Source organism: Syngnathoides biaculeatus, chromosome 1 (assembly GCF_019802595.1).
Source record: "Syngnathoides biaculeatus isolate LvHL_M chromosome 1, ASM1980259v1, whole genome shotgun sequence".
Classification (NCBI taxonomy): Eukaryota; Metazoa; Chordata; class Actinopteri; order Syngnathiformes; family Syngnathidae; genus Syngnathoides; species Syngnathoides biaculeatus.
Window position 1 is genome coordinate 15298389 of NC_084640.1, and position 947152 is coordinate 16245540.

At 48.7% G+C, this 947152-nt stretch overlaps 66 protein-coding genes and 4 long non-coding RNA genes across 188 annotated transcripts; 28 read left to right on the top strand and 42 right to left on the bottom strand.

Moving 5' to 3' along the window:
* The first annotated feature begins 322 nt into the window (after window positions 1–322).
* On the top strand, window positions 323–149173 carry ndrg1a (N-myc downstream regulated 1a). Of its 5 annotated transcripts, XM_061822014.1 has the most exons (17): window positions 323–459; window positions 5698–5776; window positions 6638–6673; window positions 10121–10226; window positions 10317–10437; window positions 11325–11387; window positions 11485–11545; window positions 12765–12851; window positions 12920–12976; window positions 13046–13149; window positions 13253–13309; window positions 13387–13438; window positions 13804–13851; window positions 14194–14229; window positions 15155–15206; window positions 15622–15901; window positions 149161–149173. In XM_061822014.1, exons 2-16 carry the CDS (start codon window positions 5720–5722, stop codon window positions 15870–15872), a joined length of 1188 nt encoding a protein of 395 aa, XP_061677998.1. In that variant the 5' UTR covers window positions 323–459; window positions 5698–5719; the 3' UTR covers window positions 15873–15901; window positions 149161–149173. The 5 variants fall into 5 exon arrangements, with proteins under 5 accessions (XP_061677998.1, XP_061677989.1, XP_061678014.1 ...); XM_061822005.1 differs by lacking the exon at window positions 149161–149173 and having other exon boundaries at window positions 15622–17056; XM_061822030.1 differs by lacking the exons at window positions 323–459; window positions 149161–149173 and adding an exon at window positions 3168–3287 and having other exon boundaries at window positions 15622–17056.
* ccn4a (cellular communication network factor 4a) lies at window positions 18269–40620 on the bottom strand. 3 transcript variants are annotated; one of them, XM_061822048.1, is made up of 6 exons: window positions 39500–39638; window positions 26417–26731; window positions 19834–20101; window positions 19298–19552; window positions 18825–19018; window positions 18269–18741 (listed from the first exon to the last, which is right to left on the bottom strand). In XM_061822048.1, exons 2-6 carry the CDS (start codon window positions 26498–26500, stop codon window positions 18442–18444), a joined length of 1101 nt encoding a protein of 366 aa, XP_061678032.1. In that variant the 5' UTR covers window positions 26501–26731; window positions 39500–39638; the 3' UTR covers window positions 18269–18441. The 3 variants fall into 3 exon arrangements, with proteins under 3 accessions (XP_061678032.1, XP_061678047.1, XP_061678039.1); XM_061822063.1 differs by lacking the exons at window positions 26417–26731; window positions 39500–39638 and adding an exon at window positions 40520–40620; XM_061822055.1 differs by lacking the exons at window positions 26417–26731; window positions 39500–39638 and adding an exon at window positions 21083–21256.
* On the top strand, window positions 28354–31897 carry sla1a (Src like adaptor 1a). The gene is made up of 7 exons (XM_061826093.1): window positions 28354–28962; window positions 29386–29485; window positions 29571–29657; window positions 29720–29823; window positions 30111–30242; window positions 30334–30448; window positions 30522–31897. Exons 1-7 carry the CDS (start codon window positions 28890–28892, stop codon window positions 30700–30702), a joined length of 792 nt encoding a protein of 263 aa, XP_061682077.1. The 5' UTR covers window positions 28354–28889; the 3' UTR covers window positions 30703–31897.
* abitram (actin binding transcription modulator) lies at window positions 40034–41227 on the top strand. 2 transcript variants are annotated; one of them, XM_061822084.1, is made up of 6 exons: window positions 40034–40174; window positions 40425–40476; window positions 40550–40679; window positions 40750–40826; window positions 40898–40967; window positions 41044–41227. In XM_061822084.1, exons 2-6 carry the CDS (start codon window positions 40427–40429, stop codon window positions 41191–41193), a joined length of 477 nt encoding a protein of 158 aa, XP_061678068.1. In that variant the 5' UTR covers window positions 40034–40174; window positions 40425–40426; the 3' UTR covers window positions 41194–41227. The 2 variants fall into 2 exon arrangements, with proteins under 2 accessions (XP_061678068.1, XP_061678058.1); XM_061822074.1 differs by having other exon boundaries at window positions 40051–40185.
* ctnnal1 (catenin (cadherin-associated protein), alpha-like 1) lies at window positions 42360–62108 on the bottom strand. Of its 5 annotated transcripts, none has more exons than XM_061821930.1 (19): window positions 62039–62108; window positions 50135–50324; window positions 49899–50074; window positions 49545–49664; window positions 48679–48768; window positions 48433–48600; window positions 48060–48260; window positions 47413–47499; window positions 47154–47312; window positions 46989–47081; window positions 46405–46555; window positions 46283–46320; window positions 46110–46160; window positions 45152–45306; window positions 45019–45067; window positions 44546–44602; window positions 44229–44348; window positions 44069–44152; window positions 42360–43411 (listed from the first exon to the last, which is right to left on the bottom strand). In XM_061821930.1, exons 2-19 carry the CDS (start codon window positions 50166–50168, stop codon window positions 43307–43309), a joined length of 1938 nt encoding a protein of 645 aa, XP_061677914.1. In that variant the 5' UTR covers window positions 50169–50324; window positions 62039–62108; the 3' UTR covers window positions 42360–43306. The 5 variants fall into 5 exon arrangements, with proteins under 5 accessions (XP_061677914.1, XP_061677885.1, XP_061677876.1 ...); XM_061821901.1 differs by lacking the exon at window positions 62039–62108 and adding an exon at window positions 59837–60151 and having other exon boundaries at window positions 47413–47496; XM_061821892.1 differs by lacking the exon at window positions 62039–62108 and adding an exon at window positions 59837–60150.
* On the top strand, window positions 63778–73066 carry elp2 (elongator acetyltransferase complex subunit 2). Of its 2 annotated transcripts, none has more exons than XM_061821944.1 (20): window positions 63778–64398; window positions 64503–64581; window positions 65103–65173; window positions 65256–65397; window positions 65494–65571; window positions 65646–65710; window positions 65776–65845; window positions 67337–67501; window positions 67576–67659; window positions 67774–67874; window positions 69630–69758; window positions 69838–70173; window positions 70237–70417; window positions 70531–70588; window positions 71124–71196; window positions 71477–71660; window positions 72027–72148; window positions 72216–72337; window positions 72592–72727; window positions 72816–73066. In XM_061821944.1, the coding sequence occupies exons 1-20, from the start codon at window positions 64267–64269 to the stop codon at window positions 73044–73046; spliced, it is 2559 nt and encodes an 852-aa protein (XP_061677928.1). In that variant the 5' UTR covers window positions 63778–64266; the 3' UTR covers window positions 73047–73066. The 2 variants fall into 2 exon arrangements, with proteins under 2 accessions (XP_061677928.1, XP_061677937.1); XM_061821953.1 differs by having other exon boundaries at window positions 63781–64398; window positions 72614–72727.
* Window positions 73584–158119, bottom strand: gabbr2 (gamma-aminobutyric acid (GABA) B receptor, 2). 6 transcript variants are annotated; one of them, XM_061821877.1, is made up of 23 exons: window positions 158058–158119; window positions 157255–157687; window positions 157106–157137; window positions 156400–156492; window positions 129345–129402; window positions 128987–129124; window positions 115167–115337; window positions 110566–110667; window positions 109720–109785; window positions 109433–109621; window positions 108396–108638; window positions 104837–104897; window positions 104085–104165; window positions 102681–102831; window positions 101585–101717; window positions 100687–100794; window positions 99143–99265; window positions 79808–79918; window positions 79510–79734; window positions 79263–79445; window positions 78914–79043; window positions 78331–78448; window positions 73586–76200 (listed from the first exon to the last, which is right to left on the bottom strand). In XM_061821877.1, exons 6-23 carry the CDS (start codon window positions 129059–129061, stop codon window positions 76035–76037), a joined length of 2436 nt encoding a protein of 811 aa, XP_061677861.1. In that variant the 5' UTR covers window positions 129062–129124; window positions 129345–129402; window positions 156400–156492; window positions 157106–157137; window positions 157255–157687; window positions 158058–158119; the 3' UTR covers window positions 73586–76034. The 6 variants fall into 6 exon arrangements, with proteins under 6 accessions (XP_061677818.1, XP_061677828.1, XP_061677838.1 ...); XM_061821844.1 differs by lacking the exons at window positions 129345–129402; window positions 157106–157137 and adding an exon at window positions 153351–153460 and having other exon boundaries at window positions 73585–76200; XM_061821868.1 differs by lacking the exon at window positions 129345–129402.
* Window positions 158120–159787: 1668 nt separating this feature from the next.
* On the bottom strand, window positions 159788–169597 carry galnt12 (UDP-N-acetyl-alpha-D-galactosamine:polypeptide N-acetylgalactosaminyltransferase 12). Its single transcript, XM_061821991.1, has 10 exons — window positions 168215–169597; window positions 167281–167450; window positions 164298–164487; window positions 164051–164236; window positions 163843–163960; window positions 163570–163746; window positions 163315–163446; window positions 163087–163197; window positions 162568–162723; window positions 159788–161791 (listed from the first exon to the last, which is right to left on the bottom strand). Exons 1-10 carry the CDS (start codon window positions 168559–168561, stop codon window positions 161663–161665), a joined length of 1716 nt encoding a protein of 571 aa, XP_061677975.1. The 5' UTR covers window positions 168562–169597; the 3' UTR covers window positions 159788–161662.
* Window positions 169598–169732: 135 nt separating this feature from the next.
* poc1bl (POC1 centriolar protein homolog B (Chlamydomonas), like) lies at window positions 169733–181740 on the bottom strand. 2 transcript variants are annotated; one of them, XM_061821967.1, is made up of 11 exons: window positions 181526–181735; window positions 178072–178470; window positions 175391–175560; window positions 175071–175260; window positions 174604–174789; window positions 173829–173946; window positions 173569–173745; window positions 172177–172308; window positions 171976–172086; window positions 170903–171055; window positions 169733–170819 (listed from the first exon to the last, which is right to left on the bottom strand). In XM_061821967.1, the coding sequence occupies exons 2-11, from the start codon at window positions 178455–178457 to the stop codon at window positions 170688–170690; spliced, it is 1755 nt and encodes a 584-aa protein (XP_061677951.1). In that variant the 5' UTR covers window positions 178458–178470; window positions 181526–181735; the 3' UTR covers window positions 169733–170687. The 2 variants fall into 2 exon arrangements, with proteins under 2 accessions (XP_061677951.1, XP_061677961.1); XM_061821977.1 differs by lacking the exons at window positions 171976–172086; window positions 172177–172308 and having other exon boundaries at window positions 181526–181740.
* A 5959-nt stretch (window positions 181741–187699) lies between these two features.
* On the top strand, window positions 187700–198071 carry c1h18orf21 (chromosome 1 C18orf21 homolog). Its single transcript, XM_061822092.1, has 5 exons — window positions 187700–187976; window positions 190230–190252; window positions 190525–190742; window positions 196999–197174; window positions 197238–198071. The coding sequence occupies exons 1-5, from the start codon at window positions 187831–187833 to the stop codon at window positions 197416–197418; spliced, it is 744 nt and encodes a 247-aa protein (XP_061678076.1). The 5' UTR covers window positions 187700–187830; the 3' UTR covers window positions 197419–198071.
* A 632-nt stretch (window positions 198072–198703) lies between these two features.
* On the top strand, window positions 198704–208271 carry rp9 (RP9 pre-mRNA splicing factor). 2 transcript variants are annotated; one of them, XR_009795333.1, is made up of 7 exons: window positions 198704–199048; window positions 199509–199539; window positions 199641–199770; window positions 201389–201480; window positions 201765–201826; window positions 203676–203904; window positions 208135–208271. XR_009795333.1 is itself a non-coding variant. In XM_061822295.1 (6 exons), exons 1-6 carry the CDS (start codon window positions 198900–198902, stop codon window positions 203848–203850), a joined length of 639 nt encoding a protein of 212 aa, XP_061678279.1. In that variant the 5' UTR covers window positions 198704–198899; the 3' UTR covers window positions 203851–207104. The 2 variants fall into 2 exon arrangements, 1 of the variants encoding a protein (XP_061678279.1); XM_061822295.1 differs by lacking the exon at window positions 208135–208271 and having other exon boundaries at window positions 203676–207104.
* Window positions 208162–243211, top strand: elmo1 (engulfment and cell motility 1 (ced-12 homolog, C. elegans)). Of its 5 annotated transcripts, none has more exons than XM_061822131.1 (22): window positions 208162–208302; window positions 227709–227909; window positions 228844–228884; window positions 229344–229416; window positions 229527–229577; window positions 229913–230082; window positions 231403–231438; window positions 233372–233471; window positions 233554–233705; window positions 234059–234137; window positions 235649–235699; window positions 235782–235904; window positions 235976–236104; window positions 236489–236593; window positions 236745–236853; window positions 238149–238285; window positions 241212–241375; window positions 241814–241926; window positions 242515–242622; window positions 242702–242784; window positions 242849–242926; window positions 243004–243211. In XM_061822131.1, the coding sequence occupies exons 2-22, from the start codon at window positions 227832–227834 to the stop codon at window positions 243202–243204; spliced, it is 2181 nt and encodes a 726-aa protein (XP_061678115.1). In that variant the 5' UTR covers window positions 208162–208302; window positions 227709–227831; the 3' UTR covers window positions 243205–243211. The 5 variants fall into 5 exon arrangements, with proteins under 5 accessions (XP_061678115.1, XP_061678132.1, XP_061678106.1 ...); XM_061822148.1 differs by having other exon boundaries at window positions 208179–208302; window positions 227769–227909; XM_061822122.1 differs by lacking the exon at window positions 208162–208302 and adding an exon at window positions 222077–222226.
* A 1200-nt stretch (window positions 243212–244411) lies between these two features.
* pex1 (peroxisomal biogenesis factor 1) lies at window positions 244412–252898 on the bottom strand. Its single transcript, XM_061822106.1, has 24 exons — window positions 252682–252898; window positions 251707–251838; window positions 251559–251642; window positions 251377–251491; window positions 250534–251114; window positions 250326–250445; window positions 249624–249747; window positions 249380–249492; window positions 249226–249305; window positions 249007–249142; window positions 248075–248171; window positions 247820–247990; window positions 247558–247712; window positions 247264–247471; window positions 246452–246618; window positions 246244–246378; window positions 246099–246163; window positions 245776–245918; window positions 245608–245711; window positions 245349–245537; window positions 245077–245274; window positions 244844–244996; window positions 244628–244764; window positions 244412–244552 (listed from the first exon to the last, which is right to left on the bottom strand). Exons 1-24 carry the CDS (start codon window positions 252781–252783, stop codon window positions 244480–244482), a joined length of 3582 nt encoding a protein of 1193 aa, XP_061678090.1. The 5' UTR covers window positions 252784–252898; the 3' UTR covers window positions 244412–244479.
* A 106-nt stretch (window positions 252899–253004) lies between these two features.
* Window positions 253005–255816, bottom strand: LOC133502012 (calaxin-like). 2 transcript variants are annotated; one of them, XM_061822271.1, is made up of 6 exons: window positions 254876–255816; window positions 254687–254806; window positions 254270–254596; window positions 254046–254194; window positions 253870–253974; window positions 253005–253775 (listed from the first exon to the last, which is right to left on the bottom strand). In XM_061822271.1, exons 2-6 carry the CDS (start codon window positions 254742–254744, stop codon window positions 253722–253724), a joined length of 693 nt encoding a protein of 230 aa, XP_061678255.1. In that variant the 5' UTR covers window positions 254745–254806; window positions 254876–255816; the 3' UTR covers window positions 253005–253721. The 2 variants fall into 2 exon arrangements, with proteins under 2 accessions (XP_061678255.1, XP_061678263.1); XM_061822279.1 differs by having other exon boundaries at window positions 254270–254374; window positions 254444–254596; window positions 254687–255816.
* Window positions 255817–255950: 134 nt separating this feature from the next.
* sytl1 (synaptotagmin-like 1) lies at window positions 255951–263896 on the bottom strand. Of its 3 annotated transcripts, none has more exons than XM_061822164.1 (13): window positions 263461–263887; window positions 261623–261755; window positions 260392–260543; window positions 259841–259973; window positions 259708–259762; window positions 258691–258798; window positions 258426–258595; window positions 257520–257622; window positions 257108–257269; window positions 256896–256974; window positions 256720–256816; window positions 256375–256580; window positions 255951–256295 (listed from the first exon to the last, which is right to left on the bottom strand). In XM_061822164.1, the coding sequence occupies exons 2-13, from the start codon at window positions 261751–261753 to the stop codon at window positions 256150–256152; spliced, it is 1542 nt and encodes a 513-aa protein (XP_061678148.1). In that variant the 5' UTR covers window positions 261754–261755; window positions 263461–263887; the 3' UTR covers window positions 255951–256149. The 3 variants fall into 3 exon arrangements, with proteins under 3 accessions (XP_061678148.1, XP_061678158.1, XP_061678165.1); XM_061822174.1 differs by lacking the exon at window positions 263461–263887 and adding an exon at window positions 262621–263330; XM_061822181.1 differs by lacking the exons at window positions 259841–259973; window positions 260392–260543 and having other exon boundaries at window positions 263461–263896.
* A 199-nt stretch (window positions 263897–264095) lies between these two features.
* cd164l2 (CD164 sialomucin-like 2) lies at window positions 264096–269920 on the bottom strand. 8 transcript variants are annotated; one of them, XM_061822202.1, is made up of 8 exons: window positions 268363–268571; window positions 268181–268258; window positions 267332–267429; window positions 267164–267250; window positions 266621–266713; window positions 265868–265903; window positions 265604–265769; window positions 264968–265122 (listed from the first exon to the last, which is right to left on the bottom strand). In XM_061822202.1, the coding sequence occupies exons 1-8, from the start codon at window positions 268536–268538 to the stop codon at window positions 265107–265109; spliced, it is 750 nt and encodes a 249-aa protein (XP_061678186.1). In that variant the 5' UTR covers window positions 268539–268571; the 3' UTR covers window positions 264968–265106. The 8 variants fall into 8 exon arrangements, with proteins under 8 accessions (XP_061678193.1, XP_061678186.1, XP_061678242.1 ...); XM_061822258.1 differs by lacking the exons at window positions 268181–268258; window positions 268363–268571 and adding an exon at window positions 269786–269920; XM_061822231.1 differs by having other exon boundaries at window positions 268181–268571.
* On the top strand, window positions 269466–273102 carry gpr3 (G protein-coupled receptor 3). Its single transcript, XM_061822193.1, has 2 exons — window positions 269466–269533; window positions 271154–273102. The coding sequence occupies exon 2, from the start codon at window positions 271156–271158 to the stop codon at window positions 272116–272118; it is 963 nt and encodes a 320-aa protein (XP_061678177.1). The 5' UTR covers window positions 269466–269533; window positions 271154–271155; the 3' UTR covers window positions 272119–273102.
* A 1130-nt stretch (window positions 273103–274232) lies between these two features.
* Window positions 274233–280213, bottom strand: wasf2 (WASP family member 2). The gene is given in 10 exon segments (XM_061822315.1): window positions 274233–274867; window positions 275269–275489; window positions 275491–275742; window positions 275874–276011; window positions 276170–276291; window positions 276571–276688; window positions 277460–277613; window positions 277909–278043; window positions 278119–278280; window positions 279996–280213. Coding segments are annotated over 9 exon segments (1434 nt in total). The 5' UTR covers window positions 278252–278280; window positions 279996–280213; the 3' UTR covers window positions 274233–274706.
* Window positions 280214–285479: 5266 nt separating this feature from the next.
* On the bottom strand, window positions 285480–301597 carry ahdc1 (AT hook, DNA binding motif, containing 1). 3 transcript variants are annotated; one of them, XM_061822342.1, is made up of 8 exons: window positions 301528–301544; window positions 300760–301063; window positions 300301–300398; window positions 292340–292474; window positions 290806–291825; window positions 289022–290670; window positions 287445–288945; window positions 285480–287172 (listed from the first exon to the last, which is right to left on the bottom strand). In XM_061822342.1, the coding sequence occupies exons 5-7, from the start codon at window positions 291565–291567 to the stop codon at window positions 287451–287453; spliced, it is 3906 nt and encodes a 1301-aa protein (XP_061678326.1). In that variant the 5' UTR covers window positions 291568–291825; window positions 292340–292474; window positions 300301–300398; window positions 300760–301063; window positions 301528–301544; the 3' UTR covers window positions 285480–287172; window positions 287445–287450. The 3 variants fall into 3 exon arrangements, with proteins under 3 accessions (XP_061678326.1, XP_061678331.1, XP_061678315.1); XM_061822347.1 differs by having other exon boundaries at window positions 292274–292474; window positions 300760–301597; XM_061822331.1 differs by having other exon boundaries at window positions 292340–292536; window positions 300760–301597.
* A 324-nt stretch (window positions 301598–301921) lies between these two features.
* On the bottom strand, window positions 301922–314391 carry yrk (Yes-related kinase). Of its 3 annotated transcripts, none has more exons than XM_061822520.1 (13): window positions 314264–314391; window positions 311825–311876; window positions 310471–310745; window positions 310267–310369; window positions 309414–309512; window positions 309187–309290; window positions 307693–307842; window positions 306317–306472; window positions 304811–304990; window positions 304317–304393; window positions 304080–304233; window positions 303825–303956; window positions 301922–303147 (listed from the first exon to the last, which is right to left on the bottom strand). In XM_061822520.1, the coding sequence occupies exons 3-13, from the start codon at window positions 310709–310711 to the stop codon at window positions 302939–302941; spliced, it is 1605 nt and encodes a 534-aa protein (XP_061678504.1). In that variant the 5' UTR covers window positions 310712–310745; window positions 311825–311876; window positions 314264–314391; the 3' UTR covers window positions 301922–302938. The 3 variants fall into 3 exon arrangements, with proteins under 3 accessions (XP_061678504.1, XP_061678497.1, XP_061678512.1); XM_061822513.1 differs by lacking the exon at window positions 306317–306472 and adding an exon at window positions 307340–307504 and having other exon boundaries at window positions 314264–314384; XM_061822528.1 differs by lacking the exon at window positions 306317–306472 and having other exon boundaries at window positions 314264–314384.
* A 590-nt stretch (window positions 314392–314981) lies between these two features.
* On the bottom strand, window positions 314982–320683 carry sesn2 (sestrin 2). Its single transcript, XM_061822500.1, is given in 12 exon segments — window positions 314982–315268; window positions 315340–315484; window positions 315557–315663; window positions 315858–315941; window positions 316014–316129; window positions 316256–316388; window positions 316447–316665; window positions 316757–316939; window positions 317004–317131; window positions 317134–317191; window positions 317550–317615; window positions 319959–320683. Coding segments are annotated over 12 exon segments (1641 nt in total). The 5' UTR covers window positions 320274–320683; the 3' UTR covers window positions 314982–315181.
* Window positions 320684–322022: 1339 nt separating this feature from the next.
* On the bottom strand, window positions 322023–328280 carry matn1 (matrilin 1). 4 transcript variants are annotated; one of them, XM_061822542.1, is made up of 10 exons: window positions 328045–328280; window positions 326766–326950; window positions 326497–326661; window positions 325297–325519; window positions 324601–324723; window positions 323583–323755; window positions 323276–323507; window positions 322928–323080; window positions 322772–322852; window positions 322023–322325 (listed from the first exon to the last, which is right to left on the bottom strand). In XM_061822542.1, exons 1-10 carry the CDS (start codon window positions 328133–328135, stop codon window positions 322276–322278), a joined length of 1476 nt encoding a protein of 491 aa, XP_061678526.1. In that variant the 5' UTR covers window positions 328136–328280; the 3' UTR covers window positions 322023–322275. The 4 variants fall into 4 exon arrangements, with proteins under 4 accessions (XP_061678526.1, XP_061678518.1, XP_061678544.1 ...); XM_061822534.1 differs by having other exon boundaries at window positions 326766–326953; XM_061822560.1 differs by lacking the exon at window positions 324601–324723.
* A 4598-nt stretch (window positions 328281–332878) lies between these two features.
* LOC133502060 (homeobox protein NOBOX-like) lies at window positions 332879–343114 on the bottom strand. 2 transcript variants are annotated; one of them, XM_061822424.1, is made up of 9 exons: window positions 340240–343114; window positions 338363–338880; window positions 337715–337877; window positions 337520–337626; window positions 336377–336513; window positions 336136–336287; window positions 335743–335956; window positions 334292–334620; window positions 332879–333394 (listed from the first exon to the last, which is right to left on the bottom strand). In XM_061822424.1, the coding sequence occupies exons 1-9, from the start codon at window positions 340265–340267 to the stop codon at window positions 332994–332996; spliced, it is 2049 nt and encodes a 682-aa protein (XP_061678408.1). In that variant the 5' UTR covers window positions 340268–343114; the 3' UTR covers window positions 332879–332993. The 2 variants fall into 2 exon arrangements, with proteins under 2 accessions (XP_061678408.1, XP_061678418.1); XM_061822434.1 differs by lacking the exon at window positions 332879–333394 and adding an exon at window positions 333417–333601.
* A 135-nt stretch (window positions 343115–343249) lies between these two features.
* On the bottom strand, window positions 343250–370875 carry sdc3 (syndecan 3). Its single transcript, XM_061822569.1, has 5 exons — window positions 370445–370875; window positions 349905–349995; window positions 347440–348188; window positions 345692–345893; window positions 343250–343727 (listed from the first exon to the last, which is right to left on the bottom strand). Exons 1-5 carry the CDS (start codon window positions 370514–370516, stop codon window positions 343561–343563), a joined length of 1281 nt encoding a protein of 426 aa, XP_061678553.1. The 5' UTR covers window positions 370517–370875; the 3' UTR covers window positions 343250–343560.
* Window positions 370876–372837: 1962 nt separating this feature from the next.
* On the bottom strand, window positions 372838–391775 carry pum1 (pumilio RNA-binding family member 1). Of its 4 annotated transcripts, none has more exons than XM_061822369.1 (23): window positions 391412–391775; window positions 388786–388957; window positions 387839–387961; window positions 387223–387291; window positions 385966–386071; window positions 385033–385229; window positions 384098–384270; window positions 383762–384026; window positions 382925–383018; window positions 382726–382824; window positions 382514–382656; window positions 382098–382236; window positions 381866–382000; window positions 380841–381143; window positions 379731–379973; window positions 379383–379653; window positions 379174–379303; window positions 378953–379087; window positions 377813–377950; window positions 377344–377469; window positions 375655–375776; window positions 374982–375174; window positions 372838–374222 (listed from the first exon to the last, which is right to left on the bottom strand). In XM_061822369.1, exons 1-23 carry the CDS (start codon window positions 391630–391632, stop codon window positions 374091–374093), a joined length of 3729 nt encoding a protein of 1242 aa, XP_061678353.1. In that variant the 5' UTR covers window positions 391633–391775; the 3' UTR covers window positions 372838–374090. The 4 variants fall into 4 exon arrangements, with proteins under 4 accessions (XP_061678353.1, XP_061678344.1, XP_061678361.1 ...); XM_061822360.1 differs by having other exon boundaries at window positions 382925–383021; XM_061822377.1 differs by lacking the exon at window positions 391412–391775 and adding an exon at window positions 391109–391405 and having other exon boundaries at window positions 382925–383021.
* On the top strand, window positions 391577–392680 carry LOC133502169 (uncharacterized). Its single transcript, XR_009795382.1, has 2 exons — window positions 391577–391716; window positions 391823–392680. It is a non-coding gene; the product is annotated as an uncharacterized LOC133502169 (long non-coding RNA).
* Window positions 392681–392831: 151 nt separating this feature from the next.
* Window positions 392832–399793, bottom strand: nkain1 (sodium/potassium transporting ATPase interacting 1). Of its 2 annotated transcripts, none has more exons than XM_061822633.1 (8): window positions 399734–399793; window positions 398963–399311; window positions 397354–397491; window positions 397207–397287; window positions 394426–394623; window positions 394274–394334; window positions 393428–393509; window positions 392832–393337 (listed from the first exon to the last, which is right to left on the bottom strand). In XM_061822633.1, the coding sequence occupies exons 2-8, from the start codon at window positions 399014–399016 to the stop codon at window positions 393328–393330; spliced, it is 624 nt and encodes a 207-aa protein (XP_061678617.1). In that variant the 5' UTR covers window positions 399017–399311; window positions 399734–399793; the 3' UTR covers window positions 392832–393327. The 2 variants fall into 2 exon arrangements, with proteins under 2 accessions (XP_061678617.1, XP_061678608.1); XM_061822624.1 differs by lacking the exon at window positions 399734–399793 and adding an exon at window positions 399551–399682.
* Window positions 399794–401180: 1387 nt separating this feature from the next.
* snrnp40 (small nuclear ribonucleoprotein 40 (U5)) lies at window positions 401181–404532 on the bottom strand. The gene is made up of 10 exons (XM_061822597.1): window positions 404246–404532; window positions 403876–404005; window positions 403694–403787; window positions 403375–403540; window positions 402788–402910; window positions 402237–402357; window positions 402051–402133; window positions 401819–401880; window positions 401625–401728; window positions 401181–401330 (listed from the first exon to the last, which is right to left on the bottom strand). The coding sequence occupies exons 1-10, from the start codon at window positions 404357–404359 to the stop codon at window positions 401281–401283; spliced, it is 1047 nt and encodes a 348-aa protein (XP_061678581.1). The 5' UTR covers window positions 404360–404532; the 3' UTR covers window positions 401181–401280.
* A 148-nt stretch (window positions 404533–404680) lies between these two features.
* Window positions 404681–415140, top strand: zcchc17 (zinc finger, CCHC domain containing 17). 2 transcript variants are annotated; one of them, XM_061822605.1, is made up of 8 exons: window positions 404681–404887; window positions 405120–405272; window positions 405461–405561; window positions 405920–406011; window positions 406097–406197; window positions 406275–406420; window positions 407752–407955; window positions 415011–415140. In XM_061822605.1, the coding sequence occupies exons 2-7, from the start codon at window positions 405134–405136 to the stop codon at window positions 407923–407925; spliced, it is 753 nt and encodes a 250-aa protein (XP_061678589.1). In that variant the 5' UTR covers window positions 404681–404887; window positions 405120–405133; the 3' UTR covers window positions 407926–407955; window positions 415011–415140. The 2 variants fall into 2 exon arrangements, with proteins under 2 accessions (XP_061678589.1, XP_061678599.1); XM_061822615.1 differs by lacking the exon at window positions 415011–415140 and adding an exon at window positions 413448–414903.
* fabp3 (fatty acid binding protein 3, muscle and heart) lies at window positions 409049–415103 on the bottom strand. The gene is made up of 4 exons (XM_061822645.1): window positions 414968–415103; window positions 413170–413342; window positions 412274–412375; window positions 409049–412188 (listed from the first exon to the last, which is right to left on the bottom strand). Exons 1-4 carry the CDS (start codon window positions 415038–415040, stop codon window positions 412135–412137), a joined length of 402 nt encoding a protein of 133 aa, XP_061678629.1. The 5' UTR covers window positions 415041–415103; the 3' UTR covers window positions 409049–412134.
* dclk3 (doublecortin-like kinase 3) lies at window positions 415097–422971 on the top strand. 2 transcript variants are annotated; one of them, XM_061822448.1, is made up of 9 exons: window positions 415097–415235; window positions 418964–419041; window positions 419780–419991; window positions 420340–420471; window positions 420540–421059; window positions 421139–421614; window positions 421893–422025; window positions 422091–422258; window positions 422397–422970. In XM_061822448.1, exons 2-9 carry the CDS (start codon window positions 418981–418983, stop codon window positions 422660–422662), a joined length of 1968 nt encoding a protein of 655 aa, XP_061678432.1. In that variant the 5' UTR covers window positions 415097–415235; window positions 418964–418980; the 3' UTR covers window positions 422663–422970. The 2 variants fall into 2 exon arrangements, with proteins under 2 accessions (XP_061678432.1, XP_061678440.1); XM_061822456.1 differs by having other exon boundaries at window positions 415136–415235; window positions 419777–419991; window positions 422397–422971.
* A 652-nt stretch (window positions 422972–423623) lies between these two features.
* Window positions 423624–428039, top strand: zftraf1 (zinc finger TRAF-type containing 1). Its single transcript, XM_061822581.1, has 6 exons — window positions 423624–424650; window positions 426807–426901; window positions 426977–427120; window positions 427275–427486; window positions 427565–427743; window positions 427808–428039. The coding sequence occupies exons 1-6, from the start codon at window positions 424378–424380 to the stop codon at window positions 428018–428020; spliced, it is 1116 nt and encodes a 371-aa protein (XP_061678565.1). The 5' UTR covers window positions 423624–424377; the 3' UTR covers window positions 428021–428039.
* Window positions 428040–428043: 4 nt separating this feature from the next.
* On the bottom strand, window positions 428044–441105 carry arpp21 (cAMP-regulated phosphoprotein, 21). 3 transcript variants are annotated; one of them, XM_061822487.1, is made up of 20 exons: window positions 440757–441105; window positions 437935–438091; window positions 437754–437859; window positions 437115–437141; window positions 436979–437050; window positions 436845–436911; window positions 436493–436640; window positions 436119–436256; window positions 435951–436050; window positions 434473–434568; window positions 434349–434386; window positions 434203–434259; window positions 433604–433797; window positions 433049–433159; window positions 432864–432964; window positions 432567–432635; window positions 432183–432350; window positions 431647–431725; window positions 431384–431466; window positions 428044–431311 (listed from the first exon to the last, which is right to left on the bottom strand). In XM_061822487.1, the coding sequence occupies exons 3-20, from the start codon at window positions 437850–437852 to the stop codon at window positions 431207–431209; spliced, it is 1752 nt and encodes a 583-aa protein (XP_061678471.1). In that variant the 5' UTR covers window positions 437853–437859; window positions 437935–438091; window positions 440757–441105; the 3' UTR covers window positions 428044–431206. The 3 variants fall into 3 exon arrangements, with proteins under 3 accessions (XP_061678471.1, XP_061678454.1, XP_061678462.1); XM_061822470.1 differs by having other exon boundaries at window positions 434349–434389; window positions 440757–441104; XM_061822478.1 differs by lacking the exon at window positions 440757–441105 and adding an exon at window positions 440233–440326 and having other exon boundaries at window positions 434349–434389.
* Window positions 441106–448403: 7298 nt separating this feature from the next.
* Window positions 448404–459274, bottom strand: pdcd6ip (programmed cell death 6 interacting protein). Of its 2 annotated transcripts, none has more exons than XM_061822400.1 (17): window positions 458962–459274; window positions 456586–456640; window positions 456441–456510; window positions 455434–455561; window positions 454758–454911; window positions 454493–454593; window positions 452795–452926; window positions 452496–452718; window positions 452187–452310; window positions 451921–452098; window positions 450873–450984; window positions 450214–450632; window positions 449999–450133; window positions 449818–449912; window positions 449615–449732; window positions 449071–449243; window positions 448404–448979 (listed from the first exon to the last, which is right to left on the bottom strand). In XM_061822400.1, exons 1-17 carry the CDS (start codon window positions 459165–459167, stop codon window positions 448787–448789), a joined length of 2616 nt encoding a protein of 871 aa, XP_061678384.1. In that variant the 5' UTR covers window positions 459168–459274; the 3' UTR covers window positions 448404–448786. The 2 variants fall into 2 exon arrangements, with proteins under 2 accessions (XP_061678384.1, XP_061678393.1); XM_061822409.1 differs by having other exon boundaries at window positions 452795–452911; window positions 458962–459273.
* Window positions 459275–461933: 2659 nt separating this feature from the next.
* On the bottom strand, window positions 461934–469472 carry ubp1 (upstream binding protein 1). 3 transcript variants are annotated; one of them, XM_061822683.1, is made up of 16 exons: window positions 468004–468988; window positions 466582–466733; window positions 466328–466404; window positions 466134–466239; window positions 465958–466064; window positions 465157–465309; window positions 464339–464449; window positions 464149–464256; window positions 463846–463967; window positions 463724–463778; window positions 463552–463645; window positions 463306–463396; window positions 463096–463214; window positions 462879–463021; window positions 462126–462177; window positions 461934–462068 (listed from the first exon to the last, which is right to left on the bottom strand). In XM_061822683.1, exons 1-16 carry the CDS (start codon window positions 468117–468119, stop codon window positions 462031–462033), a joined length of 1644 nt encoding a protein of 547 aa, XP_061678667.1. In that variant the 5' UTR covers window positions 468120–468988; the 3' UTR covers window positions 461934–462030. The 3 variants fall into 3 exon arrangements, with proteins under 3 accessions (XP_061678667.1, XP_061678649.1, XP_061678657.1); XM_061822665.1 differs by lacking the exon at window positions 468004–468988 and adding an exon at window positions 469239–469472 and having other exon boundaries at window positions 461969–462177; XM_061822673.1 differs by having other exon boundaries at window positions 461969–462177; window positions 468004–468992.
* A 693-nt stretch (window positions 469473–470165) lies between these two features.
* On the bottom strand, window positions 470166–509328 carry clasp2 (cytoplasmic linker associated protein 2). Its single transcript, XM_061822696.1, has 43 exons — window positions 508436–509328; window positions 505216–505294; window positions 504426–504529; window positions 503954–504045; window positions 502427–502502; window positions 501750–501847; window positions 499129–499199; window positions 492733–492848; window positions 491731–491829; window positions 491561–491653; window positions 491282–491427; window positions 491060–491195; window positions 490744–490814; window positions 490620–490679; window positions 489886–489963; window positions 489629–489796; window positions 489365–489405; window positions 489011–489175; window positions 486883–486984; window positions 486721–486747; window positions 485619–485645; window positions 484463–484636; window positions 484204–484248; window positions 482929–483036; window positions 482587–482649; window positions 481506–481612; window positions 481408–481431; window positions 480436–480591; window positions 479630–479721; window positions 479446–479509; window positions 478070–478129; window positions 477807–477809; window positions 476706–476869; window positions 476554–476632; window positions 474935–475078; window positions 474731–474874; window positions 474560–474666; window positions 474099–474424; window positions 473760–473953; window positions 472661–472789; window positions 471821–472027; window positions 471635–471751; window positions 470166–470852 (listed from the first exon to the last, which is right to left on the bottom strand). Exons 1-43 carry the CDS (start codon window positions 508631–508633, stop codon window positions 470775–470777), a joined length of 4632 nt encoding a protein of 1543 aa, XP_061678680.1. The 5' UTR covers window positions 508634–509328; the 3' UTR covers window positions 470166–470774.
* A 1114-nt stretch (window positions 509329–510442) lies between these two features.
* On the bottom strand, window positions 510443–521351 carry fbxl2 (F-box and leucine-rich repeat protein 2). Of its 4 annotated transcripts, none has more exons than XM_061822711.1 (14): window positions 520887–521350; window positions 517353–517414; window positions 515036–515090; window positions 514850–514945; window positions 514606–514700; window positions 513883–514047; window positions 513680–513806; window positions 513532–513606; window positions 513333–513463; window positions 512825–512885; window positions 512671–512715; window positions 512301–512357; window positions 511957–512169; window positions 510445–511421 (listed from the first exon to the last, which is right to left on the bottom strand). In XM_061822711.1, exons 1-14 carry the CDS (start codon window positions 520914–520916, stop codon window positions 511314–511316), a joined length of 1320 nt encoding a protein of 439 aa, XP_061678695.1. In that variant the 5' UTR covers window positions 520917–521350; the 3' UTR covers window positions 510445–511313. The 4 variants fall into 4 exon arrangements, with proteins under 4 accessions (XP_061678711.1, XP_061678695.1, XP_061678721.1 ...); XM_061822717.1 differs by having other exon boundaries at window positions 510447–511421; window positions 514850–514924; XM_061822727.1 differs by lacking the exon at window positions 514606–514700 and having other exon boundaries at window positions 510443–511421; window positions 520887–521351.
* Window positions 521352–522194: 843 nt separating this feature from the next.
* Window positions 522195–528956, top strand: susd5 (sushi domain containing 5). 5 transcript variants are annotated; one of them, XM_061826113.1, is made up of 8 exons: window positions 522195–522757; window positions 522871–522957; window positions 523625–523859; window positions 523917–524060; window positions 524772–524949; window positions 526616–526725; window positions 526801–526989; window positions 527407–528956. In XM_061826113.1, exons 4-8 carry the CDS (start codon window positions 524000–524002, stop codon window positions 528954–528956), a joined length of 2088 nt encoding a protein of 695 aa, XP_061682097.1. In that variant the 5' UTR covers window positions 522195–522757; window positions 522871–522957; window positions 523625–523859; window positions 523917–523999. The 5 variants fall into 5 exon arrangements, with proteins under 5 accessions (XP_061682097.1, XP_061682120.1, XP_061682092.1 ...); XM_061826136.1 differs by having other exon boundaries at window positions 522195–522344; window positions 522407–522957; window positions 523657–523859; XM_061826108.1 differs by having other exon boundaries at window positions 522195–522957; window positions 523657–523859.
* Window positions 528957–529195: 239 nt separating this feature from the next.
* Window positions 529196–535504, bottom strand: crtap (cartilage associated protein). The gene is made up of 8 exons (XM_061823959.1): window positions 534549–535504; window positions 533833–533982; window positions 533594–533765; window positions 533314–533442; window positions 532909–533054; window positions 532756–532839; window positions 531285–531363; window positions 529196–529639 (listed from the first exon to the last, which is right to left on the bottom strand). The coding sequence occupies exons 1-7, from the start codon at window positions 535107–535109 to the stop codon at window positions 531310–531312; spliced, it is 1296 nt and encodes a 431-aa protein (XP_061679943.1). The 5' UTR covers window positions 535110–535504; the 3' UTR covers window positions 529196–529639; window positions 531285–531309.
* Window positions 535505–535699: 195 nt separating this feature from the next.
* fkbp9 (FKBP prolyl isomerase 9) lies at window positions 535700–542238 on the top strand. The gene is made up of 9 exons (XM_061823637.1): window positions 535700–536180; window positions 536968–537113; window positions 537188–537377; window positions 537450–537595; window positions 537678–537867; window positions 538351–538686; window positions 538966–539111; window positions 539967–540130; window positions 540222–542238. Exons 1-9 carry the CDS (start codon window positions 535978–535980, stop codon window positions 540399–540401), a joined length of 1701 nt encoding a protein of 566 aa, XP_061679621.1. The 5' UTR covers window positions 535700–535977; the 3' UTR covers window positions 540402–542238.
* A 969-nt stretch (window positions 542239–543207) lies between these two features.
* On the top strand, window positions 543208–563358 carry LOC133502257 (uncharacterized). 7 transcript variants are annotated; one of them, XM_061822854.1, is made up of 35 exons: window positions 543229–543421; window positions 547836–547904; window positions 547991–548015; window positions 548105–548122; window positions 548367–548432; window positions 548775–548911; window positions 548982–549101; window positions 549184–549241; window positions 549311–549358; window positions 549467–549535; window positions 549922–549956; window positions 550448–550516; window positions 550591–550672; window positions 550758–550811; window positions 550888–551027; window positions 552383–552502; window positions 553067–553124; window positions 553215–553259; window positions 554732–554788; window positions 554866–555005; window positions 555120–555221; window positions 555295–555343; window positions 556471–556548; window positions 556815–558110; window positions 558185–558306; window positions 558400–558510; window positions 558607–558664; window positions 558766–558870; window positions 559246–559926; window positions 559991–560053; window positions 560131–560264; window positions 560330–560464; window positions 560531–560588; window positions 560664–560720; window positions 560792–563358. In XM_061822854.1, the coding sequence occupies exons 1-35, from the start codon at window positions 543359–543361 to the stop codon at window positions 563137–563139; spliced, it is 6870 nt and encodes a 2289-aa protein (XP_061678838.1). In that variant the 5' UTR covers window positions 543229–543358; the 3' UTR covers window positions 563140–563358. The 7 variants fall into 7 exon arrangements, with proteins under 7 accessions (XP_061678885.1, XP_061678838.1, XP_061678864.1 ...); XM_061822880.1 differs by having other exon boundaries at window positions 560879–563358; XM_061822865.1 differs by having other exon boundaries at window positions 558766–558867.
* Window positions 563359–563896: 538 nt separating this feature from the next.
* On the top strand, window positions 563897–570595 carry si:ch211-199g17.2 (uncharacterized). 5 transcript variants are annotated; one of them, XM_061823765.1, is made up of 12 exons: window positions 563897–564034; window positions 566454–566519; window positions 566590–566661; window positions 566745–566890; window positions 567194–567322; window positions 568177–568234; window positions 568315–568509; window positions 569064–569203; window positions 569277–569402; window positions 569462–569519; window positions 569642–569704; window positions 569809–570595. In XM_061823765.1, the coding sequence occupies exons 2-12, from the start codon at window positions 566498–566500 to the stop codon at window positions 570261–570263; spliced, it is 1464 nt and encodes a 487-aa protein (XP_061679749.1). In that variant the 5' UTR covers window positions 563897–564034; window positions 566454–566497; the 3' UTR covers window positions 570264–570595. The 5 variants fall into 5 exon arrangements, with proteins under 5 accessions (XP_061679749.1, XP_061679739.1, XP_061679754.1 ...); XM_061823755.1 differs by lacking the exon at window positions 563897–564034 and adding an exon at window positions 565503–565659; XM_061823770.1 differs by lacking the exon at window positions 563897–564034 and adding an exon at window positions 565503–565659 and having other exon boundaries at window positions 569812–570595.
* Window positions 570596–570749: 154 nt separating this feature from the next.
* Window positions 570750–575380, bottom strand: LOC133502928 (forkhead box protein H1-like). 6 transcript variants are annotated; one of them, XM_061824014.1, is made up of 6 exons: window positions 575018–575156; window positions 574675–574740; window positions 572997–573134; window positions 572619–572914; window positions 572458–572553; window positions 570750–571836 (listed from the first exon to the last, which is right to left on the bottom strand). In XM_061824014.1, the coding sequence occupies exons 4-6, from the start codon at window positions 572745–572747 to the stop codon at window positions 571372–571374; spliced, it is 690 nt and encodes a 229-aa protein (XP_061679998.1). In that variant the 5' UTR covers window positions 572748–572914; window positions 572997–573134; window positions 574675–574740; window positions 575018–575156; the 3' UTR covers window positions 570750–571371. The 6 variants fall into 6 exon arrangements, with proteins under 6 accessions (XP_061679998.1, XP_061680003.1, XP_061680007.1 ...); XM_061824019.1 differs by lacking the exon at window positions 575018–575156 and adding an exon at window positions 575350–575380 and having other exon boundaries at window positions 572619–573134; XM_061824023.1 differs by lacking the exon at window positions 572997–573134 and having other exon boundaries at window positions 575118–575256.
* sall3b (spalt-like transcription factor 3b) lies at window positions 575361–594007 on the top strand. Of its 2 annotated transcripts, XM_061823043.1 has the most exons (5): window positions 575366–575448; window positions 575954–576000; window positions 586706–587300; window positions 590302–593171; window positions 593596–594007. In XM_061823043.1, the coding sequence occupies exons 3-5, from the start codon at window positions 587123–587125 to the stop codon at window positions 593968–593970; spliced, it is 3423 nt and encodes a 1140-aa protein (XP_061679027.1). In that variant the 5' UTR covers window positions 575366–575448; window positions 575954–576000; window positions 586706–587122; the 3' UTR covers window positions 593971–594007. The 2 variants fall into 2 exon arrangements, with proteins under 2 accessions (XP_061679038.1, XP_061679027.1); XM_061823054.1 differs by lacking the exon at window positions 575954–576000 and having other exon boundaries at window positions 575361–575448.
* Window positions 592718–595332, bottom strand: LOC133503077 (uncharacterized). Its single transcript, XR_009795626.1, has 3 exons — window positions 595219–595332; window positions 592968–593165; window positions 592718–592794 (listed from the first exon to the last, which is right to left on the bottom strand). It is a non-coding gene; the product is annotated as an uncharacterized LOC133503077 (long non-coding RNA).
* atp9b (ATPase phospholipid transporting 9B) lies at window positions 595242–628610 on the top strand. Of its 2 annotated transcripts, XR_009795468.1 has the most exons (28): window positions 595242–595438; window positions 596456–596629; window positions 599250–599400; window positions 600484–600597; window positions 601140–601248; window positions 601639–601697; window positions 602565–602616; window positions 604049–604143; window positions 604310–604390; window positions 606259–606334; window positions 607415–607491; window positions 609530–609690; window positions 609765–609907; window positions 610924–611036; window positions 611116–611325; window positions 612878–613039; window positions 613709–613801; window positions 614511–614594; window positions 614653–614823; window positions 614924–615022; window positions 615102–615336; window positions 615788–615852; window positions 615927–616082; window positions 616381–616445; window positions 617009–617175; window positions 617845–618048; window positions 618861–619080; window positions 628481–628610. XR_009795468.1 is itself a non-coding variant. In XM_061823068.1 (27 exons), exons 1-27 carry the CDS (start codon window positions 595356–595358, stop codon window positions 618995–618997), a joined length of 3336 nt encoding a protein of 1111 aa, XP_061679052.1. In that variant the 5' UTR covers window positions 595242–595355; the 3' UTR covers window positions 618998–619702. The 2 variants fall into 2 exon arrangements, 1 of the variants encoding a protein (XP_061679052.1); XM_061823068.1 differs by lacking the exon at window positions 628481–628610 and having other exon boundaries at window positions 618861–619702.
* Window positions 625920–643457, top strand: nfatc1 (nuclear factor of activated T cells 1). Its single transcript, XM_061823335.1, has 10 exons — window positions 625920–626122; window positions 628481–629495; window positions 629566–629725; window positions 633859–634064; window positions 634422–634594; window positions 635523–635663; window positions 640473–640528; window positions 641421–641553; window positions 641742–642035; window positions 643346–643457. The coding sequence occupies exons 1-10, from the start codon at window positions 626101–626103 to the stop codon at window positions 643399–643401; spliced, it is 2256 nt and encodes a 751-aa protein (XP_061679319.1). The 5' UTR covers window positions 625920–626100; the 3' UTR covers window positions 643402–643457.
* On the bottom strand, window positions 640558–645742 carry LOC133503067 (uncharacterized). Of its 2 annotated transcripts, XR_009795622.1 has the most exons (6): window positions 645338–645742; window positions 645176–645263; window positions 644387–644452; window positions 643323–643463; window positions 642541–643212; window positions 640558–641494 (listed from the first exon to the last, which is right to left on the bottom strand). It is a non-coding gene; the product is annotated as an uncharacterized LOC133503067 (long non-coding RNA). The 2 variants fall into 2 exon arrangements; XR_009795621.1 differs by having other exon boundaries at window positions 645217–645742.
* Window positions 645743–645881: 139 nt separating this feature from the next.
* On the bottom strand, window positions 645882–649323 carry si:ch73-196l6.5 (riboflavin transporter 2). Of its 5 annotated transcripts, XM_061823877.1 has the most exons (5): window positions 649198–649323; window positions 648995–649048; window positions 648676–648754; window positions 647220–648268; window positions 645882–646904 (listed from the first exon to the last, which is right to left on the bottom strand). In XM_061823877.1, exons 4-5 carry the CDS (start codon window positions 648176–648178, stop codon window positions 646502–646504), a joined length of 1362 nt encoding a protein of 453 aa, XP_061679861.1. In that variant the 5' UTR covers window positions 648179–648268; window positions 648676–648754; window positions 648995–649048; window positions 649198–649323; the 3' UTR covers window positions 645882–646501. The 5 variants fall into 5 exon arrangements, with proteins under 5 accessions (XP_061679861.1, XP_061679870.1, XP_061679879.1 ...); XM_061823886.1 differs by lacking the exon at window positions 648676–648754; XM_061823895.1 differs by lacking the exons at window positions 648676–648754; window positions 648995–649048 and having other exon boundaries at window positions 649198–649320.
* Window positions 649324–650358: 1035 nt separating this feature from the next.
* slc52a2 (solute carrier family 52 member 2) lies at window positions 650359–655733 on the bottom strand. The gene is made up of 5 exons (XM_061823945.1): window positions 655601–655733; window positions 653059–653613; window positions 652179–652467; window positions 651174–651297; window positions 650359–650916 (listed from the first exon to the last, which is right to left on the bottom strand). Exons 1-5 carry the CDS (start codon window positions 655728–655730, stop codon window positions 650710–650712), a joined length of 1305 nt encoding a protein of 434 aa, XP_061679929.1. The 5' UTR covers window positions 655731–655733; the 3' UTR covers window positions 650359–650709.
* A 1073-nt stretch (window positions 655734–656806) lies between these two features.
* Window positions 656807–662098, bottom strand: LOC133502386 (uncharacterized). 4 transcript variants are annotated; one of them, XM_061823153.1, is made up of 4 exons: window positions 661900–662098; window positions 659442–659511; window positions 657749–659341; window positions 657055–657632 (listed from the first exon to the last, which is right to left on the bottom strand). In XM_061823153.1, exons 1-4 carry the CDS (start codon window positions 662095–662097, stop codon window positions 657202–657204), a joined length of 2292 nt encoding a protein of 763 aa, XP_061679137.1. In that variant the 5' UTR covers window position 662098; the 3' UTR covers window positions 657055–657201. The 4 variants fall into 4 exon arrangements, with proteins under 4 accessions (XP_061679109.1, XP_061679119.1, XP_061679128.1 ...); XM_061823125.1 differs by having other exon boundaries at window positions 656807–659341; XM_061823135.1 differs by lacking the exon at window positions 661900–662098 and adding an exon at window positions 660366–660496 and having other exon boundaries at window positions 656807–659341.
* On the top strand, window positions 660378–666361 carry fbxl6 (F-box and leucine-rich repeat protein 6). Of its 7 annotated transcripts, XM_061823625.1 has the most exons (10): window positions 660967–661312; window positions 662812–663268; window positions 663351–663509; window positions 663610–663673; window positions 664039–664170; window positions 664543–664650; window positions 664732–664845; window positions 665013–665244; window positions 665681–665924; window positions 666099–666361. In XM_061823625.1, the coding sequence occupies exons 1-10, from the start codon at window positions 661294–661296 to the stop codon at window positions 666226–666228; spliced, it is 1659 nt and encodes a 552-aa protein (XP_061679609.1). In that variant the 5' UTR covers window positions 660967–661293; the 3' UTR covers window positions 666229–666361. The 7 variants fall into 7 exon arrangements, with proteins under 7 accessions (XP_061679587.1, XP_061679594.1, XP_061679569.1 ...); XM_061823603.1 differs by lacking the exon at window positions 660967–661312 and adding an exon at window positions 660378–660436 and having other exon boundaries at window positions 662808–663268; window positions 664543–664845; XM_061823610.1 differs by lacking the exon at window positions 660967–661312 and adding an exon at window positions 660729–660855 and having other exon boundaries at window positions 664543–664845.
* A 149-nt stretch (window positions 666362–666510) lies between these two features.
* eppk1 (epiplakin 1) lies at window positions 666511–678805 on the bottom strand. Its single transcript, XM_061824168.1, has 4 exons — window positions 678658–678805; window positions 675989–676091; window positions 669775–675299; window positions 666511–669697 (listed from the first exon to the last, which is right to left on the bottom strand). The coding sequence occupies exons 3-4, from the start codon at window positions 675280–675282 to the stop codon at window positions 666830–666832; spliced, it is 8376 nt and encodes a 2791-aa protein (XP_061680152.1). The 5' UTR covers window positions 675283–675299; window positions 675989–676091; window positions 678658–678805; the 3' UTR covers window positions 666511–666829.
* Window positions 678806–683529: 4724 nt separating this feature from the next.
* pleca (plectin a) lies at window positions 683530–733993 on the bottom strand. Of its 6 annotated transcripts, XM_061822798.1 has the most exons (35): window positions 733784–733993; window positions 733330–733543; window positions 710327–710388; window positions 708889–708903; window positions 708469–708558; window positions 707392–707469; window positions 707204–707296; window positions 705635–705801; window positions 704312–704427; window positions 704117–704223; window positions 703815–703934; window positions 703650–703745; window positions 702934–703061; window positions 702254–702347; window positions 701338–701492; window positions 700916–701258; window positions 700751–700828; window positions 700454–700615; window positions 700092–700196; window positions 699922–700017; window positions 699678–699803; window positions 699432–699584; window positions 699041–699195; window positions 698831–698957; window positions 697903–698086; window positions 697740–697760; window positions 697160–697317; window positions 696918–697096; window positions 696717–696855; window positions 696168–696524; window positions 695844–695927; window positions 695657–695761; window positions 695469–695567; window positions 690998–694345; window positions 683530–690915 (listed from the first exon to the last, which is right to left on the bottom strand). In XM_061822798.1, the coding sequence occupies exons 1-35, from the start codon at window positions 733976–733978 to the stop codon at window positions 684724–684726; spliced, it is 13941 nt and encodes a 4646-aa protein (XP_061678782.1). In that variant the 5' UTR covers window positions 733979–733993; the 3' UTR covers window positions 683530–684723. The 6 variants fall into 6 exon arrangements, with proteins under 6 accessions (XP_061678782.1, XP_061678790.1, XP_061678827.1 ...); XM_061822806.1 differs by lacking the exons at window positions 697740–697760; window positions 708889–708903; XM_061822843.1 differs by lacking the exons at window positions 708889–708903; window positions 733330–733543; window positions 733784–733993 and adding an exon at window positions 714470–714718.
* Window positions 733994–735906: 1913 nt separating this feature from the next.
* Window positions 735907–741511, bottom strand: LOC133502458 (ABC transporter F family member 4-like). Its single transcript, XM_061823265.1, has 3 exons — window positions 741153–741511; window positions 739514–739551; window positions 735907–738631 (listed from the first exon to the last, which is right to left on the bottom strand). The coding sequence occupies exons 1-3, from the start codon at window positions 741313–741315 to the stop codon at window positions 736286–736288; spliced, it is 2547 nt and encodes an 848-aa protein (XP_061679249.1). The 5' UTR covers window positions 741316–741511; the 3' UTR covers window positions 735907–736285.
* A 1170-nt stretch (window positions 741512–742681) lies between these two features.
* eif3eb (eukaryotic translation initiation factor 3, subunit E, b) lies at window positions 742682–748039 on the bottom strand. The gene is made up of 13 exons (XM_061823915.1): window positions 747898–748039; window positions 747190–747307; window positions 746974–747091; window positions 746854–746896; window positions 746657–746761; window positions 746010–746135; window positions 745800–745924; window positions 745348–745474; window positions 745174–745275; window positions 744808–744917; window positions 743398–743500; window positions 743171–743305; window positions 742682–742735 (listed from the first exon to the last, which is right to left on the bottom strand). The coding sequence occupies exons 1-13, from the start codon at window positions 747985–747987 to the stop codon at window positions 742697–742699; spliced, it is 1341 nt and encodes a 446-aa protein (XP_061679899.1). The 5' UTR covers window positions 747988–748039; the 3' UTR covers window positions 742682–742696.
* Window positions 748040–751919: 3880 nt separating this feature from the next.
* On the bottom strand, window positions 751920–753117 carry LOC133504151 (transmembrane protein 74). The gene is given in 4 exon segments (XM_061826383.1): window positions 751920–751929; window positions 752741–752805; window positions 752808–752904; window positions 752906–753117. Coding segments are annotated over 4 exon segments (384 nt in total).
* A 1780-nt stretch (window positions 753118–754897) lies between these two features.
* trhrb (thyrotropin-releasing hormone receptor b) lies at window positions 754898–756609 on the top strand. Its single transcript, XM_061824182.1, has 2 exons — window positions 754898–756012; window positions 756172–756609. The coding sequence occupies exons 1-2, from the start codon at window positions 755266–755268 to the stop codon at window positions 756592–756594; spliced, it is 1170 nt and encodes a 389-aa protein (XP_061680166.1). The 5' UTR covers window positions 754898–755265; the 3' UTR covers window positions 756595–756609.
* A 1969-nt stretch (window positions 756610–758578) lies between these two features.
* Window positions 758579–781915, bottom strand: nudcd1 (NudC domain containing 1). Of its 4 annotated transcripts, XM_061823548.1 has the most exons (14): window positions 781745–781915; window positions 780463–780537; window positions 780216–780327; window positions 771660–771730; window positions 770950–771077; window positions 767138–767292; window positions 766083–766268; window positions 765818–766001; window positions 765395–765589; window positions 763455–763662; window positions 763235–763379; window positions 762790–762915; window positions 760375–760534; window positions 758579–759052 (listed from the first exon to the last, which is right to left on the bottom strand). In XM_061823548.1, exons 5-14 carry the CDS (start codon window positions 770987–770989, stop codon window positions 758748–758750), a joined length of 1704 nt encoding a protein of 567 aa, XP_061679532.1. In that variant the 5' UTR covers window positions 770990–771077; window positions 771660–771730; window positions 780216–780327; window positions 780463–780537; window positions 781745–781915; the 3' UTR covers window positions 758579–758747. The 4 variants fall into 4 exon arrangements, with proteins under 4 accessions (XP_061679532.1, XP_061679551.1, XP_061679543.1 ...); XM_061823567.1 differs by lacking the exons at window positions 780216–780327; window positions 780463–780537; window positions 781745–781915 and adding an exon at window positions 777101–777166; XM_061823559.1 differs by lacking the exons at window positions 780216–780327; window positions 780463–780537; window positions 781745–781915 and adding an exon at window positions 773552–773747.
* eny2 (ENY2 transcription and export complex 2 subunit) lies at window positions 769033–770795 on the top strand. The gene is made up of 5 exons (XM_061824123.1): window positions 769033–769115; window positions 769245–769315; window positions 769647–769717; window positions 769782–769856; window positions 769971–770795. Exons 2-5 carry the CDS (start codon window positions 769248–769250, stop codon window positions 770045–770047), a joined length of 291 nt encoding a protein of 96 aa, XP_061680107.1. The 5' UTR covers window positions 769033–769115; window positions 769245–769247; the 3' UTR covers window positions 770048–770795.
* pkhd1l1.1 (PKHD1 like 1, tandem duplicate 1) lies at window positions 771684–803220 on the top strand. Its single transcript, XM_061826384.1, has 73 exons — window positions 771684–771732; window positions 772525–772602; window positions 772699–772843; window positions 772940–773048; window positions 773132–773189; window positions 773276–773369; window positions 773545–773598; window positions 773713–773786; window positions 773966–774008; window positions 774299–774369; window positions 774525–774635; window positions 775128–775229; window positions 775685–775950; window positions 776039–776130; window positions 776424–776583; window positions 776651–776786; window positions 777116–777259; window positions 777369–777523; window positions 777618–777728; window positions 777811–777954; window positions 778029–778153; window positions 778229–778392; window positions 778484–778656; window positions 778766–778898; window positions 779206–779483; window positions 779725–779830; window positions 779990–780097; window positions 780169–780333; window positions 780408–780529; window positions 780944–781076; window positions 781456–781648; window positions 781777–781919; window positions 782103–782207; window positions 782591–782782; window positions 783217–783390; window positions 783751–783956; window positions 784094–785066; window positions 785153–785401; window positions 785474–785623; window positions 787034–787208; window positions 787364–787520; window positions 787802–787958; window positions 788078–788287; window positions 788377–788506; window positions 789068–789309; window positions 789390–789526; window positions 789678–790707; window positions 791136–791327; window positions 792252–792403; window positions 792500–792653; window positions 792925–793087; window positions 793154–793242; window positions 793384–793547; window positions 793631–793879; window positions 793952–794081; window positions 794636–794809; window positions 795180–795283; window positions 795370–795490; window positions 795562–795683; window positions 795840–795930; window positions 796008–796156; window positions 796598–796720; window positions 796789–796900; window positions 797077–797193; window positions 797256–797421; window positions 797910–798142; window positions 798225–798389; window positions 798455–798612; window positions 800129–800264; window positions 800614–800955; window positions 801286–801437; window positions 801511–801657; window positions 802259–803220. The coding sequence occupies exons 1-73, from the start codon at window positions 771684–771686 to the stop codon at window positions 802634–802636; spliced, it is 12609 nt and encodes a 4202-aa protein (XP_061682368.1). The 3' UTR covers window positions 802637–803220.
* A 146-nt stretch (window positions 803221–803366) lies between these two features.
* Window positions 803367–813517, bottom strand: ints8 (integrator complex subunit 8). Of its 3 annotated transcripts, none has more exons than XM_061823100.1 (28): window positions 813461–813517; window positions 812512–812650; window positions 812259–812433; window positions 811642–811782; window positions 811509–811580; window positions 811385–811436; window positions 810457–810639; window positions 810162–810269; window positions 809943–810095; window positions 808741–808841; window positions 808541–808682; window positions 808103–808173; window positions 807846–808021; window positions 807649–807779; window positions 807462–807572; window positions 807025–807232; window positions 806811–806932; window positions 806548–806732; window positions 805806–805839; window positions 805685–805744; window positions 805535–805596; window positions 805345–805463; window positions 805149–805252; window positions 805031–805081; window positions 804862–804935; window positions 804724–804788; window positions 804578–804621; window positions 803367–803949 (listed from the first exon to the last, which is right to left on the bottom strand). In XM_061823100.1, exons 1-28 carry the CDS (start codon window positions 813482–813484, stop codon window positions 803833–803835), a joined length of 3024 nt encoding a protein of 1007 aa, XP_061679084.1. In that variant the 5' UTR covers window positions 813485–813517; the 3' UTR covers window positions 803367–803832. The 3 variants fall into 3 exon arrangements, with proteins under 3 accessions (XP_061679084.1, XP_061679066.1, XP_061679075.1); XM_061823082.1 differs by having other exon boundaries at window positions 808103–808254; XM_061823091.1 differs by having other exon boundaries at window positions 808103–808254; window positions 813373–813510.
* A 1175-nt stretch (window positions 813518–814692) lies between these two features.
* Window positions 814693–822186, bottom strand: LOC133502470 (probable C-mannosyltransferase DPY19L4). Of its 6 annotated transcripts, none has more exons than XM_061823311.1 (19): window positions 821861–822185; window positions 821642–821791; window positions 820780–820904; window positions 820105–820195; window positions 819890–820011; window positions 818818–818963; window positions 818620–818743; window positions 818024–818158; window positions 817825–817956; window positions 817147–817248; window positions 816992–817065; window positions 816768–816894; window positions 816569–816673; window positions 816384–816504; window positions 815747–815803; window positions 815591–815673; window positions 815381–815518; window positions 815139–815297; window positions 814693–815069 (listed from the first exon to the last, which is right to left on the bottom strand). In XM_061823311.1, exons 1-19 carry the CDS (start codon window positions 821940–821942, stop codon window positions 814905–814907), a joined length of 2238 nt encoding a protein of 745 aa, XP_061679295.1. In that variant the 5' UTR covers window positions 821943–822185; the 3' UTR covers window positions 814693–814904. The 6 variants fall into 6 exon arrangements, 5 of the variants coding, with proteins under 5 accessions (XP_061679295.1, XP_061679286.1, XP_061679276.1 ...); XM_061823302.1 differs by having other exon boundaries at window positions 815386–815518; window positions 821861–822184; XM_061823292.1 differs by having other exon boundaries at window positions 815386–815518; window positions 816768–816926; window positions 821861–822184.
* A 164-nt stretch (window positions 822187–822350) lies between these two features.
* LOC133503072 (uncharacterized) lies at window positions 822351–824188 on the top strand. Its single transcript, XR_009795625.1, has 2 exons — window positions 822351–822628; window positions 822727–824188. It is a non-coding gene; the product is annotated as an uncharacterized LOC133503072 (long non-coding RNA).
* A 116-nt stretch (window positions 824189–824304) lies between these two features.
* Window positions 824305–828827, bottom strand: LOC133502765 (nucleolar protein dao-5-like). 3 transcript variants are annotated; one of them, XM_061823997.1, is made up of 10 exons: window positions 828453–828827; window positions 827578–827646; window positions 827425–827508; window positions 827255–827353; window positions 826845–826994; window positions 826256–826450; window positions 826051–826191; window positions 825021–825170; window positions 824806–824943; window positions 824305–824724 (listed from the first exon to the last, which is right to left on the bottom strand). In XM_061823997.1, the coding sequence occupies exons 1-10, from the start codon at window positions 828484–828486 to the stop codon at window positions 824672–824674; spliced, it is 1113 nt and encodes a 370-aa protein (XP_061679981.1). In that variant the 5' UTR covers window positions 828487–828827; the 3' UTR covers window positions 824305–824671. The 3 variants fall into 3 exon arrangements, with proteins under 3 accessions (XP_061679981.1, XP_061679971.1, XP_061679985.1); XM_061823987.1 differs by having other exon boundaries at window positions 827578–827664; XM_061824001.1 differs by having other exon boundaries at window positions 826256–826408; window positions 827578–827664; window positions 828453–828825.
* Window positions 828828–829134: 307 nt separating this feature from the next.
* Window positions 829135–837141, bottom strand: LOC133502464 (lysine-specific histone demethylase 2). The gene is made up of 21 exons (XM_061823280.1): window positions 836989–837141; window positions 836614–836756; window positions 835671–835792; window positions 835430–835519; window positions 835234–835345; window positions 835054–835167; window positions 834943–834981; window positions 834637–834829; window positions 834376–834560; window positions 833372–833542; window positions 833223–833297; window positions 832936–833070; window positions 832446–832617; window positions 832250–832377; window positions 832025–832156; window positions 831855–831929; window positions 831672–831788; window positions 830753–830878; window positions 830561–830683; window positions 830330–830482; window positions 829135–830105 (listed from the first exon to the last, which is right to left on the bottom strand). Exons 1-21 carry the CDS (start codon window positions 837002–837004, stop codon window positions 830022–830024), a joined length of 2505 nt encoding a protein of 834 aa, XP_061679264.1. The 5' UTR covers window positions 837005–837141; the 3' UTR covers window positions 829135–830021.
* Window positions 836646–846878, top strand: LOC133502428 (cilia- and flagella-associated protein 69-like). 5 transcript variants are annotated; one of them, XM_061823228.1, is made up of 23 exons: window positions 836646–836782; window positions 838133–838192; window positions 838261–838326; window positions 838424–838533; window positions 838593–838669; window positions 839707–839808; window positions 839901–840053; window positions 840910–841087; window positions 841676–841799; window positions 841992–842040; window positions 842119–842240; window positions 842307–842538; window positions 842765–842929; window positions 843324–843439; window positions 843519–843637; window positions 843823–843904; window positions 844031–844223; window positions 844296–844433; window positions 844585–844661; window positions 845190–845387; window positions 845807–845893; window positions 845971–846042; window positions 846108–846878. In XM_061823228.1, the coding sequence occupies exons 3-23, from the start codon at window positions 838267–838269 to the stop codon at window positions 846231–846233; spliced, it is 2580 nt and encodes an 859-aa protein (XP_061679212.1). In that variant the 5' UTR covers window positions 836646–836782; window positions 838133–838192; window positions 838261–838266; the 3' UTR covers window positions 846234–846878. The 5 variants fall into 5 exon arrangements, with proteins under 5 accessions (XP_061679212.1, XP_061679206.1, XP_061679220.1 ...); XM_061823222.1 differs by lacking the exon at window positions 836646–836782 and adding an exon at window positions 837331–837925; XM_061823236.1 differs by lacking the exons at window positions 836646–836782; window positions 842765–842929 and adding an exon at window positions 837331–837925.
* A 2665-nt stretch (window positions 846879–849543) lies between these two features.
* Window positions 849544–861564, top strand: LOC133502379 (sodium/potassium-transporting ATPase subunit alpha-3). Of its 2 annotated transcripts, XM_061823120.1 has the most exons (24): window positions 849545–849838; window positions 853387–853467; window positions 853627–853740; window positions 853829–853888; window positions 854071–854274; window positions 854626–854739; window positions 854805–854939; window positions 854999–855116; window positions 855916–856004; window positions 856088–856267; window positions 856855–857053; window positions 857206–857450; window positions 857520–857712; window positions 857836–858011; window positions 858088–858224; window positions 858292–858442; window positions 858770–858938; window positions 859016–859170; window positions 859293–859416; window positions 859493–859638; window positions 859730–859860; window positions 860480–860581; window positions 860882–860973; window positions 861167–861564. In XM_061823120.1, the coding sequence occupies exons 3-24, from the start codon at window positions 853711–853713 to the stop codon at window positions 861193–861195; spliced, it is 2979 nt and encodes a 992-aa protein (XP_061679104.1). In that variant the 5' UTR covers window positions 849545–849838; window positions 853387–853467; window positions 853627–853710; the 3' UTR covers window positions 861196–861564. The 2 variants fall into 2 exon arrangements, with proteins under 2 accessions (XP_061679098.1, XP_061679104.1); XM_061823114.1 differs by lacking the exon at window positions 853387–853467 and having other exon boundaries at window positions 849544–849838.
* A 6989-nt stretch (window positions 861565–868553) lies between these two features.
* Window positions 868554–921514, top strand: LOC133502502 (POU domain, class 2, transcription factor 2-like). Of its 7 annotated transcripts, XM_061823380.1 has the most exons (20): window positions 868554–868713; window positions 869639–869812; window positions 870551–870640; window positions 871355–871501; window positions 879601–879760; window positions 906166–906228; window positions 906305–906333; window positions 906561–906614; window positions 907131–907229; window positions 907499–907720; window positions 908147–908267; window positions 908368–908459; window positions 909594–909839; window positions 909971–910112; window positions 910724–910872; window positions 911062–911262; window positions 911346–911403; window positions 912204–912333; window positions 912480–912553; window positions 913559–917389. In XM_061823380.1, the coding sequence occupies exons 5-20, from the start codon at window positions 879661–879663 to the stop codon at window positions 913912–913914; spliced, it is 2136 nt and encodes a 711-aa protein (XP_061679364.1). In that variant the 5' UTR covers window positions 868554–868713; window positions 869639–869812; window positions 870551–870640; window positions 871355–871501; window positions 879601–879660; the 3' UTR covers window positions 913915–917389. The 7 variants fall into 7 exon arrangements, with proteins under 7 accessions (XP_061679364.1, XP_061679395.1, XP_061679355.1 ...); XM_061823411.1 differs by lacking the exons at window positions 870551–870640; window positions 913559–917389 and adding an exon at window positions 921026–921514; XM_061823371.1 differs by lacking the exon at window positions 870551–870640.
* Window positions 921515–921607: 93 nt separating this feature from the next.
* erf (Ets2 repressor factor) lies at window positions 921608–943989 on the top strand. Its single transcript, XM_061823524.1, has 5 exons — window positions 921608–922548; window positions 938035–938269; window positions 940381–940493; window positions 942175–943049; window positions 943353–943989. The coding sequence occupies exons 1-5, from the start codon at window positions 922527–922529 to the stop codon at window positions 943893–943895; spliced, it is 1788 nt and encodes a 595-aa protein (XP_061679508.1). The 5' UTR covers window positions 921608–922526; the 3' UTR covers window positions 943896–943989.
* Window positions 943990–947152: the final 3163 nt, after the last annotated feature.

Genomic DNA, 947152 nt, shown 5'->3' on the forward strand with positions numbered 1-947152 from the left:
GTTTGCGGACACCGCGTCCGTCTGCCAACGTGCCGGTACCGGGCCAGTTCGATCCCTGTGCATTACAGCTGCACTAGTGCGAGTTTAAAACTCACTTTTGTGTGTGTGTGTGTTTTTTTTTACATTTATTTCATTTAATTTTTTGGGGGGGGTCAGGGGGGTCGACGGCTTTCCACGAGTGCGAAGTTGCACTCGGTTGCACGATCACACCCCGCGGCAGATGTTGCCCAATCCGAGAAAAGTGGGCCGAGTTTGCGCCCCCACTCAACCCCACCCCACCCCACCCCTTCGTGACCTCACCGCCTCCCTCCCCAGGCTTTATAAAATTCCCTCATACATCCGCCTGCACATTGTAAACAAAACCCGCTGCCGTCACTGAACGCAACACCTCCCAGTCCTCTTTTCGAATCGACTTTTGCGGACTTTTTGCCCCTCGTCGGGACATTTTGAAATCTGCAGGTAAGTCGGAAGTTGAAAAACTTGCAGAATAATTTTATTTTGCTTTTTTTTTTTGGTTTTGTTTTTCTGGTGGGGGGGGGGGTCAAGAACTCACAAGTGCACGCAAGGAGGAGGAGGAGATGCGCGTGTACGTGCGGCGAATTTACGGGTCACGACATGTCCGAGCTTGTTTTTTTTTTTTTTGTTCTTTTTTTTTTTCTCGGAAAATGAAAAAGGAAAGCACGAAGCTCACGTTCCATCCCCAGATGGAGGTTTTTTTTCACATATTTAAAAAGCAAATATTTGAACACGTATGTTCAGTTTCTCTCACGGCATAATGAGAAAAAGTGGAAAAAGAAGAAGGAAAGTGCATCGTGTGCTTTTATATATATATTTTTTTTCATTTGCATGTAGACATTTATTTATGGTTTCTACAGTTGGGGAAAAAAAATATCGTTTATCTCTTTGATCAGATTTTTTGTGTATTTTTTTTGCTATTTTTCTTCCATTTATCCTTTATTTCAACACTCAAATCGGGAAAAGGTGTGATTTTCATTTCCAGTCGTCGTTTGCACTTCCTTTTACTTTTACTCACACGAATTATCCGTGATGGAAATTGCTGGAGAAACCACGTGACCGGGTGACAGCACCCCTTGGTCACATGATTCGATGATCAAGTTGCGTAACGAGACTTTTTATTTTGCATTCTTGGCGAGGATGAAGTTTTTTTTTTGTTTGTTTGTTTTTTTTGCGGGTGGCTTGTTTACTCCTTTTGGTCCTTGTAACTCATCCTTGCTGTGGCCCATTCAGGGTCCCTTGTTTTTTTTTAAACCCTATAAAGTGTCATTTTTTTTTCTGTGTTACGTTCAGGGTCCCTCAGGGCCGTCTTGGCTGGGAACTCGTCTTTTCGGTGCTGGTTTCGGTGCCCCTCGTTTTTTTTTCCTCTTATGATCAAACGTGGTTCTTGAACCAAACCCCCCCCCCCACCACCACCCCCGTCGCTCTACAAATGTAGGTCTACGTCGGCTTATCTTATTTTAGCGTAGCTCGCTTCGGCTCTGTTGACATTTGACAAGCTCGGGATTTGACAGATTAAGCGAGTTTGTCAGAAAAGATTATGGAAGCAATCATTGTCGCTGCAGATGGACGACAACCTCGGATCTAAGTCTTGTTGGGGGGGGGGGAGTTGCTAATATTGTTAACGCAGCAAATTGCAAACACCGCCTGAAAAATTAGCAAAATTTTTTGTATTACAAGTGGCTTCCATGCCCAATACGACAAGCAGTAAACGTCTACGCAACAAACGGCAAACGTTCTTCGTAAAAGTCGCTAGCATGAGCTAAAATTGTGGCTACAAGTCGCTAATATCGTCGGCTAACGTGGCGACAACACGTCGCTACATTTGTGAATGTGACAATGTCGCTAACAGCTTCAGCTAAATATGTGAATCCAGTTGCTAACATTTTTGGCTAAGTGGTTTACAAACCCCTAGCACCGTTAGCTAACATTGTGACGCAACACGTCACTAAAATTGTGAATATGAGCAGTTGCTAACATCTTTAGCTAAGTAGTTTACAAACCACTAGCACCGTTAGCTAACATTGTGACGACAACACGTAGCTAAAATTGTGAATCCAGTTGCTAACATCCTTAGCTAAGTGGCTTAAAAGCCACTAGCACCGTTAGCTAACATTGTGACTACGACATGTCACTAAAATTGTGAATATGAGCAGTTGCTAACATCTTTAGCTAAGTAGTTTACAAACCACTAGCACCGTTAGCTAACATTGTGACTACGACACGTCGCTAAAGTTAAGAATATGAGCAGTTGCTAACATCTTCAGCTAAGTAGTTTACAAACCACTAGCACTGTTAGCTAACATTGTGACGACAACACGTAGCTAAAATTGTGAATATGAGCAGTTGCTAACTATTCAGCTAAGTAGTTTACAAACCACTAGCACCGTTAGCTAACATTGTGACGACAACATGTAGTTAAAATTGTGAATATGAGCAGTTGCTAACATCTTCAGCAAAGTGGTTTACAAGCCACTATCACCGTTAGCTAACATTGTGACTACGACACGTCACTAAAATTGTGAATATGAGCAGTTGCTAACATCTTTAGCTAAGTAATTTACAAACCACTATCACCGTTAGCTAACATTGTGACGACAACACGTAGCTAAAATTGCGATTCCAAAGTGGTTTAAAAGCCACTAGCACCGTTAGCTAACATCGCGACGACGACACGTCACTAAAATTGTGAATATGAGCAGTTGCTAACATCTTTAGCTAACAGCCACTCGTATCGTCGCTAATTTGGTCTATCCGCCTTTTTAGCGCTCCTTTAAAGGACGGTCGGAATTCACCGCATCGAGATTCATCTTTGTATGCGAGGCAGGAGATTTTCGGGACCATCCTTACCCCCGCCCGGCCCCCCTCTTTTCTCTCCTCCTTCATTTCCTCTCCCAATTGCATAACAAGCCCGACCTGTGCCAGCACTTCTTTTCACCGAAAAACAGAACAGAGCAGTCGGGACACGCACGGCTCCGAGAGACCGGTTTGACGTGAGCTGGGTTGCTAGAGGCATCAAAAGTGCAACAACCGGTGCCGCCGACCCCCACACCCCCCCCCCCAACCCCCTCCCGGGCCCCTTAACGCCTCCCTCCCAGTAACAGAACAACAACAAAGATGTCAAAATTCACACGGACGCCTTCGATTTGACCACACGGGAGGTTTTGGCGCCGCGGAGTTCATCCATTTTGTCCGCGCTACCATTTTAGCGCGTGAAACGGGGCCTCGACGCCAGACTGCGAGTAACGCGAGAAGACATCTGTGAGGGGAAAGTAAGTCCGACTTCGACGGCACATGTGCGGAACATGTCGAAAATGCCACGCGGGAAGTTGTGAGGATCAAAGCCGCATTCCTCCGTGCTAGCATTTTAACGTCAAGACAAAAACTGTTGACCATTAATGTCTTGCACAGTCGTAACAACAAATCACGTACTTGGCTAACGAAGAATTAGCTAACACCATTTATGCAACAAGTAGCTTTTGTCCCTGTACGCTAATTAGCTAGCACCTGTGCAACAATTAGCTAACATTTGTAACACATGTAAGTAGCCAACATCCATACCACAAGTCGCTCGTTGTGATGGAAATTCGACCCGTGGTGGGTGACCAGCGGGGCGGCGACATTTTATTTTTTTTTTTTTTAATTGAACCACGCTCTGATCGCGTGACTTTCCACATATAGCGCACGGAACGGCTGCCGCGGGCCAAAATTCCGAGTCGGCGTCTCAAACGGCGTCACCCGATGAAGTGGCGCAACGTTGTTGAGCGGCAGGATCGGTCTCGTACTTTCACGTCATTATTTTTGTTTGTTTTTTCGCATTTTTAGAGGCCTTTTCAGCGTCCATTTCATTGTTTTCCCTGTCAGAAAAGATGGCGGCCAATTATGACATGCTATTAACAGTCTGTAACAGGTAGCTAACATTGATCAAAAAATAATAAAATTTTTACAAGTATGTATTTGTCTCTACAAATTTGCCTCTAAAAAAACAAATATTAGAAGCCATGTAGACATCAAGTCGCTAACATCATCAACATGACAAGTAGCTAGCAAGAACAAGGCGCTAACGACATGTTAGCGTTTTTATCACGTGACCCCCCCCCCCCCCCCCCCGCCTTTCACGTCATTATTTTTGTTATGGTGCATTTTCAGAGGCCTTTTCACCGTCCATTTCATTTTTTTCCCTATCAAAAAAGATGGCGGCCAATTATGACGTGCTATAAACGGTCTGTAACAGGTAGCTAACATTGAGTAAAAAAACTAATAATAATAATAAAATCTTTACAAGCATGTATTTGTGTATAGAAATTTGGCTTTCAAACAAATATTTGACATCAACAACATGGCAAGTAGCTAGCGTCCCCTCAAGAACGAGGCGCTAACGTTAGCGTTTTTACCACGTGACTGCCCCGCCTTCTGTCTTCTTCTTCCTCTTTCATCTCTCCCTCTTTCAACAAAGGCCCCGCAGTCCAGCCGCCCAAAAATGGGCGTTGTTGTTGTTTGATGCTCCCCGTCGCCATTGTGCGATCCGGATCGCTCCGGTCTCCCGGCCTTCGCTCTCAGTGTGCGTTTGCAAGTGTGTGCCTTTTGTGCGCGTGTGCGTATGCGCGAGCCTATTTCCCACTTCCTGTGCGAGACGTCTCGCTGTGTCAGCTTGACAAGTCATTAACTGGACAAACGCGCGCAAGCGGCGCATTCTTGTGCTCACGTAGCATTCGCGGACAAAGCAGCTAACGTCGTTCCGCGCGCGCGGCCGTCGCCGCGGACCCGCTTCGGTCGGAGTCCAGGACAAAGTCCGAAAACCTCTTTGAGAAACGGGAGGATGGACGGCATCTCGCGAGGTTAATAAGCGCCGTTTGTCATATTTGAGCGATTTTGGGAAAGTGGAAAACACAACTCGGCTCGTCACTTTGTGGACTACCGTCAACGCCATTGTTAGCAGGGATTTTAGCATGTTTTTATTGATATTGTGACAGAATTATGGAGAAGACCACAAGTTTTAATACAGGACAAAATCTACCTTTTAAACTCAGGTTCCACTATAAAAAAATTCATTTTCTTTCATTAGCATTTGCTAATTTGACGTTTTTTTTTGTTACTTCGGTTAGCGTGTTAGCAGAACTACGGGAACGTATTCTCATAGCAAAAAAGCCCGACCAGTTATTATAATTTTTTTTTTTTATGAAAACATTTTCCTACCTTGTCCCAAGAAATCAGAAGAGGAATCGCAAAAACTGGAAGGGTATCCGGCGTTAAAAACTGTGCCAGTTCATCTGAGAGGTCGCGCTGTGGCGACCCCTAGCGGGACAAGCCGAAAGAAACGTAGCTTACCTTTTACTTGAGTGGATTTTACGGAAATTTTCGTTCGGAAACCGATTTGTTCGAGGACCGAAACCGAACTGTAGTGTCAAAGGAACCAAAACTACCCACAATACTTAGCGGCGCATTCGAGCATCAAGCTAGTTTTATTTCACGTGTGCAAAAGGAAAAAAGAAGACACGCAGAGGGCAGAAGAAGTCATCCGTTTGGTTGACTCTGCTGCCGACGAGTCTCGCTTTTCCCCACGTTTTCGAAAGGCTCACGAATGCGGCGCGCGCCGGTCGGGCCGGTCGTTGAATTCCAAATTTATGTCATCATAACTGAACGCCGTGACACGAATTCCAAAATTGTCTTGTTGTCCGGCAGGCGACGCACGAAGCCCGTTGACATGGACGACATCCACGTTGTTGAATCCAAACCTCTGCTGGTCGACAGGGAACTGCCCGTACGTATTCATAACCGCCGTTATGATTTCGACACAAAAAGTCTTTTTTTTTTTTTTTTTTTCAAAAATCCACACATGCACAAAACTGCCGAAATTCCTGGGCCTACAGAGCGCACCTGGTTATCAGCCTCATCTAGTACATTTGTAAAGGAAATACCATTTGGTACGTACATACGCCGCAGCTGTGGAAAAGCCGCAAGTATTTATAAAGAAATACGGCACACAGAGAGTTCGAGGCTTGCGCCGCCGCTAATGCTAGCGCTGCGCTAATGCTAAAGCTAGCACAGTGCTAACAAGGCTGGTTTAAAAAAATACACGGGTAAAAATCACTGAGACGCGGGAGTAACACGCTAGCGCGGCGCTAACAGGGCCGGACCGGTAAAAGTCACTCCCTCGGCACATATATTCCACCGGTCTTTTCCGCTCGAGTGCCACCTTGCGGCCGTGATAGGAAAAAAAATGCACAAATCATCCGCATCACCGCAAAAACCGCAGGGTTGAAAGCGTGTGAAAAAAAGTCGCGGCTTGTAGGCCGGAAATTACAGTACTGAGCGATACTGTATACAAATAATAATGTACGGATAAAATATATACCCCAAAAAAATCCTGAAAAGAATTACAGTAAAATAGAAACCTAAACGAGAAAAAGATTAAAAATGAAGTAATACAAAGATACAGCATGTTAACGTCAAAATGGGGAGAAAAAAAAAATGTATTTAGGGGTCGGGGGAGTGGCTTTGTTTTTCCACGCTGAGGCTCTTTGACCAGTCGCAATGCCGTCGGACTCGCCATCCCATAATTTGGATTAGCTAATTGTCTTGTTGCGATGAATAATTTTTGTTTTTGTTTTTTTCGGCGCAGGGCCTGAGGGAGGCGGTGCAGCAGCTCGCTATCAAGGTACGCTCGCACACACGCTGGACGTTTATTAGCTCGCTATCGAGCTACGCTAGCGCTTTTTAGCCCACCGCTAGTAGCTCTCAGATGACCCGCCGAGCCTCCTCCGGGATGGCGCCATCTAGCGGCCGGAACAATACAGTGCCGCTCATCCGCTCAGTTTTTTTTTTTTTTTTTTTTTAAATCTCCGCGTGCGGTGACTTCGTTTGGCTCGGAAATCGAATCTGGGCCCGGCTAATTCGGTCCGCCTGCTCCCGCGCGTCCAATCGGGTCGGCTCTCGCGTCAGCTTTGGGTTTGACGCTGGCAAATGCAGACGATCGTCTAAATTTAGTTCTGGTGTCATTTATCAGGGTTGGAAGAAGACCCCGCGGCGTTATTATTGCGTTATATGCGTCCTTTTTGAGCCCCGCTTTCTTTTTTTTATTATTTTTTATTTATTTGATGTTCATTTATCTCAATAACAGGTTGATTGGTTTATTGTAATTAATTTATTTGATGTGATGAAACGCGTGGTTAAAATAAGGTGAAATAATCAGAATTTGTAAAAAAAAAATTCTGTTTTATTTGCGATATTAAATGATTGGCAAGTTAAAATTAATTTATTCATTTTTCATAGTATTGATTATTCATCTGAAATAATTCATTTATTAGTTTATGGTTAATTTAAAAAAGTGCAGTAAAATAATCTATTGTCCAAATATTTTATTAGATTAAAAAACTGGTTATATAATATAATTCAATAATATATTAAAATATTCAACTATGTAATATATGATAACAATGTTAATTTTTTTGTACTGGATGATTATTTCTATTATTAAATTGGTTCATTGATGTTTTGTAAATAATAAAATTTTTCAAAATGGTAAATTGACATATTTTACACATTTATTTGCATATTACATATCTATTTTTTCTTGAAATATCTTTCAACAATGTACTTTATGAAATTATTTGAACCCTGATTATAATTGAATACCTTGTGACCCTTGTGAGGATAAGGGGCTAAGAAAATGGATGGATGGATGAATTATAATTAAATATGGTTTGTCATCTATTGAAATCTATTATACTAATCCATATGTATATTTTGTAATGTCAGCATTTGCGTGATTTATGAACAAAAAAAAAAAAAAAACAAGGATTTATGTTGATTCTTATGATTTGTTGGCCCCATTTCCGCGTTTGTTTTGCGTTGGTTGAGCTGGACGTGAACGCCGGCGGCGCGATTGGCGGCGGCGTACGTGCCGGTCTGCCAGTGTCGCGTGGGCGGGATTTGCGGTGGGGTGGCGACGACCGCTGTGTTTACGTCGAGTGGAAGGGTCACCCAGAGGAGGAGGAGGAGGAGGAGGAGGAGGACGTACACAAAATGAAAAATGAAAAACAAAAGTAGGAAAAGCGCAAACGTGCAGTTTTTGGGCCCTCAATTACTAAATACGAGCCGAAAGACCAAATGTTCATATGATAATATTATATTATGATTAGCTGGCGACCAGTTCAGGGTGTACGCTGCCTCCTGCCCGTTGACAGCCGGGATAGGCTCCAGCGACCCTCGTGAGGATAAGCGGCAAACAAAATGGATGGATATTAGATTATTGTGATTATTATATCAATTATCATACACTCATTTCCAGCTATTTATTTATAAAAGATAGAAGCGACAATTGCTTCAAAATATGTTTACTTTCTCATCATAATGTATTATGAATTCCTTTGCACGAGATTTGGATTTTGCCAATTTTTTTTTCAATGAGATTTTGAAAAATAATTTATTTGAGTCAATTCTATATTTATACAAATGACTTTTTTTTTAAATAAACTTTTCAATTACGACGCAACGCAAAGGTAAACAAATCTGGAAAATGAAAAGGTGAATAAGCAGCAAATCTGAAAAAAAATAAATAAATAAAGGTGAGTTAGCGGGTGTTCCGGGAAAAACGGAGAATAGGTTCCAAAATAAAATTATTTAAAAAAAAAAAAAAAAAAAAACATTTACATTGAATGTGTAAAATCAGGAATTTAAAATATATTCCATTATTTTTTAAAAATGCAATCTAGACTATTTTTGTGTAGTTTATTGAAATAACTGACTAGTTTATTATAAAGTGCGTGGTTGCAGACTAGACCCCTGCAGTACCCCTCATGTCATTTTACACGCTGCCGACTTTACGTTAGTTTAGTGTACAATTCCATCGTCGTTTTTGTATCTTTAACACGATAAAAGAAACAAAATGTGTTCCACGAGAGGAATATATTCATCAAGCGTTGTAAAAAGTTCCCCCGGTGCGCCAGTGCGGCGCGTTGGCCGAGCCCAGCGAAGCCGTCGCCCGGTCCCGACAATCCAATTTAGGGATCTTTCCATCTGGAATTAGCTTGTTTTGACCGGGTTGCAAGGCACCATGGGAGGTCACGGGGGGCTTATCGGGCTCAGCGTTTATAAAAGCGCTGAGCCGGCGCTTCGGAAACTTCACCCGGATTTCAGGTTTCCCCCGCCGCACGTGCGTTCCGAGCAAAAACAAAGCAAAAAAAATGGTTCTGGACGATTCCGACGTGGAGATGATCGTCACTGACGAAGTCGCCGTAAGTCCGTCGGGCGGGATTCGGTTGGATTTTTTTTATTTTTTTTGGCCAGGATGAACGTTGAGGCGGTTTTGCCGGCGGTGTCGGCAGAAATGCGGAGCGGTTGGAAGGAACCGGTTTGCCAAATCAGGAATTTGAATATGGCTACAGTCGGGCCGTGACGATAATAATTGATAATTGTGATTTGGTTATAACGTGGGTCTGCTGTTCTCACGCTCACGTTATTAGCTACACCCATTTTCAAAGATGCTTATCCTCACAAGAGTCACGGAGGTTTTGGAGCCCGTCCCGGCTAACTTCGACTGGACGGGGGACCGCAACTTGAACTGATTATATTTTTATTGTCGCTTTTAGAATTTTTTTTTTTTTTTTTAAATCACAAAATTTGGATTTTCTAAATTATCCCTACATTATTTTCCTTCACTGGCTGTCATTGTTTAATTTTATATGTAATGAAAAATTGTAGTATCTCTTTAATTTTCTTGAAATTTATAGAGAATTTTTTTATTTTGCTCTACCTTTTTTTTTTTTTCATTGGACTTTAAATTCATTTAGCACATTTTTAAAATTTGGATTAAATTAATTCTATTAGTTTAAAAAAAAAAGAGTAAAAATTGTAAATATTTCAAATAATGAAATACAAAAAAATATATTGAAATTCAGAAAAAATGATGACCTGTTTTAACCCAACATTCAAATATTTTCGTTTATTTCCCCGCCGACCTCGAGTGGCCGCTCATGCTCATCAATTTTTTTTCCCCCTCCGCCAAACCCGTGAGTTGTTTTCCTGTTCCTGTTTTCGACTGAGGGACGGTGGCTTTTGTTTTTGTGTGTCTCCCCCCCCCCCCCCCCCCAAAAAAAAAAAAAAGGAGCATGACGTGGAGACCCCCTACGGAAGACTCCACTGCACCATGCGGGGGGTCCCCAAAGGGGAGCGGCCCGCCATCCTCACCTTCCACGACATCGGACTGAACCGTAAGTCCGCTTAACACCCCCCCCCCCCCCCCCGCAACTTCCTTCCACTGACGGCGTGGATGTGCCCCTCCCCTCCCCCCCCCCCCGCAGACAAAACGTGCTGGGATTCGCTGTTCAGCCACGAGGACATGGCGGAGATCCTCAACCACTTCGCCGTGTGCCACGTGGACGCCCTCGGGCAACACGAGGGCGCCAACACTTTTTCCACCGGGTGAGCCCGACGCACGGCCCAAAAATCTCGACGGGTGAGCCGATTCGGGCCGCGTTCGGCGGCCCCGAGCCAAAGCGGTGACCCCTTTTCTCCCCCCCCATCACTGCGATTAATTTTTACTTTAATTAAAAAAAAAAAATCATATCATATTTGTTGCTTTTCGAGATTGTATTCTATATTTTGATTTGTGATCTATTTTACGAACTGACATTTTCACTTTTTTTTTGTGTGTGTGTTCCGTTGCATACGGTAAATTTTTTTCCTGTTCATTTTGAAATCCAATTTGCGCGTCGATGTTTGTTTTTCTTTCGGCTTGTCCCGTTCGGGGTCGCCGCAGCGCATTTGTTTGCCGCAGTTTTACGCCGGACGCCCTTCCTGACCTAAACCCCTTCCGCGTTTTAGCAGGGGATCTAGAAATAATTGACGCAAAATATTATTCTTTTTTTATTTATTATTATTATTAATATTATTGTGATGATTTTTAAATTCCAAAACGCATTTCTTTACCCGCAAAGGTTGTTTTTAAAATACAGTACTGTATATATATATATATATATATATTTTTTTTTTTACACGTCTAGCTTTTTGTCCAATGTGCAGTTTGTAAAACGTCCCCATTTTTATGAAAACGTTTTTATGATACATTCCCTTTTTTAAAAAAAAATAATAAAAAATAAATCTTACTCCAGCTCGCAGAGAAAGCGTTGGCGTCTCAAATTTATCCTTGTGTAGTCATTTTTGTTTTGCGCTATTTTTCCCTTCCATTCCGAATTGGCTTGATTATATTATTGAATAATTCATTAATTATATTTGCAAGATCATGTCAAATTTGATTTCAGATGAAATGTTGACATGTTTGTGAATTTATTTCATCCCCCCCGCAACAGCTACGAGTACCCGACCATGGACGAACTCTCCGAGACGCTCCCGCTGGTGCTGAAGCATTTCGGGTGCTCGTCGTCGTCGTCGTCGTCGTCGTCGTCGTCGTCGTCGTCGTTGTTGTTGTTGTTGTTGCGCTGACAGTTTGTCTGCGTGTGTGCGCTACAGGTTAAAGTCTGTTATTGGATTAGGGATGGGAGCCGGAGCCTACATGCTGACCAAATTCGCCGTAAGCCAACCCCCCCCCCCGTCTTCTTCCTCTCAGTCGGGTTTAATAATTCACTTAAAACAATCATCATCTCACTTTTTTGCTGATCCGTATTTTCTCAGTGACCCCGAACTCTTCCGGAATGTTTGACTAAACGTGGACAAAAATGTGATATTTTCAAATGCCGACCCCCCACGACGACTCAAAAAAAAAATCCCGTCGAAGCAAAACCGGCGTCTGTGCCATGCAGATGCGCTTCGCTAATGCTAAAGCTAATTATCAGGTCAAGAAAGAAATCAAGTGTACTTTGTTGGTTTGAATTATTATTTTTTGGGGGAGGGGGACACAAATATTAATGCGCAATCTACAGAATATGTGTTCGAAAAATAAAAAAAAAAAGCCTTAATCGCACTCAAACCTTCACAAATCGTCGTCACAGCGCCATCTACTGGGCTGGATGGGGCAGGGTAACACTTGCCCCTGATGCTAAATAGCCATTGCATAGCAGAACTTATGGAGATGATTTCAAAAAGGAAAATCCTGCATTATGTTGAGCACCGCAAGACTCCGATGCTGGCTAAAATGGGTGAGGCTCACTGAAAATAATAATAATAATAATAATAAATGTTTTGGAACTCAACACCCGAAATACAAAAATGTCAACTACCTCACCAATGTTTTTTTTTCCATTTTTTACTTTTGATTTGCATCACGAATGCAAAAATCCACACTACTGAGCACAATTTGTGGGACATGGTTCAAATTTTTTTTTAAACCTCACAAATCTTCATCACAGCGCCATCTACTGGGCCGGATGGGGCAGGGCAACACTTGCCCCTGATACTAAATTATTAAATTTAAAAAAAATTTAAAAATCTCCTGAATCGGGTTGGGGAGCGCAAGACTTGCCCCCTGGTGCGAAATCTCCGATGCTAGCCAAAATAATTTGAATGTAAATAAATAAATAAATAAATATTTAAAAAAACATATATATCTATTGGTGCTGGCATTGGAACTCAACACCCTAAATGCAAAAATCTCAACTACCACACCAAAATGTAAAATTTTTTATTGAATGCCAAAATCCGCACTAGCAAGCAGAATTTGTGGCAGCAAATTTGAATTCTTGCAATCCTAGAAATCTTAAATGCAATTAAAATCACGAGAACAGATTAGCCTGAAACATTCCGGAACCCGCTCTAGTCTGATCTAAGGTGATCGGTGTTTTTATGCGCGTTAGCTTGATTACCCGAAAATGACGGAAGGCCTGGTGCTGATCAACATCAACCCGTGTGCCGAAGGCTGGATGGACTGGGCTGCGCACAAGGTACCAAACGCCCAAATATCTATTTTTCAAACATAGATCTCGATCTAAAAGATTCGCTCTGACGCCAGATCAGCGGCTGGACCCACGCCTTGCCCGACATGGTCATCAGCCACCTCTTCGGAAAGGTTAGCGCCACGCTAGCTTCGAGTGTTTTTGTCCGTCAGCGCTGACGGATGCTAACGGCCTGCCCGCAGGAGGAGATCCAGCACAACCAGGACTTGGTGGCCACGTACCGCCACCACATCATCAAGGACATGAACCAGTTCAACCTGCAGCTCTTCATCAAGGCCTACGAAAGGTGAAGGCTCGTCGGCTGGGAATTTAGCGTCCTTGTTGTTTGTTGCGCGGGACCAGATTTTTGATTTTTTTTTTTTTTTTTTTGCGTTTTTGTTCCCTCCAAGTCGGCGGGACCTGGAGATCGAGAGGCCCGTCCCGGGAAGCAACGTCAGAACCGTCAAGTGAGTCGTCGCCGTCCGCTAGCGGCCGTTTTTGCTTTTATTTTGCCGAATCGCTCATTTGTGAACTTTGACCCTAGGTGTCCTTCCCTCCTGGTGGTAGGGGACAACTCGCCTGCCGTGGACGCCGTTGTGAGTCATAAAAACTGAAACCAGTTGACCTTAACCTGGCTTGAGACCTTAACCTTGGACGAAAACCCGAATCTGTCTTGGTAGCCTCATTTGGTAGTCAAACTGCCGAATCTGAGTCCCCGATTTGAAACTCTTGATTGGACCCCTGATGCGAATTTCCAGTCCTTACTTTGGGAACCTTAAACCCGGTCTGAAACCCTTAGCCCTGTTGGCAACCCTAATTTTGAAACCTTAACCCTCGTTGGAAAGCTAAAACTTCCCAAAAGGCCAAAACCATCTTGAAACCCGCCGACTCGAATCCCCGCCCCAAACGCGACGCAGCCACCTCGGTCGGGTGAAATCTCACCGTGATTTTGTCGGCGCAGGTGGAGTGCAACACCAAACTGGACCCCACGAAAGCGACCCTGCTTAAGGTGAGACCGCCGGGCTACTTGTCGTCGTCACGGAAACATCACGGCTTGCCGCGCTTGTGTGTGTGCTCACCTGGTGACACATTAACCGGCGCCCGTGCCCAATCTGCCCGCCGGCCGGGCGCGACCTACTTGCGACGACCTCTGGCCCGGCCCAAATGGTCGACGGCCGCTCGAGCGTGCGTGGCGGCCAAAGCTGATGTGGCCTTTAATGGCGCTGCGGAGAAACCGGCGTCATCTCGTTAATGGCTTTGGTCGTTCCTCCTGGCCGGCTTTGTGTGGCGCGGGCCGAGCGCAATTTGTGTATGGCATCTCATATCTCATTGTTTTTTTTTTTCGGTGCAGATGGCCGACTGTGGGGGGATGCCCCAGGTTGACCAGGTGCGTATGACGCCGTAAATAAAAACCCGTGTTATGAGATTTGACATTTTCCTGGTGAAATAAACGTGAAATTAAAGTGGAAAATAATCAGAATAATAATAAAAGAACAACAGTAACGTAAAAGTCGACTTACCTTGCAATGGTTGTGATTTGCTGACCCCTGTTGGAGGATTTTGAGTACTGCATGTCACACAATGATACATTTTTAAAAATAATAATAAACGTTGCTATCACTTATATTCCATCCATCCGTTTTCTTTGCCGCTTATCCTCACGAGGGTCGCAAGGCAGTGCTGGGGCCGATCCCGGCCGTCGACGGGCAGGAGGCGGGGTTACGCCCTGAACCGGTCGCCAACCGATCACGAGTGGGCGGAGAAAAGCCGCGCGGGCACGGGGACAATGTGCAAACTCCACATAGGCGGGGGCGGGATCGAACCCGGGTCCTCACAATTGGGAGGTTTACCAACTGAGGCGCCGCGCCGCCGTCCAAAAATAAAACCAAGACACTCCCCTTACACTTACATTCAAATTTATTCATTTTACGCCAATTTGCAACCGGGTCGCATAGGATGTCGTGTCAGACTGGCCTGGCTCCGTGGGTTCGATTCCCGCCCAGTGACGCTGACGATTTGTTTCGCGTGACTGGTTGGCGACCATTTCGGGATACCACCGACAGCCTTTTGCCTAAAGCTAGCCGGGATAGGCAACCCTTGTGAGGATATAAGCAGCTCGGAAAATAGATGGAATTTTTCAACCCCGATAATTTCAATGTTTAAAATTAAATTTCAGTAGCGTTGTTTTTATTTGAATAGTCATTACATTAATATGAATCATGCAATTTCCACTCAAGCTAATGTCAGAAAAAAAAATTATTGAAATAATGATAAACCACGTGATTAATTACTGCATATTTGCTTTTGTGCAGCCGGGAAAGCTGACAGAGGCGTTCAAGTACTTCATCCAGGGCATGGGATACAGTGAGTACTTTTTTTTTTTTCTAATACTCTACTGCCCTCTTTTGGCCACGATTTTCATAACACTTGCCACAAAATGCCAAATCTCCATTTGCGAGGCCAAATTTTGTCGTAAAATTATTATTATTTTTTTTTTTTTTGCAGTCCATACTGCCATCCGCTGTATCCGGTGGGGCACGCCCCCCAAAAAAATCTCTCAATTTTGTGGGGCATGACTAACACCTGGAGGGAATGTAAAATCCAAACCAATGAGACAGAAATTTGCCTGGAAATTTTTGTGGCATGAAAAAAATGAAATACAATCGACAGGATCCGGTGGGGCGGTTTAAGATCTGCCCCGACAAGAAAATGTTCTCCAAGCGAGCAAAGCCATTTCGATCGCGTATCAAAATGTCCGCTGTGGTTTTTGTCGCCGCAGTGCCGTCGGCCAGCATGACCCGCCTGCTGCGCTCGCGCACGGCGTCGGGCTCCAGCGTGACGTCCTTCGAGGGTTCGCGCTCGCGCTCGCACACCCACGAGGGCAACCGCTCGCGCTCCCACACCAACGAGGGCAACCGCTCGCGCTCCCACACGGCCGAGCACCAGCGGGGCCACCCCCCGGCCCCCGACGCCGCCCCCGCCCCCGCCGTGGACCAGGGCATGCTCAAGGCCCCCGAAGTGTCTTGTTAAATCGGTAAAAACAAACAAACAAACAAACAACAAAAACATCTCATTTAATCCCATTTCTTTGTTTGCTGCACCACTGTCAATATTTTTTTTGTTTTTTTTTTTAAATCTGGATTAGTTGGAACTGGTGATGGTGTAGTGTGTAGGGGCATCGCTAGGGGGTGATAGAGAGCACGGAGGAAGCTTCTGCATCATTTTTTTCTCTTTCCTCCTTAACCAAACACACAACTTTCTCACACATTTCGGTGAATTTTAGGCGTTTTTCACGCGGTGGTGGGGCAGTGTAACGTTTGCCCCATGTGAAAAATTTCCATTGCTGGGAAAAATTTGTGTTGGGTTGGATTTAAAAAAATAAAAATGGATCTGGTGGGGCAATTCAAAATTTTCCCCCACGTGCGAACAGCTTCGGCAATATTTTTTTCACCACAGCGCCATCTTCTGAGTCTAGCGGGGCACCGCCCCTGCTGCCCCTGTCGACCACCATTTTTCTTTTTCTTTTTTGGTGCAAATCCATTTCAAATTAGAATTAGGAGAGAATTATTAAATTGGTGCAGTCTGGTGATGTAATTTGTGGATGCGTCGTTAGGGGGCGACAGAGAGCGTGGAAGAAGCTTCTGCATCATTTTTTCTGTTTTTCCTCTATTTTTATTAGATTTTTTTTTTTTTTAACCAAACAGACAAGTTTCTCACACATTACGGTGACTTTTGTGCATTTTTCACGCGGTGGTGGGGCAGTGTAACATTTGCCCCATGTGAAAAATTTCCATTGTTGGGAAAAATTTGCGTTGGATGTTTTAAAAAAAAATTGATCTGATGGGGCAATGCAAGAGTTGCCCCTCGTGTGAACAGCTTCGGCTATATTTTTTTTCACCACAGCGCCATCATCTGAGTCTAGCGGGGCACTGCCCCTGTGGACCACCATTTTTCTTTTTCTTTTTGTGCAAATCCATTTCAAATTAGAATTAGGAGAGAATTATTGAATTGGTGCAGAATCTGGTGATGTAATTTGTCGACGCGTCGTTAGGGGGCGACAGAGAGCGTGGAGGAAGTCTGTACTTCATTATTTGTCTTTTTTGTTTTGTTTTTATTTACCATACTGACTGCTTTCTCACATTATTGCTGATTTTTTTTTTTTTTTTTGCATTTCTTGTACTTTCCTTCCGCCTGTAAAAAAATAGAAGGAAAAACATACGACATTAAGGGACAATTTTTATTAATCGAAACCACTAAAATCGATAAGCTTTATTAATAATGCCGGCAGGCAAAACGATGAACTGTTTTCGTACCATTTTTGTTTCTATACAATCAAGCGCAACGGAACAAAGCGGCTCAACGCAGACGTCAAAAGTTTTGATTGTTGTCATCATTATTTTTGTTGTTGTTAATAATAATAACGGCATAGAACTTAGCTGACGCTCTCTCTCTCTCTCTCTCCTCTCTCTCTCTCTCTCCTGTCCGGCTCGCACGACGTCGATAAACTTTTTTTTTTTTTTTTTTTTGCTTTCGCGGGAGTTTCTTGACGGCTTTGTAAAGATGCGGCGTTCGAGCGGCATAACACTTTGTATTTATTAAGAAAAAAAGGACATTAAAAAAAATGATAACTTGTAACTCATCTGATATCAGTGTGGTTTTTTTTTTTTTTTAGCTTCCAGCTCTTTTAAAACATTTTTTTTTTCGTATTTCCAACTCACAAAGTTAAAATAATTAAATGTGCAAAAAAATGCTTGGGTTGGATTTCCAAGTAATGTAAAAATATAACAAGTATGAATAATAAGAGGAATTTCTTGGTACATTAATTGAATTGAATTTTGTCTAAATGAAAAAAGTAGTTTTTTAAATTTCCATTTACACACACACACATATATATATATCCACATATACACACAGTATATTTATACTGGTACATCATTAATGGAATTGTAATTATCAATTTTTTTTTTTAAATATTGTAAATATATATATATTTATAAATAAAGATTTTAAAAACACTTTACAATACATTCTTGTATTTATAGGAGTGAGCATTTTTTTTTTCCAAAAACTTTTTTTTTGCATTTCCAAGATATGTAAAAATATTACAAGTATGAAAAATAGGAATTTCTTGGTACATTAATCTAATTTTATCCAAATTAAAAAAAGTACTTTTTTAAAATTTTGAAGTCCTTCATATATATATGTATATTTCTAATTATCAAATATTTTTAAAATATACAAATATTGTAACTATATAAATATTTTTAAAACACTTTACAATATATTCTTGTATTTATAAGTGAGCATTTTTTGGGGGGGATTTACAAGCCACGTAAAGGATTAAAAAAATGAAAATGACAAAATGAAAAGCCTTTACACTAAAATATCATCATTATAAATATTAAGTTTTTATTGTTTTTGTTTCCATGTCCTCTAAAGGGTAAAAAAAGAAAAAAAAAAAATTAAAATTTCTTTTCGACCGCTTCACGAATCCCTGGCGGAAATACGTCGCGTCGTTATTTACATATTTTTCCAATAGGAAAAAAGTCAAAGACTTACAAAGAGCAACCGAATTGGAAGGCCCGGTTCCGGACCGGGGTCAGTTCATGACCTCGGGGTAGCCGTAGTAATTCTCCAGCTCGGCGAAGATGTCGTTGGGGTTCTTGCAGCTGAGGTTGCAGAAGCAGGCCTGGACCCACATCATCTTCCAGGAGAAGGTGGACCCGTCGGGGCACGAGAACTCCACCGGCACCGTCTTGGACTTGTACGGGATGCAGCAGCGCTCGTCCGTGCACGCGCCGCAGAACTTGGGCCGGTACTGCCTGGTGCTGGTGCAGCCCGAGATGCTCATGTTGGACGGCTGCTCCTCGCGGTACACGTTGACGCACTTCTTGCCCGCCTGAGCGACACGAGCAAAAAGCGGATTAGACCTGCACGCACGCCGGAGTTCTGGTCCTGCGCCTCAGATGTCCGCAGTTGCACCTTGATGGTCTTGGCGATGTCCGCGTCGCACGGCCTCAGGGTGCACAGGCGCGACTCCTTGACCGGCTCGCAGCGCCGGTTGGCGTTGGAGACGCGCAGCGACAGGCCGCGACCGCACGTCTTGGAGCAGGGACTCCACGACGTGGTCTGGCTCACGCAGTTCTCGTGCCAGCCGCTCAGCTCAGCAGGGGGCGCTGACACGCGTGCACACAGGGAAGCGAGCGTTTGACTTCCACGCACGTGGCGAGACTTGCCCAAGTAAAGAGCAACGTTTAGCTTGATTATCTACAGTTACACCGCAAAGACTTGATCGGGCAGGCGCTTGCGTAGCGTGTGTGGATGGTGACCTCAAGTGGACAAATAAAATGCATGCACCTCGTCAAAGTGTCAAGTAGTAGCACATGGAAAATGTACACAACGTGAACAAAAAGGATAAGTGAGGGTTTAGTGTAGAGCGTGGCGAGTGGTCTTACCCTCCACGGCGTGTCTGGGCGCCGTCTTGCGCCCCCTCTTGGGCTCGTCACAGATCCACTCCTCGCAGCAGCGTCCTCGCACTTTGACCCGGCGCGGGTTCTGGCACCAGACGCGGGGCGGCCTGGACTCGGTGCAGAGCGGCACGCAGCCGATGGCGCCGTTGACGCACACGCACTGGTACTTGCAGCTGGGCTGGAAGCTCTGGCCGTTGCGGTAGATGACGCCGTCGTGCTCGCAGCCCGTGCCGACCATGTCTGGCGGGGGTACGGCGGACGCGGGTGAGGCGACGTGACTTCTCGCACCTTCTCAGTCTTGCGGGTCACGGATCTCGGCAAAAGTTAAGGGGAGGCTCTCCGCGGTTGCTTAAGCGCCGGCGTAAAGGTCCCGCCCCCGTTTTGCTCAAATTCTCCACCTCTGTTTTGAAAGACGCCACCGGGTCGATTTAACTTTTGCCGACTCGCGTGACCCGGACGACTGGGGGAAAAAACGACGCTTGGTTGGCGGTCCGGGACCCGCCCGTGCGAGCGACACTTACATGCACACGAGCCCTTTTCGTACCTCGGCTTGTCCGAGCTGTAGTCGCAGTACAGCCCCTTGTGGTGGTCGCAGATGTCCGCCTCGTTGCACTCCTCGCCCGCCTGCCGGGCGCACGTCTTGCAGCAGTCGCAGCCGTCCGTCAGGAGGCTCACGCCCGGCGGGCAGGCGGGGGGCTCGGCGGGACACTCGCAAGGCCACCGGCAGTATTGCGTGCGGTCGTAGGCCTCGCCGGTCGGCGGCGCGGCGGTGGAATTCCGGGAGGAGCCCTGCCGGACGGGAAGTCGGGAAAAACGTCAGACTCGGGACCGACCGGTTGATCCGTCGCGGCGGATTCGAGCAATCCGCCGTCGCAGTGAGCGTTTCCCCTCGGAAGTCCGTCCTGGCCGCCCGTGCCGTAGAATTTATTTACGTCTCGTCAGCGCCGCTCAGAAATCCTCGTCTCTCCGAATATGTTCAATTGAATTTGCCATTAACGCTCTGCGCGAGAAGTACGGTACCGGTCAGCCGCGGGAGCCGTGTGGCAAAATGTCGCCTCAAGATTCAAAGTCGCAAATATGAATCAAACAAATAGAAAGTAAATATTGTCGAAATTGAAGAAGTTTGTTTTGTTACAAATGGATCACCGGAGGAAGGGATCGATCTTGGAAAAAACTGTGACTGGAGTTCTCGACGGGATTGCGGGTTCACCTTCCATTTCCGCAGTTCAGGATTTGTTTCTCGAGGTAATTGAGCAAAAAAATTGAAGGGGGATAACGACAATTTGCTAAATTTTGCATTTCGTCCTGGGTCTTGGTCCCAAACCTTAGAAACAAGACTTTAGTGCATGTTCTTCGGTGACGAGCCCAACCAAGTTTTATTTTGTTCATTCCCCCCCCCCCCCCCCCCCAGTAAGCGGGACCCCCAATTAAAAAAAAACCCCAAAAGCGACGGGGCTCGCCCTCCCCCCGGCACCTTTGATCTCCGCTTCCCGTCGCCTCGGGGTGACAAAAACTCTCTGAACGAGCAAGACAACGTGGCGCTCAAAAGCTTTGTCGGAACGGTCTTGGAACGTTTCCTCATTCCGGAATGGAAAAGCGCGGAGAGAAAGAGGGATAGACGGATGGGTTTTGCGACCTCCGGGTCGCCGTAGCGATTTATGTATTTAGATCAGTTAAAACAATGAGCAATTATTAGCGAGGGGCCGCACGATGTCGCCAAAGAATGGCGAAGGTCTTGCGGATTATCGGCGCGAGTGTGAAGTCCGGTACCTGCTGAATCCCGACCGCGCTGAGAGTCCACAAGAGGAGCCAAATCATCCCTGGCGAGGGGCCCGAGGGGGCCCGAGGCGCATCCGGCGCCCGAGTCCCGCTCGAGCGCTGCTCACGCGAGCCCGGCCGGCCGCACGCTCGCTTGCCGCATCCCGCCGGCGTTCGAAGCTCTCCGGGGACCGTCGGGCGGCTTTTCACCTGCCGATTTTCTGCCGCTGCCGGGGTCCTCCTCGTCCTTCTCTACCTGCTCCGAGCGAGCGCCGCCGACATCCCCAAATTCTCCTCCTCCTCCTCCTCCTCCTCCTCCCGTGGTCTTTGCTCCCCTCTTCCCCAAACTCAGACGGCGCTGCCTTTTTCTCTTCTCCTTCCTCGGACGCTCCTCCTCTCTTCCACCCTCCCCCTTCTGCCGCCCTCGTCCACACACTCCGCCGCTCTTCTCTCATCTCTTTTTCTTCACCTCCTTCTCCTCTCAGCCCCGACCCTCCTCCCATCTTCTCCTCGATCTGGTTCGACTTCTCCTCCTCCTCCTCCTCCTCATCTGGGCTTCCCCTCTCCTCCCCTCAATCCCGGGTCTCCTCCTTCTGGTCTTGGCCCTGGTTCACGATTTTCGTAGCTTTTCTACCTCCTCGTTCTAGTGCACCTCCTTCCCTTCCCTTAACTTAACCGCATCTCCTCCTCGATCTGGTTCACCGCCATCTCCTTCATTTAGCGTTCACCTCCTCATCTTCCTCCCCTCTTCTCCGGTTCTGCTTGTCTTCCACCTTAATCTGGTCTCTCCTTTTAGCGGTCAGATGCACCTCCTTCTGGTCTTTGGTACTCTCCCCAACTCCGGATCTCCTCTCGCTCCTATCCCTTAACCCGGATCAGTTTCTCCTCGTTCTTAGCTTTAATTTGTTGCTCATCTCCCTTTTCCTTCTCCTCGATCTGGTTCGACTTCTCATCCTCCTCCTCATCTGGGGTTCCCCTTTCCTCCCCTTAATCCCGGGTCTCCTCCTTCTGGTCTTGGCCTTGGTTTACAACCTTCGTAGCTATTCCACCTCCCCATTCTGGTCGACCAAGGTCCTTCCCTTCCATCCCCTCCTCCTCAGGCCAGGTCCGGGCCTCTCCTCTCCCCAACTCTGGATCTCCTCCTCGATCTGGTTCACCGCCATCTCCTTCATTTAGCGTTTTCACCTCCTCATTTTCCTCCCCTCTTCTCCGGTTCTGCTCGTCTTCCACCTTAATCTGGTCTCTTCTTGTAGCGGTCAACTGCACCTCCTTCTGGTCTCTGGTGCTCTTCCCAACTCCAGTTCTCCTCTTGCTCCTTTCCCTGAACCCGGATCAGTTTCTCCTCTTTCCTTCTCCCCTTGCTGAGCTGATCCTTTCACCGGATCTTCTTCAAGATTCATCATCAACTGTAGTCCTCCTCCTACCGAACTCCTCAATCTGGTGGACTTCCGGGTTCTCCTGACCACCTTTTCATCACATCTGGTCCCGTTTTCCTTTCCATCTGGCCTCCTCTTCCCCTTGAAGGTCCATTGGTCAGGGTTCCGGGGTAGACCTCAAGAACCTCACCAGGACCACATGTTCTCCTCTTTGATTTCTGCCACAGAGATGAGGCGGTTGACCCAACACGCTCGACTTTATTTGAACATCTTCCCCAAAATAACGCACGTTTCATCCTCTACAATTACGCGAGCGTAAAATTGCGCTCGCGGCTTCTTTTGGCTTGTCAGAATATGAGCGTCCAACTCTCAGGTGGTCGCCATCCTAGTCCATCGGAGCAACTCCGTATCATTTAGTTCATCATCTCTGCAGCATAAAACTGTGTGATTAATAACAAGACCCGAACAAAGAAACGCTGGCTCACAGCTGCCGGCCGCACACATGCGCAACATGAATCGGTGATGTCATCAAGATCCAGGGCGAAAAAACTGTTCCCGCCCGTCTCGTTTTAGTTTTGCTTGGACTGATGTCGCGTCCAGCGCCGTCTGGAGGGCATTAGCGCCCAAAAGGAGCGAGGAGGAGCATTAGCGTCGGACTCCGCGCCGCCTCGGGTCTCGCGTCCGACGCTAATCGTCGGCGCTAGCCTCGGCAGTCCGCTGGGTTGCCACTACAAAAACACGTTGGCAAGGCTCGCAAGTGCTAACCGCAATCAGGTCGGGACAGACGGCCACGGTCTTAGAGTAGAAAGTGAAAAACCCACAGTTTACGCCCCCCCCCGCCCCCGAACTCAAAGAGACGCCCTCCAGCGAAGTGCGCATCGGGACAATTAGCGCTCCGAAGTCAACTGGCGTCGGGGGAAAGCTGCGCAAAAGCATGCCTCGAGGTTACGTGTGAAAAGGGCAGACGTTCGAGGGTGCCGAGTGACCGGAAATAAATATTAAACAGTTTTTTCGTTCCAAGTCTGCCTAGCAACAAAGCGCTTGCGCAAAATCCAAAACATTCGCTGCAATTATCTAGATTTATCTAGCTCTAAATCTCGATTACGACCGACTATTGATTTAAGTCGTTGCATTTTGTAGCGCAAGTGCACCTAAAAGAGGGACTGCATCTTTTTCATCGTTTGTTCCTTACGCGAGATTGGAAGCTGGATTAAAGGCTCACGCGAGGGGGCCTCTGGGCCTCGGCGGTCTTGTTTATTTGAACGTATGTACAGACCGGTCGGGTAATTATAGCCGCTTTATATAGCTGCGGGCGACATCTAGCTCACGGATGGACAAAAAAAAAAAAGAGGAGAAGGAAAAAAAAAAAAAAAACATCTGTAACTCTCTGGCAAGAATGCGGCAGCCCGGCGTGAACTCGTAGGCGGCGGGTCAAAGTGTCGGGCTACGATGATTTTCCCTGTTTGACGACAAAAACGTTAGCGTCATAGCAAAGCTGCAATTGACAAAGTCATTTTTAACTTATTGCTGCTTATCGAGAAACAGTCTATTCTTGTTTTTCACCCATCCATCCATTGTCTACCGCTTTTCCGGCAGGGATGGCTAGACTTCCCTTTCCCCAGCCACTTCTTCCAGCTCTTCCGGAGGGATCCCGAGGCCGCCCCGAGCCAGCCGAGAAGACGTAGTCTCTCCGGCGTGTCCTGGGTCGTCCCCGGGGTCTCTTTCCGGTGGGAGGCCCCAGGAACACCTCACCATGGAGGCGGCCTGGAGGCATCCAAATCAGATGCCCCAGCCACCTCCTCTGGCCCCTCTCAATGCGGAGGAGCGGCGGCTCTGCACCGAGCCCCTCCCGGATGACCGAGGCGTTCCCAAGCCAACCGAGAGAAGTGGTCTCTCTGGCGTGTCCTGGGTTGTCCCGGGGGTCTCTTTCCGGTGGGGCGCGCCAGGAACACCTCACCATGGAGGCGGCCTGGAGGCATCCAAATCAGATGCCCCAGCCACCTCCTCTGGCCCCTCTCAATGCAGAGGAGCGGCGGCTCTGCACCGAGCCCCTCCCGGATGACCGAGGCGTTCCCAAGCCAACCGAGAGAAGTGGTCTCTCTGGCGTGTCCTGGGTTGTCCCGGGGGTCTCTTTCCGGTGGGGCGCGCCAGGAACACCTCACCATGGAGGCGGCCTGGAGGCATCCAAATCAGATGCCCCGGCCACCTCCTCTGGCCCCTCTCAATGCGGAGGAGCGGCGGCTCTGCACCGAGCCCCTCCCGGATGACCGAGCTGCACACCCGTTCTCTAAGGGAGAGCCTGGACACCTTGCGGAGGAAACTCATTTCGGCTCGTTTTTAAAAAATGTTCAAATATGACATAAGCAGCTACGCTATTAAGCTAACGAAAGGAAAAAGCCCGAGACTGAGACCGACTAAATCTGGGCGGGGCATCACCAAAGCAGACGAAGATCTATTGGAAGAAACCGACAAGCAGGTTCTGAAAATGTTCCTTAAAACAACGATTCACGCAGAGGTCGTCGGTATCCAAACAGGTTGAAATCCGGAGAGTCACGTCACGGCGAAAGAATGCGGCGACAAGATGATGCGTGAAGACCGGGGCAAAACAAAAAAAAAAAAAAAAAAAAAAAGAAAAAATATATGAGTGCAACGTTTTGTTTTTGAGGAACGTCGACAATGCGAAAAAGGGATTCGGACTTGGCACCAGTTCCTCTTCGGTTCACGCTCCGCCGAAAACAAACAAAATTCTTTCTGTCGCTCCGTCTGGGTTCTAAATGGCCGTCAAGCCTTTCTTGATAGCGGGCGCTCCGCCCACTGCAGGAATGTTTTGACTTGGGAGCGTTCGCGCTCGGCTGCCGGGCTCTCCGGCACGTCGGTGGGGACAAAAGCCTTGCTCATAGTCAACTGGAGGACTGGAGGACTGGAGGAGGACCAGGTCAGCGTTTCGCAGGGCATTCGTGAGAGCGACACGTGGCCGACATCCCGGCAGGCCTTCGCATGCTGGAGCGCTCGACACGGTTCTGCTGATACCCCCAAAATAAAATCTCATTGTTTGGCCTGAGAAAATTAACTGCACGCACATCTTGGAGGGGGAAAAAAAAATGATCATAAAAAACACAACATTTGTTCTGGATTGAGTTGTCACGCAGCGGGAATGACGCAGCATAAAATTGAGCGTCGGGTAGAAGAAGTAAAAAGTCCAACGTGAGTTTGATGATAAACGAGGCCCAATAGCAGCTCGAGGTCGTCGATGGAAAATACATTTTTTTTGGACCCGCACTAACATACGAAGCTCTCGACATTTCCAAACGGGTTTATGATCCGCGTCAGTGTTATGATCCACGCGGAGGTCCCGCCGGCTTGACGTCCTCCATCTGCTGCAAAATTCCAAAAGTTCGAGGGAATGCGGAGCCACTGCAGGTCGTAAACCGGATTTAGAGCAGAACACATCCGCGCAAGGGCTAAAAACGACGCACTTTACGACATCGTCGCGGTTTTTTTTCCCGCAACGACAACCGACGGGAACGCGAGGCGAGCGCCGTCGGAGGTGCCGGCAAAACCGGTTTGACGTTTTCCGGATCTGTCGCTTCAAAATTCACCGGGAGGACGAACGCAGAACAGGAGACGCCGGAACAGTAGCTAACGCTGAGCCGCTAGCGCCGGGTCATCCTTCCGACAAGCGAAGACATTTTTGCGTGAAATTTGTTTCAAAGCACACAAAAACAGACAAAAATATCAAGAACTGATGGTCATAACTTTGTGTTAATAGCGCAACTATTTGAACATCGACTCTTAAAAACACATTCGCTGCCATTGACGGCTTTACAAGTCAAACATCGGCAGTTCTGGTCCAGTCTCGGACTCTCCGCTCCCAAATCACACTCCAAGCCCCCTTTTTTGTTTTTTTTTGCGATCTTGCATAGATGAGAAGTTTTCGCCCCAAAAAACTCGATCGCACAGTTGCGCTTACACAAAAGGATCGCGTTTTGCCTGGCTTGGCCGCGCCGACTCTGAAATGATGACAGAGTCGAGAAATCCTGGCGATCGCTGTCATGCTTTGGAATGCTTCTCTGAGTAAAAGGGGAGGGGAGGGGGGGGGGGGGGAGTCAAAGATCCTTCTGGAAGTGCCAGCGGGGGAGAGAGCAGAAAATTGACGAGCAGCCGTTGGAAAAGAAGGCCCTGGAGCGCTGCCGTTATTACGCAACGGCCGCTCGGCTTCACGTCGTCTCCAAATAGGTGTGTCTTCGGGGTCCAGAAAACAGCATGTCCCCTTTAGGGAACCTCACTGCAAAAAAAAAAAAAAATCACCTTTCACGCTTCGAAATGATTTTGACTCTGGCTTACAAACCACTCGCGATTTCTTTCCCCCAGCGGGAAAATAAACGCTCGAATATTCGCGATCGGATGCGACTCGGAGTCGGGCCGGCGGGGTTTGCGCAGGTGCGCAGCAAACGCCGGCACGGCGTGGAACTCGCTCCCTGCCGCGTAATGACCGAGTAATAGGCGATGGTGACGCGGCGATAAATGCTCGACTCCCGCGTGGACGGCCGAAGGGGGGCGCGGACTCTCATTATGGGCTTGGCGGGGACGGCTGGCAAGGGAACCCGTAGTTACCCCGCCCGGCACGTGAAGGCTGGCATTATCCCTTCGTTGCGAGCTGATACAGCGCACAGGTGGTCCCTCGCAAAAAAAAAAAAAACAAACAAACTCTCGCTCATTGTACACAAAACACCTGAGGGGATTCTGGAAGGACGGCACCGACCGACCGTGTCTCTTGTGTCCTGGAACAGTTCCAAAGTGAGCTAAAGAGCTGACGTAGCGGCCAACGCGTCGCCTTGCGCCGGATGACGCCGGCCGCGTTCCGGAGCCCTCTCGAGGTCGTGAGAAGCGATTTCCGGATGAAAGCCGACAAAAACGCACACCCGAGACGGTTTTGTGGGTTCCTTTACGGACAGGACCGAACGCTTCAGATCAAATCCAAGAGAAATCCAGATCATTTTTTGGGACATTTTATTGTTTCTTCACCGAACACCAAGTTGACCACTGTTAATGGTAAAAAACTTAAAAATAAAGTTGATCTCGAAATCCTTATCTGAACACGAGTCAGTTTGTACGTGCATGTTTACTCTTTTGGATTACGCGTCGCAAAGAAAAAAGCCGACAAAAAAAGCAGAAGACAGCTTCTACCGTTCTTGGTAATCTGGGAATCGCTGAGGTCTTTTTTTTGTTTTTTGGGTCAGATTCCAAATATTCGACTTGAGCGGTTCCTCTTTGGCGCGGCCGAAACAGCGACGAGGTTAACAAGTACAGTGACAACCAAACACTTCGACGGACACCTCGTCTGCGTCCAAGGAGAGGCGCGTTCAGTCTTGCGGTTTTCCCCGAAGCAGTGAAGTCAGACCCGTTGCTGCTTTTAGACGCTATTCGCAGCCGCGGAAGGCGCTAACTACCGGTGTCGCGGCATGTGGAATGTCTATCATTTGGGGTGAAACAAACCCTGGAAAAAAAAACCCAAAAACAAAACAAATGAACCCTGACGAGCGTATGGGACTTTGGCTTGTACGGAAAAAAAAAAAAAAAAAAATGTTGGCGAATCCTTCCAGCGGGTCATTTTGTCATTTCAGACGGAGGGCGCGGAAACGTCCTTTGCAGCAGTCAAACGCGGCCAGACATCAAAATGCGGCCGACGTCAGCCACAGACGGAAAGCAGCTGGCTTTACCGAGCCCTTGCCCAGAAAACCGTTTGCAAAAACCAATTGAGCGACTTGAACAAATTGCAGCACGTGTAAGAGGCCGGTTCGAGGAAAGTCCTGGACTTTCATTATTGGTTTCGCAGGGAGCCATAACACCAGTTGTTGGGATCACTGAGAATCTAACCCTCCATATGTTCAGGGATCTTAATAGGTGGACTCCGTTGCTCAAAATTTAGTACCAAAGAAGCTTGTAGGATTAAAGTCGATTCAAACCAGGAAAAGTCCCCTCGGCTGCATTTGCACCTCGATCTGATCTGTACGGCTGAGACTGGACACCGACGGCGAGACTCAAAAGAGAAATCATCACAAGTGAGTGATTGAACCACCAAAGGCAGGTCCTCTTCCTCATCTGGCGGCAGGAAGTGGGCTGTCGAGCCGTCAGTCGCAGTCGCAGTCAAAGTCAAGTCATTGCGCTCCTCGACTCAGCGACGCTGCCCCGAAATGATCCGTCGCGTCTCTCGCAACGCGTCACGTCATCACGGTTACTTTTTGTGGGTTTTTTTCCCCACCCTCCTTGTCGAGGCGCTTGGTTCAAAATGATCAAGGTTGCGCAATTGTTTAATTTTTTTGGGGTCACAAGCGGAACTTTATAGATTCGGAGGACGGGGCTGTCCGACAATCAGACGCTACTATGTCACTCTGTTAAGACTGTGACCAGCGTGAAGGGTGACGCAGTTCTCCGACTTCAGGATGGGTAACGTGATGCGAGGCGTGCGCACCTGTAACAACCTGAGCACCGGCGACTGTGGCGCTCCTTCGGAAGGTAAGAAGTCAAGACTTTCAAAATAAGCGCTAGTAACTGCAGTGGAATGTGTGGCATTGTTGGAACGAGCCCCTTTCACACTAATAGTCAAAGACGGTTTATCTCTGGGTTTTCTCTCCATGCCAGTATCTCGAGAGACAAAGGGGTTTTAAGTTGATCCGGAAATTTCCCAGCTTCTAAGCTAGCATCGGAGGCTTAACAAAGGGCGGCTAGGGACTGTGTTAAAGGGAAAACCTGATTGTCAGAAAGAGGGGGTGAGAAGACCAAGAGGCAAAGACAGAGGCGAAGAACGCCAGATCTTCTGTTACGTCTGCAATCCGGCAATTCCGCAGAAACGCCGTGTGAAAGGGGCTAAAGAGAGACGACCCAAAAGAAGGTGGAGTGGCCGTTTGGGGTTATTTTTTATAACGGTCTGATCTCCAGGCTCGGAGGAAGATGTGGCAGTTGTCCTTGCAGACTACCCACCGCCTACCGTCAGTGAAGCCATCTTCCGGATGGGGGAGAAGCTCAGCGTGTCGGCGGAGTACGCACATACGTTTGCATTTTTAACCGACAAAACCCGAGGGCAGTTCCGACTCTCGTCTGGCTTTTCTTTCTCGGGTGCGCAGGGAGGGGTTCTGGAGGAAGGTCCGTTCGCTCCGGACGGGAAAAGAGAACTTCATACCCGGGAATCACGTGGCCAAAGTGTATCACGGGTAAGTGCAGCTGAAAAACCGCAAAGAAGGCTGATGGAGCAGGGTCCTCCTTCTTCTTTCAGGTGGCTTTTTGAGGGGGTGACGAGGCAGAAGGCTGAGGAACTCCTCCTTCTCCCTGGAAACAGGGTGGGCTCCTTCCTGGTACGGGAAAGCTCCACAGAGCGAGGTGAGGACGCTAGCTCAGGAAAAGAGCTGACAATATTTTTTGGACTAAGCGTTACAACGTCCAAAGGTTTTGCCCAAGAATCCGAGCTTTTTTTTTTTTTGGTCTGCAGCCCTTCGTGACTCATGCAAATGTCCACAGTGACTAAGCATGCGAGATAAATTCACCGCGTTAGCGCGCAGGACCGTCAACTTCTGCTTTTCTGACAGCGCTGCAACTTCCTGGCAACGACCGGACTCTGCGCTTACGAGCACAAAGTAAAACTCTTGACATGCTGCGTCCGCTTTTAGGCATGTACGTGCTGTCGGTCAAGCACCGCATCATACGGCACTACCGCATCTGCCGACTGGACAACGGTTGGTACTACATCTCCGCTAGACTCACATTCCAGTGCCTGGAAAACTTGGTCAACTACTACTCGGGTGAGCGTGTGTACCCCCCCAAAAAAAACAAGATGCAGCCACCAAGCACGTGTTCATGACATTGGACGGTGGTTTGTTCTTCGTCTAAAAGACTTTGCGGACGGCTTGTGCTGTGCGCTGACGTCGCCGTGCCAGTCCAGCCCGACCGCGCCGCCGACAGAAGATCCGGCAGTTGTCATGAGACGCCACGTCGACAGGAAGTTGAGGTAAAGCCGAACGCAGCTTGCCCCTGCGGGGGGACCCTTCTTGACCGCGTGGTCTGAATATCTCGCCAACCAGGACGCAGCCGAACGGCAACGCGCTCAGCTACGGCGTCAGGAACAGCATGGCCGCGTACCTGTCCTTCTCCGAGTGCGAAGAAGCCCAAAGGGCCAGGGCGCAAAGCAGACGCAAGAAGGGCAAATCCCTTTACGTGCTCCCTGAAAACAGCTTGGCGAACGTCGACTACGGCGCCCCTTAAGCTTCGCTGCTAGCCAAAAAAGACTGTCTTGCCAAGGTGCCGCGTCGCCTTGCGGCCAAATCCGAAGAACTGTTGGACTTGACTGGAGACCTTCCTGCTGGGTTCCGCGATCAAGTTTATTTGCCGTCTTCTTCTGCGATGACTAAGACGTCCCGAGAGATTCTCCAGTCAGATTTCCTCACAAACATCCAGAAGAGCTTTTGATTATTTTCTGACACCCCCCCCCCCCCCAGCCGTTCCCCCCGGTCATTGCACCATGCACACCAACCATCAATATCAGCCCCCCATTAGATCATTTTCTCTGCAGAATGTAAATATTTATCAGTAGCAACGATAGCAAACATAACTTTGCACTTATATAAATAAAAACGGCGGCTCGGGGCTGCCGGAGAATGATGAGTAAAGCCGAGAACGTAAACACCGGCGTGGGCGAACCGCTCGGCCGTCGGCGGGAGAAAGTTGAGCTGTTCGAAACAGGAGACGCCTCTTCTTCGCAGCTCAAAAAAAAAAAACAAAAAAACAAAAAATACATTTTCAGTTTCGCTTGAGGATGTGAAACTCCCGCGGTGAAAAATTTCACTTCCAAGCGGAACAAACGTGCAACTGAATACTTTACAACCATAAACGCCTCCACCAGGCAGGAGCGAGCCAAAACCAGATCAAATTGCTCATCTTCAAAAGACAGAAAGTACGCCGCTCGCCTCCTTCTGAATTTCTCTCTCCCGAGGGTCCCTTTTAAACGCCGAGGAATTCAGAACCGGTTTCGAGCCGGGTTTTGAACACGGACACCCGGAGGGGCTGGACGTGTTCCAGCTAAGAGGCCGTCGGCAGCGTTTTGGACCAACTGGAGACCTTTCAGGGAGTGCTGGCTGACTCCAAAGTGCACCGAACCCAGCAGAGATGTCATGTCAAGCGTCCTCCCAGGTTTTGTGCGAGGGTACAAACGCTGATAAAACTCTCGCCGCTAGCTCAGTCTTTCAGAGCCAGTTAGTCCCAGTTCCGTGAGAAATGTACCGGCACAAGAACGCGGCGAACAATCATATTTCGCTGCTTCCGACGGCAGGTGCGGAAAAGCGGCTTCACGTTCCCGCATGATCCCGTACTGTAGAACGCGCTGAGAGGAAATCCTGCATCTGCGTCTTTAACCCGGATCGTCAAAAACTTTAACGGCTTGTTCCTTGCGGCCTTTACATTTTTTTTTTTTTTTTACAAGCGTGCGTGTTCATTAACGAGCGAGGGCAAGACGACTCAGCGTTTTGTTGACTCAAAAAGACGCTCGTAAAAAAAAAAAAATAAATAATAAAGATTGTTTTTAATGTGTGTTCGTCAGCGCAAAGCCTGTTGGAACCCCAGATGGCGGATTTGCAGCCCCGGGGCCCATTTCAGGGTGGAATCTTCTGAAGGGTTCCGCTCTCTGGTAGCCCGAAGATCAGACAGCCAGATCCGTCCTGAAACCACAGACCGGTTCTTCGATGAAGCCATTGTGACCACCCCCTACGCTGTATTCAATACTTTTAGCAGCACTTATCGGATCTGGAGAAGACGGCTTGACGGCTTGGGAGTCCACAGCGCAACGACTTTAAAGGGCGGCAGAGGCAAACTCATCAAAAACCGAACTCGCCGACACGCGCTCGAGCGTGGCTTGGATGAGCAAGAACACATTTTTCAGACAGTCGTTTGATACGAACATTAGCGAATAATCTCGTGAAATAATTGGTCGATTGGTTCCGAAGTGAACCGGAGCAAAAGTTGGCCCAGCTCTGCGTCCTTTAACATCGCGAGCGGTGAGCTTCGGCCTCTCTCGATCGGGAAAAAGGAGGGATGAGAGGAGGAAATGAAGAACGCGAGCGATTGTGTCGCGGCCCTGGCGCGCTAATCCCCACATCCTCCCGAGCAGCTGTCCAAACGTCGGATTTCACCTCCAGGATGGACGGAAGCAACGCGCCCAATCAATGTTTGCTTACTCCGGCGTGCACTTTGTACTTTCTCGCCGGCTGAGCCGGGAGTTGAACTTTCGGCCGACATCTGTTTTTCGGGTTCTCCCGGGGGAGCGACCAAGCGGCGCGTACGCGAAACCGAGTTCCATTTGGGCCTTAATTGAGGTCGTTTTACGAGCACGGGCGGGTGCTCACGCGGGCTAATTAGAACCAGATTTACATAACGTTGGTACATAATTAGTCACTCGAGAAATCTTTGGAAATGGATCAATAAGAATACCGGAAAAATGACACGTCTTGTTCTTTGATCAAGTTGGAATCCGTTGATTCCTTACTGACAAAATGCCGAGGGCCACGCTAATGTTGCTAACAGGGGAACACGTTAGCGTTCAAAGGTAGCGTTCGAAAGGAGACATTCGGAGATCGGTGGCAGCTCGCAGGGAAAACTGAGTCCGAGTTTAGGGTCAGCTGTCGGGGATTTTGCGTTACTTTCTTGTATTTCTTTACGCCAAAAGATCGCACCGGATTAGAGGAGCCGTTCAGCGGCGCGTTAGCACGTTGCTAGCGAGATGAGACTCTTTAACGTGGGTCCAGTTCCGGGGAGACTGCTGGCGGTTGAGGGGAACGAACGAAGGTCATACTTGTACGAAAACAAGACCCTTGCGACCGGAAGGTCTCGGCGCAGCCCTCGAGGAGGGACGGGAGACTGCTAGCGGTTGAGGGAAACGAACGGAGGTCATACTTGTAAGAAAACAAGACCCTTGCAACCGGAAGGTCTCGACCCAGTCCTCGAGGAGGGACGGGCAACTCGAGCCTTTCTGGGAAGACCTTCGGGAGAGCATTTGGATAGAATATAAAGATCTTTGCTGAGCGGCCAGCTGAGTTCTCGCTGGGGACGTCCGGACCGCTCGGCGCGATCACTCCGGATTGGTCTTCTGGCAAAACGCGGTCCTGCGCCGCCAAGTGTTAACGAGGCCGAGTGCTGACTTCATGTTTAACCACGTGAGGCTCGTAAAAAGACGGCCGTTAAATGTTATTACCTGCCTCGTGAGTAACGTGGCAAAGGGGAAAAACCTTTGCAGGGATGAAGGCAAAATTAAGGCCCGGGGTCTGGTTTAAACACGCCGACGGAGGCCTTTGAAATGCCTTCGGAAGAAGGGGGGGCTGCCAGACACGCTCCCTCTGCGTCCTCCCTGGCTGATCGCTCGTTCTTTCCACTGCCGGCCTGGCTGAAGCTCCTCTTGGGGGGGCGGGGGGGACGGCACAGGTCTGACGTCCCGACGGCTCGAGTTACGAGAAAGAAGAGGAACAAGTCGGGTAAAATAACGGCAGGAAGTTGTCCCGTGATTGATGGCCGCGTATCCGCTCGTGTTTGATAGATGGCAGTTTTCCGGTTTAAAAAAAAAAAACATGAACAATGTCTTCTCGTATGCTTCAAGTCCTCGCTAAGAACAGGAAAAATTGTCCCGTGTGCTGTTAAAAATATAACCAGGAGCATCTGTTAGCTGTTAGCCGCTGTCAATCGTGCAGGACTGACGCTAATAAAACGGTTCATGCCGACGCCAACGTGGAGAATCCAAAAGCAAACAATGTTTGTGCTAATAAACAACGTGTTTGCCAAGAAAAATGTCAATGCTAACCCTCTCCGGTCTCCGTTGTCTGGTTGTCTGAACTAGTCTTCAATTGCTCCTAATAATTCCAAGGATAAAAAAAAACTTCCATGTCAACCCTAGCAAGCAGCGTTCATGCTAACAAATATTTCAACGCTAACAAGCGGTATTGATGCCGAGACAATACGAATGATGATGCGTAGCACTGACGCTAACGTTGCAACAAGAAATGTCACTGCTAACCAACGGAACCCACCCTGGCTAGCAATCTCCAAGCTAACAAGAAATGTTAACTAATCAGGAAAATCATGCTAACAAGCAACGACGAGACACGATACGAATGATGATGCGTAGCACTGACGCTAACGTTGCAACAAGAAATGTCACTGCTAACCAACGGAACCCACCCTGGCTAGCAATCTCCAAGCTAACAAGAAATGTTAACTAATCAGGAAAATCATGCTAACAAGCAACGACGAGACACAATACGAATGATGATGCGTAGCACTGACGCTAACGTTGCAACAAGAAATGTCACTGCTAAACAACGGAACCCACCCTGGCTAGCAATCTCCAAGCTAACAAGAAATGTTAAGTAATCAGGAAAATCATGCTAATAAGCAACGACGATGTTAGCATCTTGTTATTGTTAGCAACAGGACACGGGCAACTAGAATGTCTTCATTTTGCAGTCTTGGCAAGTCATTAGTCATTTTTAAACGCACCTTTCCAGTACGTCTAATTGCTAAAAAAAAAAAAAAAGCGGCGCAAGATGGAAATAGTTCGAGAAGTCAAGAAAAGCGTCTCATCATAAAGACGATTTATAGCGACGTCTCGCAGGGGCGATTGACTTGAGGGAGGCCTCAAAGCGCACGTCCAGATGATTGATTAGCGGGAACGCCGCTCAAAATGCTCCGCCCGAAGCCAAAAACTCTCGTGAACTCTTGGAAAAGGTCAACAACCGACGGACGTGTTTCCCGTTGCCACGGCGGCCGAAGCTGAAAACACAGAAGCGCTTTTGTGAACTTGCAGGTGTGGCGCAAAGAAAACACTCCGTGTGGATTATTTTAGCAAAGGAACGAAGGCAACAAGCGCAAAATCAAAGCTAAACACGCCGAAAAACCTCCAAATTTTCATAACTTTGGGGGATTTTACCAGGATGCGACGACCGCGTTCCGACGCTTTAGCGCCCCAATTTTGTTGGCGTGCTCGCAATGTTTTGCAACCGTCCACTTCGTAGGCATACGGAGCACTTTCCGGAACTGAACTGTTATCTTCGCGCACAATTTCGCTATTGTTGTCATTTTCCAGGAAGGTGATGGGCCGCGGCAGCCCGACAGTTGGGACTCGAATAGTTTTTTTGACGAGCTCAGACGCATCCCGGCCTCGGCCCGTCCTCTTCGGCGTTTCCTTATCTGGCTCTCCGAGGTTGCTGGACCGGCTCCATGTGGAAGGAGGGAGGAGAGGGAGAGGGGGGGGGGGGAGGGCACGTGGGGGTGCCAAAGAAGAAGCCAAGTGTTGCGCTAGTAGCTGACGTGGACCGAAGGCGGCGGCCTGTGGCTGAACCCCCTCGCGGAGGAGAACCTCCAACAATAAGTGGTGAAATGCGGGGAATGCGCACCGACTGACAGATGCGAATAGATAGCGGAGACGGCTAAACGCTTCACAGGCAGGCCGAGGAGCCCGCCGGCGCTGCTCCAGGAACCCGCCGGACCTCTGTTGGGATCGTTAGTTCGGTCCCAAGGAAACAGCGATGAGGACCAGAGACCAATCGTTTGCCGGCCTCCAATGATTGTGCCCCACAAAGTCTGGCTCGCGACAAGTAGCGTGGGACCATGTAGGGGAAAAGTCTTTCGCTTCCTGCTCTATGGTTAAGATTTTGATTCCGGTTCTGTTTTATTATTTGGTTATTTTACTAATCAGAACGCCTCACAGATTTATTCAAGTGACATGCCACAGTCGCTAGTCTGCCTAGCTAAAAGTAGCGTGGGACCATGTGGGAAAATATCTCAATAAAGTCTTTCGGTTTCTGCTCTTTTAAGATTTTTGTTGAGATTTTATTCCAGTTGATATGTTTTATTATTTGGTTATTTTACTAATCATAACGCCTCAAAAGTAAATTCAAATACATGCCACAGTCGCTAGTCTGCCTAGCTAAAAGTAGCGTGGGACCATGTGGGAAAATATCTCAAAGTCTTTCAGTTCCTCCTCTTTTGTTAAGATATTTGTTCAGATTTTATTCCAGTTGTTATGTTTTATTATATAGTTATTTTACTAATCAGAACGCCTCAAAAGTAAATTCAAATACATGCCACAGTCGCTAGTCTGCCTAGCTAAAAGTAGCGTGGGACCATGTGGGAAAATATCTCAAAGTCTTTCAGTTCCTCCTCTTTTGTTAAGATATTTGTTCAGATTTTATTCCAGCTGATATGTTTTATTATTTAGTTATTTTACTAATCAGAACGCCTCAAAAGTAAATTCAAATACATGCCACAGTCGCTAGTCTGCCTAGCTAAAAGTAGCGTGGGACCATGTGGGAAAATATCTCAAAGTCTTTCAGTTCCTCCTCTTTTGTTAAGATATTTGTTCAGATTTTATTCCAGTTGTTATGTTTTATTATTTGGTTATTTTACTAATCTTAACGCCTCAAAAGTAAATTCAAATACATGCCACAGTCGCTAGTCTGCCTAGCTAAAAGTAGCGTGGGACCATGTGGGAAAATATCTCAAAGTCTTTCAGTTCCTCCTCTTTTGTTAAGATATTTGTTCAGATTTTATTCCAGTTGTTATGTTTTATTATTTGGTTATTTTACTAATCATAACGCCGAAAAAGTAAATTCAAATACATGCCACAGTCGCTAGTCTGCCTAGCTAAAAGTAGCGTGGGACCATTTGGGAAAATATCTCAAAGTCTTTCAGTTCCTCCTCTTTTGTTAAGATATTTGTTCAGATTTTATTCCAGTTGTTATGTTTTATTATTTGGTTATTTTACTAATCATAACGCCGCAAAGGTAAATTCAAATACATGCCACAGTCGCTAGTCTGCCTAGCTAAAAGTAGCGTGGGACCATTGGGAAAATATCTCAAAGTCTTTCAGTTCCTCCTCTTTTGTTAAGATATTTGTTCAGATTTTATTCCAGTTGTTATGTTTTATTATTTGGTTATTTTACTAATCATAACGCCGCAAAGGTAAATTCAAAAGACACGCCACAGCCTCTAGTCTGCCTAGCAACAAGTATGCGTATACAACATAAATTGTGTTGATTCTCGTACGTTCTCGCTAGCTAAAATGTAATTAAACTTGTCAACATTTATGAGTAATAATCTCGACGGAAAACATGCTTTGCTAAGCCACAGTCGTTTCGCCGGTGGCCTGACCAATTGGTCGCTGTGCCACCATTTTGCTTCCGTCTCAAAACACCCAAAATGGCACCGTGCGCTTTCCGCCTTCCAAGGCTGACGCAAGATTCTCCCTTTGGGTCGAATATTTCCAGCCAGTCGCCGAGTCTTCCGCGTCGCGTGAGAGTCACGGAGAGAAAAAAAAAAAAAAAAAAAAAAAGCAAAAAAGATGCGGCAAAACTTTCCGTCTCGGCAGCGGCTCAATGCAGACTGCGCGATTCACGGAAAACTCGTTTGGCCCTCGAATGCCTCGTGCGCGTTCTCTCGCTCTCTGTTGGCGAGCAAAGATGATGTCATCATTACTCAACGCCTGTCAGTTATGACGCCGTATGTAATTCATATTATATTCCGGTATCTGGAGTGGCTCACACACTGTACACTTTACACAGTAGAGGTACTGATTCAACTCAAGTAAAAATAAAAATGCCAATACTCAGCAAAAGACAAACTTATTATTAAAAAAAACATTTTTTTTCCCTTCCACATTTTTTTAGAATATCAGTAGCATGACACCACTGATGTTGGTTATACTAGTGGACAATAATCTATTGGACAATATGAGGAAATGTCCAAATTTTGAGAATTAGTTGTACGCGTAGTAACCCGCAAGCTAACTGACAAGGAAAAAAATGCACAAGCTATGAAAACACTAATATCATTTTAAACCCATCAAACAATATGTTTGGAAAATTGCACTCTCTCTCTGCCACCACCGGTAACAACCCAGGCTAATGTTAGCAGCTCCAAGGGAAACAAAAATGTCAGTTTCTCTTCGTGTACATGTATCACGTCCACGTACAGTAGCAGTTCTTTGACACCAATATAGTTCTTGTTAGCCAGTGCTTTGGCACCCTCTTGTGGCATCCTGAAGTTTTATACAAAGACGACCCTCCCCCCAAAAATAAACAAATACAACCGAAAATACGCAGGGGTTAGCTGTATTAATGAAAACTGTATTTGGAAAATATTTGTCTGCAAATAGCCGTACAGTATTGTTGAGTCAAGTGTGCGATTAACCTGCCAGGCAAATATTGAGCGAAACGCTTGAACCTTTTTTTTTTTTTTTTGCAAACGTGTCTGGCGGCGAGCACTAACCAAAATAATAATAATAATAAAGACTGGATAGCGCATACATATCTAGCGGTGTGTCGATTTGGTCGAACCCTTTTGGCCGCCATCTTGGTACTCCCAAAATGTGTGGACGACATGATTTACAGGTTGGATTATGGCGGGGTTTTTCCTCAAAGTTTGGCATGTAAAATTTAAAACTGGTCGTGTGATCTTGACATTTTTTTTTTCAGTTCTGGTAACGCGAAGGATTTTTAATTCGACCGAAAAAGGCTAAGTGCAAAGGAAAGACATAGAACACCGTTACCAAGGGCCGACATGCTAACTTTTTCCAAAATATATTCTGAAGCACTATCATCATAACATGGCAAAAAAAATGAGCTTTTTTTTGTCATAAAAACATTACATTTCAAGTCAAACCGCTTTGGAAATAAGGACTCGCAATGGGCAAATACATGCTAAACGCATTGTTCATTTGTTATCTCTGCGAAGTCCCATTTCAAAAGGAAAATTTCAACATTTTTCCTCACACTTAAACATCAAATTGAATTTGCAAAGTTCTGTATTATGAAATTCATCAAAAATTTCACAGAAAGTGTGTTTTCTTGCTTATCCACTAACCCTAACCTAAAATATTGACATCGCTTTTACAACAACTGTGAACAAAACTTTGTTCAAGTGAATTAAGTTAATCAGAAAATTAAATTAAGTTAATCAGAAAATTACAAAAAAAAAACTTTACAAACAGACTTTAACAGTGTAAAAGTAAATCTTTCCAACTTACCTGTGGAATGTTTTCTCACAGCCACGAAACTGGCGATGAACGTAGAGGTCGGCATGCTTGTTTTGGGAGGATCAAGATGGCGGATGGCGATTTCACTTTGGTCGCCAATGAGCCAAACATTTTTTTTTCTTTAGATCAGTGCTGGCGAGGCGTTGCGCTCTCCAAATATTTTGTGGCTTGCCGACCAAATGCGACGAAATCTTGCAATAAATGTTGGCTTCTTCTGAAACATGTCACCCACGTGATTTGTTGGTGAACTTGCTGGCAAGGCGAAGTGTTCGTTTCGCACCACAAAACTGCTTTCGTCGTCACTTTAACAACAACAACAACAACTACTGACAAACAAACGTTGACTAATTTCATGTCGTCACGTTTGACTGTCGCTATCGTCGCTTATCTGCCATTAATTTGACGTTCCGAGCATCTTCTTTGCTTTCACGCGGAACTGAAAACCCGGAAACATTGCCCGGACGTTTTTGTTTAAACAGACGGACAATCTGTGTTACACGGTTTCCTGTCCGATAAGAAACAATTTACAAAAAAAATCGCCGGCGGCGGTTTATTTTCGTTTCATTACAACAATATTTCCCCGTCAAAACATTTCATGGACGACGAGGAGCACAAAAACGATGGAGCCGCCGCGCCTTCAGTGATCGACCGTTACTACACGCGATGGTACAGAGCCGGTAAATAAAAAAAGAAACTGAGCTCGTGTTAGCAACCTGCTAGCTTAGCCGAAGCAGCTGTCGTCACTTTTTGCATTACACGAACGGTGGTCGGCTATAAAAATGTCACAATTAGCTGATTTCCATTGCATTCTAAATGTTTTTATGTGAGAGTTGAACACGCTGGTGATATTATTACGAATAACGGCGTTAACTAAGACCTGCGTATTTTGTTCATAATGGATACATGTACGTGACAGATATGAAGGGAAACCCGTGCGAGGACCATTGCATCCTTCAGCATTCCAACAGGTAGCTATCCTTCAGTAATATTCCATCAACGACGACGACATACCCCGTGGCTGTTTTTCCCCCCAATCTTCAGGATTTGCGTCATCACCTTGGCCGAGACTCACCCGCTGCTGGAGAAAGGCCGAAGCATCGCCAAGATCAACTACCAGATCAGCAACGCCTGCAGCCGCTTGAACAACAAAGTGTCCGGAAAGTCCAAGCGGGTAACCTTGGCGCAAAATGCGTATTTTCTGCTTTTCGGGGCCATCTTTTCATTGGCGCGTGCCCAACCAGGGAGGTCAATTCCTGACTGAATTTGCGCCGCTGTGTCGAATAACGTGCACGGATCAAACCCAGTTCACGGTCTACAGGTGAGTTCTTACATTTTGGATCCAAATTCTTACAGTGGCGGGGGGATTTTAATTGATCCAAATCCGTCCAGCTGCATCAGGGGACGTCTCCTCGAGGTCAACGAGAACATTCTGGAAAGGCCGGGCCTCTTACAGGAAAAGGTCAATATAAAAATGTTGTTGTTTTCATCATCATAATATCAAATACTGAAAGATTTGTGGCGCTCGCCGCGCGTAGCCGTCCACGGAGGGCTACATCGCCGTCATCCTGCCCAAGTTCGAGGAGAGCAAAAGCATCACCGAGAACCTTCTGAGCCGGGACGACTTCGACAAGCTGGTCGCCGGACGGGCCGCCGCGCAGACGACGGAGGTCACGCGGCCCTCTTGACGAAAAACCCAAATAAAATCGCGGAAGAAGAGTCGGATTAGCTTAGAGGCCGCTTCTTTGGATCCGAACAGTCCCTGAGAATATTCAGCCGGCGCGAAACGGCGTCGATTTACTAGACGTTAGCATTGTATAGCCCGAGCTCACTTTTGGCGGGGCTGACTGCAAATTGACCCAAAACGACAGATTTCCTGTGTCTGTTCTGGAGCATTTTATTTTATTAGCATTTTTTTTTTTTTAAATGGGTCTGATTTAAGTTATCACTTGCGATGGATCAAACCCAGCCGCCGTGCACATGGTCAAAATCAAAAATGCTCAAAAGACAAAAACCGTAGACTTTCTGGGCTCCTTTTTTACTTTAGTTCTTGACAGACACGTCGCTGAGTGACAATGAACGAGTTTCATAACCGCAGTTATGAAACCTTCTCGTTTTATGCCGAGTCACCAAATCGTCGCCAGGCTACGCATACCGAAAAAAATGTCAAGAAAATGTCTTGCACTTTATTAACAGCCGTCTGTTTGGTTCTGGTGGGCCCAATTGGGACCAGTTGCGGCGGGGGGGGGGGTTCTAGAAACAGTGGTTTCAAACTGGTGGCCCGCGGGCCATTTGCGCCCCGCGAGGCGATGTTTTGTGGCCCCCGCCTCAATGCGAAAGTATAACGGCAGCGCGGCCCTCGGGTTTTATCTGGATGGCACTTTTGCAGCGTTGTGCGTAGAGTCGACGAGCCGACCGATCACGTTGGGTAGATGGCTAAAGGGGGCGTGGCATCGACCGTGCTTGATTCAAGCAGAGAAACGATTTTGAGTTACGGCAGCGTTGCCATGGAGTTTTGTTTTGTTTTAGTAGTTTGTAAGCGTCCTCCTTCATCTTATTTTGTTTAAAAATAATGTTTGAGAAGATAGGATTGTTTTTAATTTCTAATTGAAATTAGAGACTCCGCCTCCAGCGGCCCTAAAGTAAACGGAGTTTGAAACCCCTGTTCTAGTCGATCTGGAAACTGTAGCGTCTTTTCCATCTTTATGTGTAAAATTTCATATTCTGAAGTTCAACTGTCTTGTAGTGGCGGCTACATCGAGTCAATGTTTTAGTTCGAATCCGTATTTACGGTCTTGAGTTTTTCCCCCGCAATGGCAAATCTTTTTTGTGACTACGAAATGATCAACAATGATGTAATAAAAAATAGTTTATTTATCCATCCTATAATTTTTTTTTCTCTCGTTATACCCAAAACTAAAGCTATGATTTTTTTTTTTTTCCCACGCGTGAACCGTCCCAGCGTCCTTAGCTGCTCGCATTCTCAGACAAACAACAACAAAAAAAGCAGGTCAACACGACTCGATCGCAAACATCGCGCGTTCGATTCCGAGTACCGTCGTCCGACATTCGGACACGTCGGTACGCGTGGCACGAAATTCTTACAAAATCACTTGCTAAGATCATATTTGGCAATTAAATGATTTTTGTCTTTTTAGTACTTATATGGCACGATGTTGTGTAACAGAGTAGCGCAAAACGGACACGTCACGACAAGACGACGACAATCGCGTAGCTGGTGTGCAAGGTCAGTGGACATCGAACGTCTACACGCCACTTTTCAAACGCTCGGATTTTGTCATATGAAAAAAATAGATCAGGGACCAATTGAATTAAGATTCTAGATGAGTTCACTAAGCAAGGGAATTATGAACCGAATAAACAAACAAAATAGCAGTCTTTGCTAGCATAAAACCGTCAAAAAAAAAAAAAAAACGCCAGCAAAAGCTTACTAGAACTTCAAAAGTTTGTTTGGATTCAATTGGCCACGCCTTAAATGGCGGCAGGTGTGTGCTGACTTCTTTTTTTAAGACGATTTTATTCTGAACAAAGCCGCGTCCCCAGTTGGAAGAGGGTGTGCACACTTGTGCAACTACACAATCTCAGTTATTCTTATTTGTTTATAACGCAAAAAAAACTGGGCATTTGAACAGGGGCGTGTAGACTTTTCGGATCCACTATATTCGTACGAGACAAAAACAAGCGCGAGCGATGTTACTGGGGCGGCTTTAGCTCTCGATTCCACTCGGCCGGCTCTGTCGCCCCCCAGTGGCCGTCCGCGTCGCGACGCCGCTCGGCCGATCAGTTGCTCTCCAGCAGGTTGAGGCCGGCCAGGCGCTGCTCGAAGGGCTTGACGGCGTAGTCGCCGCCGCCGTCTCGGACTGGCGCGGGGTCGTCCGGCGTGGACTGCGGAAGTAGCATATGGAAAATTGTTTTGCCGTTTTTTGCGTCACTTTGTCATCCATCCGAAGATCAAGCGAGAAGAAATTAAAAAAAAAAAAAAATCTTGTAAAGCGGCGAGTAAAACTTACTAGTAGCAGGCAAAACTGTCGATAAATTAAAAACTAGCTATATGATCGTGATTTGATAATCTAGTTCCGTTTATCATGCTACGTTCCAGAAGCCGACGTGACAAGACAAAAAACTGCAACCATTCATTTATTTTGCAATTTCTATACTTGCATCATACCAATACATGACACGCACGTGAGGTGCAGGTATCACTTCTGTCCACTTGGGGTCACCGTCCTCACGTCTGTTCTCCATTTCCTCCACTCGTTTGTTGCTATCAGTGGTGTATTAATGAAAATCCGCGATTATAAAATTACACAATTATATCAAAACAACAGTAGTACCGCAATATAGCGAAGGACAACTGTACTTGATGTCCATGTACTAGCATGTTTTTGTCCTCGCTAGTAAGTCAATTCAGTGCACTAGTAAGAGACCGACGAGTAGCACGCAGACGTCAACTCGTGCACGCGCGGTAGTCGCCGTTCTCGTAAGTTCGATCCCCGCCCGGATTCGAGATGAATTATTGTTTTGCGCGTACGCGGCCGTCACCTTGGCGTTGAGCTTGCTACACGCCGGCAGGATGTTGAGCACGAGGGTCAGCACGGCCCGGGTGGTCTGAACGGCCGAGTCCACCTTCACAAGCGCAACGACAGCGAAGCGTTTTCTATTTTTGTCCGGTACGCACGTCGAGGGTGCAGTTGCGCGCTACCTTCTGGAAGGTGGCGCTCTTGCCCTGCGCGGGGGTCCGGGCCCCGGCTTGCAGCTGTTGACACGCCGCCGCCAGCTTCTCCACCTCCGACGTCAGCGCCGACTTCTCTTCACCGATCAGCTGTAAAGTCAGACGGACGGAGTCAAACTGGGGGAGAGACCCAAGAACCGACAAAAACGGAACCTCGGATCTCGTCGTTTGTCGTTTAAAAAAAAAAAGTTCTAAAGCAGCCGGTCCGAACAAACGTGGGCGTTTGTGCAATGTCGCGCCGTAGCGCGGCCGAGCAGCAGGGGGAGCTGTTTCTCTGGGGAAAATACCTGCGTGCACAAAACTTGCAGGGAGGAGCACAACTGGAGTCCTTCTTCAGACAGAACCTGGACACGACCAGAACATCCCAGACAAAACAAACAAACAGAGACAGAAAGAAAGAAAAGGTCATTTCAGCGTGCCTCATCCTCTCCGGAATCAATCCCAGAAACAAACGAGGACCGGAACAGACGGGCAACGAATGCCCTTCGTGTATCCCACAATGCATCGGGGCAAGGGGGGGAACAGTTTCCATTTTAGGGACAGCAAAACAATACGCTATGCAGTTTATGTTCAAATATCTGATGCTAACAGAGCTACAACCGCCGCAAGATTTACCCACGTGCGGGTAGCCCGTCTATGGCGTTTCCCATTGCGCAATAGCGTCCAGCTCGTGGACTTTCGTCAGACCGTTTGCTCAAAGGCCCGAGACACTAGTAGCTCGCAACCAGGCGTCAAGCACCAAGTGAAGACGGCAGCGTACCTCGGCTTGATGGAAGAGGTCGAGGGTGGTCTTCAGCAGCCCCTCCCCTCTGGGGGCGGGGGGGGGGGGGGGAAAAATGAAAAATGATAAATAAAGAGCGGAAAAGAATCCTCCGCCGATGGCCGGCGCCGACCTGGTGAAGAGGTACATGTTGTAGGCCATGCTGGCCACGCTCTGGCCGTGGCGGACCACCCGCTGCTCTTGCTCCTCCCACTTCTCCAGCTCGGCGTCCACGTCGGACGACAGCAGCCGAAGCTCCAGGCCCGCTTTGGCCACGCCGCTTTGCTCCTGGGCGAAAAAAAAAAAAATAAAAATAAATAAATCAAATAAAATAACAACGCGGAGCCAAAATTTTGGGGTGCGCCACGCGACAAAAATAGTCCTCAAAATAGTTCCATGAAAATTGGATCAAAGCAATCCAGATTATGACATCATGAATAAAGCATTTTTGAAAATTAAATTTAAAAACATAGACAAGGAAAAAAGAATCGAAATATTAAATGCAGAATATAAAATGTGAAAAATGACACATTTTAATATAGTTAAAAAAAAAACAAAGGGCATTATATACAGTATATATATTAACTATAATTTATAAATGGAAATAGGAAGGAAAAAAATATAAATATCAAATACTGAATATAAAATAAAAAAAAATGCAAATACATTTTATATAGTTAAAAAAAAAAACAAACGGCATATATATATATATATATCAAATTAGAATTTATAAATAGAAATAGGAAGGAAAAAAATGTAAATATTAAATACCGAATATAAAGTTAAAAAAATTACAAATACATTTTAATATAGTTGACAAAACAAAGGGCATTTTATATATATATGTATATGTAAAATTAACTATCATTTATAAATAGAAATACATTCATTAAATAGCAAATAAAGTCCATTAAATGAATAATTAATGATGATAATTATACAATGAAAACTAAACATTCTCACAAAATAAATACATTTAATCGATAAATAAATTATATGTCGATATATTAAATGAAAAAAAGCAAATGAATAAAATTCACTAATATAAATTTGTACAATAATTGGTTATTGTTTCGGGTTGGGGGGCTCACCTCTGCGTCCAACTTGACGGGCTTGGCGTTCTTCACATTAGAAGAGAGCTTCTGCAAATGAAAAAAAAAAAAAATAAATAACAAAAATCCAAAATCAATAAGTGTCATTTTGCAACAAACGACAACGCAGGCGCGTCGCCCGCCAGAATTTGGACGGACGGGTCGCTACTTACTCCGGACCTGGGAAGTGACAAATACCCCCGTTTGTCTCCTGCGCACATAAAAAAAAAAAAAAAAAAAGCAGATTTAATTGATAGGTTTGAGCGGGTGCGAACGCCGGACCGCCGCGGCCCACCTCGCTTTCCCTCGGCGACGTCGTCGATCTCGCGCAGCAGCAGCGCCACGTCGCCCAGCTGCGACTCCCAAGCCTCGCAGAACACCTCCAGGTTCTCCTTGGCGATCTTGCTGGACGGGTGCAGCGCCAGGGTCTGCGCCGCCGAAATGATCTGAAGCATAACATCGCGGTGGGTAGCGAAAGTTTACACACCCCTCTCGGAATGCCAGCTTTCTGTGACCGAGGAATAAATTCAAAAACTTTTTCCACCGTTAATGTGACTCGTCCGACTCAACAACCGCTTTACCTTAAAAGCAGAGGTCAAAAAATTCATAATCAACGCCGACAGAGACGTTCATTTGTCCCACAGGAAATGAGGTCATCCCCTGCGGTGTTGTGATTAACAGCCAATTAGCTCGTCGGGCCGCCGGCGCCGCCGCATTATCGACGGGCTGACTTTTCACCTGGTCGGCCGCGTGAAGTCATCACGGCGCGCAGCCCGCCCGGAGGACTAATTACCGCCACGGACAATTTCCCCACAGCAAACACGATTAGACGAGGATGCGGACGGACGCCGTTTGTCAAGCGGGCGACGCGGCGCTTGCCTGCGGGCCGACGACGTGGAAGGTCTCCTCGGCGTGCACGCAAGCGATCTCCAGCGGCTCGGTCCCGGACACGTGACACAGCAGCCGGCAGTTCTGCGGGAAACGGGAAGCCATTTAGACGACGGACTACTTCCTGCGGAGATCAACCGGCGGAGTCTCTCGTACCTCCACCAGCTGCTCCTTCTGCTCGGTCAGCGTTCGGGAATGCCGCGCCACCGCCTCCAGGTCGCCCTCGGCGCCGGCCGCCTTGAGCGCGCGCAGCGGCGAGTGCTCGGCGTTCACCCTCAGCAGCTCGGCGGTGCGGCCCGCCGCCGCCACATGCAGCTGGCGAGAGAACGACACTAACCCCGTTTAGCTAAATGCTAACAATGCAAAATGCCATCAATGGGCTAACAAATATAGCGAGGTGCGGGGTTGGGCTCACCTCGCGCGTCAGCTCGTTGACGCTCTGGCACGACTTGGCGATGGCCACCTCCAACTCCTCGGTGGTCTCCTTGGCCTGGACCGACTGCTGCGAGGGACGGAACCAAACGGGAGAGGTTTCACACGGTGGAAACGGAAAATGTCAACTTTCTCTGAGGTGGAAACGGAAGTTCGCCGGTACCTCTACCTACAAGTGCCCCAAATGTTCTTTTCTCACACACACACACACTTTTGTTATATACCACCAATATATCTACATATACATCCTTTCGTTTTTCTTTCTCCCTTTTCGATATGATGGCATTTCTCTCCCTCGTCATCTGTAAAAAGATGAGATTCAAACCTAATCTTTATCTTCTACTCAAAATCGGTGCGAACGTCCAATCCAAAGAGATACCATGCTGCCATCTGCAGGCATTTCTTAGTCATTGCAGTGGTTTATAAACCTGAATTTCACACACGAGCTGGGAGAAAAATTCTTCCACGCCTGCCCGTTGAAAAATGCACTCGGCCAAAAAGGGAAATATGCCGTCAGATTCCATTTGACGGATATACACGTCCACGGGAGTGAACGAACTAAAACCGCTTCAACATTTTTCGGGGGATCAAACCGGTAAATCGCGGTAGCCCGGTACTGTGGGTCCGTACGGCCTGGGTCCAGGCGTGCAGCAGCCGGCGGCCGTCCTCGCGGGCCGCCTGGCACACGCCCAGGATGGCCTGGCGCTGCTCGTGCCCCGTGTAGGGCGAGTCGGTGAAGTCCTCGGTGCGCTCCACCAGCGCCTCCAGCTGGCGGCCCGCGCCGTCCGGCGACGAGGCCAACGGGTTGTCGCGCAGGCCCTCCACGCTCATCTGCCGGGAACGCCAAACGTGACAAAATATAGAAATGTAGATCATTTTCGGCCACGTGCTCGAACAGGAGCGCGGCGTTGATGTTCTATGTTTTCAGCGCTCTGCTGCCATCTTTTGGCAGCTTAAAGCAACAACATTTAGCGGCGCCGTCCGTTATTTTTGTGGCTCGCACCTTGTACTCCTTGACGGCGCCGTAGATGCCGGCGGGCGAGACGTCGCCCGCGCAGCCGTGAGCCTCCGTCACGATGTCCACGACCTGCTCCAGGGCGCAGCGCATCCGCTGGAAGACGGCGTCCTTGTTGATCCGCGCCGACTCGCAGTCCGGGTGCCTCAGGCACGTCTGTCGCCGGCGAAAATCCCCGAAATAAATCCGAAAAGACTTTTTTTTTTTTTTTTTTTTTTTTTTTTCCTCCCCCACCTTGGAGGCCGTCAGGAGCATCATGGTGCACTTCTCCAGCACGGCCCGAGCGGCGGCCATGCGGGCTTTTTTCTTCTCGTCTTTCAAGTCCTGTAAACGTAAACGCCCGCCAAAGATGCGGGGGGGGGGGACACAAAAACGAGCAAAACGGACATAAAACAAAACGTGAACACGTTGACACAGATGCAAAACAAACGCACAAGCCGACGCGCGCAGCAGATGGTTGAAAAAAGTGGCTCGATTCCATCCGGCGCCTTCCAACTGTCTTTTCGAGGGAATATGAAAGGACGGGGAAGGGAAAGAAAAACAAACAAAAAAAACAATAACAATTTTTTAAAAAAGGGGTAAAAATAGAACAAAGTGCACCTCCCAAAATGGAAGCGGGCGCGAAGAAGAAACGGACGAGAGAGTTGAAACGCTCCCGTCCGCAATTTAGCACAAAGGCGCCGTAATTATCCGTCATTATTCGGGCCTCGAGGCGCCGGCTCAGCCGCGACACCCGAAAAGGTGCGAGCGGCCAACGGCGGCATGCGTGTCCACCGGAGGATGCCAGGAAAAGCCTACGTGAGCGCCTGAATTTTCACGCCGTTTCATTCGTGCGCTTCAATCTGATTGGTTTACTCCGAACACAGACGAATCCCCGGTTGTGCGAGGGTGTGCGCACTTACGCAAAACTATCTCATTTGTTTATTTCTGCTTCCCCTTTGGGGAATAATAATAATCACGAACAAATATCGGCATTTTTTTCAGCGTTTAAAAAAAAAAAAAAAAGTATTAGTAGAGTATTTCGTATATTAGCGCATAATAGCGCTGTTAATTAATTTCATTCACGTTTCTCACATCACATCAGGCACACGCGGACTCACGTTCTGCCTGTCTCCGGTGAGGTGGGCGAAGTCCACCATCTCGTTGCCGAACTGGCTGAAGATCTGCACGAACTCCTGGAAGGTGCTCACGCGCTCCAGATGGTCCAGAGTCACCAGGACCTGACACGAGAGAGAGACGTTTAATTGCCCTCAGAAGAAAACGAGAAACCGGTTCACGTCAACAAATCCAAGTACGGCGCAAAGTTTCGCTCGATTCCCTTCGACCACAGTCGGCCGATGCGCTCGCTCGTTGCAGAGGATAAAGAATATATTATTACTATTATATTGCCTTTCAATTTGTTTTGCTAAAAACTCTTTGCCCCCAAATAGCCCGTCTATGGCGTTTCGCTTTGCCTTGTTGCGCGACGCCACGATCTGCTTGATGACGATCCGGTCGGCCAGCACCAGGACTTTGGTGACGGACGACAGCAGCAGGCGGGCGGCCTTCACCATCCCCGTGCGATCGGCGAACACGGTCGGCGAGGTCGCGTGCACGGGCCCCACGTCGGTCAGCTGCGCGATGGCGTCCCCTGCGGGACGGACGGGCTGTCACGTGGAGGGCGCCGCCATTTTGGAAGCGTTGGACGTACCGGCGCGGCGGGCCTCGAAGCAGGCGCGTCCCATCTCGTCCTTGAGTTCGTGGTTCTCCAGGGCGATGGCCTCCCCGACGGCGACGAAGCGGCCCACCGCCGCGCTGACCGCCTGGCCCACCCGCTGGACGGCCGCCGAGGTGCGCTCGGACTTCCTGGGCCCGTCTTTGTGGTTGATCAGCGTCGTGATCTGAAATGGGAAAGTCGGGGTTGGGCTCGCCGGGCCGGAGGTAAAAATAGAAAACATCAAGGGAACGGAAGGGAAGCCCACCCTCGGGTGCCTCTCGGGAGTCCTACCGAGGGTTTCTATTATGCATGCCTCCCGCCAATTCGTCATCAATTAACTATTAGATGCTCCCACCATCTGCTTTTTTCAACGATATGATCATCCAAACCATAAAATGCCGAAACGGTTAACAACGGCGTCATCAATTGCTTCATGAACACTTTATAACAGCGTTACAACACTGTTATAAACCAATTAAAATGACAACGTGTGGGAACGTGCAGTTCCCATATCGGAATCGCGGAGAACCGTCGTATTGCGGGGTCGTGTTACGCCGGCCGTCGGTGCCGCCTCCGCCTCCTCGAATCAGGATTTCAATTCCCAAGGCGCCACGTCGGTTAAACGTGACGAGCACCGCGAACTCCCGAGCGTCAATAAATCAGCCGGGAAACAAAAGCTCGAAAGATCGGCGGCCCGGGGATACGGACGGGACTCGGACTGGAATGCTGGGAGAAAGTTGGACGGCGGTGACCGCGGCGGAGAAATCACGAGCCGGGGGAACGAGCGTTTTTATCCGGAGCGTTGCCGCCGGTTGGGAATGCGCCACGAAGACGCCGTAAAGACCACAAAGTAGCAAACGTGACAGGAACGCGGGGACAAAAAAACTTTTTCAATGAAATCGGACTCGAAATGCTCATTTGAAACCCTAAACCTGGTTTCAAACACTACTTGGAAAGCCTATGCTAGTATTGAAACCTTAACTGGTTTGAAGTCCAGAATCCAACTTGAAACTGTCATGTGCAACCCTAAACCTGTCGTTCAAACCCCAATTTAAAAACCATAACCCGGCTCCAAAAACACTGACCCGGTCCTAAAACTGTCATACTGTCTTGAAACCCCCATACTGAGACCTTAAACCTCGTTTCGAAAGCTCAGACCCCGTTTGAAACCAATTCTAGACTCCAAATCCTGGATTGAAACCGTCATGTGCAACCCTAAACCTGTCGTTCAAACCCTAATTTGAAACCTTAACCCGGCTCCAAAAACAGTGACCTAGTCTTAAAACTCCTAACCCTGTCTTGAAACCCCCATAGTGAAACCATAAACCTCGTTTTGAAAGCTCAGAAACCAATTCTCGACTCCAAACCCTGACTTGAAACCAAAATGATAATTAACGAGATTTATGGGACTACTTCTTTTGTCGACGCGCTTAAGAGTAACACGTCCTCTTTCTCGAACCTTTTTTCCCCGCGGGGATGATATAAAGTCCGGGAAAGCGGAGGAGAGGAGCCGGCCGGCCGCCGCCGATAAAGAACGAGCGATAAAAGCAGCCGAGGGAGGGAAGAGCGGGACGGGCGCCCGCGATGGAACAGATAGCGGCGGCGGCGGCAGGGACGAGAACGAATAAAAGTGCGCGTCCGTCCCGGCAAACGCGAAGCGGCATCCGCTCGATTTGCCGCGTCAACTTCGATCGGAGGCGAAGCGAGACGGCGGAGGCGAGCCGGGTAATCGATCCCCCCCCCCCGTCCTCGGCGGAACAGGAACCGTGACGCCAGACCGCTCTCGTCGTTCACCACCTGTTGTCAGCCTCGTTAGCTTAGCACGCTACGTTAGCGCAGGATTATTTCACGGATGACGCACAAAGGTGGCGAGTTGATTTCGGAGGGATCAGTCGAATACGGATTCACAAAAGTATTTGCTACCCGCGGCCCGATCTTGAAGGGATTTGGATTCGATGTGGGTTTTTGGACATTGAACCGGACCGCCAAGCGAAAACAAAGACACGAGGTGGGCGCAAAGCCCGAGTTTGAACAAACAAGCCAGTCACAAGTCGCCTCTTGCGTCGTCCGCCTAGCGAGCGGAGTTTAATGACCGGGTAATTAAATAAAGTCCCCGGCAGGATCGGGCCCGACTTGCTTGCCAACTCGGCTTCGGAGAACATTCCATCAGTCATCGGGATGGGTAATTGCACGTAATGGACAAATAATAGCGTGGCGGCTTCCCGCAGCTACACAATGATCGGCTAAAGAATTCCCCCCCCCCAAAAAAAAAAAAGAGGACGTCCGGATCCAAACACAAAAACCCGTCGGCCTGCCTCTCGAGGACCAATACGGACGGTTTAGTTTTGCGGGATAAAGACTCCGCCTCGAGGAAACTGTCCCACCCCACTTTTGCTCTTGTCGAGAACTCGTCAGGTGCGGGAACCGGACCAACGCGAATGACTTCCTCGGTTGATCCAAGATTAAGATCAGAACCAGCAGTCGAGCCTCGGAGGGGGCGACGCGGACTCGAGGTCTTCAGGGCCTATAAAGCATTCAAGAAATGAGACTCGTGACCCTTGACAGAAAGCGGCGGCGGCGGCAGCGGCTGGAAACTTGAGCGCCGGGAAGGAATGCCGCCCCCGGCATCTCCCGACGACATAATGGCGGTCTCGTGACAAGGGGGTGGCTTCCGAGGGACAGACTCGCAGGGTTTTGTTTAGTTTTTTGGTGGGCGTGGGGGGTGGGGCACAAAGTTCAGCACGGACTTGTGCCGCAAGCGTCGAGAAAACCATCGCGGCTCGTGGCTAAACCCTTTCGGTGCCGCTTGCCCGCCGCCACTTCGAGAACCGTTCCCTTGTCGGAGTCCACCAAAAACACAATGACCGCTCCGAACCAAAATGGTGGACCTGCCGTTCATTTCCTGTTCACCCAATTTGGTGTCCGTTAGTCAAACTGGTGCGTTTGTTTTTCCAACAGTCCAAAAAGTACACCGGTGAAAAGTTCCCCTCCTTGAACAACTGGATTATTTATCGGAAGCGGCGGACCCGTTTATTGATAGCGTGTCCGAGAGTTTCTCGGCTGAACCCCCTTTGTCGTCTTGCCCGGAAATAACGACGAGATTGGAACGTCGCGCCGTGCCCCGACAAGAGCTTACGTGCCGTTTTCGGTGACACGCCGAGGTTGGATGATGTCCACGTACAGAAACGCGAGATTATCACCGAGGGAGATAAAACTCTTATCTCTTCCTGGCAGGTTCGAGACCGAAGACCTGCGAGAATCCTCGCGAAAAGAGCGCAGGGCTGATCTATTACTCCTTAAACACTCGGCGCACGGACATATCCGTTTCAAGTGACGGTCTCTCCGGCTTTGCGGCGCTGCCTGTGGCCTTTGGCTCGGGTTTCGCCCGGCCGCATGGCTAATGAGGTGAGCCGGGGGTGGGGGTGGGGGATTTCGGTTCCAAAGCGAGAGGCCTCCAAGGCGACGACGGCTTGTGATAGGAAAGAAAATGAGGAAAGCGGCGCAGCGCGGGAAAGCGAGGAAGCCTGCGCACATCAGCATTCGGGGAAAGGAATCTGGATGAAAAGGTACGAGTCCGCAAAGGGGTTTTGCAGAACGACGCTAAGGACTTATCTGACCCCAGACAAGACAAAGATTCGGTTCTGTCTGATAAAACCGCCCCTATTGGTATCTAAAATCTTGCCCCTTTCCTGGAAAACCGCAACGGCAGAGGCGGCATTTACCGACCAGTGTCTTTCGGACAGAGCCGAGCCAAGTCCGTGAGGCCGATCTTCTGGTTTCCGAAATAGCTTCGGGGCCCCGACAAAGGCCGTATCCGGGCACCCACAGGGAAGACGGCGTCGAGGTACGAGCTTTAACCTCAAATACTGACAATACAAAGTCCTGCGTCGGTGAGTTCTGGCCGAAATTTTGGTGAAAACTCTTGCGCCTTCCGCCACATCAGAGTTCTGACGGTAGGGACGGCCGTCGCGGCTTCGCGCGTTCAGCAAGAAAACCCGAGGCCGGATCGGAGCTGGTCCCGGCCTTCGTTTGACGAGCGCGGCCTCTCAAAAACAATAAAAAAGGAAAATCGGGCGACATTCAAAACTAAACGCGATCGGAACACGTTTGTCGTCGGCCGTTCCTGGCGCTGGCGGCAAGCGAACGGGCCCCGTCCGACCCCACCGAGGCCGGTTCGCCGGGAAATGCCAACAGAGGGCGCCGAGGGCAGCCGCGTGACCGCCGAGACCGCGCTCGCGTGACTCCTGCGGCGTTAGCGGCGCGCCGCCAGCTTCTTCTGATCACGCTACGTTAGCCAGAGCCGTCAGAGAGATTGAACCCGGGACCTCAGAACTGTGAGGCCAACGCTGATCCACCGCGATGCTGATGATCGTGAGCAATTGAACAAATCGTAAAGCTAACATAGACGTGACGCGTATATTCCGGAAATGACCACACCAAATTCATACAAAAATACATTTGAAAAATGAAATCTCGTTTTAGAATAAAAAATAAAATAAAATGAAAAAAATATTAAATAAATCCAAAATCAATTCCAATCAACAGCAATATCCAAACACATTTTCAATCAAATAAATGAAAAAATTAAAATTGATTAAAATGAAAAAAATAGAGATTTTATTTTTTTAGAAATATTTGACTAAGAAATCTAAATTAAAATTCCGAATTTTCAATTTAAGAACGAAAATTAAAAGCAGAACAAAAGTGTAAATTAATTTTAAAAAATATATATATATATGTTGTTCCAGTGAGTATTAAATTTATAAAACAAACAATCCTAAAATAATCTGGTTAATAAATAATATTAAAAGATATATAATGTGAAAAAAATTCATATTACAAAAAAAATGTAGGGTTAGTCAGGCAAGCGGCCTCCCGGAATCGAACATTCCGCTCGCCGCGCAAGCGCCAACATGACCACAAAGCCGATGGAATGAAGACGTGACGGTGTCGTCGCCCCCGTGAATACATTTTTTTTTTTTTTTGCACGTTCAGAATGAAAAAAAAAAAAAACTAGTCACACCTTCTTTATTCGCCGCCCGAAAGCGGCCACTCGGTACCCGACGAGGTTCCCGAACTCTCCTGCGCCTGCGTCGGCTTTTGGCCTCCATTCACACTTGCAGAGTTTAAGCAAGGACAGAGGGAAAAAAAATTATAATAAAAAATGGCTCATTGCTTTCATCAAAGTCGCCTCGCTTAACTCCAGTCATCGGCGCCAAGTTGTCGGCCTGGCAACCGACGCGGTGACGCGGCCGCAATCCCGACGGGGTCGTCGTTCTTCGTCGACGGAGCCTTTTACCGGCACTTCACGAGGCCGGAAAAAAAAAAAAAAAAAAAAAAAAGAAATCGATGGCGACTCCCCGGGATGGCGGCGGGCACTCGCCAAAGCCGTTTAGCGTCCACTCGATGAGACGCTAGCTAGCGGCGATGGAGAACCGTCGTCTGCTCGGCGCATAACAAGCCCGTCGCGCGGAAAGAACCGAACGCTCGTCAAGCCCTTGTGCGCTTCGACTTTGAGACACCGGCGCCAGCAACGTCGTCTTCTTTTCCTTTCGGCTTGTCCCGTCTGGGGTCGCCACGTCTTCCTCTCTGACACCCACCGTCCTCGTGTCCTCCCTCCCCACATCCATCAGCCTTCCCTTTGGTCTTCCTCACTTTCTCGCCTCCGGACATGTCCAAACCATCCAAGTCTGCAGTCTCTCGAACTTTTGGCCGTCCCTCTAACGAGCTCGTTTCTAATCCCGTCCCACCTAAAACCTCAAGATCTTCGTTTCAGCCACCTCCAGTTCTGCTTCCTGTTGTCTCTTCCCCGCCACAGTCTCTAATCCGTCCGTCATGGCCGGCCTCACCACCGTTTTATAGACTTCATCCTGGCGGAGACTCTTCTGTCACATAGAACACCAGACACCTTCCGCCAACTGTTCCACCCCGCTTGGACCAGTTTCTTCACTTCCTTAGCAAAACTCACTGTTGCCCTGGATTGTCGACCCCGAGTATTCGAAGTCGTCCACCCTCGCCATCTTTTCCCCGGCTAATCTTCATTCCTCTTACTCACTTTACGACTAAATTCCAAACAAGCGCCGGATACGAGAATCAGGTAAAAGCCAATGTGACGACAAATCCAGTTTCACAGTTTCTGTTCCTACATTAACCTTGTTCTTTAAACAGCTAGGAGAAGCGGTTAACTATAGCTAACAAAATCGGAAAGCTAGCAACACGGACGTTCTTAGCGGAAGTACACATTTGAAGCGACGGGAAGCCCACGCAAAATCCTCCTGGCAATAAAAAGACAAATGAATTGATCAAACGGAACCAACGGAGCAGATGTCGTCGGCGTAAAAGAGCTTCGCGACGCTAGCGACGCCGGGGCCCTTGCGCGCATCGACCGCTTCGGTTTCTGTTGACTCAAAGCAAACAAGGCCCGCATTCCGAAGCCCGCGCGAGCCGGACAAAAGACGATTATCTGAGGGAGGGCGACGGCAACCTTGAAGGGGAGTGGAAGAAAATACAAGACGCGGTGTTACAGGACACTTTTGGGGATGGGGGGGGGCTGATGCGGGATTTGAGAGACAAAAACAAACAAACGTTAATTCGCCGCACAAATCGCATCCCGGAGCTTAAAAATACGCAATCCAAATTTGAGCGACAAACAAAAGCGAGCCTTTGAATGGCAACGCAAGCAAAAAAAAAAAAAAAAAAAAAATCAAATTTATTTCTATTGCGCGACGTGTCGGGGAGAAACGCAAATGAATAATACGTTTGCCCATTTCTTCGCAATTTGTCACCATGCCTGCACGCGAAAAGCTCGACAACATCCTTTCGAGTACACGTGAAGGGTCTGAGAAGGGTTCGAAAACTTTTGCGGCGTTATGAAATGATGACGTGCGTGTGAATAGTCCAGAGAAATTGCTACGATGCGTTGTGCGGAAGGAGCTGGTCAGGCCCGGAGGTACAGTCAGGAAAATATGTATTTCAACACCCTGCTATATTGCGAGTTCTCCCGCTTACAAATCGTGAAGGGGTCTGAAATTTTCCTGGCGCATCCACAGATCACCTAAAAAGAAAAATCTAGAAATGTCTGATCTTTTTTCAACAATTTATTTGTGTGATACAGCTGCAAATCCGTATTTAACCAATATTAATATTTGGTACAGTAGTTTGCAATTAGAGTGCTCAAAAGTTTCCTGTAGTTCTTCACCAGGTTTGCACGCACTGCGGGAGGGATTTTGGCCCACTCCTCCACACAGATCTTCCTCGAGATCCGACAGGTTTCTGGGCTGAGTTTCAGCTCAACTCCAAAGATTCTCGATTGGGTTTAGGTCTGGAGACTTGCTAGGCCACGCCAGAACCTTGATATGGTTCTTACGATTTCCAAATGGGAGAACTGCGATATAGCAGGGTGTTCAAATACTTATTTTCTTCACTGTACAATAACCTGCAGTTAAGACTCTATCCATTTATTTTCTACCGCCATTCCGGGTCGGGTCACGCGCTTCAGCGGGGATACCCAGACTTCCCTTTCCCCAGCCACTTCTTCCAGTTCTTCCGGAGAGATCCCGAGGGGTTCCCAAGACACGGTCTCTCCGGCGTGTCCTGGGTCGTCCCCGGGGGTCTCTTTGCGGTGGGAACCACCTGGGAGGCCTCCGGATCAGATGCCCCCAGCCACCTCGACGCTGAGCCCCTCCCTGATGACCGAGCTTCTCACCCGTTCTCTAAGGGAGATCCCGAGACTTAAAGTTTGAGACAAACTTGTTCAGACGGCTCAATCGGCCGACCAATCGTTCCAGAAAAACGCTAAATCCCCGCCACAGCCGTTGAGATGCGCATTGTCGCGATCAAACCTTGAACGCCTCGCGCAGGGCGCAAGAACACCCCGCCCCCGGCGCCGAGAAAGTCCTCCGGATTAGTGCCGACAGCCCCGAAGCAACGTAGGTTACTTTAACTCCGTCGCCATCCTCGCTACGTGAGGCCCGACGACGTCGCAGCGCCATCAGTATGGAGATCTCGAACGCACACAGAAAGAACAAAAACCGACTGACTTCCTACAGCCCGAGGCAACAAAAAAAAAAAGAGAAACGAGGCCTCCTCAGTGTTGCAAATGAGAAGAAGTGAAAAGTCATCACGCGGTGAAAGCCGGCCGGGGGGAAGGGCGGGGGGGGGGGGGGACAGAAAGCGCAAAAAAAAAAAAAAAGCGGAAATGGAAGCACAAAGAATCAATAAAAGCGGCGAACAGAGCCGAGAGGGGCGGGAACCGCGGCGGACGGCGATAAGAGGACTCGGTCGGGGAAGAGCCGCGTTAAAACAGAAAGGGGGTGGAGTGGGAAAAGGGGTGGGGGGGGGGGCATCACACGGGACGCCGCATTTTCTCATTTCCTGCTCGATAGAAATCGAGCGACAAAACACAACAACAACAACAAAATAAAAAGTCCGCCTTAAGCCGGCCGCGTTTAAGGTGGCGCTGATACTTGACAAGTTACAACCTGCAGTAACTTGGAACTGGAACTTTTTAACGGGAGGCGTCTTGCAACGGCAACTTGTGACCTCACTAAACCTGAAACGGGAACGTCAAGCTCAACCGTTAGCTTAAAACAAAAAATGTAAAACAATAACACGTACCTCGAACGTGTTACAATAAGTTGATACAGTAACTCGTTCCAGTAACTCATGTTCCAGGCGGCCAATCAGCACAAGCCTTTTCCGGGGGGGGGGGGGGGGGACCTCACTCGGCGCTTGTGATTGGCCGCATCGGATTTTAAATTCCTCCTGCCCACGAGTCACGTGATCTGGAATTCAATGACCCCGCCCCACCTCCTGGCCCCGCCCCTTCCCGTTCTACCAAATGACATCATCATCATCGGGGAGGGGGAAAAAAAAAAATCATCCCTTGGAAAATATTTTTTTGTATCAGTATCGGAGAGCTCTGTTGCTACGGAAACATTGATTGGGATGAGCGAGGTGAGACTCATAGAAATATAATGTTGAAAGCGCAATAAAAATGATCGTTATAAATTCTGCCGTGACTCATATTCACAGAATGACGCACAAAGGAGAACGTTCTCATATCTTTCGCGTGGCAAGTACAATCCGATAAATAAAACGTCAAAAAAAAATAATAATAATAATAAATAATAATAACAAAAGTCTTCAAAACTTGACCTCCGTCGCTCGGACTTTGCAGTCGTGCGAATGCGAAAAGTCGAGAATTCAAAGTCGCTTGGCGTGGATGCCGAGAATCCTAAAGGCGACCGAAATATCGCGCGACCGTCGCACGACAAGGGGGGCGCTGTTGTGCACCCGGAAAAAAAAAAAAAAAGAAACCGCCAGAACCCGCCGAGGCTTTTGTGACGACATCAGGTCCGAAAATGCTGCCACTGCTGAGATTGACGTCACAAACTCCGAAAGTCGAGCCTTCGCGCTTGTGCACGTCCAAAAAAAAAAAAAAAAAAAAAACCCGACATTGTCTGCTTCCCGGCCAGCGTCACGTGTGCGTGTTGGAGTGGGGGGGGGGGGTGCAAACTTTTGCCAACTTTCTCGGGAAGTGCACGCGAAGTACGTTCACGCGTGTAGTTTGTCGGTCATTTGCACACATCGTGCGATGAGTTACATAATCTGGCAGGTTCTGCCCGACAACAGCCCGACGTGAGCAAAAAACACAACAACACGCAAAGTCGCCGCGGGTTCGATACCGGGACTGACCTGAGACACCAGCGGGATCAGCGTCTGCTCCACCGAGCGAGTTTTGATCTCCAGGCCGGAGTCCAAGTTGCCGCTCGGCGGCGAAGCCATGCCCGCAGAGCGGCCGGCCTCGCTCGCCGCGGAGCTCCGGGGCGGCGGTCCGGCTCGCGGTCCGGTTCTGCGTTTTATGGCGACGGCGCCTGCGGAACGTGCGCGTGAGAGCCGACCGCTGCGCGCCCGCACGACAAACCGCCGCCGCCGCCGCCGCTGCTGCCGTGCAAGCGCGTGCACGCGCAGACGCGCTCCCGCGCCGCTACTAGTGAACGTGCGCTGACGACGACGGGAATTTGCCCGCGCCGCCGTGTCTACTCGTCGTTTCCTAACTAACAATAAGTTGCAAACTTTTTTTTTTTTTTTTTTACAAAACAAATCTTCCAGATGTTGCTGATTGTTTATGAAAGCCTTTATGGATTTTCTTTGTATCTTTTCCCGCAGGCTCCCTCTCGTGGTGCGTGGAAGAATCGCTGCCCGGTGACTGTTCAGTTGTGTTTCACTTATCGGGATAAGCGGCTTGGAACGTGGACACGGACAATTTGCGCTTGACCTCGAAGCGCCGATTGTTTGGTGCAGTTCGTCGCGCGATACATTTTTCATGCAATTGTCATTTAAATACAGTCGATTTAAGCATCGTGCATATGACAAAAAAAATTACAAAAACAATCAAATTTCTGATGAACACTTTGGCCTACTACATCAATTTATTTTAATGTTGGTCAGTACAGTGATACTTGGAGAGTTAATTTCTTTTAGGTGGCACTTGCTCTCAAAATATTTCAATATTCCCGCAAAAAATAACTCATTTTTCACAATTTTCTTTTCGTGGTGAAACACGCAGCTCGCCTCCTCGCCGTCGCCCCAAGAATCCAAAGAAAAAGCCAAAAGAGGCCCTCGGTGTTGCGGACGCAGCGAATGCCGGGAAGGGTCACGTGACACGCCGGCAACCGCGGTGTCGTATCCGCGGGACATTTGGAGGGATTTTCGTGCTGTTCTGCGCCATTTTTTGTTTTTTGGGTTCCGGTGGGGCCGATGTTGATTGCAAAAACCCGCAGATCGCCTCGTTGTTTACATATGACACGCAAACGCAGCGTGTCAGGGCACGCCGTGCGACGCGCCGCCGCCGCTAACCAGATCGTATCTGCGTGTTAATCAGCTCGGGCTTGATAACGAGCCCGTCGCGCCGAGCGTTTCGACCGCTTGAAAACGCAAAGTTGTGCCAGTCGGTGCCGTTTTCAAAACTTCTGCGGTTAAGTCGGCCCCGTTGAAGGCCCAAAAACGCTGCCGGCGGATAAACCGACAACCCAAACGTCTTTGTTTTCATTCAAAAAGTCTTTGGCGCCTGGATTTGTAGCGAGATTCGCGCGCAAACGGGCCACCCTGCCGACAGCGTTTGGGGAAACTGCTGGAGTTGCTTCAAAAAAAATTGATAAAAAGTTAGCAATTTGAGGTCCCAAAATATTATTTTGTCTTTTAAATAAATGTAAAATGTCATTTTTTTTAGAAATGTCTCCAGAAAGATTGTTGAACGTCAAAAATATTTACAGCTGTTAGCATTCGGAGGCTCCAAAAATGCTAATACTTTAAAACAACAAGAAATCAATACCTTTTACGAATGTCCACAATAAAAAAAAATGAATAGAAAAATAATAGTTTTGTTATGCGTTTGTGCGAGGGAGCCCCAAATATTAACATTTCTCCAAGTGGAAAATTTTCAAAACATTTTCTGTGAACCGTTGATTTACGCGACGGCAGCCCCCCAAACGCTGTCATTTTTCAAAATGGACGATTTTTGCAAAACACTTTTTTTGTTTCCTGATCCTCATCACTTCATCGCCGATGACACGTACATTTTTTTTCCCCACGTGTTCTCGCGACGCCAACATTTGAGCACCGTTAGCATTCCGAGCCCCCGAAACGCTGCCGTCGTGATTTCCGCGCGCGGCGAGATGTGAAATGAGCGCACGTCGTTGAATTTGGGATTTAAAAAAAGGAAAGAAAAAAACACGGAGGGTTGCCTTGGAAACGCTCACCTTTGCATCTGCTGCTTTATTAACGCCGGCGTCAAAGGACTTGTTTTATCTGCGACGTTAGCATATTTGCGTCTGATATCTTGGCTCTGGGGGAGCTCAAAGGGGGGGGGAGGGGGTTGAAGACTTTGAGGCTTACCTGGTCTTGACAGCCACCTGCGGCTCAACTCCAGGCTGAGGTCAAACTCGGGTTACTTTTCCTTTTTTGTTGGCTCACGCAGATTTCTTTCGACACACACACAAAAAAAAAAAAACAAGGTAAGAATTCTTCAATAAAAAAAAAAAAATTCCTTTGTACCGAAAAACTGGATTGGAGTCAAAACGCTAATGAGGAGAAAGAGTCGAGTCGTTCGTCCGGCGAGTCGTCGCCGCTTTGGGCACCGACGGGCTCATTTCGAGACGTTGCGACATACGGGCGATTGCGTTTGCCCCGGATTGGTCGCCGCGCAAAAGCATCGATTGGCCGACGTTACGCGGGCCCGACGTCGAAGAGTATCGGCGAGCCCTTCGAATCAAAACAGTCGACTCACATCGACTCAGCGGCAGTTTGCCAGGTCGTGCGTAATTCATCATACATCCATTTTCTTAGCTGCTCATCCTCACAAGGGTCGCAGGGAGTGCCGGAGCCTATCCCAGCTGTTAACGGGGCAGGAGGCGGGGCACACCCTGAACTGGTCGCCAGGCAATCGCAGGGCACATCGAGACAAACAGTCGCACTCATAATCACACCTATGGGCAAATTAGAGTGTCCGATTAATGTTGCATGTTTTTGGGATGTGGTGGTGGTGGGGGGGGGGGGAGCGGAGTGCCCGGAGGAAAGGGATGGGATGCTGGGATCGAACCCGGGACCTGACCAGCTGAGCCACCGCGCCGCCTCGCAAATAATTCTTCGTAAAAATGTGTTTTGTGCCGTTGCCGCTTGAAGTTTTACGGCGAAACATTTCGTTTGTGTACTAAGCAACCACGCATGTTAGCTCAGTGCTAACGGGGAAATAGGAAATGCCATAGACGGGCGATTGAATCGCATCTTTGCGGGTTGGGGTCGTAGTAATTTCAGCAACAGATATTTAAACGGCAACACTGCATGGCCACGTAGACGGATAATGTAGCTACACACGCAGCCATATGTTCTTTATCCTCTGCGAAGAACGACTAATGTTACTGCAGCCTATTGAGGAGCGAAGCCCATCTCCAGCTCCATTATACTGCCCCCAGGTGGCCAGAAGGAGCAGCACAAACTCCACGGAAGTGTGACAAAAACGCTTTAATCCTGAATTTTTCGATTCGATCACGGAATTATTAAAACGCTTATGAAGACACCATCATATTTTTGAGTTGTTTGGGCAGAGAAACAGATGAAAATGATTTTTGTTTTTTAATTTTAGTTACATCAAACAGCAAAGGAGTTGGATTTATTCCTTGTTTTTTTTTTCTGGGGGTGGGGCAGTGAATCTAATAAAAAAAAACACAACAATAATTTGGCCTTTGCAATAGGATCCATGCCTGGACATTTGTAATAAAATTTTTTATTTCTTTTGAGGGGGGGGGGGGCACGGTGGATCAGCTGGGATAGGCTCCAGCACTCTCCGCGACTTTCGTGAGGATAAGCAGCTAAGAAAATAGATGGATGGATTTGTTTGGGGTGTGGCATATAATCAATTGAAAATTTCTGTGTGTGTGTGGGGGGGGGGGGGGAGCCTACAAGTTGTTTTACCCTCAGAGTCTTGAAAATGAATAAGAATATTGCCTCGGTAGGGTTTTAAATACATTTACGGTCCGAATAAACAACACAGCTACTGGGTTTGTATTGTTGCGGCCTTTGACCTGTCGCGTGGAAATCATTGAACGTCAATGGAACGGTCGCCCCCGCCAGCGACTTGGGGGGGGGGGGGGCACTTCCGCCGGCCTGCCGTCGCACTCGCGTGGAAGTTGACACAGTGACTGTCACGTCAGCGGCGTTTTGTCAAAAGTGGGCTTAGCGGATTTCGCTTGCGCCGAGACCGCAGTCGAACCAAACGCTTTGTTTTCTTTGCTCGGCGCAGAGAAAAACCAGAACGAATGCATCAAATCTCATCGCATTGCATTGCTGAAGCTTATCAATAAATCCGGGAGACTTGCAAAAGCCTGAATACGCTGCCACCTGGCGGCCATATGATCAAAGCGCACTCGATGACGATTACTGATACTAACATTTGTAAAATTCATCGATTATTTTTGTATCGCCCCATTATGATGACGAACATGATGAAGATGATTGCTGCTGCTGCTGATGATGATGATGTTTAAGGCGGAACCTTTGCGAGGCGGCTCGAGTTTCACCCCCGACCGCATTTAAGCGTGACGCCCCCACTCCCTGCCGCCGGCAAGATGGCGGCGCTCCGGTTCGAAACTTGCCATGTCGCCTGTTCGGCCAACAGGACGCCCAACGTGGTGTCGTGGGGCCGCGGGGGGACGCTCGCCTTCGGGACGTGTGACTCCGTAGCCCTGTACGACCCCGAGGTAGGGAATGAAGTCGTTTTTCTTTTTTTTTGGCGAACAATTTCAACAATTCACGAACAGTCGCCGAGGGTAAAAACTCACTTTTTGGGGACTTTCTTTGGCAGGAAAGACGAGTTCTGACAATGCTGAATGGACACACGGGACGAGTAAACGCAGTTCAGTGGGTCCACAAGGAAGATTGTGGTCAGTCTGATGCTGCTCTGTAGCCGTCACTCCATGGGGTGATTTCGCAAACGTCCCAGCAGGGGGCGATGTTGCCTTGTTATTGTCGGTTACCACGCCGTAGCCATTTTTTTTTTTTTTTTTTACACAATTTTTTTTAAAAAAATCTTGAAACTGTACAGGACAATCAATAATAATGTAATGACTAGTTTATATGCATTGGATATGAAAAGTCTACACACCCCAGATCAATACGAAAGATTGAAAATCTTTATGTAGATATGATTGTGTCGGTCACTGATGGTGTAGCGGTCCACTCACCTGACTTTGGTGCAGGCAGCGTGGGTTCAACTCCCACTCAGCAGTCTAAATGTCCCCTGTGACTGACTGGCGACCAGTGCCGGGCGTAGTCCGCCTTTAGTCCAAAATCAGCCGGGTTCGGGTCCAGCACCCCAAGACCCCCGACCAGGATAACCGGTGTCGAAAATGGAAGTGTATGTGTGTCCCCTTTTCATCCGACGTTCTTTTGTTTCAAACAACAGGTCCCGAGACCCACCTGGTCTCAGGAGGCTCCGACAGCCGTCTCCTGGTCTGGGCCGCTCGGAGTGGCGAGGTAACCTTCCGCAAAGGGAACACGATAATGTATATTATTGTTCCCTTTTTTTTTTTTTTTTTAAACACTCATCTCGGCGCAGTTTGTCCAGTCGGCGGAGTGCAAAGGCCACACGGGTTCGGTGTGCGCCGTGGACGCCATCTACGCCGGCGCGGGCATCCTGGCGGCCTCCGCGGCGGCGGATTCCAGCGTCCGGCTGTGGCTCTGCGGTGACGACGGAAAGGGTAACATCACGAAGTCGAATCTGAAATCACGGCGTCGCATATATATACACACACACACACACACACGTAATCCCGTTTTTTGTTTATTTTCTGCAGCCGAGTGCCTCCACACGCTCACGTTTGGCGGCGGATTCATGATGGACGTCTCCTTGGCGCTGCTGCCGGGCACCGAAGGTACGCCGGCTGCTAGCCGCGCTCATTATTTCATCCACTTGTCGCGCGTACGCAGCGTCTGTCTCCCTTCGCAGTTCCCGTTCTGGCCTGCGGGGGCGACGACTCTCGGGTGCACCTGTACGCGCGGTCCCGGGAGAAGGTGAGCTCACGCCGTGCTAATGAACCCGTCGAAAAGTTTTGACGCGGGAAAAGTTTCCCCCGCAGAAGCTGCGGAGGGTGACGGCGCTGCAGGGGCACGAAGACTGGGTCCGCGGAGTCGCCTGGACGTCGCTGGGTGAGTTTCGACGCGCCGGAAAATAAGTCGACGTTACGCGAAGACGAGACGGAACGGGTTTGCCGCCGAAATGTGCCGAGGCTAGCGTCCGTTTTAGCGTGCGTCCAAACAAACAAACAAACGGCGTTAACTTTAATCGACAAACCGCCAAGCTTTTTTTCCGTTCGTCACGGTTGCCCCGTGGCCGCTGCGTCACGCGTGCGAGCAAGGCGTACTACTAGCCGGTGTACACGCACTACGACGACAACTACAGACACTAGTGATTCTATTACTAGTGCTCTTTCGTCCTCATCAACGGCGTTGGGGAGTAACGACATGTAATTACATTGTAACGACATTAGCTATTAGCTAAGCTAGGAGGCGCTCGGCTGCAGAAAACAAACAAGCTAAGCTAGCTAGCGCTGCTTTAAGAGCTTTTGATTCGCCCCAATGGATGTAGTTATGCAATTAAATTACAGTTGCTTTTTAAATATTTCTATAATGACAGTTTGTTACATTTAGAAATACAGATGTAAAAAAATGTTTTTTTTTTTTTTCATATGACTTCCTCTTTCAAAAGCCGACGCTTGCGATTGGCTCTCCCCGGTCCTGTGCCGTCCCGCCTGAGTTTCAAACGCGACATATATTTCCCAACGCCTGCGAAGCGCCACCTTGTGGTAGTTTGACTCACGGTTCCGCTTTTAAACACATCAAAAGACATTAAATTTTGAAAAGTTTCATTTTTATAATTTTGTGCATTTTTTTTAAAGAGGGTTTAGCAATAATTAGGGTATTAGCAATTTTGTCCAAAATTGTGCGCATTTTTCCTCCCACACACATTTTTTTTAATGTTCACCCCTTCCCTACAAAATATCACACAAAATATGAATATGAATAATACTAGCCAGTGTTCATGCACGAAGACAACAAACATTAGTGATTTTATTATTAGTGCCCTTTTTTCCTCATCAACGGCGCTGGGGAGTAACGACATGTAATTACATAATGGATATAGTTATGTTATTAAATTACAGTTTTAAATATTTCCATAGAGAAAAACAATTTTATTTATTTTTTTTCATGTGACTTCCGCTTTGAAAAGCCGACGCTTGCGATTGGCTCTCCCCGGTCATGTGCCCGTCCCACACAACACACACATTTCCCAACTCGTGCGAAGCGCCACCTTGTGGTAGTTTGACTCACTGTTACGCTTTTAAACACATCAAAAGACATTAAATTTTGAGAAGTTTCATGTTTATAATTTTGGACTTTTTTTTTTTTTAAATGAAGCTTTCAACGTACTAGCATATTTTGAGCAAAATTGTGCACATTTTTTCCTCACACACACATGCACACCCCTTTTTTTTTTTTTTTTTTAATAGTTTGCCCCTCCCCTCTCCTGCAAAATATGACCCACAAAATATGAATACGCATGTGAATATTACTCGATTAGCCCCTATGACGCGGCTGCAATCACTAGCGCTTGCGCTACTCGCCGCACTCTTGGCGCAGGTGGCGATCTGCTGCTGGCCAGCTGCTCGCAGGACTGTCTCATCCGAGTGTGGCGGCTCGGCGCCAGGTCCGGGAGCGGCGCCCGGGCCGAGGGCGAGCGGGACGGCGCCGTCATCAAAATGAAAGAGGATGTCTTCCGAGCGGAGGAGGAAGACGAGGACGGAGGCGAGCGACGCCGGCCGGCCGCCCCGCCGGCCTCGGGCCTCGTTTTATAGTTTTGTGTGTTTTGGCGTCTTCAGCGTTTGCGGTGGCTCTGGAAACGGTTCTGACGGGGCACGAGAACTGGGTCTACGGCGTCCACTGGCAGCCGCCCGCTTACGAGGGTAAGAAAACGACATCGTCGATGCGAGGAGAGGAGCTTCATTTATTTGGTTTTCAGCGGCGTACCCGCTCCCGATTCCGCAAGTGAAGTCCGCGGTGTTTGTCGCCCCCCGCAGGCGGCGAGCGGCAGCAGCGCCTCGGACTGCTCTCGGCCTCCATGGACAAGACCATGATTCTGTGGACCCCCGACCAGGCCTCCGGAGTGTGGACGGAGCAGGTGAGCGTGTGCCGGTGGACGCGCGCCACCACGCCGCTAGCTGGCTAAGCTAAGCTAGGAGTCACTCGGCTGCAGAAAACAAACAAGCTCAGCTAGCTAGCGCTGCTTTTAAGAGCTTTTGCTCCGCCCCTAAGCGTCCTCTCTCTTCTTCGTGTCGGTCACGCTCTCTCCGTCTTCCTCCTTCCTTTCCACTCTCTCATCGTCTCTTCCTCTTTTCTTTCCCCTCCCGCCATCTGCCGCTGTGCCGTCACGGGGGCTAAATTTAACATGAGCTCGGGCAACAAAGCGCTTTCCCGCCCATCTGCATTGTTTCTTGTTTTTAAACATGATTTGGGTTTTGCACCCTCGCACGAACTCCGCACACGACTCCACAGTCTCCTTTTCGCTGCACCGTGACGCTTTTTTCGACACCCGCAAGTCTCTTCTTGAATTCAATACAGTGATGACTCAGTTCTCGACCGCAATCCGTTCCAGAAAATGGTTCGAGAAGTGATTTGTTCATAAACCAAATCGATGTTTCCCATTACAATGACTGGAAAAAGAAGTAATGCGTTCCAAGCCTAGAAAATTTGGCTTTTTAAAACTTTTTTTCCCCCTGATAATAAACTGCATAGTAGAAATACATGTGTAGTTTAAATACTTACCTATAATAAAATTATTTAAGAAATATATAATTTCCGTTCGAATTGACAATAACAAAGCGCGACACGGGTGGGTCAGCTGGTCGCGCCGTGCACATTACGTTATTTCAACTCACCCGAGCTAAGCGCGAAACGGTTGTCACGTCAACAAAGGACCCGATCGGACGACCAATCGCATTTGTGCACGTTCAGTTTCATAAAAAAGTAGCGGTTCGCCGCGAACGCGCAAAACAGATCAAGCGCTCCTGCTCTGAATGCTCAACACTTCGGCGTTGTGACATCATCAAGGGAGCCGATTGGACGGCGCCGGCGCCCTCCCGACCAATCGCACTCGCACGCCTTCAGTTTCAAAGGAACCGAGCAGGGCGATTAGAACCCGAAGCGACGCACAAAGGTGGCAAAAATTATTATGTGGGTGTTTGAAGTTCAGTCAGGTGGGAAGGTGGAAATCATCTGTATGCCTCCTCTTACATATATATATATATATGAATATATATTTTTTTTACATCTCTGAGACTCGGTCCCCTGAAAGGAGAGCCAAAGCCTTTGAACCGACGGGCGCTCCGTCTACACGGCGAGCTGCACCTCGCGCTCCGACGCGCATCAAAGGGGCGCCGGCGAATTGAACCGGAATTAGCATTTTGTCTCTTTTACGAGGGAGCGCTCATAAAAGGCCTCGCGCCCCCCCCCCCCCCCCATCCTCACCCCCACACACCTCGCTAGCGGATTTGAGACTGAGACGCTTTGGGTCGGTGCCGGCGAGGCACGCTAGCGCGGCGCTAATAACCACCTCTGCTGACCGCGGCGTGACCCCGCGCCCCCTGCGGGCCGTGGCGCGTAATTGCGTTTCGTTTCAAGTGCGACGAGGCTAGCTAGGTTAGCGTCGTGCTAAATGGGGTACATAAAAACACAAATGAATACGCGCCATTTTATTTCGTGTAATCACGATGTCCTATCGATTGTTAAATTTTGTAATTTCAATGATACGTATTATTAATTTTATTAATCTCCCAAAAAACTTGCAACAAATACATGAATCCGTTCTTGAATGCAAAAGGGTCATGAGGCATTTTTCATGTCATATTTCACGATTCTTTCCATTTCTAATAACCAGGTCCGTGTCGGCGAGGTGGGCGGCAACACGCTGGGCTTCCTGGGCTGCCAGATGAGTCCGGACGCTTCCTCCATCCTGGCTCACGCCTTCCACGGCGCGCTCCACCTGTGGCGCAAGGACGCCGGCTCGGTCGGTGTCGAACGGAACCGGCGAAGTCGCAAGAATTTTCCGCCCCGGGCCGAACTCAAAATCCGTCAAAATCCGCCAGGGCGAGTGGAGGCCCGCCGCCGCGCCGTCGGGCCACTTCGACGAGGTCCGGGACCTGAGCTGGGACCCCGAGGGCGAGTTCGTGCTCAGCGTGAGCGCGGACCAGACGGCCCGGCTCTGGGCGCCGTGGAGGACTCCGTCGCGACCCAGCTGGCACGAGATCTCGCGGCCGCAGATCCACGGCTACGACGTGCGCTGCCTGGCCCCGCTGGGCCGCTTCCGCTTCGTGTCGGGCGCCGACGAGAAGGTCCTGCGCGTCTTCCGGGCGCCGCGCAACTTCCTGGAGAACTTGGCCAACATCTCGGCGACGTCCAAAGAGCGGCTGCTGGCGTCCGCGGTGAGGATCCCGTCCCGCCCGGGCCTCCGGCGGACCGGGACTCATCCGCGTTGTGCTCGGCAGGACTCGGACCAGCTCCCCGTCGGCGCCAGCGCGCCCGCGCTGGGCTTGTCCAACAAGGCCGTCTTCCAAGGGAGCCTCAAGTCCGGTCCTGGCGGCGCCGACCCGTCCGAAGACGAGGAGCTCGGCAACGGCGCCTCGGACCCATACCGCGAGTCCTACTTCCGAGCCGTCAACCTGACCGGTACGCCTCATTTATACTCCGTCCACTGCTGCTTCGGTTTACAACCACCCTCACTAATGAGTTTAACGTTATTATGATTTATGAATCTGATATTTTGCACGTGCGGCTTCCAGAACCTCCGCCCGAGGATCACCTGCTGCAGAACACTCTCTGGCCCGAGGTCCAAAAACTGTGAGTAATTTTGCTGATCCCAAGAAAAGTTGCAAAACGCTAAAGGTCGGAGGTCACGTGACACCCCCCCCCCCCCATCGCAACTCCGACTGATTAAATAAATAAATAATAATGTTTTTCCAAATTTTGGGGTTTATAAATAAATACATGGCAGTTGTGCCGCCCATCAATTTTGTGTGAATATTGGCAATTTATGAATAAGAAATTTATGTTTCCTGTCCAGCCAAATGACGTTATGCTTTGCATATGCTTTTTTTTATTTTAATATTTTTTACCTTTTTTTTTTTTTGCGTGCGGCAAACGCCAGCCGATTGGACTCGCAATCTGTGTGTGTGTGTGTGTGTGTGGGGGGGGGGGGGGGGAATTATGAACGAACAACAAAATATTATTTTTCTTCCTTGGGCATGTAAAAGCAGCTGAACGCGTCGCTTCCCGCCATTAATTTAATTTAAAAAATTATTTTTTTTTTTTTACTGCGCTAAGGTGATGCGCGTCATTCGCCGCGTGACAAAACGTTTTTCTTCCCGCCCGGCAGGTACGGCCACGGGTTCGAAATGTTCTGCCTGGCGTCGGACCGCGGCGGGACGCTGGTGGCGTCGGCGTGCAAGGTAAGGCGGCGGTACCGCCGAGAAAAAGTCTGCACACCCCCGTTCAAAAGCCACTGTTGCGGCTCGGGGGGGTAAAAGGAAACAAGTGAGATGAGGTGGTTGCATAAGTGCGCACACCCCAACATGCAATACATACACTACGTCATAGAATAACATCTGTTGTATTTTGATTTCATAAAATGCAGTCCCGTTGTTTGTTTTTTTTTTTTTTGTTAAAACGGCGCAGCAGAAAAATGTTTTTTTTCTCGGCGCGGGGCCCTAACGGCGTCGTCTGCGGCAGGCGTCCAAGGCGGAGCACGCGTCGGTGCTGCTGTGGAGCGCCGCCACGTGGCGCCCCCTGCAGACGCTGGCGTGCCACACGCTCACCGTCACGCAGATGGCGTTCTCGCCCGACGCCGCCGCGCTCTTGCTCGTCTCCAGGGACCGCACCTGGTCCCTCTGGCGCCGCCGACGGTCTGAACCAGGTACCGCGCGCCTATGATTACTGCAAATACTTTGTCCTACTGAAACTTGTTACGCTATTATAGGATTACAATGAGTTTTTCTTGTAGTACTGCTATCTACTTTGTGTACTACTTCCCGTACTCGTACTTCTTTTTCTCATAGTACTCTTATTTCCAACTTGTTCTCATAAGGCCTTTAGTAATTATAATACCACCACTACTACTGATGCTTCGAGTTGTACTACTCCCATGCTGGAGTCACCGATACAGTTTTTTTGTCCCCCGCACATTTTCTTTTTGCCGATTATATCTTAAAAAAAAAAAAAAAACTTGGACCGTTGATAACGGACCTTACTCACCTCCACGTTTGTCGTCATGCCCGCGCAGAGCCCGAGTACGCGTTGTCCGCGCGCACCACGAAGGAGACGTCGGCGCACGGCCGCATCATCTGGTCATGTGACTGGAGCCCCGACGGCACGTACTTTGCGACGGGCAGCCGCGACAAGAAGGTGACTCCGCCCCCCCCCCTCCGGCGGCACATCGCGGCAGTAACGCGCCGCGTTTTGTTTTTCGCAGGTGATCGTGTGGGGACCGGTCGCGTCCGAGGACGCCGAGGCGAAGCCGCGCTCCTCCATCTTGGACGCGGGCGATCCCGCGACGGCCGTGGCGTTCTGCCCTCGGCTCGCTTCGGACAAAAGGCATGCAATGAGAAATACTAAAATTTCATTCGCTAAATCGTCGATTATGTTTAAATATTTTTTAATTGATTGGTCAACTATCTTGAAATGGATGTGGGGCGGTCGTCGTTAAAGTTGTAGCATTCGCACCTAGACTGGCTCGCTGACTCCCTCTAGTGGTGCGTGACATCACTGCACATTTCCCAACCTGAGAAGGGATTTATTTTATTCAAGTACATTTATTGTGTACATTATACACATATTTTTTTGGAAAGATCTCTGGGTCTCGATCCGCAGTTACCTGCTGGCCGTGGGACTCGAGCGCGGCCGCGTGGTTTTGTTCGGGTGGAGGCCCGACGCAGATCCGGCCGCGGGGCGAGACTGGATCCGATACGGAGAAACGGACGCGTCGTATCCTTCCGTCGGACTCGCGTCCGCGAAAAAATGTTTTCTTCCCCCCAGTCGGACGCGTTTCGCCTTGACCGCCTCCGTCCGGCAGCCAAAGTCACACCCGCGCCGTCAAGCGGCTGCGCTGGCGGCCCCGCCCGGGCCGGGCCGGCGGCCCGGACGACGACGACGACGCCTGGCTGCAGCTGGCCAGCGCCGGCGCCGACCACGCCGTCAAAATCTTCGACGTCAACACGGAGGCGCTTTAGCCGTCCGTCGACTTCGTGCGCAGATCACGGCGAGGAGTCAACGTTGCTTTTTTTTAATTTATGATGACCAATAAAGAATTTTTTTATTGCTGGATTCTGTGGAGTCCCATCAAGGGGGTGGGGATCGTGGTTCTGGGTTCTGGGTTTCACAAAAAGGACTCCTTCATAACTAGTGAGGATTTTAAATGAAGGTAAATCATTTCAAATTAAGAGTTTTTTTAAACACAGGGTCAGGGATGCAAAATATTATTTTTGAAAGCATCATATTTTTCACGCCACACGACAATAAAGGACCGGACTCTGTCGTCGACTTTCAGCCTGACTTTATTGGACGACGATGTGAAACGTAAACTGCTGTCCAGAACGTTCAGACAACGACAACGAAAAGAAGAAGAAGAAGAAGAAGAATGTCGCTTTGAAATCCCGCCCACAATCACCTGCCCCCCCCCCCCCCAAAAAAAAAATGTAACATTCAAAAGTGTTCCGACATGTGATACTTATTTTTATACAACAGTTCCATATTTATACCTCATCTCTACATGACATTGTTACAGATACTGTAAATAAAGGTTCCCGCCCCCCCCCACCCCCCGCCCCTCCCACCACACCCAAAAAAAAAACTTCCAAAGTATCCCGGTGGCATATTTTGTGAAAGGAATGTAAAAATGTTACTCAAAAGATCTTTTACGTAAACATCTTTTCATATATTTGATATATTTATAAATAAATCTCTCTATACGTACTGCAGTTGACGCTTTCTGGTAACAGAAAACAAGTTATTGCCCCTCTCGAGCGGCCAAACTCAAGTTTTGCTCGCGGTTTGCTTCGTGATTTATGAATAATAATAGTAATTAGCGTAATCATAATGTGATTGTTATGAAGTCAAGCACAGTCAGTATCGCAAAAATAACTTTTGAGGCCGCTTTTGGAGTTTGGTGACTGCGGAGTATCGAGGCCATGATGAGAAAGGAAAGGAAAATTGATATAATATGAATAATATGATTTTTTTTTTTCAGGGGAATTTTTGAGAGCGCAATAAGTTTAGTCAATTGGAGGAAAAAAAGATTATTGCCCCAATTTTTTTTAAATTTATATATTTTGGGAGAAAAAAAAAAAATCGGAATATTCCTAAATTATTTCTTACATTTTATTTTCCTTTTGTTAAATGTGGACTGTTGAAATCAGATCAGAATAACACAATAAAATTATTCTGTTCAACCCAAAAAGTTATCATAGATAAACATTACTCATTTTGATGGTTTGAAAATCACTCATTAAATTTGTAGCCACCCTACAAAAAAGATATTTTTATTGCAAGTCCGAATATTATTTCTCCAAATACTTCAATATTTACACAAGTGTTAATATGGTTAAAAATAGCCACATTTTATTTAGTTTAAAAGCTGATTTTGAAACCAAAGTTTGGGGGAAGCGGAATTATTGTTTTGTTTTGTTTTTTTTTTTTACAAAAAAATTCCTTTAAAATTTCAATTTTAATCTCCTAATATTCTGTAGAAATATTCATGGAAATCTGATTTACTGTATTTAACTTCATAAAAATACAATTTTATGAAGTGAATCTTTTAAAACCCACTTTCATATTTTCAAACTTTTTTCTCTCTCATTTTTGAAGATAAAAAGTTGGAGTAGTGCAAGAATTGACATTTTCAATCATCCAAAAAAAAATTATGAGGGCAATTGAAGAAAATGTCTCGACGTGTTAAATTGAGATTTGTCTTCACGTTTTTTTTCCTGCGTCTAATCAAAAATATAATTTTTTTTTTAACTTGTATGATTTCATATTTCCTCCCCAGCACGCCTTCTCATACTTTGCTTTGATTTTAAAACCGAGACTACAAATGAATCGACCGACCGACCGATTGAAATTCAGCTTTGAATTCAAGAAAAAAAAAAAATTGTCATTTTTTTTTTCACAATTCAATTAAAAAAAAAAAATAAAAAATCAGTGATGAAAATGAATCGTTTGCCGTTCCTCCGAGTGCCAAAAGCGCTTTTTGTTTGCTCGAGGATTTGATTTGATGCCATCTGGAGGAAAAAAAACACCCCAACGAGCGAGCGAGCGACCACAAACCCAAAACCGGAACCGTCCGGGTACACGTCCGAGACGCCCGCTCGGGTTTTGTTATCCTGCCCGAGTCCCGACTTGAGTCCAGTTCCGGCTCGCGAGAGGAAGTCGGGGGCGCGCGCGAAAAATGAAAATCTAAAAACCAAGACACCCATGGTGAAAAAAACAACAAAGCGACGACGGGGAGTACGCGGTGAAAATTCCCACGGGCCCTGAAGGCCTCACGACCGCGGCGCTCAAACTTTTTGGGCCTTGTTCGATATTATTTCCATTTGAACGATTTTTTTTGCCCCATTTCATCTCATGGAATATAACAACAAATTATGGATTCACGACGCTTCGCTGTTTACAAAATAACATTTCGAAGGACGCGTTCGTTCCAATAAATTTGCGAGTCTGCCCAATTTTTTTAGACTGCGCGCGATGAGTTAGCGTCAAAATCCGGAAACCGAATTTTTCGACATTGTTGTGATATGAGTTTGATTTTGTAACCCACCAAAAGGTGCATCATCGAACCGACTCACGATCAATTAAATATGAAATCATAAATTGGTCACGACTTCTTCAACCGAACTGACTTTGCACTTTGTGAGTTTGAGAACCGGAGCGCCGACAGTTAGCACGTTGAGCACACGGTCGCTTTCTGGACGCCCAAAGCCAGCCGTCGACGTCGGCGGCGTGCCCCCGAAACGCTGATTTATTTACAAAGTCGCAAATGATAAACACGCTGCGGAGCGAGAGACGGCGGATCCCTAAGGCTACGCCGCGGCCGCCGGCGTGGCGCATTCAGCGGCTTCGCTAACGGCCAAGTCCGGCGAGTTCCGCGGGGAGGCACAAAAAGAGCGTCAATCTCCTCCGTGTGGATGCAAATCAGTCATTTTTGCTGTAGAAAAAGACAACACACAAAAAAGACAGTCGTGTGTACTGTACGTGTGTGCATGTGTGCGTGCGGGTGTCGCGCGGCGGTCGACGCGGCTCACAGGCCCGACACCATGACCCGGTACGAGGGCGGCACGTGTCTGTGGCGCGGGCTGGACCCGGGGCTGTCGCTGGGGCTGGCGCAGCTGGCGTCCACGCCGCCTATGGACGGCAGGTAGGCGTGGTGCAGGATGGGGAGCTGCAGCGACAGGCGGCGCTGGATGCTGCCGTAAGCGCAACCGCGACAGAAACAAAGAGAAAACACAAACGACACGGCGTTACGGCAAAAACGGAGTCAAAGGCAGTCCGATGTCCATCCAATATTCATGCGAGCTATTTTCTGTAGAGCTCAGTTGAAAAACTGCGAAATGTAATGGGGTTGCAAAAGTGCGCACACCCCCATAGCTGCCGTAAGCGCAACCGCGACAAAAACAAAGAGAAAACACAAACGACACGGCGTTACGGCAAAAACGGAGTCAAATGCAGTCCGATGTCCATCCAATATTCATGCGAGCTCTTTTCTGTAGAGCTCAGTTGAAAAACTGCGAAATGTAATGGGGTTGCAAAAGTGCGCACACCCCCATAGTTGCCGTAAGCGCGACCGCGACAAAAACAAAGAGAAAACACAAACGACACGGCGTTACGGCAAAAACGGAGTCAAATGCAGTCCGATGTCCATCCAATATTCATGCGAGCTCTTTTCTGTAGAGCTCAGTTGAAAAACTGCGAAATGTAATGGGGTTGCAAAAGTGCGCACACCCCCATAGCTGCCGTAAGCGCGACCGCGACAAAAACAAAAACAAAGAGCAACACAAACGACACGGCGTTACGGCAAAAACGGAGTCAAATGCAGTCCGATGTCCATCCAATATTCATGCGAGCTCTTTTCTGTAGAGCTCAGTTGAAAAACTGTGAAATGTAATGGGGTTGCAAAAGTGCGCACACCCCCATAGCTGCCGTAAGCGCGAACCGCGACAAAAACAAAGAGAAAACACAAACGACACGGCGTTACGGCAAAAACGGAGTCAAATGCAGTCCGATGTCCATCCAATATTCATGCGAGCTCTTTTCTGTAGAGCTCAGTTGAAAAACTGCGAAATGTAATGGGGTTGCAAAAGTGCGCACACCCCCATAGCTGCCGTAAGCGCGACCGCGACAAAAACAAAGAGAAAACACAAACGACACGGCGTTACGGCAAAAACGGAGTCAAATGCAGTCCGATGTCCATCCAATATTCATGCGAGCTCTTTTCTGTAGAGCTCAGTTGAAAAACTGCGAAATGTAATGGGGTTGCAAAAGTGCGCACACCCCCATAGTTGCCGTAAGCGCGACCGCGACAAAAACAAAGAGAGAAAACACAAACGACACGGCGTTACGGCAAAAACGGAGTCAAATGCAGTCCGATGTCCATCCAATATTCATGCGAGCTCTTTTCTGTAGAGCTCAGTTGAAAAACTGCGAAATGTAATGGGGTTGCAAAAGTGCGCACACCCCCATAGCTGCCGTAAGCGCGACCGCGACAAAAACAAAAAACAAAGAGCAAACACAAACGACACGGCGTTACGGCAAAAACGGAGTCAAATGCAGTCCGATGTCCATCCAATATTCATGCGAGCTCTTTTCTGTAGAGCTCAGTTGAAAAACTGTGAAATGTAATGGGGTTGCAAAAGTGCGCACACCCCCATAGCTGCCGTAAGCGCGACCGCGACAAAAACAAAGAGAAAACAGAAAACACAAACGACACGGCGTTACGGCAAAAACGGAGTCAAATGCAGTCCGATGTCCATCCAATATTCATGCGAGCTCTTTTCTGTAGAGCTCAGTTGAAAAACTGCGAAATGTAATGGGGTTGCAAAAGTGCGCACACCCCCATAGCTGTGTACAATTTGGATCAAACACATTCAAACTCGTGTTGAAAAGGAGTCGGCTTACACCTGCCTAAATAACCCCCCCCACACACTTCTTACAATATGTTTCATCTGATTTTTTTTTTTTAAACGGACATTCCAAATTTTTAATACTATTTCTTATAAATCAGCAACCCCCCCCACAGTATTTTTTTTTTTCTCCACAAAAATATCCCGAGAGACTTTGGCAGCGGTCGTAGCTCGTCTCTCGGAAAAAAGCGGCGGCGTTCGGGACGTTTTACTCGTGGGGGGGGGGTCAAATTTGCGGCGCCGCCTTATTAGTAGACGACATTCACATCCAGCGTTTCGGCGGCGCTCGCGACGTCCCGGCGAATTACGCTAACGTCGCCGGCTATCCCGTTGCCCGCCGCCGAGGTGGCCTTTGCTAGCGCGCGAGGAGTACTGGGGGGTTGGGGGGTTGGGGGGGGGGGGGGGGGTGCTGCTTACTGTTCGGGAGAGTTGATGTCCTCCAGGGGGCCCGACGTTATTCTGGAAGGATCCGTGGAGCCCCAGTGGGCCTGAGGCTTCTGCTCCAGGTGGTTCTTCAGCAGGTTCCGCTCGGCGTCTGCGCGCAAAAATGACACATTTAGAAAAGTCCAATTTTGACCCGATTCTGTACAAGTAAATTGGGGGTGAGAAATTATGAATGTATAATCAAATTTGAAATGTATTTTTCATTTTATGCTTGTAATATGAATTTCTTTTCATTGACACCTGACTTTTCAGCTATTTAGAAGAAAATTGTGCAGAAAAATTAAGAGTTAGTCCCCCCCAACCCCCACAAAACATCATCAGACTCGAAACGTCGCGGGAGGCGTACTTTGCCGCCGTCCCAGTTTTGCCGGCACCGCCCCACCCGGCTCACCGACCCCCGTTTGGGACGTCGGACCTTCAACTATTTGAAAGGCTCCAAAAAAAGAAAGGCCAAGCTTGCCGTTGCGCGTTAAAAGCGCTTCTATTTATAAACGTCATCAAGGATGCGCGCAAAACTTTCAACTTGAGAGGACAGAAGATGATTTTTTTTCTTGACCTTTGCCGTCGGTGAAGTTGCGTATGCTGAGGATGTTGTTGGCGTCCGGGTAGTGGTTCTGCTTGATGTAGGGAGTCTTCTCCGGCGTGTCCTGCAGCTGCATGGTCACCTCCTCCAGCTCCTTGTCCAACTTTGTGGGCGAAAAACCGCAAAAGAAAAACCAGATCGGACCTCGTCGGCGGCGGCGGCGGCAGCAAACGATTTTGACGTTTGGCCCCGTTTGTCGTCCGGTAGACGGGCTTCAAATTTGGGATGAATTGGACCGACGGGGTCCGCGTCAAACCAAAACGCCCGACCCCGAGACCCGATTTGACATTTTCAAAACCTTCCCGCGATCCCGGGCGAGCACCTCGGTGATCCTCATGCGGAGGCGGTGGTTGTCGGTCTGAAGGCCGTCCAGTCTGGACGTGTTGGCCTGGTTGACGCTGGTGACCGAGGTGGAGGTCTTGGAGTCCTCCTTCTTCTGGTTCTGCGTGAACTTGAGCCTGCGGTTCTGCGTGGCGGCGTCCGGGTTGGTCCTCATGGTGATAAACTGGGAGGCGGCGGACCGTTAGCGATTTAAGTACGTAACGCGTGCACTTTCGCCGTCTCGGTACCTTGGGAACGAAGACCAGGCAGAGGGTGATGGTGCTGCAAAAGATGATCACCAGCGCCACGATGCAGAACTGGACGTTGGGCTGGTCCCGGGTCAGGAAGGAGACGGCGGCGCCGATGATGCACATGATGCCCACGTTGTAGACGCTCATGCCGATGTATTTGCTGTCGTTGAGGGCCGGGATGCTGACGTTGCGGGTCTCCCAGGCCAGGAAGCAGCCGAACAACTGGGCGGGGTGACAGGGGGGAGACGGTGAGACCGGGTCGCCCCACGGGAGGGACAGAACGGCGTCGGCGCACCATCAGCAGGCCCTTGTAGGCGTAGACGATGCCCAGCCAGATGGTCATGTGGGTGTTCTCGCAGTGCTCCAAGAACGGACGGATTGCGATATCTCGGTCGTGGGGGTCCGCCTGCTCCAAAAACCAAACGCAAAGGGAGAGAGACAACGCACAGAAACCGAGTTAAGAAGAACAACAAAAATGAAAAGAAAAAAAAACAGTTTTTTGGGTGGGGGGTAAAACAACAAGCCCGACAAATTTCATGTTGCGGATTGAAAGCGGCTTTCGGGGCCACATTTTGAAATACTCACCCGCTACCGACCCGAAAGGGAAGACTTCCTGCATCTTTTAAGTCGTGGGTGTGCATCCGGTTCTACGTTCAAAAGACCCTGAAAGACCCCGGACCAGATTTCAGGTTGCGGAGCCAAAGCAGCTTTTGGGGCAGTCTCGCATGCTACTGACCCAAAATGGCCACCGGGAACCGAAATGGAAGACTTCCCGTATCGCTTAAGTCATGTCAGGATTCTTGAGACTTTTTTTTTTGGGGGTTGTTGGTCCTACTCCAAATTTCACGTCGTCGTTATGTGGGCTGACATTTCAAAAACAATTTACAGAAAATTCCATTTGGGGCCACCCACCCAAAATGAGCGTCCGGAGCGACCGATCGGTACGTGGAACGGCCGTCCGTCGATGCGGAGGACTACGGCCTACGGCCTCTCGGCGACCGTTCGAACCGCCGTTGTCCGACGGGATCGCCGGCCACAAAACGACATCGCGTCGGGTAGCCGAATCCGAAAGAGAACTCCCGCGGGCCCGTGAGATCGACGCTATCGCAGCTCCGTTCGGTCCGGCGTCACAAGCTCGACGACAACATCGTGGATAATAAATGGCCGTTGTCTTCAACTGTGCTCCAAAACCGACCACGCTGACGGTGGAACACCTGCGCCGCCCCGCCCCTTTCTGGACCTTGATACGGAACAACCACCTTCGTACTCGGCTACAACAACAACGGCGTTTGGAGCCAAATTAGCATCCGTCTTGTTAAAACCGCTCGGCAAATTTTACGCTACTGTTCGAAAGCGGCTTCGTTAAAACGACCCAAAATGGCCGCTCCCCAGCAAAACGGCAGACTTCCCGCGACGATTTCCAGAGTCGACCTATCCGGCCCCAAAACGTCAGGCGGGCCGCGTCTCTTCAGTCACGGCGCGAGTTCCGCCAAGTGGATTTCAAGTCATCCGCGTTACGAATGACACGAACGGGCGAAGCTAGTCTGGAATAATCACGAGATTGACGCCTCCTCGCGTACCGGAAGGCCCCCAAATCCCCCCCCCAGACTCCCACCCCTCCCGGTACGGCGTGAAACACAAGCTGGCGCTCTTCCGTCCCCCCCCCCCCCCCAAAAAAAAAACACGCCAACTTTGAAGCGACGGCTTGTGCGCGCCAACCCAAGAGGGAATATTTTTGCGAGGAGGACAGCCGGCGGCTCCTAAAAGCCGCGAGTGACGTACGAGGAGACCGAAGTGGACCAGAACTCCGGATGACTCACAGGTAGGCAAAAAAGCGGCCGCACGGGAACGCCGGGACCAAATACAGTCAATCCTGTTCATTATTGAACCTGACGTTTCATTTTCCGTTCCTCGTCCGTACGGAGGCGCGCTTACGTTACTTCGGTGTGGAAAACCCTCAGGATGACAAAAAACTCCTCCGTAGCTACAAAACCGTTGGAGGCCCGCGTCAATTTTCTTCACTTTCCAAATATTTGCCGATACTTTGGTCCACGTGCAAAAAATTGGACCGATCTCATCACATGCGCAGATTGCCGAAACATCAAAACGCGGACACGCCCGATGCATTTAGAAGTGGAGTTCCTCAGGGTGATGTTTGAGGCCCACGTTTAGAATCCACCATTTCATCGCCGCATCTGCACGTCAACCACATCAAAATCAGTCCAACACGCTTTCAAGCAAGCTTCCTGGCAACCACTCAACTGATTATGCACCGAAACTCATTTTAATTCTGCATCTTTATGATTTATGATTATAATCTGAACGTACAACAAAGTCAATCAGCCAATTATTTCATCAAGTAAAAACATTTTGCAATGAACATTTTTTTTTTTTTTTTTTGACATGCCACGTACCCCGTCAAAGCCAAGCCTGACGCAATTTGTGTGTGGCGTTCCCCAGGGAAGCGTACGCAGCCCACGTTCATTGTCCACGAAAATTGAATCTCACACCTGCGCGTGCTATTAATGACATATTGCAGCCCATTATTCCGACAAAACATCCCACCGGTTCCGCGTATTCACGTCGTCGCTGTTGTTTATCCCGACAACCACGCCCGGCGGGGAGGACGGGAAGGTCCGCCGCCGTTTGTCACGCCGTTCAAGGCCCGTGACGGGAGAAAGGAAAAGGTGGGACGGAGATGGACGACGGGGTAAGAGATGGAGGCGGAGCGGGACAAACGGGAGGAAGGAGACTTCGTCGGGAACGCCGACGGCGAGTGGAAACGATGAGCCGGAACCGACCTCCTCCTCCTCCAAGGCTCGTTGCCACGGAACGCCTGCGGCTCCCGCTTTTTGCTTTTCCTTCCTCGGTCGTTGATATCTCGGCTTCAAATTATGTTCCGCCACTGGTACTTTTGGGGATGCTCGGCTACAGCGTCATACATAAATTAATTTGAAATAAAAAGGAATCAAGAAAAGCCGTGCCTTCCTTGTACAGTCGCAAACGCCGGCGTGTCGGGACTTGAACGTGGATCGATCCTGCCTGGCATTAGACAACGACGTGATGTGATTTTTTTATTTTTCATCCGTAGCGAAATATAACTTAGCTCTATTAACTTTTTGAAAAATATTCTGGGAAAATATGTGCGCGTTATTTTCCAGACGTTACGGATATCGTTTAAGGTTGTTAATAATTTGGGAAGTTTTTCACGCTCGCTGACATTTCAGCGAGTCACGTGACCGTCGTGTGTTCAACCCGAGGCTCGGGTACGTTCCTGGCACAGTTGCGGCCGGTGCCGATTTCACGGATTTTATCTGCGAGCGAGCAAATCCACAGATCCAAAAAAGAAACGCAAGCACGCGCGCGTTCTAAAAATGTACACACGGACTTCGTGGGGCCCGGCGTGATTTATTAGGAGCTAAACGCGTCATTAGCGCGAGCGGCTAACCCCGAACGGCGGCCTCGTTAGAACATGCAAATGCGGGCGGCTCGCCCCGGCTTTGAGTTTGACGAGCCGAGCCTCCGAGTCGTTCCGTTTTGTTTTGTTTTGAATTTTGATTTTTACGTTTACTGGCGCCTCTCCGCGGCGACGCTTCCCGTCTGCGCCCGAGGCGGCCGACTTCGCCGCCAGCTTGTCGGAGAAGCTTTCCCGCTTAAAGACGACGCTGACGACGATTCGGCGCAGCGGAGTTTTTCTCAGTTCTGGCGTCGTTATCACTTGCGCTATTATTGGTTCCGTTATTATCATTTGTGCTGTCATCAGTTTTCGGGGCCTTTGTCACTTGAATACGGTGTTCAGGGTTTTGCGCTACGTTAAGGACGAAGATTATGCCCGGCAAAAAGAACAAAATGCGCGGATGACTTGCCGCGGCGGGTCTATTTTTTGTTGGGCTAATATCAGCTCTTTTATTTTGGGTTCTGCCATTCACGCTTCTGAGGGTCTCACGAGTGTTCAGGACTTGTTAGGAAATTAAGGCTCGCTAATTTGCGCTCGAGACAAACGTGGAGATGATCTGGTTTGTTATTAGAAATACTGCCCTCAGTTCTGCGGGTTTCTGTGTCTTAAGGACTGCATTCAGGATTTGGGGTGGGGGGGTTTTGGAGGATGAAGATTATGCTCAGAGAGGTACAACTAAACATAATTTGCTAGAAGATTCCGGAGGGTGCAGCCATGATCGGTTCCGCTATTACCAGGTTTTGAGGGTTAGACTTTCAGAATCCATTAGGAGTAGGGGAATAGGGGTTGCTTTCAGAAGCAGACTCTTGGGTTTTGGGTTTAGGGTTGGATTTAGGTGGTAAGGATGGAGTTAGGTTCTGGGATACTGTGGGTCAATTAGGGATCGGCATTTGGGGTTCACTTTTAGGTAGTTCAGGGGGTTTGGATTAGCATTTACGGTAATGGTTAGAGTCCCGAGTTGAGGATTACGGTCTTAGGTGTTAAATTTCGGGTGTAGGATGAGGTTTTTGCTTGCAACCTCAGCCTCGGGTTCTGTTTCTGCTTGTTGTCGGCCGCGTTGAGGGTACTCCGTGAACACCTGGTGCAGGGTGGGAGGAGATTGGAGGGGGCGTTTCCTGGTAGCAACAAGTCGCACTCAACATTTGTACTGTACATAGTCTTGGCGACACGGGCGCTCTCATTTTCCAGGTCTGTGCTGAAGGCCGTGAAAACCAAAACCTTTTGGTTCCATTTCCATTCCTCAAATCCATTGTTTACTCTCCCAGCGATGACCGGGTCGGGTTTAACTGGACCTAGACGGTTTGTGCTAGGTGGCTATGATCCACAATCCACAATGACAAAAAGAAGAACATGACCAGAGTCACCCCCCACCATCCGTCCCGGTCCCGCCTCAGGCCTTCATCAAACAAATGTGGTCCGGAAGTAGATTTTACAGCACGGAATGAGATCCTTATTTCGAGCGCCTGCCTGTCACTGAGGCCATTATGGTAACGTGTAAAGTCGTCCCGGGGAAACCAGCGAAAATGATGCGGCGTGTAAACGGTAATCGAACAGCCCGCCCGGCGGGTCTGGAGAGCGAATTCGCTCGCTTGAGCAGACGGTCTTGCCCCGAGTGATCAAGAACGGCTCGGTGCGACGACACCGAGAACCCCTTACGTTATCCAAACCGTAGACGCCTGCGACTTTAGTTGGCAAAAACCGGCGCCCCCTCAAGGATCGCCGGTCCTCCGGTGGAAGGAATCCTCTCCTCTGCCGACAAAACAGGGCGCTAATTGAGTCCTGGGAGGGCGCCGCTGTTTGCCGCGAGTGCTGCGCGGCGGCTGCTTAATTGGCTGTGTCATCCAGCGGCGAAACCACGTTAGCACCCGGGCCTCTTATCAACTCCTCCAAGGGGGGGCGGTGGCGGATGTGTTACTTTGGACTCGGAAAACCCTCGTCCTTGGATGCCCGCTATAGTGAACCAAGCCCTACAGCGAATAGTGGGGGGGGGGGGGAGGGGTGGGGGGGGGGAGTGGATTTGATGCAACCACTTAAAAAAATGCTTCTAGTCGCCTATATGGACACGCTTAGTGCCATGGACGTTTACGTTCCTCGACTGGAATCCAGTTTTTATCCGAACGGTTACACGTGGGTCTCAAGACAAGCAGGGTCTCACCCAAGCTTGTTTGTAAAATTCAGGTTTATAAACTACTGTAATGAAAATCGTGTTCCTAAAGATGGCAGCATTGAATCGCTTTGGATTTCAGCTCAGCGCAGCATTTCAGTTGAGGAGGATCATCGCGTGAACTTCAACTTGCCATTGACTATGAGAATGACAAATGGAAGTTGGATACTGGAAGCTTGGACTCTTCACACTTGTACAGACTTTGTATATCTGTGGTATACAACAGATGCGATGCGGTAGCTAGCAGAAGGTCACCATGACCACGTAAGAAAGCCAACTCGAGCCGTCACTCCCGGCTATCAAAGTACGTCGTGAAATGATATTTTGCGACCAAAAGACGTTTCTCACTCTCACTTTGGATTTACACTTTCTGATATCAAAGAAGCAAAACACAGTCACTCTTACGCCTCACCTTCCTTCGCACCAAAAACTCGTTTTCGCCGCATTTTACGAGAAACTATCGTTTTGGTGAAACCAACCCTTGCTTTCCTAGTGATTGTTAAAGTTAGTGTAAAAGCATAGCGACAAAACTCGTTTCATAGTGAAAGAGAAGAATCTTTGCTTTGTTTTGGCAGGTTTGGTGCTCGTGTCGTCACAGAAGAAGACATTTTCTGCAGGTCTTCAAAGATCAGTCACGATGCTCTGATTTGGCCGGCAGCGTGGGGAACGCTGCTTTGAAAACGCCTGGCAGCGGAGGAGCTAATTGCTCCACTTTTTTTCCCTCCAAGTGGGGGCGTAGCGGAACAATTTGGGCTCGAGACACAAAGCGAAAGAAAAAAGAAAAAAAGGACTGGGCGACAGCTCATAACGTCAAAGAGTTTAGAAATATTTTGAAGGCAGAACCGCTATTGGGGGCAAAGCACAGCCGCCGTCCCTCCGCGAATAGCCGAGACTCAACTGTAAAACACACCGCGTAGGCAGAAAAAGCCGAACGGCCACCGGCCCCTGCGTACGTGTCGCGGGGGGCAAGCGGCGACAAAGGTGGCGCGCCGAGGCCGAGAGTTATGCGATAGGAGCATCGGCGGCCGCCCGAGGGAGCTGACACAACGAGTGAAGATGACAGCCGCGCCGACACCTCCGCGTATAAGCCAGGGTGAGTCACACACCCTCCCTGGGCCATCTCGGCACCTATCTAATGCTCAGAACTGGCAAACACAACACCTTACGTCCAAGCCGCAAGGCGCCGCAAAGCCACAATAGGGTGCGCAATCCGGAGCGACGGAACCAGGCTGCCATTTACGGGGAACGTCAAAATCGGCGAGCGTTTGCTTTGAAGACACCGGCGTGGGCGTACACGGCCGCCCGCGGAGCATCCTGGCGACGATATTACGAGACGTGAAAGGTGACGCGTTGCTTCACTGTCATCCGTCTTCCCGGTTGGCAGCGTACGCCTTTTCCGCTGCTCGGATCCTGAACCGAAATCCCGTGTAAGCGCGCACGCAACGCCGCCCTTGTGGTTTTTTTTTTTTTTTTTTTTTTAAAACAAATTCGGCACAGGGGACGCACAAAAGTGGCTACCTGGCCCGGCTCGGCAGCGTCGGTACCTTCCAAACGACGGGTGCCGGAGGACCCGGTGGCACCCCCATTACGGGTCCCGCAGCGCACTTCTGGGTCACCACCCACCAGTTGAGAACCACCGGACAGGATGATGCATCGCGTCGATTACGGCAAGACGAGCGGGGTCCAATCCAAACGTCGCGGGTCTTCAATCTAGATCCTGTCAAGGCATTACGGCACTTCCCCGTTCACCAGAGCGTGTCAATCTCTCCCCCCTCGTAACCGCGGCAACGACATCGCCGGCGGCCATCTGTCAACCCGCCGTCGCCCGCCAAAGCATTTTGTCTCGCCCGGAGGCCGAACGGCAAACCCTTCCGCCGCAGTTGCGACCCGTGAAAAGGAGAATCGGAAGCGACTTGCGGCAACGAAGCGACGGTGCGGACGGGCGGGACCGTCAACTCGATCGTTGTACTCGCCGTCGTCCGTTCGCGTTCTGCAGAACTCGAAGTAGGAGTGACGACCCGAAACGAACGCGGGAGCAAAAACCGCACAAACGCACGGCAGTCGACGTGCTCGACAGAAGGACTTCCCCCGAGAACCTTTGGCGGAAACAACCGTGCAATAATCGATACTGGAAATGATATTTCACGACAGAAGATGAAACTGCGAAATGATGGCGTTATTTCAGGGTGAGTGATACAAGACCAAAATGCAAAACTGCGGCGGTCCGGATGCAAAAAAGGTGCAATTCCAGAGGAATTTTTGCAACGTGGTGAATTCGGTTCATCACCGCCAACCCTTTGGGGGGGGGGGGGGGGGGGCCTTGATGTCGTGCACTTTCTCCCCCTGGGATGGACGTGCGGTGCACCTCTGACAGGAGGGATCGTTCCGGTCGACCGTGTACGTCTAACCCCGGCGGAGTCGTACTTCGCCGAGGCGTCGGGTTGCGCGAAGACTCGGATTTCTCTTGTACATCCACCGACGGTAAACTGCAGACGTGAATCCGGAACGCAGCGGCAGCCGCGCTTTCGCCTACAGTACGTCTCCACCGTTTACGGATTCATGTCTAATGCGCGGGGTGGGGGCTCATTTGTGATACGTACAGTAAATACACCGCCGCGCTCCAGCTATCGATCGGCGCCAGGATTGGCGGTGAGATCCGCGTAGCCGCGAGAAGCCGAGAGGACGGGGAGGGATCGATGCGCCGAGAGAGAGAGCGAGAAAGACGTACTGGCTCGTTTTCATTCCGTCTATAAAGGGAAAGAAATGAGAGATGGCGGCGCGGGGGGGACGACATTACGCCCGCGACCCCCAACGCAGCCCTCCCATACTTTGCATGCTAATTCTTACAAGCAGCTCGCGCGTGAGAAAACTCACAAAAGACGTCACGCCACGATACATATTTCCGAAAGATCAAAACCACTTGAGATAAAAATGCCCTGAGTCATGAAGCCGGGAACTGAATTTGCATCTCAAGGGGCGCGCCTGGGAATGTTCGCAGTCATCGCAGCTGGTTTCACCCTCAGCGTATTGATTGGATCGCAACTGGACTGTTCTGGTTCCCCGAGAAGCCATTTAACCTCCCACCCGAGCAGGCGTCGTCGTTTCATAGACTTTTTTTGCGAAGAATAGAATATATAATCAATTTTTTTTACTGTCCACTGAGCTGGCAAATTGGCGTAACTGGACGACTCTCTTGTACGATATCCGGCATCCGACACACGCTGCCCCCGGTGGCGGGAGGGAAACATGACAGTCTTGTCTTTGGTTTTTTTTTTTAGAGAGGAAAAGGGTACGTGTTTTACGAGCAGTCACACGTTACTGAAGTCCAGATGAAAATCCTCGTTATACTGAATAATGGATTACAAAAAAAACAACAAATACGACGCAGACGGCACTAAAAAGCAACAGAACAGTAGAACACGTGGAGGTCGTCGACCGTAATCTAGGAATACTGACCCAAGGGTCACAAGTCTACCACTAAGAGAAGTCTACCCTGAACACACAAATGTGATTGTAACAAGTACAGGTCAAGTGGAAACATTGCTAATGCTACGCGCTAAACGTGAGTGGGTGATGCTCGCGAACGTGCCGACCGAAAGGCCAAAGTTAGCGTCACCTTAACCCTAAATCCCCAATACCCTGAAGTCCTTAACCATACTAGCCCCAACCCTGGTGCCACCTCCCCTTTCCCTGCGCCTCCTGAAACCACAACCGGCCACCACCAAGTAGTCCACCTTTATCTCTTTTAAGTCATCTCGAACGAGACGATCAAAGCGAGCAGGAAGCTCTTCGACTTGGAGAGGCCGAGCCAGAAAATGACGGGGGAGCCGAGTCACGCTTTGGAGGAGGCGGCGGCTTTAAACAGAGGTGACATTGACACAAACCGCCAGCCGCTCAGACGGGAGGCGACACGACCTTCGCGGCGCCACAGACGCACCGGGAGGACTATAAATACGTCCCGATTCACCGACGGCAACGTCGCACGTCACTCGACGGTCTAAACTGAAGCGAGGAAAGGGATCGCATCTGATGGCATCTCGAAACCGGCGAGCGAAATAATCAATCCCAGCAGGTAACGCAAACGAGTCAAGAGTTGGCCTAGCGAGTCGGAGAAAGCCGGGTCTCCACGGTGTCAGCTCGGCTTAATTACCCGGCCTTTCCGTCGGCAGCGAGTGCTAATCAACGTCACCCTCGGCGCTGTGATGATAAGTGGCCGTGACACCCCCCTCACTTTACGCTCCTCGCACCGTCTCGCCGTCACAGAGATTCCGATTCGGCTGTCGCTCGCGTCCAGTGATCAGTACAGTTGCCTTCTGCTCCTGTTTTTTTTTTTTCTTTTTTCCCCGTCTTCTGGTTCCACCAACCGGTTGCTGCAACTGGGCCTTAGACTTTTGTGCACCTGGAGTTTAAATCTTAGTCGAAGGTGGCCTTGTACCCTGCTACTACTTGGAGTTAAACCGTAGTGCACCTGGTTTTTGAACGTGTCTGTCGGAAGCCTTAATCTTACGGAAAACCTCACAGAGACTGGGATCCAGAACTTGACCAAAAATAGGAGCCTAAACCTGTTACGTACACTTGACAGCAGCGCTGACCTAAACATGACATAAAGTCCTGCCTTTAAGAGATGAACCGATCGGGACCGTAGAACCGGACGTTGAAGTATTTAGCGTGCTCGCCTCACGTTCCGTCCTTCCGTCCTCCACCCGCTCCAGTCCCTCTCGAGTCCCCCCCGCCGATCCTCGCCAACTTTCATCCTTCCGCCATCGCCCGCAGTGTGCCCCGGGCTCAAGGTCTGGCGTAAAAGGACTCCACTCGGCGGCCACCTCTTTGCTATTCTCAGGCTCACACCGCTGAGGCGGCGCCCTCCTTCAAGTGGCGGCCGAGTGCTCTCGTCTTCGCCGTCATCCGTCGACCTTGGTGGTCTCCTGTAGCTCTCTCTTCACGGCAGCTATACCGGACTCGTTGCCGACACGTCCTAACGCCGGCTACGTACGGAGGTGAGGTGTCCCACCCCTGCTATTTCCGCCGTCCCGTCCATTGTCTGACTTTCCATCAACCGGGTGACTCTGGACCGGTAGAGACACAGTCCATCAAGGAGCAGGCACATCCATCGGCGTTCTATCCCCGGCCCGGAGGATTCCATTAGGGCTCAGCAGCTGACTCGCGCGGCTTTCTGTCAATTCGCACTGAATCACACTTGACTTACGTTCATTTCATCGTGACGTGCGACCACTCGCACGTCCTCTCACTGTAAGTGGACTCTAAACTGACAAAGTGCACCCTGAAAGAGCAACAACCCAACTGGAAACCTTACGCAAAGTCGACCCTAGATGACTGCAACCGAAAACTAATCGCTGATTTAACTGGACGTGACACTTCAGCTTGAACTGAACTCCTTACCTTGCCGCAACGTGGCCTAAAACCTTGATGTAAATGCAAAATAAAGCCAAAGGCCACTTGACCTTAAACCAGAGTATACCTGACACCTAAAGCCTTACTGGAAATGGAACCTACCCCTTTTAATGGAAATGCGTGTTAAACAGAGTACGCGGACTGTAAATCTTGCCGTAACGCGACCCAAGGCCTTACTGGAGCTGGAAACAACACTTAACTGTAAGACTATCTTAAACCTAATCGTAAACAGAACTTGAACCTTACAGTAATCGAGCCCGAAACGTGGACTTTAACCATACACCTAGAACCATATTTTTCTGCAAATAGATTCTAAAATGTCACTAAACTGGAACATGAATTGTACCCTAACTGAACCTTGAACCTTTACTGAACTGGATCCTATACAGGCCCTGGAACCTAAATCTTACTGTAACCGAACCCTAAATCTTAACTGGAGCCTAAACGTGAAAGGACCTGGAACATAACCAAGTGGTCCTAAGACTGCGCCTTAAACCTGTACCTGCACCTTCATTTAACTGGAATTCTTACCATAAGCGAACCCGAGACCAACATATAACAGGAACCCCGAAATAAAGGTACCTGGAATGTAAACCCTGACTGCAACTGGACCTCAAAGCAGGACACAGGTGAACCTTCCACTGGACCTGATACCAGAGTATATCTGGAGCCTAAACCGGACCTCATAACTTAAATCATACGGGCCCCGGAACCTAAATCTTACTGTAATCGAACCCTAAACCTTAACTGGAGCCTAAACGTGAAAGGACCTGGAACATGACCAAGTGGTCCTAAGACTGCGCCTTCAACCTGATTGTAAATGCACCTGCACCTTCATTTAACCGGATCATAATTCTTACTCTAAACCAACATTTAACAGGAACCAAGAAATAAAGGTACCCGGAATGTAAACCCTGACTGCAACTGGACCTCAAAGCAGGACACAGGTGAACCTTCCACTGGACCTGATACCACAGTATATCTGGAGCCTAAACCGGACCTCATAACTTATATCAGACGGGCCCCGGAACCCAAATCTGACAGTATATCTGGAGCCTAAACCAGACCTCATAACTTAAATCTTCACGTAAACAAACCCAAATCCTTGATTTAACCGGACCCAAGATTCTCCACCCCTACCGGACTTAGAAACTGACCGACCAAATCCGCGTAAGTCAGGACGCCGCACAACCTTCGACCTTGATAGCGAACGAAGGACTCGCGGAGAAAACCGCAACGAGCACTCGACTGCAGCTGAAGATCATAAAATTATGCGCGCCAGTCCACACACGCACAGAAAAAAAAAAAAAAAAAAAAAAAATCATATTTGGCGTTCATTGCACTCCGCTGCGCCTTTACAGTAGACGGCCGCAGACGAACCTCGGCTGGGGTAACCGCGGGGACTCCTCACGCCGCTATTCATTTGGAAGACTTCTAATTGGTCAATCAGCCGTTGCCTAGCAACAGCAGTCTGGTGGAGCAGCGGGGGAGGAGAAAGGAGGAAAAAATAAAAAATGAAAATCACGGGAAAGTGAAGGGGGGAGGGGGGGGGGGCGGGGGAGAGGCCACCCGAAGGCGACGGGCGGCTAAATCTGCCGTTTTTGTGAGCGACCAAACGCCGCGATACGAAAGGAGACAAATACATAAAAAGAGAGTCGGCGGCAATTTCATTTTTTTTTTTTTTTTTTTTTGAACCCCCGACCCACTCGGAACGGGGGAGGGGGGGGGGTCCAATTTAGCCCGCCCGGAGGAGCCCTCGGCGCGGCCCTCCCTCCACCGCCGCGATTCACCGACAACGCTTACGACGCGGCGCAAACATTCTCCGAAATGAAAGGATGTGCCGCCCCCCCCCCCCCCGCCCCCCGAAAGATCAATAAACAAAATATTAGAAGTCAAACCTCAGAAATCCTCCGCCGCGCCGCACCGAAGCCGACGACCTTCCCCGCCGCTGTTAAAACGAGCCTAAAAATCACCATCGAGCCAAGAAATACGGACCGTCTGGCTAAATCCGATACATATTTCCCCACAATAAGAGAAATATTGGCCTAATTCAGTCCTGGGAGGGGGAATTTCGCATGTACGTATCGCCCCAACACCCGCAATTTCCCCAGAAACGGATTTACAGGTACGTATTTGATTTGAGAAAAATTAAAACGTGCAGTGAACGGACGCAAACGGAAATTGTCGTACAATTCATATCTGATGCTGCAGGATCAATACGGAGAGCGGATGTTGACTGACGGGAAAATGCGATGCTGCGATTCGCTCTCACCACACAAATGTCAATGATTTGATTCAGTTTGTAAAACATTTTTTTTTTTTTATGTACTTGGACAAAATACAGTCCAACGTCTTATCTTAATAACAAAAACGCAAATGATTCAAAAATCCATTTGGCAAGCCGATGCGATTAGTTGCTTTTCTGCAATCTGTAAAACAAAATATGAAATTTTGTAATGTGTTGTATTACTGCAATGATCCAAAAGTGTCAAATATTCGGCTTCTCGTTCGATTGCTGGCTTTTCTTCTAATCGCAAAACATATTGATATTATGCTGTATTGTATCGCGTTACAATATCGTTACACAAGACTGATTCATTGCTATTGCTATTCAACGTGCATTTTCATATTTTTATCTATTTCATATATTTTCATATTCAACGTATATAAAAATTGCTATTCAACGTGATTTCTGGGTTATCGAGTAATTATTATGGCTGGTTTTTGAAATATCACGACATAACGGTGACATTTCCGATTTCATTCCCGTGCACGTTTTCATTTTTTTTTTTCTCGTATTGACAAACACGGCAAAACTTTTGTGGCCCCCCCCCCAAAAAAAAGTCGCCACCGCTAACTGCTAGCAGCGCTTTTCTTTTCTTTTTGGGAACGCGCAACACCAACGGCTCGTCTTCTTTTTTTTAGGGACCGAAGAATCGTCACGCTGACGTGAAGCCGTTTCTGACAAGTCGGCCGTCGAGCCCGAAAAGTTTAGCGGCGAGTCGCCACCGCTAACTGCTAGCAGCGCTTTTCTTTTCTTTTTGGGAACGCGCAACACCAACGGCTCGTCTTCTTTTTTTTAGGGACCGAAGAATCGTCACGTCGGCGCGAAGCCGTTTCTGACAAGTCGGCCGTCGAGCCCGAAAAGTTTAGCGGCGAGTCGCCACCGCTAACTGCTAGCAGCGCTTTTCTTTTCTTTTTGGGAACGCGCAACACCAACGGCTCGTCTTCTTTTTTTTAGGGACCGAAGAATCGTCACGCCGACGCGAAGCCGTTTCTGACAAGTCGGCCGTCGAGCCCGAAAAGTTTAGCGGCGAGTCGCCACCGCTAACTGCTAGCAGTCTTTTCTTTTTGGGAACGCGCAACACCAACGGCTCGTCTTCTTTTTTTTAGGGACCGAAGAATCGTCACGTCGGCGCGATGCCGTTTCTGACAAGTCGGCCGTCGAGCCCGAAAAGTTTAGCGGCGAGTCGCCACCGCTAACTGCTAGCAGCGCTTTTCTTTTCTTTTTGGGAACGCGCAACACCAACGGCTCGTCTTCTTTTTTTTAGGGACCGAAGAATCGTCACGTCGGCGCGAAGCCGTTTCTGACAAGTCGGCCGTCGAGCCCGAAAAGTTTAGCGGCGAGTCGCCACCGCTAACTGCTAGCAGCGCTTTTCTTTTCTTTTTGGGAACGCGCAACACCAACGGCTCGTCTTCTTTTTTTTAGGGACCGAAGAATTGTCACGCCGACGCGAAGCCGTTTCTGACAAGTCGGCCGTCGAGCCCGAAAACCTGACCTCCGAGCCGCCTCTGCTAACTGCTAGCAGCGCATTTTCTTTTCTTTTTGGGAAAGTGAAACCGTCCATAAGTTTCCATCTCTTCATGCTGGCGTTTCTCCCAAGTTAATTTTGCCGTACAGCTCACGTTAAATCGTTTTTTTTTTTTTGTTTTTTTTTTACTTTTCGGGAAAGTGTTACATCACTAAGGATGCCTGGAAGCAAAACGCTCGCGAGCTAACCAGAGGCTGAGCTGCACCGTTTTTGTTTACTGCGGCGAGTTACGCCACCTGCCGTTCTCTACTTCCTCTTCCTCATTGGAAAACATTCACCGTGGATGCAACACATAATGATGAATAATGGATCCGAGCGACATTTTTTTCCCCCTTCCCATCATGCAACGCGGCGCACGCTGCTTGGGACGCCCTGCGCCATTCTTGCGGGCTGTCAAGACTCGGCAAGGACGACGCGAGGTGGTCGATCAGAAAAGGCCGAGGCGGGTGGCGGTGATCCCTTCATGACTCGGTTGGCTTTGAAAAGGCATCGATCGCAGCAGCCGCTTTTGTGTCCGGGCTAACAAAGCGCATCGCGCCGCAGCCGCAGCCGCCCCACGCGACGGCCGTTTCTCGCTCGCCACTTCTTCTTCTTCTTCTTCGTACGGAACATCTCGAGACTCAATTAAACTCGCTCGCCCCACCTGAGCGAACAACTAAAGAGGAAGGCAAGCGAGCGGGACCCTTATGTATTTTTCAACGCAAAGTCATCCATGATTCATTTCTCGTCGAATTACACTTTCGGAAAGGGAAGAGCCAGCTGGCGTCGGGGGCGGCACGCACGGGACAATTCCCCAAACTGTACGGAAAGTGCTGGAAACTTTCAGTTCGCTGTACTTTCCTCAAGGTTTCAAAACCGGATCTGTTCGGCGCGGCGCAAAAAAAAAAGTAGGTTGAAATGACATCTGAATAACACGCAAAAACGGCTACGTCGACCGATGGAAATGGAGTTTTCCAAAAAAGCCCACGACAACATTGAATTAATCACCGTGATGGCCGCCATCTTGCACAATAGGAATATGCACACATAAATGCTTGAAATAATCAACAATACAAAGTAAACAAACAAAAAAAAAATCCATATCTTATGTCATCTACCGCAATTTCCGGCCCGTAAGCCGCGACATTTTTCACTTTCAACCCTGCGGATTACGCGGTGATGCGGCTAATTTGTGCAATTTTTCTAACGGCGGCAAGGGGGCACTCGAGCGGAAAAGGTAAGAGTGCGATCGCTGGAATGTATGTGCCCAGGAAGTGACTTTTACCGGTCCGGCCCTGTTAGCGCTGCGCTAGCGTGTTACTGCCGTGCGTCCGTGATTTTTTACCGGTATGATTTTTTTTTTTTTTTTTTTAAACCAGCCCTGTTAGCGCCGCGCTCCCATTAGCATTAGCACATCTGTGCTAGCATTAAACTAATTTTCCTCTGTAAATATCTCGTGGGTACTTGCGGTTAATACACGGCTGCGGCATATTTATGTACCAAATGGTATTTCCTTTACAAATGTACTGGGTGAGGTTTATCATCCGGTGCGCTCCGTCGTCCCGGAATTACCGGACTTAATGATCGCCTCGAGTTTGCACAGTAAAAAAAAAAAAAAAAATCAACAAAAGGACAAAAACAATCCACAGTCCCAAAAAAGTCACCGAAAAATGTCTCCAGCGTTTTCTCATACTTCATGTACACATCCCAAAAATTCCTGCGACGACTCTCCTCGACACTTTAGACACAACCGGCGCCGACTTGAGCAACAGAAATCGACAAAAAAAAGTGATCCAAAGCCAAATAAGGTCATCAAGTCTGAACAACCAGAAATAATTACATTTAAAAAAAAAAATCACGTCTGTGCCATTATTGGACAAGTTTCACGACGGCTGCCAACGCGCACAACAGAAATCCGCAAAAGTGCCAGACGCTCATCCGGCCCGATCGAACATGAGCAGAAGCGGGCGGGCCGTACCCGCCTGGCGATGATGTCACCGATAATAAGCGCGGGTTCGCCTTCAAACCGCCGAAGTGCGTCAGTGAACGCCTCATCATCATCATCATCGTCGTCGTCGTCGTCGTCATCCTCCCTCACTGCACACGTGTTGCCATGCAAAAAAAAGAGGCCCTAAATCCGCTATTTTCGTCTGGCGGGATCAACGGTGTTGCGGGTGTCGGAAAACCGTGGCCGTTGCCATGGCGACGTGAGGAAGGAGGGAGCAGGGAGAAAGAGAGAGAGAGAGAGAGAAGGAGGAAAGGGAGGAGATGCTTGACTGCGGGATCCGCTGGAATGCTAATCATCTTCTTCCTGACAGTTCGTCCTTCATTATGCAAGGGAGACGCCAAAAAACATAAAAAAAATGTCGACGTATACGCAAAAAGGTACACACGGAAACACACACACACACACGCACACAAGGTCACATGCTCGTCTACTTTTGCTGCACGGGCGTCACGGTCGGCGTTCCCGCGATGTCCCGAGAAGCCGGCGCGTCAGCGGCGTCAAGGCCACCGGGCGTCGCGCTCCGTTACGACGTTTTTAAGAGCAGAATAGACGGACAACGAAATCGACAAGTGTTCCCGCGCATTGGTCTTGTTAGCCTGATTAGCGTCATTCTGTAACGTTAGCCAACAGAATTTCGGACGAAATCGACAACCATTCCTGACTGATTAGCATCCATCTTTAACGTTAGCCATCAGAATTTCGTACGAAATCGACAACCATTCCTGCCTGATTAGCATCCATCTTTAACGTTAGCCATCAGAATTTCGTATGAAATCGACAACCGTTCCTCCGCATGGGTCTTGTTAGCGTGATTAGCATCATTCTGTAACGTTAGCCATCAGAATTTCGTACGAAATTGACAACCGTTCCTGCCTGATTAGCATCCATCTTTAACGTTAGCCATCAGAATTTCGTACGAAATCGACAACCGTTCCTGCGCAATGGTCTTGTTAGCCTGATTAGCATCATTCCGTAACGTTAGCCATCAGAATTTCGTACGAAAAATCATCTCATCAGAGCAAACAATGCTTTTTATTGATATTTTATTGTCAATGAGCATTGGAGCGGGGGCTTGGACAGTTATTCCAGAAAACGGGATCAGTATTGAGTAAGAAATCCTACAACTCGAGCAGAAAGTGAAGCTAGTTAGCTTTTTCATTTGCTCAGTTTTCTACTGATTGCTGTTCCTTTTCGTGCTAATTACTACTGAATTGAAGCAACTGTATTAAAAAAATCGTATTTCTTAATTCGCGAAGGTCGGAGGCGTTTGAGCGTCGAGATGATTAGCGACTTCGCGGGGTTATTGCAAGGTCTCTCCCGTAAAAACTCGGATTGTACACGAGCTGAGCAGCTTCTCTTCATCTTATTTCCTTTTTGCCGATTGTTGCCAGCACCCTCGGGCCCACAGAAGGACGCGATCTGCCAACTGCGCGTCTTTCAGTCTTAGGAGGACTCCCGTGAAGTGCTAAATAAAGTTCGCTAGGAGGTTTATTTTCGCGCTTCCAGTGAGATCTATTCCGAAGGGACGGAAGGAAATAACGGCGGCGGCGGCGTCGGGCGCCATCTCCCGGTTTTACGTTCTCCGCTGAGCTCATTTGTGCCGCCGCAGACAAAGATTTCGAGACGCTACTCGCTAACGTCGTCAAGCCTGCCCGGCGACGTCGTTTAACATTTCCCTCCGTCGGCGCGCGCGCTCGCTTCCTCGCCGAGCGTTCTCGGAATCTCACCCCTGAGCTCCGGATAGCGTTGCGAATATAATTAACGGCGCGAGAGCGTGGGAGTCCGCCTCACCCCCCCTTCGTGGGGTTTCTGGACCGAGCTCGGCTGAGAGAGATTTGGTTTTGTTTTTTCGGGGGGTGGGATCGGACGCAAGAAGGCCGATCCCGATTCCCAGGGCGACCGACGGGAGGGACGCGGCCGACGTAGCAGAAAAATAATGACGATGTTCCTTGGACTGGATTACGTGTGAGGGGTACAGATGGGGTTTGCGTCGCAATCGTCAGTTTTGCGACTCGATGGTGGAAAGTTTTTGTAACACGGTGAATGTTGTGCATCGTGGGAAAAGGTTCGATACCCTGGCAAAAGTTCTGCTGAAAAGTTTTGTTTTCGTAGAAGGAATGCAGACATGTCGCAAATTGGACGTTTTGTTTATTTTAAACCCTTCCGAGATTCTGTTGCGTAACCAACACTCGTAGTTACGCCTATGGACAATTTGGAGCAGTAATTCCCGACCAGAACGTCCCAAATGAGCCCGACATTATTCATTTTTTGCCTAAACAAAATTCCGACGGCTAACGTTACAGAATGATGCTAATCAGGCAGGAACGGTTGTCGATTTCGTACAAAATTCTGATGGCGAACGTTACAGAATGATGCTAATGAGGCAGGAACGGTTGTCGATTTCGTACGAAATTCTGGCGGCAGAGCACGGCTGACCGGTGCTCCGCCAACCCGAGTTGACGGCGTAACGTTAGCATTTTAGCTAGTGTGCTGTGGAGCAGGAAACACGATTTCCATTCTGCGCTCCTCCCGTTAGAAAAAACAAGGCCAAGCACTCGGTTGCCAGCAGGCCTTGCCAACGTCTCCCATCCAACGTCAGGCGGTTGGGGGGGGGGGGGGGGGGTCAACGCAGGAAGTTTGCAGCGGCTCACATCTCAACCCAAAACTAATCAAGACAAAGATGGCATCGTAGCCCCCGGCGCTCCAAATGCAGCCATTGTGGGAATCTCCCACATCCCGGCGGAGGCAAACGCACGGACGTGGACAAATCGGACCGAGCTCAGCCAACGCGGACCCACCTCCAGGCTGTATTCTTCCACGGTCCTCTTGAGCGGGTCCACAATCTGCCAGCAAATCAGGATGCACAAGTCGATGAGCAGCATGCCGCCGACGATGATCAACAATTTCTGGTCCTTTATGATCTGCGTGCGGGGACAAGGAGACTTTGATGAGCGTCGCACCCAACAACCCTGATCGCGGTCCAACCGGAGACCCGCCGGTACCGACAACCGCTGATTAGCTGCAATTAACCGGCGGGGTTGGCGAGGATGTGCGCAACCCCCCTCCGACCCCTCTTCCGGAGACGTGAGGCGACGGCGTCCGATGGCGACGCTCCTCTTTTTTGTCGCGTGAACTTTCCGGCGGGATGAAAGCCGCCGCCGCCCGTTTTGTGATCTTTATTTATCCCGCCGTTTGACGGCATGGAAGCGGCGCTCAAAGGAAAAGGTCAGGCGGCCCCGCGGCGGGAAATTGCGCAATCCAGACGTTTGCCTCGGGGGGCACGGGAACGGTTCTCGCTTTAGCGTGACCGCTAAACCGAGCTCACGTCTCTGCTCACCGCGCATACCACCACCCAGCAATTTTAATCACATCTTCGTTCCCAAATTCGGCACTATTTTTGCTCCAGATTATTATGATGATAATTATTACAATCGTATGGTGCCTGGCAAAAACCGAACGAACCGAAATGGACTGTTTCGTGGAAATTGCGGCGCTGCAGAATAGTCCAGAACAAAGTATTGCAGCTCAAGGTCAAGAACGTCCCGGTTTCAGTTCCCCTGCGCCGTAAACCGTCTGGCCATTTTGTTTTCGGGCCTTGCCGGTTTCAGGTCTACTCCCCCCCCCCCCGTTTCTCCGGCTGGTTCCTCGGCCCTCTCGGCCCCGCATCCCTCCCGACTCTTTGATCCGTCGTCGGCCCACCCGCCCACACTTGCTCCAGAAAGACGGGGGGGCCCGGAGGGAGGGGGCGGTTCTATAAATACAAAAACCAAAAAAAAAAAAAAAAAGGGGGGGGGGGGCCAAGAACCGCTACTACAGTCTGCATCTCTCTTACATAACTCGGCCAATCAAAGTGATTGAATGTGATGGCTCAAAAGCTTTGAGCGTGCGCCGCCAAAGTTATTTCCAGACTTGAAAGCGCTCGGTGGGCATAAAAACTGAGACCTCACGGGTCCGACTTGACTCCTTAAATCCCTTTTAAGCGTCGAGTCTTCCTGACGTATGAATATAAATATATGTATTGCATCATGGTCTCAAGTCACGTGTCACGTTCCAGCTTTTTAATAAACCGTTCGTTCGTTCGGGGTCAGAAGTCTCCGATCCTCAACATCAGACAGATCCTGGGCTGGAGTTTGGACTCACAAAGAAGTCACCCCTGAGCGTCCGCTGCCCGTCGCTTCTTCCGTATGATTTCATAATCCATATTCTGGCTTTACAAAGTCTTCCTGGACTTTATTTGACCAACTCTTACATTTTGGAGTTTTCGCTAACCTGGGTTAGAATCACGTGAAAACCGACGGCTAGCCAAAGACCCGAGCCGGGTCAAAATACCCGGCCCCCGTACCTTCTTCTTCATCTTGACGTTCTTGAAGATGGCGTGCACCCGCCAGGTCTTGGCGAACATAGCGCCGAACGCCATTGTGTAGCCGACGATGAGGATCCACGTTCGAACCTGTCGGGGGACAAAACGAAATGAAGGTCATCTGGAAATAAGACCCCCCCCCCCCCAAAAAAAAAAAAAATATAAATCGCATCTCCTTTTTTTTAGGAGGGGCAGAAGATCCTAAAAACGGTCAGCAAACCGGCACAATTCTCGACCCACGTTAGATTCATCTCAAAGGTCTGGCCCGGGGGCTGCCTTGCTTCCGGTTGGGACAAATTCCCTAGTAGGGTTTTGAAATTTGCCCCCGAACCCGCCGCCGGACCACTTCCTGTTGCATTTTGGTTGCCCGACACCTCAGAGGTGAATATTTTTGGAACCACGCCGCCTGGTACTCGGGCCCTCGTAACGTCTCCGACGGGTACGAACGTTTCCTTGAAGATGCCAAAATAGCGCTCTAAAAATGAACCGCAAATAAGAAGAGGAGGAAAAAAAAAAACAAAAAACAAACAAACGCTGTCAGCTTGCTTCCTCGTCTCTTATCTTGCAAGCACGGAGGCTGTCACGCGCTTGAGAGTAATTCGTCCTAATAAGAAGAAACAAAACGTCACCCAGACGGTAAAAAAAAAAAAAAAAAAAAAAAAAATGAAGTGTGCTGCGTTACAAAAAAAAAAAAACTGCTTCAATGCAAAAATCTTTTGGATTTGAATTGCGGGATGTCCAAATAATAAAAAAATGACTTGAAACATTGAGGTGATAACGAGGTGTGAAGATTCGCTCCCGACACTCTCGGAGGACTCAAACCGAGCCGGGCTCGCGGGGCGGAAGTGGGCGGCGGCGGCGCCGGCGAGGGGAAACCGACCGTGCAGAGCGTCTCGAACTCCTTGTCGGACACGAAGCCGCCGTCCAGTCCGAAGAGGAAGATGGAGGCGTAGGACAGCAGCCCGCCCAGGATGATCAAGTTGTTCATGTAGGGACTCGACATCTTGATCAGTCTGCGCCGAGAAGCAAAAAGCAAATCAAAAAAAAAAAAAAAAAAAAAACCAGCGCTCGCACCGTCCAAATCGGCGGCCCGCCAGCGAACGCCACGCAGAAGTTGCGCAATCGGCGTATTGGACAGCAATCATTTTCTTCCTCATTTGCTTTCGATACTGATATATGATATTTGGAGTGAAACGCCAGTCGTGCATGCAACTTTTGGTACAGTACGGAAAACATTTTGCAACGCTAGCGGTGTCACAATATGGACAAAGCGCGTTAATTCATATTTTCAAAGGCAACCGCGACGTTTGACTGTCTTGCGCTTGACATATTTTATCATTATTTTCAATAATCCTACACATCAAAACGAAAAAAAAACTGGATACATGGTCGCCAAGATATGCCACGGTGATGAAAATTATGAAGACTTCCGTATCAATAGTGTAGTATATGAGAAATTAATAAGATTTTTTTAGCGGTATATTGTAATAGCGACGATAATACGATGAAAGAAAATCAGAATGTTTAACGCATTCATGGGCAGCGTGGCAATTTTTTGCCTTATTGAGATAAAAGTCACAATCAAAGAAATAAGTGCGCCGCGAGATCCATCCATCCATTTTCCTAGGCGCTTATCCTCACAAGTGTTGCGGGGAGTGCTGGAGCCTATCCCAGCTGTCTTTTTCATTTATGGTTACATGATAACTTTACTCATTTATAATCTCATCCCCAAAAAATGGAACGCTGCCCACGAGAGGGAACTACTCAAACCTCGCTCATCAAAGGAACGTATTTTTCAACGGGGGCGTGAAAATTCCGACGTCCTAAAAATGGGACGCTGCCCACGGATGCGTTTTAACTGTAAAATGTACACATAAGCCCGCACAGAACTTGATAAAAAAAAAAAAAAAAAACGATCAAAAATGCTCATCGCTTGTGACAGCCGTGCTGTAATATCGATATTTGCCCCCCCCCACCTGTGGTTCCTGTTCTTGATGTTGAAGAAGAGGAAGGCCCCGGCCATGAGCATGCCCAAGACGGTGATGGTGGACAGGATGCTGTAAAGCGGGACGTTGATGTGGCGCCGCTGCAGGCGCACAAACGTGCGATCTTTGGGCGGCTCCACTCCTGACGGGCGACAAGACGGGTTCAAAGGTCATTCGGGGAGAAAATGGCCGCCTCGCGCTCGGCGCCCCTCCGCTCCTTTTTATCTTCTCGCCTCGGCGGTCAACTTATTCGCCATCTCTTATCGTGGGCGGAAGTCCGCAAAAATTGCAACAAAAAAAAAAAAAAAAAAACATTTGGGCTCGCTGAAAAAAAGATGGTTATCGGGCGGGGGGGGGGCAAGAAAGAAAGAAAGAAAGCAGCAGATCATATCTCTGCTATCATTTTTTTGCTTAATATTGGTCACGGTGGAGAAAAGTGTTGGCTTCACAGTTCCGAGGTCCACGGTTCGATACCGGCCACTCTCACGTCCCAAAAACATTAACTGGACACTCTAAATTGCCCCAAGGTGTGACTGTGGGTGTGGCTGTTTTTCTCGATCTGCACTGCAATTGGCTGCCGAGCAGTTCGGGGTGTTGAGAGCCGCGATAGTCTCCGGCGCTCCCTGTGACCCTTGTGAGGATAAGCACCATCATTTGTTGTTTGTTAGTTGCGGTGGATAATGTAGGACGTTCCGGAAGGGGGTGGGGGGAAGAAACGTCATTCCTCCATTAGACATCCATCCATTTTCTTTTCCGCTTATCCTCACAAGGGTCGCAAGGAGTGCTGGAGCCCATCCCAGCTGTCAATGGGCAAGAGGCGGGCGGGAAACACCCTGAACTGGTCGCCAGCCAATCGCAGGGCACATGGAGACAAACAACCAATCACAATCACACCTTGGGGCAATTTAGAGTGTCCAATTAATGTTGCATGTTTTTTTGTTTTTTTTTTTTTTTTTTGGGGGGGGGGGGGGTGTGGGAGGAAACCGGAGTGCCCACCTGGAGAAAAGCCACGCAGGCACGGGGAGAGAACACGCAAACTCCACACAGGCCCGGCCGGTATCGAACCGTGGACCTCAGAACTGTGAGGCCAACGCTTTACCAGCTGCGCCACCTCCTTCATTAGGATATTTATCACAATTAGTCACCCCTTTTTCATTTTTTTGGGGGGGGGGTTTCTGATGTCAAAAAAAAAAAAAAAAAAAAAAATCCTACCTCCTTGTGTGTTTTTTTTTTTTTTAATTCTTAACCGGATTTTACACATTAAGGCGTTAGCAACGGCATTTTTTTCACATTGCTGGCGGACATTCATTTTCCGTATGCCTGCAAAAGTACAAATAATCCATAATTCTGGCAAAAGTGGAAAAACAAAGTCTCTGTCTGGTTTGTTTTGCGTACCTTGGAAGCGGATGGAGTTGTTGATGAGGTCCAGCACGTCCGCGATGGCGTTGTACTCGCCCACCTTCACTTCCTGTCCCTCTGTTGTCCCCCCCCCCCCCAAAAAAAAAAGAAAAACCATCTGATCAACAGAATACATCCGAAAGCGCATTAGTAATATGACAAAACATCCGTAACGCAGATAATAAAGCACTCGGCAACGACTATCACTTAAGGACGGGAAGATGCGCTTTAATATGTTTTTTAATATGCTTTCCCTCCTTTATGCCGTTTCAATTATGCGTTCATTTCACCTCGAGGAGGTGCCGGCGGAGAAAGACAAAAAATAAAAATAAAATCAAAAACATGGCGCGGTTCTGCTCTCGGAAGGACTGACCAAAAAAAAAAAAAGGGTAAAATTCCATGAATAAAGCCTCCAAAATATGTATTGTATTGGATTTTTCCATTTTTGACGTGTTTGTCAGAAAGCAGAAGAATAAATGGCACACCTCGGTAGGTTGCCGCTGTTTTGATTTGCACCAAAGCAAGCTGTGACATCCGGATTCGGACCTCAACATTTTTTTTTTTGGGTGTGTGTTTTTCTCTCAAATCATCTTTTTCTCCCCCCCGCGATCTCACTCGGTGCCGATCGAAGCGCATCGAGCGCGACGCGAACTTCAGCGTGGTTCGGGGGGTAAATCACTTTCTTTATGTTTTTTTTTTTTTTTTTTAAACGTTTTCCATTTTTCCGCCGTCGTAGGTTGCGTCCGTACCTTGAAACTGGTTGAACTTAATGGTGCCCATCCGCTCGCCGTTGCGGAACATGACTTGGCCCTGAAAGAAAGAAAGAAAGAAAGACCACAAAAATCACGTGAGCGCGGCGATAAATCGTAAACACGTCAGCGGCATTTTGCGGCGGCCGGAGCAGTCTCCGCTCGGCGTGCCGCGGCTCATTTAATTTGCTGCGCCGTATTACTAAACAGTGTCAATTACTGTGAGCCCCGCCCCCTACGCACTTGTGATACATTTATTTCAAACGTTTTCTCTTCTTAAAATCATTTATTTGCAAATGTACAACTGAAAAAAAAAAAACAAGCGCGGCTAGCGATGCTAATTCACCGCCTCGCTCGACTGTGTTGTGGAGCGCGGTGAGTGTCCTTGATCTTAAACCGGCTGGCGGCATCCTCCTCACCCGGGCGTTGCCGCGGAGATGAACGACACCAGATAAGGAGCGGAAAGTTACCGTCGGGACCAGACTGGGGGGGGGGGGCACTTTTACCATGGACCCATACATATATAAACCATTTGTTACCGGGCAGTTTTTGTCTTCTTCTTTGACTATTCCACCAGAAGACACACCCGGACGTCTGTATCGCACATTCCTTTGTAATAAATCCATTTTCCGTATATATATCATATCTTCCTCAATTCGTGAACACGCGTAGGGTCCAAACAAACGACTTTCAACGTCCGGGCCGAATCGCGGCGACGACTCGAAATTCTCGCGCCAATCCCGGCCTTCCGCTCGAAAGCGTCGCTGGTCCCAAATGCAAAGCGAGGCAACGCCGCCATCTGCTGGCGACTGGAGGACAATGCGACAGTTTGCAAAGTCGGACTTCACAGACGAGCTGGGCGGTGAAAAATGCACCGAGCGGCAGTTTTGCATCTCATGTCGGTGCATTGAAACTGCATCTGCGACCGATGACGCGACAATTTCGCTACGCCGTTACGATGGAAATCAAATCAAAGCTGCTTGAGTCCAATCAGCGTCAAATGTCAATTCCTTATGCTAGCATCAGGCTAAAGTCATCACACCCCCCCACACAAACACACACTCAAAAAGTCTTTGATTGAAGCACACGAGGAACAAGATAAGCACTTTTAAGCCGCAGAGCCGACAAAGTAGACAAAAGCAATTGAGCTTTGCGACATTATCGTCTCATGTCGTCCAATCAATTTTGGCCTCCGCGGCTTCATCCCGACTCCGGCTCGCTCGCTCGCTCGCCCGCCTTCTACCGACTTCGCCTTTTCCTCCATCTTGCTCCACACCGATGCGGGGAGCGAGACTTGTCATCTCGGACGCGCTTGCGCGTACTCAAGCGGCGCGGAAAATATGCGACGCGCCGACTTTGACGTCGGGTCCTTGCACAGTGCATGTACAGGGTAAAAAAAAAAAAAAAACATTTCAACTCCGAACATTAGCAGGGATTGGTTTACCTACAAAAAACAAAAAAAAAAAAGAAACTCGGCAAATGGGCCACTTGGCAGCAAGTGCGTGGGTGCTGACGCTAATCGCGGCGGAGTCTGTCCGCAAAACGTAAACGCGCTCGTCCATTCACACAAACACGATTGCAAAAATCGAACAGCTCGTTAAACGTCACCTTCCGAGCACCTGCTGTGCAAACGGAACCCTTGCCTGCATGACTCAGCAATTGACCCCCCCCCCCCGGCACATACTGCCGCCGTGCTATCAAAACAAGGCGCCGACTCACACCTCGCTAATTACAGCAAAATGGCGGCGCTCCCCGGAATTAATTAACACGCGTGCACACATTAAAAAGAAACGTTTGCGGTCGCGCCTCGGTGACCGCAAATCGAGAGAGAACACGGGTGTCAACGGGGGCAACGGCGACCTCGCTTCACGCCCAAGCGGGTCCAGGCGTCATCTTGCGGTTCCGGCGCGGAGCGGTCGCCGCTGCGCTCCCGCGGGGGTTGCGTGTGTTTGACACCGCCGAGGAAGAAGTCTTTGAATCGAGAGCTGCAATTTGCAGCTTTCCAGGTTGTATAACAGTGGCTTCTTTTTTTTTTTTTTTTTTTGGGGGGGGGGGGGGTAAAAGAAAGTGGCATAAAAGATGCATGCGGCGGCGGCGGCGGGCGGGAGGGAGGGAGATTGCCTTCCCGTGTCCGCCGCCTGGTGCGTGCGGGGTAACATTTGTTTAATCTCATTTCACAGATGCTTTCAAGAGAACACCTATTATTACCCTCGGAGCGCCGCCGCGAGTCACTGTGCGGGTGCTGCTGCTGCTTTTTTTGGCACCTGGAATTTTGGCAGGGGTACCAAAGAAACAAACAAGCCAAAAAAAAAAAAAATAACTTTTGGTACCCTTGTAGTGGGGCAACACCTGCAGTGCTCGGTAGATTGACATGATGCAGTGTGTGTGTATTAAAAAAAAAAGCGTCATCAGGAGAGATCTCAGTTTACGCCGTTAAGATGCTAAATGTAAGGATCGCCTACGTACATGCGGAGGTTTTAAACCCCCCAGTGAAGTTCAACATGGGTGGCTTGCTTGACGGTGTGAAAGAACAGATTAAGACGTAGCCTTCAAACTGACAAAAATATAGTAGCCTCTCAGCAAATCTCAAATATACTCCGACCTGACCTGCTAACTAACAAACCAGCTAGCTAAAAGCGAAGGAGTCCGCCCAACAATAAAAGCTGGCTGGCTGTTATCAACCTACGACGTATCGAACTGACAAACGGACGAAGCGGGATGTAGTTTTCTTGCTAGTATCAAAGACAAACCGGGAAGTAGCAAGCTAAATGCTAAACCGACAAGCAGCCTGCTAACTACTACATTGCTAATCCAACCAGGAAATAGCCTGCTCGCTAAGAAAGCAAAACAAGAGAAAAAAATACTAAAAAAAAAGAAGCAGCTTGCTGACAAACAACAACAAACACAAGCCGGGAAATAACCTGCAAGAAAATTAATACAGGAAATGTCCTGTTAGATAATAAATGCTTTCTGTGAATGCTAAACTGACAGGCGGCCTGCTAACTACTAAATTGCTAATCCAACCAGGAAATAGCCTGCTAGCTAAGAAAGCAAAACAAGAGAAAAAAATACTACGCTAACAGACAAAATCAGGAAGTGCTAACCAACAAGGGAAAAAAAAAAAGAAGCAGCTTGCTGACAAACAACAACAAACACAAGCCGGGAAATAATAACCTGCTAGAAAATTAATACAGGAAGTAGCCTGTTGGGTAATAAATCGTCTCTGTAAATGCTTAACCGACAAGCAGCCTGCTAACTACTAAATTGCTAATCTAACCAGGAATTAGCCTGCTAGCTAAAAAAGCAAAACAGGAGAAAAAAATACTCCGCTAACAGAAAAAAATCAGGAAGTGCCAAGCTAACCAACAAGAAAAAAAAAAAAAAAAAAAAGAAGTAGCTTGCCGACAAACAACAACAAACACACAAGCAAGGAAATAACCTGAAAGAAAATTAATACAGGAAGTAGCCTGTTGGGTAATAAATAGTCTGTAAAACTTTTGTGCTAATGAACGCAGACGGGCACAATTTCATAAAGTTGCAAGCGATTGTTCGGACTCACCGTGACGCCGAAGAAGTTGGTCTCGTTCATGACGTCCAGCACCATCTTGCCCACCTCGTGGTCGTCCACGGTGAAGTTGCGGTGGCCGCTCTGCCGCTGCTTGACGCGCAGCAGGTCCATGACGCGGGTCAGGGTCTTGGCGATGACCCAGATGCCGTCGTAGGCGAAGCCGTGGAACTTGCTGGGTTCCACGCCCTTCTGACGCAGCTCGCGGCTGTACTCGCGCTCGTACTCCTTCGGGGTCTGAAATGAGACGGTACAAATTTCATTATTCTTTACATTACCTCCTAGATGAATTGAATAATTGGATAAAGATATACTGTCGTTGTAATGCTACATCAATACATAGTTTGTCAAGAAAATGGCAAAAAAGATAAAGCAGGCAGACGATTTCAAGCTAACCAACACATGAACCAGAAAGAAGATTGCTACAACTGTCAAATTTAACCAGGAGGGACTACTCTGCTAACAAACTAGGACGTAACCTTCCAACCCATAAACTAAAACAAAGTCCAAAGTAGCCTGCGAGGAAACATACAAACAAACCAGTCAAGTATTTTGCTTGCAAACAGACCAACCAGGAAGAGGCCTGCTAACTAGAAAAAAACTAACTAGGCTAATGCAGCCTGCTAATCGAGCTAATAAATAGACTAACCAGGAGCTAACCTGCTAATTTTGAAAAAATGTAGCATGTAGCCTGTTAACCAAACAAACCCGGAAGTCGCTTGATAGCTAAGGAACTGGAAAAAAAAAAGAAAGAAAAAAAAAAAACCCTAATTAGGCCAGGATGCAGCCTGCTAACGGAAGTAGCTTTAGCTCGCTACCTAATAAACAGCCAACCTAGCCTGCTAGCTAAAAGAGTACAGAAACAATGTAGCTTACTCGTTGACAAAATATAGCAAAATACTTTGTGGTTCAACTGCTCGTTTTTTTTTCATGTCCTGGAGTCACAATTATCAGCACCGTAAATACCAAGCAAATATCATCACGACGCTCGGCTGCATTTGTTGTTTTTCCCCTAACGGAAGCGGCCTCACCCTTCCGGAGATGCCCTGAATCTGCCTGGCGCTGAGAGGCTCAAAGTCCACGCTGATGTAGCCCTCCATGGCGGCCAGCAGCTTCTTGGTGGTGCAGTTGGTGCTGTTGGCCTGCTCCCACCAGTTGCCCTGGTACCAGCCAGGAATGATCCACTGGTATTTGCTGCCAAACATGTTCAGGTTGTACGCCTACGAGGGTAAAAGGGAGGGAGAGGCCTTCAGGTTCAGGTTCAGGTTCAGGTTCAGGTCGGGCCGCCCGTGTCCCGCACGAGGCGAAGACCACTTACGCAGCAGAAGACTTTGGACGCCAGGTTCTCGTCGAACTGGCCGATGATGATCCTCACGTCGTTGTCCTGAAAGGGACCGAGATCGACAAATGTGGAACGCGAGACGACGACGCCGGGAACCGAGCCTGCCGCAGACGGACCGTGACTCGGTTGGTCGGATTTCTTGCAATTCTAGTTGATAAATCGAGAACCCGTCAAAAACCCCTCAATTGTAAATCCCTGACCAGGTCTTCGAACCCGACTTAGACCCCTAAACCTATCTCGAAGCTCTACTTTGAAACCGCTTGAATTTAAATACAAAACACGATCAACGTTTGGAACTTGAACCCCATCTGAAAAGGTCCTGTTAAGACCCGCAACCTTATCTTCAAAACTATACTTTGCGATCATAACCCTTGCTCCAAACTCTTAAACCTGCCTCAAAACCCAAAACCGTAGCTAGAAGGACTCAATTGTAACCTTAACCCGGACTCAAAACCTTACTTTAAAACCCAAACCGAAGCTATAAAGGCCAACTTGAAACCAGAACCCTCTCAAGCCTAAACCAAAAAACCTAAACCAGAGTGAAAACTACTGTGAAAGTCACAACCTGGGCTTGAAACCCCGCTCGTCCACGATCCCCTCCGGGTACGGTATTCCGCGGCCAGCGTATGCGACTCATCTCTCGGGGTCTCGCGCACGGCGGCGCAGGTGACACATCGATTCCAGGCACTTCAATTAATACGCGTTATGATAACAGCTAAGTATTATTCAAATGAAGACCTTTTGATTGGCGAGACGGCGACGTCGGGCGAGCTCCCGCCAGGAATCAAACGCGGCGTTTCTGTTCGGTATTCAAATGCTCACCTTGAGTTTCTTGACGTTGACGCAGGGGTCGTTGGAGAAACTCTCGGTGTCGGCGATGTGGATGTCGGCCTTCTCCAGCTCGCTGGTGAGGTCGTTCCTCACCTGAAAAAAAAAAAAAAAAAACATCGAATCTGGATCAGATTTGGATAAAACTAATACTTCAGACCGTTTCCTCGCGGGGTGTATGTGCATGTATGTATTATGCTGCCCCCAGGTGGCCACGGCGCTGACATTACAAGGAGAAGCACAACGCCCGTTGAAGCGAAACCAAAAAAAGATAGAAATGTAAAGAAAAACAGTTGCTGCTATTTTATTATACGTCATTACTGCTTTTATAAAGCACAATATTATGGAGTGCTATTTTTATGATTAAAATAGCTACATTATTATCATTATGAAAAATTCAACCACGATAAAATTTCAGATAAATACAGCGTAATTATTTTCTTATTATCGGATCCACCATAATTATTATTATTTTAGCGTATCTATTCATATTAAAATGAGAATTGAATTAAGATGAATGATAAATATAAAACAAAGCCAGATATAGAAATAATGCGTTCAATAAAACATTAATTTCAACAGTTTTAAATATGGAATTAGATAAAAACCAAATGAAATTAAAGATATATCCAGTATATTAAGCAAAAATCTATTATACACAGTGAAAAAATAAATACACAATCCAGTAATACATAAAATTAGAGATTAAATCTAAAAATAGTGTTCAGAAAAATGCCATTCAAATGTAACAGAAATGCAAAAGTTATGCAATCAAATCAAATTGCATCGATTCATTTTAAAAATACACAATACGAAGCCATCATGAAAAAGATAAAACTAAGCATAATTTGCATCATCATTATCTCCAAATGCAATTCACAAAGCAAATTGAACAAAGACAATAATAATTAAAAAAAAAAAAGCTAAAAATGGAACCCAATAATGAGATATGCTAATTGTTCCCGAGAGCGTCCCGTAAAAGGGCTAAAACACAATTTTCTGCCACAGAGTTCATAGAAACGTACATAAACAACAACAACAACAACAATCACGTAGCATCCGTGCGTGCCAGTCCTGAGTGTAATTAAACACCCGGAGGGCAAATTCTTAATCCCGTTCGCCGTCAGCTCTGATTGATGTTTGCCGTTCCCGCGTGTCTGCCAATAAAGTTGATTGCCGAATTCGGCGTGCGCGCGGTGTTACTGTGTGTCACGGCTAGCCGCCGCCGCCGCGTCCTCGCCGTCATTGCCGTTAAAAATAGAAGGCGGCCGCGGCCGGCTAAAGCTTGCAGGTTTTTCCCTCTACTCCCGGAGGGAGGGGGGCGAGGGGACGGCTGACCCCCCCCCACCCCCCGCCGCGGCCATTTTCACGCGCAATCCGCCTCGTGACGCTACGCGGGGAGCGAGCCTGACGATCAGAAAAACGGAGAATTGCTGCAAAATCGTCATGCGCCAGTATTCATTTGGCTAGCGGAAAGTTCCAGAAGTCGCCGTTTTGACTAGCTAGTGTTCATGTTACCTCCATCATTAGGATGCTACCTTTTCATTGTTTTCTACTTGTTACTTCTGTTGCTAGCATCCAGGATCTAGACCCCAAAAAAATAGAGCGACATATTGGCACAGCGCTCTGGATCTACCAATTTTGCGGTTACAGGACGAAGCAAAAACTACCGATCCAGGATTTTGGCGGTATTTGGCCGAAGGGGTGTCAGATTTTTGAAACTGTGAGCGGGATTCAGCAAAAGTACTTAGTAGTAGTTATTTTTTCCCCTCACTCTGCGCAAGATTCGGCAAATACTACCGAGCTGATTCCCCTGAAAGATTGGTAACGGCGATCCGGATCCACGACGTTTTGCGGTATTTCGCCGAGGACGTGAGATTTTTGTCCCCTGCGTGCGGGATTCGGCAAAAAAAAAGCAACTGTACGGACTTGACCTGCAGCGCGGAGGTTGTGCAAACCGGTCTCGCTTTGCGCCCCGCCGAGTGCCGCTTGGGTTTGATCCGCCCGGTTACCGGCGGGGGTAACGTTCCCTCGGCGTCGAGGGGGATGGTGCGAATAATGGAGGGCGCAAGCGACGGTTGGCGCATTTGTAAAATCGGGATTAGGGGCCGATCCGGCGACAGGTTGACGGCCGCGGCGGCGTTTTCCGTCTCCTCGGCGTCCTAAGCCCCTTGACTGCTTTCAGAAGCGTCCCGATAAAGGGATTTCGGCTCGCGAGGCAGACTTCTTCCCCTCCCTTCTTCATACATATACAGATCGCTTTCTGGTTCCAAGGTGATGTCTTCACCACTCCAGTCTCATTTGATCAGAGGATGCCTCGATCGTGCGTTGGCACCGGCGTCAAATGCGTTTGTCTCCAAAACGCTTGAAACAAGACGGCTCGCGTTACGAACTGCACGGAACGCCGAACGGGGAAATGATAACCGCGAGACCTCCACCAATACTCCCCCCCGTACAGAATGACAGACGTAAACTTAATGATTGGTCCTAAACCCAAACCCAAGCCAAAAACCTTAGCTCCTTATGCTAATCGCTCTTCTTCCGGCTTGTCCTGTTAGGGATCGCCACAGCGTGCCACCTCAGATGAACGCACATTTGTCTGGCACAGTTTTACGCCGGATGCCCTTCCTGACGCACCCCCTCTGCATTTTAGCCGGAGAGAGAAGCGCACGGCACCTGGTATACCCAGGCGGTCTTCCACCCAGAGTACTAACCGGGGCCAAACTCACTTAGCTTCCGAGATCTGATGAGATTCAAGCGTTCTCAGGGTAGCGTGGCCGGAAGCGTCCCTTATGCTAATCGCTAAACCCTTATAATTAGCCCCCCAACACCTCAATCTACCCTAAACCAAATTCCTAATCCTACAAATTATAACCAGGAAGTTCAAATTCATTCTGTTTCCGGAATATTTGGCGATTCTGAAGTTCCAGGCGAGCGTAAACAAAACAGGCCCGGCCCGGACTCCCTCGGCAGAGGTAACGCTCAGCACGACGGAGCGGCGTCGAAAACGTCGCGACGGCTCCCTCCGCGATGTCGCTGACGACGGAGTCAGCGCTTGCGAATGTTCTCCCGACGCCAGCGGCGGCGCCGGCGTCGCGTGGGCGGGCAAGAAACGAAGCGGCACGACGGGGAGAAAGCGGCTTGAATGGAAAATGATTGCCACCTACTCAAAACACATTGGCATCCTCAAAGAGATAATGCTTTAAAAACGTGCCAATTACGCCGCGGTCGTCGATACGCCGGCCCCGGCGCCGCGTTACGACACCATTTTTTCACGCCGTGTGTATTCGTCATCCGCTTTTTAACCATTTCAATTTTTTTTTAGCTCGGCGGTTGGTGGTAAAAAATATGTAGCGTGAAGTTAGTTACCTTGTAGCTATTTAAGCTTGCAAGCTACTTTGCCATGTTGAGATAGTAGCTAGTTAGCTAACATACTGAACAATAATAATAATCAAAAAAATCTTATATCAGGTAACCTCATTTAATTTCTGAACATACAGAACAGTATCTGAACAGTTTTCAGATATCTAGGCAGCACTTGGTGTGCTCGTTTTCAAGTTAGTGAGCTAGTAGTTAAGTAGCCAGCTAGCAGCTAGACTGCAAGATTAGTTAGATAGTAGCTAGCAAGACAGCTAGCTAGAAGCTACTTTGACTGAAAATATTGTATCTGTAGTTTATAGTTCAGGAAAAGCAAGAAGTCAGGTTAGTGAGGTACTAGCTAGTCAAGTTAGCAAGATCGTAGCGCGATTGCTAAACTAGTGAGCTCAGAGCTAGTCTAGTCAAGTCCGTGAGCTAAAAGTTAGCTTCCCGGGTTTGTAAACCTATAGTTTGGTACCAGAGTGATCCGATTTGTTGGGGTTAGCCTCTTACGCTAGATTAAAAAAGTTAGCTTCCCGGGCTTGTAAAGTTATAGTTTGCTACCAGAGTGATCCGATTTGTTGGGGTTAGCCTCTTACGCTAGATTAAAAAAGTTAGCTTCCCGGGCTTGTAAAGTTATAGTTTGCTACCAGAGTGATCCGATTTGTTGGGGTTAGCCTCTTACGCTAGATTAAAAAAGTTAGCTTCCGGGCTTGTAAAGTTATAGTTTGCTACCAGAGTGATCCGATTTGTTGGGGTTAGCCTCTTACGCTAGATTAAAAAAGTTAGCTTCCCGGGCTTGTAAAGTTATAGTTTGCTACCAGAGTGATCTGATTTGTTGGGGTTAGCCTCTTACGCTAGATTAAAAAAGTTAGCTTCCCGGGCTTGTAAAGTTGTAGTTTGCTACCAGAGTGATCTGATTTGTTGGGGTTAGCCTCTTACGCTAGATTACCGTCGTCAGATGACATTGGCAAAGCAGCTCTGAGCCTCACTTCGCATCTTTCCAGGGAAATCTTTGGACGGGATTTGATTTTTGTTTGTTGTTTTGCCATCAGCCAGAAACTAAGTGCCGCTGCTGTCTGCTTGCATCATTCAAAATAAAAATAAAAACAAACCTTTCTGGCACACGTTCCACTGGGATGCGAGAGTCTCACTGTATAGATTTCAAAAATCCGCATGTTTATTTTACAAAGTGTTGTTTTTTTTTTTTTTAATAGAGAAAAATGGAAAGGACGGACCTCAGAGAACCTCTGCACGTCCTGCGTGAGCGTCCCCACGCGGCTCCAGTTGTAGTAGTTGAGGAACTTGACCACGGCCGGGTTGACGGCGTTGTCCGAGGGGACCGTGCGGAAGAAGTTGGGGTACTTTTTCTTGTCCGCCAGCACCGGAGTGGTCGCCGCGAACGACAGCTGAAAACCACAAAAAGACACAAATGGTTCGACTAAATTGAAGCGCACGATCTTGGCGACAACATCCAAAGCGGCGGATACTGAAATGTCGATCAATTCCCAAGACCATCTCCATATTTCAAGTTTTTAAAACTAAATTGAAGTCCAGTGTATACTCTGGATCAGAGTCGATATCTGCTTCACCAGCCAAATGGGATTGACGGTCGGGTCGATACGAAAATAATAATTCCCCAACACAAGCCTGAACGCTACCGCAATCCGGTCCCGGGGCACAATCTCCAAATTTCGACTGCGTACAACTGAATTGCCGCACGATGGATCGCATCGGTCTAATTGCTGGATAAGTCACCCAGATTTTGGACTTCAAAATTATGTGTTGACAGCTAACAGTCGCGAGCTAGTAGCCAGTTAGCCAAGTTCGTGAGTAGCTAGCTACTTTGCTAGGTTACTGGGCTAGTAGCTAGCTTGTTAGCTAGGTTAGTGAGCTAGTAGCAAGAATTTTAAATATTTTTACCCAATGCTAATATTACGATGTAGCGATATTATGATTATGTGACAAATGACACTCTGAGCCTTTTTTTTAATAACGTGAAAAATTTAAAATAATCAATCGATGTCGGCATATCAATACTGTCCCACCACTTTCGTACATCAAATGTGAAGACTTAATACACGAAACGCATTGTCAAATATGGTAAAATTTGCACAAATAATGCGTTCAGCTGCCTTTTATGATCGATACATGTTGTGAAGGTTAGCTATATTTGCTACATTAGCAATGTATATTCAAAAACAAAAAAACCAGGTGGCAGTAGATGCGAGGTGGGAATCGAGCAGCGTAAATGTTTCCTCGCCATTTTGCTGCGCCTCCCTCGCTCCGCCGTGCACAAATTCTCGCAATAGGTCACCGGCGTTCCCTTGAGCCACAAACGTCTGTAATTAATTTCTGCGCCGAGATTAGATGCGGGCGCGCACTCGCAATTGGGGGGGACAAAAGCGCTTCGCCTCGCGCTTTATTCGGCTCCTTTTCGACCGCCTTAATCGTTTCGGGGGAAAAATGTAGCGTATGAAAAGTACGTGCACAAGGCCGCCCCCAATTTTCTTATCATACATCCCCATGGTAACGCGTGTATTCCCCGCTTTTGAGTTGACAAGTTGGAGCCAAATGATCGTTAAAAAAAGGGATGCGATGTTATCGGAAGGCAAAATTTTATTGCGGCTGTCTGACAAAGAGACAATTAGTCTGATCCGCTCATTATGTGTCGTCTTATTATTTTAATTTTTATCAACTAACCTCACTCACTGGCCACGACCTCAATCGTCTGACAAATTAACAACTAACGCACTTACTTTGGCTTCCTAACTTGAATTAACTCACTATTTTACTAACCTGGCAACAAAAAAAGGCTACTAACTAGTTTGACTAACTAGCAATAACCTTGCAAAGTAGCAACTAGCTCAATTTGGCCTACAAGTGAAACAAACGTGTTTAACGCAGTATCGAACAAAATGTACAGTAATTCCCGCCCTACGGAGCGCACCTGCTTATAAGCCTTCGTACGCGGCGCTAGCGTTAAACTCTGTGTACCGAGGCTTATAACCAGGTGCGCTAACGCTAGCGCCGCACTAACGCTAGTGCTAGCGCCGCATCACCGCATAAACTGTGCTTGTAGGGCAGAAATCACCGTCAGTAGAAGATGGCAAACTGGAGAGGAAGCAAAGTAGTCAAGCATAAAAAATGACGCAAACCATCCATTTCTAATCAATCATAGACGTGATCTAGTTTTACTGTAATTCCTGGCAAACCTCACCCAGGAAATACCATTTGGTACATGCAGTACATACGCCGCAGCCGTGTAAAAGCCGCGAGTGCCCAGACTGAAACACGAGACATTTACAAAGAAAGGCGCTACACAGAGAGTTTAACGCTAACGCTAGCGCTCAGCTAAAACTAACGCCAGTAACAGGGGCCGGTTAAAAAAAACATACCGGTAAAAATCACTGAGACATGGCAGTAACACCCTCTGCACACTGACAGGGCCCGACCGGTAAAAGTCACTTCCTCGGCACATACATTCCGCCGGTCCCGCTCGAGTTCCCCCCCTTTGGGAAAAAAAAAAAAAAGAACAAATGATCCGCATCGCCACATAAACCGAAGGGTTGAAAGCGTGTGGAAAAAAGTCGCATTTGTGTTACGCGGCAAGTCTCGAGCTAGCGTGCGGGAATCTTGCCTTCAGCAAAAGAGATGAAAAGGTGGCGTCGCCGTCATTCGCCGAGAGAGGGAGAGACTCGTAAATGAGGAGACGCCAGTCAGGAGGCGCTTGAACTCTTTTTAGGAAAGCGGACCGGCGCCGTCGTAGATCGCTATCGCTATCAATCGCGCCAATCGGGAATCTCGGCCTCCTCTGCTCCTCGCAAAGTGCGACGGTGAGTCACGCGCTTCCTTATATCAACACACGCCTCACCCAAAGCATTTTGTGATTCCAGTGTAAAAGTATGATATTAGTGTCTTTTTTTTTTTTTTTTGCATTGTTCACAATCACGTTTTTGAATATCGTTACGTCATCATTTGCAAGAGGCTGTGTAATAATTGGTCACACTCTCATCCTTCGCGACACTATTGTATACATTTTGTTTCAAAAAAAATACACAATTTTAATTACACAAGAATCAAGAAGAAAAAAAATAACTGTAAATTATTATATATATATATATTTTTTTTTAAGGCTTGCATTTTATTAACCCTTAAAAAAAATTGGTAAATATTTACACAATTACAATGAATGTACTCTTTTGACTTACGTATGAAATATTTATTTTTAAAAAATGTATTTAGAATTTTGAAATATTCCCCGAAAGCTTCACAGACAGACCCACACAAAGATGAAATATGTCAAATCGTTAAGCGGGTTGCTTTGTTTCATTTTTGTCAGCAAGATGCTGTGCAACAATTGGTCATAATCTAATTGCAATACATTATTTTATACATTTTGTTTTAAAAAAAATACACAATTTTAGTATATTTTATATAGAAAAATTTGGGGCACAGTTTAGTTACACAAGAACCGAGAAGAATTATTATTTTTTTTTTAACACTTGCATTTTATTAACCTTTAAAATAAAAAAAGGGTAATAAATATTTACACAAATTATTATAATTGGTCATACTCTAATCGCAACACATTATTTTATACATTTTGTTTTTTAAAAAAAGTAAATATTGAAAAATTTGGGGTCACAGTTTAGTTAAACAAGAATTGAGAAGAAAAAAAATGAACTGATTTTAATGCATTCTAATAACCCTTAAAATAAAAAAAAGTTCATATTTACACAAATTATTACAATGAACTTACTTTTTTGTGGTCCTATACAAATCATTTTTAATTCCCAGTAATGTCTTACGTGTAAAAGATTTCTTTTTAAAAATGTATTCAGAATTTTTAAATATACATTTTAGTGTATTTTTATATAGAAAAATTTGGGGTGCAGTTTAGTTACACAAGAACGGAGAAGATTTTTTTTTTTTTTAACGCTTAAATTTTATTAACCTTTAAAATGAAAATTTTTTTTAATGCCCAGTAATGTCTTACGTGTGAAAGATTGATTTTTTAAAAATGTATTTACCATTTTGAAATATTCTCTGAAATCTTCGCAAACTTTCTACTTACCCAAAGATGAAATATGTCAATTTGTTAAGCGTGTAGAAGGCTACGTGAAACTGCGATCTGTTGGGACGCGCGGCGAATGTGCTCGAAAGACGACGGCCGCCTTCCTTGCGCATCGCCGTCACAAAAGGCCCGGCGGGCGGAATCGGCTGTCTCGTCCTCCCCGCCGGGAGCGTCCGCGACCTTGTCGTGAGACAAGTGGGGCGTTTTTTTTTATTACCTCCAGCGCAAGGATGGGGGCGGGGGGCACGGGCAGCGCGTGCGTCCTCCTCCTCTTACATTAGCAGCCGTGAGGACTATTTTGGGCGTTAGCTAAAGACTCCGCCGCGCTTTGAATAAAACACGAGGGGAGGCCGAGTCAGCCGCTTTCACGCTGCCTTTTCCACCGAAACGGCGCGCACGACGTCACGCTCCGGTCGCATGCGTGCGTGTGACGGCCCCGTCGGAATGGAACGGGACAGGTTAGCACACCGGGGTTGGGGGTTCTATAGCTCTGTCGACAAGCTCTATTAAAGGATAGGCGGCACGTCCCGAAACGAGGCGCCCGCGTGGCCCCGGCGGGATCGATCGGCCGTTCCGATCGCGTCCGCCGAGGCTAACCGCGCGGTACGCCGCTGAATAATGAAGCGGCCGCCATGGATAATAAATGAAGGGACACGACAGCCGCGTTTAGACCGCCACGCGTGCGGCTAACTCAGTGGAAGAAGAAGAAGAAGAAGAAAAACAAAATGTTCATTCGCACTCAGTCCGAGCGCGACAAGCTTCGGCGATGAATATCGATAAGAGCTTAAGTGGAAACTGCGCGGTCGATGCCGCGACAAAACAACATTTTCAACGCGCTCGGAACAATTGCCTCATCTTCCTCAAGGGGGGGGCAATAATAAAAAATCCAATATCATTCAGAGGCAAAGGGGAAGGCGTTTCCTTGCCCATCCCCCGCGGCGTATCGATGAAACGTGACCTGCTGGCAACCATCGCACGCGGGGGTGATGAACCGTCGGCGTTGAACCGGGAAACATTTTTCACCGTCTGATCATCGTAAACCCCACGACAATTTCAAAAAGGGAAATATTGCAGTGCGGAAAAACAATGCGGAATGAGTAAAAAAAAAAAAAAAAAACTAATTACTGTAGCGGTACAATTTACAAAGACTTCGCCAACCCTTAAAGGCCACCGTACTTAGCTAGCCATCGTCGTGAGACCGTTTAGAGAGACAATTAACCTTGTAACGAGTGTATCCAATAGTAATGGCGCTAGCGCGCTTCTTCTGCGGTGCACGTGATACACGCTACGCTAAAAGGCAAGTTTAGACAAGACAACCTTTACGCGGAGTACTTTTTTTTAATTTTTTTTTGTCTCGCCACAAAGGCTGCCATGCTCAGCGGGGACCTGGAAAATGTCAAGCTAACCCTTGTCAATAATGGGCTTCCGGCGTTTAGAGAAGAAGAAGAAGAAAAAAAAAAAACAACCCTTTCGCAAATGGTTTTCGACCCTCAAAGGCCACCGTACTTGGTGCTGAGCCGGCAAGCTAATCATCGCTATCGCACGAACGATGATTAGCTAAAAAGCATTTAGACAACAAATACATTTTTGTAACCCTTCACGTTCAGGAGCGCGTTTGGGATCTCGGAGATTTCCAAGCTGATAAACTTTACCAGGCTAGTTACACCATTATGAAAATTCAATTTTTTTTTACCCTTAACTGTACTCAGCGGCACCTTGTCAGCTAGCAAGCGAACCATCAACGCTACAAACAGTTAATGATCTGGTTTAAATCCGCTAACCTGACACTTAAGACAGCATTTTTTTTTTTTAAAACGTTTAGCGACTTAGCATCCGCTACAATCCCGCTCTGTGGTATTTTATCTCCATCTTGGCGCTAATGAGTTGCGGCCGGCGTGCGCGGTCGGGGGAGGGTGGGGGTCCGAAAGCTTCTCCGACAGGGCGCTCCCACGGCGCCCTAAATGCCGCTTACTGAATATTGAATGAAGCCTCGGACCACCGCCGCGCTTCCTGAGCTAGCTCAGACCGCCCCAGAGTCCCTGTGCTCCGGAAGGGCGACGGATAATCGACACTCTGAGGTTGGTCGGTGAAAGACTCGAATTAATCAATGCGCGGCACTTAGTTCCAACACGCGGCACTTGTACGACAAGTCCCACAATGCATTGCGACCGCACATTTTCGCGCATCAGAAGGACTTTCAAGTTGAACAAACGGTGGCGCCGCTAGCGTGTTCGCGACGATTCGTTTTGCATTTCCAGAGGTCCACAGAGACTACGGTGGCCTTGGAGGGTCAAAGCTCTTTGTAGTAAAACAATTTTACAACTAATAATAATAATTTCGCATATGACACATCGGTAAAGCGAGTTACTGAATGCATTGCGCTAGCTGGATTGGGATCGAGTGGCAATTTGTGATAATTTTAAAAAATAGCATCCTAAAACAAACGCAAATAATAGTTTAAAACGTAGATAATATTCAGGGAAGTGACGTAACAACAGCTGACTGCTGGCCGCCCCCCTCCCCCTATGCCCACTTGTCAATCATCCCGTCGCCGTCGGCGACAAGTCCCCGCCCATCCGAGCGTACCCGTGCGCTTGACTTTTTATGACATCAAAACCCGACCATCAAAAGAAGTTTTACGCACGTAACCTTTTTAGCCGTCAATCAAACCCGACCGGGGAGGAATTCTGCTGAGGTCCACGCGCGCTAACTTTGACGCAACATAAATTGTCAACAGCGCCAACCCCCCCCCCCCCCCCGCCTCCCTCATAACTTTATCGGCAGCGGCGGCCATTCTTCACGCCGATCGGGCCCCGTCTCCCCGTTCAAGGACGACGACAAGATTGTGGTTTTTTTTTCCCCCACTGATGGTCCGCCTTGAATGTTTTTAAAGGTGATGGATATATAGATGCCAGAAAAATGGAGGAAAAGTGTGCTAGTCCCCATTTTTAAGAACAAAGGGGACGTCCAGAGCAACCGTAGAGGAATAAAGTTGATGGGCCACACAAGGAAGTTATGGGAAAGAGTAGCGGAGGCTAGACTCAGGACATGAGTAAGTATCTTCGAGCAACGGTACAGATTCATACCTAGAAAGAGTACCACAGATGCACTATTTCCCTTGAGGATGCGCGTGGGAAAGTAGAGCGAAGGTCAGAGGGGCTAAAACGAAACGAAGACCTCGTCGATGAATCGACTTGGACCCAACTTTCATTGCCGCCGCCTCGTGCGACGTTTTACTGCTGCCCTCCATGTGCTTCGCAAGCTTGGGAGGAAATCCCAGCACGGATCGAGGGAGTGGGGCGGGGGGGCAGTTTATTGTGTGGATGTGGAAATCGCTGATGACTGATGGCATCCTGTCACCTGGCTCCATCGCGATTCTATTTATAAATGGAGATTTGATAGCGCAACCTGAAATGGCCCCCCCCCCCCGTGCATGATTAATGAGCATAATGCCGCGCCGGGGAGGCCGCCGCCGTTCTCTCCAGCTGCTCTCTTCGAAAGCGGCGCCGCGTCGACAAAGGACGGGAAACGAGCGCGTTTGCGGCGTTATTGGAGCGGGCCGATGAAACTGCGGCGGTGCGTTTGGCGCGGACGCCGGACAACTGTTAAGTGAGAGGATGAAAGGTCCTCGAATGCGATGCGGCTGCGCTCAAAACGCACCGCAAGGGTTCCGACCAGGGCCAAATGGAAGGCCGACACCGTCAACATGTCGCGTGTCATTCATTTTACCGCGCTTGAAACACTTTATAGGTCATCACGTCTTTTTGCTAGTCTAGCTGAGCTTTTATTTCAACATTTGCATCTATAGATGCTAACTTTAGCAGCGTTAGTAGGCTAGCTTCGTTCTAAAACGTATGTAGCTCTTTTGAGGCTAGCACTGTAGTTCCTTTGTTTAGCTTTAATACTTAAAAACTGGTTTACTTTGTAGCCTAGCTTAGCTTCTGTTTTCTCGTCATTAAAAGTCGACGTCCGCGAACGCATTCCGACCCTTCGCGCGTACGAATTCAAGCCGAATCTGCTCCTTTTCCCGCGTCTTCCTCGGATTAGCCGCGTTACGCGATGCCGTCGGGCGAGCCGCACTTCAGATGGCGGCAGACGACCTCTGGCCGGCGTGCTATTTGCTAGGTTTTTTTTTTTTTTGTGTGTGTGTTTATTTGGCCCCTCGGTTCACGTCAAGCATCCCGCTCGGAGCTTGTTTTTGAGAGCTTTCGGTTGGGGGTGATCGCGTGGCACGTCCGTTCGGACGCGACCGACTATTATTAAGGCGGCCCAGTTTCGTACGCACGTTCACGTTACCCGACGTTCGAGGACACAATCCACAGCGCTACGGCGAGCAGATGTGACTCGTGCGTAAACGCCGCAGACATTTTGCGTTCGCGTTTTCAAAAGGACGCAGATGGCAAGGATGCGCGACGCGAGACACGTCGGGAGCGTAACGTTAGCATCTTTTTTTTTTTTTTTTAAATAAAGCATCGCAGTTAACGAGCTTTTAGAGACAGAAGCACGTTGTTTGCGATATCGTTATGGATTAAAAAATAAATCCGTTGGTAGCATGTTAGCATTAACCACAGTATTAATGCTTTACTATTATTTATAACCACAGGTTAGCTTTTTTCCCTAAAAAAAATCCAATTCACACTGATTAATTTCAATTTATATTTTAAAAAGTCGACAAGAATTGATTTTGATTGTTAAGTTAATCAATAACAGATTGCAAAGATCTCACCGTGAAAAAGAAAATCCACCCCCCCCATGCCGACCCCCCCCCCACTGTCTTCAATGACGTGTTTAGCCAAAGCCGAGGCGTGTAATTATTACAATTACGCTCATTAGTCCCACCGGTGGCTGCGCGATGGCGGGGTACGGCGTCAAGGAAGTAAATGCCACAACAGAGGGGGGGGGGGGGGCGGGGAAAAGGAAGACCCGAATTACCTGCTCCAAAAAATGGAATGCGGGCGTGAAGGACGAGTTTTAAAAATTTGGATTCAAGATAGCATAAAATGCCGACATTTCTTGTTCAGTACTGTCATTTCCTCGAAAATAATGTCCAATTCTTTCCAGAAATATTTTCCAAAAAAAATAAAGGACCGCATTCAATTTAGGTATAGATGAAAAATTAAAAAATACAATCATATTGTATAGTCATATACAGGTACATAGAGTGGTTAAAAAAAATGCATAGATATACATTTCGATGTGAGATTTGACGTCTCGTGTTACACATTTATAAAAAATTACGGTAATGTGCACCACAAAACCTGAACTCTGACCTCCCCGATCGATCGTTACCGTAACATATTTGTTACTACTGCACCAAATATCACAAACGACAGCCCGGGAGTTTGTTTTAACTGCAACAAATCCAAAAAAATGCCGACTGCGAGCCACTTTTAAGAGAAATGTGACCTCATTGTGGCCGATGACGCACGGTGGTGCGCCTTGTACATGGGTAGAAGGGTTTTCCTGACTTTTCTTTTTTGGGTCAACTTTGGGTGTACGCACATTATAATCGAGAAATTACGGTCAATCATTTTTGAAAAAAATATCATCTACGCTGAGACCGGGTCTCGACGCCAGGATGAATAGTAGCCCAAAAATGGAAAAAAAAAAAAAAAAAAATTAAGTCAATCTTGTAAAATGTACTCCAGATATAACAAAAAGAATGATTCACAGGTCAAGACTTTCCCGACCGAATAAGGCGCGTTAGCGTTTGTTGTGTTCAAAGACCTGACGGGGCGGCGTTTGCGGTTTGCGTAGCGTCTTAATGATGGCGCCGTAAATGTCAAGATTATTACTGGCAAAGTATTAGAAGCGAGCTGATGTGTGTTTTACTCCGGCCTCTGCCGGCGCGTTTGTGTCGGCTGCGAGAGGAAGAAGAAAAGTGCCAGTGGTTACTTTCAATTATGTCCTTATTCATATTTAATGCTGTTTGTTGGCGCTTAAAAAGGTCAGCGCCGGTGTGTGTTTGCGCGCCGCCGCGTCCTGCTCCCGCCGCGGGACCCCCGCCCCGCCCCGCCCACCCGCCGCCACCATTTCCCGTTAACCTATCGAGTGGTAAATATCACGCAACTCGACCGACGTCCGGCCCCGCGACTTCCGATGACTTTTTTTTTTTTTTTTTTTTGAGACTCGTGCTGCTAGCATAATGTTAGCATTTTAGCTAACAAGCTTTTGGGAACATTTCAAAACGGGAAAACACAAACGTCTAAATCATCCAAAGATTTTATGGTATTTTTATACATAAAAATATATCACATGTAAAAGAACGTGTATTTTGAAAAAGTAAAAATATATAAAAATATTTTTGGAAATAAAAAAAATATCCTTGGGAGATCATTCTGATCCAGCGCAGTGTTTTTTTTTTTTTTTTAAACACGGAAGCACACGATCTCTAACAATTCTTCTTCTACTTCCTAGTTTACCTGACACCGCCCCCCCCCCTCCGCTCTTAAAGGGGTACACTCATAATTACAAAGAGAACACACAGCCGCAACTTTATATCTGCGGGCATGACCGACCACACCCGTACATTTTTCAAATGTGAGTGACTGCATTAGTGTTTAGAACGTTGGAATTCTACTACCAATATATATTATTTTATACATATTTTTTGTTCAGTAAAAAAAAAAAAAATATATATATATATATATATATATATATATATATATATATTTATTTATTTATTTATTTTTAATAAAAAAATTATTTAAAAAAATATCCTAAACCTAAAAGAGGGGAAAAAAATGTTAGGGGTTGGTTGGGAGATAATCCACCACTTATTGGAAATTTGTTTTCTCGGAACACTGTTGTGTGCAGTGTATGTAAATATGATCACGGATATGAAAATAGCACCACAGGAGCTGTGATGCAAAAGTTCCCCGAAAGCCATTTTGCACCAACGTCTTCTTTCCGCCCGACGCGTCTGGCATGTGAAAGGAAATCTGCAAAAAAAAAAAAAATGGAGGCGGAAGAACGTTCGGACCGCGTGCCTCCATTACGGGCCATTAAGCAGCGCGGCGGCCCGCTCGGAAAAGACGGAAGCTCGCGCGATCGATTAAGAGCAGTTTAACCGTCTGACACGCTCGTATGAGAAACATCAACTCCCCGTCGCACAGACAGGAAGTGGAAAGACATCATTACTACAAAGTGCTTCCCAGGCCCTTCGTTATTCCGGGACTTCCATCACCCGATTGGCTTTTTGGAGGCCGCGACACGCCTGGGAAAAAAATAAAAACTTTGCCGAGCTTTCGTGGGGAAAATTTGGATTATTTTAAGCATCTCAAACACGGCGCCTCAAAACTCGCGCAAAATCGCCCCCCCCCCCCCCCCCCCGTCTCCACTTTTGGCGATCGACATGAAATTTCGGCGTCAAGGACCCATGCCTGAAATTGCACAGTCAGGCGTCCATTTTGATTCGAAGGGCTGGGCTGCAAAATGAGATGAAAAAACGTAAATAAATGTTAGCCCCAGACGTTAAGTTTCACCCACGGACGCGAAATTGGACGGACATTTTCTATCTTCTGTCTCTCGGAAGCGTGAGAGAAATCGATCCGGGGGGGGGGGCGGCCATTTTGATTTTACGCAGAATTGAAAGCCTGCCAGCCAGTTTCGGTGCTGAAACATGAAATTGGATGGAAATAAAATAAGTCGCAAGGACCCAACCTTGAAAAAGAACAGGAAGTCGGCCATTTTGGCCTTTTGGGGTGGGAGGAACCATTCGTGTCGCCAGTCGACACGAAACCAGGTTTATCGTCACAGGACAAGTGAATAACTTTCTGAAATGATTATTCCTTTGTCAATCATACCCAACGATCACGACATCGTTAGTGAGACGGCAACACGCATACAGTATGATAGATAATAATAATAACAACAATATTCTGCATGACGTAACCGCGCTACGTCGAGAAATGTGTACGCGTCCCGCTCAGGGCAAACAAAAGCTAGCGGCGAGTTGCTAATCACCCTCGCGGCACCTCCAGCGCGCGACGCGGCAGCCGGATAAAGACGCGGCGCGCAAACAAAGAGGCGAACATCTCGCGTTGGCGCAATTAAAATCACAGGACAAATGTTTGCCGCGCCGCCCTCCCCGATGTTGTCGCTAGTTCACCGACTCTCGCGCAAAGCAGACAAATAACGAGCCACCGATTGAAAAAACAAAACAAAAACAAACGCGGCTCCACGGCGCTGTAAACGACTGCCTGGTGTCTCGGCTGTTAGGATTCAAACGCGCGGCCCTCGCTAAACATCTTGTGGACGATTTTTGGAAATGTACAGTAATTTTTTTTTTTTTTAACCCTGCCAGAACTTCAAAGCAGCCTTCATGTCGCCCGGTGGACTTCGTTGGACTGAAGTGAAGCGCTTCCATTGTTGGAAAAATGTACAAAGCCTTTTTTGCCCACTCTTTGATTCGTGACGGCGGCTTGCGCTTGTTGCCAGGCGGAATGAAAAAAAGGAATTCTAGAAATAGATATGACAAGTTCATCATTTACATTGTGCAAAAGCTGAACATCGCGTGAAAAAAAACGCACCACCTCTTCGATTTATGACTAAACGTTGCCCGGAATATTCCACGGGGCGCGATTCACAGCGGCCTTCTCGACCAATAAAACCCCGAGAACATGCAACATAAAATGCACCCAGATGGCACTCTCGCCGACGATCCGGGCTGATATATCGGCCCGATGCAGTAAAATCTTCACGAGGAAACAATTTGAATGTTTGAAATAAAAGAAATGGTTATTTTCCATTTTTCCACTCGAATCTGTTCTCCGGCGCGGCGTCGCCTCGGCCGTCATCGCGGGCGGAGGGAGATACGCGGCGTTAACGTGACATTGGCGTTAAGCCGCCACCTCTTGAATTACGCTATCTGCTGGCGGCGGCTTCTCGCCTTATCTTATCGCCAGCCAATAACCTTTTGCGGGGCTGGTCGTAGATGCAGCGTTTCTCGCGGAAGCTGGCGCCGCCGTGTCTCTGGCTTTAAACCACACGAGGGAATGTTTCACGCCGTGGTAAACTAGCCGGCTTACAGTACAATGTGGGGGGGCGCCACGTAGATATGTTCCGGAATCTTGTAAAAAGTATTACTGGCAGAGTGAAAGCGGAGATAAAGCTAAGCGGGTGTTGTTAGCTCAAAATGCTAACGTTGTGCTACCAATTTGAACCCCCCTCCCCCAAGAAAAGTAGGCTCAGCAATGTAGCCTATTATTTGTGACATGATGCTATGCTGTTGTTAGCACCAAACGAGTACAATGAGAGGAGGGGGGGGGGGGAACACCACATAGATATGTTGCGGAATCTTGTAAAAAGCATTACTGGCAGAGCGAAAGCGGATAAAGAGCTACGCGGGCGTTGTTAGCTCAAAATGTTAACGTTATGCTAAACAACTTCAGAGCCAAAAAGGTATTGTGTCATTTGAACCCCCCCCCCCCGAAAAAAGAAACTAGGTTCAGCAATGTAGCCTATTATTTGTGACATGATGCTTTGCTGTTGTTAGCACAAAATGCTAATGTTTATGCTTCCAACTTCAGAGCTTAAAAGGTGTTGTGTCATTTGAACCCCCTCAAAAAAGAAAGTAGGTTCAGCAATGTAGCCTATTATTTGTGACATGATGCTATACTATTGTTAGCGCAAAATGCTAACATTGCGCCTCTGTGGCTGTCAAATTTGAACACATACAAGTCACGTCCTTTTTCTGCTTCAAAGTAAAATATGTATTTGTAAAATAACGTTCTGCTCTGTTAGCTTATGCCCCATATGCTAACGCAAGGCCTAAAAGCAATATAGTCATCTATAAACGTGAAGTTTCTGTGCTATCGCGAGCTTTGCCAGCTAAGCTAACGAGGCCTAATTGAACAATTGTATAAAAAAGAGCGAGACACCGTTACAGGAACTGTGTCCTGAGCTCTGTCGGCATGAAAGTAAACGGGAAGTTCAGGCACCGCTCAAAACGGACGACGTTAGCGCATTAGCCCGCCGTACCTGCACCAGGTTCCATCCCTCCAAGGACTCGGCAATGATGGAGGTGACGGAGGGGCAGACGCCGCCGAAGATCATCAGGTGCTTGGGTCCGTAGCAGATGGCGTCGAAGAAGGCCCGCAGGCCCTTGGCGTTGTCGCACTGCACACGACAAAGAAACACACAAAAGGACATTAATATCATTAGTTCATATCAAGTATTAATAGACGGATGGACAGAGCGCTTTTTGACAGCACACACCGCCGTAGAGAAGAGACGAGGCGGAAAGACGAAGAAAACGAAAGAGTCCACCGATAGCGACACGAGCTAACTAGTTTTGCTGCGATTCGCACACTCGCTAACGATATCAGCGGGCCCTCACCCGTCTATCGTTGAGTGTCCATCCCCGAAGATGGAGCGAAGGCGAGTGCGCACCTCATCTGCGGAGTCATTTGACCTTGTTAGCCATCAGCCGGCGAACTGAATGAGATTTCCCGCCGAACAACAGCGCGCCACTTGAAAACAAAAAAAAAAAAAAATGGAAAATGCAATCGGACGGGTCGTGGCGATGGGTTTTATTGAGGAGGAGGGGGGAGGGGGAAGCGCCGCGTGGATGGCTTCCCGTTGCCTGCGCCTCGCTCAAAAGAAACAGCCGGGAATCGATCGAACGGAGAGTGGGCAAACCAAATTTTGCAGGATTTCAACCGGAAAACATCCGTCTGACGTCCCAAGTCCGGCAAACGCCATAAGCGCTTGCGGCGCAACGAGGACCTCGAGCGAGCCACTTCATTCCTGAGCGGAGAGTCGAGGAATACGACCGACATTTGATTTCCGCCTCATCCTTCGGTGTGAAAATCACATTTTTTGCCATTTGGGGACGATCGACGGAGTTAACGTCGGCGGTCATCCGCTGGAGCGGACCGGGAGGTGGTTCTGGGACACGAGCCTGGAGAATTGAGAGGCGGTGCAAGGGGGGCGCGTGGACTGAGGGCATACCGTGAGAGGGGCATTCGGGAGTAGCGGGGGCTGGACTGGCAGAAAGCGAGGCCACTAGGTTGAGGGTCCTGAGGCGACAAGGGTGAAGGCACATGGGAAAGTCCCCGGGACGCGATGGGTCGACGCAAGAGGAGAATCCTCGCGGCAGGAGCGGAAGAAAGATCCGGTCGGAGCGATATGGGGAAAGGCTAGCGGTGGCTTTGGTGAGGACTCTTGAGAGGGACTTGGGGTGCACGAGGACGGACCTGGGCACGGCAGAGATCAGGGTGAACTGGGAGAAACCGAGTGTGGCATGGGGTGGGGACCCGGTGGTTGAGGGAGCATTGGCGAGGTTGTCTCGGATGATATTAGTGAAGGTATGTGCGGGAAAGGGAACTAGAGGTGGCAGGGTGTGGGTATCGGTAGAGGTGAAGGCACACGGTGGGGGGGATCCAGGAGCGCTATAGGCGAAGACCTTGGGCTGGAACCCGCGAGTGGTAGAGTTAAGGGCACATTGAGACATATGCGAAGGGGCTCGGGGCAGCGGTGGTGAGGCCATCTGCGTAGCGACCCGGGGGCGAATCGACATTTGCGTCGCTTTGCGGGATTAGCGTCGCTACAGTGGCACAAAGGAGCATTTTGTTCCCGATCGCGCTTCACCAACGTTTCTTCCACGCTAACCTTTCGCCAGGCTTGCACCCTTGTTGACTTTCCGCTGCACGGGGACATTAGCTCGCTCTTATTGCGCCGCCGCCGACAAATAGCGCGCAGCAATTAAGCCTCCTCGGCGGCTCGGCCGTCGTCGCCGGGGAAACGTTTGAAGCGGCCTCGCGTCCGAAAGGTCGCCGAAGATCCATTAAAAGGCTAAAACAAAACTTCAACGGAGGAAACCTAACTCGGCCGAGTGTTTCATTGTATTGCTAACACTGCGTAGCTAGCTCGTTCCTGTTTCGTGGTTACCATTTTGAGAACCCTTCAAAAAAAGGTAAAGAAAAAGCAAGAGACGCACAGAATCAGTTCTTCTCGTGGGATTTGCTGACATGATGTGATGTGGTTTTGACTTTGAACCTGCCCGACTTTCGAGGTGTATTCCAAAGTCTTTTCGCCGTCGCTATCCGGGATGAACCGGTTAGCGACGCAAACCGTCCTCCGTTTTTTTTTCCTGGAACGCATCTACCTTTTTTTTTTTTTTTCCTCTCGTGACCGACGCGACGGCGCGCAAATGAGCGGCCTGGCGTTTGTCAAAGTCGGCGAGCTCCCACTTGAGCGTTAAGTCAACTGTAGACCCTCGGCGCTCGCCGGGGTCATTAATCAGCGTCGCCGCGACTCGAGCGTAAAAAGGAGGAGGAGGAGGCGGTCGAGCCTTCTTTCCTGTGCGTGGCTGACAGCTAATTTATGAGCTGCTGAAGAAGAAATCGAGGTACACGGTCAAGCCGCACTTTATCGCAGTTCATTGTCCGCGTACTGGCGTCGCCGCAGGTTTTGAAGGAATCCGGATGAAAGAGTTCCACGCCTTCAGTGTAGTACGGCGTCGTGCCACGGATATGCCGGGCAGCGCTGAGCTCTACTTGAAGAGAAAAAGTATGCCGTAATTCCCGGCCTACAGAGCGCACCTGGTTACAAGCCTCACCCAGGAAATACCATTTGCTACATCCATACGTCGCAGCCGTGGAAAAGCCGCGAGTGGCCACATTGAAACACGAGAAATTTACAAAGAAAGACGGTACGCAGAAGCACTAATCCTAGCGCCGCACTAAAGCTAACGCTAACAGGGTTGGTTAAAATGAAACTTACTGGTAAATATCACTGACAGACGCCAGTAAGACAGCAGCAACACGCTAGCGCAGCGCTAACAGGGCCGGTAAAAGTCACTTCCGGTCTCATTGTTACCTTTCCCGCTCGAGCGCCCCCTTGCGGCCGTTAGAAAGCGTGCACAAATTAGCCGCAGGGTTGAAAGCGTGTGGAAAAAAGTCCCGTCTTGTAGTCCGGAAATTACCGTAATCAAGAGCAAGAAGAAGAGTGAATACCGTTAGGTACAGTTGGTATATGTTGCGGCGCCACGGAAAGTTTAGCATTAGATCGAGGATGATTTGCATTAGCCCGTCTGTGGTGTTTTTGCGATTTATGTTAGCGTCACGCTAGCTGACTTTTGTAATTATCTGGTCCGGCTGTCGAAATATACAATATTGGATTCTTTTTGGTTGCAACTTTTGTTTGGATGCTCATGCTTTTCACCTGTTAGCATGAACCTAGCAGACTTTGATGACACAAATTATGCGCTTTTAAATTTGAAGTTGAAATATATCGCTTAATTGTCTGTAAATATGCTCCGTGGGTTAGGTGAAAAAAAAAAAAAAAAAAAAACACATTTGAGGACATTGCTGCGGCTCGCGCCGGCGGCGGCGGCGGCAATATTTAGACGGCGGGCTCTGGAGTGCACGCCGAGAGTCCACATTGATCGGCCGGCCGCATGAAGTGGATCAAGTCAAACGGTGATGGAGTGGAATTTTTCTCTCCACTCCCCCGACGCCGCCGCCGAGGATACTCGGGGAAAATAACAGACGCGTGGCGCCGAAATGCCCTTTCAGATCCACAACCGGCGACGCGTGCCGGAATCTCCTCATCCCGCCACCTCGTTCGGGAAACATCAGCGGGTCACCGGCAAAACGCTCGCATAGTTACATTTTTTTTTTTTTTTTGGAGATAAAAATACAACACACCAATCATTCAGAATTCATGACGAAACCTAAACCGTCCATCCATCCATTTTCTTAGCCGCTCGTCCTCACAAGGGTCCCGGCAAGCGCTGTAGCCTATCCCGGCTGTCAACGGGCAGGACGCGGGGTACACCCGGAACTGGTCGCCAGCCAATCGCAGGGCACGTCGAGACAATCACACCTTGGGGCAATTTTAGAGTGTCCAATTAATGTCGCCTGTTTTTTGGGAGGAAAGCGGAGTGCCCACCCGGAGAAAAGCCACGCGGGCACGGGACGAACATGCAAACTCCACACAGGCGTGTCCGGGATTGAACCCGAGACCTCACAACTGTGAGGCCAGCGCTTTTACAGCATTTTAAGAAAATTCATACCCCAAAAATTGCTTGGATTATTGGTCCCGGAGTTGCGAGGGAGAATTCAGAATGCTCAATCGTCATGATGATGAGACTTTGCAGTTGGGAAAACTGCTCGGTCATCAAACATCATCAAATTGGATTTACCATCATATCTTTTACTACATGTTTGGTTTATTCGGAATGTTCCAAAATTTTGGATAGAAAATAGAAAAATGTGGCCTCCTATTGGACAACAACAAAATAGATAATAGATAAATAGTAGATATGATCTATCAGCATGTTCATCCAAAATATGGAATTGTGATATTATCAAAGTATTGCAACGATATCCTATCGCATGTTGCACATTGTCATGTATCGCAGATGATTTTTGTCCAAATACATTGACAAGTATCACGGATGGAAATTCGATATTACATCATCAGATATCATAATCGATGTAATAATAATCCCATAACATAGGCAACTTATTATAGATGGTTTTGCCCAAAAATAATTATCAATGTGATGGTATCCTCTCGCAAGTACGCAGATAAAAAAAATGTTTTTTGCAGATTTGACAAAAATCTGGAAAGTAATCACATCAATTTGAAAGTAACACAATCATAATCACGGTGAATTATAGATTCAATACGGGAATCCCGTTTTTGACATGAATTTGATGGGTCGCATTCGTGTACGCGTTCGCGTGCGTGTCGGCCATTCCGCTGACATTGCCGGCAGCGTTTCTTTCCTCGGCGCCGCTTATCTCACGGCGGCCATTTAGCGGCGGACATATTTCCGCTAACCTCTCTCGGCCCGGCCCGAAAGGCCCGACGAGCCGCAGGTAAGTCGACAAGCGAGATGTTCTGCTCGGAATTAAAAAAAAAAAACAAACAAAAAAAGCTCGCGTTTGTCTATTCGCCCTAAAAAAACAAACAAAAAAACTTTTGTGTTTGTCCCCCTGCGGCCAAGCAGCGGGATTCTTCTGTCCGCACGCATCAATCTTGTTAGCGCGCAACGTTAGCCTCCCAGGAATCCCCCGTCGTGATCCGGGGCGGCCTCGCGTCAACCTTCCCTGCCGCTCTCGCTTTCGGCGCTGCGGCCTCGATCTCGTTAATTAGCTGCTGCGCTCGCGTGAATGTACAACCAACGGGGGAGCGGCTGGGATAGGCTCCGGCACTCCTGCGACCCTCGTGAGGATAAGCGGCTAAGAAAACGGAATTTGGTAGGTGCGGCCATCACGGGTAAACCCGCAAAAAAGCAGCTAAGAAAATAAATGGATGGAATTTGGGAGGTGTGGCTATCACAAGTTAACCCGCAAAAAAGCAGCAAAGAAAATAGATAAATGGATGGAATTTGGTAGGTGCGCAAATCACGGGTAAACCCGCAAAAAAGCAGCTAAGAAAATAAATGGATGGAATTTGGGAGGTGTGGCTATCACAAGTTAACCCGCAAAAAAGCAGCAAAGAAAATAGATAAATGGATGGAATTTGGTAGGTGCGCAAATCACGGGTAAACCCGCAAAAAAGCAGCTAAGAAAATAAATGGATGGAATTTGGGAGGTGTGGCTATCACAAGTTAACCCGCAAAAAAGCAGCAAAGAAAATAGATAAATGGATGGAATTTGGTAGGTGCGCAAATCACGGGTAAACCCGCAAAAAAGCAGCAAAGAAAAGAGATAAATGGATGGAATTTGGTAGGTGCGCTTATCACGGGTAAACCCGCAAAAAAGTATCAGGCGGCCACGCCTAAAAAGACAGGAAGTCGGCCATGTTGGTTGTTTTTGAAAAAAAAATAATAATAATAAATAAGCCCGCTAAATACGCCGGCTGTAACCGAGAAATACAAAATCAGGCACAGCAGGCGCGTCCGTTACGAGCAGACGCACAAAAAAAAAAAAATAAAATAGACAGGAAGTCGGCCATTTTGGTTGAAAGCTATCGGTTAGCCGAAGGGGTTTTTCCGCCGTCTCGTATGTCGGCGGAGGGAGGGTGCGCCGACGGGGGCCCCCCGTCTTGAAGATGGCACCAAAGCAGGGGGGCGGGGGTCAATCGGCACTTTTCCGAGGGGTCGACGCGACGGCGCCACGTTACCATGGCAACCGAAGAAGAACAAGACGGTGGTACGGAAAGGGAAGGAAAATCCATTTGTGTACAAGGCCGCGTCGTGAGGAAAACTGCAGACGACGGAGGGAAGTCGCTTGCGAAAAGTCTCTCTGATTCGCCCCCCCCCCCCCCAAAAAAAAAAAAAAAAAAAAACAGACTCAAAGGCTTTAAAACGAGTCGGAAAACATTTTCAGACAATGTACTGTAAGACGCACACTCGCAAACGCAGATTTTCATCTCGTGCGACACAACCAGAATCCGGCGCTCTTCTAAGTAGGTCACGCCCTCCCCCCTCCACCCCCCCGTTCTTCCCCTTAACACCCCCCCCCCCCCCGCCTTCCCGCATCAAATATGCATAAATCCCTGCAACGTTGTCGCAGCTCTGGAGATACTGTAACGGCTTTACCGAAGCAGCCGCACGCCCGTCAAACGTTCGGTACTTTATCGGCGGCGGCGGCGAGGACGAGGACGAGGACGATGGCCGCACGAGGTTTGGCGCTGCAGGCGAGGGTGACGGTTTGAAACTCGAAGCTTTCCGAAACAGGATTAGGGTTTGAAAACGAGGGCTTTTTAACCCGGGTTAGGGTTCGGAACGACGCTTTCAAGAGCCTTTGAGATTGGATTTTCAGGCCCGGGATTCCGGTTTGAATCCTTTGCTGCACTTTCAAAGTACGGTGTCGAGGACGGGGCCAGGGGGGTGTTAGGGTGTGAATTTGTGGTTTTCGGTAGGGTTCGGGTTTCACACGGGGGTTTTAACCCAGGGTTAGGACGTTTAAGTAGGGTTTCAAACTACAGCAAATCTAGAAACAATTTACACGATACGTCACGTTGAATTCATGTTTCTGGTTTCTAATATTCCGGTTGAGAAGAAAGCCATGTCCTGGTAAAACGCTCAATTCGTGACGTCTCCGCGTGAAACTCCCTTCCGCTCGGCGCTAATATGCAGAATGCCGCGTTGCCGTGTGAAAACAGTTTTTACCCAAAAGGCGCACGGGAGCAGGATTTTTGGATTCCCGAACAAAAGAAGAAAAAAAAAAGCCAAAAAGATGACTCAACAAAGCCCCCCCCCCAGGGTGGGCTCAGGTGCTTCTCACTTTTGTTTTCCCACTTTTTGAAGACGCCTGAAGGCAACACGATGGAGGTTGGCGTGCAGCTGTGCTCCAGACCCCCCCCCCCACCCCCACCCCTCCAAATTTCACCGCCAGGATAAAACAAAACAACAAAAAGAAAGTTCCTGCAGATGTTTGGTAGGAAATGCGAGGACCATGAACGCCTCGCTACGAGACGACGACTACTTGAAAATGGAAGACAATAAATGGGAAAAACAAATACTTGAAATACGAAGTTGACGCAACATGATGCATGCGACAGATATGGAAACACTTCCATGGCGACAGTCAATTTTAGACGCATTTGCGCCATTTAGGAATAAAAGTGGCAATTTATTGAGAATACAAGTTGCATTAAAAAAAACGTTTTTTTCAGGAAAGGAAAAGATATTATTGGGAGGCAAAAAACAAAAGCGCGACTACACTGAAATAAACTTTAAATTACTTCAACTGAGTTAGTTTTATTTTGTGCTGTTGTCGTTTTGAATCGTTTTAATTGTCCTGTTCGGCGACTTGGAGTTGCTCAAAAGTTATTTTTACAAATCAAACGGGCGACGACGACGATTGCAGTTGTTCCGGTCGGTTCTGTGCCGAGTGCGGCTGTGCACAGAACTAACCGATCAGCTTCAAACTCACAACTTTGGCGGTTCTAGGTCGGCTTTTGTCTCATTTCATCTCCATGTGAAAAACCCGGGGTGTGCGGACTTTTCCAAAGCAAATAAAACATCTTTGAAAGCCCCCCCCCGTGTCAAATTCTCCGCATATTCTGCGTCTCATTCCGTGCGCCCGCTTCGCACGCAAACGCGATGAGGGCGGCTTATTAGACGCCGGCTCGCTCGCCGGCGCTCTGCGAGGCCCGCGGGCTAAACAACGTCTCGCATTAGCCACACGGGGGGAAAAACCCTCTACTGTACCGTCTCCATTATTCGGGTTTGCACGCGGAGGGCTCGCAGATGAAAGAGGTCGAGGCAAACGCCGGGCCGGCGCGCACGCGCGCGACCTTATTTGGCTAGCGCGCGGCAGAAAGAAGCCGCGGCCAATTAGACGCTAGCTGGCGCTACGGGGGATGAACTGCAGCTGGCGACGAGCGCACGCACGTTACGCCGTTTGTCCGCAATGCAAAAAAAAAAAAAAAGATTATATAGGAGATGACGCAAACTAAAAAGGAGGCGAGGAGCTTCCATCTTTGCTCGCGTGCGTCGCCAGCCAGGCAGAAGGCCACTAGGAATTGTGGGAAGGAAATAAAAATGCACCAGTGCGAATCAATGGCCACTCACAAAAAGGGGGGGGGGGGGGGGGGGGAAACGCACACTTCTTGCTTGCGTCCAATTCGATTGTTTTGTAGAGCGGAAAAATTGCGTAAAAGGGGTTACGTTGTAATAAATAATGGCTTATTTAGCACAGTCAAACATTAAGTTGACGTCTTGAATCTTTTTTTTTTTTTGTTTTGTTTTTTCCTGAAAACATCCATCCATCCATTTTCTTAGCCGCTTATCCTCACAAGGGTCACGGGAGTCAACGGGGCAGGAGGCGGGCGGGGCACACCCTGCACTGGTCGCCAGCCAATCGCAGGGCACATGGAGAAAAAAAACAGCCAATCGCACTCACAGGCAATTTAGAATCTTGCGTGTTTTTGGGATGTGGGAGGAAAGCGGAGTGCCTACCCGGAGAAAAGCCACGCAGGCACGGGGAGGACATGCAAACTCCACACAGGCGGGGCCGAGATTCGAACCCAAGTCCTCACAACGGTGAGGCCAACACTCAAACCAGTTGCTCCGCTCTGCTACCCTGAAAACATTTTTTGTGGTTATTTTTTATTTTCATTTCATTGGATTTAAAAATGACTACCTTTTCTTTTAAACAAAGCACAATTTTTAGCAGAACAGAATTATTTTGGATGCCAATTATTATTATTATTAGTATTTTTTTTTAGAAAATCTACATTTTTAAATTGTGCTTTTCCGAAGATAAACTCCAGTGCTCCGGCTCAGATAAGACGGTGGATTTTTAAGAAATACAATCAATTTGGGGTGATTTTGTTTTTCTTTCCTTAATTTCCCCTCAAAATGTGTAACCTTGGGAAAAACATTTTTCGATAAAGTGGAGCCTTTTTTCTTTCGCACCACGTGAGCGAAAGAGAAACTCCAGCCTGTTTGAAGCCTGAGGTGCTACTAAATCGCCTTTTTTTTTTTTTTTTTTTTTTGAAGGGAGGGATTTAATTCTTATTCTTTCTTTTGTGTGCGTGCGAGCGCAATCCAACCCCCCCCACCCCCCCCCTCCAGATCGGCCATCTTTTTCCTAATCTGGCCGCGGGCCAAATCGTCGGCTTAGACGCGCCACGTTTTATGTTCTCTTCGCGCAAAATCGCAGGAAGATTAAAAGAAATGAAATCTCTTTCTTTCCATCCCCCCGCCCGCCCGTCTGTCCGTCCGTCCGTCCTTCAACGCGAGTGTGCAACAAGCAGCAGGGATGGCGGTCGCAAACAGAAAGCGACGTATTGTTTTAATACTTTGGGTGCGATTATTCATTTATTTTCACATTCACATGTACGTATATTTTACTTGTTTTTTTTAATAATTATATAAATTTTATTGAAAGAACTTTTTTTGTTTCCCAAAGCTGAATTAAAAATATTTGAATCAATGCATGAGAAGAAATACTTTGAATATAATAAATTTAAAAAAATACAGAAAATTAAAAAAAAAAAATGCCAGCGCCTCAAAGTGTGCAAAAAAATGAGAAAAGTAAATAAACTGTCAATAAAATACAAAATCTCAACCTGACCAAGTCCCAATCTTTACAGAATAAAGTTGCATGTTTTCATCCATCTCGACGTTTGAAACTAAATGTGGATTTGAAATACTGCGACTACACAGCGGACCGACACGTTGCCCCGCCCCCCGCGGATCCGGCGCGTCTCCGCCGCATCCATTCACGCGTTTCCGTTTGAAGATTTGCGTGAAGCGCTTTCAAAAAGAAGAAGCCAGAAAAAAAAAAAGGGGGTAAAAAAAAAAAAAAAAAAGGTGACGACGAGACGTTCAAAGGCCGCGCACGCAATGCAATCAAGTGTGGGAAAAATGAGCTCCCGAGGGTGTTCGCTCTCAAAGACGGAACACGAGCGCCGCGGCGCGCGCCAAGATTTCGGTATTTTATTTCATTTTTTTAATAAATCAAAGAATCGGATCTCCTCCGGCGGGTCGCCTCTGGTACGGCAATCCCGTCAGGACCAAATACACAAATGCAAAAAGTTCCGCTCAAAGTCGGGCTGCGAAACGAAGGCGCCGGGACAAGGTAGTGGCTTTGGGACAAGGAATTCAAGTGGGTCCAGTCAAGGGTTCGGGTTTCAAATTTAAGACAGGGTGAGGGTACGCACGTCGTCGTTAGACTTCACGTTCGGGTTTGAAGTCGAGAGTCGGGCTTGGAGTGAGCGTTCACGAGCGAGCGACGTTTCGAGACCGGCTTGAGGCTTCAAACGAGCGCCAGCGTTTCAAAACCGGTAAAGTAAAAGCTTTCAAGAACAAAATAAAAATCAATCACAAGTATGGATTTCCCTCTGCAGCTTTTTAAAAAAAAAAAAAATCAATAGCAGCATTTCTGGATTTTTTTTTTTTCTTCCCTGGATCAAGCACGCAATAGCTAAACCACGCAAGATTTTAATTTCTTTTTTTAATTCCATTTTTTTGGGAATGGCCAAAACTTACGGCGACCATTTAACACGTTCATTTATTGGTTTGTTACATCGAGATTCAAATGTTTACCGAGGGTACACGTTATGACGAGTAAAAAAAATGCCGTCGTTATCGCGACGCGACGGTGTCGCTTTAAGAGGCGGAGCTCCGGCGGAGGCCCGGGGACCCCAACCGTCCCGGAAAAGGGCACGGCGGCGAGGCTCGCCGTGTTTGCCGCCGCCGCCGCCGCCTGCCCGAGTCAAGCAGGCGTCGTCTGTCACGGCTTATTGGGCGCCGGCGACCTTTCCCGAGCGGACACGGCTGACATTTACGTTTGCCCTCTATCAAAAAGGGAGTGCCGAGCGGTCGCCGCGACCCCCCCGCCGGGCTAGCGCCGCGTCCTTCCCTTCGACGTGACACTTTCCCACATTTTCAAAAATTCAAAAGTGCCCCCAAAATATGTTTTCCCGGAAGTGGAGTTCGTTTGGCGTCATTTGGCCTTCGGTTTCTCCCCACCGGCACGCTAGCGTCACACAAAAAACGGCTAAAAACAGAGAACGACACAAACCGCTATTTTTTTTTTTTATATCAAATATGACATTTTAAATAATAATTTCCAAAATGTAACAATTGCCATCAGATTTTCCGCAACCAACATGCTTGTTGCTAGGCAGACTTCAAAGCTGCCGTGTATGATGAAAGACCAAAAAAAAAAAAAAAAAAATGTAAAAACTGATATCGTCAATGAAGTCCCATCAATTCAAATTCCTTAAAAACGTGATGATAATTTTCCTCCCAACGCCAAAGGGAACCAAACCGAAACCCCTTGAAGGACGCTTATGTCACTCCCATATTTTAAATTTCACTTTTCGCCATGAAACGCTCTTCTGTATGAAATCTAAAACATATTCCGAGTTCCAAGAGGAGACCACGCGTGGAAGGTTGACCTCCGCCGCCCCCCCCCCCCTCGGGCCGCACGCACGCATTATGAATCAGAATAATGCATAACGCGCTCCCTCCCGCTGCACAAATATGAGACGCGTCGACACGCACACGCACGCTATTGACTTGTGCGCCTCCTCCGACTCGCTGGTATCGAATCATATTTTCGTGCGCGCAGTTTTTTTTCCCTTCCATTTGATCCCATTCAGTCTTTTGGACGACGCAACCCAATTCCCGTAATTCCCGGCCGGCCTTCGTAGCCGCAACATTTTTTCCCCCCCACACGCTTTCAACCCTGCGGTTTATGATGCGACAAATTTGTGCATTTTTTTTTCCTCACGGCCGCAAGGGGGCACTCCAGCGGAAAAGGTAAGAGTGACACCGGTGGAATATTATTGCCGAGGAAGCGACTTTTACCGGTTCTGCCCTGTTAGCGCTGCGCTAGCATGTCTAAGTGATTTTTACCGGTACGTTTTTTTATTCCCCCCCCCCCCCCAACCGGCCCTGTTAGCATAGCGCTAGCATCAAACTCTCTGTGTATCGTTTTTGTAAATATGTCGCGTTTCAATGTGGGCACTTGCGGCTTTTACAGAACTGCGGCGTATTTATGGACCAAACGGTATTTCCTTTCCAAATGTACCGGGTGAGGCTCGTAAACCAGGTGCGCTCTGTCGGCCGGGAATTACGCTAATTTTCAATTTTGCATGACAACCAATAGAATCGCTCCGAGGTGGAATGGCAAAACAAAAGGAAGAAAAATAAACGAGTTGATTTCTCATCCGGAACCGGCGTTATGTGAAATATAAATCACGGAAACGTCCGTGAACGCGCATCTGCGGGCTTTGGTGGGGCACCGCGCCCTTCATGTTGCTTCACCTCCCCACGACGTGTGAAATGAACAAAGTCGGCCAACGTGAACGTGGCAATGCCGTAAGAACGAATGTGATGCAAAAAAAAAAAAAAAAAAGATAAAATGCAAATGATAATAAATGCATGTATTCCAAAAAATATATGTAGGTATTTTTTGGGGAGATGACACAAAAGGTGTTATTTACAAACACAATGCCAGCTCGCTACATTTCATGACAAATGTGTGAAATCACACGTCGCAACGCTACGACGTCACGTCATTGCTTTGTTGTTGTTGTTTTGTTTTTTCCTAGCGTAGCGCACTGTCGAAACGGACGGCGCACTCGTCAGCGAGCGATTAGCGCCGTTCACCTGCATAAACGCGCGTCGCCTTTTAGCGCGCCATTAGCATGCGCGACGGCCCCCGACGCCCAGCCCCGTGTGCCGCGGGGGCGCAAAAGGGGTCAACTGTGGAACGCGTTCTCAAGTCAGTTTACTGTCGTTGTTGTCGTTGTTTTTATTGGCTGCCCTCGGGGGAAGCCCAACTGGGTTAATGGCGACGCTAATTGCTGTTATTTCACGCGCATGCTAATTGCAAACACGAGCAAGAGCGAGGATTAGTCTTGGAGAAATTGTCCAGGGCAGACACGGAATGCAGTAGCAAAGGTCTTCAGACTAATACATTTTGCCGTGGCTCCGAACCGCTTTGATTGATTAGACGACATATTTGGTGAAGCAGCATGCGGCTCGGCGCCAAATGCTATAACCCAACCCACCGGTTCCACTGACATGGACGGACAACAATTTTAGCGGAACCAAATCGAAAGCTATGAAAAGACGAGCGGCCATGTTGTTTTGCGAGCCGCCGCGTTTGCCCGCCGGCACGCGACGGGGAAACGGACCGGGCGATTTACCCCAGCGCGCCATTTATCGCCGATCAATAAATGGCGCTTTGTCGGCGAGCGCGCTAGGCTAATGGCAATCGCGTCATTCCGGCGCCGCGAAAACTTTGACCTGATTAAAAGGAGTACTTCCCCCACGTGCTTTTTTTGTGTGGAAGAAGAACGCAAACAGGAAGTTCCACGACTCCGCAGCGGTTTATTTTATCGCATTAATTTTTTTGTTGGTATTATACATATTTTTTTCTTGTGTTATTTTTCTCAATTTAAAAAAAAAAAAAAATTACTTTATTTTCTTGGTATTTTATACGGATGCTATCGTTCCCTGATGTGCGACCGTCTCATCTGCTCGCATTTCTGTTTTTGTATGTATATGTGTGTGTGTGTGTGTATATATATATATATATATATATATATATATATATATATATATACACATACATACTTTATTTTTCTATTTTAAATTGCTTGAGCATGTGCATTTTCATTATTTAATTTGTATTATGGATACTGATATACTTCATAGGTTTATGTATAAGTTTTTGGATACGGCGGCACGGTGGTAAAGCGTTGGCCTCACAGTTCTGTGGTCCCGGGTTCGATCCTGGCCCCGCCTGTGTGGAGTTTGCATGTTCCCTGCGTGGGTTTTCTCCGGGTACTCCGGTTTCCTCCCACATCCCAAAAACACGTGACATTAATTGGTCACCCAAAATAGCCACGAGGTGTGATTGTGAGCGTGATTGGTTGTTTGTCTCGATGTGCCCTGCGATTGGCCGGCGACCAGTTCAGGGTGTACCCCGCCCACCTCTTGCCCATTGACAGCTGTGATAGGCTCCAGCACTCCCGGCGACCCTCGCGAGGATAAGCGGAAGAGAAAAATGGATGCATTTTTTTTGGGATATTTGCATTTATTTTAATGCACATGCGTTGTTTTTGTCCATTTTGATCAAATTTTATTTTGGGAATATTTGCATATTTTTCCCCAATTTTCTCCAAAAATATAAACAAAAAACCATTTCCGAACAGATTTTGGGTTTGTCAGGCACACACGTGTATGTATAAATCTTTCCTGATACTCTTTCACTCCTCACATGCTGCATATTTCGCCTGGTACGAGGCGGCAATTTCATACTTGAGCTGCTCATTTCCTCTGATGCAGGGCAGAATTCCATCTCGCCCCCCCCCCCCGCATGCGCAATAATCCATACGCACGCACACACACACACCTGGGAACACGCATAAGGACGCGCAAAGATTACGGCGCAGGAGAAAGAGCTCATTTGATCTCTTATCGTCACGGCGCAGCCTTTTGTGATCCACCGCGACGCGTGTGCTGTACCGTACACGGAGGCAGCGCAACGCAAAAAAAGGCGTCGACGCCGACGGAGGGCGGTCACGTGACCGCGAGGGCTCGAAGCCATCCAGCGACTTTTCTTATTCTCGTACGTCGCGACGCGTTTGCGTCTACGCTACGGGAAGTACTGCGAGGAGCACAAGTCAGGTGTGCTCATGAGAGCCATAAAATTGGTTTTTTTTTCTTTTAAAAGTGTCGACGTGATGAAGAAGAGGAGGACGAAGCGCGAAAAAAGCGCCAGAGCACATTTTTCTTCTCCAACCCGCCACAGGTCGCCAGCTGCGTCCATGGCAACAAACATGTCCGCCCTCTGGGAAGCGGCAGTGTCAAGTGCCTGACGGTCCCTCTGGGGGCAACCAGCACACGTGCCCCCTCCTCCCCCACCCCCTCGCCTGAGTGTGGCTAAATCCACAACGCTAAAGAAAAAAAAAAAAAAAAAACACAAAATAACAGCCACAATTTGATTTGATATGAATAATAACGTGAAAGCGGACGGCGACGTGCAACTTTGACCTCGGGGCGATTTTGAGGCCACACGGGGGGGACCCAAACCCGGACCCCGTGTCGCGCTCGTTTTCTCAATTCACGCAGTTTTCCCATTTAAACGCGACAAAAATCAGGCGCGATTCCACATCGAACTTTATAGCGGCGTCGCGTTAAAATGGCAGCTTGTTGCTAGGTAGATTTCATGGGGCTCCATCGCAAGTGCCCCACAGACCGAAGACAAGTAGCAGCAGGTGCCAGCCTCGCCTGCTACTTACAGTGCGTCTTTCACGTTCATGTTGATTTTACATCTACATATTTGCGGATTGTTTTTTATTCAAGTCTCACAAGTCTTATCTCGATATGCGCTAACTTAATTTTGCACAAATACGAATCTGCTCACTTGCTCAAACTGTCAAAAGTTTGGCGGTGGGGGGGGGGGGGGGGGGGGGGGGTTTCCGGTCGAGCGCCCGCCGCGAGTTTTATGGACCTTGTCAAAATAACGGCCTTGCGCCGCGTCAATTTGGGCACATTTACGTTCGCCCTTTTGTCAGTGGCGACAGCTTTTATTGTGAAAGGCGCCGAGGCCGCCGGGCGAAAAAATTTATCGTCACCTCAAACGCATTTCACCTGACGGCTATTTTTTTGGGGCGGGGAACGACTTTGCGGATTATTTGTCAATTGTTGCGGCGATAAACGCAGATAACGAGCACGTCGACCGATATGTCGGTGCTGGTGGGGGCGAGCGGGTGGGCCGAGGTGGCCGTGCTAATTTTTGCGAAAAAAAAAAAAGCAACCTGGCGACGCCGCCGAGCCGCCACATGCCGGCGTCCTCGGGCGATGCCGCGGGGCGCAATCGCTACCATATGTGTACGCGCGCGTTTTGCATGAAACCAGGCCAGCGTTACACTTTTCGTGCCGCGCGCCCCCATCAACGTCTACCGCAACGTTGTGAAAGGCATCCTGTCTAACGGGCTGTAAAGGTGTAATTATCAAACGAGATGCCATTTCGCTTTTAACGACATTTTTATGGCGCGCACACTGGAAAAAAACTTTTTCAAAAAAAAAAAAAAACCTGCTGGAAGTATGCAACGGGGAATACGAAATGTAGCATGTGCGCCCCCCAACATCGTGGCGCCTTTTTGACGTCATCCATCATGTAAATGCTCAGCGGGGGAGGGGACTACGGCGGAGACAACGGCGGCGAGGGCTCCCAAAAGCGCTGACCCGGGCACGGATAGCCAGACCGACGCGCAAGACGGCTCCCCGGGGACCAACGGAGACGGCGATCCCGAAATAGGACGGGATTGTCTTCGCCGCAGGAAGAGGAAATGGTCAGCCTCTTGATTCCCCGGTAGTCGATAATGCGCTACTAACCATTTGCGCTCGCGTTTCGTCCCGGGGAGCTCAAACTTGAGCGTTAAAAAAAAAAAGTCAACCTATAAGTAGCTGGCCGCCGTTTTCCATCCCGGGGGTTGGGGTGGGGGGGGGGGGGGCAATTCCTTTTCCTCCTCCATTGATGCAAATCAGACCGCCACACATCAACTGGCCTACGCGCTAGCTTAGCAACGGGACGCTTGCACGCTTCGCCGCGTCCCCAAACACGCAAAGCCTTGATCCTCTAAGCCCGCCCGGCTACAGTATCAGTCGTCAGCGAGGCCAAATTCCACACGAAGACGGACAAGAACCGCAAGCGCTACGAGATCCGCGCCGCGTTTATAATCCACCGCTTCTCCTTTCCCGGCCGCCGTTCCAGTAACTACAGTACAAATCTTCATCAGCACCAACCAGCGTGGGTGGGATTGTGGGGGGTTGCTGGAGCGGGCCGGACCGGCTCGACATGCGGCTTCACAACCGGGGGGATAAAACGATAAAGAGCCTCCGCCCGGGGACTGATTACTTACATCTGCCTGGCTAAATCCCAGCGCACGCGTGCGAGCGCAACGTAGATAACGCGGCGAACACGCCCGCCTCGCAGTGTACAAGGCCCGCGTTTACGTGTTGCCCCGTCATTGGCCGGCAACTCGTCCGCGGTGGATCCCGTTTCTGTCGCCAAAAAGTTAGCCGTTAGCATCATTAAACAATGGACGTTCAAAAAAAAAAAAAAAAAAAACAATTAATTACTTGCCTCAATTCAAGCAAATGCATAGATTAATTTTTAAAATATGTATTTACATTTTATTTATATTTCTGATGTTTATTGTATTTAAATAAAAATGCATTTATTATTATAAAGATAAAATAAATAAAAGTAAATGTTTTTTATTTTATGAATAAAAACTATTTTACACTTATTTTAACTAATTATTCTTTTGAAGCACATAGAATAAAATTTTGCCCCACCACCCCCACCCCACCGGGCGAGCTAGCAACCGACGCCCCCTGAGCTAGCTAGCAACCCGCGTTGTCCCACATTGTGTAAATATCCACTAAGCATATTCAAATATTGAGCGCCGCTGTTGACTCGAAGCGCTCTGAGCTGTGCCGAGATGAGTTCCGCAAGCGTGTAAATATTCTCCGCGCGGTTAGCGGACGGCCCTCGGGCCGCATTTCTCGCTCTTTTATTATCTGCGAGTGGTAAAATGGAAAAAAAAAAAATGTTTGCAAGCGACGGGCCGGTCACATCTGAGACAAAATATGAGCTGCAGTGTTGTTGGATGCGCAATTATTTAATTTTTGGGGGAAAGATTTCAACAAGTTTCTTCTTTTTCTTTCGGCTTGTCCCGCTACCGTACTTACACTTACTTCAAAGTGTCAAAAAAAAAACCCAACTTTTGATATAATAAGACCAGATTTTTTAATAAACAACGCCTGAAAAAGAAAAGCCAGCCAAGAAGCGACAGCAGCGCGACCGAGATGATGTACGGCGCCAAAGCCGACAGATGGACGGGTAGTCGAGTCCAACTCGCGCCGTCCTTCTGCGTTGGCATGGCAACCGATGCGGCACCGCGCACGCTTCCACGCGGCTTTGGCGCTAATGCGGCTCATTTCGCGCCGAGCGCCCGTTTAGTCATCCCCGACGCTGGCCCCTCTCTCGTTCCAAGCCCGAGACCGGTTCACAGTCGGCGCTTTCTCGGCAGGGACTTGCGCGAAGTCCGCCGAGGCGCGATTGGACCGTGACGAAATTGTCTGTCACTTTTATGAAGATGTCAAACGGAGGTAAGACGCGATTGGACCGCGTCGTCCCGACGACAGAGGAATCCACGACAGGGTGCATCCGAGCAAGCGCTGGTGCTGGTGCAACGAGGCGTCGCGACTGGGCACGCGAGACCGGGTGGGTCCGAGCCCTTCGTCGGCATGTCCAACCCGTTATGCGTACGGGTGCGAGCGAGTACTCAAAACCGAGGCGTCTTTCCCCCTCGGTCGTCTAAATAAATACCGGGAACAGCTGTCGGCACGGCACGCGCGATCCAATCGAGACGTCAACCGAAAGTGCAGATTTTGGGGAGGGGGGCGGGGGGTGTTTAAACATGCGCACGCTCACCTCGGTGTCGTAGATTTCGGTAATGAGCGAGAAGGAGTACTTCCGGGACTCTCGCATGTGCTGGATGGCGAGCTGCACGGCGGGTTCGATGCCCTGGCTGATGCCGCTCATCAGCGCCGACTCGTTCATGGGCATGAGCACCATGATGGGCAAATTCTCGCCGTCGCGGGCGAACCAGCTGTTGTCCTGGCCGCGCTTGGTGCGGTCGTTGCACACCTTGGCCAGCGCCGTGCACGCCGCCGCCGCCGCCGCCAGGAGGACGAGCGCCGCGCGGCCGCCGCGCTCCCTCCGGGCCGGGGCCATGCTCAGGTGAGGGGCGGGTCAGGGGGTAATCCCGAAAGTCACAAGGTGGGCATCGCCGCTTCCGATTCCGGGCGCAGCTACTCCGGGAAGGCTTCGGTCACCCCGCACCCCCAACCCCCCCCCCACCCCGCCCCCACCCCGCACCCCCTCCCGCCCCCACCGACGAGAAGAGGGCGCCAAAAATCCGCAGCAGCCCCCGCAGTGGGTAGAGAAGAAAAAACACTGCAGAATATTCCCAAGAAAAAGGCGCAGAGTGCGGTGGAATTACTGACACCGCGTACACCCCCTCCCCGAAAAAGAACAAGGAAGCAGCGGGGTGAGGGCGGGGGGGGGGGGGGCAGATGACTCTCAGCTCCCAAGTAAATTCCCAGCCAAAGCGTGCGCAATCCTCGCCGTACAAAAAAAAAAAAAAAGCCAGCAAACGGACGTGAAGAGGAGGAGGACGAGAAAGCGGTGGAGGACCGTGGACGTCGGGCGTGGGGGTCGGGGGGGGGGGGGGCCGGGAGTCAACCCGCAGGAGGGATGCTCATCTTCGGGTGGTGCGTCAGAAAAGCGCCGCTCGACGCTGCCGCTGGTTGCTGGTGGTGGCGACGGTGCGCGCAAGAGGGAGCAGCAGTGGATGTGGAGGAGGGAGGATGCAGAGGAGGGCGGGATGGCGGGAGAGGGGGGGGGGGAAGAAGAGCGAGAGAGAGAGAGAGAGAGAGAGAGAGAGAGAGAGAGAGAATGCACACGCATGCAGGCTTTTTTTTTTTTTTTTTTTTTGCAGGGCAGACTCATGACAGCCGAGAGGGATTTAACGGGGTTTTTCTGCCACGCACCGAGCACGGCGATCGCGTCCCGCGGCCAAATACGACGCGGCGAGGTTTGAAAAATCATGAAACGTGAAGAAAAAAACAAAACAAAAAAAAAAAGATGGGATCAAGCGGCGGAAGCGGCTCACTTTCGCTATCCTCGAAAGATACAGTAGAAAACAACAACAAAAACAATTTTTTATCCTTGAGGAGATGAAGGGCAGTGAGGCAACTGCGTGAGTGAGATTGCGGAGTCAAATGTTCCATTTTCCGTACCACTTATCCTCACTAGGGTTGTGGGCGTGTGTTGAAAACCATGGAAGTGAGATCAGTTGAATCCTCAAGGAGACTAAGGGCAAAAGACAGTCAAGTGGAGATTGTGCAGTCTAATACTGCAAAGTCTAAATTCAGGTAATATTTATTTTTCCTTTCCACGTTGGCCTTGGAAAGGAGGAAATGGGTATCCGAGAGGAGACTGAGAACAAAGTGCAGCCAAGTGGAGATTGTGGACTTGAATAATGCAAAATCATAAATAAAGGTAAGGGTATTGCATTGGTATTTATTTTTGCAGGTTGTGTATGTTGGCTGGCGTAAGGAGACAAAAGGACTCTGAGGGCAAAGTGCAGCAAAATGGAGATCGTGGGCATCTTAATATTACATTACGTAGAAATAAGATTAGCACGTGTGTTAATGTTGACAGGGCGACAATAAACCATCCAAGAAGACACTGTGGGCAAAGTGGAGACTGTGGAGTGTCAACACTGCATTAGCACTGATCCGAGGCTAAGCTAGCATTAGGACTGGTGCTCATTTTTCTTGACGGAGCAAAAGAAAATAATTTTATCCAAGAGGAGACTGAGGGCAAAGTACATCAAACTGGAAAGTGGTGTAAAATACCGACATCTAGAACTGATGCACTGTGTTAGCTAACGTTACCATGTGTGCTTATTATCATCATCGGACAGAAGCCAAATTGGTATCCAGGTGGAGACTGTGGGCAAAGTGCAACCCAGTGGAGACTGCCTTGTTGTCCACACGTAAGCGTAGGCTTACTTTTAGCATGCGTCTTTATTTTGATACGTTGACTATCTTAATAGCCAAATTGCATCCACAAGGAGACTGTGGGCAAAATGCCACAAATCGCTCTTCCACCGGAGTTCGAGCACGGGAAGCGCAGAGGCGCGTGAGGAGCGTCCGTTAGCCGCACTTCCTGCGGGTCGGAGGCCGGCCGAGTGCTTTTGTCTTTTTTTTTTCCTATTCACGCGTCTATGCGAGGGGATTAAAATTCCCTCGCAGCCCCCGCTCGCCCTCCCGCGCGCCAATAAAAAAAAAAAAATACAATACGATTGCGCCATAATTCTCGGGATTGTTAAACAGGCGTGGGAAGCGGAGAGAAAGAGAGAGAGCGGGGGAGGGCGGGAGCGAGGTGGGGGTGTCACGTGACGAAAGCTTTTTAAACTCGCCGGCTTGGTTTTTGAGCTGCGGCGATGACAAACAAACAAACAAAAAAAAAAAATATGACTGCAACGCTTGTTGGCTACACGCGTGCGTGCGTGCGTGCGTACACGCAGGGAAAAAAATAACACTCCCCATATGACTCCGATTATGATATGTACACTCGTCATAGAGCATAACGATTCACTCCAATTAGGATGTGACACAGTGCGATATGGTTTGCTCCAATTCTGATATGATCCAAAAACTAATCAAACAAGATATGACACAATTCACTCCAGTTATGATAAGATATCTTGTGAATCAATCCAATTACGATTTTATGTGATTCACTCCGATTACAATATGACGGACTCAAGTTAAGATGTGATCTGAAGGTTTCCACTTGAGTTCTGAATTATGATTGGCCCCATTTACAATCTGATATGAGTCACTCAAATCAAGGTCCAGCCTCCTCACGTTCGCTCCGATTACGCGGCAATATATTGAAATTAAGATGTGGTATGAGTATTGGACTCAAAATTAAGATTCGATTCAATCGTGCTACGATATGATTTACTCCAATGTATTCCAATACCATTTTTTCAAAAAAAAAAAAAATACTTGAGACGTTCCGATGGAAATCACTCCTTTTACAATGTGGTTCACTAAAAATGAATTCCGATATACGCATCTTAATTTTAGTGTTACTATGATTCGATCCGCTACGGCACAAATTACGATGCGATACAAAACACGCCAATTATGACTCCATAAATTCGACAACTTCATACGACACGTGACACAATACCATTGAAATGAAATAGTTGAAAAAAACACAGGATCTTTAATATTAATAAAAGAGTTGGTTATTTATCTATATCAATACTAATACAAAATTATGATTTATACTCAAGACACACCAACAGCAAAATTACGATTTATGCTCAAGACACACCGAGAATTAGACAAATCCATGGATGTGTATTTTATCTGGTCTGGTTTTTTTTTTTATTGGTGTAAAAAAAAAAAAAAAAAAAATGTATGCAGATGCGAAACAAATCAAAATACGCGATCCGTTGATAATATTATTCCTACTGTTGATAGGACTCCTCCTTTGTTTCTATGTATCTGGTCATTCCTATTTATTATTATTTGCATGCTCGCTAAGGTTAGCCAAGCTTCGTCTCCTCCCTCAAGACGGCCAACGCGGGGACCCGTCTCGACGGCCCCCCCAATCAAGCCAACCACGACCGCATCCACGTTCGTCTCCAATTCTCACAGTTGCTAGCTAACATTAGCCGAGCGCGAGCTACTCCGCCGCGGTGGCTTTCTAGCACGCTAACATCAGCGTCGGCCACGACGTCTTCCAGTTGGCAGGCCTTTAACGTCCTCCCTCGTTCCATCTGTCACTCATCTATTAATCAGATCCGAGTCGTTAACGCCGCGCCGGAGCCTTAACGATTTATTACCGGAGCGCTTGAGCTAAAAACAGCCGGACAAGCGAGTTAATATACTGGGAAGAGTGTTTAAAAAAAAAAAAAATGGATCGTACCAAATACTCGGACAGTGGGTGAGATGCCAGCGGGGCGGAAGCCGTGACTCACAAAATGTCAAAAGGGACGAGAACTTCCACGCAGACGAACGTCCGTCTCGTATCGTATTTTGGCCTCATGAATCATTCATACGCGAGCGTGCGAATCCCGCCGGCCCTCTTTAACGAGCCGCCGGGCCCGCGGATTGCGCTAATTGCGGCGTGCTCCATGAAGGACGCCGAATAACCGCGCAGATGTTTGCACTCCAGTAATCAGAGATGGAAAATTCGACGCGGCAAAGATTCATTGGGTTAATTGAGCGTTTTCAACGTGTAAAACTTTAGCCAAGGCCAAACGAAGTTCGCCGATAATGGTTCGAAACAGAAATATCCGAGCGCATCGTGGGCGGCGAGCGCGAGCCCGGCGTGCCTCACCAAATCGGCACGCCGTCGCCTTGTCGGGGATTCGGCCGGCCAAAGATTTTAGCTCCCGTTCGATCGTCGCGTCCGCTCGTTTGGTTGACGAACTGCGGCTAATCGCGGCGGATGCGCTGCAATTACCGCGCCGCGCCGTACGAGGACCTCGAATTCCGACTCACGTAAATCAGGACACGATTGCGATGACGGCGTTCCGAGTCGCTCAAATTTAACTTGAATATACGAGATGAATTTGTTCGGATGTGAAAATGCCATTAAAAAAAAAGTTCATTAAATCAAATGTAAAGAAATCAACAGTTTGCACATGACGATTTTGTGATTTAAGAATATGCCGCTCGTGTCGAGGAATAGTTGTATTACAGTAAATCCATACTGCAATTTTTGATAATTTGATAAATCTCTGTGCAATGCAAATAAACGATTACCACCGTTTCAATGGCAACCTTAGGCTACAAAAACAGAATTTGTGACTTCATCAGTTTCTTGGCTAAAACACGGGTTGCAAAAATGTCCTGGGCGGGGGTCAAAAAAACAAAAAAACAACAACAAAAAATAAAACAAAGGGCAAGCGGGAGAAAGCTGTCAGGGAGCGACGGATGCGTTTACGATTCAGGCAAAGTGGCGACAAAGCGCCGGCAAACATTTGTTCTGTACCATTAAGCGGCGCTGAAGGACGTCCTCGAGAAGGTAATCTTGAAAAGGGAGCGTGGGGGGGGGGCGGGGGGGGGGTGTGTGGGTTACGCTACATTTGTCCTGGTCAGACAATGTTATCGGCGATGCTTCTTATGCACGCCGCAAATTAAATCAAGAGCGCGTCCAATCAAACGGGCCGCTGGCTTCAAGGGACCCGTGCGGCGGCGGCGGGAGGACGCCATTTTGAACATGACAAAAAGAAAGAAAAAAAAAAAAAAAAAGACGACGTGCGTCTTACGTAACGGCTCTTACGGTGAACGTTTCCGACATACCCGCGGGTCGACAACGGCGCGATTGAACCGGGACGCGTCCTCCAAGTCTCGATGCCGCCGTCGGGCCGACGCCTCTCGAGGTGAAAGGAGGGAGGGAGGAGAGGCAGAATCTGAAGGGATGAAAGAAAGGCACAAGAATGAGGGGGGGGGGGGGAGTGATGGAAGGAAGGAAAGGAGGGAGGAAGGAAGGAAGGAAGGTAGGGAGGGAGGAAAGAAAGAAGGCAGTGAGGAAGGAAGGGAAGGAGGGAGGAAAAAAGGAAAGGAGGGTGGAAAGGAGGAAGGAAGGAAGGACGGAAAGGAGGGATGGAGGGGGGGGGAGGGAGGCAGGAAGCAAGCAAGCAAGGAAGGAAGGAAGGAGGGAGGAAGGAAAAAAGGTAAGGAGGGCGTAAAGAAGGAAGGAAGGAATGAACGAAAGGAGGGAGGGAGGGAGGAAGGACGGAAAGGAGGGATGGAGGGGGGAGGGAGGCAGGAAGCAAGCAAGGAAGGAAGGAAGGAGGGAGGGAGGGAGGAAGGATGGAAAGAAAAAAGGTAAGGAGGGCGTAAAGAAGGAATGAACGAAAGGAGGGAGGGAGGAAGGAAGGAAGGGAAGAAAGGAAGAAGACTGAAGAATCGATGAAATGAAGGAGGAAGGGAAGAAACTAAAGCAGGGGAGCACGACGCAAAGGAAAGGAAAAGGAGGAAGAAGTGTGGACAGGAGAGGAAGGATGGAAAACAAAAGCAAAAGCTTTTGTTTTTGTTTTTTTTTAAATGTTGGATGCATTCTGCTCCATGTTTTCCCCAAAATGGATTGCAGTTTGCGTGCAGTCCAGATTGCACAGTTTAGTTTTCATTTCTTGTATGGCAAGCGACGATTCAGCGTTTGCTCATTGGGGCAAGATGGAGACTTTCTTTTGGCTTTTTTTTCTGCCCGACTGCGACTAGACCTTAGCGGCGCACGCAAAAAAAAAAATAATAATAATAAAAATCCCTTTTTTGTGGATTTTATTTTCTTGCCAGTTTAGCATCATTTTTCTTCAAAAAATTTTCAGCTGCTTTTTCTATATTTAAATCCCCTAATGGCAAATCCGACGCTGTTCGGATCTCTCACGCTTATATTTTATGCAGTCTTTTTTTTTTTTTTTTTAGGTTGTCGTCATGGCAGTTTTGAATAATTTAGCGTTAGCACGCTGCTAAAACAGGGGGCGGCCGGGGATTAACCTGGCGTACAGAACTAAAAACTTAACCCTTCCCGCAGTCCTAAAATTGGTCGTTCCGGCAAGCTCCCGGTCCGAACGACGACCCGAGCCGGTCCGGCACGTTCGCTTTTCTCTCTCTTCCTTTATTTCGAGTTGATCGTCTGCCGCGCGTTATTCGCCGAACGTGGCGGTCGACATCGCAAAATATTTTGGTCGGCGAAGCCCCCCCCCCCCCCCCCCCGCACGGCCACCGACCGCCGCCCGTGACAAATGAAAGGCATGAAAGATGGATGAGGACGGCAGGCGCTTGATTCATATTTGATGGTCGACCTTTGGATGCGTCGCAACAAGGCGGACGGAACGGGGGCGGCGCTCGCGTGCGGAAACCGGCGCAGTCCGGTAAAGTCCGGCGTGCTGAACGGGACCCGAGAAATCCAGAAGATCCATACTTTTGGGGCAGATCAACGTCACTTGTGGCCAATTATTAAACGATGTGTAATCCATTTTCTTTGCCGCTTATCCTCACAAGGCTCGCGGGGAGTGCCGGAGCCTATCCCAACTGTCAACGGGGACACCCTGAACTGGTCGCCGGCCAATCGCAGGGCACGTCGAGACAAACAACAGTCACAATCACACCTAGGGGCAATTTAGAGTGTCCGATCGAATTAATCTTGCATGTTTTTGGGATGTGGGAGGGAATCGGAGAAAAGTCACACGGGCACAGGGGATTTGAACCCCGGCCGTCACAACAGTGAGGCGAAAACTCTAACCAGTTGCTCCACCGTGCTGCCCTGAAAACATTTTTTTTGATTATTATAATTTTTTTTTTCATTGGATTCAAAAATGACTACCTTTTTTTTCTTAAACAAAGCACCATTTTTAGCCAAATATTATTTTTTATTTATTATTTTTGAATTAGATGGAAAGTAACAATTCAAAATCAGAAATCAAATATACATAGAAAATCAGAATTTCATTTTGAAGCTGGCAAGCAGTTGAGTGTGCCCCCGCCCACATCCCGCCCGAAGATAGGCTCCAGCGCTCCTGCGACCCTTGTGAGGATAAGCGGCTCAGATAACGCACTCACAATCACACCTACGGGCAATTTAGAGTGTCAAATTAATGTTGTATTTTTTGGGATGTGGGAGGAAACCGGAGTGCCCACCCGGAGAAAAACCCACGCAGACACGAGGAGAATGTGCAAACTCCACAAAGGCGGAGTTGGGATCGAACCCGGATCCAGCGTGCCGCCACGATACATAATCATTGAAAAAAAGAAAAAAAAAAAATCAGTAAAGATGAAAAAGTATATAGAATTTTTTTTTTTTTTTTTTTTGGGAACATCGTCAGTCAGGATGCACGTCGGTTCTGGGCGGACGGAGGTCCCGGTGGTCCCGGTCCGGTGCTCCAAGTTGCTTATTTTTGTTATTTTTCAATTTAAAATTATTTCTGGATTTGCAATTATATTTCGCGAGAATCGGAAGGACGGGCGCATGTTTTTTTGCACGACCTGTGAGGTAACTTGCAGGTGGCAAAGATGTCGGGGAAATAAATACATTAATTAATTCATTAATAACTGCAAATTGTGGAACGCCAAAAGACAGTCAAAGAAAAATAATGAGCTTGATGGAGCATCTGCGGTGGCAGAAGGGAGAGCGTCAGATCGATAAAGCCGCAGCAACTCGTCTAATGGCTGGCGGGAGGGAGGGAGGGGGGGAGGGAGGGAGGGAGGGGGGGGACGCACACACTTCATTTCGAGTCTTCCCGTCATTCACTCACTCCGCGTCCACTTCATGAATTTTGTCTCTTTTTGTGCGCGATTGGTTGAAAAAAAAGGAAGGAAAAAAAAAAAAAAAAGCAAAGAAAAATGGTACCTGCCCGTATGCGCGTGCGTTGCTGTGGTTTCCACGGCGACGACAGCTTCAGACGTGATGAGCAACGAGGGCCAATACGGGCTTCTTTGCCATCTATGCAAAAAAAAAAAAAAAAATGTCAACAAACGAGCAAGTGTAAAAACACAATTGGATTGTTTAAAAAAAAAAAAAAGTGGATTTGTGTATTCTAAGTATTTTTGTTCTATACACAACTAAAATCTAAGTGACAAAATAAAAATTTTGATTTACAGTTCTAAAATCTCAGTGACAAATAAAAATTTCATTAGTGACAAAAAAATGTTCTAGGAGTACTAACATAAGAGACAAAAAATAAACATTGGATTATTTTTTTACAGCACTAAAATCTAAGTGACAAAAAAATAAAAATTCATTATTTTTTTACAGTACTAAAATCTAAGTGTCAAAAAATAAAAATATATTTTTGCAATACTAAAATCTAAGTGACAACAAATTAAAATTTGGTTATTTTTTACAGTTCTAAAATCTAAGTGACAAAAAATAAAAATGTGATTTTTTTTTTTTTTTACAGTAGTAAAATCTAAGGGACATAAAACAAAAATTGGATTATTTTTGACAGTGCTTAAACTTGTCAGACTTCAAACATTTTGTTTTGTTTGTTTGTTCTTGCTAAACCGATCAAGATGATCATCATCATCATCAGAGAACTAGGCAGAACTTAGTTTACCTTTTTAAAGCCCACACATCGTGCCGGCTTGACTGCAAAAAATGTAAAAAAAAAAAAAAAAATTTAGGATTACTCAAGTGTGCCTGTTAAATTTCTAGGTGGAAAATCTGTGTTAAAAAAAAATGATTATCCATTCAGAAATACTCAACAGTTTTTCCAGTAATTGGCCTTCCTGGCGCGTCTGGAGGAGGAGGAGGAGGGAGCGATGAGGCGTTTCATTCACACATTCAGACGAGCATTTGACCTGCATCGCTACACCAAGACCCCCCCCCCCAGGGGGGGGGGCGGCGGCGGGGGACCCTCGAGAAAGAGAGGATGAAATTCAATTTAATCACACGTCGGAGTCAAAGCCGAGGTGGAGGTGAGACGCACCTGGGAGGTGTGTGGAAAACTGCCAGGAATCTTCTGGGGGGGGGGGGGGTCGAAACTGCAGAAATGGAACAAAACTGAAATGTGCAATCTGGGTGATGAAAACCTCGGGGGAAAGTGAGAGGGTGCGAGGTCGGGGTAAAACTGGAACAAATACGGCGGGGAAAAGTACTGCAAAAGTGGAACGGAACCCATCAGCTAGCTGGGAAGAACCTGAAAAACATTTAATAGTCTTATGAAAATATTACAGAAACTGACAGAACTATCTGGGCAAAATTATCGGGGTTAATTTGGAGTACATTTGGATATATACGTATACTGAGGAAACATTGAAGAATGAAAGACATGGAATGACGTGACTGGGAAACAACAGTCACAAGCGGAAGAACCAAATAAACGCATAAAACGCATCTGGAAAATATCTGGGGGTAGAACGTGCCAAATATTGGGAAGGAACATAAAACGGCATAAAAGATTCATCTCACGGCACAGAAGAACAACCAGAAAAGCTCACGCGGCATCACGGAAACTGAAAGGATGAAAGACTGGAGTCACAGTCGTTAAAAAAAAAAATACTACTCACGTGTACGTCATCATCGCCGTTTGCAAGGGCAAAGTGCGCCTCCTTGTGGACTCGCCCTCGGGTTGCGGGAAAGACCGAAGAGGTCGAAAAGGTCATCAGGTGGTCAATTTTGAAAAAAGAAGAAGAAACAAGGACACAATATAGCACCGTAATTCCCGGTCTACAGAGCGCACCCGGTACATTTGTAAAGGAAATACCATTTGGTACATACATGAGCCGCACCCGTGTAAAAGCCGCAAGTCCCCACATTGAAACACGAGATATTTACAAAGGCGGTAAACAGAAAGAGTTTAACGCTAACGCAAGCGCGGCGCTAACATAGCCCGTAAAAGTCACGTCCTCGGCACGTGTATTCCACCGGTCTCGAGTGCCCCCCTGTGGCCGTTAGGGGAAAAAAAATTCACAAATTATCCGCACCACTGCAGGGTTGAAAGCGTGGGGGGGGGGGGGGGTCGCGGCTTGTCGGACGGAAATTACGGTACGAAGACAGCTTTATCTTTCATGACGGTAAGATTTTATGAAGCGAAAACCTCCCGTGACATTTATCAGCGTGGCGCTTTAAGACCTCTTCCAACTCGCCGCTTGCTAATTTATTAGCCTCCCGCTAAAATTGATTGCTTCAAATGCTGTCTTTTTTTCCCCCTTTTTATGGCTGGGAGGGGGTTGGGGGAGAATTCACTAGCGATTTCGCGCTACGGCCGGCGGACGCTACGTCGAGAGGCGCACGGCTAATCGAGGCGTTCGGGAGCCGCGTAGCCCGAGGGAAGACGTTTAGCCAGCAAAAGAAGCCGAATGGACGCTGGTTCTTGGTTTGGGGGGGGGAGTCTTCCCGGGACACAAACGCGAAGTCCTGCGGGATACTCAGGGGACTCTAAACATTTGGGGTTTTTTTTTTTTTTTTGGGTACCATACCCTGTCAACCAAACAAAACCTGATTTCATGTTCTCATTACACCTGCGTGCAATGGTGTAGCCCCCCCCCCCCCCAATTCCCAACTCAAACGCGACGCCGAGCGCCAAGCGTGACGTTATCCTCGGGAATCTGCGACTGGCGTGTTTTGTTTTTTTTTTCTCGAGTTCCGTCCTGGAAAGCGAAAGTGTGTCATCTAATGTATGCAGCCGCGGCTCCCGAGCTCTTCTGGGTCTTGGGGATTACATAAAACCGAAGCGACGTGCAAGCGGAGGAACGGTCCGGTGTCGCCGTGACAACTGACGGAACCCGCGGGGAGCCTTGTTTTGCATTATCATTAAAGACGCATACGCGCTAAGGGAGACGAGCACGCCGGGTTCTGCCACCCCGCATCAAAAAGCCGGGCCTTCCGGCGGCCGTGCGCGCGTAAATCCCGGCCGGCGCCGCCGCGGTGACAGAATCCCGACTTTTTCTTGCGTTGCGTCTCACATGAGTGCGCCCAAAAAGATTAAGAAAGGGGGAGAAGAGGGGAGGGGGGGGGGGGCGGCGTTGGCGGATGACTGACGGGCGCAACTCAAGCAAGCGGGTTTAAGATTCTTCCAAGTTTTTCCCCTTCATTTTGGGAGACGCGCAGTGGAAGCGCTTTACAAACGAGCGCAGCGAGGACATCGGGCGAAGGGTGCCGAGGACCACCAATCGGGACAAGCCGAAAGGAAAAAGAAGCAGCATAAAACCAAAACAGTGAGAAAAAAAAAAAAAAAAAACAAAGAAAAGACGACGGGTTTGTTTCGTAGAACGACATAAAACAAAAAAGCCACACGTACAGATGAGGTCCAAATTTATTGCACCATTTGATATGAGGTCCAAAAAAAGACATTCGATATCAATTTCTTTTGCCATTTTTTCCACAACAAACCCCATAAGGCCACCACGGTTCTCCACAATATATACATTCCCGCATTAGTGATCATCATCATCTTCAAAAAAATGATATTGGACTTGAGAATGGATAGAAAAGGGATGCCCTCGCTTTCCTACGAACGCGACTTAAATCTCGTTTTATGAGCGGCTCTCGACTGAATAGTTTCCCCGCGTCAAAAAAAAAAAACTCTACCGTCGCGATTCATTCGTCTCACCGCGCACTTTACATACACAACCAAATGCAGAAAAATATGATCTATGTGCAACATACGCAAGTTCCCCTGAGGCCTGGAAAGGTCGACGCCTTTCATACACACCACGTGTGTCAAAATCATTTTTGTTGTGGGCCACAATATAATTACAGAGTCCCGCTATGAATGTGAAACCATGAAAATCTTTCACATCATATTTACAGATGAAATTTACGAGTGACTTTTGTAATCACAGATCAAGGCTAAAAAAAAATTTTTTTTTTTTTTTTTTAAACTATTGCTGTTGTTTGGGCACAGAATATTGCTTGCAATCTCTCAATGTTATCATTTGTGATATGACCATTTAAAACCTTAGTACAAATTTAAAAAAAAAAAAAAAAAAAAGTTGAAACTCAATTTGCCTTCGCGGGCCACATAAAATCATTTGGCGGGCCAGATTTGGCCCCCGGGCCTCGAGTTTGACACCAGTGATATACACAGTTTAAAACTGAGGGGTGTGCATTAAATAGATTAAACATCACGCTAAAAGAGGTCATATTAAATAAAATGTAGTCATCAATCAGGTAAGCTGCGGTCGCAACGCCCCACAGAAGCTTTGGTTTCCTTGGCGACGACTTGCTGATGTGCTCAGCACTGCTTTTGCGTTGAAGACCGAGATTAGGCGGGAAATTTCGGTGCGTAAGGTTGATCATCGGACAAGCTTAGGCACCGAACATACGGGGTGAGTACGGGTCTACGTGCAGGCTGGGAATGAAAGTACAGTAAAGGTGGTGGCGAGTAGGGGCAAAACCTGTCCCGTCGCCGTGGTGAAAATATTTCGCACCGCACGCCGCGATTTGGAGAATGACGTGTAAAATGGAGCGATCGAGTCTTTTCTTACGTCTATAGTGACTGCATTTTTTTTTTTACTTGTGTACAAAAAATATGGCTGTCTTGGAACTAATGGGAAAAGTGTGGGGGGTGGGGGGGGGTACTAAACAAAAAATAAAATGAGACTGAACAGGGAAAATGGAAAATAAAAAAAAAAAAAATTGACAAAAGGAAAATAAATGAATTTTTAAAAAGGAAAACAGACAAAAATGGCAAAATAGAAAATTATGTAAATGAAAAAACTTAAAGTAATGTAAAGAAAAGAAATACAAAATCAAAAAATAAGCAATAAAGAAAAGATTAAAAATATGGCTTTTCGTAATTCAAAGCGGCACACCCAAAAAGTAAACGAGCCCACATGAGAGAAAAAAAAATAATAATAATAATCCCATTTCAGTGTCAAAATTCCCATTTTGAAGGCTCGCCCCATCCAAGGGGAAACTGAAAGAGCGTGGGCGCCCTCTGCAGGACAAACGGCGAACACCTAACAAAAACCCCTTCGCCCCAGATGGAGGACGACCGTCTTCATCACGAGTCCTCCTCTTCGTCAGAAAAGTTTGAAAATCCATCCGGGAGATCAAAGCAAATAAATTCCCTTCACATAGCATATATATATATATATATATATATATATATAAATATATAATGAGAGGTGGGACGTTTCCTGCTTTGGAAACGGTACCGTTAGAGGCGCTACTGAAAGGTCCACTTCTGGCGCGGGTCGCCCGAGCACGGCCGCAGGCACGCCGCCGGCACCCCGTCGTCCGTATCGTCCACCGCTTCCACGCACTTCTGGCTGGCCGCGTGGACCAGGCTGCCGTCCTGCAACGACCACAACGGACGACCTTCAAGCGCTTGGACGGTGGGGATCGTTTTTAAAAAGTCTACACACCCCTGCTCAAATGTCAGGTTTTTGTGACTCAAACTAAAGAATACCACGTTAAGTCATTCAAGGTGACCTAGAGCACGATTCAGTTCAAAGTTTCCGTTTCAACCTTTTCGAGAGGGGAAGTTGCACAAGTGCGCACCCCCCTATTATAACAAGGGGACAAGAGAACCAACCAATCACAAAGTAGTGTTAAACGGGACTCGGGACACAACTGCCGATAAACCCCGATTCAACTTCAGATGTTCTGGTGGACTTTTTTTTTTTTTCCCCCCTGCTTTTACTGTGCTTTAGTTACTTACGATTCCCATTCTGCACGCAGTTAAATGTGATTGGCTCAATCTGAACACAAACTTGCGGATTTATTTTGTACTGACCCCCCCCTTTGCTAATCAGAGAAACCCAGCATTTGAACAGCTGTGTATACCGTATTTTCACACGCTTTCAACCCTGCGGTTTATGCGGTGATGCGGCTAATTTGTGCATTTTTTTTCCCCCAACGGCCGCAAGGGGGCACTCGAAAAAAGTCAAGAGTGAGACCGGTGGAATATATTTGCCGAGGAAGTGACTTTAACCGGTCCGGCCCTGTTACTGCCGTGCCTCAGTGATTTTTACCGGTATGTTTTTGTTAAATGGCCCTGTTAGCGCGGCGCTAGCGTTAAACTCTGTGCGTAGCGTCTTTCTTTGTAAATATCTCCCGTTTCAACGTTACCTCTTGGAGGAGCAACTTCTGGTGCGCTTTGACGGGGTCCCCGAGTTTTCTGCAGAGCTGCACCGTCAGGTAAGTGCTGATGTTGTCGCCCTCCACGCAGCCGGCGGAGGACTTCATGCTGAAATGAAGCTCGCCGTCCGACGAGTACTCAAAGAACTGCGTCACAGGAAATCGCCGTGAGGGGCCTGCAGCCGGCTCTTCGCTATTACGAGTTTTAACATCTGAAACGTGTTTACTGCGAAGAGCGCAGACTGGTTTGGTGGTCCAGCAACTCAAAATCAGCTAAAATTTCAAAAAGGAGTTTTGGACTAAAGTTCAGCAAGAATCACAACAATAATAATAATAATGGGAAATATATTCATATAGAGAGGCTCAAAGGAGAATGTAAATGCTTATTTTCCCAAAAAATATAAAAGGGGAGTGAGGCTGGGGCAGCAATAAACATTTCATTCTCTCTGCTCCTTTTGGCTCAAAACGTGTCGTCTTTGGTTTTGTTACGTTGCCTCGTGTTGTTCCTACCTGGTTCTGGCCCATTCCGTGGCAGTGATACATAATGACTCTTTTGCCAAAGCTGTTGTCCTCTCCCGGGTTGTAGTCCAAACAAAAGTTGGCCTTTCCTGTGTTTTTCAGCTAGTTTAAAAAAAAAAAAAAAAAATAATAATATATATATATATTTTTATTTTTTTTTTCTTTTTTCAAAATAACTTTAGATAATTCGACAACGCGACGGTCACCGCGGTCCCTCACCATCCCGAAAAACCCGGGCCGATCCTCCGGGACGTAGAGCTCGGGGTAAATGTTGTCCAGGAACCACCTGAAGCTTTTGCAGCCCAGTTTCTGGCGCAGCAGACGGCGCTCCGACACGTCGCCGAAGTCCACCTGGGAGAGCGATCGGGAAAGACGTTGGATCGCGTCAAAAGCCTCGACACGCTTCCAAGAGCTCCAAATAAGTTTGCCGAGGGTCCCAAAACGCAAGTCGCACGCACATGGCCCACGTCCCACCTGTCGGGCGTGGGGGTTGCGGTTGTAGTAGATCTCCTTCTGCTCGTCCAGCCAGACCTCGGCGGCGCGCACGCTGTTGGCCAGCGCCTTGGTGCGGTCGTACGGCGCCTTCTTGGGGAAGATGTGGCCCACGTGGGAGCACGGGTGGACCTCCAGGCTGCCGCCGCACTGCCAGATCTGGAGGAAAGGCGGCAGCGCGACCCGCTTCCGTCACCGAACCCGTGACGCAAATCGCGTGGTCGGTCGGTCGGGACGGTTGCCGTGGAAACTCACGCGAAAGGAAAACTCCAGGTTTTCTCCTCCCCACACTTCCATGCCCGTGTCGTACGTGCCCAAGTAGGCGAAGTAGCTCTTACTTATGGCAAACAACCCCCCGGCCATCGTGGGAGACCTGGGGAAGGAAAAAAAATATATATATATAAAATAAAAATTGACATAAAATCTCCGTTCCTTCGGCCGTCAGCCGCGTTTGGAAGCGTACCTGATGACGTCGATGGGCGAGCGGCGGCGATTCCTCTCGCGATCTGGGATGTTGTGCCACGTGAACACCATCCCCCAGTTGAAGCCGCCAATCTGCGGGTCGCCGGGGTGGCCCAAATACTTGAAGGTGTTCCAGTCGATGGAGTCGATGACGGGGCACACCACGGCCTTCGGCTCCTCCTCGATCCTGCCGGCGACGGCGCGCGGTTACGGGCGGCGGCGGCGCCGGCGGGAAAGACCTCGGCTACCTTTGGAGAAGCGGCTCCAGCCAGCCCACGTGGCACTCGCAGTGGCAGTCCAGGAAGGTCAGCACGTCGCCCGTGGCCACCGACGCCCCCAGCAGGCGGGCGCGCACCAGGCCCTCCCTCTTGGTGGCCCGGATCAGACGCACCTTCCGCAGACCCGACACGTACTTCTCCAACGGCTCCTTGAGGTGATCTTCGGAGAGTGACCGCAGGTAAGAAAACGGACAAAAGTCGATGAACGTCATAGAGACATTTAAAAAAAAAACATAACGTCATTCATTAATTTCAGGGTGGGGGGTGGGGGGAGTCCTCTTCAAGACATCAGCAATTTTCCACCATCTTCAGCAAAGGTAGCAATGTTTTTTTGGGGAGATTCTTACCGTGGAACAAACAAAACAAATTTCCTATTTATTGTCAAGTTTGGAATTTTTCCACAAATTCAAGAATATGACTAGAAAAATAGAAATTCCTCCCCTCGTTGGACTTTTTTTCTGGTGTACAAAAACTTTTTATTTTGAGGGGGTATTCATGTATTGGGGAAATACTAAAAGTTAAAAAAAAGAAAATTCCACATTTTCCTTGACGAAAAAGATAAAAATTGCCAGTATGATATATTTACGTTTATTGAACACGCAACTCATCCAGTTTAACTAAAGATCCTTTCGCTGTCGCAACTCGTTGCCAATTTCTCACGAGACTCCAGATGAAGACTTTCCAAATTTCCCTGTGGAAAAAAAATACACGCAAACTTGAAATTGGACCTGCTTATGATTCGTGATATCGATACGTCAGATTTCCTCGCCGAGCCAACGTCGTGAAAAATTCAAGACAAGTTATCGGAAACATTTGTCGGGAAAGCGACACTTTTTACAAATACTGTACACACACACACACATTGTCTTGTTAAAATAAAAAGTAGTGCATTTTAAAACATAGCTTGATAAAGAATGGGGCGTAATTTTTTTTTTTTTTATTTGTTTGGAACGCTGAAGTGCTCAGTCACACACTTGCCCTCTAATAATAGTTACTATGTATTCAGCATTAAATGACATCACTTCCTTCCCAACCCTAGAATTCACTGGACCGGCGCCGAGAGCGAGAGCGCTCAGCCCCTCTTGAAGCTTCACATTTTCACCATCTGCATCCCGGACGGCTCTCAAACCCGTCTTGTGGTCTAAACCTGAGGCGGGTCACAAGATTCGGTGTGTTGCGACAACAATCGACTTCCTGTTTATGAACGCTGCAGCTCAAATGATGGAAGTAGGATCCATATTTGGATTAAACAAACTACCGTAATTCCCGGCCTGCAGAGTGCACCCGGTTAGAAGCCTGACCCAGTACATTTGTAAAGGAAATACCATTTGGTACATGCATACATTGCAGCCGTGTAAAAGCTGCAAGTGCGCAGATTGAAACACGAGATATTTACAAAGAAAGACGGTCCACAGAGAGCTTAACGGTAGCGCTGCTAGCGCCACTGCGCTAACGCTTAGCTAGCTCTAGCGCCGCCGCGCTAACAGGGGGCTGGTTAAAAAAAGAAAGAAAAAAAAAAACATACTGGTAAAAAAAAAAAAAAAAAAAAAAAAAAAAAAAAAAAAAAAAAAAAAATCACTGAGACACAGCAGTAACATGCTAGCGCTGCACTAACAGGACCAGACCGGTAAAAGTTACTTCCTTGGCACATATATTCCACCCATCTCACTCTTGCCTTTCCCACATGAGGGAAAAAAAAAAAAAAAAATGCACAAATTAGCCGCATCACCGCTTAAGCCTCAGGGTTGAGAGCGTGTGGAAAAAAAGTCGCGGCTTTTAGTCCGGAAATGACGGTACTGGTATCGGTATTGCAGTAGCGGTCCGCACGTCACCGGTCGTGATTCATTTTGGCGCGAGCCGTACGCGTCGCAACGTTCACGTTTCGTGTTTGGCGAGCGCAACAGGACGAGCGCGCGGCCGCACCCGCAATTATGGAGTCCTGAGCAACCGGTGTTTTAACGACGACAATGACAGATGGCGGCAATTTGGCATTCCTCCCGAGCGGCGCGACGCTTCGCGGTATTTTGCCGCCGGCGACAGGACTGCAGGACATGCCGACGAGCGGGAAGAGTCACTTTGTGGAATTTCAAAAAAAATAAAAAAAAAAAAAACATCATCGCACGGAATTCACATTTTTCAAAAATGCAACTTTCGTCTTGCGCATTATGGATTGGATGAAAAATCTAAATCAATAAAATAGGACGATACAGTGACTGTTACATTCTGCACACGTGCAAAGAGAATCCGTATGAAAGTTTTTAAAAATTATTTTGGCCTTGCCTGAAATCGGTTTAAAAAAAAAAAAAAAATTAAAACACTTCCTAAACAAATGCATTTCCACATAATAGAAAGTTTTCTAAGTGTAAAATGTATATGAAAGGCAATTATAATTATTTTTTTAAAAATGTATTCACTTATTTGAAAATAAAAATTTAAATATTGATCCCATAAAGTTATTTAAATGACTTGCACAGATACTTCAACACAAGAAAAAAAATTTGCAATCTTAAAAAGTGAATCAAAGCAATATAATAGACAAAGTATTTGTTTCGTGGTTTCAGCCTTTGATATGCTGTTATGACTGATTTAAACTCATTGTAACCATTTCAGCGCATACAAAAATGGAGGTTGAACAGAAAAATCTACGATAAATCTGTAATAAATAAACTGCGATATAGCAAGGGGCTACTACTTTATATTTGAAACATTTTCAGCATTGTTGTAAAAAAAATATGCAGGGATGTCACAGAGATAATAAAGATAGATTCTTTATCCTCTGTGACAAATGAGGCCCTTTCCATTTCTGTCAAAGCAAGAAGCTGATTTGTGACAAGTGTTTTCAGTCACGCGTGTCATCACGGAACCATTTAATCTCTCATCGCAGGGCGCCACGGTATTCGTGTAGTCCAAATTATTCTGCAGCCCCCCCCCCCCCCCCGCACGGACATTTTACCTCGGTCGCTGTAGTCGTCGACGAGGATGACCTCCTCGAGCAGGATGTCGGGCGACGTCTCAAGGACGCTGTGGACCGTCCTGAGCAGCGTGGACCAGGCCTCGTCGTAGAAGGCGATCACCACCGAGGTCGTCGGCAGCGCGCGGTAGTCGTACTCCACGTCGCGGCAGCTGCGATCGAGGAGGTAGTTGGATTCAAACGCCGATGACGGAGATTTGGGTCATTAAAAAAAAAAAAACTAAATCATTAACTCTTGGGATGCGTTGATGCGATTACGGTTGAGCGCGTGCCGATCGCAGGTATCAAACACGGTGTCGATCCAGGTCCGATTTCGAGGAATCGGGTATTTATGTCGGCTGCCAATGGATAAGTTTCCAAGGACGCCATCTTGTGCGTTATAAAGGTCAGCGAACGCAGGTGATAGGTCAAGCGTGAAGTTTTATTTTCTATCGTTAATTTATCCGATTGGTCTAAGGGACTGTGGCGACGTCACTGGAAACCTATCCATACCAGCCAGTGATAATCATAACAAAAAAAATATCAGCTTTGACTAAATTCTCCTCACCTGTCGTTAGCGCTACAAAATGGTGGTCTCCACATTCACAAACGAAAGGTAAGCATATTGACACGGTGTTCACTTAAATATGTATCCAAAGTAGTCGTGGGGAGACCAGCAAGGGATAAGTGGTCATATTCTGAAATCTCAAGTGTGAATAACCAGCAAAAAGTGATATTGAAGACCTTTGGCATACAACGATATCGACTATATTGACCACGTGTACGTGACTCTTTTTGATGAAGTGCAGTACACGGAAATCAAATCAATGTAAAACGCGTATGATTGACTCTCGGAATTCTCAGCTTCAGGGTGGACGAGAGGGGGAAGTTTTAGCGGAAATGTTTGAGGGCGCGTCGGTACTTTCGGGCGACTCACAGCGGGTTCCACTTCTCGGGCAGGTGTCGGTGCAGCGAGATCATGTCGCTGACGTAGACGTTGATCTGGTGCTTGGCGATGCTTTCTTCCTGCTTGAGCTTCTCGTCGTCGCTCAGAGTCAACGCCACGGCCCGGCCGAGCTCCCCGGGGGCGTTCGGGTCCGGCGGCGGCTTCTCGTACACGGGCTTCTTCAGGTCCTCCGGCTCGACCACCAGCACCGCGGCGACGAGTTTTTCGACGTCGGCGTCGAGTTTTTTGGGCAGGTCGCCCCAGTAGACGAAGAGAAAGGCCAAGACGGCGGCCCCGCCGAGCACAAGTTTGACTCGCTTCCGTCGACAGGCGGCCATGGCGTCGCGTCTTCGTGGTCGCCCTCAGCGGCCGAGGGCATTCTCCGCTGTGGCCGCCTCACCGGAGCCTCCTCGAGTGTACTTTCGAAGCTTTTTTTTTTTTTTTTACTGGCCCGACGCCAAAGAACTAATTGCGGCCTCATTAGCAGCGCTTGCACTCCTCCTCCTCCTCTTCGCCCTCCTTCCACACCTCCGTGCCTCCATTCATCCGCGCAGTACAAATATAAACGGATTAGGATTAAACATTTACCGGGATTAACTCGCCATCTTGCTTATTTAGCAACCAGTAAATTCGTCCAACTGGGTCAACTTTCGAGAACCTTCGCCGAGTTTCTTTATCTTTCCGGTGACTTCAAACAGCCGACAAACTTTTTTTCGAAAAAAAAAAAAAGTACGATGACGTCCGCTTCCGCCCGCATTTCACCATAAATTTTACATTCGTGCATACATTTCGTTTACGAAGTTGATTTGAACACTTGTCGTATTCCGTGGATTCTTTTTATTCGTTTAGGTCAGTGATTGCCAACCTTTATAGATCCAAGGCACGTATTTTACAATAGAAAAATCCCAACAACAAAAGTAAGCGTGACCAAAAATGGATGTACTTCCTGCCATCTAATAGAAGAGGATTTTTTTTTCATTGTGCCTCACTGATATAAATAAATGAATAAAGATACATTATTTCTTGAAATATATATATTTTTTTTACCAATTACATAAAATTGGATAACTTCCCACGGCATACCGGAAAAGCGCCCACGGCACACTAATGTACCCCGGCACACTGTTTGGGAATCACTGATTTTGGTTTTCCTTTTAATTCAGTTTTATTTATAAATCATCACCTTCATTTAATTATTCTTTTTTTTTTTGTCGTTATGGTTACTTCCGCTTTGGAGTTCTACAAATCCCGGAAAAGCAGAGACTGCAAAATCGCTTTTAATCGACACACACATTTTCTATTACCTTTGTTACCAAGATGAAGAAAAAACAGGTGTGTTTACTGGGAGTGAAACACATTCAAAACTTTTCACTACAATTATGAAATCAAAATTCCTTGACGGTCAACGTGTCATGTCGTTTGTGTCTCTACCACCAGGGGGTGTCCGCCCATTGGGAACATTCATTTGCATGAGATTTTTTTTTTCAAACAAGACAAGACAAAATAAAGTTGCAATCATTCGTGTTTTTAATTCATTTTTTCTTCAAATGTCGTGATCCCTGCATCGAATCAGTAGTTTCACGAGTGCTTCCGTCAACTTTTTTCCCCTCAAATCCGACAATATTTCAAAAGACACAAAAACATTTGACATTTTCTCCTTTTTTTTTCTTCTTTCATCTACTTCAAGTACAGTCAGTCTTCATGAAAAAAAAAAAAAACAAATCCAGCAGAGGCGAGTTTAAAGTCCAACAGCGACGACTAAACACATCCCGCAGTGTCGTTCTCCTTCTTTTACTCACATTTAAAATGCACAAAATCTCCTTTCACAAAGGCGAAGAGATTTTCGCCTGGGAAAAAAAAAAAGAAAAAATTCCGAACCTTCTCATCGGGAAAAATTGCACTTATTTCCAATAAAAGTGTCTTTTGCGCAACGTTTGTCCAGGCTGGCCCTCGCGGGGACTTCGCATAGCTGGAAAACCATCTCAGGAGTTGTCAAAAAATATCACAGCGTGTTAAAGTATTATATTTCCGTTTGAAAATACATTATGACTATTTTTATTTCAAAATATCTTAAATTTCACGTGTTATTTTTGCTTTTAAAAACATTCGTCAATGCACATGACACAGGAAGTAAAGGTGGCCTAATGCTGCCCCCTGCTGGTTTGGAGTGGTTGAGGCGGGTTAGTCTGTGCACATTTCGCATTTACCGAGAATTATTATCCTCCTTAATTTTTTGAAAAGACAGTTTTCCAGAGGCACTTAAATGCCACGCGACGGCTAAAAGTCAGCATAGTCGATCTTTCTGCAGCACACGTTGGCTGAAAAAAAAAAAAAAAAGCCCTAAACGGGGGCCAATCCTTAAATTTCCCTCGATAGTCTTTTTTTCCCCCCAGAGAGAGAGAAATACATTTTTTTTTTTTTTTTTTAAAAAGGACAAGGTCACTAAGTGTAGTGGAACGCCGCTCTACCACTCGAACTTCCACTGCTGGTTGAGATCGAGCGGGTCGCAGGGCCTCATCTGGACGTCGGGTCGGCCCTCCGGAGTGCGGTACGCCGTCACGCACTTGTCCGACTGAGGGTGGTAGATGCTTTTGTCCTGACGGGAGGGGGGGAGCACAATCAGAAGCGGACAGACGGAGCTGCCGGACAACAGCGAGAACGCGGCCGGCCGCCGCTTACGTCTCTGAAGTCCCACAAGATGGCGGGCGGCGCGGGCTCGCGGTCGCCGGGGCAACGCCTCACGCCCACCGCCGTCCGGCCCTCGGGCACCTCGGCGCACAGCTCCGTGACCGAGTTGAAGCGGATTTCCTTCCGGGACGTGTACTCAAAGTACTGAGGGGCACACAGAAATGCTGACGCTCGGATTGCAAATCCATTTTCGCGCCGCAAAATTTGTGATAGCATTTTTTTTTTTTTTTCAAAGTTACAATCAAGACTCATACTGTACAAAAACATACATTAATGCCATATTTGAATAGGATATATAGAATGAATTTCTTTTTCCTGCCCTATTTCAATGGACATTGTGCTGCTCCTTCAAGTGCGCACGCCGTGGCCACCAGGGGGCAGTAAAAAAAAAACCTTGCATAATACACAAAATATTTGTTCACGCATTCATGCTCACTAAGATGGTTTAATATTTGACATTTCTCACAGAGGATAAAGAATATATGCTGATAGGTATTGCTATATTGTCTGTCTACGTGTGTTGCTCCCACTTGTATTCAAAAAAAGTTATTTCATGGTTCATAACTAGACAATCGTTTTTTTTGGCATTTTGGATGAAGAAAAATACTTGAATTTGATTAGAATTTATTCTCATTTTACTTATAATTTAATCAGAATGAAAAATAATTAACTAGTTTGATGAAATAAAAAATGTTAAACATTCAGTCTATATAAATTGGTTTATTTTACTAATTTACGTAATATTATTTACAATGCGGTAAATCTAATGAGTTTTTTTTTTTAATAAATATATATATATATTTTTTTTTTTTATTTTTTTTTTTTTTAAAATGGACAACAAGTTAAGAGTGTCTGCCTCACAGTTCTGGGAACTGGGGTTCAAATCCCGGCCCCGTATGCGACTCAGAAAATGGCTGGATGGATTTTAAAAAGTAAATACATTTTGAATAAAACAACGCCACGATGAATGTAAATGTTTCCTACGTGGCCCGTCGTTTGGGTTCAATCGGCCCAAAAATGAATGATCCCGACGGAAAAGACCCCAAACCTCCCAGCCGCGTCACCTGGTTGCCCCCCTGGCCGTGGCAGCCGAACAGCGACAGGTGCGAGTCGGTGGGATTGTGGTCCGGCGCGTTGTAGTCCAGACACTCCGAGCGGATTCCCGAGCTGCGGACCTTCGTGGGAGGACACAAAAACCGGTCCTCGTCAGATCGCCCCCAAAAAATGTGGAAAAGGTAAAAGATATCCTCAACGGTCCCACTGACAGCTCCGTGCCAGCCCTCCCTGTCCTCGGGCACGTGCAGGTCCGGGTAGACGTCGGTCAGGTACCAGTGGAAGGAGTTGCACTTCAGCCTCTCCCTGAGCCGCAAGCGCTCCGAGATGTCGCCGTAGTTCTCCTGTCCGGGCGCAACGTTTGCCTCCTGTCAATCTTTAACGCCGGCACCTTTGCGAAGGTGCGGCGCCGTCGCCGTCTTGACGCGCCCTTTAGCCGCATCGCCTTTGCGGAACCTCGCCCGAATGAGGAAGCGACCGGTCGGAAATACTTCGGAGCGGAAGTACTGCGTGGCACGGGCTCCGTTTGTTACGAGGCGTATCTGTCAAATCTATGAATGACTTGACTGCTACTATAATAATAATAATAATAACAATGCCTTCTTCCTCTTTGCAACTGACATTTTGTTTTCTTGGAAAGAAATTATGAATGTGTTTTTTTTTTCAATCGTACTGTTACTTTAAAATGCCAATCATTTTATATTTTCTATTGCTATATTTTATTTTATCATTTTATTACCATTGGTCTTTACCCCTCTTTGGATCAAATAAAATGTTGTATTTTTTAAAAAAAATCTGATACTTTCAGAAAATGATATTCTGGACTTAAAATTTTCGATTATATTAAACCAGTTGAAAATAATGCAACCCCTGCCCAGAAAGGGCAAAATAATTTTTTTTTTTCAGATTTTTTTAATGTTGTCATTCTACAGTTTTCACCCATTTAGATGATTAAAATTCAGTTTATTTATTTTCTATTCATGTATTGAACTTGTTTGGATTCCAACATTTTCTGAAAAGTTTTGACAGGACATCGAACGCAAAACGTCGGATCGGGCGTCGTCCCTAATGTTAGCATTTGCCAGGCTAGCACCTGCAAGGCCTTGTTTGTCATTTTCTCTTGAAGAGTTTTCACCACAGAAGAAGAAAACGGCCACGCTTGTTAAGGGGATTTTTTTTTTTTGGTAGCGTTTTCATTTCCTGTGCCGCCCTCTTCACTGGAACACGGAAGAGGGAGCACGCGAACCCCTCCTACTTTGGCATCCTCCAACTAGCGCATTTTGGAATTCATTTTACAAATTTGTAGTTTGAAAATGGTCTCTGCTGTATTGTTCAATTTTGAAGGATGTACAGCGGTTGTTCTCAAAGTTCGTTACGAATAAAATTGAGTCGCGTTAGCTTCATTTATCGCCTCGGCGAAATCGGCCGCTGTGTGATACAATTTCCAAACCGTATGAGGAAATAAAGTCATTTTTTTGTGAGCTAATCAGAAAAACTTAAAAAAATAAATAAATAAATAAATAAATCACCCAGAAATGCCAAAAATTATCCGTCCTCGCGCACCGGACTCCAGTCTCGCCCCATTCCCGCCGGTCGTTGCGCACCTTTTGGGCCGGGGGGTTCCTTTTGTAGAAGTGCTGCTTGTAGTCGTCCATCCACACCTCGGCCGCCCGGACCGTGTTCTGCAGGAAGTTGGGGCGCGCGTACGGCGCCTTCTTGGGGAAGACGTGGCCCACGTGGGAGCACGGGTGGATCTCCAGGCTGCCGCCGCACTGCCACACCTGAGGGTCAGAACCTGAATGCGCCACTGCACGACAGCGCGGCGATCGGCCGAAGGAGCGGTCCGGAGGCGGCGCCGGCTGACCCGAAAGGAGAGCTCCAGGTTCTCCCCGCCCCACACCTCCATGCCCGTGTCGTACGTGCCCAGGTGGTCGAAGTAGGCCTTGCTGACGGCGAACAAGCCGCCCGCCATGGTCGGGGACCTGGCGTAGACAATTTCACACGGAACAAAAATGACAACGGACCTCGAGCGGTCGAGTCTTGAGAAATTAGTTTGACCCGTCCGGCGACCGCGCTTGCATAGCCTCGTATAGCAAATCATCGTTTTCTATTGAAATGAAGGCAAATCCCGTTATTCCGTTACAGCCGGGACACAATTTAAAAAAAATACATATATACGTATATTCTACTTTATAGAAATAAAGTCATGACATAATCAAACAGAGCGTAAGAACAGTTTGCGCATCACGATTAATGAATAATCCGCGGCGTCTGGCGAGTGCGGCGTGGCCACTTGGGGGCGGTATAACGCACTCATGCAGGCGCAAATGGCGAAGAGTTTCACAACTACTTGAAGGAACGCAGTAAATTGCAGCAATATGAGTCATTCATTGCGGACGAGAAAAAAAATATACAGTGGACCCACCGGAAAAAGTCACTGGGACAGACCGCTAACCGCAAAAATCGGTTGAATAGGACAAATTTGTCGTTAATTGACACCAATTTTTGTGTTCCCCAGTTTTAAACCCCCCAAAAACGGTTGAATATCTGTAGACGAAACATCGCCATGTCTTTTGGGGGTTGGTTCCCCCACAAAGAGCTCCAACAGAGACGTAAACGCGGCATTTAAAAATTGTCACCTGAGGGGTTCGCTGGGCGACTTGCGGCGCTGGCGTTCCCGCTCGGGCACGGCGTGCCACTGGAAGGTGAGCCGCCAGTCGAAGCCCCCGATCATGGGCTCCTCCATCTGCATGTAAAACTCAAAAGTGTTCCAGTCGATGGTGTCGATGACGGGACACACGATGGTGTTGGGGTTCTGGCCGATCCTTGCGGCAGAAAAACAAAATCCTTGTTCTGTGTGGTACCATGATTGACGAGCACCCTGTACCACAAATTTTAAACATCATGATTTCGCCCTTCGATGCCCGCTGAAATTGTGACAGTCCTTCCGGTGCGTTCGTCTTGGCCACCGGGGGGAGTGTCACGCTGCGCTGACATCTTCAAGGTTTTGGAATAGCGTCGAGAGTAAACGGGTCACGCCGAGGTCGAGGTACCACCGTGCACCGATTCACGGGCCAACCCGACCCAACGGGACCCGCGCCCCCACCTCTCTAGCAGGGGCTCGATCCAGCCGGGGACGCACTCGCAGTGGCAGTCCAGGAAGGTGAGGACGTCGCCGGTGGCGAAGCCGGCGCCGATGAGGCGGGCGCGGACCAGGCCCTCGCGCTTGGTGCTGCGGATGAGACGGACGCGGTCCAGGTTGCTGAGGTATTCTGCCAGCTGGGTTTTCAGGTAGCCTGGAAAAAAAAACAACACAAACCTGACTCGGACTACGTCAATGCGGATGAATCCATCAGTTTACAGTCCAAACAAAAATGGACCAGAGCACAGATTCAGTTCGATGACACCCGAAGGAGAATTTTCCACCTCTGTCGCTGTAGTCGTCGACCAGGATCACCTCCTTGAGCAGGACGGCCGGCGTGCTCTCCAGGACGCTGTGGACCGTCCTGAGCAGCGTAGACCAGGCCTCGTTGTAGAACGTGATGATGACCGAGGTGGTGGGCAAACGGCGGTAGTCGAACTGCTTGCTGCGGCACCTGCGGTACGACGTGGGTCGGAGCCGTCAGGCGGAGACTTCCCATGTCCGATATTCTCTCAGAAAGCCCGCATTTTGGTGTTTTTATGTACCAACAACCAATTGAAAGCGTTGACATTATCTTGAGAACACATCCATTAACTCTTAGTCTGTCTGAAAAGTGCCATAAAATGATTGAAATTGTAAATTAACTGTTGCTAACGTCCTTGAAAAGGCCGAGTTCATTTTCACTGGCCACCTTCAGGACTCCAGCAAACCACGGTGAGAGCCTTTAGCCACAAATGGAGTAAACAGGACAAAAATGACCCCAAGAGCACCGTGTTGACCCAACCAGGAAGTCACACAAGAACCAAGAATAACATCTAAAGAACATTGCTAGCGGCTGCTTTTCTTCTTCAGAACTTGTCCGACTTGCTGCGATCGGTGGGACCGTGAGTTCTACCCTCGACCAGAAAATCCTCAAGGAGAGAGGTCGGCCATCAGTTGTTGATGCTGAAGTGCTCTTTGGGTTCTGGAGCGGGACCACGATCCAAGACACACGGGCATGTCAACGTCTCGAAGGGTTTGAAAACAAAAGCTAAAAAGGAACATTTTGGAGGGGCCTGGACAAAATCTGGACTGAAATGCTGAAAGTGCCAAATTCAAACAATCCTGCAAGAACGAGAGGGCCAAAATATCTCCGCAGAGATGGGAAAAACTCACTGGCACTTCGGGAAACTGTTTGACCTCCGTTCTTGTCGCTGAGGGTGGCCCAGCAGCTTCTTGGGTTTAGCGGACCAGTACTTTCCAACACAGAACCAGGTGGCTTTGAATAGTTTTCTTGAAGAAATAAATTGCTGGATTTTGTGATGACTTGAGTTATCTTTGTCTGGTATTGGCATTTTTTTGCGCTGATATTAGTGAGCAACGGCACGGTATGTCGTAGTACTGTAATACCAGGTCCAATACAGACTTAAATAATGTTCCGTTTTAAGCAAGATGGCTCCCCCCCCCCCCCCCCGAAAAGATCCGAGGGTTCCGTCCGACGCCGACGTGTCGCTCGGCGGCCAGATGTCAGCCATTAGGTGAAGCCGTAAAGGAGGCGGTCGGGAGCGGCAGCGCACCGCAGAAATGCAAGCAAGGATGCCGAGTAAACAAACGAAAAAAAAAATCCACTTGTAGGCTTTGAGGGCGGGGGGGGCATAAAACAGAAGGCGCTCGGCCACCTTTTGTCGACGGATCCGGCTCCGACGGCGCCACCTGAAAATCAGGTTCCGCCTGAAGACGACGAGGATCCGACGGACTGCGCGTATTTGGCGCGGTCCGACGTCCGCTCGCGGAAAATTCCGCAGGGGTTCTTGTTTTGTTGCGGTAAAAAAAAAAAAAAACCCGAAAAAAAACCGGCGTGACGATGAGTCGACCCCGCCGCTGGTGAGCATTAAAATATCAAAGCGAGAAACTCGTAAAAGGCCATGTGGTGTTGCGATCAAAACAAAATGGATTCTTGCTTGGGGAGTGTGAAAATAATCCCGATAAATGGACCCACAAAAGCGATCGCAAAAGACAATACATTCAAATAAAAATTACTCATTTTTAAATAAAATCCATGAATTTCTTGCTTTGACTTAAAAAGTAAATGGCTTAAAAAAATTTACATTCTAAAAAATGTGCCTGTACAAAAAAAAAAAAAAAAAAAGGGAAAATCATAATTTGGGTCGGACCGGCTTCAAAATGGTTTTGGATTCAAATGTAAATACCTTCTTCAAATTCAATATCTTGGAAAATGTTAGTAAAATTTGAAAATTCCAATATTTTTATGACAAATTTGGTCAGCCAATCATTCAAATCCATGGTTAAAAAAAATGAAATGTACTTTGAAATAACAACATCGGTCGGAAAAATTATTCCCATTTCTGGCTTTGCCTTAAAAAGTAAATGCCTTAAAAAATGTAAGTAAAAATCTATAAGAATTTAAACATTTTTAAAAAATGTGCCCACGCAAAAAAAAAAAAAGTGAAAATCATAATTTGGGTCGGACCGGCTTCAAAATGGTTTTGGTTTAAAATGTGAATACCTCGAAAAGATGTTGATTATTTTTCAAATTGAATTTCATCAATCAATCAAATCAATATGCTTCTTGCTTGGCGACGAGAACTTTTTTCGGATTTTCAGACGATTTTCCTCAGGCAATACGTTAATTCAATCAACTTCTTACGTTGACTTCAAATTCAATATCTTGGAAAATGTTAGCAAAATTTGAAAATTCCAATGTTTTCATGACAAATTTGGTCAGCCAATCATTCAAATCCATAGTTAAACAAAAAAAAAAAAAAAAAATGAAATGTACTTTGAAATAATAACAATTATTCCGATTTCTGCCTTTGCCTTTAAAAGTACGACCCAGTGCGGCGATTCGGGTCGGACGAACGACGACTGGAAGCCGAAAGCGCTGTTGCGCCGACTCGCTCAGCCATTTTGTTCCAAAGCACGACGCGGGCGACGCGGGCACAAGGCCGAACTGGTCGGCACTCACGCGGGCATCCTGCCGTCCTTGATGTGCCTGTGGAGGGAAATCTTGTCGCTGACGAAGATGTTGATGGCGTAGCGCTCCACGCTGTCCTGCGCTCGCGTCTTCTCCTCCGGACTCAGGTCCAGGTTTGCCGGCCGGCCCCACTCGCCCGGGGCGCCGTCGTCCGGCGGCGGCTTGGCGTAGACGGGCGAGGCCGCCTTCCCGTCGGCCGGCTCGGCGACGTCGAGCTTCCGGGGCTCCGGCTCGGGCGCGTCGCGGGAGGACCCGCGGCCCCCCGACCAGAACGCCGAGGGGGACAGGACCAGGAGGAGATAGCCCAGCCACAGCACCCACAGCAGCATGAACAACTTGGCCAGCACGCCCAGTTTGCGTGAACAGCGCCCCCTCATGGCGGAGGAAATCCTGCAGGAGACGCCCCAAGAGTCACACGAGGGGGTTTTGATCCAGAGTGACCGAAAAGGATTGAGACTCTTTCCCGACACCCGATTGGCTTTTGCGCCTTCACGTACCCGGGCTATAATATTTTTACTTTGAAGCGCAAAAACATGTCGAGGTTGTCAGGGGAGATGATCCAGGGGCGATTGTGCGGTAACGATCGACCGGATCGGGTGGTGACGATCGATGGCGCCGTTGACTGACGTCTCCGAGCGCCACGAATAAAGATGGGCGAATTCTCGCAACTCCAAAGATGAAAAAGGGGACGACGCCATCAGAAATTTGCATTTCATTCCATCTTTTTTTCTTTCTTTCTCCGAGTAAATCAACTAAATGTCTTACGATGAAGGGCCGCTTTTCCCACGGTTTGAATAATGCGAGTCAGATTTTTGCTTTTTTTGATCTTTGCATCAAATTCCTTTTGCCGATCATTAGCATGTTTTCCCCCCTCCTAGCTTAGCCTCGGCAGACGCCGCTGAGGAAACCGGCGTTTCCACAGGAAGAAGGCCGCGCTGGACCCCCGCCAAGGAGCCGGGGGGCGCCTCCAGGTTACAAAATGGAGGACAAAAAGCCCCTTTGATCGGCGCCGGTCCTGTCCGCCGCGCCTTCCCGAGCCCCCGTTCAGAACTTCACACGCATTTGAAATCCTTCCCTCGACCTCCCACGTTCAGCAATTTCAATTAGTGGTGAGCTTTCCCCCCCCCCCCCCACACACACAAAAAATGTATTTTTTCAAAAAAAAAAGATGTAAAAACTTTTTTTTTTAAATACAAGTTCTCCGATGATGAGCACAAACCGCAAACGCTGCGAGTAGCTCATTCGTCGGCGAGACGTTAACGCGCACGCTAACGTTAGCGTAGCCTGCCAGTCGTGGAGTTCTTGAACATGGCACCGGCTCCGACGTAGGAACCGTCCTAGGCCCACTTTTTTTTTTTTTTTTTTTCAGTAGTTCGACAGAATGTTTACAAGTTCTTATTGGCCTGTAAGATTGTTGCCATCTGTTCTGTATGTTTATTTTTGTGTGTTGTTCCCACATTTTTGAGGTTCTAGCTGGCTAGTCGAGGAGTTTTTCCCCACATTTCGATGTGAAACCTCTTGAACATGCCGATAAGCTCGGGTTCTCCTTCTTTATTTGCTCTGGTGTGGCGTCCGCACGTCCCAACTTGGCTGCGCGTCAAACTTTTATGTAACAATTCAACGGTTACACGTCCAATTTCCTCATTGGGCCATCGGTTGCGGCACAGCCTGGCCCAACCTGCGGGGACGCCCGTACAAAAAAAAAAAAAAATATGACGGCATTAAAACTTGAATTTAAAAAAAAACTGCTTTACGAACTCTGCCACCTCACTTAATATGAATAATTAACATCGGTGTAAATAAAACATCCGGTGACAACTTCATCAAGGCGACGCAACTCAAATCACTTTTTTTTTCATTTAAGTCACACATTTAAAAAAAATAATTGTATTGTACTTGATGCTCTGCTTCTTATTTTGTCAAAATATGCAAAAAAAAAAAAAAACTAACAAAAAAAAGTAGCTCGTGGCTGATTTTTTGTTTGACAAATTCACATTTTGGCTATTTATAGAGCACGGAGGAATGTAAACGAAGGAACAATAACGAGCATTTGCAGGAAAAATGAATTTGAGAAGAGTGTTGTGAGCAACCCTGCCAAATTTGAAGAATGAAATATAGTCATCACCTTTCTACGTCGAAGCTTGGAAACTGCGATCGAATCGAGCTGCGGGCGCGTGCGCTCAACTGTCGATCAAATATTACTTCTGGGATCCGACGAGATCGATGCTACTTTAGCTAGCCATCTGCGAAAATATGTCTATTCATCTAAATGTTCTGTGGTTGGAATCATTTCCGCCAGGTCGTCGCAGGGATTTCCACGCGGCAGCGAGAAGCGCTAATCACCAGCTAGCTTGCGAGCTAACAGGCTTGGGCGTAGTCATAATGATGAATTATGATGTAATTTGCAATTGTGCCAGATGAACATGTAAACAAAGTTGCTCAAGTTTGGAGGCGGTGACTGGACGCCGTTGAAGCCGCGCCTCCAAATATTTACTTTTATATATTTAAAATTTAAAATTCAACAGAAGATGTTACCACAGAGCTGCTAAAGACGACACAATGTGATTTTTAGACTTCGTTCGTGTTTACATGCATCATATTTGTACATAAAAAAAATGTATTTAACTTTTATCCAGGCGCATTCGCCATAAATAAAACTTTAGTTTCAAAAAATAATGTCGTCAGACCGTAGCCATGCTCGTTAGCGTAGCATACACAGGAAGTCATCTTTTGCGTTTGCCACCTTTGGTCACAGGGATTGAGTAGTAAAGATTTTTTTTTCTGTCTGTATGAATTTTGGTCATTAACTTTGAACATTTATGATGTATTTTGTGAGAAATCTCCGAATTCACTTGAGAAATTTTGTAAGATATTCCCAAACCCCAACTGTATGATGTTTTCGGCTCTCCCAATGCTGTGTGGCAATATGTTGTTGTAAAATTAAAAATAATAATTAAAAAAAAAACAGCAGCTCCAACGCCTTACCTGAAAAAAAAACGGTAAAGTGATTTTTTTTTTTGTTATTAGTTATCTTTTTTTTTTTTTTTTTTTTTTTCAATTTACAAAGTTACAGGAACACGTGTGATAGTGTCAAGTACATTTTTTTTAAACACTTGATAGTATGAGCAATATTGAAGGTAGTAAAAGAGGCGAACTTTTGCGTTTTGGAAAAAAAAAATCATAATTTCATTGAGAGTTGAGCAAAATGTCCTTTTTTTCCTTTAAATTTCAGAATCTGTACTTTTTTTTTTTTTTTCCGGGTGTGAGGGGCGGGTGTTGTTTTACTCAAGTAAACGTGTGGAGTCAGTACTTCTCCCGGACGGAGTATTTGTTTTGTTTTGTTTTTGTTTCATTCATGTGACTTCTCCAGAAAAGCACTTGAGCGACGAAAGTGAGAATTTCCTCGCGAAAACGAACCTGGGGGGGGCCCGCTCGGTCGCCTTACCTCGTCCCAAAAACGCTCACATGAGTCCGGCCGTCGTTCCGAGGCCGGACGGCGGTCGTCGTCGTCGTCGCGTCGTCGTCGTGTCGTCCTCGGCTCGGAGAGGCAAACCGCAGGCGCGCGGATGTCAGCGGACGGAACCGAGCGGAATTCTGCCTCCGGTCCACGTTCTCCGCGACCGCGGCCGAGACTGCAAGTTCGACAAAACGCCAGCTAACTAGTTCCTCGCCGGCGTGTCAAAATAAAACCCGTGAACGACTTCATTTTTTTTGTATTCTTCTTTCACCGTCTTTCTGTTTTTAATTTATTTGGAAATGTAACCAGTTGATCATTTTTTCAAAAATTCTACGGTGAACAAGGCAACTCTTTTATCGACAATTTTTTAATCAGTTGTTTATATTGTGCCATATATATATATATATATATATATATCTATACATACATAATATCAGATATTTTGGTGACATCGGATCCGGTACGGCGAGCCCGCCGTAACGTTCGCTTGACTGCAGTTCTCAGCTCTTCGCTGACGTTTTGAAAACTTTTCAACTGAAGAATATCAAAGAAAATACCGAATGAGGAGCGTCACAAAAAAAACTAACTTTTAGCGTTATTGTTGGGACTAATTAATAATAATAACATCAAGAGTACTCCGTTGTTTTGCATGTCAATATTTGTCCCCGTCATAAATAAAAGATGATCAGTATCTGGAATAAATAAATCAGTTTTGGAACACTACACACCCATCGTTATCTCAAGACATGCTGGTTTAAGAATTATCCATTTTCTACCCTGCTTATCCTTACAAGGGTCACGTTGTACAGTTTATATATATATATATATATATATATATATATATTATATATATATATATATATATATATTATTAACAGTACACTAACAGTAAATGACACAATTTTCCAGCACTTTGCTTTTGGACCAATTTGATTTCGGCATCGTGGAAACAATATTGTCGACCTTTGTACTTTTTTTGTTCCCAAGGATTCTAAGGGATCATATATATAGAGAGAGAGAGAGATTTTTTTTTTTAATTAAAAAAAACGGTACACCATGAAATATTTTTGGGCACAAAAGATCTTTTGAGAGGACTGAAAAATGTCTTTTTTTTGGGGGGGGGGTGGGGGGGGGGCTGTATGAATAAACAATGCAACACACACACACACACGCACGTACAGTATGAAGATCCTGAGTGTGTGTGTTGCGTCTCCCAGAGAGTTTGTTCAAGTCCTGCTCGGGCCGGACCGAGTTCCTGGCGTGGCCCGTTGTTGTCAGGCGGACACCTGCCCTGTTTGGTCCCCGGCCAAGCTTTTTTCCTTTTCTCTCTTTCTTCTCCTCCTCCGACTTCTCGGCACTGACCTCATTCCTAAAGAAGGCCTCGAAGAGTTTCTTTCTCAGTTTTATTGCACTTTTGCTGTCGCTCGGGCCGTCCTTGGGCGCAAAAAGTGGGCGTGTTCGTTCCACTTCGTTTGAGTCACAAAGAATTCGGGGGCAAAAGCAGCAAACAGCACCATCTAGTGGCTTTATTTTGCATACGCGTCACCGAGCGGCCAAAAGTGTGTTGCTATGGTGATTTTTAGGCTATGATTACCACCAAGACTTCGACTGAATACTGCATTGTGCTCTGTGACGAAATAAGCACCGAACCTACCACAAGAAATCAACATTCTCAAGTTTGTTTCTTGTTTTTAAGCCATCAGCAGGTAAACATGGGTTGGTTTAAAATGAAAAAAAAAAAAGTTTCAGAAACAACAGTTTCTGAACGAAAAGTGGAGAAAATGATCTTTTTGTGAAACGAAACATGTCAAGCAAAACAGTGACTTTCAAAAGTTGGGGATGCTATGAAAAGAGTGAAAAATCCCAAGAAATAATCAATGGATTTCAACAAATGCAAGCTTGGGTCCTCTCGACATTTTCTTACGACGGACACGGCCACCAAATTTCATGGCAATTCTTGATTTCTGTCGTCGGGAAAAAAAAAACTTTCCGGCTTCGGATCTCTCCCTTATCTTTTTTTCTGGCGTCGCTCCTTGAGACATTTTTGTGCGCATTACGATAATTATGTCATTTAAAATTGATGAATTTGAAATGAAGTTTGGGACAAGGCTCAAAATTCTCGTCTGAGGCTCATTTGGGAAAATTGCCTCATCAAAGTACCCGAAATTCGCCCCCAAATGGATGCTTGGAACCGCAACGGCCGCCTTTCCGTTCAATTTGGGCCACGGGCCTTTGAGACGTTCCCCGTTACGGTCGACCTGTCCCGGCAAATTTCACGCAGCGGCGCTGCCATCCACCTCCCCTTCGACTCCTTGCGTAACATTTTCACGTCGAACGTCTTCCTCGCGTTTCGAGGAGTTCAGAGGTCGCCGCTCACTCGATTTCGCCGTTCTCGAGGAGTGTCGCAATCTTCAGCGGTGCTCATTTTGGGAGGATCAGAGCGAGGTTGAGGCGCAGTCAGATTGAGGGAAACGTCAGTCAATCGACGTTGGGGGAGGGGGCGGAAGGACGGAGCTTCCAGAACCTCCGAATGCGCTTCGGAGGCGGCGCGGACTGGCCGATCCGCTGGCTGCAACGCAAGACACGAGCGGTGACGGCGAGACCCGCGTCCTGTGTTGCAGCCCCTGGCCCGGCCAACGAGGCCCCCTTCGGTCCGGGACCGTGACGGCTGAGGCCCTGCAAAAAAAAAAAAAAAAAAGGATGAAAAAACTGAACAAATTAATGAAAATTGATCTTTCTTTTTTGCTCGTGCATTTTTTGACTAGTTGCGAGTAATTAATTGTCTTTGGAGGAAGCCTGGAAATGGTCAAAATGAGCCAAAGATGGCCTCTTTAAACCCAAATGGGAGCCTTCCCGTGTGGCGTCTTGAGACTTTTTTGGAGGTCTACTCGTGTTCGGCACGCGTACCAAATTTCACGTTGCTGGCTGCAACTGGTTTGGGGGGCTGAATTTTCAAAACATTCGCATGACACTCGGACGATTTTGCTCGTAAATGACAACCGGAAATGCCCAAAGTGACGCGACAGATGACTTGTCGAGACTTTTTTTTTTTTTTTTGGTCGTTCTCGCCACGCTTTCCATATTTCATGATCATCACTGAAAGAGGCATCGGGGGCAGAGTTTGTTTGTATTTTTTAAAATTCAGACCCGGTTGTTTTTGCGCCGCGTCGTCAGTTTTCGCTGCGGGTTGCGCACATTTTCTGATGGGTTCCGGCACACGAGCGGACGCGGGTCGTAAATCATCCAAAATGAAAGAAGATGCAGAAAAAAGAAAAAAAAACAATAAAAAAATCCCGACATTGATGAGGATGAACGACCGCGGTGAAACTCCACTAAAAAGGATTCTGACACCTCATTCGTCACCTCTTAAGAGGAAGAAAGCCAGCACCGGAAAAAAAACCCGCTTCTGTGGCCCAAATTGCCTCAAGAAGAAGGTTAATGACGGAAGCGGTCTCGGGAGAAAAGGCCAAAAACGGAAACCCGAAGACAGCCACAAAGGAGGACCGGAGCGAAGTTGTCCAAATTTGGGCGCGGCTGACTGGCCCCCCCTGCCGTCTGCCCGGCGCGACTGCACCGGACCGAAGTGGCTCCGACCTCCGTCGAGGGACGACTCGGACCACACCGAAAAACGAGGGAGCACGAGACCAACGACCATCGGGACGTATTCGCTTCAAAACGGAACACATCATTTCATATGTATATATATATAGAAATAGAAATATTCCTGGCCTTATTGGGCTTCTTACTTCTTATTCCCTTGGCGACAGACGAGCCCGTCTGAGTCCTCTGAATGAGCCGCTTTGTTCTCCGTCGCTCTGAATTCCGCCGCCGCCGTCTTGGTCCTCGAGTCACTTAAGGCCAAATCAACATTTGGATCCTGCCGAAAATAGATTTTTGCCGGCCCGCGGTTTTGGGAAAATTCTCCTTACCGAGGCCGCTTTCGCTAGGGGAGTAAATTAGTGCCGCCGGGATTTTGAATTTGAAATGTAAAGTGATCACAATTTCAATAGTTGCGACAATTCGGTGTCGAGAATTCAACCATCTGTGCCACCAAGGCAGGGTTACCTCAGGTCAGAAACGAACACCCAGCCAATCGATTGGCAGCGAATTGCAGCGACCTTGACGTTTCCAATTCAAATCCCGGTGGCACTAATTGACTTCCATATTTCACTCAGTGCGGCGCGGTGGATCAGTTGGCCTCACAGTTATGAGGACCCGAGTTCGATCGTGTGGAGTTTGCATGCTCTCGCCGTGCCTGCGTCGCTTTTCTCCACGTAGGCACTCCGGTTTCCTCCCACATCCCAAAAACACGCAACATTAATTGGACACTCTAAATTGCCCATAGGTGTGATTGTGAGTGCGTCTGTCTGTCTCTCTGTGCCCTGCGATTGGCTGGCGGCCAGTTCAGGGGGTACCGTTGACAGCCGGGACAGCCGCTGACTCCCCGTGACCCTCGTGAGGATAAGCGGCAAAGAAAATGGATGGATTTCACTCAGCAACATGAAAATTGGTAGGCTTGTCCATGATGAGTGGACCAACCAAAAAAAATTCTCAAGAAGAAATTTGGATTTGAAGAACTTGAAGAACTTTCGGGTCGTTTTTTTTTTTGAATGAACTTCTCTTCAAGCGTCTTCTTCTCTCACCGACGGCACCGCGAACGAGGGACGCGAGAATCAAAAGAGTCTCCGAAATTCAACCGGAGCGCTTCCGGAAGCAGTTTAAAACGGATCTGCGGCCTTGCCGTCACCGCGTCATCGAGCGCGCAGAGGCGTGACGACCGGGACGACGTCGGATCCGATTCCGTCGCTGCCTCCGGGGAAAAAAAATAAAAATCAAAAATAAAAAAGGAAACGGCCAAACCGAAGTGATCCAATCCCAGTGTCTTTTTTTTTTTTTTTCCTGATTGGACTCCAGATAGAAATGCGCACAAATTTCACAGGCCGTCAAGATATCAAAATGGCTTCATTGGGGGGGGGGGGGGGGGCTGAATTTTGGGGGTCACATCTCAAGGGAAAATGTCGCCGTTGGGCCTTTTTGGTGCTGATGCTCACGTCGCCTCTTGAGTGACATCATCCAAAGCGCCTTCATCCGGTGAATAGCAGTTTCCTAATTCCACGCAAGATTTCACAGTATAAGTGGGGGGGGGGGGGGAAATCCTCATCCCTCATCCTCCTCGGGGGGGGGGGGGGGTAATCTGTTTATCAGTGGACTCCACACAAAAGCGCAATTCATAACTGTGAGATTTCCTCTGCAATCAAGTGAAGAGAGCGCTTGACTCACAACATCATCATCATCACCACCACCACCATCATCATCATCACTTTGCGCTGCTCGGGTGATTTAATAAAAAAAAAAAAACACACACACACACACACACAATATTCACTAACCCTGCCACAATATTAGGCACAGCTGTGCCTCTGAAAAATAATCATTTCGATGACCTCTGCACGAGAGGGTCAAAATATCGGGAAAAATTCTCGGCGTGCACCACTGCAAGATACACGCATAATAGTAAAACATATCGATAGAAAAAAAATGAACAACTCTGACTGTGTGTGTGGAAATATTTCAATTTGTGACAGAGGTATGTCTGTCCCTAATATTGTGGTTGGTTTTACATCTCGCGACAACATCATGAGTAACAACAATGTGACGGAAGGAATCTTAACAACACACCTTTTGTCAGCAGATGATCTGGAACCGGTTCGAGTCCTTGTGAAGCCAGTCAGTGGCGTGTTATGATAACTGCAGACCAAATTCCGTTCTCTCCCCCCCCCAAAAAAAAAAAAAAAAAAAAAAGTTCTTGTGGATTCGCAACGGTTTTTCGTCCAGATCCCCCCCAGCGGAGCGTTTGCGGTGGACTTGCTGGTGTTGTGGCTCGCACATCGGCAAGGTTCACCTTCCTCCTCCTCCTCCTCCTCGTCCTCCTCCTCCTCCAAAGTGCTTCCTCAACATAGCTGATGACACATTTTTTCCTCCCCGCAGCGTCACCGGGAGTCCGCCGCGAGATTTTTGGTACGTATTTGGTATTTTGGTACTTGTTAATTCATACAAAACAGTGTGATTTTTTTTATTTTCACTGAACCAGCAATAATTTACTGATTTTTCAATACTAAAAGAAATTCGGGTATGGTTCGGACTCGGTTTCCCAGTGTTCACTGCGCGTTTTTGACGTCACCACGATGCGACAAACGGACTTCTCCGTTCAGCATTAGCTTAGTTGAGTCTGTGCCGCTGTACGTAAATTATTAGCTACACATCTCACTCGTTTGGTTTAATTGTGCTTAGTTATGAAGGCGAGTAATACGGAAACACACCAAAGGGGTGTTCGTGTGGGGAAAATGACCTCGGACTTCAAGGATTTGTCGGACGCGTTTCGTTTAAACGCGTCACTGCTGTTTCAAGAAAGCTGTCCGGAGGAATCCCGGTTCTTCCTGTAAGAAAACGACAACCTTTTATTACGTTCAAATCACCCTCAAGATCGTCGGTGTTCGGTTGGGATGGTGGAAACTCACCAGAAGTGATTTAAAAGTTTAAACAAGCTCGTCAAGCTCGTGTTTTTCCATGCATGTTTATACTGCCCCCGAGTGGCCAAGTCTCGTATAACAGCCTTCGTTTTGACGTCACCGCAAAGCTAATTATTAAAAAAAATGCGTTCTATAACTAATACGTGCAGAAAATTAAATCAAATTTAATATTCGATGGGAAAAACGGAAGAGAAAACGATTAATTTTGTGTTCCACTTTTGCTGCAAGAATGATTGACATTTGGGCTGTCCAATGAGTGTGGCAAGTCTCGGCCGCACATATTTTTATGTTGTTATAAAACTGCCACCCCCCCCCCCCCCCCAAAAAAAAAAAAAGTATGCTGGTGGGAACCGTGCAGTGATTCTTCCCATCCCGGAAAAGTTGGACGCGACCTTCCGCCAACAGCGCCGTCTTTCAGCGCTCTTGACGATAGAATCTCTCGCCACTCCACATGCACATAAAAGGAGCTGCGTGACAAATATGTAAATAAGAAAGCGCTCGTTCGCAAACCCCGGTTCTGGGAAATGCGGGCCTGGATGCCGCAGTCCTTTCACGGATATGTATTCGTGTAATTTCCCAGTTTATCATGGCCGGGTGGACTCTCAGGAACCGTGCCAGAAAACATACACAGGAAGTCAGCCATTTTGGATCATCTTTCTAATTTCAAATATGAGTTCTTGCGCTAGCATGCGGGCGGAAAATTTCACCATTCTCACTTTGATGACTCCATAGAACACAAAACCTAACAGATAAAAGTACCGTAATTTCCGGCCTATAAACCGCGGCTTTTTTCACACGCTTTCAACCCTGTGGCTTATTTCTGCATTTTTTTTTCCTAACGGCCACAAGGGGGCACTTGAGCGGAAAAGTTAAGAGTGCGATCGGTGGTGCCGAGGAAGTGAGTTTTACCGGTCTGGCCCTGTTACCACTGCGCTAGCGTGTTACTGCCGTGTTTCAGTGATTTTTACCGGTATGTTTTTTTTGTTTTTTAAACCGGCTCTGTTTGCGCATGCGGCGCCAGCATTAGCGCGGCGGACCTAGCGTTAAACCGTCTTTCTTTGTAAATATCTCATGTTTCAACGTGGGCACTTGCGGCTTACGTATGTACCAAATGTGGGTGCGGCTTATAACCGGGTGCGCTCTGTAGGGCGGGAATTACGGTAGTTCGTCGGTGATGCCAATTGCTTTTGTTCCAACGTCATTGAAATCCGCTAAAGCCCTAGCTTAACTTTTCATTCACTGTTTTTTCGTTTTATTTTCAAGCATGAACTGTAAATAAACTCCCAGCCCCCGTCGGTTAAATTGGAAGGGGATCACAGGCCCGAAGGATGAGCGATGGAAAACGAGTTGCCAATCTTCCTATCCTGGTATTTCCTGTGTTATGTTTCACCTTCAGGCTGGAGAACGTCAACAAACGCCCGCTGGTAGAGGGCGGCGGCACCGCCGCCGGATTAAACGCGACCCCAAACAACGGAGCCACAGCTCCCGATCGCACGTGCGACCCAACTTGAGATAAAAAAAAAAATCCCTTCATTGATTCAAGGCCGCCGCTAAATTTAGGCCGACTTAGCGGTGGCTGACTTAAATGAAAGCGCAAATATATCATTGCTGGCGCTCTGCAAGGCGAGTGAGATATTTTGGGGGGTTGCCACGTATTGTTTGGCGGACTTCCAACGTGGCTTCCACTCATTTTAGACGCTTGTATCCAAGTGTCGCCACTAAATCTGGTGACAGAAGGCTTTTGAGCTAGCAAGCGTGATTTTTTTTTTTTTTTTCAACCGCTTGAAAGTTAAATCAAACTGATCCAAAAATTGCCTCATTAAGCGTGCAGTTAGATGATGTTTATTAAAAATAAAACAAAAAAGTGCTATCCCAGCCAACCAACTAGGACTGCAAACATTACGCAAATAACTCGAGTAAAAAAAAAAAATAGTCCAAGCATAATCTCCGCCTCAAACCAGACTGGCACAAAAGCGGCGTGGAATTAAATTGGCACGGTGGTGCCGAGCCGGGAGGAAACAAAAAACGGCAGAAATTGAGTTCATGCTTGGAGAATTGCTTTTGTGCGTCGATCGCCTTTGCGACCTACGTCATCATTCTGAAATTATTCAAGCGTTTTAATATTCTGCTTGTCTAATTTACGTCTTTTTTCTCCCCCGCAGTGAGCAACATTTTGCCGGCCTCGGTAAGTCGACGCTTCCCGCATGAGGAGTTTCTGTCCCGTTGACGTCAAGGTTGTTTTTTACGGTCTGGTGCCCCGCGGCCGCGTTGAAGATTGCGCTTGCGAACGTGGCCTCGTCATTGTTGGTCGACCCGTGCCGGGCACGATCCGTAGCGCCAGCCAGCAGTGGGCGCCGGGTGCCTCGTCCGCTACGCCGTTTACTGCTAATGGCTAACATTACATCACGGGATCGTCGCCTGCCAGTTGCTACACTTTTGAACGCTCTCATTTTTCAGACGCAAACGATCCGGAATGGTCCGCGTCGGACCAAACGTCGGCGTGCCCGCACTGCTTCCAGTGGCTGCGGCCCGACAACCACCGGGTGCGCCTGGGCGCCAAACGCCGGCCGTCCGCCAGGCTGCGACGGCTCCTGCGGCGGCGAGCCGCGGGCAAAGCGCTCGGGCTGGCGCAGATACGCCTGCTGCGCCGCTTCTGGAGGTCCGATTCGGTCCTGGTGAGCCTAGTCCTTTGCCCCTTACCTCCCGGTTCACTGGATTTCCGTGCCTGCGGGTTTTGTGGATTGGGTTGGGTTTTCTGGTCTCTTTGCTCTGTCAAACTGTCTCTTACAGACGTCGTTATTGCTTCCTGATTGTTTCAGATCCCCACCATAATGAGCAGTCCTTCATTCTTTACTGGTGCGCTCAAACTCTCACTTTAAGCCTCGAGCCCACGACTCTGTTATCCGTCAACAGGTACGGCGAGTGTGTTCGTCACGTGACTCCCTTGTGAACTCATACCTTCTCCTCTCGGTTGGGCTATTTTTAGCCTCCTTGGACCAGTCACGTCGCGCCCGTTTCGAGGCCAACGACTCGGGCCTCGTCCGACTGCGCCGGATCTCCAAAAGCGATAAGAGCCGGAATGCGGGACGCCTCCATAGCAAAACTGAGCCAGAAACTGATTAGCCTCCACTCGTCTCCTCTTAAAAGTGCCGTCTTGGGTAGCTCAGCGGGCGTCATCTTGAAAACTGCCCGAGCGAGACGCACACGTGACATTTTGCTGCGTGAAGTATTAGGTGGTCTGATCGCGTTGAGGGTCTGGAGTGTTCCAGGTAGCGTAAGGGTGGGAATCGCACATATAGCGGGGATCAGATCGAAATGATACTGATCAGCAGTTCCCGTCTCCTTTACCACAAATGAAGGACGATTACTGTAACTGTCGGATTGATCGTGCTGTTGTTGTTGAGTCTGTGTTGAGTTTTTGTTCCAAGGACGGTTGTGTCAGCCAATGCTTGATCAAGGGTTAGGTTAGGGCTAGGCTTTAGGGCTAGGCTTTAGTGTTAGGCTTTAGGGTTAGGGTTTAGGGTTAGGGTTTAGGGTTAGGGTTTAGGGTTAGGGTTTAGGGTTAGGGTTAGGGTTAGGGTTAGTTTTCAAAGCAGATTTGCCAAGGTTACCTCCTGTTTGAGAGAATTTTTGACTGATCTTTCCAGACCGGTGTGGCGGAATGCAGGCCGCAAGGTGTAAATGTCTCCCGCGTGGGGGTTCGGGGGCCACTCGGGGTGCGGATCGCGCCGTGCCCGTGACGCAATTCCTCCTTCCTCGGCGTTGTCGCCGGTCAGATTATCTCATAATAGCTCGTTAGCCAAATGGGAGAAAGCCGGCGGGGGGCAGAGACCATAAATGGAGAAGAAAACTTTTATTTTTCTGCCCGGGCAGTGCGGGTGTTGCGGGGGGATCTTAAGTGGGTGAAAACCGCTTCCTGGAAAGGGTCGTTTCCGCAGCGAGGTGAGGTCAACCTCGAGCAGCAATTTATGCCGCCGCCGTTCCACCACACGCTGTTTTGTCATTTCGCTCGCATTCCGTAACAACCGACCGCAGCGCTCCGGCCTTTCGACTCGCCGCCTGATCCGCTTTACGAGAGCGCCTGCGGCTTTTCGGGACCGAGGCGTGAGGTGCCCGACTGGAATGTGGAACAACAGCAGAGGTGCTGGTCCGCTGTCGTGTTTTTTGAAAAGTTATTTCAGCGGGTACTAACGAAGAGTCTCATCTGTCCTCACGTGTATTTGTGTCTGCAAAGTATTCCGGTCAAGTTGTTGCCAGCCGGTTTTTGTCACAGTTGGTCGGAGGGCGAAATCCAGTGACCAGAAGTAAACCTCGTCACTCTCTGGACCGAGCCGGAGCTTCCCCTCAGACACCACTAATAAATGTCAGCCGGAGAACTTGGGACGATTCGCGACGGAAGATTACCCGCTGGCACCGGCGCCGCGGGGGATTTACGGCACACGTCCGACCGTAACTGATCCCGACAACACGAGCCGCGCTAATGGAATTATATTCCCGAGAGAGCCGCACGTGCCGGCGGAACCGCGACTCCGGTCAGCGTTTTCAAAGATCAGATGATTAACAGGGCTCGGCTTGATCAGGTTCAGCTCTTCTGATGCACCAGTTTGGCAGAAACATAGTGCGAAAGTTTGTCCTTTCATAAAAGAGCCGCTAGAACGGTCTTCGTCCTGGTTTGTTGCTCCGAGTCCTACGACCTGCCGTCTGGTATCGCTTCCACGTTCTTTGGAGACTTTTCTTCGTTGCTCCTCGACGTCAAAGTACGCAAAACAAACACAAGTTGAACGGCGCGTTGAAGGAATAGATTTTAAAATCCATCCGTCCATTTTCTTTGCCGCTTATCCTCACGAGGGTCACAGGGAGTGCTGGAGGCTTTCCTGGCTTTCAACGGGCAGGAGGCGGGGTACACCCTGAACTGGTTGCCGGCCAATCGCAGGGCACATAGAGACCGATAGCCGCGCTCACAATCACACCGACTTGGCAATTTCGAGTGTCAAATTCATCTTGCGTGTTTTTGGGATGTGGGAGGAAAGCGGAGTGCCCACCCGGAGAAAAGCCACGCAGGCACGGGGAGAACATGCAAACTCCACACAGGCGAGTCCGGGATCGACCTCAGAACTGCGAGGCCAACGCTTTCCAGCTGAGCCACCGTGCCGCCCTTGAAAAGTAAATGTTTTGTCAATTTGGCACACAACAGGGAAGCGTCTTAGCAACCCTGTCAGATTTGAATACTGTTGGGAAAACCTCGTTCTGATTTGTTGAAGGAGGACCGTAGAGTTTTATCTTGCTAGCTTGAACGGCGCCCACGCGAGGCCTCCATTTTGCTGACCGGCATTCGTCTTATTTGTGCCAAATTGATGGCATTTTGAATTTGAGCTTGTCACACGGTCTGTCTTCCGACATTCGCCATGGAGCCACGAACACCCGCATTTACGGGAACTGGATGATTTTGTCCTGGCGCAACCTTTCAACATTCATGTGCTGACACGGACGTACAAACACAAAAATGTCGAGGAAACGTGTGATCATTTTTTGGGATAAAATGCGTCAGTGTCTACACACAAAGGTTGGATTGCTTCATGGTCATGAGAGGCAAAAGATGTGAAAATCGAGACGCGGCACAGCCGTTTTCCGCACTGTTGTCCAGTGTAAAGACGAGGGGTCGCCACAAAATGGACGCTAATCGACGCGCGTATGTCCTGTCGGCGTTACGCGCTCGATCAATTCAAAGTTGCTTCAACGCATTTGTGGCGAAATACGAGCGCCTGCACGACGGCTAATCCGCAGCCAGATTGGCGCTGTCACTTTATTCAAAACTCTTCCAGCGTTATCTGTTGCAACAGCTGCTGCGCCGTTTGGAGGCGCAGTTTTTTTTATTTCATTTTTAATTTTTTCTCATGAAGGGATTGCAATCAGAGCCCAGCTGAGCTTCGGCAAGGTTGAGTTTGACGGGAGATCGGGAAAATCATTTTTTCTTTTATTGCTGTGAAGTTATCGGAAAAGTTGAGATTTTGTTTTAGGTCTAATTCTGATCTGCACCAAAACTGAATCCCTGGCGGCCTCACAGTTCTGAGGACCCGGGTTCGATCCCGTCCCCGCATGTCCGTGTTCTCCGGGTGGGCACTCCGGTTTCCCCTCCCCACATCCCAAAAACATGCAACATTAATCGGACACTCAAAATTGCCCATAGGTGTGATTGTGAGTGCGGCCGTTTGTCTCCATGTGCCCTGCGATTGGCTGGCGACCAGTGCAGGGTGTAACCCCGCCTCCTGCCTGTTGACAGCTGGGCTCGGCTCCAGCACTCCCCGTGAGGATAAGCGGCAAAGAAAATGGATGGATTTTCATATTTATATTATTTGCGTACATCATATAAGTATAAAGATATGTATTTTCCTATTTGTGACGTATATTCCAACTAGTAAACGATATATTTATCCATCCAAGCATGTACAGCACGCCCTGGACTGGTCGCAGGTCGGTTGCAGCTCTGATCACAAATGGATTGATCTGATTTTTGCCATTCTTTTTTTTTTTGTGGATTGACTTGTGTACATATTTTGTTTCTACGTCGCGGTTAATCGCCATCTGATATTCGCGAGTAACATTTCCTTTCGAGCACAAGAAGACTCGAGTTGGGTCCCTCGCCGAGTCCCCCAAAGTGCCCCCCCGACCCCCCCCCCCCCCCCCCCCCCCCCCACATGACCCCGTCCTTGTTTTGACGTTTTGTGGTTCTGGGTCAAGTTGCCTTTTTTTTTTTTTTTTTTTTTCTCGCGTCTGATCCTGCTCGGAAGTGCAAATCCGTTTTCCGGTTTTTATCGATCCGTGTGCTCGGCGAGGACGTCTTGTACCGATCGGAGTCGTGTTGACACGTCACCGGATGAGTGCAGGAAGGAGCGCTCATGCTGGGAACGCCGGCAATAAATCCCGGTCGGTCGTTCCTGGACTGGCGCCCCCCCCCCTCGCGGACAGATGGGCGGGCCGGCCGTCCGGGTGGCTATAAAGCCTGGACGTGCGCTGGACTGGGTTGTAAACACGACCGCGGAGCAAGCCGACACCGTCACCCGATGGCTACCTTCGTGTCGGTGAGTTTTTGCACCTCGTCAGCCGTCGTCCTGCAGTTGCCACCTCCCTCTCCGGAAGTCGCTTATTGTTTCAATTTTACGGAACATGAAGAACAGATGAAAGTTTTTGCACTGCGGCAGCTCAGCAGCCCCCTCCCCCCACGGCCCACAGCAATGGGGATCGGCTCATTACGGATGTTGCGATTGTCTCCGAAACGATCTTCGCTCGATCTGCCGCTGGGAGTTAATTCCTTGCAGGCGGCGGTAAAATAATGAGATCCAGATCTGGAGGCTGTAGGCCACTCGCCGGATTAACGGATTGCTAATGTTTCGGGTTGTTTTTACAGTTTTTATACGACGTTCGTCAAGTTCACCCAGAAAAAAGTTGACACTCACACGTCTGAGATTTTTGCATCCGCACGGCGACGGGCCCGTCGTCATCCCGTCGTTGGCTTCGGTTCAAGCGCTTTCCGACCCCCCCGGGCCGCAACTGCGCTTTCATCACGGCGCCGGAACGCTACGAGAGACGCTCAGCCGCTAAATTAATCACTTCCCGGGCGCCGCCGCGGAACATTTCTCAGCGGCTCGGAGGCTGGTCCTGCGTCACGCGAGGCTCGTTAAAGCGGGCCTCGTTTATCGCCGGGTCCGACGTGACTCACCAGGAACGCGAAAGGCGTCCGACGTTTGTTTACTGCTGCTTTTGTCTTCCGTGAGAAGGGCTGCGTTCGTTTTGCTCGCACCTTCGCGCAGCCGTCGGGGCGTCTTGCGTGCGGAGTGACGGCAGCAAGCAGGCACGGAGAGCGGCAGAATGTTTTGAAAATGGCGTCGTGTCATCTATTTTCAAATGAAATAGTTGAAGGAATAGGAATCTTTTAAGGGGGCGGCGCGGCGGATCAGCTGGTAAACCCAGTTCTGGGGTCCCGGGTTCAAGCCCGGCCCCCGCCTGTGTGGAGTTTGCACGTTCCCCCCGTGCCTGCGTGGCTTTTCTCCGGGCGCTCCGGTCTCCTCCCGCGTAAATTGGACACTCTAAATTGCCCCGAGGTGTGATTGTGATTGGTTGTTTGTCTCCATGTGCCCTGCGATTGGCTGAGCCCCGCCCACCTCCTGCCCGTTGACAGCTGGGATAGGCTCCCCGCGACCCCTTGTGAGGATAAGCAGCAAAGAGAAATGGAATCTTTTCGGCAACTATTATCGCATACATTTGTGACTATTTCCAAATTGATGCACTCAATGCGATACATTTCCTCAATCTAGGACAAAATATTAAAAAAAAAAAAATCCATACCTCATTTTTGCAGTAGTAATTATCACCTCTTGGGAATTTTGTATTGATTATTGGCGATGGTATTTTTTGTTTTTTTTTTTATCTGAATTGCTATTTGCATGACACATTTCCCCATGCTTTTTAGAATATATTCACTTTTTGATCATATTACTTGCACTGTTTGCAGTTTTAATTGTCTTTTTGAAAAAAATTTTTTTGTCATATTTCTTTTTATCCTGTTTTAGATGTTTTATCTCTTTGTTTTCAAGTGCCTTTAATCACGTAAAGCACATTGAGTTACCTCGTGTATGAAACGCGCTGCACAAATACATTTCATATCTACAGATATAGATGCGCCATTATCCATTTATTATCTGTTTTTTTTTAACAATAATATGCATGATTTGCTGCTATTAAGATGTTTGAGGTCGTTCAGTTTCGCATTTGGCTCCTTGAGACGTTTTTTTTTTTTTTTCTGCATCCCGTTATGATAAACATGTCCAGTGAAACGGCTGTCCAGGGCATTACATTTTTTTTTTTTTTTTTTTTTTGAATTTAATTTTTTTTTCCTTTCTACAACGGCGTCTTAATATTTTCTCCAATGCGCAGATGGCCACGTGCCACACGTGCAGCAAGACGTCGAGACACAAAGGGACGAACCGGGAGCTGCTGTCCGCCTTCCACGCGCCGGGCGGCGGCGCCAAGCACAAGACGCCTCCGTCGGCCAACAGGTCGGGCGGGTCCGGGACCCCCGCCAAGGACAAGATCCCTCGCCGCACCCCCAGGTAAGCCGGCCCGACCGCCACCAGACGACAGGCGACGTGAAGTCCTCTCCCTCCGTCCGCCAGGTCGTCCGCGTCCGCCGGAACGCCGGTCTCGTCCTCCTCGTCCTCCTCCACCCCCTCCTCCGCCAAGACCCCCTCCAAGGGCAGGAACTGGGTGGTCCAGCGCCTCAGCAAGCTCCTGTCGCGCGAGGACAAGCCGGATCGCAAGAAAGGAACCTTGAAGGATTTCCTCTCCTCGCTCTGACTCCCATTTTTCTTCTTCTTCTTCTTTTTGCGAACAAAAGCTGTTTACACTTAAGAAAGGAGGGAGCTGCTTTCGGTTCTTAAGGTGCTGCAGCGCCCCCCTCAGGCTGGGAGGTTGTAACGGCACCGCCTCGAACCTCAGCGACCTCAAGCGACCCTTTTGCCCAAATCCCTTCCGTGAGCTGCCGCGTGGGGAATATTTGAGGGATCGATTGTTACTGATCAACGCCGTGGCGAGGATATAATAATTTATCAATATTTGAAGTTTTGTATGACTTTTACAAACAATATGAAACAATTTTGATTTGTTGTTGCTTTACAAAATTCATTTTCTTTTTTTTCCAGTGAAGCAAAGAAAAAAAAAGGATTTTGATAATCGTGTCGGCTGTATGTGCCGACTGCATATGTATATGCATTTTATTTGTATTTTATATGAAATATTAAGAGTGGTTTAAGCGTCTACCGGGGTTCAGATCCCGGCCCTGCATGTTCTTCCCGCGCCTGTGTGGCTTTTCTCCGGGCACAAAAATTGTCCGTTGGTGCGGACGTGAGTGCGAATGGTTGTTTTTCTTTCACGTGTGCCATGCGATTGGCTGGCAAACAGTTGAGGGTGCGACCCTGGTGAGGATAAGCGGCTAAAAAAAAAAACTAAAATATTTGGAATTAATGGTCAAAATGTTTTGATCATGTAATGGTTATTTTTTTTATGTCTTTATATTTTGATTTATGCTGTAGTATGATTTTCGGTCCCAGAATGATTCAAATTAGTTTACAATTTTTTTTCCAGGTAAAAAAATATATTTACAAAGTAATTACACTTTGTTTTTTTTTTTTTTTTCATTTTTAATTTACGGATACTCTTCTCATATTGCTATGGATGGAGTGTAATCCATTTTTTTGTACTATTGCCTCCTTTTGAGCTTAACATTGCATCATGCTTCAATACCTCATTTTCATTTCTTGTCAAGTTGTAATAAAATAAAACATCTTCAAAAACTGAAATTGTGTTGCATAATTTTTTGTCTCCTAATTAATAAATAGTTAAAATATAATCTGTACTTGTTTTTAGGTAGTGTATTTATTGTTTTGTAGGGAAGCGTATTACTGCCACACCAAAAAAAAAAGGTCGCGTTTTACATAGTTATGTGAAAGGTTACTCATAATTATGTAAAACGCGACCTTTTTTTCGGTATGGCAGTAATACACTTGCGTAGTTTTCGTTGATATTTCCAATAAAAAAAATGAGATTGGGCCCAATTTTACTCGACCTTGATGCAGTCCCGCCCGTCTCCGTCTGAGGGCGCTGGACTTAGGAGAGCAGCTCAGCTCGGCTCACCGGAAGTGCTGCACAACATCGCTGCGATGCTGGCGTCGACTTAGCCAAACAGTTGTTAGCTCCTTCATACTTCACCTAAAGTTGCTCGAAACGCATTTATTCGCCATTATTATTAATCTTGTGTGTTTAACAAGCGTTGCCACAAAATGTCGGGCAGGAAGAGGTCGAGGGAGAAAGACGAGCGGCGCGAGCACAAGCGACACAAGTCGACGTCCAAGGAGGACGACGAGAAGCTCAAAAGTCAGATGAAGAGACTCAACCAGCAAGTCCAAAACCTCAAACACATCGAAACTTTGTGAGTGCGAACGTCATTTCTTGGATTTATTCAAGTATAACTACGGCTGGGCGATTATGGCCTTAAAAATAAATCACTTGTTAAAAAAAAAAAAAAACTCCACTTATCTGTTTTGTTTTTTTTTTCTTCCTGAATTTATTTTACTTAATTTTTGACTCATAACCTGTACAACTACAATGGATTAAAAAAAAAACTGATGCTAAATGAGATTTAGCACACACCTGACACTGTTAATTTCAAATGAGGTCTTGTAAAATACAGTAGCTCATCACGCACGCTGTTAGTGTACGTTTTGCAGATTTTTAGAGATATGATTTGAACTACACATCCCGCTAAATCATCCCCCCCCCCCCGACAAACGACAAATAATTGATAAAATCATTGATTCGCTCTGCCCGGCTAATAAAGTTGGACCTGGATTTGAAAAGTAACGACGCAAATGACACATCTTCTCTCGTAGCTATGAAAAGCCCCCGCCTGGATACATTAAGGTAAATTCCCTCTCGCGTGTTACATTCTACGACCAGAAAAGTGACTTTTAAAAATGCGCTGACTCACCAACAACTCCACAACCTCCGCAAAATTTTGACAGGAGCACGAGGAGAAACCCGAGGACTGCATCCCCGCCGAGCCGGGAAACGAGGACGCGCGGACTTTTCTGGCCAACGCGCCCACGAAGGGCCTGTGGATGCCGTTGGGCAAGGAGGTGAAGGTGATGCAGTGTAAGTTGAAGTCCCGAGATCACAACCCGCAACTCAAAAATACCGTACATTTGAGGCCAAATTATGAAATATTGGCTTTTGTTTTCAAATAGTTGGGTCAGAATCTCGGAGTTACACAAGTGGAGCCTTGCTAGCGGTAGCACTAAAGCTTCCGGGTTCTGCTGGAAAATGACATTTTTTAAAAAGCGGTGAAAATACTAAAAGAACGGGTGTGCTCGGTCATGCCCGCAGATATAAAGTTACGGGTGTGGGGGTTAAAAAGAGACACTTTAGGACTCCCTCGTAACATGAGTTTGAATACGAGTGATTCATTGTGAGCACAGCCGAGCGGCGAGCGTAACGTTTGCTTTGGCGCTCGCAATATTAATATTGCAACGTTTGGCCGTTTGAGCGAAAGCAAACGCGCAGCTGGGATCTTCATTGTTCTCCCAACTGTCGGCGGCGGCGCGCAAACAAATGTCCGCCGTGACTCATAACTCGCGCGCTCGTCGGCGGCGGACTCGGACGAAATGTGTTTGCGCTTGACATTTTCCATTTTCTTCGCCGCTGATCCTCACAAGGGTCGCGGGGAGAAGATGGAGCCTATCCCAGCTGTCAACGGGCAGGAGGCGGGGTTACACCCTGAACTGGTCGCCGGCCAACGGCAGGGCACGTCGAGACAAGCAACCGACCCCACTCGCAATCACACCTATGGGCAATTTAGAGTGTCCGATTAATGTCGGACGTTTTTGGGGATGTGGGAGGAAACCGGAGGTGCCCACCCGGAGAAAAGCCACACAGGTCCGGGATTGAACCCAGGACCTCGGAACTGTGAGCCCAACGCTTTTCCAGCTGAGCCAGCAGTTAATGAATTCAATAAATTATCTTTTTTTTTTACGTGACAGATGAGCATAACCGTGCTTCTTTTTTTTTTTTTGCGAACTCCTTTTTCCAATGTTGTAACGAGCAGAATAATATCGATTTATTTATTTATTTTCAAATATTTTTAAGGCGACATCACTTGGCTACGTGTCCTTGACGTGCTTCTGGGGAATATTAGTAATTGTTATTATTTGGCCAAATTTGTATTTGTTCCGAGCTCCTCCCGCGTCAACGTCGACCCCCTTTTGTAGCCGTCGTTACCACAGCAACCGAGGTGTGTATCTCGGGTGTTGCGCTGAAGCAAGCGGAGAATAGTTTTCCTCAATATGTATTATGTAATATTATTCAAAGGGGCGGCACGGTGGGTCAGCTGGTAAAGCGTTGGCCTCGCAGTTCTGAGGCTCCCGGGTTCGATCCCGGCCCCTCCCTGTGTGGGCACCCCATAAAAAACCACGCAACATTAATTGAACACTCTAAATTGCCCGTAGGTGTGATTGTGAGTGTGATTGGTTGTTTGTCTCCATGTGCCCTGCGATTGGCCGGCGACCTGTTCAGGGTGTGCCCCGCCTCCTGCCCGTTGACAGCTGGGATAGGCTCCGTGACACTTGTGAGGATATGCGGCTAAGAAAATTGATGAATGGATGGATGGATATTGAAAAGGCGTTAAAAAGATATGATGACTCCAAAAATTGGTTAGCCGATTATTATTCACTCATATTTGCATGTTGGATTTTTTTTTTTTTTTTTTTTGCGGCAGGTTGGCGGTGCAAACGCTACGGCCATCGCACGGGAGACCGGGAGTGCCCGTTTTTCATCAAAGGCAACCAGAAACTGGAACAGTTCCGCGTGGTGAGTGCAAACGTGTATTTAAAAAATGAAAAATGGCTGTCGGCTGGTGTAGCTAATGCAACATAAGTGGACAATGGAGGACTCGCCCTCTGCAGTCATTACCATAAATGCAACTGTGTCATTTCCCCCCCCCCCCCCTCCAAGTGGGGAAAATGCTGAGTGGGGGCGAATAAAAAAAAAAAAAAAAAAAAAAAGGGGGGGGTGGTGGTGGTAAATGCAATCGTAAGAGGCCATTTCCCGCTCTGGCGTCCATTTTGACGGCTTCCCGTTTTCCCCCCACGCAGGCCCACGAAGACCCCATGTACGACCTGATCCGGGAAAACGAAAGGAACGAGAAAGAAAGCAGGTAAACCAGCGTTTGCGCGGCGACGGCGAGAGCGCTCGCACGCTGCTGCGGGGTTTGCATACATTACGGAAAGGTCACGCAAAGGTCAGCTTTTGACGCCTCTCGTGTGTGCACGCGCATGTCGTGACGTCTTTTCCGGAAGGGAAAGCAAACCGAGTCCCAGCTCCTCTTCCAAGTATCAATTTGAACCAATAATTAACTTTAAAAAAAAAAAAAAAATCATCATAATAATTAGCCACCCTTTGCTATGGATTTAATTGCATTGTAATTTCCTCGGAGGAGAATTAGCCACAATTTGATTTTTGTGGTGTGTATTTGGAAAAATAAGAGACACGGTGAAATATCGTCTGGACCTAAAAAATGCACAACTCGGAATTATGACTTTTGAGTTTAGGGCAGTCAAATGTTGTTTTGTAGTTACAGTTGCCTCGTGGTATTATTCCCCCTCAATGTGATGTCATTATTATTATTATTATTACGGAGTGTCAGCAGATTTTCTGCTGTTTTTCCGAAACGAAGGCCTTAATTAGCTGTAAAATGATTCATACGCCTTAAATGTGCCAGTGAGCACAATAAATATTGCCATATTTGCTTCGGAAGGGTTTATAAATGATTTGAACTTTATTTTTGTCCTTTATCAATGTCGTGCAACAATAACAATGTCGCTAGATATTAGAATATGGCGATGTATGACCGACACAAACCTTATTTGGTCACATGAAATAAGCACAAGTGACACATTTTACACAGATTTTTCTTTTTAACTTAAATTTCTCTTTCTCTTGTTAATGTGTTTGTCCTTTGCGCCTCCCTCTACTGCGGGGCCAATCCCGAGTTTGCAGTCGCTGGAATTTGTGTGGCACGGTCGAGCACGAAAAACCACGCGCGCGAGTAGAAAATAGATGTTGAAAGACGTCGCTTATTTTGTGTCGTCTTGACCAATGTTCCCTCTAAGCTGCGCCACTGCGCAATTGCGCACTCTCAGCGCACATGAAAATCGATCTAGCGCAGTGAAATATTTATTTTTAAAAAAAAAAAAAACAACATGGCATTACACGGTCTCTAATGCTGCTACTTCTACTTCCTAGTTTTACCTGACACCGCCCCCCTCCGCTCTTAAAGGGGTAGACTCATAATTACAAACAGAACACACACTCGCAACTTTGTATCTGCGGGCATGACTGGTGGAACAACACCCGTAACTTTATATCTGCGGGCATGACTGACCACACCCGTACATCTTTCAAATGTGAGTGACTGGTGTACAGCTTTAGTTACCGTGACGACCGGGGTCAGCTTGTGCGGCAAGGCGAGCAGCCACTGATTTTCCTTCGAAGACTGCGTAAAAAAGTGAATTTTTCAAGTGCTAAAACGGGAAGTGGCGATGCTGGCGGGTGGCCCCTCCCTCCGTCGTCTCACTTCATCGCTTGAGAGCGCCTCGTCGTCGCAGCGTTAGTACAGACCCGCGACGGCCCGCAAACCCGAGCCTTGAAGCAGATCTTTATTTTATTGGATCAAACGTGCAAAAAAAAAAAGTTATGACAACGTAGTGGCCATTTTTCAGTTTGTGTACTTCCTTTTTTTGATTTGATTTATTAGCTCACGTTCTACATTTTTTCTGGGTACACATTTCGCTGTTGTTTGTGCAGTGGCGAGGCGACGTGGACACCGGCATTCCCGTCGCACGACGTCCAATAAAACGCGGGAGATTCCATCTCCGGTTCGTGTTCCCATTCCACTTAGCGGTCAGAACAGGTCTCGCGCTCGTGAATCAACGCGTCCCGGGGGCCAAAAACTTTTCAGGGCCGACGGTGTTGGGGCTGATTCTTTGACCCGGCCTCTTGTCCAGGATCCAGCAGCTGCAGCAGCTTCTCCAGGACACCACGTCCTCGTCCTCGTCGTCCTCGTCCTCCGACTCGGATAGCGGCGGCAAGAAGAGAAGGAAAAAGAAGGGCAAGAAGAAGAAAAAGAAGAAGAAAGGCAAGAAGAAGCGCAAGCACGAGTCGACCTCCGAGTCCGATTGAGTGGCGGTCAGGAAATGCGCCTTCGAGACTGGTGACGAGTCCCCTTCCGTCCAGGTGAAAACAAGATGACGTTTTGTTTTTTGTTTGTTTTGGTAGCGCCGCCGTCTTTGGGTTCTGCGAAAACACTCTGTTGACTCCGAGCGCGTAGCGGAAACCGCGCGCGGCCGCGTTCTGATGTCAACCCGCAAGACGCGACTGCGCGGCATACTTGGGATGGTTTGAGGTTTTTTTTGGGGGCGGGGGTGGGGGGTGTTTGCGCTGGAAAAGAGTCGAGTCGGCGGGTGAGGAATGTACGCCGACGTTTGTCGCGTCCTGAGAATAAAGACAAGTTCTCCCCCCCCAAGCGTGCTTGAATTCCCGACTTGTAAAGATGTGACAACTAAGTTCCTGTGGCTTGGTCCCACTTTTCATATTCTTCCGCCGGTCTGGAATTTTGTGCTCACCATCCCCCCGCCGCTTCTGAGGTTTCTTTCTCGCGTTCCGCTTTCATTGAGGACGAATAATCTGGATTGACGCTCAGTTGGAGGTCCCAACGCAGCCGAGGTCGTGGCCGAAGACGTTCGAGCCTGCAGCAGCTGAAGTGAAAAGTTACTACAGTAACGCCTCGGTTTTCGAACGTCCCCGTTTTCGAACAAATGGGTTTTTGAAGGGAAATTTAGATTTTTTTTTTTTTGCTTCTGGTTTCGAACAAAAATCAGTACGCCGACGCCCCCGACAAAACCCGGAAATAACTTATTGCGCCGCCAGACCAGCTGACCCACCCACGACCCATTTTATTATTGTCTATGTTCGAACGCACCCTGAAAAAATACCCGGAAATGACATTACGCACGCGGTGCAACCAGCGCACTTTCGTTATTGTGTATAACGCAGCCATTGTACACAGATTTTTCTTCTTATGGAGGACTACACTATTAACCCCCAATCATGGCTCCAAAGAAGGAAAGTTCTTCTGCACTTAGCATACTAAAGCATACATTTTAAGCAAAAAATAAATTCAATTATTTTATGATAAAAAGTATTTAAACTATACTGGGGCATTTCTACTATGCAGTTTATTATCAGGAAAAGCTAAAAACAAATGCTTTAAAAAGCCCAAATTTTCAGGCTGGGAACGCATTATTTCTTTTCCCATTCATTGTAATGGGAAACATCGATTTGGTTTTCGGACAAATCACTCCTCGAACTGTTTTCTGGAACGGATTGTGGTCGAGAACCGAGGCATCACTGTATTGCGAAATTATTTGAAGATTTGTTGCCAAAATATCACTTCACCAGTAAACTGAGATGAGTGAGATGAAATCAAGCCGTCATTTAATTCTCTGTGTCATCCTGCCATTCATTTTCTGACCCGCTTATCCTCACAAGGGTCACGGGAGTGCCAGATCCTATCCCGGCTATCTTCGGGCAGGAGGCGGGGTACACGCTGAACGTGGGGTCGGCCAAATCGTACAGTTCTTTGTGGGAGAAGAGAGCCACACAGGCACGTGGAGGGATTTGAACCCCGTTCCTCACAACTGCGAGGGAGACACTTTAACCAGTCGACCACAGTGCTGCCTCTAAAGTTTCACGTCAGGAAAATTAATTTGAGTAATTGCACCTTTCAAAACGATGGAAGCAGGCAGCTACTCGGGTCCTGCGGTGTTGGATGTTAGAACTCGAGAAACCGATACCGGGACAGGTTCTGAGTCTTGACTGTTAATTTCCCAGATGGAATTCAGTTCTTGGAGCAACCCGGTAGCAAAGTTTAGTGGGTTTTTTTTTTTTTTTTTTTTTTTGTCCAAATTGTGTCTTCGGTCCGATCGAGTTGCTAAGAACAGACGAGTTTCAGAAACGGCAGGTAAAGAGTTTGATGTGCAAGCGTTGTAGCGCTTCACGTGGCGGGGGGGGGGGACGCGTCCAGATCCGATTTTTTTTTTATTTTATTTTTTCCACGCGCTGGAACGGATAAAGCCGGCGTCTTGTTCCCTCGCAGCTGCGTCGGGCGTCGCCGCTCGCCGCGCAGCTTTTGAAAATTCAAATGCGGCCCCGGATAGAAGGATTACTGTTGCGGGCTGCCGCCTCCCGTTCGGGGGGAAAAACATTGCCGCCGTTTACGAGCGCCGAGCACGTCCGGGGGGGGGGACGCGCGTTAGCCTCGATTAGCTTCGATCATCGTTACCGGATCTTCAGCCTTTTAAAGTTTTAAACCTCTGCGCCGGCTATCAACATTTAGGAAAGTACACAAATGTAGTAAAACCTCCAAGGGACGCCGGTGGAACCCATTTGTTCGCTTCAACTGGACAAACGTGCAAAATAATTTAACTACACTCATAATGATGCGATCAAATAAACGTGTAATATCAACGACAACCATTAAATGTACATCAAACGTCGCAAATCGACTCAAAATTTTAGCTAGCTCGCTGTATGATCATCGTGGGAAGGACAGAATAGGGAGACGTGTGAAAGATGGAAAAATAAATATTTCTGAGATTATGACTTGATCCCAACTTCACTATCTGAATCTGGTGGGGCACATTCCCGCTTGCCCCGACACTGGGTTGAATTTCGATAATTTTCTTTTATTTCCAAATACTGTACAGCACGCATTTGCCTTCAATGACACGCGCATGTCTCGATTTATTATTGTAGTCGTGATTAAATTGAAGAGTGCGACGGCGCAAAATTTTAGCTCACTAGCTAGCTCACGCGTGCATTGACGATCCGATTTTTACTAGTGAGCTCACACGTCGCTAGGCAGAATTTACAAATAGGCTCTGCTTGTTTACTATTTTGTCTACGGCTTGAAGCAACGTGAGAAAAAAAAGACGCATGCACAAAAGCATAAAAAACGACTATAATTCTACACATTTATGCTCTCACTTGTTGCTAGCTAGATTTTGTAAACCACCATCCGCAAGAAATGTCTCCCATGCATGAACGACTGTATCATCAGAAATTTGGGGCAGAAGGTCTTGTTGCCCCACGAAGGATGTAAAAAAAAAAAAAAAAATAGAAATAAAAAATAAAAACTCAACAAACGACCTTTTTTTTTTTTTCCCTTAAAGCGCCACCTTCTGGATGTGGTGGGGCATTGCCTCACTTGCCCCTCCACAGAATGCTTCTATTCCAGTATTCTGTACTTGAATTACATTTTTTTAAAAAAGTAATTTACCAAAGAGAACAAACTCAATCATTGCGGGTTACGTGAGAATCCCAGAAGGAAGCCGGAGCGCGTTCAATGACGATGAATTATTAAAAATGTCTCCCCACCTGCCCCCTGACGATCGAAGATTTTCCTCTGGCGTGACCGGTCGCAGTTTGCTGGATTCTCCTGAAGAAGAAGAAGAAGAAGAAGAAGGTTTTGATTTGACTGGATTCACGCACAAAAGAGGCTGCAATCATCGGAATCCGAAATGATGGGTTTTTGTTTTTGTTTGGGGTACAAAATGTGAAAAATGTCAGCAATGCTCTCAGTATGACGACTATTACAATACAATTGCAAGCACAGGAATAAACATGAATTGTGCTCAATTCGTGTCAACCTTGGGTCAAATTTCCATCTTCCTTTGTGGTTTCAACATTTTCCTTGAAATTGGCAAATTAAGATTAAAATTCCTGTCATTACATGAGATGATTGATGTGTGACTTTGATGAATATATATGGACTTAACTTTTATTGTAGATATTAAAAGTTGGATTCTTTTAAATTCTGTTTTTAGTTGTCAAATAATTACATACATAGTGGTTATGAATTGCTAACAAAACGCAACCGGGTGATAACTGATATCATGCAATTAAATCAAAACGTATTTGGGTAAGTTTTGATGTCATGAATTATGAATCGTAAAATAGTGTAATAATATTTTGAAAAAGGGGCGGCCGTAAAGCGTTGGCCTCACAGTTCTGAGGTCCCGGGTTCGATCCCGGCCTCCGCCCGTGCCAGTTTGGATGTTCTCCGCCGTGCCCGCGCGGCTTTTCTGCGGGTGGCCACTGGGCTTTCCTCCCGCATCCCGAAAACGTGCAACCTGAATGGGGCCCGAGGTTGCGATTGCGCGCACGCGATTGGTCGTTTCGTCCCCAGGTGCCCCGCGATTGGCCGGCAAGCGGTTCGGGGCGTACCCGCGCCCGCCTCCTGCTTGTCGACAGCCGGGATAGGCTCCGGGACTCTCCGCGACCCTCGTGGGGATAAGCGGCTAAGGGAATGGATGGATGGATGGATGGATGGATGGAGACTTGTTGGATGTTTTTACGCACACAAACGACGACGACACTGCTTGCGTGTGCTTGTCTCCTTGACAGATGTGCCGCTCTGGGCTCGTCGTGGCGGCGGCTGCCTGCAGGGGGCGCAAGAGACGAGGAAGTGTCCGCATCCACACACAGGAAAAGAGAGAGAGGAGAGACACGCACACACACGCAGGCAAAATCGCACGAGCGAGTCCAGTCGGAGAAGCGTCCTCGCCGCGGCAGGTACGTCAACGCTTTTCCTGCCCTTTTCTCGCCGTTAAAAGTGTCGCCTCGTTTTTGTCGCGAGACGTTGCGCAACGGCGAGCTTTGCGCGTGCGCCGCACGTTTCCACCGCTTTCGTGGACGCGCCTCCGTTTTACGTGTGTGTGTTGTGGGGTTTTTTTTTTTGTTGTTGGTTTTTTTTTTTGTTGGGCTGCGCGAGACTTTTACAAGTGACGTTCGAATGCAACGTGCGCAAGTCGCGTGCGTGTTTTATTCCGTGTCCGCGCGTGTGTGTGTGTGTGTGTGTGTTGACGCTGCCTCTGCGCAAATGAAAGAGATGCGTAATGGTGCGTGGACCCCCCCCCCCCCCAAAAAAAAAAAAAAAAAAAAACCTTACCCCGCGAGCTCGTTCGTTACGGCGTTTGCGCGTCTGTCATCCTCACATTTGTTATTATTTTTTAATAACGGCACGGCCACGTGGACGCGCAATGTTTGATTCGAGTGTGGGGTGCACTCAAAGTTTGTAATGCGTCAGATTTTCTCTCGGTGTTGACGCCGCCCCCCCTTCTCGTGAAAAGATTCTCAGGTGCTTGAGACGCTGTCAATCAAGCGCACCCATCCGGACCTGAACAGGAAGCTGAAAGGGGGCCTCGTTGTTGTTGGTTTTTTTTTTTTTTTTTTGCTGCGCCAGGCAGGATGTGAGTTGTGGAAAGCGTTAAAATGTACACGCGAACACTTCAGTGCCCAAAAAAAATGTAACCGGAACGGATAAAATGACAATTCCGGGTCGTGAAAAGGATGCCGGAGCGACAGGTGGGGCTGTAGTTACCCTCAAGAATGCCCAAACATGCACAAAATGTTTTCAAAATCATAATTTGCTTGACTTCGCTGCACAAAAACAAACGTTGAGTCATATCGGTCCAGATCTGTAAAGTGATATGCGCATGCCAGAGCAGCAGGCGGCGCTGTGGCCCCGAACTCTAAATCCACAGTAGCCGTGCAGAATCCTCCTGGGATGGCCAGAAAACAATAAAACAACAACAGAACTTTTTTTCAAAATGTCAAATGCTTGCCAGAAAAAAAATTGGTGGCGCTTTTGTCCCTCTATGTAAATGTATTTATTTTGAATTGTGTATATTCTGCCATCTAGTGGAAGGACATTGGCTTTGCCTGTCGCTAAACTTGATGACGCTGAAAGTCGAATCGAGGCAAGACATAAATGCAAAACTACCACGTGGAGAACACAATAAGAAAATGCGCTACAAAAACATCCGCTGAAAAATGTTAAATGTTAGCCTGAAAGCGTTCAAATCATTTTTAGCTTGTTACAATATCGATTGGGGGGGAGGGGGGGGATATGTACCATTATGCTGGCTCCAAAATATTTTGTTGTTTTCCCATAACATTCAAATATGACCAAGGCAACTATGCTATTAGGTTAGCGTTATGTGGAATGTTTTTTTTTTTTCTGGGGAATTTGTGTTTAGCGGAAAGCGCTCTTGACTGCGAAACCACAGCAGCATCTGGCGCCGGCTCACAAGTTGTGCTCATTCGGGTTGTCTCCTTGTGGTTCTTTTAACGGGATGCTCGTTATTGTGGTTTTCGGAGTCGAACTGCAAAACGCCGTCGCAGTCCGTCGAGTGAACGGGAGACGTAGCGCTCACGACGCGACGCGGCTTTAGCCCCGCGGAGCCGCGTCCGCCTGGCGCTCTTCCGCCTGCTCGCGAGCGTTTTTGTGTGCGGCTTCAGCCGGTAGCTCAGCGTTTCGTTTGGACGGTGCCAGAAGAAACACCCCCCACCCCCGAGCTCAGGGGAGCCGTACGTCAAAAGGAATGCGTGCAGATTTATTAGCTACACTCAAGTTAAATATTTTATTTGTCGCCCCTCCCAAGCAAACATTACACCGGCGCAAACTGGAACTACTGTGCACTGAAACTTGCGGGGACGTTGCAATGTGCATGCCAGGCCAGGTGGGGGCGATGTCAGGTGATCCTTCCGATAGCTTTCGTTTGGTTTAGAATCTCACGTGTATTATTCACGGGTTCAGTCACTGAAAAGTATTTTAGTGGTCCATTTGCTCATTTTTATGTTTTGACCCGCCGTTACGATGACTCGGTTCGCGACCACAGTCGGTTCAAGAAAATGAGAAGTGATTTGTTCGAAAACCGAATCGATGTTTCCCATTGCAATGAATGGGAAAAGAAATAATGCGTTGCGAGCCTGAAAAAAAAAATTTTTTTTTTTAGCTTTATCTGATAATAAAGTCAAAAGAAGAAAAACATCAGTCACTACCGGGACACGTCTGTGTACAGAGACAGCGTTATACACAATAACAAAAGTGCGGTGGCTGTTATCTCCGGGTTTTTTCGGGGGGCCTTCGAATCGACAATTAACAAAGCGCGACGTGGGCGGGTCAACTTATCGTTCGAAAACGGGGACGTTCGGGAACTGAGGCTTTACTGTCGTCTTATTTGTATAAACGTGGGCTGCTTCGACGTCCTGAAGCTGATCCATATTTTGTCAAGTCAACAAATGGTCAAAACGGAAGCCAGGTCACTAAAAAATGTTTGCGCGTGGCAGTACCGTTACACGGATTGTTTGCAAGCTAAAATGTTGCACATGTGCCGAGCCCCAATTTGAGACTCCTCGCCACACATTAGCGTTATTCGAGACCCGTTGGCAACGTTAGCGCTTTCGAGCGTTTACAACGGCGAGCGTTAACGTCGGTGAGAACACTTTGCAGCGGCGGCGGCAAAGCGGCACGCGACGCGTTTTCCAGCGGCGACGGGGTTCCTCCGAACGCTCGAGCTAAAATGGTGGCGAGCGCAGCCCACCCCACCCGTTTGGGCCACTCGGCTTGTTATCTTTTGTCATGCGCTTCCACTCCGGCAATATCCGACTGTCATCCCCCCACCCACCCTCCAGCTTTACGTTTTCGGGCTCGCCGCAGGCGGCCGGCGGCAGCGACGTAAATAGTTTTTCCCCTTGATGTCAGGCCCGGCCCGCTATCGGTCCATCTTAATGAAGTCGTTTCCCTCCTCGCCCGCCGAGTGACTTTCAAGCAACTCCGTTCGACGAGCCCGCACGAGCAAAGCCGGACGCCGGATGGGAGCGACCGTACTGGGTCATCCGGACGGCAGGCGGGTCATGTCGGCGAGACGCGGCGCGTCGCTTTCAATTCGGCGAGCGCAAACGCAGTAAGCGCGCATTTCGTGATGATCCGCGATAATGGAAAACACGGGGAAACGGTCGCGTCCCTCCCTCCCTCCCTCCCTCCCTCGTGAGGATAAGCCGTCAGCGTGGGGCCCGGAATGACCCCGGAAAAGTGATACGTCTCGTTGCATTCCAGCTGTGCCACTGCGGGCCTGGAAATGGGCAATTTTGGGGGGGGGGGTTGCGTTCGCTGCCACTTCTCGCGTGTTTGTGGTATTTGGCGTCATCCCGCTGAGAAGCGGCAGCGCTCGACTGTAGCGCAGCGCAGCGAGGGAACCGCGCTTACGCTACATTTGAAGAAACAATAAGTTGATGGAAAAAATATGGACAGATGCTAATGCGGTGCTGCTATGAAACGTGGAGACCGGGAACATTTTTTTTCCATTTTATTTATTTTTTTTGTTCTTTTTTTTTTTTTAAATACTTCAAGCAACATTCAACATTATCGTGTCCTTATTTTTATCAAATGCTTCTGTATTTCAAGTATTTTTTTTGTCATATTTGTGTGGAAAATGTTTGGAATTTGGACTGATTTCAGATGGAATTTTCCGGTATATTTGTATTTTAGAAATATGTCCGCCCTGCAATTGGCAGCAATCGGTTGTACGCCGCCTCGTGCCCGAAGATAATTGGGATGAGCGCCAGTTCTCCCGCAACCCTTGTGGGGATAAGCATCTCACGTAATGGATGATTTTATAATTGACAGATTTTAAATTATTTGAAAAAAATACGTTACCTAAAAAAATGTGCAATTTTTTGTATTTTTCTACAGATATAGGAGAAAAGGTTTCAGACAAGATGAAAAATGAAAAAGAACACAAAAACAGTTCTAATTAAACGCAATCTAACAGCATCATGGCAAAGTCATTTTTGAAGATTTTCAGAATGCAAGAAATAAATAAGCCATATTTTTTGCATATTTTTCATTCATATTGTAACAGTTAATTTCGAATAACCGGGGCAGTTTTGCGGTCAGGCTAACACCTTGCATTCTTTTTTTTTTTTTTTTTAACGTTTTCCAATTTACGTATTTTTCATTTTGTATTTTCTCCTTTCAATCAGTTTAAAAAAAAATATTTGATATATCTGTATTTTTTTGTGTAGTATAGTAAATCGTGTGAATGTGTGTGTGTGTATAAAATTCAGTGACCATAGTTTTTATTTTTTGTATTCAGTTTTAATATAAATTCTTTAACAAAACATTTTGTGAAATATTTGTATTTAGGTAAATATTTTTTGGCTTATAACAAATTTAATTTTTTTTCTTTGTTATAATATTTGTAGATTATATATTAGTTTTTTTCAGCCATATTTTTACACTGTCTTTTTTTCCAAAATATTTGGGGAGATTTTGTCTCATTTTTTTGTATTTTGTCAGATTTTGTGTTGTTTGTGTATTTTTCATTTTTTTTGTATTTTTCCGCAAATATTATTATTATTATATTTTTTTTGCCCTTATCGTCTAGTCTAGTAATATTTCCCCGTGCCGAGTTTCTTTTGTCCAAATTGTCCCCAAAAGTGCTCCGGCGATCCTTTTTTGCTTTGTATATTTTTGCCGGCCACCATTTTGATTGCGTGCGTTCCTCGGCGTCGAATGCGCGTATTTATTTATGTATTTCAAAGCTGGAGCCTTGCGACAATTACGCCTCCTCCGCCTCCCGCGTTCCATCTGACGCCCAAACCGAGAGAACGGCGTTTTCCATGCGCTCGAGTCGCGGAGGTCGTCCGTCAAGGTCGCCGGCGAGCCAGCGGGGGGAAGCCTCGGGTTGAACGGCTTCGCGGAGGCGGCGGCGGCGGCGGCTCGGCCTTTTCAATGTCGCAATCGATCACCGCGCGCAAGGACACCTTCGTGGCGCCATTTCTTTCAAAAAATGTACATTAGCTGTGCAGTATTTTCCCCCTTTTTTTACACAGAAGGCGATTTCAAGTAACCGACATATTTTTACATATTATATTAAGACGTCTGTTTTTGCATGCTAAAATGCTAGCATTCCGCATTCTTTTCCGTTTTCACCGCTATGCGGAGGCTACTTCAAGCGTTAGCATTTTCAGGTTAAACGAAGCGGAAGTTATGGGTGCCGATTTTCAACGTAGACAAACAGTAACCACTGTTCGTCTCTTTGATTTGACGTTCGGGTTAGGGTTAGCAAATCTGCGCAGTCGAGCGCGAAAAATCACGCGCGTGAAATTTGTTACAAGTACAAATACATGGATATTGAAAGACGTCGCTCATTATGTGTAGTCTCGACCAATGTTCCCCCGAAGCTGCGCAATTGCGCACTTGTCGCACTCTCGGCGCACGTGAAAACCGATCTCTGGTCTCTAACAACGAGCTGCTACTCAGCCTACTTCTACTTCCTAGTTTACGTGACACCGCCCCCCCCCCCCCCCCCCGCTCTTAAAGGGGTACGCTCGTAAATACAAACAGAACACACACCTGTAACGTTATATATATCTGCGGGCATGACCGGTAGCCCACACCTGTAACTTTATATCTGCGGGCATGACTGCCCACACCCGTACATTTTTCAAATTATATTATTTCAATATTATTTTTTCAATGCTCATTAAAAAAAAAACTCTTTTTTTTTCCCCACTTCTTATTGTGTTGTTGCAAAATATCCAATCAAGTTTAGCGTTTTCCGGCTCAAATCACAAGCAAAATTCTTGGCATTTTATCCCCAAATATCGTGTTAAAGATTTTTTCTAAATTGTTGTTTATGCCGACAATCAAAGTTTGGTGACGAGGCCCAATTTTCAGCATTTTTAGTCGCGCGGGATCAGCTGCTGACTCCTCGGTTTCTGCACTGTTTGTAAAAAGCGAAGTGAAAACGTCGACGAGGTCCCGATCACGAGGGAAGGTCGCCCCCTCGCCGCCGGCGTGTCCCCCCCCCCCCCCACAACGTTTGTAAACAAAAGTTTGTCCCGTTGGCATCTGCGCGGCACCTGGCGCAGCCCCGCGTGAGACGTCGGCACGCTAGCCCGGCGTGGGCGTCGCCCTCGGCCCGGCGTTGCCGCGTCGGTTGTTTTGTTGTTGCCCCGGGGGGGAAACCCCCCCCCCCCCCTCTCTCTCGTGTGTTTTGAATTTTTGCATATGAGTCACGTCAGAATTTAGCACTTGCATTCCCAGAAGCGCAGGAAACGCTCGGCGGCGGCTTCACGTGCCAGCGCAGAAAATGCGAGCGGGAAGCCAAATGGGACGAAGGTTCCTCACGGACGCTCCATTAGGCACGGCAAACATTTTTGTTTTTTTTTTTTGGTTTTTAGCTGTGCCTCAGGGTCAAAACATTAAGAACAGGTCTCGGTATGACGCAATTGTTTTTATAAACTTGAGCCCCCAAATTTCACACAAATGTACAGTGACAATTCTGAAGCAAAAATAAACAGGACCGTTTATTTTTTTAAATATGCATTTAAGAATGTATTTTTTTTTACACAACTGCATTGTGAAGAATGTGGGTTTTTTTAGATTTATTTTCAAATTTAAAATAAAAATATCACCGTAATTAACTAAATAAATATACTAAATAAATTAAATTAAAATATAAACTAATTAATAAATACACTAAATAAATTAAACTAACTATAACTTTAACACTAAGTCAACTAATAACTAAGAATAAAGAGTGATTCAACTGGAAAATTAAATGTATATAAAACATTATTTTGGGGGGAAAATATTTTGACTAAAAAACAATTAAATCACAAAAAATCTAGTTTTAAATGTGTGGAAAATAAAATAGAAAAAAAATTGTGATCCTTTTTGTTCAAATGTTTTTTATTTTTCTTTTCAAAGGGTTCCAAAACACAGTTAAAAAAAACAATTAAATCACAAAAAAATATAGTTTTAAATGTGTGGAAAATAAAATGGGGAAAAAAAGGGGATCCTTTTGTTCAAATGTTTTTTAGTTTTCTTTTCAAAGGGTTCCAAAATACAGTTTTAAATGTGTGGAAAATAAAATAGAAAAAAAATTGTGATCCTTTTGTTCACATTTTTTTTTCTTTTTCTTTTCAAAGGGTTCCATAATACAGTTAAAAAAAAAACCAATTAAATTACAAAAAATATAGTTTTAAATGTGTGGAAAATAAAATAGAAAAAAAATGTGATCCTTTATGTTCAAATGTTTTTTATTTTTCTTTTCAAAGGGTTCCAAAATACAGTTTTAAATGTGTGGAAAATAAAAAAGAAAAAAAATTTGATCCTTTTGTTCAAATGTTTTTTTTCTTTTTCTTTTCAAAGGGTTCCATAATACAGTTAAAAAAAAAACCAATTAAATTACAAAAAATATAGTTTTAAATGTGTGGAAAATAAAATAGAAAAAAAAATGTGATCCTTTATGTTCAAGTGTTTTTTATTTTTCTTTTCAAAGGGTTCCAAAATAGTGTTTTAAATGTTTGGAAAATTGGAAAAAAATGTGATCATTTTTGTTCAAATGTTTTTTTTTTTCTTCTCTTTTTCTTTTCAAAGGGTTCCCTAAAGCATCAAAGTTGGGCGCGTTGCCCCCCGCCGGTCCTCCAAGTTGCCGCTTCTCATTCGGTTTTCTAAAAATAAGGCGCGCACGACATGAATTGTAATTTGAAAGTGCCGCAAATTGCACGCTTTGCACAAGCGGCGACCACTTCCTGTAAAGGGTGGGGCGGGACGGCTGTATTCCCCCCTCCCCTCCCCGTTTCTGTCTTGAAGTTTCCGGAGTGTCGTTGGGTGTGAACGGGTCTGTTTGTCTGCACGTGCCCTGCGTATCCCCCCCCCGTTCCCCGCCGCCACATGGCGTGCTCGGATGCATGACATCATTGCCATGACATCATACCCGCGGCGACCAAACACGCCTTAAGGAGTCGCTTCCTTTGGTCCAGTTAACCCACAAAGAGACTCGAATGACGACCTCGGCCCCCCTCCCGCACCCCGTGACGGGTCCGCACCCGTTTGAGTCGGGCCGGCCGGCCCACGCCCACGTTGCCTTTTTTCCGTTTGCCCACTTTTATCCGTGCCCCGGGCGGCGAGGGAGAGCTGGCGCGCTCGCCGCCGGCTTCTCCGGCGCGTTGACGTACGTTCAAACCGGCGCGGGCGGGCCGTTTTTTTCGAGTCCAAAAGATAAATAGTAGCCTCGAGTCGGGAGGCTGCGGCTGCGGCTAATTGACGGCCGGCGGAGACCACGGAAGGGTGTGGACGGCCCGTCGGGTGTGCGCGAGTCGGACGCCTCGGCCGTCGGAGGGTGTGTGCGGCGATTGTTAGCACGTTAGCTCCTTCTCATCACACTATTAAAACAAAAGCCAACATTAGCACGTCTGGAAACGTTTTTGATCTGGGTTGCCATGTTTTTCCCTTTTTATCATGTTAGCATCGCAACACTTAGCATGTTAGCATTCGATCAGTTGCCATTTGAAATCGCATCCGACTAAAAGGCAAAAATCCGAATTCTTCATCGCTAGCCTTTAGCGCTTTCTCCCGTCAAGTTGTCTCGCTAACTGTTAGCATGCGAGCGTTCTGCACCCACGGTGCTTCAGTTCTTGGTCCTTCTCATCAGGCTATCGAAGCTACCATTAGCCTGTGATCTGGAATGCTTTTTGTTCTGGGTTGCCATGTTTTCTCCCTTTTTATCATGTTAGCATCGCAACACTTAGCATGTTAGCATACGATCAGTTGCCATTTGAAATCGCATCCGACTAAAAGGCAAAAATCCGAATTCTTCATCGCTAGCCTTTAGCGCTTTCTCCCGTCAAGTTGTCTCGCTAACTGTTAGCATGCGAGCGTTCTGCACCCACGGTGCTTCAGTTCTTGGAAATCGGAAAGATGTGCACCGCTGTGTGTGGAACTGGAAAGGGGGAGGGTTCAGGGGGGGTGTTGGCACTTGTCTTCTGCGGGAGGAGATGGGGGTGGACAGCTGGCCAAGCGTGCGCGTGTGATGTCTGTGTCCGTGTGGACCACAGTGACTTCTTTGTTCCCGCTCCCTTGCTAATGTCACAATAGTTTTTAGCGCCATCCCGTCACACCACCTACGTATATTTTTGCTGTTGGTGTTGAAAATTCTGCCCCAAAGTCAGTTTCAGAGGATACATTTGGTTCGTGAGTAGACCCACACGCAAGCAAAAACAAAGAAGTCAGCCATTTTGGTTCGAAGGATCCATTTTGACCGTATCTCGGTTTGCTTTTGAGCTTACGACCCACAGCTAGCTTACTCGGTAACTAGTTTTGAGTCGATCCGCGCCAAAAGCCTCAAGGAGCCGTGTTCAAAAAGGCTCACAAAGTCCGGCGTTTTTGACATTTGATCGTAAAAGCTGACCGTTTCCGAAGATTCTTCAGCGTTCCGTCGCTTTTGAAACCGGACCAAATTTTACTCGCGTGTTCGGGACGTTGGAGCGACGCTAAATTACGAGAAAGTTTCGATGGCCGGCTGCGGGTGGAGCAAGAGATCCAAGCCCGACGAGAATCCGCTGACGGCTTTGCCGCTCGCGGCCCCCGCCCGTTCGCCTGAGTTATCGTTTAATAAGACGAGTAATTGTCTGCTCCGGTCAAGAGTGTGCAGTTAAAGCGAGTTCATCGCGCTCGGCTGGGAGAGCGAGAAACGCTTCTGCTCACCTTTTATTAAACTTTTGTCAACGTGGGCTTTTATGGCTCCCGGCGCCCTATTGTTCGCTTAATGCCTAACCCCCCCCCCCCCCCTCCCCCGGCACCTGAACGACGCCGTTCGCACCAGAATGAAAGCATAAATTTGTCCCAAAAAATGTCTCGCGGCGACGGATAATTAAGACGCAGGGATTCCCGAACTCCGCCGTCAAAGGCTCCGCGTTTGGATTTTCGCAGCCCCGCGGAGCCGACCGGTTTCTGGTGTGCGTCTGAACCCTTCACTTCAAGTAGGACGGGTAAAAATAGCCGCAAATCAATCCCAAATGTTCCCCCCCTGCTCCTTTTGCATTCGAGCATAGGCCGGCGCACAAAGTCGGCGGATGGGATGCGGCTCCACCGCGACGGCTGGCAGACTGGCACTTGGGAGCGAGCTTCATTTGGGGAACGCATAGCGGTGGCCCCGTTTCTGAGCCTCGACACAGTTTGAAAGCTATTAAAAAGGCGCTTGTGATGATGATGATGAGGATGGGGACGGGATTGGGTTATTTCATGCTTCGCTGCACGTGATAATCCTCCGAGCGAGGTTCCGACGAGAGATGCGCGTGGTTCTTGCACCTCTGTTTTGGTGGTCAATCACTTCGTACCTTTGCTAATGTGTCCACGTTTTCAGTTTCACCGCTTACTTGTGGGGAAATTACCTTCGGCGAGCGAGGTGTGTGCGGATCCGGTCCCCGAAGGGAATGGGACTACCGACTCTTCTTTGCGTCGTTTCATGACGGCATCGAAAGCATCACGTCTACGTTGTCTTGACACGTGACGGGGGAGATAAACTCCCCCACTGGAGCCGCCGCTTGGATTCGCAGTTTGAGCGCGAGGCAAGCTAGCGAACGCGGCCGGCGCTACGCCGGTGAGGAACTTGTATTGATCGCGCCGCCCCGCGCTCGCACGTTTTGAATGGTTACACAATGTGGAAAGTAGAGCGAGTCATAATGACCTGTTTTCCTTTTTTGTTTCTTTTTTTTTTTTTTTTTTTTTTATTCCTCCCTCCTCAATGAAGGACTTGTTTTTAGCGGGACCGTTCTCTTATTTTTTTTTTTTTTTTTTGTCCTCCCTCCTCTTTTATTCAAGCATGCTCAAGTTATCTCTCGCGTGGTTGTTGATGTCCAAACTCGCGGCGATGGCGGGGGCGTGGGAGGATGTTTTTTTTTTTTTTTTTATGATGGGGGCGTTTTTCTTTTCTTGTTTTTCTCTTTTTTTTTTCTTTTTTATTATCCCTTCATGTTGTGAATGAAGAATGCAGCGCACACACAATGGAACTACGGACCTGTGTCCAGGACTTCCTCCTCCGCCCAACCCAAAAGAGCCATTCATCCCTGACTTGGTCACATGATTTTTTTTTTTTTTTTTTTGGGGTGGGGGGTGGGGGGTGGGGGGGTCTCCTATCCAACCCCATTCCACGCACTCACACTCAGCGATCCAGTGAAGTTTTGCGGGGTGGTGCGTCCATCGAAGCGTGTCCGCCGTCATTGTTGTGGCAATGATCAGCGAGTGGAAGTGGGAGGGGCTCTGGGGGCGATATACGGGGCCAAGGGACGGGGGTAGGGGTTCGGGGGAGGGGGGGGGCGCGTCCCGCTGGGCAAGCCATAATTAGTTTTTTTTTTTTTTTTTTTTGGGCCACCGCCGAAATGTCACGTCATTTCTAGAAAACGGTTTCTTCACATCATTTTGAATTGCGGTATCCAATAATGCATTGGCGGAGTTAATACATTTTTTTTTTTATTCTAGGCAAATAGTGGACAGTTATTACATTTCTTTGATAGGTTAATTGAAAAAAGGATTTTTCAACATTTTCTTAAGAAACTCGTTTTTTTTTTAAAGTTGTGTGCCTAGTTAATATTTTTTTAAAAAATTCTAGGCAAACAGTCAACAGTTATTATATTTCCTTGATAGATTAATTGTAAAAAGGATTTTTCAAAATTTTCTGAATTAATAAACTAGTGTTTTCTTTAAGTTGTGTGCGTAGTTAATAAATTTTTCAAAATTCTAGGCAAACAGTGGACAGTTATTGCATTTCCTTGATAGATTAATTGTAAAAAAGGATTTTTATAATTTTCTTAATTAATAAACTAGTTTTTTTTTTTTTTTAGTTGTGTGCCTACTTAATAAATTTTTCAAATCCTAGCCAAACAGTAAACAATTATCTTTCCTTGATAGATTAATTGAAAAAAGGATTTTTCAGGATTTTCTTAATTAATAAACTAGTGTTTTGTTTTTTTGTTTTGTTTTTAAACTTGTGTTGCACAGACAGACACAAATTCATAATTCACGAGCTTTGATTCGGCTGCTCCAGATGACGCGTCGCCACCCCCGCCCCCACCCGCGACCGCTACGTTTGATTCTGCTCGGGAACGAGGAGTCGACCCAAAATGTCAAACTCCGCACTGACTCACAGGTGCCCCTTGAGAAGCCAAATGGTATTACAGGGCCGTATGCGGACCCCCCCATCTCATTATAACGGCCTGAGGGGCGCACCTAAACAGAGGAGCCTTTGAGTAATTAATGGGGTCACAACCCAGGCAGGGCCCTCGTCCGTCCGTCCCTTTTAACGGCAGCGCGTCGCTCCTCAGTCGCATTTATCGACTCGGTCCGGTTGGTCCAAAGATCAAAGAAGGTCGCGCCGGCGCTAATGGCGGCTAATGGCGGTCAAGCCGCTCGGCCGCGGGGCTGTTCCGGATCGATAAGTGAGGCGCGAAATGGGGACATTCGAACGGCGCCGCGGCTCCTCGGTCGGCGCGTTAAAAGAGCGCTAACAGACGCTAACGGGAGTCACTCGGATTTATCGATTGGAATGATAAATTTGTCAATAATGAGAGGAGTTGCGCAAAAAAATGTCTTCGGCGTGTATGTCTTTGCGTTGACGTGAATATTAAATTCAATTCATTTTCTTCAGCGCCATATTTCAACACTTTTTACGTTCAAGCAAAAGGTCTCTGCTTTTCTTCCGATCTTCGTTTCATTCTTCTTGCTAATTATTTCGACGCTCGTTCGAATGATTTCCAGAATCATATTTCTAAAGCCACGAGAAATGAGTTAGCGAACATATTTGTGTTTGGCTGAACAAATTGACGAATAACATTAAAATTATAAAGTAAATCAGCTTCAGTTTGATTAAATTGCCAACAAAATCACCTTTTGTATTTTTTATCACAGTAAGTAAACAATAACATAGACAATAACAATATGCTATTAGGCTAACGACGTGTGGTTCGTGTCCGCTATGAAGCCGTAAAATGACGCAGTTTTTTTTTTTTGTGCATAATAATAATAACGTCTTGTACTAACGTGTTGTTCAGGTTGTGCAGTTTTATCAAGAAGTCACATTTTGCGGACTAAATAAATGTTTTGACCTCAGCCGGCGGTTTGAGAAGCCGAAGCGCAGAAGCGCGCGTCCTCGGAGGCTAACGTAGCCTCCGGGCTAGCAAGCGACGACGACGGCGCCGAAAGCCTTCCAGCGTCAACACCTAATTGTTACAACATTGTTTTCCTCTTTTTTTGTGTGTGTGTGTGTGTTTTTCCTGCCGCTGACCCTGATCCCGACTTACGTAAAAGCGGCAAGGCGATTATTTTTAAACGTGAGGTGGGGGGAAAAAGAAAACCCCACAAAAATGTTTATCGCGCTCACCTTTCGTAAGACGCATGAAGTGCTGAAGCGGGTTTAGCCTCCACGGTCACGGACCATTTTCATTCCTTCAAATTTTGTAGAAATGTGCACTAAAAATAGTGCAAGCAGTGTCGGGGGGGGGTTACGTGAGCGGCACAAATTGATTTATTTCTTTTAATATCGTCAATTGGAGTGTTTGTGCTGGACCGGTTGTGAGTTTGCCCCGCAACCGCCGATGTTGATGTTGTACTTTTTGCTGTGCTTTGGAGAATTGTTTGGTACGCGGTGACGTCACACTTCCTCGTAGAACTTCGCGCCGCGCCGCCGGCGCCGACTCGTTTCCTCTTTTCTTGACGAATCCAACTTCCCCCTCGCGCGCGGCCTCGGCGCAAACGGTCGCCGCCCGCGAGCGCGTCGGCGCCGACCCGCTAAGAAAAGTTCGCTCGTCGGCCCGACGTTCGGAATCCGTTGAGCGGGTCGGGACAGAACAGGAGGAGCGCTTGCGGGTGAGTCTGGTACCGACGACCGACTGCTTTTAAAAAAAAAAAAAAAAAGCTAAAAATTGTAGGAGAGTTGTTGTAGTTTCATGACAAAAATAAAGTCAATTTAAAAAAAAAAAATCATAATTTTTCCAGAAGAAAAAAAGGCACAAACATAGGTGAGAAAATAATTTTGAGGAGGAAAATGTCATACTTGGAGAAAAAATAAATCACGATTTTACATTAAGTCAGTTTATACTGAAAAATGTAAATTTTCTGAGAAAGGGTAGTTTCTATTTTTAGAAATATTTTATATTATATATGTGTATATATATATATATATATATTATTTTTTAAAAGTCCCAGTTTACAAGATGCTCATAATTTTATGAAATGAAAAAAAATACTCATCATTTTACAACAATTTTAAAACAAAGACAAGTAAAGCTGAATTTGTACAAGACTTATTTTTCAAGAAGGCTCATAATTTTCGTCACAAGAAAAAAAATATAAAAAAAAACTTGTTTTACAAGCACAATTCTGAAATAGGCTGCACGGTGGAGCCACCGGTTAGAGCGCTGGCATCACAGTTGTGGGGGACCAGGGTTCAAGTCCTGTATGGAGTTTGCATGCCCCCCGTGCCTCCGTGGCTTTTCTCCGGTTGGCCACGCCCCTTTCCTCCCACATCCCCAAATCGTGCAACATTCATTGGACACCCTAAATTGCCCCGTCGGGTGTGATCGTGAGTGTCGTCTGTCTCTATGTGGCCCGCGATTGGCTGGCGGCCAGTTCAGGGCGTGACCCCGCTTCCTGCCCAGAGTTAGCTGCGATGGGCTCCTGCTTTTTTTGCGACCCTTGTGAGGATGAGCGGCAAAGAAAATGGATGAATAGTTGAATTTTATGAAGTGTTAATTGAACATGTCGTGCATGTGTGCCCAGACGTCGGCCTTTCAGTTAGCGCAGCGGCAACGCGAGTCTGCTAGCGCATGACCTGCGCGGGTGCTAGCTTGACCCCCCCATTGCACCCCGAGTCGTGGACCGGCCCCTGGAAATGCGGCGTCAGCGCGGGACCTCGTCCAAACCGGAAAGTCTCTTTGCGGCTAACGTCGGGCCGCGCCGCGCAGCCTCGTTAAAATTCCGCCGGCTTGTTCCGACGATTGTTGCCGGCGGCCATCTGGAACGGTCGCCGGCTACCTTTAGTATCGTGTTTGCGGTTCGGAGGCTCTCGCAAGCTTCTCCAGAACGCTTTTTTTTTTTTTTTTCTCGGCTCTCTCTTGACAGGATATCCTGTTTGCAGCATTGTAAGCGAGGCCCTTGTGACACCTTTCCGCACTGGGCTTCAGAACGCGGCCGCCGCCTCTCTTTGCAAGATCTCCGTTGTACAAATTATGAAACTGCGTACTGTATAACATAGGATATATTTGCAGAACCTTTATAGTTCTGGCCACGTTGAACGAGACTTGAGAAATGCCATTGAGACATAGCTAACATTTCATTTTAAAGTACCTGCAGCTACAAAGCAAAGCGTGGAGAGTCTCTGTAGCCGCAAAGCGAGAGTGCAGTGCGCGATTGGGCCGACGGACATTGTTGCCGGCCTCTCAAAATGTGCTCGCTCGCTTCTTGTTTTTGTTGTGGTTGTTTTTTGTTTTTTTTTTTTTTTTTTTGTAACTGTGCGGTCGTCCGCCTCTTCCCTGACAATCGGGCCACGGTTTTGCGGTTCGATAAAGGGTCGTATCCGGGATGGCGGAAAGATTTTCCCGTACATTTGGAACATTTGGGCAAAAATGTGAGCGTTAGTCAAGCATTTAAATGGAGGTCATTAAAAAAAAAAAAGGAAGTCTTAAACCTACAAGAATAAAATGTTAAGTTGACAAGAAAAATGTCTTTTTTATGAGAAAATTTTACAAGAAAAAATAAAATTTAACAACAAAAGAATCTAGTTGCCAAAATTTTTACAAGCAAAAGTACAATTTTTATACCCCCCCAAAAATTGACTTTTTTAAAAAAAAAAAATCTAATTTAAGAATAAAAAAAATTCAATCAGAAAATGACTTTTGCGAGAAAAGTTGCACTTTTTGTGCGTTTGCATAGGAAGGAAATCGAAATTCCACAACAACGAGATCAGAATTTGAATTCCTGAAGTCACGTTCGAAAGAGGGGAAAAAAATGTTTTGAAGTGGAGGGAAAAAATGTTTGGAGGCAAAGAGTTTGCAACCGTTGTCGCGCAAGTCTGCTTGTGTGCTTTTTGTGTTTTCCCGTCTGGCATCTCGTCCTCCTTTTCCTCCTCCCCCTTTGGCGCTGTCCATTGTTCCTCTGCGTCTTTTGTCTTCCTTCCTTTTGTCCGTCGGCTTTTCCGGGTGTCGTTTTGCGCCCCTTTGAAGTTGCACGCCCGCCGCGAGCCACTCGAGGACGCGTGCGTGCGTCGGCGGAGGGCCGACTTTGGGGGCGGGGGGGGGGGGTCGGGTCACTTTTCAAAGGCGCCCGCCACGCTTTGTAGACATGAAGGGCTGCCCCCCCCCCCACCAACCCCCTTTTTTATATATCTTTTCTTTTTGTTTCTTAAATGCTGTCAGCAGACTAGCGGAAAGATTCGTGGAGTTTGTCGCGTGTGGGCTATTAAAAATAAAAATAAATGTCGCTTTTTTGGGGGGGGCTGGGGGGGTGGGCTTTTAAGTTGGTCCAGTTTGAAGAATGAACGTATGAATTTGCATTTTTTTTTTTTTTTTTTTTCAGGCACGAAAACAGAGCAGCAACTTGACTGGCGTCAACGCGTTCATGTGACTTGTTTTTAAAAAGATGGCTGACTTGGTCCAGGGCGGGGGGGGGGGGGGGGGCAGAGATTGTTTATTTTTAACCCAAGAGAAAATGATGACAAAACGTCCTTTTGCTACACAGTTATTGGAAAGAAAAGAGTTAGTTTTATTTATTATTTTTGTGAAATTGTTGCGATTTTAAAATAAGATGAGAAAAAAAAAATGTGAAGTTGTACTTGCATTTAAAAATGTTCTTAATTAAATTTAGTTTTACAGAATAGAATTTAGAGAATTTTTTTTTACAAACATTTATAAGCAAGTCATTTTTACATTAATCACAGTTATGTAAAAAAAAAATCCTATAATATTCAAAATATTATCATTATTATCAGTTTATTTTTAACCTGAGGAAAACCTTAATTTCCCCAAAAAAATTATCACAAAAACATCCTTTTGCTACACAGTTATTGGAAAGAAAAGAGTTAGTTTTATTTGTTATTATTTTTGTGAAATTGTTGCGATTTTAAAATACGACGAGGAAAAAAAATGTGAAGTTGTACTTGCATTTAAAAATGTTCTTAATTAAATTTAGTTTTACAGATAGAATTTAGAGAATTTTTTTTTACAAACATTTATAAGCAAGTCATTTTTACATTAATCACAGTTATGTAAAAAAAAAATCCTATAATATTCAAAATATTATCATTATTATCAGTTTATTTTTAACCTGAGGAAAACCTTAATTTCCCCAAAAAAATTATCACAAAAACATCCTTTTGCTACACAGTTATTGGAAAGAAAAGAGTTAGTTTTATTTGTTATTATTTTTGTGAAATTGTTGCGATTTTAAAATACGACGAGGAAAAAAAATGTGAAGTTGTACTTGCATTTAAAAATGTTCTTAATTAAATTTAGTTTTACAGAATAGAATTTAGAGAATTTTTTTTTACAAACATTTATAAGCAAGTCATTTTTACATTAATCACAGTTATGTAAAAAAAAAATCCTATAATATTCAAAATATTATCATTATATCAGTTTATTTTTAACCTGAGGAAAACCTTAATTTCCCCAAAAAAATTATCACAAAAACATCCTTTTGCTACACAGTTATTGGAAAGAAAAGAGTTAGTTTTATTTGTTATTATTTTTGTGAAATTGTTGCGATTTTAAAATACGACGAGGAAAAAAAATGTGAAGTTGTACTTGCATTTAAAAATGTTCTTAATTAAATTTAGTTTTACAGAATAGAATTTAGAGAATTTTTTTTTACAACATTTATAAGCAAGTCATTTTTACATTAATCACAGTTATGTAAAAAAAAAATCCTATAATATTCAAAATATTATCATTATTATCAGTTTATTTTTAACCTGAGGAAAACCTTAATTTCCACCCAAAAAATTATCACAAAAACATCCTTTTGCTACACAGTTATTGGAAAGAAAAAGGCAGAATTTTTTCTGTGAAATTTTTGCTCTGAAGTCGTATTATATTTAAAAATGTTGTTAAATTTATTTTGATAGAATAGAATTTCGAGAATATTTTGAGAAACATTTACGAAAAAGTCATCATTTTTATATAAATCACAGTTCTGTAAAAAAATAAAAATTCACCTAATGTTCAAAATTTCATTCATTCCAATGTGATGTGAAAGCTGTTCAATTTTTTTGTTGTTGTTGTCATTTTAGAAGAATTATTTTTTTTGCCAACCTGCGGCCGTGCCAGTGGTGTAATAATAATAATAATAATAATAATCCCGCTCGGTCTTTGAAACCGCCGTGGTGAACGCGCGGCCGCATTGTCGCAGTCCCACCTGGCCACCGCCAGCAATCAGGTGGGGGCCGACCACGTCGCCACCCGACACCGTCGCGCTTCCTTCTTGTGACCTCGCCGCGGTCGCGCTTTCGCTATCCGATAGCGGCCGTTAGCATCGGCGTAAATCCACCCGTGCGCCTTTCTTTTTTTTTTTTGTTCAATACACATTTTAATATTCATCACAATCGTTTCCTTTGTTTCTTCAGGTAAAGGGTGAGCGATCAAAGTGTGGGTTTCGAGTCAATCTACGCGCTTCAAATATGGTTCAGGACTTAAAACCAGGGGTCGGGTTCCGTTCCCGGGTTCGAGTTTGAAATCCGGGTTTCGGGTCGGGTTCGGGTCGCAAGGCAGAGCACAAAGACTCGGGGTCGGGCGTCGAGCGGTGAATGAGGAAGACGGAGCAGTGACTCACTTTACTTTTTTTTTGGGGGGGGGGGGGGCGCTCGACAAAGCGTCGTCGGAAAGAAAGACACATCGGCGCTATTGAGGCGGCCGTCGCCATGGCAGCGGCCGGCGGGCAAGAAAGCTCGTGCCGACTATTATGGGCTGACTCACGCTTAATGCCGCGCGGCTCCGGTCGGGAGATGGCGCGCGGATCCCGAGTCGGGTTTTGGCGGCGGGGTTCGGGTTTCGAGCCTTCGTTTGTTTGTTTGTTTGGTTTTTTTTTTTTTTCGGGGGGGGGGGGGGGGGTTGTATTCATTTCTGTGCATAAAATCAACTTTCGCCTGAATTTCGCAGTTGAATGTTTGCCGATTTGAATTTTAAAGTCGAGACATTTGCATTTTTTTTGGGGGGGGGGGGATTAGCATAAAATGCTGCCCAGTTGAGGTCAAGACGGCAGCTGCGGGCCACGTGTGTCTTCCCCCCCCCCCGAGGACGACCTTTTGTTTTCTCTCTGCTCATCTTTTGCATATTTTTCGCATTTTGTGTTGGAACAGAAATCTCGGCGGCAAATGCGTGAGGAGGAAGTGACTCGGGCGCGTTTCCTGTTTTTGCAGCCGCCGATGACGCCCCCCCAGCCGTGAAGGAGAGCACCCGAACCCCCCCCCGCCCCCGTCGCCATGCCGCCGCCCGCCGACACCGTCAAGGTGGCCATCGAGTGGCCGGGGGCCTTCCCCAAGCTCATGGAGATCGACCAGGTGCCGCGCCGTCGTTAGCCGCAACGGCAAAAAAAAAAAAATAAAAATCAAATAAAAAAAATCTAAATTTGCGTGAAAATATGCTTTAAAAAACATAAATCAAGTTTCTAAAATTTCCTCTCAAATGAAAGCGGATGTTTTTAAGTAAAAGGATGCAAAACAAAAATCATAATAAACGGAAAATGTAAAAGGTTTCCAAAAAATGTGCAAAAATTTGGAATTGAAATGCAATGTATATTTTTGTCATTTGTTTTAAAAGACTATTCCTGAGTATCCCTTTTAGTGTTTTGTAAGAAAAATGATAATCCTAAAAATTAGAATTAACTTTTTTCTTTGTCGCCGACTTTGATGCGGGCACCGTGGGATCGATTCCCGCTCGGCGACGGTGTCGTTATAATATAGTAAGTTAGCTCCCGTGACCCTCGTGAGGATGAGCGACTTGGAAAATGGAAAACACCCGTACAAAAAAATCAAATTGAGAAAGATTTGAAAGCATTCTTGCTGTCCGAATCTGATTGGAGGATGAATTTTATGTCGCCGTGTGCGCCCGGCGTGACTCACGCGTGCACCGCTGGTTGCAAAAGTTAGCCCGTCGCCAGGGCAACGGGCGCCGGCCGCGCCCCACCCCCACCTCCCACTCCCACCGACCGGGCGCCGGGATGCGCCCGCCCCGCAATCTTCATCCACGTCGCCGTCCTCCACCTCCACCTCGGTCGGCCCCCGATGGCGGCGGCGGCGGCGGCGTGAGTCACGCCGGGCGATTTGCGCGCGCGCCGTCACGTCAGCAGAACAAGCTCATTTCTCGGCTTTCCTCTCGGGGAAAGCGCCGGGACTGAGGCGCCCGTGTCTGCCGGGCGCCGCGACAAAAATGTGCGGCCGTGTACCATCCATTTATTTCTTTTTTTTTTTTCATGTTCAATTTTTGTTTTGGCAGAAAAAGCCTCTGTCGGCCATCATCAAAGAAGTTTGCGAGGGGTGAGTCGTCACGGTCGCCGACGCATTTCGACATACGGGGCAGAATGCGCTCCGCCCCGTGCATCTCTCTCTCTCTCTTCTCTCTCTCTATCTCTCTCTCTCTCTCTCTCTAGCTCTCATCTCTCTCGTCGATCTCTCTCTCTCTCTCTCTATCTCTCGACTCTGATCTTTTCGATCTCTCGATCTATCTCTCTTCTATGCGTCTCTCTCTCTCTCTCTCTCTCTCTCTCTCTCTCTCTTCTCTCTTTCTCTCTCTTTCTCTCTTTCTCTCTCTCTCTTTCTCTCCTTCTTTCTCTCTCTCTCTCGTCACGGTCGCCGAAAGTTTTGCCGACGCATTTTTCGACATACGGGGCAGAATGCGCTCCGCCCCGTGCATCTCGCTCTCTCGCTCTCTCTCGCTCTCTCGCTCTTCTCTCCCTCCCTCTCCGACTGAATTTTTCTTTTCTGCTTTTGTTGCAGTTGGTCTCTGGGGAACCATGAAAATTTTGCACTGCAGATCGCCGACGCCACCAATTTCTACATCACGGAAAAGGTATTTCGCGTTGGCGTCGAGTCCCGGAATGCGCATTTAATTTGTTGTTGTTGTTGTTGCTAAAAAGTTGCGTCTGTGTTTTTGTAATTGTTTGCGTTTTTGCGTCTCAGAATCGCAGCGACATCAAGAACGGCTCCATCCTGCGCTTGACCACCTCGCCTGTAAGTCAAGCTAAGCAGAGCTGCGCTGTTGTCGGATGTCTCAAATGAGGGTGAAGCGATTATGCGATGCTCGCGGCTGCAGAGCGGGAAAAGTGGGGGTGCGCAAACACCTGCGTGGCCCGTAGGATGAATCCATCAAGGGGAAAGTGTGGGTATTTTGAACCCTTTTGCGAGGAAAAAGTCTGGGTGTCGAACACTTTTACTGTGAAAATTGCGGCTGTTAGTTTTAGTTTGAAGTGCGGACGTGGGCCACTTTTGACGGCTGGAAATGTTGCCGCGTTTGAATCCTTTCCCCGGGAAAAGTGACCGCGCCTGTCGTTGTGCGCCGTGCCCAGTACCAGACGGCGCTGCAGCTGCACGAGCGCATCCAGTCGTCCAGCATGGACGCCAAGCTGGAGGCGCTGAAGGACCTGGCGAGCGCCTCGCGCGACGTCACCTTCGCGCTGGACTTCATCAACATGGACGGCATCTCGCTGCTCACGCAGATGGTCGAGAGCGGCACCGAGTAAGTACGCCGAGCCCGCAAACGTGCGGCGACGCCAACATTCGAGTTAGTTCAATTCAATTACACGGGAACATGAATTGTTCGGGCTCGGTCCAATCCAAACGTATCAAAAAAAAAAAAAATGCACACAAGTGCTCAGTAAGTTGCAGTTGTCGTTCTTCGTAGAGGATAAAGAATATATGCCTTGAAGTGCCGTTATATTACGTTTTACTGTAGCGTTTGTTCAAATTTCAAGGGTTATAGTACTGTGAATCCGATGCTGGTTTTGTTATCCCTTCTCTGGCATTTTGCATTGTTTTAGCGTACGTATGGCAAAATGAACGTGCTCACAATTCAATGCGACGGCTCACGTTTGGATAAAGTCAAAGTACAGCTGACCCCCCCCCCCCCTCATGTTCAAGGGGTTTATTTTGTTTTGGGAGGTGGGACGTTTTCATCCTGAAGGTGGCGCTGCTGCTTTTTGCTTTTGAGCCTTGGCCAGCGTCAATAATTCTCCTTTTTACGCTAATGACGTGTGTTGTGTTGTGCAGTGAATTCCAAAGCGTCATGGCGCCCTCTCCTGGCGACAGATGGCACCTGAATCTTTTTTTTTTTAATTATTATAATCACAAAAATATATATATATTTTTTAAAATCCTCTAAAACATTGTCATAATTATAAATATAAAGTTCTCTTTACTTTTGAATGTATTTAGTGTTTACCCATTTATTTTTTTTACCTATTTTTAACATTTAATTACATTTTAGCCCTTTGGTTTATTTTTTTCATCTTCTTGGTATTTTTACGATCTTTTTCAGTTTAATTTCTAATTTGGTATTCTTTGTCTTTGAATTTTTATCACCTTTGCTTTTTCAAGTATTCTTTATGCATAATTTATTTTTGAATTGACGTTTTACTTTGACACGTTATGAAATTCAATTGAAAATTTAAATTAATTTGTGAAACTTTAACTTTGAACCTGCATTGATTTTCGTTACATTTGTAGTTCTTTATTGACTTTCAATTGTGTTATATTTCCCTATTTTGACCATTTTAGTTATTTTTTATTTTCTAAATTAATTTTTCATTCTCTTTTGACTTTTTAAATGTACCTGTTTGTACCTCTTGATGTTTGTTTTTACGTATTTTCTTTTTTTTTATAGCGAGCCCCCTAAATCACTTGAATCTTTTTTTGTCACGTTCACGTCGCAATTGCGTAACCAGGATTTGGTTTTTTTTATTTTATTTTATTTTTTTTTAAATACCTGCCATTTATTTATTTTTATCTGCCACATTTGATTTTGTGGCATTTGACGTCCAAGTTTGTGACATGTTTGCAGGCGCTATCAGAAACTGCAGAAGATTATGAAGCCCTGGTAAGCGCCCCCCCCCCCCCCAAAAAAAAAAAAAAAAACCCCCGTCGGCGTCCGCTTCCGCTCGACGCGCTTTTGCCCGCCGCCCGCATGATTCAGGCCGGGAGCCCCCGATGCCTTCTGGGAGATGGCAAACATATTGAAGGCTTCCGTTTTGTCTTGCATGCTTTTTTTTGTTTTGTTTGTTTTTTAATATATATATATATATTTTTTTTTTTTTTTTAAACTCTTCATGTGAGGGATGACCAAGATTTATTTATTTTTTTTCCCCACTCAAATTCATATTCACATTTATTTCTAATTTGCTAACTTGTTGACTGTTTGAAATCTTGGTGGTCCCGCCCCTCTCTGGCTTTTTCTGGGCTCATTTTCCGAACCATTTTATGGAGTCATCTGTCTTTATTTTTTATCTTGTTTTCTGTTTTCATCATCTTTCTTTAATGTTTTCATCACAAAATGTAATTCAACCATTTCAAAGTATTTAATCAAATGTAGAAATAGACGACGGCGGAGGGGCGTAGTGATGACAAAAGTCTTAAAATATAGATTTTTAGTATCATTTTTTTCATTATTTTAATTGACTAAAAACTGCCTTTCGTCTCCTCAAATGCAGTAGCTAATATTTCATATTTTTTTAATATAAAAATCAGTTTAATAACAATAAATTAAAAAAATAACTTTTTAATTTCATGAGGAAAATGACACAACTTTTAAGAATATTTTTTTTCTGTTTGCAGTAGAAAATCATTGAAAAATCCTCAACTGGCGAAGGCAAAGCAGATGTTTTGATATCATCGCATATTTCATCACAAGGTGCAACTCAAATGTCACTTGCATGTTTAAAAGCATTTGGAAACAAAGAAAAACACATTACAGATAATTACAACGGAAAGAAATAAAATGTAATTTTTCATAAAGAAAAAAAAATTAAATTATTTCAATAATGTCTGTTTTATGAGATTTGAATTTTTATAGTAGTCAAACATTATTTTGATGAAGATAATACCATTGATGAGCCGGATTTCAATTTGCGTTCAAATCATTTTACGACACGTCATTTTTGTCTAAACCTCAACAATATTGCTAGCACAATTTTATTATGTACAAAACAGACAAACGAAGTGGAAAATGTAAATGGTGTATATTTTTTATGGCTTCATGATCGCTGTCACAATTGTGTGCAGATAATAATTTGAACGCCAGGGGTCGCTGTTGTAAAAAAAATTATCAGTGACTGCTGAGTTTGAGCTCAGAAAAGAAAATATGTTTTGAGTCGCACTGCGTCTGCATTTTTTTTAAATTTTGAGCATCAACTAATATTTGGCCAAAGGTGAGGCGGTGAGCAATTTTTTTCAAACTATTTTCTCAAAAATGTCTCAGTTCGGCGGCCATCGCGGTGCTCCCGACGCGTTTCGCTATCCACGGCGAGTTTTCTCCGGACAGCAACTGCCGGAGCAGGCGCTGGCCCAAAGGCAGCGGAAGCCTCGAACTCGGTGGCGCGGCAAAACGGATCTCGTAACCAAGCGCCGTCGTAACGGAGCTTCGGAACGCTCGGATGTCAGGGAGCGTCGGTTTGATCCTCCGAAGAAGCCGTCGGGGCCTCGTGAGCGGAACAAATTGTTGGGAAAAAACCGGCACGGTGACATAGCCGGCCGGACAAGCGTCGTTAACGGTTGCAGCGATGAGGGTCCGTCTTTGGGGTGAAAGCTGGTCGGAACGAGATCTACGTGGGATTTTTGTTTGTCATAAAAAAAATCATCATCGTAAGGTTTCAGTTTTGTCGGTTTCTCGCTTTTGCGTGACGTCGCAGCGGCCAACTTTAACCCGCCTGGCTCCCGCTTTTCTCCGACGAGCCGCTTCCTGGTCCGCCGCCGCCGCCGGCCCTCTGGCTCCTCCCCTTCGTCCTTTTGCAAATGTGTTCTTCTTCTTCTTGCAGTTTCGGCGACCTGCTGTCGTACACGCTGACGGCCTTCGTGGAGCTGATGGACCACGGCATCGTCTCCTGGGACACGTTTTCCCTGGCCTTCATCAAGAAGGTCTGGCCGGAGACGGGGGTGGGGTTGGGGTGGGGGGCGGCGGCGGCGGCGCCTGACGCCGCACTGCTTCTGGGCCTCGCAGATCGCCGGCTACGTCAACAAGGCGGCCACCGACGCCGCCGTGCTGCAGCGGTCGCTGGCCATCCTGGAGTCCATGGTGCTCAACAGTCAGGACCTCTACCACAAGGTGGCGCAGGAGATCACCATCGGGCAGCTCATCCCGCACCTGCAGGGGTGAGCGAGCGAACAAATTAGCATTTTTGGAAACGGCAACGTTACCTCATCAAAAATGTCATTTTCAAAAGAATAAAATCCCCGCCTAACAAATCTTAATGTTACTGCCGCCGTGCATTATGGAAAGTCAATATTGTTCAAATGTATTTCTACACTGGGGAGGGCTTCATCCATGTGAATTGTGCAATCCCAGTTGGACAGGACCAAAGATCAAATCGTTCTCATGTAAAATCTGAGCAGAATTGGCTTGTAATGGCAAACGCACGTCGCAAGGTGGCGCCAAAGCACGGAAAGCGGACGCTCGGAAAAAATAAGATCATAAAAAGAAATTGGGCAAATTGTCTGCTTTCCAGGACGGATCAGGACATCCAGACGTACACCATCGCCGTCATCAACGCGCTCTTCCTGAAAGCTCCCGAGGAGAGGAGACAAGTAAGGACACTTTAGCCCCCCCCCCCCCCCCCCAATCCCCAATAGGCCCGGTACCGGCCAGCTGTGCTCCTGAATCATGAATGAAGCCCCTCCCCCGCCCGCTCCCGTCCACGCTCGCCCGAATGCCGCATTGGAATGATGTCACACCCCCCCCCCCCTCCACCAAAAAAAAAAAAACACACTTTTTTTCTCTATCATATTTCTCAGTTTCACTCACATTGTGATGTTTGTTGTCTTTTTTTTTTTTTTCTGATTTTGTTTCCTCACAATGCTCAACAACAACAACAACGCGCTAAGTTTGACGAGCGCGTTGTGGACGTCCTAAATTGTCCTCTGACAGTAAGTCGCACCCCCCACCGCATCTTAAGCAACGACAAGCGCTGGCGTACGACGCCCGAATTGCAGCAGCAACCTTCAGTTTGCCTCTTTGGTTTTTCATTGATTATTAAAAAAAAAAAATAAAAATGCTGTTATAAAGCCACGCTGTAAATGAGCTAAAAGATTGGATTTTACCGGAGGAAAATTCATATTTTTAGGGCTCCCCACAGGGGAAATGTAGTATTGAAAGTGATTTTTTTTTTTTTTTTTACAAGAAAAACTTATTTCAGAAATATGATGGAGTTTTATGGGAATAGTCAGCATTTTTGCAATATATATATATATATATATATATATTGTTTGTTTGTTTTTTTGGAATTGTAAAGACAAAAAAGATTGAATATCTTAATTTAACAAAAAATGGAAGTCGTTCGAGTTTCCAAAAATCACGATGGAGGGAAAGATTTTGAATCTTAATTTAGCAAAAAATGAAAGTCGTTCGAGTTTCCAAAAATCATAATAGAGGGAAAGATTTTTGAAACCAGATAAAAAAAAAATCCAAAAATGAGCGCCGACAGAAACTTCTCAAATCTTTCAAACGAGGCCTTTATTCTGTTTTTCCTCATAAACGATAATATTACCTTTATCAAATGTAGGAAATATTTTCTTGCTGCTCTCTCTCTTCTTTTCAGTTTGCCTCTTTGGTTTTCCATTTATTTGCTTATTTAAAAAAGAAAAAAAAATTGGCTAAAAGATTGAATTTTACCAGAGGAAAGTTCATATTTTAACTCTCCAGGGGAAATTTTTTACAAGCAAAACTTATTTCAAAAAATATGATGAGATGAGTTTTATTGGAATAGTCAGCATTTTTGCAAAAAAATATACTATATTTTTTGAGTTGTAAAGACAAAAAAAGATTGAAGCTCTTAAATTAAGAAAAAATGAAACATTTTTGAATCCAGATAAAAGGAAAAAAAATGAGCACCGACAGAAACTTTATTCTGTTCCTAAACGATAACATCACCTTTATCAAATGTAGGAAATTCTTCTTTTCTTTCCGCTACTTCTTTTATTTTCTGTGTGGTTCCGATCCGACAACGCAAACCTTTTCTCTTTGATCCCATTCATTGCCATTACAGACATTTTCCATACACATATCACATTGTTTTTTTTTTTGTTTGTTTTTTCCCCAGGAGATGGCCCACATTTTGGCGCAGAAGCAACTCCGCTCCATCATCCTCAGCGTGAGCGTCCGCCGAGCGCCCGGCAAAACCCGTTTCGGGGAGCTGACGTCTTTTTTTTTTTTTTTTTTTTTTTTGTTTCCAGAACGTGATCCGGAGCCCGACGGCCATCAACGACGAGATGGCGCACCAGCTGTACGTCCTGCAGGTTCTGACCTTCAACCTGCTGGAGGACCGCATGATGACCAAGATGGACCCGCAGGACCAGGTGAAGCGCGGAGGCGACTTTTGCGGACTTTTTTCCGTGCGGTTTTGGGGACTTTGGTTGACTTTTCCCAGGCTCAGCGCGACATCATCTTCGAGCTGCGGCGGATCGCCTTCGACGTGGACTGCGAGCCCAACGGCGCCGGCACCGTGGACAAGCGCAAATCCATGTACACGCGAGACTACAAGAAGCTGGGATTCATCGTAAGTCATTTTTGATGATGATTATTATTATTATTATTATCAGTGATTATTGGACGTGAGTTGCGAGCGGCACACGGAACCAAATTCGATTGCGTCTGCCTCCTTGGGCTGATCGACACTTTTTGTTTGAAAAGATAAACGAGGCAAAATGCCATAGACGGGCGGACGAAACTAGCATTGACGTATTAGAAATTACAATGGAGGAGCAACACGTGCGGACCCGCAGGCATCTGTTCTTGATCCTCTGTAAAAAAAATCCATTTCACTGCTCTTCTTAGTCGTTCGATTCTTTACATGATATTTCTGTATAATTTTATGACCTACAAAAGCAGTGTCGAGTGCTACTTTTCATCTTTTTTTTTTTTTTTTGCTGCCGCCACCCAGAACCACGTGAACCCGGCCGTGGACTTCACGCAGATTCCTCCCGGCATGCTGGCGCTGGACAACATGCTGTACTTGGCCCGCCACCACCAGGACGCCTACATCCGGGTCGGCGCCTTCGCCGGCGTACAATTTTTGAATATGAGGGCATAAAGTGCTGGGGGTCTTTTTTTTAAAATCGTGAATGAAGACAAATATGTCATGTTTTGAAAAAAATATTTTAATTATTCACCCCCCCCCCCCCCTTTTTGGGTCGCAGATTGTTCTGGAGAACAGCAGCCGCGAAGACAAGCACGAGTGCCCGTTCGGCCGCAGCAGCATCGAGCTGACCAAGATGCTCTGCGAGATCCTCAAAGTGGGCGAGTTGCGTAAGTCGCACACCCTGTGGTGATCAACTGGTAAAGGGTTGGTTGGCCTCACAGCTCTGAGGACCCGGGTTCGATCCCGGCCCCGCCTGTGTGGCGTTTGCATGTTCTCCCCGTGCCTGTGTCGCTTTTCTCCGGGTGGGCACTGCGCTTTCCTTCCACCTCCCAAAAACATTCAACACTCTAAACTGACCCAAGGTGTGATTGGTTGTTTGTCTCCACGTGGCCTGCGACCAGTTCAGGGTGCTTGTCGACAGCTGGGACCTGCTCCAGCACTCCTGCGACCCTTGTGAGGATAAGCGGCTAAGAAAATGGATTGATTTGTTTTCGGTTAATTGTGTTCTTTTTCTGCAAACGGAAAATATGTCCTTATGAATTGTGCATCGGTTCTGCTTGATTTTTTTTTTTTTTTTTTTATTCTCCTCCATCTGCTCCATTGTTTCCTTTTCGAGGGGCGTGTCAGCCCCCCCCCATTTGCGGCTTTACCGCCCGCACGCTGCGCCGTTTTGCTACGGCCCGGCCGTCGCTCGCCGGACTTGCGCGCTGGCACTGACCCCCCCCCCGAGGACGACGACGCCATCTTCCACTGCGCGTCCGTCATGTGGCTTTGCTGCAAGGTGACTCTGCTTCACGTAGTCGCGCGCAGATGTCAGGGGTGGCGCCCCCCACCGCGGGCCTCGTTTGCACGCTGTCCGGCCCGCTAACGAGCTGACGTCACGCGCTTACGGGCGCACACGCACGAGCCGAGGCCCAAAATAGACTTCGGGTCGGATGACGGCGAGGCCCGCCGACCTCGGCACGCTCGCAACCGGCCGCCGCCGTTCCAATTTTTACAGCTGACGCGTCATCTTTTGACTAAAACGCCAGATTTGCGCCTCCCCCCGAGCCCCTCTTTGGCCATCACTTGGCCAATTTTTTGGCTTTGGAAAGGGAGCAAAAAATGTCAGCAAATGATGATTTCATTTTTTTTCAGCTCTGCTAGTTATTTGACGTTTATAGTCAAACGTCGTAGCCGGCCCACCGAATCGCATCTGCGTGATGTTCGAAGCCTTTCGATACAACAACATTCCCAGGCGTATATTCTTTATCTTCCGCAAAGAATCGCTCCGATCACTGCGACCATCTTCGTTGTTTTACTGCCCCCCTGTGGCCACGCCATGCAGGCAAGCGCAGTTCGTTGAAGTGAAGCGAAAAAGTTGACATTTTTTCCATGACGTCATTTTCTCCTTCAAAAACACTCACGAGATTGTGTGGCGAGGTTTCCGTGACGACGGCGGCGTGCGATTGTGATCCCGCAGCCAGCGAAAACTGCCACAACTTCCACCCGATGTTCTTCACGCACGACCGCTCCTTCGAGGAGTTCTTCTGCATCTGCATCCAGCTGCTCAACAAGACCTGGAAGGAGATGAGGGCCACCGGCGAGGACTTCAACAAGGTGATTGCCGCGCATCCGGTTTTCTGTGTTGGCTCACGTCGCCGGACCGCCAGGCAACAGTTTTCCGTTACCGTGGCGACCCCCCACCCCCCACCCCTCGCCGATGACAGTTTGTGTTGTCACCATGTTTGCGCGAGCGCCTTCATTCCCCCCCCCTCCCCCCCCCTTCCATCTTCTCTGTGATGCGGTGACTCCCCACGCACGCACGCACGCGTCACGTGACCCTCGGGCCGCATCGCCATTGGCGCGTGCGACGGTGGCGTGCGGCCAATCGGGGCTCTCCGGTCCGCCGATCAACACGAGAGCGAGCGAGCGAGCGAGAGGGGAAGGGAAAGAGGAGCCAGGCCAGGCAGGTGCGGCGTCGGGAATTTTCCTCCTGACGGGGAATACGCAATCCGTCCGGAGACAAAACCGTCCGTCGGCCATCTGCAACCCGCCCGCGTGCCCCTCCCCCCTCTTCGTCTTCATCTGCGCAGGATTCGCTCGCTCGCCGCCATGGAGCTGACATGTAAGTAGAAACGGGGGGTGCGCTTGTTTTACCTTCCTCGGAGGGCGAGGAAGATGGAGGCCGGCGGACCCGAAGCAAATTTCGCACCCCTCGGCGGCTTTTGCGCGTCGTCCGTTACGAATGGAACAAAGCCACGCACGCGGCTCCGCGTTTCGGCCGACCGAGCGCGGGGGGGGGGGGGGTCGCTCAACGCGGGATTAGCGCCGGCCCACTCGGTACTTTCCGTTTCTGAGCGCTCAACGCGGTTTCAGTTTTATGATTGAGTATTCCCAAACGGTCCCAGATTAGGACAATCCCGGATTAGCGACAATTTTAGAAAACCATTTGTGACGATTGTTCCAAATGACAGGATTAGCACAATCCCGCCGCGTCGATGCAATAATTTCAATTTCGTTGCTTTGTTAATTCTCGGTTGAATTTCGAACGGTTTTAGGAACGCGATCCCGATTTATGTTGTCCATTTATTAAAAGTGGGATCGTCCCTCAAAACGATCCGTTCCCCGTCGCGATTTCGGAACGCTGTCCCGATTGCCAAAATCCGGGATTAGCCCAATCCGAGAACAGCAACTCAAAACTTTCTCCTGTCCCTTGCGTGCTTTTGTTCTCAAAATATGGATTTCAAAGTACGACCCCAAAAGGATTACAACAATTCTGGAATAGGAACTCACTCGGTTTTGGATCCAGTTATTAGTGTGCAAAACAGTTTTCTCGTGATTTATAATTACTATCCTGATTTATTTATCTATTTTATTGTATAATAATCCTAAAAATGAGCGAGCCCTTTGCTATTTTGATTTCTGAATATTGCTGGATTGGTAATTAGCCAAAACTCGCCTGATTTTGTTCTGATACGACTTTCCGATTTCATAATTCTATTTTGAGCTGTGGCTAATCCCAAATTTGAGATGAGCACAATCGGCGCCTCACTTTTCCAAACGTCCCAAATTTTCCTACGAAAAGGACAGCGTTGGTCCAATCCGCTGATTGGAACGGCAAGAAAACGGTTTGGATTTCATCATTTTAGAAATGATCGGCGGGATTGCAGATGATCAGAATCTGCTTCCTACGGGCAGGGTTGGACCCATCCCAGAATCCTGACTCGGCACTTCCCCGCTCGCTTTCGTCAGCAACTAAACGTTCGCACCCAACACAAAAACAAAAATCCTATATATGAATTTCTCACGTATTTAAAAAACGGGTTGGGTCAGCGTGATCTCGGAATCTCGATTTGAGACCGTTTCCTTCCCCCTGCTCCGTTCGCCGGTGCTCAAAACTTTCCGTCAGAACCCCCCCATTCTTTCGAAAGCCCCTCCTCCCGCGTGGGACTTATCGATCTCCCTGCCAAACTCGGCGGCTCGCCATCGATCCCGAGCACGTTGGGCCCCGCGAGCGTCGTGGCTGGACTCCCGCCGCCGTTGCACTTTTTCCTCGGCGTGACGTCTTCCAAGTGGTTTGGGTCGGCGGCGCCGGCCCGCCTCCCCCACCTGCTCCCGCTTTTGTTGCGTTCAGACGGGCTATTTTTATCATCCCGCTTCGCCTCCTCCCACTCTCTTGGCGAGCTTCTCACCAGCTACTCAGGTTTTGTTTTTTTGGTCTTAAGAGGGCTGCTGTGCCCCTTTGGGTTATTAATTTATAGTTTTTATTTATTTTTTTAAAGCCCTTGCGGCAAGTGGCGCACGCTAATATTCAAACACGCTAGACTGACCCGAGATCGTCGTTCGTTAGCGTGTGCATTGGAGTGTTAATGTGTGTGTGTGTGTGCGTGTGTGCGCGCGCGCGCTTGCGTGCACACAGCTCAGTTTTATTATTTTCATTTTTCATTCATCAAATATAAAAATGTAAACATGCGGTGTGTGCACGCACGCATGAATATCCATGTATATTTACTTACACATGGTTATTCGTGTATACAGTAAGTTTCTTTTGGCTTGTTACGTGTCATCGCATATGAAACGTATTAAATGAAATTATTATTATTATTATACGTAACATTTGTTTGGCACAGTTTTTACGCCGGATGCCCTTCCTGACGCAACCCCTCAGACCCTAATGAGATGCAAACTCACAACCCCTGGTTTAGCAAACCAACGCTCTAACCACTGCGCTATGGGGCCTCCCGTATGTATATGCATATATGTATAATAATAATAATAATAACCCCCCCCCCAAAAAAAAAACAAAAAACCTGAGCGTTTTGACATCTCCATTTAAAAAGTTGAATTCCTCCTCCCCTGCTGCTAGCTGGCGATTAAAGAGGGATTATCCACGCTAGCCCCGCCCCCCCGTGTCATCTCGGCGCTTTCTCCCGCTTAGCCTCGATTAGCGCCGCCGCTTTCGTCGATTTACGAGGATCGCCTGCCGCCGTTCGGCTTCCCGTCGCTAACCCCCGCCGCCCTCCCGCTTTGCCCCGCGCCGCAGGTCATGCAGGTGGTGCGCGAGCAGATCACGCGAGCGCTGACGCTGAAGCCTAACTCGCTGGACCAGTTCAAGAGCCGCCTGCAGAACCTGAGCTACACGGAGATCCTCAAGATACGCCAGTCGGAGAGGATGAATCAGGAGGACTTCCAGTCCCGCCCCATCCTGTGAGTCGGCCAATCGCACAACGCTTGTGTTTAAAGAGAGGCTTTGACTTTCAAAGTCGGGGGGAAAAAGCACGTACAGTTAAGTTGCGGCCTACGAACTGCAACTTTTTTCACACATTTTCAACCCTACCGTTTATGCGGCGCTACCGTTAGCGCGGCACTCGCGTTAGTGCGGCACTAGTGTTAGCGCACCTGGTTATAAGCCTCTATACATAGAAAGAGTTTAACGCTAGCCCCGCGCTAACACTAAACTCTTTCTCTGTACCGAGGCTTATAACCGGGTGCCATCTCTAGGCCGGGAGTTGCGGTACTTTTAGTTTCTCTAATGTGTTGGAACCCCGTTTACACATCGCAGCCCAACCCGTCAGCCTTTTGGGAAACGGGATGACGTCTCCGTCCGCGCCGCGCTAACGTATTTCGCGTGTGCCGTCGGCGCAGGGAGCTGAGGGAGAAGATCCAGCCGGAGATTATGGAGCTGATCAAGCAGCAGAGGCTCAACCGACTGTGTGAAGGGACTTGCTTCAGGAAGATCAGCAGTCGCAGGAGACAAGGTGACACGCTAGCAGTAGCTACTACAAGCTAGCAAAAGTTCTTATAAGTAACTTCCAGAGACCGGAGGAAGACGCTACAAAAAAGATATTAGGACACTGCCGGCAGCTCATAGTGATCACCAGAAAGGAGAAAATGTGAAACTTACAGACCGTACCCGCCGTCTACGAGAAGCTACTGTCTGACCCGACAACTGGCACCATCTGCCAGCAGCTAGAAGAAACGACTTGCAGCTAGTTAGTGGCTACAGGAGCTACAAATCGATCATACTGGTATCTTACGTTAGCTAGCGCCACCTACCGGTAGCCTTTGGGATCCAATCATTTGTCTTTGGCTCACTGAAACTGATTTCACAGTATGATTTTTTTTTAATCATACGGTCACGCCAAGACGTAGCTGTAGCACTGGTGCATTTTGAGCTATCATACGCGCTTGTGTACACACACACACACAAACACACGCTTGCTAGCTAGCGGCCTCCACACCGCCCACGCGGCCGTCTGCTGCGCGTGGACCGGAGCCACCCAAAGTGTCTTTTCCAGGGTTGTTTACCCGAGCGCGGGCGACTCACTGGTTTGTTTCCCTCCCAGACAAGTTCTGGTACTGCCGCCTGTCCCCCAACCACAAGGTCCTGCACTACGGGGACCTGGAGGAGAGTCCCCAGGGGGAGGTTCCCCACGACTCTCTACAGGACAAACGTGAGCGTGGCCCTTTTTCCTCACATCTCGGGGAGACAATTTGTCGACCTTTAACGGCGGCTGGTGTGTTTCTCCGCAGTACCTGTGGCGGACATCAAGGCGGTCATCACGGGGAAGGACTGTCCTCACATGAAGGAGAAGGGCGCCCTCAAGCAGAACAAGGTGCGCTAACGCTAATGAAAGGTGCTAATACGCGCGACCTGCATGAACTTCGGTTTTCCCGCAGGAAGTCTTGGAGCTCGCCTTCTCAATCCTGTACGAGTCAGACGAGTACTTAAACTTTATCGCCCCGGACAAGCATGAGGTGAGATGACGGAAGCGTTAGCGGAGTTCGTCGCGGCAGCTAACGTCGCTTTCTTCCCGGTCTCCCGTGTTCTCCAGTACTGCGTGTGGACCGACGGTCTGAACGCACTCCTGGGCAAAGAGATGACGAGCGACTACACCAAATCCGACATGGACACGCTGCTCTCCATGGAGATGAAGCTGCGCCTGCTGGACCTGGAGAACATCCAGATCCCCGAAGCGCCGCCCCCCATCCCCAAGGAGCCCAGCAACTACGACTTTGTTTACGATTGTAACTAGCCTCGCTTCGCTTCGCTTCGTCCTGCTGTACTCACTGGACCGTTTTCCTTCTTTCCTTTCCTCAAAACTGGACCATTTCAAGAACTGTGATTGAGATTTTTTTTTTTTTTTTGGAACGGCGACTCGAAGAACCCAAGAAGTGTTCCCTTAAAATTGAGAATTTTTTTTTTTGTCCTCAGGGCTTCTGCGCAGGCGGGCGTCGGCCATGTGAGTTCTCATTCTATTTCCTGTCCCTCGACACGAATTCGACATTCGTGGCAGCTAAATCTTTTTCCCCACGACGCAAGAAGTACATTTATAAAAAAAAAAAAAAAATTATATATGTATAAAAAAAAAAAATCACTTCTTGTCCGCTCAAGACTGTTACAAGTTTGTTTTTTTTTTTTTTGTCACAAATTTCCTGAACGACTGCTGTACAGCACATTCCTGAGCAATATTCACTTCATTACTTCGGTGTTTATTTCTTTGTGACGTTGGTGCATAAGTTTTTTTTTTTGGGTGGGAAAAGGGAAGCTTTTGTTTTGACAAAAATTTGAAAGTTAATGTATTTTTTTTTTATTTAAAAACGGATCATTGTTAGCAACTCACTCTTGTTATAACACAGTAGTTACAACCCAACACGGACACACACGCCCCCCCCTCCCCTATTTAAACCCACCACAAGATTTTTAAAAGCCCCACAAAAACTGCTGTTTACATTAAAGGTTGAAAGATGTAATGTGTATTTTTTTGTTCTTATGACAAATTTACAAAATTAGTTGACATAAACAGTAGAAATGGTAAAATAGGCATTTTAATCTTGCTGAATTATATTACATAAACATTACAAATGAGCCCTATCAGCTCAGTGTCATAATTTTAAGACCTCACGACTGTAAGTGCTCAAAGTAATTTTGCAATTATGTAACAAATTATGGTTTTGGCTTCAGGGGGGGTCTTTTTTTGTGTTGATTTTGGATGGAAAAAATACAAAATGGTCTTCATTTCAGAATATTTTTTTTTACAGTTATGAAATATAAGACCCTTTGAAAGTGAATTTTGGGGTGGAGAAAATTTTCTAATTCATGTAATTTTTTTTTTTTTTGGGGGGGGGGTGACTGCAACTTTAATGTTGGAAAAGTCCCATTGAAGACGAAGACAAATCCAAACATAACCCGACGACAAGTTTGAGCCTCTAGCGCCCCCCCCCTCTAAAAAAAAATATGTATTTTCTGACATTCATGCTGTTTTACACACAATGTACAGTAATTACCTATTAATTGTCTAAGTGCGCCGTCACGCCAAGGTCACGCGTTGTCCCGGTCGGAATGTTTGCGTGGCGGTTCCGCCTCCCGAAAAGGCCTCGTACCTGCAACCACAACGTGATGACATCATAAATCGTTGTTGTCGCCGCGCGCGACGTGCGCCGTGGCGCGCCACCCACAGCGTGGCGTATCTGCGCCAGTCGTCCTCGCCCAGCGACGGCCCGGTGGCGTCCAGAGCGGCGAGCACGTGGCGGCGACGCAGCAGGAGGCCCGGCTGGCCGGAGGAGGCCCGGACCCGGGCCCGGACGCGCTCCCCCTAAAGGCACGTTTACAACGTGAACGAGTGAACGCAACACAAGGGGCAGCGCAACGTCGCTTTCGGCGGGCGTGCCCACGTTGGCTCGGCGGTGGTTGAGTTTGATGCACGCCACTTCCTGCTGGAGGCGCCGCAGACCCTCGCCGCTGAGCTCCCGGAAGCCGCTCTGGAGGGAGGGCATGGAGAGGGGGGGCGGACAGGAAGTGGACTCTGGCGTCGGATCGACCAAGTCCTGTTCGGAGACACGGGCGGGGATTTTAATTTCATGTTAACCGGCGGGGAACAAAAAGTTTCCAATTTTCGCCGACTTACGGTCCCGTCAGGAGAGTCGGACTCAAAGGAGCTTCCGAAGTAAAGTCTCCAAACGTCCCCATCATGGTGTCCATCTTGTCGTTTGGGCTCCGGGGCCTCGCCGCCGCCGCCGCCGTCGTCGTCGTCCACCGGCTCATCGGAACCGCTGCTGTTGTTGGGGAACATCATGGACGACAAGCTCATGTCGCACGTCGTTTCCTGAAACGAGAACCGGGTCGTGACCTCCGCCGACGCCATTTCCGCGTTAAATGTTGTAATATTGCGTGACTTACACGCAGCGCGCCGGCATCCGGGCTGGCGTCGGGGCTGCCGTCGAGCGCCTCCAGCTGGGCGTTGTACAGCAGCGCTTTCAGGTCGGCGCCGGTGAAGCCTTCGGTCCGCGACGCCAGCTCGTCCAGGTCCACGTCGGCGGCCAAGGGGACGGCGGCGGTCAGAACTTTCAGAATGGCCGCGCGGTCCTCCTGCGGGCCGACCGAGGTCGTTAGGAAGGTGGGAGGTGCCTTGGCGCGACTTCCTGTGACGTCGTCAGACCTTCCCGGGCGGGGGGCAGTAGAGGGACTTGTCCAGCCGGCCCGGACGCAGCAGGGCCGGGTCGATCAGGTCCGGGCGACTGGTGGCGGCCAGCACGTAAACGCCTGCGAGACGACGTGATTCACACAAACAAACTCTCGCCCGCTCGCCCGCTCGCTCTCCGCCCACCTTGCAGTCCCTCGGCGCCGTCCAGCTGAGTCAGCAGCTGGTTGACGACGCGGTCCGTCACGCCCGTGCTGTCGTGGCCCCTCCTGGGCGCCAAGGAGTCGAACTCGTCAAAGAAGACCACGCAAGGCTTTGCCGCTTGCGCCCTGCAGCAACACAACAGTTGGATGAGTGCGGTGGCGCCATCAAGTGGATGCAATCACGAATTACACTCTGGTCAACCCTTGGCCTCAAATTGGGCAACTTTCAGCAAGAGGCTCCATTTTGTCCCCTCATGTGAAGTACGCCTGTTACGGGAAGACAAAATGGCGGAACGCGCCGCTCACCTTTGGAAGACGTCTCGCACGGCCCGTTCGCTCGCTCCGATGTATTTACTCAGAAGTTCCGGACCCTGAGACGCATTCGAATGCGGAGTTTAGCCGAAGCGTAAAAAGTTGGAGCGCTGCTGCGCGAGTAGACGCTCGCACGTACTTTGACGGCGATGAAGTTCATGGCGCTCTCCTTGGCGACGGCTCGCGCCAGCAGCGTCTTCCCGGTGCCCGGCGCTCCGTAGAGCAGAACTCCTGAGCGATGGCGGATGGGAAGCTTGGAAAACAGGACGGGATACTTCAAAACAAACAACAAAACAAAACACGTTAGCAGGAGTCCGAGTACGCCGCACGCGCGTTCTTCAAGTGACCTTGGCGGGGAGCAAGATGGTGTCCATCATCTGCTGCCGCACCTCCGCCAGCCCCCCCACCGACTCCAGCCCACCGCCGCCGGGATCGCGGAGGTCGGCCCCCCACAGGGACGGCGGCGCGAACCCCTCGCGGGCCTCGGCGAAGTCCCGCTGCGACAAACGCTGGTCTGCAAAAGACGCGCCACGCAATGTTTGCAACACGCGCACATTCGGCCAAGACTCCCAGTAACGACCCCGTCTAAAAGTAACTTCCCTGATGTACAAAGTTCACCTCCCACTCATGACGGAACATACCGCGCGACTTTTTTCCGCACGCTTTCAACCCGGCGGTTTACGCGGTGATACGGCTAATTTGGGCTTTTTTTTTTTTTTTTTTTTTATAATGGCCGCAAGGGGGCACTTGAGCGGAAAAGGTAAGAATGAGACCGGTGGAATATAAGTGCCGAGGAAGTGACTTTGACCGGCGCTGTTAGCGCTGCACTAGCATTAGCATTGTGCTACTGGCGTCTCAGTGATTTTTACAGGTAAATTTTATTTTAACCGGCCCTGTTAGCGTTAGCTCTAGCATTAGCTTTTTACGCAGTTGCGGTGTATGTATATATGTACCAAATGGTATTTCCTTTACAAATGTACTCGGTGAGGCTTGTAACCAGGTGCACTCTGTAGGCGGGAATTACGGTACTTGCTTGTGGCAACTGCACTATGTACTGTCCTGCCACCGTGGCGTCTTCGCATATTTCAGAAGTCCCCCCGTCGTCCCCCCCACCCAGAAAAGCATGAGCGTTGCGTGGGGGGGGGGGGGGGGGGGTTACCGTGGCACTCGCTCTGTTGTTGGCGTGCGACGTTGGCGTGGAGCGCTCGTTCCATCAGCAGCAGCAGATCTTGCGCCACGTAGCCTTCCGTCTCCTGAGCGACGGCATCCAGGTCCAGGTCCAGTTCCAGTTCCAGGTCGCCGGTGTCGGACTCCGACGGGCCGCACCTGTCTCGGATCGCGCGGCGCAGGATGTCCGCCCTCTGCGCCTACACACCGACGCCCGCGCAGCAGAACGCATCGTTTTCGTCGGACGACGTGCGTTTTCGTCTGCACGTACGAGACGGACGCCTACCCGGTCGGGCGGTCGCAAGCGCGCGAAGGCCTGGAAGAAGTGCGTCCCCTGCGCTCGGGTCAGCGTGCCGTGCAAGGAGCGCTCGCTCTCGCTGGTCACCACCAAGCACACGAGGTTGTCGCGTTCCACCATCTCGTCCGCCAGGTCCTTCAAACCTAAAAAAAAAAAAAAAAAAAAAAAAAAAAAAACGCTTCATCAAGACGCCAACGCCACGCACGCACGCACGCACGTCAGGTCCTCCTCGTGCGCGGTCCGAACGTACTCTGCGCGACGTGCACGTGCAGCTGCGCCTCGGCTCCGTGCTCGTGCTCGGGTGAGGCGGGAGCCCGGGTCACGTGATCCAGGTCGTCCAGCAGGACCACGGAGGGCTGCCTCCATTCCGCCCGCGCGAAAACCTGCCGCAGCGTCTGGCGAACGGTCTCCGCCCTTTTGCCTACGGACGTTTTGCATCTCAAACGTGCGGTCGAAAATTACGTGCAAGGGGACAACTCCCCCCCCCCCCCCCCCAGAGGGGCACCTTGTAACTTTTTACACTCCAGCACTTCCACGTGGGCGTCCAGCTGTTCCGCCGCTTTCCTGCAGAGGGCGCGAGACAGGGCGCTCTTCCCGCTGCCCTACAGTCAGACACAACGTGCACTTTATTAGGGACGCCCAATTTTTTTTTTAATCTTCAGATATGAGATTCTATTCTTTCAAAATTACAATTTATTTTCTTGGGGGAAAAATATCTCAAGAGTATGACAATTTTTCTTAAAAGAAAGCATTTTACTCTCGTGAAATTGAATAAATACACATTTCTAAACGTTTTCCTCAGATGAGAACTTCTTGAACTTTTTGTGTACTTATCTTGAAAAAATATTTAAAATATTTCAATGATTTTGTAGGGAGGGTAAGAAATATTTTTTTGGGGTGGATGCTTTAAAACGTCCTGCAAGCTATTCTTAAAAATATTTTTTCCTGAACTTTTTTTTTCTAGAAAAAAAATATTCTGTGAAATTTTCTATGGAAAAAAATGAACAGAAATTGACTTTTTTTTTTTTTTCTAAATATATTTTGTAATATTCTTGTAAAAATGTGACTTTAAAAAATAAACTGTTAAGTGATCTCTTTTTTTTTTCTTAAAATGTGCGCATTTCTGTGGGAGCACTCGAAAATATTTTGTTCAGATTTTTTGGTGGGAGAATGTAAGACTGAAAAAAAAATTCTCTAAATTACATTTGCAGCAAATGTGTTTTCTTCAGAAAGTTACGGGAAGTTTCACGCAATAGGTCACTTAGGGGGGGAAAAAAAAGATGCTTTCTTTTTCTATGAATTGTCCCTTGAAGAATTTTTTTTTTCCTCCCCAAAAGAAAACAAAACAATTGTTCTTGAATTGAGGCACTTTAAGAGATGCTGTCCGGTTGCTTTTTTAAGCGCCGTACGGGCGACACGCACGCGCGGCGGTCTTACTTTGGCGCCGGTGACGAGCAGCGCTCCGCCTTTGAGCCCCCGCCCGACGACGCCCAGCAGCTCCCTGGCCAACGGAGTCGCCAGCAGGCTGCCGGAGATGAAGTCAAAACTCGCCGCGCTCAGCTCGTCCACGCCGCTGGCGACAAGGTGGGCGCACCGCAAGTGCCGATTAGGACCGCCAGCGTTAAAAAAAACGCGGCTGACGCGATGCGGACTCACCCCAAGGAAGCGAGAGAGGGAAGGTCTCGCTCCGGCGGTTCAACTTCAGCGGGCGGCGCGGACGTCGGCTCTCGGACGACCTGAAGTCGGGGACGCGTCACGTGAGACCGTCGACGGGTTCGATCGTGCGCGTGAGCGGACAAATCCGAGCGACCTGGATCTTTTTCTTCTGCAAGATGGAAGGTGAGAGCAGAAACAGCTGATCCGGCGGGTCCCCGTCTGGTTCCGCTTCCGGTCTCAGCACCGTGATGGCAAATTCAAACGCGTCTGCAAAGGAAGAGGCCAGGAGACCGTGTGTCGCGTTCGGCAGATGGCGCCGCTCAAAAGGTGCTGCAAACTTGACGTGTTCGGTTCAGTGAAAAAACACGAGTGTAGCAAAAAGAAAGAAAGAAAATCACCGTCAGGCGCGGGGAGGACGACGCGGCCGGCTCGCGGAGTCAAGCGGGTCAAAGGTCGCTGAGTGTGAGCGTGCAGCCACTCTAGGAAGGCGCTCAGGACGGCGTCGTCCTCGACGCCCTCGGCCTGGCGACAAGAGCGTTAGGGAAAAACATCAGCGCGGGACCACCCCGCACCAGCGCCAGCTCCTCTTCAGTGGAATCGCACCGCTTCATTCTCACACACAAAATATAAAATTGGAATATTACTCCTTGTAAATTTTTTGGTCAAATCATACGACTTCATTTCTCAAGACCCTTGAAAAGGGAGTCGCCTCTTTTGGAAGGAGCCGCAAGACGCAAATATCACAAAAGCAACAAAATGCATCCAAAAAAAAAATGTGTATATATATATATATATATATATATATAAACTTTTTTCATGTAAGATTAAAATGAAAATTTTTAATCCTTCACAAAAATATTGACCCGCTCATTAAATATAACTTCTTTAAAAAAGAAATTCATTAGAAATTGGAAGAAATTTTTAGAACAAATATTTTTCTCAAATAATCCCAACTTTTCTCATAAAAAAAAATAATAGCAAATTCTTGAAAAATCAAATATTGCTATTGTGATAACATCCCGATTTTTTTTTTTTTCATTCCGATTTATTTCCGTAACAATAATAATCCCATCCGGCGCCGGATGAACCGCGATACCTACCAGCGGTCTTGAAGGCCGCAGCTGAACGGCGGTCGCCGCTTTGACGGCCGATCTGACCGGCCTGATTCGGACCGTCGAGCGCGGGTCGACGTGAAGCCCGGCGGCTGCGGCCGGCGGGATCTGAGTGCAGGAAAAAAAAAAAAAAAAAGAAAAATTAAAAGTGACACAATAACAAGCGGCGAAATGTTTGCGTGCGTTTGCAGCTGACCCAGACGGTGCCACGGTGGACGCTTCCCTGCGTGCCTCTTCTGAGCTCATCAAGGCGGTGACACAGCAAGCCCACCACCGTGGGTTCCCGCGCCTTCTCCTCTTGACCTTTCACCTCCTCTCCCGCCGCGTTCTTTTTCTCCGCGGGCGAGAGCGCTTCGGAGAGCAGGCCGTACGTCAGCGCGGGCCGACTTCCCGCGACCTCTTCGTCCCACGCGCTGCTCAACGGGAAGACGTGTAGCGCCGCCGTCGCGTCCCACACGGCGGCGGCGAGAGGCGGCGGGGGAACGCCGCAAACTCTGTAGAGGGCGTCCGGGAGCGAGGCGGGGACGTCCAGTACTGGCGGAACCTCCTCGGCTTGGTCGGACGCGCCTCCCGTCATGTAGCGAAACAGACTTTGGAGGTTGGCCGTGACGCCCCGCTGCCAGTTTACGGGAGGGTCGCTTTTCGAGGGTGGTCCGGGTGTTGACGGGGGGGCGGAACGGGGGTGAGGCTGCCCCTCGGGGGCGTGCTTCTTGGGAGTCACGACGAGCTCGGTGAAGGCCTCCAGGCGACCGTAAGGCGCCGAAGGCGACAAGGACGCTGCGGGAAGCGAAGACAACAACAACAACAAAAAGAAAAAGTCACACACGCGCAAAACATCTGGCGGCACCGCAGTTCAGCCGGCGACTGAGGGTTCAGAAATGCACACATTTAATTTTTCTTGCAACATTTATTTACCAAAGACGTCATCATGCACTCACTCAAGTACACATGCATATTTTTCCACACACACAAAAAAAAGGACACCATTATCAGACGACGTTCATCCCATTTGAAAAGTCGCTCGTTGTTATTTTTTTACCTACGCGGACGTAAATGACTGTGCGATCGTCCACCCACACGGGGAAAACCGCACCCGGGAAGACCACTCGGATCTGGTCCAAAAGCCGGCGCTCCAGCTCGCCGCTGTGGAGCTCCTGGCGGCGGTCGGGACACACGAGTGAGGCCGCGTCACCGGATCTGGCGTCAAGCGAGCGCACGTACCAAGATGTCCCAGTCGTCGGCCGACAGCGGCTCCACGAAGACCCGCCGCAGCGACGCCGCCCGCTGGCACGTCCTCACGAAGCCCTGACGAACACAGCGAGCGGATCAAGGCGGCCGCCGATGCGGCTGACCCGCGACTTTTCTTTACCTCCTGGCCGTCGCGCAGGCCCATCTTCTCTGCGAGGAATCTGGACAGCCCCACCCGGCGGCCGCGGCTCGCGGTCCAGCTGAGGAACAGCGGGGGGCCGTCGTGGCCGCCGGACAACTCCAAGGCCTGGATCTACGACACAAGTCGGTGACGTCGCGTAGGCTGGACGACGGGAAGCGCTACACGGCGTACAAAATCAACCTGCACTGCTTGCGGAAATTACAATAAGCGTTCGGTTGTTGGGATCGGGACAGCAAAATATTCATAACTGGGTGTCATCTTTCCTTTTTTAGTACAAAAACATGATGCAGTCTCTAGCTCCTCAAATGTCTCATGAAATCCGACGAATACACCTTCCTTCAACTAAAAAGCAAATGTTACAGTTGTCGTCTTTTTCGGACTCTTAAAACAGCAGCAAAACATTTAGCGCGATTGGTTCAAGTCTAGCCCCGACCTTCTCATGCAATGGACTACTCCATTTTCTTACTGCACGTTGGTTGACTTAACCATAACAAACCGCTTTTATCAAAAGCAAGTTAAGGTTTGAATATTTTAGTAGATATGAAGCGATGGATATCACGCGGTCAACTTGTCAATTCGCGCTCTTTTTCTCTCAAAAGTGTTGTATGGAGTTTAGTTGATGATACATATGCTTGCTGACCACTACTTAATGATAATAGCGTCGTTCGACTGTAAAATAATTTATCACGGTCAGACTTAGGACAGCTTCGGTTCATGTAGAAGCAAAAATTAGCCAAGTTATTTCCTTCATTTTTCAGATCAAATTATATAGCATATTATTTATTTTTTAGAGTTGGGGGAAAAACAACATGCGGTGTTTTAAAATCATCGTTTGTCGGTGTCACTAAACTTTAACGCGTTCGTGTATTTTTCATTCAAGTTTGGACGTTTGTCCAAAGTGGAATTATAAAAGTTTGGGGCAGGTCCCACCGCGGCTAACCGAAGCTAGCTTACCTCGCTCAGCGACAAATGGGAAATTAAGTCGGCGGGCAGATGGAGGAAGCAGTTTTTGGCGTTGTTAAACACAACCGTCACGGGCTGAATGCCGCTCAGCATATTGTGCCTCACATGAATTATCAATTTTCATGTGACAAACGCAAACTTGCTCGGGCTAACTGAGGAAGGAAGTGCATCTGTGCGCTCTGGGTAACAGGAAGCGCAGGTGCCCAGCTTTTCAAAATAAGATAGACGAGACTTTGCCCCCAGAGATGATGAATTTCGAATGAAAAGTTTCATTTTATCTTGAAGTGCAAACAGTAGGAAAAGGTTTCCGAAAACATGGCGGAAAAAAAAAAGGAAACGCAACTGTAGTTCGGACGGTCCCCGTGTACAAACTTTGTGATTCGTGCTACTTTTTGGAGTCAATTTCTGTCGACGAAACAATTACAAATAACGCACCGGTTCGTGTTTTTTTTTTCTTCAAGTAAATTTAAATGTTTGAGAAATTAAATTACCCGTGAGTCGGATAGGCAGGAGACCTGCTTTTCAAAATAATACCGCGTAAGCTTTAAACTGGTACATTACTGCAGCTTTCTAGCTGGACTAAGCTTTTAATTTGAAGTGAATCCAAAAGACGTTTCCTTTGACAATACAGTACTTGACTGCGAACTTTGTTACAGGTACTGTATTTACGCCTCATTTTTTTTTTTTTTTTGTCAATTTAATTTTATATTCCATATGAAGTTCATCTCAGAGGCCTATAGTTCAAAGGTCAGCATTCTAATGAATGACAGACACGGGCTTGCGCCCCAAACATTTTGAGCAATGATCTCCATCCGATGTGTAGCTCATTCCCAAATGATCGGTACCAAAGAAGTAGCTTTTGCTTTTAAAAGTGAAACGGAATGTTTTAACTGTAAATATCACAATCATAAATGTGTCTGATTCACTGGAGCCAAACCCACACAGGGATATTTATTATAAAAACATTAGAAACGGCGACATTAGAAAACAAAACTAACACAAGTACAAAAGAAAAAAAAAAAACGTGGACTTCATCTGTGCTCCGATTTATCATTGAATACGCGCTGCTCGAACATCTCAATCTTCTGAAGTAAAAAAAAAAAAAAAAAACAGGTATGATATTAATGAATCATTCAGCCAGGACGAGGTCACTGGGAATCACCGCGAGCTTGTCGTTACCATGGCGTTGGGGAGGCACGTCCCGAAGGCCTCCAGCACGATGTCCAGCTCTTTCACCGACTTCTCGTAGTCGTCAAACGACAGTTTGTCGTCATTGTCGTGGTCCTGCCAACGGGGGCGACGTTTACCACGTCGGTTGCTCGATTCGCGGGCGGCGGCGGCGGCGGCCCCCTCACCATCCTCTTGAGCGTGATCTCCACCAGGTCCTTGATGCCGTCGTAAGGGTCCTCCTCGCCGTGCAGCCGCAGGCAGTTCCTCACCATCAGCAGCATCTCCTCGCGGGAGATGTACTCGTCGCCGGTCAGGTCGTACACGTGGAAGCAGACTTGGGGGAGGGGGGAAGTCTGCTTAGCACGACCACTTCAAAATCACTTTGCGCTCGTCTAGCGTTCCCTTTTACATTTGATTTTTTCATCCAAGGTGCCACGGAGGAAGACGCACAGGCCCTCCACCCACTCCTTGGCGCTGACGAAGCTGTCGTTGTCCTTGTCGAACGTCCTGAAAACTGGGGAAAAAAAGGCAGACGGTCGGCCAGAGGTGGGCGGCTGCTCACGCGGGTCGTACGCCGCGCGACCTCTTTCCATGATGGTGTTGTTGGTGAGGCCGAACTCGTTGCTGAGGATGCTTCGAAACTTCCTCTCGTCCAAGCTGCTCTTGCCGGAGCTCGTCGTCTGCCCGAGTACGGAGTAGAACTCGCGAATGAGACACTCCACCTCCGTCGGATTGACTGACAACACGAGAGAAGAGAGGAGAAGACGCTCGCGAGGGAGGTCGCAAAATACGAAAGTCACGCCCAACTGTCAGCGGCGCAACTCACAGCGGTCCACTTGTTTGGAGATGGTCTTGGCGAGGTTTTGGATCAGCCTCTTGGACATGTTTGGCCTCAAAGGGGCCGACCCGGGGCCGCAGGTTGAGGGGGGGTCGCCTTAGCGAGCGCCTGCCAGACCGGCGACACGGCTCAGCGCAACATGCAAACGGATTCTTCTTCTTCTTCCTCGAACTTTACCTGGCTGCGTAAGCTCATTGTTTGCTAGCTTGCTAGCGCGGGAGCATCTCCGTCCAGCGTCCTCGTCGCCGGGTTTGCGGGGGCGGGCCCGGGGGGGAGGCGGCTCGGCGAGGGCTCCCCCTGCTAGCTCGCGCTTCGCCTCTTTTCGCAGGAGTTCAAATATTTCTTTTCAACGCGTCTTTTATTAACGCTAATAATTCCAGCGGCGCTCTCCATGAATTAGAATGCAGAGTTTTGGCGAAGAGCGCTCGCGTCTCGCCATCGTCCTCTACGCTAGGGCTTTGATGATGTCATCGCACGGCTGATGCGGGGTGGCTAGTAGTAACTAGTCGCTAGTTTAAGTTGCAAGTTTTCTCATCTTGGTATTATTAAAACAAAAAAGTTTGAGATTTCAACCTCAAGGGGCAGAAAAACTTTTGCCGTGGGTTTTATACGAATGCGCCGTACGTACGACGGCAGCTAGCAAGTAGCACAAGTTGCAGAAAAGTGGTCCAAAAAAGATTCTAGAAAGTAGAATTTTGGGGCAGGGGGGTAAGTGTTACAGTCCAAATTTAAAATGTTAAAGCAAAAACATAATGTGGCGCCTTGAGACATGAAAATTGAATTTGTTTTGGGGCCACCAAAACACCTCCGATCGATCAAAATGAATGAAAATCCAAATCCATTGCAACCTCTTTCCAACATTTTTTTAAAAATAAAAACAGCACTCAATATTTTGTCATCTTCAAAAAATAATTGTAAGTTTTTTGTTTAGTCAGTGGATATTGTGCTGGGCCAGGTGTTGTGCATACATTGGCCACCAGGGGGCAGTTTAATACAGCCAGGTAGCTTCTCTGCTGTAGAAATATGAGTCATTCTTTGCAGGGGATAAAGAATACATGCCAGTGAGTATTACATTGAAATATGTTGCTCAACTGTTTATGCTCAAATATTCTTCCGCCCATTGCCCCTCTATGGCATTTTTGCTTTGTTGTGAGCGTTCCGCTAAATGGACTTTCTGGAGGTTTATAGATTCCGAAATTGGTAGTTTGGGAGTGGCGACGTACGCATGCACGTAAACTGGAGGGACAGAAAAGTGTTTTTTCCCTTTATTTCAAATTAAGAAAAATAGGGTTTCATCAAATTTAGCATTTTAAACATTGATTGTGGGCGGGAAAAACGGGTTTCCTATTTTCTGACGCGGCAGCTGAGAAGAACAAAAACGTCATCTGCTCGGTTCGCGTCCTGTACAAAATCCGACTTTTTTGGGCAACAAAGGCTTTCAGTCCACGGTGTCAGTCGGAGGAGCGCCGCGTCAGGTTGGTCCTGATGGGCAACGTGGCTTCGATCCAGTGGTTCGGGTTCTTGATCATGGAATTCCACAGGGAGACTTCTTCTTCCGTGGAGTCCATCCAGTTGACCGCCTCGCCGTAACTCCGACCTGCACGCCGAGACGCCGCATTGAGTCGCGCCACCCCGCCCCCGTCCCAGTCCCAGTCCCGCCCCCCGACGGGTCCCACCGGTCCCGCAGCTGAGGCGGATCCCGCCGACGGCGTCCATCTTGAGGCCCTCGCGCTGCCACACGCTCAGCTCGGCGCAGGCTTCCTCCAGGTCGCTGCTCTGGAAGCCGTCGTACACCATGGTGTGGTTGTACGACGGGCTGACCGAGCGCCTCACCACCTGCGTCTTCTGGCAGCTCTGGCAGCCGGCGTCCGGCAGGATGCAACTTTGGGGGGCCCAAAAACGAACGTTAACTGTTTTCATACACCGACGACCGGCTGAAAAACATTTGACGAGTATGTCCGTCGCTGGCACCAAACGGTTGGATTCCGGTCGACAGATTGAAAAGTGCGTTCCAAACCAACCTTTTGACCAACGAGTCGACGGCGCCCCCTTTTTTCGACAGCAGCCCCTGAGCCTCCTGAAGCCAAATGTGAAGTTCACCCGTGAGCGGCGACCCACCTGACGGCGCGCACAAAATCCGGCATCGTCACCGTTTGCGCTAATCCAGACGCAAACACCGTACGTGGTCTCTACTCACTCTCAAATCCCTCCGGGACGAACTTGATGGAGAACAGGAGGGTGCCGCGGCTGCTGATGCGGTCCGGCGTCAAGCAGAACTGTCGGGCAAAGATCGGAGAACGAAGCTTACTTGAAATTCAAAAGCGCGACGGTCCTCGGGCCGAAGTCGGCGAGGCGAGGCGACGTTTTTGGACGCTAAATGTTTTCATGATTCGCCACAAAACAGGTCACCCGCGGCTGCAGGTCCTGCCAGAGCGGCCGGGTGCAGGTCCAGTCCCAGAGGCCCAGCGCCACCTCCACCTCCCCCAGGAAGACGTTCCTGGCCAGCGGCTCGGCGTGCCACACCGACACGTTCAGGGTGCGACTCTTCAGCTCTTTTTGCCGCACTTTGTACTGGCCAACGACAGAAAACAGTCGGCAAAAGTTTTTGGACGGTATTGGCAGATGCGGCGTGATCCATATTTCACGTACTGGACACTCATTGGCCACAATATTAGGAACACCCACATCAGAAAATCTGTCTTTAGAGGGACGATCGTGTTTGTACTGTTCGATGTTTTTGATTATAAACGGCAGAATTGTCGGATGGAGCTCACTGGCGGTGTACCCAACATTGTGCCCGCAGATTGTTTAGCCGGCTCACTTTGAGCGTCTGCTCGTAGACGGGATTCTGCGTCCGTCTCTTTATCGTCGTCTTCCTCTTGCTGCGAGTCGACGTGTCGGGCAGCAGGTAGCATTTGACGTATCTGAATAAATATGACGATTCGGAATTATCAATAAATAAATACCGTAATTCACAATAAGTACATTTGTAAAGGAAATACCATTTGGTACATAGATCTCTGTGAAAGCCGCAAGTGCCCACATTGAAATGAGATATTTACAAAGAGTGTAAACAGGGTTTACCGCTAGTGCTAGCGCTGCGCTAACACCACGCTAATAACGCCGCACTAACAGGGCTGGTTAAAAAAACAAAACATACCGGTAAAAATCACTGAGACACGGCAATAACACGTTAGCGCAGAGTAAACAAGGCCAGACCGGTCAAAGTCACTTCCTCGGCACATATATTCCACCGGTCTCACTCTTACCTTTACCGCTTGACTGCCCCCTTGCGGCCATTAGAAAAAAATAGCACAAATTAGCCGCATCACCGCATAAACCGCACGGCTGAAAGCGTGTGGAAAAACAGGCCGGAAATTACGGTATTCGTGTGTGAGTCCGTGGTCAAATACTTTTGCTCTGACCAACCAGTCAGAGGACATAAAACTAGGAACCTTGAGGGCCAGGGACTCTGACCCTGTTAGAATGAACATGAAATGCAAAATATGTTTTGAAATAAAAGTCCCATTGCTAATTTCGGTCACGTAGACTGCCAGCCTTCCAAGTTGCCATTTGACTTCTATAACCGTCAATGGCAGTGAACGGGTTTTATGTGAGAATTGTGATTCGTGATTCTGAAGGCGCAAAAATAAAAACAAAGAAAATTGAAACGAATGAATGAAATGAGAAAGACATTTTGGCGCTAAGCGGGCTCAGCAACACTCACGGGTCGGGCCGGTTCTCGTCCCCCGCCGCCGAGATGTCCTCGCAGCGGTGCACCCTGACCCGCAGCTCCTCCCTGCGGCCGTCGTAGGTCAGCGAGAACTGCACGCGGCCGCGCACCTCCACCACGCCGAAGACCCCCGAGCTGAACAGACTCATCATGCCGCCACTCAGCTACGCGCGAGGCAAAAAAAAAAAAATTAATAATAATAATCCCGCGTCACTCCGCGCTGACTCATCGCTACGTCCGGTGGAGCGCGGCAATTTACCGTGTAGCTTGAATGGAAGTTGTTGTTTTTTTGCAAGGACGACGGTTCGGAGTCGCTCGGGATGCTGCACAGGGACACCGACTCCCTCCTGTCTAGCTTGTACGCGTCCTAAAACGACACAAATACACACAGCGGAAGCAGAAGGGAACAGGAACACTCATAGTCATCTTCAATTTTATTTAACGCTCCACTGTCATGAAACGTCGTGACATTTTTAGTACGTTAATGAAAACAAGCCAGCCGGAACGGAGCCATCCGTTGTCACTCCCGCCATGAAAATCCTCTCGAGGGTAGTAGCAGACGCCCACTCAAGCGGTCTCGTATGTTTTCTACTAGTTTTACCTGCGGGAAGGTAGCTCGTCGTTCCTTCGTGTTAGCCAAAATGCCGGCTCGTTGTATTGCTTGAACACTCGGGTGGGTGAATTCATTTTTCATACTTTTCAAAAAGACCCGGTTCGTAGTGAAAAATGGATTGCACGGGTGCAAAGGACGAGAGCTTTGTGGGTTCCAAATGACAGGTAGGTGCGCGAGTGGTCACAACAGATCCGCGTACATAACTGCGGGGCGCTAAATATGTCGACGCACCCGTCGGCGCCGAGCACGGCTTTGGCCGGGCTGGCTCACACAAACTGGGAGTCTTGTTAGTTAGAAGTGATCCGCGTATCATCTAAATATGGCTCGAGCTTCCGCGTCCTGTAGTAGGCGGCGCGGCGCGTTTTCAATGGTGAATGTCGCGGTGTGACGTCACGGACAGAAAACGCAGCCAATATGGCCGCCATTTGGATGTCGAACGAGACTTCCGCAACTTTGCGCACGGACGACGCGGCTCTCCGCTCATATTTATTTTTTCGTCATGACTATATATCTATTTTCTTTGCCACCGACGGTGGACTCTGGCACCGAGACCGGCGCATGTCGGAGAAAAGCCGCCTCCGCGACGTCACACGGGAGAATCCGCGATTCAGCGCCAAATCGGCTCTTCCGTCATCCGCACTTCGGAATAAAAGCATGACGAACCTTCGCTGCTGTTCTTTTCCTACTTGGCGCCGAGCCGAAACCGGATGGCCTCCTCCTGGAAATCGGGCAAAAAGTTGACAGGAACGACAACGAACAAGAAAGTGACGCGTCGGTTTTTTTTTTCCAAACTGACTCCTCCGGGCTGTCGTCCGCCGACACCCTCGGCCGGGCGTCGCCCTCCCCCGGCGACGGGCTCCCGGACCGCCCCTCCGCCGCCGCCTGGCCGTCGAGCGCGCCGACCCCCCAGGTCTCCGTCACCGCGCCCGCTGCAACCAAACGCCAACGTCGCCTCACTTTAGCAAAATCGCCATCGAAACGGTGCCGGCGGAGCAACCCGCTGATTTTAGACACGGCTTGGGAATGGGAATTTTTCATGTACGGAATTCAGCGATTCTTTTGCAAAACATTAGCGGAAGTCAATCGCTGTCCCACATGAAAAATGTGAGTAAAATTAATGTTTCCTTTGGCTTCGGCAGAGTACTGGAGTACAAAAACACATGGCGTCAAGAAGTACTTAAAAGTACAACCCCTTTGTTTGTTCTTCCCCTGGACTGTGCTCAGTCCTAAGGAAATATTTGGAACTTTGTTTTTCTTCTGTGCAAATATTTGCTTTGTACCGTTTGCCTTCATGGGAAAAAAATGAAATGAAATGAAATGAAGGGAAAAAAAAAAAAAACGACTGACCGCTGGGCTTGGGCGCGCGTCGGCGTATGGTGGCGCGCACCAGGTCCGAGCCGGACATCCGGCCGCGGTGGCGGCGGCTGGACGCCTCGCGGAACCACGCCCCGGACTGCGAGCGCAGCCGCGTCGGGTCGGCTCGGCTCTGCTCCAGCATCCTGTTGACGCAGCAGACACGCGTGACGGCGACGCTCTTATTTGATGGCCTCGGGGGGGCCATTACTGAAATAAGTTCGACGGCGATCGGCGGGCGGGTCCCGTCGAACCCGCTCTCGAACGCCGACCGAAAACAAGCCAGACGCCTCATTTGAGGGAAGAGGACGTAAGAGTCGGGTCGGGTTTTAAGTTTCTTGGCACCAAGAAAGGCGGAACGGCCTCTTCTTGATCCGACGCCGAAAACGAGACTACCCTGGCGGGAATAAATGTTTGTAATATTTTACGCGTTCCCAACACAAACCGCCAAAAGTCACCCGTTGGCGGCCGTTGCCATGCTTGACAAAATTCACTCCGGGGACAAGTTCCACCAAAAAACACCAAACCGGGCGGACACGTGCGCTAAAACGCTTCAAATGAAACCGGGAGTCGGCCATTTGGCGCCTGACGAAAATCTCACCGATTGATGCGAAACTCGGTGGAAAAAATGTGGAGAATTCATCCATCCGTTTTCGAAGCCGCCTATCCTCACAAGGGGAGCAGGGACGTCGACGGGGCACACCCTGAACTGGTCGCCGGCCGATCGCAGGGCACATGGAGACAAACAACCAATCACAATCACACCTACGGGCAATTTAGAGTGAGTTTCTTTGGGACGTGGGAGGAAACCGGAGTGCCCACCCGGAGAAAAGCCACGCAGGCGGGTCCGGGATTGAGCCCGGCAACTCAGAACTGTGAGGCCAGCTGAGACGCGCAGTGTGGAGAATTCATGACTAAAATTGAACAGGAAATGGGTTGAGGCGGCACTTTGGGGAGGATTTTTATCTATGGTCAAAAGCTGGAACAAAAATGGCCCCTCAAGGTCCAAAACCTGTTTTGGTGATTTGTGACGCGATCGGATTTCTCCACCAGGACTCACGTCGGAAACCGAACGGCGTTTTAATTCCATGACTGTGCTAATTTGTTGTTAGCATCAATTTTGCTGCAAAAATCGGTTTTGCCAGCTTCGACCGACGGTGGCCGACGGGAGCTGTTGCTAATATTTAGGTGTAGCTAAATTTCGCGCCCCGGTTGCGCCTCTGACCTTACGCGTCCTTCGTCGCGCCGCCGCAGGGTCATGTCTCGCAGAAGCACCTGCAAGATGGCGTCCTGCTCGTCCTCCGTCAGGTGGCTCAGGTCCAGGGCGCCCACGCCACCCTCGGCCTCCGACTCCATGTCTGTCCGAAAGGGGGGGGGGGTATAGCTTAGCTAAACATAGCAAAAACACGGTACCATGAACAGGGCTGGTACACAGTAGCAACACGCTAGCACAGCACTAACTGAGCCAGTTGAAAAAAATATATATGTATATATATATATATATATATATATCTAAATCATTGAGACACGGCAGTAACACATTAGCACCACGCTAGCGCGGCGCTAACAGGGCCGATTAAAAAAAAAAAACATACCAGTAAAAATCCCTGAGACGCGGCAGTAACACGCTAGCGCAGCGCTAAAAGGGTCAGTTAAAAAAAAAAAACATACCTAAGTCATTGAGACGCGGCAGTAACACATTAGCACCACGCTAGTGTGGCGCTAACAGGGCCGATTAAAAAAAAAAACATACCAGTAAAAATCCCTGAGACGCGGCAGTAACACGCTAGCGCAGCGCTAAAACGGTCAGTTAAAAAAATAAAAAACATACCTAAGTCATTGAGACGCGGCAGTAACACATTAGCACCACGCTAGCGCGGCGCTAACAGGGCCGATTAAAAAAAAAACATACCAGTAAAAATCCCTGAGACGCGGCAGTAACACGCTAGCGCAGCGCTAAAAGGGTCAGTTAAAAAAATAAAAAACATACCTAAGTCATTGAGACGCGGCAGTAACACATTAGCACCACGCTAGCGCAGCGCTAAAAGGGTCAGTTAAAAAAAAAAACATACCTAAATCATTGAGACGCGGTAGTAACACAGCGCTAACGCTAGCACAGCGCTAACGCTAGCGCAACGCTAACAGAACCGGTTAAAAAAAAAAAACAACATACCAGTAAAAGTCACTTCCTCTGCACATATATTCCACCGGTCTCACTCTTACCTTTTCCGCTCGAGGGCGCCCTCGCGGCCGCTAGAAAAAAAATGAGCGCATCACCGCCTGAGCCGTGCGAAAACGTCGCGGCTGCATCGTACCCTCGCTACGCTTCTGATACGCTAGCAACTTCATGTCGACTAGCAGGTCGGTCTCTCGCGCTAGCAACTCTTCCGGCTCGAGTCTTCCCATCCTTTAGCGACTCTGCCCGTCTGCTAGCAACACGCGATAACCGATAACCGCACGACGACCGAAATCTCCCGTCACTGACGGGAACTCTTTAAACGGGAAGAAATATGTCTCCCGACGTCCATCGGTTCAGTTTTCATTTTTTATTATTATGATTATTTGTTGAGCGCTGATGACTCAGCAAGTTTTCCCTTTTTGCTTTTCAATGCAGTCGGGCTAGTTATTATTCCTGTCTACTTCCTGCTCGCAGTTACTTAATCATAATAATAATTAAAAAAAAAAATGTCCTCTTCTTCTTCGTGTGTTTGCTCCAGGCGGCTGAGGAGATAATTGGCGCATGCGCAGAGCGGGCGGCTCGGTTGGTCTAACCGGAACTGAGCTAACGTCAACTCGACCTGAGGCGACGTAAATAAAAAAAATAATCACATATTATCACTTTATGACGTGATGTTCATAAACGTGTTTGTGTGCGTGGTCGCCACGACTAGCACGAAACGTTTTTTTTTGTTCTTGTTCTTCTTCTTCGTCGTCGTCTTGGTATCAGCCCACGCGTGAGACGAAACACCTGCGGCCGTTTTTAAAGCGACAGTAACACGTTCGCGGAAAAAACTAAACAAAACAACAAGCAAAAACAAACAAACAAAAGCGGCGTCACGTTACCTTTCAATCGCGAGTCACGCGGAGCTCCATGGCCGGAAAGTTCGCCGCAAACTTTGCGCTGAGCGTGTGCGAGTCGCAGAGTGCAGAAGCGCTAATTCTGCCGTGTCGACTCGGTGAACACGCCCTCTGGCGTCTGTGGGAGGGAAGGAGGGAGGGAGACCCGCGCTGCGTGCGCGCGACCGCAGACGGATGTTTTTAAACACGCACGCACGCGCGCTGCACGGGCGTAAAGTGCAAAATTGTCAAATATCCGACAGCGCGTGAAGGCAACACTGGGAATGGCGAGAACGCTGAGAACGAGGACGACCTTTTTCGCCTCCTTTTGTCAACAAAATTGGACGTCTGCGGTTCTGTGTGGGTCCATTCAAGTCTTTTTCGGTTGTGGTCCAGACAGCCGCCAAGATCTCAGCACAACTAACCGATGGAGATGCCTAGTTCGCCTTTGAGTCTTCGGACGTCTCTGCAGTTTTCTCGCCCGCTAGTAACACTTCCGATAAATTAGCGCTGCAACTCCCGCCAGTCGTCTAGGTCCTCTTCTTGTTCGCTGGTCAATTAGCACGACGTGCTACTCTTGCGGTACACAAGTAATTGTTACGCAACTCTGCGTCTTCTGACCTCTCAGTTGTTGTTCCTGTATGCTAGCACGCTAGCAACCCTTCATATTTGCGAGCACTTCTTTCCTAGTGGCACCGCTTGTGACTTTCCCAGCACATGAGCAACTCAGCCAACGTCGTTGTATCCGCTAGCAAAGTTTCTTACTCTTCATTTTTGCTCGCGACACTCTTGCCTTGCGATCTTTCAGCCACTATGTTTTCCTCGCTACCAGCATGTCCGCTAGCAAAGTTTCTGACTCTTCATTTTTGCTCGCGACACTCTTGCCTTGCGATCTTTCAGCCACTATGTTTTCCTCGCTACCAGCATGTTCGCTAGCAAAGTTTCTCACTCTTCATTTTTGCTAGCGACACTCTTGCCTTGCGATCTTTCAGCCACTATGTTTTCGCCGCTAGCAACCTTTCCGGTCTGTTATGACCTCACACTTTCTTCTAGCAGCACTTTAAACTATTTCAGAAAGCCAGAAAATCTTCCATCTTAGCATCTTGTCGTCTTCCCATCCGCTAGCAACTCTTGCTTTTGTGATCTGCGAGTCGTTTCCCCAAGTTTTTCTATCAATCTTTCTCCTTTCCAGCTGGAACTTGGAACCGCACCGAACTGTTCCTCTTCTGGTCTGCTAGCATTTCTTTCAAGGATCCCAAGTTCCTTTTCCCGTTCTACTGTTAGCGTGGCACTTTTACTCTGTGGCGCCATCGAGTGGTGGCAACATGATGCAAAAAAAAAACCCAAAAACAAAAGCAGTAATATGATTCTTGTTCCGCACGGCTCTGCTAATTTTATATCAGTGATAAAATAAAAACAGCAAATGCAGGCAAAGTAGCATCTTTAGCATTAGCATGTTAACAGACATAAAAGATGAATGTATCTACATCAACAAAAATACACTCAACACAATTTAACACACCAATTCAAAGAGTAGCGCGAGAGCAATTTGCTTTTCATCGCTACTATGACGGGGATGAATCGAAGCGAAGGTGCAAGCGCAGCGCGTCGTCGCCGTCGTGCCGCGAGTCCGTCTTCCTTCGGTCGTCGCCTCACTGAGGCTGCTCTCTGTCGATGTCACCGCCGTCATGCGGACAAAAGTAGTGCGACAGTCAGAAAACGTCACGCCTTCCCGATACTTGCGTCCGTCGGAACTCATTTCTGGACTGTTGCTAATTGGTTCCATTTCTTGCTCTGCGGCGCTCACGACGCCTTCGTCGGGTGTTGTCACCGTGCCCGTAAATACAAAAAAATAAAAGCCGAAGAAATAGCAAAAGAGGACTTTTTAAGGCAATTTGCATACCGGACCGACGGAAGTGGAGCAGCACTTTTTAAATTTGGCCACTAGAGGCCGCCGTTGCGTCATCAACAGACGGAATATTTGCTGCCTGGATTTTTCCCATGTTGACAAATTCTTTCATCAGAACGCATGCATTTATTTTCTACTTATTTTAAATTCATTCCATTAAATAATTCGCTTCATCGGTTCATTGTAAGATCACCGTTTGGTTATCCTTTCTTAAAGTAGAACAGAATTTGGAAACCTCACATGGGGTCGTAGGCGCTCTGCTCGCCGGACTTGAGGAAGCGCACGGCCAGCGCGCCGACGGCCTGCAGGCACAGAACCAGCAGCACGCCGCCCACGAAGCTGGACACGTGGAAACCGGCCGGGGACGGCCGCGGGCGGGCCTCGCCCCCGCCCCCGCCGCCCTGGCCTGCCGAGACCCACCAGAGGATGCGATATCCGGTCAGCGGCGACGCAAAGCCGGGACGCGTCCGACACCGGCGGGACTCGCACGCCGGCTCCATTTACCTGAGTCAGCGCCGCCTCCGGCCGGCGTCTCTGCCGCTGCACACAATTCGCCAAACACGCGGCGGTCAGCGCGTATGCGTCATAAAAACAATGACGCACAGCAATCGTGCCGCTTGATTAACGCTTCCGACGAGTGGAATAATTAAGACAAAAGGAGAAAGAAAGGAAATGAGACGCCTCTGCGGGAATCTCTTGTTAGTCATAATCGTCATCCGAATACCTTACATTTTTGTTTGTATCTGTACTTATAGATGATATAGAAGATCTTTTTCTGTTATTTCTAATTGATGGCTAAAGCGGATTCTTCCTGACCACTAGCGTCGCTTCTTGCTAGCAATTCTTCCTGTCGCGCAAGAAACTCTTTCTTTCTGCGAGAAGCGCCACAGACAAGCGTGCTAGCAACAATTGTAGCACGCTAGCAATGACTACTTCCTGTCCACTAACAACTCCTTTGGTGCGCTAGCCACACCTCAGATCGTTCCCGTCCGCTAGCAACACATCCGCCTTCTCGTCCGTTACAGGGATGGCTTCAGTTTGAGCTAATCGTACATTTTTTTTGCTTGTTTAAGAGTCACAGGAAATGGCTCCTGGACTTCCTTGTCAAGCGTCGTTACGTTAGAATTCGCTGAACTCATTCCTGATAGGCCGACAGGAAAACAAATCAACGACAAAGCGCCGCCGGTCGGGAATGAAATTCCAGAAACAACACGATCATATTCCGAAAAGCGCCATCTCGCGGCGGCGGCGTCGTACCTGTGCAGAGCTCCGACACGCGGGTCCAGCTGCAGTTGGCCGAGCCGTCGGCGACGTCGCCCTCGTCCGTCACGCACCTGCCCGTGTCGTCACCTGAGAGGCGCAGCACCACTTCAAAATGGCTGAACCCTGAATAATTCACGCCGCGGCAAACGGCCGCAGCTCACGTTACGGCGGCTCGCGTGCTAGCATGACTGATGTGCGCGCACGGCCCCTTTCAATTCCTTTCTGGAAAATTCCCACCGTAGCAGTTAAGCGTCGTGACGGTGACCATGGCTTTCAACGCAACAGACAAGAGAAAGACGGTGACCCCTGATGACCTTTCACACGGGCAACACCCGGAGGGGGGAAAAAGTGAGGAAAAAATCGCGTTTGTCGGACAGCGCGAAAGCGAAATCCCAAACTTTTCTTTCAAATGAGTCTCGCTCATGCTCGTTTGATGCTAATGTTAGCATGAAGCGACACGTAGCATTGTGCGGTACATCCGCGTGTTTGTGTTTCTGTTGCGTGTACAATCATACGTGTTTGTTTGTGTCGTGTTACCGTCAGGACAAAGCCGCCAGACGCAGCCGGTCAGGTTGAGCACGGAGTCGCCGACGCACAGGTCACATGACTGAGCTCCGGCGCAGCCTGGATGTCAAGTCAAGCAAACATTTTTTTTTGATTGACAGCTCGTTCGGATCCATAAAAGCGTCTCAAAAGGGGTTTTACCGGCTTGCGCGCGCACACTGGACATCGCCGCCGCCACCAGCAGGAGCCCGGTGCAGAAGAACATCGTCACGGACGGATTCTGCATCCCGGAACGAACTCTAGTGAAGCAAAAAAAAAAAAAAAAAGGAATAATAATAGTAAGGAATCAATTAAGATAATCGACCCGCCAAAAAAATTAAACAACAGCCCCGCGGGCGGCCGAGAGACAATGGCAGCGAGAGGACGGAAAGAACGTGTAACGTGATCAAAACTTGGTTGCCGGGCAACCACAACAAGACCCACCTCAGGTCACTTGAGACAAACACACACACACACACACGTGTGTACATATTTTGTATACTTAAAATGTGTATGCAATGTAAAACTGGAACCAGAATAGATGGAATGAATCTCGGATGGCAAGAATAGTGAGCTAGCGCTAGAAGGTGTGATCTAGACTAGAGTTAGACTTACAAAAAAGATAGATATGAAATCGAGGTTCTGGAATAAAGGGGGATCTAGAATCGATGGTTCCGCGGTCAAGCGGATAAGAGCTCGACGGGTCAAGAATGAGTGGCTCGAGAATAGATAACGGCATGATAGCGCAAAAACAGATGGAGCTGGAATAGCTAGCTATTTTAAAATATAGCATTTTTACCAGAAATGCTGATTATTTACAAGTCGTGAAATTAATCTGTGAATTTTTGCACCTCAGAGCTCGTGAACTGAGAGCCCCCTTTCGCTCGCTACTTAACAATTTCTCGCTATTTATGCTTTTTTTGCCTTCAAAAATGAATTTTTAAACGCGTCTGGCATTCATCTCAGTCAAGCAACTATTCTGTTGTCGCACAAAGCTGCCGAGTGGCGTACGGTATGCGTCGTGGGCCAGAACTCGAGATTTTTGAAGGCTCCCGTCGGATTACATCGACGACGCACAGGAGGTGAAATCTGATTGGACAAAAAAAAACAAACAAAAAAAAAAAATTAAAAAGAAGCTGGGTAGCCAATCGACTTGAGGGTCTGTAAAAAAAAATTAAAATAAATGTAAATACAGAAGGTCTTGCAGGCCCTGACTGTACACCACCGGCTTGACTTTATTGATCGAAACAGCCAGCTGGCGCTTGAATTTAGGTATCCATAAATCGACAGCCGCTCTCCTATTTATTAATGATATCGATCGATTGATTGATGAAGACTTGGCCGTTGTCAAATCCAGGACGGCGGACATCCGCCACGGACTCGTTTCTTGCCGTGACTCATCCACGTCTCGCACTCGCGCGGTCCCCGACGGCCAGGAAGTGGCCTAATATGGTCGCGTCACCCCGCCCACTCGCCGTCACAAACCCGGGGAAGCCTTCGCCGCCTCCACCCATCGACGTCATCGGCCATCGTTGCGCAATACGTGCAACGGCCTCTTGCTGACGCCAGAGGGCAGCAAAAGCGACGATGAGTAAAAAAGAAATTACATACGCATTGAGACCCTTCATCAAAACCAAAATATGTCAATACTGCATTAACATGTGTGGGAATTAATGCCTTCTGACAAAGATACCGAGTGATGATAAAGGTGAATTTTAAAAAAAGAGAAGAATGAAATTAAAAGTCACACAAAAAAATACCTTTACATAATACAAAAAAAAACAAAAAAAACAGTTTGAGTGTTGCGTTTTCGACACAAAGGGAATATTAAAAATGAGAAAACGTGCGAATGTTCCCGTGAGTCATTGCTGCGTTTCAGAACCGTGGACAGCAACTGGACTTTTTTTTTTGGGGGGGGGGGGGTCCGAGAAACCAGCCCAGCAATGGCGGTGGACCGCAGTGGGCGTGTCTTCGGGAGAGATGCCGCATTTTTCTGAATGAAATTACTCCACATTCACTCCCCCCCCCCCCACCCCGAACCTCCTCCTGCATACTCGCCTCCCGATTGGCGGACACCCCCCCCCCTCTTTCCCTGTGACGTCACTGAGGCGCACTTGTGGAGAGCGCGCGGAGAGCTCCAGCATCCATTCTCGCTTTGGAGCGACGACGAGAAGAAGATTTTTTTTTTTTGCCCCCGCCCCCCCCCCTCCTCCGGTGGACCGGAGCGGGACCACCGAGCGGATCTCCGCGACCGGGAGTGCATGAACGACGCCAAGGGTCGCGGGAGGACCGTCCGCTTGATCGTCTTGAATTCCAGACGTCACAGACGAGGACAGCAAGCCATCTTTTTTTTTTCTCGCAAAGGTAAATTATTAATACATTTTTTTTCCCCTTGATGTCAGACTGCGCGCGCATTCTCAATGGCGCACTGGTTACACAACAAGGGGGTGCAATGTGCCCCCCCATCCCCAATCCTGTCACGAACACCCATCCGTCCGTCGTCTGAGCCGCTTATCCTCAAGAAGAGCGCATAGAAGCGAATCGCCGTTCGCACTCACAACCTTCGAAATAATTCATAACGACAATATCAAGCGGGCGACGCGACGGTTTATTTACTCCGGCTCGGATCGACGCGCTCACGCGTGCACCCCCGCAGGGAGACTGGCGTGTCCGTGGGGGCCGAACGTCGTGCCTGGACGTCCGTGGGGGAGGGGGGTCCGCATCCTCACGCGGTGGAACGCAAAGAGCGTCAGAAATGTTGGAGTAGTTCCGCAGAGAATTAAAAAAAAAAGCTGGGTTGGGTTTTCGGTTTGGCACTTTCACAGTCGCATTTTGGCAAAACCAGAAAAACAAACAGAGTCCAGTTGCGTCGGTTCGGCACTTTTGGAGACGTCCTCCACCTGGATGGGTGACGATCCACACGTAAAGGAGGGGGGGGGGGAGGCTTTTTTTTTTTTTTTTTTTTACAAGAATATTGTCAATATTTTCAATTTGAGTGTGTTGGAGGGGGGCGATACAGGATCTCTGTGAAATTATGGATTTGGGGGGGAAAAAACTGTATGTGGGAGAAGGGGCGAGAAAATCCTCCTGCAACTGGAAAACAACACGAACCAGCACTTCGCAATCATTTTCTGTTATCCTCTGCTTATCCTCACGAGGGTCGCGGGGTCCATCAACGGCCAGGAGGCGGGGTACGCCCTGAACCGGTCGCCGGCCGATCGCAGGGCACAATTGGGACAAAAATTCCCCACTCACAACCACACCTAGGGGCAATTTATCCAGCCATCCATTTCCTTAGCCGCTCATCCTCAAGAGGCTCGCTGGCTGTGCTGGAGCCTATCGCAGCTGTCAACGGGCAGGAGACGGGGTTACGCCCTGAACCGGTCGCCGGCCGATCGCAGGGCACATCGAGACAAAAATTCGCACTCACAATCACACCTCGGGGCAATTTATCCAGCCATGCATTTCCTTAGCCGCTTATCCTAACGAGGGTCGCTGGCTGTGCTGGAGCCTATCGCAGCTGTCAACGGGCAGGAGACGGGGTTACGCCCTGAACTGGTCGCCATCTGATCCACCGTGCCGCCATAACATTGTATGCAAAGGGTCATTTAATCTGATGCTTATCAATATTGAGGAATTACATTTTTTCCTCGTAGGGCACATTCACGTTCTTCAGGGTCCACTCTAAAAAAAATAAATAAAAATTGATATACAAATAAATAAAACCGGTCACCCAAAAAATCGTTGCCGTGGGTTTGCTTCTTCCTTGCCCCACTTCTCAATTTTCTCTGAAAGTGAATGTGGAGAGCCGCACACGAGGATGACGGAAACCTTTCGAGAAGGTCTTGCGGGTCCCAGATCGGGACCAAGAAAAACTTGGATCCAAAGCAGAATAGTTTTGGCCGACTTTCCGCGACGTCGAGCAAAAAGCATTCCTTGTAACAACAACAACAACAAAATTCAAACTTGTGATTATTTCCTCAGCCATGAGACCCAACGCGTCCGAGACGTCGTGGGAGGAGTCTTTCCTGTCGGCGGAGCACGCCGGAGGCGACCCGCCCCCTCGGCTGACGGCGTGGGGGGTGGCCCTGTGCGCGTCGGGCGCCGTCATCACGGCCGAGAACGCGGTGGTGGTCACCGCCATCCTGGCCACGCCGTCGCTGCGGGCCCCCGTCTTCCTGCTCCTGGCCAGCCTGGGCCTGGCGGACCTCCTGGCGGGCGTGGCTCTGGTGACCCGCTTCCTGTTCCTGTTCTGCCTGGCGCCCAGCGCCTGGTCCGAGTTGGTGACGTCGGGGCTCCTCGTGACTTCGCTGAGCGCCTCGCTGTGCAGCCTGATGGGCGTGGCCCTGGACCGCTACCTCTCTCTTAGCCACGCCCTCACCTACGGCTCGGGGCGCTCCCGCCGGCGCGCCGCCCTCCTCCTGCTCCTGGTGTGGGCGGGGGCCTCCGTCGTGGGGGCCGGCCCCGCCATGGGGTGGCACTGCCTGGACGAGCCGGCGTCCTGCTCGGTGGCCCCGCCCCTCACCCGGACGTACTTGTCGCTGCTGTGCGGCGGGTTCCTGGCGGCGGTGGCCGTCACCCTGCAGCTGTACGCCGGCATCTGCCGGGTGGCGCGGCGCCACGCCCACGCCATCGCCACCCAGAGGCACTTCCTCCCCTCGGGGCAGCCCTACGCCGGCAAGCGAGGCGGGGGCCGGGGGTTCTCACGCTTGGTGCTAGTCCTCGGAGTCTTTGTCGGCTGTTGGATGCCTTTCTCGCTGTGGGGGCTTCTGGGGGACGCGTCCAGTCCGCCGCTGTACACGTACGCCACCCTGACGCCCGCTGCCTTCAGCTCCCTCCTTAACCCGCTCCTCTACACCCTGAGGAACAAAGACATCCGCAAGGTTCTCCTGCACGCCTGCTGCCCCCGCAGGCAGGCCGCACAAATGCACTGCCCCGAAGACGTGTAGGTGCCCGCCGCAACCCACTCGTCGGGACACAAGCCGAGGTCTGGGGGGCTGGACTAAATCAAGGCCAATCATCCCGGATCGAAAGGGAGAGTTGAAAATAACAACAATCCCCATCGTCTTGAGAATCCTGGATCTGGGGATCCGGTTTCCTGCAGTTTCTCACCCTGGATTCTTCAGTTGGTTTTTAGCGAGCATCAATTCCACGCCGAAATTTGACGTTTTCGCAAGTGCAAAAATTGCTGCCGAACCGACACGAAGAAACGTCGAATCCGGGATCCCCCCCCCTCCCCCTCCGTAATCCTTCAGACCTATGCAGGGGTTGAGACGCCCCCAAAAATACGCAACGTGGACGTTCACTTCTCGGGAGCGAATCGGGTTTTTTTTTCCACGTTCGATGTCTTTTTCTGCGGTTCTGCCATGAAATGCCAATAAAAACGGGAAAAAAAAACCCGTTTCCGCGGGGGGAGGTGGTAATAGAATAGCACGCCGGCTACTTCTACCACACTTTGTGGACGGTACCGACACCGGGTGGCTTCCCCTCGGAGTCGTTAAGACAGGTGGCTAGCGAGAATTTTCACTACTAATGATCGCCGTCGTCCAAAATATCTGAATGACGGTTGCGGCGTCGAATTATCTGAACGCCAAAAGGGGAAGCGGCTGCGTGAACGCCCGCTCGGGCGGGTGCTGAAAAGTCTCCTCGTGATTAACGCCCACGTGCGTATATTTTGCAAACTTTCCATCCGCGTTCGTCATCACGAGGAGACTTTTCAGCACGGGGGGAGCGCTCAGACCGGCGCCAAACGCGATCGGGGCTTCGAGAGTTCAAAGGAACGCTCGGCTCTCTCCACGCCACCCAAAACTCTAAAAGCGGAAAAGTCCTGCAGCCGCATCCAAACTTTCTCCGGAATCGTTTCGAGTCGCATCTGGAGAGGAACGAAGGGAATCATCAGACGTGCGCTCAACGGAAAGTCGCGCTCGGAGCGTGAAATCTTTCACTCCCCCCCCCCCCTCCCCCCCCTCCCTCTTCCCAGGACGTGAGGTCCTCCCTCCCTCCCTCCCTCCCTCCCTCCTTTCCTCCCTCCCCTCACCAGAACGTTCTGAACGGTCCTGGCCGCCGGCCACGCTGGAGGAACTCCCGCTACTACCGTAACTGCGTTTGTGCCTCCCCCCTGCTAACAATCAGCCCACTTGTAGCTGCGCCACAAAAACAATCAGCTGCGCGTTTAAAGCAGCGAGGAGAAAAAAAAACACACAAACAAAAACAAAACAACAAAAGTCATGTTGTTGACTTCATCGGATCCAAAGACTTGACAATATTGTGACCTACTTGAAATGTGTGCTAAAAAGACGGCGAGCTCAGATTTTATTTTGCACACGCTCTCCGTCTTTCCTGGCACTTTTCAGCCATCGGGATGTTGCACTTTTTTTTTTTTTTTTTCCAAAACGAATAAATATTTTGTACTGATGAATAATAAATGAGGTTTTTTTTCTTTTTTTTTTTTTTGTTCTTACGGAATGATGTCAGCGTCCTTCCCTCGGGGCCGGCGGAAGCTTTTAGCGCGCTCGCTAGTGTTTTAGCTTAGCTGCCGTCGACGTCATTTGAGGTTGCGTAACGGGAGCGTTCGTTTCATGCAAAAAAAAAAATGCAATTCGACCAAGTTAAATATGGAACGTGTCAAAATAGGCACAGGCCTTCTGTAAATCTATGAAATTTATCACACAGTGACAAACGTCACATGTGCAATTTCACCCCAAAAAATACATTTTGTTCTCTTAAAAGTAACTTTTTTCCCTGACAAAAAATAAACTTTATGATAATAAATGACATCACCCAAAATGCAAAATCTTTCTAGAAATACTTTTTAAACTAAAAAAAAAAAAACGCTAAAAGTCAATTTTGGGGAAAATATTTTTTTTTTAAATCTTGAAAAATGTCAAATGATTACTCCAAAATATTTTGGGGACATCATCCTGGTCATGTCACAAATGATTTTTTTCAAAAAATGTACGACTCTTGTGTGGCAAGTATGCATGTTTTTTTCTCATAAAAATATCTGAAACAACTTTGAAAGACCAAGTCAGGCGTAAGACATAAAAAAAAAAAGCCAGGTGAATAAATTATGCAAAATTTATTATTCTTTTTAGATAGACAAAATTATAGACTTTGGGAGCATAAAAAAAAAAAGTACAATTGAAATCATAACTTTGAAAAAATGATCCGCTTGTGAAAACATTTAAAATTATATATATTTATATGTATATTTTTCTTTTTGGTAAAGGCACTTGATAAGCAGATGGTCCTCGCTATTTTTTAATTTTTTTTACCGGGCCACTTCCACGCCAAGTCGTGCATTTTGAGTTGTGCTCATAACTTCCCCATTAGTTACCACTGAATTCTGCTCTGTAATATTTCTAACGGATTATAAATGGTTGCCGTGCCGACAGAGAAAGAGACCTTCTTAAAGACGACGTGAAGGCGCAAACAAATATGAATTTGATAAATAGAAAACAAGCGAAAGGAATGCAAAATTGTGACAACGTGCGACTTTTCTTCCCCGCTGACCTGACGGCGAGGGAGGGGGGCGGGCTCAGTCGGACCACTCGTCGTCGTCGAACTCGGACGAGTCGTCCTCGCTGTCGCTGCACTCCACGGCGATGCGGCGGGACAAGATGGCGGCCACGTCGTTGCCGAAGTGGTCGTCGCGCTTCTCCTGCTCGCGCTGGGCCTCCACCTTGCGCAGGTTGAAGCCTGCAAAAAAGGCCAACGGGAGCTCGTTTGGCTTGGGACGCGACAACTAAAAATAACGAGTGGGGGGGAAAAAAAAAAAAAAAAAAAAATCCCTCAATAAATAAAATACAACTCTCATAAAACATGACTTTTTTCCATTCCATTCCGTTTTCCAAGCCCCTCTCACATTTCATCAAAAAATTTAATCTTATCTAGAAAAAGTGAAATTAAAAAAAAAATATTTCAGGGAAAAAAAAAAAAAAAAAAAAGAAAATAATTACTTATTTCTTCAACAATGATGTAAAACTATGAAAACTATACAACCATGCTGTACATTTTTTTTTAATTGCAATAAAAATGACAAGAATGTGTACGACAACAATTGAACCAATCGGAAGCGAGGATGCGTTTACGTCCCTTACCTTGTCTAATGGCCTGCAGGAGGTCGCTGCGGGCGTCGCCCTCGGGGGCCGGCTGCTGTTTGGACGGCGCCGGCGGCGCGGCAGAAGGAGGAGGGGGAGCGGGGACGCCGGAGGCCGGCGGCAGCGGGCCGGGAGGAGGGGGCGGCGGCGGAGGGGGAGGGGCGTGGACCCCGCCGGTGGGCACGGGCGGCGGGGGAGGAGGGGGCGGCGCCGGACGCGGCCGGGTCGGGGAGTGACGAGAAGGGGCCCGGGGAAGAGAGGGGGGGAGGGGGAGGGGGCCCGTCGAAGGTGGCGGGAGGGGGCGGCGCTGCGAAACCGGAGAGCGGCGGCGGGGGAGGAGGGGCGGGGGGAGGGGAGAGGTGGGGGCGAGAGTTGGAAGTCGGGGAGGCCACGGGGGGAGCCGGAGGGGGGTGGCTGGGGCTCAGGACGCTGACGCGCTTCTGGTTGGCCCCCACGTAGTGGTTGTCGGTGTACCTGCGAAGAGCGACCGCGGTGAATATAAAAAGTCGACACACCCATCTTCAAATGTCAGCTTTTCTACGCAATACGAAAACAAAACAACAACATGGCTTCAAAAGGTGCGTCGGGTTGCAGTTACTACTTACGACATGTCCAGGGGCGGCGGAGGCAGGAAGTCGTCGGGCCCGGGCGGCGGCGCCGGGTCGTACGCGTAGGAGCCTGTGCTCAAATCCAGGCCTTCGTCGCCGGATCCCAGGCTGCCGTTCAGGCCCTCCAAGGAGTTCCTTGAACGCGACACAGGGCCAAACGCGTCTGTCAAGCGGGACTGAGCGCACGTCAAATTTCCGGAAAAAGCAAACAAAACGGCGGCACTGGCATTCCACGGCTGCCGCGTTTGTCCGATAAGATCAAAAATGGCTCCCGGGCGTTAACGTCCACTTACATCATGTCGTTCTTGGGCACCACAAACTCTTCGCCCATCTTGCGGCGTTCCCACTCCTCCTTCCTGGTCTTGATCTTGCGCGGGTTGAGGGTCCGCTGGTTCAGGTGATCTTTCTTCTCCTTCTGCGCGACACAAGAGCGCCGATCGGGCTTCAACCGCCGGTCGAGTACGCCGCGTTTTCACAAAATGGCGGCCGAAATGGCACACGGTTGGAAGGGATCGATGCAAATTTTTCATGCCGCTACTCTTGAGCTATACTTTGCGCAAAAATTGGAGAACCACAGGGCTACGCGCTGTAGTGCTTTTTTTTTTTTTCGATCACTTGATGTCCGCCTCGCTGAAGTGATGTCGTTTTAGCGCCTACGAGGAATGGAAACGACGCCATTTGGCGGGCAACTCACTCTGTGCTTGCGTTTCTCCTTCATGATGTCCTTGGTGTCCTGGAGCATTTTCTCCTTCCACAGGTCAAAGAAGTAGGAGGGATTCGTGTAGAAGTCCAGAGCTTGTCTGCCGTCATCGCTGTGCACCCACGGGTATTAGAACCCCCCCCCCCGAAAAAAAAAAATCATCATTAGTAATGACTCTGATTTGACAAACACGTTCACGCCCGTGCGCCATCGCACTCGCAAATCTGCAGTCGAGCGCAAAAAAAAAAAAAAAAATCCCGCGTGTAAAGTAGAAATACATAGATATTAAAAAACCGTCGCTTATTTTGTGTAGACTTGACCAATGTTCCCCCGAAGCTGCGCCACTGCGCACTTGTCGCACATGAAAACCGATCCCGCGCAGTGAACCGCTGCCGGACACGTTCTTCCACTTCCTACTTTACCTGACACCGCCCCCCTTCTCTCTTAAAGGGGTACACTCAATTACAAACAGAACACATACACCCATAACTTTATGTCCGCGGGCATGACTGACAACACCCGTACATTTTTCAAATGTGAGTGACTGCATTAGTGTTTAGAACATTGGAATTCTTCTATCAATATATATATATTTTTTGTTCATTAAAAATATTTATCACAATATGGATTTACCCCCACCCAAAAAAATGCAGGATTTCTACGGGCTACACATTATAGAATGTACCCTTGCTAATACATTGTGGATTTTCTCTCATATTCATATTGGTTAAGAATTCATCAGAATCACAGGATTTGGGCACTACACGAAAGCCTCTTGGCGGCTTGAGCGGTCTACCTTCCTAAATGTGATCCTTCACAGGGTTTGAAACGCTTTTAACGTCTTCTGTGAATAACGCGGCCTCAACGCGCACGCGTGGCGTACCGGTACGAGCTGAGCAGGTTGAGGGGCGGCGGCGGGTCGCACGTGACGTAGCTGTCCTGCACGGGCATGGGCAGCGACGGCCGGGTGAACAGCTGCTGGTCCTGCGTCAGGCTGCTGCGGAACGCCTTGCGGGTGGTGATGGCCTGCAAAGACACTGTAACGCACGGGCGCCGTGTGAACAGACGTCTTCGCCGTTTCGGGTCCGCGCCCCCTCAAAATGTTCCAAAAACACTTAGTGCCGGCCGGGGTACAACAAGTTTGGCATTTTGTTACAATTTCCTTCCCCAAAAATATGAACGTGTACAGCAGAACCTGCGCGTGAGGACGAGAAATGAAGAGCATGCCGCAAATATTCGGGAGACTAAAAGTCGCTCAACTTCTAAATATATTATTAAAATGTGTCGTCATTGCAAATTCTTCGTTTTCTTTTCGGCTTTCATCTCGCTGACCTTCTTCTTCTTTGGGGTCCAGCTGGGTGACTTTCAATTGCAGGCTGTCCACGCGATCCCCGAGCGCCTCCACCCGGACGGAGAAATCGCTGGCCTCCTTGAACAGCCCCTGGAACACGTCCTCGGCTTGCTTGCCTGCCCGCAAAGAGGCGCGAGTGAATGTCGGACGGCGTCGTATTTCGCGAGGGCGCACGCGGCCGGCGCGCTCACTGAGGCAGCCGAGCTGGCGGATGACGGCGGCCAGGCTGTTGTTGGAGACGCATTCCAGCTCGCTGTGGATGCTGGTAGGGATGGGCTGGCGGCACACGTACCGCGGCTCGATGTTCCTGGTGACCAGAGGCATGGCGCCGGAGGGTGTCGGGCGGCCAAACCCTGGAAAAAGGAAGGAAAAGTCCATGTAGTCACCGTTTCCTTCTTTCTATAAGTGTTTCCTTGCTCGTTTTGCAATATTTCGGCGAGTCCGAATTTACAGTAGTCGTGTGCCTTCAGTGCAGTACCAAATCGTGCCACGGCATGACTGGCAGCACTGAGCTGCACTGGAAGCCGCGAGGGAGAAGAAGAGGCAGAGAAGGTCCCGACAAAGCTCCAGTTCGCTCCTTTTCTTTTTCACAAATCTCTCCTTTTATGCGCTGCGACTTCGAGTGTATAAAAGTAGCACTTCAATCAAGTTCTACAATTAGCATAACAATGCTGATTTTGTTTGCCTGTCTAATGCAAATCACATTAAGTTTACAGTTTGGGGAAGGGGGTCGAGTTCCAATAAAAAAAAATATGCTAAATCTTTCTCTTGCATTGTTATTACCAAATATTTATAAAGTGCAATTCTGTAGAGAGCTTTTTTTTATCCTATTTAAAAAAAAAAAAAAAAAAAAACTTTTTTCTGTTGACTTGAACTGAATGTAAATTTGTAAGGGGGGGGGGGGGGAATCTCACTAAATGGCTGATTTGCGCATCAGCTTCTGGAACATTTCACTCTATAGCCCCGAGAGCGGCACATGAGCTGTCATCACATTTATAAATAAACCGGCAGACAGACTAAAGCAGAAGGAAAAGTCAAGCTTTCCTCTCATCAACAGTTTCGGTGGTGGAAATAAATGAAGTGGGCTAGCGGTACAAACAAAACCTTGATCTTTTTATGGGCAACAGGCTATGAAATTAATCGAATAATTTAGTGGGTTTTTTTTTTAAAGATATGTTTTGCCATGACAATACTTAAATAGGTTAGCTGCCAAAATGAGGAATGCAGTCAGTTTTGGCACCTTTGTGATTTGCTCCCTTTATTTAGCAACATTTTTATTTTGTTTAGTGACTAGCAGACAAAATATGTATTTCTATTATCGCTGTGGAGGTTGATGTCAGTTAATGCTCGCAAAAAGGCAAATCTGACCTGGGAAATAAAAAGGAAAAACCGAGTTTTGATATTTCCTGTCTCGATACAATGTTTTATTTGAATGTAGTCTCATCCCGGCCTACAATGGCCCCACCATCACCGCTCTGACAAAAAATGTTGAGGAAACGAGACAAAATTCAGCGCGAGTGTCTTCAAGTGGAACTTCAGAGTCCCCATTTGGGTTGCTTAATTACAAGTTTTTCCACGCAGAGGCCTCGCGGCGAAGTCATCAACTTCTTTCAACTTTTATTTTAATCCTCCGTGTGGCTGTGATGCGTGTTCGTCACGTTAAGACGACGAAGTGTGTGTCTGTGGGTTGGGGAAACGGGTGATGTTATCTCCATTTTTGTTTGCCGTGGTTTGTATGGGGAAATCGTGTCGTTCCCCACGGGGCCGTCAAGTCTCCGGCCGCGCCCCACTTGCCCCCCCAGTGAAAATGACACATTTGACAAGTTATTTTTTTTTTTTTTAAAAAAGACGTGCGAGCTTTCAAATTGAGGTTGAACGGCGTCAGTTTGAAAGTCAAGACTCGTCAGGCTCGAAGCTAGCCCCCGACTAGCCGCACAACAATTTGGCTTTTTGGCCTCGTTCAACAGAGCAGGAAGTAACTTCAACGCCAACTCCCGTTTCGAACCACACCGGCCGAATCCTTGTTTCCGCGACAAAATACAGCGCGGAAGTCTTGTTTGTAACTCACCTCGCGGCGAAGTTCACTTTTGGAAGTCTCGTTTGCCCAAATTGAAAATGTTTCAACTGGAAAAAAAGCTGTGAGAGGTTAGGAGTCGAGCAAAAAAGCGACGCGACGGGCTGGCGACGGCTCCGGCCCGAGTTTGCTAGCTTGTGATTGGCTGAGCGGCCGAGCTCCCCCGAGGCGATTGGTCGAGGCCGCTGTCACATGAGCGGAAAAGTGGTTTACGCTTAGTTTACGCCGGCGAAAGTCAAACGCGACGAGTTTGCTGGTACGCCATTTGCGTAAGGGAAGGAGGGCGGCGGCGGCGGCGCGCATTCCGATGCGCGCTCCGGCGAGTTGGAACGCGTCCGAAGAATTGCAACGAAAAGTCCATTTGGACGCTACACGCCATGGATCCAACCAGCACTTTCATTTATCTTAGGCACAAGTGGGTTACTAGTCGTAAACATTTGGTCACACTTTACGAAAAGCTTTGAATTTGAAATATGGAAAACTTTTTAATGAGCAACAAGGCCTCGAAGTTCCGAGGGATCGAATCCCACCACTGTCCTTCCAGACATCATATCATACACATTCTCAATAAAGCTCCATTTTAAATTAAAATAAGGCTTCACAGTCATGCGTTCCTTACATTTGAAATTTTTCATTTCTCATTTAATGGCTTCCAGATTTAACCTTGACACACTTTAAATATGTTCTATTTGCCCTTTCATACACTCAGCACATTCACCAAGACAGTTAGTGAAAACAATCTCACACACACAAAAAGAAATAAAATTGTTCAGCCATAACTCACTCAATGTGACACACTTTCGTTCTTTGGACGGTTCCCATGTGCAACAAGCAGAAAAAAAGACCATATAAAGACACCGTTGAGCAAGTCTCGTGTCAGCCTGACACAGATTTCAACAAGACACACAAAACAGAATGTTCTGAGCCGCCGATGTCCGCGTGCATGAACAACGGCGATTAAATTTTATTTGTGTGGCTAAAAACGTAGACCTTGTAAAATGTGGGGGGGGGGGTATGAGAATGTTTGGGAATTGACCAAAAGCTAAAAAAAAAAAAAAAAAAAAAAAAAGAGCAGATTGGATTGTTGCAGTTGAGGACATGAAATGCTGAGATCGCAATCACTTTTATGTATTCGGCTCCGGTTTCTGTTTAAAAGCTTTTATGAACTGCAGTATTTTGGTCTGTGCGTTCCAAATGTGGGAGTCTGACAAGTCCACTTTGTCCACTAGATGGTGGAACACGCACACCAGACAGCACATTTTGAATTCACCTGACTTTTTCTTTCTTTCTTTCTTTCTTTTTTTTAAAACATCTGTGGCTGGTCTCATATTTTTATTGTCCTATCTTATCTTATTACATATGACACCATTTGTAATAAGGTCTACGTTACAGCTATTGTGTTCCTTCAAAGATTGCTTGCTTTTACTTAATGTAGTTGTATTTTTAGTGTGGTTATTTGAAATGTAAAAACGTCAAGGGATGAGAAAAATGACAAAATTACATGTTCATTTTGAATTACATTCTATTATTCCTGAAAAAAAAAATATTCAGATTCGTGATATTCTTGTTGAAGGCTAAAAGCAGAATACCATTGATTGTTTGGAAGTATTTGTGTTGCTCAAATAGGTTGAAAATATGATTTCTGAACTGATTTCAAATGCAAATTTAAATAACGTTAAATCATATGTATATTTTTTTTCTAATTTCAGGACATTTTTAAATATTTGAATGACAGAGGCACCAAAGTTTTTTTAAAAAGCAACATTGACATGACATGAAAAAAAAAGTTCCCCGTCTATTTTTCTTCATACTTCATACTAGGGCGGCACCAACTACTGGAGACAAATTCCTTGTGTGTTATTACATACTTGGCCTATAAAGCTGATTGTGATGATACTGTAATATGTCATGATAATAAGGAGCAGCCCATTCACTAAATCTCCCCACCGCTCATCCGAGTGTGTACGTAGCGCCCTCTTGTGACCGCAAGGCGCGATTGAGCCCGAAGGCTCTGTTGCCATGGCAGCCGCGGATGGCGCAGAGCTCTGTTGCTATAGGAACATAAGTAGGAGCCTCTTTTGTGTTCATGATGGGCTCCGAGGTATACAGTATTTGCCTCGGCACCCTCTTTTCTACAATGTGCGTGCGCGCGTCTTACTGCGAGGCGTCCCGCGGCGCGACCCGCCAGAGCGTTGCAGCGCACGGCGGCCCAAAGACGTCGTCGTCCTTGGCAAATCTGCGTCTCCGCTGTCCGTGTTGGTGGTGGTGATGGGGGGGGGGGGGTGTTGGACACACTGCGTACACACACTTTCTTAAAAACTCATCACACCCACCTGGAGGACTACACAACACGCAGGGTGTTGCCAGGAGGAAGGAGACACTTGTAGGCCGGGGGGAGGGGGTCTCGCCTGGACGTGACCCGCCGAGGGAACTCTCGAGCGCTTCGGCTGAAGACCACAAAAACAAACAAAAAAGCTCTAATGAGACATAGGAAGAAGCGGACGCTGGTTGTTACGCGACATCGATCATTTGCACACGACGTTGGACGAGAACAAACCCCCCCGAAGATTATTGAAGAAAAAGACAACCGCTCGAAACTGAAATGTCCGAGTGCTTGCGCGTTTCCCGTCGTGAGTCCTCATTGGCAGTTTGGACCAAGACAACCTGGCCTGGAGGTGCCCAAATGCGTTTATTTTAATTTGAAAATCATTTTTTTTGAGGGGGTGGAGGGGTGCCCAGTACACAACTTACCTGTGGCATGATGCGTTCAGGTTCTGCAGAGAAATGAGGGCCCATCTTGGGCCTAAGGCTGCAGCTCCAAAGGCTCGGATCCAACCGGACAAGACAAAATCACCTTGAGTATAGAGGTGGGCAACCACTGGCCCGTGGACCGGTTCCGGGCCGCACACTGACAATGGGGGACGAAATCTATTGATCATCAGCAAAAAAAATCTGGTGCATCTGCTTACCTTTGTCATGTGATCCTGCAAAACAAAAACCCCAAAGTAAGTAAAAAAAAAAAAAAAAAAAAGCTTCTTCAAAAAGCGAAAAAATCCAAATCACAAGAGAGAAGAAGAGAACAAAAAATAACCCCCAAAAAATCTGTATTTAAGAGGCAACGTCGGCAGCGCTACTTAAGGTTTATTGCCAGTTAGGCGCTCGGCGTAATGTGCCGCAACAGGCTCGCAAATGAGGCCATAAAGTCTCAAAACGGCTCGGGAACACCGAGCCCGAGCGCTCGGCGTTAACTCCCTCGCCGCCGCCGAGGTTTCTATTCAGGAACGGCGCTTCAAACGTTTTGATGTTCCTCAAGTGCGTTTCCCAGCGGGAAGGCGTGGAAGAGAGCCCCCCCCCCCCTTGTCTGTTTATAAAGCACTGTCATAAATAACGACGGCGTGGCATCCCTTTGAATTTAAGACCAGCACAGCTTTTGAGTGGAAGATAAAGATGAGGAAGTGAATCTGGGCTTCCTACGTCGATTATGAAGGAGAAAAATGGCAACGAGTTCAAAGTTAAAAAACAGTTTAGGCAGCAAACACTTCATAAGTAAATGTAACACTTACCAACCAAGAATATTTGCTGTAATACTCGTCAGAATTACTTTTATAACTGTGAAAATAAAATCCTCGATTACTCGATTTTAGACAATTTCTAAAAAACATGGAAAAAAAAGCATTTTTTTTTGGTACACGTTCTTGGTGAAGTCAACCTCGAGAGAAACTTTTTTTGTGGTGACGGACGAGTCTACTTTTTCTTTATTTTGCGGACGAACGGCGGGATTTTTGGAGAACTCTGCTTTGGAAACAGCTGCTGAGTGAATGAGTTCAAAGACAAATTTGGGCATTTTTGTCAAGAATAAAAAATATTAACCATAGCTGGGACCGTCATAGCACTTATTTCATCACTTTTTTCGATTTGTTATGACTGAGGCGCTATGGTTACATATGTAGCAATGTATTTAAAGCCCCCCCCTCTCCTCCCCAGACTGAGCTCTTTGGTCGGCATGGCAACAGAGCTGAGTGGGGATGGGGTGGGGGGGGGGGCAATGAATCACTGGAATGAGTCAGAGTTTAGCCTTGAGCAGAAAAAAAAGTGAAGAAAAAGACGGGGGGGGGGGGGGGGGTCGAGGACTTTTGGGAGGCCGCGTTGATGGAGGTCGGGAAGGCCAAATGCTGAAAAACACACGAGGATAACAACTGCCCCCCACCTGTTCTGTCATGCCGGGGCCATGAGCACGCATCAAATGAATGATTGGGGGGGGGGGGGGGGATGACACGTTCTCTGATTTGCAACATGAATACGTTATTTTTTTCCAGACAACATAAAATCTTTTCAAATTATCATAATACGTGCAGAGCATTAACAGGCGCACTGACGTCTCACAAACGAATGGGCAAAGTTTGGCAAAATTTTTCTTTAAATGAAAGTTTCATTTGCTTATCCATCCATCCATTTTCTTCAGCGCTTATCCTCACGAGGGTCGCGGGGAGTGCCGGAGCCTATCCCAGGGCAGGGTACACCCTGAACTGGTCGCCGGCCAATCACAGGGCACATCGAGACAAACAGCCGCACCTACGGGCAACTTAGAGTGTCCAGTTAATGTCGCATGTTTTTGGGATGTGGGAGGAAACTGCACACCCGGAGAAAAGCCACGTAGGCACGGGTAGAACATGCAAACTCCACACAGGCGGGCCCGGGATTGAACCCTGGTCCTCAGAAATGTGAGGCCGACAGTCTAACCCGGAAGGTAAATTGGCCTTTAATTTGTTTAAACTCAGTATTTACCTGACCCATTAAAAAAAAAAAAAAATCAATGAGACAAGGAAGGGGCGATCGGAGATGTCTCACTCACTCACGCACGCTCACCTGTTTGGCACCGACCTGTCGGCCCGGGCTTCAGGAGCTTTGCTGAAACCAGAGATAAAAACGTAAGCCGAACATAAAATGAGTTTCTCTCGCGCAACGCCGCGTACCTGCTGCCGGATCATCCCGTTCTCGTCTTCGTATGCGCGCGCTCCTTCCGCCGCCTCCCTCCCTCCCGGCTGGATGATCGTGACGGACGGAACCGCGGCGGCTTCGGGCTCCTCCTGTGCGGGATCGCCACGGGTCGGAACGTGAGCGGCGGCGTCGGAGTGGGGGGCAGAAGAAGGAGCGCCGCTGCCGGGCATCGCCGACCCGACCCTCGCGTTCGGCTCCGGAGGGCCGCCAGCCAGAAAGTCCCGGCCTAGACACCCCCCCCCCCCCCTTCCCCTGCCCGGCTCGGCTCACGGACCCCGCCGGGGGCGGCTTTTAATTTCCTTGCCATTTGTGATGTCACAATCTTGCGACCCAGTTTTTAGAATTCAAAAGGATTATACCGCAGCAACCTCTGATCCACGTGTCATAAATGAGTAAAATCATATATATTAGCAATGCCCAGGTAATTAGAAAATATTTATACATTGTCTTGTTCCTAAGCAACTCGGGAGTCACAGACAGACGCAGGAATATTAAAAAAAAATGGAGTCAGGTCTGCCGGTACACTAATGTTAGTTTTAGCTACACATTTTTTTTGTGATAATAACAAAGAGCCATGAATTAAGATGAAAAAATAATAGTGCGCACACTGCAGATGTTATCACCTAGCAACAGCAGAAGATAGTGATTAACCCTTTCTAGGGCACCTGGAAGGTCGTGTTTTCTTTTCCTGTAGCTTCTCTTTACGCAAAAACTGAATGACAGAACATCAGGAATTCAATGGTCATTTTTTTGGAAATGATGAAAATGAGTTGAGCAACATATTCCCCAAATTCTTCCATTTGAAATGACCAAATATGGTTTCTCTCAGGTCCTGCATTTGGCTGCAGCTGCTGTACAGTACAAATTAGAATCAGAGGACTTAGTCCAGGTCTCCATATTTTGTTTGCGGGAGAAAATATTGAATTTCCGCTTTTCATTCAGAAACCGACCCATGCTGATGATAAAGGAACGTAAAAAGCCAGGAACAAACTTTTTTTTTTTTTTTCCCCCTCCTTTCTTTTTCCTAACGAACGCTTTTGAACGTCTGGCGAAATGCACACCCCGGCCGTGAAAACGTCTGTCGCTCACCGAGTTCAGAGTCACGTCGTTCTGCGGCGTTTTGGGGCGCCCTCCTATCGCCGCGCCCCGGCAGGCGCACCCGTTTCGTCAGCCTGTCGACAAACTGTGCGTACAGTACACGCCAGACGCGGCCAATCGGGTGGCCCGTCTGTCGAGCCGCTGGAGCGGTGAATCCGAAGCGCTCGGATTTCCTGCCGAGCGGCCATCCGTTCCCCTCACGCTTGCCGCCTCCTCCCCTCCCCAATTTCTGTCCTCGCCTGCACTCTCGCTCTCGCTCCCAGACAGCCGGAGTTAAACCCCAACTTGCCGCCTCGTCATAATCCCTCAGAAGGGCGCGAATTAGACACCGCACGCACACGCCACGTTACCAATGGCAAGAACAGAATGTGTATTTAAATATTTTTGCACCTCGGTTACATACATACATACATATGTAACGGACAGATATACAACTTCTTTTTTTTTTTTTTTTGGGAGGGGGGAAGGGGGGATTTCGCGTCACAAAAAACCCACCGAACGACAACAACGAGACCACAGAACAGAAAGAAGAAGGGAGCGAGTGAAAGAAAGCCCACTCGTTGGGACCCCCGCAGAGGCGCGCACAACGCACGGAACTCTGGGGTCCTTCGGGCGGAGTCGAGACAGCAAGAGACGGGGCGCAGAAGAGCATGTAGGAGAGTATGTACAGATGCTGGTGTCTCAAGAGCGGCAAGGGGTGGGGGTCCACACGAGGAGGGGGGGCGTTTTCAAAAGCGTGCGCAGCGGCGAGAGGCGGGAACAAAGAAAGCAACGGGGGGGGAAAAAAGATACCCCGGGGAAAAAAAAAAAGAAAAAAAAAAAAAAAACGGAACCGTTTGGAGTCCGACTTGCATGACTCTTTGCGCACGTTGCGTCCGTGCGTGTGCTCGCAGGTTGATCTTGATTGTCAGTGCCGGAGAATTAAAGCTTCAATGTCCCCAAGAAAGCTGGCAGCTAAAAATTCTCACCCTTCCAGTCTTCCACAAAGAAGTCAAAGCGTACAAAAGCGAGGTAAAGGGGGGGGGGGGGGTCGGGGGGGGGGCAAAATGCTTCCAAAAGCGTCGATTGAACGCACCTGGAAGCAGAAGGACAAAGACAACAAGGGAAAAAGTCAGATTAAAAGTTGAAAAGAACCACAAAATTGTGACGACACAGCAGGCAGAATCTTAAAACGGTCATGTGGTTGTGGTTCCGAAAAGGGGGGAGAAAATTGATGCCAGGGTGGGATTATGTAAATTTGCGCTGCTGTGATGTAACAGCAGGGCCGAAATCTGAACTGCTTCCCTCGGTGCGTATTTTTCATATATCACATCTTTGCGGCCTGAAAGAAATGCATAAACGGCAAACCTGCTGTTACAGACTGGTCACGCTGAAGCCGTCGTCGTGGCCCTGCTCCAGAAGCTGGCACAGCACCCCGCCTCCCTGCTGCGACGCCTGCGATGGGTAGCGGTGCCCCGCGGCTTGGCAGGAAAGCTGGGACAGCGAGTAAGCGCCGGAGTCCTCCTCCGGGGCGCTTTTGGCGAAGGGGGGCGGCGTCAGAAGGCCCTGCCGCCGCATCAGCTCTTGCTTGTGGGCGGTCGCGGCGCCGCACTCGTCGTAGAGCGAGGGCGCCGAGTGGGCGGCGGCCTGGGGCTGATTGTTGACGTGCGTGTGAGCGAGGGCGCCGGCGGCGTAGGGCTTGGCGTGGGAGCTAAGATGATGCTGCGGGTCGTGGGGCGGCGGGTTCATGTGCGCGTTGGGGCTCGCCAGCAGGTTCCCGTGAGTGCCGGCGTGCGGACTCGTGTGCGGGTGGGTGCTCGGGCTGGGCGTGCTGCTGTGCGACGTCTGTCCGTACCAGTACGGCGAGCCGCAGTAGCTGGGCGAGTCGTACTGAGAGAACGCCGCTTCTTTGGGAGGGGGGCGGTACGAGGGGCTCATGGCCGAGCTGCAGTGGGCTGTCGCCCGCGGCAGAGGGGAGCAGGACGGGGAAAAGGTTCGAGAAGAAACGAGGTGGTAGGACTGAGGTTTGGCAGCGTAAGGGGGAGACGACACACCGGGTGACAGCGACGAGGAGGACTCTCCGGGGTACAAGGCTGGATAGCGCTCCTCAGAAGATGGCGTGGAGGGGTTGGCCGAATAAGGGGACGGGTACTCGCAGGGGTCCTGGAGGTAGCTGGAAGGCGGTGCGGAATTGGGCGTAGCCAAGGGAGAGAGGCTGCTACTGTCTCCGCTGTAATAGTCCAGACCCTCCTGGAATACGGCAGAAGTCTCCAGACCCGAAGAAGCCGCGGCAGCTTTCCCCCTCCCTTTGGAACCCGAAAGACGCTCTCTCGGGCACCCGGACATCCCCCCCCGGCCTCCTCTGGAACCTCGGCCCCGCCCCCCGCCCCCTCCACGCTTGGGTGTGATCGTTGGTGAGGGACTGGACGGGGAATCCGTGTGCAAAACGGAGCCCCCGTCTTTTTCCGGCTGTTCCGTCCGTTTCCTGCGCCCCCGGCCGGGCTTGCTGGTCCCGCTGCCTTGGAAGAGGACATTCTGGCTCCAGTTGTAGGAGGGCGCCGAGGCGCTCTCGTGCCAGTCGATCATCAGCTTTTCCAGGCTGGACAGGCTGGACTGAGCTCCGTCCCCGCCGGCCGCCTCGCTCTGCTTTAAGACGCCCCCCATGGAAGGAGGGCCACTCCCGGCCGCCCCCGAACCCGGATGCGACGAGTCGGAGGAGGACTCCGACAGACTCTCGGGGAAAGCGGGTCTCTTGGCGTTCTGGGGGGTGTAGTTGGAGATGTCCAAGATGTCCTTTGATTCACTGGAGCCGTATTCACTGTAAGCCTGAGGTCCAAAATTGTCGGCTGACCACCCACCGTAACTTTGTCTGCAAAACATCACGTAAAGCAACAGATTAGAAAAGCGGACATTTTTTTGCGAGGTCCATTCATAGCGGGACGTACCTGAAGCTCCACTGGTTGCTGTTGTACTGTTTGTAACACTCTGGTGAGGATGAGGAGCTAAAGGGGCTCCCTTTGGCCACCGACATGTACCCTCCACCCGGCGACATGGGCCCAGCGGCGGGACTTGCACCGTAGCCCTTCCTGGCCGCCACCTGGTAGCCGGAGTAGCCCATCTGACCGCGGTCGAGGACTCCGTTTTTTCCGCTGCCGCTGTATGAAAAACTGCAGTCCGAGGATCTCTGGGGCCCGCCGCAAGAAGGGGGGGCGTAGGCGGGAGAGTAGTGGCCGTAGCCGGCGGGGTGAGGGGAGCAGGGAGAGTGCGAGATGGACGGAGGGGTGGATTTGGGGTAGCTGGAAGGGGTGGGCGACGTTTGAGTCTGGCTGGCAAAGTTGTAAGGAGGCCCGGCTGAGAAGCAATGCATCTGCGTGGGACCTTCCGCTACGGAACTCGCTCCGTTGGGTCCCCATTTGGGGATGCCTGGGGACCATCGGTGACCCGTCGCCAGGCTGGATGCTTCAAAACCGTGAGCGGATGAAGCTTTGCGTGCGTTTGAATGCGCGATCTCCAAAAGTTCAGACGAGTCATCCGAGTCCAGCAGGGACCGGAAATATCCTGCAAACAGACTTTGCGAGTCCTCCCCAGCTTGCCGGACCCCCTTGCTTCCTCGGCAGTAGGCGTCCCTCCTGCCGACCTCGCAGGAGGGGAAGCCCCCCCTAGTGGAGCCGCACAGCTGGTAGCGTTTGTCAGCGTCCTCCTCGCCCCAGCCCCCTGAACCATTGGGCCAGTCCGGTCCCGTGCACAGCCCCTCCCCTTTCAATGTGCCGTTTTTCCTCACCCGTCTCTTTCTTACCGTCTTCTCACTCCCGAGCCCGGTTCCGACCACACCCCCCCCTCGGCCGACGCCCCCAACGCCCTTCCCCCTTTTTCTGGGTAATCCGTGCTCAGAGAGTGGGCTCAGTTTGCGCTTCTTGCCGATGGACTCAAAGAAGTCACAGAAGGTGCTCTTGTTGTGCTCGCCGCCCCCGGCGCCCCCTGCAGCGCCGCCGCCCCTCCCGGCGCCCCCTCCTCTGCTGCCCCGGGGCCGTCGAAATCCGGTGAGCCGGTGCAGCAGGGTGGATATTCCCGGGTTTTCCGACGGGGTGTGAAAGCTTTCCGGCTCGCTCGGCGTCCAACAGCGGGGGGGGGAGCATCGGCCGGTGGCGGGCGGCTGGCGGTTCAAAAAGGCCAGTTTGGATAGGACGTCCCCGTACTCGGTCTTCACGTCGTTTGTGTCACCGACGTACGATGGATACGGACAAGGGAGTTTGGTCCGCCGCCTCCTGCGGGGCTTCTTGAGCTGGTCTCCGTCGGCGCACGGCGCAGGGGCCTCCCCCGGTACCATCACCACCGGCTGTTTGGGCGGTCGCCCCCGCCTGCGCTTAATGATGAGCGGCAGCTCTCCGGGCGGGAACATGACCATGACGCTCTTGCCGTTGTTCTTCATACGGAGGAACGCCGTGGTCTCCTTCGCCACTTCGGGGCCCTCCGCAGGGACGCTGTTGCCCTTCTCCGGCGCCGCAATCGTCTCCAAATTGGAGATCTTGTAGCTTTTCTGTCTCCGGCCGAGGTTGACAGGAATGCGAGCCACCTTGACCACGATCCGCCTCACCTGTGCAGCACAGAAAAAAAAAAAAAAAAAAAAAAAAAAAACAGAGTAAAACACGGGTGCGGAAAAGCTGTCCGGACGCCTGTTCCGGACATGCAAAACCCTTTTAATCCGCGTCACAAATTCAACACAACTCACTCCGACAAAACGTCCGCACCGCCGACCGTTGGGAGAGAAAATCTGCACCTCCTTTTTCACGAGCGGCACCGGCGGGAGATGAGCGGCGGCGGCGGCGGCGGCACACTGCAACGCCGCCTGCACTGCCAGACGCTGTCTCATCACACTTTTAGGACCGGGTCTCTGGACTGACTTGGGAGCGGGCCTCGAGCGAGATTTAGGTCCAGGTCTGTGCCCGAGTCGGGGTGCGGGTTTTGGGCTTACTTTAGGTACGGGTTTTGGTAGAGTTAGGGCGAGAGGAACGTCTGCGGGGCAGGAAGCTGCGGCGATGACAGCCTCCATTGCTGGTTGCTCTTTTTTCGGGACATTTTCCTCCGCCAGCTCCTCTTCTTTAACCCTCCAGATCTTCTCCTCGGAAGCTTCCGCCGAGTCTTCGTCCGCTCTCTCCCTCTCGGCCCTCCTCTCGCCGTCCTCCGGGGTTCGACGGAGCCGGGAGGATTTGCGCACGTGACATGGGAAGCGGGAACGTCCGGAGCTGCGCAGCGCGTACTTCCTCTCGGCCTCCACAATGAGAGGGGACGAGCGTTCCCCGGCGTTCGGACAAACATTTGCTGGTACGTCCATTTCTGCAGCCCGATTGGCCGAGGCCGGATGATTGCCGAGCGCTAAAGACAAGGCCTGAGGTGGCGCCGTGCGGAGAGTTCTGGACTGTTGGGTGCCGACAGAACCGCAAGAGTCCAAATTGGCGTGGGAAAGCGTGTGCCTGTCGACGTGCGTTTGCATGCTTCCGAGCAGCTCGGCGCCGGTCGCGGCCCGTCCCGGTGGGTAGGTGGGGTGCCCGCCGTTGGCCAGCGTGGGGCTTGCGCAGGAAGGGGGTCGGGGTTCACCGGCAGTCACCGGCGGTCACCGGCGGCAGGGCATGGTGAGCCAGGAGCCCTTTGGACAAGAGCTCGCAGCCTTTTCCCCTCGCCGCTCATCCAGTGGGCATCGAGCGGGCCTCTCTTCTGACGTCCGATAGCGTTGCCAAGACGATTCAACCACCTGAAGATGCAAACGTATGGAAAACAGCAGCACCGACCAGGGCGCGCAAACATGCATTGAAGTGTGACGAAATGATTTTTCAGCCACGATGAAATCACGCGCAGGTGGCTCCTTTTTTACGACGACGAGTAATTATTTGGCCGCCATTTCGATGTTTTCGACGAACTTTTCATTTATACTTTCAAGGTCTGTTGTCAATTCAAATTAATTGCAACATACGCATAACAATTTATTATTCATCCAAAACTGGGCAGAAATTAAAGTCCTCCTACTCCATTTTACGCCTCCTCACCAACTGCAGGTGAGTAAATTAATGCTCTATAAATCAACAAATCTGCTGTAAGACTTTTTTTTTTTGTACGGCGTTTATACATTTTGTTGCATATTATATTTTAAATTTTAGTGTTTCCGCCCACACAGCAGCGGTGCAATTAGTCCCCACACCTACCATTCACGTCCCGCTCCTCCGTTCGCCGCCGCCGGCTCGCCGGCTGATTCGGATTCCGGGGCTCACCTCACTCCGTCTGCCCGGCTGGCAGAGTTCTGCAGGGGATCATCGGGTCATCAATACTGCAGTGGGCAGCAGCGATTCGCACACTTTGTGTCTCTCCAGCCGCATCCCCTCTGCTCCGTGCGTTGCCCATGGTAGCTGTGAGTGGTAGAAAAGATGTGAGATGGAGGGAGGTGGGGGGTGGGGTGGGGGGAGAGAGTCTAGGGTGAAGGTGAAGAAGAGCAGAGCAAAAAAAAAAAAAAAAGAAAAGAAAAAGAAGAGAATAAGAGATGAGTACACAGTAAATGTGGTTCTTTGGGAGTGTGTCCTGCCGTGCACGTAAATGGGAGCAAAGTTTACATTTTATGCCATTTTGGACATTTCAACGGCCGACCGTGGATTTATAGCGGTGGCGACCGGCTGCGACGTGCAATTCATTCGCGGCAGGAATCGGAAATACTGGAACGAAAACAGTCCTGTGGTGTGAATATAAGAGCGGCCGCCAGGGGGAAGCAGAGTGGTGATGAGGCTCGAGGTGCAAAGTGGATGAAGACGTCGGGGTGACAGTCGAAATGATGATAAGAGGGTGTGTGTCTGTGTGTGTGTGCGCGTGCGCGTTTGTGTGTCGGTCACACGTGCACGCGGCGGAACACACAACAGCGCTCGCGACACAACACGCCACCTCTGCGTCTCCCTCACCAACATATGGCTGTGATTAGAGAGGAAGCGGTGTGGGGGGAGGAAGTGTGGAGGGAGTGGGGGTGGGGGGGGGGCGAGGGAGTCTGGGAGGGAGGAGTGTGTTGCATGTGTGAGTGTGTTTTAAGAAAATAAGAGGCGAAACGTGGGAGATGTGACAGATGGAAGAAAGCAGCGAAGATGTGAGAAGGTATCTGTGACACCCCCACTTTCTAACTCTCTCCCGTCCTCGAGCATCACCCAACTTTCATTTAGCCCCCCCCCCACCCCCCCACACACACACCCGCTTCCCGGCGTGCCCTTCCGTCGACCCGCGTCCCCCCCCCCGCGTTCACTTCCGTCCTCGCCCCTTCTTCTTCTGCGCGTCTTCGCGCCGACTCTCACCCCCCGACTTTCTCGCCATTCTCGCACTTCTTCCGCCTGCACTTTCCTTTCCTCCCATCTCTAATTAACGGCGTTCATTAATTAATCATCCCTCTGACCCGCGCGCGTGTGCGATGGAGAGACAAACACATGCTTTAATTAAACACACGCGAGCGCCGCACGCTGTGAGTGACACACGGCGACGGCGCGTGCACGCACGTGCAAATATGCCGCAACAGCTTCATCCGCCCACACGCTTCGCCTCCATTTGCACATAAAGACAAACACACGAGGACAAACATACAAATACGTGCGCGCATGTGTGCGCTATGATTCATTGTTTAAACAAACACTTTTGGAATCAATCGGCCGCCATTCTGATAAATTCCTCCTCGTGCTCAAGTTGTGTGCGTGTGTGACAAAGACCAGCGAGTACACAACAGCCCTTTGCGTGTGCGCTTGTGCGAGAGCACGCGCAAGAGTTTGGCCCGTTGCCCCCGCAGGGAGCAGCGTTGCACCGTCGCACATGTGCACTCCCTCTCATCTGTCTCGGGCGCACGCGCCTGCCGCCGGCGCTCAATGAGGAACTAGATAGAGCCGCTCGGTGTGTGCGTGCACGCGTGAGCCAACGCGTCTTCCTGGGTGTGTTTGTAAAAGCGCTCGCGGAGCACCGACGGGTGTGCAGTTGTTGCTAAGAGACAGGCAGCAGCATGGAAACAGCATGGGGAGGCGTAAGGGAGGGTGAGTGGGGGGGGGGGGGCAGGAAGACGATGGGGTGCGAGATCAACGCGGGAAACGGGGGGCAAGATGTGGGTCAGACGGGTCCCCGGGGACGGCGTTGACGTCGGCGCCGGAGGAAAGGTGACAGCTCGGACAACAAGGCCGCACCCGCAAACCGCTTCGGGCGGTTGGTTGCCCAAAAAAAAAAAAAAAAAAAAAAAAGTCAGGCCCTTTAAAGTTACAGTGCCACCTATTGGCCTGGCATGCGTCTTGACAGGGGACACCCGCTTCACACTACCGCGGCGTGACTAAACATTCGGGGAGAACTCGTCGAAAAGCTGTAGAAAATGGTCAAAAGGAAATCTGCCTTGAAACTTTGCCGTTCGACGCCTCGACTCAAAAGACGCAATCACGCGTTCTGGCCTTAAATAACGCCGGCGCAACCGGTGGTGGTGGAGCCACGCATAAATCTCGCCTCCAGCTTGTGGAAATATTGAAAGAAAAAGCGAGACGGGCAGCGTCGAGTCTGGTCCCGACTCCAACAAAAGCACAAGCGCTTTGAACGCCCGCCCGTGTGAAAAGGCAACCGCTAACGCTAGCTGACGAGCCGTCAGCCGTCAATTAGCGAATTCGCGCGAGGTCCTCCCGTCGCAGACGCCCTCCCACGGAGCGCTCCTCTGCCTCCTTCAGCGCCTCAGCGACTGTTTTAACTCGAATTCTAGCGACAATCCACGTAACACGACAGCAGGGTCGTTACTCGACTTATTATCGCACGTTACGAAGGATTCTGTCTTTTATTAGAGTACCGGAGCGAGTCGTGACCCAGCATCCGTGTTGCGTGAATTGCCGTACGGCGTTATACAAGTTGTGACTGCCTGCGAGGCCTTGGGAGGCGTCTGCACGGGATTGGACGAGCGGGTCGGGAGGCGGGGCCAGCGTCAGCGAACTCGCGCTTTGGAGGCGGAAGGCCACAAAACAATTCCACAACTGAAACGAGAACGGTTCAATGATCGATGACGTCGAGTTGTCTTGTCTATCATCGCTACTATAATCATCCGTCCATTTTCTTCGCCGCTTATCCTCACAAGGGTCGCGGGGAGTGCCGGAGGCGGGGTACACCCTGAACTGGTTGCCAGGCAACCGCAGGCCACACTGAGACAAACAATCACACTCACAATCACACCTAGGGGCAATTTAGAGTGTCCGATGAATGTTGGATTTTTTTGGGATGTGGGAGAAAACCGGAGGTGCCCACCCGGAGGAAACCCACGCAGGCAGATTGTTCCTCCTCAACCCAGACCCCGACCTCCATTTTCACCCCCTTCTACAGGACAACCTCCGCCCCCCGCCCTCCGACGATTCGAGGCCGTGTCCTCGGCCTCCCGCGCGACCCCATCCATCCCCCGGAACCCCCTCACCTCCTCCTGCCTTCCCCTCGGCGGACGCAAAGTTACTTCCTAATGATGTTCGTGATGAGCGACGCGCATCAAGCGCGCGTGCGGGCAAATAACAAAAGACGAGACAGGTGGCAAGAGGACGTAAACACAAACTAGAAACGCGGCCAAGGAAGCGAACGCGGGGGAATGGAACCCAACTCCCCTCGTTTGTGAGAACCTACAACAGAGTTATTTTCAGACTCTATCGCCCCTTCCTCACCCACCCGCAAGCCTCGCCCGTCTCCCCATCTTCGACTCAGCCTGACAGTTTCCTGCCGCTCTCCTGCCGGCAGTTTCCTGATTGTCGCCGCTTCGATGGGGGAGGAGAGGGCGCGCGGGGGGGGGGGGGGGGGGGGGTTACGTTGAGGGTCACATGACCGACCGCCAGCTCGGAATGACTGAGAGTACGCACGCACCGAAAATGTCTTCGGGTGCTGTAGGTGCTTTCAAACTATGCACGCGCATATTACAAAGCAAATATATATTCAAATACGTGAATTTCAACATACACACACAAAAAAACACCCAGACACGTACAATATATCGTGTCAAATACATTTGAAAATAAGAAAAATGTCATATTACGGTATTAAATAATAATTATTAAAATAAAGAAAACCTCAATAGGAATGATAAACGCACACCTTTACCTGCCCACCCACAAAACTCTCAAAATGAAAACACAATATAAAAATATAAAATATAAAAATGGAAAACAAAAATAATAGCAATAAAATACAAACAAAATCAAGAATAGTAAAATTCAATTAAAAAATGTAGAAAAATTACAATGAAGATATTTTATAAAATAAAACAAAAATAATGCAAATATATAAATAAATAACTGTGTGAAGACAATCAAAAATGAAAGAAAGAATTAAAGAAAATGAAAATATATACTGTAAAATAACTACAAAATAAATGAGCACAAAGATGTACTTAAACTGGCCCCCCCTCCCCCACCAATGTATGTTCAGAGACCCCGAGGGGCCAGGGCGCACTTCCTCGCGAGAGAAAGTGGGGGGGGGGGGCCCTCGCCGCCTCTGCGACCCTGACTTCCCGTCTCCTCTCTTCTTCCGCCCGTTGCCGTGGGAAACGCTGCCGCAGCGCCCGTTGCCGGGGCGACGCCCGCCGGCTGTGCGGGCGACAACGGCCGCCCCGTCAGCGCCTCCGGCCGCAGGTGCCGACACCTCGCCGCGGCCGCAACGCACACGAGTGGCGACTTCTGTCTAGCTCACGCGCGCATGCGCAACGCATCCATCCATCTTCCTCTTTCCTCCGACAGCTCTTCCTCCCTTATCTCCGTCCACCCCCGACAACCTCCAGCTTCCACTTTCTCTCTCTTCATCCCTCTCTCAGGAAGTGTGCGTTCTCACGCTCGCTCGCACGCACGCGCCGTACGCGAACATCTCTCGCGGCTGAATCCTTTCGTCCCGGGGGGGGGGGGGGGGGGGGGACGGACGCTCTCTCAAGGTGTGCTTGCGCGTGTGCGTACGAGGTGAGGAAAAGGTAGAAACAAGCCTATCAACAGCCCCCACCCCCCCCCCGCCCCCTCCCCGGCTGCTGTGATTATCTCTTCGCGGTGATGCGATGACAGGCTAGCTGGATGGCGTAGCGTTCGTCGGTGCGAGCGTGGACGGGGGTTGAGAAGAATCCCTAACGAGCGTCGGCCCCTCCCTCCTCGCCGCGACTGTTTTGAAACGCACGCACGCAGGCAGACGCGGGCTCGCACTTCAGAACTCTGACGCACGAGCGCAGAATGAGACTTGTTTTTTTTTTGGTTTTGTTTAAGCACAAAAACCCGAGACACACACAAGTGTGCGCCGCAGACAGCGTGTCGAGCGCGCCTCTTCCCCATCTCTCGCTGCTCTTTAATAATTGAGCTGATTCTGTCCAGCTTGTTAGGGAGGTACACTCGCCCACTCGCCCGCTCGCCCGCTCTCCCTCCCTCCAGCTCTCCTGTTCTCTGACCCCTGCACACCCCCTCCTCTTCCTCTGCCCTCTATCATCCCTCTCTTCTCCGCCAGCCTCCCAAAGGTGAGAGGTTGAAGTTTCCCTCCCCGCCATCAGAAGTAAACCAGCTGCAACCAGCACTGCGAGGGGGGAGGAGGTGGGGGGGGGGGGGCACAGGCGTTAGAGAGAGCGAAAAGCGTCACCGTGACATCAAAATCCGCCACGAGCGGGGGGCTCGGGTTGCGGCGGTTGCAGCGCCGCGCGGATCATCGGTGTCCCACTTTTTCTGTGATATTTATCGGCATGTGCAATCGCGGCTCTCTGCTCACCACGCATACCACCAAGCGCGCTTTCCGTCTAGGCGGTTTTCTCAATCTCTCAGCTTTGGAAGTCCGCACTAGTTTTGTTTTGATTTTCAATTTTTTAATTTGAAAAAAAAAAAAAAAAAAAAGAGAGAGAGGGACCAGTTGGGGCGGTTGTCCGCCTTCCGCCCGAAGTTAGCTGGGATAGGCTAGAGCACTCCCGCGAACCTTGTGAGGATAAGCGGGTCTGAAATTCGATGGAAGTCGCCTCATTCTTCATTGTTTAAAAACTTTGGGATACTCAGCCATGATCGCGGCAGCCGTTTTGAACCATTTTGTCGCTCATGATGTAATGAGATTACAAAATTTGGTTTCATTTTGCTTTGAATTTTTCCCAAGATCTGTTCTCAAGTGCCCAACATTGAGAAATACATAAAACAAATGTGGAATAGTCCCTTGAGATACAAGTTCAATTACTCCCGTGACCGAGCTCATGAGTCACAGCACTGACATCTAAAAAAAAAAAAAAAAAAAACTATCTTTCCCCATTGACGGGGAAAATAGTTGTGGCGACGTATCTTTAATAAAATAAAAAGCAATCTATAATATTGTATTTTTTAACATGGTCACAACTCAGTAAACAACACTGAGTCATTTTTGTCAAGGTTATATTTTACGTGTCGCTCCACACTTTTTGTTCAAATATCCGTTGCTTACACAATTACTGCACTCCAACCTCGGTACTCTTTATTCGCCCATCTATGGCGTTTTGCATTTTTTTATGGAATTAGGCTAAAGGAACTATGGCATCCCAAAACTATGCGGTTGCTTGAAATATACAAAGCGTATCCTCGCGCGGGTCGCGGGCGTGCTGCAGCCCATCCCAGCCGACTCCGGGCGAGAGGCGCAGTACGCCCTCTACTGGTCACCAGCCAATTGCAGGGCACATATAAACGAAAAACCATTCACACCCCTACGCAATTTAGAGGCTACAATTTATCTAGCACGCATGTTTTGGGAGGAAACCGATGAAAACCCACCACGTGTATCTAATTAAACGTACGTTTGTGGAAAAGTTGGACAAAGTGGATACCGCGCAACAGGGGCATGCAATCATGTGACATCTCCAGGCCAATCAGGCGGAACCTACAAAACAGTGGAAAATTACGCTTTTGTCACTTTGAATCGCTGTACAAAGAGACGTTTGCTGGTGGATTCCAAAAAATGATTTGACTGAACCGAAGTATGTAAACAATGTGTAAATGAGGGACACGCAAGTACAGTTATGCGAGTATTGACATAACATGTCATCCAAAAAAGGCCCCCAAAAGACTGTCCTGATAAAAAAAAAAATGAAATACTAATAGATTGGAAATAAAGACAGCACAAATTTAGAAAGGACTATAAAAATGGAATATAATGTAAAGAAGAAATACAATACAAAACGATACAACTAATTATAGTACAGTCCCTCCTGCGACCGTTGTGAGGATAGGCAGCGTGGAACGTGTACGGATGGAATGTGAAGAACCGCAACATTTTGCGTGCATTGTGCTGCTCCTTTTGGCCACCGGGGGTAGAACGTACACACGTGTATCGTGCGAGCTGCAGTAACATTACTCATTTTTCCAGAGGATAAAAAATATATGCCCGTGAATATTATACAGCATGTCTGGCGGCAATTTGTGTTCAAATTTCCAGAACTACGGCAATATCGGTGCGATTATGTGTTCACTACCTGCCGAAGTGCGTTTTGTTATGTGGTTGATTGCCGTCCTCCCCGTCAACAAGTTTGCGCAAGACTCCATTTTGTCCCCAATGTTACACAAAATCAACGACTTCTTGACACTTTCTCTTTTTTTGTAACTTCTCCAAATAATGCGAGAACGCAGTCGGCGAGTGGCGGCGGCCGGAACGTGCGTCGCTGTGGCATCAACCCACACGCCCGCAAACTGCAGCGGGCTGCGCACAAAAAGCGACTTCCCAGCATGCACGCACGCACGCGTGTTAGGTGCGCTGACCCCGCCAATGAGGACAGGCGCGACGTCGACGGCGCCACAAGGCCGTTGCCATGACAACTAGCCCCCCGTTCGCACAGGTAGCGCGCACAATGCCGCTCTCGCTTCCCATCTCCTCTGACACGCGCGCAAATACAAGGACGTTCGCCGGAGACTGACAAGACGGCCGCCGCGTGCCAAGCCGAGGCCGTTCCCTTTTTCCGACGTTCGGAATTATTCATGGCGTCCAAGTGGGATGTGCCAATCGGGAGAGAGAACTAGGGAGAGACATTGTGAGAGACACACACACACACACACAAGCACACACTACAGACTGAGCGTCCGTCTGCATACTAACGGAAGCCGCAGCGCAGCCAGCGCACGTCTCCGAGGGGCCCTTAAATAACAAACTGTCACCGGCCAGACACTGACATTGACTTCCCTCTCGTTTACCCCCCCCCCCAACATTCCCCCCCACCACCACCGGCACCAAAGCACAGGCGAGAGCTGATAATTACCAACGACGAGCGTCTCTCTCTCCTTCTCTCGCGGCAGAAGCAGAAGCGGCCCTGTTGCCTCTGCAAGATGAGCTGCTGCTGCTGTTGTGTTCCAACAGCTGGGGGAGGGAGGAGGGGGGGGGGTGAGAAGGAGGAAGAGGAGGAGGAGGGTGAGGAAAACTCCCGATGATGAGGATGGTGACGACGATAATGATGATGAGTGTCTGAAAGCTTCCATGTTGAAAACAACCCAAAAAAAAAATACAACTATTCTGGCATGCAAGCAAAAGTCCCGAAGTCAGCTAAAGCATAAGTGAAGTGTGGAGTTGTGCGTGCCGTGCGTGCATGCGTGAGCCCGTGCGCCCACATGGTCAAGTGGAACTCAAAATATAGAAAAATCCGTGAGAAATACCGGGACGTTCATGACATGTGCACACTACGCGGTTGCGGCTGTGTACGCATGCGGCGGCGCTTACTCACTCGGTCGGGTGATGGTGCTCAGCGGCGGACCGACGCTCCGCTCCTCGCCCGAGCAGGGGCGCCGTTGCCGGGCTGGCTGCGCGGCATGCCCGCGGTCAGCTCCTCATGGCGACGGCAGTCAAGAAAAAGGAAGAATGAAAAAAAAACAAGCAGATGGAGATGAGCAACGTCCTGGTTCGGTGACGTGGTGGAGGAAGGAGCCGAAGAGACGAGCGAGCGCTCGCACGCCTCTGCAGCTCCAGCCGCTGTGCGTGCGTCTGTGTGTGTTTGTGTTGCTTCCCAGTCCGCAGGCTGACTGCGACTGCTGTCAAAAAAAAAAAAAAAAAAAAAAACGTCCGACTTCCCGTAGCTTCGCGTTACACCTACGGAACTCTGGGAGTTGTAGTTTTCCAACGTTTGCGCTATATACATTAGTTCATCGGAACCAACTCATTTCAACAACCCAAAAGGCACTGAAACACATTTTTATGTAAATAAAGTTAAGTTTTCGGATCGTACTTAGAGTAGCGACGTTTACTTTTCTCACTAGAAACGAAAAAAATGGACATTTTCGCGAGTTAGCAAAACGGCTAGCTAAATTAGCGAACTTGTTAGCGGCAAGATAATAGCTAGCTCGCTAAATAGATAGATAGATAGATAGATAGATAGATAGATAGATAGATAGATAGATAGATAGATAGATAGATAGATAGATAGATAGATAGATAGATAGATAGATAGATAGATAGATAGATAGATAGATAGATAGATAATAATTGATAAACATACACTTGTTTCATTCATGAGGAATTACGGTGGGTCGACAATCCCGCCATTTACTCCAGTTCTCCCGCGGTAGTCCAAAGTATCGCGATAGTTGTCCGATGACGAGTCACCTGACTGGATGTGTAAAAAAATACATCTAATATTACAAAATATAAACAATACGAAACAAGAATAATGAGCCCGGAGAAGTGTTTTGAACTACAAAACGGTTCTAACATAAAACGTGCGAGTTTTACAAATAAAGATAAATTTTAAAAAAGCTAAACAACACAAAAAAATTGGACTTGAAAGAGCCCTGACCGGAAGTGTTGTGAACTACGAAACATGGTAGCATTTTCAATAAAATAGAATGACATCTCAAAATCAAACGCCGAAGAGCCGAATAAATGAGAGCATATCCAAATATATCTGATCTTTATTACAACAAGCATGACAGGGTTGAAGTCCACATAAAGCGGCACAGTCGACAAAGTCCCGAAATATGATATTTCCCTTTTTTTTTCGTGCCCTCACCCTGCCCTCCCAATGAATGAATGAATAAATGCTGACATTGCTTGAGATAGTCTTTGTGACGGGTTCAATTTAAAAAAAAAAAAAACCCTCAAAAAAGACAGTTCATACAAAATATCAAAGTCATTCCTCACTGTCTCTTTCTCTTGACTCACTGGCACTAATGTAGGTCCAAAAAAAAATAATTTTTGGGGGGAGGGGAGTGTTAATTTTTACATGGATTTGAAAAACAACTTACACCAGAACTGATATGTTCACGTAAACCTCGTGAATTTGTGTCTCGCAAACATTGACAAAGGAAAAGATAGGAATCTGCTCTCCAAAAAAATATACCTTATGCTCTCAAAATAAAAAATTAAAAAAAATTGGATTCCAGTAATAATACTCCTTTAGCAGGGATGTCAGATTGATGCGACGACACTGCGCGTCACAATCATTTCACAGTTTTTAGCTGGCCCGAAACTAACTTAGGGAGGAGTAATCGGTTTCTTAAGTTTGTTCTATTGGCACGACATAATAATTTATTGCATGCGATGACTGTCCGGGGACTCAGTTTAACAACCATCGTTGTAATCCATCCGCACGCACGCGCGCAAATGCTCGATAACGTTTGTTTCCTGTGACGCTCAAATCCACTGGGATGCCGGGTGAGGCTGGAATGGACGGAACAAACCGAATATGGCGGCTGTGGAAGAAGAGAGGATCATGTGCCAAGTTGCATCCCTCCTCCCAAACCATCTACATTGTCCTCCTTGTTGTCATGGTTACCGAGTAAAGCAACATCACTGCAGGGCCCGATCGGCCGAGGTTCCCCCGTCCGTCCGTCCGTCCGAGAAGCTCGCGGGAACGCCCGCCGCCGTCGTCGTCGTCGTAATGTTTGTTTTGTTCCGTGTGTTTTTGGTCGTCACAGGTTCTCGCCGGGCTGGTACTGCGGCTCGGTGGCGGTGAAGTAATCCTCCAGGAAGGACTGCAGGTACTCGAAGGTGTGCCTCTCGTCGGCCTCGCGCCGCCAGCACTGCAGCATGAGCTCGTGGAGCGAGGCGGGGCAGCCCGGGGCGCAGGCCATCCGGTACCCCCGCTCCACCTGCTCCAGCACCTCGCGGTTGTTCATGCCTTCCGGGGACGGAGGACGCAAAATACTCAAGTCATGCGCGGCGCGTACTTCTTTTTTGGTACACCCGTGAGACAAATTGACGGCAGCCTTCGTATTGTCCACCAGATGGCGCAACTCGTTCCCATCCAAAGCATACGGCGGAATTTTTGGACGACAGTTTTCCCAATTGTATCGTATACTTTTGCATCGCTTCGCATCACAACTGGAGTGAAACGTATCATATCGTGCCGTGCCGTGAATTGTACCGTGTGGCGTTGTGGGCGGAGTCGATAACACCTGATAGTGTCGTAACTGGAGCGATTCGGAGTCAATTGTGTTGTACAGTAATTGGAAGTGAATTGTACCAGATTGTATCGTAATTGGAGTACATCTTATCGTATTGTGTTACAATTGGAGTAAAGCAGACTGAATGGCATCGGCATCGTAATTGGACTCAATCGTATCATCCCGTATGCTGTTGCTCAATATTGTTATTGTTTTTATTGCGGCATCTTAATCATATCGTAGTACATGGTATCAAGATTGCGTTTATGGCATTGTATCCGAATCAAACTCACCTTTATTTTGCCACGCATGTCAAAAACACAAAAGGGATTGGTCTCCGTTACTTGAAACTTGGTACCGCATCGCAACCGTAAAGAATTGTCGTCTTATCGGCCATCGGAAAAGCTTTTACCTGGGTAGGGCACGCGTCCCTTGGTGATGAGCTCGGTCAGCAGGATGCCGAAGCTCCAGACGTCCGACTTGATGGTGAAGCGTCCGTAGAGCGCCGCTTCCGGCGCCGTCCACTTAATGGGGAACTTGGCCCCTGCAACCACGGCAACAAGGCGGCGTTTGCGCGTCCGCGATCACTCGTTACTTTAAGACGGATACGCAAATGGAGGAACGGAGAGGCGGCGTGACTCGGGGAGTATTTCGTCGCGGGCGCTACCTTGCCTGGCGGTGTACTCGTTGTCCTCGATGAGCCTGGCCAGGCCGAAGTCGGCGATCTTGCACACCAGGTTGTCGCCGACGAGGATGTTGGCGGCGCGCAGGTCTCTGTGGATGTAGTTCATCCTCTCGATGTAGGCCATCCCCGCCGCGATCTGAAAGGCCGAAACCCCCCCCCCCCCCGTCAGCGGCCCGCGCGTGACTCGGCGACGCGGCGTCTCGGGTTTTGTCAAAAGACCTGCGCCGCCATGTCCACGAGCTGCGGGAGCTTCAGGTTTTGGCCCTCGCCGTCTTTTAGGAAGTCCAGCAAACTTCCTGGAAAGCGAGAGAGCGACAGGAAGTGATGCTTCTTCCTTTATGAGGTGACATAAATAACGCAAAAAAAAAGTTTCTCGAAGAAGCCGCAACCAGGAAATTAGCTCCGCCGGGTTTGCATTGAAGAGTCATGAATTAGTCAACACGTGGCATCGTAACTGGAATGAATCGGATCGTGTACCGTTTTAACTGGAGTCAATCGGATCGTCTTGCGTGGGCTTGAATCGTGACTGGGGTGAACGGCACGGTGGGAATTATCGTACAGCATTTGCGGTATCGACTGGAGCCAGTTTATTGCATCACATCAGTTTAAATCGGAGCTAATCGAGTCAAATCGCGTGATATGGCATCCAAGTCGGAGTGAGTCGTGTTGTTGGTTCTGCAGAACCGTACGGCATGGCACTCGCGGCGGCAAACCTTGGCTCATGAACTCGGTGATGATGTAGATGGGCTCCTCGGACACGACGGCGTAGAGCTGCACCAGCTTGTCGTGGCGCAGCCGCTTCATGATCTGAGCCTCCTCCAGGAAGGCCTCGGGCGACATGGTGCCCGGCTTCAGGGTCTTCACCGCCACCTTGGTGGTTCCGTTCCACATGCCTGGCACGCACACGCAGGGCGCGTCAGGAAACGCACGGCGAGGGGGCGAAGGCGGGTTTCGAGCGTGCGTGCGGCTCGGGCGTCAAAAGCGGGCGAGCGAGCGAGCGAGGGCGTTGCGGCGCATGCGAAGCGAAAAACAGCCACGTGGAAAGCGCTCGGAAAGTTGGCTGGTTGGGGCACGCGACATCTTTCAAAAGCAAAAAAATACATTTTTCAATTCATACGTTTGGGATTTTAAACGAGTCGCCGCTGAATTTCCCTTGCTATTATCTTGATGGTAGTAAGTAGCGAGTGACAATATTGCAGGTACGCGTATCAAAATCTAAAAGGCAACGTTAGAATCATTTTTAAGTGAAAAAGGAAAAATACAGACGTCATGTCACTATCCAAGCCGCTTATCCTCACAAGGGTTGCGGGAAAGCCGGACCCTTTCCCGGGCCAGCTTTGGGCGAAAGGCGGACTACGCCGTGAACTGGTCGCCGGTCGGTCGCAGGGCAGACATCGGCATCATCGCTGAGCGGGAATCGATCGTAGTGTGTACCACTACACCATCGATGACGCGAAAATACAGATTAAATTTTAATTTGAATGATTTACCGCTACATTATACTTATTATACAAAGGACTTTTCTTCTGAGTGGTCACGAAATGTCATATTTTGTTCTTTAAAAAAATTGAAAGAGGAATATAAAAATTTGGCGACCAGTCGAGGGCGTCGGCAAAGACAGCTGGAGACGAACGGACGGATCCAAAAACTCGAAGGCGATTTCACGCTCGAATTCAACGGGGCCTCCCCTGTGTTGCGCACTCTGGCCACCGGGGGGGGTGGGCAGTAAAATTCGATACACTTCAATTTCACGTAGCCATGTGGCGACCCCTAACGGGACAAGCCGAAAGAAAGGATGGCATCCAAAGACGAGGCCAGGAAAAATGTATCCTACATCAGCCGGTTTTTGCAGAAGATAAAGAATATATGCCCGCGAGTATTGCTACGTCACGTGTTGCCAAACGTTTACATGGGCGCTAGTTTCGCTAGCCCGCCCACAACGTTTTGCATTGCGTGCTAGCATCAAGCCGGCGAAGGTTCCTCGCCCCGTAAAAGGACTCCGTGAACGTACCCACGTGTATTTGTACTACGAATTTGGCCGTATCAGAACGGAGCCGCTGCGAAAATACATCACGAAAAGTACAAAAACTGGCGTTAGCTGAAGACTTTTGCGGCGGACGAAGCCACGCAGGTCGACGGTGAGCCTGTTGCGCTGCTTATTTTTTTTTTTTTTTTTTTTTGTGGTTTTTGCTTTTCTTGGTTTTGGGGGCGGCTCTCACCCATCCACACGTCCCCAAAGCAGCCGTGTCCCAACTTCCTCTGCAGGCTCAGCATGGACCGGGGCACCTCCCAGGCGTCCCGGCCCAGGCCCAGGGTGAGCGGCGTGCAGTTGGGGCAGGCCCGGCTCAGGTAGTAGCACAGCCCGTCGTTAGTCTCTTGGGATGGAGGGATGGAGTGGGGGAGTGACGGAGGGATGGGAGGAAGGAGGGGCAGGTGAGAGGATGACGGTACATGCGCATGCGACCGCGAGGGACGGGAGGGCCCGGTCGCGCACACCTGGACGCGCGTCCTTCAAAAGTAGTCCAAATGGATCAAGTCAAGTCAAAGGATTTGACCAACCCCTCCAAAAAAAAAAAAAGTATTGGGACACGAGAAGACCCCCCCCCCCCCCGCCCCCCCAAAAAATAGAGAAAGCGAAAAGCGGCAAATAACTCGGATTATTTGGATACAGGAACAGGATCGTACCACGTCGCAGGGTAATCGGCGGAAATGAAATGAGAGGCTATCCAAGCGTAGCATAAAGTACCGCATCGCAATTGCTGGCGGGGGGGCATTTTTTTTTTTAGGATCACGTCGTGCTGGATCGATTGAAGGGAATCGATTTCGTGTCGGATGGCGTTGTCACAAACGGAGCTTTGCCGATTGTATTGTGCCAAATATCGCATCATAAATGCCATCGTCTCATAAACGGCACAAAAATGACGTTTTGCATCGTCACGGCGTCATTCCGTAAACAGAGCCAATCGTTGCCGTACTCCATCCTGACTCTGTGCTCATTTGACATTCCGATGAATTATCTGCATAGAAGTTATGCAAATATGTTTGTTTTGCCGTCGCTACGGAGACGTCCCCGCGTGTCCCGACACTTTTGTCCCGCGGTCACCGTTTCCTCGGTCCACGGACAAAACCCGACGGAGGGCGTTTGGTTTTCGATCCAGGTCTGCTTCTCCCAGGACCCTCGGCGACGGCCCCCCTCGACCCCTCGACTAACCCTCGCCCCCCCCCCCCCCCATGCGCCCTACCCATCCAAACTTCTCCGAACTGGCCGTTGCCCAACTTTTTAATCAGCTGCAGGGATTCGCGGGGAATCTCCCACATGTCCTTGGTCTTCACCGACAGGTCGGCCAGTTTGGGCATGCCCCGCTTGCAGCTGCCGATCAGGCGGCAGCACAGCCCCGCCGCTCGCTCTGTGCCGGGGGGGGGGGGTCACACAGGAAGTGGATGAACAAAACAAAAGGAAGCAAAACATGTTTGCTCGGGCGCGCACACAATCAAACGCAGTTTTTTGGCGTCACCGCTGGACAAACGAGCGTCGCCGGACGTCCGACTCGGGGAGGGACAAACGAGGCCAACGGCCAGACGTCGGGATTCGTACCCGTGTAGTGCGTCACCAGCTGCTGGACGGTGTCGAACTGGGACCGGGTGGTGATGTAGTAGCCGCCGTTGTCCAGCTTGCGGATCTTATAGTGCTTCACGTGGTCGCCCTTGTTGTCGTCCCAGTCGCGGATGGACAGCGAGTACGCGCCTGCCGCGACACACACACCCCCCCCCCAAAAAAAAACAAAAAAACATAAAAACAAAGGGACAAGACGAGCGGAGTCACTGGCAAGTTCGAGTCCCGCTTTGCTCATTTGCCGCACTGCTAACGGTACTTTGAAAAATACCAAATAAGTGCGCAATAACATAAAAATACACACATAAAAAAATAATAAAAAAAAGAGTCCAAAAGTAGACTCCCCCCCCAAAAAAATGAATCATCCATCCATCCGTTTTCTTTTGCTGCCTATCCTCACAAGGGTCACAGGGAGTGCCGGAGCATATTCGACAGGAGGCGGGGTACACCCTGAACTGGTCACATGGAGACAAACGACCAATCACACCTATGGGCAATTTAGAGTGTCAAATTAATGTTGTATTTTTCTGGGGATGTGGGAGGAAACCGGAGTGCCCACCCGGAGGAAAAGCCACGCAAGCACGGGGAGAACGTGCAAACTGCACAAAGGCGGGGCCGGGATCGAACCCGGGTGCTCAAAACTGCGAGGCCAACAGCTGATCCACCGTGCCACCAAAAATGAATCAAATGAAGAAAAACATATCATACAAAAAAAAACACAAATGTGTACTGTTCATGATTAAATATTTGAAATATTTTTTTAAAAATGGAGATCTAAATGTGAACACAATCGTGAAAAATAAGGACCAAAATAAAAACTTTGAAAAGATAATTAAAATGATCGATACATAAAAATGTGACGAAATGTTTTCACTCCAAAAATAAATAAACAACTGATCATACAGAGAAAATGAATAAATTCCACTTTACGGAACAAAAATGGTGGCACGATGGATCAGCTGGTAAAGCGTTGGTTGGCCTCACAGTTCCGGGGAACCGGGTTCGATCCCGGCCCCGCACGTGTGGAGTTGGCATGTTCTCCCCGTGCCTGCGTGGCTTTTCTCCGGGTGGGCACTCCGGTTTCCTCCCACGTCCCCCCCCCCCCCCAAAAAAAAAAAAAAAAACACGCAACATTAATTGCACCCTCTAAATTGCCCCAAGGTGTGACTGTGAGTGGGATTGGCTGTTTGTCTCCACGTGCGCTCCCTGCGACCCTCGTGAGGATAAGCGGCAAAAGAAAATGGATGGATAAACAAAAACTTTCCACCTCGCTCGCAACTTGCCGCTTGTCGTTGTGACGTCCGCCTCGACGGTTCCGATTTTGCCGGCGTGCGTCGCCCAAATGGATCAAACGCGATGGCCAACGGGCAACGCGGTCGTAATCGTACGTCGCAGTCACGTCGTCGGAGCGCGCCGAGCGGAACATTTTTCCCGCCGAGCCCAAAGTGTGTGATTGTGCGCGTGCGGTCACTCAACCTTTGGTGGTCTCGCTCTCGCGGATGAGGAAAGTCCCCCTCTGGTTGCCGTGGCCCAGCAGCTGCCTCTCCGCATCCTTCCTCCCCATCTTTCCGAAATACCACCTGTCGCCATAGCAACATCCTGTCTCTCTCTCTCTCTCTCTGTTTGTGTCTCACACACAATTGAAACAAAAACCAAAAACCAAAAAAAGCGCCGAAGCCGACCTCCCCGGCGCGCACACTCACTCCTCGGCCTGTATGGAGTCCACCGGGGCGACGTAGTTGGACGGGATGTAGCCGGCGTTGCCCGTGTCCAGGGATCGGGCCTCCCACCAGTCGCCCTCGCTGCAAACGCAAAAAAAATGAACGAAAAAACACAAAACAAAAAAAACCACAACAACAACATCGCTTTTCCCCACCGACATAAACGCAGCACCTTTTTTAAAAAAAAAAAAAAAAAAAAAATTAAATAAAAACAAGAAAAGTAGCGCTGCACAGTTATGAAAATGTTATTTAAAAAAAATACAGATTGAGAAGAATGTAAACAATAATTAAACAGCTCGTGCGCTTATGATTTTTGGTGTTGATTAAAGGGGAAATTGTGCAGCTGGTGTGCGCGCAACCTGTCCACCGGGGGGCAATATAACACATGAAGGCACAAATCAGACTTCCCACGGTTGGTGTTTAAATGTAATAATTGTAATAATAATGATATCATTCGCCCACCTATGGCGTTTGAACCAACTTGTGTACGTGTAATTCGTCTTCATTTTTTTCAATTTCCGCTTTGTGTGACCTTCAACCTCGAGCGACGGACGCTCAAGGCGCGTTTTCCGACTGGCGGGGGGGTTGATTCTCATCGGCGACAGAAAAAAGCGCCACTTGAGGTACGGCCACGCCAAATCCAAAACCAGAACACTCGCGAGGATCTGCTGCGAACCGCTGCTCGCGCTCACCGACCGCGGCATCTGACCGCCCTCACTAGGCCACGCCCCCTCGAAAAGTAGAAGAGGACGAACGTTTCCTGACGGAAGAAGGCGTGACGCATTGCGGGTCACGTCCGCGGGGAAACGCGATCGGATCCGCCGGCGCCGCTCACGTGTTGTTGATGATCTGAAACTTCTCCCCCTTCTGGAAGCTCAAGTCGTCCTCCGTGCGAGCGTCGTAGCCGTACAGCGCGATGAAGAGCGTCACGCCGCCGCCTGTAGCCCCGCCCGCCCACAAAACACGTTAGACTTTGATTCGCTGGCGAAAATCCCACATCGACAAAATCGGGTTACGAAAGCGTAAAAATGTTGCGTACTCGTGACTCCGCCGGTCCAGGGTTGCGCGTTGGAGTTGGGGAAGACGGCGCCGCCGGAGAAGGCCTGGTTGAAGTCCGGTATGGCCTGCGTGGGGTCGGGACAGTAGCGCCCCTGCGCGGCGACCGCCGGCGAGGCCGCGCCGTCGCCGTTGCCCGGCGGCGGCGGCGCGGCGGCGACGGCGCCCAAGGCGGACGCTTCCAGTTTGGCCGACTTCTTGTGCTTGCAGCAAGCGCAACCCATCGTCGACGCGGACCGACAAACGGACGGACGGCGCCTGCGGCGGGAACGCAAAAGCACTTCATTCGGTACAGTACACACGCTGCTAGCGCCACTCCCAAGTATTACTTCAATGACTTTAGCTTAGATAAATACTTTGCTTCTGACGACAAACGAGCTTGTCGCTAATGTTGTCTCGTACTACTGCAGTATTCCTATCCTGACAACATCTCAGTCCAGCTACTGTAGTAAAACTCCGAGTTCATGTACTCTGGTTAGGCTAACCATGTACACCACCACTACTACGATTATCACCGTGATTTCCCCGCCTATAAGCCGCGACTTTTTTCTCACCCTGTCCACGCCGCGGTTTATGCGGCGATGCGGCTAATTTGTTCATTTCTTTCCTCACGGCCGCCAGCGGGCACTCGAGCGGAAAAGGTAAGAGTGAGACCGGCGGAATATATGTGCCGAGGAAGTGACTTGTACCGGTCCGGCCCTGTTAGTGTCACGCTAGCTGCCGTGTCGCAGTGATTTTTACCAGTATGTTTCTTTTTTAACCGGCCCTGTTAGCGCTAGCCTTACTATTAGCATTAGCGTAGTTCCGCTAGCGTTAGCATTACCGTAGCGTCTTTCTCTGTAATTTCATTGCGGGCACCTGCGGCTTGTACACGGCTGCGGCGTGCGTATGTACCAAATGGTATTTCCTTTACAAATGTACAATGGTGAGGCTTATCACCGGGTGGGCTCTGTAGGCCGGGAATTGCGGTACTCTGGGAAGTAATTCTGTTAGTTTTGCCAGCCTTTCTGGTATGACAGTACTTCCATGACCACCACTGACGAATGATGAATTCCATGATTGCTACTGTACTGTATTGTATTGCTACTGTACTATTGTGTACTACTACACCTTGTTGTATTCTGCTCTGACAATATGTAAATGCTACTAGTACTGCCGTTACTACGCCCACTATTACCAGTGGTACGCTTAGAAATACTGCTACGTTTACCATGATTACCATCACTACACTTGCTAGTACTGCGACTCGTAGTACGATGAGCGCCGGTACTGTTGCCTCGGGTCCATTTTGTCCATTTTGAACGTGAAACGATCAAGTTGAGCGACGTCCTCCTCACCTGATGTCTTCTCTTCTTCCGACGTCAGATCATCTGGCGGTCAGCATCGCCGCTGCGGCGCCAAGAAGAAGAAGAAGAAGAAGAAGAAGAAGAAGTTGCAGATGAGGATGAGATCAGCGAGCCCGACGCGAGGTTAGCCACATCCTCTTTTCGGCCTCTCGACGTTTCAAAAAGTGACGCCTGCGTCACCCTCGCTTGTCAATTGTCGAGCGTGCGGTGAAATAACCCGCCCGAGTTCTCGCACGGGCGGACAAAAGTTGCGCCGGCGCTCTTGTGTCATGTCAACGGGCAAAAAAAAAAAAAAGTCGCCGCAACATCCGGACACGTGACGATTCCGTTGGCCGGATGGAGAAAATAATAATCATAATTGGTTTTGGCTCCGTGGTGGGCGGCTTGAAGTCAAAATACAGTTTTTAGATCAGGAACAATCAGTAAAGTTGTTTGCTTCGTCTGTGCCACGCGTTTCCAGTACATTTTTTTTTTTTTTGATTTCAAGAGTTTGTTCATTATGATCAAATCATCATCATCATCATATTAAAAAAATGTGAAAACGGCGTGGCTCATAAAATGGCCGGCGCGCTCAAAATCTACACACACACACACACACACACGGACTATCAGGCCCACCATCAGGGGAGGTACAGGAAGTTAGCCATGTTGACGCTTCCTGTCCACTGATCTGATGCCCCCCCCCCCCGCCCCCCCGCCCTTTTTTTCCTGGAAACGCAGGTCACCATTGGGCGCCACGGTCGATAAATGTGTGGAAAAAAAGAAGTTACCGATTGAATTATGGCCCCCCCCTCGAAGGGGGGGGGCACGTGAACTTTGCTAGGTGTGTCGAACAGGAGGCGAGCCCCCACCCAAAAAGCTGAAAAGAGAGCAACATTTGGGCTGCGCAGGACCCTCAAAAACTGGAAATAATTCAAAATGTGGTCCAACGGGAGAAAAGCTACCGAACGGCGGCCATCTTGCTCGGAGGGCCGCTTTCCCGCTGACTCGCCATAAAAAGTTCAACCTCCTTTTTGAAAATTCGGCCCCCCCGGGGCCACTTTTATCCGGCGGCTCCAAATTCGGTCGACGGGAAGCCGTGACGGGGGGGATCTTGGCTCCGTCTGTCGACACAAAAATCACGTTCGCGAGCCGCCCGAATCTGAGCGGCACGCCCTTTTCCTGCACGGACAACTGTGCAGATAAGCAAGTTGGGGAATTCAACACGCGCGCACACAAGACAATTACTCTCCGTGTACTTTGCCACTTTCTCGAGTCGTCGGTCCCCCCCGCCCGTTCCCAGGAAGCGTCGACAGGATGCCGAGCGCGGCCGCGCAGGATGACGGGACAATGGGAAGCCTCACATTTACGGGCCTGGAAAGGAAAAGCTCCCGTTTCCGCGAGGTGCCGTCACATCCCGCCCGGGGGCGCTGACATTCCCAAGTGCGGCGAAGGAAGGCCCGTCGCCACGGCGACCGCCAGACAGGTGTGACGTCCACCTGATTTCCGACGACTTCCCTCCCTCCCTCACTTCCTCCTTTCCTTTCCTTCCTTCCCGGCACGGAAACATTCCGGGAGGTCCGCGGGGCCGAGCGAGACGGGAACGCCGTCTCGGGCGGCTTCCTGCGGGGGAGTTTCCGCGAATTCCGCAGCAAGCGATTCAGCGGCGACCGATCCCCGCTGTATCTCGGAACCTCGCCGTTTCGCGCAAGTCAGCGTGGCCGTTCTCGCCTACTTCAACTTCCTTTTTCTGCCTCCGTGTCAAGTCAGTCCGAATTCCGAAGCGACGACGACGTCGGCAGCGCCCGTTTGGGAACTTTCCGTCGAACTCCGCACTCGATGACGTCTAAGTCGGGGGGGGTCGAGCGAGTGCCAAGAGGAGCCGGGCACTCGGGATACCGAAGGCCCGAAAATCTGACGTTTGGACCGCTTCCCCTCGCCGGTAGTTGGCGCTGCCTTGCGGCGTTTTGACACATCGGCGAACCGAAAGGTCACATTTGCCCATTGAAATTTGACTCACTTATTGAACACGCTTACTTCTGCCCTTCAATAAAAATCCACGAGACCCCCCCCCCCCCAAAAAAAAAAAAAAACCACAGCGGGAACATCTGGGCCCGTTTGGGAACTTCGTATCAACTTGACCTTTATCTCCAATTGAAAACAATAACGTGTGGGTCACCAAATGAAGCAGAACACACGCACAGCGGGAACATCTGGGCCCGTTTGGGAACTTCATACCAACCGAATGCCGGACTTGTACCACATTTTCAAGCAAAAAAAACCCAACAACAACCCCACCCCCCCCCCCCCCACCCCACACAGGAAACACAACAAATTCCAATTTCAAAGTGTAACGCAAGCGAGCGATTCCTGATGTTTTCCGGCGGAGTAAAATCGAGACAAAGTCTCCGAAATGAATCAGGAAGTAAATAAACGCCGCATCTGTCTCACCAGTTGGGATGTCGTCCGTCCTCCGCGAAGCCGAACGTCCACTTGCTCGGCTGCTGCGCAACTTGTCGACGTGAGCGTGCACGCGCGCGCGCAAACCGGACCGGAAGACGAACCTCAGTGGTGCAACCCGCCCGAGTCCGGAGCGCGCTCACACGCACACACACTTACACGTTTCCACTTTTGCGCAACACATGCTTGATTAATGAGCTAATAGTGGACTCTGGAGGCTAGTGACGTCACGACAACAGCATTCACTATTTGGCTGCAAGTGGATGAAAAACAGTTGGAAAGTTTCGAAGTGAGATTTGGCCGCTGTGTGTGTGTGTGTGTGTGTGGTGTGTGGGGGGGGGGGGTTAGTCATCTTTTTGGGACGTTACGCCCACTTGAGGCGCGCAGAAGAGATACAAGTCGCACGTTTTTCTTTGGCTATGTCTCCCTCGTGCGGTAGTTCACTGCATTGCACATGTAGATTCAGCACAGATAAATAGAAAATCCATTGCGTGGGGTGAGAAATTAATCTAAATATATATTTTCGATACACACAGAAAACTTATTTTTTTCGCAAGTAACTTTATTGAATAAAAAAATACAAGCTTTTCCTTTTCCTTTTCATTTTCTTCTCATCTCAGGCCTCAAAAGTGCATTTAAGGGCACGATGGAGGAGCGAGCGTCAAGTAGTCGTGCTTGACGGGCTGTCCCCTAAACAGTCTGTCAAAAAACAAAACAACATTGGGACGGTCAGACTCGACGCGAACGCGAGCGTCAAAACCGTCTGATCCCGATGTGAAATTTCGGTGCAAAAAAAACCCCAAAAAACATTAAATACGTGTAACACTGGAACAGAAGATATGAAAACACAAGAAGCAGCGCAACAGCTGGCTGGCTCAGCATCAGCAACGTTGGGGCGGCGCCGCTTGCTCATCTCATGTAGTGGGTGATGGCTCGCAGCGTGTACAACAGCGCCGCCTGCAGGCGAGCCTCCAACACGATCAGGTTGGCGTGGACCTGACAAACGCACGCACACGTTCGTTACACGTTCGTTACACGTTCGTTACACGTTCGTTACACGTCCGTACCTTCTCGGAGTGCCTGAAGTGCCTCCAGAAGGCGTGATAGACGTGCACGCTGGTCTGCTCGGGATGGCAAGCCACGGTCTTGACGAACACCTTCAGGGGCCGCTCCAGCAGCACGTTGACGCTGCCGTAATCGTAGTCGTCGTACCTGCGGCGGCCTCTCACGCGTCAACGGGGGGAAAAACTAAACCGAAAAAGCCGAGCGAGACGGCGCGCTGACCGGATCCCGTAGAGGCAGTGGATGTAGTTCCAAAGCGCTTTCCTCAGCGTGTGCGTGTCCACGCCCTCGTGCATGGCCATCTGGTTGTACGTCAGGTTGCTCACCACCTTCAAAACACGACTTTCGACTCCACTACATCGTATCATTTCAATGATGAAATACCGACGATTTCCCATTCAGGGTTTTCACCAAAGCGGAACTTCAGAAGTGCTTTCCGGCACCATTTGGACATTCCCGGCTGGGGAAAGAAGAAGAAGAAGAAGAAGAAGAAGAAGAGAAGAAGAAGAAGAAGAAAGAGCACCTGGAACTTCTCGTCCAGCAGCTGTCCCATGTCCGGCAGCAGCCTGTTGACCAGCGAGTAGCCGTGGTCCTCCCACGAGTAGTCCTGAAACATCGGCGACGCTACGTCAAGCAACAGAGGACACTTGAGGCCATCTCGAAAGAACGAGACCGGGACCTGGGCTCTCATGGTGGGCGGAGCCTGCTCCCCCCTGGGCGCAAAGTCCTCATATCTGAAGTCCGGGTCCTCCATCAGGTGAAGGAGCCTCTCGGGCGGCGCCTCTCGCACCACTGCTACAACCGGAGCGCGAGTACGAGATCAATCGACGTCACACGCGGAGTCCCGCAAGGGTCAACGCTGGATCCGCTTTGAGGTTCCACACGCTCCGTGCGTACGCGAGACAACGTGCGGGGAGGTACCGGTCGGGATGCTCTCGCTGCGCTCCCTCTCGAAGCGCGTGACCATCTCTTCCTGCGTCCACTCTTCCTCCTGCTGCTCCTGCAGCGCCACCATCCTCTTCATCAGCACCTCCACCTCCACGGCGCTGTCCACCTGCGGCGCCACCAAATTGATACGAGCATTTAAGCGTGCACGACGGGGCCGTTCTCACCTCCGGCCGCCCGCTCTCGTTCGCCGGGCTGCGGGGGCTGCCGGTGGGGCGCGGGGGCGACGGCGGCCGGAAGGTGTGGCCGCCGACGTGGTCCGGCTCGGGGTTGAGGCCGCACCCCCACACGAAGGAGCAGAGCGCGTGGGCGTGCGCCATCAGGACGACGGCGTGGATCAGCTCGGCCAACGACCAGCGCAGCTCGGCTCCCGGGTACACCAGCTCCTGCCGGGGGACGGACGACGGTCACTTTTCGGGGCGATTCCTTCCTTTTCAGTTATTGTTCGCTGAGTTTGGCGCGGTGGAGGAGGAAGACCTGGATGTGCAGCTGGGTGATGAGCCAGGGCCTGTGGGCCAGCAGCTTGTTGAGGGGGTTCAGCCCCCTCAGCTTGGCCGGGGCACGCCGCAGTCCGCTCAGCCAGCTCTCGTCCCCGCCGGCCTCCAGGAAGCTGGCGCTGTGCCGCTGTACCACGTAGGAGCAGTGGTGGCGGGCGGCGGCCTGAGGCCACAAGCCCGCCGGTTTGATTCCGAACCATTTCGACTGCGTTTCGGCCGTTTCTCACCATGACGGCGATGTAGTGTCTCCAGTGGCGAGGGAGGGGGCCGTCCATCTCCAACAAGGCGTGCTGAGCTCTCAGGAAGCAGCTGAGGTAGGCGGGGTGCAGCGCCATCACCGTGGTGACGTGGTCCACCGGCCCAGACTCAGGAACGACTCGATCAGGATGTCCTGGTCCGGCCCGTCTTTCAGTATCTAAAACCGCGGCAGGCGGTTGAAGTCCTGACCGACGTAAAAACGACCGACGGGAACGGAAAGTCGAAGCGAACGCTGAGAGACGGTGTTAAAATTCATATTTAAGCTCACGCGGGGAGCGAATGGTTCATGTTTCAAAGTAGCTCAACTCCATGCGCGTGCTCAACGTGCACTTCACATCTTCGACAATTGTGCGCGTGCCGTTCAACTAAAGGCACAAACGGAGTTTGAAAAATGGAAAATGCGCTGACACCTCGGGCCTCAAACATCAAACAATTCGCTCCGATTCGGCGCGGCGGCAACATTGCGGCACGGGCAAACTGAAAAGGGCTCGCGCAAGAGAACGGCGGCCACTCGCCTGTTTGGCAGGGATGAAGGCGCTGGGACCGCGGGCCAGGGGGCGAGGGACTTCCACTCCTTGGTCCTGGCGACACAAAGTCGGAGGGTGAGCGAGGGCAACGCGTGACGGCGAAGCGCAAACGTTTTGGCGTCGAAGCGCTTTCTTCAGCAAATGTGCCAAAGTCCACGCGAGTGCATTGACTTGTTTGCGTGTGTAAAAAAATTGCTTTTGTGAGCAAAAACGGCGCCCGAGGAAGCCGCCGTGTTGTCAACGCAACCCGAGTGATGCCTATTTGCCGAGAGGAGAATAAAAAAAATGAACCAAATTACTATAAATGATAACAGAACACATTACCTACGCTAACGGATGCTTGTACAATATATATATATATATTTTTTTTTTAAAAACATTTATAATGGGAGTTGGATATCAAAATTTGTCTCATTATTAGCTTAATGGCATAATTGCACAAGTCGAACTCTAATATTGAAGTCTAATCAGACCTCTGATCATCAAGGCAAAAATGTCATATTTTGTAACATCGGTCATTTTCAACTTGACTTGAAAAATGTTTTTTTTTCCCTTTATTGCTTCATCGTGCGAAGCCTTCACCCCCAAAATGGTGGTAGCTTTTTTTTTTTCCAAGTAACTTTGTCAACTCAAGTCGCCGGTTTGCTCTCGACTTTTTTTTTTTTTTTTTACTGACCCAAAATTGCAGTCCGGTCGGATATTTGTCGACGCCGTAAACAAAATATTTTCAATGTTGAAATTGGCCGAGGGTGTTCATAAACGGGAATAACGTCACACGGTGTTTGTTTTTCTCCCAAACATCATTTAACGCGCTTGTGAACGTCCTCTGGTTTCATAACCGGCTGCCGCTTATATTTTACGTTTAAATATTGCAAAAGAAAAAAAAAAAAAAAAACAAGACTCACCGACATTTCCAGTCGAGAAAGCTTTCCCCCCCCCCCGACACTTCCTCTAAACGACCTCAGAATGAAAAACGGCAGCCTGTTGGTCAGTAATAATCGGGGGTTGGGGCGTGTTTGTTCTCGAAACGGGATCTGAAGGCGACATCGGAAAATGGGCGAGCCCTGACCAAAAGTGGGCGCGGCGAAACCAGGAAACGGCGCGCGGCGTGACCAAACGGGGGCGTCGCCCGAAGTTCCTTGTTTTGACTCACCTCGGGAGTCTTGCATCACATCCTCCTGAGCGCACGTCTGATGAAATCAGCAGAAAGTGTGAAGCCTTTCACTTAAAACAACGAAACCGTATTGATTATTGTGACGAAATGATTCCAAATGAGGACTCCACGTCTAAACCTTTATCCCGAGTCAGACTTTCCTTCAGTGGCCATGTCTGTCCATTTATTTCGCGTCAAAACCGTCAAGTGTCGCTTAACTGGGAAAAAAAAAAATATATATATATATTCTACAAATAATTTTGCATTGCTCAAATGCATTTCGTGTTGTATTTTAGGGTGTTGGAGACATTGGAAGCTAACGTTGAAGCTGCTAGCATTATTAAAGGTGTCATCGAAAGCAAATTACAGAATATGTCGTCGTACACGCCAAAATTTACATGCTAGCATCGGTGGTAACATGGAAAGAAAACGTAATCTAACATTGGACGCTTATTTCGGGAGGTGAAATTGAAACTAACTTCTTTAACGCTATTGCGGGGAATATTGGAAGCCTAAAAGTTTAAAGCTAATGCTAATATGAATGATGTGATGCTAACATTGAAGCTAACATTCAAAGTCAACAAAATAACATTAAAGCTCCCATTTGAAACTAGTATTAAAAGTAACATGAAAGCTAACATTATAAGCTAAGTAAAGTTAAACACTGGTAGCTAATTTTAAAGTCACATTTAAACCAACATTGGAAGCTAATTAAAGCTAAACTGTGGTGGCTAATTTTAAAGTAACATTAAAAACAACTTTGGAAGCTAATTACAGCTACAAACAGGTAGCTAATTTTAAAGTCCAACATTGGACGCTAACATTACAAGCTTGGAATCTGACGGTGGAAGCTAATGTGAGAAGTGAACTTTAGAGGTAAACGGCAAAAGTTACCGTTAAAAAAAAAATAATAATGTGAAAGCTAACGCTGGAATGTAACGTCAGACGATAACGGAGGTGACAACAGCCAAGTATGAGACGCCATAACTAAAATGTTGAGTTAGGCATGCCAGACTCTCTTTGGGACCTTCAACTGGCTAATAAGGAAAGTAGTAATTGGCATTTCTACGGGCTTCATAACTGCGTCTTTGTGTAATGTAATAAAGACGACTTTGAAGTTTTACTTGAAAGTGTTTTGGGGACAAAACAGATTATTTAGCACTTCAGCTATTACTGTAGGCGTTTAAAGAGTACATTTTGCTGGTCTTCGTGGTGCCAACCGAGTCCGGGAGAGGTGGACTCACCTGGGCGGTCCGCAGAAGCTCGGTTGCCCTGGCTCGCACCTCCCGCAGCGGACACGACTGGGCCAACCGCAGCAGATGCAGGAGCGTCTCCTTGCCCAGACGCGTCGAACCCGGTCGGTCCAGACCCAGACACACCAGAACCCCTCGGCTGAGCTCCTCCAGAGCCGCCGCTCGCTCCTCTTCGTCCCGGCTGCACAGCCGCGCGAGGGTCTTCGTGCTCGGTCCGCTTCCACCGTCGTCGGAGTCGGACACCGGGCCCGCCGCGCCGTCTCCGTTGGCCCGCCGGGGGAAGCCCGCTTCGGGGTCGCTGGCCATGCCGCGCCGAGTCGAGTCGAGTCGAGCTCGCTGACAAGTTTACGCGGTTTACCTCGAGATGTCGGCGGCTCGGCGTTCTGCGCGTGTCCCAAGTCCGTCAATGATTAACGCGCCAGGGCGGCGGCGGTGCTGGACAACGTCGACGCGAGGCCGGTATCTCCTCCGCGCATTCCCGGGGAGGAAACAGACGTGACGGCTAGCGGGCTAAGCTAACGAAGCTAACCACCGGTGGTAGACGCTCCAAAAAAGGGGCCGCCGAGTTTCTCCTTTAAATCCGGGCCAAGCAAACAAACGTCACATTTAATCAAAACAAAAACAGAGAACCGCACTGGAGCTTTTTTTTTTTTTTTTTTTCCCAAGTAACTTTGTCAACTCAAGTCGCCGGTTTGCTCTCGACTTTGTTTTTTTTTTTTTTTTTTTTTACTGACCCAAGTTCGTCGCTTTCAAAAACACGTCGATGACGTCAGGCCTGACGTTTACGGAACTTAGCAAACAAAACCAAAAGTGTGACTTTCATGATTTAAAAACGAAACGCTATAAAAAAAATATCACACAAAATTCCTAAAGTGAGCTCAATTATTGAATGTGAACATTCAACGATACGATATATATATATATTTCCAAACAACACACTGATTAGTTGCTCATTTTTATCATTTAAAATGAACAGAAGTCGCCCTTAGATTTGATGAGATATGATTTTTGATATGTATACTCGGGCGTTCAAATATTTTGGGTGACTTTGAAACGTCCTCACACACACATGTAAATATATATATATAAATATAAATTACGAACTGGTAAAATTAGTGACTTAGAAACGTCCTTATTTTTGAAGGTTTGTTAATGTGAAGAATAAAAATATTGCTTTTCTTTAGAAATGATTCATTTTTGAACGGAAGTGTATAACAACAATGGTGTGTTTATAAAGAAGACTTTAAAAATCCCCCAATTTTAGTGACACACTACACTATTAGTCAAATCAATGGTAAAAAGGCACAGCCAACACAATTCCATTCATTTAAATATACGATAGATGTCAATTGCGGCACGGTGGCGCAGCTGGTAAAGTGCTGGCCTCACAGTTTTGAGGACCCGGGTTCAATCCCGGCGCTGCCTGTGTGGAGTTCACGCGTTCTCCCCGTGCCGGGTGTGCAGTTTCCTCCCACATCCCAAAAACCTGCAACATTCACTGGACACTCTGAATTGCCCGTAGGTGTGATTCTGAGTGTGGCTGTTTGCCTCGATGTGACCTGCGATTGGCCGGCGACCAGTTCAGGGTGTACCAGCACTCCCCGTGACCCTTGTGAGGATAAGTGGCAAAGAAAATGGATGAATAGATGTTTATTAGTGTCAAGTGTATATTTTCAGTGTGCTATTAATTTTCATTTCCCCATCAGGGATAAATAAAGTGGTTAGCACGTCTGCATCGCAGTTCTGTTCGATTCTAAGATCCGGTTTTCTGTGCGGTGTTGCGTGGACTTTCTCCGATAAATTGTGCATGGGTGTAAATGCGCACGTGAGCGTTTTCCCGGTGTGCAAAAGCCGCTTGCTACCCCCAAAGAGGAAAATTAATAATGGATGGATTAAAAAGTTAGTTCCTGAGGGTCCCGGGGGTCCAGGAAGACCACATTTTGAAAAACAAAGGATGAAAATGCGCGTCTTCACAGTAAATAATGTTTTAAAAACAACAACAACAACAACCTTTGATGTACTTCCTGAATCACTTTATTTAGGAAAATACACGCATGTTGATGGTGGTACCTTTATGACGAGACAAATCATGTTCATTTTCTTGAAGTTCGGGGCTGAGGAGAACGAGGGGAAGGTTGACGCCACGGGGGGCTCGTTTTGGTGGGGGCTAGCGTCAGCGTTTCCCTATGAGGGAAGACTCGTTTTTAACAAAGGCACAGTCTCCATGGCAACCGGCGCTTTTCGTGTCCCAGGAGGCCGAAGGTGGTCCGAGTGTTGAACGAGGAACGGGGGCGCTGTGGGCGGGGCCTCAGACAATTTTGTTCTCCAGCACGGCGATCCTCTTGGACATATTCTCGAGTGAGACGCTCGTTAAGGGGCAACCGGAACAATGAATTGAAGATGACTTTTCACGCACGACACGTTTTGTCGAGTTGAGTTGCCACCGCGCTCCGCCCACTTAAATCAACAAAAAAAAAAAAAAAAAAAAACAACTACAGCATCTTAGCAGTATACACGAGTGTAACTGGAAATGTTTGTCTTTCTTCACCACCCCCCCCCCCCACACACACACGCCAAAATTTAAAGACATTTTAAAATGGAAGACGTCCTGTGTCTTTTCAGGCATGGCTTAATTATCTTTTTTTTTTTTTTTTTCCAGGTTTTACCCGTGATTGGCATCCCTGCTAAATTTCCCGACCGTCCAACCAAACCCCTCTGACAGGTCCGCCTTTGGAAAACCTTCGAAAGTGGCCTAAAATGGCCGCTCGGAACCAAAATGGCAGACTTCTCGCGCTAAAGGATATTTTTCTTCGTTAGCGCCTGCAGCGCTTCTTCTACTTTCTTCTGGAACTTCACCAGGGAGTCGCACTCGCACGGGTCCTCCTCTGCCGGGACAGGAAATGAAAACGAGTTGACGACTTATTATATCTCGCGACACGACGCGTGCGGCGTCACGCCACCGTGGCAGATGTTGATCTGCAGTTTCTTGGCGATCTGCGTCATGGCCTTGAAGTCCGCGGTGTAGAAGTAGTGCTCGCCGGTGGGCTCCGAGGCGATCTCCTTCAGCTCGCCCTCGACGGCGTTGCCCACGCCCACCGCGTACATCTTGAAGCCTGCCGCGCGCGAGAAATGACTCGCAAGGAAAACAAACTAACGGAGGGAGCGGCGCAACGCCGTCGAATTGAAGCGTGAAATGATGATGCAGAAACTTTGGAATTCTTTCCATTCTAATGGCGTTACGAGTTCCAAATGTGAAGACAGAAATAAAATGAAACTTGCGACCCGTTAAGAATGTTAACCCCGCTCACCCATCTCCTTGGCCTTCTTGGCGGCCTCGCCGATGTAGTCCTGGCTGCGTCCGTCCGTGAAGACGATGCCCACCTTGGAGACGCCGGGCCGGGCGCCGTGGCCCGCGCTGAAGCTCTTGTCCGTCAGGTAGCGCAGCGCCTGGCCGGTCATTGTCCCGCGCTCCATGTAGGCCATCTTCTTCACGGCTTCCTTCAGGTCCTTCTTGTTGTTGTGGCGGCCCAGCGGGAACTCCTGACGGCGGGCGGACGGGACGGTCAAGTCAGGAAGTGGAGTTGTTTTTTTTAATCAATTAGGTTTGGTCTTGACCTGTCGGACCAGGCTGGAGTACTGCACCAGACCGACGTGGGCTTTGGTGTCCGACACGTCCAGCTTGTCCACGATCTGGTTGATCCACTTCTTGACCAGCTCAAAGTTCTCCGGACGGACGCTCTTGGAGCCGTCGATCAGGAAGACCACGTCCGTCGCGGAGTTGCTGCACGCTGCGCACGCACCCACACACAACGCTGCACATCAGCCTCGTCGCTTCGCGTCAACGCTAAAACCGAGGGATGAAAAGTCGTTTTCGGGATTATTTGATATCCTTGATACCCGACTTAAGGTCCATGAATAAGTAGCATCTTTGTCCTCGCCTCGAAGACAACTCAGTGCAATTCTTGAATGGATCCTTTTCCATTCTTTTAGAATATATATTTATATTTCATATTACTGTAGGCCTTCAGGTTTTTCCTTTCCAATGTGACCTGGAGGCAATTTAGGGACCAGTGACTCGTCCGAGGACACTCGGACAGTTAAAGCCGGGATTCCAATGACCGACGGTCTGCCCCAGTTTGAGCATTAACACTATGCTTAACAAGGCAACTTATTTTACTATTATGATTATTATTTTATTTATTTCTTATTACCCAAATTATTTTGCTAAAATCTATAGCACATAAGTGGGAAAAATGAACTCAGTAAATATAATAAGTGAAATACAACCGAACTCTTGCAGCGATTCTTACTAGTCACGTCTTTTCCATCGCTAGTGCCGCTTTTGGTTAAGTAGTACAACGTAATTGAACTGATACTAATAACTAGTGTGCAGAACGGTTTTATTTGCAAAAGCGTAGTAGAACGTGGATCTAGAACAAAAGCACATAAAAGCCATTTGTGCATTTATTCCATATCCTTGATCATCAAAGGCAGTTGCTGGAAAAAACAAAGACAAACTTGTTACTAGTTAAGACACACCAGCGTGTTTTTTTTTTTTTTTTTTAAAGCATACTAGTACACGGATTTGAAAGTGGACATCAAGGAATGCGGATTAGCGCCCGCTCACACTCACCGCTGCAGCTGCGCCCGTCGTCCATGAGGGTGAAGCCGTCTTTGCAGGCGCACTTGTACGATCCGGGCGAGCTGACGCATACCTGCTCGCAGTCGTGGTCGCCGGTGGCGCACAAGTCCGACACTGCGCGCGTTTGCCGGTGAGCGTGTGCGGGCGTGTGTGAGCGCAGTAGGGATGGGGGTGGGGGGGGGGGATAATAAGAATAATAACAACTATGTCAGTCGTTGGGTTTTTAACGAGCCACTGCGGCGTTTGAAGGCAGTGGATCCTTAAAACGGGAAAGAAATTGGAAAACTACTTTCAGGTTTAGACATGTAGCAAACAGTTGGGTGGGTGGGTGGGGGGGGGGTGCTAGCCAACTCATCGGGTTTCGGGGAAGTTAATGGACTTAGTAGAACTACGTACAGTGGACCCTGCGATTTGGTCGAAAATCTGCAGATGCTCGGTGATTATTTTTGCATTGAAAATGATTTTTCATTTTTAACCCCACCCCCCAAATACCGCCAGTTAGCCTTTTCAGGTGTGCCCTCCCCCCTTCCCGGCACAAAACCAAACTGGAGAAAAATAAAAGTCCACTGTAGAGATACATGTACAAGCGGAGGTTGGGTACTACTACTGCACTAGGTGGGTACAAGCAAGAAGCGGCATCCCCCCCCCCCCCCCCCCATCCGGTCCTCCCCCGAGTCATCTTCTCACCACAGAAGGCCTCCTGGAACTTCTTGGTGAGCTTCTCGATGACGCTGTAGCTCTCCACGTAGTCCACGTGGTCGTCCAGCGGCTCGCTGGCCATCTGCTTGAGCGTGCTCATGTCCACGCGGCCCACGCCGATGGCGAAGATCTCGATGCCGGCGTCGCGCGCCCGCTGGGCCACGTCCTTCACGTTGTCCTGGGGGCGGCCGTCCGTCACGATGATGGCGACCTGCGGCGGGGCCAGAGTGCTTTCGGACGCCGCATTTTGCGTTTTGCGCGCCGGTACATAGAAGATGTGGATAATGTGCGTTGAATGAAAAGCTTCAAATCATAGAAAAATATGGGCGGGGTGTGCGGGTATGTGTCTTGGCGAAGTACAACAAGTATTGTACTTTTACCACACGTGAAGCAGGAGTCAATCAGTGCTATAATACCACCCGAGGGGGTTCAAATAGTTTCTAAGCGGCAGACGAATTGCTGAAAAAAAATTCATGATGTGCAATTGTTTCAATGCACGGCGAAACAATGTCAGGAAAAGCTTACTAGAACATCTGAAATGTATTTTAAAGACTTACAGTTCCAAGTACCACTCGTGTTAGCACGAATCCGTCAGGATTCTGCTAGAAAGGCCAACTAGAACATCTAAACTTCATGGTGGCATCTGATATGGGTCATTCCTAGCACACCCCGTTTGTAACTACCGTCATTTCCGGCCTATAAACCGCGATTTTTTTCCACACGTAGAAGGTAAGAGTGAGACCGGTGGAATATATGTGCCGAGTAAGTGACTTTTACCGGTCCGGCACGGTCCTGTTAGCGCTGCGCTAGTGTGTTACTGCTGTGTCTCAGTGATTTTCACCGGTATGTTTTCTTTTTTTTTTTTTTTTTTTAACCGGCCTTGTTAGCACGGCACTAGCATTAGCGTGGCGCTAGCGTTAGCGTCTTTCTTTGTAAATATCTCGTGTTTCAATGCGGGTACTTGCGGTTTTGGTGCAGCTTATGTAAGTACCAAATGGTATTTCCTTTCCAAATGTACTGGATGAGGCTTGTAACCAGGTGCGCCCCGTAGGCCGGGAATTACGGTAGTTCAATAAACGCGGGTAATGGGAAAGGTAAGGTACTCCGTAGGGAAGAATCCAAGCACAGAACTAGCGTTTGCAGGTGGGTGCCGGCAGGTCCATTTGCAGACCGTCGCGTGCGTCTGACCTTGCTGATGTCGGGAGACTTGGCGCGACCGCCCTCGTTCTCACTGAAGGCCACGTTGAGCGCGAACTGGATGGCCAGGCCCGTCATGGTGCCCGTGGACAGCGGCTCCACTCTGGTCACCGCCTTGACCAGGCCGGCCTTGGTGCGGTGGGTCTTCAGCGACACCTAACGGACGGCCACGCAAACACAGTCCGGCTTAGAAAGAAAAAAAAAAAAAAAAAAGACTTCTTTTTGAGAAAGATCTGGAGGCGAAGCGGGCCCCGACGTGCCTCGTTCTTGACACGGCTGGCGTAGTTGACCACGCCCACTCGGGTGGCGTTGGGACCCACGTCCAAGCCCTCGATGACCTTGGCCAGGAAGACTTTGACCTGCTCGAACTCCGAGGGCCGCACGCTGCGGCTGCTGTCCACGATGAACACCAGGTCGGTGGGGCGCGTCTTGCAGAGCCCCGCCGCTGCTTGGGGGGTGGGGGCAACCACGTGGTCACAAAGATTTTTTTTCAATATCCTTATATTTCATACCTTGCTTCTTTTGAAGATGCAAACTGTCAAATCACCCCCCCCCCATTTATATGTTCAAGTAAAGCAATAAATATATCGTGTGACTGTTTCTATGACAACGATGACGATGGTGGATGATGGAGGGGGCCGGAAAGAAAAGTTGGCGATATCTATACAGGCTTTAAAGATGAAACAATAACTAAGGAGGTTGATCCAATGACACAAAAAATAGTAACAAATTCAATGCAAAAAATAAAAAAAATATCATTAAAAATGCTGAATTATTTTTTCCTAATTACAAAAAAGTAAAAAAAAAATCTCTAATATGAATTAAAAAAAAATCAGGCACGTTGCAATGCTGAATCTAATTAAATAAATAAATAATTGATCAATAAAAACAAGTTGGGGAGGGAATCTAATTAGGGTGAATAAAATAAATACTAACTAAAACTTCGAAAACTAAAAATCAATAAAAGTGTTGTAAAAGGCAGGATGGGATGACGGATCTTAGAAACAATAAATATACAAATCTTGGAGACTTTCTAAATAATTACATTGACATACTAACTAAAACTTCGAAAACTAAAAATCAATAAAAGTGTTGTAAAAGGCAGGATGGGATGACGGATCTTATAAAAAGAATAAATACACAAATCTCGGAAACTTTCAAAATCAAATTGACGAATACAAAATATACAAGTGTTATAGCTATAGTCATAAATGGAAATTTCGGGGTGCAAAAACAATTCGATATAAATGACAAAATAAAACAAATCCATCAAAATGTGTTAAAAGGCAAGCCATATTTGAAACACTGAACAATGAAACATCACCGATCTCCCTTCTCACCCTTCACCTCTGTCCCTCCCGCCAGATTTAACGCCACATGACACAAGACACGACTTTGCACTACACGCTACACAGTCGTCGTAGTAATTCACACAAATATGCATCAATTTCAGAACTACACACAGAAAAATAGTTTTGCGGTCATTTTTGCACTAATAAGACCCCGAAATGAAGTCCAAACGGACGTTAGCGCACTCACCCATGGCCGCGGCCGTGCGGAGGTCGACGGTGGCCTGCGCGCCCGTCAGGCCGAGCATCAGCGCCAGGAGCAGCGTCGGCGGCGGCGTCATGGCGGCAAGCGAGGGCGACTGCGAAGGGGGACGGCGGGTCGAGAGCGAGAGACACGGACAGCACCCGGGGAGTTCCTGGCCACGCTTGGAGTGAGACTGGGGGACTCGGCGCTGCAGGTTATCAATGCGAGTGCTTCACGCGCGTTCAAACCCCCAACCCACCCACCGATCCCACCCCCACCCCCACCCCCCCCCCCCTCCCGCACACTCACACTCTTTTAGTTCGCCGTGTTTGCGCCTGCAAGAGGGAAATACCTGCCCTGGGAGGACCAAAAATGGTGGTCGGGGAAAGGTAAACACACCTAGGATAGGATGGACAGGTATGAATGTCTGTGTGTGGACGTCGGGCGATACAGGACCAGCTGGGGTACGGGTCCTCGGATCGGGCCGGATAAACACCGAGATGAATCCCCCCTTTTTCTCCGCACGTTCCCAAAAACACATTTAGTGAAGTCGCAGGGGATGGACGTGCGCACAGACCGCTCACTGTGTGTTTTGAAAAACTTTACTCGCGAGGTTCCTTCATTCCGTGACCACCCTCACAATTCCCAACACTGGTACCCCAAATTCGGGATGAGTGATTTCAGATGAATGGGATCCCCCAGGGTTCTTTCCTTTGCCCACTTATTTTTTTCCCCTCTCTTTTTACAGACTTGATTCTTTGACTGTTTTCTTGAAATATTGATCTCATTTTAATCTTCTCTTTTGGTATATTAACATTGTGACTTTAAAAAAATGGACATTAACATACACCAACAAAGCAATTCTTCGCAAATGAAATGTTATGCAAACTACTGTAAATATTGAAAAGAATAGCATTTGCTGCAGAGTCTGCAATATTATACAATATTGACACACTGTTTCCAGGGGCTCGTAATATTCAAAATGTTACCGCAATCTTCCCCAAAATTGTTTGGGAAATATTGCGTTGGCAAAAACACACGGAGCAATAAAAACGCGAACACGGAACTCATAACAGGAAGTTGTAACGCAGTCCTTACGGCGCAGTGGCGGGTGAGCACCGGTGGGACCCCCTGAAGGCGCAGACACAAGGGGAACCCCCCCCCCCCCCAAAAAAAAAAAAAAAACACGAATACAGTCACATATACAGTATGTTTACGCACATCAATGGGAGCCATATACACGTGAAACAGAGACCTCTCTTTTTTACCACCAACATCCCACCCCGCCCAGTCCAGGACGCATTCCTCCGACCTGCCCTTACACACACACACACACACAAGCCGCAATTGAGGATTGAAAATACGGAGGGGTGCGACCTACAGGAAGCGCTCCCACATATTTCCTATATGAATGAAAATCGACATTACCAAGGTGTATGTATATATATATATCCACATCATCCGTCCACTTTCTGATCTGCTTATCCTCAACGAGGGTGGCGGGAGCGCTGGAGCCGATCCCAGCTGTCACCAGGCAGGAAGCGGGGCGCGCCCCGAACCGGTCGCCAGCCAATCGCAGTTAGAAAGAGAGCAACCAAACGGGAAAACTGGGAAAAGTAATGAAACTTTTCATAAACACTATATTTCCCTTTGGAATGATGAAAAATGGCATGTGAGAGACCCCCTTTTGGGAAACATTTAAATGGATTCACTGAAGAGTTTCGATTTCCCTTTTCAAATCGTCTTCAGTGAATGTTTCAAAGCAAACGATTATGAATTCAAACGTTCTTTGTTGTTCAGCGGGATCCAATGTAAAATTAAAATGTCATTTATGGTGGACATAAAATGGCACCATACCATAGTTTAGATTTTTAAAAGGATGTGGATATGTTCTGGTATTTTTGCTGTGGCCACAGATTTTTTTATTCTTAAAGATTTATTGTTAATTTACTTTTTTTAAAACATCTATGTTTTTTTTCCTATGATAGTGTGAGTTAAAACTGATGTTTTGGGACTATAACGTTTCATATATGATAAAAATACTTCTCAAAATATGACTCGTTTTTTATTTCAGAATTTTATTTATAATGTAGTGATTAATGAAAATGATTTCTTATTCATTATCCATTCCTCATTATTTTGTAATTTATGCAGGTGTATTCACTCCATAAATTGTTGAATTTTTTTTATTTATATAGTAGTTCTAAATTTATCGCATATGTTTACAACATGGAACGGTGTCCCGCAGGGATCCTTCCTTTGCCCACTAGTTGTTTGTCTCTCTTCATCATTAAACCAACAAAAACAGACACAAAAAACATACATTAGATAATATTCCCGTAAGCCGTATTTTTTTGGGTTTGCACGCGTCGACAGAGAACATCAAACATAACGACGACGCACCGCCAGCTTCGTAGCACGCAAACAAGCCTAAAGCAAACTCACGCTGCATGTATTACCAGCCCGTTAAGAAAATAAAAAAGATTTTTTAAAAAATGATCTGCCATTCGTAATTCCTGCATAGACGCACATCTGTTGTCACTTTCGTCAACCGCACCTTTTTTTCGTACTTTTTATGACAAAAACCGCCACAACTGAAAAGTCTGCCATCTTTGTTCCGCACTGGACAACAACCGTGTGTGTCTTTGTGTACTGTACCGTACGTGTGTGTGTGTTGGGGATGATGTTGCAAAGATCTCCCCGCAAACATAAATATTGAAACAAGTTTGCCTTTCTTTTAATCTCGGTCTATGTTGATTTAGCAGGATGGAGGTGGAATGAAGCATCACACACACACTCACACATTCAGCCCCTCGAACTGGATTCTATACTCTCTCTGTTCGCTCCAGAGGAAGTTCTGGGGGGAAAAAACTGAAATAAAATACAAGCTTAATTGCAGACTGCGCCGCGTCCCGTCCAAAGCGCGGACCAGGAACTTGCACAAATTTGAATTACAGATTGGCCACAGTGTGAATAGTCCCTCACACACGCACCCTCGGACATATTCTCGCTTCTTGACACTCTCTCGGGTACACGTACGCCATTACACTAACAACCAGCCCTCACTTCCGTACTCCCGCACGTACACTCACTGAGACACTGACGAGAACGGAGAGACTTGCGCTCTCACTCAAATTCACCTCCTCTCACATCCAGTATCACACAAACACTCTCAAGAACACTCCACATTCTTACACACACACACACACACAGTGCCACTTAATAACACTACCACACACACAGACACACACACACACACACACACACACACACACTCAGGCTCACTCTCACGAACACTCTCCCACGTACTATTTCACTTCACAAATGTGCTCACACATTCACATTCCTACACACACTCTCATAGGTAAAACACAGACACTCGCGCTCTTCTCCACTCTCGCAGAAAGCAACACACACAGAAACATTTATGATGCTCATACAGTCTCCCACATTTCAACCACTAACAGATGCTCACTCACACAAATACTCTCTCAAGAGCTCACTCTCATAGTCAATCCAGATTCTTACACCCATTTTTACAAACACACACTCTCACGACCACTCTCCCACATACTATTTCCCTTCACAAACAAATTTTCTCAGACATTCACATCCCTACGCACACTCTCAGACACTCACGCCCTTCTACACTCTCACAGGAAGCATCACATTCACTTTCATCCACTAACAGAAGCTCACTCACGCAAATCCTCTCTCGTGGAGCTCACTCTCTCACACGGTCTCTCACTCGCGCACACAGACTGAAGTGTTTCTACTGTCAACAGCTACAAGGCGTCCAGCCAGCGAGCGGGAAAAAGTGAGAGGGGGGGGAAAAAAAAAAAAAAAAAAAGAGGGCACTTCATTAAAAGTGCAGCAGCGGTTACATAAGTTGACTCCTTCATTCGCATGCATCCATCCAACCTTCCTGCCTTCCTTCCTTCCATCATCCCGCGACTTCTCCCCGCGGACTACGGAGGGGACCCGAGGACCAGGCTCCACGCAGGCAATAACGGAGCTTTCATGACGATGCTAAACAACTTAATTCTACCACTGCGGCCCGCGAACCACCCCATATGCATTTCTTGCATCCTTCTATGTATAATTTAACCGTTTTCTCCCCCAAAATTGGTGAATCAAAATGTTTTTCTCAATTTTTATTCATTCTATTCATTAACCTTATTAAATAATTGCTCAAATTGTTTTGTATTATAGCATTTATATCACGTCTATATATGGTTAAGTATTTATCTTGCACATGAAGTGGCATACCACAGGGTTCTGTTCTTTACCCACATGACAAATCTACATTTTTACCAGATTTTTATTTTTTGTGAGCTTTTTTTTGTAATTATTTAGTTCATATAAGAGTACCTGTTGTACATGATTACAGCAGACAGTGATTTCAAATCATTTGATTACATTGTTAATAAAATGTTTTTTTTAATTGTTTGAGAATATCACTGATTTTTGTACATGGTGGTGGTACTTGTAGAGAGCTAAGCAATTTGTGGGTGACGCTTGTAAAAAGTTTCCAAAACCACTATCTTCCACTGTATTTAGATTTCAAATTAATCCCCCAAGGAACTTGTTTACAATAATGTTAGCATTTTTCCATCCTCTTATTGGATGATCAGAGTGAAACTTTTCAATTATGATGGTGTACACGCACGTAAATATATTTAATTCTCTGGTGAGAATGAAGTGTTTGCATTTTCCAGATATGTTTTCTTTTTAGGTAAATATTAATATACGTTACATACACTGAACAACTACTTGCTATTATGTTTTTGCATGGTATTGATGTTTTGTATGATTGCGAGGTAAAAACGGAAAGTCCCAGTGAAGGCCCACCCGGGCACGACCAGGAACACATATTTATTGCAACCTTGCAAAAAACAGCAAACCCAAACAAAAATGTTCTATTATTATTACTGATTATATACAACACACACGGTTCAGAACTGAATGGGGGAGAAGTCACAGTGGAAGTGGCTGTGAATGGCTTGGGGGCTGTCATACTCAATCTTGACACAAGAAGGCGCCACCGGGCCGCAAAGGGAGCTGGGGCTGGCCTGCAAGGGGAACAGAGGCGCCACCTCCGCCCCCTTTGCGACCATCCCGCTCTCACCTCTGAGGCGGGACGGCTGCAGGCTGGACAAGGGCGGGAGGACGGTGGCGCCGTCACGCTCGTACGTGTGCTGGAAGTAGTTGGGCACGCCGGCGGAGGACGAGGCCATCTGGAGGTCCTGGGCGGAGGTGCCGGGGAATCCGGCGGGGTAACTGGGACCCAGTTGGCAAACGTTAGGCTGGGCGTACACGTTAGCCCAAGGGTACGACTGGTAGGACGCCAGGCCACCTGCGTGTAAACACGGAAAACCGCTGGGTAGACATTGCCCCCCCCCGGAGTGTGTGTCGGTTCCATTCATTTTCCCTGCATTCCGTTTGTAATAGCAACAAATGCTCCCAACAGCCAAGCAGAGGTGAGTGTTCAAACTTTATAAGTCGCTGTCCCGTGGCTCTCATGGTACCTCAATGTGGAATTTTACTGGGTCCACTGCTTTGTCTGTGTTGTACATACAGAACGACAACATGGGGATAAAAGGTGGAAAATTGCCATCTTTGTAAAAGGGATTCAGCACTTCTATAAATATATTTCGGCGTGTCCCGTTAGGGGTCGCCACAGCGTGCCACCTCAGATGAACGCTCATATTTGTTTGGAACAGTTTTTCCTGTAATTACCAAAAATCCACAAATAACTGATGCCCGGTCCCCACAAAAAAAAAAAAAAAAAAAAAAAAATCTCTTAAAATCTAAAAGCACCATAAAGTCGGCTAGCATGTACACAATCATGAACCCATGTTACATAAAAAACTGCATTCAGTGGTGTAATTCTTCAACACGCATTAATCTATCTTACCTTTCCGCCTCTACATGCCAATATAAACGTTACTACTACTACTTAAATGTGTTATTACATAGTTTCAATTTTGACTCCATTTAAGGACTGCCAACAAAACAGGACACAAAAGACTATCAATTCAATTCACAATAACGCTGAGATTCCACCAGAGAGTCTGACTTCTTTTTTTTTTTTTTTTTTTACCTTCACCTGAGCACAAAAACAGCGACTAAACCAGACATTCAGCGAATAACGGGGAATATGCTCTAAAAAACAACAACAAAATCTATGAATGTGTGAACGATGCAGCGTGAGCGTGTACCGCTTTTACCTTGGTAATCCGCTGAGACTCACCGTGGTGGTTGGTGGGCTGCAACAGCATCTGGCCCCCACCCTGCGACTTCACGAAGGACTGGCCCCCCATGGAGTAGGTGACTCCGCCGCTGGAATTCCCCGCAGGGTCGTAGGTGAAGTAGGAGCTGGAGATGCCGTCCGAAGACTTGGGGGTCAGGTAAGGGGAGGGGGTGAGAAAGGCCACGCGGGGCGGCAGGGACGTCGAGGTCTGCTGCTGCGGGGGGGCCTGGCCGGGGGGGCAAGACGTCTGCAGCTGGAAGGACAGCTGGGCGTTGGCGTGATGGCCCGGCGCGAGGTGGTCCAGCTTGTCGGCGAAGTCAAACAGAGAACTGAACGCAAAACACAGCAAACGAATACATTTAGTCAAAAAACATTCATCTAGAAATACTCACTCAACACTTTACAGCTTTCCTTGCACAACATTCATTTATTTTGTACTTGTTTTTTTTTTTATTAGCCCATTAAAATTGACATTTATTAAACTCGGCGAGGCAACTGGTTAGAGTGTTGGCCTCACTGTTGTGAGGATCGGGGTTCAATCCCAAAACCACCTGTGTGGAGTTTGTATGTTCACCCCGTGCCGGGTTCGCCGCTTTCCTCCCACATCCCAAAAACATGCGACATTAATTGGACTCTCTAAATTGCCCCAAGGTGTGATTGTGACTGCGACTGTTGTCTGTCTCCGTGTGCCCTGCGATTGGCTGGCGACCAGTTCAGGGCGTACCCCGCCTCCTGCTCGATGACAGCTGGGGTAGGCTCCGCCACTCCCGTGATCCTCGTGAGGATAAGCGGCTCAGAATATGGATGGATGGCTAGACTATTTTATGATTTGGATCATTACCAGTGGTTGGTTTTGATTGACATTGCGCATGACCTCTATATTTGAAAGCAGTTGGACTTCTTTTTATTTTATTTTCCTACTGAAAATAACATTTTACATTTTAATTTAAAATGTACTGATTTATACCCAAACATTAATGCTTCATATTTTCATCACAATTATATTTCTTGGAAATATGAGTGTTTGTTCTCAATTGTTTGGATGATTTCAAATTGATTTTGAGAGCTATTACACTTGTTTTGTATCTTTTTATAAACAACTATTTTGTTTGTTTTGATCCAAAATGATAAAATAGTCACCAGTGTTATTTTTCTATTTTTAAAAATAATACACAGTAAATATAATTCTACAGATGCATTTTGAATGTTTTTCTTTTTCTGTAGACATGCTGAAAATGACACCGTTTGTTTTTTTTTTTTTTTTGAGTTGATGTTGGTTTCATTTATAGAGTCAAAAAAAAAAAAAAAAAAACCATTTCACTCAAAAAAATACGAATTAATTTTGCAGCGGTGTCTTCTTTAATTGATGAATTGTCCGAGGGTGCGCGTGTGCCCAAAGTAGCGTCCATCGTGTGTGGTACTGTGGGTGCGAGGTTGTGTCAGGCGTTGACCTGGTGTCCGTCTGCAGAGGTTGGCTGTCGCAGTGGGCCAGGGAGGCTCCGTCGTCCACAAAGAGAGGCGGCGGCGGCGGCGGGGGCAGTGGGGGCGGCGCGTTGAAGTCGTAGGCGGCGGCAGTGAGGAGGGGGAGGCTGGCTCGTCTCAGCGGGGGAGGGCTGCACATGGGGCGGGGGTGGAAGTCGGGCAGCTCTTTCAATCTGGACTGACCTTGGAGACCAAAGGCGCCGATTAAAACGCCGACACGAAAGCCACTCCCCGCCCCGGTTTTGACGCTTCCGCCGAGGCCTGTGCCACTCAGAGTTTTACGACGCATACATGCAACAACTTCGATAATGGATGTCATTTGCGTAAACTGATTAGCCGGATGAGGACGTGAACGCAAAAACCTGGACTGGTGGCCAGCAGGTGGCTGACGGAAGACAGGGTGTGCGTGGAGAGCGTGTGCGTGGACAACGTGGCGAAAGGTCGCAAGCGGGGCACGGGGTCCAGCGACGGCATCTTGGCGCCGAAGTGTCCGGGGACCACGAGCGCCCCCGTGCTGAAAAGCGGGCCCGGTGGTCATCGGGTGATTCAACACAGCCCCTGTGAATGCCAGGGAGGGGGGAAAAACAAACAACAACAAAAAACCTGCTTGCGGTGGCGGCCATGTTGGGCAGTGCGGGGTGGGCGGGGCTCCATCTCCCCCGGCTGTGCTGCTGTTCGGCTTTAGTCGACACCGAGCGTTCCGCTTTGCGCCACTTGGCTCGGCGATTCTGGAACCACACCTGACGCGCAACACCGCAAACGGTCAGCTCACTCAGACAATAAACAAACGACAACACCTAAAGACAAGAATACACATACAAAAGACAACAACTGGATATGAGTAGTTAAGATCCCCAAAGGACAACACCGGACAAAATTTACAACCGGCAAGGGTACAAAACTGGACTGGACAAGAGAAGCACTAAACTGGATGAGGAAAAACAAGACAACAAAAAGATTTTCCTGGACAAGACAAGAAAAGGACCACACGAGACTGGAACAGACAACGATATGAGCGGAGAAGGTCAGGACCAGACTAAACTAGACAAGGACCGGACAAGACAATTTGAGACCCAGACTGGACCAAATAAAATTGGAACACAAAGAGGACCTTAGCGGAAGACAAGATTGGGGGACAAAAAAAAAATCCCCACACACCACCAGTTAAAGCCCAGCTAGTACCAGACTAAGACAGGACTGGACCAGACAAGACAAGCTAAGACCCAGACAGGACAGGACAATACCAAGAAATATTGGAATAGACAAGGATAGGGTCTGACAGGACAAGACAAGGACATTGCACACAAAAATGACAAGGTAAGAAAAGGCAAGGACAAAACCAGACCAGAAAACACTGCCACAAGCCAAAACAAGACTAGGCATGGACTAAATCGCACGAGACAAGAAAAGGGCAGGATAAGTTAAGACCAAGACAGGACATAGCCAGAAAGGATGAGAACAGAAAAGGACAGGACCAGATCAAACAATATCACTAGACAAGGAAACACAAATATGACAGGAAAAGACGAGGGAAGGACCGAACAGGACATGATAAGACTCAAAGAGGAAAAGAACCAGACAAGAACAGAACAAAACAAAAGAGGGCAGCACCGGACCAGACAAGAGCCCAACAGAACAGGACAAGAAACTCGTGCACCCTTCCGGGGTTTTCTTCAGGGTGAATATTTACTGGAGATAACTCCATGTTTAGCGTAGAGGTGAACTGAGGCAGGCAGGCAGGCTGACCATAATCCTTTGAGGAGTGACGCCAACTGATACGGCGATGGCTTTCCTCTTCTCAGCATCAGGGTAGTGGTCATCCTGGAACAAGGCCTCCAAGTGCTCCAATTGATCTACACAAACCGGAAAAAAAAAAAAAAAAAAAAAAAAAACCCTGGCACCAGTTCTGAACAATAGCACAGAACATGATGTGGGCCTCACCGGTGCTGTAAAAGGTCCTCGTCTTCTTTTTGGGCGGCGGCGGCAGCAGGCAGCCCGTCACGGTCTCCAGCTCGGGGAGCAGCTGGAAGGTGGGGGCCCGGCCGCGACCCCGGGTGCTGTAACGGATGGAGCGACGGGTGGAATACACTTGGGTGATTTCCATCTGACGCAGAGAACAACGCTGGTTAACGGTACCAAATACCGCAACAGTGTGTGGTTATTATTATGTGTTCTGCCGAGGGTGACAGGGTGAGGAACGGTGCAAATGGTTAACCCGGGAAATAAACTGTTGCCATCATGGCCAGGTGGACTATTGTTCAAGTCATGCAAACTCGCCTCAAGAGGACAAAGAAAATATTTGCACCGCTCAATAATACGCATTTTCACAAATTGTCATTGGAATGCAAATACTAAACTTAAAAAATATAGTAAAAAAAGTCAAGCTTTTCTTAGATTTCATGTACCGTTGTCGGACTTTTCTGGAACGTAACTCTGGGATAAACGACGGTTTACGTTAGTTTGTCTTCTAACATTTGCTGTAAATGCCAAGATGGACCCTAAAATGGCTGCTTTGAACCAAAACGGCAGACTGGGTTGTATTTAGTTTGGCTTTCGTCAAGTGTTAAATTGCTTTGAATTGCGAGGCACCTCTAGCGGTTCCAGGGGTTGCTGGGACAGGGTTTGTTGCAGAAGAGGAGCGGGCGGCCTCTTGGTCGAGGTGGGCTCCACGGGGACAGAGTTCCGGGACGAGTCCACCACAGGGATGGGAGCAGGTGGTCCGTCCGGACCCGAGTCGCCGCAGTCCAGGTCGGCGGGCTCAGACAGGTCGTAGGCGCTCGGGAGTCCGACGGGGGGCTCCGTCAGAGTCGAGTTCTCCTCGGAGTTCATCGGCGCCGCTTTGAGTTTGTCCTCAACGGCGTCCTTCTGTCCTTTGTTGTTCTTCGGACGCTCGCTGGGCTTTTTCAATCGAGTCTTTCTGCTGTTTTTCTGCCGGGGACTCCCGTCTTCCACTTCGGCGACATTTTTGGGGTCCTCCTCTTCCCGTGGCGCTCTCTCACTAGCTTCACCTTCATTCTCTCCATCCCTCAGATTGTCCTCCTCACCTGTCTTCTTTGTCTCCTGGCTGCCTTCGGGTTCAAGCTCCTCACAAAGGAGACTCGGACAGCCTTAAAAAAAAACAGATGACAGAGGAGCAGACCCGCCAAGCATTTATATCATCAAGTCTTGCTGTAATTATTAGATTAATTTAGCAGACATTTTCCCCCAACACCACCCAGCCCATAAAATGGCTAGTTAAAATACATGAATTGAATTATTTTCTTGATTTTATTAATTGGTTGATATGAAGACACAAAAAAATAAATAGTAAACTGTACCATGTGGATTAAACATTTTTATTGTATTAAATAATTGGTTGTTTATATTTCATTATTTGTAATTGTGTGATGGGAGGGGTCTTTTTATATTCCTTGTTGTAAGAGAGGGAAATGAGCAAAGAAACAATTTCATTTCAACCTGTATTACATGTGTGGCTTTACTGTCGACGTGACAAATAAAACAGCGGTCAATTGTGTGTGCAGAGAAAAAAAAAAAAACAAACAAAAATAATACACTTATTCTGTTATTCATTATTTTTCTTCCATGGCAGCTTTATTGTGCTTGCACACCTACAATTTTGACAAATACTTATATAAACGTGGGTTTTAATACAAAACAGGAGTACAAGGCCCAGGTTGTTTCTGAAAATCAAGTCTGAACGTTTTTAATGTTTGTCTAATTTTGCAACATATATCAGATATTGGTTAAAATCTTTGGATTCAGTAACCTTCAAATCATGGTGGCGTGACTTTTCCATTCATTTGCATTTCACACAGATTTTCAGTGATTTGAAATAAATTGAAAACTGCTAGGCAAAGATAAAAACGGATAAAACCAAAACAGGATAGCAGTACAAATGGGGGTGTTTAGTGAGGTCTTAAATATTGTTACTTTTCGCATCCAATGGATTACTACTACACTGCAATGTTAGGTTTTAGCCTTTTCCACATGAACAGCGTTACCAAACCAGCTAAATAAAGTTACAAGAACTTTTCGTCAACTTCTCGGGACATGTTGACTAAAAGCTGATAAAATACATCCAAACCCACAAGAAGAACGTAATTAAAAGTTGGGCGACTTCATTAATGAGTGCCCCCCCCCCAGGCGTGCACCTGAATGTTAATTTTCAGCTCGGGCCTGCTAGCTATTAGCTAGCGAGCGTGTACCACCGACTCCAAACAGAAGGTCACCGGAGTTAATGACTTACTTTTGGGCTTTTTACAAAACGTCTACCGGGAGGGCTGGAGCCTCGCGAGGAAACGAATTAAAAACTGTTTCGCTTCTTTTTTTTTTTTTTTTTTTGTTGAACATGTTCAAGAAATGACGAAGCAAAAAGTCCAAGTGATTAGTTAGCTAATGAGCAATGACGTTGCTAATAAAATGAGCTAATAAGTGACAATTGAAGGCGTTTTTGTTTTTTTTTTTACCAAATGGTTGATTGAAGACTTCGTCCATGGCTTCAGCCGTCGCTAAAGAGCAATTAAGCCGGGGCCAGGGTCACTCAACGCCGGCACTGCTTGACATGGCAAGTCGCCCGATAGGATTGATTGATTGCCTGATTGATTGATTGCTTGGTTAGCTCGCGCCTGCTGTTGATCACGTGTGTTTCCAGCCAATCAGTGAGCGAGAAGGCACACACCGGTGATGATGACCAATCAGAACGTGTTCAGATTTCTTCAAAAGACCCGCAAAGCAATTCAATTTGACACAAAGCGATGTATGATATTTATTTAGCTTCATAATTGGTAATAAATGCGTCGCGACATGGCAGCTAATTGCTACGCAAACAACATAATGAGGCGATTAAACGCACGTCTTGTCACAGTGATTTCCTAATGAGGTGTTGATTTGGCCGCGGTTCCTCGGCGGGCCGCCAGATGTCGCGCTTCCTATTGGCTCCCCGGATACGTTGCCATGACGCTCAGGGGCGCTCAAACACCAACAGTGTGCTGATACGTATTTGCAGTGATGTCACGTCGCTGGCAAAACGGTACACTTGAATTTGACTGTGGTTGGGTAAACAGCAGCTGAAGATGAACTTAAATTATATATGGTGACCTTATCTCTGGTTCATACTGCAAAGTTGTCAGTAGTAGCTGGAAATTGGCTGGGAATGGAAATAACTTTTAAATTAATTTTAAATATGATGTCGGTGAGTCAGCCCATAGTTTCATTGAAAATGAATAGGGTTCTTGCTTCAAAAGCAAAAGATGTGACAGTTACACAATAGTTAAAAATGGAAAATTAAAAGTAACTGATGTCAGCTAGGTAAAGCGTTAACCTCCCAGTTTTGAGGTCCCGGGTTCGAACCCGGCCCCGCCTGTGCGGAGTTTGCGTGTTCTCCCCGCGCCTGCGTGGGTTTCCTCCCACGTCCCAAAAACACGCAACATTAATTTGACACTCTAAATTGGCCCTAGGTGTGCTTGTGAGTGCGGGTGGTTGTCTCTGCCAACCAGCTGGTAAAGGCTTCAGCACTCCCCGCAACCCTCATGAGGATAAGCAGCAAAGAATACGGATGGATGGATGTCAGCTGATTTAGCCACAAACCACCGCCGTGACAACTTTGTCCTTACTAGCTTAGCGCCGCCGTTGGCACGCAACAGAAAAAAAAAATGGTGCAGGATCGACCTATTCATATTTTTGTCCACGCATACAGGAAATACACATGGGCAAAGACGCTTAAACAGGAAGTGTTTTCATTGGATAAAGGTTATTAGTGCTAAGTGGCTGCCACACCCACAGGAAGTGAAAATGGACTGAAGCGTTGGGCCTTCAGGAAGTTGATAGTAAAACAAGGTGTAGCTCCAACAACTCGCAAAGGCAACACTCGCTCACTGTTTACCAAGGGGGTCTCCGCACAACCAAACACAAAAGCGACAGAGACGACTTTTCTTTTGTTTTTTTTAGCCAATCAGGTCTTTTTATTTGGAACAGAGAGGCAGATTAGTGACAGGGCGACAGTAAAACGCGGAGGGCGGGCCTCCTCCCGCGCTCACGCGGCCGACAACGCAAAAAGAACTCAGCCTTTAAAAAAATGCAAATGTATAAAAAACAGGAATGAGAACAGCAAAACGTACACGTCGCGTCGCCTCCGTTGGCCTCGCGCGCGCACGCTTGTCCTATTTGGCTACAAACAGACGCACACTTGGAGACGGAGTCACTTTAGAAAAGACGACACATGTTAAGATCATTCCTGAAATGTGCGGAAGCGACGTGTGGAGGGACACACTCGGCGATCGTGTGTGTGTGTGTGCGCGTGAGACATTCACTTGTGAGCTTGCAGAGAGAGAGAGACACACACACACACACACACACACAGTCAGTGCACACTATATTCAACTGTGAAATACCCAAGTGATGCACTCACACACACACACAGCTTTCTCTTGCATCTCACAAACATATCTCTTGACACACGCACACTAATATAATTTTGACTCCCATGCATGTTTTTTTTTTTTTAATATCTACAGTACTGAGTATAAGAAGCTACTAGCCCAGTCGCACTGGCGTGGTTACAATCTCGGAGATAAGAAGCCCCACCTGCCCCGCCTCACCTCCCGAAGCCAAACGCGCCCCTCCTCAACCTACAAGGCGGCGGCAGGTAAATGAAGGTCATGCAAACGTGGCGGCGAGGGCGCGAAACCGACCGATGGGAAACGGGACGAGATCGAGCCGCGAGCGCGCGATTGACGGGGACTGCGTTACGCGCGTGTGCGTGCGTGTCGAATATTGGGATGGGAAGTATTGAGGCACACTGCCAATATACCTACAGGAATAATAATAATAATACCAAAAAAAAAAAAGACAATTATTTAGGATGAAACAAAAAAAAAATGGGCAAAAAAAGCTCAGACAGGAAATGGAAAATGGAGAAAAATATTGGGGCAACAGCAAGTTGCGCGTGTGTGTGTGTGTGTGTGACAGAGCACAGCTCATCTAAAGTGATGACAGATAAATTAAAAACAAAAGAAAAATGTTCATGCAATGATTAGCGATGGCGGAAAAGGATAACACTGCTATTTACATATAAACCTTTTTGTTTGTTTGTTTTAAACAGCTAAATACACATCCTCTTGTTTATTAATACAGCATTGTTATTATAATCATTATTATTGAAATCATCCAACCCTCCAGGCCAAAAACATCGATGGATATCGCGTATGAAGGATCATTACCATCCGTCACTTGTCTTTGTACATGAACGAGCCGCGTTCCGATTGGCCGAGGACAGGACGAACCGCACGCTTGACCTTTTGACCTCCGTGCAAACCAATCAGATTCTCGGTTGTTTTTTTTGGCGAGGATTTTTTTTCGTACCCTGCCTGCACTTTTCCTCTGCTCATACTTTTAGGCTTTTTGCTAAATAAAAAAAAAAAAAAAAAAATGAAGGGCACCGTTTATTTTTGGTTTTTTTTTGAAACGCCGTCACACACAAATGTGTTTAGTTGTGATGTTTTTCCTTACAAAATAATCATATCGTCGTCACGTACAGAACAAGAGAATATTAATAACATTGAAAAAAAAAAAGCATGTTTTTTTTTTTTTTTCTCCAAAGAATATTTTGTTTTTCCCCCGTCCCTTTTTTTCTACACTTTCACTGAAAAGAAAGTTCAGAGTCCGCAAAAAGGCGCTCTCGCGGTTGGCAGACGAGAGGAAGAAGATGAGGGTGGGGGGATGGAAAGCGATGCAGAGGAAGAGGAAGAGGAAGAGGAGGTTTCGGCGAGGTTCGGCGCGGCGCCGGCGCCTCACGCGTAAAACTCCTCCTGCTTGTCCGGCTTCTGGTAGGTGACGGTGGCCTGCTTGGGCTCCTCCAGCGTGTAGCTGCCCTCGTCCTTTTTCTTCATGCGATACACCAGCAGCATGACCAGGAAGGCGGCGAAGAGGGCGCCCACCACGCCGCCGACGATGACCGCTGAGCGCAGACAGAGAGAACGAGCCGGGCGAGGGCGGACATTTTAGTTGTGAGACTTTTGCAACACACAAAAAGGGAGCGCATACGATATGCGTTAGCATGCGCTTGTCTAATAACGCGGTAATCATCTTACAGTACCGTAATTTCCGGCCTATAAACCGCGACTTTTTTCACACGCTTTCAAAGACTTTCAAACCGGTGATGCGGTTAATTTGTGCAATTTTTCTAACGGCGCCAAGGGGGCACTCGAGCGGGAAAGGTAAGAGTGAGACCGGTGGAATATATGCGCCGAGGAAGTGACTTTTACCAGTCCGGCCGGCCCTGTTAGCGCTGCGCTAGTGTGTTACTGCCGTGTCTCGGTGATTTTTACCAGTATGTGTTTTTTTTTTCTTAACCTAGCCTTAAACTCTCTGTGTACCGTCTTCTTTGTAAATATCTCGTGTTTCAATTCTTGTGGCTTTTACACGGCTGCGGCCGAAGTATGTACCAAATGGTATTTCCTTTACAAATGTACTGGATGAGGCTTCGAACCAGGTGCGCTCTCCAGGCCGGAAATTACGGTAATTGGTTCCATTTTTACTTCCTGTCCCATTTTTTTCATCCTCTCACCAATTTTATTTTCACTTCTTTTCAATGCGATCAGCTGTCCCAGTACTTCTGTCCGCGTTCACTTCACGGCACAGAAGTTTTGAGGTTGGACAAAAATTTTGGCAAAGCAAGTATAAATGGACAAAAGTATCGGTACGGAAAGTCACAGCGGACAAAAATGTGGGCATCGTGAAGCCAATGTGGACGAAAGCGTTGGAACAGATGCAGGAAAGAAAACTGGGCCAGAATCTTTGCACAGGTTGTGAAAATTGGCAAAAACACGGGATGTGGCTGCCACACCACCCCCACCCCACCCGCCGCGGACAAAAATGCGGCTCGCGCTCTTGCGGCAAGTCTGGACCGTGTGTGACACGCTAACGTGCGCTAGGCTAACGACACGAAGACTAAGGGCTTCCAAAAAGAAAAAGAGAAAAGCCTCTTTGTTTGGAAACTTTGCCTCCGCTCCGCACGTGGGTGGTGTTTGTTCCAAAATGGCCGCAACGCCGTGCACCAGCTGGGCCTTCGACTCTTCTCTGACCCCCCCCCCCCATCCACCCTTTTTTTTCCACCCCAATAAAAATCACACAGACAATAGACGTTTTTGTCCGAGGCGGTAAAGTGCCGCATGATCTTTCTCGTGTTCCCACCACAGGATAGGAGGACTCTGCTAGGTTTTGTACCGCTAACACAACACACACACACAGACATGTGGTCTAGTCTGGTCCCTCCTGCGCTTTACCAGTAAGCAGGAAATCAGCAAAAACCACAGCCAGCAGTCCACCAATCAGAATGGCTGGAAGAGACAGAGAGGTCAGACCAGTTGGACACTTGGGCCAGGAAATGGAAACGGGAGCTAGAAAGCCACGTTTACACCGCTACGCGAGTCGCTAAACTTTGCCGCCGCGCAATTTGTCCGGCAAAGCCGACGTGGTCCCAACTTGATAGCGATCGCACCAAAGCGAGAGGACACGTTCCCCCCCCCCCCCCTTCAAACGGAGGCGTTGACCCCAAGATGGACGCCTTCAGGCGGACACGGCGGCTAAAGTTCGCGTCGCTAAGTGGGGCAAAGGTTCAGTTACAAAAGCGTCGAACGCCCGGAATTGGCCGTCAAGCTCCTCCCATAAGTAAAAACCGTTCGTCTAGTTTTCAGAGGTCAAATCTGGGAGCAATCAGACAAAATGGCAGACTTCCTGCGTCCATTCAGGCGTGGCCTCTTGTTTGCGAGTCTACTCATGAAATAGAAATGGCGACTAAAGGTCAAACTCAAGTGTTGGAAACGGTTCAAAAACGGAGCTCCGAAAGCAATTCGCCCCGCTGGCCGAAAACGGGTCAAATTGCTTCCAGGCGGTCCGAGCGCGTGCGGCCGGGTCACCGACCTATCAGGACTTCCTTCCTTTCCAGGATGTTCTTCTGCGGGAGCTGCGCGGCCGAGCTGCCGCCGTCCACCGTGTTGCCGAGCAGGTCCGGATCCTCCGGCGCCAGGCCCCGGCCCAGGTCGTTGCGCTGGTCCTCGCGGATCTCGAAGTCCCCGCTGGGCCCCGCCGCGGCCAGCTCGTTGTTGCCCTCCTCCGTGCGTGCCTGGGGACAGGAAGTTCACTTTTTTTTTCACCGATTGACCAGAACGACGAGCTTTAGGCGTTCCGATATCGATATTTTCAAACCCAGATGCAGTCGAGTCGCTCAATGATTTCAAGAGATGGTTGGAAAACTAAAGTTTTGTTGGGGTTCGGTAGCGAGACGGGATTAGCGGGCCCCTCGCACTCACTTTGGATTCATTCGGGCGATTCCCGGATGGAAGTAAGTACACCCGAGTTCTGGAGTTTGTCCCAAAACGGCCGCTTCAAACCTCTCAGCCACGCGTTGTAGAGTTTTTTTTATGCCTCCCGTTATGTTAAAAAACAAAAAAATCAACATGAATAAAACCATAATTCCCGGCCTACAGAGCGCACCTGGTTATAAGCCTCGGTACACAAAGAGTTTAACGCTAGCCACTTAAACTCTTTCTGAAAGCTAGGGGCTAGCGTTGAACTCTTTGTGTACAGAGGCTTATAACCAAGTGCGCTAACGCTAGCGCGGCGCTAACACCGGCGCCGCATCACCACATAAAACTGCAAAGTTTAAAGCGTGTGAAAAAAGTCGCGGCTTGTAGGCCAGAAATTACGGTACATATTGGAACAAAATGGATGAAAATTTTCAAAGAGGCACGCCCGGAACTGAACAGGAAGTCGGCCATTTTGGTTTGAAGCGGACACTTTGATTGGTTCCTGCTGAGGAATTCGCTCAAATAAAGCACAACCAGAAGCACGTATGCCAGCCAGACGGGCAAACATTTTGTCGTCCGTGTCCCGACCGCGGCGTTAAAAGTTTGGCGATCGTTTGTGAGGATTCGCCGGGAAAAGGCGCCGAATGTTTGCGGCGACTCCAGATTGCGACGGCAAAATAAACAACTTTTTGTTCTCTTCGTGTAACGTTCTCGCAAAGGCGCTTCTGACAACAAAGACGTTTTGCATTAACTCCCCCCCCCCCACAGAATCGCATTAAAAAAAAAAAAAATGCATCTGCGTCTCGTTACCGCGCGCACGAAGCCGTCGAGGATGCGAGCCGACCTCGCTCTGCGGTGACGGCAGTCGGGACTCAAAGACCCGCCGCAGACCCTCAGAGGTGCCACCGTCGTCGTGGCCCAAAAGCCGACGCCCGCCCGCGCGCGCGCGCAGCTGCCGGATTTGGCTAATGGCAGGCGCGCGTACGCCCTAAACTGTATCCTCAAATACGCGCAAGTATAAATTTGAGGTCTTCGGGGGCCCCGCATGATCTCAGCCTGCTCACGAGAATAATTCTGCTTATTTATTCACTTTCTCGCCGACGCTTTTATGGCAACATCTGTTCGGGCTCAGAGTCCAAAAGCTATTTTTGAAAGGTCGCTTTTTTTTTTTTTTTTGGTCCACGTGTTTAAAACGCTCTCAGCTGTTTGGGCTGAAGCTCGACGATAATAACATTTACTTTGAAAACGATTGAAATGTGACAAAAAAAAAAAAAACAATATGAATCTGAAGAATAACTTCACTGGGGATCATTACAATGAGCTGCATTTTTTTTTTTTTTTTTTTAATATTTTGTCTCCCACCTGTGTGGTGGTCGGCGGCGGCGGCGGTGGCGGGCGTGTGCTTCTCTCCGTGGGCGCCCTCAGCGTGGTGGATGCCTGGGGAACCCGGGGCCCGAACCTGGTCTTGATGGTGGTGGGCCGGGTGGTGGTCACGGGCGGGGCGGTGGAGGACTCCTCCTTCGCGGTGGCGTCCGACCCGGGGTAGGGCGACGTGGGCTCAGGCGACAGGTACACGTCCTCCTCTTCTTCTTCTTCTTCTTCGTCTTCTTCAGCGGGCGTTGTGGTTGTCACCACGGCGACGGGGGGTGAGGTTTTGGGGGCGGCGGTTGTTCGGGCGGCGGCGGCCCGTAAGCGCTCCAGCTCGCGCTCCCTCTCCCGCTCTCGTTGGCGTTCCCGTTCGCGCTCCCGTTCTTTCTCGCGCTCGCGCTCCCGTTGGCGCTCCATCTCCCGGACCCGCTCGCGTTCCCGTTCCCGCTCCCGCTCGCGTTCTCGTTCCCGCTCCAGCTGCTTCTCCTTCTCCAACTCCATTTCCCAGAAGGCGCCGCTTTCGCCGTCCGTTTCCGTGGGGAGGAGAGTGGCGGCGGTGGCGACGGAGGCGGCGGTGGAAGGGGCCGCGGTCACCGTGACGGCGGGGTCCGGGTCGGCGCTGGGCTCGGCCGCCGGTGCGGCCGAAGGGGCGGGGCCGGTGGCCTGCGTGGTGGACATCGGTACGGGATCCTCCGTGGTGAAGGACGAGGACGGCGACGTCGCTTTCACGCTGCCGTCGGGAACTGAAATGAGAGCGCGAGCGGGATCTTTCAACGGAACTTTATTGAAAAGGTACACGTGACGACGTTCGCACAGAAAGAAGCGCGGGACTTTTGAAACACGTTGGCCGAAACGGGTTTGGGCGATAAGGAAGCGAGCGCGATTTTTGAAAGGACGCCATGACAGTCCACTGTATTGAAAAAGCAGCGTTTTTGCTCATTTACCAATTTTTTTTTTTTTTTTTCCTTACCAGCACCCTCGCCGAGGTATCGTCTCCCGTCCGCGGCTGCGCCGGAATCCACTGCGGCAGCCGGCGTGACGTACGAGCGCGGCAGAGCGACGAGGTAGAGGCTTTGGAGTATTAAACAAGTGGCGGGAGGAGATTAATTTTGGCCGCGTACCTTTCATTCCGTGCGAGCGGCGCTTGAAAGAGGAGCAAATTGAATGTGGCCTCACAAAAGGCACGCGGACGGGAGCCGATATTACAAAAAATGGACTCCCACAATGGCGCCGCTGTCAAAACGCCGGACCGGCGGACCGATCCGTATCATCACCGGCGGAGTTAAAGCAATTTTCCGGGCGGCCGTTTTCCGCCGTCGCCCTCCGTCATCACCTCCACCGAGAGGTTGTTCTGTGTTTAGTCCGGCGCGCTTCCCGTTTTGTCGGACCGCGAACACGACGCCGAAACTCCTAAGCCGGTCGTGCTGCGCGGGCGTCGACTTTTATTCGTCAAATTTCAGAGACGGCGAAAATCTTCACGGCGAACGAGAGCGAGCGCGTTCAAGGTCGCTGCCAAGGGCGTCGATTACGTTCTGATCTGGATGAAACGTTTTGGGGAGGTTTTATTTATTTGGATCATTTCACGCGGTGATGTAATTTAAAAAAAAAAAAAAGAGAATTATGTCAGTATGTGTTTTGCACTTTACCGCCACCTGCAGGACCGGAGCGCAACACTTGTGACTGATTATAACAATATTGGTTTACATATGCGGCACGGTGGCTCAGCTGGTGTAAAGCGTTGGCCTCACAGTTCTGAGGACCCGGGTTCGATCCCGGCCCCCGTCTGCGTGGAGTTTCTTCCGGGCACTCAGGTTTCCTCCCACATTCCCAAAAACATCAATTGGACACTCTAAATTGCCCATAGGTGCGATTGTGAGTGCAGCTGTTTGTCTCTCTGGGCCCTGCGATTGGCCGGCGACCAGTTCAGGGTGTGCCCCGCCTCTTGCCCATCGACAGCTGGGATAGGCTCAAGCACTCACCGTGACCCTTGTGAGGATAAGCAGCTAACAAAACGGATGGTTTACGTAGTCGTCAACATCGGGACTCATGAAAATGCGACGTACCCATTGCGGTCGCACATTTTCCGACTCGTCGCGAGCTGAATTCACACTGAAAATTTTACGCGCCTAAAAACTAATCGCTAGGCACTTTCCGCTCCGTTTATCGTGAGCGTCCGACGCCAGCGGCACAGGTCAGAACATCAGGCCCAATTACAGCAATGCGCTTTAGACTAAGCGGCTAATTCCGACGCACGCCAGACAAATGCAAACACGCGCTGCGCCAGATCGCTGCGTGATGGTCTAATCTTCGTGGACTTTAATCTGATTAGCGCAATTAAGGTCTCGGGAGGGTGGGCGAGTTCGCCGGGGCGCGTCCGCGTTTGCCGGTTGCAAGGGAAGGACGGGCGGGCGGTCAGGTTAGCGGGTTGAAAAACAGCAGCGGGTGTCGGAGGCGCTTACATCCAGAGCCGGAGCCCGAGTAGAGGTCGTCATCGTCGTAGAAGTCGTCGGCCGTGGAGCCTTCGTCATCGACGGGCGACCACGTCTGTCCCTGCCACAGAGAGGAAGGAAAAACTTTTCACGGCGTGTTCCTGGCGGCGCTTACGCCACAAAACGCGTTCGACGGCGGCCGGTAAAGGTCCGTCAGACGGCGGGACTCCCAAGGCCCGACTTTCGACTCCGACGCTCATTTTCCGCCGTCGTTTCCGTGACTTTCTTGAAATCAAATCAGAGAAAAGTGTATCGGAAAAAGTGCCCACGGGAAAGCGGTCGACGCATCTCGTGACGTGATCGGAGGGCAGGCCGGGCCGGCGCCGACCGCTGGCCGGTTGCAAATCGACACGTCGATGAGCAAAATGTTCTGTTGTGTTCCCCAGAAATAAGCAATCTGCTTCAAAAACAAACATGAAAAAAATCAAAAATCCACACAAGCGCAACAGGAAGATTCAAACCCACAATTGGGAACTGTGAGGCAGACGTGCTCACCACGTGCACACCTGACGGTCATTTGAAGACAAAAAATAAACGGCCATTTTTAATGAAGTACACTGCTTGCACTGTTGTCACTTATAACGTTTTATTTATCCACAAACTTTCTTGGTTGGTTTGCCCCCCCAGCTAATTAGTTGGAAAAGTCCAAAACAACAACAAAAAAGAAGGCTCGGCTCTGTTTTGCTGGAGGGGCTGGAAAACTCAAGCGTATGTGACCAAAGTGCACTTCTTTTTTTTTATCTCCCCAGCAAATCTAAATCCCTCTCTTCCTGGAGGGGGTTGGGAGGCAATGGGGGGGGGGGGGGGCACCCTGGCTAGCCTGTGTGATGCTAATTGCGCAAACGTGAAAACGCACGAGGAGCTCCTCCCCGTCCGCCGACTGCAGACGCAGGAAACTCGATGCCTTTAAAAGCCAATAAAGTCATAATGGAAGCTGGAAACCTGAGCGCCCCCGCCCGCCTCCAAGGGGGGGGGGGGGGGGGGCGCACCTCGTAGCGCTCATTGTGTAGGTAGGGCTGTGTGTGTGTGTGTGTGTTGTACACAACCTTTGACATGATTGAGGAAAAAAAATGGGGGTGGTGCCAACATCTATGGAAAAATGAACAGCCATTGTAATCGCGCTGAAAAAAAGAAATTATTTCGGGAGCCCCCCCCCCTCCAAAAACAATAAACAAAAAAAAAAATAAAATTTTCATAAAACCAAAAAAAAAATGTGAAAAATATTGGGGGAAAAGAAAGAAGTGAATTTACAGAGAAAAGGGAATGCATGTGTTCACTTTTTAGATATCATGTCAGAAAAGAATACTAAAACTTAGTGACGTATTAAACAATAAAAATGTGTAAATAAATAAACTGGCTTTATAAAGCCCAATTACTAGGTGTTACAGTTCATCAATTAAATCATAACAATCAATTATTAGGGTCAAATAAATCAACGACTTTGATAATCCAGTCGTCGATTTTAATTTAATTTAAAATTGTTTGATTCCTCTCAATTTCCCCCTGTCAAAAGTGAATAATTATGGTATTATTACAGCAATAAATTACGCTTATCTTTGTTTTTAAGCAAAATAAATTTCTGCTTTTGCTTTGGAGAACACTGTCCGATTTCCTGACGGATGTTCACGAACGTTTACATTTGAAATCTTTTTTTTTTTTAATAAAGACTTGGACGTCTCAATTTTCAAATAAAATTTACAAAAAAATGATCTGGATGAGGGCAACAACTCGGGATTTTTTTTTTTTTTTTTAAATTTCCCTCACATCTTACGCACGCGTGCGCTGAAAAAAAAGACAAAAAAAACCTGAAAACATTTTATGTGTATGCAGTGGAAGTATTTCACAATGAAGGCCGTTGCTATGGGCAACCTTTGCCTTTCACAGAGAACCCATCTTTTTTTTTTGAGGGGGGGGCAAATGTAGTCACACAAACTCGACACCCCCCCCCACACACACACGCCCGCATCAGACCACTTTAACGCATCGCAGAAGGTCTTGCATAACATCAAAACCTAAAAATCAGCTTGACACCCCCTTTGCCCCCCCCCAACCCCCCACAAAGTGCGCCCTCCCCCATCCAACCTCGCCCCACTTTCCTTTCATCTTCCTTATCTCCACTCGGAGCGGCTTTCAGAACGCTCGCTTGAATAAACCCGCTGGAGCGGACCCCCCCCCCCCCCCCCATTAACCAGACCCTTCCAGACGGGTCCAGAAGTCACCCTTGGGGGGGGGGGCACCTCTTTTTAATACACACACAAGTATAAATCCAGGCCATACGGCGGCTGCGAGTCCCCCCCCGCCCCCCCCCGGCTATTTTCAGAGTTGGATGCAGACTGTGTTTAAATGTGTGCATGCACACACACAGACACGCACCCCCACCGCCGTCCCCCCCGCCCCCTTCCACGCACACACTCAAAAGCACGATGTCATCACACTGCGTCCCAGTGTGTTCAATTTATGAGCTGATATTGTGGCGTAAATTCACAATGCGCCGGCGAGCAATGCGTCACTGCATCTAATTACAACGTGTGCGTGTGTGTGTGTGTAATGACAGCTTTTGAACGTGGTGTGCGCGCGTCTGCGTGTGCCCGCAAGGCTATTTGCGTGTTTTCTTTTTCCCCGACGCCGAGCGGGAGCGACCAGCGCCGCATTTCGGCGAGCTATAAACAGCCCCGCGCGCCGCATAGCTAACCGACCGCAACGAGACGCCACCGCCGGCTCTCCCACGCCGCACCAATAAAAACCCGAAGAGGTGGGGCGCTAGCACTGGTGCGGGAGGGGTGGGGGGGGGGGTCTCCGAATCATCTCCGCTGCCCTCGATTTTCTCGCAAAAAGGACGGCAACCGGTCGCCTCTCCCAACCGGCCGCCGTTTTTCCCTCAGAAAAAAAAAAAAGGACCGGACATTTCATTAGGGACGGCAGACATTCACAGGCATTCGCGCGATGAGGGTGCTTATGACACATCTATTATCCATTCGTTCATACACAAAAGAGTTGAAAATGTTACACTGAAATGATATTTCACATCTAGGGACATCCGACGTTGATGGGATTTCCCCTTTTTTTTTCCATTTTCGTGAACTGAAACGCACGGATTGTTAAAGCGGAAATCCAGTGCTTTGCATGAACAGTGTATCAATATAATAATCATGTAATATGTACCCCATTTTGACAATGTGATGTTAAATCCTCTCGTTTATTAGTGTCTTGAGAAGATTTTTGTGGCAATTACGAATTTTCAGGGGCGCTGCCGTTTTCGCAAGTCACACGACCTACGTGGGCGTACGTGACGTGCACCGTGCCGTCCCACGGACGGGAATGGCGCGGAGTCCGACGCCACCGGAGCGAGGTTCCGGGCAGCGGAGGCCGCTAGCACCAGAAGCCGAAGCTAGGCTAAAGGCCTCCGCGGACGGCGAAGTTCGGCTAACGGCCCGCCTTCGGTCACCAAACAACCGATTTCAGCACCGCCCGAACCGAGGCCAAATTTTCGCTGATCCTTTTCGCAATGGAGTGCGGCAAAAAGCCGAGCAAGTCCCGCCTCCCGTCTACGAGCAATTGTGCAAGTACGCCAACAAATTCCCGTCGACACGTTTGCTGAACATCGTCCGCGGTGCCATTGAGCAAACGATGATCGAACCCGACCTTCTGTCGCCGAGTAACCAATCGCCCAAACGACCAATCACAAGCCCGCTCCTGTCGAGACCCGCGGCGCCATTGAGCAACCCCGCCGGCTAGTTATGACATCACACCTGGTGAACTTTGACCCTGTTCCCCCAGCCCAAGAACAGAAATTAACCGCTCCAAAAACCCCACCGCACGAATGGCTTTTGTTCAAGCGTTGGGGGGGGGGGGGGTGTGTGTCATTTTGCAACACAGCACAGGTGCGTCCTCCGAGGCGGCGGCAATGCGATCTGGAGCGGCACGACCTCGCCGCCGCGTGACACCTCGTTTTACACAAACGCGAGCCGGCGTTTTACACCTCGTCCGACGCGTGACTCGATCGATCGAAGTTGTGAGCGTCGGGGTGGGTGGGGTAAAAACAGGAAAAGCGCCGAGGCTGCTTGACAATTATCGGCGTTTATTTGTGCTACGCAACAAGCGAAGCGAGTTGTACAAACGTTCCATTCAATTGAATACGGTCCATCTTGAAGGCCATTTTTGTTGTTGATGTTGTGGAAAACGAGGCGGTCACCGTCCGCCTTTGCTTCCGTTAGCCTCCGAACGCGTTCGGCGGTAACCTGAGAGGCCGCTAATCGCTAAATCGGCCTTTTGAACGCCATCCGAGCGTCCTCCGCCTCATCTGGCAAACCGCCGGGGTCCGCATCCGAACGGCGACGCCGCCTGTGCCGGCCCGGCCTTCCCCCGTCGCTGAACGCAGGGACAGATGTTGCAGGGGCGGGGCCTCGGGGAGGCGGTTAAATACAATTAACGGACACGGAGGTCACGTCCAGCGGGTCGCCTTTTTACGCAGTCCCGTGGCTTGAACGTCGAAGCGGGATTCCCTCGGGGGCACATTTACATCCAAATATATTCCGACGGAGGTGAAAGGTCGAGCTACCAAATCTGGCGGAGGAGTGGCGCGCACGCTCGGCCCAACGGAGGGCTCAAGTTTTCATAAAAGCGCAGCGGAGTGTGCATGAATGACACAATTTTTCTGCCAGGCGCCGCACTCGTTTCCAGGTTCTCGTGACTTTTTGGTGGGTCTACTCGTGATAGAAAATAAAAATCCGGGTGATGCTAGCGAGGTTACTAGCGAGGTGGACTCGTCCAGCAAATTTCATGTGGCTACCGTAAATTCCGCGACTTTTTTCCACACGCTTGCAACCCTGCGGTTTATGCGGTGATGCGGCTAATTTGTGCATTTTTCCCCCAACGGCCGCAAGGGGGCACTCCAGCGGAAAAGATAAAGAGACCGGTGGAATATATGTGCCGACGAAGTGACTTTTACCGGCCGTGTTGCTGCTGTGTTACTGGCATGTTTCAGAGATATTTACCAGTTTGTTTTATTTTAACCGGCCCTGTTAGCGTTAGCACTGCGTTAGTGTTAGCTTTAGCGCGGCGCTAGCGTTAGCACTAGCATTAGCGCCACGCTAGCGTTAAACTCTGTTTGTCATCTTTCTTTGTAAATATCTCGTGTTTCAATGTGGGCTTTCACACAGCTGCGGCGTACGTATGTACCAAATGGTATTTCCTTTCCAAATGTACTCGGTGAGGCCGGGAATTACGGTAAGCGAAACTGCATTCAGGGGCTGAATCTTGATGAAACCACCCCCACCCCCCCAACCTCTGGCGACGTCAAGCTCTTCGTGAAAATTGGAAATCCTTCAGTTTGTCGATTTATTTGGCACGACAACAACGAACGTCGAAATGTGATGACCCCCAAACCGGGTAATGAAAAGTTCACACGGCGTTGGCACATTTCGAAGAGAGCCGCCCCCGCCTCGTAAAGCGCTCGCTGATTCACGCCGACTGCTGGCGTCGGCTCTTCTGCGCGCAACACACGGAACCGCTGGAGTAGTGGCGGGTGGGACGCGCCCCCCCCCCCCAAGAGAAAATAAACGCCGCCTGTTTATTGCCAGTAGCTGTTTTTCCGCAGTAAATCCCCGAGCCAATCAGCGGTGACCTCCACTCTGCCTCCATCTTTGGCTTTTTTTTTTTTTCCGCTCCGTCTCACCGCTCGCTAACCGGCGGGAGCGACTAGGCTGCCATTCAGGCGTGGGGCGGGGGAGTGCGCGTGAGCACAAAAGTGTGCACACCCGTGCGTGAGTAGGTTAGCAGGTGATGGCCTCGTTAAGACACCTGCCACCTTCAGCGGAGATTAGCACAGATAGCCTCGCCGCGCGGCTCGCGCTACTACTACTACTACTACTCCTACTACACACATGCAAGCAGCAATACTGAACCTTCACATTCTGACGGGATGACAACGCGCTCCATAGCAAAATGAGGACAAATAGAATTTTGCTAACTGAAATGAAAAATTAGCACAAATTCCTGTAAAAATGTGTCAGTAATTCTCAACCTTTTTTTCCCATCAGATGAAACAAAGTCATGCTAGCCACGCTACCTCGCTAGTTATTTGCCTAGCTCGCGCGTCCGTCTGTAGTGTTGCTTTCACCAACTGTCGACAAGCTAACTCTGATAGCGGGTTGCCAAAGTTCTTTTCGGGACAGCTTTGGAGAAATACGTTAGCGTCGGCTTGAATGACGGGCGGCGCCCTCTCTCGTCAACGTGAAATCGCGTCGGGAGTGTGGCCTCCCGTCGCTTCGTAAGCGGCGCACGCCACCGATGGAAAGTTTGAGCGCCTTTCAAACTGTGACGGGAAAACTGGCCCGTGTTGAGTTGCGGATGACGATAGCCGTTAGCCTCAAGTTGCGTTTACGTCTTTACGTGAAATTGGTTTGTGGTGTAAATAAAGTTGTGTTGCCAAAATATCCACGACATCATCTGTAAATTGACTTTCTACACACGATAGCCAAGCACACTTCAAACATTGAGCCTTTCAGCTTTACTTTTCCGAGGATCTTTCTCACTATCTTTACTTACCTAGCCTGTTTCTATTAACACAGCGACTTATAACTGACTACCAAGCTTTTTAATCTCTAACTAGCAAGTGGTATACTTTAGCCTGCCATCCAAGCGAGTCTATCTCGTCCCGGGAGGTTCTGTCAGGTCGCTGCCGACACAGAAACGATCCTCGAATTTTGTCTGGCAAAGTGGAGCCCATTAAACGGCACAAGTGTAAGAGTTGCACTTTCGCGGACCCCCCCCCCCCCCCCCCCCACACACACCCAAATTTATATTCACTACTCGCTGTCTAAACTCGGAGCGCTTAGCCGCGGAGAACGTATGAGGGGAATTGAAGTTGCTGGCAGCGGGGGCTCACTAGTGCGAGTTTGGACGCAAGAACCCGCTGTGCAGTTTTGTACTCATTAGCACTTTAAAAAAATGATTCTAGAGGTCCTGAGCGGAGTGGGGTGGGGTGGGGGGGGCCGTTTAAAGGTATATGTGCCAACACAAGGGGGAGGAAGTGTTAATGCTGGAGACTAATGTGTTGCGTGTTTGTTTTGCACTCTTCGCGCTCGAGTGTTAGTACACAAGCTCGTGAGCGAGAGCCAGAAAATTAACGCAACGTTTCCCGTCAATCAAAGTCGGCAGAGCCAAGTTTCACCCGGCGAGCGGCGGGATGGACAACCCCCCCCCCCCCCCCCCCCCAGAAAAACTTGAGAAATCACGTCTGTTTTTCAGATTCATTTCACAAGGGCAGCACAACGGACCCGAGGCCGCCTTTTCTACCTTCAACAACAATTAGCTGCTTAGCGCCCGTGGCTAGCCCGGCATGTAGCGAATACATGCACGGTTTTCCCCCAGGTGTGTTTGTAACGCTTGCGAGAGGCGATAATTTTCACGTGGTTCGTCTTTAACGTTTTCCCTCGGCGAAGGTCGGAACCACGTGGGAATCTTCCCGCTAAGGGGAAAAGCCGTGCGGGCGTTAGCGGGATAAGCTAAACGCAGCCCGCCCCAAAATGACATCATCCTTCAAAATCAGCGTCATTATCGTCGTTAGCCTCAGACGAGTGTCAACTTTACCGACACGTCTTATCTCCCCGCAGTTAATTAAAATACTCATTAAGTGACTCGCGCCGCCGCTTAAACTTCAAGGGGCGACTCGTTTAACTTTCAAATATTCAAATTGAAAAATGCATCGCGGCTCCGAGCCGCCCCTGTCGGCTTTGATCTGCGTTTCAAAAGAAACGGAATTGAGTATTTCCAACACGTCTTCGCACAACATACGCCGACGATGGCGGCTACCATGCTCACAAAAAAAAAAAAAATGATATAACACAACAAAAATGGCAGCGTGACAGTTTCTCTTTGTCCTTCCATTTACGGCACAAAACGCAATCAGCCGCTCAGCCCTAAAGGACGTTAGCGTGTTAGCTCGTAGCATGTTTGAGCGAGCAAATGTGAATAATGAAGTTTGGGGTCGCGGGGTTGGTCACATGACTGTCTCGTGACACATCAGCTGGCTCGGGAGCTCGTAATGGAGTGGGCCGGCGAGACCGTCGCACACAAATATGAATATGAACACGCGCGCGCGCACACACACACACACACACCAATCCCTCATTGTCATACACACGTGTGCCCGCACACGCAAATACACACTCATAAATGTTCATATCCACTTGTGCTTTGGCCCGACATGGATCTATGATAATAGTGCGGAAACGGATAGACGGTGGGGGCAGCCAGATGTTACACTAATCTGACAATCCGACGGGATTAAGATCACGCACACACACTCATCAGAGGACATTACAGTAACGCTGCAAAAAATACAATAAAATAAAAACAGTACACCACACGCTCGGGGGTTGGGGGGGGGGGCGGCACAGGAAAGTATGTGACGAGAATGGAAAAAAAAAAATGTATCAGGTGTTGTACAATCGGAGTCCGAGTACAAGAACAGACGTACAGAATTGCACATTCATGTACATACGCGCACACACACACAGATTGCCTCCCTGCGTGGAATGGTCGTCCATTATGGATGACCTTATGAAACGTGCATCTCCATGGGAACCGTCTGTGCGTGTGTGTACAATAATCCCTCATTTGAAAGCGAGTGTTCAGTTCCAGACCACTTCATGCGATAGGTGAAATCTGCAAAGTAGCCATCACATATTTTTGTGTTTGTTTACTGTATCACCCTCCCCCACACGCCCGTTAACCTCGATCAAACTCTTGTAAATACTTCCTCTCGTCTTCGAAACCTTTTCAAATCAAATACGCACTCATTCAACGTTTATTACAAACTCAAAATCTGGAGACATGAACCTCCATCCATCCATCCATCCATGTTCTTAGCTGCTCATCCTCACAAGGGTCACGGGGAGTGCCAGAGCCTAAACTGGTCGCCAACCAATCGCAGGGCACATGGTGGGTTGGGGGGGGGGGGTTGCTCTGTATTTCAAACAACTCAATCATAATTTTTCATGATAACCATAATGGACATCAATTATCGGCAGAATTCTGCTATTTGCGGTTGCTATACGTTGGGAAAAATTAGAGCCAAGTCCAATGTCCCCCCCCCCCCAAATATGCACATCATCCATCCATCCATCCATTTTCTTTGCCGCTTATCCTCACAAGGGTTGCAAGGAGCGCTGGAGCCTATCCCGGCTTTCAACGGGCAGGAGGCGGGGCACGCCCCGAACCGGTCGCCAGCCAATCGCAGGGAACGGTGAGTGTCCAATTAACGTGGGAGGAAAGCGGAGTGCCCGCCCGGAGAAAAGCCACGCAGGCACGGGGAGAACATGCAAACTCCAGACAGGAGAGGCCGGGATCGAACCCGGGTCCTCAGAACTGTGAGGCCAACGTTTTACGCAATAAATGAAGAGCGACATGGCGGTCCACACATTCTGATGAGCACAAACAAATGTGCGACGTTTGCCGACGACAACCGCAGACTCCGACACGGCCGCCCCTCCCCGCACGACATAATGCGCTCTCGGGGTGGCGTCTATCGGGGGCGTATTGATGCCGGAGGGTGGAAAAAACACCGCAGTTTGCGCTGCGTTTCTCGTCCGCTTGCGGGTCAGCGGCGACGCTGAATGCAGATTTATGCCTTGTTTTTGTGCGCGTTGGCTCGGCGGCGCCGGGAACCAGCGGGAGGGCGTGGCCCCCGTGGACGCAACTTTTCTGCCGTTTCTAAGGAACTTTTCAAAGGGGCCTCAGAAATGCGGGCGCTCCCCCCGCGGACCCTTCATCCCTTTGTGTTTGGGCGGGGGGGGGGGGGGGGGGGACGACGACGACGTAATCAATGCTTTCACCGAAGAGCCAAATCGAAAATGCCAACGAGGAAGCGGAACGGCGTCGAGTCTGCTTGTGAGTCACAAGGCGGCGTGCGCTCGTGCTGCTGTAATTACACCTTGTGTAATTAGGCTGATGACTGTCATGAGGCTTTGCGGAGAGAAGACGAAAAAAAAAAGAGGAAAGGGGGCGAAGACCAAGACCGGAACGGAAAGATGGGGAAGAAAATAAGGACGACGACGGAGAGACGAGGACGCGGACAAGGACAAAGACAGAGAAGAAGAGGACGGAAAAAAAAAAAAACAAGGCCAAAAAACAAAACAAAACAAAGAAGAGGATGGAAATGATGAAGATGCAAGAGAAAAAGAACAGAAAGAAACCAAAAGAAGAACAACAGGAAGTTCGGGGGGGGGGGGGGGCAAAGTGGCAAAATCTAATCAAGCGATCCAAGCGCTTATGTTGGGGTGTGCGTGCGACGCAACGACTCCTCCGGGGCGCAATAACGAGCAGATGACCTCGACACGGTCCCCGGACTCGCTCTCGTCGGTTGAGGAGCGACAGAAAACCACTTGCGGCGATTTCAAACCATCGCAAGCTAATGTTAGCATGTGGCCAAACGTTTCCTCCAGTTCCGGGGCTCGACTTTTGCTGTCGGGTTCTTTCCGCGCCGTGCGGTTTGTCGTCGTCGTCGTTTTTAACAGCAGCTGAGCCGCGAGCTAGCGGCAGACAGGATAACGTGCGCGTCGCCGTAGCGCCGGGCCCCGCGGCCGCCGGCGTCTCGCGTAATCCCGTCCGGGTCGTTCCCCGCTGCCGATCCGTCTCCGCCGTCTGGAGCTCCTTTACGATCCGTCTCCCTTTCATTTTCTACCATCTTCCCCCCCCCCCCCGTCGTCAGCTCCTTTTCGCTTTAACGGCGGCCCTCCCCTCCCCCGCACTGTCCCGTGTGAACGAGAGGAAGGAGACGACCCAAAAAAAAAAAAAAAAAAACACAAAAGAAGTCAAGTGGAAGACTGAAAAGTCGGGGAAAAAACATTTAAAGGCAACACCAAATAGAAAACACGGAAGACGAAGAAGAGAAAAAAGAGACAAGGAAGAAGTAGCAGCTAACATTGCTAACGGCAAACTAACAAAATGCTAACAAATTCAAAGCTAACGCTAAGACAATAAAACTACTTGTAAACAGCTACAAAAGTTAGCATCTATAATCAGTGGAAAAAAAATATAGATTTGAGAAGCAATTTCGCGTTCCTTGGGAAAGAAGCACTTTTGTGAATGTATTTCGATGTCAAATATTTTCATTTTATGTCAAGTTATGAACTATTGCCCGGGGGGGAAAAAAATGGGCTTAGCACACTATTTCGCACCGACAGAATCTGTTATTTCCAAAGAAAAAGAGGGAAAAATAAAGCACAAAATCAAGATGACAACAACATGGATGACAAAAACAAAGAAGCAGAAGAACGCAAAGACGATCATCGCGCGGCGCGCTAACCTCCGTCCGCCGCGCCGCATTTCCTTTCGGCGACCCCCCCCCCCCAGCCCCCCAGCCCGCCGCGGCCTCGCTCGGCAATCGCGGCTGACCTCAATCCCCGCTCATTCTCTTCAAATCCATCTCCGCCGCGGATCTAATCGCCCGGCTCGCACCTTGAACAGCCGCCGCGACGGCTAATCGCTTCCGCGGTGGGAGCCGGTCGACCGAATCCATCACCGAACTCGACTTTGACGTGTGTGTCGTCCCCCCCCCGACCTTCCTGCAGGGGAGATTGTCGCCAAATCAGGACTGTACAATCGATCCGTGGAGAAGTTGCGGCGTTTAGCAATGTTTTGCTAAGCTAACAGCGCTAAACGACAAAATCGCGCGACGCGGCGCGCAGGGAGGCGTTCCGCCGTGACGACGGGATAATGAAGACGCCCCGCGATTATTACTAATTATGCAGAATTACAAATAAAAACACGCACACAAAATAATAAAGCGGGGGGGGGGGGGGGTGACAAACGGCGTTTCTGCCCGTCGTCGTCGTTTCGGGTTCCCACGTTGTGAGAGCTGTCAATCGCACGCGCTCACACCCGCAAACGCATTCACACTCGCAGATTCACACGTGAACACGCTTGTGAGTTTGCACTCATGCAAATGCGCTGGCACACACTCACTCTCATACACAAAGGCTCACTCACACACTCTCTGACAGACACACACTCACAGTGACTCTCACACATTTGTACACACACATACACCGCTTATGCACATAACGCATAAACTCACTCTCAAATGATCACACACACACTTACTCTCATACACTAAGGTTCACTCACACTTAAAGTGACTCTCACACATTTGTACACACACACAGACACACTATTAATACTGACGCAGTCACACACACTCATTCACACTCTCTCATATGCATATACACACAAACTTATTCTCACTCCCTAACTAGCATAAACCCACTCTCGGGTGATCACACACTCACTTACTCTCATACACAAAGCCTCACTCCCCCACTCTCTTTCTGACACACACTCACAGTGACTCTCACACATTTGTACACACACACACTATTAATACTGACGCAGTCACACACACTCATTCACACTCTCTCATATGCATATACACACAAACTTATTCTCACTCCCTAAATGGCATAAACTCACTTTCTAATGATCACACACATATTTACTCTCATGAATAAAGGCTCACTCACAAACTCTTTCTGACAGACCCACATTCACAGTGACTCTCACACATTTGTACACACACACACAATGACTAAAACTGACACAGACACACGCACACACTCACGCACTCTCATATTCACGTAGACACAAACTTAAACTCACTCTCTAACGATCACACACGCTTACTCTCATACACAAAGGTTCACTCACACACACTCTTTCTGACAGACACACACTCACAGTGACTCTCACACATTTGTACACACACACACACACACACACACACACAATGCCAAAAACTGACACAGACACACACAGTCATACACTCTCTCATTTGCACATACACAAACTTATTCTCACTCCCTAACTAGCATAAACCCACTCTCGGGTGATCACACACTCACTTACTCTCATACACAAAGCCTCACTCCCCCACTCTCTTTCTGACACACACTCACAGTGACTCTCACACATTTGTACACACACACACACACACACACACACACACAATGACTAATACTGAGGCAGGCACACACACTCATACACTCTCTCATATGCACATACAAATGTACTCACTTTCGCACATTCCACAACCATCACAAACTGACTCTCTAATGATCACACACACTTACTCTCACACATACCTTCCCACTCCCACACATTCCCTAACTAGCATAAACTCACTCTCTAATGATCATACACACACACACACACTCTCACACATACGTACCTTCGCTCATTCACTAACAATGGCCCACTTCTACACAAACACACACACGCAGTCAAACAACTTCATTTTCTCGCAGATGCACACACTCTCACACACTCGTTCGACATGGCTAATCCAGAACCGCTGGCCTGTCGGGAAGGACGACGCGCGGCAAGCGGCGAGAAGCGTCGGCGAGCTTGTCGAACGCGCGCGCGGGGCCGCTCGTTGACTCGCCGGCGCCGCCCACGCCTATAAAAAGCCTTCCGAGCGGCAGAGTTGAAAGGTCGAACGCGAGAGAAGACCGAGAGCGGCCGGAACGTCGGAGTCCGCGTTTAATTGGATCGACGCTCGTCCACGGTTGGGGGCGGGGCCAATAATGGAGAAGACGAGAAGGACGCGGGAAGCCCGCGTTGGCAACTTCCTGTTTAGGAAAAAGACAGCGCGGAGGGGACACGGGCGGCGCCGTCGGGCCAGACGTGGACGGAGGGAGGGGAGGATTGGATGACAAGTTGGAGGACTGGAAGGATGAAGGGAGTCGACGGACGGACGGACGGAGGGATGGGCGGAAAGGAAAGACGGACGCAGGCGAGACGTTTCCGTGACCCGCTTCACTCCTGCGTCTGGTGAATAATTCAAACGCGCAAGCAGTCACATGTCACGCGCGCACACACATCCAGCCTCGTCCGCCCGCGTGTTTCCCCGCACGTCTGGCGCACATCTGGACCAAAGCGCCACTGAGGAAGTGCACACGCTCCACTTCCTGTGTCCGTCCTGCGACCCTTCCAACCAAAACACACACATTTCGTAAACACACACCAAAAACAGACGACAAAAATCCCCGCCAACTCTGATAAACACACACACACGCATGAGAACTTGTATACAGAAGAAGCCTTTACGAGTCCCGACGGGGGTGTCAGAAGCGGGGGTCAGTTCATACGGGAGCACAACCCCCCCCCCACCACCACCCGCACGGTAGCTGGTGACGTTATCACTGAAAGTCGGGAATTTTGCAAAATGACAAAGCAAAAGAAACAGAAGCCTTCATCGTCGGGAAGGGGGTGGGCGGGGGGGGGGGGGGATTTGGTGTCAGAAGCGCATGTCGAGTTCCAGATCATCGCAAAGTTTTATCATTGGAAGTCGGCGACGCTGCAAAATGCACTTGTCCAATTCCACGAGAGACGGACAAAATTCCGTTTGGTATTTGGTGTCGGAAGTGGGATCCAGTGGCAGATAATCTGCCCCTGGAGCCTGTCAGAATGCATCATTTGGTGGCAGAAGTGGAGCCCGCTCACAGATAACTAGCGACTGCCACTCTCTGTCGGAATGTTAGCGCACAAAGTCGGGAATGGTGCGATATGAGAGAATTCCGTTGGGTAATTGGTGACAGAGGCGGGATCGAGTGGCCGATAATCTGCCCCCGTAGCCTGTCAGAATGCATCATTTGGTGGCAGAAGTGGGGCCCGCTCACAGTTAACTAGCTACTGCCACTCTCTGTCGGAATGTTAGCGCACAAAGTCGGTAATGGTGCAATATGAGAGAATTCTATTGGGTAATTGGTGACAGAGGCGGGATCCAGTGGCCAATAATCTGCCCCCGTAGCCTGTCAGAATGCATCATTTGGTGGCAGAAGTGGGGCCCGCTCACAGTTAACTAGCTACTGCCACTCTCTGTCGGAATGTTAGCGCACAAAGTCGGGAATGGTGCAATATGAGAGAATTCTATTGGGTAATTGGTGACAGAGGCGGGATCCAGTGGCCGATAATCTGCCCCTGGAGCCTGTCAGAATGCATCATTTGGTGGCAGAAGTGGGACCCGCTCACAGATAACTAGCGACTGCCACTCTCTGTCGGAATGTTAGCGCACAAAGCCGGGAATGGTGCGATATGAGAGAATTCTATTGGGTAATTGGTGACAGAGGCGGGATCCAGTGGCCGATAATCTGCCCCCGTAGCCTGTCAGAATGCATCATTTGGTGGCAGAAGTGGGACCCGCTCACAGATAACTAGCGACTGCCACTCTCTGTCGGAATGTTAGCGCACAAAGTCGGTAATGGTGCAATATGAGAGAATTCTATTGGGTAATTGGTGACAGAGGCGGGATCCAGTGGCCAATAATCTGCCCCCGTAGCCTGTCAGAATGCATCATTTGGTGGCAGAAGTGGGGCCCGCTCACAGTTAACTAGCTACTGCCACTCTCTGTCGGAATGTTAGCGCACAAAGTCGGTAATGGTGCAATATGAGAGAATTCTATTGGGTAATTGGTGACAGAGGCGGGATCCAGTGGCCAATAATCTGCCCCTGGAGCCTGTCAGAATGCATCATTTGGTGGCAGAAGTGGGACCCGCTCACAGATAACTAGCGACTGCCACTCTCTGTCGGAATGTTAGCGCACAAAGTCGGTAATGGTGCAATATGAGAGAATTCTATTGGGTAATTGGTGACAGAGGCGGGATCCAGTGGCCAATAATCTGCCCCTGGAGCCTGTCAGAATGCATCATTTGGTGGCAGAAGTGGGACCCGCTCACAGATAACTAGCGACTGCCACTCTCTGTCGGAATGTTAGCGCACAAAGTCGGGAATGGTGCAATATGAGAGAATTCTATTGGGTAATTGGTGACAGAGGCGGGATCCAGTGGCCGATAATCTGCCCCTGGAGCCTGTCAGAATGCATCATTTGGTGGCAGAAGTGGGACCCGCTCACAGATAACTAGCGACTGCCACTCTCTGTCGGAATGTTAGCGCACAAAGTCGGGAATGGTGCGATATGAGAGAATTCTATTGGGTAATTGGTGACAGAGGCGGGATCCAGTGGCCAATAATCTGCCCCTGGAGCCTGTCAGAATGCATCATTTGGTGGCAGAAGTGGGACCCGCTCACAGATAACTAGCGACTGCCACTCTCTGTCGGAATGTTAGCGCACAAAGTCGGGAATGGTGCAATATGAGAGAATTCTATTGGGTAATTGGTGACAGAGGCGGGATCCAGTGGCCAATAATCTGCCCCTGGAGCCTGTCAGAATGCATCATTTGGTGGCAGAAGTGGGACCCGCTCACAGATAACTAGCGACTGCCACTCTCTGTCGGAATGTTAGCGCACAAAGTCGGGAATGGTGCGATATGAGAGAATTCTATTGGGTAATTGGTGACAGAGGCGGGATCCAGTGGCCAATAATCTGCCCCCGTAGCCTGTCAGAATGCATCATTTGGTGGCAGAAGTGGGGCCCGCTCACAGTTAACTAGCTACTACTGCCACTCTCTGTCGGAATGTTAGCGCACAAAGTCGGTAATGGTGCAATATGAGAGAATTCTATTGGGTAATTGGTGACAGAGGCGGGATCCAGTGGCCAATAATCTGCCCCCGTAGCCTGTCAGAATGCATCATTTGGTGGCAGAAGTGGGGCCCGCTCACAGTTAACTAGCTACTGCCACTCTCTGTCGGAATGTTAGCGCACAAAGTCGGGAATGGTGCGATATGAGAGAATTCTATTGGGTAATTGGTGACAGAGGCGGGATCCAGTGGCCAATAATCTGCCCCCGTAGCCTGTCAGAATGCATCATTTGGTGGCAGAAGTGGGGCCCGCTCACAGTTAACTAGCTACTGCCACTCTCTGTCGGAATGTTAGCGCACAAAGTCGGGAATGGTGCAATATGAGAGAATTCTATTGGGTAATTGGTGACAGAGGCGGGATCCAGTGGCCGATAATCTGCCCCCGTAGCCTGTCAGAATGCATCATTTGGTGGCAGAAGTGGGACCCGCTCACAGATAACTAGCGACTGCCACTCTCTGTCGGAATGTTAGCGCACAAAGCCGGGAATGGTGCGATATGAGAGAATTCCGTTGGGCATTTGTCGTCAGAAGTGGGATCAATTCGCAGACAGCCGCTGACCGAGTCAGGGATGCGGCGTCCCAACGTGATAAATCCGATACGGGAAAATTTGGCAATTGAGATTTTTTGCGCCGGGGTACGACGGGGGAGAAGGTTTGGCGAAGTGAACCGGAGCGCCGGTGCCGTGACAGAGGTGGTTGCCGTGGCGACGGAGCGCAGGTAGCGCCGGCTCGCCCGCGCGTCTCCCGGGATCGCCTCCGCCCGATCCCGGCTGCATTTTTTTTTTTTTTTCCTTCCCGGGTGCGTTTGGTAAAAACGCCGCGGCCCCCCACCCTGCTTCCAGGACTTTTTTTTTTTTTTTTACCCCTTTTCCATCCATCCTTCCTTGCGCTCCCCCTCATTATCTGCCTCTCTGCCTTTCTCCACACCTCCTCCTCCTCCTCCTCCCTCCTTCCTTCCTTCCGCTGCCTCCATTTTCATCTCACCCCCTCTCTAGAGAACGTGTGTGTGTGTGGCGCTTCCCAATTACTGCAGGGGCCGATGTGTGTGTTTAGTATGTGCGCAGGCGGCGTTTCACCGCCCATTCTGACCCGCCGAAATGAGAAAAATAATAATCATAAAAAGAAAAGGAAGAGCGGCTCGGGGGCTCCGGCGTCTGACTCATTGCGACCGACGCGCAACTGTCGAGCGAGCGATTAAGATGACGAACGTCGTTGGGTACGAGCGCGTTTGTGCCGGTTAGCGTGTTTGCTTTTGTTTATTTGCGCGAAAAACATTCCAGACGCTCCCGCCGTTGGCAAGAAAATGGCCGCCAGGACCCGGTTTTGAAACGGGCGCAACGTGGTCGCAAAGTTCCTCTTGGCGCAAAATTGCCCGCCAATTTTCTGAAAAATCTTCAAATGTGACTTTGACAACTGAACTATTTGGCCGAGGATTTGATGCTTGCAGGCTTACTTTCCATCCTTCCATCCGCTTGCTTTCCCGCTTATCCTCACGAGGGTTGCGGGGGGGGCCACGCCGGAGCCGTCAACAGTCAGGAGGCGGGAGGGGTACGCCCTGAACTGGTCGCCAGCCAATCGCAGGGCACATTGAGACAAACAGCCGCACACACAATCACACTTTGGGGGAATTTATCCCTGCGTCCATCCATTTTCTTAGCCGCTTATCCTCATGAGGGTTGCTGGCTGTGCTGGAGCCTATCCCAGCTGTTGACGGGCAGGAGGCGGGCCACACCCTTGACTCACAATCACACCTACAGGCAATTTATCCATCCATTTATTTTCTTAGCCGCTTATCCTCACGAGAGTCGCTGGCTGTGCTGGAGCCTATCCCAGCCGTCAACGGGCAGGAGGTTGGGCGCACCCTGAACTGGTCGCCAGCCAATCGCAGGGCACATCGAGACAAACAGCCGCACTCACAATCACACCTAGGGGCAATTTACGGCGTCCGATTAATTTCGCACGTTTTTGGGAGGTGGGAGGAAACCGGAGTGCCCGCCAGGAGAAAAGCCACACAGGCAACAGGGAGAACATGCAAACCCCACACAGGCGGGGATTGAACCCGAGACCTCAGAACTGCAGATCCGTAAATTGCGTGAGCCCGAAGCCCCCCCTTGGAGCGATTTGGGCCGCAGCTTGTCGTCGTTTTTTGTTCCATTTTTCATTTCAACGGTGATGATAAATGGGGATTTCCCTCCGAGAACAAAATAGTCTCATGCGACAAAAATGAATTTGTTTGTGGGCGGCGGGGGGGGGGGGGGGGCATAACTGAAAGCCGTCTTTCTCCCCCCCCCCCACGCTGACCTCAGGCCGCCGGCAGGCCCAGATATGAACCGCGATCTCTTTCATCCCCCACCCCTCGCGCCACCCGCGCCTTCACACGCACACCTGAAATACCTCCGGACCCCTCCCTCGGGGTCCTTTCTACCTGTGCATGGCCCCCCCCCACCTCCTGCATCAAACGGCCTCCCGCATTCCACACTCGGCCTCCAAGTCGAGAGCTCCGCCGCCTCTTCTCACGCACTGTGGGGGGCTTTGTCTGCCGATTCGGGGGGGGGGGGGGTCATTACGATCCGCCAAGGGAACGCGACGCTTCGGAAGGAGTCGTTGGCGGCGGGACGGTCCCGACTTTTTGATTTTGTCATCGTGGCCCGCACGCCGACAGACGGACAATCGGGGGCTCTCGTGACGGAAACGCACACCGCGGCCGTCCTTGGGACGCGACAGATGTCTGTGGGAAAATCGTGCAAAACAGCCGCCCGGACATCATATCACCAGTTGCGATAACAGGAAGTAGCCATAAATACATAACACGTGTGCGTGCGTGCACCTGTCTCGTGTCCACACACTCGACGGCGGATTAGTTCAAGTCCAAGCCGGCGAGCGCACTTTGCTACGCTAACTGACTGACCCACTAATAATCCTGGCGAGGGCGTGCGAGGCAGTCGAAGAGCCGCGTCAAAACCTTTTAGCACTTGAAAATTTCAAAAAAAAAAAACACCCAATAATCCCCCCGACAACTCATCGCAGTGGGCGCGGCGTTCGCTACGCGCGGCGCGGTCACGCTAACGCTCGGGAAAACCTCAAAACGGTCAGACGACGCTTGAAAGTCGTTTCAAAAGTTACAAAACATTCAAAGTACAAGTAAGAAGTTGCGGCCGGTCACACGTTCTCAAAGCTGAGCTGCGTTGGATGTCGGCCTTTGAGGGGCGTGGCCTTGGGAGCGCCGGGGTCACGTGACCTTTCCCCGCATGGGAGGGCACCAGAGGACCTCGTAAGCAGCGGCGTGCAAAGCCGACTTTTTGCGCCTTTGCACCCCCCACCCCAAAATGGCCGCCAGGGACCACGCCACATCGCCCCCCCCCCCCTTTTTTACACGCCACTGCTAGTAACTCGCATTCGTCGACGAAGTTAAGGACGAGCGTGTTTCGACTTCCGCTGTGAAATATGAGCAAATGAGATGACAACATGAACCCCCGCCCCCCCCCAGGGAAGAAATCCAATTTTGGGTCGCGGGGGGGGGGGGGGGGGAGAGACATCTCGGCCGGCTTGCAACGGGAGGTGTGGGCGTGTTGTGACGGTGCTCCCGTCTATTTTTTTTCGGGGGGGGGAGGGGTGCGGGGGTCCCGATGACATCATCCGTCCTCTTCCACGCGTGTAAATGAAACGCGCCCCCCCCCCCCCCCGCGCCGCAAACCGCAAAGAGGCCGCCATCGAGCTCAATTAGAGACGAGCCTCTTAATTACTCGTGCGCGTGCACGCCGCTCCGTACGGGATGGAAAACGGCGGGGTTGCGCGTGCGTGTGCAAAGGTGCCGGGGGTGGGGGTGGGGGGGGGGGTCACCGGGGGCCAACACGGGTCGCGCGCAGGGTTCCCTCTTCGATATCGCCACTAATGACGCATGCGCGCGGCTCGGTAAGCGTTTAACGTGTGGACGCGCACAGGATCCAACATGGTGGCGGCTCGGAGGCCAAACTCACCGCGGCGACGTGAGCGGCCGCCGCCAGCAGCAGCAGCAGCAGCAGCAGCAGCAGGTCGGCGGGCAGCCTCATGCTCGCTCGCCGGTGCGCGGCCGCAGCCTCCCGGTCGGTGGTCGTCCGAGCCGTCCGGGCTTCGACTTCCAGAGCGCGCCCCGCGCCGCCGCCCCCGGGGAGGGGGGGGGGAAGGGTTCGAATCCACGCACACAAAGAAGGGGGAGAAGGTCTCCCACCTCCTCGCTATACTTCCAGGCCGCCTCTGTCTCCCTTCGCCCCGGCTCGTCTCGCCGCCCCTCCGGCCGTCTTGTGTCTTCCTCTCTTCCTTTCCTCCCTCCCTCTTTTCTTTCTTTCTTTCTTTCTTTCTCTCTCTCCTCGTCGCTATCTCCTCCCCCCTCGCCGCTCACGAGGCACCCAGGCAGGATGTTCCGTGCCGAGACGCCGCCTGGAACCGCGACTCTGGCGCGGAGGAGGGGCGGAAGGCATCGGGGGGGGGGGCTTCCGCCGAAGAGGAGGGGCAGGGTTGCCCCCTGCAGCTCGGACAGGTACCCGCACCTTGATGGACCCCCCCGCGCATCAGCGCCTCGACATTCGCGGTTAGCACTTTTCACACACACATTTTTTTTTTTTTTTTTGTTCTGTACTTCACATAAATCATAATTTTTCACGATAATCATAATCAATTTGCTATTTGCAGTCGCTATACAAAGAGAAAAATTATAGGTAAGTCCAATGTTTTCTTTTGGGGGGGGTGCACAGGAAAAAAAGTCCCTTTATTATTCAAATACGCACGTCATCCATCCATTTTCTTCGCCGCTTATCCTCACAAGGGTCGCAGGGAGTGCCCCAGCCTATCCCAGCTGTCAACATTGACACCCCCCCCCCAAAAAAAAACTCATCCGATCGCTCAGTTGCTACATGGGTTGACTTTTACAGTATGGCGAAGGGATCCATCCGTTTTCTTAGCCGCTTATCCTCACAAGGGTCGCGGGAGGTGCCAGAGCCTATGCCAGCTGTCAACGGCGCAGGAGGTGGGCGGGGTAGACCCTGAACTGGTCCCCGGAACTGTGACGCCAACGTGCACACCGGTCACACGTTATTAAAATGTATTAAACTAACATGTGAGTGATATTCCGCATATTTCTTATGACTGTAGTAACTGTAAATGTTCATAAACTTTCAATCATTTGAATGCACCAATGTCGATGTCTTCCATGTTTGGCTTGATTGTTTTATTAATAAGAGGCGGGTACAAATGTTGTCGGCACTCCCCCCCCGCCCAACACATACACATTCCGTTGCCCAGTCAGGTGTGTCAAACGCACCTTGTATGACGTCACATTTCATATCCTAGCAACCAAACCGTCATTTTTTTTTTTTTCGTCGGTGGGTCGTTGAGTGAAAGTGTGTGTGTGTGTGTGTGGGGGGGGGCAGGTAGACACCTTTCGTCAACTGCCCCCACGCCGTTGCCCCGTCAGGTGTGCCGAACGCACCCCCCCCCTCATTTCTTATTTGCGGTCGCCTAGCAACGATGCAGGTGCTCTGGAGCCGCGCACTTAAAAATAGCCCCCCCCCCACATTGAATTTTAATCGGCTGGATATCGCACTTAACTCCATTATTCATGTCGTCATTCCACAAATCTGAGGGAAATTCTTATTTTTAATCTTGCTTGGGTGACCTCACGTCAAGTTCAAATTGGGCTGCGTATTGGACAGTAATTGGGAGTCATATTGCTGGAATACATTTATAGTTTTTGGGATGTTTTCTTGTCACTTTGAGGTAAAGGTCAAAGGTCACCACCAACTGTCAATTTCCTCAATGTGGAAGTAAGCGTTATCTTTCAGGAAACATGCGTGCACCCCCCCCCCCAAAAAAAAAAAGCAGAATATTTCCTGGAGTGCGGTCTGACATTTTAGTGACAAAAAAAAAGTTGATCTAGTTATGTTTAAATGCGACATTAAAATACATCTTTCTTCACAAAAGAAGGCCAAATCAAACATACAAACAGGAATTTTTATTTCAAGCCTCGAAATGATTCACCGAACAAAAAAAAAAAAAAAAACGAGGCTCCACTTTTAAACCATCTTTGAAGTTTTGAGAGTCGACCCCCCCAGTAGATGTCCCTGCCCCAGTTACGGTTGAGTCAGGTTTGTTTTTTTTGTTTCATTTTTTAAGAGAAAATGTGCAATTTTTCTGTACAAACACCCGACATCGCGACGCTAAACAGACGCTGCTTTTGTTCTGTCCTACTTTACTCCAATTACGCTTTAATCCGACGAAAGCTCCGCCTCTCCGGCATCTGCCGTCGATTACTTATGCCTGAACTCATCTTGAGGTAACTGAAAGTTGAGGTGTTAAAACATGTATTAAAAATAATTAAAAAAGACACAGGCACAGGTTGAAATTTTCAAAATTTTTGAGGGTTTTCTTTTTTAGTTTTTTTTTTTTTTCAGTTTGGTTTTTCAAAATAAAGATCACACAATTGTTTCGAGACAATCTACAACAGGAGTTACAAAAAATAGTTGCCCAGGCAAGTAAGCATACACAGGTTTCTGTTAACTATACACATATGGTTACAAGGTGTGCTCGTAGTAGTAAATATACACAAGGCGGTATTATTATTTTTTTTTTTAATTATTTTTACCATCACCCCAAAAAATGGCGGCCTTTCTTCTCACCCCAAAAAACAAAAAGAAAACAGTATGATACAGCACTTACAGCACTAGAGAAATACAAAAAAACAAAAATTCCAATAATCTCCTCTGTACAAGTCACGTCCGCTCCCATCAAAAGTGAAACTTTTCTATAAAAAGATTTTTGAAAAAAAAAAAAAAAAAAAAAAAAGGCAACTGAAGAGAGTCAGTGGGAGATTTTAAGTTAAGCAGATAAAACCAAGCATGGTGCGAATGTTTTTGTTTTTTTTTTTTGTACAAGTACGACGCCATATAGATACAGAAACGCCTTTTAGAGAGAGAAGAGGAGAAAAAAAAAAAAGCAAAATTTGATATTACAATTTACAATATACAACAACTCATGTCACAAACCAAGAAGGTGAGAATATACACTGAAATGCACAGGTAAAGAATTTTTTTTCCCCCCTAATTTTTTTTTTTCCTCATCGTTATTATTATTATCATCATACCAAAAAAGGGCAGTAAAGCACTTTTACATTACAAGGGTTTACAAAATGTACAAGTATACAGTCAGAAGTATGCGTGGTCACTACTAGGATACATTATAGATACAGTCAACATCAAAAGAACAGGAGAAAAAAAAAAAAACTACAAAGTTTTTATATATATATTTATATATATATATATTTTCATATGTACTGTATATGCAAAGATTCTACACCAAGTATACATGTTATATTTATAGAAGCAAGACCAGAAAACTCCCATGCTAAATGACGTGTTGGCTGGTTAGCTCGCGTGTGCGCGTGTGTACTCGTCTACGATTGGCTAACAAATAAAAGAAGTCAATTTCAAGATGGGGGGGGGGGGGGGGGGGGAGTGAAATATGGAAAGTTGGGGGGAATAAACGTGGGAGGTGGGATAATAACACCTTCCAAATTCAGCAGGCCCGGCCGGGGCATATCGGAAGGGTTGTCATGGAAACTGAAGGATTAGGAAGGGGGAGGGGGGGGGGGGGTTACATGACGCCGTTGGGGGGTCCGCACAAGGGGCCGAGGTCCACGCCGTTCTTCATGTAGTACTTCTCCAGCTTGGCCAGGATGTGTTTGCCGTACGTGTACTTGCGCAGCGTGGAGATGTGGGGGCGAATCTGCTTGGACGGGGGGGCAAAAAAAAAAAAACGACGCATATTTACAGCATACACACACACATCCATATTTTATATCTTTGAATGAAAGCCTTTTTCAAATTTCATTTAGATTTTTCTTCCAAGTTTTTTTTTTTTTTAATATATTTTTTTCCCCCAATTCTACATTCATACTTTTTTTTTTTTTTTAATATATATTTTTTTCATTTTGGGAGCCAACTCACTTTCTGCTCGTCTCGAATTCGTCGTGATTTGCCGATAAACGAGCCATCTGTCCCCTACGCGGTTGCCTCGGGAACCCCGAACCGGATTTCTAGCGCCTGTGGCGCTCATTTAATATTTGAAGTTACCGTCGATGTGCTGCTTGACGGCACGTCTGTGCAAATATAAGCATTGGTGATAAAAAGTCTACACACCCCGTGTTTAAATGTTAGTGAATTTTTTTTTGAACATTGATTTGACCCACAATATGTCCAACCCAATTTAAGAAAAAAAAAAAATGTTAATGTGTATAATGACTGAGACGATGGAGTTGCATTAGTGTGCACACCCACATAAGTGAGGATGTTGCCGTGGGGAGAACATGAAACTTTCTGTTAAATGAGAGTCAGCCGCACAGGCCATCATTTAAGGTGCATCTGATTGATTGCAAGTCAAGTTCTGATGGTCCAGCAGGCTTTTCCTGACATTCTACAGTCACACGGTCCAAACACAAGAAGTCGAGCTTTACTATCCGCCGCACGCACGCACGCACGCACGCACCTTGTGCATGACGATCTTGCGCTGGGTGGGCTCGGCCACGTCGATCATCTTCTGCACGACGTAGTTGGCGTACTGGTCCTTCATCATGGTGTATAAGGCACTGTGCGGGCCCTCCGTCAGGCTGCACACTTCGTCGATCAGCACCACTCGCTCGGCCCGCGACGCGTGCGTCACGCACTTCTCCACCACGTTGCTGGCGGACGACGGCAAAGTTCGACATTTTGAAAGCTCATCACGCCCATTAAAGTGATCCATTTTTGGGGGGAGGCGAGGAAATACGACACCATACTAAAGAAATGTAAAATATGATATAATTCTCTCATAAATTAAATACATTTGTGAGCTTGACTGACCTGAAGCACGAGAACTTTAGTCTGATTTCATTAAATCGACATTATGAACAAGCACATTTTTCAAACCTTAGCATGTTTTACACTGGCTGGATATGGAGATATATATATATATATATATATGTATATTTTTTTTAAATTTTACTTTGAGTTTTCAACTGATAATATTCTATAATTATTACTCATTTTAATGATTTTTAACCATTTTAAGTTGCAATTATTTTGACATTTTATACAACTTTTTTTTTTTAAAACTTTCAGCGGACAAAAGCGAAGGCGAAACGAGCGCGCCGGCAAACGTGGGGGCGAGGCCACGCCCCTACCTGGCAAACTTGTGCTGGCTGAGCCCCAGCACGTTCCCTCTGATCTCGGCCACGATCTTGCTTTTATCTTCGGATCGGCCGTGCTCCAGCACGTGCTGGATCACGTAGTTGCCGTACTGGTCCTGTCAAAACGCACACGCAAATGTAAGCAAAGACGCGCGGAGGAAAAAAATACGCCAGCGATTCTAAAAGTGCGACAGCAAAAAAATTAAACCTTCAAAGTGAGCATCGTGTTCCCGTCAAAATTGTTGTGTTCATTTTGTCGCCGTCTGACAGAAACATTTGTCCAAATATGGTTAGCTGACATTTTTTTTTCCCCACAAACTTGCGACATGGATTGACTTTTACAGTGCAATTCGGATGGGAAAGCAATCCATCCATTTTCTGAGCCGCTTATCCTCACAAGGGTTGCCGGGAGTGCTGGAGCCTATCCCAGCTGTCAACGGTACACCCTGAACTGGTCGCAAAGTTCCTCTTGGCGCAAAATTGCCCGCCGAAACTTGGCATTTCCCGGCAATTTTCTGAAAAATCTTCAAATGTGACTTTGACAACTGAACTATTTGGCCGAGGATTTGATGCTTGTAGGCTTACTTTCCATCCTTCCATCCGCTTGCTTCCCCGCTTATCCTCACGAGGGTTGCGGGGCCACGCTGGAGACTATCCCAGCCGTCCACAGTCAGGAGGCGGGAGGGGTACGCCCTGAACTGGTCGCCAGCCAATCGCAGGGCACATTGAGACAAACAGCCGCACACACAATCACACTTTGGGGGAATTTATCCCTGCGTCCATCCATTTTCTTAGCCGCTTATCCTCATGAGGGTTGCTGGCTGTGCTGGAGCCTATCCCAGCTGTTGACGGGGCAGGAGGCGGGCCACACCCTTGACTCACAATCACACCTACAGGCATTTTATCCATCCATTTATTTTCTTAGCCGCTTATCCTCACGAGAGTCGCTGGCTGTGCTGGATCCTATCCCAGCCGTCAACAGGCAGGAGGTTGGGCGCACCCTGAACTGGTCGCCAGCCAATCGCAGGGCACATTGAGACAAACAGCCGCACACACAATCACACTTTGGGGGAATTTATCCCTGCGTCCATCCATTTTCTTAGCCGCTTATCCTCATGAGGGTTGCTGGCTGTGCTGGAGCCTATACCAGCTGTTGACGGGGCAGGAGGCGGGCCACACCCTTGACTCACAATCACACCTACAGGCAATTTATCCATCCATTTATTTTCTTAGCCGCTTATCCTCACGAGAGTCGCTGGCTGTGCTGGATCCTATCCCAGCTGTCAACAGGCAGGAGGTTGGGCACACCCTGAACTGGTCGCCAGCCAATCGCAGGGCACATCGAGACAAACAGCCGCACTCACAATCACACCTATGGGCAATTTAGAGTCTTTGATTAATGTCGCATGTTTTTGGGATCTGGGAGGAAACCGGTGTGCCCACCCGGAGAAAAAGCCACACAGGCACGGGGAGAACATGCAAACTCCACACAGGCGGGCCCGGGATTGAACCCGGGACCTCAGAACTGTGCGCCCTTGGAGATCCGAATCATTAGGTTTTTTTTTGTTTTTTTTTTTTTTAAAAAACTTTGTGTAAAAAGTCGCGAGCAGCGCTACGACAGGCCGCGATTGAATTTTGTGAATGGCGGCAAAAATGGGGGGGGGGGGGGGGTTCGATTCCCACCTGCACGAGCTGCTCGGTGTGCTGGTGAAGCTCCTCCAGGATGGGCAACGTCTGCTCGGGCAGGCAATGCTCCAGGATGCGCTGGATCACCCGGCAGCCGTACGGGTGCGTGGACAAGGCGAACACCTGGAACCGAAACACGCGCCCCAAAAAAATGATATTTGCTTTCAGGAAAAACATTTTACGAATAAGCAATGTGGTACAATACAATAATGGTGGTAGTAGTTTTTAATCAAGAAGACGGTCAATGTGCAAGCGGAACCTTCGCGTGCGAGCAAAAGTACTTTTCGTCATATTAAATAAATATCTGATTACTAAGCGAGGTTTAATGCTGCCTCGCCCTGCACGTCCCCACGGGGAAGGTGAAAGTTGAAATTGCTCACACTACACGCAAACAAAAACAAACCAGAGACACGCGCACATAAAAGATACACGGCCGAGCGTTGCCGTGGCGACACGGGTCCCCTACCTGCCCCTTGAAGGCGTCGATGATGAAGTGCAGCGCGTGCGGTTGCACGCACTCGATGCACTTTTGCACCACGTGGTTGCCGTTCTGGTCCTTCACGCACTTGAGAACGTGGCCGTCCAGCTCGCGGACCATCTCGCTCTGCCGGCCGGGGAGGAAGACCGAAAGTCAGTCATCGTTTGCCGCCAAACAAAATTGTGCCTTCAAGCTGTGTTTTTTTTTTTTTTTTTTTTTTTTAAATTTAACAGGAGCGCTTGAGTGTAACCAACAAATAGCAGTCACAAACACAAACAGGCCTTAACGGGTTTTGGCTTGAAAATGTATTGAGTCACTTTTTGAAAAATGGGAAGCCTGCGATGTTGAGCGCGCGCACACACACGCGCACAAACGCAGACAATTTCGGCATTGACAGAGATGAGGAGTGTCAGCAAAGTGGCACAAAAATCCCAAAATGCCACTCTCGTCTCTGTTATTTAACGAACAATGTTGTGCAACTCTTCTTTGTGTTTGCATAACTGTTATAGTGCCACCCGGTGGCCGATTCACACACAGCAGAACATTTTCAATTCTTGGCAAAGTTTTTCTCATAATGGAGTGATTCCCAAACAGTGTGCCGGGGTACATTAGTGGGCCGCGGGAAATAATCCAATTTTATGTCATTGCTAAAAAACAAACTATTTATTCCAAGAAATAATGCATCTTGATTCATCTATTTATGCCAGTGAGAGACAATGACAGAACAAAAAGTCCTCATCGATTAGATGGCAGGAAGTACATACTGAAATTAATCGATCCATTTTTGGTGACATTTACTTTTGTTGGTGTGCCGTGGGATTTTTCAATTGCAAAATATGTGCCTCGGCTCTATAAAGGTCGGAAATCGCTGCCTTAATGGAGACATTCTGATACATTTTTGCGTGCAAATTTACGGCAAACGCCCAAAAGCAAAAAAAAAAAAAAAAAAAAAAAACCACGCACACGAGCATTTACATTGCATTTTGGGACGAGGTTGTATTATATTAAATGTGAAAAATTCTGTTTTTGTCTTCATTGGCGTATTAAATATGTGGAGCGAGGAGTGGCACAAAGTACCAAAACGGACCCAAACGTATCAAAGAAATGAAGCGAGAGCGGCGTACTCACGATGACCTGCTGATCGGACGGGATGAACTCCAGCGCCTTCTGGATGACTCTGCAGCCGTACATCTGCAGGGCCAGCGACAGAACGTGGCCGCGGATGCGCTCGGCCAGCGCCAGTTTCTGGTCCAGACTGCCGAACTTCACCAAAAAAAAAAAAAAAAAAACCCGGTTTCAGTTTTCCGCCGGGGTGGAAAAACACAACCCGAACGGTCACCGAGACGTACCTCGAAGAACTTCTGGATGACGTAGTTGCCGAAGACGTCCACCATGAGCTGGTAGGCGGCCTGCAGGATCTCGCTGAAGACGAGCTGGCGCTCGGCCGGGCTGGCCCGCTCCAACTTCAGCTGGATGAACCTGCGCGAGCCCGCCGCCGCTTAGCTTAGCATCACGCCAACGGCACATTGAAATATTCACGTGACGCCGCCATGCCCACCTGCTGCCGTGCTGGTCCTGACTGAACTCCATGATGTGCCCCGCGATGTCGCGCAGCTGCAGGTTGGGGTAGCGGTTGTTGCGGAAGTCCTCCAGCAGGCGGCTGCGCCCCGACGGCATCACGTCCGACATGCCGTAGCGTAGCCGCGACGACGGGAACAGCTGGCTGCTGGGAGAGAAGAGCGACGAGCCCGAGCTGGCGGCGCTGCGGTACTTGGCTTCGGCGCCCGGGGCCGCCGAGATGAAGCGCCCGCTCCCGTTGGTCAGGCCCCCTGCGAAGAGCGCGTCGGCTACACGGGTAAACTCGGCTTCTGAGACCCCCCCGGGGACACCCGAGATCGGCGCTTACCCAGGTTGAGGTTGGACGAGGAGCTGTGGTTGGAGAGGGAGGGCGGCGGCGTGAGCGAGTGGGACGGGCCCTGGTTGGGCAGGGGCATGCCCACCGGGCCGGGCGAGGGGCTGAAGCCCAGCGTGCCGTTGTAGAAGCCGCTGTGGCCGATGGGCGTGAGGCTGGAGGGCGTGCGCTTGTACAGCTCGCTGTTGCCCGTCAAGGAGTCGCGGCGTGAGCCGCTGCCGCCGCTGGAGTTGGCCACTAGAGGGAGGCAGAGATGACGATCGCAACAACCTGTTAACCTTCCGGTCCTTAGGCTGCAACCGTTCAAAACTTTTAAAAAAAAATAAATAAATGGGATATCAATATAAATGAATACATCTACATTTCAATGCTTGGCTTTATGAACGTTTTTTCCCCCCCTCATAAATTGATATTTAAAAATGAAAGTTTCTAGAGACACCAAATATGTTCCTGGTCAATATGAACCACCATGGCCCAATGTTAGGAAACTCTATTCTAAAAATATAAAATGCCATTTTCAAGTATGCATGTATTTACAAAAAAAAAAAAAAAAAAATCAAATTAAAAAATGTTTTTGACAGGCCACCGTCAAAAAAGTAAACCAACAGGCAAGGTTCTTTTCTGCCATCTAGTGGAAGAATATTTTAGGTGATGCTCAGCCTATCCCTAATTAACTTTCTAATAAATATTCCCGCTCAGTGAAGGTGTTATGTGCACAATCACTGACTGGCGACGACTTTCGCCCAAATTTAGCGACAATTGTCATCACTCCTGTGACCCTTGTGAGGATAAGTGGCTCAGAAAATGGATGGATGGATGAATGTTGGATGAATTCAACACAAATGAACCAACTTCACGAGGCATACTAGCCAAAACAACACCAGCACAAACTGATGTGAAATTGCATATTTTCAGTCATAAACATTTGTCAAAATGCACTTTTGTTGTACAAATTCAAACTTGCTGTAATGCAAAGAATGAAAGTGGGGGTGAAAAGTCAAAAGGGTCCAACGTTTATAATAAGGTTTGCTTCAGAAGAGCCCTTTTCAGACAGCTCCATCCTTAAAAAAAAAAAAAAAAAAAAAAAAAAAACCCTCTTCCTACCCGCAGTCCCGAAGCCTCCCAAAGTGGCCCCGAGGGTGGCGCCGAGGGACGACGAGGCTTGCTGGCCGAAGCCCAGCGAAGCCGAGCCCGGGCCGGGCTGGCCGGAGCCCTGCGAGAAGAGCGAAGAGCTCTGCGAGGACGAGCTGAGCGACGACGAGCCGTAGAAGGAGCTGCCGCCCAGCGGGCCGCCGCCGGGGCCGCCCTGCTGCTGGGCCTGCTGGGACGTCATGGCGCGGAAGGGGCCGTTGGCGCCGCCGCCGAGGCCGCCGTTGGCGCCGCCCGCCGAGGCCGCCGCCGCTGCGACTAAAGCAAAGAAAGAATAAACGTACGTTTCAGCTCAAAACAATCACAATAAACATGATCTTAATTCAATGATTAGCTAACCATTTTCAGTGATATTTAGTCCATCACTACTTCCAGGTCAGAGTTAAAGGAAGACAAATCTAACTTTGAAGGCTGCCTTCAGTAAAGTGAATTCAGAGACTTTGCCAACACGCCCAAATTTAGAGTGCCTTGTTGTTGGCCATGAGTGTCCAAAGCCGAAGAGCATGAATTTGGGGATTTTTCTTTGTTTTTGTTTTCGTCTTAGTTTTAGCGTCTTACTTGACAGCCAGCATGCCAACCGTGGCGTTGAGCTAGCGTGACTGCTTTCGAGTGCCTCGTTGTCCCCGCGACATTCTGCTGGGATAAAGTGCGGCCACTGGAGACTTGAAGCCGTGTGTATATGTGTGTGTGTGTGTGTGTGTATATATATATATATATATATATATATATATATATATATAATATATATTTTTTTTTTTCCCCCGGCATAAATCCGTAGTTTCAAGCAGGCGGAAGAAAATCCCTAGAGCAGCATTCATGTTTCCAAGTTGTAGTTGTGGTATTTGATTGAATCCCTGTAAATGTGTATTTACTAACCAACCATATTTAGTGCATTACCGGTGGTCACAGATGATGCTTCAAGGAGGAGAATTTTGTGCAACAAATAAGCAGACGCTTAACTTCGTATATCTGTTTTTTACCTGCTTGCGCCGCCGAAGGCGATATGATGACGGAGGCGGGGGCCATGAGGCGAACGGGGCCGCTACGAGCGCCGGTGTTGACCACCAGGGCGCCCGTCTGGTCGTAGTACGCTGCGGGGGCCAGGACCGGATAACCTGGGAAGACACCGAGACAAACATCAGCAAACTAAGGAAAACGCAAGACCAGCACAGCGGGGGCAACAAAGCCGTAGAATCGCCCTCGCGGACTCACCGGGGACTCCCGCCGCGAGACCCTGCCCGAAGGCCAGCGCGGAGTTGACTGCTGCCGTGGCAACCAGCTGCTCGTTCTGTTGCCCTTGCTGCCCCTGGCTGGGCGTCAAAGGACGCTGGTTGCCACCCGCGCGCATCACCTTGGGGGCAAATACAACAATGTTTATGTCAATGATTATACAAGTTGCATTAAAAAAAATAATAATAATAATAATAATGTGGTTTGGGGTGAGCTTGGCCGGGATGTAACCCAAATTTGTGCACAGGTTTGAATGGAAATTATTTGATCAAACGATATTGCAAAAAAAACAACCATTAAAAGTTTGATTTTTTTTTTAAACATTATACACAAAGGGTAATATTAACTTCAATATGAATGAATTACGAATTAAAAGTTGAACGTTCTGCCTGACCGACCTGCTGTTGGTTCTGCTGGCCCTGGCTTGCCGCCTGCTGATTGGCCGAGTTGTTGGCGGCGGCCGCTTGTTGCTGAAACAGGTTGGCGGGGTACACGCCCCACGGCGTGACGCCGTAGTACTGAGGAGGCATCACTGCAGGACCTACGCGCAACACGCCCAATTTGTGAGACGACAAACGTTTGGAAGCGCGTAGCGGGCGTGAAAACTCACCGAGAGTCGCCGCCGCCGCGAGCCCCGCCGCGTAAGGGTCCGTACCTGGCGGCGCGGCGCTGATGATGTAAGGATTGGGAACAAAGGCAGGGGCCAGACCTGGCGGTAATAACATAGGCGTAACATCAGGGGCCCGCGGATGATGATGTATTTCCTTCCGTTTGTTTAATAATTTGGGGGAAAAATGTCATCTTCTTACCGATGTGCGGCTGCTGCGCCGCTGCCAAGGCGTACTGTTGCTGCTGCGCGGCTGTGAGCTGCTGCACGGCCAGAGCGTTGTTTCTCTGGAAAAGCTGCTGCGCAAAAAAATACATTAAAATAAATAAACAAATATTTATTGGAAGGGCTGGACGACATGGCCTTAAAATAAATTCCACAAAATGATCTATTTATAAATAAAAAAACTCAGAAATTCATTTGGTGAAAAAGCAAATGACAATGGCATGCACCAGCTCCCAAGGAGTTTTTTTTTCCCCCCCAGATAATGTAAAAATGTGCATCCATTAAATTAAAATATGGATGCATATATTGTTCTTAAGTTGAGAATTTTCAATTACAGGAGCGACACAAAAAAACAGCCAAATTTATCCAGTAAACCGGTGACGGCGTACCTAATGTTGTGCTCAGTAAGTGTTTGATAATATTTTTTCTATTTTCATTACTCTTTTAGGTAAAAACACAAACTACGTGAAGAATACAAATACTGTGGTGGGGCGCCAAAATTATTCAGTTGGCACTGTTGGGCTTTTCACCCGGAATTAAAAGTTGCTTTTTTTGGAGGAGAAAAAAATTAGTTGCTGGAAGTGTCGCAAAAGTCAGCAAAACACCAACTGCGCTTTTGTGAAGCAGCTCCACTGCTTGCAGACATGCTGTTTGTGTAAGAAGTGCACGTCAGCAGGGTTGTACTTTCAACTATGAAGCCACAAAAATGTGAAAAAACAAAAACAATTAAATGTACAACAGTCAATGATCGTGTAACTAACGTGTGGCTAGTCGGTTCCACTTTTATTCTTACTAAATGACGTTTGACACCAACCTGCTGCTGGCTGGTGTAATCAAAAAGTCCCACAGTGGGCGCCGAGTCCATGGGCATCTGCGAGTTGTAGTCGAACTGCAGCGGCTCCATCACCGACTCCATCGGGTCCATGGCGACGCCGCCTTGGTCCACGCCCGAGAAGTCCTCGGGAGGTTTGGGGCCCCCGCCGCCTCCCAACGGCGTCAGCCCGTCCACGCCGACGCCCCCCGGACCCCCCAGCAGGTCCCCCTCGGGTCCCGCGGGTTGCATGTTGCCCGGCGGGCGGCTGCGGAGAACGATAAAAAGTTGACGCCCCAAACGTCGGCTCGGCGAAGAGCCCGCGGGCGCGAGACGTACCCGAACTCTTTGACGTCGACGTCCAGCCCGTTCTGCACGGGCAGCCCGTTGGGGTTGATGACGTCGTTGATGACGTCGGCCTCCACCTCCGCCAGCTCTTTCAACTTTTCCGCCTCAAACGGCACCTTGGACTTCTCCCGCTTGTCGTCCACCACCTCGCCGTCCCGCTGGCCCTGGACCGTCAAATTTACAAACACACACGAGTGAGCCAAGCGACGGAAACTAAACAAAAGAACGTCATTATTTGAGTTAAGTTTCACAGTCAACTACAACTCAGGTGTCAATAATTAGTAATAAGAAGCAAAGTCCCTCCCCCCTCCCCCAAAGCATACAATTCTAGATATATGCAACTCTATCAAAAAAATACAAAAAAAAAAAATGTGTCGAGTGTTAAGAATGTGTTATTGGCTGAATGCACAAAACTATAACTTGAGCATGAAAATCAATTCTTTTGACAAAGTCTGCCAATATCAATTCGATTTGTCAGGATCAATCGTCGGTCCTGGGATTTGGCAAAGGTTAAACGGAGACTTTTTCAGTTCTAAATTTTAGGTCTGGGGTCCCAGAGTTCCCCTGGCGGGGTCACGGTGAGGTTAGCGAAATGACCATCCTGCATTGCAATCGGTTAACGTTACTTTTTTTTTTTTTTTTTTTTTTAAATTGACAGCTGGGATAGGCTCCAGCACTCCCCGTGACCCTCGTGAGCATAAGTGGCACAGAAAATGAATGGATGGATGGATGGATGGATGATGTATTGCTTTACAGGCTCCGGAATATTCATGCAGTAACCTTTGCCAATTTGAAAAAAAGGGATGCAAGTTAAATGGTGTTTTTCTTAATCAACTGATTAAGCGAATGGATTATTAAAAATAAATGTTAGCTGCAGGCCAAAATTCAAGCCAGAATCATCGTAATGCAAAATTTGAGAGACTCACGTAAGGTCCTTTCCGCAGGCAGGAGTCCAGCTTGTCTGCGGGCGAGGACGACAACACGTACTCCACCATGCTGACGCCCAGCCCGCCGCTCTCGGACCGCGGCGACATGACGGAGCCCACGCCCACTTCGCCGCCGCCGCCGTGGAAGCCCTGGCCGGGCCGGCGGGACACCATGATTGGCTGGGACACCGAGTGGTCTGCGGGAGGCCGGGGGAGGGACACGGAGTAAGTCGAGGTTAGCACGGACAGCGATTTTACGCAGATTACGCCGAACTTTGACAGAAAGCAGGCTCCAAAAACTATGCAACTACGACGGTGCTGCTACATCTGTTCATAAGCGTCTTTTTAATGTAAGGCGTTGCTGCTGAACACTTTCTATGGATACATCATAATTGAAAAACTGGAATGAGTGGAAGGAAGCCCTTCAGGTGACAATGTTTGATGGTAACTTTGGCCCCATTGCGGGGTTTCGTTTCGCTTTTTTGGTTTTTGTTTTGTTTTCACAATCGCTGCTTTTGTTCCGTTTACTGCCATCCTGACGCCGTAAATCAACTTCTTGATGGCAATCAGCCACTCAAGCGAAAGTCAATTCTGCATCTGTTCAGTAGGAAAGTTTAAAAAAAAAAAAAAAAATTAATAAAATTTAAAAAAAAAAAAAAAAAAAAAAAAGAAGGCAGGTTCATATTTTCGTTTTGGAGGAGGAGAATGTCGACAAAGTGAGTCAGCCTGCGTGCAATTATGGACCAGAACGCCACAAGAAAGGCCTCGGACAGTTTCCGAAAAAAGCCTCGTGCTTGCTCCACATTAAACGTCAAATCTCGTTTCGTGATCTTACGTTTCAAATCCAGCGTTTGATTTTGGGGTCCAGAAATAGACTCTGTACGGTTTCTCAGCATTCTTTGAATGACAAAAAAAGTTCCAATGTTCCTGTACCTGAGGCCCCCCACGCGCTGTCCCTCCACTGGTCCAGGAAGATCCCCTTTGGACCGTCCTTCCCGGAGTCGTCCGTCTCCCAGAACTTCTTGCCCGTGAGCAGTTGCTGCAGGGAAACAAAAAAAAAAAAAGCTGAAAATTGGCACTCGACGGCGCAATTCGGCCAGATTTACATTGCACACTTCAAGGAACAATAATCATTTTATCCAATTAGATACAAAAACTAAAAATAAGATAAAATAAGATGCTAGATAAGTCAACGATAATTGACACAAAGCGGGAATAGCACACATTTGAAATCATTTCATCCTGACGTCCAAGTGTACCTAATGTTTTGAGTGGCAAGCATGGAAATGATATTTGACACTTTTTCTGCAAAAGTTCACAAATTTTAGATGAAAAATATAGAAATTTGGGGGAAAAAAAAAAACATTTAAAAAGTAAAACTTGTTTGGAGAGAAACAACAAAAATATCCATCCACATTCTGAGCCGCTTATCCTCACGAGGGTCACGGGAGTGCTGGAGTCATGCAGGAGGTGGGGTACACCCTCAATTGGTCGCCAGCCAATCGCAGGGCACATATGAACAACAATTTGCACTTAAAATCTCTCCAATTAACGAACGTTTTTGGGATGAGGGAGGAAAGCCAGGCAGGCACGGGGAGATCATGCAAACTCTACACGAGCGGGGCCAGGATTTGAACCCCGTTCCTCAGAACCGTGAGGCAGACATTCTAACCATTTTTCCACCGTGCCGCTAGAAACAACAAAAATAGTATATCAAAATATTAGCAATTACTACAAAAGTTGGTTAAAAAAAATATACTAAATATTAAAAAGTACAACAAAAACATTTTAGAAAATTAATTTTTAAAAAATGGAAAATGTAAAAATGAAATTCAATATATTAATATAACTGAATTTTTTTTTTTTTAAAAAAAAAGCTTTACAAAAATAGACATTCTTTTTTTTTTTTTTTAAATCAGGTCAAAAATGAAAAATTGAAAATGAGGCTTAATGCTGCCGAGCGGCTTCTCGCCTTTCCTGTGATCTTGTTCTTCTGGAAAAACAAAGGCCCGGTCCACACGTCCCTTCAAAACTTTCCGCCCACTCCCATTAGCGCCGGCTTTCCTGTTCGTCAAGTCTGGTGCGGTTAGCCGGGGCTTGGCCATAGGTGCGCAAACAACCTCCGACGTGCAGCATATGACTTTGGCCTTTCAAAATAAATAAATACATACATAAAAATATCGATCTCACCTCCCCCATGGCACGTCCCTCCAACGCCAGCGCCTGAAAGTCGTGGTTCAACTCGTCCATGGAGCGCACCTGAAGAAAAACAAAACAAAACAGTAAAACGCGTAGTTTTGAACGTGCATCTTATACAGAGATGCCATCTTTGATTCTATCTAGGTGGACAGATATTTCCATGACGGAGGCATTAATTTTTGCAACACACACAACATTGCATAGCGAGCACGAGTCAGAATCCACAGGAAAGCCGATCGCCATTCAAGATGGCGTCTTTGAAACGGAGGTCGTTGCACTTCATGCACGTTCGATGTGAAGGGGGCCATTTATTGACACACCACATTCACATCAGTCGGCGCTGCCGTTTCGGTCAGCAACCAAGTTCAAATGGACTCTGCGGTTAACTCTTTCCCGTCCGCACTTGAGCAATAACGCGTCCACCACCATTTTTCCCCACTTGAGGAGGAATTTGTTTCTGCAACAGACTCAAACGACATTGCGCTGCGACTGGTTAGGCACCTCGGTGTACGGAATGAGATCATTACAGATAAAGTTATCAAACTCCCAGTCGCCGACACCACTTGTGATGATTGTAAACGTAGCGGCAATAGCGGCACCCGCACACCTGGCTGTCGTGGATGTTGTCGCCGGTGGGCCAGCGGTGTTTTCCTGGTTGCTCGCCGTGCTGCCGCTGGAAAAAGTAGTCCACCATGGCGTCATCTTGGGAACGCCCGGCACCCGCCACACCCTGGGCGGACGCGAGAAACGGGGTCACCCGGCTGTTTGCGCTCAAGCCCCGCGAAACCGCAGCTTTTCAAAAAGTAGGAGCAGTTTGAAGGCTTTTAAATACGCTAATGTCCAAGTAGCCCTTCAGTCTCACTTTGCATTAAATGTTAGCATTATGCTAACAGGCTTTCTTGACATTAACGTTACAGTCTAAACAGACTTTTTATTCATATTTTTTTAATCCAATCTATCAGTGGGGGGGGGGGGTTAATAAAAAAAAAAAAAAAAAAAAAAAACACTGAAGCGGCTAATATATAGCGCATGCAGGATTTTGTTTACATTTTCATAGACAAAGATTAATTTTTTTCAGGGGCAGTGTCGTTTATTTATGTTCCGTTCAGTGAAAGTTTTCAATTCCAAACATTATTTTTTATTCACTGACATTATATTGTCAAATGGTAAACATTTTATTGAAGGGGGTGGGTCAAAACGATTTAAGTCACCGGTGTCAAACTCAAAGCCCGGGGAACAGATCCGGCCCACCACATGATTTTATGTGGCCCGCAAAGGTGAATTATGTGTGCCAACTGTCATGATTCTTGTTAAAATCTGTACAAAAATTGTAAAAAGTCATATCATAAATGATAACATTGAGATATTGCAAGCATTTGATTTCTTGATTTGTGATTCCAAAACCAGTTCTTAAATTTCATGTGTAAATGAGATTGACACCCCTGATTTAAATTACGAATTGGATATTTTGGAAAGCGTGAGCACCCGATAGACATGAAAAAAATTGCCATCATAGGAACGAGAATCTGAATGAGTTTTTTTTAACGTTGCTACCTGCTGGTTGGGCGGCGCAGCCTGCGGGGTCTGCCCGACCGGGGGGGCGTGTCCACCGCTGCTCAACACCACGGGCATGCTGCTGGGAGACCAACTTCGACGGTGGGGGCTGAAGGAATCCTGCCAGAGCGATGCTTTCCTCTTCAGCACACACTGCTCATTGCACCACAGCCTGACAACCGTTACAACGGGACAGGACAGGACAGGACGAGCGTTTGAAAAGCTCACAAGCGCTTCAAAGTACATCCTCACTTGTTGCCAGGCGTAAAGCGACTTGGCATTGCGTCAGGCCCTTTAAAACTCGCAATCGTCCCCACGACAGTGGCTCAATATTCTGACTGGGTCAAGGAAAAATGAGATGAACATTTCACGTCGTGATCATCCGGAGAAAAATTATCACGGTCCGTTTTATTACGGTGTTGCTAAAAAGAATTGAATCACGGGTAAGCCCAATGGGGATGACTGAAATCATTAGGTAAGCGTGCATAATCGGACAGCAGCCGGGCCAAAATATGAAAAAGAATTTAGAAAGACAAGAAAAAGTATTAAAGATTTTTTTAATTGCTAAAAAAAATTACACAAATTAGATTTTAAAAAATATAATGGCAAAAGTATGAATAAAAATAGTACTAAAAAAATCATTTTGACTACTCCATAAAAAGGAATACAAAACTATCACAACTGAAAATAGTAACAAAAATCAATAAGACTAAAAAAAAATATATAGGAAAATACAAGTTATTTTATTCAAAGACCAAAATAAAGCCATTTTAGAAAATATTTACTAAAACTAAGAAAATATATTTGATTAAGAAAAATACACAAATTACCCCAATAATACACAAACTACAAAAGCCAATGTTGGATGAAAAATACAACTCCAGTATTTTCTCTATTAATTTATTCCCCGCAGTGAGCACCAGATGAGGAGAGTCACGACAATAAATTGGCAATAATTTTTTTTTTTTGCCAAAACTAATACTACCATCTTTTAATCACAATTCATCTTAAACCATAATCCTCGGAACTCGGACTATTTGTTTACCTCCCCATCTTTTCCAAAATCGTTGCAGTTCTTTCAATCCTCGAAGATGTGAAAAAGATTCACAACGCAGATTGTCAAATGCTACCCAATAAATGGTGCACAACAATTTACAGCAAAAAATGGAGGGAAATTGTTTTTAAATAAAAGTAATCCTTTATGCATTTAAGTTGTTCTGATTCATGATAAAAATAAAACATAAGTGCATAGGATAATGCAAAGTGATTGCACACTATGTCAAAAACGCTGTTGAACGACAGTCTCAACCTCAGTTAAGTTAATCATCCACTCAGTCACTTTGTGGTTAAATGTGTTACAGTCATATTTTGAAATTATCTTCAAACTCCTGTTCACTTTGGACGCGTTCCACGATGAACAATAGTTTAAGGCCACTCACCTGCACAAGGCGTTCTGATCCAAAACAAAATGTCTGCCTTCATAACAATGCACACCTTCTGTTATTATTCATTCGGCCCCGACAGATGGATGGTGAGCAGGTTAAACCCCGCAAATGATGCAACTCGCACGGCCCAATCTGTCTTTTAACCCCCGGCCCCTCTTTACCTTTATCCCCTTTAATCCTCCCCCCAAAACTAAATAAAATTCAAATACCAGGATTGGTCTTCGGGCCTTGAGGACACTGAGCCATGTCGTTACTTTAGCATGTTAGCCATGTTTAGAAACACACCCCCTTTTTTTTTTTTTTTTTGGACAAAAGATACCAACTACCGGCTCGAAGAAAACGGTGACAAACAACGTGCTTGTTAGGAAGTGTCGAGCATTGTTACGGCGACGGTGACGAGGAGGCAAGCCGACAAACACCCGGAAATCCACAACACTCGGGTCATTCGCCGACACGACATGCTTGCAGCACCCGGAAACCTGCGACGATTCCCGGGTTGACCGGCACCGAGAACCGGGCGATGGCGGAGGCTGGGAATGCGTCCACCGACCATCCGTATAATGTCCCACACCGCCGGCTACTTTGACAATACAAGTTAGCTTCCCCCGGGGCACTCACGCTTGTCTTCCCCCACCCCTCCATGTTGGACATGACACAACAAAAGCAGGCAGTATGCTCACCGGCACCGGCCATCGATAACCGAGACTTTCACGCGGACGTCTCCGGATCCACTCACGCCAGAAGCGGCTGTGGCAAATCAAAAAGCTCGGCGGGTCTGTCTGTCGGCGTCTAGCAACAATAACACGGCGGCGCCCCCCCCCCTCCCCACCGCTTTCAACCCCGGGTGAACCGGCGACCGAACAAGTGTGTTTTGTTACATGCGGAGGCGTCGGAACAAAGGACCGGCTCCGGGCTTCTCTCGCCGGCGTGCCGAGGGCCCCCCGCGGCCGGACAGGTACTCGCGACGCGGGTGCTAACAAAGGCCCGTGAGCAGTCTGGAGCGGAAGACCGACACGACGGGAGGAAAAGGGGGTGGGGGTGAAGCCTGTGAGCTCGGGAGGCGAGTCGGCAACGTCTGACAAAAGACGCTCCTTTAGTCCCGTCATGGCGACAATATCCGCACCGGTGCGCGGCTAAGCGGCGTGCCGAGGTGTCGCCGGCGGCCAACGGGCGCTACTCACCGGCGGAGAGGGTGGATGGTCGCGGATTTGGGCCCCAGCTTCTCTATGACGCCCCAGGATTTCACTCCGACAACATGGCGGCTCGGCGGAGGAGTAGGCGCGAGCGCTGCATGATGGGAAGGGACGGGAGGGCCGGGAGAGAGCGTGCGGTTCATTGCGCCAACCGGGGAGGGGAGGGCCGCACCGGGGCCCGCTTCCTTTGTTAGGCCCTGTTGCTGCATTTATGGACCTCATTCACGGCGTTTGTCAATGGAGCCGCGCACGGCGAGGCGGCGGGACCCGGAAAAAACAACAACACGCTGGAGGTACCGCGCAGCGCCGAGACAGGAAACGTTCATGATTTCCTTATAAACATAAATACTGTTCTGGGTTCTGGGTTGGGGGTTGGGGGGGGGGGGTCCCCTCAAACAGTAACCAGGTAACCGGCAGCCATGGCAACGCGCTGCGTGCGGACACACGGAACGTCTCACGCGCCCTCCCCCCCCCTTGAGGAAGCCCAAAACAGGAGCCTCTTCCCGGCCACTCGACTCCCCCGGTCCGCTCCCCTGGGGCTCCAGGGGAAGACTGCCGCAAAGCGTGCGGGGGTGACGTAATGCAGACAGGCTGTCGCCATGGCAACAATGGAGGCTTTATTTTTTTTCCTCCCCATTGAATGCTTATTTTTAGTATAAAGATGGACGACAGTTTAAAATGTAGTTTTTTTTTTATAATAGTGTGAATGTAATTGATCAGGCTCAAGTGAAGAAATGTTTTTAGACATAAGGTGAAACAACATTTTCCTTCGTTTTATAATAATGTAATAGAACACGGGAACATTACAATCATTCTATTAATAAGGATGCAAACGTGATGTAGAAAGTGTCTTTTTATTCTTATTTCAAACTGTACCGTGCACCTTTACGGTATGCAAAGATGTCCCCCCCCCCCCATCCCGTGCCCCCATTCTGCCCATCCCCGTCATTTGACAGACAAAAAAAGTGTCAGAGCGTGTTGAGACGTTTGAGTGAGAAGACCGACAAGAGACACAGATATGAAGACAAAAATATATCTCCCCCCCCACCACCACCACCACCACCTCCACAACTTAATGCAAGTTTATTTTCGGGAGGGGGACAAAGTCAGTCATTGGCTAGTTATTTACATGCAGACTATTCCCACCATCTCCCCGTAGACACGCTAACGGCTGCTCCCAAAGCCATCCGCACTGCTTCCTCCAAATTTCTCACAGTTTACACGAAACAAACGGACGGGCAACGCTAAATTGTCAGTTTTCATCCTAAGTTGTGGGCGGATGTCGGCTGCATAACTTTTGAGGAAACGACGTTGAAAAATGCCCGCGTCCGATCGACAGGAAATCCGGCACGCGCGACAGAACGCGCCAAAATGAAGCTGGAACAAAGACGTGCGTTTGGTCGTGGCCGTGCCTGTTTTGATGGTTCTGCGTAGCGGTCCGGTCGCAGATGACTTTGGGAGCAGGAATCTTAAGACTGCTCTAGTTTGACATCACCACATTCTAAAATGACAATGAGTCGTGCCTTTCTTTTTTTGTTTTGAATTACGTGACCTTCGCCCCCACAACATCAGCGCTGCGAGGTGCGACCTTGCGACGTCCTGCGACATACAAACACACACACACACGGTAGTAGACTAGACACGTTCGTGTTGCTAGCTGGTAAAGAATTGTGTCTCTGGTGAATTCCGCTTCATCCCATCTGGCCTTCCATCCGACATGCTGGTTCATCCCTGAGCTTGGTACATTCCATTCAGGGATGGTAATCTTACTCAGGCGCACACACACACACACACACACACATCTCTTCTCCAAGGCGGGCTCAGAAGTTCTGTGATTGCCCCCCTCCCCCACCTCGTTCCTTCGGCAGCGGTACCGTTGGCGCCGAAGGGCGCGCACGCGTCCGTTAGCCAGCCCTGTTGTGCAGAGAAGACGCGTTAAGACGCAAAAGTAGAACGTCGAGCTAATAATATTCATAACAATAAAAAAAAGTGAGTCCGACTTACGTGTAGAGAGGCTGCAGTTGCAAGTGCGACGACTTCTGAGGAGGTTGGTAGCCGTACGAGTCGAAACCGCCGATGAAGTCGACTTGGCGAGACAAGGAGAGCAAAGGATGACTTTTGTTTTGCAGGCGATGGGCCAATGTGTTAGTCGAACTTCTTGGATCGACACCTAAAGAACGGCCCTCCACGCACGATGTGAGGGTCAATTTTACACGATACAATGTCAATTTTGTCCATAATATACACAGGAAATCAAAAGAAATTAAATTAACGATGAATCATGACTTTTGGTGGGCTTTTCCACTCCTTACAATAAGCATCGGATGCTTTAATTAAGTGGTCGGCTCAGTTCATCCATCCATTATCTTGGTCGCTTATCCTCACGAGGGTCGCGGGGAGTGCCGGAGCCTATCCCAGCTGTCAACGGGCAGGAGGCGGGGTACACCCTGAACTGGTCGCCGGCCAATCGCAGGGCACATCGAGACGGAACAGGCGGACTCACAATCACACCTAGGGGCAATTTAGGGTCACCAATTAATGTTTCGTGTTTTGGGGATGTGGGAGGAAAGCGGAGTGCCCGGAGAAAATCCACACAGGCGCGTCGGGGATTGAACCCAGGACCTCAGAACTGCGAGGCCACCGTGCCGCCCAGCTCAATTCAGGAAAAGTAAAAATCTTGACGCAATACGTCACGAGTTGTGACATCCATTAAAAAAAAAAAAAAAAAAAAAAGTAATCCTACGGTGTCAACAATGATTTCTTCTTGGTTAGAAGAAGAAAAGAAGAGTTCACCAGCTACGTGAACCACTACACCAGAATTTCGACAGGGACGAAGGTGAAAACACTCACAGCTGTCCTCGTCGTCCTGGAAGACTTTGCTCATGTAGCACGCGTACACGAATCCGAAAAGCTGCTCAAAGACAAAGTTAGTCGCATATTATTATACGTACAGCAGCGTGTCGTTTTTGCACACGGCGTGGACAGTACGTCTTTGTACTTACGGCCAGCAGGACCTGGATGGCCGAGCTCAGCACTTCGATGTACTGGTAGTCCAGCAGGCAGCCCGACACGGTGATGACGTGGTGGTCGTCGGGGGCCAAGTGCGAGTCCAAGACCGGCGTCACCAGGCAACCGGGACCGTGCTCCATCCACCAGGAACGGTGCAGGGACGTGTTGAACGTCATCAGGAAGTCCCTGTCCTACACGCGCATTGAGAAAACGGGAGATTTAGGACGTGGCGCCCCCTCGCGGGAGGTTCGAAACAATGCGCCTCCAACGCCAATGTCACTCATCGGCATGAAATTGAAAATGGAAACTCGTGAGAGGATGCAACCAGTCTCCCAGACCCCCGGCTGAAATCGAACCAGAAGTCATCCATTTTGGCAGGCACGTGCACACACACACTCCGAGTAGTGCTCAAGCACCTTCTGCCCTAGATGGAAATTCCCGCGTTTGCTGCAGCTCTTTTTTTTCTTCTTTTAATTCATTCATCAGTATGACAGTTGCCCCCCCCTCCCCCCCGCAAAAATAATCAATGCAAACCGGAAGTCGGCCATTCTGGTCTGAAGTAGTAGCATTTTTTTTTTTTTTGACGATCATATCAAAGATGTGCAAGGACCATCGCATAATTCAACTTTCATTTTTTAATTGTTTTCATAACGTGACATCCAAGCGTGACCGCTCGTGGCGTTATCAAGCGTCGCTGTTCCCACCTTCCTCGAGTCACCGTCGGTGCCTTTTTCCAGGAATCGCTTTCCCCTGACTTGTGATCGGCGACGGTGGCCTCGCGCTCCAGCGCTGAGAAATGCGCTCACATATAATTATCCGTTTTCAAGTCCGGATTTTGTTGTTTTAAACTGTGTCGGAACAAAGTCGTCCTTTATCGAGGCTCTCAACATAACAGGCTGCCTTCCGGGCTCAATCTCTCGCAGCGGCGGAACATCATCGTCATGTGCGTATAAATATTATAAAGAGCACTTTGTTGCAAACGCCCCAGACGGATCTTTCTGACGTAACGGCGTGCAAAAACGGTAATTGTTACATTCTCGTCTAATGGCGAAGGACTTGAAGTCAACTTTGTCGGCGTTGCGGCGCTCTCTAAAATAGCGCGTGGGAGTGTTCAAAAGCGATGAGGGATGTGCCCCGAGGTTGTGGAGAGGGAGGGCGACTTTGCGGCTGCTGGAATACAGTCCGCTACTTTCAAAACCGCTGCGCAAGAGAGGAAAAGAAGCCTTTCGGAGTGCCCCCCCCCCCCCACGTCCTCGGAAGGCTTTGAAGCTACTCTGCTGCCACGCTGCCCTTATTTTTTTCAATCCAAGTGGGATCCGATTCCGTCACCGACTTTCATCCTGAGTGGCCGCAAATTTGCCAACGGCAGCCGATTGGTGCTCCTCTGGGACTCTCGTACAAACTGGATCTGATCTGGATTCAAACCGGTTTTGCTTTTGCAACTTCCAGATCGGGCAGACTCAGAGCTGATTGGATAATAATTTCAAATTTCGCGGCACGGCACTCCGGTTTCCTCACACATTCCAAAAACATGCAGCGTTAATTGGGGACTCGAAATTGCCCCGAGGTGTGATTGTGAGTGCGCCTGTTGTTTGCGATTGGCTGGCGACCAGTTCAGGGTGTACCCCGCCTCCTGCCCGTTGACAGCAGGGATGGGCTCCGGCACTCACTGCGACCCTCGTGAGGATAAGCAGCAAAGAAAATGGATAGATGGATGGATATGACCTGGATTGAATTTAGTAAACATCCATCCATCCATTTTCAACAGCGCCTATCCTCCTAGCGAAAGGCAGACCACACCCTGGACTGGTCGCCAAAAATTACTTCTTTAAAACAGATGACTACCAATTATATTTTTTTTTTATGTGAAGTCACTGCAACCTCCAATTTCATTTAACCAAGATTGCAGTTTTTGGACTCGACATGGAAAAAGCAGATCAAATTAAGTCTGGATTATATTTAATAAACCTACCATTAGCACTGAATATGAATTTCAAATTTCATGCAAACTGGATGTGATCTTGATTGAACCTGGCACGACCAAACGGTTTTAGATCACCCGTCTTCCGGACCGCTTCTCCTCGGGGGGGGGGGGTCGCGGCCTTACTGGCGCCTATCCCAGCCGAGGCAAAGAGATGCACACCCTAAACTGGTCGCCAGCCAATCGCAGGCCACATGTAAACAAACAACTACTCACAGTCGCACTCACACTTATGATGCAATTCAGTCATCGGTTAACCTGGCGCGCATGTTTTTGGGATGTGGGAGGAAACCCGAGTGCCCGGAGAAAAACCTCGCGGGCACGGCGAGAACATGCAAAGTCCACACGGGCGGGGCTGGAGTCGAACCGGCAACCGCACACTCGCGAGGTCGCCGCGCTAGCCAGGTTTGTTTTAGAGGACAGACGGAGTAAATGTTAGTTCATAACAGATCTGCTCAGGATCGGAATCAGACCAGATCTGCTCTCGACCTGATTTGGCTCAATCGTAGTTTCACAGCGTAGACAGCGTTGAACGCTTCATTTGAACGTTTCGAACTACAGTTTTAGAGCACAGACAGAGTACACGTCATTCACACTGGCTTAATCTTACTTTGACATTCATTTTAGACTGTAAAAATGGTCAATTTAATTCAATCAGGATCTGATCTGGCTTGAACTTGCTTCGATTTTAGTTTCTGAGGAGGAAAAATAGCAAATTTCCTTCCGAGTAGACCTCCATCGGGATGAACTCGTTTCCGCCGTAAAAGGGCCTCGACTCGAGAAGAGGACTTACCTGAGACAGGTTGCCCACCTCCAGGTAGAAGCAGATGACGAAGGAGTTCCAGCCCACCCACAGCACCAGCCACACTGCGTACTACAAGCACAGCGCGGGCTCGTTTCAGGGCCGCCCGCTTTGGCCAGCGCAAATGCCGCTACTCACAGAGATGAGGTATCTGAAGCGGAACTGCACCGTTCCGAACGTGCCCAGGATGACGGCCATGATGTGCAGGAAGTTGGCCAGGATGGGCGCCCACTGGTAGCCCAGGAAGTCGAACACCTGCCTCTGGAGGGCGGCCACCTGACGACCAGAAAAAAAAAAAGGGGGGGGGGGGGGCGAGTAAGAACGTAGCCGGCCACAACTGCAGCTGTTGCCATGGTAACTGCCCGGAGCCCGGTCAGTGACGCCCCTCCTTCCCCCATAACAACAAAAAAAAAAAAAAAAAACTAACTAATGAGGATGTACTGGCCGCAATTACAATGATGCCCCCCCCCCCACAACACACAGCTTCTACAAGAAAACAACACAACACAAAGAAAACTATTTTTAGATGCAAGGAGCTGCTAAATTGAAATCCAGAATGGACGCCAGATGGCGAATGGGGGCCCGCCAGAGCATGTTTGAGCCCCCCCCCCCCCTCTCCACACACACACACACACACTATGCAGCTGCAACTCAAAGCACTGACTGTACTGGACAAAAATGTCTGATTAACCCGCAAGCAGCACGCTACTCTAATTATTCCCCCGAGCGGCCGACAGCGTCGAACGTTGATGTGAGGCGTTCAAGGAACCTCGGACGTTAGCCGTCTGCAACTGTGCACTCCAGTATTTGATAGCAGCTGATGTGAAATTCGTTCTCCAAACTCTTCCCAGAAGCAATTACAGTGTTTGGATAGCAGCTTTTCATGTCGCAGCAGTTTGTCGTTTGTGTTTGGAGATAAGAGGATATCTCCCATCTAATCTCTTTGATTTATTTGCCGAGCAGTACTAGTCAAAGTGGCAACCTTCATAAAACATACAAATGTTGTTATTACTAGTTTACAGGCCTCCAAACATGCATACATACCAAGATAATCAGCGCTAACGCTCACTAACGCAACAGCTTGAACGTAATTAACATTTGAGACGCTTGCCCGCATTTGAATTTGTGCACATTTCCCATAGCGCCATCATAATTATGCTTTGAAATTCTGTTTTACACGCAGCGAATTTCTCGAAAACTGGATTGTATCTCGACGAAATCAGATAACATTACGGTTTTCCCTTCAAATCAGATCGGATGTGGAATTTGGCTCGATTTAAAATATTACGGACTGCGTGCATAATCCGTGATATTTCATTCAAACTGGATCCAATTTGGTTTCAATGAAGTTAACGTTGCACCTTGTAAAGTTCAAATTTCAGATTCGTTGAAAGCAGATCTCGTTTAGATTAAAGTTGGTCAACATTAGCTCTTGACTACTATCAAGAATATTGCCACATTCTCCATCTTGAATAGTTATCAACACCTTCTTACAATTCATTCAGACTGGGATTAAAGTTGGCAAAGATCAAATCGGATCTGGTCTTAATGACACATTACTTTGACCGCATACGCCCTGTAAATTTCCTTCACACGGGATGAGTTTTGCAGCAGAATGTGGATGAACACGTCCTCCACAGAATCTTTCAAACCGATTCTGATCCGGATTAAGTTCAGTAAACACGGCAGCTCGAGAATCCGTCGGGAAAACTTGCGTTTCCTCGCGTGCGGCCGGCCGCTCACTCACCAGCTGGAGGGCGCATATGCCCAGCAGCGTGCATCGCCCGTCGCATTTGCCCATCTTGGAGGCCTCGGCCCGCGGCTTGGGCCCCCGCAGGCTCCGGGGGAAGGACGGCTCCCCGCTCAGATCCAGACTTGCCCGGCCGTGTCAGCTCACACCATTCCGGGGAGAGGAGGAGGCCCTGCCCGCCGCCGCCGTCCTCCGAGGCTCGACCGGTGCTTCCCCTCACAGCGGCTGGCCCATTTTTCGCTCAAATTCGGTCTTTTCGTCTACTTCCAGGCGGTTGGAGGAGGACTTGGCTGCGGTCAGACCACCAGCGACAAGCGAATCACCTCGGCCACACCTTCCGGAGGGTCTGCAGGCAGCGAGGAAGGGAGGGAGGGAGGGAGGTTTGGGGGGGGGGGGGCCACATCCACACACAAAGGCACAAAGAGAGGCGGAAAAGTGTGATGACGGCCCCGGGCTGCAGACACAAATGAGCATCATATGATAGCGGCGGGGGGCAAGAGGGGAACAGAGTCCGCGGCGTCGCTCCGGAGGTCTCCGGCCCTGCCGCCCGGCGACGGACGCACAAAGCAGCCCGTTGTGACTCACCACGTTCGGATGAACAACAAACGCGGGCCCCCTCGAAGGCTCCTCGGTCTTTCCTCGCGGTCGCGCTCCACCGACAGCGGCTAGACTCCGTTTTGGGATTACCGGCGGTGCGTGTGTTGGGAAGGGGGCCGGGGGGGGGGGTTAATCAAAAAGAAATAAAAAATAAAATAAACACCGGGCTACCTCGCTTCGTCTCTCCTCGCCGTCTTTTGTCAACAATCGGTGCCGGGGCGTGCGCAGGAGGAGCCGGAGAAGTGAGGGGAAAGAGGCGGGCGAGTGAGCGAGAAAGAAGGGTGGGGGGGGTGGAGGGGGCTGGCCGTGGTGGTGGCGGCGACCCCCTTCGAGGAGGAGCTGTGGGTTGGTGGTGGTGGTGGTGGGGGGGGGGCAACAAAGGGAGGGGGGGGGGGACCACATCAGCCTGGATGAGCGGATGAACGCACCGCCGCCCGCAGGAAGCCCCGCAAGAACTCACCGACGGGCCGCGGAGGTCCTCGGATGTTCGCCCTCATCGTCATCTGCTTTTAATGTGCAATATGGATCACATTCCAGTAAACCGTCGCACGATACTTTGGGGTCGTCGAGGCTGATATATCCCAAAATGTTTGTTGCTTCCAAGTTGCGCTCACCAGGCAGACGTAATAATCAAGTAATGCGTGTACTTTCTATTCCGGATCGATACCTTTCGTCAAATGTTCTGAAACACACACTAAACATAAAAAGGAGAAAAACACAAGTGTGTGTGGTGTTAAAACACAGAAGCATAAAGTTTAAAAGCAGGAAAGCTTTGCTCTAGTTTCTTCATCGTCTGTTGCTAGGAGATGCTTTTGTTTTGACCACTAACATACTTTGTGTTCATATTGAAAAACGTTGTTTTTTTTTTTTTTTCCAGTAGCTGCAGAAAATCTTCCCCACTTTTTTCAGTCTTTCTGTGGTCTCGCTTTGGTGGGAGAGGACCAGCTGGGACGCCTGCGTGGCGTGTTCAGGTGTGGCCCGGCCCGTGTTCCGTTCTGCATTGCGCTTGCTTTCATATTCTAGTTCACATAATATCCATGCGCATCAAATTTCATTCAGACCGGATGGAAACTTTTAAATTGAACCTGTCACATGTTGCAGTTTGCACAATGAGCAGAACCTCACGTGGCGAACTGGATCCGATCCACATTAGTTCGCGTGCGGCCAACGTCATTCAAATCGGATGGATTCAACCTTGCAAATATTGTATTCTATAGTAAAAACATCCAATTTAAGTCACACTGGATCACAACCAGATGAAATCCACTTTGGCGATTTACTCGTAATGTCCACAGTGCAGTATTTATCAATCAAACCTGAATTAAACTTGGTATGAGGCGATAATTCGAAGATTCGGCATACACGTTACACACAAATTAATCCAAACTGGACCATATCTGGATTAAATGCAGTAAACATTACACATAAATATTAATCCAGTGTTTCCCGTTTGAACTAATTATTTCTTATCTAATATTTCACACAGAAATACTTGACATCAGAACCAATGGGTAATAAAAACATTTAAAAAAAAATATGTTTTTTTGGGGTTAAGCAAAGCATCATACAAGCATACAAACAGAAACAAAACGGAAAGAGACTTTTTTTTTTTTTTTTACAGAAAATGTGATTTTTATTAAAAAGAACAAAAAAAAAGGATACAAAAATCATTGTTGTTGTCTATTGGAACAAGCACATATTTTATTTTATTTTTTTTGCTACTGAATCTCCCCCATGTAGAGTCGTTTGTCACTGCCGCCGGACAGCACTGCGGAGACAAAGCCAGCACACAACAAGAACGGTTAGCCCCAAAAGACCCACTGCGAGTAGCGAAAATCCACATACCGGAGATGCCTCTGACTCATTTTTTTTTGTAAATATATTAATAGTTTAAACAGCAAACTATGACCCCCCCCCCCCCCTCTTTAACTCATTTTCCATTAGCCTCGGGGTAAAAACTTTGAAAAGCACAACCCGAGAGAAACGTCCGCGAACAGCGAGCTCCAGAATGGCAAATCGACGAACGTCCGAGGTCCGATTGCACCTCGAAAGCGCGACTCACCGACGGGCTCCTCGGGGTGAAAGACGACCTCGTTGACGGAGCCGGCGTGGCCCGGCAGCTTGTAGAGGATGCGGCGTGACGTGGTGTCCCAAATGTAGACGAATCTAAAAACCAGCGATGGGCAAATGAGGACTTTGCGGTTTCCCGACAGCCTGGAACGCAGCGTAACCGTTCCCAGTGTGTGTGTGTGTCACCTGTCAGCTGATCCCGCCGCTATTTTGCTGCCGTCAGTAGACCACGAGCACCTCAGCAGATTCTGGAAGGAGACAATACTTGGCGTTGAGTATTTTGCCATCAAAAAACTAAATCCGTAGACGAGTGGGAGTGTGTGTGTGTGTCGGGGGGTTGCAGACAACTTTCCGATGTTTTATGAATGTCGTAGTCGCGCATTTGAGCCCGTCTGTCAGCGGCACGATGACCGATTACCTTTTCAAAGTTGTGCACGTTGCCCTGGAAAATCTTCACACATCTTTCCTTGGGCGCGAAAGGTCGAACGTCCCAAATGCGCACTACGGGTACACGTAAATGGTCAAAAAAAAATGGCATGAAAATATCTACACACACATATATATATATATATTTTTTTAAAATCAACACACACAAAAGGGTTACCCGTGTTGTCCATAGAGTTGGAGAGCAGATAGGATCCCTCCGAGCTGAGACTGAGTCCGGTCACTGAGTCGCCGTGCCCGTGCATGTTGTACATCAGCTTGTTCTGTCTCAGGTCCCAAACCTGTGCAGGAACAGGCACCCCCGGGGAGGGGCGTGGCCTTAAAATTAGGGCTGCAGATATTGAATATTCATTTTTCACTACTAAACACTGTGACGTACAGTACATATTATAAGGGGCAGATTATATTTTGATCCACTCGGAGTTGACATCCTTACAGCCTACTGTAGTACCTGTGACTGTGTGTGTGTGTGTGTGTGTCCCGGCCTGGTGAGTGATGCGTGGGTTGGCGAATGAGAGGGGAATTGGTTGACGGTAGCTTTTGAAAAAAAAAAATTGTTTCCCACAACCAAGATCCGAAGAGTAATTTTGCTTTTATCAAATACACACACATGCATAAAAATGACTGATGAAATTTTCAAGATTTTCATTGCGATATTTGAGTGTTTCAACAGCAATTTTTTTTTTATTTTTTACTAATAACTCTTGTTACCTTGATGTCGTTGTCGATGCCCCCGGACAGAATCTGGTCGCTGGTGTCGTTGAAGGTGACGGCCAGCACCTGGTACGTGTTCTGGAAGGTGTGGACGGCGCCTTTCTTGCGCACGTCCCACAGCTGCGGCACAAAATACGTTTGTTCATTTGCACCCTACGGAGCGACCCGATTATTAAAAAGTTTTGCACGATATGAGATGTCCCCTGGGCAATTGTCTGTCTTGTAAGTTGTTAGCACAAAGTTCTTCTTGAAGTTGAAACAAATAATGAAACAAAGTTAATTACAGCTGTATTACACCAACACACAAAATTATCCCACTTGCCCCCGAAGGAAAAATAACTGGGTTAAAAAAAAAACATTAATAGATGGATCTGCAGGTGTCTACTGCATTTAAGGGTATTTTTTCATATTAAAAATTCTATTTTTGACACTGCATTGATTGGCTGACAACCAGTTCAGTGTTTATCCCGCCTCCTGCCCGAAGATAGCTGGGATAGGCTCCTTGACTCCCGCGACCCTTGCGAGGATAAGCGGCTCGGATAATGGACGGAAGGACGGACGTGCGGCATTAAAAACCGCCTCACCTTGACGGTCCCGTCATCGCTACCGGTGCACACGAGCTGGGGTCCCCTGCGGGCCGGGTAGCAGGTGTTGACGAAGGAGGTGTGGCCCTTCAGGCGCTTGACCCGCTCGCCCGTCTCGCTGTCCCACACGCCCACCGTCTTGTCCGTGCTTGCAGACAACAGCAGGCTGAATGGAGGTGGGGGGGAAGAACCTTTTAAATCTTCACATCTAATTAAGTTGTTCAGATTAGGATTTCATGACAATGGAATGGTTTTCGAAGGTCAATTCAAGTTTGGGTGTCAAATTCAGCCATGTTTGAAAGCCGCTGAGTTTAGCGACCTTCCGTCCGTGTTGTAGTGCAGCTCCATCACGGCGCCGCTGTGACCCTTCAGCGTGGCGAAGTTGTCGCAGTCTCCGTAGACGTTCCACATCACTACAGCACACGTGCACAGTGAATATCGTATAAAAATATGAATATCGGTAACGTCTTCCAAGCGGTTGGCGTTTTGCGGCTCACTCACAAATGAGCCTGTCGAAGCCGGACGAGGCCAGGGTGGCTCCGTTGGGGTGAAACTTGCAGCAGTAGACCTCGCCCTCGTGGCCCGACATCAGCATGATGGGGGCCAGCAGACTGGAGGTTCTTGGGGGCCCCTAAAGGAGACCAAGCACAACTTTAACCACGAGCCAATCATTTGCAACAGAAGGCCGCACTAGTGGACTAATCTCCTAGGAGTATAAGTAAACTCACGTGGATGCTGCCCACATTATATTTGGAAATATTTTTGTACTCCGTGCACTAACTGTTATGATACGCTTAATGACATTTTCAGTTTTACAGTGTTTTGTTTTCATTTTGTTAAGGAGGACTCATCAGAATACTTGATGCAGTACCGCGGTCATGAGCTGCTGAGACTGGGCCGCCGCCACCAGCTCCGTCCTGGGTCTCTTCATGGCGGAGGCGGGCACAACGGCCATGTCCCCCACCCTCTTCTTGGGCTCAATCATCCCTGCTTCTTCGTCGCAACCGGCAAAAAAGAGCGAAATTCTCCACTTTTAAAAGTATAAAAAGAATGTATGACCGTCTTTCTACGGATGATCATCGAGCGGAAGGCTATCAGGGAAGAACAGAAGAAAGTACTTCCTCAAGTTTGAGTAGCCTGATTGGTTTGGATTTGTAGCAGCTACGATGATTGGATAAACGGCTTGTTGTTAAACCGGAACTGGAACTGAAGCTTGTAGTGACGTCCTCTCATAGGTCGGACGACAGGCCATGACGTTAGACTATTTACAGCATGTCTAAAAATCAGCATTATATATAAAGACTTGTACAAAGAGGATACGCAGTACAAGGACAACAAAAACATAACAATATAGAGATAAACGATTAACAGCACATTATTGCTTTAGCTACCATGATCGATTGCGATTGGTCAAAAATAAATCATGTGCGCCGATGATTGGCTTAAACTGCTTGTCATCAGCCTGGTTCCACCGGAACTGAAATTGGAGCTAGCATTTCGCTAACCCAAAAACGTGAGTGGATTAAATGATATTGCACCTCATTTGCGCTGTATCTATATGCTTCACTGACATCAAACCGTATTTTATGATCATATAAGGTATTTTCATTTATATTACAGTCGTGTTGATCTCGATTTTAGCCTACCGAGGGGGGTGGTTTAAGCGTGTTTACGTTAGCCTGTCGCTAAGTGTGATTCCTCACCACAATTTCTCCCACGTTCATTCATATAATCTATTTACATAGGTAGAAAGTTCGAGATGTCAGACAGTGACGGTCCACCGCCGGAACCCGGAGGACTCGAAGGTCTGCCACCCCTCTACAGCATTTCCAAGGGGGAAGTGGTCTCCGTGCAGACTTATGGCGCTTTTGTCCGCCTGCCAGGCTACAAAAAGGAAGGTGAATGAGATGATGACTGCGTGCTCTCAGAGATTTCATGCAATGCATTCATTATTCAAAACATATGAGATATTGAAAGCTCTTAAGTATGGTGCAGACTGCTGGGAAGTAGGAGATGTTATGAACGTACGGCGAAAGCCGAAATTTCCCTTGTTTTGGTGTTGTTCACAAAGTGTATGCACATTCAGGTCTGGTACACGTAAGTGAGATGTCGGCCACGCGTGTCGAGAGCGCCGCGGAAGTTGTCGACGTGGGAGAGAAAGTGTGGATTAAAGTCATCGGGAGAGAGGTAATCACGCACATGCACGCAATAACGTGTAAAGTTCCAGGAACAGGTTCTAGAGTTCTGGGTACTTTTGGCTAGAGAGAGTCAAATTGAAAGTACCCATTTCATTTTCACCTGAAGTTCCAGCGACGTCTGGTTCAGTTACTAAAAACTACCAGTAACCAAAACTACGAATTGTACCTGCAGCCGTGTTCCGGCCTCATGTTTTGCGAAGGTTTGTCTCTGAGCTGCATTGCCATCTAAAAAGCCCAGAAACTCAAGGTTCCAGGAACTTTTATCCTTGGTACTTTTGGTTCCGGTACTGAAAAGGTACCTGTTGCAGTCGAGCATGACGTGATGACGTTTATCTTCTCCTTGCCAGATAAATGGCGAAAAGATCAAGCTTTCCTTCTCAATGAAAGCGGTCAATCAGGGAACAGGCCGAGACTTGGACCCCAACAATGTCATGGCGGAGTACGTTGCGCTCATATTTATTATGTCAAATTACACACACACACACACACGTGTGTGTGATAAACATGTTGGCGTGCGTGCGCAGGCAGGACGCGAGGCGGCGGAGGCAGTTCCGAGACCACACGGGCAACAGGATCACGCTGGAGGCCGTTCTCAACACCACCTGCACAAAATGTGGCTGCAAAGGTACTAAAAAAAAAAAAAAGTTTGGGAGTTTTCATTTTAAAATCGCCCAATTTACTGAAATGACTTTTACCTTTTAGGCCACTTTACCAAAGACTGCTTCTCAGCACCCGGCTTGCAGTACGCGCTTGTGCCCGAAGAGGGCGACGAAGAGCCACAACTACAACAACAGCAGCGGACATCGGGAGCTGCCCCACAGAAAGACAAGAAGAAGAAGAAAAAGAAGGTACGGCGAACCCCCGCCAAGGCGCAGTTTTTTATTATTTGCAATCTCGCCCAAGTTCCTTGAATAGTAGGATGCGAATCCTGCCAAGATGATGCAGCGAGAAGTAAATTGGAGATTTTAACAGCTGATCAGCGTGTAAATTGTAAATGTAAGATACACAGACATGATTTATCCGTTTATAGGCGCAATTCTGTCTTTTTGAATTGCATTGATTTAAAAAAATTATATATATATTATCCGTTTTTCTGCAATATTCCGACCGTAACCCGTGCCAGAATCCACACTCGTTCAAACAACGGTCCGACTTTTGCAAGCGAGGTGGAAGATTAGACACACGTCTGTTGATTGGTCGAATGCGTTCCTCCTGACCAATGACAACGCTTGTTGTATACGAGGCGGATCACGGGGCCATTTTCAAGTCAACACGATGGCGGCGCTCGAGAGGCGTCCTCTCGAGTGAAAGAAATTGATAATTATGTCAAAAATAATTTTAATGAATAATAAATTAATAATAACGAGGTGAGAGTTCAGAAGCAATTACTTGTAAAAATGACTTACTGATAACGACGCATGACGTGAATAATTGTTGTCAAATTCATGCGTTTCAATCATTTACTAAAACAAGAAATTAAAATGTTTTTGAAATGATATCATCGCTTGCATGCCATGATGCAAATCTGAATTCATTTTTGTAGTTAGTTGAATTTGTATTTTTTGGGGGGGTAGAGGCATGCACCTAAATCATGAATGATCATATCGTGTACATTTTGAAAACAGAATAGCATTTATTTATTGATGTACTTGATATATTTCATTCATAATACAATTTATAAAATTTGCACGTTAAAATTGATCATCCTTTGATCATGCTTGCACCCATATGACCTCTTTTTTTATTCAGTCAAATCATGTCTTGATACAGGAAGGAAGGAGTTCTCTGCGCTCTCCTCAATCCAGCGTCATAACGAATGTTTATCATTTGTACAAAAAAAAAGTTTGTAGTTGGGGCGAAGGAGGTGTTACTTATTATTTGAAAGTTATGATTTTTTTTTTTTTAATTGCAATTGTTGTCAAGGCTTGGTCCCTAAACCCGGGAAGGAGTAAACGTAAACCATTGCTTTGATTCCATCTTGCGGAATCTTGGTACCACTGAACTATGTTGAACTAAATTGAGACGCTTCATTTGGACACCAATGCTTTGCTGCCCTCTTGTGACATGTACAAGCAGTCAGAAACCTTTTTTTATTTTGGAGGCTGGGGGTGTCAGTTACACAGCATTTGCGTTCAGAAGTCGTTTGCTGCGACGAATTTAAACGTGACGCTTTTCCTAGGAGAAGAAGACGAAGAAGAAGAGGAAGCGCAAGAGGAAGGAGTCGGACAGCGACGGCAGCGGCAGCAGCGACGACGGTGGCGAGTGCAAACCCAAGAGGAGATGTCACGAACGAGACGACGACAGCAAGCGCAAGAAGAAGGACAAGAAACACAAATCGCACAAGCACAGCTGAGACGCACGCGTGCCAAACGCCGCCACAGCGGTGAGGACTCATTTTTGTTTGTTTGGATTTATTATTTTTTTTAACTTTTTTTTTTTGTTTTTTTTTTTTAAATTTGATTATGTTTCTGACTAGATCAGCGTCTGGTTTCAGTTCCTGGAATTTAAACTTGACCCAAAACCAGAAGTGTCCGTTACATTTTTGGACCATTTGGTTCTGGCGCATTCTGTTGCATAGTCAGAAGGTACCCGGAACTGAAAGTACTTTGAGCCACGTTTCCATCTAAAGTTTCAGGAACTTCAGGTTCTAGGAATTTTTGGTTCCGGGGACTAAAAGCAGATTTCTGTAAAGATGGGACTGGGACTAAAAGGTCAGCAGAACCAAAGTCATCCATTGCATAAACACTAAAATGAAATTCTGATTCTGGGTACTTTGTTGTCTGTGGACCTTTTAGGACCTGGAACATAAAGTACCCATTCCATGACCACCTTAAGTTCTGGGTACTTTTTGGTACCAGGGACTTCTAGAACCCAAAGTGCCCATAGCTACTGGTAACCCTTAATGTTGAGTGAACTTCTGGTCCTGGTCCATTGCAGTCCCTGGAACTGTACTTTCAGTTCCAGGGACTTTCCATATCAAGCTCAAGACTAAAAAAAAAAACTTTTGGTCCTCATATTTCTGGTGAACTTTTGGTTCTTCCGGGTGAAAAGGTCCATAGAGCCAATAGTACCCATTGCACCCAAAGTAAGATTTATATTCAGTTTAAAGTTCAGTTTTTATGTGTCTTTTATGGTTTTGACGTTGCTGACAAAACAAAACGCACGCATCCTCCATTTTGTTATCTGGCCACTTGTAACCTGACAGTTTGGAAGCAATATGGCGGGAAGTGAATGCCCCCCCCCCCCCCCCCACCCTTTCCCCCCTCCCATGAATAGAAATCCTCATCGAGTTTTACACTTGTCTGATGTTTGGGGACAGTAAAAATAAAACGCACACACACACAGGAAGCAGTAAAGGCACAAACAGGAAGTGTAGTGTGACTGATACCCAGACTTCCTCTGTGTTTGAACTCGGGGCTCTTTTGAATTCAACCATTTTGGAGGTTACGCCAGGGCAAAATAGCGATTTTATTTAAAAAAAAAAAAAAGAAATGAAAAAGACTCCTCACATCAGTTTAAAAGAGGCGGAAAAAACAAAAACAAAATTATTTCCAGATGTTGCAGAGCACTTTTGGCAAGATGCGTAAAGATTCCGAGTTTGTGGCTTGTTAAAAAAAAAAAAAAAAAAAAGAAAAGAGACAAGAAAAAGACTCCTCACATCAGTTTAAAAGAGGTGGAAAAAACAAAAACAAAATTATTTCCAGATGTTTGGCAAGATGCGTAAAGATTCCGAGTTTGTGGCTTGTTTAAAAAAAAAAAAAAAACCAACAAAAACAAACTACTACTAAAAGGGGCGGCACGTCGGATCAGCTGGTAAAGCGTTGGCCTCACAGCTTTGAAGACCCGGGTTCGATCCCGGCCCCGCCTGTGTGGAGTTTGCACGTTCTCCCCGTTCCTCCATGGGCATTCCGCTTTCCTCCCGGATCCCCCAAAACATGCAACATTAATTGGAGACTCTAAATTGCCCCTAGGTGTGGTTGTGAGTGCGGCCGTTTGTCTGCATGTGCCCTGCGATTGGCTGGCGACCAGTTCAGGGTGTAACCCCGCCTCCTGCCCACTGACAGCTGGGATTGGCTCCAGCACTCCCTGCGACCGACCCTTGTGAGGATAAGCGGCGATGAAAATGGATGGCTACTATTAAAAGTGCCGTCACTTGTAAGTTGAGGTACCGCTGCACAGTAAATAAGCTTTTTGGCATTTTTCCTGCTGGTTGTGTCCTGTGGAGGAAAAAATAAAAATAAGATCATCACAATATTGCGCAAAAATGAGGGCAAAGACATCTGGGAATAGATCTGCAAGGGTAGATTAGCTGGGGGGGGGGTTAAAGGAAGTACATGAGCTCGACATCGTTTTTGGGAGGGTCCTGAGCAGGATTCGGTGCGTCTCGCTGCAATAAAAGGAGCCAAACGCAGCTCTTGCGTTGATTAGCTTTGATCGCGCTTCCAGGCAGGAAGTGGATTTCCCAAAATGTCAATTACAGACACACGGCGTTGCAAACTCACAAAAGTTGGACGCCTGCCATCAAAATTCAGGAGGAACGCGTCCTGTCGGGTTCTGCATGTTTGGTTTTTTTTGTTTTATTGCGTATTATTCCTTGTAGCGGAGTTTATGATTGCCAACGTGGAATAAGTTGCTATCATGACAGTAATAAAACAAAAGTGTGTTTCTTGTCATCGTACGCACAATAAAGTGTGATCAAGTGCTTCCCTGCTTCTGGACATGAAACCTTCATTCTTTTCTTGATTATGTATATGTGTGTGTGTGTGTGTGTGTGTGTGTGTGTGTGTATATATATATATATATATATATATATACATATACACACACACATTTCTATGGTCTGGCCCCAATCCTTTCCTCAAAATCTTTTTATTGTTATCATACGTGCATACTTTTTCCCGCTGTTCAGGTAAGAAGAAAAAAAAGATTCAGTAAAACAAATCTCGTGTTGAAAAAGGTTTTGTACGACTGTATGATCATTTTCACTGTTGCTCCATATTTGTAATGTTTAATGAAGGTAAGTTGTGAGCATACACTTTGGCGACATGATCAATTTTCATCTTCTTTTGTATCTCTAGAAGTAGTTATTTGCATTGATGTATCTTGTTTTTCTTTTGGATTTATGTCTCGTTTCCTTGCGGGTCCAAAGAGGTTAAGCGCAACAGCGTGTGTGTGTGCCTAATAAAGCGGCAGGCGAGCGTCTCCCCTTTGCGTCCAGTTGGCAGCGAGCGGCGAGCGCGTGACGCCTCTCCGGTAAGAAAGCGAGCATGCGACCGAGCGCGGCGGCACCTGCCATTGTTCCCTCGGCCTTGCCAGGACGCCCGCACGGACCCGCCGGCCGGTTATTTTGGGCACGGAAAGTCCGCTCGGGCTCACTTGAGCTCGCTTCGGAGGCGTCGGGCCAAATTCCTGTCGCGTTCGCCGTCTCTGCAAACGCGATGTGGCTTTTCGTCCCCGGAAATGAAACATACACGCAAAGACGGAGGTTGCGTAACTAACCGGGAGACGCAAACTTTTCTCCAGCGTTTCTGAGAATGACGACACACCTTCCCCGTTTTTTTTTTTTTTTTTTGCGGAATTGACGCCGCTTCGGACGGGAACTCGAAGGTGGCGGCTTTTGTTTTGACGGCAGCTATTTTTGTCCGGCCGGCCGCTCGGAGGTCGACGTAGCAGCTTTGGCGTGGGCCGCAATTTGGAGACGCAAGCTTTTCGTTTTCACGTTGACTCGTGGTACCGAAAAACGGACTGAATGAAAGTCTTCGGAAAACCGGAAAAAAACCCGGAAAAATTCAACGAGGACCTTCGTGAGCGATTGGTCTATATTGATATTTAGAAAAAACACAATTTTTGTTATTGCAGTTTTTACTTGAAACTTTTTTTTTTTTTTTTTTTTGAGAGGGTGGCACGGTGGATCAGCTGGTAAAGGCTTAGCCTCACAGTTCTGAGGTCCTGGGTTCGATCCCGGACCCGCCTTTGTGGAGTTGGCATGTTCTCCCCGTTCCTCCGGGTGGGCACTCCGGTTTCGTCCCTCATCCCAAAAACATGCAACATTAATCGGACACTCTAAATTGCCCGTAGGTGTGATTGTGAGTGCGGCTGTTTGTATTGGCTGGCGACCAGTTCAGGGATAGGCACCAGCACTCCCCGCGACCCTCGTGAGGATAAGCGGCTTTGAAAATGGATGGATGGATGGTAGTTGAGGTGACTTCTTGTGGACAGTTCGGGCAGCGTCTTGGATTTACGAACAAACTCATACAAACGACGCTTTCACATATTTAGCCTCAATTTGGGATATTTTTTTTTTTTTTTTTTTATTACTTCCCAAGTTTTGAATGAACTCTTCCAGGTTTTTAAAGTGGACCTCACGCGTCACATTTCCAAAGAAAGGAAAAACAACATCAAACAGGGACACGCCAAAATAAAACAATATTTTCAGTGTTTTTAACAGTAGAGGTCCTCAAAAGGGGGGGGGCATCCACATGGAGTGTAACAAATAGTACCCCCCTCCCCCCCCCCAATTGTTGAGAGAAATGCGAGTGGACACTTTGGGATTCGGGCTCGCTCACTCGGCCCTCTCGTAGCAGCGCTTGCAAACGAGGTCGTCCAGCGTCAGCGTCTGTTTGCAAAACACAAAGACGACGTTTCAGAAAAACAAAAGACACGTTTTTGTGTTGGGGGTGGGGGGGGGGGGGCACACTGACCAGCGTCAGGGCGTCGCCGTCCACTTGGCGCACCAGGGTGGTCTCTTTGCCGTCCCACCGCTGGACGTGCACCATCTTGCCGTCCTCGACGGTCACCACCGACTGCGCGCGTGCGACACAAATGGTCAGCATGAATTTGCCTTTTTTTTTTTTTTTTTGCTTCATTTTGCATACGCGGTTGTCTTTCTTTTGCGCATTATTTAATGACTTCCCGCATCAAGTTCACCTTCAATCACGCTCTTGCTTTATGAATTTGGAAATCCATTTTTGTCCAAAATGGGCCTTCAAAATAAAGTTGAGCTCAATGCCCAACAGTTAAGTGGTGTTTCTTTGATTTGTGGGGGTGAGTGTAAAATGTAATTTTCTTCTTTTTCTTTCGGCATGTCATCTTTTTATACTTTAAAAATGATTTCAAACTTGCATTTATCGGACATTTTGAAAATTTATTATCTGGCTTTCAAGTTTTTTTTAGATTTAATTTTGTGTGTTTAGCAAATTATAAATATAAACGTATTCAGCTTTTAAACTTAATTTGACTATATTTTCCTCCACATTTTGACGTAGTTAGTATTTTCAGACAGAATGAATAATTCATGAGTTCCAAAAACTTTTTTTCCGAGCTTTTTTGATGATATATTGAGAATTTGAACGATGTAATTTCCTTTTTGTGTTGTTTTCATTTTGCAGCAATATTTACATTTATTTTCATCTTTATGTTCTTATGAAAACATCTGAGATTCCTTTTCAGGAACCCCCACCTGAGAAATTCGAACCCAATAAGAAATGGACCAAATTTGGCCGTGGGCCTCCAGCCGCCCGTGACGATGTCGAGCGCGCGGTCAGGACGCTACGCGGATGCGGCGGGCACGAAACGGGCCGGGCCGGGCCGGGCCCACCTTGACGTTCCTGTTGTCGGCGGTGGTCTCGTCGAACTCCTCCCCCAGTTTGAAGGAGAGCTCCGTGTTCTTGATGGTGCTCTGCGTCTTGATGGTCACCTTGTCGCCGTCCAGCGAGATGATGGTGGTGGGCTTGGTCAGGTTGCCCACCTTGCGGGTGGCGAAGCCCACACCTGGAGGGGGGGGGTTTAACACCGGTGCGTTTAGGTGGCATGGGAGACCGGAGGCTCGTTGTTGTTACCGGTCATTCGTTTTGGTGACTTGTGTTTTGCTTGCAGGCTGTCACACTACAGGATCTTGACTACACACTAAAATGACCCGAGCGCACCTGAACGCACCACCGAACGAGTCTATGTGCCCCAATGGCTCATTGATCAAGAGGTTGAAAGGTCACCGGTTGCCACGGTGACGGGAGCAAATGGGTCGTTTGTAAAAGGCCCCGAAGGTCACCCCCTTGCAAACAGTTGAACGGCCCCACCCCCAACATGCACAACCTCAAAAAAAGCTGCAAAAGATTTGCATTTCTGTGGCCGCAATGTTTTTGAAATATAAATGGATGGAATATCATTAGATACTGTACAGCGATCCCGTTTCAAAAGTTCACGCATGCCACTATAAAACTGGTTGCTAGGCAATCGCAGGGCACGTATTGGGGAGCACTTATCACTATATTTGTAAATGGAAAAAATAGCGTTTTATTTCCGTGTTTCAGAGATTTGAAATCAAAATCTGGCATTCTGAGTTTTGCTTCATCTTTTTTTCATGTAAAAACTACCTTACATTTTGTCTTCAGATTTAAATGTTAAAACCTTCAGCATTGAATTGAGACTTTTTTTGGTAACAACACGTTTACACATTTTCTAAAATTTTATCCATCCATTTTCTTTGTCGCTTATCCTTACGAGGGTCGCGGGGAGTGCTGCGCCTTATCCCAGCAGTCGACGGGCAGGAGGCGGGGTTACACCCTGAATTGGTCGCCAGCCAATCGCAGGGCACGGAGAGACAAACGGTCACAATCACACCTAGGGGCAATTTGGAGTGTCCAATTAATGGCGCACGTTTTTGAGATGTGGGAGGAAACCGGAGAGCCCGGAGAAAAGCCACGCAGGCACGGGGAGAACATGCAAACTCCACACAAGAGGGTCCGGGATTGAACCCCAGGTCCTCAGAACTGTGAGGCCAACACTTTTACCAGTTGATCCACCGTGCCGCCTCTTACGTTTTATCTTCAGATTTAAATAGCATTTAATTGAGATTTTTTTTTTTTTTTGCAACAAAATGTTTAAACATTTTCCAAAGTAATAATAAAAAAAAAAGAATACCCATTTCGTTGAATTTTAATCATGACCACTTCACGTGTCACCGTATGACAATTCCGAGCATTTAAATGACACAAGTGGTCGTCAAACGCCCGCCAAACGTGACCTCGGCGTGTTTTTATGATATAGTCGAGTTCCACTAAGTATAATTGCATCAGCGTTACGGGCGATTATATTATTTAGAATTTTGTTCCATTCTATTTGGCTCCGAGCAACATTTTCAAGATCGAGGTCGACAACAACGCTTGCCTTTCAAATGGAAGTGTGTGTGTGACCGGCTCCTGACCGTTCGCTCACATTCAGGGGCCCTGCCCCGCCCCGCCCCACTGCATTCGGGCCATGTGCTCGCTAACCCCCCCACCCCAAACCCCCGAATCCCCAAATCCCAGTTCCCTGCCTTCCTCCATGTTTTCCATCTTGGAAACCATCATATTTGTCCATGGAATGAATGCAAACTCTCTCACAGCACGCAGACTCACCTAATAGCTTCATGTACTCGTCAAAGTTCTCGCTGCTTTTCAGGTTCCACGTGCCCACGAAAGCCTCGGCCATGATGACTGCAGAAAGGGCGGCGGAATGAGGAGTGTGTGTGTGAGAGAGAGAGAGAGAAGGAGATGGAATGAAGTCAGTCGGCAGAAGGAGGAGGAGGAGGAAGTGCCGCCTTCCTACTGGCTGCCTCGACACCGGCTGTTGTCGACGTCACGGGGGTTGTGCGAGCTGGAGGCTGCGAGAGGACGCTCGGACCGGGTGAGTGGACGTGCTGACGTTGGTCCCGGCGAGTTGGGCCCGCTGCTCACCGAGGGGCGGGGGATGTTGCAGACCACGGGTGTCAAACTCTTTTTTTTTGTCACCGGGCCACCTTGTGGTTCTGGTTTCCCCTCAGTGGGCCGTTACGACTGTGAAACCATAAAACTCTCTTTGACTCACGTGACATTTACGAGCTAGTTTTGGAATTAGAAATCGACGTCGACGTGTTTTTAAAACATTGCTGATGCTTGGGTGCGCGACAATCCTTGCAATATCTCAACGTTACCATTGGCGAGATGACAATTTGATATTTTGGTACAGATTCGAACAAAAATCATGGAAGTTCATACTCATAATTCGCCATCGCGGGCCACATAAAATCATACAGCGGGCCGAATCTGGCCCCCCGGGCCTTGACTTTGACACCTGTGACGTCGACACGAATACAGTGCTTGTAAAAAGTCCGCACAGCCCTGTTCAAATGCAAGGTTTTTGTGCTACAAACCTTCCACGGGAACCAGTCGTCCACGTGGGGGCAGGGGGATACACGCCCAAACCCGTTTTCGTGCCTGGGGGTGTCGCCCAGTCAACACCCCCCCCCCCCCCACCACCACCACCTTCTTCCTTGTACACCACTTCTGTCGTTGTTACATAGTAGAGCCACCGATCAAAGTTCTGATGTTCTAGTAGCCTTGCTGGTGGGATTGCTAGGTCAAAGTTCAGGAGCGAGGTCGGAAGGCCTGATGCGAGTTGGGGCTACTTTAGGAGAGTTCGTGCGACCTCAAAAGCGAAACTCCAACTCTAGAAATTCATCTCGAGACGAGCAAACACTTTTCAAACTGTCAATTCCAACCTCAGTTCCATATTCAAATCTTTATGAATGTTTTGGACGTAACATTCAAATTTCTTAGCGATGGCAAGATAAGGATTTTGGCTAGCTGTACGATAAAATCATCAACAACCATAGTTGACTTTGTTTTTTTTTTTTTTTTTAAAAAACATTTAATGTACAGAAATACACAAAGTTTTCTAATCCTGATGAAAATTTCAACCTGTTTCCTCGCATCTGAAAATCTAATTCAATTTGCAGAATTCTGTATTGTGAAATTCATAAAAATTTAACAGAAAATGTCTTTTCTTGCTTGTCCACTGATGACGTTTGGGAAAATATTTACATCGCTTTTTCGCGAAAAACTGTCGGCCTATAAAGGTGAAGCAGAGAGTGAACAAGAACCGTAAACAAAAGTGAATTTACCTCATCCGAAAATAAAGAAAAAAAAAAAAACGTTACAAACTTTAACAGTGTCAAAATAAATCTTTCTATTCTATTCCAGTGGAATATTTTCTCACAGCCACGAAACTGCAAATCAACACACAGGTTGGCATGGTTGTTTTGGGAGTATCAAGATGGCGGATGGCAACTTAAGTTTTGGTGGCCAATGAGCCATCCAGACTTTTTTTTTTTTAAGATCAGTGGTAAAAACCTGACACTAAAATCTTTGCACAACCTTGCAAGTGTTGCACTTGCGGGCGTGTCATTTCGGTTCCTGCTTACTCGCAAATGGCGACCTTCACAGGCATCCGTGGCGCTCTGCCTGTTAGCTAGCGATTAGCGCACAACCAACTGTTATTACAACTTTATAATCTTGTAACATTTTTTTTTTCTTGCAATAGTAGAACTTGATTCCATCTATAATGTAAGATCACGCATAGGATGAAAAAGTGAGACAAAGTCTGGTGTGGACATTGTTGTGACCGCACGACGCGAGGGCCCGCCGCCCTTGACTCGCACCGGAGCGCGAACAGCTGTGAGGCACACCCAGGGTGGGGTGGAGTCGGGGGGTCAAGCGGGTCACGGGGTGAAAGGTAAAGCTCATAGATTGACCTTGTACGTATCCAAAAGCGTCTGAGATTGTCTTAAAGTTTGTGTATGTGTGCACGTGCACGCCGGAGGGACTTTGACCTCACGCAATGATATCACACGATTTTTGGCGTGGGACTTTTTGGAGATGCGAGATTCACACCGAGCCTGTAAATTGAGCAACACACCCTCTGCAAAGATGTTGACTTGGCTAGACACACACACACGTACACAAAGTGCATCCAAGTTTCATAAATTCAACGGCGCATAACAGTGAGGAATGTTGACGTGCCCTCAAGGCTTTCCACGTGCATTCTATTTGCGGTATTGGCCTCGTCACGTAAAGTTTTTTTTTTTTTTTTTTCAGGGTGTAATTCAATTAATTCAATTTTGTAAAACAAATTTGAAAAAGTCAACTTCTGGCCCCAAATGGCGGTGATTAGCCGCAAGGGCTAACAGGCTCCTTTGAAACTCTTCTTCGATGCAACTCCGATGCTCGTGGGGGCGATAGCGAGTCACCGTGCGAGTCTGTCAAGTAGGGAAGAAACTCGAGGCAAAAAGCCACATTTTGTCATTTTGATCCTCAAATGCATCACTGGTAGTTTCATCGATACATTTTTAATTTGTAGACATACACTTCTTGCTACGACGCGTGTCAAGTGTTTTACTAGCTAAGCGTCACCCCGATGTTGTAATACCTGGCTTTGCCCGGGCAGGTGATAGCGAGCCATCGCGACACGAAGTCGGACCTTAAACGCATCACGCGAAGTAGAACTTGAGTGCAAAAATGGTCATTTTAGTGCATTTTACACATTTTTAGGGGAGAGAAACACGTAAAAACTCTTTTGGACACTTCTCATAATTTAACTGTTTGAAATGCCAGACGGCATTTTTATTGTAGAATTTTTATACATACTCGTGGATTCACTGCAACATGAGATGAAATATTTTGCTCATCCACGTTTGCCGTACATTTTTGGGAGCCTTGAAATAGAAGAGACGTGTCTTTGTGCTATTGCCCCATCTAGTGGTCAAACCAAAACACTGCAACCGACAGCCTTCCTTCGATAGATTACAACTTTCTGTTCATGTCGATTAAACATCTGAGATTAATTAATTAAGATTAATCGCAGCACGAAAATAGTTATAATTTATGGGAATATGAATAAGACGCAGTCGTGTATAAATTACTTCTTTACGGTGTACTTGAGTATTTAAATTAGTTGGGTGATCAAAGGACAGGATATAGATCCGGGAGGGAAAGAAAAGAGTTGCTAATGCGATGTAAGCCGTTTCCCTGGAAACAGGAAGATGAGGTGGCGGGGGCTTCATTTAAAAAAAAAAAAAAAAGACCCGCAAAGTGTCACATTTTGTCGTATCCGAGGGCACCTTCGGGAAAATCGTTATCTGTGGTTAATGACGTGGAAAACTGCCCACAAAAAATAATATTCTTCTATTTAACATTTAATTGCGACGGCGTGAAACGTTTTTGTTGTGAGACGAAAGTGAAATTGTACAATTCCGGAATCGAATTTCAAAATAAAATATGAGCTTGCCCGGAGCGCCGTAAAGTACAAAAATGGGTCGCAGTTGGATTTTTTTTTTTAAATATACATATATTCTGTTACTATAACAAGTGTGATAGTCGAGTTTATTGGGACCACGCCGCAATTTTAGTGTTTAATATCTTACTTTGAAGAATCAACATATTGCACATCTTATTCGAGGCTTTCCGACTTGACATGTAACCATGGCAACCGCGTCACGCCGGCCCTTGTCACATTCGCCCTGGAAGAGGATGACGTCAGTGACTTGCTTTCAATCGGAACCCGGCTCGGTTCTCACCGCGTTCCGTTTGTTTCCCCAGTCTGGTTGTGTTCAGAAATGGCGTCGCCGTCCAAGGCTCGCTTCGGCTGCGACGCGGCAAGGAAATGGACAACGACGGGTAAGACTTCACTTCCACGTGACTTTTAGTAGCCTGGAGAAGTCCAAATGGGTCGGCAGAAGCCTGTTTTGCTTCCAAACGTTGAGTTTCGCTTTAATTAACTCGGGCGGGTGCCACATATGGACGCGAGGAAACAATTGCTTGAGTTTTGGGGGGGTCTTGTCCATCCACGAGCAGCTCCCACACGGACCCAAACACTTTCAATCCCACGGATGAAGTTACATAAACAATCTTTGTGTTCTCCAGAAAGTGAAAGACGTTCCGCGTCCTCAAATCTTCATGAATCATGCAGACGAGCAGGCCCGAGGACGCTTTTGTTCCGGTGCGCACGTCTGAAGAAAGCCTAAATAATTGATCGTGGCCCCTGCCTGCCTGCACGAAAAACTCTTAAGCGGGACCACTTTTGCTCTCCGTGTCACGGAGAAAAATAAAAACCCGCATCGAGACCATTTTTTGTTGAGGATGAGGAACACACGTTGTACATGTGTTACAAGCGCGTTATTACAGGTGTGTCTGCTGTAATTGCGTAGACAGCAGGTCTGCCATTTTGTTTTTAAGCACCCATTTTAGGGCCACGTCGACCACAGACCCACAAAAAGTACCAAGAAGCGAGTCTGCCATTTTAGTTTCATGCGGCCATTTTGTCCACGTTCTGTACCGCGTCAACCACTATTAAAAAGCTACAAAAATTCTACTCGAATAAAGTTCTACTTGGATATTCCTTCCTTGTTTTAGCAGCACCCGGCCCGTCTTCGAGGCGTGCCGGCGCCGGCGGTGCCGCCCCGCCCCTCCCGCCGCCCCCCTGGCACGCTCGCCCCCGCCACCGCCCGGGGCAGGTCCGCGGCGCCGGCCCTCACCTGCCGCTCTTCCACGGGCGCCACGCGGAGGAGAGCGCCGAGCGCCCCCACCTGGTCACCGTCGTGCGGCCCGCTCAGAACGCGCCGCGGAAGGTGACTCACCTCTGGCGAAGCAGCATAAGGCTCAGACGCTCACAATTGACTTTTTAAAAACTGAATTTTTTTTTTGTTTTTTTGACAATATTGACCTATTTGCTATTTTTATGCCCATACTCAAGTTGGCACAAGATGGCAGCAAAGCCCTTTCTAATACAACAGGAGTTTGGCGCCATCTTGTGGCAAGTCAGTTGAAGTGAGGAACTCAGTTTAACTTGGGTCGTTAGTGGAAGGGTTTTCACACCCGACGAGGAAATTATGTCGTCCATTTTTAAAAGGTAATGACATATGATGATGATATTCCGTAATCATGTTGAGTTGCATTCTTTGCTCATTTTCTCGTAGGTGACGGTGCTTTTGAACCGCAGAGGCGTGGCCTCCTTCGACCAGCTCCTGCTGGACGTCTCGGAGGCTCTCGGGTTCCCTCGTTGGCACCGATCGCGAGTGACCCGCCTCTACACCGCCTTCGCCCGAGAGGTCGGACCCCCGTCCGCGCGGCAGACGCCGGGGCGACCTGACGTGCGTTCGTAATTTGTCGGCCGCAGGTGAAGAGCGTCGGCGACTTCTTCCGCGGCGACGCGGCCCTCCTGGCGCTGGGCAAAGCTCGCCCGCAGCTGAGCAGCCTGGAGGAGGCGCTGGAGGAGCTGTTCCCGGAGCAGTCTCGCTACCGGACCGAGGCGCTGCTGGTCTGGGAGAAGAAGCTCCGAGCGGCGCCGGATAAAGCCGCCAAGGCGGACAGCGGCTACGGCGACGGGGCGGACGACAAGGATCCCGCGGATGAGCGGCGGCGGCCCGAAACGGAGGAGCCGAGGAAGGAGACGGCCGGGAAGGTCGCTCGCCTTCCGAACCATCTCCAGAGGCTGCGGGTGAGGGGCGCGGTCGGCGAGGAGACGCCGCTTCCCGTCGGCCGATTCCAACGCGAGCGCGAGACGGACGCGGCTCCTCTCTGTGAAAAGTGCCTGACGAGAAGGTCCGCGCGTCCCAGCCCGCAGTGGACCGACCCGCTGTCGGGAAGAACCCCGCTGCCGCCCGTGTGCCGGAAGCAGACGGCGACTTCGGCGCAAGGTTTGATATCGAACTCCTCCCACGATTCAAACCAATTTTGGATCAAGCCAAGACACATTTCCGACTTCATTTTTGTCAGAATGGACGAGTCCTCCCGAGATGTGGACCGACTGCTCGGGGCCGCCGTCGGAGGGCAGCGAGGTCTCCGAGGCCGACGTGGCTCGCCTCTACGACGTGGGGCGCCTCCTGGGGGACGGCAACTTCGCGGTGGTGCGCGAGTGCCGGCGCCGCGCCGACGGCCGGACGCTGGCCGTCAAGATGGTGGAGCGCTCGCGGCTGCTGGGTCGCGAGCACATGCTGCAGAACGAGCTGAGCCTGCTGGCCAGCCTGCGGCACCCCCGCGTGGTCCGGCTGCTGGCGCACCACCGCACGCCCGCCACCGCCTACCTGGTCATGGAGTTGGCCCGCGGCGGCGACCTCTTCGAGGCCATCGGCCGGCGCGGCAGCTTCGGCGAGGGCGAGGCCGCGCTGATGGTGGCCGACGTCAGCGAGGCGCTCAAGTACATCCACCGCAGGAGCGTCGTCCACCGGGACGTCAAACCCGAAAACCTGCTGGTGAGTCGCCCGACGCATCTCGGCCATCCATTTTTTGAGCCGCCTATCCTCACAAGGGTCCTGGCTGTGCTGGAGCCAATCCCAGCTGTCATCAGGCAGGAGGCGGGATATACCGGCCAATCGCAGGCCACATAGAAACAACCATTCACATTTAAGAATGATATACAATTAAAAGAAATATTTTTAGGAACAATTCCTATGGAGAGAAAAAAAGACTTGGGCGAATGGGAATAAAAATCGTGCGGTCGAAGTCATACTGTTTTTTTTCTCCTTCCCAGATCGTTCACGCGGTTCCTGGCGTGACCAGACTCAAGCTGGCCGACTTCGGCCTGGCCACGGTCGTGAGCGAGCCCGTCTTCACCATCTGCGGCACGCCCACCTACGTCGCGCCCGAGATTCTTTCCGAGACAGGTTAGCGCCGCACCGGGACCCGCCCGCAAGCCGTTCCGCGTAACGCCGTGGACGTGTCCCGACAGGGTACGGTATGGAGGTGGACATGTGGGCGCTGGGGGTCATCCTCTACATCCTGCTGTGCGGCTTCGCCCCTTTTCGGAGTCGCGATCGGGACCAGGAGGAGCTTTTTGAGATCATCAAACAGGGGCAACTGCACTTCCTGCCCCCGTATTGGGACGCCATCTCAGAAGGTAGGATGGCGGAACGTGTACGATTTGGAGTCAGGAGAGGAAGCTCACACATTTCACGTACGAACAGAAGCGGTGATTCTTTAGCTTACCACTAGATGGAGCTCACAGGTGAAGCGTACTTATTTTGCTGTCGGTCAGGCGGTAAAGGTCTGGTCTCGGGCCTCATCCAGTCCGACCCAGTCGTCAGGATGACGGCCGAGCAGACGCTGCGGCATCCCTGGCTGAGGGCCATGGCGGCCAACTGCCAGCAGAAGGCGCTAGAAAGCCGACGCGAGACCTGGACGGAAGGACCGCCACCCGGACCGGCACCGGTCGACACGGAGAAGGTCCAGACGGCACCGGGAGAAGACTCGGAAACCGTAAGGGCCTCGGGCAAGGAGCGGGGTTCAGACCCGACGAGTTGAAACACTCAAACTTGTTGAAAAGAACCAACAATGGGAAACGACCTCATTACTTTTGAAATGTTACGTCAAAAGTTTTCTGCTTCAGTGAAGCGAACGGACGAAAACCAATCACGAGTTCCGGAGTGGATCTCGCAAACACGCCGGATCGATGTCGTCGGCGCTCAGAGGCCGACGAGTGAACGCTTTTGCCCCCTGGAAAAATGAATACGCTGGATGATCAAAATTTTTGATGAAATTTTTCAGTGACTCATCCCTCGTATAAGTGTGTGTGTGTGTGTGGGGGGGGGGGGAGGTGCCCGTCGTTCTGGACCATTTACAGATTGCTAATTTTTTTTAGTCCACTATGAAAAATAAAAACGTGCAGAACTGCGTGTCCACATTTACTGATTGACTTGGGGAAAAAAAATCCAAAACATGAAGACATTTAAAAAAAAAAAAAAAAAAGAACCAATCTTTTTGCACACGCCACCTGATTTGATAAGTCACATGCAAGCTGTGTTAAAAAATTCAATTTAGATGAATGCAAAATGTATTTATTATGCTTGAAAAAGATCATGCATGTCAAAATGTGGGTGAAATCTAAAAATCCAGAACTTTTTTTTAAAAATTATTTTCTTGACACATGTATATCTTAGATATATTTTTCAATCGTTTGTTCACTCACCTTGTATTTCTGGTTGTATGATTCATACATAATTATTGAGGGTCTCCCCGAACAAGTCAGACCACTTACAGCTGATTGCACATGCGGCAATTTCCATATGTGCGAATCACAACAAGACATGAAGTCAATTATTATTTTTTTTTCCAGTAATTAGTTGTGCTCATCAAAGCGCTTTCGAGCACCCGCGTGGACGCCGACGAGGCTTCAAACAGCTTTAAAAAGCAGTCACATGACACAATTTTGGTCAGCTTTCAAAGCCCTTGCTTCGTCTGAGCCCACTGCGCATGCGCCGTCCCCAACTCTTTAAATACCCCCCAAGTCCTCTGCGGGCACAACAAAACATTCCGCCGTCCGCTGATTCGACACGACGGGGACGGTGGGGGGACAAAAACAAAAAAAGGCGGCGATTGCCACTACAAATTCAACATTTATCCAGTTCGAAAAAATGTTACGTTTTTTTCGGAATACTTCCCGATTCGACCCGGAGTCGTAAAAGGTGAAAACTCGGCGAGGGAGTCGGAGGGGGGAGACGGAAAGGGAGGAAAAACAAAGATGGCTGTGTGAGCCCGAGAGACGAGCCGACAACAACAAGCGTCCGCCGACAGGGACAGTCTCCTCGGGGCAGCCGGAGCGGAGGGCGCCGGACTTGGGACAGGCGAACCGAGCCGAGCTGTCGAGAGCGTGAGAGTCCCCCTCCCCCCCCCCACAAAAACAGCTGAGTTGTTTTTGTTCTGGCTGCCCACCCCCCCCGCCCAAACCCCGCTACCGGAGCGCCGTGCTCAGGGCTCGGTGTCAAGTAGCTAGCCGTACCGTAAGTCCTCCACCGCGGGTGACATTTTGTCTTCACCTCTGCTGTGACTTCCGGAAGCGCTTGAAAATTAGCACGACAAAAAAGATCGTTAACAGCCTCGTTTCGCGTTAGCCGACCGGCGAGCTAGCTGTCAGTTAGCCTCAAAGCTAAGCCAACCACAGGAGATAAAATAAGTGCATTTTTTTTTTTTTTTGGTGGGGGGGGGGGAGGTTACGTAGAAAGTTCTAGAGACATTTGGCCATGGAAGACAGCGACGTGATGGCCGCCCCCGGTGGCTCCTCCGCCGCCGTCGTGGCAGGGGCGGCCGAGGCGGCGGCCGTGGCCGGGGCAGGGGCCGGGCTCGGGCTCGCCGGGCAGGAGGAGTCCGGGACGCGCCCCGAGGCGGACTCGGACGAACCGCCCAAGAAGAAGACCAAAGTACCCGAGGGGGAGTCCGGCAAGCTGGAGGAGAGACTGTACTCTGTGCTCTGCTGCACCGTGTGCCTAGACTTGCCCAAGGCGTCTGTGTACCAGGTAAATGTGTCACAAACATGCCCCAACACTTCATGCCCCCCCCCCTCTTCCCCTCCTACATACCCCCCCCCCCAAAAAAAAAAGAATGCTCCCTAAAATTCAACATAGTGTCACCTTGATGCTCATTGGATTGATAAATAATGCAGCACAGGCCCGTGCAAGTGGGCACACCCTGTCCTCAGTGTCCCGCATGATCTTCAAATAACCTTCAACTCGTCACTTTCCCAACCTCGACAGCCCCCAAAATAAAAGTAGTCCAGCCCCAGACCCCCCCCCCCCCCCGAAATCCACCTCACCAATGTTGACTGTGTTAGTAAGCCCCGCACACAACACACTAGTAGTAAATACACATTTAATATGTGCAAGCACAAGCAGTGAAATAATATTAATGCTGGTGACAGTCCACAAGCCCCCCCCCCTCACAAAGTCCCCCAATCATTCACAACTACCCAAAACTAAACTGTCAAAGTAGGTTCAATCTGGTTCAAATCCAGATTTGTTGTCCCACAAAAAAAGTATGCAATATATAAAAAAAGAAATCACCAATGCAAAATATGTAATTTCTCTTTGCAGTTGAAAAGAAAAATGTGCCCATGATTCAAAGTAAATTTGTATATTATGTCATGTTGCTTCAATATTTCTGCATGAAAAATGAAGAGGCTGGATGCCAAAATGTTTTTAACTTAAAAAAAAAAAAAAAAAAGACTATTTTGTTATTTCATTCAGGTCTTAATGTTCATTTTACCAAATTTGAATTTAGTCTGATATATGCGTACACACTGTCGAATGAAATTTAATCTGGATCAAATCCAGATTGTGTCTGAAATATTTCAGACTAAAGACCAAAACTAAAAAACAAAACAAAACTATAAATGAAATCTAGATCAGTTTCGGATTGCTCATGAAATGAGATCTGTTTCATCCTAAAAAAATGAAAAACATTTGCATCCAAACTGAAAAATCCACATTGAAGAATTCAAATGTTTGTATTTTTTTTTGTTCTTTTTTTCCTGAAAAACCACAAATGTATGTTTTGAATCTAGATTGCTCACTACAAATACATAATACTACTTGCCCAAAATGTGATGACAAAAAAATTAAATCCAAAACACCATGAACACATTTATTTTTTAATTATTCTTATGAACTAAATATGTCATGTCTACACGTTGGCACAAGGGGCCGTGTTTAATCTGGATTGAATCCAAATTGCCATTTCAATATTTACTCTTGAAATACAAAAACTGCAAGTCGAGGTTGTCAAAACATAATTACAAAACATTTTTTGGGAGTTTTTCAGTGTAAAAAAAATCACATCAGATGAGAACTAAATGTTTAGTTTGTATACAAGATGTAAAGTTGAACCTATTTTTAATAATTTGGTGATTTAAAAGAAAAATAACTATTTTGGGTTGAAAAAAAACACATTTTACACAGAATGGGGAAAAAAGTGCATGTAGAGTTTTATGGTTAAAAAATACAACTAAGAAGTTAACATTTTTTTTGAGGAATAGGAATTTTTTGTTGTTGTTGTTGTTTGCAATGTCAACATTTCAAATGGTGACAGGCTTAATTATTTTTTTCTACTTTAATTGCCCTTCAAAGAAATTATCCACATTGGTCAATATTTCAGCCTTAAATCTATCCCATTTATTTCCAATTGTTTTAACAGATTTTTATTTGTTTGATGGCACGGAGAGTTTTTAAATGTAGTCTTTATTATATTTTAATTGCTATTTTAAAAGTTCAAAGGAAGCTACATTGACAGAAAATAAAATCCATTTTTTTTAATACTGAAACGGAAGTTCTAAACTATATAGACATTAAGCTACTAATTTAATTTTTATAGCAGTAAAAAAGAGGTAAAAATCTGTCCAGATGAATTTTATTGGTGCATTTTTTTCAGTTTTTTGTAATTTTGTATTTTTTTTTTTTTTTTTTTTTACAAAATGAAGAAAAAAAAATCTCGTAGAAATGCATAAAGGTGCCTGTGATCCGTTTGAAATGATTTAAGCGGAGCCTCCGTTACGTTGTGCAAATGTTCCCCAAGCGCGGACTTTTGAGCGCTTTTGGAACGTTCCCGAGCGGCACACGCGGGCCTCGCCCGGTTCCGGACGACGCCCGACTTGACGTGACTCGTGGCTTGTCGCCCGCAGTGTACCAACGGTCACCTGATGTGCGCCGGCTGCTTCATTCACCTGCTGGCCGACTCTCGCCTCAAAGAGGAGCAGGCCACGTGTCCCAACTGCAGGTACGGCGGCGGCGGCGGCGGCGGCGCCGGTTCCGGCCGGCCCTAACCCCCCGTCCTCTCGCCCTTTCCGCGCAGGTGCGAGATCAGCAAGAACCTGTGCTGTCGGAACCTGGCGGTGGAGAAGGCGGTCAGCGAGCTGCCCACCGAATGCACCTTCTGCCTCAAGCAGTTCCCCAGGTCCAGCCTGGAGCGGCACCAGAAGGACGAGTGCCAGGACAGGTGAGACCGACGGACGGGACGCCCGGCGGGGGGCCAGGACCTCGGGAGGACGGGTGAAAGGGCAGAAATTGAGAGAATGATTCGCGTGTTGACGCCACGTCACCACGGCGACAGGCCGTCGCCCCGCTGACAAAACCCGCGTTTGTGTGGCCAGGGTGACGGTGTGCAAGTACAAGCGCATCGGTTGCCCGTGGCAGGGCCCCTTCCACGAGATGCCCGCCCACGAGGGCGAGTGCTCGCACCCCACCAAGACGGGCACGGAGCTGATGGGCATCCTGGGCGAGATGGACCAGAGCCACCGCAGGGACACGCAGCTCTACAACAGCATCTTCAGCCTCCTGTGCTACGAGAAGATCGGCTTCACCGGTAAGGGCGGGGCAATCCTCCATCCTCGAACCCGTCGGACGCGCCCACTGACCCGCGGGTCTGTTCCGTCGGCGCCAGAGGTGCAGTTCCGGCCGTACCGCACCGACGACTTCATCACGCGCCTGTACTACGAGACGCCGCGCTTTACCGTCCTCAACCAGACGTGGGTCCTGAAGGCGCGCGTCAACGACTCGGAGCGCAACCCCAACTTGTCGTGCAAGCGAACGCTCTCCTTCCAGCTCATCCTCAAGAGCAAGGTGGTTGTTTGTTTTTCTGTCTTTCCTGCCAGTGTTTGCGCTGAACACGGGCGTCTCGTCTCAGGTGAACTCGGCCCTGGAGTGCTCGTTCCTGCTGCTGAAGGGCCCGTACGACGACGTGCGGATCAAGCCGGTCATCCACCACTACGCCTTCAGCAACGACGACAACGAGACGGACTACGTGCTGCTGCCCATCTGCGACTCGGTGGAGTGCAACAAACTGCTGGCCGCCAAAAACATCAACCTGCGCCTCTTCATCTTCCAGGTCCAAAAGTAAAAATACACGACACCCCCCCCCCCCCCCCCCCCCGCGGCGGCTAAGACGAGCGATCGGCAAGGCAACGGTAGACGCCACTCGACCACTGATACCTCCTATCGCGCGCGCATCCTCGACTAATCCTTTTTGGGTTTTGGGTTTTTTTGGGGTCGGACCCCCGCGCACGCGAGAGCCCAAAGTAGCACACGCGTTGACCACAGCGACTGCGCGTGCGTGTGCGTCTGTGACTCCGCCCCCGCCATTTTTATTGATAGGTAACCATTTTTTTTCCTAACAGTTAATACGTGACGTTGCTTTGAAGGCCCCTCATATTTCCTGCGTGTTTGTTTGCGTCGACTTCATGTTTAACTCGCGTCAGCAAAAGACATTTTTTCCCCACCGTACGTCATTAATAAATACTCATCAAAATAGTGTAAAAAATTAATAAATCCAAGAAAAAAGGGGCAGCATCCTCACCCGTTCAAAAGTTGCAACCGTTGTTTTTCACTTTTTTTTACTTTTATTTTTTTTCGTGCATTCGCAAAACAATTCAAAATAGTAGCTTATGAAAATATTTTAAAAGCGCATCGAGTACGTTTTTGTGGCGAAGAGACAAATAACCCGCAGAAAGTTGAAATGATTTTGGATCAAACCGTTTTTCCCGCTGCTCCTGAAAAATAGACGCGTATTCATATTTACTTTCCCCAACTATAGTGTGTTATCGTTTTTGTCTTTTTTTTGTCGGGGGGGGGGCGTTTAAAGGAATGAAATGCCAGTTGGTCAAATTTTAAACCTTTAAAAAAACAGACCATCATTTTTAGAATATTTAATGCGTTTTTTTACATTTTGTATGGCTAAAGTGAGTTTGTAATAACGACCAAGCGGCTTCTCGCCCGTCGAGGGGAAAAAAAAAATAAAAAATTAAACGCTTGCATATGAGCATGTTTTAAAAAATATTTAATGTAGACTTGTTGACTTTATTTCAGGCTAAAATAAATATTCTAAAGCATTATCAAAGCGTGATATGCATCCTCAAAATTGAAAGCATGTCACCGCCATTTTCATATTCAAATGTTTGTCAAAATAATGTTTCCAGTTAATTTAAAAAAAAAAAAAAGAAGTCTAATTAGTACATTTTGTCTGCGTGCATGAAATTAGATGATTTAAAAAAAAAATTTGATTCTTTGCTTTGTTGCACCTGATTTCTCATTTTGATATCACACATCTGGATTTAAAAATTTAAAATTTGGAAAAAAATAGTGATGTTTAAGTGATTCTATATTTATATATATATATATATATATGAGGTAGTCCCATTTATTCTTTTAAAATCCTTTTAAGAAGTTGTGGCATCTTTAGTCAATTTTGTTTATTGGATAAGCAACATTTTCAAAATAGTTCCAAAACTTTCAGAAGCCGTTTATTTCTTTTACTCGTCACAAATTTTCCTAGAAATCCTTTTTGTTTTAAAAAATGAATTAGTGTAAAGAAAGAAAAAAAAAAAAGGTATAAAAATTCTGCGGCGTAATAGTGCTTTAAAAGTATTTGAACACGAGTGAGGATGCTGGCTTTTTTCAAAATCTTTTTTTGATATTTTTTCATCACTAATTAAAAAAAAAAACTGTCGGGGTTAGAACGCGGTTCAAGAAATGCGGGGGGGGGGGGGGGAGAGTCCCCCAATGATACTGTATTGAACAACCGTTTTGTGACCTCTTTAGCGTAAGGAGGGGGCGTGGGGGGGGAGTCACACGGGGGGGGGGTCGTCCACCTGAAGGACTTTTGGACTTACTTGAACGAGCAGATGTTACATAAATGGAATCTACTGGCGAAGCAGATGGAAGATGCCCCCCTCCCTCCTGCTGACCTCTGCTGTATTTTATTTTTAGTTTTTTTTTTTTGGGGGGGGGGGAACAAAAGAAAACAAAACAAAAGCAAGAGAAGCAGCAGCTTCGTCCGTGTGGACTCTCTCATCTCACTTTGGCTGTACATGTGCCTTTTCTTCTTCTTCTTCTTCTTCTTATTAAAGTTCATCAACCTGCTCGCTGGTGTGAAAGTCACGCAGGACAACAATCGCGAGCGCGTGAATTATTGAAGATGATGCGGCGGCGTTATGAAATCCAAATTTCATTTTTAAAGCCCGGCCATTGGCTTGAAACGGGACTCGGCGCCGCTTGAAAAATGAAATTATCGCAGGGAGTTCGGGACGAAAGGCCACGTAAGTACACATCATTAAAAGGTTGATGTCGGCGTAAAAATTGAATCGTGGGCCCCTTTATGAATATTTTTGTATTTTGGGCTTTAACATTTGCGATTGTTTGTACCATGAATGAAGTCTTTGTGGCTCGTAGGGAACGATTACATATTTTTTCCTTCAGAACCTTTTCAAGCATAACTTTTTTTTATCGTCAGTATGTTTTTTTCTTGGTGGGTGGGTAATGAGAACTTTTTTGATTAATGATGTAATATATGGTATGGCTAAATTCTGCACATCATTCTTGTGCTCCTAAAACTTTCTTTTTATTGCCATCATATGGCTACTTATGAAATGTTTTGGGCTTTTTTTGTCATCCTGAACTTTTTAGGGCAATTTTTTTTAATTCCAAGCACTTTTTAATGATTAATTTTTGGGTCATGATTTTTATGTCTCTTTTTGCCATCTCTCATTCAAAAATAGCCAATTTATGACATCATAAATTCCCAGCTAGTCTTTTTATGGCATGATTAAGATACAAAATGTAGCATCGGCGCCCTCTGCTGCACGGAAAATGAGGTGGCAAGTCTATCGGCAACAGGGGGCGCTAGTGGTCCAAATTGAAATTAATGGAACTGGACAATATATATATATATATATTTTTTTTTTAAAATCATTGCTTGTAATGTAAGTGGGCTTCATGTGGTGGCGCTAAAGAACACTCAAGACACTGATGTGGATCGGTAAAACGTGAGCTCGCCACGTGCGTTTATTGAATATATTCACAGTTTTCACACAGTGCATTTTGCGGCATAAATCAATCACTATATATATATATGTAATATAAAAGTCAATTTTTTTTGCGTATAGTATAAATTATGCATTCAATACAGCAGCTTTGTGGTGAATATATCAAAATGTATCGATGTACAATTCAGCTTTGGTACGTTGCGTTCATGTGTGAGTGCTTCGTGTCAACATGCCTTAAATGTTTGTGCGCGCGCGAGAGATGCGTGTTAAGCGGTCCAGGTGGGCCCGCAGTGGGGGGGCGGGGGCGGGGCCACCACGCAGCAGTATCCCGCCTCGCCCAGTTTACCGGGTTGGTAGACGGTCACGGCACCCTGCGGAAAAATGAATTTTAATGATGAATTTCTAATCATTTATTTATTTATTGGGGGGGGGGGGGGTTGTACCTGAAGCACGCTACAGTGGTGCGGCGTCGCGGTCGCGTACGACTGCTGCTGCGGGACGCCCGCCACGGGGACGTAACCTGGCGCTGACACGGGGGGGGGCGTCAACACGCGACTTTTCTTTCCGACGTTTGCTCCGATGCGGACGAGTGCGAGCGGCAGGAAAAGAGACCGGTTCACTGTGAGACCCTCGAGACTTCATCTCTGACAGTGTAACGGCCCCCTCCCCTCCCGCCGAGCTCCGGCGTCACGGCTCGGGCGCTTACCTGCGGCGCAGCCGGGGGAGGCCACCTTCGCCGACTGTTGCGTTGAGGTAGGATAGTGGCTGTAGTAGAACGAAGGCACCTGGAGGAAGAAAAAAATAAAAAAAAAAAAAAAATTGTACTGTTGGTCAGTTAAGACTAAAGTAGGGGGTAAACTGGCAGAGGCCCCGTAGCTCAGTGGTTAGAGCGTTGGTTTGGTAAACCAAAGGTTGTGAGTTCAGATCTCACCCCCGAGGGGTTGCGTCAGGAGGGGCGTGTGGTGTTTTGAAAATTAAAAAAAAAAAAAACAACTACCAAACAAATATGAACGTTTCTGCTGCGACAAGCCGAAAGATACAGATTGTGTGTTTCTTCATTATTAACTGAAGAGATTTTTGTTTTTTTTTTTTTTCAATATCCAAATGTATTGTTTGTATGTATTGGAGTTTTACATGCGATACTTTTTAAAAATTGTATTCTTTTTTTTTTTTTTAATTTCACATTTTGTACAGCGTGATCGTTGAAATGAATTCTTAACGTAATTTCACGTCGTCCGCTACCTGCGCTGAGGGCTGGCAGAAGCCGTGGGGGTACGGCGCTTGGGGGGGGGCGGCGGGGGGCGGAGCCGCGAACCCGAAGCCTTGCGCGGCGGGGTAAAGGGGCGTGGCTTCCCCCGCCGATTGACAGCTGACGGCCACGCGGGCGAACTGCTGCGGCAGGTCTTCGACCTGCGGGAAAGATACAAATGCCAACGGGAAGTTATCGAAGCGCTAACAGGAAGTGAAGGTCTACCCACTAACTGCTTCCTTCTAACGCCGACGTTAGGTACAGATAGACGGGGAAATTCTGTTAACGTTAGCCACTAACAGGAAGTTCACGTTAGCGCACTGGCAGGAAGCAAACTTCGGCGCGCCGGCTTCCTGTTAGCGGGCCGCAATACGTACAGCGGGGAACGGCTGCGGGGGGGTCACCGGCAGCATCTGCGGGGCCGCGTACACCACGGACGAGTACACCTGGGACACGAGATGAGCATGTCCATCATATTTCATCCAAGCGGTTGGTAGCAAAAGTCTACACACCCCTTTCCGAATGCCAGACCTGGAACCTGTACAAGTCTTGTCGGTTAATTTTTTACATCTCATTTTTTTTTTTTTCCCAAAATAATAACTTGGCATTCCAACAGCGGTGTGTTGACTTTTTATAGCCCCAGTTATGTGCACTAGTACAAGCGTGCGGGCTACCTGCTGCGCCGGCGCTTCCTGCACCTGGCTCCTGATTGGCTGCTGGGCGCAGGGCGGGTTGTACACCACGGGACTCCCGTCGGGGTTCAGGAAAGGCTGCCCTGAAAAAAACGTCGGCCATTTTGGGGTTCAAACCACTGCCCTTGCGCGCTACTAGCCTGATGCGTGCATCTGCGCGCGCCGACCGGTGTGCGGGTTGACCAGGATGCTTCCCGGCGGGATGCCGTTCTCCAGGACGTGGGCGGGCTCGGCCGAGGCGGGGGGCTCGCAGGGGAGCCTGAAGAGTGAGACGGAGCCTGATGGAGGGAAAAGGAAAGCGTGATTGTCGGGTGGAAAAAGGTGAAAAAAAAACGCTCAGGTTCGAGTCCTGACGTTTTGGTCGGAGAAGCCGAGGCGACCCGGACCGGTTGCGAGAACCCTACTCTGAAACCCGAACCCCGTTTTGAAACCCTTAGCCGGGATAGGCTCAGGGACTCCCGCGAACCTTGTGAGGATAAGCGGTGGTTTGGACAAGGGACCTGGACGTGCTTTTCTTTTGTAATTATCAGCTCCCAAAAAACTGGCGAGAATAAACGAACACCCAAATGTCATATTTTTTTTTTTTTTTTGTGGCTGCAAAGACGAGCGTCGGCGTGAAAACGCGCAGCTGCACTTTTTCCCTGCTAACGAGCCCGCGGCAGATGTGATTAGCGCGCGGCACCGTCGACGCCTCCGACTTGTCAGTCCGCGAACGCTCGCACCTGCTGCGCCGCGGGGCTCCCGGTCGGGATCGGCGGCCCGCGGGGGGCGGGGCTCGGCGGTCCGCCGGTACGCGGACGAGTCCGAGTCGGTGCTGCTCCACGGCCGGGGCTCGTTGCCGTAGCGACAGTCTGTCTCGGTGCTGCTGTGCCGGCTGCTGCCCGTCCAGCTGGACCCCGAGCTGTCGCGGCTCCCCCTTCGGGCGACAAGATGGACGGCGGCTCCTCGTGAGCGTGTGTGCAAATGTGCCGAGACGTTAAATACAACTCGAGTCCACTAAAAAAAAAAAAATGTACTGTCACGTATTTGCGGCAATTTTCTGTAAATTAGCACGCAGGTTAGAAACCAGCAAAGTTTTAAAAAATTCACAAAAACAAAAATATCTTTGTAAGTGAGCAAAGTTTGTGGAATTTTCCGTGGGCTCCGACACCATTTTACATGCTCCCAGCAGGGAGTCGAGTCGAGTCGCAGTCGTTTTTTTTTTTTTTTTTTTTTTTCTCTTTTAATAACGCGTCAGCGGCGAGCGTGTCCTTAATTGCCGACTGCGCGCTGCCTGTCGCGCGTGTGCGCTGGATGCAAATGAAGATGACGAAGGCGCTACCTGAAGAGCTGCCTCCTCCTCTGGGTTTCGGCGTACGGGTTGCACTCCTCGGCGGGCCTGCGAGCGCGACAACGCCGTTAACGTTAAAGAGGCCATTGTCGCCCGAATGAGCTGAACGAGGACGGGGCGATTGGGGGGGGCCTCACCTGCCCTCAACGTGGCCGCCCTCCCGTGTGCAGAGAGGCTGCTTTAAAGACAAAACAAAAAAAAAAACAAAAAAAAAAATGATTCCAGAGCGTTTGCTTTTTGCGTCGGGCTCGCGGCTCTCACCTCCTGGCCGAAAATCCTCTCGCGCGCTCTTTGATACTCGTCCTCTCGCTCCTCCATCGACTTGTTTTGCCTGTCGCGACAAGCGGAGCGCCGTGTCTGAAGTGGGGGGGAAAAAAAAAAAGGAAAGACGGACGTTCAGAGGAGTGACGGCGAAGGAATGGTGACAATTTCACTTCTTTTCTCCCAAAATTATTACACCCGCCCTCACAAAAGAGCAGATTTTCAAGCATGTATTTTTTTTTTTTTTTTTTTTTACAGTTCACCAGCCAGTCAAAATTTTGACTTGCACGCCTTTAGTGTAGTACCGCGCTGTGCCACATCATGCCAGGCAGCACTGAGCTCGAGTGGAAGACGTGCAGTGTAGTAACGAGCAAGAAGAAGAGGCAGAGCCTCGTAATCCTTCTTGCAGATTGCAAACCAGAGCCTGCTGAAAAGAGAAATTTGAAAATAATTGACGCCCTTGGAGCACCGGGTGGCAAAAAAATGTGAGGAATTGCCTTAAAATAAAAAGCAAACAAGTTTCCAACTGCGACGAAAAAATGTTGAAGCACGGAAATGTGAAAATTGTTGCGTGCTCTGTTTGCTATGCGTCGTGCTATGCATTGTTGCTAATGTCCATTAGCCTGTCAATGATGTTAGCTTGAAGCTAGCATACCTTTATTCGCCGGAAATATCCGGTTTGAAGCAACGTTTTGCTGTCCGGCTCTTAAAGTGAACAACTGTGAGTGACAAATACAGTGAAGCTCTTGAACATCCCCGTTTTCAAACAAATCTGTTTTCGAATGAAAATTTCCAGATTTTTTTTTTTGCTCTTGTTTTCGAACAAAAATTGGTACTCGACGGTCCCCGCAAAACCCAGAAATAACATAACGCGCACGCCCAGACCAGCTGACCTACGATGGACTTCATTGTGAATTCCCACGCCGCCCAAAAATTAAATAATGCGCGCGGTGCAAGCAGCTGAGCCACCCACAACGCGTTTTGTTATTGTCAATTCGAACACCCCCGAAAAAACCCCCCTGGAAATGACACTTTTGTTATGGCGCATAATGCAGCCTCTGTTGTTTTTCTTCTTATGGATGAGGAGTGTATTAGCCCCCAGTCACGGTCCAAAAAGGCAAGTTGCTTGTTTAAAGATATTCTGCACTTTTGTTAATTAAAAAAAAAAAAAAGAATTTACAACGCTCCCGGCCTAGCTTACTCGACAACAAAAGCATACATTTTTAGCAAAAAATAAATATATTTCAGAAATTGTTTTATTATATAAAGTATTTAAACTATACATGTATTTCTACTATGCAGCTTATTATCAGGAAAAGCCCCCAAAAATGATTTAAAAAGCAAAATTTTTTTAGGCTTGGAAGTCATTATTTCTTTTTCCATTCATTGTAATAGGAAACGTCGATTCGGTTTTCGAACAAATCACTTCTCGAATTGTGGCGGAGAACCGAGGCGTCGCCGTAAACAAAATGAGTCACCTGTTCGTCGGCGCCGCGGTCGCACTTCAAAATCGTCTTCCAGTGTTGGACCTCCGAGGCCTTGTCCTCCTGAATCCGATCCAGGAAACGCTGCTCGGGTCTGGCGGACACGAACGACAACCGTGAGCGCCTCGATTGCGCGACGCAGATGAAAATCTGCCGGCTCACATGCGGGTGCTGCTGGTGCGGTTGATGATGACCGACTTCCCCGTCTGGTCCACGTTGTGCTCCATGCCGAAGAAGGCGGCCACGCGGTGCACCAGCATGCGGTGGTACGACGACATGTGCGGGAACTTCTTGAAGGCGCTGGAGGACCAAACAGAAGATGAGGAGGAGGAGGAGGAAGGGGGAAGAACCAAGAGCCAAAAAAAAAAAAAAAAAAAAAAAAAAAATCAAGAATCAACTCGTCCATACACACAAAGTTGAAAGACGTTGCGGACGATCGCGTCTCCAATCTTTTTTTTTTTTTTTTTTTAAATAGAATAACGCACGAGGACGAGGTCGAGGACGAGCTCTCCGCTCTCCTTCCCGCTCGCTCGTACCTGTCCCCCGTGATGAAGGCGATCATGTCCTGCTCCAGTTTCAGCATCATCATGCGGTCTCGGGGGTTGCTGTTCAGCGTGTCCACGATGAAGCGCTGGAGGTCCACGCCCGTCGAGTCGCGGTACGACGCGCCGTCGCCGCCGCTCTCTACGCGACGCGGAGTGGACACAAAATGCACTTAAGGAGGCGGCGAGAAAGGATGGATGGATGGATGGAAACGAGGGCGGCAGGAAAGAATAAAAGAACTTGAAAGATCAGACCCAAAAAAAAAAAAAATGCTAGCTTAATGCTAACACCCAATGGAAAACACCATAGACGTGCTCGTGAACCCAGCATCGTAACGTCGCCCACCTTCGGAAAGCGCGCTCGCCTTCTCCGCCGCCGCCTCCTCCTCCTGACAGGAAGCGTCCGGCGGCGTCTGGGGAACAGGAAGTGGCCATGAAGAAAAGGCAGAAGAGAGGACGACGAGGCCGAGCGGGCGCTACCTGAACGTCTTCTTCTTCCTCGGCGTATTCGTCGTCGCACACGGCCGCGCTGCGCACGAGCTTCCCTTTGGCCTGCGGCGAGCGGGACAAATGAGCGGCGTTCTGACCGATTCCTGCTGGGATCGTTTTTGCTTACCTTGCTTCTTTTCTGCATCGTCGCCACCTGGTGACAAAAACAATACACGACGTTAGTCGTTCCGAGCGTGCGCGGCGCCGTTCTTGCGCTTTTGCGCTAATGGGCAAAGACGGCATTTTCTGGGCTCTTTTCCCTCTTTTGGCCATTCCGGATAGAAAGCGCGACACGGAACTAGTCGGAACAATTTGAACCCGGAAGAGAGCCGACGTCAATGTGATCGCGAACGACAGTTTAACTCCCGTCTTGCTGTGTCGGAAGCATTTTGCATCTCACAACAGATTCTGGGCTCATCTAACAAGCCGACTGCAACGTGTCGTGTGTGGGAACGTGAAATCCAGCTTGGACGGGTTCTGCTAAATCATACAATCGCTCTGGACGCGACTGCGGGAAAAAGAAGCGATGAAGTCGCTGCGCCTCTTTGGCACAGTGACAGACCAGATGTGGAAAAAGATCATTCGACCACGCCGGCGTTTTGAGTCGCGTACGAAACGCGACAATTGCTTCCGACGCCAGAGGGCGGGAGAAGTGACCCGCCGGGCGTCGGAAAGCTCCCGCGTCCTCGTCCTCCGCACCGGGAAAATTACCGGGACGAGTTCTTTGTCAAACGGACCAGTGGTGCGATTTCGGCTGTCGGCTCACCTGATGGGCGTCCTCGCAGGGGTTCGGCGTCGGGCCGCCGCCGATGTCACGTGACGTCACGCGGCGGGCGTGGTCTGTCTGGACTTCTGCCGGGTCCATCGTACGTCTGCAACGCGCGCACGCACGTTCTTCACACGCGCTCCGTCGGTAAGTGTGTGTGTGCGTGCGTGCGTCGGGCCACCTATGCTGAGTGCAAAGGCTCGCAGGTGACTGATGAGGTCCGATATCCCATGATCCCACGGGGCAGCCGCCAGAAACGCAATTATCCTCCTCTTCCTCTGCTTTGCTCGCGTTAGTGCGGGAGGGAATTGGACCCAAAAAAATAAATTAAAAAAAGGCTGCAAGAAAGGGAAAAAAAAAAAAAAAAAAACAACTGTTATTGGTCGCTCACGCGCACGCGGACGGTCCGATCCGATCCGATCCGACAGCTGCCGCAGCAGAAAGACTCGAAATGTGGCGATGACGTCGAGTTGAGAGCTGAGGAGCGCCGGCGTCAGTCGGCGTGCGCCTCCGTCGTCGCTTTGCGAAGGCCCTCCCGGCCCGACAGCTAATTTGCCTCTTAAAACCGATGACAGTAAGTGTGCGCGTTCGCCGTTTGTGTATTTACGTGTCTCGACACGTCCCGAAGCTTTTCTTAGAAGCGGCAGCTGCGCCGAGCATCATCCGATCCGCGCAAGATATTCCCGGAATACCGGAGCGGCGGCGACGCCGGCGGGAAGGGGGGGGGGCGCGAAACGCGAAAAAATTTGCGCGTGCGCGAGAGGAAATGGCTCCCGCCCGCCCCCCCGCGGGGGGACGTTTTATCCCGGTAACACCTGAGACGACGGAGTAATGAGCTCCGAGGACGGCGGGTCCCAAAACGTGGAGGCGGGAGATGAAAAAGAAGGAAGAGAAGAAGAAAAAGAACGTTTACTGGCACCCGGTGGTGTGCGGACGAGGTTTTGGGGGCGGGGGCTTCAGGGCACCAACATCTGTCCCCAGGTAAACCTTGTTAATAACCCCCCCAAAAACTTCCACCTGCCGAGTTTTCGGAACGTCGGGGTACAGCTTTTCTCCGGGTAGCACGCAGACTGGATTTGAACCCAGAACCTCAAACTTGCCACGCAGACATGCTAATGGCGCGCTGCCATTTCGCACCATGAATTTACAGTGGCCCCCGGAGGGTGCTACAAAATGGCTACCAGGGGGGAACTCTGGAAACGTGGAGAATGGTGATTTTTTCTCTCTTTTTTTTTTTTTTTTGGGGGGGGGGGTCAAAAAAGGCGTGGGACTACAAGGAAGATTGCTGGGGGGGGGGGTTAAAAGAGGAGGGGGAGGTCCGTCATTAGCACGTGATTGATGGCGGGCAGGAGGCGAGAAGTGCGCAGCGACGTCAACATCATCATCATCATCATCATCATGATGGTCCATCTGGCGCCTCAGTGGCTTCCACGAGCCACTTCAGGCGGCCCTCATACGACAACGATAGAAACACTCGCAGGGTTGATTTCTGTTGTGCGGGGCGGCAGCCGTCGTTAACAATTAGCGAGAGTACAAAAAAATAAAAATAAATTCCTTGTGTCATATGATGGTAGACTGCATGTAACTGAGTCCATTGCACATTTTTGGGACCGGACGATTTCCGGTCAACGTGTTGATTTCTATTGTGCAAAGGTGCCTGTTGTCACGATTAAATGCAGAGAAAATCCAGCGAATTATAGGACTGTACAGTACTTAGCTCACGTGCATGCGATCAAGCACAATGTGAATTATTTTTGACTGGACTTTTTCTAGCGTTTGTGTTGATTTCGATTGTTCAAGGGAGCAAATATTAACTTAACTCGCGACAGCACACAACACAGTCATATATGGCATGTAAGCATGTGACCAAAAACCTCAAATATATTTTTGGGGGGGACTAATCAGGTTTACTTCAATTGTGCAACTGTCTTTAATGTACAATTAACAATGTATCACGTTATGAAAGCCACTGGAGCACAAGCCTTCGACTGAATGTATTTTGGGCAATTCGGGCAGCGTGTCCAACGTCCAGTCGTCTTGATTTCTATTGAGCAAAGTTGGCGCTTATCGTTTAGAACTGGCTTGAATAACACATTTATTTGTAAAAGTTCATCGTTCCTTGAATTGTAGAGCACTTTTCCATTGACCGGTTTCGCGAAGTAGCGTCACTCGCCGAACGGACTCAAGAACGCTTCCAAATCCCCAGTGCGATGACGCCCTAATAATGATTATGGTTATTTCCACGCTTGACTTCGATAAACATTCACACATTTGAGGTGGACGTTAAAGGCAAAGTAAGTGAGACGCGGCTTCCATTGTTGCGCCGGGTGCACCTGCGCAGCCACGGCGGCTTTTGCGGCTGCGACATCTGCGTCAACCCCCCCCCCCCCCAAAAAAAAAAAGTCAGCGTGGCGGGGGGGGAACCTGCCCGCATCTTATCGTTCCCATCATCTTCAAACAAAAAAAAAAGATGACATACATTTTCTCGGCGTCTTCACAGAGCCACTTGCGGGTGTCAAAGTTTCCAAAACAGGTGGCACGAGTGGACACGACACAAACGTCGAAGAAAAAAAAGAAAAAAAAAAAAGACAACGAAGAAGAAAAAGAAAACCGAAGAAGAAAACGAAAACCGAAGAAGAAAAAGACCGGCGACGCAAAGCTCCGCGAACGCCCGACGGTGTGTCGCATTACTGTTGACCCGGGACACGCTCGACGACGCCGGGGCTATTTTTACCCGCAGGCGGGGGTGGGGGGCTTCGCCCGGCTGTCATACGAACTCAAAATACATAAAACATCTCAAATAAATCAAGCCTATAGTCGGGAACAAAACGTCAAATGTTGTTATTTTTCCCAGCGGAAGAAAAAAAAAACAAAACCGATCAGTCGACAAGCACGTGTGCCCCCCCCCCCCGCCTAAATGTACCCACTTCGACTCGAATAATGACGTGTTGATGAGCCCTCAAACCCACGAACGCGAGCGGACGTGTCGGCGGCGGTTCTTACCGGGCCGTAAGCCGGAGTGCAGCTCCTCTCCGCCGGGGCTCGAGCTGTCGAGTGAGGCGGCGCGCTGCTCCTCCTCCGCTTTAGCTCCACTCTCGTGGGGGTGGGAGGGGGGTAATAAGGGGGGTGGGGGGGGTGGTGGTTCGGGCTCGGAGCCCTGACTGACGCCCCCCCCCCCCGCGACTCACCTGGCCCCCGCTTTCCCGTCAGCGCACGTTCAACACACGCGAGCCTCCGCAGTGCCGAGCACGGGTTGAAAAATGCCGAGAGGCGCCTCGACCGAATCCGCCGCTGAAACGCATCGCCGCCATCGTTGCGCAGATGCGAGGCTACCGGAAGTCACGTGACGTGACGTGGGGTGCAACAAGCGGGACGGGGAAGCCAACTTCCGCGTCGGTCGGTCCGAAAGATGCCCGTCAACATCACAGCATCAACACGGTAAAGGATCCAAATACAAACCCCGAGGCGAAACATCATCTTTCGGCATTGACAAAATGAGAAAAACGTATAAAAGTCGCATTTCGGTAGCGTGAATGAGCAAATCCCGCTATTCGCACACTAGCTAGGTCGACGCTAACGATATTCTAGCCGTGTTTACAAAATGTCGGAATCTCGCAATCGCGTGAACGACCGCGTCTCGGCATTGGCGCGTTTTCTCGTCTCGTAAGATGCAATCGCGGCATTGGCGCCAACCGATGTCTCTCGGCATTGGCGCGGGAAGAAAAACACCAACGTAAAAACATAAATGATCGTCTCGCAGCATTCCCACATCAATCTTTTTCTGTATGTCGGCTAAGTTGACGGTAATATGCTTTGATTTTCGTCGGCTTTTCAATTGAATTGTTGGCAATGCGCTAAAGAGACGAGATCAAAGGCCGCAGGGCTTATTTTGGGGGGGGGGGCACAAACAGCTGTTGCCCTCAGTATGGCAAGCACGCGGGCGCAGAGGAGACCGGCCGCCGGTGCCAATGGTCGCCGTGCGCTGCGCTCCGGTTACATAAACAGGCGGCATTCCGCTAGCTGTTAGCGAGCGAACAGCTGAGCCGAGATTTGTCAGCGTGCGTCACCGGCCCTTCTTGCGTCACTTCCCCCCTGGCGCGGGCTCACTTACGGCTAACGCCGTCAAGGAAGGGCGCCCAACTTCCCGTCAGTGGCTGCGCCAAACAAGCAAAAGGCCAGTTAGCGAAAGCTCGCGCGCGTGTTAAAATCCACCATCCAAACCGCCCACCAAGTAGGAAAAGCTAATTTGGTGGTTGTGCAGATGCTAATGTTGCAAATTAGCTTGCATTATGTAAGAGGTGCTACGTTTACGGTTTATGCTAACCTAATTAATAGCTACGGCGATGCCAAATGTTCTACCTTGTTCGACATTGCTTGGCTAGTTACGCTAAGCTAACCGAGGCTCATCTACGTAGATGCTACATTGACTTTTTGGACAATGTTAGGCAAGTTAAAATGAGCATTTTCTACAATTTATTTATGAACTGTATATACTTGCCAAACTTAGACGACCAGTTTGCTAAGAAAATGCTACGTGTTCTACTCTTCATTAGCGACTAAAACAATGCTAGTGTAATTACTTAAGCTCATAAGGTTGCTATAACAATGTTAATTTTTCAATTCATGCTAAACTGTATCCACAATATTTTCTTCTTTTTTGGACAAAGCTATGAAAGTTTTCCCTTTGCGAAGCTAAGCTAATTTTGCTGCTGTTAAGTGTTCAAATGCATTGCAGTGTGTGGGTGTAAACATAATTAATAACCAGTCATCATCCGTTGGGTTCCAATTATTTGCGTGTGTGTGTGTGTGTGTGTGTGTAAAAAGAGATAAAATGACACCTCAACAAGTGGGCCTCATGAATATTAATGAGTGGCTGGGGCTCATGAATATTCAGAAGGGGCCGCTTATGAATATTTAAAATGTGATGGAGGGAACGAGTAGACAGGGGGCAGACAAATAGACTCCGCCTTCCCATCCACATCATCCATTCGAGTTCGCATGACATCATCGTGGCGATGGCACCGGCATCGCTATCAGAATTTATAAAATTAAAAAAAAAAAAAAAAAAAAAAAGCTAACCGCTGTGTGTTTAGACTAAAATAAAAGCAAAATGACTCGGGCCCTTGAGCGATACCGAGCAACCACTTCCTGTTTTGCACTTACGGGAAGCTGAGAAAAGTCAATGCAAAAACCTGAGAATTTAGCAGCATTTTTAGCACGACATGCTAGTGCAGAATGTGACACTTGAAGGAGGCGCTAAATATGTAAGCTAACTTTTGATTTGAACATTTGGGATTATTTGATCAAATGCCCTGACAAAGTTGGACCATTCGAAAGTGGAGCCATTGAAGTCGGTGGAGAAATGCGGAAAAATGTTCAACACGGGAGCGAATTTACCGCCGCAAACGCTTTTGCTGACGAGTGACGCGCGTGCGATCATTTTAGCCGCCGTGCGACAGCGCGGTCGAAATGTTACAAAGCCAACGGGCGCCAACACCGAGGCTGCCGTGCGCGTGGGCGGCCGCAACTTTTGACCTTCTCGGATCGATGAGTGGAGCGGGAACGGTAAGGGAGGTTGGGGGGGGGGGAGGATGGTGGCACCCAAGGCAACGTCTCGTCTTGCTCAAGGGCGTCCTGCCGCCTTTCCCCACCTGCAAATCGAACGCCGCCCCTCATCGTCGTCTCAAAGGTCGACGTTTGCGTTTGGCCTCGACCTCGGAATCATACAAGTGGAACAAGAAGGCAACCGCTCGCGACAGCCAATCAGAAATGCCGAGAAAATTGTAAGCTGAAATTTACAAAGGAAAGGAAAGTCAAATCAGGCATGTAACAAAGTCAAAAAGGAAAACACAACCAGAATGTAACAAATATTTGGAGTGAGTCTAATTGGAAAGCAGTCCATCCATACATCCATTTTCTTAGCTGCTCATCCACACAAGGGTCGCAGGAGTGCCCCAGCTTTCAATGGGCAGGACGCGGGGTACGCCCTCAACTAGAATAAATACATCTTGCCCTAAGTGACTTTCAGCGTGGAATGGAACGACGACTTCCTCTTTTGAAGTTGAACACTTCCTGTTCCCGCCTGACCTGCGATCTCGTCCATTCCCCCCCCCCCCCCCATCGCGCGCACGTCGGCCTTAAGCTACGCGGCGCGGCTATTTATATTTGTTGCTAATGAGGCGAGATCTCAGTAGCTGCCATAGCAACCGTCTCCGTGGAGACCGGGCTCTTGGATACCACATCTCGGCCCCCCCCCCCCCCACCACCGAGCCACCCCCGCGTCCCGCTTTAAACGTCCTTCCCTCGACGCGCGGTGCCAAATATCGCCCGCACGTGCGCCGCTTGTCCCGGATGACAAATCAAACGCACCAGATTGCCTTCAACAAATTGGCACCAAACTTTTTTTTTTTTGGGGGGGGGGGCAAGCGATTTCCACTTCTTTACTGTCCAATTTGCTGCTGTTTTTTTTTTTTTGGGGGGGGGGGTTGCTGCTGTCAGTGATGCTCCCACTTGTGCAGGCGCAAGCGCACCCCCTACCCCCTCCCTCCATTGTCAAGTGCCGAAGAGGAAGGTGGGCGCCCTGATTGGCTGAGGGCGGCGAGTCAAAGTGAAATGCGGGCAACTTGAAGGACGTCATTGGTGCCACCTGCTCGGCTGGGACGCCCCCCCCCCCCCCACATTGACAAGTCTTGCACAGACGAGTGGGCCTTTAGCTTATATACGAGATGTTCTGGGGGGGCCCCCCCCCCCCCCAATCTCGTCACGCGCGAGTCATCCGCGGGTGAGAGGTCCGTGGCAAACGAGCCTCCGCAGTCGGACCCGCCGCCTAACAACGCGGTACCTGTCAGAACCTTCCCCCGTGCGCGTACCTTCGCTCGCCCGCAAGTCAACCTTGCTGCCAAACAAAAGTCGCACACCGGCGGTGTTGTCAATTTGTGTTCCGAGTTTTAATGCCATAACTTTTGTTGTTGTTGTCGTCGTCTTTTTCACCACTACCCTGGGGGGGGGGGGGGTAGCAAATATCAAATTCCCAGAAAGGCGGGGGTGCGCCTCCAGAGTTACACAACTGAACCTTTTTTGCACAGCAAAAACACACACACTTTAAAAAGCGCTTGTGGAGGTGCGCTCATCCTCATCACTAATACGAGCGTCACCATTTCTGCAGGGGGGGGGGGCGGGGGTGCACCTGCGCCGTTACACAATTGGGAGCCACTTGACACGCGGCACCAAAAAGGGAAACACAAAAAGCCGGCGCACAAAAGGTTTATTTTTCCGCGTTGTTGTGTAAGCGCTCGTTTCATCTTCCCACTCTCCTTCCTCTCGCCCCCCCCCACCCTCCTCCCTTCTTCCCACACAGGTTAGATCCAATGCAAGGTGCCAGCCATCTTTGTGTGAAATGATATTGCCGTGTTTTTTTTTTTTTCATAATCTTTTTCCTCCCTCGACACCCACACGCACTTTGGAGTGGGGAAGGTGCCGGGTGGGGGGGGGGGGGGGAGAAAATGAAAAGGGCGAGATGCTAAGGTGGCGGGGGGGGGGACGAGAGCCAGGAGGTAGTTGTTATAGTAACTGCGTCTCCGTAGCTGTCAATCACGGTTATTTCGGGCACGCGCGGCTCCTGTGGGGGTGCGCCGAGCGCAGCCGCTTCCGCCAGGAGAAAATTACAAGGCGCTCAAATTAACACCCTCCGCGGCACGCACCATTTTTTCTCACTTCGCCGCGTGAAAGGGGGGCGAGATATTGCGATTTCCTGGGGGTGGGGGTTCCACGTGCCAATGCCTCGACGACAACGATGACGCATTGCTCAAACGCCAAATATATACTTGAAAAAAATAATTAGAATAATGATGGGATGCGAGAATGTTGGCACGAGCTTCATAACAAAAGTGGCGGGTGAGTGAGTCATAAAAAAAATAAAATAAAAGGGACAATCGTTCAAAAACAAGCCAATACACAAGTGCGAAAATAAGCAAAAGTAAAAGGAGAGCCCCCCCCCCCCCAAAAAAAAGTTTTGAAAAAGGTAATTTGAGTGTAAAACACAGCTTTAAAAATAATTAAAATTCAACTCAATAAGCAAGTACGAAGTCCAAACACAAACTGTTATAATAATTACTATAATATTACTATGGTTCTCATCCTTGTATGTGAATTATCTTTTTTTTTTTTAATTCTTCATAACTCACTTCTTCCAGTTTTTAATTGTAGCCACTAAGCTCAGTCGCTAAGGGCGACCTGTGAATACATATTTTAATTCAAATAGCCACAAATATACTTTCACTAAAAAGCAGTTTGACCATTTGAAAATATGAAATGGATTTGTAAGTTACATTGAGCCACTTTTCTATTGTCACGGATGAGCCTACTTGCAGAAAATTTGGAATAAAAAGTATTTCTTCAGAGGCACAAATCATAATTGCAGTCTGGCTTGATCGGAAGCGAACGCGTACCCTTAAAAACTTTATAATCTTTACATTCCACATATAGATGTGATTATTTTATTTCCGCTGTTAGTTAGATATTTTCTATTATTATTATTTTATAAATACATTCAAACCCTGCAGCTGATCCAAAATGTCCATCAAGACATTTTATGCGCAAAGCAAAATCAGAGGGGGAAAAATTCAAAGAGAAAAACTGCGAAGGAACATCCACGGGGTGCCAAAATGGCCGCCGCAGAGCACCGGGGAGCCATTAAGCGCAAGCTAATTAATAACCGTCAACGTCGCCGCCGCCGCCACCGCCGTTCTCGCCAATTAAAATACGACACCCGCTCTGACGCGGGACGTCTCGTTAAAACGCCGCGACGGCGAGACGCTCGGCGACGTGCGGAAAGAGAGGTGAGCGTGTGTGGCGTCACTTCCGAGAGACACAGACGGATCCCTTTCGCGCACTTTGGAATGCAAAAAGAAATGGCACACCTCCGGGGGGGAATTATCGAAATAATATTTCACTTTTGTGTCAAAAACTGCAGATTTTCCCAAATGGCGTTTCTGGAAGTCCTGATCCAAGATGTCAAAATCAACTGCTCTTTCTTTAACGTTCTTTTCTCCTGCTCGGTTCTCCTCATTTAATGGGAACACAAAATGAGACGAACCTACGTACACAATCACAGGAATTTTTTTTTTTTTTTTTTATATCGCAAATGTGAAAATATTTTTTTTATTACTGCAACTTAATCAGTAGTTGTAAAAATCGTCATGTCGTCACGACGGCATTATGCTGCCCCCGGTGGCCACGTCGCACACATCAGGAGGAGACGCCAATCAATCAATCATGCACGTTTATGTCGTTACCGGATGATTTTATTAAGTGTAATAATTTGAGTGCTATTTTAGTTATTCAACCAAAATGTCGTTGGGACAGGTTGGAAATGATCAGCGCCATTTTCATTCACGTTATCATGAATTTGAGATACTAAAGTTTGGAGTCGCTAGCGTGACGACCAAATAACTTATGAAGTCATATCTGAGTTCCATTTCTGACTCAAAATGGTTTGGGCTAATTTAGGGGCATATGCGGGGGGGGGCAATTTAGGACGCAGAAGGCGGTGTGCGGATTAGGACATCAAAAACAAGAAAATACATACAAAGGTTAGCTAAGAATATTCAAACGATAAATTTAGCAGTTTAATTTTTCTTCTTAAATCTTAGACCGTGTCCAGTTAGCGAGGAGGTGCGCATTTGGGGCGACTGCTAATATTCGAAACGAGATGGCCACCCCCGCGGCGCACGCGCGGCACTCCGCCGACTCTCGGATTAGATTAAAAGCGAAACTCCTGAACGGCAACGGGCGACCCGACGAAGACGCCAGCGCACGAAAAACGGACCGACGCAAAACACGGCGGCGAAGAAGAAGAAGGGGGAGTGAAACGGTAAAAAGGCAGCGTGATGGATGCGGGGGGGCGGGCGGGCGGGCGGGCACGCTACCAGCAGCTCCCTGCCAACATGGCCGCGCATCCGTCCAGACGTCACGCTGAGGCGCCATCTGCCGCTCGCGCGCACGCACGCACGCGATAAAGACCAGCCAAAAACGGCCACGAGGAAAAAAAAAAATTAAAATAAAATAATGGAGGACGACGCAAAGCTACAAAGATCACATGAAAACTGTCAAATCATATTTCATGCACACGCGCAAACTCACTCAGGTAACGATAACGCGCTCGTTAGCAAGAAGCGTCGAGAAACGTGAGCGTCAACTGTCGGGAGGGGCGCTGACGTGATTCAGGCGGAGATCTCGCAGGGACGCAATTTGCATTTCATTTTGACGGGAAGGTCTCCAAACCCCCCCAATGGGGGCTCCGGGGCTAAAAAAAAAAAAAAAAAAAAGAAAAATTGGGGGGGGGGGGGGGGTAAAGAGCTCAATTACTGTAGTTGTCAACGCTGCCACCGTGTGGTCACTTTCACTTTTGGGCCACATATTTGGGAAAAGGGCCAACCCGGCAAAATCATCTGGTGGGGTGCAAAATTTGAAAACACGTTTAACACTACAAATCACATCATTTAAATATCACCAATCAATGTAAAAAAAAAAAAAATTAATATTGGGAAGAGATTGGCATGAGCATCTCCATTAAAAAAAAAAAAAAAAAAATTAAGTGAAAACAGTGCGACTGTCCTGCAAAAAAAAAAAAAAAAAAAGACGTGGACTTCGTCCGGGTTAGCCAGTCATATTGTTTTATACATATATTCCTATTTTATAATAACAGCACGTTTGTCGGTTGTACAGCTTGCGATTGCGAGGTGATGTGCGGCGGACCGAACCAACGCCAACGCTGGGCTTGAGAGAAACAAAAGAAAAATAAACGTGTGTACGTGGCCGAGGCTGCTATTCAGTAAATTACAAAAAGAGGGGACGAGGTTTTGGGGCTACACAGCACCCGCCGGGTCCAGTCGGGGACGGCAGACATTTTGCGCTAGCGCGTCAGTCAAAGTGAGGAGAAAAAAAGTGCTTGAAGATCCCAGAGGAAAAGAGAAAAAAAAAAAAAAAAGAGGAGAAACGTGTTAGGTAGGGGGCGCTGTTGTGTCGGTGAAGGTTTATTGCTGCGGGTAATAGTTCTGCTGCTGCGAGGGTTGCTGGGAGGGCTGCGGGGGGTACCCGGGGTAGCCCTGAGCGGCCGGGGGGGCGCCCGGGTAGCCCGCCTGGCCCGGGCCCGCCTGGTAGGGCACGTAGGGCACGTTGTACTGGCCGTAGGCGTACGGGTTGTAGCCCATCGGCATCTGGAAGTACCTGCGGGGACATCCCGGGGGGGGGGGGGGGGGGGTTAAAGGGCCACGTGTCAGAACGCGGTACACGTCGTCACGAGGTGGGGGCCACTCACTGCGGGTACCCTTGGTAGGCGGGGTAAGGGGGTCCCTGAGCCACCGGCGGAGGGTTGTCGGCGGGGGGCGCGGCGGCCGCCGAGCTCTGGGGAGTCAAGACGGGGGGCGGGGGCCTGGCGGGGGGCTGGGACTTGGCTTGGGTCAGCTGGGGGGCCTGCGGGGGGACCTGGTTCTGCAAGGACAGACAGCAGTGAACACGGATTTTAGAGAGTGTCTTTTTTTTTTAGGGTGTGTCTGGGGGTGGGGGGTGGGGTGGGGGCTTAAAACGTGTTCGTCCCAACACCCAGAAAATATTTTGGAGCATTTTCATGAAAAGAAAAATATTTTTTCGGGTGTGGGAACGTTTACATTTCCACCCCAGGCTTGGTGGCGTCAAAGCATTTGTGGTTATTTTTCTCCTTCTGAAATCATTTTTTGAAGACAAGCCCGGGGGTGGGGGGGAACGCAGCTTGTCAAACGGGATGTTGAAAGGGGGGGGGCGCCTGACCGACCGACCGACCGACCCGACTAAACGGTACCCAACACGACGAGGAAGGATCTTACAAATACGGTCCTGGGCGCGGGAGTCGGGCCGCCGGGTGGGGCCGGGGGTTGGCTCTGGTAGGCGGGGACGTTGAAGTTGGGGGCGCTGGGCTCGCGGGCGATACTCTGCTGCAGCTCCCTGGGGGGGGGGGGATAAAAAGCAAAATAATAAAAAAAAAAAAAATCAGACCCATCGAAATCCAGACACCCCCCCCCGGACCAACTTGAGTAGCTCGTCCCGCTCCGTCTTGCGCGCAAAGACGATGTCGCAGCATTTGTTCTGGAACTTGAGCAGGATCTCGGTCAGGTCGTTGTAGAACTGCGAGGGAGGGGGCGACAAACGGATCAACGGGGCTGCGCCGCGGCCACCCGAGCGGTCGTGTCGGCGCACGGACGGCGGGGAACCTTGGTGCCTTCGCGCAGGTTGTTGCCGATCTCCACGTAGCTGTCGTGGGCCGAGGCCAGCTTCTTGAGGACTTCCTCTCGCTGGTTGGCCTCCGTGTTGGACTGCTTCAGGCCGCTGAACTCCTGGTGCGACGTCTGCAAACGGCGGATTCAAGGCCCGGATGCTACTCGAGGACGCGTACGCGTGTGCGACTTTCCCCTTTGGAACCGGTTACCTGAATCTGTCCCAGCAGCTCCTCCTGCTGGCGGAGGCTGGCCTGCACCCTCTGGTTGTACTGGCCGTACAGCTGGTCCAGCTGCGCCAGCGAGAGCTGCTCCTCGTTGATGGCGCCGTCCTTGGCCAGCGCCCCGAGGAAGGCGGCGGACATGTCGAAGGTGACGGCCTTGATGTCGGACTCCAACGCCTCGCGCTCCCGCTTCACCTCGTCCAGCCGGGCCAGCTGCGAGCGCAGCACGCCCACCACCTCGCTGCCCTGCAGCGTCTTGGCGGGGTTGGCGGAGGGCAGCGCGGCGCTCAGCTCGCTCTCGGGCTTGCACAGCAGCGCGATCGCGTCGCAGTGGGCGTCGTAGCGGTCCTTCACCACCTGGTCCGCCTGCACCGCCTTGTCCAGGATGTTGCGGAAGTTGGCGCCCTCTAGGACAAAAAAAAAAAAAAGTAAACGTGCATGTGCAGATTTGATAAAATATTAAAAAGGTAAAACAAATGAAGCCATCTCGAGGCTTTTTTTTTAGCAATTTCAGCGCAAAACCAGGCAACTCCACTACAATGACTTTGTTCTAAAGTCCGAAACCGTCACAAAATCGTGAAATTAGCAGCCGCGCGGCAGCCGACGAACGGCCGTTTCAACCCGGATCGTATTTTGAGCGGCGGTACCCGAGCGGAGCGGCTTGTAGAGGTCCCCGGAGGGCGTCCTGTTCCAGCGCTGGTTGAACTTGGCCCTCAGCTCGTTGTCCGTCGTCTCCTCGTCGTCCAGCATTTTCAGCGCCTGCGGGATGCGCAAACATTTCAAACGGGCGAAAGCGCTTCTGTGTTTAGCTCAACTTCCAACCGTCACGACTCGCAGGACGCAAACTGCCGCCGCCGACTTGGCTGACGGGCGCATACTTTCCTTTCCTTTCCTTTCGATTCCACTTGAGCCCTTTGTCTCCAAAATCGGTGGCATCGAATTTAAGGGAGAAATTTTCCGCTTTGGACTTTTCCCCAGTTTGTCAACAAACTTGGAAGCGCGTTTCGAGTGGATCCCGCCGTCTGTTTGCTCGGCGGCGGCTGTCCTTGGCTCGGAGATGAGTGGATTTCGATTTTTAATGAAGATCCCGTTCTGGGGTTCCGGCCACGAGGGATTATTAAGGCTTTCTAATATTCGTGTGTGTAGCTGCAGCCATCCGGCCCCCCCCCCCCCCAAACGTCGAAGCGCGACGCCACTTTGTCAACGTGTCAAATGAGGCCTTTGAAGCACGGGCGACGCTTCCGCGAACTTCATTTTGGGTTTGCCGCGACACGTACCGATGAACGGCGGCCTTGTCGCCTGACGGCGCTCGGCTTTGGCACCTCGAGCGGCTTTCGTGAGCGGTTGCGCCATTCCGTGAAGATCCGTACAAGAATCTTCACGTGCTACTTGAGACGATCGGTCTTCTAATTTCACACTCCTTGATGGCAGCGCTTATTTTTCTTAGGCTGCTCGGTTACGACGCTCGTACGCTTAGCGACAACTCCGTGCTTTGCTACGCCACCTTGGGACGACGCTTCACGCACGTTCCAACGCCGTCACAACGCTTTTACACTTCTTGACGGCGTGCTTCATTTCGACGTCTCCCGACCGCGCGCGGTTAACCCACAGCCGAGGTTTAATTCTACCGCTCTGACGAGCGACCTTTTGTCATCGGCCGCTTTGCGCATTTGCCCCCGGCGACGCGCCCCTCACCTCGTCCAGGATCTCCCTGTTGCGGGTGAGCAGCTCCGGCAGGTCCTTGATGAGCTGCTCGATGCTCCGCAGCCCCCCCTGCTGCACGATGGACCGGGCCTTCTCGGCAATGGACTGCGGGACGGAGTCTCCGGAGAGATCCTCCAGAGCCGCCGGCAGGTTGAGGGACGCCAGCACCCTTGCGGGACGACGACGATCAAGGTCAGAGTCACCGACCGGCGGCGAGGGGAGGGGAGGGGAGGAGACGACGACGACGGCGCCGTTACCCGTTGCAGAGGTTGGTGGCCTCCCGCATGGTTCCGACCAGCCTGTTGACCGTCTCAGACTTGCGCTGGCCGTACACGCTCATGGATTGCTGCACCGCCATGGGAACCATCTTCTCAAACACGTCTAAAGCGAGAACAACCGCAAAAATGAACCAGTTGAATCCGTGCACGGGTTTGCCTTGCTCGCGCCAGACGTTCATCCGGCATTTTATCAGAGAGGCTTGACGACCCGACGGAAGGTCGCCGTCGCTGCATTTTCTATTTTTGTCGATTCATTCAGCGTCAGCCTCTGCCACGCGCAGGTCGTACCTGAGAACTTCTGGCTGAGCGGCGGCGTGACGGCGGTGGCCTTAACCAACGCCGCCTTGCCGATGGGCTCCAGGTCCTTGACTTCGGGCACGCGGTCGTGGTAGATGAAGTCGTTGTCTTTCTTGGCGGCGGCGAGCGATCGGTTGATCTTGTCCGTCAGGTCCTTGACGCTCACGTACTCGTCGTAGCGCGACGCCACCGTCTTGACCAGCTCGGCCGCGTGCTGAACGGGGGAAAAGCGTCAAATTTCTCTGGCGGGCCGTCGGGTTTTTGGGAGGAGGCGCGCGCGCGCCCCCTACCTGCAGGCGAGCGATCTCCTCGCCGAAGCGCTTCTTCTGCTTGGCGATGACGCTCTGGTGGAGCTCGGCGTTGGCCTGCATGATGCAGTGCTTGGCCGCCAGCACCGGCAGAACTTCCTGAAAATAAAAATACTGACCAGGGAGAAGGCAACCACAGAGCGGGACGCACACACACACACACACACACACGTACGTGCACGGTACCGAGGCAGCCGACGACGACGACAACAACAACAACAACGACGACGACAAAAGCAGCCAAGGGGGTGCAAGATCAAAATAAATACACCAAGAAAAGAGGGAGAAAAACATGCCGCCACCACCAGGGATGCAGAAAGAAAAGGAAGAGAACGAGAGAGAGAACAGAACAGGCCGTCAGTCTTCAAGCCTTCACCAGGAGGCGCCAAAACGTCACCCAAACACACACCGGCCGCCTTGAAAATGGGCATTTTCACAGCGACGTGAGGTCTTCCTTGGACAAATTGTGCTCATTTTTGTCCTCCTATGGTGGCAAACCCTCCAATGTGGCTAAATCAGAGCCCCGTAGTAATAAACGCGTTGTTACAGTGTATCTAAAAGTTGTGGCCGGCGGAGGTCAGACGTCCGAGCTCCAGAAACAATGACGGACTTTGCCCGATGATCTCGCCGCCTTGAACCGGCCAATCAGAGGAGGAGGAGGAGGAGGAAGCCGAGATCAGGGGAAAGAGAAAGACCCAAAAGCCGAGTGTCAGACTTCACGAGGGGGGTCGGCTCGTTGCGATCGAGCCAATCATGCCGATTAATGCCCGCGCGAGAGCCACCGACCCAAGAAAAAGTCCCCGGACAATATTTTCCTCACAAACGTTTTGGATTTGCTAGCAAACGAATTTTGTTTCCCCCTTCATGTGGGAGAGCATTAGGGGAAAATCATCTATGGAAAAAAAACTTGAATATTACCTTGCTGTTGTCATTATAGTATATCGAATAGTAGTTTTCAAATATTTACAATGATCATTTTTTTAGATTTGTGTAATTATTTCCCGAGCATTATAATGTTAGACAGTCACAAAAAAATATTGGAACACGATACGAACCTACATTATAACATGTTGGACACAAATATTTAAATAAACACTTTTAGTGTGTATACATTTTTTTTTTTTTTACCAATTTATACAGGTAAAAAAAATTACACAATCACGGCACACTACATTACAGATTAAATTATTGAAATGTTTATTTGATCTGAAATTGTTTGATCACTATCATTTTATGTAGTAAAATGTAATTACACTGAATTTTAGAAATGTGAATAGAACTGTACATTAATATTTTCCAAGTTATTGAAATTTTATACACAAAAAAAAATCTCTACCTTCCAACAAAAATAACAGCTGACATGGAAAAATATATTTACACGAAAAAAAATCATGTATGACGAAAATTTAAAAAAAAAAAAAAAAAAAAAAAAAAAAAAGAGAAAAATGATGTTCCCTAATTAAAAGAGAAAATGCTTGTTTTGTAATTTGAACCATCTATTTATTTATCTATTTTCCCCTCCCGTCACGCTAACGAAGAGAAGCAGTCGGTGAAGATGATGAATGTCATTTCATAAATTAAAAAAAATGTAAAAAAGGAAAAGATAAATATAGCCCTTCAATTTCGAACGAACGAATAATCGTGCCCCTTTGCGATTGCGTCTCCGCTTGTCGGACGTACCTTGGGCAGGTTGTCTTTGTACTGACACTGCTTGAAGGCGTCGCCGTAGAAGTCCGCCGCCTGATTGGACAGCTTGGCGATGACGCCGTCCTTCATCCTGTCTGAGGACGGCAACAAGACAGCCGTGAAAAATGGCGGCCGTGTACCGCCACGGTGCTCACGTTGACGAGAGACCCGAGTGGGCCGCAAGCCGGACCCGAAGGCTGCGCTGCGATGACAAAACGTCTTCCGGCGAGCAAAACGGGTTCGGACGTGAGCGGCCTACCTGTGGTGGCCTTGAGGAAGAAGACCTCCTGCGCTTGGGCCAGCATGATGACGCTGAGGGCGCCCACCGTTTCGGGGGCGATGTCCATGGTGGGCTCGCGGTTGAGGGCCGACAGAACCGTGTCTTTGATGTGGCCGAAGGCGCCGCTGGCCAGCTGCGGGGCACAACACCATCAACGACGTCACCGCGGCGCATTCTCGTGCTTCTCTCCTGCCATTGTCTGCGCCGCTTATCCTCACAAGGGGCAGCTCATCTTTCGGCACACCCCAAACCCGTTGCCGGACAATCGCAGGGCAAATAAACACAAACAACCAGTCGCGCTTTTGGGGGGGCGCAATTTAAGGTCTCCAATAAACGCCTGAAAGAATTTCATCGCGGGAAAAAGTTCAAAAACTTCTCGGGGAGGGGCAACGTGGGCGGCGAAGGAGAATTTGTGAAATGTTGATGCCGATCTGGCCGGCAGATATCCGACTCCGCTGGTTGTCGTCGTCGTTAACATTTTGTACTTTCCGTTTGATGATTGATTGGCTTGTCACCGCGACAACCTTCGCAACCGAATTCCGGGCAACAATGCGGAAGGGCGGCGAGTTGGGAATTTTTCCACGCAAAAGGCAGTCAAATCGGCAATTCCCCTTTTCAGCCGTATCGGGGCCCCGAACGGCGCCAAGCGAGTCACCTGGTAGTACTTGGCGGCGTTCTTGAGGCCCTCGTCGTTTTCCAGGTTCTGCTCGGAGGCGATCTGGCTGGCCAGCGCCGCGACGTTGAACAGCACGCACGTCTTCTCGTAGCCCAGGCTGGCCAACGCTGCCAAAAACGAAAAGCGGTGCGGATCATACGGCCGGCGCCGAAAGGTTCCGCTTCAAAGACGAACGAGCGGAGACGGCTGCCGGTGCCTCAATGATGGCCGCCCCAAGACGGGAAAACTGCCAGCCTGGAATCGTGCTTCTTGAGATTTGTTGTGGCAAAATAAGAATCTCTAATCTTGCTCTTTCTTCGATTCGTCCTCAGATTCTCATTTCATTGTCAAAACATAACTGCCACACATTTGGGGCAAAGGAGAAGCGCACGCTCACACACATTCCGCATTTACTGCGAGAGGCTTTTTGGCGTCAGATTAGCATGACAAAATGAACGCCAATTTATCATAATGACAGATACGCTGATATTTTTTTTTTTTAAATCAAGAAAGATATTAGCAGTCAAGGAGCCGATAGCTGGTATTCATTTGGCGTAAAAATAAAAGGCTGCCGCTCTGTTGTAGTGGCCTTAAAAATTTAATTTTGTAAAAAAAAAAAAAAAAAAATCTCAAAAATTTCAACATCAGAAATGTTAATCTTCACATATCTTTGTCTTGAAATAAAGCAAGCGGCCTCCCTTATAAAGTGAACAGAAATTAGTCTTTCCATGAGGTTGACACACTTTTGAATTGATCTATATTTAAACCCCCCCCAAAACTGTCCGACACACAATCTGTCGGAAATGTAAGCATGCAAGGCCCCACAATATACATTTTTTCTCCTTCTTAATGCACGCCTTGTCGGGCCTTCCCCACAGCCTCAATTTGTGTGGCAAAACAACAACAACAACACCCCCCCCCCCCCCCCCCCCCAGCCCGGGCCTAACGCGATAATCAAGCTCGTCTAACCCGTTTAAGAAGAACCGTCACCGCGGTCAAGCGCTTACCCAGCTTGGCGGATCCGCCGAACAGCGAGCCTTTATCGAAGGAGTCCTTCCACGTGAAGGTTAAGCAGAGCTGCGGAGGGGAAAGCGGAAAAGACGCTCACAGGCCACTCGGCTAAAACCACAACGGCGACTCGTCGCCCCTTACCTGGTTCTCGCTGAAGGGAAACTTGGGCTCCACGGCGCACAGCTGGTCGTAATATCTGCGCACGGGGAAGGGACGACAAATACGGCCATTTTTCCAATTTACGATCGACAACGGTTTTCATTTTTAACGTCACAATTCAAACCGTGTCGGCCAAAACTCATTTGTTTACATTTTTCACACTTTTTTTTCTGACATTTGCAACCAACATTAACCATTAGCTTGGAATCAGCCTGAAGGTAAATTAGCTCATTGGATTGATGCTAAAATGTTAGCTGCTCATGTCACGTAACAGCTGGCTAGCTTCTTTTTACACTTGCGTGACAGCTGGAAATGCTAGCAGCTCATGTTAAGCGCTAGCTGACCGACGTCTCTTCATACTTGTGTCAGGATTCAAAATGTTAGCTGGCGAGCTCCTCACCAAAGTGACGGGACAAGCGTTTCATCGCGGTGACGTTTTTTTTTTTACACTTGCGACAATGGAAAACGTTTGCTGCTAAAATTCTCTACGGTCAACTCTTTTATTCCTACGCCTCGCCTTAGTTAATAAATCAACCGGCCGGCGTTTCGGCTGGATAAACAGGAGGCTACGACTTAAATTGATCTGACCAGGGGGTTGTGGGAGGGGCAGTGAACAGGTGTCAGGGGCCGAGGCAAAACGGTGACGCTCGTGTTACGACATTTGCGATATGAGCAGAATACACAAAACGGCGGCTGAGGCGTGGTTGAGGAAAGACAAGCTGAGAGCGCACAATGGTTGCCGTGGTGATGTCAACAAATGCTCTACCCCGCCCCCTCCACCTTCCCTTTGTTGAAGGTGCAAAGGTCCACTCGGCACCAATGCGCTGCCAACTTTACTTTCACACAAACGTCCTACACACACAAAAAACTAAAATATTACGACTTTGCTGGAGTCTTAAATGTAAAAATGCCGGATCTTCCGTTGCAGTTCTGGTACTACTTGCAATACTACATTTATGCTGACGCCAAAAAAAAAAAAAAAAAAGTCTTTTACCGGCAGGGTAAAAAGGAACTCCAATAAAAATGCTATCGTGCTAAGATGAAGTCTAGTAAAAAGTTCAGCCAAAAAGCCCCCGAAGGCGCAAAACATACCCGACGAGTCACGCCAACGGAATCCCGCGTGTCGCTTGGGAACGAGTTCAACAACAGCAGGTCGGGAATTTTTTGTTGTTCTATGACGTGCACGTCAAGTATGGCAAAAGCGTAACGATACGAGAACATTCGTCTCGGACACGCGTTCGTTATTCTGGCTGATATCTCGCGTCAGTTTGATTCACTTTGAATTATTCCATGGGGGGGGGGGGTATGAAAACCACTCGGTAGTCAACCTCTGATTAGATGACGGATGACTTCCATATTTACAAGAAATTGTGATCTTTAAATGTGAGTTGGAGTGATGTCATGTTAGGTAGTTATATATTTAGCTTTTTTTCTGGTGGGGGGGAGCATTTTTTCTGGAAATTGGTAAAGGTTAGTCAGTTAAACAGAGTAGCAATTTTGCACAAAGTGAGCTAAAAAATAAATCTTAAATACATTTAAACTGAATTGCAAAATCATTTTAAAACGGAAAGTCCACATTTTGTAAAGAAAAATGTTTGCCCACAATGTTTTTAAATGTTTTAAGAAAAAAAAAACTTTTGTGAACCACAATGGAAATATTGTTGTGAAAAAAAAGGAAATAAAATTACATTTTTTGACATATATCCTTGATAATTAAAAAAAATAATAATCAAGGGAAAAAAATGAATTTTTTTGGTCGAGGAACTTTGATTCCTAGGTAAAGAACCAGACTCTTACATTATATTTCACAAATCAATAAAAAATATTGTGTAAAAAAAAAAAAAAAAAAAATCGATATACTTTTGTAGGACCAAAATAAATAAATAAATAAATAACCCTGACAATACAAGAATATACACAGTGTACACAATGTGGACGGGAAAAACATTGCGAGAGTAAGCTTGGTAAAAAAAAAAAAAAGAATTGTTATATCAAAAAATGTGTTTAAAGTATTTTTGTATCATGTGAACTCGATTAATTCACTGGCGATGTTGTGGTCACGTGACGGGAACACAAAGGCGCCAAAGCCCCCGTTAGCCCACTAGATTGAGCCCAATTCACACAAATATTTCAAATATGGAATCTTTGTGGGCAAAGTAAGGTTTGAACTGAGGTTGGGGCGACTTGCTAACAGCCGCCAGCCAAGTTAGCTTAGCAGGCTGAGCTAACGCAGCTAACTGATCAGGGTGCGGCGAAAGGAAAATGGCGGCCAAGCAGCTCCGGCTGACGACGTTAACTTCTGTCCCGATGTTTTGTTTTGGTTTGGTTTGGGTTTTTTTTTTTTGGTGTTGTTGTCACCTGAGTAAAAGCTCCAAGGAGCTCTCGTGCTTGTCCAGCGGCCTCCCCAGCGCGTTCCGCCGGAGCTTGTTGAGCTCCTCCACGGCTCGGATGTACTCCGCTTGCTCGTCGCCCGCCGGGTAAGTGGACGTCACGTACTTCGACAGCGGCTTCACCAAGTCCACGTCCGAGGACTTTTTCAGCGGCACGGAGATAAACGTCGCCATTTCGCGTGCGTCGACTTGTTTCGGGAGAGGACTTGAGAGGTCCTTCCGCCTGGCGACCACCGAACGAGTCACTGGATTCCCTTCCTGGTTTTGGCCTGTCACGTGACGTCATAAAAAAAAACCGGCAGCTCGCAATGCGCAGACTCAGTAGAAGGGCATTTCTCTTTTTTTTTTTTTTTTTTAACAAACTTGTTGACTAACATCTTAAATCTTATATCGCGGATGTCAGTAGGGCCAAAAAAACAAACAAACAAACGAAAAAAAAAAAACGCATTTAGGTGCCGAATTTGTGTCCCAAGTAATTGAACTAAAGGTTCGGTGCTGTTCGATTGATGTTGGCTTTTGTTAAATGATCCATTTTTATCGAAATCATATCACACAGACAAACTAAAGGCTCTAAAAACGACTGAAACGTGTACTGCTTTCAATGTACACGTACATAAACTCGTCAAAAACTATCCGTGTAAATACTAGCTTATATTTTAATGTATTTCACCCTGCAATGATTCAATTAATACTTGATATTTTCTTCCTGTGGGGGGTGAAAAGATACCATTTCAAGGCCCTTATCAATAGCAACGGTTGGGAAGAAAAGCACATTTTATTGAGAAAAAAGGTTGTATATTTTAATCACCAAATAGGCCATAAAGTCAGGTTTTATTTCATCTTACCTGAATGAAGTTGTAGTTTTTAATCGAAAGGCATTTTGAGAAAACAATTTTATTGTACAGGTAATATTTTTAAAGTCATGCGACTGGAATAAACGTAATCATTGAAGAAAATGGTTTTCGGGAAAAATGTGAATCAATCTTGTGAAAAAGGGGATGGAGTAATTTTACGAAATCTGACAAATTCATATCTCGGGAGGCATCGCATTTGTTTAATTGGACAACATGGACTATAAATAGAAATTTTAAAAAAGTGAAAATATCACATATGAATGATGCATCAGGAGTGGCGAGGGAGTTCTGAAACGATTTATTCCCAGCACGCGTGTGCACAAGCACAACCCGAGACACGAAGAGTGGTTACTGAGCTCGCTCGGAACGCACAAACGTCGTCCTCCGCTCATGTTTAGTTTTATTTGAACATATTTACTGTGCTGTGTGGCGGCTAAGAAGAGGAGGAAAGGGGGGGGGGAGGGGGGGGGTGTGGATGAAGGACTACTGACTAGACACATTTTCAGTGCAGGCTTGGTCTCATCTCCAAAAGTAGGACAGGACAAGACACGGCGGGACGACGTTTGACGTCTTCCACATGCAACACGTTCGGCAGAGCCGCAAATCGGTGATCAGAGAGCCCCCACACCCGCCCCAAAATAAAAACAAATGATTTAAAAATAATAATAATAAAAAAAAAACAACAACATGCACAGTCGAGCCTTTCCAACAGAGGCACGAGCGTGCCGCTAAAAACTACGCAGGGTGGGCCTGCTTTGTTTCGTCTTTCTGTTTTTGGTACCGAGGACTTTTAGGCGCACACTGAAAAGAAATCGGATCGTACTGAGGGAAGAAATTCGGTCCGACATGTTTAAAAAGCATACATCTTCAGGCGAAACGTACATTTCATGAGGGGAAACATGTTTGGATTCCTGAGAATAAATCATCTTTTTTTTTTTCCCCCTTGGGAGGTAGAGGGGGGGGGGCCAGTCTTTTTTTTTTTTTTTTTAAACAACTTCTCTTCCGGGATAAAAACATCCGAACATCAGAATAACGTTACATTTGAGACAAAATGTGTTGATGAGGACAAAAGTTTTCACCATAATAACTCGCACATGAGGGAGGGAAATCCATCTTTCAAGAAAGTCTATTTTGATCTAAGACTCAAATCAGTTGTACTTATCTATTAAAATAATAAAAAAAGCCCCCCAAGATATAACTTTTTTTCCACAAAAAAAAAAATTGTAAGAGAATTAATTTTTTGGGGGGGAAACTGAGAATGAGGATGAATGAAAATTGGTCCTCTTTTCCCCTCAAAGAAAACAAAAATATCCCACATCTTCCTCCTCAAAAGTACATAAAAGACCCCCCCCCCTTCCCGCAACGGATTGAATTCTCATCGTATTTATTACTTGTTTTCTTGTCAGCGTGGCCCAATATTTGTGGTATTTTTGAGCTAAACACCTCACAATCGCTCACTTTTTTACACAACATTTAAAAAAAAAATAATAACATAGGACAAGATTCCGCAGCCGCCGTGACGTCCGAAGGATGCCGCGGGACGAGATGCTTGTGCGCACCCGCAGAGTTTTTGGTCCTTTTTTAGGGCAAAATTGAGCGTCGTCGAGGAGCACGAGGGGAACTAGAAGGTGGTGGTGGGGGGGGAGTAACAGGCAGCCAGATGACCAAAAACAAACAAACAAAAAAAAAAAAAAGAACAAAAAATGACGTCCAAAGATTCAGTTTGCCGAGCTCAACTGGTCAAAACATTAAGACGAAACCGCCCCCCCTCCTCCTCCTCCTCCTGGCGCTTTTCCGATCAAGATGGCGAGCGAAATGGCGTCCGATACTGGCCTAGCTGCTTGCGTGAAATACATTTTTTTTAAAAAAATGTAAAAAGAAAAAAGAAAAAAATCTCTCTCCAGTCAGCACGTCTTTCCTCTTCCCGTGTTTTCAATATGAAACAGTGGACACATCCCCCGCATGTCAGATTCTAACATTTGTACACGCCGCTTCAATTCGTCGTCCATCCGATCGAGCAGGGAGGAGGTGGCGAGCGGGGGCGGGGGGGGGGGGGGGCGATTGGTGGAGAGTGGGGGGGGGGGGGGCAAAACGAAAAAAAAAAAAAAAAAAAGCAGGCAGAGACGGGGGGGGGGGGGGGGTTGCTCCCGTGGATCCGGGACAACGGATGGGGGCGCTCTGGCCTACTTCAGGATGAGATGGAGCCCCTCGCCCTGCTCGTCTGCAACGACAGGGAGACGTTCAAAGCGCCGCCGGCGTTCGGACGCGCGAGACTCACCTTTGACCGTGCCGATGACGAAGCAGCTCTCGTCCGGCAAGTTGTACACCATCTGCGCACACCGTCGGCGAGTTATCGTCAATAATCATCACGCTCCGCCGTGCGAAACGTGCGTTACGTCGTCGTCACGGATTTCATTTACCGTTTGAATCGTGTCGACGGCCAACAGAAATCGAAAACTGCCAATCCCGAGTTTTCTCCCCACGTGTAGTTTGACAATGTATCAATAATAGACTTTCATTTGGTAATTATTCCGAAAGAATTCATCATTTTACAACAGACTTTTTTTCCCCACTTGTGTGTCTACACTATACAACTTATATTGTCCATCCATCCATCCATCCATCTTCTTAGCCACTTATCCTCACAAGGGTCACGGGAAGCGCTGGAGCCTATCCCGGCTGTCGACGGGCAGGAGGCGGGGCACACCTGGTCGCCAGCCAGTCGCAGGGCACGTAGAGACAAACAGCCACACTCACAATCACACCTACGGGCAATTTAGAGGGTCCCATTAATCAAGGCATGTTTTTGGAACATGGGAGGAAACCAAAGTGCCCACCCGGGCACGGGGAGAACATGCAAAGGAGAGGCCGGGATCGAACCCGGGTCCTCAGAATTGTGAGGCCAACGCTTTACCAGCTGATCCACTGTGCCGCCCAATTTATATTAGTTTAGCAAAAAAAACAGTACCGCATTTAACCACTAGGTGCGCGTCTTAACCCAAGAGCGGAGGCGGGCTACGTGATTTGGCACCTGGTCGCTGAGCAGGATGTGAATCCCGGTGGGTCCTTGTCTGTACACCTGGTTGACGCCGGCCAGCGGGAGGCCGCACACGCCGGCCATCTTGCGGATCAGCTCCGCCGCCGTCAGCTCCTCCAAGTACAGCGCGTGGTACACTGTCGACGGGTCCGAAATAGCAACGGCGGTCCTCAAATACGTACGACCGACGCGCTCCCCGAAGGCGTCCTACCGTGTAAACCGGGCGACACGGCCTGTTCGCCATTCTCGCTGGCGCCGTGTCTCTCCAGCAGGGGGCTGTGCTGAGGGGACTCCTGGCACACGTACAAAGTCAAGCGGGGACGCACGGACCTTTTAACGCAAACACACACACACGCACGCACGAATGGTAAAGGTCGAAGACGCTTCCGCGAAGCTCCGATTGAGGCGAGAGGACGCCCACTTTGATTTGAGGGCGTTGAAGAGTCGGATGCCGTCCGCAGGGCCGCAAATCTGGACCAGGTCGTCCCGGGTTAACTTTAACAAATCAGAACCTGAGCAGACAAACAAGACGAGGAGGGTTAAAGTCGCGTCTGCACGCTAAGGAAAAAAAAAAAAAATCAATTTGTGACGTCTCTCACACTTGATGAAAAAGCGGGCGGAGGAAAAAGGGCGACTGCGTTGGCAACTTTTGCAATGGCGGGCGTACCTGAGAAGTGTGTGAAGAGTCGCGTGTACGAGTTGAATCGGTTTTTTAGCAGCCATTTTTGGGTGTCCTGAATGGACGCGGCGGGACTCAACTGCTGCAAGGACACGGCAAAAAAAAAAAAAAAAATTCAACACGCACTCACACACGCGCACGCAAGTTCGTCTGGTCGCACCTCCGTGCCGGCGTGGCCGCCGGGTTCCGCGTGGTGATTGGGCGAGGACGAGTCGCTGGGGAAACAACAGAGCCGTCAAGGCACGCGCGTGGAGCGCCGCGTTTGCGGCGGCGACTTCCCACCTGTCGGGTAGCGAGGCGGAGGCGGCGGCGCCGGCGGTGTAGGTGGAGAGCGGCGTGGACGTGAAGGAGGGAGTAGCTGCCTGGTTGGGGGCCACGTAGGCGCTGTCCGGCCACGGGGAACACTGCAACAATTGGGGGGGAAAAAAAATTACAAATAAATTGCAAAACCCAAAAAAATACACAAGTCGTGTATTTCAAATTAGACATAAAATGTACCATATAAAGAAAAATATTTGCAAAAAAAAAACGCCATCCGCAGCCGTCGTGTCGAGGACGTCCCCCGTCCCCCCCGCCCCCACTTACGCTGCCTCGCTTGGCCAGGGAGTCGCCGCAGTCGGCCGGGAGCGTCCGCTTGCTGGACTTCTTCAGCTCGTGGTCGCCCGCTTCCTCGATGACGGGCTCCAGTCTGGTCTGCTCGGCGCACACGCAGGCGGGTGAGCCGGGCGGGACGCCGCGGCCCGCGGGTGAGCCGGGCGGGGCGCAGGCCACTGACCTCGGACAGGATGGTGGTGTCGTAGGACGGCCGGTACTTCTCCTTCTCCTGAGCGCTGCGCTTCTCCATCTTCTCGCGGTCCGTCTTCTGCTTGCGATCCGCCCCTTTTGGCTGAAAACACAAACGAGCGCTTATTTTACAAGTATACGGTCAACGTGAAAAAGTATACGCACCCCTGTTCAAATGTCAGCTAGTTGCCGTGGAAACGCCAAAGGAAAAAAAATCCTTTCAAAACATTTCCACCTTTCATGTGACCTGTGGTATGTACAAATAAACATTTATGTTAACTGTAATTGGTGTGATGTGGTTATATTCACACGTTACACGACGCCGCAAAGTTCATTTAATTAAGCCCAAAGAAAGCTCTGATGTTCAAGTCGCCTTTCAAACGGCTTTAGAGGCAAAAGGTCACATCAATATGGGGGAAAAGTGACGAAGTTATTAGCCTTGAGCTCATATTTGACACCCCCCCCCCCAAAAAAAAGGGGGACATTCAAATAGGGGTGTGTAGACTTATTATAACTGCCAAACACCTCTGGGAACCCCAACTGCAAAAGTAGCAGGCATGTTTGAGCAATACAAATATTTGTTTCACTCAATAATCTTCAGACAACATAACTCCCAAATTCCAAGCACAAATATTATCATTTTATTAGTTGATAATTTATAGTGTAAATGAAGTTGTTGTTTTTTTTTTTCAAATATCAAAGCAATTTGTTATTCTTCTTCTTATTATTATTATTATTAGTAGTAGTAGTGGTGGTCATCGTAGTTGTGGGGATACGGCGGAGCCCGGAGCGGACCCGGTCAACGAGTACCTTGAAAACTTTGATTTGGCAGGACGCCGAGTGCAGGTGCTCGGCGTAGTCGCAGGCGTCGCCCGGCGCAAACGTGTCGATCTGGATCCGGAAGGGGACGCCCTTCTCGCCGCCGTGCTTGCGCGGCGTGAACTCCGTGCTGATGCAGTGGACCTGCGGACGGTCAAAAAGGTTCACGTCTTCAAATTGATGTGGAACATTTTCAGAAAATGGATGGAAAACACTAAAAAAAATGAACTCAACAATTATAGAATTATAACTCCATCCATCCATCCATTTTCTACCACTATTTCGGGTCGGAATTATTGACTTTATAGAATTAACCAACCCCCAAAATATTCAGATGAATACAAAATATCTTGACCCCCCCCCAAAAAAAAAAAAAAAAAACAATTTCTGAGGAATCCTTAAAACACCAATTTAAAAAAATCTATCAAATTATTAGTTTTACATTTCCAATTTAAAAAATAAAGCTAAATAAAAGAAACAAGTTTCATTTTTCAAAATGAAAAAAAAAAACAACAACATTTTACTTTCTAAATCATCAAAACTACTAAATCTGTTCTATTTGATAAGAAATAAAGCAATTTAGTGAAAAAAAATTACTTTTTTTACTACACAAAATATCTTTTGCTCATTTTAAGCCATGAAATGTATACATTTTTTAATTGAAAAAATGTATACACACTGTGCGAATTTTATTCATCATTTGAATTTAACAAGTGTTAAAATTACACACCATAAAATATATTCATCCTAAAATTAATCAGGAAAAATGAAAACATATCCAATTGGGTTCACCTGCACGAAGACGGACGCTCTCTTGTTCAAATCCCACAGGAATTCTGCGGCGTTGAGCTGGGAGGGGTGCGTCTTGGGCTCCAGGATGCCCACCGACATGGGGATGTCTGCCACGCAACGAAGTACTCAAGTCACAAATACACCCGCGGGACGCTTTTGCCGCCGGGCGGGGTTACCGATGTCCAGTAGACGGTCGCCGGGACGATTCCACTTCCATCCCTCCAGCTGTTGGTGTTCCGTGTACTGAAGCCGGCGGTCGTGAAACACCACGCGCACGGTGCTCTGCCCACACAAACACAAACGTGCGTCTTCGTTACCTCGGCCAGGACGGGACGCGCGTTCTGGCCCATCCGACCGCGCCCATCCTGACCTTCACCAGCTTGTTGGTGAGTTCCGGTAACTCGCCGGGCTTGCGGTTGTCCAACAGCCGCACCTCGTAAGACTGGCCTGCGACGCAGACGTTTACATATTCAAGAGAAGAAAAGATTTTTTTTCCCCCTTATACAAAATGAATTCTTAATCAAACTAATGATACATTTTAGCCGCCGCCCCTTCTACAATTTTCAGCGCTAGCTAAACGACGCCGAGGACGAGCCGCGGTTTGCCGACGGAGGCGGGCGACACCTTGGTTGAGGTACGTGAGCGTCTCGTCGTGCAGCTTGACGGCGGGCGAGGTGGCGGCGCACAGCACGTACTGGAACGGCGGGTTCTTGCTCTCGCTCTCCGGAGGGAGGCTGGAGTCCTCCTGCTTGAAGATGGGCAGGGCCAGCACATCGCTGAAAAACGAAAAGACAGCGAGAACGTGACTCGATTGAACACACCGAGCGTTTAGCCATCTTTTATCGAAAAATGGAGGAATAAATAGAAGCCCAACTTCAATGCCAAACCGCGGCCGTTTCCTGCAACCGAAAACGTACCGACCGGACTTTGGAGCGGCTCGTCCCCTCGCCCCGACGCGGACTCCCGGCGAGCTCGCAGATAAACGCAGCCGCGGCGGCGGCTGATCAGGAGACGCGGACGCGCAAATATTTCAGTCTCAAAGCAGCTGCGCTAATTTGCGGCCGTCCGGTACGAAGGGGCGGCGAGGAGGGAGGAATCGTCAGGAGCGAGCCCAAGGAACCGGGGAGCGCCGCGATAAAGAAAACCGTTGCCGGGTGCCTCAATTACGCACTTTGGTCAAAACGCCGCAAGGATCGAGAATTTCGGTGTGAACGTCATCGGCGAATATGGATTTATGCTTCCCCATATCAACAATGTGGCCCAACATTGTTACGAGAGGCTCACGCTAACACATGCTGCAGCTCTGCTTACCTACGGGCTACTATTATGGTCGTAGTGCGGCAAAACTATGACAATAATAATACTGAAAGCGACATTGGTCAATTCTAGACGTTAACTTATAGTGCTTGACAAAATCAGTCACTAGTGATAGAAGACGGCTGTCAAGTCAAGGACCGTTTTCCCTCACTAGTAGCACATACTTACTCTACTAGTATGGCCAACTTGTGCTACTAGAGAGTAGAAATGTCAGAGTGGTGGTGGGGGAGAAACTAGTAAGCAGACTAGTCACTAGGATAATGGTGGTGTAATACAAAATTACTAGAGAAGCAAAACCCCACAAGTTGACATCTGTGCTCTAGCCCTGGTTCTAGTAACGAAGTACTAGTTGAATTTAATATCATCGCTGGTAGCACTTGTGAGGTTCAATTGTGCACTAGTTGTCGGAAACACACACACACAAAAAAGTAGATTCTTCTAGTGTAAAAGTAACAAATGATAACTAGTTGGGTCTAGTAGAGTTACTCGAATGGCACACTTGAATTGTGTACTAGTTTGTCAAAAGTAGTGAGACATTCCACCAGCGCACCAGAGTCGTTGCACTAGTGTGCAGAATTTTCTTTCCAGGTGGGCGGTAGATGTCTACTACATGGGCCTAGCTAGTCGTGTCACTAGTGCACCGGGATAGGGCAAATGCGGCACTAGTAGCGGCACAAGCTGGAACCGGTCGATGTGGACCTGATGCTCGAGCCAGCGGCCGCGTCTGACCTCATGCTGTAGGCTGCAGCCCCCAACTCCTGGCCGATGCCCGACAGGCTGGCGTCGAAGTCGTGCACCAGCCCCGACTCGATGGTGGCGTCGTCGATCTTGAGCACCCAGGCCATGGGCTCCAGCTCCTTGTCCTCAGCTTCCACTTGGGGGGCCGCCAGCTTGTCGCTTCAGTCGGGGAGTGGGGAAGAGGAGTTCGTCCGCCCGGTCCCTCTCTCGAGATGAGGAAAGCTTTCCCTGGCCTAGCTGGCTAGCCAGGCGAATCCGGCCGAGACGCAACGTAGCTCCATAGCGATCCACTTTCAAGGCGCGGGGAGGCGGGCGGGCGGGCGGGCGGACTACATTAGCGCTGCGGTTGGGGGCCCGACAAAGCGCTCGCCCGGGGGCCGCCGCACCGTCGAGTCGAAACCCTCGAAATTACGCCCGCGCCTCGGAGGAAGAAGAAGGAAGAGAAGAGGAGAGGAGAGGATGGCGACGCTCACATGCTAACAGCGCCTAGGCTAGGCTAGCTCCGGTTTACATCGGGACGTTTCCTCTTCCCGGAGCTCGTCGCGCTTGTCGTCACCGCCGCACACGCTCCCCGGTCGGACAAATGCTGGAATTTAGTAGAAAAGCAGCCCGAGGAAGGGCGGTTATTTCGGGGGAGGTCGCTATAGCTAGCGGGCCTAACTAGCAGCAACCTCTCTCGTCGCTTTTGACTCAATGTCCGGGGTCCAATGGCCGCACCGACCCCCGTAGCCGCTCCAATCACCAGGCCGGCTCGCAGCCCGCTCCTCCGCCCCGCCGGGGTCCTTCAGCCCAAACCCGAAGAGACGGACAGCCGGGCATCAACATGACTCCACCGCTAGCTCGCTCGCTCTGCGGAGTCCGCACTGTAAGGCGCTGCCGCCCGCCGTCCCCTCGCCAGCTTCAGCCTCTGCTGCGGAGGGGCCCGCCGGCGAATCGGCGTGCGTCTGCCGGACTCCCTCAGCCAATCGGAAGCGGCCGCGCTTCCGTCATTTTCGACGGACGTCCCGCCCTCTTTCCGAAGGGAACGCTTGCAAAGTTGACAGCGGAGTGGACTTTTTTTTTTTTTTTAAATCATAAATTTATTATTTCTTTCAAGTGAGTGCAAAAAAAAAAAAGTCCACAGCCGGGACCCTTCGTTTTGCCTTTCACGCACCCATCGTGCTCGCGAATATGAAACGTGACGAAATCAAGACGGAAAAGAAGGCGAGTGTCAAATGTGATCATACCGTCGGTGTTTTCCGTCGTGTCGCTGCTGCAGCGGCGCGCGGAAGTTCTCGGTGCACGACTGCCAGAAGAGCATCGCTTCACGCGGCGGATGCGAGCTCAGGCCGGGCCGGTACGGCGGTCCGAACATGGGCTCATTTCAGCGCTCGGCCGACGGGCTCCACGCAGGTGCGACCGCTGGTCCTCGCCTTCTGGTCAATGATTGATCGGAGCGGACCCTGGACGAGGCAAAGTGTGGCGAGCGTGGAGCGTGGAGCGGGGTTGGGGGTGGGGGTAAAGGGGAGGGCATCCATGCTATTTTGGCTCCGGGGGGGCAGGGACACCCGCCTCGTTGCATAATAGAAAGAAGAATCAAAAGAACACTCCCAACAACAAGCAACGAGACTCCATCGAGTCATGTCGTTACATGACAAATTATATAGACTGCATGAACCGCCTGATGTGCTCAGTTTTGCATAAAACAGCAGCGGCGGTGCTGGCATGAAACCTTGTCCGGTCAGTGGAACGGGTTGGATCAATAAAAACAAAGAATAAAAATTCTGATTAGAAGTCCCCATAATGGACCGGCAATCAGGTCAGGATGTACCCTGCGTCCTGTCTGAAGATAGCTGCGCTAGGCTCCGGCGCTTCCGCGACACTTGTGAGGATAAGCGGCACGTCAAATGGATGGATGGTTTGGAATACCCAAAAAAAAAAAAAAAAAAGGAAAAACATAAATCAAGCTTCTTTTGCAGGGCTTTTCCCGTTTTGCTTCATTTCTAAATTTCTTTTTTTCCCCAAATTTTAAAAATGGCGTTTCCTTGAAAATTTTGTGGATCGAATCGACCGATGAACATTGCCAGAAGGTTCATATGTCATCAATTCACATCGCGATTAAGCTGCCACAGTCGAACTGAACAAAACGACGGCATCTGTACATGTTCTTTATTGTACTGTAAGCACGGATTTGGAAATACGGGGGGGGGGGGTGTCGAAATAAGACAGCAATGGACAAACTACAAGGTTACATGGTATAAAAGAAAAGTTGATGTGACGGGTTCGATTCTGTAAAAGAATCTACACGTGTCAAGAGAGGGAGGCGGGAGGGGCGGGAGTGGATGAAAAATGTGCACACCCCCAAGGAGAACTATTTTGGGATTTTTTTTTTTTTTTTTTTTATATATAAGATACATATCGACTATGTCGTCATTTTGAAAAGGGAGGACAATGTTTTCACATTTGTTAAAAAAAAATAAAATAAAATAAAAATTCTCCGATAAAAGACACCAAAATAAAATTAAAATGCTGAGTCATGCATAGCCAAGCACGTCTGCTTGTGTACCGCTTATGACTTTTTATTATCTTTTGTGGTGGTCACCTAAATTATAATTTTCATAACATAAAAATGAGCATCAAGAGATCATCCCAGTTAGCTGGGGGGTGGGTCATAAATCCTTTGAGCCAATGAGGAGGCCGGGAAAGGACGGACATTTTCTTCATGAGTGGGGGAGGGGGGGGGGGCGTGTTCAGCGCCGGGCCACAAGAGGGCGCCGGTTCCCCTATAGGCCGTCCGACGGCGGTTCGCTCCCGCTGGAGCCCGACTGGGCGCGCTTGATGTACAGGTTCAACAGTTTCAGCTGAAAGACACAAACGATAAAAATATTTGCAGCACCTGTAAATGTCATGGAACTTGTTTTATTTTGGCAAGGTTTCTACTTCCGCATCCTGTGAAGCCCTTTGAGACTCTTTTGCGATTGAGGGCTACAAATAAACCTGGCCTGACTTTTGGTGGATGAGCTTTCGGTGAACAAAATCGAGATCTGTGACGAGTTTTGTCGTGTTTAGGGCTAATAGAGCTTTTATTTTGGTAGGTTCCTGCTTCCAATTTCTGTTGGCGATTGGAGACCAGCGTTTTGCGACCAAAGCAATTTTATTTGGACCTGTGACGAGAACAGCTGATGTTTATCAGCGTGACTCCTCGTATTTGATAGCTTTTGGTCAGATTATCTGCGATTGGTCATTTGTGTCTCAGGTCATCGGAAGTGTGACCGTCTTTATTGCAATCGTCTTGCATCATTTTTTTTCCCCCAGTTGATGCTCAGACTAACCTTTGTAAACAAAAGACTACTTTTGGACCTGTGACCGGCGGTTTACAACTTTTACTGCTTTTATTTTGATACGTTTCTACGTTAATCTAGCTGTGTTGCGCGTTCCGAGTCCTTTTGGTGACTTGATAGGACCCAGCGGGCATCTTTTTATACATAAATCACCGCAATTTGGATTTTCATTGACTGCCGTCTTTTACTTGATTAATCATGATCTCACGGGACTGTACGAGCATCCGAAAAGACTTATCGAATTGCGTTTGGCTCATTTAAGCGACAATCAGTGGTCCCGCTTTGCCTTTGTCGCGTCTCACCTTGCTGCTGGACAGCTGACTGAGGTGCGGCTTGAGGTCCTCGCCGATGACGGCGTAGATGGCCACCAAGCAGAAGACGCAGGCTTTCCTCACGCTGCTCTCAGAGTTGTCGTAACCCTGGTGACCGCGCGCAAACGCGTCGTTATTAGCCCGCATTTTTGTTGACGTCGGCGGCCTCCCCGTTACCTGTATGAGTCCCGGCACGATCTCGGGCAGCAGCCCGCCGAGACCGTCGCGGGGGATCCTCTCCACGACCTTGGTTTGCATCTTGATGGCCGCCAGGTTGATGGGGTAGTCCGCCGACTGGATGATGGGACACAGCACCTTGATGCACTGATCCGGGCTGATGGAGAGCGCCAACATGGCGGCCGTCTCCTCGGCCGCCCGCACCACCTGTGGCCAACGGCAACACAAATTATTAACGATATTGGCGATTTCTATTTTACTCTCCCCGCTCCTCCGGTACATACAAACCGAGTCCAAATTTAGAGTTGCGCGCATTTAGTGTAGTACCACATTGTGCCACAACATAACGAGCGACACTGAGCTCTGCGGGAAGACTTGCAGCATAATTACGACCAAGAAGAAGAGGAAAAGAAGGTCCCCGAGTAATAGCAAGAAATTCTTGCAACTACAAAGACAACCAGTAACATAGAGGTTCATTTCCATTAGCCGGTCTGGCTTTTCCCATTTAATATATATATATATATATAATCATTAAGCTTTTTGTGTTTAAATATACAATGTTGAATTATCTTGTTTTATAGGGTTGTACGTTCGCCAGTAAATCTGAACTGGGAGCGACAAATATACAACTTGAAGCAAGCACACTTTGCCTCTTATTAAAACTGTTTGAGTGCCGTCTTTTCATTTCCTCCAAATCATGTAAAAAATGTTTGCATAATTTTAAACGTGTTGTGTGCGAGGGGTAAAACTACACACATGCATCTTTTTTAAGTCTCTCGCATGTGGCTTTATAATGCACTAAACATTCATTCATTCCACAAATTGTGCGTGCGTGCGTACCTCCTTGTGGGGGTCTTTGTGCGCCTCCAGGGCCTTCATGATGGTGAGCTCCGCATAGTTCTTGAACCGCCAAGGCTGTTTGCTGAGAATTTCCCGCAGGACCCGCAGAGCCAGCGTTCGGATCACGTGCTGCGTGAGGAAAAACAAGATGTCGGCGTCGTGTGAATCGGGAAGACGCCGGCGCTACGTTTTGGTGCGCAGCGCCACAAGCGGCAACGCAAAATATACATTTTTAATTTAAAATCCTTTACAAAAATTGGCCGTACGAGAGGGTCTTCCTTTTCTAAGGTCTGGCAGTCGATTGTAAAGGCGTCGTGGACTAGCGTGAAAGACTCAACCATCACCAGCGGATTTTGAGAAGCTAAACTGCTACACGAGGAGAACAGCACAAGTTCAGCAGTAACTCGAGATGAAAACAACATTGAGAGCGACTTTGAGACTGAAATGGTGTTTGACGGACACGTTCTGAGGCCCTTCAAGTCCGATACTGAAGACGACGACTTTGGTGGTTTTGGTGAACAGGAGGAGGATGAATAAAAACAAAAAAAAATTCTGTTAAGTTCGAGGCATTTTACTGCCAGCCATGTGAAAGTCACGGTTTGGAAACAAGGTAAGAAAATAAATATGTACAAAGTCTTTCAGTGTGAACCTCTAATTCCACAACGGACTTTCTAGATTGGCGTGGCCAATGTCTGCGGGGGAAATAAAATGCTACACAGAGTGGGTGTGGCTTATTATGCGGTGCACGCAGGTTCAATGTCTTTTCCTTTTCGTACAGTATATGTTTGTTATCTGAGCTGCTTATCCTCACAAGGTTTGCGGGAGTGGCGGAACCAATCCCACCTATCTTTGGGCGGGAGAGGCGCAGCCTCAACTGGTTGCCGGCTCATCACAGGGCACATTTGAACAAACAGCCACCATTCGCACGCACATTCACACCGACGGGCAATTTGGGGATTTCGCTTCACCTTCCACGCGTGTTTTCGGGATGTCAGCGGAAAGCGGAGTGGCCGGGGAGAACAATTTGAACATCAGTCCTCAGAACACGCTCCTTATTTTTTAATTGTACCAACGAGATTTCACGATGACGCTTAGCTACCTCTCGGTCGCCCATGGTCTCCAGCAGCAGCAGCAGGATGGTCTTGAAGTGCTCGTCCCAGACCTGCAGCGTGTTGTCGTGGATGAGCTTGAGCAGCTCGCTGAGGGCCGCCTTGCGCTCCTCCACACGCTCGTTGTGATTGGACAGCTCCTTCAGCAGTTCGCCCATCACCTCCGACTGGTCCAGGTTGCCTTCTGCCGACGCGCAAATGGAGGTGTCAAGGAACTGGGCGGGGTTGCATCACAAACAAGACTCCTACCGAAGACAGCCCCCCCCCCCCACCCCCCCAAGACAAACCCTGAAAGCGGGACAAGCGAGTGCGCTTTTTGTCCTCTTTACCATCCGGGAGCCGCTCCGAGTCGTCCACGCTGCCGTCTTTGCGGCCGGGTTTGTACGGAGAGTCGGAAAAGAGCTTGCGGGCCCCCCGGGGACTGGAGGAGAGCAGGGGCGTGTTGAGGAGGGAGGTCTTGTTGTCCAGAGCCGTGCGTCCGCCGTCCGCCGGCTCCGTCGCTCGGCCGTCCACGCCGCCGCAGCCTCCCTCCTGGAGCTGCTCGTTCATGTCTTCTTGGCTGCGCACGCTGAAGTTCTGAATGGCCTCGGTGACGCCCTTCAGAGAGCTGTAGATGTCCTCAGAGTTCATGTTCTCCGTGTCGTAGTCGAATGCACTGTACACCCCAAGAGAAGTCAATCCAGAAGTTGTGAAGTTATGATGCACGATGAAGAAAAATCCCCACAAATGATATCTTGATAATGCTTTATTTGCGCAACAGCGAAAGTTTCCCAGCCGCTGCGTCCCTTACCATGGCGAGGGGGTGTTCTGTGAGGTGTTGGTGGGGGACGTCACCGGGCTGGACCAACTGGCAGGAGAGCGAGGGGTGTGCCTTGTCAGGGGGCTGCCTATCGTCGCCTGGGGGAAACAACAACATCAGTTTCCCCCCCCCGGGCGGGCGAGGAAATGTGCAGCGCGTTACCTGGGCGGCGTTGCCCGTGTTCTTCAGGTGGTTCTGGAGCAGCTTAGTGGCTCCGTCTTGGAAGGTCTTGGGCAGCGCTGCCAGCAGCATGCTAAACTCGGGCGTGTTGAGCTGGAAGAGGGCGATCAGCACCGCCTGGGCCGCCTGCGACGACACAAAAGGCGTCACGTGTGACCACGGCGGGAACCGCAAAACTTCGCGCACCTTTCTGACGTCCGAGCTCTTGGGGTCGGTGGTCCAGGTGATGATGCGTGAGACGGCCAGCCGAGTCTCGCTGGAGTTGACGAAGTCGGGAGCTTCCATCTGCAGCGTCAGAGTCTCGATGTAGCGCAGGATGGCCACCTTCACCTGCCGCCGCACGCGACAATGACACAATCGTTTAGCTGGGGAGGAAACGCTCCTCGACGGGAAAAATATTCAACCGCTGCACGTGTGCAACGTCGCCAGCTGCTCTGAAAATCAAAAAAAAATGAGCCGACAAAATCACTTTGAAGGAAATCAAAGGTAGAGTTGGGATAGTTTGGAGTTTTACGGCAAGTCAACTTTGCCACTGTGCTCCGTCTGCAACAGAAAATTCAAATTCCTCAAAATGGAGCCTCGACAAACTAGGCCGGTGCCTTGAAATACACGTTTAATTTGATAAGTGAACGTAAATGCCTTTAATCCTTTCCAGCCTCCCGAGAAAAAAAATCAAAACGTTTTTTTAATGGGTCAATTCAATGGACACTGTGCTGCTCCATCTCATCAAATAAAGTTGAGTGTGCATGCCTTGGCCACTCAAGGGCAATAAAATAGAAATACAGATATATGCTACATGGCTATCATTTCAGCTCCTCCGTAAACTATAGACATAGTTGCTCTATGCAGACGATAAAGAATACGTGGCTGTGAGTATTGTTATATTTGTCGACAGGTTGCTTCATTGCGTTCAAATATGCGTTGCTAAAAGGGTGACAGACATGCCAAAGAAAATTCACGCTCCCTAAGTGCACCGCGAACACGACAATTTCCTCCTTACTGACTTTAGCGCGGCATTCTGTTGCTCCCCCCCGGAGCGCACTGACCTGGCAGGAGCGTCTCCAGGCGGCGGCCTGCTCGTCTAGCGAGCAGGCGTGGCGCCGCGCCCTGGGGGGGAACAATTTTACCCCGGACCCTCCCCCGCCTCGCCCGCGACAAGAGCTCCGCGCAGGCTTCGGAGAGAGAGAGGAGAAGCACGGCGTCAGGTCAAGAGGAGGATGTATGCCACCGAGCAGCACCATTTGGATCGGCACCAAAACAATCGGCTTTCACGTGTAGTGTGAAATTGGTTTAGAGTGGAGTGGATATGAAAAGTCAATCCACCTTTGTTCAATTGACAGGTTTTGGTTTGGTGCCGGATCATCTATAAGCAACTAGCAAAGTAAAAGCTGAGCAATAACCGTAACAAAGTGTTAACGTTTGACGAAATGAAAAAAAAAAAAAAAAAACCGCAAAGCAAGCGTGTGGACTTTTTTCAGAAGCATTTAAAATGGTGGCAAGTGTGCGCTGACTCCGCGTTCAACACGGCTTTGCACTCGATTGGTCGATCCTGGAGGCAGCCCCCGTCTGCAGTTGCAAAAGGGTGTGCACACTTGTGAAAGTACATTATCCCGACCGTTCATTTTCAAACATGTCAGCATCAAAGGATGCGGGGGACGTAATGGCGAAGGAGCGATAGCAGGAAGAACTCACTCGGGAGGTTTTATCGAGAAGGAGCGCTTGCGACAACTGTTCCCATGGTTACTGCTAGCCCTTTGTCCCCTTCCCACTTGTTTTGGCACAAACACGGACCTCGCAGTGGTTACCTTAAGGTTGGGTGTCTGTGTTTGGTCCACGGTGAACCTCATGAGGATGGTGAACTGGAGGTCGTTGGGGAAGGACTCGCTGCAGGGACAGGACGCCTTAAAAGGAGCACGCGCCGCGGGCGCCAAAGTGGGTGCGCGCTTTCTCCGCTCACCGAGTTACGTCCAGCGCCCTCTGGACCTTGGCTTGCACCGAGCCCAGCAGGTCGGCGCCCATCTTCTTCAGCAGCTGCGTGAGCAACACGAACAGCCAGTCCTGGAGGTCGTCCTTGTGGACCAGGATGAAATCCACCAAAGTCTCCAGGAACATGCTGAACACCTGACAACGCACGCCCAAAAAAAAAAAAAACAACAGTTACAGGCTGTCGTCTTGTAAAAAAAACAAATTCCTCCAAACTACAGCCACTTCCTTTTAACCCTCACCCGATTATAACAAGTAGTAACTGTGATTACTTGAGTAAATTCGCCCCAATTAGCATTTGGATTCCTTTGCTAACCAAATCAGCAGCACCTACCAAGAAATTCAAGTCATAGCGCATGTTGTGTACATGAAATCACACATTAAAAATGGCGCACGTGTCATTTATGAAGTGTCTACTGCTGGCCGATGGCTTCCTTCATGTAGGTGTGGGACTTGAGCCAGGAAAAGTAGATCTGGACCCCACTCGTTAACAAAAACAGCAGCACCAACAGAGGAATTCAACTGCGAAGTCACAACAATGCGTCGTCTAATTCAGTTCCTCGTGTACTGCAAATGATCCCACGTTACTCCAAAAATGCAACACTGTAAAAGTAGTAAGTGAACTTATAACCGCTCCCTAATCATCATGACGACAGAGACTCTCAACACTTCACTTCCTAAGCCGCATATAAAATTATGAATGTAGCCGCCGAACCCCACACAACCCGCTCAGTGCGGAGCGGGCCTGAGCTCCCTTGTTGACACAAGGTGCCCGAGTCATTCGATAAGCTTCGCGTCACCATCAAACGACCACCACGGGACGTCGCGGGCGGCGTCACACCGCCGAGCGGCGCCTTTTAAGCTCTCTTGTTGCCGCAACGCCGCGGGTACTCTACCGCGTGCACAAATCCGTTCTTTGTGCTTAGAGGAATTGCGCGTTACAATCCATCGGCCTCGCTCCCGTCAAACAACAGCCCGAAGAGATACGCTGACAACGGGGAACATTGCGTCTTTCAGGGAGGAAAGGTTGTCGCCTTAGCGATAGGTTAGCCTTTCATCTGAACGACAAACTTACTCTCTGTGGAAATCCACGGAGGAGGAGGAGGAGGAGGAGGAGCAGCAGCAGCAGCAGCAGGAGAAGAAAAAGACAAGATACACTGGTTAGATTAAAAAAAAAAAAAAACAAAACAACAACAACAACAAACACTTTATATAGTCAAACGTCCGGAAATGTGACGTTTTACGCGGGGAGAGATGCAAGAAGGAACCACAAAAAAAAAAAAAAAAAAAAGAAATGAAAACAATGGGGAATGGGGTAGATGGGATGGGATGCGGTACCTTGAAGGAGGCCGAGCTTATACCGGATTCTGCCGTGCCGTACACCCTGCCGGAGTCTCGCTGAAATTCATTGAAATCATCAAAAGGTCAAAAAAAAAAAAAAAAAGAAGAATGGGAGGGAAGGGAGGGACGACGGTCCCATGCGGGTTAGATGGAGCGAAGTGCAGTTGGGTTAAAAAAAACTAAAGATGGCAGGCCGATGACATTTTTGAACTTCTGGGTGAGAAAGGAAGGACAAGAAGCCACCGCGCCCAAAGACGGCCTGTCCGGTGAGGTCACGCGCACACCGGTAGAACATTCGCCATGCCTTTGTGTGCGTTTACGTGCGCGGCATGCGTGTCGGGGGAATGGGCCGGTCACGCCCACCTCGACTCTCAAGCGCTCAAATCAACATTCGACAGGTTGAAAAACATAGAAACAAACATACATACATACATACATACAAGTTTTCCCGTTGTTTTCTTTTCATGATACACTACTCTTCTTTTGAGATACGAGCTGATATTCGGGCACTTTTTTGCTTTGACTTGGGGGCAATTGTGGGTGGTGCCAGTGACCGGCTGCAGTTTGGCAGAAACTCAACATTTCTTCTTCTTCTTTTCCTTCTTCAAAAAAAAAAAAAAAAAAAGAGGATTCAAGTTGTTGCCTCCCGCTAGTTGAACGCTAATGCATACTAATAGCATCGATCGTTGCCGTGTTATTACTGGGGCTTCAACTAAATTATTTTAATCATCAATTTGTCTTTGATTGGTGAGTCAGATTTCAAAACGAGCCCACACATTTCCATTCCTGTATTCACTTTGGCCAGAAAATGAGTTAAAAATGGTAATCATTATTTTCTAAAATTTAAAATAACCTGTCGGCAAATGTAATTTTATTGAGAAAGAAAGAAAACCAGCCCCCCTTATTATTATTATAAGAAATGTTTGTATTTTTGTAATGATCATATGTACTGAAAGGGTCATTTGACAACTGGTTCAGTACTTTTTGCTGTCTAACACGGCGCTCAATAGCAAAATTCCAAACAGGTGTTTGATCCACGAAAATTCCCACTTTTCATCCTTCCTGTGACTCTTCCACTTTCTCTCTCTTTCGGTTTGAATTTGCTGATGACCCTCTTGAGGATAGTGGCCACTTCATACACCTGTCATGAATTTTGTCATTAAAAAAACAGGAAGGAGGCGGCTGCGACGGCTCTGTCTTCGTTTTTTTTTTTTTTTTTTTTTTTTGGGGGGGGGGGGGGGGGCAGAATCCGGTACAGTGAGGATTGGCGGGAAATAAAATGATGGATTTTTGCAATTCCAGTACGACGAGCGAGCGAGCGAGCGAGCGAGTGAGTACCTATGGGACGTGCACGCCGCGCATGCAAACCATACCTTGCTGTGCGGGTCGGCAAACATGCGGGTGAAGATCTCGCAGAGCCTCTTCAATTCAACACGGCTGCGGAAGGTAATCATAAAAAATAAATATGTAAAGAAATTGTTTAAAAAGGAGGGAAGAAGTCAAGGATTGTTGGCGGTTCTAAGAGATGCAGGGCTGATGCCACTACGGGCGACCCACCTGAGGGTGCGCTGGTTCTTTAGAAGGGCCTGGAGGCCCAGTAGACCCTCCTTCCGTTCGGACCAGTTTGCACTGGCGCAGCGGTTCAGCACCTGGGCAGTCCACAAACATCAGGCACGCTTCACTCATTATTGATTTTGCCTTGGTGGAAGTTGAAACAAACAGAGACTGAAAAACTGTATCCTGGTCAGGTGGAGGAGGTAAGTTCAAGTAAACAAAAGCTGGAAAATGGATGCTTGGGCAGCGACGGAGGCCGTCGGACAAGCACCAAGATTCCCCGGCCGCGTTGCTCGGCTCCAGCCGGGCCAGTTGCGGTCCGTGGCAAAGCCGCGGCGTGGGGGGGGGCGTTCCGGCGGGCGATGCGCTACGCAACGTCTGGTTTCCAAGATACGAGTTATCGCTGGGATGATTTTTTTTTTTGGTCATGAATTGCGACCACGGGCAGTTTGGCAGGTAGTGAACAAATATATGCACGTATTCCTTTGTTGTACTGCACCCTGGTGGCCAAGAGACCAAAAGGAGGAGAACAAAGTCAATGTGCTGTTTAAAATAAATAACGCATTAAATCATGATGCACATATAGTTTGATACTATACATTCTACCGAGCAAAAAAAAAAAAAATTGGAAAACTTTTTAGTGTTTTTTTGTGGTCCTGGACGGATTCATGGAATTTTCATTCATTACTATGGGGAAAGATGATTTGAGTGTTTTGAGATACCAACATGCTCACAGAAAAAAATTAAAGTTGTAAGTCAAGGCACCGAAATATTATCCGTGTATCCGTAATTCACACACACGGACTGACCTCGGCTACATCTTCGGTCTGCCGCATGTATGTGGGTATGGCGCCCCCGTTTCGGGAGCTGTACGATCGCTCCGAGCAAGCGCTGGACGCGTCGCTGTTGGCGTCGTCGTCAGAGTACATGCTGTAGTTCTCGTACCGCCGCCGCGCCGGCTTCTTCTGTGGGAGAAACAAAACAACACGGAAGAAAGACAGGCGGGAATTATTTATTTTGCTTTGAATGCCAGTCAGCTATTCAAGGAATAAAAAGTGCTCAAAAATATTGCTAGCCTGTGAATCGCGGAACTAACGTTACGCTGTATAAGCGCTCCTTTTGAGAAGTGCATCACGTCTGTTGCATGATTACAAAGTAAAACATCTAAACCAATAATCTACTGTGAAAAAAATTGCTTTCCCACAAATGACAATGTCATAATTAGTGCGTGAGTAAGTCATTTTTCATGACTCCTCCATAAAACACGGATGGCAGAAATGTTGCTTTGAGAGCTTTAGATCTTTTGTACCGCCCCCTATATGACTGGAGGCTCATTGCAGCCATTTTCACGACTTTTCTCAAGAAATGAGCTTCGTTTGTGGCCTCACTGAGGCGATAAATATCAACGAGCCACAATGCATCCATCCATTTTCTTAGCCGCTTATCCTCAAAAGGGCTGCAAGAGCCCATCCCAGCTATCATCGGGCAGGAGGCGGGGTACGCCTTGGACTGACTGCCAGCCAATCGCAGGGCACATAGAAACAAACAACCTTTCACACTCACAATCATACCGACGAGGCAATTTAGAGTCTCCAATTAACGCATGTCTTTGGGATGTAGCAATAAGCTGTTAATACCAAGTTTAAAAAAAAAAATAAATAAAGGTTCAGGTCCTCTTGTTGGAAATACATAAGTGGTGATTTTCTAAGTAGTAAACACACACACACGACAAGGCAAGACAAAACCAAAAAGGAACAAGGCGGGGGGAAAATGAGGCTGACCTTAGATCGCATGTCTCCCAACAGCTGACAGCGTTAAACGAGAGGTAGAAGGAGGGTTAGTTGACGCACACGTTCACGCACGCTTACGGTTTCCATACCAAGGCGTCCGCTAGTGCCTCTTCCACGTCCGAGCCCGTGTTGAGAACCCTCATGGCGCTGACAGAGGAGGACAAGCGGCTGGACTGGCCCATGCCGAAACTCGAGCCTGCGGTTCGGAAGCAGACGGGACGAACGTGAGGGGAAACGCGAGGAGGAACCGACAAAGGAGGACATGCCTGACATGCTTGGGATAAAACTTCCAAAAAAAAAAAATATGCAAAGAATGATGACTCGTCCCAGACAAAAACTCAAAAGTTGATGTTATGATCGGTTAGATTGCATTCCAGGACAAAAAATTGGCTGAAAGAAAAAACGGGAAAATGTCCGGTGATGAATTTGCAGTTGTGTTCAAGTCACGTCTTGCATTTTGGGGAAAAACTCAAAACATTTACGCTAGAAATGGGAAGAAGCCTGCAAATGAACGTGTAGGAGAAATGAAACTAACACTTTCAGTATGATACGAAAAATGCTCCGATATTTTACTTCTCTCTGAATTGCTCACCTCAAATGGAGTTGAACGGTATCAGCCTCGTTTCCGAGAAGTACTTCACATCTGCATTTTCATGAACAAACTTAAATATTTATTGAGTGAACTAACATTTAGATGTGCTAAAAATGTCTTTACAAACTCAAACAAAACGAAAAATTCTCACGCTTTCTCCTTGTATGTTTTATTTATCATGTTACTTTACAGAAGGTTGAATTTGTAGAATCCAAACGCCGCAATCTTTTTTTCAACAGGCAAATATTAAGTTTTAAAGTTTCTGTAAAATAATAATAAGTCCTTTAATGTATTTTGAGATTAAAAAAAGAAACACTTGCTGCTAACCTGTACACAACTGACAATGATTTCTAACAAAATGGGGAGGAAACATGCGATTCCACAAAAAGGCGCTGGCATCCTAAATGCGCAAAAAAAAAATGGAAATTAATTTTAAGAAGGCAAGGAGAAGGAAAGAGAAAAGCGGTGCAGCAAAGAAAAGAAAAATATGTGAAATCAAGGCCATTTGGGTGGTTGGTTGGTTGGTTGGTTGCGGTACAAAGAAAAAAAAAAAAAAAATAGAGGTACTCAGCCTTCACCTGCGGCCCCAAAAGCATCGGGTGTGTGGAGAGCTCCCGTGGAGCGAGAGTAGCTCCGCGTGGCTGCAACCCACATTCATACACACAAACACACACACACACACACACACACACACTTTACGTTAGCCCCCCCCCCGCGTTGCTCCGTGGTTAGGGCGTGAGCAGAATTGGAGAAGTTCCCCGATAAACATGCAAGGGATTTGGCTTGTTTTATCGTGAATTGTAACCCTTTCCAAAGGTGGACGGCGGGCAGTGGCGGCGGCGGTGGTGGTGGTGGTGGTGGGTGGGGGGGGGGGGGGATACGGGGGGGTGGGTGGTTGGTGTCCGACTACTGCAACTCACCGAGGGGCGTGAAGGAGCGTACGGGGCTGGCGTCCCGGCTGCTTTCCCTGCTGGCCTCTCGGCTGCAGCCCTGACTCATACTGGGCCGAGGGATGCGGCTGCCCCGGGCTGACGCCAGCCGAGGTGGGGGGGGGGGGGGGGATGTTTGAGAGTGTCGCAAAAAGAAGGAAGAGGAATATCGTCAAAGACAAAGAAGAGAGTGTCAGTGTGAGGGAAAAGGAGGAGGAAAATGTGGGATCAGGAAAGGAACGGCAACACCGCTCAACTTCAAGTTGAAAGTAAAAATGCAGATTAGCTTCTTCTGTATTCATTCTTTTTTTTTTTTTAATCATTTGATTTTGTCGCTGCCGGCACTGGGTTGCATAATTACAATAATGTTTAGCATGCCACGATGCCTCCGGGTAGAGGAAAAGGCAGTGGACTTAAAAGAGAACCCGGTAGAATGTCACGCGGGATGTTACCTAGACTACGAGGTTGCGTCAAGCAGCATTAATTATGAGCTGCTGAATGTTTCCATTGTGTGTGCCCTTCAGGTTGCATAGCAACTAATAAAAGGAGAAGAAAGCTTTGGGAAACAACTTTGAACACCTGGAGGAGATGGTATTGCCGGTGGTTATTGTCTTTGATGAAGAAGCGTCATCTGAACACTGGCTACAGATCAATGAAAAGGCACAGAGGCTAAAAATAGTAATAACAATAAAAAAAAATACAGCCTTATCAGATGAGTCAAAATAAAAACTAACATTTTGTCTTTTCGACTCAAGTGATAGCACACAAACCAGGTTCCTCTTTTGCGAGATATTGTTGGGGCTTTTTCAGAAACCATCTTTTTCTTTGGAAACTCACTTAAGTTCGCACGCGTGCGCGCGCTGATCTTGAAACGTCCGCATCAACTGAACGGCGAGTCAAACTGAGTCATCATTCCAAAACAAAATCGTTTGTCATTGAAATGTGGACAAGCTCACTAAATTCATCCCGCATGTTCGGTCATCGCTAAACAAGGACAAAGGAGGTGAAATTAATTGAAAGTGCGGTGGGAAAGGACGGAATGCTTGGTCGCACGTCGGCGGCTGTTCAGCCAATCAGGGTTATTTGCTGGCTGCATCATAAGGATTCTAACAAATTGACGTTACGCGAGGAGGCTCGTTTGTTAGTATCGAGACGCAACGTTCATGCGTCCGCATTGCGACGAGAGGAAGTCGGGACGACGGACAGACGGCCGGAAGGATGACATTGAGGGGGCGGGGTGGCGGCGGTTCCGGGGAACGGTCTTACCTCCTCTGCTGGCGCCGTTGTAGACCGAACTAATGTTGGAGGGAGCTGCGGAAGCGCCACGTGGGAAGAGAGAGGAGAACAGACAGGGAGCGGGAGCGGGTTGAAAACACTTGCAATCCCAGAAAGCGCGTTTTGGCCCAAAAGTGTCCAATTTTTAGGAAAAAAAGAATTTCTTCTTTTCGGAGAAAAATGTGGAAAAAGTGAAGCGCGATGAATACTTCCGGAAAAAAAAAAAAAACACGGGAGTCGGAGTACTCACCGACAGACAAGCGTGTCGGGGAAGAGTCTCTGGAGCAGCCCTGGCTACGGGGGATGCGGCTGCGCCTGCGCCCGTCCCCGGCGGTGCCCGGCAACACCCGGTGGGACGCCGAGCTCATGGTGCTGAGCGCCGTGGTGGTCAACACGCGGCCGGGGGAGCCGCTGCGGCTGCCCGCTTCGGGAACAGAAGACGTCGAGTTAAGACGAGCGACGGTAAAAATTGACAGTATTGATAGTAACGCGGCCATCATGTCATCGTGTGTGCAAACCAACTTTTCATCTCCTTCAAGGACAAAGCAATGAGACACACACGCACACACAACATTTCAGCTAATGGCACGCGACTACGCTAAAAACACAAGTAAGATTCGGGAGTGTTAGATGACTAGAAAAATGCGGTTTTGATACCAAATATGTCCAAACAGTGGCCAAGGGGGTGTTCTTTTACTCAATTGCAGATGGGTGGGGCACCGGTTATATGTACACGTTACATATTTTCAGGCCAATAATGAACTGGGGCTAATGGAAAATTGACGGGAGCTCTTGATTCGATTAACAGACAAACTCATCACAGAGCCGGCAGATGAGATTTGCGTCGCGAAGTGCTGATGTTTTTGTTAGCAACAAAGTTCAAATGGGCTGAGCGGCGTCAACGCAAGCAACCATCAACTGAGGAACTTCCAGTAGCCAACTGAGCAAAAGATTATTTGGGGGCTCCTTGCTTTGCTTTTAATTCTTTTAAGAGGATTTTTAAGGTATTTGGCGACAAATTGCTGCAAGGTGTCTTGGTGCTGCTTGCTGCTCAAATAAGTGCTTCAAAAAAATTTGCTACACTTCCAGTAGGGTTGAACGAGGCCTTCATTTTTCTCAAGTAGATTTCGGAATAATTTGGACATGAGGAAATTTGAGCCCCAGCCTAAAGTGTGCAGCGAGTGGAGTGCGGTGAAAACTTCACTGATGCCTACGAGCACCCCCAGCATGCAGTGGCCAGGATGTGAGGGGGTGGGGTGGGGGGATGGGGGGGGGGGGGGGAACAAGGAACTTCGGGTGACCATCAGTGCCAGGAAGGAGGGTAGAAAAGCAGGGGCGGGCTGGGGTGGGGTGGGGGGGATTTCTAACCAATTAAATAAGCAATAAGGAGGCGATAAGACTCTTACCACCGGCGGAGGTAGCAGACTGAGATCCTGAGCCGTGGAGGGGGGGGGGGGGGGGCGGGGGAAGGAACAGCAGATTAAACTAAGGTGAACGATGGCGAACTTGGAAGAAACGATGGGAAAAGCTCTGAAAGCGATGAATTTCATACGACTAACAATGAGGAGGCCACAAAACGGCAAAAGGTCAGGGAGAGGCGGCGCACGTCGGGACGGAAAACCGGAGCCGCTCCGCACAATGTGGGAAAACGGCAAAAAAATGTAAAAAAAGACACTTTTGTATATGGCACGAGTAGCAGACAGCTCCGCTCGTCCATCTGACGAGATGACTCGTGTCTTTGCTAATGTTGCCTCGACCGTTTGGAACCATTTTGTGTTTTCTGCACGGAAGCCCTGAGATGAAACATCGCATGCACACGCGCACACACCCAGTGGAACCTCTGAAATGGAATGCGCCAAAATAAGGGGCAAAAAGTCACCTTTAAAGATGAGAAAAACTTTGAAAGTTGCGTCGTAAAAAGACGACATTTTGCTTTTTCACTCTTTTTTTGGGGAAGAGCAATTTCAGGAAAATTCCAGAAGACGTCTCTCGCTCGGTGTCACTTGTTACCTGTGCCAGTTACGTTATTTTTACACGGGGTTAACTTAAACAACAATTAAGAATGTAAAAAAATGGGTGCAATCACAAACTTTAAAAATGAAAAACTGGTTTACATTTTAGAGCAAAAAAAAAAAAGCACAAAACTCGCACAAAAACTGGAAAAATGATTGCATTTTTTTTTCCCGTTCCAAAATGGCCCCTCAGACAGGCCCCTTACAGTGGCTAAAGCAAACATGGAGGGGGCCACTTTTGTACGCCATCACCTTTTAATTCATTTTAAGTCCGTGATAAAATTATCCGTATTCCTGTCATTTTCCCAAGTGACCTCAGAGGTTCCACTGTATTCCTAAAAATACCCACACATCAAAAAAAAAAACAAAACAAAAAAAAAAAACACCTGTATGAGAAGCAAAAGCATGTGGCCCGACATCCCCCCCCCTGTGGAACAACACCGTTACACACAACACGCACATTTCGACACATCTGACGTACACGCACACGGAGTACCTGGTGTGCAATCTGACTCGTCAGAACCTGAAGGCACAAAAACATGGCCACTGCCGTGAGGGTAACAGATACAGCAACCCCGCACCAACATCGCACGCACACCCACACCCACACCCACACCCACGGTAGCGCTGGTCGTGCAGCGAAGGAGGTAAAACATACGTTGTGACTGGGAGACCATTTTGGTGCGGCTGCGTCCTCTGGAGTCCACCTGGCTGGACGCGCTGCCGGTGGTGGTCAAGGGCTGCTTGGTGCGCACGCGACCTGCGGGGAGGTCGCACGCTTTCAAACACGCGGCTCCAAAAACAAAACACTTCCTGGACGGACGGCGTGAGCGAAAAGCGACTGAGGGTCAAGGGTGAAGCGCAAAAGCTCCGGCGGGTTGGGGAATTTAAAGGGGGGCGGGCGGGAAGCTTTGCATTACATTAAGAGAGAGAAAAATCATACAGTGGGTTCCATATATCAAATTAGAAGCACGAAATGGGTCTTATTCACAGATTATATCACCGACAAGAGAAAATGTGACTTAAATTTCAAGCATAAATTCATATTTCTGTGTTAAACGCGTTCACCGCTATTGAATTCAATAATTCACGTTAACGTGGAGGACTGGCAGTGAAGGTTAAAATGCAACTTTGGGTTCCGTGGAAAAGCCACTTGGTTCTGTGTAATAGGGCTGCACGTTTGGATTCTATATAAAAGTTGAACTTTTTTTGTTTCTGTATATAAGACAGTCAGATAAATGTATCGATTGAAGAATTTCTGCCATTAGATATCACATCATAAATGCTTCTCTAAGGCCAGAAAATATTTTAGTGAAGTGATCATGCAATCAGGGCTCAAATATTGTGTTGATAACAAGATTTTGGAGTATTAAGGTTATAAAACTATGCCGTACATAAAGAATCTCAGCCATAATTGTACACCTACAGCCTCCAAAAGTTGCCAATGTGAAGCCATACCTCTAAACCCAAAGCACCAGGAAACCATGTTTTAAATCGCTTACGTTGCATAATCGAGGACAGACACACAACAAGTAAATATCTAACATTAAAAGCACAAAAGAAATGAAGCTTTCAAATTAGGTGAAGGGAAAGAATTAGCGTGCTAGCGTGAGTTCAAAACGGACAGCGGGGGGCGCTGTGTGGCACGCCGTTCAGAGCGGGTGAAGGGAAGAGGAGGAAGAGATGATCTTACCATCCGTTTTATCAGAGGCATCATCTTTACAGGAGCGAGGGAGGAGGATGGGGAAGAAACAATCAAGGAAAGTAAAAACGTGGAACGCAAGGATAAAAATGGAAAGAATTGAAGCCAAAAAAAGAGGAGAGAAAAAAAAGGAGAAGTGTATGTTAGTAACTCCGGCAGAAATCGTGAAAAAAACGTTCAAACATGCACTGAAACACGTTGGCTGGGTTCCGAATCGCTCCCGATGGACGCGTGAGGTGGCCATTTGCGTTTGAATGCCGCTATCGCTAACGCGCGGTAGTACCCTTAACGCGGAACAACTGTCGCTAGAAAAGCAATCCCATGATGCATTGCACTGATACAGAAAAAGCCAAAGGGGGAAAAAAAGGCTTTTAAAAAAAAAAAAAAAACATGATGGGCCGGCATCAAAAGTACAAGTTTGCATTACTTTTGCAAAGCTGTACAGACTTCAATGTAACATGATGTTATAAAATGTGTTTTTAATATTTACTGTGGATGGTGGACCAGCATTGCCATAGTTGTTTATAATGATTAGTTTAACAGTACTCTTGTTTTAATTAAGTTTTTTTAAAAAGACAAAATGAATTTAAAAAAACATAAAACAAATATTCTTAAATCAAAAGAAAAAAATCTCAAGTTTAACAAACGGAATTTGAGTAAAATATTTTTATACCTTCTCCCCACCAAAAAGAATGTATTACAAAAATAAATGATTAAGATTTACTTTTTTTTTTTTTAATTATTTAAAAATCAAAAAGTAGCTAACAAAATAAATCAAAATAAAAAGTGATTGAAAACTGGTCAGCCTTATACACTTGTATACCAATTAAGACATTAAAATGTATTTCAAAAATGTTAGGACCACTGGCTAGCCAAAAACAGCGACACAAGGTGTCAAAAATCGAGCGTATTGAGTCGTTTGTAAATCCCGAGACGTCGCGATTCCGTCGTAAGAGGAATGAGTGAATGATTCCCAACGCAGCCAATGATGACATGCAAAGCACAAGAACAGGAAATGGAGGACAAAAAGGAAAATCAGCGTTGCGGCCGCCGCCTCGACTGAGGGCCCCCCCCCCCGCCTTACCCAGTGAGGCGTAGGAGCCAGGGGGCAGGCGGCCGGACCCCTTCGGCGCCGGCGGCGTGTGCCGGTGCTTGGCCACCGCGGCGGCGTTCACGTCCACGTCGCTGCGGGAGCGCTGCAGGGAGGCCGCAGACAACGCCGTCCCGCCGCTTTTTGAACCCGACGGGACTGGCGGGGGGCCGAGGGGGAGGAGTGGGAGGAAGTTCATGACCAAAAAAAAAAAAAAAAAAAAAAAAAAAAAAAAAACCATGCAGGAATCACAGTACAAAAATCAACAGATGGGTCTTAAACAAGCGTGATTATGAATGGGATGAGCTGTTCCGTGTGTGCGCGTGTGGTCCATGTTCGTGGACTCACCTCGCCCTGGGGGCGCCGACCATTTTGAAGACAGCGGACGACTGCACAAGCAAGAGACATTCTTATTATTATTATTATCATCATCATCATCATCATCATCAGTATCTATATAGAATTTAATTTTTTATATATTTTCCATTTTCATCAAATATTTGTATGATGGTAGAAGTGTTTTTCGTGGAATATTTGGTCTCACTTTTGTCGTAATTTTTCCTTTTTTTTTTTTAATTCCGCCACTTACTTTTTTCCCCAAATGTGACTTACTTGAGGCTCTCCTGCGAGGACGAGGACGAGCGGTCGCTCTGCGGCAGCGACGCCACGCTGCCAGAGCTTTTCAGGCACGACTGCAGGGTGCGCTGGTACGACGACTCCAGAGAGTTGTAGAGCGCGTCCGCCTCCCCCGGGAAGTGGTTCCGCAGGCCCCAGTAAGCCCTGCGCGAAAAGGCCGGGCGGAACAGACGGTGGGGCAAAGAAAGGACTCGGGTTTTCTCAGATGAAAACATTTTCCAAACGGAGCTTACTTCCGAGCTTCGACTCGAGCCTCCGAGTCAGCGTCTCGAATTCCCTTCTTGATGCTCTCCACTAAAACGGCGGTGTGCCTGTGACAGAAGTTGTGTGTGTGTGTGTGTGTGTTAAAAAAATGAAAAAAAGCCACCCAAACTTGATCACGGTTAAAGTATTAAAACAACAAATTCCAAAATATTAGACCCCCCAAAAACATTAGACAAAAAATACACACACGAAAAAGAAAAGACACTATAATATAAACTATTAAAACAAAAAAAAGTATATGAAAAAAATAAAAACCTCAAAAAAATAGGACAGATTACAAAAATGTTGGCTCAATGATAGAAAAAAAAGGAAAAGAAACAGTTTTACACACAAAATATTACACTGATACAAAATATTGGAACAAAAATCCCCCCAAAAATGTAAAAAATAAATGGGGAAATTACACAAGTTTTCTAAAATATATTACAAAAGAATATTTCATGAAAAAAAAAGCTAAAAAGCAAGAGCTGACCAAATAATTACAATAGTATTATACTATACTAAATTGAAGATAAAAAAAAGAAAAGAAAATATACAGAAAACAGTCCCGATATTACAGAAAAATACAAAAATGAGCTTTATCATGGAGAAAAAAAAAAGTGTGAAAGAGTTACATAATGTTTCGTTTCACATTGACTTCTTGCAGATGAAATGGCCACCCCCCCCCCCCTTAACTTTTTGCCCATATGGAGCGCGCGCTCACCTCTCCAGAGAATGTGTTTGCCACTCTTGCAGAAGGAGGTCCAAGAAGTCATAACAACGCCTAAAGAAGACATATTTTAATAACTGTGACGCAGTTTTAAAAGTGCGTGATGACGTTGTCTCACCGTCTGACAGCCACAGACTTGGATGTGCAGTTACTGGTTATCAAGGGGATGAGTCGAGGGACGTGAGTGTGCTGGAAGAAAAACACAACAGGGCCCGCCGGACATCATCAACAGAATATTAGAAAGCAATGTCTACATGGAAAGTGCAGCATTTTATTTAGATTTTTAACACCGTTACATACATTTTGAAATGTGAGCATTTTTCATAATGAATGTGTCAAAAATCTGCCAAGCTTTGGCTCAATCTCGAAAAGCTAGTCGTCCCCCACCCCCCCCCCCCCCAAAAAAAAAAAAGAGACTAAAATCTATATTTTACCTTTATGATGATGCGAATGGCTGACACGCCGGAGGTGGCCATGACTTTGGCGCAGTTGGGGATGAGGTTGAAGAGGACGGGAACGATGGCTTCAGCGCCGTGGTCGAATTTGTTGCCCAGCACGGAAGACAGATGGCTGGATGTAAAGACGATAAGGCACGATAAGACTCAAGTGCGCCATACGAAGATAGGCTGGAACATATCAAGTTTGGCGACACCTACGCCACCGTGATGCAGGCCTCTCGGACCACTTGCGATCGCAGGTCCTTGGCCGAGAGCTTGAAGGCTCCGTCCAGGAGGCGGAGGTGCTGGTAGAAGCAGTCGTAGGAGGTGGCGCCGGCCACCAGCAGGGAGCGGATCTTCTTCATCTGGGGACAGAAAAAAATCGAACTTTCACAAACTATTACATTGATCCCCCCAGACGTTGCGGGAAAAAGGTTAATATCAGCTGATTAGATACACAAACAGTGTGGACAAGACATAGCAGCGGGAATTACTTACAGCGTTGGCCCGCTGGTCCCAGTCGTGCTTATCGTCAGAGCAGATCTCCCGTATCTTGTTGAGGTTGTCCTCCAGATCCCTGCTGGAGTAGATCTACCAAAAAAAAAAAAAATCTATTAAACCTAAGTGAGGACAAAGAAAAGCATCTCGTCTCAAAGACGTCAATCTACTTGGACAGTCGGAACATCCGTGAAGGCCTTGACAAAGTCGTCCTCATCCACAGCCCCGGCGCTCTCCTTGGACCCTGCAATGATACGACGTATGAGCGACTCGCCATTTTAAAACTTTGATAAAAACATTTGAACTGCGAGTCCGCAAAATCTGCTTGCGCATTTTTCAGGTTGCCATCTTCCTATCTTCTTCTTCTTTTCCTTTCGGCTTGTCCCGTACGGGGTCGCCACAGCGTGTCATCTTTTGCCATCTTAGCCTATCTCCTGCATCTTCCTCTCTCAACACCCCAACCGCCCTCATGTCTTCCCTCACCACATCCATAAACCTTCTCTTTGGTCTTCCTCTCGCTCTTCCTATACTCGTACGTTAGCAGCAAGTTGCTAGCATGTTAACGTTTGTCGTCGTCTGTCATTTGATATTAAAAGATTAGCATAGCAAATTCTGGAATGTCGTTATACGAAATAGTGCCCACCCAACGACGGGGCCATGTTTAAATTCCTTCGACCAGTTTGATCGCTTTTGCCGCTCAAGCTACCTTGCTTTACGTTAGCATAACAGATCCTGCTAACGTGGGGGCGGGTGGGGCGGCATTACGCTACATCGCACAAATGCAATTCAAATTTTGAAATCAGCGTACAATTCGTGTTTGTCCACTCACAAAAACAATTGCAAAACCCCCAAAAACTGTGCTTTATTTTTATTTCATTGCTCAGTGTGTGGGAGCCTTTCAAATTGCATTAATTCTCTCACTAGCTTGACGCTACAATTGCATTTTAGGATCGAACCGTTGTGCGGTGAAATGAACTGTACTGCTTTCATGTAAAATTGATACGGGAACATCACGTGGTAGAGAATCAATACATCTTGAGGAGGAAGGATATCGCAAGATTGCGAAAGAAAGAAAGCTGCTCAAGTGTTTCCGAGGCAATGCGGTGGATGGCGATCATAAAGTCGTCATATTTCCAAGCAGCAGCGTGGCCAACCTAGTTTCCACTAGCGGCGCTGAGTCGGCGGGGCGCCCCAGAGTCGCCGGTCTTCTTGGGGACTTTGGGGACTTTGAAGCCCGAGGACGACGAGCGGTTCCCATCCACGCTGTCGTCGTCGTCGAAACTGCGATCTGCAGAGAGGAGGGAAAGCGGTTTTAACTTGTGATTCACAATTGTCCCGTGTATGCACTAGAGGAGGCGTTTATTTGCATGCGCCTTCGTTACTACGTCCAAAACAGCAACACAGGAAAACGCTGGGAAATGAAGCCGGCTTTGACAGGTACCAGACACGGGGAAATCTGATCAGCTTCTTGTGTGACTTGACCACAGGAGGGCAGTGCAATAGTCATTAAGACACAAACAATGAAGATTTTCACAACTGCTGCGTAAACTGTGGTAATGTTGGTTGTTTTTCCCCACAGAGGATAAATATATGCCGCGGTTATTGTATGTCTACACGTGTTGATGCACCATTTGTGTTCAAATACCCACTGCACGAAGGGTTACAACACTGCAACGGCAATGCTACTGGTTAGCCTGTCTATGGCATTTTGCATTGTGCGTTAGCATTAAGCTCAGAGAAGGCAAACTTCTGCGATTGTTTTAAGTGCACAATATTCTTTTTGTTCTGACGATAAATAACCAAGTATGCTTACAATCTTCCACACTGGTGCATTTTATGAAATGTGGAGATGTGAATTTACTGTTTGAATCTCAAGTTGTGTATGAAATTTAAAAGAAAAAAAAAAAAGTTACATTTTTTGCAAACCCATACCTAGCTTCAGATAGCTACGAGTGGAAAATGTTTTCTATGGTCTGAAGAAAAACTTGCAAAAAATGATCAACTCCAAAATGAAGATCACGATGATCGTGACAGCAACAACACAATTGTAACCGGTACATATTAGTCCAGCTGGGAAACTAGCGCCAACAAACGTAACCCACTGCAAGACAATATGACGGCGACGGAGGGACGCCGGACGCGGACAAACGCCGACCGGCTGACCCGCACGCGCACATCAGAACCGCACAAAAGGGCCAATCGCCCATGCAAACGACGCCCAGGTCCGCCTCCACACTCACAGTCGCAGATGCGCTGACAGATCAGTCGCCTCATGCTGAAGGAGGGCGTGCCGGCGGAAGCGTGCGGCCCCTCTTGCGCCGGACCCCCGGCCTCACAATAACGACGCCACGGCCGCGACAAAATAGAAGCCCCGCGCCCCTGCCGGTGCCGGCATTTTCTTTCACTCCTCTTCCCGAGCTCTCCTGTTCCCCTCCCTTTTCTCCCTGCCAGCGTTTGGCCAACCAATCAGAAGAGAGGTGACATCATGCTGTTGCAGCCACTGTGGAGGCAGCGCACGCCAACTCTGCCTCGGAATTTGAACGCGTTTCTTCTCTCGGTTCCCGGCGAAGCTAAGCTAACTTCGTCACCGATGACGACGACACAATTTTGGGCGCGTTTGAACAATAGCAAGTGGCAAAAAAAGTGAGAGAGGGTGATTAAAAAAAATAGCATAAATACAAATCCATCCACATCTTTGAAAATGTACTTCGGCTGTTGGCTAATTATTATTACCAATTTTTCAATCCAAAAGTGGTTGCCGTTTGTTCATTTCAACACAATCATTGTAGTCGTTGCAATTTTAAGTAAAGCTTGTTGTCTTGCACAAATTAAAATTCATTTTGCATATTTGAAATACAATTGAAATGGTTGCATATTCTTTTTATTTCTATCATTTGTGTAATTTATGTACGTTTCGTTGTGAAAATTCCTCAATGTACAATATATGCAGTAGTGGATTGTTTTCCTTTTGCTCATGCTCACTACTGTCGCCGTTATTTGTAATAAAATTACTGTGGCGGTAGAGGAATCAAATTAATTTTCAATTTTCGTGCAAAAACTGCACATTACAAATATAATGGCAATGACAGTGGATTTTTTTATTTCAAATACTCTGTGTGTGTTTTTCTTGCATTTTTGTCATTACAATCATGGAAATTTTTTTTAGAGGGATTTCATCTTGCTTGTGACAGGAGTCGAGTTGATTGGTCGATTGTATTGAATATTTAGGTTAGCCGCGGCATGGGGGGAGGGGAGGGGGGGGGGGGTCCTCCAAAGAGACCCGAGCCGAGTGTCCATGCTCGTGGACAAAAGGCAAAGAGAAAGAGAGACGAGACGAGGGGGTGGCAAAGATGAGCGCAGACCAGGCAAGAAGCGCACATGCACACACACACACACGGTTGCCATGGTGACATGAGTTGGCCAGTTACTCACCATTAGAGGCAAAATAAAAAAAATGTAAAAATAGAGAAAAAGGCCGGATACACAGCAATAATTCTTTGCTTGGTTTCACTTATGACACATTGTTCTAATCTTCTGTTATGAGAGGAGAAACAACCTGCACAATATAAAGGACCGAGATGGACAGGGGGAACGTTGCCGTGGTAACACAGGACAGACATTTTAGGAGATGAGCTGTCGAAAAATTAGGAGGGAAACGCCAAGCTGGTACGGCTTATGGAACAACTTGGAGGGGGGGGGGGGGGGGGATAGATCAAGTTTTTGAATGAATGAACGGCATTTAAAAGTACCAGTTAGGTTCCCAATGGAAACAATACAGGAACAGAACAAAATGCAAATCCTGATGCCGTTAAAACAATTCCAGCCACACAGCGCAACTAATATTCACAGGTCTGTTCTTTACCATCTGTGAAAAACGACTCTTATAATAGTCGTGCAACTTATTACTTATTGAATCAGTTGTAAAATGGTCTGTAGTACACTGCCCCCTGGTGGCCAAGGCGCACACACCAAAAGGAGCATCACAATGTCCACTAAATGGTTGCAAAAACGGTGGCAAAACTTAACACTTTGTCCAATTATGTCATTACACTATAATTTTTTTTTTTTTTGGCAAAACTGGAAAAGATGAGTGTTTTGCATAACGAGTGTGGTCACGGAATTATTAATACTCGTATCGCAAGGCCCCACGACCTGAATAAATTCTGATCCGAATATATGTCCCTTTACATCCCTGATGAATTCAGATGAACTCAGAATCAAGTCATTGACGAAAGGATAGACGTCAACTAAAAGTCATTTGCAAGCACGTGGATGCCTTGTTCCTAAAGACACAAAATGAGCACATCACAACCACCGCAGCAAGCAAAAATAGCAACGACGACTCTTTTGTTCACAAAGTCCCATCAAAATGTGACTGAAAACACAGGCCTGCACGTTCATGCAGACGGGCCGTCAGTCAGTCAGGCAGACAGACAGACAGACAGACACGTATAATTTGACATCGCAAGAGACGGCAAGGGGGAATAAAGCATAATATTGGGAGCACAGCTTTCCCCTGGCAACGCGCCGAGCGCTGGAAACGGGGTCATGCTGCCGAGGCACTGGACCAGAATGAGTTTGTCTGCAAATGTGTGTGCGAGTGTGTCAGTCATTGTCAACGCCAAAAGTATGAAAGCTGCGAGTTGTGCTCGGCTTGAAAGTCGACAAAATGTGTTCGACCTGTACGCCGGGTTTTTTGGACAAAATGGTGACGTTTACCGCACATCGCCAACTGAGCAACTGACAACAAAAAATGGGCTACCTCCATTTTGGGGAGGTGCATCGCAGTGATGTAAAAGACAATCCTTACTACATTGGGATACTAGTTTTTACAGAAATGGAGTCAAGTCAAATATATCAATATTTCATGAACGTTAGTAATGTTCATTTACGCTCCTTAACGTGCCTCGGTTTTGGGCTCCATAACAGACTCTGAACCACACCTTCTGCCACGTTTTTTTTTTTACAGTAGTTGAATCTTGCTTTCATGGGTGTGGCCATTCTAGAAATGGTTATTGGAATTTTAAAAAGTTCTGAGAGTGCAACCTAAATGTCAAAAAGTGGGAGCTAAAGCTTGATGGGGACCGTTTGGCGTTAGCAGCCCACTCCAAATCTCAATTTTAAACAGAACTTGAACCATGAAATCCAGTCAAACACAAGCGACAAAGCTAACAAGATTCATTCTCCAGCTAATAGAAGGAATAACAAATGTCATAGTGGATTCTTTCCTAAGAGGAAAAAAAACTTTTCAGGATGCATTCCAAAGCATTAAAAGTTGACAACTTTATACGCAAAGATCCCGCAAAACAGAGCTGTCACAGAACATCCTTCGCCTTTTACAGAGAAACCAGAAGAAGCCAAAATACTGCCGTTTTCACAACAAATCACTATCTACCGCTTTGCAGCGAATTGTTTTCGCGGTGACAAAAAAACTGGTCAGGTAAACAAAGAGCCAAAAATAAGGTTATCATCAATTATCAGGCGTGAGATTGCATTTGACTTGACACACTCCACTTGTCATGCAGCATCTGCTTTGGGTCGTGTATACGACGCAACCGATTTCCTTTTGACGGCTGGAATCAGGTCAGGTGGCGACGATATTTGCCAAAATATGGCACTCGCACGGCGCTGAGCTTTCCTGGGGTTTAAGCTGATTTCACGGCAGCAGCGTATGGTGACCATCTTTTGATCGGGCGCCAGCGACAACGCAGCCAAATGAGATTAAACAAATAAAAATACTTACTGCCGCCATCTTTCCCAAAGAGCATGGCAAGAGCTTGCCAATATCCTTCTGCCTCCTCTTCAGCCTCGCCGGGGCTCCGTCAATGGACGGAATGGATGCGAGGAGGCGACGACCCCACGACTGACTGCCTAAATCTTGGTCAACTTCCTCTCTTCGTTAATCCGTCCTCCTTCCAGTTCTTTGTGTAACAGCTGCCTCGGAGCCCTGAAGACGGCCAGTACTGCTTTCTCGCTGCATGTTTATTGGGCCCAACTCAATAACTTTGCATTACCCCAAACTACAATTTTGGAGGAGCTGTTCAAATGTTGCTCAGCCCACATGCAATAAAGAAAACTCAACATTTTCATACTTTAGCATTGTGCATGTTGGTTTCCATTTGGGAGCAACTTGACAAGATTTCCTGGGCACTTTCTGTTTCAACGGAACCAAGGTAATGCTCCGGACCAAAATGGAGGACCATCCGTGTCTTCCCGGTCATGTGGCCTTATGGCTTTTGTGCAGGTCTACTTATGACGGACATGCCTACCAAATTTCATGTTGCCAAGTTGAACTCAAGGATCGCTGAAATGGCCAAACCAAAACTAAAGTGGCAGCTACAAACCAAAATGGCACACTTCCTGTTTTTTGGGTTTTTTTCAAGCATGGTTTCTTGACTTATTTTATGGCTCGATTCAATTTTCGCAATAAGCATACACACAAAATAAATTGTCACTTTTCAACAATCTGGAAAGTCCTGAAAATGGCAATTGCAGCAATTTCCCCTGACAGAAACAACTAAAGTGAGGATTTCTTGCCAAGAGAAGCACGTGGGTGTCATATGAACACCGACGAGCACATGCTATTGCCTCAGCCTCCGTCCAAGGTGTACAGTACCAAGTGGAGATGCACTGTTGAACTCTACACGTGCTCGTTAATCCCCAAGCCAATGTGCTCGCACGTCGTTGCCCGAGTTAACAGTAAACACGCTGGGCCCGCACGTTTCTCCTCCCCGCCGTGCGACATCGCTTGCCACCGGAGACGCCATCTTCAAAAGCGGCCTCTCCGAGTAAACAACCCGACGGTTGCGCTATGAGGTGACACGCCGGCCTAAAGATAAACCGGCGTCTCCCTTCATAGCGGGAATAAAAATGAACGCACGACAAGCGGTTTATATTCGGCACAGACAGGGGAAAGAAAAAAAAAAAAAAAAAAAAAGCTGCCCCCCGAAAAACATGAATATTTTTTGATTAAATACCATTACAATTCACAGATTAAAAAGTCTAAAAATAATATATATATAAATGTGCAAAATAAAATCAAGGAAACTTGTAACATTTGCAGAAGGCTTCCCTGAGACACAAACCTTGAAAAAAAAAATCTTTGCATTCCAGATGAAAAAAATACAAATAAAATAATTTGAAAAACACATTACATATGGATATACATACTTTTATATGGGGGGCGGTGACGATAATATCATTAATAACCGCGTAAAAATGTGTCGCTACTCGACAACTATACGAGCCTGGTCATAAAATTCTTCGATAAACTGTCAATCAGTGCATATATTTTTGTCTGATACAGCATGACAACATGGATTCTATTTATACTTGGACAAAGAAAAGCTCACGCACTGTCCGCCGGGTCGGTGCTCGAGCACACCCGCGCGCACACGGACTAAACCATTAATCTTGTTAGGTCCTATTACATAGCAACCAAGTGACACAATCACAAGAGCACACGGTCAAGCCAAACAGACGCGCGAGAATGCAAAAACGTCTCGACGCGACCCGACAAGATGGTGGGCGTCGTCCGCAGTAACGTAAACAAGACGGGGGGCACTGACCGTGACTGGGGCTGAGAGCCATGCTGCCTGAATTCAGAGCCTCATCAAAGCGAGCGAAAATGGTCTGCAACCTGGAGAGAGAAGAAAAGAAGCGGCGCTCAGTCGCTGAGACTGAACAGATTTGCTCCTCCTGGTTCTGAGGAGGCGCCGGCCGCCGCACGTGAGGATCTCGCCGGGTGGGTGTGTCGACAACAACAACAACAACACAAGATGGACGCCGGCTTGCACATGTAAGACAAGGATAAAAACACAACGCGCCCCGAGCGTCACGTCCTTTGCTCACCCCGAGTATAAAATGGGGCCCCCCTCCTTTCATTTGCATGTTAGATTCACAAAGAGAGGTCGAGCCCCGAGTTCCGCGCCGTGGTCCCCCCAGATGGGCTCCGAGCCGGTGACACGCTCCGTTCTTCAGCTCTTTGTATCCAACATGGTGCAGAGGAGAGGGGAGGGGAGGGGACTGGAGGGCAACGCGTGCGCGCAACAAAGCACCACCTACGTGCTGTTCTACATACGGACTGGATGTGTCAATCACACGCAAGGAGGACAAAATCCACACGGTCAAGCCAACGCGTGAGAAGCGGCCAGCAGATCTGGTTACCCTTTACATAACCCCCCCCCACACACACACACACACACACACACAACTTGCGGTCACAGGGGGAGGGGCTGGAGCCATGTCTGTCCCTCCTTCTCACCCCATTTGCCTTCTTCGTGTTTTCCTCATCACTAATCCACATTTTGAAGAATCCGAGTCAGCCTCACGGTGCTTAAAGTCCTTCTTGTAATTGGGGAAGAGACAAAAAGTTGACAATAATTTTGTGCAATTGCCTCTTTTCCATTTTGAATGAATTCATGCTAGAACAAAAGCGGTACCCTCGGACCTCCACTTATTGAATGACCCCACTTTCAACTTGCTGCGTAGCCAAATTTTTTTTGTCACAACAGTGAACTTCACCAGAAGCATTAAAACAAAAACAATTAGCACAATGTTGACTTAACCGAACAGCTAGCTTAATGCTAACATACAATGTAAAACACCATAGAAGGGCTAACGAACTCTGTGTATTACTGTAGTGCTACTTTTTCCTTCTTCAAAGCATGAAACAAAAGTTCAGGTTTTTTTTTTTTTTTTACCTCAAAAACAAATGAAAGTGCACGCATTCGATAATGATGTCTTGAAATGTCGTTTGTATTCGCCACATCTGTGTCGCCTGCTTACCATATTTGCCTTATTCATGTTTTCCTCAGTTTGCGCAAAAGGCAACGTCCACATTTGAAGCATCTTACCTTGCATTTTTTTTTTTGGTCACCATCCTTCTACAATATCTACCGCAGTGTCCTCATTACTGATGCCAACTCTTACATGTTCGTACGCAATCTGGTCAGCAATGCTCGAGCTCTGCGTCCCACCAACAGGCCACGTACAATTGACACAAAATACCTTCAATCTTATCATGGGGGGAAAAAAAAACCGGTGACAAAGCATGTCATTCATTTTGTTTGTGTAGACAAGTTGTGCACTTCCTTCCAGACAGCTGTGCTGGTTTACACAGGAGACTTGACGTGCGCGACACGACACGCGGTCGGCATTCGCAGACGCAACACTCACTGGTAGCGGTCAGCAGATAACGGGCCTTTACAGACACGGATGACGAGGTGGGATTTAATAATAACCGTCAACACGCAATGAGGGATGAAGCGGTTGACCCGCGGTAGTAGCAGTAATTCATCTAGCGTCGCAGAGTTTTTATTTAGTGTGCTGCAACAGCAATAAAAGACACATGAAGAAATGAGACGCAAAAGAGGAAGACTCAGGAGATATTTTTTGGGATTATTTTGTGACTTTCTTTGTCGCCTTTTTTTCCATGTATCCTTTTTACTTTTTTTAACATAATGTAGATCTAAAATATTTCTGCATTTTTTCCAATAGTTTATTGTTTCATTAAATCAGTTTTTAGTTAGTTTTTCTTTTTTGTTGAAGATTTTTTTACAGTTAAAATATTTCTGTATTTTTATGTAATACTTTTTCTAATATGTGGGTATTTTCCCCATTTATTTATTTGCATTATTTTAAAACACAGGTATAGTTTTCCATCTATTTCTAATAAGTGGTATTCTTTTTCTTTTATATTCTTCAGTATATTTTTATAATTTGAGATTTTTTTTTAAATAGGGTAGTTTTCAATTTTGTATTAGTTTCAGAATTTCAGTGTTTTTTCCTAATACAGTACTTCTTGAAAATGTTTGTCTGTTTGATCTATCCATATTAGTTGTGTATTTTAAACCTAATACAATGCAGCGGTACTTATCCTAACATTTTTGCAATACAGTACTACAAAAAAAAATGTGTATTTTTCACACACACACCCCCCCCCAACATTGTGGTCTTCTTTAAATACGTAGTCACTATATAACGTGGATATGAAATGTTCATAGTGTTCCGTCCCTGCCGAAGGACACGTGACTTTGCCTGCCCCCCCCCCTCGTCCACCAGCGTCAGTCAGCATTGTGCCCGGGCATAAAAAGCGTCTCTGTGAAGGGCAGAGTGGTGCATGGCGTGGCCTGGGACTGACCGGACGGGACGGTCGGCGCTTGTGTGCGCGCGCCCGAAAACAACTGACCGTGCAGCCGGCAGTCCTCTCTTTGCCAAGTCCGCTCGTACCCGCTCGCCGACGTGCCGGTAAACATCCACTATTGTTGTGATGGAGGCCTCTCGTACCTGTGCGCCACATCAGTTCAAAGTGGTAAGCATTTACAAACACTCAGACATACGTTGCCTCAAACGATCAAAACCATACCCTGGGTCAAAATTTTCAATGCAATTTAATGCTGTCATCCATTTTGGATATGGAAAAAAAATAAATAAAAGGAAATGGCTGCTCAAAGTAAGCAACTGAAAGCACATACGCCGGAAAGCGCTAATGCTGTCAGCTGAGCATCGCTAGCAATTACAGACAAAGGCATTACCTTAATAAGGATTAATTGCAATCTTTTTCTACTTTTTAAAATCAGCTTTTCAGTCTTCCATCATTAACTGCGCTTGTGAAGCAAACACTTTTGAAGCTTACAGGGCTCGTTAATCATTTTATTGCACTCCTGCGATTGGATGGCCGAATCGTGACTAAAAAGGCCAAATGAGGGGTTGGGCGTTAAGGATGCTGATTGCCGGGGACGCAGCACGGGTGGATAATCGCCAAGTAGACGACAGATCGGGCCTTTTTAAACAACCCCCGCACCCCACCCCCATCCCGGCTAATAACAGTAATAACGGCCGATGCCGCACCGACGTCACGCTCACCTGAGGGTTCTGGTCTGCTGTCAGAGTACACAGATGAGGAACGATCTTGCTCAGGCTCAACGTTTGAGCGCCGTACCTGTGGAATGCACAGCAGCACTGTCATCTAAGTGGGAAAACTTGTAAAACGACCTGTACATTTTCTCCCCCCTCGCACCGTGCCCAAAAAAAATAAAGTGGTACAGCACCGAAATTGTAACGTTAGACAACAGAGGGCATACATTAGTGGAAAGAGAAGAGTCACTTTCATAAAGAAATTGACTTTTCCCCAATTTTGATGAATCTGCCCATACAATGACAATAAAGGCTGCTTGCTTTCTCAATCCTACTTGTAAAGCACATATAACCTTCCTGATGTTTGTCTAACTTGTTTTTTTCTGGTACTTTTTACATTTTTCAATTCCTATAGCTATCATTTCATATATGTATATATTCCACCCCCCCCAAACAAGGCTAATGCCCCGGTCAGGCGCTAACGCGAAAGCTAGCACGGCGGCGCAAACCACGAGCAAGAAGACGAGCGCTGGCTCAGACGCTCCACTAGGCCGCCATGTTCCACCCGTGAGGCGACACACTTTGCAAGAAACATCTGTGAAGCATTTCTTCTGTGTTGAAAGTCAACGTTTCGCGCCAAGAAGACTTTATCACCAATGATCCGTCCACGAGTCGTTTTGTGCGATTCTGCCAAGCCGCTGCGCGGCAGCTACCGAGGCGCAACTCGAGAAACACACGGGCGGCGCAGCGGATCGTGTGGCGGTTCTGAAAACCACGATGCCAGACCGAGGGGGGAAGGAAAAAAAAAAAAAAAAAAAAAACCCCGGCCCCCTCCCCCTTAATTTTCTCAGATGGAACTAGTGGGAGCCTCTGTGGTCTACAAATGGGGGGAGGGGAGCTGATGTTATGTTTGGCAAACAAGGCCAGAAAATCATGTGAGGACTTCAGCGCAAGTTAATGCAGAGCAGACTTTTGAAGGCGCTACAAACAGAAAGGAGTCCCCAAGAACTGTGGCAAATTTTTGAGATTTTTTTTTTTTTTTAATAGAGAGGAGCAATTCCCTTTGTAGGTGAGGGGCAAGGAAAAAAAATGAAAATGGCAATGCCAAATAATTAATTTAACTCACAAAATAAATGGCTTTGATTTTAAAGTATCTATAATTATCTTAATTAATTAATCAACCACTCATACAAATTTATTAAATACTAAATTGTATTTAACTTTTTTCCCCCCAATAAAATAAGTAATTATAAAATGAGATACATTAATTAAATATTTTTTTTAAATACATTGAAAAAATGGCTTAAAGAAATTCAACAAATATTTCAGGACTCTTGATAATGTAAATGGTGGGTGGTCCCGACAAAAGAAAAGCGCGGGCCCTCAGTTGCTCGCGGGACAAACTTTGCTCACCCACGCCCGGGTGTAAACCTGATGCAATCAAGTCGACAGACATTAAAAGAATTAATCCCAGCGACCGAAGGTACGTGAGGCCACTAAAAGCAATGAAAAAAAAAAAAAAAAAAAAGTACTTACGAGCCGAGCGTGGCGCTGAGGCAGAGGCAGAGTCCTTCTCGGCTGCGGAAGTTCTTGTGTTTGAATCCGGGCAGCAGCCTTTCCCAAACGTACTGGAGGGACGGCGAGAGCAAATCAGCGCAGGCAGGGATGAGCAACGGTAAAAGGTCCCGGCGGGGCACCGACAAGATTACGAGCGCAATCGGGGGCGACGCGCGTGTGGGACGGCCAGGAAACGAAAGCTCCCGTGGCCTTGCCGCTGAAGCCAAAAGGGGGCAGTAGAGCTCTCATCGATGATGATGATGATGATGATGACAGCAACTCCGTAAAAGGGTTACTGTGCGTCTACTTTATTTGTAATTCATAAAATAAATATTCCCAGTGTTTTCGTCACGTAATCATATTATGATGATGACTTGCTGTCTGCAGCTGAGTCAAGTATTAAATTCCATCGTCACTGTGAGCGTTTGGCGCTAGTCGAGAGAAGCTTTACCGTGGGCGAGGCCGCCTGCTCCATGCAGCGAAGGATGAGCGCTTGGCTGTTCTCCCGGACCTGGTCCTTGCCGTCCCCCAGCCGGTCCACCAGCGCTGGTAGGACTACGCAAACGTACACACGAGACAAAAACAATGAGGAGCGCCCTCAAGTGGACATCTTTGCAATGACAGTGACGAGTCAGTAGGCGTGGAGCACACCGACGACATCATCCCTGCTTTTCCTGTCCATGTGCGAGCGCAACAGAGCGTTGTCATGACAACAAACGCAAACGAGGGGTTTACGGTGGGGGGGGGGAATGCTCGCGCGCTGTGTTGCGTCATGGCCTGTCGGGCAGCTTGAAAGACGCACACTCAACTTGTTTAATCGCTTTTTTCAGCTGACGTCGGTAAAAGCGCACAACAGACGTCTTTCAGATCAATACGATGCACTTAGTTGCACTGGATGATGTCAGCCTTCTCTCAGCACGCCAAGCCCGTGTTTGGGAGCGGTTGCGGGGAGACCGGCGGTCGGGGATGCGGGGGGGTCATAGATCAACTTTCCCGAAAATAGAAATTAAAGTGACGCAGCTGTGTACGCGCGGGAGTTCTTGCGAAATGCACCAGTATGGCCGACACGCGCGCACTCAACACACACGTTCATGTAACATTATCATGAAATAAAGAAGTTCACAGGGTCCAAATACTTTTCACTGTTAAAAACGTTTCCTCTTCTCATCAGCTCGACGGATTCACGCAGCCGGGCCGCGACGGTCTTTTGTGAACAGACCCGGATGGCGCGGCTCGCTCACCTGTGCCCAGGTACCCTCGGAAGGACTCTCCCAGGCGCTCCACGAAGGCGGCGCAGATGTCGATGCCCAACAGCGCCACCTACAATTAAAAAAAAAAAAAAAAAATGGGCAGACAATGGTTGCTTTTGAAAACCCCAAAACATTCATTTTCTACATTTGTACAATTGATTGTAAATGGCATATGAAATAATGATGACTTTTTTACTATCCATCCCTAGTAAGGCCCATGTTTTAATGTCAAACATATTTCAAATTGTACTTTTTTTAAATGATGGATGAAACAATTTTTCTTTTCTTATTTACCACTCGTAATGCCTGATTTATTAGCGGACAAAAAAAATGTACCTCTTTGAACTGAAGAAATGATAAATGATTTCAGGACGGGTGCCTTCGGGGGGGATTTGCGAGGTTTGCTTTTCCCATCTGGCGCGGCGACGGCCGGCGATGACTTTGTCCAGCGGGACACTTTTGTGATGGAGATCCCATCCGCACAACGGAACGGAATGCTTGTCTTGGCACCACGCGAGCCAGCTTGCCTATAAAAACTCCTGAGAGGGGAGGCTCGGCGCGCAGCCCCTTTGCCTATTTTAGTCAAAAGTCCCGTCGGAGCAGGTAAGCGAGCAGTGAACGCCGCCGCGGCCTCGGCGGGGACGGAATCCGGCCGTGTTGACAAAGCCTGCAGTCCAAATAAACACGCCATCTGGAGCGTACGTTAAAAAAAAAAAAAAAAAAAATGTCCTTGAGGAATGCTGGAATATTCTAACGGGAATCAAAAGCCCCCTTTGTGAGGGGTGGGGGTGTACGAGGGATTAGAGTGCCAAGTGGTGCGCAGGCTTTAAGTCGTTTGGGGGGAGGTTCACACAGAAAGTTCAGTGAGCCCATTTTGTGTTCTAATCGCCGAATGTTTGCCAACTTGTGTAATCCGATTCAGTCGTGACGTAAAACAATAACAGGCGCCATCGAAAACCAACAATAATACCATTAACATATGGTCGTTATTAGTGTGATATTGAGATGAGCAACCATGCGTGTAATGTAGAAAATGGTCAAGGAATGTGCTAGCATGGAAAAGCATAAATGTTTTGCGTTTTCTGGATAAGACTCGTTTCGAAAGAAACACGGGCGCTGCGGGGACGCACGATGTCTAAATGTCCGCTCACGCCATCTTTGGCGGTCGCCCCGGCCTCGTCCCGCATCTTTGACGCTTCGTGTCTTTTCAGCGCCTCTGCGTTTTGACCCAGTTTGTCTCCAGTTACAGTGCGGCGTCGGGTCTGAGGTTGAAGGCATTTCCGACAGCTGGGGAGACGAGAACGACGGATTACGTATTCCCACCCAAAAGCTGTACGACAAATTTTCCACTGGAACGCATCAATCACACTTTGTTGAACAGAATCACAAGTCCGCATTCTGAAATGCGTGGAGTTTTCATTTCCCCAAACGTTTTCTTCCGTTCCCTGACGCGCAACCGAAGAGCCAAAGGGTACTCACGCCAAGCACCGTTGGGAGTACGAAATATGATTTCCATTGGTCAAATTCCACAAAATCCAACGTGAAGGATGGAAAAGTGACATTGCAGTCAAAAACCTTGTTTTGAGCAACATGTGAACATTCCCGTCATACTCGTGAAAAACAAAGCATGATCTCCATGAGTCATGTCTAATGAAGGACATTTCATTCATTCGTCTGTAATTGTGTAAACAATTTACAAAAATGCAAACACTATGAAAGGCTTGAGCTTCAATTTAACTTACCTTTGTCATCAAAAATGTATTTCAAATCACGATTTGTATTTATCAGGCTGAGCACAGGAAAAAAAGTTATTTTTAGGTTAATTTTACAGTATTTTAGAAACTTGTGTGACCAAACTACTTCCTTGATTTTTTTCACTTTTTTCATACTTCCTGTGTTCAGTTTGACATTTTTTTTTATTTAGGACAAGAAATGGTGCCTGAAGAAAGTTTGCCTCATATGATGGGATTTGCTTCCTACTGGGAAAAAAAAAATTGCAGATGTTAGCAGTCGATTGAAAACACGGCGGGTTGAGTCACATCTGCCAATGTTTTGACTGGCGGTCAGGATGGAGTGTTAATGTTGGCAAAATGAGTCATTTTCCAGTTGTTTTCTTTTTTTTTTTTTTTTTAAAGATACGACACACGACGTGGATGCAGAGTCAGCATAAAAACGAACACAGTGAGAGTGCAGGGAGGATGGACGGCACGACCCCCGCCCCATACAGTGTGTGTGTGTGTGGGGGGGGGGGGGGCGTCTACATCCTGACAATGGGTCGCATTACACCATCGTCGAAAAACATGAAATCCATCTTGAATTCACGCTTTGAATGGAAAACTCCAACCCCAGAGCGCATTTGTTCAAATCAGGAAGCGCGGCCGTGTTTTTTTCCAGCATTAAACGCCGAGAGAAGCGTGTGACGGAGCATTTATTTCATACGCGTCTCTATTTTTTTCACCCTATATACATTTTTATTTCTTTTCCTTGTTTGTTTGGACTGCTTCCAAACACTTTTGCATTCGTGTGTGACATTGTTGCAAGTGTTTCCCAAGATCCATCCATTTTCCTTCTCCTCATGCGGGTCACTCGCGGGCGTACCCTCCGGGCGAGCGGCAGGGTGCACCCTGAACTGGCCGCCATCCAATCGCAGGGCACAAAACCATTCCCCCTCACATTCACACCTATGGGCAATTTAGCATTTTCAAAGAAGCTGGCGTTCATGTTTTGTGGGTGGACAGGAAAGTTGAGTACCCGAAGAAAAGCCACGCAGGGAAACATGCAAACTCCACACAGGAGAGGCCAGATTTGAACCTGCAACCTCAATATGTTCCCGTTTCTCAATATTTTTGTGCATTATGAGCTCATGTATTTGTGCACTACTTTTTTATTTTATTTTTTTTACACTTCTGTTTTGATGTTGTTACTTCACTAATATATTCATGTTCAATATGCGAGTGCTGCCATCTGGTATTTTTGCTTACTTTTTGTACTATCATTTTCTTGTCTGATGAAGCATTTTTCCAAATCGTTTGGCCGATACTTTCGCGGCTTTGCCCATATTTATTATCATCAATTTCTTTAGTTTCTTTGTGCAATTGCGTCTAGTTACATGACACAACTCCCACTTTTCTGATTTCTTTCTATTGACTTATTTGTTTGTATCTGGAAATGGCGAAAAGCAAAGAGCTGCAAGCGACTGACTGTCGCTCACCTTGAAATTGCTGGAGTTGACCCAGCCGGTGAGCTCGTCGACGGTCTTGTCCAGCCGGGGCTTGTCCTGCTCCACGTCCGACGAGCGAGAGGGGTCGCTCAGGTAGTCGACGAGATCCTGGCCGACCTGCAGCCTGCGGGTGACATCCTTCTGCAGCACCTGCTGGTAGAAATATTCCATATTGTCGCGCTCTTCCATCCCCGGGGGGCACTCGAGGGGGATTCCGAAGAGGTAGAAAAGCCGGTAGAAATGGAGGGGGGGGGGGGGGCTTCCTATAGTCCCGCGGATGTGGCGGTGGTCTCGGCGGTGCGGACTACGTCTCTTGGATATTAGCGACCATCAATTAGTCCGCCGTGAGCGCAATTTGACAACTTGGCTCCGGAGTCATCCCTTTGCCTCCTTACATCCACAACCTCACATAAAACCCTACCAAACAACTCGCCGGCTGGATACAGACGCTCCAAACTCCGGTTAGAAGTCCCAAAAGGCGTGTGTTTGTAGAGGAAAGTCGGTTATTTTTCAAAAATCCCCGCGCGAATAAGGCCAACTTGCGGCCGGGCTAACGCGGCTAGCTTCGGGCCTAGAGGGTCGGGGAGCGGGGGGGGGGGGCTCTCACTTCCTCGTGAAAAAAACAAAAAAAAAACCATACAGAAAAAGAGGCTGGAAAAGTATCCACAAGAGAGCTTTAGTTACGCGCTTTCGGTGAAGTAAGTTTTCACCCCGCTCCGACCGAGCCTTTGCTGTTTGGAAGAGCGGCGGGATGGCTGCGCGGCGCATTTATGCCGAGCGGGGTCCGAGGCAGGCCGTCTCGGCTTCGCTTCTTCTGCGCTTCAATCAGCAGGCTAACCTAACCCTACTACGGGGGTCCTGACACACCGCACAGCTGCTCGACGAGATGCCTGACTGTAAATATTGGGCGCACACCGCAATTGTCAAACCGGAACAACTACATTTGAAAAATTTCCAGTTTTTTTATTTTATTTTTTTTTTTTTGGGGGGGGGGGGGGTACAATTACTAGAAGGTATTATTTTGTGGGAAAATAGTATTCGGTTGGAAGGACTGCGACTATATTTTCGTGTGGGCGTCACCCGCCAAGGTGGATCTTTGCTGCCACCGCTTGGTGATATTTATAATGCCTTGCTATCCGCAATGCATTTTCCCACCTTAATATTTTTCTATTAACAGATGTGTAAAACTGCTTTTTAACTTGGTCTAACTTTTGATTAATTGCGCTGTATTTTTGTATTCTCCAATACTCATTTTTTTCATGATCTGGTGCAAAAAAAAATTGATCTTTCTGCTGTGTTCTTGTCGAATCTTATTAATTTTATTTGAATTGATCTGATTATAAAAATCTTTTTGTCACGACTTCAAATATTTTTAGGCTGTTCCTATTACTGTCCAATGTATTTATGTCTATTTTTATCTATTTCTTTGAAAAAATATTTTTGACGAAATTATTTTTCTATTTTTTAATATTTTGCTCTATTTTTTTTTTTGGTCCAATACATACTTTTCATTAGTTTTATCAAACACTTTTTTTTTTCCTTTCTATTTTTCGTCGTGGCTTTCTGCCGCGTCTGTAGATCTTTGCAGCCACCTACTGGTAGCTTGGCGGTTTGACATCTTAATTCATTGCAAGAAGGTAAATATTTTCGTAATTTCCATTTTACATTTTCGTATTATTCAATCGTTCTGCATTTTACATGATTTTAGATCAATGATTTTGTAATCTTCTCTCCCAACGTTTTGGTTATTGTCATATTTTCTATCTTCCCCAATATTTTTACATTGTATTTTGTAATTTGCATCCATTATTTTGGTATTTTCATGTATATTTTTTCCGGTTTCATCTAACAACTGACTTTTTTTGTGTCATATTTTCTCTGCCATCTTTGCTCACAGGCGTGTAATGCACGTAAATAAACCACAAACTCACACAAAGTACACCACGGGACCAAATGTCTTTCCAATTGGTTTAACTTTATTTATCCATCTGTTTATTTTCTCAAACAAAAACAAAAAAAAAAACTGTTAAAGAGCTCTTCAAAGGAGAGAAAGCGAAAGAGAGAGGGCATGAGCATCAGTCAGTTTAGCCACTCCATATTTTTTTGTTTGTTAAATATTTTTGTTTGTTTCTGCCACCCACAATCCTGCTGGAAGTCTTTCCCCTCCCTAAAATCCTTGAGCCTTTACATTGAGGGGGTGGGAGGCTTAGTTTATATATATATATATATATATATATATATATATATATATATATATATATATATAATCCCCCAAATGTGTGATTGTCAAAAACGGGGTGTGGTTTGTAAACTTTCTATCGCGAATGGAAGGCGGGCAGCAAATGAGTCGGCGTGGCGCTAAACTAATCCAGAATGTAAACAAATGCTTTTAATACTTTTTTTTTTTTTTTTGGAAAAGACTGCAGCTCTGAATCAATACTCAGGCGTGTGGGGCGAGGAGAACCATTAACAATTAAGCAAACAAAAAAAAAAAAAAGTTGCTTTGAATGTCCTTTTTTTTTTTCCCCTCTCTCTGTCCGTGTCCGAACAAAACATCAAAATGGCGGTCGTGTTTTCGACTTGGCGTCGGGTGATCGTCCATTTTGGATGCGCGGCCGGCGGGCGAAAGGGAGGACGACAAAAGCTTGAGCGGGCCCTGATGAGGAAGAGGAGGGGCCTCTGTAGCGGTCCCAGTAGGACCAGGAAGCAGTGGAGCGGGTCCAGCCCCTCCTCTCCCTCGATTACGCCCCCCCCCCCCCCCCCCCAAAAAAACCCCTCCAACCAGGTCCCGGTCTTCGTCCTCCTCCGCGGTTTTTCAGAGCAGCAGCAGCACCCGCAGGCAGAGATGCCCCCCCCTGGCCCTCCACTGTCAGAGGATGATGCAGCAGCGACACAGGCGCTGGCCGCCGCCGTGCACCGAGGGAGGGGGCGTGACGGGGGCGAAGTACGCGTGGACCTTGATCTCGGGAAGGTGGGCCTGTCCCAACAAAAACACCAGTTGGGAGAGACGTGGAAAATCGGCTGCGTGATGCGGAGGAGCGCCTCAAACATAAATCACAATCATTCTAATATTTTGTTCAGACATAACGGGATTTGTAAATATCACTGTCTAAAATTTGCTATCTTATATTACCATATTTTATGTCCAATCTTTCAGCCTGATCAGCATTTCACCAATCCATCCATTTCCTGAACCGCTTATCCTCACAAGTGCCGGAGCCCATCCGGGCTATCTTCGAGGATGATGCGTTTCGATTTTTGTGTGGTAAAACGACGAAGAGTCGCGAGGAGGCTGCGTGGTAGCGCTCGATGATGTCACTTCAGCGCAGTTCCTGAATTCAGTGATTCCCGACCAGCGTGCCGTGGGAAATGATCGACTTTCGCACAAAATGGTTTCACGATCGGTAAAAATAATCCTTCGTCGATCTATGCCGGGAACGTAAAGTAATTGGAACTTGCGGAGGGAGGTGTCGCGACGTCGAGCTGAATCGAGGCGAGGAAGCGCCGCTTACCCGTATGCGCTTGATGCCGGCCCGGGTGACCTGCTGGCAGTCGTAGAGTTCGATGCGCTCCAGGCGGTGGCAGCTCTTCAGGTGCTCCAGGGTCACGTCGGTGATGAGCGGGCAGTTGTCCAGCTCCACCACGCTCAGCCGCTCCTGCCCGCAAGCGCTGGCGCTCAGCGCCCGGATGCCGTCGTCCGTGATCAGCTCGCAGTGCGACAGGGACTGCGCGGCGACAAATTGGCGGTATCGCCGCTCGTCACAAACGCATTCCAAAAGTGATGAAAAATGGGGGGGGGGGGGGGGGGGGGGGAGTGTCAAACGAAATGTCAAAAATGTGCGGTTGCAAAGTTTACCAAAGCTTGCAGACGGGGGCAGTGGATGGACAGCTGAACCAAAGTGTTGTCGGTCAACTGTGACAAAAACAGAACAGAATCAGCGACGACTCCAAACTTCCCGGCGCCCGTTTCGCGCTGCCCGGACAAAAAAGCTGCTAATTTCCCACAAATGCGAAGGCCGCCGCATTTGCCGCATTGATGAATAATAGTGATTCATTCAAACTTATGCATCGGTGCAATTTTCTTGTTTTGTTTTTATAGAAGCTTTCACCCCGATCCTCGTGTTCCGCTATTAGTCTTCACATATACTGATGACATTTATGGGGCCGGCGTTGGAGGGGGCAGCGTGAAACGGAATCGCGTCAACGTCGCATCACAGCTCGCTTACCAAAATACATTCTTCTAAGTCCATTTTTTCAAGCTCGTGGCAGTTCTGCGAAAAAAAACAAACAAACAACCAAAAAAAAGAGGGAGTCCGACCGCCAAAACGTTTCCCCTCGTACGGGGAGAGAAATCAGCATCGCGAGCGAAAAAAAACTCACCCTGGCCAACACGGTGAAGCCGGCGTCCGTCACGTGTGAACATCGAGCAGCTTCCAGGATCCTAAAAAGCACACGAGCAAACTTTCAATCCAGTTGCGGGAAGCTGCGGCGTACACCGACGTCCGGCTGTCTTTGGACCTTCACGACAACCCCTGACGGCTTAGCCCGTCTGTGGCGTTTGGCGTTATACAGTCAGAAAAATCAGGTGCCACAGTCCTCTAAGAAAAGTTCTCGAGAAGACCAGACAAAAAGTGAGCTGCATTTATAAGCAATATTAAAAGACACACACGCAGTCAGGTCTACGACGCTAGTAGAACGTGGACCAATCGGCCACACTTCGGGAAACGGACTCTGGCCCCTTTCCCTTGATAGACTTGCTTCGACTTTCTTTTCTTCGGGATCCCGATCGGGAACGCGAGCCCCGACCTGTGGTGGGCCCAGCCCGCTGGTTCCGTGCCGGCCTGAACTCATTGACCCCCCCGCAACCCCACGCCGCGTTTCCTTTTACTTGAGTCGAGGACAGTTGAGGCCCAGCGCGGTGAGGGAGGCGTCCGTGATGTTGCCGCAACCCGACACGCAGAGGATCTGCAGCTCGTGGCATCCTCGGCAAAGACTCACCAGGCCGTCGTCTGTGATTTGCTGCACGCGACGGGCGCAATTAAAAACTTTGACACGATCACTCGAGTCTCTCATTTTTTTTTTTTTACCGTGCACGACTGCATGTTGATGGTGGTGAGCTCTTGGCAGTGCTTCTGCAGGTGCTTCAAGGCGCCGTCGTCCAGCTGGAGCGCAACACACACGGCGGCGGGTTTTGCTCAGAAGGACGGGTCGCGGTCCCGACCGCCTCGGGCGTACCTGCGTGCAGCCTCTGAGGAACAACGCTCGCAGGCCGGGGCAGCCCCGGGACAGCGCGTCCACGCCGTCGCGCGTGATTTGGTCGCACCAGGACAGGTTCAGCGTCTCCAGCGCGCGGCAGCCATCGCTAAAGTCGCACGGCGAACAAAGAGAAAACGGCGGGCAGGCCGCGGTCGGGTTTTCCTTTGCTGAATTTTTTGTACCTGAGAGCCTTGAGGGAATGGTTGGTGACGGACACGCAGGAGGTGAGGTCCAGATGCTTGAGCTTGGAGCAGAACTTGCTGAGGCTGAGGCAGGTGCTGTCTGTGATCTTGGTGCAGCCGTTCAGGTTCAACACTTCGATGTTGCGACAGTTCTGTGCAAAGGTTCTGCCGCCGCAGCGCAACAAAAAAGGATGAGCGACGTGCGCCGGAGGGTTGCGCGAGTGGACGAACGGGGACGGCTGCGCTCCATTTTTCTATATTCAAATTGTTTTCCTCAATTGCGGGGGTGGAGCTTTATCTTAGTAATTACGCTTTAATTATATTTTGGTACTTTTGTTTTCATAATTTATCATCTGCTTATCTAAAATGTTTGCATTTTCTATTTCATATTTTGGTTGTCAGTTGTGCATTTTTCCCAACAATAACTTTTTTTAAAATTTTCCCAGAATATCTCAGTATTTCTTTTCTGATACTTTTGTGTAATAATGGTATTTCCTTTGTCATAAAAAAATATTGCATTTCTTTACTTTTCATATTTGTGCATTTTCTTGTATTTTTAAGAATATCATGTCAGTGGTATTTTTCCCCAAATTTGGGGTGTTTTTTTAATATTTATGTCTAATAATGATACATTTAACATTTTAACCATTGGTATTTTTGCCTCGTAATAATTTGGGAATTTTATTCGCTTGCTATGTTTTCATTGAGCTCGCGCGGTCTCACTTCATGGACGCGTCGCCCACGCTCAGGCACCCTCGCAGGCTGAGCTGCCTCAGGAAGCCTCCGCAGCGCTTGGAGATGTTCTCCACCACGCGGCCCTTACGAGGCGAAAAAAAAAAAAAAAAAAAAGAGGATCAGCCGTGGCGTCGGCGGCGCCGGCGGAGTCCGCTGACCCGCCGCTAAGCCTCGGGTCAAGATAAAGCCTCCCGACACGCACGCACGCGACGACCCGACGATCCTTTCTCACCTCGATGTCCGTCTGGAAGTTGAACAGGTCGATCTTCTGCCAGTTGCTGCCGTCGAGGGCCAGAACGTTCCAGGCCTGCCCGGGCCGCAGACAAGTCCGGCGGACCGTTAAAAAAAAAACAAAAAAACACGAAAAACTCCCCCGAACGTGGCCAGCAATGAAGTAGAACTTGGCGGCAACGCTTACCTTGGAGACTTGGGCGCACCGGCAGAGAGTAACCACGTCCAGATAGGAGAATATTCTGCGGGGGGGGGGGATACAGAAAAAAAAAAAAAAGAGAAAAATAAAAAAACATTTTCAAATCTTGACAGACAGACAGACAGACAGACAGACAGACAGACAGACAGACAGACAGAACAGACAGACAGACAGACAGACAGACAGACAGACAGACAGACAGACAGACAGACAGACAGACAGACAGACAGACAGACAGACAGACAGATAGATAGATAGATAGATAGATAGATAGATAGATAGATAGATAGATAGATAGATAGATAGATAGATAGATAGATAGATAGATAGATAGATAGATAGATAGATAGATAGATAGATAGATAGATAGATAGATAGATAGATAGATAGATGGGCCACGCTAAATGACTTTTTGTCGTCAACATTTTTGATTTGGTCCTGACACAGGTTTGCACAACTGCAATCGTTGATAGTAAGAGTGTTTTTTTTTTTTGTGTGCGTGTGTGAGTGTGTGTGTGTGTGTCTGGTCGCCGCTTTGGTGATTGATCCGCTCGATCAATGACGTCCTCGATACGGTGAACGGAAAGCAAACCCTTTTGGTTGTAAGATTCCCATTTTAGAAAAATTGGCCGGATTTTAGAACTCTGGATGGCCGTTTGTGACTCACGTGCCACATGTAGCACACCTCTGCCTTTTACAATAGCACGTCCAATGCAATATGCATGTTTGCCTTTTTATGTGGATGCAAAAAAGAAAAAAAAAAAAGAAAGAAGAGGCCAATTGGGGGCAGTCGAGGACCCCCCCCCCCACTCACACACACACACAAACAGGGCGAGGCTACTGGGTCAGCTCAATCCATTAATCTGCCAATGAGTAATCTCTGGCAGCGTCGAGGGAGGCAAGGCCATCAGGCCGGCCGGACGCAAGAAGCGTGCAGGTGGGAATACAAAGAAGAGCGGCGGCGAGCGCGGCTGCGCTCGTGCGGCCTCGGGGGAGGACTGAGGCCCGTCTGAGCGGGCGTGTCGGGACACGTCCCAGTGCGGAAAGCAATCAGCGGAGTACAAAAAAAAATGACATCTAAAAGACATCAATTTCTACTTTTTAAAGGCCGTGAAAGTCAAAGCAAAACGTGACTTAATAGCATTTAATTGCCCCCTCCCACCAAAATCCTGTATGCCCCCCCATACAACAAAATACCATTTTAACGGAACATGGCATGTAGAAAATAGTTGCATGAACACGAGTGACGAGAATACATTTCTCCACATACGAGCCGCCGTTCAGACAAATTTTGGGGTGTGATTTGTGCTGAAAAACTGAAGATACATACAAACGCTGTACAGCGGCAGCCGAGGCGCCTCAACTCACTTCGTAACGATCTAAGCTATGAACAAAAATGTTTTCCACATGGTGTCCGCGGCCGCAGAACGTAAATAACACGATGCAAGCGGGGGGGGGGGCCTCGTGCAATTGTTGACACTGCGTTGACAGGAAAACCTTGCTAGGCTCGAAATGACGCCGTTTACCCCGGGATAACTTTCACGTTCACGGCTCGTAAGGCGGCCCGGCGCCGTTCGAGTTTCGTGAAGACGCCAGAGTTGGGTAACAAGACGCCATTGTTCCTCGACCAAGGCCCTTTTGGGGGGGGGGGGGGGCTCGCGGCAGCACTGCGGACTTCCCCGCCAGCTATTTATAGCACCCGCACGACGCATTTTGCATTTAGCACGCGGGAGCGGAGTGAAAGGTTGACGGACGGAAAAGGCGGACACACGAGTCACATCTGGATATAAAAATGCAATTTTCCTATCTGAATAACCGAAAAATGGTGACGTTCCAAGAAATTTGAACTTCACGGCCAGTATTTCCGCACAAGTTATGACATCGGTATGTATAATATTTCAAGTAGATGGAAACTAATAGGGCGGATCAATGGATCAGCTGGTAAAGTTCTGAGATCCCGGGATCAATCCCGGACCCGCCTGTGTGTGCAATTTGCATGTTCTCCCCGTGCCGGCGTGGCTTTTCTCCGGGTGGGCACTCCGGTTTCCCCCCATATCCCAAAAAGGTGCAACATTAATTTGACACTCTAAATTGCCCCGAGGTGTGCTTGTGAGTGCGGCTGTTCGTCTCCATGTGATTGGCTGGCAACCATTTCAGGGTGATGAACTGGGAAAGGCTCCAGCACTCCCCACGGCCATTGTGAGGATAAGCGGCGAAGAAAATGGATGGATGGACGAAACTAAGTGTGTATTATTTACGTTGGCAAAGCGCGTGTAGTTGCAAAGCGGTACAGCGCCAATCTTACCTAAGCAGGAGCTCTTTAGGGAGCTTCTTGTTGATGGGAGCTTCATCGCTGCTGGAGAACACCTGCGTGGACACACACACACACACACACCATCGTCGTCGTCGTCGTCATCATCATAATTTTCCTGCTGCATGATCATCATGTGATTGTTTTTCACAGTATCACTGAAGCGCTTTATCTCCTTTTAGTCGGACGTGAGGCCATCTGCTGAGCGTCTCACACACACAAAGAGAAAACAACAAGCAAGACGCAAGACAGCCGGAACATTCTAGAAGATCGTCAGGTGGCCCCGCTGCAGCTATTGAATAAATCGTTACGCAACCCGGTATTGTACCGATTATGCCATCGATTCGTCTAGGAATCGGAAAACGCCGGATTTTGCGCGATTGAATATAACGCCGTCGTTAAATCTGCCCTCCAGTATCTGTGACTTTGAAAGTGTAAGGCTTTAAACAAAAGGCGGGGGCCTGTTCCCGTTCGGTGAGTGACATGGGCGGCAACCAAGGAAAATGTAGCGTTGAGTGGCAGACATTTTGCTTCAATCTTTTTTCGGAATCTAATTATTGGACTTCTTTGATCAATAGTTGCATCCACACTTTGCCATTGTAATAAAAAGAGCACTGATATGAAAACCAAGCCAGAAAACGTAACGTTGCAATGAAAACAATAGCGACTGTCGACTGGATCCTTTTTCACAAAATGACCGCCATCAGAGTCGTACTCGCGTCCACGCCAGATTTTTTTTTTCCCGATCTTTTCCCCACCGCGGGGACAATTTGATCGTTTTCCTCTTGCTCGTCAAGAGAAAATGCTGACAGCGTAAAACGGGGCCTTGGACCAGACCCCCTTTTACACAACAATTCAAATGAGACAAGACGACGGCCGCCAGAGTTGGACTCGTGTCTCGACATTCAATCATTTATAGAGAACAGCGACTCGGGGAAGACTGCACGCAAACGGCAAATTTCCACTTGCGTGAAACCACAAACTTTTCCCAGACAGTGCAAAAGGGGTCAGAAGGTAGAGTTTCACACGGCGATCCTGCAAAATTCCCAGATCCCAGCCACACGAAGACAGGGATGACGTCGACCCGGGTGTTTTTCAGAGCCGGGAAACGCTTTGTCTGAACATCCTGTCGAGGTCAACGGGCGACGCAAATTTCTCCTGCCTTTAAAAGTCCAAAATGACTGCGTCAAGTTTCCTTCCAAGAAGAGCACTCGGGCGACGGCCGAAGATCACGCCGTCGGCGTTGCGGCGTCCCGCTTCGTGCGCCATTCCCAAGCAGGGAGTTCCTGTTCCGCGCGGCCATTTTGTAAACGCCACTGCTCAGTAGGATTAAGTCACGCAGGTAATTCGTCGCCTTCGGCCTTCATAATAGCGGCGGGAAGGATGTTGACTGATTTTCGGGATTCTGTGTTGTGCTGTAAAACGTGGAAATGTCCCGACTTTGCTGGGGTTCTGCGTAAACGGCAACATTCCAGCGTCTTGCGCGGGATTTGGCTAACAGCAAAACCTTTCGGCCTTCAGAGTTTGTAGCAGACAACTGTACACGTAATTTCCGGCCTATAACCTGCTTTCAACCCTGCGGTTTATGCGGTGATGCGGCTAATTTGTGCATTTTCTTTTCTCTAACGGCCGCAAGGGGGCACTCGAGCGGAAAAGGGAGGAGTGAGAACCGTGGAAAATATGTGCAGAGGAAGTGACTTTTACCGGTCCGGCCCTGTTAGCGCCGCTCTAGCGTGTTACTGCCGTGTCTCAGTGAATTTTACCGGTATGTTTTTTTTTTCTACGGGCCCCGTTAGCGCGGCGGCGCTAGCATTAAACTCTCTGTGTACCGTCTTTCTTTGTAAATATCTCGGGTTTCAACGTGGGCACTCGCGGCTTTTACACGGCTGCGGCGTATGTATGTACCAAACGGTATTTCCTTTCCAAATGTACCGGGTGAGGCTTGTAAACCAGGTGCGCTCTGTCGGCCGGGAATTACGCTAGTTCAAAATGCAGCTGCTGGCTTCTTAACTGGAACTTGGAAGAGGGATATAATCGTTGTTCGGGCCTCACTTTAATGGCTGCCTCCGAGCTAATGATCTCAAATTGCCTCGTGTGGTATTTACTGCATGTATTGTTCTTTGGTTCGGCTGAGGTTGCCTTTAAAGTGTTCTCCAAAATGAGTTTAGCATGGGGAAGTGAATGTGGGAAAAACAGGGCTGGGAACTTGAATAGCCTCTGACTGATAATAAGATACCGTGCTACTGTGTGAAACTTCCCTTCTTTGCTGCGTTCTTCAGAAAAGACAACAGCAGATAAAAGCACCCCAGACTTATTTACGCTAACAAGCGGACACGCTTCAAGTAGCATCAAGCCTGCGAGAATGTCAGCAATGCGCAAGTGATGTCACGGACGAACAATGTCAACAAAGCGCGAGCGTCGCAGTGGCCCAAAGTTCCGGGTCCAAATTGACGCGAGGCTAGCTGGGTTAGCATCGGCGCTAAAAGGCCGAAGAGGAAAGAGAAAAGTCTCACAAAATAATTTCACAACGGGAAATGTGAGTTAACATAACATATTTTTTCAGTCCTGGACGGAGCCGTCTTGTGTGACATTGAGGGAGCGGTGGAGGGAGATTCTGTGCAAAATGTTTGACATCATGCAAAATACTCCCTCATGCCTACAAAGGTGACAAACGACAGCTGTCCTGACATCCTAAATATGGAGCCCACCCTCGTTTCCGTGCTTGCAGCGAGCATACTTGTTCCAATTTCAGTAATGGCTGGCCATACATTTTGCTAATGGCCGGGTTTCCAATGATGTCACCACCACCCTTCGACCAATCGGATAAATTAACGATAGAAAAATAAACTTGACGCTTCACCCATCGCCCGTGTTCTCTGACCTCTGTGACACACAAGATGGCGTCACTGGAAACCTGCCCATAAGTGTGCAAAATGTTTCAGATCATCCAAAATGTGCATTTGATGTAGCAAAGACAATTTCAATTGAAGAGTGCGGGACATTTTGCTTGTTGCCGAACAGTAAATGCGGTATTCACTTTATAACGACTGCAATATTTTCTGGCCGTCATCTGTGCAATAAATAAATATGGTCATTCTCCAAATGGTGTTCCATGATCATTTTATTTCTTTGTGTACTTTCCTTTGGCTGCGAATTGGGAGATGGACCAAACTTATTGGCATCAATTCCGGAAAAGTGACGATAAAATTGTTCAATTTCACTGTTGACAGTTTGCTAAAAGTGGGTGAAACGTCCGACTTTTGTACCCAAAAAGGTAAACACGCAGCCCACTCACGTCGATTTTGAGGAGAATCCCCCACCCTGATTGACATTCGGCGTCCAACTGAACCGAACTGGGGCCAGCGATGTTGACGAGCCGAAGCCGAGGCTCGCCCCCGCCCTCCCAGCCGGACGCCGGTCATCCGGGGCGTCAGCTGCCGCCCGGCCCGGCCCGGCCCGGCCCTCCCCTCCCGCTCGGGGGTCGAGAGCCCCCGCGACGCCCGCAATTGACAACCGCGGCTCTCCTACCTCGAAGCGGCCCCTGGCGATGCCGTTCATGTCTGCGGCGGCGGCGGCGGCAGCGGCGGCGGCGGCGTCCCTGCTCGCGAGCCGCGTCGACGCCAGCCGAGCCGCCCGGCGCTGCGGTCTCTGTCGCCGTTTTATTTTCGCGTCGCGTCGGTGCCGCTACCGGTGGACGGCGGCGCTCCGGGGGAGCCGAGCCGAGTGGAACCGGAGGCGCTGGCTGGCTGGCTGGCTGGCTCCTCACGCCCTCCTCCGCTTCTTCTTCTTCGTCGTCGTCGTCGCGCTGCTTGGCCAGCCGGGCGAGAGGCTGCCTGGTGCCGTCGGCGAGGGCGGTGGAAGTCCGGGGCGGTCGCTCGCGTCGCAGCAGGCCGGCGGCTCCCCAGCAGCTGCCCGTCTCATCGCAGGACCAGCAAAATAACAATAATAACATGGACGCGCTGTGGGAGGAAAAAAAAAAAAAAAAAAAAGTGACTTCACTTCCGCCTCTTCCCCTTCCGCGGAGACAGCTCGCCCTTTAAAAAAAAAAAAAAAAAAAAAACGAAAGAAAAACTTTCCGCCTTTAACACGCCGAAGAATGGATCACGAAGACTTCGAATGACGTCTCATTTTCTCACTTTGTGGGCGAAAAATGTTTTTATTTCGGCGAGTTTACTCGCTGTCGAGGAAGGAGAACCCCGTGACGTCATCGCTGCGGGACAGGCCCGCGTGGCGGATTTGTTTTGATTTGCGTTTTACGCTTTAAACTATCTTGACGAAGGTCATCAATGAATAGTCATTTTTTTAAAACTTGCCCTTTATATGCGCGGTAGTCATAAATTTTCCAAATTGTGTGAAAAACTATGCAATACGTCATTTTACTCGTTTCCCTTGTTTTGATACGTTTGTAGTGTTCATAGTGTTCGCGCAAAACGAAAGGAAAAAACTCAGGGAAAGCCTACTAGAACAGCTGAGGGTGTGTAAACTTGTGCAACAACATTATCTGTGTAATTTATTTGCATTGTGTCCACTCCTTTCACTTTCTTTTCACTTGCGCAATAAAGATTCGAAATGATTTGTCTGAGCCTCATTTTTGTTTTCGTAGACATCCCAAAAACCTGACCTTTGAACCCAAGACTCTTTGTATCCACTACATGCAAGCGTGTGAACTTTCTTTTCATCTCAAAAGCCAATAAAAACACAGTTTATTGAGTTTCATAAAATAAAAGATTGGGGGAGCGACAGCGGCTCCAGCGGCGTTTGGCACTCGCCGCCGCTAGAGGGCAGCACGACAATGACTCAACATTTGAGTGAATTTCTTGAAGGCCCATTGGACCGGTGCCCTTTAAAAGTCACCGATTGCACTGGAAGGCCTCACAAGCGTGCGCCAGATTCTACTTAAGTTGTGCGCAACCACAAGTAGGGCTCACACTTTGCTGCGGAACTTTCCATCTGACCATTTGCTGAGATCTCCACGCCGCGTTTCAGGTGCCCCGACTTTCTAATCTCGGTCCCTGAAAGGGTATTGAACCTTCCTTCCTCTGACTCAGGGCACCTGAACGCCGTCGCGTGGCTCCAGTTCACAAATAAAGTCTCAAGGGCGTGAGTCGCGGCTGTTACGCGCTAACGCGAAGAAGAGCAGGTGGAAGGAATGAGGGAGGGGTTGACGGATTTGGCGACCGAAGAGGGGAACCGACGTCCTGAGTCACGCCCTCGCACCAGCTCGTTTTATTTCGTTGTTGCCGAGAACGTTTTGGCAACGGAGGTGGGAAAGCAAATCGATGAGTCGCCGCTGTCGCTTGAACTTATTTTGGCGGGGCGGAGAACATTTGGCGACAGAAGAGGGGAACCAAATCGGCGAGACGCTGCTGCTGCTGTTGTGTGGACTATTTATCGTTTGGGTGAGCATTTGGGAGTGGAATTGGGACAGCGGAAATGCATTACTGCGGTCACGTGGCCCACCGGGTCACGATCGTATACATCCATCCGTTTTCTTAGCCGCTTATCCTCGCAGGGGTCACGAGGAGTGCTGGAGTCCCTGCTGTCAACGGGCAGGAGGCGGGGCACACCCTGAACGGGTCGCCGGCCAATCGCCACCAATGTAATAACATTTGATCGTAATTTTTATTTAATGCGGCGGAGTATTTGGTGATAGAAGTGGGAAACTAAATCGGTGAATCATAATACGCCGTCAAGCAATTCTCCCGGTCAAACACAACGCACCGAGGAATGGCCTCGGTTTGGTGTCAGAAGTGGGAAACCCAAGCGCCGCTCAAGGGAGTTAGCCAAAGCCATCAGTATTTGTCGAAGGATTTTCGCTCCATTTTGCATCCACGCCACGCCATACGAGGCCTTTGTGCCGTCCATTCCCGCAAGACAAAATACAGTAAATGGTTGCACAAGTGTGCACACCCCCATCAAGCCAGGGGGCGCGGGGGTATGGCTGCGTTCGGAAAGAGCCAATTACGTTCGAACTTCAGTTAAATGCAAGTCGGCACACAGCTGCGATTGTGTCTCGTTTCACGTGTTCTCGTAGACTTTTGCTGGTATTTACAGGGGTGTGTAGACTTTTCTTACTCACCTCGATAAATAACCGTCAAACATCAGTCATTTTAATTTGGTAGGATTAAAAATAGAAGAGACAGCACAATACTTTTTTGGAAACATGTCAATTTGGATTTGTATCTTTCAAATTGTAACATTTTGCTGAAGTTACAAAAATGTAGTTGTGGTGTAAAAGTATCTCTTCAAAAAAATTCCAATTCCAGTAAGAATCTGAAAAAAATGCTTTGATTTGGAGTGAAGTGAAGGCGAATCGGGAAGCAATGCGGCGTCAGAGGCGGAGGGGGAACACTTGAATCTGCCTGGGACTGGCGGCGAGGCGCTACTTTTCACAGCCGCTCTCCATCCGCTTGCCGAGCGGACCCTTTGCCCCCCACCCTCCTCCTCCTCTTCTTCCTTCTCTCCCGCCTCCGCCTCCTCCTCGTCATCATCACGAACCAAGTAAGTCCTCCTCATCCTCATCGTCCTGCCTCAGTCTGACTTCTGCAGCCTCCGCAGGAAGTTGTGCTGATTTACGGGGAAGATCCGATCGACTTCTTTCAAGCGCAAAAAACAAACAACAACAAAAAGTCAGAAAAAGGATGCTGGGCTTCCTCGGATGCCTTGCGTGTCTTTTGGCGGCTTCCGTTGTCAACGCAGACGGTGAGCAAGGCAACATTTAGCAACATTTTGCGCTCGTTGCTTCCAACGCGGCGTTTATGCATCGTGACCTTTCTGTCAAAACTTGAGAAATTAATTTCTTGTATCGGGCGATAATGCATTGGGTTTGTGCTTGAGTTGGGAAGTCAGGCGGTGACCACCTGACGTGTTGTATTAAATTAACGTGTGCTTTTAGATATGATTGAAACATTTTTATGACCCAAAAAAGTGTTTTATAATATTCATTGAAAAATGGTTCAAGCATTATAAATAGCTTGAAGTGCTCTTTCTATTTTAATATTTTTTCTCGATAAATTATCATGAAAACCAACAAATTAAAAAAAAAAAAAAATCCATTCATAAAATGAAATCTCAATTATTTCGGCCCAATAAAACGCGGCTGGATGTTCGGTGGCGGTCGCAGCCGCGGAATGGCAGCGACGCTTCCGTCACACCGCCCCCTGCAGGGCAGCTGCGGCTACACGAGTAGTTCACAGCTACTCGATGTGCCTGTGGAGTGAATTTTGGAAAGTGGCACGCAACATTTTTGCTATGAAAATCGAGTTATTCCTTAATAATTACTTACGACCTCATTTTAACCGATACAAATCTCTGAAGCCCTTCGGACTCGATTTTAACCACCTAAAATTGGTAGAACTAGATGGGAAAAAAATTGTGCAGTCCCAACAAAAAGTTCCGCGTTTTGTGTTGCAGGTCGAGTGTTCGTGGCGGAGTTTGGGAACTCGTCGTCCGGTTCTGGGTCGGGAGACGCCGAGCGGGCTTGCGCCTCCCGGCGGGCTCGCCTGGCGTCGGCCTCGGAGCTCAGGCACGCCGTGGTGGAGTGCTTCTTCTCCGCGTGCACCCGCGGATGGCTGCACGGCGGCACCCTCGGGTAACGGAAACCGCCCTGTGGCGACTTCTGTCGCAAGCCACGTAGTTCTGGTTCCCCCCGCGCAGGGCCGCGAAGATTTTGAGCCCGCATAAATGTATGATCGCCTCATATTACGACATCACAACAAATCGATGTGTTTAAAAGTGAAGACCATTGGCAGTTTTAGCAAAGAACATAAAGTCGACGCATGTGATGTTCTTTGGGGGGGCCGAATCTGGCCCACAGGCCTCGAGTTTGACACACAAAGCGAGCCGCGCAGCACAGGAAACCGCTGAAGGAGCAAGCTAACACTCGTTAGCGCAAAAAGATAAGAAGGGGAGGGCCCAGGTATTCCGGTTCTGCTCCGCGACGTCACGCCTGGACCAGACGGACGCACGACACCGGCAGGTGCGAAACACGGCGCGGACGCGCCAAACCGGCGCTGGCGGGAAAGGCTGCTGGGCCGGGCGCCATTTTGGCCTGCGCCATTTGTCCTCATTCCTTACTTCGTCTTTCAGTTTGCAAGTTAGCCGCTTTGGTGATTAGTCGCGTGGTTCTTTCGCTTGCTAGTTCCCGAGTTATTTCGTTTGGTCCTTGGTCACTGAGTTCGTTCGATTGGATAAAACAGTCATTGGCTAATCTTACATTAGCTCACTGTTTATCTTTGTGAGCTGGCGCGTTTTTGGGCTACTTTGTACGGCGGATTGTTTATTAACTGGTTAGTAGTTGGACTTTCCGCGTTTATCTTCGATCGTTAGTCTGTTTGGCATTTGGTTTGTTTCTCTCTCTCATAAATTCGCCGACTAATTTCTTTGTTGACTCCGTCAGTGCGTTTGTTTTGCGTGCGCCGCTTCCAAATGTTTTGCGGCCGTGGCTGATCGGCAGCGCACGGTACGCCAACACCCCCGTCCAGGAAGTGGCCTTTTCCGTTATGTTTGCGTTGACACACGCGACACGTCGTAACGTCTGTATCGCACCTGGCAGACTTTGTTGTCGCCAGGGCAACCAAACACAAGACACGCCGTAGCCGCCTTAAGCTAACATCGACGGCGAGCACTTTTCGTCCCGCGCCGGCTGGCTTGAATTTTGTCCTTATAAGCCCACGTCGACGTTGACACACTCTCGTGGCGTATGACTCACAGGATTTCTTCTCGCCGTCTCAAATTCCACACAATTAGCGACGCCTCGGATGAGAGGCGAACTGTTTTCCAACCGGGAGACTGACTTCATGTTTGCGGCGGCCGAAGCGCTTGGGAACGTCGCGGCGGTGGCGCGATAAAGCCCAAGCGGCTCTGCCCGGGCCGCCGGCGCTCAGATACGCTGACATAATATTTGCACAAGGAAGTGCACCAGAATTAACGGGTGGGTCCGTGTTCCCTTCATGCTCCAAAGCGGTGTGTGTGTGTGTGTGTGTGTGGGGGGGGGGGGGTCCCCCAAAAAAATGCATTTTATATCGAATACAGAGCAGAGGTGCAATTTTGAATTTTACCAAGGTGGCTCGTAATTCTGCTGCTGTTTGGAGTTGTTTTAGCGGACCTTCATCGGGGTGAACCCGATTGACCCGATTCGATTTTCCAGCGAGGTAGCTTGCGCGTTCACTGGCTGGTTCTGAAGTTGGCTCGTTTGTTCCTTCATCAATTTGATGTATGACAAAAATGAACTGAACGCAGCTGTTGACTCGTTCCAGGACGACCGTGTGCAACTACGTGGGCGGCTCGCTGAAAGTTGTGGACGTGAGGACGGAAAACGCCACGGGCGACGCCGCGAGCGCAAACGGATTCTGCATCAAAGACAAAGGTCAGTCAATCTATTCGAGCGGACAGAACACCTACGTCAATTTTTACGATGATATGACGTCGTTGTCGACAACAGGCGTGCCATGCGGCGACCCCCCGTCCTTCCCCAACACCCGCCTTCGGGGCCGCGGTGGCTTCGAAGTGGGCGACGAGCTCCTGTACGCGTGCGCGCCAGGCTACGTCATGGCCAACGGGCACGGCGCCTTCAGCTTGCTGTGCGACAGCTGCGGCGAGTGGTACGGACTGGTTCAGATTTGCCTCAAAGGTATGAAAAAAAAAAAAAAAAAAGCAAACTGCCACCATGTTTGATTGCGCGCGACCCGGACCGGAGGTCGCCGTCCTGGCTCGATTCCGACCCTTTGCCGGAACAATGTCTCACTTGTCAGTGCGGATGAAAATGGCCGCCGCGGCACCCTGGTGCGACATGCCGCGGCGCGGCCAAGACACGAGGAGGAGCGCCAGATGCGGTCCGAAGGACGGGAGGACGTGCGGGCTTAGTTCGCACCTGGTCGGGCTCCGAAGCGGGCCTCGCGGGAACCGGATGATCCCGGATCATCGTGTTATTCCTCGCTTTGTTTATTTGTTTGTTCCTTAATCATCTGTTTCGTTCATTAGTTACTAAAACGGCCGTATCTGTACGATTGATATGTTTGTGTTCAGAGAATGGATTGTGTCATTCCAGACTCAACACAGACACACGTGGACTACGATGACCAGTTTCCGGACAGCAAAGCGGACCACCGGACCCAGGACGAAAGGCCTGTGGAGGACCACAGCCGAGCGTACGAGGAGGTGCGCAGAACCCTGCCTGACCTTGAGGAACCCAGGGACCGGGCGCTGCAAGAAATCAGCTTCCAGAGAGAAGAGGAGGATCCAGATCTGGACGGTCAGCAGGAGGTGGAAGTCGATGTCGGGGAGGCTCAAGAAAGGACGGGTGACGAGAACCGGAACGTGGACGACTTTGCCGGGCATCCGGGTTGGAAACAAGAAGCGACGACGGCGTCCACAGACCCGCCTGTCTCCCTCCTGTCCCAGAAACATCTCTTCTGGTTCCCCTCGCAAGCCTTCCAGGAGCAGGAGCAGCACTCGGTCTCTGTGGACCCCGTTACCCAGACCACCACTCAGCGGTCGTCCGGCAGCCAGTCAGACGAGAGAGTCAACCAACACGAGCCAGAGAATCTCATTCACCGCGACGACGGTCAAGTGGAAGAACAAATTCCAGTCCAGCTCGACGTTCTGGATGAGCGAGACCGCTACGAAGACCACCGCGATGATCACTACGACGTGGGCGAGCAGGAGGAGGTTCACAACGGCGGTCGCAATGATAGTTCCGAGGGACTGGGTGTCCACGAGGACAGCAGCGACCTGCCGGATCTTCCGGATGTTTCCGAGGAGCATCCAGACCGTGACGATCATGTTCACGGGGAACATTCTGACCACCGCGATGACCACGAACACCATCACGACAGTCACCACCACGATGATCACTATGATCTTGTTGACCAACATAATCGCGAGGACCACGACAGCGAAGACCATAACCACGCTATAGAAGACAGTAGCCAAGATGGCGGCGACACCCCTGCCGAACACGATAGCCGCGAAGCCGACGGTCATCAACGATTCATATTTTCTGAAACGGGGCAGAATGCCACCCGGGATGAAGCGGGAGTCGCAACCACCACAGACGAGACCTGGCTGGACGGACACCCGGTGGCCGTCCACCCCAACGAAGTGGAAGAACTCGTCCCGGACAGCAGCGTCCCAGCAACGCCTGAGCCGGACCCACGGGAAACCGGAGCCCCGGACAACCCTCCGTCCTCCTCGTCCTCTGATGTCCTGGAGTACGACACCCAGCAGGCGGTCCCCACCCACTCGTGGCTCCTGGACCTCACCCAGCACCCTTTCCCGGACCCGGCGCAGGACGGCGACCGCCTCGACGGGGTGACGGGGGAACGCACCTTGCACAACTTGCCCGGTGAGACGGGCGAGAGGGGCGAGGTGGAGGGCGAGATGGGCGGGACCCTGTGCGACGGCGAGAACTGCCCGCCGCCCGGCCCCTCGCGCCGGGGCCCCACCGTGGCAGCCATCATCGCGGCCGTCTGCGTGGTGGCGGCGGCCGTCATGGCCACGGTGTGGTGCTACCGGCGGCGGCAGCAGAAGAGCTCCGTGTACGACATCAACGGCAAGGGACAAGGCAACCAGCACATGGAGATGCAGCAGAAAGTTTAAGGGGGTGGGGGGAGGGCGCTTTGGGGGGCTTGGGGGGCAGAGACTTTTTCGGGGCGGAATCTGCTTTAGAAATCGGAATCAATTTGAGGAAGGGGCGTGTGGAAGCCCGACAGAAATGTGACACGCGGTGGACCCTCGGAAGTCAAACCCAAACAGCGTTTCCATTTTGACGATTCAATCGGATTTGGGCTCAATTTCCAATCAGGCCGCATGAGCCGCACTTCCTGTAAAGCCGCCTTTCGGACAAAACAGCCGACGCGGGTCCACGGATTGGGAGAAGCGACTGCTTTTAACACAAGTGGGCGCGGCGGGTGAATTTGGGGCGTTGGGATACACCCTCCGTTCTTCACTTTCTGATCTGACCACGTTGCGGGTCGACTTCAACGCTTCCAAGTGGTAAAAAGCCGTTCAAAAAAAAAAAAAAAAAGCATTTGGTAGCCACAAAAATAATAATAATAATCAGTCACAGTTTTGACAATCGGCCTTTATCATCGTCAATACTGCGACATTCACAAATTGGGTTTACCTCGAAATTATGGGACGTTAACTGCTCCGACGTTCCGCTGTTTGTCGTCAGCACTTTTTTGGGGGTCTTCATTTTTCAACGTTCGCCGTCCAGCTGGGACGTCGGTTTGGTTTTTGCCGCCCGGAAAACCACAACGGAGGAGGTCTTCGCAGATAACCTTTTTAGTTCACAAGTGCAAAAACTCGTTAATCGTAAAACACGCATTAGCTAACATTAAAACGTAGCTAACTTTAACGATACTTTTGACGTTGTTTGTCAATTTTTTATGTTTCGACTAATCAAATATGCTCAAGGATATGCTTACACACACAAAAACCCCAACAAAATATGGCATCATTTCCAACAGTACGTACACAAAATATTTCCCAACAAAGGCAAAATATGAAAAAACCCCCACACATCTGTTATCCAAGTTTTCATCTTCATCCAGATTTTAGGCTGGTTCTGACGGTCCACTGTACGAAGAAAAGAATTTTGTTGTCTTTTTCCCTGTCAGCTATCGATACGGTTGTCGTTTTTTTTTTTTTTTTTTTGCTGTTTCTTGTGTTTGTGACGAAGCTAAATGTCGATAAAACCCGCAAGGGTTGGGGGGGGAGGGTCGTCCGACGACGGTGCCCCCCCCCCCCCCCCCCAGGAGGCTCTTGCACTTTGTGGTATTTCGCTTGATTTCATCTTTTTGGTTTGTTTTTTGACGTCATAATTGATTAGCCATCTTCAAATAACTGACACATAGTCGGGAATTGAACCGCGCGAGCTGCCGCCGCGACGATGAATGTGATATTTGCTTGTGGGTGCGATTATTAATCAATGCGTGATGCGTGCGTGTTTATTAATGCGTGTACACGTAACCGCTTGACTTTAACGGCGACGTGCGCGCGGCGCGTCATTGTGGAAATGCCCCGGATGAGGAAGTGAAGCGAGCTCCCTCGCGTGTGTTTTTGTGTCCCGTTTTGCAAATAAATCCCCAAAACGTGCGACTCTGCTTCGTTATTACGCCGCACACGGCAACGCGACACCTCTGGCGAGTCCAAATTTAGTCTTTCGCGTTTAGGCTTGAAATATTTTGCACAATTGGATTCTGTTTTTTTTTTTTTTTTTTTTTTTTTTTTTGTGGAAGGTGGCAAACAATCAAAAAAGTTTGTCGCGTTATGATTTCTTCCAAACAAACGAACGATTCTTGCTGGAAGGAAATCCTGCAAAGAAAATTCAAGAAATCAAGCGGTGACGATTATTTTTGGCCTTCCCGGCCCTCGTAAACTCCCCGAACCAATTTGTGGTTGCAATCCTGCTTCCGAACGAAAAAAAAAAAAAAAAAGCCCCAAATGGGCTTTTGTCTTTCTAATCCAATGCAGAGGCCACGTACGCGCCGTCGAACTTCTGCGGCTGCACTTTTCCCTTGCATCAAAATTAAAAAAGAAAGAAAAAAAAAAAAAAAAGACTTGACGCACCCACAGAAGGGAATTTTCCGCAGTGGACATTTTAACGCGTGCGTGCGACAAACTGCACAGAGACTCGATGTTCAAACCCGATTCAACAAGTGCGTGTCTGCTTTGACTTCAGCCTCCCTCACATCTAAGAGTCTGACCCCCCGCCCTTTTTTTTTTTTCTTTTTTTAAATCAGGACAATTTCAATTCCATCCATCACTTTTGGGGACGTCGCTGACGTTTTTGGCAAAGATCTTTTATTGTAAAACAATTCACAGCGAGTACAAATATTACACCACTCCCCCCCCCCCCCACACACACACACAGACACTTTAAAATCAAAATGTTCTTTCATAACGACAAAATTCAATAAATACAGGCCGGTTGGAGTTTGTGTCCGTTTCAGGGTTTGCGCTGATAATCCAGAAACTCGTCGATGAACTCCACAACTTCGCCCTGCGGACAAGAAAAAAAAAAAAAAAAAAAAACACAAAACGTTCAGCGGCCGCACTCAATAATACAATACAATAATCGACCCCCCCTCCCCCCCCAAAAAAAGATGATTTACTGGCTGGATACAAAACGATAATCAAAGAAATCAAATATGATACAAAAATCAAAAGTAACAGCTGAGCATTTATGTTTTTAAAAAATTACTGAAAAAACAATGGAAGATGGAATAAAATATTTACTTCTTATTACACAATACATTTGATTAATTCATTAGATATACAAAAAATATGCAATTGCAAAATATTATCCAAATGTTATATAAACATTACTATTGAAAACAAGGGAGAGGCCAACGTTAGTAACAAAATAGATTATTTTGGATTTATCATTCTTGAAAGACAAAATGATAATTACGGTTAACAAAAAGAAATTAAATATGATACAAAAATCAAACGGAATAGCTGAGCATTTATGTTTTTAAAACATTACTGAAAAAACAATGCGACAAAATATTTACTTCTTATTACACAATAGCTGATTGTTTTGATTAATTCATTAGATATACAAAAAAAAAAATACGACTTTGTCTTGCAAAATATCATCCAAATGTTATATCAACTATTATTATTGAAAACAAGGTTGAGGGCCGCTTTAGTCACAAAATTGATTATTTTATATTTATCATTCTTGAAAGACATAATGATAATCACGGTTAACAAAAGAAATCAAATATGATACAAAAATCAAAAGTAATAGCTGAGCATTTATGTTTTTAAAACATTACTGAAAAAACAATGCGACAAAATATTTACGTCTTATTACACAATACATTTGATTAATTCATTAGATATACAAAAAAATACGACTTTGTCTTGCAAAATATTAGCCAAATGTTATATCAACTATTATTATTGAAAAAAAGGGTGAGGCCCGCATTAGTAACATAATTGAGTAATTATTTGACATTTATCATTCTTGAAAGATTTATTATTAAGAATGGTAAGAAAAATGTATACATGCTATACTGAAATAATACATTTTGATAATATTCATTATATTTTATTCATCTCAGTCCATTAAAAGCGAATTTTCATTTGCTGCCACATTTTTATTTGTAGGATATTTAACGCTGCACAGGAAATTGGAGGGCTGTATTATTATTATTATTTTTTTTTAGATATGATTTTTTGGAGGGGAGGGGGTTATTTTACCAGAAGATTAGTTACAAGTGTTTTACATTATATATGTAATATTTTTGTCCCTAACTTAACATAAAAGCATTTTGGGGCCAAATGACAGCATCTGTGCTTTGCTGCAACCTGCTGGACACTCGCGGTAGTGCAGCTAATAAATTGGGGGGTGGGGTGTTAAAAACCAAAACCAGGCCTCACTGACCTCGTCGTCACTGGCCAGATGCTTCCTGGAGAAGTCCAACATCTCCACCTGCAGGCTGGTCTGGTTGTAGTAGCGCACGGCCTCCTGCGCGACAGGCGTCAACGTCACGATAGCACGGCGGCGTTTTTGGTTCCGGTCGAGCGCGACACGTACCGGTCGGGGCAGGAAGTCTTCGTCGCTGAGCTGCCACTTGTCCTTGTGGAACTTGTAGTAGACCACGTTGTTGTTCATCACCTCGTCGGCGGGGTCGAACAGCAAGTAGCTGGTGGCGCACGGCACCGCGTTCTTCAGGTCCTTCACTGCCAGCGCAAAACGGACGCTTGACGCGACAGACGTGCGATTTTGGCGCTAGCTAGCGAGCTAAACGCCATGTCCGGCTCAGTTAGTCGCACAAACATTTATCTGTGACAAAATGGCTACACGCAAACCCCACGAAGGGGTTTTGGTTTCCAGGGACTACGAACTACTGAGTCTCCTCTGGCCGATCGTTGAACTCGATCGGTCCGTCCGGATCGAAGTCCGGCGCGAGTTTGCGAAAGCGGGCCGGACGGAACTCACGTTTGTAGTAGGCGAACTGCAGGTAGTGGTACATGGTGGCCACAAACTTGTCGACCACGAAGCCCCCCACCACGGGGGTCAGTTCGCGCTCGCATTGCACTTTTCTCTCCAGCACCTCCGTGTAGTGATCTGGAGACAACCAACGACACAAAGGCTCAACGTGAAAACCTGAAGTCACAGGAACTTTGTCGTTTTTGGGACTGAAAAGTTCCACAAACAATTAGTCGTAAGCACTGGGACACCCGCCGGAGTCGGACACCATTTCCCACGGTGCACCCACCGGCGATGTTGGCGTAAAAGTCCTTGAAGTCCTTGACGTCCCGGGGCCCCTCGGAGGCGGCCAGGCACTCGTCGTAGACCTTGAAGAAGTCTCGCAGGGCCAGCTCCATGTCGGACACGCTCGTGCGGAAGTTGTCGCCGTTGTACGCTCGCACGGCGCGGACAAACAGCATCTAGAGACCCCAAAAAAGAGAAATGAAGCCCACCCGTCTGGTGAGGGAGGAAAACCTGCGGCCACACCTCGTAGGATTTCATTTCCAGGTCTTTGAGGTGCTCCTCGGCGCCCGGCAGGCTCTTGTAGTACGCCATGTTCTTCTGCATCATGTCGTCGTCCGGGTGCTTGAGCAGGAAGGTGTGCGCCGCCGCCACCGCCTTGGCCAACCTGTCAGTCTGATTGGAAACGGAGACAAACGCCGCCGGTCAGACGTCTTCCGTCCTTCTCGGGGCGAGTTTCACCCAATCGGCGCAAAATTGGGGGTAACGCCGAAAAGCCACGCTTGGAATGACGAAGCAACTTATTAACAGTCCACCAATCTGGTTTTTGGTTTTTTTTTGGGTCACGCTTCTCGACGTGGGTGGCGGGCGTGCCGCAGCCGATCCCAGCTATCTTCGGGGTACACCCCGAACTGGTCGCCGGCCAATCGCGGGGCACTTCGAAGCGACCAGTCGCACCTATGGGCGACTTAAGAGTCTTACATTAACCCGGCGCGCGTGCTTTTGGAGAACCGGGAGAAAAGCCGCGCAGGCCAACACCAGACTCAAAAGTCGTCCTCACTGCTGCTAGTCATGAATCCAAATGATGATTATCAATAATCACATCACTGAAATGGCTCAAGAGCGGCACCAAAACTATCCCCACGTTCAGTTCTTGAGGTGTGCAACTGTGAAAATAATTCTGGAACGGACAAAAGTTCCGTTTGTCCGGTCCAGTCCGCGCGCCCCCCCCCCCCACCGACCTTGAAGTAGGCGTACTGCAGGTAGCGGTAGGGCTCCCTCCTGTCGAACTCGTCCAGGGTCTCCCGGCCCGGCACGGACTGCCTGAAGGCCGGCAGGCCCTGCTTGCAGCGCTTCAGGCAGTGGGCCCTCTGCAGCACGTTGCCGAACGCGCGCAACTCCGGGAACTCGGCGAACTTGGTCTCGTCTTCGCGCCGGACCGAGCTGCAGTTGATGTTGCAGAAGGCCTCGCTGTCCCGCAGCAGCCGGTACAGACGCAGAGACACCTCCAAGTATTCGGCGGCGTCCGACCACTTCTCGGCGCCGTACTGATCCAGCGCGTACTTGTAGGCCGACTCCAGGGGCATGAGTTCGTGGCGGGGGAAGCTCCGGAAGCTGTACTTCTCGTACTGGCACAGGACCGACGCCAGGCCCGCCGCGGCCAGCAGGAGCACCGGCAGGGAGGCTGCCATTTTTTTTTTTTGGCTCGTTTGAGGAGGGATCGGGCTCCGCTCCGGACACGTAGATAGACCGAGGAGGAGGAGGAGGAGGGTTCCCGTCCCCCAGAACTGCCCCTCCCACATCCTACAAATCACAACTTTTCTCACTTGTGTGCCGTTTTATATGAAAGGACAAAATCCGCAACCGAACACGACCCAATTCCGTTCATCTCTCGAGTTGTTCCGTTTTACGGTGGGACAAAAAGTTTGTTTGGAGAACGGGCGGCCATGTTGGGTAAAATTCGAACCCGGTGCGACTTCACACCGGTTCCGCCCACTGCCACGTAGAAGGCGCGCCCGCCTGCGCATCGCCGTCGCAAACGGTCCAGAACGTTTGCAGTCTCGCGTCTAAATCCGCAGAAACCGCCCCCTTTTCGTCCTGGACAAGGATTAAGTCGCTCTGAAGGCGCCGTAAATCCGCCACTTACTTACTGACGTACGTAAGTTGAGAGCCGACCACGTTGACACTTTGCCGAGGCTCGAGTGCGCATGTGCGGTACGTGGACGCCCCCCCCGCCCCTCTCCGATCCCATTCAAGCTTTGCCACCCGTCAAGATTGCCCCCCAAAAAACGCCAGGCACCCGACGGAAGTAGTTCAAAATAAAAGACGGACTCGTCCCGTTGCGATCGGAGCGGGGCGTTTGCGGTTCGGCAGGCCGGCCCGTTGCGCCAGTGCCGGACTTGCAACGCGTTCCACTCAACAAAAAGACAACCCTCCAAGTCGGGAACTCGAGGTTTCCTTTCGGACGCAGGACCGGAACTTGTGATTGACGCGTCTAGCTTGACTGCGAATCCATCAAGAGCAGGGACCGGGAAGGCAGAACTTCGGTCCAACTCAGCGAAGACTGCGACGAAGACAACCGGGGAAGGGAAAGAAGGACGTTCCGTTCCCACGTCTCCACCAAGTCGATCCTCTACGCACACACACACCCCCCCCAAAAAAAAAAAAAAAATGCAGCGAGCCGTTGCTGGGTTCGGATGTCTGGCGGTTTTGGTGGCGCTGGCCGCCTGCAGCGCGCCGCTGGTTCCGTTAGACGACATCGTGATCGAGAAGACTTTCGTGCCCGAGAAGTGCGCGCGCGCCGTGAACGTGGGCGACTACGTGCGGTACCACTACAACGGCATGTTCCCCGACGGCAAGAAGTTCGACTCCAGGTGAGTCGGTTCCGAGAGCCACGGGGGGTGGCGACGTGTCTGAGCTGCGCTCGATCTGCACGAGAACCCCGCAGAACCTGCTCCGAATTTGAAAGTGCACTCGGTACAAGATGGGGACCATTAAACAGGATTCAGACCACATTCTGAACAACGTGAATGCAAAGTTCTTCACGTTCATGTTGGACCAGAACCAAAAAAAAAAAAAAAAAACCGGTTCCTTCATCGCATCGATCGCTAAAATCAATCGAATTCACTCTGACACAAGCCGCGGTCTCGATTTGTTTGTCTGAATGTGGTTGGACGTTGCCCGGGGCTCATTCAGTTCTAGTCCGGACCAGAGAGTAAATGGACTCCTTTGATTCAACAGTGTAAACGTCAGCATGAACTGAATCGTCCTGGTCGCGCTCCAACTGGCTCCGCTCGTCGGGGACGCCAATTGGGTTCAGGTTGACTTCCAGACCCCAAAGTGGTCCAGAGAGAAACGAGACTCGTTTTTGGATTAAAAGAGCAGTGTGAATATTAATTATGAGGCAAATGCATCCTGCGATGGACAAGAAATCCAAATCTGATTTGAAATTAACTCTCAATGTGAACGCAAACATAAATTGACTTTTGAGAGGAGCGAGTCCAGACTTTTTAACGCTCAGCGGATGTCGGACCCGTCTGAGATCCTCTCAAAAGAGTTTGTGCGACGTGAACGCAGCGTGAACCCGAACCGCCCCGGGTTGCCAGATCCGCGCTCACCCTTGACGCCCGTGCCGAACGAACGGCGTTCTTTGTGTTGCAGTTACGACCGCGGCAGCACCTACAACGTTTTCGTGGGCCGGGGTCAGCTGATCCGGGGCATGGACAAAGCTCTGGTGGGCATGTGCGTGAACGAGAGGCGGCTGGTCAAAATCCCGCCGCACCTCGCCTACGGGAAGGAGGGATACGGTGCGTTCAATGCACAATCCGATTTGTAGGGGGTTTCGAAATAAAAGTCTGAAGTCCAGCCGCGTGTTCCGCAGGCGACATCATCCCGCCGGACTCCGTCCTGCACTTCGACGTGCTGCTGCTGGACGTGTGGAACTCGGAGGACGGCGTGCAGGTCAGCACGTACCGCAGCCCCCCCGTCTGCGCCCGCAAGGTGCAGGTTTCCGACTACGTGCGCTACCACTACAACGGCACCTTGCTCGACGGGACGCTTTTTGACTCCAGGTGGGTCTTCGCGGTCTACTTTGCGGTGGTACCTTTTGCGCATAACATTACCCCCCCCCGTCGCCCCCTCAGCCACACCCGCATGCGGACGTACGACACCTACGTGGGCATCGGCTGGCTGATCGCCGGCATGGATCAGGGCCTGCTGGGGATGTGCGTCGGCGAGCGGCGCGTCATCACCATGCCGCCGGCGCTCGGTTACGGCGAGAACGGAGACGGTGAGCGCCGTGGCAAAAACCGAGAGGGGGGGTGGGTGGGAAAGGTCGTCTTCTGAGTCACGTCCAAGATGTCGCCTTCCAGGTAGCGACATCCCGGGTCAGGCGTCCCTGGTCTTCGACGTGGTCCTGCTGGACCTGCACAACCCCAGCGACGGCATCGCCGTCACCAACCAGCAGGTGCCCGAGCCGTGCCCCCGCAAGTCGGCGGAGGGCGACTTCGTGCGCTACCACTACAACGGAAGCCTCCTGGACGGCACCTTCTTCGACTCCAGGTGAGGAGAACTGCGGGGGGGGCTTCCCCCCGACAGCATTAGTTCAGGTAACGGCCACATGAAGTGCTTTATTTTGGTTTTGACCAAACCCCCAAAATTGTAATTTGCTCTTTTAGGCTGGTTTCCCGCGTAAGTGTAACATTTTGCCTACATAAGACGACATTTGGCCACAAAAGATGATCTGGTCCCCTCAGAAAGCTTCAGTCATTTGACTTGTTCCTTGCAGAGGATAAAGAATATATCCCTACGTCACTATATAACTATACAAGTATCCGTTGCTTAAAGCATTTTATAACTCTGTGACGCCGATGTTATCGGTTAGCCAGTAGATGGTGTTACACATTGTGTGTTAGCATTAAGCTAGTGCATATCCTGTAGTCACTTCCGGTAAAAAAAAAAAAACCGTATTTGACCAGGGAGGCTTTAGTCCCGATCATTCCAGTTCATGCCGTGAATCTCTTCTCGCCATTTCTTCCCCCGCAGCTACTCCCGTAACCGCACCTACGACACGTACGTGGGGCGTGGCTACGTGATCGCCGGCATGGACGAGGGTCTGATCGGCGTGTGCATGGGTGAGCGGCGCACCATCACCATCCCGCCTCACCTGGCCTACGGCGAGGAGGGCACCGGCTCCAAGATCCCCGGCTCGGCCGTGCTGGTCTTCGACGTGCACGTGATCGACTTCCACAACCCGTCGGACGGCGCCGCCGTGACCGTCACCGTCAAGCCGGACGCCTGCGACAAGCTGACCAAGAAGGGCGACTTCGTCAAGTATCACTACAACGCCACGCTCATGGACGGCACCCCCATCGACTCCACGTGAGTGGGATTCGGCGGGAGAGCGAGACCCCTGCGCCGGTTCTGTGCGGATGTCAAAGAGTACTGTACTGTGTACTGTCCGCACAAAGTAGCTCGTGTATGAATTTGCTCATTTCCTGTTTCTATTCTTAACCGTTTGTTTAATCAAGTGGTCGCAAGTGTGCCGAGCAGGCGTTACAGTACTTTCCGACTAGCGCTGGTATGCTCTAACGTACCGGCGCCGCGAATATCCATACCTGATCCTGCTGCTAACGTCCGTTTTGCTGTCTGTGACGTGAGGTACAACTACGGCAAGACGTACAACGTCGTACTGGGCGCCAACCAGGTGGTGCCCGGGATGGAAGAAGGCCTGCTGGGAATGTGCGTGGGGGAGCGCAGGCACCTCATCGTCCCCCCGCACCTGGGATACGGAGAACAAGGAGTTGGTAAGTTGCATACGCTGACTAAGTACACAAAGTACACGGTGCATTTCCACTTGAAGTTCCTGGGACTAAAATGTTTCCAGAACCGAAAGTACCCTGACCGTCACGGGACGACTTTCCCCCTTAAGTCACAGGAATTTGGTTCTGGATATTTTGCATTTTTTTTAGGACTGAGTACTTTGGGTTCCTGGAACATTGTAGTCCCCAGAACTGGAAGTTCCTGTTCTGGCTGGATTCTGGGTTCTGAACCAAAAGGTTCTGGGAACCAAAAGTACTTGTCTCTGCAGCCACATTTCCGGCTAACATTGAGGGAACCTTTGGTTGCGGGTACGTTTGCGTCCTGGAACCGGTTAATCCCCAGAAATGAAACGATATGTATACTGATTTTCCACTTGAAGTTAGCAGGAAGGTTTTCATCTGATTGGGTTTCGTTCGTTTTCAGGAACTAAAAATACGCAAAACTTCTAACGTCGAGTGGAAATGTGTCTTGAGCTGCAATGAGGTTGCGGAAATATTTTAGCCCCAAATTCCAAAAGCTTCCGGAACCAAAAATGCCCGCCAAATTCACGGAACGGTGTGGACAAAAGCTGGAATGTGTCTTTTCCGTGTCGGGGACTAGAAGGTTCTCGGGACCCAAAGCAGCCTCAAGTTGCTGTAATGTTAGGTGGAAATATGGCTGCCATCTTAATTGATACGGTCAATCGCAAGTTGGAAGTACGGTTAAGGATTCAATTGGTCTTTTGTGTACCAGGAAGTCAAAATGTCCAGAACCAAAAGTTCCTGGAACCTCAGGTGGAAATGTGGTCCGAGACGCATTCCTAGAGGCTACAGGTCAGCTAAGTGTAAGTCTTTGTCCAGTTGACGAGGTTCCGGGAAGTGCCGTTCTGGTGTTCGACATCGAGTTGATGGAAATGGAGGACGGACTTCCCGAAGGCTACATGTTCATCTGGAACGAGGAGGTGGGGGGCGAGCTCTTCACCGAGATGGACAAGGACAAGAACGAGGAGGTGGAACCTTTCGAGGTACGCGGCATGCACGCGCTAGCTCCAAAATGGCCATTTTCCTTTGAAGTCGCCATCTTACATTTTCTGATTTTGTTCTGTCGTCTCCAAGTTTAGCGACTACATCCTGCGGCAGGTGAACGAAGGCAAAGGCCGGCTGGCGCCGGGTTTTGACCCGCAGCGCATCATCGACAACATGTTCAACAACCAGGACCGCAACGGCGACGGCAAGATCACCGCCGCCGAGTTCAGGCTCAAAGCCGACGAAGCCGCCGCGCACGACGAGCTATGACGGGACTCTGAGAGACCAGAAAGTGGGGAGGGGGGTGAAGGGTTTTGGGGAGGCTAGAGGGTTTTTGTTTTTCTGTTTTGTTTGTTCTCCCCGAGACTGGAAGTTTGCTCAAATGAGATTTTCAGAAGTGTGGGGAAACTCTCTGTCGGGGAGGATTTGAAGTCCTTAAATTTAGGGAATGAATCTCCTCCAACAGACGGCTGTCGGCTTTGAATTTGGTTTTTGTGCGTACAGAACGTGGTCCACCTGCCACCTCTGCTGTCACCTCTTTTCCACAACGCGGTACCAACTTGGCTCGGCTCTAATGGTTTTCGTCCCCGGAGACCTTCCGCCAGGGTCAGACCACAGGAGAAATCTGCTGTCTTACGATGGGACTCTGAGACCGAGTCTTTGCCTACGTTGTCAGTTTCTAACGGCGTCGCAGCATATCGCACCTCACGTTTCCTCAACTTGTTGGTTTATAATGCACTTTTCTTGAAGTTTTCTTTTTGATCTCCGTCTGGGATGGTGTCTGCTGTTCTTGTGGCACAAGGTACAAGTAGTTGAAGAAGGTCTTCTTACTTTCTAACGGTTTCTTGTAACCAAAAGGGTCTGGCATTCGTCTGCACTTGATGGCGCTTTGGACCATGACTTCTTTCTTGTCAAATATCACCAGTTTGAGGGAACTCCGCAGACTACCAGGCGCTTGCTTCCCTCCCGGTCATCCGAGGACGGTCCCTTGGGGGCAATTTTGGGGGCCAAGTCCCCCAAGAGTTCCTTCTACAGTATGTAATGGGTATTGCTTCCAAGACTGATGACGTAGTGCTCCACTCGCCTGACTTTGGTGCGGGTAGCGTGGGTTCAGTTCCCACTCGTGCCCTGCGGCCGACTAGCAATCGGTTCACAGTGATGGCCCGGGATAGGTTCCGGCGCGCCTGTGACTCTTGTGAGGATAAGCGGCTTTGAAAAGAGATGGACGGGTGCAGAAAAGTATCCCAGCACCACATGTTTGCAGGATTCTCGTTTTGAAAATTTGCTGTTGACTGCAGGATTACTTTTGGTCACGGGAACCTTTTGAAATGAAAGTTCTTCCAAATGAGGGAAACGTGGGCGCAGACATGATGCGTACTTTCGGAGAACCGAATAGTTCCCCGAAGCAGAAGTACCCAGAACCGTATCGTTCCTTACTTTTTGGAGTGGCAGCGTAGATTCAACGGGTCACGGGGATCCGAGCCGGTACCGTGCCGTGGAAAAGAGGCAGAATCGCTCCGTTCCGGCTTTGGTTTTGGAGCTGCCAGGAAAGCCGTGTGGACTTTTGTTGTTGTTTTTCTCTATTTTTATTATTTTTACGGATCATTTTTAGTGTGTGTGTGTGTGTGATGATAAGAGCAAAATATTTCATCGTTATTTGGCGTGTTACTTTGACAGGGGCCCCTTTAGTCTGGTTTGTGGACCCCCCCCGAACCAAACGTGCAATTCGGGCCATAACGGATGGATGACTCGTGTGGTTTTTTTTTTGTTTTTTTTTTTTTTTTTCTTTAAATATAGATATTTTAAGAACGGCGGCACAGTGGATCAGCTGGTAAAGCTTTGGCCTCACAATTCTGAGGATCCGGGTTTGATCCCGGCCCCGCCTGTCTGGAGTTCTCCGCGTGCTCGCGTGGCTTTTCTCCGGGTGGGCACTCCGTTTTCCTCCCACATCCCAAAAACATTAATCGGACACTCTAAATTGCCCCAAGGTGTGATTGCGAGCGCGGCCGTTGGTCTCCACGTGCCCCGCGATCGGCCGGCGACCAGTTCAGGGTGTAGCCCGCCCGCCTCCTGGCCGTCGACACCACTCCTTGTGAGGATAAGCGGCTGAATGGATGGATATTTTCAGAACAAAGTTATATTAGAAATTCAAAGTGTGGGGTGAATGTGTCATTTTGAAAGAAAATATGTTATATTACTAGAAAGTCATTGCAAATGGAAAAAAAATATGATAATGTTCTTTTTGAAGTTGTTGTTTTTTAATTTTTTGGGTGGGGTGGGGTCCAGTAGGGGGAAGAAAGTGAGAATATTGGGCAAATCTGTGATGTGTGCACCAAGACTTCATCTTTTTTTGTTGTTGTTGTTCTTTTAATGCCACTTTTTTTTTTTTGTCCATTGAACCGGAAGCGCTTCCTTCCCAAATAAAAGTACGAGTGCGACTTTATGACGCGGCCGCGTCTCCCGTCTTTTTTCTTTTGTGTTTTGGCGAGGGACTCAAAATTCACACTGTAAGTCATAAGTCATATCACGACATGTTTACATTGCAATCAAAGAACAATGCTGCAGTCTCCCGACACCGACGACGAGCTGTCGATGTTTTTTTTTTTCCCTTCACGCTTGTGTGATCGTGATTGTGTGACATTATTTTTAAAATAATATTATCGTCAATCAAAATGCATCTCCATTATCTCCATGACATTTTGTTTCTGGTTAGTCCATCAAAGAGAGTTATTTTTTTAAAAGACGTTTACCCAACACACCCCTTTTTGGCCGTAAGGTGGCGCCAGCCACAGGGACTTTAATCCGTTAATTAGTTGTAGTTTTATTTGCTCATGTTTTTAATTCCATTTTTATTTTCCTAATTTTTTACTTTATTAGTGTTTTTTTTTTTGTTTCTCCTTTTGAGTTGAAACGTGTCGCAATAAAGGCGTAACTAATCCAATGAAATGACCGCAGGGCATGAATAAACCAATGGGGAAATTAAAGATGACGAGGCTCCGCCCCACTCCAATGAGGCGGCCATTCATTTGTCATCACGAAGCCCCAAGGGGCATGAGGGGGGCGTGGCCCATATTGTTCGCCATATATAAAGAACCTGACCCGCTCTTGTCTTTGGCGGTACAGATTTCGAACTCGTTTCCTGGTCTTCGCCTCTCGACAGCGACGGCAGATGACGTCCTTCTTTTTATGTTTATTTTGTTTTGTTATTTGTGCGCGTTTGAGTTCTAATGTCGAAATTTGTCGACATGTACTTCGGAGCCACGAAGTGGAGCGACGGTTTATCGTGTCAGGTAAGCCTGCTAGCATTCTTAGCATAGAATGCTAACGTACGCGTCAAGTACCTTTGATATTCTGAGACGGATTTCATAGGAAGGGACTACAAAGAGTTTTTTTTTAATTTACTTTTTTGTCGGTGTATTATCCATCTACAGTTATGCAAATTTTGTGTGCTACATTTCTATTTTTAATCGAACAAAAAACGACTTTAAGATTGTAACTGTGATTGTGTTTTTGTTTCTCGTTTGCAGTTTGTTTTAAAGTTCCCCTTGTATCCATTTAAAAAAAAAATTATATATGTGTGTGTTTGTCCTGAATGGTTTGGATTTGCCAAAAAAAAAAAGTTTTTTTTTTTTTTCCGCTTTCATTAAATAAGAAATGTGCGTTTTAGCTTTGCTCTGATTGGCTCGCTCTCCAACGTCAAAATGGAAAACAGCTCGGCTCTGATTGGTTCATATCACGCCAGTCCGCCAGTGGCGTCCTTTGAAGTCTTTGGACTGTAAAATTGTGTTCCCATAGCCCCCCCCCCCCCCCCCCCCCCAAATGACGGGCGATTGTCCGGCGAGGAACACGTCGGGTTGATTAAAAAGGAACTTCCAATTTGATACGAAAAAAAAATTACTTTTTTTTTTTTTTAATTTCCATTCAGAAACTGGCGCCAGCAGTTTTTGAAGCCGCTCGAACTGATTTCACGAGAAGTCATAACTTGTCGCATTTGCGCTCTTAAGATGTTGCTTTGGTAGCATGCATAAAAAAATGATTACAAATTCTAAATGTTTTTTAAAAACTGGGAGCTCCTTTTCAATCAGCCTAAGTTTAAGTTCCAAAGTGACAAGTGTTTTTTTTAAAAGGTTCGCAACTGAGGTTTACTCGCTGATTTTCTATTTTTGCGTAAGATGCACGATGATGAGAGATGTATCTTGAAAACAAACAAAATATTTTTTTGAAAAAGAGGATCATATAAAACGAAGGTGTTTGTCTTTTACCACAGAAGGTGATTCCTCGCCTAGTTGTAATGTCGTTTTGTTTTTTTTTTTTTAAATCTAACTTCTTTTTTTCACTTGGATGGCATTTCTTTTTGTTTTTAATTTGTACTTTCTGAATTTTCACATTTTGGAGTTTTCATTTTCCATCTCTGGAAACTTGTGAATGTAATCCACCAGTGTTTTGTTCAGAAGCCATCTCTCTTTTTATTTTTTATTTTTTCTCCTCAAAGGGTCAAATAGTTTCTCAACAAGTGAGTTCACAAAATTCCTTTTTGTGAATTTTGTTTCTTTGCATTTTTATGTTCCTTTTTGTCATTTTAATTTTTATCAAAGCTTTGTCCTGGCAAAATTTTGTCAATTGCCTTTTTCTAAGCATTAAAAAAAGTCCCATCCATTTTCTGAGGTGCTTATCCTCACTAGGATCGCAGGTGCGCCGAAGCCTATCCCGGCGGTCAGGAGGCGGGGCACACCCTCAACTGGTCGCCGGCCAATCGCAGGGCACATGGAGATGGTCAACAGTCTCCCTCAAAATCACACGTTGGGGCAATTTAGCGTATCCGATAAATGCGGAAAAAAGCCACAGGGCTGGGATTTGAACCCCCGGCCCTCAGAACCGTGAGGCCGGCCAAAACGTTCTTCCCTTTTCTCTTCATGATTGGTTCAGTGTTGCCGATGTCAGCGGGCGTACTAACCTCTCAAATATTTGCGTGAATTATTCTCGCTAGAAGTGGTGCTGGCTGTCGTATCAAGACTTTGGAATAACAAGCGCTACCGAGAAGCCTTAAAGAGGCCTGGTTCCGATTTATATGCAATACCAAGTGAAGGTGGCGTAATAGAGTCAAAGCCGACTGGAGCGAGTTGGACGCTTGCCATTTGGGAGCCATTCTCGCTCGACGTCGGCTTCCGAAAGTTCCCGTCAAAAGATTTACGTCTGACTGTAGTATCTTAAGACCAAAACGGGGGCTGCGCAGGACTCCTTTAGTCCCAACCAAGAGAGGGGCCTGGTTGAGCGAAGTCTGACTTGATAAACTGACAAATTTGGAGCTAGCCCCAAAAGAGGATTCGGATGGGAGGGGGGTGCGGTAATTGAACATTCCTCACCGTGTTGTAATTTCCTTTTATTCTCTTGTGCACCCGTTAAGTCTTTGTATCTACCTGTTCCTGTTCTCGTTAGCGCCGCTCCTCTTGGGTCAACCAATCGCCTTTCTTCTCTACAGCTGCTTCTCTTGTCCAGGTGTGCCTCGTTGTCTGAGTTCCGGGTTTTTCCGCAGTCGTTTTTGACTGCAGTCAAATGTCGTTCTTGATTGTAGGCTTGAAAATTACGAGATAGATATGTAAGTAAAACATTCGGCAATCTGAAACGTTTGGGGTGAATCTTGCACACTGATGTAATATTTTTGTACAGGTTTTCAGGACATGCAAAAAATGTGCTTGCTGGATATTGTTGTCGGGATTTATTGTATTTTCTTTCAAACAGATGTTTAGCTATATGGATTTACTTGTTTATATATGCATGTGCAAAAAAAAATTGCTTTTATATTGTTTTATGCCATTGGCTGTATATGTACTTTTTTAAAATTGTGACTAAAAACCTTGGTGTAATACTTTATTACATAATTATTCCTTTTGAATTTCATTGTTTTTGTACATTTTTTTTTAAGATTGCAGTTGTCACGTGGGATGTAATTTTCTTTAAAAAAAATGCAGTAATGAATGTTGAAGTGGTTAAAGTGTATACAATTGGGATTTTATTTTTTTTTAGTTTTGTCTTCATTTCATTTTGTGTGTGTTTCAAAGTGTAACTGTGAACGAAAACATCATTTGGTGCATGTACAACTTTGAAGATAGAAATTGTTGGCAATATTTGTACTGGACGTTGTTTAGAAATAATGATGCTAACGCCTAATTGGGGAAAAACAGAACGTGGCTGAGAAACTGAAAAGGAATTTGAAACCAACAGAGACCCTCCCATGAAAGCCGCGTCACCCCAGGACAGAATTTAGAGGAAGCGGACTCGGCGGCTTGCGCAGTGGAGCCAGGTCGGAAAACCAATCGGTTTCCTCCCGAAAAGAAGCCGCATTTCTTTAGCCAGGTGGCGATTGAATGTGGCCTTGAGTGGAGGAGTGACCCTCGCCACAACAAGTAGGGAGTCTCGAGACACAATAGACATGGACACCAAAACCAAGGTTCTGGCCTGGAGAGATGAAGCCACAGTGAGTTGATCTGATCGCTGTAGCTTCATACTCTACCTGAGCCTTTTATGAAGAATCACACAGGTCAGTCGATACAGAAGTCAATATGAGATGACATAGAAAGTGATGAAAACATCACAAGAGTTTCGGAGGTTTTATTTGTTCTTATCCTGCCAGAGTTGTTTACTCCGCCCGCATCCGCACCCCTTTGTCCCCGGCCTGGCTTTTCATGTATCTTTAAAGCCAATGTGGTGAGGTTACCCTGACCTAGGTGTGGGTGGCGGTGTCCTGTGTTCCCAGAATTGGAGTTAATCTGTTATTCCTTTTTAAAATGAGATTGTTTTTAACAGAATATATGTGCATGAATGAGGGGGAAGAGATGGCGAGGGTGGATGACTTTGAATACTTGGGGTCAACAATACAGAGCAACGGTGACTGTGGTAAGGAAGTGAAGAAACGGGTCCAAGCGGATTGGAACAGCTTGGCGGAAGGTGTCTGGTGTTCTATGCGACAGAAGAGTCTCCGCTAGGATGAAGGGCAAAGTTTATAAAACAGTGGTGAGGCCGGCCATGACGATGATGATGATGATGGTGTACGGATTACTGAAGAGACGACGGGAAGCAGAACTGGAGGTGGCAGCGACAAGGCATGAATCATGGCACCGGTTTTGAATTAAAGCTGAAACATTTTCAGACGTGCATGCCTGTCAATCGTGTTCTCATTCAATGCTAACGTTAGCAAAGGCCGTCCCAATTTTTGCCGTTTGTACATACTGTTTTAGTTTGTTAAAAAAGTGCGTGTACAGCAGAACGTCTTGATGCAAAGAAAATGAAGTCCCATGCACAATCTGAACTTTAATGGGGGTATCTCCTGGCGCTTGTCCTGTCCTGCCAGCAGTCGGGGAGGCCGACTGACAAGGCGCCAAAGGCCCGAGACGTGTGGCCTTGAACGCTGGCCGACCTGCGATTGTGAGCTGAAAATGATGTTCATGAAGTCTTTTCCAAGTCAGCCATTCTCAAGTGTGCTACTGTGGCTGGTATTTGGTGTGCTTGCGGTTAGTTTTTGTCTTTGGGGATGATGAGCTAACCCCCCCCCCCCTTGACCTGACTGCAAGCAATTTGAAGCGACCTGAAAAGCATACATATGTGCTTTAGTCCCTCAAGTCTTGGACTCTAGTCCAGACTCCAGTCCTACTGAAACTGTTGCCAATGAAAGATGGCTTGACAAGTTGCCCCACCTTGTTGTTGCAGGTGTGCCTCTCCAAATGCAAAATATTTGCAGAGTTCAAGCGCCACATATCCTCAAAAGGGCACCAAAAGGTGGGCGTTAATGTTCATTAGTTGAAAAAGCTCTGAAGGTTTCTTCCCCCTGCTCTATTTGAATTGATTTCTTTTTTTCTTTCCAGAAAATGGCAGAAGTGTTTGAGACAGGTAGCGTATTACTCCTGGTGCTTTGGGTCATTTGCGTTCATGTTGAAGCCATCGTTCTAAGCGCTTACCTTTTGTGTACTTCTTCACAGAGGGCCACTCATTTTCCGGTAAGCTCCCCGTTTTTCTCCTCAGTCAACCGTGTGAAATTAGGCAAACGTCGTCAGGCCGGTAGTCTGCACCCAAGACTCTAGCGCTAGTTGAAGCGTATGAGCTTGGTTTTTTTTTTTTTTTTTAAATTTGTCAGGAACTGCTTAAGTGTCAAAGCTGTTGTTGCCACGTGAATGGGCAAGAAATCAGAGGCCGGAGACCTCTCCCTGACTCCAGAACTGAACCGTCCGTTTTCTCTTCCAGGCAAGCTCCCCCACATCATTGTTATGGACAGGGCTATCCAAAAGACCATACACCAGCCCCTTTTAGGTTTGGAAAAATACACTGGCCACAAGCGTGTAGTCCCCGTATAGCATTCCAGTCAAAAGGGGAGAATCTTTGCGGAAAACCGACGTTCATTTTCTTGACAACTGGTTGTCAAGGATTTGCAAATCATTTGGACAAAACGTTCCAAGACATTTTGGAACACGTTGCGAGAATTGCCGACGCCAGGTCCGCTAGCAACGTTTGTGTTCGGATTTGTCCTCGGCGTACATACGGTACTTTTGTGTAGTCGCGTTGCTGTACGGGGACTGCACTGAGCCGCTTGAAATGGAAGACGTCCTCGGTCTCCTGTAGTGGTTGATTTTAAACGCGAGTACTTTTCCCTAGGATTGCAACTCCTGACCGTCTGTTTCAGTCAAGGAGTAGCAAACGTTGTGTACCTGTGCCACATCTGCCAGGAAACCGTGCTCCACCACAAGATATTAGAGCACCTCAAATCCGGTGGCCACGAATTCACCTACTACGTGAGTCCGGCACCGTTTGGACTCGAATGGCCTCAGTCTACTTTTATACGTGTGCCTTTTTTGTCTTCAGAGCTACCCGGATGCAAATATGCTGGAAATCTCCTGGATTCCCAGCGAAGAAGTGAGGGTTAATCCGGGAATGCGAAAAATGTTGGAGCATTCGAACATCAGCGGGGTTGGACCACTCAAGGTTGCTCCCTACGATGGAAGTTCAAGATTGGTGCGGCATTGTTGGTGTATTCTGACCTCAAAATAATGTTCCCTCTGATTAGATGCTAAATTTGCCGTACAGGCTGATATCCAACTTCGAGAAGTATAGCTACTTCGAAGGTACGCAATCCGTCGCGATCCCCGTAACGTTTTCACGGTGTTCTGACGGGATCTGCTTCTTTTGACCAGTGATGGACGCGCTCGCTCTGTACGAGAAGCTTCCCACGCTACTCAAAGGTAGATGGCCTTCGATAACCTTCTAAAACTGAATCGATCCAAAGTATGTCTGGGAGTCTGGCTAGACCCTTTTGTCTGTCGTCTGGCTGTCTTCCACCTCATGCCTAGATGTTAAGCCGAAGAAAGTCCCGGTTCATGAGCAGCAAGAAGATTCCCGAAAGAACTTTCTCCCTCTGGGTGAGTAAATTGAGTCTAATCTGATAAATGGCAGTTTCTATGTCGAAAAATTGGGAGGCCGAAGGAACGGGACTCTGCAGTCGCCCCAATGAATTCACCAAAGATCAGGAACAAATTTTTGTTTTTTCTCGCTGTGGTTTCATATGATGGGAATTTGTGCCCTCCGCCGATCGTAGTCATTGATTCCGGGACCTGTACCGAAGTAACGATCCATCAGATTCTCCCAATGTTGGGAAGTTAAACCAATAATTTCAGTCCCGCGTCCCTGCCGCACTAATGTGTTATAAATGTCATGGATGCCAGCATGTACATTATTTTTTTTTTTTTTTTTTTTTTTTTTTCTTCTTGTCTGGAATCATTTTTTGTCATTTATTTTCTCCCGTCAGATCCTTCCGAGAAGTCGTACAAAATACACTGTCAGGTAAAAAAAACCAAACTAAAACTCCTGCATCTTTGGGAACATGTTGCCCGTTCCACTGCACGGTACCGGCTCAGATTTGGCAAGTGGGTTGTTTACTGGATAAAATCACGGAATGGACCAATCAGAACAAGACGTGAGCATCTTTGAGGGAGAGTTTGGCCGCACAAGGAGTCCCCCCCGTCAGTAACGGAGACTGAAAGTAGCAAGAAAATTACTGTGGAGGATGCTAATGTTAGCATTTCTAGCGCAGTACTCTCAAAAGTTCCAATTCCGCGCTCGATGCGTTAAGACAATGAGCGGCCAGCAGCGGTTAGCGTAATCCGTGTGGTTTCTACCAGGTACCGGAAGTAGTAGCACCTCCTTTAGCCAAAGATGAGACGCTGAAAACCAGTTTTTAAGCTACAAAGGTACCGTGCCGTGGAATAGGGGGGACTTGATTTTAAAATGATCCAAGCTTTAAAACAAAAACAATCATTCTCCATGATTTGTAGAACTGCAAACTCCCGTTGGACACACCGCAGCAGTATTTCGAGCATGTGAAAAACAAGAAGCACAAAATGGTGCGTCATCACTTTTGGCCGGAGCGAGCGGACCCCGACCCGGTTGGATGACTTTTTCGCCCCCCCCATTTCAGAGGGTGAAGATCCTCTACGTTCACAGCAGCGGCCAGTCGGCGTGTGCCGCGGCAGAAACGCAAGAGCGCGGCGGCCACGAAAGTGGGCGAACTCTTCAAAGGTGTTGGAGCGGATGGAGCCGACGAGAGCGTCGCTTTAACGTTTGAAATGTGTCGTTACGCGTTAGGTCAGACGCCGGAGCAGCTTTTGTTCGACGAGCTGGACAAGCGCTCGGTGCCAGGTGAAAACGGGTCAATGGTTTGGATATTGACGGTCACGCGCTAACGGTGGCCACTTGCGTTTGTTTTGTGTACCAGGCGCGTCCATGTTGGTGCTCTGCTACAGCTCGGAGGCCATTTCGGAAGCCGTTTGCTTCTGCTGCGCTTGCCAGGATGCTTTTTCCAGGCCGCTGCTGATCAAACACTTGACGTCGCACAAGCACCTCCTGCAGACACTGGTCAGTTTTCACGCACTTCTTCGTCTTAAAAATTGACTTTTCTGTGTCCGTTTTTGTAACGGGGTCGAGGGTGCGCTTGTATCCAACAACTCTTCAACATCGGCAACAAAATACTCGCGTCTAGAGAAATTCCAAAAATCCAGAGCCGGGTTTTTTTTTTTTTTTTTTTTTTTTTTTTTTGCAGTTGCTGTTTGAACCCCGTTGATGGGGGATCTTCGGTAGCGATGCCAATATTGGGGGGGCTTTTTTTGTCTGTAACAGATATTTTGGATGATGGCTGCAGTAGGAGCGTTGATATTCGCTCATAGATGAACACTTTTTTTTTTTTTTTTTTTTTTTTTTTAATATATGGTGGGGTGGGAAAAAAAAAAAGTTTCAAGGCTAAGAAGCAGAACGCCACAAAATGAAAATTTGAAACATTAATTCGCAGGTGTCAAACGCAAGGCCCGGGGACCAGATCTGGCCCGCCACATGATTTTCTGTGGCCCGCGAAGCCAAATCTAGTTTCAATTTCCATGATTCTTGTAAAAATCTGTACCAAAATTTAAATTGTCATATATCATAGATAATAAAGTTGAGCTATTACAAGCATTTTTGCGTAACCAAACGTGAATAGTGGAAAAGCACATAGTCTTGATTTCTGAATCAATCAAGGGAAATCAGTCAACTCTTTGATTTCTAAATTGATGATGAAATATTTTTGTACCACAGTCCTAACGTGGCCCGTGAGAAAAATGAGTTTGACACCCCAGCAAAGTCACGCAGTTTCTGTGTGTTGTGTTCAGAAACATAATCTTGGGAAACCGTTTTTGCGACAATAGTTTCTGCCCAACGCTGACTTATTTGAACGAACGTCGTGCGACCGAACACGCCGACATCGCAGCTGAGGCGGCTTGCGTGAGGATTCTGGCCAACTGCGGTTGTTGTGCAAAACCCGTCTCGTCGGAGAAACCAAAACAACAAAAATCTTCAGACGCTGGTGAGATTTATTACAATTGCAATGCGACAGAGTCGAGGATTCTTCTCCCTGGGAGGGGTGCGGTTCTTGGCTTTTATGCAGTTTCTTCTTCCGGAGTGGACTCGATGACCTTACGAGATCCGTCACATAACCCTTTGTTATTAGAGCACCGGTTGGACGAATGCGTTTTTTGCTTTGCGGCGTCCCTCTCCAAGGTGCAATTTTTGCGCTTGCTTCTGTAAATTTGGAACACAAGAAAGCCACGGGTTGTCACGGTGACACAGGAAACGCAGATGTGGCTCGAAGACGACAACAGTTTCAACGTTAAAGTTCCATCGCAAAGCAACCGCCGTCGAAATAATGCAGCGCTAATGTGGTTCCCATCTGTCTCCCTTAGTTGTATCTAAATCCCTGGCGACTGCCGTTTGGTTGGCGAGAAGTTCCGGAACGAGATTTCTTGGAGGCCAAGGTGGAGGCGGAAGAGAAAGAACGAGGGTGGACGCGGGTGGTCCTTAAGGTAAAAAGGGCACGAGTTTTAAACCATTTAAAAAAAAAAAAAAATACACAAACACATATCGTAATTTCCAGCCTATAAACCGCGACTTACACGCTTTCAACCATGCGGGTGATGCGGCTAATTTGTGCATTTTTTCTAACGGCTGCAAGGGGGCACTCGAGCGGAAATGGTAAGAGTGAGACCGGTGGAATATATGTGCCGAGGAAGTGACTTTTACCGGTATGTTGTTTTAATTTTTTTTTTATTTTAACTGGCCGCGTCTTAGCGATTTAGATGCTTTTTTTTTTTTTTTTTTAAAACCTGCTCGTGCTACGGTGTTGTTGCTATCTTAAGCTAAGCTAAGGTATTAAAACTTTGAAAACTCTTTCTGTGTAAATATTTCATGTTTCAATCTGGGCACTTGGGGGTTTTACACAGCTACAGCGTCTGTACGTACCAAATGGTATTTCCTTTACAAATGTAGTGGGTGCGGTTTAGAATCAGATGCGCTCTATCGGCCAGAAATGACGGTATACATATTTGTTAAAAGCCTCCGAGCTTGAAGTTTGCTTCCCCGTTTCCCAGGTGATGGATTTGCCCGCCTCAGTGCTGCGTAGCATCATTCCGCCGAGCTACCAGAAAGGTTGGTATCGGAAAAGGACGCCGAACGTGCGCGCCGTGTGGCTTCCCGGTCGCTTTCGGTCATTTGAATTGATCATCCGTGTGTCCGCAGTGCTAGACGGACTCGTGCCTCACCTTGTCGTCTTAAAGTGGAACGGTAAACGCTTGTCATCGTGCTTGCCGTTGCGCTGACTTTCTTTTTTCTTTTCTTTTTTTTTTTTTTGTCGTCTTCATGAATGCTTCGCTGATGCTTTTAACATCTCTGCATGTGCACGTCGGGCTTTTGCCGTAAAAGCCAAAACTTGAATGCTTCGACATCCTGCTCGTTGGCGCGCAAGTTTGACTTTCTTGATGCTGTGCGTGTCTGTCGTCCGCTAACGGAATAGGGGGGAAAAAAAAAAAAAAAAAAAAACCGTTACGTCAACGCGTTATTCTACACAATTTTTTTTTTTTTTTTTTTTTGCGTCTCCAAAGATGGCGCCCGAGGGAAGCCACTTTTGGAGCTGCTCTCGCAATAATTTGGAACGATGCGAGCGGATTGCGACTGCGGTGCACGTCGCCCCGCTACCAAAATCCAAAAGAATCATTTCAAACTTTTTAAAACTCCACATACGTCGTTCACCCACAGCGATGTTGTTAAAAAATGAAGACGCCGCCTGCTGACACTCTTGCATGCAAGTTTAGAAAGTTGCTGCGCTTCTGCTTTTTTCTCTTTCCTGTTTTCAGCAAACTATTCAAACTCATTGCCAGAACATTTCATCCGGGTGGGGGGCAACATGGGGTTGTTATAAATGGATACAAACCAGGTTTTTAAGATTATTCAAGGGTCTGCTGGATAGTCCATAGCTGGATTTGCACTGCTGAACGTCAACCTTTTTTTTTTTTTTTTTTTAAAAGGGGGGCAGGGGGGGGGCGTGGTCACATTTCAAGTGGCAAAGGCTCGAAACAGCTGGGCATGGGCTGTTTTCAAGGCATGCTGCGGTTTTTAAAAGCCGCTTTCAAAAACCACCGAAACTTTCCATTGCCTTTTTGTGGGGGGGGGGGGGGGGGGTTCACCTCTGCAGACAAAAGTGACACGAGCGGCCCCCGTCCTGTCATTTCCGCGAGTCGTCAGTGACTTATACAACCGTGCTTATCGAAAGTTGCTTGGGACAGGAGCGAACACCACTTTTGTAAATGTAATTTTTTTGGGGGGAGGGGGCACGTAAATGTTTTACTTGCATGTTTTTTAGGCACCTCGACAAATGACTCGTAAATTTTGATTTCTGCTGTTACACGGTGACAAAAGACATTTGGCTCCAAGGTATTGCTAATATATTAATGTAACGTTTGCAGCCAGCTACAAAAGTTCTGGGCTACAATTGATGAAATATTGCAAATGCTCCTGAGGCAGAAAGCGATGAGCTAAAAATAAAATTGATCGTCTTATGTAGCCAAACATGTCAAAGTATTAAATTTATCGAGTTGCGGTAAAGTGAAGGTTGGAATCTGCTCATGAACGTAGTATTTGCAATGGCAACCGGAAAATGAGGATTGACGCTCGGAACAGAGTCTGCTCGGTGCGTCGGCCCCAATTCGATGTCTGGTTTCACTTTGCTGACGTTCACGTTCACTGTCAACTGTGTTCAGTACCGCCGTGCCAGACCTTCAGCCAACTCCGAGAACACAAGGCTTTCCCGCTTCTGGGTGAGTCCAGGAACCGCTCCGAAATGCCAGCAACGCTCGTCGTCCTTCCTCACCCCCCCGAGTCTCTGCCGCTGCAGGGCGCAATTTCATGGTGTCGCACGAGGCCCCCGACTCCGCGGCCCCCGACTCCGTGCTGTGCCTGCTGTGCGGGAGGCGGCTGACTCACCGGGAAGGCTACGCTCACGCTTTCAGTTGGGAGCACGTCTCCACATTTCTTGTCGGTTCTTTTGTCTTTCCCAAACGTTTTTTGAGGATGAATGCAAATTGGATTGACCAGTGATTGTGGTTTGTGTGTGGGGGGGGGTCCCCCACCCCTTCCAACGCTCTAAAGGAACGATTCCATCCCGGCTCGTTGACCCCCCTCAGTGATGCAAAGGAATTGTTGGACCTGGCAACCCAAGCTGCAGATATTCACAGCGTCTCTCATATACAGGTTAGGAACAACGCCCACACTTTGTATTTTTTATATATATATATATATAATTTTTTTTTTATCTCCTTTGCAGAAAATTAAGTTGGAAAGGCCCATTGAGGAACCCTGCGATTACGTCAAAGGTAAAAAAAAAAAAAAATTCCAATCCCCAAAATGCTGCTTTGTTTTTTGAGACACTTCCCCCCCCTGTAAATCACGTGCAACAACTTCTGTCTTGGTACCAAGACCGAACCTTCAGAGGCAGCACGCCGCAATCGGTGGCTTCCGACTTGCCGTCGTTGAGTTTTTATGCCGCCGTCGGTCTGTGGTGACCACATTTGACGCAATGTGCGAGTGTCAGTATTAAAGCGGTTACTCGTTCACAAATTGCAAGCAATCAGACCCTTGTGACAAACCCTTTCAAGCGGTAACCGGTCCGTAAGAAGTGAAAGGAGAGCTCGGCAGAGAGGTAGGAGATTGGAACTGTGCACATCTCTCTGCGTTCTCCTCGCGAGCAAGAAGAATCCAGGTCTCTTGTACTCCTTCCCATGTCTGTTGTTGCTGTCTGAACCAGACCCGAACAAAAGTGTAACCAGTTGGTGTCGGAACAGGAACAGTTTTGAAAACACTGCGCTCGCTTCCTCTCCTCTTATTAGGGTGTCCCTATTACACAAGCTTCTAAAAGAGAGGCGGGGGCGGGGGGGGGGACACACCAAATGCACTCCCAAATATTCGGAGGAGTCTTCAGCCGGGAGTACGTCAGCAGGTGGATCGTATCTTCGCCTCTCAACGCTGCGATTACGACAGGAACAATGTGGTCTCTTCAGCGTGGTAGACAACCTCGGTTCGTACGTAAATGAAGTTCTTGCGGGATCGCACTAGATTATGTATCTAAAAGCAGAAGGCGATAAATTATGTACAGTGACTTACACAAGCGGATTTGTAGCACTTTTTTTTAAATCACACGACCTCCACTCTGGATGATCTTTTGGAGATGTTTGAGAATCAGGCTAGTTGAAATGGTGGGAACAAGCTTGTGGAAAGTATTCAAAACATTTAACTGGTATTTTGAGAAAATATATTCAAACAAATCTACAGAGAAGCAATAATCTATAATCTTGGGCAGTGACCGCTTTTCCAGAAGACTGGTTGTAAACATTGCTGAATGAAACCAGATTCTGGGTGGTAGTTTTCCCGCAGGACAAATTCTGTCACACCTTAAATGCCTTACCGGTGATCTTCTCTTGTTTTTATACTGTTTGCTTGCCAGTGAAACTAATGCTGAATGCAGCTAAGAGGAACAGCAAAAGTTCTCTCATGCCCCTCGTCCTACCTCAAGCACCGTTGGGTAAGCCAAACCGGGCAGAATTTAGGTTTTATCATTTATCTCCTTGTGAAAGCCAGAAGCCACTTTTTTTGTTGTTGAGGTCCGAGGGTTGTCCTCCTCTAAATTCTCAAAAGTTCTGACCGAACCGTAACGGAATCTATTTTTTTATTCCCTGATGCAATGCGCTTTTCGACTTTGAACGGAAGCGATGTGCTAGGTTTGAAAATTGTTGGCAATATATTCTGATTGCCAAAACTAATTCAGGGCTTTTTAATCGTGTGCGCAAGTTCCCAAGCAAACTGTGACACCAGGGAACAGCATGAAGAGCAAGATAGCGGCGTCCCCTTCAAGAAAGGCTATTCAAAACCCTGCGAACAGTTGTTGGACCCCCGTCACAAAAAACACAGCGGACGAGACAGGACAGCAAAGGAGCGGCCATGTCAGGATGTCCACAAATGAGGAACGTGAGCGGAAGAGGCCGAGCGCAACGCTGGATGACAAGACGGGCTATAAAAGACAAAGGAGCTCCGGAGAGATTGCGCCACATGAAGAAAAGCCAAAGATGAAATACAAGAGTTGTGAACAAAAGGAGACCGCGACCGCCTCAGGATCGAATACAGCCAAGGCTACAGTACCTGTGGCTGGCAGCACCGAAACCTCCCCAAAACCAAGCACTCTCTGCACAAGTGTTGCAAGATCTAAATTCACCGGAATAAAGTCGACGGACTCTACTACCAGTTGTGCTACAAAGCCCAGGATGGCGACAACCTCCATCCCCAGTGTGCCTTTAGCCACCCAGTCCGTACCACCTCCCAGCAGATCTGCTACAAAATCCAGTAGAGCGACAGCAACCACAGAAATGTCCTGTGGTGCAAGTGCAACCGCCACCAAGTCCACGGTATCTACTTCCAGTAGCACAAAATCCTGCGTTACAACTGCCGCCTCCGGTGCACCGCCATTCCCAGGCAAGTCTATGACACCCCCTGCCAGTACTGCACAATCCTGTAGAGTAACAGAAACCTACTCGAGTGTGACATCAACCAGCACAAAGTCTACGGCATCTACTGCCAGTAGCACAAAAGCCTGTAGAGTCCTAGCAATGTCCGCCAGCGCGACTTCAACAGCATCTCAGACCGGTTGTACTACATCATCCTCAAGGGTTACTGCAACTGCACTCATCCACGGCGCCACCGCCGCCAAGTCGATCACACCTGTCGCAGGTTTTGCAGGCCCTACTTCCAAGTTGACAGAAACCATCTCTCAGCCCAAAATGTCTTTCAGGGTGGGGCACAAAGCATCCAAAGAGAGAACTGAACGAGAGAGACATTCTAACACAATGTCCTGGAGAAACCCGGCGCACGCATCGAAAACATCGGGCCCGTCTGATGGTGGGGTAGCAACTGCAGCAGTGGCAGCACTTAAATCCAGAAAATCTGGATCCTCTTCCAACAAAGCAAATAACGCACGGGGGCCCCATGACGACGCAGAACCACGGGTCACGGATCGGCCTCCCGATGTCAGACACGCAACCGCGACAGCCAAGCAATCGTATAGCAGAGCCAAGCCGACGTTTTCCAAAGTTGGTGAGTCGGATTGTTCAGCGAGTCTGTATGCGTCAGTCCTTGTGCTGAACCCTGTTTGAAACGTTTACTTTTAGGCCTAAGCTTTATAGTCGCAGTTAACAGTGACGGGCGGAAGCAGTCCTACTGCACCCTGTGCCGAATAAGATTGGAATGCTCCAGCCACCCTACGGAAAACATTCACCTACACAACTACGTGGTGAGTGTGCGCATCTTTCCAAAAAAAAAAAAGACTCTCTATTTAACCGCTGCCAAAGGTATTCACGGTTTGTACTGTTAAATCCCCAACAAGAAACGGAGGTTCCCCGAATTGAATGACGAGCAGTTGATACGCATCAACAGAGAGAAGTTTGCTTTTAGCATGACCGAGGTGGAGAAGTGTTTGGGACTTCGGAACATCCAGGTGAGTTTGTTTTGACCATGGTGACGTACCCTTGAAAAGGAAGTCTCAATAGCAAGAGAAATTGACTGACCACCTCTTTCATGTCTTTTCGGCTAGACAATAGAAGTGAGTAACGATGAGTACAAGGTGCTCTCTGATCTTCCGGAAGCCCAAGGTACGTGAGAGAAGGCAAAATAACAATGATTGGCTAATCAGCTTGTTTGGAAAAGGCAGAGTGGGATGGAAGCCAAAATAATCCTTGGTCTTTGTAATTAGCTTTACAGAGACTGGAGACTCACTTCTTGGTTTTATCCAACACTTGGGTGCCTTTAGGACATGGTTCCCCCACCTCCCTGCAAGGACTATCAAGCCTGGAAGGTGGTAATGTGAATTTTAGACAGCCTGGGAAGACAGATGGATTTTTAGCTGAACTAGTTTTTGTGATCGGTCTGCTGCTTTCATTTTCACGTTTGCCCATTGCATTATGCTTTCATTTGGATCCAGAAAGTAGCTTCCCGCGTGCGGCAGTTGGCAGCCACCTCTGTATCGCACAATGAGTTTCGTTCATTATGTTTTCATAAGCCAATACAGAAACCTAGCGCTCAATCTCGTCAGCCACGATAGGAGACGACAAGGCCGCTACTATTAGGTCTAAGAGCCGTTAAGCAAATGCCTGGGATTTTAGTCCAAGCACATGGTAATCATGACCATCTGTTTTAACTGAAAATGAATTTTGCCATCATTGCCTCTTGGTAGCATTTGATACAGGGACCCATGAGAGAACCGCCGCCGAACCAGAGGCCACTGTTCACAGTATTGATAGATACAAATGTGGCAAAGAGACAGGCAAGCGGCGGGAGATTGACGATGACGCTTCAAAGTCTGCAGAGGAGAATTTGGATGGTTTTGAAGAGCCCTTAACGTCAGTATCATTTGGCCCATACCCCCAAATTGACGATCCAGGTTTAAGGGATTCTCCGAAGAGTCTGGAAGGCTCTGATGTGGCCTCAGCTTCACTCTTGTTGGGACCAGAGCTAAAGCTTGGTGGTCCAGGTTCACAGGACAATAAGGAAAATTTGTCAGGCTTCAAGGAGACGTCATTGGGCCCAGAGCCACTGTTTGATGACCCACCCTTAACTGATGTTGAGGTGAATCTGGAAGTGTCCGACTGCCCCTCACCTTCAGAGCTGTTGGGACCTGAGCCACAGTTTGGTAATCCACCTTTAAAGCAAGATGATGAAGGTCTGGAAGGCTGCCATGATAGGTTCTCGCCTTTGTTGCCGTTGGGACCTGACCTACGTCCCGCATCGGCGAACGCAGGACCACAGAGTTCGTGTGTAAGTAGCACGAATGAAGGATGGTCCAGTCTGCACAATGTGCCAACAGATGCAAGCTCAAACTGCGGGCATAGTACTTCCCAGGCTACCATCCTTTCTGGTAAGTTGATTTTTAGCCCAGCAGTCTGTGAAGACTTGACGCGCTGATGCTACTTTTGTTGCAGGAAGCACAAGTAACCTGGCCACCTTTTTATGGGTGAAGGGATCCTCCAACAACCCAGTCATAGGTGGGTGGGAATGTCCCTCGCTGGAACCCTCCACCATGCAACTAAAGGAAATGCTGACACAACAATTTCCTGATCAGGTCTCGTGACCGTGTACGAGTGCCGCGGCACACCTGGAAACGTGTTCTACTTGTGTAAGAGCTGCAGCCAGAAACTCATTCTCGGTGAGATCTGCCAGCACGTGATTAGTGTGACTCATCGACTCGCGTACATGGTAAGGACTCCCGACTCGCTCTTTGAAAATGTATAGAACGTAAGCTGTGAAATATTTTGTTGCAGTTGAGAGCATATCCTCAATATATGGATGCATTTTGGTACGAGGAGGACATTGGAGAGGAGATGAAACTGGAACTCCTCAATGACGTCGCGATTTATGTCGCAGCGCAAGAGCGGTCCAAAAAGATGGACGCAAAGGTAACCTTAAGCATGCCATCACAAAATACTTGCTCGTGCTAAATGCCTCCTCCTTTTCTTGCAAAGGTTATCGACCTCCCTCAAGACTTGTACGAGTACATGTGGAACGCTCCGTTTGGAGAAGGTATCGTTCAATGTTTTGTTTAGAACTGGTTTATTGCCTATGAGTGTGTCAACTCTTTACCCTTGTCGTTTAAAGCCCTCAGTTTTCTGCAGAGTGCCATCAGACAACCTGTCGTCGCATCGCAACAAACTGGTATGTCAAAGCTTTTAGATGACAAATGACACTTGTATTGTTTTTATTCTTTGTCTTTTGTCTCTTTGAAGCAAACCAAACATCTGAGAAGCAGACTGGACGTGAGATGGATTTGCGTGTGGACTCAAATGCTGATTCTGTTCCTTTTACCTCTTCAGCTAGAACAAACCTCAGTCCACAAGAGAGTCTTAGAAGCTCTCATATTCCACCAGAACTCCCCGTGTCGGACGTTTTCTCCAAGACACCGCCTGCTGTCCAAGTGAAAGATGAGCTGATACCCTCAGAATGCAATCCTCTTCAAAAGTTTGTTTCTGGCACCAAGACTTCCCCTGTTTTTCAAGTGAAGAGTGAACCGCTCTTGGAGTCCAAACCTCCTAAAAGTCCTGGTCCCACCTGTGAGGAGCAGCCTAGTTTACAAGTGAAGGCTGAGCTAATGGCTCAAGAGTCTGTTACCGCGAAAGAAATTTCTGAGAAACAGCCCAGTTCTCAAATCAAGGCTGAAATTAAGCCTACCAAGTCTGGATTTGGTGCAACTGCTGTCAAGCCCAATTTTCAAGTCAAGGTTGAGCGGGTGCTTCCGGAAACTGCTTGCACCAATTCTGAGGAGCCCCTTATAAAAGCTGAATTCTTGCCACAAAGGTCTCCTGAAACTTGTAGTACCATTTCTGAGCCGCAGGCCAGTTGTCACGTGAAGGCTGAACTAATGCTACAACAGTCTGGATCTCCTGAAGTTGATGATCCCATTGCTAAAGGGATGCCTAATTTTCAAGTGAAGGCCGAACTAATGCCAGAAGCATCTCCTGAAACTCCTGGTCCAATTCTTGAGGAGCAGGCTACTTTTAAAGTAAACACTGAACTACGGCTGCAAAATTACAGCACTCCTGAAACAATTCTAAAGAAGGAGCCGGGTTATCAAGTGAACGCTAAATCAACATTTTTGGAATCCAGTTCTCCTGTGACTGCAGATATGTTGAAAACTCCACCGATTTGTCAGGTGAAAGATGAAGTGGTTCTCTTGAGTTGCGGATCTCCTATAACGGCAGGTCCGGGCTCAGAGACATTGCCTGGTTCTAAAGTCAAAGATGAAACTGGGTTAAGTAATGTTTCGATCTCAAAGAGTCAACAAAGTTCTCAAATGAACAATGACCTGATGCGCTCGGATTGCAGAACGCTTGTAACTGCTACTCCAGTCACAAAGAAGTCCTCTACTTTTCAGGACTCTGAAGGTTTTGCTCATGTAACAACAAGTTCAACAATACGTCAAGATGAATACATTCCCACCAGAAAAAGAGAATCTCTTCAGTCTCTGGACGAACTAATCAGGATTTGCATCAGTAAAACCCAGCTCTGTGATGCTCCACCGGCTAAATGGAGACGCAAGTCATTGGAGGCCAATTTGGCCAAGTCTCCTAATGTTCACCCTCCACTGACCCCAGGGGAACCGGCTCTTGTTGACCAAGGTGCTTCAGGGGTGGAGAACAGAAACCCTGAAGGGAATTTCTCTTCTCAGGCAGAGGATGGTATTGCTGTCATCACTAGCAACCCAGCAGCTCAAGTGTCCCACTTGTCGTCCGTGCAACCCATCACCACAATTGTGACGAGAAAGAGTCGTCAGAATTTGAAGAATTGCAAAATGGCTCCATCCAAAACACCAGGGACCCGACCTGTCGCCCCACCTCCTCATTTATCAAGTAGCTCACTCCAAGACAGGTTTTTGATGGAAGATAAGTCCACCAACACCACCATCTCCCGTGACCCTGAGTGCCAGGACCGCTCTGAGGTCAAATCGGAGCTGGTTGACATTTGTGTGAGTTCCGGTCCGGACGGGGTAGCAGTGCCTCGAGCCAACGCATATGCCTCACCGTTTTCAGCAAATAGTATACAGAACTGCAAATTAGACAGAGAGACTGAGATTACGCTCAATGGTGCCCAGTCAGGTCCTGGTGAGGCTCAGCTTTCCGATCCAAATGATTCCGCCGGCTTTGGGAATCGCATCCCTTGTGTCACAAATATGTATTCAAGGTATGCTCACGCTTTGCCAGCGGCGGGGCAGAGCACACCAAGTAGTTTACAGACTGTGAAGGAAAATGGAGGCCAGTCTTACCCTGTCCAGTTTTACCTCCAGCAGACTGCAAACAATTTCATTGTGCCTTTTTCTGGACACCACCAAACGGTGACTGGTTTGGCGAACCAGCAAACTCAGCAGTGGGTACCGCAGCAGCAGTACCCTAGCACGTGGCTTCAAGCTGCTAGAAATGTGACCAACGGCGCCACGTACTTGTATACTTTTCCCGTCGCTGCCGCAGCCTACTCGGGCCGTCCCGTCACGCTAGTTCCTGTTAGCAGCCAAGGAGACTGCATCGTTTCCCAGCCCAGTTATAGCACATTGAGGCCGCTGCAGTCGTCACAAAAGAAATAAGGAGCTTCTTTATAAAAAAAAAAAAGACCCGGTTTGCGCTGGACTATTTCAAAATTTGTTTGGAGTGTTCACGCCAAAGGTTTCCTGTACCATTTGTATTCTTGTGTATATTTTATTTTACATGGCCGTGTTTATGCCAATGACATAATGTGACTCCTGTCTTGTTACATTTGTTTTGTCTGTGTGGAATTGTTGCAAAATAAATGGCAGGATTCTCTAGCGAACTCGTCTACTCCACGAAACCGGAACACGCCGTTATTGAAACCACACATCGGCTGAGCCGGAGTCCCTTTCCTAAACACCACCACCTTGTCCTTCGTCACCATCTTGCCAAGGACTTTCTGGATAAACTGCAATCGTCAAGTACACTGGGACTCCCTAACCCTTAAGTTATGGTTGATCGTTGGGTCTATGTGAAAGAATTCATTTTGTAGAAATTGTTTTACACTTACTTAAGCAGAAGTGTAACTATGCTGACTGTTAGAAACGATTAGAATAGCAGGAAACAATCGAAGCATTTTGTTGGTGCAGCTGTGTGTACACGTTGCGGTAAAATTCCATTCCTTGTGTTGCATCCTGTTTTGCTTCAATAAAACGAGGAAGGGGGGTCAGAAACCAGTGGGACGGTCTTGGTGAGCATTCACCCAGTGTGTCGCTCTGCTGTCCCTCACGAGCGGAAAAAGACAAATCTTTGTTGGTTGGAGTTCACTTCGATACAGTCCTCAGGCTTGTGTCAGTTGTTTTGCACAAACTTCCCTGCATCTCTGAAACGAAGCATGATCTGGCCTGGCTAGTACGCAAATGGGAGACCACCGTGGAACACGAGTATAAGGTTTAGACAATTCAATCTGCAAAAATGGGCCAAAAGCTCTTCCAAAACAGGAATCCTGAACAGGTAGGTAAAAAGATGCGACGATCAAAGCCAAAGCCGGAATTTTGGTCTGAGGTCTACTTCCCCGCTCGTGGTTGACGACGACAATTGAGAGGGAAACCAGACGAGCGGCGGAATGCCCACGCATTTGTCGAAAGCCACGAGTGCTTGGAAGTGGATCCTGGTCCATCTTATCTTTAAAAGTTAACTACTCTTGAGACTCCTCACTGTTTTACGTAGATGTTGAAGGCGTATTCGCGTCAGGAAGGGATGAAATCTTATTTTTGAGCACTCTAGCTTCCTGATGGTTGCGGCGACTCCGCCCCTGAATTTACAAAAACTTGAGTGACAACGCGCATCTGGGGTGGGATTCTTGCGTGTTGGTGGAAAAACGGGGAAATAAAGCCGGATAGGAAAATGAGTTTTGAGAATAAGTCTTGCAAACAATGATGCTGAAGGCCATGAGGGAAAGGATAAATATAATAACATGATATTGATTAAAGCAGTCAAAAGGTTGTTGGATAAGTAACGTCCTCAAAAAACCGGAAACCGGGTCTTGTTTTTCCCTGCGCTGCAGACAAGAGGAAGATGTGTCCCCTTGGATGGGCTGGTAATTTTTGCAACCCAAAAATTCCTAAAGACTGATGACTGCGAACGTCACGCAGCATTGGAACTGCTCCTACACGCAGAGCAGAAAAATGCTCAAGACTCAGCCACACGATTGTGAGACTCCAAAGTGGTCTTGGTAGCCCTTACTACCTCAAACAGGAAGGGGCTCAGAGTGGATCCCTGATGCAGTCCCACCTCCACCTTAAATCCCTCTGACACACCTATGGCACATCTCACCGCCGTTCTGCTGCCCTCATACATGTCCTGTACTATTCTAACATAATTCTCCGCCACACCGAACTTGCGCATGCAGTACCAAAGTTCCTCTCTTGGTACTCTGTCATAGCCTCTCTCTGGGTCTGCAAAGACACATCAAGTTCATTTCAATGTATTTGTTTTTTTATACAAAGTATTTTGATGTAAATTCTGACTAATGGTGGAATCCGAGTTAAGTCGCCACTGTAGGAACGGATCTAAGTCGGAAACCGAGGACTATACATTCAAAATCCATTATAATGGTATCTTCCTGAACGTGCATCCAATCATATTCCAGATCGTAATTTGATCAACCAGAACACGCTTGAACCCAGTCAGGGCTACGTCTGCCACTACAAAACATATTTGGCATCGATGGCAAAATATGAACAGATGTTGACCGGGAAACTAGAAGGCAATTTGCTGCAACTTTACATTAGTCGAGCGTGTGAAAAGCAGTAAGTTAAAAAAAAAAAAAGATGTAATTAAGAATTGCATAAAAAAACAGGTTATGTATTTATTAATTGAACGATTTGTATTGCTTTACCTGCCGATGAGCTCCTGTTAACACTCCAGTCCAGTTGATGGCGGTAATGGTGGTATCAAGAGCTGGTAGAAGAAGAAGAAGAAGACGACGCTCGGGCAGAAGTTGTGTCATGAAGTTGCCCCAACTTTGTCCACGCGGCTTTCGATTTACGCTAAAGTTTGAGGTCTTCTACTAGTTTTTTTTTTTTTTTTAACTTCCCTTTCTCGCTGGGACAAGCAAAAGTGCCAACTTTCCGGCGGTAAGGAGCAGTTTGAACAGTCTTGGTTCGCTTTTGGAAAAACGCGGAAGAAAAACAATGAACAACGAAAAAAATGCAACGTCGTTTGCTCTTCCCAAATTAGGACATCGTTGACGTGTATGCTCTCAGATAAACTTAATGTCTTATATTATGTCATTGATATGCAAACGAACGACGATTTGCCGAGTTTGTTTGTTTTATAACGGCGTAACAGGTCAGCTGTGATGTTCGACGTGCGCACACGAACTCCGGAATGATATTGCCTAACTTTCCCGTCTGCTTTTCTCTTTGAACGATAACGGAGCTGTTCAAAAGACTCACAAAAGCCGCGCGACGCGTCAACCTTGTGGAAAAAACAAAACCCCCCCCCCAAAAAAAAACGCTGAAACTGACGTCGCTTTTTACGTTTGGAGAGTTTTCATACGTGGTTTCGGCGCCATATTGTGTGTGCGCCGAACCAATTGCAGTAAACGTACAAATTAATATTCTTTAAATGTAAGAGATTCAAATATTTCTACAGATCGACAATAGTGAGTTCCGGCAGTATCGAGCTAAACTAGGCTTGTTAATATGTGGAGAAATGAAACTGAAAGTCAATGGATGATGATGAAGTGGGGTGGGGGGGGATATTTATTGACTGAACATCAATTATTTTTGCAATTGCAACGTTACAGTATCGACCCAGATACAGTGATTTTTTTTTTTTTTTTTGTAATTACTGTAACTTCTGATGGCAACAGAGGCGACATTGTTCCTGGCTCGTCGTAATAAACGTTATCTTTATCGCTTGTCAGGGTCCTCGCAGTCGGCAGAGCCGACGACGCAAACTTTGAACAAGATGCAGCGGGGAACGCAAGGAGGTAAACGTCATCAGCGGGCGGCCTCAGAAGCCCTTTTGCCGCTGACCGTCCATCTTGTGTTTCTTCGCAGGGCAGTCCAGTGAGCTGTTTGAGTCCCTAAAGGTCTACCTTAACAACAGCAAAAGACTGCAGCCCATAATTGGTATTCTCTCAACCACAAAAAAAAAAAAAAAAATTCCTTGAATGCCGTCGTAATGGTATCGATTCCCCGTTGCGTCCGTGCAGGGCTGCGCAGCGTCACGGAATGCGTGAAGGTCGGCCCGCGCGGGGGAGGCGAGGCCGTGTATCTCTGCGAGGTGTGCGGGTGTCGGCTGAGCAAAGGCGACATGCGCAACCACATCATGGGCAGCCTCCACAGATACAACTACACCGTGAGGACCAATTGCTGCCTCGGAGCCGTACAAATGTTTTAGGTTTTCCCGCACACGATCCAAAGTGGTGCTATATTAGCATGCGTTGTGAGCGTTTACACTGTACCGTGTCGCCGTCCAGATTCTGGTACAACCTACCGAGGTGGAAAATTACCGTTTTTACGTAGTCCACTGCTTGCACACTTGACTGCTCGTACTCTTTCTCCGACCCAGCACGCTGATACGACGCTCGGTACTGACTAGCAACTAAGTGTGGCGCTAGTTAGCTTACCCGGCTAATGTGTTTTGATGTTTTGTGGACAGAAAGCCTGGCATCCCCACATGCTGTCCGGCATCGTGCAGAGCGGCGGCGACGACGTGTCCCTGCTGGCCTGGCCCTTGATGGACATCGCTAAGACGCTGGAGGACAAGGAGGGGCCCGGGGACATCAAGGTAGCGCTTTCCTCCTCGAAGCGTTAGCGTTAGCATCGGCAGCTAATGAGGGAGCTCATAACACCCTTCAAATTCATTCCGGTGCAGACATTAGTCAATCGAGTTCGTCAGTTGTTTAGCACGTAGCGGCATGGTGGGCGACCGGTTAGAAGGTCTGCCTCACAGTTCCGAGATCCCCGGTTCAGATCCCTGCCGGTTTGTTGGTCTATAACGTGTGAAAAGGTTATGTTTGGACTGCAACCTGCGCTAATACCCGGTTCCAGGAACTGCCTTAAATGGAGTTGGATTTTTTTTTTTTTTTTTTTTTTTAAGCAGGCACCGGCCTTGAGTGACTAGCTACAACGGAGGTGTTTTTCCACAGACTCGGCGGCCTTGGGTGTCTCGTCAAATCAGTTAGATCCTGTTTGGCGTTCCGACATTTCAGATGTATAAGCTTTGTTGTGCGTCACGCAGCGCTGTGTTCATTAAACTTAACGGGGATACCTCCTCCCAGCGTTGAGGAGTATCTGCTTGAGATCAGAAGGGAAACGCGGCCAGGTCAGGATGGAGACGTCGCTTCCCAGCGTTCAGGAGTACCTGCTTGAGGTCGCCGGGGGGGGTCACGGGGTCGCATTCGCAGACACGCACGCAGCTCACAAAGGGAATAATTCAGACTAACAGAAACAAACGCGTGATAAAACCTTCACGATCGTGCCGTTTATTTTGTCCTCCTTTATTTGGTGATCAATTAGGAGTGCTACTTCCTGTTGACATCCTTCGTATTTAGCGTGCCAGATAGCAACACGTCATTTTGTTATGCTGTCAATAAATGCCACTTTTCCTGCCCTTTATTATTATGATTATTTTTTTGCAAGTTGCTGGAAGTCGAGGACGCCGCCTTCGAGACGCTGAAGCGCGCCAGCGACGGCGACGGTAATTCCTCGACTCTTGAACGCACCGCGTCCCGTTGTCGCAGCTTCATCCGTATTGATATCATTGTATGATTTATGAAGCGATAAGTCTGGTCAAGTTCCTGATGTACGGGCCCGCCGAGCCTGAGGAAGAGGAGGGGGACCCCACGGTGATCACGGTCGGCCCCGCGGAGTCGCTCTCCTCGGACGGCAACGGCGCCTCTCGGGCCGTGGAAGTGCCGCCGAGTTTTGGCCACGCCCTGCTGGATCGCTACGCGGGAGTCCAAATTTTTATTGGTCAGTTGGAGTCGATCATTCGTTTGATCGCAACGAAAGCAAACCTTTTTCTGGTATTTTGCAAAAATATTATTTTTGTTGCTTACATTACATCCATCCACCTTCTTTGCCGCTTATCCTCACGCGGGTCGCGGGGAGATCTGTAGCCTACCCCAGCTGTCAACGGGCAGGAAGCGGGGAACACCCTGAACTGGTCGCCAGCCAATCGCACGGCACGTAGAGACAAACGACAGCCGCGCTCACAATCACACCTACGGGCAATTTAGAGTGTCCAATTAACGTTGCATGTTTTTGGGGATGTGGGAGGAAACCAAAGTGCCCACACAGGCACGGGGAGAACATGCAAACTCCACACAGGTGAAGCCGGGATCGAACCCGGGTCCTCAAAACTGTGAGGCCAACGCTTTCCAGCTGATCCACAGTTCCACCTCACGTTACATTTTAAAGGAAAAAAAAAAAAAAATAGAATATGGTAAAACTCAATCTGAAAATGTATTTGATCCCCCAAATGGAAAGTAAGAAAGCCAAGTTTTGGACACGTCTCGCGTTCGCAGGTCTGTTCCGGGTGACGGAGTGCGTCGGCGAGAAGGACGGCCGGACTCACTGCTTCCTGTGCCACTGCTGCCGGACTCGGGTCAACACGCGCGGCTTCATCCGGCACGTCGGCGGCCCCGCCCACACGCACAGCTACCTGGTCGGCGCGCCGCCACGTGAGCCCGCGGCCGTGGGGGGGCGAAAGCGTCTGAACGCTGCAACTCTGGTGTCAGATGGAAACGCGGCGCGAGCAGCTGGGGGCCGCGGGAGCGGACGACGGCGACCCGGGTCGGCTGATGGACTCGCTGGTCAGGAACGTGGAGCGCGAGGAGGGACGGGGCGGAATGGAGGTCGGCGAGGTGCGATTTTCAAGCCTTCCTGCTCGCGTGCCTTGCTTGAATTGGGGCTTTTTCCGCAGGTGTTGAAAGCACCGCAGCACCTCTGCAAACAACTCGCTAGCAAAAGTTACACCTGGTGTAAGTACGCGAGAAATTTGGCGCCCCCCGGTGGCCCTTTTAGTAGCCAAGGGACGGGACGGGACGGGACGGGCTGCTGTTTTTTTTTTTCCTTTTCTTCTTTTTTTTTTTTTCTCTCGCAGGCATCGGCAGACTTTGGAAGAGGTGCTACCCCACCGTCCGCAAGAGGAACAAAGCCAAGAAAGGTGCGTCTTTTTCCACTCGTATCTCAACGGCGACTCTTCAATGTTTGTTTGTTTTTTTTTTTGGGGGGGTTGGGTCGGGGGTTGTTTTCTTTCCACCCAATCAGCAGGCTCCAGAGTCAAGAAGCCGGCCAAGCTCGTCGGCGAAGGCGAAACTCAGGTGGTGTTCAAGGTAAGCCTCCCGCTCACCGACGGTCCGCTGCTGCTGGAGCGGACGTCGTTCGGCCAGGGAAATCCGCCGGCCGGCCCCCGCCCGGGAGACGACGGCGACAACGTGACGGCGGCGTGCAGTTTCGCACCGTCCCCCCAGCACGGAGTCGAGGGTGTGAATCCCGAGTCTTGCGAAGAGTGGTGCGTCCCCGTCCGTGCGCCGTGGGATGATTGGTCGCCGGCACCGGTCGAATATCGAGGAAATTCCTACCCGCCTGAGCCGCCGCCGCCGCCGCCGTCGGATGTTCCGGTTCCGACGGAGCCCCGCGTGCCTCCGGTCCAGTTCCAAACACAACACCGAAGCATTCCCGTCATCTGGAAGTACCGTCACCCCCTGCGGCACTCTCGGTGACATTTTTTCAACAACAAAAAAACGTCGTTCACACACTCGTTCCTCATTTATGACGGCGGAACTTAAAACGGGAGGAAATTGTTCGCATGAAGCAAAATTGGACTGAAAGTTTCAACGTTTGGACACATTTTGCAACTTTTCTTGTTGTTGACGTCTCACACCGTGTTCGCTTCTTGTTGACCTGTCAAATCATGTTCAATTCTTGTTCTGTATTTTTTTGTTATGCAAACGCGGGAGTTATTTGTGATTATATTTTTTTTGTTAAATTCTTGATATCCGTGCAACGCAAATAAGAAAAACAAAAAGTGAACTGAAAAGTTCTGGTCACCAAATCTGTTTGACTGCGTTTTGTTACTTTAGCGCACACGTGATGTATATTTTCTGCGTTTTGTAACGTCCCTCCAGAACTTTCCTCGGCCGCTTCATCCGCCCACCGGGCCGGCCGGGCGACGTAGTCACTGGCACGTCCCGGGTCCTCCGTCCGGTGCCGCCGTCGATGCGGGGGAGGAGCGGCCCTGTGAGGTCAGGGGTCATCCTAAAATGGCCCCTTGACCTCCATTTTAGGACTTGTGCGCCCTCTGCTTGAGGAGAACTAAGACGAAGGTGAATTGCTTTCAATTTGGGCGGGGGGGGGGGGGGCTTAGCATGTTTATTATATCTGACATTTGACGACAAATAGTTTGTCAAAATAGGGTGATTTTTATTTGGTTTTTTTTTTCAACTTCAGCAGGCGTTAAGAAATGTGACTTTCGGAGGCCGGCCAGTGACTAGAATTTAATGGATTGATCCTAATAATTAAATCTGTATTTCATCTTTAAGCACATCTGAAGCGTGGCAGAAATAATATGCAATCATTTGTTGAACCGTCAAAATTTTATTGTGTGCAACCAAATGTAAAGACAGAAAATGACAAGAAAGCACGTCGTTTGAATTTAATAGCTGAATACTGAAAATGAAAAAAAAATTATGACTTAAAAAAAAAAAAAAAAAACCTCAAGTCACATGCTGCATCCATCAGCCTCCGGGGGGGGGGGGGTCCTTGTGTCAAAAATAAGCAAAAAAAAAAAAAAGTGCAATTATAGTTTTTGTTGTTGTTTGTTTGTTTTGTTTACAAACAAAAGTGGGACACATGAGTCCGGTACGGGACGAAGGCTTGTCGGAACGGATCGCCGGCGTAGGTGGGGAAAGGGGGGGCGGCGGCGCAAAAGCGCTCGCCGACCGCGCCCCCCGCCGGCCACGGCAGGGCGGCGGGGGGGGCGCTCGGGGGGCCGCCGTCCTCCGACCGCCACGGGAGGTTCCGCTTGCGGCCCCGCCGCTCGGCGGTCCCGCCGGGGGCCGGGCTGTCCCTTTTCAGCAGGGACTCGATGGAGAAGGGCCCGCTGAACTTGACCTTGCAGCGGACGTGGACGGCGGGCGCCGCCTTCTCCCCGCCGCCCTGGCTCCGGTCACGCAGCTCGGGGAAGAAGTCCAGGATGTCGTGGAAGTGGCGGCGCACCATTTTGGGCGTGACGTGGCTCAGGTCCAGCTTCCAGAAGTTCCTCCTGCCGCCCAGGGCGCCGGGACCGGACCGAACCTGCCGAGGCCCGAGACGGAATTTGGTTGATTTTGGTGAGCTCATCCGTTATCTGAGTTGCCTATCCCAGCATTATTAAACTTTTACATGGAATACATTTCATGAATACTTCACTGTTTTGTTAAAGTTTCCCGTGTGTTTATATTAAATGCACATTTTCGGAATATGTTTTTAAACAAACACTTTGGCCGACTAAACGATAACAAGCGTTTGCCTGTTGGAGAACAAAAGAAATTGTGATTTCAAGACAGATCATGCGGAATTATTCGCATTTCTGTTACTGGCAAAAGTATATGAAAGAGGTGGGGTTTTTTTTTTGGGGGGGGGGTGAATTAATGTTTCAGTTAGGATCATAGATCAAAGGTTACCAAAAATAATTCCCTGATTTGTCAGCAGATGGCGCTACTGGCCGTTTTTATTTCTTGATTTGATTGTAAAATGAAAGTTAAAAAAAAAAAAAAAAGGACTCGGCTGTCCTGATGAGGAGCAAAGTCAATTATGTAAAAAAATATCGATACTATTAGAAAACTTTTCATCAAAATTCCCCTCCCTCCCCCAAACTAATTTAAATTTTTGTTTATTTTAAATCAAACTTGACCATAGGGTGGCTCTCCTCCTTACCTTGATGAAGCAGTCGTGGGTGGACAAGCAGACCCGGATGTTGTTCTCGACGGACCTGCGGTCCTCGGTGACCAGCGGGTCCAGCCGCTCCATCAACTAGGAGACACGGCGCCGGCGTGAGAAATGGTTTTCCCTCGTGGGATTCCCTCGTTTGTTCTTACCTGCATGAAGGTGAGCATTTTGTCCGGGGCGTCCTGGAGGACGACGGCCACCCGGGCCAGGTAGGTCGGGGTCCTGCGGTAGACTTCCCAGCAGACGCCGGGAGGGATTCCGGCTTGGACGTTCTGCATGACGGACTCGGGTTTGAGAACAGGCGGCGCTTTAAAAAGGCCCGCGGGGACAATGGGGGTGGAGGGCGGGCGGGCGGGGGCCCCGGATCGTCACGGGGTGCGGTCGGGGCGGGGGTTTTGCAACACATACGGGTCGTCGGCGCAGGTGGGGCTCGTCGGCTCGTCTTCTGCAAGTCAAAAAAAAACCAAACTTTTAACGTCGTTACGTTTGCATTGTGCTCGCGTCGGCGTACAAGCCATCAGCTTCACCTTCAAAATGGGAAACAAGTCACGCAGACCATTTGATAGCCAGCCAACCTCATCCTAAATTGGAAATATGAATTCTGGGCCGGCCGAGACGTGACTTTCCCGCGTCTGCGTCAGAAATTGTTCCATCCGGGTGACGCCCTGGAAATCGGGGGCAACATTAATCGTCAAGTATTGTAACATCTCATGAGCTCGTGCGGATGGAACGTTGGTACTTTGTACTTGGGAGTTACTGCAATTGCTGAAGTTTTGAAGTATATCAAATACACACACAAATACTGAGGAAAATACATAAGAACAACATTTAAAAAAAGGGGAAAATCTGACACGGCAAATGTTGTTTTCTCACTTTACGGACGAGCATCTTATCACATTTTTTTGTTTTGCTACTAACCCCCCCCCCCTCCCACAGACGCTTTCATCCTTTTGAGTGGGCCGTTCATCTTTTGCCGCGCCTCCCCCCCCCCCGCACGCAACGACACCAAAAACGGCTCGTCGGCTCTCGCTCGCATATTTCGGGAATTGCCGGAAAATCACATCTTGTGCGCACAAAAAGGTTTTTTTTTTTTCTTTTATGTGCTTCCAATCAAATAACAATATCTTAACCATTAAAGAAAAATGACACAGTCTGCTTCTAAAGTGTTATCATAGTTCTGTTAACGGGGGGGGGGGTGTTTTTTTAATTATTATAACCTATACAAAACAAAAATGTTTTTGTTGGATAGCACTAATGTCAGAGGAATGCATTATTCTAAAAAACATCCCAAATATTGATGTAAACACGGAAAGTCATTTTTTCATTAAATTGTTGCATAATATGTAAAATGTTATGTACTTATTTCAATTCCATATTTCATTCTGCTCAGTAACATATTTAGCTATGCATTGATTTTTTTTTTTCATTTTATATCATACATGCAAATTGCTATTGAAATAATCTGTCTCAATAATTTAGGAAAACGGATAAATAATGCGTTCAATGACCAAACTTTTTTTAATTATGATAACATATACAGAAAAAAACCAAAAACATGTTTTTTTGTCGGACAGCACTAATGTTAGAGGAATGCATTATTCTAAAAAACATATCTCAAATATTGACGTAAACACGGAAAGTAATTTTGTAAATTAATTTTTCCATAAAATATAAAATGTTACGTACTTATTTAAATTCCATATTTCATTCTACTCAGTAACATATTTAGCTATGCATTGATTTATTTTTTCTATTTTATATCATCCATGCAAATTGCTATTGTAATAATTTGTTGTTTTGATAGTTTAGGAAAATGCATAAATAATGCATTCAATAACCAAACTTGGAAAATGATCCTTTATTTTCATGTTATTAAAAATGAAATAATACAATAAGTCCTTTTTTTAGCTTTGTTTTTTTTTTTTTTTTTAAATAAGATTCTTTGATATTAAAAAGTAATGCCGTATACAGGAAAATTTGTTTAAGTGGTTCAGGGGGGAAAAAGTGGAACAATGGGATCAAATAATTATGATCAAATATATTTTTTTTCAATTCAAAATGCATTGCTCACTCGTAATTTGTACTTTTCTACAGATTTTGTCTTTGCTTCCTGGGACGTGATTTCAATTCTTTTAATATTTTACGTTATGAATGAGTGCAAATTCATTTGGCCGCTTGGTTTGCGGCAATTACTTTGCCACTGACCTCTGACCTCTGAGCTGCTGCTTAAGCAAATGCGGCTTTCCAGCACTTTTGTCACCTCAGGACGACCTGCACAGATCAAAAAGATGATATCGATAGATGTATGGAATTCCATGCCGGGAGCAATCTTCATTTCCATCGATTGCCTTTGCTAATTAAGTGTTAATTATCGCTTTTCAGCGATGCATCGTGGAAAATAGCATTGGAATGGGCTGGTGATGGGCCATTGAGCATTATCTGAACGTTTCATTGGAATATGTAAAGAATAAAGAACGGTATGTGCATTTAAAAAAAAAAAAAACAACAACAACAAAAAACTTTTCTCCGAACTTGAAAGTTTACTCACGTTGTTAGTTCTTAACACTGATCTCGGGGTCGTTGGAAAACTCATTTCAAGATATTTCACAATCACGCATCAAACCAAATTGAACATTTTGATAACATACCTATTAATTTTTTCATTTTTTTTTTGAAACGCTGAGTTTGACCTCGACCGATGACGATCTTTTAGTTGGCTTCATAAATGTATTTTCCAGTCCTAAAAATTTACTTGAGAGCCCTAGCATGATACGCCGACACCTGTAATATATATTTTTAAAATAGACGCTGAATTTTAATCGAAAATAAATGTTTTAATGGCTGATAAATGCGCGATTCGTTAAGAAACTGACCACTAACATTTACGCATGCGCGGTGCCACGGGGAGACGTCATCATCCTGCGACTTGTAACAAGATGGCGTAAACAATCATGGCGGATATGTTGAAGTCGTTGTCAGGTATTTACTTCTCTTGAAAACATTTTGTTCTGCTATTCATGGATGTACAATAAATGTTGTTTTAGCACAAACTAGGCAAATAAGAGCAATATTGACAGGCGTTATCACCTCGTGTAAAAAAAAAAAAAATGCGCTGGTTGATGTGACATCTTTTGGCCAACAGAGGTCAGGCTCGTTCAACACATTTCCCTTGTAATATACAGACATTAATTTCTCATTTTTCTCCCGAGTGGGAGGGTAGTCTTTATCCATCCCCTGGGACCCCACCAACTGCCCCCTTAGTACTTTCTCCCCTTGCCGATTCAACGTGCCATAAACGAGGGGTTAATTTGATTCCAATCGATCACTTGGCATTTGTTGCAGGTCAAAATGATTTTTGATCTCAAAAATGGTCACGTGGGAACAGTCGTTCGTAAATCGGAGCATTGCAAGGTTTAAAAAAAATCATTTACATTTTTTTTTTTTTTTTTTACATATGTGCTGCGACATCCCCGGAATGAACAAGCGATCGAAGGTGAAGTGAAGTGTCAACAGGGGGCAGTATTCTCTTGTGTAAGTCCCGACATTCCCTCACGATTGTTCATTTTTCCGTTCGTCGCTCCCGGTTAGTGCGAGCGGCCTCTTTTAGTGAAACCACCGACGCTAATTTCAACATTTTCTTTGGGCGTCTAACGGCGGCCGGTGCGTTATCGGACTCGGACGGTCGTATCAACGGTGCCGCTAATCAGCCCGATCAGCGTTTCCATTGCACTTAATTGATCGAATGGGCCTGCTAGGAAGAGTGCGAAAGACAAGGACGACGACTGCCTCCGGCGCCTTTTTACTCTCCTTTAATCGCCCGTTTGTTTTATTTTTTGGGTCAGGGCCGATGCTAATGTTGTTGGCAATTAAACGTCGTTTTTAAATGTCAGCTGTTAAAAGGTTTCGGTCCAATCTCTTTAAAAGTTTATCATCACTGCAGCACGGATGCTAGTTTCGTGAGTGAGCTTGTCGCCTCGTGCGTTAGCTTTAAGCTAGCAGTCTTGCTAGTACATTTAGGCACCACTAAAAGATTTTTTTTTGGTGAGTTTTTGCACAACTAGTACTGTGACAAAATTGAAGACAAACTTTTAAATGTTGCCCCGTGTCATTCGGAGGTTTGATCCCAACTTAGCTTTGAGTTGCGCGGGGCGATACTGTTAAGAAGTAAAACTTTTTTTTTTTTTTTTCCTTGCTCACAAAAATACAATTTCTGATTACAATTGATGTTTTTTCAATCGATTGATCGGCCAACCCTATGTAACAAAATGGTTGCTTTCTGTATTGTTCTGGTGATTCTGATTCACTTAGCATTGATTTTGTACCTGTGAAAAAATTCCCGAGCACGTGCGCGCAATTTGCGCCCAATCCAAGCCTCTTTTTAACTTTGCTTGTCATTTTATCATCCGTTTTCCGTCACGGCCCGTTTGCTATCGATTAGCGGAGATTGTCTGGGCTGGTTTGTAAAAGCCGAGCTTAAAAAGCCATATTTATGGTTCCATTTACACGTTTCGGAGGCGCAAGCCGCGACAAAGGTCCATTACCTCGTCGGATCTATTAACGCGGACTAAAAGCTGCTTTAGGGTGAAGCGCAGACACTCCTCAACTGTGCGTCTTTTATTTTATTTATTATTATTTTTTTTTTAAACGCCTCACTGGGTCGCTTTGTGGCTTATCGACTTACTGCGGTGGGAAATAACGAAGTACGGCACCATCTGCGTAAAAACGTCTGACATTTCTTCAGCTTAGTTTTTCCCACAGAGAGCAGCACAATGTCAGCGGCCATTGAAGCCTAAACTCACATTTAGCTGTCTAATAGTTTTTCAATGTTACTTAAATATGTTGTCATACTGGAACGGATTAATAGCATTTCCATAGATTTCAATGGAGAAATAGGTTTTATTTTCATTTGTGACGTAATGAAGGTCAAAACTCAAGTTGAGTCCAAGGCGACGTTGCGTGTCTGTCCGATTTCTGCCTAGCGACGACGGAGCAACGTTTGAATTCATATTTCCCTCACCGCAAATACTAAATGTACATTTGAATTCAATTTCCCTCAAATATGGAATGCTTTTTTTTTTCCCATAAATGCGCACAGCGTGTGCTTGATATCAAAGACGCTGCAAGTCTATTCACCTACATCAAAGGTGGCATTTATGCAAATGAGACGGCCGCATAAAAGAAAGGCCGTCAGGAGCTCGCGCAACAAAGCGCAAATCAAAAGAGGCGACTTGAAACGCAAAGGAATACATTTATGATGGCGTCACGGTCAGCCCCCCCCCCCCGACTCGGTTAGTTCTCGTCATTTCTGAACTTGTTCGTCCGTTGATAAATCTAATAAACGCCAAAGATGAAAGGGGGAGCGTTTAATACGCCGACAAAGCGGCGAGGCCTGGTTGCAGCCTTGAAGGAAATGCAAATGGCTGCCCGGTTGAAATCAAAAGATGGCGGAGGAGGGGAAAAAAAAACCCCTCCGCCGTGGCCGCTTTTGGTGTCTGACGGATGATTTAGGCCCGCCTGAGAGCCAGAGCCAAGATGGCCGCCACACGAGAACGCTGTCACCCCAAAATGAAAAAATGGGCGGGCGAAGCTAAGCTAGCCGCGAGGTGAAGTCGCGGCTTCTTTGTCCTCGGTCGTTTTCGCCAGCGTTGGTTGCGAGGAAGAATTCGTCGCCGGGCTGCCTCACGCTGAGAGGAAAGGACAGGGAGGAGTGGCCACGCCAAAAAATAACAATAAATAATAAAAACGACCAAATAATTGCAGTACGTGAAATGAGCCACCTGACCAAGTTGCGAGGCCGATGCCACGCATTTTCCGCTAATGCAAACTTGATCGAGTTAGGTTTTATACAAAGGACAGTCGATAGAAAGAAAAAGTAAAATAAAAAACCATAAATATATATATATAAAATCCAATTTATTTTTCGAACCATCTGGTTGACCTGGTAGGGCACTGCCCCACCTGCCCCGTATGCAAGTTGATCGATTTGTTTCTTCAAATGACGGCCGGATGTTGTCTCGCGAGAAGTTGTTCGTTTTAAGCGTGTCCGCAAATTATGTTTTGGCTTTTTAACTGAATAATTTGACTGCAACCTTTTTGTCTTAAACGAACGCGTCAGTGACCTGCAGGGAGAAACCAGTCGTCTGCTTGAATGCTTAAAAACTGTCTTTCTTAAAAATGAAAAATGAAAAAAAAAAAAAAAAACCCAGGTGAACAGGTTTTTCATTTTTTTGGAGGTTTAGTCTTGTCTCGGACGATGAATGTGAAATATTAAAACGGCGACGGGGCCCAGGGGTCCCGAAGGCCGCGCTTTGCCCTAACGGGAGATCAATCGGACACTTGACGGCAGCTTAAGCGAACCCCCGCCGCCGACCCGTCTTCCGCCGGGACGGATTTGACCTGATTTGATTTGAAGCCGAGCAAAAAAAAAAAAACGGCGGGCGATTCTCTTTGAAGGCGGGCGTCGCCTGCGCGGCCCCCCCGCTGCGGGGTTAATTCAAGATGGCGGCGAGCCCGGCGGGAGTGATCTGATCTTACCGAGGATTTGGACGCAAACGTGCAATCGACGCCGCCTTCGTGTCTAATCCGCAACCGAGAGTTACAAATCCGTCCGTGGCCACTGGTCGCTAGGCAGAATCGACGGGGCACAATTTAGCGGTGACCCGAAGCCGAAACTTTTTACATTAACGAACTTTCTGTACCACGGCGCCCCCTGTCGGATCGGGTTGGGGCACTGCCCTGTTTTCTCGACGTCCCTTGATGTTACCTCAAAGCCGGGCAATCGTGCCAAGCGCTGCAAAAGTTGAAACGCTGGCATACGTGAGTCAGCCATATGCAAGTCAAAAGTACTTGGCGAGTAGCCTTTTTTTTTTTTAAACTCAGTTTTGTAAGCCTGATTCATGCTAAAAATATACATACTGTATATTTATATATCAGTTTCGACCTCATTTGGTGAGGAAAAGTTGGTGGCGCGGAATTAGCCTGATCTGAAGCCAAGCTAAAAACAAAACAACGGCGCGCGCTTCCAGGTTGTCGCAAGGTAGAAGTCGCGCTTGGGGCAGAAGGCTAATGTGCCCCACACAGCAGAGAACCACCAAAGCACCGTTAGCGGAATAAGGAAAATGGATGTATTAGCTAGCTTTGTGTAGCAGTGTCGAATTTGGAGGGGCCCAAAGTGGCGCTTGTCGATTAAGACCCGAGTCGCTGTGCCAAACAAGTCATAAGCAAAAGTGGTGGGTCGCTCGTAGCCGCCGCTAATCGCTAACCCTTTCCCCTCCCCGAGGCGCATTTTGGCAGCGGGCCGCCGAGCGGTTTTTTTGGCCGCCCTTCCGTGTTTTTTGCGCCGTTGTTTCCCGGAGGCCCGAACGGGACGGGGCGGTTTTGCGAAAATGACAGGACACGCCAACAAATTGCATCACTTCTGGCTCAGCGGGCCGAGGACAATGGCCGGCCATATGCCACTTGGCGGGGGCGGGGGGCCCGCATGAAAGAATTGCTCTCGTTTCAATGCGCTGCCCGCCTTACGAACCCAGATAGCAAACCCCCCCCCCCCCGCCCCCGCCCCCGACCCGGACCAGGCCGGGAGGTCATCTCGGCCCGTGGCTACGTCGCCGCGTCGTCCATTTTGGGTTCAGTCAGTGGATTCGAGCACACGCTGATCCCCCCACGTCACGTCGAGGGTTTCTGATGACGGGAACGGAAGGAAGGGCTTCTGTCGGAGTCGGCGTCAGCGCGGGGGGGCGGTGGGACGGGGGTGGGGGGGGTATCCAAACTGCTGCGAATGAAGTCATCGATGCGATTTTCGCTTTTGTCACTTGTTGCTAGGCAGATTTTGTCATTGGCAAAGAAAACTCGTTTCATATGATCCAGTATTTTCTTTTCTGGTGCAATTGATATTTTCTTTTATTTAAAATGATATTCGGTCACGGCGGCATAGTGGAACAGCTGGATCAGCATTGGCCTCGCAGTTCCGGGGACCCGGGTTCGACCCCGGCTTCACCTGTGTGGACTTTGCATGTTCTCCCCCTGCGCCTGGGCGGGCACTCGGGTTTCCTCCCACATCCCCCCCCCCAAAAAAATGCAACATGAATTGGACACTCTAAATTGCCCCAAGGTGTGACTGCGAGTGCGGCTCTTTGTCTCCACGTGCCCTGCGATTGGCCGGCGACCAGTTCAGGGTCCGCCCCGCCTCCTGCCCGTCGACAGCTGCGATTGGCTCCGGCACTCCCCGCGACCCTTGTGAGGATAAGCGGCTGCGAAAATGGATGGATGTTCGGCCATTTAATTGGCATCTCAAACTTGAAACGCCGTGATTGGTCGTCCCATGATGAGGCCGCGGCTCGTCCTCCATCGGCGTGCAGACGTATTCTGTCAATCTTACGTCATCTTTTTGCCTTTTTGTTTTGTTTTTCTTCACTATGGAATGAGAGGGAGTCGTGTGGGGGTTGTGGGGAGGTCTTGTGGATGATTAGCTTCTTTTTGTCTTCTGTGCCCCCTCCCCCTGAGAAGATTAAATATTTCTGCTTGAGAAAGTCTTTTTAGGGCGCCACTGACTGTTGTCCTGCTGCACTGTCATCCCTCCTCCTAATCAGCACATGGGTCGCCCCCCCCCCCCCCCCAATAAAAAGAAAACATCTCCCTCATTTTGTCATTTGAAAATCGGGTGGAAAAAATGTAATCTCACAAATAATAGAAAAAAGGAGGCTATAGAGGAATTTTTTTTTTTTTTTTTTGCAAGTGGCCTCCCTCTTTATTTGGTGGGAGGGGGGGGGGGTTTGTGGGCCCCCCCCCCTCTTCCACCTCCCTCCCTTCGCAGTATCCTCACACAACGGGGCTCCAATCTGTCAAATAATTAGCCAGTGTGGCAGGACAAAGCTTGCGTTTCATACATGGGCGCTTGAATGCATCCCGGGCTCATGGGAACTTCAGCTGGGTCGCCTCCGCGACGCCCCGAAAATATTCCACAACTTTATTCCTTTCATCTTCGACGTCTTCTTTAGCTTTGGTGGAGCCATTTTTGACACGTCGCCTTTGGATCACCCCCATTTGATCGTGATTTTATTTTTTTTTTCCCTCCCTGACAGACTCTTATATTAATTTTAAAAATAACCTGGTTTCTTTCTTTTTCCCATAATTTTTGTCACCCTTTTTTCCCCCAGATAAAGCTAAATATATAAAAATACAAACAAGTAAATCAAAATCCATCAATCCAGTTAAATAGAAATAACTAATTAGCAGTAATGTAAGGATTTATTATTATTGGATAATTTACCAGTCATAAAATTAATATAAAACAACATAAAAATAAAATATCACGAATAAAAAATGCAGGCAATATAAACTATAAAACTGATTGAATAAAGACATAATATATATATATAAAGCCAGAATAATAAATAATATATTTATACATAATATATATATATATATATAATAATAAAGCCAGAATAATAAATAATATATAATATATATCTTTAATATATGTATATATTTGCTATATATATATATAATATTAAGTATAAATATACATGTACATAGAGACTGAATAAAGTATTACAAGTCACTGATGAAACAAAAAATGAAAATAATTCAAACTAAAATAAACACTTAAATGAAATGGGAAATCTAATTTTATAACTAATGAATCTATAAGACAATCATTAAAATTTAAACAATACATATGTAAGCCAAATGACAATACAATTTTTCATCACAAATGAGTGTGGCCGACGCGGCAAAAAAGTTAAAGACTTCTTGACTGTCATGTGACACAACTCTGTGGCGGCCCCCTCAATGTTGCTCTTTATTTGCCCCCCCCCCCCCCCCCCACCAGCTCTTCGGAGACTGCGATTTATAAACACAACATGGCGCACAATGGCCGCCTTGTTTGCTAAACGGGATGGCCTTAATGGAGACTTATATTTCCAGGATTATATCAGCATTCACTTGCAAATCATTGGCGGGAGCAGTGAGAGTAAAAAGGGGGGGGGGGGGGGCTCTTCAATGCTCTTCCTCTGTCTATGAATAATAGTATCATTTGAATTAAGCGGACACCTGGTGCAGCGGGTTCGGGCCGCGGAGGCGGCCGCTGACCCGGGGCCGCTTGCCAACTTCCCGCTTTCCCAGCCGGTCCTTATCCGTCCCCTGCAGCCTCCAATTACGCCGGCGCTCCCCCCGCTAAATGGCGCGCGCCTGTAACTTTAGTCTTCCCCCGTCGTCGTTAAAAAAAAAAAACAGAGAACAGGAAGCAGCAGAAATTCTTATCAACGTCCTCTTTGGATTTTGAAAGGTGTCCCGTTACCAGGGAAAAACACTTCCAATTAAATACAGTAAAAAAAAAAAAAAAAGGATCCAGTGACAGCTCGCCGGATCGGCCGCTAAAGCCGCCTTTTGTTGATTTATTGTACATCAGTCAGCCGGCCGTGCACGCCAAAGGGGAGGGCGAGGGGGGTCCGATTTGCATGCGTCCCACGTGGCCGCCGCACACAATCGGGGCCCGTATTGCAAATTTCCACCAGGATGTCGCTGGAGTGGCCGGGACCGCAACACAAAGTTTTTTCAAGTCCGGCGTCCGCCGCTGACGCGGGCTCACAAACGGCGCTTTGTTCCCGAAAAACCTCACAGATGTCCGTTGGGGGGGGGGGGGGCGTGGCCGGAGTTAGCGAGCTAACCTTTCCCGAAATGGACAGTCATGGGCGACCTCGGCTATCGTCGTAGGACCCTGAAGTCGCTTTTCAAAGTGACGATAAGGTGGAGAGGAAATGGCGGGGCGGACCGTGAAAAACCACAGCCGTGTCACGTGACCGGCTAAAAGCTCGATGTCAGGTTTAAACTCAACCCGTGAGGGGGAGAAACCGGTTTGGCTGACCGAGGTGTCGCCGGGTCACAGTCTGGGTCACGCGGCCGCTCGCAAAGATGAGAGAAACAAAGGCGTGATAAAACAATCATTCTAACGGTCGACATTTCAGCCTGCGAGAACGCCGCTCGGATCCGGCACGAGGGGCTGTTTCGGTCCGTTTGAGGCCCAAGAGAAAAAATGCCAGTTGGCCAAAGTCACAGCAGAAACGGATGTCGGCGTCGAATCCACCTGTCCGGCTTCAATACGCCCGTCGTCGTCGAACGGTCGGCCGTTGCGCGGGTGTCCAGCTCAAGGCCCGGGGGGCCAGATCTGGCCAGCCGCATCTTTTTATGTGGCCCACAAAAAAGATTCAAAATCCAAATGGTCTGATCGGTTGATAATGTGGACATATTGCAAGCCTGTTTTGTTACCAATTCCCCTTTGCAAAACAAAAATCAAAGAAACGTTTTTCACTGGCTCGGGATTTCAAAACTCTCCATCAATTTGTTGTCAAATAATACTATAACATCAAAACCGTCCTTGAAGGAATAGCAAAATTACGATGTGAATTTCACACCCCTGATTCGCGTGATTTTGTTCGGCCACTGGTGAAGACTTTAGCCAGGATGGTGACGAGTTGCAGCCGGCCCGAGACGGTTTTCCGGCGGAAAAATGTATTTGTGCCGGGTCGTGACGCGTGTCGTCTCGCTCAGACATAACACAAACACAAAGCGCGACCGCGCAATTTGTCACCGCTGGACTTTGTGTAATTTGCCCGTCGGAACGTGCGCTCGATGATCATAATCTGACTTTCCCCCGTCGACGTTCTCGCGCCATCAAATAAACAACGCGCGCCGCGACTGTGCACTTATCCGGAACTCGCGCCTCCTGTCCTGGACTTTTTTTTTTGGCCGCGGTCCGATTGTCAAATGAAGGGACGGAAAGAGACCGAAACGCATTCATATTTTCGCAAAAAAAAAAAAAAAATAAAAAAATAAATCAAATGTACTTCACGGCAGGGTCACCAGAGGGGAAAAGTTAGGCAGCGGTCAGCGTCTCCGACTTTTACTTGGCCCTAAGCTAACCCCGAAAAATCCAACCTGAACCCCAAATGATTATTATTGTACTTCATTACCAATCCTGATTATCGAAGATGAGTCGGCTTCCTTATCGAGCGTCTCGTTGCTTTCGGATCTTCAACTTCGGACGGAACGCCAGAAAACTTCAAGTAGTTCTTGCGTTCTTCCTGAGTGGACGGAAATTTTGGAAGTGGAAAGTGGAAAGCGCCAGAGAGTCTCGGGTCCGGTAAGAGAGACACCCCAACGAGGCGAGCGTCACGGCGGCCTCTCCGGGGCCGCGACCTTTCATCGGCACGATTTTCCCCTCCGTCTAGCTCGGCGTGATCTGAACCCGATCGGGGCCGGGAGCCGGTCGCCTCGAGCCGTCTCGCCAGTCTTCCAAAGCTCTTTTTCTTTCTAATCGGTAAGCAGGATTGTCGACAAGTAAGGGAACAAGCGGTTCTTCCAAAGAAAGAAGGTTCCTGATGATCGCGGCGTAAACTCAAAGACGCGACCCGTAAGCGTGGGAAAAGTTTCCTTTCTTCTTATGTGGCGTGACAAGCGGCGGTGGTCCAGGCAGGCTCACAGGAAGTGACGGATGAAGGCCTCAAGTCCAGCTTGACATAAAAAGTACTCGGCGTCCTTTTTGTCTGCAGAGGACACTTTGTGTTTGTTTCCTTCTCAGGGATTCCGCCCCACCCACGTCAAAAAGGTCCCGACGGTTTTCCGAGCTGCGCGCGGCGCTGCGCAATCCGAGAGGCCGCGGGGGTCACGTGAGAACCTCTCGGGCCGTTGCGGCTGTCGTGTATTAATTAAACTATAAAATGGGCCGTATCGATTGCGTTATCGGGCCGGCCGGGCCGATTGATCCCTCTTGTGATTTATTTTTCTCATTTTCACACGCACGCAAGATCCTTTTGCCGTGGAAACGTAAGCCGAGCGACCCGAACCGGAAAACCGGCAGATGGATCCTCCGCGAAGTGTTATTGCAGCTTAGTTATGACGGTCGTCTTGTGACCTTTCATGAACAAATCGACATTTTCTGTCTACGTGTCAGATGGCCCCCTTGGTGGTCCCGCTGAATTGACGCATGAACTCACGGCGCTCAAACTCCAATTTTTTTAGTCTACGTTCGCAACGGATCGTGACGAAATTCAAACGCGGCTTCCAGTTGGTCGAGTCGCGTCGGGAGATCACGGGGGACGAATGGAGGGTGTCCCCGTAAGTGGCGTCATAATCGTCGTCATAAGCAAACGCCCGCCAGAGAGGAGTTGATCTCCCCGTAGCGATCGGTAGCGGGTCGCCCGTGTCAAGCACTTGCAATTATCAACAGCTGATCGCGTCCTCGACACACACGCACACTCCCAAAGTGCATCTTTTTCCCAGCGCACGATTACAAGTTCGGGCACAACCCAGCATGAAAGGGAGGATTAGCGCTTTGTTAGCGTCAAGGAGCGCTCTTCACTCAGCATCCAATCTGCGAAAACGTCCATTTCGCTAATCTTTGCTAATTCCGTTAAATCGCGTGAACCCCCCCCCCCCAAAAAAAAAAAAATTCCAAAATGTCATTTTTTTTTTTCATGCCACTCATGGGAGCGTCTGTCTCTCAGCATCCACGTTTGTCGCGCTTGAACGCGCGTCAACGTTCGCCGCCTCATGCCAAAATTCTTCAAAGCAAATCTCGGCATTCACGTGTAAAATTCACATTTTTAAAAATATTCCGTGGAAGTCGCGGGTGCAGTTCGAAGACATTCGCATAATCGGCACGAGAAGAAACGTTTTCATATCTCTGCTTAAACAAAAAAACACTTTAATGTAGAGTTGAGAGCACGTCTCTCAGCATCTGCGGAACAAACAGCACAGGAAGAAACATCCTGAGTGTGAACGCGTTTCAGCATTTAAACGATCACGACATGTTCAGCATTGGCCAGATCTCAAGTATCGGATACATTTTTAATGCGCGATCGTGCTCGTCATTCAGCATTCACCAAATCGTAACGTATTTGAATCATCGTCTCTCAATATTCATTTCAAAACAATCAAATATTTTCAACACACTCCTGGATAGGCGTACATGCTCGTCTCTCAGCATTCGCTCCATAAAAAAAGGACGTTTAACGCACAACTGGAACTCTCAGCATTCACCGCAAGAGTGCAATGTAGTAAATATTTGTCGTGCGTTCAACTGAAAGCTTGTCTCAACATTTTGAATGCACGACAGTATTGGCGTGAAAGCTCGTCTCTCAGCGTCCACGTCATCAAATGTTTGACGCACACGTTGCATCGTGTTTTGACACTGAAGCGGGATTTTTTTGTTTGTTTGTTTGTTTGTTTGTTTTTGCAGGGTTCATCCTTATTGCCACTGGAAGAAATCTAAAGAGAAAAATGAGACCCAGTTTGTCTCTCAGCATTCCCGGCCGGTCTTGTACGCCGGCCACCGGGTGGGAGGTCCGGCGGACCTCCAGCCTATCACCGCGCGGAGCTCCACGAGGAGGAGGAGGAGGAGGAACCGGGCCCAGGGAGGGCCTCGATCCGCCGCACCTGCGGCCGTGCAACGTCAGCGTCCCCCCCCCGCCGGGAAGGTGCGCAAAAGCGGGAATGTGGGGACCCCCGGGCCGCCGGGCTTGGACCTGCTGAGAGTTGTGTGTAAAAGCAGCTGATCGCCCCCCCCCCCACACCCGCGAAAGGAAAGGAACTCGGTGAACGTCATCCCTCATTTCCATACGTGCGAGAAACCCCCCCCCCAGATCCTCCCCCTGACATGCGCAGTCGCCGCCGGGGGGAAGCCGGAGGGGGGGGGGCAATCCACAGTTTAGCCTCCTCTCGGCCAGCCAGCAGCGGCGCCGGCGACATGTCCCGGCGCAAGCAAGCCAAGCCGCGGCACCTCCGCGCCGGCCACGACGAGCCCCGGACCGGCCTCCGCCTCCTCCGCCGTGACGGTACGTCCACCCCGCCCGCCCGCCTGCACGCGTGCCTGCCGACCAAGTTGCTGCCATTTTAAACAAAACAAAACAAAACATTAAAAACAGCTTGCGGTTTAAAAAGGAAGAAAAAAAAAAAACCACGGATTTTAAAACAAATACATATTTCTTATGCATTATACGCACCGTGTATCATTTTCAACGTGCTACAAGTTTAACGTTGGAACTTTTATCGTTCTTGCTGCACCAAAAGTTATTTATATTCATTTTCAACAAGAAAAGGGGCATAAATCTGAAGTTTTTTTTTTGCAAACAATTTCTCTATCTCAAAAGAATTATGAACATTATTGTCCTTATAATAATAATAATAATAATATCCACACACCGGGTCCTCCTGCTTCATTTTCTAATTGCGTAGAACTTTTTTTTTTTAATCTGCGTGGCGAGCAGATGTCACTCGAACCTTTTCGCGCTGCCAGGATTGAATAAAAAAAAAAATCAATAAAAATTCACGTTTTCGGTGTCACGTCATTTAAATTGCTCATAACGGCCGTGAAGATTCGCTCGTCTGTGCTTGATTTCGAGGGTCTTAAGCCCGGTCAGCCCCCCCCCCCACGCATGTGCCCATCATAATGCGCCAGAGGTTCAAAGGTCAAGCGGCGAGCTGCCTGTGCCCCCCCCCCACCCTAAAAAAAACCAGGCTGTAAATCTGCTGCTGTTCTTACGAATGAATTGCAGTCTTATTAAAAAAAAAAAAAAACCCCACCTGGCCTTTGTTTTCGCTGGAAGTAAATCGTACGACGTGAGCATAAAGACGTGGCTTTTTTTATTTCAATTTTTTTTTTTTTTTTTTTTTTGGTGGTGTGTGCGCGCGCGCTCGCCCGAGTTGCCCGAGACCACCCACTCGGTGAGCCGCCGATTGTTTACCTCTGACAGGCTCCGACTTTGCCACGGATTCCCTTCACTCGCCGCTAATTGCACACTCGGATTGTGGCAAGCCCTCCATCTTTTTTTTTTTTTTTTTTTTTTATCCGCGGCGAGATTTATCGACTCGTATCGCCGGCGGGTCGACGGGCCGCGATCGAAAGCAGAAACGCGCGTCGGAGCCGCGGGAACGCGGCGAGGCGGCGGACGGCGTGCCCGCCTCGCACTCTCGCGCCCGCGGGGTTGCAACTCGGCACCAAGGGAGAGTCTCCGGTTTTTGTCACTCGTGTAAAATGAGTTTCTATTTTCTGCTTCCGGGTTAAGTTGAATCATCCAATTTAATCTACATTTTTGGGGGGGGGGGGGGGGAAATATTTCAAAGGTCTTTCAAAGAGGTCTTGTCAGTCCGTCGCAAAACCAGACAAGTCCGAGAACATAATTGAGTGCAAGTCTCCAACGATGACAAAATGAGACGTTTTGTGAATGAAAGCTCGTAACACGCTCGTGTGTGAGGTCAAAGGTCAAAGCCGCCACGTGCGTCGAGCGATTTTATTATTTTTTTTTTTTTGCTTTAAGAAAGGCAGCAACGCGGTGACTTTGTGTTCAGCGCTTCTGCCTCGCGATCGAGAGGGCCAAGTTCCAATGTCATTCGCACGCTGTTGTCGTCGCGCATTAAAATTCACATAAACGCAAACTTATGAGCAGATTTTTTTGGGCTGTTTTCCCAAGTAAAAATTCAAGATGAGGGCAGCACAGTGGCGAAGTGGATCATGCACATGACTCGCAGTTAACAGCTCCAAGGTGGGAACCCGAGCTTGGGGGAGGAAAACAGTAACACGCGCGAAAGCGTTTTGCACGATTTGCGGCGCCATCGTTGCACTTGGCGGTCGAGAGGTTGCGGGTTGGAATCTCGCCGTCTTCCCGGCCTGCGCTGAGGAAAATGGAGGCAACCGGGCAGGAAACGCACAACGCGTGTCGGTCGCGCACGCGAGTCCTTCTTCATGCAATTAAGAATTGGAGCCATTGTAAAAAAAAAAAAAAAAATCCCACAATTTGGATCGGTTCTTCTTCATTTCACGGACACAAGCTGGCGCGGCGAAGCGCGAGTGACGTCCAGACGTCTCCGACCTTCCGTCTGCAGTTTTCTTTTTGGCTTCTTCCCGGACGGCCGACCGAAGAAGTCCAAAAAAAAAAAAAAAAACGTCCTCACGGCGAGGACTCGGCGGTTATGACCGAAGCGCCGACCTTCTTCCCATTCGGTCCAGGAAGTCGGCTCGTTTGCAAAACGGCGAAATCGAGACGTCAACGGGGGCTCGTTACCAAAATCCGAATCAGATCATTTCGTTGAACCCCATTCATTTTTTTTTTTTTTTTTTCTTAACATCTGAGGACAAGCGTGTGCGTTTGTGTGAAAGATTTGGCAAAAATGTTGTGTAAAGCGAGACGGGTGGCGTCGCCCGGTACACGGGTCCTCAGACTGGGGGGCGCGGACCCCTGCCGGGCCAAGATAGGCGAGTTGGCGGTCCGCAAAATAATTGCCAAGAAATGATTCCGTGTGATCGTTTCAAAAAACATCTGAGGAAATGTTAGAAACCAGCGACTCCACCCTGCCTTCAAGTAAAATACAATACAGCATAAACTTTATTCAAGCACAAAAGGCAATTTTGTATTTTTAACTAAAGGCGTCATCTCTGCTATAAAAAGCAGAACGTTACAACAACATAATTGTATTTTTTTAATTCACTTGTTAAACTTTGATATCATAATAACGCAATTTGATTCTAATCGAATTGTGAATTTTCATTGTGACAAAATTATTTTTTGTTGACGGGGGGGACTCCCAACATCACAATATTTTTCCTCAAATATCTGAATGGGTTCTTTTAACATTTTCTGTGTCGGAAATAGGCAACTAGTAAATTCGTGTGGCAAAATTTGGGAACGTTTTCTTCTTGGATCCAAAAGTTTGAGAACCCTTAGAAGAGAAATTATTCAGCGCAAATGTATAAATGTCTAAAAGGGGTCAATTGTTGTGGTTTTCCACACAACATGGCGTGACCAAGTACTTATCCCGTGACATTCATCTGTCTGCCAGACTCCGTGGAAGACGTGGAGAGAGACCACCCCAGCGGGACAGGAAGTTCCCCCGGCGGCGACGACACGCACGTTTGCCACCGATGCTGCGCCGAATTCTTCACTCGGCCCGAGCTGACCGAGCACGGGAAGTCCTGCGCCAGGGATCGCTCGGTGTTGATCGTGAGAGACGGCGAAGGCGGGGCTGCAGAGTCCCCGACGGGACCGTCGCCGGTTCCCAGCGTGGGGTCCGGGGGCTCGTTGACGGGAGAGTCGGCGGTGACCGACAATGACAGCCTCGATGAGGCTATGGAGGTAGAACTTCAGCCTCGGGGCAAATCCACCTCTTGCCCACCACCGCCAGATTCAGCCGAGACCCCGCAGGCTCTGCCGAGCACCAACGTGACCCTGGAGATCCTCCACAGCACCAGGGTGGCCGTCGCCCAGTTCTCACAAGGGGCGGCCGGTGCCCCAGGCGGGCGGTCGGCCTCAGCTGCCATCCCGGTCATCCTGGAGCATTTGCTGGCTCTGCAGGAGCAACAAGTCCACCAGCTCCACCTGATCGAGCAGATCTGCAGCCAGGTGGCCACCATGAACAGGCAGCCGAGCGAGGAGGCTTTAAACCCCACCTCCAGTGCCTCTCCCCTCGTGGCGAAACCTTACCCACCTACCCTCCTGCCGCCGCCAGGAAACCCGTCCCATAACGTCAACAGCCAAGCTGGTGGTTCGCTGTCCGCGCCTGAAAAGTCTCAAAGACTTCCCTCACAAACTGAATGCAGGCAGGCGGTCTTCAGAGACGCGGTGTGCACTTCGGCCTCTTCCTCAGAAAGCTCAACTCCGTCCCTCTCCGGTTGTCGCAACGTCTCCGCATTAATGTCTCGTTACGCTGGCTCGCATCCAAGCGGCAGCGCTCGTAGCCTGAGCTCCCCGAGTCCTCTCTCGCTAGGGCCGGGTGGCCTCCCCTTCCCACCTCACAGCCCCCCCAGCAGTGTCATCTTCCCCAACCCTTTAGCCAGCATCGCCGCCGCGGCCAATCCGCTCGACCCGCTGGCGGCCATGATGAAGCACCGGAAGGGGAAGCCTCCCGGTGCATCGTTGATTGAAACAAAGCCTGGCCCCGAGGAGTCCTTCTTCAAGCATAAATGCCGCTTCTGTGCCAAAGTGTTTGGCAGCGACAGCGCCTTGCAGATCCACCTGCGCTCCCACACTGGAGAGCGCCCCTTCAAATGCAACATCTGCGGCAACCGTTTCTCCACTAAGGGCAACTTAAAGGTGCACTTCCAGAGACACAAGGACAAGTATCCTCAAGTCCAGATGAACCCCTACCCTGTGCCAGAGTATCTGGACAATGTGCCAACCAGCTCCGGGATTCCCTACGGAATGACTGTGCCACCAGAAAAAGCCGCCTCTTCCTGGCTGGACACCAACCCCGTCTTAGTGACCATGCCAGCGTCTGTGGGTCTTCCACTTTCCTCCACTCGGACCACCGTCGGTTGCTCCAGTGAGTCCTCAGGTGGAGTACCATCTCTTCAATCCCTGCACCAGCCGGCTTCTGGCGAGTCTGTGTCACCGAGAGACAGCGAGGCTCGACTATCTCCGGTTTCAGACACTCAGCAGTCCAAACAAGAGCAAGAGAGATCCAGTAACATAAAGACAGAGGAGGTACACCTGCCGCAAACCTGCCCTAACATCCCGAGAGGTACTCCAGTCACCCAGGCTACCACGCCGGACCCTGTACCATCGGGATCTCCCGCATCCAGCTCCTCATCGCCGCTCCCGGTAAACCCGGATGATTTCTCTCCTGGCAGCCCCCTGGACCCGATGCAAACTTCGGAAACCTCAAAACTGCAGCAGCTCGTGGAGAACATCGACAAAAAGATGACGGACGCCAACCAGTGCGTCTTGTGCAAGCGAGTCCTCAGCTGCCCGAGTGCCCTGAAAATGCACTATCGTATCCACACGGGCGAGAGACCCTATAAGTGCAAGGTTTGCACCCGGGCCTTCACCACCAAAGGCAACCTGAAGGCCCACGTGGGCGTTCACAGGGAGAATCCTCCGGTACAGCTGCAACACTCGTGTCCCATTTGCCAGAAGAGGTTCACCAACGCCGTGGGCCTCCAGCAGCACATTCGCATCCACACTGTCGAGCAGATTCCGGACCCGGCTCTGCTCGATGGATTTCTAGAGCCGGCTGGAGAGAATGAGAAGAACTTGGATAGTCCCGGCAGCAACGACCTCGCCGATGATGTCTCCATGGAGGGTGACGTCACAGAGGAAGGACAGCATGTAGAAAACGTGGTCAGTTCTCCAAAATCTTCTCCGGAGTACCATCTGACTGACTCCACGACGAGCTTCAGCAACTCCTTTGGGGATAAGAACAGCAATGATGACCAGATCCAGATTGAATGCTCTTTAACTGAGAAAGGGATGGAAAACCTCGGCACCACTAGCGCCCCTGCGACGCCACCTCTATCGCCTGCACAGAATACTGACTTCCGGGAACTTTTTGCAGCATCTGTGAAGAAAGAACCAATTGAATCTCCTGCCTTTGCCCCCTTAGAACTGAACGGAACACAAAGGATCCCCCACCTAGTGATCAGCGGGTCAACGAGATCAATACAGACCGAAGTGAACGGTTACACCGAACCATACCCGCCGACGTTTGCCATCAATTTGTCGGCCACCTACCCGTCAGTCACCGGCCCCGGAATAGCCGCCCTGCTGGCGCCGGCGCCTCCTCGCCGGGCTGCCAAGCACCACAACTGCAGCGCCTGCGGGAAGAACTTTTCCTCGGCCAGCGCCCTTCAGATCCACGAGCGCACGCACACCGGCGAGAAGCCCTTCGTCTGCTCCGTCTGCGGCCGAGCCTTCACCACTAAGGGCAACCTGAAGGTAAACCCAACCCGCCGTTGTCAAACTGGTTTTCCTCGCGGGTCGCATAGGACCAACGTCGGTTGTAACGGTGAAACGTCGCTACAGGTGCGACAGCAATATGCCAAAAAACAACAGCCGGATATGTATCTTGGTTTGAAGTCCACGGTTCAGTTCACGTCCGGTAATGCCCCCAAATGCTTCGATTTCCTGTAGACAGATTTAACCTTTAAATCGATACATCAACAGCGTCAATCTTTTGTCTATGGGACACACAATGTCAGTTGTTTTTTTTTTTTAAAGGAAATGAACAATAACACTTTAAACAGTGTCAACTATGATGATATTTCACATTTACAAGGTTTTGTGGGCTATTTCAAATGACGCAGGGGTCCGGGCCTTCGCCGTCGTTTTGACGGCTTCCGCTTTTGCCGTCCATTGGCAGGTTCACATGGGAACGCACATGTGGAGCAACGCTCCGGCCAGGAGGGGGCGGCGTCTCTCGGTGGACAACCCCGTGGCCCTGCTGGGCTCCGACGCCGTCAAGTTCGACCTGGCCGCCCGGGCCGTGCGCGTGGACGCCGGCCTCTGGAGCCGCTACGCCGGCGCCGTCGCCGGCAGCCTGGCCGCGAAGAACAACGAGATCTCGGTGATCCAGAACCGAGGCGCGACGCCGCTGCGGCCCTTCCCCTCCGGCACGGACAGAGCCAACGGCGCTGCCGGGCCCGTCGCGAGCCTCTCCAAGAACGCTGTGGAACTGGCCAGCAACAGACATTTTTCTATGCTGATTGATGACAGTAAAGAAATCGGAATCAACTGATGCAATCGCTTGTGGACATTAAAGTATTTGTAAAACAGCTGGTTTCTTGTTATATTCTGGACTGTGAATCCTTGCTTATTGCCGCCTTTATAAGCCAAAATATGCCAAACCTGATCATTTCATCTCATTTGGATCGGCTATCATATAATTACAACATGTCACGTCAAACAAAAATGTGCACAAAATAAATGAGTCATTTGAAACCTTCGACGTACCCGACAACAGAGCATCGGTGCCTTCAGATACAAGTTTCATTTCTTCTATGACCACGTTCCTGACAGAAAACACTCATATCACCTTTGCCCAAAATAAGCCAAATGTGGTTGTTAAGATGAAAGATAACATTCGAATGTTTTACTAAACATACAGAGATGGCATAGATAAATATAGCAATTTTTTTTTGCTTCAATTCAGTGGTCATTGTGCTGTTCCTAAATTGCGCACCACGGCCATCCAGGGGCAGTGTAATACATCCGGCTAGATGGTAATATTAGTCGTTCTTTGCAAAGAATAAATCCGTTTTGTGTTAGTGTATTATCTGTCTAAATATGTTGCTCCACCGTTTGTGTTCTGTTGCCTTAAAGGGTCAAAACACAGCGCCAGTCCTTTTCATTAGCTTGTCTATGGCGTTTTGCATTGTCCCTTAACTTTGCTATCATTCCAAAGGCAAGGTGTTGTTTTAAAAAAACAGAATTCTCTTCATTTAATGTTTACTTTGACCCTCGTCTAATATGTAAATGAAATATGAAAATATGTTTTTTTTTTGCAAAAGGTACATTTTCAAGTGAATCTAAAATCCAGAGTATCCATAAAATCTTTTTTTTTTTTTTCAGTTTTCTGTCCGACTGGAATCGGGGAAAAGGCAATCTGAATGAAAAATTTAAGAATCCAAATACGACAAAACCGATGAACGTATTTAATCAATTGGTTTTGTGTACATATAATAAATATTTTACAAGTATATTTTAAGTCTTTTTTTTTCATAATTTACAACTGTATTAACTATACATTTCAAAAACAATTGTAAAAAGTTTTTGTGGACGACCCTTCCAATAATAGGGTTAGGATGGAATATTTTTTGTAATCGTTCATATTTCGTGGCTAAAAATGAGCATTTTACGGCTATAATCTGTGCTGCTTTCAGTGACCTCAGACTTTTGGATATCGTTAAACTACAGTCCCGGTGTCTCCATTAATTATATAGTATTGCCTAAAAACAAACCCTCATATATTTAATGCTTTACTCACTAGAGAAACCGCATTTCCAGCTCCAGTTGAGGGAAAAAGAATGAATTAGGACGCGCGTGGCGAGATGCACGCGAGTTCGCGAATGGGTCATAAATTGCCGGCTGGAGTGTCGTCACCGCGAGGACTTCCCGGCCAAGATGGCGGAGGGCATCCCGTTAGATCCGATGCGGAAGAGCTCGAGGAGGAGCCCTTACGCCTACCGCTCCGCCAGACACTCCAGGTATTGGCCCTCTTCTGGCTCACATTTCCGCGCTCGAGTGACGGCGTCTTAAAATGTTCACTTTTCCAGTCTCGCTTTCACCCCGGCTTGGGTTTCCCGCGGCGAAGCTGTTAGCTCCGGAGGTTAGCCTAGCCTAGCCTAGCCGCCGTGGTCCACTTCCGCCCCCGTTTTAATGAATTTTTGATGGCCGACAATTTCAGGTCATTAAAATCCGTCCTCTATTTGTGCTGTGGTCTCCAACATGTGTATATATTATTTGTCTGCCTTAAAGTCGACGTTAATCTTCCCGTTTGCTTCCTCCGACATTTAAAGAGACACACATGCTAGTTAATTAGACCAAGGGTCGCCAACGCGATGCCCGCGGGCGTATGGTAGCCCGCGAGGTGTGTTCCAAAAATACAATGGGCCACAAAATGTTACTATTCTGAATCTGACTCTCTTACGTGAATTAACCATTTTAAAATACTTGTAATGTCATTAACTACAATAAATTAAAACAAAAAACATTTTCTGTACGTGTAATATACTGAGTCTGAAATTTGCCGCAAGCAGGTCACGTAGCCCTTCATACGATTGGTGCACACGAAATAGCCCTCAGCCTCAAAAAGGTTGCTGAGCCCCGTTAAGTGTACAGCACGCGCTACTTAGAAAATGGAGATGAAACAAAAACATCGTCAAAATGATCCCGATATAAATCATTTCAAGAAAGCATTTACGTCGTGAAAAACTTGATAATGGAAGAAAATATTTTCAAAAAAGGACAAAAGCAAAATAATTGCGAAAATGTGTTTGCACAAGTGTGCACACCCAGTTATAACTTGGGACATTATACACTATTAAGTGACGAATATCAAAAGTAGTCTGTTCCATTCGACCTCATATTCCCATTGTTAGCGTAACAGGTATCCCGAGTACACTCCAAGTACTGCATGTTTACTCAAAGGCGGCGATCAAACACCGCCAAACGATGACTTTCACTCCCATCCCTGAAGTGCATTTTGAATCCCGGGCTGTCAGATTCTCCGTCGACGATGAGCCGTCGAGCACGGACGAGATGCCCCTGATGATGTCCGACGAGGCCCTCGGGAACGACGAAAGCGACTACCAGACGCTGCCCCGGGCCAGATTCGACCACAGACAGCGAGGCCTTGGCTGGTTCCTCCTCGGCGGCTGGAGACTCCTCTGTGGAAGGTAGGTAGCTTGTTGTCTTCTTTACAAAATCTTTTTTTTTTTTTTTTTTTTTTTAAATGTTTAGCATGTTCTTTAGCTTTGCTCTGACGTATTATCGGAGTGTCTGTTTCCGCAGTGATGGAAATGAAACCTGCACAAATTAAAGTCCGAATGTGCCTCCATTTCCCTTTTTTACATTTACTTTTGAACTATTTTGCAATCTGTTTAGACTGCTAACTAGTCGGGCCTTAAATATGAAGCGATGCATATGAATATGTTGTGTATTAACGTGTAAGAATGTCTTCGTCTATGTCTGCCCGTTTTAGCAGCCAACAAGTGGTAAATCATTATTTGTGCCACTTTTAATATTAATGGATGACATATTAATCCAATAATGCACACATTTTTTGGCCTTTTTTGGACTTATTGCCGAATTGTTTGGCCCCCCGAACTAGTTAAACTTGAATTATTTGCGCCACGTCGTCATGGAGCTCCTATTAAAATCCTCCGTTGTTGACTTTCGGTGCGTCGGGCAGCCCGTTCAGGTCAGGCCTGACTTATTGACATCACATTTTCAACGCGCGATACATTCAAATCCAAGAATGCTTCCGTTGTCGTCGTGTTTGCGTTTGACGGGTTTCGCATCGCGTTTATGCTTCTGTTGGCCTCAGTTCGCTTGTGACACTTTTGTATTTATTTTTTTGCGGGTTTTTGTCCTTGTGCAAATGTTGCGCTTGGCATCAAAAAAAGTGCGCCGCGCGTGTCGGCGCCAGCGGCGGTTTGGATTTCCAGCGCATCAGAAGCTGTGCGTGAAGCGCAAAAGTCACCCCCGAGGTCGCAATATTTGCTGGCCGACACGTTTTGCAGGTTTCCGCGAGGTAGTTTGAGAGCGCCCTCGCCGTTAGTCGCCGTCGGTGCGTCTCCAGCCGAATCGATCGCGCGCCCCCCCCCCTCTTCCCCCGCGCACCCCCTCGCTAATGAACAAATTGGATTTTTCACAGCTGACCAGTTTGATGCTTTCCAGTAATTTTGTGTGTGCACTGCGCGGGATTATAAAAGGCAAATAATTCACGAGGCGACTAAGCCGGCGCTGTTCAAATGGCCCCCGTTATTTAAATAGCATTCATTTGCTCAAATAATCTGCCGTATGAATCTGGACGCCCGGCGCGCCGAGGCGGAGCGCCGCCGCCAACTCAAACACAGCCTAAAGTTGTCACCGCCAAAGTTGATTTTATTATTTTTTTTGGGTTGCTTAAAAGCTGGAAAAGCCAAGTCAATCACCATGACGATGTAGGTGACACTTTAGCTATTTTATGTCATCTGATGGCAAACTTTTTGGGTACATTTATGAGTCATATTTAAAAAAAAAAAAAAGTTGTGTGGAGACCCCCGCTTATTTTAATTGTATTTATGTATTTTTTTACCTGCTTTTTTATTGAAGTTTTCCAGTTAAAAGTGTGACTCAATTATTTGCAGATTTTTTTTTTTTTTTTTTTTGTATACCCGCATTTGCGGGGGTCCTCAGAAATATGACTTTGGCTCATTTAGAGTGGACTCCATAATTCCAGTCGGTTCGGGGTTGAGGTCAACCGCCGATAGCGAATAATCAATTTTCTTTGCATTGGGGAAAAAAAGGCAGATGATTTATTTTCTGAAACCCCGAAAATTCTTGAATAAGAAGGACTACCGTACCATAAAATCGGCGGTGGGTCGGCTGTACTTTGGGGAAAAAAAAATTATTACGATTATTACTTGAAAATGAATAAAACTTTTGCTCTGGCAACAAATCGGACTTTATTCACATAATACTCCTTGTATTAAAAATAATTTTATTCCTGCAAGGCTGTCAGATTTATTTGTCACAAGCCCTTGCGACCTTTTTAATTGGTCTAAATTGAAGGCAGGAATGAGTCATTTGTTTTATTGGCCGGTCTTCTCCACGTTATCTAATTTTTTTCAAATGATAGTCCATAATAATGAATTGCAAATAATTTTGCGGACTCCCAAGCTGCAGCTCCCCAGGCCCGTTTGGGAAGCGCCGCTTTATGTAAATCACTCGCGCGCTGTTTGCATTTCACGCTGCGGATAAGCCACGGTGTCATCATTAGCAGGTGGATACAAAGTCAAAGCTCACTTTTTGTTTGCCTCGCTATAATAAATCAATCTTGTCGGGATGGGGGGGGGGGGGCCAGTGTTCCGCTAACGGCAAACAAGGAGGACGAATGTTGTCTCCGGATGCTTCCGCAGTGTTTTTTTTTTTTTTTTTTTCCCCCCCCGCGTGGTAAATTTGAGCCGTGAATATTTCCTCCCCGGCGGAGACGCTGGCCTTTTCACCTCACTGCGCTGGAACTCGTCGTATGCGGAAAGTAGTAAAAAGCGCTCATTTATTTGAGGTTTGTCCAAAACGGGCCCTCCAGATTGTAAATAACAGGAGCAGCGACGGATGCGGCGTGATACACATTCTTACACCAAAGACAAAGACTATATTTGACATATGTTCAACAACTGCCCCAATATTTACTTCATATCATCTCCATACGTTTAAGGTGACCTCAGCGTAAGCGGCCCATCAAATTGAGCTGCTGTTGTTTTGCCGCCGAGCCGCATTCCGGATGAACTTGTTCGATTGCGTCGCCCACAGCTGCTGCGACTGCCTGGTCCGAATGTGTCGCCGCAAGAAGGAGCTGAAGGCGCGCACCGTCTGGCTGGGCCGCCCGGAGAAGTGTCACGACAAGTTCCCCAAGAACGCCATCCGCAACCACAAGTACAACGTCTTCACCTTCGTGCCAGGGGTAATGGCTTGACTTTTACTAATAGCGCTGCCTTGCTCGAGGGTGGATTATTATTATATATATTTTTGAATGATATGAAGAAGGTTACGACAAAAGGTGAAGATGTTGAGCAGTTACAGTGCGTTGCACACACAAAAAGGAAAAAAAAAAAATTACAAAGTTGAAAAAAGGCCAACTGCCTCCCAGTTCTGAGGACCGCGGTTCAAATTCTGGCCCCTGCCCCATGTGGAGTTTGCATGTTTTTCCTGTGCCCTGCTATTGGCCGGCGACCAGTTCGGGGTGTGCCCCGGCGATAGCCGGGCGAGGCTCCAGCATGCCCGTGATTGGGGTGAGGGATGCAGAACGGCACGTGAATGGATAAAAGTTAAAAAGTTGTTACGAGATGTCATTCTGATTATATACAATAATTATAACAAATTTTAATTTGAAAGAATAGTATATTAAAAATGTGGAAAAATTGGCTTCATCATAGATGTTTTTTTTTTTAAATGTAAAAACCTGGAATATCTAGCATTCAATAATTTAATACTAAAAATAAATTGAGTTAAGTTTTTCTATAGTTGCACTAGTTTAATTTTTAAAAGGTTAGTCGTTGTTTTAAAGGTTTTTTTTCTTTTTTTTTTTTTTTTGAGGGGTAATTTTTCTGTCTAGAAAAAGTTCCGAGAGGTCAAATTTGCGATCCTGGCACGTCTTCACGATGCTGCTTTATTTCCACTTGTGTGCGCGCTCAGGCTTACTCGTTAAAGAGCGAGAGGCTGCGTAATTAAGAGGGTCCGTCACTTCTCGCGCCGTAAAATGTCACCTGTCCGTCGGCGACGTCTGAACAAATGTGCCGTTTGCCTCCCTGCGCGTTGAATTATTAAACGGGCACAAATTGAGTTGAGCGTGCGTTCCCCCCGCCGCCCTAAATAAAGGTCAGGGGGTTCATTAAGCGCTTATCGATCCGGCCGGACGCGGATCTCTCATTATTACAAGCATTATTCAAAGCGTGACCTTCGATTGGCGCGCTTCAGCGAGCGCTTTGCTACATGTGATGTCTGGTGAAGTCCGGCCGAAAACCCAGCAAGGCCTTTCTGTCCTCAGGTTCTCTACCAGCAGTTCAAGTTCTTCCTCAATCTCTACTTCCTGGTGGTGGCCTGCTCGCAGTTTGTGCCCTCGCTGAAGATCGGATACTTGTACACGTACTGGGCGCCTCTGGTAAATCATTTTCGACTTCTCACTTTGGCCTTCATTGAGAAGATAATTGAATTTTCATGACTTGATTCATTGAGAAGATAATTGATAGGAAAATAAATTCTAAAACCTTGAGATGGTCACGCCTGCTTTTTCCCCAGACAGACACCAGTACGAGTCTTCATTCTCATACCAACTATTACTTTTGATCTACGTATACAATAACAATAGTGAAGACCTTTTTTTGTTTTCAAACACACGATGATTTGAAGATGTGAAACCTCTGCAGTGTAGCACCACCTGTTGGCAAGGAGGACTACCTCGTTCGTAGAATAATTGATTTATTTACTTCAGTAATGTTAGCTGGGGTCGGCAGTCTTCACGAGTACCCGTGATCTTGAAATAAGTCTGTATCGCTCTGATACCGATACCTTGCATCGCTACTCACCTACTGCAGCTAAAAATCCAATAATATAATGCTACAAATAAAAATGTGCCCATGTACTAAATCATTGGGACGCCATTTTGCACATCTGTTTAAACGCGGCGTCTCTTCCTTATTCCAGGGTTTCGTGCTAGCCGTCACGATGGTGCGCGAGGCCGCGGACGAGGTGCGGCGCCACCAGCGGGACAAGGAGATGAACTCGCAGCTGTACGGCAAGCTGACGCTGCGCGGTGAGCGAGCGACGGCCGTTTGCTGACGCGATGATAGCGGATACTCCCCGCTAGCTCCCGGCTCTCCCCCTGCGATTATCTGCGTAACACAAGTCGCGCCTCGCACCATAATTGCATCGTATTTTTTTTAGGCGTTGAAGATCGTCTGCCCCAAACCCCTCGTGTGATATCTGTGCCATAACACCTCTCATGTGTGGCAGTTGTGAGACTTTGCCAAGGATGTTAGAGTCATAAATAAGAGAGTTCTCGGGTTGCTTTCATTATCACGATCTCTCGGAAAATAAAAAAAAAAGTCATAAACCAAATTCTTCCGTCGATTTAAAAAGTAAAGACACGGCTTGGATTCGTGTGCGGTCATTGTTCACGTTGACGTTTGTTTTTCCCCTGCAGGTAAAATTCAGGTGAAGAGCTCGGACATCCAAGTGGGAGACCTGATTATCGTCGAGAAGGTGACTGAATTTGAACACAAACACACGGAATACTTTGAATGCAAAGTTAAATACAACCGAACTGTACTGAAGAAACTTGCTAGACTGGACAAGCAAAGTAAAGTGCAAAAAAAACAAAAAAATGTAATCTTAAAACTTAATTGAGTGATTGTTTTTTGTATCACCAGAGGGAGCCAGTGTTCCGCTTGCAGTACTTGTACCACACTTTGAGAGTCATTGTGCAAACAAACAAACTATATCATTCTTGCTTGATTATTGCTCTTGAAGTTATGTTTTTACCTTTTAAGAACAATACATTTATCCTGTTTCTACTCTCCTATTACTAGAACTTGGTGTTGTAGATTGGGATATTCCATTGTAGATTATTTTTTCCAGTTTTTTGTTATTTTTTTACAGCATGTCTGAAATATAATTCAATCAAAAAAAAAAACAAAGCCAAAATAATTCACCAAAATTGTATTTAAAAAATGTTTTATTATTAGTCAATTCTATTTTTTTTTTTGGGGGGGGGGGTGGAGGGCAACCCCAAAATGTTTATGGCTAAGCTATCTTCACTCATTCAGTCATTTTTTTTTTTTAGTGTTTCAATGCAGTTGCAGTTATGGGTGTCAATTAACTGCAGAAGGTGGGCTATCACTTGGCTGTATTCACTTTTTTGTAATTCATTTAAGTTCATAATTTAAATTTTTTCCTTCCTCCTCCAAATGATAAAATGGGAATTATTCTAAAAAGTGGAAAAGCTTAACTTTAGGGAACTTAAAAAAAAATAAAAATAAATCATTTTTCAGCCTACAGGACGACCTCGTTTCAGGATTGAGCAAAGATCCCACCGACTTTTGCAACCCTCCACCTTTCTTTTGCTCGTAGAACCAAAGGATTCCCGCAGACATGATATTCCTGAGGACGTCGGAACGGAACGGTGAGCGGAGACAAAATCTGCCTTAACTCCGATTCCATCGTTTCGGCAGCTGTAACGGTGAGATAAACGCGGCAGAGACGGAACCGACGGCATCCCGTTGAACTTGTCTTTAACAAAGTGTGTCGGCTTGGAAATGTGACCCGCGACCCGTCCCCTCGCTCTGCTGACACGATTGGAGGAGCCGGGCCTGCGATTCATATGATTTATGTCACATTGTTGGAGTGACGGATGAAGCGGATAAATCAATGAGCCGCATCCCATCTGAGCGCGAGGGGAAATGTTTTCCAGGACGTCGATCTATATAACGATAACAATAATACGCTCGGCCGGGAGTTGTTGACGTCCTGATGCTTTTAACTCGCGCGGCGCATAAGCGCATATTTGTGTTTTACACGCCGGACCGCCGAGCAAGCGTGGATCATCCATCACGTTTAAGCCACCAGGGGACGCTTTACGGCCGCCCTGTCAGATAGTGGCCCGCATCCGTCAGCTTCATACGTATTATTACCCAAGATCGATGCGGGTCAACATCTTAACGCCGCCTGTCCGCCCGGGCCGTTTATTATCGGATTTATTAACACGTTTGCAACAAGGAAGGAAGTGGCACACGTGTACGGTTTAACTGCTGCTATTTGTGAGGGATGGGGAGCGAGCCCTCCCACCAAAAGTCGAATTGATGCCCCCTGAGTTGTTTATAAATACAGACAGAATGCCATTAAATACAAATGACCTGGCTTATCACTTTTTCAGATTAATTTTTATTTTGTCTGTGAGGAAAAAAATGTGAAATTCTCACACAGTCTGGTGGCGATGAGCTCAACTCTCCTGTCACCTAGCAGTAGTTTTGGCATATAGTGAGCAATTCTTTAGAAAGAAAACACTTCAAACTGTTTTTTCCCCCCCCCTGTCAAACTAAACATCAATCCAAGTGAATAGGAAGAAAGTCCACTTAGCTTAATGCGAAATGCCTGGCTATCGAATAGAATCCACGTTTCAGTGTTATAAATTCAACGCATACATTGGTAGACAGACAATATAACTAGTCACAGAGATATATTTGTTACCTCCTTCAAAGAACAACTAATGTATCTGTGAGATCTCTATGTTGACCTGTATCCACGTAGCTCTGTTATACTGTAGCCACGGTGCACACAGCAGAGGGAGCGGCACAATGTCCATTGAATTGGGCAAAATCAATTTATTGGCATTTTCTTTAATTGTCATTGCTGTATGTGTGACTAGACGCAAAATTAGTGCTGTTTTCCTGATGAAAAGAATTTGCTAACCAATAATCCAAATTGCTAACGAGGATTAGCATCAGCGTGACGCTAATTCACTTTGAAAGCACACTGTGAGTTTTTTCAAGGGTCGACGGAGCATCCCGTCCGAACCGGACTTGGACCAACGCGTGTTTGTGTTTGGTCCGATCCAGGGGCCTGCTTCATCAGGACTGACCAGCTCGACGGAGAGACGGACTGGAAGCTGAAAGTGGCCGTGGAATGCACCCAGCGACTTCCGGCACTGGGGGTAAAGCCAACGTCGCCGCTGCTCGTTGGTCAAAAGAGTTCTCATATGATGTGTATTTGTTATTTCCAAGCTTAACGTTGCCATTTGACCCTGAACGTATGTTTTATCGACCATGAAAAGAGGCGGCTCCGCTTGCCCGTCTGTAACGGTCTCGCCTCTTCCTCAGGACCTCTTCTCCATCAGCGCCTTCGTCTACGCTCAGAAGCCTCAGCTGGACATCCACAGCTTTGAGGGAAACTTCACACGGGTACGCTTTTTTCTTTTTTTTTTTTTTTGGAAAATATATTTTCTTTCGAAATAAATCCTCAACAGATACTTGTCAACGTGTTGCGTGCGGACAAAGCAGCAACAGTCGGGGTCTTGTCCTCACGCCCGTCTTACATCACATGCAGGTCCTGCCGCTAGCTAGGGAGCTCCCACCTATCCTGTCCCGCTTGCTTGTTTTTTTTTTATTAATAGCAGATTAGCACGGCCCCCACAGAGAGGAGAGTCGCACTACAAAGGCAGGCTTTGTGGTCTGTCTTCACTCTTGGCCACACACCAGGCTTAGTGAGCGAGCACTTCCTCCACTCATTCATCCTCCACGGCCTTCCTTTGCATATCGTGCGCTTTGAGTCAGGGCAGGATGGAGGGGAGGGGAGGGGGGGGGGGGGGTTAAAAAAAAAAAAAAAGAGAAAATCGGGTTCCCACAGACTCGCAGAAAATCAACCTCACCTATTTACGAGGCCTCCTCCTGCTAGACTTAATGGAGACGCGGCAACGTGATGGCAATGTCGGAGCGGTCGAGCATCGGGCCACCCTGCCGTTTATTTTTCATGCGGCACTTTGCGAGGATTGACAGGATGCGGCTCCTTGGGTATCATAATTATTATATCGGGACGGTCATTTGAGATGAAACCGGAGCCCTGCGCCGGGCACGCCGGACCCCAGCCTTTATGTAGGAGAGCAGCGGTAAAAGGAGAGCCCCAACACACAAGGGGGCTTATTTATCGGTGAAATCTCGCCGACGTGACCTTGCGCTACTTGGTTTGCTTCGTTCAAAAGGAGTAAAGTATGAGAAAAGAGCTAATTCAGATGCTGGAGGAATTAGAAGGCCGACAACCGTTCACCTGCTGAACAAACGCACTTTCACCTTTCCGTCCCGTCTCCTCCACACGGTGACTACGAGGCTCACAAATGAATACGACTTAAAATCCCGTAAAGGGGAAGTAAACGCAGTTATTTTGGAAGAATGTTACATCTGCCGCCACCAATCAAAGCATGCAAATCTGGATAATTTTGTTTGTGGAATACGAATTAAACAATTGATCTTCAGAAATCTCACGGCACCGCCATCTTGGACAGCACCACCCCCTGCTGGAGACCAAAATTAGTCGCAATTACGCCGGCTCACGTGACCAAACCTGGAACTGCATCTTTTCCTGTTGAAATGATCTGTTCCAGCCGCCCCCCCCAAAAAAGGCAACAAAAATCTTTGCAATGTTTTTAATGAGAATAGAATTCCATGATATTACTTTATAAAAACCTACAATGATGATGGAATACAATTACACGTAAAAAGATTTAACTGGGTTTTGCCCGTTTTTTTTTTTTTCTGTCTGCGATTCAAAAGACGTTATGGTCCTCCTTCTGGTGTGCAAGGCAGTATAAAACAGACATAGGGAACCACAAACAAGTATTTCATTACGATCTTCGTAAGCTACAGTGAAATTAATAATTTTTCCTCAAAGGACAAAGATTGTTTGACTGTAATGTTCCATTATCTACGTACGTTGCGCCACCATTTGTGTTCGTATATCCTTTGTGTGAAGTAAGAACCAGGACTATTTGTTAGCTCGTCTATGGCATTTTTGTTTTTTTGTATTAAGCTAAAACGACATTATCAAGTCAAATATCTGTGGTGGTTTTAAATGCACAACTAGCCAACTACCATGTACAGCTTTGAAATTACTGAGATCTCATTGTCATACATTGTGGGAACAATTATGGGGTGGGGGGCTCAACATCCATAACTTTTTTTTTTTTTTTTTTTTTTTTTTAAACTTCCTCTGATCTGTTCCCAAGACTTACTGTGGGATGTGGTCGTGATTTTTGTCCCACCTGTCCCCTCTGCAGGAAGACTCAGACCCCCAGGTCCACGAGAGCCTGAGCATCGAAAACACGCTGTGGGCCAGCACCGTCGTCGCCTCGGGTGAGCATCCTGCAAGTTTTTATTTTTTATTTTTTCTTAAATTTGGTTAGCTTTGTTGATCCCTAGCTGACGTCCCTGATGTCATTTGAGAGCCTTGGTGACGCGCCCTCGCTCAGCATTGATTTGTGGTGACCACTCAACCAAACACACGCACACGCACACCCTCCCTCTATAGTTTCGTGACCTTGACCTGAAGAACAAACACTGGGACGCTCGGACTAACTGAGTGATCTTTTCCATTGTTGTTGTTTCCACAAAAAGCTTCTCCATCACGTCTCGTCCAGTATCCATACACAAATGTTATGTAACGATATTGCAGCTGTCCGATGCGTGTGTTGGCACTTTCATGTATCCCAATTGGAAAAAAAAAAAAATTGGGGTTACAAGATGTAAATGAACAGGTTGAAGGACGTGTAAGCTGCAAAAAATGACTTTTTTCGCTGTGCACCCAAACAACCCATAACATAAGGGCTATATTAGATAAATATATAGATGCGTACGTAGGTCAAATGTCAAGTGTGAAATACAAAATTTGATGCATTTACATCATTAAGATGTTTTTTTTTTTTTTGCGCCAAAGGATCATCAGCTCGACTTTTTTTTTTTTCAGCATTTTGATTTGTTTGACTTTCTGTAAATCCTTTTCTCCAGTTACCTCAATATTGCGAAGTATAATATTGATTCCTACGCAATATAGATTTTTCTTGGCATCATTAATGACTGAGAGCAAATCATCACCCCTCCAAAACTTATTTCTGTTCTAGCCTTTTTTTTTTTTTAAGGTCCGGCATTAAACTTCTGCAGCCTCGTTTAATATTAATGAGCCTTTAGTGCTTTGTTATAAGGCCACGTTAATGAATTGGGGAGCAAAGATGGCGCCGCATCGATTGGCTTTTATGAGCCTCCTCGCGGTGTTTGTGTGTGAGGACAGCGAACGTATTAAACTCCCGACTTGAGTGACAATGAGACTGGACAACGTCGCTCTGCAGCCTTATTGCGTTTACTTTCACGCAGTTCATCTTGGTGGCCCGGGTGGGGTCTAATGAGCTACGTTACTCTTCTTGTTTGTTTGTTTGGCAGGCACTGTGATCGGGGTGGTGATCTACACGGGCAAGGAGACCCGCAGCGTACTCAACACGTCGTATGCCAAAAACAAGGTGCAGCCTCGCTCTTCTTTGCTTTTTTGCGGGGAATCCAGCGGCTTTCAGACGTTACCTTTAAGGGAATAGGAGCATCCTAAACCCTCAGTGTAAAGTGTTAATTCCTCACTCCTTCGATTTTTCTTTTTTCTTGTTGTAACCTTGACTTTCGAGGTAACGCAACTCTTGAGAACTGGTGACTAATTACCCAAGAGGGAAATTAACTGAAAGGGGGATTTAAATGACATTTTTTTTTGGGCAAGGTGTTAATCCGAGCAAGATCCCTTGTTGAGAGTTTTGTTCCCAGAGATGGACAAAAATGATTCTGAGGCTCGGCTGACTGAGGTTTCGAATGTTGTTGAACACGTCAAAAAGGTGTCACATCCGATCTGTACTGATTCCACTTCAGGAAAAGTAAAAAAAAATTCTAGTCAATTATAATCCCCTTTTTGAATGTTTCTCAATCAAGATTTTGTTTATGTTTACATATCAGGTTGTAAAAACGACAAGCCTATTTTGAAAGAGTAAGGAGCAGAAAGTACATATAACCACGTTATATACAGTCTAAGTAAAAATGATTGGCACGTTACAAATGAGCAAAGTAAGTGTTACGGCACCGCGGAGCAACAACGAACTCTTCCTCTTTTAATGCTGTGGGGACCACTGAAGTGAAATATCTTCTTTTTGTCCACTGATCACATCTTTAAGATTGAGGTAATGGAGCCCTTTTCCCCTCACCCGCCTCCCCTGGCTGCAAAACGACTTCATCCGATCCCCGGCCAGGCCCAGAGAACGTGGGATGGCCATTGTTCCGGCTAAAGGGACCCTTTTGCTTTTCAGCTTTGCCCCGTCTTTTAATTTTTCCTCATTTTAATCCCAACAACGCCCCCCCCCCACCTTCCTCACGCCCCTTTTTTTCCTATTTTTCTCAATAGCTCAAGCATGAAGCTTGTAGCCGGGGCTCCCTCCCACCTCGCGCTGGGCTACTGGGAGTTTTAACATCCACCGATAAATCGGTCACGCTGCTCTCCCGGGGCCGGGCCGGTCCTCGCGGGGAAATGTGCTTGGTGGGGGTCCAGTAGCAGTGGAGGAATTCTGCTCCTCCTCCTCTCTGCCCAGTTGCTATTCATCGCAGCTCCTTGAGCGCACGGAGATGTTATGTTGGTGGGTTGTTTTTTTTTTTTTTTTTTGTCAGTGCTGGCGCTGCGTCACATGAAAGCGCTCTGTGTACGCTGCCAAAAAATGGGTCGAGCGGCTTCTTTATTTGACATCTTTTTCCCACATGCTCCATTGGCTGCGAGATGCACTTGAAAAATAAAAGGCAACTTTGACCCTGCTGCTCCCCGTCCCCCCCCCGTTCTTTTGTCCCTTTTCTCACAGGAGCCACCTCAATATGGGAAGTCCTTTGACCCCCGATCGTATTCAAAGGCATCAATGTAGTTTGTTTAAAATTAAAAAAAAAAAAAAGTCTCCAACAACCACGTTTATGTCGTACACGTGGTTTACATGACAAAAGCCTGCAGCTAAGAAGGTCCTTCGTTGACTGGGTTTTGCGTAGAAAACAAAAAGTCTTGCTTATAAGAGGACTTCCTTACGTTTGCTGTGAACCACAATATTAAAACCACCTCACTGGGTAATTGTTATGTTTCTATCCCCCAGCATTCCTGTGACCCTTATGGGCATAAGCCCCTTTGACAATGGCTGGCTGGCTTACCGTGTCATCACGATATAGCAGTGTTGGGCATTTTACATGAAAATTGTCAATTTGTTGATGTGCAAAATGTGATATGATATGACACAAATGTATGGACGATAAACTTCTGCATGATCAGCATGATAGTGATATTGTAATGACCCTTTTGTCGTCAGTCATTTCTGCTCTTTGCCCCACAATTTTTTTTTTTTTCATTGGCCCTTCGAAGTCTGCCTAGAAACGACGCCATAGCAGCCATTTATTTACTCTACTTGTTTTTTTTTTTGTTTATTGCTAACAGGCATCGTGATCTCAAATTTCAGAATTGCCAGTACAATTCAGTATTTCTTCTTTGCTCCGCAGGTGGGCCTGTTGGACCTGGAGCTGAACAGGCTTACCAAAGCCCTGTTCTTGGCCCAGTTTCTTCTGGCCATCGTCATGGAAGCGCTGCACGGCTTTGCGGGCCTGTGGTTCCGCAATCTCTTCCGCTTCGTGGTGCTGTTCTCCTACATCATCCCCATTAGGTATCCAGAGCCGCTCTTGGGTTTCCTGCTCGTTTCTATCTTTCACTAACCGCTTCGTTCGCATCCTGCTGCAGCCTGCGGGTCAATCTGGACATGGGCAAGGCGGCCTACGGCTGGATGATCATGAAGGACGAGAACATTCCCGGCACGGTGGTGAGGACCAGCACCATCCCGGAAGAGCTGGGCCGGCTGGTCTACCTGCTGACGGACAAAACAGGCAAGCGAGGCCGGGCGTGTGTGCGCCGTAGTCCTCTGTCAAGCCTCCTTGTAGGAATGGATCAGACTTAACTGCGTATTTATCTATCGTAATGGTAATTTTAATGATGTGCAGTAAATCAGCAGGAAGCGCTTGAAGGCTGTGGCACGTTCTGGCGGCAGCATCCCTTAGACGACGCCTTCCACATGGGTGCTTTACTCAATCCTCCAGGGGGGTTTGGGGCACAGGCCCCCTTTTCCCTTCCATCTTCTCATTTCCTTCAGTTTTATTACCTGTCGCAGATGAAATGGGTTCTAATATTTTTGTCCAAACGGTTTAACAACCTCAAGGATCTCGATAAGGGGTCGGCAACCCCTGGCTCTCTGGCCAGCTTTTTCAAAAATGTATATGATGGTGTGTTTTATCCCCATGGGGAAGTCTGGAATTACCGGAGGGAGGCATGTTCCTTTTTTTTTTTTTTTAATCCTCAAAATAAATCACGAAAAAAAATCTTTCTTATTTCTATAATTTCATCAATGCAATGAAAAGTTAAACCTTAATAATAGAAGTTAAAACACCATCGTAGAGCGTTGACATGTCCTGTGGGAAAAATAAACTGCTCATTATGTCATGTCATGTTTTGATAGTGGGCTAATGTTGCCGGCACAGCGGAACAACGAGTTGGAGCTTGGCCTCGCAGTTCTGAGGACCGGGGTTAAAATCCTGGCCCGCCTGTATGGGGTTTGCATGTCCTTCCCGTGCCTGCGTGGGTTTTCTCTGGGCACTCGGCTTTCCTCCCACATCCCAAAAACACGCATTGATTGCAGACTCTATAAATTGCCCATAGGTGTGTTTGTGAATGCGACTGTTGGCTGTCTCCATCATAAGGCTTTTAATTTTTTGCGGCTCAATCCAGATTTTATTATTATTTTTTTTTAATTTATTTTTGGGTCTCTTTCAACATTGTGGGTTTCCGAACCGTGATCTCGATGGAACACGACGAAGTGTATTCCTGAAGGTATCCGTGTGCCCCGCAGGTACTTTGACCCAAAACGAGATGATCTTTAAGAGGCTGCATCTGGGGACCGTGTCTTATGGCACCGACACCATGGATGAGATCCAGAGCCATATTATCCAGTCCTATGCTCAGGTGAGCCCTGTTTAGTTGGATTGTGTTATGGAGCGAAAATGAAAATATGACAATACTAATCATTTTCAAATCCTGTCAGGGCTCCTCCACAGCGTCCCAGAAATCCCAGACCCCGGGCCCCAAAGTTCGCAAGAGCGTCAGCAGCCGCGTCCACGAGGCGGTGAAGGCCATCGCCCTGTGCCACAACGTCACGCCCGTCTACGAGTCGTGCGGAGAGACGGAGACGGCGGAGGCCGACCAGGACTTCGTCGACGACAACCGCACCTACCAGGCCTCCAGTCCCGACGAGGTGACCGATCCCCGATTCGTTGTTGACGTCTGACTGACGATCAAACTTTGTCACTTAAGAGTGGACGTGCAAATGAACAAAAGTGGTTAAAACTTATTAAAAAAAAAAAAAGTCACAAGTACTACAAATTAATCTGTAAAATGGATGAATCACTCAGATCTTAGCACTAATTGGCCAATTCATCAATCAGAAAGCAGTTCAAAGTCAAGCGAAATGCTTTTTGTCACGTGCAGCTGATGTGTGCATTTCTTGACATCCGCTCCCCCAACGCCACTGCACCCCAAAACCATTGACTCGCTTGGATTGATCAATATTTAATTTACTGAGGTGACAAGAGGGCCCCCGTCCCCCCCTTCTCCCGTTGTCTTTTGTTCTGTCGTTCACTTTTTTTTTTTTTTTTTTCCTTTCCCGACGGCCATTGAACGCAGCTTCGCCCGTTAATGATTGGGACCCCCAACCTCTTTAATGACGTTGTTTTCCAAGGGGGGGTCGGTGAGCAGTAGCTTGGGGCGGGGTCCCGAAATTATTGTTGTTATAATTGTTGGCTCGTTACAGAAATAAAACGCACTTAATACACAAATTACTTCACCTTACCATTTGCGTCGAGGCAATTAAAAGCTCTGATTGAAGTTTTGTAATATAAATGAATTGTTCCTTTTTAAAAAAAAAAAAAAAAAAGCGGTATTATTACGGGAATAACAACTTTTTTTTTTTGTCTGTGTGTTCTGTTATCATTCTTAGACTTTCTCAAGTTAGCATTTTTTTCTCTTTTTTTTTGGGGGGGGTGGATTCCCATAAGAATGCAAAGTTTCTGTCCCTACAAAATATCTTGTTTTAAATCTAACCCCTTGATTTTTCGCTAATAAAACTATTGCGATCTCATTTTGGGGTACATGAACCCAAAAGTTTTGACATCTCCTGCTCTAATATAAGGATTTAAATTAGATTGTGCAGTGTAGGCATATGTGTAGCCATTTTTTACCCGCGCCCCGGGGAATGTTTCACGTGTTGAGTAAAAAGGAGAGGTCAAAGCGCGTGTGTGTGTGTGTGTGTGAGCGGAGGGATGGATGGATGAGTGGGTATTAACAGGAAGTTCCAATTTGTAGGTCAGAGTATAATAACAACCTTTGAGTGAGCAAATTTGAAAATGAAGCCATTGAGAGTTGAGCCGTGTGCAGCTGAGCGCTCGCTCACTCACTCTTTCGAGGGGTTTGGGGGGGGGCTCGAGGTTCCTGCCGAGGGGGGGACAGGAAAGGGTTCATCTGCTGCTAGATGAGAGACTGTGGACATCCCATAATGCTCAGATGGCTCCACACAGAGGCTTCTCTTTGAATTATTTACTTATTTTTAATTGGGTAACGATTGCATTGAAAACAAACTAAGACAAATATTAAGTAGGATGGAACAATGGTCTTTTCTATTTATTAGGCATTAAGTTAGCCTCACAACAGTTTATTAAATCAAAAAATAATCACAAACCTATCAATAAGCAAACAAATGAGTTGTCTGACGAAGCTCTGTCTGTCGTTGACATGAGCCTGTGCGCCCACAGGTGGCGCTGGTGCGCTGGACGGAGAGCGTGGGCCTCACCTTGGTCAACCGAGACCTGGCCTCCCTGCAGCTGAAGACGCCCGCCGGACAGATCCTGTCCTTCAACATCCTGCAGATTTTTCCCTTCACCTCGGAGAGCAAGCGCATGGGCATCATCGTCCGGGTTTGAGACTCGTTTTCATTGACTAGCGCCGCTTTGGATCGAATATTACACTTGGCCACCGCCCGAAAACCTTAACAACTGCAGCTACGTCGCAATGGGAAAACAAGCCAAGAAGACTTTCCTTTTCCTTCATTTTCATTTATCAATTTTCATTGATATTTTTTTTTTCCATTCAATGATTGGCTGGTTAATTCAATGACATACATGAGAATAATAGAACATGATCATGAATCATTTTTAAAGCTATAATTAACAATTATATTTTGTTTACAAAAAAAAGGGGGGGGTGATGACAGAATGCTGATTAATTAATCCAAGCAGATTCTTGGTCGTCTTTATTCCCCCCCCCCCCCCCCATATTTCATGTTTATCTTATACATTCCTGCACTGGACTACTTGGGTACGCCCTAAAATGATGCCGCCAAAATGACGTATTTTACCTCAGAAGGGTCACTTGGGCTTGGGAGGAGCAGGAGGCCCGACCAACATTTAACCCACATCAGAGCCAAGTGGCAAAGGAGGGGGCGCCAGGAATTACACGTTACTATGACATAAATAAAATAATTTTCGTAAAGGAAACGTGTTCGGGGTGGGGGTATTTATAATGGTGTACCCTCTTTTACTGTACAAGAGTTGCAGGCAGCTCACAATTTTCCGTTTGTCACCCAGGAGGAGTCAACAGGAGACATCACGTTCTACATGAAGGGCGCCGACGTGGCCATGGCGACCATCGTCCAGTACAACGACTGGCTGGAAGAGGAGGTAAACATTCTTCCAATTGGGAGTTGTCAGAATCCAAGAAAGCGCCAAAACAGCATAAATCCCCCCCGGCCCGCCCGACGTCTTTCCTCTGCTAATCAGGATGTCCATCGAGAGATCAATGGGCCGCGCCGACGCCCGGTCGAAGGTCGATGTTCATAATAATCATATCGGCGTTATTGAGTCGTGTACCACCCGGAGCGCATTTTGATGTAATTAGTGACCTAGATAGTGAATAATTACAGTATGTCATATTTGCAAACAACCGTTGCCAGCGATGCCCCCGCGTCAATAACCAATCAAGCCCTCATATAAAAAAAATGAAGCGGGATGAGTCTCCTTTTGTTTTACATTGTCCTCTGCTATGCACCGGGGACATTTTAATCCGCATTGATCCATGTCAGTTGCTGGGAACCATATTGCTAATGTGCCGTACGTTGGATGGCTTTTGTCTGCAAGTTGGAATGAAAAGCAAAAGTGTCGTACGTAAGGAGAAATGCAACTATTGTGATGATTTGAAAATAGAAGTACCCCAAAAAAACTCCAGGATAAAAACATCTTAGTAGTCATAGTTTAACGAATTAGCTGGGAAATTTCATTCACATCAAAATGATGTAGTTCCAGCGTTTCAAACCTCTAAAACGGCAAAATTGAATGAAATTTCAAAACAAATGCCTTCCATTGATCAACATCTTTGTTCCTTTGGCATCAGTGTGGCAACATGGCCAGAGAAGGTCTGCGAACGCTGGTGGTGGCCAAGAAGTCACTGTCTGAGGAGCAGTACCAAGACTTTGAGGTACACGACCACGCCCCATCCCACTTTTGAGCAGCTCATAAGATGATTTCCGCCGCAGAGCCGCTACAACCAGGCCAAGCTGAGCATCCACGACCGCGCCCTGAAGGTCGCGGCTGTGGTGGAGAGCCTGGAGCGGGAGTTGGAGCTCCTCTGCCTGACCGGCGTGGAGGACCAGCTGCAGGCCGACGTCAGGCCCACCCTGGAGCTGCTCAGGAACGCCGGCATCAAGGTGGGCCCGGCCGGACGCGAGCAGCGCGTTGGGCGCGACAAAGGGAAAAGAAAAGAAAGTGTCGGGTTTTGTTGTTGTTGTTGTTTTTTTTAAAATAAAGATCTGGATGTTGACCGGGGACAAGCTGGAAACGGCCACATGCATCGCCAAAAGCTCTCATTTGGTGTCCAGAAACCAGGACATTCACGTTTTCCGACCGGTACGTGCTTCCGCTCCCTTCAATGCTGCAACTGTTCTGTGAGTCGCGCATAAACGCGGTTGTGCTTTTCAACGTCAAGGTGACAAACCGAGGGGAGGCCCACCTGGAGCTCAACGCCTTCCGCAGGAAGCACGACTGCGCCCTGGTCATCTCGGGCGACTCCCTGGAGGTGTGCCTGCGCTACTACGAGCACGAGTTCGTGGAGCTGGCGTGCCAGTGCCCCGCCGTGGTGTGCTGCCGCTGCTCGCCCACGCAGAAGGCCCAGATCGTCACGCTGCTCCAGATGCACACCGCCAACAGGACCTGCGCCATCGGTGAGGCGGCCCGCACCGCTGCCACCTGTTGAGATTTAGTGTCGCTTCACACACACACACACACACACACACACACGAAAGAAATTCCACCGTTTTTAGCCGTGACACAAGCTGTAGATGTTAATTCATTAAACACTGAATGGAGCAAACGGGTGGGGGGCCTCAAGGCCACGTAAATTTGAATTTTGGGCAGTATATTTATTGGTATCGTTTCACAAATTCATAATTTTTTTTTTTTTTCTTGGTTCAAGAAACATTTTGAAGTTTTAAAATGGTTGGAATTCTTTAATCTCAAAATGTTTTATTTATTTTTGGGTCCATGGTATGCATCTATTTGCAATTTCTAAATGTTCATAATTATGTTAAACCGATTTTGAAGTGATTCAGTGCATATTGCAGCTGTAGTACTTGTAAAACTTCTTTTTGTGGGGGGGGGGTTATTGTGCGGCAGGTGACGGCGGGAATGACGTCAGCATGATCCAGGCTGCCGACTGCGGTATTGGAATCGAAGGAAAGGTAAATGCAATTGCTGGCAATTTCTCTCTTCCCCCCCGTTTATGGGCGCATACGGTAATTTGGGATCGCAACAGGAAGGCAAGCAGGCGTCGCTGGCGGCCGACTTCTCCATCACGCAGTTCAAGCACGTCGGCCGCCTCCTCATGGTGCACGGCAGGAACAGTTACAAGCGCTCGGCGGCCCTGGGCCAGTTTGTCATGCACCGGGGCATGATCATCTCCGCCATGCAGGTAGCGTACAGTTTGCCTTTTGGATTCCTTGGACCATTTGAAAGTACTTCTCTTTAACGTGTGCTTTCTATTTGTGTTCCTTTTTTTTTTTTTCAATTCCACTTTTATCATCTTGTTGGCATCACGCATTGCATTTACAATCCAAATTTTTCATCTGCATCTTAATGTTCTCGTGGGAGATTCAAGACGGGCATCACTGATCGGTGATTCTGTTTTGGGGGGGGGGTTCCCTTCTCGTGCAAATGAGCCACTTCTCACTCTTCCGTATCTCATCCGATTTTGTCTCCTTCCCCCTCAGGCCATCTTCTCGTCCATATTCTACTTCGCTTCTGTTCCCTTGTACCAAGGATTCCTCATGGTTGGGTAGGTGTCATTTTTTCAACTTCCCGTGCTGCATTTTTTTTTTTTTTTTTTCCCCCTGGCCTCGCGCGTGCAGAGGAAACGAGAGCCGCAGCCTGATGCGCTTTTCAGTCGTTTATCGAATGCGGGGAGAACATAAGCACGCTCGCACAGAGGCTGCTGTTGGCCCCGCCTCTTAAAGCCACACATCTTACACGCGGACACAACAAAACAGTATTTTCCATACATTTTTACATGGGAGGGCAGAGCGGCTTAATGGCATTTGTGTCTATTGAAATCGGGAAGCAGGATTTGCGATACAAATGTTTTGTGTTATGAGTATGGTGGTGGGATGAATTAATTCATATCTCAAGGCAGGTATTTTGTCTAATGGTACGCTGCATGCTTAATGCTACCTAACATATAATGCGAAATGCAACAGATGGGCTAATGCAAATCGGCGTTGACATTACGGTTATTATCATCATCATCATCGAACGACTTGAGCGCCAATTTAAATTCAGATTTTGCCCGTGCAAAATGGGCGCGATTTACAAAGAGCACCTTCGGACCCCCTTTCCATGCAGTTACGCCACCATCTACACCATGTTCCCGGTGTTCTCCTTGGTCCTGGACCAGGACGTCAAACCGGAGATGGCGCTTCTCTACCCGGAGCTCTACAAGGACCTGACCAAGGGCCGTTCGCTTTCCTTTAAGACCTTCCTGGTTTGGGTTTTGGTCAGCGTGTATCAAGGTACGGCCGTAAGGAAACATACCCCCCCCCCCCCCACGGGACATTTTTTTTTCTCAGTGTCTTAAGTTTCCAGCCGCCATCCGCCAGTACAATGCGTGTAAAAGGATAGTTCTGTAACGGCTTAAGCCGTGCAGCCAGTGGGAAAGCTCCGCGATTCTGCTCAGGCATGACTTCCTTTTTTTTTTTTAATTAAAGGCCGGCCGGCGAGGGGGAGGGAGGGCGGGCGAGGTTGGATTTGAAGAATATTGGTGGAGTTGCTTCTAAGGCAAATTTATTCCAGAGGTTGACGTGCCGGAATGCGCCGCGCTCAAAAGCCGTTGTGTCGTCAGTTCTGGGCCTGGTTAGCTCCATTTTGTGTCGCGTCGCGGCTAAATGAAAAGCTGGCGACATCAAGCAAGGCGCACACTTTGGTGCATTTGTTAACATTTCACACGAACATTAATAACTGTGTGCTAATACTTTAAATACAGAGCTTTTTATGTTGACCTTCTGTTGTTGAATATTTTCCGTCATGAACGGAAAATGTTAAATCCTTGACCTCATTTTGCTGTATACATATTTCAATATTTTTTTTCCCCAAATTGTGCTTGTATCGGTGATCTGTCACACTCCGATTCGAGCTGACGTCGGTTAAGGTTTGCCCTGGGTCTCCTGTGCCGCCGCCACCAGGGGGCATCCTGATGTACGGGGCGCTGTTGCTGTTTGAGTTGGAGTTCGTGCACGTGGTGGCCATCTCGTTCACGGCGCTCATCTTGACCGAGCTCCTGATGGTGGCGCTGACGGTGCGCACGTGGCACTGGCTGATGGTGCTGGCAGAGTTCCTCAGCCTGAGCTGCTACTTGGCGTCGCTCGCCTTCCTCAACGAGTACTTCGGTGAGAGAGCGAACACCCCCCCCGTTCGTCCGAGTGTGTGTTTTGTTTGTGTGTCCTCGTGCGCTGTTGTGGGTTCAACCTTTGACACGCTGCTCTTCTCCGGCGTGCGTGTGCGCCTCAGGCATCGGCAGGGTGTGCTTTGGAGCTTTTCTGGGTAGGTCATCTCAAGTCCGTCCGTCAAGTCACCGTTGGGTGTTTTTGTTCCGCGTGACATTCGCATGAAATTCTTTCGTTTTTGACTCCCGAGTGTCTGTTTTGTCTCCCGTCCATCCCGTTTGTTTTTTTTTTTTTTTTTTTTGTTTACGTCTGGCGAGGCGGCTACTTTGGCATCTCGTCACTGAGAAATAGAAACGTATTTGCCAAGTATGCTAAACGAAGCTAACGCATTTTGTGCATATATTACAAACAGTTTTTGAGGGGGTCCTTACAGTACATGAAAATAATAAGTATTACTTTTCCCCCCTAATCATTGGATGCTCCGATGTATACACGGTGCATACACAATTTACTTTTCCTAATGACAATTTGAATAAAATTAATTCATTTGAGTGGCATGGGGACAGCGATTGTTTTTTTTTTTTTTTTATAGTTTCAATAATCTCATTACATTTATCTCTTATTTACATTGTATTTTAGACGTGCTTTTTTTTTCTTTTTTTTCCTTAAAATATACATTTTTCAGGGTGCACGTTGCTGCGCTGGGTTTTCAGTACTTTCGTACTACTAGCTGACGAATGAGCGCGAGGCTGCCTCTGGCCCTTGTCGGCGTTTCTCCCGATTTTTGACTTGTTTGAACTTGTTTGTTCCTTCAGACTTGGCCTTCATCACCACGTGGCCTTTCGTGTGGAAGGTGTCGTCCATCACGCTGGTCAGCTGCCTGCCGCTTTACATCATCAAGTACCTGAAGCGCAAGTTCTCCCCGTCCAGCTACTCCAAACTGGCCTCCTGAGGCCCCCGCCGACGCCATCTCGTCACCATCCCGCGTGCGCTTTGCTTTGCCGGCGCCGCAACTCCTCGCTGCTGGATGTGGAGGTCAGTGACCCACTGGAGCAATCAGACACTTTTTTTTTTTTTTTTTTTTGTTTTTTGTTCCCCCCCCCCTTTTTTTTTTCATTGACATCTCAGAGTTTTGGGGATGACTTGAACTGAACGAGCAGAAAAAGTCAAAAGAGGATCTCGTCAGACATCATAATGGCCGCCGAGGGTGGGGTGGGTGGGTCGGGGGGGGTCACGCGCTTCAATTCGAAGCTCCTTAAGTGTTATTTTTATACTTTTTATATATATATACATTGTTTTAAGTGTTCTTTTTACTCAAGTGCTGTCGTTGTCGTCCGGAATGAGTTTTATCATTCCCGGCATCCCCCTTTTCGCATCTGTGTTCGCACATATCGTTCTTTCGTGTGTTCATTTAAAAAAAAAAAAAAAAGCAAAAAAGAAAGTTCCAGGTGAGATGTTGTAAAAGATAAACGGATAATCGTTATATTGGGGGAAAAACTTGCCCCAAAGTTCATTCCTGTGTGGTGGTGGCAGAATTTAGTGGAATGTTTTTCTTTTTTTTGTTTATTGTCCCACACTGCAAGTTGAAGCCGTTTGGCTGCTAATGTTCTTGTTGTTTTTCTTTCCATTCAAAATAAATAAAACGCGAAATGTTGAAGTTCTCCCAGTTGCGTTTGTGCGGCGTCGCCCTTTGGCCACCAGACGGCGACAAAGACTACATGTTTGACAGGCAAAACAAAAAAAATTGTTTGGTTGGCATAATTGGGAATCAAGAGGACTTTTGGGGACAGAAAAACACTATTTACATACATTTTTAAAAAAAACAATTTTCATTAATTTTATCAATAATACTGACACTAAATACACACTAAAACCTATATTGTTGCATTTGTTGATTTATATAGTTTTACTGTATATATTTTCTAGATATTTGTAATCTGCTGCGTTGATCTGCAAACACTATCAAATAAAAAGGAAGAAAATATCGAAATATTTGAAAATATTCCTGGTTTTGTAAACATTCCCAGCCACTTTTTGCAATGTTACTTTTGTGGCCACTCGATGGAGACAAACGCCAAAAGTTTGACATCTTGCAGAACTTGATTTTGTTGATTTATAAATACTTTTAGGGATTTTATTTCGCTCCAATTTGAATTCCTAGCTGTTATTATTAGCTGCTGTTGGCTGAAGCAGGAAAAAGTCTGAAAGCAACATCCTTGACTCTTTTAGTCCAAACAAAACTGAACACAAAACAAAACTTTGACCTTTTAGCTAATGATTGAATTAAAACAAAAACTAATTTTAGACATTAATTTTCTTGGTTTGATTTAAGTCGTGACTTGCTGAAATTGAAGAAAATATTGGGGCTCTTCCTCAGTTCTTCCCTTTTTGTTTTTGGCCTGCACTGTTTGCAACTGGTCACCAGATGGAGACAAACACCAGCATTTTATAAACGGGGTTTAATTTGTACTTAGTTGAGAGGAAAAAAAATGCTTTTTATGTATTGTACAACACTATAATAAAATATTAAGTACTGGCTGTTTTGACAAGATGAAGCATTTTTGAGGTTCCTGCAACAAGCTAACTTTAGCTGCTGCTATCTGGTGCCTCATCTTCCCTTAAATTAAAAAAAAAAAAAAAAAAAAGTGGCGTTTGGCAAGTAATCCAAAGCAGCCAAGGGGCAAAGCGACAAATCATTTCTACGCAGAAGCGAGTAAGACGAGGCGGCGTAGGGAAGTCGTTTGTGGAGGATGCGATGAATGTGACGGTCCGATGGCGTTTGACGTTTTCGCCGACGTTGGGGACTTTGCGGCGGGAGGAATTCAAAAGTTTCCCATTTTCAGAATTTCTCCGTGCTAAAGCGTTAGCGTGCGCGCACACACACACGCAGGCCACAATTGGGATGTAGAATTCACTGACACAGCACAAACGGCAGATGCGTGGAACATCTGTTGATTTTTCTTTTTCTTCGTCCCCTCCCCCTCCTCCGTTCTGCACTTGGATGAGTTTTTTTTTTTTCTCTCTCTCTCCCCCCCCCCCCCCCTCTCTCTCTCTGTTAGCCAAAAAGGGAAAGCTGCTATTATGCTATTATCCTATCTGGTTACTAAGCAGTAGCTAAGTGGCCGCTTTAGAGCAAAAAGCGTCCGGCGTCCATCTTGGGCGCTCGTTCGGAATTCCAAGAAGAAGGAAAAAAGTCCAAGATAAAGTTACTACTCATGATATTCCCTCGAAAGGCTCCGTGGGGGAAGTTTCAGGCCGGAGCCAAACGCTCATTTGCTTTATTTTCAACTTTGGGATCGAGTATGCGATGCTTGATTTTATTTAATTAAAATGAACTCTAGATGTAATTTTTAATGCTGGGACTTCCCCCTCATAGACATTGTCTTCCTTTTTGATATTCCTAAACGATCATTTAATATTCTGCCGCCCCTAGTGAGGATAAACAGTAAGGAAAATAAATGAGCGCTTGATTTTATATGTATTAATTTTTTTGGGATGATTTTTACCAAATATTTAAAATGAGTTTGTTACTTCATCATTGGCTGAGTCTTGCACTCTTATTTTTCCATGATTTTTAGTGTTGCTTCTTCAAATATTAAATTTGAATTTGCTTTAGTAATTTGATAATTTTGGAAATTACCATACACAATTTTCTGAATTTGTTGCTTTTAAAAATTGGTTTATTTTATTCTTGAATATCTATTTTGAATTAGCAGTACATACTCATATTTACATTTTTATAACAAAAATTCCATAATTTGCTAAATTACTAATTCCGTTTATATATAATCTATGGTTATTTTTTTACTTAACTTACCAGTATTGCTGCATATTTTATCTTTTGACTTTGAGTAATTGCAAAAAATATTTTTAAAACATTTTTATTGTTGTACTTATAGGTTTTAAATCTTTTTTTTGTGGGCGGGGTGGTATTCATTATTTTTGAAAGTTTTGGTATCATTTTGTCAACTCTTGGTTTTAAATATTTAAAAAATCTTTTTTTAGTTTCACTACATGTTTTTATGTATTTTAGATATTTACTCATGTATCAAGTAAGTTATATTTTTGTGAATTTTTGGAATTGTCAGCACACGGACCATTTTTGCAAGTCTTTTCCCTTTTTTCTACTGCCCCCTGTTGACTGGGAGTTTAAACTCCAGCTCCTTTTTGATCAATTGCGTGTGTTCAAGTCCTCTTCAATGTGCGTTTTGTTCACGATGGTGTCCATAAATAATACTAATTCAAGTCTGTTCAAATGTTGCGTGAGTCAGGAACAAGCCTCCAAAAATTGTTCCCCCCCCCCCCCCCCCGCCCCCCGCCGCCCCCAACCGTCCTTCCTGGGCATGAGTCACGCCAGCAAACTTGTCTGCTAACCATTTGCTTGCGGTGCCGCCGCCGCGACACCGAAGCGCTGTGTCCGGCTCGGAGCCTTCGCGCCGTACCCTGCGGAAGAAAGAGAGGAGTTAAAAAAAAAAAAGCGAGAGAGAGAAAGAAACGAGGCTCCTCCCTGTCGCGGGCCGTTGCCCGGCAGCGGCCTTCACAACAGGAAATGCGGGATTCCGTCATAGCGGCCGGAGAAAAAGGAGAACATTGATGGGAGACAGGAAGAGAGAGCGAGAACGGGAGGGAGGGAGGAAGAGAGCTTAGCCGCCGAGCTAAATAAAAACACTGCCAGACCTCCGCCAAGGCCTGGCCGCACTTGTCTCAATTTGCCCGTTCGAGGAGGAAGTCGGCGAAACGGCCCGAAATTCAAACGGAAGTCTTTTTCCTCATCTCATCTTAAGCGTGGCACAAGCCCCCAACGACTGACATAGACAATCCTAGATGACCCCCAAAGACGGGGGAGGAAGCAAATTTCATTCAATTTCATTTCTGATTTAAGTGAAGTGGCGGCGGCCAACCAAAGGAATGTGATGAAAAATAAATAAGTCAACGGATTTTGCAATTTCACACTACTTTTTGGGTGCCCAAAAAGTGGTAAAGATCTGATTTTTTTTTTTTGGGGGGGGGGGGGGGAGGCATCCTTTATAATGTAGATGAACGAGAACGCGGTCGAGGTTGGCTTTGTTGGACAATGGAAAGCTTCACAAGTGAGCACTGACGACCTTTTAAGGGCAAGTTGCTCTTATTCTTCATAAAATACACATTCATGAAGTTTTTTTTTTTTTTTTTTTTTTCTTAAACAGTCGCCAAGACAAGCAAATGTTGAGTCAGCAGCGACGCAGGCAGAACTTTGCTTCTGAACGCATGAAAACATCATCAAATGTTCCAAACCAGACTCGACGTTTTATTTTGGAGGGACGCCCGCAGTCGGTGGGGAAATAGTCTAAAAATGCAGTTCTTAGGTCGGATGAAGATCCCGATTGGATGGGGAAGAAGTCGTGCGGGATCCAGGAACCTTTGAGGCGTCCGCCAGGTGCTTTTCTTGGTGGATCCACAGGAAATTGGGAGGTCATTTCCGTCCAAACGGGAAGCACAAGCGTCTCAAAGATGCTCTCCTTAGATAGGAACAGGTGGTCGCACGTTTTCGCTTTAAGCTGCCAGTTTTGGAGACAATTCCAGGTTTTAAAAATCAGAACTGAACCACAAAAAAAGTTCCATGGACCCATGCTTTGCATGGAACAGGAAGTTGGCCATTTTGGTCCCAGGCAGCTCTAATTTTCAAATCAAAAGTTTCATCACTCCGCATGAATGAGGGTTGATATTTCCGTCGTAAAATGCAGCCTGAAAAATTCTCAAGGAAAGCTGTCGAAATTTGCACGGGAAGTGGGGAAATTTGGGGGTGAAAAGCGACTATTTTACGTGCTTGAAAGTTAACCCGAGGCTGAATTTGCACAGATCGACGTCGGTGTCAATCGGATAAAGAAATTGAACAGGAAGTGTTCGCGTTGTGGCTTGAAGTCGCCATCTTGAGCAAATTTTCCCTTCCGTCATCGTGAAAAGGAGGCGCGAGGGCCCCCTCGTTGACGCGATTGTCGTCGTCATCGTTTGTGCCCTCAAAATGTTCTGCCCTTGCGTCTCGGGACTTTGTGGTCTGTGGTGGCAGTCGTCATGGTGACAAAATGACCCACCCCCACCCCCACCCCCCACACCACCATACCTCGCCGTGCCAGGGCTATTTATGAAGAGCGCACAAGTGTGTCGCGCAGCCCGTGAGGACCCCCGGCACGCAAACGAGAGATTTTTTTTTTTTTTTTTTTTTTTTTTTTTTTCCCCCCATGAGGCCAAAGATGCGACAGTTGTGCTTTTGAGGGGACCGAACGTCTTTTATGAAAGCGGCGATGCGCTAAATTGCAAAATAATACCGAGGCAAATCATTTGCTGAGCTCGTCAGGCATTTTGCTCTCAGCCAAATTCAATTCAATAACGGATCGACATCAGGAAGAACAAAAAAACAACAACAATGTGACTTGGAGGCTGGCATGCGGACCTCGTGCAAGGGAGAACCACAAGGAACAAGTCCGAGCCCACTGAAATCTCTGAAAATATTTTGCACTGAATTCTAATGCAGTCGTGCCGCCATTTGGACATTTTTGATCAAATGAATCTTTGTCAAAATGGCTTCCTTTCCTCAATATTTTGTACATTACGCCACAAACTGATTCCGTTAATAAACTTGCATTTAGAAACAGGCAGGTCCAGTGAGAAGATGTGGCCGGCGCTTGAGCAGAATCTTTGGCGGCGGGTCCGGACCCGTCCGAGTCGAAGACGGCGCGCGTCCCGTGACGGCCGCCTCGCTGTTTTGAGCGCAGCGACGGCGAACTCGTTGGGCGCCGTCGTCGCTTGCGAGACTGCCGCAGGGGGCGGCGCCGTCCAACGATCACGATCACGGTTCTCTACATTTTTAAAACCAAAAATTTTAATAGTGCCTAAAACGGGAGTTAAGACTCGGGGTCACGTGATACCCTTTTATTCATTTATTTCAATCATATTCCTTTTTATTGTTAATTTTTGGTATGAATCTGTTGCATTTATATTCACTTCATTAGTATACATTTATATTTACGTAAATGTGTAATTGATAAATGTACAGTAAGAAATTTTCTTTTAACTTTTATTACATCTATTCCATTTTGTATTGAATTGTTTTATATTCATTTTTCTATGATGATGTTTTATATCATGTTTTCATATTTGATCACTACTTTTTGCTAAATTCATTTATTTTTTTCTCCTTTAATTGTATGCATTATTAATTCATTTAAATGAAATTATTTCCTTTTATAGTAGGGTTAGCAATATTTGGCTACAAAAGCTAAGCGATGATTTGCTCTTCTGAAAAATATTGATTGATTCGCATTTGCCAATATGATAATGATCTTCATTTTATGATCTTTTGTCCTCCTCATTTTTTCTAACTGCATCTTTGTAGAAGTTCCTGATCAGCTGACTGCACGTGCTCTTATTTTTTTTTTTTTTGCCCAGTTTCAATGTCATTTTTATTTTTATTTGATTTATTTTGAGCTCATTAAGACTCTCTGCTGTTGGTAATTGTTTGCATCCGTCAACGTTCTGGCCCGGTTCTTTGGACTCGGTGCTGTTTGTTGCCCCCTCCTCCGTCCAGGATTCCCCGCCGGCCTCTCTCGTCCCCAGCTGCGTCCAAAACAAAACAAAACTCGACACAACAATTCAACCCCCCACCCCCTCCCCCCGTGGCTGCGCGCGCACCCGCCACGGACCTCCACCGGATGGCGCTTGTTGCGTCACGGGGCGGGGCCCGGAGATCCTCTTGAGGTGATCCCCCGGTTTATAAGGCGCTCCGGCGGCGGCGCACAGGCCGAGCGCTGCGTCACGGGCGACGGGACACGAGCAGGATCCCCCACCCCCGACCCCACCCCCCTTCCGCCGCAACCGAACCCCTTTTTGGAGTCCCCAGCTCAGCAGCGAAGAACCGATCGGGCTGCTTTTGTAGAACTGCTTTTGGCCAGCGGGGGAACTACCGGAGCGCTCCGACTTTATGGATCTCGAAGCGACCCACTTTGCAGCGGTTTGACGTCACGTCGCACTTTTTTTTTTTTTTTTTCATTTTCTACTTTTTCCCGGCTCGGAAAGGAGATGATGAAATCAGCCGAGGAGGGTGAGTTTGGACTTTTTGTGTATGTTGTTCGCGCGGTGTCGGCCGGGAAGTCTTTCTCAAACCTCCGGTGGCACATTTGACACGTCCGTGTGGCACTTGGCCCGCTTCCCGACGGCGCCGCAGACGCCAAAATGAGGACGCAAACTTTTCGGTGCTTCATTTATTACCCTTTAAAAAGTTATATTAAAATTAAAGTTATATTTCACAGCAACAAAAGCTGCGACCCATCTGAATCAGAACCCGACAATAAAAAGCGGACCCCCTTTTTAGTTTTAGGAAGAGATGTTCAAGTACTCGACTCCTTGTGGGAATTTCGGACACTTTGTAACAATTTTTTGTCGCCTTTTTTCACTCCCTAAAAGCACCCTCGAGACTTAGTTTTAGAAATTCAAGTTTTGTAGTTATTCTTTTTTCCAAAATATGTCATTCGAAAGCAGTGATGGTGAAAATGTGCTGCGTGGGCTCCCCCTTGTGGTACGAGACAGAAGCGCGAAATTAAATATTGGACTTTCATGCCGTCCAGTTCGGTTGTCCACCCGTCCGATTTCGGAGTCGCTCATCCTCACGAGGGTCGCGGCAGTGCTGGAGCCAATCCCAGCTGTCAACGGGCAGGAGGCGGGGTTTGCCCTGAACTGGTCGCCGGCCAATCGCAGGGCACGTGGAGACGGACAACACACCGACGGGGGCAATTTAGAGTCTCCAATTAACGCACAACGTTAAGGCCGCACGGGCCCGGCCGGGATTCGAACCCCGGTCCTCAAAACTGCCGCGCCACCGTTCCGCCCATTTCAGTTGTCTTTAACTTTATATACAATTAATCTTTTAAAACTGTTTTGAAACATTTATTACGGTTCCAATTTGACTCAGCTATCATGTGAAATATATTTTGATGAGAACAACACTTTTTTTTGTTATTTCTTTAAGTCCTGCATTAATATTCAAACTGCGCATAATGTCATATCTAACAAATACTTTTACTTGTTAGGAATGAAACCACGGCCCTACAACTTTTACTGTATTGAAATGTTGCTTATTCTTATGTTCAAGTGGTGCAAAATGTTGAACACCCGCCAAAATACTGAAAGTCAACCTCAAAATTATTAAGACTACAGCTGGTATGAGTTCCATTATAAGAAAGAAGAAATAATACGCTGTTGTGCAACCCATATTTAGAGATTTTAAAAAAAAAAAAAATGTTAAGCTAGTCCAAAAGATTTCCTCAACGACAAGCAAGTGTGGCCCGCAAACTAAATATGTATGTTTTCTAGTACACAGTAATTACCACGCAGTGGTCGGAATAATTTCTACAAAGTGAAGCGGGTTTGAATCGGCGTCCAAATCCAGAAGAAAGCACGCAAAATATCAGTAGCGTATTTCATATTTTTTTTTTTTTTCTTTCCGTGCAATCCCTCTTGAACGACGAACAAACCCTTTGAAAATGGATTTCAGCTCCAAAAAAATGTCACAAAACTCAAAAGTGGTCAAGTTTAAAGTCCCTCCCTTCAGTGAAAATTTCAATAATGGAAAAAAACAAAACATAAAATGAGGATTTATGATCAATCTCTCAAGCGCTGTGGGCGTGTCCACTTACTGCGAGAACTCCACAGTTAAGTCCAACATAGATCTCGGTCTTTGCGCAGACCTTCAGACTTGTGCACTTCGAAAAACAATGTCGGAATAAATCTCTAATCGTGCAAAACGGCGAGCGCGGCGTTGAACCAGCGGCATAAATGCAGACTTTGTCGTCCGTGAAAAAGAAAAAGGGGGGAAAAAAAGGCTCTTGTGGTTTTCGGCGTGCCGCTGATGTCATGTAAATTTACAGCAGACGGGAGCCTCTCGAGCTGGCTGATGCGACGTCTGCTTTGCAGGCTTTTTGGCACGGACGGGACCCCGTAGACCCCCCCCCCCCCCCAGCACCGACAACAAAAACACGGCCTGTTTCTGGACTCGTACGCTTTGCGTCGGTGTTTAAACGGCACACGTCTTGCAACGAAGAGGAGGGGAAAAAAACAACAATGTCGGTCGGGTGTGGTCGCAAGCGGGCCAGACGGAGTTTATATTTAGTTTTTGGTTTTATGCCGTATGTGTCACCCCTGCCCCCACCCACCTGGTCTCCATTTCTACCAGTCGAAGCATTTGAAAAGTTGTGTCATTGTTCTCAAGACCTGGACGAGATCCCGGGATCCAACTGGAAAGAAAAGGTCCAGGAAAGCCAGCGCCAACCACCGGGCTAAACTTTTTAAGCAGATTTCCACGAGACGATTTGTCATTCTTCGACCTTTTGAGCAAGAATCGCGTTCTTCTCAGATGATGGCTTTTCCATCCGGTCTCAGCTTGACAGTCGTTTTTGTCTTCCAGACTCGTACGGCTACACGCCCAACGTCAGCCTCGCCCTCCCGCTGGGCAACCCTTGCCTGGCCCCGCAGTACCTGAGCCTCCAGTCCAGCCCGGTCATCTCGGTCTCGGAGGCCCCCGTCTTCGACGGCCGGGACGACCTGAGCGCCGCCGGCTACTACTCTGTCCGTCCCGACGGGGCGCCCGCCCTGGAGAGCCCTCGCATCGAGATCACGGCCTACGGTCAGTTCTCCGAAGACGCCCCGGAGCAGGACAGCCTTCCGGCGGCCAAGCGCGTCAACTCCGTCGTCACGCTGACGCTCCCCAGTGCCGACGGTTACCGGGACCCCAGCTGCTTGAGTCCCGCCAGCAGCGTCTCGTCCCGCAGTTGCCAGTCGGAGGCGTCCTCCTATGAGTCAAGCTTCTCGTACAACTGCGACCAATCGCCGCAGAACTCCCCGTGGCAGTCTCCCTCCGTCTCCCCTAAGGGTTCCACCCTGGCTCTGCCGGGCAGCTCCCCGAAACGTTCCCCCGCCACGTCACCCCAGACAAGCGTGACGGACGACCCCTTCGTCGGTCGGGGATGCTCCAGGCCCAACTCCCCTTGCGGTTCAAAGAGGAAGTACAGCTTCAACGACGGCGGGGTGGTCCACAAGCACTTCCAGCCCTCGCCCAACCACTCGCCTGGCCGGTCACCCCAAACCTCGCCCCGCCTCAGCGTCACCGAGGAGTCCTGGCTGCCCAACACCAACCAGTACACCAACTCGGCCATCTTGGCGGCCATCAACGCCCTGAGCACGGACGGCATGGCCGACCTGGGCGAAGGCATACCCGTGAAGGCCCGGCGGACCGGTCTGGAGCTGGGCCCCGCCGTCAGCCTCAAGCTGGAGCCCGGCAACGAGGAGCTGACATCCGGGGTGCCGTGTCGAGACGAGCACTCCTCCAACCGCCTTCCACTGAAGAAGGAGGTGTACTGCGGAGGGTTCCTGGACCTGCCTCAGCACCAGTACTCCTGGTCTAAACCCAAGCAGTACATCAGGTACAGAAGCGCGTCAAACGTCGGCGCGTCGCATCTACAAAGAAAACAACACATTTCTCGTCTTTTTCAGCCCGTCCCTGCCGGCCCTCGACTGGCAGCTGCCGTCCAGCTCGGGACCCTACAGCCTGCAGATCGAGGTGCAGCCCAAATCCCACCACCGGGCCCACTATGAGACCGAAGGCAGCAGGGGGGCGGTGAAGGCTCTGGGCGGAGGACACCCCATCGTACAGGTTTGCAACCAGAATCATGTTTCACAGCGTGTGTGGACTTCAGGAGTTCAGGTCCTACGCCGATCGAGACGGTGCAATTGCCTCTCGGTTTGGAACGTGAACTAAAGATTCTGTGGTTCTGGGGTAATATCTGGCGTGAAAGAAACGCTGTTTACTTTAAAAGGTTCCTGATCAAGTACATTTCAATTCAGTATCAAATCTTTGATAAAACCTCTGGGCACGTGTCCCAAATGTGAGACCAGAATTAGCGTTTTAGTTCCAGCTTAGTACGGATGAAGGCTCCGTGTGGAGGGCACCTTTAAGGTTTCGCTGCTAACTACATTTGGACCAAAGAATCCAAATAAATTTTAGTGCCATTTGGTCCAAGTTGTGCTCCGGACGGTTCTCGCCGGATGTCGTTTCTGCTGGTTCGACGCAAACTGATGTTAGCTACACGTTCTTCGAACTGGACTAGAGGAGGTTGTACAATCATTTATAGAACTCATCATCCTTCCAATAAATGTGATCTGAGGACTAGAACCTGGTACTGGCTCGTTACGTGACCACAAGACAACAATGCCAGGACTGTTTTACCGTAGTCTCAAGAACTATTGAGGTTTTTGCTCATTTTTGTTTTATCCCAACTACACGCCTGAAGTTTTCACATGCAAGTGTTTTTTGTGTCATTGCCCCCCCCCGAATATTTTGCACCTCCTCTTCCTCGGCCAGAGTTGATTCCCGGTTGCCGCGGCAACATGACTCACACACACACACGGCGCACGCCCGTCGACCCGAGCGACCTCGCCGCTTCTCACCTCCGACGCCCCCCCCCCCAGCTTTGCCGCCGCTGTGTCAAAATGCGGCGTTAAGCTACTTCAAGATGTCACTTTCGTGAACGGGAGACGCGATGAGGCCGGCCAGCGGCTTCCTGTCCAGACCAGCGCGACGCGACGGTTTTTCCATCGCGGCCGCCGAGATGGGACCGCTCGATTGGCGGCCCGACTCGCTTGATTTTTGCCGGTCTGCCCTTCGACGTTCGCGTTAACATCGGCGGACACTTGCGGGCCTACGATGAAGCTAACGGGTCCCGTCTTGCAAACGCGGCAGGAGGCCAGAGTCCCAGTGCAAAAACTGAATCTCAGAACTGTGCTAACGTCGTATTCTGGAAAGATCAAACGCAAAATTTACAGTCGCGACCAAGTTTTTAAGCTTAGCTAACCCTGACGTGGACAAGATAGCAAATAGATTAAATTAAAAGAATGTGTCAGGAAAAATAAAATCAGCAACTTGGCAAATCGCAAGTGTCACGTCGGACAACAAACTTCACGTCCATTTTTTTGTGAATCGTCAGTCAACCTTTCGGAAAACAGACGCAATTCGATCGTCAACAAAATTGACGTAGCGCTGTCCAAACTTTCTTTGAACTTTTCAGCGGTTTTGTCCGACAAAAAAATGCCTCATTTAATCGCAATAGTTGATAAACGACGTGAATGGCAAAATTCGCATTTCAGGTTCTTTCACTTGAGCGTAAGGCCAAACAATTTCGGGACAGGAGGCAGTGAAAGAAAGTCTTCTTGCTTTAAAAAAAAAAAAAAGCCAAAGGCCGCCCGCCCCCCCCTTTTCCGCCGCCGCCGCACAGACGTGCCTTTGTTTAGGAAAGTTCCCGTGTGCGATGGCTGACATCATCATGGCGAAAACCACACACGTTTGCGGCAGGCGGCCGGGCCGTGTCGGAGGGAGCCTCCAACGAACGCCCCCCCCCCCCCCCCCCCCCGCCTTCCCGACTCCCCCTTCTCGTTACACAGAAGACAGGCCGCTCCACCCCCCTTTAGTTGATTCTGGAACATTCTGCTGCGGTTCCCTTTTCCAGAGTCCAACCGGGCAGCGTGGGCTGTTTTTTTTTGTCCTTTTCTGATGCCGCCGCGACGTCGCACAAACGTAGCGTAACGACGGCTCGGGGGGGGGGGAAGCATCCGCGTTCAACGCCGGCTACCTTCGGTTTTCCGAGACGGCAAAGACGACGATTTTGGTCTTTGAACTGCAATTTTGTCAACATCCAAGACAATCCAAAGTCCTCAACGCGTCTTCGACAAAGCCAACGGAAAGTTCCAGCAAGCGTGAAAAACTGTTTGGGCGTTCCTTTACGCTCTTCAGCCATTTTCCGAAGATTGTTCGCCTAATAGCTTCTTTAGCGAGGTCGTAGTTTCACGTTTTCGTTGTTTTTTTTGCTACGTTAACCAAGTTAAAATGTCTTAGCCAGTTCAATGAACGGAATGAGGAAACGAAACTTTTCGGGAACTTCACTAGCTTTCCACAAACTGGCCCGAAAAACACGACCCATTCATCAATTGTCACGAGGCCTTTTTGGCCGATTTCCGTTTTGGATTTTTGGCCTGGATCCGGTCGATTCCGTGTAGCCGTCGGCGAGCATCATGTGACGCGAGAAGCGTGACCGCTTGGATTGTTTTGATCTAATCGTTTCGCTCCCCCTCGAGCCGGCGGAGTCTCGGCATTCCTCCGCCGGGCGATAATGCCGGCGAGTCGGGAGGGGCCGCGCCGCGGCCCAACGTTGTCAACGGGTTCGTACGCGGCGGGAGGAAATCACCCGCCGCAACGCAGAACCGCCACCGAGGCTCAAACCTGAATTACAGGAAGTGGAAAAGAGAGTGAAAGTCAGTTGTTCCACCCCAGTCCTGCGGGGGGCAGTAATGCACCTTACAATGCCAAACAAGCACTAATTTATGGCCACACAGACTAATATAGTAAAAATCAAGAATATTACGTAAAAATATTTGAACTTGCCTTAAAATCAGTGTTGGAAACAGTTCAAAAATTAAAATTAACATTTTTATTTCCTCTCATACAGATGTAACCTCACACCTAGAACAAAACACAAGTTGTATTTTATTTTATTTTTTTTCCCAAAAACATCCTGAAACTTTTATTTGGATTAAAAAAAAATATACAGTCAAACTAAGAATTACATTACAATTTCATTTATTTGAAAGAAAATGCATGTCAAAAATGAAATTGAGATTTACTTTAGTCATTGGTAATGAATTTTAAAAAAAGAAAAACAGATCACTAGACTTGGAATAAAACTCAGTTACAATGATTTTAAACAAAAAGATAACAAATGAAAAATATATTAATTGCAATTGAATTTACTTTTACAGTGAATTAAATATATATTACAGAATTTATTTAATGCCAAAAAATTATTTATTTGTGTGTTTATTTTATTTCCCCCCCCCCCCACTCATAAATTATATCTCATCAATTACAACTAAAGGGGAATTTGACAGCACTCTGATGTGGACGTCGTCAGTTGGTGAGAGCAAAAACGTTAGCTCCCGCTAACCGCCAGCCGCGATGCTAAACACGCGACGTTGCCGAACGGCGGGCCCGAGACCAGTTTTCTGACGCGGCGCTCAAATACACAACGTTGCTAGGCAGCGGCGGCGTTCTTGACACAAACGCGCGTTTCCGCGTCTGCTAATCACACGTTGCGAAGCGAAAAAGTCGATTGCGGCGTTCCCCGTGGCAGCCGAGCGTCGCCGGCTTGTAATTAGGCAACTCCTTCGTCCGGCATCTTGCTCGACCGCTGGAGTTTTTTTTTTTTTTTTGTTTGTTTGTTTGTTTTTCAAGCCGCTTCCGCGCTCGACGGGACGTTAGTTATTATTTGTCAAGTTGTGGGCGGCAATGTCAAGCGCACACGAAATGATTTTACTTTTTGGTACTCGGCAATTGCGGTAGCACTAGTACTGGGTGTGGTAACCAAAGGGGCGGAGCTCGATGGGTTGCCCTCTATTGATTGGCTGACCAAAAAAAGTTGATTTTTAGATATGACATCGGACTTCAAACGGGTCTGAACGGGAATGGGAAGAACCAGAGACGACTTGTTCCAGCCGCCTTTTCTTTGCCAGGAAACCTCAAAGCTTGTCGAAGACCCTACTTAAGCCTGAAACCCTCCGCTGCCCTGATGTTTAAAACCTGACCCAAAGTCTCGAAACCTTAAACCCATGTTTGATACCCGAAACCTCAGTACTCGGAACGCTGAATCCGATCGCCTGCTCGGGAGTTCTTCGTTGTTGTCGCTGTTTTTGTTGCCCGTCTCCGGGGTCGGGACGCTAACTCTCCGGTCTGGTCGGCAGCTCCGCGGCTACGTGTCCAGCGAGCCGCTGACGCTGCAGCTGTTCATCGGCACGGCGGACGAGCGGCTGCTGCGGCCGCACGCCTTCTACCAGGTGCACCGCATCACCGGCAAGACCGTGTCCACGCCGAGCCACGAGGCGCTCTGCAACAACAACACCAAAGTGCTGGAGATTCCGCTGCTGCCCGACAACAACATGCGAGCCATGTACGTGCGCCACGCCGACACCTGACCCTGACTGGACCCCCTGGGTCCCCGCAGACCGTTCAGTACTGCCGGCGCTTTCCTTCGGCACTACATCCCAGCAATACTAGCTGCAGAGTAAAAAAAAAAAAACTTTGCAGCCGTTAGCATTCATAAATGAGTCTTACTCGACGCTCGTGTCTTCATTTTGCGGAGCCCCAATTGGAAATTCTGACACGGTCTTGACCTTTCCTCAAAATCCAAATTGGAACCGCTCATTTGTGACCTTGACGATTTATGTAGCTCGCTAAACTTTGCTTGTAACGCGAACATATTATGCTATAAATCAGTATTTCTGTACGGTTTGTGTTTTTGCCGCAGGATCGACTGCGCGGGCATCCTGAAGCTGCGCAACTCCGACATCGAGCTGCGCAAGGGCGAGACCGACATCGGGCGCAAGAACACGCGGGTGCGGATGGTGTTCCGGGTGCACATCAACCAGGCCGGCGGCAGGACCGTGTCCCTCCAGGCCGCGTCCAACCCCATCGAGTGCTGTGAGTTGGCGCGCCGACCTCCGACCGCCTGCCCGTGCCGGCGACGTATCGTGACAATTTTGATTCTCGGACGGTACGGTGAACCGCAATGTCCGCCCGATGCGCTGAAGTTGGCTACGTTGTGTACGATGTGCTGTAAATAAAAACCCAATACAACACAAGGATTTGCTAATCTTTTCAAACAAATGTTTAATTGAAAACAAAGAACCAATATTCCATGTTCAAGTCTTCCCCCATTTTGAATTTGATACCCGCGACCACACGTTGTTAGTAAAGCTGTCGTCACACGTGGCAAACGTTGTCTTGTTGAAATGAGCGGGGACGTCGCTTGGATGGCAGCATGTGTTGCTCCGAAGCCATTACCTACCAGTCCGTCGTGAAAGGGGGACCCCGCCGTCTGCGGTCTCTTCTTGAGGTTTCTTTTCTTTTTTTGCAGTTTTTCTTTTGCCTAATCCGGCGAGCGCTCGTTTAAAAACCCTTTCCGACCGAATCTGAGAGGAGCACCCTTCCAAATATGCTCGATTTAATGTTTGCTTGAAACACGCCTGGAAATTTCAATTTGGAACGCCAACAGAAGCTTGAAATTCTCATTTTGAAAAGTCACGTTGTTGTTTTTTGGCGGACATTTCTTGCTTTCAAATTTGGGAGTTTAGAAAAAAAAAAAAAAAAAAAAAACAAACGAGAGAAAATGAGGAGTGAAGGCAGGCAGATGGGAAACGTTTAGGAGCAAACTCTTCCGTCATCGGACGCCGTCGGGATGCTCGGGCCCGGCTGGGGATCGGCGCCGCGATCGGAGCCGAGCGTTTCTCCGCATTTGGGAAGGATTTCGCCGCCAGTGTTTCAGTCGTGTTTGACCGGTGGGGTCCGGGAGCCGATCCCACATGTTGTTTGTCCCTGACGCCGTCTCTCTCTCGCTCTCTTTTTGCAGCCCAGAGGTCGGCTCAGGAACTGCCCCTGGTGGACAAGCAGAGCGCCGAGAGCGGCGCCGCCCCCGGAGGCCAGACCCTGAAACTGGACGGGCACAACTTCCAGGCCGACTCCAAGGTGGTGTTTGTGGAGAAGGCTCAAGGTGAGAGGGATCGTGTGTCTTCCCCTGGACCGAGCCCAGCTCCGGTGCTCCCCCTCCCTCCGTTCAGAACCTCTCGCTCGCTTGCCAGAGGGCCACATGTGGTGCACATTAATGTGCTGTATTTTTAACCCGGCACATTTACATTTGCACAACTTTCCATTGCCTCCTTCAGCAGGGTGTGTGTGTGTGTGTGCGAGCGAGCGAGCGAGCGAGCGATTCTGACTTGGAGCTATTTGGGTTTTGAGGAGGCGGCGGCCGTTTTACAAACGGCAATTTTCTTGATTGGCCTCGGCGGGGCGAAAACGTGACGCGCAAAACGTTTCGGCCCGGCGAGCGCTCACGTGTGCCTGCCCCAAAACAAGGGAAGCCTTTCGTTGTTCCAGCGGGGGCGAGAGAACGCACAGAAGGAAGGAAGGAAGGAAGGAAGGAAGGACCGGCTCGGCAGCGCCGTTGTGACTCATGCGCTTTTGGCCTCCAAAACGTCTTCAGCTGCAAAGAAGCTGAAAATGGGAATTGAAAGCCTAACTGCAGTCCGGAGGCCTCATTCCTACCCCAAACGTGCGCTCGAAACCGGAACCGTTGCTTCAAAACCGCACCAACGACTTGAAACCCAAACTTTTTACTTAAAACCCTCATTCGAAACCCGAAAACTTTTGGTCAGGCTCCAAAGTCCACATGGACCTGAAAGCCGAAGCCTTCACCCTTCACCCTCGTAACCCTAACGTGGGACAAATCAACGCCCCAATTTGTGAAATCTTAATCTTGCCTTGGCGTAAAACCCTAATTGGACCTGAAAGCACAACGTCCAACTTTGTGGACTTGAAAGCCAAAAGCCCTCGCCCGAAACGGGCGTGCAAACGTTACTGAAACCCGGTGGGCTTTTTGGTACCTAATGAAAGTACCCGGCCGTGCCCTGGACGAGGGTTTCCCCGATTTTGGCGCCGGCGTCGCATTCCCGGGCGATCCCGCCACGGAAACGCCCTCCCTCGCCAAAGTTTCCGCCGTCTTCTCGCAACGTGACAAAGCCTCGCAGCCTGACCCGCGTTGCGGACTTATATAATTGTTCCGCGGCCCCCAGGAGGAGTTTCCTCCCGGCGTCAGAGTTTCCCCTGCGCTGGCACTCGCGGGCGGGCGGCGGGACGACCAGTGCCCGGCCCGGCTCGACCCGACCCGCCGCGCAAAAAAACATCAATTGTTGATTTTTCTGCCGGAGAGGCCAACAATCGCTGGTGTGTTTCCACTGGGATGACAAATCGCAATCCTGGCGTGGGTGAGTCACGCCAGAGGAAAGCCCTGAACCGCCCGCCCCCCCTTTTTGGACCTTCCGGATCTTTCCAGCACACTCGCAAACCGCTTTCTAGATGAGTCAACGCCATTCGACAAACAAAATTAAATATTCAACTCGTACTTGTTAAATTCCGCTTTCAGTTATGCATATTTTTACTGCTTGACTTTATAGTATATTTTATTTTATGATTTTTTTTTTTTTCATTTTGTATAAATATATTTATATAGTTTTTTTTGTGCAAATTAACTAATTCCAGAACCATACAAGTTAAAAAAAAAAAAAATTCCCATCATATGTTAATAATCACTCATGCTAAAAACAAATTTCACATTTTGGGGAATTCTATATTGTGTAAAGGATGTGATTATGTTAAAACTCAGTTATAGAAATATTTTGGTTCTATTTAAAAAAAACAAAACAAAACCCAAGCTCTTTCATTATTTATTTTACTCCAAAATAAAAACAAAATCCCGCCGTTGTAAAGAAACTCAGATGACGCGACTCCGGAGTGTAAAACTGCATCCATCCATTTTCCTAGCCGCTTATCCTCACAAGTGTCGCGGGAGATCTGATCCCAGCAGGTGGCGAAGTACACCCTGGACTGGTCGCCAGCCAATTGCAGGGCACCGAGCCACAAACAGCCGCCGCACTCCAAATCCCACCTACGGGCAATTTATGAGCGTTATTTTACTTTTGCCTCACGTGACCTCCTTCCGGCCTCGCTACTCTTCCGGCACGCGCAAACCGGGTCGGCGTTTCTCTGCGGGCGTCGTACGCCAACGCCCTCCCCCAAAGTGGCTTTCCGACGCCGAAGGCCGATAAGCGAACCCATTTGGGAAATTGCTCCTTTTGGACGGTGTCGGGTTCTGCCGGAGGCGTGTGAGGATTTGTCGGCGTGCTAAACAAACTGTGATGAGCGTTGGGGTTGGTGGATTATGGGATTATGCCGCCATCGCTAATTAAAAGTGGTGCGCGATGTGCGACGTGGTGCACATTTCGTTTGTTCATTTGAGTCGCAGCGTTGAACGTTAGCTTTTAGCCTCGCTCGTTGCTGTTCTCGGCCCGTCAAAAGCCTGACTGAAAACTACCGGCCCGTGAGTTGAACGCCGCGGTCGGTTCCGTTAGCATTTGAGGGTCGCTCTCTGCTTTTCGGCGACGCCGCTCGATTGCGATGCCTCCAGTGAACTTCCACTTGGAGTCGTCGACTTGCGGAACGACGTCGCGCAGGCTTGAAACTGCTTCATGCTCAGGAGATACCGCAACGGACAGAGTCCAGTCCGCGCTAATGTACCCCCGGGACGCATCAGGGTTGGGGCTGCGGTCAGGGGCTTTGGTGCGGGCTTAGAGTTGGGCTCTGTGGTCAGGCAAACGTAAGTGTTAAAATCTTAAGGTACTGTAGGGACAGGCATAGTTTTACACCGCTTTCAACCTGGTAATGTTTGTTTGGATCTAGCACGAGGGGTGGAGGAACCCGGAGGTCGGCACTTGGTTAGCAAAGGGACGGGGGGAGTCGGCTGGGGTCGTGGATTAGGCCGAGGGTGCTTCAGGTCAGGAGACCACGGAGGATGGGGTCGGTCAAGAGTGGTGAGGAGGGCTGATTTTAGGGTTCAGGGTTGGGCTTTATGTTAGCTTTAGGGTTGGGGCTCGAGTTAATGTTTGAGTCGGGACCTAAGAGAAGGGGTCCGGGGATTAGAGGTCTTTGTACAGCCGTGCGAGGTTACGTACCCGCTCGCGTCCATCATCTCCCGAGAGATCTGGCGTCAGCGAGGAAGAGGCACGGACAAGGGTTGCCTTTGAGCCCGAGTGTTTGTGTTTACTGTAGTCCGCCGCCCGACTGCCGCTCAAGCGCCTCCGCCCAGGCCCAATTAGTCACCACAAGGACCCGCTTGAGTCCCTTTACCAAGCCACCGTGACACTTGAGTTTACTGTGCGACCTTGAGGGACTTTGTCGGGGGAAGGCCGCCGGGTTTGGGTGGGAGGAGGGAGGAAGTCGGTGTTGGAACTCGCCATAATATTGGACGTCGTCCAGCGCGTTGTGGTCTGGTAGGTACTTGCGGATCGCGAGGAGAGGCCACTCTTGCTCTGTCGTCTATTTGTTCCGAGCGATGCAGATGTGAACCACGACTCGCCGGGCCCCCCCGGTTCAGTGATTCGGAGGGACAGCCGTTAGTGTCGGCAACCAACGAGAAGATCGGTGCTTTGAATTTTGGATGGAGGCTCTTTGACGTGTTTGGGTTTGAAAACCGCAACGGAGTGAGGTCCAAAGGAAATACGCAAAGAAGTTCCGACCGTCACGTTTGGTACCTGCTCGTCATCGATCCGACTGTGACGGAGACAAATACGATACGCGACCTCCCGTTCGATGGCTTCGGCTTTCGTGGGACGGAGGTCCCGCGTGTTCTTTTCGTGCTTGAAGACAAATAAATTCCGTAAAACTTTGCGCACGGGTAGGACGAGGGTCAAAATTCCGACGTTTGCAGGTGTCCGGTTTGGTGCCGATCCGATCGAGGATTGTTCGGTCTCGGCTGCACTCGGGATGGGGGGCGTCGTACCTTCTCAGAACAGAGCAGTAGTGGAGAGCGGTCGGGGGTTCAGTGCCTTGCCGAAGGGTACGAATGGAGGGATCGTTCCAGCAAACCGGGCCCGATTTGTGCAGGTTTGGAACCTGCCATAGGGTTAGAATCCAATTCTGACGTTGAAACCGTTTGCTTGGGGGGGGGGTCGAGGGGGTTGTCGGGGGTCCTCGTCCGGCGAGCGAGGTCACGGGCAGCTGGACGTCCGCTCACCGCGTCTGGAAACTTACCGGCAACGCGCTCGGCTTTTCCGACATCTTCTCAGGCTGGACGCGAGCACCTCCCGACGGGGGGGTGGTGGGGGTTTGGGGGGGGGGGTTGTTACGCATCATCGACACCCACTTTAATTACATTGGAAACATTTGTGTGTATACAAGCATACACAGAAATAATACGCGACTTTGATCGGCGTTCCTAATATTCTGACCCTAACTAACCACAATAACGGCGGTACCGTCAGGCCCGAGGCGGGATCGGTTTGGACTTTCTGGGTGTGACGGTACCTTAATTGAAAGTAGTGGAAATTCAGTACCTCGACTGCGGCATTTCTGAATATCGTTCATACCTTTTTTTTGGAATTTTACAACAACAGAAATATTAATAAATCAGGGCACAAAGCAAAACTCTAAAAAGTATCAAACGAGTTCTGCGAACTCAACAAAGCGTTGGAAAGCGCGGCGGAGCTAACGAGCTCGCCAGCTGCCGTCGGGATCCCGCGCGACACGTCGCTCGCTCATCTCCTTGGAATGAGTCGGGTCGGGTCGGGTCTTTTTTTTCTGGCGTCACATTCCCCCCCCCCCCCCCCCCCGTCACGACGCTCAGACCGCCCGCCGTGACGTCGCCCTGCTGCTTTCCCCATCAGTGATGTAACAGAACCGGGACGTTGCGCTCATGTGGTTTTTTTCCCCCTTCTTTTTCTTTTTTCTCTCTTTCTGTGGTGTCGCGCAGACGGCCGTCACCTGTGGGAGACCGAGGCCAAGGTGGACCGGGACGCCTCCAAGCATGTAAGTTGAGCCGTCGTCGACAGTTTGGCCGTAAATCAGCACACACGCAAAAAAAAAAAAAAAAAAAAAAAAAAAAGGCGCCGATGTCGCCGCTTCCCGATTTCCCGCTCCCGACCCGTTTCTCGACTCAGCCCCCTTCGTTAGGTCGCCGGTCTGAGTGTGGCCCATTTGCTTCCGCCGGCAAGTGCTTTGTTTTTCTCGGGTCCAAACTGGGCTCGGTTGCAGTTCTAACCTCCCGCGTTTCATCGGTTTTAGCGGTCCAAAAAGCGTCACGCTCACGGCTGCGGACTCCATTTTCCTGGTTTTCGGTTTTGGTTTTCCCGGATTGTGCGTAGCAAAGCTAAGAATCGTGATTCTAATAACGGAGCCGAATATTTGGAAGAAACGCGACAATGACTCCGCTAACCGGGTCGATTTCAAGTTAGCATTTTTTTTTTTTATCTCAGCCGGATTCGTACAACTGTTCGGAGTTTCGTGTACACAAGTGAAAATATGACCTCACGTTACGTGCGGCGGTGCCGGTCTCCACTTTTTTTTTTTTTCCCCTGGTGAACTTAGCGGAGCGGCAGCGGTGGGATTAGCGTCTTGTTTTTACAAGGCGCTGCACCTGCTCCCACCTTTCTACACACACGAGAGAGAGAAAGCGCCGGAACGTTTGGCCCGCGGAGGCTTCACGCCCCATTTGTTGACATTTACTCCTCCCCGTTAAAAGTCCAGTTTGCGGGCGCCGGTCACTCGCGTCGCGGGATCGGCACGAGCGTTTCCGGCCTTTTGTCGTCGTCATTTGAGTCCATTCGACATGGAAACGGTTTGAACACAAAGATTCTGCGTCGGGATTCGCCCCACAACGGCATTTCTAGACTTTGAGCTTTTTCGTCCTTTTGTCTTTCAGAACACGCTGCTGGTGGAAATCCCGCCGTACCGCAACCGGCGTCTCTCGGCGCCGGCGCACGTCAACTTTTACGTCTGCAACGGCAAAAGGAAACGGAGTCAGTACCAGCGCTTCACCTACCTGCCGTCCGCAGGTAAACGCGGCCTTTCGGGGGAGCTCGGGCCTTCGTCGTTTGAAAACGCGCATCCGGTCCAGAGCTGGCGTGTCGAGTCTTTAGTTTGTCACGTGTGAGGATTTGCCGAAGAAAAGCCAACGTCTGTTCTCGATGAGTCATCGGACACGCAAGCTCTCATTGATCACGTGTTTGTTCGGGTCTCCTAGCCACGGGCCCGCTCGCTGACTCACGTCCGTCTCCTCCCGCCGTCGCGGTTCCGGCCATCAAAACGGAGCCGCGGGACGACTACGACGCCCCCCCCAAGCCCTTCTTCCCCCCTCAGCGGCGATCGGCCCCCCGGCCCGACCCGCCTTCCTCCCCGAGCGCCGGCCCCAAATTGCACGACTTGTCCCACGTCTCCATCATCCGGGAGACCCCCGGCCGCTTCCGACCGCCGTCCCGGGGCGGCATCAGCATCAAGGAGGAACCGCAGGAACTGGACCAGATGTACCTTGATGACGGTGAGTAGTTTTTTTTTTTTTTGGTTACACACGCGTTCAATTGCGGCTCTGGTACGCCAGCAGTTCCCATTGTTGCTCTAAAAACTGGACCAACTCCACGCAGGCCTCCTTAAGTTGTGGTACCCCCAAAGCAAAGGTGCCAAAAAGTCTTTGACACGCTGCGCTGCTTCTTCCAGTTTCTGAACAAGTCGTCGCCGGCCATTTTGATGTGGCGGGTCACGTCGTTAAAACCCGGCTCGGGCGGTTTCGCTCAGGTGTAACCTTTCGCTCGTTAAGTTGAAAGTCAGACGACTGAAATGTGTTTTTGGGATTTTGCCGTTTCGTAGACCACCTTTCGGGCCTCGTAAAAGCTACAAAGAGTTACGTCGGTGGCCAGTCTACGCTAATTAGTCTCGCGTTTTACGACAGAAACAAGCCCGCGCGGTAAGTTACGGGCGAAATGTAAAATGAACGTCGTACGATTTTGGTTTTCGTGTCGTGCCTGAGAATTGGACTTTTGTCTTACTTCTGAGTTGGTCCACGTCACTGAAACAATTGGCCGGCGACCGGTTCAGGGTAAGCCCCGCCTCTTGCCGGATCTCAGCCGGGATTGGCTCCGGCGTTCCGGCGACCTTCGTGAGGATGAGTGGCTCAGGAAAAGGAGAGAGAGATATTTGGCAAGAATGAATTCAATACATTGTGTATTCCGTCCTTTTTTTTCCATTTAGTTTTTCCTTAATTTTACCAACGTAACATTCACCTTGCCGCTAACTTTCCGTCGCTAGCACGAGATGCCGCAAGCGCCGTTCGGTTTTCCCATTTCTTCAGTAGCTGTTGTGTTCAAGACGTTGCGTCTGGTGCTCAACGCTTGAATTAGCAGCGCAAGCTAATACATTCGAAGACTTGGTCTGTACCTTGGGATCAGTTTGCTCTGTTGTCATGGCAACCAAATTTAAAACGCTTGCTACGCTAACCGTTTGCTAGCAGTGACAACTGTCAACAAAAGCTTCAATTAGCAGCGCAAGCTAATTCATTCGAATACTTAGTCTGTACCTTTGCACCGGCAACCAAGGCAGGCGTCGATGACGCAAAGGTCGGCCGAAGCCTCGGAAAGGCGCCGTGCCGGACTCCTTCCGGGTCCGCGGTGCCGCTGGCGTTCCTCCTCCGACGCGGCAAGCTCGCAGTCAATCAAATCAGACTGGAAAGGAAATCGAAAGAATAAGCGTTGGGGTTTTTTTTTGCGCGTGTGCACATACGCAAACTACACGCGTACAAGTACAAGTTTTGCTCAACGATGACAATCCAAACCTTTTTTTTTTTTTGTCTTTCAGTCAATGAGATCATCAGGAACGACCTGTCCAGCATCTCCGTCCACAGCCACGCGTAGAATGGCGAAAACGCGTCGCCATGGCAACCAGGGGTCCAACGCTTGCCTCGTTTCCTCCGTTTCTAAAAACAAAAAAAAAGGACCAAACGTCGTCTAAGTCTGTGTTGCACTTTGCAAAAGCGAGCGACCAGTGCCTAACGGTTGTCGTGCAAAGTGGAATCTAAAAGTGCCTTTCGACAACCAAAAACTTTCAACAAACTCGCACTCCAGACGTTGGACAATCTTCTTCTTCTTCTTCTTCTAAATTTGACTTTGCGTCGCTGCCACGACCAAAGAAGCAAAGACCAAACGCTGCAATATGAAATACATGGCAATATTTTCCATATTTATTTTGCTTGCATGTGCTCTGTGTACCCATGTTTATCGTGCAGCCTGCTACATTTGAAGTTACTTTTTTTTTTTTTTTTTTTTTTTTTTCCTTTTTGAAATACGCTGCGTGTATTTAAGAACTTTAAGCCATCTCGTTGAAGTTTACCAAAGACTATTCTTTCGGCCACTTGTTCATACGACGCACATTACGCTGGATTTGGATGTTTATTTGTCAATAAATCATCCACACTACACAAATAGTTGAGGGAATGTCGCTTAGTTATATATATATATTTTTTTTTTTTTTTTTTAAACGTGGACATGGCAATAATTTGTTCAAGGCAATAAAGTACTTTTTATACGAAGCAACTCGTCTAATTTGTCAACCTGCTGTAAATGTCTGTGATGTTGTTTTGGGGGGGGGGGGCTATAATTTATTCACTGATAAAACTATTTTGCTTTTTTAAGGCAAGGAAACAGGGACGAAACACATTTGCAAATGAAATGTGTGTGTGCCCCCCCCCCCAAAGAAAAATGCAAAACTCAGAAATGTTTTTAAAGCCGTCAGCTGGAAGACTACTAAACTCACGTCGACGAAGTACGCGTGACAACAGCGACACCGCGAGGACGGATGTGCGCACTACAAAAACACGATGACACGGTTTGTGTAGCGTACCAGTTTTTGCTCCCGGAGGGAATTGAAGCTCCACTTCGTCACTTGGATGGCAGCGACCGGCGGCGCCTGGTGAGAGAACACGTTCGAGTCTCAGAACATTTAGAAAAGAAATTAAGCCACCAAAATCATGTAAAGTTCTTCGCTTGGGGGACGTAACGCGAGAGAAAAAAAAAAAAAAAAAAAAAGGCTGAATATGAATAAGTGCGGCGATCAGCAAGCAAAAACGTAAACACGAGATGAGGCGAGCGACGTGGAAGTCGTAACACAAAACGAGAACTGCGAGACAGACGATTTGAAAAACAGGACAGGAAAAGTTGATCAAAACGACAGCGCTACGACGTAAAGATGAAAGTTTGATTATGTGTAAGAATGTATGATGTGCCTGGACATGAACGTTACTGAAGGAAAACAAAACGAGTTTCAAAAAAAAAAAAAAAAAAACAAATCGATGATGATGATGATGAGCGGCTTGTCAATTTAGATGCAATTTGGGAATTTTTTGAAAAAAAATTTAATGTATTGAAGGCAAAAAGAGGACAGCAAGACCTCGATTGGGTCGACCTAACACAAGCAAACATCTGCAAGAAATTGAAATGCTAAGACACGCTTTCAATTCATCTAAACTAAAAACTCTCAAAGGCGGAGGAATCAATGCCTCGTCTACATTTTGGCCAGATTGTTGGAAAGGAATTTTATTCTGGAGTCAATCGTCTTCGGAGAGCGGTTCCTAATATTTGGCTGTTGAGCTCGGAGCTGGTGCAAATATGACAAACAGCTTCAACTAATTACCTTCTTAAAAAGCCAGACAGGGATACTCAGTTTGCCGTTACCTCGCATGAACTTCTGACGGCGATCTCTGGTGCCTGGTCCCGGGTCCCTAATAAAATGAGCATAATGGCAGGTGAGAATGTTGAGCGCAGGTGGAGGAACGTCATTAGCCGACCAGCGCACTTCCCGGCCTGCCGGATTCAACACGCAGGTCCAGCGGCGGGGGGGTTGGGAGGGCGCGAGGCCGCCCGAGAGGCCTTCCCGTACCGGTGACGTCGGCCCCCTTGGCGACCCCGCAGAGCATCGGGGCCAGCGTGGCGCGCGCCGGCGGGCACTTCCTGTCATGTGCAGCTCAAAGTGTTCGTGAAAGAAATTCTCGCCACCGGACGGGTCGACACTAACCTTTTCAAAATCATAATCCGCTGGTGATCTGCTCTCTTTTCTCAGGAAACGGGAAATGTTGTTCAGTCGGGATGGACAGGAAGTCAATGACGTCAAATTGGAACATGTCCACTTTTGTCATGCGCACGCCGCCAGGAAAGCGGAACATATTATTTCGCCGTTTGCATGTACATTTTATCTTTCGGGGTAATTTACAAAAAAAAAAAAAAAAAAAAAAAAAAAAAGGGTACTAACTTGACCCATATCCATTTTCTATTAAATACACGAAATGTGACAATGGAAAAAAAAAAAAAAAAAAAAAAAAAAAAAAATCTATTTTCGGGGTGAAATGAGGACATTTTATGATGATATCGACTTAACTCTTCCGACGATGTTGATGAAAAATATTGAAAACAAATTCCTCTCCGTCGAATAGCTTTGAAATAAAAAGGTGCACAATTTGATCCACAAAATTTCCATCTGTCCATCCATTTTTTTTTTTTTTTTTTGTAGCATCTCTCCACACGTTGGTAGCGGGCGAGAGGCGAAGTACGCCCTCAACTGGCCAGTTGCTGTCAGCGCACATCCCAACAACCAACCAGTCGCACTTCCACCCGATTTCGCACCTTCAACTTCACCTCGCGTGAATGTTTTGAGGATGTGGGAGTGAAGTGGAGTACCCGCAGAAAAGCCTCACGACAGACGGGGCTGGATTTCAACTCGCAACCTCAGAACTGCTCCGTTGGAGTTTTACATTCACGTCACGAAACTCAACTTTGGACCGCTCGTGAAGTTTAATTTGATTTTCAATCACTTTTACATTTGTTGTCATTAAAAGAGGAGAGAAGACGAAAAATACTGTACACCAAAAAAAGTACTCCGGATTCTCTCCAATCAGGACAAAATGGAAAAAATGAATTCCAAGATAAGATCAATGAGCGTGCGTGTGGGCAGATTTGGTCTCCTTCACGGACATCGCGTGTTGCAGGGGTCACCTGAGTGAAAAAGGTTGTAGACGCTGACGAGCGGGAACATGGTGACGGCGCCCAGCAGGGACCCCAACTGCACCACCGCCCCACACCACACCAGGGCGCCGTGGCCCTCGTCGCGCAGGATCACGCCGACCATCACCTTGACGTAGGACAGGCTGAGGACGAAGACGACCCACGCCAGCACCTGCGGAGTCGCCGGTCGCCGTGTAAAACGCGCAGCTCGCCGAAGCCGAAACGGGTTTCCCGGACGCACCATGACCACGCCCCCCCACGCGTGGTTCACCAGCGGCGGGCACGGGCTCAGGGCGGCCACGCTCATGATGAACGCTCCCACTCCGGTGCCAAAAACCGTCAGCGATCCCATCAGCCGCAAGGACCTGCTCAGAAACGACCACCCGTCAACACAACGCGAGAATCCAGAATTACAGAACCGTGTGGAGAGGGGCGGTTCCATTTCATGCTAACCCCCCCGGCCCCCTTTTTGTTACTATGACAATGAGAGACGCAACTACCACGACACCAGGGAAAGAAACCAGAAGCGGTAAAAACAGGACTGAAGAACCAAGTCCTCACTTGAAAGTGGCGGTCAAGCTGCCGAGTCACGCCCCAAGAATTGACGCCTGCGACAGCGCTAATAGGAACGGGCTGCCCCCTCTCCTTTAATTTCATTTTCAAGTTTTGTTCCGACTCACCTGATCGGGAAGAACGTGGCGATGAAGCAGGCCAGAGGGTTGGAGACGGCCGCCAAGGTGGCAGACAGGTGGTAGGCGCCGTTCCCGTACGGCAAGCACGAGTACGACTGCACCGACGGTAGCGCCACGTTGGTCAGCGCGTTGGTCCACGCCAGGATCACGAAGATGTAAAAGAGCTGCAACCAGCTGTAGGTCCCGAGGCCAAAGGCGCTCTTCTGTCTGGGGGGTCTGTACGGCTCCACGACGGCCCTCTTCTCCTTGACCCCGCTGGCGTACCGGCAATTTGTCTCCTCCCCGGCAACGGCGGCGCGACGGTTGAGCAGCAGGAACGCCAGCAGGGACACCAGCATCATGGCGCTCAGGAAGAAGAAGAACACCTCGACGGAGAAGTTGGCGGGCTGGTATCGGGCCTCAAACGCGGGAAAACCCTCGGTGGCGTTTCGGTCCAGGGTGCCGTTGACGCAGCGGACGACGCCGACGCCCTGGACGAGCGCCACCAGAGCGGGCAGCAGGCCGCTCACGCCTTCGCCGACGTAGTAGGTGGTGAGGTACTGCGGCGCCAGCCGCGTCATGAAGGGGAGGAAGGTAACCGAGGAGGTGCAGTCCACCGCCGCGAGGAAGAAGGTGAGGATGAGCAGCGCCACGCTGCGGGGCGCCCCCGCCACCACAACCGCCTCCTTCCAGAAGAAAGCCAACAGGAAACCGGCCACCGCGCCCAGGCCGATGATGGCGTAAACCACCGCCGTTTCGCTGAGGGCTCCCGGTCGGAATCGGTGCATCAGGGTGACCAAGAGCGGGCCCGCGTTGGCCATCTGGATGAGAACTGACAGGTACGACGGGAGGTACCAGCCCTCCGGGACGTGGGGGACGATCAGGGGAAGTTCTACCCACAGACCGTTGATAGACACCCAGGACCCCATACCGAACAGGCACGCCAGCAGGTGGGTCAGCAGAGACATGTTCGGGACTTCCTTTCGAGAAGCCAGAAGGATTTGGGGAGGTAGAACCTGCACTGATCAAGTCCTGAAGCTCGTGTTCTAGCCACAGTCCTACAATGTGACAAAAGAAGACAGAACTTTCTTGCACCAGCCCACAACAGTATTTGCAGGCACCATGCCTGGGCGTGGCTCGAGATCAACCTAGAATTGACTAAATCGTAGCCAGCCGTCAAACCGATTTTGGAAGCATCTCCATTTGTGTTCTCTAAACTCCAAGTCCTGGTACGCGCGGTCCTCGGCGAGCTAAGCACGGCCAAAATTCTAACTAACAACCTTACCCGCCAAACGCTTCCCGTTTTGGAAGCGCCTTGCGTACATTTAATCGCCCAACAGGACTGTGAAGATGGACGATTCTTTAAACACGGAGTTCTAAGTCCCGAGCCGGCGATCTGAGGTCATTTCGGCCCCCTACAAGTCCAGCCTAGTACCGTCGACAAAGTTGAGACTTAATATTTCACCTGCAGCGGGAAGAGTTTTGACGCAAACTTCGCGACGTCGGTCTCGCTCGCGGGTTAATCTTTACTTCTCGGTCCGGTCCTGCGATGGAGCAAAGTACAGTACAGACGTATTCGGGTACGATGAGCGTTTTAACGTCACCAATTTCACCGCATAAGATGAAAAACTCGGGAGCGCATTCTTTATGATTACAGTACTGGAGCGAGAGGCCCACTTGAGACATTCCTGCCTCCCCCGTCGCCGAGCTCCAGACGCTCGTGCAAAGTGATCGCACTTGTACCCAATTATTATTATCATCATCATCATCATTTTTAAACTTACTTCCATCAGTTGCGAAATAACGTCCGAGGCGTCAGAAGCAAACATTCATAAAATCTAAAAAGGCAGAATCATCGTACAATCAAAAAGTTGCAATAACTCAATTCACTCGGCGGGAAAAAGTTGAGCAAGAAGGCGATCATTAAAAAAAAAAAAAAAAAAGAAGTATAATAAGAATAATTTTGAAAGCCAAAAAGTATACTCACAAGTTCTGGAGATGGCAGTTTTGGAGCGACTGGCCGAAGCCCAAAGTCCGGGATTAAAAGAGTCCTCATCCAGGGTGGGCGTGTCACGTGGCGCTTTGCTGTTTGTGCGGCTGGGTGGCACCTTGGGGGATGGGGGGCGGGGGGCGGGGGGGGCGCTTATCACGTTGCAGTTTTGCACCACATGTCCCCCCCCCCGCCCCCGCCCCCCTTTTCTTCGTGACTGGACTCATTGAGGTCATTAGTTCTGCTTCCTTGAGGCTGGTGACGCAACAAACTCGGCGGCCACTTTTTTGTGGGCACAAGCCGACGCGATCGGCCGAGACGAAAATTCAGTCTCGGGAAAAGTTGGACGATCGCATTTCGTTGTGCACGTCGCAAAAAAAGAGGCAAAATGATTATGATTCTTAAAAATAGATCGTTCATACAAAGGCGGGAACAAAAATCGCTAATAGATAAAAACGCACAGTATGTATATTTTTAAATAAATGCCTCCCATGAATAAAAAGAAAACTTTATAAATTGGCATCATAATTTAATTCAAGAAAAATCTTTCATGCAAAAAAAGTAAGAACATATAATTAGTTTTTACGCTGACAAGAGTCCCCATAATTGACATCTTTCAAGTAATTAGTATGCGAAGGAGAGATATTCATATTATTTTTTCATTTACCAATAAACATCCGCAAATAATGGCCACAAGTGACAAGAATAAACGCTAACGAGCGGAAATGCAAGTAAACGACTACTTTCTGCCTCACACTTTTGAGGTCTGTGGTTCAAATCCCACCTTTGCAAGCCCCGGCGTGTCGTTTCGCCACCCGCACGCCCTCAATAACGAACGGCAGGTCAACGGAGGGCTCTGAATTGCCCGTAGGTGCGGGCGACTGTTTTCTTTGTGCCCCGCGATCGCCCGGCAGCCCATTGAGGCCCGAAGTCGGCCGGGACCCGCGTGAGGACAAGCGCAACAGAAAATGCTTGCTGTGGAAATACGGAAAACTTAAATTCATACTGAGAATCTGTCAAATACTTTTTACGTCATATAACACACATACGTGGCAGATAATTACTGTTGTGTTTGTGCCAAACCAAATTTTGGGAATGACAGTCCAAAATTTCAATGTTGATTTCCTCAGTCCATTCATCCAAAATATTTGAGATTCCCCCCCCCCCCCCCCCATGATACCAAATTAAATGATTTAACTTGGCTCCATTATTAATATCACAAACTCCTCCCAATTGAACAGGGGCGTGTAGACTTTCTGCACGGTTCTCGTGACTTTGGTGCGTCACAACAAGAGAAACTCGACAGTCACGTGACGTCCGAATATTTGAAGGCAAACAAGGAACCAAGTGATGAAGTCCTGAAGGAAACGCGATTCCTCTTTCGGGTGAAGGCAGAAGCGGCGCAAAAAGATGGACGCAATTCATAAAGGAAGGAAGACGACGGTTAGCGGCTCAACGGGCCAATCGGCGAGAAATGGCGTCGCCGGCCAGTGGAGTTCTTATCTGGTCTCAAAGGCACCGGTGGCAGTCCTGCCCCCGTTGAAAGACGGCGTAGACGTTGACCAGCGGGAACATGGCCAGAGCGCCCGCCAGCGAGCCCGCCTGGATGGAGATGCCGCACCACAGCAGGGCGGCGTGGCCCGCCTCGTGCAGGACGGTGCCGATGGCCACTTTCAGGTACGAGAACAGGCCCGTGAACAGGATCCAGGAAAGCACCTGCCCAGCCAGGACAACGCTTTGATACTCACTAAAACTGCAGTTGGTCTTTACAACACGGTAACGGTTCCCGGAAACCCCCCAAAAACTGAAATTTACCGTCCGACGTCCAACAGAGTCAACTACCCGTCGTTAACTATCGCAGCGAGTCCCAGTACAAACAACGTGTCGGCACCGACGCCCGCACTGGTATTGATTACCGTAAAGTCCGCGACGGCACGGCGCCGGGTTACGCGGGACAAGACCGAGCCACTCACCACCAAGACCACGCCGGCGGTTTTCCCTTGCAGAGGCGGACACGGACTGAGGACGGCCAGAGCCATGAGGTACGCCGCGAAGACCCCGCCCGCCAGGGACAAGACACCCAGACGGGCCGACGACCTGGAAGACCACCCGGGCAGAAACGTTAGCTGCGTCGTGACCGGCGACCGGTCGACCTTCTTTCAACCCCCCCCCCACCAAGCATTTACAACAACAGTCGCGTTGCGATATTTACGATTCATTTTTTTTAGTTGGCAAGTAAAATGTGTTTATTATTTACAAAATACTGGAATTACTTCAACCATCCGTTTCGTCCACTGCTTTTCCTCACGCGGGTTGCGGATTGTGCCGGCGCCCGTCCCCTCAACTGGTCGCCGGCCAATCGCGGGCCACAGACAAACAGGCAACCATTCACACCTACGGGCAATTTAGAAATCCTCAATTAAATCTGGCGTGCACGTTTTTTGGGATGTGGGAGAAAAGCCACGGAGGCAGGCACGGGGAGGAGATGCAAACTCCACACAGGCGGGGGTCGGGATTCGAACCCCGGTCCTCAGAACTGTGAGGCGAGACGCTCTAAGCAGTCGTCCGCCGTACCCATACATCACTTATTACATAGCTAATCGTTCAGTTAATTATAACTAAATTAGAATGACAATATGATAACTATATTTCAATGATCAAACATTTACATATTCTCCATGTATTCATTTTTAATCATCTCCTTACTTATGGCATCAGTCAAATTTTAAATCATTGAATAGCAATTACAATGAAATTATACTTTTAAAATATTTAAGAATGAGAATGATTATTTTATTGACTAATTGGTAAACTATAATTAACATTTACATACACAATCTTATTTTTTAATTGCCTACGAATGACCAAAATCTTTTTTATTTTATTTTTTTTTTTTTTAATGAGCACTATAAGGGGTTATAGGAAATAAATAAAAAACAGTAAAATGTGAAGTCTGCCCACGCGTGGTCTCGACTGACCTGAGGATGACAAACATGGCGAGGAAGCAGGCCAGAGGGTTGGCGATGTTGCCGAGGACCACCGAGAGGTGAAAGGTCAGCGAGCCGTACGGCAAGCACGTGAAGCTCTGGACCGACGGCAGGACGCCGTTGGTGAGCGCGTTGGAGACGGCCAGCAGCGCCAGGAGGTAGACGTTGCGCCGCGTCCAGAACGGCGGCGCGACGTCTTCCCGAGCCGGCGGCGAGCTGCCGTTGCTGAGCGGGTGCGTCTCGTCCCTGCTTTTATCCGTTGCGTCCTGGCTTCCTGAACCTTCCGAGATCAAATGGAAAAATTGTAAAAAAAAAAAAAAGCGATGGCCAAACTTCTTTGTCAACACAAAGATACTACCTGATAAAGCAAGGTTTAAAAAAAAAAAAAAAAAAAAAAAATTCATAAACATCCCCACGTGTCTTCAAAATTTGACCTTTTTGAGAGCTATCCTGCTGAAAAAGTCACCTATTTGCAGCTTGCAGACATGTTTTGTACGGGAAAGTAGTAATTAGTGTCAATGACCTTTGTTCAAGAGACACATTTGGACTGTTTACAATCTTTGGATGTCAGAGAGGAGCCAAATTTAGCCAGGGTTGTCAGCAGAAATTTCAGTCTTAGGGGTTAGGTTAGGGTTAGGGTCGCCGGCCAATCGCAGGGCACATCGAGACAAACAGCCGCACCTTGGGGCAATTTAGAAGAGTGAGGATTACCCCAACTAATTCGGGAGGAAACTGGAGCGCCCGCAGGCACGAGGAGAACATGCAAACTCCAGGATCGAACCCGCGACCTCGGAACGGCGAGGCCAAAACTTTACAGCTGCTCCACTGTCCCGCCCCTCCTTTCCCCCCCAACCTTAAAAGGTTTACGTACGCTCCACGCCGGCGTCGTCGGCTTCCTTTCGCGCCGTCGCCCGCGTGGTCAGAGCCAGGAAGCTCAGAGCAGAAATCAAGAGCATGACGAACAAGAACCAGAAGAAGTTCTGGGCGGGGAAATTCTCTGGGAGGTAGCGCGGCCGCACGGTGCCGTTGACGACGGGGCACTCCAGCCTGCCCACGCCCTGCCCCAGCGCCACCACGCACGGGAAGAGCGCGCTCAGGCCCTGCCCCACAAAGAAGGTGCGGATGTACTGCGGCGGGTACCGGAACATGAACGGCAGGAAGGTGACGTTGGACGTGCAGCACGCCAGCGACAGCGCCAAGGCGAGGACCAGGAAGGGCAGCGAGCGCGGCTGCCCCCCCACCGCCGTCGTGCGCGACCAAAAGACGGCCAGCGCCGCCGCCGCCGCCGCCGCCAGCGCCTGGACGCAGTGGATGACCGGCCGCTCCTTCAGGCGGCCCGGCGCGCACTGGTGCGTCACCGTCACCGCCACCGGACCCACGTTGCCCAACGCGATCAGGACTGACAGGTACGCCGGCAAGTTCCAACCTGCAACCACAACAAACGCGCCTTTTACACGCTTACAACGTTACCAGAAACCCACGGCGGACCGACGCCACTGTACCGGGCCCACGCGTCTTTTACGGACGCTACGTCTGGGCTGTCGCAATTTAACCATGATTTCTTCCGGATAAGTCTGATAAAATGCCAAAAACCTTTGTTTCCCAAAGCAAAAGCAGAGATTTGCAAAAAAAAAAAAAAAAAAAACTCTTATTTTGAAATATACTGCATATATGTATATCCGTTTGCCGAACTGAAGAACTGCAAAAATCCACCATTGAGAGAATCAAATTCTGAGGATTTTAAATTAAGCAATGAATCAATTGTCAAAATAATTTGGGATTATTTGGATAATCGATTAGTTGCCCATTAAGTAATTCTTGCACCTCTGGATGAAATAGATGGAAATAATATTTTTTGCATTTTCCCAAATTTCAATCACTTCAATTGATTAATCCTGACAGTCGATCGGCAGCCAGAAAAGGGAGACGCTAAGATTTTAATAATAATAAATGACTGTGTACCACCCGGGGAAAAAAAAAAAAAATACAAAGAAAATACATTTTCTTGCAGGATTAACCAATATAGTTCAAAGATTCCAAATATGAAAAACATACATTACACACATATATATAAATAATTTATTTATTATGACTACATGGGTCCAATACTGGTTTGGAATGCTGCATCACTCAAAAATGAACCATGTCAGATTCTGCTAAGTATGACAATAATACCAATCAAATATATCGAAAAAGGAGCCCTCTGAAAAGTACCCCCCAAAAAAACTTCAAAATTACCCAAAATATCACCAACACAATTTAAAAAAAAAAAAAAAACTTTTGAAGTTTTATCCAAATGATTAATGTGTATTATCATGCAGAAAGATATATTTCTGCCAAAAACAGCAAAAAAAAAAAAAAAAATTGATGTCCACAAGCAGATTTAACGCAGTCTGCGCGTTTGTCCTTGATGTGACAAATTCATTTGAAATGGCGAGGAAACAAATTTTGTAAAGTGGCCGCTTCACATACATGAGCTACGCAGTCACTTTTGCACCCTCAAACCTTGGCCTCGCTACATCCAGACCAGTCTCCCGTCGAAAACGTGGGACCCATAATGAAAAGTAAAACACGACCACGAAGACCTCGGACTGTTGAACGGCAAGCAAGAATGGGAAAGAATTTCACCTACGGCGCTGAAACAATTCATGTCCTCCCTCAGTTCCCAAAACATTTCTTGAGTGTTGTCTAAAGAAAAGTTGATGTAACACAGCGGTAAACATGACCCCCCCACCACCACCCGTCCCAGCATTTTTTTTTTTTTGGGAAACGTGTTTCACCAATTGAAGTCCAGAGACAATGATTATTTGGTCAAAACAAAAGTTTCTCAGTCTGACGATTCGGCAGAACGGCGGACGACCGTTTAGTGCTTCAGCCTCACAGTTCTGAGGGCTGGGGTTCAGAAAATGGATGGATGGAGGGATTTTTTTTGTCCCATCGTCATTGAAATTGGCTTTGTGTATCACTCACATAACATTTCACTGGTTTATTTCCACCGTCTTCCCTCTTGCAATTGAATTCTGGAGCAGCCCATTACAATTCCACTGCACCACGCTGCCAATTAGTAGCACCTGTGTACACATAACTTTGTCACCCTTACTGGGACTTCAAACTGCTAAAAGACTGCGTCCTTTCCACAACTTTGAATTTAAAATATATATATATATATATATATATATATATATATATATATATATCCCCGTCAATTGATTTGTTTTTCGTGCTCAACGTGGATTTCGTACTCGGGCGACTCCACAACTACCGGAAACAACCTGCTTAAAAACCAAAGGACGAGGATCATTTCAAACCCTGGCAGGGTAACAGCCGGCTCGCTTCAAGAGCTACCGAGTGACTTCGCATTTAAGCAAACCGGCGGAGGACGGCAGCGAACCGACAACCGCACGTCCACTGACCTTCGGGCAGCTTGCCGACGATGACCGGAAGCTCGACCCACAAACTGTTGACGGAAATCCACGAGCCCATCGCGAACAGCGCCACGAGGCCGTGGGTCACCGTGTCGCTGCTCCACCAGCCCGCCGACATGACTCCGGTTCGGGGAACGGCGAGACCCGTGAGCGGTTCAGCCCTCGCTAAGGGTTCAAAATAAAGCTGCGTTTGCCTGCCTGCCTGCCTGCCTGCCTGCCTGCCTGCCTGCACTTCCGTCGACTTGAAGGAATGGCGGACACTTAAGTTCCCGCCCCTTCAGATGCCTTCAAGTACCCTTCGGAAAATTCCCACGTCTCGCTTTTCATCGCGTTCGCGGTTGTAATCACTTAATATCCATTTTTTTCCCCCATTCAATGTTATACATTAATGTTGAGCGAAGACCGTCAAAATCAGCCAATAACAAGATAAGTTCATATTTTGACAAGTTTCTGAGCACATTGAAAGCGTCACAATTGACCTGGTAACCTTTGGTAAGGGTGCGTTCGTTTTATAACCGCACCACGCCCAATGAAGATCTGTGAATCGAAAATATGACAAATTTGACACACTTCTGCCTGATGTAGAGCATATTTGCCCTCATTTTTTGTGTTATATAAATACTTTTACGCACCAACGCGTGTGAATCAACAAATTTGTCACGCAACTACTCTTGTCACGGGTGTGCTTGAACCTCATCCAGTTGACGGCGGGCGAGAGGCAGAGTACAACCCTGAACCGGTCGCCAAGACCACCCGATTACTTTCATATGTCGGATGTAGAGCATATTTGCTCTCATTTTTTTTTGTTATATAGATACTTTTACGCACTAACACGTGCGAACCGGCAAATAATTTGCGATTCAACCACGCGTTTTCCATCACTCTTGTCACGGGTGTGCTTGGACGGCGGGCGAGAGGCGGAGGTACGACTCTGGAACTGGTCGCCAAGACCACCCGATTACTTTCACATGCCGTGACAAAAACAAGGCGGCGACACCGAACGTGCAGATATTGACATATTCTTAGTTGCTACTCAGACTACAGCAGTCAAAAATGAATGAAACAAATGGAAAAAAAAAATTGCAGTCAGTCCCAAAAAGAAAAGATAAGCGGGAAATCGCTGGCTGTGTAAAAATATATAAATTTGTATTTGACCGGGTGTGTCTTTGCGTACGCTTTTTACACGAAGGTTCCCGATTCCTTGACGATATCACCCCAGTTGGTTCCCTTTCGGGTCGGGATCGCCGCTCGCAGCATCCGGCGCGCTCTGACGGACCGGGTTCCCAATCCCCGTCTTCCTCGGGGCCAAAATGATGGAGTAGCCCGGCTTGAGGCGGGGCAGCGCCAGCTTCAGCTTGATCATCATGTCGGTGGTGGTGTGGAAGTCGGAGTTGAGGATGGGGTCGCCGTTGCGCAGCACCATTTTCTGATAGGCGATCTCGCAGCGAATGGCCTCGCGCTTCGTCACCCGGTTGGTGTCGGCCAGGCGCAGCAGCAGCTTGTCCACGTCCTGCTGGGTTCGGCACGGGCCCCCGTTTTTCTCCACCGTGCTGGTGATGTAGTCCAGGTCCGTGCGTTCTGTGTAGATTTTAAGGGCCTGGCGTCTGCCCGTCTTCTGCTGCGCCCGACCTTTCACCGAATGGGCCCCGGCGGGGGAGTTGGCCGCTCGTCCCCGGGAAGTTTCCTGGGAGTCCGACAAACTCATGTCGTCGGAAGAACTCAAGTCGTCGGAGCTGTCCGAGCACGTGGGCTGTCTGTTGTCGTCTTGCCCCGGCGGCCGGCCGTAGGGGTAGTCGGCCATCAGGACGGCGAACTTGCACTTCAGCAGCTTGAGGTTTAAACTGGGCGGCAGCACTTTGGCAAAACGTCCGCCCGGCAGGAAGTCGCTCAAGTGCTCCTCGACGACGCCGGTGATGGCCTTGATCATCCTCTTCAAGCAGACCCTGATCAGGTCCCTGTTGGTGTGCAAGTCGCCGCAGTATTCGTACGCGCCGCTGTAGGTCTTGTCGTGCAGCGGGAACTGCAGGAAGACATTGGTGAGCTCCTCGGGCACCATCATCGTGCCGGGGTCTTTGGACCACTCCAGGAACTTCTGGTACAGGCAGAGCAGGTACTGGCTGAAGAGGCAATACTCACCTGCGCTCTTCAGGAGCTGCCAGTAGGGACCCACCACTTTGCAGTAGATGATACCCAGAACGCACACGATGCTCTGGATGACTGAATCGCTGGCGTCGGCGACCAGGCTCTCGAGGAGCACGTTGGGGCCCTCGTCGTTGTTGAGCGCCAGCATGTCGGAGAAGAAGAGCCCGATCTCGTTGTGGTGGTGAATGAGGCCGGCGGCGGCCTCTAAGTAGCTGCGGAAAAGCTTGGGAGGGTTCCTGACCAGCCGGGAGGGGTTCTTCTTCTCCTTGCAGAAGGCCACCCAGTGCTTCTTGTAGTTCAGGAGAGCCCCCCGGTTGGGCGTCAGCATGTCCACGGCCATGTGGACGAACCGGGAGGTGGCGCTCTCCGTGAAGTTGACCACCTTCTTGAAGAGGGCGTTCCCGTCGCGGCCCAGCTTCTCGCCCCGCGACTGGATGATCTCGTCCTCGAACGCCATGACCTGTTGCTCCACCGCGTGATGTACGCCCACCAGGAAATTGGCGTTGCTCTGGAGGAAGACCGCCGGGGGCGCCAGCGAGACCCGCTCGTCCACCGACTGAAGCGTTTCCTCGAACAGCTCCATGGTGGGGTGCTCCTTGCACGTTAGCGCGTACTGATTCTTGAAGAGGTCAAAGGAAATCTTTTTGCACGTTTGCGTTTGCCCGCCGTGTATGCTCGACAGCTTCTGGACCGACAGCATGGCCACGTCCAGCAGAGAGGGCAAAACCTCGGCATCTTTTTTTGCCGCTACTACGTCGGGACCGTCGTAAGCGTTCTTGCCTCCACCGCTCGGCGACACTTGCGTCCCAACGAGTCCGGACGAAGAATCCTCCTCGTACTCCTTGGCGGCAGAGCTTTCGTCAACGTCGTACTCCTGCTTGACAAGAACCTTTTCGTGGGGCGACGCTTGTGGGACGACTGCGCGCTTCCTGGTGGACGTTTTGGCACAGTCTCTCGACCGCACCAGATCGAAGGGACTTTGGAGCAAATTCTCCATCACAATGTTCCGCCTGCGACTTCTCGTTTCGGAATTGTGGTAGCACATCTTCAGCTTTCTGATCTTACCCTTCAGGACTCGATAAGCTTTTTGAATTTTGCCATCTTTGCAGTATTCCGGGTCGAAGTTCCTCAGCCAGGTGACCAGGTTGATGGGGGAAACTCGCTCCCGGGTCACAAAGTTGCTCAGCTCCAGGATCAAACCGTTGGTCACCTCGATGGCCTGCGCCCGCTCAGAGAAGTCTTTCATCTTCAAGAGGTGCTCTCGTTCCACGCCGATGCTGTCGCAGATGGGGCCCACAAAGTTAAAGTTGACGTACGACTCCAGGAACGCCCGCCTGGCGTCGCCCGCCAAGCTCAGGGTGGTGGCGACGCCCCTTTCGATCAAGCGCCGAAAGTCGGCCGAATGATACGCGGGGAAAATCCTCCTCAGCCAACTGATGACGGAGATCCACGGGAAGTTGTTGTCCTCCCTCATGAGGCCGCTTTGAATCAGGAGTCGGTTTTTGCAATGTTCTCGATCCAGGTCCAAGCCTTCCCCCGTCTGAGGGCCGACAAAGTCTGCCACCAGCTTCCAGTAATACTCGTCTCCTAAAACGCACAAATATTACGATTATCGAAATGACACACACAAAAAAAAAAATGCATTTTAACTCCAGCTTTCTTTTATCGTACATGCTTTTGTACGTACTCAAATTGGCTTCGATTACAGCTGCTTTTCCACACAAAAAGAAATTCCCCGTGGACTCCATTGCCAGCCCCTTTGAAGAGGAAAAACTGCAAGTTAACCTCCTATCCAAACACTTCGATCTACACGATGTTGTTCCCGTGTTCAAATGTCACCGGAAACAGCAGGCAAATGTGAAAACAAAACAATGTCTACAAAGCTACAAACGGATGTTTGCGTCCCTCACGTGCGAAGCTAACGCTAGCATAACAGAAAGCCCGCTCGTCGGCGGTGGATTACATGCTGTAGCGTTCAAGTCGCTCTCGTTGAAAAGAGCACGGATAGACAACAACGTGCAAAATTACTTTTTAAACGTGATTCCTCTGGAAGGGCTGCATGCAGTCTGGCTACCCTTGCTAAAGGCGCTCCCCCAGCCAACCGACCCGGAGAAGCAACGGCCCCTTTTAATTTAGCCGAAATGTCCAACGCCACTTGAAGGCGTCTTCGAGCGCGTTGTCTGAGGCCGGAAGTGAATGCAAGACTGTGATCGGACGAGCGGTGAAAAGTAACGAGAGCGGGAGGGCTCACGCAATTTAAAATGCTCGCTCACTTTTGCAAAAAAGCACCTCTAACTTTCTGATTTCAATAACTCGCATTTTTTTCCCCCTCAATGTTTTTGATTCTTCGCCGAGTTTAGCTCACTTCCAGATTTTACCGGGGATGAAGTGACCGATTAAGACTCGACTAGACGATCTCCAATCGCTATCCTACGTGGGCGTTCAAACCAATATTTTGAGCCATGGCATCCGGAGAAAGAGTGCGGCATTTAGTCCATCAACTATCAGATATTTCTGCTTTTGTAAAATAAAAGTGACGCGAGGTCCTCCGTCATTTAGGCTGCACTGTTGAATCCACGGCCCAGGTAGATAGCGATCGGTGATTGTTTACCTGAGTCTTAATCAGTGACGCCATACCCGGTAAAAACAGGAAGCCAGCAAGAGAGCGGCGCCCTTGCAAAAGTGAGCGAGTATTTGAATTGTGTTCCGTCTCGCGCTCGTTTCGACGCGGTTTGAGTTCTCCTTATTTTGATATCATATTTTTCGCCTTTGATGCAAACTCCCGCGCACTTTCCTGCCACGACACGCTCTCCTACTGGCCCCGGGACAACTTCCGCTGCACAGTGATTGGCTGGTCGTTTCCCTGTAAAACGCCCCACTGCTTCCGGATTCGCAAAGAACTGACCGCGACATTAACCTTTCCCATTATTCCCTACTTTAATTTATCCAGGACGGACCGTCCATAACCAATTTAGTCCAAACTGAATATAGAAAGCTCATTTGTTTTTTTTTTTGTTTTGTCCAAATGTGACGAGTGAATTATTTTATCTATATTTAGAGAAAACAATTGCAGTCAGCTTTCTTCTTCAGTCGCAGTCTAAGTACCAATATTTGAAAAATCACATAAGAACAAAATTTTAATCAATTTGGAAATTTTGAAATTCTATAAACTAAAAAATATATAGATTAGGGTGGCACTCGTTATATTTCCGCATAGCAGGAGCCAATCATGTTGTTGCAGGGCGTGTCCTGACACGGAAACGCGTGACCACACAAACAAGGTCCAAAACAACAACAAAAACAAGAGGCTCGACTCGAAAGGTGCTTTACAAAACAAAACAAACAAAAAAAGAAAAATCTAAAAGATTTATCTGGTGAAATACAATGACTGCTAACCTTGAACTTCAGTTCTCACTTACCTGAATCGGGACTTTGGTCGCGCGCCGTTCCCGACCTCGGCTGGCGCTAAAGCTAGCAGCTAGCCGAGTTGTTTATTTTGCTCTCTGGTTGTGCGATGGTAGCAAGAAAAGCGGCCGGTGATGCGAACGCAGCTTTCAGGTAAAATAACAACACTTGTCATTCACAATTATCAACACATTTTGATTGTGTTATTGAGTATTGAGTTCGTCACTGAAAGTAATGAATGACTTGAGTCATAATCAAGGAATAAGAAGTGAACACCTCAGAAATCAAACTCTTGTAAGACACGAAGCCCTTTACAGACAGATACACGTGCAAAATTGAAACAATAGATGAGGATGTAAACATGCCACCAAAACACATTTCGAATATTATCAAACAACATGAGAACAAGCGGGAGGTCCACCCCCCCCCACCCCAAAAAAAAGGGGGGGGGGGGCTTGACGGTGTCGGGATTTGCGTGTTCTCGAATCAAGGAAGATATGACAGCGAATGGATTTATCACAAAGGAATGTGCAATATGGACGTCCGGGTCTTATCGAGGTGTGTCTCCTGGCACGATAGCCAAAGAAGAAGACAAAAACTGCCCGGTAACACGAGGTTTTTACATGTATGGGTTGTCGGACGACGCTTTTTTTTCCTCCGCGTGTTCGTTTCATTTCGGACAGTGAAAATGTCGGCTGTGCAAATAAAGGCTGAACACTTTCTCCAAAGAATTTACTTACAGAATATTCCGGGCACTTATGAGTTACAGACAATGGCTGTGGAGAGCAGGTCACAAGTGCGAAGATGCAGAGAAAACGCGAGTCCTTTATCTTGTCCGAAGGGCGGACTCTGGGTGGTGTCAGACCTGTGGCGTGAGATCTTAGACAAAGGGTTACCGTCTCACTAAATATGGTCATAAGACATACTTCAGGGTCCATGGTAAAAGTGGTCGTCTCCCCCCCCCCCCCCCCCCCCCACCCGAAGTCTGGTCCCGGGCCGGTATGGTAACTTTCCGCTCCTTATCTGGTGTCGTTAGTCTCCACGGCAACGACTCGGCGAGGAGAACGGCGCCAACCGGTTTTCTGCGTACAAAGATCGAGGACAACCACCGCGCTCCGCAACACATCCGATTAGCAAATGGACAACACTTTATCCGTTGATTACATGTATAATGTCATATTCAAGCAAATAATCAAAGTGCAATAAAAGTAAAATAGTCTTCAATGGTATAAATGAGATTCCAGGCATTGTTTTAAACACACCAAGAATTCGGAAGATGTTCCTGCAGATTTGGCGCAACAAGTAAAAAAAATGCAAATGCGTGGTCAGTGAGGACAAAATGGAGGATTTCGTGCGCAACGGGATCTGGAAGTTTGTTCCGAATTTCACCGGAAGTCAGTGGACGGGTGCAAAAAAACTGGAGCAATGTGGGAGCGCCCCCACCCCCCCGGGGTGGTACCTGTCAGAAGTCCAATGCAGTTTTTTGGATTCATTTCACAAGCGGCAATTCATTGTTCAAGAAGCAAAGTGGGCGGTATAGCTCTTTACTAAAAATGGCATTTGTACTTCTTAGATGCATTTTTGGACGGTAAATGGCTTCAAATGTGCCTCACAAATCCAGTAATATTCCTCTCTATTTTTTATCTAGATAGTTTGTGACTGGCTTATTGAGCCCATAAAGACCAAAAAACAAAGCATCCCGAGGATGGCGTCCACCGAAGGCGCCGTCGAGGACACGTTCGGCCGGGAAAATCCGAGGTCACAAAGAGCCAAGAAGCAAACGGCGAATAAGAAGAAAAAGGCCCGCGCGAATAGGACGGCCCAGCCCAGCTACACCGTCCACCAGGGCGAGGACATGCTGCTGGTCATATCCAGCAGCACGTCGCAGTACGACGGCTCCCTCGCGCGATTCAAGAAGAAGCGAGGCAGGAAGAAGAAGATCGTTATCGCGCCGGCGAAGAAGAGAAAGAGCAAAGCGTCGGTAGACACGGCGGACGTCGAGGAGATGCCCGCCGACCGCAGATGGGGGGAAAGTCTTCCCGAGGAGGTTCTGGTCAATATTTTTAAGATGGTGGTCACGCAAGATGGCGCCGTCCCCTTCCTCTGCAGGTTGGAATTTTTCCAAACACAGTCCCGACTTGATTTTTGGCCCGATTAGCCAAGCCGAAAGTGATGCGGTTTCTGTCGCCAGGGCGGCAAGGGTGTGCCGGCTGTGGCACGCCGCCGCCGCCACGCCGGCCCTGTGGCGGAAAGTCGCCGTCGGTCGCTGCTGGATCGCACCCGGCAAAAGTCAGCAGCCAAAAGTGCGCCGTCAAATTCAAGACACCGTAGACTGGCTGGCACAGAACAGGTTTGGGACTTGTTGCCACGGTGATACCCGCTCCCTGTGTAAATGTATTCAATTAATCCATCTTTTTTTTTTTTTTTTTTTTTTGTAAAATCCGTTTTAGATTCTCTCAGTTGCGGGAATTCTCGCTCCATCATTGGACCGCGAATGTCGACCACGCGATGGATGTAAGTCGCCGGGTTTACTCGCAAAAGCGGCTTTTTATGTGGTTTTACTTTATTGATTTTGTTTCTGAATTGCTTCGACATGCCACAAGATGTCGCCAAAGGCCAGTCTAAAGAATCAAGTCCACCGTAGTAGCGCTGTTTAGCTTGGGTTGTTAGAGAGAGTCTCACTCTGAGCATTTGTATGCCATTCATTTTTAAATGTAATGTTGTCAGATGGTTTTGAAATAACATTGAAGTGTTTTGGGATCAAATATTTTGATGTATTTCTACTAGAAAGTACTATTACAGGGATTTTAAAAAAATGGTTGTGGGGCGCTTTTTGCGACCCGGTCCTAATCAGATTTACTGTGGATGAATTCTGACAGGTGGTGTCGCAGTTCTGCCCTCACTTGAGCGCCCTCACGCTCTCCTTCTGCACCGGGCCGAAGGAGGCGGGCTTCCAGAGCCTGGGCCGCCACGGGCGCTCGCTGCGGAGCCTGAACCTGCAGCACACCGAGGTGAGCCCGCCGCGGCGAGGCAAGCGCATCGCAGCGTTTGAGAGGGGTGACTCCCAAACGCTGTCTGACACCTTTGAACAATCGGCGATCCCTCGGACGCAAACCGGTGGTTGCGCTGGAAGGTGTGTCTAGAAAAATATGACTGGGTTATCTGTTTTCACTTTGGAGATTTTTCAATGAAACGTAAGCGCCTTGGCTCAAACAATGTGTGGAGACACTCCTTTGAGTAAGAGTCCAATGAACAATCTGATGCTAATTCCGCTATACAGGATTGTCATCATTTTTTTTGTTGTGCGTGAAAAAGAGCGCATTCTGTCAAACGACGTCGATGCAGTACGTGAAAACGATTGCGTGGGACGCGTGTTGCTGTAGTTCCAGTTGGAAGGTTTTCTGGCTTACCTGGACGGCCACGGCGCGCAGATCCAGCAGATTTGGTTCACTCACAGTTGGAAGAACGACCGAATCCTCGCCGGCATCTCGGTAAGGAAAGCGTCCGGTTCCGCCTCTCCAATAACTCGGAAAACGGAGCTTCCCTCCCTCCCGCCGCGTTTCTGGTTTCAGAGGGGATTGTGTCCGCATCTGGAGCTGCTGGAGGTCAACACGAGGCTGGATAGCAAAGACAACGAACTGGCCGTCTGCGTCCAAGCGCTCCAGATGGCTTGCCCCAAACTCAAGGTAGAAAGCTGGACTGGGGTCACAGGACTTGACGGGATTTGATCGAAAGGTTGCGGGGACTCGACTCGACAATGCCGGACTTGCTTAAGACTTGAGACTCTGGTCGATATTTGATCGCAAATTCCTCGATTGTACTGTTCAAATCGAGCCTCCGTTGTACCCATCAGACTTTCCGACTGCTGAACGTCCGCCCGGTGCACAAGACCGTGCGTAGTGCTGCCGAATTCCCTGCGGGTTTCCCTCTGCTGGAGGAGCTGTGCATCGCCACGGCGTCGTACTCCTACGTGACCGACAGATACCTTCGCGACATCCTCTTTGGCTCCCCCGGGCTGCGAGTGCTGGACCTGCGGGGCTGCTCGCACATCACGTCGGCGGGTCTGGCGGCATTGCCCTGTCTTGGTAATTTTTGTTTGAAGTGAAAGTTTTTGCCGAAAAGACTCCACCCATATGGAGGACATCGTTTGCTGCGGCCGGCGCGGGTTCAGTTCCCGCTCGGTGTTGGCGACTGAGTGGCGAGCGGTTCGGCTGGGATAGGCCCCAGCATTCCTGAGAGCCTTGTAAGGATAAGCGTCTTGGATGGATGTTTTTAGGGCTGGAAACCAAGGTCAAGATTGAAAATGACGGTTTCATGCCAGTTTCTTGGTAAGAGTGGAAAAATTGGAGATTTTCAATCCGGTGCTGGTTTGTTTTAGCTGAAACTTTGTTCATTTACATTCTTAAAATAAGAGATCATTTGAGCTATGTTTCCGGGACTGCAAATTTGGGGAACAGCATTGAGCACATTTAGCGACGTAGCCCCGAAAAGCCTTACATTGGCCGACTTTGTGCTTGGCAGAACTGGAGTGCCTGTTTTGGGGTCAGTATTTCAGCAGTCCCGTGGTCTCGTCGTCCTTGAAGAAGGGCCTCCACGCCGTGGCGCAGAAGTGGAAGGACACGTTGCGGGAACTGGACCTGGCCAATCAGCTTTTCTCCGAGGAGGACCTGGAGTTAGCCATGCTCCAGCTGGCCCGGGCCAACAACCCCAACACCCTGCACTCCCTCAACCTGAGCGGGACCAGAATCACGGCGGCTGCCCTGAGGTACCAGGAATCGCGCTTATTCTTCTCGGTTTAGCTTACAAACAGGCGATTCCCGACCACTGGTGTGAGCAGTCATCAGATTGGCCGTGGAAAACCATCCAGTTTCAATGTGCATCCTGGTTCCATAAAGTTTGGGTAACGCCGTTCTAAACTGGTTTTGCCGGGATTTTCCAGGCCTCTCATCGGCCAAACGACGGCGCTGGACTACCTCAATCTGTCCTCCTGTCGCTCTCTACCCAGGGGGCTGAAGAGGCTTTACCGGGGACAAGAAGCCATTCGCCAGTTGCTCGACACATTGGAGTAGAGTCCAGATCATGAGGTGCCCCGTTAAGATTCAGAAACTTTTGTAAAAGGCCTCAGCGCAGACTGGATTCATTCAGTTTTGGAAGTTATTTCGTTTAAGTTTTTGGTTGAAATAAATGTTGACTGTTCCCTTCTGCAGTTCTTAAGTGTTACTTGAGACAAATATCGCACGAAACGTGATCGGTCGTATAGTGCAAGTTCATTTTTTTCTCTTCGCGGGTTGTAATAGCCGAAAAGTTCAACGTTCACGATTTTCTGGAGCATTTTTTTTTGTCAGACGTTCACCTTTGAGCAGAGACTTTTACTGGAGTTAATCAGTACAGCTGAAGAAAGTCGTTCAGAATTCCAGTTCAAAATTATGACTCAAAAATTAGCTTTAGTGTTCACACCCTTGGGTTATTTTTAACATTACAGGAAAAATAGATGATATAAATCTATGCTATATCAAAAAAAATGTTTTAAAATGCATGAAGTCAATTTCAAAGACAATTTCCTCAAATATCAGTAAGACCAAAGACTGAAGTAGAACGCACTCGGGTTAAAAAAAAATCTACTAACGATGGTAAACACTTTACAAAGAAAGAAAAACATCAAAATATTCTTCACTTTTTGACCAAGGGGAGTAAACTTAGTCCGGTGGTGGGATCTGCGACGCACCTCTCAAGCAGTTGGAGATAGGTGAGGTTCTCTCGTGTGTTGGGATCAAAAAAGCCCTTGGTGTCGTCATCTGGGTCCGACAGAATCTGGTTCATTTCTTCATCGAAGTAGCCCCTTTGGTAAGCCACCTGCACAGGCACTCTGTGACTGTGCACAGGGTCGATGATGCCTCCTGTGGCGATTTGAGCCTCAAGAAGACGAATTCCATGCTCTTTGACGATCAGGTCTTTTTTCAGGGCCTGGAACAGCGATATTGTTGTTTCGGTGTAAGGGTCTTTGTATCCTGTGACAGCTCGTTCCGCCGAGAGCAGCTTGTTCTGCCACTCGCTGCCAACCACTTTCTGAGCCACAGCTTCTTTGACGGAAAGTTTCTCGTTGTTGACTGGGTCGATGACAAAGCCCGTGGCAGCTTGGGCCTCGAGGAGAACAAGAGACGTCCCAGGAGTCAGCAGGCCTCTGGACTTTGCTTCATAAATGCTCAAGGTCTCTTTTGTTGACTGCAAGTACACACCTGCGATGCAGTTGGTCCCTTCCAGGTACCTGCGGACTGAGTCCATTTCACTCACTTCCTTTACTGTGATTATTCCTGCGTTGAGATCTTCGTAGAGGTCTTCATTGATGATTTTGGATTCAAGCAACTCTGTTGCGCTGACATCCTTCCGAATGCCGTGGAAGCTTTCGGTCTCTGTGACTGTGGTGGTGATGGTGGTCGTTGTGGTGGTGCTGTCAACCTTTGTTTCTGGTATTTGACACGTGGTGACCGATGATGAGGTTGTGCCGGTGGTCTGCTGCTGAATGATCATCAAGATGATCTCCAAGAAGCGTTCAATCGAGATAGCGCCAGATTTGTACTGTTGCACGAGCTCTCTCCTCTTCTCCTCCGTGACATATCGAGAGTAGAGCAGATCCCACAGTGACACCGTTGTTCCGTGGTACTTCCCACCTGCTTTCGTTGTTGTCTTTGATTTCAGGGTGAGTTTTGTGGCCTCATCAACATAGAAATAGAACTCCCCTTTCTTCACAATGACTAACAAACTAAGTCCAGTCATGGGATCTGTGATACACCTCTCAACCAGTTGGAGATAGGTGAGGTTCTCTTGTGTGTTGGGATCAAAAAAGCCCTTCGTGTCATCATCTGGGTCCGACAGAATCTGGTTCATTTCTTCATCAAAGTAGCCTCTTTGGTAAGCCACCTGCACAGGCACCCTGTGACTGTGCACAGGGTCGATGATGCCTCCTGTGGCGATTTGAGCCTCAAGAAGACGAATTCCATGCTCTTTGACGATCAGGTCTTTTTTCAGGGCCTGGAACAGCGATATTGTTGTTTCGGTGTAAGGGTCTTTGTATCCTGTGACAGCTCGTTCCGCCGACAGCAGCTTGTTCTGCCACTCGCTGCCAACCACTTTCTGAGCCACAGCTTCTTTGACGGAAAGTTTCTCGTTGTTGACTGGGTCGATGACAAAGCCAGTGGCAGCTTGGGCCTCGAGGAGAACAAGAGACGTCCCAGGAGTCAGCAGGCCTCTGGACTTTGCTTCATAAATGCTCAAGGTCTCTTTTGTTGACTGCAAGTACACACCTGCGATGCAGTTGGTCCCTTCCAGGTACCTGCGGACTGAGTCCATTTCACTCACTTCCTTTACTGTGATTGTTCCTGCGTTGAGATCCTCGTAGAGGTCTTCATTGATGATTTTGGATTCAAGCAACTCTGTTGCGCTGACATCCTTCCGAATACCGTGGAAGCTTTCGGTCTCTGTGACTGTGGTGGTGATGGTGGTCGTTGTGGTGGTGCTGTCAACCTTTGTTTCTGGTATTTGACACGTGGTGACCGATGATGAGGTTGTGCCGGTGGTCTGCTGCTGAATGATCATCAAGATGATCTCCAAGAAGCGTTCAATCGAGATAGCGCCAGATTTGTACTGTTGCACAAGCTCTCTCCTCTTCTCCTCCGTGACATATCGAGAGTAGAGCAGATCCCACAGTGACACCGTTGTTCCGTGGTACTTCCCACCTGCTTTCGTTGTTGTCTTTGATTTCAGGGTGAGTTTTGTGGCCTCATCAACATAGAAATAGAACTCCCCTTTCTTCACAATGACTAACAAACTAAGTCCAGTCATGGGATCTGTGATACACCTCTCAACCAGTTGGAGATAGGTGAGGTTCTCTTGTGTGTTGGGATCAAAAAAGCCCTTGGTGTCGTCATCTGGGTCCGACAGAATCTGGTTCATTTCTTCATCGAAGTAGCCCCTTTGGTAAGCCACCTGGACAGGCACTCTGTGACTGTGCACAGGGTCGATGATGCCTCCTGTGGCGATTTGAGCCTCAAGAAGACGAATTCCATGCTCTTTGACGATCAGGTCTTTTTTCAGGGCCTGGAACAGCGATATTGTTGTTTCGGTGTAAGGGTCTTTGTATCCTGTGACAGCTCGTTCCGCCGAGAGCAGCTTGTTCTGCCACTCGCTGCCAACCACTTTCTGAGCCACAGCTTCTTTGACGGAAAGTTTCTCGTTGTTGACTGGGTCGATGACAAAGCCAGTGGCAGCTTGGGCCTCGAGGAGAACAAGAGACGTCCCAGGAGTCAGCAGGCCTCTGGACTTTGCTTCGTAAATGCTCAAGGTCTCTTTTGTTGACTGCAAGTACACACCTGCGATGCAGTTGGTCCCTTCCAGGTACCTGCGGACTGAGTCCATTTCACTCACTTCCTTTACTGTGATTGTTCCTGCGTTGAGATCTTCGTAGAGGTCTTCATTGATGATTTTGGATTCAAGCAACTCTGTTGCGCTGACATCCTTCCGAATGCCGTGGAAGCTTTCGGTCTCTGTGACTGTGGTGGTGATGGTGGTCTTTGTGGTGTGCTGTCAACCTTTGTTTCTGGTATTTGACACGTGGTGACCGATGATGAGGTTGTGCCGGTGGTCTGCTGCTGAATGATCATCAAGATGATCTCCAAGAAGCGTTCAATCGAGATAGCGCCAGATTTGTACTGTTGCACGAGCTCTCTCCTCTTCTCCTCCGTGACATATCGAGAGTAGAGCAGATCCCACAGTGACACCGTTGTTCCGTGGTACTTCCCACCTGCTTTCGTTGTTGTCTTTGATTTCAGGAAGGATTTCGTGGCCTCGTCAACATAGAAATAGAACTCCCCTTTCTTCACAATGGATAGTAAGTTGAGGCCCGTGTTTGGGTCAGTAACACACCTCTCTATAAGTTGGAGATAGGTGAGGTTTTCTTGTGTGTTGGGGTCAAAAAAGCCCTTGGTGTCGTCATCTGGGTCCGACAGAATCTGGTTCATTTCTTCATCGAAGTAGCCTCTTTGGTAAGCCACCTGCACAGGCACCCTGTGACTGTACACCGGGTCAATGATGCCTCCTGTGGCGATTTGAGCCTCAAGAAGACGTATTCCGTGCTCTTTGACAATGAGATCCTTTATCAAGGCCTGGAATAAGGAAATGGTCTCGCCAGTGTAGGGGTCTATGTATCCCGTGACAGCTCGTTCTGCTGAGAGCAGCTTCTTTTTCCACTCACTGCCAACCACTCTCTGAGCCACAGCATCTTCTACTGAAAGTTTTTTGTTGTTGACGGGGTCAATCACAAAGCCAGTGGCAGCTTGGGCTTCGAGGAGAACAAGAGACGTCCCAGGAGTTAGGAGACCTCTGGACTTTGCTTCATAGATGCTCATAACCTTCTTTGTAGACTCAACTCTGACACCGGCTATGCAGTTTGTCGCCCCAAGATACCTTTGTATGGATTCCATTTTGTTCACAGAGTCTACAGTCACTTCCCCTTGTATAATTTGCGTGAAAAGCTCCTTCGAGATGATCTTGGACTCAAACAACTGACTTGCCGAGACCTGCTTCCTCAGTCCTTTGAACTTTCTCTCTTTGGACGATACCTCCGTGATGATGACCGTTAGTATTTCAATTAACTCTTCAACCGTTATGGCGCCGGTCTTGTATTGTTGTATGAGCTGCTCCCTTTTCTGCTGGGATATGTATTCAGACAGCAACACTTCCCACAAGGTCGCATCCTTGCTCTTGAATTTGCCCACACTCATGACAATTGTTTTGTTTTTAAACTCGAGCTCTATTTGTTCATTTGTGTGAAAAATGTCTGATTTCTCCTCGTGGAGTGGGATGAGAAGCAGTCCCGTGGCAGGATCTGTTTCGCATCTCTCCATCAGCTCGGCGTAGGAGAGTTTTTCTTTCGTGTTTGGGTCAAAGTATCCCTTCAAATTTTCAGGGGGGTTCAGCAGAAGGATTCTGAGTTGCTCGTCAAGTAGTCCCCTTTTGACTGCAACATTCACAGGTAGCCTGTGACTCTCGTTGGGGTCCACGATTCCGCCCGTCGCTATTTGTGCTTGAAGTAGACGAACGGCGTCACTTCTTGGAATCAGCTCCTCGTTCATAGCCTCAAACAGTGATATCGTCGAGTCTGTGTAGGGGTTCTTATACCCAGTGATGGCTCGCTCTGCCAGCAGAAGCTGCTCACGCACATCCGTCCCGATGACTTTGTCCTTTGCGGCCTCGTCGACGGTGTAGAACTTGTTTTGGAGCGGATCGACGATCCATCCTGTCGCGGCTTGCGCTTCGAGGAGTAAAAGCGCAACGCCGTCCGTCAACATACCTTCCGATTTTGCCTCGTAGATGCTCAGAACTTTCTGCATCGGATACACTTTCACGCCGGCGATGCTGCTTCTTCCGTTCAGGTACTGTTGCACGCACGCACGTTTAATGACGTTCTCCAAGGTGACTCGGTCTTCCTGCACCTGTTTGAAGGTCTCACTGTCGATGATGCCAGAGACCAGCAATTGTCTGGCAGAGACGAGCTTCCTCAGGCCCGTGATCATTTTGGGAGCTTCGCTCCTGTCCAGTTTTTCAATTGTAGACATGACTATGGTGATGATAATGTGAGTGGTGACCTTTCCCGTTCTAAATTTTTCAATCAGTTCAAGACGCTGCTCTTCGGTGAAGTAGCCGGAATGGATCAAGTCCCACAGAGAAATGGATTTCCCAGCGTAGCGTCCCACCGATACGCTGACGTTTGCCTCTTCAAACGCTTGTTTTATCTCACTGTCAGTGTACAGGCTCACGTTTGCTTGTGAGGCTTTTGGTGTGCCGGTCATCGGTAAAAGGAAGAGTCCCGTTTCTTTGTCTTTAACGCACCTGCCCAACATTTCCATGTACGTCAGATTCCCCTTGGTGGTCGGGTCAAAGAACCCTTTCGTGTCCAGCAGGATTTGATTCCATTCTTTGTCAAAATATCCCTTCCTGCAGGCGACATCGAGAGGTAAGTGAAGGCATTTGACGGGGTCGATGATGCCACCCGTCGCAACTTGGGCTTCAAGTAAACGAATAGCGTGCTCCCTCACGACGAGGTCCTTTTTCAAGGCTTGGAAAAGAGAAATCTTCTGGCCCGTGTACGGATCGGCGTAACCGGTGACAGCTCTCTCTGCGGACAGAAGCTTTTCATACGTCTGAGGCCCGATCAACGTCGCCCGAAGTGCTTGTTCCACGGTGAGTTTTTTGTTTGCCAACGGATCGACCACGAAGCCCGTGGCCGCCTGCGCTTCCAGGAGGCAAAGAGCCGTCCCGGGTGTCAGGATGCCAGATTTCTGTGCTTGGTAGATGCTCAGCTTCTGATTGGAAGGCTGTAGTATCACCCCGGCAACGCAGCTTTTCCCTTGGAGGTAGCCTCTCACGCTGTCCATCTGCGACACGTCGGTGGTCCTTAATGTTCCGTCAATCAGGCTGTTGTATGTCTTTTCATCCACTATTTCCAGCTCCAGAAGATCCACAACGGACAGGTCCCCTCTGAGGCCTCGGAAGCTCAGTTCCGCTTGCTGTTTGATCTCTTTGCTCTCAACGATGACTAAAATGGACTCGATGATCTCCTCAATTGTGAGTCTCCTGGACTTGAAGAGTTTGAAGAACTCCTGGCGTTTTTTCTCCGACAGATACTCCGAATTGATGAGGTCCCAAAGAGTGCTGCGCTTGGCCTTGAAGCGGCCGTAGCGTACAGAAACAACGGTTGTCCTGAACAGTTCCTTCATGCCGTCATCGATGTTGATGATGTGGCTTTTCCCTTTGAGTGGAAGGAGGCAAAGTCCCGTACTGGGGTCAGTGACACATCTGGCCATGAGCTGCAAGTAAGTAAGGTTCTCGTGAGTGTTAGGGTCAAAAAAGCCCTTGGTGTCATCACTGGGGTCGCTCAGGATCTCGTTCATCTCCTCATTGAAGTAGCCCCGCTTGTAGGCCACTTGGACAGGAATGCGATGGCTGTTAACCGGGTCGATGATGCCGCCCGTGGCAATTTGCGCTTCCAAGAGTCGAATTCCGTGATCCTTCAGAATGAGGTCTTTTTGCATGGCTTGGAACAGAGAGATTGTGGTCCCGTAGTATGGGTCTTTGTAACCTGTCACCGCTTTCTCTGCAGAGCGCAGCTTCAGGCACAAATCTGGCCCAACGACCTTGGCTTTGATGGCGTCGTCTACCGAAAACTTTCTGTTACCGATGGGATCGATGATGAATCCCGTCGCCGCCTGTGCCTCGAGTAAAATCAGAGCTGTTCCCGGCATCAGTTTGCTTTTCTGTCTTGCTTGGTAGATGGTAAGGATCTGGGAGTCAGGTAGAAGAACACCTGCAATACTGCCTTTTCCCTGTAGGTACACGTGCAAGTTTTGATCCTCAACCACTTCCTTGACAGACTTCTTCCCTTTCTTGAGATCATCCAGGACCTCCTCACTGATGATGTCAGCCTCAACCAGCTGTTTGGCTGTGACAGTTTCTCTGATGCCTTCAAAGATGACCTTGGTGGTTTTGACGGATGTCTCGATAATTTCCAGAACTGTCGTAACAATCGTCTCGATAGTGAGCTTCCCCTCTCGGTACTTCCGTATGATGGATTTCCTCTGCTCTTCATCCAAGTATTCCGACATCAGCAGCTCCCACAGAGATACCGTCATCCCCGCATACTTGCCGCACGTCGCCTTCACCTTCTTCTGTTTGAAGGCCATCTTTGTTCGGTAGTCAATGAAGGTGTAGTTCAGACCATCGGATTTGTCTCGAAGCGGGAGGAGGCAGAGTCCGGTAGCTGGATCGGTGACGCACCTTTCAATCAGCCGAAGGTACGTCAGGTTCTCCTGCGTGTTTGGGTCGAAGAATCCCTTCGTGTCGTCTCCTGAATCTTCAAGAACGGCTTTCATTTCTTGGTCAAAGTAGCCTCTTTTGAAGGCCACCTCTGTGGGGAGTCGATGGCTGTGGATGGGGTCAATGATTCCACCCGTGGCAATTTGAGCTTCCAGTAGGCGGATCCCGTGTTCCTTCAGGATGAGATCTTTTGAAAGCGCTTGAAAGAGGGAAATTGTTTTGTCGGTGTACGGGTCTCGGTATCCGGTCACTGCTCGTTCGGCCGAGCGCAGCTTGTGGTAATATTCCGGGCCAATGAGCTTGTTCTTCGTAGCCTCTTCCACTGTGAACTTTTTGTTTTCTGCGGGATCAATCATGAATCCGGTCGCGGCCTGCGCCTCCAGCAGAACTAGCGCGGTCCCAGGCATCAGTATTCCGCTCTTCATGGCTTCATAGATGCTCAGTCTCTGATTGGATGACAGTATCGCAACGCCCGCGATGCTGCCTTTGCCCTGAAGGTATTCCTTCACCGTCTCGTTCAGCATCACCTGCTGGGTTGTGGTCGTCCCCTTCTGTAGATCTTCAAATATTTCTTTGTCAATAATCTTGGACTCCAAAAGTTCTGCGGAGGAAATGCCTCGTCTCAGCCCCTTGAAGGTGATGAAGACGGGAAGAAGAAGCAGGCCTGTGCCGGGTTCCTTGATGCATTTCTCCATCAGCGTCTGGTAGTTGACGTGCTGCTGTGTACTCGGATCGAAGAAAACCTTCAACTCTGACATCTGGTCCTTCAGCAGGTCTTTTTCATAGTAGCCTTTCTGTATGGCTGACTCCATTGAAATGTTCGTCTTCCCAACGGGGTCGAAGAGGCCGTGCGTGGCAATTTGCGCTTGAAGTAATCTCAAGCCGTAATCTCTGGGCACCAAATCTTTTTGCATGGCTTGGAACACGGAGATGGTTTTGTCGGTGTATGGGTCAACGTAACCAGTGACGGCCTTCTCGGCGAAGAGAAGCTTTTCCCTCAACTCGGGTCCGATGAGTTCCTCCCTGATGGCCTCCACGACCGGAAGGATTCGGTTTTTCACGGGGTCTACCACACCCACCGTGGCAGCCTGCGCTTCCAGCAGGGCTAACGCCGTTCCGGGTCGAATCAGACGTTTCTTCATGGCTTCGTATATGCTGATCTTCTGCTTGGACTTCTCCAGGTAGACGCCCGCCACAGGGCCCCGGATGTCGGTGTGGCCATTTTGCGGCTTCTCATTTGGATCGGCGGGCTCCATCTCGGCCTAGTGTCGCTCTGCAAGGGAAACGTTTGCATCGAATTGAATGCATTGGCTAAACATTGCACCGGTCCTCAACTGGTGGGTTGGGAGCCAATAGTAGGTCACGGATCCCTGATGGCTGCGGCGAAAACTGATGGTTGAAAACGACGTATGGCCTTCTGTTTGGATTAAATCAAGTCAGAATTTAAGAATTATTTTTTTGTGGCAAGTGGTTGTTGGGGCAATTTCCAGTCGAAAAAAAATAGCAACATCAGTTCATTTAATTGAAAAACAGCTGGGAATGTATTTGCCAGCCGCAAAGGCTGATTTCTCGTTATCCCCCGCGGGCCGTATTTTTGACACCACCCAGTTCAAGTGTTAACCCGCCGGTGATATTTACTAGCCCGTCTATGACATTTGTGCTGCCTCTTAGCATTTGTTAGCCTTCTTCAGGCAAAGCTCGGCGGTTGTTTTAAAATTCCGAATGTAGTTAGTTGTCTTTGTTTCACGTTCGGTTTGACGGTAACTTTAACTGGGAGCTTTTAGTTTTGAAGACGAGTTCACTATGTGCCAAATTGGTCGTGCTTGGGAGGGGAGTCGCTCTACCGGCCACCAGACGGCGCTCGGATCTTGAAAAAGTCGAACGTCGGGTCACTCCTGTGTCCAGGGGCAGCCGTCGAGTTCGTCGTTCAATCGAAAGCAAATAAGCATCCGAAGAACATACCCAGCAAACGTTGGTTTGGTTCCGAGTGGGTCGGCAACCCGGACTGGTGTGAATATCCCAAGATGCAAAATTCCAGGGAAGGTTTACGGCTCCGTCTTCGCCCCTGCAAGAGAAGATGTTCGAGGCAAATCACCAAATTTGCGCCATCATCTGATCCGAGTCTGCGGATCTCAGAACCTGACCGGCTTTATTCGCGTTTCTTTCACGCATTAAGCAGCGAAACTATTAACGGGAGCCATTCAAAGACATCGGTTGCAGCGAATCATTTTCATGACGTCGCAGCTAGAAAATAAAAATTCAAAATCAGCAAACGAGTGCATGCCAACTTGGCGTCATATGCAAGGGGCAAGTTTTGGATTTTGGTTGTGACTTTGCGCGTCAAGCATCGGAGCGTGTAAAGTTCCAAATGTCGCCCGTCACGCTCCGATCCGGGCCGTCCGTGTGCCGCTTTGCGACGAACCTTCAGGCCTGACTGGCCGCAAGTCGGCACACAAAACAAAAACCGGCGCTTCCTGTTTACGCGACAGCGGCATGCCTGCGCCCGTCCTTGTTGGCAAAGCGTCGCAAACTTGGATCGGTGTTACAATTATTGTTTTATCAAGCATTAGTTTCTATTGTTCTCGCCCTGAATCGTTCTCTTTGCGAGCGCCGCGCGTGACGCGGAATGCGACGCCTGGAAAGCGATGCCCCCTCTTCTGAACTCAAGCGGATACTCCCGAACACTGGGAGGCGATGTCCCCCTTCTGACCTCAGACCCCAAACATGCTAATCTCCATTGGGTTTATCAGGACACTGTTGCAGTTTTGAAGAAATATGTACGTTTGCGTTGGTGTTGGTGTGGGGGGCGGAGGAGGAAGAATGAAGCTCCAGGGAGAAGCGATAGCGAGGGTGGACGACTTCAAATACTTGTGTCAACAATCCAGAGCAATGGGGAGTGCGGTCAGGAAGTGAAGAAACGGGTCCAAGCGGGGTGGAACAGTTGGCGGAAGGTGTCTGGTGTTCTACGTGACAGAAGAGTCTCCGCTAGGATGAAGGGAAAAGTTTATCCGGCCATGATGGACGGATTAGAGACGGTGGCAGGAAGCGGAACTGGAGGTGGCAGAAATGAAGATGTTGAGGTTCTCGGTCGGACAGGGTTAGTGATGAGCTCCTTAGAGGGACAGCTGGACAGTTGGATGTTTTGGAGACAAGGTGAGAGAGAGAGAGAGCAGACGTCGACGGTTTTGGACATGTCCAGAGACGAGAGAGTGAGGAAATTGGTAGGAGGATGGTCAGGATGGAGCTGCCAAGGAAGAGAGCGAGAGAGAGGAAGACCAAAGAAAAGGTGGATGGATGTGGTGAGGGAGGACACGAGGACAGTGGACAGCGTTTAGAGACGAACGGCCGAGATGGGAAAAGATGACACGCCGTGGCGACCCCTAACGGGACAAGCCGAAAGGAAAAGAAGATGACGTTGCTGTCGCCATCTGTGAACTTGTAGCCACGCAACCAAGAAAAAGAGGCACAATACTGAGGCTGACTCGGAACGCGGTTCGGAGGTGCAGCCGGTCAGCCGGTCAGCCGAACCCGTTCTCCTCATGAGGAAATCAAAGACCTCTGATTTGCGAAAAGCTTTTCATTTGCGACCGATTTTCACCCCCGCGCCACAATCCAGGAAAGGCTCGGAGGACTTTGAGGACGGACAATGGACTGGTCAACCTGGACGTTGGATTTTCATCCAACAACATTTGCAGAACTGGAAACGGGAAACGGAGGAAAGTCCCACATTTTGTTCCAGCGGCTCAAACTCGTTTTTGTTTTGTTTTTTTCTCTCTCCGCTCGGCTTCTCTTTGATCCTTTGACGGCGTCGCCGGTGCGATTCCCGACGTAGCGACGGAACGCTCGAGTCCCGCCGCTTTTCACGCAATGTTAACGATGAAACGTGAATAATGTGACCAAAAAATACTTATTTGTACTTTCTTAAATTCATGGGAATGAATGTATAAAAGTTGCAAAGTGACAAAAATCCAAATTGATAATTTTACATTACTTTTTTTTTTTTTTTTTACTAAAAAAAGACTAAATGAACTAACGGGAGGGTCCATACATACACGCATATATTCATTTTTTTTTTTTTTTTTACGAACAAGATCAAAACAGATTTCAATATGTCCAAGATTAAGGCATCATCTTATCCTTTGTACATTTTTTGAATATTTTTCAAGAGCTGTACTTGCATTTTTGAATGTTTTGTTTTAAGGGAGCAGCTTTGTTGAAGCCGGCGGCCCCCCCCCCCACCCCCCCACGAGCTCACCGAGGTCTCGCCTTCCTGCCTGCCGCGGGCCGCGCCGGTCCCCTCGACCCAGAGCCGGATAAAAAGCCCGTTGCGTTCCAAGTATTCGGGTCCCGGTTTGTGCAGCGCTACTTACCTTTTTGCGTCAAGAAGTGAGAAAGCGTCTCGGCGCGATGAGGCAAGAGTGACATTTGAGCGACTGTGGCGAAAGGTAACTGGGTGAGGAATGTTTGCGCTCTTTTTGATCCAAATGGGTGTGGGTTCACCGAGCTCTCAGCGCCAGCAGAGCAACCGAAAGAAAGAAAGAAAGAAAGAAAGAAAGAGAAACCACCCCCCCCCCCACTCACCCCGTTCCGATGAAACAAGATTTGACCTTAAAGACAAGGAAGGCGCTTACTTGTTGCACAAAGTCCAAGTTGTTCCGCGCGGTCCCGAGGCGCTCGCAGAAGCTCCTCGGAAGTCCTCCGCGGTGGTCGGATTTAAGGCAGTCCCGCCGGGTCCGGTCCCACCCACCCCCCTCGGCCGAGGAAGTCGGCTCCTCCCGGGGAGGTCCTCGGGGCCGCCTTGACCCGAAAGCTGGGCCTGCGGGATGCCAGGAATTCTTTGTCCGCTTCCTTCGAGCGCCGCCATTGTCTTCTGGAACAATAACAACGGACGGGGGGGGGGGGGGTCAATTTGTGCGACAGGTGCGCTTCGCGACGCGTCGGAGACGGCTTGGATCTTGCGGCGCCGCGGAACCAAGTTCGCGTCTGAACAACTTGCGATCGCTCCCGTGTCCCCGTGTGAGGATAAGCCGCTCAGACAAGGGACGGATGGACTTGCGACTGCTGTGCGGCGCCAGTGAACGCAACTCACGTGACAACAAACGGAAAGAAACTTTCTTGCCACGCCCAGCTGAAGTTTACACTAAAAGTAAATGTAAAACAAAGACAAAGAGACTTTGTGTACATATTCGTAACAGCCACGCAACGGCGTCTTACGCTAGCTTCATGCTAACACGCAACGCAAAAGGCCTTGGACCGGCTAACGGACAGCATGGACGCTTTCAGCAACGAATATTTAAAGACAAAAAGTTCAAGTGTAGACAATATAACTAACTCAATACTCGCTGACGTGCATTCTTTATCCTCTGCGTAGAACGACCAGTCCTACCGCTCCGTGTACAACCTCGCCGTATGTGTGTGAGTGGCCAAGGCGCGCTCAGCAGAAGGAGCAGCGCAATGTCCAGTGAAATCATAACAAACTGCAGAATTCCATCCTTTCATCCGACATCATCCTCTGAGATGCTTATCCTCACAAGGGTCACGCGAGTGCTGGAGCCTATCTCAGCGATCTTCGGGCAGGAGGCGGGGCACATCCCCAACCGGTCGCCAGTGGAAACAGGTGAGCGGTCGCCTTGGGGCAATTTAGAGTCTCCGATGGAAGCCGGGTTTCGAACCCACAGCCTCAGAACCGCGAGGCAGACTCGCTGTGCTGTCCTGTTTCTTTGCATTCCATTTTATGAAGTCGTTACTGTATTGTGATATTTCTGTGAAGAAAAGAGTGTATTTTCACGGCCTTTTATGCCACTTGATGTGATTGTGTAATTTATTTTTTTTTTGGACAGATTGTGTGCCTTGGCTCAAAGGTTGGGCGACGTTGTTTTACTGCATAGCAGCAGAGATGTGCCCCGCTTATCTGCCCTTATCTGAGACGCCCGTACTTCTGACGTCGCCCACAAACCGACAATTAAAAACCAGTAAAAACAAAACAAAACAAAAAAAAAAACCAAACCCGAAGGCCCCGAAGCAAACGTGACTCACGCGATGATGCAGTGGAAAAGCTAACGGCTCGCAGCTCGCGGCGACAAGCGCGAATACGTCTTTTGACTGACTGGTCGTGGCGCAAATATGCATCACGGGAACCGCCGGCGGCGCGGCTGCCGCATTCCGATCAGATAAACGAGCGCCCGTTGTTTTGTTTGGCTAGCGATCGGCATCCGGATCGATGCGACGTTCGGTCTCATCCCTTTTCGAGGCCGCAACTTGATAGCGGCCGAGATAAGACGGGCGTAAAGTGCAAATACGGCAGGAGTTGCGATCCGGGCGCCGTTGCGCTCCAGACCTGCAGGTGGCAGTCATCCTAACCAGGGACGCACGGCAGGCTTTTTGCAAACCGGGCCTCATTTGTCAAATGGCCGAACGCCATCCCGGCGCCTTCCTCCCCTCCCAAGTTGGGCGGGAATCAACTAATTCTTTTTCATCATTTTTACAACCGCCAAATATCGCTAAAATATTTGAGAACATCTCAGCTTGACTTTGGCAGAAGGACGAAAGCCTCTCGGACGTCCCCGTTTGTCACCTCTCTGAAAAGGTGTCAAAAATATGGATTCAAATGTTTGACAAGAAGACATAGGGCAGGGGTCTCAAACTGGCGGCTCGGGGGGCATTTGCGGCCCGCGAGATGATATTTTGTGGCCCCCATCTTAATATGAAAATTTAATGTTAGTGCAACCCTTGATTTTTTGTTTTTTTTTAATGAATGTCACTTCTTTATCTTACCAACCAATCACGGTGGGGTACGTGGCTCTCGGGGGAGGAGGGGGGGGGTAGTTTTTCACACAACTCGTTCACATCGTTGATAAAAAATGTGATCCGGTGAAATGTTTCTTCATTGATTACCGTCCGACCGAATATTGTGGGGATTGTTTTTTGCCCTTCCATAATCTTCCAAGCCAAGCAGCAAATTGCACTCAAAAGCAGCTGCGCTCTCGTTTCGCGCTCGCTAGAGGTAATAACATGATTATAACATTGTTATAACGCCTACCCACTACTAAAAATAACAACGACGACAAGGCCTTTCATTTGCGCTTTTGGGAGTGACTGAAATTGCTTCCTCGGATTGAAAAGCAGTTCCCGAGCGACAAATGAAGACATTTTCAGGTGTCGCTCAGCCGACCGAAGCGAAACTCGTCACGTCGCATTTACGTCACCGTCGAGTCGAAGGTGCGGCGCCCGCCGCGGGCTCATTTTTTTTTTTTTTTTTTTTTTTATAGCTTTTCTGTTGAACTGGGAGCAGGTCCAAACAAAGCTCAGCCCCCGCTCGAGATCATTTGTAATACCACGAAAAAGCTTTAAGAGATTACGGCAAAGACGCAAACGCAACATTTCAACCACACAATACTATAATAATAATTTTTGGGCCGAGGACAAAAAATGCTGCAGGCGTGGAAATGTTTTGTGCCAAAAAAAAAAAAAGTCACCATCGCGGCATATTTGCAGCATTTTTGATTGTTTGGAGGCAAACTTTCGTGCTCACGAGCCACATTTGATTTGTTCGGTCGGATTGGTCGCAAGGTGAACTTTTGTTGTTGCTTCCCTTCATTTCCTCTGCGCCCACTCGCCGGAAATGTTTGCAGCCGCTTCCCCGCTTGGCACGTTTGCGTTCCATCAGCCGTCACTCCCCGGCCTCAAAACCGCAGCGAGCCGGGGCTTGCCGAGATTGCGGCTTTTAAGGTGCGACCCTTGTCCTGGGCAACGCGGTGCAAAAACCACAAAAGCTCGGAGCCGCTCACTTATCCAAACCCGCGGAAATCGCTCGGTTGACAGGCCGGGCTGGTTTCTAATCGGCGTTCCATCGACGGCACGCCCGGCTTAGCAGGAAAAGTTATTCCGGAGAAAAAGAAAAACTTGCTGGACGGATTCTTTTGCTTATCGGACATCTCCAGTCAAAAAGTGCGAAAGGACTAAGGAGCAGATTCGGAGACAGACCTGGTCCTGGGCGGGCGCCGCGTGTTGACTCTGCCCTCCGGTTCAAATCCTTTCAGCAAACAAGCAAATTGCAGAATTGACAAGGAAAGGAGACGGATTAGTGAAACCCAACAGTCACAATTTAGATAGAATCCCGTCTCCTGCGTACCGGGGGAAAAAAATATCCTGGGTACTCACCGGCGCAAAGATTTGGACCCTGGCCCTCTGCAGGTTGTCGGGTTGCAAATTTTCAGCTTTGGACGTCGCCGCCAGTGCGCCAAATGTAACACGTCGCGATGAAGCCGCTCGGCACGGTCCCAGACATCCCGTAACTTTGGTTCCGTGACTACAAATTAACGGTGACGACCGACGGACAGAACTTGGTCCCGAGGCCCGACTGTCCTGCACATCTTCATTTTTATTACAGTTCTTTTTTCCCCTCCACATGACCATCGAATCCAAAGTTTTTCTGGACCCTCTTGAACAGTTTGTCTTGAAAACAGTTTTTACCGCCCGACACGTCGGCACACCGACTACTAACCAGAGGCGTCCCGGGTCCTAGAATCCCGTTGTGACCCCGCCTCGCGTGAGTCTTCTCACGTTTGTCTAAACGATTCATGCGGTACTTCCTGGTAAATTAAGAAAACCTTTAAGAAATCTTGAAGTTTCTCACGCCCCTTTCACAGGGCCCACTTAAGCCAGTTTTGGTAGTCTCGGCTCGGTCCCGACACGGAATGCTTGACCTGCAACTTTCTACTTTGTAACCGAGGCCTGAGACAATCTGGTCCACTTCCAGTTCACTCCGCTTAGTACCGATACGGGACGGCGGGTTGAAGTCGACCCACAAACTTGCCGTCCTACGACCGACGAGCGGGGTCCGTACCCCGCCTGCGTGGGGGACTGCAGCTGAGTCTTAACACCTCAGCCACGTCTGTCGTCTGTCTGCGTTGAAAGCCTAACCCTCTCCTGCACTGGTAATAATTCAAACTCAAAGAAGCTACTTCTCCCTCGCTAACCTTCAAACGTACAGCCTTGTGTTTATTGATATTGTCCGCATTTAGTTGTACACGTGCTCTTCCGCGAGCCTGAATCCATCGTAGACAGTTTTAGGCTTTGGAAAATGAGTCAGGTGGGCAGGATATCGTTCATCAGAATTGCACCTTCCCCAAGCGCATCTGAGGACCATTTTCTTCGGAACGTGAACTTTTCCAAGCGCACGCTACTGGCAACCGGCATTGCTTGTGGGACAATACGGGGAGAGGGGGCGTGTCAAGGCAATGCGGCTATCCGATTGGCTCTTTTTGTCCGAGTGATTGACAGGTCGGAAAGCTCCACTGTCCCTGTTCCAGATACTGCGCGTTAGCCTAGATTTCCGGAATCTCGCCAAGTGCCAAAGGGTGGGCGGGGGGAGGGGGAGACTTTCGCCTTTTGGTTGAAATGAATAAATCTGAAATGGAAACCGTAAATGTATTTTTTTTTTTTTTTTCCCGTGTTTCGTATGCGGCTAAAACATCTGAGGAGAAACGCTCGAGAGAGTCAGCGAGTCTTTCATGTCCTTGTTTATTTACATAGCGAGGGCGTTACAATTTGATTCCTTTTCACGCAAAATCCGGCAAATCCATCCTTCAAACCGCTTTGCTGCGTCATCGTCGTCACCACCACCACCACCACCACCATCGCAGCAATAATACAAGAAACGACTTCAAGCGACTTATATTTGCATTTTGTTTTTGCAAACGTTAGTAAATCATGCAACTCTAAACGTAGCGTATAGGAAAATAAAAGGATATATGCCAAGTAATTATCGGCTTTGCATTTACAAAGAAGTTTCGACATCCAAAACTGGAAAGGCTGAGAGGCGCGTGGCAAAAAACAAAAAACAAAAAACGCAACGAAATAGAATTCGGTTAATGGCTTCCAGCAGTGGTGCGTCTCCAGCACGTCCGTAATTAACATTCAGGAGTGTTGAATGTGCGGCTTGTGAGATAAAACCGACGGCGTCGCGCGAGCGTCAAAAAAAAAAAACCAAAGCACCAACCGTCCCGTCTTTATGTCCGCAGGCACTTTAAGGGTCGCTAAAGTCGGGCGAGCTCAGGGTCAGTGGCAACAGGGACGTTTGCATAAACAGTCCAGGCGGAGGTCTCTGGAAGACTCGGCGCGGCGTCGGAAAAGGACAGCACGGGACGTGGCGCGCCAGGACTTTGCGGACAAGACGATGCTAACTACTGCGTCGACGGGGCGGGAGAATCGGCGACAACTTGGGTGACTCCGGGGTCGGGTAACGGTCTACGGGTTTCGATTGACATAGTGACGGGGACGGGAGTCCGGCGCACGGGAATGTGCTCGTCGCCGGCTCCCGGGTTTTGCGAGACACGTGGGGAACGGGGGTCCGGTTCTCGCTGCGCGGTGACCGAGGTTAAAGATCTTGAAGCTTAGCGTGAGACAGACATTAAGCCACGTCAGCGATTTTGCCAACTCCCGGTTCTGCTCTGCAGCGCGGCGTTTAGTTTTCAATGTATTCATTTTGGAGAAATCTATTCCATATTCAGAAGGTTTGACGACAATCCAAATTTGTAGAGAATTCATTGACCTTAAAAAAAAAGAAAAAAGTACACCGGCAAGGTATCGATAACGAAATCTCAGTTGTGCAAGACCAAACGTTTCAAGTCTCGCAACAACCACGTGCAGAGCAGAAACTGGGCAGTCTTGAATCCAACGACGTGGATCTCAGCGGCTCAATATCGGCGGCCGTAACTTGGCGAACTGTACGAGGACGGTGAGGAGGAGAAGGTGGTGGTGAAACTGGACCCAGTTGCGTCAAAACTTCCTCTTCTGGAGCCCGACCTGGAACCAGTTCTGGAGCCTGAGCGCGAGCCGGTAGCTGAGCCTGAGCCGCTGACGCTGTAGGGACTGTAGAGGCCTTTACTGGACTGCGAGGACGCCTCCAGAAGGCGGAGGCCGGTGCCCTCCTCAATCATGCTCCTGTCCAATGCGTCCTTGTAGGAGATCTTCAGCTTGGTTTTGGGGCAGGTGAGGTACTTTGAGTGCGTGTTGACGTCGCGTAGCTTCTGCGCGGTACGTGCGTCCAAGGTGCCCTTCTTCAAGGCATCGTCCAGTGAGACTCTGTCGGTGACGTCTGGTTCGATTAAGCCACCGGTCAGATATTGGACTTCCAGGAACCGCTGGCCAGCTTCGTAGTACAACCACCCTTTCTTGAGGGCTTGGGCCGCTGACATTTTGGTTTTGGTTCGAGGGTCCTCAAATCCGTGACAAGCCTTTTGCGCGAGGCTGATCCGGTCCACCATGATCTTGTCCACGAGCCCTTTGTTCATGGCTTCTGTGACGGAGAATTTTTCACCGGTGTTTGGGTCGATAATTCCTCCAGTGCAGGCCTGAGCTTCCAGCAGCCTCTGACCGGTGATATTGTCCACCAGATTTCTGTGGATGGCCTCCGTGACAGACACCTTCTCTAGCGTTTCGGTGTCCAAGATTCCGGCCACGGGGCCGCTTTCCTCGGTGGGGTCGTTCCACATTACGGTCGGTGTTTTTATGCTGGGCATTGGACTTGAGGTGTAAGAGGAAGTGGAGCCAAAGGAGGACGAGCGTGATCTGACTCCACTGGAGTTTCCAGACAGCATGTCCGCAAACTCAGTGATGGAGAGACTCCCGGCGCGATACTGGTCCAGAGCCGACTTCTCAATCAGGCCACTTGAGATGGCGTCGTCGATGTCGTACTGTCGACCGGACCTCCTGTCGATGATCTTGGATTTCACAACTCCGTCAGACGACGTGCTGGTAATTTCCTCCCATTCGCACTCCTGTTCGGCTAGCTCCAAATAGGTTTGGTGGTCTATAAGTCCTTTCTGGTAGGCCTCGTATACGGACATCTCCTTGCCCGTCTCCGGATCGACGATAACGACTCTGCGTTTACGAACGGATGACTTGGAGGACGTCTTCCTTTCCCGTTTCTTTTCCTTCATCAAAAGGAGAGAGAGACCCGTTTGCGGGTCAGTCGTGCATCGCTCCATGAGCTGAAGGTAAGTGAGGTTTTCTTCGGTGTTGGGGTCAAAGAAGCCCTTTGTGTCATCAGACGGGTCGGTGAGGATCTGGTTCATCTCTTCATCGAACAGGCCACGTTCGTATGCGGCTTCCACCGGCAGGCGATGGCTCTCCTGGGGGTCAATGATTCCACCCGTGGCAATCTGAGCCTCCAGCAGGCGGATGCCGTGGTCTTTCAAGATCAAGTCCTTCTTCATGGCCTGGAACAGTGAGATGACCTTGCCAGAATAAGGGTCCCTGTAGCCCGTGACCGCTCGCTCTGCTGACAGCAGTTTGTCTTTAAACTCCGGACCCACGACACCCATCTTGACGGCCTCGTTGACGTTGAGTTTTAGATTTTTGATGGGGTCGATCACGTACCCTGTCGCAGCCTGGGCCTCGAGGAGCTCAAAGGCGGTTCCCGGTCTGATCATGTTCTTCTTCATGGCCTGGTAGATGGACAAGCAGTCTTTGGTGGATTCTACAAAGACGCCGGCGATGCAGCTGACGCCTTCCAGGTACTTCTTCAGGTCCCTGCTGACCTCCTCCACGCTGATGTTGCCCTGAGTGAGTTCGTTGTACGTCTTTTGGTCAATGATCTGAGAACGAAGCAGCTCGTCCACGGTGATTTGCTTCCTGAGACCCTTGAAGAGGAGCCTCCTGTCCGCCAGCGACAGCAGCTTCTGTCCGGTCTCTTTGTCCGGCCGACATCTTTTCAGCAGCTGAGCGTAGGTCAGGTTCTCATCTGTCGTGGGGTCCGTATAACCCCGCACGTCGGCGGAGGGTTCAGATATCCTGTCCAATGTCTCTTTGTTGATGTACCCGCGCTGCATGGCAACGTCTGCGGGCAGGCGGAAGTAGTATTCGGGATCCATCAGGCCCCCGGTGGCTTTCTGGGCTTCCAGAAGCCTCAAAGCGTAATCTTCAGGGACCAGATCTTTCTTCATCGCCTGGAAGAGTGAAATGACTTTTCCAGTGTACGGATCCTTGTAGCCTGTCACCGCTCTCTCTGCAGAGAGAAGTTTGTCATGAAGTTCAGGCCCCACCAGGCCTTTGCGCACTGCTTCGTCCACCGTGAGAAGTTCGTCTTTCACAGGATCGACAATGAAGCCAGTCGCCGCTTGGGCCTCGAGGAGCGTCAGAGCAATTTCCGGCTTGATCTTTCCACTTTTCATGGCTTGATAGACGCTGACCTCGCCGGGAGTCTCCGACGTGATCCCGGCAACGCAACCGGTGCCGAAGAGGTACTGTTTGACCGACGGCATGGCCATAATCTCGCTGATGGTCATTTTTTCTTGCTTCAAGAGGTTGTAAGTGTGCAAGTCTATGATTCGGGCGCTGTAAAGCTCCTCGATTGTAATCCTCCTCCTGATGATGTTGCACGTCATGCCCTGCTCAACCTTTTCGGCTTCCCTTCGCTCAATGATTTCAATGATGATGACGAGCATCCTGTCCCTGGTGATTGCCCCCAGGCGATACTGCTCCACGAGGCGGCGTCTCTCCTCCTCGGGAAGCATGTTTGAGTTCAGGATTTCCCAGACGGTCATGCTCTTGCCCTCAAAGCTCTTGTGTGGGATCTCAATTTTAGTGTTGGCTAGATCCGCCTGGGCTTGCTCCTCGGTGTACTCGTAGGACTTCTCGGCGGGCGGTGCCGCTTCAGCCTTGGACAGCGGCAGGTAGCACAGACCCGAGTTGGGATCTCGGACGCATTTCTCCAGAAGCTGCTTGTACGTGACACTGTCGTTGGTGGTGGGATTGGTGAAGCGCTGGACGTCACCCGAGGGCTCTTTGAAAGATTTGGCCATGTGCTTACTCAACAGGCCCCGCTGAATGGCAACCTCGGTGGGAACACGATGGCTACCGACGGGATCAACAATGCCGCCCGTGTTCAGCTGAGCCTCCAGGAGAGGAATGGCGTGCTCCCTCAGCACCAGTTCTTTCTTCAGGGCTTGGAACAGAGAAATCTTATTGCCAGTATAAGGATCTTTGTACCCTGTCACGGCTTTTTCAGCGGACAGAAGCTTCTCGTGGAGCTCTGGCCCGACGGCTCCAGCCTTGACGGCATCGTCCACCGAGTACTTTGCGTTTTTGACAGGGTCTGTGATGAAACCAGTTGCAGCTTGGGCTTCGAGCAGCGCGAGGCCAGTGTTCATTTGCAGAATCTTATTTTTCATTGCTTGATATATGCTCAGCTTCTCATTTGTCCCTTCCATTGCGATGGCGTCGATGCGGTCTGTGCCTCGAAGGTACTTCCTGACTTTAGCGTCTTCGCTCACTTCCTGCGGAGTCTTTGTGCCCTGCTGGAGCTGCTCAAATGTCGCCTTGTCAATGATGTTGGCATCCAGTAATGTGCTGGCTGCAACTGGTTCCCTAAGACCTTCAAAACGGGGCTTTTCTTTTGTCGAGGATTCCTTTTCCTCCACTATGGTCATCACAACCCTGATTAACTTCTCGATTGTCACGTGGCCCGTTCGGTACTGGCGAATCAGCTCGATTCGCTTCTCCTCTGTGATGTACTCGGAGGTGATGATTTCCCAGATTGTGACCTTTCTGCCTTTGAAAGGGCCGTAGTCCAGCTCCACAGTGCTCTGGTTCAAGGCCTCTTTGGTTTTGGCCTCTGTAATCTGTTGATCCTCTTTTGGTTTCGGAGCCTTCTTGGAGAGCGTGAGCAAGGGAAGTCCGGTTTCATTATCAGAAATGCATTTCTTCATCAACTGCGCATAGGTGGCATCCTCCTGTGTGTTGGGGTCGTAGAAGACCTTGGTCTCGTCAGTTGTCTTGCTCAAGGTCGCGCTGGTTTCCTCATCCAAATAGCCACGTTTGCAGGCAACCTCCTGTGGGATGCGGTAGCTTTTGACCGGATCAACAATTCCCCCTGTGCAGAGTTGCGCTTCTAACAGACGGATGCCGTGGTCTCTCTTGATGAGACCTTTATTCATGGCTTCAAACAGAGACACCTTCTTGCCAGAATAAGGATCTTTGTAGCCACTAACCGCTCGCTCCGCAGATAGCAGTCGTTCGTGGAGCTCCGGGCCCACCAGCCCCGACTTCACGGCTTCGTCGACGGGCACCCGCTCGTTTTTGACGGGATCCGTTATGAAGCCGGTGGCCGCTTGAGCCTCGAGAAGCTTGAGAGCCGTCTCCGGTGAGAGGAGCTCTTTCTTCACGGCTTGATAGAACGGCATTTTCTCCTTGGTGGGTTCGTCAAACAGTCCAGCGATGCTCGGTGTTCCGAGGAGTGCGTTCTTCACGGGGTCCATCTCAGAGATCTCCTTAAGGGTGATCTTGCCGTTGCTTAGCTTGTTAAATATGTCTTTGCTGATCACCTTGGACTCCAGAAGTTCGCTGGCTGGCACAGGGGCCCTGAGGCCATTCAGCACATTTTCATTGTTTTTCTCCTTGTCCTCCACAACGGTGATGACAATTTTGATGATCTTCTCCACCGTGATTTTACCCGTCTTGTACTGGCGGATCAGGTCTCGTCGCTGCTCTTCCGTGAAATATTCGGAGTTGATGACTTCCCAAATAGTGACCGTCTTTCCTTTGAACCTGCCAAAGGGCACGTTTACGCTGGACTTGCTGAACACTTCTTTCATCTCAGCGTCTGTGTACGTCGCCTCGCTTTGGCCAGCTTTCTCAGTCACGGGGAGAATCATCAGGCCTGAGCCCGCATCCTTGGTGCATTTGTCCAGCAGTTGCTTATAGGTGAGGGCCTCCTGGGTGCCGGGCTCCACGAACAATTTGCTGTCGGCCATTTGCTTATTCATGTCGGCGTCAAACTGGGCTTGCTTGTAGGCTGTCTGCAGCGGGACTCTGTGACTGTTAATGGGGTCAATGATCCCGCCGGTTGCGAGCTGCACATCCAGGAACCTGGTGGCCTGCTCCTTCTCAATCAGGCCTTTCTTCATGGCCTCAAAAAGGGAGATCCGAGCTCCCGTGTAAGGGTCTTTGAAGCCCGTGGCAGCTCGCTCAGCGGACAGCATTTTGTCGTGGAGTTCGGGGCCAATCAAGTCCTCCTTTACAGCTTCGTCCACGGAGAGGAGTTTGTTCTTAACTGGATCTACGAGGTAGCCAGAAGCCGCCTGAGCCTCCAGCAGCATGGTAGCGGCGTTGGGTGTAATCTTGTTGTCTTTCATAGCCTGATAGATGCTCACTTTTTCCTTTGAGGGAGTCAAAATGCCGCCGATGCAGCTCTGACCCTTGAGACACAACTGGACCTTGTCGGTCTTTGCGAGGTCTTGCACTGAGACTTTACCTTTCTTCAGTTTGTCCAAGTCTTTTTTGGTCAGGACACCGACGTCATGAAGTCTCTGGGCAGGGACTTTCTCTCTTATTCCGTCAAAGGCCCAAGGCGAGACCACGTCTTTCTTCTCGCCATCAACTTCAGAGCCATTGTAAACTTTCTTTGTGGTCGCCGACGCTGTGGCGGAGACCAACTGGTCGCCAGCGTCCCTCCCAGTCTGACCCTCAAGTTCTTTGATTTTGGATGCATTTTCTTTGGACGCCATCTCGAGATTGTTGAGTTTGTCCCTCAGCATTTTGTTCTCCTCTCCCAAGAGTTTTTCCTGTTGGTTCCTTTTCTTTTCAAGTACCTCCATTTCCTTCTGCTTCTTCTTCACCTCGGCCTCGGCTTCCTTCTGCTTCCTCAAGGCTTCATCCATGACGGCCTGGAGCGTGTTCCTCTCGTCGTCCATCAGCCTTTGCTGACGCTCTTGCTCCTCTTTGAGCACCTCGGCCTTGCTCACTTCTTCCTTGAACTGTTTTTCCAACTTCTTCTTCTCATCCTCAACTTCCTTTTCTCTCTTCAACAGCAACTCCTTCTCGGTGAGGAAGGTCTTCTGAAGGACGTTCTTCTGCTGCTCAATTTGCTCTTGTTGGGCAAGGGCCATCTAGGTAAAAAAAAAAAAAAAAAGAAAAGTCAAGTAAACAGTAAGAAGATGATTGCATAATTCATTATTTTTGTCACGGTACCTCCTTGGAACTTTTGTGAAGGTCCTCCGCCTCTTTCTTCAGCTTCTCCTTCTCTTTTTCCAGGTCAACGACGGCTTTCCTGAGGTCATCGGCTTCTCTCGTACTCTGCAGTCGCTGAGTCTCCAGCTTTTGCACCACAGTTTCGGCGACTTTCTGCTGCGAGTCCTCCAAACGAGCTCTGGCCTCAACCGCTTGCTTCTTGAACTCGTCGGCCTCCTCCTGGGCTTTCGCCTGAGCGTCGCCGAGCTCTTTGACCTTCACTTTCAGCCTCTCCGCCTCGGCGGACGCCTCTCGCTTCCTCTTTCGCTCGGCCTCCAAGGATTTCCGGAAGCCTTCGGTTTCCTCATCGAGCCGCTGCTGGATCTGCCGTTTGTCCTCCAGAAGCTTCTTGGCCTCCTCCTGCGCCTTGTCTTTCTGCCTCTGGAGGTCCTCCGCCTCGGCTTTCAGCCTGGTCGCCTCTTGGATGGCCTGCATTTTCTCCCTGAGCATTTTCTCTGCGAGTGCCCTCTGTTCAGCCAAGTCAGACTCGGCAGTCTTCCTGAGTTTGGCGGCCTCCTCGGCCTCCGCACTAAGCCGGGCCGCTTCTTCCGCCAGGATCTTCATCCTCTCGGCTTCATCCGCAAGCAGCTTCCTTGTGTTGTCTTTGTCCTTTTGCATGAGACGCTTGTTTTCGCTTTCAATTGCGACCTTAAGCTTAAGAAGCTCCTCCATCTGAATCCTGACTTTGGAAAGTTCATCCTCTACCCGCGCCTTCTGTTTGACGGCGTCGTCGACCTCGCCCTTCACCCGGTGAAGCTCCTCGTCCAAAACGGCCTTCTGCTTGTCGGTTTCGTCCAGCCGCAATTTGATCGCTGACAGTTCCTTCTCCACCTGCGACTTCTGCTTCAGCGCCTGCTCGGCCTCCTTCTTGTGCTTGGTCATCTCCGCATCGGCCTGCTGCTTTTGCTCGAGGGCGGCGGCCTGGGCTTCCGCCCGCTCGGAGGCCTCCCTTTCTGCCTCTTTCTTCAGTTTCTCGGCATCCTTCTGAGCTTTGGCCTGCTTGGCGGCTTCGTCCTCCGCGGCTTTTTTCTGCTTCTCTGCCTCCTCGGCCTTCCGGCGGAGCAGCGCCGCCTCCTTCTCGGCTTTCTCTTTGGCCTTTTCGGCTTCCCGTGCGAGTTTTTTGGCCTTCTCAAACTCCTCCTTGAGCTTCTCCTGCGCGAGATCGCCCTCTTTGTTCTTGCTGAGGACGTCGAGAGCTTTTTGCTCGGCGGCGGTGCATTTCTGCGCAGCCTCCTGAGCCAGAACCACCTGCTGCTCGGCGTCCTTCTCTGCCTTCTCTCGCTGCTTGTTTGCGTTCGCTGCCTTCTTTTTCAGACGCTCCACCTCCTCCTGAGCGGCCTTGCACTGCCGTGCCGCCTCTTCCTCCGCTGCCGTGATCTTCTTGACCTCCTCCTCGGCTTCCTTTCGCTTCTTCTCCTCATCCGCGGCGAGTCGCTTCAGCGTCTCCGCTTCCTTTTCAGCTTTGAGTTTGCTCTTTTGCGTGTCAGCCGCGATCTCTTTCAGCTTCTTTAATTCATTCTCGAGATCCGTTTTGTCCTTTGAGGCCCTCTCAAAGTTGAGCCTGATGATGTGGATCTCCTCCTCCACCACTTTCCTTTGCCTGAGGGTTTCCTCAATGATTGTTTTCTGTCGTTCCAATTCGGAGTTGGACGAGCTCTGCAGATGCTGCATTTTCTCAGCGATGTCTTGTTTGTGCTGAGCGGCCTGGTCCTCCAACAGCTTCCTCTGGTAGGCTTCGTCCTCGGCTTGTCTTTTCAGCTTTTCGTTCTCGGCCTCTTTGGCCTTCAGGGCGATCTCGGCTTGCGTCTTGAGACGGGCGGACTCATTGATGGCGGCCAGCTTCTCCTTCAGGATTTTCTCCGCTTCGGCTCGCTGTTTGGCCGCCTCTTCCTCGGCGAGCTGCCTCTGCTTTTTGGCCTCCTCGGCTACTGACCGGAGCCTGGCCGCCTCGTCGGCAAGCTGCTTCATTTTCAGGACTTCCGACTCGAGGAGCTGTTTGGTCTTTTCGGTGTTGGACAGCGTCTCCTCCTCCGCTTTCACCTTCATCTGGAGGAGGGCGTCCATTTCGCTTCGGACCTTGGCCAGCTCATGCTCCAGCTTCTTTCTCTGGTTTTCAGCGGAGTTCACCTCATTCTTCAGACGCTGGAGCTCGTTGTCCAGGAGGCTGCGCTGCTGCTCGGCGTGTTCAAAATCCGCTTTGAGGCGGATGCATTCTTGCTCGGCTGACAGCTTCTGCTGGGCAATCTGCTCGGCGAAAGTCCTTTGTCTGTCCAGCTCTTTCTCCGCGTTCTCCTTTTGCTTGAGGGCCGCCTCTTCGGCCTTTGCTTTTTTCTTGGCGTCACGCTCCGCCTGCGCTTTCTGCCTTTCCGCCTCCTCCTGCGCCTGGCTCTTCTTCTGGGCCTCTTCCTCGGCCTGCAGCCTCAAGCGTAGAGCCTCGTTGGCCTTCTGCCTCCACGACTCCAACTCCTTCTCTGCCCGGTCCCGAGCTTTGCTGACCTCCTCTTGCTGTTTGCGGAGCTTCTCGGCTTCCTCCTGCAACTGGAGCACGGTGCCCTGCTCTCTCTTGAGGGACTCCTCCAGCTTGGTGGCCCTTTCGCTGAAAGATTTGGAGGTGCTCTGCAACTGCGCGGCGGCACTCTTCTGCGCCACCTCCTCCACCACCTTGACCTGCCGGAGTTTCTCCTCCTCCGCCTGTTTCATGCGTCGCTCGGCCTCCTCCGCTTGCATCTTGAACTTCTGGAGGTCGTCCAGGGCCTTCTGCTTCTGCTTGGAGGCCTCCCTCTCTGCCTCGGCTTTGCGCTTCAATTCATCTTCCGCATTCTTCTTTTTCTGAGTCTCTTCGGCCACCTGCTTACGGAGCCTCTCGGCCTCCTCCTGAGCGGTCTTCCGCAGCTCGTCGGCGTCGGCGGCTCTGTCGCGGAGCTGCTGAAGCTCCACGTCGGCCGTGCCCTTCTGCTTCACGGTCGTCTCTAGCTGGAGTCGAATGATGTGTATCTCCTCCTCGATCCTGGTCCGGCTGATCAGGGCCTCCTCGAGCTGCAGGTTCTTAGTCTTGATCTCCTGCTCCGACAGACTCTTGAGCTGCTGCAGCTCCTGCCGGATGTTCTGTTTCTGCTTCTCGGCGTCCACGGCGATGTCCTGCCTTTTGCCGGCCTCCTCTTTCATCTTCAGCTTCAGGGCCTCGGCCTCCCGTTCGGCCTCGGCCACAGACTTGGCCTGATCCTCGGCCAGCCGCCTCTGTTTGTCCAACTCGGCCTGAATCTCGGCCAGCCTCTTCCGCTCCGCTTCTTTCAGCTTCTCCGACGCTTTCTGCGTGTTGTAAACAGTCAGTGAAGGAGTTGGTTACACGTGTGTGAAAATATCGATGGAAAAATGTCAACATCGTACGCGAATGTCGGGGAAACGGCGACAAACAAATTCACTTTGGTGTCATGCAGTTTTAGGCTTTCATATTAATTTCTCCTTGATGTAATAAACCATAAACAAGTTGAGATTGCAAAGTGTGGGCAGGCATGACCAGAAGACCTTTTGGGGTTTTTTTTTTTTTTTTTGTTTGTTTGTTTTTTTTTTCGTTGTTTTTTTTTTTTTTTTGGGGGGGGGGGTAACAAATGTGTAAAAACAGCAATTAACGAGTCATTGACCGGCAGAGGGGACACGAAGGATGCCAAAAAGATGCAAAATGGCGAAAACAATAGCGGGACAGGGTGTAAGTCACCAAGAAGATGCGATTAGTGCTCTTTTCTTAACGTTGAACGAGACAAACGATTGAACGAAGGTTCAGCATTGACGTTACTTGGCGGGAGTCGACGAATGCGCAATAACCGCAGAGGGGAAAATATGTGTCTGCTCAATTGAGCGTCCAAATCCTGAACCTCTCCCTTTAGTAAGAAGAAATGTCCTGCTTCGGATTTGGTGTTCGCGGGTCTCTTAAGTTTAGCGTTCATCGCCACAAAGCTCTGGCAAGCAGTTCGGGAGGGGAAAAAAACAGGATGAAAAGGTCAAAGGGGAATGTGACAAGTCGCCTGACAAACGAGCGACTGAGCAGGCCAGTGAAGCAAAGGACAAACGACAAAGTTGGTGTGTGATAAGCACGGCAACATTTTGAGAAGGAGGAAATGGAAAAAGTCAAATTGGCAGGAGAGCACTTTGGAGGGCGGAATACGCTTCGTCCAAAGAACGACAGACAAGTGTTGTGTTTTCCGTGCGTCCGACGTGGGAACGCCGTATCGCCAGTTGGATTTTCGCTGCGCACAACAGGCCGCAATTTTAGACGCTCCATACTTTGTGCCTTCATATCAGTACTCGTGGTCTCTACATGGAGCAAAAATTTGGACAAAAGGGTGACATTTTTTTTCCTGCAGCAACCTGACGCAAGTGTAGTTCACCAGCTCGCCACTAGACGGCGAACTTTGATTAAACACGTTGCAGTTACCTCGTCGTCCTCCAGGCGCCGGCGTGTGTCCGTGATGAACTTGATGTACTGGCTGACCAGCGTCATGAGCTCGCTGTGACGCGTTCTTAACGTGACGTACTGCGAAAAATTGACAAAATAAAGCGGGAACGCCGTGAAACGAACTCCTACGCATTCGTTCGGTCTTGTCTTCGTTGGAGAAAACCTGCCTCTTGGATGATGTCGTCGGAGGCGCTCTCCAGTTTGGGTTTCTTGAGCGGGGAGGCGGTCGGGTCCTGCAGGGCTCTGTAGGTCAGCACCTGAAGCTCGAAATCCTGAAAGGAAAAACCAGTTTTCCCACAGCAATTTCAAACGCGCGCCCACGCAGGGACGCGGGGACGCCCAAACGGGACGCACCTTGACAGAGTCAACGTAGTCTTTGGCATTTTTCTGGCACTTGTCGATCTTGTCCTTGTTCTTCTCGATGTCGTCGAGAAGTTTCTGTGTGGAACAAAAAAAATACCCAATCACGTTGGCGATGAATTATTTTTTCCACAATGAGCAACATTTTTTTTTCCATGGACGATCATTTCAAGTCTTTGAGTCCCAAACCTCCAAGGCCTGGGTTCTTGAGACTTTTTCCAGGTATCCTAACAGACGTTCCATCCAATTTTGTGTTGATGAATGAAACTATTTTGAGGGGCCAAATGGACTTTTGTCCACGGAATGCGTTTGAAATACCTTTTCCTCGGCCAACTGCTCCTCCAGCGCCGCTCCGTCCCCGACGGGCAGCGCTTGGATTTCCTCCTGGCGGCGCTTGGCGTCCGCCAGCCAGCGCACGAGCCACTCGTGGCTGTCGCGGTAGGCGCTCATGTGGCGTCGGATCAGCTCCAGCTCCTGCTTCCGGACCGCCAGCTGAGCCAAGGCCGCCTGCCAGCGCTCCTGCAGGCCGGCCGCCAGCCGCCGGTAGTGCTCCAGCTCAACGTCGCGCTCGCTGTGGACCCGCGTCATCCTTTCGTGGACGGCCGAGGCCCGTTTGAGCTCGTCCTGCAGGCGGTCGAACACGGCCTGGTCCGCTTCGGACTCGGTTTGCATTTTCTGTCGGACGCAAACAACTGGAATTCAAGATCAAAGACCAAACCTCCACTGACAAGTCTTTACTTGGACTTTTGATGGACATTCAGCTAACTAGACGACGTCAGTTTTTTGATCAATGAGCGTCTCGTGTTCCGCTTCTACCTGTGAAGCCAGAAAACCGCACGGTGACTTCAATCAAAGGCCATCTGATACCTTTATCAGGCTCTGGTGCTTCTCCACCTCCTTCTCCTCATTCGGGACTTTGTGAACGTCCAGCAGACGAGTCTCGTAGCTCTTCAGCATCTCCTCTGCGTCGTCGGTTTTCCGGATCACCGCGTCGATGGCCTTCAGCCTGAGTAGGAGAACGTTAGCGCCGCGATGACGTGTCAGAAACCTAAACCGAGGGAGGCTTACTTGTCCAGGTAGATGGACGAGAGGCCGTAGACGTGGTCCATCTTCTTCTGCGTGCCGTCCAGTTCTGAACGCAGCATGGGCCCGGAGCTGGACGGTTGAGGCGAAGCCAGAACCTCCTCCGCCTTCTCGGCAACGGAGTTCAGTTCTTTCTTCAGGGCTTCCAGTTCGGTTTGGACTTTCTGTCAACAGGAACCACGATTGTCGAAGCGGTCGCCCAACACGTGTCCATTTCGCATCCTCACCATCTGTTCGGTGGTCTTCAGGGCGCAAGCTTTGAGCGGTTCTTTGTCGGCCAGCTGGCGAAGTCGCGTCGCCGTTCGGTTCTCGCAGGCCTCCAGCCTCAGGCGCAGGTCCTTGAGCTTGCTCAGGTAAATCCTGCACACGGACTCGTCCTGCTCTCCTGTCGGGAGGAGGAAACCAGGCGGGAGCGCTTAACATCCGGCCGTCAAGTAGACTCGGGACTTTGTATTGACGATTCAAAAGTTTGAACGGGATTAAACATGTCCTGCATTCACGTGAGATCGTGTGAGAGACTGAGACCGATCATCAACGGACGTCATGCGTGATTAGACGTTGACATTCAAAGCCGTGACGAGTGCCGTTAGGAGAAAACTCAGTGAAGGAGAAAATGATCGTGACGGTGACGGTTAATTAGTCAAGGCACGACTGGAACTGGGAAGAACAACGGCGCACGATCCTGATGCGGCAGACTACAAAAGACACACTGACGGCGTCACACATCCGGGACCAGACGCAAAACATACTGGGACACACAACAACAACCACAAACTGGGTGGCACTGAGATGGAACAAGAACCTTACCAGTCTTGGGTGGCACGTAGCCTGAAATATGAAGCCAACAGTCAATTTACACATCAATTGGGTACCTTGCGAGTGATTGATTGATGCGTTTATGGTCTTAACGTAAAAAAGGACAAATGAATTCCGCATATTTTGCAAGCAAAAATCTGAAGCGCAAAGTCACCTTGTTCTGCGGTGCTGACCAGCGTGTTGTAGTGCTGGTTGGCCCTGTTGTAGCTGGACTCCACTTGCATGCGGTCCTCGGCCCCGAAGGCCTGCGAGTCCTGGCTGTCCCTCAGGAAGTCCTGGTAGTGCTGCTCCAGGTTCCTCAGGGCCAGCCGGTACTCCTCCACCGTCAGCGTCTTGAACTGCCAAAGAGAACCGCCGAGGGGACTCAAACAAACATTCGGCGAGGCGGCGAACATGTCGTGCCGCAGATGGAGAGAACGCAACCCATACCTTCTGCTGCGAAAAAGAGATTGCGAGCACCAGCAATACTCGAGTACAGTTGTCAACGTGGTGGACGGAAAAACGCAAAAACAAAGTCGTGGACAGGCCGACTCCGACAACCTCTGAAAATGTCCTCACGCACTCCTTGTTCCTCCTTTTCTGACAATCACGACGTGTTTTTGCGGTTGTAAAAAAAAAAAAAAAAACAGGACGGTATCTCGTACGTGGAGCCCCAAAACCTGATTCAGGCTCGCGGTCCGGATCAGGTGGTATGCGGCAAAAAGCAACCAACTGTCGTTTGTTTTTTTGTTTTTGTTGCAACAGTCCACTTAAATCATGTTCGGCTGCGTTGCCGAAGTGATCCGACTTGTTTTTGTGTTTTAAAGATAAAAATAACAAATCAGATGACACCTCAACGTAAAAGTTATTGTCTTTTATGCGCGTATTTTTGTTATTTTTAGTAGGCAGAGGTCACGTTATGTATCCCGCATGGTGCTTTATCGCTCGGAATGTCGTCTACTCTTGCAGCAACCGTTGGCGATAAAAAAAAAAAAAAAACACAAAAAAATAATTTTGTAGAAGGTATGAGAAAGTAGCGCACGATATGTAAAATATGATTATGAAAATGATTGGCCCGGCCCGGATAGGAATGTTGGCGTTACCATGGAGACGTTCCAGGTCTTGATGATGTGGATGTCTCGCATGAGGTACTGCCAGGACAGCAGACTCCTCAGGTCCACAAACAAGTTCTGCCACATCGCCTGCAGCTTCTGCAGGTCCCCGTCCAGCCTGAGAACAGAAGACGACGCGGGTCAGGCGCCGATTGGCGTTTCAAAGTCGCCACGAAGACTGCGGCGGCCCGGCGGCCAGACCCGGCGACGCTGTTGACGGCGTCCTTGTTGGCGGGCGGCACCAGGAAGCAGATGGACGGCACCGTGGCCTCGCTGCCGTGCCGGTTCAGCACTCGCCACTTGTACGGCTGCGAGTTGTTGAGCAAGGCGCACTCGTCGCCGCGGTGGACCGTGATCTGCCGGGAAGACGAGGCGGACCGTCAGCGCCATCCGCTGCTTAAAACGGGTATTGCAGGTTGAGGAACTCAACCCGGAGACCTGACTAAGGCCTGGTTTTTCCAAATCTTGATTTTTTTTTTTTTTTTTTTTGGGGCATTTAACAGTTTTGGCCGTAGCGTGTGATCCAAAAAAAAAACCGTACACACAAAGATTGCGGCACGATCCAAAGCAAAGACGACGGGCGCGTCCCCACCTCCATTTGCTTGAAGTCGCAAACGGCCTGGACGGGCAGTTTGCTCTTGATGGCGGTGGCCGGATTGCGCGGCTTCAGCTGCACCACCGTCTTGGCTCGCCGCTTCAGACCTTCCAGGTGAGTTTGGAACTCGCTCAGCTGCTCGCGCTCGTCCTGGACGGCCAACCGGCGACAGGTCAAGGATGCTTCCGTTTTCCAGACGGGAAGTCGTAGCGATTAACAACGACAAAAACAGAGCAAACGTACGGCGGCGTCCTGGACGAGGTCCTCCAGCCTGGTGACGGTGACGGAGCGGTCGCATGTGTACTTCCTCCTCATGGCGTCCTGCATCTTCTTCAGCTTGTCCTCGGCCTCCTTCACGTCGGTGAAGAACTGCAAGGACGGAAAGTAAAAACCGGGAAATGCGTCAGTCGAGACCCAAAATCGGGAAAAGCGTCGGAAGTCCCGACTGGCGAGTACTTCCTGGGGATTGACGTCCAAAGGGCAAAACCTGGAAGTAGGCGGCGTTTTCCTTCAGGTGGCTTTCGATGCAGCAGCACAGCTGCAGGATCCAACTCCACTGAGTCTGCAGGGCGGAGGTGAAGGCCTGCGGAGGGAGCGGCGTTGACGCCGGCGCTCGAACTCGCGTGGCGCTTCCGCCGGCGGCGGCGGCGGGGCTACCTCGACGGTCTTGCGGCCGGGGTGTCCGTCCCTCAGCAGCTTGTCTCCCGTCACCTGCGCGGCGCTCATCTTCTTCTCGCGCATTTCCAGCTCCCGCATCAGACCCTGCCAACGTCGCGAGCGCGTCATTCTATGTGGGCTGCTTAGAAAAAGTCCGCACACCCCTCATCTCAAGTCTTGGGGTTTTGTGAGCATGATAAATCATTTCAAAACTCAATTTCACCACCAGTGTCGCCAGATTCTCTTAGGGGATGTAAATAGAAAACCCGAGAACGTCATTGCTGTGCCATTTAGAACTGTTGAGAAAGAAATGAGCTCCAAAGCCGGCAAGCGAGGCAAGGGTGGGGAACGGAAGCGTTTACCGAGTAGTTGTCCTTCTTGGCCGCCATGTTGGTGTTGCGCTCGCTCCAGTCGTAGTTGACCTCCTCCTCCTCCTTCTCGTTGAGCCACATCAGCTCCTTGGTGGCGGCCGTGACGAAGGCGTGCAGCTGCTCCAGGTGGCGCAGGCGAGACTTGGACGAGCTCTGAGCGCAGATCGTTCGGCAGCTATTATTTTCATTTCAGATCATCTTGGTCGATTTAAAAAAAAAAAAATCCTACAAATTGACGGGAAGTCCCGAAAGGAAGGTCAGGTATCGTCAGCCGGGCTCGCAACTCACCAGGAGTTTCCCGTAGCGCTGGTCCAGTTGGCTCAGGTGGTCTCTGTAGGCCTCCTTGCTCGCAGGTGAGACCTGAGTCTGCGGCAGAGAGAGAGAGTTCAAAGTTCAACAGGACGCCGGCGGCAACGGCAGCAGCAACAGGAGGAGGAGGAGGCGGCCGCAGACCTCGTCGGCCTTGGCGCGCTCCACCTTGGAGCGGAACTCCTCCACGGAGAGGTGCAGGCCGCGGTGGCTGCCCAGGTGCGACTCGACGGCGGGCAGGTCGGCGCCCCACTCGCCCTGGTCCACGCGGCGCTGGTTCTCCTCCACCCAGCCCAGCAGGTCGCGCACGTAGCGCAGGGTCACCTCGTCCAGCTCGGGCCGCAGCCTGACGGGCGCCTGCTGGAGGACCTGCGCCGCGTGGACCTGCGCGGCGGTGGCGGGCACCTGCGCCACGGTCACGCCCGACTTGAGCCGGAGGTTGTACTCGCTGCGCAGGTTCACCAGACGCTCGTGGAGGCGGTACACTCTGGGGGGAGAAAAAAAAAAATGTATGTTGAATAATGTTTGCAAAAAAGCGGGCAGGTTTCGGCTTCTTATCTCGGCACCTGCGGTACATCTGCTCGGCCTGAAGGTGGCGCCCGTCTTTCAGCGTCTGCACGTCGTTGAAGAGGAAGCGGATCATGCCCTCGGCCTTCTCCAGGTCGGCCTCCACCTCGGCGGTGTGCTGGGCGGGTTTGCCCGAGCTCAGCAGTCGCACGTCCTGTGACGCAAGCGCGGTTACGACATCGCAACCACTTTTACTTTGGAAAAAAAATCAAGTTGATTTACTAGGCTAAATGAAGTACAATTTATTTTCATACATTTTGTTGTATTTATTTTATTACATTTTAGTTTGTTTTTCTGTTGGCACATCGTTACTTTGTTTTAATTAAATGCAAATTGTTTCGGATTTAACAGCAAATAAGATGTAGATTTGATGACACTTATTTCAACAGACTGTACATTTTTGTGAATTTTTTTGCAATTTAAATTTTGAACTGAAACGCGCTCAGTAATTTCCTATTGCCGATTTTAATTCCAGTTTTCACACCGATTTTAAGCGATTTCCTCCCTTTATGGAATATAATGTAGCTTTTTGTAAAGTTCAACTGAATTCAATTTTGTACCTAATTTGTTCAAACCCTTTTTTATTTTTTTTTTTAGTTCAAATGATTCAAATTAATTGAATGCATTAAAGTTTTTTTCCTTTTTAGTACAACTTGAGTTATTTTGTAACTTTTAATAATCGCATCGCAGCTTTTTGTAAAGTTCAACTGAATTCAATTTTGTACCTAATTTGTTCAAACCTTTTTTTTTTTTTTTGGTCCACATGATTGAAATTAATCGAATGCAGTAAAGTTTCCGTGCGTTTTTTTTTTGTTTGTTTTCCCCTTTTTCGTACAAGTTGACTTATTTTGTAACTTTTAATAAGCGCATCCCGTATTTGATTGATTGGTTCGGCAGGCGTCGCCCGTCGCTGACCGTCCGCAGCAGCGCCTCCCCCTGGTTGAGCTGCTCCTCGCACACGCCCGACTCCATCTGCACCTTGCCGACGATCCTCTGAAGTCGCTCCAGCCTGTGGGGTCGGAGGGCAAAGGTCAGACGGCGACGAGAACAAAGACCGAAAAGGCCCCCGGCGCTCACTCCGCCCGGCGACGCCTCAGAAACTTGTAATCGTATCCCTGGTGCATGAAAGCCATGACGGACGGACGGACGGACGGCGACGTTCCGAGCGAGACGAGACTCTCTTCTCGATTGAAGAAGTGGTGAAAGGAGCGAGCGGCCGACCCGCTCGACTTGCGCTTGGTCCGCGTGCGAGCATCCATCCCGAGATTATTGCTACGCCTGCGGCGACCCGAATCATGCGCTGCCAAAGTGGAAATGAGTCACCCTCTGCCACGTGTCTTGTGACTGACTTTTTCTTTTTTCTTGGGAGAGGGGGGGGGGGGGTGAGTGATAACGGTTGGCCTCGCAGTTGTGAAGACCGGGGTTCAAATCCCAGCCGTTCTCCCCCCCGTGCCCGCCAGACTTTCCTCCCACATCCCCAAAACACAGAGACGGCGGCCAGGATAGGCTCCGGCACTCCCGCGGCCCTCGTGAGGATAAGCGGCTCATAAAAGGGCCGGAAAGCCCGCGTGCTTTTGAGGAGGCGGTCCACTCGCCTCTCGAACTCGGTCCTCAGCAGGCGCTCCCGCTCCAGGATGGCCACGTGCAGGCGCCCCCACTCCTTCTCCACGTCCAGCGGGTGGCAGCCCGGCGGCACCTTGACGTGGCCCGCCTGCGCCGCGCCCTGCCCGTGAATTGATTCCGTCACCAAAGCTCAAAAACACTTTCCCCATTGAAATGAATGGAAACAGATTTAATCCGTTCCAGCTCCTCCAAGAAAACAAACATTGAAAAATGAAAACTCGCACTCATCAGCACTGCACTGTATCAAAACGCAAAGAATGCAATGCAATTAAAAAGGTTGATAATTCAATGGAAATTGTGCTTGGACGGCAGGGGCATTAGAATGCAGACAAATACACGTAGACGACGCTCACAGCTGAACTCAGGCGCCAGCAGTAAATGTAGTTTTTTGTTTGCAGAACATAAATGCAACATGCCAGTGAGTATTGTTATATCGTCTGTCTACTTGTGTTGCTGCACTGTTTGTGATGACATAGCCCTTGCTTAAAATGTTGCAACGACTGCAAAGTCGATGCTAGTTTGTGATATTGTGCTTCGTGTGTTAGCATTAGCATTGGCAGACTTGAGTAATGCAAAAGTTGTGCGACGGAATTCGCTCGGGTTTTATGACGAGAGCCAAAATGTTATTGTAGTCAACTTCACTCGAAAGTGGTCATTTGGTGCCTCCGAAGCTTGTGATGCGACGCACCTCCAAGGACTTGAAGATGTGTTTGGAGCGGTTCTTGTCGGCCTCCTTGGCCGGGAGCTCCGTCTCCTTGAACTTGAGGAACTGACGCCACAGAACCTGCCGGGCAGTCGTTGGAGTCCGTTTTTTTGTTGTTGTTTATTTAAATGAGGTTCCGGGCGGCGCTACCTCGATTTCCTCGTAGCTGCTGGGGAACTTGCGCTCCTCGAAGACCAGGATGTGGTGTCTGATCCACTGCAGCAGCGCGCTGACCAGCTCGTAGTACTCGTGCCAGCGCAGTTCCAGCTCCTGCACCAAGCACGTCGAGACGCTTGACTGGTCGCACGAGCCGCGTTTTGGGAAGTCACGTGCTACGATTACTGCGTCACATCGGATTTTCGGATTTTCCGGCGGCCGCGTGGCGCCTTTAGCGTTCGCCGACACCGCTTTGCTAAATTGCGACGCGATCGGCGACGGCGTTCGATGCTCACGTTGGCCTTGACGCCGTCCTGAACGTCGGGCACCCTGGGCATGGCGTCGTACAGCGACGACACGTACGTGATGATGGACTTCTCGTCGGGATGCGGCACGTCCACGTCTGCCGGGAAACGACAACACGGTCGGCGACGGCCGCGTTCCGTTTCCTGCCGACGACGGCGCGGTGGACCGACGACGGCGTTCCTCACCCTCGGGGTCCAGCAGCCTGGTGACGCCCAGCTCGCGCTCGGCCACGCCGAAGGCCTGCTCCAGGTTCTGCTGGTTGGTCTGGCGGCCCACTTGGCTCATGTCGATGAGGTCGGGCCTGCGGACAGAACCGGCGGCTGGCCGTTAACATTTTTTTTGCCGTCGAAGCGATGAACTGATTACAGAACCGGGAGTTATGTTGCAAATCCATCAGCGATATGCAACAATTTTTTGAATACTTTAAGCCTTAAAATACTTCCTCTGCACGCTTTTGAAGATATTGTTCACATATTTAAACAGCAATAAAAAAATTTTTTGCACAAGCACAAAATGTACAGAAAAGGCTCGACAATTGAATTTTAAAAATTACATTTTTTATGGACGTTATTTTTGACAACGTTATCAGTTCGTTATTTCAGGAAGTGGGGGAAAAAAGATCAATGAATCAGTTTAAAAAAAAATACATAATAATTTGAAGGTCAACTTGTATAATCGATGATTCTCAAAGGACTCGTGCGCCCCCTAGTGGTACACGAAAGAATCGCTGAATTAAAGATTTCACGCGCCGCAAATATTGCGCTCATTTTTATTCAATTTCTTTTTTCTTTTCAATTTCAAGAACTACGCATTGAGGTCCACACGTTGCTTTGATGTGCAATACATAAATTTCATTAAATATTTCAGAAGGTTTTTTTTTTTTTACATTGAAGCCCAGCGTCGCTGTTAAAAGTGTGCATAATGTCAAAATAGTTGACTTGTTTTTGATAAACGGGCCTGCTCGCTACTCTTGCTGACAGTTTTGTCACGGCGGCGGAACGTCGAGCATTTTGGCCGCAGGCCATCGATGTCGACGAGCCGCGGCACGAGCGCTAATACCGCACGAGCTTCACATTCCCGAATACGACGGTTTGTGAAAATATTCTCCGCGTACGCGTGCAACGGGCCCGGTCGCGCTCCGGAACCTCCTCTCCGGCTTCGACGCGACGGCGGGGGGGAACCCGACGGACCCTTGTGGGTCCTCGCGTCTTGCAGCACCGTTGGGCGTCGGCGGAGGTACGGCGTGACGCAAGAATCCAGCAAGGCAGACATTTCGCTTGAAAGTTTTGGTTTTTTGCTGCCAATTCCAAGGCTGCGTCAACAAATTACCCCCCCCCCCCCCCCGCTAGCTTCATCGATCAACACGAAACTCAGGAAAAGGATGATCGCGAGGCGACGCAGGAAAAAATGAACAGGAAGTTGGCCGTTTGGGGAGCGACGGATACCAGACGGACGCGCCGCCGTCAAGCGGCGAGGAGTCGGACCCGCGCCCTTGCCGCGAGTCTGACCTGTGTCTGTGCACGATGGCGTTGAAGAGTTTTCCGTCCCTCCAGTTGCTGGTGAAGTTGTCGCAGCGGAGGCCCTGGTAGCCCTCCACCATCCTCTGGGACCACAGCAGCAGGCGCTCCTTGGCCGTCATGTCGTCCGACTGGCCGTTCACCTGGATGTCGGAGATCTGCGGGGCGGGGGGGGGGGGGGCGAAAGGGGGCGCCCGGTTCAATAAAAAGCCCGTGACGCCGCTCTCGTCAGGGCCGGTTCTGGTTCGCCCAATGGAGCGACTCCAGGCGTGATTTGCACTCAAGCGGCGGCCAGCGAAAATTTCCGCCGCACGCAGTTGACAGAATTCGCAAGAAACGAGTCACGGAGGCCGTTCGGGTGCCCCCGAGGGCAAATTCCTTTGCTGATGAAAACTGTGCTCGCCAAAACCCCCGCAGTAGTTTTGTTTTGCTCACCTTGATGCGCCGCACGGGAGGAATTTAACACATAACCTGCGGGTACAATCGCAGGAAAGGTGTTTTCCTTGAAACACCCATTTTTACAACTCTTCGTGTTGCTTTTTAAATTCGGTGTAGCGACGACTCACGGACACTTTTTTTTTTTTTTTTTTTTTCTGCAGGAAAAGGGAAGAAGACGGGGAAACCCGAGCGCGCTGATTCAGACTCGGAATGGAAACAAGTCCTCCACCCACTTCCTCCGAATCTTTTTTTTTTTTTTTTTTTGCTGTTTTTTGGCCTTGCAAACGTGGAAAGTGAGTAAGAAACGGCAGGCGGGATCACTTGCGGTCGCAGTCCGAGGGAACGGCGCCCACGCCTTTGCCCCCCCCCCCCCCCCCTTGGGGACGCGCTGAGTCACTCGGGGAAAAGCAACCCGCATCCCAACGTGACCATTAGCCTCGTTGCAGCTTCCAAAAAAAGGATCTCGCGCTCCCACCGCACGGGACTCAAACTTTCCAAACTTTCCCAACGGCTCACTCTTCCATCTCGAGTCGAAGCGGAGAGCCGACAAACTCGCCGCTGAATGCCGCACTTCGACGTTGGCGCTACTCCCGCCCCACCCAACCCGATTCCCCACCCGGCATACGAGTACCCGGAAGTCCAGGATGACGGTGCCGCTGAATGCCGCACTTCGACGTTGGCGCTACTCCCGCCCCACGCAACCCGATTCCCCACCCGGCATACGAGTACCCGGAAGTCCAGGATGACGGTGCCGCTGAATGCCGCACTTCGACGTTGGCGCTACTCTCCCGCCCCACCCAACCCGATTCCCCACCCGGCATACGAGCACCCGGAAGTCCAGGATGACGGTGCCGCTGAATGCCGCACTTCGACGTTGGCGCTACTCCCGCCCCACGCAACCCGATTCCCCACCCGGCATACGAGTACCCGGAAGTCCAGGATGACGGTGCCGCTGAATGCCGCACTTCGACGTTGGCGCTACTCCCGCCCCACCAACCCGATTCCCCACCCGGCATACGAGCACCCGGAAGTCCAGGATGACGGTGCCGCTGAATGCCGCACTTCGACGTTGGCGCTACTCCCGCCCCACCCAACCCGATTCCCCACCCGGCATACGAGTACCTGGAAGTGCAGGATGATGGTCCAGATGAGGCCGAGGGTCAGCTTGGGGTTTCCGTCGGCGATGTCGTCATTCCTGATGTTGACCAGTTTGACCTGCAAGGTTTGACAAGGGAAACCCGTTTCGGACACCCGGAACAGACAAAACGAACTCCGTGTGGCATTCGGAAGAAGGAGAATTCTTTCGAGACCTGTCTGCGTTTGAGGAAGTCCAACGCGATCTGGACATTCTGGAGCTTGTGGAACCGCATGCGGCCCTTCTCCCGTGGCTGAAAGAAACCAAAGAACACAAATATTATTTATAAAAATAATAATAATAAACAAACAAACAGGTCGAGGGTGAGCTTTGCGTTCAGCGCGAAGTTGCGACCGGCGGCAGGTCCACACGAGAGCGGACCTCGGGCGGGATCGCGAGCGCCGAACCGCCGGCGGGTCGGCGGCCGTCGCTGACGGGACTTTCTAGCTTAGCGGCGGCCGTGAAAAGATGCGCAAAGGAGGTCGAAACAACTCGGAGGGGGCATGGAAATATGGGAGGGGCACAAATATAGACGCAAGCGATGGATCAAAAATCTGTCATCACAAATTGACATGAGTGGATGACGCTGCTCAATAATGACTATGTTATTAAAAAAAAAAAAAAAAGGCATCATGTTTGATTTTTTTTTTGGGGGGGTGGAGAATTCATTCACTTTTGATCAGATAAGAATTTAGACTATTTTACAATTAATATAAATAAATATTTCTAATTGTATAATAAGGTCCATCATTTTAATTTGACAATTTCAAATGCGATTACATATTATAAAGGGGAATTTTTATTAGAAAAATCAAATCAAAAGGAATTATCAAAGTTTATGAATAATGCATTTATCTTGGAGAAAAGCAAAACAATCATGCACTGCCAGTTGATGTTGTGGGCGGGGGGGGGGGGTCTTCGGTGGGGTGTGGGGTCGGGGGTCATGCCACGCCAGAGCCAGAACTCACCAAGCGCACGTTCCTCACTAGGTCACGTTCCCTCGGCTAGCGCGGCAAGAACATCACAAGGAGGGCGGGGGAGGGGGGGGGCAAGGAAGGGGGTAGGGGGGCGTAAGGTCGTTAGAGCCCCCCCCCCCCCCAAAAAAAAAAAAAAGACTCAACAAGATGGCGGCCAAGAATGAACATTAGTGGCACAGGAGAATTCAAACATGCCACGCAACTGGACAACAACAGGAGAGGACGGCACAAGAAGCTAAAGGGGGGATTTGGTCGAAAGGTCAAAGGTTACCCACCAGCGTCTCTCCGGAGAGAACCTCCAGCAGGGAGATGAGGTTGTGGCCATCTCGCAGGTCCTCGTACAAGTCGCTGACGTGTCGCTGGGCCTGCGCGGGAAAAAAAAACAAAAACAAAGAAAAAAAACGGCCTTCAAATCTTCGTTTACGGCGCACGCGGTCGGACGAGGGGGGCTAGTGGTTAGAAACAGCCGCCTCGCGGGGTTCGAATCCGCGTTTCCTCAGCAAACAAAACAAAAAAACAAGCGTGTTAGGTTCGCGGCGGCCTGACTCGGTCGGGGAGGGTTCCGCAGCCAAGATCGGTTTGACAAAAGTTAGACTGGCCACAATATTAGGGACGCCTGGGCGGCAGGATTTGGGGGGGGGCTTTCAGCCTGGCACGGCACCGCATGCGTTGAGGGCCAAACGACAAGAACCTACCTGGGCCTTCCAGTGCTGTGGAGATGAGACGAGAAAGATGGCAAAAATCAGGAAAGAAGTCACATGCTTCAGTCTCACGGTTGGCTTTTTAATCGGCTGCAAGATAAAAATCTTCTCGCTGATCAAATGCCACACGCGGCTTTATTGGCCAAGTATCGTTTTTTTTTTTTAATTCCCCTGTGGAGGGATTTCAGCTACGTTTCCAACCTAAAGCGTCAACAAGTTTGATTTCTTGGGAATTCTCACCAAAACATCCAGGACTGACTACTTGGAGCTCCTGGAACCGAAACGGTCGTTATATGTCGACCACAACGCGTTCTGTATGGACGACATCTACCACTGTGTTGACATTTCAGATTTGGACAGTACGATAACCCTCAGCAAAAATTATGTGCTTTACCAACATTGCAACTACAGCTCCAAAAGGAATTATTTTCAAATGTTCGGTAAAGAACTTTTCAAGGCCTTTGTAAACCTGAAAACAAAAAAGAAAACTTTTCGAAACAAAGTCCAAATTCAGTACAGGAGCGAAAGTTCTCCTTCCTCAGAAAATGTTGTCGGCGCTTGTCCGCTTTGTGACGTCACGTCGGAGTGGAAACAAAACTGATGCTAGCCACGCAAGTTAGCAGGTTAGCTACACACTGTATGTAGCGCTGGTGCAAAAATCGACAAAATGTCCACACACTGACTGTCGTAGCTGGTTGGAAAAGTTATCACGATTCAGTATATTAACAATATCTTGAATTTGTACGAGTGATACTTTGCTGGAAGTGCTGCCTCTTATCGCAGCAACTCTTTGCTAGCACTTTTTAGCTTGTCCTTCCGCTACCGAGCCGCGCTGGCCGAAATATCGCCAAGAGGCCACTTTTTGGACAACCGCACCAACAGTGGGGGACAAAAAAAGAGGGGGGGGGGGGTCGTGTCCCTCATCCCGGCACCCGCGTATAGTTTTAGCGGGAGGTTTTAGAACGTCACTGTGGTATCGAGTTGGGATTATGCCCCAAAAGCCTGAGAAGACGTCAGGCCTCATTTCCACCGCCGCAGACTCGTTAAAACAAACAACAACACGGCTGACGTTCGCTAGCTTGATGCGGTCGCGGCACGCGCATTTAGCGTCACGACCGACATCTGCGTCACCGTCACAATTGCGACTTACGCGGGCAGTCCGTTAAAAGTTGTTTTTTCCCCTTAAAATGGGTTGCCGCGCCCGCCAAAGGACAACACGACCTCATTGTTTGACGCCGCCACGGGACTTGAATGTGTCACAAGATCCTCCGACTCGCAGCAAAATTGTTGCTCATGGCCATAACAAGAAAAGTGGAACATAACATTTCAGTCTGCGACTGTGCTGGGACGTCAAAGCCACGACTTGTTTGTAAATGTCCCGCAGATAAAGGGACGCGTCGCATATTTGCCACGTCGGTCGGCGCGTTCGTACCTTGACCAGGTGCTTGTTGACCCATTTGGTGAACGTCTTCTTCTGAACTCGGTCCCGCTCGTCTGAGGACGACAAAAAAAAAAAAACAAAACTTTTTATTCAAATCGCAACAGAAACGCAGATGTGATCGACACTTTTTAACGTGCCGTTTGTGAACGTTTCCGGAGTGAATTCAACAACCGAATAAATCGTCAGTGATAGACATAGATAACGTTCAGAAAAATGATATTTTAAAGGTTCGTTTAGTCATAATAATGACACACTAAGTCACAATAATGAGACACTCATAATTATGCGATGCAAAGGCACCATAATTACAACTTGATATCTCATAACGATGACTATTTAGTACTTTTTCATACCATGGCTTCATATTTGATTATGATGACCAGCATCTCATAATTGTGACTTAGTATTGGATTATTGAGTTAGTATCTCGTGATAATGACTTTGCATCTCATCGTGATGAGTTTCTCATATCAGTGACTTATTGTTTTCTAATAATGGCTTCGTATCTCGGAAGTGAACAAACGTTTTCTTTCATTGCAGCTCTGGCGGCGGATTCGAGGCCGCTCGGGGGTTTCTGTTCTTTATGAAAAGAAAAAAAGAAAAAAAAAAACAAACTTCAATAACAATCTGTCATGGCGCGTGTCATCAGGTGAGCGGGAACATGTTTGGCCTTGCGCGACTCTTCTTGCACGCATTCCTCGGCAGCGGGACACCAAAGACTTACTTTTGGTCCCCGAGCCGACAAGGAAAAAAAAAAAAAAAATTAAAAAACAAATTTTCATTCGCGCCGAAGGAGTGAAAAAGCAAAAGCTCGGAAGTCAAACGGGGACAACAACAACAACAACAAAGCGAGAACACACGAGAAGGCGACGTGAATCCACTTTGTTGTCGAAGGAGGTTATGCAAAAAAAAAAAAAAAAAAAAAAAATCACATTTCTGGGACTAAAAAAAAAGATTCTATTTTGAAGCCCTTTTTCTGCAGATTTGGTAACGAGTGTTGCACACAACAGCAAATGAAAACCTGGAAGAAATTGTAAAAAGATTTTTAAAAATTCATTTTGCTGTAAAATGGGATTTCAAAAATACATTATAATAGCAGAATACAAATCTTAATTTATTCATCAGCCAGCGATTAAATTGTATTTATGTCAATAAAGAATAATTGTATAATAATGACAAAACTAAAATTGGTGTGGACAAAACGCAGGGATGGTGATGGTATGGCATCAACATCAAACACAATCAAGTGAATTCATCTGGATGAACTCATTCAAAATATGAAAATAAAGATGAGTGCAAAATAATTTGATTTGTCTTACAGTTAAGCATTTGAGCTTGTTAAAGTTAAATGAAAAAAAAACAAACAATCCAACGCAATTGCTCTCATAATGCCTTATATTAAAAAAATATGAAATGATTAAAATGAGGCGGTTTGATGGCCAGCGCCCTTCATCCTCATCCTCATCCTCATCCTCCTCACGCCGCGACCCGTCAAGTCCGAGGGCCGTCTACCTTTCCTGCAGTCCATGGGCTTGAGCATGCCCTGGTACGGCGAGTCCTCCACGAAGACGCCGTCGCTGCCCAAACTGTCCGACGAGTACCGCGGCGTGCCCGCCTCCATGGCGACCTTTGACTATCGAGCGCCGCAGTGCGCCGTCCCCTGTCGACTTCCTCTCCCCCTGCGCTGCCACGCGTTTTTGTTCCCCACATGCGCCAGGAAAAAAAAAAAAAAAAGAAGTGCGCCTGCAGGCGAGCGTGTCACTCAGAAGCAACAGAGTGAGAATGGGGGGGGGGAGTCTCCTCCTGGGACGGCGCAGTCAAGGTGCAACCGGCCTAGCCAAAAAAAAAAAAAAAAAAAACTACAAAAAAAAGTGCAGACCACTCAAGCGGGCCCGATGCCGCCGTCAACGCCGAGTCGGTGACGACGGAAGTCACGGCAGCGCAACTATTGTGACGTCTACCGCGGTTTGACGTTTAAGCCCCCCCCCCCCAAAAAAAAAAAAACAAAACATTTCTTCCTGAGTGACAGCGATACCCGTCACAAGTGCATTTCCGCTACAAAGGCAAGCGAAACGTCAATATTGAGCCACGGATTGTGACCGCCAACATTGCTGAGTGGCGAGGCATTCTGGGAAACCAAAGACCAAAGAGAAAAAAAAAACCATCGTGAAGATCAGCGGATGAAAAGTTGCGTGGGCCGGATTTTCATTTCCCTCTGCCAGTTCCTTTCATTTCACTAAATAGCGGATTAAAAAAATGGTGCAAAATCAGACGGAAAATGTTGCACGAAGGAGGAGATCACATGGCAAAGTCATTCAAGATAATGAGTGGAAACTGTGAACAGAACCAGAACTCCGTGCGGGGCGGACGTCTGCCTCGACCGAGAGCGAATGATGGTCACACTTTTATCTAAAAATAATAAAAAAATAAAAAAAAACCAACTCAGGGGGGGGGGGGGGATTCAAAGCCTTCCAAGTCGCAGCGTCTGCACGTCGGAACCTCTGAAAGGTTTTCCCCGTCCCTCTCGGATCACCGCCAGTATTTTATGAAAGCTTCTGTTGTACGAGGTCCTCAAAACAATCGGACACAACTTCCAACTTGGAGTCTTACTAACGCTTCGACGTCGACTGGGAACATTTCACCAAAAAAAAAAAAAACAACAACGCATTGATTGATTCACGTCTCGTAAATTCCTGCAGCAGCTTTCGCTGTCGGAACGAGGAAAAAAAAAAAAAAGATTCCCAGGATGCTTCTGCGGGAAGGAGGCCCGTCGGGACGAGAGGAGGATGAAGCTGGGGGGGGGGGGCACACCTCCTCCTTCGATGGACCCCCGACCGACCCAGCACGCACACACACACACACACACAAAAAAAGACCCCCCTTTTTCCAACCTCTAAAAGAAGAAAACTACTACTTCATGAGCATCGGCAAGTCCAACACTGAAGACTCTTAAGGACCCACATAAAAGATCCACTTTGGACACCAACGTCAAACATCTCAAAGGCGATGAAAAGAATTTTCCAGAAAAACGTCCGCAGCCCAACGCCAAAAGGACCCCAAAGACCCACGTCGAAACAAAACCCCAAAAGAACACCGACTCTGCCCAACCACGCAGCAAAAACCTCCCCAAAGAGGAAAACTACACATCCAACAATAACCGCCCGTCCCCCCCCCCCAGAAAAAAAAATAAAATTAAAAAAAAAAAAAGCTCCTCACATCAAAGTCCAGAAAAATTTTATTTGACTCACTGAGTCCGTTCCAGACTTTGTTGTCGAAGATCAAATGAGTCATTGTGGATGTTTTGATTTGGACGACCGTCGCGGTTCGGCATTCCGGCGGAGGGTGCGCACCCCCCCCCCTCGCATGTCGGGGGGGGGGGCGACTCCCTGATAACGCTACAAAAAAAAAAAAAATGCAAATTCAAAAGTGTGCAAGTGAAAGCATGCGCCGTCCATCACAAGGACAAGAATGTGAAGCCGCGCCAGGTACCGTCTGGCCCCGCGGCATTATGGGTCGGGGCCCGGTTGCCGCATGAGCAGCGGCGGTGGAATGTACTCCCTTGTAAACATGACTCAGAAGACCACGTTTCGGTGGGCCCGAAGGAACTCCGGCAGTACGCGACTCACTTTTTTTTTTTTTTTGCTCGCCCTCTAGCGGCGAAAGCTTGTAATTACATCGATGGAAACACGGGCGGGGAGGGGCGCTGGGGCGGTTTCCGTGGCAACACGGCCACAACATAAACCACGAAGAAGCTGCTCGAGTTTCGTGACGAAAAGAAAAAAATTGTAACGCTACATTAATAATACTAATTTCAAAAAAGACCCTCCTTCATATAAGTAAGTTTCTTTCGGGGTCTCAGATGAACGCACATATTTGTTTGGCACAATCAAAATAGGATCATTAATAATCGTTGAATAAACGCATCCATGACATTTGTTTGCACTGCTTGCTTGTGAGGATTTGCCGGCCACGCGTGAATCAAGACGAGACGAATCGATCCGGATCGGCTCCGGTTCCCCGAAACGCACGTGGAAACCAAAAGACGACGAGCCGGAGTGCGCATGCGCGGGCCGATCCCGCTCCGCCTCGACCCCCCCCCCCCCCCGCCCCCCACCCACGAGCGCGCGCACGTACCTGCGCAGCACATGCGGCCGTAGAGGTGCGCGCTCACTTCCCCGCGGCTCATCTCGTGGATGAAATTCGTCCTGCGGTACGCGAAGAGGCCGCGGTCCTCCGCGCGGGCCTCCATGTTGCCGATCGCTGCGGGAAAAAAAAAAAAAACTTTTGCCCCTACGCGAGGCGGAGGAGAAAAAGTCGTCTCGGATTGCACCCAAGTCCAACCCACTCCTGTTGCTGCGTAAAAAGATTCCATTTACGCGCAGTCACGTGCAACCCCCCCCCCCCACCCTCTTCCTTTTTTATTTTTTTGCGTGGGGTTTTTTTTTTTTTTTTTTTTTGGCAGTATGTGACATGTGCACCGCCCACCACTTGCATAACCAACCCCAGAGCCCCAATTAAACACGCAAGGCAAACATTTTCTCATAATCGTAAATCAGTTGGAAGAAGTCAAATTCAATTTACTTTCTTTAAAAAAAAAAAAAAAAAATTCTCGGAGCAAATATAGATGAGTCACACGAGTAAAGGGTATTTTGCTAAATATGTAGTTATTGCAGTCAAGATTCTGACATTTTTAAAAGTGCAGTTCATTTCAATCCATGTCAAAATTCATACTCCTGCAATGAATGGGATTTGATACTAATAATTAGTCTATTAATTTTGTTGTTTTCAGTTAAAAAGATACATTTGAAAAAAAATTGAGAGCCAACTACGCAATTAGCTAAACAACTGAGAAAAACAGATACATTTTTTGAGCCTCCCGGGCCAGTCGAGGGCCGCAAGCCTCCAGTTGAGCACACGCGGCCATATTGGCGACAGCTGCGTCGTAACCGCGCAGCGGAGCTCAGCCGTTCGCGTCCTTCACGGCGCGTGGAGGAGAAAAACCTCTGACGTACGAACGTGGGACGACTCTTGAAAGGAAACTTCTGTCTACGGCGGTTCTCGTGGGGGTCGGGCAGGAACAGGATTCCTCGGTCACAGGACCTTGACTGATATTTCTTCCACTTTTGCCGATTGCCCTGAAAATGGCCACTTGGCAGACTTCCCGTGTTTTTTGTTTTAACTCATGATAAACATGCCGCGCGAGCTTCACGTTTCGAAGTGAAGCCAACTTTGGGGGGGGGGGGGGGAGTGAAAGTTTCAAAAAGTTGAAAGCGGCTTCATTATGGATGGCGCGAACCCAAAGCCGCCAATGAGGTGAGCCGCTGCCGTGCGTTAGGATCGAAAGCTGCCGGCAGAGAGAGCGACTCGCCGCAGCGTCGGCTGCGACCCCCCACGGAACGGCTTGACGGACGACGTCGCGGCCCGAAAAGGTTTGCAGGAGGAACTTTCCTCCCGCCGTCTCGGTCTCGGTCTCGGTCTCCGGGATCCGACGGCCGACGAGCGGCGGTGTCAAGTTCTCCGCCTGACGCTGAAACTCGCCGAGCTTTTTTTAAACGCCGTCGTTCGCCTTCGCACTGGGTCAAAGGCACCTCGGGCTCCGCCTTTGATTACGCAGATTGATTTCACCCCACTGGGCGCATACGAAGCATCATATTCTTATGAATAACCACCACCGGACCGGGGGTGTCATGTTGCTGTGCGGGCCAGGCTTCAAAAGATCCAATTCCGACGTAATGCGAAACCTCGTTTGAGGCGGGCCGAGTATGAGGTTTAATATTTGCAGTCGAAGGCCGTCTTGGATTTGAGCCCGCGGCGGCTTCCAGGAAGCAGACGGCAATATGATACATCGCCGTCGCTAATGTGCTGGCGACGCGTTGATTTGCTTTAGAACAGCTCTACTGACCTAACCAATGACCTTTTTTTTTTTTTTTTTTTTTTTTAAATCATCCTCGAACCTCTGCACAACAGCACGTCTACGGTGCGAGGCTGATACGAGGTACCGTTATCTAACTCAATGTAGCGAACCAACGCCCACAAAACCGCCAGTGCGATTTTAATGGCTTCACTGGACAAAGTCTATCAAACTACGTCATAAAAAGTCAACCCACTCGCTAACGGCGAACCGCTAGATTAGCCGAACTGATGACGGCCAACTTCACGCTCTCATTTTCTGACGCCAGCGTCGCTCACCAGGCCACGCCCCCGCCTTGTAACGCTACATACGCCCAAAGACTTACTGGTGAGGAACGGCGACCACAAGTGGACGACAACGATATCCGCACTTCATGCGCGTAGTTTGTTTTTCAATAACAGAAAACGTGTTTTATACAACTACAATGAACGGATGAGATAATCGGTAGAATGGGTTCTGAGTTACAAATAACGCTTTTCCATTTATGAGAGAGGTATGATATCTCCCTCGCAAACAATTTCTGACCGTTTCTACGCTGAAAAAGCTTCTCGCGCTAAGCGAAGGTGCGTCCTGACCTCTTCCTTTGTGAGAGCTTTTTACGACAGCAGCTGCAACCGCCAAGGCAGGCGGGCAGCGTCCGGCCCGGTTGTCGGGCAAACAATGGCGCAGCGGGAGGACGGCGACCGAGCGGCGTTCACGACGGGTTTGTCCTTGCACGCAAATGCAAAAATGCCCTCAGGCGCGTCGCGACGCCGCCTCGTCTGACTCGGGTGTGGCCCGCTTCTCCGTTCAATTCCGCAGGCGCAATGTCGCTTTCAAACCAGCTCAGCGGGTCGTCGCGCTCACGTTAGCGCTGAAAACGCCACAGTCGTGTGTCGCAACCAAAACAACAAACCACAGTGCAAATATTTCACGTACTTTCCTATAATCTTACAAATTAACTATTTTTTGGAAAATTGTACTTTGCAGGATTAAAAACTTTTTTTAAAAATGTATGCATAGCTACAAGATTTGTTCCACTGTATTTTATTGTCAAATTTTATTTCAGTAACCGATACGGAAAATGAACGATAGATTCTTTTGCGTACCTGTTGAGGGCGCCAGCGTACCAGTACCAATATGTATTTGAAATTTAAAAAAAAAAAAAGGAAATCAAATTTGTTTTTAATGCGAAGGTTTTTTTTTGTTTTACATCTTTCACGACTCTAATAATGAGGCTCATAATCGTCGTAACATCGACGCTGTTTTCCTTTGGCGCGTCGAAGGCATTTTGCGAACTTTCATGAGACAAAACGTGTTTTGGTTGAACTCATTTGTGTTTGATTCTTTTTCTTTTTTTTTTTTTAACGAAGCTTCAACTCCAACAAACAATTCAAGATACGAGCGGCAACGCAACGCGTTCCAAAACGGCTTCGTGGCGACGCACCCAAAGCCGTTTCTAACCCTTCCCCGGGCGCCGAAGAAGGAAAACAGACACGTCCAAAACCAAAACCAAAAGCGGGGCCCGCCTTCCCGGCGGCATTTACAGGGTTAACCCCGTTCGTCTTTCCACAGGAAACTGAGCCGAGGGCGGAGCGGGGGGTGGGGGGGGCGGTGACGGCAGACGGGATAAGAGAGCAGCGAGGACGGCGGCGAAGACCGAGCCGAGCCGAGCCGGGCCGGGCCGGGCCGGGCCGGGGGAGCGTTCGGGGCGGGGGGAAACTTTCCGTCCTTGGACCTTAAGGTTACCCTTGAAGCGGGCCGGCGCTTACCTCGCTTCCTGCGCAAGCTCCAGCGCCAGACCAGCACCAAAGTGAGCAGGTGGCCCCCCGCCACCAGCGTGGGGAACGCGTTTCCCGGGGGGGTCGCCGACATCGGGCCCGTCTTTGTCCTGAGCGCGGCGACAGGGCGCGCGGCGTTTTGCTTTGACCGCACGTGGGGGTGGGGGGTGTGGGGGGGGTGGGGGGGTGGCTGACAGGTGAGGGAGGGAGGAAGGGAGGGAGGCCGGGGGAGGCGGATTTAGGGGTGTGGCTCCATCCGGGACGTTTGCCAGCTGCAGCCAACTCCTTCCGTCAGTTTTTACAAAGAGAGAAGCGGCAGCAGGAGAACGCCTGTCTCGCTCTCTTCTCTCTCTCTCTCTCTCTCTTCCTCCTTCGCTCTCTCACCCCCCCCCCTCTCGCGCCCCCCCCCCGGCCAGCAAATACTGTACGCGGAGACAAGCGGCAGCATCTACTCGCTTCCTCCCGGACTCCGCGTTGGCCTAAACGCGAAAGATATCCAAGCGTGCTTTTCACCGACGCCGCATTCAACTAGTCACGCAACTTGATTACATGCAAATGTAACACGAATGCTACACAACTCTTCCCCCCCCCCCCCTCAAAAAAAAAAAGCTAGTCCAAGTTCAAATCTTTCAACTCTTGGCTGTAGCTCGATAGTCAATGGGGGGTGGGGGGCCGCACCGCCGCTGAACACGACCGAGGTGGGAGGAGCATGTCTGAAACGTGGCCCCTCCACGTTGAGCCCGAGTGGCATGGCAAAAACTTCCAAACGTTAGCAAACAAGGAGCCCCGCCGGGGGAGATGAGTCAAGGGGGGGGGGGTACTTTTTCCCAACATTCTGATGCCTGCAGCTGCAGATCCCACCATCAAACGCCCCCCTCCCCCCATCCAAGCTTCTTAGAGTAAACAAAACTCCCCAACTGTTATGTACAAACACACAACGTCAGTCAGTCCCAAGACCACATCCCAAAGTGGGCTCACTCCCCAAAGTCCACGTTGCCAAAATAAGCAGCCCCCCCCCCCCCCGTCGGCGGCTGACGAGACGAGCCTCGCTCGGACGCCCCCACCCGCGCTGCAGTCTGTTAATAATACACAAGCGCGAGTCGGCCCCCGATAAGACGACCCGGCTCAAAGTTCCCAAACTCCCTCGCGCTGCCGCAGTCACGCTTGCATTGCTGGATTTTTCCGCAGCTTTCCTCCCTTGCCCGAATGTTTACCGCCATTATTTTTTTCCCCCTCACCTCTGGGGGGGGGGGGCTGACCACGCCGCTCCCCTTCGCGCCTAATTGCAACCACGTGTTTGACGGCAAACGCGCCCGTCATTCTTTGCAGCTCGTTAAACGATAACAACAGGAGCCGGAGTGCTTCCGTCGCAATTTTTCCAGAGTGAACGTCACATCTGAACCAATCGGGAATGCCGGGGGGGGGGGGGGGGGCAAATTTCACAGATTCCGAGCGCCGATTTGCCGGAAGGTCAGCATGAAGGAATCTTTTTGTCTGCACTGTCATAAGCAATTCAGTGCAGGCTAAAAAAAAAAAAAAAAAAAAGGGGCGTTGGCACCGCTTGTATTGATCCAGGAAAGACATGAAAAACATGGCGGAAGGAAGAGGAAGAGGAAGAGGAAGATGACGACGACGACATCTGGAGCAGCCGTCACGACATGAAGTTTTGCGTTTTTTGAAGAATGAAAAATGTTTTTAAACAAATTGTTCTTTGAGATTTCATTCTCAAACTTACAAAAAAGAGAACGTTGCAAAATCTTGAAATTTCATCTATAAATTTTATAAATCTATTTTTGTTGTTGCGGATTACAAAAAAAGAAACCTTACGACAATTTTGATATTAGACCCCTATTCTTAGGCTTTTTTGTATTTTCAAAAAGACTCAAAGATACAATACTTTTTAAAAATACTTTTTTTTGTGGGGGGGTAGAATTTTTTTTTTTTTTTGTGGGGTCATTTTAATTCCAAAAAATGGATCACATTTATTTTGAACTATCGGAAGGGAGTTTTTCCAGGTTAAAAAAAAAAAGAAAAAGTTTTGTTTTAAAAACACAAAAACTGAGTGTTCAACTTTAGGAGGAAAATTCACAAATTTTCTGATTTAGATTTGGGGAAAAAAAGGTGCGTGTATGGATTCCATAAAAAAATAATAAAAAATTGTCATCTTTCTGGGGCAGCATCCTTCTGTTACAAAAAAAAAAAAAAAACAAAACCTGTCAAACAAAAATACAAGCAAAGTAAAAAAATTATGGATTGAAATGAAATCACTTGAAACCAATGTGAGCATTATTTTCATTTTCTAGGGCAAATATTTGCTTTGACTCCCCAATCAAGTGTCTGCTTGGTTCACATTGTCAGGGCTTCCCTTTTGAGGATGAGCCGCAACAAACTAAAACGGCAAACATTTGACGACGACAACGAAAATATCGCTGCCCCACAATTTGAGCGCAACAGATGTACGGAATCCTGCCCCCCACCCTCGCCGGCCGCTCCAAAAGGGAGGGGCCGGCGACCTCTGCTGCTCGTGCGACGTGCGACGTGCGGACGCTCAGCATCGCCCGAGAAACGCTCCGTTTGGCGCCCGGCGAGCGAGCGAAAGTCAACACGAGAGACGAGACGACATCCTTTGACAGACGATTCTACAGGAAGTGGCAGACTCGGAAAAAAAAAAAACAAAGTGCGGTCAAGTCGACGCGGTGACACCAAAACGAAAAAAACGAAAACGTACCACGTGGAGATCCGGGACAGACGCAGCAGCACAGGTCCATCCTGCCGTCTCGCAAGCAGCTCAGCACATTTGCGCAAAAATCCTCACAAGTTCTGACCTCGCCGCATTGTGTCTTCTCATCGGAACCCGACGGGAGGCGGAGGCGGGGAGGGAAAGTTAGTGGTGGGGAAGGGGGGGCGGGGGGGGGCGTGCAAGGGGAAAATAACGGGATGAAAAAAAAAAAAAAAAAAGAGTGGAGGCCCGTCAGTCGCGGAAGCAAAAAAAAAAAAAAAAGCAGACGACCGTGCGGTGCGCAGCGCGAGCCGAGTGGAAAGAGAATCTCAAGCCTGCTGCTTTGCCCTGGACGGCTTCCATGCGGAGCAGAAAAAAAATAAAAAAAATGAAAAATGGACAAAGGGCGGAAAAGTGGAGGAACAAAGAGGCCTCTGTGGAGGTCGTTACGAAAAGAAAGAAAGAAAGAAAGAAACGCTGCTCCTCGGCCACGTGAGTTTTCTGCTAAGAGCTCAACACTTAGTTGAAAAGCTTCGTCCGTTCAAGCTGCATACGAAATAACAACAACGCAGCCTCAAAGTGGCAACTTCGAAACCTTCGTCGCCATGACGACTTCAAAACAGACAATTTTGCGGGCCGCACGGCCGCCGGTAATCAAAAACTTTCTTTACCCAGCAAGTAAAAAAAAAAAATAAAAATACTTGGTATCCCGGGTACCACTGTGAAAGACAGTTGTCGGTCCGTCTAAGTCGTCATCGAAAAGGTAGATATCAATATCGTAAAATAAAAAAAAAAAAACTGTACATAAACCGTGAATAAAAACTGGAATAAATAAATAATTCTAAAAGATAGAATGTAGTCATAAATTTATTTAAAGTATTATTTTACTGTCACATTTTGTATGCATCTTGTCCATTTAATTCCGTGATTCTTTCACATGCCTCTAGAGGGAGTCTAGTGCAGGTAGGACCGAAAACAAGTGAACAAAACTAAGATGAGATAAATGCACAACTAAAATCTATAATAAGAAACTACACCGTTATGCGAAGGGACGCCAAGCGGACCTCACGTAAACAGAGTTGGGACAGAGAAAAAGCTGAAAAAATGGCTCAGATAAAAATAAAAACAAAGTCAAAATAAAGTTAAAATATAAGTTAATATACACTAGCGAATTAAAAACAATCATGACGATAACTAAAATAGGCTGTGAAGGACTAAAGACGTCTAAAATCAACCAAAACTTAGAAATACAAATAAAAAAATAAAGCTCGGCTATACGAAACTAAATCAAAACCGTAACCCAACCTCAGGACTGAACTAAATCAATAAAAAACTTCAAATAAACTAAAATGAGCCACATTAACGCCTCCTAAAAATACAAATAAACACTTTGCGCTAACCGATAAGTTAACTAGATAAGCTAGGACAAGTTAGCCTAGTTTAGCGAGGGAGGCTAACCAAAGACGCCAAAACCTCGTCAAAAGTGACTCACGATCACCACATGTGGCCAAAGGGGGTATTACATGCCCTCCCCCAAATTCTAATCATTCCAAGTCTTATTTTTCCAATTTGCAAAAAAAAAAAAAGAAAGAAAAGAAAAGAAAGATCTATGTTACAGCAGACCCGCGGACGCAGCCTCGCTTACCTTGACCGCTCTGAATCAAAACCTCCATGAAGTCTCGGCTACGCGCGGCTTCCATCTCAAGGCAGCTCTGTCACGTCCGGATGCGTCGCACAAGACCAAAAAAAAAAAAAAAAAAAAAGAGATGCAAGGAGGGGGTGGGGGGGGGGTGCGCTCGCTGGCTGCCACATGTTGCGCCAGCTTCTTCGCCCTCCCCGGCTGGAAAACGTGAGCCCGCCTGCGCCGCCGCAACATTCGGCATGTCCGGCCTGGCTTGTCCGTGTGTGCCCACAATGGAGCCCCCCACCCCCCCCCACCCCGACCTCACCCCGCCCCACCCCATCACAATTTATATTTAAAAAAAAAAAAAGCAAATAAAAGCGACCTGCCTGCAAAGACGTTTCCATGCAGCAGAGGGCACCAGCGAAAAGCCCCCCCAAAGTCGGATGAAATTATGTGTATTATGATATTCTCAAAAGTCATTTGAGAAAACAAATATTGGGAACATCTATTATTAAATTGATGTGACAGTAACAGTAAGATGAAGGGGGGGGGGAATATATTTCATATTCATCCAAGCAGCAGATTAAAAAAGGTAAAAAAAAAAAAATGCTAGCGTTGTTCTTCTTTTTGCTTATTATTAAGTCAAAACCGTACATAGATTTGTGTTAATATTTGTGGCCTTGCTATTATTACAAGTTTACGAAAGGAGGGTTAATAGCCACAAATATTTTTTCACACTATATGTAATAAGTACGAATGGAAAATTTTAAAGTATGAACTGTAAGAAAAACACACAAATCAATTGTTCTTCCCGGCGAGCGTCTTATCTGGCAAACTCTTTCTACCCGCGGATATGAATTTTAATCATGCAAACACGATCGCGGCAGCTTCTAAAAAATGAAAAAGATCATCACTCATACGGGCGACAAATCGCATTATCAGCTGGCGCGTGCGAGTCTGGACGACGGACACAAATGAGGCCATCAACCCGTAACCAGATGTAAAAATCCGAAAGGGAGCACCGAGCGGGAGTTCCGACGCAAACAAGTCGCAGACTGGGAGGCGGTAGCGGTCTTGAACATCTGGAAGCCATATCTCTCGTGATATTCAGCCCAAAGCATTTGGACTCGCGTCTTCTTCTCATGCGCGCTCCGCCATCTCGGCTGAGCAAACGTTTTGACGTTCATCCGGGGGGGGGGGGGGCAATAGCGTCACCCTCTTCACAGAGAAACAAGTGAGCTTGTGGTTCAGGAAGTCGAGATCCGCGACGGGCGGGCGGATGCTCCGAGGAGGTCGCGAGGCCCCAAATACTGCGCTCACGTGTGGATCGGAGCGTAGTTTGCTTTTAAGCACTGCTAGAATGGTGCCATCCTCCAATTTTCCATGCCACACATCGCTGCAAACTGTTTTCAAAGTCAAAATGGTTTTGTGGCTTCATTCGAGTTGATTGTGGCTTGCGCATCCCGAAATTCGAGCTCTTAAATTAAAACTGGCCTCAGGGGGGTGGGGGGGTGGCTGCATTTTTAGCGGAGCCCCCCAAAAAATGTCCGCTTGGAACTAAATTGACGGGTTTCCTGAGTCTTGCGGGACACGGGTTCCGAGGAGGTTTTCGACTCACGGTGGGCACGCCTACCAAATTCCAGGTTGCTCAGTGAAATTGCCTTTGAGGGCGAAATGATCAAAAAGCGTGATTTAGATGTTTTTTTTTTTTTTTTTTTTTTTATGGCTAGACAGCCAAATTCATAACCATCGTCTCCTTCAAAGCAAAATGGCAGACTTGTTGTTTTTTTTTTTCTTGAGAGGTTTTTTGGTGGGTCTGCACCTGACAGGACTTCCAAAGTCCAAAATGCTAACTTGGACTGTCTGAGACCATTTTTTCGTGGGTCATTTCATAACAGAAAAGTTCACCAAATTGCGTGTTGCGTCGGGGATTCATTTTCCAAAAAGTCCACATGATCAGGGACCAAAGCAACAAGCAAATGGAAATGGGAAATCCCAAATGTGGGCGATGGCGAGGATATCACGGCGATTCTTTAGAACACGAAAGTCTGGGCTGATTCGAGTTTTTGGCCGGCGGTACCAGAACTCCACGTGCTCTTCATCACCGGAATCGTACGTCATACATCCAAAATTATAGGTGAGAGTACATTTCAGCAGCGAGCGTTCACGCGGCTGCGCTTAGCAAATATTCAACGGCGGCTGCATTCGGACAAAATCGCAATCCAGGTGCAGTTTTACGGCAAGTGATTTACGTGGTCGTCTTCCAGGCTGGAAAAACGCACCGCCGCGGTTTAGCGTTTGGGAAGGGCCGGCACGAGAACGCTTGGACCGGGTGGGCACACGTCGCAAGCGTTCCGGCGAGGGTCGCCGTTCGCCCGACAAACCAGGAAGACGCGCGGCGACTTGTGATTGGTCCGTGCCGGGAGACAAACGAACGTGACTGCGGGCTGGCGCAGCTGGTAAACAGGAAAGTACAGCAGACGGAGAAGCGACCCCTGAGGCACTCCGCGTGATTTGGTTTAGTCTCTCTTTTGAATAAAGAGAAGTACGAGGTGGCGTATAATCATCTGAACAATTATGAGTATCAAAGATTCTTGAAATATTGCAAAAAAGCAGCAGCTTACAAAGACAACTCACACAACTTGGAACAAATACGAGCATGATGAACTCAGTAACGGGAGTGGTATCAAATGTTAATCTGCATATCTGTCACAAAATACTCATACTGCAACAGTCGTTAGGTTTCAAGTTTCAATTACGGCTCAAAAAGTGAGCCCTGCGGGACTCCACGCGCTCGGCTTTTCGTCTCGTGAGTATTTACAAAAACGACGCGCAGCAAACGAAAGCGATGAAATCTGTGCAAAAGCGGTGCAAAAATGGATGAGAGGCGCCAGTAGATGCTGGCGGGAATTTCAGAAAGAGAAGTTCGGCGGGTGGTAAACCGCTGGCTGCCGCGGATCGACCGAAACATGGGTAACCGTGGCGACGCGAGCCCTCCACCAAACGATGAGTCAACAGCGCTGAAGCAGAGGAGCTAACGTTGCTGCTAATGGCAACGTTTAAACGACAAAACAACAACAACAAAAGAGACTCCTCGCGAGCGGGCGCGTCACAACCGGGAGGGAGAGGAAGTTGCCTGCGGCTCGCGCTTTTTGATTGCGTCGCTGTCCGACGTCCGCTAGCTTCTGTTCACGCCAGGAGGCCACCCGTGTGAATTCCCCCCGGTTTACCGTGACGATGCCTCGAAAGTACTCAAGATTCCTGGGCCACCTCGCATACGAGATCGACGGGGCTCTCGCCTCCGTCTGCACGTTAGCACCCCCTCGAGGATAACGTGCGCCAAGGCAGCAGCTACCAGGATGTAGCGCTAAACCTTCACCACAGGAGAAAAATGGAAAATTTTACAGCGGAAGAAGCATCTTTGCAATGGAGCGCGATGAGCGATCAACAGCGCCACCCGATGGCCAGTCGAGGGAAAGCGCAAGGAAACTGCCTTAACAACACACTTTGTCATTTTAGACAAACGTTGCTGAAACATTCTAAAAGTGCCGCTGCACCAAAATATATCTAAAGAGCCATTACATTATTTTGAATGATGAACACATGAGCAAATCTGAAAAATGATAAAACCCCTTCAAATGTTGCCTTTAAAGACAACATATACTAGTTCAAGATGTGAGTACCACGCAGTACTCGTTACAAAAAAAAATAAAAAAAATAATAATACTAGTTGTTTTTGTTTTTTTGTTTTTTGCATTCTGCATTTCTGCAACAGAAGCGCGAATGTCGGCCTTTGATTAGCGCGCAGCGGAAAGGTGACAAGCGCGGCGGCCTGAAACGCGGGACGAGGACGTGCAGCAATTACACGCAGACGACACGGCGAGGTCCCTTGAAGGCGCCCCGGAGGGGGGCAAAGCGATTCCGCAACAAATTGCGACTGGCCATCGTCTGGCGGCTAAAAATGTAGCGACTCCCTGCGACTTTGTAGGTTCCAATGCAAGCTTGCGGTTTCCCCACGGGGGTCACACCAGGACTTTTGCTGCGTTTCCCCAAATCAAAACGTGTATGTCGCCTCGTTACGGTCTGGCGCCATTCAACTACCGACGAGGATCGAGTGGAACAACTTTTTCTTTGGTTTTGTTGAAATCCTGCAACTATCCAGCAATTGCTGTCAGCCATCTTTGACGCTTGATATGCCAGACTTGCTTCTCTTGAATCAAAAAGTCCACTATTAATTTTTTCCTCCTCACCCACGACCTTCCACCGCGTGTACAATCCAAACTACGAGCAACGACGACAACAAAATACTTCCCGGCCTGCGCGTGACGCCTGTCCAGGTCTGACCTTGCACAACCGACTCCAGAGTTTTGTCTCTTTTCTTATCAGCCTTTCCCGAGACTTTCGTGGGTCTACTCGAGATAAAGCTTTTTTCCTTTTAAAACTACATTTCATGTTGCAAAGTTGCCTTTCCCACATTTTCACCCGCAAAACGTGTTGAGCACGTTCAAGTCGTCAAAACGGCGAGCCGAAGGCGGGGAGGTGGCCCTTCTTGACAAAGTCTTAAAACCTTTTGGCCTTTCGGAGATCAACACAGGCTGAACCAGAAGTAAGCCGAGAATATTTGGGTCAAGAACCGAGCCAAAGCCGGTCGGGGACATCGGGCGCCGAGGTCTCTCGGGATTCGGACTCAAGTTCGGCGGCTGCTGCTGCTGCTCGCAAAGCAACTCGAGCGGTTCTTTTCGTGAAGCCGGCGGGATTTTGGTCCAGGGATTCCAAGCGGGACCCCGAAACCCGGCGGGCCGGACTCTCTCGTATCCTTATCCAAAGCAGCAAATACTAGTGTACTGCTAAAAGTGCAATTTCACGATCAAACAGGTTAATAATTGGAAAGTTATTGAACATAAGGATATGCTTTAAGGTTACTTAAGTGATTTCGTATGTTTACACAGTTGTGGTTAAAAGTGAAAATCGGTATTTATTTCCACTTTTGGCAAAGTTACAGTCTACTGGCATCGGGTACGGACGACGCAGTGAGGCGCCGGACCGGCGGATGGCGCTGCAGTCGGGGGGGACAGACAAGGACTTTAGAAGGCTCGTTTCCGCCACCGACAGGGCCGGAGTGCAACTGCAGGACCCCCCCAAAAAATGAGAATTTCCCAGCTCGCGCGTTGTCTAATAGTTAATCCATTCAAAGATACGGGCGGGTGAGAGCCGGCTCCTGATTGGACGGGCTCACCCCCCCCCCCCTTCAGGGCAACTTGAACAACGCAGTTTGAAACAAGTCGCGGTCAAGCGCACAGCGACGCCTCTGCGCAACCTCGTTGCCACGGCGATGCCGCCACGCCTTTCCGCATCGCCGCACGCGTCCCCCCCCACCGAGCGGGACGCAAAAGGCGACAAAAGCCACGGAACGGTCCTCATTCCTCAAGTTCGGATTGCTGCGCGGCGGCCCCCCCCCCCCCGATGCATTGCGGGAGCTGTACCTTTGAGAGAGCTGATCTCGTGCTGGATGGACCTGGCCGGATCCATGGCCGAGCGAGTCCCGGACGGCCGACCCGAGGACGGAACGCTCTCAAAGTGGGACGGGACCGGCAACCTATATTCCCACTCTCTCTCCATCTCTCTCGCTTGCCCACCGAGTTGGCAGCTTAGTGTTTTTGTCCCCTCCTGCCTCGCACGCAATCCCTTTCATTGGGGGGGGGGAGGGGGGGGGAGAGACCAAGCGCCTCCTCCCTCCTCCCGCCCCACCCTGACGGCACATCGTCCTCTTCCTCCTCCTTCGCAGGGAGGTGCCAGGACAACAGAGGGCAACCTGCTGAATGGGACCAAAATGCGACAGGATGGGATTTTCACACCCCCCCCCCCGCCCCCCCCCCAGCCAAGTGACTCAGCATTTTCTGCCGGAAATGCAGCGGAAAGGCGCTCAGCTGTGCATCCGACCGCACTGGAGCTCTTGCTTAGCTTTTCGGCATTCCACGTCACAAGTCAACTCGGAATCAGCAAGTTCCATATTTCGTTACGTATGGATGTAATGTGGATTTTGGTTTATCTATTCGGCAGTCTATTTAATATGCACGTTATGGAGTTATTTAGTTGAATTTGGAGGGGCCGCTTCAAGATACTATTCACCGTTATATTCAGGAAACATCCCAATTCATAGCGAGGTCGTCGGCTTTCTCGCCATGTAATACCACTTCAGTCCTGAGGAGGTGATAGTGAGCCACTTAGCAAGAGTTGGCTAAAAAGTTGTGGAAACTTCCTGGTAGTGCTGCCCCCCGCTGGTCTGGAGAACGCAAGGCAAACTGCAACCGGTATTTTTTTTTTTTAATAAATCACACAACTTGGAAAACTCAACGATCACGCCGGGTTCAGTTTGCCGGTCGATTGTAACAATTTGATCAGATTGAGTCCCGCGGTGAGCCGCAAAACAAGGCGAGTTGGGCTCGACGGCTTCACAGCTGCTTTCCATTTTTAAATCGCATAAAATATCTGACAGGTCCCTCAACCGCGTGGAATTTTGATGGAGCGATAAATTCCGACAGAACAGACAAAACAAAGATGAGTCACCTGCAGTTTTTCCTCCCCCCCCCCCCCCCCAACAACTTTTCTAACACGGATCTGCTAAATTCAACAGCAACACGGACAACTCGTCCACTGGCAGGCGTCGCTCGCACATTTCGGACCATTAAACGTGGATGACTTGAGCGAAATGAGAGCGGTCAGAGCGGAAGCGCTGACAAAGCAGCGCAGTCGCTTTTCTTTGAAGCGCAGCCGGACGCCGAAACGCCAGCCGGGGCCAGAACCGCTCGGTCCGCCGGCTGGCATTCCGCGCGGGAGTCGGGCTCGCCGTGGCGTGCCTGAGCCCGCCCGGCGTTAGCGCCATTGTTGTAGGGATGAGTGGCCGACAGACGCTTGTCGGTGAAGCAGCATTTGACTCGCCATCTCATCCCGGGGCCATTTTTACACGGTTCGTGTCAGTCGGACAAGCTCATGTGCTGCATTGCGTACATTTGCACAGTGCAATTTCTCTCCCTTCGTTCAGAAAAATTAAGGTTGACTATTAAATATTAAGAACTACCAACAACAAATTGAAAGAGCAGTGGTAGCAAATGAAGTGGCTGAATAAAGTCATTTCTTAAACACAAATACCACGTGGATAAAATACTGCTACAATATTTTAACTACTATCTAAGAAATTTGATTTTCTCATTTTAACTATTTTGTATGTAATTAAGTCAGGGTTCGGGTCATCTGTGATCAATAAAATGTGATTGATTAGTTATGACACCCGCCGTGAAAAACAATGAAGCAATCATTTAACCCCCCCCCCGAAATAAGCTCAAGCGCAGGTGCGAAACTCCCGAGCGTCTGACCAGAAACATTCTGTAAATAATCAACGTTCACTTGCGGCCTTCGCTGTTTGCGGGCACTTCACCGTACCAAAAAGTCCAAAAACAGGAGTCGAGGTCCGGGTTTCTGTTTTTAGGAACCGGGGCATGTGGGGAGGGGTTGCATAATTAACGTCAGCTGTTGCTAAATCTCGGTCGGGCTCAGGACTGGGAGGAGGAAGACACTAAATCGCATGCCCGGCGGTCCTCTCCTGCCCGCTCCCAGATCCCTTTCAGACTCTTCAGTCCCCGACGACGACGACGACGACCGCATCCCGTCGCAAGAGTTCCAAGACTTCTCGTGACGTCCTTTACGTTTCCGCAAAACGTTCTTCGAAAACGACCCCCGACGTGGATCTCATTTGGCGGACTTTAGAATTTATGAAAAAGTTTCAGGATGCGCGACTTCGCGTCGGCGGCGGCGCCACGCAGACGAGCCCCTCTCGCTTGGCCGCGCGCTCGGAACGGGGAAAAGGCGGCGACACGCAGTACGCAAACATTTGCAGTACAACTTGACCAAGTATTGCACACGCCGACGTGATGAAAACCAAAAACAGCGGTTGAATTTTTCTTTTGAAAGGACTTTGTTGCTGTCGCAAAGGACAGATGAGTGACATCTGTAGCTTTGCCAATTCAGCCGAATTGAATAATTATTATATCATTTTAGATTTCTTTTCTTTTCTGTCTGCACTTCTCGGATCATGAACACGTTGAGAGATCATTTATTATCCCAATATTTGCTCCCTTTGGACCTACTTACGTTTTAAATAACGCTCACAGGCTAACAGCAGTATGCGTGGTTTTGTTTTTGTTTCTTTTAATATGCAGACGGTCAGCAAAAAATGTATTTTTTTTTTTTTTTTTTTTTAAATGCGCTTGCCTGAAATCTCGCACGAGGTTGAGAAGACGGCGTTCACCTCCAAAGTTCAGGTCCAAAGCATGAGCGTGAACAGATGTGGCGGGAATTTACGAGCCCGACCTCCGTCGGCGCGGGGGGAGGGGGGGGGTCACGTCTCGCCCCCGCCGAGGCCGCCACAACATAAATACTCTTTAAATGACTTTTCTGGGGGGGAGGGAAAATAAATTTATATATTTTTTTTATGGAGGGGGGGGGGGGGTTATGCAGCTATTTTTCAAATTTGAATTGGGGTAATTTCCAAAAGCAACTGTAAATTCAATAACATTTTCTCCTGGTAATATAACGGGATTAAAATTGACATACATTTTTGTAATGAAATGATGTAACCGGGTTACGTGTAATTAGTTACAGCTCGACATTGGTAATAATTAAAAGGAATATTGGTTAAAACGTGAGCATCAGGATAGTTCAAAGGGAATCGTGCCGAAATGTGTGGGGGATCTTTGCGGAGGATCAAGAATATGTATCTGTGCCTGTGAGTATTGTCGCATCTTCTCTTTGCAGGTGTTGCTACTGCTCGGATTCAAGTAGAAGTTCTTTCACCGAGGCTACTTTTGTTAGCCCGTCTGTGGCTTTTTGCATCGCGTGTTAGCATTATGCTATCACGAGGACATACAGGAGGCAACGCTGCGTAGTTTGCCCGGAGTTCGCTTCCCTTTTACGTTTTAGTCCTACAGCAAACTTCGAGTGGGAGCGGCAGGAAAGCGATCGTGCGCCCGCCCGCCCGCCCGCCGGAGACTATTTTTGAGTCGCGTGAAACTGATCTGAGGGAAGCGCAGGATTAAGAGTTTGGGGGGGGGGGGGGGAGCATCCCAGGGGGGGCAGTTCTGAACGCTCACGTTGCCATCTCAGAACTTTTCCAGCGTTTGCCCGAGCGAGGCACATTGCATGCTGGGATGCATTTCGACGGACGGGCAAGCGAGGAGGTCGCTTTGTGCTGCGCTTTGAAAGACGCATCCTGATACATTTTTAAATATGTTCTATTTGTTTGAATTGTGTCACGTACGGCGCCAGCGGAACAGCTCTTTATTGGAATAAATATTTTTTACATTTTATATACATTTAAGGCAATGTTATTTGGAATACGCCATCATTGTTTTGTTTTTTCATATTTTTACTGGAGTTTACAAATGGCCTTTTAAAAAAATATGATTTTCATACTGCAAGTGCATCACTTATTACAAAAGGTGAGAATTTTTGATTGAAAAATGGATCCGGTATTTTGATCCATTTGTATTATTGACTATATGAACGATAGTGGTTTGGATTCAACGCATACGCTCGCCTTTCGAAACACAAAATGGTTGCTTAGTGAGAGTCTTTAAAGATTAAAAAGGGCAAAAAACAAAAACAAACCAAAATACACATTAAAGAAGCAGGAAGTGAAATAGTGTCATGGGGGGGGGGGGGGGTCAAAGAAATCCCCGAAGTGAGTCTTTTGGGTCTCGGTTTTGTTTTCACCTTGCGTCACTTTCTACTTCTTCAAGCGCGCATCCAACAACACTGCAGCTCACCTCGTGCTTCACATCATTTCACTTCATGAAGTCAAACTCTGACACATTTCCTGCCTCCTAAAATGTGGATTTGAACCGTCAAACCAGTCCACTTGCGCTCTCCCCAATTGGGAGCCGGGCCCGCTTGACACGTGGGCTCAAATGTTCCGACGTTAGCAACTCATCTAATCTTGTTGCCGAATTGCATCTTACCGTGAAAGTACCGCGCGCGCGGGCCTCGCCTCGTCTCGCCTGTTGCGATATTTTGCCTCTTGTGATTTTACTGTGAAAGCATTGCACTTCCTGCTTCCTGCTTCCTGCAGGTGGACACCCGAACGCGCCCGGTGGCACCTCGCCCCACCTCATCTCGCCCTGGTAAAAAGCGTCCCATCGCATTCCCTCGCGTTGGCGCACGGGGCGTTACCTTTATACTTCTCCCTGACGTTCTCGTAGGCCCGCATGTAATCCTGCTCCTCGGGCAGACGTTGGCCCGGGGCGAGAACGGCGGGCCGGGGGGTCCGGCCCCGGTCCGGCGTGCGAACGCTCTGCCGCGCGCTTGCGCTGCCGCTCATCTTGGGTCGACACGAAAGTGGGACAGAAAGCTACCCCGCCCTTGCCAGCCTGATCTGCCCGGCTGGGTGGACCCAGACTCAGCCTGGATTGCGTCTCCCCCCCCCCCCCCCCCCCACCACACACGCACACAAAGTGTGACGTCAGACCCCCTCTTAAAGGCGCAGGGCGCATGCCGTAGGGGGTCCGGACAGATGGCACGCATGCTGCTTGAAATCAAAGGTCACTGGAGGTCGTCCACAAGAGTTCCACCTTTTGTGGCAACCAATGGAAACGCTCGCTATAAAAACTCTTTGTAGTTATTGGTTGTTCGGCTACTTCGTAATTGATTTGAAACGCTATCGTCAAACTGTTTTGACAGGGTTGAAAGGCTACTTAGAAAGCTTTATCGTAATTGAAAGTCCGAATTTGAAAGCCTAAACCGCTCTTAAAACCTTCACCGTGGCTTGTTAAACATACCCTGAAAAAAAAAAAAAAGTTAACCAAGTGGAAAGGGAAAAATCGAACCGAAACGCGGGCCACAGTGGGCCAGATTCAAGAATGGTCCAGGCCGCACGCGGCCCGCGCGCTACACTTTGCCCACCTGCGGTCCGTTAAGGGTCTTTCTCACCTGCGATCCGGATGACGGCGCGCTCGGCCGGATCCAGCACGTCGCCCGACGCCGATTTGGAGCGTTTGATGCGCTGGTGCTTGGGCAAGTTCCAGGGCAGAGTGTCGCCCGGGGACGGCGAGCCCCCGAGCGGGTGCACGTCGGCGGCGCTCTCGTCTGACGCCGCCCGGACCAGGGGCCTCTTTTTGGGCTGATCCTGAACCTCCTCTACGGACTGCGGGCAGGAACAAAGAATTTCGACGTGATACTTGGACGTGTGAACAGTCTGCAAACTGAATCTTATTTGGGGCGGCTCAATTAAGGATAAGCGGCAGGTGTGCGCTCGCGTGAATCTGTTTGCGATTGGTTCATTCTGAAACGCCGGTATGTGATTGGCTCATTCTGAAACACAGCCACGTCCCAGCGAGAGGAGGGTGTGCACATTTGTGCAAGCACACGCTTTCGGTCGTTCTACCGTATTTGTACGTCCGAAGAAGCGAGCGCGCACGTCAAGGACTGGTCTCCGGTCTGGACTCTGCTGAGTCACATCAGCCAGTGAGCGGAGCGCGCCGCTGCCTCCCGACTGGGCGCCGGCTGCACAACCTCGCGTACGCTCGCGTCCGACTGGATGGGAGACGGACACTAGTAGGGAAAAATCCCCGAGCGACATCTGTGGCTGCTTCTGCACACAACAACTACATCATCGCTCGAGTCGCAAATTTCAGATCCCGGCAGACTGTGTGTGATCGAGTGTTCGTCGATGCAAAATGAACACGTCGCACGATTTTTGGAGCACGACAAGTCGACAATCGACAACGGACGAGAAAGACAGCGAGCGCACAAAAGAAATGTGGAAGAAACAATTCTTGAAACGTAGGACAGAAAGATCCGGGATACAGACCCCATAGATTGCGCTCGCTTAGAACTGAGCAAAAAAAATTATTAGCAGCTCATAATTCATCACTGGGTGGGTATAAAATCAAATTTAATGCAAATTGAACACCCCAAAAGTACTTGTCGAATTGAAGAAATAATCCAGAAAAAAAAAAAAAAAACTGAATAGAAATGTCATATCTATATGAGCTAGAGGGCTCGATATTTAAAAAGGACAGATAAATCTTAATTTCATAGCTATTCGTTAAAATGATCTGGAATTGCTGCAGCTAAACTAAGCATAGATGTATCAATGTAGAGAAAAAATGATCTGCAATAGAATGATTTGAAGGCTCTATTAATGAGCTAAACCTGGTATAAGTAGACCTAAAACTGACCTAGATCACACAAGTCGGATTTTATTTCTCACGATCATGAATATAATATCATGTTAGTATGGATATAAAGATTTCATTATCTGGAGAGGAGAATGATTGCGCCCAGCCCACAATCGCTAAAGCTAGCGCGGATCAAGGACGCGAATCAGGGTCGGGTCGACCGAACCGGAACGTCGGTCGGTCGTTAAGTACAGGTGGACCTCGTGAAGTGGCCTGTGTGAGCGGAACGCGCTTGCGAGTCTTTTACAGAAGTTAATAAAAAGTCGACAACCCCCCACGTGACATTCCCGGTAAATATACTTTTCATATCCGTCCGTCGTGCGTGCGTGCGTGCGTGCGTGAAACCGCAAATCGCGCGTTCCGATTGGAGCGAGTGACGCAAGGCAGGCCCCGGACTGCACCTTGCAAACCTGCTCCCACCGCCGCCCCCGCGCCTCCGAACCGACACCGAACCTGCTCGCAGCCCTCGTTCGTTATACTCACCGTAGACATGTCCGCGGCGGGAGCGGGAGCGGGAGCGGGTGGGGGGACGCCGGCGGGGGGGGGCCCACGCAAACAGTGCGTTAACAAGCGTCGCATGCGGGACTTGATGGCACACTTTGACGCGCCTTCATCAGATTCTCTGCAGCAGCAGCAGCAGCAGCAGCAGCAGGAGGAGGAGGAGGAGAGGCGCGCATGCGTGCTGCGGGATATGAATTATGTTTTTTTTTTTTTTTGTGCCGGGCTGAACCCACTGCAAAACATGGCAAGATACTGGACGACGGAAAACGCAGGATACCTCATCAACAATAGTATTGGGACACCAAAAGTGGCCAGTGACGACACAAACTATCCGTGTCCAAATTACGGCCCGCGGACGATTTTCGGCCAGCGCCAAAGCAAAAAAAATTATTTTTGAAAATACACATTTGACATGACGAGGGTCGTTTGCGTTGCACTGAAAAAGTACAGAACCGATTTTTTTACGCGCGCGCACACGTCAGAAGTCTGCTCACACTTCCTTGTTTCCGATCAATCGCACCTGCGAAATGCTCGTTTGGATTTGAAACGCTGGGGGGGGGGGGGCGTTCTGCTGCTGCTGCTGCTGCTCAGAAAACAAAAAACGCTACACCCTCTTGTAACCGGGGACGTGACTGCATCCGGACACTTTCATACTTGGAGCACATTTCCCAAGTGCTTTTGAGCAACCCCCAATGAATTTCAGCATTTCTAGTCGGCTTTCCTATACATCAGGTTTTTTGGCGGCAACAGTGACAGATATTCGGAACGGTTCATAATTCCCTGGACTTGGACTCTACCCGAAGAAAAACGGCACCAAACGATGATGAAGGGCAAGATCAATTTTTTTGTTGTTGTTGTTGTTGTTGTTGTTTGCGGGACATACTGCACATTATCCAAGAACAGACATTTTCAAGTCCCCAAAAGCATGCGGCCTAAGCAGAAAGTAACTCTGGACTTGAGGGAGTCGAGACCAAAGTTGTGTTGGCGTGCGAGGTTACATAACGAGCGAGCGGCGCTTGTGCGCGCCGCGGTGGTGGTGGTGCTCCCGTCTGCTCCGCATGCCAGTATGGGGTCTGGTGCCAGCTCCGGGTGGGCGCCGTCCATGACAAACAACTTTCTTTTGTTCTAATCTAATGAACTCCGACGGGGGGAGGCGGCCTACTCTTCCCAGGGCGACTGCACAGGTGTACCTAATGTTGTGAGGTCTAAACGATCCCAGGACTGCTCACCTTCTGCGGTCGCCTTCTCCTGGTCTTCTTCGTCCCGGATGGAGATGAAGCCTCCGATTGGTCCACTGGCAGCTCCATCACTTCCTGGACCACCTTCTGCTGCACCTTCTGGATCAGTTTGACCTTCTTCGCCATCACCGACTCCTCCTTCTTGACTGCCTTTGTCTTCTTCACCTCCTCCTTGACTTCCTGGACCACAGTCACCTCCTTGGTCGTCTCCATTGCGTCCTGGCCCGCTGTCACCTTCTTCTTCTTCTTCTTCTTTGCTACGTTTTCCTTCACCTCATCCTTTGTTTCCTGGACCACCTTGACCGGTTCCACCTTTTTCACCTTCTTCTTAACTTCCTGGATCACCGTCGCCTCCTCTGTGGTCTCCTTTGTGGTCTTCTTCTTCTTGGCTGCCTTTGCCTTGTTCACCTCCTCCACTTCTTTGACCACCAGCGTCTCCTTCATAGTCTCCTGGACAACCTTTGCCTTCTTCTCGTCTCCTTTTGCCTTCACCTCCTGCTCGGCTTTCTGGACCACCGTTGTGGTCTCCTTTGCCTCCTGGACTACAGTCCCCTTCTTCTTCTTCTTGGCAGCTTTTGGCTTATTCACTTCCTCCTCCACTTCGTGGACCACCGGCACCTTCTTTACGCTCTCCTTTGCCTCCTTGTTCTTGACTGGCTTTGCCTTCTTCACGTCCTCCATTTCCTTGACCCCCAACGCCACCTTAATGGTCTCTTTGAGCAACTGGACTACCGTTGCCTTCTTCTTGTCCGTCTTTGCTTTCACGTCCTGGACCACCGGCGCCTCTTTGATGTTTTCCTTGGCCCCCTGGACTACCGTCGCCGCCTTCTTCTTGGTCGCCTTTGCCTTCACCTCCTCCTTCAGTTCCTGGACCAGCGGCACCTCCTTGATGGTCTCCTTTGCCTCATGGACTACCGTCGCCCCCTTCTTCTTGGCTGACTTTGCTTTCTTCGCCTCCTCCTTCACTTCCTGGACCAGCGGCCCCTCCTTGATGGTCTGCTTTGCCTCCTGGACTACCGTCGCCCCCTTCTTCTTGGCTCCCTTTGCCTTCCTCACCTCCTCCTTCAGTTCGTGGACCAGCGGCACCTCCTTGGTGGTCTCCTTTTGCTCCTGGACTACTGTCGCCTTCTTCTTCTTCTTGGCTGCCTTTGGCTTCACCTCCTCCTTCAGTTCCTGGACCAGCGGCACCTCCTTGATGGTCTCCTTTTCCTCCTGGACTACCGTCGCCCCCTTCTTCTTGGCTCCCTTTGCCTTCTTCACCTCCTCCTTCAGTTCCTGGACCAGCGGCACCTCCTTGATGGTCTCCTTTTCCTCCTGGACTACCGTCGCCCCCTTCTTCTTGGCTCCCTTTGCCTTCTTCACCTCCTCCTTCAGTTCCTGGACCAGCGGTACCTCCTTGATGGTCTCCTTTTCTTCCTGGACTACCGTCGCCCCCTTCTTCTTGGCTCCCTTTGCCTTCTTCACCTCCTCCTTCAGTTCCTGGACCAGCGGTACCTCCTTGATGGTCTCCTTTTCCTCCTGGACTACCGTCGCCCCCTTCTTCTTGGCTCCCTTTGCCTTCTTCACCCCCTCCTTCAGTTCCTGGACCAGCGGCACCTCCTTTATGGTTTCCTTTTCCTCCTGGACAACCGTCGCCTTCTTCTTCTTGACTGCCTTTGCCTTCACTTCCTGGACCAGCGGCACCTCCTTGATCGCCTCCTTTGCCTCCTGGACTACCGTCCCCGCCTTCTTCTTGACTGCCTTTGCCTTCTTCACCTCCTCCTTCACTTCCTGGACCAGAGGCACCTCCTTGATGGTCTCCTTTGCCCCCTGGACTACCTTGGCCTTCTTCTTCTCGACGGGCTTCGCCTTCATCCCCTCGTTTATACTCTCCTTGATCTCATGGGTCACCTTCTCCTTGACCGGTTTCACCTTCACCCCCTTGCTCGCTTCCTGGACCACCTTCACCTCCTTCCCTGCCTTGCTTTCCTTCCCCTCTTGGATCGGGTTTACCTTCTTGACAGTCTTGGCCTTGCCCTTCATCTCCTCCTGGATTATCGTCGTTCCCATCTTTTCCATCTCATTTTTGGCCCCCTTCGACTTCTTGACCACCTCCTGGACTGCATCCTTCCCCTCCTTGACCACTTTTGCCTTGTTGACAAGCTTCTCGGCCGTTACGTCGGTCTCCTGGGCCACCTTTACCGCCTTCTCCTTTGCCTTCTTGGCCTCCTCTTTTTGAAGCGTCTTCCCATCCGGGACTGCCTTGGCCTCCTTTAGGATTTTCATTTCCTTCACCTGGATGGTCTCCACTTGCTTCTTTCTGGGCTTTTTCTTCTGAAATAACACAAAAGGTTGCCACTTAGAATCTTGAATCTCATTTTATAAACTTTGACATCTTGATTTTTGTGAAAACGTTGAATTTGTTGGCATTTGACAGACTTTTAAATGCCTAACGATCACGGACGTTTGTTTTCAAGCTCCACGTTCAAACTCCAAGTCAGGTTACAGACTGCATCCTGCATGTTTATGTGTGGATGTCGTACAATATTTGGTGTGAATTGTGAAATTTGCACGCATAAGTCATTGACTTGTGTCGCTGTCGTATTGGAATAAAAGAGAGAACTTCTGGGTCCCGCATATGGTGCCATGCTTTTCATCTTTGTTGACATGTTAAGAGCGCGCAAAGAGACGCGCACACTTGGTAATCGTTCATGAATTATGCTCATTCGTACTTGAAAACGGAGGCTGGGAGGTGAGCGCACTTTGGAGTCGGGTGTGGCAGAGCGCTCGGCTCCAATGAAAAATGAACCTGCCATAAAAGTCAAGCCAGCTCCGGTTTGACTTGAAACACGACGAAATGCTTTGACTTTTACGGGAGTTCGCTTGTCAAATCTGGCGTGACTGCGATCGTTTGCACGAGGTCCATCTGTGGTGCTGCAGTTTCAAGACCCTTGCAAAACTCATCATTATTATTATTATTATTTTTTTTTTTTTTTTCTTGTAAAGGGTCAGGCTGACAACGCTGGTTTGTTATGGACGCGCAACGGATTGACGTGGTCAGAAAGGTGTTTACATAGGTGCAAAATCTAAATTTTACAGTATGTTGTGTCGTCATCAGATCCGAGGAGGTCGACGGGAGTGAAGTACAAGTGAGCAGGGACCCCTGCAGTCCAAAAGAAGGCATTACATCAGCATTGCAGCTCCCAGTGGGCTCACCTGAGCGGGAATTTTGCATCCGGGCTGCTGCACCATCACTGTGTGGAAGGAGAAAAAAAATGTATTTACTACAAAGTGTGTACACGGAAGCCATGCTAGCACTCCCTCCCAAACACTTACTTTTCAAAAATCCACCACCAAACATATGGGAGTCACTCATTTATCGTGGGGGTTGCATCCTAGCCACCATGTTTATCTACATCAGGTATATTTTCAAGTTTTCTGCACACCACTAATATAAAATATGCATATGAGGTGCAGGTTTTTTTTTTTTTTTTTTTTGGGCACTCGGGGTCGCCATCCTCACATCCTTCGTAGTATCTGTGACTCTGAGCGTGTACGGTTTTGCGTGGCAGCCCCCGGCCTGGTTGTTAACTCGCAAACTAGCTGACAAGTCGGCGTCAGTTGTAACCGTGCAGTTGTTGCATAAATCTGCTTGTTTTGGATTTATTTTGTCAGCATTTGTTCTGTAAATGGAGGTGGCTTTGTCCCTCCTTGACTACCCGATGAGGTACTTCAACTGATTCCAAGCGGTGTGGGAAATAGGCAGGTTCTACTGCTCACAAAAAAAAAGGAAAAAAAAAAGTTGACTTGGAATTAGACGTGGAGTCGTGTAAGCCAGTTCTGCTTGTAATCCAGGCTTGCATTAATGACTTCGTGTGTTTGGAGTAAGATCAGTTCTACGGAAAGGTGATCACAAAGTCCTGTGCTACGGCTAAAACTAAAATTAGATATGTATGAGGCAGGTGGATACACAGGTTGACCCTACCTTCTGTCATGACTTAGCAGAGCATTTAATTGCTCCGCCCGTCATTATATGTAAGGAGGGAGTGACTAACTGCAGTGCACGTAACAAGATTACGCAATTGAATGAAAAATTAAAGTAATTGCCACGTTTCATTGGTGGGAGAAAATGTCGTTTTTGGAAATTTCCAGGACTACAATTGTAGTTACATTTGAAACTTAGCTACTTTTCTCTCTCCCCGTATCACTCCCTTGTATAGCTGAAGCTTGTGATTGGTCCTCTCTGGTCATGTGGCGCTCTACAAGTCTCTAAAATGCCACTTTTCCAAATGTGACCTCCAAGTACCACCTTGTCTCGTTATTGATTATTTCAAAGCTTTCTAAGGTTTTATTCCACTCTTCAGTTTTTTCTGAGGAAACATCTAAAAGGTCCTGTTGATAGTCGCTCAAAATTAAGAAGTTTAATTGACAGTTTGAGAAAGTCATCGCTTACACTTGGAATGACATTTTCAAAAGAATATATATATATATTTTTTTAATTGTAACCAGTGACACTTCCGATGTCACGTTTCAAACAGGTAATACGTCAGCGGCAAAGATTTATTGTCGCAAATTTGGAATCACTACATTACTAATTATTACTTTGAATCTAAGGGCACGCTTGCAATTTCTCTCGCAACTGTCCGGTGCATATTTTTATTGTAATTGTGAACGTGAAAGAACCGTCGTGTGCGCCCAAGCGCTTCCAACCGCAGAGTGGCAGAAAAACCACCACAGGAGTACAAGTTGAGTCAGAGTGGAAACAGGAACCAGCCTATCACGGGGGGAGGGAGGGGTGGAGGAAGGACGGATGAAAGGAAGGAAGGAAGGAAAGAGGGAGGGAGGGTCCACCTACTTTCCAGGTAGCGCTCCATGGAAGCCGAGGAGGAGCCGCGGTTCCACGTGGAGCACCAGAAGGACAAGAACCACACCAGCAGCGTGGCCAGCACCAGCGCCGCGATCCACAGGAGCCGGATCGCAACCGGGTCCGTCGCCGCCCAGGCCGCCAGCGTGTCCATGCTCGTCGAGAGTCACTCCGGAGAGGAAAGGAGCAGAGTCGTGTCAGGAAGCAGCGAGGCGGGCCGAACTGCACGCTGATGGATTCCAGCTGTTTGGGGGCCCACGTCAGCTGCTGGAAAAGAGGAGGAGAAAGAAGGAGGAGGAGAAAGGAGGAGGAGGAGGAGGCGTGGCGAGCGCACGATCCGCCCACACGCCTCGGAGGGAACCCTCGCGCCAGAAGACAAGTTGCAAAAAAAAAAAAAAAAAATGCACCTGAGGCGCTTTTCCCCCCGCACACACTAATTGGGCTGAAGTGTTTGCAGAACCGGTTGGGAAAAGTCCCACGGTCTGCTGACAACAGCCTGATAACTGGTTCGGTTGCACACGATCAAAGCAAATATTCAAACAGCCAAGGCGGATGAAGATAGGCCGGCCGGGTTTAGCTCGCGCTGGCGCTTCGTTTTCAAAAGGTGGAGCTATATTGGGGGAAAAAAAAAAAAAAAAAAAAAAGTTATTTTCGGTGTGCTAAGAGGACGACACGCGTGACCCCCCCCCCACCCCCGCCCTCCCTCTGGTGGAATGTGAATCACTGCTAAAGTACACTTTTGCGCCACTTTTATTACAAATAACTTTCTTTTTAAAATAACTGCATTTTGTTCGTGTACATTTCAAATCAATAACTATTCAAGTACAGTTTGATGCGTTCCATATTTAAGCACAGAGCTCATTTTCAAACTGTGCGTGTTACAGTGACATTTTAATGTTAGCAACGTTAGTAATTCGTCAGTTAAGTGATTATTTTAATGCAGAACCACCGCTCTAAACTTTACTTTTAGCCGTAACGCGTTGACCAACATGCAAAAGCTTCCTGGAGTGGTAACCATGTGTCAACTCATGCTGAATATGTACACGTCGACTCAACCGGGGAGAAATGGGACAACGGCGGGATAAATGAGACAAAGCTGCCATCTAGTGGACAAAAAATGCAAGTGACAAGTGAAAGCAACTCGTGCTAAATAACCTGACAAACCGTGACAACAACGACATCAAGTGGACGAATTGAGAATCGACGGGCAAAAAAAGAAAAACAAGCCTGTGTTCGGTTATCCAAAGAGGCACAAGTTTTAATGTTGGTTTGACATTGTTTTGCTTTTCGTCAGGTTACTGCTTCCAGAATATTTAATTTGGGGGAAAAAAAAAAACAATAATAATAATAATAATAATAAAGGTGACATATCTGAAAGGACAGCAACCCAATTGTGTAACGCCAAATTAGAGCAGCCAGTTGGAATGACACGGGCGGAAAAACCATGTGTGGGAATCCAGGAAAAAAAAGAAAAAAAAAAGTTGTGGAATTATTTTTCATGAGCCATTTGAATCCTCCTCTTGTTTTTTTTTTTTTTAATAAAATCCAGAGTCTTGAGCAGCCCAGTTTGGTGTCTGTAGAAAGGAGACAAAAAGGTGGTTACGACAAGCGAAGGCCATCAGACAATCGTAATCTTTTTTGGGTGACGGGCTCTACTGGCCAAATTTGGCTGTTCGTGGCTGGAATTTGTCCAGAACGTCCAAATCAGAGGTCAGCTTTCAACCAAATTCAGTTTTCAGCATTTCACAGGATTTTTTCAGCTTGTACAGTTTGGGGGTACAATGTTAGCATTTACACTTTTTGGCAAGAGGTTTGTTCAAACTGTCCAATTATTTGCATTACAAACAATATGTGGTGCATTATAAATGAACTATTAATTATGCAATTTTTTCCATTACGATAATTTGATGGATCGTTCTGGCCGCATCTAATTCGATAACGAAAACAAACATTTCACATTCTCGAAACTTTTAAGGCGATATTATTGTGCAGCGTATGCAAATGAGCACCTCGTTCCTGTTGTTGTGGGCCACCTTCTTCTCGATGTTCATGGCCAACATTTGGCTGCGGAAGGACAAGCTCTTCGTCTTCTCGATGACTTGCTGGTAGGGCGACACGGCGTTGTTGCCCATCACCACGTGACCCTGCGCCACGCACACGACGTCAGACGCGACATTGCGGAGTCGCCGTTCGCGACCAGACGGAAAGCCGCCACCGGTCCGTGCGAAGCGCTCACCAGCTTGGAGTCGATCTTGGCATCCAGCCGGGCGTTGCGGATGAGGTTGACGATCCACCTCTCCGCCTCTTCGGGCGTCATGTTGAGCTTGTCGGCCAGCATGCTGCGCGTACGAAAACGGCTGAGTCAGTGAATTAATATTGCACGCCAAACACCCGCATACTTGCGCTTCAGCATCCGCAACATGACTCGAATCGGAGGGAACTTGCCCTACATTATTTGGTGGGAAAAAAAAAAAAAAAAAATCACAGCTAATTGCCATTTTGAGGCCAGTGCGTGAGCTAATACTACTGAACTTGTGCACCTACGTCATAAAAATCACGTGACTTTTGTTTACCTCGCCGTATTGCCGGTCAAGCTAAGCATTGCTCAATGCTAAGTTGGTTGGAGACGACACGGGAATACGTCTTGTCGCGCGACGCCCAGAGTCTTGTCTGATAACGTCAGACATGTGGAAGGTGAAAATAAACGACGGCACGTGGAAAAATGAGAAACTCGGCATTGAGGACCCGTTTTTAATGCCGAAGTTGATGTCAGATGTAAGAGATTGGGCTGTTAACCCACTTCCGCTTGTCCTGGACAACTGGATCTACGCACGGACCTGGTAAGTCGTCGAGATTTCCACGGAAACGTTTGAAAGCTTATAAAAAAAAGTCTGTTCTCATCAGGAATAAATCATACACAGTGACGGGTTTGACGCCTTGTGAACGCGGAAGCGTGTTCGGTGACACGTCGACATAAACTGGAATCCATCGATCTTTCCAGCTGGTATTCAATACAGATACCAACATTTAAATAAATGACCCCTGGTTTTACGAAGACTCGCATTCATTAAAAAAAAAGATTATGATTAAAAAAAGGAAAGAAAAAAAAGTGGATGGCATCATGTACACGGAAGCGATTGTGGCCAGACTTTACCTCCGGAAACCTCCACGACAGTTTTTTTTTTTTTAAATTAAAACTTGGCATTATAAATACTTTTTGGTAATTTGAGATTGAGAGGAATAATTCCTACCTGAAATGAAGGGATCGCTACACAGGCGTGTGTATATTTTGCTTGGGCAACAGCCGTCGTGTTTAATTGCCAAAATCCATCGATACTTTTCCGCTGTTATTCCATAGAATGATCTCTTTGAATATCTGTCTCGTCTGCTGTGACAACCAATAACGCAACACGTCTCGGCTATTGTAAATATTCTCCGCCGGTCCAATGTCGAGCAGCTCTGTTTGACTGGCAATATGGCGCCGTGGAAATGGTGACGTCACGTGCGCGAGCTCAACATGTAACGTGGGTTCAAAATTGCGTAGTGCCAAGAAGCACAGTGATGATGCTTTGCCACCATCTGGTGGCGTCTTTACACGGTGCCGGGCCGCTATCGTGATTTATATTATGAGGCTGCCGACACCCACTTGATGCTGATGCACTGGTGGATGCGGCAGAAGGTCTCGAAGATGAAGAGGCGAGCGTTCTCGATGAAGTCCTCCAGACACGCCACCAGGAAGAAGTCGTTGACCAGAACCTGGGAGGTGAACGACACATCGCTGATGATAAAAACGTTTTGTAGTCAGCTCAAAAGGCAACTCAAATAAGTTGATTTAGCCAAAAACTAGCATTTTGGCGGCCTCAGCTTATTCTTAAAGACCCAAAGCTGACAGCTGCTCCCGTTTGAATTTGAAAAGGACTTTCCTGAGCGGATTTAGCGCGTCTGACTCGGTCAAAGTCAACCCGTTAAAATTGTTCCACGGCTGAGGAAAAAGTCCCAAACGGTCTCTCACCGACTCGCACTCCCTCAGCTTCTTCTGGGCGCTGTCAAAGTCGAAGTTGACGTAGAGGCACTCCACGAACTCCGTGATGGGGTCCTTGTACGTGTACGACTCCTGCGCGCACACGGCCGGCAATTACTCGCGACCGCTGACGTGTTTGGGAAAATAACGCGTCTCCGGTTTTACCTGCTGAATGACCTTGACCAGGTCCTTGAGAACTTGTCTCCGCTTGCGCACGTCCTTGTTGGTGATGACGGCGGTGGTGAGGTAGCGCAGGATGTGCGGACACATGGTCTGGATGGCGTTCAGGTACCTGGAGGGCATTAAAGAGGATATTGGAGCAGGGAACGGGAGGTTTTGGGTCATTTACAGTGGGTATCAAATGTTTACACACCCAGAATCAAAGGCAAGGGGCTGTTATTATGATTTAGAGGAAAAAAAAAAAAAAAAGACCAAAATAAATCATTTGAAAAATTTTTTTCCCCCACCATCTACATGACCCATAACAACAACACAATTAAAAAAAAATCTTTGAGTGGAATCAATTAGAAAACTGATGTGTTTGCACAAGTGTGCACACCCTCTTCAAAGAGGGGATGTCCCCGTTTGAAGAATGAACCAATCCCATTCAAACTCACTGAGGCTGGTAGAGGAAGAGCTCGATGATGTTGTCTCGGCCTTTGGGGTGGTTGAAGAAGACGAACAGGGACCAGTGGATGAGCCAGGTCCTCTGCTGGAGCGACTGGAGAGGGGAGCTCACCGACTGCGGAGCGACAAAGACGTCAAACGTCGATCTGACAACGGAGGAGCAGCTCAAATACACTGGGGGGCGGGGGAGCTCCTCTCACATTGTTGTCAATGGTCTCCCTGAGTCGGGTCAGATCCTCCATGGAGGCCTCCCAGTTCTGCATGAGGATCTCAGAGGCCAGTTTGCCCCACAGGGAACTCAAAGCGTTTCTGTCTGTCGACGGAACCTGAAACGACAGACAAAACCCGAATGTACGCTAGTGGCTATTTAAAAAAAAAAAAAAAAAAAAAAGGACACACCCTTGTTTAATTCCCACTTGCTTTCGGGGAGGAGTTTAAAAATAAAAGTAGGTGCAGAAGTGTGCACATCCCGTTGCAACTGGGAGGTGGCATTCAAACTCATGTCAGCACACACCTGCCAGCATTTCAAGGGAATTGCATTCACCGCAATTAAATTCCTGAATCCTGAAGCTTCTGTACTAACGTTGACGATCATTTCAAACTATTTATGATTTCTTCCACCTTGTCGAGGGCTCCTGCTTATTTCTTTGTTGTAATATTAACAGGATTTCACCTTTCTTTACCGTTGTATGAGTGATTTAGATATTCATCAAGGTTTGGATCTTACCACTTTTCCATTATTTCCTTCGGGAAAATTGCTTATGAACGTGATGAAATCGTCATGGAACAGACTATGCTGAATCATCCACTTATATTTCATTTCCAATAGCTGTAAATGTTTTCTTACCAAGACACGGAAGAAGTAGAGGTACTCGGCAGCGCCAGAGTAGTTTCCACACTCGTACTGGAACTTGGCGTACCTGTACAGCGTGTCCAGGTACTCTTGTTGGAACTGAAAGTATTCACAAAACGGCTCAAAATAACCGTGCGTACTTTGAAATTCTTTCAGGACATGAATGCTGAGAAATCAATTTGAACACTCACATTGTGTTTCTCTGACAGATAATCAAAGAGCATCCTCCCATCTCTGCGGAGGAAATGAGGAGTTAAAGATGCATTGCTAAATCCTTCAACTACGCGTCGGCAACAAAATTTCGGAAGGACCTCGTGGACTGCATCTGCCTCGTCGTCTCGGGGTCCTCAAACATCTTGACGATGGGCTCCGTCTCCGACTGGAGCTGCTTGAGCTGCGCCACAACGGTCCCCCTCTTCTCCTTCAAGGCTACAACGGGGACACGAGCAGAAAAAGTAGCTTTCAAGTTTGGAAAAGATGTGTCCCAAAAAAACAAAAAAAAAAAAAACAAAAAACTGCCCGCTTACAATGTGGGATCTCCTTGTCAGGATAAAGGTTCTTGTAAACGTCCATGGCGAAGTCCACCATGTTGGTCTCGCTGAGGAGGTCCAGCTTGCCTTGGAAGAGCTCCTTTTCATTGTAGATCTGTTGCCGAGCAAAATGAAGGCAAAGCAATGTTTACAACAGTCAAGATGTAGGCTGTTATTAAGGGAACGGAATGAAAACGTTGTCTGGTACGCACAAGACGGCGCAGTGTCCACCTGCTTGTTATTGTTTCTGTTTATCATACGTAGCCTATTAGTGTTTTTGTCCACATGATACACAAAATAAACTATTGATGTTGCACTTTCCCTGGCAGAAGAGAACTGTGCTAACATAAGTCAAACTTTGTTGGGCCTTGAAAAGGATGTGGAGCCTCATTTTCGAACGTTTATTATTAACTCTTACAAGCGGGTCGCTAATCCCCAAAATAGGATTGGTACGCACTCCTATTCACACAATAACGGATGTTTACGACGATGTAGTTGTTGTCCTTTTGTAGAAACAAACTAAAACATCCATGCAGGGCGTGAAGGAGTAACGTGAATCTGATGATGTACTGATTAGCATCAGCTGCTCGCCAGCGTGAGCGCAAGCTAACGCTAGCCCGGCAACGGCGGATTTCCCGGTCTAAAATGCGACACAAAAACACTTACGATGCATTAAAACGTCAACCGACAAGCAAACAGGCGTACCTCTTTCACGGAAAGGAATTCCAGAAGGGGGAAAACCAAATGCCGGTCGAGAAAATGCGCTATCTTGGTCGTGAGGTCGTATTCCGCCATCTTGGGGCTTTGAAAAAGAAAACTTTATTGGAAAGGCCACAGGACAACATGGCACGTGATGACGTAACCAGAACCCTTCCCGCCTCCATCTCTTCAAAATTGTAAAATAAAAATAAGAATTTTATATATCCGCTTGTGTGACTCGTATTTTTTTTAACATGATATGTTTTTAAATGCCTGTTCAATAAAAAAAAAGTAAGAAAAAAACGGAACTGACAACAACTTTCTTTCGCCCCGGTAGGGGTCGCCACAGCGTCTCATTGCTTTCAACATAGAGCATGTTCTTTCGACTTCAGCAGCAATCACAATTTAGAACCACTTAATTACATCTTTGGAACAAACATTTAATTCAAAGGATAAGAACAAGAAAATGGAGCTTCAGAAAACCATGACAAGACTTCCCGGAGTCCGTTTCGTGGATTGTTGTTTCACCACTTTTCTCAAATATTGTGTTAAAGTGCAAATGTAAAACCTCAGTTGATGCCGGAGGCCATGATATGCAGGAGAGAGTGCGGATTCAACTGTTGCACACACAAAAAAGACAACAAAAAATATCTTCCACACTACGCGGCACCCCGTGTTGCATAATTGGGGTGGGAGTTTGCACAAACAAGGCCCAGGTGGCCGTCCGCGTCAAAGCCGGTGGGTGATCGTACGCGGCGGCGCTGAGGCGACCGCATGCGGCGCATCCCGGAGACGCTGCTGCGAATACGCCGGGTGATTTTGACTTGAGCTGAACGCACGCCGTGCCGGCGGGCGACGCTGATAAAGACTCCGTTCCCCGGGCTTACCTGACACTAAGAATAAAGTTGCCGCCGTGTTATGAATGCAAGTCACTTAAAGCACCCCGACAGGGAAAAAAATGGGAACGTTTCTCGGGCAGACAACCAGTCGTGCGCCTCGCACAACGACCTGCTGTGACATCAACTTGTTTTTCTTTCATTGCGCCAATAAAATGCGCACGTTTCAGATGCATTCTGCTTCATTGCGTTGACATCCATCGGCTTATCGACAAAATAAAATGAAATCCGCAAAGCCCCCGTCAAAGGCTCCAACATGAGATATGACTCGATACTGTTTGCCGCATATTAATTTTCCACGATGGATCGCACATCACCCCGAAAAACAAAAAAAATGTACACTTGCTCGTGTCATATGAACCGATCACTGCCTTGCTCAAAGGCACTGGGGCTGTGGTCAGGAAGTAAATGGAAGTCACGCCACCAGATTTTATTTCACATCTCATCTGCTTTTGAGCGGCCATGACGGCCCCTTTTTCTGGATAAAATTGAGCTTCACAAGGGGGCACCGATGCCTCGGGAGGCCTAATCCGATTCGGCGGATGAACGGCGCCGTTGATGCCGAGCGCACTTGGGAGGGTGTCGGACTTGTGCACAAGTTGTGCGCGGCCGACAAAACCAACGGCACGTGTGAGCGAAGGACGGTGACAAGGACAGCGCGTCAAGGAAAAAAGTAGCCAACGAGCTGACTTTGGCAAATGTCACTCCTGTCCTGGAGGTGGCGCTACTTTTTTTTTTGTCACCCCACAATACACCACGGGGTCACCTGCTGTCCAAGGAGGAAGAAGGAAGAATAAAAGCCCACAGGGGGGGCGACACTTATTATCGTAGTCCGTCTCAAATTGTGGACACTAATAGTAGCTTGGAAAAATCTTTGCCAGATATTAATGCGTGGTAATATTCAGAAAAGTTTTGGCAACATATGTGGAAAACAAATCAGAATCATAAAGCAATGAGCCCTCCCCACTTTAGCAAAGGAACTCATTCATTCGACATCAAATAACCAGTAGCTGATAACGATCTGGCATCGAGTAAGTCGCCCTTGCCAGCAGATGGCGCTAAATTGCAACAGTTGACAAATCGTCAGAAAGAACAAAAAGTCTTTGTTCACAATTAATTGTCTGACTTTGTGTTCATTGACGTTTGGATAAGGAGCTAAAGGACGAGTCCGATCAAGAGTGGATCCCGATACCGAAAAAAAAAAAAGTTATTAAACATCCCTGATGATGAGACGTCTTTGTTTGAAATTCACTTCCTTCGCTTGTTTATTAAAACTATCTTTGCCGTTGTTGTTGTTGTTGTTTTCCTTTCGGCTTGTCCCTTTCAGGGTCGCCACAGCGTATCATCTCAGATGAACGCATATATATGTTTGGCACAATTTTTACGCCGGATGCCCTTCCTGACGCAACCCTTCTCGGGAAGTGGAGGCCCCACCGTTATACTCACAATTTTGCACTTCTTTATCCAGACATAACACATACATGAACCCCGTTGAACCGACAACCCCGCTTAGGAGGTGGTCGCTTAGCAACCGAGGGCTGGCGCCCAAAGGGAAGCGACTCGGCGAATCGGGGGACGGTTTTAAAAAAGAAAAGCCGAAGAGGGAAAGCGCGAGAGAGAAGGGGATAAAATCCCCCCTCCGCGTTTATCAGCTTTCCTCCTGGCGCACGGGAAGGTTCGGAATTGCAAATCCTGCACACCCACAAGCCGACTCGTTTCAAACGAGATCCCTGCGGACGATCGTGCTCACTCGGCGCTGGAGGTGGCCCGTTAGCTACGTCGCAAAAACACATCCCGGGCGTCTTCACGAAAGGTTTTGGCCCGCTTGGCGCTGAAATGTGCGACCTGTTCCGAGCCGAGACGTGTTTTGCGAAAAGAAAAGCGGGGGGAAAAAAAAACATGCACCTCGGGAAGCTCACGTGGGAATCTTGGAACAGCAAAACCGGGCAAAGTCGCGGGGGAGCTTGAAAAAGTCCTCAGAGGTGTCCGCGTTTCCACCACATCTGCACCAAACGGCCACTTGCTGGTTTGCAAAGTAGCGTCAAGAAAAGAAAACAAAAACCACGCTTCCCCTTCGGTCCAAAACATTCATTCAGGATTACTCATCCGTCCACTAATGTCAAGCCGGCCGTCAATACATTTCGGTCCAAACGGACCCGGAATATTGAAAAATGACGGCTTTGCAAAAGTCGCACACCCGCCACGCCGCCCGACAGCGTCTGCCCGCTGAGGCCTGAACGTTGGCCGCGTGCTCAACGGGTTCCCTCTTCTTCTTCTTCTTCTTCTTCTTTTGTCATCGTTGCCAAGGCAGCAAAGGAGACAGGACATTACCATAGCAACGAGGTCGACCCGTTGCCAGGGCGAAACCCGGCAGAAGGCGACGCCTCCGCTTCACGCTGGCATTTTCTTCCGAGTCCTAGTTGCGCATATCTTAAGGAGAAGTGCGTTTATTGTGCGGCGCGACTCCGAATGAAACATTTTTTTCACTTCAATCAGAATCAGCTTTATTAGCCAAGCGTGTAAAAACACACAGGGGAATTTTTCTCCGGCAGTCGGTGCTGCCCTGGTACGACAATCAGAACAAAGAGCAACATAGCAACAAGAACAAAGAACAAGAGACAATTCGATGTACATTGCACGACTCCTTCTGTTCATGCGTGCCGCGGCCACCGGGGGGCAGTGTAATGCAGACGTCGAGACGCACACAAAAGAAGAGTTTCACAACTGACTCTGTAAGTTGCAGCAATAGTCAATTTTCCCAGAAGATAAATAATATATACCTGGGGATATCGTTAGATTGTCAGTCTACATGTGTTGCTTCATTTTTTTTAGCCCGTCTATGAAGCCAAACGGACTTGCTTTATGTTTGTTTGAAGCACTTTAGCGCTCGTTTAATGCTTGGTTTGACAGCAAACTTAAGCTGGAAGTGGCGATAAACTGCTTGAAGTTTCTTTGCACACATCGATATATCATTTGTGAGGATAAGGACGTCCAACCGTGAGTCCAAACCTCTAATCAAGGTACATTGCGTTCGTTGGTTCTGTCGCCGACTTGTGATCCGGCGAAGTTTCCACGTGCAGGACTCGAAAGGCTCTCGAAGGTCTGCAGTGAAACTGGATTTTCATCCGCTCCTTAGTCACACCTGCGCAATACAAAATCAAGGATAATAACGGGAAGGTGTTTATAATGTCATAATTTGCTGAATATTGTGGTCGTGCCAAGCTGCACGGAATCGTAGAAAATGCACCTCATATTTGTGTTCTGTTTCAAGACTTTATCAAAGTGGCAAAATAACAGAAACTGATGCATTCTAAAGCTAATATAACCCCAATTATGAGCATATTGCTAAGCACTTCAATGATGAATTCTTTCAAATTGCTTTTGGGGGGCAGGAAAGGAGAGAGATTAGATACAAAGATGAGCGATGTCATACAATCCCAGTATTAAACGTGCACATTCAATTTACGCAAAATTTAACAGCCGCCGTCAAAATGTGGGAATGGAGCTGTGAAGGTGTACCTAATAAAGAGGACAAATGCACGGGATCCAACCCAGGAGTTCCTAATATTTTGGCTCAATTTAAGCTCTTTGTAGATCTCCCCAGTGTCCCCCTCCCCCTCAAAAAAAAAAAAAAAAAACGAACATTGCATTCATAAGATGGCTCAACAGTTTTCAGGATGCTCCGGGGCAACCATACGTTCCCAAAAATATGACGATAAATAACAGTGTCAATCTGATTTTGGCCAAATTGTGAGAGTATTTGACGCCATTCCCCCCCCCCCCCACCCCGCTCCCTCCAAAAAACAAAGCCTCACAAGTCTTCAAAAGTCAAAAATGAGATTCAAGCGAAACAAAAAGTCAAAATTCAGCCGAGGAGTCGCCTGCAGGGGCGGTCCAAGTGGCCGCCGCGGGGTCCGCCCCCCCCCCCCCCCCCCCGCCCGACGGCCCCGTACAGGTTGCGCGCGCCCTCGCCCTTCCACATCGACGCCATGAGCAGGCCGGACAGCAGGACCCCCCCCCCCCCCCCAGCGTCAGCAGGCACAGGCCGGCCATGACGCAGCGGTCCAGGTGCGCGTCCAGCCGCGCTCGCTCCCGCTGCAGCCGCCTCCTCCTCCTCCTCCGCGGGCGCGCGCACGTGCCGGGGCACCGCGTACGAGATGGCCACCAGGGAGATGCCCGTCAGCGGGCACGAGACGGCGGCCACGAAGCCGGAGTCCACGGAGCCCGAGTCGTGGACCTCCTCCTCGTCCTCTTCCACGCAGAACCCGCTCAGCCGCTCTTCCTCGGCCGCGGCGCAAGTCTGCCTCCGTGGGCTCCTCATCACACCCATGGGCGAAGAAGAAGAAGAAGAAGAAGAAGAAGAAGAAGAAGAAGAAGAAACACGCGTGGATGCAAAGTTGGCCGACGGCGAGGGGGGAGGGGCCACGCGCCACGAGTCACGCGTCAGCCCGCCCACGCACCCTTCAAAATAAACAAGATTTCACATGCGGACGACCAAAGGAAAGTTGAGGCACTGGTGGGAAACCTGAAAAACTGGCCCCGGGGGCCACAATGCTTTGTGGGCTCTGAGAAAGCTTCCAAACCCCTTTTAAAATCAGGTTGACCCCTGAGTTCAAAAGTCATCACGTACTGCATTATGTAATCATGTAACGGGGCTGACATTTATTTAACCTGTCAATTAAAAATAGCCAATCAGATTGTCTTGACACGCCCCTTTCCCCGTATTGTCCCACAAGCAATGCCGGTTGCCAGTAGCGTGCGCTTGGAAAAGTTCACGTTACGATGGAAATGGTCCTCAGATGCGCTTGGGGAAGGTGCAGTTCTGATGAAAGATATCCTGCCCACTTGATTCATTTTCCAAAGCCTAAAACTGTCTACGATGGATTCAGGCTCGCGACGTACAACTACATGTGGACAATGTCGACAAACACAAGGCTGTATGTTGGAAGGTAAGCGAGGGAGAAGTCGCTTCTTGGAGTTTTGATTGAATTATCAGTGCAGGAGAACAACTTTCACTTTGTTGGCGTACCACTGACCGGCTGAACAAAGTGTGTCACGTTTTACGCCGACAAGTCGGGTTTGTCATACGTAAAAGCGCCGCGTCACGCAAGAGAAACGTCCATTTGCCTATTTGGATCACGTCCGACTTTTTAGACAGAGCACTGGCTTCCATTACGAGCCCCTTCTAAAGACTCCAATGATATTTCCGGTGATCGTTCCAAGTCAAAAGCACTCACCCCGCTTTACACGCGCAGTACGATTCCACAATTTGATCCTGTTGGATTTCAATACGAAGTTCGTGAGGCGTCCAACTTTTTAGCATCGACTGCTAACGTTTCGCTGTAACTCTGACATTGCGTCCTGCTCCGTCCAAAATCTGAATTCCGCGTACATATCCTCAGGTGAACTAGCCGAGACCTCTCTGTAGAACTCTCTTGGACGAGTCTGAAGCATTTGGCAAAAAACAACAACAACAACAACAAAAACATACAGCAATATTATCTGGAATATGCAATAGAGAATCCGCTTCAAACGTGTTCTGTTCAGTCGCCATTTTGGAAGGTTGCGGGACGTGGCTAAGGGGGCGGAGCCTAAAATCGGTCCATTTTCAGAAGAGGCTCAGTGTTGTTGTTGAAAATGAAGACATGACTTGTGCGTCCTGAAGGGGGCAGCAGAACTCAATATTTCGGGGAGGACAACTAATTCCCAATAAAAACGTTTTCCTGCGACCAGACCAGCCGGAGACCACCAAAACCTGGACTCGACCTCGCTCACGTTTGGTTTTTGCGAGCTGGCCGGCGGTGAACAGGTTCGTTTGCGGCGTTGTGGGTCGGCCAGCGAGCACAAAACGAGAACTTGCACTTTTCTTTGCTTTGCGCTTTTTTTTTTTTGCGCGCGCGGTGCGTCCGCCGCCCCCGCCGGCAGGAGAGACTCGAAAAATACTAATCGCAATAATCATAACGGCAACTGCTCTGCCTCAGCCGGTGCCAGCGACGCAAATTGTTCGAGGAAAAGCTGTTATTACAAATCGTGCAAGTGGAGAATTTCGTTCCCCCCATTCAGTCACACTTCATATTTCATATTTCTATCGATGGGGTGGGGGGGGGGAAGCGCTCAGACAAGAATTTTGCTCCGTGATAATAATGAATTGTGAAGGGATTGCATGGAAAGTCCGGAAAGTGTCAAACAGGTGCGCGATCACGTCCGCGTGGGATCAAATACGGCCAACGGGAAGGCTCGGTGCGTACGTGACGTGATAGCCGCGGACTCGGTTCGCCAGAGAACCGCGGGGGAGGACTTTTGACGCGCGGTGGGCTGCTCGGACGCCGGTCCTCACCTTGGGCACGGGGGGGGGGGGGGCGGGCGGAAGCTCGCGGACGATTCCCGATTGGCCGGTGGGATGTCTGGGGTCTGAAGAAGCTCGCGCCTCGCACCCAAACGCCGCCGGCTCCGCGCGCGCTCGTCCGCCCCGACCACGATGGAGAAGTCGAGCAACGGCAGCCTGGGCGTGTGGCTGGACTCCAGCGTCCAGTACAAAGTGATCAGCACGTCGCTGCTGCTGCTGATCTGCGCGGCGGGCCTGGCGGGCAACGCCATGGTGGTCCTGGTGGTGCTGAGCACCAAGCACATGCGCACCCCCACCAACTGCTACCTGGTGAGCCTGGCGGCCGCCGACCTGACGGTGCTGACGGCGGCCGGCCTGCCCGCGGCGGCCGACGGCGCTCTGGGTTCTTGGGTGTTCGGGCGCTGGGGCTGCCTGTGCATCACCTACCTGCAGTACCTGGGCATCAACGCGTCGTCGTGCTCCATCGCCGCCTTCACCGTGGAGCGCTACATCGCCATCTGCCACCCCATCAAGGCGCAGTTCCTGTGCACGCTGTCCCGCGCCAAGAAGATCATCGCGCTGGTCTGGACGCTGACCTCCGCCTACTGCGTCGTGTGGTTCTACCTGGCCGACCTGCAGGTGCTGGTCTACGACAACGCCGCGGTGACGGCGTGCGGCTACCGCGTGCCCAGGAAGTTCTACCTGCCCGTCTACTTCTTCGACTTCGGGGCCTTCTTCGCGGTGCCGCTGCTGCTGAGCGCCGTGCTGTACGGCCTCATCGGCCGCATCCTCTACCGCGACCCGCCGCCCTCCGACCCCAGGGAGCCGCGGCGGGGGCGCGGCGACGGGGGCTGCGGGGACCCGCGGCGCTCCAGCTCCACCGCGGCCTCGCGGAGGCAGGTGAGAAAAAACACCGGTGGGCACCGCTTAGCGGGGGGGGGCGGGCGGTGCGGGTCACTTCGGAAGCCAAAGAACTAACTTAAGAAGGAAAAAAAAAAAAACCCAAAAACGTTTTGCACTTGAAAGTTAAATACAACCGAATGCTCGCTCAAAAAAAAGGTGACCAAGATGCTGGCGGTGGTGGTGGCCCTGTTCGCCGCGCTGTGGACGCCGTACCGCACCCTGGTGGTGGTCAACTCCTTCCTGGACCGGCCCTACCTCGACGGCTGGTTCCTGCTCTTCTGCCGGGTCTGCGTGTACCTCAACAGCGCCGTCAACCCGCTCATCTACAACGCCATGTCGCAGAAGTTCCGCGCCGCCTTCCTCAAGATCTGCCGCTGCGGCCGCGGGGGCGCCGGCGCGCCGGCCGGCGCCCGCGGCGCCGAGTTGGCCTACAGCGCCGTCAAGGGGTCGTCGGTCGCCGCCGACGCGGAGGAGGTCACCGTCGTCACCGACGAGCTGCTTCCGGAGCGCGAGGCCGTCTCGGGCGGATCCTCGTCGTCTCCGTCCTGCCGCAAAGTGGACTTCGAGATGGAGGCTTGACACGGTGGACGTTTTGGTTTCCTTATTGCAGGACACAGGAATCAGGGGGGGGGGGGGAGTGGTGTTCAAGCACGGGCTTGGGGTTCAAGTTGAGGGTTTCAAATGAATGTTCCAAGCCGCGGTTAAGATTCAAAATAAGCTTTCCTGACAGAAATCCGGCTATTCGTAAGGTGTCCGCGTCTGGTTTAGGGTGGGGGGGGGGGGCAAAAACAGGATTGAGGATTTCAGGTTTTGGTCACGGTTTCTTGATCGGGTTCCAGCCTGCTTCGGGGAGGTGACGGCGTTCGGGTTTCAAACAACGGTGAGTTTTTTTTTTTTTTTTCAAATGTGAATTTCTCATAAAGCTTTTGACAAACGTTAGTTTTTCAAAATGAGAGTTTCAAGACGGGCTCAGGGTTTCCGACAACGTGTGACGCTTGATATGATATAATTTGCATTTCTTTCACAAGTTGATCAGTTTCTCAATCCCCCACTGAAGTTCGATGCTAAAGATGATGATTTGCACTGTACAGAAATCCCCCCCACCCGCCACGTGCAAGTGTTGTCATTTGTGCCTTTTCCCCTCCGTGACTTTCTTCCAGCTTCTGATTGGCTAAGAGGGCCTTCCGACCGGCCAGTCACGGCGCTCTCGGAAACGGACGTTTCCTTTCGCGGAAGGCCGGCGACCCTCGTCGCCTAGCGACCGCATCCCTGATTGACAAGATGCTCGTTGAAGCAGTGAAGGGTGTATAAAGACGCCGCGTTCGGGGTTTTATGTTCGCGCCAGCGCCCTCGCCGTCAACATGTTTGCCGTTTTTCCCTGCGCTACGAAAGATGTCGTTCATACGGCGGCCGCAGTTATTACGAAGCCGCGGATGATAATTGGCTGACGTCGCCGTTGGAGGATGAACAGCGCGTTGTCCTTGTGTGTGTGTGTGTGTGAACTTCAATGTGAGTGACGTTACAAAAAATAAAAAAAATGGATTATTGTCCATGACGGGGGACGCGGATGTCATATTTTCGTCAGAAAGTGAAGCTGTGCCGTGTTGCTAATAAACATCTTTGTGGAAGTGGGACTGACGCTTATTATAAATGGGAGATTTCAGGACTACAGGTAAATAAATACATATTTAAAAAAATCTGAATAGTGACAGTTGATAAAAACAGGTGCTCGGGGAAAAAATAATATTATATATAAAATATATTATAAATAACTTATTTAATATATATCTAATAATATAAATATAATCACTACATAAAATGATTTTTGCAACCCCCAATTCCAATGAAATTGGGACATAAAAACAGAATCGTGATTTTGAAATACTTTTCGGCATATATAGATTTATTCCCCCCGCATTTTGAATTTGATGCCTGCACCGTTCAAAACGTTGCGACGGGGAAAGCAAAAAACTAGTGAAGTTAAGGAATCGTCTTTTCCTTTCGGCTTGTCCCGTTCGGGGTCGCCACAGCGTGTCATCTCAGACGACAGAAAACAACAACGTTTGGAAGGTAAACGTCACGATTGGCTACAAAAGGTACAACGCCCGTGACCTCCGAACCCTCCTGACAAACCTAGCGTCAAATGAACTTTGACCCGTGATGTCAAATGTGGGCAAAGCTAGCTTACAAAAGCTTTCACGTTAGCGGCCGTTTCACGGCTGAGCCGTCCCTTACGTTGCGCACTTAGCGTCGACGTCTGCGCGTCATTCGCGGCTGCCGCACAGACGGCAAACCGCCGACGCGCAGCCGACAGGACGTTCCGGGTGAAAAATCGCCGCCGCTTTGTGTCAGAGATGAGCAAACGTCCGACACGGATGGCGAGCCCGCAACAGCCTTTCAACGACGTGAGGGAAATGCCAGCCGAGCCCGAAGACGCACGTCGACTCGGGCCGCCTAATAGAAACCGGCAAGGACGCGTCATTTGATTGCGCGTCGCTAATTCAATTACGTGACTTTTCCAAAGGAAAAAAAAAGACAATAGGGAAGCAACATATTTGAGAATAAAGACAGATTTTATTCGCCATAACAAAGAATGCATCCATGATAAGGTGGTTTAGTTTGGACCTCGATTTACAAACACGACACATGTGACGTCACGAGACGGACCGTTTGACACGTTCAGCCCGAGGAGAAGCGCGTTTGTGTTCCGGAACGTTCTCCGTCCTCGCCTCTTAACCATGATTATTATTATCATTATTAACCTTGAGCACAAAGAGGTTGCGGGATGTGAGCGCGAAGAGCCTCTCGTCGCTGGCCCCGAAGCCGAGCACCGCTTTGTCCGAGTCCAGGCCGGCCACCTGTTGCCTGGCGACCCGCCCCGCCGGCCGTCCCCGCTTCCTGTTGAAAAGCGCGCCGTCCCCCGCGGACGGCTGGCGGTAGATGAACGCCCGGCGCAGGCACTCGCACAGCGACGCGTACGAAAAGTTGGGCGCGCACGTGGAGAACTTCTTGTCCCGCTTGGACGCCTGCACGTAGCCTGCCGCACAGGAAACGCACAATCGGGCTAGCGTAGCGGCGCTAATGGGCGTCGCCGTCCAAATTCAATTGTTGACGTCACGCGGGTTTGGCTGCACTTTCGTTCTTTTGCTTTTTTTAAGTCATCAAATGCACGCCCGTCTGAGTTCTACTGCTCCCGGTGGCCAAAACCCGCAGAGCGCGCACATGACGCGGCCGTTGAATCATGGCCAAAATCATGATGCGCAAACGTTACAATTCTTTACTTTTGATGGATTCTTTTAATTAAGTGCAATACTGTCAGGATTCATGGCATAACCAATAATTTACAATGAGGAAAGATAATTTGAGATACGAGTGTTTTGATTTCACTGAATTCAACCGGTAAGTTACGGCAGCACTGTCGTGCCAGAAGTCAGATGTATTCAAATTTTAAAAAAATAAATAAAATCAAGAATAGTCTATCTATTTTGGGAAAAGCTTCTTCTTGGTTTAGTCAATCTAAACACGATTTTTTTTTACAAATATTTTAAAGGAAAAAAAAAAAGGAAAAATATGTTATTTTTAGTATTAATATTTATTTTTAATATTTTTAGAAAAGTGTGTTCTTTTGGAAGAACGCATAATGTCTCTCTCTCTTTTTTTTTTTCCTCCCCTGAAAGAGAGCTCATATTTTCTCGCCAAGTTTCCGGCTAATTAGACACAGCTCGCCAATTTCCTGTTGCTAATTTGCTGGCATTAATTAGACCGACATCATCGTTGGCGACCCCAAAACAAAACAAAAAAAAAAAACACAGATGAGCTTTTTATGGGCGTCATCAGACTATGACGCTCGCTCGTTTCCAGCGGCTTCATTTTCGTTGAATCATTTGGCAAAAATGAACACTGAAATTCACGAGCACGAGCAGAGTAACGCGTTCGTGCACGCCGACGTGTGCGCCCAGAAAATTGCTCCAACTCGCAAAGAAGTTACAGCCGCCAAGCGGACATTAAAAGGGCTTCGGGCGGCAAGCAAAGTCGATATCGGATGAGGACGCGAGGCAAAAAAGGCAAATTAATAGTCACCACGCGCACGAGGCGGTGTAATAACTGTGTAATAATTTCACGGGTTGATTTATGTGCTGTAATTTTACTCATGAGCTCCAAGGGACAAAATTCTCCCGTCACAGTGTTTGCTTCACTTAACGCTAATTTTTTGTTGTTGTTGTTTTTCTTCAACATTTTTATTGTAACTTGTATAATCTAGCGTATTACATTTGAAATTGTATTTGGTAGAATAATTGGCTCACTAATTCCATTCAGAACAACGATGATGGAAAAAAAAACATGTTTTTTTTTTCTCACCCAGGGCGTTGAAGGTGGCGACGTGCTCCCACATGTCGGCGGGCCGGTCGGGTCGCGGCTGCCACAGCAGGGCGTCCACGTCGTGGCGCAGGCACAGGCACGGCATCTGGGCCGGGTCGGCGCTCACGCTGAACAGGTACTGATGGGCCGCCAGGTTCACCTGCGCCCGCAAAAGCGCCGCTTCAGAATGACGCAAGAGAGGAAGCGTGTGCAACGGTTTTTTTTTTTTTTATTATTATTTTTGCGGATGTCGCTGCAAACAAAAAAGTAGTTTCTTTGCTGTCAAGAGAAATACGGAAAATCATCAAGGGAGGGGGCGGAAATCGCAAATACCAAAGTTGTTTGGAATCATTTCGCTGCCGTGTGCTTTTAGCGGGGGCCCAAGCAAAATCCTCGCATTGTAAATTTGACGTGAAGGTCGCGTCGCTCCGGCCGAGCTCCCCGGCGGACGGACCGGACCGGACCGGAGCCCGCCAATGACGGACGGGGGGAGGGGAGCTGTGGCGGGGGTCTCGCAAAAACGATACAAACGCTTACGAGGATGCAGAGCTCAAAGGCCACCTTATAAAAGCATTTCTATAAAAAAAAAAAAAAAAAAAAAGCGAGATTGCCGACATAACTTCTGTCCTTGTTAGCTAGACAAACTTCGCCATTATTTCTACCGCCTCAACAGTGACAATTACACAACTGCCCCCCCCCCCCCCCAAAAGAAAAACAAATTCAACACGTGAAATGTTGCGAAATGGACCAAGGAAGATATGATTTCATTTTGGCGAGCACGCCGCTCGTCCACGGGCTTCATTTGTTTGGCTGTTGGCAAGCAGTGGTTGCCGCCATCTTCCACGCAGTCCGCTACACGAAATCCTATCCATTCATTTTCCCTCCCGCTCGCTGCCAGCCAATCACAGAGCACACTCGGCCACTATTTGTGTTATTGCGCCCCCCCCCCACCGTGAAGCAAACATCTGCACCCACCACAGCGACTCGATCCGCTTTCACGCAGGACTTTTTTGAAGGCTTTCCCGTGCCTGACGAGAAACCTTTCTAGTGGTGGCGGCCGCGGAGATCGAGAAAAGCTGTCAAATGAACGAGATGTCCTACGATTCAAAAAAATAATAACATAAAAAGGCCTTTTAAAGACGAAACGACGCAGTGTAGAGGAGGAGTGGAAAAACGGATGAAGACACGCACGCACTGAGTCACGCATGCACACGCAGGCCGTGGCAGCCTTCACAAAAACGGCGAATGGTTATTTGTGGGCAACCGGGAGGGTTGGGGGGGTGGGGGGGGGGTGTCTTTTCATTCCGGAGAGACTCCGCATCGCTTCCATTCAAGCTAACGACGAGCCTCTCATTCATTAGGGCTGTGGAGTGGCCTCCTGTGGGAGCTTTGAAATGGACACAGAACCAAACAGGACTTTTAGACCCGAACATTAAGCCTTGCGGAACACTCGCATTTGTTTTGTACGTCTGTTTTTACTCCAAAAAAAAAAAAAAAAAAAAAAGAAATGACCAAATCACTTGAGTGCCACGCGTTGTCCGCTAGCAGATGCTAAAAATAGCCCAAGCTGACACGTTGGAGGTTGGGGGTGTCACAGCCGGCCTTGGCTCACCTGGACGGATGGAAGGCCCTCGAGCAACGAGTCCATTTCAAGCTAAAAGCAATAAAACCGAGACCAGCGGGGCTGTAAATGACAAAGTATTTCCTGCCGTGACGTTCCAATCCCCATAAAATCACGCACAAATACTCAAGTGGACGACGACACGGAAGTGCCGGTCGACGCGGAACCTGAGATAGCGGAGCCGGTCCTCAAAAGTGACGCACAGAGCAAAAAGGTCAACCCGGTGAAGGTGAAGGCGGACGGGATGTCAAAAGCGACGCTTTGCAAATTATTGGACCCCCCTCGGGGATTCGAAACAAAACAAAAAACAAACAACTTCAGATTCATACGTGGCAAACAGAAATGGTCAACGGTTCGACTTCTTACTTCGGTTCAGTGCTCCGAAACATGAAAATGACATTTTTGCTCAAATTTTCACAAGATCTGTAAAAAAGTGAACAGAATTGAAGGAAATATTTTGCATCGTTTCACAACTTAAAACACGTGTCGGGCATCGCAATTTCGTCGCTGCCTAAACTGGTTCCAAATCGCAGTTCTGTTGACATTTTTTTACATTTGGATCAACCCATTTTTTTGTTGTTTTACATTAAGCTAGTTGGATTTCATTTGCGGTGTAGTTTCTGAGATATTCACATTCAAAATGATATTTTTACCCGACGGTCGAAGATTCCGCAGTACTTAAGGTTACATTGGAGTCCTGGTCGTGTTCTGGCGAGGGTGAGCAGTACGCCGAAGCGGGGGCGACGGGGTTTCGGTTTTTTCACGCCGAAGTGTTTACCGCCGCGAGTACTCACCACCTGAGTGGTCTTGAGCGACTCGCCGTCAAAGTGCACGAGGCTGGACGTCTCCTCGGGGTAGCCGTCGCAGTCCTCCAGCTCCTGAGCGTCGCAGGCCGGCTTGTCCGGGTCGGGCTGAGCGTGCTGGGGGGGACCCGGAGGGACCGCGAGAGCGGCGGGTTAAACATCTTCTGAATTCATGAGCGCTCGAGCGGGCCCTAATTAGCAGCGGGGACACGTGACGCTAACAAAAGCCGAGAGCAAGACGGACGTCAGGCAGTGTGACGGGGGAAAAAAAAAAAAAAAAAAAAAAAAAAAAGAAGGGTGGGGGGTGGAGGGGTCTCAGAGCAACTCAAGTGGCTGCTCAACACGCTGACTTGTCTTGCTAGAGGGAGGGGGGAGGACTTTGAACAACTGCGGAAACCCTTGACGGACCGTCTGGGGGGCGTCGGGGGGTGCTCACCGCGTCTTCGGAGCTCAGCTGCGTCAGCCTGTCGCGGACGACGGCGGCCTGCTCCTCGCTCATCACGTGCCGCCCCCGACGGTCGCCCGTCACCAGCTCCGGCCACACCGGCCCTTCGGTGCGCTTCTGCAGGTTCAACTCCAGGCTGGCGAAACCAAAACATGCAGCAACCGCCCGTCGAAGATTGCGTCGTCGGCGAGCGCGTGTCGGTCGGGCGTACCGGTTGTCCTCCCTGAGGTTCCAGGTGCAGGCCTCGGGGTCTACGGAGGCGTACAGCCGGCCCTCCAGCAGGGACGCCGAGCCCCGCACGCCCACGCTGATCGTGTCCGCCGTCACCCGGAAGCGGATCGCGTCCTCGGCCGCGCCCTCGGGCAGCCGCACGTCGGCCGTGATGTCGTCCGACGTCTGCTGCCACGAGTAGACGGGATCTGGAGAAGAGCGTTTACGGCGTTTACGTCGCCGCTCAAACCTCCGCCGACTAAACTTCAAGACAGAAACTGGTTTTTGCAGTTCGACGCGCTTTTTGCCTTTCCAGGCGAGCCGACTTCTTCTTCTCGGCATCCGGCTTGGACAAAGAAAGGAAATTGGAAAAAAAAAGCGACACGCAGGGAAAGCTCGACGGCGGGCAAACTTCAGCCAACATTGCCGGGGGGGGGGGGGAGCGCCGCTCGGGCCCGACTCATCGGATAATTAGCTGGAGCCCAATTTGACTCATTAAGCGCAGCCGGAGTCCAAATTTGCCACACGACTCCGATTACTGCCAAATGCACAAATTTCATACAAAGGAGACGGCCGGCGGATACGCGACGGGGGACGCCGAGCAGCCCGAGATGCAGCACCTGCCGAGACTTTTCCAAGTTGGGGAGGACGTCAAGTCACGTCGTGATACTCGCAACAGGCTATCGGGACCATTTTTGGGACCCTTGCAAATTTATTATTATTATTACCTTCTCGTTCAAAATTAGTTTGGATTATTATTGGGTTTTTTTCACTAGGCAAAGTAAAAAATTCATTTCTCCGTGCCACATAAAATATTTCGGCGCAACTGAGCGGTGGGGGAATTATTATAATTCTTAAACGCTGTATGAGATTATCTAACAACACTTCACCGGAACAATATTTGGTTTCACTGTGGGTGGTAAACAACACATATTAGTAATGGATTCATCTAATTATTGGCTTTACAGCCATTGTATGATCTAATGGCATAATAATAATTTATATATATTTTTTTTGAACACTTGAGTCCGGTATCTGGTTTCCATTAGCGCGACCTCCGCTCACCTCGTTTGCATTTGCTTGCCTAAATCAGCAAAGCGGAGGCCTCCTCTCTTGACTCGTGAAAGCGCCGATGATGAAAGGAGTGGGGCGGGGGGGGCGGACGACAACAAAAAACCCCTCCGCGATTGCGCCTGCACACACACTGCGGCCGCGTGCGGTTTTTGTCATTGTCGCGGCGACGAGAAGAAAGGAAAGTCCGTGCGAACGCATCACGAGCTTAAAAAAAATAAATAAACAACAACAACAAAAAAAAACCCTCGAAATATAGAGAACAAGATTTCTCTGCGGCAATCTTTTCAATTTGCAAAAATTACAACTTTGCAAAAAGGCAATGACATGAAATATTGTTACGTATAGCTCTAATTCAACAATACATATATATATAGTAGTCATTCCACGCGTTGTAAAACCAAATTCCTATTTAAAGACTTGGCGACAACTAAGTTAGCATTTAACAAAATCAACTGAGCTGAGACAGGAGAGGGTGAGTTTGACTTGACGTCGGACAGTCAAACGTAAGATGAAATGTGGCTTTCAGCACGCCATAAATGATGGATCACTTCCATTAGCCCGTCCGTGGCATTTTCCGTGATGTCGGCAGACTGTTATATTATCACTCACGTTTGGCACCAATTTTTTTGGGGGGGGGGTCTCACTGTACAGAAAAATTGAAACAATGATTTGCAAATCGGCAAACGTTTGCCAATAGAGGAGCTGAAGAGAAGCGCCCGGCGGTCGGTCCCGGCGAGATGACTGACAGACTTTTTAACTCCATTATCGCGTCGCAAACGTCAGCTGTCGCTCAGTCGCTTGCCGTGACTCAGCGCGAGACATTAAAACAATTGACAAAAAAAAAAAGCCGCTCGACCTTCTACCCACCCGGCTCGTCCGCCTCCGCGGGCGGCTCGCCCGCCGCCGGCTGCTCGAGGGGCCGGCCGTCCACGTGCGTGAAGGCGAAGGGCTTCTCCGACGCCACCATCAGGCCGTCGCCCTGCGGCGTCACGGCGGCGTAGTGGGGGACGGACTTCCCCCGGAGCAGCCGCCTCGTCTTCACTTCGTAGTTCTTTTCCAAGCCTGTGACAAAACGTTCACGTCAAACAAAATGTCGGAGAAGCCAAAGAGACATTCGGGAAAAACGTTAGCGTGACACCGACCCCCGACGACGTTCGCGATCCGGCCAAAATGGCCACTCGGACGCAAAATGCCTTTTCGGTTACGGCCCCTCAAATGGCAAATCAATTATGTGATGAAAAGTCGCCCAGATGGACCATCGACGACCCCCCCCCCCCCCCCCAGCTGCACCTTGCCCCGCCGCGTTGGCCACCGTGATCCACTCGAGTGTCACCGAGTATCCGCTTCCCGCCGTTTCCTGAGGGTCCTTGACGACGCGGAGCAGCAGGACCTCCAGCGTGTGGGCGCCCCCCCGGACGTGGGCCACGCTGTGGAGGACGACGAAGGGCCCCCCCGAGTCCTCCGTGAACAACGGCTGGACACACACAAAAAAAAAAAACAGTATTACAAGTCGGGACACGTAAACGTTCGCGTATTCCGCCGTGAGCGCAGCGACCTCCCACTTTCCGTGGACGGCGTCCCCCCGCTTGCTGGTGCGCAGCAGGTAGAGTCGCCCGGCGCCGTCCGAGAGGGCGGCCCAGGTGGGCGACGTCAGGCTGAGGGAGGGGCACACGCGGTCCTCGCGCCGCTCGGCTTCGGCCGGCAGGCGGAACACCTCCCTCGGCTTGCTCAGCGCCGTGTCCTGCGGGACGTGCGCAAAATTCAAAAGCGTCAAAATTAACGTCCGTCGAATTGTTCTCTACGACGCTCATCCTCATCAGTCATCACTATTACAGTTGTCAAATACTGTCAGTGATATTTAACATTTCGACCTTTGCAATCAAATTATTATCCACTTGTTGATCAAGCGCAGCATGAGCCGTACATTTAACTAAAGATCAATTCCAGCCAAAACAATTTCATGATCATACAGTATTCAAGTACTAAAAATTCCAGCAATAACTATAAACGCCTTCATTTCTATTTGCCTGTATCGTTTTCAAGTATCACTTGGAAACGTTCTGAGTAGTGAGGAGGATAAACAAAAAAAAACACGCCCACGTGACTCCTTGGCGAAAGACAACGGTGTCCTTCCTGTTGCCATGACGACAGGACACAGCAGCGGTACGCGCCACACGCGCGTCGGCGTCGTAAACGTGACGCACGCGCAAGCGATCGTAATTTGAGACGTGCCAAGAAACTGGGAAAATCATTTATTTATATCATTTAAAAGTGGTTCGTAATTATTTTAAAAACATTTTATTTATTGAAATGAATTCCATGACACAACTGTTTGGCCCGTTAAAATCAACTACAAATAATATGGACAATAATCTCATCAAAGCAGACAAATTAACCATGATTTGCTGTAATTCTTTCATCACCAAAACTATTAATTTAAGGAGAAAAAAAAAAAAAAAAAACCTGCCCATTCATTGGGGCGTTATGAATCATGCCAACTGTTCATGAGGGGGATTCTGCCCCACGGCAGCGATATCGAACTTCCGCTTTTTTGTCACATTTTATTTGAGTCCGCCTCCGTCTGACGTTGCTGCTGCTTTCGGGGCCTACCAGGGTGACGGTGAAGCTGAGCACTCGCCCTTTGCAGTCCACGAACAGCACGCTGTCGTCGTACCAGGCGTCCACGTGGAGGTAGTTGTACATGGCGAAGGCGCGCACGTGCTCCAGCGTGTACTGACAATCCTTCAGGGTCACCTCCTCCACGGCTGCGTGCGGACCAGAGAGCGCAAAGGTCAAGGGTCAGAGAGAGGCGGGGCAGATGCCACCGTCACGTTTTGCTCCTTCTCGGAAAATAAGACATAAATAAGCAAGCCCCCGTTTTGCACGCAATGCCCACAAATTGAAGAATGTTTATTTGCAAAGGCCATCGATTATCATTCAGGATCCGTTCAAACGAGCCGTGGTCGGCCATATTAAACCGGACTTGATTTCAAAGCCGTGTGGCGACATCACAAAGCTCGGCGCCGTTCACAGGCGGGAAAAAAATATCGCAATTTACGTGATGAGCCACTTTCAGGTCACCTAATAGGCCCGATGAAAGCTTTAATTGTGGGTTTGGAGGGACCCAATTAGCTTGGCCTCACATTAGGTGTCCCACAAACGGCCATCAAACCTCGTTTGGGTCGTCGGTGAGCGGGAGCCGATGTATTTTCAAATATTATATATATATATATTCAAATATTTTTGATACACGTACAAATTCACTTCGCACACTTGCGAACAAAGCTCGTCCTTTCTTTCTGCACACGATTCGCTAACTTGTCGAACCGCCACAGTTTGGCAAGGAGGACCTACTTGTCAGCTTTTGTTTTGCCCGAAATATTGATATCGGCGGCCTCCGCGAATACCAAATAACATGACACAAGGACGTTAACAGCCTGATGCGGGCGGTACTCCCCCATCCCTACTCAATACCGCTGTCGGGAGATGGATGCTAAACTGCCTGCGTAGCGCCAGTGTATTTGTCCCACAGTGCAATTTCAACAAATATTATTATACTACTGCTAAGATTTGATTGAATGCAACTATGACAGGGAAATTCTATACTTGCTGTATTTACACAATTGTAATTTCTATTAACTTTGAACCGGAGATCTCGTCCTACTCCCCTCCTGATTAAACAATGGTTAATAAAAAAAAAAATATATATATATATATGCAATTGTCGTAAAATTTCACGAAAGATTAACCAAAACATTAAAATGTCTCAGTTAAGCGTACTATTTTCCCCAGCTCAATTGCCCCAGTTTATCGGTCTCAAATCAATACCAAACCTTGCAATATCGCGCAGGACTACACGATATCGTACCTCTAAGACATCAATTTCTGAACTTGGAGCAGCAAAGTCAACATCTGGTAGCAGACCAGTTCGAGTATTCAAATCAACTGATGGCAACAGTAACACATTGAGAATTCGTGGAAGCGCACAAGCAAATTCACGCTGCATTAGAGCTTTTTCTTTTTTTTTTTTAACATCATTTAAACAAACACTAGTATTATGATTGTAGAAATGATTTGAGGGTTTTCATGCTAATTTTTTTTTTAGCTTACCAGCGTCCAGTTCAACGTTGTACGTCGGTATGGGGTCAAGGGAGAGTCGGTAACTCTCAAAGTTAGGATCCAACAAGTCTCTGTTGACCTTCAGGGTATAGTTCGACGTGGCCATGGCGCTTGTTTAATATTTCAACTTTCAAAATTCACGGATATTTTTATTTCCCCCCTTTGGAAAGAACGTTGCCATGTACCGGAAGTGACGCAACACAATTTTCCAGTCGGGAGCATTTTAACGACGGACAGAAAAGTACGCGCGACAGTATTATTTCTGTTTTATAGTACTAGAAAATTCACAAATAACGAAATGAGAAAATTATGCATTTAAATTATAAAGAAGTTCATCTCCATTGATATTTCGTTTGTTGGCGAAAGTCGTGAGGACGGAACTAAACCGGTACGACTCGTGTTTACGACGGTGCACCGCTACCGAGGGACAGTGCGCTCCCCCACAGCTGCTCGCATCCACGACAAAAAGGTAAAGCCACGCAAATTTCCTCCATTAAGACCTTTTTTAAAAACAAACAAAAAAAAAAAACATAAAACAAAACCCTTATTTAAAATCATTTCGCGCATGTTTTTATTTTCTTTCCCCGCCCCTCGCCAGACCATGAGCAAGGACTCCCAGATGAGGGCAGCCATCAACCAGAAGCTGATCGAAATGGGCGAGCGGGAGCGGTGAGCAAAACTCGGCTGCGTTCACGGTGGGGTGCCGCAAGGGTCGATTTTGCCCCCCTTGTGGTTTGGCCCAACAACGAGTTCCCCCTTTTACACACTTCGTAGTTCGGATGTGCAGCTGTACCTAATGTTGCGTCCCTTCTAATGGCTGAGTAAATATTTGCTCCCGTACTATTTATGTACATTTTGAAGGTTTCTGCACTCTACTGGACTGTTTATTAGGACTTACTTGAAGCACTTTTATTCTCGTACACGTCTGTACTTCTACTGAAACATAAGCATTTAGTATCACAATAATCCAATTATAATGTTGCCCCCTTTTTGAGTCCAGGTTGAAAGAATTGCTCAGGGCCAAGCTGGTGGAGTGCGGGTGGAAGGATCAGCTGAAGGCGCACTGCAAAGGTACCGACGTTTGCTTCCCGTTGTCGACCCGTTCAAAAGTGTCTGACCGGCTCCCCGTGTGCAGACGTCATCCGAGAAAAAGGCCTGGACCACGTCACCGTGGAGGACCTGGTCACCGAAATCACACCCAAAGGCAGAGGTGAGGCCAAAAACTTTGTTGCAGAAAATTAAAATTGATTATGAATGAATTAAACTCAAATCTTGAACTTTTGCAGCTACTTGTCAAATGTAACAAAAATCTTTTCTCGCTCAGCGCTGGTTCCCGACAGCGTGAAGAAGGAACTCCTGCAGAGAATCCGAGCGTTCCTGGCGCAGCACGCGGCCTTGTGAGCGCCCCGCCAAAAAAAAAAAAAAAAAAAAATTCATTTTTCATTTTTTCACCCTCTTTAGCTCTCGCTGCATAGATCAACAGGCAAAACGCCCGACTGAGCGTCATTCTATTCATGTTGTTTCATAACGTGTTTTTCATATTGTTTCTAAATGGTTATGGATGGATGGCAGTTTTTGGAGAAAAATAAACGTCGCACCTATTTTAGTTAGCGGCGCTTCCCGTCTGTCTTTTGACACCCGACGACGGTCATTCTGGTTTTCAACCTACGGCAAAACGGGATTTTTTTTTCTCAGATGTGTCAAACTTGTCGTCTCTCTGACGACAGTGACAGCGTGACAAAAAGGCAGCTGCTATGTTTCAAAGTGTCTTATGCGCCAAGTCATATTTCCATCTTTTGACATTACGTTAACAAGAAATACTCCAGTGACACTGACTCTAAGAAGTCTACACACCCGTGTTCAAATGCCAGGTATCTGTGATATACGAAAAAGAAATACTTGCTGAGCATTTTCCAGCTTTCATGTGACATATAACATCTACAACTCATGGAATGTGAGCAGAAGTAAGGATGAACTAAAGTAATGGGGGTTGCGAAAGTGTACACACCCTCCCCTAAATGTGGTGAGCACACACCTGCCACGATTTCATGGAGCCGATTTACCAAATAAAGTTCAGCTGCTCTGGTGCTATTTCAAATTATTGATAATTATTTTCCTTTTTTGTGCGTCCCGTTTCATGCGTGCTCGCCACTGAGGTTGTGCAATTTCCAGTTAAGTTTGTTGCATTCTTTGAGGAATGTTTTGTCAATCATGAAATGAGGGCATGACCGTAAAATAAACCCAATATTTGATCAAATAAGTGCAATTGATTAACAATTCTAATACAAATGGTGAAAAATGACCTTGTGAAAAGTTGAAGAGTCCGATCATCCAGCCATCCATTTTCTGAGCCGCTTATCCTCACGAAGGTCCCGGGAGCGTCGGAGCCGATCCCAGCCGCCGTCGGGTAGGAGGCAGGGTACGCCCTCAGCTGCCATTTTGAGTGTCCAATTAACGTTGCATGTTTTTGGGATGTGGGAAGAAAAACCGGAAAAAAACCCACACAGCCACGGCCGGATCATGCAAATTCCACCCGGGGGGGGGTGCCAGGATTTGAACCCCGATCCTCAGAATTGTGAGGCCAACACTCTTCAGCTGCGCCTCCGTCAAAAGTATTTTTTTTGATTATTTATATTTATAATGAATCCAATTATAAGAACTCATTTAATGTCACAAGAAATAAGAACAGGAATTATGCAATGAGATTAAAACAAGCAACTCCCCCCCCACCACCCACCCCGCGTGACTCGACAGCTCTTTTGTCTTCTTTTGTGCGGCGTGACCCGACCGTCCGGGCGTGGCGCTCACCTGCCGGCTCGGCCCCCCCGTCGCAGGTGAGGCCGCGTCCACAAAAGCCGTCGCGGCGGGGGCAACGCAAACAAGCAGCCGATGCACCGCGACTCATTTGGCACGACGTTATTATTATTATTTTTTTTTTATGACCGGGAAGCCGTGAGACAAACATTTCTGGAGGGTCGCCTTTTGCATTTTAGAATTTATTTTTATTTTTTACCTCGTGAGGTTGCATCGGGAAAGGATGAAGGTCCGACCGGCGGTTCTGCTCCTCGCATTTTGCTGCTGCAACTGTGAGTAAAAAAAAAAAAAAATCATACAGTCAAGACTTACAAAAAAAAAAAAAAAAAAAAAAGCAAAAGTTTCAAGAATTTTTTTATTCTTGGGAGTGAGAGCTACTTCTTGGATTCCAATGAATGCAATTTGCTTAAAATACCCGCTATTACATGATATTATTAAATGTATTTATCTTTTTGGAAACACTGATCACAACAATTTCTCGCAATTTTTTTTTTTTTTTAACAAGGTAGGAACTAAGTAAAAAGCAAACTCAAAAGTGAAGAGAACAGATAACAATAATAAGTTCCATTTCTATAATTCTCTCTCTAAATCCAAGCGCTCCATTTTTAAATGATGAAACATTCCTTGGAAATTGGAATGTGAAACGGTGAGGTACGTCTGGAACAGGACCACGGCCCACACACGGTCCGTGGGGGCTGCCTGGTGCCCCCGGGTTCTGAGTTGAAGACCCCTGCGTTACAGGCAGTATTTTTCATATTTAGGTGGTTCACGTACCAAAGCAATCGCTGAATAAAACTATGTTTAATGTTGTAGTGACTTCATTTTATAAAAATCTGGTGCCAGACATTTATCTAGGTTTAGTTTAATAAATCTCTACTTCATGGGGTTCAGGTATTACAGGAGCGGTCCAGGACCTCACGCCTGAAATAAAATCACGTTACCGCTTATCACTCTTGGTCACGAAAGTGTTACGAGGGGAGTGAAGTATTTTTTTTAAGGTTGTTGTCAAAAAGTTTGCGATCCATTGGAAGACCGCGAAGTGACCGTGACGACGTTTGCCCCAGATGCTCAGCGTCTGGACTACGTGGGACCGCATACCGGAAGCACGGAGGGAGCCACGCGTCTGACCTTGACGGGAGAAGGTGACCCCGAGACCCCCGCCCAAGTGGAACCGTCGCAAATACTTCATTCCCCAATCAACAGGGCCTTTTTCTTTTGTCATTTTTGCCCATGACAAGGTTTCGCTCAAGAGGGGCAGTTCCAGCTCAATCCCAAGGATGACACGTTCGGGAACCGCGTGACGCTGGTGTCCGACACTTTGTCGGTCCCCTGCGACGTCGAGAGAGACTCCACGCACGGGAACCAGATCATGTGCTACACCAGGTGGAGACCGCCGCCGTCCAAATTAAACACGGCAGCTCGGCGATCTCGCGGTTTGCGCGTCTGCGTCATTTATTGAATAATTCATCTTGGTGGCAGACCCATGCCGAGCGACCAGTACGTGGTCCGTGTCAGCGTTAACGGCGTTCCCGTTCCTGATGCCGACATCTGCAGAGGTCACATCAAGTCGTACCACTGCAGCTTCTACGTATGGGTCCTCCAAGCTCAAATCAAAGCGTTGGCTTTCTTTTTTTTTTTTACTTTTGTTTTGTTTTTTCCTGTCCCCTTCAGACCAGGTGGTATCAAACCCCCACCATTAAGTCCTTCAGTCCTGTCAGCGGGCCCCCAGGTCAGGTCTCTCCTCTCGAACAGTTTCAAGACGGCTGAAATTGCGCACGCGCCGAACTCTTCAAATCGGTCAATCGTCTCCCGCAGGAACGTTGGTGACGCTGCGGGGACGCATCTTCACCGACGTCTACGGCAGCGACACCGCGCTGAGCTCCAACGGAAGGAAGGTCAGATTTCTCAGGTACGACCAATGGCGCCTTCCAAAGTGGGCCAAAGCCTGATCCGGCAAAACACGTGAACGTAAGGTGTATTTTTTCCACCAGGGTTACATTTTGATAGCTGTATAGTATTGTTAGTTCTTAAGTAAAGATTGTGGCGAGTCAAACGAGTAAAGAACGCAACTGCTCCTGGTCTAGGGCCTACCTGAAGGGGATGCCTTGCGAGCTGCTCAAAGCGGATTCTGATGAACTGTGAGTAGTAGCGCAGAAAATCCAGTCGAGCGGATGCTACAGTATTTCCTAACCCTGCAGCTTGCCGGCAGTATTTCTGCGAGTGTTAGCTTGATGTCGTCTCACTCGCCGCAGATACGAGCTGAGTCTGGATTCGGAGACCTCCGACTGGGGATTTATGAGCTGCAAAATGACGGGGACTTATGTCGGTAAGATAAATTACCGGATTACAAATTATGATTGGCGTTTTCTTTTATCGGACCAAGTTGTTGTTAGGTAGGGAGGGAGGGGTTGATTTTTCAGGGCTAGCTAGAGGATGGGATTTTTTTGTCATCGTTTTAAAATGTTTGATACATTTGAAGGGTTTTCCCCAAACTGTCTCCCGCAGGACATCACAACATGACTTACATTTTGGACGGCAATTATGGCAGGTAAAGGGAATCGTCGTTTTATCATATTTTCACCTTTTAATCGTTTCATAAAACGGACATCACTTGGGCATTCAATGGAGCATGTAAGTATTGTATGAACGTGCCACATGTATTATGTGGGACTTGAACTCAATCAAGAGTGCAGCTTACTTTTAAGCACAGTTGGAATGATTCATGAAATGATTGCGAGGGAGCTCCTTATCAATTTGATTGGATTTTTTATTTTTATTTTGCTAGTGAAGTAGAAAGAGCCCCAGTTTGCATAATCACTTGCCGATGTTCAACTGCAGGAGTTTAACGGAGAAGAACCTCCTCAGGGTCTCGGGCCAGGGTCAAATCTGCATGTTCCAGACATTTGCCGGTAGGTAAACCCAGTTTTTGTTGTTGTCATTTTAGAAAATGTTCCCGTATTTTCCTGCTCCATTGGCAGATCATTTTTGAAGTAACATCCGCTTGTACGGTGAACAGAGTTATCTGAATCCCGACTAAAGCGCGTGCCGGTTCTTTGCATTTCAGAGGTTCTGAGCGTCACGCCCTCCGACGGCAGCGTCATGGGCGGCACCCTCCTGACCATCCGCGGGCGCTTCTTCGACGAGACCGACCGTTCGGCTCGGGTCCTCGCGGGAGGTAATCGCAGAATCTCTGCCCCCACCTCTCCCCACGCTTCTTTCTGTGGCGTGCAACGGCCGCCATTGTGTGCCAGTCAAACAACAAAGCAACGCAACGTCTGTGGGCGTCAGACACACAACCCTGATAATCCTTTGTCAAGAACAACAATGGAAAAGACCTGGATGACCGCGCAGATTCTTCAGGCAGATTAGCGAGCGTTTCTTTCGGAGCCGCTTAACTTGCTTCTGCCGACATCTCCAAAAATCATCCTAAAATCTCAACGTGCACCACCAAATGTTACAAAAAGTTTACTGACGGCCTAAATGCATAATTTTTAACTCACTCTTACCAAAACAATGAAAGTTTATATCTGTCGAGAGGGTCAGGCTTTGAAGATGGCTCCGTCTCTGGGCCAAAGTGATGCAATGTTCCCTAATCCACAGGTAGCGGGTCAGGAAATGCTCAGATTCCCCAGGTGTCTTAAACCACAACTCTGCAACATTTTCTCAGGGTTGCCGTGTGAGATCAAGAGTTTGAGCGACAATGAGATCACGTGCATGACGCAGAGGCGCCCGACGGACGACCGCCAAACCAACACGACAATATACCCAGGTGAGATGTTCCGAAGCTTTTTTCACATCCGCCTGGTCTCCGGTTGATTCAAGAATTTCAAACATGCAGAGGGACATTCTACAAATGTCATTGTGTCACACATCATCACTCTTTTGACACTTTGATCTTTTGTGTTTTTATCACAACAAGATATGATAAATGACTGAAGGTCACGCATCTGGAACTGCATTCAGGTAGTTCAGCGCGCCAAACAAACACTGATGAATCTGCACTTTTTTGTTTAGCCCTCCTCAGAAGTTCTGAACCCTCTAACAGAGGGTGAGGACTTGAGTCACAAGACTTTTTCAACCGATTCCCCCCCCCCAATAGTAACTTGGAACTTTGAAAGCTGAAGGTTAGGACTTGAGACTTGCACTTATGTGATCTCCTCCCGCCTAAGCTTTGACTTTGCTGCGATGTATAAATTGATTGACAGCCGTGGTCATCCAACCCAGGTGGCCGTGGGCTGAAGATGCAGGTCTGGAACAATACGCGACCTTCACAACTGGCTGACATCCGCAGCTACAACGAGAGCAAGGAGGGCTACTGGGAGCAGTGGATCGACTCCATGCCCCACACCTTCGCACTGGAATTGGACTCTATCAGCTCGAGAACCACAGGGTTCTTTGTGCCCCCAGCCAGCGGCAACTACACCTTCTACCTCAACTGTGACGATCGCTGCGAGTTGTACTTCAGCAATTTCGGCACCCCACAGGACAAGGCATGACAATTCAGAGCACGCAAACCCACGACTTTTTCAAACCTAATGTTTCCCCGTCAAAACAAATGTTTCCCTCAAACCCCTTTAGGTTAAAGTGGCTTACCAGCCAAGCTACGTCTCGGACTACACAAAACTGGCATCCCAAAAGTCTGAAGTCATGTCGCTAGAGAAAGGAAACGCGTAAGTGCAAAGACGAGTTGTGTCACTGGTCGGTCGTCAGTAGCCCTGACCAACATCTGCAACCTAAATTTAAACATTCCTTCAAAAAAAAAAAAAAAAAAAAATGTCTTTCACCAATCAGATTTCAAATTCAGCTCGGATTATTGTTTGGTCAGAGCAAAAGTGTCTGAGGTGAGGTGGGTTACCCACACCGAGGGGCTTAAGCACCAAAGGCACGGCCTGTCAATAAGTTCTACAAAATTGTCTGTTCGTGTGAGCTCCAAAGTTCCAGTTCCATTCCATTATTCCTGCAGCTACTATCTTGAAATTCTGCATCAAGAATATGGCGGAGCAGCCGGAATCAATCTGGCAGCGTTCCGACCGGAGAGCCCGTTTACGGAACAGCAGACCAATGATGCTGTCAACGAGGTCCAGCATATTGTGGTGGAGTACGAGGTGTTTGATGAGAAGCAGGTAGGTAGATCACATCCATCAAAGAACTGGACCTCTAAGTCCAACACCTGTTGGTGGGGTCTTCCAGGTGCTTAGCTTGGAGTCTTGGCCCAGCAGTGCTGATGGAGTCAAAGAAGTTCAGAAGGTTACAGTCAGTAGCAGTTGTGTCGGCCTTCAGTGTGGAAGTACCTACTTCACCCTGGGATACGAAAAGTCCATCACTGGTAACTTGGACATACTGTCAAAATCGTTCTTGTTATGATTCCGTGGATCGTTGGTCTGTTCCATTTTCAAGTGGTAATTTAAAAATCCCCAAATTAAAAGGTGGCTAATTATTTTGTTTTATAGATAAAACATGGGTGATGGGTCCTTTTATGGATGGTGGTAGTAGTCCAGACTGATTCTGGCGGCTAACTATTAACAGCCTTTCATGGTGTTCGCGTAATTGTGACCTATTAAATACTAAAAAACAAAATGTGAGTGTTTTTTGATTGCCAGATGACAATGGAAAGAAAAAATGAGACAGCTTGATACTCACCTTCAATTCCTTTAGGTTTGATCGCAGTGAGCGCCACCGCCGATGTGGTAGAGAGAGCCCTGAACGGCCTGTGGTCCATCAGACCCGACTCAGTCCAAGTTAGTAGGGACGAGGATGCGGACGCTGTTCACTTCACGGTCACGTTCATTTCGGACAGAGGTGAGAAGTTGGCAAGCTTGTCTCTCCCCACCAGTTGTTCTGGACTGCTGTCAACAAGTCTTCAACAGAACCTCCTCCTGTCTTTTTTTTTTTTTTTTTTAACTTCTAGGTGACTTCAAGCCACTCTACTATGACAGTCTTGGCTTATACACCAACATTACCATTTCCGAGGTGACCAAAGGCAGGAGCAACATGGCGACCTTCACTTTACTCTGGGGAGGCATCGCCACAAAACCCATCTCATACAACGCCAGTGACTTAGAGGTCAGTTCTGGGATAGACTCCCAACTGTGTTCGTTCTCAGATGAGTGCTGCAGTGAAAGCTACTCTCAACGGCATTTTGTGTGACCGGGACCAGGTGCAGTTGGGTTTGGAGGACCTGATGAAGGCCGAGTGTCCCGTTGAGATTCTGACCGCAGAAGGAACAGATGTGATGTTCTTCAAGGACTATGAAGATGACAACTCCGTGGTCTGTGAAATGATGAGATGATAGAATAATCACAAAATCAGATTTTTAATCTTGCAAACAACTTGATTCTTGCGTCGAGCAGTTTGGCAATGACAGAGGGATCCCGGTGAGAAACGCCTTCTGTGGCTTGTGGTCCCTCGAGAATGCAAAAGTTCTTTTCAAGAAAAGTTACACCAAAGAGTCCGGTGAAGCTTATGGGGAAATCTCCCTAAAACTGTATCCGATGGTAAATCTTCCCAATTTGTTGTTGCACTGATGAACTTGTTTGGATCAAAGCCAAATTGTTTCATTTCCTTCCAGCTCTGCTTTGCACACAAGGGAATGCTGAAAGATGAGATTAGGGTAAAGTTTGCGTATCAGGACATTGAGGGCAAAACTCAGAGAGAGACTGCAAATATTAACACCATCTTTACCAAAGGCCACACGTCAGTAGAACCAATAAATCCAGTAAATCGCTAGGAGTCCAAACTTGAAATGATGACTTGATTGTTCCTGTGCAGATGGAGTTACAAGTGTGTGGACCTGCAGACGTCTTTGGAGACAGACTACATAGGAAGCGACTACACTGTTGAGGAAATTTACTTGGACACAGATGACTCCGGGGAAGATTTCTACGTGGATGCTGTTCACATCGGCAAAAAGCGCACCACTCCGGAAGAACAAAGTACGCAGCTAAAGTTTGAGCCGGCTGCTTTGAGAATGGCCATATTCTGTTTGCTTCAAAGTATCACTTCATTTGTTTGGGTTTCCAATAGGGGTTCCCCACAACAGGAGGCCACCGCCGTTCGAGATCTCTGGTCATGCGTTCCAGGAGATCTCTGTCGTGAAAGAGACAAAGTCAAATGGTTCACAGATCTGCTACGAGATTTCAGCAATACCGTTGGACTGCGCCTTTGGCTTTCCCATCATAGACGTTGGCTTCCTGCAGGTAACTCATCAAAAGATCTCCCATCAGCAAAGCAGTTTTTTTTTTAGAAAAAATGTCTTGGCTGCACCTCAGCATCAGTGGAATCCATTTCCTCCTTGTCTATTTGAAGATGTCGAACAGCAGTGAGGATATGAAAGAGTTTCGGGAAGGGGCGGCGAGCATCACTGTCACTCGCTACCACAGAGCGACCCCGCCCGTGAATGGCACCTTCGAAGTGGAGATGCATGGACAGCGTATTGAAGGTAGCCCAGCTGGACCAAGAAACTGTACCCGAGTCACCATTTGATATGAGGCTGCAAAAGTTAGACCCAACTGGACTCTTGTTTGTTCCAGACATTTTATCATAAATGCAAAACATTTTGTTCAGTACTAAATTTCAGGTGTGGAGTCCCCCGTCTAGGTTTCTGGTGGAAATGTCCTCTGGGGGTGGTCACATGAAGGTTTTTGATGACTGAGAATCTGCACATTTGATTTGAACGAATCGTTGAAACAGTTCTTGGATGGAGGATTGTGCGCACTGAAGTTGTTGACCAGTTTTTGTTCTCACAGGTCTATCGGTGAACATCAGCGCGAAAGACCTGACCTACGCCCTGGAGGGAATTGCCGGTATGGGCGCGGTGGATGTCAAATACGCTGGAACGTGCAGGAGGCCCAAGTGGGTGGTCGAGTGGCTGACGCAGCCTGGAGACCAGCCTCTGCTCCAGGTTACCGGTTCTTCACTGGAGGGCAAAGACGTGGTTATCTGGGCCAAGGAAAAAAAGAAAGGAGGACTGATGTTACGGAGTTTGATGGGAGACTACTTTCGTGTTTGGGAAATGAAACCGCAGGTACAATTGCATCACTTTCAGTATTAGTCATCGCAATGCCGCCACTTACTGACTGCTAAATCCGATGGAATGAGTTCAATTTGTATAACAGGAGATTTATGCCTATGGAGGAACTTATCGCTGGATGATCATAGCGGTCACTCCCTTCAGTTGTTGTTCCACTTCTTAGCAGAGAGAGGATGCTGTCCTTGATGAGTTCTGAATCTAAAGCTTTTCCATGAATACGTTGACGTTGTCACAGGTGGAGGTTTACATCAATGGCATTCCCTCAAAGTGTTCTGGAGACTGCGGTTTTCAATGGTCGGAGGACAAAACGCCAACAGTGAGCGCAATCAGCCCATCTCGAGGTGATTTGTTGATCTTGAATCACCAGAAATTAGGGCTCAAGTTCTTGTTGAAACTTGTCTTTGCGTCCTCAGATTTAGGACTTGAGAGTGGTAGTGGGTACTGCAAATTAAATATCCCGTCGAGGTGACGAGTTAACATAACATGCCTGACTTTACAAGGATCCATTGGACTGGGGAGCCTTTTGACAATCAGTGGCACTGGCTTCAGCAACGAAAACGCCTCCGTCGTGGTAGGAGAAGCCCAGTGTGTGGTTCAACAAGTCTCAGGTGAGTTCAGAAGCCATTTGGTTAAGTGAAGCTCAAGGAACCGAGGGTAACATACAGAATGTATGACGCAGCTGAACGATTGGTGTGCCAACTGGGTAGCGCCGGGGCGGGTACTTACCCCGTGTGGATCAACTTCCTCTCCTTGGGTCGCCCTCGGTTTGGAGGCGGAAGCGTCCTTAACTTCACCTATCTGCTCATTGTCTCCTCTTTTAACCCCACGTCTGGGAGCGCTGCAGGTACAAGTCAAACACAGTCAAGTGGCAAAAGAAAAAGATACACTTAACCATTGCATCGTGTGTGTGTCTCCCAGGGGGAACTCTTTTGACCGTAGAGGGCTTTGGCTTCAGCTGGGATGCAAGCGTTACCGTCGGTGGCGCAGAGTGCGAGGTGGTCCACGCGAGTCCCACAGAGCTCAAATGCAGAACGCCAGCGGTGAGTTTCTGTGGTGAAAAAGTACAACACCTCACACTACTTGTGTACTTTTGGCTAAACGGCTTCCCGCACTGCGCAGCTGCACATATCGCACATGCCAGAAACTGCCCGTGAGTCTCAATATGTTCTCACATGAGTTCTTGGAAAACTATAATCAAAATGATTTTTCCAGTTCGTATTTTTAGCATTGTTTCTAATCATGATTTGCTCTTATCTTAAAATGTAGACATTTACAGAGATGGGTTTTTATAAAAATGTGTATTTGGTGCTCATCTACTTGTGATTTTTGGCCTTGGCGGATTTCTATGCAGCACTTCGTGTCATAGAATTTTACTCTTGTATGGGGTGAAAAATTCGACGTTTAACATGACACTAATGTGACCAAGCCCGGAGCATTTTGTCTGCGTGGTGCAGGGGAGCGCAGGGGAGCAGACGGTCACGGTGAGCGTGGGCGGCTTCAGCGAGGTGGCAAACGACACCTTCAACTTTGACCTCGGCCTGACACCTCAGATCACCGAACTGAGACCCACGAAGACCACCGTCTTCGGTGAGAGCACCTCCTGTGCAGAGTCGCGTACATTCTGTCAGCAGACCCCAGACGAGATCATCGACACCCCAAAAATATTTCAGACCCCATCGACTTGCGTCGCCTGCATTTGTGATACAAAATTGCATTGGAACGGAAGAGAGGATTAGCGTGCCATGATTTAGCATGACGTACTCATAAAAGTCAAGCGCTTTGAAGTCAGAGGGTTGACAGGTGCAGGACAAAAACAGATGTAGCCCTTTTTCAAAGTTCAAAACTCCAGTCTTTGCTAATCAGCCTTGAAAAGCTTTGTGATTGCTCCCAGAAAGCTGACGATTACTGGAAGGACAGGAGGCGGCCACGTGGTGGCGGAAACCAGCTCACGTGCGCTTTTTCTCAGGACGTCGTGTCCTGACGGTATTGGGGTCAAACCTGGGCGATCCAGCCAATGACAGCGCAGCGTACGTGGGCGGGATGGAGTGCGTGATCGAGCGGTGGACGGACGCAAACGTCACCTGCGTGCTGCCCGTGTTGCCACCCGGACTGCACGACGTGAAGGTCCGGGTTGGGAGCAAGGGTTACCCCCAGGCCAGGTAGCACATCGAAGTTGAATGAAAATTGTTCTTCAAAATGCAAAAACTCGCCCGACTCGTGTTCGACTTGAATCAAACCGGATTCGGTTTATTTACGCTTTGGGGTGCTTCTTGCTCGTTTTCTGCAGCAATGGTGTGAACGCCACCATCGAGTACGTCCTGGAAGTCCACAGCATCTCCCCTACGAGGGGTTCTCTGATGGGGGGGACGCAGCTGACCATTTCAGGAAACGGTTTCAGCCAAAATATCTCAGACAACAAAGTCTATTTTGGTAAGAGAGAGAAAAACGTTTTTTTTTTGGGTGACAAAATGAGGCCCTACTATATTACATTCTATACACACATGTAATTTACATCATATGTCAAATCAGACATTAATCCAATTCCAATCGCTAAGATAAAGTTTCTCATCACGTCTCTCGTGCTTGCTTGGTTTCGCGTGTGACATGTCACAGGAGACTCCGAATGCGAGGTGCGGGTGGCCTCGGATACCGAACTGCGCTGCGTTGTGCAGTCGCAGGAGGAGACCCACATTGTTACCAACCAGGGGGTCCACCCCGGTAGGTTTGCCTTTCACTCCTTTTGTTCATGTTAAGCAGAACCTCAACCGCAAGTGGATTCACTTACGGGAAAAGTGCTTCGAGCGAGGAAACCGTTACATATAGCTTGTGTCACTAACAGGTTTTTCTTCCATAATTATGAGATTATACTAAATCCTAGACAAGACATGGGAAATCTTATCTGGCCACTATACGGATATATACAACAAATTGTGCGTCACACCCGTATAACGTGCGCATGAAATGCTAAAAGCAGCCACGATGTAGCTGTCGATTCATACTCGGTTGACGTCATGTCGAGGGTGACGCAAGATTTCGTTTCGCCAAAAAACAAAATTATCTGCACGTCTTGCCAACATTTGTGGTCTCTCTCTCTTGTCCAGTTCACGGCAAGGGCTTCTCTTGGGATCCCCCTTCCATCACCGTGGGAGTCGGCGATCAAGTGTTGTGGAGGTGGGAGGTACCGATTTTCCAGAGTACTTTCCGCGTCGGCGTCTACCACGTTCCCAGTCCTGGCGGGACCAACGACGGAGACGACGTGCTGTTCTCCAGCGGAGAGCCAAAGTCTGGGAATGGTAGAGAATGCACTTTTGCTGAAAAGAAAAAAAAAAAAAAAAAAAAAAATCAGGCAATACATCCTTTCCCAAACCTTTGAAGCGACTCAACCCCTCCAACACCGCAGACACAGGCGCCACGCTCAAACCCCTGATCCCAAAACCTCGTCCTGCAAACCCAACATTTTTTTGTATATACAGTAGGCTTTGTTTATTTTTTTTTTTGTTAGAGAAGAGCAAATTAAATCCCAGAAACGTTTAACTTCCACACCAACCGTTTGTGCATCCATATGCCAAAGACGCCCCCAGGTGTGAGTGGACCAGTATTTGCTGCAGAACTGTCACATCAAATCACTATACATCAAATTACCCTCTACCTGAGCCTGACAGTGTTTGGTCTTAAAAGTAAACAACACTCTCCAAAGGATGATGTGACATTTGTTCTCTTCCTGCAGGCTACTTCAGCTACCGTTTCCCCATTCCTGGATTGTATTACTACACCAGCGGTTACATCGACGAGAACAAAAAGTTGGAGCTACGGGGTGTCGTGAGAGTGGTGCCCCGCGTCAACAGCACCAATAATGTCACCGTCAGAGTCAGGGGTGTGAACGCTCTCCACATGACAGACGGTATGAAGATTTTTTTAATCATCAAATCTTGAATCCGCAACAAACATACAACAAACTATGATTGCAAAATATTTTCATCCGTGCGACTTAAGAACCCAGGCTAAACTTAGCTCCTCCCCGACAGAAAGATTTTCCTCCTAGTTCAGCTGTATCTCTTCAACAAAGTTCTTTGACACCAACTGCTATTTGAAATTAACCAGGACTTTGTTGCCATCTTGTTGCATCTTAGGAAATTACATAGAGCGCAAAAATACACTTTTTTTTAATTGGTGAAGGTGCAAATCAGGTCGGTATTCACTGTAAAGATGGCGGTTCAGGAATCCTGTGAGGTTGTGAGTGCTTTTCTTTGTCTGTCCGTAGAGTTGCATCGTTTCCCCAGGTCGACCCACGAGTGCGTCGCCACGGCAGACTGCCCTCACACAAACGTGTCGTCTGACGGTCTTTCCTTCAGCACATCCGCCTGCTTCACCCCCGTTATCCACTCCATTTGGCCCAACCAGGGTTCGTACCGCCGGGTCATCCGCATCAAGGGGGAGGGCCTCAGCAATGTGACCTGCACCTTGGAGGTATCTGGCATTTTACTCATTGCCTCGGTCCTTCCATATTTGTTGACCGTGAAATCCACTTTGAGGAAAAACTTCGTTGAAGAGTTTGGCGCCCTCATAAAACATCTCGTCCGTTGGCATGCATCCACGTTATGCAGGTGACGGTGGGAGAAGAGACCTGCCAGGTGATCAACAGCACCCGGTCGGAGATCTTCTGCCAGCTGAGTGCCAACAACAGTCTGCCAATCGGCATCGCTCTGCCCATAGACGTTCGAGTCAATAACTTGGGTAGCGCGGTCATCGCCGTGGCAAAGGAGCAGGAGCGGCGCTTTGTCGTTTTGCCCATTATCGACTCGGTGTGGCCCTCTGAGGGCAGCTCCACTGGCCACACCCGCCTCTCCATCCACGGATCTGGTTTCTCAGAGGGAGACGTGACCGTAGCCGGCGAACCGTGTTCTCTGGTATCAGTGAATTACACCCAGGTTATCTGTGACACTGCCCCTTCCCAGCCACATGCCGGCGATGTCGTCTTCCAATGGGGAGGGATTCAGAGTTCCTGTTCCTCGGACTGCTCCTTCCTGTACTCGTCTTCAGTCAGGCCAAACGTCACCGCCGTATCTCCCAAAAGCATCAGCGATGTTGTCAACATCACCATCTCTGGTGGAGGGTTTGGCGCCGACCTTAAAGATGTGGCGGTTTTTGCTGGAGGCATCGAGTTGCAAGTCATTGCTGTTGTTGACAACGCTATCACGGCAACGATTGAAGCTCTCCCGGCAGGAGAGCATGCCATTCAAGTGATTGTGAGAAGTAAAGGCTTGGCATTCAGTGATGTCACCCTGACCAGCCAGGCTCAGGCTACCCTCATCCCGAATGCAGGCAGCTTGGAGGGGGGCACTAGGCTCCAGTTCACCGGTAATGGCTTTCTCGCTGGGAACACCAGCGTCACGGTGGACGACAAACAATGCGAGATTGACGAGGTGACACCGGGTCACCTGAGGTGCCGGACGCCTCCTCACACTGAGGGACTGGTCTTTGTCAACATCCAAGTCCTCGGCGTGGAGTATCCTCCTCTCAACTTTACCTATTCTGCAGTCGAGACTCCTATACTCAGCTCCATAAGTCCTGCCACTGGTGAGCGTGATGTAACCCTGGCCTTAAAATTCTTTGCTGTCAAAAACTCGCAGAAATGTCACCCTTTGTCCTTTTGTTAATTACAGGTCCGAGCGACTCAGTAGTCACGTTGACTGGGTCGGGTTTCGGCACAGACGAGGAGCAGGTGACTGTCACAGTGAACAATGTGACTTGCAAAGTACTCACACTCATGGACAGCCGAGTGGAGTGCACAATGGGGTACAACCCAGGGGGCGAGTACTTGGTCATGCTGTATCACCACATCAAAGGTTACTCTCGGTCAAACGTCACGTTCACTTACGAGTTAACGCTTGGCAGCGTGCAGCCCAGCGAGGGTAAGCATTCAACACAGCGACAATCACTGCAAACCGGGCACTGTTAACTTTGCTACTCGGTCTACTCTCCAGGCAGTTTTGGTGGTGGCACCAAGCTAACCATCCAGGGTTCAGGCTTTGACCCGCTCAACTCCAAGGTGCTGATCTGCGACGACGAATGCGCTGTTGACAGAGATGCATCAACGTCCACGAACCTCTTCTGCTTATCCCCTACCAACAATGGTACAACAGCAGCCCATTTAACACTGCACGGAATTTCACGAGGTACTTCATTGGGTCATGGATGAGCTGGACCCGATTGGCTTGTGGCAAAAGGCAGGGTGCACAGTGGAAGCATCAGATTGCTTGTCTATCAGAAGTCACATCCGGTCTTCAATTCATGTGCTTGTTTTTGGAAGACCGGAACCTGCAGTATCTTGAGTAAACCGATCCAAGCTTGAGGACAACATCAAAACTTTGTAGGGATTTGATCCTGTTGAGAGAGGAAAAAAAAAATGTGCTTTTAATAGTTCTGATACAGCAGGGCCCACGGTCATCTACCTTTTTGAAACGGAGCACTAACATTTTTTTTTTGTTTTTCTAGTCTGTGGGGTTTACTTGGTGCCTGTGGTTCCTTTTGCCAGCGAATACTTGAACCAAATACTTGAGCAGCTTATTATCTTTGAAAAATGGTCAAAAAATTTGACATGGCAACAGCATCCTAAAAGGACTGCCCAAGAGGTGCTCTCATCCATCCATCTTCTACCGTTTTTCCGAGTCGGGTCACAGGGGCAGTAGCTTCAGCAGGGATACCCAGACTTCCCTTTCCCCAGTCACTTCCTCCTGCTCCTCTGAACGGATCTGAGGCATTCCCAGTTCAGCCGAGACAGACACAAAGTCTCTCCAGCATGTCCTGGGTCGTTCCAGAGGTCTCTTTCCGGTGGGGCGTGCCCGGAACACCTCACAAGGGAGGCCGTCAGGGAGGCATCCAGATCAGATGCCACAGCGACGTCATCTGGCGCTTCTCAATGCGGAGGAGCAGTGGCTCGACACTGAGCCCCTCCCGGATGACCCGGCTTCTCACCCTAACTCTAAGGGAGAGCCCAGACACCCTGCGGAGGAAACTCACTTTGGCCGCTTGTATCTTGCTCCTAATGGGACAAGCCGAAAGGAAAAGAAGAAATGCAAATGATCCCATCGATTTCCAACATTCTACAGAAGAAAAAAGGAAAAACATTCAGGACCAGACAAACTGGAATCACTCCTTGTGTATTCTAATAGAACCAAACGTGATAATCATTCAAGATACAAAAAACAGCGACAGAATATCAAATGTGAAATCTTCCATTACAAAGCTCAAACCTCATTTGAAGTTTGACTTGTGCCTCAGGTTCGGGTTTTTCCAACCGTGTAACTTTTCCATTTGCTTGCTTTGTCAGCAGCTCTTCCGTTGATGTGGCTGTACCCGCTAATCTTTGCAAAGAATGTGAACGTGCGGGTTCTGCGAGGGTTGACAACTGTCAAATAGTGAACTCCATCCTGTTCGATTTGACTTGACGTGGACCGCAGGAATGCAGACTGCCTTGACAATGACAATCAGGGGCCTCCGAAGAGCGGACGTTCTTCTCATCCTATTGTGATGTATCCGCTCAGGTTCCGGTTCAGAGGCCAGCTGCATGGTGGAAATAACTAACACGCTGGATTCCGTCAACATGTCAAGCGCCTTCACGTACAAGACTCAGCTCACGCCTGTGATCACGGAGGTGTCGCCGCGGAGGGGGGGCACCGCCGGAGGCACAATGCTCACAGTCAGCGGCACGGGTTTCAGGTGCAGCATCCATAAAACGATGGCGGGACACAGCTGGATGCATGAAGTCTTCACCTTAAATCTCAGACGTGAACTTTGTACAGGTCGTGTATTATAAACATGATGACACTTATGCAGATCGTGTTTTCAACCTCTCTCGACTTCCCGCGTCGCAGCACCGACTTGAACGAGGTGAACGTGACCATCGCAGGCTCTGCGTGCGACGTCCAGTTGGCCAACGACACGCACATCGTGTGCCTCACCGGCGCTGTGCCTCAGTCTCAGGAGACCGCGGTGCGAGTCGGCATCAGAGGCCAAGGCATCGCCAAGATGGTACTTATGCTCTTATTTGAGCAAAAGAGAACTGGTCTGTTTTGAGATCCCTGATTCGTGACGGTTAGAACTAAGCCTTCAGTTCAACCAAGCTGTATTCATCCAAAAGTTTTCCCTTTTCTGGACTTGGTTCAGTTCCGCATTTCAGTTAGAATGACAACTTCTCGTTCAGGACTCTCTTTGCTTCTCAGTGGCTCATTTCTCGATGTCGATTTCGGTGGTGTCACCTTTTGTTGCCCGGTCTGAAATGCATCATCCAAACGGTTTGTTTGTTGGTCCAGGACAACGCGTATTACTTCTACGTCGATGTGTGGTCATCCAAATACACGTGGGGAGGGCTGCCTCCGCCAGAGAAGGGCTCGTTGGTGGTCATCAACCAAGGACAGACCGTCCTCTTGGACACCAGCACCCCCGTGCTCAAAATGCTTCTAATTCAAGGTCACACAAAAAGCCATTTATCCACTCGGATATGGGGGGCATTGTAATTTTGCTTGCCTTACGTGGTAATAGTGAAAACCGCAAATGTAGAGCACGTGTACTAGTATGTCCCTGTTTAGGCGGCGTGCTGGTGTTCGACGAAGCAGATATTGAGCTGCAGGCTGAAAACATCCTCATCACTGACGGGGGGCGGCTCCAGGTGGGCCGGGAAGACGCTCCGTTCCGGCACAAGGCCATCATCACGCTGCATGGACACCCGCGATCGCCTGAACTTCCAGTGTACGGCGCCAAGACGCTGGCCGTCAGAGAGGGCATCCTGGACCTGCATGGTAACAAAACAAAGCCTCTCCTGTTGTTTTAGCGCTCTTGAGATTTTGGGGAATTTCTTGTCCAAAATATTTTGTTTCTGTCCCTGCAGGTAAACATGTTCCAGTCGTCTGGACCCACCTGGCCCAGACGGCGGAGGGAAACTCCTCCACGCTGAGCCTGATGAAGGCGGTGACGTGGGAAGTGGGAGACGAGATCGTCATTGCCTCAACTGGCCACAAGTAAATGTTGGCGCTTGTTACTTTTTGAGTGACGGCACAACACACACAGGAAAAAATTATTCAAAATGTGAAAACAAATAAGTTGTGTATTTATGACAACCGCGTACCCGAGGTAAGTCAGCTAGCTTCATGCTAAAAACAATGCACAACACTTGAAATGAGCTAACAAAGCTAGCATCTCCAGTAGGTTGCAGTTTTAAAAGTGTTAAACCGGCAAATATTTGAACAAGAATAGCAGAGCAACACAGAGACCTGACCAGAATACTCAAAAGGCATATATTTTTTAAATCCGCTGTGGAAAACAAATATTACTGCAGAATAATGAGCAGTTATTCTTCGTGTACATCTGTAAGTCTTGTATTATGCTAACCCCCTGGTGGCCAAGGTGCACACATTAGAGGAAATTCAGTTTTTCACTTTTTATTTTGGTCCTTACCAGTAAGTGCATTTTTTTAATTAGTGTGTACTTTTAATGTCAGTATAGTTCTGGCACCTCTGCTTATGTATGGTTTGTTGTTCAAATAGTACAGAAAACAACTTTGAATTCCCGTTGTCTTCCAGGCACAGTCAGAGAGAAAACGAAGTGAAGATCGTTGAGAGCGTATCGGCCGACGGCAAGACCGTCACCCTCACTGAGCCCCTTCAGTACCGCCACCTCGGGGTGAGCGTCACTCTGCCGAACGGCAAGGCTTTCGAGGCCCGGGCTGAGGTGGGTCTGCTGACCCGGAACGTGGTGGTGAGAGGCTCCCAAAACATTGAGTGGCAAGAGAAAGTCGAGGCCTGCCCAGCTGGTTTCAACACGGGTACGCCCTCGCTCTGATCGAAGGGTACGGCTCGTATCAAATCACCCGAAAAATATCACAAATTTGACCGTCGTGTGCAGGAGAATTCAGCACCCAAACGTGCCTCCAAGGAAAGTTTGGCGAGGAGATGGGCAGCGATGAGTTTGGCGTCGGCATCATGTTTCACGCCCCCCGACCGAATGAGCAACTCGCCATTGGCAGGTTGGCCTACGTCGAGGTACGGTCTTCCCCACACGATATCACGATGATCATCAAGTATTTCACGTTCACTGGACTCTCTTCTGGCCTGCAGTAACCTTGAGCAATGTACATTAAGACAGCATTTTTGCAAGCTTTATCTTCTGACGGGGCTCGGTTCTTCGGTGCAGATCTACCACGCCGGACAGGCCTTCAGGCTGGGTCGCTACCCCATCCACTGGCATTTGATGGGAAACCTTGAGTACAAGTCGTTTGTCCGCGGTTGCTCCATTCACAAGACGTTCAACAGGGCCGTGACGATCCACAACACCCACCGGCTCCTGGTGGAGCACAACATCATCTTTGACATCATGGGGGGCGCCTTCTTCATCGAGGACGGCATCGAAACTGAGAACATCCTACAGTACAACCTGGCTGTATTTGTCAGGCAGAGCAGCAGCCTGCTGAACGACGATATCACCCCCGCTGCCTACTGGGTCACCAATCCCAACAACATTATCCGACACAACGCCGCGGCAGGGGGAACCCACTTTGGGTTCTGGTACCGTATGCACGAGCACCCCGACGGTCCCTCCTACGACCCCAACACGTGCCAGAAGAAAGTTCCTCTCGGGGAGTTCCGCAACAACACTGTGCACTCTCAGGGCTGGTTTGGCCTCTGGATCTTCCAGGACTTTTTCCCCATGAAGGGTGGCAGATGCAACTCCAATACACCAGAGCCCGCGGTCTTCCACAGCCTCACCACGTGGAACTGCGAGAAAGGTGCCGAGTGGGTCAACGTGGGTGCGGTGCAGTTTGTGGAATTCCTCATGGTGAACAACGAGAAAGCAGGGGCCGAAGGCAAAATAATCGTTCCGCGGGCGGTGAGCGGCTTCGGAGAGGACGGCGGGGCGGGGCTGTTCAACTCCACCGTCGTGGGCCACGTGGACGAGCTGGGACTGGGCGCCGACTACTGCACGCATCGAGGAATCATCACGCCGTTTGCCGACGGCATGAGTGTCATCGGCACCAAATTCTTCAACTTTGACCGAGACTCGTGCGCAGCCATCGGGGTGACTACGATCGTCGGAACGTGCGGAGATCGCTGCGGTGGCTGGGCCGTCCGTTTTAGTGCACTCCAGTTCATGAACTCGCCCAACAAGGCCGCTTTCAGGTGGGAGCACGAGGTCCAGCTGGTGGACATGGACGGCACCCTCACAGGTTATCACCGACTTAGCCCAGGGGTTGCCAAACGTTGTGGGTCCAGGGACCATTCGAGAATTTTTCCAAAGACCCCTTTGTCACTTTAACGCCAATCAAGCCAATGAACACGAGAGTGAAATGAAACAATTATTTTGTTAAATTGTCATCTTGGGAGAATAAAGTCCCACTGACAAAGTCAGTTTTACTGAAAGAAGAAAATTCATAATTTTCCAAAATACAAACGTATTCTCTAATTAGTCTGCTTTTCTGTCTTAAAAACAGGACTATTCTTTTAAAATATTGAAGAAGAAAAAAAATGAAATTATAAGACTGATTTATTGTGAGTTAGGTTGTGAATCCCTGGACCCAAATTTATAATTGCAGATATTTCAGTCAGGTTTGTAGCCGTTGTTAATTTTCCCCGACATTGTCCTGCCGTTTCCCAGGAAATATCAACCACAAAGTCGTTCCGATGAGCCGCCTGCTTGACCCGGCACGCTGCTCCGAAAACCCAGAGTTTAGCTTGGTGTTCCCTGGAGCCGTGTGCGACCACAATGTCAATTTCCATCGCGTGGGCCTCAACAATCCCACGCCGTCTTCGCTACGGTCCAAGGATCTCATAATCACCAACTCACATGGTATTAGAGAACCCCATATTATATTCGATAACGAATAATTCTAATGAACTTCAACTCACCTGCTAACAGGAAAAAGTTATTCATGCTAAGACGTGAGCATTGATGTGGCTTCTGTTTGCCATTGCAGAATTTTTTTTAAATCAAATGGGACCGGTACCGTAATTCCCGGCTGACAGAGCACGCCTGGTTACAAGACTCACCGAGTACATTTGTAAAGGAAATACCATTTGGTACATATATACGCCCGCATTGAAACCCACATTGAGATATTAACAAAGACAGTACACAGAACGGGCCGCGCTAACACTAGTGCGAACGCTAATGCCGCTAACACGGCAGGTTAAAATCAAACTTACCGGTAAATGAGTACTGAGACGCCAGTAACAGGGCAGCAACACGCTAGTGCAGCGCTAATGCTAACGCAGCACTAACAGAGCCGGTAAAAGTCACTTCCTCGGCACATATATTCCACCGGTCTCATTCTTACCTTTTCTGCTCGAGTGCCCCCTTGCGGTCGTTAGAAAAAATGCGCATCACCGTAAACCGTAGCCACATCACCGCATAGACCAGAGGGTTGAAAACCTGTGGGGAAAAAAAAGTCACGGCTTGTAGGATGGAAATGACGGTAAGGAGTAGTTTAAATTTTAAAGTATTTCATGAAAATACAAAAAGAACACCAGGTCGATCTGGCAGATTGTGACATGAATGCTGCCTAGCTCAATGCTAACATCGACAGGCTCTCTCTAATGACATGCTAACAGGAATTAGCGTCGCTGGGGCCTAATTAGACTGTGTCACCTTTATGCCAGACATGTCAATGGAAAGAGAGAAATATTGATTCAAATTAAACAAGAGCAGCCTGGACAAAATGAAAGAGATACCAAATACCCAAAGTTTTATCAATGATGTTTTATATTTTTACAGGCAACACTGTGGTCCCCTATTTGAAGAAGAGATTGACCCATAAATTTGGCTGGATGGCCATGCTGCCTTCAGGATCCACGTACAAAATGCACTTTGACAAAGCCGAACAACTCACCAACATCAGCTACGGCGCGACTTTCTATGGCTTTGAGGTTCGGCTTCTTCCTTCTTCTTCCCTCGCCAAACAGTCTGGGATGACAACGACGATCTGCCTTGACCCACCGGCCTCCCGGCCTTCTCTCTTGTAGTCTGATCAGTTCGTGATCATCCACCATAACTTCACCCAGAATCCAAATATGGTCCGAATTCTGGACGAGCGGAACGGCTCGTCGTCGCCACTCACCTTTAGTTCCAACCAAAACGGCGACTGGTACCTCGACAACAAGGACCTCTACTACATGGGTGAGGCCCGCTCTTTGGTCTTATCTGGCGCGGTGTACTCCAGAGTACACCACACGCAGAACCGAGTCTGGCATAGTACCAAGACTGAGCTGTGGGAGGCTCTCACAGAAGAGAATTTTGCACGATAAATCAATCAACAAAATCTTTTTGAAATATTTAACTACCAGGTTTTTACTGACCTTGATCAGAAGGGAGCAACCGGGCTCAAATTCAGTCCAATCGTCGTGATGTGTGTAATCCTCTTAAATCATCGCTGCGTTTGTTCGTTCAGTGTCAGGGAAGAGCAGCCAGCGCAAGCGCCGCAGCAGCGTGGATGGTTCTGCGGTGGACGTATCGGTGGATTTCAAAGTGTACCGCTGCTTCTTCGACAACTGCATCCCGCCGCCGCCTGCCACCGTTGCGCCTCTGCCCACCGACCGGCCTGACGACTTCGTGTACGCTATTATTTGACACTCCTGTGCTACACGAGGGTCGTGTTAAAATTTCCGTGCGCTTTGCAGTCTGTGGTCCAACGCGTCGTTCTGGGAGGCCTCGGCTGAAAATGACTTCAGTGTGCCAACAGAGGGCGCTGATGTGCTCATTCCACCAGGTACTGAAATATTTGCAAATTTCAACATTTGGGTTGCATCAGAAAGGGCAAACGCAAGTCATAAAATGTGACAAGAGCAACAAGAGAAGTTGAATTTTTGGTTGGCAATCCAAATGCAACAAGTGACTTGTACATCCACAGGAATGTGGGTGGTCTTGGACACCAACACCCCTCCTATGAACAAATTGACAATCATGGGAGTTTTGGAAGTCTCCGAACAGTCTCAGGGCTCGTCCAGCCATCCGGCTCGTGCCACGTCGCAGAACCACACCGTTGTCATCGACGCGATCTACATCTCCATCCAGGTGGCCGTCAAAGCTACAGTCTGTCTTGTGGCCAACAAGAGGGTGCTCCGTTTTGTGAAAATTCGGGTGTGATCGGGTTCCAGGGAGGAAGGTTGCTGGCGGGCAGCGAGGATCAACCGTTCAACGGGGAGCTGCACATCAGACTTCGGGGAAACCACAGCACCCCTGACTGGCCTCTGCCGAATGGGCCCAACCAGGGATCCAAGGTCCTGGGTGTGTTTGGCATCCTGGAGCTCTACGGACAACAGCACAGCGTTTATCACACAAAGCTCGCCACCACGGCCAACTCCGGCTCCAGTGCTCTCATCCTGGTGGAGCCGGTCGACTGGAAGGTCTGGCTCGATTTCATTTTCAGGTGGTTAGTCTTCAGTTATTAGTTATTCATGGATCGCATGTGCGTACAGGCCGGAGATGAGGTAGTCATCTCCACCACCAGCTACAGCGTCTGGGAGACAGAGAAACGGAAGATCGCCGTGGTGTCCGCCGACGGCCGCGTCCTTACCTTGAGCGAACCTCTGAACCACACTCACATTGGTCAGTTCAGTGCAGAAACTCTAGATGGGATGAGTGACTTTTCAATTGATCTGCAAATGTTGAACGGGGGCACTTGGGGTCTTTTTGAAGACCACTTCACATCTGCTGACGAAAATCCTCACGTCTCTGCGCAAAGAATGTCCCATTCCATGGGAAAAGTGTCCACCAATGAGCCATTTGCCGCACAGCTGGGGAACACTTGCTTGTTATATAAAAACAGCCGTTGACTAGCCGCACAGCTAGCAAGAGCAACAACCTTGACGTTAATGTCATGGAAAAGCTTTTGGATAAAAAGGTGAAATTTCAACAAAAGTCCAGTTGACTCAATTCAGTTTTGGCCAAATACCCCGACCTGGATGACTGAGAATCTTCGGACTTATTCGACTTTTATACAGACACGTCCTCTCCCATTGAAATGTAGTGAGACGGTGAAGCCAATGAATTCCCTTTTTGTATTGGAACAGATGTGATTTGCTGTTCTGGTTTCAATGACATAGATTAGCTTCAAACGTTTCAAATTCAGATTTGGGTTTTGCCTCCACGTCCAATTCCAGGTGAGAAACACTCCATCGAGGAAACGTCACTTTCCTACACGCTGGCGGCGGACGTCGGCCTGCTGACCAGAAACATCAAGATCGTCGGCCAGGAATACGCCAACATGATGGCCGAGTCGTTCGGCGCCCGAATGCTGGTTGGCACCTTCTCCTCGGGAGGACTCAACTTCAGAGGTAAGAACGACACGTGAGCAAAAGAAGTTCTGAGGTCTGGGATTGGAAGCACATTTCAAGAACACGAGCGTTAGCTTCATTGAAGACAAAACTGTCGACAACTGAAATTGCTTGTCTATGTCACATGCGTTTGTGGCTTGATGGGAACAGAAAGAGGAACTTTTCCACCAAAACTCTTCTCATAGGGCAATGGCGAGCATACAATTATTCCACATGTATTGAAAAACTTTCATTGATTACCTGAGAAAAGGTGTTCCGATAAGTCTGTCCTTGTCAAGGGCCATGGCCTGGCCACTGCCGTGGGCGCGGCTTCCTGTGAGGGGCGTGGCCAGTCCCACTGGTTTATTTCTATTTTAAACGATTCTTCTAGGCAAAGCTCAACTGCGGAACGTAGAATTCTACCACTCCGGTCAGGAAGGCTGGACCGATGAGTACGACCCCCGATACTCTGTGTCCTTTCTCGGCCTGGAAAGGGTACGTCACAAATCGGGGCTGCTCACTGGCCACTTTGTTAAGTACTGCTGTGTATGCGCGTTCACGGAGGAGCTGGTGTTTTTCAGGCCAACGACTCGTCTATTCAGGGGTGTTCCTTCCACAGCGGTTTCTCGCCAGCCATCGGCGTGTTCGGAACAGACGACTTGGCCATCGACGACAACGTCATTCATCACACTGTGGGCGACGGTAATCCCCACTTTAATTTAAAAAACAAACAAAAAAAGCAAAGTCTAATGGGGGTTGTGACCATGGTTCAGGAATCAGAGTTTGGGGCAAGAGGATCATGCTGAGGAGGAACCTGGTTACCATGACTCTGTGGCCGGGATCATACCAAGACAGGGAGGAGGAATTCAACTATGACTGGACTGCTGCCATTAAGGTCAGTCAAATCCTTTTGAATGTCAAAATTTTCCCATGAAAATGAAGTCATTTTTACAACCATTACTAACTGAATGGGCAAAATGAAGTCATACATGTATAAAACTAAATGAGTCCAGAAGGCTAGCCTTCCTAACGTGTTCATTCTTGGCGTCAGGTGAACGAGGGGGAGGACGCGGTGATGCTGCACAACATCGCGGCGGGCTACGAGCGGGTCGCCTACCGCGTCGATGGCGAGCCGTGTTCCGGTGAAGGCTTGTTTACGTTTGCGAAATCCATCTTTTCAAATCAAAGCTCTTCTGAGCGATGACGTGAACTGGTGCAGGCTCCTCTCACGAGAACGAGGCGTGGGCTGACAACGAGGCTCACGGCGGCCTCCACGGCGTCTACATGAACGGCGACGGGCTGCCCGGCTGCTCCCTGATCCGTCGCTTCTTCGTCTGGAGGAACTTTGACTACGGGATCTACTTCCAGGTAAAAAACACACCATTTTTTTTTTTTATTTTGATTTGACCGATTTGTGTTTTTTCTTGCATTGAATGAGAAGCTTCGAAAGTGAGTGGACCGACTCCAGGAGAGTCGACAGGATTTATATGACAAGTATTCTGACTCATGCGCAGTATCACGATGACGTAGTGGTCCAAGGTCGAAAATCTTACATACCGCGTAGCCATCTTGGAAATGTGCCGAGTGCAAGACGGGACTACCCGCTCCGTGTCAAAATTGAAGCAAAGTATTCATCTGCCGTGCCGCCGTTAATTTTTACCTTTGCCGATGTCGTTAGCCCACGGTTGTCCCCAGTTGCTCCAGATTAATATGAAAATTTTTAAAGATCTACGTCAACGTATCCCAGCTTTATTCCACGGAACTAAAATGAGTTTTTTTTTTTTATTCCTGGGCCTTCACCCCTACCAGACCCACATGAGCGTCAGAGTGGCCAACGTAACCTTGGTGGACAACGGCATGGGCATCATGCCCATGATCTATGCCCCGCCCTCTCTGTCCCACCAGTACGCCGATAAAAAGATCCGCGTGGAGGTAAGACGGAAATACCGCTGGGCATTTTTTTTTTTGGGCCGATCTCTTCCTCTGTGTTCTTTTCCCAGAATGCCGTGCTAGTCGGCCGAAGCCCCCACCTGAACTGCTCCGACACTCTCGACGCCGGCGACTTTAACATATTCAGTAGCCGGCTGCATCGGGCCCCCAGACCCGTCAACGGTAACAAATGACACTTTCGAGTCCGCGGCATTCCCTTTGGAGATTCTATCGGCAAATTACTTAAACTGGTTTAAATTCAAATAAAGTGTCAATTGAATTTGTACGTTGAAATTTCATTTTACTTTTGTGTAAATGCTGACCCAACTTGAAAGTAACGTTTGCGCCGGCGCGTCCAGGCGGCAGATCGGGAATCTGCTGGCCGTCTTTTGCGTCGGCTCACAACGCGGCTCCGATCAAGCCCCATCACGGCAACATCAACTACAACGCCATCCGAGGCCTGATGGAAGTCGCCGGTGAGTTGCAACAACAACAACGGGCGTCGGGAGCTAGCGCCTCACCCGCCCCTCTCGTGCAGATTCCACGTTCGCGGGCTTCCGAAAGGGGTGCCCGGGCGAGACCGACGTGATGTTCATGAGCAACCCCCGCAACGAGGACTTGCAGCACCCCGTCCACGTTTGGGGCCTGACCGTCGTCGACGGCGCCAGAGACGCTCGAGTGTTCATACACAGGCCCGACATTGGGTAACGACATCAAACCACATCGGCGCCGACGCGGTGGCTTTAGGGTTGACGACTATTATTTCATTTGATTTTATTTGATCGAGGCGTGTTATATTTTAGTTTTATGGGCAGGAAAAGCTATTTTTAAAAATGTATCCTTTCGTTCTTGACTTTTTTATGGGTCACATTTGCCCTTATTCATATACAGTATCTGTTCTGTTTTTTTACGTAACCAATGCAGAATTTCCATTTTGATTCCTTAAAATATATATTTTTTTATTCATTTAGATTTCGTTTTCTTGTAATCTTCGTTTTCCAGCATTTTTGCATTTTGACATCCAGACCTTTTCTTACTGTGTTCAATTTTACCGTTTTGCCACTTCTTCCCAGACACACAAAAGCGATACCTCGCATTATTTTATGATTCCGATCGTTGCGATTGACTTCTTTTTGATGTTGCTGTTATTTCTCACGATGTTTTTCATCCCAATCACGTGCGGGGGTGTCAGCAAGGTGAACCCGTCCGACTGCGTGGACTTGGACTGCGACGCCAAGAAGAAGAGTTTGCTGCGCGACCTGGACGGTTCCTTCCTGTCGGCGGCGGGCAGCGTGGTGCCGCAGTCGGAGTTCGAGTGGGACGGGGACCCCCGGAGGGGGCTGGGCGACCACCGCATCCCCAAGGTCATGCTCACCTACCCCAACGGCTCGCGCATCCCCGTCGAACGCATCGCCCCCAACAAAGGTAAACCAACGCTCGGGCACACTTGCAACGCCAATGTTAGTAAAGGAGTCGGCGAGTGACTTCGGCGGGCGCGTTTGCGCAGGAGTTATCCGAGAGAACTGCACCTACGTGAGCGCATGGCAGGCGTACGAATGCTCCGCGCTCAGCTACAGGATGCTCGTCATCGAAAGTCTGGACGCCGACACGGAGACCCGACGTCTGAGTCCGGTGGCGGTGCTTAGCGGCGGCCACGTCGACCTCATCAACGGTACCGTCGCCGCGGCCGCCAATCCCGGCGGACGTTCCCGGTCGTACTATGTGGCGTGCGCGCAGGCCCGCAGGACCACGGCTGGTGTTCGGGTTACACGTGCCGCAAGAGGGTCTCCCTGTTCCACGCCATCGTAGCCGCGGGCCGCCCCGCCGACGTCTTCTTCACCGGCGTCAGCCCTCAAAAGCTGCGCCTCATGATGCTCAACGCTGAGCGGGCCGAGGTCAGACTCCAGACGCGCTTGAAAGTCACTTCTATACTCGAGTATTGGAAGTGGATGTAGCGCCTCTCAAGTATATCATACTTTGATGAGAGTAGACTAACCTGACTTCTTCACGCAATCAAAATTAGGAATTAATCAAGTAACAGAATGACAATTATTCTAAACTTCTATTACAACTTTACTCTTGTGCACTTATTCTCTCTCAAAAGGTCTCTGAAATAATATTTCCCCTTACCAGTTCAAGTTATCTTAATTTAAACACCCAAGCTACCATATAAACTCCTCAATTTTTTTTTTAAATGTCTTGCAGATAGTCAAAATGATAGACCTGGTTATGTAAGAAAAAGTGTGAACATCTAATAACAAAATAAAGGTTGGAAAATCAAACATGTATACAAAACATACATTCAAATCAACATAACTGGTACACAATGCACACTTAAGCTAAGCTAGGCTAACTTAAGGGCTCGTACAGATGTGAAATTAGCCCAAAACAAAAGAAATTCAAACCCCAATTTCTCTGCAGCGTTTCAAACGGCAGTCGAGGGTTGTGTCCAATTGTCCAGCCTCGTCCAAGTCCTGACGGTCCGATTCCTTGCGAAGCTTCTTCCTTGTGCTCCGACAGAGAGCTCGCTAGCTGGCGTTAGCCTGTCGCTGGCCGGTGTTAGCAAAGTTCCTCCCATCCTCAGTTTTAGCGGCTAAGTCCGCCACGTTGCGGCGTGATTTGAGTAGTCCATAACAAACAACACATTATCACAATTGAACTGTCAACAGTCGTTGTCGAACAAGTTGATCCGTTTTGACCAATGTCCGCCCTTAACTTTTCTTTTCTTCGTACTCGCTCGCTCCCGCGCTTTCTCTCTCCCTCAACTCCTCCCCCCACGCGTCACTTCCTGTCGTTCGTCAACACAGGTTACCGTGATAAAATGACAAAACAAAAGTATTTATTTTCACAAATTGAACATTCAACAAATTGAAACAAACATTTCAATACTAATCCCTTCAACGGGAAATAAATTCAGCACACAGTTTAACAAATATTCCACCAGCTTGTATAAAGAAAACCTATAACCTATTTTTATTTTTATTTTAACATTTAACTGTAGCAATTCTTTAACTAGGTTACATGGACATTTTTTTTTCCAGTCATTTGAATATTTGATGTACTTTGGGAATTCTATTTTGTTTCTCTTTTTTACTTTTTGAAATATTTATCCTCATCTTAACTCCAAAAATAAAAAAAAATTCTCATTGTGTTCAATGAACTGGTTTTGTTTCCTTCTTTTGAATGTCTTCTAAATGCTGCGGCCTACGTGAGGATAAGCGGCTTGGAAAATGGAACTGAACACGTACTTTATTCTCACTTTGTTTGGATTTGTTTGTATCGTTTTAATTCCAACGGGTTGATCATTAACTGATGTTATTATTATCGCACTGTATATTGTGATGCATTTTGTATTTTCTTCACTTAACAAATGAATAATTTCACATTTGCCGGCTCTTCGTTTGCTTTCAGACCGCGCTGGTATCCGTCTTCTACTCCAAGCCGCAGCAGATGGACGTCTATGCGGGCGACCAGCTGGTGGCGCCCACCAACGCCCGGTGGAACCACGACAAGACCGACTACACCCTGAAGGAGCCCACCTACGAAGGTACCAAGTACTCACGTAGGCTTTAAGAAGACGTAGGCTGTTTGTTGCAGAGGATAAAGAATGTATTACATTTTTTTTTTTGTATCTTCATGTTTTGCTCGCGTCTTTTCAAATAGAACTTGTTAAAAAAGGAAAGGCCTGCAAAAATCAATGCTCATTTGGTTAGCATGTTTGTGCCGTTTCATCATGAAAGTACCTTTTTTGTTTTCGTCGTACTTCACAACCTGGCATATCGGTCTGGCGTTTGTACCTTGAAAAACTCTTTAGGCAGGTCACTTGTAAGCCAAGGTACCACTCTTAACCCTCCCACTGAGCGCGTGGTGAAAGGTCGTCGGCGTTTTGCGTCCAGGTGAATACGTCCCGGAGCTCAACGGCTCCACCCTGGGCGCCAACTTCTTTGACCGGAACTCCAAGATGTTGAAGGTCCTGCTGAGGGGATCAGAACCGGTGGAAATCCGCATGTCCCCCAAGCTCGTCATCTCCTTCAACCTGCCCGCCATGACCGAAGACCAGTTCTTCGGCGACGACCTGGTCCGCAACCTGGCCGCCTTCTTCAACGTCCCTTCCGAGATGATCCGGGTCGCCAAGATCATCCGGGAGGACTCGAGTCGGAGGAAGAGGTCCACAGGCCTGACGGTGGAGGTTGAAATCAAGAAGCCGCCGGTCCAGCAGGTCTCCAACGGCACCGACGGTGAGTTTGAATCTCAAGTTGTACGCCTCACACTTGCGGTTTCTTCAGTTTTTAGGGCTCTGACTCAATATGAAAACAAATGCTGGGCAGCACGGTGCTATCGCGGCTAGCATGTCTGATGTGTAGTTTGGAGGTTCCAGTTTGGAATCCCACGCTAGAGTCGTGTATTACCAGTTCCTCCAATTTCCTCTCGCATGCTGAAACAATCAAATAAGACTCAGAACTGTCCAAAGGTGTGTCTGGTCTGCCTTGCTATTAAACTGGCGGCCGGTCCAGGTTTGATCCCACTTCTCTCGCTAAAAGTCTGCCGTTCCCACGCGACTCTTCCAGAGGAGGAGGACTTCCAGTTATTGGAGAAGATCGCTGACAGTTTGGGACAGGCGGCCATCTCGGGCAACCTCAGTCGCTCCATCGGCTTCAACGTCACGTCGGTGGGCGTGCTCCCCCCACCGCCTCCGTCCTCGGACCCCCGCTGGAACCAGGTGAGGCTGAAATCCCCTCGAGTGCACAAACTTCGACCGGAGCGAAAATGATGTTTCGGCCCGGGCCTTGCAGGAGGCCACCGCGGAGGTGACGAGAGAAGAACCCGAGATGAGCCGCGTGGCCGGCGTGGAGCGGCTGCTCCTGGTCCGGGAGCCCGTCCCGGGTCCGTACGTGGGACCGCTCGTGCGGCAGCCCAGCCTCAAGGCCGTGGACCGGCAGGTGAGCGGCTGCGTCCGTATTTATTCATCACCCCTGAGACCCGTTTTCTTAGCCGCTTATCCTCACAAGGGTCACGGGGAGTGCCGGAGCCTATCCCGGCTGTCGACGGGCAGGAGGAGGGTGGGGTACACGCTGCACCGGTCGCCAGCCAATCGCAGGGCACATTGAGACAGACGACAGCTGCACTCGCAATCACACCTTGGGGCAATTTAGAGCGTCCAATTAATGTCGGATGTTTTTGGGATGTGGGAGGAAAGCGGAGTGGCCACCCGGAGAAAAGCCACGCTCGCAGGCACGGGGAGAACGTGCAAACTCCGCACGGGGAGGGTCGGGCTCGAACCCGGGACCTTTCCAGCTGAGCACATAAATAATAATAACAATAATATGAATGAAGGAACTAATAAAAACAGAATCAGGTCAGAAACCAGAGTGGTTTTTGTAAAATACAAATCAAATGAAAGTCACGGATGAAATTTGAATTCAACAATTGTACGTCCAAAAATATGCGTCATAAGAACAATATTTCAGCGACCACTACTAGGAGGAGCCGGCGTCAAGTGGAACTCTCACACCCACCGCCGCCCAATTTTGCCGTCTCCAGGGGGACTGCGTCTCGGTGGGCGTGACCACCATGACGGCGACGGCCACCCTGAAGGATTCGGCGGGCGCCGTCGCCGCCGGTCTGGAGGGCGACGTCACCGTCTCGTTCCGCTCCTGCTGGGCCAACTTCAGCGACCTGTCCGTGGTCGCCGCCGCCGAGGACCTGACCATGGTCTTTGCCCTGGACGAGTGGACCGCCAGCTCGCGGGAATTCAGCGTGCGGGAGGCCCCCACGCCCGCGGCCGTCGGCGACGTCACCCGGGCCACCCCGCCCGACGACAGCGTCTTCGGGGCGGGCGCCGCCGTCGCGCCCGGCAGTCTGTGCCTGGCGGGCGTCATCTACACGCTCGCCTGCTGCACTGACGTTCTCCTAAGCTAGGGGGCGCTCTCCGGCCGACCCACCCACTGCTCATAGCTGGGATTGATTTTCTCAAAATGTCCTCTTCTTCTCTCTTGCTTGTGCATTTGGCGACTTTTAATAAAGTCTGCGATGTTTGACATTTGTTCTTTCTGGGTGGAAAAGATCCCACCGCTGTCACACGCACACACAAAATATGAGCATTAATAGCGCACACAAACGCACGCTTAACACTTGGATCCGACGCAACAAAGGAACGTCGGGGGTCCGGGAAAGGGTTCGTCTGCTGCCCCGCAGCCACTGACCGTGCGCGCATGCGTCCCTTGAAATATGTCATTATCCAAGCCGCTTATCCTCACAAGAGTCGCGGGAAAGCTGGAGCCCACCCGAGCTAGCTTCGGGCAAAATGCAAACCACACCCCGAACTGGTCACAGGGCCAGTATCAACACCGTCACTGAGCGGGAATCGATCCCACGCTGCCCGCACCGAAGGCAGGCGTGTGTGCCACTACGCCATCATACCTTGAAATGATTTTAATTCATTCAAAATTATTGTGATCATAGGGGAAAAAAAAAAAAAAAAAACACTGTACCGAACGTCCGCTAGTCGGGCCGTACGCCCATCTCGGGGGCGTACCGGAACCCGTCCCGGCCACCTTCGGCCGAGAACTCTGGAATGGAATGCATAATGTTTGAAAATTAAATATGAATATACTTGATTTCACCAATAGGTTATACAAAGCCCAAAGAATCCTGCGCATTGTTGCCTTTATTGAACCTTCGCAGATGAGCGCTCCCTGCAGGGCAGCTGGCAAACTGCAAACCAGAACTTGGGACGCGTGTTGGGACAGGAAGTTCAAAAGGAGACCGACGGGGGTGGACTTTGGCGGACACAATGTCAAAGCAACATTTCGGAATCTATCCAAAATTGTCATTCATTAAAAAAAAAAAAATGAATATAAACGTGTTGTACTAAAAAAAAAAAAAAAAAAAAAAGCAAAAAATGACACCGGCGTTGTTCTGATCTTCGGAAAGCGGCGCCGAAGTCGCGCGTGGACTTATTTGGGCATCCAGGCGCCCGCAGACTCGCCGGCCGTGCGACCGGAACACGTTCACGTCATAAACGTCAAAGACGCCGCGTGGGGGGAAAACGTTTTCTTTGGGCCAGTCCGAGACGCCATTCCGAGCAACTTCCTGCCGTATTTACGGTCCGCGACTCAGAAGTAGAGCTTGGCCATGGCCTGCAGGAACCTCTTCTTGCGCTTTTGGGCCGCCAGCTGCAGAACCTCCTCCGGGTTGCTCGTGTTCAGCTCGGCCTGACCGATGGCTTTCATCTGGGGAGCGGAGGACGCCCGGGGGAAAAAATAAAATAAAATAAAAAAAAGACCACAATTGTCTTCAAGGGAGCGACGTGAGGGCTCGCATCGTGGCATCAACCATCACGATAGCAAAAAAAAAAAAAAATGGAAACGTTTTTTGCTTTGTTTGGACTTCAATTAACCCAAAAATCCGGAACGTGGAAACCGTGACAAAAACAACATAAACCACAATTCCATCATGTGATAACAATAGAGTGGGATCGGAAAAGTCTACACACCCCCGTTCAAGTGTCAGCTTTCTCTTTAAATATGCTCCCGAAAGAAGCACCGGCTTGTCGTCGGGAAAAGAACCAATCACATCCAAACGAGAGGCAACCGACACTTGCCTCTTACAAACTCCACGTGTTCTAGTAAGCTTTTCCTGACTGCTGGTTTAGTTACTTACTTCTTCAGTGGCAGTTACTTTGTTACAGAGTGCGGCAGCAGACACCCTCCTGAACGGCCCAATAAAAGTTTGGATGTTCGAGAAGGCTTTTCTTGCCATTCTTGTAGTCAAATCGCCCAACACGAGTTGAGATTTCTTATTTTCTATCGCAAGAGGTGTGTGGACTTTTTATATGCGCCGTGTGTTGACGTTTCTTACCGCTATTTGTCTCTTTTCCGTCTCACCGCGCTTGTGGTGGATGTCTGACCGCACAGTCAAGGTCGCATATATACACACACACACACACACACATCTATTTTTTTTTTTTTTTTTTAATTTAAAATGGATTATCCGGGGAAGGATACGCGTGAGGTACTCCAAGATGGTGACGTCCCAGATGTAGTCGTAGAAGGAGTCCATGGCGTCGTGGCTGCCTCGACAGACACAAACGCGCTCACACACGCTAGCTGGCTCGTAGCGGCGTCAATACAAGCGGACAGTACCTGTTCTGCTCCTGGAGCGCCTTGAACGCAGTCATGTAGTCCACTTCCCGCAGGAACTGGCACAGGACCGCCACCTGCAACGCGCGCCACACAAATGGCCGACATTAGCGCAAATCACGCGGATCTTCCATTCGATAGCGTGCGTTTTGTTCTGTTGCGTGCACGCGACCTGCGTGTGGCAGTTCATCATGGAGCAGCACTTGATCATCCGCTTCAGAACCTGAAGGCGAAAACACAAAACCGTCACCGGGGGTGAGGAGGAGCCGCGGGGGAAGGGGGTCGACCACCTGGTCCGTGTAGACGTCGGGCGGGACGGCCTTGCTGAAGAAATCCGACGCCACGGCGCCGGCCTGCAGGTACAAGTTGAGGGCGGCCGAGTACTGGTTGGTGGCTGCGGGGGACGACGACGACGCCGCCGCCGTGATTAAAAGATCCGGAGCGAGGCGCCGACGTTACGTCACGTGACGTTAGCGCTGTCGTTACCGAAGTAGATGTCGGCCTGCGTGATGAGCCACGATTGGTTGTTGGGGTTGAGCGTGAGGGCGTAGGTCACCAGCTCCTTGACCGTCACGGCCACCGCCTCCACGTCCACCGCTTGGATGCTGCAAGACGGGTGCGAGCGCACCTTGAGAGAGCGCGATCGCAGGAGGGAGGAAGACGGCCGGCGTCTTACTTGGGCAGCGACGCCGGCCAGATGGAGAGGTGCTCGGCCGTCACGTCGTTCACGATGTCGTCCTGCGGGGGGCGGCAGAGCGTAGACTCAATTGTCGCGAGAGCCGGCGCAGGAGAAGAAGAAGCGGCGGCGGGGGCGGCGGCGTCGTACCCGCACGAAGCTGTGCAGCCGCACGAACAGCGAGATCAACGTGGTCAGCACCAGCGGCTCCTGGCGCACAAACGCGACGTCACGCCACCACGACGGCGACAACTTTTTATTTGGTACTCACTCGGATTTTCTTGACAAACGTGATGAATTTGCTCCTGGAGGGGAAAAAAAACAAGCGCGTCATATCGTTTGCTTCATAACGGTAAAGCCGCGGCCCGCATTTTGGAAAATCAAGCGATTGGAGTCATTTTTCCATAAATGGCAGATGTTATCCATCAAAAGGACATCAGGACATTTTGCTAAAAATGACAAGTTTGGAAAACGTTTTGTGCCATTGTTTTCATATCATCTGCTCCATAACGGTAAAGACGCGGCCCGCATTTTTTTTTTCCATAAGTGGCAGATGTTATCCATCAAAAGAAAAAATGGTTTTGTGATTTGCAATGCGTTTTCGAAAGATTTTGCATCCATCCAATTTTCTTCTGCTTTTTCACAAAAACAAAGACAAAGGCAAAGCGTTTCCAATCCGTCTTTGGCGTCGACGCCGCCGGGGAAAACCTCGCGATGACGTCGCAGGGCACCAGAGGGATCTGCGAGCTGAAGTGCCAGGATGAGGCACGCGGTTATTTTGAGACAAGACTGTGACCACTTTCATGTTTAGCTCATTTTTGCGTTCAAAGGGCAACACACGCAAATCGTTTTCATGAAACTGCTGACATCTTTTTTTTTTTTAACCATTTGGTATTTTTATCTTTTTCTAATTATGAAAAGATGTGCGTTCCAGCCATCATCTGCCGTTTGGCGCGGCACGCGAGACGTGCTAAATGTGACGTTTTGTGTTTATTTCCCGATCGCGCCGGCACCTGTGCAGGATGCCCATGGAGGACTCGCGGTGCTTGATGAGCCCCACGCGGCCGTCGTTGCTCCGCTTGTGCTGGACGGAGACGCTGCAGATCTGCACCACCGCGTCCCAAAGCTCCTTGGCCGTGCGCCGGCTCTCTTTGGGACCCGGGAGCTCCTTGCACGTGGACGCCAGAAGCTGCCCCAGCTGACAAAAAAAGAAAGTTGGGTTGGGTTGGGTTGGGTTCTCGATAGAAACACTTCCTTGCCGACGTTCGCGCGTCACCTTGACGTAAGGATTGCCGGCGACGGCCGAGGGCGGCACCTGCAGCGTCAGGTAGTCGTTCTCCCTCCAGTTCAACATGAAGGCCACGCACTCCTCGCCGACCGCCTGCCGCAGCGGAAGGTCTGCGCAAAAACAAATCAAAAAAAAAAACCCCGTCGCAGGACCGTCGCGGCGGCGGAGACCCGGGAGCACGGCCGGCGTCGGCGAAACTCGCCGCGTATCCTCATCTCCAGGTAGCCGCGAACTCTGCTGACGAGGTCGGGCGGCGGCCGCTCCTTCCCGCCGTCCAGCGCCGCCGCCGACTCGTGGGCCCGGACCTCCGTCAGCAGCAGCTCGTTGAGCATCACCTGCCGCAGGCGCGGCGAGAACTCCGTCACCAGCTCCAGGCAGGCCGACAGCAGCTGCCGCGCGTGCGCAAAGTCCTGAAAGGAAAGCGTCGCGGTGGGGCGTTGTGAGGGCGGAGCTAAACCGATGCGATTGCATGACGTGAAGTCCCGTCACGACGTCACAAGACGACATCTCGCGAGGGCGACATGCTTGGATGCTAGCATGCTACGCTACGCTACGCTACGTTATATCGCTATGACGTCACGTGACGAACGGAAGCAAATCTCAGAGTGACAATGACCGCCGCAACGGCGCCGTCGGTACCTTGATGGCCGTGCAGTGGAGGCCTTTCGCCGTGAGGATGTAGACCAGATCCTTGGTCAGGCCGTCTTTGATGGCCAGGATCACGTTGATGTAGTCCGGAGGAACCTCCCACTAGGAACAAAACGCGGAGCGGCGTCAGGCCGGCGGTTTTTGCTTCATTTGCGGCGATCTCGACCCGCGGGCCCACCTTGCCGTTGACCTTCCAGAAGGGCCCGTCGGCCGCGTCGTGCAGCTCGTTGAGGATGTGCCGGATGGCGCGCGGGTCCGAGGAGAGGATGAGGCGCTGCTCCAGCTGCCCGACGCTCACGCTGGCCGACGCTGCGGGCGGGAGGAGAGCGCCGCCGTCGGCATTTTTGCCCACTTTCCCGCCCGCCCAGCGCTTACCCGGGATGTCGTAGAAGGACGGCAGCGGCTTGGCGCCGAGGTCCACGGCGGCCGAGCGCTTCTTCAGCTGCTCCGCCAGCGGCGTCCTCTCCTCCTCCCTCAGGAGTTCGCCGAAGAGCTGGTGAGAGGACACCAGCGACGCCAGCGCCGGATCCTCCAGGCCTTCGCAAAGGCCGCTGCCGCGCAAAATCCGCAGACGCCGAGTTACGGGCCGGAGCCGGGGCGGGGCGGCGGACGCTCGCCGGCTCGGGACTCACCGCATGAAAGCGGCGGCGTTCCTTCTGGACGCTTCCGACGAAGGTTCCTGCTCCAGGGACCGCGAGCACACCTGCGAGCCCACATTATTAGGAACACGCCGAGGCGACGACGACCGAAAGGACGGACGGACTGACAAACTGATGTCATCGTTCTGGAAATGATTTTGACAGCATAATTCGTTTTGTTATTTATTCTTCAGATTATCTGGTTTAGCACGCAAAAAGTTCAGACTAAATTACAATAATCCAATTAGTGCCTACAAATATGTCAATTACCGCCATTTTTCTATATATACACACACTAAAATGAAGACCTCGATTTTATTCGAGAAATTCGAAAGGAAAAATGTGACGCAACAGTTATGACAGGAGGCCATAAAAGGGAGGCGCAGCGTTTTATTGTTCCATCCGCATCATTTTTTTCCGATTCTTCCTTACCTCCAAAACGAAGTCCAGCAGGCGCTTGCCGGGCTTCATGAGCAGCTGCCGGAAGCGCACGCCGAGGACTTCGCCGTCCAGGGCGTCGCGCACGGCGTTGCACGCGCACAGCTGGCGGCACACCTCGTCCAGCCCCGCCTCCCTAAGCGACGGCGCGTCGTCAAAAATATGATTCAAAAAGAAGACGGCCGGCCGCTCACCCTTGCTGGGCCTTGTACGAGAGCTCCCTGAGGACCGAGTGCCGGAAGTGGTCGGGCAGAGTCCGGCTGGCGTTGTCCTTGATGAAGGCTTCCACCACGCCCTGCGACCAACACGCCCCAAAAAAAAAAAAATACAAAGATCCCCGTTGAAATGAATGAAAACTCCTCGCCGGTATTATAAGAACGAGAACTAAATAAAAACTTGATTGACGATGACCATTTCGTGCACTAATTCAATGAGCCTTGTGCTGCTCCTTCTGGTCTGGTATTACGGACAAAGAGAAACCAAGACGTCGATGGCAGCTTTTGTTCTCTCGTCCGTCGACAACATTTTGCCGGCCAAATTTGTTTGTGGCGTTTTAAAAAATAAATTTTGGGAACTCAAATCTTTGCTCACATCTATAAGCAAAAATAAAAACAATGACAAACCCCCCCCAAAAAAATTGACCGACCGACCGACACCTGTCTACACAGCACTGAATGCTACGTAGCAAAAGTTGACACGCCCCTTTCCAAATGGTGATCGGACCACAGCAGCGTAATCCCGCTAGAACATCTGAGCTTTTTCAGGTGCGATGGTCCGAGCGCTCCCCCGTGCGTTACTCACAGGGGAAATCTGGGTTACGTACCAGCAGACGCTTACTGGGAAATCCCCCGGTCTCGTCGTTCCCCCTTCTTCTACACAGAGGAAGCTAACATACGCTAAATCCTAACCCTAAAACAAAAGTTGATAAAAAAAAAAAAAAAAAGATATAAGACACGTATGTGTACGTTCGCAGCGTCGCTCTTTCTTCGACGTCCGTAGCCGACGTGAACGCTCGGCGACAAGCTGTCGAATGGCACGTGTTGAAGAAGCGTGGAGGGGATGTTTCAAGTTTACAAAATATGCGCGCACGCGCATTAAGATACGCGCAGGCAGGCGCGTTACTCACAAAGGGAATTTGCGGCACGCTGGCAGCTGCGCGCCGCCTCCAATTTTGAGAGTTCGCCTTCCGTCTAATACGAGTCTCAACGTGACCCCGCCCACAAGCGCATTCCCAGCGAGAGGAGGGTGTGCGCATTTGCGCAAGAAGCATCCCGGCTGTTTCTTTTTACTTCGTCAAGTGAGTTGTCAAGTGTAAAAGGTCACATTAATGCTGCCAAAAGTTTGAAAACGATTCATCCGGTCCTGGTTTTTTGGCCGCACGACTGACAAACCCGACCTGGTAGCCGCGGGCGGCGAGCAGCCCGTTGATCTGGTCGTAGCGGGTGGTCTGAGAGTCGCGCGAGTCGCAGTCGCCGGTCAGAGCTTTGCAGGCGTTCCAGTAGCCCGCCAGGCGCTCCTCGTCCAGGTGGACGTGCACGGCCGAGTCCAGCTGGCCGGGCGGAGACGCGAGACGGAGACTTTTGACGTCCCGACGGGCGAAATGCTGCGCTCGTACCTTCCTCAGGAGCTCCTTGGTCTGCCTGAAGTGGTCTCTGGCTTGCTCAAAGGCCGGTCGGTCCGTGCAGCCTCGCTGGAAGAAAATGGCGCCCAAGTCGTAGTGGACCTAAAACGAGGAGAAGGCGGACGGCGTGAAAAACGAGGGTCCCGACCGCCGTCCCGAGTTCACTTCAGCGGTCTGATCGGGATTTACAAGGAAAAAAAAAAAAAAAAAAAAATGACGGTATAAACGTGCGCGCCCGAGTTTGCGATTTTCCTCACGGAAAATGTCGGACGCGTCGGTCGGAGCCCACCTGGCAGTGCAGCTCGTTGGCGCTGATGCGGAGGCCCGCCGTGGAGGATTCCGTCTCGCCGTTGGCGGCGGAGGCGTCGGCGGCCAACAGGTCCAAAGTCCTGACCGTGTGCACGTACAAGTCCTTCTTCAGGCGCAGCGCCCCCGCCAGGACGCTGATGGAGTCGCTGGCCTGCTCCTTCAACTGGACACGAGGAGCCGAATCACTTTGTTACTTTCACAATCAGAATCGAAGTCCTCCCATCACCACTCCGGAAATATTTTGGCAATTTGGGAAACTCTTCTCATTCTGATTTATATTTTTTTTTTTCAGAAAACGATTTTCTCCCTGTGCCCGCGTGGCTTTTCTCCGCTTTCCTCCCACATCCCAAAAACATCCGAGATTAATCGGACGCCCCAAAAGTGCGGCTGTTGTCTGTCTCGACGTGCCCTGCGATTGGCCGGCGACCGGCTCAGGGTGTACCCCACCCTCCTCCTGCCCGTTGACAGCCGGGATAGGCTGCGGCGCTCTCCACGACCCTTGTGAGGATAAGCCCCTTGGAAAATGGATGGATTTGATCAATAAAAAGCTTATTTTGCACTACTAATAAAATGATGAAATAAGAAATGTTTGATTGAAACGAGATTTTTTCATCGTAAAGTAATCCATTTTCTTAGCCGCTTATCCTCACAAGGGTGGCGGGGAGTGCTGGAACTTATGCCAAGGGGCAGGAGGCGGGGCACACCCTGGACCGGTCGCCAGCCAATCGCAGGGCACACGGAGACAAACGGCCGCACTCACAATCACACCTCGGGCCCGGGATTGAACCGGGTCCTCGGAACTGTGAGGTCGGCGCTCGAACCATTTGCCCCACCGTGCCGCTAAAATAAGTTCCTGTTCTAAAAACGACTATCGTCCGTCGCCTTGCAGGAAGCGAAGCGGGCCGCACCACGCTGAGGATGTTGTCCGTCATCTCTTTTTCCTGTTGCACGACGCTCAACCTGCAGAGACGAGCAAGACGCAAATTGACGTCCGTGCGAAATCCTGTGGCGGTTTCAACGCGGCCAACTTGCATGTTCATCTGGTGCGGGCCCGGCTTGGTCTGCTTCTCGGGAAAACTGCTCAGCACGATGGTCCTGATGGCCCTGAGGGATTGCGGGGGGTCGGTCACGCGGCCGCCGAAACGCCGACGGGTTTGGGGCTCACCAGCGGTTGTAGATGAGGACGGCCATGGCGGTGGTGGGCGGCAGCGTGGACAGGTCCAGGTCCACGTGTTTGACGCCCGCCGGCACTTTGCTGACGCACAGCAGCTCGTTCAGCAGCATGTTCAGCACGGGGATGCTCAAGCTGCAGGGCGGACGGCGAGGCTCGGGTTTGATTCGCGGACATTGACGGCGGCCGTAAAGTCTTCGTCCGCGGACCCGGTCGACGGCGACAGGATCTCCTTTCCCTTCGCCGTCGTTATACGGTCAAGAGCAACGCGACGCGAGACCTCGGAGACGCAACTTGGCCTTTCGCGGCAGCGCGACGGTGACGTACGAGCGTCTGAAAAGGAAGCACGTTGCGACCGATTCTATTGATGAAGAGTCCTCCGGCTATGGCTTCATGAGGAGTTCATTTTCCACTAGCGCAAATATGAATATAAGACAAGATGGCCACTGCGATGTGCCTACGTGGCAGATCGATACTTGTGATCAGATTGGTGATCATTAAACGGTCAATCTGGACCTTTTCCACAATCCTCATCGCCATCTTTTCTCTGACCTTACCATTCATGGCAGTGAAATTCATAACATTCAAGAAGATAAATATGTAAGACGCACCCTTTCTCCAGCGCGTCGAGGTCCCACTTCATGTACGCCGCCACTTTGAGCGCCAGTAACTTCAAGGTGCGATTCCTGCGGTTGTCAGCGGGCGGCTGCACCTGGTTCTGCTCGTTCACCGACGGCTTGGACGCCTGCTCCAGGAACTGGACGACCAGCTGCACGCCCGTCGGGTCTGAGGAGACGCACGGGGACCGTCACCGTCGCCTCGCGGGAAAAGGCGTCACCCGCCCGGAGACCGTCGCGGACTCGCCTGGGTTGGACTTCTGCAGGTGTTTCTCCAGCAGGGACGCGTCCAGGAGGAACTCGAACCAGGAAGTCTGGAGCGGCGTGCCGGGCCGGCTGCTCGTCACGGCGGCGACCCGGTCGGCCGCTTCCGCGCTCATCCTCCCCTGGTGAACGCAATTTCGTAAAAAAATTAATTAAAAACGGCACGCTCAACTAGCTCCACCTCTCGCAGCCTGTCCGTTCGATATTTGCCTTTAAGAGGCGGGGCTTGTCAAGGGCTTGTGACATCAGCATGTCTGTGGATAAGTGCTTGGGCGTGAGCCGTCATGGAAGTGTGTTGATAGGGTTTCGACTGTTCTCAATAAATGACTTTTGGAGACTGTAGCCCTCCTTTCCCCACAAGCAAGCATGAGAGCAAATATGCGCACGGTACTGTTAAAAAAAAAAAAAAAAAAAAAGTATACAATTTTTTTTTTAAAACAAAAATGATAAACCACCACAATGTTGAGAGTTAAGGTTGTGGAAGCATTGTCTCGTGGTGACCAATAATAGGCAAAAATGCTCTTACTAAACTATAAAAACGTGTTGTTTTTTTTTTTTTTTTTTTTATATATTGTGAAACAAATGAATATCAACCGCAAATCTATTGAACACATAATCGGAAGTCAAGTGAACATGTTAGAAAGATTGTGGGGGGTTCGTAAATGTATTCCTAGTATCCCACGCGGGCGGGGCTCCTATAACATCTACCACCGCTTGGGTTCGGAGGAGCCGCTGTTTTAAATCGAGCACACCCCTTCCTCCGTTGTTTCATTTACGATTAAGTTTCTCGCTAGTTGACACGTTTTGGAAGCCGCCGTGCTGGCCGGAGGGTGAATTATCTTACCTGAGTGCGTAACAAATGAATTAAAACAACACAGAAGGTATAAATCAATTCAAAGTCTGGTGAGGGACAAAGTGTTGCTGTTTCTCACATAATTGAGTGTGAGCCTCGGCATTGCGTCGTTTCCGCTTCCGGTTCGTCTTCGGGAGGGTCCAAAGTGCGCCGCTTTTGCGCATATTTATGGTGCCCCCGATCGGAAATTAAATTATAGAAATAATATTTCTTTCGGCTCGTTTAGTTTAACTTTTTTACTGTCTTACTACACGTATACAATTAGTTGCTGTTTCAGTGACTTTCACACGCACAAAGTTGTCAGTTCCTATTTTTACGTCTTTATATCATCTCTCACTGCTTAAAATGTCATTCTGCAGTAATTTATCACCGTCAAAATGCGACACATTTACTACCGTAAATGTACAAAAATGACTGTCGCATAATTCGATATCTACCTTGTAGAGATATGCAACATTTATTTTGTTTTAGATAACTGTTTGTACAGTGCCTCATTGAATGCTGCTGTGTATGTATTTAATTATGACCAATACCGTCACTAAAAAAAAAAAAAACAAATACCATAGCAAGGCGTACAAAGATGTCAAGTTTATTTGCACAAAAGCTCGAAATATATTTTATGCTGCGACAAACGAAAATGGGAAAAAAATGGCAATTTAATAAAAACTAACTAACTTGAACAATGTTTAAAAAAAAAAAAAAAAACATAAGGAGGGACGGACAACTCGGCATCAGGAGCAAGAAACCTGTCAAGGCAAAATAAGAGCGACCCCCCCCCCCACCTCCCACATGCACTTTATTGAGGCACTGCTAATGCAACAATATTGCTTCCCTTCAAACATCATCATATTGCAGTGAGGTGAGCACAATATTATATTTTGTGAATTTTACAAGCCTCCTCAGGAAGAACAAATCTGTGGCCGTCGCTATCGCACGAGGATGTGCTGAAGGCAAGAAGAAGTCAAAGTTGAAGAACTTCAGACGAGAACAGTAAAATGCACATATGGATAAATTACAGTAGAGACTGCAGGGTGTCCCCCCCTCCCCACCGGAAAAAAAAAAAAAACAACAGACCCCTTCACTGTCCACTACTTACACATTTGTTATTTTGGTATTACGTGCTTATAATAACTGTGACTTTACGTGACAACAAACTGCAGTCTGGCACATGTTGAAATCCTAAATGTTCAATTCCATTTCCAACATTGATTTCCTTCATATCTCCATACTCGTACTTTTTGGGCAATATTAAAAGGAAATTGCACACACTGGTCGCCAGACCGCACCTTATTACTACCAACAATTTCCCCCCCCCCCACTGTTGTGTGACATTTCTTCACACGAGTAGGACAAACTACACGTTACGAGCTACTAGTGGGTATTTTGGCTCCATGAAACCAGCATGCACGACGCAGGCCGCCCGACCTGGCGGGCCCAGTAGTGTTACTAGTGCAGGTTTCATTGTGTCCTGTTGTGGCGGAACAACGTTACCGGGAAGAGGCCGTCGTTCTACTCGTGCGCATTTAGTACTGGAAGGAGATGACGGCGTTGACTCTGTAGACGTGGTAGGAGCGGTTCCAGAAGACGCGGGTGAAGTAGTTGGCGTAGGGCGAGCGGTCGGTCTTGATCTCGTGGCAGAAGCGGCGGCGCCCGGAGAAGGCCAAGGTCTCGGCGTCGTCGTCGAGCACCTGCGGGGGCCGTCGGGAGGGCGTCACACCGGAAAGGCAGAGAAAGACGAGCGGCGCCGCGAGGCTCACGTGTCCGTTGGAGACGTCCAGCAGGTCCTTGACGCGGCAGCCGCGGTCCGAAGCCGGCTGGTTGCACAAGGACTCCTCCACGATCACGTAGTTGGCCTTGCGGGCGGTCAGGATCTTGTAGACCTCCTCGGCGGAGCGCATGGAGTACACCTGGTACGTCTGCCAAAGCACAAAAGCAAGCGCAGTCAGAAGAAGAAGAAGAAGGAGGAGGAGAAGAAGGGGGGGCGGGGCCCGGGGGGGACCTCACGTCCTCGCTCCTCCTCAGCATGTCGACGTCCGAGTGCAGCGGCAAGCCGGTGACGGCGGCGCCGGTGCCCGCCTTGACGGCTCCCAGGAGCCGAGGGCTGCCCGCGAACACGGCCGCCGCCGGGAGGCCGGTCCTGCCGGGAGGGAGGCTCGCTGAAACGGGTCGCGGCAGCCGAAGACGCGCCGCCGAGGGGAGGGGGACTCACCGGATCCAGCCGATCAGCTCGGCCGCGTCGGGGTCGCGGAACTCCTGAAGCTCCGACAGCTCGGCCAAGATGCGGGGGCAGTACTGCCCCGGGATGCGAAAAAAAAAAAAATCGGACCCGGAATCGGAATCGGGATTGTTTGGCCCAAAAACTCACCTCTCGCCACAGGCTGAAGCCGATGATGGTCGGCACGGCCACGCTCAGGATTAAAGACTACGAGGAGGACACAAAAAGATCCGCATTTGAGATCATTCGCTTCTACGAAAACAACATAAAATCAAGTCTTACTGCCGAAACGGCTCCTGTCAAATTACATATTTTTGGCATGACATCATTACCCCTCTTTTCATTCGTCAACATTCTAGTATAAAGATAGTATTCATTTTAAAAGCGGAAAAAAAAAAAGGAAAAAGTATTTGAGAGTCCACATTTTTTCCAGTCAATTATTTCTTCTATAAAACATAAAATAGTCACAAAAAATGTAACATTTAAAGTGTAAAAACGGCATTATTTTCAAAATAATTGTCACCAAAAAAAAAAAAGAATGCAATTGCAAGAAAAGTAAAATTGTAACAATAAATGTCATTAAAAACAAAGACTTTCCACGTTTTCAAAAAATACGTTTCTCCAAGTCAAAAAGATGGAATAAATGCAGCAGTGAAACAAATCATCAAAATCATAGAAAACACCGATACCAAATATGAAATATACTCCCCCCCAATGGTAAACATAAGAAAATGTTCAAACGATGTTGTGGAAAGCAGAAGCGCCACGGTCGCGGCGTCCGTCTCACCAGGACCACGGGCTGGACCGACTTGACCCGGAGCCACCCGAAGACGCTCATCCACAGGTCCGGCGAGCACACGCCGAACGCCGCAAACGCGCACACGTACGGCGTCCACAAGTATTTCATCCTGCATCGTGGAGAGAACGCGCTTGAACCCGGCGGCGCCGCTCGGAGGGAGGTCCGGGTCCTACCCGTCGAAGAGCAGCGTCAGGCCGCCCAAGATCAGCGTGTGAAGGACGTGGTAGACCACCTCGGGACGCTCGCCCACGCGGCCGTCCCGCGGGGGCCGCCGGCCGCTGAGGGCGCGAGCCGGACAAACGGGTCAGCGACGAGGCCGGCCACGAGAACGAGAGAGACGAGCCCGGACGGACGGACGGACGGACGGGCCACCTGAGTCTGGCGCGGACGGCCTGCAGCGCGGAGGCCGCGCAGACGGCCAGAACCAGCAGGTAGAACGGCAGGACGGACGCGCGAGTCAGGCGCAGGAACAAATCCGGACCGGGGGAGCCGAGACCCGCTTGGCACGCCAGGAAGTTGCTCGTAAAGTCGCTGGAACACAAACGACCGGACTTTTCCCCCCCCCATTCAAGTTTCGCTCCGACGACCAGACTTACTTTGTCGTACTGAGCCCAAACTTGACCTCCAGGAACTTCAAGACGAATTCACCTTCGCCTCCGGGCACAATTTTCTGCGAGGGAGGGAAAACAACCGTGGAAAAAAAAAGAAGGGAGAGGCCGACTTTCCCGATCGGGTCCAGTCACGGAAGCACCTTGACGAAATAGTTGAAGCTGGCGCTGGTGCTGAACACCAAGTGGAAATGCAGGAAGAGCTTCAGCAATCTGGCCACCAGGGGGCCCTTCTTCATCGTTTGCTGTCACAGAAGCAGAATGAAGGGAGGAAAGTGGGGGGGGCGGGGGCGCATCCAGACAATATATAATTTGTTCGCGCACACCCCCAAAAAATACTGATGAATACAAACAGTCAAAACGAGAACATGCGTGTATCATTTTACTGTATCAAAATAAGGGCTTCATTCATTTAGTCAAACATACAATCAAATAGTCAATAAAGCATTAAGTACACATTCACCATTTTTATTCATTTTACTAAAAAAAAAATGGTTGGTTATTAGATGTTTATTAAAATGATCTGGGTAAAAAAAAATTTACATATTTGCTGCTGCAGCAAAATTACAGAATAAATCATAAAATTCACAGATATGAATAATAAGCAATTTATAGATTTCATGCCGTGCAGATATTGGACCTTTTTATCAAATGAGCTTGTTCTTCTACATAACTATGTTTTGTAGATTTTTATGAAATGTTTGGGTGCGGACGATGAAATTATTTTCATTGGGGGAGGGGAAGAAACCAAAAAAAACAAAAACAAAACTCCGACATGGCCTTGCTCCAATGAGCGTTCCCGAGGGGTACGACTACAGTACCTGGAGGTACCTCGCCAGACCGGAGCCAATCAGGAGGCTGAGCAGCGGCGAGCCCAGCAGCGCCGCCTTGTGGAAATGGAAGAAGAAAGCCAGCAGCAAGGAGCTCAAGTACACCTTGTGGATGTCGGACATCTGCGGGGAACGCCGGTCGTCGTCAAACGAGGGTGGGGGGGGGGGTGGGGGGGGGGGTCGGTCGTACCTTTCGAGGCGGCACCAGGTCCAAGGAGTCCAGAAGGAAGAGGCAGAAGGCCTGGACGAACAGCACGTAGTGGCTGTGCTCCCACACCAGCAGGAAGGTTAAGGTGCTGCCGCTCATGCTCACAAAGCACAACAGCTGAAAGCGACAGTGACGACTTTGCGAGAGTTCACCAAAAACACTTTCGCCTCTCCGAGGGCACAATTGTGAAGTGTGAGCGCCGCTATCGCCAAAAAACGTTGCAAGTTGGAAAAACACAACAGCTTCAGAAGAAAAAAAAGGAGGAGTCTAAGGAGAATTTGGGGGAAACTGCAAAGTTCCAAAAAAATAATTCTCAGAACTTAAACAATTTGGAGTTCAACCGACAAAAACAGCAGTAAGAAGTTGAACAATTTGGAATTTGACTCAAATCTTCCAGAAAAAGATTTCTCAAATGTCAAACAATTCGGAGATGGACTAAAACATCTTCTGGAAAATATTCAGAGTTCAACCAAAGCGTTGTGTGAAATGGGCCTCAGAGGTCAACCCCAAAAAAACAACTTTTGATGAATTGACTTGAGGAAATTGCAAAACCAAAAAGAGATAACGAAAGTTCTGACCTCAGCCGGCGAGCCGACGTTATTGGACAGGAAGCCCGTGAGCGCCGCCACCTGGCAGGCGTAACATGGCAGAGCCCAGTTCTCCCGCAGCGGAAGCGCCTGCTCCACTTTGGTGGCGTCGGCTCTGAGTCGCAGACGGGACGGACGCCGGTTAAAGCGGCGACGGGCGGGCGGGCCTCCGGGCCGGCGCCGACTGACCTGCTGACCGCGTACCAGGCCACCGCCAGCGCGCCGGCCGCCCAGGTGCCGCTCATCAGCCAGCTGCAGACGAACAGCGCCGTGGCGTACGCCGCCTGCAGCGCCAACACCGTGCCCACGTAGAAGTAGATGGGCTCCACAAAATCCTGACAGGAAACAAACGTTCACTTCGGACCAGTCCGCGGACTGGACGGGCCGGCTTGGTGCACGCTGTAATTTCCATTTTTTTTTGTTTTGTTTTTTTCGCACGTACGATTTTTAAAACAGATAGACGGAACGGGTCATCGGGACTTTTATTTGAAATAAGGAAAATCATATACGTGTATATTTTTACTTAATTATTTAATACATAATTTCCACAAATTAAAAAAACACTCATTCAGTTGAAGAATTAAACATTTTCCCCCAATTTTAATCAATCTCAATTTTTTAACTATTTATGTTAAAATGTGTATCTACAATTGTTTAATTTAAAAAAATAATTCTGGTAATTTTTTTTTTCATTTGTATTTTATAAAAAAAAAAAATTGAATTAAAATGAATTATTTACTCCAATACAGATATATTTTTTTCGGTGTTATTATTCCGAATAAATCAATTAATCAAATCCAATCAAATCAAAAGAGGGTCGAGTGAAGGGGCCCACGAGTCCCGAATGGGCCTCTCAAATCAATTCGCCACATGATTAATGAAAAAATATAGAAAAATGAATGTGTTACATTTATTTAAAAAAATATTTGCAATTTTAAATAAAATCAAAACAATGAGTTACTTCAATTAATCAGTTAACCAATTATATCGGTTCATATCTGGATGGAAAACATGTCAGATAGTGCGAGTGAATTCTAGGAAAATGATTTTTACATTGTAGTATGATTATTTTTCAAAATAAACCATTATTTAAAAAACAAACAAACAAATAAATAAAGAAGAAGGACCCCTCGCCCAGAGACACTTGAGACAAATTGGCGGATAACAAAATATTGAGTTGTGATGCGCGGGCAGGAATTTCCCTCCGAAGGATCGAAAAGCGACTTTTCCACGATGCGCTAAACGAGCGTTGGAGGCTGACCTTCCCGCCGGACACTCTGTAAACGTAGCTGGTGACCACTTCGGGATACAAAGACAGACGCTCCACGGCGTTGATGGTCTGGCCCGCCACCGTCCCGTCGTCCGCCGTCAGCTCGTAGAAGGCTGTCGCGCGACACACACACACACACACACACACGACGTGTTGACGCCGTCCGGCTTCGCCGAACCCCCCCCCGGAGGGGAGGAGACTCGCACCTCGGTTGAAGGACGTGGCCGCCAGCAAGTGCTTGTAGTAGTAGTAGTAAATGCCGCTCCCTCCTTGGAAGGTGAGCTCCCGCTCCACTTCCTGGAATACCAAAAAAAAAAAAAAAAAAAAAAAAAAAAAACCCTCAGACTGAAGTCGTCTACAAGTTCTGACTGAAATCCTCGAGATAGATAGCAGTAAAAAAAAAATGAAAGGGAAATTTAACCGTCAAAACAAGCTTTATGTAAAAAAAAAAAACAAAAACAAAACAAGTGCTAGCTAGCTAACGTTAGCGCAACGTTTTTTTTTTTTTTTAAGCTATCAAAATATCTTCTGAAAGCTTTGCAAACGTTGTCAACTAACAAAAGCGCAAAGTGAGAACAGCTGTAAAAAGAAATACAAACTTTTTTTTTCCCGATTAGAGAATTTTTGCTGCACGTATTTGTTTGCCCGGACATGATATCATGTCAGTTCTGATGTGATGTTGAAGCTAATACTCTAGCCAATGGTATGGATGAGACTCGCGTGAAGGTGGTTTGTTTGTGTTGAAAAATTCAACGACTAACTACAAATATTTATGTAACACGGTTTATCGCGTCAGGGGTCACTCGTGACTGTATTTGTACTCAGTTACGACTTCCCAGCGCCGACGTGGCGCCGTCTGTCGTCAAGCGGGCGGGACCCACCTGCCTCGTCGAGAACCAGAACTTCCTCTCGTGAAACGCTGAAAGGTAGGCGGCGTAAAGCGTGCCGCACGCCACCGCCGCCAAGCATCCGAAGAAGAGCCGCAGTACGTGCTGAATGGCGCTCACTGCGGAGAAATATGGAAAATGATGGCATTGTGAATGGTATTCAGGAGAAAAATTATGTTGGGTTTTTTTTTGGGTGGGGGGAGTTCAATTTGGGTGGACGCACGTCAACCGTAACAGAATGCGAAAATAAAAAAAAATAAAAAAAATATCATAATTTTTAAAAAAGAGGCTCGAGGACACATGACACAGAGCATTGGACAGGAAGTTGGACATTTTGGGTGAATTTATTTTTTCCGTTCTTCTTCTTTTCTTTCCCTTCCGCCAACTCTTATTTTTATTTATTTATTTGTATATATTTTTCCTATTAGGGCATTATCCACATGAGTCACACGAACTAGATGGATTCCAACTATGCTTGGGAAAACCTTGTTTCATTTCTGCTAATTAGTCATCTCTGTACGGGAAATAATTGCATCCAACAAATGGCTGCACGTTTGTGACGGCGTTGTGAAAGAGCCATTTTTCCAGAGCATTTCACTTAAGTTTGATGATCTGAAAGGGAAAAGGAGGAGGTATTGGGGGGGGGGGGGTTATTTATGTTTACAATGGTTGTAAGATATTGGAGGGGTTTTTATGATAGTAATAGATAAAGCTAATTTAATTTTGTTTTCTTGCAACGATGAAAATAATTTATGAAATCGTGCTGGTGTGCCGTTGTTTAGCAGGTAAATATAGATAGTATTAGCAAAAAAAAAAAAAAGTGTGTAAGTGTTTTTGACTCCATGTCTGAACTTACACGCAGGACGTTTGGATGCTCTTCCGGTCTCCTCCTCCTCCTCGTCCTCCTCCCGTTTGTCCGACTCGTCCTCTTTCCTCTCGCGACCTTCTTCATCGTCGCCTCCTTTCCGCTCCTTTTCTTCGGCCACTTCATCTTTTACTCGACCATCTATTTGGGGAAAGGACCTGTTAGCTGAAGCTAGCAAGTGAGGCTGAGTTAGCATCATTGCAAACTTACCGTCGCCGTGTTTGTCCTCCTCCTCCTCCTCCTTTTCGGCCACTTGCAAAGTTTCCGACGTCCGACGTCGCAACGCGGTCATGGCGGCGGAAATATAATATAATGTAATAAATATAACATCATTTGAAGGCTGAATATTATCTGACGCTCAGAAAAGGCAACATGATGCCGGCGAGTTAGCTGACACGGGTCAACGCGGAACAAAAAACGCACGCCGCTCTGTGCTTAAAATTATATTGTGTTTAATTTGCCATTATTAAGAGAATTCTTAATGAAATGTCACAACTGCACTGTTGTGAAATGACAACCCGGAAGCTGTACGCCGCCGCCAAACCTTGTGCGCATGCGCAGCTCATCGGATTTGTCACGTGTGCTCCGAGAACCCGGAAGCCTGCGTGAACGACGCCACCTCCCAATAGAGACGTCACGGTCAGGTGATTTTCGGCCTAGCGCCATTTTGGAAGACAACAACAAGAAGCAACCAAGCCTACCGGCGGCCGTATCTCCATTATTTTTCCAAACTAGTAAAAACCAACCGGCCTCCAGGCATGGTTAACTTCTGCGCCGCGGTCGGCTGCTCCAACAGAGCCGGGCCCGACGGCAACAAGTCGTTCTTCAGGATTCCCGCTGTCATAACGAGGCAGGGAGAACAAACTGAGAAACTTTCCTCTCAGCGTCAAAGGGATTGGCTGGCGGCGTTGTCCAGGGCGGACCTAAACACGGCTAATCTGGCCCAGTATCGCGTCTGCTCGGATCATTTTGTCACTGGTGAGTATTTTTTTTTTTGTTGTTGTCATGAAGTCCACGGGGGACGTAGATCTGCAAGCCCGGACAATGGTGGCTCATGTTTGTGATTATTGTTTCAGGCAAGCCAGCGCAGCTGTACGATTTCCTTAATCCGGACTGGGTTCCAACCATGAACATGGGACAGAACAAATTCAAGCGTGGATCCGCAAGAAAAAAATGCGCAAGATTTCAGCAAAACGCAGAACAGGCAGCAAAACGACGGCACCTGGACGCTGCGGCCAGTCCGCTAGCGTCGCGGGATGACGGCTCGTCGCCCGACGCAAATCCGCGTACAGACTCTGCTGACCCTACCGATACTGAAGGCGGTGACGACCAAGAGTCCCGCGGAAGTGCAGACGCTGATGAGCGGCGCCCAAATCGAGCGCGTTCAGTCGGAGGTGCGGAGGCTCACCCTTGAGAGCATCCGGCTGGAGAAATCCCTCAGCAACCATCGCGTCGCCGCGAGGAGGACGCTTTTCGAGGGAATGATGAGAAAGTGAAATATTTCACAGGCCTCCCCAATTTTGAGACACTGAAGGCGGTTTTTGGCTACGACGGACGAGAATTCCTCGGTGTCAACGTTCCAGCAGATGATGCTGGTCTTGATGAAACCGAGGCTAAACAAACATGCCTCCGACTGTGCTAAGCGACTGGTTCCTGGCGCTGGCGTCGCCGTCCGCCGTTTCCCGCACGTATTCGAGTGCTGTGGATGTCACGTACGCAAAAATGAAGCCGCCGATTGTATGGCCAGAGAGGGAACGGATAATACGGACCACGCCAACGGACTTTCGCCAACAGTTTCAGCAACAAGTTGCCGTTATTATCGAGCGTTTCGAAACGTTGATAGAAAGTCCGTCGGATCGCGAGGCCGAGGCACTGACGTGGTCGTCGTACAAGCGTTAAGAATACCGCAAAGTACCTGATTGGAATTCTTCCCCGGGGGTCGTTTCATATATTTCACCTGGTTGGGGAGGGAGCGCCTCACAGAACGTTCCGATCTGCTGCAAAACCTTCTCCCGGGCGACCCGGTTTTAGCCGCTCGGGGGTTCGACATCGCGGATTCTGGCGGTTCCGTATGCGCCCAACTGGTCGTGCCCGGCGTTGACCGCGGGTAAAAATCAACTTTCTGCCCCGGAAGTTGAAGACACTCGCGGAATGGCGAACGTGCGCGTTCTCGTGGAAAGGATTATTGGAAATTTGCGGCGAAAATATGGATTCTTTGGCGGTGTCGTGCCAGTGGATCGCTCGACGGCCCCCCGAGGTGACGTTCCCACGTTAGATAAAGGAGGTTGTCGTTTGTCGCGCGTTGCTCAACCTCAGCCAATCCGTGGTGCCGTTCAACCCATGTAACGTACAATACGGACGAGCACGTGTCGAGGATCATAAATCCTGATGAAAGAGGTGAATTTCTTTTTTTTTTTTTTTTTACATTTGTAGTTGAAGCGTAGAAATGAATCATGAACGCACTATGTTGAAAATTGCGTTCAACAGTGAAATCAGCGGAATATAGCAAATTGAAATAAAATGATAAAGTCAATGTGACCTTTTCAAAAAGTCAAGTTATGATTTCAATCTGTCGTATGCGTACCAATAGGTCCCTTTTTTTAAACAAACAAACAACAATTGAACCACATTTTATTAATTTAATTTTTCAATCAAATGAGCTGAATTTACACAGAATTAATGAAACGGCTCGAACAAATATCCGTGTGCAACTTCCAACATTTTCCTTTCAGGAAACGCTAAAACTCGACCGTAGACAAACAAAACGGGCACAAATTGTAAAATGACACGTAGGAAACATGCCAGCGCCAACGGAAAAGGCAGAACTTGACGTTTGGACCCAAACCAAAAAAAAAAAAAAAAAACCGCGTTTGGTCCCAAACTAAAAAAGTGGAGCCGACGAAATTGACTCGTTCAGAGCGGTCACATATAAAACTGGTTTTCGACATTAAACACGGTTTTCGGAGGCGTGCGGCCAAAAAGATTCTTTTGGGAAACGGGTACGAACACCGGCCCGGAGGGTCACTCGGAACTCTCCTCGAGTTTGTCGCCGGGCTCCTTGGCCAGCCGCCAGTCTGCGTCCGGGAGCGAGAAAGACGACGTCAGTACCGGCGTGGACTTTTTGAGAGTTTGGGACTGGGCACGCGCCCGCTTACCCGCTTGGCTCCCCGTGGCGGCGGCGGCGGCTTCCTTAATCTCGCACCTCTCCAGTTTGATGCGGAGAGTTTTGGTGACTTGCGGGTACGTGACGGCTTCCGTCGGGGGCTCGTCGTCGTCGTCGTCGGAGCTTCCGCCTGAGGAAAAATCAGAAGCCGCGTTGCCGACCTTGCGCGATTAGCACGGCCCGGCCCGGCCCGTCTTTTCACGTTACCCGGCGCCGCCGACTTCTCGGCGGCTTTGGGACTCGCCGCCCTCTTCTTGGGAGCCGGAGCCGCTTTTTTCACCTTGGACTTTTTCTCGGCTGCGGATTTCTTCGGCGGCTTGACGAGGGGCTCGTCGTCCGAGCTCTCGCCGGACTGGCCTGCTCCCGACGAGACGCGATCGTGCAATTCTCACATCAAATTACAATTTTTGGGACAAAAAAAATTTTAAGTGAAAGTTGCCTGAGGATCAAAAATGTCGCAGCTCAGTTCAATCCGGCTCGCCGCCGACGCCTTCGACTGCGACTTTTACCAGGACCCGTTTTCAGACTCTTGCTCTTTCTTCAGATTTTTTTTTTTTTTTTTTGGGGGGGGGGGGGGGGCATCTCCCGGAAAAAAGCCACCGCTCACCTCGGAACCTCTACTGCGGGGTGTGACGTACATGAATACATTTTTCCTTAACTCTTGATAAAAATGTTAGAAAAAACGGATGAACGAACGACTCGGGGGGTCGTATTCTACAGCAAGATAAAGAGTCCATCCATCCATTTTCTTTGCTGCTTATCCTCACGAGGGTCGCAAGAAGTGCCGGAGCCTGTCCCGGCTGTCAACGGGCAGGGGGAGGGCGGGGTACACCCTGAACCGGTCGCCGGCCCATCGCAGGGCACACGGAGACAACCGGCCGCACTCACAATCACACCTGCGGGCAATTTAGAGTGTCCGATTAATGTTGCACATTTTTGGGATGTGGGAGGAAAGCCACGCAGAGACGGGGAGCGCATGCAAACGGCACACAGGCGGGATCGAACCCGGGACCTCAGAACTGTGAGGCCAACACTTTACCAGCCGATCCACCGTAAAGATTCCGCTCGGTAAAATAATTTTCCCAGGTCAAATTCCCTGTTATAGAATAAAAAAAAAAAAAAAAAGCGTGAAATACCGACGGTGTGTATGTGCATCTTCATCATGCGAGTTTGTCTTTTTGAGTGGACGTTGTTGTCGCAACGACTGTAATTTGCGGATCTGCTCCATTTGTGCTACCTCGTCTCTTTTTGGAGGCGCTGCCTTGTGTCTTTTTTGCCGCCTTTTTCTTGTCCTCGGCCGGCTTCCTCTGCTTGGCGACGAGGTTCGTCAGAGGCACGTCGTCGTCGCCGTCCGCGTCCTCGCCGCCGTCGACCTCGTCTGAGGACGAAGACGCTTTTAAAACGCGACAGGTCGGCGTCCGGCGGCGTTCTGCGAGGCCGACCTCGCTGCGCTCTGCCGGCGCGCTTGGCTCGGGTCGTTTTCTTGACGCATTTGGCGGCGGGCGTCAGCTGCCGGGCGGCGATCGGCTTTTTCCTCACGATGGCCGCCAGCGGGTCGTCATCCGAGCTCTCGTTGGAAGTTTCCGTGTATTTGACTGGGGGGGGGGGGGAAACAGTCACGAAAACTGCCGGTGAGACTACGAGGTGGGGGGAGGGAAAAAAACTTTTTTTAAAATATCAGCAAAAATGACAAGGTGGGTTTGATTGAATTTCCCGTAATGTCAAGTTTCAACATACAACTGCATCTATCAAATATTTTTTTTTTTTTTTTTTAGAATCGCTCATACCGTCGATGAATCTGATACAGACGGCACCAACCATTTTTCTCTTCACATTCTATTCTGGCATCTGTGACTTTGAGCGTGTACGGCTTCGAAAGTAGGCACAGACCGACTATCGGCCATCTGATTATTGGCTCCGATATTGTGAATTTGACACATACCGGTACCTGCCCCCCACCCCCCCCCTTTACGGCACGTTCATTAATGATTATGAATCAACGCTTCGACATATTGATTCTGTGTCGCTCGCCTCTTTTCTTTGCGGCGTTCCTTTTGGACGCGGCCTCGCCGGCTTGTGCCGAGGTGGCCGCGGGCGCGCTGGCCTCGTGTCGCCCCTTCAGCTTCTTGGCGACGGCGCCGAGGGGCTCGTCGTCCGAGCTCGCGTCCTCGTTCGGAACGTCTGCGCCGGGAAAATGCCTTGAAAAACAACTGCAGTATTTCCATTTTTTTTTTTAATCATATTTCTCGCACTGCACCCGATTTTAATTGTACTTCATAAATATATATGTATATATAGTCGTCATTTTTATTATTTTTTTTAAACGTTTCACCTCTTTGTTTTCAACTACTTTTAAATATAATAGTATAATAATAATATAAAGCACTCTGACTTACCTCATGAATGAAATGCGCTCACAGAGACAAATTTGCGTTGCTGACCTTTCTTCTTCTTGGGCTGCGCCGATTTCTTGGGCGGTGGCATCGACTTCTTCCCGGTTTTGGCTTTGGCCAGAGGACCGTTGTCGGAGCGTTGGTCCGCTTTCGGGGTCAGGAAAACATTTCAATTGTCTGGAGGTGAAATATTAATGTCATTCGCCGGCCGGCCTAACCTGCACCCCTGGATTTTTTGCCGTGAAACGGTGATAATTTGCTTTCCTTCTTCTTCGTCTTGAGCTTAATCAGCGGCTCGTCGTCTGGCGAGGAAGCAAAAGCTGGTCAGACATTTGACACCGGAGACGTCCCGAACGGGCCCACGGCCTCACCGCTCTGGTCCTCGGCGTTGGAGCTGCGCCCGTCTTCGGTGGACTGAGTCTCCTTTTTGCATCGCCTCTCTGTCGTTTTCGAAAAGGCTATAAGGATGGGTTATCGTTCACAATTTAACCACACTACGGCTCTTGACGACAACGCGGATCGCTACTTTATTTTTCTTATTCCACATATTTATCGATGTTTTTCCTGCCAGAAAAAAAAAAACACACACAAAAATAAATATCGGAATGAACACTGCTTTATTTCTTGAAATAATTTGCCTTGCAACAGCGACAATATGCAGGTAAAATAAATTAAATGAGTGCCTTACAGAACAATAACTGTTCAGCCCAAATTGCTATTACAATGTTGGACACTATTTAAAGAATTTAGTGCAAATGAAAACAGGTTGTGGAAGTAAGGAAAGATGAGTTTTCGCCGCCTTGCCCTCCAGCAGGTGAGCTAGCCGAAAACGGTGCAAATTTTCCATTTTTTGCTAAAATTTTGTTTGGCTTGCTTGTAGTGGTTGAACAAAACAACTAATTAGATGACTAACTTTTCATTTAGCTGTTCACATTTTGACATCTTGAGACTGGAGGCGTCACGGAAAGGCGCGTCGAACCACTAATTTGCAGCGAAGTTCGCTGCATTTTCCAAGCAGCTTTGCACAACACGATTTTCCGTAATTGTGCTAGTAGGTTTGTTTTTGTTTTTTGTTTTTTAAAGTTAGAGGGTACTTGTGGGAAAAAAAAGAACGTGCATTGTTACGGACACGTTGGCATTTTGCGCGTCGTAATTAGTAAACATCTTGTTAACTTAATGCCACCTTCGCACTAATACAGAAGCAGAAAGGGAAAAATGAAGGTAATAAAAGTCAACGAGTGACAACCTGAAGAATCAGGTAGCGTGCCGCTGCGGTCCATTGTGATGCCGAACGGGAGGGAAGCTGCTCATCCAAATTGCGCCCGCAAAAAATAACCAACAACAACAAAAAGAACCGCCCCCCCCCCCCCCGCTAGCTTCTTTCGCGCGTAGCAAGGCTAGCAGCTCGCTTATCTCTCGTTTCGCTGCGGAGCCGGCGCAGAATTGCGGCTACACTGCTGGACGAATTCCTGCGAGAAGAGCACGAAAAGCGTGCGGGAGGGTCCGTCTTGCAGGAGATGCGCTGGAGATGCGCTGGAATTCCGCTCCTCCTCCGCGTCCTCCTCGGCTCCGATTTCAACTCATCGAATGTTGAACAGACGGCGATGGCTCCGGTTTATGACATCACTGCGCGGGCTCACGGTTTGTTTTGCCGTCGGCGTCGCATGAGTGTGACGTCACGCGTTGTTGTCTTTTTTTTTTTTAATTCGCTGTTGAAACATTGCCATTTATTCATTGAATGTTTTTGTCAAGTCAAAAACAAACGTATTACACAGTTGTCACTAATGTTTAGTTGAATACAAAGTTAGTTTTTGGTAAAAATCGATCCATAAAGTTTTCTTGGATTTTAAAACATTGACAGCGGCACCTTGAGATACGAGTGCCTTTTTCCTTTTTAAACTATATTAAACATGAGCGTTCTTATCTATTCCAGTAAACATGTCAATTTACTTGTTTCATTCTACTACCACCAGTACTTTATTTAACTCGGGAATTTTTTTTTTTTTTTTCCCCACAGTCCACATTTTATAGTGGCTAAACATTATCGTTCAACTATTTTGTAATTTGTTGGCGACCTCAACACTCGCAACAAGACTCACGGCATTTTGCAGAAAGATTTATTTCACGTGCAGATAAATACTAAGCGCCAAGACGTGTGACCAAGATATTTTCTACAAATGTCGCACACGGGGGGTGCGAAAAAATGAGAACATTGGACAAACATCAGGGACGGCGATCTTGTTGTGCGGTTGACCAACTTTGAAATCATCACTCGGAGATGACACGATGGATAACATTGATCTTTTTTTTTTTTTTTTTTGCTAAACACGTGAATTACTGCCTGTCCTGATGTCATCCCTGAGAAAGTAAAAAGTCTGTCATATTACTACTGAAATTTCCGCCCAAAGCGCAATATTCTTTTGCGTGTGTGAGGAGTTTGCCGTTGACGTCGTATCACTCGCTCCTGCTGTGGCTCCAACAGGCCTCCCACCAAACCAACCCCAAAACGTTTTACTTGTGACTTCTAGACACAAAAAGACGACACCAGTCGTAATAAACGCTGGGTAGACACAAACAAACAACTTGAAACAACCACTCTGGTGAGCCCTAACGGTGAGTCGAACCACGTTTTCGGGCCGAGCCCGGGCAGCTTTCTTGACGACGTGTTGGGATTCGGCGGCAGAGTTTCTTTGAAGCCCTTCGGATGGTGGCCGACCGACGCGCCGTTTGCGTTTGTCTGCGCGTGACGCGGTCGGGCGGCCTTTTCGACCCGTGTCGTCCGTGCCGGCCGGTCGGGAGCGCGCCCGCGCAAATCTCAGACGGCGGCCATCTTGCTGGCTTCTCGGACCCCGCTCAGGTAGGCGCCGGTCACGGTCTGAGGGAAGTGTCGGTTGGTGGCCTGGAAACACAAAGCAAGTGCGCGGGTGCGGGTGCGGGTGTGAATCCCCGCTCCGAATGCAACTTGAGCTCAAGGTCACGTTGGGTCTCGCAGGGCTTCTCAACGTTTCAGGGGAAGACAGCAGTCCCCGGACGCCCAACCAAAGCCACCTCCAACTTTCTCATTCTTTCCCTGATGGGCACTTTGTAGCTCAAAATCCACAAAATTCTGCCAGCTCTGCGTACCTCGCCGGCGAAGAACAATTTTCCCTGGACGTCCTCGGCGATGACGTCGTACGCCTCGCCGCTGCCGCCCATCTTCACGAAGCTGTAGGACATCTGCGACCAGGCGTCTTTGCTCCAGCGTGTGACCAAGAAGTGCAGGGGTTCCGGAACCTCCTGTCGGAGACGGCCGACGGTGGTTTTTGCACCCGCGGCTGCTTTTCCCAGTTCCAACCGAAAACGGCGGATGGCTACCTGCTCCTTGAAGAGTTCCCGCAGCACCTTGACGCACTCGGCGGCGACGTCCTTGTCCTGCATGTCCCGCACGGCGGCGACGGCGTCCCCGGCGATGACGGACATGAGCACGGCCTGCTTGCCCTGCGCGCGACGCACACGTGGATCGTGAACCGGGACCGACGGGTTTCAACGTGCCAGAAGAAAACAAACCTGCGGGTCCATGTCGTAGAAGACGGTGAACATGCCTCGCTTGTCGGGAGTCGGCGGGATGTGACCGAAGTAGTCCGCCCCCTGGATCTTCTTGTCCCAGAATCTGAACGGGAACTTCAGTGCGATCTGTTCAAATGGCCGCACCAAATTTCAATTTCAAACGTCTCCAAATGGCTCAAAATTCCACTGCTCAACTCTTAACTGGAACCCGTCAGAGGGAGCATATAACTCCTCTTCTGGCCTCCCTCCACTTGCTGCCTATTAACGTCGAAGTTTGGGTGAAGATTTTCTTTTCTTTTTTAACATATTCATCAATCTCAGGCTGTCGTCACCTCTTGGAGCTTTTCATTAAAACTAATATTCGACTCAAGTAAAACTGCAAATACTGTGATGAAAAAAAAAATCAATATTCTTTTTCACACGCTTATTTTATGCGGCGATGCGGCTAATTTGTGCATTTTTTTCTAACGGCCGCAAGGGGGCACTCCAGCGGAAAAGGTAAGAATGAGAGCGGTGGAATATATGTGCCGAGGAAGTAACTTTTACCAGCCCTGTTAGGGCTGCGCCGGTGATAGCGCTGTGCTAGTGTGTTGCTGCTAGGTTACTGACGTGTCTGAGTGATATTTACCGGTAAGTTTTATTTCAAATCATCCCTGTTAGCGTTAAACTCTTTCTGTGTACCGTCTTTCACTGGAAATATCTCGTGTTTCGATGTGGGCACTTGCGGCTTTTACGCAGCTGCGGCGTAGGTATGTGCCAAATGGTATTTCCTTTACAAATGTACTCTGTTAGGCTTGCGCTCTGTAGGCCAGGAATTACGCTAAATCCACTGCTGGCCCAGAAACGCGACGGAAGAAGAACTTCAAAAAGCACACCCACGGAAAAAAAAAAAAAGAATTCCGGTGCGGTCGCCGTGTACCTTCTCGATGATGCCGGCTCCCAAACTGTGGATGGCTTTCATTTTCCTGTCCGGAAGCGGCGGCACAAACTGGATGAAGTTCTTCTGCAGCAAGGTCAGCGGCACCGTCACCAAAACCTAGAAGGAATTTTCGAGCTTGAAACGGGAACGGCTCGACCAAAACAACTCTTCACTTGCGTTGACCTTTTTCGCTGTCCACTGCGAGCCGTTGGAGCAAGTCACTCTGACGACATCGCCTGAGTAGTCCACAGACTTCACCTGAAACGAGGGCAAAAACATAAAAATACACTTTTGCCATCACGGTCGGAGTTGAGGAAGAGACAAAACCACACGGACGCCGTCCTTTCCCCTACCGGGCACTTTTTGCGGATGTCGAGGCCCTCGGCTAGTTTGTGGAGCAGCGCGGCGTAGCCCTTGGTGAGCAACGTGTGGTCTCCTGAGAACTGCGCGAAGAACTCGTTGTGGTCCCAGGACCTCGCAGAAACCTGCAAGCAGGCGCACAAATTGGGAATGCTGCAAACGATGTGACTTGACGTGCGCGAGCCCATAAAACTAAAAAACGTGAACTGAATTCTGACCTGGCTTAAGGAGCTGCCGCAGGCGTACTCCAAGTTGCTGAGGTGAAACTGAAGCACTTTTTCCTCCAGCTCGCTGAACTGGATGCCGGACTCCTGAAGAAAGTTCTTCTTAAGCTCCTGCACTTTTTCTGTCAGACAAAAACCGGAGCTGAAATTTCGCCGCCCCTCTCCGGGATTCCGCCGTGGAGCCGAGCACCTCCGAGCGGCGTGTCCTGGATCTGCGACTTGTCCTTCCGCCACTCCGACACCACGTCCAGAATGGCGTTGAAGTGGAAGTCCATGCGCTTGTCGATGGCGGGGTCGGTGGCCCGCCCGCCCTCCTGAATCAGGTCGCAGCGCTCCCCCAGCTTGTGCATGCGGACGCCCATCTGCGGACGGAGAGCGCTCCTGAAAACTTTCGGGCTCCAGACCGCGTTTCAGTTTTAAAGCGGACGCGTGGCCAGAATCATTCGTGGGTCAGGCCCATTTAAAAAAAAAAAAAAAAAAAAAAGTCAACCAAGTGAATAACAAATCAGGTGATTTTTACTTGAAAATGTTGTTAGTTCAACTACTTCCATTGCCCAAAAAAATAAATGAACCAATTATTCATCAAAGTCCAGTGGCTATAAAAAGTCTACACACCCCACCTTAAATAAACCTTTGTAATCGTTGCTTGGTCAACACCGACTTTTTTTTTTTTTTTTCACCTGCTCACACATGAGGGCGACGGGGTTGTTGACGCAGCCGTTGACGATCTGAGCCCCCCGCCCCACCACGACGCCCAGCGCCGTGTCGTCCCACACGCGGCCGCCGATCCTCTCGCGGGCCTCCAACACCAGCACCTGCAAACCGGGGGGAAAAAAAGGGGAACCTTTAAGCCTTTTTCGCACGTGGGGCGGAAAAGAAATTCCTCCCGAGTAACTTTCGAATCGGGCACATTGTCTCATCTTTTGCTCCTAATGATTATTCGCCGTCCGATTCCGAGGCGGCAAACCTGAGCGCCAAAGTTGTGCAGCTGGCGTGCAGCGGCGAGCCCCGAAGCCCCCGCGCCGATCACGATGACGTTCCTCTGCAAAGATCGTCGCATAAAACATCAAAACGGCGCCGTCCGTGGCGTCGCTCGGGCGGCGCCCCGTGCCTCACCGGGCGATGCCTCTCGGGCAGCAGCGGGCGCTGGACCGCCAGCGCGCCCGTGTTGACGAGGCCCTTCCTGGTCATGAAGTGCAGCACGCGCTCCATCTCCTGGACGCAGCGCACCCTCACCAGCCCCCGCACCACCACCTGCGTGACGCACTTCTCCACCGTCAGCACCTCCTTCGGTGGCGGAAAAACAACAGTTTTGTCATATTTGGGGAGGAAAAAGTGGCCTTTTTTAGGCTGTCCCTGAAGGCAACATCTGACTCGGCTCGTAAACTGGATTTCATGAACAACCACGGAGGGGAAAAAAGGGGAAAGGCCCGCTCCAACTAAAGGTACACCTCTTTGGACAAATATGATGATGACAAGAAGGATTTAGGAGCGGAAACGTCGCCATTTTCCAAGATGAACCCAAAATCACCGGCAATTCAATTAAGCGTGTCATGAAATCAGCTGCACTTTTGTCGCGCTCATTCTGGTCTTCAGGCAACACGGAGAACCTCTAGCGCAGCGGTTCCCAAAGTGGGGGTGAAAAACGTCTTTCCAGGGGGTCCGTGATGTCAAGACGAAAAAACAAAATCGTCTGGAATCTAATCATGATGTGAGAATCGCCCTTTCTAGTGTTGAATTGCGTTTTGATTTATTGTGCAAAAATAAAAAGCAAGGGCACGTGAGCCACTAAAATGGAATATTTCTTTGCACGCAGAATGGCAATAAGTGTGTCCAGCACGACATTGCTGGCGAAAGTTGAAGTTGGGGGGTCCGGGAGCTTTTCTTCCCCCCCCCCCTCAAAGACTCACTCGGGGGTCCGGGCCCTGGTTGACTTCGGGAACCACTGCTCTAGCGGTACCAGAGCCCCGCAATCAGCAAGAACATGAAGAAGCGAGGGTGCCAGGAAATGGATGATTACGATAAGTCATAACCTGACTCGGACAGGCAGATACGGCCTCACTTACTTACTCAACGACAATTTTTGCCATTTTTGTGCTGATGCCCGCGTGTGCGTGTACCTTGCAGTTTTTGTGCCACGAGGCCAGAATGAGGTTGCGCAACGCCAGGTACATGGTGGGATCGCGGGAAAATTCGGGGAATTCGTAAAGCTCGTCCAACTCCATCATGTCGGGCCTGACGCACAGAGCCTTGCCGCACTCGTTGGGCTGGTAGAAGGGCTGGAAGTACGGACACAGGCCTGCGACTGGACACGGCGGAGAGGTCAACGTCGAGAGCGGCGCCGGCGCCGACGCCGAGGAAGGAGGCGGACCCGCACGTACTCTGGGGCCGGACGGCTCTGCGGTGGTCGGCCCTCAGCTCGCTCAGCGCCGCGCCGCCGGGAGAGCCGGACGGACTCATCCCCACGCAGTCGGGGTAGTAGGCGGCCAGGAAGGGCGCGGCCGGGCTGTCTTTGAACAGCGGCGGCAGGATGAGCATCGAGTGCCACCAGCTGTCCGTCACCTCCGCCACCCTCTGACACAAAAGATTCCCAGTTCAGAACGCGGAACACGTCCTACGTTGTGATTGTGCCGGCGGTGACGCTAGCCACACGGGCGGCGCCGCTCGGCGTTCCGAGGCCAACTTACCAGGTCTTCTGGCTGGGAGCACTGGTCCGGGCCTTCGCTCTGCGGACACGCACGTCAGAGCACGGTCCCGGTCGCGTCTCACTTCAAAACGACTTTCGGCTCGCGGTTTACCTTGACGTTGTCGAGCTTCGTGCCGCAGCGGAACGTGGCCGCCAGCGAGGGCGTCAGCAGGATCTCCTTGGTCAGCTGGCGCCACCTGCTGCAGTCGGCCTTATTGCACTGCACCTGAACGCCGCACGGGAGACGACGTTTGGCGTCGGACAGATTAAAAGACCACCACGACGTTTTTACCCAGTAGGGAAGCTGCTGGTCTGCCATGAAGGCCTTGAGACTGGGCTCGGTTTTGCCGTTGCTCGTCCACGCTTTCTTCCACGCCGCGTACGTCTCGTAGCCGTCTTTGTGACTACCGCAAGGAAGACCAAAAAAAAAACCGTCATCAACTGCGACCGGCGCAGATTTGACCCGCGGAGAAAGTTTGCAGTTTTACCTTCGGTAGTAGTGATCGAAGCACTCGTTGCAAAAGTGCTCGCCGCACGAAAGGTGGTACCAGCGAGACGTGTATCCATTTTTAGCACATCTGGCGAAAGGAGACAAAACAAACAAACAAAAAAAGCCATTTCCCTTTTCCAAGCCGCTCTTACGGAAAATTGTACAGTTTTGTTTGATGGCATCGTGGTCCATTGGCCAAATGCATAACGTCAAACAAGTGATCCAAGTCCAGTTCCCACCTTTCGGAAGCGCTCGCAAAACAGACGGGGTACGTGGCCGAGCAGCCCGCCTTCTCACATTTTCTGTATTTCTTCTCCGACTGGTCGTCTTCCTCTTCCGTGTCCGTCGCTTTCCTTTTGCTCTGGAAGGGCAGAAAAACATTTTTTTATTTTTATTTTTTCATCCCTTGGAATAACACAAAAGACGGCGTCCCGTCGAATCTCGACATTAAAGTCTCCGCCGCCTACAACTCGACTCGTGCGGCGCTCGCCCTGATTTGGATTTTGGCCTGTTTTACTGCCGCGTCTCCTCCTGGCAGACGGTGAGGTGGCGATGAGCTGTTGAGGATTTGGAACGGGCCGACCGGTACAGGTCTTAAGGTGAACCACGCCCCCTTAGGAGTTTATCTGCGACGCTGATTTATCACCGTAAATCAAACCGTGAAGCCCTTTGAGACTCTTTTGTCATTAAGAGTTCTATTAGGGCCGCAAAGAATCATTCTAATAATGGGCTTCATCCCTACATGAATGAATCCGTTTAGTAAAACATAACATGGACAGTGCATCCAATGCACAATCAAAAAAAAGATCATGACTCATTCACTGGTTTGGTCTGTAACGTCAGACAAAAATGCAAAAATGTTGATTGCTATTTTCCAAAGTCAAAGAAAATGTCTTATTTTGATTGGACACAAAGAGATAATCAGTCAAAACTACAGAGTTACAGAACTGAGAATATTTACTGTCGAGAGGCTAAATTTCAGAGGATTTGGACAATTTTAAGATTTAAAAAAAAAAAAAAAAAAAAAAAGGGTCTCCAAATGATCAAGATATTATCAAACAATTTTACTTCTAGGCTACAAAAACCAATGAGAATTATATAGTATGAGTAAACTGTGGAGGGTGAGCAGATGGAAGTGTGCGGGTCCGGTCCGGTCCGGTCCGGTCGACCACTCAACTGCACCTGTCCAGGAGGAGGGTTGTTGGCCCGCTTGACCCGGACGTTGGTCTGCCTCCCGGACGAGCGCAGGGCCTGGCCGTCGGCCGGCGACTCCCCGGAGCTCCTCCTCTTGGCTCGCCGGGCACCGGAGCCGTTCCCCGGGTAGTCTGGCAAACGACAAGCGCCGCCACCCGTGAGTGTCACCGTCGTGTCTTTTGTCTTCGACGGCTCCAAAGAGGCTCGTCGTGAGGAGTTCAACGAGCGGACGCATCGAAATGTGACTTTGGCGTCTCGCACGCCATAAAAGACAACAACGAGCACTTTAAGTCAGCCATGTTGTGTTGCTAGCTTGCCACGTTTAGCATGTTGCTAGCAGCAGCTTTTGTCACGAGCACTGACCTGCGTCCGACAACATCTTGTTGGACCTTTTCTCGTTTCTCGATCAAAATTGATGATTTGAGTTCTTGTCTCACCCTTCGAAGTTCCCCTCTCGTCGCCTTTTTTTTTTTTTTTTTTTTTTAATGGTGACAAACAAACCACGATGTTGTCGCTGAAATGCCACTACCGGTTTGGGGAGGAAATGGGCGGCTTCCTAACAAAGCTCTTTTCGGCTCCTCTCGCTCGCCGTAGCCGCCGGCACCGTCTGTCGCCATGGCAACCGCAAGGCAAACTTTTGTTCACTGTCGCGTTCGCGAACCTTGGAGATTTGAGAACCAATCCGGGGTAACGTCACTTTTTGAGTCCATCGAAAGGCGCAAACGCATAACACGTCACGGAAAGCGTGGAACGCTCCAGCGTGGGGTTGAACACGCAATATTAACGGAAGCAGAACATGATTTTTCGCTTTTAAACGCCGCAACCTAACAAAATAAGCCCTAAAACACCAATGACCACAATGCAAAGTTTAATTTACGCGCTGTCATGCTGTTGCAAATAGTTGAAAATGTGATTTGCTAACATTGATATTTTTCCGCGTTTAATATCGTCGTCCAGTTGCTGTTATCTGATCGCAAAGTCGGATATTCCGATTTCCGCTCATTTTGAACGTAACGTTGCGGGATTTCACGGTTGACGTTTTTTTCCTTTTTTGTTCTTGACAAAATGTCGAGTTAGATACATAATTCCACATATGCGTTGTCTTTTGTCCCTTTTGGCTTGTTTTGTCACTTTTTTTTTCGGTTCAAGTCAAACAAGTGACTGGATTGGCTTGAGTCGAATGCTGCTGAGTTGTTGTTTTTTTTTTTTTTGTTTTTTTTTTTTTTAATGCAATATGGATTCACGTGAGGTTGTACACAAAAATGTCGCCCAGCCGAGAGTACCGGAACATACTGAGCAGGTACTTCAAATTGTTTATTGTGTTTGTAAGCACGGCCGCCGAAAGTGCATCAGTAAAATTCATTCTCGAGAACTATTAGTGAAAAAGTGATGTTCTGAAATGTGACGGTTGTCTGTCATTGTGCGTTCGCGTCAGGTGTATTGATCTTTGATGATGATATTCATAAATGCAGTTTCTTGTTTACAATGTGGATGTGGTCTGGATCAGGTGTGTCCGAGAACTCTCGACCTCGGCAAGGTGATCGGTCTGCTGGAAGACCCCCTGACAGTGAGTCACGTGCACTTCTGGTGGCATTTCTCCATTTTTCCCCAACATTATGACGCCTCGTTTTCTAGACCCACATGCAGGAGAGGCAAATATTCGTGCTGAAGAAGCTGCTGAAGAGGAGAAAACGGGGCTTTGTATCCTTTGCGGTGTCAGCGAGGTCGCGAGTTGATTGGCGGCATTTTCCGGCCTAAACCTCGCAACCGAAATGTGATTTCCTTGACGTCTGTCGAGCTGCTGAGGGAGCTGGCGAGCGTCTCCAGGATCCTCGACGTCTGCGGTCAGAAGGCTGACGAGCGGCCGGAATATTGCAACATTCTGTGCGAGGCGCTCCAAATTTGTAGGTAGGAAGCTCGCCTGGCGCCGGCTTGCGGATATCTCGCTGGCTATTCTTCCTCCCAAGGCTTCCGTTCCTGAAGGAGAAGACGTCGGACGAGCTCCACTACGCCGAGGACGTCAAGCGGTTGCTCTCTCGCCTCGGTACGCAAACGCCGCCTCGCTTACAGGCCACTTTGTCGGAGGCCAGTCAAAAGAAAGCCAAGCCAAAGAGTGCCAGGAAAAGCCTACTAGAACAGCCAAAGGGGACTGAGTTTGAATTCCGTCGGCTGCTCCTGGTGCGCAACACCCGTGCAAGCGCATTCTTGACTTGCGCCCGTCTTCAATCACATTCGTGCCGGTGAACGTTCGGAAGTCGTGGACCCCGGTCTCATCATCGTTTTCTTAGCCGCTTATCCTCACGAGGGTGCCGGAGTCTATCCCAGCTGTCAACGGGCAGGAAGCGGGGTACACCCTGAACTGGTCGCTAGCCGATCGCAGGGCACTTGGCGACAAACAGCCGCACTCACAATCATACCTTGGGTCCAATTTCGAGTGTCCAATTAATATGTGGGAAGAAACCGCAGTGCCCACCCGGAGAAAAGCCACGCAGGCACGGGGAGAACATGCAACCTCCACGCAAGCAGGGCAGGTATCGAACCCGGGACCTCAGAACTGTGGGGCCAACGCTTTCCAGCTAATCCAGCGCGCCGTCTCAGTTGGATATATGCTCCATATTTTTTTTATGAATGCTTGCATCTTGTATGGTGTGTGCATAATTTATGCATTACTAGCAAATGATACATTATTTGAAAAATTCATTCTCATATTTCATGTCTTTTGCACTTCATTCGGTTCTAATTGATTAAGCGACAATGAATATTCCACAAATGTCCTCAATCAATGAATTTGACAGTTAAATGACTCAAGGTGAGGTAAAAAAGGAATAAACAAGTCTGAATTAACCCTCCCCCCATCCATTTACTTAGCCGCTTATCCTCACAAGGGTCGCAGGGCGTCCCGGAGGCTATCCCAGCTGTCGACGGTCGCACCCCGAACTGGTCGCCGGCCAATCGCAGGGACTGAATTGACCAATGTGGGGAAATAGTTTGGGGAAAAAACAAAAGTTGCTGTAAAACTGTATTTTCTTTTGCTGATGGCAAGAAACGTGAGCCGCGTACGTAACGGCCGCATGTGCGCAGGTTACCTGATGCGGGTGTCGGCCGGCGAGGTTCGGCGTCACGTGGTGGAGTCGGTCAAGTCTTACTACAGCTGCTCGCCGCCCGGCAAGGCGCCGCTGGACGGTACGCTGCGGCCCGCCGACTCGCCGCTATTGCGCCGTTTGGCTAACGCTGCGGCCGCTCTGCCCGCTGACGATCGCGGGTGACGCCCGCAGGCCCTCAGCCGACGTCCCCCGGCTACCGACTTCAGCTCTTGGAGCGCAGCGACCTGGCCAAGACGCTCTTCCTGTCCCTGGCGGCGCTGGGGAAGCAGCCCGCCGTCAAGCTGCTGCTGCTGCAAACGCTTCAGATGCTCTCCAGCACGTCCGGTCAGTGTCGGGGGGGCCTATAAAAAGTCTGCACACCCCTGTTCTGGCCGTGATGACCTGTTCAAAACATTTACCAGGCATCAAGAAACTGCACAACTCAATATAAAGTGCTTCGACGTAAACCCATGTCAACTCCAGATGTTCTAGTAGGCTTTTCCTGACATTTCCTATGTTTGTTTTGTTTTCCAGTATAAGCCTGAAGGTTTTGCGCTGACTGGTATTTGTTGCAACTGGTCAGAATTCCCTCGGTGTCATCAGGGCGTCACCCGCTTTCCATTTTCATGTTTTGAGTGTATTTTTGCAGTTTTTGGCGCTATTTCCAGAAAGTACTTTTTGGTACAAACACAACGCCGCTCATCCTCAAGAGATAGAACACGCCTGTCCTGTCAAGAACCCCGCGGCTTCTGTTTTTTTTGTTTTTTTTTCCACAGCTGGAACTGGCCAGACTTGGTGAGGTTGGAGGAAATTAGGAACAGTTTGAAATAGAAATTGGTATTAGCTAAAAAGGGGGGAAAAAAATGTCAAGGAAAGCTTACTGGAACATCCGAACATTATTGAGATGAATCAGGCTAATGTGTGAGCTGCCTCCCCTCCCACTTCACGAGTTTGCGGTTGCTTAATTCTCAACACGGGTACGTCCCAATGATGAGAGGGAGGGTGTGCACACTTGTTCAATTGCATTAGCGCAATTGTTTCATTTTATTCCTAAAAAGATTTGTTTTGTTTTTTTTTCATCGAGAGTGGTAGATTTCATAGGTTACGCTGAAGTTTTAAAATAATTTATCCTGTTTTGAGGAGCGTGCCACCTTTTTCTAAGCACCGTCGAGCACAAATCCCGTCCCGTGTCGTTCCCTAGACATGAACTGCGCTTTGATGCTGAGCGTGCGAGGGGCCGAGAGCGTTTGTCTGCGCATGAACGAGGCGGACCCGACCGGACTGATCCTGTTCCACTCCTCGGAAATCCTCTGGAACCTTCTGGAGCGGGGCGACAAGTCTGAGGTGGCCGCCCAGCTCGGCAGCTTGGAATGCGCCATGTATGTCGGGCTCCTGGAGCCCCGAATCCGTAAAAATCTACCGGACCCCACTGACCCCGCACCCCCACGAACCCTAACCTTAATAACTTGCCGAACCCCTAAAACCAAAAAAACGGTAAAATCCTAATCTTAACGCTAACCCGTACGAAGTTTGTTGTACCCTTTGTTGTCGTGTCCGTCAATCCGTCTACCTTTTTCCTGCGTCTACCACCCGACCTTGCGCTCCGTCTCTTCATCCCAACTCAACCGGCTGAGGCGGACTGTTGCCCCGCAGAGATTTGGTTTTTGCCTGCAAGGGAATATTTCCTCACCTCTGTCGGCAAATGTTTGCTAATCTTTGCTTTTCTCATACTTTGGTTCTTGACCTGCTCAATGCGTAGAGCGCCCGGATATAACTTCTGTTTTGAGTTGTCGGTATCCAAGTAAAAGAGACTTGACTTGACCCTAAAGCTCCTTAATCTGAACCCTACTAACCCTAACCTGACCTCACCGATCTTAATCCCACTAGTCACCTTGACGAACGCGTCTTTTTTTAAAAAAAAGTCTTCCCTCATTCATCGGTTTTATCTGTGGCTTTTTGTCCTTGAGCTCTCTAAAAGAAGCCTTCACCCGCGTCGCGCTGAACGCTTCCCGACACGCCGACCTGCAAGTCCGCAACGATCTGCTGGTGCTCACCACCCTCTTCGCCGAGAACTCCTGCGCTCTGCTGATCGTAAGACACGTCTTCTAGGTTCTATTGGCATTAGCGCTGTGTCTAGTTAAGTCCTGGTTTTGGTCGTAGTGTTTGAGTCAGAGTTAGTAGACCACTGACGAGAAATATGTGCTACTGCTAAAAGTTTGTCTGTCGTTCCAAATCTATGGCGTTCTCGCTTTAGCGTAGAAAAATCATGATGTCACTCTTTAGGAGAGCCTCTTTGCCAAGCAGCTCGTCGGGCTCAGCACATTTCCTGAACGTAAGGCAAATTCCCGCCAGTTGCGTGCAAATTATTTTGGATTTGACGGACACTTTGTCTCCCGTGCTCCCAAATCAGTGAAGAACGGGAACCCTTTCGCGGTCGAGCTGAAGCTGACGTACAACATGGAGGACTTGCAAATGAAGAAGCTGCTGTTAAATCTGCTGGTTGTGATGTCCGGAGATCCCGCGAGCCTCCAGGTGACACAAGATATGAAGGCACGCCCTGAGATGATTTTGATGTCGTGGTGTCCGTTTGTGGTGTAGATCTTCAGGGAGGAACAAGTGATACTGGCCCTGCTGACCCTGGCCAAGGCACCCGCCGAACCCTCGGAGGCGAAGCCGGGATCTCGCCACTGGTCGTCCGTCCAGCTGGAGGAGCTCCAGTTGCAGGCTCTGGCAGTCCTCTCCACCGTGGCTCCGCTGGTGCTGGACCACTACATGTCCTGCTATGGCAATGTGGCCCTGCTGGACCTGCTGGATTGGTGCGCAAGCCCAGGTGAGAGATCACCAACAGGATTCGAGTTGGTGGAGCGGCGGTGAGGGACTTAACTCAAGTCACTTGACTTGACCGGAGTCAGACTTTGTTTGCCAATTTCAGGACTCAGATCGCCCTAAAGCTTTATAGGACTGGAGTAGACGATTCGAGTATACGTCCCAGGGTTTACTCAAGTAATGACTCGACTGGACTTCCTTGAAATTCTGTTGACTTGCTTACATTCCAGACGCCTTCTCCGGCCAAGGTCACAGCTTCCATGCCACTGGAGGCCGAGGCAGCAAGAAGGCGCACATGCGCTACTGCGTCAGACTGTTGAGATCTGTCACCTCGCTGGCTCACAAGACCCTCAACCAAGACCTGTGCGACCAGGGGACCATACACATACTTCTAGGTCAGTCTGGTCGGGGCTGGTGGCTCAGTGGAGTAACGGTGACTTGGGATAGAATTAGCGGTGTCGGGATCCGTGAGGTTAGGGTTTGCGGAGTTAGTCTTAGTGGTGGCGACTTCATGGGTTTAGAATTTGATGGGTTCGGTCGGTAAGGGGTGAGTGGTTACGGGTAGGAATCTGTGGGCTTAGTTTTAGAAGAGAACTTGATCTCATCAGTGGGGTTATGGTTAATGAGGTGAGGGTTCACCGGGATTAGGGTTAGTCGGATTAAGTACTGGCTCGCGACTAGAGTTAGCAGGACCTTTGCTTGTGGTTTGGGCAGTCAGAGCCTCCGTTGTTTAGGTGTCATCCCACCCCTCCTTCAAAATGTCATCCAACTTTCACGTCCACTCCTCAGGCCTTCTGATGCAGATGGAGTCGAACCCTGGTGAGGAGGACTCGATTACCGTGGAGATGAAGTCAGACATGCAGATCATCCTGGCGGCTCTGTGTGAGGGCGACATGCACAAAAAAGTACTTCAGACAAGTTCAAGTTTGAAAATTCACAAAGGCACACGAGGGAAGCCTGACACTGCCGGCGTTGGCATGGCAGGAGCTGTTTGGCGCCGAGGGCGTGGAAATGACCATCCACTTCCTGAGGAGAGGCGCCGGCATGTTCTACAGCGGCCTTGGACACAACAAGCTTCTTCTGTCAACTATGGTGTGCTTGCGGTCAGTACACTTTCAACCTCTCGCTAATTGTCACCAGCTAGAACGTTGTTGAGGAAATGTTGTTGTGTACCTTTGGGCCGAGGGGGCCGGGTTGTGTTTAGTGGGGTTGAGCTCCGGGGCGTGACGGATGAGGCTTGATGGAAAATGAACGCAATGCAGATGAGGATTTGTCATGACTTTCTTAGCACCTGCATCGTGGGCTGCTACACCACAGAGGATTGGTTCTTAGCCCGTGACGGCGTGCTGATTCTACTCGACCTACTCAGTGTAAGTGACCCAAAACCTGACGAAATCCAGGGAGAGTCTGATGGGGGTCTTTTCACCCGGGGACTCTTCAAACGCTTGAGCTTCTGGGTGGAAATCCTGAACCTTTGCCTTCATTTTTTCCTTCAGTCGAGTCCAAAGTGTGTGCACGGCGTGGTTCTGGCCACCCTGCTGGAACTGTGCGACAACCAGAACACAATTCCTCACATCCTGAGGTGGAGCGACAGCGCCGGCCGAATGGCTCCGAGTCTCCTCCTGAGAGTTTGGCGGCGGGAGGAAGAGGAGCTGGGAGTCGCCCGAAACCAACACGGCGGGATCTCAGGTTTCTTCGAATCGGCGGCTCTGAAGAACAAACAAAAGGCTTGAAGAATTTCTTTTTTCTACCCATGCAAAGATCCCAGGCAGCCCGTCCTGGCTCCTCGCAAGTTGGCGGACGCAGACCTGATGTCAACTCTGGACACGCAGAGTGCTGCCGTGCTAGAGATGCGAGAGAACCCGATGTCCAAGATTTACTTGATCTTCTGCAGAATCGGTACAAGTATCCATTCATGCATTCAAAGATACGACTGAGATCTAAAACAGCTGTGGTGGAACACGAAGGAGTTAAAAAATGGAAGAATGGTGCAGGCGTACGCAATGAATTGGACACAAAACTGTGGAACCATCCGCTTGCACTTGTGCAGGTTTCCAGGACCTTCCAGGATTGTCCGTAAGAGACAGAGTGACCTTGAGTATCATCAAAAGGTACCTTGACTTCAAGGTAAGAACAAAGCAGCTGATGTACTTTTATTACTAGACTGGCTTGGAATTACTCCGAAGAATGAATCACCTTTTTTGGGGACCTTCACACATTCACAAAAACATGCTAACTTTGGCAAATCCGTCAATCCTGATGGCAATTTTTGAATGTTCACGGTCTGAAGCACAACTCTCCAAACATTACTCTGCAGCGCCCTCTGGAAAGTTACAAGAAAAATCAGCCCCTGACACCAGTTTCATTGATCCACACGAATTTGCGGGGACACGCCCAAAAAAGTCTTCTGGAACCGTGCTCGAAATTGAACAGCAAGGCCGACATTTTTGGTTTGAATCGGCCCTTTCAGGCGAAGTCGAGGACTTTGATGAAATCCTTCGTGGGTATTTGATCAAATGAGACCCAATTGGAGTCAAATAAAGTTGACAGATCGTCCTTTCATGAAAGGACGCGGGAAAAAGTTTCAAGGACCCCGTCCCCGAAATCGAACTGTTGGTTTGAGGCAGCCAAATCGTATTTGACGATGTGACGCAGGTGAGCGAGGTGTGGGACGAGATCAGCCGCGAGCTGAGCCTGGAGGGCGTCCGGCCCGTCACGCCGGACCTCGAGACCCTGCGCGCCGCCCGGCAGATATCGCAGCGCACGGCCGAGGCGGTGGCCGCCGAGCAGGAAGAAGTCTTGCGGCAATACAACGAGGAGGCCTGCAAGGAAGAGCGACTTATTTATCAAGAGGTGAGCACGAAATCGAGTCAGTAAAACTCACGTCTTCAAACTCTTTCCGGAACAGATTTTTGAGCACAGACGTTGGCGCAACAACAGATAATATAGCAATACTTACGGGCATATATTCTTTATCCTCTGCACAAAAAAAAAAAAAAAAAAAAAAGATCTAGAGTTGTATCGGAATGTCTGCATGGTTCTGCCCCAGGTGGCCCATTCGCACCCAGCAGAGGGAGCAGTCCAGTGCCCATTGAAGCGAAGCAAAAAATAAAGATAAAAATCCTTTTGAATATGTCTTTTAACGTACGCTACAAAAATAAGAGCTGTACTAATACAAGGACAAAAACCGGCCTGGGTACACAAAACAAACGTCCTGATTTGAGAACGGGGTTTTTTTTTTTTTTTTATTGTGTTTTTCTGCGGCGCTGCAGATGAAATCTCACTGGAAGCAACGTCAGCTCACAGCCAAGTCGTGGAGCAGCTTCGTCTCCAAGACGTCCAACTACGACATCCTCAAGGTTCCGATCTGTCCTCGGCGCTTCTACGTGGGCGGCTTCTCCTCTGAGGGGTTGGTTGTGTGGCTTCTTTCGTGCAGGAAATCAAACTAGAGCGGGAGAAACACGTGGAGTCCATCAGGACCGGGCCGGCGGACCGGCACCCCCAAGAGGTCTGACGACGACGCACGACTGCGCGTTTTGTGTTTCTGGCGCTGATCGCGCAAAACCTTTGCAGGTTTTTATCGGGCGGCTCAAGGTGGCCGCGGACGGCGTCAACCTGACGGTGTCCCAAACGCCCGTCACGGCGGCGGCGCACCAGGAAGCCTTGCTGGCCTGGCGTCAGCCGCACTACTTCCTCTAAAAGAGCCACGCCTGTTCTTCTTCTTTTGTATCGAACGTGACCGAATTGCTGGATTCAAACTCATCGGTAGAGTTTAAAATTTGCGATGCCATTTGAAGTGACTTCCTTTGAGTATGTACATTGATTACTAATTGCTGAAATATGTGACTGTCTGATTATTTTCAACAAAAAGAGGACATGGTTGCGCAGAAAAGGCTTGGAAAAATGCGCAAATTTTACAAGCTCAGCAACCCTGGAGCGATGCAAAGCACTGCGACTTTAAAAGTTCAGTTCAGCGTCGTTTGATTTTGAACCTCCAATAAAATAAAAAACAAAAAAAGTAAGATTGTACAACAATATTGACAGGCATATATTCTTTATCCTTTGTGAAGAACAAATTGTATCACTGCACTTTACAAAGCAATTGGGACCATCTCCTTCATGTAGACATGCGTGTGCGTGTGTGTGTGTATATATAAAATATGGATTATACTGCCCTCACGTGGTCGAGTCACATACAACAGAAGGCAGCATGATGTCTGTTGAAGTGATGCAAAGAAATGAAGAAAAAAATGGATTTTTTTTACATTCTAATGAATTGCATTGACTGAATGTTTTTTAAGATGCCAATATTGTAATTAATATTAATAAAGTGTTGATAATTTATTTTTCTCGGAAGGCTGGAGTAGATGAATGCCATTTCCATTTGGCAAATTACAGAAAAATGATGTGAGGTCTGCGTTAGGCGCATGGAAAAAAATTCAACCTTACGCCATTAAAAGTCAGTAAGTTTCTTTCGGCTTGTCCCGTCAGAGGTCGCCATAGCGATGAACGCTCATATTTGTTTGGCACAGTTTTGACGCCTTCTAGTCAACAAAAATCTCGATTCGCTTCTGTACTTATGTAACTATGGAAAATGGAGTGAGTGCTCTGTCGTTCTCAGTAACTCCATTTTTTTAGTTATGTTTTTCCCAAGGTTTGTGTTGCAATGTTGTCACAGTTTGTGTGAAATGAGCGACGGTCGCCATGTTGGTTTTGGATCCCGGCATCCTGTTTTCATTCCTGTCGATTCGGCAGCCGAATTCCTCCCAACAGGCGGCACAATCCTGACAGTGAGGAAGAGGAGGAGGAGGATGGGCATCTCCATGGAAACAGCCCAGCAACAGGCTGGATGCTGGCAGCCAATCGGAGGCTGCCCTGGTCCGCTCTCTCGTCCAATGGCTGGCTGAGGTCCGACACGGTGAATGTTCAATGAGGTTGGGGGGGGGGGGGGGGGGGGGACCTTCACTTCCTGAACACATCACTCGTGGGTCATTTTGAGGCACAATTGGATCAATTAAACTAATCGAATTTTGCATTTTTTTAAATGCTCCCTTGGTTTGTCTTTCACGCTTCAAGTAACCTCTTTTCAAAAACTGATTGACATTTTTCAAATTTGAGTTCTTTACCGTAAAGGCAATCCCTATATTTGCATTTTTTTTTTTTTTTACCTGCCAGTCCCTTTTGATTTATTCTTCAACCAAACGGCATCATTGCACCCAATGAAAGCTAACACGTGGTGGACCACAACGCCATAGACAGGCTAACAGAACTCGTATTGGTTACAAAACAATTTCAATTGAATGCAAAGAAAAGAACAACATGTGCAGGCAGACAATATGCAGTAAGAATATATTCTTTATCCTCAGCAAAAAATAACTTCTATTACTTCCGTCCATGCCCGCTGTGCCGACTGAGTTCATGCATGAAATCATGATGCGCAAAATGTATCTCTTGACATTCTGTTGACTTTTTTTTTTACTGTGATTAGAGTTAAAAAAAAAACAACAAAAAAACATTTTTTTGTTGGTATTTTTTTTTTTTTTTTTTTTTTTTTTGTACCTGTCGGGATTGACGGCATTTCCTAAAATCCCTTCCGTCCGGGACTGGCGAGTCGCGCCGCAATGCATTATGGGACAGGCGGCGACCCGCGACGATCGTCCGCTCGTCGGCTATTTTTAGCTCCTGCCACTCGTCCCGACCGAGGACCGTCACGTCCAGAGCGGTTCCGCTTTACGTAACGGGGCTGCCCCTTCGCTGCAATGCATTGTGGGGGCAACGCCTCAACGCTCGATATTTGTTTGCAGCGTGTGTGTGTGTGTGTGTGTGTGTGCGTGAGTCACATGACCTTGCCGGGCAACGACAGCTTCTCTCTCTCTCTCTTTTTGAACGCGTGTGATGGATGGATGGATGGACGGATGGAGTTTATTCATAGAAGCGGTCTAAAATTAAACCCCGGATTTTGCCTTTTGAGCCTCCCGTAATCCCTGACACGTTTCCAAGGTGCCTGCCCAGACAGCAACGGGAACTCTTTGTGTGTGTGTGAGAGGTGCGATTGGTCGTGCGCCTGTTTGTCTGCGATTGGCTGGCGACCGGTTCAGGGTGTCCGCTGACTGCCGGGATCGGCTCCAGCGCCCCTTGTGAGGATAAGCGGCTAAGAAAATGGATGGTTGGATGGGTGCGTGACTTTATCATTATTTTTGAAAGAAACAATCTTGTTTCAATCAAATATTTCTTACGTCATCATTTTATTAATAGACGAAAATAAGCGTTTTATCCATCGAATCCATACATCCATTTTCTTAGCTGCTTATCCTCACAAGGGTCGCGGAGAGTGCTGGAGCCTTTCTCGTGACTGACAGGCGACCAGTTCAGGGCGTAGTCCGCCTTTCGCCCGAAGCTAGCTGGGATAGGCGCGGTGGGGCAGCTCAAAGCCTTGGCCTCACAGTTCTGAGGACCCGGGTTCGATCCCAGCCGGTTTACGTTTTTCTCCGTTTGCCCAAAAACATGCAACATTGATTGGCCACTCGGCGCGACTTTTGTCTGTCTTCGTGTTCCCTGGGATCGGCTGGCGACCAGTGCAGGGTGTGCCCCGCCTCCTGCCCGTTGACAGCTGGGATTGCGACCCTCGTGAGGATAAGCGCCTCATAAAATATAATAATAATATAATAGATGAATGGACAGTCATTTTGATGAAGATTCGGAGAATGAAGGTAGCACACAAGTAGAAGACGAGGGTGGACTCGTATCATGAGTACGTCTAACTAGTGATGGATATTTAAATGAAGCGACTGCGACAATTTTTGGCTACTTTCCCCAAGTATGAGTTTGTTCTGGTATACTTGAATATTTCTCACTACGATTGTACGCCAGTCCCCCTTTTTGTCCCCTCGCCTGAGCTGCGGTCCGTTTCCTCACAAGTGTTCCTTTCCAGTCGAAGTGTGGACGTCGATTTTTTTTGGGGGGGGGGATTTTTTTCTTCTCGTGACTGTCGCTCCTCGGCTCTATTTCCTCGCGCGAGCAACCCCGCGGAGGGGCACAGCATGTGCACATCTGCCCGGCTCTACTTTCCGCGGCGGCATCGTTGAGAAGGAGACGGCGACGGTTTGTCTCCTTTTGGCGACATTCCAACCTTCGCTCGTGCCACCTTTTCTGTCTCTTTTGGCTCGCGGCTGTCAAGTCAACCGAGACTTTTGTTTTTTGTTTTTAAATTCGCCCACCTGAAGAGCTTTTTTTTTTTTTTGGAGGGGGGGGGGGGGCACTTGTTCGAACCGAGACTCGAACCTCCCCGGAGAGCCGAAATGGGGGTAAGCGTCTCATTTTTCACATTATTGACAGCAACAACCACAACGTGGCTCGCCCGCCCGTCGTCTGGTTCTTTCCCGGTCCGCGGCGTCCACTTTGCGCAAAATGACCGCCAGCGAGCGTCAGGTGGGAGCCATACGCGAACGTTTTCAGGTTCGGCACAAAGTCAAGTGACAAATGTCGGGGGGGGGAGACGCCATTCGGTCGAAAGTCTGCAGTCAGAACTTGTTTGCTGGATCACAGCCGTCATGCGAATTTGATGGCAAAAAACGGCAAAGTTGTCCTTTCCAGACGTCGATCGGGCACACCTGAACACACTCAAGGTGAAGGCCACGTCGCCAATGACATCACAGATTGTCGACGTCTTCTCTTGAAGCCCCCTCGAGATGTGCGGCTGAAAAATGGGGGCTCCCTTCCCATCCGCCAAATTAAATACAAAAAACACCCCGAAATAATTCATCCATGGGATTACAGTCAATGTCATAAAAGTGCCCGTGGCTACAGCCATTTGCCGACTTCTTGGTGGAATCTGCGCACACCGTACGTCAAAACTGAAATGTTTGGACTGCCTTGAGATTGGACGGCGACCGGTTTGGTGAATCTGTCGCACAATAATTAAAAGCAGGCTTCGGAAACGCAACAGCTGAGAATGTAGTCGTCCGAAGCTCAGCGCCGTGGAGCCCGGGATTTTTATTAATACGTGTATATGAGTCACTCTAACGACCCTGGCTAAACTTAGCCCCACACTGATGTGCAAAATCCTCCCAACACAAAGAGCAGAAAAGTGTCTGAGAATAGCTGAGGATGTTTTTCACAGGGGAAAAAAAAAACATGAAAAAGGTTAAAATCTCCACAGCAGGTGCGAAATCGGTTGGCGTTCAATGACAAATTGCTTTACAGATTCCTCTTTGGGCCAAATACTGCTTGATTTGACTGACTGCGCATCCTGAAATCTTCACGGAAGATCTCGTGGACGCCTCTTTTTCTTCATATCTTGGAATTTCATGATTATTATTCTTTTTTTTTTTTTTTTTAATTCGACGTCCGCTGAGCTCTCGCCGGTTAGGTCAGCCCCCCTCAGTCCGGCAGCCGCCGTGCGGGGCCAGAACGAGAGAAAGTACGAGAGAGGACTTTGTGGAAAAGGCGCGACACACAAATGACATCAAAGCAATTTTCTTTCTTTCCAGGACGGTTTGTCTTGACGTTGACATTTTACAGTCCAGTGACTCAAAAGTTTTCTTGAGGGGGGGGCTGCAACGGACGCGTGGCCCTTCAATCGTTTGAGCGCCCGAAGGCGGTCTGGCAAGGAACCACTCGCACTTGAATTTGAGAATCATCTCGTCTCGTCGCGTCGTCTTAACAGAGCGTGACCGGCGGTGGCGGATTTGAGTACGTGGGAAGCTAGCGGCGGGCTGGAGGAATCTCGTGCCTCGCCCGAGGCTAGCTCAGCGGCTAGCGACGCGGGGGTGAGAGTTTGAGCCCGGAGGAGGCAAACGGGTCGATCCGATGACCCTCGAGTGAAGGTCGGATTGGGAGGGACGCGGACGATTGCGGGAATCCGTCAGCGACGGACACGCGTGGACCACCAAATGTTGCCCGGCACTAGCGACCCTCAAAGTGTGCGACGAGGACCACCGCAAAAGAATACCCGGATTAAATAAAACCCTGCGCAATTCAAACAAATATAGCAAACTTTTTCAAATCCAATGCAAAATCTTTTTTACTTGTCAAGTAGCAGTACTTCAGTACAGTTCAGTTGTATTTAACTTTGAAGAAGTATTTGTTTTTTAAGAAGCATTTGTATTCATGTGCAGTATATTTGAATGAAATATCTATTTCCCCCACCCCCCCCCCAGACCCCTTTTCTCAATTATGCTATTAGGCTAACGACAAGTTTTTAGGTTAAATTTGGGTCCTCGTATTGGATCTTGTGATGCAAGCGTTCACAAAATTCTTTGATTTTATATTTGCACATTGCGCTCGTCAATATTTCAACTGCCACCCACGTATGACTCTTTTTTTTTTTTTTTTTTTTTTTTTTTTTTAATTGATCAAACGCGGCGCTGTGACGTCACTCACCCCATCAGCACCGCAAGGCGGCGGCAGGCCAGGGTGTCGTTTCGACGCGCTCGCCGTTACATAATACACTTTCACGGAAGGTACATTATTTAAAAAAATAATTCCGGCGCTTTTGTCCCCCCCCCCTCGAGCGACTGAAATCGTCCCCCGCGGATCGGATGTCGCCCGGGAACGTCGCAGCCGTCGTTAGCTGTCGGGCATCCCAGATCGCGATTAGCGGAGAAGCAGACGGGCGTTCCGAAGGAACGTGAACGGAAATAAAGAAGCGTCGAGGGGGTGGGGGTGTGGGTGGACCCCCCCCCCTCCCCCCCTCCCCCCCCCATACAGATTGCACTTTCTAGGTCGGCTGCTCCACTCATCCGTTTGTAATCCGTGTCTTTGTATGTGTGTGTCATCAGCAGACCACGACCCCCCCCCCCCGGCAGCTTTTCTGCCACTCGATGAATTATTTCCTTGCCTTGCGATGAAAAGACCGGTGGACCCGATCGTTATCGGGTCGTCGGATCGTTGTACGCTTTACACTCTTGTTAGAGTTGAGAACGTGGAGAAAATTTTGGATGCAGTGGCAAAGACGTGAAACGACGGCAAAGTGGCCATCACAAACAACAGCGACGACGATCCCCACACGATCCGAACCTCAAAACCGAGACCGTTTGACTTCATGGCTCGGATTAGCTGCCGTCTTGTTTTAGTTTTGATAAAACGACGTTGACTTGATTGCCTTATTCTGTTAGCTAAGAATATTGAAAAACGTACATTATGTGCCGGTATGTTTTCTAAGCGTTCAAGGTTGTTTCATGTCGTGTGCTAATGTTGCTAAAGCTAAGCAACGGCTGGGCTCGGACAAATTTGACACGGTTTACTCGCCGGACGCTGCCCGGACTGGCAAATTAATTCAGGTTCTACCGGGGTCGACAATGCGGACGCGCGTGGCCGCGTTTTGCGCGAGTTGACTTGATGAAGTTTGCAAACCGCGAGCCAAATGTGCCAAAACCACGACAACTGCTAGCGGCTAACCTAAACGGCGAGGGAAAACGTTGCAGTACCAGCGTTACGATTCCAAACCTCAATTACTCCCCGTCGTCTATCGACATTATGCAATTGTTTGATTTAATCTGCACTATTGGCGAGAACGCTTAGTGCTAATTTGGCCCCAGCAGCAGATGGAATCTCTCCGAGGACGCCGGCCGCTTGTCCCAAAATGATCACGCGACGCTGGAATCTCCCACCGAAATGCGAGCCAAACCACGCCGACTTTGTGGGTTGCGAACCTCGGACTGACCCGGATGGCTTTGGTTGTTCACTGGGTTAATCTGCCACTCTCGTAAACATCTGTAATCTGTTTGGACAGATGGCACAAGTGCGCAAACTGGAACAGTTAATATGGAAAGTCGTGTTTTGACTGACTTCAGGGCCAGCCGGTTTTTGCCGTAGAAGCAACTTTGTGATCTTTAATTTTCCGCTTTTGCAGACGCAATGGAGAACAACGCGCCATAATGACAACGTGAAAACGCGACTTAACGGGCGCCGAAGAAAGTAGATCGCAAAGGCGGTGAATACAAACGGCTCGTTCGAACATTCATAACACGAGAGCAAAAATCTCCTGCGGTGCGACGTGACGACGTGTCCTCAGACGACGCCGCCGTTTCGTTTTGTTTCGCTCCTACCGCGGGAGCGGCGCTGTAAATAACCGTCCGGTTCCGCTCGGCAGTACGGCCGGTCGGACAGCTACCGCGTGGCCACCACGCAGGACAAAGATGAGAAGGAGTCGCCCAAGAAGAAAGGAGGCAAGGACATGGACGACCTCAAGAAGGAAGTGCCGATCGTGAGTATCCCGTCTGGATCTCGAGAGCATGCCGACGGATGGCGTGCCGGCGCCGTCGCTGACGCTCGTTCGCGTCTGACCTCTGCAGACGGAGCACAAAATGTCCGTGGAGGAAGTTTGCAGGAAGTACACCACGGACATCGTCCAGGTCAGTTCCTTGCCACTCGCTGGTCTTGGTTTCAGTACCACCGCAACGTTTCCAAGCCTGCCAAAATTCTACTTTTCTTCTGATCTGTGTACCTTGATGTGATCCGTTGCTGTGTGACGTCGTCTTTCCCCATCGAAACTGACGAAAATGCTTTTATCATCTTTCATATTTCTTTGCCTCAGGGTCTGACCAACGCCAGGGCGGCCGAGTACCTGGCCAGAGACGGCCTCAACGCCCTGACCCCGCCTCCCACCACCCCGGAGTGGGTCAAGTTCTGTCGCCAGCTGTTCGGCGGCTTCTCCATCCTGCTGTGGATCGGCGCCATCCTCTGCTTCCTGGCCTACGCCATCCAGGCCGCCACCGAGGACGAGCCCGCTGGGGATAACGTAAGCGCCGTGAGCGAGTATTACATCAAATTTTGTGTCCTTGAATCCTTGCGATTTCACCGCAAGGCGCCGCTTGGAGGTCGTGTTTGGGATCACGGCAGAGCGAGCCAGTCGCAACTTTTAGGCGGAAGTGAAATGGAAACAAATCTGATCTTTTATGGTTAATTTAAATGTCCCACCGACTGCGATCGCGAGCCGAATCCGTCGCCTCCAATCCCGGGCAGCCACCGAGAAGGTTGAATTGATCGACTGACCTTTGCAATCATTTCAACAAATATGAGTGACGAGGCGGTCGCGGACCGTTGAAGTGGAGGTGGCGCCGAACGTCCAGACCGTCCTTGTGTGTTGCAGTTGTACCTCGGTATCGTGCTGTCGGCCGTCGTCATCATCACCGGCTGCTTCTCCTACTTCCAAGAGGCCAAGAGCTCCAAGATCATGGAGTCCTTCAAGAACATGGTCCCCCAGGTAGCGCGCACGAGCCGGCGGCGAAAGTCACTGGCGCGCTCGCTCACTTTCTCGTGCCTGCCCAGCAAGCCCTGGTGATCCGCGAAGGGGAGAAGATGCAGATCAACGCCGAGCAGGTGGTGGCCGGAGACCTGGTGGAGGTGAAGGGGGGGGACCGGATCCCCGCCGACCTGCGCGTCATCTCTTCGCACGGCTGCAAGGTGAGCGCCGCCCGGACGTTCCGCGCCCGGTCCTCACCTCGCTCTTGCGTCGGCCGCAGGTGGACAACTCCTCCCTGACGGGCGAATCGGAACCTCAGACCAGGTCGCCGGACTGCACCCACGACAATCCCCTGGAGACCCGCAACATCGCCTTCTTCTCCACCAACTGCGTGGAGGGTGAGGGCGCCATTTTCTCACCTGTGCTCTCGTCACGAGAGTGCCTGGCGACCGATCTCGGGTGTACACCGCCTCTCGCTCGCTTGCAGAAAAAGGCTTTTACAGCAAGGAAGCCGTTTTTTTTTTCTTTAACTCTTTTCCTTGTAGTTGTTCGATTACAGTTTTTAATAGAAATTGATCTCAAGAAAATGAATGATAAGGGTTAGGGTTAGGCATTCTTTTTGACGCTAGATGGGCTTTCGGGGCCTCACCGGACTCCTCCCACGACCCAAAAACACGTGCGCTCGGTTGGTTGCCCGTAGATACGAATGGTTTCTCTTTGCTCTGCGATTGGCCGGCGACTGGTTCAGGGCGTGCCCCGCCTCTTGCCCAAAAATGGCTGAGACGGGCTCCAGCTCGCCCGCGACCTGCGTCTGGTAAATTGGATAAAAATGACATTTTTTTATTTGGCACATCATGGCCAAACGGCAAAAGACTTTTTTGTCTTTTTTTAAAAGTCAAATGTTAAAATTTTGCCTCTCTGGTGGTGCGTTAAAACTAAAATGTAAATGTAAAATGAACTAGGCTTTCATGTAAACATTTGATTTGAAAGATTAGGTAACTTTGATGAGGAATAAATGTTCTTTGGAACGGCGTTGGTGCTCAAACTGTGGGTCAAGATATATACGAGAACCCGAATACGTTGTTAGATGGTCGTTGGTGTCAAAAGTTTTTTTTCCAAAGCGCTTTAATAGAGCGTTCGAGGAGTCTTTGGCGCCCTCTTGCGGTGGCATTGTCTCATTACACGACGTGTGTCCAGGCACGGCTCGCGGCATCGTCGTGTGCACGGGCGACCGCACCGTGATGGGCCGCATCGCCACCCTCACTTCGGGCCTGGAGACCGGCAAGGTGAGCCGACCTCTTCGCCGTGTCGAAGGTCGCTCCTCAATGCCGGCTGTCCCCGATTCCCCCCCCCCCCCCCCCCCCCCCAGACTCCCATCGCCAAGGAGATCGAGCACTTCATCCAAATCATCACCGGCGTGGCCGTCTTCCTGGGCGTCAGCTTCTTCGTGCTGTCGCTGGTCCTGGGCTACTCGTGGCTGGAAGCCGTCATCTTCCTCATCGGCATCATCGTGGCCAACGTGCCCGAAGGCCTGCTGGCCACCGTCACCGTGAGTGCCCGCCGTGCGCCCAAACGACCCCGTCAAGCCCTAGTCTGGCTGCGTGGACCGGGAGGTCTTAAGTTAAAATGAAGGGGAGGGGGGGGGGGGATTCCCAATTCTGATTTGGGGTCGTTTTCATATTCTTTTTTTAATCTGATCTGCATTACGGGATTTTTTTTTTATTTTCCTGATCCCAAACAATTTTCCAATTTTTTTTTGGAAGACCCCGTTTCCTTCCAGAAAGATGCTGCTTTTATCTGGAGGGAAACAGAAGCTGAAAAAAAAAAAAAAAAGTGCTCGTCTTCATCAAACATTGAACGAAAGGTTGTGTGTGTCAAACTGTTGACCCGTGGGCCAGTTGCGGCCTGCCACATCATTTTATGTGGCCCACGAAAACGCATCAAAGTTGCTAAAAGTGTTCTGCTGTAATAACTTTGACAATCCCCCGTTTGAAAAGAAATGGATGGACGTCTCCAGGTTTTCCGGCCGCGTCGTCTTTAGTGTTGAAGGTACAGCGTGGTCTGGAGGCCCGGAGGCGTCCCGTCCGTTCCCGACGAGATTTCTGTTCGAGGCTAACGCCGACGCTGTGCCGTCAGGTGTGTCTCACGCTGACTGCCAAGCGGATGGCCCGCAAGAACTGCCTGGTGAAGAACCTGGAGGCCGTGGAGACGCTGGGCTCCACCTCCACCATCTGCTCGGACAAGACGGGCACCCTGACCCAGAACAGGATGACCGTGGCCCACATGTGGTTCGACAACCAGATCCACGAGGCCGACACGACCGAGGACCAGTCCGGTAAAAGGAACCTTGTCACTCGCACTTCTTGTACAAGTCAAACCGGCGCAGAATTCGTCTCGATGCGGGGACGAGCGAATGTTGTTCCCTACACGCGTGGAATTATCCTCAAGACCCGAGCTGATTTGGAGCTCACGCGAGCGTCTCCGCAGGCTCCTCCTTCGACAAGAGCTCCACCACCTGGGCGGCCCTGGCCCGCATCGCCGCGCTCTGCAACCGGGCCGTCTTCAAGGCCGGCCAGGAGTCGCTGGCCATCCTCAAGCGCGAGGTGGCCGGCGACGCCTCCGAGTCGGCGCTGCTCAAGTGCATCGAGCTGTCGTGCGGCTCCGTCAAGACCATGAGGGACCAGAACAAGAAGGTGGCCGAGATCCCCTTCAACTCCACCAACAAGTACCAGGTAGGCGCCACCCGCGACGGACGCCGGCTTGGCTTTTCTCACGGGACGTCGCGCTTTCTGGCTCTCCAGCTGTCCGTTCACGAGAGCGACGAGGAGTCGGAGCACCGCTACCTGCTGGTGATGAAGGGAGCCCCCGAGAGGATCCTGGACCGCTGCTCCACCATCATGCTGCAGGGCCGCCAGCAGCCCATGGACGACGAGATGAAGGAGGCCTTCCAGAACGCTTACCTGGAGCTGGGAGGCCTGGGGGAGAGGGTTCTGGGTAAGCGCGAGCGTCTGCCTTCGTCTACGAATTGAGGCTCCGTGCCGGGCGCTCCTGCGACTTTGCGGGAACGCCACACCGTTTTGTGTAAATCCGGCTCCGCCTGGCTCCCCTTCCTGCCAGGGTTCTGCCACCTCTTTCTGCCGGAGGAGTCCTACCCGAAAGGTTTCGCCTTCGACACGGACGACGTCAACTTCCAGACGGACAACCTCTGCTTCGTCGGCCTCATGTCCATGATCGACCCGCCCCGCGCCGCCGTTCCCGACGCCGTTGGCAAATGTCGCTCGGCCGGCATCAAGGTGGGGCGTCGGCCGCGTCCGCCTTTTCCTCTCGTAGCTCTTCCTTTGCACGGTTTTCCTTCCCTTCCTGGCCCAGGTCATCATGGTGACCGGCGATCACCCCATCACGGCCAAGGCCATCGCCAAGGGCGTGGGCATCATCTCCGAGGGCAACGAGACGGTGGAAGACATCGCCGCGCGTCTCAACATCCCCGTCGGTCAGGTCAACCCCAGGTGTGAGACACGGACGTCGCGTCGGCGTACCGCAGGGCGCGCCGCTAACGCCCGCGTTGCGCCGCAGGGACGCCAAAGCCTGCGTCATCCACGGAACGGACCTGAAGGACCTGGACCAGGGTCAGATGGACGACATTTTGAGGAATCACACCGAGATCGTCTTCGCCAGGACTTCGCCTCAGCAGAAGCTCATCATCGTCGAGGGCTGCCAGAGACAGGTGACGCCTCGGAAGAAAATCAAATAATTCTCTGTTTTATCATAAAATATTCAAGTAGGTAATATGGTGGTCAATTCATTTTCATGGGTCAAATTATTTCAGGCAAATTTACTAATGTTAGTTTATTCAATGATTCACAATAAATCAATCAGAGCAATTGTTTCTGGACATAAATGATGATAAAAAACGAATACAGAACAACAATTTTGAGTTGAAACCGGCCCAGACCAGGACAGAAACGTGAGCACGAGCTGGTCGTCTTCTCTCCTCTATTCGGGAATGCGAGTTACGCCCCCGCTGAGGCTGGCGACCTTTCCTCGTCGGCAGGGCGCCATCGTGGCCGTGACGGGCGACGGCGTCAACGACTCCCCCGCCCTCAAGAAGGCCGACATCGGCGTGGCCATGGGAATCTCCGGCTCGGACGTGTCCAAGCAGGCCGCCGACATGATCCTGCTGGACGACAACTTCGCCTCCATCGTCACGGGCGTCGAGGAAGGTGAGCGGCCAGTCGGGGGCGGTGGGTGGAGCTGCCGCTCGACTGGACTGGACTCGAAGGGCCGTCTGTCCCGGCAGGCCGCCTCATCTTTGACAACCTGAAGAAGTCCATCGCCTACACGCTGACCAGCAACATCCCCGAGATCACGCCCTTCCTCTTCTTCATCCTGGTCAACATCCCGCTTCCGCTGGGCACCATCACCATCCTCTGCATCGACCTGGGCACCGACATGGTGAGTACCCGCCCGCGGGGAGGAGGCGCACGCCCGAGCTCGGAATAGTCTCGCCGCCGGCTTTTTAGACCGTGTGAAAACGACGTAGTCGGCGTTACTGTGACACTGGCGCGGCGCCGCAGGTGCCGGCCATCTCGCTGGCGTACGAGGCGGCGGAAAGCGACATCATGAAGCGTCAGCCCAGGAACCCCACGAGGGACAAGCTGGTCAACGAGAGACTCATCAGCATCGCCTACGGACAGATCGGTGAGTCGCCGGCCGGCCGCCCGCCCGCCCGCCGTCGGGTCGCCATCGGCCGACGTGTCGCCCGCCGCGTCTCCAGGTATGATCCAGGCCCTCGGCGGCTTCTTCGCCTACTTTGTCATCATGGCGGAAAACGGCTTCCGGCCCTCCGTGCTGATGGGAATCCGCCTCAACTGGGACGACCGCTCCAACAACGACCTGGAGGACAGCTACGGGCAACAATGGGTGCGAGCGCCAAAACGCTTTTCCTACATCCTCGTTCGGGATCTCTTTTTTTTTTTTTTTTTTTGAAAGTTCGCTTTGTTTTCTCGGACAGACGTACGAGCAGCGCAAGATCGTGGAGTTCACGTGCCACACGGCCTTCTTCGTCAGCATCGTGGTGGTGCAGTGGGCCGACGTCATCATCTGCAAGACCAGACGCAACTCCGTCTTCCAGCAGGGCATGAGGTCGGTCGCCTCGGCTTTCTCCTCCCAGCCTTCCCCGAACGGCCCCAAACGTCGACTTCGTTGAAGACTCGATTGTCCGGAGATGAATGCGAGCGTGACCGATCCTGCCCGTGAATGATTCTGGTCCCTTCCGACTTAGTAGTCGCGAGATTCCGCCGTCTTTACCAGTTGCAGTTGCCCTTTGCAGCCACCGGGTGTCAGCAAAGACCTTTCGTCCTACACAGGTCACTTCGTGAGGTACACCTGGCTTAGTCCAGCAGGCCAACAGCACCACAGCTCTCCCTGGAAAAAAAAAATCATAATAAGAAAAGTCAAATGAATTTTACTGAGCAGGTTGGAAGAGGATGAGCGGAAAATATTGATTCATAGATTGTATCTTGCATCGATTGGACACTCTAAATTGCCCCTAGGGTGCGCCTGTGAGCGCGCATGTCGTCTTTCTCCTGCGACCGGCTGGCGACCAGTTGAGGGCGTACCCTGCCGACGACAGCCGGGATTGGCTCCGGCGACCAATCGTGAGAATAAGCGGCTCAGAAAACGGATGGGATGGGTGGATATTTTTGCTCGTACTCTGCACTCAAGTTTACTTCTCCTTTTTGTTTCCTTCCATTTTGCACAGAAACAAGATTTTGATCTTCGGCCTGTTTGAGGAAACCGCCCTCGCTGCCTTCCTGTCCTACTGCCCGGGCATGGACGTGGCGCTGCGCATGTACCCGCTCAAGTAAGAGACCGGCGGCATGACACGACGTCACCACAAACATCAGAACTGTGCGTTACGCTGGTCGGCTAGCTTATTGCTAACACACAATTTAAAACACGATAGCGTCGATCGACGTGGTGGTCGTTAAAAAATTCTCCAGAACATACAACGCTGGTTGTCTTCTTTAGCATCTGTGCGCGCAGTATTTATTTTGGTGCTGTACTGCCCCCTGGTGTTCAACGTGCACACAAATGCCCGTTGAATGACGATGTTGCCCGAACATTCTGTTGTTCCCGTCCGTCCGTCCGTCCGTCTTTCCAGGGCCAGCTGGTGGTTTTGCGCGTTTCCCTACAGTTTCCTCATCTTTGTTTACGACGAGATCCGAAAGCTCATCCTGCGCCGAAACCCCGGCGGTGAGTGCGCACGATGCGAGGGCTCCTCATTTCATACATTCTAATTATTAATTCAAGCATCTCCTGTAGTTGAAACTGGCAATAGACTTTATTTTAAAGCTACATCGTTCAGCCCTGCACGAATCGTCAAATCCAAAAATGATGCTGACAATCTTTTTCTTCTGGTTTTTCCTTCTTCTCGTTGTGCGTTCAGGTTGGGTGGAAAAGGAGACGTACTATTAAATGATCCAAACGTCTCATTCTCCCCTTTTCCCTTTTGTCCCCCTCCCCTTGCTGTTCTCAAGCCCCGCCCCCTGCCCCTTTTTGGCCCCTCCCGTGCTGTCATCTGATTGGCTAGCGCATTACAATTAAGGGCCTATGTGCTGGAGCACAATCCGACGTCCATTGTTGTTTACGTTTAGAGTGCATGTTGCCATGGTAACAGTCTGCTGATGTTGATTATTATTATTTTTTTTTTTCCCTGCCATTATCTTCACCTAAAGATAAAAAAAAAAAAAAAAAAAATTGCCAAGATGGCGCAGGGACCAAACACGGATGTTAGCGTGGGGGGCTAACATACACACGCGCATCCTCACCATCCTCCCTCCCCCCCCCCCCCCCCCCCCCCGACACTGAGCTCCAAACTGCCAAGCGTCGTGCCGACACCCGTTGCCACGACGCCGGGAGCCGCCGCCGTTGCCGCTCAGTCAACTCCGCTGCACAAATCCAGCAGGCGTTGGCACGTTTTGCTTCAAATGTTGATTTGCAAGCGAGCTGCTTGTTCTTTCTTATTCACACGCGATGAAGCACACTGATCTCCCCACCTCCTCCTCTTCCTCACCCCTCTATGTCCCCCCCCCCCCCCACCTGTTGACATCTGTCCTGTCGGTGAGCGCCGTCGACACCCCCTGCTTTCGTGAAACCGGGCAGGGGTGGGCAAACTTTGGTTCTCGAGGGCCACGTTTGACTTGCGAAATGGGCCAGGTGCAAATGAAAGGTCAAATTATTTCTTTTGATAAAACAAAAAAATGAATTGGAATTTCATGGTAAAACACATTTTTTAGTTTTTATTTACATCAAATCAACTAAACTACTCAGATGAATGAAAAATTGATACATTTTAATTTTAAAAATAATTGAAAAGAGGAAAAAATTAATATTATTTGAAGATGTTGATTGAGCCACAAGTAATAAAAATGTAAAACATTTAAAATGTTACACTATTTTTCCCAATTTTTTTCTAGTATTTAAATATATCAATGAATATGGTTATGCAGTACAGAAAATTGACCAATTTAAGTTTAGAATAAGATGAATGAATTCATATCAAGGCATAAATACATTTTATTTGAGCAGTTTTATCCCCCAAAAAATTGTTTTGTAGGATTTTAAATTGAAATTAGATGATGTATCGCAAAAGCACAACCATGAAACAAAAACAAGCAGGAGCTCTTTTTTTTTTTTTTTTTTTTTTTTTTTTTTTTTTTTCCCTCCACCCAAATTGGCAACATTTCACAAATTCTGCCAGGGTGTGTAAACTTGTAAAAACAAGCGTCCGGTTAAATAAATAAGATAAATATTACGGGCTGGGCCGGGCCAGACCGATTGAAGAAGCGGGCCGCGAGCCACAGTTTGCCCAACCCTGCCGGAAACCTCTTTCCTCACTGAGAGAAAAAAGACGAAAAAGTCTCGTTTCTGTCTTTGTGTGTACGCCGGGGAGGGGGGAGGAAAAAAACAAGATCGATTTTTTTTTTTTTTTTTTTCTCGATTTCATCAATTTGATTGTGGGAAATGGCAAAAGTAAAAGAGAAGAAAATGAAGTTGAAGATGACTTTGCTCTCCGTTCTGTTTCTGTGTCATGAAAATGGAAATAAACATCGGTTGCTGACGGCTCCCGCCTCCGAGCTTCTTTTTTTTTTTTTTTTTTGGACACCTGAACTCCTCTGACGACATTTCGGCGGGGTGTGAAGTGAGCGTCGATCTCATGTTTGCCGTCAAACTTGTGTGATGACGCCACTCGCCGTTTTACGACTGGTAAAGATCCGTTTTGCCCTCCCAGAACTTTCACTTATGGTTTTGGTCCACTTGCTTACCCGCATAATCGCCGTCTAGTAAACACATCCGAGCTTCGACTCCTCATCAGGCACATCACGACAAATGTGTGTAAATGTAATCGGGCGGCACATTGGTAAAGCGTTGGCCTCGCAGTTCTGAGGAGCCCCCGGGTTCGATCCCGGCCCCGCCTGTGTGGAGTTTGCACGTTCTCCCCGTGCCTGCGTGGCTTTTCTCCGGGTGGGCACTCCGCTTTCCTCCCACGTCCCAAAAACATGCAACATTCCCTGGACACTCTAAATTGCCCCCAAAAGTGGGATTTTGAGTGCGGGCTGGTTGTCTCCATGTGCCCTGCGATTGGCCGGCGACCAGTTCAGGGTGTACCCTGCCCGCTGACAGCTGGGATAGGCTCCAGCACTCCCTGCGGCCCTCGTGAGGATAAGCGGCATAGAAAAGGGTGGGTCGAAGGGGTTTTGCACGTCCCGCAGTCTCACTTTTGGCCAGTAGAGGTCACTCTCAAGCGGCAAGAACTCAACTCGGAGTGCTTCTTTCACAAAAGCTTCATTTTGTTTCCGAGTGTTCCTTTCTGACTTTGACTCTTTCTTGGGGGGCCTTCGTGTTTTGGAAAGTCCAAATTTGGGGGGAGGTTGATAGTTGCTTGTTGTATTTTTGTCAAAAGTCCACCAACTTTTCGCGCACATCCTCGCACGTGAGCGAAACCTCGCTGTGACGCCAGCATAATTCGAACAGAATCTTGAACTAATAACGTGCTATTACACGTGCAAATAATGATAATCTTCTCATTTATTTCCCTTCATGCAGGTTTCTGTAATGCGTTTCAAACTGGCCACTTGCGTGCGTGCGTGCGTGCGTGCGTTCCACGAATCCAATCCCAAGGCTGACGTGACGTGAGCTCGTGAGGACGGAGGTCACCTCTCCGGTCCTTGTTCGACACGGACACGCTTTTTTTGGGCCCGTTTCTGTCCTCCGTCGCCCTCGCCCATCACGAGGGGACAAAACCGACACCGGCCTGGTCGCTATGTGAGGGAAAAGTGTGTGATTTCAAAGGCTCCCTGAAGGCAACACCCGGAGGCTACTACGAATTTCCACATATATTCCATATTTCAAGATCAATTCGGGCCCATTTATGATTAAAGTTCGGGACAATCCCGAAGTTAGGCCAGCGTTTGTTTTATTTTTTTCTTTTCCCAATTTCACGGCTTCCCTCAAGGCAACACGCCACCAATATGTATTTACACACCGAAGGAAAAATGAATACTTCACCAACATGACCGAAATGTAACCTCCATTGGTTCCGAAAAAAAAAAAAAAGTTTCTTAAGAAATATTTGAAGATGAATGAAATTACAAATTGAAAGGCATAACAAAAGCAGATCTCTCTGCAAACACACACACACACACCTCAATTTCCCACCTATCTGATGACACACACATGCAGGTGCACGCACGCACCTCGAAAAGCTTTTCCTCTCTGCTACAAACGCGCGCACACGCACGGCTTTTTTTTTGTCAACCCCCCCCCGCCCGCTTTCGCCCCCCCCCCGCAGTAATCTGGCTGGCCCGTGGCCTCCTCTCTCGCTTCACTGTTCTGTGTGATAGAATATCGATCGCCTCGCCTTGGCGAGGGTGGGGGTGGGGGTGTGGGGGGGGGGGTTGCCGTGTGTGTGTGTGTGTGTGTGTGCGCGCGTCGGGGTGGTCAGACGTGCTCCAACCAAGGTTGTTACCACGGCAACGGCGGGATGGGTCAGGGGGTTGCCATGGCGCCTAGGTCGCCGGGTCACGGGGAGGGGTCCTGGAGGGCTCGGTGTGTGTATTACTTGGGGGGGGGGGGGGTTCGGGATGAGACGGAGGTGTCAAATTGTAAAACGCTAAAAGTCATTGGATTAAAACATAATACATATGTGCAAAATGACCACAAATACATACACACTGGTAAAAAAAAATATATATATACAGACAATTCTGTGACATAGGAAGTAAGAATAATTCGAATGCTCATTTTGAGAGGGAGTTTCCCACCAAAACCAGAATAAAATACATTTCATTTACATTATTAATGTATTGTTGGATATTGTCGCCAAGAAACCTCAGTATGTATTGAAAACACGCACAATGAAATACACGATATATATATATATATATATATTTTGAAAGCCTTAAGGGGATATTTCATGTGTTTGTGTTTACATATTTTTATATACGTAATCTGAGTAATCCATTTTGAATTAAATGGTTTTGTTTCACAGCCATCTTGAATTGATTTATCATTCCAAAAGATACTTATTCAACAAAAAAAAAAAAAAAAAAAAAACAACCAACAACATATCTTTAAAGCCAGTGGACCAAAAAGCAATCTTGACATTTATAAATATATTTATGATCACAATTCTACGTTTGCTTTTTCTATCGGGAAGGGAATAAAATGAATATCCATTTATATATATATAAATGGATATTAGATGTAAATGCGTCATATTTAAAAAGAAAATGTATAAAGAATGAATACCCATGGCTAAAATTCAATTGTTGAATTTGGTTTGTAAATAATATAATTGCAATAATATTTCTAACTGGCCATACGCTAATTTCTGGAACTTTGGTGTGCTTGTACTCGTCGGTTATGGTCACGTACGCAAATAATTCGATTTGACTTGCTGAATTTCAACATCACCGCGAGTCGGGGCACATCTGCAGGTTGGCCTCCCGGCCACAGGGGGCAGGCGAGGCCCCCGCGGGAGACTCCTGCCCCCAACCGGTCGACGCGGCAACGAGCTTATCCTCGTTTTACCTCGTCGCGATGTACCACTTTGCCCACTCGGGACACCTGAGAGCCTCTTCTTGCGTCGCCGTGGCAACAGGAAGGATGCCAGATTCGGCGAGGAACCAGAATGTGGCGGAATAAAATGTCCACGGGCGAGCCGGAACGCCAGAGTCGCAATTTTCTCCGATTTTCCCGAAGATGGACGTTAGCCGTTAGCCTTTGCTAGGAGAGGTCAAAGGTCAGCCGCGAAATCGTCCCGTCTTGGTTGCGGTTCCGATAGAAGTTCTCCTCCGTCATCATCGCGTCCTTTTCTTTCTTTTCCGTTTTGATGTTTTCTACTTTTCCTCTTCTTTCGTCCGTCTTTGCCACCTTTCTGTTATTTTCTGTCCTCCTTTTCTCTTTCTTTCTTCTTTCAATTTCTCTTTTCCTTTTCTGTCTCACCCTTTGTCGCTTTCTTTTCCTTTTCATTCTCCTTTTGACTCGTCTTTCCTTTTGTCTTTCCTTCTTGATTTCTTGTTAACTTTTTTCTTTTCCTCCCTTCTCATTGGCCTGCTCTTCTTTTTCCTTCCTTCCTTCCTTCCTTTAGTTTCTTTTTGGCCTCCTTTCTGCTTGCCCTTTTTGCTCTTTCCTCGTATTCTTTTCCTTCCCTCGTTCACGTCGCTTGGCTTTTCTTTCGTTCTTTCTTTTTGTGTTCTCCCGAATGTGCCGACGTCTTCTTCTCCCTCCTCTGGCTTTTCATTTAAGACGCCTCCTTCCTTCCTTCCTTCCTTCCTTCCTTTCTTCCTTCCTTCCTTCCTTCCTTCCTTCCTTCCTTCCTTCCTCTACGCTGGATTCTTTCTCTTTGTCCTCGCCTTTTTTTTTTGGTCTTTTCAGACTCCTCCTCCTCCTCCTCTTCCATTCATTTTCTCTTCTCCCGCTTCCCTCCTTTTCTTGTCTTCTCATCTCCTCATCCTCTCTTCCGCTCACGGTCTTCTCTCGTTTTCTTTTCCTCCATGCTTTTCACGCCCTCCTCCTTTCGTCTTCCTCTCAACTTCTCTCCTCTCCCCTTTTTTGTACTCTTTCCTTTCTTCTGTCCTCTTCTCCTTCTTTCCATCCTATCCTCTCATTTTCTCATCTCCTCCATCCTCTCATTCACTCCTCCTCTTCCCGTGGTCACAGGCTCTCATTCTGCAAGCCTCGTTTTTCATCCCTTCATCCCCCATCTTGTCGAAATGCTCTCATCTGCTCGTTCTCTCTCTTTCTTCTCACCCTCTGATCTGGATGCAAGTTGCTTTCTTACTCGGTGCTTGCACTGTTATGAATATTTTTGTCTGTGATGGGAATTTAAAAAATGTTTTGAATTGACTTAAACAATAAAAAAAAAAAAAAGTTGTTTTCTTTTGGGTCATCTGCTGACCTGCGTGAGCGTCCTGATCTGAAATCGAGCTGCAGCACCTGATTGTTGCTTCAGCTGCAGGTTTTGCTGTTTTTGTTGTTGTTGTTTTTATTTAATGCACGCTATAAACAAAATTGAGTTGAATGCAATGTGTTAAAATTGCTCTCGATCAAACGAGAATTGTTCATTGCTAAATTTGTAAGTGTTTGTATTTGGAGCGACTGCGCCACTGAGTTTTTTTTTTTTTTTTTTTTGAACACGTACATATTGTAGTCTTCTTTGTGTATTAGATATCATTTTACAGTAATTGTATTCGTGCTGTTTTAGATTTCAAAGAGAGATGAAACTGCCCCTGTGTTGAAAAGCTGGCCAGTGCTAAGCTACTTTTTGATGTGGTTTAATTTTCATTTGATTGTTCAAATATGCCTTAATTTGCCTGGTGCAAACGTGTCACTTTTAATCATCTAAACAATTCTTTTTTTTTTTTTTTTCATGTTCACATTTTTCCTGTATTCAAACGCGGGCCCGAGCACCTTTGCGCGTTCTGTTCAATTAAGAATTGTTGCGGGATGACGCCTTGATCCGCCGACTCGATGGCAACAAATCGATGAGAACGCTCCGGTGACGTCACGCTCTCCCCTTTCGCGACGGCCGCGTCACGCACGCGCCCCGACTCCTGAGAACGCTGCGCGTGCACTTCAGATGCTTATTAGTACAGTAACGCGTCATTTCATATTAGTAAGTTAAATAGAAGCCGGAATTAGGGGTTCATTCACGCACACGGTGTTCAGAATTTGTGTAAAAGTGCACGCGTTTCAATTTCAACGAAGATTGATCTGCATATTATCACATGAATCCAACCGAATGAATTCCTTCAAAAATGCAAACGTTCAATAGAAATTGCAGGGCTTTGTTACACTTAGCAATCCAAACGTTATTTTGCTCAGTTGAAATACAAAGAGGGTGCAAGCTACAAAGACGGGGTTTGGTTTTATTATTTTCCTACAGTGTAAAAAAATGAAAACCAAAAAAAAAAAAAATGAAGGATACAATGATAATACGGCAAATATGCAACTACTTGCCATAGTAAAAAAAAAAATTGTTAAGAAAGTCATGTTTTTCAGTTTTTCCTTTCAATGCTTCAATTGCAGCGACCATTTCCTATGAACACACACATTATTAAAATAGAATATCTCCACTAAGGCTTTCAATTAGTAAAAAATGCTTTTTTTGTGGAGAATAAAATCATTCTAAATTAAATTCATCAATCATGTTTCATTTTTTTATGAAGAGATTGAACGATAAGATTGTTTCTGCAGCGTTGACAGGATGTGTTCCCCCTTTTCATTTTATTTGATTGATTTCCGCTCCCCAGCGTGCACGCGCAAGCAATTTGACCCCGCCGCCGCCGTGACGTCAGAGGTCGACCGGACGAACGGCGGGCCGGTCTGCCATTTTGTTAAAAAAAAAATTTCCCGCTTTTCTTTCTCCTTCCGGCGGTCCGGCCAACGTTTCGGCTCCGGTCCGACCCGTCGCCCCCCAACGCGCAGCAGGTGAGTCGTCGCGTCCGGCGTCCCAAAAGCCTCTCAGAGGCCGCACGCATGCTCCGTGTTGGCCGGCGTGTGGTTGCCGAGCGACGCACGCCGCACTGTGCGAGTGGTCGCGCCTCCCTCGGACGCCATTAGACGATTGCCGCTGCAATTAGCAACTTTAGTCACAAAACGAGTCAAACACTCAAATGATCGTCTTCAGTCATCCCTACAGGTCATGGGTGGAGCTCAATACGTGTATGATTTTTAGACCAACTATAGTGAAATTAAAAAAGGTTTCAAGATAGGCTAATCGCATTTAGCCAAATTTGGGCTATCACAGTTGACCTTGTCCCATCCACAACGTCGTTTATACCCTTATTTTGACACTTTAATCACTCTAACCTGGTTTATCATATTTGCTTCGTATAGAGGATATGAAAACTCCGTGTTGGAGGATACAATGTCAATGTGAAAATTATTAAGGATTCATAAGGTGTTTAAGATGGTCCTCAGTTTGTCACGTTTGGCCCATTACAATTTTCGTTCCTCTTCATATCGTCGTTTTAGATAAGAAATACAGTACTAGCTTGCCACATTTGGCCCATCATTCTTACTTTGTACAATAAGTTAATGTTAGACAAACATGTACCGAAACTGCTGCTAGTTCACCAAGAACAAAGTCTGCAAATAAATCCAAATTTTGTGCCCGTACAAGTCATTTGTGGCTTTAATCATCTTGAATCACTACATTTTACATTAAAAAAAAAAAAAATAAAAAAAAAATCACCTTGTTAAAAATGGGGTACTCGCATTTGGCTTCCACAGTTTTGTTCCATATTTGGCATCACATTTTAACATTGAGTATCTTAGCTTGACATCACTTGTACACTTAAAAAGAAATGAATGGGTTGATTGGTGATATTTGTGTCGTTTCATGTGTTTGTAGCCACTCGGGTTCTTTAATAGCGTCTACTCCCGCCGTGGCTAATAAGGATCACGAGTGTCTGCGAGCTGATAAGCCACAGGAACCCTGCTGATGCCCCCCCAAAAAGCCCCCCCCCCCACCACCACCACCACCACCATCAGCACCGTCGACCACATCAACTGATAACAGCTGCAAGTATGATGCGTTTCATGCTTGCTTGCTTTTTGTCCGTGTGTGTTTTTATAAAAAACAGTAGCAGAATCATGTCTTTAAAACATTGAAAAGGAAAACGTTTCACATTTTAATGGAAAAGCAGCTTCAGTTTGATCTGGGAAAGACTCCCAAAGTCAGCAGCTCATCTGTACCCCAGAAATCAGGGACATTGCTTTTGAAAACGGCAATGTCGAAATCCCGGACAGAGAGGAATGCGAAAGAAAGACGTCGTGTTAAACGAGGAAAGCCAGACAGAAAGAGGCATGCATGAAATCTTAGCCGTTTGATAGCCAAGGCTTCAAAAATGGTCTAACATGGAGGGTCGAGTGTCCACCGCCGCACAGGCAGGTGAGCCGCTGCTCGCTTTGTTGACCGGAAACCGCACCTGGTAAAAAAAAAAAAAAAAAAAAAAAAAAGCAACACCAATGCGGCCACGTCGGGCAACAACCATGGCAACAACGCGAAGGTGGCCGCACGGTGACATCACAGGAAGTCCGCGGTCAATTGACTCGATTGAGCAGGAAAACACTAACTCCTCCCGGATTGATTTCCAATAATCCGCAAGTGGGACGCGGCCTGGGAATTGTCACACGCGTGCGTGTGTCTCTGACCGCCTGTCGTCCTGGCGATAATAGCCGCTAATGAGATATTAACCCGCGGATAATGAAGAGGCGGGAAGCCGCTAGTGCGCCCATTGATTCCTTCTCCCTTGATCAATAGCGCTCCGGCGTGTTCTTCCGCGACGGCGGCGGCTTGACCTCGTCGCCGGGGAAGCGAGCGGGCAAATCCGACATACGCGCGCACACACTGGTAAGTGCGTGTGTGTGTGTGTGTGTGTGTATGTGTTGTCCAGCTGCTTAGGACCTCTGGGTCAAAGGTCAGCAGACGTCTGACCCCGTCCACCAAAGATCGACCCCTGGGGTCGCCCGCGCGCGTGTGTGTGTTGGGAATGGAGCCTTAAAGATTTTGCAGAAGGACAGATGGAGGGAAAACAAAAAGGATTTGGAGGCCTCTTCATGTATATTATACTAAAAATAGTGCTAAGCAATATTGCATTTTTACTTATAGAAAATGCAAATGACATGAAACAAGTTTTGTTGTTTTTGTTTTCCTTTTGGGATTTTGACCTATACCAGAATTTTTTTTTCCAGCAGCATTAATTTACTCCACAGAATTTTATTTATTTATTTTTTTTGTAGAAATGTTAAAATAAGTGCTACTTTTTCGGAAAATGTCCCTTTTAGTCAAAACATGACAACAGACACTTCAGGATTTTAAGGGAGCACATTGGCGTCTTGCATTTAGATTTTGATTGGCTCAGTCATTTTCCAACATTTTTAGAAAAAAGAGAGCAAACACATTTTTTTGTGAGCACATTCGTATTTTGTATTCCAATTGTAACATCAACATGAAGTTGCAATGTCAGCCAACCGGCGAGCATTTCCACCTCGTAGTTCAGAGGTTCCAGGTTGGAACCCGGGATGTGGGGCTTGTCCATAGTTGTGAATGGCTCTTGGTCTACAGGTGGCCCGTGATTGGCTGGTGACCGAATCGGGGTGTGCCCCGCCTCTCGCCCAAAGTCAGCTGGAATCGACGCCAGCGCGCCCGCCGCCCTTGTGATGGAAAAACGGGAGAAGGAATGGATGAACGTTCAACAACAACGTGGCTGAGGTAAGCGCTGTCACGCTAGGTTGCACATACCTCGAGTCAAAAATTTCCCGTACGTGGCTTTTGTGACGTAATAATCACGTCTGTGGCGAGGTTAAGTGCCAGTGTCTTCTCATCGTATGTAAAATTCTTCGCTTGAAGTGGGGAAAAAAAAAAAAAAAATGTAAAATGTAAACGAGCTCCTGTGCATTGGCAGCTATGTTGCAGCAGTCAACGTCTGCAGGGATGCGCTTGAAACTCAAAATAATCAGGCTGATAACCTCAAATTAATAAAAAAGTCATTCATCTAATCTCACCAACACATGCTTTTGAATTGGAAGGTTGTGTTGAAAAGAAACATTAATCTCGCTTCAGAAAGGGACAATATTTAGATGGAAAAAAAAAAAATTGGCAGGATTGGTGTCCTCTTTTTGTTCGCTCCTTTCCATTTCTCTCGTGTCACATGACCTTGACCTTTGAACTCTAATTTAATGCGCACGCGTGCTCAGAGAAAGAAAATTGCCTGTAAAAACATAGACATTTTGTGGTATTTTTTTTTATGACAAACACAATTTTCCAAATCCAACTTCATACTCTTATCTGAATCTAATGAAACAAAAAGAATGTTGGCTATTTGTTAAAATCTTTATTGGCAAAAATAATTTAACTGCTGTGGATTCAATGGTGTCATTTTTGTTTGTGAAAGTAGTTCATGTGGTCCTTTGCACTACAATTAATTTACATTTTCATCATGATTAAAGAAGTACTTGGATTCATATTGTGCATTTTTATAGTACAGAAAAACAAAACAAATATACTTACGATGCTTTTTTTTTTTTGGGCTACATCTGAGAATATTACTTGAAGGGCAGAAAAATAATTATTTTCATGACAGTGTTTGTGTAAACTGTAAGGCCACACAAATACTGAGCTACTGAATTTTTGTAAGGCTACCAAAAAAATGTTATTTCAGCTTGTTCCCCCTTTTATTTGCTATGTATTATTATGATTAATTTTCATTGATTTGGCTGACTGAATGTCCCAACCAGAATGAGGGTTCACGGGGCTCGGTGGAAGCTCGAGTGGTATTTATTTATTTATGTTATTTAGTTTATTGTTGTTGTTTTTTTTTGTTTTCTTTTTGGGTGATTGTGGCAAATGAATTGTCCAGCACAAAGCCAGGTCCCTCCGTCGCCTCCTCGCTCAGCCGCCGTGCGATGCTTCAAAGATCGAGGAAGGAGGCAGGATAAAAGCGGGGCGCCGGCCGAGCCCCCCCCCCCCCCCCTCTTCTTCTCGCGCTTTCCCGCTCCCCTTCACCCCTTAATCCCTGACTACTCGGCTGCATATGTTTCGTAATCCGGCCCGCGTGTGTGGGAGGCCCGGCTTCATCCGCCTCCTCGTCGCCTTTTCTCTTGCGTCGTTGCATCACTTTGCTTATTTTTGTTCTCAGCCTCAAATACTCTGTTTTTTTTTTTTTTTTTTTTTTTAATATAGATTTCCACATCTACTCCTCTTGTGAGTCTTCCTTCTTCAATTGGGACAAAAATCCATGAAAAGTCAGTACGCCTCAATTGGATTGGTGATCCTGTAGCTTGCTGGAAGAGCAATAGATGAAAATCTGTGATGCAGAGCCTATATATATATATATATAAACACTTTTTACATAGTCAAACCTATTAAAAGACACTTAACCCTATATTTAAAAGCCATAAAGTCTGCGACCTTAATATAATGCAATCCAGAATGTCATAGACTGGTTGACCCAATTTCGCATTGTTGTTGTCTTCGTTCAACTGTTACAAAGTATTTTTTCCCACACTGATCAGTAACGCATACAAAGACAATATGCAAGGTACTCATGGGCAAATGTTCTCGTTGCCGCAGCAAATATTTCTAGTTGGAGGTCTTCTCTGCCTCTTCTTCTTCTTGCTAATTTTCCATCTTCTACTATGCGCCGTCTCTTCCAGTGGAGCTCACCGCTGTCCGGCATGTTGTGGCACAATGTGGTACTACATTGAAGATGTGCGATATTTGTACTTGTGGAACGATTTGCAGTAAATCAGCACCACTGCAGCGCTGTGGAGTGTGTGTGCGTGTGTTGGCTCTGGTTCATGGCGGTTAAACATTTTTCTTCCTTCTTAATTGTTTTTACTCAGGCCATCGGCATCCCGATTAGGCTCCATCGATTCCCCTCCGCTAACTTCATTGATTTCTACATTTCTCATTGATCTCCGCTGCTAAATCTACTTGCACGTGCTTGCTCAGTGTGTGTGTGTGTCTACTTGAATAAGCATTTATTTTGCGTTACCTTTCCGCGCATGATACATTTTCGCGAGTAATCAACAACACGCGATCTTGATGTCGTTCCACCCGTCGTTTTGGAAGTTCACCGCTCGCTTGGAGGAAATGCTCGCGTCATTCACACCATTGCCCAATATGGCCAACGCAAGCTAGCCATATTACCTAATTGAATACAGCCTACAACGGGTAATTAGAAATGGTCGAGGTCAATATACACACAATAACAAAATTCTGGCTAGCCAGCTTGTAGGCTGCCGCTCGCTAACCTGAGATCGTAGCAGCCGATTCGACGTACATGCGCTGGCGCCCACGTCACTCACCAGGCCGCCGGGCCCTGCATTATAAAGACAGTCACAAATAATATAATAGTGTGTAATTTGTGAGGATGGCGACAGTAATAGGGTTAGTAGTACTTGCATGTCATACGCCTATTTTCCCATCTGTTTAATCAAATTGATTGGATAAATGATAGAATAATCGCATCTTATGATAGTTTTGTTCCATTGTGCAGCTTTTCCCCCAATTTGTAAGCGTCCCCATTGAGTTGGCGGGCCATGTTTTTGTTTGTTTTTTCTGAAAATGAATCTTTAAAGCTATTGTACCCGTGTACAGTTGCCGCACACACTTGTGTGTTTTTGTTATTTTATTTTCTGCACTGTCGTCTTGATCCTCTGACCGTCCGAGGCTCTCATATCGCACAGCGGCAGGCGGCGGCACGGCAGAGGTTACGCCGGCTCGCTAAGCTCCACCCGTGTCATTGGCATTACCGCCGGCCTTGATGGGGCCGCGTTTGTGCGGAGCTAAGCGTTTTAGGCTGCGCCGCGCGGGGCCTTCACGCGCGTTACGCCGTCTTTGGCATCGGCGCGACGCCGCGTGTCGCTCGGAAATCTGCGGACAAAAGCGCTCCCGTGCGTTGGCGTAAAACAAGCTCATTGCTACGCTAGCGAGATCCGATGCTATCGCACGCCACCGAGGACGCGTTTGACACGTCGACACGTCTTGGCGCCGCGCGGCGCGACTGTTAGGAATGGATACGCGGCAGCTGTATTGGCGACCGGAGGGGAAACGTATTGACGATCCGTCACTCTTGATCGCTTTGTGTTAGCGAGCCAGAACGTATGGGAAAAACCTCAATTTAGGGGCGGTGTTGGGGAGATGACTTTGGAAATGTAGTTGGCCACAATTACAAGTTGCCTGCGGTCTAACAAGCTCAACAACTTTCTCAAACTCATACAAATAATTTTGATTACATTTGGCTATCTTAATTTAGAGTACATTTATCAGCAGGATGTTTCTCTGCCAGACCAATAGATTGCACCACAAGGTGGTGCTTCGTAGTCATATTTGGAAAAATATGTCATGTTTGCGATAAGATGAGGATGAGCCAATCACAGCCTCGGCTGTAGAAGGAGAAAGCGGTATGGAGAAAAAAAATCTGAGATTTTGCAGCTATTTTCAAATGGGACTAAAATTGTATCGACTTGAATTGCACCTTTTATCGCAGTATTGAATTGGATTACATTGACATACATTTTGTAATCAAATTACATAATCTAGTTCCATGCAATTGGTTGCCCCCCAACACCGTTGGGTGCCGTCGTAAATATGCCACAAACTATGATTCCAAAACATTTGGATTATTTTTGTAAAACGCAATCTATGTGATGTCTGTCTACATGCATTGTTTTATGTTTTGGTTTTTGTGTTATGTCTCGTTCGCTTGAAACCGAAACCTGGAACTATTTTTCTTTGTAAGCTGAGACGAACGGCCCATGACATCATCTCATTTGCATCAACTGCTATCATCTTTGCTTAAATCCGTACCAACATTTGAAATGGTCATATTCACTGAATAAAATATTGCAATTAAGAATGGCGTCCACGGCCCAACAATCAATGTATTATATATTTATACCTGTGCAGGCTTGTGCAAGTGTGTTTAGTCGTTACGGGACGCTCGTGAATATAGTTTGTGACATAATTGTACTTGGATATTGATCGTGAACTCCAACACACACACACACACACACACACATTATTGATGAGGCTGAATTTAATTCAACCACCTCGTTTGTCAACACGACACGGCCATTTAACAGTCAACTCGCTCACACACACCTTACATATACAGTGTGTGATTAAAAAAAAAAAAAAAAAAAAAGCTCAATTGTAAATCTGTACTACTTCGTCAAAATATGTCAATGGTACACAGCAAGTAGCAGTCAGAAATATGAGAAGGTACATATAGTGTGTCCAGCAGCAGGTCATTTAAAAAAAAAAAAAAAAAAAAGGATATTACAGGTGTTAGGAAAAGAAAAAAACAACATATTGCTATTGATGAGGCCCGGCGTGCGCTATATTGCTCACCTCTCCTTCAACCGACCCCCCCCCCACCCCCCCAACACACAAATACACGCACACAAGCGCACACCCTCCCCAGCTGCGACGGACACACAACACACACTATATTTTTCAAGAAATAATTGCTTTTGTCTGGAAGGAGTTGGGATGTGGGGGCTCCTCCGCGCTCAAAGTCTTTCATGTGCGGAGGGGGGCTCTGGACGGCCGACGGTCGCTGCGTTCGCCCACGCTCGCTCATTGGACGCGCGCGGCCGTCATCTGTCAGTGGGGGGATGGGGGGATGGGGTGGGGGTGGGGGTGGGCTGCGATATTAGCTTGTTGGGGCTCCTTTGTGATGCCATCCTGAAGGACGCTAGCTCACTGGAGGAGGACGCAATATTAGGCACACCTCAACCGTCAACAAATCTGCCTTTACGTGATCAAAAGTCTTGCAATATTTGGCACTTTGACTTGTCATTACATATTCTTCATTTTTTTGCTTTTTTTTTGTTGAATGTCATTTGTTTGTTTAATGAAAATAATAGAGTGCAAATATTTGTCAAATGAACATAAAATAATGGAAGATTAGGAGTCATTTCCATAATAACATGATTAATTCAATATTACAATTAATTAACCACTGATTTTTAAAAAATATTTGAATTCAAATAATCCACTGATTATTCAACAGCCAACTATTTAATGTATTACCAAGTATTCTAAACACATTTTAACTTTTGTATTATTGCTCTTTTTTTAATGCAATATTGCAATTTATTTTATAAGTAAAACAGAGCACCGTTCTCATTTTGTTTGTAAATGTCATTAAAATTAGTTGCCAATGACTTGAGAAGAAAGCAAACAAATGTGAAAGTTTTTATTGTACTAATATTAAAAAGCAATAGTAGTTGAATAAATGAAATACTAACTTCATATATAATTAAAATAATACATTCATTTTTTGTTTTACACTTAACACTTTTCATTGTATTTATAATTTTTAATGTATATTACTGATAATTTCAAATAAAATAAAAAATTCAAATGAAAATATAAAAAAGTATTTAAATGTAATTTTATTAACTTAATTCCTTTTTATTTCATCCGTAATTGTGTAATAGCTAATTAAATAAAATACAATGAAAATAAACTTAACTTTAATAAATTCACACAACAAAAATTTTAGGAAAATACAACCAAAAAAATGTTACGTTTCCATAAAATTGTTGATTTAAATAATGAAATAACACATTGCCATGTTTAATTGCATGACTTATTATCGTCGTTACAATAAATTCCATTCGGCCTCTTGAACAAATCAAAAGTAGCGTTTATCGTTTGTTCCAGCCTGCTCGACCTTCTGCGGGTCACACGGCGTGCGCGTCCGCCGAGCAGCGCCGTAGCTAGCCGTCCCGCGTATCCGTCCAAGTGTTAAGATCCCGTTTGGTGGTGGTGGGGGGGCTGCCGGATCAATATTTTATTAACACGTCGTCCCCTCAGCAGTGCGCGCGGAGGAGAGCGGCGCGCTTGATTATTGACTGCCATATTTACAGTATTGATTAGTGTATTTGTAAGAATCCTTATCTGCGGCAATGATGATCTGTGGCGTTTACTCACACCGCTCAGCGGACGTTTCTGCTCGCTATTGACGCGGCTGGCATCTCTTCCAAATCCTGTCTGAAATCTTTGCTTACGAGTTGAAGTCATTCCGGGAAAATAAAAATGATCTTTGCCAGTGAAATGAACCAAAATGTTGTTAAAACCACCAATGGAAATCTTTGGAAGTTTGCATTATCAAACATATGTTGGCATCACATTTAGGTAGAAATAAATACATAAGAAATGAGTGCCTTTTGATAATTGTATGCCGATTAGAATCAGTGGTGATTCAGATTGCCTGTGGGGGGGGGGGGGGGGGGAATCCTGAAAACGTGTCAAGGAATAAAATATTTTTGGTTTCACACCCATTTTCATGTCGCGCATGTATGCGTTGTAGCTTCATGGCAGTATAGTTTGTTTGGGGAAAAAAAACTACAGCGGCAAAAACAGCCGAAAGGCCAGCGGAAAAACAAAGCCGAAAAGGAGCAAGCGTCGCTGGACAAAGTGACTGCGGCTGATTGAACGCAGGAAGTTGATCCAGTAGAATGCAATCAAATCCATTCAAGAAAACTCAACAAGAGGTTTACACTGATGTCAAAGCTGACAAATCTCTTTTGGGCTCCCATTTTTTTTTTCTTTTTTTTTTTTTTTTGCATGAAAGTTTTGACTGGCTTTTCCTGCCCGAAAATAGCCAGGATAGGCTCCGGCGATCCTTGTGAGGATAAGCGGCTGAGAAAATGGATGGATGGATGTAAACATGAGTGAGATGCACCTGTTGAAATATACATCAAAGGCGTGTGCGCTGCGAGCGGAGGCGATCGATGGCGTCGATCGGCTCGGTTGTAATGACGCCGGACCGCCGCTCGTACGCGTCCGCTGTGAAAGCCGCATCAGCCACATGAGACTTGCCCGCCAAGTGTCCATTTAGAATCTTCTTTTTCCTTTTAAAAATGGAAATTCATAGGTTTTAATTTGAATTTCCAACTGACTTTTTTTAACCAATAAAAAAAAAAAATATTTATCAATGGTGAAAATTAAATGTCAAAGTTCAGACATATCTGTGCCAATCGATTTTAAATTTAGATTTCACATTTTAAATTTCAATTTTTGAGGTTGAATTTAATTACACTGAAAATGCCAAAGAAGAAAGAAATTGAACCGCTAAAATTCTATTTTTTTTTTTATGGAGAACTTTTTGGAACTCCCGCCGAAATAAAATTCAAAAATTTATTTCGCACTTCCATACGTTTAAGCGCTTCAAAAATAGCAGTTTAATATGTGCGTGTGTGTGTGTGCGCGTGTGGGGTGGGGGGGACGAGGAGATGAGTGGATAAAGAGGGAAAGGGGGGCCTTGGGGGTGTGTGTAAAAACGCTGGAGGGGGGTGGGGGGTGTCTCCTGTCTCTTGTATCCCAGCCGCGGCGCCCGGCGAGCACCAGAACGCGTTGAGGCTGCGCGGCTACGGAGCGCGACCGCCGTCATTGGGGGGGGGGGGCCCGCCGAGCATCGCCGAACGGAGAGTCGCATTGTCATGGATTATTTACGCGCCGATTGAGCGGCCGTCGACGTTGGTGGGCGGAAGGATCGCTTTCTCCACTTTTGTTTTCCATGCGATCGAGTCAAGCCGGGAAATGGACACTTTGCCTCCGATCGGGGGCCCGGGGGGTGGTACCGCGGGAGCCGAGCGCCGCCCGTCTTTACGCGCGAGAGCGGGATCTTAGCAGTTCACCTGCAGCTTTAATTCACACAGCCAAAGAGAAACGCTGAAAGAAAAGAACCCAAAAGAGACCAAACTAAAGAGCAGAAGAGATCACGTTCAAAACCCCCCACCCACACCCCCCAAGCCCTCCAAAAAAACCCAAATCTCCTTTTCTCCTCTGAGCAGAAGATCTGCCGGAGAGCGAAAGCCGAGAGGACGGCGCAGGTCCCAGGTCGACGGAGGACCATGTTTGTCCCCCTGCCGCTGCCCTTCGTCTTTCAGAGAACCGCGTCCGACTTCAGCGCCTGGAGACTCAAGACGTCGCCGGCTCCGCGGGCCAGCCCCGGTAAGACCTCGCCGTCGGCCTTTAGAACTCGCAAAAAAAAAAAAAAAAAAAAAATTGGCGTGACCGACACCAGCGACGGAAGGTGGCTTTTGGATCGTGTCGTGTCATCTTGTTACTTTCACTCATACCAAATAGATACGAGCTCACTCCTCGGGGTGGCCGTTACTCCGATATTTATTTCATGTGGATTTATTCACAAAGAAAGAACTTGACAGCATAAAAGAAAACTTTTGTCTTCACCTGAAACAAAATCAAATGATACTCCAAGTACAGTTTTTTGAAGCTCAACCGCAGAAGCATTTGATCAATGATCAGAAAATAAGAATCACGTCGGTCCATGAGTTGAAATGTTCGCTCATCAGCTTGCTTGTCAATGAGGTCGTTCCCGCATCGTTCCTCCGGTCCGGTTCGTGGTCCTCTCTCGATTAGCGTATATTGATCCTGGTCTGGGGAAGCTTGGGGGGCCAAGGGGGGGGGGGGGGGGGGCGGCCTGCTCAGGAGAAAGTTTCCTCGCCTGTGGCTGTCAGAAAGCGATATTCTTGCCACAACGTAAGCAGAGTGAGTAAGTGTTAAGGCGCTTTAAATAAGAGGCGAGCTCCCGTCGTGGCTCGTTGTGCAACGTTTTCCCATGCGTCTCATTTCCACCTGTCTGACGTTCAAACTCCACTCGGTTCTTTGTGCCCGCGTGCAGGATCGGATATGTTGCATTTTACGAAAGCGATGCCACGAGCAGCGGGAAGACTCGACTTGTTGGCAAAAAAGATTGATGCTGCATTGGCACATCTTTCCAGCATGTGGAACAGTTTTCTCGGGTGCATCTTTTAATCGACATTCCAAAATCCTCCAAATGATCCCTCTTTCACTAATTGGATTGCTTTTTGGAACAAAATCCTACTAATATCATATCTTCTCCATAAAAAAAATTTTGACCGGTGGTTAATCATTTGGAGAAGCAAGTGACTTTTGGGGGTCACCCCTGATATTTTTTATTTTATTTTTTTTATTCCCCCCAAAAATAATATCCTACTAAATTCTCGGTAGACTCGACTCCATCTGCTATTATTATTATTATTTCCAGTCCGTGTTTATCATTTTTAATTCTTTTGGTTTATTTAGTATGGTTTTATTACCCTAAAAAAAACATCAGTTCCCCCCAATTCCAGTGCTTTTTTTTGTGGGTGGGGGTACAAAATACTCCTAAAGTCTCCGTAGATCAAATTCTACCTGTTATGATCCTTATTTCCAGTGTATATTAATTACTGGGGCGTATTTTTAAGTTGACTTTAATTCATTTGGCATGGAAGAAATACACATTTGTGGTTTCCCCGTACAAAGATTGTTTTGTACTATTGTACAAAATCGGACTAAATGTGGTCAAATTTTGGTTCCCCTTCTGTCCGTTATCAGTGTGTGTGTGTGTGTGTGTGTGTGTGTGTGTGTGTCTTTCGACCCGTGTTCCTTTAAAACTACTCTTGTTCCAAATGTGTGTGTGTTCAAGTGAGACAGGAGGTGAAAGTGCCCCCCCCCCACCCCTAACCCCCCACCCACCGGCGCTGTCCCCATCCCCACCATACTGGCGAAGGCCATCCAGGCGGAAATATCTAATGGCCGCCATGGGGGTGGGATGGTATGTGTGCATGGGGCGGGGGGCTCACTGGTGGATTTGATGTGTTTGTGTTGGGGGGGGGGGGGGTGTAAATTCAGCCTATCATCTTAGTACGTGTCAGCGGCAGTGGAAAAAAAATGGCGTCGGGTTTAATGAGAGCCGCTCGTGGACGTTTGACGGGCGACGCGTAATCACTGTTTGGGGCGGGTGGGGGACGGGGGCGCGTGTCACTTTAAGAAATGAAAGTCAAAGAAAAGATGAATAATAAATGAGGCGTGTCCACCAAGAGTGAGCGGGGAGGACCTAATGCATTATATTAGGTACACCTGATGACATCCACTAGGAAAATATTCTGCGTTTTTGTATTGACACTTTCACAAACTTTGTAAAATTTTGTAAAATGTTTGTCACATTTTATTGGACAGAACCCGGTGAAGCAACTATGTGTCTTTTCACATTGAGATCCTGCAAAATGGCTGCAAAACAAGACCTGGTTTTTATTTGTCTTTACTTTGTTGCTGTTTGGCAATTATAAAAAATGCCTAAATATGATCAAGTTGATATTTTGTTCACATTTTCTCGCAAATTAGTGCTCTTGACCTGTCTCCCAAGTTGTTGTGAATTCTTAAATCATTATGAACCAAATTGAAGTGTTGAAATACGTTAGTTAACTCTCTTGAAATAACAGAGAAGAGTTATAAATGTAAATAGCTTCACTCAGCGGGAAGTCGTGTGACATCATGTCGCCTCAAGATTAAAAGTCTGGCTTTTTTTTTTTCTTCTAATGACAGAAAACTGTTTGTTTGGAAACTGCACATTCGAGTAAGCCCACTTCTCTAAAAACCGATCCGCGTAACGCTTCAGTACAAAAGGAACAGGTCAGCTGTGAAGCGAACTCTGTGTAGGGATTCGCGTCTGCCCAGTAAACAGCTGAGTCAGCACTGCGTTTATTGCATGAGAAAGAAAGACAAATGCAAATTGAGAACACTCACAAAGTGCTTCCGAAGTCACTCTTTAGGCCACACCTCTTAAAGGCACACACCCGACACACAGATACGTAAACTAATAACTGTAAAAGGTCCCAATTTCTCCTCGTAAAGGTCAATGAATTGTTTCATCTTCCCAGTTGGTACATAAACGTCAACGTGTGGAGAGGAAGTAAAATGTGGAGGAAAAGGTCATCCCTCCTCATCCTCGTCTGCTCTTCCTGTAGAATCCCGTCTCCCCTGCGACGCCGTCCTCGACGGCGCTCGGGTTTGTGCCGCCGGTTGGGTGGACACTACAAACAAACCCCGGCGCTGTCGAGTTTCGCCGCCCGACGTCAGATGGGATTATCCCGCTGCGGGCCGGGCCCCCGAAAGCCACCATGGTCGAGTCTGTTAGCCGCGAGTCCGCCTGGCTGCGATCTGGACCTCTGCCCGGACAGGCGGCCTCTCTCTCGGTGAGCGCCGCGAAGGCGACGAAATACGAAGCCGCCCGCGTTTGGCAGACGATAACCCGAGCCGGCATCTTACGGGGTTTTCTGGGCTCGGCCGGGGGCACTGAGTTGCGTTGCGTCGCCTCAACGCCGTCTTTCTGACGGGATCCCATTCCTCCTGATTCCAGTCCTGTTGCGCTTTCTCCTAACTGAATTTACTTGGACTTGCTTCTTGCTGTTGGGTGCTACCGCTACAACTGGAATTCAATCAATACTTTATTTATACAGCACGTTTCATACTTTAAAAAAAAAAAAAGCACCAAAGTGCTTCACAGAACAGGAAACAAGAACGGCAACAAATTGTTCAGCCGTCTGGCAAATGACTGAGTTCCAAAAATCGTGAACTGAAGAGTTTTCTATAAGTGAAGGTGAAATGATGTTTTTAAAGATTTCCCCTCCAAATGTTTATTTTTAGTTGCATTTAAGTCCTAATAAAGTAAAAATAAGTGCTAGATTTAAACTCAAGAGTATAAAACTGGGCTTGAAAATCATTCAAATGCTGTTGGGTGTAAAACCACACCCTGTGGTACAATAGATGCGACTAGCTTTAGCATCTGCCTGCTTATCACTGGATGTTTGAGCCTCAAACATGGTGTATATCCATTTTTCCGGGAGGCCAGAGGCGCTACTCACCTACTAGCTCACGAGCTAGCAGTTTTGGGTGTAGTTATAATAAGTAGTCGCTCGCAAAGGCGCTGGTTAACCCCTTATGCCAATGAAGGCATTCAAGTTCTTATTTATTCGGAGCGGGACGCCAAATGCGTCATTGGCCGCCATTTTAGCCACGCTCCAAAAATGGTCTAATACCACAATTCAATAAGAGTCACGTTTTGCCCATTTGAAGCAATTTTCTTGGAACGTTATAGTTTGATATACAAATCTCGGACTTCACTTTCCAATCGGGATTTTACGACCACCTAAATGTTGCGCAGTGTGCGGGATTCTGCTTCTAGTTTATAAAAGCGGCAAACCGTCGACTGCCATCCAAGATTTGGAAAAATCCGGCATATTCGTGTGCTTGAGGCTAAAAAGCAAAGCGTGACTGTTGCTGAAATACATCAGTGCAGCCAATAAATGGATGTCCACACTTTTCCTCTTTCATTCTTATTATAAGATAGCTGCAGCGGCAGCCACGGCAATTCGCTTATTCCTTGACAATTACGCTATGTTGTTTATGGTTCAATTTTACAATACAGTTTTATATGTAGCGCCTGAAAAAGTTTCCTGATGACACTCCCCCCCTGCGGCGAGTTGCTTTGAAATTCATCCTGGTGATCTGAACGCTCTCATTTGGGCTCCAGCCCGGCCACCGGCGTCCAAACGGAGCGGCTCTCCCGCAGGAACCGGCGAGACCGCGTCGCTTTCTTGTGAAAGTCCCGAACGCGCTGTCAGATAATAACAACCTCCGTCTCACGCCGTTCTGGATTCATTTTTTTTTTTTTTTTACCCTCGCCGTGCCCAGAAGGGAGGTGGCACCCTCTGCAGGGAACTGCCCGAGCAAAGGTCCGGACTAATTGGCTGCGGTCGGGGACATCCCGGATCTCTTGGGCACAACCTGCTTTTTAGTCGTTAGAAAAATGCATCAAATATTAATAAATAATAAAAACGTGTCTTCTTCTTAAGGAAAAGCAAATTAATTGAAACGAATATATTTCATAGATGTTTTACATGGTTTAAAGTGTATACGAGCTGAAAATGAAGTAAAAGTGAAACCATATCAAAATGAGATTAAAATGACAAAAAATGTGTAGCGCAAGAAAGATATGATGATGGAAAATTGAAAACAATATCAAATAAAATCATAAGAATGAGGGGAAACAAAGGAATAACTTTTAATGTGGGATGGCTCGACTTCCGCCGGCAACGTTTTACATTTGTGTGCGGCACCAAAGTTAAAAGCTGACTCACCCAACACGTTTTCCTCGTTATCGGATCGGAGTCCGCGGATCTCGCAGCCCGACTGGGTTTATATGCCATTAGCATTTCTTTTGTCCGTACAGACCTTCAACCGTTTAGTGATTTATAGCCAGTAGCAGAACTCTAAAGTCAATTATATATAGCTCACCATACATTCTTTTTAGATTCTTTTTTTTTACTTGCTCGTCTGTTTGTTGGCGTCCACCCGCCCGTATCTTTCCCCCTTATTTTTAATTCATGCTCCCGTTTCTCATTTGTCTCTTATTCCTCGTTTGTATTTTTTGCTTTCTAAAGTCTGCGATCCGTTTTGTTTCCCCAACCACAACTTTTTTGTGGTTGCTTTTTGTAGCGCTCTCATTCAGCTGTCTGCCTTTGAATCCCGGGGAACGGTCGGAGGGAAACGGCGGGACGCTTCCGCAGGGATGCGAAGGCTAGCCGGACTCAAAACAGGCAAATTCAAAATGACAACACTTGCAACCATCGCCCGGACGCTGACACGCAGACCAACCGGCCGACTCGACTCTAGCTCGGGATGTCAGGTGGTAGGCCACGCCCCCATTTGATTGGGACTGGGATGGGTGAATTAACATTTCACCATCAAAAGCACCGTATGACTAGTTTGGCCAATACGGTTAAGTCACAAAACTGCCACGCACACCTACTACTACTACTGCACGTGGGTGTGTGTGTGTGTGTGTGTGCGCGCGCACGCTCGGTAGATGCACGCAGGTTGACGATTCAATAACCGCACGTTAAGGTCACGCGCAATTTATGGATGTGGAAACGCCAGCAGCTCACAGCGGCCCATTTTGCAATTGGTTTTAACCTTCCACGACTATTGATCAGCACCATTGACTCACCTCCTGCCGCCGCTGTGCGCTGTGGATGTAAAGGAATGTGTGTGTGTGTGTGTGAGAGAGAGGCAAAACGTGTGTATGGATCAGATTTATTAAAAAAAAAAAAAAAAAAAGGGGTGGGGGTGGCGGGAAGGAGCGTTGTTGGCGAGCCGCGGTGCTAACGTGATTGCCAATGACAAAGCGTCCGGGCGGGTTTGTTAGCCTCATAATGGGGAATCAATAGACACAACACAGATGTCAATACAACATGCTTTATTGCGTTAAGATGCCTCGCGCGCCCATGCGGGGCTCTACACACACACAGACACACGCGTTGTGATGTTTTCGCTCATTTGTTTTTGCCATTTCAAGTCATCTTTGACATCCATGGAGAGAGACAGCTTGAATGGCAAAATTTCAAAAGCTTGACCGTGCCACAGATGTTGGACTTATTTTTTCCACAAGATTTGGCGTGCTAATGTTAAAATAAATATAAATATTGAAACGGAGAATCTGAAAAACACTCGCCCTTCAGTGTTTTTATATACATATATATATATATATATATATATGCCCAGACACGGTACTTCCAAATAACATAAAAGAGGAATTGGCGTGCCAATATGGCCTCTACCCGCCGCTCGCATTTGAACTCAGCCTCACCCCCGTTGTTACCGTGGACACATTGCTTAGCCATTAGAGACACAAACACGCAAGCGGTGAAGTCAAGGTAAACACACACATACACACACACACGCAGAGCAGCCATCTTTGTCCTGATGGGCGCAGAAAGCATTAGCGGCTAAATTGGCTGCACTCGGGTTATATTTGACAGCCCTCGTGTGTGTGTGTGTGTGTGTGTGAAGACAATTATGTGCTAGTGTGCATTTGTCGCCATTTGTTGCTGCCTTTTGTGGAAGAAGTGTCTGTAACCTTGCACTTACTGTATTTACTTTGCTCCCTGTTGTGCTGTACCCCCACCAGATAATGACCCCTGCGTGCCACGGGGGGCCCACCTTTCTTTGATTCAATGTCGATGCAATTCCCAAATCGAACGCACTCGTAGTGCGTGTGTTTGTGTGTGTGCGCGTGCGTTGGCGTTCCCGGCTTGATCAAAAGCACAAATGTCATTTCCCATTCAAACGCCAAACGGCCACAGGATCGCAAGCACCTCACCTCGGATCGTCTCCGATCTAATCTGGAGCGAAATGTGCTGCCAAGTGTCAAAAAAGCTTGGTCACAATCGCACGTCTCTCAACAGGATAATGATTCGCTAGCCTATACTCGCTAGCCGCGCCCTTAATGACATGTGGGAGAACATTATAGACGTACACCCATTGCTTTCTCCGCCCACACGCCCTCATTCCCGGATTATTATTATTTTGTCAATTCTTAAATTCCGCGGTCGGAGCCGGTTCGACGATAAGAGTCTTACGTCGCTATAATCCCAGATAACCGCCGCTATGTCGTCGTGAAGTCTTCCCCGGCGAGCCTCTCTCGCGCTCACTTTGCACACATTGTACCGTCCGCCACAAAGGAAAATATGCTCGGTGTCGGACTTGTCCACAGGTGTGCGAGGGTGGCGGCGTCGTCGTCGTTAGCTTGTGCGGTAGCTCTCCCACCGGGGGGCCGTCGTAACGAACGCGGGGTTCGATCCCCCGCCGAGACTCTGCGTGAGCCCGAGTTGACTCCACGGGATGCCGACGATGAAGTTCATTTAAAAAAAATTTGAAAAGCTCACTTTGTGGACACGTTGCGCTTATTTGGCACTATGGGGGATCGAGATAAGATTTTAATTTTTCTCTGAGCATGCATTAAAATGAATGAAAATGACAATAATTTGTTCCAGCCTTGCAGAAATACTCAAAATTTGTAGTTTTTTTTTTTTTTTATTACGAAAAAGCAGCTATTTAGATAATTTAATAAGTACACCAATAACATAATAAATAACAAAACGGAATGTAAAGAATCAAACAGTTTTTCCATCATGATTATTTCATTCCGACCGCGTTTGGTACGTGAAACTTGGCCACCATCGGGCAGGATGATAGAGTCACACAATCGAAAATAGAGTTAAACAGCCAGGGTAAGTGACTCGGTAAACTGCAGTAATATTCATGTTTTTTTTTTTTGCAGAAGATAAACAAAATGATATATTTGTCTCCATGTTTCTCTACCGTTTGTGTTACTGAAAGCATCAACCTACACCGATGCTATCAGTTAGCCCATCTGATTTTTTTTTTTTTTTTTTGCATTGTGTGTTAGCATTAAGCTAGCAGATTGTTGTTTACTTTGACTTTAAACACCTTGAAGTCTCTCATATTTATTTAGAAAAAAGGAGACCCCCCCACCCGCGAATCTGCCACTTGTTGTGAAACGCAAATTGAATTTCATGTCCACCCAGTGTTCATATCGCAAATGTTTGTCGCAAGTCAAAGCAATCGAACAAAAAAGCGTCTGGAAGACAATGCAAACTTTTAAATCAGGTCATTGGTCATCAGTTTATTCAAGTTTGTCACTCAGGATGTGTGCTTTTGGCAGCTTTTGTCGTTCAAACTGCGTCAAACTGCTGATGTGCTTTTTCTTATATGGCTGTGAACCGCCATGTTTTCCAACCGTGGGTGTGTGCGCGGCGCGTTCACATTTAGGGAATAATGTCGGCCGACGCACGCGGTCGTTAGTCCAGTTGGATCCTTTGTGTCTTCTCGGCCGCTGGTCAGCAGTCAGTTTTGGGGGCGACGACGGGCTACTCAACCCCCCAATTTAATTGAGCAAACAGGATTTATGCTAATGAAGGTCAGAGAAGGAGTGGGGAGGGGGGGGGGGGGGCCTTGGGGTGACACCGTCCCTCCCCCTTCTTTTGTGCTGGAGATGGTGACGGAAGGTTTTTTGGTTGTTCTGGTTTGTTTTTTGGTGAAAAATGTAATAATATACTGGGAAGGGGCTTTGTATGTATGAATGTGTTTGGGTGGTCTCCCGTGTACGTATGAAAAGAAAGTCAAGTGACAACAATGGAAGATTGAGTGGTGGGGGGGGGGGGGGTTGCACAATCTTTTTAATAAATTGGAGTGCTTTGCTTAGTGCTTCAGTCTGCTCAACTAACCTCACACACATACACATACATATGAATCCCATAAAATTATTCCAAATTGCACTTAAAACGTCCAGCAACTCGTTATGTTGAAGGTTAAATGTAAGTTTTTTTTGTATGAAAATGATTCTGTTTGGCTAAATACTTTTTTTTTTTTTTTAAGTTTTATATGAGTACAGTGACCAGGAAAATCTGTCGATATTTGACCCCAATATGACTGTTGTGACGTTAAACTCCCCAAACTCTGAAATTAGTGAGGAAAAATCAACAGTCAGCATTTTTGTCTCCCCCCCCCCCCCCCCCCCCCCAAGAATAACAAGTGGGGTGCAAAAAGGGGAAAAATGGATTGAGTTTGCCGGTCTGCGATAATGTCGAAGCCCCGCTCGATCGGCATTTGAACTTGTGGAACTCATAATGATGTCATGCTGAATGACAAATGTGTTGCCGCTGGATACGTCCCATATTTCCAATGTGGTCTACATTACAACAATACATATTGTACAATACAGCTGAGTATTGGCCGCACCCACTGGACACGTCATAAGGTACACAACGTAAAGCAATCCAATGCAAAAAAACTAACTAACGTCAGTGAATGTCAATCTTTTTTATGGGTATTTATGGAACAAAACAGAATTTTTGAAATATCACATCAGAAGAAATAAAGAGGAGCTGCTTTTGCAATGCCCCCCCCCCCCTTCTCCTTGATTTTAAATCACAACTTAACCCCTCACACACACATCAGATAAAAGCAGGAAAACCGGCTCGCCGCTCTCGTCCTTATCACCGTCCTCCTCTCCTCTGTTTTTTTTTTTTTTTTTTATCCCCTTTTATTATCCGCCACTTCTTTACCACAAATGAAATGAATCTGTCGTGGCGCACCCCGCCATCCTCCTCTTCCTCCTCCTCCTCGTCTTCTTCTTCTTGTTCCTGCCGCGTCTCAATCTCTTCGCGACTTTGACTCGTCGCTTTAACCTCCGGCCAATCCGTTGGTGCCCTCTTGTTAATGTGGGCGGCATGCTGTACACACACCCACACACCCACACACACACACGTTTATAAGGCGATTGTCATCCTGCACTGATTAAAAGAGGACTCGGGTTCATGGTTATTTTTAAATGAATAAATGGAAGCGGGCTGACTTAAACACACACACACACGGGTCCAAGTCCCCAGAGCATCTTGCCCGTGATTTTAGTGTGATTTAAAGCAAATTGTTCCCTCTTCACGTGGAGTTGTTGGTGAGCGTGTAAGCATGCTGAAGTGTCCACTCTTTGACAAGTTCACAACTTGCACGAGGGGGGTGTTGATGTCGCAGAACGCTTCAAACCAGCACATTGACATCAGTCTGTTCCGCGGTGGCCGTTTTTTTAGCGGCTGCAAAGCAACTGTCTGAACACACACTTTTTAGTTCAACGTAGAGATCGAGTCACATGGGCAATTTTGGGAGAATTTAGCCTTGGTACACTTTATTATTCCAGTTGCAAACAACTGTATGATCGTCAAAAACATTTCAACATCCGCCTACCGACTTGCATCTTTTTGGGAAATAATTCAGTCTCGTGAAAAAGTATTGGCAACGCCTTCTCAAGGTGTTATATTTTTGTGTAGTTTCCCCACTTTTCAAAGATTTAAGATCTTAAATATTAGAAATGCAAAGAATTTGAGAAGGGCAGGCAACACCGTTTCACGCCACTCTAATTTATTGTGTTGAAAACAAAACCAAAACTGGGCCGAGTGTAAAAACCCAAGTTGGGGCCCCTCGTAAATGAAGGCATCGTAAAGCTTCCATTTTCATACGTCGCGATTCACAAATTCACCTGATCGCGTTTGTGGCTTCGAAATTCTTTATTATTGTGGCTATGGAGTGAATGAAAGGATCGTCATATGAAAAAGGCTGCAAGGGGCACTCAGAAAGGGGGGGGGGGGGGCGTACGTGGGGGAGAATGCGCACAGTTGCCCTTAATGGTTCCCCCTCGGGGGTTTTAGCGGCCACGCGAGCCGGTGCGGCGAAATAGGACAGGTGACCCCCCCCCCCCCCCCCCCCAAAAGAAGCGACATGAATATGGTAAAGGCGGCGTCCGCTTGGCAGCATGATTCTCTGGCAGTAAAATGGCCCCCGTATCGAGGTTCCCTCGGGGGTGCGCGCTAAGAAGATTCTGCATTTAGGCCCGGCACTTCAGTCCTTCTGCGCTCTCTCGGGGGCTTGAAAGGGTCCCGCTAGCACCTCCCACCGCCCCTTTGCTCAGTCCTTCCCTTATGTGGCTCGCAGCCCGGCGGCGGCCTACGCGCATCCGGTTGGGAAGCCGCGTGCCGACAAGCGAAGCTCTTCCGTGGCGTTTAGCGACACGCGCGCAGGATCTCCGTCGGCACCCACACACTTAACACTGCATAGAGAAAAATAATCATCCTAATACAAAAATCAAAGAGCTTTTGGATGACGTGGCAGCAATCTTCTGCATCCTGGCTAATTTCTGGCAAGGGTGCGTCATCATTCTGTCCGGGTTCATTTGCGGTCCGATATGTGACAACATTCCTCCGTCTTCTTGATCAACTGGGCTCATTTCTGCCAAATACTTCTTGGGTCTTATGTGTGACAACAATCTCTGTCTTTTTCTCTCCTCTGGCCTAATATGACGACAACATTGCAACTTCTTCATCCCTACTGTATGTCCGGACCGCAATTGCTGGCATGTGCAATCTCTTGGTGTAACGTTTACATCTGTGCTCATTTCTGGTCCTTGATGTGAGCGTCTTCTTCATATCACCAAGCTGATTTCTGCCACTTTGTCGCCGTTTCTGCTCATAAGTGCCAATAATTAGCTCCTTCATATCTCCGGGTTAATATCTAGACCTCCATCTTCTTCATACGTCTGGACTAATTTCTGACAAGTACAGGTCACGTCCGCCATGCGACGATAATCTTCCTTCGTCCTCCATCGCGGCTAATTTCTGGTACGTGGCGTCCATGTCCAAGCTTCTTCCTGCCCACTAACATCTCACGTGATGAACATTGCAAATATGATGTGAAAATAGCTCGCGAGCCACTTTGCTTATTTGGAAAAATAATTTTGCTCGCTTCCATTATTTATGTGAATAGGCGTGTGTGCTTGAGTGTGTGTTCGTGTCAAATGGGTTGTGTGTGTGTGTGTGTGTGTGTGTGTGTGTGTGTGTGTAGTGCACCTGCCCATGTGTGCCTTCATCTTGCAACCGCCCCCCCCCCCCCATTACACCCTTTGTGTTCTCGTCAGTTAGGGTGTGTGTGTGATGTTGGGGTTGGTTAGAGAGGGGGTTAACCTTCACCCTTTCCCCCCTGACCTCAGCCCTCCACTCACAGTTGACCCCGCCCATTCATATGCAAGCAAGACGTCATTAGGGCCATTCTTCTTCTTCTTCTTCTTCTACGGCCGGCCGGCCGGCCCGTTGTGGCGTCACGTCTCAAGTTCAAGTGAGAGAGGGCTACGGGGTCGGGGGTCAGTGGGCGGGACTGGGGGGGTTCGCTGACCAGACGTGTGTGGAGAGGCCAGACTTGACTTTGAGGGGATGAGCAACTTGGAAACCAAATGCATGAAAGTCAAGTGTGTGTGTGTGTGTGTGTGTATTTGTGTACACGTGTGCGTACGTCATTTTGGTCACGGGCGTGCCGGCGCCATCTTCGGGCGAGAGGCAGGCCGTCCCGTTGCAAGGCACATATAGAAGTATAAGCATAAAACCAGCGGGAGTCATATTCACACCTACGGCAAAATAGAGTTTTCAATCAAGCTAGGATGCATGTTTTTGGGGATATGGGGGGGGGGGGGGTGGCGGCGTGCCCGCAGAAAAGCCACGCAGGTGCGGGGACGACAGGCAAACTCCACAGAGCCTGGATTAGAACCCACAACCTCACAATTTTGAGGCAGATCTAACCAATCGCCAGTCGTGTGTAATTATAAAACAAATGTGCTATACAATAGCACTTGGTAGGCATGAAATGCATTATTTAATATTGTCCATATATTTGATCAGAATATAAATGCGGCACATTACAAAAAAGTGTGTGAAACCTGAAATATGATGTAAATATTGCACATTCGAGGAGTTCAAAAGTGTGCATTTGATTATAACTATAGAGTTGGATACAATGTAATATTTTCCATGAAATTTGTGTGGAGATTATATACGCTGTAAATATGGTCAATGAAAGGTTGATCCAATTTGAAATGGTGGAGGTACAAGCATTAAGTCTGGACATACAGGCGGGACATTAAAGGTGGCAAACCCGAAATATGATCCGAGTATGCTACATTACATCTTATCGGGAAAAAAATGTATTTCAAAAGAAACTAAATCAGACATTTAATCTGAATTGGCCTCTCACATAGACATGCATTGTAACATAAACATATTTAGTGGGGGGGGGGGGGGGCAAACACCTCCCACCCCCAAGCACACGCACACGCATCATCCTTGGTTGCGTTTGTGTGGGCTAATTGAAGCTCCGAGTCCCAACAATGCGCTTTTGTTGCCGGCAAAGTGCCTCCGTTGTGCGTGTGAGAAGCAAACAAGCAAAAGTCAGACTCTGTCGCAAACGCTTTGTGGGGCGGTCACACGGGCGCGCTGCCCCCAGAATACATGAAGTGCAAATCCTTTCCTTTATTTTTATCTTTTTTTTTCTCCTCTCCCGGGTGACATTTGAACCCGGCGGCCTCCTCCCACGTAACGGCTCGGGGAAATCATCCCGAGCGATGCCCGATTGAGCCGGTTCTGGAGTTTGCGCTGCAAACGAAGAAAGACCTGCGGCGCCCGCGGCCGACGCTAATGGGCGAGGCGCGAGCGCTGCTTCCGCGGGTTCCGAGGTCTTGCGGCCCGAGCGACACTGCGCCTGCGCTCGTTCCAGATCAAGCCGTTGAGTGGAAAACTGGGGTGGTCTCGTCTAGTCTTTGGCGTGCAGCAGCTTTGTCACCGGCTTTGCAGGGTACCACAATTTTGTCTCGCTTGCAAATGTTCTCATGCAGACCTGATACATTTGGAATCAGAATATTGTTGCGTGTGTCACTCTATTCTTTCTCACCCACCTTGCTCCGGTCCCTTCTGGACTTGGTTGGACCCACTTTGTGCAAATGACCAGCAGGGATAAGAAGAGGTTTGGAGGTCTTCCCTCACGTTTCTGTGTTCTGTCTCTTTGGTCCGCAAAGCGACTGGAACGTTATCAGCTCTTCGTGGTAGACCGCGAATAACGGAGAGGCTCGCACTTTTTGGCCTTTGATTTGAATCCACGTCCTGACTTGGGACTGGTCCCGGAAAAGAGTTCAAAGTTGGAGGAGAGCGGCGAGCTCGTGGCGCAGAGATGTTTTTGTCTGTAAAATGCAATGTCAATGAAAATCTGTTCAGGACGAGTGCGGATCGGTTCTGGAGGCTCTGATCAAGCGGTAGCCGTTTCCGAAGCGTCCCGGGTTGGAAATCACGTCACCAAAGAGCTGGCCGGAGAACGAAAGCATCCTTTCATTTTCCTCCACCTTGAAGTCTCGGCGCTTGTCGACAAGCTCGATGGACTTTGACGATGAGCAGATTGCTCAGCTCCATTTCCAAGACAATCGCACGTGTCGAAAAAATTGATCCAAAATTGGTGTCCGGTGCTGCTTGTGAGCAGTTGGTATTTCATTAGTGTTGATTGTGAGGCTCATTTTTGTGTTTAGCTGCGGTGTTGGTCTTAGGGCAACACTTCTAAAAAAAAAAAAAATATATATATATATATATATCTTGCATGTGGCAGATTTATTTTGGGCTTCGCAGTTCAGAGACAAATTTGTCCTTTTGCCTCAAAGTGCAAATATTTTGTTTTGCTGTGAGTTCAGCAAGTTGTTGCTTTTTTTTTTTGTAAACGAAACTTTTAGTTTGGGAAGCAAAATAAGTTTGGCATCCTACAGTTTATGTATCTGGATCATTTTCACAATAATGTTAAATTGTCCTTGACTTTAATTGGCTTGCGGGGTTCCACGCAATAATGGCCAGTGAAGATTCTGCTGCTTTTTGTTGGCGTTTTTAGTTTTTGTTTAGGTTTTAAGTATGAAGGAAGCTGTTGTTGTGAGAGATAATCAAAAAGTGGACTTTTGGCATTTTGTTTCTTTTCTCTCTTTGTCGTCCTTTCGGGATGCCGCTGGCGCCGGCCATCGCCCAAATGAGACGCAGGCCTTTCTTTCCCAAGGCAGAGCGCGGCGTCCGGAAAGCTAGCCCGGATAAACCGGAGAGAATCTGAGTCGGCCAGGAAGCACGGACTGACAACGGGATGGCTCAAAGAATAAAGAGTTGACTGGGGGGGGCACGCACACACGGACAGACAGTGAGGCATTAAAATTCATGGCCTTTTTTATTTTCTGTGCAGAGAATCAATACTGTCTACTATGGATGAGGTGAGATGTGGACAACAGCGGTGTGCGCGCGAGGAGGGAGGCTTGTCGTCAATAGTAGCAGCGGCACCACCACTGCGGGCCAAGGTAGAACTGGATTGGGGGGGGATGAGGGGGGGGGGATGAGGGGCGCAGTGTGTCGGCTAAGGTTCATTAAGTCTGACCAGCGGCAGCGTCGCGGCAGCGGGCCGTTGTCCGAGCACTGTCACGCTCACGCCCGCTCGGAGACGGACGCCCCGATGGATATTTGCCCGCGTCCCGATCGTCGTCATTTAGCCAGCGGACGACGAGTCTTTGACTTCATGTCTGGCAGATGCGGGGCCGCCGTCTCGCTCACCGTTTTAGTGTCGTGACGGGGCCGAGGTCAGGCAGCTTCTGATTCTGGAGATGGAGATTCTTCTGATGAATCTTCCCCCTGTCCCTTCCGCCCCCCCCCCCCTCCTCCCCTTTATAATTGCTCTTTTGTTTTTGTTTTTTTTACGCGTGAAATGCAAGCGTCTCTGGACAACGTGCAGCGTTCACATTTGGTTTGTTTATTCAGCGATCTTTCCATGCCTCCAATGTACCATATTTACATTTGATTTTTATTTATACTTTTCATTGCGCGTCAAATATGTTCTCACGTGAAATCGGTATCGTGACGAAGGATGGGACTTTACACAGCAAATCGTACAAAATTCTCCATTGTCCAAATTTGACATTATTCAATCAAGAATTATTCATTGCAAATATATTTTCTATTGACAACTTTGTGTTTTATTTCAAAAATTCACTTCATTGCTTTATTGAGCATGTTGTTTAGCCAGCAGGAGTTTTGCTTGTCAGCTCTGTGCAGTGTTTGTGATGCCGGTTGCCACGGTGACGAGGCAGGTGGCTGGAGAGAGAGAGAGAGAGCGATGCTTGCAGGTAGCGGGCGAGCGAGGGGGTGCTGTGCTGCTTTTGAGGTGTAAAGCGCCATAAATAATGGAGGCTGCAACTGTCATTGAAATGCAAACGCTTCAGCTCGTCGTGTTTCGAACCCGAGGCGGCCACGAGCGTCGTCGCGTGCCGTAATCTCCCATGCCGACGTGACGTGGGGAAAAAAATGATTAGATGATTTTAGTCACAATAATAGATGAAAAGTCGCTTTAACAAACAGTTTTTGGAATGTGTTGTTAATTAAGCATTTTATAGTAATGTACTTTCTAAAACATACAATTGTAGCAGTGTGATACATAGATATTAATGTACACGTGAAACCTGGATGGACAATGCCCCAGCAGTAGTCCAATTTTCACAGAGGATAAAGACTCGTAGTTTTGTTACCATGTTTGTGCACGGTGTGCAAGCATTAAACTAGCAAACTAGCTGCTTAATGTGAATTTTCCTGTCATCAAAACCGGCACAAGTAACTTACAAAAAGAAAATCATCCAGGCTACTTGGAACTCAAGGTACCACTCCACCAAATTGTAGCCACAAAATACACGTTTGTTGCCACAAAACGAAATATGTATAATGTGCACACAAAATACAAATTGTCAATATCATTTTTGGATTGTTGGGTAAGCAAATCCAGTTCAGGGGCGCTGATCTAGTTGGAATTAGTATTTCATGTGGATGTTAATACCTATGTTCTACCCACAAGATAACATTTTGTGGCCACATTGCATCCATATTTTGGAAACAATTGGGTACACACACATGCACACAAAGAGTGTGTATTTTCTGTTGAAATGAGTTTCTAATGAGGCCTGCGCACAGCATCCCCCATTTGACATTTTTGACATCTTTATCTCCAGTGGAACAATTTCAGTCGTACACGTTACTTTGAGCGCTATCATTAGTGTTTTGTGTGTTTGTGTGTGAAGTAACATGCCACAGCCAGCTGCAGGAAACAAACAGAAAAAGAAAGAAAGAAAGCTGGACATTGCGCCGGAATGTGGACGTGACTTAGCACAGCTGCTCATATATGGCTACGGCGTGTGTAGAGTTGTATGCAGTAACACAACATTCCCACACTTGGGCTTTTGCAGCTTGACGCGTTTCCACACAACCGCCGCTCTTCGGGTTGTACCAAGTTACAGTATGAAATGGGTTTTTTTGTTGTTTGCATACAAGCACAATTTCTACATTTTTCCAGTAACAACCTCCAAAATACCATCCGTCAATCATCGTTTATATAAAATGCTTGTCCTCATTAGTGGCCCGTTGTGTGTTTTCTATCGGCCCTGACGTTGCCTGGCAACCGGTCCGTTGTTGACTCCAGCCCAACTGCCCCCTACCCAAAGGTCGTTTTAAAAAAAAAAAAAAAAAACAACAACAAAAAACATTATATATATATATATATATATATATATATATATATACATACACAGTATAAACGGTACGTATATAGTTGTCAGCGACCCTTCAGAAGCGAGCGGAAGCCATCGCGGCGTTTGCCTCCATCTTCCTGCCGTCCAGCGTTTGAAGCAAGAAGCTTCTCAGACCGTTGGGTCTCGTCCAACGTGGCCATCGGCACGCGTGCCCGCGCGTATGCCGACGCAGTGTAGCGTGCATCCGAAGCACAAATAAAGCCGGCGTGAGTTTGAGAGGGAGGCGTCGGAAGTCCCGTTCGGTCCGAGACCGACAATCCTCCATCCTGCTCACTGCAGAAGCTCACCGCGGAGGAGAGAGTGTGTGTGTGTGTGTGTGTGTGTGTGTGTGTGTGTGCGCGTGCGCGCGTGTGGATTGTTGCAAGTGTAGGTAAGGAAATCTGTAAAAATGTCTTCCACTGTATAGCAACTATTTCCCTTGCTCTTTGCTTTTAGAACAAATACAAATACAAATAGTTCGTCATTCATCAAAATAAGTTTTGCTTTGTTCCGTGTCCCCTGTAAGATTTTTCCTAATAACAAAGGAGGTATGAAAGTGTTTTTTTTTTTTTTTTTTTCTCGTTTTCTTTTCAGCCCGATTCCCCAACCTGAGCTCACGTCAATTTCCGCAGAAATCGTTAGCCTAAATGGCATAATCGACATTTTCGGAGAACACAAGAAGAGTCAAGGTTGCCCGGTTTCAAATTTTGCACGTTCGCATCGTTTGGACGACAAGCGAATCAGCACAGACATTAAACGAAACAAAAAGATACTGAAGCAAAGACGTTTGTCATTTTTAGCATTATCGTAACGGTACGTGAAAATGATGAGGCAAAAATGGCAACTGTTAAGTTACCTAAGTAATAGAAACAAATATCTTCACAATTAATGGAAAATAAGACCATTCTCTGATAATTTGTCCCTTTTATCAAATACGTCAACATAATCCGAGCTCCGTTTTCGCGTTCAACGGTTTAAGGGAAAGCAAATTGATGTCTATAGCATATTTCATATAACGGGGTGTAACCATGAGCTTTTCTTTTGTGTGTATATACAATTGAAAGCATTTAGTGATTAATTTGTTTGCCTTCGTGTATTTGGGACCTGAACTATTTCATCATTTCTAGACCAGTAGCAGAACTTTACAAGCCTGTTTGAAAGCTGATGTGGAGCTAGTGTGAAGACTTTCGTACTGGAGTCATATGTGGTGACTTGTTTGTCCTGGTCTAAACCTGAGCTGCAGTTGTTGAGTGTTTTTTTTTTTTTTTTGGAGTGAGTCCAGTCAGTTTACATGCAAAGTATGCTGTGTACACGTTCCCTTCAACTTGAGCCAAAATCATGGTTGAGCTTCTCTGGGTCTACTTGGCGCATGCAAGTCTTGACTCTAGATTAGAAGGCATTCGATACCATTGCTAGAAGGCAGGTCAGCGTGCCGAGGTTTCGGACTTTCTCTGTGGATTTTAAGAGAGAGACTCCAGATATTTACAAAGTGCTCTCCTCTTTTTCTCCACGGCCAAAAACAATTGTCTGTTTTGTCGAGCTTTCTTTGAAGGAAGTTTTGGTTCCTGCAGTTATTTTTTCTTTTTGTTTTAGACACTGTCAACTTTGCCTTCGTCCCGCAGAAATTGCCGATGTCACTGCTGACTTTTGGCAGACGATCCGGCTTTCCTCGGGCCTGGCCGTCTCCCTCCCCGTCTCTTCCTCGTCCTCGTCCTCGTCCTCCTCCTCCTCCTCCTCTTGCATCTGTATTGATCCGGGCGTAGTTTTCTGCCTCGGCCGTGCTGGCTGGCTGCCTTTAATCAATACAGATAATTGTCGGCTTTCTCTTCATGCCAAACACGCTGTTTTTCTCAATGAGCGCTGCCGGTCTTTCCCCGCCCCCGCCCCCTTTGCTCCCACCCCCCTACCCTTGGCATGCGGGAATCCCTCCGTTAATGGCAGAAGCTAAGCGGCTTTCCTTACCGATCTCCACCCTCCCTCTCCGCTGGTTCCCCAGGTTATCGATTAGCGTGAGATATCACCCCGCCCGCCCCCGACAGCCCGTGTAAACGGCGGCGTCGGTCCAGACGTCGCAGTGCGAACAAACATCCTCACTGACGTGTACGCGACACGGGCGTGAGATGGCGTGTAAGATGCTAACGTTAGCATCTCGGTACTTGTTTGTCGTAAGGGCAGCAGGTCGCCCTCAACTCTTTTCCATAGATGTTTTTGTTTTACGCTCTTCTTGGTTTGTTTCTTTGCAGTTATTTCAAATTCTACGCAGTTTTCGTTTTGATTTTGGATTTGCTCGAGATCATCGCGATGGCTAGGACACGGAACTGACTGGCGTCCATGTTGTACTCTGTGCTACGCTCGCGCAGCTTGTTTTTTTTTTTTTTGTTCCCGCCTCCCTTTTCTTGTGCTTATTTTTGTATTCAAGGACATCGACTGTATTTATTCAGCCGCCAATTGTGCAGGTTCTCCAACCTACAGAGATGAAAGAGGCCTGTCATTTCATCATAGGTATAGTCCACCTAAGAGACAAAATGATGGGAAAAAAAGTAATCCTCATTGTTGGACCTTGAACAAATTTGTTAGCAAACTATGGTAGGAAACAAGTATTTGGTCAATAAGAAACGTTCATCTCAAGACTTTGTTCGATCCCCTTTGTTGAGCACAAACCTTTTGATGAAGTCTTTGCCAAGGTTTCCGCTCACTGCTGCTAGTATTTTGGTCCGTTCCTCCATGTCGCGGTGATATTTTGGGGCTGTCACCTGGCAGCGCAGGCTTTCTTTCAACTCCCTCCAAAAAATTTCTTTGGGGTCGCGATCTTGGAGACTGGCTCTGTCATGGGTTTGGGATCATTACCAATGCCGTGTTTCATCTTCACTGCCATTGGCTGTTGGAAGGACGTTTTTTTTTCGCTCCAAATCTCATCATACACGGGCCCATTCATACATTTCTTTCCACTGCTCAGTCGTGCTGGTCCCTTTGGAGGGGGGAAAAACTGCCCAAAAACGTGATGTCCCCCCTCAGGCTTCAGTGGCTAGGGTGTCCTTTGGATAGGAAACAACTCTGCGTTCTTTCGGCTCCAAACCCCACAAGTTGAGTATTCTATTGTGGTTTCATCTGACCATATGCACAGCACTCTCCCAGTCAGTCCTCTTCTGGATCATCCTAACGGCCCTCCAGGGTTTCAGTCCCCGGCGACGTAGTGTGTTGCTGACGGTAGCCTTTGTCTGCTTGGTCCCATTTCTCTGCAGGTCATTCATTCGGTTGCGGGATTCTTGCCCACCGTCCTTGTGATCATTTTGACCCCACGGGCTGAGATTTTGCGTGGGCCCCCAGATGGAGGGAGATTATCAGTCAGTGGTCTTGTACAGCTTGCGTTTTGGAATAATTGCTCCCGCCGTTGAGTTGTTCTTCTTCACATTGGCGAGCTGCTTAGCCATTGCAGATTGAGTCTTCCCAGCCTGGTGCAGGTCTACAATTTTGTTTGCCGTGTCCTTTGCCAGCTCTTTGGTCTTGGCCGTAGCGGATCTTGGAGTCTGACTGTTTGAGATTGGGGACGGGTGTCTTTCCCATTGCCATAATTACAGGTAATGAGTGTGGGGGACAGGGTCGCCTCTTCAAGCTCTGTGAGGGTTTTTTTTTTTTTTTTTTTTGGAGCTGAACAAATCCCCCCCCCCCCACACCCCCAAACATCGGTTGCTAATAAATTTGCAGTGATTTTTTTTTTTTTTTTTTCTTTTTCCTCATACCTCCCCCCTCGATACCTTCTGATGAAGATTCCGGGCCTCTCTCATTCATCTTTTTAAGTGGGAGAACTTGCACAATTGGCAGCTGAATCAATACTTTTCCGCCCCACCGTATGCATTCGTGTCGTTCGCAACCATGACGGTTATCTTCATCTCAGTGGCCATTTTCGGCCATTTTCAGCCAATTCGAGTTTGTTGTGCATGGTTTGTATGTGCCGGAGTGTGTACTAGTTTGATGAAGCAGCGCACGTTGTGTTCTTGTGTGCGTGTGTGTGTGGGGGGGGGGGGGGAGTGTTCCGGTGAATGGCCCCTTATCTCATTTGTACTGGTCACTAGTGCGAAATGGCGCCAGGTCACTTACCGGCTGTGTGTCTGTGTGTGTGAATCCCCTGCGCGTGCACACACCCGGTAGGTAGTGATTATGGTCTGGCTGATAAAGAGGCATTGTGCAAAGGAAAATGTAACGGTAAGACGCATATTGTGTTGTCTCCTGCTGCCTCCTCGTGCATGTGTGCACGCACACTAAAAAGCATCAAGACACAGACTTCCATTAAATTGCTCGTTATTGTCATCCGCCCCCAACCGATGTCATCCATACAATCTCACACATCTTTTCTTCCTGTGAGCTTACAAATTACCTTCACACACTTTTGTGTGTGTGTGTAGTTGGTAATATTTCGATTGTATTTCCTGGCCTACTAAGCACAGCTTTTCAACTGTATCCAACTCACGGGTGGCGCAAAGCACGGCCCGCTGAGCATTTTTATTAGGAAGTGTCCATCTTCCATAATATTGGTTACAACATTGGAACGATATTTGCTTTGTTTGCACTAAAATGGCTGTATTTATTCATTTTTCTAAATAGATTTTATTCATTTTGAGGGATTCATTTATTTTAAATAAGAAAAAAAATACGTCTTTTCCATAAATTGGTTAATCAATTTTAATGAATGTTTGTATATATGTCAACAATGAGTGAGTCATCTTTTTTTATGAACAATTTTACATATGACATGTTTAAATTTTTTTTTTTTTACACCTTTCTAATTTTCATTAAATGCATTGCATTTAGTTATCAATAGTTTTCAAAAGCTTTGTGAATTATTATTGCATGATAAACAAACATTTTACACATTCTACACATTTTTAATAATGATTAAATTCATGATACTAAATCAAAAGTAGGTTCATTCTATTTTTTAAAGCTTAAAATGTTTCATCAAAAGGAGACACACAATATCCGTTGCATTGAAGCAAAAAGTGTGTCTTAGCATTTATGTAATTCCGTCATTAGGACTGTTTTTTTATTTAAGTACTGTTGATTTATTTTTATTTTTTTTGTGTGCGTTTTGGGACGCCGGGATGGATTGATGGCATTTCTGTCGCTTACAACAGAGAAAGATGGGGGGGGGGGGGGGGGGGGCACGTTTTAGCTCTAAATGGAGGCCAGCCTGCGTACCACGCAACTGCGCGTGTACGTGTTGCTTACCTTCCCGACCGTCTGATCCACGAGGGTCAACCCCTCAGAATTCGGAACCCGCCCGAGACGAAGGATTTGAACCCAGTCTCGGACGCGTGAAGCAGACGCGCTAACTGCACGCCGTAGCGGAATCTTTTTCTCCAACCGGCGAACGTGAGCGTTGACAGTAATTGCAGACGAGCGCAATCAAAGCGTTGGCTCGGACGCGGGCGGGCTGCAAAAGAACCTGGCGCACGCGTGGGTCCGGGTCCCCCCTTGGAGGGGCCCCGATCGATACCGACTCCGAGCAATAAAGCTTCCCCCTGTCATCTCCGTGGAATACAAAGCAGAGAGAGCAAGGAGGGGGTGTGGAGATTTGGGCTTCTGTTCCGCTAGCCAAACCAATTTCTGAGCCCCCCCGCGCCACCATTCACCCCTCCTCCTCTTCCAAGTGGTCCCCACCCACCTCCACCTTGCTTTCCCTTCCTTCCTTTTCCTAACAAACGCAGCGAACGAAGGTTGGGGGGCCAGGAAGGCCTCCGGTAACGACAGGGAGGACCTTTGTAGCGCTTTGACCCGAGCGGGTCACCGATGAAATCGGACGACGTTTGAAATAGTTGCGTGCTGCAATATGATTGGCTGCTGTATTTTCTAGGACAAGCCCTTTCTGCTTCCGGGCTTGAGTGTGGCGGCGTTTGTACGAATCCCGCTAACTGCCACCAAAACCATCATAAATCATAGTTTTGTTTTTTGGTTTTTTTTTGCAAATGTGACACACAGGTAAATATGATGCGCCAATCACGTCGCAGCGGGGCAGGGTGCACATGCCAAAAAAAAAAAAAAAAAAAAATCCGCCAAAATTGAAAATAATTTGTCACTTTTTGCAGTTTGGAATTTTGGATTGCCAGTCGGCAAAAAAAACAACACGTGACAGACAAATGGCCTTGTTAGCGGTCCCGACGGCGTCCGACCTCGATGCCGCCTTTCCTGTTGGTTTGGCCCCCGTCGCCGCCATTTTGTCGCACAGCCGCTGCCGATTTCCCGGCGTCCTCCCTTACGGCCGAGGCGGGAAGTTTGAAGGCGGGGGTGGCGGCCCGGCTCCCTTCTTCTTCCTCCTCCTCCTTTTTTCCTTTTTATCCCGCGTTCCCCTCCGGGAGGGCCGACAATAATGGCGGCGCCTTCCCACCGCCATTATTGTCTTGTCGGGAGGCCGAGGGATCGATCGGCGCGGAAATATGTGGTGCGAGAAACCGCCGCCACCGCATCGGATATAATAAACACTCCGGGGACGTGTGTGCATGGCCTCTGGACACTTTTACACAGTCTTAAACTTAGTGTGTGTGTGTGTGTGTTCATATTTTGTACGTGTGTCTATGTTGTTTTGTGTGCATAAGCGTTTGTAAGGTTTGTGTGTGTGTGTGTATATGTTTATATTTTGTGTGTGTGTTTCTAAGGATGTGTGTGTGTGTGTGTGTGGATATGAGTGTGTGTGCCTGATTGTTTATGTGTCTGAGAAGCATCTCCACGTGTTAGCATTCTGCAGCTAGCAAGGATGCCTCTGTATGATCAACACACACACTCTTGTCTTGCTCACTCGCACACACACACGCGCGCGCACACACACACACACTGATCTTTCCGGCTGTTGCCTCGCAACCACTTTTGTGTGTGTGTGTGTGTGTCAAGTCCCGGCCTACCTGGGAAGAAGCGTTGAGGAAAAACTAGGAAGTAAACAAAGGTTCGGTCAAGAAGTTTTCAAGGGTTTGCATGATTATATAGTTATTGTTATTCATCTTTTTATAATAATTCAGTTGAATTGTTTTGAAACCAGTTAGCTGTCAGTATATATGGTAGAAAATATTGGCGACAAGAAACTTTGTCGCAGGGTTGAACAATTCCATTTTGGTGGTAATCCAGATCACGACGATTATCAAGGATTTTCCGTCTATTGCACAGGATTTGTTTCATTATTCAGCCTTTCATGTGTTCAAAGTAAAGTTCCGGCATCCAGGAGGTCGACTTTGGGACGAAAAGACAAGTAAGTAATCACAATATCCAACCAAAAATGGAAAAACAAAACAAAACAAAAAAAAAAAACCCCAAAAAAACACATTACTCATTGAATTAAAAATAAAAAATACACACATTTGTTGAGGGTTAGGTAAGTGTGTTCCAGGCCAAGAAAGTTCTGGAGACATTTTGATGCAGATTCTGGCTTGAGATGTCGATTGCATATTTGTCTCTTGTTCACTTAAATTCTCTTCACGGGCTGATCCCGCACTATTTTGCCAGCGATAATACGATGATACGACACTGGATTAATAATCAATAGTTGAGCTGAGCCAAAAGTGCGCAGTTTACGTTAGCCAAGTCGCCAATGTTGTAAAATCTGCGTGCGATTTTTTTTTTTTTTTTTTTTTTGGTTGTGCAAGGCAGGCGGCGAGCAGCTTGAGCGCGCGCCTGCGGGACACGGCTGCTCCTGTGTGGCTGAACTTTGACCTTCACACGCCAAACGGCGCTGAACGCCCCCCGCCCCTCGACCACACGCGCACACAAAGGGGACCCACGCGCCGTCTGTCGCGGGCCCCTGACAGGCGTAACCGAGGGCGGGCGGGCGGTTGGGCAACAAAAGAGGAGCCCCCGGGCCGGGCCGGGCCGGGCCGTCCCGTTACACCTCCGAGCCCTCCGCTATGTGACCGTTCGAGCATTTTTTTTTGGTTGTCATTGTGTGCGTGCGTGTTTCTGATATCTTACTTGACTGCAATATTTGATGGAGAATGTTTGCTCTCGCTATCGCTTGGGACCAGAACGCTGATGAAGTGGCCCGTCAGCGTCCCGTTCTCCTTTTGCGCTGGACGGTGCTGCCGCCTTTTGGCCCGATTGTGCAATTGCAGCGCTCGTCCCCCCGCCCCTCTCCCCTTCTCTGGTTCAGAAATAAAATGATATCAAAAGGCAACTTCGTATAATTGTCTTGGACGTCACATCGGGTAAGAACCGGTTGACGGAAGTGGAGAGCCTTTGAGGCAAAATGGCGTCAGGCGGCGTGCTCGTGCCGACGCTCAGGTCCAGAGGGCTTCCTTGCTTTTTCTTTGAAGCGTTACAGCTGAGAAATCAACTTGGAGCCGTCCAAAATAAAAATGTCTGATTTGCTTGTATTTCATTGGAACACTGACCCCATCCCCCAAATTTGTATTTCTCATTTTCATATTTGTTTTCACCCTCATTTTGGGCTTCTGTTATTTCTCCCGAAATGAATAATAAGGAATATCCTATCTGTTCGTCCTATGTCCCTAACACGAAGCGCCAAAGCCGTCAACGCTATCGGCACGTGTCGTCAACAGCGTTAACGTCAGTGTAAGGGGTGCGCATTAGCGGAGACGCACTTTGAACTGTAGAAGCAGGTCAAACCAAGTTTCCAAAAAATGGTTTTGTCACGGAAAATGGTCATCACTGATGAAGTGAATGGCCGCCGTTCGGCGTAAAGCAAACCCACGTGAAGCGCACTCGTTTTTTTCTTTTCATCTTTCCTCTCCCATCCTCACATTCGGGCGTCCCTTTGCAGAGATCAGGATGTCCAAAGCAGAGGAGGAGAAGGCCGGGTCGGACTTTCCCGGCGACGGCTCAGGTACTTTGCTGCTTTTGCAGTTTTCCTTCCGTGTCTCCTTTCCTTGAACTTTCTTCTTTTTCTTTTCGTCTTCCAGACTCCGAGAGTAGCAGTCCCGACGGCCAGGTTAGTCTCGCTTACTCGGCAGTTTTTCCACTCCTGCGTATGGCGATAATGCCGTATAATCGTAATATACTTTTCAAGAAACGTGACCGTCAACCACTTGATGAGCTTTTCTTCCACAGATTCCAATTTGAATACCAACATGATATTTTTGCTTCAAAGTTATTGGGAATGAAAGGAAAATGAATAATCGTCTCTTTCCCACATATTTTTTTTTCATCTTCCACAAGTTTCCGTCGACGGAGGGCGGCCCGTTCGGCCTCTCGCCCGCAACAGCCGGCAAGGTGAGCGCGCGTCTCGTCAGCATCCCTCAAATGGTGCTTTCTGAAATCATCGTCTTGAATATTTGTTGCATTCATTTACCCAATTTTTTTTTTTTTTTTTCCCCCAAAATATTTTATTTACTTAAGTAACATGTTTTTTTTAGTTGTAAATAAAATGAAAATCACTGGTAAGATAAACAATTTTACATATAGATGAAACATTTGAATTTATTCAAATTTGATTTCTGAGTAATAAATGAATTATAAATCATAACCATTTTTTAAATTGAAGTGATTTACATGCTTACATGTGTATATATATATATATATATATATATATATATATAGTTTTCTTTCCCTATTTTCCCCTTTTCCAAATCAAAGTTGGCCCTTGATCTTGCAAAAGCCCAAAGTTGGCCCGAAAAACATCAACATGAGAAATGGTCGTTGATGTTCGCTGGCATCAATTGGAAAATTGTGGTGTCTTTGTGCCCGTTTGTCACATTGAAAGAGTTGTTTTTGTGTGTCCGGGCAAAGGCGGAGGAGAGTTGCGAGATGAGCCGCAGCGACGCGCCGCCGCCGCCGTCTTCGCAGCAGCAGGCGCAACTGATGCTGGCCGGGAGCCAGTTGGCAGGGGTGAGTGCGTTGTCCCGTTGCAAGATTGGGAGCGTTCCGCTCGTTTTTACTGGCTTCTGCACTTTAAAGCGCTTCTCCGCTGATGTGCGCTGCTTTTACAAACAACATAACAGCAAACAAAGTGGAGCTCGTTTAGAACTTGGCAACCTTTTTCGACCCCTCTCACGACTCTTTTTCTAAAAGTGCCCTTTTATATTTTTTTTTCAACGAAGAATATTCCGCCCGACCGTCGCGCAGCGCCTTCATTTGGTGCCTTTTTCTCTGCTCAGCTGGCGGCGCTCCTGCCGGCCCAGCAGCAGCTTCTCCTCCAACAGGCGCAGGCTCAGCTCTTGGCCGCCGCCGTCCAGCACCAGCAGAACCAAACGGCTCAGCAGCAGTTGCACTTTCAGCAGAGCGCCAAGCAGGACGTGACCGTTCAAGCTCCTCCTCCTCCTCCTCCTCCGCCACCGCCTCAGCTGGCCCTCTCGCAGCCAATCCAGCTCACGGCGCAGGTACCGGCGGCCGTTCGCGTGGCTCCTACGCAATAAAAAAAAAAAAAAAAAAAAATCTGTTTTCTACACATCACGAGGAGCTGTTGTGGGCCGCGGCTCACGGCCAGACACTCACACGCAGGCTCACTCTCTTCCCCCTAACACAGCTCTTGATAGCGCTCCCTAGGCCACGCCCCTTAAAGGCACACATCCAACACCCGAATACGGTAGTGCCAACAATAACTCCACTCTCAAGAAAATGTTTTTATTGCTTCACATTCTCATGAATTGTCTTGTTTTTTTGGGGGGCCTGAAATGAATTCATGGCATTTCAGATTCAGTCCACAAATGATGAGATGCATGATTATTGTTTTTACACAATGCAGGTGTGTGCTTCATGAAATGCGACACTTTTTTCACTGTGCAATGTCGCTGTCGTCGCTGCAGGACATCCAGCAGCTGCTCCAGCTCCAGCAGCTGGTTCTCATGCCGGGCCACCCGCTCCCGTCCCCGGCCCAGTTCCTCCTGTCGCAGCCGCCCCCCCGCGCTCAGCAACAACAGCAACAAGGTAACGAAGGCCACGCTAAGCGCTGCTCATATTTCCTCTTTAGGAATAAAGAATCCTCACTTTGTTTTTGTTTTTTTTCTTCTTCTTCATCCCGTCACAGCTTTCTCCACCCAAAATCTAATCCAGCTACCTCAGCAAAGCTCGGCGGGCGCGCTGACAACGCCGTCGCCCCGCCCGGCCCCCCGTGTGCAGGTGTTACATTTTTTATTACTTTTTTTAATTGAATTTTTGGGGGATTCAACGTTTCATCTAGTCAAGTGTGAGCGTCTTCAAACCAAAACCGTTTGACTTCCTTGAGATTTTTTTGTGCATTTTGTTCATCTAAAGTTGAAAAGTGAAAGTCTACACACCCCTCTTTGCATTCAAACTCGTGAAATGGGAGTCGACGCACACCCGCCAGCGTGGAAAGTCAAGTGCAGATGTTCTTGTTGGCTTTTCCTGCCCCTTTTGTAGTCAAGTCTATGGTCCACACGAAAGAATAAAACAAACAAATCCGTAAATTCTGAACTTCAACTTATGATTTTGACCGCGTGGTGTTGGGCTGCTCGGTTCTGCAGTCTGCACGACTTGTTACGCGCAAGCATTTGGGAGAATTTCAACACGTTCACCCTTGAATTTGCAGCCGGCCGTCAGGCGTTCGTGGCCGCAACCACGTCCGTCCCGGAGGATTGGTTTAAGGCACGTCGAGCGTCACTCGTTGACGCTCCTTAAGATTCTCCGCTTGCGTCGACAGATTGTAAAGGCGTGCTGCGGCTCCGCCGACGTGTGCCGGCGCATTCGGACGCCGCTTTAGCGCTCGATGTGTGAGGTCCGCCAGGCTCTTTGCATTCAAATTCCTTGGCCAGACACGGCAGATGCATACTGAAAGCTGTTTGGGCTTTTCTTTGAATTTAGTCAGTTTAAGGACCGGGTAGTAGTAGTAGTAGTAGTAGTACGCTCTTTGCGCTTGCCAGCATCCCAATGAGGCCATACTGGTGGTCCTACTCGTGACATTTTTTTCCCCCCACTTACAGTGACTGGTTTAAGCGCGTTAAGGCTGTTATTTACCTTACTCAAAAACAACTACAGAAATGTTTTTTTTTTTTTTCCCCCTTTTCCCATCATTACATAGGCCAACTTTAGGATGCTAGTGGGGCAACATGTTACTAGTGAGTCAAAAGTGGCCACTTGATGACATCCATGCACAATGAGGACTGCTAGTGAAACGCTAGAGTACTGCTAGTAGAATGCACAGTTTTGGCACACGAGTAAGATGTAGTTGTCTTACTAGGGAGGAAAGGCGCATACTAGTACGGCATTTATTCACAACCGCGTTTCATCCTCCAGAGAGAGAAGAGCAGCGAGTTCAGCGGGAGCGTCGGTGCCTCGGTGGCACCCACGGGCGGCGGCGCGGCGGCCTCGGCGGTGGGCTCCTCGTCCGCCTCGGGCGGCACGACGGTGGCTTCCTTGAACTCCGCGTTGACCCCGGGGGGTCACGTCGGGCACCTGGGAGAGGAGCCCAGCGATCTGGAGGAGCTGGAGCAGTTTGCTCGCACGTTCAAGCAGCGACGCATCAAGCTGGGATTCACACAGGTCAACCTTAAGCCCACTGCGCGTTGACTGCATTTATGAGCATCTTTTGTTCGTCTGCGACTGTCGTGCGTGTTTACGTGTGGTGTGAGCGGAGTGATGTGAAACGGCGTCGGTTTACATCTTCCCGCCAGGGCGACGTGGGCGTCGCCATGGGCAAACTGTACGGCAACGACTTCAGCCAAACGACCATCTCGCGCTTCGAGGCCCTCAACCTGAGCTTCAAGAACATGTGCAAGCTCAAGCCCCTGCTGGAGAAGTGGCTCGGGGACGCGGGTAAAACACTCGTGCGCTTTTCCCGGCACGGCGCTCACTCGCGCACTTAGCTACTGAAAATTTGGCTACGACTCAAATAGCCCTGGCCCAAAAGATGCAGGAAGTCTTTTGGTTGCAAGCGATCAGTTCCAGGCATCGAACGTGGACCGGTTTTGAGGACTGGCCCGAAAGGTTGTCGTGAACACCGCAGTGGAGGTATCGTTTGATCAGTAACAGAAAAAACGTTGCTCACGCTCGGATTTCCTGACATGAGTCTTTGAATTATTGTCAGTTGTTAGCCATCAAAAGCTTCCAAATTGTTCTCAGGTCATATTTTTCCACCTTTTTATGACTAAATGTCTTTTCCGTTTTTTGACCAAAAGGAATTGTGATGATGTGTGTGGGCCACCTTCAGTGGCTCAAATTTGAAATCCTCAAAATGTTTGTTCATAGACGACTTTTAAGTGGAGATGTTTCAGCATGTGAGACATTTAGTCATAGAAAAACAAAGACGGTATCAAAAAAAAAAAATAAAAAATAAAAGAAATATGAATGTAGTTTTAGAATTTTATTATTGGTCAGGTTGTATGATTATGACATAACTTTTTTTTTTTTTTTTTTTTTTAATTCAGAGAGCATGGCAGTTGACAGCATGCTGCCCAGCCCCTCGTCCATCTCATCCCCGCTGCTGGGCTTGGAGGGTCTGGCGGGCCGGCGCCGGAAGAAGCGCACCAGCATCGAGACCAACGTGCGCGTGGCGCTCGAACGCAACTTTAGCGCAGTAAGGAAATTTGCCGCATTCTTACATGACTGTAAGGCTGACAAATTGTTCAAGAAAATCCTGAAAATCACCACGAGATCCGTTTCTCCAAGTGGGGTATACGCACTCCGTCGAGTGCAGTGGTTTTCAAACTTTTGGGAGGGAAGCCAATATATCAATTTTTAAATTGCGTTTGCGATGCGACATCAGAACCAGAAGCCCACCTCGGAGGAGATCCTGCTGATGGCCGAGCAGCTCAACATGGAGAAGGAGGTGATCCGAGTGTGGTTCTGCAACCGGCGGCAGAAGGAGAAGCGGATTAACCCGAGCAGCAGCGGCACGCCGCCGCCGCCGCCCGGCCGGGTCTCGCCGGCCGTCACGCACAAAGCCCCCTCCTACGGCCCCCATGTGGTACGGCCCCTCGCCCCTCGCCCTTGGCCGGGCTCCCCCAACTCTCCTCTTTTCAACCTTTCTCTCTCGCTTTCTGCCCGCAGATTTCCAGTCCGGGTGTGCCCCAGGGCGGCGGCGGCGGCGGCGGCCTCAGCACAACAGGTGAGCAGCACCTGCTTTCATTTGCAAGTCACAAGTCGAGTCATTTTCTGACTCGTAGGACATCGCCGACGTGACGGCCACTCGGGAATGTCGCGTCAGTTGCGTGTCAGGGCACAAAACGAGATCCAGCCGGCTGTGGGCGGGCTTTACCTCAAACGTTTTTCCCGATAAGTCCGGTATTTGTGTTGCGGCAAGTTTGTGAGGGTCCTTCGCCAGATGTGTGAATCGCAAACTGCATTTTTTTGCGATTGTCCCATTCAATTGTGTTGCGCTGCAAGTCGAGATTGGCCAGGAAGTCCCCAGTCAAATCTTGACTTTCGTGAGTTTGACCAAGTGAGGCCCAACTCCTCAATTTGCCAACTTGAGTCTGACTGGAAGCGAGCGCTAATCCACGTTTGTGCGTTCTTATTAAAGCTGCGCCCACAGGAGTCCGTCAACGAGATGAAAAATGTGATTGTGTGGCTCGACGAAATCCCGAGCAGAGCGCGAGTAAACATCGATTGTGTTGTGAGCCACACAGAAGACGACATTTTGCTTTATTAGACGATGGCGCGTGTATTTCCTGGAGTCCAACACAACGGAGCCAAAACTTGGACCTATCTTGCTTTCTGTGCAAGTGCGACGCGTGATGCGCCGGCACGCCGACGTGGTCGATTTACGGCGGTCGCGTGAATAGAGGCCAACCGTTCTCCGTTTTGGTCTTGGAAGAACAATACCCACGTTGATTTCCGAGAAGTCGCCATATTGTGTAACGTCTCTGCACGAGGTCCTAATGCCTCTTGTGGTTGTCCGCCTCCTAGCCGCCGCTCTGTCGCCGTCGCCCGTCAGCTCCGTGGCAGCGGGGTCCACGTCCTCTTCTTTAACTCCGCCCCCTCACAGCACAGCTAGCCCCGCCCCTCCGGCTCTGGGGGCTCACGGGCTCAACGCCGGGTGAGTCCCAAACACGTCACGCTTGTCGTCAACCGCTAAATGCCGCCTTCAAACGTGTCAGACTGACGGCTGCCCAAAAAGAAGGCAAACAACAGAAGACGTTTAATCAAAATAATACACAATGAATATCTTTTCTCTTGTGTTAGGAACACGATGATGGGAGTAAGCACAGGAATGAACCAAGCGTTCATGGGCAGCAGTCCGCTGGCTACCATGCAAGGTGGGCGGGTCGAACATTTCAAACCACTGTGCCAATTGACCAAAATCATCTCTAGTTTCAAGTTAAAGTTCATATTTATTTATTTATTTTTTTTATTTTTTTTTTTTTTTAAATTTAATTTGGACCAAAAAAAAAAAAAAAAATCACAAATTTGAAAAAAGTCTTTCAAAGAATGTTTCTTTGTAAAACCAAACCAGTCCAAGTAACAAAAAGTCTTCAAGTTGTTTATGGCCGCCGCCACTTACTTGATGTTGACTGTCAAACGAAACATAGCACAGAAATACGCGCCGACTTCAAAATGTGTGCGAGCAAAAGGCAGTAGAAGGGCTCGTGAAACTAGCATTGGTTTCTCCGTTGAAATAATTCATATTTGAAAACGTTTAGGCAGGCAGTACAGCTATAGCCGGGAAAAAAAAATATTCTTTATTCTCGTGCCCCAATATTAGTGTGGCACAGATGTTGAATGGACCTTTTACTGTCAAAAAGTGGTAGAAAGACTTCTTTTGCTATCTTCTTGCAACAACGGACCTTTGTGTGTTGTTGTTGTTGTTGTGCGTCGTTGCGCCTTCGTCCAGTGCGCCCGCATTGAATGTCGCGTTCCGAGTCGGTCTGAAAATGCCAACGCCGCCGGCGAAAGAAATCCTTCTCTTTGCCGCCGGACGTCGCGTTTGCTTTTCAAGTGACCTCGTGGAGGGAAAGCCAGATGATGGGATTATGCGGGGGGCTGTCACGCATGCCCGCTTTGGTTAGCTTGTGTAGTGACTGCTTCGTATCGATTTCTGTATTTTGTGTGTGTGTGTGTGTGTGTGTTCATAACTCGACTTTTCTTTTTTTCTCATCACTGTTGAGATTTCTCTTAAAGGTTGACTCATCTTTTTACTTCCGTCTGTCTTTCCTTCCCTTCACTATATTCCTGCCTCCCTCTTTCCTTTCTTCTGTTCAATTTTTCCTTCCTATCCTCCCCCCTTCTTTCCTTCTGTACCCCCCCCACCACCCCCCCCCCAGTGCTGGCAGCGAGCGGCGGTCAGCTGTCAATCATGGAGACGGGAGCGGGTCGCATGATTCTGGGCGCCGGGCCCGGCGGGGTGCCGCCCTCGCTGCGCTCCTCGCTCTTCCTCAACCGCCCGGCGCTTCTGCCCATGGTGACGGGCTCCATCTCCATGGCGACAGCGTCCCCGCCCGCCGCGGGGCCGGCTGGGGGCGCCTTCCGTTCGGCTTTCGCCCGCTCTCCTCCCGCCGGCGCCCTCCGCCTCCCGGGCCCCCCCTCCTGCCCCGACGACTCCCCGTGCTCCAGCCCCGCCTCTTTCTGTTCTTTCGGCGAGGCCTCGCCGCCGCCCCTGGGGGGGGCCACGGCCGAGTGACGGCCGATCGGGGAAGGCGGGGGACGGGAACGGATGCTTTAAAAATGTCGCCTTTCGGCGGAAGCCATCGCTTGTCCTCCCGAGCCAAAAAATGTACCCAAAGGATGAGAGGAGGGCCGGCGAGGCGGCGGAGAAGCGACTCGAAACCAAAAAACAACAACAACAAAAACTGTGGAGCTGGGAAGTGGCAGGAAGTAGACCAAGTGCATGACGGGAGGCGACCACGATGACACCAAAAACCAAAATCTACAAATACCAAAAACTCAAAACCAAATAGAGAAAGACAAAAAAAAAAAAAAAACGGAGAGAAAAGCTTTAGACGTTCGCATTCCGATCCATCTGGGATCGACTTTCCTCGACGCCATTTTCACGCATTCCCATTTCACTCAGGGCAAATTCATTCCATTTTTTCATGTTTTTGTTTCCTCATCGCAGTGTGACGGTCACGTGCGACCGCTCTACCTCGCCAGCCATCAGGAGGAGCAGGCAGGCGGCCAGGCGGGCTGGCGGGCCGACTTTGACGCAGACTTCGGGGCCCTTATCGGGGATTCGGGGGGGGGTGGGGGACTTGTTCATGTTGCCCGATGAAAGCAGGACAACAGTCAGAAGTTGTGAAGCCGAGTTTAGAGCATTTTGAGCAGGATTTCGAGACCCACACAATATTGTTTGGGACAATATGAGCGTCGAAGCTACCCAAAGAGAGGAGATTCCGTTCTTTCACTTTATTTTTTTCCGCTCCACGACCGTCATCTTTACTCGCGATGGCGGCGCACACGCTCTACTCCCTAGCGCAGTGTGAGGTGCTTAAACTTGTCTAGTAACGTCCAACCGACGGCACGACCCGAGGTTGGCGCTTCCCTTCTCCCAAAGATGCGCTGACTTCAAATCTTTACGCGCCGCCATCTACAGGGAGCTCTTGGTCAGGACGACGGGTCTACCGAAAATGTATTTGACGGATATAAACGTCAGTGGTGGTAAAAAAAAAAAAAAAAGTTTACATTCCAGCGGACGATTAGAAACGTTTTGGAGGTGTTCACGGACACCCACTTAAAGATCAACTCCAGAATGTCCACGCGGCGACATTTGAAATGAGGGACGCCTCGATTGGATGCGTTTATCAAACGCCCGCCCGCTCGTTCGCCCGCTCGTTCGTCTATATGCTTGCCTTATATTTGCTGTGCCAACCCCCCGACCCTGCAAAACCAGCAACAAAACATCTCCCAGTCTATCAGGAAGTTTTTTTCATCTTCATCGTCTTCATCACCAGCAGCAGGAAGCTGAAAGTTTGCTCAAACCAAAGTTTTCACGCGCCCGACGGCCAAACCTTTTCATTGATTGATTTATTTATTTAGGATTCATTATTTATTTCGCGGCAACGGCCTCCATACTTCATCACCGTCTCCATTCCCTCTCCCAGATGACCGTCACTCTCGGATACCAAAGTCTGGCCCGTGGCAGCCGCGGTCGCACCTGAGACCGCATTGACTGAAGAAGAAGAAGAAGAAGAAGAGGAGGAGGAGGAGGAAGGGCTGAAGCGCTGCCCTGCCCTCCATCCTTTCCTCCTTCCCTCCCTCCATCATTTTGTCTTCGCATCAAAGGACCAAAAGATGAGGAAGGAGGAGGTGCTTCAGGTGCTCGAGGAGGGAGGAGACGCACTGGGAGCCCAAAAGACGAGAAAAAGAAGCAAAAGTGAGGGCTGACACCCTGAAACCAAAAAAAAAAAAAAAAAGGAACAAAGAGGATGGCAACGGGGGTGGGGGGGGCTCGTATGCCCGTGAAGGCCTGCCATGGTTTCCCCCCCCTCCCCCCTTTTTTTTGAAGTTTTCCTTCCTGGACTTGTTGTGACTCTCAGAGAGGGGGAAAAAAAACAAAACAAAAAGATGATGAAGATGACGTACGGGATCTGCCTCATTACTTATGCAGCGGGGGCGGGGCTTGGGATGTATTTTCATATCGTTTGCTGCTCATTTCTTTCCGAGCTGAAGTCGTCGCTTGGCGCAAAAAGAAGACGACGGCGACCAAAAAAAAAAAAAAAGCCAAATGCCAAACAAACCCAAAGTTTTTTTTCAACGTCGAAGCCAAACCGCAAGATTGGACGTGTGTGCCAAAATACAATAATTCATAATGACCGATAACACGTACGAGCCGGTGGTCATCCTCTTCATCACTGTGACGATTTGATTTGTGTACATTCTATTAAATGATGTGGTTGGTAGTGCTTGTATATCATTTGATAGATACGATATTAATTGATCATTTCCCTCCTATTTTCACGTCTACATTTATTGGCGTAATAGTCAAACTTAGAATAATAATCACAGTGTCGGTGGGAGGAAAAACTACATTTAAGAACCAAAAAGCTTTACACGGAAAACTTGTTGTATTTATTGTACAAAATGTCCCTTTGCACCCTATTTATTTATGTATTTATTGTTGTGTTTCAAAGGCCTTAAGATTATTTTTCAGTACTCGTCTCCAGACAATTTTTTTATCATTTTTTTTTTGCATTCAAACAGCATCTTCTGAGCATTTAGTAAGAAATTGTACAAAAGTGAGATGAAAATTGTTTTCCAAATATTTCATTCCACCGAAGGATTTTGTACAAAATCGCTGCAAACTTTCAAGTCCAACGTGGGAAATTCTTGTCCAACGAGTTGAGTCACTTTTTCGCGTTTTTCTTTACTTCACGATTGAGTCGCATTTGGAACAGTACTCAAAATAAATTAGTAGAGAAATGTAGTAAAAAATGTTTTGCAAATATGTATGTAGTAGGAAATGTAAAAAAAAAAAAAAAAGTGCAAACAAACAAATAAGCAAAGTTTAAAACAAAACAAAAAAAAAAAAAATCATATTTCTCCAAAATGTCTGCAGCGGCTACGCTAAAAACATCATTTTTTTCCAAATCCTAAATTGTGAAACGAAGAAAGCGGCCCGCTGAACATTTGGACCGGTCGGACTTTTGCTCGGCGTCCGTTTCGTGGACTTTGGTGCGTCGGAAAGTTTTCGCATTCTCCCAAATCAAACGTGCGCGCGTTAATGACGAGCGTCAACTCGGGAGGTCCGCAGTCGTAGAACCTTCAGAATGGGTTTATAATTTTTGGGCTTTTTGTTTCATCTTTTATTCTTTTCAATCTGACTCGGTTTGCTTTGAGTATTTTTGCAGCTTCAATCCAAAGTTCAATGAAGTAGACGGCGAAAAAGAAAAAAAACCCCCAAGAAAACCAAAAACCAAAACCTCAATAGTCCAAACCAAAGAAGTCACTCACCTCCCTCCACCTTTAGTTTCTTGTGACGTAGATTCCCGCCTTTCTATTGATGATGTGACAAAGGCCACTCCGGATCTTTGAATGTTGTTGTTGCTTTTTGTTGAATTTTGTAAACCCGGATGTTGTTCTGTCTTGAGTTTCTGCATCGCCCGGTTTGTGTGCCTGTTGTTTCCGGGATGGGGGGGGGGGGGGCTTCCAAGCCAACGTGTAAGTGTTAGGAATAAAGTGCGGATTTAGACCAAAGACCTCGTGTGCCCACAAGTTTGTTCCTTTAGCTCAATGCTAAGCTAATGATGCTAATCCTCAAGGAACGCTCAGCAAGATGGCGTGCGAGAGAAATTGCTGACTTGACACGCTAACTTCACCTGTCCATTATTTGTCCTGCTCATCCTCATCAGGGTAAAACGAGCATTCATACTTTTGGCCGATACGGGGAAGCCGACGCGTTCCTGGAACGTGTGAGCGCGCCGGGCGAAAAGGATTCGAACCCGCGACCTTTTGACTGCGAGGCAGACGTCGTCACCGCAGTAAGCTGACGCCGTCGTCCCGTCGCCTTCCGAAGCTCCGTGTCTATTGCGTTTCTCAGTATCAGAACATTTGACGTTATCAATCAAATCTCCATCTGATTTTTTTTAGAACCGAAGAAGAAGAATTGAAAATATTAAAACTCATAAAAGGTTATTGATTTGGTTATTTGATCAAAAGTAAACATTTATTTTTGTTAGATTTTTTTTCATGTATTTTCAAATAAACATAGTGTAGTATTTAAAACGAAAACTTCGATATCTTCTATTCGATATTATTGTGCTCAAGATCTTAGAAAAGGAGGCATTCCTCATAAAATGCAAAGTTATATCATTTTGAAGCTAATGTCGAATTTCTTGGCAATATCTGAAAGCTGTTGAAATGTGCTCTGTGTCCGCCAGGGGGCGCCCCCGCACCACCATCCAACTTTGGTTTTTTGTTGATGCTTTTTTTTTTTTTTTTTTTTTTTTGGTCCTATTCATACTTGACATAAAATGTCACTCATCTCATCAGAGTATGTCCCCCCCCACCCCCCCCTTTGTGACTTTTAAGTACCTAGATCTTTCTTCTCGTCAGGATCCGCAGCGTGGTGCCTTTGCGCCCCGGGTTGCGACGTCACGCGCGGTCGTGGTCGTCGGGTTCGTGGGCGGGGACTGTCGTGGTATGCGGCGACCCAGCCGACGCTTTCATCTTTGTTAGTTTGGGCCTGATTGCAGATTCACTTCTGTAGTTGTCATATTGTCTTAATGGTGCACGTTTGTCATTAGGTCAACATGTTATGATCACCTTTTTGGCAGGCTGCACACACACATAAAAATGCAAGCAAAGCACTTTTATTACAGGTTTATATTTCATGGTCTTTTATTCTCAACGTATTTGTTTGTGTGAAGGACAAATATGTGGTCAATTCCAAAAGTAATCTGTGCTCTGGATGAAATTCTTTTGAGGAACCATCTAAAGGTCCTCCAAACTGGCATCCGCCAAAGTCTTTGCGATGGCTCCACTGGAGGCCAACTCGTGATTCCCAAAATTGGTCTTCAAACACGGCCGACTGGGCCGCGCGGCGGCGTAGCTCAGCCGCTTACCGGCGCTTTCCGGTCGACTCGAAGGCCGTTCGGGTCACGTGACGTCCGGCGCCGGACGCCAACTCGCCATCGCAACTGAGAAAATAAACAAACCTCTTTGATCACAAAGGACCCTTTGACTGCCCTCAAAGCCCCCCCACTCACCCCCCCCTCCCCTCGTTCCACTTGGCCTTGCCGTCATCCCCCCGCCCCCCCCCCAACCCATATCATCTGATCACGTGACCTGACGAGAGACAGACAAGGGGGCTCCTTCTTCGCAAACATGTCATCAACCGGCGGGGGGTTCCCGGGGGACGTCGTGGTCCGCAAGAAGCACAAAACAACGTCGTCGCGTGTGCGTGCGTGCGTGCGTGCGTTAAGGTGTGAGCGCGTGTCTTGCCGTCTCCGTGCAAATGTGGGCGGGAGTAAAAAGCCCCCACCCCCCACCACCCTCCACACCCCGCTCGGGCGTGGCACCGTTTGCCCTCGGGCCCGATTCGGGGGGGGGGGGGGAGTGAAGAAAAAGACTTCATTGGAAGTACGGAAAAAAACACAAAGTCGTCGGCAGTGCGGAGGACCGGCCGATATTAAACCTCAACTTTTGTCCTTTGCGCGTTTGCCTCGTCCCAAACTGTTTGCGGCTTGATTGACGCGGCCGCCGGCGGGGGTCCACGCACACGTTCCGAACTTTTCTCCGCCAAAACTACTTTGCACTCACCGAAAAAGTCTGATTGATTTTTCTGCCGTTTGTTGTAAATGTCTTTGTGTTTTGCCCAAAGACAAGTTGATAAATTTAGTACAAGGAGCATCTTTGTTAAAACAAAAGAAAAAGTTGTCACATTAGTTGGCCAAAGGTCAGCAGTCCAACTGCCGGAGCCCACGTACCTAATAAAGCGTCCGTTGAGTGTGCGAAAACAATAAACCGGACGTTTGTGCGTGAACGCCGAGCGCCAACGGCAGAATCGGTCCAAAACGCGCCAGCGATCCTCGGATACGTCGGCCGGAAGGCCCTGGACCGCTTCCGGCGGGGTTAGGAATCGCTCGCCAGAGACTTTGCAGTCTTCAAACCAGCGCGACGGCTCTCGCGATTGCGCCGGTGACGTAACGTCACGCTTACGACCGAAAGCGGCGGCGGGCGCTAGCGACGCGACGGGTCGAACCGCATTTCTCTGAAGCGTCACAATTTCCCCACCAAATGTTTTTCAGTCGCGAAGCTGCTTCTGTGGTCGCGGCGTTAGCAAAGCAGCGTTCGCGCACGCTCTGTTAGCACGCGACGTCACGTTACGCGTCAAGAGCAAATTTCGCCGCAGATTGTAAACATGGAGAAATTGCAGCATGGGCGGCTACGTGCCAGCAGTTGCGCACTTTTGCTTCTACTCGAGCCCGCTCGGTCCAGTTCTTCGCGCCACTGTCGATACTTTGTGACCCCCGAAAGAAACTATGGGGGGGCGGGGGGGGGTTGCATATGTTCAGTGGTGCTGTCAGCTAGGACCTGAATTAACTTGGTTTGTGCAGATTATTTTCTCTCCCAAATAAATTTTTGTGGTCTAGTTCAATCGGTATGTGAAAATATAGATAGATATATAATAGATTTTCTTGTTGCCATAAATCAATTCTCATTGACAAGTGGTCTTTTTTTTACCTTTTGGACAAATGTTGTTTTGTATCATTGAGTCAAGTCCACTCAAGGTTCTTTCCGATGAACGTTTTCATCATAATGCCAACTGTGGCCTTTTCCCCCACCAAATTGAATCGTATCAAAATATGGAATCGTATGATATTGTTTTGGAAGCCAATGGCGGCGCGTGTCTCTTATGTATGGATTTGGCCCCCACGCCAGAGATTCCCAACGCTAGCGTGACGCGGACGAGACGGCGGCGGCGTGGCGCCTGCGTGAGATCTCCTTGGCAATAAAAGTAAATATTTTCAAATTTGCATGCTGATTTTTTTTTTTTTAGGGGTGGGGGGGACAGGCGATGGTGATCATTTCCAGAACTCTGCTGTGTTTCCTGTCGATCGAGTTTTACTTGCAACAGACAATTTGATTCAATATTGACATAAAAAAAAATGTGGATGTTGTCAGAAATTGTCTTCCCCCTCCTGTTTGGAGGAAAACTTTCACAGCGGTCGCGTCGCGCTCGGGAGGTTTTCGTCCTTTGAAGGGAAAAACGGGGGGGGGGGGGGGGGCGGCGGCGAGCACGTCGGAACTTGTTTGTGTCAACTTACTCAACCTGCTTTCCGTTTCTTTCTCTTAAGAGGAGGTCAGAAGCAGACGGAGGTCCCGGCCGACCAAAGAAGCAGGGGAAGAAAAGGAGCGTGGGATGAGAAAGGAAGTGAGAAAAGGTGAAGAACGAGACAAAGTGTGCTGAAAAGAAGCACGAGAACGTGGGAGGCGCGGGGCCACCTCCGCTGGGGGGGGGGGGACACTTCATCGAAGTGTTTTTTTTTTTTTTCCGCTCGTCTCGGCGACCGCGGCCACGCGGCGCCGGCACGCTCCTCGTGATTCACGGTCGCCCGTCGGATCGTCGCGCCTCACCCGGCCATCCGTCCATGGTTTCCGTGGAAACGCCACGGCCCGGGTCCAAAGCGGGACGACTGGGTCGCCAACACTTGTTGAACTTTTGGCCAGAAACGCTTTTTGCTTCAGCATTTAATGTTTTCACACACACAAAAAACAAAACTTGTTGACAGCGGCGCTTTGTGGAAACTGAAATTTATCTTCGGGTGTCCGAAGATGGCTTCCAGCCCCCCCCCCCCAAAACGGAGGCCCGCCCGCCCGCCCGCCGCGACGCCACCGGGCGGGACAGACTTGCCGCATGGCTCTTCTTCTTTTTGATGACTCGTTAATTGGGTTTCACGCCGGTTTCGTCACTCGGCGTTCCCTCGCACAATCCGCCCTTTGTGGAGAATGCGGCCCCGCGTCGGCCACGCCGCTCGCAATAGACGATTGGATTCCACAACAAAGTCGAAACGACTTGGACGATTTCAAGGGGAACGCGGACCGGGTTCCCGTTCGGAACCCGGCCCGCGATCGCATAGACGATCTTTGGCAACGGGTGGGCGTCGGGTCGCCTTGCGTACCCCCACGCCCCCCCCCCCTCCTCCCTTCCCTTTCGTGGGTGAGCGTGGGCGGCCCCGTGTGGCAGGAGGGGAGAGCGAAACACGACACCCCCGGCGGAGGAGAGGGCGGAGGAAGGAGGGGGGGGGGAGGGACGGGGCGCTCCACTGAGTGGAAAAAGAAAAAGTGCGTGCCGGAGAAAGCGGCGCACAGAAACTAGACTCGGCTCGGCCACTTTTGTTCCTCCCGAGAAGAAGACGAAGAAGATGGCGACGGCGGCGGCGATGTGGAGCTCGAGTGGACCGCGCGACGTCGTCCCGAGCGGCCGCGCGCAAGCGTAGCCTCGCCGCCACTTCTTGTCGGTTCCTTTCAGGGCTCCCGTCGAGCGAGCGGTCGCCAGCCGCCCCCAACTTCGGCCTAGCCAGCCCAACTTTTGGCCGCATGAAAACAAGTCGAGGCGGCTCGTCAAAAGTTGCAAAGTGTTCCGAGCGGGGATCCGAGCCGACGAGCTGCCGCCGCCGCCGCTGCCCTCGATTCTGGGTGACAATTTCGGGGAGAACCGACACGGCGCGACCGACAGGCTAACGCGGCTAAGCAGCTAAAAGCACAGCCAGGAGGAGAAGAAAAAAAAAAAAAGAAGAGAGGAAAAAGTTGCAGTCGACGGGCAAAAGTCAGCCGAGAAGCCGCCCGACCGCCGCCATGAAGACCCCGGGCGAGCCGGGTGAGTTTCGCTCTTCTTTTGCTCAACTTCCGACACTTATTTGAACGCACTTGTTGCTTGTTGAGGAACGAGAAAAGAAAAGTAAGCAGGAGGAGCGCTTAGCATCGGAGGCTAAGCGGCGCTAGCAAGCGAGTGGCCGCGAACGGCTCCGAGCCAGACCCGGGCGACCCCCGGGGGCGGGGGGGGGGGCACGTCCCCCCCCCCGAATGTCCGACTCGTTCCTGGAGCGACCCAGAAATCGAGGCGGCCCCCCCCCCCCCCCCCCGTGCCGAGAGACGTGCTCGCTGATTTGCAATTCAATGTACACGTCTTGATAAAGCGCTCATGTCGAGGTGACACCGTCCCCTCTTTTCTGGGCTTCAAGGTTCGAGCGTGGTCGGCGAGGAAGGCCAATCGATCTCGGCACGCGGGGGGGGGGGGTTCTACAACAATTGGAATATTTACATGTAAACTCTTTCATATGATTTGCGATGCAAAACGCACCGCATTGGCGACGAATGACTTTGGGGCCACCCTGCAGTTTGTCGCAGCCCCTCAAAAGCCAATTGAAAAGGTCCTAGTGGGGGGTGTTGCGTTTTCACGCTCCCTGCGAGTACCGGTCCTCGCTCGTATTTGTGATGAAAATCTTTCATTCCGATCACGTTGTTAGGAAAGAAAGTCGTGTTTTCTGAAGTCGGACTCAAACCGTATTCGGAGTAAGAACTGGTCCCCGTTGCGTTTTGAGCATCCAAGTGCTGTTCTCCCAACAGACTTGCACGAGGCATCTCAGTCCTGACACAAGGGGGCCCTCTACCAAATTTCTCCCGTCATTACGACCAAGTGTCCCAGAGTGCCATGTTTAGAATCTGTTTTCGCTACACAAAGAGTCAATCGGAATACCAGGCGCGCTTCTTGAAAGTAGTTACAAATGACAACCGAAGTGCTGCGGTCTGCGGAGCCAAACGTTAGCACAACGGTGTAACAGAACATTAGTCCCGTCACGGTATCTTCCCATTCTGTGGAACGGGTCCACGCATCCGAAGTGGTTCCGTCCGCGCCGCCCGATTGCTATCGGTCTCGCGGTGTGGAAAAATCAGTCCCGGAATCGCTAGCGCTGCGTCCCGAGTTGGTCCTCGGCCAAACGTGGCGTTGGTTTTCTTTCGCCCCGAGGAAGTCGTTGCATCGGCGGCGCGTCGGCCGGTTTAGCAAAAGAGACGCGCCCCCCCCCCCCGCCCCCCGATTGGGTATCGGCTGACGCTGGCCGGTAGACGGGCGCGAGATTAGGACCGAAAAAGCCTGATTGGATCAGCCCTGCCGGGACCAGGATGGCCGATCGCTTGAAAGTTTGCTCAGCTCGCTCGATTGTTGACACGCACGTTCAGGTTGTTGATTTGCTGTGCCGTGTGTGAGCGAAGCAGAATAAAACGGCTCTTGCCACGCAAAGCATTTCTGTCGGCGTCGCGTGTGACCCGCAAGCGCACGACGGGCCTTTTGTGCGCGCGTTTCCTGTGTGACTTCACGCACTTACGGGCAAAAAAATAAAGGGGTCAAACTCTTCCTATCGGGAAGTCGTCAGTCTGGCCGCTGGCAGGTCCAATTTTTCCACTGGTGTTTTGCTCCTTCCATCAACACGGCCGGCGCGCTTTGTTGTGCTTGGTGGGCGCGTGTGAAAGGGGCCATACATGAGCAATTAGCGGCCGTATTTTTGTACGTGCGCGCGTGCGACGGCGGGCATGTGTCGCTCCGTCTGGCGCCGCGTGACGTTGACGTGTTGCCGTTTGACTTCGGCACGAGCGAGCCCGACTCGAGTCACGGCGGCCGTTTTTTTACGACGCCGAACGATGACGCGGTTGACTTTTTGATGTTTTCCACAGTTGTTGTTGTTGTTGTTGTATCACGAGCTGTTGTTGAATTTGCTCCTTGCGTCGTCGCCTTCGAAACGTCGATGACACGGTTTAAGTAAATGAGCAAATTTACGGCTGGTTTACGCAAGACGGCTCGTACGCGCCGCCGTTCAGTCCAATTTTCAGCCTCTTCCAAAATGGCAACCTTAATGATCCTTGAAAATCCGACTTCATCAAAGGTCTCCAAACAAAACGAAGCGCACGTCGTCCAAGTTGACCAGTTAGCCTCGTAGTTTTTTTGCGGGACGAGGGGACGCGTCTGTTCCGGGGCAGGAAGAACGGGTCCAACCCCTTTCGAGCCCCGTCGGTTGCTCGCTGTCGTTTTGGCGTCTCGTCGCGCCGCCGAATGACTTAGCGGAGGTGTCGCTTGAATTCGAGTCCCCGGCTGTGATTTTTTTTTTTTTTTTTTTGTGAAGATGACGCATCACATGCTGCTGGTGACCGTTTCCTGCCAACGCCTGAATTTGGCCCCCGAGAGTCATGTGTCACTTCCAAGGGAATGAAGAAAATGGCGATTATACGCTGTTGGGAGGAAATGACCAAATTGATGGCTTGTTTACAAGAGGCCGCTTTTGCGTGACGTCCACTTACGTCATTTGTAAAAAAAAAAAAAAAAATTCTTCACCTGACAAATTTGAGGCCTTAATAGTTTGAAACTCTCGTTTCTGTTGAAAGATCAAAGAGATGCTGTCGTTCTCCACGAGTCACAAATTCACCTATTTGCAATTTCTTTCGGTTGACGCGGTTGTTGTTGACTTGCCGACGGTGACCGCTTCCTGTCTAAGCCTGAATTTGCTTCCCCGAAAGTCACGCGTCGTTTCAAGGAGAATGCAGAAAATGCCGACGATGCGCTGTTGACAAACGAGAGGAGTAATGAAAACTCAGTTATTATTTTTTATACATAACAGGTTTGATAGCAGCTTTGAGCGTCGCCATTGAGAATTCTGTTGCCGTTACTTCAGCGTGCGGGCCGCAAGCAAGTCCACAAAAGCTTGCGCTGATTCGCTTCGAATAAGTCGACAGTTTCCAATCACAGGTGAAGGTTTTGTTAAATAAATAAAAAAAAAAAAAAGATACTCATAACTAAGAAATCCACAGTAAACCCCAAACATGAGCGCGTCGCAGGACTGGACATGAACTTCAGAAGCCGCCGCGTTCCGCAGGGCGCCGGTGTTTTGACTGGGCTCGTCCGAACCGAAAGAGGCGCTCCGTGTTATGACTGCCGTCTGACGCACGGCGAGCCAAACGCGGCGGCGGCGGCGGCGGGCAGCACCTCGCGTCGTTGCAGCGGAGCCCGCCAGCCCCCGTTGTCGTAATTAGAGCGATCCAGAATGTTGTTTTTTCTTCCCCTAAATGGCCGCTTTCAGGCGGCCAAAGTGTGGCATCTGTTGGCGGCGGCGTGCGAGTGGAAAGTCTGGAGCGGGGGGAAAAAAAATCTCACAGGCGACCACCGCCTGAGCCGAGAAACTCCACGAAGGGGGGGGGGGGGGGGGGGGGCAATAAATCAAATCAAATCAAAAGAGGCCAGTTTTGGTTTTGTGGCCGCTGGATTCGCTCGATCTGTCCCAGACTCGTCCCGAGCGCGTCCACTTGCTGCCGGCTCCTTTGAAGCGCTCCCTCCGGCACCTGGCGTCAATTATTAGTTTTTATTTGTCGCCCCGCGTCCGCCGCGGTCAAACCGCTCGACCGCCGACTCGTCTTTCAAACGGTCGGGGCCACCCGTTCGCCGCGCAGAAAACAGGTGACGCGTTTTGTTTGGAGCCGTCCGCACGTCTGGGATCCGACCGGAGGTCTTGACGCTGACCTCCGACGGCGCCGTCATCCTAAAATGAGGCTTATTCCAGACGTTGTCCAAAGGTGGAAGAGAAATGTGGAGTTTCTCAAGTAAAGGCTCAAAAGACCCCGAAATGGATTTGGAGTCACGAGGACGTTTGCAACTCCAAATAGTGCAACGAATGGAAATGGCGTGATACCGACGCACGGCTGCGTACTGCTCACTTCAACTGAGGAAAGAAATACTGCAGAGGATGAACAAGACACGAGTGGCTGTCTACAGGTGTTGCTGCGCAGTGTTGGTTCGCATATCGTTTGCTTGGCGGTTTCTAACCCTTTGTAATGCCAAATATCCACAATATGATAAATCGTAGCGATGCTTGAAGAAAGTATTCAAGATGATTCTTTGCGTGAGATTTTGCAGCATTTGGAATTGGTTTCCCAGCGCCAAAGGTCTTCAATATTTTGGTGTACTTTCAGATTGAGGCCGCCGCGCGGCAAGGACGTGTCAAGGCGACCCCTCGGAATTTCCTCGCGCGACGAGAAAAAAGTATTCTCACCAGAATTCCTGTCTGATAAAGCATCCCGTCCTCCGGGGACGGGACAGATTCTTCAACTGTAGGAAAAGCCGACGAGAAGCACTTGACGAGCGTTTCGCGTCGGGTCGGACGGGCCGGGCGCGGGCCGCTCCCTACCCGGACTGGAAAATCTTAGACGGCAGGTTTGCTTTGAGCGCGAACTGCTCGGCGGCCGAGAGAAAGAAGCGCTCCGGCGTTTGCCGGTCTCGACCTTCTTGAACGATGATGTCATGTTTTGACTAACGCGCCAAGGGAAGGTTTTTCTCCTGCTCTCTTGAAGACCTTCAAAAACGCAACCAAGTCTTGTCTCCGCCCGTCTTTTTATTTTTATTTTGGTGTGCGTTTGAAGTCGCTCCCCACACAGATGGCGTCAGGTGATTGATTGCCAGCGCTCATCTTTTTGATCAGCTCTCTTGACGAATCCATTCGGCCGCAGCGAGGCTTCCGCGTCCCTGCGACGTCGTCGGCCGCTTCGCAGGCGGCTCGTAAATTGCATTAGCGATAAGCGGCGTTTGACGGGGTTGCCGCCCGCTCACCTTTGCGCTTTGGCCTTATCGGCGCCGGCTCGCGTTCTTCGACGTGGAGCCTCCAATCATTAACTCGGACGGCGGCGGCCTGATGAAAAACGGAGGACGAGAAGGATTATGCGTGTTTATTTTTTTTTTTTTTCTGACAATGTCAAATTTGCTTCCCAGGTGTCTCGTGGTGGTCTTTAGTGAAAAGCGAAAGTGATTGATGGATTTGTACTCAAGGCCAACCCACGTGTATTTTGGGGGGTCGAGGCTGATTATGATGCCCGATATGGGAAATAAAAACATCAAGATACGCGGTACAAGAGCACAAATGCTTACAATACCCCCAAAAAGATTCAAGACGAAGATGTGCAGAAAAGTGACTGTAAGACGCGTCGAGGTCGAGGTCTCACGGTCGATCGTCGTGGATGTCGGAATTCTTGCAAATGTCTTTTGTTTAGCCCGCAACGCTAATTTACGCAGCTTTAACGCGTTTTGTTTTAGGCTGTTAGATAATGACGGCCGTTTCCATAAATCACTTCTGCGACTTTAAAACGCCGGAGAAAGTCTTACAGTGGTTCCGGGTCCACGCGGGAAGTCACACTGCCGTTGTTTTGCGGCGTTAAATAATTGTCACCCACGCTCGAAAACTCGTCATCGGCACTTCTCAAGATTTTGGAATTAGCGTAGTTTACAGACGGCGCGCAGCGTTTAATAAGCCGCGCTGCACTGATGCGTTCCGTACATACCAATACCTTGTGAAAATAGATATGTAAATGTTTATTTTCATACCTTGATTCCAAAGTGAGTGTAACACAACAGCAAAATGGCTCAAACGTAATAGAAAAAAAAAAAAAAAAAAAAGATTCCACCTCCTCCTGTTGAAGTTGACGAGTCCGGAAAATATGGTGAGCGTCCTCGATGGGGCCGATTCAAGCGCTTCAAAGTCAGTTTTCCTTAATATGTCGCCCTGTTGACCCCTGCGCGACCCCGCCGCCAAGTTTTGCGGAAAGGAGAAAAAAGCCCGACAACGTCCTCGGTGGGGGCAACCGGTCGGGAGTCCCATTGGAAGTCGAGGCTTGGACACCCCCCCCCCAAGCGGCGCGTGGCCTGTCTCGCATTAGCGCGCGCACGCTCGTTTAATATTCCCGCCCGGGCTGGCGAATGCCGCCGTTTCCCTGCGGTGACGCCGCCGCGCCTCCGCCTTTCATGTTTTTTACGCCAGGCGCGAGCCGCTCAGTCTACGGGCGGGAAGATCCAGCTTTCAGGCCGTCGACGGGGGGAATTAAGGCGGCGGCTGAGGAAAGGCTGACTAACGCGGCCAGACGTCGCCTTTGGGAGAAAGCGCGCCCACCCCCCCCCCCCGTTATTTTTTAATATTTCTCCCCCCCCCCGGATGGGGAATCAAACACGCAAGCTGACTTGCAATGGGCGCTTCCCTGCAAGGAAAAGCAAACGTCGCCGTTCGGCACACGAGCGCCGCGTGCAACAAAATATTGGAAGTGAGAAGGAGTCGGCCGCCGAAGCGAACAAACGAGCAAGTCTCGAGTCTCAAATCCGAAAGGGGAAATTTCTAAAGTCCCGAACAAGGGCAAGTCGGGACTCGTTTTAAGCAAGTCAAAAGTGAAGACTTGGAACAGGGGCGTCAAACTCCGTTGTGGTTGCAGTCCGTTATGACTGTGAAACCATCGCCTCATCTATATTTTTTATCTTTATGAACTAGTTTTGGAATCAGAAGCCAACGGTTTTTGGTTTTTCAACCGTTGTCCGTGCACGGTAACGCAAACGTGCTCATCTCGTTATCATTTATCATGTGACAATTTGACATTTTGGTCCAGATGTTCATAGGAATGATGGAAGTTGCCTTCACGGGCCGCATAACATCATCTGGCGGACTGGATCTGGCCCTTTGACACCTGAGTTTTAGACCGCGAGGGTTTCGTGGCAATCCAAAGCTAAACTTTTTTTGAGTTAGCCGTTGGGACACCTTCTCGATCGCTAACCGTTAGCGCCACTGGAGTACAACTTCATGTGGGTTTCCAGCGACAGATGAAATGAGATCTTGACCATGCCTCTCGTCACGCACATCATCTGAAAAACTGCAAGCCTTTCTCAGGTTTTGAGGCTCCCCATGCAGTCAACGACAACAGATTGCCACAAAGGGAGGGTGTCGATATTTTGAGGGGCCGCCCACTGATTGCAGCCTTTTGCGACGAAGACTCTCCACGCTTTGCTTTGTATTGTGTATTCTGTCATCTCGGTCGTAACTTGCGCGGCTTGCGGTGTGGTGGGCCCGAAGGCCGGCTCGACTCGTCCCCCGCCTCGGTTTGATCTCCCACCCGTGGCCCTGTGGCACAGATTAGCATTAGCGTCCCGCGAATTTTTGCTAAGGTAGGATTTTGTGACGTGGCGTTTTTCAACGACTAAAATGCAATCTTAGGCCCTGCGCGTCGTCGTCGTAACACAAAGTTGTCAAAAGTCTTTTCCACGGTGACTAATATTGTCGAGGGCTGGCACTTTCTGTTAATTTTTTGCTGCCACTCGTTGAATCTGAAACTTTGTTGGACGGGGGCCGTCGGCGCTGACACGCATGGAAGAAACGTCTTCTCAGCAGAACCGCCGACGACACGTGGAGCCGATCAGAAGCTCGACTCGTATTCCTGACGAGCTTCCAGGAGCTCATCTCACTTGCGTCGAACGTTCTTCCCGGCCCGTCTCGGGGCGCGTCCGACGCGCGCCTCGCCGAGCTTTGATTGGCAGCCGGTCGAGGGGTGAGTCAGCGGCGGGCGGCGCGAGCCTCCCGGATGCGGCGCTCGCCCGCCGGTCCTATTCTGGGCCGCGGCCGCACGCGCGTGTGTTTGTGCGTACGCGTACGCGTGCGCGTACTGGAGGAAAATGAAAGTCGTCTGGTGAGCGAAACCGCAACACGGGAGCCAGTTCTAAATTTCTCCCAGCACCGCCGCGCTACAAACGACTCCGGCTGCGGCGCGGCCTCGCTCGGCTTTTTCTGGATTCCGCCGAGCGGCGCTTTTTATCTGGGCTTGGCCTGGATGTGCTTGAAAAGGATCCAGAAACTGTACTCGATTATCGGCTCCTGTTCTCTTGCCAGTCCGGTCGCTCGGAATGCAAGCAAAAGGGAATTGGGTCCAGAACGGCTCGGAATTGTGAGAGGCTCATTAAGGCCGATTAATCGAATAAGCTCGCTTGCCGACCGCCAGGGTGAGTTTGGACTTTTTAAAGTTGTACCAACTCGACGTGAGTGGGACCATCTCCGTGGTTCTCTTACCAATGCATCATTTTTTTTTTTTTCCAATTAATTATTGGGGGTACTGGATTCTAAAAATAGTCTAGCGCCGTAGTGAACTTGGTTGATTTGCATTCAGATGCTATTTGAAAACTTTGTGCTGTGTTAAAAAATAAATGTTGGCGCTCGTTAGCACAGCTTCTTCTTCTTTTCCTTTCGGCTTGTCCCGTACGGGGTCGCCACAGCGTGTCATCTTTTGCCATCTAAGCCGAACCTTCTCCTGCATCTTCCTCTCTCAACACCCCAACCGCCCTCACGTCTTCCCTCACCACATCCGTCAACCTTCTCTTTGGTCTTCCTCTCTCTCGCTCTCTCTTCCTTGACAGCTCCATCCTCAGCATCCTTCTACCAATGTACTCACTCTCTCGCCTCTGCAACGGCGGTCAAACGGTCACGCAAGGTGGAAGCGTTTGAAGCTTTCCTAAAATTGAAGACGTCCCAATCGTGATTAAAAGGTGTACGTATTAAAAAAACGCGACGCCAACACGACAACGTTGATGGCTTTCAAAGGACTGCAGTTGGAGTGCGATTCTTCTGCAGCGCTTGCCTCGTCCTCCCGACGGTGACTCACGCGTCTCGTTTGTTTCTCTTATTTCATCTCACGGCCATTCAACCCCCCAGCCGGCCTCAGGTGAGCGCGTTTTCACAGGCTCGTCGTTTTCTCGGAACGTGCCGCCGACGACCCGTTCAGACACGACTGTCGGGCCCGACTCCTGCGTCCGGATTCCGCTCGTCTTGCCGCTTGCGTCATTGAATTGTTGATAATTGGCTTTTGCCTGCCACCTTTGACGGTGCCCTGCGGAGCGCCACCGGGATTTTGTTTGCGTTGTCTCTGACCTCCTTTAAACTTGCCCATTTACGCTTTTGGCTTTGCGGTAAAGTTCTTTGTGATTCTGGTTTGGTTCTGTCCAACGTAGCCTCTCCTTATCAGTGTTTAGTGTAATAATAAATAAAAAAAAAAACCTGTTGGTCCATGATTAGGTAGCATTGCGCGTCACGTGACCTCTGGCGCCGGTGACGCTCATCGAAACCGACTTGGACAACGCAAGCAAACACGGCTGGTGCGAATCACCCTAAAATTGCAGCACCTCCAAACTCATTTGGCATCGGAGCGTTCTGGCTTGCGGGTCAAGAACGGAGATGGAAATGGTGCGATCGGCAAGAGGTTTTTATCTCCCGTAAGTCTGTCCAAAAACGTCCCCGAGTCCCATCAACCGCGGACTGCGGGTCGGAAATCGAACCGCGACTCAAATCTCAACTTGTGAGATGACACCGGCGCAAAAATGTGTCCGTTTCTCTGACGTTATCATCGCACCAAAAAGTCAACAACGTGCTCCTCGGGGTGAGCGGAACCAAGTCAGTCGGCGGCAGAAGTCGAAGGTCTCTAGTGCGGATCAGGTTTTTGTTTTTTTTTGCTGTCCTGATGAAAGCCGCCAGTCACGAGTGAGGCGGGTCAGGCGAGGCTCCCGGCTGGCCCGCTTCTCCCGCTTTCATCTTCCTCTCCCCGGGCTAATCCTTCCGGTCCGCTCCCGCTGGGTTTTGGACTCGGAGCTGCCCGATGCCCGTCCTTGAAAGGGTAATTATGAGCTCGGGAGTCAGACTCTGAACCCGTGTGATCCACGCGGGCGCCGGTGCGCCGACTTGACTTTGCGGGGTTTGATCTTTTGTGACGGTTAAAAAGTGAAATGCGCAAATTGTTTTATGTCTGATGAGGGCGGCGAGCCGAGGACGTCTGCCGTGAAAAGAAGACTTTGCGATGTTATTGCCACTTGTGTGTGTGTGTGTGTGTGTGTATGAAAATGATCAAACTCAATCAACGTTCGCGGCTTCACGGATCAAGGCGAAAGTAGGCGGACACGTAATGAATGTCTCAACGGGATGCATGGAAAAGTCTGCGTTGCCCCCAAGCAGCCACTTTGGGGAAGTTCCAGGCAGGGCTCGTGCCTCAATGAGGCCTACGAAGTTAGCGTTGGCTCATTTTTCCCCACGTAAGCGAGGACGCGCGAGCCGCTGGTTGTCGTCGTTGCGAGCGCGTTCATCATTCCGGGAGGACGTTTTGCGCCGTTCGCTTGACTCCACTTTGACGCGTCCCGTCCAGGGGTTTGGTGTGCTTTCCCCCCTCCTAACTTTTCCATTTTTCGTTGTTTTTCGCCTTTTCTTTCTTCCGTTTTGTGATTGGCTGAAATTGTTCAGGTGCGGGGGGGGGGCACCTGTAAATCGGAGAGGGGAAAAAAAGAAGAAAAAAAAAGCAGCCACCCGCTCGGATTGAGTTTTCCTGAACTTTCCGCGCCAGGGAGATTCCCCCCTTTCCCCTTTTCCCTCTTGTCGTCGGCGGCAACGGACTTCCTGCCTTTTTGCGCGCAGGCCCGACGGCGTCGCCGATTAGCGGCCCGCTCGCCCCTGAGTCACGGCCGACCTTTTTGCCGGGGCTAAAAATAGACTTTGCGAAGAATAGGAGGAAGGGAGGGGTGGATGCGCAGAGTGGGCGGCGCGCCACACAAACTTGTTGCCGCAGCCTCGGACCAAAATGTACAAATGGTTTTTCTCAGCTCAATTTGTGACTGGCGGGGAGCGATCAGAAATATCTCCAAATCCAGCATCTGTCGTCAGAGAGCGTCGCAGTCGGATTGGCGCCGGCGGCGAGCGGCGCACGCTCGGGTCCGGGCGGACGACCTAAGCGGTGATGCGCCGCGGCAGCCCCGCAGGAAGTTTGCGGCGAATTCGGCGGAGACGAACAAAGACAAGAAAAAGCACGGCGGGATTTAAACCCCCAACCTGGAGCTCGATGTGCCGTCCCTTTTATCGAGGGGGGAGGGGGGGGGCCTACAACATTCCACTTGTCGACTTGAACTGGTTTATCAACATAAAAACACATTTGCTTAAAGATAAGGACCCTTTTCATAAAAATAAATTCATGCTCACGCAAAGACGACATTCGTGTTGTGACTTTTTTTTTTTTTTGTATACTTTTGAGTGGCCCAAACGATCTTTCGAGCAATTTACAACCGTTCTTCGGTGCGAAAAGAACCAAAAGAGGAGCACCAACGTATGAAGGCTTCCATATTTACGTGGCCGATGTTTGTCTTGGCCTCGCAAGCACAACTTTTGTTGCCATGACAACGGCGGTATTCTCAACCTTCTCGGCATTTTCACTTGCGGAAGCGGCACTTCGTTCGCCGGCCCCGTCCGTCCGTCCCTCCAACCGCGGCCTCGCATTCGAGTCCGAGCCGCTCTTGTGAAACGGGACGCTCCTCTGTTCCTCCACAGAACACCGTGCAGCTCTGCTTACCATTTGACTTCGTCTCGATGGCGTCACACAAGAAGGTCGCTTGGGGAAAAAAAATTGAGAAGGGCTCGCCGCTGATCACCCTTTTCGCAAGTAGTCAGATCTCGAAAAACACTTTAGCGTTTGATAATAAACAATTTGACTTTTCCACAGGCCACAAGTCTCCTCCTACCTCCATTTTGCTAGCACGACGCTTTGTTTCGACAGCCTCGAAAGAGCCCGTCGTGTACAAATAAAAGCGTCGTGAATGCCACGCGAGTTTTCCGGACGTCTCGGCGTCGAGTCGTGGTCCAGATGTGCGCTCGATCCGCCGGCTCGTTGCCCAAAACACCGCAAACTCCTTCGACAACTTTTTTTTTTTTTTTTTTTGTAATTGAATCCCATCTAGTCGTGAGTCAGCTGCTTATTTTTAGCGTTTAAAAGCTTGTGTTGCCAGGCGACTGCGTCCCGGGGAGGCGGCGGCGGCGAGCGGGCGCGAGGGCGGGCCGCCGTGAAAGGGAAAAGAGAGATGCCGGCGAGGGAGGGGGGCGCCACGGGCGGACGACAAAAGCCAACACGCCGTGAGTCACGTACGTGCGTGGCCGTGGGCGTGATCGCTATTCCTGCGTTCTTCGGGCACGTGCTCGCCGCGCCCACGCGCGAACCCACTCACCTCGCCCGCTAACCTGCCGTACGTGCGCGGCCCACCTAAGCGCGCGCGTGGTTGGCGGGTTTTCCGAGGACCTGATGGTGTGCGGGCTGAATCGCGGTCGAAAGATGACGGACGGATAGAGATGGATGGATTTCCGTCGCCGAAGCCCCTCGTCTGCCGAGGGACGGTCCCGGGATGTGCCTCCCCTCCGCTCGTCTGCCGAGGGACGGTCCCGGGATGTGCCTCCCCTCCCCTCGTCTGCCGAGGGACGGTCCCGGGATGTGCCTTCCCTCCCCTCGTCTGCCGAGGGACGGTCCCGGGATGTGCCTTCCCTCCGCTCGTCTGCCGAGGGACGGTCCCGGGATGTGCCTCCCCTCCGCTCGTCTGCCGAGGGACGGTCCCGGGATGTGCCTTCCCTCCCCTCGTCTGCCGAGGGACGGTCCCGGGATGTGCCTCCCCTCCGCTCGTCTGCCGAGGGACGGTCCCGGGATGTGCCTTCCCTCCCCTCGTCTGCCGAGGGACGGTCCCGGGATGTGCCTCCCCTCCGCTCGTCTGCCGAGGGACGGTCCCGGATGTGCCTCCCCTCCGCTCGTCTGCCGAGGGACGGTCCCGGGATGTGCCTCCCCTCCGCTCGTCTGCCGAGGGACGGTCCCGGGATGTGCCTTCCCTCCCCTCGTCTGCCGAGGGACGGTCCCGGGATGTGCCTCCCCTCCGCTCGTCTGCCGAGGGACGGTCCCGGGATGTGCCTCCCCTCCGCTCGTCTGCCGAGGGACGGTCCCGGGATGTGCCTCCCCTCCGCTCGTCTGCCGAGGGACGGTCCCGGGATGTTCCTTCCCTCCCCTCGTCTGCCGAGGGACGGTCCCGGGATGTGCCTCCCCTCCGCTCGTCTGCCGAGGGACGGTCCCGGGATGTGCCTCCCCTCCGCTCGTCTGCCGAGGGACGGTCCCGGGATGTTCCTTCCCTCCCCTCGTCTGCCGAGGGACGGTCCCGGGATGTGCCTCCCCTCCGCTCGTCTGCCGAGGGACGGTCCCGGGATGTGCCTTCCCTCCTCGCTTTCGTCGGCAAATGCTTTTATCTCCAGTACGCTTGACTATTGTGACGGTCTTCTGCCCGGACTCCCCCTTAAGAGCGTTTTTCAGCCTGACAGCCACTGAGAACCGCACAGTCCAAAGCAAACGTGGTGAAGCGGCGTGTGGGCGTTACGCTGTGGAAAAAGTTGCCGTAAGTCACGTCAGCCCCAAGTGGCAATGTCTTTAGGTCCAGATTATGATTATGATTATGATTATTTTTCTGATTTAGGTCATGTGACATCACAATTATGGGAAGGGAATCCGTCCTAAATATCCATGAGCACCTGCACGTGGATGCAATTCCGATGTTTTTCATAGTGATTCATATCTTCTGTGGAACCCAAAAAGATCGTTTTGGTTGAATTCCTCATTTCTGTTGAGAGTCGGCGTGGAAGCGCTGATGCCCGGACGCAGGACGGCGTCGCTTACTTTTCTTCCAGTGTTGAATTTTCCACGGCTTGCCGGGAACGCGCCAAATCTTATTCAAGGTGAATTTGAGGCCTCCTCCTGAGCTTTCACTTTTATTTTTGCTGACGTCGTCGCTCGCGAACGACGTGCGCCGCTAACCGGGCTCGCGCCGCCCGCCCGGGCGAGAGGACGTCTGTGACGTGGCCGTTTCGAGAAGGAAGACGTCGGTCGGTCCCGTGGCCGCTCGCTCGCTCGCTCGCTCGGCCGGGCTGGAAACGAACCGCCGCCGAAATCCGAGCGGTGCGAGGCAGAATGTGCCGACTCGGCGCTTGCGCAGAAACTAATACTGTAATGCGCAAGTGGCGTACAAGTTGGAGACGGAATATTGATATTTTGACAAATGTTTTTCGTTCTCTATGAAAGAAAACAAAACTTTATTGATCATGGCAGAGGTTTTATCACTTTTCTTGTGTTACAGTTTGTGTTCATTCTTTTTTTTACGGTCGCTCGTTACGTTGACTCACGCTCGATGGAATATGTATTTGCGGGCCGACGCGCGCAACGGGATCCGTGTGGGGCCCCAAAATGCGCCCCAGCCGCGGCCACCCTGCCGGCTCCTCGCCGCTTCTTCCGGGCATTTCCCGACATGGTCATAAATGACAAGCGGGACACGAAAGCAATTTTATGTGCGCGTGGAACAAAGTCATAATTGTTTTAACGGCCATCTGGGCTCCATATTGCCATACCTTTTTTTTTTTTTTTTGCCAGGTGTGTCTTTCTTTTTTTTAAATCTACTCGTCGCTCTGTTGTCGTGTGAGCGGCCGCGTTAGTCAAGTGTGGGAAACCGACTGCGACCCTGGCGCTCGCCGTCGGGCTTTTTCTTCCGCACGCCGGCACGGAGGGCGAGCCGTATGGCTATATTGTGCCCATATGTTCCCCGACCTCAGCGCTAAGCCCGGTTGCCCAGCACATCTGCTTTTAATACGTGCGTGTGTGACACTGAGGTCGTATTTCGAGTCTTTTACCGCCGTCCGCGGCGCCCCCGCATTTGTATTTCGTCCGCACCTTCGGCGAGGGCGGCCCGTTTGAACGCCGCCCAACCCGCGGCGATAGCGGCGGCGGACTTCTCGGCTTTTTCCCGGCAGCCGAGCCGAAGTCTCACGCTCGTAAAACAAAAGTCAATCAATGAACGAGTTTCTCACTCGGTTGTTCACGTACTATGTCAAGGAAGGCGCCGCGGGAAGCGCAGAAGTACGCAGACGTGACACTAAAAAGAGCACAAATCAAATTTGTCTTCAGACATGAAAATAAAGCGTGGGAGGCGCTGTCGGGCGTTGGGGAAAGAAGAGTGGCCGGAGAAATGGAAGGTGCCAGGCCAACGCTCATCTCGGGCTAAGCACATTGCGGTGGCTGCCATCTTTCAAAGTTTCTCCTCTTTTTGGTTTTGGTTTTGTTTTCGTCAACAGCGCCGGCTTCACCGACCTTCCTGATTGGCTGTCGTTCAACGAGCTTCCTTTTCTCATCCTCTGTCACGTCCCTCTCGACTTACATTTTTAGAATCTCATGTTTTCTTATGAAGAGCGATTACTATTTTCCTTTTTCCGAGGATTTGGCGCCACCTTGTGGCCTCTTGGAGCATCACTGAGCAAAAAAATCAATTCAGCCTGTGCTGATCAAATCTTTTTTTTTTTTTTTTTTTATCTTTGATCATCAATCAAAACCGATGCAGATGGTTTTGCACAAATGTATATTGCAAATTGAATACCCAACTAAGCGCAAATGTTTGATAAATAAACTGTAGCAAAAAAACCCCAAATTGGGCACAAGAGGGAGCGATGCATCTTGCGGCGTCGTGCTGAAGAAAATCTTCTGAGTTTGATGTTGCTTTTAAACGACGTGAATATTGACAACAATGCGTCCAGCGTCAAACAGTGGCATTAGCGCCACACGTCATTGCAACAGAGAGAGAAAATGGAGCCACGCAGCCGCTTTTTCTGACGCGTCCGCCGTCTTTGTCTGCGTCTCTTCCAACCAACGGCAGGTTTCGCCTTCCCCGAGTGGGCCTACAAGCCCGAGTCCAGCCCGGGCTCGCGCCAGATCCAGCTGTGGCACTTCATCCTGGAGCTGCTGCGCAAGGAGGAGTACCACGACGTCATCGCCTGGCAGGGCGACTACGGCGAGTTTGTCATCAAGGACCCGGACGAGGTGGCCCGCCTCTGGGGCGCCCGCAAGTGCAAGCCGCAGATGAACTACGACAAGCTGAGTCGCGCCCTCAGGTCAGACCGCCGAGCTCGGATCGCGACGGTGGGTGAGCGTCAAGCCGGCGACATTTCTCGGAATTAAATGATGCCGGACAAACTGGACTTTTGTCCCGTGTTCTTGCTGGATGGTCGCTCGCGTGGGCCGGGAGGCCAAAGTGCGCGACTTGTGTACCGGACGCATTTTGTACACGTTTAAAAACACAAAAGTACACGTGAAGCAAGCAACCTCGAGCTGAGGTCTTGGGGTACTTTTCTTGCACTAGTAGACCTTGCAGCGCCATTTTGATGTTCATCATGAAACATTTTGACATGCGACTACTTTGGAGCTGTACGGTGTGTACGCTTGCATGCCCCCCCCCCCCCACCCCTCCAAAAAAAAAGCTCCATTTTTTTTATGACCGTGTGGAAAAGCCCTGAAGAGCGACGGCAGACTTTTCTTCGGATGGAAAAGAAGTTTAGAAGCTAAAATTTGGTTCCTAAGATGACGTGAGACTCCTGGCAAACAACGGCGTGGCCATCCCGAATTCTGTTTCTCATTTTGTCGGGCTGCTCCTGCTCCTATTTTTCATTTCTGACGTTTTGGAAAGGTTCTCGCTTGGCTTCGCGGCGCACGTGCACGACGTCGTCGCGGTTTTAATATAGCGGCCGGTGTGTTCTCTCGCCGTGCGTGACACACTAGCACGCCCGCGTTGTCGGTTCGCTTTCGCGTTACGCGCGTGCACTTCACACCTTGTTTATACGTCAGCCCTCCTCCGGCCCATCTGCGCCTCATTTTGCGCTCTTCCTATTTTTCGCGCCGAGCGGGAACGTCGCGGCCGCCGGCGACTTTTCGGGAGAGGTCGTGCGGTTTCCAAAGCCAGACGGGGGTCATCCGGCGGCGCGCGCGTCTTCTTTCGCGCGGACGTGTCAGACTTTTCCGCGACGCTTTCCAGGAGCCGTACGGCGGTCCCGCCGCCCACGTCTGGCTTTTATTTGGAGCGCTCGTCGCCTGGATACGCTCAGCGGACGCTCGATTAGGTACACCTTCACTGTGTAAAAAGAGCCGACCCGCATCGACGCTAAGGACCAATCGGACGTCTAGCTAGGATACGGGCTGCAAATTTGGAAAACTTGACGTTGCTCCGTCAAGCTGCTTTTTGGGGGCAGAATTTTCCCAAAATTTTCGTAGCATTTTTTTTGTGAGCCATCAAACTTCCGCATCATGCCCTCACGCAATGAAAGTCATGAGCGTCAGCTAGCCGTACGGTAAACATGCTGCAAATTTGGTAGCAGGTGGACAAAGTCACCTATTGGTCAAATCCCCTAAAATGTCCACTTGAAAGCAAAATGGCTGACTTCCTGTGGCATGGCTCGTTTTTTGTGGGTCTACTCGCGACAGGGTTAGGCAACCAAATTTGGTCAAGCCAACTCTGCGCACTCGTTTGGCGACTCCCGCGTCACTCAGCGGGCCAGGCCCCGCCTTTTAAAGTCGCAGACACATCCCTTTTTTGCAACGCATAAATCAATTAGTATCCGATTACTCGTTGAGATAATCAGCAGAATGTTTGCCAATTGCGGCCCTTCCCCACCAAATTGAATGTGCAATTGGCTTTGGGGGCTTAATCCCCCCCCCCCAAATTGGAGGGGTTCTACTGTGCCATTTTTGGGTGTATGATGAACAGCCGCAGGGAAACAAATTCAATTGCGATATGAGCCCCTCCCGGAAATAAAGGGGATTGGATCGCATTAGATGGTGTCCCTAAAGAATTGTCCAGTCAGGGCGACATCATAAGAATGAGATTTAAAAAAAAAAAAGAAAAAAGCTGTCATGCAGTTGTTGACATCAGAAAGTGAGCGTGAATGCAGCCAGCGTGTGGAAAATGTGAATAAAGCCTTCGCCTTTCACAATGAAGCCAGAGACGGTGAATCAAAAGGCCGTCCGGAGGCTCGCTCGCTCGCTCGCGTGACTCACGCGGGGCCGGCGGTTCATCGTTTTCGATCAGCCGTCGGCCGCTCGCTCTTCACTCCTCCGCCTTCTTCTGATGATGACTCACAGCCCGTCACTTCCTTCACGTGCGGAACCGAAGGCGGCGAGAATCGGTCGGCCGGCGGCCGCCGCGGTAACCTTTGTGGCGTCGCCCCCGCAGGTACTACTACAACAAGAGGATCCTCCACAAGACCAAAGGCAAAAGGTTCACCTACAAGTTCAACTTCAACAAACTGGTGCTGGTCAACTACCCCTTCATCGACATGGGCTCCGGTACGTGCCGCGCGGCCTCATTTGTGATGATTGTCGCTGACTGGTGGCGTCCCGTCCAAATCCAAATCCAAAATCACCCCCCCCCCCCCAAAAAAAAAAAAAAAAGGGAGCGCCTCATTCAATTTGAATCGCACCGCCGTAAACGCAACATCGCTGACTTCGTACACGACGCCGGTAGTCCTCAAATTACGGCAGTCTCCAAAACAAGCGACTCGGCCACAATTCAAACGATTTCAAGGATGAGCAGAAATTCATCTCCCACTCCTTAACCGCATCAGATTTCCACTTGCTATAATCCCCCCCCCCCCCAAAAAAAAAAAAAAAAAGTTGAATCTTTGGGGCGTCGGAGCGCCGCACAACCCCTGCAAAGTGAGGCAAGAGGCGGCGTGTTCGCTTCAAGGAAGTTCATCCGTTTCTTCTTCTTCGGAACTTTATTTTTGGGTTTATGATTTTTTTACGTATGCGCTGATAGAGGAGAAGCTCTCCTATCTCATTATGATAATAAATGGGATTCATTAATAACCCGTCAAAATCACAATTGCGTGGGGGGGAGACCAATAATATCATTTTGGGGAAGAACATATTTGCGTCTTGGGCATTTTTGGCATGTTTTTGATGGAGAGTGAGATTTTCCTAATCGAGCAAGATCCGACAGGTTGAAGCGATTTGTTGGTTGTCGGCCATAAAAAGAGTCCTGCAAACGCCAACAAATGATAATTTGTGAATTGAATCTTGTCATTCAGCTCCACCGACACAAATGGCAAACAGTGGCAGTGGCTGCTAGCGCGGCATGCTAACAAAAAAAAAAGAACGCAAGTTGTTTGACATCAAGTCACGTGACCTCGCGGGCAGTCCCGAAACGGGCGCGTCGGCCTCGTACGACGAACGTCTCGTGAGCGCGGCTGCGGCTTTGCCACGTCCGCCATCTCCCTTCGCCAACGAAGCTTGGTCGGTATTTTCTTTCTGGACACGTGTCCTCCTTTTGGTTCCGAGCGGGCGCTCCCGTGCGCCGCCTCGGCACGGTCACGAGGCTAATTAGCAGCGCGGCGAAGGAGGTCAGGCGGCGCCGCGTCGTGATGTGCGTGATGTCATCGTGACGAGCCCCCCTCCCCCCTCAAGTGGTCTCTCCGTGTTCTGTTCCAGTGTAAACAGGCCCGTACGGAGCCGACTTAAGTGCGGCACGATGCTTGAATTCTAGCGTGGGGGGGGGGGCACGAGCCGCAAAGTGGCGGCGCTTGGCGCCCGTCGTCAGTCGTGACCCACAATGCGACATTATTCACATTATCTGTCAATTAAAAATAAACGTTTGCATTGGTCCCAATTGACGCAAATGAAGAGATTTTCAAAGCTTGTTTTTAAGATCAGGAGAAACCCTGAAGGGCAAAAAAAAATTTGTTTTCACCAGCAGAGAGGGAAGAAGTTGATTTCTTGAAGGGTGGGGGTGGGGGGGGGCTCGCCTCGGCGTCGGATGCAGTTTTTTTTTTTTTTTAATTCTCACCCCCAAATTGACTAAAAAGAAAAGTTTTGTCCGTGCGGGGCTAAAATTAATTAATTTGTCCGATTTCCCCCCGCCCCCGCCCCCCGCCGCCGGAAAAGAATTAATTAAACTGCAGCGGTGAGACGCCGCGAAAGGACGGCGATGACCCACAGCGCTCAATAGTTGCCGGCGCTCTCGTTGCAGGTCGCGGCGTCCCGCAGAGCGCCCCGCCGGTGCCCACGGGGGGCACCCACTTCCGCTTCCCCCCCTCCACCCCGTCGGACGTGCTGTCGTCCAGCGAGGAGCTCCGCAGTCCGGGCGTCTTCAGCAGCGTGGCGCGGCGCATGGCCCGCGGGTCCGTCAGCGACTGCAGCGACGGCACCTCCACCAACTCGGAGCTGGAGGAGGCGACGGGGGCCGAGGAGCGGGGGGCGGGGCCGGAGAGGGCCTTCAGGGGCCTCCTCCCGCCCCGCCTGCCCCACGAGTCTCTCTTCAGGCTCTACGGCGCCGCCCCCAACCCGGCGGGCCTCCCCAGACCCCACAGGGTCCACCCGGAGCCGCTGTCGCCTTTCCCGGTGTCCCCGCTGCCGGGCCCCGGAGGGCTCCTGGCCCCGACCCTGTCCCCGGCCCTCTCGGTGACGCCCACCCCGCACCTGCCTTACACCCCCTCCCCGTCCTTGGCCTCCCCCATGATGGGCTCCCACTTCTCCTTCAACCCGGAGGACATGAAGCACTACCTTCAGGCCCACACCCAGTCCGTGTACAACTACCACCTCAGCCCCCGCGCCTTCCTGCACTACCCCAACATCATCATCCCGCAGCCCCACCGCCCCGCCCCGGAGAAGCCGCCCCCCCGTCACCTGCACGGCCCTCCTCCCCTGCCGCTCTCCCATCCGCTGGGGGGGCAGCCCGGCGGCGAGGAGGGCTTCGAGTTCAAGCTGCAGCCGCCGCCTCTCGGGCGCAAGCAGAGGGAAGCGGGAAGCTCTCTGGCGGCGGAGGCGTCCTCTTCCTCTTCCTCTTCCTCTTCGGCGGGAAAGTCCTCCTTGTTGGCTGCGGCGGCGGCGGCGCCCAAGATCAAGGTAAGACCCACCACGGTTGAGCAGTTGAGCGCCTTCCGCGTTTCATTTCAACTTCCTATTATTCAGAACAAAGATTTTTCGCCGCAGTGTCGTTACAACTACTGGCGAGCACGACTTTTTTTTTTGTTTTGTTTTTTTTTTGGGGGGGGGGGGCACATCGACAGCTCTCACTTGTACGCTAACCCGATTATCGGTACTCGGCTGTCTCGATCTGAGCGGTGAAGATGCGCCGAATATTTTATGCCGCAATGTATGCAAACGCTCAGCGGCGAGACGGTCATCAAGCCGGGTTTGGTGCCGCAGGTGGAGCCCGTATCCGACATCGAGTCCGAGGAGGAGGAGGTGGAAGTGACCGACATCAGCGAGGAAGACGAGGAGGACGACATCTTCGCGCCTTTGCCCCGCCGCCCGCTCTACGATCATTCCAGGGCCAACGGGGGCCCCCGCCCCGACGCCGACGACGACGACGACGACGAGGAGGTCTTCAAGACGCCGGCCACCCCGCCTCTGGGCGCCGGCCACTCGGCGTTCCCGCTCCTCAGCCCCAAGGCGGAGGCGGAGCCGGCGCCGGCGGCGCCCGTCGGCCCCGGCGGCACCCGCTGCATCCCGCTCAAACTGCGCTTCAAGCGACGCTGGAGCGAGGACCAAAAGATGGAGGCGGACGGCGAGCGGGACGAAGCCGAGGACAAGAAGGTGAGGGCCGAGGGGGGGGGCCCGCTGGACAACGGGGACCCGCGGGGCCTCATTTTGGGCCTGATGATGCCCCCGCCGCCCGGCCGGCGCCGGGCCAGCTCCGAGCTGCAGAGGGCCACCGCTCAGTTGTCCCTGGAGAACGCCAGCTGCTGAGAGGGCGCCACACCCCCCCCCCCATCCCCGGAGCGCCCCCCCCCCCCCAAAAAAAAAAAAAAAAAAAGTACTGTAAACGGAATACGCGCACAAAACCGCCGTTTTTGCGGCCACCAAACGCAACGAACGAAGCAAATTGTCGGGACCCGACCCAGAGTTAGCGAGTCAAACAATTTGAATTTCGGGAAAAAAAATGACAAAGTCGGTGCGCTCCGTTGGCTTGGGCGGTTCTTGGTGGAATTGATTCCATCCGCTTGATTCATCAGCTTTCATTAATTGAAAAAAAATAAATAAATAATAATAATAATAATAATAATACAATTGGGGTCGGGGGGAACAAAATCCTACAAAATTGAGTCCAAATCAGACTCTGTCTCCGTATTTCACCCTCCTGACTCGTCAATTTGAGTTCAATGTACAAAAAAAAAGCTTCCTCCCGCTTTTTCGAATTTGAATTATGACATTTTTGGGGGTGATCCAAAACGTCTGGAAAAGTACATTTTCATGGTGCTTTTTGGAGGGTAAAAAATCCTGCAACTTGGTGCAACTGCTATAATCATCATTTTTTTTAGATTTCAATTTGTATGCTAGTTACATATTTTGTAATCAATTCATGTTGTTCACCCATGAAAAAAAAATCCATTTTCCCCTCATTATTAATTGTAATGACTACTTTTCACGATTTTGTGCGTGCGTCGTATCTGCAACTTTTTTGGTGTCATGTGGCACACTCCTGGGGCGGGGGAGGGGGCAACACGTTGGGACTTTTCCTGCAAAAGATGGCCGCCAGTCACGAGCAGCGGGCGTCATGGGACGGACCCTTGGGGGGGGTCTTTGAGCTCTCCATTTTGTGGACTCGGTGGCGTTTTTCAAGATGGCTTCCAGAGCGAAGAGGAAGCTCCGGCGTGACGGCCAGGAACGTTCCGCACTTTACGGGATGGCTTCTTCCTGGACGTTTGAAGACGGGCAGGAAGTGACTCAGACTCGCCGGCGGCCATGTTGAGCTGGCCGGGCGGACATTTTGTTCTTTCTGCTGACTTAGAAACGGGCGTTGTTGTTGGTTTTTTTTTTTTTTTTTGGAGCTTTGGCGAATCTCGTCGTCGTTTCCAAAGACTCCCGGCTTAGCGTGTTGGGGGGGGGGGTTCATTCTGCTTTGCGGAATTTTTTTTTTATTATTATTATTTTTTTTTTTCCCCCCTTCTCTTCTTTGTTTTTTTTGTACCGGCAACGACCGACACGGCTTCGGGGGGGCGCCGCCGCCGCCGCTGTGAATGTCAAAAGAGAAACTCAGGCAGAGAGCTTATTTTTCATGATTTCCAAAAATGATATTTCCAATTTCAATCCAATCGAGCGTGCCTTTCGAAGCACCGTGTGCCATCATGCCTTCTGTTTTTAAACATCAAACTACACATGCTATATATATATATATATATATATTATTTTTTTTGGGTCAAAAGAAGTTCTATTTCAATATGCTCTTTTGATACAGATTGGGAAACAAAGCCTATTTTTCATGCTGAAGATGTTATGTACATATACACACCCGCATATAATTATGAGTATTAGCCCACACTTTTGCCTTCTCGCGCATCAGAGTTTATATTGAAATTGTTCCGAATTGAATCCCCAAGTTGGGAGCGCGCGTCACCGCGACCAACCAAAAGCTGCGCCGCGCTCTCATTGGCTGAAACTCGGACTGCCAATGGACACGCGCACGCTCGTGAGATGACATCACAGACAAGGTCGCCATCGAAACGACAAACAGGCGCCGGAAATGACATCACTAACCCTCGGTGGCGAGCGGGCTGGCTTGCTGTGTGTTGGCCTTTGTGAGTGCGTGCGCGCGCTTTCCACAGTTCCACACGGCTGCGGTCTTGCACATTTTCACCATTTTGACTCTTGAAAATCTATTTTTTAAACAAAGCAGAGGAATCCTCGTACTTGCGTATTTTTTTTTTTTTTAATAGTAGCAGATAGCGCCACCTGTGTCGGGTCAACAAAACACCAGACCTCCCCACGCGCGCGCGCGCACACACATTACTGTTACTATAGTATTGATATTGTATTGCAATATTAACCAATTTATTTCGTACGTACTTTTTGTTCAGCTGCTTTTTGCTTCTTTGTTTTTCGTTGAATTAATTTTTGGGGTTCCAATTTGCACTCTTTTCTTTCTCTTTCTAGTGAACCTTTTTTTGTAATTTGTCTTTTTTTTTATTTTTTACCACGTGTGTAACCCAGGAAACTTTTATTATTACTGTCATAAATGCTATGTGTGTGTGTATAATATTTTTTTATTTTTTTGTATTTGGAGGCTTCTGTAAGGAAAATGTTTAAAAAAAAATGCATTGTAATCTTGAACTGTTATTATTCCACTCGTGGGCGTCTCCTCAGCTGCTGTCAGTTCACCTGATTGGCATCTTGCTAGCGACCGCTTGAAGTTTTTTTTTTTTCATTTTCACGTGTAATTAATACAATAATCTGGGTTCATTAAAAAAAAAAACATGGATTTGTTGTTTGCTGTTTTGTGTTGAAGCAGCATTGGCATCTCATCGACTGCAAATGTACGTAATAACTCACTGTAAGGTTCATTTCACGAAGCTAAATGCTAATATTAGCGAGCCAGACGTGAGTGCACTAATAGGTATGGCAACCAAGCAAGGACAAAATACGTAGGTAGTAGTACCCCTCCCCCCCAAAAAAAAAAAAAAAACAGCACCACAAGCGCCGTCAGGTCAAGGTTCAAAGGTAAGGAGAGCTGCCATTGGGACTGCAAAGCTTGCTCAAAATTTGCTAAAAAAAAAAAAAAAAAAATTGTTTCTGATCATAATGTTTCAATGTTTGTGCTAGTATAAGTGGATCATATTTGCATTTGGATATTTGTACATCGAGCAGCAACTCATGTTTGGAAAAATGTCACGTTTGAGACGACGCATGACCAGAGAACCAATCACAATTATTGGGTTTTGGAGGTGGGGAGAGCGGGGGCCGGCCGGGGTGGTTCTGACTATTTTTCCAGTGCAACTAAAATTGTAGTCATGGAAATCTCCCAAATCAACCCTAATTACGCATTTTCTCCCTGTAATTGAATGGCTCACAATTACATTTGGCGATTAAATGCCATCAACTTTTTCCAGTTAGTTACTTCCCAACACTTAATGTTACTTGTCCATTAAAAATAAATAAGATTTTAAAATTATTTTAGCCATTACACTAACTTCTTTCCTTATTTGTAGTTGCATAGAAACACTTTTTTG

Bases quoted from the DNA above. Each gene is read 5' to 3' on its own strand.
- ndrg1a (XM_061822014.1), top strand. From the start codon at position 5,720: ATGGACGACATCCACGTTGTTGAATCCAAACCTCTGCTGGTCGACAGG. The intron at 13,310-13,386 runs GTGAGTCGTCGC...CTTTGACCCTAG, and splicing joins AGCAACGTCAGAACCGTCAA to GTGTCCTTCCCTCCTGGTGG. The intron at 13,439-13,803 runs GTGAGTCATAAA...TTGTCGGCGCAG, and splicing joins CGCCTGCCGTGGACGCCGTT to GTGGAGTGCAACACCAAACT.
- ccn4a (XM_061822048.1), bottom strand. From the start codon at position 26,500: ATGACAGCGATCGCCAGGATTTCTCGACTCTGTCATCATTTCAGAGTC. The intron at 19,553-19,833 runs GTAAGTGTCGCT...TACCCCCGCCAG, and splicing joins CGAAAAGGGCTCGTGTGCAT to ACATGGTCGGCACGGGCTGC. The intron at 18,742-18,824 runs GTGCAACTGCGG...CGTGTCGCTCAG, and splicing joins ACATCGCCAAGACCATCAAG to GCGGGCAAGAAGTGCGTCAA.
- sla1a (XM_061826093.1), top strand. From the start codon at position 28,890: ATGGGTAACGTGATGCGAGGCGTGCGCACCTGTAACAACCTGAGCACC. The intron at 29,658-29,719 runs GTAAGTGCAGCT...TTCTTCTTTCAG, and splicing joins GTGGCCAAAGTGTATCACGG to GTGGCTTTTTGAGGGGGTGA. The intron at 30,243-30,333 runs GTGAGCGTGTGT...TTCGTCTAAAAG, and splicing joins CTTGGTCAACTACTACTCGG to ACTTTGCGGACGGCTTGTGC.
- abitram (XM_061822074.1), top strand. From the start codon at position 40,104: ATGGACGACGAGGAGCACAAAAACGATGGAGCCGCCGCGCCTTCAGTG. The intron at 40,680-40,749 runs GTAACCTTGGCG...GTGCCCAACCAG, and splicing joins TGTCCGGAAAGTCCAAGCGG to GGAGGTCAATTCCTGACTGA. The intron at 40,968-41,043 runs GTCAATATAAAA...CGCCGCGCGTAG, and splicing joins CGGGCCTCTTACAGGAAAAG to CCGTCCACGGAGGGCTACAT.
- ctnnal1 (XM_061821892.1), bottom strand. From the start codon at position 59,926: ATGGCTTCGCCGCCGAGCGGCAACTTGGACTCCGGCCTGGAGATCAAA. The intron at 48,601-48,678 runs GTGGGGGAGGAA...CGCCGGCGACAG, and splicing joins TGCTCCTGACGGCCTCCAAG to ACGTGCCTGAGGCACCCGGA. The intron at 46,556-46,988 runs GCAAGCGCCGCG...GTTATGCTTCAG, and splicing joins TCCACGTCGTCGGCCCGCAG to ATCATTTCGGCGGCGCAGAC.
- elp2 (XM_061821944.1), top strand. From the start codon at position 64,267: ATGGCGGCGCTCCGGTTCGAAACTTGCCATGTCGCCTGTTCGGCCAAC. The intron at 70,418-70,530 runs GTACGCCTCATT...TGCGGCTTCCAG, and splicing joins CCGAGCCGTCAACCTGACCG to AACCTCCGCCCGAGGATCAC. The intron at 71,661-72,026 runs GTACCGCGCGCC...ATGCCCGCGCAG, and splicing joins CCGCCGACGGTCTGAACCAG to AGCCCGAGTACGCGTTGTCC.
- gabbr2 (XM_061821834.1), bottom strand. From the start codon at position 148,188: ATGGCCCCGGCCCGGAGGGAGCGCGGCGGCCGCGCGGCGCTCGTCCTC. The intron at 99,266-100,686 runs GTACGGGGGCCG...CCCCGCACGCAG, and splicing joins ACGTCAAGATGAAGAAGAAG to ATCATAAAGGACCAGAAATT. The intron at 78,449-78,913 runs GTCAAGAAAAAA...TTTTGCGCGCAG, and splicing joins CAACTTCACCGACGGCAAAG to ACGCCGAGCGGAACCTGCTG.
- galnt12 (XM_061821991.1), bottom strand. From the start codon at position 168,561: ATGGCCGCCTGTCGACGGAAGCGAGTCAAACTTGTGCTCGGCGGGGCC. The intron at 167,451-168,214 runs GTGAGTCGCCCG...CCTCGATCGCAG, and splicing joins CCCGAGAAGTGGAACCCGCT to CTGCCGCGACGTGGAGTACG. The intron at 163,961-164,050 runs GTACGCTTCCAA...TTCCTTCCCCAG, and splicing joins TCGCCCATCGACGTCATCAG to GTCTCCCACGATGGCCGGGG.
- poc1bl (XM_061821967.1), bottom strand. From the start codon at position 178,457: ATGAGGGGGCGCTGTTCACGCAAACTGGGCGTGCTGGCCAAGTTGTTC. The intron at 175,261-175,390 runs GTGGAAAATTCT...TTTTTTTTCCAG, and splicing joins CGACGACTACAGCGACAGAG to GCTACCTGAAAACCCAGCTG. The intron at 173,947-174,603 runs GTGACAATTTTT...TGTCTACGCCAG, and splicing joins TCGCCCAGCGAACCCCTCAG to GTCCCCGACCATGGCGGGCG.
- c1h18orf21 (XM_061822092.1), top strand. From the start codon at position 187,831: ATGAAGGCGAGTAATACGGAAACACACCAAAGGGGTGTTCGTGTGGGG. The intron at 187,977-190,229 runs GTAAGAAAACGA...TCTCCCCCGCAG, and splicing joins GAGGAATCCCGGTTCTTCCT to TGAGCAACATTTTGCCGGCC. The intron at 190,743-196,998 runs GTGAGCCTAGTC...TCCAATGCGCAG, and splicing joins GGAGGTCCGATTCGGTCCTG to ATGGCCACGTGCCACACGTG.
- rp9 (XM_061822295.1), top strand. From the start codon at position 198,900: ATGTCGGGCAGGAAGAGGTCGAGGGAGAAAGACGAGCGGCGCGAGCAC. The intron at 199,049-199,508 runs GTGAGTGCGAAC...CTTCTCTCGTAG, and splicing joins CTCAAACACATCGAAACTTT to CTATGAAAAGCCCCCGCCTG. The intron at 201,481-201,764 runs GTGAGTGCAAAC...CCCCCCACGCAG, and splicing joins AACTGGAACAGTTCCGCGTG to GCCCACGAAGACCCCATGTA.
- elmo1 (XM_061822131.1), top strand. From the start codon at position 227,832: ATGCCGCCGCCCGCCGACACCGTCAAGGTGGCCATCGAGTGGCCGGGG. The intron at 230,083-231,402 runs GTAAGTACGCCG...ACATGTTTGCAG, and splicing joins ATGGTCGAGAGCGGCACCGA to GCGCTATCAGAAACTGCAGA. The intron at 242,623-242,701 runs GTGAGCGTGGCC...GTTTCTCCGCAG, and splicing joins CGACTCTCTACAGGACAAAC to TACCTGTGGCGGACATCAAG.
- pex1 (XM_061822106.1), bottom strand. From the start codon at position 252,783: ATGCTGAGCGGCATTCAGCCCGTGACGGTTGTGTTTAACAACGCCAAA. The intron at 246,619-247,263 runs GTAACCCCCCCC...CGTCTTTTGCAG, and splicing joins ACAACAGAGCGAGTGCCACG to ACCAGCGTTTGTCGCAGCGG. The intron at 246,164-246,243 runs GTACGTGCGAGC...AATGCGTCTCAG, and splicing joins TGAACTTCATCGCCGTCAAA to GGTCCGGAACTTCTGAGTAA.
- LOC133502012 (XM_061822271.1), bottom strand. From the start codon at position 254,744: ATGTCCAAGAGGCTGATCCAAAACCTCGCCAAGACCATCTCCAAACAA. The intron at 254,597-254,686 runs GTGAGTTGCGCC...TCGTGTTGTCAG, and splicing joins CTCCAAACAAGTGGACCGCT to TCAATCCGACGGAGGTGGAG. The intron at 253,975-254,045 runs GTGAGGGGGCCG...CCCCGTTGGCAG, and splicing joins AGATCACGCTCAAGAGGATG to GACCACGACAATGACGACAA.
- sytl1 (XM_061822164.1), bottom strand. From the start codon at position 261,753: ATGGAGTCGGAGGCCGAGGGTGGCGTGGGCGCCCTGGACCTGAGCCAC. The intron at 258,596-258,690 runs GTAAATTGCCGC...CCTCGCGCGTAG, and splicing joins ACTTCCATTCAAGCTACACG to CTGAGTGGCGGCATGATGAG. The intron at 257,623-258,425 runs GTGAGTGTTGCT...ATATTTATTCAG, and splicing joins GACGAGAACCGGCCCGACCC to ATACGTCAAATGCTACCTGC.
- cd164l2 (XM_061822202.1), bottom strand. From the start codon at position 268,538: ATGTCCGCCGTCCTGGATTTGACAACGGCCAAGTCTTCATCAATCAAT. The intron at 268,259-268,362 runs GTATTTACATTT...TTGTCCAATCAG, and splicing joins CAGGGCCTGCAAGACCTTCT to ATTTCACCTCCTGTGCGTCG. The intron at 265,904-266,620 runs GTACGACGCCGC...AATTGTGTGCAG, and splicing joins CGTGTCGGAGCTCTGCACAG to CGGCAGAGACGCCGGCCGGA.
- gpr3 (XM_061822193.1), top strand. From the start codon at position 271,156: ATGAGACCCAACGCGTCCGAGACGTCGTGGGAGGAGTCTTTCCTGTCG.
- ahdc1 (XM_061822347.1), bottom strand. From the start codon at position 291,567: ATGCAAACGCACGTCGACAGGCACACGCTTTCCCACGCCAATTTGGAC. The intron at 290,671-290,805 runs GTGAGTTGTGTT...TGTGCTGCACAG, and splicing joins GGTGCGGACGTTTTGTCGGA to GTGAGGCGGATCGTGGTCAA. The intron at 288,946-289,021 runs GTACGTCCCGCT...GATGTTTTGCAG, and splicing joins AGCAACCAGTGGAGCTTCAG to ACAAAGTTACGGTGGGTGGT.
- yrk (XM_061822513.1), bottom strand. From the start codon at position 310,711: ATGGGTTGCGCTTGCTGCAAGCACAAGAAGTCGGCCAAACTGGAAGCG. The intron at 309,513-310,266 runs GTGAGCGGCGCC...TTGCGTTTGCAG, and splicing joins TTTCAGATCATCAACAACAC to CGAGGGCGACTGGTGGGAGG. The intron at 303,957-304,079 runs GTAGCGCCCGCG...CCGTGGTTGCAG, and splicing joins CGAGTACACCGCCAGGCAAG to GGGCCAAGTTCCCCATTAAG.
- matn1 (XM_061822534.1), bottom strand. From the start codon at position 328,135: ATGACGCCGCCGCCGACGCTGCTCCTGGCGCTGATGCTCGGCCTGACG. The intron at 326,662-326,765 runs GCACGTCGGGGC...GCCGTCCGTTAG, and splicing joins CCAGCCGTGTCAAGAACGAG to GTGTCGCTGAAGACCCACCG. The intron at 325,520-326,496 runs GTCAGACGCACG...GCCCCGCCGCAG, and splicing joins AGTCTCCCGACATCAGCAAG to GTCGCCATCATCGTGACGGA.
- LOC133502060 (XM_061822424.1), bottom strand. From the start codon at position 340,267: ATGGACGAAGTCTTCAATCAACCATTTG. The intron at 335,957-336,135 runs GTTTTTGCGTTC...TTGGTCTCCAAG, and splicing joins CCTGCTGGCCACCAGTCCAG to GTCAGTCCAGATTGAAAGAG. The intron at 334,621-335,742 runs GTCAACGCCTGA...TTTTGCGTTCAG, and splicing joins CCTCTGCAGACGGACACCAG to TTCTCTGTTTGACTTCGCCG.
- sdc3 (XM_061822569.1), bottom strand. From the start codon at position 370,516: ATGAGGCTGCCCGCCGACCTGCTGCTGCTGCTGCTGCTGCTGCTGCTG. The intron at 349,996-370,444 runs GTGAGTTTGGCC...TCTCTGTGGCAG, and splicing joins CGGCCGCTCACGTCGCCGCG to GGACAGACGTGGTCGCCCGT. The intron at 348,189-349,904 runs GTAAGCGCCTCC...CTCTCATTTCAG, and splicing joins CTCGGGCTCCGGCTCTGGAT to TTCCCGACGGCAGCGTGAAA.
- pum1 (XM_061822360.1), bottom strand. From the start codon at position 391,632: ATGCAGCAACAGGGCCTAACAAAGGAAGCGGGCCCCGGTGCGGCCCTC. The intron at 382,001-382,097 runs GTGAGTCCGCGA...GTGTCTTCCCAG, and splicing joins TCTCGCGGCGGGAGTCCCCG to GTTATCCGGTCCTGGCCCCC. The intron at 375,777-377,343 runs GTGGGAATCGAA...GCGTTTTGACAG, and splicing joins ACACCGAGCAGCTCGTGCAG to GACCAGTACGGCAACTACGT.
- nkain1 (XM_061822633.1), bottom strand. From the start codon at position 399,016: ATGGGCAAATGCGACGGGCGATGCACGCTGCTGGGCATATGCGCCCTC. The intron at 397,288-397,353 runs GTGAGTAGCGGC...CTGTGCTTGTAG, and splicing joins GCTTCAGATACCTCATCTCT to TACGCAGTGTGGCTGGTGCT. The intron at 394,624-397,206 runs GTAAGTCCTCTT...ATGCGCGTGTAG, and splicing joins AGGTGGGCAACCTGTCTCAG to GACAGGGACTTCCTGATGAC.
- snrnp40 (XM_061822597.1), bottom strand. From the start codon at position 404,359: ATGATTGAGCCCAAGAAGAGGGTGGGGGACATGGCCGTTGTGCCCGCC. The intron at 404,006-404,245 runs GTACTGCATCAA...GGTCTCCTTTAG, and splicing joins CTCAGCAGCTCATGACCGCG to GGGCCCCCAAGAACCTCCAG. The intron at 401,331-401,624 runs GTGAGTCGCGCT...TTGTCTCCGCAG, and splicing joins TCACCCCGAGGAGCCCGTCG to TGCTGTCCGGCGGCAGTGAC.
- zcchc17 (XM_061822605.1), top strand. From the start codon at position 405,134: ATGTCAGACAGTGACGGTCCACCGCCGGAACCCGGAGGACTCGAAGGT. The intron at 405,273-405,460 runs GTGAATGAGATG...ATGCACATTCAG, and splicing joins GCCAGGCTACAAAAAGGAAG to GTCTGGTACACGTAAGTGAG. The intron at 405,562-405,919 runs GTAATCACGCAC...TCTCCTTGCCAG, and splicing joins TTAAAGTCATCGGGAGAGAG to ATAAATGGCGAAAAGATCAA.
- fabp3 (XM_061822645.1), bottom strand. From the start codon at position 415,040: ATGGCCGAGGCTTTCGTGGGCACGTGGAACCTGAAAAGCAGCGAGAAC. The intron at 412,376-413,169 runs GTGGGCCCGGCC...GCACGCGCGCAG, and splicing joins CCGACAACAGGAACGTCAAG to TCGGTGGTGACCGTCGAGGA. The intron at 412,189-412,273 runs GTCAGTGTGCCC...TTTTGCAAACAG, and splicing joins ACGGCGACGCCCTGACGCTG to ACGCTGACGCTGGACGACCT.
- dclk3 (XM_061822456.1), top strand. From the start codon at position 418,981: ATGGCGTCGCCGTCCAAGGCTCGCTTCGGCTGCGACGCGGCAAGGAAA. The intron at 419,042-419,776 runs GTAAGACTTCAC...TCCTTGTTTTAG, and splicing joins AAGGAAATGGACAACGACGG to CAGCACCCGGCCCGTCTTCG. The intron at 421,060-421,138 runs GTTTGATATCGA...CATTTTTGTCAG, and splicing joins GACGGCGACTTCGGCGCAAG to AATGGACGAGTCCTCCCGAG.
- zftraf1 (XM_061822581.1), top strand. From the start codon at position 424,378: ATGGAAGACAGCGACGTGATGGCCGCCCCCGGTGGCTCCTCCGCCGCC. The intron at 427,121-427,274 runs GTGAGACCGACG...TTGTGTGGCCAG, and splicing joins AAGGACGAGTGCCAGGACAG to GGTGACGGTGTGCAAGTACA. The intron at 427,744-427,807 runs GTGGTTGTTTGT...GTCTCGTCTCAG, and splicing joins AGCTCATCCTCAAGAGCAAG to GTGAACTCGGCCCTGGAGTG.
- arpp21 (XM_061822470.1), bottom strand. From the start codon at position 437,852: ATGGACCCGGCAGAAGTCCAGACAGACCACGCCCGCCGCGTGACGTCA. The intron at 437,142-437,753 runs GTGAGCCGACAG...TTTTGTCACCAG, and splicing joins CCTGCGAGGACGCCCATCAG to GTGGCGACGATGCAGAAAAG. The intron at 431,467-431,646 runs GTAAGCGCCCGA...CCCCCGTGTCAG, and splicing joins CTCCCCCGGCTGCGCCGCAG to CGCCAGGTTACGTCCCCGTG.
- pdcd6ip (XM_061822400.1), bottom strand. From the start codon at position 459,167: ATGGCGACGTTTATCTCCGTGCCGCTGAAAAAGTCCTCGGACGTGGAC. The intron at 452,927-454,492 runs GTACGTCCGACA...CTCCCTGGTCAG, and splicing joins ACAAAGACAACCTGCCCAAG to TATTTTTATTTTCAGGAAGT. The intron at 450,134-450,213 runs GTAACCGGTTCC...CGCCGTTTGCAG, and splicing joins AGCTGCTGGGACAGATTCAG to ACGTCGCACCAGGAGTTCAG.
- ubp1 (XM_061822665.1), bottom strand. From the start codon at position 469,366: ATGTTCGGACCGCCGTACCGGCCCGGCCTGAGCTCGCATCCGCCGCGT. The intron at 464,450-465,156 runs GTACTCGTTGAC...TTGTGTTTTCAG, and splicing joins GCCAAATCAAAGTTTTCAAG to CCAAAAGGGGCGGATCGCAA. The intron at 463,968-464,148 runs GTAAGTGGGGGC...CAATTGTTGCAG, and splicing joins CCCTGGCCAAGCGAGGCAGC to TGTTCCCCGTGGCCGGACAG.
- clasp2 (XM_061822696.1), bottom strand. From the start codon at position 508,633: ATGGAAGAGCGCGACAATATGGAATATTTCTACCAGCAGGTGCTGCAG. The intron at 501,848-502,426 runs GTGAGCGTGACG...TGTGGCGCACAG, and splicing joins CAGCAGACCAGAACCCTCAG to GTACGAGAGGCCTCCATCAC. The intron at 472,790-473,759 runs GTAGCTAAGCGT...TTCCTCACGCAG, and splicing joins AGACCATGGGCGACCGAGAG to CACGTGATCCGAACGCTGGC.
- fbxl2 (XM_061822711.1), bottom strand. From the start codon at position 520,916: ATGAACGGCATCGCCAGGGGCCGCTTCGAG. The intron at 514,701-514,849 runs GTGAGAAAGGAT...TCGCCTCGTAAG, and splicing joins ACTTCCAGACGGACATCGAG to GGCCGCGTGGTGGAGAACAT. The intron at 513,464-513,531 runs GTAAAAAAAAAA...CGTCGCGTGCAG, and splicing joins TCAACATGCAGTCGTGCACG to CAAATCACAGACGACGGCCT.
- susd5 (XM_061826108.1), top strand. From the start codon at position 524,000: ATGCTGGGCTTCCTCGGATGCCTTGCGTGTCTTTTGGCGGCTTCCGTT. The intron at 524,950-526,615 runs GTAACGGAAACC...GACTCGTTCCAG, and splicing joins CTGCACGGCGGCACCCTCGG to GACGACCGTGTGCAACTACG. The intron at 526,726-526,800 runs GTCAGTCAATCT...TGTCGACAACAG, and splicing joins ATTCTGCATCAAAGACAAAG to GCGTGCCATGCGGCGACCCC.
- crtap (XM_061823959.1), bottom strand. From the start codon at position 535,109: ATGTGGGAGGGGCAGTTCTGGGGGACGGGAACCCTCCTCCTCCTCCTC. The intron at 533,055-533,313 runs GTGAGTTCCGTC...TTGCGCTGGCAG, and splicing joins GCAGTTCGCCTACTACAAAC to TGAAGGACCTGAAGAACGCG. The intron at 531,364-532,755 runs GTCAGTGAGGCC...TCTTGTCCGCAG, and splicing joins ATCTGGCCAGTGACGACGAG to GGCGAAGTTGTGGAGTTCAT.
- fkbp9 (XM_061823637.1), top strand. From the start codon at position 535,978: ATGCAGCGAGCCGTTGCTGGGTTCGGATGTCTGGCGGTTTTGGTGGCG. The intron at 537,596-537,677 runs GTGAGCGCCGTG...GTCGCCTTCCAG, and splicing joins TTACGGCGAGAACGGAGACG to GTAGCGACATCCCGGGTCAG. The intron at 539,112-539,966 runs GTAAGTTGCATA...GTCTTTGTCCAG, and splicing joins ATACGGAGAACAAGGAGTTG to TTGACGAGGTTCCGGGAAGT.
- LOC133502257 (XM_061822854.1), top strand. From the start codon at position 543,359: ATGTCGAAATTTGTCGACATGTACTTCGGAGCCACGAAGTGGAGCGAC. The intron at 548,433-548,774 runs GTTTGGAAAAAT...ACTTTTCCCTAG, and splicing joins CATACACCAGCCCCTTTTAG to GATTGCAACTCCTGACCGTC. The intron at 558,111-558,184 runs GTGAGTCGGATT...GTTTACTTTTAG, and splicing joins GCCGACGTTTTCCAAAGTTG to GCCTAAGCTTTATAGTCGCA.
- si:ch211-199g17.2 (XM_061823765.1), top strand. From the start codon at position 566,498: ATGCAGCGGGGAACGCAAGGAG. The intron at 566,520-566,589 runs GTAAACGTCATC...GTTTCTTCGCAG, and splicing joins GCAGCGGGGAACGCAAGGAG to GGCAGTCCAGTGAGCTGTTT. The intron at 567,323-568,176 runs GTAGCGCTTTCC...TTTTTTTGCAAG, and splicing joins AGGGGCCCGGGGACATCAAG to TTGCTGGAAGTCGAGGACGC.
- LOC133502928 (XM_061824019.1), bottom strand. From the start codon at position 572,747: ATGCAGAACGTCCAAGCCGGAATCCCTCCCGGCGTCTGCTGGGAAGTC. The intron at 572,554-572,618 runs GTAAGAACAAAC...CGTGTCTCCTAG, and splicing joins AAATGCTCACCTTCATGCAG to TTGATGGAGCGGCTGGACCC. The intron at 571,837-572,457 runs GTAAGGAGGAGA...GGGCCTCGGCAG, and splicing joins CCCACGACTGCTTCATCAAG to GTTCGGTCCGGTCCCGGCGC.
- sall3b (XM_061823054.1), top strand. From the start codon at position 587,123: ATGCGCAGTCGCCGCCGGGGGGAAGCCGGAGGGGGGGGGGCAATCCAC. The intron at 587,301-590,301 runs GTACGTCCACCC...TCTGTCTGCCAG, and splicing joins CCGCCTCCTCCGCCGTGACG to ACTCCGTGGAAGACGTGGAG. The intron at 593,172-593,595 runs GTAAACCCAACC...GTCCATTGGCAG, and splicing joins CCACTAAGGGCAACCTGAAG to GTTCACATGGGAACGCACAT.
- atp9b (XM_061823068.1), top strand. From the start codon at position 595,356: ATGGCGGAGGGCATCCCGTTAGATCCGATGCGGAAGAGCTCGAGGAGG. The intron at 609,908-610,923 runs GCAAGCGAGGCC...TGTGCCCCGCAG, and splicing joins CCTGCTGACGGACAAAACAG to GTACTTTGACCCAAAACGAG. The intron at 614,824-614,923 runs GTGGGCCCGGCC...TTTAAAATAAAG, and splicing joins TCAGGAACGCCGGCATCAAG to ATCTGGATGTTGACCGGGGA.
- nfatc1 (XM_061823335.1), top strand. From the start codon at position 626,101: ATGATGAAATCAGCCGAGGAGG. The intron at 629,726-633,858 runs GTTTGCAACCAG...TCTGGTCGGCAG, and splicing joins GAGGACACCCCATCGTACAG to CTCCGCGGCTACGTGTCCAG. The intron at 635,664-640,472 runs GTGAGAGGGATC...GGTGTCGCGCAG, and splicing joins GTTTGTGGAGAAGGCTCAAG to ACGGCCGTCACCTGTGGGAG.
- si:ch73-196l6.5 (XM_061823886.1), bottom strand. From the start codon at position 648,178: ATGTCTCTGCTGACCCACCTGCTGGCGTGCCTGTTCGGTATGGGGTCC. The intron at 646,905-647,219 runs GTGAGTCGGAAC...GTTTCTGAGCAG, and splicing joins GCCACGTTCTTCCCGATCAG to GTCCTTGCGGCTGATGGGAT.
- slc52a2 (XM_061823945.1), bottom strand. From the start codon at position 655,730: ATGTCGGCGGGCTGGTGGAGCAGCGACACGGTGACCCACGGCCTCGTG. The intron at 652,468-653,058 runs GTACGTAAACCT...TGATCTCGGAAG, and splicing joins CGACGACGCCGGCGTGGAGC to GTTCAGGAAGCCAGGACGCA. The intron at 650,917-651,173 runs GTGAGTGGCTCG...CTGGCTGGGCAG, and splicing joins CCGCCGGCGTGGTCTTGGTG to GTGCTTTCCTGGATCCTGTT.
- fbxl6 (XM_061823578.1), top strand. The intron at 664,846-665,012 runs GTAGAAAGCTGG...TGTACCCATCAG, and splicing joins TGGCTTGCCCCAAACTCAAG to ACTTTCCGACTGCTGAACGT. The intron at 665,925-666,098 runs GTACCAGGAATC...GGGATTTTCCAG, and splicing joins ATCACGGCGGCTGCCCTGAG to GCCTCTCATCGGCCAAACGA.
- LOC133502386 (XM_061823125.1), bottom strand. From the start codon at position 662,097: ATGGACCCTGAAGTATGTCTTATGACCATATTTAGTGAGACGGTAACC. The intron at 659,512-661,899 runs GTAAGTAAATTC...TCCTCTTCAAAG, and splicing joins ATAAGTGCCCGGAATATTCT to GGGCTGGCAATGGAGTCCAC. The intron at 659,342-659,441 runs GTACGTACAAAA...TGTGCGTTTTAG, and splicing joins TGTAATCGAAGCCAATTTGA to GAGACGAGTATTACTGGAAG.
- eppk1 (XM_061824168.1), bottom strand. From the start codon at position 675,282: ATGGAGCCCGCCGATCCAAATGAGAAGCCGCAAAATGGCCACACCGAC. The intron at 669,698-669,774 runs GTCACCACGTGT...ACAGTCACAGAG, and splicing joins CCGGCACAACCTCATCATCG to ACCGAAAGCTTCCACGGCAT.
- pleca (XM_061822798.1), bottom strand. From the start codon at position 733,978: ATGTCGCTCGGGGATTTTTCCCTACTAGTGTCCGTCTCCCATCCAGTC. The intron at 704,224-704,311 runs GTGAGGAACGCC...GTTTCCCGGCAG, and splicing joins CAGGCTGCTGGACCCCGAGG to ACGTGGACGTGCCGCATCCC. The intron at 701,259-701,337 runs GTGCCGAGATAA...TTCTCCCCCCAG, and splicing joins GCCGAGCAGATGTACCGCAG to AGTGTACCGCCTCCACGAGC.
- LOC133502458 (XM_061823265.1), bottom strand. From the start codon at position 741,315: ATGGACACGCTGGCGGCCTGGGCGGCGACGGACCCGGTTGCGATCCGG. The intron at 739,552-741,152 runs GTAGGTGGACCC...CCTTCCACACAG, and splicing joins CATGGAGCGCTACCTGGAAA to TGATGGTGCAGCAGCCCGGA. The intron at 738,632-739,513 runs GTGAGCCCACTG...GTGTTATTTCAG, and splicing joins GATGCAAAATTCCCGCTCAG to AAGAAAAAGCCCAGAAAGAA.
- eif3eb (XM_061823915.1), bottom strand. From the start codon at position 747,987: ATGGCGGAATACGACCTCACGACCAAGATAGCGCATTTTCTCGACCGG. The intron at 746,762-746,853 runs GTGAGTGTTCAA...GAATACTTTCAG, and splicing joins ATCTGTCAGAGAAACACAAT to TTCCAACAAGAGTACCTGGA. The intron at 746,136-746,656 runs GTAAGAAAACAT...CTGTCGTTTCAG, and splicing joins TCTACTTCTTCCGTGTCTTG to GTTCCGTCGACAGACAGAAA.
- trhrb (XM_061824182.1), top strand. From the start codon at position 755,266: ATGGAGAAGTCGAGCAACGGCAGCCTGGGCGTGTGGCTGGACTCCAGC. The intron at 756,013-756,171 runs GTGAGAAAAAAC...CTCAAAAAAAAG, and splicing joins CCGCGGCCTCGCGGAGGCAG to GTGACCAAGATGCTGGCGGT.
- nudcd1 (XM_061823538.1), bottom strand. From the start codon at position 768,752: ATGGCCACGTCGAACTATACCCTGAAGGTCAACAGAGACTTGTTGGAT. The intron at 766,269-767,137 runs GTAGGCCCCGAA...CACGTCCCGCAG, and splicing joins TCAGCTTCACCGTCACCCTG to GACACGGCGCTGAGCAAGCC. The intron at 765,590-765,817 runs GTGCAGCTGGGG...GTTTTGTCACAG, and splicing joins GGCCAACGCGGCGGGGCAAG to GCTTGGAAAAGAACTACGAA.
- eny2 (XM_061824123.1), top strand. From the start codon at position 769,248: ATGAGCAAGGACTCCCAGATGAGGGCAGCCATCAACCAGAAGCTGATC. The intron at 769,316-769,646 runs GTGAGCAAAACT...TTTTGAGTCCAG, and splicing joins GAAATGGGCGAGCGGGAGCG to GTTGAAAGAATTGCTCAGGG. The intron at 769,718-769,781 runs GTACCGACGTTT...CCCCGTGTGCAG, and splicing joins GCTGAAGGCGCACTGCAAAG to ACGTCATCCGAGAAAAAGGC.
- pkhd1l1.1 (XM_061826384.1), top strand. From the start codon at position 771,684: ATGAAGGTCCGACCGGCGGTTCTGCTCCTCGCATTTTGCTGCTGCAAC. The intron at 773,787-773,965 runs GTAAGATAAATT...TGTCTCCCGCAG, and splicing joins AATGACGGGGACTTATGTCG to GACATCACAACATGACTTAC. The intron at 800,265-800,613 runs GTACCAAGTACT...TTTTGCGTCCAG, and splicing joins GAAGGAGCCCACCTACGAAG to GTGAATACGTCCCGGAGCTC.
- ints8 (XM_061823082.1), bottom strand. From the start codon at position 813,484: ATGCCGAGGCTCACACTCAATTAT. The intron at 810,640-811,384 runs GTGCGGCCCGCT...CCTCGTGTCCAG, and splicing joins CGGACAACATCCTCAGCGTG to TTGAAGGAGCAGGCCAGCGA. The intron at 808,683-808,740 runs GTGAGCGGCCGG...GCCGTCGCTTAG, and splicing joins TCGTACAAGGCCCAGCAAGG to GGAGGCGGGGCTGGACGAGG.
- LOC133502470 (XM_061823292.1), bottom strand. From the start codon at position 821,942: ATGACCGCGTTGCGACGTCGGACGTCGGAAACTTTGCAAGTGGCCGAA. The intron at 818,744-818,817 runs GTCAGTCGGCGC...TCTGCGACTCAG, and splicing joins GCCTGGTACGCGGTCAGCAG to AGCCGACGCCACCAAAGTGG. The intron at 817,066-817,146 runs GTGCTTCCGTGA...CCTCCCTCGCAG, and splicing joins GCTTCAACTATTTCGTCAAG to AAAATTGTGCCCGGAGGCGA.
- LOC133502765 (XM_061823987.1), bottom strand. From the start codon at position 828,486: ATGGACCGCAGCGGCACGCTACCTGATTCTTCAG. The intron at 826,192-826,255 runs GTCGGCCTCGCA...CTTCGTCCTCAG, and splicing joins CGCCGGCAGAGCGCAGCGAG to ACGAGGTCGACGGCGGCGAG. The intron at 824,725-824,805 runs GTAAGCGGGCGC...TCCCGGACGCAG, and splicing joins CGCCACGGGGAGCCAAGCGG to ACTGGCGGCTGGCCAAGGAG.
- LOC133502464 (XM_061823280.1), bottom strand. The intron at 834,830-834,942 runs GTAAGTTGGCCT...CTTTTGTGTCAG, and splicing joins GCTCCCAGCCAGAAGACCTG to AGGGTGGCGGAGGTGACGGA. The intron at 833,298-833,371 runs GTGAGGCACGGG...CGATCTTTGCAG, and splicing joins TGCCCGAGAGGCATCGCCCG to AGGAACGTCATCGTGATCGG.
- LOC133502428 (XM_061823222.1), top strand. From the start codon at position 837,860: ATGGATTCACGTGAGGTTGTACACAAAAATGTCGCCCAGCCGAGAGTA. The intron at 837,926-838,132 runs GTACTTCAAATT...GGTCTGGATCAG, and splicing joins TACCGGAACATACTGAGCAG to GTGTGTCCGAGAACTCTCGA. The intron at 838,670-839,706 runs GTACGCAAACGC...GCATGTGCGCAG, and splicing joins GCGGTTGCTCTCTCGCCTCG to GTTACCTGATGCGGGTGTCG.
- LOC133502379 (XM_061823114.1), top strand. The intron at 853,889-854,070 runs GTCAGTTCCTTG...TCTTTGCCTCAG, and splicing joins ACACCACGGACATCGTCCAG to GGTCTGACCAACGCCAGGGC. The intron at 860,582-860,881 runs GTAAGAGACCGG...CCGTCTTTCCAG, and splicing joins CTGCGCATGTACCCGCTCAA to GGCCAGCTGGTGGTTTTGCG.
- LOC133502502 (XM_061823380.1), top strand. From the start codon at position 879,661: ATGTTTGTCCCCCTGCCGCTGCCCTTCGTCTTTCAGAGAACCGCGTCC. The intron at 907,230-907,498 runs GTGAGTGCGTTG...TTCTCTGCTCAG, and splicing joins CCGGGAGCCAGTTGGCAGGG to CTGGCGGCGCTCCTGCCGGC. The intron at 910,113-910,723 runs GTAAAACACTCG...TTTTTAATTCAG, and splicing joins GAAGTGGCTCGGGGACGCGG to AGAGCATGGCAGTTGACAGC.
- erf (XM_061823524.1), top strand. From the start codon at position 922,527: ATGAAGACCCCGGGCGAGCCGG. The intron at 938,270-940,380 runs GTCAGACCGCCG...TCGCCCCCGCAG, and splicing joins AAGCTGAGTCGCGCCCTCAG to GTACTACTACAACAAGAGGA. The intron at 940,494-942,174 runs GTACGTGCCGCG...CTCTCGTTGCAG, and splicing joins CTTCATCGACATGGGCTCCG to GTCGCGGCGTCCCGCAGAGC.